We start from the raw sequence: 1,153,433 nt of genomic DNA, 5'->3' as shown, positions 1-1,153,433 counted from the left end.
TGAGGTGGATCAGCAGGGATGAGCTGAGATCCTGGGCTGGTGGCTGAGGTGGATCAGCAGGGATGAGCTGAGATCCTGGGCCGGTGGCTGAGGTGGATCAGCAGCTCCGTGGCGGTGCCTGGCACTGCCACACGTCCCGGCAGGACAGGGGGTGTGGGAGCCCACAGATGATGGAGAAGCAGCAGCAGCAGCTCCATCAGGGTGATGGCAAATTCCCTTTTCCAAACTGCAACAGCTCTGAAAGTGTCTTGCTCTCCAGCCCAAGAAACCAGCCAGTCCCCAGCTGCCCCCACCCTCTTTCTTGGGCCCAGCTAAACTCTCTGTTTCTCAAGCACTCACCAAGCACCATCAATCAGGTTTTCCCTGCAACTAATGGGCAAGAAATTCCATAGGTGAGATGGAACAAAAGGAAGGACACCCAACCCTCAACATACAGAAACAAAAAAACTACCCAAACCCTCCCTCCTGACAAATCCACCCCAAAAAAGCTAAAGAGGGAGGTGAAAGAAGTTAGTTTAATTTATTAATATAGGGTGACAGAAAAATGTGGTATTCTCTTACATTTGGACACCTTGGTTCTTGTGTTTCCAGCTGAGGCTGTGTCTGATTTCTCCAGCAGCTGGAGAACCATGGGGCCAGAGTGTCACTGGTTTGGATTGGCAGCCTGTTTGGATTGCACTTTGCTTTTTTGAAGGTGTCCTTGGTCAGTTTCGTGGTATGAAAAGATTCTATTTTCATGCTCAGCTAGAGGACATGGTGTGTATGGGGCAGCATGAAAGAAGGTGGGTGTGTGGTTTTTGTGGGAAGTGTGCAGGATAAGCAGTACAGAGAAGCTATTGGACAAAGAAACAAATTCAATGTGTTATTTAAGGTTATTCAAACACCAAAGTTTTGTAGCTCTAGAAACTCGAATAGAATAATTTGCAACACACTTCGATGTCCTTCAGCCTCTTGCAAAGTTAAATGCTTCCAACAGTGCCTTGCTTTTGCCGTTTTCTAAGGAATCTTGGGATAAATAGTCAACTCATTTATAGGTAGTCAGGAAAAGGTGTATTGATTAGATGGACTGGAGGCTGGACACAGCTGTCAGCAATCCAAAGATTCAACATAAGTACTCAAAAACATTTTAGTTGAATTAAAATTACTTTTTTTGGGTAATGTTCATATGGCTTCAGGCTTGTTTAACTGTCTAGCCAGATTTTTAATATGGTAATGAACATTAACATCTGTTCTATCAGTGATTGCCATTGTTAAGCAATTAATTTCTGATTTAGGGAAACTTTCTGTGATAATAAAGAACCTTGGGCTATGAAGAAATTCTTCAACATGCTCTCTGCATCTTGTTTCTTTGCTGTCTTAGGTCTATGTTTTTTGCACCTTGCTACCTTGCAGCAGGAAAGAAATGACTGAAACCACAGGATAGCCAGGGAACACATAGATTGTTGAATGTATTCTACTGCAGTCACAGGCAGCTGTAGAGCAGATGTTGAATGCAGAGAATTTCACAGAAATGTCTGTTCTTCTTAAATGTCTCCTAAGCCACTGCAAGCTGATCATTAAATGGCTTCCATGTCTATTAAAATAATGAGGATATTTAGTACAAAGACCAAAAATTTTCACATGCTGTATGTCAAATGCTGCAGTAGGAGAAAACAGGAGAAAGATGTCTCAAACTCCACTGCAACCTTACAGTCCCTGGAAGCCCATGACTTTCCTAAAGAAGCCAGATTGTTGCCTTCCTCAGTGTCAAAGCTGTAAATATGTCAAGTGCCTTTAGATAATGGAACTGAAAATTCTGTGATGGAGATGAGCTATTTATGCAATTGTTTGAGAGTGTTTCAGAGCAGAGACTTCAGCTTAATATTTTGCAGCTTGTTTTATCATTTTAACTCTAGTGAGGTCACTAAAGTCAGTGGAAGGATGATGTTGCTCATTTCTGTTTTACTTCCGTGGAAAGCAATTTGATGCATGCAGGGTTACCCAGAGTTTCCTTTCCTCCCTCTGAAGTCTCTCATTTTATTAGTCCTCCCTGCTTCCCTCCTCCATAACTTCTCCTCATGCTTTTCTTTCTTTCTTTCTCTGTTTCCAAATTGCTATATTCATCACTGTCGGCTTTCCCTCCTTTTGTAAACTCCTTTAACTTATCTTCTGCTTCAGATAAATGGTTTTAATTTAATATTTTTGATGCCTTCAGGTTTCTTCTGAGTTTTCCTTATGCATCATCTCCAGCTTTTTTAAAAAAAATTTTTCTTTAGCTATAAATATTAGATTTGATTTTTATGTTGAGGGCCTTGAAGACTATTTTGCACTCTGATATTTCATGTGCCAAATTTCATGCACTCAGCAGTGCTTAAAATGAAAAATATCTTAAGGGAAGAAAATCTACAGTGGATTTTACTTTTCATACAGTAGAGGAATAAACTTTTAGTTTGGGAAGTTGCAGAGAAAAGCATGGGTGGAATATGGCTTCAAAGCGTCATTTACCAGAAGCCGACTGAGTTATTTCTGGGTTTGTTTTGACGTACTCAGGCTGACTTTAATCGAATGCACAGATTTACATTCCCCTGACTCTGTTATTGCTAGACTTGCTTTCATGAAGATATTGGATATAGAAAATATGGAAGGGATCCAGAAAAAGCCAAGTCTTACAGGAATACTGCATGTGGGAGCTTAGACCACCTCAGCTGTTGCTCAGTGAGCACAGTAGAAATCAGCCACCAGAGTCCTCTGTTCTGCTCCTATTCTGGGGCTTTTTCAAAATGGAAATCTGTGGAAACTGGATATCATGGAAAAAAAGAACTGCTGTGAACTTTCTCAAAATTAGTTTCTGAGATTTTGGCAAGGCTTTAAGAAGAATAGGGCTGTAATAGACTGAAGAGAGTATTTCAGGCTTTTGAGTTACTTTTGGAGGAAAAATTGCAAAAGTTTTGCACTTCTAAAACAATCCTTTTAGTGTCCTTAGGAAAATTCAATCAAAGTTATGGTCTTAGAACATAAAGTTTTTCAAACTCCATGGTGGTGCATTTGCTGTAGCAGGATGTGTACCTTTTTATTTTTTCTATGGTGTGGTTTTTATTATTATTTTTTAATTTTTTAAAAATAGGTTTGCTTTTTTGATGCAAAATACATTGATGTATTTTTGATGCATGAAATACACATTGACACTGCTTCAGAAGAAAGCCTGACAAGGCTAATATGGGTAAGGAGTTCTCACAAACTGCGTTTGGAGTCTTTGGGGACAGAAGTCTGAGGGTTTTTACATTTGAGCATTACAGGGAGAAACAAGCCTTAGTTTGGAAATTTATTGCATTGTTTTGCCCTTTCTCTGTTTTGGTCATATTGCAGTCCTCTCTTTTCCCATCACCTCAGATCTAAGCTTCTTGCAACCTTCTGGTTTGTTTGTGATGTGGCTTCCTGGCTTGTTTCCTACACAAACATCTTGCTGTTCTCCTGGGCTTCCTTCTCACAGATATGTTCCTTTGTTATCTCTGGGTCAGTCTTCTAGATTTTCTGTCTAAAACAGTGACTAAATCTATACAGCTGAGCAATTGAAGGTCTAAAGAGGTTCTGGAGAAATCTGGATATGGTTTAAAATGCCAGGGAGATGGGAGCTGAAATGTCACAAAGAATGCTTGGAAGCATTGGGTAGAATACTTTAAAAAGTGAATGGCCTGTTGCAGAGAGACTGAAAAAATATTATGTTTTTAGAGTTTTACCTGAAAGCTAATATATAATAAATGCTATTAATGTAAATTTGAAAATATCACTGGCTTTGGAGCAAAAATGTTGGTGTATGGTGTTTAGAATTTTTATTTCTCCACTAAAAAAAGTAATTTTTGGGTACAGTTTTTAATTGTTGCATTTTCTCAAAGGACCCATGCTGGAGCTCTAATTTACTGTCTTCATAACTGTGAACAGTGCAGAGTGTTTAGACTTTCATTTTTGCTACAGTGGTCTTATTAAATATGGATGTACTCTTGGTACATAAGGGAAAACTAAATCAGACCAAATTTGTTACACTTTACATAATTATGCATTGAGAACAATGTATAATTAATAAAGTCATTATAGATTCAGGCTATAGGTTGCCATTACCAGTGAAATAGAAATTTTTTTTTTTTTATACTTAGTGTTTCCTGTGGTTTTTTTGGAAAAAAACTGTACAGGTAGAGGTGCTGTCCTAATAAATTAAATTACTGGAATGATATTTTTTTTTCTGGAGAAGTAAGTAATGGTTTTAAATCAAACAAACCCAAATGATCATCTTTCCCCTATGTGTTTTACACTTCCAAGTTTTACACTATTTCCTCAAGGTTTCATAGTTAAATAATTTTAAATTAACACTTTTAAATAGCTCAGTTTTTAATGTGCCCAACAAAATGTGCTTCTGGACTCTTTCCCAGTTAATAAAGCAGGAAGAAGATGTCTAAAGACCAAGGAAGATGGGATATTGTGAAACCTAACAGTGGTTCTTACATTTATACATAAAGAAATAAGACCACTGTTGATTTTGAGTATTATTGGGGTTTCTATTTTTAATATTAATCTCTTGTCTCCCGTCAATTTACTGTATTTTAGAGGCTGGAAATAAAGAACTAGATCTTGCCTAAGCAAACAGGTTTAAATTATACAAAGGGAAATAGTGGCACCACATCAGCTGTGCCTCCCAGTTCTGCCCAGGTGGTTTGTTCTCCCCAGACAGAAGGCCTGTGAAAATCAGTGCTTTGGAGCAAAACAATGCCTGTCTAGCATCAATTCCCTTTCTGGTTGACACCTTTCTTTGAAAAAACAAGTATTCCTACTGTAAAAAGCCAGAGTGTATCCTTTCATGCACAGGTTTTTTGCCCATGTTTTTCCATGTTCTGTTCCTATTCTCAAGAAGATTCCATTGTCCTCTGTGCATTTTGGCTGGGATTAGTAATAACCTGTTTGGGATTCCTGCTGTGGGGTCTGGGCACTGGCATTCTGGGAGCAGGTAACAAGCCTAGAGAATGGTGCCTGTCATCAGTGTTCACTGTACATCCAGGGAGGCAGAATCTAAATATGTTTCTCTCTCTTTGAAGATAGGGAATAGTTGATTGAATGCATCTTTTAGTCACTAAGATTTTCAATGTCTTAAATGAAGATATGAAACTGCTTAAATTAATTAGATTTAAACATTGGAGGAATGACAGAACAGGTGTAATTTCTTCTATTCAGGTGCTTCTTTGTTCTTGCTGGTCTGCATTTCCTACAGGCAGCTCTGAAGATCTGATGTGTTTAAATACCATGGTCTGAGAGAACCTTGGATCGTATTTCTTTAGACTGACAGAGGATAATTGTATTTATTCTTCCTCTCGCCAGACCATAGCAACAAGCTGATTTTTCTTGTTTGGGAGCCAATATGGGAATATGGTCTACACAGCAACTAAATTTTGAAGCAGTCCTGAAAGATTAAGTTTTAGGGGGACTCCTGATACTCTTTGTGACTGAATTGCTTTATTAGCTGTAGCTTTCTGCTAGAGCTACTGCAGATTTATACTGACAACTGCAGGTGGAATAATAAGAGAAACAATACAGACAGAAGCAGAATCTTAATGACAAAGCATCTAGGCAAAAGTTTGGGGTTTTCTTCTGGTTTTTCTTCCTTTGAATAGTTGATGATGGACAGTTTGGCCTCTTAGTGCAGCTATGTTGGGGAAATCACTTGGATTCTTCCTTTGAACCAGGATTTACAAGATCTGTTAACAGACATATGGTTTTCTTGCTAGATGAAATGCGTGACATTACTTTTAGAGGAGAAAACTAGATTTCAGTCATAAAGATATCTTGTCTGTCCCCACAGATTATCATAGGAAGATAAAACCAAAATTGATCACTTCTTTTTCTCCCCTAGAGAGTCCTGATTTCCGTGCAGCGCTGCTGCTGTCCCAGCTCAGTTTGTGCTGTCAGGGCATGAGGGTAATGAATAAAATGGTCATTTTAAGTCTCTACATCAAATGGGTTCAGAATAAGTAAGTCAGACTAGAGAGCAGAATTATTTTTGGCAGCTACAAACAGGGAAAAGATTCTGCTGAAAATCTGTTTAATCAACAGCGTTCACCAGCTTCTCTGCTAGTTTTGGCAGGAATAGTTCTGTTATGTAAACTCACCTCCAAATTAATATAGTTAATTGTCGTGGTTTTAAACCACTAACTAAGAAAATTACTTACTTCTTGCTGTGAGATATGGATTAGAATAAGAGCAAAACAGGCATACAACTTAAAAGGGGAAAAAAAAAAGAAAGTTTATTGACAAACCACAATAATAAGAATACCAGAATAAACTTCCAGAAAAACCTTTCCATCTCCTATCTACTCACTATTCCCTTGTTCACATGACAACAGAGACAAAAACTCTGGAACTCTGATGGTTAAAACAGTCCCAATTCTTGCTAGTATGTTCACCAGTCTTTATAGAGAAACAGAAGTTTCTTCCTGTTAATTTATGGAGTTTCTCACAAGAAAACTATTTTTGTTATAGTTTTCTATTGCCCTAATGTTAGCTGCTCAGAGCTGCTATTATTAGAGTTCACTCCTCCCATTTTCACATCACTCTGAAGTAAGTATGGGCCATGTGTCTAGAGATAACATTTTTAAGGATAAGTTATTCAAAGGCAAAAAAAAGTCTTCATCTGTTTCTGTGAGCTTCACTAGAAAACAGTTTTCTCATGGCCTCTCAGGGCTTCAAATCTCTCAACAGTTTTCTCATGGCCTCTCAAGGCTTTTAATCTCTTAGTACTTCACTATACTATAATTACTCTTTACTCAAATTTACACTTTGAACACTATTCCTCTCTAGATCTTATATCATGAATTAAAGGAGTTCTTTTCAGGACTTCATTGTCCATCTCCATAGTTTTAACAGGGAGATATTTCAGCTTAATTAAAGCATCTTCTTAATTCTCTACCTTTCCTGAAGCTTCTTTTCTTTCTTGTCACTGGTAGTTTATAAAGTCTCTTTTCATGTTGATCTTTCTTTCTCTCTCTCTCTGGATAAAAAGATTAATCCACAAGTCTCATCTGGGTAATGAAAGAGTTAAAATCTTGCCCAGGCTTTTGTAGATGGTTTGGGGATCTCTGCTGAACAAGAGCTGGAGCCGTCTGCGATGTAAGGTTCCTCATGGCTGCTCTGGAGCGTGTGGTCGCTGTTCCAACCTGCTGCAAGTCCAAGGCTTCCTTCTTCCTTCACTGGGCAGTTTCTAGTGAATGTAGTTACAGCAAAACCTGCAGCCGAGCCAGAGATCGGCTCGGCCCGGCCCGGGCCCGAGGAAAACCTTCCCCAGGCCCCCCCATCTCCCGGCCGGGAGACGGGGCAGGCCCGGCCCCATCCCCGCCCGGCCGCATGGCCTGGGCAGGGACGGGAGGCCTGGAGCTCCACCACGCTTCACAGCCAGGAAACAAAGAGAGCCCAGAGAGCTCTGCTTTTACATTTTAAGGTAGGGTTCACAAGTTGATCCCACTTTTCAATGGCCTAAACTGCTGTCAATTCCCAGCAATGACCGATAATTGGTCAGGAGAAAAGACTCCAAGCACTTCCCAGCAACTCTAACTCCCTTAAAGGTAAAGTAACTCCATGACATTAATATAGTCTGATAACCTGTGTCTGCCTGTTAAAAGCTGCGAAGTTCATGGTTCAAACAGGATTTCCTTTCTGCTAATGCAGGAGATAATGCAAGGTTAGAAAAAGTGCACAGCAGTATTTTTCTCCCCTCCTCCCCCCCGTTTTTTTTCTTACACAAAAACTCAAGGCTTGCCTATGGTTTAATTACATTTCAGCTGCTGCATTTCAGTGGGGGAGAAAGTGAATGAAATGTCAACAGCCTTGTGGGGTTAGTTGGACAGTGTTAATAGGTAAAATGAGTAAAATAAGGCCAGAATGATGCAGGATTAATAGCATTTCTAAATATATTCTTCCTTTATAGAAGGTCATATTACATTCATCCTTGTCCCCCAGGAACCTATCCCAAATCAGATAGAATTTTAAGCACAATCATTATCTCTCTGAAGAGCACTCAGAAGAAAATTGTAAGGGAGGGAAAACTTCAGGGAATAACTGTAATAATTCTTGTGTCTCTAATAGATAACTTCTTTGTGTATTTGTTAAAGCTTCTGAGTAGTCTTCAATGCTGTAATATATTATTAAATTATAAAACAATTACAGCTTTTACTGGATTGTGCTTGCAAGTCTTTGACCCATTATTGCAACCTGTGAGACCTTCAGCATTGACTTAAAGTGTACAAAAATAATATTTCACAGATAATTCAAAAGTAGATGTGGTATGTTGGTTCCCAAATTATTGTCTGTTTATATTGCCATTATTTTATTGCCATGAAGTCTGTAATTGCTAAACCCAGAGCTCAAAACTCGAGGTATTTCACAGTATGTAGAATTCAAAAGCAAATCTGAATGGGTATCATCTTTCAAAATGATTTCAAGTGTTTTGGCTGAAATTTGAGGAAAAAACTATTTCTAATTTGGTTTGCCTCCCTGCTGTGTGCCCTTAATAGCTAATGTATTTGGGTCATTGTGTTTCCATGAGTTAGTGTTCCCACTCCTTGTATAGTCCAGGGGGTTGTTGGATAGGTGATGATCCATAGATGTTATGCCTGCTCCCCCTCTCCAGCACAGACTTCCTATGGATTTATCAGCAAGTGCAGTAAAGCTCTGGGTTACTTTATCTAGTAGCCAGAGCATGCTTTTGTCCTGATGAAATACCCTTGCATCTGATAAAACACTAGTGTGTGACTAAGTGGGTGGGATTTGCAGTCCTGACATTTATGCTGCAGGATGGAGGGGGTTTTCCCCCTTTCTAATCAGGCACCAGACCACAGGAACTCTGAGGGTCTTCAGGGACAGCCAGTGAATAATCACTGCTGCTCCAAAGCCAGTCAGCTCATCAGCTTGGGGGGAATGTCTCTAGACTTGTCTGTTTCTCTTTTGTGTCTGGTATGGTTTTTCCAGGCTCTCCAAGCTTCAGGGTCTCTGGTGACACCAGATGGATGGATCACCTCACGGGGGTGTCCGATGCTGTCTTCAGGCTGGCTGAGGGAGAAACTTCAAGGCTGGTGTTGCAGGCACAGCCCACTTCTTAGGCCTCATTTTTCAATTCAGAAACTAAAGCCCAAGATCCTAGAAATTACAAACTTGGGTTTGTCTTCTCCTTTTGGACCAAGCATAGGTGCCAAAGTCTAACAGAGCTATTTATAAAATATCTTTACCTAATTCCTCAAGTGTTTCGACAGGTGATCCTCTGCTCCTTGGCTGCCACATGTGGAGGCTTGAGGGAAGCAGCCCCAATGCCTTCTTTGTCTTTTATAGGTCAGTGTCTATAGTTCCTAAAGAGAGCCTTGTTTTAAATAATTTTCTGTTACTAAATATATTTTGTTCCACTCCTCCCCTCTTCATTTCAATGAAACGTTGAAAAGTTTGGAAAAACAACTCTTTATATATGAAGCTCTTTGTGTCTGATAACTGATACAGGGAAGTTGTACAGAAGAGACAAACAACAGGAAAATTCTTTTTGTTTTTCTTGTCTTCACTCTGCAGACAATATTTAACAGGCAAAGCAGTTGGCCATGGATATACTGTTTCTCATCTCATTTTGCTAGCAGTTTTTTGCACTCTAAACCTTTTAACTTTATGCTTATCTGGTGGCTTGAGAGGTGAACATGTCTTTTATTTTTTTGCCACTCCAGCATATGATTGAAGTGTGGCTATGAAATGAAAATACTCTTATAATACAGTGAATACTACAATAGTTATATTAGGCTGTACTAACCAGCTGAAGATTTATAATGTTCTCTGTGTTTTAGGTCAGTTAATTTATAAAATGAGAACATCTTGTACAAATACCAAGATAAGCTGAAATTTGAGACCTAAGATCTGTTTCATCCCACGTTTAATTAGGCACATATTACAAATTACAAATAGTGATTATGGAAGAAAGGAGGGGAAGGAGAGGAAGGCCACATATTGAGAAGAAAGTTTTCTGCAATCTACTTAGGAGTAAATGAGCCCTTTCTTTAATTATCTGCACTAGTCTTTGAAATGAGGGTATGTGACTACAACTGTTCTCCAAAACTAAATTAAAACCCAAAGAAAATCCAGTCACTGTCAGAAAGGATTTGCCAAGATTTCTTTGTGTTGTAAAATGGCAAAAAGTGAACTGAAATTTGAGTGTCAGAAATTCCCACCCTGGGCACCTCCCTCTGACCTTTGAGACGAGGGATGGGATTTTTAGGATGATGATGAACAAACCCCTGAGGTCTCTGATCTGATAAGTCGGTTATTGAATTCAGTGTACTAAAACATGTGAGAAGTTGCCAGACTGAGAGAGTGTGTGTGGATTTTCTGGTGTTTGAGGGGTAAAAGCCTTTCTTGGGCTGTTAACTGTCTGATAATGTTTAATATAGTGAAGTGCACAAGGTAATAGGAAGGGGAGAAAAAGACACTGAGAGAAAAGAAGATCAACTATTGCTGCTTTTAATATAGTGTAAAATAACATGGCTCTAAGGCAGAGTGGCTCTTCTGAAAGTTCCCTCTTGCTTGGAAATGTAGGGCTTTTCCAGTTCCTGGTGATAATGGGACTTTGGAAATACAGCACTCTTCCCTGAGGCAGAACTTAGCAGCATCTGCCTGTTATACTGATCAATGGGTACTGTGAGAGATGTTTAGTTCTCATAGAAATTTATTGCTGGTGGAGAATGATGATAGGGATCTTGCAGGGAAAAGAGGCTTATAAGAAATGGCTATTTATCTTGTGCTGTGTTTGTAGCCTTTTGTTAAAGGCTTAGCTTGACTCTCGGACTGAAGATTGACAGTGATGTAGAATATAAGTCAAATATTTTTCCTTGATGTCCTGTGCTGGATTGTGGGAATGGGTCTGGCTGGGGATCCAAGCCAGCCAAACTTCACCCAGAAAAAAACAGTCATTAAGTTGAAGCCTTGGGAAGCATTTGTTTAAGTTATGGCAAGGAGAAAGGGCTTATGGGAGTTAATATGTTAATCACATCACCCCATATAAGGTAATGTTTCTAGAATGTTCCTTATTCTCTCCCCTGATTGGTTGTTGTTTGTCACAGTATTTTGCATATTTCTAACCCCAGCTTGTGACTGGACCCACGCCCTCAGACTCTGCTCTCAGACCTACCCTATATATTGTTGTGTCTACCCCTAGTCCTGCTCTTTGGAGTTTGACCCAAACGGTTTATGGGCATCATCCCCTATTTTCTTTTCTATTAAAAGTGTTTTTTCAGTCATCTCTGTTGTTCTCACTTCTATTTATTTTGCATCTCTGGGACCGTGGAGTCAGGGAACCAAAGGTTCTTGTGGCAACCCTCACCATGACACTGGATGACCACAGTTAATGCCATCAGATGCAGATAAATGGATATGAGAAGAGAGCAAGGGAAGAGGAGGAGAAAGAAGAATGATCCTGAGATTTTAAAGGGTACTACCAGTGCTATTACCAATTAAAAATTAAGAATAAAATATACAAACAAGTTGGAAACTCACTGTTGATGAAATGGAATTTTCATGTATTTCTTAATGATATGTTGCCTTATAAAATGGTTTTCTGGATTCTTGCAGATCATGGATAGAATTAGTGGGGGAGGGGGTCTGAGACAAAACTGCAAGTTATAGAGGCCTTAGCAAGGAGGTTCCAATACAATGGATGCGGAAGTTGTCTAAGGAACAAAAATCAGATGCTCTTGAGAAGAGGAAGAGCTGTGGAAATGACCAGGCAGATATTGCTGACGACTCTGAGACTGAGAAACATGCATTTGTCCAAATTTACACTGTAAAAAAACTTGGTTGAGGATTGAGAGCTTTGACACGTTGGTGGACTTCAGTAATGGACATGGCTTCCTGAAAAAGGATTAAATGTCTTCATCCATCCACATAAAAATCTTTCTTGTCAGTGTGATGTTCATCTGATGTTTCTTTCTGTGTACTAATTGACAGTGTAGTGGACAGTAGTCCATAATTAGCAGGATAGAGCACTGGAACTCTCCAAGAGAAGTGAATTGAGCAGAAATGCACTTTTTGAATGTGTGGATGTGACTCACGTTTGTTTGTACCTCTTGCTGAATCAGGTATTATTTTCAAAGGCAAAGAGATGTCAGTGTATGAAAAATTATTTGGTTTTACTTCAAATGGAGATAAATTAATAGAAACCACCCCAGAGTGAACTGAAACCTTGAATGTAAGATAAAGAAGATCTAAAGGTTTGCATATTAATCAAACTGTGACACTTTGTTCCTGACTACTTGTTCTGCTGTCACTTGACTGCACAGAAAGTCAGTTTAAGGCCATTCTTAACAGAATATTGCTTCCTTTTCTAATCCTTGCTAGAATCAAAGATGCCATCAATCCTCATCTGAGTTTCGATATTAACTCCTTTTTATTTTCCTCCCCTCTCTACACTGATAAATAATTTTGTGTGGGGAACACTTTTTAATATTTTAAGCATTTAATTTATTGATGCAAAATGTAAAAAAGAAAAATAAATTTCCAGCTTACGTTTTTATTCTAGGTAACTGGCAACTTATGAAGATGCAAGCCTTCTTAGTATTCAGGTCTAAGAGTCAGTTCAATGGTGGTCTTTCTCAAATTAGTAAAGACATCATTAAGCACTTTGGGAAGACAGTCTGTGTGAGAATAGCAGCATGAACTTGCTTGGGGCTCAGCTGAACCAATCCCTAAAATTCTTTGAGATTGGTTTGATTTTGTCTTTCTTTCCTTTCTTTTCTTTCTTTCCTTTCTTTTATTTTTTTCTTTCTTTTTCTCTCTTTCTCTCTTTCTCTCTTTCTTTCTTTCTTTCTTTCTTTCTTTCTTTCTTTCTTTCTTTCTTTCTTTCTTTCTTTCTTTCTTTCTTTCTTTCTTTCTTTCTTTCTTTCTTTCTTTCTTTCTTTCTTTCTTTCTTTCTTTCTTTCTTTCTTTCTTTCTTTCTTTCTTTCTTTCTTTCTTTCTTTCTTTCTTTCTTTCTTTCTTTCTTTCTTTCTTTCTTTCTTTCTTTCTTTCTTTCTTTCTTTCTTTCTTTCTCTTTCTCTCTTCCTCTCTCTCTTTCTCTCTTTCTTTCTCTCTTTCTCTCTTTCTCTCTTTCTCTCTTTCTCTCTTTCTCTCTTTCTCTCTTTCTCTCTTTCTCTCTTTCTCTCTTTCTCTCTTTCTCTCTTTCTCTCTTTCTCTCTTTCTCTCTTTCTCTCTTTCTCTCTTTCTCTCTTTCTCTCTTTCTCTCTTTCTCTCTCTTTTTCCCTTTCCCTCCTTTCCCTCCTTTCCCTCCTTCCCTTATTAGCATAAGCCAAAGCTATGAATTCAAGTACACCCAGTTTCCAACTGGAAGCTTGCCATCTGGGCCCACCTCTGCATGACACCAATTGCTGGTGCTGCTTCCAGCCTATTTGGATTGAAGAAACACTGTGAACATCAAGACATTTTTCTCTTTATTGTGGCTTCAGATGCCTTTTGGAGAGTTCTGTACAAGTTTTTACTTTACCCATATCTAATTCGTTCAGCCATTGCTCTCTTCATCTTTCACATAGATGTAACTGCATTAATATTGCCACACAGAGGTTTTAATTTGCTATAATATGACCCAGCATGCGTAAAATGGAGGTTCTCAGAATTAGCTAAGTAGTTTTCATTTGATTAAGTACGTAATGATTTATTTGGCAAACTTTCTATTTTGCTTCTTTCCTGGCAACCCTGCTGCTGTTTAATTTGCTGGTGGTTGGTTGCTTGGTTTTGGTTTTTGAAAAGGATGGAATAAAGGAAAATTCTGATTACTGACAGTACTACCTTAAATGAAAAGAGAAATAAGATGTGATAGAAATGCGGTGCTGCTTAAAGATGCTGAGCTGGCACTGGATGGAATATTTTAAGATTTGTTTTCATCTAACATGAGTTAGGTTGAAGGCTGGATTCAAGAGATAAAATGACATCGAGAGCTAGGTTATGGTGTTCCTATGTTCCTATGAGCCTTGCATGCAAATCATTATGTAGACTTCATTATATGAATGATAGCAAAGTTCTTGTAAATGCAAATTCTTTATAAGAAAAAGTTACCCAAGATTTGCATTTAACTGGATGATGGTGAGCAAGGTTTGCAGAAGATTAGCAGCAGGCAATACAATTTCATTATAAGGAGGAAACTAAATATTGTTGTGTTACTATCTTATGTGCTCACTGAGTTAATTTACAGGTCTCTTTTAATAATTCTTCCTCTAATCACTGAAGGAAAAATTGTTATAAAAAACAGGATAGAGAAGGAAGAGTGCTCAGAACTTTAAGGCTGGATGAGCAGGTGGATTACCTTGATCCAGGGTAGTAAGCAAAGCAGGTGTAATGGTGAATAAAATTGGTGATGGCCACTCTAGCACTAAGATCAAATGGCACAGAGAAGCACACACATTTTCTCTTTGCTCTCATTTGCCCGGTAATGTGGCCTGGTCTATACTGTTTATTAGGATTATCTCCTGGCTGTGCTCAGCTGAGGAAAGGGGGTTTAGAAGTGTGCCAGGGAAGATGTCAGCAGACTTGGTGATGCTTAAGCCTGGTTAATCACTGCTGTGAGCTTGAAGGCATCTTGTTTCTCTGCCTCTAAATTGCCTGCAGTTAAACACTCTTGTCCCTGGTTTTGTCCCTTGTACACTTTAGGCATGGCCTGTGCCATGTCTGCTTATCTGGGGTATTTATAAATACAGTTTTCAGCTGAATGCTTGGTACACTCTTATGAAGCTGATTATTTTTATGGAGGTAATCAATGATACAATCATAGGTATTGCTAAAGGCACATAGTGTTGGAAGAACCTGGCTCCATGCCTTTAACAACCTCGGTATGAGGATGGGGGGACTGACATTGGGCCCTCTGAAGCAGCTGCTTTCCAGGCTGAATCAGCTCAGCTGTCAGAGCCTCTCCTGACAGGATGAGTGTTGCACAGTCAGGTCATCTGCAAATGATGGACACCAGGTTTCCTACAAACCTTCAGATTTCAAGGGGTCAGATGTGTGATGTTTTGTCATGCTCTGGATTGGTCACTGAGCAGGCTCTGCCTCAGGTCTGCCCCATTCTTCAGCTTGCATGTGGGATGTTGGTGGAGAAACAGTGTCTTGGAAGATAATGAAAAGGATATGAGCCTATTTTTCATATGCTGTTGGGAACTGGAAGCAAATATTCAGGCTTTCCAGCAAGACTGTTTAGTGGTAAGACTAACAAGCAGAATGATGTTGCAGGACTCATTAGTGCTCTGAACATGAAGATATGTTAACTTTCCAGCTGATGCCTGGTTTCCTAGTCATCTATTAAAAATCAAAAAATAAAAAAATCCCCTCTATGTTTTATAGTCAGAAAACACAGTATTGACAATGCAAAAAAAAAAAAAAAAAATCCAGTGTAGATGGTTACAAAATCCAGTAACAGATACCCTCATCAAAATGATCCTGCTAGAAAAAAATAAGAACAGAATGCTTTTGCTCACAGTTACATAAAAACCCCTGTGGTGAGATGGAGTTAAGGCTGACATGCTTGTAGCCATTTAAGAGCAAAAAATTCTCAGTGAGGGATATTGGTTATCCCCCATACAAGTACTATGTATCAAAAAATAATTTTCTGTCAAAGGAAATCTTAACATTTCAAAGTGTGGAAATACAATATTAAGGGATTCAAGTAACATTAAAGTAACAATACTGCTCAGCAAGAGAAATAAAAAATAATTGATGTTTATGGTATCAAACGAGATAAAAAAAGATGACCTTTTTATATTCCTTCTCCTCTGCTTTCATTAGGATGAAGTGCTTAATTTAAGGAAAGTTGCTCCATTTGTATCAGTGGGTGAGCATAGCTCACTAAATTATGTGTAGATATGTTTGAGTTAGAGCTCAATGTGTGTTTTATATGCTTATTTGTACTGGTTTATTTCATTCGTACTTGATAGTTTTGTGCATTAAGCCTCACTAAGAAAAAATGTTCATAATTTATTGTGTAATATCAAAATCAGAGGGATTAATGGGGAGACTAAGTGGATCAGGCAATTGGTGCAGCTACATGAAAATATCTCATAGATGGTTTGATAGTATGCTATATGTCAGAAAGTCTTCCAGTGCCTAATTCCTCAGCTAATAAGAAACTTTGCAGCCTTTAGTGGGCAGTCACAACTTGCCTGAGAAGAAAAGCCTGTCACCAGCAGCAAACCTACTGTGTCAGTGCCAGCAGAGATGGTTGCAACCTTGTGCATTCCATCAGCTTGGGGGAGGGATAGACTTGATCAACGTTTCTTAATCAAAGGACTGGCTAATTTTTCTGAGGAGAAGTTCAAATGCATCTGGGACTCGTTTGTGCAATACTGACACAGTAGATTTGCATTCTCAATACAAGAATAAATAGCTTCTCTGTGTGTTCATTTTTTTGTTTAATTTTCCCTTCCCTGTCCATCACCCTGTTTTGTGTGCTTGTCCATGAGCATTGGAAGGTGCAGGTGCTTTCTGTCCGTATTTGCTAAGGTTCCTTGTGTCATACAGCCCCTCAGGTGTGTCCTGGACTGAAAGGCATGGAAAGTCCATTCCAGTCTGTACTCAGGGATATCTTACATGATATTTAATTAATTTTGATGATGTGGAAGGTTAGGTATCTCTGTTGTTTTTTTAGGATAGAAAAAGGTCGACACATTTTAAATGTTTTTTAAAGTGAATGAAAGTGGAGTAATTAAGCTCAATTTAAGTAATGGTTTTGTTTGTACAGTCTCAGAGCAAGTAAGTACTATCTTCCCCAACTTGTGTGCTTTAATTTTCATACCCAAAAATACTCAGATTCCTGCTAAAATGGGGAGGAAGGAAGATAATACACAGTTTTCTTAGTTTGTGTGAATTTTGTATAGGCTATGAGAAATAAAAATACCAGCATGTTCATAATGTTTTTTCAGGACAAGGAGTTGATTTTGATCTAGAAAAATTACTTACTTTCTCAGCAGAGAGCTATGCTGATGCACAATTTTGTTCCCCACCAACTCAACCCGAATGTGTTGAGTTTGTGTGGAGCTGCCTCAATTTATTAAATCCCCTGAGGTCTATATTTAGACAAAAGTGGACAGAAATGGCAAGTGAGCATTTCCCTAAACTGAGAAATAATTGACTAATTATATGTCAACTATATTCTTTTGCAGAAGACAACTATAATTTTGCAAAGAATGAGACTTTCTAGTATTTATAATGATGTTATTGCTGTGATAAGCTCAGAAAGTCACTGCACTCTCTTATGTTTTGAGACTTGTAACAATACTGCAAAATCCTGCATCGGGCACTGAGAAAATGATAACACTGGCTTAGGTTTTAAGGGAGTGTTCAACATTTTAAGATCGTTTTCCAGTTTTGGACTGCTTAATGGTTAACTCCTTTTTCTGAAGTCACCAAAGATGAAAGGATTCTTAAACTGGAACTTGAAAATCTCTCCAGAACTTGAACAAAAATAACAGAGGTCACAAGTTAGCAGAATTTTATCACATTGCAAGTATTTCATCATGCATCCCCAAAACAAATTGGTAAGGGAATAACATCATCTGAAATGCAGAGTGAGGTCTAAGTGAGTTAGACTACCTAGACTCTAAAAATAATGAAAAAGAACCAGCCTCCCCAAATTTATCTGTCAAAGGCAGCTTAAAGCTTCCCCACCCTTCAATTTATTGTAGCATACATCATTCAAAATTTCAATTACAGCATGTATGTCAAAGAAAAGCCTCTGAAGATAAAATTACTAATTTAAATATTTTTCTGCATTTAATATATAAATAGTTTGTTGCAGGAAAACCATTAAATATACTGTGTTAATGTGTGGTACGGAGGAAGAGAGGAAAATTGATGCATTCCAGGAAGGAGAAAATTTTTTTGAATTGTAAATGCCAGGCTAATTTGTTTCACTCTGAGACATTGCTATTGTGCTACTGGGCTGTTGTGCAGTCTTGTCAGCTGTTTGCCTGAATATAAATAACTGTAATTTTCACACTTGCTTCTTCCTAAAGTTTGTAAAAGCAGTTGGTTACAACATCAAATTAAATTGATATCTGCTGAGCAGTTTTTTTAATACAAGAAGTTCTCACAGTTTTTTGTTTTTTTTTCCAATCTTTTATAAAAAACCCAAAAATGGACTTAAGAGGTACCCAGGACTCCTGTTTTCAAGCAGGCTGTTTTTCTTTGTCAGGGAGCTTTTAGTAGTGCTTTTTCCTCAAGCTCACTTCTATGCAAAGCCCCTCTTGAACTGTCAGGGTTGTGTTGGGGCCGACCCTCCAGGCTACCTGTGCAGTGCATCAGCAGCTGCAGAGGGAGGGAATGTGGTGTGGGAGCATGTCTCTCCAAAAATGATCTCCCACCCTGGATTCTGATTCCTGTCAAAGGTGAAACCAAGGATGTAGCTTTCCATAAACAAGCACATTTCTTCACATATTCAAGGAGGGTGCTGTGGTTGTTGCTAATCTATTTTGCAAAACCTTGCTTTGAACCCCTTTTCTAGGGCTGAAGGGAGTGTAGAGCCAGAAGAGGAAATATACTGGTGAGACCAAGGTGCTGTCTGGTGCAGTGTTCCCCCTTGGCCTGTGCTTACAAGTGAATATTTACAACAGACTCTGACAGTGGACGGAGCAGGCACCTGTCCCTGCCAGCCTGCAGCGGTGTGTGGTCTCCCTGAGCCAGTGTTACGTAGGATTTGTAACTGAGCTCAGACGCTTGCAGGGATGTGACTTCTCCAGCCCACCACACTGTTCTGATCCCTATGCAATTTCCTAAATTATGATTTCAATGATTTCTAATACTAGGTAAATATACAAAGTTTTGGTTAGGCTTTCTTTAAGCCTTTCTTGTAACTCCAAGGGAAGAAGAGTCCTTTGCTCCTTGGCTGTGTTTTCAAGGACAGGTGTAGCTTGTGTATGTGTGGCAAATGGCAGGACCCTGGCCTTGGCTGGTGTTGTGAAATCATACATGGGCATAGGCACCTCTTAAGTGCTCTCTTGGATTTCTCTTAGAAACATTTTGGTCAGACTGGTCATAAAACTGTTAAGTTTGGAAAAGATCTCTAAGATGGCTGAGTCCAACTGTTAACCCAGCAGTGCCATGTTCACCACTAAAACACATCCCCAAGATCCACACCCAGACATGCTTTAAATATCTCCAGGGATGGTGATTCTGCCATTTCCCTGGGCAGCCTGTTCCAATGCCATTCCTCAAGGCTTGCTTCCCCACCTGGGTACAGGAAGACTATAGGACCAGGTACAGTGTAATTCTTTAACTGGTGATGGGAGGAGAAAGCTTTACCAAGGTTTCTGTGCACTAGTGTTTCAGGGACTTCTAGATTCATTCATCAGCTGGTTTTGCTGGACCTGCTGGACCAGACCAGCAAGACATCTCCTCAAACAAGCTGTTTTTACAAGGTTCAAAATTACCTCTATTTTGGGAGCTACAGCTACCATTTGTATTCATATGGCTGGTGAGAGACTGGTAATTGGACTCCCAAGTAAAGGATTTTGGGCATGTAGCAAGGAAGAGCAGGTACTATTGTATCATATGTCTGGAAATTTTCAGAGTAATGGAATGAATTTTTCAAAGTTGAAAGTACTATTATTTGGTGCATGAGTACAATGACAGAAAAACCTTTAATAAGAGTTTATGTAATCTCTTTCTTATGCTGAACTGGACACAATTTAGGAAAAAATTTTGTCTCAATTATTTGTGGAACTAAGCTGATTATGCACTTGAAAAGCAGCAGCAATGTGACCCTTTTACTACTGATTGTAAAAATAGCTGGAGAAACAATCTGACTAGATACCAGCAGTGTATGAACATTATAAAAATCCTTGGAAAGGTGTGGCTTGCCTCACCCCTTAGAGTGAATTGGCACCTCTGTCAATGTGTTGTTGGGTAGCATGAGCTGCCCATGGAAACTGAAAGTGGGGGGAAAAAACAACCCCACAGAAAAGCAGCAGGCTCTGTTGCAACCTTAGCTGTTATGTGCAGGACCCTGGAGCTCCCTGGAAGGGAGGAAATCCCCCTGGCACAAGCAGGAGCTGTGCTAGCATTAGCTGAAAACGAGTGTTTCTTATAAATTTGAACTTCCATTTCAGCCCTGAGCTGTGTTTCAGCCCTGTGCTCTCAGGAGAGCCACTGGAGTTGCAGGTATGAGTTAATCAGGCAGGAATTGGCTCATGGGAGAATAACAGATGTTCTTGTGTATGGCTGGTATTAAGTCACTTAAAAGGACTGGAGTAGCAGACTATTGTCTGCTGCTGGATTTTTCCCTGTGTATTTGTAGGTTTTTTAACATCTGTAGGCTTTGGTTGGACCTGAAAAGGTTGATCACAAGAGAAGACTGGTCCAGACAGCATTCTGGTCCTCCTGCTGCAGTGCTTTTGGATATAGTGTCTAATCCTAAGAAAATAAGGGTGTTTACTTTAAAATGAAAAAAGAAAGGGGGAAGATATTTCTATTCTGTTAAAACATTTATAATTTGTTCAGATTTTCTTCATATGAAGTGGACATCAAAACCATGGTTTGCTGTAATATGGAAAAATTTCTCTTCTCTTTATTATCCACTTTATTGTTACCCTTCTTGTGCTACAAGTTACAGAAAAAAAGGTTTTGTCTGTTCTTCTGAAATCTTTTTTTCTGTTTATTTTTATGCCATACTACTGTTCCTTTGACATTATTTGTTTCTGACAATCTCATGTTGTCTTTCTGAGAAACTTTCCAGTTTTCTAATTGCTCCTCAGATCTCAGTTTGATGCTCAAAATGGTTTTTAATGGTTTAGTGTAAGGTCACCCTTCAGAGGCTTGCAAAGGCCACTTCGAAACAGCTTCTACTAGTCCTGGAAAGGGATGGGGGAAGAGTTGACTGCCATCTCTTGAATCTATGTGGCTGCTGACCTTTGATGATGAATTCTGTGGATCATAGGTCTTGGCTTTTCCCAGCTCAGGATAGCAGAACAGAGGGTCTTAAAATGAATCCCTGATTTACATCCTAGATATGTCTTGTCTTGAAGAACCCACTGGTTTTAATGACGTTTATTTCATACATGTGTTTGTCCAACTTTCTTTAAAAGAGTTGTGGTGTGTTTGCCAGAAATGAAAAGTCCTTATAGAAGTATGAGTTAAATTAAATGTAATGAGTAAAAATTAAAATGAAACAAAACCACCCCAAAATAGTAGTAATAATAATAGTAATGACAGTATACAAAAGCCAGAAAAATCAAATCCTGCTCATCTCATGACACTGCCATTGTCATTCCTGTAGAGCCTGTGCTTGAAGCTCCTCTCAGAGTCCTTTCAAACTCTTCCCAGTGCTCTGGGCTCCTGGGTTCAGAGACCTTGCATTTCTTCTGTAACTGTTCTGAAAGTGTCCCTTCACTAGGGCTGGCTTGAGCTGTTTTTCTCTGCCTGTATTGTAAACTGATCCCTGTAGAGATGGGCTAATGTATCTATGCAGTTAATAATGAGATACTTCTTTGCTCTTGAACAGAGCTGTTCATGGGTTGAGCTCAAAGCACACCTTGAGTGAGATCAGGTGCACTGGCTTAGCTTTGTACACATGAAGTTTCTGGACTAGCTCAAGGTCACCTAAGGGGCCAGCAGCAGATGCAGGAGCAGAACTGCACCTCCTATGTTCCTCTGGGGTCCATCTGTCATGTCGTGCTGCTGCAGCTTCTGTTTAACACAAATTACAAGCAGCTCCAGAACTCGATGTCTGCTGGATTTTCAACATCCTCTTGTGCTGCAAAGTCAAAGATTGCCAATGCTGAAAGAGAGTAACAGACATATTTGTATAACCTTTTCTTTCTTTTTTTTTATTTAAGATTGTGTTTGAAAGGTGATATTGCTGTCTGTAAAGTAGAAATATGTTTACTTGGAGGAATAGGATGAGATCCCCAAGAGCATAAATCATATTGGTATGTGTGGCTAATGCTGTGTTAGCAATGAGGCCCCAGAGTAACTGGGTAACTAATTAGAGTAACTAATTGCAGTTTACAACTGCACCTGTGGCTCCTGTCATGATGGTGATGCTCAGTCTTCACTGCACACTCAGTCTTAAGGCACAAAGCGCTGTGTGTAGCCTAGTGCAGTCCAGGGATGCTGCCCTTTACTGGTGTGGTGAAAGGACTTGTGGTGCAGGGAGCCTTTGGGCTCAAGCACACGTGCCTTCATTCCCATTTTCAGCCCAACATGTCACTATTCCAGCAGGGACAGGTGGGGCCCTGGGAATCTGATGGTGGCTGCTGCAGCTCCAGCAGAGTGTGACTCTGCCCACACTTGCTGTGTGTCAGGGAAGGTGGAGACACAAAAGGGGAGGGCAAGGGCAGAGGCAGCAAGTGTTGCTGTCACTTTGCTGTCTCCCTTGCTGCAGTGAAGGGAGATTAAAGACGTAGGTTAATCACATGGTAGTGGGAAGTCACATCCTGCAAGGCATTCAAGAAGGTTCTAATGGTGATAGATAATTGTGTGAATTATTATAGCTTAACTTCATGCACTAAGGCACCTCCGAGGTGCTTTCCTGCATTGTAAAGCTTTACAAAGCTTCTGTTCTTGATTAAGTGTTTGCTTTGTGTCTCTCTGCTTTCCAGTTGTGCCCATCTCATGAGCTTGACTGCTGCTGTCCCTGACCTGTGCACATCAAGTTCTGCACTGTTCCTTGTACTTACAAAGTTATTGTCTCTGGGGGAAAAAAATTAAATGCATGTTCACTGTGGAAAGAATAAGCAGAGATACTAGTATTTAGCAATATGCATTTGTTCACTTGTAAGAATGGTTGTTTTGTTGTATGACTTTTCAGTGGCAGAGTATATAAAATTTCACAACCTGTTCTTGTTTAGTTGTAAGTTACATTTACTTCCAAGTTTTCTCTATACTAACTGAATTTTTTTTTACTAATACAGTGACCTCCCCTTATAAATCAAAATTTATGGCCTTGACTCATGCTCTTTATATTTTTTGTCCATCAAAACAACCCACAACAACTGCTGGACAAGTATTTGAATGTTCTGCCTGTCAGATGTGCCCCATCACAAAATATTCTTTAACAAAGCAGGTTTTCCAATGACTTTCAATTTTTAGTATAAATATATAATTCTAGGAAGTACTACAGACATTCTTCCTCTCCCAATCTATAATTTCCATCCAGTTAAATTTTGAGCATGAACAGTAAATTACTGTAATACAGAAAAGCAGTGTGAATTGGGACATATTTATGGCACTTGGACCCCAATACTTGCCTTTGAATCTGGTCCATGGTGGTGGTATGATTGTACACAGTGGCTGAGATGGGAATGTTGGGTACTTCTGTGGGAATATTAAAGTTCTGGTTTATTCTGTCTGTGGTAAATGCCACAGTTCACCCAGCCTGTCCTCAATACCAGCTCTGTATAAAACACTGGCTTGTTACTGCAGCACCACTTTTAGTGATGTTCTTGGTAGACTAGAGATCCAGGACGTGCATGTTGAGAGAAGTGCTTGTTCACTGACTTCTATAAAATGAAAAAATAATGTCCTGGAAGCTTTCTGATTGTCTTAGCTTTTGCTACAACTTGTTATGAGCCCTGAATTTTGAGTTTAATTTAACTTGGCAGTACATGTCTAACTTCTCCCTTTCCATAGCTGTCAAAAAGCCCTTTATTTATTAGTGCCTACAATGTAGCTGTATCTGCAGTTTAGATTTAAAACACGATCTTTAAAAGTGGCATCCAGTATAACACTGGGTGTCAGCAGCACATCCATCATGTCAGAGTGCTGTTTAGGAAGATAAAAATTATGAGATGTTGTTTTAGCAATATTTACGTGTCTCCTCTCTCATACCTCATTGCTGTTTAGGGTCTGTGTAGAGCTCTGCTTCCTGCAGGTGGAAACGAGTGCCGTGTTCAAATGGCTACACAGTGCTGAGCACTTCAAGGACATTGCTCTTCTATAAAAGGAAGCTTTGGAGGTTCTATCTTGACAAGAATTGTGGATTTTTTGGGTATTAAAAAGTGTGAAAGCATTTAAAAGTCAAACAGAAGTCCTTAAACAACATGATTCCTTTCTCAAATATGTTTTACTTAAATCTTTGACTAGGACTTCATATTTCTCTGATGTATCTCATCAGTTTATTAAGGATGTCTGTAAATCTCTTTTCTCACCATGTAACACCTAAGCCCAGGGTAGGATTATTCCCCTTTACTGTGAACTTTTTATTCCGAGCAGCCATCTGATGAGTCATTCTTTCATTCTTCCAGTGGAAATAAATTGTCTTTTTCTGGCATATTTCCTTCTCCCAAGATCTGGAATAAAACGGGTAACAATGTTCTTTTTCTGTCACAGATCTGTAGTTCTTAAAGGGACGTTCCCTTGGAGATGGATGAATTACCTGTAATGATTTTGGTTTTTTGTCCTGTAATGTATCAATAGCTGTATTTACTGGAGATCTTTGAAAAACCTGATGACTGTGGTTTTCTTCCCATCAAAGAGCAAGCCCAGATACCATCAAAGTCAGTGGGAAACTACTGACTTTTTCAGGCTTGCATTAGAGCTATGGGCACTGCAGAACACTTCAAGGCAGAGCTTACATCCAAACACCTTTCTTCAAAGCATCTTTAATGTTTTTCCTCTATTAGCAGAGAAGCAGCATTATGGATAACCTTGGACAGGCCTATTTCTTCAGATGGGAGCTGCACTCCAGTGTCAGAGCACAACTCATTCTCACAGAGGAGACCTTTTCTGGAAGCAGGGAGAGCTGGTAATTATGCAATGCTCTCTCTCCAGACACTTGTTGCACTCCCAGCAAGCTGGACCTGAATGCTTTCATGCTGGAAAGGTTAAGTGGCTTCTGCTGCATCTGACTTCATTGCTCTGGCTTTTCTGTGAATGAAGCAGCCTGCCTGTTGCTCTTATAAGGCTTTGCAGGGACCTTCTGGCCCAAGCATCCATCTTCCCCTGTGTAGGTGTTTCCCTTGCTGGTGCCAGCCCCTAAATACAATTCCACCTCTCAGATAGTCCCTCGGATGAATTTGTGAAGCTTACAGAGTGCACTCTCTCATCTTTGGGTGCTGAGGACAATTTCTGAGCTGGTTATTGTAAACAGGTTCCTGTACCTTGGTTTGATGATCCAAGGTGGCCTGGGGTACACTAACAAATATAGAGGTAATGCTTGCAAACCCAAATTCTAGTGGAAAAAAGGTTAAAAAAGTGTTAAAATAACAAGGCAGGTTATTAGAAGAGGAAGGCCTTACCTTTGCACTCTCTGCATCTCACTTTCTGAGGGTGCTTAACAGCTGTCTCTAGGCTGCAACAGCTGCCATCTCCTGTGTCATTCTCCAGAGGAGGATGACCCTGGTAAAGGAGGTTACTGGGATAGCCCTGGCCACCTCTCCCTTTCTTCATCTCTTTAATCCCCACTTCGTGACCATGGCTGGGTGTAACCCAGATCTCCAGTACTGTCTATTCTTGCTGCCCTGGTTTTTAGAAATTCCTGATTGAATCACAATATAAATTAAAAGCATTGAAACATTCTTTGCATCAGTTCAGTAGCTGTTCTGTGTGTCCTCCCAAATACTTAAGAGAGAGCAATTAGGCTTTGCACATTGAATGGCAAGAGAAATATGGTGTAAATGTTGGTAAAATGTATAAAGTTTAGTTTGCTATGATGCACACTCTAAAAAACCCAACAAACCAACCTGATATAAACATATATAGGACACTTGGCAAACCCTTTTGAGATAAGCATCGCATTTAATGTCTGTGTGTGTTATGTTAATGACCAGCTTCCACAGAAGAGCAAAAGCATAAACAAGCACTTATAAGGTTTTCCTTTGGAAACTCTAAGATTCACAGCCACACACAGAATAAATAATATGGGGAGAGGAAGAGGAGGTCTAACTTCAAGGAATATCCCTTAAGCAAATGAAAGCCATTTTTACCTGATGGCAGATTTTTATCTGATGGCAGATGTGTTTTTGCAGACATGAGGATAAAGACTGATATAAATATCTCACTCTTTTAAAAGGGAAATTACAACTGTCTTTTCAGCATTCATTTTTTCTTCCTTTTGGTGATACACCCATACTACAGGGAAGATAACTGGAAACTGTGTGTTCTTTCTTCACTCTGCTGAAGTTTTAAATGGTTGAAACTGAAACTTCTTACTGTCACTGCAAAAGGACAAGGTTGGTAGGACAGCAGGCTGTCCCTCAGCAGTTAATGACTGAGTGCCAAGTAACATTAGGGCTAGGGACTGTTTCATAATCACTTTTGTAGATATTTAATATTTCTTGTCCTTTCTGTATTTCTTATTTTTCCCAAAATACAAGCTGTGTGCTAGGTAGCAGAACTACAGTGTGTATGCATACCTAATCTGATTCTTTTAGAGAAGATGCCTAGTTACCAATGGAAACTGAAGTGAAATGCAGGTTGGTAACATATAAGCACTTAGCTTAACTTAAAACTCTGCAATTAAGGTCACATGTGCATTTATGTCTCTCTTCAAGTGTCTTAGCAGCCTGGTGATCTCTGGAAAAGCTCTGCCAACTGGGACAAACCTAATGATCTGAATAGAAAAATATCTCAAAGCCCCCTCATGTCTCTTTTTAAGTGAGGAAGGAAAATCTTCTAAAAACTCTATGTACTTGACAGAATATGAATGCTGAAATGTCCATGTGTTAAGCTTGCTTAACCAGCCTGTGTCCTGTATAAATCTGGATTAATCCATGGAAACAATTCCACACAACAGCAATTTAAATGGCTTAGAAGTTTTGTGTGAGCTTTTGGATTTGTGAGAAAATTAAAGTTCATGCCATAGGTATTTTTTCAGCACTGCTAAGCACCCTTTATCTAAAACTGCTCTGAAACAGGTTTCCTTTTCTATGAATTTTTGTTCCTAGAGTATATTCTTTTAAAGGATACATTTTGAGTATTTCTGTCTTGAAAGAGTGTGTAAGAACATCTAATTTCTTTGTAAGATATACTGTTTATTCAGTTTTTAATCCAGATAAGTATGCCTGGAATACTTCTGATTGTTCTCAGGTTCCAAGTGGTTCCCTTCATTGCATGTTTCTGCAATACAGAGATTGAAGTTCAGCTTTAATTACCTTTCTAATAGCACATGATGATTTTTAGTTGGTTGATATCAGTCACTTAATCTGCCTGATAATAGCATTTTGTCATTAACATTTTGTTCTTTAAAGACAAGTTGTCTGATGTGCCTGTACATAACTTTTTCCTTTGTTTTTGTTAAGTAGCTGGGATTTGTCCAGTTAACTTTTGTGAGTAGCTTGTAACTGGCCCTGTATTTTGGTGGATTTGGCCCTTGAGACTATAGGAGTTAGCAGCAGAAACCATGGGATATGTGGACAGGTGGATGAATTAAGGGAGAATTTTAGGAATTTAGGAATCATTTAGGAATGAACTTTTAAAGATAAACTGTTTTAAAGGGGAATTTCATTAAAGCATTTATTTTCAACACCAGCCTGGAAACCCATTTGTTTTGATCTGTGGTACCTTATTTAGATTAAGAGTTATCCTAAACCCATAACAATCATTATAAAAGTATGTAATCATTCCCATCCTAGGAGTTTGGGAGTAATTTGGTTTTTTGGGCTCTTGTTAGTAAAGTGCTCACCCATAAACAGCTGGGACCAGGGCTCTAAACTGGGGCTCAGCTGGAGTCCTGCTTCCCTGTGCCTGTGGGAGTGAGCTGGGGTTCGCAGATGGATTGGCTGTTGCTGCTCCAGTCAATGATTTTCCAGCTCTTCCCTGTTACTGCTGAAGATGAATAGATCACACAGACACAGGTCAAGGTGTGGTGAAAAGAAGAGAAAGTTTTTTTTTCTTCTCAGGATTTATAGGCTTTTGACCATGGCCAGGGATTGGATGATCAGGATAACACTTTCTCACTGCACTGGCCATGAGAGGTGCTCATTACAAGACATGTAACAGAAAGAATGTACACATATCTATGTTTACAATTACTGTTCTGGGAAAGTCCTTAGAAAACTATGTTAGGAAGCTCAAAAGCTGAGTTTTCAGGGCGACACTTCCCTGCATTTGTAGTGCTGTAAAAGAACTGCACAGGAGGAAAAAAACCAAACCTGCAATCATGTTATAGCAAGGGGAACCTGGGATTTTGAATGTTTAGTGTTTCTTCTCACTGCACAAACAGGAAGGCTGGTAATATGTACCTAAAACACCAAGTATTTGGGCTAAAAAGCCTTTTTTGAGGCAGATCATAAACCTCTAAAGGGAGATCATGATCAGGTTGCTGATGCATCCTGATTGTATCAGTGTGAATGGAACTGCCAAGATACAATTAAAGAAACACCTTGTATTCTTTGTCTTTCCAGCCAAGATACAATTGTTCATGTCACTATCACACTTCTTATTTTTTTCCTGATGATTGACCTAATATACAATTTAAAAAAATACTATATATTTATTCTCTCAGGGCTGATTTATGGCATGATAAAATTTAATTTGTCATTTTGTTTCAGAAGTCTGGTAACTTTAGATGTTGAATGTTTTCATAATATATTGTAAATTCTAATTATGAAGAAAAATGTGTATTTTAGACTGAAATATTTTAAATAAAACCAGCTTCTCTTAATCATTGTTGGGGTGTGGGAGAATCTCTTGAATTGGTTATTAGTTCACCAGTTTCCAATTAGGATTTGCTCATCTCCAGAGCATCAAATTGCCCTGCTCATAAACTGGGGCATTTATGCATAAACACATGATTAGGCAGATGCCAAGTCCCCTGCTGTGCAGCAGAGCTGATGTTTACTGATATCACTTCTTTTTGTGGGGGTGCTCCAGGAATGGCCATTTTTGGACACATGGTAGAGCATCTGCTCAGGGATGATGGTGGCCAAAGGGGTGGGGATAATCTAAAATCAGCCACCCAAAGGATGACTCAGGGAAGTTTGAGACAGGACCTTCTTGGAGGTGTTCCTTGAAGGGCAAGAGGCAGCAGGTGTTTGGGGTAGAACCATCCTAAAGACCATCCCAACCTGACTTATTATTTCAGCCTGGTTCTCCTTTCAGTAGTTACAAGGCTCTGCTGCTCCTGTCTGCGAGTTTGCATCCAGCTGATTGTCTGGGCCCTGCTACCCAGTCACCCTGAAATTTTGTGGATGCAAATTCCCTATTTTTCAGCCTTCCTCTTATAACTTGTGTATTCTGTCTGTGTGCTGCCAAGTACTACTGGAAGTATTGGTAATCCGTAAGGATTTATTAAAAACTGTTCTCTCTGAGGCCTGGAAGAAATTTTCTCATAATTTACCACTCTGAATGCATAATAAGCACTTGTATCACTTACTGAATTCCTAGTGATATGTATTTCCCAATGGGCTGGTGGATATCGTTGCAAATCATCTTCCTTTATGAATGTCTATGTATCGACTGTCACTTCTAGTTTTGCTGGTTTTGTTTAAGAGCTTTGCACAGATAATGGCATTTGGCCCAAAGGAAAGCTGCCTCAAAGAACAATGGGGATTTCTTTAATGAGGTTTGTTATTATTTGTAATGCACTGACCTGGTCATGAATCAGGCTTCTATTGTGTACTATAAAACCCTCAGGGCAAAAGAAGTCTTAGTTTTAAACTAATCCCATCCAAAGCATAGGTTAAATGTTAACAGAGCTGACTATCAAAAGAACAAAGCATGTTAATAAAAAAACTTTTGGGCATAGGAAGGAAAACAATTATTCCTGATTTAATTAAAGAAGCAAAGAAATCAGCTGTTCTGGAGTTGTGGCTATTTGTGAGCTGTTTCTCTCCTGTACAGAATGCACATTTGACCTTTTGATAGAATACAGTATCTCATGGAAGAGAAAATGTCTCATTAAAAGTGAAAGTGATAGATAACATCTATTAATCAATGGTATGGAAATTCTTTGGGCCTCAGCCTTCGTGTTTAGCTGTATCTCTTGGGAATCAATAGTGTTTCCAAGTAAATAAAACAAAATCAATAGGAGACATGTATTTCATTTTGGTTGCAAATCATTAGTTTTCAGTGTTTCTTAACCTTAAGCTGCAAATAAAATCTTTAGAAAATTGTCTTTAAAAAATAAACAATACTCAAGAGACCTTGACATGTTAAGTCACTTGAGCTACAGCATCTTGCAAACATCTAAGAGCTATTCCTGTGGTCACTCTTACTGGAAGTAGGCTGTTTGCTGATTCTGGAAAGAGTTTTCTTCACAGCAGCTGGTGTGGGGCTGAGGTTTGGATTTATGCTGGAAACAGTGCTGATAACTCAGAGATGTTTCTGTTACTGCTGAGCAGGGTTTATCCTGAGCCACGGCCTTCTCTGCTCCTCACCCCACCCCAGCAGCGAGAGGCTGGGGGTGCACAAGGAGCTGGGAGGGGACACAGCCAGGACACTGACCCCAAGTGACCCTAGGGATATCCCAGACCATATGGCCTCATGCTCAGCCATATATCTGAGGGAGAAGGAGGGAGAGGGAGGGCATTCGGAGTGATGGTGTTGTCTTCCCAAGTCACTGTTATTCCTGCTGTCCTGGGGATGCAGAACACCTGCCTACCCTAGGGAAGTGGGGAACGAATTCCTTTTTCTGCTTTGCTTGTCTGCTCATCTTTTACTTCTTAAACTGTCCTTATCTCAACAAGCTTTCTTATGTTTACTGTTCTTTTTCTCTCCCTGATCCTGCTGGGAGGGGAGGGAGTGTCTGTTTGGGGCTGAATTGCTAGGTGGGATTAAACCACAGGCTGCAAGGAGGATTCTGCTTGAAAATACTCCATCAATGACTGGGGCATCTGTGTTAGGAATAAAACATTCTGAGATTTTTCCCCTCACTCCTTCCTGTGTCTTCCCATTCTTCTACTCTTCTTTGCAGTCTGCTATTGTAGAAAATGCTGATATAAATTACCAGGCTGCCAGCCTTTTTTCAGCCATTGTTTCCTTTTCTCCATCGCTCCCTTCTTGTATAAGTTTATCCCCAAAATGTTGCATCATGTCTGGTATCCTAAAAGCCACTAGAGTTGCACAAGTGCTACTATGGCTTTGCTTTTCCTTCTGCTGTTACTTGGAGGAGATACTGGGCTGTGGTCATTTTCCTAGAAACAAACAAGCCCCACCTTGATTTGGGATGTAAAAAGCCCAAGGATAAAAAAATCCTGTTGTCTTATGTTATTCCTGAGGGCTCAGATTGGACAACAGCTAACACCTAAAGAAAACAAAGTAGTGACAGAGGGTGTGGAGGAGATCAGAACACAAACTTCTCTGCAGGAAGCTAAGAAGCCAGTGAGTCATTTTTCCTCAGGGACAGAAGCAAGAGCCATTTATCACACAAAAATAAACCAGTGAATTTGGGGACACTGCCTATACTGCAGTGCAGCATTACATAGTCACTATCCTGTGTTGTTTCATTGAGTTATTATGTTGTAAAGTTCACACAATCCCCTCGGCTGAGCACCTGACTGACATTACCCAGGTGCTCAGGAAAGAATGGGCCTATTGTGAAATTGTATCCTCATTAGATGCAACCTGCAGAACATTCACCCTGCTTCCCATCTCAAAAAGCCTAATCAGTGTCCTTGTTTTCTTCTGTTGGATGATTCATACAGAGATGAAAGTATTGTGGTTCCATCTTGGCTAATGTTTTTCACAATGTTGTAACCTCCATTTCTGAACTTAGTTTTGTTTGAAAATATATACTAGGGGAAAAGAGAATGAAAACTGGATGTCAAAACTTCTAGTTTTTAGCTACTGAAGGTAAAGGGTGCTTAAGACACACATTAAGAGTAAAGTGTAAAGGAATATTCTTTGAAAATATTGAATATGCAGTTAACACAGAACCAGAATTAATACTAAGAGAAACAGAGACTTGCAGCAGGAATGAAACTTCAACAAATCTGTTAAAAGCTATCAAGGGAAGAAGTAGCTGGTGAAAGAAAGAAGTAGAGCCAAAGAAGCTCAGATTGGAGTTGAGTGAATATAGCAATAAAGTATTTGCAAATATTCCTGTAAAACCTAATGATTTGAATTGCTGCTATTGCCTACCATTTTAATCACTTAGAAACGTCTGGTTCAGCTAATTCTTATTCACAAGAACAAAACACAGAAGACAAAAGCAGCATGGACACTTGTGTAGATTTCTGAGGTATTCCCACTAGAAGTGACTTAGTCCTTTTGGAAAGTTTTTTTTCCCTTTTGATTTGCACAAAAGGCTATCAGAGTTGCATGTGTAATGAGGGAGCTCTTGAAAGCCACCATCTGTCTGTAGAGCATTTGTGAGTTAAGGGAAAAGCTCTGATACATGGTGTCGATCGTGCAGAGATAGGAAAAAGTGTCTCAGCTGTGACTGTCATGAAGGGACAGGTATGAAGAACTGTAGCTACCAGTGTATGAGCAGAAGGTGGCCTGGGGATTATATTCCTTTCAGTTTAGTTAAAGGTTAATCCAAAGCCTGCAAGAGTTGATTGGTTAACTGCAAACCTTGGGTATCAATGCATTATATAAGCTTTTAATACTGTATGGTATATGGTACAATAAATCCAGCTCCTCTGAAGTTGCAGCTGTTTGAGAAGTGCTACAGGTGAGTGGCTACAGCATCAACTCACAGCGCTTTGTTGCTTCAAAGCGTTTTGCTGGTTTAACTGAGAGTGGTGGCGTTTGTGCAAATTCAAGTTTTACTCTCTCCACTGTCCCAGTTTTATGCCAAATCAAATATTCTTTGCCCTTTCATAGCAGGCAGTGCATAATAATATATATTATAGTGATCTAAAGGTATGTTTCCTAAAAATGTTAGAGCTCTTTCTGTGCTTGGAACAGTGTACTTTTCTGATCTTCAGCAGAAATGCCAGACTATCTTATTTTACATTTGTTCTTTCTCAGATACACTGTGTGGTCTCTAACATCTGCCTCAGTCCCTGTGAGACCCAGCTCAGAGGGTGAAGCTTTATTAGGTCATCTTTTTCATTTTTTTGTTGCCAGTTTTAAAACTTCCCATGTGAGATGTCATCTGCCTGCTTCCCTCTGAGGTATTGGAAGCCTTTTGCCCCACAGCAAGGGAAAGAACACACTAGTCCTCAAGGAGCTGCCTGGGGGGAACAAGGCTGTAAGTCCTTGTCCAGAATGGGATTTGAGCCTATGATGTGTTGTGTCTCTGTTTCACACTTCTATTTTTCTTTTGTGTTAAAGTAGGTGAAGAAAGGTCTAGAGCCCACATCCACTTTTAAGGCTTGGGGTTTTTTTTTCTTCAGTTTTTTCTGCTGTAACTTTGTCAGTTGGGGCTGTTGCTCTCACCACATCGTTCAATGGCATCTCTGTACCTGTGAAGGGGAGTGATTACAGCACAAGGAAGTTCTCTTCCTTGGAAAACTCATGGCTCTCAAATAACTACTTTATAGGAATTGGCCAAAAAATTGCTGGCTGGGGTGGAATGTTTCTTTTTTAGATCTTATAGCCCAACACTGAATTCACAAAGAAGGGCTGGGGGCCACTCTGGACTCCCTTTGCTGTCAGGTCTGTGCTCAGCTTTCCAGCACCTGTAGGGTTCTGAGGTTTATTACTGTCACTCTATTGGGAACGGCGAGAAGAACAACACAGACTCTCTTGTGAGTTGAACAGGAGAGTTCTTCCAAGGTTTATTACCTCAGATCTTATTTTATAGACTGATACGTGAAAGTACAGAAAGATAAAACTCTTACTAACACATCACCATCATTGGTCAGTGGGGTACACCACCCCTCAACCTTCTCTTGCAAGAAAACAAGAAACTGACAAGCAGCACCTGCAAGGCTGTTTTCTGTCTCTGAGGATTGTTTTAATTCCTCCTTATTGTTTCCCAGGCCACTTTCTTGAGAAGGTTATGCAGCCTGCTATTCCACAGACACTGTGCTCCTTGCTTCATAGTTAGCATCCATGTATTACTGCCTTTGAGGCTTCATTAGGTGTGTGGAAGTCCTGGTTCAAATCAACACCAAGTGACTTTTGCATAAAATGTTGGTACACTAAACAAAATCATCTGGTGGATATACTTGGATGTGTAGGTTTCAGCATTTTCCAAAACTGAAACTGCAATCTTTGCTGCACATCATTTCTCCAGACAAATGCTTTTCCTGCCATTCTCTCTTAGAGGGAAATGGGCATCTTCTCCCTGGTTGCACATTTGTCTTTTCCAAATCTTGCTCCGTATTTCATGTATTCCTGAATCCCATGCCTGAAGAGCCTGTTCCTCAACTTTTGCAGAAACAGAAGTGACTATAGATATCAAAATGCATATGCTAAACTCAGGTTGCATCTGCAGCTTCCAGCCAATGTTCTTCACTTGGTTTCTGCCTACTTTCACGTTCTCTCTTAATTCTTCCTCAAGGTGTCAAGGGAAATCTTATATATATGAGAAACATTAAGTTGCACTTATGGAAACTAAGCAAACAGTTTCCTTGGTCCTGCAAAGATTTTTGTATGTGCTTGTCATGGTTTGACACTGGCCAAACACCAGGAACTCATGAAAGCCACTCACTCACCCTCTCACTCTCAGTGGGGCAGAGGGGAGAGGAAAAAAGTTAATGAAGGGCTCACGAGTTCAGATGAGGACTGTGAGAAAACACTCTAAGGGCAAAACAGGTTCAAATTTACAGGTATAAAGCAAATTTATTATTAACAGAGACAGAGAATGATAATGAGAGGTAAAATAAGCCTTTAAAACACCTTTTTCCCCCTCAGGCCCTCCCTCCTCCCCACTGACAGTGTAGGGAGACATGGTGTGGGGGTTTTGGTCAGATTGTCACCTGAGGTCTTTTTCTATTTGTTTAAGGAGAGGCGTTTTTCCTCTGCTGTGCTGTTGTGTCCCTCCCACAGGAGACAGCTCTCCGTGAACTTTCCCAGTGTGTCTCCAATCTCATGGGCAGCAGTCCTGCCAAAACTGCTGCAACATGAGTCCCTCCTGTGAAAAACGAGATTCACTTTTCTTAATAAATTATAAAAAAAATTAATATAAACAAAAAGAAAATTAGGAGACAAAGGAAATAAAGCAAAGGGTTAAAACGGCCAGGTGCCCTGGCGCATTGCCAGGAACACACCTGGTGTCTTGGGAACATTCTTTTTATCCCCTCCTGCTGTGAGGGTTTAATGCATATTCAAACTTTTCTAAGAAGCATTTTGCATGGTTACGCCCTGAACCTGCCTCTTCAGACCATGCTTTGTATGGTTTTTATTTTTGCTGATCATCATTTTATTTGAATTTGATTTCCTTTCTTTGCAAGTGGTCAGTCTGGGCCCCTTGTCCTGCCACCAGTGACAGCTGGGCTTCACGTCCTTCTGCTGCCACCGGCCTGGTCCTGGCTGCTGATAACAGCTTGGTTTCCATTGTTCTTCCGCTGATAACAGCTTGGGCCCCACTGTCTTTGCCCTCTGGGGTTTCCTTGCTTTGTACCACAAAATTCCTTTAAGCTTAAAATTTGTTAGCAAGAGAAAAAGTACATACATAGCCAAAAAGTATTTTACATATAATATTCATCCTAATACTTGCAAAAGCCAATATCACAATACGGATTTATAACACTCCCATGGGCAAACAGTCTTCCCAAAACTGTTGCGGTGTGGGTCCCTCATCCACAGGGTGCAGACCTCTAAGGACAGGCTGCTCTCGCTGGAACCGGGGCTCTCTCTCTCTATTTGTGTCTCTCACTGGATCACAGCTTTCTCCAGCACCCACCCACTCTGGTGTGAGCACTTCTCCCACAGGCTACGAGTGAATCTCTGCATCCCCCTGGGCTCCAGGTGTTACAAGGGGGCACTTTGTTTCCATGCTCCTCACCACGGCCTGCACAGAGCCGAGCACGGAGCACCTACACTTGGAGCACCTCCTCCCTCGTCCGTTTTGTTTTCCATTGACCTTGGTGACACCATGTTGTTTTCCCTCACAAGTCTTCTCTTCCTCCTCTTCTCTGTGTTGAAGAAAAGCTGCTGCCCGTAGGTGCCGTAGCCACCAAGTTCCAGCAATTCAAAGATTCCTAGAGGATCTTGCAGCGCTGTGAGATTGATCTGGGTTGGGTTCAGTGTCGGGAGTCACTCGCCACGTTTTCGCTGCCGGCCAGGCGGCCCCGCTGCCATTGTGTGGGCGGTGGCGGCCGCGGCGCTGGCGCCATTGAACGCCTCTCCTCACGCAGGGCACCGGGAAGGAGAAGCCGCCCCCGGCCTTGTGGCCGCGGCGGGGCCGGCTGGGGTCGGCCAGGCAGGCAAGGCTCGCTGCAGGCCGCACCGAGATGGCGGCGGCTGCGGTGGCACATTGCCGCGGGCTGGGCCGGGATGACCCTGGCGGCGGCACCTCGCCACCCCTGGAAAAAACTGCCCGTGTGCTGGTTTGATTTTCTTCTTAAATGTCATCACAGAGGCGTTACCGACATCTCTAATGGGGCCAGCAGCATGTCCATCTTCAGAGCCATCAGAGTGGCTCTGTCGGACATGGAGGAAACTTCCAGCAGCTTCTCACAGAAGTCACTTCTGTGACCCATCCCCTGCTACCAAAAAGCACCATTGAATATGTACATGCATGTGGGCAGAAGATTCCTGCAGTCTCTGTAACGCATCATTTAGGATCTCCATTTGTGAATGTTGGCATTTGTGAGTAAAAAGACTTGCACAAATCTAGCAGAGAAAAATATTACTCTCTCCTGTCCCCTCAGACTGATACTATAATGAGTCACAGCAGTGATTTTGTATTTGTTTGTTCCTACAGATTCCTTTGCTAAGGCAATGTTCTTATTGTCAGATTGTTTATTCCTGCTCTAGCTTCATGTTCCTGTATGTAGATGTAGAGAAGAAGCTGCCTTCAACCCACAGTGAGCACCTTGTGCAATTTGATTTTTGAATGACTCTGGAAGCTTGGAGATGGTACTTTGTAAGTGATCTTTTCTAAAGGTCCATTCCAATCCACCCAGTGGGGATCAAAGGAACCTGTTATAGAAAGCCGATGATAAAGTCCAAATGAGGTCACTGTCAACTTCACTGTAGATTTCAAAGAAAGGGAAATTACTGAAAAACATTTGTTTAATGTGTCTTCTTTGAGACCAAATGCACCAATTAACAAGGAAGTATTGCAAGTTAAGAGTCCTTTTTGCTGTCAATAACTGTCGTACAAGATACATTAGTTTCCTTACAGGCACTCTGCCACAGGAATTTTATGCCTCCCATAAATTTAAGCATGAATTATTGCAGGAGAATTACACAAGGGCTCCTACTAAATAATATGTGTTACAGTTAAGATAATAATTTCTTACATGACCTGGTGACAATAATGACAAGTAAATGGTTGTCTTGTTGGTAGCAATGCAAATATATCTCAAATGGGTCTGGAGACAGAGAGCCTTTGATCTAATGTCCAGCTCTGGGTTGCCAGTTCAGTTGCTATTTTGATACTGAATTCACCCCAGTTTGAAAATTCTTTACTTATAAAATATCTTAGAATATGCTATTTTTTTATTCTGCTTAATTGTATTTTCCTGATCAGGTGAATTTAGTACATGCTGTCATTAATTTCTGAAGTTAGAAATTAAATATGTCTAATATATGAGTGCAAATATCAGTTGATGGGACTGTCCTATCCTTTACCTTCATTTTTGTGTTTGTGAAAACTGATAAAGGCCTTGGTCAGAAACTGCTAGAAGCAAGTTAGTCAAATAAGAGGTAAAACCATGACAAACTCTTTTATATTTGGTACTTGTACTTTTTTTGATACTTTTGTAACATTTTAGATTTTAAAACATCTTATTTTACTTACTACTCTAGTAAGAAATGGAAAATATATGGACTTTCATGTCCCATAGACTTTTATTGTGAGGTGATAGCATTGTGGAAATCTGCAGAACCTTTTCCATTTTTTGTGTTCTTCTGAATGCAGACACTAGATGTGTTGAACAAACAGATCATTCTAAAAACATTTATTTGTCAAAGAAAGGAACAATGAGACAGACAAGTCTTACTTAGCAGGAATAGTTTTGCATCTTGACTGAGCAGAAATAACCCAACTGGAGATGCATCCCTTGACTGAAGCAGTACAAGGAAGCCTCAAGGTTCACCTTGTATCATCCAGGGCCGGATTTGAGATTCTCAAATGCCTCTTTTGGTCAAAAGTGGTGGGGAGCTTTTCCCAAGAGAGCAAGAAAGCAGTTGAATGGCACTGTAGGCGTGGTTAGAGGTACATAAGCTGCTCTTGGAGTCAACTTGGCCTTCCGTGGGACAGCCATCCCCACCAGCACTGATGACTGCTTGGTGTCAGTGGTTATGGTATGTTCTCTGTTTGTAAGCGTCTGCCAAATCTGGAGTTGGCTCAGGGTTCTGCTGTTATTGGTTGTGCTGGGTAGATCTAGGGAGCATTCTCCCAAATGTGATTTTGTTGCTGTGAGAGAGAAGGAAGGAACTGTAGGCTGCACATCGTGCAGGATTATTGATTTCAAATACAATGTACACAGCCTTTGATGAACTTCTGAGTTTAGGATGATTTCTTCTACCTGAAGTTTCTTGTCAGCTTTAATAATTTCTTAGGCTATTCTTGAACCTAGGACGTAGAAGAAAAGAATTTTTAAAAATTCCTATATGCTTTTAGAGTCCATTTTTTTCTCATTTATTGACAGCAAAAGTATAGAAGCCAGTCTAAAACTAAAGCTATGCCATCTTCTATGGTACTGGGGCTGCTTTCCTAGGCTGGATGTGTACCTAGAAGCAGAGGTGCCTTAGGTGTCACCACAGCTGTGACAGTAGTGTAGACTGTACTCTCAATTTTGCTTTAGCAGCAGCTCTGTCTGCACAGCATCTTCCTCCCAAGAGTGCTTCCTCAAGTATTTGCACAGCATTGTCCTCCCAGGATTGCTTCCCCAAATGTTATGGAGATGATAGTTCACATGGGATGTGAGTAATTGATTTTGTCAAGGGAGAGGTGCCTGCATCTTTGCAGGCAGCCCTTCTCTTGAGCTCTTCATGGAGACAGTGGGAGATGAGGAATACTGGAATTCCTGTTATAACTGAACAGACCTTCTAGTGGTCATAATAGCTTCAGTTTTAATTTTCTCCATTATCATATATATATATCATATCATATATATGTTTTGAGTAAGTATGTTCTGGTAACATGTTGAAGCTTCAACTTCAGTTGAAGACGCAGTTATGTGAAGAGGAGTGAACAAGTCTTTGCTCTCAAAGTTTTTTTCTTTTTTTGGAAGCTTTCGTTTTGAAAGGAAGGAGTAGGCAAGGATGGGAAGAAGAATAGAGATAAAGACACTTGATTGAGAACATCAGGGAGTTATGGAAAGGTATCTGCCATTTGAATCCCAGACTAGTACCATGTCTGCTATTGAAATTAAGTGCAGAAAGAGCCATCTTTGTTAGCAAGGTTACTCCTGCATGTAATTTATTACTTCCCTTCTCCTGGCCTTTCGTAAGGTCTTTAGGAAGCAGCTGCGACAAATACTTGAAAATGCTTAATTTTGCTCCTTGTTTCTCCTTTTTTACTGTTTTCTTCTTACTTTTGTGGGGCAGGCTCCTATCAAAACATTTAGAGACTTCCCTGACTGCCAGTCTTCATACTTTCCATGACTGAATTATGTTACATTAGGTGTTCCACACAGACATTGGAATGATCAATAGCTTAAAAATAAGATGCTGCTACAGCTCCCACTGAAGAAAGAGTAACTGCCTCTATTGACTTAAAAGAGCAGGAGGACATGAATGGAGACAGGAAAACAGGCCAGTTTCCCCCAAAATGCATAAAAATATAAAAAAGGGCACCTCTTACATGAATTCCCCTGTTGTATGTCTGAGACAAAGGTTAGAAGTAGGTATGTTAGGAGTGCACAAGTCTGTTTTCTGTGAATGCTGGTTTGGCCTCTTGCTGTGAGTGGGTGTTTATGCTCATCCCAGGGATGCTTGTGACAAAAGGATGGATGTTTTTGGTGCTATTGCTCAATTCTGAGTGCCCTTGGCAAGTAGAGAGATTAATGAGTTGAATGCAGCATGAATATATCAGGAAGGTATTTGTTCTTTGGAAATGTTAAGAATCTCAAATTGGAATGCTTTGGGTGTGGGTGTGTCAACATATTTGCAGGATGTAATGGTGGGGGGGATCAATGAGTCCACAAAATTAAAATCAGATGAAAGGGATCAGGAGGTGTTTGTCAGCTCAAACACATTGCCTTTGGCTCTGGTCTGAGCTGTGCTGTAGGTATGCCTATGTACCTTGCTGGTCCTGACCTTGTCTTGCTGACTTCTTGGCTTGCCCTGCTGACCTGCCTCTGGTGATCCCTGTGGCAGTCACAGCCCTGCTCTGCTGCCCTTGCTTAGCACATTGGGACTGTGCCCTTGCTGAGGATCGAAGTCCTGGCACTGTGTGAATTCAGTCTCCGTGTCCTCTGTGGACTTGTGAGAGCTTCTGTTTGGTATATTCTGTATGTAGCTTGACAGAGAGAAAGATGCAAAACTTGAGCTTTGTGTCCAGTCTATGTGGCCCTGGGACATCTGGAGGTGCAAGTTGAAATTTGCGGCCTTATACCAGTTGGGATCTCCTAGGAATTTTCTGCAGCAAAGTTTGGAAGACCTGCTCATTCTGTCCTGTAACCTGGGTGTGAAGAGTGGAGAGGAGGTGGAGGAGTAGTGAACATCTGTCTTAATGCAACTGTACTAACCTGATCTGGGTAGCACTTACCTGGGAAATGCCCTGGGTTTGTGTGAGGATGTCCTTTTTAAGAAGTGACCTTAGCAATGATAATGCTGCCATTTGCTGAAGTCTGTTATTTTTCACTGCAAACCTCGAGTGCATAAATGCTGACAGTTTTGTGCTTGATCTTGCTAATGACCTACAGAAGATGTGTTCTGTCTGCCCTTGCACTTCTTAATCTTCAATTTATTGGAAGTCCTACAACTAATTACAGTCAAACAGATACTATTTCTTTCCCAGAAACATGCATGGTAAACACATGAGCACTTTGAATTATTAAATGTAGCCTGATGTACCACTTAGTGTGCATGTGAACTTTTACTCTCTGCCTGATTCCTGTAACTAAGTAAACACATATCATAGATTCTGAAGCTCCAAGAACAACTGTGAAACTTATCTCTTTACTTTGGAAAATAAGGCACAGAATCATAGAATGGTTGTGAAGTCCTGTCTTTGCTGGCTTTCTCTGATGTCCCCAGGAACAAATCTGAATTTTACCATTACCTTGTGTATTTTTCACCACAGGGTCTCTGTTTGCTGAGTGAAATTTTCTGTTGACAGTGGCTGGTAGGTTTGATCCCCATGAATGAATATGTGCCCATTGTGCCAGCAATGGTACAGGAAGGAGCATAGTCATATTTATGGTACCTGACTTGACAATATGTTGGGCTGAGCTGTGGCTTCTAGGACCTAGAGTGGCTTTTGAAAGCCCTCTTGAGTATCTCTGCACAGTGCTGTGTGCGCTCTGGTAATGAAGAATGACTTACTGTGTCAGGAAAAGAGGTACTATTTACATCTATAAGAATTTCCATACCTAGTTGGCAGCATGGAGAAGGTTTCCATTTTATCTCCATTCAGACCAAAGGAAGGTAGAATTTCACTACAGAACAATGTGTCTGTGAGTGCATAACATGTTCTACCTTGAACACTTGGTACGAATACTGAGAAAGGAACTAGTTTTGGAAGACATAGTGTGGGATAGACAATGGAGTAGGGAAGTTGGGGAGAGCATGTGGGCCTCGTAGTTCCACACATTAATTTTAGCTTTGATGGTTTTAAAGTATGTCTTTTGAGTAAAGCTCAGTTTACGCAACAAAGTGTGATTTATGACTAAGTTTAGACCACACTAATTAGGATAGAGTCCATGGCAAGACAATATTTCCTAGTATTTATGAGCAAATGTGCATTGTTCTATAGGATACTAGTTGTTAAAAGAAAAAAATATTGTTGAAGGAGTATTTGATATTTCCACAGTATTTAAACCTACATTCTCAGACACAGCTGTATTCAATCATAACTGGAAAGAAGTAATGCTTGTCAGTTTGAAAATCAAACAAAGAAGTATCTGGAACTGAACATCAACTCCACAACATTAATTCTGTCACAACTCAAATACATGGAAACAAAGGTATTGTCTCCAATTGTTTCTTGCCATGTAGAGAATGCAAGTAATTCCTTTTGGTCATGCAGTTTTTTTATAGGAGCTTTTTAAAATCAGAATTATTAGATACAATAATACGTGTTAATGGCAGTAATTCCTACTGCCTCTAAGGGTTCATCGTCCATTGACATTAATTATTCTGGTTTTGGCTCATTAACTTGGAAAATCACTAAACAATTGCTTTGTTACAAAATGCCATATTTGAAGAATGTGTTTGATGGAAATGCATGTCTACTTATCATCTTCATATCACTATTGAGAGCTTGTCTTCTACCTCAGAATGATTCACTGTAAGAATTGTAGAGAACAGGAGTTTTTGCAAATGGCTTTCAAAGGAAAATAAAATTGGAACATGTCTTCTTGTCACTCATACTTGGTTATCACACAGTAGAAGACAGAAGTGAATTCTTTCCAATTTTCAATTTTCAAGCTTGTAAATTGAAAAATCCCAATCTGCCCTTTCTAGCTTAAGGAGGATTGATGACAGAAGGTCACATTTTCAAAATGAATATGTTACACCTTACCCCTTATGGTATCACTATTTTCAGATTTTATATTTACCCACTGCCATAGTTTTTCAGCACCTTGTAATCATCAAGGTAGTTATACTCTTGTTTTGGTTTGAAAAGATAAGTGTTTGCTAAGGAAGGCAGAAACTTTTCTTGAAATGGAAAAAATGTAAACCACCTCCCCCCCTCCCCCCGCCCCGAATTATTATAATCTTGAAATTAAGGGGTTCTCAGGCAAAGATAGGGGAATAGTAATAACAGTTTTTTACTAGGAAAATTAAAATAAAAATGCAGTAGTACAAAAAAGAAGACTAACATTAAAAACCACCTACTTGGCCTGTTTGATCTCAGGACACATCTCACAGTTATGGGTAACTTGAGAAGTACTGTCTATTGTTAGATCTACCTCTTGGTCTCATGTCTACTTATAGGTGACATCTCTGTTTTGATGACCTGAGGCATCATGAGCCCATTGAACTAGGAACAACTTGCCTTTATGTTGCCAATTTAAGTCTATTTGTGACACTTCTATTTTTGCAGCTTCATCTGCTTGCTCATTGTTTTGGTGCTCCTTATTAGCCTGACTCTTGTGGATGTGGGCAACTGGAGAAAAGCTGCTGTGGTGTTCCAAGTCTCCAAAGATATACAGGTTTATTATGCTTGGATCCTCCCCCTAGGTGGAGCATCTCACAATGGGATGATGTAATTTCATCAGTCATGCAGTAAGACCCAATGGCCCATTAACAAAGATATTCTACTAGAAGAAGGATGGGCTGTGGAAGAGATACAGAACACTGTCACACCTGGTTTTAGCAGCTGGCCCATTAACAGAAGATATCCCCCAGTTATGAGGGATGGGTCATGGAAGAGATAAAGAAAACTGCCCCATCTGGTTTCAACAGATAGTAATAGAATATATACTTTTGGTTATATCTTGCACTGCAACCCAAGACAACACTCTAAACCCTTGGGAAAGAGGGAAGTCCTATTATCTTTTGTTTATAACTAAGAAACTAATTTGCAACAAGTCTGTTTGTCTTGTCTGTGATTGGATAAAAGATCGGTGACAAATCTGTCAAATTACAGAGCGAGTGGTTGGACTCCAGGTTGTGTCATTTTAGCATCTTCTGCAAAGTTGACTCCACAGCTGTTCGTAAAGGTGAGGGGTGGGTTTTGACTTCTTGTTCTGTGTGTGCTATCTAATTTATTGATGTAAAATTTTTGACACACTAACATGCATTTAAATGTTTTGTAAGCTTCCTGACTTAAGAAGCACTGACAGACAATGAAACAGCAAAGAGCAGCAGTCAATTGGTGCTTGGCAACAAACACGAGCAGAAATTCTAGAGAGCAGCAGGTAGAGAGTGTGGAAATATTTCTCCCTCTGTAGGTCATGAATTTGGGCTGCATGGTGTTAACTAGACACCTGGTTTGCTCTGAAGACCAAAAATAAGTGTTTTGACTTGTATAATTTTTAACTGCTAGGGGTAGCCATAGATGTTTTTTAGTGATTGCACTATCATAACCTACAATTAAAATCTTTCTGTGGCATTCATTCCTAGACAGTGACCATCTCAGAAATAAAATCACTTGGGAATACAGTTAACACCAGGAAGGAAAAGAATCTGATATATGAGTTAGCTAAGTGACAATGATGGGTCTTTGCTATAATCAGACAAGTATATTAAAGGTATAAGCATCCAGCAGGAAATAATTATTCAGGATGGGAGGAGGAGCAAAATCAGGAAATGTAAGGTTATAACAATGGTCTCCCAAAATAGATGTGGGAGGCACATTAGAATCAAGAGCAACAAAATTTTAGTGGAAGTATTTTAAAAATGGGACACATCTAACAAAGTGAATGATGATTTTGGCTCCAGCAGTTGCAGCTCATGAGAGTCAGGGAGCTTGGGGTGGTATCTGGATGGTTTTCTGGTAGAATAACTGAACAGCTTCAGGTCAGGCATGCACTGTCTGCTGAAAGATGTAAAACAGCTTTACAAGATGGAGAAAATAACCTGGAAGAAAAGATGGTGAAATGAATAGAAACGAGAAATGAATGAGAAATGAGTAGGAGGAAATGTGTCTGTGCGGGATTTTGAGAGACGGTCTAGGTTGAGAAGTGTGTGTGCTAAAAAGGAAGGGGTGGGGAGATGTTGCAGCAGGAAGAAGGCAGCACCTACAGACAGGTAGGGAAGTCGCAACAGAGACAATATTTCAGTGGAGCAAATTTCAATGCAGGTGCTTCCTTTCAATAGAAAAAAAATGGGGCTCTTTGGAGAGGCTTGAGCCCATCAGCTGGGGACACCTGTGGCAGAGATCAGGAGAAAACAACAAAGATTTGCTTCCTTAGGCAAAGGAGGGCACAATACTTGTGGCAATATCTAGTACCAGTCTGTGCCTAAACTGACAGTTGAGAAATTCTATGCTTCACTTCTTTTTCATATCAGCAAATTATTTAATTCATCTCTTTTGGGAAATAGAAACTTTCCTTTTAACTGCAGCCTGCAATTTTCTTTGGCTATTCAACATACATTTCTTTTTAGAAAAAGTGACACTTCCCATTGGCATGATGTGATATTGGGAGCTATGTGGATTTGCATGAGCTGCTCTTTATTTCTGAAGTGTTTAAAGACTGCCTCTGTGCTTTGAAGCCTCCTAAACTCCTCGCCTGTTGGTGAGCTACCGTGTATAACGTTCCCACTGGAGGAAATATGTGACTGGTGTAATTTGAAAGCCTGTTTCTCTTCATCTTCACCTCAGTTTTATACCAGGTCTGAGTGGGAACAGGCTCAGGCTCAATAGCTCTTCAGTTTGTGATGGGAACCATGTAACAGGATTAATAAATCATCTTTCTAACTTAAAAAACCCTCAAACACCCCCTAACCTGCTTAGATAATAAAACTTTGAATAATGAAATAATCATAGATCTGTTGCTTTATCTGAGGCTTAAAACATGTCTTCCTCCTTAGTATATTTTGCTCTTTTGCTTAACCATCCATTTATGGTATTTCTCCACTGCAGAAACAGAACTCAACACTTCTGCTGACTGGACAGAGGGTCAGATCAATGCAGGACAAATTCCTTTTAATGAGATTTTGATTCTTTGACATTTCCAATCAATGTATACTTGAAACAAGTGGAAGGAGTCTGATCTTACTGGTCCAGTTCTCAATTGTTTCTCAAGTAGGTAATCAGAGATATGTCTCAAGGGTTTTGTTTTTTTTATTGGAAGTCATAAACTTGTGTTTCTCCATGTTAATATCTCCTAAATATAACACTGTACTTCAGTGAGAGCTTGCTTTTGTTTGTGTTACTGTGTTTCGAGAAAGAACTACTAGACAACATTAAGGTCTCTTAATTAGTAACTAGGAACACCCTGAGGTGTGGAGCTAGAACAGGAACATACACATCATTGGCGGGTTAGAAGTATTTGTTGTTATCTCTCTTTGATAATATATATTCTTTACTGGTAGACACATTTTGATACACCTCACCTCTTACAAAAACAGTAGGTGCCTGTTCCCAGGAAAGCTTCTTCGGATCCAGAGTGTGTGAAGTTGCCCAACTTGCAGGACTGTGTAGGGTTAGCACCTGCATAGAGGCTTAAGTCTCAGCTCTGTGAACTAGCTAAGTGGTTAACACTGGAATACCTGCCTTGCTCTGCTTTAAATCTCATCCTGGCAATCTCCATCTGTGGGAACTAGGATTGCTGCTGCAACTTCCCTGTTGAGCAGGTTATTTAGAGTTATTTGTTACAGCTACTGCAGTCCTTTTGTCAAGGCTTTGTCACATATGCCTGGCACTGAAAGGCCTTGGCTTGAAGGCTTTATTTTAGAATAAAGTGTAGCTCAAGGTCTGATATAATAACTTACAGTTTGTTTGAAAGAAATTTAGTAGAGGTCAGAGCTTTTAGAAAAGACAAACCAGGGCTTGAAAATTTGGTCAGCTAGAGCTCTTCTGACAGAAAGTCACTTAGATGTAAGGGGAGAGGTGTTTCAGATGTTTCCACTGTAGTCTTACACTGAATTTTCTTGACGCTGGGGGCCCTCTGCATAAAAGAGAAAAAGAGCCAAATTCTAGAACTCAGCTGACTCTCCAGCTGGACACAGCTAGGTCAGGCAGCCATAAAGTAACAGTAAGAAAAGTCACATAAATTGTGATGAATCAGATCTTCCCTTTCTGAAGAGGAAAAATAAAATCTAAATCTACTGAAATTGAAACATAATAAAATAAAATGCCTCTAATACAGAGTAATCATGTGCATTTGCCTTATAAATCATGCTTTATAGGATCTTAAATGTACTTTCAATTTCTGTCCCTATATTTTTTACAGTCTTGGAAAACTGATGTGTTGAATTTGACTTTGAGAATAATGTAATACAGCCAGCATAGCTCTGCTCCCAAACAGAACCATGTTTTTTATTAAAATGAAAATATTCAATAAACTTCCTTTGTGCTGGATTGGCTATTCTTTAGTATAAATAAGTTCCCAGTACAATTAATAGCTAACCAAAAGAGAAGAATACTTTTTCAAGATCTTGGTGGAGGAAATGAGTCTCAGAGAATGCTGTGAAATGCTCTGGTAGTATCTTTTTAGAAATGTAATACTGAGCTGCAATTGTAGTCAATTATCAGCTTTTGTCTACTATGCTTTAATCCCTGTAGCAATTTTTTCCTTTGCTAGTATGCATACCCCCAAAAAAGAAATGGAACAAGATGCCTAAATTGCTGACTGTCTTGTGTGCACTATTGATTGGGCTCATTGATGCTGTGTTATCTAAGACTAAATTGGCATCAATTTTTCCCCTGAAGCCTGAAGATTTTGTGTTCTATTTAATTGTTAGAGGAAGGTCAGCACAGACTGTACCCTCTGGCTTTTAATTTTAGATGGAAATGTCCTAAATGAATAGAAAACTGCATGTCAGCAAAATGTACTCTTGCTGAAAGGAATGTGTAGGTTTCTCATGTTTTGCGTTTGTGATGACATAAGCTTTGACCTTGGCCTGTATCTTTTTGAAAGAAGAGTAGTATTTGTTCCTTTCAGCTCAATAGCAGCACTGCTGGTAGGAATTGTGCTCCTGTGTGAACAACAGTTCCTGCATTGCTGCAATTTGCAACAGTGGAAGGAAAAGGACTTTTTTATATATTGAAGTGCTGTTCTTTATAATTTCCCAGTGTAAAGATCCAGACTTCTGTCTTTATACAGTCAAAACAGAGGTGGAAGAGACAGGCATGATTAAGGCTTAACATGATAAATCAACATATTTACCCATTTAGCTGGTGCTGTGGCCAGTCTGGCAGATGGAGAGCTGAATTTGTAGGTAGGACCATTCCTGCAGCCTAAGGACTTTATTCTTTATTTTATTTCCCAACTGTGGCAGCCAGGAAACAATGTTCCCCTGTGATATCTGTCTTTTCCTAAAAAGGGGAGACCTGTTTATTTCTCCCTGAATGCTCATTGAAGAGTAGGAAATGGGAGGAAATGTGGATAAAAGCTCTAACTTGTAAGTAACTGGCAGGATGGAGGTGTCAGCATAGCCTGTGGTGGGCTCCCCTGAAAGAATGGTGCCCATTCCAGAGAGTTCCACATCTCTGTAACAGGCAGGAAGGAATCCTGTTCTGGTGCAGGGCAAGAAAAGATTTTTTTGAGCATCTACTTCTGAAATTATTTCAGAACATTTTTATTCAATGCCATGGTTGAATGCATGGAGACAGAAGTTTATTCTCCCTCTACCTGAGTTCACCAAAAACATATGGAAAAAAACCTCTCAACACCTCAAGCCCATTTCCCTCAGGGCTTTGGCTCTTATTTTCATTTTGAGACAGAGATTTTTCAGTAGAAGAATAGCTGCCCATATGTTAGGGAGGTCAGGGGTGAAATACATCTGGTTCTCTGAATACCTTACCACCCCCTCACCCCCCTCTGCTCACAAATTCTGTACATCCTGAGGAGAAACTAATTCAGTTTCATCTTGCAGCCCAATGAGGGCAAGAAGAAAATGGAAAAACTGAAAAACTTCTCAGCATATTAAAGAATAGTTGGAGGATGAAAGAGGCCTGAGGGTATCACTGTGACTTTGAATGATGTTGGGAAGTTTTACTGGTCGCTTTTTGCAGAAATCTGCGCAAGCAGTTTACAATTGGTTGAATTTAGAGGTTTCCCTGATTTGATCAGAGATTTCACTTCAATTTTTTGCAGTGGCTCAGGGACAATCAGGTAATTGCATTTGGGAGATTTTTCATGTCTCCAGTTTGACCATCTGCCTTTGCCAATAAAACATGTGCAGCAGTTCAGATGTTGCAAGGAAACACACAGAACACACTGGGCAAAATGCTGGGAGCTCTTTCTATCTTATTTTTCCCTACGCTTGCAGCCAAGGAGAGCCATGGAGCAGATGTAAGCCCAAAAGTGTAAAGTGTGTGTGTGCTTTTGTACACAATAGAATAATTGAAAGCTGAATTTCAGTCTTTGAGTATGAACCAGCTTTGAGAGATACAAGGCACCTATGCGGTGTTTGTGGGAGTTGGTATCAAACCCAGGTGTAAAATCTCCAAAAAAGAAGATTAATGAAGACTTTACACAGACTTTACACAGGAAGATGATGTGGCAGAGTTTATGGTTTCTACAATTGGTTAGCTTAGAATAACCAGGAAGAGTTTGGGACATCTCACCCAGCCTTGAGATGGCTGTCATTGAGAAGGACAAGCAAGCCTGGAAAGTGTGTGATTGGCCTTGAATAAAGGTGGAGGAAAATCCACCATTCCAGCTCTGCAGGTCCCTTTTCATCTTCCTTTATGTCCTGTCCTTGTTCTGGGCTTTCTGTCACAACATGTGCTTTTGGCCTCACAGCAGGAGGAGATAAAGAAAGGACTAGAAGAAGAACTAAGTTCCAGTTTTCATTCAAAGCTGCCTGATACAGTCCCAGTTTTTCTACTAATGAGATGTAAGAACTGCTTTAAGTCCGTCTGTCAAGCTGCATAAATGCTGTGCTGTGTACATAGCATATCTTGTTGGTGATCTAAAAAGTTGGGTCAGAGAGAGTGCAAAGGTAATATTTAGTTATTAAGTGCCTTGATGGTTACTAGGTGGGAAAAACTGATTAATCTTTGAAAAAATATTTTCTGAAAGTGCAACCAGGAAGCATCAGCTGAGTTTAAGTTTTTTTTTTTTTAATGGACCATGATTTGAGACAACACTGAGACCAGGTTGAATTCAACACTTAGCAAGTTGAATTTCTGGCTTAAATAATTTCACTTTGCTTTCTTCATCATACCTTCCTCATCCCCTCCCTACCTGAATATCCTTTTCCCCTTCTCATGGGCAAGTGCCTGCCCATGCCAAGGTACATGCATTGGTGGGGTCAAACTGCCCTTCCTCAGTCCTGGAAGTTGGGGTCATTCTGGTGATACATCACAGAGCCAGGAACACTAGAGTTCTGTCTAGAAACCATATCTGTGTAGCCTTGCTCCATCTGCTCTCCCTTTGTTTGCAGGAGGGGCTGGTCCTGCAATGTTTGGGCTTTGGGTGCCGCAGAGGCTCAAAATAGCACATACTGAAGGGGAGGTCAGTGAAGGAAGCAGATAATGTGTTTGTGTAATAAATCCTGGTCCATTTTCCTTTCATTTTCCTGGCATGGCCATTTCCAGAGAGACCTATAACCATGAGAGGTACCCGTGTGTGCTGCAGCTTTGCTGCATAGCACGAAAGTTACGAAAATCTGAAAGGTGGCAGTGAGGTTTTACTGCAGAACTGTGCTTAAACAGTTACCATGGGCATTCATTTACAGGGATGGGGGTTTTCAGGAAAAAACTAGAGAAAAAATGTTTCCGTTCCTTAAGAAAAAGGGAGTAGCCTGAAATGCTTAGGGAGCAGAGATTTGTTTTTTCCAGATCTAGGCTTCTTTCATGCATTACAAGAGTTACTTTTTTGGTAAGAGCTATTTTTGGAGGCTGCTTTTCTATAGTGATTGCTAAGGTTTTGTTAATGTTTTGTTGTGATGTGTAGAGCAAATTGAGTTATTTTCTATTGGGAAAAGAAATAAAAAGCAGCATTTTTCAAATTGCCCAGTTCAGTGGGATAAGGGAGACCTGTTACCATGAGCAGGAACCTCTCACTGAAGTTGCACATGATTTATGGCTTTATTCTTTCTCCTTTCAATTTCTTCTATGCCAGACGTAGTTGCTTCTAGGAACAGAAACAACTTTTGCTTCTCTCTTTCTGCTTCCTCTCTTTCTGCACAACTTAAAAGGGAACAGCCATGCCTGCCTTCCTGCACGACAAGGCAAAGCTTGAACATGCTGGGTCAGCTCCTGCTCTCTCTGTCCCATCCAACCCACCTGCCAGGTCAGAGCTCCCTGTGCTGGGTTTTTGTCTTACTCATTTAGCACATCCCACACCAGATGCTTGAATTTATTGCTCTACTATGTTGAGGTTTGACATAAGGAATGGCCCTTCTCTTCCCACTTTGTTTCTTTGTAGGCTGTGTTTGGGAGAGCTGGATTTTTTTCGCCTTCCTGTAGCTCCTTAAATGCTAAGGGCTCCATGTAGAATTATTAGTGCTTTTCGTCTTGTAGGTTTTGGGACGTGCAATTTTCTAGCACATGGGAAGATCAGACCTTCAGAGGCACTGCTGTGATGTGTTATGTGAAACACTTTGATTTCTTTTCTTGCAGAACACATCATGGGTCATACTGGCCTGGACTGTTCTCCTTCTATCTACCTCATTTCCTTACACTGAGAAAATATCTGGGAAATAATTGACTCAGAAAATAGTTCACAGTGATGCAATTCTCTAAAACTTTTTAAAGGTAGGAAGAGATATTTAAGTAATAGATCAGGGTTTTTTTGGGCACCTCAACCTGCACCTGTAGCTGTTTTCTCACTGGTACAGATAGATCTGTCCTTGTCATGCTTGTCTGAGCTCTCTGAGGAACCCTGATCACAGATGTTAGGATCTATTGTAGTGATTTATTGCATAGAATGAAGTGGGGGAAAAGCAATAAAGGTTGTTCATAAATTTGGTCTCTAAGCACTGTTGGACTGTTGTATTTCTTCAGTGTAGTTCCTAGGACCTCATCTGCATGTTCAGCATTCAATAGTCAGGGTTTTTTTTAATTTTTATTGTCCTGCTAAAGGAAGCGTTGGACCAGTGTTATAGTTGAATATCTGTTTATGAAGCCACTGAGGAGAACTTTCAAATCAACTCTCTGCTCTGTATTGTAAATTCATGTTACAAGGTAAGCATCTTGTTTTAGTACAGTATGTCTCTCAAGTTTCAGAACAAAACCCACATGTAACTCAGTTCCTTTCAGTAGATCCCTGTAATAACAAACTGCTGGTGTTTCCCTCTATGCATTAATTTTTGCCTCAAAAGCCAGTAAATGTGCTTGCACACTTAATAATCTAAAGAAAAATTGATTTTCTTCTCTGTTTTATTTTCTTTCATTAGATACTTCAAACAGTTCTAGATGTTTAATGAAAATAAATACTAATACCTTATTCTTGCCTTAAAAACAATTTATGTGGCAGTAATATAAAATTGAGTACTCTGGGGGTTTATTTTGTTTGTTTTCCTTTTTTTTTTTAGCACTGTCATCCTAATTTTGTGATATAGAAAAACGTGGAATCCTTTTTAAAAACACATTCTTACCTGACTTGGTCAGAACTTTAAGATTTAATTGACTGACTTGCAGTTTCTGTAAACTCAGCTGAAGTCATTGGTTGACTTTATGTTGTCATGTGTCATCACAGGAGTTTGAGGACTGGCAATGTGTGAATTTCCTAATTAACATAGATTATTCCAAAGAGTGGGATTGTAAATAAACTGCAGATCATCCATGGGAATGAAACAGAGGACAAGCCATAGAGTTCAGACACAGAAAACACTGTATAACAACACAAATCTAACAAAGTGTAAAATTAAACCCACTGTGGCATTCTCCCAGTGACACAGAGATGTGGTACAGCCAGAAGTGATCTGCCTTGTCTGGGGACCTGAAGTGAGCAGGCAGCCTCCAGGCACTGGGCCATGGCACTGACTGACTACCATGAGCTGTGCTGCTGGTGGTCCTTTGTCCTGCTTGCTGCTGCTGACTAAAGCCAGAATGTTGTACTGTTTGATTTAGGAATAATTTACAATGATGTATGCCGGTTGATACATTCATATCCTGTAGTGCATTTTCCCATTAAATTCAGAACATGCATTTTATATAGTATAGAACTCATTAAAACCAGGGAATTGTCAGTAATGAAACAGTGCTTCTCACAGAAAATACTAAAAGGCTCTTGATGCATATAAATTTGTGTAAAGTCTCTGTTGCTCCAACTGAGCTTTATAAATGCAAATTATGAACCATTTCTTACTTGTGTCAGGTAAAGCACCATCTAAACATATTTGGACATGAGAAGGGTTCATTTTTTGCATTCTGTTGTAAATCTGTTCCTTGACAGCCTGGTAAAATACAGAATGACAGAGACATGTAGTTAATGTTCAGTAACATTTTTACATATTTGTTGTCACAACGGAATTAACTTATGTGAAAAACAAAAAAGCCTTCAAGTGAATTTAAATTATTACTTGTCATAGAGTATATGTATTAAAATAGTCTAATGGTACTTTCAGTAAAATGTATACTACCCCCCTATTCAGGGGTTTGATTGCAATGATTATTCACCAAGAGAAGAAAAAAACATTGTCTGTTTGACACCTGGGAAGTAAAAAAAGATAAACAACTGAATTCACCTAGTTGCAACTTTATAGGTTTTTTTAGTTGCTGCTTCACAACACTATGTTATCAATGTAGAGATTCTCTGAAAATGTTGAATAATCCATTCTTGTTTATTCTTTTATAAACAAGAAATTATTTCTTTTAATAATAATAATAAAAAAGATGGTATAATGCACCATTAAAAGAGGCTAGTAACTGCTATAGCCCAGTTATAAACCACCACTTTTCTGATCAATGATAATTGTTCTTTTTGTTCTTGAGACATCATTACTTTGGCTGAAATGTGTGTTTGGATTACATTACAGAAAGCTGTTCTGGTACTGAAACACAATTTTTCATGAAAGAAATTGCTGTGAGAATTGAGGTAGCCAATTTCGTCCCCAGTGATCTCTGTTCTGTTGCCTCTGTGGCTGATTTCTGTCCCATGTATTCAGGGGACAGGTGAGGACCAGATGCAGGTCAGGCAGGGGAGTCTGGGCACCCACTGAGTCTCACAACCAGTTGTTTCTGTGCTGAGTATTTAATTACTTTGTGCTGTGGTAGTAGTTGGGTAGTAGTAGTGTTTTTCTTGCTAAGGACTTGGTTTTCCCAAGTGTGTGTTTAGCAACCCAAAAGGCTGGTGCAGGCCATGCCCAGCCCAGCCAACCACTGAGTTATCCTGTCCTGGAGCCTTGGGTGTGTATTGCTTGGGCATTTTGCTCATACACTGGCAAACTGAGTAAGTAGCCCAGAAGCTGAAGGTGCAAAAACTCTGTAGGGTTTCTCAGATTGGTTCAAGGCTTCTCAGAGTGGGGAAAGCCATGTTTCCCTGCCTTAGCCTGAGGGTTGGAAGCAGAAATGGAGCAGGGAACAGGAGGGGACAGGTCTGAAAAACTGGGTTGCTGGCTTAGGCTCCCTGGGTTGCTGGAGGGAGCCAGGAGGTTGGGACTGCTCTTGGGGCAACCTGTGCTTGTCCACTTCATTTAGACCAGGAGCTGTCCTTAATAAGTAGGTGGGAACAATCTGTCCCCCATTAAAGTTTCATCTCAGTTGCTACTCACTGTGGGGTGATTTTAACCCAGGTAGTTTCTGCAAAAATTCTCATTTTCCTCCCAACACTGTTTTTTAGCACCGGTCAGAACTGTGGTTATCTGGGTGTTTTCTAAATGTGTGAACCCAGATGTAGGGTTGCTGCCAGAGCAAGGACAAAAAATGGTCTAAATGGTGATAGAAATTTTCTGTTTTTCTCAATTGCATTACCTCAAGATGTGAAAGGGATCCCTCTCTCTAAGTTCCTTTTATATAAGAGATGTTACCTCCCCATGGCTTGCATTCAGATCTTAAGTCATGTAACATCATTATAAGTAAAAATTATTCTTTTCATTCCTCCCATTTCTGTGCATGTGAATACTTCAGTACACTTAAGGATACTTCAGATATTTTTCTCTTTCTAAATAGTGTTAGTAGTCCACTTCAACAAACAGTTTCCCAGTGTTGATGCATAGGAATTTATGCATATTTCTTTTAGGATACTCTTGCTGCTCTCATGCCTTTATATGAAATAGCTCACAAAGGAGACTGGGTGTGAAGTGTCTATAGGCAGCCTGTGGAGTTGAGGCTCACAAATCTGCAGGGAAATGTTCTGTTATGCCCAGTTAACATAAGCAGTTTCATAGCTGATGTAGAGTAACACAAGGGTTCAGATAAAAATCACATTCATGATGCTGTTTCCTGAAAAACAAGTTACAAAGGACTCTAGAAGATGCTAACCTTACACTGTGCTTGCCTGTAATGTGGTTTTGAAACTGGAGCAGAGAGAATAGCAGGATGAGCTATTAAAATTCAACTGTACAACTGATAGGAAAGGTAGCGTGAGCTGATTCCACAGGCACTTGCTGCAGCCTTTTGTTCTTGTCCTTCTTTGTGTTTTGCTTAATTAAAGAGCATGAATCTAACCTGAAAATGTCTGTAGGAGTACTGCATACTTCTTTGTCCTAGGCTTATGTGCAGTACTGTTAAGATCTGTTTTTTTGTAGATGGCTGTTTTAGCTAATAAAAATAAGTAAGGCAGGCAGGTAGTTGTGTGTTTGAGATTTCAGGTGGGGCTGGGCATGATTAGCATAGACTGCTAGGGAAACAGGCAGGAAGGATTAAACAACATGCTCAGATCACTTTCAAGCTTTTTGTCAGGGCCCTGTTTATTATTTCAAACAACAAAACCACCCTTACAAAGAAGGACAAAATGAATTGTCTTTTTTCAGCCAGCACAGTTGGCAGCTGCCTCACTTCCCTGCCTGGGGCTGATTTCAGGAGTCACCTTGCCCTGCTGACCCTATAAGTGAGTCCCTTATAAAGTAGGGAAGACCTGTCTCCACACCTGGATGTGTGACAGAGGAGTTGATGGGTTTTAAGATGTATACCATGAACATGTACAATTACATGTAAATAATCCCATATTATCAAACTCGGGGGTTGAGAAATATTCAGAGTGATTTACAGAGTTACTGAGCTTCTTTCTTGGCCAAGGAAAGGCATTTCCAGCCATTTCATGAATGACAACTCTTCTAGCTTGGGAAGTAAATTATGTCCCTGATGTAAGACCATACTGCTGTCTCTTTGAATTTTCTTTTTCGGGCTAAAGCTGATTCTGTTGTAAATATCCCACTTTCTATAGATGAATACTGTGAATTTGGTTAGTGAATGTTATCATGATCATGTCCCTTTAACAAATAGAACAGTGTGTAACTAGGCCTGCAACAATTAATTAGTTGGACTCTCTTAGTAATGAATTACCTGAGGATATTAACAGCATGTTCAGGAGGAGAACTGGCACTGTTATTTTTAAAAAAATGTTTGTAGAAATGTTCCCAATGTAAAGTGTGTTATCATAATGGTGCATTTCAAGAACAAATGTTAATACAATTTTTCTGTTGAAATAATTTAATTCTTGCCCTGCTGGTTCACAGAAATAACACATTTATACCAAGTAAATATCCCAAGGTTTTCCATAATGAAATTGTAGAAGTTAAAGGTGAGAGCTACGTGCTCATTCCTTTCTCTTGCAGGATTGGTTCTTCTAAAAATATATGCTGGTTTTTTGTACCGAAAAGGAGTTTTCCTATGTATTTTGCACAAAATGCATTAGAATCTGACACTGCTTAAATCAGAGGTTTTTGTTTAATTGAGTGATGATTTCCTTAGTAGATAATCAGCAATAATGTTAATCATAGCAAGCAAAGAATTGTGAGTTCTCCTCACTCTGGCTTAGATGTGTGGTGGGATAGGGGAGCATGTCTTCCCCACAGAAATTCTTATGGGCATGGAAATGCAGAAGGACTATGTCCTGCTGCCTGAACACCCATGGCAATAAGTTGAGCAACTGACTAGTAAAATCTGCTGTTGATACCAGTATTTAGGAAAAAAAATAACACGCAACAGTCATATTTTCTAGGGGAAAAAGGGAATCTAGTATTTTACCTATTATTACTACTACAGATGTCTATTGTAGCTGTGATGATGAGGAAGATCTGAGCCTAACCCAAGGGGTTGTTTAATGAGTTACAGTGGCACAGGCCAGCAGGAAAGTGGAAGGGAGGGTACAGGAGACTAGAAGGTAAGAGACAAGCAGTGGGGATGAAACAGTAACTCTGTCCTTTAATAAAAGCTAATCTGTCAGGCTGGGGCAGGTGGTGGTGGAGCCCTTCCTGGTGAGCTGCCCCATGTGAGGGGTGAGCCCATGTCGGGGGTTCAGAGAGGGCTGGAGCCAGGACTGCAACTCAGCATCACTGGTCTGTGGGTGCTTTGTACCTTGGCCAAAGAAAACCTGGGACACTGTTCTTGTGTGTTCCTTCCTCGTTTGCTGTACAATCCCCAGAGTGGTTTTGTTTTGTTCTGTAAGTGCAAACCCTGATTGTAATGTGTGAAATGCTGCCTGCTCTCACTCTGTTGGCTCCCAAATACAGACAGCACCTCTGACTGTGGCTTGCTGGGTCTTCACATGAGGTCATCCACTCACTCTAAAGGGAAGTTTTTCTGGGTCATTCAAGCATTTGCTTGTTGGTTTGAATGTGTTTGCCTGGACTTGATAAAAATAACAGCAATTAGTATGATCTTTCTCAGAAATGGGAGTGATCTTATCAAATTTTGGGAGGAGGTTAATGCTAATGCAAGTTATTTGTATGGCTTCGCATTGAAGAATTTCAATTTGCAGCATGAATAGTTCAATTTCTATTTAGGGTGCAATTCCAGAGGAAGTATAATTACAGTTAAGGGGTGTTACAGAACTGGTGAAGCTTTAGGTTAGGAAAGCACAGGAGATATTTTGTGAAACCATTTTAGGGTTATGCCTTACTAAATACAGAGGAGGTATAACTAAGTGAAAAACAACTTACTGCTCAGTTTGGCATGTCACCTTTAAAATTATGAAAGAATAAATAACGCTACTCCTGACTTTGTTAACTTTATTTTTTTAAATATTCTCTGCTGTATGTGTTTATATGATTTTCTAAACATGTAAAGTATAGTTAGTGGCACCTAAACCAGAATTTAAGTCTGTCATGTTTGAGCTATTCTTGTTAATGAGATGATTATTCAGTACCATCTCAAAGCATACACATATAAAATCTACTTACTGGCAGAACTTATTAATTGAAGTGGGTACAATTGATATTAATCTAATATAGACAACATTTGAAGATACTAATTTTTCTTCACTTTCTTTCCCATTTGTTTTCTCTTGCACACTATGAATACTTCATAGGATTGTGATTGCCCCCTGTACACACCTGTTCAATCATGCTGCTCTTTGAATCCACCCCTTTACACCAACCCCTGCTTTTAGCAAAATATTGAGATGCAATCAAATCTGTCAGATTGCTCAGTGACTGAAGCAAGCTCATGATTACTGTTGCCACTTTTAGCTGAATTACACTATTAAAAGCTTTTATGAAGTATTTGCATTGCTTGCTGATACAAATATCAAATCATGGCTACACCACAGTGAAAAATAATGCTTATTTTGGGACACATTTGTTCCAAGACAAGACAGCAACAACAGTCTGTGGAAAACATCTATATACAGAACCCATTTCAGAGTGTCTTTTAGTTTCTTAATTGCTAAATTGTTCAAACAGCAGCCCTCTCTGTTGCTTCCAGCTTGTCCTACCACTCTCAACAACAAAGGCAGAGTTGATGAGGTTAAACCATCAGCCACAGTTTCATGAGCTTTTATGTGACTTCCAGCCCTGTCTGTCCTAACATGCTTTGGCCTCTTACTGAATCAGGGCCGATAAGAAAAATGAAGCAACTAGGTTGCATAGCAGTAGAGAAAACAGACCAGCCAAGTATCTGGCAAGTAATTAATGAGAAGCAACACCTCATGGCACTGTACATGTGTATCTGTTTAGTGTCTGCCGAGTGTCAGATGCTGCTGTTTCTCAAAGGCCAGGTGGAGTCTGAGCCCGAGAGGTCTGGGTTAGCCCAGGGTGTCTTGGTTTGAAAGACAGGTGTCTGCTAGGGAAGGCAGGAGCCTCCCTTGGAATGGAGAAATGTAAACCCTCTCCCTCTGAATTATTATAATTTTGAAATTAAGAGGCTCTCGGGTGAAGATACGGGGATAGGAGCAGCAGTTTTTCACAGGTATGTATAATAAGGCAAACAAACCCCTCTGGCAGGAGCAGCGAGCAGGAGCAGGAGCCAGGGACCCTTCCGGCCGCAGGCGCTCTGCCCTCGCTGCAGTTCCGGGCACGGCCGGCAGGGGCGCTGCTGCTCCCGGCGGGCGGGGCGGGGCGGGGCTGCCCCCGCGCCTGCAGGGGGCGCTGTGGCGCGGGCTCGGGCGGCGCGCGGGAATGGCGGCTCGGCCCTGAGGGGAAGGGATGGCGGAGAGGCTTTGCTGCACAGGCCCGTGGGGCAGCCGGTCCCGGTGCCCCTGCAGGGCTTAGAGAAGCAGCAAGCTGGGTCGGCAGGAATGAGTGAAAATCCCGGGGTGGTAGCAAGATGTATCAGAAGCTGCGGGGCTGTGGCTGGAAGCGCGGGACGTCTCGGCAGGCAGGCGGTGCGGGGCTACAGCGCAGCGAAAGCTCGGAGCAGCGCCGGAGAAACAACGGGGACCGGACAGCGGCGGCTCGGCTCCCAACAGGGCACAGAGGGGCGAGACGGTACAGGACTGGGCTCCGGAGGTGACAGGGAATTCTCCTCGCAGTATCAACCAGTCTGTTCTCCTCTGAAACCCAACACCAGCGACCCAGCAGCTCCCCAACCCCGTCTTTTTGCCTGTCCAAATCTCCAAGTATCCCTTCTCCCCTGAGTTTGGCCACTCTTTTGTTTTTCTTAAAGTACCTGTAAGTACCCAATAGTCAGTTTCCAAGCAACTTATGGGAAAAAATTCCATAAGTACAAAAGAAAGAAACCCAACCCCCAAAACAGGCTTATTGCAGAAAGATGACTGTGATGAGCCTACTATTCTGAAATGCTTTATGGCACTGGATTAAGTTACGTGGAAGGGAACGCAAGGAGAGATGTCAGCCTCTGCAGATAGTCCTTGTGTCAAACAGTGCAAATGGTGTGTGTGACAAGAAGGACCAAGAAGTGGTTCAGTCTTGTATGAATGCTCAAGTAAAATCCTCACACTACTTGCTCAGCAAAGGCAGTCTTGAGAGATGTGGCAAGTGAAGGAGCAATTCCAGAGAAACCGCACAAAGGAAAAAGGGCCTTGGTTTAGCTTACGAAGCAAGGACACACTCAAGTTCTTCATGCTTTCAACTGTATCTGAAAACATCATGTAAATGAAAACAATAAATGGGCAGGCAGCTTGTGGCATATCTGCTTCCTTGCTCGCTTTGGTGGTGTTGTATTGTTTCTTGTATTCCTTTGTATCAGTTCTGCTATAAATACAAAGGGAAATAACTCGTTGTTTAATAAGAGCCATTCACTACAAGCTGATAACAGAGGCAGGCAGGCACTCTGCAGAGCCCAGAAATGCACTGCTGCAGGTTCATCTATGGCAGCAGGGAACGCCACAGCAGCATGGCCCGTGTTCTGCATTTCTGTTTCATTGCTCCTCGGACTCTCAGCTGAGAGATCTGCCCTATGTTCAGAAAGTTCGATTCACCTGGGATAAATGGATAGGGGACAATGCTCGATGCTTCTCAGACATGCAGTGTTGAGTGGCTTCCAGAGTACAGGTGCTGGCAAGAAAACTAATGGCTGAAGATGTTGATTTTCCTGCCTTGATTGTTACTGCTCCTGTGCTGGTTTTGATGCAGAAGCCTCTTTGCCCCCTCTGCAGTCTACTGCCTTCTTTTGTTTCCCAGCTGGCCCTCATTTCTAATGTGGCTTGTACACCTCTTCTCGCCCATGGGAGGTCCTGGGGGTGGATGGGCAGCTGGCTCTGGATGGGATGTGTGAACTGGGCTGCTTCAAAATAGCTTAATGTGGGAAAAGATGCCAGAGATGTGGTTGGATGGGCTTCCCAGCACAGATCACCCAGAGTGTCCCTCCTTCTTTGTTGCTTTAGTGTGCTCTGAATTTTGTGCTTTCTGGGGGAGGCCAGTGTCCTCTAACATGTCCAGTCTGCCTCTGGGTACTGGGACAGAGATGGTGGGGGTCATTTTAGCAATGACAGAAGCAATTTGCTTAGTGACTTTTTGCTTTATGGCTGTAAATGTGTGATGTTATCTATGTCTGGGCGCTCTGTCACTCTTGTCTGGAGTGACAACATGTGTGAAGAGTAACCATGGAAAGAGCTGTACAAAATAATGCAAGCCATAATTCTGGGAGTGACCTATTGTTGCCCCTTAGCACCTTCCTAAAAACCATCTCTTTGTCACAGTAATACACTTGGGATAAAAATCTTTGGCTTTTCTTCTGTGGTTTATTGTTTGTGAATGTTGTTCTGAAATACTTACTGGTGCATTTCTATTATTTAATAGCCATTTAATGAGATGGGATAAAGATTTTACATTTTGGCTTTTGCTTTCAATCTATCAGGCGCCGTTTGGTGTGGTAATGGCTCTGGTAATCAGTTTTCAGTGTCATGTGACTGAAACTCCATTGAATGTGTCTGCTTTTAGCCAGCCATGATCTGAAGTTAGAAACACTTGCAGAAGCTGCTTTTGTGTTTCTCACTTTAATTTGTTACAAATGTTATAAATGTAGGACTGTAAAGCAACTCTGTTGTCAGAAAGGACAGACAGATATCTGGAGTAATTAATCAATTCCTTATGCAAGCTTTTTGACATAATGATTTATCCTATAATTAAAACTACCTTTCACTCTCACTTCTTTGTATTTTTTGCCTGATAAATACTTATAATAGAGTAGTAAAAAATTCAAACTGGAGGCAAGAGTTGTAACTTTTATGCTCTAATAAGATCTCAAAAAATGACAGAAAATTCAACTGATGTGGAAGCAACTATAATGAGAATATGGAATATAATAGTGACATTCTCCTCTCCAAGGATAGCCCTTAATGGATTTGTGTTTCCTTGTTAAATGTGTTAGAGTGCTGAGCTCACTGGAGGAAGAATCTCTGTGTCCCAGCCTGGGGCAAAGGGCACAGAACTCATGTTCTGGGTTCTGCTTTAGGGTCTGCACAAGTCACAACACTGGTGTTGTGTGTGTAGCTTTACCTCTCTGCATGTTTCCTCACCCATCTCACCTCTTTGGGATAATTAAAACTGAATGAAAAGTCTTTACAAAAACATTCTGTGAAAATTGCATATACTTGAATTGGCCAAATATTGAGTAATTTCACTCCAGTCAGTCTGTACCAGGACATCCCTTTCTGCCAGCTTCAATTAATCCGTTCCTGAAATTTTTGACAGCATGTGAATGTCTCTGCTGCTTTCTGTCTCTCCGCTTAGCACATGAGAAGGTGATGGACTAAAGAGTCTTGTCATCCCCTTCTGATGTGGTTTGGCAACAGATGGCAACAGGTCTTTGAGGAGAACCATGTTGTTGCTCATCCAAGCACCAATATCATGTTTCAGTGCCGTCTGGGAGGGGTATGTGACGTGAACCTGAACTGGCTTCCAGCCTCAAACATTCTTTTATCAATTAGCAGAGCCAGTGATGGATTTGACACAGCCTTGGGAGTGTGTTTTTGTGTCCTGCAGTATTATCTACTGTGCATACTGATGATCTACTCCATGCAGAAAGTTCAGGCATATATAAGTCAAATTTACAGTAATTTTTTTGTTCCCATTGAGTACACTGGTTTTGTTTATTCTAGAAAGGCTAGAGTAGACACCTGATGCTTTTAGGAAGCACAATTCTGCACAGTATAAAACAAGGTAAACATTACAAGTAGAAACCAACAAAGCCAGAACTTCATTCAGGTGAGATTTCCCAGGGAGTGTCTTCAGCTCAGTGCCATCTAAGTGCTGGTTGGTAACCAGCTGATGTGCTGGGAAGCTCTGGTTTAGTTAATGCGATCAGTATTTCACAATGTGACACCCATCATCTGTGCTGCTAGATGGAGAAAGGGCTGATACTGGGACTGGCCAGGACATGCCAGGCATATTGGGGGCTCACTTTCCTGCCACTGGGCTATCAGTGTTTGCTATTCTTGCTGCAGCACTTGTCCTGAGCCTGAAGATGAATAACATATGGGTGGTTTTGTGGAAGGAGAGCCTGTGGGGGGTTCACAAAGCTAGATTGAGGGTTAGCAGCTGGGGTCACATTCCTGTGAGTAGGCAGGAGGGATGAAAGGGCAAGGAGTAGTTGCCATGTTAAAAATAAAAGGCTCAGGAGGTGCTGAGATGAAAGGTGTACTGAAGCTTAGGTAAAAGCGGGTGCCAGGACTGTTGTATCAGTATTTGCTTTGTGCAGTTCTGGCTTATGTGTCTCAGCTGGGTCAAATTGGTGTGTAGCAAACCCCAGTGCATCCAGAGGGGCCTTCCTGGTTGTGAAGTGCTGAAAACAATCCCATCAGTGCCCAGGCTCACTTCTAAACATGGATATAGATCCTTAGTTTAGTATTGGTAAGTTCTTTTTTTTTTTCACCTCTCTTTTTTCCTTTTTGTTTGCTGTCTTATGAACAGTACCCCACTGATAGACAGTTTTGGTCTTCACCGTCCTCACCTTGAAGGAACATTCACCAGTCTTAGAAATATCTTGTCCTCCTCCTTTACAGTCCTTTGCTATCTCCAGGAGCGCTGATAGAAACTATGCTTTAGTATTTTGGCCAACTTTGTTCTCCTGTTCACCGTATGCTGGGACAGATTTATAAAGGATTCTATCTGCATAATCACCAGCCTGGTTTATGGCATCAGCTGTTCCAGTTGGCAGCACCAGGTGCTTTCCCCAGTGTTCCTGCTTTTTTTTTTCATTTTAGCTTTGATCACTACCCACAAAACAAATGATCCTTCTATGGCCACCTAAATGGCTGTCACTTTCTTATCACCATGTGGCTCATTCCTCAGTGCCTCATCCACAGTTCTGGCACTGCTGAGCCCACAAGCTTTTCTGCTTTTCTCTTCTCACAGACACAGTGCTGTTTGGGTCCTGTCTAGGGATATGGCTGGAGCAACTTCTGACAAGGCAAAGTGATCTTGGCACTGTGTTCTTTCCCTCAGACATCTGTGAATTGCTCATTTTTACATAAATATTTTTTATCAGTTCATACATGTTTCTTCTGTGTAGTGAAATAGGCTGGGACATAGCCAGGAGTAGCTAGAAAAAGTAGTTTTACTACTTAAAATAATTTTTTTTTCCTTTGGAAGACATATTTGACAACCTGTTGGCTGTCCCTGACTAGAAAGAAGCCTTTATTCATGTCAGAGTGCTGTCTCTATTAGTTTTTGCAATATTAGTCCCAGCTGAATTTGTATCACAGACCTTGTTATGTTTCAGGATTGGTTTTGTGTTTTTTCTTTGTTTAGAACAGCCATTTTGGACCTACTGTGTTATTTGCCATAGAGATAATACACAGTGATACATTTTGATATGCTTTTTAATGTGTTTTCTGGCAAATTGTCTGTTGCTGTGTTAGGTGTGAAATCATCCAAAGGGGGACAAGCGATTTGGCATTTGTGCAAGCTTGTTGATTCTAACTAACATTTGCATTAGATTAGAACAGTGAATGCTGTCTCCAGTGAAGAAATGCTTTGCATTTTCTCAATGGTATTTTAAAATCGAGGATTGCTAGTTTGAATGAGTCAGCTGAAATTACAGAAGATGTTTCCTTTAAAATAACATCTGAATAGAAGCAGCTGTCATATCACACAGAACCTGAAACAAAGCATAGCACAAAACTTGGTTGACATGTAATAACCCTGCTATTAGATTCTATAATGTTTTAATTTCTTCCCGGGGATATCTTTTGTGCACTAGGAATAGCATATTTGCATGTGAATGGGAAAAGCTAAATTATATTCCTAGGTTCGTGCAAAGGAGCTAATTTCTAACACTATGATAGAGGAACTTCTTAATTTTTATTTCTAGAATCATTGTATCAGACTAAAACTTCTCTCATTGATATCAGTGTGTTTGTCAGCTGAAATTCTGAGCTCATCTAAATATTGTATGAGGTTAAGTGAACAGTGAAAATAATCTTTCCAAGACATGTCTCAGTAGTGGATTAATCAATACAATAGTTTCTCTTATAAAAAGTTATTGGTAGTTAACTTAGTTTATGCTCATCTTTCTATTTACTTTTGGAACTACTCTCTGCAGCTCCATTAATTCTGGTTCATTTTAATTCAGTGAAAATACCCTGAAAATTTTGTAAGATAGACATATTTAATTTTGTTTGGGAAACAAACAGGAAAAAAACTCCAACCCAGAAATAGTATTCTCTATTGGAATATTTTGATGCTATGACATAATATTAAATATAATTTTTGGAAGGGCAGTCAAAATGAAATCTTGAGTGTGTTTGAAATCAAAATGATCTGAAGGCACAGCAGACACAAGGCATTTTATTTATTGCAGTGATGCTTCACAAAGAAAAAAGATAAGGGTGACTTGGTAAACAACTAGCTTTTAGATATCAGATAAAGCCATAAAATGAAAGCATAGACTGATGGACAGAGAATGTTATATGCCTATTCTCTGAGTTATATTATCCATTTCACAAAGTGAAGCAGCAGGCTGACTTTTTCACCTTTCCTATCGCTACATAAAATGGCAGCCACTGTATTTAGTCAAATTGTCATTTTAGATTAAATATTCCAGGAACTCAGCACAGAAATATAATCAACACACTGAAAGCCTTTCCTGAAAGGGGAGAAAAGGATAATGGTAAAAAATGAGTGAAATACTCGACCAACCTTTGTTTTATAATGTTTAGGGCTGGCACAAAATGTAGATGAAGAGGATCATACTCTCCTGCTGCTCTTGCTGAAGGTCTCATTTTGCTTAAAAGGAAGCTACGTCTGGGTCTTGAAATCTTGGTAGCAGTGTGCTGCACTGAAGGCAATTTGCCTCTGATATTTTAAGTAGAACTCTTTGCTTTCCCACAACCCTTCCCTAGTGTGGTGGGGATTTCCAAATTCAAAACTGAGGGTAAAACATAACTTAAAGGAAGAGGGTGGAGTGCAAAATAGCTGTTGTGGCCAACTCATTACTGTGGGTTTGTTGTCATTAAACAAGCTCAGAAAAATCTGCTTTGGAGTCTGTATGGATCTCTTAGCACTAAAGCAATAGAGTTTATCTGAGGTTTATTAAGTGGTCAGGGTGAGCTGCATGCTTTTGAACTTAGTGTGCACATTAGAAGCATCTGTTTGGTGTTAAAAGGATGAAGGTGGTAAAAAAAATAAATCTGAGAAATAATGTTGGGAGTGTATTGAGACTGTCCCTTGGTTTTGACTTACTCCATTGTTCGTGCACGTTGTAGAGAGTACGATCATCAGGTAACCCGATGGAGTGCATTGATTCAAGTTACAGTCAATACTGAAAAAAACCCATTAATTAAAGTTGGAGGGGAAACCTTCCACTCTAAAGACTGGAAACTGTCTCATTTGCCCTCTAGTTGTTATTTTTTTAAAATAAATAAACAAGTAATGTAGCAAGAATTGTATCAAGATCAGAAAAAGCTCCCTAACAATTTTTTATCATAAATCTCAAAGATTTTGATCTGATATTTTATATGTATATTAACCTCCCCATACTCACCTGTGCGTTTGCAGTAGCTCTAAACAGCCTTTTTGTCACCAGCTGTCTGAAACAGAGGGAGAAATAACCCCAAATGGAGATGTCAACACAAGGACTGGGAGTACATTTGATGCCCTAGAACAGGGGTAGACAAAGTTAAGAGAGTAAAAGTATGTATTTATTAAAGGCCTTCAAAAGGTACATCTTGGGCAGGCAGAAGCTTCAGAGGCTACACCCAAGATAGATGATGGTCGGAGTTTTTCAGACAGATATAAATTTGGTCCATGTGCATATCAGGGGTTAAATCACTTCTGTTTATACTTTTTGGCACCTGAGGCTCTCGGGTGTCCTTGGATCTCAGGCCCAGAGGGATTGTTTTGTCAGACGAGAATGTGAAGACAGTTAAGTAACACTTTATATGGAGCCAAGGGTTATGCACTAATACAGTACAGGATTTGAAAAATATAGATGCTTAACTCTTAAGGCATCATATTCTGTACAGGACACAATTGAAATCAGTGATGTTTCTATTAGTGTTAACATGGTGGATGAGTCTTTCCAGATCCAGGGAATCCTCATACGCCAACAACCAGGCACAAAGGGATGCAAAACAAAAGGAAGTGCAGCATAGGTTAACTCCAGTGAGGGAAGGGAATGTTTGAGTACCAGCCCCTTGGCCCTCAGTGCCTGACAGCACAACTAGTTTTGAAGAGACAGGAGAATCTCAGTATTGCTACACCTCCTTGTAGTTGGGCCCAAAATGGGAGAGCCTGGTTGTAGCACCTCTGAGTCCCCATCCAACTGGAAGCTTTATTTAATGCCTATTGTTATGGCTGTGCTTTGTCTTTACCTGGTGACTTGCTTGCCCTTCAGTGTTTGAGAAACTCTCTCAAAAATCAAGTGATGGCTGCCTTGCTTTTCTTAACTCCTTGGCTAAGATTCTCAATAGTTTTCAAACAGAGTATTTTGGTAATTCTTATTATATAAGAATATAAATAAAACTTGTCTTCTGTATCTAATAATCTACCTTCCTGCCCTTTCACTTCACTACACAAACATTATAGATCTAGCAGACTTTAAAGCTCTTATATTACTCCCCTTACACTCTTGAACTTGCCTAGAGGATTGATTTTTTTAAATATTCTTCCTAGTCCATGACCTCCCCTGACAGTATCAGCCCAAGGCACATTGCTTGCTGTTGAGTTATAACACTCCAGACTTGAGCATGTTTCTCATGTTTTTGCTGCTGAGTCTATTAAAGAAAAGGGTATGTGCCTGGTGCACCAAAATTGATGCATTTCAATATGAAATTGGGGGCTTGCACTAAACAAAAAAAATTTTGCATCTCATTTGGTTTAAATGTTTATTTTAAATTTCCTTAAAAAAATAGAGCATAGTTAGTGTGTTAGTGTTGCAGGACAATAGCTGTGTTTGTTCAATAACTGTTTGATCAAAAACATTCATAGCAATTAAAAATAAGAGAACAGCTTTCATTTTTCACACACCTTCTAGGCAGATGGATCCTCAAGCCCAGGGCAAAATTATACAGTGTACAAAAGAATTGTTTTATCTTTGCTGACTTCTTGTTGCCTTGGGGACATGATGTAGCAGTTGTTTCAACTGAGTATGTGTTAAGCATTGCCATGCTGTGGGGAGGTTTTATCTGGAATTTTCCTGGGATGTGTGCTGATGTTGTTTTTCATTTGTGTGAAAGGCCTCAGTACTTCAATAAGCAGCTTGATCTTGCCTCAACCCTCACTTGGGAGGAGAGCTTCCTGCTCCTCCTGCCTTCTGCTCATGGCATTTTCTTAGCTGGCAATATATCCATTGTTGGCAAATATCCAAAATATCCATTGTTCTTCTTCCCTCATTACCTTTTCAGCCTGGCATGTGGATGGATGTGTATAGGTGCTAATCTGTAGGTGAAAAGACAACATATTATGGACATCAGAATTATAGAGTAACAGAAGTCTTTTCAGTTCCCAATGCCATTTTTCATTGATGTAACAGTTATCTTCAAATAAGAAAACAAACTACAGAGGATTTGCAGTTTTGCAGTGTGTGGGGAAGGTTAGTCTCATACACAAGTGCAAAATAAGTTTATTTTACAGTTAAACAAAGAATTAAGTAACCAAAAGCAGTATTAAACTACTTGTGCTAAGTTTTTAACAGAAAAAATTTGAAGTGTACACGAATAAAGAGGAATTTGCGCTCAAGTGCCATTTACTAAAGGGATGCTTTTGTTGTCTGCCATATCCAATTGTTATATGAAAGATAACATCCTTCATCAAAAATACAAAATTTCCATGGATATTGTGAATCAGAATTGGAAATTTTTTAAGGGGGAGATAGAAGGAGACAAGAGAACTTCATAGTTTAGAGGGAGACACTTGAACACCTGGTCCATACCCAAGACAGTCAAGGTACTTGTGCATCTAAAAAGTAATAAAACTTTCATAATGAATAATACTAACCATCTTGCACTATATTAGGAACAGCACAGTATGACACAGACTCTCAGCTGAGCTGCCCAAGAGAGCAAGTTTTATTATTCCCGATCTTCATTTATAGACAGGTCTGAAAAGGTCCAAGAGGTAAAACTCTCATTGGTCATTAAACCAACACATTACCATCATTGGTCAATTGAGTACTACACCCCTTGACTGTTTCTTGCAAGTAAACAATAAAGATCTAGACAACTCCTGCAAAGATTCTTGTCTTTCTCCAAGGACTGTTTGGATTCCTCCTTATGATTTCTCAGGCCAGAGTGAGAACCCTGTGCGACAGTTTCACACAGGCTCTGTGCTCCCTGTCTGCTTTCTTGCATTCAGCATCCATATACCACCCTAAAATAATCATATTTTCAATCAAAACTACCTGTCTCCTCACTTTTGAAAAGCTAAGGACTCTGTGCCTTGATAATTTTATTTTCCATTTGTTTTTTATTTCCATGTATTTCAGATACTTACACTCAGAGGCTTAAAGAAACTGAGGTGGAAATTTTCCTGTGCAAACTTGTAGGCACTGTAAGTGTGCCTTTGCTGACCTCAATAGTGATTGTGTGGGCACATTTGCTGGTCAAGTAACAAATGTTGTAATTCACGTACTTTGTGAATTAATTCAGCTTCAATAAGCAGAAAATGCTAAATGGTGTCAAATTATTGGTAGAGGTTTTATGAATCAAGAGCTTTTTTCCCTAGAGATGTGACTGGTTAACAAGTTATCTGGTCTTTTTAAAGGAAAAAGAAATGGAAAAACTGGGTGGGCGTAGAAGATTTATGCATTGACAAAATTGACTATCATTGTCTCAATTTTACATTAGAGCCACAATGTGGTAAGCATGTTTAAAAACTCTATCACGTCATATACACAGTGAGTCTTCCAAAATATATTGTTAGCTTTATGCTTGCCATTATTTTGAGTTGTTGCTTACACACTAGATAAATCAGTCTTTCTATAATAAGGATTTCCAAAAACAGCCCTGAGTTTAATATGTTGATGCCATATAAATGGCTGGTTTAGGTCTTGAATTTTTAGTACTTACATGGCTTGAGATAACAAGCACTTGTACAGTCTTCAGTTACCATGCAATAGATTATGTAGCTGTAGCAGCTTGCAGGTGTGTATACTACTTATTTTAGTTAATAAATTCTCATTGCTACTTTTTTCTATAAAAGATTGCTGGTTATAACCAGAATTTTATGGTTAGGTACACATATTTTTATAATGGATTCCATTACAGAGAAAAATTTGCCAGGCTGCCCTGCAAATCCTGCAGATTTGATCAGTGCTCTCCAGCAGTGTCACAACCAGAACAGTTTATCAGAAGAGGGAATGGGGCAGTTGCTCATGAGTTTCTCAGCTTTTCAGCTCATTTCTATTTATTTACTTTCTCCAGAACTCTGAAATTTTTTCAATGTTTCCTATGCTGACTCCTTCCCTCCTGCTTCTTCTGATCCCTTTCTTCTGCATAGACTTTTACAGAGAGATTGGAGCATCTCAAAGATGTGTTTTTATAAACTGATTTTTATTATCTATCAAAACTGGAGTATTTTGCACAACAACCCCCAAAAGATACTCTGGGCAATGTTTCTTACAGAAAAAAAGTAGAAGGGAAGGTGAAGGCTTTGATGATTCAAACCATTAAACACTTCTGGGCTGGGTGTTGTACTTTAGGGTAGCAACTCTCTTAAGTTTTCAGTAAAGTATTGGACAGGAATGTAGCTTTCTGTAAGTTCTATAAAACCCCACTGTTACAAACAGTCATAGAGCTCTTCATTTAAGTGGATAGTTGTCGAAGAAGAAATGAGCCCTAGGTAAAACAGTCCATTAATTTAATCAGCTTATCACAAAATCCTGCCAGTCCCAATATGGCAGAGGTAAAACTCAGTGAAATTGCTGCCTTTTTGCACAGTGGCTGCTTATGAGCTCCCAAGAGGCTGCCTGCACCTCCTGAGCCACACTGCAGAACCCCCCTGCGATGGTCTTTTTACTCTGTTTCCCTTGGCATTAAATTTTGAGACTTACTAAATTCAAGTGAGGACATAGCTTATTCAGCTGTTTCACCACCATATATATTATTTATTTTGTTTTCCTCCCTTTTTATCCTTTTCTGAGATTTTTTGAATGATAAACGAGTGCTCTAATTAGTTATTCAGAAAAGGTAAGAACTTCTTGGGCTCTACTGGCTACTGAAATTCTTTCTTGTAATACATGTACTTTTAGCCTGAACATGATTTATGTATCACAAAGTAGTTACTAAAAAAATCCTCCTGTTTCATGAGAGAGGAAATGTTCTTTTTACATCAATAGAAAACATTTTTCCTATGTGTTTTGCAAAATGTAACTAATTTCTTTCACTCTTTCATTGATTGGATTTTGCAATTCAAAGCATCTTTTACTAGTACACTTGTATGCATTAAAGCAAAACAATTTGTCTGAAATGAGATGCTTCACGCTCAATTATATCTAAATTTCTCATCTACAACTCTTGATTTCAATCTCTGGTGTCTGTGCAGCTATTGAGGCTGAAACAATGTAGAAAGGAAATGCTGTTATTTTCAATTTGTAGCAATTATACTCAGAGTGCGGCAGATGTGGTGGTATTGAGTTTCTGCACATGGTACAGGCAGGCAGCTTGTGGAAAGGATGGCTGATTTCTCATATACCTGTGGCTTTCTTCCTGAGTGTGGACTGCTGGACATGATGTCTGAACACAAGCTCCCTCTGAGCACAGCAGTGCTCTAATGTGCAGTTAAATCCTCCATGCTTAGGACAGCACTTAAGCATTATCAGAAATATGACTTCAATCTATGTTTATAGTAAAAGATATGGCCCTGATTTAAGAAAATCTTTCCACATAAGTAGATGCTTAAACTCTGCTCTGAGCATGCTGAAGTCACTGTTAATACGTGTACGTGTCCTTTGCGGCAGATTAGCAAGAAATCGAGAGCATTAATGCAGTCTGGATGCAACTACTCCCAGTAAGTCTGACATACTCAAGAAGAGCAAAATACCATGTCTTGATTTAATTATTAGAGAGAGTCTGGAATTGCTACCACAATCCTGCCTAGAATTGAATAGATGCACACTGGAGGTGGAATCCTCAGAACAGTGCTGGGAAGCTGGAAGTGTATTCTGCTTGGCTGAACTGGAAGTTGTGAAGCCACTACTGGCATTACTATTGTAATTAATTCTCTGGTAGGACCTGGAGGGCTTGGTAAAGTTCTACAGCCAATTATGGAGACTTTTTCCTAAGGTATTAAAAAATGTTATTTTGTGCAAATATAATTTAGTGTATGATATTTTTAAGTGGCCTTGTAGTAGGGTGTGGAAAGTACAACCCTCTGTACTTAGTGCTCTAGGCCTGCAGAGCTGTGCCACATGCTCTTCTCTTTCTGAAAACTGCTCTACAAAGTAGAGCAGCTTTGAGAGAAAGAACAGAAAGCAAATGTCACTGTCATGTGCTACAGCCACACAGTGGGAAGGTGGGCTTGGAAAATAAAGATGATGGGGAAATTATGCAAAGCATAAAATCAAGGTTAAAATGACAAGGTTGACTGCACAGTTTAGGACTTCTTTAGATCCCATCTTCCAATTAAAGGTGTTTTTTGGAAAGCAGGCAGGTCTGACTTGGCATCAGGAGATGGAACTGAAACCAATTCACCAGGTACCAGCTGAGTGCTGTGCTTCTGTGGAGAGGGCACAGGGAGGCTCTGCATTTCCCTGCCTCCTTCTGTGACCCTTCCTACCTCTTTTTGTGAGTCTGCACTCCTGCTCTGGGAGAGCTTACACACTCAGGCTATGGCTTTAGTAGAATGCTAGCCTCTGTTTGACAGTCTGGTCAAATCCATGCTCTGGGAATAACCCTTGTCTGCTTTGAAGCAGTGCTAGTCAAAAAGAGATTCTACAGCAAATTACTTTCTGCTCTTGGGAACACAGAGAGCAGCAATGCTTGAGACAATACAGGGTATTGAGCTGCCTTGATCTCCTCACTCTTCAGGAGTTGTCAGGAGCATCCGGTCTGAGAGCAAAGTCCCCTGAAAGGTCAGGAACATTCTTTTGTGAAGTGTTTCTTCAGGCACCTGGAGTCTTGCCTGACTGATATTGCTGCAAGTCAGCTTAACTTTGTACCAAGAGACTGATTGATGTGCAGTGCTTTATTTCTTTGTTCCTGTGGCATTCTCTTTTACTCTTGTCCCTTCTCATGAATTCTTTGGCCAGGTGGTCTTTGTTTTAGTTGCCATCCCTCATAGAACTCAAATTTTAAGCAGAAAACAGATTCACCTATGATAAGAGATGATCCAGGTGTGTGTCTGATACACAGAGACACCCAAAGCTGTTCCTTTGCTGTCGATCTTGTCCTGTCACCCTTTTGAAGAGTGGTTCAGAATAAGGAATGGAAAAGGGTGAGCTGTGCCATCAATATGGAGTTTGCAGACTGACTCAGGCTGTACAGATAGTTTATGTGTTGTACACCGATTCCCAGGGCACGATCAATTTTTGTTAGTCTTCTGAGTGCTCATTATGTAGGCAACTGTGAGCATCTATGAATCATTTTGAGATTACATTTCTTTCTGAGTATGAACATAATGTAATATGGGCTGTTAAAATAAGCATTGCAGATTGTAAAGGTAGTTATGGGCCAGATTTAATTCATACATTTAGTGGACAAAAAAAAGTTTTAAAGAAGCAAACTCCTGCTGATCAGGTAATGCTGAGTATAATTAAGCAGCATTCTGTTAAAGGAAACTGTCAGCAAAATAAAATGCCAGGTAAGGGGAAGAATACAAAAAGTGCAATGCAATTCTAAATTGAAAAGCTGCCAGCTTACCTGCAGCTTGTTTGTTCCTCAATCATTCTGAAGTTAGATGAGTAAAGGAATTAAGCTTGGAAAGAAATACAAATACATTATTACCTTCCATTTCGGGATGCTCAGGCTTGTAGCTATTTGCGAAGCTGGAGCTTCAGCTCCATGCAGTGTGAAAAGAGATTGTGCTATTTAATCCCTGTAAAAGCAGAGAGGAGTCATGTATTAAATTGCATTACAGAAATACTAATAGATAGTTTTCTGTTTCTTTAGTCATACCATTCAAAGGAAGCTAAGTGCTGAAAATGTGCAAATCAAGTCTTTATGAATAGACTGGTGTTCTGCAGAGTTTCTGATTTGGATGTTGCAGATTGTCAAGTATTTTATGTGTCTTCTGGGTTAAAAAAATAAAAATTGCATACTTGTATTGTCACTAAGATTCTCCGGATTGGAAAAAGACCCCAACCAAATGGAATTTCAACTCTGCTATCTAGAGTTTGAAATTGTCAGGGGCTTTTCTACACTATAAGTTTCTTTCTGTTTCATCCCTAGAAATACATTTTGCATCTTGTGAATAGGCTGTTGGTTTGCGTGAGAAGTTTGGAATATGTTCAGAACCTTTAATTTTTCTTTAACTCTGAAATGTTCTCTTCCAATAGTATTTAATTGTCCTAAATAAGTTCATGAATGTGGGTAACCCTACCTTGTAGAAAGTGGATTTGAAATTTTGTAGAATAAACTTTCAGATCCTCCAAGTGTAATTGGTGCCACGTGTTATTACCAAGAAACCACATCCTCCAATCAACCAATCAACGAAACAAATTCCCTCCCTCCCACCCTCCCAAACCCCTGAAACACTGTAAGTAGTTTAGGCTGATAATTTGCTTGCAGCTTTTTAGATAGAGGCTGAGTAGAAAAATAGTTAACTCCAGAGTTGCAACTTATTCTTGGGGGTATTTATACATACTCTCCTGTCTGGGTCTTGAAAGAAAGTCGAAGTGTGGTAGAAGGCTATGAAAAGAAATGTTTCGGTGTATCTCATGTCTGGCAGCGCTCAAAAAAATAAAAGCTGTAAAGGAACAGTTTCATGTGTTTACTTCAAATTTCTATGTTTTGGTGACTGTATTTTCCTTAGTGAGGAATTGCTTTACAGTCACAGATGGAATGCAGAATAAAATACTATTGTATCCATCACAAAATAGCAAGTGTGGCACTAGTTTATAAATCTCATGAATATTGAGAGACAATTTTTTCAAGTATTAAAATCCCACTGATTCAGCTATAGCAAAGTGGGGAAAATACACGAAGAAGATTCTTATTTTATTAATGAGAGAAAGCTGAGGAGAAGGGGGAGAGGAGTGAGAGGAGGCAGTAGGATGGAAAAGGACCAGAAAGAGCTGTCCAGGGCTAAGGAGAGGCTGCGGGGATGTGGGTAAGGAACAGTGTGGAGGCCCAGGTCACTGCCACCAGAACGGTCATACGTCAGCCCTGGAGGGGCAGAGGCAAAAGGGGAGAGACGCCCCTCTAGAACAAGAGTAAGGAAAGGCCTCCCTCCCATGGGCCTTTTGCAGCCACATGCTGGTGCCTTTTGGGTCCTGGTGTTCTGATAGTGTGGGAATTGATGTCACCCTTGTTCAGCCCCCATTTGCCATTCATGTAACCTTCCTAGAATGTTCTTCCTTCCCTTAACCCCCATTGGCTCTGTTTTGCCGCATTACTCCATCCCTGTTATCCCCTTGGTTCTCCCGGTCTTTATCCACCCCCCTGCACCACTTTTCCTTGTCCTTATTGCACCTCGACCCTCAGATCTGCCCCTTTTGCCCCTTATTTATCCCTGTGCCCTTAGCCTGATCCTTTGTTCTTGTCCCTGGGCCTGTTCGAGGCTGTGCTCAATAAACCAGTTGTCAGGTTACCAGATGAGAACCCATCCCTTTTTCTTAAATTGTCAGCATTTTCTGTGGTGTGCTCTGGGCTCGGAGACGCTGGTTGCACTCTGGGATCTTGTTGTGGCACACATCGTAACAGAACAGGTCTAAATTTTACATTGAAGGGACCACAGTGGGAAGGTAGAAGAGTCACTGATTCAGTTCTAAAACTGCTATGTGGAGACATGTGGAGACAAGAAGAAAGAAGGAAAGTATAAGGTAAGTATCTGCTGCAGATGTGATCCAGAGAGTTCATTTACCAACACAAAACTTGTTTGCTGTATAAAACTTGAAAGTGACTTACCCTACTGTCAGTCTGCTTTAAAAATAATGCACTGCAAACTGAAATTTACTGAGCTAATGAAATGCCTTCAGGGAAGTTATGATGAGCCATTAAAAGAAAGGGCACTGTCAGATAATTTAAGCAACTTTGAGGAAAAAAAGCTTCAAATATGGGGGTGTTTTTTTTTTTTAATTTATTTTATTTTTTAATGCTGCTAATCTGTCCTTTTTTTGGCATTTGAGGGTGAGAGACCACTGACTCCTCTTTTCTGTTCTGGAGCCTTTCCTTGCTGCTGGGGGCTTCGTTGCTGTGGGCAGGTACATTCTTAATCCCAACATGAGGTTATCTGCTGCTTTATTGTGGAGCTTGGGCAGGGGCTGACCTGGGGCTGCAGCTTCTTGTGCTAAAGTTTCTTCAGGCTCCTGCCCTCCATCCCAATGTCTCCCACAGCCCTGTGGCATGTCTTAGCTGTTCCTCCATCTCTGCAGCTCAGCCCCTGGCAGATGCTCTCTCCTGCCTGTGTTTAAGTCCATGTTTGATTTCTGTGCAGGCAGTATGGATATAATGTCAGTCTCTCCTTGCCAAGGCAGCTTTATCTGATTGTGAGTGTGACAACACAGATTCTCCTTCTCAGAGAGAGTCCCAGTTTACCTGCAAAGGTGGTGGTAGAAGGAATTTTTATTGTATCCATTTGGAATACAATGTTACTAAAAATACAGCTGATACTTTGCAATGTTTAGTGCTGGTTTTAACAGAGTTATGTGCGAGTTGAAATAAAAGACATAGTTTATATGCCTCTATTTAACAGAAAATATGTACAAGCTGGCTTTTATTTTTGGACATATTCCTTTCACCAGCATCATACCTTATCTAGTAAAGCAGGATTTCTTATGTGTACTAGTTTGTAAGCAGCCAGCAGAAGATTCCAAGCCAGAACTACAATTTAATAGGAAAATTAAAATAAAGGCACAAAAAAAGTACAAGAAACCTGGTTTAAACTGGCAGAGTGAGAATACAACCTGACACGTGTTAGTCAGGGTGGTGGTACCAGTCCAGTTAAATGGTGGCTGCAGTCCCACTGGAGTGATGGATGTGCTTCTGTCAAAGGGGCGGTCCTGTAGAAAGACCTGGTCCTTCTCTGGAGGTTCAGTGGTGGTTATTTAGCTCTTGTCCTCTGGGAATTCAGTGGTAAGTGCTGCCCATGGTGTTCCAAACCCCAGATTATATACAGGTAGGTATACTTGGTTCCTCCCCTCAGGGTAGCTGCTTCCCCTGAGGGGGTTATAGGGGCTGAGTCATGAAGAAGATAAAGAACACTGCCCCACCTATTTTAACAATTTATGTAGATGGTAATAGGATAGGTACTTTTGGTTATGTCTTATGTTGTAATCCAAGATACTATGTTTTTACGAATGGAAGATTGCTGCTACTAGCAGGAGAAACTGATATCAAAACCAGTGAAACCATTCTGCTGCTATGGAAAAATCCAGGGTGTCTAAAAAACAAGAAAGGTGTTTGTTCTTCTGTCCTTTGGTTTCAAATATCCTTTGGGCAGCTTGGGTCAGCTGTCCTGGCCATGCTCTCTTCTGGCTCCCTGTGCACCTGCTCCCTGCAGAGTGTGAGACACTGAGAAGTCCTTGACTGAGTGAGCCCTACTGAGCAACAGCTAAAGCATCAGTGTGTTTTCAACATTATTCTCATACTAAACCCAAAACACAGCATGATACCAGCTACTAAGAAGAAAGTGAACTGTATCCTAGAGAAAACCAGAACTTGTGCTTTATTTGTTCAATTCTCTGGCACTTTGAAAGAGATCCCTGAGCAGTTTCGTGCTTTCAAACTATTTCTTTAGTATCTTTGTGCATACCACTTATGCTTATGAACTGCATATAGCTGTGTTGAAGACTTTATTCCCCTGCATTTATCAATGCAGTACATCCACAAATCCTTAATGTTCAACTTTTTTTTCCTCATAATTTTCTTGTGAAGTACCAATATTTGCAATTAAGTAAGGAAGTGTTACTATTTTATTTATTTATTTGTGTTTCTCTCTCTGCTGGGCAAGCTGGATAGATTATCCTATTCGTCTTAAAATTTTAAGTCTTCTCTCATTCTGCTGCCTTCTGCCATTTATTATCCTATAGCAAGCCTGTAACCAAGTGTGTATCTAAGGTACAGACTGCCCTCACATAACCCACTTGACTGCTCAGCATAAATGAGATTTTTAATGGTCTGGTTACTTGTCATTAATTGGCTTAGACAGCCTTGAATTTTGTCACACATCTTGACCTTTATTGAACCAACAACTTTGACAAATATAAAGGTCAAGAAATTCTGGCCTTAACACTTCTTATTGGATTACTTTGCTCACATGCCAAAATCCAAATCTCTGGTTCTTAAAAGTGCTTCTATAAATACACATAATTATTCTAGTACCTGAGTGGAGCCAGAGCATTAAAATATGTTGTACATTTACAGTGGTGTGATTCCTGCTCCTCTGACTGAAATCTGCTTCAGTCTTTGAAGGGAAGAAACTATCCACAAAAGTGAAAACCACTCTACTTTAAGGTTTAGGTACTGCCAAAAAAAATTAATCACATTTCAGATCCTACTGTCCTTTAGGAGGCTTTTCAGAGGACTCTTTGTGGGGTTGACATCAGGAATAGTTCAGACTTGCAGAAGACAGGGGCATTGAGCAGGGTATCTATTTTCAGGTATCACCCCCACACTGCCTTGCCCAGACTCACCTCTTCACCCACCTTCATGTGTCTTTTTGTTCACATCCCAAGTGTGATGAGTAATGTTTGTCCTTTAAAACATAAAATCCTACCTCGTATTACAAAAATGAACATATTTCATGGAGGAGTTGTGTCTGTAAGATTCAAGAGGAGAATGAAAGTTTATATGCTGTCTGTAAATCAGTATCTTATTTAAATACTGAGTTTTATACATTTCTATGCTTCTGTGTTACTGATGCAACATTCAGTACTCTTGGGTTCAATAATTGAAGAGAGTAGCAGCATTTTAACATTTTAACAAAGAAATAGAAAAAAAAAAGCCAAAACCCAAACTCGATTATTTGTGAAGCAGCTCCTCTATTTGTGAGGGTGATTCATTGCCTGCTGGTGCTCTCTGTAACCTTTTCGTGAATGTAGGGCACTGTTGTCTACCCATGTGTGCTGCTCTTCTAGTGCCATGAGTCTGTAGCTATTAATAGTCATTTCCAGCCTTCCCTGAATGGCACTTTTCTTTCCCTGTGGTTCATTTGTCCCAGGTGTCTATGAGTCTTGTAGCTTTTACTTTTGTGAGCTGTTACTGGGCCAGACACTCTCCTGTGTCAATATTCTCTAAAATCTGTGAGGGCAGGAAAGTGCAATTTACAGTTGTACTCGTAAATGGCAGAAGCAAATATACTAATGAATGTGACATATGGCTTTACATGAGGAAATTCTCAGTGGCACTGCTCTTACCTGAAGCCCTTTAAAGCTGCCCAAGCTGCATGAATGTATCACGAATGCATTCTAAATAAGTGAGGCATTTTATATATGCTGTTTGAGGTGTCAGTCTTTAATTTTATGAGTAAGTGACCATAAGTCCAGAGTATGGCAGTTATTGAAAGGTTACAAAGTGTCTAAGGATTAAAACTATGGAATGGCAGTAATTCTGAGCTCATGCCTTTATAATGGGGCTTCTCTCATAATACTTGGGGTCCAGCACTTCTTGCAAAAACTGAAGAACAGGAGGCGTCTGATAATGGCAAGAATTTTAGAGCACATGGAGGTCTTGTATTACAGGGACACATAAAAACTACTTGGCTTTTATTATACATATATGTATCACATGTCTCAAGGTAAGACAATCAAAAGCCGAAACTCCTTATGGTGGGGGTGCAAAATTGTAGATCAGCCTGATTTGCTTCAGAGTCTGGAAACCCTGTGATACCAAATACAGATGTCATAGTTGTCATATGGGAAAATAAAATGAATGAGATTATTTTAAATATAGAGGCTCATTTTAACAAGACTATTTATATTCCTTTTTCCATGTGAGACATATTTTATGGACATGATGGACAACAAGATTTAGTAAGTGAACAGAGTTGTGAGTTGATCAGCTTAAAAGGCTTCTCAGCTTCATGTACCTATTGACATTGAAGGTCACTACTTAAGTGTCCAGAGAAACTGTGAAACAAGCCTGACCTATTTACTATTCAGTTTAAATTGTGGTGTGCCTAATTGCCCTACTTTGCTATTTAGTGCTCTAAACCAGCAATCCAGCTTGTTTTATTTTTGTCATTGACAGAATCCTGCCAAATCTTTCATTTTAGAGTGAAATCAACATGTTTAGAGACAGCTGCCTTCAACTGATGCTGTAATTGTTCATGTTTTCTCAGTCATTGATAGTTTTCCCTGTAGTTTTCCACTCACTATATATTCCTTGAATATCAGAAGACCCTCAGGAAACTGAGGAGCATACCTCTGCTCCTAAACTCGGGTCTTGGCATACAGATTTATTATATAACTATGAATGACTCTAATAAGTATTAATTTAGGTGCTTTTTCCCCCCTTCAGGTTATTTTTGTTAGCATAGTAAGACAGCTACTATCTACTCACTATTTTAGCACACATAATATAATTTAATTAAATCCTGACACAAGGTCCCAAATTTATTTTGAAGGTCAGCAACCATCCAAGAGGAAAGACAGGAACAGTCAATATGTTAGACGGAACAATGATTAATGTAGATATCTGTTACTATATCAGAATCATCATCACCCAATCATCTGTTGATAAAGAGCTATCAAAAGGAATATTAAATGAGTTTTCCAGCTGTCCTCATCTTCTTTTCCCTATTCACTCTGGCAGGTTGTGGCCACATGTGGCCTGTTCAGTAACAATTCTGAAGAATGTATTATGCATCGTTACTTCTGCACCAGCACAGCAGATGAGCACAGCATAGATAAGTGCTGTCCAAATAAGTTCTCCAGGCCAGGGGCTGTAACTTCTTGTGTTTATCATGTTTAACATAATGAGACCTTGATCTTAAGTGAATAGCTAATTGAAAACAACAGTACATTATTATTAATCTTAGAAGTTGGAAAACAGCATCTTGTGACTTAGACACCTAGCTCGGTATGATTTAAAATGGGATCTCATTATGAAAGAGTGGATAAAAAGTAAAAAATAATCACTCTTGTGTTTAATCTCAGCTTCTAACTGATGCCCACACCCAGGGTCAGTAGTGTTTTACTTCTCCTAAAAGAATTTTTACTGCACAGATTAAAAACCTGTCAAAATATTCTCACAATTTAGTGCATAGTCAGTGTAACATCATTTTGATAGTTTTAAAATTCTGTAGGTGTCTTGAAAGATTTTGATGCAGTAAACACTTTCTAATCAATATTGACTTCATTATGACATCTTATTTCAAGGTTAATGTTTCTGTATTGTGTAAGGTTGTAATTTTAATGAAATATCCAAAATAACCTGTAATTGCTTGTTTTAAGAAATCTGATAATTATTTTGCCCCACAGCAGATAATTTTGTTCCTGCTATATTGAAAAATACATTATTATTTTCTTCTCCCATTACTATTAAGATGGATATTTTTTACCATATTAGAAGATCATTACTAACGCAAAATAGACTTATGAAACTGGTAATTTGTCTGTCAAAAGCAGACCACAGACATAGCTGAGAGAGGTACACTAATGGAATGGCACTAATGCAATTTCGCAAATAACTTAATGAAGCATGTAAAGCATATTTCTTCCATTAAGTACACATAGTATGGAGTCACATCTTGCTTACTGGGTGTGAAAAATATTTTAAATTAACTTTAACATGAAGAGACTCTTCAAGGTTATGCTACTGAAAACCATTTAAAAAGTGCAAAGAATCAGAGAAGGCAGCAGAAAAGCCAAACATCAGTATCAGATGAGTAGAGCACTGAATGGTAAAAGATGAAAGCAAGGCAAAGGAAATGAATAAGCACTACAATAAACCAGGGAGTCTCACCATGAATTTATCTAAAGACATTATGACTTAAGAAGCGTGTGTTTAGAGGAGTTAAACACCAGACCCAGGACTATTCCCATAAGCCTTCCAAACCTTTCCTTTCCTAAAGGTCAGTGTGATGGAGCATGCAGTTGGCTTCTCACAGTGAGAGAGTGTATTGCTGAAAATCTATACTCCAAATTACAATTTTTCCAGCGTTCAGCATGAGCTCAGCCCACTCTGGTGGGCAGGTTCTGTTTGTGTCATGGTCTGATGCCATCAGTGACAAATGCCCTGAATGCCAATGCAATGTTTGCCTATGCCACTCAGGGTGACCCCTGCAACCCCTGCTTAGTTAAAAAAAGAATTTAAACATCCTTGAAATGTTTTCTTTCACATAGGAATATTTTTGTTGAAATGCAAAGCCAGTTGCCACTATTTCCTGTGGTAGATGATAGTAAAATTATTCTCTGTGTGTTCTTGTTTAAAATGTCAAATATCAAGGAAGCAATGTCCGTAGTCCAGCTGTCCAGTACTGACAAGAGAAAAAAGGTTATCTCTGTTATCTCAGTTAAAATTTTACTTTTAAAGCTTTGAGTTAGCAGAGAATTTAAGAATATATTTTATTCATCCAAGCATTTTAGTATATACTCATGTTCTTAGCTAATGACAATAAGTAGCAAAATTGGATTTCTGTTTTAAGTCACTTTCCTGATGGTCATTTATGTAGAGACGATACATTCATCAAAATAATGAAAATACAATTTTGAGTTGAATTAAAAGAAAAATTCAATATTTGTATGAATTTAAAAGTAAAATGTGGGCAATGTTGAGTAAAAATTTAAGTTCTTGATTTTCTCACCTATCAATATAGATTGATATTTGCTTCTTATTTACAAGAAAAATTCTTTCAGGTAAGAGTTCAGTGCAGATTTAGCAATACCAAGACATGATAAATCTAATTTTTTAAGGAACTTAGTAACAATTGTTTACAACTGAGAATAAATCTGAACATTTTCCTTCAAGATTTTCTAGACCAACTTGAATAATTTTAACCAAAACTAGTTCTTTTCTGGAATATTAAAAATTAAAATGCAATGTACTAAGGAGCATTGAAACACCTTTCAAAGGAACTGTAATGTTTATTAGAATTGCAGGCAGCAAAATGGTGAGTTTTCATTTTTGTCTCCATATGAAATGGAGTTTATACAGTTACTTTTTTGTCTTCCTTCTTTTTCCTTTACTTATGATGCTCGGGAATGAAAATGAACATGTGCTACCATATTACAGTCATCAGTCCAGTTTTAGACACTTGACTAAAAGACATTGTGGTGTGCCTGTTTCAATTTTGGATGCAACAACTGCCCTTCTAAGAGCTTTCCATTTCAAAATGGCAGTCAGGGAAAATTGCTGTATTTCAAATCCTCCAAACCCTTTTTTCTAGATATGAAGGAAAAGGCCTTTTTATTGATTCTGTCATAAAAGGAAGTTCCTTTTATAGAAGGTTCCTCTGAAAAAGTACCATAGTCACCTATAAATATGAGAATCAGGAAAGGACAATTGCAGTAGTTTCTTTCAGCAAATGATCATAAAACAGGGTCAAATTTTCACTAATCTTAGTGACTTCTTACTTTCTAGTTCTCTTTAGTCATCCACACTAACATGATTGATTGCAAATATATTGGATTGTAAAAAGTTTTCAGAGTTAGCAAAAGATATTTTTGGAAAAGAAATTGTACTTACCATGTTTTCAAAAAACTAGTATTCCTATTTTAGCATTATCTGACATTTCATTGAAAATCTTTTGGGATATATACTCCTAATTAGAGCCTTATTGAAGAATACTTGGAAAATCATTCATTGGTTTGTCTAATAAAATCTCTGAGGGAGTTTAATTTGCAACATCTGTATTCATGATTAATTTCTATGCAGATGTTTTGTGTGCAGTGCTGCTAAAGTCAATGGGAATTTGCAATGGAAACACTTTACATTTACCCACCTAAACTTCCCCCCAAGGTAGTCTATCAAGTGAAAAGTTTTGGAATCAGATTTACATGCACTTCTCAGCTACAAAGTTAATTTGCCTCTGGCTGCTACCTGATAAGAATCAGACATTAATACCATTGATTTCAGCTGTTACACTCATATTAAGGCTGTTAATTGACGTTCACTTATTTAAAACACCTCAGTGATGTAGAATAAACAGGGCAGTGAGTTGTAGCAGGAGTTTTGCTGTTTCTTGTTTCTTTGCTGTAAGACAGCAAGAAAAGAAAGATCCTTTTTTCCTTCTGGGGTTTAAATTTTTGCCAGAATTCAATGCTAGTGTTTAGGCAGAAGGAGAGTCCAGCATGTGACCTGTCAGATTTGAATTCTCAGCAAGCATGATGAAAGTAGAACATTTTCTGATACTTGTTCGCCTGTCCATAATGGTAATTAACCCGCGTATATTAATTAACCCATATCTTAAGGTGGTTTTCTGAACTTGGTCCTTGTGATGAATTCATAAACCCTATTCAGAAGGGGAAAAAAAATCTAATTAGAATACAAAATGATATGAAATAAAAACCACCAATCAGTAAACAGAAACTACTTCACATAAATTTGAACCAAAGTGTCTTTACTTTGAAATTCTGTAGTGGAAATTGAATGTTTCTCATGCTGAATTAAAGAGATCAAGAATGAAATTGCTAGTAATTCATAAAACCTAACACAGGAACATGCCAATAAAGAAAGTATTACTGGGAGTTTATAAAAATGAAGTAATACTCCTTTTAAAAAATATTGTATGTAGTTTTACTGAAAAAAAAATACAAAAAACCCCAACTAGCAAAACTTGGTATGTATGCATATATAAATAAATATAAATTGCCAAAATTTTATACTAATTTTTAAAGCTTTTTTGAATGTCAATGTAGATAATCTATAATAAGCACTTCTTAATAGTACCCTTTATTTGTATTTTAAGTAATTGATCTACCTGGAAATCCATATTTTTCATACTGATACTTTTGCATTAATAAAAAGACAAAGCTGGGTCCACTTTCTGGATATTATCTATTTGTAATATATAATCCTTTTTTGGAGGAGTTGCTTATAATCCTCTTTCTGATGGTATTTTATCAGGGTCAAGAGAAAGTAGCATGTTTTTCAGACAAATATCTTGAACAAATGCTTCCTGCATGTCATCTGTATGCACATGTCATTTGTAGGAACTCATTTTGGTCTACAAAGTAAATGTACAAGATTTTTTTCCCCCTCTTAATATATTTAATATATCTTAGTGGTACTGTTGGCTCTACTTTTAGAGGGTTACCTGGCACTGAAAGTGCAGTTGAATTTTGTTATGCCAAACTTTGTGCTGAATTCTTCTGTTGATGCTCAGTTAAGTCGGTGAGGTTGCACTGATGTAAAGAGGGGCCCAAGGATCCAGAATTCGTTGCTAACTGTGAGGACAGATGTATGAAAATAGGGATCAACTCAGGAACTTTGGTGGAAAACCACATGTAAATGCCAGTGACATCAGCTGGGAATTTCAGCCCTTGATATTAAGATATCAGCTGAATGATATGCAAATCCAGGCATTTATTGCCTTGTCATCTGCAGATATTGGTAGTCTTTGAGTTTTGAGAGTACATCCTATGCTGTATTTTCAGAATAGGATTGCTTCAGTTGAAGAATTGTAAGGACATGAGACAGAATCTATTTACAAAAATTAAATTATGTTTGCCAATGACAGAATGTACACTGACAGAGCTGTGTGGTACAAGAAATTCTGTAGTGGAAATTAAATGTAAGAAGACTTAGATTAAATAACTGCAGAAACCTGAAGAATTTCAGAGTGCTGCACTCTATTTGTATTGCCTTTAAGAAGGATTATGATTCTGTACCAAATGTTATTGATTTCAGAGCAAGGACTTTTCCAGCTTTATGTTCTTTGGCATCGGGGTTAGTAACCAAAGAGATTTACATTACAGTTTTGATGTGAGGAAGAAGAAAGTGTCAGAAACAAGAACAAACCTAGTAGGCAATTCTTGAACTGGATAAAATACATAAAATATAAATCTTGAGAGTAGTGAGATGCACAGATCAGTTACGTGTTTTGGTATTGATTTTATTGATCCAGATAATGCAGAAGCTTTATTTGCTATCAAAGCACATCTCTGTGTTGTGCTGTGTTGTACTGTCCCAGTGATTAGCTTTTTGAATTTATTAGTTTGGAGAGCGAGACAGGGTGATTCAGCCAAGCCTTACTGGAGGCAGAGGGAAAGCTTGGGGGACACGGAGCCACCACCACCCCACCAAGGGCTGGATGGAAACAGTGGCCCTGCCTTCCTTGGAGCCTTACCCCACTGTAGGACTACAAACTAATTATTTTTGTGGGGAATGAAAAGGCAAGGTGCAGCTGGGTTAGATTTCTTTCCAAAGACAGCATATGCTCCCCTGACTAAGGATGTGTCTTGTAAACTCGCTGTCATGGCAACCAGGAAACCTCCTGGCCCCACCGCTCAAGGATCCTGCTCAAGAAGTTCCCCAAAATAAAGCACACCAGCAGCCTGCAGGAAACCTGCAAAGGAGGCAGGCAGTGAGGATTTAATGTTCAGGGAAGGTGGATGAAAAAGGTGGCGCCTTGGAGAATTCTTTATTTTGTACCTCTGTGCTTTTGTCAGTGAGGCTTGAAAGACATGGGCTACTTGGACAAACAGGGACAGGATTTAGACTGTGCACTACACTGGTTAGGGATTCATAGATGGTCTTAACCTTGATTTACTCAACATAAAAAGAAACAGATCAATATGATGCCAGTTGTAGTAGGAAAAAACCTGACATTCAGGAGGACCAAATCCAGGAAAAGCTGTGTAGTAGTGTAAGGACTCTGTACACTGTCTATCCTCATTGTGTCCTGAATCCTTTTGACTTTAGGTCTTGAAAAGCCAGAGTGAAGCAGCAACCTCCCCTCAGGTCTGTGCTGCAGCGATCAGGTTGCTGCTCTGGCACAACTAGTCAATTTACAGGCTGCTTGGGTATGTCTGTGTTAAAGTGAAGGTTATGGTTTCCTCTGTGTTAATCCCTTAAATTCCTTCGTTTCCCTGTGCCCTACTGTAACTGTTACCTGCATATGAAAGTGTGCCTCAGGAATGCAGGTTTTGGCTCATGCTGTTGCCTAGGCTGTTACTAAGTGATCATTTTTTTTTTTTTTAAATATGAGCTAGCAGTTTGGTCATAAGGGTCAACTTTCTTTAATTAGTTTTTAATCTATGGCACGAGTGTTTGGTGGTTTGTGGTAATTGATTCACCTTAACAGCTTCATGCAGCTTATGTTGCTACCCCTGGGCTGTTCCCTCTTCTTCAGAAAAGTCAAGTGCTTTGTGCTTCAAGGAAAACAGGGTAAAAGCCTTTAATGTGCAATTCCATCCTGAGTGCTCAGATGCAACTGATTTAACTTGCATGACCTTGGTATTACTCTGGTTGATATTCAATCCATAATTTCACCCTTAATCTTTCAAAACATTCAGAAGAGGGAACCAATTTTGTTAAATTTCAACAATAAGTGTTGCATCTCGTGTAATCAAGGTCAGTCAAAATAATGTAACTTAGCTGAATGTAGGATTAAATTCTCAGGGAAAATTGGACATAATCAATTACAAATTAAGAAGCTTAGCAACAGAATTGTAAAATTACTTTGGAGATAAGTGCAAAATTTCATCATTTGTTTATGGATTTTACGAGGCACATTTCTCTAAAATGCTTATGACAATTCTTGAAATTAAGAAGTAGGACATTTAGTAGCAATAGCAGGTTGTAATCTTTACTCAAAATATAGTTTGCCTGTGGTGCATGATTGCAGGTCTTTTTGTTGCATTTAAAAAAAAAAAAAAGTTATAGAATTAAGTGGAAAAATTAATCATAGATGGAAAAGAGATAATATCCTTTGAAGCTGCACCAAAACCCCTAGAATGGAATTTATTATTAAGTGATCACATATGTAAAGAAATAGATTTTTGGATTTGAAGGTCAGCTGTTCACCTAGTCCAGTCTCATGTACAACATGGCCTAGTAGGTTCCTGTGGGTTTGCAGCACTTGTGGTCAGCTGGAGGGGTGGGCAGGGCTGAAGTCCTGCACAGCTTTTTGTGGGCTGTGACTGAGGGAGAGGATTTAACAAATCTGTAGAAACTGGGTTATGAAACCCCACTGTACTTCCTCACCCTGTCAGTGGCAGGTGTGTGTGTGTCCAGGTGCATGAAGGGCACACCTGAGGGTTCCCCAGAGCAGGGAGCACCATGATATGAATAACACAAAACCTGTCAGGACCCTGGCACTGAAATCCATTGGATGCTGAGTGACATCCTTACTCACAACTGGAAAATGGACAGATATGTCCTGAAGGTAAGTGCCTTCAAGAACATTGTTCTGCTGTGACACAAATGCTTCTCCTGAGGTTTGCACTCACAGCAATGTTTCTCTAGCAGCCTTTTGTAGCAACCTTCCTTAACTGTCCTCACTGTTGTCTCTGCTTTGGACTAAGCTCAGCTGGGCTCTGTGGTTGACCTTGCTGCAATGAGCAGTCTGCTGTTCAGTGGAGATCCTCAGTTTGCTGGTAAGTTGAGGATGAGACCTAGAGATAGAGAGGGCCTGACGGGTCACTCAGCCCCTCTTGTGTGAATGGATTTCTCAGATAACCCTCTTTTGTGCAGGGTTAAGGAGCTGTAGTATGATAATTAATGCAGTGACAAATAATTGTTGCACTGCAAGGACTGGAATAATTTCTGAGATTTAAAAAATATGTAGAGAAGTACACAGAGATATGTGTTTGACAAATAGAACAGTATGTATGTACTGTACCCATTGTAGGCTGAAGCAGTGTTTGACTAAATTTAGCATTAGTACAATTACTTAGGATCCAATTTACATGTAATGTGGGAGTTGAGAATTTTTCAACAGGCAGTTGATTATTTTTCAGATCTTATTTAAAGAGAGCCAGTCTATCAGATACTTCTGGCATGATGAGTGGACCTCCAGGGGTCCTAGCCAAATCAAAATTTCCATGGTTTTGACAACATGTTTTCTAATGTACAATTTGAATAATTGCTCACCAGAGTGAGAGTGAGTGGTATTAGGTACTGTCTGAATCGATTAAATCAGATTGTGTTAGATTTAGTGATCACACATTCATATGCATGTGTATTTATGGTTCTGGGAGGAGACATTATCTCATGGAGAATATGACATGTTTTGGGCTTGTTTAGGATAAGATGTACCCTGAGCTGCTTGAGCAACTCATAGTTTGGCTTGCAAAATTATTAAAACACAGAAAAAAATTGCTAATAGAAAAAACCACTAGAATTTAATGTAGGCTTAATTTTGTAGAATCATAATATAGTTTGGGTTGGAAAGGACCTTAAATATCACCTAATTTTGATACACAATAAAAGAAACGCTGCTTTTTGAAATTACTAGAAATAGTGTTTTTACTTAAAAAAATAGATGTCTGGATTTAGATTGAAACATATCAGTTAATTCAGTGTGATTTGTGACTAGTGATATTTGATTGAATTATAAATAGGGAGTACTTACTGATTACCAGAGGTTTTGAATTGGCTTTAATGTAACACTGTTGTATTTAGACATGAAAAAAAAAAGAAAAAAAAAGAGGAAAAAAGCCCAAACAAACAAACCCCAACGTAAAAACAAACCCAGAATGACTTGGTGTGTCTTTTTGGTCTCCCACATAAAGTATCACATACTTCTGGAGACAGTGGTAAATAGATTATAAAGATCTACAGTGAAAAATACAGACATTGTAAATGAAAATCTGGTATCTTAAACCCAAGATGACATATGTTTGATGTTGAAGTACACAATATTCAAGTATTGTGTCCTGAAATGAGTATTGAGTGCAAGAATTTAAAATTCTTTCTTATTTGTGTCTCAGCAGGCTCATAAAGAGGAAATAAAAAAAAACATGCCTCTTCAAAATGTTGTGTTTCTCGAACTACTCATCACATTACCAAAAATTTTAGGTAATAAAAGTCTTCTACTGAAGTATAATGCAATGAATATAGCTGGTTTTATTTTTCTTTATTTAACTGCTCTTTACAAATCTCATTATTTCTTGCCCTATGCAAGACTCCAAGTAGCTATTACAGCATTTAAATCCCTGAAAGCAAAAATATTCTGCATGAAGGCCTAAATGTTCCCCCTATTTTGCTGTCTATGGCATTGCATCTCAGGAAATATGGCTGTCTACCAGGAGCTGACTCAAACACAATGAGCTGGAAAAACATGACCTTCAGAAGAATGATTTAGCATGTAGATTGTAGAATACATTTCTGTTAGAGTGTTCCCAGCTTGGAATCATTGAGGATATTTGTAAAAGAGCTTCATAAGTACAGCATGTTGCCATGTACACAAGTTGTTCTCATTAGGAATAAATCCTTGCTATAGTATTAGCGGTAGTCTTCTGACACTGACAGAGTGGAATTCTTGTATCCCAGGTCTTATTTAACCCTCTTGTTGGGTGAGCTATCCCTGTGTAGAAATCAAGTTCAAACAGTTGCCTTTTAAACACAAAGTGGCAGCTGATATTCAAGATTTTACCTCTAAGGCAAGGAGAGCCAAAATGAGGCCTTGCTATATAGTACAGTAAGCCTTGACCCAGAAGGCCTTTCTCCTTCATCTGCCACATGCCCCAAACTCGAGGGAATGCTTTCTCTAAATACTGGCACTGTTCCCAGCCCCTTTGTGTGCTTCCTGGTTATTTTCTGCTCGTTCCAGATGGTGTGCAAAACTTGGAGCATCTCTGTCCTGCCTCTAGAGCTGTAGGTTAGGCCTAGCACCATGTGCTCCTGGAGAAAACCTTTATGCCAGAAAGACACAAACTGTCACACTTTTTATTAATAGTAATATTGACTGTGAAAAATAAGATTTTATCTGCCAAGACTAAAAAACCAGGAACGAGTAGGCAGGTTGGATCAGGGATAAAGAAATATTAGAAGGAAAATTCAGTAAAGAATTACAGCGGAGATATTTTTACAATACTTGTATTCATTTATATAATCCTTTTCTGTCATGATAGAAATAAAATCAGTGCAGTAGAGCTTGCTCAGATCTAACTCACATGAGAAATAGGCCCTTAAAAAGTTATTCGGTTTGATTTCAACACGAGACCATATTTTTCACCCTTTTTTTCCTCTCCTTAGGTGTGACCCCACCTCTTATGACTATTATGCTTCTCCCAGTGCTTTATATTGAATAGTCATAAAGGCAGATGTCATCTTTCAGGCCAACATCCTCTGTAGCGCTGACCAAAGGTTTAAACAAAACTTCCTTGAACTGAAGTAAAAAAAAAAAAAAGAGCAAACACTTCAATGTTTCTTTTCCAAGGGATAACACAATCTGTTCATAACCATTCATAGAAGGATTGGGAGACACTGAGAGAGACACTTCTTTCATAAGAATAAGTGACCAGTGCTCAAGCAGCCTTATTTTGAGAGTGGTTTTGGACTGGGTACAAATTTGCTGGGGTGGAACAAATTGGGTTAGACAGAGGAGCTAAGATGAGAGGAGTCAATATTTAGAGTGGAGATGCAGACTGTTGATGTCCAGGATAAGGAGAAGAATGCTATTCAATCATATGTATTTATAGAGTACCCATCTCTTTATTATATTCTACAATCAACATTTCCATTTGCAGAGGCACCCTTGAGGCACATAAGCTTTTAGAAAATCTGCTGATGGAAATGGACCAGGTCCTGGCATCTTTCTGTCCACATGGGTGCCTAAGGATATTCTGAGAGCCACTGCTCAGTTCTCCAGCCACTGTTTGAAGAGAGGAGAGGCTTGGCTGCATGTTCCAGATTTGACATTGACTTAGAGCTTGTAGCTTGTCCACAAACCACATTTTGATAAAATGTGAATTTCAGGATGTCAACTAAAGATTTATGACTTTTCTGTCTATCAGTTTTGATTCCATCATGTACTTGTTAGTCATACCTTAGTGTGCTGATGTACAACATTTCTGATTGACCACGGATATTATAAATGATCCCTTTTGATACATTAGTTATTACGAAGGAAATCATCCTTCACCTGGCAAATTCAAATCCATCTGAAAAATTTATGGAGAGTCAATTCATTATTAGGAAAGTTATTTATGAATTTATGAATTTACTAAAAAACTGGATCTGTTCTCATTAAAATAAGCTTAAGAATAAAAAATGAAAAAATGTCAGTTGTCTACTTAACTCTTTTGCTGCATTTCATGAATGAGATGAGAGACTAAGACTTCTCAGCACTTACAATTAAATTCAGCTAATGAAAAGCAAAAAGAGACTTGGAAAGACTTGCTTTATAGGTGTAAAACATTAAAGGATGAAGGAACAGACATTATATATATGTACAGATTTGACAGATTTTAAAGGACATTTAGATGCTGTTCAATTATTGTCTTTGTCTTCCTGTTAAAACATATGAAGTTTTGCCAGTTGTCATTGCTTACTACAAAAAGAGCTTAGAATTTAAATTCAGACTTTGCACAATTACTACCATTTTATCCAGGGAGACATGATAGAATTGGATGTGAGCTTTGCAAAATTACTTTCGTTCTTTGATTAGTTTCTGTATTTCTCAAGTAGGATTTTGCTAGTATGATTCAGTGCTTTCAGTTCCTGAGATGAGTGGTGCCATATGAAGGTAAAGATACTAAGTTTTCTTTTCCCAATTTTATTTCTTGACACATCAAGGCCTTGCTTAGGGGTGTGGACTGAGACATCAGTTGATCACTGTACCCATGTGCCCATCTGTATGCAAAATATGAGATGTGTTGTAAAGCCATTCTCTTACCACCACCAAATCATCCCCAAGATGTGATTTGAAGAGCATGGAGAGTACACAGTAAATTTGAACAGAGAAATGTGTGAAGAGGGATTCAGGGCACCTTTTCAGGGGATATGAAGTCAAGAAGATGAAATTTAGCAAATTACACGGTAAATTTGTAGGAAGTGGTCAGCTCTAGTCTGAGAGGTGTAGCTGTCTCTGCTGTGTTACAGAAAGTGGCTCTGCCCATCCAACAGCAGCAGCTGTCACTGCCTGACCTCCTGCTGTAAATTTTCATCAGTGATTTTGCTGGATGGAAAACATAACTTTGTCTGAATTTGCGATCACACTTGAATTTGTTCTTGTGGGTGTGTCTTTCACTATATACTCTAAGATCAGTAAAATGAAAATGAAGAAAATGACAAGTGTTCTTGTGTTTACTAAATGACTGGGGAGTAGCTATCATGGGATCTATGTAATAGATTTTCTTCTGCTTTCTTCCTATCTTCCAAAAATGTGTAATTTTCCCCATCAAAATTACACCTTGTAGAAGAATTTTCAGTGGAAAAGATGATTGCATGTTTCCTCTCCGTTGTTTCTATGATATTGAAAGGTTACTGCTGGGCAGCAGTCTATGTTACATAGTGCTTGGATCCAAAGATACTGAATTCTAAAAGGACTTGGCTCTCCAGCCTGCAGGCCAGGGGCTGCATTTGTGGATGTAGCTAAAATGCTAAGAGTTAAGTCCTGTGACTCCTTGTAAACATTCTTGCTGAGCCTCAAAGCAGATTTCTGAAGGAAACATGGATGTGATCTTCTGTCACCTTGTTAATGTTCGTAGGTAGGTTCCTGTTCCGTGTGATGTGGCAGGCAGAAGGAAGCAGCCACCACATCTGCATAATCAGGTCAGCCAGGTGTGCTGCTGCCTCTGCTCTGCCTCTCACAGAACCCAGTTGGAATAGTGCTGTCACCTTCCATTCTTAAGTTTTTTGTAGGGTTTGCATATCATCATCTAGGCTGGGATGGGTTCACAGCTTAAAGGGAAAACTGAGGAAAGGAAGTTTAAATGCTCACTGTCTTCTGAGACAGTTTTTCATTATTATTTTTAAAAGTGATGATAGATTTAATGTATTTTGCCATTTATTTTTCCTATCACTAATTCACACCACAGTTCTCCTGGATCTCTTTGTGATGTGAACTTAGACCTGATCTAGCAATATACTCCAAAGTGAATCAGGAATTCTGTGTCAGCCTCTATAGACACCTGGGATAGCAGTGGATCAGCTTGTGATTTCTATGAAACCTGGGGCAATGTATTATGTGAAAAGTATATTGAAAACGAAGAAGGGCAAAGTGATTAATTTAGAGGTATTGGCTAATCAGTTTTAGTGACAAAGTTGAAGATGTGATGACACAAATATTTATTTTTTATTTGTATTTTGCTAAGCTTGTTGGTTTTACTCAGCAGTAGATTCACCAAATATCCCTTGTACATCCTAAATACTGTCACCTATGTTTTTTGAAAAATAGTTTTGTCTTCTATTTTGCTGTATTGCAAGACAGTGTATTCCCCACCCTGGCAGTCCACATTCAACTTTTTTATTGTTCAAATCAATGTAAATCATTGTGGACTGGATAGATATCCCACTAAAGTTTGATAAAAAATAGGTCAGCTATATTACAGAGTTCTTTTATTTTGCACTAAAAGGGGATATTCGGGTTAAAGAGAAAAAAATGTATGGTTTAAACTTAAAGTTGCTGCACTTGTGGTTTCAGCAGCCAGTATTTTACCCATGGAAAATCTCTGATCTGTCAAACTTTCAGTGCATTCTGCAGGCTGCTGTGATTATTGTCTGCAATTAAATACTGGGTAGAGCCTTAAAATTTACTGCATGCAAATTTTCTGAGATGGATATGAAGACATTATTAAAAATGTTGGCCATCCTATTTCCCGACTTCTGATTCTTCAAAAAAACACTTGCTGAAGCCTTGTGATCTGTGACTGTGTGTGCACTTCTATTGTTCCTTTGCTGTCAGAAAATTAATTACCTAGAAGATTCTTTCTAATCCTGCCTAACTTTGCTTCACAGTTTGAAAGAGAAGCGGCCTCTGGAAACACCTGGGAGGGCTTTGAAAGTGTTTGAGTTCTTTTAAGACTTCAAATTGTTGTTTCCCATGGATAGCTGGAGGATAGAAGGAAGTATAAAAGTGACAGAGCTCCTATTTCCTGTCTTGGCACCAGCTACAGCTGTAGTTTTTCTTGTTTAGAAGAACACTTGTAACACTTGGCAATAATCAATTCCAGAAACTACACATTATTAAATTTCTTTGACTAAGTGCTTATCTAACAACATAAGGCAGAGCCTTCCAGCCAGGTAGTAGAAAGAAAAGGCTCAGTAGTGGAAAAAGGTTGTGATATATCTAATGAATTTAATTTTCTACCTCAGAAAATAATATAAGATGGCTGCAAGGCTAAGGGCTGTTCCTAAAATGCTATTTAGGCTTCACTGGTAATTGGTTTTGTCCCAACTCATTTTCAGCTGCAGTGTTAGGGCAAAATGGAACATAGTTTTCTAAAATAGTGGCTGCTGCTTGAGCAGGGGTTTGTGAAGAGAGGTGGTTGTAAACCCTTTTCCCCCTAGAGTCTTAAAGAGGATGGCTCACACTAGTAAGCTAGATGCTAAATGTATTTAACAGGGTTTTCTTCTATTGAATCCAACAGCATAAGCTTCATTTAGACCCTCCAATAATCCAGCATAATGTGCAACCTAAATCTAGCTGAGAAGCTTTCCTTCTCTCAATTTAACAAAGCATCAATGAAAATTTAAACTTAGAAACACCATTCACATTGAAAGCCTCTTTCCCAAAAGTTCTTGTGGGGCTTCTGAAGCCCTTTTTGTGTGTAAATGATCTGTGAAAGGGCTTTAAGCATGTACATTAATTTAAAATTATTCAGTGAATGCCTATGTAATTACAACTGAGCCTGTGAGTTGTTTATAAATGATCAACTTTGCAATCTGTAGCAGGGATTCGCTCTGTGTAGTTTGCTGATCATATGATGTAATCAGTGATATGATGGTTTTGCATCTGTCTCCCAGTGGCTCTTGAGTTTCCAAATAACTTTCTCAATGTGGGGATAATCCTAAATGGAAGAATCTGTGAGTGAATTTTAGCTCCCTTATTCAGGTAGGACCTGGCAGTGGATGTAGAGACTCACCTGCTGTGCACCTGCATTGGTATTTGAAGGAAGCCTGGGCCTGCTGAAAAAGATCAAGATGGGCTCTGGTAGCCAGCCTGGGTAGTGAAAGAATTGTTCTATGGGATGGATGGTAGACTGCAGCTCTTTTCCACCCTCTTCAGCCCTCAAAAGAAAGAGGGAAAAGAGGGGTGAACGTGTGTCCAGTCAGCATTTGTATTAACTGACCTGGTAGCATATTTTTCACGAATATTGTGACATTGATTCTCTAAATTATTCAGTGAGTTTTAGTCCATAAATGAAAATGCTTAACTGTGCTATGGATTTGAGTGGGAAAGAAGCTGCAATGAGTTCCCTTAAATTACACAAAGGACTGTCTGCTGCATTTTGACCTGGGATCAACAGGAGCTTTGGGGCAAAATAACAACCCTTATATAAAGTGCATCTGAAGCCCTGTATATATTTACTTCCTTCTCTGAGATGGTGCCTTGCAGAGGAGACTGTGGAAGTCTCAGTCCCAGTGGTGCCCCGCCCAGCATGGTTCAGAAGTGTTCAGGAGTCCTGAATTGAAACCACACCGGTGCTGTGCTCACCAAGACATTGTCTCTAAGCTCTTTTCTCCAGCATTTCCCAATGAAACTCTGCATATAACACACTCATAGTATGTAGAACTGTTCCCTCAAGATCTAGATTGCCACTTACATAATTCATCAAATTAATTTTCTCTCCCTCTCTCCCTTTCAAGGCATCTTCTTATGGTCCATTTGAAGAATCTAGCTCAAAGCCTATTATTTATACAAGGCACATACTGTTGCTGACCTGGTGGCACCCAACACGTATCTCCCTTGCTGTGGTAACACTCCTAATCCTTAGTGGTTGCTGTTAAGGTTATATCAATCATTTTAGATATTAGAAAGCAGAAAGACCAAACTTTAACATACAAACCAGGGTAACTTCCTATATCTCTCCTCATTCCCAGAGCATTAATTAATGGCAATGCAGAGATTTTTATTGGCTCTGTCTGATATTTAGCAACAACATAAAAATAAATTTACTGTGCCCTTACTAATAGTTGATTTAATATCTAATTAGTTAATTATATCCATCTTTATTATTTTCTATTATAATTTTAATTTCCTGTTCGGTGAATTTTTAAAGAGTAATGAAAGGTAAAGCCCTCAGCTTAGAAAATGACATTGTGGAATATGGTTTAAGTATAGTGGCCAAACTTAAACAAGGTGAGTGAAGATGAAGCAGATAGTATTTATGATAGGATTATGTGGTGATTTAGAGCACATTCTGGTAGTTGTGTTGTTTGACAGAACTGCAATATAATTGAAATCATAGTGCATAAGTGAAATTGTAGTACATTTATGCTTTGTGTTTAGAAGGAGGAGAATGTGTTTAGATATCATAAAATGCAAAATGAGTTTCTTATTTCTTCCTCTTCTGTATAGTGAGAAAATTACAATATAGTTTTTTAGTTTGGAATGCTACAGTATTGAGAGGGCAGTGTCTGTGTCTTAACAATTGAACCTTAGTTCTATTTTTGCAAATAAAGATTTTTTTCTAAGTTCTATATTTGTTTAATTTGTACTTTATACATGTCTTCAGAAAAAAAACCTGTTAAAACCCTGAGGTTTCCTGTTCTGCAAATAGTTGTCAATGTGGGATTTTAAAAAATAATATTAATAATATTTTTACTTTGACTGGTATCTGAGGTTCCTTGGAAACATTTTCATACTTTGCAGGGCTTGCAAATTATTTGCTATTCAAGATTTCAAAAGAAAAAGGAAGCTGAAAAAAAATTAAACCTTTGGGTTGGCTTGCTAAAAGAAGTGATAAATGAGCTTTGCCTTCCTCAGCAAGGTCTCCTTTGTTACTCTGCTGACACCCACTCGCCTTGGGATCTCACATTCTGCCTCACTTGTGAGCCCTGTCCTGGAGGTGCATCTGCATTGGCAGCACCTGAGCCAAGGAGTAGCTGTAGTTGTACTTATAAGTTCTTTAGGGACCAGGAAAACCAGGGTGCAAACCAAGTGTTTCTAAAAGTCCAAGTGCTGCACATTGAGAGCTGCTTTGTGACGAGGCTGTGTGGCTGCACATTGCTCATAAATCATCACTACAAAGCGATTGCAGCTTACCCTGAAGTCTTGAGCAGACGTTGTTTGTTAACACCGCACAAAATATCTGAAACACTGCTCTTCCCAACACAGGGAATGTGTAGTCATGCAGACTGTTGTCTGTTAAGAGTTAAATGTTCTCAAAGAATGTCTCAAAGAAAAAAAAATCTAGATGGTATATAGTACAGATCAGTAAATTCTACAGGACAGTCAGTTTTCTTTGAGAAAATAAAGCTCTTTCTCATACTGTTTCTATGAATATTTGTAATCATGGCCATCAATATTGCCACAGAGTTGCTACAATTTATATTGAATCTTTCTGAAAGTTGGAAGCTGGCATTAGAATCTTTAAGTGGAGACAGTTTTGGAACTTTTTCTTTCATGCTGTTATTTGTACTGACATTGATTTTGGGAAGCAAGCAATGCTAGCATAAAGAGAAGTAAAAGCTTGTTAATATTTTCATTATCAAAATGAGCATGAAGCACTGATGATTCATAAGTGCTGTTGTAAATAGTCTTTATTGATGTTGCTGTTCTTCCCTTCTTATGAGATGTTTCAGTTTACTGAGAGCCCTTAGGTTTATAAAGAGCGAGGAAAAATTTTGCAATGATTTTGCAATGAACATCCTGAGTGTTATACAATTTTCTTTGGATGTAGCTAATGTTAAAACTGATCCCCAAATGCAGAGGATCTATTCACAGCTAGTGCTTACTCTTGGCACATCACGTCAGGAGCTATGGGCTGTGCTCTGTCTCACAGAGAGATGCTCTGCTACCATCAGTCTACCCCCAAGCATTTTAGACCCAGTTCTATCCTGCTGGATTCATCCTACCCACTGGTTTTCTTAATGAGACTGGAGCAGAGCCCATTGCCTGGGGGAGCTGCCAGGTGCTCCTCTGGCATGGCCAGCGTCCTTGAGCTGGAGGGGAAAGGGCCGGAACTCTTTGTACGTTTCTGGCACGTGTGTGATGATCAGCTGCAGTTTGACACTGAGGTTTGCCTGTACTACCTGCCCTGGAGAAATGCCTGGATCCAACAGCACTCCTCTAGCTACAAAAACCCCTTTGAAACAGGTTCATGCCCAAAAGATGTGGAGGAGCAAAATAGACTTGGAGATGCCAAGTAACACCAAAAATCACAAGGCATTTTCTTCATTCATTTCATTCAAATATGAGAGCTGGCAATCCAAATGAAATCTCCAGTCTTTGTTATCCTGCTTTTATCCCCATCTCTTATTAATTTTTGCTCTTTTAAACAGAAGTATAAGGTGTAAGAGTTTAAATGGCACAAAACAAAATAAAAATTAGTGAGCCTGAGAGGCCTACTTTCCAAATCCTGGGAAGTCTGAGTGTTTTTGAAAACCCTTTAGATATCAAGGTCTTATAGTCAGAACATTGATTTATATGAGAGGTAAATATGTAAATATATTTGAAATATGGATATATGAAATGGTAACTTTTGGAGCTGGGATTTAATGTCCCAAGTTGCTTTGCAATTTTTTTGGCAAATGTTACAATTAACCTGCTATAAAGATTTTCTGCTTGAGACTTGATTTCAAGATGTTAATTAATTATTAAATATTGTAATAAATAACCATGATGATAAGATCATGTTATTATTCAGGTTGGCCCTTGTGACATCCAAAGTATGCCTGAACTTATAACTGCAGGGGTTTTTTCCAATAGTAAAATTCAAATTTTACTTAATACTTATTTATTCTCCTAGACTGTTTCACTTTAGCATGTCAGCTGATTGACTGTCAGTTCAAATCTACACATTACACCGGCCTTTTTTTACCCTGGTGAAGCTGAAGCTGGAAGTCATCTCACAATTTAGCATTCTTCAAGAAGGTGCTTTAAAAGATGGTCTCTGAGCAGGGGCTGCCCATAAATCCCACAATTTATTACATTCATTAGTATCTAGATAAAGGTTATTAGGCAATCAATCAGGGCCATGTCTCATTACCCTTTAGTAGTTGGGATGTTTTCGAGGTTTTCATTAGGGAGTCAAGTTATTTTCTTTCTTGCTACTGAGCAAAGAACTCCTCCAAGTGGATATTGTCTAAATTGGAATATTGAAATGTTGAGACCAGACTATGTGAAAAATGGTGATGACTCAGGCACTTTATTAGCCCTTCTCAAAAGAATACAAAGGAGATGTTCTCTCCTGATGGAGAAGTGGATAAGTAATTTAAAATGCATCAAATATGCAAGAACTGTGGGAGAGGACATGATACGGCAGACAGAGGTAGTAATGACCACTGCAGATTTGGCTGTGGAGATAAACTGGAATGTGAAGGTTTCTGGTGTGACTTTTTATCTCATTCTGGCTATGAGCTTGTAAAAGCAATCACAAGGTACTGTCAGGTCTTTTCTGCAATAGACTTGGATTCAGTTTGGATCAGCAGTTGCAGGACTGGACTCCACCCAGTGGAACTGCATTCATGCATTTGGACATGAAATTACCTCTGTGTCCTAATCAGCTTCTTCAGCCCTTTTCCTTCTTCATCCTGGGCTAGAAACCTTATGTTAGTTGCTTCTCTCTAAGTATTTCAGCATCCAATCCCTGTTTATCTGGAGGGTATCTTTAGGTACACATGCCAGAGAAACAGCCAAGATATTAAAAAATAAAGCCAACAAGAGTTGAATTTATTTAAATGTCAGCAGAGGTTCTACTCCAGCTATAGGAAAAAGTTTGAGAGGTTCTTTTATATACTGAAACCAATTTACTGTGCTATTTCATATTATTAATGATACTCTTATCAATATTTATGTTCAAGATAGGTGTTCATAGGAGCTCTTTGCGATAAGTCAGCAACCACATTCATTCTGCCTCTGTATGTATGTATTGTGCAAAGGGATGACTAATGACTGCATGAGCTGTATGACATTTACAGCCTAAAAATCTAAGTGTTTGTGTGAAACTGGCCCACTAATGGGCTTATTTCCTACCTCAAAATTACTGATGTTTTGCTAAAGATCTCTCTGAAACTCAGACTGTATTTTGCAGTGGGCTTGGTTTCCCGCACAGTGATTTTAAAGTTCACATAGCACATAATAAAGCTTCTTTTGGATTTGGTGAGTGTAACTCTTGGTGTAAACTGAGCTGTTTTCATTGTGATTTCAGTCTCTAAAGTTATTGCCATGATGCTGATGGTGCTGAAGAGGGTAAGTCTCTTCCTACTGCTCCACCCTGGCCATGGAGGGGTATATGGTTTTATCCTGCAGCACCGTGGGAGCTGGAAACAGCAGCTCCACTTCTGGCTAACAGTGATTTATTCTTCATGGGGATTTATAAAGAGTTGTAAATCTGGTCCAGGCAATGATGTTTTTATAATTTTTACCTACTGGAACTTGTGCTTCACTGTCAGACAATGCAAGCATGACAGGAGGGTCATTGCCTAACACCATTCAGGAGAGGATTGGGAAGCAGGACAGAAGTGACTGATGACTATTGTATGATCCACTTTGCATAATGAAGGCACAAAGTTCTAATCAACGCTGGACAAAGCCCTGCCATGTAATTGGTCATTGTGACTTTGAACAATGCAAAGATTGACTGAAGTTACTGACTTTCACTTTGAATTATGAAATTAGTGAATTTTGATATAGCTGCCACTTGAAGATAGTTATTCAAATTTGCACAGCTGACAAGATTATTATGCCAGAGAAGAATAACAAGATGTGCTGTCATATAAAGGTTAGTAAGTGAGGATTCACATTTTTAACACATCTAAAAATAGATCATGGATATGTGGTTTTGCATTTCTTCCCCAAAATTGTTTCTATCAAAATTTATCTATACATGTGTTCCAGAGCAGAACTGGGAAAACGGCTCTTTAGTACTCTTGTAAGTCACCAAAGGAACTGGGAAATGAACTTCTATGCACTACTTTTTAACTGGGTTGTGTTCAGTTTGGTGTGGTGTCAAAGGACCTGTTGTAAATTAAAGTGGAAGCTGCTTGGTTGCTTACCCAAGTTCTTTGATGCATCACTAGAAGATGGCCTGCCAAAATGAGTGAAAGTTAATATCATGTTCTCTGATATCAGTTTAGTGATGTGTAGTCCACAGAATGAAGTTCCCTTGTCAGTAAACCTTTACAAATATTTACATATGTCAAACTCAAAACTCTGAAAGTCTGTAATGCCTTTTCACTATATGCCATGCATCTTAGGAACAAAATGACAGTTGTATATCTGTGGAGTGGATTGTTTGTTTTCAGCTGAAGACAAGGGTATAATGTCATTGTGCATTTACTATGTGAATGCCAGTATAAAGAGAAATAGAGAAAAAATGGATAATGCTTTTCAGAGACTCTAATTTTGCTATGATGAAAGCATCCAAAATAAGATTTAAATGTTTTCAGAAATGCAGGATTCTCTCTTTTTAATTCCTTAGGAGCTCAAAATTAGAGTGACCCCAGTCAGTAGGTTTTCATGTATTTCTTAATTAAGTCAAGCCAAATAAATGTGTGGAACTTTGACATTACAAGGCAAAGTTATAAAATCATAACTCGACCACACTTGTCTCAGAAGTAAAATTCCCTAGACACTAATACCTAAAAACATCCAAATAACCAGAATTTTCTCCTGTATGCCCAACAATGCATCATTTTACCTGAGTGCCTCCCCTCTGTGACCACACATTTGCATCTTGACAGGATCCCTTCTCAGGACCCCAGCATGGATACTCTGCAGGGAGCATTTTCTAGGGTTTTTAGTTACTCTTGATGCTGTGCAGGGCAGTGACTCATTTCAGCAATCCCTAGAGCTGCTTTGAAAAGCAGCAAAAACCAGAGCAGTGAAAGAAACAGCTTCCAGGATGAATGTCTGAGGGGTCTTTGGAGGCAAAGGTGACCTGTAGGGTTGTATGCACAATATCTGCTTCTGTGTGTTGGCCACTGCATTGCTGCTGACCAACAGAGAGCATCTATTTCATCCTCATGGACCCCAGTTAGTAAAGCAGAACACTCAGCAAGCTGAAGCTGGCTCAGGGCCCTCCTTACTTGCAATCCTGTATGACTAAGCCCTTTGGGGAAAGCAAAGCACTGAGCGCTTCCCTGGTGCTTTGTAGCAATCACGCTGTTACATCCCCTGGGAGGACCCCACCGATTTGGAAGGACTTCTGAGACATTCCTCTTCACTGACTTTCACTCTGTCATTGACAGCAGGAGCAGCTGGATAGTGGGAATGGCCTCAGAAGTGATGAATCCACATGTACACAAAGGAGATGAGAACAGAGAGGCACTAATCCCACTTTAAGTAGTCACAGTCCCAAAAGCCAGTTTGTACCCTCTGCCAATATTACCATTACTTTCTGGGCTGGAGCTGGAAAGCCAAGAGCTACTCCTCTAGATATGGTGGTTGTTTTATCTTGTGTGGTTTATGCTTCTGACAAAGAATTTCAAGTGAAGCAGAAGATATTAGCCCAAGTTTTACTCAAATTGTTTATTTTTAAGTGTTTGAAATGAAAGGAGCAACAAACTTAAGGCTGTGTTGCTTAATACTGTGTTTCTACTGCAATGGAGCAATGTTTCAGTCTCATCCCTCTGGGGAGCTGTGGGGGACTAATAGTGAGACTGTGTTTAAACATGAAAACCCATCCAGAGCTCTAGCTACTATATTGGTATTTTCAGTTCTTTGTGGCAAACCACAGCTTCTTGGGTGCTGGCTCTGGTATTCCATGCTCTGGGATGTTCTTTGTCTTTTCCTTGTATTCTTCATACTGGCCAAGCAGAGAAATGAGGTACAAGGGGCAGCTCAACATCCCCTCCTGCCACCACCAGCACCCTGCTCACACAGCAGGAAGTCTTCTGTTTCCATTAATAAGGGGTATTTGTGCTTGTCTTCAGCACAAGCATAGCTAAAGCCAAAGTACTGGTTGGTTCTATTAGGATTGGTTGTCTTGTAGTTCATTTCAAGCTAAAACTTTCTTTTTTTCCTTCTCCAGTGTTGTTTAGCATTTTCTCTGGTGACAGAGTCACTCCTACCACAGTCCTTTGAGCATACAGCAAAGGGACAGAACTAAAGAGGAATGTGGAGCTTGGCATGGGTTGACACAGCACAGGACACTTAGAGAAGATGCTTAGAGAACTGCATACGTGTGTGGAAGTGAGCAGTTCACCATATGCATGCTTCAGTTTTACAAATGCATGTAAATGCAGGTGCATCTAGTTTTTGGATATGAGCTTTATGGCACCTGTGAATTATACAAAAAGATGTTAAAGTGCCACTAGTATGTTTTCTATTTGCTAGTGTTCTAGCAAGAGATGGTGACAAAGGATAGGGAAAGGAAGTGGCTTTTCCAGAATGAATTTCTAGCCAAAAGCAGCTGTTTTCTCTCTGATGCCCTTAGACATTCCTTGATGCTGCTACCAGAATTTGGGTATTGATGTGTTGTGTTTAGGTCCTGGTTGCAGTTTCATTGCTTCTTCCAATTTCTACTCTACTGTCAATACTCCAAGATACCTTTCCCAAGGCTTATATGTTAGCATGGTAACCTCACTGTATAACAATTTGTGTAGTTTAGCTCATTACCTTTTACAATTTCTTAAGTAAATATGTTGTGCTTGTATTTAGAGGAATATAGAATAAGTCCTCACCAGTAGTAAATTCTTTTTTGAAGACAATTGCATTTTTTGGGTATGTTTTTGCATTTTGGCCTTTGATTTCATTTCAGTGTGCAGCAGTAACCCAGTAAGTCCTTGTGTTTGTCATTTGCTGCAGTGGCTGGCTGGCATTAGTGAACTTTAACAAAGTAGGTTTTCATGTATTCCTTAATTAGGTCAAAGCAAATAAATGTGTAGTACTTTGGCATTACAAGGAAAATCCATAAAAATAGAGATACAATGCAAACACATCCAGACGTGTTTTTTCTTTTGCTCACTTAAAAGTCTTTTTGCATAAGAAGCAAAAATAAAACTATTTACAGTCACAAAAATGAAAATGGCTTGAAAAGAGCTAGTGTAGATGCTAGAGTGCATCCAACAGCACTGCAGGTGAGGAAGCCACTGCAGCCTGTTATAAGGTGCTGAATATTTGTTTTATGCTCATGTAAGATAATTGATAAATTCCACATATTTTACTGTTGAAGCTCTATTAAACTAATAAAATACATCTGCAAGTATGTCTTCAGCTGAAAGTGTGCTTCCATCCTGAGTGCACTGTTGGAATCCAAATGTATTTCCGTTTTTACTTTGGATAGATTTCCTCTTATAAAACGCTGTCAGAGAGGTAGAATTGCCACCCACTGAAACCAACATAATTCATGTGAGAATATAAATGAGAATATAAAGTGAGAATATAAATGGATTTAGAGCTGTAGATAAGAGCTTTACTCTATTTACTATACTCAGGCATCATTGCTGGTGTTCAGGCTGGGATACAGCTCTATCTTGGCAAGGTAGCTTACCTGGTGAATAGTTCCTTTTAGCTGTGGTCTGCCAGAAACCTGTCCATGCTTGTTGGTATAGTGAACCCTGATCTGTTACTACGTCCTCGGGATTGAACTCATTTCGAGCTCTGATCCATCCCTGTGGAGAGACAGCACAGACCCACAAGTGGCAGCTGCCTTGAGAGGATTCATGAGCATTACATTATCTTTTATGCAATTTGGCAGAAGTGTTCATTCTTTAGAGGAAAAACCTTTTGCTGCATTACACATATGGGTAATTTCACCTCACATTTCCTCCTCAGCTGCAGTCTTGACATGAATGTTGTTATGCCTCTAGAAAGATGCTGCCTGTAATTATGGAGGGCGAAAGAAAGGATCTGGGCAAATGACCCTGCTCTAGTGAGTAACCTGGGCTATAGCTTCATGTGTTGTCTCCTGATTGTTCTGGACTCTTGATTTAAGGCTCCAAATATATAAGCTAAAAATACTCTTTGAAGGTATTTGACTCCTAGTTCAGTGTTTCCAGACACACTACCTCCACTGCCAACTAGTGCAGTGCTTGTGACAAGGGATGATTGATCTCAGTGGTTGTCTTGCATTTATTTAACATTTGGACATGGCAATGGCTGTGTTCCACATCAGCTTTGTCACAATACCACCAACATGTAGGAATAAAGTTATCCTGGTCAGTGCATAATGAGGTTAGTAGGAGTAGTTTGTTTGCTCCCTGAAATTTTGGTGGTCTATTGGTTACTGTGGGGATGGCAGTATGATACTTGGAATTTGATACCACACACAAGAAGAGGGTCCTGGCTTTGAGCAAGGACTGGACAATACTTTAAATTCAATTCATCAAGACATCAAGATATTTGTCATTCCTTTAACTCAACAAATGAAAGGATTCCACCTGGGTTGAAAAGTTTGTAGGATTTCTTCTAATTATTTTGGCAAGCTTCTTAAATTAAGCTAAATTCCCTGAAAATTTCTCTCCATTACTAATAGCTTTCTGTATGCCTCACATGGGAAAGATTGTTTGCATTCAGTTATTGTTCCATATAGCAAAATTCTATAGGATTTTTACCCAATCACTGTAGTATTACTGCTGCTTAATATTTGAATCTGAATCACTGTTGAGATCATTGGAAATACATGCATTTGGGATATAAATTTGTTTTTCACACATGCAGCAATTACTGTACAGAATAAGTAATTCTAAAGAACAGAAGGCAGAGATTCAAAATAGCTTTCCATTGAACAATAAGGATCTTTGATTTAAATTTTATTTATTTAATCTTTGACATTTCAAGGTGAAATTTGGATTTATGAATATCTTAATCAGACACCACAGCAGTTTTGACTCTGAATGGAAACAATAAAAGGAGGGATCAGTTTTACTGGTCTGAATACCTTGTGCTAAAATATTTGCAAAATTTCTGTAAATTAATTAAATTTAAAAAATCTGTAAATTAAAATGTGTAAATAATAAAAATCCTGTAAATTAATTCAGACAGTGATTTACCATCATTAGGAATGAACAAAATACCTTTTCTCACAAGTGTATTCAAGGTTTCAAAATGCTCGTAGAGAACTTGTAACAGCTGTGTAGTTTTGGGTTATTTTGCACTGCCATAATCCAGGTGTGTTATTGCAGTAGGTCTCTTGTGAGGGTTACAAGGATTGTTTAGGAATATGAAATATACCCCACATTGCCACTTAACTTTTGCTTACAATTGTGATTCCCCTCCTTCATATTTTTCCTTTAGTGCAGAATGCAATGAAAGAGGATGTAGATCTGATACTCCTGGTTTGGGAAGCAGGAAGCATCTCAGTGCTGCTCGTACAGATGTTTTGCTGTACTTCACTCTTCATTGTTTGTCTGGACCCTCAAATAACAGCCTGAAGTGATTAATTCTCTTTGGATCTGTGGAATTTAACTCCTTCATAGTCTCAGGCTCTTGCTGAAGAAAATGGAGGCTTTCTTGTGTTTTAAAGGATTTTATTTATAATTTTACAGGATGTAACTGTTGATGCTTCAGCCACTGGGAGCTATGGTGCTTTCCATTCAGTTCAGAATTTTACATAGGGTGACTGCAACCTTTTCTTTTGCTGCTTCTGATAAATATTATATGTCTGACATTTAGCTTTGCATCTCACAGTCACCAAGATCCTTGCAACAGCAGAGCCTGAGCTCTTATTATACAAAAAACAACTGTGCTGAAATCCAAGTGTGAGAAACACTGGTTGACCATAAAGTATCTGAAAAATGACCACAATATCCTTGGGAAGGAGCAATTTCAGTAGCTCAAATGATAATGTGAGAGCTCCAGTTGTTTGAAGTGCAACATCTTCTCTACTGAATAACACAGCCTAGTCTTAAAAACTTCCTGTTCATCATGCATGTCAGGAGGCTGCAGTTTTACATTCAGACACTTTGAAATGATCTGTCTAATTGACTGAAAAATATAAATCCACACTTAAGAGTTTTAAAGACCTTGGAAAATGTGGAATTTAAACAAGAAATGGACTTTCCTCTTAAACATTGCAGGCCCTGTCCTTATTCAACAAAATTATTATTTCTAAATATCCATAAATTTTCTCTTTTCAGCTACCTCATGTCACAGGCATCAAGAAAGTCTTAATCTGTGCTGAAGTAAGTCAAACTAGGAAGGTAATGAAAGAAAGTGTGAAAGAGGGTGCAAAAAAATTACTTAGTATAGGGTTTAACTGGGTCCTAAACTATTCTAGGTCTCTTGAGGAGAGAGAGCCCCTGAAGAGGAGCAGAACAAAGAGCTGAGAAATTAAGAGATGTTAACTATGAGCTGAATAAAGGGAGGAGAAAAAGAGAGAAGATGCCAGACTTAGAAAAGCTGGGATGCTATTCCAGGTTGGGTAGGTGGAGTGAAAGAAGCCCAGTGACAAGGAGCTGAGAAGCATTCATATAACATTTCTGCAGTGAGCACACCTTCTCTGCTCCCTGTTTCATCGATAGACACACATATATTAAAAACTGTGTGTGGGAGCACCACATGGTGCTTTCCTATATCTTTTGAAAATTCCATATGAAACATTTCATGATTTACCACCTGTCAGCTCTTCTAGATGTTGGGTTTTTTTTTTTGCCTTTACTTTTTCAGTTGTTGAAAACAAATGCTTTCTGTCATTTGTTGCTATCTCTCTCTGCCCAGCCCTGGCCTGCACCAGCAGCCGCAGTGAATGGGCATGGCCTGGGGTAGCAGTTCCTGACAGAAATCCCCCCCTGCCCACAGAACACATTTGTCTGCTGTGCTCAGCAGTGGGATAGGGACGGGAGTGGCAGAACTTGGCTTTTTGGTGCTTGGGAGAACAATCTGTGAAGAAGAACGTGGGCAGAAGGGGAGGTAGGAACTGTCTGCTGATTGTCAGGCTTGAGAGACTTGAGGGATGGTTCAGTCTGCCCAGAGAAAATTTTCCATGGCACCTAGATGGAAAAGAGCTCTCCTGAGCAGAATTCACAACTCGTGCCCAAACTGTTCTCTGTTCCCTGATTGTACATAAAGCAGGATTCTGGAGCTGACACACACATATGGTGAGACATGACAGCCAGGGATGGTCTCTAGAGGTGGTGAGAGAGAGGCTTAGTGAAGGAATTGGGGATTCCGAGATGTTGGAGAGTAACACTTGAATCTGGATAGATTCAGGTGGGTTCTTGCACATAGCTAACTGCTGTTTGCAAATTATATTCTTTATTTCATACAGCAGTTCTTCCTTTTACCAGAAAAACACAATGTATAAATCTATCAGGCTGAAGGGTACCATAATAAATCTAACACATCCTTGGCATATTTGCAGCTTTATACGTGCCATTGTTGATGAATCTGGACTAACAGCATGTTAATTGCTGCTCTCTAGAGGAGTTAGGAGGAGAAGAACCTTTAAAGAAGAGCTCCTTGGCATAATAAAAAAATTGCCATTGTCTTTTTCAGTCTTTTTCTTGTCCGTGGGGGATGGAGTGGGTTATCTGATTTTAAAAAAAGTATTTTTGGTAGGTTTCTTTAATATAATTATGTGAGATATATAGATCTATTTTCAAGAAGAAAAAGTATTTATAAGGCAGGTATCAGCCCTGACAAGGACAAACAACTCTGGAATTAAAATGCAAAATGAGTTATGTTTATTTGAAATTTTCTTTTATTTAGTAGAGGTTCTTTAATTTGTTTATCTCTCTCTAAAATTGCCTATTGAATTTAATTAAGTGCATCATAGATTTATGAGTCAGGGCAATATGAAGTTTGTTTTTTTTTTTTAAGAAAGCTTATTTGTTTCTCAGATGAGCTTTTTCAGAGATGTTGTAATTATATGCCTGAGTTACTGTTGGCACAGCAGAAAGTTCACTCAAATACAGCAGTTGCAGATAGGCAAGAGACATGTCAAGAGCTCAGTGAAATCTGTCAGCCCCCATGGTCACCCATCCTTGTTGATTGCTCAAGAAATCAGCATCTTTAAATTACTCATTGTGGTTTTAATGCTTTTACATACATGATATATCTTGAGTTATCACATGCCTCCTATAATCATGGCATGTTTACTTTGCATGTTTGTCTAGAATCTTCTGCAATTCTCTTTATATTTTCTTTCAAAAAATGTGTCTGAATTTTGTACCCATACAATTTTTTTTCTGAATTTGTATCCATACAAAATGTTAACCTGAGGACTTTGAAATTTTGCCCATCAACAGCAACAAAAATGATTGAGTTATTACATTTAACACAATATTAAAGACTGATTATAAAAACTAATCTGTGAAATTTTAGATTATTTCTGTAAATCAAAAGATGATCAGAGCAGTGAGTAGGTCTATTACATGTGTCCAGCTCACTTCAGGGAAGAGCTGTCATTTCTGTGAGTAAGGGGCTGGTTATTCATGTCTTGTATGCCTGTAGGAATTGTTCTCCAATATATTAAATATACCTATTGCTGAGTGAACAGAGTCTGAACCAGCTGCAGCAAATACATTGGAAAGCCCCTGACTGAATCAAATTAAGGGAGAGGAAGAACAGCTTTGCTTTTGGGCATTCTCTGTTCCTCCAATGACTGTAACACACTGAAATAATTACTAATTGATGGGCTCTGAACTTTAGAGTAATGTGGCTACAAATTATATATAAAAGGATGATTTACTGTACCCATGATAAAGTTATTCCTTTGAGTTTTTACTTCAAAAATGTGATAGGTTGTTTTTAATACATATACACAGAGATTTAACCCACATAAATAATAAAAAATGCTTTTTTAATTGTAAAAATATGGAACTTTTGGTGCAATATCAACAAAAATGATGAAACTGTAGTCCAAATTGAGCTCATGGCAGCATTCCAACATTCAGAGGCTGAAGTTTCAACTGCAGTAAGTAATTTAACAGCTATAGATACTAGTTTTTCAAACTGGTGCCACACCACATTGAGGATTAGGGTTTAGTCCAAAGAAGTGCTGTGTTAGTCTGGGCTTCCAATTGGCCACTATTTGTTCTAAAGCTGTGTGAGCATTTAATGAGATCTGTTAAATTTGAGGCTGATTTATTTCATCTCAGTAAAACAGTTAGAAGTAAAGGAATGGATTTATAAATTTTGAGAATGCTTTTCTCAAAAAGGTTGTTTGAGATTTTGGTCAGAAGCTGTAAGAGCCGATGGAGAGATGGGGACTTGAGATGGCTCTTCTTTATAATGCTGTTTATTCCATACACTAGGTCACAGCAGGGGGTAAGCCTACAACTGCTGGCTATAGGCAAACCATGTGTCCTGAAGCCCCTTTGGTTGAGGTTACAATGCATTATATCTCTTTCTTTTGCTGTGCATGTTATTACATAACAACCAATCAGCATCATACACAATTCCTTTACATTTATATATATCCTATCAAAACTGCTAGAATTACCATACTATATTAGTGACTAACTAATCATTTGAGTTAGCAATTGCATGTTAAACTTTGAAACTTGTTTTGCAGTGGGAAATTCTTTTTGCTTTGGTGAAAAACATCTTTCTGTCCGCCTATGCCTTTTTATTTGGTAGCAAGCATGCTTTGTTTGAAGACCACTTAACCTATTGGACTTTAGCCATAAAACTTCCTTCTAACTGACTAAACCTTTGCTCTAAACCTTCCAATTTGATTAAACCTTTGTACTCTCAGCTGTTTCAGCAACAACTAGTCCTGAAAGCATCTTTTTATATATTGAACTTGCTTTCATTTCTAGAGAACCTTCTGCTAAGTGTGCATAGCTGTAAAACTTTTCTGTTAAATTCTCATCCTTCCCAACAGGAAGCCATGAGATACATAACAGCTTTGGTCAAAATGGGAGGATCTTGATGGCTTCAGCTGAATTTCTTTTTCTAATCTAAGACTGATTAAAGCTAGAAAGGAAGCTGTCAGCTGATACTGGATGAAATTTTTTGTGAATTCTTTCAAGCTGAGATGTTTCCATCCAGTAAATCCTATGCTATTGCTACTTTGGCTGTCAATAACAGTTCCTAAATTATTGTTTTGCTTTCTTTATAACAAAAAGAATGGTGAGAAGGTCAGCAATGATGTTTTTTGGGAAATGCATGAAATATTGAAGCTATGATACAGTCATATGTGAAAGCAAGAAACAGGGCATGGTGAGTAAATAAGGAATGAATGTCTTCCATTCCTTCTAAGAAAAGCAAGAAATACATATTAATCTTTAATTTCTATTGAACAATTGGTAATGAAGTAAATTTATGAAAGATGAGAGGATACATAAGTGCAACATATTACTTGTAGAGTTTTAAAAATTAAAGTTATAAGTTTCTCTACCTGTGTGGTCATGCTTGTTAAGTTACTGATCACAGTCATGAATTTCATGTATTTGAAAAAATACTAAACAATTATGCAAACATTAAGTGTCTAGAGTTATGGTGTATTAGACATGGGAATTTGGGAGATAAATATATATTTTTAATGAACTCCTTTGATGTTTATTAAATGTTTTCTGTGACATTTGTGGTTTCACAGATTATAAAAGCAGAAGAGAGGACTGGGATTGTCTGGCCTGACCTCTGGTGTACCACAGGTTACAGTATTAGTTTCTGTTTGCAGTAGAACATGTCTTCTAGGAAATGGGGATATAAAGATATTAAATATTTCTTGGTGAGCTGCTACCAAGTGTATCTAATCTCACTGTGAAAAATGCTTCTGGTCTGATTTTGGAATCTATCCTGTCTTTACCTTCTGGACTGAGGTCACATTATTACTGTAAACTTTATTGTAGAACAGAATGGTTTCAATTTTCTGAGTCTTTGTGACTAAAAGTTTATTCTGAATTTCCTTGGAGAGACACTTGAGAAATAGAATATGTGTAGCTGGGAAGTTGTCTATCACTACATTTGTTGACTCAGGAAGACTGGCCAGCAATACTGCTGGTATTTTTTCAAACCTTAAAGAGGTAACAAAATTACCTACTTTTAACATGCTTCTCAGATGGTGGAAAAGATTTGAAGCTGGTCTTCAATTTAATTTCTGTCATGTAGCTATGCTTACATGAGCACTTCTACCTTATGTTTTTCTGTGTAGTCTTTTCTTTCAGACTGTGCATATTGCTGGAAATAATAAATTATATTATATTATATTAATTATATTATATTATATTATATTATATTATATTATATTATATTATATTATATTAATATTTATACTATTAAATAAATATATAATTTATCTAATTATTTTAATTATTTTATGACAATTATTTGACAAATGAGTGTCTGAGTTAAAAGGAGTTTTCTATAACTTCTCCTATCCAGGTCCCAGTGTGTGGGGTTTCTGGAAGCCCTAAACAAGTTGGAGAGCCCTCCCTTGAACCTTGGTTCAAGTCTTCAGTGGGGATTTTTAGGTTCAGGCTTCTGCAACAGAACAAATCACATCCATCTAGGGCAGCCAAGGCTGGGGCTGTTGTGCAGGCTATGAACAAAGGACTGCAGTAATCATTGCTCTCAGGGACTAAGATCTCCTGAGTAACAGGGCTGCCCTGAGTGTGTTTGAGCCTTGAAATTTCAGCAGTTTAGCTGTAATTCCAGTAACAGCTGTCAGAGTCCCCAGAAGCATATTGTGTTTCAGAATCAACATATGCTGACATTTCAAAAATTAGTTTCTTCTCTACCCTAAGATTTCCACTTTATGGGGATCTGGAAATGTCAGAATTTCCTCTGTTGTTGTCTCTGAGTGCTGGAGAGTTTGGATCACTCTTGCTGCAGTTCTCTGTACCTTCTCTGGTCTTTAGTGCTTTCCCAGATGGGGAAATTCATGCAGCAGCAGTCTCACTTTGGAGATATAACATGACATAATAATGTTCTCTCTCATTTTCTCTTCATTTCTAAAAATTCCTAATGTCTTATTTGCCTTTTTAAATGCTTCTGAGTATCAAGATGATGTTTTCATGGTGCTATCTGTTATAACTCCGAGATAGCTTTCCTGAAAGATAATATCTACTTTAGGCTCAGTCACTGAATATCTACAGTTAAAGTTTCTTTTCCACTTGTGTTACTTTACATTTATTTATACTGAGTTTTTTCTGTACATTTATTGCCTAATCTTTCTGAATCATGAAATTCCTATGCAAGTTTTTGCAGTTTGCAGTTTGCTTGCCTTTTTACTACCCTGAATAATTTGTCACCAGTAGCAAATGTTGCTACCCCTGCCAGATCATTTGCAAAAATACTGAATAGCATAAGCCTCAGGCCAGGTACTTCATTTGAAGTCCTACTATTTATTCCTACTTCACTTTCCTATCCTTGTAATCTGTTATTAATCTGTAGGAAGACATTCCTATGGCATTTTATGAATTTTTGGTTAAGAAATCTTCCTGAAAGCCTTTAGAAAATTCAAGCACAGCCTATAAACTGCCTTGTCCTTGCCCTACAGATAATTCTAACAAGTTGCAGGCACTGTGACTTACCCGTATGAGAACTGTGTTCACTCGTTTTTATTATGACAGGTTTGTTCCTTTACCTAAACTTTCCTTTCCTCACTATTTTATGATTTGATTGTGTGCAGAAACACTTACCTTTGAAAGCAAATATCCTGAATTAGGTCACAGATACCTTTGGTGCAAAGTCAAGGATTGAGATTTTTCTTTTGGTACCTAACAGGTTTTTCCAAAAAACCCAAATGTTTATGTTTTGCAAAGACTTTGTCTCTGGGTATGACCCAAGGTACGTGAGTGCTGTTGAAGTCTTCCCTTATTGTAACACATTTGTCCTTAAAGATGCTCATAACAGTCATTGTCACCTTTCTGGTAAATCAGTAATAAATACTTCATATAAAAGTTGATTTTCTTACCAATGATTAGAGTTGCAATTTATAGTGATTCTGTTCCTCATTAACATATTTTATTTATTTATCAAGTTTTATTCTGGACTTTCTTTAGTAAACAGCCTGTATATATATTTGTTTTTATTGCTTATTTTTAGACTCAAATTTAGGACTTTGTTACAACTTTTATTTTATGCTTCTACTTGAATTTTGTTGATATTTGTCCTGTGCTTTGTTGGAGGATACAGAGCTGTTCTAACTTTCCTCCAGGGAGAATTGTTATCTTAAACTGTATGTTCTACTTCTGCCAGCTTCCTTTGATTTTTTTTTGACTCAGAAACATTCCTGTAGAACCATTTTTAGTGCCAGCCCTGAACTAACTTAAGAATTAATGCCATATTCATCTCTGGACACCCTAAACAACCATCTGTCAGGAGGGATAAGAGGCATTTGAACTTCTTTGAGGCAAGGAGATGGACTTTATGACCTCCAAGCATCCCTTCTAACCCTATCATTTCTTTTAAATTGATAACTGGGTAAACAGATGCAACTTCTCTGGCCTTCACAAAGTATCAGATCCATATCTATTTTTTTCTTGCAGATGGAGATTGGAGCTCCTCAGAGATAAAGGTAGTGGGTATTCTATTGAAGTGCTGCACAGACAGAGATTCTGTTCTATGCTAACTTTTTATTACTGTTAGCATTGAAGTAAAGAATGTTCTTTTCTTCTCCCCAGAATCCTAAAAATATTGTCAGGCATAACTCCATCATAGTAGACAGTATTTGCTTTTAATAAATATTTTTCTTATTGGTTATGATGGTACATTCCCAGTCCTTTAAAATACCCTGTCTTAATGAAATTAGTTACTATAATGTCTTGCAATTTGGCAGAATTCTTTCAACCACATTAGTATTTTCAGCTCTCTTGCAAAACACAGAAGCAAAAAACTCCAACACTAAAAAAGCTGCAATGAAAAACTGAAAAACAGATCTTGTTTTTTAACATTTTGTTGATAAAAATGTGTATCACTAAACAGAACACCTCTGGTTATTGCAGTTGTTAGGTAACCGTGCAGCCTGGGTTGAGTGGAGTACTTACGAATCCTAATGTAATACCCTTCTGCCTAAGCCCATTGTCTGTGAAAACACTTTGGCTTTCACTCTGTATTTGTTTAAAATAGCACAAGGGGCAGTCATGCTGTACTTTATTCCACTTGCCTTCAATGCAATGCTTGCTAAGAATAGGTGGATATCATATTGTATAAAAAGTAGCATAATGGCACGTGACTGAATTTTCAATGAGAGGCAGTGTGTGACTGTGCTGCCAATGAGATGCTGCCTCACACTTTGTTATGCAGTCCTGCTTTCATGAAATCAAACTCTGGGTGACTCATCGCATCCTCTCAAATATTGTCATAGTGTATCTTCATTGCACAAGACAGTATTTAGGACTTCCTAATCACATTGCAAATAATACTGAAAATTCTGCTGAGAATGGCTGAGAGTGAGCCATTAGACTTCAGAAAATCCTTTAGAAATATCCATTATGTAAAGATGTAGACACTATACATCTATATCTAAATATATGAATATCTATGAGATACACAAAACCCTCACCAGAAGCTGTATAGGGATGTGGATGAAATCACTGACAATGCTATTGAATGTTTAAATAGGAAAATCTACAAAATTAATTTGAACTTAAACATATCTTATTAGAGTTGATTTAACATTTCCCTTGATAATGTCTAACAAGTTTCACTGTTAAGATCTACTTTATATTGCTGGTAAACTTGAAGGTGTAAGTCACAAGGACATAAAGATAAGGTTATATACTTTGGAATTTGAAATATAGAGAAGATTTGTAAGAAGGAGATGTTAAAAATGGGGGAGTGGAAGGAAGAGGGAAATAATAACAGAAATCTAATACTGACTGGGTGAAAGAAAAATGATATAAAATTTAGTGTTTCAAAAATTAATGCACAAGGGAGAAATAAACAGATTTAAAAAATGGACTCTAAATCCTCTATTATTGTTCAGGGAGGAGATCTTAGTCATCATGGACATCTCTAAAGAATTAATCTGTTTCTTAGCAATAAAACAGAATCTGAAGCATTATTAGTAAAGGAAATGAGAACAGAGCTATGGACTTTGTTTCACCATCACTTATTCCCTGTTTGGCCACATGCTGAATGCGCAGTTCTGGCTCTGCCCTCTCAGGGAGGATATACCCAGCATTGGAAATGCATGGAAAAAGGTAAGATGGATAGTCAAGTATGGTCAAAAGCACTAAAAGATTTCTCAGGGAAGAGATACCAAATGGACTGGGATTCATCCATCTAGAAAGGGAGATGACTGAGGGAATATATGATGGAAATCTATAAAATCACAAATAATGCGGAGCTGGGAGATACATAACAAATATGTGTTGTTTCCCATTATAAAAAAAAAAATAAAAAAATTGAAGTTTCTTAAGATGTTAAGCAGATTTAAAGAAATTAAAAGATGGGATTTTTGTATATACTCGGATGCATAATTCATTATTGCTGGAAGATTTTAAGTACAAAACTGTAAACAGGAGAATAGACACAGCAATAACAGTTAAATGTGATTGCTTGGAAACAGATGCTATTTGCCCCAGGAAAACCTAATTTGTTGATACCTAGGAGCTATGAGTATGGACATCAATGGAAGTATCACTCCCTTTTGTTCTATGCTCCTTCCTTCCTGGTCACAGCTGGAGAGAGTTAGGACCAAACTAATATTTGTTCAGGCCTCGCCTGTTGACACTAGTATGCAATGACTAAAGATGGTTATAAGATTTTTATGTGCCTTTGAATAATTCAGAATCTCCAGTGTTTGTGGACCAAACCCAGAGATTGTGCAAGCTAGATGGAAAATCTTGTGTCTGGTTATTCTGGGACTGTTGAAATCTGGGAAGAAAAGAAGAACTCTCTAACACTATACTTGAAGTGATAGAGTATCAAGCAATACTTTATTCTGGCCAGGATGTGCCACAGGAAATATTTCATATGCACATGAGTTTTACTAGATTTTCCCCAAACTTTATATGATCCAAACTCCATAGAAATCCATTGGTTCAATGTTCATTGTTCCCAAGTTGTGTAGTTCTCAGTATCTGATTTCCTATTGGATCTGGATTTCCTATTGGATCTGATGTTAATTAGGTAATCACCCTTGATTTCCTTATCAGTCTTTTCTGGACCAAGTGTCTCTAACCATGCCAGGAGCAGCATCTGGGGTAGATGTTTGTTGATGTTTGCTGATGGCTGTCAATGATGATGGTTGTCATCTTTTTGGGATCTTTTGGGCTACTCCCAATCTGTTGAGAGGTTAAACTCACCTCTGTTGAGTGGTGCAACATTCCCCTGAAAAAACCTTAAAATTCCTTTCCCTAAGGCAAAGGCAAAGCAAACCTGACTAGAGAAATAATAAAAAAGAAATAATTAAAAGTTATATTATTTCCAACACTCTGGCTATCCTGGTCACATATGTTCATTTCCAGTACATGCATATGGAATGATCACACCACCTCTGGCCTTCTTGCCATTTTTCTCACTAATGTACCCATTCCTCTGGGGTTTTTTCCCCTTGGCTTGAAAACTGTTTGGAGGAAAAAGGTGAACAAACACAAAAGAACAAAATATTATTCTGGGAACATTACCTGATTTTTGGCTGAAACCTGTGGACACCACTGTAGTAATGTGATATTGGTTGATGTAAAGCTCTGCTGAGGAAGCAGAACTCCCAGTGGATTTGCATGAGTGCAGCTCAGCTCCATCTCCCCTCTGGGCTCTGCAGCCTCCCTGTCACCCCCCAAGTGTTGTGTGCTATGCCACCCACCTTGCCAGCCACATACACAGCAATACACTGGCTTTTTCTCTTCTCTTAGCTTTAATTTTTGATGAAATATGCCAAAATTTCTACGTCTGAGACCTTTAGTCTGCTGTCAAATTGGCTGAATTGTTCAACAGGTTCAAAATGTGCTTGAGGGAAAATAGCAAACTGACAGATGGCCAGGCAATGCAGCCACATATGCCTCATTTCTTGAAGAAACAGGTTAAAAATGCTTCATTATAATACACTTCAAGAAGGATGGCAAAGAACAACAGGAAAAACAATAGGTTAGAAAGTCAAGAACTGGCTATGTGATATCCAACTCTGCTCCTGCATGGTCCTTCACCCTCAGCTAGAAGTGCCTCATGTTTTACACATCCTTTGGAGCTGCACATTTTCACTGAATTGGCTGATTCCATCCCTTAGCTCTGACGTGTCAAATCTTTCCATCTTGTTCTGACAAGGTTCCCAACCATGCTGGGATTCATCTATAGTAGCTGCAAGTAAGGAATGAGTGAAATTAGGAGTTACTTATGGTACATAGCTGTAAATAATTGATGGTATCGCGTGTTAGAGCATATGTCTGTTATCTTCCGTTATAAATAGTGGGTTAAAGGTCTCCTTGTAGAAAGCTAAAAAGTGAGTGGGTTGTATACTGTTTAAATCCTGGGTTGCATATTGTTTAAATTCCCTTTTACTAAGCAGTTTTCTCTTAAATTGGTGTTTTTGAAAACGAAAGATTAATAGTATTGGTTACTGCTGTGTGATATTGGCTGGAGCTTTGCAAGCTTCCAGGTGCAAGCATGCCAGCTCCTTCTGAATTTGACTTTTAAAAACCTGCTTAGTTGAAATCTTAGACCAATTTAAAAATAATTTCCTAACCATTCTCAAGATATGACTTTGCTATGATAAATGTTTGAAATTGGTTGGGAGTTTTCTTTAAGAAAGCATTCTGAGAATGTGCTGAATCACTTTGTGATATTTTAGAGATCTGGATGAATAGATTAAATAATTTCATAGAGCAGTTTTTCACTTTGAAATTGGCTCTGTGCCCATTCTCTGAAGTCAGCACATGAACGTAGAGCGTCATGTATTTTTCACTCTTCCACTGCCCTCGGGTACCTGGTCATATCAAGATGGACAATGTATTTTCTCTTCCTCTGCTTTTTGCTGTTGCAGTGACTACAGCTTTTGTTCTATTTTAATTGAAAGAAAGCAGCAGTCTGAATGTTTCTATTTATTTTGCTGCATTGATTTTATTTATGGGACTGAATTTTTGTGAAAAGCTGTCTGTTTATATTAAAGGATTATAACTGTCCTGTGGGCAAAGAATACATATTAAGAATGGAATTAAAGAAGAAGAATTCTACTAACAAGAAAAATTTTATCTTACATCTACTTAGAGATGTGGAATTAATATCCCTAGATTTTTAGTAGCAGCAGGTTAATTAAAAAATATCACCCCTCCCTTTTTAATTTTGGGAAACTGTTTCATCCCATGAGACAATGTGCTATGCAATGTGTTAACTACAGTGCTTCAGGATGACAACACCCTGCACACAGTGGAAATAAGCAAGAACTGTCTCCTTTCTTTGTCATTCACAGTATTAGTAAATAATAAAGCAGATTATTAAATAAATTAGTAAATAATTAAGCAAAAATTTATGTCTAACATTTTAATTATTCTATACAGTAAAAGTATATAATATGGAGTTCTAGCCCTAGTTTCCTTTAGTATGCAAGTACTCCATAACTGAGGAAGATAGTTGCTAATTACTAGTAAAGGACTAATTGCAAGAGAAGGGAATGCATGGTTAAGTATATACATGCCCAATGTTTGCACTCACACATACAGAGAAAAGATATTTCTTATTACTGTAAAAATAAGAAAATGGGTTTTGCTGAATTCTCAGAAGTAGACAAAATATTGTTCTTTATCAAAGTCAGCTAATGGAGACTAGCAGATGCTGCCTTAAAAGATGCAAGGTAGGTCTAATTAAACATATGTGCATTTAAACTCAGTCATTATTTTTGACATTTAGGTAAATTTAAAAGTTGCAATTTTTGAAATTTACTATGTTAAATTTTGTTAAGTTGTTTTAGCATAAGATTTGGGAAGAAATTTAATAGACAGGCATCTCTAGAGCCATGGAAGATGCAATCACTCTTCTTAGTGAGGCTTCCTCATAACTGACTGGGTTACAGCCAGTGCTACTCCACTGTCAGAGTGGAGCCTGCCAGCACAATAACTTCAGTGTAGTGATTTCATCAAATTGGTGTATTAGAGTCAGAACCTTCCTCCTCTATTCTTCCAAATTAATCTGTCTACCTGTTTGTTACCTTCCAGTCCTCCTGCCCACCTCCAAAAGCTCTCTGACTGGAGTTTTCACCCACCATGCTGTAATGGGTGGCTTCTTACATATTACATTTAATATATTGTATTTAGATTTACGTGTAGGTGTAGTCCAATATTTTATATATCTGATAGATTTTTAGATTTGTTGCCTTTATTATCTGAATTTTCAAGGATTCTGCTAAAAATAAACTCATAAACCCTTGGCAATCCTGATGGAATTAAAAGTCTTTGCCTCTGCCAGACTCATCTTCAGTGACATCCTTCATCCTCGGGATGGAAATGCCAAGATTGAAGATGCCTGGATGAGTCCACTGTGTTTTGTGGATGCCCCCAGTGCATTGTACTGACCAGGTGGTTGGAGTAAGGCAGATTGCCATCAGACTTGTCTTTTATTTTCTTGTATTTTTAAGTACTGTGTCCTGAAATTTAATACACAAAAGTGAACTGTGATTGCTGTCCCATTGGCTTCTCCCTATTTTCTGTGCAGAGATGCCATGAATTTAGGTTCTGATGTGAATCTAGTTAGGCTCCTGGTGCTGCCAACCCCATGTAGAGAACAATGAATGACGTACAGAAGGGGTTCATTCTTCTTTCAGGGCATTCTTAATGAGAAATGATCTTTCACCCATGAATCTATTTCTCTTCACAACACTGAATATGCAAAGTTTGGTGTCCAAGTAGATTTTAATTTTGGGTCTTGGTAAATTGTACAAATTCTCTAAGGGGCTAATTTCAAGATGTTGGATAAGACATTTTTTAATGAATTAGGCAAGGGAACTTATTGCATTACAAAAGCCTTGTAATAAAACATAAGTTTCTATTTTCAGAGTGTTTTCAGATGGGATTTGCAAGACATTTGCATATAGGGTGTGGCTTTGTCTGTATATTGCAATTCATACAGTTTGAGACAATTTCTTCTACATCTTCTTTATATCTATCAAACAGTATTGCTATTTACAAAGATACTGTGAAGCCAATCAGATTCTTATCACATTAATAGAAATACATTAAAGTGTATAACACAAGGATAGCGAATCCATTGTGTACCAGATCATACATGTTAGTAATAATCTGTGAGACACTGAGAGAATAATAGTAAAGAGAATCAAAGGTTCTCTATATGTTTTTTCTTCCTCTTGATGTTTAATGAAAGCAACATTAATATCAAGCTTTATGCTGGTGCTACTTAACTTTTAACTTAATGTGTTCATATTTCTGTATTAATTACATAGTTCATTTCAAGGGGCAGTTATTATGTATACTAGTAACTTCAGCATCCACTTCACTTAGAGCTGAACATCAAAAAATCTAATATTGTAGGATTATGGCCTCTATCTTACATCCCTTTTTGATATCGTCAGCTTCTGAAAACAAAGGCTAGTCAGCTAAATGGACTCTTTCATTCCTCCCTGGGGGAACTCAACAGGGGAGAGAATTAGCACTGTTAGCATTTAGACTGTGAAGCCTTTAAAAAATATTTTGAATCCCTAGAAATTTCAGTCTGGAAAATATGTCTCTGACAGAGGGTTAATTGTCTAGAGGTGGAATTAATGTTGTGTTGGCAGGAGATAAGAATGGCCCCATCAGGTGAGGAGTAGCTGTGTGTAATTGGGACAGTGCAGCAGATGCTGTAACAGATACTGATTTACTAATACTCAGACTAAAATGCAAATTAACTTTGTGAATTTAGGAGTTTAAGGGTGCCTCAGCTTGCATGATGGATTGCAGTCATGCACAAGCAGTGTATTTCATCTGTATGTGCTGATTTCAGCATGCACCCTACACTGGGTGAGCCTCTGCTGTTGACAGAAGTCTTAACAAATGTGGATTGGGTGGTTCAACAACCCAGATGTGACTGAAGATGCCCACAGAATAAAATTCTGTGGAATGGAGTTTCATAGTAATAAAATCCATTATTTTGAAATTGTCTTTTAGAGTTATTAAACAGAGTGAAAACAGACATGTATTTTTAGATTAGGGATCAATGCACTCTGAGATAATTCCCATTTCAGTCTCTCTCTGGAATGTTTAGTATCTAGCCAATAAAGTATGTCTGAGCAATAAGAAAGCTGAAATATGTTTGACTTGTCTGTGTTGGGGTTTATTTTGGTATGTCATTACTGGTCCTGACAAGAAGAGTGTTTGCAAAGGATTTTGTTAAAGTTAAGAGAATATTACTGCTCTTGTACAATGTCTAAATTTATGGCTACCCTACAGCCCAGAGCTGGAGCTTACAGTCATTGCACCAGATACATCTGTGCGGCAGAAACTGATGGGTTTTGAATATGAAAAAGAAGTCTAAACAACTTGAGGTAAAAACTTTTGGTTTTGACAGAAAGCTGACTGTGGCTGAGCTTGTTAAAGTTTTGGAGAGGTATTGCATGAACAAGAAGAATGCCTATCTTTTTGGTACCGGTGAAATAAGGAGTAAAGAGGTATACAATCCTGCTTTTGATTAAACACCTTCATCATCTTTGCTTCCTTTTTTTGCTTCAGGCTGTAAGCATGGGTATTGCAGGTACAAAAAAAACATATTCATAGACAGCTCTCTGTATCAACAGGCTTGAGGGAAAACAAGCTACTAGAAGCAGAAAACAAGTCCTACTTGAGAATATTTTTGAAATAAGAAAGAACAGTACTTGCCTTTCATGCCTTTTATGGAATAGCTGAACAGTTTTGCCAGAAAGATCTGTAGAACCATGTGCTAATGTTCTTTTTTTACAGAACTCAATAGCACCAGTTTTTCCTAGATAGGTACAATGTGGAAATATAACCTTGTTCTTAGCAGGAAGAGACTTGTAGAATTTTAGTTAAGTTTAGAGTTCAGCCCCTGTGGGAATGTGGAGAAAACTGTGCTTTCCTAATAAAATGTCACAAAAGAGTTAAAATCCAAAATTCCAAGAAGATGAGGACACACTGAAAATACTGTGAAACTACTAGAAAGGCAAAAATATAAAAGGAGAGCTGATCATCTTCACAACAAATTAATTATTGTAATACATTATTTGTCTTGCTTTACTGGATAAATGCAAACCACTAATTTACATATAAGAAAGACAGAGATTTTGTGTTGCAGTGAGGGTGGCTGCGTCAAGCCTTTAAATCTTTAGGGTTCTCTGACGTCAGGGCATCCGAGGCACAAATAAAAGGACAAGGTACAATGGAGTGCCCGAAAAAGAAACACTTCAATGAGAAATAAAAATAGGGACGATGCCCATAAACTGCATATTGCATAGAGCAACCTCCAAAAGACCCAAAGTCAAGGGAAAGTAACAAAATATACACTCGAGGAGGAATGTTCTAGAAGCAGAACAATATAGGGGGGGACAAGTAACCAATAGGGGAGCAGAACTTGCACTAATTAACATAACTTAGCATAATAACACTGAGGGATTGTGTGTTGGTCTCTCAAACTGGCTCTAACCTAAACACATGTTTCTCAGGGCTTGAAACTAACACCTGGGGCCTCAAGGGTGAAGTCTTTCTGGCCCTGTTTCCCAGTAGGGCTGACTCCCATGATTTTGCACTGCTTCGTACATGAGATCATTCATTTGGAATGACTATTCATACCAATCCACACATTGCACATCACTGGGTTATTTAATTTTTTTAACAAGAACATCAAATGACTTATCTTTCTGAATTATGTTTGTATAGCCAGAGCTTCTTTCAGTGTCAAGAGTCTCAGGCTCGTCTTCCTGAGCATGGTGGTTCTAACCTACAAATGTGATGTAGGAAATCTGGTCTCCTTAAAAAGTATCCTCAGCTCCCTACAGAGTCTAAACAACTGTAGAGCAAAACATGCCTGATACATAAAGTCTTCTACAATCATTTGTCCTTTGGGAAAGCAGCATTTGATGAGAACATATTTTCAAATGTTCCTATTTTCGACTTTGGTTTTTGTGTTCCTGTTATACTCCTACTGTTAATTGCCTGTAATTTAGTTTCCCCCTTCAATCCTGGTCTGTATCTACTCTGTATTCAGAAGAAGATAAAAAGGCCATCAGTATAGCAGCAATAAAGACAACTTTCTTTGGTTTTGGTCACTGCAAAATTCTGCTAACTTGTGGTTGATTAGTCATAGATGGTGGCTCTCAGGGAGTTTAAATGTGACATCTCCAGTCTTAGGGGTTTTCCCTTGGTTATAAGTTTGCCAATTTTTCCACACAGCCACTGCAACTGCTTAAATATGTTAATATATTTTTTGTAAGTCTATGTGTATATCACTCCCAGTATAGCTCTCTGTTAAGAACTGGTCATAGTTATGGTCTTCTGGGGCAGTTTAGAAAAAAATATTTGACCTCAGATCCTGTATAAAATTCCCTTATCAAAAGATCTCAACAGCTCCCAATTTTGTACAAAGATTACCCTGCAGTTCTTTAGCAAAACAAATATTCATTGCAAAAGAAAATCACTGTTGCTTTGTAAGACCTGCAAAATTAACTTTTGAAGCAAATATTTTTATTAAAAAAGAAATTTTTTATGTCATTGCTCCAGGTATTTGTTAGATGAGTGAATATAATATAATGACTGTAGATCTGAGAAAGCTTGGGATTCTGGATAACATTACAGAACTTTGCAGCGTCGCCTAGTAACACACCCATGGTACAGAATATCTGATGTCACTGTTTTCAACATTGCACTCAGACTGAGCTTGATTTTCAAGAGCAGAAATATATGAAAATTGCTCAGAAGAGCTTTGTTTTGGTAAAGCAATGACTTGTCTCTAGTGAAAAATAGAGCTTTGCAATTACAAATTGTTTCTTCAAAGAGGTCTTTAAACTTTTTTCACACTGGAAAGTTTGTTTTAAAATAATGAAAAAGTAAATGAATCACCATGAAATGACTCATACTAGAAGATTTTTGCAAAGTGGTTGTCACAAGCAACTCATCTGAATCATCTGGAACAGTTTTTGTCAGGGAGGCGAGGTTGTCAGCTTTCCCTAAACAACGAGAGATAGAGCAGCAGTGCAATTACAGATCTCTTAAAGTCATCAGGATGATCTGCCTATGATATTGCTGATTTCAGACTACTGCATGGTCTGACATTTCTTGCAGCCAAACAATAACATTAAATAAAAAATATGTTTTCAAATTGAAATGTTCAAGTTTTATGTTATTTCTAAATCCAAAAGTGATCTTAATTTACAGTTTCTAATTACTCTGTCACATTGTATTATTCCACCTGTGTGTACACAGTGATTGGAGAGGAATACATTTCTTCTTGCCTCCTCACTTAGAAAGCAGCAATAGGATTAATTTAATGCCAATCAATCAAACTGGAACTCATTATGTAGGGCTTTTTCTGAAGATTTCTGTGACTTTCCTGGGCAAAATTCCATTTTGAAAAGTGATTTAGAGACTTTCAAACCTGGTTATTGGGAAATAAAGAGTGGAGTTATGCATAAATATGTCAAAGTCAAAAGCCTGTATCCCTGATAAAGATGAATTTCTCTTACCAGACCACCCTGATGTTCAGAGGTACCATCATCACTGGAGGGAGGATGTAGTGTCAGTCCAATGGAGAATGGCCAAAGGCTGAAACACTTTAGGCCACATTTCTTCTCAAATTCAGTTTTAGACCATTTCTGAGAAGTTTCAGCTCAAATAATTACACAAAGTGTAGTCAGCCTTCAAGGGGATTGAGTAAGAGAAAGGATTCTCAGTGGCACTGCAGTCCCCAAAACACAGAGAGCACTGTGGAGCTGTGGCCATGAACAGTTGCACTGTCTGCTTAATAAAAAAATCAATTTTCTCTTGCAAAATACCTAAAACCCCCTCCCTTGAATATTCCTTTTGGCATATGCCTTTAACTCCGTATTTCCCTGAACACTTAGATCTACATCTGTTTCAGGATAATGACTTTCCACAGTCTTTTGCAGAAAGTATGGCTTTCCACAATATATCAAAGGCTTATGATTATTTAAATTCTTCTTTGATTCTGACCATTGGTCAGTTTTCATGTTCTTTCTCTAAATTATTCTTCTTTTCCATGTATTTCCACTAGCTTTTCTTTTGCTCAAAGAATAGCTCAAATATATATAAGATCAAATTCAGCTTATAGATACTTAAAATTCTTTCATTTTGCTAAATAGACTCTTCTTTAAGTTTCTGGTCTTTTTTTAGGTGGTGACACATAAAGCTAATTTTCTTCTTTTCTTCCCATCCCCTCTGTTTTTTTCTTTCCCCCTAAAACTGTCTTTATTTTATTTTATTTTTCCCCTTTTCCCCTTGTAGATTGTTGCTGAGATGTCCTCCCCCTGTTCTCACTAGTGCTCTGGAGCAGTAGCTGCACAAAAAATTCTGTTTCAGTGGTGCTATTTCTGGATGCTGCCATCTGCCAGGTTTTACTTCCATTTCAAACAAACTTTAAGTTCAGTTTCATCTTTCATTTGGAGGCACAGCTGCTCCTAAATGCTTGGTAATCACTGGTGTGCAGCACACACCTGTAGCCAAATATATGGAGGAAATAGGAGAAAGCTATATATTCCCAGCTTGTTAGCCATTAAACAGGTTAGTCAGGAAACAGGGACTCTAATCTTTGCTAGTGCAGATCTTTATTTTATAAACAATATTTTCTCAAAGGGCTAATAAAGAAGAGCAAACACAGAAGGATTACCAAGCTCCTCTTAGTGAACCTTTGCTAATGACAAGTTTATCAGGGTAGTGCATGTGCAGGGGGCTTGGCTCAGTGTTAATTTGTCACTACCACAAAATTAACTATACTCTATTTTGTTTTCTTTCCAATTTTACAGCCTTGATTACATATTCATAAAACTGTCCTTCCTTTCAAGCATAAATACAACTGCTTTGAAAATATAATTGTCTGTGTTTATCAAGAACCTAATTTGTTTTACTTGCTAGCTACTAATTACATAGGAAATATAAATGAATTGCAGGTCATATATTCCATTTGAAGCACTAAAAGAAAAGCTTCCTGATCACAAAATTGAATTTAAGTTGCAGCATGGGATACACAATGTGCAGTGCTGTCTCCAGCAGTACTAGTCAAAGAAAACAAACATTTTGGCTGATTTCACATTCAGATTTGTCAAAATATACTGAGTGATGTGCTTGTTCTGTTTTAGGTGAATTGTTTCTGTAGCCTCTGAGAGCTTTCTCTGTCTTTGATTTCTATATATTCTAGTCTATCACTGCTAAAACTAGTTTATGGTAGAGCAGAGAAAATCAAATGCAAAGCAGACTGAGAACACACTAGGATTTGGTTTTATCCACCATGTCGTTCATTTTATGTCTCATCCATTTTCTGAAAGAGATATGCAAATTCTGTCTTGCTTCAGAGCTGGATTATTGTACCATCTCAATCCATTCAAAGCAATAAAATGAGATTTAATAGACTATGTTAGTTAATTGTTTAGGAAACATGGAGTTTTAATCACTGTGACAACCACAGATCTGGGACTGGAGAGCAGAAGCTCTTTTGCATATATAGCAACTCTTGCAGAAATTTGGTATTAGCCAGCAAATTCCAGTTTCCACAACAGTCTAAAAACTACTGCCTAGAATTTATATAGCACTGAACAAACTACCAACTATTCAAGCTTAGTAAAACAATTGTATGGCAGGTCACTAAACACAGATATTTGGAATTTTGGCAGTGAGAAAGAAGAGCGCTGAATTTTAAAAAGAAAGCTGATGCTAATAGAGCACATCATGAAGAAACATACTATCCATCAGGAATAGACTGTAGTTTTTAGGTCCACAGCAGACACAGCTGAACTCATTGTATTATATACTTGTAAATGAGTTCTGTGGGTTTTTCAAACACAAACATTACAGGGTTACAGCACAGTTACCTGGAGATGTACTTGGGAGCCATCAAAGCATTAGTCCTGGGATTTTCACTATAGTTTGCTGTGGATGAATATTTATGTTCTTACTAGAAAAGTATATTTACTTTCCCTTTCCTATGAAAATTTAGGGAGTTAAGGTTCCTGCCCTGTGGTGTATGCTTGGGTTTCCAGCCCTTGGTTATTATAATGTAAGCAAACTGCAGAAGCACAGCCTGCAGAGATGAGATGGGTGCGTGGTGTTGACAGGTGGGTACCCTGTGCTACAATTATGCTAATACACCTGTGTTTGAACTGGGAATTTTGTTCAGCCCCAGAGTGGGATTAGAACTGGTGTGACAACATCTGACCTCAATGTAGGTTGAAAGAGATTATGTTGATTCCAGTGCACTTCAGCTTAGACACTATAATTTTTCATGTGTTTTTCCTTCATTATGTTAACTGAAGATTTGATGCCTCTGACTTGGTTGGGCTTGCTCCACTTTCCCTCTCACATTATTTTTCATGATTTTCATTTGTAGTGAGTTGTATTGTCTGTCAATGGAGGGAGTGTTTGTTGGAGAAAATCACAGTTTCTAATGGTGACTGTAGGTAGTTTCGGATAATTATTAAGGAAGAAAGGTATTGGAAAAAAGAAAATCTGGAAATAAAGCTACCATCTAGAAATCAAGGGTAGAAGGGAATAAAGGTGTTAAAAATGGAGAAATCAAATGCTTACTTCCATGATGATTGATTCTAGTAATAAACACTAATAAAATATTTTTTGCTTACATGGGTTTTTAGCACAATTTGCCTGGAAATCCATAAAAGCAGTTGGATGACTTAAAATGTAATAACCTATTATAAATAAGATAAGGCATGGGCTTTCTCCCATCATAGAATATTTAAACACAGAGAATAGCAGCTGAAGTGGGCTTTGTTAATAGGATTCCCTGAGTAGTTTTAAAACATACGCAGTTTCCATCTCTGACATTCTCCATTTCCCTCCTTTTGTTCTGCTTGATTTAGGAAGACACATTCTCAGTTGTTAATCTTTAAGGTTGCAGTGGCTTCAGGGGAGTCATCTGAGATTTGGGGTAAGGATTACTGCACTCATTTAGCCATGAAAACTAAAATAGATTTTGGTCCAGGTTGTTAGTGTTCATACATCTCAGTGACCCACTGCACTTTGCCTTCTCTTTCCTTTTTAATCTGGTGAAAGGAGAGGGTAAATGATCATCCTAAACTTGTTTGAGAACTCAGTTTATGGAGAGTAATTCCCAGTGATTTATGTTACACAGATTATTTTAGTAACTGTTTTGAGTGCTAGAAATGTCCTTGGTACCATCAACTTACATTTTGTCAAAGCAGAGTAACTTGCTGAAAATGCATCGTTAGAGCATTTCAGTGATGGTGCTGATGGAATGCTCATTCTCATGGCATTCCTAGCAAGGCTCACAGTGCTGCTGTGTCAAAAGATGTTGGGGTTTTTCCCCTGTTACTAGTAAAGATGTATTTTTACATCTGTGTATAATCCTTCAGTACTGTCTATGGGCATCATTATTTCGTCGTTTCAGAGCAGAAAAGTATTTTTTTACCCCCTCCTCCCTTTTTTTCCTCTTTGGCATGTCATGCTTTCCTTACACTTCACCAAAGTATGCTTGGATTGACCTTGGGGCCTTGGTTAATTTGAGCATTTTATTTTTCTGCTTGTGTACCCAAAGAAGAAATTAGAGGGAGTTGCCACCAGAACACAAACTCTGTTCACTGGTAAGGACTTGATTGGGGGAAATTTGTCTACATTATTCTAGAAGCCGAAGTTGCAGAATAGGAAAACCACTCCTCCCCCTGCCCCCAGCAAACCCAAAGCAGGTGCTGAGATAAAATAATGAGGTAAAATTTGTCTCTGCTGAGACTAAATTTCTGACTTCAGCACTGCTGAAGTCTTTCAAGACTTTCAAGGTCCTTTGACCTTGAAAGAGAAAGACTGGTGCACCATGTTAGAGCACTGAGTAACTTCACAGACAGTCTTTGCTCTGGCTCTGGATGATGTGTGAAATTTCAGAACTTGGAATGAAAAATAAATTAATCAGAATCTGACTGATTCCTTATAGGACTGTTAGGGGGAAGAAGATAAATAATCCTTATAGTTAACAGAGGGTCTGCATTGGCCTTATAATATTTAAATAGGTGAGACACCCTCGTGCAAAGCTGCAGAAACTGAAGTCATTGCAGGGGTGATGTAATTTCTCCAGGATACTGGCAGTGAGTCTTGTGCAGCACTTCAAATGATGTATGGTTTAAAGAACATCTTTTAAAAAGTGTTTCATCTGCTTTTAAAAGCTTACATTGAAAGAAGTCGATCACCTTCACTGTTCCAGTGTTTAATTAGCCTTTGTGATGGTAAATTATTTCTTATTCTAATCTGAATTTGTATGACTCCAGCTCCCATCTGTTGGCTCTTGTTTTTCTTTGTCAACAATGTTGAAAAGCTGCCACCACAGCTCTGTCTTTCACCTGTATGTACAGTGATCAAGCTGCAGCTGAATTTTGTCTTGAAAGCTAAGTATATTTAATGCCTTAAGCCCTGCATTGTAAGGCTTGTTTCCCAGCTGGTGAATCACATTTGTGGCTCTACTTTAAATTACTCTTTGCTTTTTCACATCTTCCTTGAATTAGACAGGGAGCAACAGCCTAATAAGAGCTTCACCTAAACTGGGTTTAGAGGTGATACTGACTCTGTTCTTCTTTAGTTATCTTCTTTTTAATCACTCAGGGATAGTATTAGTCTTTTCTGCCACTGAACACTATAGGGAAATGATTTTGAGGCAATTACCTGTGATGGTCCCCAAGCTTTTCCCTGTACTTCTGTTTTTGAATTAACACTATGACTTGTCTTCAAATTTATTACATGATAAAGTGACATAATAAAATGTATTTTACTTAACTGTAGTTAACTGGCAGTGCATATCAGGTTTTTACCATCTGTTCATCTGCAAGATGTCTAGTTACTGCTACCCTTTCTGTATTGCCTTTGCCCTTTGAAATACATAAACTAAGCTGGCAATCCTACCTCCCTTTGAAAATTTCCTCCTCTTTGAGACATGCTAGAAGTTAAACCTCAGTGGTTCAAAGAGATCTTTGGCTCTCTGCTCCGTATTTGGGGTGATTAATTTGGAAAGAGCTGTAGCTTAGGCTGGCTCTTGGTGTCTACACGAAAATTATTATTTTTTCATTCACAATTTATCCATAAAGTACATAATAAAATATGAAATTAAATGCTTGAATACATAAAATACAAAATAAACACCTGCTCAAGCTTTTGATTGAGGAAAAAATAATCTAATTCAAGTAATGGATTTTTCCCTCATCTAGAAGTCTCTTTTCCTCCTATGTTTTCAAATTCTGTTGTACTTCAGTTAACCTATTGCCCATCCTTAGTTAATTCCTTTAATTTCCAGTGTCTATCACTATTGTTTTACAATTTGTAACATGTTAATAGCTAGTTTAGTGTCCTTTCATTTTACACACAGGAAGTCCAGATTGTGGGGTTATTTTCATACTTCCCTTTAACATGGATGCTACTTGTGATAATTATTTTGAGCACACCATTGACATTCTAGCTGTTTTATTAAAACACCTTTTTAGATAATTTCACTAATTTTATGGAAGGTAGGGTCTAACAGGATGAAATGTGGAAGGAAAATATTGATCTGAATCCTTTTAAAAGGTGAATTTTTATTGCTTGTCAATGGGATTTGGAAACCCATCCCTCCCTTCAATGCCTTAAGAGGCTGCCTAGAACAGAGACTAAACAGTGTTTAAGGAATAAATTTGATATTTATTACAAAGGCTTTCAAAGGATACACCTTGGGCAGTACAAGAGCCTAGCCATGGCTACACCCAAGATGGACAATGGATCACACGTTTTTACACTTTTATAAGTTCTGGTTCATTTACATATTTGGGTTAATTGTCCAGTTACAGCTTCAGGTTCTGAGTCCCATCTCCCCAGACTGCTCTCCTCAGTTTGTTGTTGTTTGTACTTTTTGGGCCTGAAGCCTCAATGGTGTCCTTGGTTCTTGGGCTGGAAAAGGCTTATTTTGTCTAAATAAACTGTGAAGAGAACTTGCTAATATTTTATATGAAGTTCAGAGTTATATACTAATGCAGTACAGAATCTGGAAAATACTAAAGCTAAAACTTAAGGCATCACCCTGCCTTCCCTGAAGACTGTAGTCTAAATCTGGACAAATACTCTGTTACGTATGGAGAATTAGCTTGCAAACTGTTCATTTTATCCCTTCATTCCTCTGAAATACCATAGGGATACATAACATTTTATTCTGGATCTAGTGATATTAGCAATGTTTCAGCAGTGGTTTCTTTTTACATATAGAGAAGGCATCTAAATCTTCAATTTTTCTTGCAGTTAGATAGAATTCTGCATCATCTTTTCCATTCACCTTCAAATGGCCTCTGTTGTCCTTAAGAAAACAGACAAGCAAGCAAATAAAGCCCAATACAATTTTGAGAAAAAGGAGAAACCAATATCTAAGGTAAATTCCAGGTTTTAGGAGTCTGAGTTTGCTGACCCTCTGTTTACCCCTACAATTGAATCATGGTGATACTCCAGTGTAGCTGCAAAAAAAAGACTCCTTTGAAAATGAGGCAAAATGTAGTGTAGCATTACTTGCCCTGGGGCAACTATTACCTGCTCCTGACATTCCCAGTGCTTGCAGTTGGAGTTACAGAGCCAATACTGCTGTCCCTCAGCCACACCTGACTGGCCTCTCAGAGACTGATCAGACAGCAAGCTTTTTGTAGCTTAATTAAAATACCTTTCTGTTATATTTTATCCTTCCCCACCTTCCATGTTGAAGGCTGTCTTCCTTGATTAATCAGATGCATAAATGGCATTGGTGCCAGAACATTTATTATGGATAGTGAAGCCGTGTCCCCAGTTGATGAATCTTTCCTGCTCAAAAACACTGACCATGCAATTTTAATGTTGAATTTGAGATATAGGAGCTATTTAATGGGTGGAGGAAAATTACCAATGAAGATTTCACAAGTAAAATTTGCAACAGCAGTGATTGGAAGAGCTGCAGGGAGAGGGAAAAGAAAAGCATTTTAAGACATTTAAAAATGTTTTTAAAATAAGTTTTCAAAACAAGTAAAAGAAAAGATCAGACTCTCACCTAAATAAGAGTGCCCCTCAGGCAGTGTAACTGGTGGGATTACAGAGGAGCAGCCAGGAGATCCTGTACTATTTGTTCTGTTTCCTTAGGTAAATGGCTGAGGTGTGTTGAGCACGAATACATCAAGGTGCTGTAGCTTTGTGTCATGCAGGACCTTGAGGCCCAGACAGGTTTGTTCTCTGATAACCAGTGGTCTCAAAAGGAGGCAGCTCTCTACATTGTATTCTGAAATAAATAAGTGAATACATTTTTTTATCTGGGCTTTGATTTCAATTTAGGCAGCACTACTCATTCAAGGATTTATAATACTTTAATATTGAAATTATATCTGTTGAATAGTGTTATCTTTAATGCTCATTCTAATTTCCTGAAAACTCCTTGGACAAAAATCTTTGAATGATTGATGAATTTATGAAAATATATTGCAACCAGTAAAATGTCCAGATGCGTCATGTCTGGAGTATTAAAAAAAAGGTCACATATAATTACTTTCTTGTTTAGAGACAGGTGAAGAACCTGACTGTGCCAGAGATGGGAGTGTTTTGAAAGTAGCCCAGGACTGGGAGATGGTGCCAAAATGTTAATAAGTGGGACCTCAAGTCTCCAGGCGACTTAGAAATTTAAGGCAATTGCAATTAAAGCTGATGCAGGAGCCCGCACAGAAGGATTTTGGTCTTGCATGCTGTGTTCTTCACAGGGCTAAAGCCTCTGGGAGCTGCATTTCTTTAATGGTCCCTGTGAGATTTCACCCCTGTGCTGCTGGGTGTCCTGGGGTGACTTTATGATGCTTGTATCCCCAGTGGTCTGTTGTGTTTGTTACATAATAAGTTCTGCACCTTTAAGACTGGCTCTGAGAGCGAAGTGGGGAAGCAGCAGTGCACAGTTTGTGTTCTGAAACAGCGCTCACTGCCCCACACGCTGCTCTGGGCTGTGCTGTCTGCAGCACGGACACCGCAGGACAGAGCCCTCCTCTGCTGTTTTCGCTAGCTGAGACAGAGAAGTTCCCTGGCCTGGTTTTCTCTTTTTCCTTAGATCTATTCAAATCTACTCTAGACTGAAAACCCAGACTAACACCAGGAACTCACACCTGTGGCCCACCAGGGCCTGGGCCTTGGCACTTTCCAGTGCTAGGAAGACTAATGAGAAACGGAGTGAGCCAAACTACACCCCACAACAAGGACTTTCTAGATTTACCATCTCTTCAAAAAGCAAGAGGTTTTATTGTTTAATATTATTAATTTTTTTATGCTTCTGGATACTTTGCTTATTAAATAAACATTTTTTCCCCACTTTTCTCCAAAGAAATGTTTTTCCTGAACCAGTTGGGGGAGGGGCCACTTAAATTTGCTTTCTGAAGGGACCACGTTCAGAGGTTTTCTCTCAAATTTGCCCTAAACCAGGACACTGGGGCAGCTGTGCTGCATTGCAGGGCTGCTCCCTGTGCTCACCAGCTGTCTTTAGCCACTCATGGACACCTTGGTTGTGCAGAGGACACTGTGCCTGTGTACACTCAGGATGGCAAGGATGCCTGGCCCAGCCCTGCTGCACACTTGGTGTCCATGCAGCATTGTCCTGTTTGGAAGGGGGCTCTGTGCAGGCTGTGTTTTCCAGCAGGTTGCAGCTCATTGCAGGACCAAGAGCCAGGACAGGGAAAGGTGCTGCTGGGATGAGTCCTGTTCCAACAGGGAAGGTACAGGATGGCTATTACAGAGCCCTTGGGTAACACAGCTCCCAACTTTCCCTGAGAGAATTTAGTGTGTTCACAGTTGTTGTCTCCAGGGTTGGTCTGAAGCACACCTTTCACTGACCGTGAGCTGTCACATTTTGCAATAGGGCTTTGATTTCCAAATAACCAATCCCATATCTGAAGCAGAGTCAATGCCCTTTGAAATGAGACGGCAGCAGTCAGACAGCAAGAGCAAGTGGAATGTCCAGCAGCAGCATGCAATGTAATTAGATAGGGATAATTCCCTCCTGAGCAGTGATCTTTTTTGAGGAGACTGTCCCTTAAACATTTGTGCTAACATGATTATTGTCACTGCAAATCTAATAAACACCACAACAGAAAGTTGGGGAAGGCTTGAAGCCTGAATGCATAAATAAAACCTTGAGTCTCTTTTATGATGTTGAAGCGAATACTAGTTCACAAAAGGATTATGTGTTTTACCTGCAGCTAAGGTACTGATTTGTTTCTGTATCTACACTTGGTACCAAACCTCAACACCAGTCATACAAGGTCTTGTAGCCTCCCTGAGAAAGTACAATACAAGATCTCAACAGATATAGCACAGCTTTCCTCAAGAAATGGACCTGAAATATTGACACCCCCCTCCCTTCCTCAGAGAGTCTCAGGAAGCTGATGCTGCATGGGAAAGATTAAAGGGACTGCTGTTCACTCTTAATTTTGTTGTGAACTTCATTTAAATATCAGGCACCAAAATAGAGAGAGAGTACAATACAGCTTTCATTTTTGTACATCTTTGAAATTAAGTGCCAGGGATTTTGCTCATAAAGAAAGCTCTTTTGCATTCTGAACTGCAAAAATGGTATTCAGACACCTTTTATTTTTGTTTTTGTTTGGCACTTTTTTCACAACAAAGTCAAGTAAATATTGGCTAAAAGAGAGAAATTAAGTATTTTACTTACTCAGAGGTTATTTTTTCCTGCAGGTATTGTCCTGTAACATTCCAGATTTGTTTTCTTAAATCTGTAATGAATTCAGTTATCTAAAAAAAGAGGTGGAAAATTACAACCAAAGATCCTACAGCTGAAAAATGCATCAATATATGAGAGAGGTGAGAGTAGTTGCTGTGTCTAAGAAAAATTTAATGTGAGAACATTGGAAGAAGGGGGAATCCAAATCAAATGCAATAGGAACAGGGGAGAAACTCCCCTGGAAACAATAAAAAGATAATGAAAAAGTCAATTTTTCCTCTAGTAATGGCCACTACAGGACATCTAGCAGAGGAAGAAGACTTTAAGCATAGCTTATCCTATTCCTGTATTGCTAAGCAACATGCTTAGACTTTCAACTGTTCTGGCTCAGAATGGAAACAATAAAGAAAATGTGTGCATTGTATGGGAAGAGGAGGCAGGTCCTCTTGATATAAAGAAGGTGTATTACAAGCAGGCCCCAAATGCCAGATTTTGTGCTATACAATGATGGGTATTGAGATGGAGCTTAGGAAGAAACATGGGTGTTAGAATGCTGGATTCATTGTGCCTGGCTCTGCACTCAAGTCCAGGTAAGCCCTGCTTAGTCCCAGCACTATCTTTTGCCCATAGGTCAACATTTTTCTGTCTCCCAGCTGAAAACATTTTCTCCTATGGGTAATGAACCACCAGAGTGGCATAGAGGGAGCAGGCCACAGCAAAGGTTACAGACTTTAACTCATTGAAAATACTGGTATTTTCCAGGTTACATAGGAATATTTTAAGGTGACCAGCTTTTGTCAGGGTAATTTTTAAACTTAAACTTTACTGTGAGAGCTAAATTTGGTTAAAGCCTTGCTGCGTGTGGAGGGGAGGAGCATCTGTTCTGCCCTTCTTCCTCTTGCAGAATGAGAGCTGGCAGCTTTTCCCTGCTCAGGGCAATGTCAGGCTGAGCTGAGTGCTCTCTGGGGTGGAGTCTCAAGAGCTGCTAAACTTTCTCCATTGCTGACAGAGACTGGGCATCAACTCAGCTGAAATCTCAGCATCCACCAGTTGCTCAGCTATAGGCACAATGCTGAGAACTATTAGCATTACCAGTAGCAGTTCATAGAGTAATAAGTAATGGAAAGGAGGGTTTCTGCCAGGACAGCATGTACAGAGTGGTTTTATGGTACAAAAAATTCACTTGGATTTGACTTTAGGGGAGCTTTGTTTAATTTCTAGGTTTGTCACAGACACATCCAATTGTAGTTATGCCTAATCTGTGTTCCTAGAACAAATGCTTTCCATAAATAATATAATTAGCCAATCTTGTAATAGTATAGTACTTTCTGTGACCTTTAAAGTGGCTATGAATTTTAAATCGCCTTTCCTTATTCTTTATTTTGATTTTGTAATGAGAGCAAGAAGATGCAGTACCTTTGCTAGTCCCTGAGAGTCACAGTTTTAATACTTAATGCAGCTGCAGAAGCATCATTGACTGGATGTCAGGAAGGCAGCAATGGCTGGGACCCTTCCTTGAAGATACTCTGATGAAAAAAATGGCACCTCTGCTAAAATTATAATTTCTGCAAGAATAAACTTTTTTTCCTCCATCAGAATCTTAAATTGTGAAAAATGCTGCAAATTTTCTGATAAGACATTCAGTTTTTAATTTGGAGTTGGTTTTGATCTGAAACTGCTCTCTTTTCAATTCTACTATGGAATGGCTTCAAAACAAACCACCCAATTACATTTCCTTAAGAGCAGCTTCAGCTGAAGTAGGATCTGTGTCTTGGTACATCGGACTGTAACTGATATTCACTTAACTCACTCTTGTGCACAGATGATGTTGGAAATTTTTATGTCTGTTTCTCTGCTAAATCATGCATTCTGTGGAGCTATGCTAGAGTAACCAGTTCTGATGTTAAAATTATAAATGTTTAATTTTCACATATTACTATGCATTAAAAAAAAACAAAACCAAACAAACAAAGAAAACCCAAACCAAACCAAAAACCCAAACAAAAAAACCCCCAAAAACCCCACAACCAAAAATACAACTATAAGGTATTTTTATATTATGATGACATTTTTGTCCCAGAATGAATTTACATCTTTTCAATTTATATAGGAGGTTGAATAACTTCAGTGCTGAATTTTGGTGTTGGGACTTTTATAATGATAAAATCACGGAATATTCTGAATTGGAAGGGATGCACAAGGATCATAGAAGTCCAGTTTCTGGCCCTGCAGAGGACAACCCCAAGAATCCCACCACCATGTGCCTGACAGCTTTGTCCAAACACTCCTTGAGCTCTGTCAGGCTTGATGCTGGGACCACTGCCCCGGGGATCATGTTCCAGTTCCTGACCACCCTCTAACAGAAGAATCTTTTCCTGATGTCCAGCCTAAACCTCCTCTGAATCTTGACAATTGCAATTAGAGCAAATTAGAAAACTAATGATCTTACTGTAGAAAGTCTGCAACATAAACAATTATTGCTGCTCTTTTAAGAAGAAGGAAATGAAATGCAGTGTTTTGGTCACTGTGACCTGCAAAGCTTTGACTGTAGCCAAGAGTTAAACCCAGAAAAACTGAAACCCAGCAATGTTAAATTTACTTTGTTGCTGAAAGACTGTAATTCTTCCCAGAAAGCTTTAGCAGACTGAGGTAGGACTGACTCTTGTTTTTTTTATCAACAGAATGACTCAGTTGGAAAAGACCTCCAAGATCATCGTGTCCAACCCATGCCCTAACACCAAAACTAGACTATGGCAGCCATTCAGTACAATCCATTGAAATCCTGGAGTCACCTGAAATGTCAGATGGCTCTATTCTGTATTTAAAAAATTACGTTGTAGAGTAATTAAAAATATAAAATGTATGAATTTTTTTCAATATTTTAATTAAAACTGGCATACTTCAGGAAACTCCTGTGACTTAATATAAAAGTTTTGCTTCTTATCTGATATTTGAGTCAAAGATCTTCAACTATAATGCTTGAATGAAAGGACTGGATCTGTGAAACTTTTTGGGGATTTAGATCCATAGAAATAAGTGCACCACTGAAATAAACTGGAAAAAGAACTTTATTACTTATTTCATAGTACACATAAAATTGAATTTGTTGTCTATAGGCTCAAATTTTTAGACTCTAGGTTCATATTAAAGGATTCAAGATGACTGTCTTTTTTTAATATTTTGAAAACAACTGTTAGATACAAAATATTCTATATTTAATTCAGTGCTTTAAAGAATAACTTAAGCACAGCCAAATTGACATTCTCCTACAAACAGATACAGCCATCCCCTCACCTTCCTCCAGCAGCCTGAGCAGATGGATGAGCTTTGTGCTGTGCCCTGGAGGTGAACCAGCTTTGGGATGTGTCAGACCATGGTGCAAAATGACTTGATTTAAGGGCCCTCTAATGAGATTTTTTGTCACCAGTCCATATTCCCAGAAGGGGTTTGCTGTCATCAGTCCTGGAGATAGGGCTTGGATGGGCAAATCCCGGTGTGTATTGGGGTATCCATGATCTTAAAGCTCTTTTCCTAGTTCATTCTGTGATCTCCATTATATCCTCCCAGTAATGAAAAGCTGGTGGGGGTCTTTTGATGTTGTACCCCTGAAACAAGGTAAGAGATGATTGTTAATTTAGCAGTGAAACAGCACTCTACCCAAGCAGAGTTTTTGGTGTTGAATAGTGACCTTTAAAAACTTCCATCAGGTTTTTGCAGTTCTTCCTAAGATGCTGCTGTACATTTTTGAGGCTTTAGTTCTTTAGAGTCAGATTTTGTACTTAAGGAAGCAAACCACAGAAACCACAGAAAGCTCGTAAAATACAATTGTTGAATTAGCAAAACATGCATCATATGTACAATTTTGTCTGTATGCAAATATAATTATTTATGTCACCCGTGACAGTGAATTTGGAGCGGTTGGCAGAATCCAGCTACTGGGTGTGGCCAGAACAGGGATCTCAGTCCCAGGACCAGACAAGTCAGGGCTGTCACCAGGAGCTGTGTCAGAGCTGGGATGGCTTCTAGCTTCATTTCACTGCTTCACAGTCCCCTGTTCCACAGAGACTTCTGGCCTGGCCTGCCCTTCACCAGAACTGGGATAAGTGTGCATGCCTAAGTCTTAGGGATTTCTGCATGTTCATCACTTTCATCTGATCTGTTACCCTGGATCAAAAAAACTAAAACCCCCAAAGATTTACTTTAAGAGTTATTGAAATTATTTCTGTTAAATATAGAATTGGTAAGACCTGAAGGGTGATGCATTTTCTTAAGAGAGAAGACACAGAGGCACCTGGACTTCTCCTTCGTTGATGGAAATTTCATAAGAATGTCTGTTGGGAGGTTGATTTCCTTTTTAATTTTTAATGGTGTTTCTTCAGGGTTTTTGTTCTGGAAGCAATGGCAGAAGCCCTTGATCCCATTTGTGACCACAAGAACTTGTGGCAGAAGGCCCAATAAGGTCCTTTCCAGCTAACTGCCTTCCCAGTTCCTAGTGCTAGTCTGACCTTTTGGGAATTTCTCAAGAAAGGAGAAGTGGATTTGCAGATACACTTATGCAAAATGCAAAGTGATTTGCATATGATATCTCTTAAAGAGAGAAATCCATGGGCAAACCCCTCTCTACCTGTAGAAAAATTGAGTCATGTGGGGCTATAGGTTGAAGAGGATGGTTCTTTCAGAAAAGGTTTGTAACACCTTACCTTACACCATATAGAAGTCTTGGCTTCCAGGATGGAAGTCTCTGGGGACAAGAGTGTACTGCAAACTGCACATTATGGACTTCATGTCTCAAACATTTTGGCATGAAAAGTGGTGCTGGGCAGGGTAGGCTGAGGTATGTGATTCTGTGCAGTGAGTGATACCTACACACAGATCTGCTTTTGGCTTCAGCTGCCTGTGCAGTGTCCATGAACTGGATTGACTTGTGTTTACTTTGTTTGGGAGGAGGCCTGTCAGAGTTACAATGCTCTATAGCCTAAATAACCTTTTACTTTTCAGGTAAGCAAGTGAGCTATTTCTGGCAGTAAATAAGGGGATCTTTAAACTCTTGAAGAGATATGTTTTTGTTTGTTGGTGGAAATTCCTGTTGGGAGCAGCTTTGGTAAAGGAAACATGACATGTTTCCCCTTACTGAAAATATGCCATCTATTCACTGTGACAGTGCAGTCAGAGTAGACTGCTGTACCCATTCTTTCCTTGGAAAGCAAAAATAGTTGTTTAATTGACTTTTCTGAGAAATCAGATTTGGTTTCTGTAAATGACTCTTTGGCTGCCAGTTTCCTGTGACAGAGATCCTGTGATTCCTTCATGGGTGCTGCCACACCCCTGAGATACAGATACCTGCTGGCTGTGTGGAGAGCTGTCACCTGTGAGTCTTGCTGTTTCTCGTGGCAGGGCTCAGTGCTGGCCTTCCCCAGAGAGAGCAGTGGAACATACTTCAGAGTAGCTTTCTTCTGATGTGCAAAGCACAGGGAATGGACAGTAATACAAGCTAAAGGAGCAGCTGCTATGTCCTGTCCTCTGTCACAGAATGAAGAGCAGGTAGGGACCAGGCAGTGTCCAATGCCTGCAAAGACAAATGATTATGTTCTGGCTCTACATTAGCTTGGTTTACAAGGTACTACACAATTCTGATAAAAGTATAATTTAACTGAAACTGTGTTTTACTGAAACAATATGAATGTGGTGGTGTATCACAGCTGTTACCTCAAGCTTAGCTAGCAGCAATTTAGGGATCAAAATAATGTAGATTAAATAAGGTCTCATTAATAACATTTCATTTGAATAGCTTAAAAAGAAATCAAGTATCAATATGGTTTGTTGGTTTGGCTTTTTAAAACTAAATTATCAAGTCACATCTGTATTTTGTTTTGTGACTTTGTGTTTTGAAAGTGTGACTTTGCTATCAGACAGTAGCAATTCTCATCACAGCAAATGTCTTGGGAAGGGGATTGGAGTAAATCAGTAGCAAAACTAAGTGCCATATTTGTGATTACATTTGGAGGCTGTTATGAGTTTTTCTGAATCACCTCAGGAGTGGTGCAGCTGCAGCTTCTTTGGGAAGATATTTGCTCTGATATTAAGGGAATGGAAAGTAGAGGAGAACAATGACCTTGTATTTGGCTAGGATTTACCAGGCTCTAATACAGTTGGTATGATGTATATTGAATAGATCCAACTTGCTGATATGTTTGTCCCTCTAGTAATAGAAAGGAGCCAATTTAATACCTGTATTTATGGCTGTTGCTTCATCCTTCTACAGCACGTGGAAGAATACCTGTAGCAATGGGGAACAAAGAGACACCCCTTATGCATCTGAAGATCATTTTATTGTAGAAATCAGCCCCCTTTTATACCTTTAATCTCAACCAGACATAACCAAAACTTAACAGAAGGGCACACATTGGTTGGCTCAGCTGTACTCTGCTGTCCACAAGTTGTAACTATCTCTCATTCCCCAACCATCTTCCAGCCTGCAGTTGTGCCTTCCCACAGGGCCTTCTGGTGAACATAAGCCTTAGCAACTTTAACAATTATAACCCCATATCCCACAAATACCTGTATATATTAAGAATCTAATTCAAATTCTTCCCCTGATTACAGTGGAACAGACTTTTGGGTGAAGCCAAGGGTTAATTACAGCCAGAGCAGCACCAATTCCTGGTAGGCTTATAAAGCCCGTGAGAGCTCTGGTAAGGATAAAACTGTGGTAAATAACTTTTTCTCAGCAGCAGAAACTAAAATTCTGCTTCATCGATTTTTGTCCACTCCCAGCAGTAAAACAAGGCTTTGAGAATTGTAAAGCTTTTTGTTGAGCATTATCTGAAGTTGGGTAATCTGCTTGTCTGGGAGATGGTAGAGTCTGAGGCCCTTTAAAGGCCACTGTATTGCCTTTTTATTATTTATTATTCATTCAGTGAATAAATCAAATAGCTGCAGGCATCCATCTGTCATTTTGAGGCCTGTCCCATCAATTCGAATATGCAGCTGCACAAAGGGACGGCCTTTCAATATCCTCACTTCTGTCCCCAGCCTCCTTGCCCATCTGGAAAATAAAAATAAAGGCTGATAGATGAGTTACCCACACAACCAGCTATTTTGGTTCTTTCCTCTGGGTTTTGGGATGATCTTTTACCCTCTCCTTTCTCTGTGAGAGGTAAGAAACAACTGACAAGTGCCTTCCAGGGTGTTCAGGGAAATGAAGCTCTTGATGAATCCATATATGCTTCATCACCTTTGAACCCCCACTGCTTTGATGCCCATGCCTCAGCTCCTGGTACTCAAGGGTTGCTGGCTTGGGCACACTGCCTGGGCCCCAAGGCCAGATGCTGGCCAGGGCAGAGTTCCACAGCTGTCATCAGATGTTGCTTTCAGTTTCTGAGTCTGAAAAGAAGTGGACAGACTTTTCAGTGCTATTCAAATCTGCATCTCTCTCTTTGGTTGTTTCTTGTTTGGTTGGTTGGTTGGTTGGTTTTTGTGTGTGAGTCTTTTTGTATTTTTTATTTTTTTAAATCAGTTAGAGAAAACTCCCTTGACTGGTCTCTGTCTCAGACAATTTAGTTAACCTGGGAGATTTCAATCCATTTGCATTTTTTTTTTCCTCGGGTTTTATCATAGTATGCTTTCAGCTGAAGCTCTCAAGGTTTGTTTTGCATTGGAAATGAGCAGAGTTCAGTGAAGAAGCCTTTAGTGTCACATTTATGCTATCTGTTTAGAATATATTTTTGTTCAGAGCTCAAGATGCAAAGTTAAAGGCAGAGTTCTTTGAGCCCATCTCTCCCTCCCTCCTTCCCTCCCTTTCAAATGTGCAAGTGCACATGAGAACCACTTCAAACTGCCAATTGTTAAAATCTTCTTTTAAGTTTTAAAATAATTCATCCAGATTTCAGTCTTGTTGAGCTTGTTTGAGAGCACAGGAGAAATGCATGAGCCACAGACAAAGATACAATTTCATGTGCTTTTTAAGTGCATATTCACAGTTAAAATTGACTTTGTGATTCTCCTTGCCTTTCTAATCTTTGCCTAAAGAAATAGGTTTGCAAATACATACAGTCTAACCAATATCTCTGTTTAAATCTGAAAACCTATTCTAGGGAGAATTTTTTCCGGTTACTTGGTCCTGTTACCCAGAATCATATCTCTTTTGGAGTACCCTATTATTTATGACAACAAGCATGATGATGATCAGCATAAACCATAGAACTAATATAAATGCCTCTTACCAAATGTATGCTGAATGTATCCTTGGGCATTAAAGAAGTCAAGTGGATCAAGGAGTAGCTACTACTTTGCAGACATCTGGTAAAAGCCCAGATTGCTACTGAATGTCCCCCAGCAATGAAGTAGTGCTACAGATAAATAACAAGTACTGTGAAAACATCTGTTAATTTTTATGTTCACTAGGGAATTCACACCACAAAAAATGTTGCTCCTTCATTTGCAGTTACCTGGATTGTTTTTTAATTAGGAGTAGATGGTAGTAGATGGCAAGTTGGATAGCAAAATTGTTTTCAATTGACATGGTTGTAAAAAATATTCATCTAATTTTATTGATTGTGAGAACCAGTGTGAAATGTCTGACTGTGTACTTCCTGATGGCAGCCCACAGAGGTTTGTAACTCATTTGTCCTTTCCTTGTACATTTCTGCTTTGCTGGGTGAACAGTCTGTTTCTGCAGCAGTAGGAATCTCTAGTGTGGCTGGACCATGCTGCATTTGCAGGAGCAAATTCCCTGGCTGCCCTGCTGCTCTCACTTTCAAAGGAAAATGAGGGAGAAGATTGCAGTGTTCTATAGATAGGTCAGGATATGGAAATTTTACAAAGAAATGGCTGTGTAGTAGTTGGAGCCCACGCCTCAAGGAACAGGGTATCCATGGGGTAAATGCTCCCCTGTGCTCTTAACTCTCTTTTCCAAAAGTTATCATTCTTAGGCAGCTCCTGCAGAGCTTGCAGACTCTGCACTGTGGCTTCTCCTAAACTTCATTGAGCAGCAAAAGATGAATTATGCTGCTTCTCTTTGGTATGAAACATAAATTCAGAACAACTCAGTTTGGTGTCATCACTGGTGGCTTGTGCCTCTTGGATATCCTTGGCTGTGCACCTGGGGCTCCTTGTACCTGGTGGGGAACCAAACCACCCCAGGTGCTGAGGAGCCACCACTGCTCACTCTGCCATTTCTGCTTCGTGCTCAGCGGTGAAGGGAGCATGGAGCCCATCATTCTTCAGTGGTACTACTCAGGATGAAAATATCTCCTGCTTTTTGTTGGAGGCTGGGCTGTGTCTTGCAGAAGGTACAGGAATTGTAGAGCATCTGGAGGGAGCAGAAAAGTGAAGGTTTGTACTGCTGGATAGGGGGACCTTCTGTGAATAACAATACATTTGCAAAAGATTTGAGGTTTTCAGTGGGGAACTGTTTTTTTGATTTTTTTTTTTTTTTGTTTCAAGTGGAAGTCAGCATTCAGCTTATACAGATTTATCCACTTTGGGGTACAAAATCCTGCTTTCTGCTCTGTGCTATTTTTCCTGAATGCCACAGGAGGCTTGATTTTTCCCTGACAGCTAGCTAAAGGGCACGTTTATCTGACAACTCCTTTAGCGCTGAAAAAGTAGAAAAGACATTAATCTAAGGCCATGGGCAGAACAGTAGCACCAAAGACCTTAATTTTACTTCAAAAAACAATAGAGGAAGCTTCTCACACTGGTGTAGGGTTAACAGGAAATTTCTCTAGTTAAGTTCTAGCATGTGATCTATGTAGGGAGAGAACTGCTTTCCAGAAATAAATCAAGTGACAGAGGTTTGGAGGGCAGGTATGAGGAGAGTGGGGAAACCCCACATGGCAAAGAAATATGAGATGTCAGGGTGTTCTTGGATCACACAAGATGAGCTCTACTTGCTGGGAATAAGAGCACTGTACTTAGCTGTAATTAGCTGTGCACAGATTTAAAAATTATTTCTATTGTAGCATCATGTAGAGGCCTGTCTCAGGGTATTATGCACACAGTTTGAAGGCAGTTTTTGCACTGAAGAACTTTACAAGGAAGGGAAACCAGAGTGGTTCTTTTTGTGTGCCATTTATTACTGGCCCTTGTGAGAGTTTTCATGGTCTCAGTGGGATATTATGTGAATGTATGGTGAGATGTGAGTTTGAGGGGACAGCAACCCTCAAGTGTGCAAAATACATATGAGCCTGCTGTAGTTAAACAGGTGGATGGCCCCTAGAAGATGTAAGATTGTGAGTATGTCTAGGTGTAGGCATGTGGCTTAGGCTGTTGTGAAATGGGAAAGTCAAAAGAGGAGAGAAGGGCAGAGAGCAGAGGATTGTGAATGTCTCGTGTACACTGGCTCTGGGCACAGCCCTAAGTACCAGGGATGAACTCATCGCTCCTCTGAGGGTTTTGTAGTTCTGTTGCTGACTTCAGCTGAGACAATGTTTTCCAAGTCTTTGTTTCCATTTCATAGCCTTCTATTTTGATCCTGAGCAACAAAAAGGTTTGGCTTCTGCAGATGAATCCCTTTCAGACATTATGTTTCCTTGACAGTTTTAAATGTCAATCTGCTCTTAGTTGATGGATTAATGAAAGTTATTACAGGCTGTGTTAATTTAGTCTGTATATGCAGATCTGCATTTATAAGTAGCATGGAAACATGTTTTAACAGTTTCACATAATGACAGGTAAAACACTTGTCAGTGTTTCAGCTGTCAATGAGAGGAGTTGAAAACTTGTCCACAATTTTTTTCCTGGGCAGACAGAGCCTGCCTGCTTTGTTAGGGGATTTAGAAAGACCTTTCCTTGTGGGCAGAGGAAGGAAAAAAAGGTAAATTGCCAGTGGGGCAAAAATCCAGTGGGCATTCTGTGTGTAATGTTGACAAGTGCCACATAGGATGAGACCAGTCTAATTTGATTCCCATTAAAATGCAGTATTTGAGGTTTTATTGATTTTTATGCATGTCTGCACTCGACGCTGATGTTACCACGAAGCAATAAACTGCTTTGGTGTTTAAAAAATCCAAACAACCCACAGACCAGTCCCCAAACTTTAATTACACAGAATGATAGAAGTGAACCTTGCTCTCAAGGAAATCCATGCCAGCTGTGGGGGGGAAAAAAAAGGAAAATGATAAATCGTTTGGTGACATGCATAAGGACATTTTTAAAAACTGAATTCCTTTGTGAGGTTTATTTTTATACCAGGAAGAAACTGTGCCTTTTAAAGTTGAGGTGGAACTGGTCTGTGTACGATGATATTTCTGTTATTCACAAGAAAGCAGACTAAACAGAAAATGTGAGTTAGTAATTTCCACAAGTTAAAGAGGAACAATCTCTTTTAATACTTAATTAGATTAAGTGGGGTCTTTACAATTTGGAATACTTATTCACAATATACATGAGGTGAAAACTGTGTATTAATTCATATTTCTATATTTGCTTTGTGTAGATGTCTTATAAAAACTTGGTTGCAAATAAATATTTACTAATTTTGGACAACAAAAAGACTGGCAGGCAGATAAACTGAGTGCTGGGCTCCTCTTGTTTGCACACTATTGGAAATAGTAAAGTTCCTCATTGTTAGGAGAGTGCAATAAAGAGCTGAGTATCTATTGCTCATGGAAGAGCCAGAGAAGAATCCAGACTTCACTCCTGTGACTTTGAGATAACAGGAGTGAAGAGCAGAAATGTTTGTTTAACTTTGAACACATGAAGAGAGCAAATCTGAGTAATGCAGCACATGTGGAGTTTTTTGGTTCTGTTGGGTTTTTTTTTTCAGTCACATTGACAGTGACATTCTTCTTTCAGGCTGGGAATTAAAGGCAAAACGTTTTTACTAAGCCTGTTTTGTATGGGATAAGCAGCTGGAATCCTTGTCCCACTTTGTGTGTGACAGTGCTAAGGAATGACTTGTTTTGGTGTAACACTGAGCAGCTTGTACCAATAAGGCACATGGTTACATTTTAGAGTCACTTCTGCTCTACTTGGGATTCCAGGATTGGGTTTTTTCTGCTGCTCTGGGAATCTGTGTTAGTTTAAAAGAAACAACACATATAGTGGCTTTAAAGAAGAAATCCAATAATGGTTGTTTAGTTTGTTTAGAGGCTGCCCTGCACATTGCAAGTGAAGTTTCTGAAGTCAGTATTTTGCTGTTCTTACTGCCTGTTATAAAATTGTAGTACTTGTGGCTGGATTGAAGGGGTTGTTTGCCTTTAATAAAAAGCTTGGATTACTTCTGTAACTTTGGCTTCACGTTAGGGTGGCATCTCTGTGTCAAACACCTATGACTTGCCCTTACGAGACAGAAAAGTGTAATGGGGGAAAATGGTATGTTTAAAGTGTTGTAGGATCAAGCATTTGTGGCCTCTGCTTGTGACAGGGTGGCAGAGAGTGACACCAGATCTGCAGGGTTGTACAGGGCTCTGAACCATGTTTAGTGCTTTTTGTCAAGGACAGGCAGTGAAAAAGGAGAGCACAGGCTGTGCTGAGGCAGAAAAGAAGCCCCATCCAGCACCTCTGGAGGGAAGTCCTGTGACTTCCACACAACCATAGGTATGGTTATGTATCAGGGCAGTCCTTGGCAGGTTAGAGAGGCAGTGGGAGCAAGCTCAGATGCAGCAGTTCCACTGTTCAGATCTGCTCTTTAAGGTATGTTCATCAGCTCAAAGCAGGGAACAGGTCTGCTGCCATGCACCCTCTTAAATGAGGTTTGCAGTGTGCCTTACTTTGTGTGTCAGGGCTGCTGACAGTATCTCATTGTGGGCTGTGTCTGTTGCCTTCACCAGTTATGGACCATGACACCCCCATTCCTACTGAGATTGAACTGAGATTGAACTCTTCTAACTCTGTAATGCTTAATTTATCTGATAGGATGTAGTTTGCTTTGGTGTTTCTTTTTACAACAGTCAGTTCCCTTCATAAGGAAGCAGTGCTGCTCTAGTGCTAATGATCCATCACTGTGTGTACAGGGTAGCAGTGGAGCAGCACGTTAAATGCAAACCTTTCAAGAGCAAGGAAGGCTTTGTGGCCACCTAAACTTTGTATTCACAACCCAAGAGTATGGAAATGACCCTGGGGTCATGTAATGCAACACCATGGGGTGCACTACAAAACACAGACAGAGTCTGAGAGGTGAGCAGCTGAGCTGGAAATCTAGCTGCTGAATTCAAGATGCCAAATTAGTTTAGTGGGGGGGGAGATGTAAACCATTTTTCACAGATTGAAAGGAATTGCTGTAGATTGTGATGCCCCTGACAAATTAGTTTAGTGGGGGGGGAGATGTAAACCATTTTTCACAGATTGAAAGGAATTGCTGTAGATTGTGATGCCCCTGACCTTTAAATATTTTTGACAGTAGAGCATAACCTGTTCTCATGAGAAGAAAATCCCCATCACAAAAGGACACCTTACATTATTCAATTCTTTAGTGTGTGTGGATAAGTAATTTTATTTGGAAAAGTTGGTATGATTTCATCATGAGGATGCCCTCTGCTTTAATTTAATCTCCCTGACCTAAGTTCAAACCCATCACACATTGTATCAACTGCAAATAATTCCTTTGTAAAGATTGTCAGAAGTGAAATAAGGTTAAGTCAAAACCCTACAGCTCTGCAGAATGCATGACGAGTGAATATGAAGGGGTGATTGGCAATTGCTGGCCCAAGGGTCAGTTTTAAATTGTCCTTGCAAGAGTTGTCATCCACAATCAAAGCTTCAGCTCAAAGACAAGGAAATTAGAGAAATGCCTGTATGAGTTGATCTCAACTTGAAAATTCTCAACAAGAGTGTAAAAGTTGGAGGTGATAATTTAAGAAATACTAGAAATGTAACTTCCTCTCCACCTGAATGTTAATGACTAATACCACAAGCTACCTTCACACAGAAGATTTTTATCTTCTGATTTAGCTTTAAGTCCTGGTTTCAGCTGGGATAGAGTTAACTTTTAGTAGCTGGTACTGTGATATGTTTTGAATTTAGTGTGAGAATAATGTTGAAAACACACTGATGCTTTAGCTGTTGCTCAGTAGGGCTCACTCAGTCAAGGACTTCTCAGTGTCTCACACTCTGCAGGGAGCAGGTGCACAGGGAGCCAGAAGAGAGCATGGCCAGGACAGCTGACCCAAATTGGCTAAAAGATTTGCCACACAGAAGGCCTTCCCAGTTTATAAACTGGGGAAGTGGCTCAGTGGCCACCAATTCCTGCTCAGGACTGGGCTGGGCATGAGCCAGCAGGTGATGAGCAACTGTATTGTGCTTCACTTGTACTTGGGTTTTATTTCTGTCTCTCAGTATCCTTTTCATTATCTTTATATTTTACTTTATTTTAATTGTTAAAGTGTTCTTAACCCATTGGGTATATATTTTTTGATTCCCTTCCCAATTCCACTGAGGGCAGGGGAGTGAGGGGCTCTCTGGAATTGAGTTTCTGACTGGGTTTAAATCACAACATCTTATTAGATCAAATTTTAAAAACAACCTAGGAATTATCTAACTCCTAAAACTAGGAATTTAGGTGATAAGTTGGTTTTCAAAGCATAGCAGAGAATAAACAACTAAGTCTACCTACCCACCAGTAGGATTTCAGATGTTAGGGCTTGTCAGAGGAAAGAAGGTTCTTAGCTTGTACCTTTGAGATGCCAAAATATTTATGAAGACAAATGTCAGTCATCTCTGAGCCTGTAGAGTCTTCTTAATGCCTTGCTTGTGGTGTTGCTATTTTGGTTTTTGGGTTTGTTTTGTTTTGTTTTGGGGGATTTGTTGTTTGTTTTGTTTTTGGATGAGAAGCATTCTGTGCTTTTATTTTGGCATGTAACTTTTATTTTGAAGAAGAATTCTGAAGCTTGTGGGTTAAAATAAGGTGTCTTTGCATAACTAACACACAGTCAATATGGAGGCGCTATGTGCTCCAAGTGGAGGTATCAAGTGCCATTTTGCATAGACTCAAAACTGATGAGTTTGCATTTAAAGACAGCTTCTTCCTGGCTTTTAGTCAAAATTCAGTATTAAAAGATCTAAATCCAGCCTGTATTAGGAAGGGGGAAGTACTTCAGCATAATTACATCACTGCAGTTGCCCTGGTGCTGCCTTTCTGAAGTCACCCTGTCTTGCTTTTTTTGGGCTAGAATTAATCTCTTACCTTGTCTCTAGAAGAGCAGGAAAAGACACCAGCCACAATGAGTTATCAGTGAGCTGAATTTCAGCAGCCACTAACAAAAAACAACAAACAAACAAACCAACCCCCATTTACAGAGCTCAGTTTCACTAATGTAATAGTTGTGGGAACTTGACTCTTAAGAAAGGGGAAACTAAGGGATAGGACATAAAAAGAAGGACTACATTTCTCTCTCTTTCACTCTCTCTGTTTTTGAATAAAACAGGAAATCAAGTGGAGAAAAATATTCTTTACCATATTCTTTCTGCATTGATGTAAGACCATTGGAAATGTCTTGTTGTGCAGTATGTCCAGCTGCTTTTATGATCTTCCCTTCAATGTCTCTTTCAAAGTTAAATCTAACTTGACACCTTCCTCAGTGACCATAAATTTAGTTTGTAAGAGTCTAGAAACCTTTGATACTGATATTGTGTTGCTGCAATTACTGCCCATGGTCCTGAGGCCATTCTAAAATAAAAAAGGCTCCATATTTTGCTTTTAAGTCAATCCCTTAGAGGCTCAATCAGTTTGATTTCTGAAACTTGTGCTTGGCAATGAAGCTGATTAAATTCTGCTGTATCAAGGCTGTTTTGAACTGGGTTCAAAACCTAGGTGCAATGCCATGTTCTCATAGTGAAGTTTATGATAGTGAATTTTTATCTTTCAGGATCCAGGTTTCAAAAAACCCCAAAAGTGGTCTTTCAAGAGTATGAGAAGATGTGTGTGGAGCTGGGAAATTAGGTAATAAAAACTAGATCCAGAGATACGAGGCACAGACCTTTAGGTCACGTGAAGTTACCTCTTTAAGCATGTTTTTGTATAGGAACAGAGGTTGCATCTAGGAAGATAATCCAGACAGCAAGGGGACATCAAGTTGAAGCAGATGTAAAGTGAATTAGCAAATTAATGTCTACAGTTTGATGCACATTTCTGTTGCTTTTTTTGCAGCATGAGAGAATGCAGTAAATTTCCCCAGAGTTAATTCCTGGTAATTAGAACACAGGGGAAGCATTGCTGACTGTCCTGTAGGTTACCAATAACCAACGCTTAGAGTATAATATTGCATCCAGTTTTCAAGATGCATGACAGAAAAACCTGCAGACCTTTCTCATCAATTCAGCATAAATTCCAGGACTCTCATGATATCTTTTGCTTTGAGATTATCTGCATTAGCTTTTATATGACATTTTCAGACTTCTCTAATATCCTTCATTTCCAGTACCACAGACTCTCATGCTCCACCCTCCTGTTATATCAGACAGTCTAGAAGTGGCCTAGATTACTGTTATTATTTTGGTTTAGGCAAGAAACATGCTGTTTTCCTCTCAATTGCTCTCATAAATTATACTAGGAAATGTCTGTCAAGTAATAGGAAGCAGTGTATCCTTGGAAATGAAAGGGATGGAACTGTTAAAAATAATCAGTATTTGTGGTGTACATCTCCAAGCCTTGCAGTCAGGGCCTTGAGCCAAACAAGAATAAGAGGTGGGTAAATGAGAAAGAAGAGTTTAACCACTTTGTTAGTGAAAGTAATGTCTGTGGGAAATGATAAACCCATATTGACTTACCCTAAAGGACTGTCTAACAGAGGCCTGCCCTAAGAAAGATTTTAATGATTCTGAGTAATTCTTGAGTCCTGAGAAAAGCTTAGTCCAGTAAGTGATCATGGAATTCAATAAACTTCTTGAGGAGTTGCTCGGTAGGGCAGTCATGTTACTTGCCCCAAAACAGACATACTGAATTAATACACGAAGATTTTCTTGAGTGAATTCCAAGCAGCTCTGAGTATGAAGGGCACTGAGCTATCTTTCCCAAGTAAATCCTTGCACTAGTGACTGCATATCTGGTTTATGTTTTTCATTAACTTTGTAACAGAAAACTTACTGGCTGAGATATTTTTATCACTAAACATATATGAAGGGTTATCTATTAAAAAAAAAAAAGAATGGCACTCTTAAAAGTAATGACACAGCTGAAGATAACTAGTTGTAAGCCTTTATTGCTGTCAGTGGAAAAGACAAAATGCTTTCCAATCATCAAAAAAAAAAAAAGTAACCATTTGGTATTCAGTAGGGGTGTGAACGGAATTAATTGATATATAAGTCTTTACTCAGATAATTGAAGAAAACATGATCAGGACAGGCTGTTAGAAAAGGCAGGGGAATTGCACATTATTGCTATAGATGAACTGTCCTGGGTGACCAAAACTGTGAATGTAGCTGTACAATACTAAAGAAAAAAGTACATCCCTTGCAATAATTTCAATATCTAGGGCTGCTCTGATGAAGGTTTTTGCTTTTGTTTTTCTGCAGTATAAATGGGTGCCCAGATTTATCCAGAACACTTACAATTTTTCACCTCTGAGCTCTGTTAAGAAAACTGTTGGTTCCTTCTAAGCTTACAATTACCTTCTGTGAAATTAGTGAAACAGCCTTAGTGACGCCACAGTTGAGAATACCTGAAGTAGCTCCTGGAATCCTGAAACTCACAGGGGAAGGAATTTTTCTGCACTAGAGGAACTTTTATTTTAGAAACTGTAGTTATTTAACTGATTTTCTTCTTAAGATTGTAAGCAAACACAATATGATTATTTCTGGATGAAGGTGATGTAAATCCTAACTAAGCAGGGTAATATGAAATTAATGTTAAACACATGACTGCAGGCAGCTGATGAGAGAGGTGCCTCTGATTTCCCTGAATTAATATTAAAGATGGAATAAAGAAGTACAAGGCATTATTCTAATCATGAGAAAATGCATCACTGAAATGATTTTATTATGGGAAAACAGATTTGCATTTCATGTTACTGCGTTACAGAAAAAAAATTAAAAGGCAGCTCTTGTATAGCTGTGTATTTGCTTTCCAAACAAATGGGATCCCATTCAGTCTCAGTTCTCCTCTAATTCTCTCTCTTGTTGATGCAGATGCAGACTGACCTTTTGCTCCAAAATTTAAAATCAAAATGCAGCTCCTCTCTGTGGACACGGATGGATCCAGAATGGAAGATAAGGTACTTGGAAATAATAGCATAGTTTACATGCAATTGTACATAAGAGAAATAAGGTCAAAGCAGCATCTAAATTCAGTTTCTGGTTCAGGGCAAGATTGCACTTTTTCAGACATCTGACAAATACAGCATTGGAAGTTGATTTTTCATGTTCCTTCATGTGTTTTCATTCCCCAATGTAAAATGATTTTGAAACATAAATAAAAATACAGCAAGCAATTTTTCAGTGAAACACACTATGTCTGGGTTTTTAAGGGCAGGCAACAAGCAGCCATGTTCACAAAGTGCTGCGTGAAGGTCTTTTAGTCTGTGTCCAAAATACATCCAAGTCCCCCTAATTTCTTAATAATTAGATTCCAAGTAATGGCTCACAGTGATGTCAGGGCTAAATACACAAAAATGTTTTCAAGCCTGTGGGGGTATGTGAGGGTTTTAGTGTTTCTTACTCATGTTTTTGACAGCTCTGACAATTGCTTATACTGCTTTTGTGACCTCATGTGTTGGTTTGGGTACAGCACTGCATGACCATTACCACAACTATAGCACTCAGAAATTTGACTGTTTTTATATTTATACAGTCTTGAAATGTGAGGTTCCATTTTCCACTCTAAACCTGGAAGTTCTGTTCTATGATCTCTGGATGTATAAATAGAAAGATTTCAGCCTCTGAGCTGATTAATGTAGTTCCATCTGTTTTCTTTTTCCTGTAAGAATGCACTGATTATATTCTGCATCAAACATTTTAGTTTCATTTTTATTAAAGCAGGAATGCATAAATGCTCTTTGCTAACACAAATCTGAGCCTTACACTTCTCCATTTCCCTATATAAATAATATTTCATATGCCTTATATCCTTTCTACCACTAGCCCTGAACAGTATGGACAGATAAGCATTGTGGATGGTCATCATTATTTCTCTCTGCCTTTGCTGCAAAGCGTTGGAGGAATGTGTAGGATGTCTCAGCAATGATGTAGCAGATAATGAGCCAGGGAATATAACAGACCTGCAACCAACTACTACTGAATGGATGTGGGAGGAACCTTTCATTATGTGAAAAGTGGTTGAACTTTTTATTTTGTGGGGTGTTTTTTCTCCCTCCTACGTACTCCTCTCCCCTTCATTCCTGTAACAAATGTCGAAGCTTTGTGGCGAGCGTATGGATTTTTGGGGAGGGTTTCTTATTGTAAACATATTTTCTAGGCTTTAACTAGTTGTATTTAATGGTTTCTGGCTGTAGGATTTTACTGCTATGTCCTCTATGCAACTTATTTTGATGCTCTTTTCCTCAGTGTTTAACTCTTATTTATGAGTTGATGGACTGACCAGTCCAACAGTGCTTATCCTCTCATGCTCTTCCTGTGGGCCCAGCAGGCTGGCTTGTGCTTTGGATTAGCAGGGCAAGCAGAGGAGTTGGCCAAGGGAAAAGATCCGAGCCTTTGGTGATACATCTTCTTTCTGCTGTGTCACTGACACGGGACAATAGGAAATATCTCCGAGGTCAAACATACAGACTTGGTTCTGGAGATCAAATACAGACAGAAATCCCAATGTTGGGGTGAATTATATTTAACTGATAATTATTCTGTAGGTTTTAAATACATAAGCAAAACGCTTAAGAATTTCTTATAGTATGCAGAATTGGGTCTGTGCAAAAGTTTGCTTCCAGAAGCTGTGCCTCTTAATGGAAGTAATTTAACTCTTGGTTATTGAAGGAATCCTCAGTTTTTCTGAATTAAGATGTTTTTACATCTGGTCTTTCTGGACAAATTGTACAAAAGCTTTTTAGTTATAGCCTTGAATTTCTCTTTTTCATTAAGTTATTTAGCTTTTGGCTTAAAAATAGTTAAGTGTGGATTACACATCTAAACTTACGAGGGTAAAAAAATATGAGAGAAGGTATTGCAAAATTGAATGTTTACTCTAAGTATTAAGTATTTCAAGTGCCTATCAGGACTTCAGGACTGGGGACATGTTTTTAAGATATTTTATGAGCTTTTAATAGAACAAAGTCCTTCCCATGATTATATGCTTCCTTTTGATGATGTCTTTGCTTTGTTTGCAGGGTTTGTTTGCTTTTTTTTTGTTTATTTTTTTTTGCTATTTATTGTATTGTTGAGAATTCAGTTTATAAAATTAATCTTTAAAATAGCACATTTTTATAAGTGCCACATGAAAAAATTCACACTGAATTTGTCTCAGTATGTTTTGTTCAAGTTGATTACCACTTATTTTCTGGATGATCTGCTTGGAGCGAAGGTGTTAGAAATGCACTTTTTCAGAAATACTATTTTGGGTTGTAGAGCAATGCAGATTTTGATTTGGTGTAACAGTAGTGTCTCATCTACAGTGTGTGGCTAGCATTTAAGATCTTCTAAGGAAACCAGAGATTAATCCTTCTAAGCAATCCTGTGAGAACCACCCCTGTTTGCATTTTGCAGTAAAGCAGAATGAGAATACCACACCACTTGCCACAGGCAGGGAGCAAGCGGAAAACTGGGAATTCCAATTTGAAAGCTCCTGGCTGTCCAACCTGAGCTCAACCCAGCAGACATCATGGACTCTTCTAATCAAACCTCTGAAACTACAATATCTTACCATTTGTAGTGCAAATTTCCCCGGGGAACTACTTCAAGAGTCTCCTTTACATTTCATGCTCTTTGAAAACTATATTTAAAGAAAAGAAAATGGAAGTGAAAAAAAAAAAAAAAAGGCAGAGAAGTCATACATTTATTTTTTAGGGTGTTGGTTTGGGTGTTGGAACTGACTTATTATTGAGGAAAACAAAAGATGTCTCCTACAGAGCGCTTCAAATTGCATGTCAGGCAAAATTTTTCTTTTTCATGATAAAAAGAAAAGGGAAAAAAACCCCAGCTTAATTATTTCCATCTTCCCATCACCTCTGTCACACTCCTCTTGATTCAGTGACTTGCCAGAATTTACCCATTGGCACAACATTTATTTTTAGACATGTCACTAGATTTCAAGCAAAGCTCAGTGATGCATACAAATTATTCATTTAAGCATTGATTTGAAAATAATAATAATAATAGCAACGTACAGTTCTTTAACAATTTGTCAAGAAAGCATTCAATGCAGTCATTCTGGAAGCAGCAATTGTAAGCAATGTTTTATTGTTGACCATTCAGATTGGAATGACAGCAGACAATGCAAGCCACAAATAAAGAAAAGCAGGAATTGAAGTGCTTGTTCTGCCCTGGCATGCAGAGGTTCCCTCAAACAGCAGCTGCCTGCAGCATCCACAGGATGTTGGAAAGCACTTGCTCCATCTCCACTGCTGCTTTGCAGCACTCTTGTCCCACAGCCAGTCTGCACAGAGGGAATAGTTCATGCACTGGGGTTAGGAGGAGAGTATTTCTTACCCCTCATTGCTCATTAGCAAGAGACAGGTGATCTCACTTCTCTCTTGCTCTATAGCCTGTAATATGCTAATATTTCAAAGATGCCCAGATGCTTTAACATCTTTTTCTATGCAGCATCAAATAACAGTGTGCATTTGATTAACTCTTCACAGCTTTAACACTGACCGGTGCACCTGTGTGTTGTGATGCTTCAACACCTCTGCAATGGTGGTGTCTTCACATTTTGGATGAAGTTCTGCATCCATGCCTGGTTATAAGTAACTCTCCTTCCCCTTGCTTTGCTGAAATCTCTCATTCATCGTATCAGCTGTAGGAAGCTATTACTCCTTGTTTATAACTAAAACAACACTGAACAAGTTTCCCAAGGACTGTCACCTGCCTTGGCTAGGAACCTTGTGCTCAGTCTGTACAATATGTAGGATGAGAAGGACTTAGTCTGTGTTTGGAACACAAATGGCTTCTGCTTTACACCAGTAGATTTGTACCTACAGGAGGCACCTACAACTCTGTGCTGCAGGAATGTGTTAGTATTTTTCATATCTGCGGTGAAAAACCTTCTCTGCATGTAGTTGAACCTAAATATCATCCAGTCTTTGGGGACTATCAGATAGTGACTGTTTGCATATTGTTTGTACAATATGCTACATAATAAACAAAAATATTTATTAATATTTGGGAGAATCCACAAGGCAGGGCAGATGGATTTTTTAAGGGGATGGTCTGTACATATGTGCTTCCATTAGTGCTGTCAGTAACCTATTTATGTCACTTACTGGGTGAACCCATATAAAATACCAGCTAGTCAGCAGACTAGCCTTCATCCAGGTTTTCGTCTGAAGTGATTTTTTTGGTCAAAGGTGTAAAGCAAACCACTTTCTTAGCCAACCAAAATATTTTGGAAGACTGTCCTACTGATTCCATTGGAATGCAGACCTCTAGATCAAGGCTCTTCCTTGTGATCTTGTAATAAAGAAAAAATAAATTTTAAAAAAGGGGAGGGACATGACTCCTTTTCTCTTAAGTATCTGTGAATTCTGTGATAAAAGCTCTAACCTAATCAGGAGAAAAATCAACTCAGAGATGTGCTACAACAGCTAAAATGTAAGAGGGCCTTTCTGCAAAGGGGGTGGGATGCCAGAAATTTGTGCCTGGCCCTCAAAAGAAAAGTCCAAGAGTTGTCATGCTTATGTGTGGCTGTTCTACAAACAGACTGTATGCAGACACCCCTCAGTGTAGTGTTGAGATGCCCTGAGTTTTAATTTGTTTTCAAATGTGGTTACCAGTTCTGACAGAGAACTGTAGCTTCCATCTGCCTCTCACGACGGTTTGGACAGAGCCGGTGGATGTCGAAGGGCTTACTGGCAGCTTGCAGCTGACCTGAGGGGTTGGTGTGTACAAAAAGAGGTGGTGCACTTTGTTCATCCAAGTGCCTTATGTGAGCACTCATTGGGAGGAAATAGTTTTGCTGTAAATACCAGAATCTCATATTCTGGGGATGGGGGAGTGAAAAGGGGAGTGGAGAGCAGGGTAGAAGGCAAGAGAGAGGAAGAAGGAACATTTTATAGAAGAGCATAATGTGCATTTCACTTTGGGATGTTCTGTGTGGGCTCTACCTTTAGGAAATTATGCTGTCTCCTGCCTAAAAGAAAGTGCCATAGAACAGGATTTCAAAACCAAAGCTGAAGTCTTAATATTATTATGTAGGAGTTTGCATTCCCATGACTATAAATGCCTGACAGCAGTATTCAAGTCCCTTAGAAATGGTACAACTGAGAGGTGGAACAGCTCTGCCATACTAGGTGCCATTGTTGCTCAAATTTTAGCCCACATGATAATACAAGAATGCTGGTGTAGCAAATATTTCAGCAAATCACATTACCAATGAAAATATTTTCACTTACTCATATTTAAGAGATGGGACTTAACACCCGTTCTCTGTTTCCTCTGCTAATTGTGGCTTCACTGTCCTCTTGAAGGGCTGCCAGTAATTCTCACTGCCATTTCATCAAATTAGTCCTACTAGGACAGAAGGGAAAATTTCTTGTTTTTGTAGAGAGGCAAGGAAAGGCTTCTGAGATATATTTCATTGCATAATTATGATAGAGGTGTTCTTTTGCTTCATAGTTTTGTGTTGGAGATTTCAACAAATCTACTGTAAGAATTTAAACAGGAGAAAACCTTGCAGGAAAAAACTTGTGGAAAATCTTGTTAAACATGTTATTTGGCATCCATTCTTATGATACTGAAAGACCTGGAGGGAACCAAATATACATAATGCATTGGGTTATTTGCATTTACTTGACAAATGCTGCCTAATATGGTTTTTAAAGAAAGAACTCAAATGTAATGTTAAACTACATTAAAGAGACATCATTAAGGTTGCAAAATTAAGCAATTAAACGTACAGCTGTCAGTGCAACCCTGATTCAGACCCCTTGTGTGTATACATCATGATACAGTCTTTGATTACAGGATCATATACTATTTTTTTTCCTCTTGCCTCATTCAGTGAGCAAGATGAATAGCACTCACTAAATGAACAGCTATTCAGTATTATGTTTTCTCCATTGTTCGGTGTGTGGTCCCATGCTTTATTTATGGCACACTATTGAAACTGCTCTGAAAAGGAAATCTAAATCTCTTTTTAACAGCAGTCACCACTGCAGTGTCTGGGAGCTTCACAAGCGCTAATGATGACTTTATCTTCACAACAAGCCTGTGAGATGAAGCAGTGACAGCAACTTAGGAAAGCTGAAGCTGAAGAGAGAAGGTCAAAAGTCTTTTGCCAGCTGTGGCGTTCAATGCAGGCTGTGTAACATCTGATATTGTAGTGGCAGCACTGCACTGTAACTGCTTGAGAGTAGTTTCTGCAAACTGAATACCTATGTCTGAGTCCCTGCCAATCTCTCAGCCTGGAAGCACTGGAAGCACATTCAATTGCCTTTCTTTTCCTGTTCTCTTGGGTCTAAGTTACTATAGACTTCACTATTCTCTCAGATGAGGCTCAATGCTGGCACAGGTGTCATAGTTCTGTTGAGCTGTGTACATCATGGTTATGTGTAGGAAAAGATGGAGCATAGTTGATGAGAATGAGATTATGCAGTATTTTAAAGACTTAAATTTGGGGCTTTTGTTGAATGTGTTCCATTTATAGTTCTTCAAAACTTGTCTTTTATTAGGATAATAGAAGGAATATCTGGCCCTATTGTATGCCTACTGAATTCCACAATTGTCATTTCTAGGGTTTTGAAAAAAAATTAAGAAGTTGATGGTAGTGTACTGATGTGATGAATAGGAGAATTGAGCATACAACTCATTTCTATCCCATTTTTTTGGTAGTTTTTTTGAGTTTTTCTCTATTTAAGTGAATTATCCCAACTTTATTCTAATAAAAATTTGACTTTGGATCATTTTGGGAGACTCAAAATAGAGAAAACTATATTGACAGATCTCAAAGCTCTGAGAGTCACAGAAAAATATCCACATATGTTTTCTTTGCTGTGAAGATTAATTGTTTTGGCTGAAGTTTGTGTGTAATTCAAACCAGATAAAAGGTAAGATTTGTTATAAATATATTCAGTATTGTGTACATTGGCTAACCCTACAAGGAAAGAGAAAACAAGCTGTTGTAATGGCAAGTCAAGGAATCTTACAAATGCACAGAATTTCCAACCTTAGCATTGCAAATGCCAGGTTTTGAGCCAGCATAAATGACAATGAGTGTGTGGACTCAAAGATGGCATGTTGATGCTGTAGATGACAGTCTTGCTAACATATTTTCAAATAATATTTGTCAAACATGTAATGGAGAAAAAAAAAGTTTCAGTGCCATCTGTATAGTGTCCCATTCTGGACACTATTGAAGTAATCAGCACTTTGACAGGGTTCTCTCACATGTGTCAAAGATATGAAGAAATAGAATATGTCACATTTTTCCTCAGCTGCTAACAAAAGTATTTATGTACTTTTTCCTCTTCAGTGTAAATGCCCGGTTTGGCTCTCCTAAGTTGCTCTTTACTTTACTGTGGGTTATTTGCAGGGTCAGGTTGGTGAATTTTTTTAGCATTGCTGAGTGGTTGGTGATAAGAGATCTGTAGATTTTGCTGTTTAAAGATACTATGTCGTTGTGGATTTGTGCAGCAGTCCCCTTCATTACTTTTGTCCATTATCTGGAACCAAGTGCCAACCCATGTAAGAAGGCCTCATAATTTGTGTTTTTTTAAAAAAATAAAAATAAAAAAGAATTCATCAGCTCAATGTTCCTTCTCACTATTTTCTCCATGAGAAATCCATTTCTGTGTAGGGCTACCAGCTTGGACAAGGATAGAGACAGGTGAGTGAGAAAGAGGAAGGCTTTTCTGGTGAGTTTGGTTTGTGGCTGAATCGATGTATTTTGAAGATGAAGCTGTAACTTGTCTACAGAAACTCTGCTGGTATCTGGAAGCATAATGGAGTTCATAATGTTGCCTCCTTGAAATCAGGACTCCTGCTTTGGCTGTCTCATTCCAGCCTTATTGAAATACTGTGATAAGTTATCAACACGAATTTGCCCTCTCTTTACAACAGTCTGACTTTTTGATTTTATGAACAGATAGGCTGGCAAAGATCAGCTTTGTCCCCTATCGTGCATAAAGCTGAAGCCACTGCTGAGCTGCATTTATGGATTCTCCAGCGTTTCTTACCAAATTCTTCTGTTGTGGTGATTATGCAAAGAAGCCCAGGGGTGAAAGAGGGAGTTGAACTAGCACAGAGACAGCCAGATTCCTCATTGGCTGAGTGCTGTGTATTTTTGAAATTGTTTTTTGTCTGGTTGAAGCAAGTTTTATAATGGTAACCATCACATAAAAGCAGTTATGCTGCTTAGGCAAAAGTGGTCATAAAGCCCTTTAAAAATTGTGAACTTGTTAAAAAAATCAGCCCTACTTAAACCTTGCAGGTTTTTTGTGCGTGCTTCAATAATTCCCGTTGTAGTTAGCTAATGCAGCAGAAGCAGTTAGCTAAGGGTTTTGTTGGTCATGGCTCCCAGGTTTGTGTGTATGTTTATGTCTTTGTGGTGGGCCTGCTAGACCTCCAGTGCCTGTCTAGCTATGAGCTTCGAAAAGTCCATCAAAGAGTTCTCTTTTTGAAGCCAGTAATAACCAAGCAACTTGGGCAGGGAGTCCCTTAAACTCCCCTTCTCCATCTGCTGGCATATTGCACACAGTTTTACTTGCACATTGTAGAAGCTTCTATTATAGCAGGCAGTAAAAAGTCTGTATAATCTGCCAGTTGTAGAGTGCTGTTCCACCCTGCATGTCCTAATGTGTGTCATGGTGGGCTGCCTGTCACACTTTGCATAGGCAAAGCTGCTGTATCTTGCCCAGAATTTCCAGGCTGGATGTATGACATTAGAAGCCTGTTCTATTGAACAAGCCTTGTGTGTGGTGCTGGCAGGAGAGAACAATGAAGTTTTTGTAGTAAAATAAATTACTATCAAGAAATCCCATTTTCAGAAAGTAGTTTGAGTTCTCTGTGATGTGTACTCATGCTACTTTGCCAAGTGCTTTTTCATTTACTAGTATCTGTTAGGAGAATGGGAAAAAATAATTAGTGGCAATCTCATTCTGGTATTTGGAGCAGAGCTTTGGGCTGTCTATTCTCTCTGTACCCTGCATTTAGAAGCAGAGACGTTCTCTTGTCATGGTGCTTGTCCAGTAGAGAAACTGGGTGGTCCTTCTTACACTGGCCTGCTCCTGGTACTGACTATTTTTTTCTCAGTAGTCTCTGGTGACAGGGATGGTCAGCCTTAAGTGTGCAATATCTTAGATGTGGGACATTTGTCATGGTATCTTCAGACACTTTGAGGTGAGGCCCTTTTGGCCCATCCATACTTTTCCTAAGTCTTGAGCCATAATTCTCATAGTCAGGCATTTCCTAGTTTCCCTAAATTGTGTTTCTCCTTCAGGAAAAAAAATGTCCAACTGTCCCTTATCTGCCACTAATCACCTCTGTAAAAGCTACTCCTTTTCTCATTGAGATGGGGGAATTTTGGTAGCACTTTTATTTTTAACACCTCTCTCTGAGAGATTCTCATCTAGCCACAAATGCAAAGCACCTCTTGCACTCAGCTTAATTTTAGTTCATGCTGTTACAGTCAAGAAATTTGCAGCAGGCAAGGAAGGGTCCTCTTTGATAGAAGTAATCTTCAAAGTTAGGTGGCCAGAAAAGAGATAGTAGAGAAGAACTGCTGCCCTCAAAATGTCACTGCCTGCCCCATGAACAATAAAATCAGAAACCTCTTCAAGTTGTGCAAGACTAACAGCACCACTGGCAAAATTAATTTCTGTGCTAGCAGCAGCAAGACTAACAGTGCCACTGGCAAAATTAATGGCTGTGCTAGCAGCAGCAACAGGGAAGGCTGGTGTACTGTGACTCAGTAGGAATTTGTCTTCTGAAATGTAGTGATGTACCTTCATTGACTGAAAGACAGCTTTCTGCCGTGGTTCTGTAGCAAAACCTCTCTGCACCCTCCTCTAGCAGTGGGGGTGGCTGGGGAGGTGCTGCCAGGACTGGAACAGACCTGAGGTGTAACTTTGCTGAGAAGCCTTCTCAAAACCTTCTCAGCAACTGCTCAATTTATGGCTGTAGCCTCAGCTCTTCTGCTTCTATTCTTTCTTTTGGGGTTCCCCAGAGTCTAAAAATGTGTGCAAGTTGCCTTCAAACAGCAAAGAACAGGAAAGAAGGGTGAAAAGTGTGTATGTGTGTGGTGTTTCAGAGCCTTCTTCACAGGTTTATTTTCTATTCAGAAGGCTCCAAATGGTTTCTTTTAAAGATAATGTTTGCTATCAGACTTGTTTTTTTAGTTTAAGGTTTATGAAAAGAGCAAACTTCTGCAGGAACCATACTGGGACAGCTTTTCATATGTCTTTTGAAATATCTTCTCTTATTAGCAGTTGAGTTTCTCATGCTGGGATCATAGTAGGGTAAGCAATTTTAAAGCACTCCTTTTTTCCCCTACAAATATAATTGAGAACCCTTAATAGGAGATTAGCAAAAGAGATTGCTGCTATGTTTTGCTCCAAACACTTGGGCAACAAGATGGAGAAAAATTAGTTTCTTACATCTGCTGGATGGCTGGTACTACAGCTGTTTCTGAGTTCAGAGTGCATCTGGCTTCATTTATGTGAGATAAACTTTGCCTTTGCTTACCTGATAGCTTCTTTTGAGGAGGAAATAGATGCAGAAGGAAGATGATATATATGAAAGGTGGATATTGGCACAGAGTGTTATTCTGGTGAGAGGTGAAGGTGAACGGTTATCAGGAGCACTTGTGAACCATGCCTAGAGTCTGCCACTTATGAGTTGGGGGTCATGGTTTCTGTAACATTAGGTTTGGGGATGTGGTAGGGAAATGTCTGAGCTCCTTTTCAAGCTGTGCTTGAACTTCAGGTTCTCTTTTCATGGAGACCAGGTATCCTGCAGGTTGGGTGGAGGAACCACAAAGCTCAGAAGTGGCTGGCATCACTTGATCTCTCACATAACCGGAAGGGCAGACTATCTGAAGGAAGATCTTTGTGCAATCTGCTCCTCAGAACAGATAACAGGTATTTTCTACAATTTTATTCTGGGTCACTTGCTAGTGATTGTAAGGAGGGATAATGCTGGGCCAGTCAATGTTCTGCTTTTCTCTTTCACAGTTAAAATTTTATTTTGCTCACGGTGGTTACTGTACATCACTGGGTTTTTTCAGTGAGAAATATAGTAATATTTTTTGTATTGGTCATTGGTACTAAATCCAACAAGAATATTAGAAACAGAAGAACAGAGAAAACAGACACTAACTTCATGCAGAGGAGCATGTAAATCCTCAGCACAAAAGGCATAAACCCTGTCCTAGGAGTACAACTATCAAGCTGCACTGGTGGGTGGAACAAGCTAATTAGCAGTAACAAAGATCATAATTCTGAGCAAATCTTTCAAATTCTTGTGTCAGGTATCACCTACTGTCCACTTTTGGGGAAAAAGGTCTTGCTGTGCATAAATGAAAATCACTTTACCTTTGAAAGTAATTAATATTCACCCTGAGCGAGGCCAATACATCAGCTGTATTCAATATAGGATTTGCTTTCAGAACTATTTAGTTCATTGCTGACTGGGAACATCTTTCTGATTTTCATAGACAACTTTTTTTTTCCTATTAGTACAAATGTATTATTATTACTTTCTCTGGTATCTTGGGAAATAGAAAATATTTTAAGCACTTTCAGGTAATGGTGTTTCCCACAGAATCACATTTTGAAGATATTGAAGGAACTTGGCTACATTTTCTGCTTTGTTGCATCTCAGAGGCACAATTAGCATGTGATAAAAGTTCCCTTGTGAACAATTTTTGTTCTCTATACACTGATCTCTTACCTCCTTCTTTATGAAAAAACTCTGAACATCCTTTACCGCTGCCCATTCTCAATATCAGCCTGCTCAGAGAACCAGGAGGCAGATACTGTTTATATGTGCTTGCTGTTTCTGGTAAAGCCTGGCAAACCAGGATGATGGGCTGGCCTGGAAAACTGAAAAATTAGCACAGAGACTGAGTGCCAAAGGCAAAGAAATGGGAGTCCTTGAGGAAAATATGTTGCTGCAGGAAGATGAAATACCACTATACCAGTTCTCATCTGCTCTGCTCCATCTATCCAGTTGTGGAGCAAGGCAAGTGACTGACAACGTAGCCCCTGGGAAGGCTCTAATTTGGTGCAGCAAGACCCTCCAGAGAGAGGCTGTTAATATAATTTGAGCCCTCGCCAAGGTTTGTGCCAAACAGGTTCCATGATGTCCAGTTAAACATACATGTTTAAAAAAGCTCTCAGAGCTTGCTGATTCTGTCTATTGCAAGGATTTATCCATTTAAATTTTTAGGTTGAAATGACACTGCTATGGGAAGAGTTGACCCTCTGTTCTCTTGGGGTCTGAGCCTTGCAGTGTAGTGTCATCTTTTGATGAAGGGAGAGAGGGTAAGAAAAAGGATAAGTCTGGTTCTGCTTAAATATGCCAGACTGTCACTAGAGCTTCTTTCACATCCTTTGTCAGATTGTGACCTGGCTCTAAAGTGACACTGAAAAGCCTGAGCCCTTTTATGGGTTAAGTACTAATGGAATTATGAATGCTGACCACAAAGACCAATATTGGCTTAAGTCTTATTTCCATTTAATGTTATGTATAATCATGAAATAGTGGATCATTTCTCTTATGAAAAGGAGCGACCATATGAAAAGTAAGGGACAGTATCATGTTTTGAGGTTGTTTTTAGGGAAATTTGATTACTGAGTCACAGAATAATTTTGGAAAATACTTTTTAGATCATCAAGTCCAGCCATTAATCCAGCACTACCCAGTACACCACTAAACCATGGCCCTAAGTGACACACCTACACTATTTCACATGCCTCCAGGGATGATGATTCCACCACTTCCCTGAGCAGGCTGTTCAAGGGAAGAAATTTTTCCTAGCATCCAATCTATACCTTCCCTGGTGGAACTTGAGGCCCTTTCCTTTTGTCCTAGCACTTGATACTTGGGGAAAGAGACCAACTTCCATCATGCTACAGCCTCCTTTTAGGTAGTTGTGGAGAGTGATGAGGTCTTCCCTTAGATGCTCATTAGTGTATCATATATTTTTATCTTATGTGTACCTTTGTATTTGACTGCAATAAAGTTAAACTTATTATTTAAAGAGTGATTTAATATGTTTTTTTATGGCTTTGTCTTCACTTTTTTTATAATGAAGTTCTGTGTAGGTACAGCTGAAACTATGATCGAAATTATTCCTTAAAGAATAAACACATCAAAACTCTTTATCATCTGTGTATCAAGGAATAGCTTTTCTTCTTGCACTTAACACAGACTAAGATAAATTATATATCTTATGATTAAGAACTGGAGTTTAAGGTGAAGCATGTGACCATGTTCCAATACAAGCCTTCAGGAGCACATGTGTGGCTGTGTATGACAATCCTCAGGCAGATGATACTTCTGTAATTGTTGCAAACTGCAGCTCTTCAGGATTGCTTACAATTTTTGAAAAGTCAACAGTTTGTATGCCATTAGAAGAAGGTCACTGAATGATATTATGAAAGAAAATAAAAGTAATCGCTAGAATATAATCACAGAAAAATTCTGTCCATAGTCCTTTCCTTGCAGCGTTTGTTCAAAAATAATTTCTAACACTCAGAAAACTGGGGCTTTTTTCCTGTAAATTGTAGAAATAGTAGGATAGTAAGATGAAGAAATAATCACCCTTAGGGACATGCCTCAGTTCTTTATGCATTCAGGAGTGATAAAATTAAGTATGTCTTCTAATTGTGAAATTCTTTTTGTAAATCATCAAAATTTCTGAAAATGTTTCTCATCTCCCAAATGGATGATTTTTCTGTATCACAATTCATTATACCATCCAGAAAATGAACTGAGTAGTTTGAAGTGTTTATACTGGTTTTGTGTTTATTTACTGTTAGAGGGCTGTCTCTGAAATATACTGTTGGAATTACCTCTTGTAACTGGTATTTTCAAGAGTTTAAATAATTTGATTTAGCTGCATTGTTATGCTTCAAATATTTCTAAAAGAGCTTTACTGTTTTTCAGCTGTTTAGTGACAAGTATTTATGAAAATCATATCAATGCTTCCAGGATTTGAAGTATTAGGAGCCACAGAGGGATAAAAAGTTTACTTCTTAGCCAAGTCTATAATTGTTTTCTCATTTAAAAGAGTAACTGATGTATTGCTGGCAGTACACAAAGATTTTGTTTTACTGCAGTGTATCATTTTTGTTCTCTTGTGGAGAAGGGGGTATATTTAATTTGCTGTCTCAGTTAAGGGATCTGTATGAATAATTGTGGATGATACTGTGATACACTTTGGCTGTTTCTGTAGCAACCACTTACGGGTTTTTTGTCTGCATTTTCACATCTCTTTCCAAGAATTGCTTTTTTTTTTCCCTGCAACAGTTTTGTTCTCAGAAGTGTTGCTTGAATTATTTTTATGTTCTTCATTTGCACGCTGTCTTATATGTGACAGTCCACCATGAAAAACCGAGAAATTGTTGTATAAATTACAGAAAGCACTATGGTAGTCATTGTGATCTTTAGTGATCCTTACACTTTCTGTAATGAGTGGAAAATTGATTTTTGTAATTCATCTTCTTTCTTTTGAAGATGGTAAGCTTATCTGATGAAATGTTACTTTTGCAGCCACTGTAACAATTGTGATTCGTGTAGCTCAGCCATCTCCAAATATAAGTGAACTTTAAATTGAACTTTGTGATTGCTGTTTGCTTTGCATTGTTTATGTGCACTGGGATAATATTTCCCAGATATTTTAGTGCTTGATAAATCCTTGGTATCAGACCTTTTTTTTTTTTTCCCAGTGACAGAGGCCAAAGAATTCAACATGAATTTTGGTCTGCTGCCTGTATACAGTATAGGCTGTGGGGTTTGGTTTGTGTTTGTTTGCTTGTTTTCTTTGAAAAACATCCTAGGTGTCTGAGTGTGTGTGTGAGTGGTTTTGCATAGTTTCTGAAGCTGTAGTTTAATTTTATAAAACTTTTGCAATAGGTTTGAAGTCCTTCTCTGGATGATAGTAAATAATCAGAATATGTGCTTCCCTCCCAGTTCTCTGCTGCTCTCAGAGTCTTCATCCTCAGGCAGGAGGTGTGAGGATTTTTACAAGATGGCTGTGCTGTCAGATTTGGCTGACCTTGCACGGCTGCCAGTCCCCCTCCAGCTGCTCTCTTAAATCTCCCCCTGACCCACACCAGCAAGATGTGGGACAAAATCAGATAAGAAATCTTGCAGGTTGAGATAAATGCAGGTGCATTACTTAACAATTTTTGTCACAGGCAAAACGTACCTGGGGCAAATTAATTTAATTTTTTGCCAGTTAAAACTAGAGTAGGATGGTAGAAGCAAATACAAAAATCAAAGAGCACCTTCCCTCTCCAGTTTGTCCCAGGCTTGATCTCACTCCCTCACTCCCAAGCTCTCTGTTCCCCCCGCATGTGTGAGGCACAGGGAGCAGTGGGAATGGGAGGTTATTGTGCTGCAGGGCAGGCTGTGCTGGGGCCTGGGACAGCTCCTCCATCCTCCTTGGTGCTCCAGGCCTTTTCTCATACTTTTTGCCTCACTGACCAGTGGCATTTTGCCATTTATTTTGCCCTGCACTTTGCCTAATGCACCACCAGAGAGAGCATTCCCAGCTCTCCTCAGAGTGGCTCCTGCAGCCCCACGGCCAGCAACGCGCCATGGGCAACCCAGGACAGTAGCTGATGATACTTTTCTATCTTTTTCTTTTTCCTTTTTTTTTTCTTTTTTAAAACAAGACTTGCCCACTGATTTCCCCTCTGGCTGTACCCTGGAAGATGTCATTGATTGATGCAGTTGGCCTCTGTTTCCAGTGCTGCTCCTTGGCACCAGGTCCTCCTCCACACTTGTGGCAGCAGGTCAGTCAGACTGTTGCACAGAGTGTTAGGAAGCCTCTCTTGACTGTCTTCATTCACAAGCTGTGAAACTAACAGGAGGTTTGCAAAACTGCTTATGTACCCCCTAATAGGCTAGGGATTATATGCAGTATTTTAATGGGCTGAGTCTCAAATGTGAAAAATTACCTGCTATAAACACAAGTGTGCAATTCAGTGCATTCTTTGGGCTGTGGGAAAGAAGGGACATTACTCGACACTGACTTCAGTGGCTTCAAGTGTTTTAGCCTGTTATTATTTTTGAGGTCTTAACTGCTCTTAATATTTTCTTGTCTATAAATCTTTCCTAAAAACTTGTCTATACATTTATAAAGATGGAGATACACAGAAAGTACAGATTGCAGGCTTCAGAATGGTGACAGCTTTCCACAAAGGGCAGGTATATTATATCATACATTAGACATCTGGGGAAGCTGAGGCTTGCAGATAAAATGACAGAGCAAGTATGTAGCTGGGGTAGGTGCTATCCTGAATTAGACTTGATCTGCTTAGCACTTTCATGTTAATGAAGTTAGGAGGTTTTTGGTATTCTCCTGTAATCTAACAAAACATCAATATTTTCAGTGACAAATGGGTGGTGATTACCTGGTGAAGATTGATTACAGGCTTTAAATTTGCTGGATTGAAGCTTGTGTTCAGGTCCCCTCTCTAATAATCATTCAATTTACTCAAATCTACTCTAATTTTAGGCCTACAATACCAGTGTTTCCATTTGCTGGTGACAGTTAAGTCCTCATTGATATTGGTTAAGCCATTTGGACAATGTGGTTAAAGAAGAATGATGGATGGCTTTAATTTGATATTCGTAGGCTGTCTTTGATGTTGCTCCGGCACCACCGAAAACTTGCTACAGAATTGAATTAACACTGCATCTGCTTTTGTGCTTGTATTTCAATAGCCAGGGGGCATGTAAGCCTGCATTAAAAAAATAAACAGAAACTTCTTTTGACTGTGGTCTAGGGGGATAGGGGTGGACTTGGAACTCTCGATTAAAATGACAATTCTGATATCCAAGATCTCACTTTTTCTCTTTTAGCTGCATCAGTTGTATGTTTTGCTAAGAGATAAGAATACTGCATTTGTGCACTTAGCTATATTTATATTGCTGAAAAAGGAAATAATGCTTTGAGGGAAATGTTTCCTTTTTGTGTAGAGGGTCCTAAAATTTTCCATATTGCAAGAAAGAGAAGAAATGAAAGAGGAGGGGGGGATTATACACGTGTAATTACATGTTCTGGTTTTGTGGTTTTGTCTTTCATATCAGCAACTTGAACTTCATCAGTCTTGAACTCTAAATTCTTAAATAATGCTTTTATTGATCTGAAAGAATGCATTAACTTTTCTTTCACATGACTGCTCCTGTGAGCAAGGGCTACATTGCAGTGTAAACAAACATGGAAGGATACATCTCTTGTGGCCTTTTGACCCAGATGAGGGGACTGTTACCAAGTGCAGTGAGAAGTTCCAGTAACTTATTGAAAAGGACCCCAACTTGTTAAAGATGGTGGTTTGTAATCACACCAGTCGGAAATGACTGTCTAGTGATGATGACAGAACATGCTTTTCTGTTTATTCTTTCTGACGCCATTCAGACTAGGATTGTGTTTGTTTTGACATGTGTGGTGATATGGAAGGGGTGCAGGTGAAGGACAGCAGGTAAGCCTGCTGCTCCACAGGTAACAGCAGGAGGCATTTTTCTTACTTTCCTTTCATTTTCCTTGTGTCCTTTTCTGCTTGCAACATGAATTTTCTTTTATCTCTTCACTGTGGCAGCATTACTTCAAGAGTACAGAGACTTTCTGAGGCAGCAAAGAAGCCATTTCTGCATTTTTTCTTGAACCATTAGATGGCTAGCAAATACATCCAGCCTGTGTGTAATCTTGCTGGTGGACTGATCTCATCTGGCCTGCTTGATAAACTCTATGTCCTTATTAGAGGTCTCCTGAAAGGTGAAGTTTTTGAAGTAGTTACTGGTAACAGCATTTTTTAACTCACAAACCTTTATGTAATCCTTTTGATACCCTTGGTGATTGTATAATCACTCATCTATCCCCTTTGCTAATGCTGAAACCCTGAGATGCGTAGTAAAAACAAAAAAACATTTTCTCAAGGATGTAATGGGAACAATTTTTACATCAGAATATCTTAACCAACCTCCTCATTTTTTTGTGAAATTTCTCTTGGTTTGTAACTGTTAAGATGAAAATATTCACTATGTTTTGCACAGAAATAAACAGTTTTGTTTCCAGCCTCTAGTGCTGAACCAGTTGAATTCTGATTTTAAGCGAAGATTAGAGTAATGCCAGAGGTGCATATTTGCTGTTTGTTGCTCTGGGAGAAAAATCAAACTTAATATACCAATTAATACCTGATCTGCAATCTGCTCAGATCTGTGAGTACCTTTCTGGTGACTTGAATGGGCTTTGGATCAAGCCCTGGATCACAAATTAGAAATATTGTAGCTCAGACATTTTATTCAGTGTGGGATATAAGAAATCCTGTTGAATTCAGTTCACCTTGCACACCATCAAGCAGTCTGGGGAAGGTTCCAGCGAGGTGACAGACAGGCTCTATAAGCAGAGCACAGGCTGTGTGGCTGCCGTGTGGTCACCTCGAGCGTGCGGCGGTGACCGGCTGGCGAGACGCGTGGGCAGCCCGCGGTGGGAGAGCTGCTCGGTAACGGGACACCTGAGCAGGGACCCTGCAGCGGCAGGCAGCCAACCAGGGCTGGTTTTGGTTATGTTTGGAACATAAAAAGGCTCGGTTTGTTGCAGTAAACTGTTTTCTTTGGAGCAAGCAAGAAGGAAGTCTGTGTCTTTGTTCCCCATTGCTACAATTCAAGAAATGCTCCAAGCTTGAGACAGTTCGATTTCCTACTAATATATGCCCTTTTAAGATCCTCAAACAGTAACATACTTATTGACCTAAGTCCAGACTGCTTCACTCTGCAAAGGCCACAAGACCTTGCAGGACCTATCAGCATTTGCACTAACCTGTTTGCTCAGTTTAAATGACTGGACTTCAATCCAGTCAATTTCTTCAATAGATCCATATCAGTAGAGAAGCAAAAATGAGTTCTGCACTGTTGAGGTAAAAGTAGTATTTACCAGATTCAATAAGATCTATCCAAAGCTTAACCTTTCTTTCGGACGCTAAAATACATTGGGGTGACAGGGTGTGCTGCTTGGGATGGTTTGTGTTGCCTACTTTGTCCAAGACAGCCAATGGATGTCTGTAGGTCTAGTTAAATTATTCCTGTATCCCATGAAAGTGGTTTTTTATTTTTTTAATATTCAAGGTAGGCAAGTCATTGAAATACTTGTCACTTCATAGTTCATGTGGTCTCACATTGGCAACGTTACAGGGGTTAGATTCACTGGAGCTGTCCAAAATGTTGTGGGTTTTTTTCTTTATTTCACAATATATCTTAGAAGGTTGCCTGTAGGGGTGAATCACTGAATCTCTGTTGAGTATCTGCATTGGAGGAATTTTAACTCCCCTCCTCTTGGCTTCTCTTTCCCCCCAGTGGAGCTAAGCTGTGGCACAAAATAAACCTGTAAGCAGCTGTGTGGCATCTGTGAAAGTTAAATCCCTCTGACTTGGAGACCTAAGGATTTTGCAAGAAAATTGCACACACTTGGTATTCAAACAACTTAACTGTTCTTGCTGGTTTTAATCACTGTGAACCAAAAAATCTTTATTCTAAACTTGATTTTCAAGTGACTTGGTTTCAGGAAGGAAGCCATAAGAGAAAGTACATTTCATGGAAATATTCACAGCTGTATGTTGTATAAGGCTCTGTTTTTAAGACAGGATGAGTCCAGATAGATTTAGACACTGTATCTTTTGGTATATGAATTCCAAAGAAGAAGAAGAAAAAAATTAATTTTTAAATAGTTTTGGGATTTGTACAGATGTTTTCTGAAGAAGTGTATGTTACAGTATTTCCTCTAAAACCTTAGAAAAGAATAGTGCTAAACCCATTAAACATTTGCACTGCATTTAGCTCTATGTGGTATGATAGCAATCACAATTAATAGGTGGAATAGTGCATTTATATTATGGGTGAACAGTGCAAGCGCTAGGTGCTCTGGCACTGAAGCAGCAGAGCATTTGGGTGTCTGCTTAACTTCAGGAAAAATGGACTTGCGTATTTTTTAAATGAAATCTGCTTCCATGGTGCAAGTTCAGAGCTGGTTTGAATCATCCCAGTAAAGATGCAGCGTTTGTGGTGGGGTTTGTTTCTGTTTTTTTTAGGGAGTTTTGGGGGTGTGTTTGGTTTTTTGTTTGTTTGGGGGGTATTTTTTGTTTGTTTGTTTGTTTAACTTTAAAAGCTAAAATCAGTGGGCAACACTACTCATGTTTAATGCACACAGAGACCCTTAATTTATTAATGTCAAAGTTCTCACTATCTTGAATGAATGAACCTATTGTGAGGGTCCCTAAGAAGAGAGCTGGAACCTCTGCTGTTTTTGGTTTAAAATAACTGACTGTGTATGGGTACTCTGACTGGATTCATATGCTATTGCATGCTTTACTTATACATTTATTTAAAAATGTTTGATGAACTTGAAATAATGCACTCAATCCTGGTATCCAGTATGATTTGCCCTAGTTAATCTATTTTGCTTCCCTTCCTTTCCCCCTATCTATTTGCAGATTGACTTTGTCCGTTTTTTCAGTAGCTATTTTTAGATGTGAATGTCCTTTGTGGTGTATTTTTAATCATGCTGAGTTGCTATATTATGGTAAAGTCTTATTAACAACTGACATGAACTGAGAATAGTTCATTGTACTGGGCAGTAGAGTGCAATAACTTATGAATTCTTAAAATAACTGGCTTTTTGATTTCTCATTTTCTACTTCCGAGAGAGATTGGAATGAGAAAAAAAAAAAAAAAGACTTTAAATCCCTCCTGTTACAGCATCATAAAATCCTTAGCTTATCTGAACTTCATAATTAGTATGGCATGATAAAGGAAAGGAAGGAGAAAATTCCTACTACTTGTCCTAGCCCTCTTCCACTTTAATTTGTGAGTCAGTTGCACTTATGGGTTGAATCTTTTGGAATCAGGATGGTTATCTAGGGGATGCAAGGTGCTCTGTAGCAGATTCATCACTGAATCCTGTACCTAGAGAAGTGCACTGGAGACTTTATTGTGTTGTCTCTGCTGCTTGCTGGACAGGAGAGAAGAGAGAGATGACCTTTATGGGGAAAGCTAAGTGTTTCCCGTAAGCTGCTGGCTGAGTCCAGTCTATGCAGGGACAGACTGGAGTCAGAAGCCTCACTACTGCATTATGTCACTCCTGAATACTTCATGTTTTCTAGCACAAATGTCAGTGAGGAAAAAAACAAATTATCCTCTGTTTCAGGAGTATCTAGAGATTTATGACTATGAGAAAACATCAAAGTTTACCTTCACTTTCCTTCCATAACCTCCTAGTGCTAATGGCAATCATGCTGGCTACTTGAACTGAGCAATGAAACTTATGGTTCCTCACAAAGTACACTGGAAACTTGTTTTTGCAGTTGTGAATTCAGGCAACTGATTTTCCTGGGCACAGAAGAATTATAGAGAAGCTGCCTAGGCAGAGTGGATCTCCTGTGGGCAGCGGTGCTAAACTGAAATAAAGGCCTCTGGCTCTTTCTGTCAGAGCTGCGTGGGGACTTTCCAGCCTAGCTATCACTTGTGGAGTGCCATGGTATTTGGTCTGGTGTCACAGGCTGTACAGATCAGCACTCCTAGAGCTGTTGCCACTATTCCACTTTCATTTCCAAGATATTTTCAAAATTATGCGTCTGAAGAAAAGTATCAGGTGGAAAAACATTTTTTATCCCTTTTCCATTCCTGTTTCCATACCAGAGAGGCTGGTTTTATCTTACTCTCTTAGTTGTGCTATTAGGGTCTAATTCCTCTCTGTTATCAAGCTGCCCCTTTCTGTACAGACCGGCTTGATTAGTTTTCAACTCAAGAGGAATTACAGGTATGGGTATGAAGGAAAACTGGGGTCTGTGAGAAGGATTAAGGAACTGAGAAGGCTGTGTCCTCCTCCTCAGTCCCAGAGTGATGGGGAAGATGAATGCTTTGCTCACTGGACCTTTGCAGCAAGCTTCACTGTTATTTTCACTAAGACAAAATGTTAAGATTTTATAATCCTATAAAAGTTTATCTACCACACAGCATGCTTACTCATGGTGTGGTGAGATAAGTGCCATTTATGAGGAAGGTGTGTAGATTTTGAATTTGGAACCTGAAGAACAGTGCTGTGATATGAGGTTGAACAGAGTTTATTTGCATAAACCCTTCTTTCTTTTATTGCCTTGGAGTCTGAGTAAAGAAGTAAGAAATTGGTACACCTAGAGGGTAAATATCAGAAACTAGCCAGTAATTTAATACTCAAAATGTGGGAAAAGTATCATACTTAGATATGATTTGCTGTTCTTATCAAAAAATATCCAGTGTGATTAATTTGCATTTAGTGATGAAAAAAGCTTAAACTAAACTATCTATAAGTGATATTCTTCTTCATTTTAAAATTTTAATCTTTCACCTTCATGCCTTTGGTGAGTGGAATGTCCTGGATTAGATACTGATGTTCTCTTGCATTGATTCACAGACAGCTCTAGCAACTGAGCCTATTCATCCAGCTCTGGATCACTACGTGGTTTTCTCCAGTTCAGTTCAAAATGAGCGTGCAGATTAAACCAGTCCATCAGATCCATACATTTAACCACACTGGTTGTCTTCAGCAGCTTTGCTGGCCTATTTGGTCAGTTTTCAGCTCCATGGATGCAAAGCAGTTGGAGCCTGCTGGTGAAAGGTTTTCTGATAAAATGTGCTTGTGCTTTCCCAAGACATTTTGTTGAAAACTATCCAAAGACCTTTCTTTGCTGCTCTGATTTATTATTTCCCAGTAACTCTCCCAAAGAGCATCACCACTTTATGGATCTGGAATAAAAACAGCTGAGCTCTCTGCTTTCAGTTCCACTGGAGGAACGTTTGCAAAAAGAGCTGGAGTAACTCAGCAAAACACCTGACAAAGCCAAGTCCAGGAATGAGCCTTGTAGGGTTCTTTAACTGGCTTCTGCTACATGCTGCTGCATGTGAATTATTCACCAGCTTACACTTATGAATAAAATACATGCCTCGGGAAATCCAGCTGCTATGTGCTGTTATGCTGTCTTCTCCTCTTTTCCCCCAACATTTAGTCTGCATTGATGTTTTCTGCATTTCCAGGCTAGGACAAGTTTTGTGATTTAGTCATAAGATTCCAGTGAACATCTGCTATACTCAAGCCCATTTGGAAAAGCTTATTCAGCTTTTCACTAATAATTATGATTTTCTAAGTAAGGATTTTCTGCACTTGTTTTCTGCATGTTACAGAGTACACTTGACATAAGCTGCCTGTGCCCCTTCACCATAATGGTGGGTGCTGCTGCTGCAATTCAAGTGAATTTTTTGCTTTTTGTCTTTTAATGTGTTGTTACCTTCCATTCTCAGTACACAGTGTATTTTGGAAGTTTTTTGGTAATCTCTTAAAATACTATTAAGTCTCTTAAAATGTTGCACAAAACATGATGTTCACTGAAAAAAACCCAATACTGCTATCACCCAAACCCATAACCTCCCAAAATGAAATTCAAATGAAAGGTATAATCCCATACCTGCAGCTGTCCCTGCCTTTCATCTGTCCTTGATTTAAATGTGTCTCATCTGTCACTGGACCTTTACTGTTTGACTGAAATATTTTTGGTTACCTGTTTGTCATAAAAGATTAGAATTAGATCACAAAATTATTTTTTCCCCATTTAAAGGATTTAATTTTTATAGGTGGGGAAAACAAGTGCATTAACTTAACAAAAGCTGTTGTTTTTTTCCTCCCCCAACAAGAAATATGGCTGATTCATTTGATAAAACATTCATTGAATTTTACAAATGTCATTAACACTAGACTCTAAAGAGATGCTGGCTCAGCGTATGGGTGAAGTCTGGTACTGCATTCATTTGATTCTACAGGAACCAGATATGGAGGAGTTGTAGCAGCCTGAAAACAAATGTAGCCATTTGTTAGGCTTTTGAATCTTGGTGAAAGGTCTTGGGTGATCCAAGCCTTAGAGGGGTGGGCCTTATAAGAGTATGGTAGCACTAATAATCATAATTACAATAAATATACTAATGACATAATCAAAGGGTAACTCTGACGCACTCAAATTCAAGATTCTATTAAAGGCTTTGTTGTGTGTGTATGTATTGGTTTTGCACAGCCTGGTTTTTGGTAGCTGGGGGGCAACAAAGACGGCTCCTGTGAGAAGCTGCTGGAAACTTTTACCATGTCCAGCAGAGCCAATCTCTGATGGCTTTGAAGATGGACATGCTGCTAACCGAAACTGGGTCAATGAGAGAGACTGGTAATGCCTCTGTGATGATATACTTAAGAAGAAAATCAAAACAAAGTCAGAGGTTTTGCTCCTAGTCAGAGAAAAGGAGGAGGTGAGAACATGTGAGGGAAACAACATGGAGACACCAAGGTCAGTGGAGAAGGAGGGGCAGGAGGTGCTGCAGGCCCCAGAGCTGAGATTCCTCTGCAGGCCCTGGTGAGGCAGCTGTGCCCCTGCAGCCCGTGAGGATCCACAGGGAACGCAGAGATCCACCCCCAGCCCGTGGGGATCCCCAGGGAATGCAGAGATCCACCCCCAGCCCGTGGGGATCCCCAGGGAATGCAGAGATCCACCCCCAGCCCGTGGGGATCCCCAGGGAATGCAGATCCACCCCCAGCCCGGGGGAGAGGAGCCCATGCTGGAGCAGGTGGATGCCTGGACAGGCTGTGATCCAGTGGCAGACCCAGTGGAGAGAGGGCCCTGCTTCCAGGCTGGAGCAGCCTGTCCTTGGAGGACAGCACCCTGTGGAAAGAGGGACCATGCTGCAGTAGTTTTGGGAGGGCTGTGGGCCCGAGGAGGGACTCAGGTTGCAGCAGGTGCAGTAGGGCTGCTGCTCATGAGATCTGGAGCCAGGCTGGAGAAGTTCAAGGAGAACAATCTCCCATGGGAGGGATCCCCAAGTCTCACAGGGAAAGGACTCCTCTCCCAGAGCAGTGGAAGAAAATCTTGGGTGATCAACTGACCAAACCCCCACACCCTGTCTCCCTGTGCTGGGAGGGAGGGTTTGGGGGGAAAAAGGTGTTTTAAAGCTTTATTTTACTTCTTATTATCCTCTTCTGATTCTGTTAGTAATAAATTTTGCTTTGCAACCTTAAGTTGAGCCTGTTTTGCCCTTGAAGTGTTTTGTCCTAGTTCTTGTCTCAACTCATGAAGACTTTAACTTTTTTTTTCCCTTCTCTTCTGCCCAGCTGTGGCAGGGGAGGGTGAGTGAGTGACTCTTGTGGGTGCCTGGCACTGGGCCAGTGTCAAACCATGACAGTGTAATACTTGGCAGTGTACACAGCCCTTTGGCAGTACTTGGCAGTTTCTACACAGCCCTTTGTCCCAAAGATTGAAAAGTACAGAGCAAAACCCAGGCTGTTGGGAGGAACTAATGACCTGGCAACAGTGTTCTTTCATGGGTATCTTTCATGGAAGTTCTTTTGACTGTAACACCCATGTAATTGTGCTTCCAGACTAGCTAAAACATGCTAGGGAGCAGTAGCATCCATAGTTTATGGATCTGAAGAATAGCTCCTGCTTTTTGTCCCTCCTGTGTTAGGATCGAAATCCTTTTTCAGATTGGACAATGATGGACTGCAGCCAGCAGGTTCATTGAAGGCCTCAAACTGGTCATTTGCTGTGGCCTACTCTGGGATGGAGAAAAACAAATGCGGGGAAGAAAGTTCAAAGCAAATTTCTAGGATACTTTCCCCTCATTCTATTCCCAGTTTGACTTAAGTTCTGGACTTTTCATGCATCTTTTATAGTAAGGAATTAATAAAGAATGGAATAATGGTAAAGAAGCACCCTCTCATTTACAAAGGGGTCCAATATCATTGCAATGTACCCTTCATGTTTTGTCTCACAGTAGAGACAGTGCAATGTCAGGTTTCTTGTGGAAAAGAGAAACTTGAGTGATCAGCAATATATTTTTGTTTTTCTCAAAATGGTTTCCTCTTCTTAGTATCCATAGAGAGCTTTTGCAATCAAATATTATCGACAGCAAAAACATTATCTAGCATATAGACAGATGGCAGGATGATAATTGTTTTGAGAGACAGATGGTAGTTTCTTGTATCCACTTTCTAGTTTCTGTGTTTTTAAAGCTCAGCAGTTGCATTGTGTAGCATTCATGGTGTCATAAAATACCAGCCACTTTAAATAACTCTGAACCAGGCTTTTCGAGTGAGTTGTTTAAAAGGAGCCAGCCCTATTTAAAACATGATCAGCTGAGGATGCCTAGATATTTGACAAAGCAGATTGTAATTTAGAGAAATTGTGCCTAGCTTGATGCTTATATTCCCAGCAAATGCAGAGCCCTTCTGCCTCCTTTCTGTCAGAAATAAGAAGTCTGAAATTGTAAAGAGGAATACTTGTCTTTTTTTTTTTTTTTTTTTTTTTTTTTTTTTTAAAAGAAGTCTAACTTGGCACTAAGGAGAGGGCACCATAAGAATAAAAATAATGTATGAGTTGGAGTGAGGTGCCAGAGATATTTGTAGAGACATGCCTGGAATTCCAAGTTAGTTTCTCCCGCAGACTACTGTAGAAGTGATTAGATCCACAACATAAAGAATCTTATACATAAATAGCTTACAGTGGAAAACCAAATATTTAGTTGCCCTGTGAATATGAGGATTACATGAAACACCTTTATTCTTCTCTACAAAGACTAAGGTATTTTCAGGAATAAGTTTGTGAAACACATGGGAATGATTAAGGGTGAATCCTGCATGATTTAACAAATCTTTTTTCTCCATCTCATTATTTTAACCTGTGTAAAAGGAAAGGAGAGATACTTGTTTAACTTTGCTTTCCAAAGTTCAGTTGATGGGGTCAGCTTTCAGTATGACTGATGAAGCCCGCATCTCGAAGGGGATCAAGGGTTCACATCATTAGATTGTGGTTTCTGGTGGGCTTTTAGCCTCCACATAGTTCTACTTTATATAGTACATCGAAATATTTGCAAGCTTTCTGGGGTGGAGGCTTTCATCTGAAGATGTATTACAGGGATTCTTACCTTTGCTCTGATAATCACTGCTTGTATAAATATCATTTATTGTATATGAAAGAAGTCTATAAAGTTATCAGTATAGTAACTTTTAACATAGTAATAGCCATAGGCAAGGTGGCTGCATTCCCAGTGACAATCCTGCATCTTCAGTGGTGATGCTCTGCTTGGGCAGGGGAAAAAAAATTAAGCACCTGTACCTTCAGTAGTCAGCCTTCAGGATGCTATGCCATGAGAAACTGTAGAGTCCAAGATAGTAATTTAAAATGTAAAAGCAGTTGAATTCATCGTCTCAATGTTTCAAAAAAAACAACCTTTTACCATTTAGTCAGTTGTTAAATGATTTTCAGACTAGAACCACAGAATAGTCAGAGTTGGAAGGGACCCAGAAGGATCATTGAGTCCAGCTCTGAAGTGAATAGCTTGTATAGGAACCAAACCTGCAGCCTTGGTGTTATTAGCCCCATCCTCTAACCAGCTGAACTAATTTCAGGGTCATTTTATATAGGATGTATGGAGTAAAATACAGATTTTAATTCTGGATTTAGAGAAATACATGAAAACTGAACTTTCAGCCAGGGAACACCGACCTGCCCAGTACTGAGACTGCTATCCAGTCTGGGAAATGAAAAGTGTATGCAACATTAGGCAAACCAGAAAAGCCTATTTATTTATTTATTTAAATATTGCATAATCACAATTAAGTACTTGTGAGCAATCTGGAATATCAGAATTATTTGAAAGAGATGTTTTGCAAATAACTCTGAATAAGGAGTGCATGTGAAAACTGCCAAGTGTTGGACAATCCGCGAACAGGAGGAAGCTAAACTCATTAAGTAAATGATTCACTACATGTTAGCTCAGTCTTCCTTCTGAGCTTTGAGGCCTGTTGGAGCTGTAAGTCAGTTTTGTTGGTTTTTATTAAACATTTTTGCTTGTTTACCACACTGTAATCATGTTGTTTGAATCATTAGTGTGAAGGCAATAACTGACTTACTGTAAAGTTAAACCTCTTAAGGAACATCACTGTCTGCATGAACACATATGAAACACCCTGCAACTGCTAAGAGGCTGAATTGTGTAGAATTTTCCCTTTTAAAATTGTACTCTTCAGATCAACATAAGTCTTGCCTACCTGGCTCTTTGTATGCCTGATCAAACCAACTGAAGCTGTGGGGAGCTTATTTTATTTTGTTTTGGTTTATTTTATTTTATTTTATTTTATTTTATTTTATTTTATTTTATTTTATTTTATTTTATTTTATTTTATTTTATTTTATTTTATTTTATATTTGAATTTTTTTTAAGGAGCATCATTGAAATAACTTTGTTGTCAGTTTCTGTGAGGGTCAGGCTTCTCCCTCCTCAGACTCCAGTAGGCAGAATGGTGCGAGCACTATCTCCAAGTGATGCTTTGCAGTCAACAGGCTGAGTCTGTCTTTGCTGTGTGCACTGATGAGACTGGCGAGTTCAATCTGAGCCTGCTTGAGCTGTCATGCAGCTGAGGCTCTCCAGTGGTCATGTCCTTCATTTCCACTGCTCCAGTTAGCTTAATGCTTTTCCTTAACTCTTCTGAATTCTTTCATGATAGCAGATATATAGCCAGTGTCATATGACAGATTTTTAGGCATCTTTGTTGTAAACATGTAAGTATTCATTTAATGCTTGAGTTGCTTTTCCATCCTTTGTGGCTGTATTTCTCATTCCTTTCTGAAATGATCTTTCTTCATCCTTGGCTGAGTCCCCTTCTATACTTTGAGAAAAAGCTTCTTGATATCTAACACTGCCAGCTATACTTCCAAATTTGTTTCAGATTCTTCCCTGACTCCTGTATCTTTATTGTAAGTTTTTTTTTTCTTGCTCTCTGTTGTCTTCATTAATATCTTTTGTATGACATGTTTATTTTTAACTTGGTTGGTCTTTATAAAGTCTTTTTAAAGATGTGCAGTTCCTAATAAAAGCTTAAAAAGATTTCTTGAAAAATTAGAAATGGCTGTTTAGGTTGGTTGTTCCCTGGCCTAGGGAGGATATCTGAGCTAAAAAAATCTCAGCTTCCTCCCCAGTTCTCCCCTGAATGACAACATAGCCACCAACACAACGAGCATTTCCTTGGAAGATGGCATTTATTTCTGTGCAGTGAAGGAGAAGATCCAGTTAATCCACTGCAGCTGACTGGGAAGGTGTCAGGCGTTGGACTGAAGAGCTGGACTGCAAGGGGGTCAGTCAGTGCCGTGTCCTGGCCATGTCACACTGACCCACCACATCCCATCCCTGTGCCAAAGGTGGGATCTGGGCCATGGGGGCCTTTCCCAATGATGGTGTGTTTGATGTGCTCTTTTCAGTAGCCATGCAGTACCCCATCCAGAAACAGAAGTATTCTTCCTGGTAGGCAGAACAGGCAGTAACTTACAGCAGCAGAGCTGTGGATGAGTAGTTGTGGTGACTCTAAATCTTTACAAGTGGATGAGACGAAATAATGTTCTAAAATAAGATTCTAAAACTCCTATGAACAGGAAAGCCTGGTCCTTTGAACTCAGTGGTGAAACTTACCCTTTTCAGAGACTGAAAAACGTGTGATTATTTCCATATTAATAGAAATGGTATAATATTTCAGGCAATTCAAAAATCTGTTGTGCACATATAAAACTCTAAGTAAAACAAAATTTTACTCTTGCCTTACAAATTTCCCAAATCACATCTCTCTGCCTAAACTTGCTGCCTACACAAAAGTGGTGATTTCTGTTACCTTTCAAATGTTATGCAAAACACACTTCAAAAATAAGGACAGTTAAGTGTCAGATTATCAGAAAATATTTGCTTCTTCATAATGCTTTGACTTCCCCCCCTTCCCATTAATCTATACTACTGTGGAACAAATGTTTGCATTAATTGTGCCAACTTTTGAATTAGCAATAGATGCATCTCTAGCGGTTTAAAAATTTGTTAAAGTAAACAACCAATGAATCACACATTCCTCTAGGGTTTTCTGAAAGTAAACAACTTTTTTCCCAGTGCGAAATAGGACATTTCTGTTTTAGAGATAGGCTCTCTGCTTCAGGCTGGAGATAGACTTAACTTCCCTACCCAACCCTAATGACAAAAATATTTTTTTAGAATGCTAAAAGGGTAGATTTCTAAGTTTGAAGAAATCATGCTTTTAATGACTTGGAGAAGAGCTCCCCTTTCTGCTTGTGCTTGCTTTACTTTGGATAGGCTCGATTTTGAATGTGGAATCAGGCCAACTGTGGCCAAGGAACTGGCATTGGGTAAATTGTCATGATCTCCTCGGCATGTCCACTGTTGTGCTGTCTTCTTTGTGCTGCAGTAATATGATGGTATGAATGATTAATCTTTCTTTCTAGCAGGGCACCTCAAAAACTAAAGCAAATTTTGGAGCATAGAACTGGATAATTTCAAGAGATTTTCTAGGCCTTGTGTGAACTGAATGTTCTCAGTGTGCCAGGTTGTTTTTCTCCTAGCACTGCATTAGTCACATCATTTGGCAGCAGAATACTTATTAAACAGACTATTTTCATCAATTATCTCTCTGTTTTTCACATGTGTCATAAAACTTAGTAGCTTTTCTGCGGCATGTTGCAGTGAAACAAGTGGTGTTCAGGTGAAAGAAGCTATCCCTCTTTTGTTCCTGATGAAAGATGTGGACTGAGGCTTGTGCTGAAAGCCACAACAGTAAATGAGTGTCACTTGCTTTGCTTCAGTCCATACAATTTTACTCTTTCCAGTTCAAATTAGAGTGAAGATGTACTTTGTTAGTGGTAAGGACAGGCTTTCTTTGAATAATTATTTTAATGAAGAAAAAGCAATGTTTTAGCAATGATGTCAAGGTGTTATATGGAACAAATGACACATTTAAGGAAAATGCACTTCTGCATCTACATTTTTCTTATTCACATGTATTTATTAATGAAAACAAAATTAAATATTCTGAACAAAGTGTAATGTTCTTGCCCAGAAGAGCTCAGGTACCTAAGTGAAGATGTGTGTGAGTGAAGCCCTCTTTAAAGGCAGAGATCCTTTTATAAAGCAATAAATTACTCAAAACCCTTATTTTTTTAAATTTTGTGTTTGACTGACAGTTTAAAGCTTTTATGAAACAACTTTTTTAGGGATTGTGACATTCAAGCCACCTGTGCTTTGCTGCTTGCTGCTTCTTAGCCATTATGTAATTACATTCAACACAGGTCATACAACCAGGTTAAAAAGCATGTTAGCCGAGTAGGTGAACTGCATTGACACAGACTGGAGAGCTGACACTTGGTCTGATGTAAAATATTAAACCAGTGGAATAGGCAGGGGTGAAATGCTTTATTGAGCACAGTCTTGGCACAGAAGAATGCAACCAGCAAGTAGTTTAATTTTTTCAGGTAAACAGATGTTATATGAAACAGAAAAAGTCTTACCATAAATTGACTAAACTCACTAATTTAAAGCTTAAATTAAATTGTAGGTGAGGATGGAAGTTTATAGGAAAAATTAACAAAATTACAACAATAAAAAAATGAATTGATGTGAGAGAAAGGAAGCAGCTACACAAAAGCCTGAGCTGTACATATTACAGCAAACACTCTCGAGATGGTGTGTCGCCCTGAAAACTCAGCTTCTGAGCTTCCTGACATAGTTTTCTAAGACTTTCCCAAGACAGTAACTATAAACATAGAGATAGGTATACATTCCTTCTGTTACACATCTTGTGATGGACATCTCTCATGGCCAGTGCAGTGGGAAAGTGTTATCCTGACCATCCAATCCCTGGCCATGGTCAGAAACCTATAAATCCTGAGAAAAAAAATAAACTTACTCTTCCTTTCACCACACCTCGAGCTGTGTCTGTGTGATCTATTCTTCTGCAGCAACAACAACAGTGTTAACTATAGAGGAGGTGGATGGAACAACAGTCACTCAGAAGAGCATATTTTGTGCTAACCACAGAAGATTGTAAAAGATGCTGAAAATAGACAGAGCCATGCTGGGAGACTGCATCACCACCAGGAGCCTCCAGTCTGAAGATGGTGGACATGAGGAGGAGATCCTGCTTCCTGGGAGGCTGCCCAGTGGGTAGGCCAAACCAGCCTGAGACAGGAGAGATTAGAGTGAGTTTAAAACCAAAAGGGAAAGAAAGTAGATTCTGTTGGCAGAGTTAGGGAAAGGATTTTCTGGATCAGCTCCATGCCAGTGGGTGCCTGTTTTTGTGGATTGGTGCAGCAGGATCTTGCCCAGCTGGAGGTATCTGATAAATGCCTATTTCAGCACAATTTCCTCTGCAAATAGTCATGATTGAGTGGGGAAGGGTCCATTCATTCTCCTTCCTCTGTAGCTGATTCAATGAGCCATGATTTTTGAGTTCTTTCTTTACAGCTGGATGAAATTGCAGAAGGCTGAGATAATACGGTATTATTATCAAGCAGGACCAACTTTTGTCTCATTAGCTATCACATTTCTAGATGTTTTCCTTTGCAGCAACAGGAATGTGACATAAAGATACCTGAGTTAGCTTAGCTGCTGGTAAATGGTTTAATTTCAATACTGTTATGTTAGTACAGTCACTTCTAGTCAAAGTGCTGGCTATTAATGTTGATGCTAATCCTTTGCTGCTGTTGTGCAGTAAGGTGTGGTCCCATGTGTACTTTGAAATGGTGAGGTGTCGGGGCTCATTTGTTCATTCCTGTAAACCTTTTCTGCTCTTGGTGAGGACATAAAAATATTCTTTGCTCTCTACAAGAAAAAGACAAAGACTTTATAGATTCATGTTTTGGAAATCATTAAGAGAAAACTCCTGGGGGCTGAGATCTCAAGCTTTGTTGAATGACACTAAAACTATGAATATGTCTGTTCTGGTGGGTACTCTCCTTAGACACCCCTGATAATATCCAGTGAGTGGTCTGGCCTCATTGGTGCAGTGAACTGTGAGTGTGAGCTGTGTGTGGAGCTGCTGTGGTGGGAAACCAGCCCCTGTTACTAAAGCATGAAACGTGAACAGTGTCTGAAGCTCGGGAATTTCTCCTGAGAAGTTTCTGCTCTTCTCACCAGACCAGAGTTTCACAAGGGTCAGCAGCATCTCTGTTGCCTCTGCCCAGTCTGAAAAGCTGTGATGGTTGTTGTGTCTCTTCAGTGCTTGCTCAGGCTGATCTGGCTTATTTGATAGCTGTTTTATTCCTGCCAGCTCTTCCTGGCTATGCATGACAAGTGACAGTGAGCCACTGAACAATATTTTTTTTTCCCAGAATGATATTTCCTTTACAGTGATTAATCAGTTCTCTGCCTTTCATTTTATGTTGGGATGTAACATCAAGTGTCTCATCTCATGTTTAAGAGGAAGCAAAGTCCTTATATAAACAATACACAGTTCTCTTTGCTTGAGTGTATAATCATTAAATGAAATACAGCTAAGCTCCGGGATACCATGGGCAGCAGAAAGTTAATCCCTGTTTCCTCATGCTTTGTATATCTGTCTCTTCTGGTACTCATTAAAAAAGGACATCAGTTCCCCAGTAAGTACCACACCAGATGCTACTTATTCTGAATGAGAACTGAAGGAACCATCATGAAGGGAAAATGCACATCATTTAAATGTGCAGTGAAACCAATTTGCAGTCATGTAGGGAAATACTGTTTTAGAATTGCTATTAGTGAAGTTTCACAGGGAGGCAGAATATGATGGTGAACTCCAAACATGAATATGTTTGTTTTCATAGGGTAAGGAATTAATATCTCAGGCTAGAATAATCTAATTCCAACTGGTGCTAAATGATGAGTCACTCCCTATCTTCTCTTTGCTTGAGAAGGTTAAGGACCTTGCAGTGTTGTTAAATCATTTTGACCCAAGCGTTGTATGAGTTTCAAGGAGCTATTAAATTCAAAATCACCACCTTCTTAAAATTGTTTTCTTCTAATGTTATGTGCCTTTGCTTTCACCCCTGACCATAACTAGTTTCTGACTGGTATACTCTGAACCTGGGGAAAAAACATACTTATGAAATGTTTTATACCTGAAGGTTAGGCTCATATATCAATTTTAACTTAGGTACATGTAAGATGAATTTTCTTCTGAAAATGCCTGTTTCTCCCTCTTGATGATAAAGATAGCCTAAGTTGACAAGCTTATACATAGACAACAAATTTCCACATGCCTGTATTAGATTAGGCAAATCATAAGGAGTGTATGTAAAGAGACTGATGGTTTGGCTGGAATGTAGGCTGGGGGAAGAGTTTCCACAAAATAATCCAATGTTTGATCCCTTGACATGCAGGACTGAAAAAGAAATTAAGAATTTATGCCTGTTTAAAATATATTTTACTGAAAATGCTGTAGTTCTATTTCAGTGAGCAGAAATACATATTTTTGCCTGTGGAGGTTCTTTTCACTGGGGGATCTGAAGGGCATACCTGGTGAAGACACTTTTGTGGCTCTTGGGTCTACTCTTTCATCGTGCACCTTTGATGAGTCCTGCAAAAAAGCTCTGTAGACTACATGACCCATCATTTCTTTCTAGAACAAAAAAAGCTTTCTTAGATGGTATATTATTTTTTGTTTGCTTCAGGCATTCTGGTAATTCTGTAACTATAAACTCGAGAAAAATCTGAGACCTATTTGTACTCTTGTTTAGAAAATTTGCTGTGGAGTAGTGCTCTAGCACGTAATTGATGAGGAATAGCTTTATTACAAATTGGTGGGGTTTTTTTCTCTGGTTGTTTCGGTGCTTTAGTTTTTTAAAAAACTCATAACAAACTTATGAAACATATAGGCACAGATAATATTGGATTTCTCTAGTTAACCTGAGTGCTAGAAATGCTTCCTTGTATTTGATGGGGCAGTGTGGTTTGGGATAACATTCTCCTTTTATGAGCCGCTGGGAAAGACGTGACAGAATGTTTGTAGGTCTGAAGATACCTGCAACTAACCGTGGAGGAACACTGACCATAATGCATTTCTACCAGTCAATATAAATTTACCAGCATGCTATACAGTACATTTAAAGTTAGAGGTTCTCTTTCTCCTTCCCCTGTGAGCCTAGGAAATAAATTCAGTTAAAACAAAGATTTCCCTGCTGAGAAGTCTGTGCAGTGGCTGTCAGAAAGGACGTTTTAATTTATTGGTTATCAAGAAGCTGGCTGGCCCTAGAACTCCAGCAAAGTGTTCTCTGCTGCAGTTGATCCCTATACAAAGTAGACTCAAATCATCTTCAGTGCAGCTGGTAGCACTTTTATAGTTCTGGCTTCTGAGAGCAGGCACTGCTGAGTAGTCTCTGTTTTGCCATTTTTTCTTTGAGGAAAGTGGAAAACTTCCCAGGCTATGCATCTGTCTCTCTGATTTATATTTCTGAAGATAAGATTGACCAATGCAGCTACTGCAGAATGACATTCAGTTATGGAATGGGCATACTCTTTCTCATTATTTCTGTAAGATAGGCAATGCTGATTAGATCTAAAATTTTGCTTCTGGATAGCAGAAGATCACAAAGCTGCATGCATGCCATGATGATGGACTTATGCTGTGGCCTGTCTGCAGAGCACACTCAGAACTGACAGAGGAATGCCGGGGGGACCATGATATCCTACATAAAGGAGGGTCAGCAGTACTCTAAAAATTTTCCCTACCATCCTATTTCCTCTCATCCTTATTTGTTTCACTTTTGTTCTGTTTCTCAGTAAATCTCTTGATCTTTGATTGTGATTTCTTTGTCAGAGAAAAACATACTCCAGTATTGGTAGTGCATTGCAGTGCACTAAGTGAAACTACTAGTAATTTCATGGGTATTTTACTTTGTCTCACTTAGGAGCTTAAGCTTGCTTTAAGGTATTGAAAGCTTAAGAGGAATACTAACACCATGTCAGTGCTGAAAAACCTCTGGAGAGACATCATCCAATTAGTGCGGACTCTCTAGTAACTGTTGCTTTTTAAAATTACACTGCTTTGAAAATCCTGTCCTTTGAAAACGAAGGAGACTAAAGGGCAACAGAGAAGGCCTAAATAGATGCATCTTTATTTTCGCTCTGCTACCTGTCCCTCCATTTAGGATTATTTATTTGTTGCTACTTTTATTGCTGGGTTCGGGCTGGACACCCTACTCAGCTTTCCAAGATGTACAAGGGTTGAGGCCTGTATGCTTGCAGGCAAAAAGTGACTCCTGATCTTTCTCAGGAAAGTTTCAAGAATCTGTTGCTTTATATCAAATTCAGAACAAATGGGTGTGGGGTCTTTCAGTGTTTTTTTGATTTTATGTTGTGACTTAGTCTTACTCCACCTTCTGGGGGAGCTTCCTGGCCTTCTTTGGATTATTAAACCCTGATTTGTCTACATGAACCTTGCACGTTTTAGCCATCATTTTGTATTCTGTATAGAACTGGCATGTTGCACCTTTGGAGCATGGACCTGTGGTGGGTCCCTTGGCTCAGGAGCAGGGGCAGCAGCAAGAGGGGAAGTTAGCAATCAAGCAGAAAACGGTTGGTATTTGGTTGGCTTCTGTAATTTAACCCTTTCACCTTGGTTCACTATTTGCATCATTACCATAAACAGGCAGAGTTTTAAGCACAGGCAGCTGTTAAAATCAAAAGCTGAACCTGCTACTGTTTGTGGGAGCAGGATTTCACCAAACAAGATTTGTTTAAGGGACATGGTGAAATGTCACCAGCCGTGTAACCAGCTCTGACCTGCTGCATTGCCACATGGGGTGCAGCCAATATAGTGTGCACACACCAGAGTCCCAGAGCGACTGGAGACACCAGGTCCAGCTAACGCGAGGCTGTTGCTCCCTCCTAGGGCTCCTGCAGGTCATGCAGTGCTGTGGTGACGTGGGACATCAATGGCAGCTGGAGTATCCTCTGCCTGAGAGTAGAAGATGCCCAGAGTAAAGCTGTGCACAAATATCCTGGCTTTTGTAAAGCAAGCTACAGTCGGGAGTGTTTCTTGCATGGTCTTGTTTCTTGTGCTTTTGTGGGGAAGGTGTTGGCCTAAAAGATATCCTCCAGAAAGGAGAGGGCATGAGGGAATCAGCACTGATAGATGTTTTTAGTGCATTGCTTTTAGTGCTTTTCTATTTATTTTGTTCCTACTTTATGCTGCACCATTCTGATAAAGTTCTTCCTAATAATGTATTTCCCTCAGCCTGTGTTTGGATGTTGCCACTCCTAAGATCAGCAGTACCAAGAGGTTTTAGTCTTGCTAGTTGGAAAGCTGTTCAGTGCTGTGCGTTTGGGTTTTGTTTTGTTGGTCTGGGGTTTGTCTACAGCTGCATGATTCTGTCCCCCCTTTATGCCAAGTAACTACTACTGAGCTCTGCAAAGTTCTGTCTTTGCACTAATAACTGAAGGATATACAGATAGCTGTTGTGGCTGTTCCTCCTACCATTCTTTCTTGATACATGATATGACCACCAAGTAAACCTGTCAGCACACGCAGCCCTCCCCACACCCACACACCCACAAACAAACACCTGCCCCTGCAAGCAAACCGGAGCCCTCCCAATAGTGTTGTCAGTGACATGCAAACTCTTATCCTTAAGGGAGAACATCTGCTGTTGTCCCTTCACCAGTTAACTCCTCTTTATAGCTTTGCTTTCCTCTGGGGCATGCAATCCCATAGCTGCCTTGTTTCCTGATGTTCTGTGTGATACATCCTTAGGGTTTTGAAAAGATCTTTGCCTTCACTGACCTGTTTTTCTTATGAAAAAGCTGTACTTGGTTTCTGTATCCATTTACCATCTCATGTTCTGTTTTGTTCAACAGTCTTGCTTTTTCCTCTCTTCTACATGACTCACCCTATATTGTGCTGTGTCACAGTTCAGACATGAGATCTGATGAACATTCCCCATTTCCTTTTCTTCCTGCTCCTTTTTGTTTTCCCTGCAGACTTTTGCAGATTCACTTTGGTTAATTGTGCTTGTGTTTGGCAAGAGCTGCTGGCACAGGCTCTAACACAGCGTCTTGAAGATTCACAGCTTCTTGAAGAAGCTTGTATCTTTCAGTTCTCTGGCTGCTTTATGCTTTTAACTAGTTTATCACCTTCACCTCAAAAGAATAGAGCTTGTCATGAAGAAAAAAATTCCATGATTTCTTGAGGGATACATCACATTTTGCATAACAGTATTATCAAAAGGTTTGCTTGGTCTTTGTTAATGCTAACCTAAATTTTGAATGGAGCCTGATGTTTGTTACCGCTGAAGATGAATAAATCACGCGGACACAGGTCGAGGTGTGGTGAAAGGAAGAGAGAGTTTATTTTTCTTCTCAGGATTTATAGGCTTCTGACCATGGCCAGGGATTGGATGGTCAGGATAACACTTTCTCACTGCACTGGCCATGAGAGATGCCCATCACAAGATGTGTAACAGAAAGAATGTACACATATCTATGTTTACAGTTACTGTCCTGGGAAAGTCCTTAGAAAACCATGTCAATAAGCTCAGAAGCTGAGTTTTCAGGGCGACAGATGTTTATTGATTATCCAAAGCATAATGCTTGCCTGTTGTATGAAATTTCTCAGCATCCCTCTGTAAACACACATTTGTAAATAACAGTAATAGTTATTTTTCATAGAATTGTATAAAAAATTATGTTTAAACAATTGTATTAGCAGGTATTTTTCATTGGTTTTCATCACATCACATTTTGTCCGCTTTCTTACTTTTGTTTCTGAGGTTTTGGTTGTTTGTTTTAAAGAAACAAATGCAAAGAGTCTCTTTCCAGGGTGAAAACCTGAGAGGTGAGGTCAGTCCTTCCAGGATTAAGTTCTTACATGCAGACTCACTTATGGAAGAAGTATTGACATCCATTCTTGCAAGGAGCAATGTAAGATAAACTGATATTTGCTTCCAACATAAGCAGTACCATTTTTGGTTCTACACCTGCTCTTGGTGCTGTCAAAACGCTGTAAATTAAACATCTTAGAGAATAACCTTCTACAATGAAAAAATAATTAATGTTGATTAATATTATATGCTGTTTATAACTTTGGTCAAATTCCCAATTAAAAATATGTTAGTAAATACTTTTCTACTTTTCTCTTGCATAATACCATCAGGTTTTAACTTTTTGTGAAATAACGTAGTACCACTAGAATGATTCTACTTTCCTCTCCAATGTCACTGAGAGGCTCAGAAGTTTTGTCTTTAGCAATAGAAAACATGAAATCTCTTCCAGGTCCTCTGAATTCCATCTATATGGACAACTTCAACAGTTGGCTTGAATTTAAAAATAAATTGTGACACTGTTCAGTGACAGACCCATTAGTGGAGTCATTTAATGTGCTTTGTTATGCATTTTATGAGCTTTTTGTGTATTTGCTATAGGACATCCAGCATTAACAGCATTGAGTTCCTGGGGGCAGTAGTAACATTCAAATAATTTTGTGCCAGTATCCTTTGTGTTCATCTGTGTGAATTCATTCATTCATTTGTGGTGAATGGGAGGTTGGTTAGTATAAACCCTTCCCCTGAGTTTTTGAGTTTTGCAATAGGTTTAAATGCAGGCTGGTTCAGGCCCTATCACAAGTTGTCTCCTTCCCACTTTCCTGGCAAGGTAACATGTGCTTACTCTTCTGTAAGTCATTGGCCACATGCATATGATGAAAGAAGTCAAAATACAAAACTGTTTTAAAATAAATAAATAAATAAAAACCTTATTTAATCAATCATGCTCAGGAAAAGTTTTCTGTGCTTCACTGGAAGAAGAAATGAATCGCATCTAGTTCCAGTTTGTAAAAAGGACTTTTAGATAATACAAAGCCTTTAACTGGCAAATATCCAAGCTGAGCTTAATTTGAGTCACTGTCTAGCAAGCCTTGGTGTCTAAAAGTTTATCAGACATTAAGGAATATTTTGCAAATTAATCTCTCATACTTGTCACTTAATACTGCTATCTTCCTAGACCTTCCTTTGCAAACAAGAGGTTTATCTCAGTAAAAGTAATACAGTGTAATTAACTGGATGAGTTTATTAATTAGCATTATAAAGCTTTTAAATGAAATGTAATGGTGAAAGGCCTCCCAAGGCCTAGCCTTGCTGGAGATGGTTGTGTTTTCATACATCAATCTGAAGAGATAAGAGGGTTCCGAATGATTAGTGCAACTGGTGCCTCTCTATTTCATCACTTTACAATCCTGCGATTTGAGTCATCAACTTTATCTGCATTAACAGGTGGATTTAATCCTGAATTTTACCTTTTCTCACTCAGTTTTTGTAGATTTGGGAAGGCAGTCCTATATGGCCCAAATCCTGAGTCTTCATCAGATTGAGCATGTGTTCCAAACTCTACATAACATTTCAGACCACCCCATATATATCTCTGGTGCTACAAAGAGCCTTCCACTCTTCCAGTAGTTGGTTTCACATTTGTGAAGTCTTTTTCCCTGGACTCTATTTGCTGTTGGACAATTTCTGACTGACTGTGAGAGGATAGTAATGCTCTGCTGGCTTGTTCCTTAATCCATTCAAACAAGTTTCTCACCCAAAGGATTACCTAGACTGAACCTCCTCAGCTACCCAGCCCTTAGGCTACTGCTGTGCCCTACTCAGCCATGAAAGAAATGTAAGGGCAAGGGCATCAAAACATCTACTATTCAAGCTTGGCCTTAGGGCTGCCCTCAATCTTACTTTTAGTCTACCAGCATAGATCCCATTTGGGTATTTTCCTCCTTGGAGTGGCCTGAGCTTCACTGAGATAATACACTACACAGAGAAGTGACATCAAGATAGCTAAGACCATTACTCCACCAGTAGTTATGAACTGGCCAGAATTTATGTGAGGACTCAAGGAACAATGTGAAGTTTGAGCTCCTGGTGTGGTGGACTGTGTGATGTTGTTCCCTATCTCTCGTTTGACACTTTGATTTAAATTTGATCAACAACTGTCCTGCAGGTACTTTTAACCTTCTATTGAATTGGAAAATCAGGAAAAAAGGAAGGTATCTTGGGTTATCTGCCAGCATATTCCACTTTGTTTGGAGAAAAGCTTAAACCCTCTCTTCTTGCTTTATTTGATGAGTCACGTTTCTTGTTAAATATTGACAACCAATCCTAGAAATACCAGTTATTAATATCTGGTTATTTAGGATGATATGTTTATATGTGTCAAAAAAGTGTTGTTCATATCTGTAAATGGCAGAGGAAAAGGACAGTACATGGCACTGCTGAAAATGGCTCTCATGAGGAGAATGGTATCAACTGCTGCCTGGAGATCACAGTACTGGAAATTGTAGAGAATTATATATTGGCACACCAAGGGTTCAGGCCAGCAGTAAAGGCAAGGGCATGTTTGTACCAGGCATGCAGGTGTCCAGGTGTGTGTAAGATCAAGCGTAGCCCTGTGCCATCAAAGGTACCTGCACAGGTCTGATCCATATCTGGCTGCACTCACTTATTTTCCAGGTGCTGCCCCCCTGCAAACACCATCTCTCCTGACAGTTTTGTGTTTGGGACTTGTTACTGTCCTAACAGTAGAGAATAAGAATAAATCTCAGGCTGGTGTGGGTGAGGCTGTGTGTTGTGGAAGCATGGGGAGTGAAGCCCCCTGTGTTCCCTGGCCTGAATTGCTTTGCCTGTCACTGCAGTCATCCCTTGGGCTTGCAGCTTTACTTGGTCCTGTAAGCTGTGGTTTGGCTGTTGCAGAAAGATATTGGTGGTGGTCACTGTCCCAACCTCAGCAGAGACTGTTTCTGTAAGCAGCTGCCTACTTCTCCCCAGAGGATATTGCCTATGCAGCGAGAGCAGCTGGAATCCAGAAGAAGGCTTGGACGCAGGTTTTCTTCTAATAAGACTATGTAAAATCTTAATTCATAATGCTTTCTAGGAGGTGGGTTTAATATGTTCTTTTCCTCTTGATATGCTTTCATTTTGTTTCTACTTTATGGCTGTGGAGAAAATACTGTTTTGCCTGACTCATGAGTGCAATAGCACTATGGAAAGAGGTTTAAAGTTCTAATAATATTGGAAATTTAGCCATGAACTCAGTTCTGCAAAAAAGAAATCCCAACAATTATTCATGGGGTGTGATCTAAACTTGACCACTATTAGTATTTGAAACTGGTGTTTCAGGAATAAAGCAGTTAGTGAAATTCAAATGCCCTGTGTCTTCAGGCATCTTTATTCAAGCAACCCCCGTGAGCAGGCCTTTTTCTGTGGCTGTATCTCTGTTCGAGGCTTGCATTCCCACAGGGGATGGATCTATGCAGCGCACCATAAGAAATAATTTCATGCACCAGTGCAGTCTCTTGAAACTAATTTAATGTCCTATTTTGTTGCAGCCCTTCTTTGTGGTAACAGGCACAGCTTACAGTCCCTCTCACATGCTGGCCATCTTCTTCCTTCTTTTTTTGTTTTTGTTTTAGTGCTTAGCACTTAACTGTTTATATTATCAGTGCTGCTAATAAATGAGGTCTAGTATAAATAGGTAATCATTATCTTTTTCCAGGTGGCTAATGGGGGCTCCTATTAGTATCAGCATGGACTATCCAGGAGTGTTTGTTTACACACATGAAGTTGTCCTCTGGGGTGCTCTAAAAAGAATGTAGAATGACAATTTAGAGTGTCTAACCAAAGCCTGTTTTATATAGGTTAGTCTTCAAATAATGCAAATTAATTCAAAGGGTCAGTATTTCTAGTGTACACCTAGTCTATTTGTATTCTGTGAATTAACTAAGAATATCACCACGAGCTTTACATCTGTGTATCAAAATTTAATCTTAATTGTTACTCCTGTATTAATTAAGTTGTTGCTAGCAATGTTTTTTGGTCCAATTCTTTCCCCACCTTATCTCAAATATTTTTATCTTGTCTCTTTTTGAGGTCTCACATAGGGATTTTCAGAATTCTTTGGAGTGGGAGTCTGCTGACTTCTCTGCAAATGTGTGCTGCTAATCACTTTGGGATGGATTAAAAGGAATGCTTAAGTGAGACTTCAGCAGTAGGTACTTGACTCCAAAACTGAGTTACTAAAAAGCCTTCAGCTAATGCTAATTTTGGAGGCACTCGGGGGGGCCTGGGTGTGAGACAAAGCACCATTTTCCCATGCATGGAGCAGGGGTTTTCACCAAGGAGCTGTATCTCAACACTTGTTTTCAAGAAGCAGGTTTTCTAAAGGGGGTATTCATGACCTGGGCTCTCTGCAGTAAAAGAAAACAGATTCTCTTGCCTTTGGAAAAATCATGGCCTCAAGTTGTACATCAGAGTTAGAATAAGGTTCTCAGAGGCCTGGTGTGGTGGCTGCCATGAGAAATGAGGCCACTTAACAAGCATTAGAACATCTTCTTGGGGACCCCTCCCACCAACCTGCAAATGTAACTGAAACGTGGGATGCTGCTGAGGTGTCTCTGTGGCAGGCACAGCTTGCTGTGGCTCAGTGGTGGCCAGCCTGGGTGTCCAGCTGTGCCCTCTGGGTTCCTGGGTTCCCAAGTTCGATTTGGGCCTATGAATGCTGACAGGGCCACCCTAAACCTACAGTCCTTCCTACAGAGAAAAATTTACCATGTTTTCATCTGAGGTGATGTATAATGCTGAAGATTGATAGAAGCTTGTGGATGGAGGTTTTTTTTGCTCAAAACATTCAAAATGCAACCAAACCTTCATTTTGGCTGAGATCAATACTGTGAGTGTAAGGTTACTTACATGAGCTGGAAAATGGGGTGAGAAGAAAAATACCAGGTTCTTAATCTGTGTGTTACAGTGTTTTTAAGTCTTTGTGGTCAGCTCTCATCTTTAGTTAGTTCCTTTCATAAAGCTTCTGTTCAGTTGTGGGAGATGACATAGAATATCACTGGAAAAGAGCTAACAATTCAGAATCTGTTAGTGGATTTCATAGTTAGTGTAGTACTAGGGTCATAGCACCTCCCAAAAAGGAAAAAATGTCCAAGACCAAAATAAAATGCATGAAGAATACTTAATAAATCCTGTATTATTCACATATGGCTCAGATGTAAACATAAGCCTTACATTTTAGTATAAGGAAAATACCAGGATGTAACTTGCATAAGGATTTGGAGAAGTGCTGTCTTTGTTTCATCTTTAAGTCTAATGAGAAACTTTTTCTTATTTGAAGGAGTGGCCAGTTCACTATTTTTCTCCATCACTAGAGGGCTCAGATCACTTTCAGAATGTTGTGTATCTGAGCCAACTTTGGTATTTAAACAGTCCTTCCTCTCAGTATAACTCGGATACAGAGGGAGAGGCATTTCAGTTCTTCACGTGCTGAAGTGTTGCTACACTTCTGAATTGCCTTTCTTTTGCTATTAGGAAGTCCTTGACAAGCATCTGAGAACATGGCTGTGTTCTGCCCTGTGGAATTTTTGTGTTCATATTTTTTTGAATTTGCTATGATCTCTTTAAATCTCTTGCATTTCGAAGGGGTGTTTTGAGGTGTCTTCGAAAATATATTTTAAAGCTAGCAGATGTGTAAGCATATCAGAACATTTAAATCTCTGGACAGCACAAAGTTTATACAGTTCAGTCAAGATTAGGAAACATTTCTTTGGTGAGAGGGTAATCAAAAACTGAAACAGGCTTCCTAGAGAGGTGGTTGATTCTCCAAGCCTGTCAGTGTTTAAGAGGCATCTGGACCATGCTTTAACTTTTGGTCAGCCCAGATGATCACCATAGGTCTTTTCCATCTGCAACAGTCTGTTCTAATCTAAAATGTGAGATGCTACCCTGGTACGTGACAGAATGAGCCATTTGTGATGAGACAGGTTTTCACAGGTCCACCAGAGTGTTGTGTTGAGAGACTTTACTCAGAAAGACGACATTTCCCCTTCACCTGTAGCATCTGATGGCGGCTTCTGAGAGGTTAAGTGAGCTGCCAAATGACCAAGGGGAAGAGGAAAATAAAAGTGGACTGAATCTAGCTCAGCTTCCATGAAGACAACTAAAAATACCTTACTCCTTACATGGGAACAGGAATGAGCTCTCAATATAGTTATAGGTAGTCTCAGATATAGTTCAGGTCCTTTCTCTTGGAGTCCTAGTGCTAGAAAAAGAAAGAAAGGGAAAATTGACACAAATTCCTTTGACAGCTTCTTTATATGAATTCTTAGACTGTGGCTACGATACTAAGGAAGTAATGAATGGAGCATGGGAGTCTGTGTGATTGCTCCAGTCTTTATTCAGACTCTTAAACCGTGACTTTCAGAGTCTGCACGCAAGCCTGACTTGTGGGAGTTTCTACTGAATGTGTAGGCTTACATAGCCTACCCTCTAGCAAAACAAATTCCTAAAAAAGTCTAAAATCTTGATGGTTGCATCACTTTCAAACCTCTCATGTTCTTAGTCATTGAATCTAAAAGAAATGGAATGAATCAGTGACTGTTATAAATATCTTTAGTGCTTCATATAATGTGAGTAACAATTAAATGTGTCATAAATGATACCTAGGTATTCTGTTGTGTGGCTGAATTAAATTAGTAGTTTTGTATTTGTCTCATATAAGTTCCTGGCTCATTTCACATCTGGAGTATTGTTGAACCCAAGTCAAAATTACTTTTATCTTTCATAATAGTCCTATTGGTCAGAAAGCATGAAGTATTTTGGGGATATCTTTGAGGAAAATTAAGATGTGCTGTTAACCAAAAAGACCAAAATGCAATCAGTGCTCTGTTTTGTCAGTGGTGAAGCTGGTCTAAAATTGCAAGTGAGGAATGTTTCCAAGCTTGGAGTGATTGGCAGCCATAGCACTAGCAAATGAAAAGAAAATTCAACAAATAATTTATTTATCATTGGCATTGCTTTGTTGTGAGCTTTCAAGTGGCTAAAGTGAAGCCTCTCTGAGCTCATATTTAGCTACAGGAGATGCCAGTGTGGCAAAGGCTGGTACTGACAGTGTGTCATCCCCAAAGTACACAGTACATTCCCAGGTAAAATTGCAAAAAACTGTCTGCCCATGGATCAGAGTTTGAAGGTGCCTATTTTGCAGTCCTGTACTCATGTCAAATTCTGTCTCTTAGAGAAATTGTGATGGCCACTTCATTTTGTTGTACAAAAGACACAGATAGGTGTTATTTTTATTCTATACACTGGATTCTGGAAGGCCCTTTGAAGAACAACTTCCCAGTAATAGCTAGCCAGTACCTTGCCATGAATTAATTTGGAGTTACAACCTGATTTTTTGAGATTATTACCTTACAGTTCCAGACTTTTTAATTGTTCTTGGTGCTTTCTAGAACATAGAGATGCAGTTTCAGTTATCCATTTTCTCTAATAACATCAGGAAATGGATTAAAAGGGTTTTCCATCACTGTAGATCTTCACAAGACCCATTTCATCTGAGTTTTGATATAGGAGTGCTTAACAAAAGTACAGGTATCTGTGTATTTTTCTAAGTCTAATAAAGAGAACTTCCTTTACTTTGCAGAGTCAGAGAAGCTGTGTCTTAAATTATTTTTCTATCATTCCATGGTTAGGGATGTGTTGGCAATGAATTTTTGGCTCCTTTGATTTTTGTCCACTCCCCCAGAGTGGACAGCTTCTGCTCCAGGTGAGGATGAAACACTCATTGTAGGAGGCTTCATAGCCTGAGCAGTTTTTAACTCTGTCATGATGCTTTTTGTTTTGCTTTTGATCTTTCAGTTAAGCCACTGAAACACATCTTAAGACTTGTTTTCTGCACAAATTAAGATGATGGGTTTTTCTGAAGTTGTACTTTTTATTAAAGTGACTGTCAAGTTGGAAAGATTTTGTTCAATGATTTTATATTATGATGCACAGGAAATTGTACATTGAGACACTGGATAATTTTGTCTCCTGCTAAGGCTGGAACTGAAATGTTGAGAATAGTCCTGCCTTGCAACCTCCTACTAGCTCTTATTCCCTCCTATTAGCTCTTATTCCCTCCCACTAGCAGACCTCAAGATTTTCTGGAAATTTGCTATCACTCAGGTGCTGATTCACACTACTGCTTATTCCATCAGCAATTTTTTCTTGGTATTTTTGTAATTCTTGTAAAATTACTACCACACCATTTATCCGTAGTTAAGAGCCTTGTTTTTTATTTCTGAATATAATCACCCCGTGCTTGAATAAATTATGCCAGTGTTCAGACAAGAGCCAAAGCTGGCCAAACACTTCTGAATGCAGATAAATTTATTTTATTGACCCAAAGGGTGGAGGGATGGATCTCTGACTCAGATCCTCTCTCTGCTGACAAACTGTGAGCTTGCAGCTGGGAAAGTGCTATGAGAGAGAAAAATTTAGGCCAAAGTAATCATGTCTGTGGAGCCTAGCCAGAATTTGTGAGGATTATCTACCTAAGACAATGTCAAAGCTTTACCTCAAAAAGTGAGAGGAGAAGAAGGACTGCTAAAAGATGAAACTTCAAGAGTATCAGCATGATCATGTATGATGCAAGTATTGGACATAGCAGTGAGAGCAGAGTGGTGTTTCTGTGACCTGATTAAGACTGTCATTCATCTTGATTAGAACAAGTTCAGAAAAATGCCAGTGAGGGATAGAAATAGGCAAGAAGTGTACTAGGAAATGAAGTGGGAGACCCAATTATAGTTGAAGGTTAGGTGCTTTAAAATGGGAATGACTGAATCATGCTAGTGTTCTAAGAGGAGAGACTAGAAAATGCCAAAAACAGCTGAAAGGAACTTCAAGGAAAGAGCAAACAAGGGATAGAAAATAGAAGTTGCTATGAGTTTAGTAAGCACCACGAGCACCTCTCTGAAGAGGTCTAGGAAGACTGACTGAGGAGAAGAGAAGGGGCAAGCTCAGAGGTAAGATGGCATGTATATGGTTTGACATGGAGGGAAAGATAAGAGAGTCTTTGTGAAGAAATGGCACCACACATAACTTACCTGGACAGCTGACATGTATACATCTCTTGTACTCCTCCACCACACTCCTCAGTCTTTCCCAAAATCTGCACTCTTTTGTAACACTTTCTGCATTATATTATGTTCCTATAAAATTACTTTTAATGATGTAATGGATTGTCTCTATAGTTTTCCTTCTCTTGGTCCAAAATGATGAAAAAACAAAGCTCCACTTTTTCTGTCATTTGATCAAGAAGAGAGAGAGGACATATCTTGTGCTGGTGATATTTTTGTACTCAGTGGACTTTGTCCTTTCTAATGATGCATCAGAGTGTCATGCCCCAGTCTGCTCTGATGAGACATATGCAAACAAGTGCCAGGAACAGGGCAGGATGTCATAGAACATCACAAGAATGAATATTATACATTTTTTAAATTTTATATTTGATAGTGTTCTTACATGAAAAGTACTGGAGTTATTTTGGGTTTCATTAAGACAGTGTTTCTCGTACCCGTGTCTGCCACCTTGTCCCCGCCTGGAGCATCCTTTGCCAAGCTCCTGCTCCAGCCTCTGCCTGCTGCTGACAACAGATAGTAGCAGTAGGTTCCTGCTTCTGTTTCCACCTTCAACCACTAAATAAGTTTTCTGTTTTCTACTAGAATGAATGAACAGCGGATTTGATCCAGTTTGGGTTTGAGTTGCTTACTCTGTTGTACCATAAACCATCTGTAGGTTCTCAGTATGCTCACAAAATGCAGTCTGTCATTTTGTAGGCATTTAGATGTTACTTTCCCTCCGATGAAAAGTACTTAGCAGCTATGTGGACTCTCCTTCTTAGCTGCAGTATAGACTAATTATAGCCTTACCTCAGCTGAGAGTGGCTGAAGGGCACTACATTTAAAATCATGGTGTGAATAGGCTCTTACTGTCTTCTCCCACCCTTGAAAGTGACTGAAAAATGTCTAGGAAACTAGCATTTTGATAAAAAGCTTGGACTTTTAGGCTGATACATTTTTTTTCATAAAGGAATAATCTATTAGGAAAAAAGACAGTTCTGGGTTCAGAAACTCTTCTCAGAAGAGCTGTAGTTTGTACCTGCCTAATGCCTTCATTCACCCCTAGCTTGGGTTCTCTGTGGTGCTTGGTTCTTTGCTGTGCATCACAAGGTATCCAGTGAGCTGGAGCTGTATCGAGAAACATCTGTCAGTAGCGAGTGAGAGGCTCTCAGAGGCATTTTTGAAATTTACAATTTTATCTCTCATGTTGATGTATTTCAGGTCTCATCCCAAATATGGACCAATGCTTCTAGTTCCTGCTCTAAGCAGGATGAAATCATGCCATGGACATCTTCTGTTCAGGTAGAATTGGAGTATTTCTGGTGTTCAGTGACAAACAGTCTTGGCAGGTAGTTTAACCTCCTCCCAAACACAAGTGCAAAGATGCCTCCAATTCTTTTCTGACATAAGAGGAGTGAGTTTGTCTAATGAACCACTTATACCACTTTCTGTAGCACTTTTATTTTCCTTAAACAGCTAACATCCAAATTTATTTCTTTATTTATTTATTTAGTCTGTGAGGTCCAGTGAATCTTGGAGCTGTGTGTGTGGGTGTTTCCCTGAAGGAGTTTCCAGTGAAATAGATACAGCTGAGCTGACTGCAGCACTTCTTTCTAGAGCAGAGCTGTCAAGAGGATGAATGAATACTATGGTAAGGATGCAGTTTATATTTAGTTTAAGGAAGAAAACAGCCCTCTGCTTGTGATCAATCTAGAATTAAAAGTGTCAGTCACAGAGTCATGGTGGGGAACAGGCTTCTAAAGCAAATTCCAGGGCACTTCTGTTAAAATGAGAGCGTTATGAACCTAAGATGGATCTGCTTGCTCTGAGCTGTACTGTGTAAACCTGAGCCTGTGTGCTAGGCTTGAAAAAGAATTAATTTCCATGGAAAAAAGTATATCTGTATCCATGTCTAATAAAGACCTCTTTTCCCAAGAATTTTCAGAGCTGCAAAATTCTCAGGTCAAACCATGCTTGATCTTAACTGTGCTCAAAAATGATGTTCAGGCTAGTAGAGGTAGCAAAACCACCTTGCAAATGGGCATTCATTAGTACCAAGTTTCTGCATAGTGCAATTTATCTAAACTGAATGTCCATTCTGGGAGGGTTGTGTGTTCTCTTATTTAATTTCAACTGAATATTGATTATGATTATGTATACTGATTATGAATATGTAATTATTATCATGAAAGTCTAATCCCCTGAAACTATTGGTCACTTGGTGTATGTTCATTTGGCTACAAATGCTTCTCATTTTCCATTTCTATTTTATCATTTAATTGCTTTACTCTGTTCACCCTCACCCTTTTTTTGATCTCCTGTTAATTGTTATTTGGAATGAGAATTAGCCCTTAAGCAAACAGTGCCCCAAATCTATCTTGCTTCTTTATGTGTAGCAATGACCTTGTGTTCAACAGAAAAAGAAAAAAAAATAGCTATCTCTCTAGATTTATAATAAAAAATTTTCTTAATTATATTTGAAAACTGCAGTTGAAAAAGAATCTTAACATTTACTCATATTCTAAATCAACAGATTCTATATTTGAAGGACCTGAGGTTCTATAAAGTCCTGATCTTCTGAAAGTCTAGTGGAAACCTTTATTTAAAAATAAAATAAACTCCAGATCTCGTTTTCTGAAAGAGATCTAGGTGTCTATTATGCCTCCAGTCTTTGAAGGGAACTAAGTTTGTAAGCATTACTTTTCAAACTGAAAGTTGGCACCCAAGGCAGTGATATATCTGGAAAATTTGACTCCCAAAATCATGTGACAAAACCCCAGTCTCTGCTGTGGAGCTGTTTGAACTGGCCTATAGAACAGCAACAGGAATAAAGGAAAGTTATCAGGGAGCTATCTGTGATACACTTTGGAAATCAGGTAGCTCTGCAATGTCCCCCTGGCCTGGGTAGTTGTTTTGCTCCCCGAGATGTGGATGTGAGGGTGAGGTGGTATCAGGGCTGTCCAGAGTCCTTTGAAGAAGGCCAGCACAGGCATGTGGGTACTGGGTTTGCAGGTTGCACTGTCTGGTAACTTTCTGCACCATTATGCCAACAGGTGCTGCTTGGTGCCCACTTCAGAGAGGCAATCCTGTTCCTCTTAGTCAGTAGCATGACGTTTTCTTCTCTGAACTGAACTGGATTTGTAAGCCCTTAATGTTAAAATTTTTGTCTAAAATTAATGAGCATCCACCCCCTTAAAAATCTCATTAAAATTTGTTTTTGGCAGGTTGCCTCCCAGAGTCTTGACAGCACTTTGGGTGCTGATGATCTGATCAGAGTGTCTTCTCATTCCCTCCTCCTTCCCCATCTGTTTGTATCCACCTCTTGTGTTACAGAAATAAACCGTTTGGGGTGAGAACTGGTTTTTCTCTTTTTGCTTGGTGCAGTGCTTTCTGGTGCACAACTTCTCTGCAGTATGATTTAGCCTCTGCTGGTTGCTGCTGCACCATCTCCTCAGCCAAGCCAGTTCCTTGAGCCGCAGGCTGCCTGCTGCACCACACAGCCATGCAGGTGATGGCCATGCTTACCGGTCTGCAACCTGCCTCTCAGACCATCTACTCATAGCAATGACTCTGGCAACTTGCTTAAAGTCTGAGGCTGAAGCAGAGGGAGTATTGAGAAGGTGAAAGAAGGTGTGGAAGATCAGAACCTGTGGATCTTGTTGGGAAAAATGAGGTCTGGTCCCACCTCTTCAGTATAATCTGCACTGCTGCCGAATCATGAAGTGGGGAGTGATGGGAAGCTTGTGCACAGTAAATATGAAAATATAGTTGTATTTAAAAAAATTCCAAGATACTTCCTAAAATGCTGCTGTCTACTGATTTGCCATGATCTGATATGATAAAAGGAACAAAGGAAGGAAACTGGAGGTTCAAACAGCCAACACCAGGAAATTCTGTACTTATATGCCTTTGAATATGTTAAAGATTCATGAAACAAAGCTTTAGGGGTTGCAGCCATCAATTAAAAATGCTTATTTTAAACAAACAAGAAGTAATAGAGACAAATGCAAGTGAGATAAAATACAAATCAGTGGTTCTTCAGTAGCCCTTTATTAAGCTGTAAAGCTTGTTTGTCTGTAAGCAACTTTACAGCAATCAGCATAGTCATGTCTATACAGTTGACTTCTGGAAATTAGAGAGATGGGTGTTGTTTAGGAATATCAAAGAACTATTGTAGTCATTATATAGCTTTGGTGAACAAATCATTAATCGTCTTGAAAACAACCGGGGGCAGATAACATAATGAAGTACTCCTAGGATGTGTTTCTGTTTTATCAGCCAGCAGTTATAAGTAAAAGGCAAAATTGGTGCTTCTATCTAGTTTTGTTTAAAACAGCAGGAATGAAGAAAGAATTATCAGAATGTGAAATGCATTAACTCATGGTAAAAAAATTTCTTTCATCTTGAGTTTGGCTGCTGACTGTTAATAACTGGGATTAATGCTACAGGAAACAAAGCAGAAATGTTAAATATAATGACATTTAAAGAAGAGCAATGACCAGTTTATTAAATTAAATTGGTTTGAACTCTGTGAGGTTTGCAAATGGAGTTTCAGACATATTTTAAGATACTTTTGACTCATCTAAATCACCACAGAACTAAATTACAACATATCCTGTAAATGAAATCTGGTCTCTGTATTATCTTCTCTAACAGATTAACATACTCTTAATTTTTAAAAAGGACTCAAATGTCCCGATTGTAAAATTCTGTATCCACAAAAATTGCTACATTAACAACTTTCCCGTGTGAATACACTGAAATAGATGCTGCTTTAGCAGTGCACGTTCCATTAGGAATGAAATTGAGCTGTGTGTTTCTTTGGCTTTCTATTCTGTCCCATCTCTGTTTCCTTATTTAATTGCAGCTCTCTGAAAATGCGCAGTGCTGTTGCTCCCTGGGAAGTACAGAGCCAGGCTGAGAGCAGGGAGACAGTTCAGCCTCTGGTTTGGTCAGTTGTATGTCATTAGCATGGACCACTCTTCACTCCAGTGAATTACATCCTTACAAGTTCTGGAAAAATTATCTTCATGAATTCTAAAGCTTGTTACCGTAATAAAACTGGCCAAAATTGTTGGTGCAGCAACTTTGGCAAAGACAGATACAAGTCCTCTCTTAGTGGGGGGGATAGAAGAGATTTCACCTTGGAGAGCCTGGTTGTCAAAGGTGTTGATTAGCAGTTATGGATGATGATTTCTGTAGTTCAGGGTGCTCCAATAGTTGAATGTATCCTACGTTATAAGTTTCTATGGAACCCTAAGGAGGGAAGGGTCCATCTGTGTAGAGGAGGTGACTCTAGAAGGACCTTTGGTCTAAGATGATGCTTCGCCATGGTGAAGTGGGAAAGGATCTTAGGGGCACAGTGTCCTTTACCACAGGCGTACTCCTGCTGCCTTCCTCTCCTTGCTTGAATTGGATTTACTCCACTAATTCCTTCTTCATTAGCATTACCAGTTTCTGTCACCAGCCCAAATGTGCATGTCAATCTCTCTTATGTACACCTCTTTCTTCTAATGAATTACTCCAAGGCTAGATAATCCTTGTGATCATCTTGCCTGTCCTTCTATATAGCAAAATATACAGCTTTCCTGAAATGATTCAGTGATAAGAGGGAGGCATTTCTCTATAATATTCATTTAATTGGGTGTAATAAATAGTCTTTTAGCCCATCGATATTTCAGAAGAAAGCACACTCTAACCTCCAATTAACTGGGAGCAATAAACATATTTTGGATTAGAAAGTTAAAACTAATAGATTCAAATAGGCTTTTGAAGTTGATTAGTAGAAGTAATTAATTTCTCTGGCAATTTCTAGTCCTTAGACACAAGTCTTAGAGGGACACTTGGCCTTTTTTCCTGCCTAATGCACGTGTGGCTGTCTTTAAGACATAAGCAGGATGTCTTTAGTGTAAAGCTCCTGTATGGCTGTAAGCATATCTAACAGCAGTGCAGAACTGTGCGTAGTACCACCACAGACAGCTTGGGCCACCGTGTTGTCTTGGTTTGAAAGACAGGTGTCTGCCAAGGAAGGCAGGAACTTTCCTTGGAATGGAGACTGTGCTATCACACAGCACCTACAGGATGGCCAGGGTATCAGACCCAGCCAGCATGGGTTTAGGAGGGGTAGGTCATGTTTGACCATAAGAGGTCTTTTATGACCAGATGACCCACCTGGTAGATGCAGGAAAGGCTGTGGATGTTGTCTACCTGGACATCAGCCTGGATAGGCCTTTGACACTGTCTCCCACAGCACGCTCTTGGAAATCTGGGCAGCCCACAGATTGGACAGGAGCCCTCTTTGCTGGGCTAAGAACTGGCTGGATGGCCAGAGTGTGGTGGTGAACGGTGCTGCATCCAGCTGGTGGCCAGTCACCAGTGGTGTCCCTCAGGGGTCTGTGCCTTTCAATATCTTCACTGATGATATGGACAAGGAGATTGAGTCCACCATCACTAAATTTGCTGATGGCACTAAGCTGGGAGCATGTGTCAGTCTGCTGGAGGGTAGGAGGGCTCTGCAAAGGGACCTGGACAGGCTGGATAGATGAGCCAAGTCAAACAACACAAAGTTTAACAAATCCAAGTGCCAAGTCCTGCACTTTGACTACAATAACCCCCTGCAGTGCTACAGGCTGGGGACAGAGTGGCTGGACAGTCTCCAGGCAGAAGGGGACCTGGGGGCACTGGTGACATCCATCTGAACGTGAGCCAGCCCTGTGCCCTGGTGCCAAGAAGGCCAACGGCATCCTGGCCTGGATCAGGAATAGTATGGCCAGCAGGAGCAGGGAGGTCATTCTTCCCCTGCACTCGGGACTGGTGAGGCCACACCTTGAGTTCTGTGTCCAGTCCTTGCCCCTCAGTTTGTGAAGGATGTTGAGACATTTGAGCATGTCCAGAGGAGGCAATGACGCTGGTGACGGGCTTGGAACACAAACCCTGTGAGGAACAGTTGAGGGAGCTGGGTTGTTTAGCCTGGAGAAAAGGAGACTCGGAGGTGACTTTATCACTCTTTACAACTTCTTGAAAGGTGGTTGTAGCCAGGTGGGGGTCGGTCTCACTGGCAGCAGCTGACAGAACGAGAGGACAAAGTGTTAAGCTGCACCAGGAGAAGTTGAGGTTAGATGTCAGAAAAAAATTCTTCACTGAAAGAGTCATTGGGCAATGGAATCATCTTCCCAGGAAGGTGGTGGAGTCACCATCCCTGGATGTGTTTAAAAAAAGACTGGATGTGGCACTCAGTGCCATGGTTTAATTGATGAGGATGTGTTAGGTTAGGTCATAGGTTGGACTTGATTTCAAAGGTCTTTTCCAAGCTAGTTCATTCTGTGATTCTGTGACCCAATTCCCTCTGAATTATTATAACTTTGAAATGACGGGGCTTTCAGGCACAGTTACGGGACAGGAGCAGCCGTTCTTTCCCAGTGTGTGTATGTAAAGCAAGGCAAGGCAGCAGCGGGCGCGGCAGCCCCGAGGAGCAGAAGCCAAAGCCAGCCCCAGCCGCTCTGGGCTGCGGCACCTTCCCCTTGGCTGCAGTTCCGCTCCCGGCCGCCAGGGGCGCTGCTGGCTCCCGGCCGGGCAGGCGCTGCCAGGATTCCCCCGCGCCTGCAGGGGGCGCTGTGGCGCGGCCGCGGCTCCCTCAGGCGGTGATGGCGGCCGGGCCAGCAGAAGGGATGGGAAAGCTGCTTCCTCTACAAACTCACAGCGTGCAGTTGGTCTCAGTGTCCATCTGGATGGTGGAAGGAGCTGTAACAGGGATCTCAGAAGCAGCACGCTTCGGAGCAGGGATGAGCAAAGTCCTGGAGTGGTAGAGGAGATGTATCAGAAATGCCACAGCTGTAGATCGAACCACAGGGCATCTGGTCAGGCAAGGGGTGCGGAGCTACAGTGTAGCAAAAAAGCCCAGAGCAGGGGTAAAGAAACTGCAGGGGCCTGGCTAGTGGCAGCTGGACTTCTGAACACAGCATGGAGAAGCTCTGGGGGAGGGGGAAAGGGCTCAGGATCCCAGGTGCCCTGAGGCACCGGAAGAGATAGTGAAATCCCTTTCTCAGTGATGTAGGGTGTCAATAAGGTCCCAGTTCAGTGGCTGCTCTCACGAGCAAAGGCTCACCTATGGCAGAAGAAGCAGGACAGGACTGGGCTCCAGCAGTAGCAGCGAATTCCCCCCGCCCCAGTAAGCAGCAATTCCACCAAGAGAGCCAGGAACTGTGCACAGCCCCTTCCCCCAGCCCAAATCTCGGGATACCTCTGCTCTTTTCAGGAGAATGCCCCTCAGCTAGGACAGTAAAGCCAGCTGCTCTCCTGCCCTTTCTCTGTGGTTGCTACTTTTGTATCTCTTAAGTACTCATCGTTATTGTTTCTTAGCAACAAAAAATGGGAGCAAATTCCCTGAGAGAAACAAAAGGATACCTGTTAGCAGGGGAGCTGTGTTCATACTGTTTGTAGTGTGAAATGAGGCTTGCCCTGTAGTACCTTGTTGAGAATGACTTGCATCAAACAGTATGAAAGCTGTTCCCTCTTAAGGTTAGTGTGAAACTTTGCTCCTGTAACGGATGAGAAGCAGAAGATGTTCAAATGTGAGGAGGGCCAAGGACTATAAGTGCAAAATGGAATGTGGCCCTTGAACATACTCATTTGGGAGCAGCTTTCGTCATGATGTTGTAATTATTCCTCTAAGAGGAAAATATTCACTAGCATTTAACAGCAGCTGAAAAAAGAGCAACAGAGAGGATCAAAAAGAAATTACATAAAGGCTGATAGCAAATGGGGGCAGTAGCTGGGGTGAGTACAATTGACCTTACATCTGAAGAATGTGGATTATGGTTTCTCTGGAGTAGGCAATATCTGCACTATTTTGTTTAATATCTGTCCTTTTTCCATGATGATAACAAATCTCTAACTCTAATAGAAATTATAATTGACCACAACAAAATCTTGTGTGAAGAAATTATTTCAGCCTAACACAGAGTGGCAGAAGAGTTTACATGTCTCTGCTCTTCAGAGGCCCTGTGATCTGCTCCATGGAACCAGCGATTTAACCATATTTAGGGACTTGGTGGGACTCTATGCCCTTTGTTCAAGACCCCTTTTTTAATTAAGAAACTAGAATTGCTTTCTGGCATGTGTTGGCTTATGTTTAACAATATTGCTTACAGCATGTGGGTCTGCTTGTTGACCTTATCTACATAACTATGAGTTGAGAGGGAATGAACAGTGCTGGAGGCTGCTGATGGCTTTTCATGGAATCAGACTTTCTGTGGACTTGCTGTTGGAATGGCTCATGAATTTGGCTCCAATTAAAATCAAGTCCAGCTACATAATGAGTAATTGCTTACTTTATTTTATAATGCTGGCACTCAGTAAAGTTATGTAACTCATTCTTCACAGGAAAAACCCAAGTGGTGTAGAAAGCACAACATAGCATTGGGTCGGAAGTGCAATATCTCTGTAGCACATGGTAGATGATCTGAACTTCCTGTTTCTGATGTGTAAGAAGATATGGTCAATGGTGTGCTTTCTTTTTTCCTGTACTGTAAAGCCACTGGTCAAATACAGAAATCAGTGTAGTGTTGGGATTTTTTTTGTTCTTTTTGTTTGGATCCTTATTTTATGGTATGCAAGAATCTGATGTTTCACATAACATAGACGGGTCTTTGTTAATATTTGGAAGGCTACTTTATTGATCTAGATGTTACAAATGTGAACTTGAAGTTCACTGGCTTCTACTAATCAGCATTCTGTGTACATCTAGACTTCAGCCTCTTTTGAAGATAATAGAATATGTTTCTAATACCATTTGTACTGCTGTGTTCATATTGACTTAAATGCTGCTTCTTACCAATTCAAGTACAACAGTATGTGGAGATAGAGGAAGAAATGTTTCATTGAGCAAGGTTCTGGATTACATAGCCTAAATAAAGTCTGTCTGGACTGATGTTCTGTTGAATATGAAACCATCTACTATGAGGGAAAAATACCAGAAATGGGAGAATACTCTTAGTAGGGATTGGAGGTTGTTTTGCTTATGACAGGGTATATAAGATGGTAAAAAGCAGTGGCTGATTTTTGGCTTCCACTGTCAGTACATACAACCGTCTACAACTGCAGTGAGACAGGGGTTATAGGATAAATTGAGGTGGGCTCCAGTCTGTGGAAATGGGATTTCTAGCACCTTTGTGCACTGAGGTATGGAGCTCTGGTGGACTTCCCCATCCTGGCACAATGTACATGTGTGTGTGTGTGTGTGTGTTGTGCTTACACTTCACCTGGCTTGATCCATTCTGGGCAAGTAACTCCTGGTGGTTGGGGATGAGTGTAGAGGTGCAGCGCAGTGGAATAAAATTCAGACAGAATATGCTAATTAGACATATTTCTACTACTCCAAATTTGGCCTTATATAATTCAGCATTTGATAAAGAATTTAAACTTATTAATGGAGGAGTAATTTGAAAGAATGTCCCAAACTGACTGTCTGCATTTTTTCTGTCTTATTTTGTTAGATCCTGTGTAGTATCTCTGCTTCATATAACAGCCATAAATTAAGATTTGCAATAACATTTACCTGGTCTTTCAGAGGAATGAAAGTTTTTTTAGCAGAAACAGTGAGAGAATAGAGAACTGCTTTTCATATTGGCTGAAATACCACAGGAATGCATTTCCCTTCTGCATTTCACTCCAAAGCAAAATGGATGCATCAAAAAAAATTTCCCCATCCTGAATCTATATTAAAAATATATATAAAATAATATATATATAAAAATATATTAGAAATATTTGTTTGCTTTGGCTTTTTATGAAAGCAGAGAAAAGTTTACAAATTGGAATATTGTGGGTTTTAAAATATGAGAAAATAGTATATAATTCAAAACTCAGTTAAAATGTTATCTTCAAACTTGGTAATTCTCTTTTGTTCCAAAGGACATTTTTAGGAACTCTGCAGTCTTCTCAGTGCTTAAAAGATTGCTTTTCAGTAATCTATGTTGGGAGATTAGTCAGTGAACACATAATTTTCCATAATCATAAGAGACAAGAGTTTTGAATAGTGGCCTCAGACTCCCTTGGGTCACTCAAATCTTAAATTAACTTCTGTTGGTTTGATAGTTGGGTTTTCTTTAATCTTCAAAATGTTTAAGAACACCATAAGGCTAGCTAGCAGGAATTTTCTCTTGTCTATTGAATCTCCCTTACAAGGATTAATGAAGAGGAAATGGGAGCTTTTGTTGTAGAAACTCAGTGAATCTTATGGCCTCTATACCAAACTGTTTGTTGATTTAGTAGAAATTGAGCTTCACTAGCAGGGTAATTCATCAGCATGAGACACCAGTAGTACTGTATGTGCTGAAATCAATTTTGTATGAGGTTCAAAGCACACTGAAAATCTTATGCTTTAGGAGATCTTTCTGGGTATAACAGAGAAGAATCAAGTGATTACCATAGACTGAAGAAAACAAGAATACTAAAAGCTGTATTGAAATATTTCCATATTCTGAAAAACTGATTGGGAAAATTTTTATAATGTTGAACTTCTCAGACAGTAAGATTGTAGATGAAAAATGTCAGAAGCACCATTAACTGGAAGCAGTTTATGTGCTGGTAGATGATGTATGAGTGCGATGGGCCATGATGGTCAGCACACAGCCCAGCAGAGGTTCTGCCTGGCTGCTGCTGAGGGATGAGAGACTATCAGTCCTGTGCTCCTTTTCTCCCTGTGCTTCTGGAAAGGCTGTGGAAGGGTGCCCATGCAGCCACCAGTAGCCAGGTGACTGTTGCTTTGCGTGCCACAAAGGGACATAAAATGTGAATCAAGGCACAAATGTTGAGGGATGATGAGGGGTGGGAAACTGTGACTATATCCAGTAATGAAGAAAACTACCTAAAGTTTTATCTCCTGATGATATTTGGGTACATAAAAGCTCTCATTAATTTGGCAAGACTGTAAATGAAAAGGGGCCCATGGATGGGAGTATGACTAGCTGTGTCCCATGGGCTCTAATTATCTTAAAAAGAAATCAAGTTTCTGAAATCTGTCTTTTCCTTCTCACCTCACTGTATATATATGTTCAGAGGAAAATTAAGACATATTAGTGCAAAAGAAATTAATTCCATGCTAAATTTGGCCTTCATATACACATTTTCCCCTATTTTATAACTGGTCAAGCTGAACAATTCACATGAAAAACTGCTTACAGCTGAATGCTTAGGGCATAAAAATTACCCACAATTGGAAGTTAGTAATATCATGTAATAAGACAAGCTAATGTTTGTGCTAACAAAAAAAGTATTGATTAAACTCTTCACACCATATTGTTGCATTCCTCGTATTTAGATTCTTGCTAAAGATTCCCTGAGATACATCAGCTTTCCATTAATCAGAAAATCATTCTTGGCTTGAGTTTCTGTAGACAGCAATTTTGCAATGTGTGTGCTTTGTAGCTTATCAAAAGCCTGATGTTAGATTCGCTCGTGGTAGTATTAGAGAACATTTATTAGCACTGTCATTTCTAGAGCAAAAGAATGTAACTGGGAGCATTGTGTCCTGGTGATGGTCTGTGACATAGTGAGGCAAGGGGAAAGTACTGCATAAAGCCTGTGCCAGGCTGTCTGGTCCCAAGCTTCTGAGGTAACCTGTGAAACCATACATGTAAATAGAATTGTTTCATTTTCAAAGAAGAAATTGTGTCTGCATGTTTAAGAGTATTGCATATTATAAACTCTAACTCGAGGGAGGGATGACTGCAATCTTGTGGCATTCCTGGTAGTTAAAATGTGTTGATGGACATAAATGATTGTTCTAGGTTAGTTCTGAGATTTGTCTTCCATGCTTTCTTCTCCCGCCACGACCAAGGGAGAAAAATTAACCCCATTCCATCTGTCAGACACAGACAAAGTTCATAAATTTGTATTCAGAGAGTAGTTCCTGATTTACAGCTGCATACAAAAGTTGGCATTTTTGTCACAGTGCTCTCTAAACTGACTGAACTGGGTTTTGATATTTTCCATTTTCAGTCACCCCTGTGGTACAGAATGCATGGAACAGGAGCTGGGAAACCACAGGGTCCATTTTGGCTGCTACCCAGATGTTGTTGTGAGCTTTTGGAGCTTCTTTCCCAGCAGAGAGGTCTTGCAGCCAGAAAGTCACTGTGCTGCCAGGAGTTGCAACAGAGAAAAACCAGGATGAACCAAGGGGATGGAGAGGCTTGGCTATAGTATGCCACACTTCATTGCTTATTTATTGTACAAATCTTTAAGATGGGCTAATGGAGAAGGGGGAACTAATCCCGTGGGTGTTGAATCTCTTCTGATAGCAAGAAATGTTAGCATAAAATTGCAGCAAAGTGGGACGGCCTCTAAAAATTTTCCTTGGAGTAAGCTGTTTTCCCCCTACTGTGGAAAACAACTAGAAAATTTCCATTATAACCATGCACTTTGCCCAAGCTAATCGCTTTGTATCAGAGACTGATTTGTCTGAGTAGCCTTCCTCAGAAGACAGAGAAAGAAAATTTTGCATGCTTTAAATTTTACCTTTGAGTTATGTCCCAGAATTTTTGCTCTTTGTCATGTTAGTAAGGAGATAAAGACAAATTTCCTATGGAAAAATGGAATAAATAAACACACTACTGAATATGGCCCATGAAATTGAAATTGATATTACATATATGATTTTATTTTTATTCTTTTCTTACCAATAGATGGATCCCCTTCTAAATTCCCCTGGAATATCTCAGAACACACTGAAATGTGGTGATAATGTTCTTAATGTTGTAATTTTGAAAGGGCTGGAGCACCTACCCAATGAAAATAGGCTGGGAGAGTTGAGGTTATTCAGCCTGGAGAAGAGAAGGCTCCAGGGAAACTTTAGAGCACCTTCCAGTACCTAAAGGAGTTACTAGATATCTGGAGAAATTTCTTACAGGGACATGTAGTAATAGGACAAGGGATAATTTCTTTAAATTGAAAGATAAAATAAGATAAGGTTTTTTACTCTGAGGTGGTGAGGCACTGGAACAGGTTGTCCGGAGAAGCTCTGGTTGCCCCATCCCTGGAAATGTTCAAGACCAGATTGGATGTGGCCCTGAGCAGCCTGATGATGGGCTGAAAGGTGCTCCTCCCCGTGGCAGGGGTGTTGGGATCAGATGATCTTAAAAATCCCTTCCAACCAAGTAATTATGTGATTCTATGAATTATTCTTAATTCTTAATATCACATTTTATGAGTGTTTTTCCAATCCCAATATTTCTTCCTCCAGTTTACTGTAAATCCCTCAATCTGCGGGTGGTAATATCTCCCAAACACACTGCTTCTGTCTGCTATTAAACAATCAAACAGTTTTAGTATCCAGGAAGAAGTCCTTAGGGAGTTGGTATTCTGAGGCTCATCCTTCCAAAGTTTTGATGTATTGGGCATTCGTAGTCAAAAGGCTGTAACCAGAGGGTGGAAAGGAAGATAGGAGGAGAAACTGTTGTCACTTCCTGCTTTTAGAAGTGTTTGTTGTTTATCCATATGCTTGTTACTCACTTCCCACTTTGTTCCCTTTAAATGTGTTCAGTTTGTGAGAGAACTGGCTTTTGTTGTAGTTGCCAGAGGAGAAAGTGCAGGCTGTGAAGAGGAGAGAAAGCTTTGAGCAAAGTCTTTGGGACAGCTGGGCTACTGCAGAGGCCAACTGTCCTGTTCTGGTTTTACTTACTGGGATTTTTTTTCCCTACAAAGCAACTGGAAATAAATTCAAGAGCTGAGAAGGTTCTAGACCTCCTATACTTCTGAGAAGAGATAATATTGGTCTGAATCTATTGTATGTTGAATGATAAATCTTGTTCCTTTTTACCTTATGGTGGCACTAGCCACAAATTTGAGCTACATTTGTAGACTGAATGAAGGTTCTGAAATGGCACAGAGAGCTAATTTGTTTTTCTTCCTGTATCAGTACCAGTAAAATAACAGGTTGTTTGAAAGATGCTTGTGCATATTGAGACTTTCAGTCATTGATCTTCAGAATGTATTATAAATCTTTTTGTTTCATTATTTCTTCCAAACTTTGTTCTTTTGAATTTATTTAACTTACTGTCATTGAGCTATGTTCTTCCTAAACTGGAACTAACTGAAGTCTCAAATAAGAGCTCTGATCCCTTTTTCCTTGAGTGTTAAGCCTCAGTAAGGTTTAAACTATAAAATTTACAGAGGAACTTGCATTATCATCAGTTGTCATTCTGATCTGACAATATTGTATGATATTCTCAATATATAGTTTTGTGAGCAAACAATGAGTGGCATAAATGACTGTGCTGGTCTAATATGGGGAATTTGAATTGTCAGTTAGAGAAGAATAAGGCAAAAATTGTACACATGGCCAAAATATTTAGCATAAAACTACTTGTGCTCCTCCTCCCTGCAGAAGGAAGAAGAAAGCTGGGGGAAGAGATTCCTGTATTTAACAGATGGAAGAGGCTGCCTGGTGATACTACCTTTCTCAGCACTGTTATCTTCAGATATATTAAGTGCCCTGCATTAAGGCTGCACAGCTGTGAATACTGAAATAAAAAATGGAAATGCATGTTACTTAACAGAAAAGCAAAGATTATTTGTACGAGCTCTTCACTTATCAGGTGACTCCAATATGTGTGGTGGCAGGAGGCTGCTGGGTAAATGACTGGGACTGCATTATTCTGGAGCAGACCCTCTTACAGCCTCTGGCCTTCCTCGGCTCATTGCCTAGAAAGCAGTGTATTTCAGTGGAATGGAGCCTTGTGAAAGATACATTGCTGGTCACAAAGGATTTTGGTCTTATTTTATATATTCTTAGCGGAAATATAACTAATTTACTTGCAGAGCTCATTTCCTTTAGAGCGACTTGGTCTGCAATGAATGCCAATTTAGTGTACTTAGAAAAAAAGTGTCTTTTAATCAACTTTAAGTATGGAAAAAATGTTTTTAGTATGGAGTTATCACTTGTAGCATGACTGTAATTATTTTCAGGAGAAAATCTCCAGAGATACAGTAATTTACCATCTGTATCACTTTATTATATCTTTCTTCTAACTGACCTTTGTGACCTGATATTAGGTGTTACTTCAGCCTTTCTTGCTGTGCTGGAATGTAATTTCCTAGTGTAAAAAGGGATCGTTCAAGATCTGTGTATCTACTGTAGTATAATGTGGAGTGAGACAGATCTTTGCCTTTCAAAGTTTGTATCAGGCTTGTGACCTTAAATAACGCAGAATGCAGGTAATAGCTGTAAACACAACCGGAGCATCATGGAACTAAAATGCCTGCCTGGCTGTAAAGCTTGCAGGTGCTTCAGAGAGGTGCTTTAATAACAGGAGAGTTGTTTCAGAATCATCTTGTACATGATAGCATAGTGTTTGGAGGTGCAGCAGAGATCAGAGCTTTTCTGGTGTAGCTGCAGTGCAGACTCAATAAAAATTTAAAAAGCCAAGAGAAACATGATGAAAAGGAACTATGGAAAACTGTATTACAAGTGGGGAAGCTGTGGCAAGTTGGCCAGTCACTGATTGCACCTAAACTGGATTTTTAATTTGGCACTTTCAGAATAACTATAGTTCCTCTGGAGAGAGAAATACTTTCTGAAGAAAAAACTTTGAAACACTACCTTTTATCTTTATCAGAAGAGAATTTTTAAGATGTCTCTGTAATTTATCATAACTAGATAGTCTGAAATAAAAAATACAATTCTGTAACAGAAATTACTTGTTTCTTGCTCTGTAGTACACTCTGTCCAGAAATGTTCTTGGAGAGGGTACTGCTCATACATGGATCATTAACTAAGCATTCGAGGCACTCTGATCTAACCCACTTTCATCAGATTAAATTAAATAGAAATCACAACTAGCTTTACAGATCATCTCACCTCGGTCATTTTGTACTTGTATTGGTGGAATTAGACACTACAGTAGACAAGATGGTTTCTTGTAAGGTAAGGGAAATTCTAACATGTCAGCAAAATAACAGTTTTTGAAAATGAAGAGAGCCAGGAAGACTACAGTGAAGGTGAATCACTTTCGAATAAATTGTGTAATGCATTTAGAATTCAAGATCTATCCTGTGCAAATAAAAATAACTCAGATAACATCCATGGGACCTCTGCTGCCTGAAAGGCTAGGTCAGAAAACAGAAACTACAGAGGTGATAGAATTTTAATTTCATTAGGAACAGACTCTGATTGAAGACCTATAGTCATGGTTACATTAATCTTTGGATATTCGTTATTGTATGTTTCACAGAGAAAAAGTGGGTGGAAGGTTGAAGCTGCCAATGATGAGATGAAAATAAAGTCCAGCAATTTTGAAAAGACTGTTTTGCACCACAGCATTCTTCATAGTATTGCTCATTGTTGCTGTTGTTTGTGCCTTCAGGGCTGTGAACTTTAGCCTTGGCTTTTGAGATACTTTTTTTGAAGACAAGTTCTGAGTTAATGAATGACTTGATAGCATCTGCCTTGCATGACAGATTACGAATCTCAGAGAAAGGAAGGTGGTGCCTGGTTTGCCTGTGGAGCTGCAGTGCTGACAGCAGACCTGCATCTGTAGAGTATCAGCTCAGCAGCTTCCACAGCTCCCCATCCTGGTCCTTGGTTGTAAGACAGATTCCTTTTTCTTTCTGTATCTCAAGTTAAATAAGCTTTCTGCTTATATATAAATAGATTTTTTAGTGGAGGTATTCCAGCTGTGTTGATTTTGTCTAATTTTTATTTTAAACACTTTTTGATTTCCTGACAAATTTTAGCAGGAACAGATGATCGGTTCCTGGGCCAACTTAGCATCCTCCACTGACTTTTTTGGGTCTCTGCCAGCACCAGGTAGGGAAGTGTCTGGATGAGTCAGCCACTGAGCTGGGGAGGGAAGAGGAAAGGTAGAACAAAGACCCTACCAGTGATCAATGTGCGAATTCTGTGAGTTCTTGTATTAAAAAATGGTACTGTGAGAAAGTTTTTATTCAAAATGCAGGAAATATTATAACCTAGAAAAGTGAAAGTGTTCTGCCATTGCATACATTAACTGGACTATCAACTGCATTGTGCACAACTGTACTAGTGCTTGTCCTTCGAGTAGCCACCTCAGGACCTGGGAGGAAATGGTTTTTCTGTCAGGTCCTAGTTATTCCTGAGGAAAGCTTTCATTTTTTGGTATTAATTCCTGGAGATAACTTACTTCAGAAGGCCTTTTCCTGGGAATCATGTAATTAAGTAAATGTTTATTTTAACTCCATTCTTAGTACTACTTGGTAAGTGTAGATTTCAGGATGTGTGCAGGAAAGTCTAAAAGCTTCAAAAAGTAGGAATAAGGTCTTCTTTTCCTTTCATGCCAGTTCTGCAAACCTGTGCCTCCACATTATCAGTGTCTCGGGCAGTTTTGGTAAAAATTCTCCAGCGAAACAGCAGATATTGGTCTTTTCAAATTAGATCCACTTTTTTGGGGGAGAACGTGGATATTACTATAGGTAAGATGGCCTTGCTCAAAAGTGAGAGTTTAGACACACCTTCATCAGTCTTGCTGTGGTGCCTTAATGTGTCAGTGGCAGCTGAGCCCAGCTTTGCCCTTGGTGTGTCCAAGCTGGAGCGAGCTGTGGGCTGGGAAGGGCTGGTGGAGGTGACAGGTGGCAGTGGGAGGCTGGCAGTGCTTTGGGCCACCACAGCTGTTCAGCAGGTGAATGTGTCACAGCCTGCTCTAAGAGCTTGGTATTACCTTTAAAAAAACCCCACAATGAAGAAATATGGTGTACCTGGTATTGCTGGCTTCCCTTTTGTTAGGAGTAGGTTTTGTTTTACCATATGGAAAGTGTTTAGTCTCCTCTTCACCTAATTATTCTTTTATATATAGCCTTGGCTCTTCAATCTCCTGCCATTTTTTGCCAGATAATGTAAATTACTTTTCTTTATGGAAGTTTTTGTTATTCTTGCAGAGAGTGCATTTTTAAGGCCAAGAAAGTTTTCAGGATAGCTGCTTTTTCTTATAATATTGTGTGTGCTGCATTACCTTGAAAAATTCATAGGCACTCTATGTTAGAATTCTTTCTTAAAACCATGATCATTACAAGTGATTTTTATTTGTTTTTCTATAAAGAAAAAAATATGCTTCTACTGTGGAGAGACAGAATGACCTGAAATTTGTGTTTTTGTCTGTGTTTAGTTTTGAAACACTGCTTAGTAGTTATACCCCTTATTTTTGCTGCATTTTAAAATAAATGAAAGACAGTAAAATTAGACTTCATTTACTTTGAGAAGAACCAGTGGTCCATGCATTCTTATTGAGTCTAGAGCAATTCATGCTAGTTTATCAGCTGGTAAATCTGAATCAATAATTCAGTAGTCAGCTGTCCCTTTAGAAATCAAAATTTGTTGGTGATGTACTGCAAAAATGTTACAGTTTTCTTTAATAGGGCTTTACAGCTGTACAGAAATTTTCACTTCAAGGTTTGAAACCGTTTTAATAAAGTATTAAAAAATTAACCCTTCTCTCCTTGCAAGGGGTGAACTGCCAGCGTAGAGAACCTGTTACATCTATTTGGACATGCCCAGGACCATTCCCAGCCCTGTAGCATCTGGTGTGCAATGGCCATGTCTATTTAACTGAGCTCTCACACCCACCAAAAGACGGAGCTGCACTTGAACTGTGTCTGTGATTTAACTTCAGACACAGACCATTCCTAACATTGCCTGGGGAATAGGAGCTGGGGAAAGGGATGAGCAGCAGGATTTTAAAGTGTGTAACCTTAAAATTGTTAAGCAGGGATTGTTATTGTTGTTGCCCTTTCCCCCCTGTGACCCTTGGCCCCAAGGATTCATTCCCCTGCTGGTTTCTGGGGGCTGTTGTCAATGGGGGAGACCAAACGGCTTGAGCCCACTGCTGTTGTGTGGGAGCTCTCCCACTGTTCCATGTCCTGAATGCTTCCCAGGGAAATGCTGTGGGGGAGAAAGGGCCAGCTAATGGAGCTGTGCTGCTTTGCACTTCCTGAGGGTTTGGCCCTGGATTTTTAATTGCAGCAGAATTTTCCATTGCAACTGTGCTGAAAATGAAGCAGAATAAAATGGGAACCATAACTGTGAATCATTTCACAAGGGCCATATAAGAGCCTGCTGCAGACCAGGCTTTCTATTAAGAAAGAGTAATTTGTGACATTTCATAATACTATTTTCATCTATTTTAAAAATGATAAAAAATTGAATTTTCCTGTGGGAAATATAGATTCATTTTATAAAGATAATATCTTTGGGTTTGGGTTTTTTTTCTTATTTATTTATTTTTAAAAAGAGAGCAAAAGCAATTTGTCCTCATCCCCAAAGCAGTAAGTTGTGACTTTGAATTTGTGTAGGAGGGAATTTCAGTACTTCCCTCTTTTGAAAGAGAGAGAGAGCACAATGTTAATAGATCACAATAAATCATAGTGACTGGTGATAACAAAATATTTGTTAGGATGGAACTCTCTTATGTTTGATTGGACATTAATTGTCATGTCTGTGTGATGTGGATGTACCTTCCATGTAAAATGGTCACCAGAAAATACAAGGTTGGTGTTGAAAATTAGGTGACACTTTAGATGATAATGTATTCCTTTTGAAGTAATAAAGATGGATGAGTTTTCTCCTTATGGCTCCTCAGATCTGAATCTCAAATATTTTGAGAACTGACAAATAGCAGAGGACAGGACTGAAGTTATTGGTAACTTGTAAAATACATGTTTTTCACTGAAATTTTCAGTGTGTGTGGCAGGGGTTGATCCTGATCTTAGGCAACATTTACTAAAGAATTCCTCCTGTTTGCAACTAACAGCAAAACAGCAATGACTATAGTAGGAATAACTTGGACACATTCCCCAATGGTTTGGATAAACTAAGAGTAAGATCTGCCATTTTTGTAATTTTCAGTGAATTGAAACTGTCATGCTTATACTGTACAATGACAGTGAACAAATGAGGTCAGGCACAGGAGCCAACACCATTTTGGTCTGTAGACTAGAGGGCTTTTGTCATGTCTTTCCCTTGTCATTGCCAGAATCTTGGGGGCTCTCTTTGCATATTTGTGAAGCTCAGCTGTAAATAGCACATGCATTGTCAAATACCTGTCGTGCTTCTAGGAACAAAAGGGAGTAAAATGCAGCCTTGAAGTTGACATCTCTTTATTTCATAGAAATGGTCCAGGTCATGTTCTAGCATCAGCTGAATATTTCTTAAAATGTACCACCTTCTGTGTGGTTGTGCAGAACACTAGTTGGGTTCTTGTAACCCAAAGCCTTGCACTGCTCACATGCCTGCTCTGGCAGGGCCCATTCCTACTGTCTTCCCCAAAACTGTGATGAGAGACAGGGCTGGAATAGCAGCAGAGTGCATCATGCCAGGCATGTGTGTCTTGTTCCCCTTCTTCTTGGACAATAGTTTGGCCAGTAAAATCATCTCTTTCCATGTTTCAAGATCATGCCTGTCTGCAGCAAGCCATTTTGGGTTGATCTGTGCTTTCCAGAGCCTTTCTAGAACAGTCCTCTTCAAAAGGAAATATAGGCTTTGTTCTTTAATTTTTCTTCTCTCTTTCTCATCCCATCTCATCCTTTCATAGCTTTTATTTCTTTATTTTCGTTTTAATGTTTTCATTTTAATATTTGTATTTCAGTTTAAATACATTAAACAAACATACATGCAACATATTTGTGTCCCATTATTTTAGAGATTAGTATTGGTTTGTAGAGCTTCATTCTTCCTCATACATTTGCTTGATTTTGGTCCAGTTTTCCTTTCAAAGGAATTTATTTGGAAGTGGTTTCACTGGCACAATTATCCTACTCTTTCCTTACATAATTTACCTATATGACCAGTAAATAGTTTCCCTGTGGTTCCTTAATGACAGAGAGCTATTAAATTACATCGGTAATGAGCTCTGTGATGTGATAAACAAGAAAATGTTAATAAAAACTTGAGAGAGGACATGCAAATATATTTCTTCCTCTTCATTAAGTTAGTCTGGTTGATCTTTGGGAGCATTTATGATTGCTGCTGTGCTTCTGACAGATCACTTAATATCTTTAGGGTGGGGCTATCCTGGCCAGGGAGAAAGAAAAAATTGTCCCCATGCCAAAACATTACCTTAAGAAATAAGTTGGGACACTGGATTTGCATAAGGAGCGAACACCAGTACTGAAGAAAACAGCTTTTTGTTCCTGGTGTTGCATATTACAATCATGATATGAAATGACCTTTGACTCCAAAAATTTGGATTTTTAGGAGTGATTGAAGATTTTTCTTTTTCCTCATGTTCATGCTTTACAATTTGAGATGGTTCCTGCTTCAGCATTATTTATTTACTCAGTATTTAAGACCCTTTTCATAATTTTGGTCCTATTTGATTGTCTTTAAATTCATATATATTAAACAACAAAAAACAAACAAATAAAACAAAACAAAACAAAACCAGAAAACAAGCAGCAATTGGACTAGTCCCAAGGTGTAAATGTAAATTTCTTAAGACTATTGCTCATAACACATCAACCACAGATCCAGTTATGCACTGGAGCACTTTGTGGGTTAGTAGAGTTGCTCTGCACAGAGCTCTAAGCTCTGTTCATGCCATAAATGCAGGAGGCTCAGTGTGGAACCAAAAAAAGTCATTGATGTTACTTGGTTTGACAGACATGTTTCATAGTGTGAAAAATGATGTTAAGTGTTCTGGTAAATTTTAAAAGGTTTAATAAAAAAGACAATAGGAGACAAAGACAATAAAGCAAAGGGTTAAAGCAGCTGGGTGCTTGACACTCTACCAAGAACATACCTGGTGTTTTGGAAACACCCTTTATATGCCATTTCTATTGCATCAACTTGATGCATATTCATAGACTTTATGCATATTCAAACTTTTCTATTAACTACTTCACATTTTCCAGGAACTATTTTGCATGGCCACTCCTTGGATCTGCCTTTTTAGAGCATGCACATTTCTTGGCTTGTGGTTTTAATCATCTTCTTATCATCTTTAAATTTGGACTTTGGGTCCTTCTTTCCACAGGTGGTGAGTATTGATAGCAGCCAGGTCCCCATCATCTGTTCACTGGATGTTATCCTAACTGGGCAGGCAGTTCAAGCATACTATATCAACTATTACCACTTACACCTAAAGTTTTGCTAATAGCAGGAGAAGAAAAAACTACATTCACACAGCAAAGCCATTGTAACATTATACATATAACATTCATCTTAATACTTGCAAAAAGCCAATATTATAATATATATTTATAACAATAGGCAAAAGCAAGGCCAAGAGAGGCTGTTGAACAGCAAAGCAGCATCTCAAATTCATATTCAAGAAGTAAAGTAAGGTCTGAGGAAACCTTTGGGAATCATAATATCCTCTTGCCTCGCACTTTTATTGATCTTCACTGAAAACAGTTTTCAACTGACTTGAAGGAAATTTTGCAAAAACAGATGGTTGCTTGGCACTTTGAAGCATGCAACATTGAAACAGGTGTGCATTTTCCAGTTCCTGATACATATGTTCTGTGGTTTTCCCTCTGTCTGCCCTGTCTGTCTGGACAACTAGGTCAATACTGATTGCATGCTTTATTTCTATTACCTTTTTTTCCTTTTCACATCAAAGGGCTCTTAATAACTTTCATTTTGAAAATTAAACTATCTTGGTGCATTTCTTTGACCTTTTCAATATTCTGTAATTAGGCTGGCTGCAATTGCTCGTTTTGTCCTGTGTACACTCTCACTAGCCTCTGGGAAGGAAAGGAATGCCCATTTGCTCAAAATATAAAACAATGCAAAGGTCAAAGCTAAAGCTGCATTTCACTGACTGTATCAATGTTCTGAAGGGATGCTGGGGGAACATGAAGCATTTCATTTGTAGTTCTGCAGATTAGGTATTGTCATGAAAGTTTCCTGGGTTTTCTGCAAAGCACATCCTTCTAATTGCATTAAATTTCTTACCTTAGCTATGCCATAACTTGGCATTGTAATCTATTGCATTCTTTGGACTTCAATTAGAAGATTCTTCAGCAACTTTGGGTGCTTTAAAATCCTCTTGACATGGACATTCTGCAAATGATTGCAGTCTTTGAACTTATGGGCCTATGATGTAATGAATTGAAAAACCAGTGTGGGTAATTTTTTTTAACTTTTATTTATAGAATTGCTTGACTAAGTCTGAGGTATTAAAATATGGCAAATCACAATGGTTGTCTTAACAAACCCAGAACCTTATAATATGAGAAAGGGTTTGTGGGGACAGGGGAGCGTTGGGGGTTTTTCCCCATTTTGCTCTTGTGAAGTAGTAACAAAACTCTATGGACCATCTCAGTTTCTAAATGTATACCCTTAAGCTAACCTCAGTTTAATTATGGTGGAGATAAGCTCTTGATATGTGCCACATTTGTTCAGTTGTGTATGATACATCACTTCTGGTGGAGAACTGTAAATATTGTTCCAAGTCATTTTACCTGAAACCAGAAGATCATGCAACCATGTTTTCCTCTGCCTTTTGCTGTGTGTCCTTCCTTTTGTTCTTTCTCACCTATGGAATTTTTTGTCCATTAGCTGTGGAGAAAACCTCATGGCTGGTACTTGTTGGGTGCTTGAGAAACACAAAGTTTGTCTGGGCCCAGGAGGGAAGAGGGGCAGGGGAGGGGAAGGGCAGGGGCAGCTGGGAGCTGGGTGGCTTCCTGGGCTTGAGAACAAGACACTCTCTCGGAGCTGTTGCCTTTTGGAGAAGGGAATTCGCCATAACCCAGACAGAGCTGCTGCTGCTTCTTCCTCTCCTTCTCCCCTCTTTGTTGGTGGCCTCGCACCCCCTGTCCTGCCGGGACGTGTGGCAGTGCCAGGCACCGCCACGGAGCTGCTGATCCACCTCAGCCACCGGCCCAGGATCTCAGCTCATCCCTGCTGTTCCAGCTGAGTGTTCCTCAGAGCCCTGCAGGAGCACCGGCACTGACTGCCCGAGGGGTTTGTGAAGCAAAGCCTCTCCTCCATCCCTTCCCATCTCAGCCGAGAAAGCTGCCACGGGGTCCCTGGTTCTGTTTTCTTGTTAATGTCAGAAAAATTAATCCACAAACACTGGAGGCTTACATCAAAAAGGAGACAGAGGTGTCCTTTTACTTTATTCAAATAAAGGGAGAGGCCATTGGGCATTCCCCTGGGGTCACAGATTTTTGGAGGGTGCAGCCTCCCTTTTATCCTAATCTCCCGGCCGCATGTCCCTTCTCTTTCCCCATAGGCTGGGGTACTTGAGAGATACAGACTTACCAGAATGCCTGATACCTAAGTTTCCCCCCTAATGTATAACCCCCCTCTTCTTAACCCTTGTGGAATTTTATGGTGTTTCCCCAGTGTCCCTTTCATCTTTCAGTGGAATCCATCCCATAGTTTCTGTTACTTCTCAGTGATAGTTTCATCTTAACAGCAGACCCACAGCTTGTTTGTAAAGACAAATCCACCATTCCTCTCATTAACGCTGTAGTTATTGTTGGTTGTTTGCCCTGTTATACATACTAATAAAGAACTGTTATTCCTATCCCCAGATCTCTGCCTGAGAGCCCCTTGATTTCAAAATTACAGTAATTTGGAGGGAGGGGGGTCCACATTTTCATTCCAAGGGGGGTTCCTGCCCTCCTTAGCAGACACCTGTCTTCTAAACCAAGACACTTTTGTAACTGGGTTATTGAACAGTTGTGCTGTTTATATGAGGTTTCTTCAAAATCAAACATCAAGAAAATAGAGGTCTCCTCACAAGGCAAAACAAGTAAATCTCACATCATTTGTTTTCATCAGGCCTGTACACTATGTTGTATCATATAAGGAGGACACATATGGTATATGTTCTTTAAACATCCAGCTCCAGATAAAAGTTTTCTGTATGCTTGCTGAGGTAGGAGATGAAGGAATGTTGTCTGGAGTGGAAACTCTAAAGCTGGCTTGATGCCATTCTACCTATCAGTAGAGATTGCCTGGTTTCATTCAGAACTGTAGAGAAATGCTGAGGCAGATATTCTCACATATGCAAATAATATTTGATCAATAGTTATATTTCAAATATGAAGAAATTTCACTTTGAGGACAGTGGGTGGTATCTGGATGTGCCCTTTATATTGGTTCTCAAAGAACTTGTATTTCCTAGTGCTGCTCTGGTCTTATAATAGCAGATGAGATGTTTGCCATTTAGAATGGAGGGAAAGAAATGGCAGGAAACAATTTAATGTTCATAAAATAGCCTCCAACTCATCCTTGATGCATATGGTGTTTTTATTTAATGTGTGAATATTTAAATGCTACAGCAGTGAGCAGTAAAGAAATTCTAAATGTGAGTAGCTCATCTGCACTTACAGTCAGCTTCTGAAAGGAGCACCTTCATGTTTACTGCTATTTTGTAGCACTACTAGTCTGTAAAAAGCCTTTTTGTCCTAAAGCTTAGTTTATGTGATAGCTGGGCTTCCTTCTGTATTTCAAGTAGTAATATAATTGTCTCTGGGTGCATGGAATGGGTTTGTGGTGGACAATTGCACTCAGTTACAGTGTTGCTTATTAAAAGGCATTCATTGTGCCAGGGGTAGAAGGAACTCTTATAATTAACTTTTATAAGCCGCAATTGCACAAAATGATACATGATGGCTTTCCCTACAAATGATATTACTTTCTGTGGGAATAAGATCAGAAAGTGGTTAAGAAATGTTCTTGATAAAGTGTCCTGGTTCATTTAAGGACACTTTGGGTGGGTGTCAGATTTGCCATACAATAAGCTTGTGTAAGCACTCAATTGATCAGAAATGTTCCACAGTTTTTAATCAGCTTGAAGGGACTTCAGACAATTTTTAATACTTAAATGCTGCTGAACACAGCCAGTGTTGGTACAGACATGTATCTTGAACGGCCTGTGGAAGGTAGCTTATCTATAGCAGCCCCAGTTCCTGGATAGAGAAGGAGTCCCCTCTCTTGCTCCAGGCCTCTTCTCTGCCCAGGGATATAGAAGACTAGAGATCAGATTGTCTGAATTCCCAGCCTTCACCTTGCATTTGCTGTCAATATGCCAGGAGAACAGTTTTGCTGCAGAGTTAAAGTATAACAGCTCTCTCCACTGTAATTTGAAGGGACTTTATAGACTATCTCATTCCAGTTCCCCTGCCATGGACACCTTCCACTAGGCCAGGTTGCCCCAGGTCCCGTAAAACCTGGCCTTGAACACTTGCTTCATAAAAAGGTCCAAAACCCGACAATACAGCTCTTACCTTGTTAGGGTTCAGCGTGTCTTGGTCCTCAAAACATTAATCAGGACCTAAGCAGAAGAAAGTAACTTGCATATTTATCCTGTGATGTCTTACTGTGTTTGGGAAGGGGAGCCACATGCATGACACAGCAATCTGTAGAAGGAAATAGTAGCAAAAAAGAAAAATAGACTTCTGTAGTCTGAGAAAATAAAGAGATTGAAACTCTTTATGAGAAGCAAAAACATTTAACATAGCTGTGAGTATTTCAAGACTGTGTGACATCCAGTTCAGTTAAAGCCGGGTCTTCTTACAGATAAACCATCACAGTGTGGAAATGGTGCCTCTGAGTTTGAGGTGGTGGGTTTGGGGTTAAAGACCCCTTATCCTTTTGTTATTCTAAAGTACAGTAATCTTGTCTTTGCAGTTCTCTAAATTTATAATTGATCAGAAGAAACAACAGGTACCCAGACCTGTGCTTGCAGAGTTCAGCCTCATTGCAAGCCTCATTTACTCACTTAAGCACTGAGCAAAAGTATTTAGTAGGACTGGTTCAGTGTTCCTGATGACCTTTCTGTACTGAACTGGTAAGCTCAAAAGCTACAGTAGCTTCTTTCTGGAAGAAGTAAAAATTTCAAAAGCTTGAGGAGTTTTAACTGGTGTTAATCTTCTTCCCAATGTACTTTCTCCCCATCTCTCTGTTGAGATACCATTCCTGGAAAAAATAGGCTATAATTAAGATTTCCTCGGGATACATTTTACTCAAGTGAGTAAATAATGGGCACCTAATTACTTGGTCCAAGTAATGGTTTCTCTCCCAGGACTCCCAGTAATGGGTTTCAGGTTTTCTGTCAAATGCTATGTTAAACTTAGCAGTTACATAGGATTACACAGTGTTTACAGAAAATATAAATTGTAGATGCTGAAGCTGCATGGGCTGTGTTTTCATTCTTGGTAGTGATGAAAAGCTTGTACTCTTGCATCCTAAGGACACTATGTGATGTTAACATTTGGATAAGCCATGAATCACACCTTGAATATCTAAAGATTGAAAATATATGTACTTCCTTACCTTGTCTCTTGAGCATTTGCATTTTTCTCTGCAATGATAGGGGTTAATAAAACAGGTATACAGACATTGTTGTTACAGCATCCTATACACCATGGTCAAGCCAACCTACAGAATGAAACTTCCTTATACTCTGCATAGGAACTGCCAGAATTTGACAGTTTACATTCTTTTTGGATGCAGATAACTCTGCATGCCCTGAAGGCTTATCAGTTTTTCTTGAACCACTTACTTCCTGAACCACTCATGCTCTCAGGGAAGACTTTTGGGTACATTTCTGACAATTGTAGCAGTGTTCCAGATTGAGCTGCTTATCATAATTCAAAACCTATAGGTCACTGAATGCTGGAGCACTGTCTTTTTCTTCATTCAACTACTTAAAATAAAAGCCAAGAGGACAATGAATTACTTAAATGAGATTGCAGTGGGTACACTCTAATTTATACAAAAGAATTAACACTGTAGTATGCATCAGCAAAGCATGCTTATAAACTAAAAATATACACTTACAAAGTAATTCTATTAGTTTCAGGGATCTGATTTAATTAGGACTGGGTGAAGATGGGAAAAAAATTCTGTCTTGAAAAATTTTTAAGAATTTCGAACACCTCCCTTTCTACACCAGGATAAATATGAGCCTTTAAGAGCAAATTAACACAATAGGACTCATAGGAGCAGTTTCCTTCTGGACAATGCCTATGAATTGGGCAAGGGATATGTCTGATGCACTTTCATTTCTCTTTTTAAACAGAAGAGTTTTGAGACAAATTCTTTGACTAAGGTCAAGATCTATCTCTACAAACTGCCTGTTATTCCAGTTTACCTCAAATAGTGAAAATTTTGTTCTTTTACCTGCAAGCTTTTTACCAAAGAAATTTTGCTGCAACTAATTAATTTGAACAAAATATTCTCTTTTAAAAAGGATTTGTCAGAAAGTTTTGTTTAACTTCTAGATCATATTAAAATGTAGTAGTGCTCGTGTCATAAATGTTACACTATATATGGCATGAAATACCAGAAATCCTTTGAAGTGTGGTCAAAAAATAAATGCTAATTTAGCTTTTATATAAAATGGAAAAAATTTACCTATACCAGTATTTTTAAAATTTATTTATTGTTGGTAGATCAATTCAGGGACTCCTTTTCATGCAGGCTGGGAAGACATAATCTTTACACCAAAAGACCGAGGTAGACAGAAGGTGAGACTGGTAAAAGCAGTTATTACAGAGACCAGTAATTTGCATGAGCTGATCTTACCAAATCAGTGAAGAATGTCAGTTAAAGATTTATGTTCCCTGATCTTTTCATCAAGTCCTGAATACCTGATGATGAAAGTGATATTTGAGTGGGGATCTAAGAAAAATGACTTTAACTAGAAAAGCTAGGAAATGCAGCTTGTACTACTTGCATATTTATGTCTTTGAACATTCTTGCATTGAATTTTATTCAGTTTTATTCAGACCACATTCCATGAGTATGCTCTTACAGGTGTACCTGCATTTCATACATACTATTTATGAAATTCTAAAAAGGCTGTGAATGCAGTATATGAGTGAAACTGAATCTCAAGACATGCTTCCATGTTACAGTGCATCATTCTCCTAAAATAAATAGTGCTCCTTACAGTGGTTTACTTTCATAAGCATGGCGAATTTTGGAGGATTGGAGACAAGTAGAGATGGTAAGAGCAGTAGCATTATTAAGCAAAGATTTGGGAATGGCGCCCTTTTGGGATGTTTGGTTGAGATTTGAATTTGAGATGTGCTTTCACTATTTTTTATGTTCTTCCCAAAAGCTGCATCCTTGAGCAGTGCTTGGAATGCGATAGAATCCTGTCCATCTGTCATGGTGTGACACTGGCTAAACGCCACTGTTATAGATACATATTATATTGTTGGCTTTTCACAAATATTAAAATTAATGTTATGTGTATAAGAATGGGAAATTTTGTTGTATTAATATAGTTTTCTTTATTTCTGTTATTGATGAAACTTAGAAATAGTAGTATAATACATATATGTTAGGCTATGGCATAGTATTAAAATAAAAACTACTTTTATTTTTATAACCCAAAGACTGAGGAAAAAAAAAATATCTAGAGAACTCCTGCATTTGTAAACTATCTTATTCAGATGAAGACAGCAGTGACCAGAACTTCGGGGGGAGGAATTTATTCCATTTCTGGTATCAGGGAATGTAAATCTCAATGGCGCCAAGAGGACTGATCTATTGGGAAGGGGGCAAGAGAAAACTAAACAGAAGAACACCAAAGATCCTAAGAAGAATGTATGAATATGTATGAGAATTTATGGATATGTAGTAGGGTTCTGTTTTTAAGGGACATTATTCCATATTCCATTATTATTCCTTTGTTAATAAGGTGTGCTCTCTTGGCTAAATGCACCTGGCCGTATCTGTATACTTTATTTTTTTTCTCCGAATTGTCTTTTTTTTATTAAATTTTTAAATTCTATAAAAATTATGTGAACCTCTTTTTTCACACCACGTACTCACAAAAGCTATTCACTCACCGTCTCTTACTACAGTTGGGCAGGAGAGGGAAAAAAAAGTTAACAAAGGGTTCATGAGGTGAGATAAGGACTGTGAGAAAACACTAAGGGCAAAATAGGTTCAAATTTAAAGGTATAAGGTAAATTTATTATTAAAAGAGCCAGAAGGATGATGAGAAGTAAGATAAACCTATAAAACACCTCTTTCCCCCTAGCCCCTCTCTCTTTCCCACCGATAGTGTAGGGAGACAGGTGTGGGGGTTTTGGTCAGTTCAGACCTGAGACGATCTTCTGTTCATTCAGGGAGAGGAGTCTTTCCTCTGCTAAGCCATGTGGTCCCTCCCATGGACAAAGTCTTCCCAAAACTGTTGCGGTGTGGGTCCCTCATCCACAGGGTGCAGACCTCTAAGGACAGGCTGCTCTCTCTGGAACCGGGGCCCTCTCTCTCTATTTGTGTCTCTCACTGGATCACAGCTTTCTCCAGCACCCACCCGCTCTGGCGTGAGCACTTCTCCCACAGGCTAGGAGTGAATCTCTGCATCCCCCTGGGCTCCAGGTGTTACAGGGGGCACTTTGTTTCACCATGCTCCTCACCACGGCCTGCACAGAGCCGAGCACGGAGCACCTACACTTGGAGCATCTCCTCCCTTGTCCGTTTTGTTTTCCATTGACCTTGGTGACACCATGTTGTTTTCCCTCACAAGTCTTCTCTTCCTCCTCTTCTCTGTGTCGAAGAAAAGCTGCTGCCCGTAGGTGCCGTAGCCACCAAGTTCCAGCAATTCAAAGATTCCTAGAGGATCTTGCAGCGCTGTGAGATTGATCTGGGTTGGGTTCAGTGTCGGGAGTCACTCGCCACGTTTTCGCTGCCGGCCAGGCGGCCCCGCTGCCATTGTGTGGGCGGTGGCGGCCGCGGCGCTGGCGCCATTGAACGCCTCTCCTCACGCAGGGCACCGGGAAGGAGAAGCCGCCCCCGGCCTTGTGGCCGCGGCGGGGCCGGCTGGGGTCGGCCAGGCAGGCAAGGCTCGCTGCAGGCCGCACCGAGATGGCGGCGGCTGCGGTGGCACATTGCCGCGGGCTGGGCCGGGATGACCCCGGCGGCGGCACCTCGCCACCCCTGGAAAAAACTGCCCGTGTGCTGGTTTGATTTTCTTCTTAAATGTCATCACAGAGGCGTTACCGACATCTCTAACGGGGCCAGCAGCATGTCCATCTTCAGAGCCATCAGAGTGGCTCTGTTGGACATGGAGGAAACTTCCAGCAGCTTCTCTCAGAAGTCACTTCTGTGACCCATCCCCTGCTACCAAAAACCTGGCTGTGCCAAATCAACATACCCTCATAAAAAGGAACCTTAAATTAGAGATGAAGAGGGACAAAGACTAGGACAGAAGGTGACTTTTAAAACAGTAAAAGCAGGGCCTGGCTCGTTGGTTGTTTCTTTGTTTTGTTTTTGGTTTGGATTGTTGGGGGTTTTTTCACTTGGATTTATTTTGTTGTATTTTTTATAGTCTGTCAAGCAGAGAGCGAGGATACTTCCAGAATTTAGGATTGTTTGGATGGAAATTGTGTATTTGAAAATTATGTAAAGGTGGTGGCTTAACACAGCTTCTCAAAGGGAACTGCTATAATAAGTTAGAAGGAAGGCTCTTGTAGGATTCCTTTTAAATTGGAAGGGCAGATCAGTCATAAGAACTTGATTACAGGCAGGTAGGAATTGGGTGGGGAGATTCAAGAAAGCTCCAGCCTTTCCTTTTCCCTCTGGTGCCAAGGGAGAGCATTTGCTCAAGGTTTTATCCCTTAATGTATGCACATACAGAATATATGCTTGGCCTTTAGAAATAACCTATATGTTTTGGTTAATTTCTGCTCTCAGCCTTCAGTACATCTCCAGAACATCTATTGATTTCAGTGAATTAGAGCTCTGTTGAAGAAAACCAATTAAACATGGAGTTCAAAATGGATTCCACACATGCTTAAAGTTAAGTTTCTTATGCTTTACTAATATGGGGCTCACTACACTTCTGTATCCATGTGGAATAAAATTGATATACAGGAATTAAATTCGCTGAGGAACAGTTTTGTTAATAGATGCATCTTCTCTGTTAGGGAAATTTATTTTTTTTTAAACCTTCATTGTTATAGACAACTATTTAATTGGAGATCCACCTCCCAAAAGTGTCATCCAGAATCTGTTTTTCTTATTTCTATTTTCATTAAAGCAATTTTATTAGAAAAATTTCCACCAATTTCCATTAATTTTCTTTAGTAGGTTAATGATATAATGTACTTTACTTCATACAAGCGAAATTCCTTGTGCATGAATTGTTGAGTAGTAGTATCTCTTACGAGCTGGATTGGCATTACACCCCTGATTCTCTGTATTTCATAAGATTTGGGGTTTAACAGTCTGATGCAGTATACTTGTTCAAATGAAATAGAGAACTACATTTGAACATCCCACTGATGGTGAGGCTTACTATTTTGAACAGAAAAGAGCTGGTATGGGAACTGAACTGGCTGTGATGGATAGTGGCTTAGCCCAGGTGACTTGTACAGAAGGCATAAACCTGAGAGCATCAGAGGAGGAATACTGAAAGGATGGAAACTAGGATGCTACTGGGATTATTCTGTAATAGGCTATGTTTGTTGTTCTGGCTCTCTGTTGGTTTGCGACCTGTCACTTTTAAGGTCATGTCCGTGGTCCACGTTTGCGATTGGACCCCTGCCCTCAGGTACGCCTACATATTATACAGTTCACCACGCCCCTTGGTCCTTGGAGCTTGCCCCCAGGATGTGCAGTTTCTGCGGTTTGTTATTTTACTGTCATTAAAGTTTTTCAGGCAACTCTATAATTCCCGTCCCTCTATTTTGTCATGCCCGCCTGGCAGGTCTGGTCTGGGAGTCACAGCAAGCCAACTGTGACAAGCTGGGAAGCTTGAGAGAAATGCATTCTTTGAGCAGCAGGATAGAAATATTAATTCAAAATTACTGTAGTTTTAAGATGAGCGAAACCCAGCTCAAATGGGTTTCCTTTTCCTGCTAACATTGGGTTTATTGTGTGGGTTGGGGGGGGGGGGTGGTGGTGTTGGGGGTTTTAATCAGTGTGTCAGATTTTTCTAATTAATGTCTGGGTATCTCATGCCTTTACAGTGATAATCATGAGGGTGTTCAAAAATATTAGCTATAATATACTTTGGCATTGGTGACCAAAATATAAAGTGTTGCTTATGAATGTATAGATGCAGGAAGACAGAAAGGCCAGGATGGCAAAACTTTTCTTTTTCAAGGTATTATCTTAAATAAAAAAGGTATATTCCTCTTATAAGGTAAAGGTTTGATCTATACCAAATTTACCCTGGCTGTGTCCTTGCAGGAGCTTGGGAAGGGCTCAGGCTGGGAGTGAGGATGGTGCAGAGTGAGGCAAAAACTATCTGAAATCTGCCCTTGCTGCTTCTCCTGGGGCTCCTTGACTTGCTATGAGGTATCTCACAGGGCAGGAGTCTCAGTAATGGTATCCCCTGCTTTTTTCTCTTCCTTGTGCCTCTTTGGAGCTGAGGTAGTGTCTCAACATCAGCAGCCCTTGGCAGTGGTGTTGGTGACTGCAGCCACAGCATGCTCACCTTGCCTCAGGCCCCATGGCAATGCTCCCTGTTGGTTCCCTTGGAAACACAGTATTTTGTTACTGCTTGCTGATGAGATGTGTCATGTAAAATTGTGTACCAAGTTAAAACAGGATGGAAATAATCCTCACCTATATAATTTTAAATAAAAGCAATGAAAAGGCCATTCAGGCTTGCTGCCCAATTACTTCTTGTAACTGCTTGGCTGGGGTGCCATGTCAGCACCAATCCAAGTTTTTCTCTCAGCCTTGAAACAAGTAGTCACTACGTGGTGATGCATCCTGCAAGTGTGTCATCAATACAAGATACAGAACAATATACACTGTAACCTCAGGTTTGTCATGCTATGAGGTGAGGAACAGACAGCAAAAAATATTAGTGCTATTTTTCTTAAACTTAAAAGTGTTGATAATTATCAGGAATTTCTTCTGACACAGGACTGCAGTTCCTGGGCTTGTTCTATTTTTGTGTGTGTATGTGTGATGTTCTTTTATGAAAGTTACCACAGAGCTGATATTTATAGCATTATTTATTGCATTTGTGGAAACCGGGGAGCAAAATTAGTGAAGCAGATTTTCAGTGATATTCTGGGTATAACGAAGTACAGAATTCCCAAATTACAGTATTTTGATGATATAAATTTAATAACTAAAACTAAAACAATGGCAAACTTTGAGGAATCAACATAAGACCAGAGTACACAAAGAAGCAATCAAAAATGTGTTTTAATGAATTTGACTAAAGAGAAAATGAAGGTAAACATATATTTTCCCTAAGTGAGGCACAAGTGGTTGTTTTCAATGACACAGCTCTCCAAGCCAGGTTTCTGTATGCTGATCAAGGTCCATGCAACAGGTAATATAACTTTATAAGACCAGCTGCAGAATTTTACAGCTGTGCCAAGCTTTAGAAAGGCAATTCCATAGAGTTTCTTCCTACAGGTAAAATATGTGTTCATAATCTGAGAAAACAAAGCCATAGAATCCTGAATAATTTGTGAGGCAGCACAGCACATACTCTGGTTTGGAAATGGTGGGTTACCAGATTCAAGTATTCTGCAGCAAAAGATTCACCTTAGTTAGTAATTCTGCTTCTAAGAGCTAATAATTTTTTGTTTTGTTAAATGTATCAATACATGATATATTTACCCAGATTTTCAGAAAAGGATTTTTCTGCATTCCTGGAAATAGACTTCCTAAGGAAAAGGGCTGAATCAAAACAGTTCATGTTAACATTGTACAGTAAAATAAAATGTGATCTTTGAATGGGAAACCTTTGATCACTAGAGGATATGTATTTATTGAGCCTGTTTGCAGAATTGAAAAGGTTTATTTGCATTCTGGTGAATTACTTGTGAGATCAAGTTTACAGGATTTGATCCTTAAATGTTAGTTTCGGAAGAAAATTAAAAGATAGGATTTGGATTCTCTTAAAATTTTGAAAATAGTTCTAAAATTTTGCCAGCATTTGGGATTCTCTCCCAAATGGAGGGGATTGCATAGTCAGGATATAGCTTAATGTGTTATGAATAAATTTTTTTCTTAGCACCTTTCAAGAACAGTCCAACATTAAAAATAGAACTGTGTATGGATGGTATTTGGAAAGCATTACTGATGATGTTCTAGACATTTATAAGAGTGTTTCAACAATATTTCTTTATTTCAATAAAATAGACAAAAAAGAAATCTGTTCTCCCTTTTCCTGCTGGAGAGGAAAAAATGTCCCTAATAGTTTAAAGTTATAATTTACTTATTTTCATGATATATGAATTCTGTGATATACAAACCATACTGTGTACCATTATTATTAGTCTTGGTTGATAAATGAGCTCTTTTCTTCAATTTCTGACTTTGAGCAGCCCTGGACTATGATTTCTATAGAAAAAGTCTACCTGAGGTACTCTGACATATCCAGAAGCAGATAAATACCTAAATTTAGTTCTGCAGGTGTCATTGTCAGGATAAAACCCCACTACTAAAATAAAAACTGTTAAGCACTTGCCTCTATTCTCAGTGCATACAAATCACTTCTGTTTGACTCTTTTTTTCCAAACTGCTGTCTCTTCAGGGAAGCAGGGGATAGCAGTAATGAGGTTTAAATAATCAAGACTGGCTTTGTGGAAGAAATAAAAATAGATTCCAAATGTGGATAGCATGGATACTAAAGTTACTCTGTGGTCAGTATCTGTTACATCATTAGGAAAATGAATCTGTAGCAGTCTAGGGCTTTGTTTTCCATCTTCAGTCAGTGACCTTTTCTTTACCAACCAGAGTGGCTGAGTGGGACTTCCTGAGACATTCAGAAGCCTATTTTATAAATAAAATCTCCAATCAGCTTATGGGGCTTAAGAGGAGCACTACACATTCGTCACAGTCCTCCTCTTTCTCTGCATTCTGGCAGAGGAATTTATATTTGATGGTGCTGCATACAGCTGAGCAGCATTTCCTCATATTCAGCCATGTACTTGTCTTAGAAATCCAGTATCAACAAAAATCTTAAAATCAATGGGAAACTAAAGGAAAATCTCTGAGAAACCATCATATAGTCACATGTTGATTCTTCTGTACATTTTTTTAATTGTACTGTCCGCATCATGACTGTTCTATGTTTATACATGCATGCTAGCTTCAAGAAGAATATATAGTCAACCAGTTTATTTTATCTGTGAAACATGTACAGCCAGTTGAGTGCAATTCTTGCCAGGTATGTAATGTAACATACAATGGGGTTGTTATTTAAATAGCATTTCCTTGAATATCTGAAAATCATCTTAAAATGAAGGACACTGGTGAAATCTTTTGGCTGATAAAAAACAGGAAGATTAAATTAGGGCAAGGACATTTGTCAATCTCTCATTCTTAATAAAAGTCAGTTGCTTTTTTTCATACTTTTGAAAAGGAAAAGGAAGAGCTTGGAGGTTTTCTGGTGGATTTTGCAATAGTTGGTCTCTAGTCCAACCTCCTGCAGAAAGCAAGGTCAGGGAAAAGAACAGCCTGGGTTATTCAGGGCTTTATCCAGCTGGGTCTTGAAAACTGGGATAGAAGCAGCAGAGCCTCCCTGGTCTCTGTTCCACTGCTTGACTCTCTTCACAGGAGAAAAGTATTTCCTTAAATCTTTTGTGACTTCCTCTGCACCCCCCTCCTTTTTTTTTTCCCTTGCAATTTATTCCACTCCTGTTCTCCCACCACACCACTTTTGTGAAGAGCCTGGCTACATCTCCCTGATGCCTCTCACAGGGGCCAGAGGATGCTGTTACATCATTCCAAAGCCACATCTCCTCAGGCTGTAAAAAATTACCAGTTTCTTAAGACTTGCATGTACTTGGTGATGTTTCAGATGTCTAGAAAATGTCAGATGACCTAGAGTCATAAGCATAAAAAGGAACCTTGGTGGAAGTATATGCCAGCCTTTGATCTTACAAGAAATATCTAATACCAAACTTTGCCCATTTTCTTGTTTTAGTACCTACACTATCACTTTTGCAGAATAATGGGAGATCCCTGGCATCATAAATGATTACAGTTTATTGTTATGGTGTAATGATAGAGATAAGTTTTCAACATGTTAGGAAACAGGACTAAACAAAAATCATAAAAAGCTGTTTTTCAAAAGGAAAAATGCTAACCTCCAAGTATAAATAGTTTAACTGGCCATGCATTTAAAAATAAATCATGGTCCAGGGAGGGTTGGTTGCATGTGAAACATGTACAATGGTCCCTTAGTCCTTTCTGTGAAATCATACAGAAGCAGGCAAAGTTCAGTAAATAAAAGCACATTTCAAAGTGACAGACCTTTTCTGCATTCAGAAATATCCAAGGCCAAATTCAAAGTCAGGCTCTGCTTATCACGTGTTTGCTTGAATCAAAATAAGTCCATGGATACTTTATTTTGCAGAAGTGACATCATAAGTAAAATGGAGGAAAATTTTCCTAAATTTTTACTTCAGGTTTCAGAGGTGGGGAGGCTGGACCACCTCTAGTTGTCACTTGTATTGTGATTTACTTATTGTACTATTATTCCTGGAAATGTGGATGCAAAACAACAAGTTGTTGTTCTTTGATGTGACATGAACTCTCTCTCTCTAGCTCCAATGAACCAAAACTCACTCTGTATTAAATTTTCAAAATCTGAAAGAAACAACAGTCTTTGATCAGCAATAGGGACTGTGTATGAGGAGTTCTCAGGAAAAAGCCATTCTCTCTCATCCTCTCCAATTAACTTTATAGCTTGAACTAAGTTTTCCTCTGTCTGGAAACTGCTGCAAACTTCTAAAACTTTCTATGCACCTGAATCCAAAGGGATGTATTGTATATGACACACGGGATTACAGTGTATGAAAACACTGAAAATTAATAATTTTAGGTCAGGTCTAATTGTGATAGGATCTAATCTCCTACTGTAATATTTTTAGTTTTGTTAAGGTATCTTTGACATAAAAACAAAAACCCCAAACTTGAATCATTGCCAATAAGAAATGCATAGTCTGCTTTGTTTCTGTTGCATTATTCTTCATGGGAAATCCCTTTTGCTCTTGTTCAAAGACTGGTGTTCTGCTCTCTTGTGCTGTAATGAGTCAGGGAAACAGAAGGGCCATGTGCAGTGGGGAGGGACTGCATGTGCATTTAAGAATGTAAATGAATGCCTCCAGCCCTGATTTTTCCTGCTGACTGGCATTGGCAATTTAGGTGCCAATTCCTAGCCTCCTGGTCTTGTTTTCCCTGTGCCATATGATAAATGAAGGAAGTCCTGGGAAATGTAAGGCTCTTTTGCAGTGGTACAGTTCTTTCAGGTTTGTGCTACCTGGAGGAAAGGCTGAAGGAAGAGTGGAGTGTGCTCTGTGCAGAGTCTGAGCAATTATGATAAAGCTGCTTAGAAAGTCAGTCTGAAAGCAGGTTCTGATGTAGTTCTGAGAGACTACTAGAACAGAGCATTTCATTTAATCAAGACTGTAAATGCCATAAGGTTATTTCATTTCCATGTTTGATTACAAAAGATTAAATGTGTCTCTAAACCTTTTAGAAGCAGGTTATTATATGCAGTTCATAACAACATATATAAAAATGTTTTACTGGGTGTTGGAGACATTTTAAAACTATCCCCAAGAAGAAAACCCAGTGACAATTTACCATAATGTGACAGTATTTTTTATTTAGAAACTTTGCCAGTGATTTTCTTCCCGGGCCTGAAAAGCTTGTTGCAAGCAATGAAATCCTCATCTTGTGTTTTGTCAGCCTGCAATAGTTTTCAATACAGCATGCTGAGGGGTGATCATATAATTTGAAGTGTAAATTGTAAAAGAAAAATGCATTAGCTTACCTGGGTTTCCTGCTGTTGTTGAAATAAGCAATAGAGCAGTGTATGTCACAGTTAATTTGCATAATAGAGGAATAGAAAAATATCTAGCTTTTATTTCATTCTGCTCACATTAACTTTAGTGCCACAGCTTTGATTAACTTTAGTGAAAAGAGGCTGGATTCTTCATGGTCCATGATTTCTTAGCTCTCTACTTCTGAATAACTGTTTACTATCAGAAAGAGTTCATATACGAGGAAAAATTAAATGCTTCAGCTTGAGGTGGTTGCTAGTGATAATGGAACTGTGCAGGTTAAAGAGGACTAAATTCCTCTTCTTTCCCAATTCTTCTCTTCTCTCTTACACAAGTTTCTTGCAGTTTATAGTTTCCCCAGATGGAATTTCTCTATCATGAGAAAATATACTCAGCAATCCAAAGTATGGTACAAACTAGTTTTACTCACAAAAGCAAGCTGTTCCCTGCAGCTGAGGAGGAGGGGTGTAACACAGTGTGGTGTTTTCTTGGGAGCCACTGCTGAAAGTGGTAAACCTGAGGAAGAAGATGGGGAATTTTAATGATGCCCACCTGGTTGCTTCCAGAGAAACTGAGGACAGAAAAAGAGTTCTAGCACAGATGTCAGGTGTTTGAAAGAACTTTATTTGTGTGTTCTCTTTGCCTTCCGTGTGATTCACAGTAGCTTGTAAAGATCTTGGCAGTGGCATCAGTGAAATCACTGGCTCTGGATGAAACATTTGTTTCTCGAGCTGGTCATGATGTACAGTCCCCCCTAGAGACTGAAAAACTCCCAGGTTAGATGTCTGTACATTGGATTATAATGTAAAAGGAGCTCATTATTTTTCACCTTCAATAAAGCTGTGTTACCTAAAAATAGTTAAACACAGGAAAAGGGGTGGTAGAAGTTAAGAGTAAACACTAATGTACCTTTAACATTAATAATTTACTGTATCATTCATAATTTAAAGCTTAGTGAGAATTATTTTCCTTTATCTTGTATCACAAACCAGTTGAAAAGAAAACTAACCCTGATTGTTCTCCAAAGGCATGTACTTACATTGGCATTCAGCTCGGTTTATTTAGCCTTTCAATTTTACTGCTTTAAGTTGCAATGCTTAAATTGAATATAATAAATTATCATTGTATTTTTTTAATAGCTGTGTTTTGAAGTTAGTGGCAAAAGGTAGCCTAGATATTTTTTTCTGATTGGATGCAATGCTCAACAGCCATTCTCTATCCCTGTTTATGGTATTTACTCATGATTTTATAGATCTCTGCCATATCCTCACTCTTTTAATTCTGCAGGATGATTGAATAGTATTCAATATGAAAAGGATAACATATTTTTGGATGATCATCTCTTTCCTTCTCTGCATGTTTCCTATCTCTTCTCCATTAATTTTTAAGCAGGGCAACTTAAAGTGTTTAGAGCAGTCAAGATATGGTCACATTATAGATTCATAAAAATGCATCTTGGTACTGTTTTGCTTTTTACTTCTGTCCTAGTAATTCCTAAAATTTGGTTCCTTCTTTAACCTACCATTTTGAACTGAGTTGAGGTTTTCATAAAATTATCTTTTCTAAAACTCAGGAGTTGTTTCCAAATAAAGATAATTTTATAGGGAAAACTAGGTTGGACCTCCCCGTTCATGTGCATCACTTTACTTGACTCTAAAATCTGCCTGTGAGGAATATTATAGAGCTTAACATACTTGTCTGTAATCAGCATGTTCTCTTGATGACTGGCTACATATTTATGTATTTAACTGCTGTCCACATCAGAGAACTGTCCACTCTCATTCTCAGTCTGCCTTTGCTCAGTTCTTTCCACAAAGATTTCACTGAGGAAAATCACAAAGAATCAGGTTAATCATATTTTTGGTTTATTACACAGAGATTCTGTTGTTTAAGAATGCAGGGTTTATAATTTTACTCATGGCTGTTATTCAGCCATAGACCCTGTTTACATTATGGGATAAAATTGTCAGTTTAAGTTGCAAAGGCTTCCTACAGGATGTAATGCTGCTTTGTTGAGGAAAAAAATCTGCAGCTTTTCTACCCTATCTTGCTTGTTTACTATTCTCCAGAGAGGACTATGTTTTTCAAAAGCAGAACAAGTTTTTGAACTATCCTCTCCTCTGTGTTTGGGTAGTCAGATGTAGGTCAGGCACTACAAATAAACAAGATACTGAATCTGTGCACTGGTTCTGCAGATCCCAAACTCTTCTTTCTTCCCTCTGCATGGCTTGCTTGAATTCACTGTTTTTCTGGATGTGGTTTACCCAGCCTCTGAAAAACAAGTGTGAATCTCTTAAGACCTCCTCTTTTGGGAAGGCACCATTTTTAAAACAGCCATAAAATTGCCAAAGAATCTCTTCTTCTAATGTACCTTGACTAATGAACTGCAGTAGATTTTCCTTATTATGCCACTGCTATGATTATCTTTGAAATACAGAAACTTCAATCACTGTGATTATAGGTAGAAAGCCTGATAAACTGTTGAAAAGTGTGTTTCTAGTAAAACATCTTTGAGTGCATGTAGAAATTGTTATTTTTGTTTTCATGATTCTCTAAGATTTTAAAATTCTATTATATAGAAATTAAGGTAACTCAGATCAGAGTACATTGATATGTGAACTCTCTGGGCTTCCAGTTTACAACTTTTTCAATATCAGGATTCTATTAGGAATAGAGGCATGAAAACTAAACCAAACTCCTATTAATAGAAATCTGTTTAAGAACATAAAGTTTATTTAAGAACATACACATGTATGGGGTGCTTTTTAATGGCCAGTACTATTTTTTTCAGTCCAGCAATCACCCACTGAATGTCACAGGAACCTTCTAATGGGGGAAGAAAATAATGCTTGAATTAGCATTTAGCTCCTGTCCCACGAGCTTATTTCCAACACTTGAAGTGTGGAATTAGCTGTGAGAAATCAGCTCAAATTTGACATATGATAAATTTTAAAGGCTGTTTTGTTATCTCTTAAACACTCTTTTCAACCTCTTTAATGAGGCATTTCTTCTATGCAGGAATGTGGGAATCACGTAGTTTTTGGTAATATAGAAAGAGCCTTCCTTGCAGTTACCTGAGAATTAATGACAAGAACTTGATTTTCTGTCAGTGTTGCTGGTTCTGTTGATCATGAGGGAAGATGCATTTGATGGCAGACAAGGGCTTCACCTTCAGTCTGAAATTTAAGGTGTATTTTTCTCTAAGAGATCTAACAAGGATCTAGAGGAGGGCAACCGTCCATGTCTGCACAGTAGTACTTGATTTTAGGCAGGACAGCTTATGGGAATGTACAGCAGCCAAATGAATAGAAATTAGGTTTATATGAAAATGTTAAAATGTTTAAAGGCAGAGTTACTTTTTTCAAATGCTAAACAAGGCTTCAGCTCTTAATTCTGTTTTCCAGGGCCTTCAATTGACAGAGATGGCAGTTCTCATTAAAAATTTTCAAACCATTGAACATTAGTGTCTGAAATTAACAAAATGCAGTATTCATGGGTAGCTTCAACATTATATGCCAAGCTTTAGTTTATAAATGCCCTTTGGAAATAAAATTATGCTCTTACATAACATTATTTACTCTTTAAGTATTGAAAATACTTTTTTTTCCATTTAGTGATAGAAAAGTAGTGCTTTACTTTAAAGAGATTATACTAGCTATGATAATCTCTTTATTAAAATTTAATGATTCTTAACACAGATTTTTTATTTTTTTCTGATTATAAATACCTTACATTTATATATTGAAGGTCAATCAACAACTCTGTGCACAGTGAGCACACACACATATTCTATAGCTGGAGACTTTTTCAAAAATGTTTTGAGTCATCTCTGGATAAAACAGTAGACATTTTCTCAAACCTTCCCACATCTTTTGGAAGAGTTTGAAAGGCCACCCAAGTACTGTGCCCAGATTTACCCAAAGAGAAGAAAGGATTATCCAAACTGCTGCAAAAAGATTTTCTTTCGTTCTTACAGAATGAAAGTATAAAGTGGGAATCTTTGAAGGCTGATATGTGGAAAAGGACACTGATCCTATCTGCCTATACTCTGGAATAGACACTGTTTACACACCTTTTTTATTTTCACTGATAAGAGTGAAACTCCTTGTGGAGGCTTGGATTGCTCTTTAAAGCCTCACCTGTTTTGTCTGGAGAAATCCCAAGAGTCCTTTGCAGAGGGAAATTGCCATGTTTTTTGTCAAGCAGAAGTGCATGGCATGTAACATTTAACTCCTTCTTTAAAGCGTTCTGGCAATCTTCTCAGTGATTTTTTGTGAGGTTAATGTCCCATGTTGAATTGGAGAACAAGCAACTGTGGTGTTTATTTGATTCTTACTTTGCTTGTATTTCTTCCACCTTTTCCTTTAGTTTTTGTCATTAGCTATGGCACTCGTCTTCAATCAATGGCTATCTTCTAGTCAGTGTTCTCTGGAGCAGATTGTGTTTAGATGTTGTCTGCATGTTTGAAGTGCATTTTTGATGCTCTCTGGGGGTTAACTGTTACTGGCTTTATTTTACAAGTGTGCAAGGGGTTGGAGTGAGAAGATGAAGAAATAAACCACTCATTCCCCTGAATGTTTGCCCTCTGCCTATGCAAGGTGTACTGATGTCACTGGCTTGGTCAGGCTGTGCTCTGCATCTCGGCAGTCTAATTGCTGGCCAGTTTAACTGGTGGGCTGGAGAAACTGCCAAGAATTTGAACAGTATCAAATGACAGCTGTAATTGCACAGCTGGTAAATGAGATGCCTACCAGTTCCCAGCCTGCTGTAGATTTTTAAACACAGCAAATTACTAATTGTGGGGTCTTTTAATTTCATTTTCTTGTTTGAATAGATCTGCATTGACACCAGAGACACAGGCATTTTCTGTCTGGCTTTGGTATTACAGAGTGAGGTTAATGGTGACAAAAGTAGGTAAAGAATGGTCTGGAGATTTTCCTGGCATCCAAGAGGGATTTCCATCCCTTGCTATAATCCTTGCCACCAGGATTATGCCACTGGTACCTGGGTTTCCTCTTTCAAAGCTGGGATGGGAATCTGAATGAACAGCACTTCCTTTTCTGGTTGTGTGGACATGTGCCAGTCTCTTGAGAGGCTGAACTATTTCCTGCTACATTTCATTGCTTCTGACCTAAATTTTGTTGCCTAAAAGTAGAGGCTGTTGTGTGCTGTGAAATGTGTCTCAAAAGTCCATGTACAAACAGGCACTAAAACAACAGGGTGACCTGTTCAATTGGTGGAATTATTCTCTGTGAGAAGGTTACAGGAGCACTCTGAGATATTTGCAGGTAGAAATGTAAGGGTTTGGTAAAAGGATGTGTATTTCTTGAATTTGCTGCTTAATCAACCTCTTGCATGGTTACGTTTTCAATACCAGAAATGCTTACACCAATTTATCTCTGCTCAGAAGTGGCTTCATAGTTTGGGATGTCCTTGACCCATCAAATTGAGCTTGGTGAGACTAGGCTTCAAAAAAAAGTGCCAAGTCCAGCTTTTTGAAAAGAACCCAGAATGTGTAGCATGAAGTTTTTTCTGGAGCTGACAGAAGGGATAAGACTATTTGGTCAGAGTTATTATCTGGTAATTTTATTTTATTTGGCTATTGTGCTGGGTTTAGGGTAATGATTTTTTTATTGTTATATTAGGGCACCTAGAAGCTGAGATGATCTTCTGTGATATCTAAATGAAAGATGAAAATAAATAACAGGAAAAAAATATGTTTGACTATGTTATTTGGAAATTTGTAAAGTGATATTAATTGGAAAGTATAGAAATGGTTGTTTTGTTACTTAGAGTGTTATTTTAATGCTTTGAAGATGACTAGTTGTGTATCCATCAAAAATTTCCTCGGAGAAATGCTTAATAATAATAATAGTAACAATAATTATTATTATTATTGTTGTTGTTGTTGATGATGATGTTGTTGTTGTGGTGGTTGTGCAGCAGAAGTATTAAAGTTTTTTTTCCTTCTACTATTTTATAAGCATGTAAAAACCTCCCACACTTAGCCAACTGTGTTGCTTAGGTAAATTAAAGACCATCTAACATACATAACATCAAACTCTGAAGCAGGACAAAAGAACATTTACTAGCAATCTTGCCTTGACATGGTTTACCTGTCAGAAAAAAATCCTTTCTAAGTTTCATCCCACACAATGATTTATTTTTCTAGTTAGGATTCTATACTTGTAAATAGAGCATTCAGTAACTGTGCACCAGGATTTCAGCTTTATGTAGGTGTCAGACTAGTTTGTCATGGATTTTGTTTTTAACACTGGATGCATTTTGCTGGTTTTTCCTTCCCATGAAAGCAAATCTCTCTTCTGGGCTGACACCCCCCTGTTGATTAGTCAGGTATAGTTCTAGGTGGCAGAGAAGGGTTTCTGACAAGAAAAAAAAGAGTGAACAACAACCCAAAATAGTCTGGTGCACTCAAATATAGAAGAGACTTGTGTTGGATTCCCTACTCTCATCAATAATTGCTCTTTCAAATGTTTCATTTCCAGCAGGAGAGATTGTGAAAGGCTACCCCCAAAAGTCTACTAGCCCTGTGCGTGAGAACCGACTGGAGAAGCAGAGCAAACTGGAGCCATAGGCCTGAGTTGGTAACTCAGGAGCAGTTTATTCCTGCTCTCTCTATCTGTGCCCAAATATTTGAACCAGAGAAAGTTTTACAACTGACATTTAACTTGAACAAAAACATTCCAGCAGTGTTTTAGTTGAATGATAATGCTATTAGAAATTATTAATAGTTTCTAATAGCAGCATCATTTAATCCTCACTAACCTCTAGCCTTACACATTGCCAAGGTGTTAAACATAGTGCAGTGCTGCACAATGTAACACAAAATCACTTTCTGGTGACATGCAGGGGTTTTCAGACCCCTTTGTTTAATGTTAAGTGTAGGCAAATCCATGTGCTCCAAGTTCTGAACCTCTCAAAGCTGGCAAGACCAGATGCTAACAGCAGAAATATGGGATCAGTGACTCTTATGACAGTTATGTTTAAACTGGGAACATTTGCTTTTTCTTTTGATTCCTGTAGATTAGAATAAAGATGTTGAATTAATATTCTTCCATGTTCTCCCACTATTTATGTTGCATGCAGGTTTAAATTCTGTCTGCTCAAACCTCAGAATGTTTTCTTTGTGGAAGATTCCATATCCTTATTTTGGGGGTAGACCTCAAAACAAACAACAATTGATTTTTAAATAGTTAAAGGAAATTTTGAAAAAATTTTGGAAAAAATACCAATGAAGTTTAAATTAGAGTATTCAATTACAGAAAATGTTGGTTTTATAAGAAAACAAATACAAGGATGGGCAAGAATTGAAAGAATAAAAATAAAAATAACAGAATTTTTTTTAAAAAAAATATTTCTCAGAAGGGATTTGCAAATTTTTCAAGTTACAAAAAAAGCTGTTTGTAGAATTAGTTTTGTAATTATTATGAATTTACAGCTGCTTCGGATTTGTCAGTATGTATTTTGTAAGAGGCAAAATTGGACCAACAAAAGTTAAAACTAGCAACTTGACTGGCAGTAAAAAATACTCAAATTTTACAAGGTTTCTGGACTTTCCTGTTTTCCAACAGACTATTTATTTACAAGTATTTATACAGATCCCATGTGAATTTTAGACCATTGCATACATAAAACAAAAAATTACTTCTGTCATCTCCCAGTTATTGTTAGGAGAATAAACTGATAAGCACACACATGAACACTGCTCAGCACAGGGACTTGGCTTTGAAATAAAGGCAAAAATTATTCACCCTCTATTGTGTTCATTTCTAATACATGTGTGGCATATTGATACATGGGATCTCATGGAAATTTAGAGTTCTGAGATTTCTCTTACATGAGGACTGTACTGAAATTCTTTGGTTATTTACACTTTCAAAGCTATTTTCACAGGTCAGAACTTAGTTTTACCTAAATTGTTGTTCAAGGTTACCTGTTTAGTTTTATGGAAGCCTTGAGGGGTGGTAGCAGCCCATTGCTCAGTATACTTGGTGTGTGTGAATAGCAGCATCTGCTCTGGAGAAGACTATATATAACCTGCAATTTCACATTCCCATTTGTGGAAAGATGTTGAATATTCCTGTCTTTTTACTTGACTCACAGACAGTTGATTGAATGAAAAAGCTCTTGACAGTACTTTTGCTGGTTATACTTCTGCTTTTGCTCATTGGAAATACTTAACTGAGTGCCAGCTTTAAAGTCCTGAATTTAATGAAAAGCTCTTGCTCAAAGCATCTTGTTAGAAGTTTGTTGGGAGAGGATTATGCATTTTTCATAATTTTCTACAAAATCTTGGTCTTTTCAATACATTATGACTCAGCAGCCAGGCTCCAGTTGAAGTGGAATAATCCAGTACACAGTTGAAATGGGGTGGCTAAAAGGAGCCAAGAAAGTTGTGTCAAGTATTCTGAGATGAAAGAAAACTAGAAGCAGTACCCAAAGGACTTGGCTACTCCAAACTTATCACAAAATAGTCACAATGGCAATATCCACCAGCTGTATTTATTTAAAAGCAGGACAAAGCTTATGCATAACTTCACCACATATCTATCCTGCCCAGTGTCCTGTTTCTGGCAGTAGCCAGAGAGAATGACTAGGAGAAAAGTACCCAACAGAGCAAACGTACTGTGATGTCTCATCAAGTATTTTCTCAGCCTCCAACACCTTCAAATGAAAGAATCTTCTATGCAAGAGGGTAGTGACATTGTACTCAATAGCTCTAGAAGCCTGCTCTTTCATGAGCTTGTCCCAATTTCAGTTGACCTCAGATCCATTTTCAGCATCTTTATCTTCTGCAGTGAGGCTTGCAAACTCAAGTTCCATATAACCTTTGTGTTTGCCTTTTCCTTCTGACTTTTGTCTGAAGTTCCTAAACTTGTTTTTTTTTTTTTGATGGACATTGAAATCTCTACACCATTAAGGATCTTGCAGACTTCCTTCTCAGCTTTCTCTGTCCCTTGTCTGACAGCTTTAGCAGCTGTTCCTAACTTTGCCCATTGCTTTCATACTTTCCTGAGATGCTTCTAGATCTTCTATATAATTTCTGAAATGATATGGGAGTGAGAGGGGACCAGAATTGCACACATTATATAATTATGTCATGTAACTTTTCATTTTAACCTCCAGACTCAGTTTCTGAGTGGGCATGTTTAACTATGCAATCCTCATTTTACACATGAACTTTGGCCTTTTTCCTGCACACATCTTGCTTCATTTTTCTGCATTTCTTCCCTTGCTATTTGAATGCGGCCTTAATGTGACTCTTCAGCCAGCCCTCATTTTCACTGAAAACTTAAAGACAAATAAATAAGATGTTTTCATCTTTTTCATTTTTGACATTGACTCAAAGACACTATGTACCAAACTGTAGCAGATCCATAAGAATGAGTTAGAAGTGAATAACCCTGGATTCCATGCTTCTAAAGGTTTGTCAAATGCAGTCACATCCATGTAACACTTAGACTGGATCTACTCTACACTTTATTTCTCATATGTGCCAGATAAGCTTTACCTGAATGTATGTATGTATTTTTATGAACACCTAGAAATACATTTTTTAAAGTGTATTCTTATTGTGAATTATCGTGGAATAGAGAATCGCTTTTTTGTTTTTTTTTTTTACTCTTGTGTACCTTTGTATTGATTAGGTTTTGGGGAGAAAACTGCATTATGTTATACTGTCCTCCTCCAGCTTCTGTCTTCCCTAAGAAAGTAGGAAACTGTTGTGTTCTTTACAAGCAAGTGGGATTCTATGACCCACCTCTGCTATAGAGATTTAAAGACATGTTCTTCAGCTCTGAGCATGTTCTTTAAAGAAAAATCTAAATGCTAGCGTTTTATTAATGACATCCTCCTACATTGCCTGGGTAGGCTGGTCTTTTAAAGCATTATAATAGTACTTGGCACCTTATTTTTTGGAAAATGTACTCACTTCAGGTCTCTCAGAAACAGTCATTTGTCAATGATTTGGATTTAATTTCTGACTATTTGCATATTAGCTTTTCTGACTCAAGTGGAAGTAGGAAGCACTGCTTGTCATACCTAAAAGCCTCATCTCAGCAAAAATCTCCCACTGGGATTCTAGAACAAAGGATTTCTAAAAAAGACAGCTATGCCCTGGGGTGACTGAGTGCTTATCTGCTGCTAACCCCCCCCAAATTATAAATCAACAGAAGAGTTTATAATAGACTGTTCTATACTTTACATCTAATTTAACTCTATTGCTGGCATTTCCATTGGAGCATTTCAGGCTTCATTTCCATTGTCTAATCACAGTGATTGAAGACTGAATGTTTTTAGTCTTCACACAGTTCAAGTGCTCATGTGAAAATCTTACTTCTGAAAATCCTGGTACAGGTACAGGGCCTGCATACATAAGCTTCATGTGGAGTCACCTGCAAACATCTGCAGACAGGGTCTTGAATATATGTATACACTAGAGATTTTCTTTACCTCATCCAGCACAGGAGGCACTGAACTCACAGCTTTGTAACACTGTGTAATGCTACAAATTTGGGGTATGATTTGAGTAAGGTTGAGTAAGACCATTGAAATAAGGATTGCAACCCTTAGAGTGGCAAAACAGAAACAAAATGTCATTGGTGATATTCCTCTTCATGCACTTTGTTAGGTAAGGTCTCATTTTTCCTGAAAGCAGTCCTTCTCTTTCAGAAAACGTCTTTTGTCTTGTGGAGTAAGAGTTAGTGATTGCTATTAGAGCCCAGATAAAATCTGCTATTTAATATGCTCTGTGATGTAGCCAAATCTTAGCCCTACCTTGATACAATGCTTATAATTCCAGAAAGGCAATTTTGCCCTTGGTTGATGCGGATGGCAAAAGTCAGTTCAGTCTCACAGAGTTTGGAGATTTTTGTGGTTTTGGTTTTTTTGGCCAAGGTCAGATGAGCAATATCTGAATTCTTTCTATGTGAATTGCTATGATCTTGATTAAAGTCTCAGCTTTAGAAAGGGAAGTCAGTAGGGAACACTCACATTTCAAAAATAGTTCTGCTTCAGCCATTTCTCAGATTGGTTAGAGAATGCTCAGTACCTTGTTGCCTAGTTCCCATTGCTTCCTAAAATGCTTACAATCTAGAACATTTCACCACAAAGGACCAATTAATAAATGAAGTAGTGCCCACACTTGAATTTAGAATTCTTCTTAGCAAGGTTTTGGTTGCAGTGGGTGTATCAGCTCTGATGAGTTCAGGTTATATGAGAGCAGAGAAGGTGAACTTGAAGGTCAGTCATACCTGCTTCCAGAAGAGATCCAGTTACATGTGTTGCACGTGTTGCCTCTGGTATTTCTTTTGTATGGTACTGTTCTTTCCCCATGGAATTTCAGCATTTAGACAGCTGTCCAGGCTTCTTGTGTGCTAAGGGGTGACTCACTTCATCTGTCTTAGACGTCTGTCTCCACTGACTGGGCATGACTAGCTGAACTTTAAGTTCATTGCATTAGATTTGCACTGTCATCAACCAGACTTTTGGTACTTTTGGTACTGATGGAAGCAGATGAAGAGAAACTATATTTCTGAAACTATAGTTCAGCAGCAGTGTGTGACACTGATTCCTCATTGTAACCTAACAACTATGGATCAAAGTCTGTGGTCATGGAGGTGCTTTTGTTGTTTTTATTTTTTTCCTTCACTGATACAGATTACCCAGTGGAGAAGTTAAGTTTTCATTTCTTCAGACCCAAGGTTGGGGTTTTGGCCAGTTTGCTTTGCATATGTCTGTGTGATAATAAAGCCTCTGTAATCTTTTTGATTAGACAATCAAAAATCAGGGTCTTACAAATATGAGTTTATAAATGATCTGATGTATAAATTATACTAATAAGCCCATCTTTTTTGTGGGCTTTAACATTTGCTTTAAAAATGTAGAACGTAGTCTCTCCTGAAACAGAGAATTTGCTTTACGATTATGTTTTAGGAATGTTCGCACTTCTATTTAGAGAAAACTCTTGACTTGAAAGCTGAAACACAGAGGCTGACAAGTGCTGGCCCAGAAAGATAAATTCGGCAAAAGATGCCTAGAGATCCAACTGCTTTGTTGTAGGTTAACAATTATAAAACTTCTGACAAACGTGTAAAGTTATTTTCAGGGATATTTCTTTCTTGCCTTGAGGTTTTAATAGGCATTGCTACTGTGAGGAGACATTTGTACTGGTCTCCTCTATTTATTTTGTTCTGTTTCAGCAATCTCAATAGCTTAGAGTGTATGCATTTATTTCACTTTTTCTTACTGGAGCTGAAATAGATATTAGCTTAATCCAGAAGTTTGTAGTATTATAAGACACAGAAATCCACTGAATCAATCACTTTATATGTATATCACAGCATCAAGCATGTAAAAGTAAAATGTAAAATTCTAGAATCTGCCTGATGCAAATCAATTTTAACACTAAGAAGAAAGTAATTTTTTCTTCTCTGGAGACAATCTCACAACATTTAGAACACTTTTACTTTTATTTTTACTTGAAAATAAAATTTATAAAAAAGATTCAGCTTAAAATCCCATGCTGATGTATGGCTTTTCCTATGTATGTAATAATTTTAGTTTGGTCTAACATGGTTTGGTGGTAGTAGTACAATCAGTTGTAGCATTCTGATTTAGGTTAGAATTATATAACTTTCATATGTAGCAGTAGCTGCCTCAGTGTTTCTTACTGATATTGTAGTGTTATTAAATACCAACACTTTAAACATTGCAGGTTTTGGGCTGGAAGTTATTTCTTAACATTAAACCAGGTTGGTGAACCTCATTAAATGAAATTCCTTGGCAACCAAATTGTCAGAGCAACAACTTGTTCCACAATGTCAAAACAACTGAAGGGGCATTTGGATAGTGGAATTGATTAAAATGTTGGAATCAGTTTGCTACATCAATTTGTGGAGAACACTCAAGCTTGGGTTGGTGACTCTATAATTTAATACAATGTTATGGATAGTTATGTTACTGTACAGGATCTAGTAAGGTTTTCTGTGCTGCTTTAGAGGAAAAAATGCTGCTTCTGTTCATTAATTGTATTTTTATGATCTGTGTGACTACGAAGATGTATTATAAGTGTGTCAAACTCTGGAATAAAAAACCGTAATGATAGGCACTATTGATGGACAGGGAACACTGGAAGAAGAGATTGGTATGCCTCTTTTTCCAGGGCTGGTTTCAATATGAGTAGAAATTGTGCTTGGGTAGTCTGTTCAGGCTCTATGTCATTGTTTGCTGAGTAGCTGCTCTTCTTCATAGATCTCAAATTCTGCTGCTTTCAGCACAGGCACAAGAAAGGTGTCAAATGGAGTGGCAGAGCTGGATAAAGCAGTGACAAGAAACACAGGACTAAATAATTACCTGGGGAAGTGACTGCAGCACTATTTCTGAACCAAGAAGAGTCAAAAGTTTGAGTGACACTATCAGGAGAACAGAGCTTAGACCACAAAACTCTTCCATAAAAATGAAGTAATGGAATATTTCTTTTCCTATGTAGGAAATTTTTGAAAATAAATGATTCCATTACAAAGTTGAGACATTTTTAAAAATAAAAATTAGTGTGATAAAAGACCTCCTTAAAAAAATTAAAAATTGCTTAGTGAAATAATTGCCTTTGTTTATAATTTATTATGTTTCTATTCCTTGTCCAGACCATTTGCTTCCTTGTACTGAATTGCTAATTTTTGCAGCCTTTTAGAGCATTTCTAAAGCAAATTAATTAGCTTGCTTCTAAATGTCAAAGTTTTCTTTCACTTTCAGCATCTAGATAACTTAATGACATTACAGCCCTGAGAGAGAATTAAGCCTATGGAAAGACAATTGATAAAACAAAGGATATTTAAAAGAGCAAACTATGCCTTCTCAAGAGAAAAAAAAAATATTTGAAAAATGGCCAGTGCATAAATTTAGTCAGTGCCTCTTTGAACTCATGCCACATACTCAATTATGTAGTTAGATAATTTCTATCATATGTTACAAAAAGAATTTTCCTCAGAAGAAAAGCTGAGGAAATCTGTTTGTTTTGGAATCACCTGCATTTTTTCTCATGAGAATTTTTGAATTTTAATCATAAAGGTAAATATTTTATTGGAAATGAGGAAGGCAAGGAGAAATTGTGGGCTTTTTTGAAAAAAAGGTTTTGAGAAAAAGGTTTTCCTTTGAAGCTGCATTATTTCAGTTGACTGAAGATTTTTTTACCTTATTGTGGATGTTTTCTGTTTTGGGAAACAGGTTTTAAGGGTTTCATTTTTTCAAATAAAATTTAGAATTTAGCGGTGAATGTGTTATCAGATATCTGGAAAGGAGCTGACTTTTTCAGTGCATATGGTGCTTTTGGAAGAAAAATAGAACAAATATATCATGAACAGTGTCAGACTTACATGTATCTTGCTTATGTTCGTGATAAGATCTCATATTCTTTTTTTTAGGAAGAATGATTTCTTCCAGGCAGTAAAGATTTTTCAGTCTTTGCTTCTCCAGATCAATCTCCCTAGGTGATATTAAGTGGAATGCTAAATTCTATGACATAAACTCTTCCATGGAGAGTGATACTTAAAGTTACTGTTTTGTTTCAGAGAAATGAAGTGTCACAAAATTATCACTTTAGCAATATTTAGCCTAAAGATGGTCCAAATTAATATAATACAAGAATAAAAGCTTAACCCAAAATGTGAGATTTTGTTTGTTATTGATCTTGTATTCCAAGACACAATTGACTATATTCCTTGAGTGGATACATTATTTTGAAAAATAATATACAAATACAGGCCAAGTTTCAAAGAAAGGTGGTTCATAAATAATTAAATTACATTGCATTTGAGGGAAACAATAAGTAGCAACAGTATCTTCAAGTCTCAGTATCTTCAAATATGTTTCATATAATGTGATATGCTGATAAACACACACATTACTCCATAATTTCTATCCAGAAGAGAATAATTTGATTAAAGAATAACTTGTCAGGGATTAGAAAGGGAGGTTGGGGATTGTTCACTCCAAACTCATTGGCCCCCCATCGTTTTCTGGTCTCCATCACAGCCAGTCACAACCTACCCTGTTTAGGCCTTCGGACTGCAATGGTTTGGTTGTAGTTTTGCACATGAGCTCCAGCAAATGTGTTTCATACTCAAGAATGCCTGGAAGGCACTTGGGACAGGGGAAAGGGTTTTACCTCTGAGATGATTTCTGAGGCCCTATCTTGGGCCTTTCCTTAGGCAGACAGGGGTCACTGGGGGCTGAAATACATCCTGATATCTTGCAGTGGCCAGATGGAGAGACAGAGAGATCCCTTCCCTACTATGGAGATGTTTCATTTTATCTTATGTGTCTTTTATCAATGCTTTCAACCATGTTGTCTGATTTGAGCTATTTATTTGTGTTTCAGTATAGGTTCAAGTAAAGAGTTCTTCAAAGAAGGTGGATAAGGGTACATAAAAAATGGAAGGATTGACCAGCCTGTATCTGTCCTCCTCTAATTGCTTCCTACACCAGAAAGATAAGGTGATGAACTTGGATCTTTGGCAGTAAGTCAAAACAAAACTCTATCACCTGTAATTTTTGTTGCTACATTAACATTTAGCTCTCATGTGGTGTAGGTCATTATCCAAAAGGGTGTGGTGTTAGGGTCCTTAGCTGAGTTGTCTTACCTTGGTGCACCTTGAGAAAAGTTGTGGTAAGAGGGAGCTGAATACAAGTGTTGTTGTCTGATTTGCTGAAATTCTGCACCAGGTAAAAATTTCCTGAACTCAACTTGTGTTTTTTGGTGTGAGGAGAAAAAGGATGTTCGCTATACCCTTCCCTATGAGGGTCTGCCTATGACTCAGGAGAATAAGGAAGAGTCAGGGAACAAACTCGTACAGCAGAACTGACATTTGCAGGTGTTTAAATTTACAATCCTGATTTAAGGTTTCTTCACGGGTGTTTTAAGGTCTAAAGTGTGCTAATAATAGGATAAAGTGTATATAAATGTAGGTTGTCATCTGTCAAATGTCTCTCTTTTGAGCTTCTTCATCTTTCAGTATTAATAAGTTAACATAATATCTGACCAAATATCTTTTGATTTCTGGCTATTTTTGAACAATACTAAGGCATCTGGGTGTGGGAAATGCAGGCATGGAAAGCTCTCAAGTTCTTGAGCATACAGGCTCAGAGATAGAATTTGATACAAAGTTTGATCTGAGACATTGGAGAAAGCTTGAGGCTTTAGAACAATAAAGTTACACAGACATGAAGTAAGAATAGAAAGAAGAAGCAGAAATATGTTTTAAACAAGTAGAAATATGCCTCATGTAAGTGAATAAATATGTTAAGAAAGATAGTAGAATATTTTAAAGTTTGACAATATAACCTGTTAGAGAGTAGTAAGAAGCTCAATATGTAGCACTGAAAGTTTCTGCAGTGTTATATGATTGGTTGTGAAAAGACACATTGCGGTAGAATCGTTTAAGACAAAGCAATTAATGATTTGTCTATGAAGATGCTAGTGAGCTTTGTCAAAGTTGTTCATTGGCTAAGAAATTGTAAAAAGGCATTGTAATTAGAATTAAGATGGCTTCCGGTGTGATGGCATTGAATGTAACATCTTAAATGTCTCACCCTTCCATGAGACTGATTATGCAATAACCATCTTTTATAATGTCTCTCAGTCAACCCCGTCTGCTCTGATCTCAATCTCTGGGAAAGAAGTAGAGGCTAAAAGTAGAAGTAGAGGCTTATTCCTAGAAAAAACAGTCTGTATTTTTAATTTTTTTTTAAAGTGAATTCTCTGCTTGGGGCAAATGAGAATGAGAATGAGGAAGTCTTGCCATTTCCATATTAACACATGCATTTTGAGGAGAAGTTGTGTATTTTGCAAGTGAACAAGTTTGAACACTATCTTCAGTACAGACTGCAGTGTTTTGTAATCCATCCTTTTCACACAGAACAGAACTAGCTTGGCAAGAGCAAGAAAAATTCCTTGGCTGTGCCTCTCTAAAGTATTTCTAAAGGTGATACTTTACATAGGTTCACTAAGCCTGGTGATGCCTGTGCAGAAACCAAGAACATCCTGAGAACCTTCCTGCCCTTCCCTGCATGTGGAGCTCAGTGGGGAAGAAACTACAGCATAGTTTGTGGCTCTTGGCAGCCTCTCTTGTGCTGAATGGAAATTTTAATGTTTGCTGATGATCCAACAGTGTAACAAGCTGCAGAAGGGCCTCATGGTGTCTTAGGGCAAGGCTCAGCTCTGGCCTGAGAGGCTTAAATAAATCTATAGTAAAGTTAGGGGGAGCACAGTAATTCTGTCCCCAGTGTATTCTGAAGGCATGGCTGGGCTTTTATTTCTCAGAGGACAGGGAGGTCATCACTGACATAATTGTCCTGCAGCCCGATGCTCCATGCAGGGATGGGCTGGCTTGTGCTGCTTTCTGTGGCCTTGAGCCCCAGGACGGTGACAGGGAGGCCAGGTCGCTCAGGCCATGCTGCATGAGGAGGAGCTGAGCAGCAAAGTAGGGACATGATCCCAACTCTAGACAACTGAAGCAGTCAGGGTACTTGTTTGCCCCAGGCAAAACTGAATCTGTTAAGAGCTGTAGTGCACCCAGAAATAAGTATCTAATTTTTCACATTTTGTTTCTCTGAGGATCACTGCAAACTCCTTCTCTTAATGCAGTATATCCGTGGTGAGAGTTTTATTTCAGTGAAGCAGTAAATGAGACAAGGTACCTGCTGGGGGTCTGCTCTTTTAGGAATGAAGAGTCTGTTCACATTTAAAACAAGCACTATCCTTGTACCTGCATGTGGAATAACCTGCATGTGGATTTAGAGATGGACTAAAGCTGCAGTAGAATAGTTAGGTTTTTCCTAATAATGCTCCTAGGAAAAAGAGAGCACCTGCATAAGAGAACCTAAACACCTTCTTAAGAATTCCATTGTTGCAAAACTACTGAATGCTGTCCTGAAAGCCCTAAAAACTTTCCTATGTGTTGGTGCAGATGCAAGTCTGTTCTACACTGGTTGATATGAGTTCTGATGGGTTTTTTATGCTACTGTATTTTGAATGAACAACCGGGAACCAGGTTAAAACGGTGCAGATTTCATTGAATCCAATAGAAAATTCTCTGCCTATTTTAGGAGGAGATGTGGCAGTATGTATTCAGTTATTTAGACTTTTAATTAGTAAACTTAAGTCTTTAAAAGTCTTGATTGTAACTGTCAAAAATAATTCTGCATATATTTTGACTATTTAAACTTCTCTCATCTATGTCTATTTTACATTGTATTTTTAACTGTGCTGCAGTTCAGTGAGTGCTGTGAGCACTCTCCCACAGAGCTCTAATTGCCTGGCTTCTGCAGATACCATATCAGCACATCAGTGTTAATGCAGCAGAAAGCAAGTACTCTGTTTCTCTACAAAGCCAGTTTAAGATATTTCTAGAATATACTTTTGAATTGCTTTTTCTTCATCTTATTTTAGATAACACTTTGACTTAAATAAAACTGCCTGTGGGGCATTGTATGTTGATCAAAAAGGGATGTATCATTCTATTAGTTTAAATTCTTGGTGCTGCAATAAATCATTTTCTGCCTACATAATTTACATTTTCCAAATTCTTAATTTAGTTCCAGCATAGGATTGTCACAAATGGAGGAGTCAGAGATGTGAGGTGAAGAGTGCAGGAGCAACATTTATTGAAACATTACATATAGCAAAAAGGATTTTGGCTGAAATATGGAATTAGAAGCTTTTTAAGAATGAAGCAAAAGATTTCAATTTCCTTCCAGTCTATATGAATCAACAGAAATGTAAAATGAGGGCTGCAGTGTGGGGTGGAAGGAAGATTACAAGACACACAGTGTGTCAGGTGCATGTTTATTAGTAAAATTTTGAACTCAGATGAAAATGCCTGTGTATCTTCACATAAATGCTAACCTTTAGCCTATGCCCTTGGAAGAACTCACAAAGATTTCTTTCAGGGACTTAATGCTCTTCATATGGCTTTTCTTCTGAAATGGGGTATAAAATTTTTCTTTGGTTGTAATTACAGAAAGCAGTTAACTGCTTTTCCTCTGCAAAACAGAACAATGATGTTCTTTAAATAGGTACATTTAGAACTAATATATTAAGCAAGCTGAAGATTTACCTTTTTCTTTTTCCTTTTAATACAAAGGTATAACTTTGCAGTCCTATAATTATGGCTTCTCATTTTTGGCATAAAAATTGTTGGCAAATGGTTTTTCATTTGTTCTTTTGTGCTGAAATGAAGAACCTAGAAAATTGTCTTCTTCTTATGTATATACAACATGATTTGATTTCTGGGCATTTTGACTCCTATCTTGTTATCTCTGCAAAATTATGAACTACTGTTTGGGGTTTTTTTTCTAAGAAATGAATGAAAGGAAAGATTTCTTAAATTTGGCCTGTTAATTTTTTTCAACACTTTTTTTTTTAAGAATTTTTTTTTTTTAATAGTCCAGAGTTGTTCCTGAGAAGATGTTTTCTGGATGCAGGTATCTAGCTGATAAACAGAAACATCAGGATTAGAAGAGACCTTCAAGATCATCCCATCCACAGTGAACCCAGTACTCCAATAATTACCCCTAAACTGTGTCACATCCAGACACCTTTTGAACACTTCCAGATACAGTGACTCCACCACTTCTTGGGACATTTATTCCACTGACTTGCCACTCTTTCAGCCAGTGAAAACCCCTTTTCTAGTATCTATTAGTAATAGAAACTCCTCCCTGGCGAAGGCATTATGCACAAATATACCTTCATATGAGTCTGGGTCAATCAACAAGTAGCTGACTGCTTGAACTTGCAAATTGCTGCCAAAATCTTTAGCTCAGAATTCAAGGAAACCACACACAAAAAGAAATCAGGTGAGAAGCAAATGTTTCTTTCCATGAAACTTTCAAAAACACTCAGTAGATGTCATGTGGTGTAGTCTCCAGATGAAATGCTAGAAACTGGCATGAAGTTTGGGGCATCTGTTTGGCAAGTAGATTCAGAGATTTGCTGTTCAGCAAGAAACCACAGGTCTGTCTTGTTCAGAGAAAGAAATATTTCAGTAGGGTTGGGAGGTGGAGAGTGCTATTTCATATCAGAGTTGTAGTGTTCTGGCAGTAGTATGCAGCTACTGAGTGTCAAATTTTTGCATTAAAAACTGATAAAATTCTTAAGTTTTCATGAGAATGAAAACAGCAGATAGTCCCAAATTCAAGACAAGGCAAGTCTTCTGGATGCAGGCAGACAAGGACTAATTTCAGCCATGGAAGGACAAATATGCAGAAAGCAATTATATCAATTATTACTAGATTATTATTCTAGAAAGACCTTTGTCCTGTTGTATAAATAGAAAATCATTTATAAATTATAATATAATTTGGCAATTTATACCTAGCAGCCCATAACTTCAGAAGTGTCTGCTGTCTTTTTGTGATGGCTCATTGGCTTTGGCTATGAAATGTGAGATCCCAGAGATCTGAATTTTTTAAAGCATGTGAAACAACCAAAATTAAGTTCCTGGTGGCTTTATTTCTTAATTTTTCTGGCAAATATAAATTTATCTTTAATATTACAAATGTCCTAAAGTGGACGTAGTTCACTTATTCTACCATTCCCTACAAATGTAATAGCTAAATATTAGGTATTTTCAGTGTGCAAAGTACTGTGGAGCTGAAAAATGCAGAATCCATTTTAGAAAACTATGAGAAATGTTTATTTTGCAAGTCATAGGTCAATTTAGATAGTTTTAGTTCTTAGTAGAGAAATATTGATTTTCATGCTTCCTCTGTTAGTTAGAATGACATCTACAGGATAACAAGTGTGAATAGCTAAGGTTCATATATTGTGGTCCCAATGCCAACAAAGACCTCTTTAACACTTAGAAATAACAGAAGTGGAACTTAATAAAGGCCAATATTTAATTGGCCTTTATATTAAAATACCAACATAATTGAGAAGCACCAAAAAAATTGCTTTTTCTCTAATTTTAAATATTTCTTTATTGAAGATGTGTCTGAGTTCAGTTGCTTTGATAGCTTGAGTAGCTTAGATTTATTACAATTCTATTGCCTATAAATTGTGAATTAGGCCAAATAATACTAATTTTTGCTCTCCCACACCTCTGAGCCCAGCAAACAGACCAGCTTACATGTCTTGTCTTTAAGGATATCTTCTGCAGCTGATCACACAGACAGATGTGCCAGGTGTGCCAGTGAGTTCACTGAGCAAAAGCCCTTCTTGCCTTCTAACTCAACTTGTTTCAGCAAGAAAAACCTCAAGACTATGTACAAGATGAAGCGCACAAAGTTGGGATATTTTACATAAATACTCTCTGACAGAACTGGGAAGATTCAGGATTTATTTTTTGGACTAGCGTGGGTAAGAGGAACTGCTGATCTTCAGCTGCTTCCTCTGTGAACATAAATACTTTGACTTTTTAAAAAAATTAATTAAAAAGGCCAGTAATTAAGGGCAAATTTAAAATATGTCAATAGATCCATTGACGTAGTAACTGTATTCTGTTATTTTATTTCCCCATTTAGTGTGTGTATGCATTTATATGTATATATCAAAATACACTGACACATACATATGATTTATATCAATACTGCTCTTTCAAACTGATGAAGATTATCTTTCATTTATCCATTTGCTTTTATGCATCTTGTTATTCAATATTGTAACTCCAAGAGATCTGAGAACAAAACATTTTAAAGATAGGTCATGACATAGGCAGGCAATGCAGAGCAGCCGGCTCACTGCATCTCACAGAGTGAGAGCTGTTTTGCTCTTAGAAAAATAAAGGCAGGAAAATCTCCTTATTTCCAAGAAAGCACAACAGTTTCAAAGGACAGACAGAGAAATGAAGAGGCTGTTTGTAGTGATTAGGAAGAACAGACAATGGCTTTTTTCTCGAATTCAGTCTGCACTGGTGTAGAAGAGCAGCGGGCAGGTGCCGTGTGGGTGCTGTGATTTACAGGAACAAAGCAGTTGTCCCTAGTGAAACAACATCAGAGATCTACAAGCCTGGTGCCTGTTCTCTCCATCTCCATTTTGTCTGTAGTTGTTAATAGTCCTTGGACTGTGTATTCAGTCATTTTATTTTCTTTTATTTTCTAAGAAGGTAAGAGTTTCCTGAACATGGTTGACATATGCAAGGGTGCTTTAGGGTAAGGACTGCACATAGGGGTAGTAAAGTTAACACTGAAGTCTAGCTGCTGGTAGTATTTCCATTAGGCTCCAATTCCCTTCTGCTTCTATATGTGCAGTCTTGCCCTGAAGGTTACTTTAGGTCAGGTCATGGTTAGGGAGATACAGAGCTGCAGAGTTTGGCTGCCCAGAAACATCTGAAAGTTTCAGAAAAGGATGCCAAAGGTCAGCATGGGTTGACATGGCGCTGCATGGAGTGGGGACCTCTGTTTGATGGGGTTTGCTGTGATCCAGGAGATTAGTGGTGGGTAAAGCAAAGGCTGCTGAGGCCAGTAACCTGCAACTACTGAACAAGACTGCTTCTGACTGATGTGTACCAGTGGGGTCCTGAGTATGTGCATGGGCTGCTTTCAGCACCAGGGGCATAGAGATGTCAATGCTGGGTCATCTGGGAGCTAAACCTCACCTCTGTGAACATCTGCAAACATTTGCTTTTTCCAGAAAGTGCTAATGCAGTGAAGCATCAGCTCTGATGTATTGCTCCTCTGCCCACACAGCACACATTTTCTGTGCTCATGTATGATTTACCTGGAGTTTTGACACACAGTTATACTTAGAGATTAGTAAAATTGCAAATTGAATGTCTCAGAGCTTGCTGGGGTTTTCTTAGTTCAGAGAGAGACATTAATGGCTGTCTTCTTTCTACTCCTGTTTTTACCTAGCTTACATTAATGTCCTTGTTTACTTAGCTTTTGGATGTTGTAGTCTTCCCTCTACAGCAATCTCATCTAGGAATCATCTCATTCTAAACCCCTTTTTTCCCCTGTCCTTTATTTTGTTGGGTTTTGTTGGTTGGTTTTTGGTTTTTGCACTGAGCATGGAAGGGTTACATTTCAGGACCTCCTGCAAACTCTCTTCTTGCTACAGTCTGCAGTAGAAGGGTTCACACATTAGACTCCTGTTGTTCCATACTTTTGTGTGTTATTGTGCTGCTGTGGCTATTTGTATTCTATTTGGTGTTTGTTAGGTTTAGAGTTTGGAGAAGTACAGCACTTGTGATTTGAACTTTTAGAGTGGTAACATGTCTGCTTTTAGATTCTTAATCCTGCATTTTCGTGAAAATGCAGCAAACTTGGGGAAACCCTTTCCTTTGGGTGTATTTTGAAGAAGAAATACTGAAATGCTTTGAGGGGGTTGTTTGTTGTAAAGTAGGCACTCTAGAATAAAATGGACTTAGAGAACATGAGCAATTCATAAGAAAAATTCATTTGTCCAGCCCAAGATAATTGACACTAAAGCTTAAAACTTAAACCAAACAAAATCCATAAAATTTTTTCTTTATTTTTACTCTGTAATTTCAGTGTTTATGGAGACTAGAGAACACTGGAAATTGAGTGATTGATTGACTGATTGATTGGGTAGTTCAGTATTTACAGGGAGTGTTCTCTTATGATGTTCCTATCTGAAATGTGGTAATGTCTTTTAAGTATATAGACTAGCAAAATTATAAGCTAGTGCTAAGAAAAACTGAGCCTAGCTGGAATTCCCCAGAAATAGGGGTGTTTTTCAGAAGTAGCAAATTGATGCAGGCAGGTCTGGAATAACACATCAATCCAAACATATAAATGCTCCTTAAGTAAGCAATGAAATACAGCATTTATGGTTCAGGGAAAAAAAAAGATAAAGAAAAATATATGCTTAATAAAGTGTAACCTTTCTGAAATGGAAAAAGTATTTAAGAATTTCTTTTAAAATTTTTATCAATTCTTATTATCTGTTGGATTTAAAATAAGACTCAATTTACATGAAAAAAATGGCCTGGAAGATGTTGTCCAGAAATGTACTATTTTCTCCTTTAACAGAAAGAAGCAATTTATCTCTTCTCAGAAAACAGACTCCAGTTATAGATTTTGTACATGTTACACTCAATATGCAGAAATCTGATCAGATCAAAAGCCTACTCACAGGGCATACCACTTCAGAATTACTTTGGAACAACAGCTTGCAATCTTTATGTAAATTCAAATGTGTCTCTCTGTCTTCTTCTTCCAGTGTTTGGTGTAGCATGAAAAATTGCATACATCATCTCTTTGAAGGGAAATGACTGATACAATTTTAATAAAGGTTACTAACAGAGTGTTGTGAATCAGGTTCTATGAAACAGTAAGAGCTAGGTGGCAAACAATTTTACCTTGCAACAGCACAAATTCTCCTAGTAGAGGAAAACCTGCCTGTGGAGTGTGACCTCTTCCCCATAGTGGTTCAGAAAGCATTAAAAAGCTTCTGATTCAAAATTTGAAGATTAGTTTATTCTAACTGATATAAAATCCAAAGTGGAATAAATTACTTTAACAGCTTCCTACCACATTTTCAAGGCCGCCCTTGAAACTCGTACCTTGCTTTTGTTTTTGCCCCTCTGGCCTGAAGATCAGATAGGGCTTGTGAAGGCTCAGGGAAAAAAAAACAGAGGGCTGGTCTGAATAGAGGCACTGAGATGAATTTGGAGGTGGGTGGGTGTGACTGATGAGAAACTTAAGGAAGGTCTCCTACAAAATCACCCAGGGATATGTCCCAGTCCCCCAGTCAGACCAAATTAACTAAAAAGCCAATATGTGAGAAGTGATGCTTTTACCTTTAGACATTATGACTCTAAAACATGTGAATTGACATCTGGGGTACACAGCGAAACTCCACTGAGTTAGATGGACTCTAATTTTTAGTTACTAGGAAAATTGTCCAACCTGACAACAAAATCCAGGAAAGAAACCACTAATAATGGAACAGTAGTGGATACAGAGAGCAAGATGATGGACTGCAGTGTTTCTTTCATTGATCAGATATGTTTTGGGGGTGTTATAAAACTATTAATTCTGCAGTTTTCCTGAAGGTTGTGCTGTAATGAATGGGCTGCAGTTGTTCCATGCTGAGGTGCAGTTCAGGGCACAGCCTGAGCACTGTGTCACTGAAGGTACAGTTGCCAGGGAAGCAAAACATCACTGTGATACAAGGGAGGATAATCTGTGTGACTCAGGGAACAGTAAAAGAAGATTATTTGATTGTGTTTTCACTCCAGAAATTCTGCAGGAAGAAGAAATATTAGTAGGGTTATTTAACTCCATGGAAGCTAAAGTATTTGTAGGCCATGTGTTTGAGAGGGTGACTTTATAAATGTCACATATATATTCCAGAAAAAGCAAAATTGCATTTCCTGTTTATACTGTGATCATTGTGATTTATGTGTCCTGTGGGCAGCACTTGTTCAGAAGTGGCACTGCCCAACATTGCCCATTTGTAGCCACAGGCTGGGTGCTTGGAAGCCCAGTGCCTGTGGATGTTGCAGTGGGATTTTGGAAAATGCCATTGCACTTACTCTACAGTCACTATCTGGCTGGTTTGTAACCACAACCCAGTATGTTCATACTCAACCACAGTTATTTCTGTGACTATCAAAATGGTATTCCTAACCCTGATAAAAAGAGATTCTACTCTTGCGCAGTGGCAAGCCTGCATTTAAACTTGTCAATTTAGAGAAGTTTGCATCCCATTGTATAAATACCTCAAGTTGTAAAGGTTTAAATTGCAAAATAATTTAAGTAATTGTTCAGATTTTTTTTATCCAAGTGTGTAGATATGTGGGAGAAAGGCAGAGATCTTAATTAATGTAAAATGTTGCATATTCTTAGCAATTATATTTATAATATCCTATACCAGCTTGCAATACTTTTTTTTTTCCTTTTTTTTTTTCCTCTTTCTTTAGGCTTGTCAGAAGGCTTTGCATTTATTTTAATGGTAGTTATTTTTTCAATCCACTCTAAACCATTATTGTTTGAAGTGTTCTTCTTTCCAGCTTTCTTTCTGAATCGTCAATTTATGTTTTCATTTTCATCTGGTTTTGACCATTTATGCAGTGCTTTGGGAATTCAGAACTGTGGCTGAGGAAAAGTATACTGTAAAAGCAAAACAAATCAGTGTTGCCACTGTAGACTTTTTTTGTTGTTGTTTGTATCTCTGATACCTCTGCTCTGATGCTGCTACTAGGAGTGGAAAGTAGCATAATCAATGAGAAATCAGGCCTCTGAAGCATTCAGCTAGGAATGTAGCATAAAAAAAAGTTATCACTGAAGCAAGTTGCTCTGCTGTTCAGATGTACCAAACAGAGAAAAAGAAAACCTGCTCTGTGTCTGTTGGGGAACTGTTCCTTTTGTTGTTTGCAGGTAATTCCAGCCACTGCACTGGTGACCAACCATCCCACTACTGGACTTGACCATCCTTTGTCAGCCCCTTCACGATCATCTCTGGGGTTGTCAAAAGGCCAAATATTTTGTAAAATGTTTACTACTTTTGTTTTCCTTATTTTCTCCCTTTTATCTGCTTTTCCCCTACATTGATTGCAAGTGAAGAAAAAGAAGCAGCATGTTTTCTTCTGCAAACATTACTGCAGACAGGAGAGCAAATAGGAACCTCTTTACAGAGCTGGCTGGTAAATGATAAACCTTCATAAGGAGCTATTTTGGTACAAAAATACTTCATAAATAAGCAATATAATTGTACTCTTTATGCTACAGAGGCATTTGTGCATTTGTCTTTGCTTCTCATGCAAAGCTGTGTCATGTTTGCAGTAATCCCTGCTGCAGTGCTGGCCATGGCTGAGCTGCGAGAGAACCGTCTTCAGCAGTCTCAGTGGCAGCAGGAATCCTCAGCAGAAGTGAACTGCTTACAGTGTAAATGGCAATCAGCTGCAAAACCTTCTCTTTGGAAAGATAATAAAAATCAATAATGGGGCTGCTAATGTAGAGAGGACAGCAAGAGGCAGACATTTAATTTAGTTAAAAAGTAATCAGAAAGGAAAGAGCCAGACTAAATAACCTGTATAATTAAAGAGTTTAAGGAACTTCCAACTGGAGTGTGCTGCTTTTATGTGTGTGGGAAGTAGGAAATATATATGTATATATACTAAACTAAATTTAAATTTTTTTCTGGCAGTACCATAGCCTTCAGCAAAGGAGATTCTGCTCTTGACAGTGATGCAAATATTAAAGCAATTCAGAGATTAACGTTATATAGAAAAATCAATGAGTCCCTTAAATGCTCTAAAGACTGAAAGAAGCAGGAAAACTCACATAGAAGAAAGGGAAGGCAGAGAATGGGCAATGAATAAGACTTGCTGTGAATTGATAGAGGAAGAGAAAAAACTGGCAGACAGATTGTGACTTTCTCAAATGTCATTTTTCTTAAACATATTTCTCATTCTTCTAAATAGCTCACTGTGAGGCAGTTATGGACTTGCTTGCACCCATGCTTGCAAATAGAAATGAGCAAGAGTCTGGCTCACATCCCCTCCCACAGTAACCACACCATGAGTCTGGGTTGTGAGGAATCAGTGATGTACCAGTTTGCACTGGTCTCCTGAAACATGACCAGGGCTTACCCTCCACTGTCCATTCTCTGTGTTAGGCGTGGGAGCAGCTGCTGGGCACGTACCAGGCTTTGGGATGCATATTTCCAGTTGGGGTGGATGGGCAGGAGCATTTTGATTAGCTACCATTTATTCATTTGCAATTTTCTGATTAGATGTCATAAATGAAAATTTTTCAGAGCTCTGCCAGGTTTTCCTGGTTTTGGCTGACCTGTGCCTCCCTTGACTCCAGCCAGGTCCAGCTACTCAGGGCTCACAGCCTTTGCCAGAGAATTCAGAGTTTTGTTGCCTGATAGAGTGAATATTTTTGCGAGGATATTTCTGAAAAGGATGAAGACTAGCAAAAACCCTTCCCAGGGAAGGTCTTTGGAAGGAATTTTTCTGTTGTTTCGTCTTTAGTACATCAAACAGGTTTTAAAAAATTGTCAGTCTCATACACCAAGCAGAAAGATGAATAAATCTCAAAGAAAGTACCAAGATATAAAGTGCAAAAACATCTGAATGCAAAACTTAACTGCTGCTCCACACTAGCAGTGCTTTAGTAACTCGGTTGGGAGTGGGAGACTTCACAGAAATATGACTATTTTAATGAATGTTTTGTGATATTTTTCTAATTCCTCCAAAGTATAGAGTAATGTTTTTGTTAGAGGGCATCTCTCAGCAGTAGCACTTTATTAAAGTACAGGTCTTATATTTAATCAACCAAATTCAAGTCTGAGAGAAAGGTTCCCAGGACCATTCCCATGATCCCTTCTGATCACTGACGAGACGGATGGAATTTAGAAGTCGTGACGGTTTGTTCCAGCTTGTCATATTTTGTGTCAGTTTCTCAGGTACTTCTTCTGAACCATCCACACTGTTTTCTCACTCAATCTGTTCTCACTCAATCTTCATGTTCTTCCTGCAATAATTACAAGCTGTTTATGACAAATTGCTGTGCAAAGTAGCAATTTTTTCATGTTTACCACCACCACTTAGCTCACTGGAGTGACTGTTTGGAGAGGAAAAAGAAAAGTTGAATGAATGTAGGCAATGCAAAACCCAGCTTTGCCGTGACAGCAGATGCTACTGATGGATTTTAGTTTCCCTTAGAATCATAGAACTATTCAGGCTGAAAAAGACCTCTAAGATCATCAGGTCCAGCCATTAACCCAGCATTGCCAAGTCCACCACTAAGTGCTACATCTGCAAGCTTTTTGAACATTTCCAGGGATCATGATTCCACCATTTCCATGGGCAGCCTGTTGCAATACTTAACCACTTTTATAACCCTCTGATCTGCAGTCTCCCTTCACTACGTTGTGCTTTGTCCTGGTAGCCAGGGCCCCTGTTTCCTCAGTGTGAGGAGGCACAAGACTCCTGATGAGGTAGACCAGTCACTGGTATCCCCCTCACTGTACTGATGCCTTTTTGCCTTGAAATAAGGGGTGTTCTTCTGTAGAAGTCCTGCTGTATATTGGTTCTGAAACTGGTGCATGAACATCTCTATCTGTAGTCTTTCTCTTCCAGGAGCAGGTTTGTTACCTGCCTTGAGATGAGACTGCTCAGCTCCTGCTGGTACTCTCAGCCTCCCCTTCCCAAGTTCCTTCAAACTGACAGCTCTGCTTCAAGCCAGTATCTCTCACTCTCAGTTCTGTACAGGCACTCTGCCTCCCTACCTGGAATGGTTTTGCGTGTGTGGGGTTTGATGGAGCAAGCAGGGCTGCTCCCTACCCACCACAGCTTTCACCATGTCTCTCCTGTGGTTGTGTAATTACTTTATCCTGTGCCTAAGCAACACTCTTGTCTCTAAGCATGAAGCTGGGAAAACCTTTGGCTTCCTCTGGCTGCATCCACATCTGGCTGTGCAGCTCTGCTGCCATCATGCTGGACTGTCCTCCTCCAATCAAGCTCCTTCTGCTCCGCTCTGCCCAGTCCCTCTCTGCCTGGGCTGCCAGCCCTCAGTGCCCTTGATCTGCTGTCAAACACCTCAGCTTCAAAACAAAAGTATGCAAACAAGAGGGGAACCCTAAGAATGTGCTGGAGACCCCTTAAAATGCTCTGGGGACCTACTTGTTTAATTGCCTTCATTTCTGCAATATGGTCCATAGCAAAGGACTAGGGCTTGTGTATGAAAATTCCATCCTTCTAACTTTAGATAAAAAATTTTAGAACCATTTCAGAATTTTCAATCCTCAGTTTCAATTTGTAATATTTAATTTGAACTAAAGTATGTACTGTGATAGGCTCAGTAATAGGCAGGTGACTAGACAGTTCTGTGTTTCCTTGACAGTCTCTAGCTGTTCTCACCAGATGTGTGCTCCAGGCACAGCTGGATCCAGCTCTGGGAGTTTCCTGTTATCATAAAATTGAACCTCTTTTAGTGCCCAGGAATTAGCTAATCCCAGTTTAGAGCATCCTACATGTTATTTAGATCACTTCATATTTAGAGAGTCCTTAAGAACAACAGTAAACAAGGCCTGATTGGACAGTAATTATGAGCAGGAGTTACAGTACATCCCCTGAAGAGCCCCCTTGGCTCCCTCAATTCTAGCCAGCTCCTCTGTTCAATCCTGTCACACTCTTATGCTGTGCAGGAAAGACATGATCAGAGATACCAAAGGAAGCAGAAAACATTCAACTTCCCAGAGCCAGACGCCTTTATGGTAAAACATTTGTGGAAGAGGCAGGCTGATTGGGGCAGAAGTGTGAAGAGGCAGTGTGTCCTGGTTTGGGACAAATTTGGAGTGGAACTTCCAAAGGGGTGTTTTCATAAATAGCAAAATTCTTTTGCCCTTTGGTAGATAAGCCTCTCCCTTCAGGAGATAAGCCTCCTCCGAAAAAAGTGGAAAAAACTGTTTATTTAACAAGAAAAGTACCCACAGACATGAAAAAATGAGTAATATTAAACAATGGAACCTCTCATTGTTCTGAAGAGATGGCAAATTCAGAGAGAGTCCTTTGTCGTGGGGTGTAGCTCGGCTCGCTCAGTCTCTCACCAGTCCCTCTCACCCTGGAAATCGCTGCATCCCGGCCCCGCTGGGCCACGGGCCTGAGCTCACGGTGCTTTCCTGGGTTTTCGGTCCAGAGCAGGGCTGATCAGTTCCAAGAAAAAGAAAAGCCACAGTCTGGGGAACTTCTCTGCCTCAGCTAGCTAAAAAAAGCAAACTAAAAAGCAAAGGAGAGCTCTCTCCTGCTGTCCATGCTGCAGACAACACAGTCCATGAAAGAGAATGCGGGGGAGCGAGTGCAGTTTCTGAAAACAAACCGTGCACTGCTTCTCCCCCTCCTCACGCTCAGAACCAGTCTTAAAGGTGCAGAACTTATTTCTGGGCTAAACAGATGGATGGGGATGCAATTCAGCATCATAAAGTCACCCCGGGACACAGTGGAAGGATCCCAGGAGCTTCTTCCAATGCTAGAAGTGAACAGAAGTAAAGACTGCAATGACCATGGAGCATGAGGATAGGTAAATGCAAGGATGAAGACAAAACAGACCTTTATTGTGCAGACTTGTGAGCTGGGGAATGGGCAGATGTTGCATTCGAGGCAGTAGAAGAAATAGAATTAATTAGATTGAGGGGACTGTGAAAAAACAGAAAATCAGCAACACTGGGTAGTCAGTGAGAACTTTTGCAGCAGGGACATACATTGCTTTGCTTATTGAGTTGAAGAGAGTAGTGAGAGATCAGTGAGGGAAGTCAGGGAGTGAGGTAGAAGGGGAAACCTCTCAACAGATGCATCTCTTTTCCATAGGAAAGGATTCTGTAGGTGGGGAACAAGCTTGTCTGGATCTGGCTTTTTGATTGTTGTGTTTTGTTGCCAGTCATTTAATTTTAGAAAGAAAAAGGACTTGGAGGAGAAATTTGACTTGTAGGTTACTCTGTTGTGTGTAGATATTTCTGTTGTGGTTTTGTTTTAGCACCAGTCTTGGTAATTCATATCACAAAATTATCAAATCCTAGAATCCCAGGTTGGAAGGGACCTTAAGGGTCATCTAGTCCAACCGTACTTGGCAAAAGGACAGTCCAGAGAAGATGGTTCAGTACCTTGTCCAGCCAAATCTGAAGTGTCAAACATTGGGGAATCCTGCAAACAAACATTGATGTTTGTATGAAATTTCCCTTAATTTCTGTCTTTACCTTGGTAGATATCTAGTACTTGGATTCTCAGACCTAAAAGATATTCTGTAAAATGTTGATTTATTATTAGCTGGGGTTCCAGTGTAGGGAGCTAAGCCAAGTAATAAAGTTTATATACATTTGAGAACTTTAAAGTGAGTTGCAGTTTTATGCTGACGGCTGTCGTGACTGATATGACTCAGATATGAAGGAATAGTGGTATCAAAAATAGATTGGGTTTTGTGCAAACAAGGTTTTGATATGGTTTAGTCTGATAACTGTTTTATAATGAAGTTAAAATAAATGCAGATTTATCCAAATGTGGATAGGGTTCTTAATACTTTAAGGTAGAGAGGAGGTATGTTCATTTTTAGCAGTACTTCAGATATTGTGTGTTTTTATTTTATTATAAATTAAAATTATGTAAAAACACCTACAACCTTGGACTTTATTGCCTTTTTATGTACTGCACTAAATAAGCAGAATATTTTTATTAGAAATGCTTAGTTTAAAATGAACCCAAAGGTGAGAGTGGAAGCTGGATATCTTCATTTTAATGGTAGTGAGGAGATTTTGCTCCCTTTATAGTCACATTGAGAAATTCATTTCTCAGAGTCAATAGTCCTGGGATAATTCAGTGTGCAAAAAGGGGCAGAAAATAATTCCTCGTATATCTTGGCAAAAGTTCTTGTTTTCTTTTTTTTAGAAATTTGTACTTTTAAAGAAGCCATTTTTAAAAAACAATGGGAAATAATCCATATTCTGGGGGCTTCAGCATATTTATAAATGTAACTGCTTTTGTTACCAAGGAACCTGTCTGACTCAGCTAAGCTTAACATTTCAGCAGCTTGTTCTTTCTTCTCATTGCTCTTGTTCTCCATATGATTTTATGCACATAATGACCTGATGCATTTATCAAAGCAGGAAGGGATTGTCATGGATTTTTTTAAGTTGTGATAAGTGTACCAAATTTCTGCATCTTGTTTCCACCGGGATGGCAGGAGGAGACTAATGCCCTGTGCTTTACTCCAGTGAGAATTACTGGTATTTTTACTTAGCTCACACATCAAGGTTATGGATCAAATGCACCAGGAGTGTAGATGGATCAAGGAGGACCTTTGCAGAGCTTGGCAGATTTGGAATACCTCTAATTGTAGATAGCACCTTCCCTACTGAGTCCCATCTCAAATCTAAACCAGAGACATGTCCTGGAGGGCTTTTGGCTCAGTTTAATCTGAGCTGCAGTTCAATGCTGATTAGCTCCATTAGTTGTCTTCTCCAAAGCACAATCAGTACAATCAACATAAAACTTCTACTGCATCCCTTAGCAAAGGTGCTCCACACATGTCTTTGGTGAGCAGACTGCAGAGCAGGGATGGAGGTCCATCCACTTTGTTGCTCTCCATTCTCCTGGATTTGGTCACAGAGCAGTGCCCTCCCCACAAGATTAAAGGTACCAGTTTTTCTGCAAATTATTTCATATCATCAAAGCTTACACCATGTGATCCTTGTGTTTTCCTTGTATTGTTGAAACTTCTGTACTACATATCTCATAAGCTACAGTGGCTTATGCTCATTTTAAGTGTGTAATAGTAGAAGACTTTAAAAAAAACTTGATAACTTTTAGACATTGGCAGCCACATAGAAAATATTCCATTTTCATTTAAGTTCTTAACTGTTTTCAGTTGAAAAAGCATCTAGTTTACGGTTAGCATCCATAGAAGACTTTTAATTAAAGTTGGTAAATCTTGAAATACAACATTGTTCAGTTTTATTTTATAGTCAGCAGACCTATATGAGAAACTGTAGATAATTCCCTAATGGTCTCTGGTTGTTTACATAGCAGTGTTCTTCTAATTGTCTATATTTACATCTTTCATAGCACTACAATAGCTTCAAAAGCTTTTTTTTTAAAGACACCATTAGAGCTACTTTCATTTCCCACTTTGGTTTTAGAAAGTTACAGGAAAACAGTTATTTTTTTGAGGCCAGGTATGCAGCGCCTGTTCAGAAACAGAAAGAAGGCTTAGAAACCTAAACAGTCACCTGTAAATGTAGCTTATTACCTTTTGCTGCTTGGAACTTCATTCCATTTGAAGAACAACTTTTCCTTTTGTCTTTACCATGCAACTGCCAATTCTGCATTCTTCAGGCAGTGGCCTCTGTGCTTAATTGCAGAAAATGTCTTAGAGGAAGTCTTCCCTCTAAGAGAATCAGATCTCTCCTAAAGCTTTTATCCAGGCTTTCTCCAAAACTTAAAAAAATCTATCTCATTTTCTTTTCAATTTTGTCTCTTTCTGACATCCTCCTACAGTCACTTCAACTTAAGCTATGCAATTAACCCCATGCAGTAAATCTCTAAAGAAAGTAGAGTTATATTCCACAACACTGTAAATCTGGAGATTTCCAGAAAATTCCGGTAAGGACTTTACCTCAAAACTTTATCAATCTGTCAAAAAAAAATTTGGCCTGCTATGGTGTTTTCAAGCTCTGTGCTTTGTTTAGAAATACTGTAATTTATAACATGAGGCCTTTGGCTGCTGTTGGCATAGCCAGTAAAGCCTTTCCAGAAGCTTTCTTCCTCTCAGGTTACTTCCTTACTGAGCTTGCAAGTACAAAAGCAGTGATCTGGGCTAATTTCAGGCTTTGGAGATCAAAGTCCCTTTCCTTGATTATTCTTGGTATGCAATTCAACGCAGTCTTTAACAATGCAGCAAGAGAGACTTTTTGAATTTATTACTTTTTTTTTTACTTTTTGGTTGTTTTAAAAGACTGGGTTTCTTCAAGCTGAATTCTACACTGTGAGCACTGTCCTGAGGGGCAGGTTGAGAACTCAGCTCAGGCTCTGATATCCGACAGGTACTCTGGGCTGAGATTGGATGCTTCTGGGGCCAATATAAAGGAGTTTTAATAGAAATTAAAATGTAAATTCACGTGGGATCATATTATAGTTTTGAGATATTTTGGAAATTTAGAGCATGGAGAAACATAAAATATGTTCTGTGTACTATCATGAATCTAAGCATTGTCAGTCATGGGCAATTATTTATTTTAATATAGAAATTTTGGCTTGTAAACAGTATAACCTGCAGTAATGGCTTTATTCCTGGAAGATCTTTGTCTGAAATTAAAGGCTAGATTTCAAAATTTCAGCTCTGCAAAATGACATGTTTCCATTGATATATTCACTGTGTTGTGCCTCATTGGTATTGGTGGTTTATGTTCATCATCCCAGCAATCACTACATAAAGTAGGCATGATGCATGGGGAGAGATGTTAAAAATTATTATTTTATTATTTTTAAAAATATTTATTATCAATGAATGTTCTTGTCCTAAAACTAGAGGACTTCAAAGTCTGGTGTGGAATGTGAGATTCCTATTGTCCACGAATTCCAGCAGATATTAGCACTTAGGGTGAGGTCCAAACTAGTGGTAAAAGTGGTTTTAGTAGTAAAAGTTGATACCAAATATGGTCAAAATAATTATGAATTTAACATCTTGGTGGTTTATGTGCAATTTACCCATGAGGCAAAAGATGTTTGTTCTTTACCATATGTTACTATGATCAATGTGCATCTCTGTAAAATGTTATGTGTAACCATAACCAAGGAACCAAGAACTTCTTTGCCTTTGCCTTGCCTTGTACTGCACTGAAGCTCCTTATAACCCTTCCTCTTTAAACACTGAGAGAGAAACCTCTTAGTTACTGGAAATCGATTTAAATCCCAGTGAAAATGCAGTAAGGGAAAAACAATCTTAAAGGGTCAAGTACATACACAATTCTTGAATTAAACTGACCAACAGAGTTTGTACTGTATGAAATTAGCAGTTTTGGTTACTCTGTTCCTTTAATTTTCTTACATCCAAGCTTGGCTTGTAAAAGAAATTCCTGAGAATAATTGTCTTACCACATGTTAGCCATTTTAAATTGACAGTAACATCAGTGCAATTTATCTTCAGTATATGTTTCTTCATCAGAATTGTTCTGCTGCTAATAGGTAAAATTAAGTTGTATCCAAAGTATTTTTAAAGTGTTCACTTTAAATTAATTAGTATTTATAATTATTAGTCATTATACCATAAGAAACCTTCAAAACTTAGCTTGTGAGTCATGGACCATGGCCATGCTTGAGAATGCTGAGAAGTAAATAACTCCAATAAACATTTAATTTAGATTTAGTAATTGATACAGAAATGTTTAGCTGGGTACTGCAGGAAGGAAAAGCTATTAACTGAAGTAATGCAGTTAGTTTAGTAGAAATTAAGATCTGAAAATGTGAATATTAATTGAGTTCTGATTTCCAATTCTAAACTTAGTTAAGTAGGTTGTTATTTAAATGTTTGAAATAATTTCACTATATTATATAACTTGCATATTTAAGTTTTTTTTTTTTAATAAATGTAGTTTTTAAAAAATAAACTTGCTATAATAAAATGCTGGGTTACTAATGTGTAAGAGTGTGGTGGGTGCAGTAGAATTCTTTTCTGCACATTCAACAGTACATTCTGTTATTTTCTCAGATCCACAAATAGAGGTGTATGTATCTTGAGGCATGAACCCCAGCTTCAGTAAGAAAATATCTGAGCCCTGCTTTAATTTTTGAAGAAATCTAAGAGCTTATTAGGACTCTTTATAATTTCTGCTGCTCAACACTATTCATCTGAGAAGTAAAGACAGAGGAGAGAATTTCTCCTCTTTGCAGGATTGATTGATAAAGTGAAGTAAAGAGTTATAGAATGGATTTTTCAGATAGCAGGGTCTTAAGAGAAAGAAACAGCAAGCATGTGAAATATTTATCGTGGGCTATACGAGCACGGAGAGTCAGAAGGTTCAGTAGATATTATCCAAGCTGCTTTTGATTTTCCACCATCTTCACTGAATGGAATGTCAAGCCAGAGATCAGGGCAATGGTTGAGGGTGGGAATCTTACAGTCTTTTTAAAGCAAGAAGTCAGATTTAGAATGGGTTCCTAATACGGATTTCAAATCTGAAATACGTTTTTGGCTGCTGAAAATCAGCTCCCCTAACACATCTGTCCCTGGCTGCTGCTACTCACTTTAATAGGCTCTTTGTGCTGATGCAGGATGCATTTCATGGGCACAGAAATTAACATTTACTTCCTGAGAAGATAGAAGTATCATATAACTCACCTATCTGATTAACTGTGTGTTACTCCAGATCTACCCTCTCCCTTATTTAATGGATCCTGACTTGCAAATCTGAAAAACTAATGCATAATTTCATTTGGTGATTCATTCTTAGAAGTCCTGCTGATTCCTTCAAGGGCTCCTGCAAGAGTTAGTGGAGGATTTACACTGATTTATACAAGTTGAGTCTCCCCATGAATATTTGCGTTGAGAGTTTTGTCTGTTTTTGGGACTTCTTACAACTGTTAGTACTTAAAACAGGAGTTCATAAATTCTTTATTGTATTTTACTTCTCAACCATTATTCTAACAATGCAGTGTTAAAAGCTGCAGATGAAACAGCAACTTTTATTCCTTTCAATTATTTTAATCTTGTAGATTTAGAGTCCTACAGAACACTAGAAACTACTTTTAATTTGTTGGAAAACATTAAAAACTTACTTCCAGAATTTAGGTGGGTGGGCAACACTCCAGACATACTACTGGTCAAATAATGCACACTAACTATTCCTGATGTTAATAGACCAGAGCCAGAGGGACTCCATTGATTTCAGTGAAGTCATTTAGCTAAAGATGACCTATGTTCATTAAAATAACAGAAAATCACACAATAGATTTTTTTCTTGCCTACAGTCACTTCGTTACTGCAAAGTGGTTCGTTCTACATAACTGGGATCCAGACCCTCAATATCTCACTGGTCAGTGGTATTGAATCTTGACTTTCAGTTTAAGCTGTTTAAGATACTCCATGAAATCTAGTTCTTAATTGAAGTCTGCATTTCAAACATTTGCAGAGTTTGTGTGCATTTCTTAATATTGTTTAATAAGTGAGTGCTAGTGTGGATGCTAAGTGCAAAAAGCAAGCAGGGAGCACAGAGCCTATGTGAAATTAAGTCACACAAGCTTCTCTCACTCTGGCCTGAGAAATTGTAAGGAAGAATCCAAACAATCCTTGGAGAAAGACAAAAATCTTGGCAGGTGTTGTTTAAGATCCTTGTTGTCTACTTGCAAGAAACAGTCAAGAGATGGTGTTCCACTTGACTAATGATGGTGATGTGTTGGTTTAATGACCAATGAGAGTTTTACCTCTCAAACCTTCTTGGACCTGTCCATAAATGAAGATCAAGGATAATAAACTTGACTTTTTTGTACAACCCACGAGAGTGTCTGTGTCATACTGCTTCGCCATTCCTAATAGAGTGCAACATGCCAGTGCCTCCATATATCTTGCAGTGGTGCCAAAAAAGAGCAATTGTTTGTATTCCTTAATTACACTCAGAAAATAAGAAGGAGTGGCTTGAAGTTTTTGTGTGGAGGTTTAAATGAAGAAAGAGTTTTGTGAATATCAAAGAGAACTGGAAGGGAGTAAAAGAATTTGGAGCTGGGAACAACATCTTTTCTCTTGTGCTCTTCTATTTTTATCATCAGTTCATGCACATACTCTTTTTGCAGATCCATTAAAAACAAGTCTAAAAATGTTATTTCAGAACTATATTAGTTTCTGCATTTGCAAATCTTGAATGATCCTCTTCACTGCTGTATATGTGCTCCTGGATATATAAAAAGAGAGAATTTAGTACACTTACAATGTGGAGATAATTGTGAATGAGTCTTCTTATCTGGATTTTTTATTTGTTTGTAGAGTATTCAAAGATATTTCTTGAGTTAGTTTTCACAGGAATTGAGGTTTTTCCCCAATATGGGAGCAGTTCCAGACAAGGCATGCATTTTTGTCTCTTATTCAAGGCTGGAAGAAATAGCAAAGCTCCTGGCACTCCATCCTTTTGATTCTGTGTTTTCTGAACAATCTGGAAATCTTTGATAGCTCAAGTAATAATATTTTGATGATGCCTAGTGAAAGACTTTTGTTCTAACATTGGGCCATTCTTGCAAATATTTCACCTTCTACTGGCTTGATAGAAGTTTACATCGCACGGGTTTGGGATGGAGCCACAGGTCATTGCAGGTTGGTCCTTAAGGAGAAGCTGCTGTGTAGCAAACAGAGGTGTGTACTCATAGCTCTTTCTTGCTTTTATGGATTCCTTTAGTTTGTACTAAGGTACAAACTAAAGGTACTAAGTGAAAGCAGTGAAAGAACACTGATGAAAGGAGTCTGCTTAATTACATTTAGTTTCATTTTATTTGTGCAGAGCAGGCACTGAAAGAATGTAAACAATGCCTTCTGAAAAGGTGGGTGAAACGTTTGGTACTACTTGATGCAAATGGTAAGCAACAGGAGAACACATGAGGTAAAACACTAATGGAATGAAAAACACTTGTTCTCTGGTGTGCAGGACTGAAAGCAGGTACCTATGTGTGATCTCATTTTCTAGCTGAATTGGGTGCTGGACGAAAGAGTTAGGTAAAAGTGCAGATTTTGGCAGTTATAGTATCCATACCCAATGGAAAATAGAGGAAGTTTTTCTACCAGAGGGTGGAGTGCTGTCCTAGCTTGAACCTTTCTAAAGTGCAATGAATGCTTCCTGGAAAATGTTAAATACTGTTTTAAATTGTGTTTTGCATGAAGAAGGCAAATTTCTCTCAGGAGAGAAGAAAACCCAGTTTCACTGAGCACTTGGGAATATCAGGAGCAGTAATATGCTATATTTAATCGTGCATCTACCTTGATGTAAATAACCTCAATGTGTGCAATTTGTACATGATAAATCAGTGCTTGTGTACTGATCAGAACATAATCTATTTTCTGTGAAGTAAAGGTGTTTTGTGTTCCTCAAGGCCATGGCATGCTATGAAAGTCTAGGACTGTGTCCTGGTTTTGTCTGGGACAGAGTAAATTGTCTTTTCAGTAACTGGTTAGTGAGTCAGTGGTTGTGTGGTACTTGGTACTTAGTTGTCATCTGGGGTTCAACTCCTGTGGACTGCTGATGGGAGTGTGTTCCTGTATCATCCAAGCTCCCTTTCCCCTGAGCTAGGCTTCTTCCTATGCACTGAAGGATTCTTAGAAATTTTAAATCCCCTCTGTGCTAGTGCAGCCTAAAGGGGAGCTAATTAGGCTTTGAACATCTGCTGAAATGCAGCTCCTGCAGCTGTGTCCTACCAGTTGAGTTGCTGCTTCTTGCTGGTGCCCTGCAAGGTGAGCTCTGTGCCTGCCTGGCTGGGTCTGTGAACTGTTCCCATTGTGGGCTGCATCTCCCAGCCACGCTTGGGGCAGTGGTTGCTGTCTCACTCTCCCAAAAACAGAGGATTTCCTGTTGTCTGTGGAAATCTGTATTCTTCCCACGGATACCCCAGGCCTCTAAAATTGACTTTGGCCATTTGGAATTTCCCCTGGACTCTTGGAGCAGCTATCTCCATACTTTCATAGCTGCTGCACAATTTCCCAGGATGAGGCTTTTAAGTCTTATACTGTGAGGCAGAAACATAGAGCTAATCCCCTCCTTTTCTAAACAAGATAGACCTGGCTGCTAATTTTTCTCTTGATGTATGAAGTAGTGGTGAACATAAATAAAACTGAAATGTGTAAATCCCTGCTATGCCATTGGGAACATTGACTTCCCAGTTTATCTAACTTTCCTGCTTCACTGAAATCTTGAAGTTCCTCTTCAGGTTGCCCACCTGCAACCTCACAAGCTATACCTTGTGTATTTCTGTGATGTCCTTTCTTGTGATATGGAAACCACTGTGAATTTTTCTGCCTTCATTTTTTAAACCTTTTTATTCTCAGGTTTTTATACTGTTCGATTAAACTCAATAAAACTTTTACTCTCTATTTCCATTTGAACATTTAGGCATCTTTTGTGACTGTAATTTTATTAAACTGTTCTTATGATTTAATAATACAGTGAAGACACCATTCAGAAATGGGTAGCTCAGTTCTGTGCCAAATATGTTGTGACAGGGCCATCACTCAGCAGTGCCCTGGTTACATCCTCTTGTTCAGGGCCTGGTCATCTGAGCCTATTCCATGTCTCTTACTTTCAGTAGTTCCTATGTTTTCTGTTGTCCATCTGGATGTTTGATCATTGTTTTTTTCCCTCCCAAGTGTTTTCTCCATCTCCCTTATCAATATACCTCATCTAGATTATACATTAAATATAGACAAAGATGCCATAATGTAAAAATTCAACTCTTCTTCTTTTGAATTAACCATACAATTCCAGTGTATATTGTTGCATGATAATTTAAACAGTCATTAGTAGATAGAGAAAAACATAAAACTATAATTAATGGGGTTTTTTGACCATCTTGAACTTGAAAATCATCTCATACATTGATCTTTGCTAATAGCGTTATTTTAGGTACTAAACAAGGCTTGCAAACCTCCTTCCAAGTAGTTCAGTATCTCAAATAGCTTAAACTCAAAAGTTTCACTTCTCATCAGGACCTGTTTTGCACTTTTGTTTAAGTTCTGAGTTTGCAAAAGGAGCTGGCTGCCAATTTTGCTAGTCCTGGAAGCCTTAAAATCATGTTTGCACAGTGTGTCACAGTACTTTGTAAGGCTGAGCTATCTGAAAGTTACAACTTGTCTTTTTTTCACAAACAGTGTCTCAGATACTGGAAAATCTGAACTACACTATTAGCTAAATATGTGGATCCTAAAAGCACCAATGGAAATTTTCCACAGATGCACACTGGTCCTAAAAAGAGACATTTCTGAACTGGGTTCTATTTCAATGAAAGGACAGAGGACATCCAGGCTGTATTTAAACTTGTAGCTTCTCTTGATTAAGGAAAGTACTAAGAAGAGAAAAGTAAGGGGAAAACACTTGCAGCATTCAGATTTTTAAATCAAATATATTACTATTGATGGCCGTATAATGTAAATGGCAAAAAAGCCATTTAAGTGGCTGTTGCTGAGTTCTCCAAATCTCCTAGAAAATGACAGAGGAAGGGCAGCAAATTAAAGTGATATAAAATGATTTTTAGTTTTTCATTAATTTTTTGAAGAAACACACCTATTTTCATTCATTCTGCAATGCAGTCTCATTTTGTGTGCAGCAACAACATATATGATGGTGTGTGTTGATGATACAACTTCACATGCTGTAAAATGGTAGCTAGCCTGGAAAACCATCAAAGAAAAGTGAAAAAATCAAGCTACCCAGCCAGTATAGTATGTCCAACAGGAGACTTAAAAAAAATCTTCAGAGTCATATTTTGCATATTCTTATCCTTTGTATATGTGTTTTTCTGTTTTATTTACATTTTATGCAATGTCTCATATTTTGCTTTCACCTTATCATAATATTCTCAAACACAGTTGCTTCATGGTTAGATGGAAGGCTGGAACAAATTTCCCATTGAAGTTTCTTATGAGTGTTTGTAGTTTGAAGTCAGCAAAACCTTCCTCATTCCAGCAGCATTGACTGATTCAATTTCAGTGCATCTTTTTTCAATGTGTGAACTGTATCACCAGTATGCAGAAGGTCAACTCACTAGAGTAAGGAATATTAACTGTGCATTTCAATTCTTTTTTGTGTTTTGCATCTAAATGACAAAATTGCTGTTGATGCATCACTTCATAGTCATATCTAATGTGTTTTCTCTGAGTTACAGATAACCTGAAGGCTATTTGTCTCTGTTAGCAAGCGTTAAACAATCACTGATAGCTTGCTCTGCCATCTTTCCCTCCCCAACTGCAAGTTCATACTAAAAGCATCCTTATTAACCTCAGCACATAAACCCAGCACTTTAATTCCTGCTGATCAGTGATATTCATATCAAGTTTGTGACCAAGTGGCAAAAAGTCCAAATGGAACTTCTGTGGTATGCAAAACTGACTTGTATTTGAAGAAGGAAACTTCTCTGAAGAGAAGCCATGAATTGTCAGAGGGTGCTGAATTCTCTCTGTCAGCCCAGCGGCAGCTGTCTTCTTTAAAAAAGAATTGAAAGTAGTGCAGTGCACTGGAGACACTTTGAACAAGCTGCAATAGGGAGTTTTCACTGCCATTCTACAGCTCTTTGTAAATCAATTAAAAGTAGAAAGCAGCCTAATCTCTCCATTCTGAAATATCTTGAGGTATTTTTGCCACATCTTTTCCGGACTGCTCTACAGAAAACTGGATATGACTGTGCCATACTAAAAAAAAACCAAAAAAACCACCAAAAAAACCCTACAAGTTTCTCCAGAGGTGTTTCAAAGAGCTAATCCTAATATCAGACTGAAGAAGCTCTGCTCTACAATTTTAATGTTTTGAAATGTAAATTGAGTTGTTGAAATAATTTAACTTTATCTGACTACTAATATAATAACAAGGAATTTGAGAAAATTGACAATTAAATTTCTTTATACCTTTCTCTCAGAATATGTGTTCCTTTAAATATCCTTAATTATCAATAGTAAAAAGTGGACTTGCCTGAACATTAAAGACTGCCTCAAAAGCTGTGAAATAATGGTAGCTGCTGCATTGTTTTGCAATGAAAAAGTGGCTCATAGTTCTATTGCAAGAAGTTAATTTAACAAAAAAACACTTGTATAACCAAAACTCCTGTTATTTTGTCTTGGGTCTCTATAGATTTTTTTCATATCTTCAATCATTTTCATTTACTTCTTTAGCAAAAATACATGTTCCAATGGATTAAAACATATTTTTTGTTGTTCTTCACTTCCTACATTGTAGCTTCTTTCCTTTTGTTTTATCAGTTTGTTTTTCTTGTATCTCACATATTATTTTTATTGAAAAAGAACACATCTTTGTAATGAGTTATATCTTCTTTCACTAGCAGCTAATATCATCCTGTGCTCACTCCAACCTTCACATTTAAAGACAATTAATCTGCTTCACTTTTGTTCTATAAATAGAGACACTAAATCTTAATTATCTTTTCTGTCTGTAACTAGCCATGCATATGAATGTCACTGATCACCATATATGTATTACTGAATTTATTTTTAATTCCAAATTGTACTCTTCACAATAAATACAACATCTGAAATAATTAACTTTTTTTTTTTATGTAGATGCATGTCAAATGCTGAGACACCTGTCTTATTCATCTTGGTTTCCTTCAGTCCAGAATTTCTGATTTATGACACTACATTGGAGATATGCAAGCTTATATTTTCCTTTTATGCCTTCCTTATTCAGGCTGGATTCCCAAAGATAACATGCAAGTGTCAGGCATGAAATTTTACAATCCTCCTGTATTCCTTTCTTCATGAATTTGTAGCATGCTATAAAAGCCAAGCTGCTTAAAAGGATTTTATATTTTAGCCAAGCTTTCACCTCCTAAGTGTATAAGCCTTTATAAATATATCCTTAAATTTGCAATTGAAAACAGTTCATAATAAAAAACTATCTACATATTTTTCTTCATACATTCTCCATAGCAATGTTACTACTCCCCTTAAAAGAAAATAAACTGCTTTGAGAGGAATTTTTGAAAACAAAGTCTAGAAGAAATGGCACTAAATCAAGCTAAATAAATCTGTCTAAAAATACTTAAAGCAGTCTAATATTACATTAAAGATTCTACTTAACTCCAAACAACAGCAACTAGTGTTTTAGTGGAAAGTCTTCCAGAATCCTCTGCAGCAAAGAGAGCGCAAGCTTGCAAGATCCTTTGAAATTTTTATTCCTATTAAAAAAGAAATGTTGGGTCAGGCAAATTTCACCTGAACAGGGTAAGGTGTTGTTCTGGGCTGCAGCATACATACTTCTATATACATACAGATGTATATAGAAGTGTGGCTCATATACCCTATCAGAAGAGGGGTTTGGGGAAGCAAAACCAGCTTATTTTGTAGCTTTTTAACCTGTGGAATTTGTGGAACAGCCACAGTGAAATCATGTCAATTTGACAAGTCAAGGAAGTACATCATCAGTATTTCTCTGGAGAATAAAGGTTGTTGTTGGATTTTCCCCTCAGGTATTTCAAGATATTCTTATAATTTTTGAGGTGGGCTAAGTCATGCCATGGCATTATGCCTGTGCTGTGAACTGCACGTTGTGCCCTGCTGGGGAAAACACTGATGTCCTTGGTACTATAAAGGGATACACAGGCAATGTAGAAAACAGGATTGCACTTAAACTGCATATGAAAAATGGACAGAAGTTTAAAATGTCACATGTTGGTGAATTTGTTTAGTTCTATAGGTTTTTACTCGTGCAGATTTAATGATACTCCTGTTTATATTAGCTATAGATAAGACCTTTCTGGAGAAATTCTGATCCTCCCTACTTAATCTTCTCCAACTTCTGCCTTCAGAGTTTTTTTTATCATGCCGTTCTCCTGGAAAAGAAATACTTGCTACTTCAGACTTGTCATTACCTCCAATAAAACATTCTTTTTTCAGTCTTCCCTGCAGAGTGGTATTGTACCACACCCACCTTTGCCTGAACTGCTGGCACCAGCTTCTGCAGAACTTGAGGACAGATGGTATATTTTATCTGGTTTTTGTGTGTTCTTAGAAACATTCATGGGCCTCTGTCATGTTAATAAAATGTTTATTAATATTGCATTGGCATTACCCTTTGCAACCAGAAGAATATTGCAAAAGGTGGTGTTTTGTTTTTTTGAGTTTGTTTGTTTGTTTGTTTGCTTGTTTGTTTGTTTGTTTTGTTTTGTTTTATTTTGGTGTGATTGGAATTGGGAGTTACAGAAAAATCAAAATTATTTTTTGAGAATTATTTAGGTTTTCACCTTTTTTATATTTTTCTTCATTTCTTGGCTTTTGGTCCCAGTCAGGCAGATTTCTTGTTTTAATCGGATTGCTCTACCCATCCCAATTATGCTTTTTGCTTTGCATTGTGTCTCTTAGCAGCACCTCCTTCCAGGAGGGGATAACTGGGAACAGATTTCTGAAAATGGAAAAGCTGAAGAATAAGCTGCTAATGTATTGGGTCTGGATGCTTCCTAGGAGCCCCAGGGAAACTGTCCACAGAACAGAACAGGTCCAGGAGAAGTTGAATACATCATTTTATTCCCAGGGTAAGGTCCCCAGGAAGCTTAAGTCATTCTTAGACTATGTATAGCTTTTATCCTATGACAGAGGGGATTATTTTTGCACAGACCTCTTTTGCCTTGCATGGAAGGAGATAAAACTGCTTACTGTGGTCAGAACACTATTGTGCTTTTATATGGAAAGCAAGCTATTTACTTTTTCTGGCATTTCCTTTTCCTGTGAGGAACTTGTATTTTATAGGGACAGGAGTCAACAGGGAGGCAGGCCACGCTGCTCCCAGTTTGCTGCCACTAACGAAATCAGGGGCAGTAATGGTCCAGAGCCTCTGGACAGGCAGCTCTTCACTCTTACAGTCCAAATGATTGTGAAAGCAGAGTCTAGCTTAGTCTCCATGGAGAAAGATAGCAAACTGTGTATGCTTGCACAACATATGTTTAGGGATTCTATTTTTCTTTCTCTGTCAGGCCTTTTCCTTCCATCTATGACCTGAAGCAGGCTGCTCCTTTGTCTCAAATCATCATTTGGCTACATCCTCACTCTCTTTCCTTCAAAGCGCCTGCTTTGATCTCCCTCACCAGAGTGCCAACAAAGCTAACAGAGGAAGAGGTTTTCTTTTTCATCCACTTGCTAAATTGTTAGTCAAGAGCAGCAGAGAAACATTGTGCAACCTGTCAATGCAATTTAAAAAGCCATATTATTCTAAGTTGCCATGGAGGGCTTGTTCAGTGGAGCAGAAGTCCTCAAAGAACCAGTTCTCTGGGGCTGTTCCCCTCTCATGTCAGAGGAAGGCATTGCTAAGTCTTCCCCCACAAATGTTGCAGGGTATAAAATTAGCTTGCTGATCTTAAGAAAACTGCTCAAAATAAAGCAGTTATTGTCACTTTGATGAAGTTCCACTCCATTTAACTTACCACAAAAATATCAGTTTTCATATTTTACCGTTTCTGTAAGGATAAATTGTTTACTGAGGGCCACCACATTCTCTTGCAGTCCAGCTCAGAGAAGACCCCTATCAGCATCTTCTGGCAAACTGAAGAAGGTGAAGAGTCAGCTACCTCTTTATATTAATATTTTTTAGCATAACATCTGCCCCTCTTGGTTTTCACTCTGTGATCAAAATTCCCTCAATTCTGTGTAGAAGCTGAGTAAGGACCTCGGGGTATTGCCTGTGGGTGCTTGGAGACTCTACTGGCATCAGGCATGGAATGAGTTGCTCTGAGAGGAGCCGTTCCCTGGTATTTCCTCCTGTCAGAGCCACAGATGTGCTTCATTTCATTAGGTGTAGCTGTGGGCATACTGCCATCCAGCTCCACTGCTGACTTATCCCACTACTGCTGAAGGCCAAATAATCATAATAATTTCAAGTTGATAGCACAGTATATTTCCCCAGGGAATACTATTCAAATTAAATCAGTCATACCAACAATAATTTTATAATTATATAAAGGGAACCCTCTACTTCAGTAATTTTTCTGAAAAAATTGTACATTTTATCAAATGATTACTGCTTCTTCCAGAGTTTTTTGTCCCCTCAGATTTTGATACTCTTTGCCTTCTTTTATGTAAAAAAAAATCGTTATTCTGATAATTAGCATGCTTAAGTGCAATCAGTGTTAAAATAAAAACAATTGTAAATTTCAGAATTTATCTCTGATGTAGGCACTGGCTGCCACAAGATGATTTTCTGTTGTTGATGGCAATAAGACATTGATTAGCCTCATTTTGAAAGCACTGAAGGCCAGATTAATTATTTCAGTCACACTCAATGGAGAATGAAATTTTCTTATGAAACTACCATGATTGATATTTATTGGTCAGTCTCAGGCTCTGCAGCTCCAAGTTCAGCAAGGAGCTCTATTTTGAATGTCCAGAGTAATTTCCTGGTGAATGCTTGAAGGAGCAGATTGGTGTAAGGCCTGGAGAAAAACTGTGCCTCAGGGATGTGTTGTAGTAAGCTGGGTTGCAGACTCAGAGAATCATGGAATTGTTTGGGTTGGAAGGGACCCTAAGGCCCATCTAGTTCCAGGGACTGGGAGTGAGGAGTGACAGCTGATGTCTTTGCAAGTGGATTGTTCAATTATAATGCCACTCCTGCCTTTTTGAATTAATTCTCCCATTTTCTAAAGCAGAGCAATAATTAGACTAGAAAAATAACCTCATTTCTTCTACTGCAAGCAGAATCTGAACATTGATGATTCTCTGAGTTAGATAAGGAAAGCCAGTTTAGGAGCAGGATGAGGCCTCTTTTTAGGCTAGATCAAATTGATTGTGAAAGAACTAGAAGTGCTCCACCTTTTTAGAATGGGATGATTTATATCTCCTTTATGAACGGGAGATAAAATGTTCTGCTTCTTATACTCTCCACAGAAATAAAGGAGCACTAAAAATAAGTTCTAATGCAGACAAGTTTAAAATAGAGCTCACAGCAGAGAAGTATTCATGAGCAAATGAGTTAATGATTTCTGACTGGTTGGGGCATATACCGAAATATTAAACATAACCTTTCCTAAGTGTGTGTGGTTTTATTCCATTACAAGAAATGAGTAGCATCAAATGGCAGGAATTGTGAAATCCTTCCCTGGATGAGACTGAATCAGGGTTTGAGATGTAACTTTAGTGTCATGAAGGGGAACTTTGTATGTCTCTTCATCACTCATTTTCCTGTACTCTAGACTACTTAAATGTATATATATGTAATGACTGGTTACTTTAAGGTGGTCAGGGCAGTTTTCCCAGGAGAAGTGAACTATGAATGGTCAAATCTAGTCATTAATTTGATTTTCAGTCACAGGAGACGTCTGGATTTTATGCTTGTCACAAGTGTTCCTGTTACTATCAAGGTCCAGTGAAAAGCTCAAATTCAGGAGATTTCTCGTTGGCAGGATAACAAAGAAATACTTGATCTAACTGTGACTGTGGCTTTTGTTCTGATAGGTGGCTTTTTTGTCTATAGAAAATAATTTAAAACTCAAATGAACACTTCTGCTCTCAGAAAGAGATAAAACTGATGTAAAATTTCTATCATAGTATCCCATTCTCAGTTTGGCAGCAGGTTATATTGAAATCAGTCACTGGTATGTTTTGGAGGCTAAGGTTCTCCAAACAAAATTCCAGAATTAAGTTTGCCTGTCCATTTCAGCTGATCTAGAAAGAAATGCCTCAGCTCATTTCAGTTTTGCTGGTCAGGAGTGTACATCATTTGCTCCCATCAAAGAAGAAAAAGGTCTTTTCTGTCATTTATTTCCACATCTCAAAATGGAATAAAATTACTTGTCCACTAAAAAATATGAGTCTTATTCCCAGCAACTGCTTTATCAAAGTGCACATTGCTACTTCTCATGTATTAGTCTCCTTCCATCACAAACCACATTAATGTAGCATATTGATATAATTAGTCTTTTGACACCTGTAGAGACACTGCACATGTCATGCTCTGCCTCATCAGTGAAATAAAGGTTACAGGGAGAGTAGTATCAAAGACCATGTGCATGCTATATATACATGGTCTTAAAGTCTACTTTTTGTGCTGGTTTTTGGCCCTTAAATTTACATCTGGCCTCAGCCTGTGGCTGCACTTTAGCAGTTCTGCATAGCTGTAGGCAAGGACAGTGCTCAGCTCTCATTGGGAAGGTGATACCTTTCCCTTCTGATTTTTTGATAACATATCAAAAAAGGGTGATCTTGCTGTGCTGCTGCTAAATGGAAGATACTAATGTTGGGAGAGAAACTGTTGCTCACCTAAGCTACTTATGTGGGTTTATATGGATCCTCATATAGCATATGGCCACCCATGTGTCAGTGGACAGCGGCCACCCTCATGTCAGAAGGTATCTTTTGCCTTGGGCTGTCATTGCAGACATGCCTTGTCATTCATGAAATGCACTAATTAAACATTCTCTTAATTATATGATTACAGTTTCCTCATCTTCGTGATTTTTCTGTGATTCAACTTGTGTGACGTCCATTTATTGCTTCTTCTGATGAAGCATTTGAAATGCTTTATTTTAAATTTGGAATATTAGTCTAGAAGTACAGGTTTTACAGTGTTTCTGTTCCCCAGTTATTCGACCTAAACATTAAACATTGGAGCTTTTGTTGTCATTATAGAGATATTGTTTCCTTCTTTGACTATATCTGGCCATGAAGTTTTTGACCAAAACTTCAGTGTCATTAGAAAAATGATGATTTCACTTAGCTGGGATTCTCTTGTGTACCAGTTTTTCCCCAGTCAAACCCCCTTGCTTCTCTCCAGGGCATGCTACCAGCAATTGTTGGGTCTACCTTTGACCTTTAATAAACTAATTCATATTCCCTAATATAATTTCTTTCTCTTCAGTCTTTTCAACTCCTAGTTTCCCCACCTCTACACAATGAATTTGTTTTTTCCTTTCTTTCTCCTTTTCTTTTGGTCTTATTTTTATCATATAAGGGATAATAGGAGCAAAATAAGTTGTGCAATACTGCTTCTATTGATTAAATTAGAAATATATCTACTGTTTAGGGCAACCTTTAACAGTTTGGTAATGTGATAAACTGGAAACAGACAGACCAGGAAAATTTCTTTCTTTGCCTAAATTCTGTTTTCTGCGTACATTAACTGTGTCATTATTATCTTCTGAGCTGGCAGCAATGCTTAACATTAATCCAAATTAAAGAATTCATGAGACAAAGAAAAAGTGACAAGCTTGGTCTGAACTTTATAGGAGAAAGAAATGCACCTATGAATAAATAGCCCTTCAGGTGTTAAATTCTGCCTTTAGTACCTTGACTCTGGGCACTGTTTCCCAAACTTTACTGCTGCTCTTTGAGATCAGCCTTTAGAGCTTAAAGTCTGTTCTTCAAATAACCAGTTTTCCAATTCATTTTTTTAAATTACTTTTATTAATAATCTTGTTGCTATTGATAGCACAGTTCACAGAAAACTCACAGGTAAGAATGCAAAGAAACACAAATCACATCCTCTGTGGCTAAAGACCAGGGCCCTGGGATATTTAATGTCAGATGACAGGAAAAGAAGTTATCAAGTGGGAATATAATTTTAATTATTCTCTAAGTATTATAATTAAACAATAACTGCAACATATGCTGTTTTTTTGCCACTTATACTCACTGGACTTGTATGTGGAAAAACAATGGCATTGCCAGAATATATCAGAGTCTGCAGAAAATGAATGAAGCAGTTGCTAGATTAATGTCAGGTTAACTGACCTGCATCTGGGGACCAACATATTCTGTTTGGAATATTTTGATTTAAGAAAGGGAAGTTCTGGTTTTAGATTAAGTCTTGGAAAGCATCTCCCACCATACACAGTTAATGCCAGGGAAACCTTTGCCATTAAAATAGTTCTGCTGCTTTACAGAAGTGGGATGTCACCCTACAAGCCTTTGTTCCTGGTCCTAATGAATAAATAACAATTAAAATGTGCAATTGTCATGCACAAAATTATAGGGGAAAAAAACCATTTTGAGAATATTGAAATATGCGGTAGATATTTGAAGTACATCGTCAGTGTCAATGAACACAAAAGCCCAGGAGGTAATTTGGCATTTTGTCAAAATCTAAGTTATTAAAATACCATTCTGATGCTGACCTTTTGATTTCTTCATTAGTTGCATACAAATTGAACAGCTCAGTTTCAAAACAGTATTTTGCAATTAAGAATGTCAGCATCTTAAAATGAAGTGTTTTCACAAAAATTTGGATAAATTGTTTTGGTATTGTTGACTGGTATTTTTTAATCTTTTTTCATTACTTATATTCACTCCATTTTGGACCCTCCTAACGTTCACATCCTGAAATTCCTCCCAGACTAAAAATTTCATTGGCCAAAATTCTGCATACTGGATATTACATCTGGCACCTCCTGTGGTACTAAAACCTGTCTAAATATACAGAAGATTATTTGTCTTTAGTGTCACTTAATTTGGGATTTTCAATACTGAGACTTCCTGAGTGGCAGTTGATCAGTGTTTGCTGGGCTTTTGGAGGCCCTTCTTTATTAGAGGCATTTTTTTTTTCTATCTCATCTCTATTGCCTGAAGCTCCAATGGAAAATAACCATCAACTACTGAACTGACACTTTGGGAAAGAGTGAGCCAGGGTTCATTTGTATATTTTTCTTCATTTTCCCTAAACTAGATTTTGGTGCTTTTCAAATAAAATACATTTATTTATGGTGGAAACATAAAGAAGATAGTAATTTCTGAGATGATGAGGTTCATAGATTTAATGATAATTTGAACAATGAAGGGTTGTTTTGACGTCTGTGGGAACATCTGCAAGATTACGCTTTAAATTCTCACATTCAACCTTCCAATATCATTTTGAAATTACAATAATGCAATCTTACTGCAAATAGGAACAGTTGGTTCCTTAAATTAAAATGACTAGTAATTGCAATTTAATTTTTTATTAGAAAGATAATTAATTTTTTTCCAAGTAATTTGCAATAATGCCTGTGTCTTCAGGTGTTGCAACTGTCAGAGATTACTAAATATTTTAAAACTTTTATCTTTGATGGGACAGCTCCAGCTAAATCCCAAACCACAGATTTTTGTTAGGAACATCTGTATTTGAGTTATTTTCTGGTACTTAGGGAAGAGACAGGAGACAGAAGAGGTTTCTCATCCACTCCCAGCCACTTGCTGGCTCTGCAGTTGGTGGCCTGGGCTGTTTTCAGCAGTGCTGCTGATGGAGAAAAGCAGTGACCTGCTAAAGCACTGAGGCTTGGCCCTACCCTCAAAAAAACCAGCTTCCGACAAACAGCTTCAGTGAAACCCCTGGATTATTACTATGAATAGGAAAGAGACTAAATTTATGGGTAAAAAACTTTGCTTAGGAAATAAGCAAAAAAAAAATCTCATCCTGACTCTGCTGAAGCTGTTGAAGGTCATTAGCCTGTGCTGAAGTCAGCAATGGAGGCTGTTCTTTGCAGCCATTGAAATCTTCCCTCTACTTCAGTGACAAATATGTGATTATTATCATAGCACTATTCATTATCTGAATGGGAAGAGTGACAAATGTCGTGCAAACAGGGATATATATATGGCTAATTTTGCAGAATGTGTCAACCCACTTGTGTTGTACAGGTCAGTGACAATCAAATACTGAGGGACCTTCCTTATTTTTTGTTCCTCTCCTGGATTTCCCATACTCTCCTAGCAAAGAAAAACAAGCTTTAAATATCAAACACTGTTTGGAAGGATGGGTATACTCTACCCATGTTGAAAGACATTCAGTTAGGGATGATACAGACCCAAACTGTGCAATAAACTAGGAGAAAGACTTGAGATCTGTAAGTCTATTAAAACCACAGTAACTTACACTGATGCAGAGACATGTGCCAGAAAGTCAGAAGAAAGTATTTGTGCATGAATGGAAAAATGCAGAAGGTCCAGTCTGGTGCACTTTACCTGGCTGGAGCAGTGCTGCAGTGCAATCCCAGCTTGTTTCAGTGCTAGAGTGCTTCAGTCATGGAGATACTGCTTTATAGTACATTTTCTAGTACATTTTCACTGTTAATCATCCTAAGATTTTAATACTAAAAGTACGTCATCCATTCCAGTATCTCAAAATATTTGTGAAGTGCTATAGATAAGTACTAGAGTATAGATAAGTACTATATTTACTATAAATAAATACTAGATAAGTGCAGAGTTTTGCACATGTACTCTATTTCATTTTATTTATTCAACTTCCAACAGTCTACAGCTTTATAATGAGTGATAAAAATGTATTATGTATTTTATATCATTATTTGTATGACTCACTACCAGTAAATGCAACTGGTATGAGTGAGGAATGAAATTGCACAGTTGCTCTAACAAGGCTGATTGTGTGACTAAATAGCAATTTGGTTATGTGACATTAGGGGACATTTCACATATTTTGTTCCAGGATGTCACATCAAGTCATTAACAACAATTATGATTCCTCTATAAATCAGTTAAGCTACAATATTTCAAGCATATGTAACCTTATTCCCCCACCCACCTCTGTTTCTTTTTTCCCCCTGCAATCTCAGCACAAGCTTTCTGATTTTTCTTCTTATGTGCTCCCTACAGGAGCTGGGTAAGTCTCAGAACCAAACAGTTCTTGTTTAGCTCCTCTGTGGAGCCTGGACCAGATGGTACAAAAGAACACACATCCCCAAGGAGTTGCATAAAAAGTTTGTGGAGGCCTGGTACACAGCAAAGCTGTACTGCCTAAAACGTTTGCATAGATCTTCCTGCAGTTCCATTAAACAGTGTCTGTGGCTGGGAGGAAATAAAAGTTTTGGAGTGTTTCTAGCTGGAGGTTTCTTTCACTTGATTTTTAGAATATTCAGTGCAATATCCTAAAGAGGTCAGAGAAATGTCCTGCAAGGCTTGGCAGGGTTGTCAACTGGGGCCAATCAAGAAATTAAACTTGATGAACCTCTTATTTTCTAAAATTAATGTTTTTCAGCTCAATTTATGTGATGTCTTTTAATCCCTAGCAAATTAACTTGTCCTTTATTGAAAATAAAATTAAGTAAATTAGTTTTCAACCTATTATTTTAAGTTTATTAGAATTACGTTTAAAAGGCTATAGAAAAAAGTTCTGCTGAATTGTAAGTACATTTTAGGTGTTAAAATTAACAAAGCCTTACAACATCTGTTGGGAGATACCTAATTTTAAACTTGTTCAGAATTATCTACATAGTCAGCAATTGAGTTAGAAGCAGTCCCAATGAGTCCTGAATAACTGGACAACACTTTAGGTAAATGAGCCACCTAAACACATTCCTCATTACCTGTGGCTCATTTGATTAAGTAGCAGAACTGTTCTTTGGAGAAGAGGTTGATTCTCTTGTGATCTAAGTTTGGCCTCAGTTGTTAAGTTTCGCATCAAGTAACATAAGCTGTGTTGGAAATGATGAGTAAGAAAGGCTTGAGAAGGCCTAAAAAAGGGAGGCTTTGGAATACAAAGTTTTATGAATTGGGCTTGGCAGAAGAATCTTAACTTTGCTCTTAGCAATCCTGCAGAAGACTGGTGCCTTACTCCTAGGAATGTGGAGATTCATGATTCTGTCATGAATAATCAGGTGATATTTGCAGAGTATCGTGTGAAATTCATTACAGACCTGTGGTAGATGATACAGATGTGTTACCTTTAATTGGTTTTCCTCACTAAGGGAAAAACACTGAGATAATATGACTAGTAATTAAGAGCATCCTTAAGGAGTTGATTTTTAATTTCTCTTGAAAAACAAAGTATTTGTTTAGAATTTCTTTAGATACAAAACAAATGGGAATTGAGACTTTCTTTCACAAACCACAAATAATTATAAACCAGTGAATTCTGGTATGACCAGAATTTCTGGGTCTTTTTTGAATGACTTAATTTTTTTTAAGATGGAGATAATCAGTCAATAAAAATGTACTTCATTTGGTCTGCAACCTACTTCCAGTCCTCATTTTCTCCTACTAAATAGATCTGCATACCAAGCATAATTTTGGTGAGTTTTTGAGATGCAGGAACTCTCTGAAAAAGATTTCTTTAATTGCCACTCAAATGATTTCAATCCATGTATGCACATGGAAGAATACCGTGACTCTCTTGCCTATTCAGCTCTTTTCCAGTTCTCATTCCGGCAGCACTGACAATGATAACACAACAGTACATTTGGTCCCAAATTCAGGTTTATCTACCAGGAATTACTACTGCTGTGTCTGTTAAAGCTTTCTCAGTTGTAAAAAGAAAATCAATATTCATTTGATGTCTACAGCTGGAACCTACACTAGGAAGAAATCTAACAATATTGCTGTTGTCAGCATAAGTCCAGAACTGAGCTGACAAACAGAAATTCAGATGAATGACTGAAAAAGTTTGTTAGTGTGCCTGCTGTTAACCCAAGGAAGAAGTGAGCATTTGAAAATTATCAAAAATGCCTTTTGAGCAGGAGATTTGATTACACAGCTCTTGGTTCAGGGGATTTTTTAAAAAAAAACTAAGATACTTTTGTTAAAGAATTTATTATATGTCATAATTGGAAGGAGGGCTTTATAAATGTGGAATAATTATTTTTAACAGTTTTTCCCCATTTGCTTTATTAAAGTATTCCATTTGAGGAAGAGTGTGTGCTGCTCTGCTGTTTAGTTTTCTCTTCTTGCTTGTCTTCCTAAACAGAGAAAACCAGGGACTCCTTCAATTCCCATCTTTGATCTCTTTTTCTGAGAATATCAGAATTCTGGGCCATCAAGTTAAAATTTCTCAGGCTTTGTTTTAAATACAAATATATTTCTAACTGAAGAGTACTGTTTTCAAAATGCATAACACCCTTTGAAAGAAGATTTTAGCACATTTGTGAACAGGGTTTGGTCTCTTTTCAGGTTGAAAAATTCAACTTCCCTAAATATAGATACAGTATTTCTGTGTCTAATATAAGCACAGAGTCATGGGAAATTAATTCCTTGATAATAAGGAAACATCTAAAAATCATTGGGCAGAATCTTTCACAAGCTGTATCAGAGAGATTGGCATGGGAGAGATATTCCATTCTTAGCCTCCAGAGCCAATCTGCAGGTTCATTTTGCTGCAAAAACTGGATTGCTTGTGCAGGTATTCCTTCAGTAACATTTGTCTGTCCTTCTTGTATCAATGACTGCATAAAACTGTGATTGCAAAAATGAAAAATTACTTAAAATAGATATGCAATGTAGAAAAAAATAGTAATTTGCAAGAATGGAAATCCTTCCTAGTGAAGTCATGCCCTTGACTCTGGAAGGGATCCTGCCTGAGTTACCATAGCTCTTGAGTATGTACAAAATGAGAAGCAGAGGCACAGATCTTAGAGACTGACCTGGGAGAGCTCAAACCTCCAGGGGAACAGCATTGTCCTGGTTCTCAGTGTGAGCCTTGGAAAACTGCTCCTGACAGCGAAGGCAGCACCTCTCAGGGAGAGATCAAAGGACAGGTGTGAGAGTTGAAGCAAAGCTTCTGCCAAAATGTCTGTTGTCTTTCCCTGATCCTTTGAAAACATGAAGGTGGGAAAAGCTGCTTGTTCATCAGTTCAGTGGGTACCACCCAAAGAGCATGGGAAAGGAAGCTTTTAGTTAGGGACTTCTTAAAATCAAAGCCATGCAAATTTAAAAGGAAGGTAAGGTAAGGGGTGGTGTGTGTGAAATAGTTTTGTGCTGATCGTAGAAACAGTGATCAAATTAATCAGATCCACATGGCAACATTGCTGAAGTTTTCTTTCAAACTGTAGCTCGGATTTGCAAGCTAATGCCTTCATTGCAAAGTCCAAAGCTTTGTAAATTTTTTTAATTCTCCAGTTTTATTTTGTTAAAATCAAATGCTTTGGATATATTTAGAAAAAATATTTTTCCAGAGATTTAAAATATGAGGCCTCTTCAAACAAACTTTATGCAAAGTTTTCAGAAACCCACGCTACTGGATAAACTGTCAGGTAACTTTATTTCCTGTGAGGAGGAAGTTTGATATAGATTGTAGTCGTAAGATGATTCATACAATTCTTGCTCATCTCCCAACTGCTTCCCTCCTACATAAAATACAAGATGCAGTTTCTCCTACAGATGTCTGTGCAAGTCAGTCTCGCACACGTTTTATTTCTGTACACAGATAGGTGAACAATCCAGATATAAACAAATTAGTTTGACAAGGAATACAGTTCATAGAATTTTAATTGATCCAGTAAATCATCTGCATTTCTGCTCACTTAAACCAAAGAATTCAAACAAGATTATTGATATTATTTTATTCTAGAGGTTAAAAATGTATGGTGCCACATTTTGAGGATTAATATGTGCCAGTCTCCTAAATATAAGCAGAATGTCTTTCTCTTTCAAAGCAGTGTAAGCATTTTAAAAACACAAAATAGTCCTGAACTGATTTACAATGATTAGAAATGCTGTTCATATAGCCTGCTTTTTGGCAATGTGCAAGTGCAGTATTTGATGTGTAAATACAGTATTCTGAGCACAAGGGGTCCAGCTCTGCCAGCTCTTCCATTCACACAGTTCCATTAAGATAAATAAAAATTTTCAGGTGGGATTAAACTTTGCTACACTATACATAAATATTTTCTCCTACTAAGAAGCTAATGAGTAGACTTTTTTTTCAAATATATGAAAAAGAAGGGAGATCATTGTTCTTTTTCCCATAAAAACACAGGTTTTCAATGCATATGTCATTTAGTAACATGTCTGTAAATATAGGAAGAATAATAATTTTCTAAAAACAAGCCCTCAAATAATATTTTAGTATTCAAGAATGGAATGCATGACACTGAGGTACATTTATCCTACAAATTGGCTTGCACTGAAATTGGGAACCATCTCATATAATGACAAAAAACTCCTCCAAAGGATAAAGTGATTCAGCTGACAAACTGGCAATTACTCACACAGAGTTTTGGAGTCTGTCTTTAAATAAAACATTAGTTAAAACATTACACTATATGCCTCATGTAATCCACAGCAAGATGAATGCTGCATTACCTTCTATCAGTTACTTTCAATTAAAAATATTTAAAAGCATGTTGATGTAGCTGTAAATGCACAGGCTTTAGATTTTTGGAACAGTGAGATTTACTTTTTGGTGATGACTAGCTAAGACTAATGAAATGTGTGTATTAGTTAATTTGAAGACTACAGAGTCTTATTCATTCATAGGAAATCTACATCCAATTTATACTTCATAACCACCATTGATCATAACTACTGTAACTGCAGACTTAAATAAAGCTAGATTGGGTTACCTTTACTTGCCCCATTGTTTTCTGCCCCGTGCAGTGGTTAGATACAGCAGTTGTTTGATTCTTTGGTTGCTCTTTTCAGCACACAGGCTTTAGGATAACAAGGAATCATGGCCAAGGAATATTACAAGAAGGCATTAATCCAGTCGGTTTAAGATGATTTATTAGGAAGCACACAAACTAATAATCTGTTCCTGTGTTAAATAATATGGCACTGAAGAAGAGAAAGATCCAATTTTTTAAGCTGAAAGGATGTTCAAGGCAGGGTTTGCTGAAAGAGGCCATACATTTAACTTAGTTAATTGTTACGGCTAGAAATAAGTTTTGCACACAGCTTTTTGTACTTGCAACCAGTGTCCCTGAAGAAGAGAGCTAAAGAACACCATAAGTACCTGAAAACGTAGCTTTTTTTCTCCCCTCAGGGGTACCACCTGGGATAACAGTCCTATATCTGCCTTTGGACCTTGCTTTGCTAGTGTCTTAGGCTGATATAGCAACAACTGCACTGTTAAAGCTATGTGTGCATCCATGTTATATGTCAATGTTCTGTGGATATATAAGGTTTAGCAGAGCATTGCTAGCAAGCACCCTATCATCTGCTAAAATCAATGGATTGCATCCTACTAAATCCTTAGGATAATTTAAAATCTGGGTGTGAATGCCTTGGTTACCAAGGGCATTCGGCTAAAAACTAGCCAAAATTATATCTCAAATTAAAAGCAATTAAAATAAGAAAAATCTATCTTAGTTGCTACAAAAGAAATGGATATGAATTTCTAACCTCTCTGAGGAACATTGGGCACAATTCTGTGAGCAACACCTGGAGTTTGCGGTGTATTTTGCATCTTGAGGCACAATGAGTGAAAAGTCATTATTAGGACCCAGCAGTCTGTGCCATTTATTTGTGGTAACACATACTGCTTTTCAAAATATATAATCAAGGCCCCACTTTATTCTGTTCTCATGTTAGTTTGTGTATGTAGAACTACATCTGAATCAAATCTCTTTGCTCATGCTCTCACCAAGAGCTGCATTTCTTGCTCACCTTAACTGGTGAGTTAAAAAGGAGTCAGCTGAAAACCAGATCTGTCTGAGGTGGGGCAGGAGGAGGATGCACTGAGGGAGTGCTGCTGTAAGTGTCATCCTCACACCAATCTGCCAAAAAGCCCCAACCCCATAACAAAAGAATAACCCTGCTTCCTAGCTGCAACCCTCTGAATAGACATCAGTGGGAGTCCCTTTTCTTTGATTGCTTGATTACTCCGTCAACAAGGAATTGGTGTATTTAAGACTTGGGACAAAATGAAAATGGAATGAAACCCCAGCAATTGGAATTGCTAAAGGAACAGAAGCTGAACTTTGGAAGTTTGAGTTTCCTCTAGTCCAGGAAAACTGTTTTTCCTGTTTTTAAAGGTCCAATATAAACTGAGAAAGGAGTGATTTTTAGAGTTGTGGCAGCTTACAGAAGAGCTGAATGATAGGACAAGGGAGAGTGGCTTTAAACTGAAAGAGGAGGGTTTAGATTAGCTATTAAAAAGAAATTCTTTACTCTGAGCTTGGTGTGGCCCCAGCACAGGGCAACCAGAGAAGCTGTGGAGGCCCCATACCTGGAGAAATGTTCAAGGCCAGGTTCGATGGTGTTGCTGGCTTGGTCCTGGGGGCCTGTCTGACTCCCAGCTTCTGCCGGCAACAAGCCCAGATAGCCAGGCTGTCCCAGGGGACAGAGCCACCATCTGGGGTTCTGCAAGCAGTCTCCAGCCAGGGATAACCCTGGGAGCACGGGCAAGGGCTTTAAGTGATCAGCTCTGTTCAGCCCAGCCAGCTCCTTTTGGGGTTTCCCCTGCCAATGCAGACAAGAGACGGAAAAACCATATAGTGTTCTGCAGAGTCTTTAATGCAGGCTTCAGTGAAGAGGGCCAGTGATGGTCTAACCCTGAACTGGGTAAAAGCTGGGGTTTTTATAGGGAAGGGGACCAACAGTCTGAGACTGGGGTAAAATGACCAGTAGTTAACAGGGGTCCTGAGGCAGGGAGGGGTCCACAGCTTAGTCACAGTGACTAGGCAGTTTTGTCTTAGGGAATCGATCTCCAGGGAGGATGCCACAGTGCCTGTCAGAGGGCTGGGTCTCCTCCACAGGATGGAGCCTGTGGAAGGTGTCCCTGCCCATGGCAGGGTGTTGGAACTGGTCCCTTCCCCCCCAAACCATTATGTGATTCTATGATTAGTGAAACAAATTTACAGCTACAGGAAAGTAATTCTCTCTACACTCTTATGGATATATTTTTGGGCATTATACCATGTACTAGTACTCAGCAAAAATGAGATAAAATTGTGATATTAGAAACTTTGCTCTCCAAGTGTTTTATAGAAGTTTTCAATCATTTAGCTTACCTGTTCAGAACTTCAGAATTTCAACTTCCTTCATGGTTATTATTTTATAATCACTTTAGTTCACATACATTGGTAATTTGTTATTCTTTGAATTTTTAATGTATTTTCAAGATTGATATTTATTATGTGTTTATAACATTCTGTTTGAGTGCCATTAAGCAGTGTGGTAACAAATAATGTATGTAGTATATCTGCTACAAGATGTTCAATAATGTGTATGATTTTTTTCTCTTAGAAGGAAAGAATCCTTTGGTGTTGAGAGGCTCTAAGGAGGAGGCTGTGCCAACAGAAGGGAATTTGGGATAGCAGGGTTCCTTGAAGGTCCTCAAGAACAAGACCAGAATTTATTTGTAACAAGATTACTATAATTGAAGTTAGTATCTGCCTTGAGATAGTGTTACTCCCATTGAAAAAAATTCTCGAGAATAGTTCATAGAAACTCATGAGAAAAATTAAATTGTGAACTGAGATGGTGAAGTAAACCATCAAAGGTGATATGTATCCAGATTAATTCTTCAGAAAACATCAGAGGCTCAAAAAAAAAATATTTTATATATATATATATTAAAAAAAGCTGCTCTCCCTCTCCTCCTATTTCCCTTCTTTCTGTTTCTTTGGCAGCTGACTGTAATGTCTGCACATACATCCTAATGTCTATGGGGCTCTATATGGGTAGCAATAAATAATTGTATCTCCAATTGATGTTCCTAGAAATGTCAGCTTCTGAAATATAGTCAGTAATCTGACATATAAATCTTCCTTTGGAATCTTAGCAAACTCTCTTCTCTTCTCTTCCAGATTTGTCAGCTGCCTTTCAGATTCATGGTCTCTGTGATTTGGTTGACATATCCTTCAAACCACATGGGATAATCAAAGTTACCCTTGTTGGATCCCATTATAATCTTTTTAAGAAACCCCAGGAGCCTTCATGAGGCAATAGATGGATAGACTGCACACCCCCAGAGCCTGATGCTCAAGTTGCTCATTATTCCTGTATGGGTTTCAGAAAAGTGACTATGCAACTCTCTCATCTGGGAACCAGTGCTAATCCAGATGAAAATTAGAAGATTCTTGCTTACAAGGTAGACAAAGCTTTAAAAAATACAGTATTGACCCTTCCAACAGTTTTTTATTCTTCTTCTTTTGGGGAGAGGAATGGTGGTGGTGGGTGGTAATATGTGTTTAGATTTTTTGTTTGTTTGTATCATTTTATTAAGCCATTGTGTCAGATCTGAGTGGTTGTTCATTTTATACTTCTGGTTCTTAACTAAGCACGTTGTTCTAATAGCCCACCTAGCACATTGTATTATATAAAATGCTAAGGAGACTGCTACAGCATGCAAAACAAAGTTGAAGTAGGTAAATCCAACGTGTTTTGTCCATTTTTCCTTGTACAGGAATTCAAAATTGTGCAGTGGTGCTGATGTGGATTCCTGAGGCTCTGGGACAGGACAACCAATCACACAGGAGTCTGGCATTCATGTGAGTCTGCTGTTCTCTTGATGCCAAACAAAATATCCTCCAGGGTTTCCAGTAAATTTTTAAGATTAAATAGAACAATGAAACTTAATTAGCATATTTAGATGTCTCCAAATTCTATTCAGATGACTCAAAATGTTTTTATGAGAGTTAGAGAGTACATTTGAATGATTTAGATGGTTTTCATTTCTTAGCAGGAGCTAAACCTCTGTTTATGGTAAGTCAACATACCTGCATCTACTGTGACTCTTGTTGTACATCTCAAATGAATTCAGCACTTTTTATTTTGCTGGATAGAAAGAGGTGCACAAAAAAATGAGTGGGGTTCTGTGTTCATTTGCAACAGGGCAGATGTGCTCCTATGCAAAGCAATCACTGGAAATATTTCCTTTTGATGTTATTGTATAGTTGAGGGTAAGGATTTGGAAAAAGGGGGTTCCTTTGGCACTGGAACAAATGGTTTACCAGATCATGCTGTAAGTTTAAGTGTAGGTAACGTAAAGATTATTTTACCTTATTGATCTTAATCAGATATCTTCTTTTATAAAATATGTCTATGCCAGACAGATACAAAGAGTGTTCTCCTGTGGTTTCTTATCTTTGGTTCCTTATCTTAAGTCTCTTATCTGAACATGCATTTGATTTTTCCCCTCTGAAATGCCCAATAATTTTAAAGCTAATAGCAAATCCTTCCAAATAAAAGGTTTGGCACCATTAAATCTAGAACTGAATAGTAAAATACTGAGGAATGAAAGGAAATAATACATGAAGCTGTGGAATATTGGAAACTCAGAGCCAAAATATACAACAGTGTCCAAGATGCAAGGTGGAAGAACAGGAAAGCCTTTGTCATCTGCTGCAGAACTTAGGGAAATTCAGAATCATTTTTCTGCTTTTACTGTCCAAGGAGCAAGGGACCCATGTCTTCTTGCAGTTCCCTGCATGTTCAGAGTTTTACGAATGTGATCTTGACTAATCTGGAAGGAAGAAATGGGCATCTTGTTTACAGGAAAAGGGCTTGTGTGCTGATGTTCATAAGGTGGCACCAGCACCATAGGGTGGAAAGTGTGGGGACATGTATAACCTCTGGATATTTTAAGGAAAATATCAGGCCACCTGATATGTGGTATCCCTGAAGAGAGTATAAAATTTGAAGGCAAAAAGAACTCCAAGCCTGCAAATAAAATACTCAAGCAATATGGGAGATTATTAAGTCTTTTCTACGAGAATCTGCGTCTGATAGAATGCAACAAGGGAAGAAAAGCCAGGATTTAGACTCCTGAGTGTGAACTATAAAAGTGCTATAAAAAATGGGATAGTTGTATGTGATTCTTTACTGGTCTTACAGGGCTGAACATGCATTAAATTAAGAACTCTGTGGGTTTATGACACATCAAGATAAAAGCTGATTTCTGTATACTGCTACAACCAGGTAAGAACGCAGTTACATGTATAAATACATGCTAATTGCTATCAGAAGTTGTGTTTTGAAGATCATGCATTTTTTATGCATACCAAGCTGCTAAAATATCCTTACTAGTTATTTCTGCATCATAGCATCCTTATTGGAAAAGCACTAGCAAAAAGGTATTCCATTTTAGGATTTCCACCAAGACTTTGAAAGCTCCTGGTAAAGGTGCAAGAGGGATGTGACAGACATTGCATTAACATAAAGCTCGGAATACTTATTGCCTTCTGCTTCCCAGGGAAGCAGTCACTCAGGTTCCTATAAAGGCAAAAAGCATAAAGAGACTGGGATCTGTTATCAGCCCTCTTGGGCAGAGCTGCGATACAGAGTGCTCTGCTTAATATTGCTTATCACTAATTTTATGTGTGATAACTGAAGCATGAACAATATCCAAGCGGGAAGCAAACTAGATCTATAGCTGCACAGTCAAGCCTATCAAAATATATTGCTGAGCTCCTACAGCCAAACAGTTCTGCAGAATATCAGTTGAAACAGGATGTTCCAGCTCACTGGGCCTCCACTCACCGTATGCTTGTGCAGCCTTACCTGTAATAGCAAATAGCTATGCTCAAGGGCAGGATGCATTAAAAATTAGGAAGGGATGTTGGAGTGAACCTGCATGATATCAAGAACTGATGGGCTTTGTTACTTGCCATGTCCTACTGAGTTGTGAGGTGATGATGATGAAGTCACAGAGTCTTGCTGAAATCACTCAGATGAGTGAGGAGTGTATATTACTCTTAGAAATCTGTATTTGCAAAGCCATGCTGTGGAGATTACCCTGGAGAAAATCCACTCTTGTCTGTGTCTTCATTCTATGAGAGGAGTAAGAGAAAAAATGATGGTGCTGCTCTGTGGCTTGTCTGTTTAAACAATGAATGTTCTCTCTTCTAAGCTTATCCTGTACAGGAGGAATCTGTGTATTTTGATCCAGTACAGGCAAACATTTTCTCTGAGAACATGGGATAAAGGGTGGGATTTCCTGACAGTCCCTGAATCCTTAACGCACCTGTGTTGGCTGTGAGTTACAAACCTTATACTGGTGAAGAGCATGAAGATGCTGTCTGGTCTTAAAGCAGATTCTAAGGATCATTGTGATTTTTTTTTTCTGTTTCTAGTGTGAGAAAACACTAAGCAAAATGCCAAAAGGAAAATAGGAATATCTTGGTTTATAATAATATGTCCACTGCATATTGTTTTTTACATGGTCACATGTAACTACAAACTATTTTTCTGGGAATTATTGCACGAGTGCTACAATTAGACTATTGTGAGGAAATACATGCATTTTGTATTTCCCTGTTCTTTTAGTAGCAAAAAGTATGAGTACTCTTAGAGAAAGTAATTGAAAAGTTTAGCTAGATGGAGTGTCTATTAATGTAACTTTTTTACTATATAAAATGCTAAGAAATATTCAAAAAGTTTCAAGGCTTGAGAACTAAGGTACAAACAGACCCAGCAACACCTAACAGTTTAAAAATTTCAAGTTAGTTTTTTTTTCTTAGGAGGGGGAGTTTTAATTCCAGTTTAGTTTTAATTCCAGCAAAAAAGCTTATGAGCAAAGAGATATCACTGTGTGTTTACCTTACATCCTTTTTTATTTGGTCTTTCAATTACAATTTTATCTGAGTGGATGGGTCCCAGCACCTCCTGAAAACCTTAGTGGGTAACCAGTGCTGCTCCCAGTAAGGATGGAACTGAGCTACCATTGAAGTGTTAAGAATTGAAAGAAGAAAATCACAAGGCAAAGGGAACGGGGATGTTGTCTCCCTTTGGTGTCTGTTCCAGTCAGTGCACTGTAACACTTGTATGTCTTGCTGTGAGTTAAACATCATTTTGCCACTAGTAGATAATCTCCAACAAGATTCCTCCCTGCTGGCCAATGGTTTGGGAATCCAGCTGGAGAAAGTCCAGGCAGGATTGTTGTGAGCTCCCTGTGAAATCTGCTCAGTAAATGGGGTTCTATACCCAATGCTGATCTAGTTAAACAAGATCTCATGCTGTACAGATGTTTGCACATCTTCCTCAAAAAATGTTTTTCTCATTTTATTCTAAAAATCAATGTTTTTATGATTAATCTTGACGCTAATGACTTTTTTTCCTCTTTAAATGTGCCCTTCTTGTAATACTGAGGGCAATAACAAGTCAGCTGGTGTCAAGTGCAAGTCAAATAAATAGGCAATTGCTAAGGGAAAATACTAGCAACTGCTATAAAATAATATGCCACTACCAGCATTTCATTTTGACCATAAATGGCAATAATTATTCTTTTATTAATATTTCAGAAGACTGGGACAGGTTATCGGGACAGAATGAGATAGGAAATTGTTCAATTTAACTGTACTTTCTTCACATTAGAAACTCTGGCAATACTATTTTCCTTTTTGAAGCACAATTTGTCATTTCTGTCCAAATAATTAGTTTGAGCAGGATGTAAATGCTCTTGTGACACCAGTTGCAACTTCGCCATTCTAATAAGTGTATGTATCAACCAGCACACATGCATGGAAATAATCTTGTAGAATAACTGGTAGAGAAAAAAAGCATCCAAAGTAAATTTCTATCAGAGCTCTGTAAGACATGGCATGAATTTTATGCTTGGTGAAAATCCTATGTTGCATAAAACATCTTGATAATAAGAATAAAATGATGAATTTGTTCACATTAATTAAACATATTACCTAAAGTTGTGTTGGATTATGAATACTCTTATATCTTTGCTGGTTTTCATTTTTATGTATGGAAAAGGCTTACACAGCAAGAGGTGTGCTGTGAAGGAGAAAGAATTAGAAAGTGCTTTGAAAATTTTAAAAAAAACATTCCATATAGTTCCTTTTTCCCAAGACCAAAATTACAATGCACTTAAGAGAAAGAGAAATGTCAGTCAAAATAACAAAAACAATATTAATAATAACCCTTAAAAGATTTGCAAGGAGGAAGGTTATTTTCTTTTTTTTTTTTCCAATACACCTATCTGAACTCCAACACAAAGTAATTAATTACAGGTTCTGGTACAGAAATGCTTCACATATCATCTTTGGATGTCTGCCTTTTCATAACAGACTAATTAGTCCTTTTTACACTGTGACTTCGTTAAAATGCAGAGGGTGGTAGAACAATGTTGACATTTGAAAGGGCTGGACTTACATTCCCTGACAATCCACTGGAGTCACACAAACTGCTTTTCTTAATTACCAGACAAAAGCAACACATTTTCCAAGCTGCCTTGCTCTACAGATGTATTTATAAGCCTTAGCTTATTTAACTGATGTGGGTTTCACCTCTGAGTAGTTTGGGGATGTTTATTTACCGGGAAAAGCTGTTACATCCCACTACTGCTGCTGACAGGCTGTGCTGACAGAGGGACAGCACAAGTCTTCCCTGACTTCAACCTTCCTTCTAATGTCCAGTTGCTCTCCTAGTCTGGGTAACTTGAGTTTCTGTCCAGATCCTCCAGGATCAGAATCTTCCAGAATTAACAGATTTTGGAGACTTGGCCAACTCATTTCCCCTACATTCTCTGACTCCACCTGTGCATTTGAAGTTTTCCACTGACATTTTCACTGAAAAAAAGAGAAAAAACCGATCAATTTAACATTTGAAGTAGAGAAGTTTCTGTAAAAAGGAAGATAAGAGAATTTTTCATTTCTAATTTTTGAGAACATCCACTCCTTAATGCTGAAGAATGTGTGTTAACTGTGGAAACTTGATCTGAGATCACCTTAGTACATTTTCCTATCGAAAGTTTCTACAGGTGGGGGGTCTATTTTCCTACTATTTCCTGAAGGTGCTAAGATTTGTGTTTCATAAGTTCAATGACTTCCTCTCTACCCAGAGTAAGGGGTGTTTTCTAGAAAGGGTGAGACTTAGTTGAAAGTCAGGTTGATCACACTTTTTTAATTCAAGTTGTAAAAAATAAAAATAAACCATGTTAGATCTGGTGGTGCAGCTAGGGCTACATACATTAGGCAAACACAAGACAAATCTAAGCATGATATCACTTCCAAAATAAAAAAAGCTCAAAGAGCAATCGATAAATTATATGAAATTTATAAAAGCATTATAGATTTATTGTTGAAGTATAAATGTTACTTTAACTTTCTAAATTTCTTTAATTTTAATTTATCTGTTAGATATATGGACAACATTGAAAAATCCCTGATAAAATGAGTTTTGTTATGGCCTGAAGATGCAGCTTATCACAGGTAAGTAGAATATTGCATTGATCTCTGCTGTAGATAAGGAGACTACCAAGGAGCAGCTGCCTTGCCACATGAAGAAAATGCTGAGCACAATTCAGACATACTAGGGAGTTTCATATTTGTTTTGAATCAAACTGTAATAAAAAGGGCAAGCCCTGTGTTAGCAGGTACATGGGCAAGAGGAGTCTTGGGGACTTGGGAACGGGAGAGAGTATGGAAATAATGCTCAACGTCTGCATGGACCCCACAATCAGGTTTTGAGTGAGGAGGGGAGGCACCTGCTGCACTGATCACCTCCTAAAGGCATGGACCTCATGGGCCTCTCACTCCTCAGTGCATGCCAGGGGGCAGAGCAGCTTTGTTTGCTTCTGACCCCCATCCTGCCATGGTGCTGGTGCAGCGAGTGCGACACTGTGCACAGCACTCTCTGGAGATTGGCCTCTAACCATGGAGGGTGAGCCTGGTGCTCCTGGCAAAGGATGCTCCTAGCTAGGAATGTTATTTAAAGAGTATCAAGGGACTGAGTGAGTACACTTGTCTTGCTGTGTTAGATGAAGAACTATTACCAAAAATAAAGTATGTTAGCACACTGTGAAATGGTAGCACTTAAAAGAGGAGCAGGATTTGTGTTCCAGAGAGTCATCATCAGGTACAAGTGAATGCATATGGTGTGCCCAAGTGGCTGCTTAGTCATTCAGGAGGGAAGTGGAGGAGATGGAGTTACCCAGAGTGAAGGAAGGTTTTGCCCAGCCCTTCTCCTTGCTGGGAGAGGCTGCAGTTCTTGGACAGCCCCTGATCCTGCCTGGCAGGATGTTTAGTACTGCACATCTCCAGCACTGGTGGCGCTGTATGCAACTGGGAATAAGATATGGTGGTGACACTCACCCTTTCCCCAGGAGCAGACATTGCTGGGGCAGACAGCGAGCACTACTAGATATGGATTGAGCATTCTATGAGTTCTTTTGTGTTCGATCATTGCAGTCCATGTAATTAATGTAACGTAATGTAACATAACGTAATGTAACATTAACATAACATAACATAACATAACATAACATAACATAACATCCCAAATACTTGCTTCTTGCTTCTTCTTCCTCTTTATTTTTCCTCTCAGTAAGGTCTTCATCCCATGGTGTTCTGCTCCATACAATTAAGGTGTAAGGCTTATCCAGTGCATGCTTCTTGGCTGGCTGCATGGTACACTTTCAGCAACCTTTTCTTTCAAATATATTAGTACAAATAGACAAATTATATCTAAAAGAACTTGGCCTACAGCAAAATGTAACATTTTTCCTATAAAACTTACAACTTCTCTATGTTCCTCACCCTGCTATTGCTCGTACTTTCATCACTCACTAAGTGTGAGACAAAATACAGAGACTATTATGCAAATAGTTAATGTTAAAGTGAATTGGATGGCTTGTTGTTCTTATATAATCTCTAAATGCTGTCTGTGCACTGTAAGCTGCAGGGCAAACAGCCAGGCTCTGCTCCCACTGTGTCTGAGGAGTTCATGTTTGCAATAGCAATGTATCCCAAATTACAGGTGTACTCTGCACCCAGGCTGTGCTGCAACAAAGGAACCCAGGATACTGCCTCTGGTAAAGAAACAACAGCTGTGGAAGAATGTACAAAAAACTGCTTTGGTTCAATAAATCCCTGTGATATTTTTTTGTGAATCTGGAGATGTTGGCCAAGAGAGAATTGACCAAACATGGCCAGTTTTCAAAGATGGTGCAGCCTTAGGAATATACAGTTTTACATTACAGATTTGTGCTTTGAAATTAAAACAAGATGTGTGGAAATACACATTGCCAACGTGTCACCCTAGCTGACACCTTTCAGCTGGCAATGAATACTGACTACCTTCTCCACAGCAGACAATTCTTCTAATATAATTTCATTAAAACACAGCTGAAATGAAGTTCTGTTTGGTTCTAAATTTAAAGGAATTTCTTGTGTAAATCAGGCCAGAAACACATGCTTTCCTTAATAAAAAAAATAATAATAAAAAAAAAAAAAGAGAGAAAAGAGAAAATAATGGAATAAAATATTTCACAAACTAAAACAAGTTTTGGAAAGGAATTATTTGTTGGCTGCTGATAGAACTGTAATGCCAGTTTTTGGTGAGACCACTCAACACCCATCTGTTGTTACGTCTCCTATATGTTTTACATTTATGCTGTGTTGCTCTAAATGTGGTGTATTTGATGCCACAGGTTGTTGCAGTGTGTTTCTTGTTAATGGTATGTTCTGTTATTACCCAAGTTGATAGTTTGGTCTAAACTATCTCCCTGCCCAGACCCTCCCACCCCATGTTGTCAATCTACCCTGAGTCCCCTGTCAATCCTACCTTATCCCCACCAGATGCTTGGAATTCCACTTTGGAAATCCCCTAAATTTCAACATTTGATTAGTCCATGTGACCTAATTTCCCCCCACTACCTCCCTCATTGGATGATCATTTTGTGAACCCTGCCTTTTACCCTCCCCAGGATATCTCTGATGCTTTGTACCCTCCCTTTGAACTGCCTCCCTATTTCAGCTGTTGCACACTCACATTTTCTGTCTTTTGCCCCCAAGATTCCCCAGAGCAATAAATCCTCTATTATCCCATGCAAAAGATCTCCCTCTCTGTCCTCCTCAGAGCACAGACTGACAGCCAAAAAGCCGTAGAGCAAGTGCTCTAGTCACACCTCGGGTCATCCTGCTCCTGGGGTGTGACCCACTCCTGGAGCAGGCCAAAGTGATAGAGCCAGATAAGCCCTGGCCCATGTGTTAACAGGTATAAGTACTAGTAATAAAGATTTTGTGATAATTAAAATATTAGAGACCTGAGTTACAGTAGCAGGCTTTGACCAGATCTGTTCAAGTGAGATTTTCCATTTTACTAGAAGGTTGAGCACATTGAAATGTTTGAATTAGAAACATAACTGTTATCCTGTTCATAATTGAAGCAGGGCACCCAGTTGCCCTGACCCTGAGGGGCCTCCCTACCTTGCCCTCTGGGCCTCCTTGCAGAACCCTGTGATCCTCATTGTGCCCACTCAAGGCCATGGCCATCGATTGGTAGATGTTCTTCAGGTGTTGTGTCCATGGGCTGTCCCTAAGGGCAGCCTGGGAAGGTCAGTTGTGCCAAAAGGCAGCAAGTGAGCTGCCAGAATATCTGTGGGCTTCTCATGGAAACTCCCAGGACTTTGGCAGAAGTTTGTTAAATCTGAGCTATATCTATAAAACATTTGTTTTCATTGAACTTGTGAAAAATTTTTCTTGTCTCTCTAAAATTTTCTGCACTGTCTTCCTGAAGTTCTCTATCTTTCTGGTACACAAAGAAGTCTGATGTTTGTGATATCTGTCTTTAAACACTTATGGCACCTCCTGAATTAAAGTATTTAAAACCATGCTTCATCTTTGGAGAGGTGAGTCTTTTACCACTGTGTGAAACACTTTAAATTGTCCTTATCTCTGGGAACTTGTCTAAATGAAGAGTCAGAGCTTGAGATTTTGGTCCTTAATCCAACTTAATAAAACCCAGCCATTGTTTATTGGCTTCATTTGTCAGGGAGGTGATGGAAGGGGCATGTCCCATATTGCTCTCTTTAATTTGATACCTTGTATATTGTCCATTATCAGAACAAAATGGGAAAGAAAATCCTTTACAGATGCCTCTTTGAGAGCTTCAGAAATAAGATTTCAACAGTGCTGAGATTTTTATGACAACATAATTAGAGCTTCCACCAGATTGTAAAAACTCAATTTGTTGAAAACTGTGTAAGCTGATTTAGGGTCAAATTCCAGACTTTTTATTGAGGCTTTTCTCGGCATTTCCATTGATCTCAGTGGCATAACTCAAGTTCTCTATTTCTAGCAAAGTGTTTCTGTGCTTCTTTCCTTACTGTTCCAATGAGCAATCTTCCTTCTTACAAAGTGTATTTCAGAGACCTATACTGAAAAGATGTTAGTCATGCAGTTAACAGAGCAAATAAGATCTGCTGTGCTTGTGATGATGACTTTGACATTCACTTGATGCTACAAAGATATGAAGGTTAGCTCCCACTTTGATAATCTCTTGTAATGTAGCCTTGTGTCCACAAAGCCACAGGTGTGGACATAGAGATAAGATGATAATTTTGAGTCTATTTTGTGTTCTCTCTTATTTTTCTCACAGTTATGTTTAAAAGTTCAAACCTCTGGTAAATAGGATAGTAAATCTGTGTTTTCTATCTCTTTTCCTTTCTAAAATGGTGTCATGGGGCTGTTTCTCAGCAAGTCCTGATCAAATTGGCTGAATTTACGAATACAAAGAAGTGTTTTTCTACCTGCCAGCTTCATCTAACCTCACACTTGCATCTGAAAGCCAGGCTGTATTTGATGTGATCTAGAGGACCACCTGTAGAGGCCCACCATGACAATAATATTACGGATTCAGTTCAGTTAACTGAATTGCTCTTGTGGGGAGGATTATTAGTGTATATACCAGATGGAGGAGCAGGTTCTTACTCTGCAATCTTGTTTCTAGGTCAAAAACCATGGGTAGGCCCCAGCAATAATTTCTGAATTATGTTCCCTCTAAAGAGGAAGTAGCATGAAAACTTGCCTTTCAAACATCAGATACTGAATTCCAAACTCATGTGAGTAGTATATCATTGAATAAGAATTTTCTGGGATTTCTTAGAATCATGTTTTTTGTCTCAGTAGTGTGTGGGGAGACACAATTCACATAATTATTACTATATTATGGTAATCCTATACAGATTCCACCTGCCCCCAAGTCCCTGTGGGTTGCTGCAAACATGGATGATGCAATATTTCCACATAATGGAGTCTATAATCCTCATAGCATAAGGTAATCAATGGGTAGAAGAAAGTGAATACACCCCTTCTTACTCAGGATGAGAAATGGAGGAAAAAATCAAAACTGGGTTAAGGTCATATTGGTAAGAAATTCCCTGTGAGTTTCTTTGCTGTTGTACAGAGGTCATGCTGACCAGCAGGCTCCCTGCTAAAAACTACTAGAGAAGTCTTAGCAGTGCCAGAGCTAATGCAGTGTTACTCCAGACCTTCAGTGAGGGTATAACCCAGGAAGGTTCCCAGACTGAGAGGTCTAGAACCAGCCACATCTGACACACAGGCAGCTTTGATTTGATTTGATTAGCTTTGCTAATTCCCTTTGGTGAACATCTAGGGAGTTTTTCCAAGCTCATTCTGTTTTTTTTCAGGGTGGGCAGCAATCCCACTTCACTGCAGTGAAGCAGTGCTTCACTGGCAGTTCCCTTCACTGAAAATGGAAAAGTGACTCACAGGAGCCTCAATATCCCATTTTATTCATATTTCTCTTAACAGAGAACTCAGACGTATTTTTGAAAGAGACAGGGAGACCATAATTGCTACTTTCTAGAATCAGATGCAAAGCCATAATTCTGCATGCAAGATACTTTTCTCAGCACACACTGAGTTGTTTCATTACCTGGGAGTTCACAGCTTTCCAGCATCTGACATTGTAGGGAACAGAGCATTGAGATGACAAATAGCTTGTAAGCTTTTAACAAGACAAGTAATCTTTTATACCAGAATTGCTGTAGTATCGTCTTAGAATGGACTTCTTCAGTAAATCACTCTTACCACCCATTTTTAACAGAGCTGAATTCAGCCCTCTGTCTCTAGGAGACTTCAGATTTAAATTCTGCAGCTTATTTAAAGCATTGAGACTTGGCCCTGTAAGATGCTGGACCACTTCAATCTGTGTAAAGTCATTGCTTATAGGCAGCGCTCAGTGTGTCCCACCCCTTGTCCCCTGTCACACTGCAGGAGTCTCAAACTCTCCCTGCTTCTCCATGTTTTCTTTTAACAAAATCCCATTGGAAAGAGTGTAACCCTGTAAGACTAGCACAATGCAGACCAAACCTGCTTTACTCTCATTGTGCTCTCTAAGAGGCAGGTGGCATCTTCGCATCCACACTGAGGTGTTTCCCATCCTTCTGGGACCCTCTGACTCCAGAAACTACCATAAATCACTGCAATACCAAATTCCAGGGCATGTACTTCTAGGGGTCAGCTCTAGGTATGATGAACTTTTGCCAGCCAAGACCTCTGTTTGCAGAAGCAGGAGGCAGGCTAGGGACATATTTCTCTATTTATTCTTGAAGAATCATCCTGTTTGAGAGCTGTCAAGAAAATTTCAAATCAAATTTTTCTAATTCATTAGTTATTAATTTAATTTTTTATTCAGAAGACTACACTGGCAAGGAAGAAAGAAAGCTAGTTTGATACATTTGGTAAGATTTTTGTTGGGGTTTTTTTGGAGGTTAGGGGTGCAAGGAGAAATTCTTCAGCTCCATCTAAATGATACAAGGTCACTTAGATTGCCATAAATATACATTCTCTTTTGCTGCTGTGGGAGATGTAATCTATTCATTTTAATGGCCAGTGAGAAAGGGCCGCCAGCGCCGCCTCGGTGTTTCTGTCACGGCTGTTCTATTCCCATGCCTGCCCTAGGGCACACATGAGTCACACTTCCAAGCAATGACAAAAATTTTAACATTTTAGGTAAGTGATGAAAGCTTTAATAACTGTAAACCTCAGTAAATGTTTGAAGGAAAATAGTCACCAATTTCTCTCTTTGTGTGAACAGATGAGAATGACATAGTAAACTGCATAGCCAGGCTGCAGCAATCTTGATGTAATTCCCAACACAGTTGGAAGCTTTTCATCTGATTTTTGGGCCTCTGGCTTCACATGCCCTGTGCGTCTGCTCCTGCTTTAAAATGGGATAATGATATTCCCTTTTTCTACCTTTTGACCACTGCAATTACAGGGTTGGAGGCCAGTGGCACATTAAGTGTTTCTACAGCACTTAATAGATCTTTCATGGTGCATAAAAAATCAAGCTGCTTTAAATCAGCAGCTTATACAGAAAGAAAGTAAACCATCATGTTTTCTGAATAGCTGGTAGAAAATATATGAAATTATTTTGAATATTTTTTAAGTCCAGTTTGTAAACTTCATTTGTAATGATAAACGGGGTTTTTATACAGCACCATTTCTGTGAAGTGAGCATTTGTTCTGTATGGGATTATTTTTAAAAGTCTCTTAATGATAATAGGTGATACGTTGTAATCCATGTCACAACCTCATAAAAACATCATCTGAATTTGCTTGATAAACGGAGTTTTTGTTTTTCATTTACATTGCAATCTTTCTCTTTAAGAAAACACTTTACATCATGTTGTCATGACAACAGAATATGGTCTAAGGTTGAAATGCTGACATTTTTCTCAGTGTTCATAATGCGCCCTCTGCTCACTCCTCCCTTCTTGGCCTGTTCTGAGGGTCTCTACAAATAAATGTAAATCTGCAACAGAGAGGTGGATTTGGGAGCTAGAAAAAGCTGACTGCTGTATTTTTCTTTTTTTGTGTTTGTGAGTCTGCATAAGTGGGCAATCATTTTAAAGCTTGGGGACACTATTGTAACAAGATCTGTATCATAAATCAAAGACACACAAACACAAGGACATTTTCTATATCATCGAAACACATCTAAATTGTCTCTCAACCAAAAATGTCTGAGCCAAAACTCATGTTCAAGCAGTCTTCAGTCTGTTCCAAATAATGTTAGGGAAGAAGAGATAGCCTGTGATGAGCTTGAAAACAGAGAAGACCTAGAACAAGCTATAAATAATAACTAAATTCTATTTTGTCTTATCCTCTGGAGATGTTTATAAAATTGAACACATGAATATGTGAGTCCTGGAGTCCTCAGAGTATTCAAATGCCATCCAGGTATTTCTTCCCTTTCGAAAGAGAATAGACAATGATGAATTCCAACTGTACCAGGTCCTAGAGAATTATGTCCACAGTAAGTGGGGGCAATAGAAGGGGAAACGTGATCACTGTAAACAGTAACATTTACAAAAATGTTTCATTCATACAGCTTCTCTGATTCACTCAAAAGAATGAGACCTAAAGATAACCTGTGAATTTGAGTTTACAGACATTATTTCCTATAATTATTTCCCATCATTTCCTCGTCATTGCTTTTCCAAATAACATATTCATTTTCATTTGGGGAAATTTCTTATCTTTGAGAAAAGTTAAAAAGAACAGTTTAAATCATCTTAAACTTCTTTCAATACTTGCATATTCTTCTGAATATCTGAAAATATGTTTGTAGGTAAAGTCAGTCCCTACAATGGACATTGGAAACAGCTGGGAGAAAAGGTTACAAAGAAAAAGACTCAAGGATATGGCTGGTGAGCCTATATGTGAATAAATGCTGATACTGGAAATATGCTCTTTTTTCAAGCTCTGAGAATATAGATAAACTTATGGATATAGTTCTGCGTGTGAGTTAGAGCAGATTGTTTCACATCTTCTACCTGTAGGGTCTTTTATCATCTTCTGAAACATCTGGTACAAGCAACTGTTAAGATATTGGATGATAACATACTGTGAATATGGTCCACCTTTGCCATACGTTGTTTCTTCACACAATATTGTAAATAGGAAAGTCTAACAGGGACTACAAAAGCATTAAAAAATTGTTGTGGCTTGAGGGAGAAGCTGAAGTAGCAAAGTAGAAGAGTAAACAATGGACTGATGCAATACACAGACAATATTCTCTGATTTAGCAGCTTGTGAAGTGGTTAATTGGCATTGATCACGTTGTTAGTTAAACAAGAATATTTGTTTTTATATGCAAGATGCAGAAAAGGTTAGAACTTTCTTGCTAAACTTTATTGTCTATTCACGCATTGAAGCACCACTTGCAATCTCTGAGCAAGAGATCTCAGAAAATAAAAATAGTCATAACAATAATGTATTTTATCTACTTGTTTAGACCATAAAAGTTTAACTATAGAAGAAAATGGATGGATAACTCAAAACAAGACTTTCAGCTACATAAAAAAATTCATAGATTTGAAGTTTTTGCCTTAGTGCTCAATGAAATCCAGAATATTTAACAAAAATGAGATCACTTGACGAGCTTCATAGTGAGGGACGTGAGGCTGGCGTTTGTGGACTCAGGACTGTTCTTATAATCAAATGCAGCATGCTCAGTACTTCCTCTGCTGTAGATGAGATTTGACCTCTAGGTTTGATTTGTATTAGCTAGTGACTATTCTCTACTTTTCACCCAAGAAAACTTTTAAATTTTTATTAAACAGGATGTAGGTCTCTGAAAACTTTCAATCCCAACTAATTGGGTTTTTAGGATAGGAGAATCTTAATTAAAAAATCCCCAACCAGCTGCAGTTATAAACTCTCTTATTTCATTACATACGTGGGTCTCCCTTCCTCTCTGCATAAAACTTTCCAGTCCAATGCTACATCAGCAGAAGACTGGTGTATATATGTGTGTGTGAGACAGTTTAAATGTGAAGATAGATTAGCTCTACTAATGAGTGTAGGTGAGTTTAATTAAAATTAATAGTGAATTTAAAAATGAGAAAATAACTATGGCACCAAGTAAAACAGCAAGATGAAGAAAGCTACTGTAGATTTCAAATCTGCAGTTGGAAGCTGCCAGAAGACCTGCTTTGGCTTGCTAAATGGAATCATCAATTGTAGGAATCATTAAGATTCAAAAATATCTCTAATATCTAAGAATAAACAAAGCAGTCACTTAACCTGTCTCAGATGTAAAGCATAAAAGAGTTTGTCTGCTTAGGAACTGATGTATGTGACAGGGAATGAACTCCTGGTGTGTTACAGTCTTCTCTGGTGTGGTCAGAAGACAAGACAATAGAAGCAAAGGGATTCCTGCCTTGCAGTGACTTCCCTTGACATTTTTGTGTAATATAAACCAGAGGTCCAGTCATAGGAATCCACTTACAAAGTGTAGAACAGTAGGTTTTCTCCTTGAAATGCTTTCCACAGTCTAAAAGAACTCACAGGAGGACAGCTTGGGAAATAACTCCAGAGTGTTGCACACTGATGGAATCCTGCTATGGATTATGGATTACTGCATTGGTGCCTCAGGTTTCTACTTCAGCTAAGACAGCATTTAGACCTCCCACGTATTTCCAGTTTTAGCTGATAATATACCAACAGGATGACAATGAAGGGTACTTCTCTAAGAGTAAGTTTTATCTTTCTTTCTCTCCAGTTCTGGGCATTAGCCTGGTTGTGACAGGTCATTCCTTCGAAGCATCTGAGTGACAAGCATTTAGCTGAGGTGATTGTATCAAGATTCACACTGTTAAACGTCTCTGTCAATCACCAAAAGTGAGTCTTGCTCCTTCTGCTTATGTCTCTTTATAACTTCCTCAGGATCATAATTCTATCCCAGTAGTTAATTTCACCACATTTTCCTAAATATGGACATTTGTCCATATGACTGTACAAAGCATTTTAAAAGCTTCAACTAAGGTACTTTAAGAGAGCAGAGCTGCTTCACATTCTCTCTGTTCTGGTTTTTGGCCCAGAGAATTCAACTTAATAATTTGGAAGCTTAATCAAAATTCTACAGAAACCTGTGGCATGCCAGGCTAAGTGGGCTGTGAGGAGCTCTTGTGTCCTGAATCTTGTGCATAGCCAGGGAATCTTTGAATTCACTGAAAATATGATCTTCCTTCTCTAAACTTCAACAAGAGGTTGAAGTTGTTTTTAGCATTCTGCAGCTGCAGGATCATGTCCTGCATGCAGGGAGGCTACAGTTACATGGGACTCAATGAGACGGGCTTCTGCTTGGTTAATCTCAGGAAACCATTTATTTAACACAGGAACAAACTCAGCTTAGATCCAGAGACAGAGCCCCGGACAGAGGCAGGGTGGGGGGGTTTTATGGGACAGAACCAGGGTGGAGTTTAAGGTCGGGGTCTAATAGGAGCATAGCAAGGGAGAAACCCCAGGGGCACAGAACCAATCAGAACTCCTTGGGCTGCCACCCCACGAGGGTCCAGGGTTGGGAAGCTCTTCCCAGGCTCTCAGGACCCATCCCCTGAGGCAGAGGATGGGCTTTAAAGCCACGCCTCTCACTTTATCAATGCTTATCTGAAACGAAATCTTGCCCTTCCTTGGTAGAGGCACCTCACAGTTGTTCAACTTCCCAACAAGAAGGTTGGGATTTTTCCTGTCCATTGAAGTTCTTTAACAACATGATTGTAGCATTTCCTGAAAAAAAGAGGAATAAAAAGCTTTTAATTCTCTTACATGCATTGCTGATCTGTTCATCTGGAGGAGATTTACGTGGGCTGGTTCAGTGTCTCTCAATTCAGTTAAGAGTAACCTTAATGGTATTTCTAGTGGGCAGACTTGCTCTCATGCTCAGCTTCTCTGTCATTCAACTCATTTATTTTACTTTCCATCTTTTGAACAAAACCAGGTCTGAATTAATTGAACCAGTATGTCTAACTAATAATGCCTTATTGGAACATGTTATATGATGACTACAGATCGATCTTTGCAGAAAATTATGTTACTACAGTGTGGAGGATGTCTTCCCCTTTCAGAAATTGTACCTGGGCACTTGGAACTGATGGTCTAATATCCCACCAAAGATGAATAGGACTAATTCTAAGCGATGGACTAACAGCAGCACGTTTTAAATTACGATGTGTGATATAACACCTGAAAAACAGCTATGCTTTACCAGAGACATCACAAAAGTCATTAATTTTATGATATAGCCTTCTCATTTTAATTTGATACTTCATTATTCTGTAGTTTAGATGGGCACTTTATTACATTTTCATTAGTGGTGTGACATAGGTAGCTGTCTCATTGTCATCTTGTTTTCATGACACACACACCAAAAAACTGAATTCTGTTTCCATGCTTTTAAGATTTTACAGTGGTATAAATTTCCTGATTATAGCATTTACTCTTCATTGGAAGATAGAAATGATGATAATCTCCTGCTGTACTATAGCATCAGGTAATGTGGGAGTCACTCTGCAGCTTAAAAACCTTATATTTTCATGTGTTTCAGTGCTATTGCCAAGTGAATCAGATGTGAAGAGGGAAAAGAAAACCCTCAACCACTCTAGCCTGATTTATAGAAGTGTGTAGCAAAATCTGGAATCAGAAGCACATTTTTCACACATCTGCAGTGGCTAGATATTAAGTAAGCCTGGCTGGGATTTTGGAATTCAGCAGGGAAACACCTGTGGCTTCTGCAGCCCTTGTACAGATGGGTGTACAAGGGCAGGGTCACCTTCATATCTCTGATGTTTTTGCCATTATCAGTCTTAGAAAAAAAACGATTCTCATGCCATGGAGAACATTACTTCTGATGAAGTGTCTAACAGCAGAGGAGTCAACAACCAAACCAAACTCAAATTCTAAAGCCTTTGAAGTTTGCCCATCATAATTTTTAGCTGAGTTCCTCATTACTTTGAAATAAAAAGTAATACTGACTAACACATAATTGCTGAAATTTAAATTGCTTGTACACCCACAGAAATGCAGTGGGTTTGGAGTTTGATGCACAAAAAGAAGGAATTCACAGCACTTTTTCATAAACATTTTAAATGCCTAAGTTAATACATAGTTTGTGATAAGAAATGAATTTAATATTTTGTAACACAGGCAGGACTTGATAGGGAATTTTGCTTTTTGCTAAGAGGCACATATATCTAAGGGAGAGCACAAATAAGAACCTGGAGAGCAGATTAAAAGAACCTCAAGAAAGAAACTCAGGTGAATCAGGTCAGTTTTACAAAAAAATGACAAATTTTCTGCATCACAACACCTTTGTAAAACTTGCTCTGAGTCTGAAAGAAAATGGAGGCCAGTGCAGAAAGCACAGAAATATTTGTTACTGTTCTGGGCTAATGAACAGTTTGAAGATGCTAACTTTCTGCTCCACTTGCTTTGCTACAGAGTGATCTTGTTGTTTAATTTCTAGCAATATTTTAAAATACCAAAATTGTTCTGATTTCAGTTAACTGAATGTATTTTAAAAAGATGAAATGCAGATTGAGCTTCATATTTTTGCACATGTTTCTTAACAAAAATTTATTTAACTGAAAAGGGAATTTTATCCTTCCAGTTAAAACATAATGAGATTGGAAATTTTGCACCCATACCCCCATTCTCTGTCAAGTCCTATTTGAGGTTTTGTGTAGACTAAATTCTCTTTGAAATAACAGATATGCATGATACATAGTGAGCAAGCCAGCAAAATAACATGATTTCTATTTAATCAAAGCATAAGGGTGTGAAGCTGCCTTCACATTGTTTACAAGTACTGCTGTGTGTCTTGGAAAATTGAGAACAGTTGCAACTATGGGTAAAGCTCCTATGTACCAGATCTAGCAGTATCATTAAACACAATGTGACTCTATATTCCATATATTGAAATACTTATTTATTTATTTAGAGAAGAGCCCAGATTATTTGTAAGGAATTGTTATCATAAGTGAATTTGGTGCTGGAACTCTCTTTTGTTTTTGAATCTAATGCAGCCTGATGGTTAATGGGCTTCTCCCTGTGATTCACTAGTTCCAGCAACTGTGTGGTTTTTCTGCTGCTTTTCTCTTTTAAATGAATTCTTGACTTCTGCTAATGCAATATCTTTCACAGATCCATAAGTGAATGAAAACGTAGTATTTTTTCCCTAACACTGTGTTTTTCTAGTTGTGAAGGTCCTGAGAAGCTCAGCCCATTTTATGGATCTTGCTTTGGTAGCCTGTATAGAATTCAGATATATGGGCTGTCCTGTAAACACAGTTTCTCTGTCAGTGCAGTTTTGTCTCACTGTGAAGCTTCTGTGTGCAATACAGTTGTCAAGAAGTTATTGATCAGGTTGGAGTTATCACACTGTTCCAAACAGACTCTTCTTTGCAAATTTTTGTCATTTTGTTTGAATTGGTTTCAGTCTTCAAAAGACCGCTTCATGGGTATAGTACAGAAATTAGGGTATTGCCACTGAAAATATTCACATCATCATGAAGAACACCTTGTAAGTTAGATGGAGGAGGATGGTGAGTTTACCTGCTTGTTTTCAGCAGTGACTTTTTTTAAGAGCACATGGAATTCCTTTCTATGACTATCACTTGTGCCAAACAGCAATCTGGTGAGGTTACCTCTGGTTTTCTCACCTCTGCCATTATGTGCTCAGTCAAACAATATGTTTTAATGCTGTTCTTTGCATCTTTTTCCTAAAAAGCCTGGCTATATCATGGATGTTTTCAGCTGATTGACTAGCTGGCAAAACACATTGTTGGTAGTGTGCTCCATCTGCTTTATGTTCTCTAGGATCCAGTAGCAGTTGGTAGCGAGACTACCAAGGCAGCAGTCCAGACTTGTACTGTGTCTAGTGGGCAGGACTGAAGGAAGGAAACGGAGAGAGCGTTACATTTCCTCTGAGTCTCTGTACAAACAAGTAGGACACCTTAAATACCTTTGGAAAGAATCTCACTTGTGTGAAATTCACTTGTCACTGAGAATATATTAGAGAGACATTTTTCTAGATAATTGTTCAAGTAGTCCTTTATTGCATGTCTCAAGTCTTAAAAACTAAATAAATCTCACGCAGTTTAGCTCTTTAACAAAATTATCTGAACAGTGAATAAAAATGCATTTCCATCACTCCTCCCACAATGTCTTTGCCTTTTATGGACACTCCAATGCATTTGTTACCCTGACTGTGCTGGATGTGAGCCAGGACAGAAGAGGTGGGAACTGTAACCTGAACAAGCTGATCTAGATGAAATCCCAAGTTTAGGAATATGTTCGCTTTAGTTTCAGATCTTGTTTCTCTTCTGCAGTTCATTAGCTTCATCCCCTCAACATTTTGCAAACACGGTGTAGGCTTTTCTTTCATTTTTGGTTTGATGGCCATGATGGGGAAGTGTGAGACCCAGAGACTGAAATCTGGGTGTCTCAGGCATCATCTTAGCAGCAGCAGCAAAACAAACCGGCTCAAGTCCCAGCCTTGAAGTTGTAAAACAGTGAGAAAACACTGACTTCCCAAGTAGGTTTTTAGGCCTTCTGCTGGGTCTTCTAACAAGCATAGTTACATGGTGAAAATATTTCTTGGACAGATATTAACTCTTGAAAATGAACTGAAACTGTGAAGTTTCATTTCACATAAACAGTTATTGGGATTATCTTTCAATTGCCCCCAGCCTGGGCAAAATTTGTACTGATACCTCCTCCAAAGCCAGAAGGCTCCATGTCTTATTGCCACTCTGAATCATACAGGTATTAAAATAGTAAAATCCAGCAGTTTCCATAGTGACTGTTCTTATTTAATATTTTACTTCTCCTGTCCTCTATCTGCCTTAAGATTTGCTATTGCTATACCGTTTATTTTCTTCTACCAGTTACGCTATATGACTGATGGGTAAAATACCAAACTCCAGAGACCTATTTTCCCCTCTCTATATGCCCATGGTTGCTTTAGTGTTAATAGAAATCACATTTGTGGAGAAGCTTCATCACTTTGTAATTTACCCCCTTCGCACTAGAAATCAGAATCTAGTTTATTAGCATTATAAACATACCCTCTTGCCAACCTTGACCCTGTCCAGTCCTTGCTTGCCTCAAAGCCTCACACTTTTCCTAGGGCTTGACCTTATTAGTACAAAAACAGGTCCTAAGATAACATAAAATTAAACCCTTCCTTTCTGTGGCTGTTTGTGCAGTTGCTGCCCTGAGAGTGCTCAGCTTGTGCACTGTTAACTTTGCTGACCTGGGGTCTGGGGACAAACTCCTGGTTTGGCAAATCCTAAGACTATTTTGCAGCAGATTTACCCCTGCTCGGGAGGGTGCATTCAGGAAAACACAATCCATTTATTACAACTGTGAAACTAATTTCCAAGGCCTATCTTTGATAATGGGTTCAGTACACAATTCAAAGTATTTCCATTAGGATAGAGACAAATCTTGGCACTGCACTGCTTCAAATTGTTGAAAAGGGCAATTCCCTTTGTTTGTTTGGAATGAAAGTCTCTTAAAAGGAGATTTAGAACAAGACCCTGAAAAGAGGTTTAGGAGAACAACAGGGGAGATGTTTTCCTGACTGCATGATATCGACGGAGTCTGAACCACCGGTTATCAAATAGCACCTTTCAGACTGGAGATGAATGTGTGCTCAGAACTGTTTGCTACCCGAAAGAACTGATTTGCTCAAATTAGGGAATGTGGACTAGAAGTTAATCATCAAACTGGAACCAAAAAAATAAGAAAAACCCAAACACTCTAAAATTAAGGCACAGTCCTTGGGGTTTTGGCAAAAAAATATTTCTATATTTAGGCTGTCCAGGACTTGAATCCAGCTTGAATTCTGCAGGAGGGATGTGCCACCTATGAGGTACAGTTCAGTCCCGGTGAAAGAAGAATCAAAAATCCACTCATTTAGGCATAGCAGAGATACAGGTGATCACAGAAAACAAGTTTGTCACAGGTATCCCTTTGTCAAGAAGATAAGGTAAAACCAGGTATTTCTACCAGCATTGTTTATGCCATACCCTTAGTACTGTGTCCCTACTATTCTTTGGTAGTTTTCTGTGACCTTAAAACAAAGAAAGAAGGATGGATGAGATTCCAAGTCCAGGTACAAATTTCTAAGCATAAATAATCCCAGAAAATAAAGGTTTTGACTAAGGCATCCTACCCTCAGCACAGAAGTACTAGAAGCTGCCATTCTTTCCTCATGGCCTTTTGCTTGACAGATACATGTATGCTGCCCTTTGTGAATAGACACTTCTCCCTCTCAATCTGTTGCCTCAGCCCTCTCTATCCTGTGCACCCACTTGTATGAGGCAGGAATTGATATATTTTTAACTTTGCATCTGTGTGGGTGCATGTGACTGGCAGGCTGCCAGTGTCTGTTGTTTCTGAACTCTTGTCTTCAATCATTTTGGAAGTAAGCCTTGTAGGGAGACACTAAGCAGGGATGAAAAAGGATTTCAGCCTACCTGCTATGTGTGGCAGTAACTAATAATTTAAAAGGAAAACATAGATATTAAATTCAGTGCAGAATGGAACAGAGTAGAAAAATTCAATTTGTTCTTTTAAATCTTATTTATGAAACACTTCAAATAGGTAATCACCTATTTATATCCAATATATATCCAAAAGCTAAGCTAGATTTTCTATGGGGCCAGATAATATCCTGGCACCCTTCTTCTCTGGCTCCATTTCTATCACCTAGAAAGACTGTGGAAACAGACCAGCCAAGCTGTCCATGTCAAATGACAACTCTGCTAGGAGAGTGACTTATGTTTAAGTCAAATCATACTTTCCAGGTGTGATTATTTAGCCCAGGCAGGGCAAATTATTACTTTATCTCCTAAACTCACTTCCAAATTAATAAGGTGCCCATTTGTGAAGCAGCATTGCATGCCACATTGACATCCAGCGTGGGCATTAATGTTATTTACAGAATATAGTGTAAAAACAGTCAATTCACAAGTCACTGAAAGATGTATCTTCTTTTAAGGCAAGTTTGTTATCTAATGGAGATGTGACATGAAGCAAACAGAAAATCCAGTGACAGGCATTATGGTATGATGTTTACCATGCAGGTAGGAAGGAAAGTATTCTGTTGTCATGAAAGGTATAAACACATAGAAACATGCTCTAACATGAAGGGGATACTCAACATAAATCAAGAAGTATTTAGATTGAAAAATACTTTTAAGATTATCAAGTTCAGCAGTTTACCCTGACACTGACTGGGTTAAGCAGCTCTGACAAACCCACCACTGAACCATGTCCCTAAGCACCACACCTCCACATCTTTTAAATCCCTACAGAAATTGTGAGTCCACCACTTCATTGGGCAGCCTTTTCCAATGCTTGATCAGCTTTTCAGTGAAGAAGTTTTTCCTTAATGTCCAATCTAAACCTCCCCTGGCACAGCTTGAGTCCATTTACTATGGCCCACCCCTTTCTTGGGAGAAGAGACCGCCCACCTCTCTGCAACCTCCTTTCAGGGAGTTGTGGAGAGCAATAAAAAAGTCCCTTCCCCTTCTCTGTCTTCCAGCTTAGTGGGGGCTTAAATCTCCACCTAGAAAACCTCTTTCTACACAAACACTTTTTTCATAGCAGTTGAAAACCCCCCTTTCAGCAGACTTGGTGTAGGATCTGTGGCCCCTATTAGGGAATACTGGAGCTCCCTCTGTTTATGTATGCTCTAATGAGCTTTAAATGGTCACTGTTGCCTCAGAGCATGATGAACATGAATGATGGAAGATAGCTCAGACCTTACTGTGGCTGTGGTTCGGGTTACCTTGGTTATCTTCAGTAACACTTCATTGTCCCTGCTCTTGTATCTGGAATAGCAGGAATATATTGCTGTTTCATAGAACACCAATATAAAAGCACTTGAGAAACAATAATGAAGTATTTCAGCTGTTCAATCGTGCAGGAAGTCCAGTAGACACAGTATGATCACTTTTGTTTTAGTTGTAATAACAGCACAAAGGTATTAGAAGGGTTAATAGTAGCTGTGCAGCATTCCAGAGCTGTAAAATGCTATTTTTTCATACTTGTGTATAATTTCTTTGTATTCTTTCACTTCACATTCTTAATTGTGACCTATTTTTGTCTCAAACCTATTTTGGAATATTCTATATGGAGTGAAATTTTACAGCTCTTTTGTCTTTTTTCTGTGCTAAGCCTTCTAGGCTGAGCGTATTTTTCTGCTGTACTCTAATGCTCTCCTTTATCTTCAGGGCATTAGTTGTATTTGTCATAAAATTGAAGAGCATCTGATAGAAGTAAAGTTTGTCTCCCCTTCAAACCATCAGAAAATGTATTGAATGTAATGTGTGATTCTTCAAGTCTTGTATCTCTCCTGTATATGTTGCCTTCTGCCACCAGGTCTCAGATGTGTTGTGCTGTATGTAAATAACAAGGCCTTTGTAACTTTAGTTACTTTTAATATTGGAGACATCTTGTTTTATATTGCTTAATCACATGTTTTTAGTATTCAACGCAGTTCGCTTCTCTATGTGATAAAAGTAACAGATCTATGTGCTTGTCTAAAATAGTAAACACAATCTTAGTAATTAAACTGGGAAAACAATACTTAATTTTCCTAGTTTACTGTAGTAGGCTGCCAATACAGAAGCCAAAAGCTGTTCCTTCTGCTAAACAGTGTGTGTGTCCAGTAGATTGGTCCAGTAAGTCAGATGAAATAATTTCAGTGTTATTTGTCTGTCATGAGACTGCAAGATTTAGTGTAATAGCAGGTTTTGTGCTGAATCATCAGCAGGTAGTGTCCAATTTATTATGTTTGGAATGTGAAGCCTTTGAGCACAGAGCATTTTTCCTCTCCTATCACTGCCTGTCTTAGCATTGGCAAGGAGTCAAGCCTTGTCACAGTTCTTCTAAATATGCTCCAGAGATGGGAAAGCTTCAGGAAGTTGGCATGGTCACTAAGGCAGGTGAGGAGGTAGCCTCTTAATAACCTGCTGAAACTGAAGCAACATGAATGCAGACTTTCACACTCTATATTGTATATCTGAGTGTATTATTTAATGAATCCAACTCTTTAATTTAGATCTGTTGAAGGATTCTGCAACTGATAAAATCATCTGCAGGAACTCTGAGATGAGGGTGGTGACTACGGCCACCATGCTACCACAGAGACTTTTGCCCAGTGTGTGCTCTCTTCATGTCCTACATCCTGGTGTACTCACACAAACCATCATTTGCTGTGAGGGCTGCTGGCTGTGAAAACTGTAATGTAACACAGCTGATTTTATGGAGAAAAATTTAAAAAGACTAGTGACCATTAAACTCACAGACCTTGAAAGAAAAATAAAATAGATTCATATGGTACAAAACAGGACAAAATTGGAACATTGTTTCAATTCATTAGGGGTTTATGCATTACTTGTTGAACTGGTTACTGTGATGACAGAAAGTACACTGAAAAATATAGAGAAAATAAATGGTGAATGGGAGAGGGACTCATCTTTGTCATTTTAAACCAGTTAGCAGCTAGTCCTAACCCATCTGTCACTTTGCTTCAGAAGTCCATGCCAGTATAGGTGTATGAGGCACTTTTTTCTTCCCTTTGAAGAACTTCATTTCCCCTTAAAAGGATGCTAAACTCCATGTGGAAACACAGATAACAAAAGATCATGTTAAATTTATCACTGAGTAGTTTTCTTAATTGACAGAGTCTAGTTTCGGGAAGTATTTAACAAAGAACAGATAAATTTAAGATAGACCATAAAAAGTAATTCCCTATTTTTTTTCTACTTAGCCTAATTTAGACTAGCTCAGAGGACCTTCTTTAATCATTTGATATCATAACACAGAAATGTGTTTAGCCTTACCAAAAAAAAATCTCAGAGATGAATCACTGAAATAATTGATCTATTTAAGTTCTGCTTCAGACACATTTCAAGGGCATAAGTTATTTCTACATGTCATTAAAAAGATTTGGTGCATTGCTACAATTAATTATTTGATTGATATTAAAGTGGAATGAGATTTTTGGCCTCTCAACTCAATTGTGTGTGGGTTTTCTTAATGTGGTGTTTAATTCTGTGAGGACTTTGTAGCTATATCTGTTAGCTCATAGTTTGAAACTGAATCCTGAACCCCTGACTAATTTGGAGGCATTATATGAAAACTAATTTTTGGAGGTTTGGGTGGATAAAAAGGAAATTGAAAAAGCACACAAAAGTGCAAACCATATGACTTACAAAAGTTATGGCTTACAAGTTAAAACACTTGTTTTTCACAGGTCCGTAGTGATTGCCATATCATGCAGGAAGATGAGCAGTCTTCACCATGTATCATTTCTGAAAGTGTCAGCATCGTGTCCTGTCTTGGGAGACACAGCAACAACACCTATCACGTAAATCTCAGGGCACCTCTACTTAGAGGTGGGAAAAACAGAGGATGGGGAACTGAAATGACCTTTGGGACATCACCCAGCAGCCAAGAGAGAGAATCCAGATCTTTGGAACATTTCTGTGCTGGAAGGATACTTCACAAAACACTCATTGAAAGGTTTGCTGTAGAAGTTTCTTCCTGGCCTGAAGCAGTTTCTGGCAGCAGAGACAGTGCACTACAGATTTAACTTACCCCTGTTCAGGCATATTTCTAACTTGCTTTGGAGACATTTAGATGTCTCTAAATCTGGGAGCTGCACAGTCTCACCCTCAGTGAGTAAATTCACCTTAGATGGAGAAAAGAACTGGGACACATTTGTCTAATCTTTTTGTGAATACTAAGTGCTTGGTGTCGGTGACCTATTGCAGTTCTGACTTGACAGGTTAATTATAAGTTATGTGGAAAAAAGTATTTATTAACTTTAAACTTTATTGCACTTCAACTTCACTTGCTTGTTCACTTATTCTTGTTTTAGTAGAAGGTAGATAGGAGCCCCACATTTATCTTACTATTACTTCTGTCATGCCCACTATCCCTGAATTAAGTACTGCACATTTTCTATATTTCTATTCTCTTACACAACAAAATGTATTGAATTCTTGTGAGGGGAAGAAAAGATCTTGCTCTCATTAGACAGATGTCATTTGAAAGGGCTAAGACTATGTTTCAAAATTGTCGATCTGCAGCTGTAGAGAGGCTCAAGTTTTCTGTCTTTCCATGATTATACCTCTGAGGCAAAAGCTGAGAAGGAAGCAGTTATGTCTGTAGAGAAAACAAATGACACTTTGTCCTATCATTCCCAGGCTGTGAAATCTCTTTAGACCAAACTGAGAACAGAATGCTATACTGAGAGCAAGGAACCCATTCAGAGAACCATTTGAAAATATTTCTAAACCAGCCACGTCTTCCCTCTCTCAGTTACAGAATACACTTTATGTTTATGTTTCCCCTAGCAGGAGCAATGGAGTTGCCATCCCTTCAGATTTCTTCACCACAAGCTGCAGCTCTGCAGAGCAGTGTCTGAGAACCAGGACCAGCCTTGTATGCATATGCTGAATCCCACCCAGGATGCATGGGGAAACAGGGGAAGAAGGTGGCCTTTTGTCCCATTTGGAGAGCTGGCACAAAGTTCACCTGTGCTCAGGAGGGCAAGGTGACAACTGCAGGGTTGCTGCTCTAAGCTGGATATCAGGGAGGCCCAACCTGTTCTTTCTGAGGTAATTAATGGTCTTCATCTCCTTTGGCACTGGCATTTCTAATATTTTATTCAGGGTGGAGCCCTGCAGGAGAAGGGCTACACTACAACTCTGTCCATGTCCTAATACACTCTCATTATTGCAAACCAAATTTCTGCCTCTTTTCTTTCTGCTATCAGTATCTGAGTGGCATTTCTTCCAGCAACAATGATGCCTCTAGCTTTGTTGGTCCAGCCCTTACTTCCTCTCAGGAATGGTTAGTACTTACGTTCTCAGATGCATTCTGAATGTGACTTGCAATGAGCATTTAAGCTTATGGTATATGGCATTCATTACTCCCCTATATGGCAAGGAACACTAAGCCTCTGAAATGCAGTGCTGCCTGTTGCATGGTGCTGTGGGAGAAGCAATATTTCCAATACCAAAATTAATTTCAGTACCAAAGAGCTGTCTTGGATTCTTCCAAGGCAAATAACCTGCTAGAGAATCAGTTGTACCATTCACAATTGCAGCAGATGCATTATTGCAATTAACAGTGTCTCCTTAAGTGATGTAGTATTGATATTAATATAACTCATCCAGTGCTATAGGATATTTTCTGTGCCATGGAAGTTCATGGGTGTGAAATATTTAGGCTTAATAAAATTGTATCCTCTGGAATTAATAAATAAATTCCTTATGTTACATCAGAGCTCAGATCAGTATTTTTTGCCTTAGAATTTCATAAACCCAGCAAGCACACATGTAGATGCATTTGAATATTCCAGCTGTAGTTGTTTTTTTTTCTGGCTGGCTTTGTTGTTCTTTAACCTCTACCACAAGGCCAAACCTAGAAGAAATGCTGTGAGGAGGAGAGAGAGAGGAGGCTGGAAGGAGGAATTACTCAGAATGCAGGGAAAAAGTGAGACAGGCAGATATCAGCTGAGTCTTGTCAAGTTCTAGAGTTCATGGAATTGCTGTTAGATGGAAGGTAGGATCACACAATGCTTTGTCTTTCTGGGTACCACAGAGAACAGTAAATAATTCTTCCAGAAACTTGCAGGTTTTCTTTAATTTGAAATGGCCCTTAATCAGGTACTATGAACTTCTGAAGAATAGTTCAGAAAATGTTCCATTTACTCTTATCCTTGTTTCCCAATCTTTTATAATTGTCTATGTTATCACAGAAAATGCTGCTTCTTCCTTCTAAAAAAATACCAATTTTGATTATATCATTACAATTTTTAAAAATGTAATTATTTTATTTGTTGTTTGTGCTGTATTTAAAAATCTTGGCAAGGCAGGAAATTATAAAAAATAAAAGGAGTGCTGCTTCTGGGCCATGACAGTTTTGTGTCTGTCTACTCTTGTTCAATAGACAACTATTCTCAATGTCTTAATTCACAATCATTTGCATTTCATGAAATAGCAAATCCCCAAATCTTGTATTTGTACAAGAAAATACTTGTACTTCCTAAATTTCTCTATTTTCTCTAGCTATCTCTGCAGACTCTTGTTCTGCTGCAGGTAGAGAAAACCTCAGCCTGCAAACAAACTGACAGCAATAGGTAGAGTGCAGATACCACATGTTCTTTTCAGTTAGGATGAACATAAAAACATGGGCACAAACCGATTTTTTCTGTTTTTACTTGCAGGTCACCTTTGGGGGTAAAAAAATGTCTGTCTTGGGTGTGTGAAATGACAGGCTTGTCCAACATAAGCCTGAGCAGCTGCAGAGATCAGCCTGAAGGCCTGGAGGAGATGGCCTGCCATATGGGATTCCCAAAGCTCTTCCTGTACCTATTCACTGCAGCAGCAACAATGCACAAAATGCTGATGGGAAGAGTAAGCACTAATTGCTTCTGAACTTCAATGTTTTATGGCCAAAAGTTTACTTTCCATTTCCAGTAAGGTCATCATTCAGTGAATCTTCATACTGCTTTTGAGCTAAAACCAGGCTTTACTGTGTTTAAATGTGATGTGGAGGGAAAAGCTGGAGCATAATATGTCCCTTCCATGAGATGTCTCAGCAAGGAGACTTGGTACCTTGGACATAAGGGCAGCATTAATTGCAGTCAGTCCCATGGGGCTTGACTACAGCACACACAAGAAGTGTCCCTTCCCCAAGTATTAGGGGTCCATGTGGAGCTCTCCTTGCCCCTCAGGAACAGGTAGAGTTCCAACTCCAACCTGACTCCTCCAAGCTGGAGAGAAAAAACCCAGCCTGTTTCAGCTGGGTAACCTTTCATTCAAATGTCATGTTAATTCAGTACTTTTTAGGTGAGGACGTGGCAAGTGCCTGTCCAGTATTTGTGGCAATGGCCGTGTCTTTGGCCAGGAGCACACACTGGTAACTCTTAGGTGGCATCTGAGCACAACAGGAGGGGACATTTTCAGCCATCATCCCTTACTTGCTCAGTGGTACCAAGAGCAATAGAGTTTGGAGAAGGGCTGGGAAAATCATCTTCTCTTGAATTGTTTGTTTGAGAGGCCCAGTATTGGACTTGTTGCAAAGGAAAGGGAATATTACATTTACTGAAAGTAAAATGCCACTCCCTCCTTTCCTTCTTTCAGTATCAATGGTTTGAGAGGCTGGACATTTATTTTTTTTTATCTTTGTCTTTAGAGAAGTAATAAGCACTATTGCAGAGCTAAGGAAAACAGAAGCAAAGTGATGCATTTTGTTTTGTATGGAATGAAACAGTTCTGCTTTTGAAGAAAAAAAAAACCCTGCCTTTTTTTTTTTCTAGGGGAAAAAACCCACTCTGGTTTGCATATTCCAATTATTTTGAAGCCCTTTCTTTCATGAGGAGACAAAGATGAAACTTCACTGAGCTGATCATAGTTTCCCAAAAGTTCAGTTTAGCTCCTATCATCCTTTTTTTTTTTTCTCTTTTCTTCTCTAAATTTCCCCTCTGGTCTGCTTCTGTGTTGCTCTCATGCTGCCTCCTTCCCAACATTCTTTTGAAGCAAATTTAGTGGGACAGTTAAGACTTCACTAAGGACAAATGCAGAGTGAGGACACTGACTTACTTTAACACACAGGCTCAGATTGCCATCATATTGTGATTTCTGAAGGACTGCAAAATCTGACACTGCATGATCACCAGTAGCTCAATTTTAATGTGATATAAAAGAAAAATCTGCTTAGTTCAAGTTCAAGTAGAGATTTGCACTTGGCTTGCAAAAAAAGAAAAGAAAAACCTAATGAGAAATCTATCTTGATAGCTCAATTTCATTTCTTCCAGCTTGAGAGAAGCAATTGTGTGCTTCCCTTGTTTACTATGCAGTGGAAGTAAACCGGTCACCCTCAGTGGTGTGAGCTGCAATTAACAGATCAATGGCCACTTCCCCTTAATAACAGAGACAGTTCTGTGCTGGGCTGGTATTTTATTCCTTTATTGTAATCAGCACAATGGGTCTTTCTTTAATCACTGCAGGTGTGTCCACAAAGTCGTGTGGCAGAAGTAGGTGTGAGCAGAGAGCCTGAGCTGTGCTCCCTGAACACCCCCAGCCCTCAGAGCCAGGTCCTTCTGCTCCACTGTGCAATTACTCACCTTGTTCCACTTCAGTGCCATGTGTATATTCCTAATGATTCACCATATGACTAAGTAGAACAAATCTCCAATAACATAAAATGCAAAACGTACATTTTAATCAGGAGAGTATTTAGATATCTGCTGAATGTGTGTTGTGCTTCAGCTTACGCAGCCTCGGACCTGGGCCAGCTGGGAGCAGTGTGGCAAGTGTCCCAGTCCCAGCACTCCAGGTGTTGCTTTGGGCTTGGTGCCAGCGAGTGAGCTGAGGTGGAAGGGGCGTGCCACAAGGTAGATAGGGTGGAGTTGAAGGCAGGATCTCCCGAAGGATAGATAAGTTGACTGGAGGGTTGGTAGTTTGCTGACTCCTTAAAGTGACCATCGGTGCTAAAATAGTGGTCATTGTTAAGGTGGGAATTAGAGTCTAAAATGGTGAACTGCTTGTCATTAGACAGGGAGGGGGGACAAGGAGAAAGTGCGAGAAGAGGAGGGACAGAGCGGGAAGGATCTGAGATGGTGGCAGCACTACCATCTGGGGTCCCAAGCAGAGGAGGCGAAGGGGAACACAGGATGACAGAATAATGTGGTGAACCAGTGCTTCTTCTGGGTGGCACGGCATTTTTGACCCTGTTTCCCTCTCCAGGGCAGTCCAAGGGACGAGAAGAAGCGAGGCACAAAGCAGCAGGAGTTACGATTTTCATGGGCTCCCGCATCAGTAACAAGCTCCAATCTTGTGTCGCACTCCCAGCCTCAAAGGTGCAAGAGGCACTAGCAATCACTTCAGTTTGGGAAGTGGTAGTGGAGCTGGGGTTGTGGTGCTTTTCCTCCATTTTTAAAGTCTCCAGGATCGTGCAAGAGGTGAGGAGCATGCAGGGTGGCACGGAATCTCGCTTAGTTGTTCAATTGTAAAGCTTCACCCCCACCAAGTCCCAAATGCCCACTCTAAAGATGTTGGTGTCTGCGCCGCTTGGCATGCCACTAGGGAAATTGCAACAGACACACTTCATAATGATTTTTAGCTCTCACTTCCCGAGCCCCTTCCTGTGAGCTGATAAAATTAACTTAAAACATCCATACATACCCTGTTCTACAGTCAGCATTCTGGAGCCCATCTTAAAACTTGGATTGGGGTAGGATATACACCCCTGGTCAGAGTAGGATAACAGGTGGTCTGTCCCCTCTCCACTTACCTGCAGTCCCTGCAAGCATTCACGGGTCAGCTAGCCGCTCCTCCAAGGGCTGCCCAAAACATCGAAAATCTGGCCAGGCCTGGCACAATCCAAAAGCTCTGGCAGAGAGGGAATGGCGTACTGGTACAGCACTCCCTGCTGACTGAATCCAACACAGAAAATCTTGAATATCAGAGTCCCTGTTTGGGCGCCACTTGTCACGTTTCGGCTTCCAACCTCGGACCCGGGCCAGCCAGGAAGAGTGTGGCAAGTAAAAGGAACGAGCACGGTTGGATGACCTGAAAAGTAAAACCACTTGAATGGCAAAATAACAAATGGCAAAAGGCAAACACACAGTACAGGTTAAGCCACAAAAGGCAAAAAATGTGTGGGTGCAACAGTATATATACAGAAGATCTGAGGGTTGGTCTGAAGGTGGGGTTCCAATCACAAACTGGGATTAGGAATATGAAAAATAATGCAGTAAACGACAATCAATCAGGGGAGAGAACTAAGAATATTCTAGAAGCATAACCTTATATTGACAGGCTTGCTAATGTATTCATCTTCCTGCCTACAGGCCTGATTCCCATGATCTTAAGTTCATGCCCAAGGCCAATTCATTATCAACCCCATCCAGTTCAATCCCCACATATGAGAAAGTTATTTATTTCTAATCACTGAGAGGTGCTCTAGTGGAACTAATTGTGAAAGATTATTTTCTTGGCTCTAACAATTTATCTGATGAATTTAGGCTACATTTTTTCTTTGTCAATGGAGTTTGTCTGGACTTCTCTAAATATATGTATTATTTGTAACTGTTTGCCAAATTTCTTTACCAATGGTTTTTGGTTTTCAGATCATTTATGAGTTGTTTGCAGCCTAGTTGCCTATGAAGAGAGACTATGTAATTTTGTTTGCATTAGTCCCATGGTCTTTAACTGGATGAGCAGGACTTCTGATGTGATCTTCAGCAATAATGAATTCAAATTCATAGTACCATAAGTACCAAAAGTACCAAAGTAGGTTGTTATGGCTACTTATTGATTCACTTGTGTTTCATAGCTGCTTCCTTTTTGTGCCAATATAATAACTAATAAATTTATTTATGGAAAGCAAACATAAACTGGACAAGAATATACAAAGCCTACACTGAGCTTAGGGATTTTCTAGGGGAAGAAAAAGATATTGGGAATTAAAAATAAATGACAGGCAAATATTTATGCTTCAAGAATCCTTCAGTCCCACTGATACAAATAAAACATAGATACGGGTGTCTCTTTAAATAAGCAAACAATGTCCCTGGTTGTTTTACACTCAGAATTCCTGTTGGCTTCCACTGTTGGGAAATTGGCTGAAGGTTAAGTATAAAGATAAAAGGTTACCAGTAGTCACAAAATAAGTCATAATTATTACAATTTGTCATTTAACAACCTGAGAAAAATTCAAGTAATGAATTCTCAATTATCCTTTGCTAGTAAATGCATTCTTGGCATGATAACAGCATCATGTAAGAGTCAAATGTGTGAATATAACCCAGATAAGAAAAGTGGTTGACACCTGGGCACTGGAAAATGAAAAACCAACTTTTCCTGCTATGTAATTAACTCTTGAAACAGAACTCTTGAATGGGGAAACATCACGAGATAACTTTATTCTTGTCATTGTGTCATTTTTACCTTTTCTTGAGAGGTGTCATGCTTGATAGAAACCAATTAGAACCGAATTTTATTTTGTATATTATTCATTTAATCTTTAGCTCTCATTTATCAGTGTAGAAAATAAGGTAATTGGAATACATAGTGGACATAAATTAAGTGATGTATATTACAGAAATGTTTGAAATTTGTTTAATAATTTTACATATTTCAGCTATCAGGAAGTATCTTCAAAGAGATTTACAGCTGTCATCATTTGACATATATACATTTCAAAATCTTGTTTATTCCAAAACTGAGGTCTTTGTGCTGTTTTTCAGACCTGTATTTCACTCTCTTTGCTTTTCTAGAACATGTTACTGGTGGTGTGGCCATGATGGCCTGATATATACAAGAAACAATTACAAAAGTGTAGTTGAATGTCAGTGGATACCTAATAGGAGTTTAAAATATTGTCAAGGCACAATGATATACTGTTGCATGATACTTATGCAGTAAAAGTAATTAACTTTAGCAGGAGTTTGAGACAGTGTTTTCAAATTTCAAGGATCTCTTGAGACTAGGCAAATACTCTTCAAAGGGGACCAGCAGTGCTGCCCAACTCTTAGATGGGCCCTTGAATTGGTTCAAAAGGTTCAGCACAGAGGCCGAAAGAAATAGACAACTGTGCAAAACCGCTAACAGACTTGTTAGAAAATTAGTGAACTTCTCCAATCTTTTGTAGTGTTTTTACTCATACATTTTTTTCTTTACTTTTTCTACTTTGTAGGTTCTGTATATATCTTTCGCCCCTGAGATTGTATAAAGATTCAGTCCTCCTGTGTGGAAGGTCAAAAGTACATGAACACTGTCTTCTCTTAAGCATACACTGGACACAAAACTAACAGAATTGCATGAATGATGGATTGAGGAAATTTCAGAATTGCATGCATGAAGGGGTGAGAAAAAGTATTTTCAGATCTTCTAAGAATGTAAAATAGTTCAGATGAGCAGGAAGCATCTCTCCCAGAACAGTTTTAGAGGTGCTCTGATCCATGAAACAGGGTATGAGAAGGCAATGCCAGGCTTTCAGCCAGCTTGTGACTTCCTGAACCCATGCTGGCATTTGGAACCTCTGCTTTGTAGGGATGTAACACACACAGCCCTGCTGGAGTGGGCCTGTGTGCATGAGCACTCTGGGTCCTATATGCACTGACAAGGACACTCAGTCTGGGGAGTAAAAGACCTGTTCCAGGCCATGATGGGCAGTCTGTTTTCTAGGGAGTGAATTCCAGACTGGTAATGACTAAAGAACCTGCCCATGCCAGGAAATGACTCTGTCTAATGTGTGAGAATACAGGGAATTTTTTCTTCCCTAGCAGTTACCTGGATGACAGAGTCAAAACTAGGTGTGAATTCTCAGGAGCACAGCTGAGCTATACCTGGATCCAGCTCTCTCTGCTCTTTGCTCTGCATGATCCATCCAGTTTTGTCAGTGAGGTACTCAAGCCCTTCTCCCTGCCTTTTTGATAGTTACCAAAAACTTTGCTGTCTCCCCAGTTTTACTAGTTGCTCCTCTCTAGTTCAGGGCTGTGTTTACATGTTCCTCACAGTGGATAAGTAAGGCTGAAACCAGCCCAGACAGGTAGGATTTTAATGGTCCATAGACTCCAGGCATATCATATTCCTTCTGGTTTCCCTATTGCATTGATGTCATAGATTGATATATTGCAGACAAGTTTTCTTCTTAATTGTCGCTGGGAGCCTGGCAGTCTGGTACTGCCATCACTGAACAGGAGCTGAGCTCCCACATGAATAGGGCATTCTGTCCTGCACCACATGGCAGGTAAGTTCAAGACATGTATGCATTTATGATGCTGTGTTTTTCCACTCAGGAATACCCTTTAAAAAAGAAAACCTTGCTATGTCTAGAAAGTCCCAACCAGTGTTAAATTATAGCTCTGTTATATGGCAATGGCACCTGGTGGTTACTGGAAGCAGAGTTTATGCACTTCTTAATGAATCAGGACACCACCAATATATTACCAGAGTAGGGGGAAAATATATCAATAACCAAACTTCCCTTTGAGCTAAGCAAGAGTCAGACCTACAAGCTTGGTTGATTTTTTTATGTCAGGTTGGGTATACCTTCTAAAGCACAGCTTTTCATTCTGAATAGCTGTGTTGGTCACAATAATAGCCCAAGTCCTTCAACCTCTTAAAATTTTGAAATTAAACATATACTGCATTTTATTACATGTGTATTTATTGCTCATAGTGCTTTCTTGAATTTTGTTTTTGTATCCTCGAATTGCATGCATTTTCTAGTAGCTCAGATGTTTCCTATAATACAAATCATGGAATCACATCAACAAAGAAAATTCATCTTTCCTCTTATTTGTATTCAGCTCGTGAAGGGTAAAACTAGGTTTGAGAGATTCACATAAAATGTTCATCAGATCTTAATGAATGTGTGAAGTGATTCCATCACAAATGTGTACTTAGAACTCTTGCACAAGGTCAGACTTTGTCAGTATTGATTTGGAACAGAATTAAAATGCCAGAAGTTGTCCAGTTTATCATCAGCTGCTGAAACCATCTCCTCTCTGATATTTCAGCAAAGAAGCCTCAGGCAATCACAGTAATTATTCAGAAAAGCAAATCTCAACTACTTTTAAATGCAAAATTCTCTGTCCTAGCCAAATGATTGTTAGCAAGGGATTACACTATTATAAAACATATTTCGCCCTTCCTTATGCATGAATCAATCTTGTTTACATCTGACCAAAAAAGAAAAACAAAGAAAAAATTCAGTCAAAAAATTCCAGAGATCAGGGTTCAATGCACAGCAGATGACGTCAGTAAATACAGAATAATTCAAGAGTGTTCAATAATATCTAGTTTTTAGCTGAAGCTTCTTGTGAGATAAATCAATACATTCCAATAAAACCAAAGTTTGTTCTATGATAACCTTCAAGTTACTTCAGTTAAAACAAAACAACAGAATATTCCCTCACCAGTAATAATCTTAAACCTGGTAAGAAAAGTTTTTTCTTTCAAACTCAGAGGCATAGGTTTTAAAGCACATGAGCAAATGAGAGAGTTAAATGTGGGACTATCACTTCTTTCACTGAAGCAAGTCTTCCTCTATGTTATCAGAATAGCAGAGATAAATAAATAAAAACAGAATGTCAGGGCAAGGAAAAACTTGTCAGTCATAGCCTTTTCCTGCTATGAAACAAGGCAGAGTGGAATGAACTACAGCAGAGTAGACCCAGATGGCCAGGTTCCATGGCAAGCAACAGTTAGCACCTCCTAATCCTGCTGTTTTTTTAAAGGAGGTCTTACCTGTCTGTTCTCAAGGAAGGGCTTAGAGCAGGGATCTGACTGGAATTGAAATGCTAAAGCTGTAGTGAGGAATAAGTTACACAGATTTAAGACATATGGCTTGACCTCAGCTGAGGCTGGATTCTCTGTTTACATTAAGTGACTCTGTTTACATTAAGTGACTCTTGTAGATCATATTCTGCCTAAAACAAGGCCTGGGCTCTCTTTGGCCACAGTGCAGAACAGTACCCAACTCTGAGCCAAAGACAGTTTGTTATGGAGTATTCCTCTTCTAATGAGGCCAGATCTTCTACCTGATAGCACTCTACATCACTCAACTGACTAGTTCATTTAGGTTTAAATGGCCCTTCTGCTTGAAGAGAAGTCTTGGCTGCTGTCTTCATCTGTCATGGCCATCTGCTCTACTCTTTTTTTCTTCTCAGCATGACTAAAGTAACTTACATATGAGAACAGATTGCAGGACACACATTAACCTCTTTAGAGACCATAAATGATCCCCCAGGAGTAGAGAGTTTACTGTTTAACTCTGATTCCCCTTCTCTTGCAAGCACACATGCCATCTTATGCCACTATTCCCACATTTGAGAGTTTCAGGCTTTTCAAAATAGCTGTCTCTAATTTTCTCTTTGGGTCACATTTTGCTTTCAGTTTTTACAGACTTCCCACTGACATCACTGAAAGCTATGTGTACATATTAAAGGCAGAATATGTCCCAGAGTCAATGCTTTCTTTTTTCTCATGTCTTTTCTTCTATTGTGGAATGTCATCTTAAATCAAATGTGTGTCATTAAAACGTAATAACATGCTATGACTTTTTGAGCTCTGTCACTGCACTCACTGAATGAACTTAGACATACACAAGATAATCATCTTAAGTACCTATCAACACACACCCTTCCTATGAACATAAGGTTGGTTGGGGTTAGTTGGATAAGATTCTACTCTTACTATCAATGGTTCCTAAAAACAGGTTTATATAGAAAGATATATGTGGAAATGTTCTTCTATTTAGTCGTATTTTTTAAAAATAATATATAATTCTTACTGATTTACTTCATATGTCTAGATTGTAAGACAGATGCTACACAAGGATGTAGCAGATTTTTGAAAGTCCCCTCTTTGATTAGTTTATGATACTGGTAACACATTTGAAATGTTTCAGTTATTAGATGACCCTACAAGTTAACAGCCACATATTTCAAGTGTTTGAACCTTTCTTTATCTTGTCTTTGTGTAACACTCACATTACAAAAATGTGATCATTTGACAGTTTTGATTTTGAACAGAACTCACAGGACTTTTGAATTTGAGGATATATTTCTGTAATCAAGCAACACTCAGAATCACACAAAGGTTACTGTGCTGATCATAACAAGGTGGTGCTTCACTAGAACTCAGTTCATCAGTATCACCTCATTACCTATTAAGACTTAAAATCTTCTCCCAGATTTCCTGACAATGCCAACGTATACCCAACTCTACAATTCCTTAGAGAAAGCTATTGCCTTTACGTTTATTCACATTAATTTTGCTAAATAGTACAACATACTGTAAAGTACAATAATTTAGTCAGAACTGAATCAAGCTGCGATATCAACAGAGATACATTCTGAAGGGAAAAAAAACATGAGAGCAAACAGAGTGATTCCTTTCAAAGTTACCCAGAAGGCCCCTCACATCTGTAAAGACTTCCTTCACTGTATCTTCTTCAACGTTCTTTAGGGGGAAAAAAAATCAAAACCAAACCAAACAAACAAAACCCCAAAAGGAGCAAATGTGGTTATATTTGAATTGGGACATGAAGCTGCAAGAGACAATATGGTTAGAAAATACTCTTTCCTAATCTGACCACTCACTGAGTATTCAAATAAACTGAGGCACCAACTATTTTCTGTCCTGCTTTATGGTCTGACTCACAACCTCTCTCCCATCAAACATTGCTTACCTACATGAATAAATCTATTGAATCCTGAACAGCCAACCTCAGTGAAACTCCTTGTGCTGCCCAGGGAAAGTGAAGAGTGCTGGATATGACTCAGTTTACACTTTAGCACTGTTTTCATTTTACTGTCTCAAGTCCTACTTTTTGTATCACCAGGGAAGCCTAATACTCTTCTGAATGGGACAATTATTTTGTCAGCTGCCCACCAATCAGAAACAGCACCATACAGAAACAACCAGGGCCTTGTATGTTTGCCTTTGCAGAAGTTTCCAGCTTGAGTGCAGGCTAATAGCCTTATTCCAAGCTGACAAGTTGTATCTATGTGTATCTATTTTAATCGTGGATTTATATGTTCAGTTTGTTCAGGAATTTAATGCCTCTGCCACTGATAAAACGTAGAAATAAGTTTTCTTCCTTGAAAATTAGTTTGTAAGAAATTAATAAGATAGGAATGACAGAGGTGAATGACAGAAATAAGCTAAAATGGCTTGGACAGCAGATATTTCTGTTTGCAGAATCTATACCTGTGTGAATTTGTCCCTGACTGAGAGTGATGTTTAATTTTGGTTAAAGATGTCAATGTCTTTCTGTTGTGGCATCCCCAGCTGCATAATGATGGTCATAATTCTCCCTCTCAATTTGAGTCTCTGTGACTCAGTGTGACCTTTGCTGATCTACCCAGCCCTCAGCTATTAAAGAACCACAGCCCTGGAGAGCAGGAGCACAAGTCCTCAAGCTGCTTTGGTGAGTTTTCAGGATTTTATTTTGGACAGCTGGTGTTAATCTTGGTTTGTAAAGAGTTTAGAAACCTTCTGATGAAATAGCTCACTGCTTTCCTTTTTCTCCCAGTGGTTCAGAAGCTCTGCTGCCAATACAGGCAACACTTTAAAACCTGCAGGTTTACGGATTAAGCCTCTAGCCACTGAGATTTGTCTTCTGTTCTTGCCCTTCCATGTGATATTCTCCTTCAGCCTATGTGACTTGTGGGTGCTCTTTTCCTTACTCCACCAGTGGCTGTACAGCTCATTTTCTGGCTGGCATACCTTAAATATTGTTTAAATATTAACACAAAACCAAAATATTCCCCATGATATAGCATAGGGGAGAATTTTCCACATTGAAAAAGCACAGGGGAGAAAAATGATAGATCAGTAAAAAGGTCAGACTCTACCTCTCTCTCTCCAAGAACAAGGGTCCTGGCTCCTAGTAGCCACAAGGAAGAAAGAAGTTATCAGAGATCTCAGATAATAAAAATGCTTTTTTCCATCTGATTCAGCAAGAGCAGTAAGGGGTAGTCTGGCCTTTGGCCAAGCTAGCCCAACAGCTCATGCCATGCTCAACTGGGAATCTTCTCCACAAGGAAGCAAACTCTTTGCTTTCCTGACAGCCTCAGCTCCCCTGTCATCCTCTACTGTGCAGCAAACAGGAGTAACTGGGGATTTTTTGTATGGCCCAAGGATCAGACAAAGGAGGAAATAAAAATGTCTGAGGTTCCAGTGAAGGCATCACCCAGGTTGACAGTTCACTGGCATCAAAGTGAAAAGAGCTTCAGTCAGAAACGTGTTAAAACTTCTATTGTAGGCACAGGATAACATATTCCTAAAGATCTCATCCTGGTATCTGCTAATTGCACCTCAGCTTAATCCCTAAAGCATGAGATTTTTATGTTCCTTACAAAGTTTGCTTATATTAACTATTCTAATGCCAGATATTCTTGGCACCCTGCATGTTGTGATTCAGCCCTGGATTCTGGTAAATTTCCAAAAATAAATTTACCTTCATCCCTATTCCACCTGCTCTTCTCTTGGCAGTGTCCAACACTGTAGAGTTTGTGCTGAAAGCTGTTCTGACCTATTGGCATCACTCACAGAAATGATTCTGCCTTTAACTGCAATTTGTTCATGGTTATACAGCCTTCACAGAATTACAGAATCAGAGAATGCGCTGAGTTGGAAGATAACCCACCAGGATCATCAAGTCCAACTCTTGGCTTTGTAATTAATGTGTTTTAGATCAGCCCTACCTGATTAACACATTTATTTATATATTTTTTTAATAATTTTTCTATAACAGGAATTTCCAAATCAATACTTTTGGCATGCAATTTTGTTTAATAACATAGGCCAACACTTAATTAGTGCCTCATAATCATGTCAAAATCCTGTTAACACAGTAATATAATATGTGCTGAATGTTTTGTTGTTCTTATCCTGGCCTGCTGAAAAGGAAGCTATAGTAAATATCTTTTATAATTAATGTACGAATGTAAGGAAATTGAATGTGGACCCTATCATCTGGATACAGCTTTTGTGGAAATAGTAAGTGATGGTTATGTAAGTTTTCTAGGCCATCCAAATACAGTCATCCCTAAGGATGTACTAGAGTATATGTGTACAAGGTCAGGATTACAGTGTCCTTACTGAGCCTCTCTTTAGCTCTATCACGTGCAGCTGTGTCTTGAAAATACTTTGGACCAGAGACTGTATTTTTCCATTTGTTTTTGGAGAATCTGTAGGAGCAGTGCAAGCAAATGATAACAACTCCCAGTGAATCTCCTGCTTTTAGAGTAGTCTCAGAGGATTTTTCTACCATCTCATGACAATGATGTTGCCCTATTTATTGACTGACATGGGGGGATGTGCCTTTTGGAAATGGCTGAAAGACCAGCCCAGCTGAACTCTAAACAGCTACTGTATATAAACTGCACTATAGGAATTCCTAAAACTAACATGTTCTCCCTATACAAATAGTGCAGTGGACCTGACAAAAACCAGTCCAGGATGGGTTGGATTCAGTGCGTGCAACTTAGAGAATATGTCACGTACAGGCACCAAGTCATTTTTTTGTGCAGGATCATCCATTTTTATGAAAGAAATCCTGGAAATAAGCAGAACAAGTCCAAAAAGAAATGTATACTCATATTGCTTTTCTCTTAATTTTTATATTGAGTTTCATTACCACAGATGATGCAACACCATCAAGTTTATAGTCATAATAGTGTAGCATATACCTCTGTTGGTGTGCAACTTTTCTGGAGTCTCATTCACCTGCATAGCATGAAGAAAGTACTTTTTAGATACAGAAGGCACACGTCCTGTGGCTGCATGGTGCACACCTGGGTTTGGCTGCAGTGAATACCCACGCATTGCATGGAGTTGCCTAGGAGTACCTTTTCCCACATCCTTTTTGGTCTTCTTTTAACCTCATTGTCAGGACTTTGAAGATTCCTGACACTGCTTGGACAGATCCCACACAGTCACACTCTCCGTAGGCATCTCTTAGAAGACTGGGTAAGAACTAATTGAGCACTAACTACCAAACATCTCCAGGTTTGCAAAACAAGTTTTAAATCTTCTAATTTAGGTGAAATCACAGCCTACTGAGAGCCACCTGTAAGCCTCCTTGGTTTGTACATTTGGGGAAAAGATTAAGTAGCGGTGCCATTAAGCCATATGCATATTCATGCAAGATTTGTTATTTGTATACTCATTATTTTTTCTGTCATAAGCATTTAAAAATCAACACCTTTTGTATGCAAATTTCTCCTTAATAATACTTTCCAGCCTTCAAATTAATGAATTGCAAGCATAATTTTGAGCGTGACTTTGAATCACAGAACAAATTAAGATTCAGTCACAAAGATGTCATTTATCTTCAGTTTTGCAGTAGATGATTCTCAGTGCCCTGTGCGTCAGCATGTACATATTCTGGCTGGAGATACACTGGCTTGTACAAACAAATTAGTGAAAACTTCATCTACTGATAGTGCTTATTTCCTTATGCTCTTATATGTTTTCAGTAACTGCCAAGTACCCTGAGCATTTTCACCAGCTGTGTGTGTATTTATATATACACTGCATTGACAGAGTATCAGCTTAACACTATGAACAATATATAAAAGGCCTCCTCCTCACAGATCCATAAGGGTTATGTAGGGTTATGTAAAGATCTGTGTGACTTAGCTGTGCCTACAAATGTTGTCCAAACCATAGCAAAAGCTAAACCTTACACTTTCTAAAATGCTAAGAAAAATATGAAATTTCATTGCAGAATTCTCTTTTTTTTTCTGAAACGTTGCTTTCTTCAGAGTTCCCAGTAGCAGAACTGGCTGGACATTTCCAGAGCATGCTGTAGAAGCTGATTCTTGTCGTCTAATTGCCAGTTAATGCATCCATCACATAACCCTGGGGCTCAATGCTAATACAGCTTGAGTCAGAGGAGTAAGGGAGACTGGGTATGGAATTCTTGATGCTGTAAAAACAAGGCATATATGCATACTTACCAGGTGTAGCAGCACAGTGTTTTGGTTGAATGAATGATCCCTCAACCAGGAGAAATGATGTTTAAAAAATGCAATGAAGTAGATGCATATTACTGAAAGTTTCTCCTAAATGAAAGAATGCTGGTATCAAGGGCAGTTCATTTCACACTTGAGGACAGGTTTAAGGCAGCTTGTTACTTTGGTTTCATCAGCTTCAGTTATTGCTTGGTTGGTAAAGAGGAGAAAAAATTAATCAACTGCACTACAATTAATCTGTGATATGATATGGCATGAGCAGTTATTACTCATAGTGAAAAGCAATTTACCAATTCATCCAAAAATAGCATAGGAAAAATCTTATCTGTAAAAATGATCATCTTATGCATTATTTCCATTTATGCATTATCTCACTACAGCTACTTCCTATTAACTTTGGAAACTGTTAAGCATTTCCCTAATGTGCATATCTTAGTAGGATTTTCCACTGCTTGTGTTTCCAGTTGGTATAATGGAATTTCTGAAGAAATGGTTCTTACTTGTATCCTATTGTTTTTTCTTGGTTTTCCAGATTTTAACACCTGCTTCAAAAGACTTTTTGATGTAATTCAGATTTTTGTGTATTTTTGGGAATCAGATTTTCAAGGTGCTCAAAATAGAAACAAGGAGACAAAGATTTCTGAATGTTTTTCACTTAATCTACTGGAGATTTAAGAATTTGATCGAATCCTCATTTCTCAGAGCTACTTGTGGGGTGTAGGCAGTGCCTTGAGATACTTTACTATAAACAAAGACTTCTATTACACCTCTGTAGTATTCTTTTCTTCCTGCCTCAGTAATAAACTCCACTAATATTTTCACTCCATTGCTATTTAAATAGTCAATAGCAGCACCACTGAGTGTTCCCAATAACAGACCAATGCCAACTGTCTGAGCTGCCATCAAAGCTGTGAGCAACTTATTTTTTATTATAGCTGTAAGTCTGATGAAACATTGTCATAGACAGTTAATCAGGAAAACAGACTGCTTTTGTCTATTTTCTGTTTGCTTGGCACATAACTTCTATGGGTATGGGCTGTTTCCCATCCAGTTAGATTCTATTTGGTGTCACCTAAATTGTTTTGCTGTTCAGTCTTGCTCCAGAGCAGTCTGTAGAGAACATGAGTTTTAGCAAGGAGTTGTTTGAGCCCTCTGTGTTTCCTGGCACAGGATGGATCTACACATACCTTGTCATCCTAGTTGTTTGCCTATTTTTCATTCATGCTTAGGTCAGAAAGATCTACTTAATGTTAATGAGCCAATTGTTGTTGTAAAAAACACCAGCCACAATGACTGTTTTTCTGCTTCTTATTATGTACATAAATTGATGCTGGAGATGGAGAAGTATTGTAGCATTCAGTATTGTTCTGTATACAAGCAGACAAAAATTGCTTGTTGTAGATAATTACCCACTCATGTGCAATTCAGAAGAAAAAATGGCTCTTCCATTAAATTCTTGATTGAGTACACACATTTTCTTGCACTTTATTCTTAAATGTAGCACATCAAATATGTATTTTTAAGTTGTGAAACAAATTTAGAGTAAATTATACCAAGGTGAATTCTGTTAAGTTCCCCAGGACTTGTTGATATGTCCATTTAGTCATATGAAGGTAAAGATTTGAGTCTCTTATTGTAGCATTCATGCTGAGGCACAGGAAGAAAACAATTTTGTGCTAGGAAATTACCCTATTAAATTATATAGTTGAATAGTGAAATACCTGTTTTCCAGACTTGTTCAGTCTTTTATATTGCCTATAACCACTAAATATGCAATTAGTTTTTTACTTAAATTTCAAAATTGCAACTTCATTGTTGCTTAGACTACAGGGGTGAAGAATCTTCTGGAAACATCCTCTCTTGGTTAGTAAGTAAATCTCAGACTTGGTCTGGGAGTCTCCCATCTCCCAAAGGAGAGCATTTTCAACACAGTCCCCATCCTATCATCTGTGTCCACATTAAACCCTTGTTGAGATACTTCTGGCTGCCTACAGAGTCCACAGTAGACTTAAGTCTATCTATGCATACCCAAAATTATTGCTTTTCAGCACACTTTCTCAGCTCCTTCATTTGCTCTCTTTTATGATCACCTGACAAAGTTTTCACTAGCCTAGATTCAGCTCTGCTATTTTTTTGTATCCTCAAGCCTTTTGCTGTCTGCCTTGCTGTCTGCAACAATAGTTTACTAAGTACAGAGCAGTTTTCATTTGCTTATAGAAAAATGATTTAAATGTAATAAAAATAAGGAGACTGACACTAATGAGACAGATTTTTCTAGCATTGAGAAAAGTGGGATTACCACTTGTGATTGATATGTGTAGAGCTTCACACAACACAGTTCTGCTTTCTTCAATCATCATGCCATTTATTATACTAAAATGCTAGTGATACAGTCAGTAAGTCATATACAGCTTCTGATTTCTTAAGTTAGCAAAGAAAATGCAGGTAATTCTAAAAGACTACAATTTTAGTAGATTAATTTGTCATTGCCTTTTGAGAAAAAAACAGAGAAACCACTCAGAGATGCAGAAACAGGCCAATTTTGTAATAGCTGCAGATGTTCATTACAATTTGTATCATGAGAATTTCTTTCAACCTCTGTTCGTATCACAACAAAAAGACTGTTATGAAAGTGTTGTAAGAATTATTCTATTTTCTGTTCTCTTTTAATCTTTGTAGCAGTAATGAGTCATCACAGAATTTCAGCCTTCAGTACATTGCCAGTTTCACAATCACATCAAAACGCTTAACAAAAAGAGAAGCTGAATGCAAGTTGAATCCCTTTTCATGAAAAAAATTTAAGAGATTGTTGATCTGTTTATGATAAGTTGTATTTCTAGGGCTCTTCCTGATGCAACATTTTCTAATCATAGCTATGAGGTAGATTGCTTCAGAATCTCAGACAGAAGATGTGTGAAATATCATTAGGAGTTTTTAATGTGTATAATAAGTCATATCATCCATCAAATGTATGCTTGTTAAAGTATCATGATGGATAAATTACCACCTTATTCATGGTAACTGAAATCACACATACAGCTTCAACAACATTTGTTCTTTTTCCAGCCTGTAAGGGGCAAAATTACACAGATAATCAACAGTGCACACCTTTGTTTGGAACAGAGGACCTGGTGATGTGTGAAGAGTCCATATAAATCCCAGATCCTGGAAACACCAAGCTACCTCTTGGAAAAAACTTGGCCAGTCTTATTCCAGGTTTACAAATTAATTCCTGATCTAGCTGATCAGGAAGTATGTCAGATAAAGTTGGCCCTAAATGGACAAATTACATCTGCTCACTGGTACAGGGAAGCAGTTGGCAAGACAGGGTGTCCGTTTCCCTACCAGAGCAATGAGGATTTATTTTTATTCTTGCTAAAATGCGTTGACCTCCCAGTAGTGATATTCAATATGTGTAATTGTATTTGCCTCCTGAAGGATGGGCTAATGGAAAACATCCCTATGATAAATACATTCAGTCCAATTTGCCATTTACAGATGATGTGGTGACTTGTCAGCTTTGCAAAAGAAGCGTAAAATGATGCCCCACTCAAAGCAGCAGTAGGTAAACTCATTTTCCACAGGCTTAGGTGGTAACTCAAAATGCAAGGCAAGGTGAGCCATCAGTAGCTTCTGGGGATTTGCATATCTTATTTCTTTGTTTCTCTTGTTTTTTATACTTTGCATGGACCAAAATCTATTATTTAACTTCATAAATCATTTTATACACTCTATTAAATCTAAATGATCATGCAAATTTTTCAGCTTTATAATGGACTAATCTTAATCCTTAAATTTAATCCTTAATTTAAGTGGCCAGTAGGTTCTTAGAGGTGTTTTGACATCAACTTTCTTTTATTTTAAATGTACATAAATGAGGTTTAGTCATTCTCGTTTGAGAATCCCCTCTCTCTGAATTTGGCTGTCATGAAAAATCACTTTTCTGGGATGACTCCTGCAAGCCATAGAAGCAAGAATGAGAAATAGTGTGGAAGTTGCCCTAGGAAGCAGAGTAGTACCTGGATCTGAATTTTTCCATCTGAACTTTTCTTGGGGATTATGATCAGGAGAAAATCTGAATATTTCCCTCGATTTTTGATTCTCTTGTCTTTGGTATGTAATAATTTCCTATATGTGTAAGAGCACCCAGAATTTCCTACAGCAGTAGGCGATTTAGGCTGAGGATCTTTTAATAAATTTAGCCCCTACTTGAAAACCTTACCAGTTCATTCTGTTTGATCTACAAATCTGCTTGCTGTATTCTGTAAGTGGAGATCCCTGGAAACATCACTGAAAGTTGTATTAATGTTAGTATTTTGAAGAGGCTGGTGCAGCCCTTGTGGAATGCTCCCTTCCATGTCAGTCATGGTGTGTGCCATTTCTCCCTGAGGTTATGGATGCCATTTCTCTACTGCTGGTTGGTGATACTTGCCCACTTTGTATAAGGACATGCTGAGGTAAGAACTTTTCAATACTATTTTATTAAATAATTTTCAGTTCCATATACCAAGTACTTTCTGTGAATTTTTTTTATCCCCATGTTTCAATGGGGAATGCATAACAGGAATTGCAGAACAACAATCCACTGTACTGTTTCAGCATTTACCCTGCTCATGAGTTCCATTACATAATCACTTTCACACTTCCCTGAGTAGCTACTCAGGGAAGGCAAAATTAAAGGCAAAAATCCATGTTCCATCACTGCTAATAAGAATTGCCATAATTTTCAATTTCATTTCAAAGACTCATCTGAAGAATGAAGCCTGATGTAGCCAGGCTTAGTACAGATACACAAGCAGACATGGATCTTCATCATGCAGATGATTGTTACTCATACTGAAAAATGATTAAATTATCTGCGAAGGACAGTATTTCACAGCATAAATGAAACTGTAAGAGGATTCTATCATCTGTCCTTTAACATAAAAAAAAAGGACAACCCAAGTGATACTGTATCCCAGTATCAGGGCTGATTATTTCAGGGTAGTTTAAGTTAATGCATGAAGAGAACTGCAGTTTTCATGTTGTTAGCTTAAGTGTTAATGGACACATTAATTCATTGATAACATTAAGAAATCTAGTTCCATAAAAAATATAAGGCAAAATTTTCTATCTATATTTAAATTAATTTCATGCCATTGCTCAGAGTTACTGTGGAGTATTTAAAGGAAGAGGAGATGTTTTATTCAGTGCTGGCACAGCTTATCAACAGCATGTGTCTGCACTAGCAAAGGGAGCCTGCTGTACTCCATCAAAGGCTGGGGCAGTCTATAAAAACATTCAAGGAACTAGGAGAAGCAGCAGATTCTGTTTCAGCTAAGAGAGACAGCAGCTGTGTGCCAGGATGTCGGACTTCCTGCTGTAACAAGTAACAATAGTGAGCATAAATTAAGGAGGTGGAATGGGAAGTGATAGAGAAAGAGTAACTGAACAATTTAGTGACATTAATTTGCAAATTGTTTAACTGGTTGGCATATCCCAGAGCCACCAGGGCTGGATTCAAACTTGAATATCCCTTCCTAAATATTGCCATAGTTCTGCTGTTGGTTTGGATGGAGAATCTGACAGACAAATAGTCCTGGGAAGCTGTCTTTAAAAAAATGGACACAAAGATGCCTCATGCAGACAATGCTGTGTTCAGAAACAGTGAGTTGTTTCTGGATGGCCCTCCATTCACTTGACCCATGGCTGAGAACAAAGATCCATTTCACAGAGGTCAGCTGAGATCCAGCATATAGAGGTGACCTTCAGGTACTCTATTTGGTTTGTCCCTCTGGGTTGGAATGAACAGTCTCACATCATGCTGCCAGTTCTCTGACTCACACAGCTCTCTGCTGGCCTTTTTTGTTGTTGTTTTCAAACCTTGTGCTTTGGTTCTGTAAAATCTCTGCAGTGACGTAAGGAAAAAAATTCAGATTCAGTCTTAATTTGGGGTTTTAGACATATATACACAGCAAAGTTTAGAAGGGGAACAATTCTTCCCTAAAGTATCTGTGCCTTCCAATCAGCAGTGAGGCCCTCAAGGAACAACAGAATCTTGAAAAGCAGGCAGTGATGCTGAGAAAGAAACATAGCCATGGGATGTCACCACACAAATTTACAGATCCCCCAGCAGGATCACCCTCCCAGGGTACTCTGGAGCATCTATTTAAAGTTACCCTGCCGAACATGATTATGTCCACCTAGAAGGGCAAACAACAGCTGTCCAGTGTGGAGAGAAATCGCCCTTCCATATGTGTTGGGATTTCTCTCTTCCTGAAATTGGTAAGAATGATATATAAAATAAATAATTCTCATTGTATGGAGGAAGCAAGACCTCTTACTCAAGACCAGATATGGGTACTCAAGTTAATTTCCATGGCCTCACGTAAAATACCAAAGAGCCTGGAGTTCCACTCCCAAAGGATCTGTGTTCTCAAGGGTCAGCATTTGTTTGCAGAATCATTTCAGGTTTGCCAGGTGACATTTCAGCTTCTTTTAATTTCCTCCCATTTTTCTTCTGAGCATTTTTATTGCTACCTTTCCAGTATAATACTCTATCAGCCTCATAGAGAATATTTTGAAGTATTTGGCCTCCCACAGCTGTACTAAATTCCCTAGCAAATCCTCTACTCTTTTAGAAGTATAATTGCACTGTCTCTTCTTTTCCAAAGCTGAGTGGGATTTACAATAATACAAGTAGAGCATCAAAGGAAATAAAACCTATTTATCAGTTTTCAGCTAGCAAAGAGAAGCACCCACCCACCTCATCCATGTGGGTGTTCTTGGCCTGTACCAACAAGGTACATGCTTAAAAATAAGATTGGAACAATAAAGCTTGGGAATCATTCAGCTGAAATCACCAGCCTGCATACACTTGGCAGATTAAAGCTCCAGAAAATTTCAAGCTGACATTTAGAATGAAGTGAAATTGTTTAAACTACATTTAACAGTAACTTTTCTATAGCCTCATTTCTTCATCTTCCTAGCACGGAGCCAATGGGCAGTGCTCAGCCTCTGCATTGTCTGGCTGAGATGGTGCCAGTCTGAAGGGACAATATACACTGCACATGCACTGTGGTGCTTCAGGAGGCTGCAGAGAGACACCTGGCAGAAACTTTGCAGAGGTCAGGTTGATTAACCTTTTAAAACAATAGTTGGAGGATATTTTGCTGTATCCTATGCTGGAAACCCCCCTCTGGTTCCTGGCTGACTGACCTCTGTGTTTACCCCTAGCCTGTGTTAACCTTTAAGATGTGTCGATCCCTAGTTTAACATAATGCTGCTGCACTGAAAACTGCAGAGTTATGCTGTGCTTAGTATAAAGTTTGGCTAAGGCTCAGAAAGTAATTATTTAATCTTTACTAGAACTACAAATTGTCTCTTCAGGTTTTTGGAATAGATGTATCAAGCAAGTTAGTGGTTTTAGCTTGGTGTTGAAAAGCAGCCATAAATGCCAAGAACTTGTTTTCCATGATTCCATAGTACTTTGTGCAGTAGCAGCAAAATTTGCCCAGCTATAACTAAATTTTCTTTCCCTGTTTTATGCTAATGTCAAAGTTTATTGTTTCAGTGACATATCCACTTTGGAAAGTGGTAGTAGAAGGTTCATTTTCTCATTAGGAAATTGATTTCTATCCCCATCTTAACTGTAGCTTCTGTGGTTGAAAGGTACTTGCTTATTTTCCTGACATAAGGATATTTCTTTTTTGGGGGGGAGGGGGAGTTATGTTGGTATCCTATCCTGTGGGTTTGATTAAGGCCCTTAGTTTGCAGAATTATAAAGTTCATTGAAAAATGTCTTCATAGACCATAGAAATCATGAAAACAAAGCTGGAAGAAACCTCTGGAGATTATTTATTCCAAACTGCTATTCAAAGTAGGGTTAATTTCAAAGTCAGATCAGGTTACTTAGGGCTTTGTCCACTTGAGTTTTGATAGTCTTTAAGGACTTAAAGGATGAAGAGAGAGACAAAGATCCTATGATACTCTGGTCTTCCTTCCTTCCTTCCTGTTCCTTTAAAGACAATCAAGGAATATACTCCTTTAGGAAAAGCGAGCTTCAAGGACTGCTGAGTCTTGCACACTCTGAAACAGGTTATGGAACTCATTTTACCTGTGAAATAATTATTTTTTTTTTCAGAAGTTACAGGTTTTTAATTTTTTTTTAATAGATGGAAACTTTCTGACTCATTTCTATCTCTTAGAGAACCCAGCCTCCATTTTCCTGATTTGTACAGAGCCATACTGCTTCATAACAAGTGCTATGCTAATCCCTACTCCAGACCAGCTAAGAATAGTTCCATTCCAATTATTTTACCCCAAACTCTCACTCAGTTCTTTGGCTGCTGTAATTTTTATATTGGGCATTCATACTCTACATTCCTAGATCATTTGTATTCTCAGACAAGGAGAGCTTTAAGGATGCTAATTGTTTGTATAATAAATATAGATAATTGTATAACTGTTTGTATAATAAATTAAAGGATGCTAAATGTGTTTGTATAATATCTAGCCAAGAAGGCCGTGCCTTCCTTATGGATTGGAATCATGGCTTCAGAAAAATAATAATAACAACAATCCAGTACACTGAACTATATAAAAAGTATTATTTCTTTAATAGTCGTACTCATGTCTCTCTGTATTCCAGTGTTTTGAAAGTGCATGGAGAAAGGTCTCTGTGGGAGATGTTTGTCTCACACTCCTAGTTAGCTACCTAAGGAAGGGGCTGCTGTCTGGAGAGTCTGTTCTCTCTGCCTTGATTAGATGTAGAAGATGTTTAACTTGGAAACAAGTAGCGGTGGTTGAGATACATTGCAATGAAAGTGGGAGCAAATCTGGGGTTCAACTTAAAAGGAACAGCCTTACCAATATGTGGAGAATATTAGGATTTAATTTCATGCCCATTTTGCAGTTTCCTACTGGCACTCACTGAAGCTGGAAGTGGCCTGGATGGAACTAGCCCAGCTGCTTTATACAGCATTAGCTTTCACATAAGGATTCTGTGCCATGTGAGTCTTTTCCCTTCAGTGGTAGGCAGAACAGAGAGATGGGCTGGGGGATGAACACCACCTGGCATTTCACAGCAGAGTCACAGGAATGGTAAAACCTTCTCAGAGGATGCTGTGGCATTAGCGTCCTCCTCCCAGACACAATCAGAATTTCCAGGAGCTGAAAGCAGCTCATAGCCTGAGCCTGAATGAATGAATGAATCGATGTACTGCAGTGACATTTGGGCTGGTCATGTTCTCAGATCCCTGGCAGCTGGAGCACCATGGAATAGCCCTGCCCTGGGGAACAGCCTGGCTCTCTGCAGAAGGCTTTAGTGAACTGTGTGAGGTAAGCAGGTGGCCTTGCTGTCCTGTTAGATACTCACCATGTGCTCTAACAGGGCAGCTGACCTTCCAGGCTCCATAGCTGTGTTTGCCTTCAGAAAAAGGATGCTTTTAGTTATGCAAATGAATCATTCCTGACCCACTTCAGTGAATTTTGGTTGTTTAACAATGTCACATGTAACTTCTGTTCACCTCATGAACAATATTGACTTGATTCCACTGAACAGAATGAAGTGAGCCCTCAGGTATTAATTGTAATGTACTGGAGCTTAGTTTTAGAAGCTTAGAGTACTTAATGTAGGAGAGCTCTGTTGTTCTAGCAACTGCATGTGTTCCTATCCTCAAGAGCAAATCATCTTAGTCAAACCTCATCAACTATCAATAATTCATCTTATTTTCCAATATGATGATATACATAAAATAGTACTTGTGTAAATATAACTATATAATCCTTCATTCAGTCCTTGTTCTAAATAGGCAGAATTTTAGTGAATACTTGTAACTACAGGCAATTTTGCAGCTCAGAGAAATGTCAGATAAATAAGGGCATAGCTCACACTCCACTAAACCTGGAAAGGCTCCTATTGACATCCCTTGGAATTCTACAAGGGTTTGAATGTTTCATCCCCTTTTACCCTCTTTTTCCTTGTACTCTTATCTGTAATCTCTTCTGTTAAGTACAGTACACCTTGTACATGATAATAAATCCCTGTATAAGGGTGAGAAGAATCTGTTAATTGATAGAAGCAAGTTGATGACAGAAGCCCGTTATGGTTTCATAGGATTATGTGGCAAGAAAATCTGTAGACACAACCAGAAATGAGAATTTTGTGAGGAGATTTCATTCTATTTTAAGCCAGAATACTAAACCAGAATACTAAACCAGAATACTGTGTTCCTTAAAGATATGAGAAACATTAGGAAACCTCTTGGGAATTGCCTCACTAGGGACTCTTTCAGGATCAAGTTAAGTGAATTTGTGTCTTGAAAAGCTAGCCAAGGTTTTTGTGGGTTTTTCCTTCTGCTTTCTTTAATATTACACAGAGATGCATTCAGAAGATCTTTAGAACCTTTGTTCAAATGAGATGTAAGAAAGCATCAAACTAGGAATGAGCTGGAATGCACGCCTGAAATATATATGCTATTCATCTGAAAGTGTATTTCAATTTTAAGACATCTGCAAATCTAAGGCTGTCTCTCTCCTAGCAGTCTGTGAACAAAAAAAGTAGAAAACGTTCAATATATCTTAACTTTATAAACAGGAAATTGGTGCTTTTCTCCAATTATCTCTGCTTTCTTTTATTTTTCTCTCTAACCATCTGCAGCCTCAGTGAGATCTTTGCCTTCCAAAGCTTGGTAAATTCACATTTGATACAGAAGTACATAGGCTGAGCACCAAAGCTGCAGCAGGTCTTTGCTGTGCTTTCCCTGGCAGCAAAGCCATACTAAATAATTCTCGTTTTATCCTGTCCCCTTTTCCATTCTCCTTCTTGCTTTTCCACCTCCTCTAGGTTACTGTCCTATCAGATGTGGTGATTCATCTCTTTGTAAGGCTTTGGCTGTAGGACTTGAAAATTAGGATTAAGAAGAAAATGTTGCAGGATTTGGGGGTTTTTTTCACAGTCTCTGTCAGAGACCTAGTTTATAGCTTGTTCCCTGAAAGCTAAAATAGTCTTTCTTAGAGGTCATCCCCACAAATAGTTGCATCGGCTTAGCAAAGGGGGGAAGAAAACGACAGTGGTGAGCAGCAATGGCCAAGCAAGGTCAAACACTTCCAGCACTGGCCTTCATAACCAGCAAAGTCCTGATGTTGTGACACTATGACTAAAGCATGGGGCCAAAGACAATTAACAGCTCAATAAGTTATGTGTGACCTTGCAGACTACAAGCTGTCCTGCAGGACTCACTGAAGGGTAAAAAGGGGTGGGTTTACCCCATTTTTTTATGTCACCTGCACTGCTTACTGCTTAGTTCTGATTAAGGGCAGGTGCACCTTCCTGTGGGTAACTCACATGCTTTAAATTAAAATTTGGGCTGTCCTGTTCATCTGCCATATCCTAAGTTCTGTTTAAATCAGTGTAAACCCTGATAGCGATCCAGCAACTCATTTTTTAACTAAAATTATTTTTGTCTTTTAAATTAAGTTTTTTGTATGCTATTTAAAATCCTCCACATGCTTTCTCCAGTTCTCCATACAGTACAGACTTATCTGCTGCACACACTCTCCAGTGATTGAAAAGGCTGTGCTTTTCACTCCCAGTGCAGCCAAGTCAAGCTGATAAACATGCTTCCCTTCTCCCGTGTGTCAGTTTGTGGTGTGCTGAACTTACATTTTCATTAACTTGACTTTAACAAAACCTTTCACAATTCTCCAGGGATAACTGCTCCCCAGTGTAACTGCTCAGAGCTCCACTGAAGTCAGACAACTTATGACAATTGCTACCAGCTGAGGTCTGGCCTGAGAGCACTGGGTTGTGTCTGACACGTCAATTCCTCATGAAGAAAGATTAATTCTAGACTGCTGTCCTTTCACTGGGCAGCTTTCTGCATAAGGATTGCATGGTTTCACCAAATATGAGTGGATGAGAGTCTTTTTCAGCAGAAGTATCTGCAGCTATTTCTGCAGAAAGTTCTTTGAAAGCAGTTTTCATTGAAAGGGAAAATGGAAAGACAACCTCATTGTTTTGAAATGTAATTTTGTTGCTGAATTATTTATTGCCCCTTCTGCTTCTGTTGCCTCAGGTGTTCTTTCAAGTGAAATGCCCTTAAAGCTGATCACATCAATGCCATTCTGTCTCTTCCCTCTCACTTTTCCATAGTACTACATCTTTTTTTTTTTCTTACATCTGCTAAGAGAGCTATGGAATATCAATTGCAGAGCCTACAGCTTTACAAAGTTACCGTGCTAGACAGCTTTGAGTTTCAGGAATGTGTCAAAGGTTTTCTCCTTCCCTTTTGTCCTTTTACAGCACAGAATACTGGCAAAGATTCTGTGGTCATTTCTTCCTTTTAGTAACACTCCATGATTCTGATTATCAGATAAATTTATAATCTCATTACACTCCCACCCCTATCTCTTTCAATTTTGTAAATGTCATGTTGTTTGACCATGACTTATCAGTATGCTTGCATATTATGTTTAAAAGTCAAGTTCAGAAATCACCACTGTACTTTATACTTAATATTTAACTCATGTCCTTGGCAATAAGACAAAACCCTAACCACAGATTTAAAAACAGCCTTCAAAATCAGAAACCACTATCTACAAATCGGTTTATTCTCGGTTCAGCCATCTATAATTACTGTACAATATCAAGCATCTGTCTATCCTATTTATATTGCCAAGATGAAATTATAACCACAGTTTTATTCACTTTATTTCTATACTAAAAACTAGCATAATCCACATTATTTGCAAAAGTAATCACTCTCAGCCATTTAATGGTATTAGCTTTTAATTTTCACTGAGGCTTCAAAATCTCTATATTAAATTTTTTTAAAATTCTCAAATAAAAGTATTTTGTGGGTATAACTATCTGATGTTCTTACTTTAAAAATGTAGCAGCAAGAACAGCACAACTTGATTAACATCTACAGCATTAACATAGATTTATATACTGCAAAATAAGGGAATGAGGCTCCTGATGCAAGTCTCCTCACCAGGATCCTATTGAACAGTGAGGGTTTCAGTGCTCAGCTCAGCCAGTAACTGGAAACACATTCACTGCATGCTGGCTCAGACTGTACAACCAGGAATATATTCCTCATATCAATAATTCCATTGCTATCAATGAGATAATTTATATAAACTAAATTCACATATAGCTGTATGTTTTCAGGCTCATGTGATATAAAATCACATAAGTGTGTCTGTAAAAATGAGAGTGCGTTCTCGGTTTTGGTCATAAACTAATGCTGTTGCCTTTTCCAAAATATCCTCTTTCACTCTGGCCATTTTCTTTTGATTGATTTGACATTTATTCCATGTCTTATGTCCATTTCCCAACGTTTTGAATTTCTGAGGCTCAGCCTTGTCCCCCTCTGTCCCTTTAGTCTAAATAGCAGGAAACTGGAAGTAAGCTCTTCAACATCGTCTTCATTTTACAGTGATGTGAAAAGACACAAAAGTTTCCTGAACACTCCTGACCTGCTTTTCCCAGAAAAATCCTTTATTGAGTACTGAAAATCTGGGTGATAAGCTATCTCATAGATATTGCCACTTGTAAGCCACCTTGCTGAGAGTGGGTGGGATAGCAGTGAGCTGTTTCAGAATGAGGGATGTTTTTCCACTCTGTGTGTATTGAATGACACAACACTCCCTGCCAGCACTAAAACAAAATACCAGTAGCTGAAATATTTCTAATAAGTTGAAGGGGTTAATTTTTCCTTCAGTATTATCCATTGGTTCTGGTGGGACACTAAAATCCAAACCATATCCACAGCATCAGAGAAACTGGTGGTGGAAGATTATTGACTACTGGTATCAGCATCTTCCATATGTAATCCAGCCAAGCCACTGTAACATATTCCTGTCAGAGACAAGTACTCTTGGTGCATTATCAGCTTGTGCCAAGCAGTTCTTTGTATCAGGATTTCAGATACCATTATATGTGTAAGATACACAAGGAAACAAACACTGCACCGAGATCTACATAGACCTCCTTGTAGAACAGATCTTAAAGACTTGGGGTTTGCTTGGTTGTGTCTTTTCCTTTTTGGGGATGGGAAATAAGGAATCGACATCCATGATTCAAAACTAAGACAAAAATTTGAAAATTCTGCTTTTAGAGTTAGAACTAATTTTTGGTTTAATGCCCGGACTTGAAAACAAATTATTTTTAACATAATATAGATGCATTGTTTTTGCTCCTCTGTTGACATTTATGGGAAATTTCTGAGCACAGAGTAGCTAGTCTTAGACTGGAAAAAGTGAAAGTTGATATGCAAAATTCAGGCTAAAAATCTTAATAAATTGTTGGCAGTATGGTTATTTAGTCTCCTCAGCTACAGCAGTTTCAGTACTGGAGACTAGTAATAGCAGCAGAATTTTACTGTGTTTTTATTAAGTTCCAATAATTTTAACTGTGCTAATACAAGAGTTTCAGTTAAAGAAAATTTTGAAATATAAATATTACAGTAGGGAACAATGAAGAAGTAAAGATCAAATTCTGTGCTGAAATATGCAGGCTTTAAGATTTGGGAGGGGGAGAAAGGTTATTTAGCAGCTCATTTTCTTTGGTTAATTTTAGGTTGTCATTTCTTTGGGCATTAGAAGTGAGCAGATGGTACTGATATTTTGCTCACTTTTATCATCACTAACTTTTTCGTTTTGAATATTCATGTAGCCTCATTGTCATGGAAATGCACGCACAGGAAACTTTAAATCAGCCTAGCCATGTATGTGCTTCTGTAAACCTCTGTTTTCCTTATTTAGCTGTGAAATTAAGCTGTTTTTTCATTAAGCTACATAATTTTAATTTTTAATGTTTTAAGAAAACCTGGTGAGCAAGTGTTGTCTATATTGAATTTTGGAGTACAAATACAGGGGGACAGCAGCTTTGGAAATAGAGTGGTCTCAGAAAATTCCATTAGACCATAAAACATTTACAAAGGTTCTTTTGGCTATTCCTCAGAACCATTAAATATTTATGTAGGGTCAGCATCTCCCTTCAGTAAACTGATCAAAGTGAGATCAATAACGACCTTTCCTCTGATCCAAGGATCCCTTGATGAAAGTTCTTCTGATCCCTTATCATATCACAGAATATTCCTAGAGATATAAAATGGAAACAAGATATATAAGGAAGATAAAGAAGGCAAACAATAGCAGACATAAATTTGGAGAATCTGTTATTCAGAGTGCAGCTGTGTCTGGGGAGGACCTGCTTTCCCTGCACTTGGTTGTGTGGCAGCTCTGCACTGCTGCCTCCTCTGCAGGGAGTGCACAGGTCCCTTGACAGGGGAACTCAGTGGCCAGAAAAGGACTGAGGTCCTGCAGTGCCACACAGCAGAGCAGAACTGCAGTTCTGTCCCGATCAGGGACAGTGATCTCCACTCCCAGAGCTCTCATCAGGTGAATGAAAATAATCCATGTGTGTAGAAACAATTCTCCTGATAAAGGCAGGGCAGAAGGAACCCCACAGAGGAAAGCAGAGATGCTGTGAAGGGCAAAGTTTTCCTCATTTTCTCCTCTGTGGACAGCTATTCTTAGTGCTTCTCCTTTTAAAAAGAAACCAGCAAAACAAACAAAAACATGGAATGGTTGCTCTCAAGTCAGAACATCATTCAGTGCGATTATTCTCAGCTTCTTGGGAATATGAGGGAGTCTGGTTGAATTTTCATCTTTTCTGGTTTTTAAATTCCTGTACTAGTCTTGTCTCTTGAATGATGTTTTTGAATCATCAGCCAAAAATTGCTGATTTTTTACAGTCTCCCTCTCTTACCACAATGCCAAATCACATTCTGAATAGCACTAAATCCCAATTTTAGTTGAAATCACGTTTCTGGACTTAAAATACTGAAAAAGCCTGCTTATGTTAACTGTCAAACTTTTCTGCTTCTATAGCAGATGGTAACTGTGACCTTGAAATTAGCAAGGAGATAAATAATTTGAAGGTACAGATTGAGTGATTTATGGGCCTCCCCTTTTCATTTCAGGGCTATTAGAGTCTCACATGAGGTCACTGCTGGAACCTAGATGAATGTTACAAAGGTATTTAACAAAGCAGAGTATGGACTCTGCAATTGTATCTTGCCAGTGCCTCTTGAAGAAAGTGTTATTTGGATGAAACTTTAAACCAAAACTATTGGCTGTGAAATTATAAATTAGCTGCTCAGAGCTCACCTGTAAGTAAGCTGAATAATACAAGAATCTCCTTATATTTCTTGTGTCTTAGTAAAATCTCTGAACAAATATCAGTTAATCTAAATGAAATTTGATAATTTGGTAGTGCATGAGGTGTTAAAATACAGAAGAAATGGGTATGTGAAACTATGACACACAGCCCAAGGTTGCTTCAGTTTATTTGCATATGTGCTATAATTTTCTAGTCTGATCATATATACAATTACATATTTTTAACATTTCTGGATATTCAGCCTGGCTATCTCATTTTCTTTGATTCATTTTCAAAATATATACTCTTCTTATTGCAGCCAGAAATACTGCTTTACATTGTACTCAAGAAAGTAATTTCAGTTTCCTCTTCTATTCCTGTGTATCTACACTGTAAATTTTTTTTAATATGTTCATACTGCACTTAAAATCTCCTTCTCAACACTTGGGATAGGATTAAGCAGGAGCTAATAAAATTATTGGAAATCACTTGGGCATGAATTCATGCACAATGCAGTTAGTCATCTTATGACCCTCTCTGGTCTTAGCTGAAATTTCAGGCATTTTACTGAGCCTGTAGGTTTGGACAAATTATCTCTTTTTTAGAAATCTCCAATTACTGTGAATGAACACTAGCACTGTAACATTCCTTAACCTCTGTGCTTTATTGCTGGCCTTTCTTTAAAGCTAAATACCTAAGAAAATAGAAAATTTCAGCAAAATTATCAAATATCCTCCTCAACTCTAAAACATACTTTTGAAAAAGTACTTTTTGAGAAATTATTTTGATCTAGTACTTCATTTTAGTATAGTTATAACTTCAGGTATTTAGTAGCCTAACAATGAGAGAATGAAAAGTAGTCAGCAGCTGAACCTAGGCCAGCTTCATGAGAAGAGAAATTTCTCATGAAAGATAAATTTATTTTCTACTTCAACTAGAGGACAGTTTCCCAGATCTGTGGTATTTAGTTCTTTCATTATTGCAGTTTAAGTGTCATTACATATTTTACATATCTGTGAAATCATCTTATATCTAGTTTTAAAAGTTCTTTTATACAAATATGTGAATCGAGAAATCTCTCCTCTATCCTATGCTCTCTTTCTCTTTTCCAAACCTAACTACTTGCAGGTATAATTGGAAGACCTCTCCACCTTTCTGTTTCTCTGGAAGAAATTTAGAGTAGGAATAAATCTGTCAAAACTCCCATTGGATGAAATAATAAATTTTCTCATTTACTTTTTGGTACTGTGCTCAGAGAGTATATTCCATAATATCTTCTCCTCTGAAGACAGGCCATTGTAATTATATTAGTAATACTAGTCCATTGTAGTTGAGCTCATGCATACAAAAGAAAAAAATAAAAATTGAGTAAATTTCACGTATTTTTTTGTTTTTTTAAAGAGGCACTAGACTATTATCCTCTAAATGAGTTTTTCTCAAACGTAAGTGTAAAGCTCTCAAGTCTGAATTTAGCCTTAGTCTTCTAAGACTCCATTATCCAGTGATCACCTGACACTTGTACTGTAAGTTGTGTTGTTTTGAAAAGGTTTTGTTGACATTGTTGGATTAAAATTGCAGGGATTCCACAAAAAGGTAATTTGAAAAGATTTTTAAAAGAAAGCAAATATTCAAAGTTTGTGTTGTTTTCCTTCCTGCTTACCGTGCACAGTTAGCAGGAAGTAGGATGGCTCTCTGTAGGGTATAGAGTAGCAAACAGGGCTTGTGAGAAGTATCACAGATGTCTTTTCCTCAAGAGGAGAGACGGTGCCAGGCATCAGCTGGAATGTATGTTGAGACCATCTGGGATGTGAACAGGGCCCTGGGTTGATCCCCACATCCTTGACACATGGATGAAGAGGAAAGGTCGGTTCCACAGCTTAAGGAAGCCTGTGACACAGAAGGAGCCAGGGGAACCAAGTGCTTCCTCCTCCCTTGCTCAAAGGAGGTCCAGCATGAAGCAGACCCCTCCCTGTGCCCCATAAAATTCATCAGATTTGAGGGCAAACTCACTAAACTTGTATATTTTCCAACACCTGGAGAAACAGCCTGAAGAAGGACAGAATTTTCATCTTTCACTATAGCACTGAAAATGCTGTTTTGATGTGTGTGAGCCATATGTATAGTGCTGGTGTATGAGAGAAATAATTTCTTTTCTACAAAAGGGAAATGGGAACACCTCTGTCTGACTGGCACATTTGTCATGGGTGGAGATCAAACAACAGCTGCCTAAAGGGCTGGCAAATTTGACCAGTCAAAAAGCAGAGATGACAGAGATCCACTCCAGTTGCCCACAAGTGCAAAGTGGTTATGTGGCTGCTGCTGTTGGTTATGCTCAGGTGCCTTTTCCAAAGTTAATGCAAAGTGAGCGGATCAGGTCATGTTTGCCCTGCATCCCAGGGGGCCCATGATCCAGGTGCAGGGCTCTGGGGCTGGCTGCCGCGGCACAGCTCTTCCCCTGGCTGAAGGCTCTAGTGGGAGAGCTGACAAGGCTGGGCATGCACAGGGGGCTCACCAGCTGGTGCAGCTCTGTTTGTTAACATGGCAAAAAGTGAACTGAAGCATGTAGTTCACTGCTTTCCACATCTTTGCAAATACTGTTGGGCGAGTGCACGGTAACAACACAGAGGAAAATTTGACAGAAACAACCAGCTATTCTCTTTGTCAAGTGAAAAAAGGAAGATTCTCTTTAAAAGTGTCAGTTTTGCTGAACTACAGAGTTTGTCCCAAGTGCAAACAGTGAGGAAAAGCCAGTAATGAACTAGGCCATGGTTTTACTCAGCCTGCTGACTTCAGAAGCCAGGGCTCAAAATCAATGAAATCAATAAAAGCCCTTTGACTGCAATGTTCTTCACTGTGAATTCCAGTAATATTTGAAGTATGTCTGTATTATTGAGACACATTTATTTTCACTTACTGCGCACGTTTACTGGACATGTGATCTCCTTGTTAGCCTAAGTAAGCTTATAATGCTCCTCTGAAAGAAGGAAAGAAAGCAAAAAGAGAGAAAGACAGATCAAAGGCCAGGAAACTTGCAACTGCACTCTTATAGGGGATGAGCAATAATAAAGTACACAGTGATATGCAAAGCATTAGTTAGTCAACAAAGGCATTGAAATATTTTATTTGCAAGTAGAAAGAAGACTTATTTTGCTGTAATTCCAAATATCTTAGTAATGACCCAAAACAAATTACAGCTACACCAAAGAGGAAATCTTCAATGGTATCACTGAAGAAAACAAACAGTAGTTCACATGCATTATTGAGCTTAGAAGTTTAAGTGCTTTATTACCCATAATAGTTCTCTTAGTAGCCATCAAACTCTTATTTAGTAGAAAAAGCAAAGAAATAAAGCAACACACTAGATGCAGAATGGACAGAGTTCCCCCAGTACACAAACTGGAATTCAAAATGCACCTGTTCTAATTCTAATGGCAATCATTTCAACAGTGTAAGCCATTTAGCAATAGGGCCATTTTCAGTAAGATGCGTCTCCTTCCACCAGATCTTTATCTTCCTTTTCACATGTATCTGGCACAATAAAGCATGGACAATGAATGCTTAATTATAGGTACATATAAGCACTGTTTTGAAGATGGTGTTCTGTTTAGAAGATAGTGTACAGTATTGATTTTCCCTCCTAGTTACCTCAATGTTTAATAATAAAAAGAAACAGAAAATGATTAAATTTGCTGTGATATTAAAAACAATTCACACTCTGCTCTGTTTTAGTCCCAGAATTTCTCTTCTTTTCTTTAGAATGACCCCAGCTCATTATGTGGAAGCCAAGACAAGAGGGAGCTTTTATTAAGCTTTTTATCTGAAATTATTAATTTTGATTTAAGAGCATCTCTTTGTAACCTAAAATTCATTAGGATTTTTCTATATTCTGAGGCAGGTTCAGGAGCCTGAAAAATAAGTGTCTTGCTGCAATACTTCTATTTCATATGCTTTGTATGTGTGAATGAAGTCAGACTAGTCATGAAAGAAGAGGAAAATTAACTGAAATATCCATAGGTTACTCAAAGAGAATATGGGTATAAATCTACCCAGCTGAACAGCCCAAAGGCCAGACGGAGACAACAAAGCTGTTGAGTGTATCAGAATGGTTGTAAATAAGCTAAAGAACATTTTCTGCAGAGACTGCAGTTGGATGGATCAACGCTTTACAAATATCATGGCTGGTGGAAAATGTCCCTCATCTTCACCTCACTGGCCTCTCATAGTGCTCTGAAGTGCAGAAGCAATCTGATGATGGGAAGGTAAAGAGTGCTGGACTTGCTTTTTAAAGAGAAGCAGGACTTGCTTCTTTGAGTGGTAAATAAAAGCTAATCCCAGTTTGTGCAAGTGCATCAAAGAGATGTAAGCTCTGCAACCAAACAGATGCAAACTGCTCCCCTACACAGACACCCAAGAACTAGTGTGCCATTTAAGAAGGTCGGAGATACAAAGCCAACAGAAACCTCTGTGCTATTATTATGTAGAGTGTTAAACATCTGTGAACTTACCCTTCTTTGAACTGGAGTTCTAAGAAAAACATCTACTTTTGATTTTCAAATTATCATTGATAGAATTCTTCACCATGATTAAATTGTTGCAAGATCTCCTGTTGTTAAAACTGTGAATCCTATTTTTAGCCTGAATGTATCAGTCATTCATATCTAACCACTGAGCCTTTCTAAAAGCTTTGTTTGCAGACTGAAGATATCATAGCAGAATTATGCTTTCCATATTGGTTCTTATATAAAGTTATCTCCTTTTCCCTTCATCTTTTCATCAGTAAACTGAACAGAATAAGCCTTCTAAGCATTCCTGCATCTTTCCATTATCAAGCAAAAGCCTTTTTAATCGTACTTTTCCAGTACAGGCCTCTCCAGTATCAAATAAAGAAATAATATGTCCTCCTAACTAGTATTTCCCTATCTGTATATTCAAAGACTAATCCATTTGGTCTCAGCATCACACTGTGATGGTTATCTACCAGGATCAGACAGCTTTTTTACAGAGTTTCCATGTTATTCTTTTATCTTGTAAAAATGGCTTGACTGTATACGTAAGTCTTGACTTCTCTTTATAGTATATTGTTTGTATATCTTTAGACATCCTAGGATGTGATCTAGTGTGCTCAGATAAGTAATATATTTAGGCTATACATATAAGGAATTTCTTTCCACTTTATTTTTAATCACCATTACAATATGTTCAATTTTTGTTAGGTTTTAACTGTTCAAAAATGCTGCCTTAATCCCTGAAGGTATTCCCTGAACATAATTGCTAAGGAGTCACAGTTTTCAGAGTTAACAATCAAGGCACAAGGCTCACAGGAAGAAGGGAGAAGAGAAACCATGAGGAAACTGCCCTGATAATCACAGAAAGTTTATTAATTTAAGTACACCATGTTACATTGATCTTAAAACATCATGTCACCTTATCTCCAAGCTGGTTCTCCTCAAACCACTGTGCTGGATAATAATGTCCCTGAGCACCTCTAATTGCCAGACTCTGAAATCAGTAATCAAGCAAGGCTCAGGGCTGAATGCATATTTTTCACTGTATATAAAAACCTTTTAATATATAAGTGATCTATGCTTTGTGATTTTGTTTTTCTTTCAATTTCCAGAAAAAATTCATGGTGTGTAGTGATCACCTGTGTCAGTGTACAGCTCCTTGGTCCACTGCATAACAAAGACCAAAGAAAAGATTTTGTCTTTATTTTGGTTATTGAGTTTAGAAGTTCTACTGTGATCTGTAACAGCTCTCCTGACACATCAGCTACTCTCCCCCTTAATGTTACCTTATTTCCTAGTTATTCTCCTGTAAAGGTTGTTTGCTGGCAAATCCTCTTCATGTAGACTTCTAAACTTGTGGCTGAAAGTCATTCCTATACAAATGGCTGATTTCAAGGATTCATGTGTTTTCTGAGTTTTCATTGGCATTGTGCAAACATCATAATATTATCCTGGATAATCTGATGAGGAACATTTCTTCTATAGGCCAAAAGATTAAGAAAAAAAATTTATAGTGTATTTATAATTTTTAGATGTTTTCTGACCATAAATGTTCTTGTCTATCAACATTTCATAAGGTTAGTTGCTAGAATAGAAAGTCAGCTTTCTATTCAGGACAAGAATATAATGTGGAAAAGGGAAATCAAAATAAGACACAGAAGATGAGGTTTCCTCATTTCACTAGTCCTGTGCATGCAAGCCATGTTAAGTATCTTCTGTTACTTGGTTGGCTTTAAAAGCCCTGCTTGGCGCAAAACAGTTAAATAAGCTTTATGTTCAACATAAACATAGGACTAGGGCATAGGAGCAGGTTTTATATGGCAGCATGCCATTTTGTGATTTTTAAGGCTGCAGTGTCAGAGACTCTTAAATCATAGCAGAGTTTTGTGTTAAATTTCATAGCACTGAGTTTTGTGTTTCTGGACAGTTTTTCTTAATTGTGCTTCTTAAAAGGTACTTTAGAGTTACATGTATGTCTCAGACCATGATTTATGGGTATAGATCTTGCTTCTGCTCATAAATAAGAAACTGCACCATCCCTACTGCTGCCTTACCCATGAGATACCTGAAAAGGGGCATTGTCCCAGCCAGTCCTTTAGCTCATTCCCTGGAGGTCACTACCAGATGTTCTCACAATCTGCCTGGTTTTGGGGTTTTGTCTGATCTCTTGTCATTCTGATTATGCAGTAAATTAGTTGCAAATGATGAGGCCCCCAGCACTTTTTCTGGTCAGCTTTTCAGGTGTTCTGCCTCAGGCCTGACCCTAACTGCAGTCAACAAAATCTGTAGCAAATTGGATTTGAACCTTATCTTCTGCCCAGATTTACATGCTCCTGAGGCTCCATTCAAAGTTCACCTTCTCCTTGTTGTAACAAGAAGAGCTCAAACTACAAGCCAGCCTTCATAAATTTGGCATATAAAGCCTCATGAATATCAGTCTTAGACACTTTTCTTCAGCTCAGATGAAAACCAAACACTATTCTTATTTGCTCTGGTGAAATAGGAACAGGTTGTAAGAGGACCCTTTTTGTATTTCTATTGAAAATTTCTACACAGATACCTAGTTCAGAATTCAGTTTCAAGATTTTTTGAGTTTCTTTCTTGTAGAATTTATTCCTTTAGTATGTTACTGCAAGTAGTCTCCAGTGGTTTCTTTTTTTCACTGTGTGGAGTGAATCTTGTCTGGTGTGTCATTTTTCTTAAATACTCAGTACTCCAACAGAAGTTTCATAACCATAAATGTGCTCACTAGGACATTTTGTGAAACCTCTGTTCACGTTCTTAATTAAATATGCTAGAAATGCAAGTCTTATGAGCAACATTTGGCTAGTAAATGTTATATTTTTACCAACACAAAAGAAACTCTACGTCTAGTTGTCCCTTCATAAGCCTCTGTTTCTCAGATGTTTAACAAATTAAGTAAAGAAGCTGCTGCTACTGTAACTCTTGTTTGTTTGTTTGTTCCTTCATTTGTTTTAAAAGACAATTTGTTTTCTCAGAGATGTTTGCATGCTGTAGCATTTTATTGCTCATGGTCATGCATGCACACATCCATGGTAGGCCACTCTGAAGAGCTGTTGCTCCCAGTTTGTGTTTGAAGAGGTAAGGCACAAGAACAAAAAGACAGCTGTGAGCAGCAAACAAATGCAGAGCTACTGCTCGATCTGATGGTACAGTGGAGCAGCACAGGCTCAGGTGCAAGAGGCAGGACTGAAATGTTGCTGCCTTTCAGAGCCAGTGGGCTCAGCAGTAGCTCTGGATTTCTGCAGGAAGTTGAGTCACCAAATACAGGCATGCTGAGTGTGATTTCTCTAAGGTTGCACAGAAGCAAATCCACGTCTCCTGTGATAACAGTAACCTTTCTCCTGTTTTTTTATCTTCTGGGTGTGCAGATCTCACTGCAGGGACTAAGTGCTTTGAAAGTTTTGCAAGTGTGTAGTAGCTGGCAGGGAAATAGAGATACCAACCCTGCAAAATGTATCAGAGACAAGTGGAAGAAATGATACCACTTACACAACATTGCTGTAACCATTAGACTATTCTGATTCAAAAATATATTATTCTTTAGTTTGTGTCTATTTATAGTTTTAGCTGCAGAATATGTAAATTCTTGACTTTTATTTTCAAATATCCATATTCTTCAGTTCTAGAAAATGTCTTTGAAATATTTCCCTTCAATGAAAACTTATATATAAATATTCAATGAGTTCTGCTGACCAGAATAGATGTGCTCATTTATCCTTCAGGCAGACATTTTGGAGAGTCAGAAACAGTTAGGCTTACATGGGGTTTGGTGTGGGAAGTACCTTTTAGTGTCAAGCTTTTCTGTTGCTGTGAGATCAGTATCATCTCCACACATGTGATGTTGAAGCAAAATATCATATATGATTCCTGTGATATACACTTACTTATTTTTTCCTTCCATTCACCATGTTGAAGAGATCATCCCTGTTCATTTTAGGGTCATAGATAACCTTTAGAGGTCTTTTCCAAGAATTATTCTATGATTCTATGATTTCTCCTTTCGGTTCCCTCTCATGTTTCTCAACTTGGTTTCATGTCTTCCACAGCTTCTGGGTTTTCTTTTTTTGCTTTGCTCACAGGCTGTGTTTTCTATGCTTGTTTTAGCATCTCTATTCTGAGCAGACTGGCCAAGGCCTGTAAGGAAGTTAGTGCCAAGAATCCAAGACATAATATTATTTGATAAATGACTCAGCACAGCTGTAGTTAACAAAAACTGGAGATTTGGGAAGCCTGTTCATCTTGTTTTTATTGAACGATTAATGTATGGGAATATGAAAAGAACAGTTAATAGCATGTGTAATGCTAGAAAAAGACAGACTAAAAAGGGACCAAGTCAGATTTATCTCTAACCAAACCTGAAAAACAGCAGTGGATGGTAGATTTTTACAGAATACAGCATAAAATTAAATAAACCAGGTTACAGTAATTTCTGTATTTGGCTCCTATAGCTGCAATCATGGTTTAGTTCCAGTATTTTTTTCCTGAATATCTCCATAAATACTGAGATCCTATATAAAATTTGTTTTAATCAGAATTAGTTCCATTACTAAGGTGATTTCTGACCTCTGTTCTATCTCAGTTCATACAGCACAACTTTTTCAAGCATACGAATACAGACTGGCAAAATTGCCTTCCAACACGGTCAGGTTTTGCATGTAGCTTGCCTGAGTATGAACTATAACAGGGCAAATATCTTCCATTTTATTGAAAAGATCTTACATATCTGTGATCAATTCAGCTTTTACAAGAGCTTATTAAATTAATATTAGCACAGGTAGCCTGAAATTGCTTAACTGTAATGAGCAATGAATATCAATTATGTGATTATTAATGAAAATGTAATCTAGCCTAAGCACAATTAATTTCTGTTGAAATCTGACCCCTCAAAATGTAAATTGACTTGGTTCTGTTTTAATGGAAATAACTTTTTTAATATTAATATTTTAACAAGCCATGTCAATTTGATATAACAGAGTGTCCAGTTGCAAAAGCTTCCTCTTTCATTTGCAGATGCATACATCTTGGAAAGTTAATATACCATATGTAATGAGACATCCCTCCACAGTGATTTAAAGCACAGAGAACTGTTTGTACCCAAAGGCCTCATCTTAAAAGATGTGTACACACTGATCCTGATACCCCAGGTACACTCTTTAAGTCAAAAGGCTTGATCCTTCAAGTTTCTAAAGAATTATGTCATCTGATGTCTTTATCAAGATCCCTTTAAAGGAGAGTAGCCCTTCCTCTAAGGTATTGCAAAGACCACTGCCAAGAGAGAAGACCAGGAGCAGAGGAGCATCAGAGTCAATGCCCATATTAGTGCTATAAATCCCCCTTCCAGACGTGATAAGGAATGGAGCTGCTCTTCCTGTTGCTTAGCCTGGTCTGTGTGCATGGTCCTCAAAAGCTCAAAATATGTAAAATAGGTGACAAGGAAAAGGTTTGTTCATCTGTCTCAACTGCCAGTGAATGAACAGCATTTCAGTAAGGCTCTTGTACCAGAATATCTGAGAAGACTTGGGACTATTTCTGAGATTAGAACTGAGTTTTAAAATGTGCTTGCCACACTGAGCTTAGTGGAAAACAAATATTTGCCCTGGAAAGTTTACTTTCCTATCAAGCCATTATGAAAGAAGCAAAGGAAATGACACATTACAGGAGTTACCAATCATTTATAGGCTGCTCATCATTTATAGGTGGTATTCCAGTTCTAGCAGTTCAGCTGAATATGGAAAACCTGGTTCTAATCTCTAGAAAGGGGCTCGGCTCCACAGTCTGGATGAATGTCCTGGTCTCCTAGTTCTGAATTCTCGTTTATCTCTTCCAGCTCAGTGAGCAGTGGATAGAGCTCCTTCTCCAGAGGAAGGCTGAAGATGCTGCTCTGGCTCAGCAAACACAGTGCAATTTAGGACAGCCTAGGACAGTGGCCAGGCAGCAGTGCACTCCAGGCCCCCATAGCCCCAGTGCCTTGTGCTAGCCACTGGACCACTGAAGTACTACTAGCTAGCTTTAAATCTACCATTTTCATCTCCCAACTTCAGGTGATTTGTTGCATGCTAATTGAATTTGAGGATTTTGATCAGCAGCCATAGCCAGCAGTTGAGGAATGGACAGGAATACAGTGGTATCTGTTTCAGAATGTTTATTCATTCTTGTGCTTGACTTTAACTGATCACTTCACTTTGAAAGGACCTTTAAAATAAATGCAGTGAATAAGCACCAGTATTAAGCTCCGTACTTGTTTGTTATGAAGACCGTTGTTTTAAATCAGAATTTCAATGATCAGACATGCAACGAAGTAGGATCATTGTAAATTTTAACCCAGCGTTCATTTATTGCCAGGTACAGCCATAAAATTTCCAGAGGTTATTAGATGTTTTTATTTGTAGGTTCTTAATTATTGATTTAAAAGCTGTTAGTCAGAAGACTTGGTAACATAAAGTTCTTGTTTGATTTTTTTGCAATGAGGAAAGCTGGTCAGGACTCTGAGTTTCTACACACTGATAATATGCATAATATTATGTGCAGCCTTTTAATAACACGGCAAAAGAATATGCAAATATACCAATTTCAATTACAGAGTTGAAATTTGTTTCAACTATTCTTGTGAGATAAGAGGAGAGAAACGATATATACTCATTTACATCAAAAGCCTATTGGCAGTCAGCTTTTAAGAATAATTCTGGTGCTTCTTTATCCTAAAGTGCAAGCTGGAATACCTATTTTCTCATAGAAGCAAGATATTCAAGAGAAAATTGTCATGAATAAAATCTCTCAAGAAATCCAACCCAGTTAAAATACTGTGTTTGGTTGTGTACAGTTAATGTTTTTGTCCCATTTGTAAACCTTGTATGTTGTACCACTTGTTTACCCCGATAGTTGTTAGTAATGTTAATTACTTGCCTTTTGTTGAAGTGTTTTGAGAGTTCTCTTATAAGATGTACCTCTACCCGCTTTTCCTTACTTCCCTGTGCCTATTTAACAATGCTGTTCCCTACACTCCTACCTTGCAAACTAAGGCGTGCCAGACACCAAAACAAGGAGCCAAGAAGGAAATAAAAGGGCAAAGAGACATTTCCTAGCAAGCTGTGATGGAAGACCATCTTCCTGCATCACCTGAACCTGCTTAAGAGTGGTCACCATGGCCTAAAGAGGACAGGAAAAGAGTGACATCTTTGGACAACAAGCCAGAACAAGAGGCCTCCCGGCTACTCCTGTGAGGATGAAAGCCCCAGTTCTGCAGTGTGTGCTGCAAAGCTGAATTGTGCCTTATCCTAGGAGCTGCCAGTGTGGGAGAAGCAGTGCTGTGAGAGACCCCTCAGAACCCACTGCAAGGCAGAGTCCAAATAAAGGTATAAAACAGGAGTCCGTTTCGTGAAAAATTTATTTCACTATAGGTCTGTCTGAGATCAAGAAAGTCTTGCACGATGCAGATTCTGCAATGTTGCATTTTATTGGAACAAGAGCAAAGCAGTTTCCAGCTTGCCAATCATAAACACGCTAACTGTAGAGCATTAATATGGGTCACAGCTGATAGCCACACTAGATAGGGATTTCCTTGTATATCAAAATATTATCCTAAGTGTTATATATATGCATATAAATACGTTATATATGCTATAAATATATCTATTCTATGAAACTCATTCTAGACAAAAAAAATGCACTATAGAAGCATTAATATGCATCACAATAGATAGTGACACTACATATGTCCTCTATTGTAATTATTTAAACAAAATTACTTATTCAACTCTTTAGAATAATATTTTTGCATGATACAATAATTACATATTTCATATTTTTATATTATTTATATTAGTCTATTGTTTTCTTGTGTTGTATTTTACTATGATATATATGATACGTTATAAACATGAAAGTATAAAATATATTTACAGAAAATACATATATCTAGCTATGAAATAAAGATCTAGATTCTTATATACACAAAATTTCAGGTCAGCTCCAACATGGCTGGTCCAAAGCTGACCTAAAGGTGTCCCTTCCGGAAACAAGGAGAGGCGCCATCCGTTGACTGATCCCAGGCAAGCAGCGCTGACGTTTCCTCTTGGTCTTTTTTGGCCTGTTTCTTTTTCCTTTGTCTGACCCACATTCCCTCTTCTTTCACACTCCAATTTTTGACCCTTCTCAAAGGCTGGGAACAACTGCATGTTGCAGGAGGGATTTGGTGACTTTGGTGCTGCACATGAGGCATGTTCTCTCTTCACGTGCGCTCTTCGGAGTGGGGAACTTCAAGACGGATTTTATGCAGATCTGTGTGTCTTTTTCCAGAAAATTAAAGGATTTAAGGAGGTAGAATAAGCCCTGCTGTGGTCCTCCACCTGCTGAGGCAGCAGGAGAGGCCGTGGGACTTTTGCCAGAGCCTTTGCACGCATCCTCTTCTCCTTAAAGGACCAAATTTGTAGGATGAGATGGCTCTTCGCTGCCAGCCGCGAGCAGCACAAGGCCAGCTCTGTGCTCATACCCATGACTCCTCCCATTCATTCATTCATTCATTCATTCAATGTTCATCGAGAACGATGCTCTCGAACCACTTTTGCAGAACCTGGAACTCATGCATGGCCTGGCTGTGCACGTCCGAGTCCTGCGCCAGGCGATGGAAGAGATTGTACCTCGTAGCCTCTTGAACGTCTGGGGGTAAATTGATGTCGTGAGGAATCCTCTGGTTACCCACCATGAAGTGGTTGAGGCGTTTTGCTCTCACACATAAAGACAGGCTATCTCTGATATCCAGCAGTCGGTCCAGGAAATGTCTCCTGCGCCACGATGACACGGGTATGGCATTGAGCAGGTGCATGAAAATGGTCTTCATGGTGTAGGTGGAAAAGCAGAAGCCCAGCAGAAGACGGGCGAAGAACTGCAGGCATTGGAGGTGCAAACTGTCGGGGGGGGCCTGCCTGGCAATGTGCTGGAAGAACTGGGCCTCTGCCACAGCATAAGTCTCAGGCCAGGTTGTGCTTGGGGTGTGGGCCTCTCTAGGCTGGCTGCTCACAAAGATGTCTGAGTCACCTCTCCGCACCCCGAACAACATCTCAATCCTGAAGGTCTCATCTCCATCAGTCACCTTGAATCGGCAGGAACGTCTGGAGGGCAGCAGCATTAAATGCCAACTGTGTGACTGCGGCAAAGCTGGCCAGATTGCTCTCACCAGTTGGTAGAACCAGCGAGCAGTTTTCTGCACGTCGAGGTAGGAGCCGGTGCACAGGGTGTCCAGGAGGCTGGGATCCTGATTCCTCCTCAGCTCCTCCTTGGGGTGGTGCAGGAAGCACAGCATGTTCTCGCCCTGCTGCTCCCTCGTGCAGGTGCACTCCAGCTGCACGCGGACGCGGAACTTCCTCACCTGCCTCTGCCATGCGGTGTCCAGCTCCAGATGGAAGCTGTGGCCTTGGGGAGGAGTCATGGGTATGAGCATGCGGTACACAACATCCTGCTCACGGGGACTCCAACCTTCGAAGGCGCTGCCCACCCCGATGGCTCGTTGCAGGACTGGGTAGAAACTGGTTGACAAGACATGACCAAACCAAATGGTATAATTGTCCATCAGGACAGTTGTCCACTCACAGCCTCTCTGCAGGTCCTGTACAGGCCACTGGATGCGCTCCATCACAGTTTCCCCAATGATATCCTCAATATCATCCTCTTCTTCTTGGACTACATTTGCAACGTCGTCATTGTTTTCCGCATTTGCAGCCTCGTTGACAACTTCATTTCCATCATTATCTGCCTCATTTGCAGCAGCATTGCCCACTTCCTGTACATTGCCATCATCATTGTTGTCTTCCTCCCGATTCACATTGTCTTCTTCATTTCCAACAGCTTCTTCTCCATTTGCATCCCCATTTCTCGCTTCCTCTTCATTTGCACCATTATTTCCTTCATCATTCTCCTCCCTCCTCAGGCTCCTTTTCCACTCCATAAAGCATAAGACCAAGGCAAGGGCCAGGAGCACAGCAACATTTACGAGCTGCAAGTACTGTTCCTCTGCACTCTGCTCCAGGATGAGCTGCTCCACCTCCTGCTCCAGCAGAAGCCTCTCCCATTCCAGCTGCTTTGCACGCAGTTCCATCTGCAGACATGTTTCCTCATCCCAGTCATCACCCACGGGCTGCGGGTAATGGACTATGCTTTGCCAGAGCAAGAACCAGAAAACCCAGGGATCCATGTTCTGCAGGAGGACGGAAAGAAGGCCTTGAGTGGGGCTGTGAGGGAGGCAGCTAACAGTAGCAGGGACGGGAACACTCAGGGATCTGAGAGTGGGAAGGACAGGGCCCCAGACAGCTGGCTGGCAGCAAGGCCTGTCCCTTACCTGCTGGGGTCTTGAATTGCTGCCCCCACTGTGACATGTCCCCGTGATGTCACAGGTGTCCCAGCACATCACAACCCAGCCAGCCCCACCCTTTGTCCCCACTCTGGCTCAGCCGCTCTGAGTGGCCCTGGTGTGCTGCTTATGGCTGCCTTTGAGTGAATCTTCTTCAAAGAACTCCCACTGTTCTTTCTTTTGGATTTGTTTTCATCTGCCCTCCACTGGCAATCTCACAGACATCCATGTGTTGGAAGGCACCCTTGAGGATCATTGAGCCTAAGTTTTGACTCCTCACTGGTTGAGCTACACGTAAATCTCTGAGTCAGCGAGGTTGAACAGGTCCCTGAAGATCACACTGTCCAACTGCAACCTTAACACTGCCTAGTGCACCAATCAGCCAGGTCCCCAGATGCCACATCCACATGACTTTTAAACCTTTCTGAGGGTGCTGACTCAACCATTTCTCTAGGCAGCAGCCTGTTCCCAAGCTAGATATCCTTTCTGTTGAAGGAATATTTCCTAGAGATACAATCTAAACCTCCTGTGGTGCAATGTGAGGTCGTTCTCCGCTGGTCATATTGTTTGTTCCCTGGGCTAACCCTCGCATGACCCCCACTTAGCTACAACCTCCCTTCAGGAACCGTGTGCTTCGTGTCAGGTGCTTGGCCTGAGGTGAAGGCAGCTCCTCCAAGAGGAGAGAAAGGTGGTGCTTTTGCACTGCACTTCCCAAGATCCAGCGGGACAAAAGAGGGTGTCAGTGGGGAGAAGAGTTTCAGGTTGCCCGGAAGCGTTTCCACGTGACGAGAACCTTAGTCCCAAATACATCAGCCAAGGAAATCCGTCCCCTTCCAAGCAGAAGGAAAAATGAGAATTTTCCTTGTAGAAAATGGGAAGGTTTGGAGTGAAAGTCAGTGCTGGAATGTCCCCGGATGTCCGTGTGGATTTTGCTAACCTGCAAGGCCAGACTATGAGGAGGGGATCCCAAGAAATGCCCTCTTGCTCAGGGGCCTTCCATGGCACGGCAGCACAAGTGAGAGCCCTTCCTTGGCCTTTCGCTTCAGCAAGGCCCCAATTTGGGCCAAGCCTGAATTCCCTGTGGTGGTGGTGGTGGTGGGGCAGCGGGACAGGCCTTGCTGCCAGCCAGCTGTCTGGGGCCCTGTCCTTCCCACCCTCAGATCCCTGAGTGTTCCTGTCCCTGCTACTGTTAGCTGCCTCCCTCACAGCCCCACTCAAGGCCTTCTTTCCGTCCTCCTGCAGAACATGGATCCCTGGGTTTTCTGGTTCTTGCTCTGGCAAAGCATAGTCCATTACCCGCAGCCCGTGGGTGATGACTGGGATGAGGAAACATGTCTGCAGATGGAACTGCGTGCAAAGCAGCTGGAATGGGAGAGGCTTCTGCTGGAGCAGTTCATCCTGGAGCAGAGTGCAGAGGAACAGTACTTGCAGCTCGTTTTTTTAGATGTCATGATGGTAGAATTTGATTAGGTACCTAGTCATGGAATCCATAATGCCATTGGTATTTATCATCCAACCACACAGCTGGGCATTCACTGTATGATACAAATGGCTCTGGCTGTGAGCTTTGTCTGGGGAAGGATCCTGAATAGATATTTCCACTGTAAATGTAAGAGAAAGAGGGGGGGAAAAAACCCAGTAGATTGCAATGCCTCTGTAGGTACTGTCAGTTTCATTCTGAAAAAAAAAATCAGAGACAGATTTAAGGGGAAGCCATGAAGTTTATCAGATTCTGCCTAGGTTTATTGCTGAAGCTGCATAAAAATATTTAAAAGTATTGTAAGAGGCCTAGAGTAACGTACCTCTAATGCTGTTCAAATCTCAGTTTATGAAGAATTAACACCTGTCAAAACTTGGGTGGGGGGGATTAATAGCAGATAGAAACATAAGATTTTTTCTTGACCTAGCTCTGACTGAAACCTTTAATTCCCATCCCATTAAACAGTAGAACAACAGGAGCATAGAGAACAGTGAGTTATCTGGACTTGATCCTGTAGTTAATATGACATGAGGAAGATGTTCAAATTAGTGCCTCAGCTTTCTGTATTCAGCCTGAGACAAAAACGATCATATAAGATAGTATTTGCTGAAGATCCTGACTGGCTGACAGTCACTGTGAATTATTTGATGAACTGGCTTCCTTCCTCATAGCAAGGAACTTTGAAGCCTTTAAAACTCAAGTATGCTCTGAACAATGAAAGAACACTGACACACGTTGCTGTAACAGTTAAAATTACTATTATTTTGTGTGCCATCCCTACAAGTTACCATTTCCTTAGAAAAATACAGTGAGAACATTGGCTTTGCCAGTGCCTAACTAAGTGTCTTAGATCAACCTTAACACCAATGGCAATGGATCAAGCTGGCCCAGAAATTAAGCAATTGAAACCTGAGTCACTAGTTGACCACTGTGTCAGCAAAATACCATGAGTGGTCTGCTAGGAAAAATACTTCCATAAACTCATTCAAACAAATTATCCAGACCTCATGTCATTGCCTGGTTTTAATACTTATAATAGTGTAATTTTATATTTTATAATCTCTTCCAGGGTTTCCTAATGCTAAATGTTGGATTATCACATTCATGTTTCATCCTGTACAAAGCAGGAATTGTTCCCAGACTCCATCAAACAAAAAAGCATCTGGGACAACTCCATGATGAATAAAAACATGGGTTTTCTTTTCACTCTTCTACCTCCCCACATTGGCAGTGATCCTATGATTTCATAGAGGGATAGTTTCAAATACATACATTCTCTATATACAAACATCTTATTATATGCACATTTTAAATGAAAATTCCCTGTAGGCCTTACTTGAGAATTGAAAATGCATCAATTTGGGGTATATTTAAGCAATAATGATGGATGGAAAGGCTGTTTCTTTTCAGCTAAATGTGCCAATACTTACCTTATCTGGTAATTAACTGCTGGGAAGGGCCTCCCTGTCATTCATTGCTGCTTAAATAAGTATTAGATTGGAGGGAGGGGAGGAAGGTTTATCATTAATCACAAGAAAATTTAAGCTGCTGTTTTACTGTAATAGAACATGCAAGTATTAAGAAAAATAACCAGCAGTTACCTTTTAAGGTATTAGAATTATATGTGGACCTTTAAGTTGTCTTACATATGGCTCATTTATATAAAGCATTTAGACATCAGCCCAAAAACTGGTAAGAAAATATGACTATAAAAAATTTTAACTTGCAGTACACTCTCTGTTGCACTTGATTGCTTTTAGTGTGCTTTCAAGTGAAAAAACAACAGCATTTTCTAGGGACAGCCATACGTCAACCTTCAGAGACTGTAAAGAGATAAAGTAATCAGCCTCAGGTGCAGGCAATAAAGAGCCTGTTCTGAGCAAGGATGATCACTTGGTATTTCTCTGTGGTGTTGTGCTTCATTGCAATATATAAGAAGTATAATGAATAAGAAATGTACTAGTAATTACAAATTACTAAAAATAAATATACATTTCATATTTTTATATCTTTCTTAGATGTAAAGCAAAAACTAATTTTTATAGATGAATGCCACTTCTATAAATATGTCAAAATACAACAAATTTAACCTAACACATAAACAAAACATGGTGAAATATCTTATATTTCCACGTAGACAAAGGAAGCTCAATTCATAATTGTCTGGTGGTATTATAGTTCAAATTTGCTCAGAAACAGTTGCATGGATTCACTCTCATGTCTACAACCCATGCTCTCTTGCTGGGCTGTTAAGATGAAACTCAACGTTTTCCAGCCTTGGGCTCCTCTGTGGAGATGCTTCTGAGAGCACCGTGCCAAGACTCACGTATTGTCCTGTGCCCAAATTATTTTGGTCCTACTGTGAAACCAGTATGAACTGCTATCAACTGATCCCAAGTGAAGCACTCCTAAAATCTCTTCTACACTCAGTCAAGTGTCCCTTCACCTGAGATTAAAACATTGGCTCCATCTGTTGCTCTGTGTACATGTGCTTGTCTCAGGAAGGGATAAAACTGACCCCCATCTTTCCACAGGGCAGCACATACAGGAGATGTCTGCAATGCCAGGTGGATTTTGGGCTCTGCCTGGCACATATTAGAGATGCAGGTTTAAATACTTTCACATGAGGAGCTGACAGTCACACAAAGGATTTTTTGCATCTTAGCAAAAGGGTGGTTCATGTCCCTTCCCCTTTATAGAAGAAAATATTCAGTACAAAGAACCCTCACAGCAATACATTCCAGGATGAACAGTCAGCTAGTATAGTTTCCCAAGGATGTTATAAATATTACCAGTTTTAAATGCTGGCACCCATATGGACTGAAATCCTAACCTCATTGAAATGGGTGGGAGCTTTGCCAGTCACTACACAGTGATCAAGATTCCACATGCTGTATCTTAAAATGTAAAATACCACCATATGTGATGCATGAAAACTCCCACCAATTCGCTCTACCTTCGGCAGGTATTCTAAATAAAAAAAATTAAGATAATTTCTACACTATTTACTTTTCTGAAATTTCAGTTATATATAGTTATATGTATTGATGGCACTCAGATAAGAGTAGTTGCTTCTAGATATACTGCCAAATATATCTAGTTTGAATCCTAAGATTTCAGGACAAGAGATCTAATAAGGCTTATCAGAGACTATAATAGCACAGCAGGCTGCCCTGGACCAAGTAACAACTAATGAAGGCACAGGATTGATATTTTAGCCCAGACACAAAGCATAATTGATAATTTGATACAGATACATTTCCCTCTGCAGTGGAGTTGATGAGCTTGCCTACTTTGCAGCATTTGTATATTGCACATCACAGAGCTCCCTCCTGAGCAAATCAGCCCAGGTGTGTGCACACTGTGTAACACCCACAGCAAGACGGTGCCTGGCTAGAAGGAACGCCCTAGCACAGAAACAGGAGAACACTTCATAGAAAGCCCAAGTCACCTAAAGAAGAAGATGGGATCAGCGACCCAGAACTTTGGTTTTTAGCACTAAAGACTGAATCTAAGTCAAGTAGAACAAAACAGTTTATTTGTTATATTATAAATAAATTTTATATATATTATGTTATATTGTATTATATTGTATTATATTATATTATATTATATTATATTATATTATATTATATTATATTATATTATATTATATTATATTATATTATATTATATTATATTATATTATATTATATTATATTATATTATATTATATTATATCATATCATATCATATCATATCATATCATATATATTTTATTTGTTTATTGTGCACATTAATTGGAAGGCATGCATTTTTTCTGGTACCCACAAATAGTAATTTAGGATTAACAGGAAAGGAGAGAATTGAACATTTTCACTGAGACATTTATTACTTAGTGTGGTGGCTAACAGCTGGCCTGAAGGCCTCACAGTTATAAAAAATCCTAATTATAATTTAATAACTGAAGTGTGATTAATTATATAACTACCTTGGTTATCTAACTCTACCAGTATGGGCCGCTGGGGAGCAGGTCTAGGCTGCTGGGGACACAGGCGGCTATTGGCCAGTTGGCCAGTTGGCAACTGATTCAGACAATCAGGACTAACCACGGGGACTTTCAAAACTATATAAGGAGAACAGCACTCAATAAAAGTTGGCTGTTGTCGCATGAACCTTGGTGTGTGCAGCTGCATGCCTATCTATTAAATTGCAACAACTTAGTATTTCATGTGATTTTTTCTAATAACTTTAGACGTTTTCAGGGTTATGCATATTAATATACATAATGCTTTACCCTAGTTTTAGGCTCTGTGGGTGGAAGCACAGAGCCACACTGGGCACTGACAGCAGCTCGAGAGAGGATTTGCTTCACTGGTAGTGCTGCTGTCTCTGCTCCAGCTGCTCTATTACCTCCATTAGGTCTGCTTCTGCACCTGGTGGCCCCTAACTTTAAAGTGCTGCTTTCTTTGTGAGTTCAACAAGGGAGTAAATTAGAGAGGCAGCCATCAGCCCAACTCTCCTCCACTATGCAGCCCCTCAAACAGCTCAAGACTGGGTGTATATATTTGGGTTGTCGTTATTTCTGAAGCAGCTTCAAATTGCCTGAGAATGTCACAACAAGCAAATGAAAGACAAATGAACGCAATTAAAGGGGGAAGGAGGAGCTGGATTTTCCAAACTGCTTGTATGATTTAGAGCCATAACTCCTGTCATAACTCCCAATTCACTGAGAATTGACTGTCTAAATCTTTCAAGCTCTTTTGAAACCACCACCCAATAATTTTTCCTTGGGCAGATATCACTAGCTATTGCTTTTTCCCCAGTGAGATAACTGTATCATAAATAACATTCAGCAAAATAACTCCATAATACACAGTTTTTATACACTTTTAATACACTTTCACAAGGGTAAAATACTGTCTGTATAAAAAGTTAAAACAGTTTAGTTCTGCCATGGATTAATACATATTTAACCTGTAAAATATTGATTCCTTGCCATTTCTCATCTGGGGTCTTCTTTCCAAGTCTGTCTTCCATTTTACTTTGGTTTAAAGGGTAAAAGAAGTTCCACTTCCCAATAAGCCAATCTTAGATTAAAAATGAAATGCATCTAAAGGCTAAAAATTGTGTTATGTTAGAGGTAGGTAAGAGTTGTAAAAATGCATTCACTTCACTGAAATGAAACCCAAGCTCTACCTTTGTGGCCTACAAAGTTAATTTTTCAGTACACATGAACAAGAGGCTTCTTTAGTTCATGCTGAAGTTTTTTGGAACACCAATTTGCCCTTAAGTTACCAATAGAAGTAAGAAAGTTGATATCCCCTCAGTAACAACTAAATTCTGTGATCTGCCAATGGGCCAGTAATCCATCTAAGATGTCCCATTTTACATTGCAGTTACAAGCACTTTAAAATCAAAATTTGATGTGATACTAAGTTAAATGCCTTGAAGAATTCTGTACCTTACATCAAGACAGCTGCCATTGTCAACCATTGTTTTGGCATTTCTGCCAAGACAACAAGATATGCCTTCTAGGAATGCTGACTGGCATTCTTTTTGTTTTTAGGTTCAAGTGCTTTGCTGACATAGTCCTGAATGAACTGTTATTTTTTCAGTCAGTAATATCACAGTAATCTATCTGTTACTCTCTACATCATCTTTCTCATATATTGAGATCATGCTGGCAATCACCAGCTGTTTGATAATATCTCAGAATATCAAAGTGTATTAACGTTAACATTTTTGATTGTGAGAGACTTCAGTTCAGCTTTAAGGCTCCTGGACTGGAGCTATTTGTGTAAGTTCATCTGAAAACATTTTTGAGTATTTAAAATATGTTTTGCAACATTTTAGTTTGTTTTATTTAATCAACTTGCCTGAATACTTCTGCCTTTCATGTATATTTTGTGAGATACTGCTGTCTTACTCAATACTAGAGGATGTATTTTGAGTCCTTCTTTAAGAAATCCTGTAATCCTGTACATTGTTTGCCTTTCTCATTGGGATAAATTCATTTCAGTGAAGTGGAAGCATAAATATGAGAAGCATTTGATCAAGACTTCATTGCATTTCCAGAACAAATAGTACCCAGTTAGAAAAGTTAGAAAATTACATGATTTATCTTTGAGCTGTCTCCAGTTTATAGATTGATATACATAGGGCTTTAATCTGATATCAAACATAGTAGTGAGGCACTGGTACAAGTTGCCCAAAGAACCTGTGGATGCTTCATTCATAGTATTCAAGGCCAGATTGGATGGGGCTTGGAGCAACTTGGTCTAGTGGAAAGTGTCCCTGCCATGGAGTCACTGTAATTAGATGATCTGTAAGATCCCTTCCAACCCAAACCATTCTATGATTTCTTTAATCTTTGCCACAGATGGGTTATATTATCCATTTTAGTATCTGATCTTCTTTATATCTAAATATATTTTAACAAGGACAAGTTTTAATTGGTACCAGCAACAAAGAACTTACCAGCTCTCTGTTATTATCTGCTCTGCAGGAAAAATGATACATGAGTGTGCATAAATATATATATGTACAACAAAAAAATAAAGCAACAAAGGAGAGAGTGAGACAGATTCATTGACCAAAGCAAATTGTGGATTTTTATTTTTTTGTCAGAAATTTTAGAAAGATAAATGAATCAAAATTCAATCTCACATTGAGACATATTTGCAGAATATTCCAATACCTCTGGCCATAAGGCAAAGGAGTTGTTTTGAGGATGTAAGAATATTCTCATGCTCCCAGAGTGGATGCAGATTTCTCATGTGAATTCCTTATTGCTCCTCAGCCCTAGCACAAGACTAAGGGAGAAAGCAGCAGGATCAGAAATAAGAATATTCTAGTTTGAACATAACAGTTGCCAAAAGATACAGTAAGATTTACATGTGTACAATGACAAACCAAATAGGTTCATTCAGTCATGAGAAAAGAATATTAGAAAGGTTGATATATTGTTGTTATTACAAAATAGAGAGTGAAAATACATCTGAAAGCAAATTTTCCCATTTCATTATAGTTTACAGTATGCATGCTCAATAGTAGCCATTAGCTCTGTAAACTATGACATAATGACTTCCTACCTAATCCTAAACAGTGCCATTATAAGCAATTTTAGCATATTTTATTGGATCAGTGAAAATTTTATTCTCTGAAAGACTATAAGAGAACGAAGTACTTTATAAAATATACCGCATAGTACCATGCACAGCCTGGGGTGCAAATCACCACCAGTGAGATTGCCTGGCTTTAATCAACACCCTGAATTCAGAAACCAAGTGCTTCTCCTCTGTGTGTGGGTGTCTTGCTCATACAAGTAGTAAAGGATGCCTCTCTGGTAGAGCTGACAGACCTGTTGTCAAAGTTCATGGTCTCCAGAAACCTCAAGACAAAGAGGTTCTTCTGCAGTTGAGTATTTTTCAAAGTTATTAACTTGGTAGCTCCCACTGAGTAAACTGCTACTTGCTGGCAAATATTTCCCTGTCTGGTGCCTCCTTTATAGGAGGGAAGAAAGCAAGTACTAAGGAGACCATAAGTCTTCGCCATTTGAAGACTCAAGACAGGGAGTTTCATCTTTCTAGGTGTGAATCCTATGAAACAAGGAGAAGGAAGGTGAGGGTATTAATGGCAGATTGAGGGGCTGTAGTGGGAGTGTCCTGCTCTAAGACACCTGCAAGGCTTCTTTGAGCATGAGACCTCATGATGTGGAAAACCTGTAGGTTCTGCACTTTGCTGGGTCTTTTCTACTCCTTGACTCCTAGCCTTGGAGTGGAAAGAGGCTGGGACAAGGCTGGTGTGTGAGCCTGTGAAGCAGTAACCAGACATGTCAGCCTATGAGCCTCCAAGTACTATAAATCACAAGCTTGATTGTAGCAACCCATATACAGTGATTTTCAAGCTTTTTTAATATAGAGACCCTAAACACTTTCCACAGGAAAGATAAGGTAAAGTTAAGGCTTGTGGCTTTTTCTGCCTTAGTTGTGTTCTTGGATCCCTTATAAACCATGACCCTCTCAGGAGTCCCTCACAGACCACAGGCTGAAAACTTCTGCTGTAAACACAATAATCAAGCAGTGACACTAATATTATTTATAGGTTCTAGTTCACTTCATGTTTGTTTTGACTGTCTGGACTGCAAGCCTTTCAGGGCAGGAACTGCCATTTTCCATCTATAGTGCTCAACACAGCAAGAACTTGATTTCAGGTGACAATCCTGGAACCCAACAATGAATAACAGTAATGAATGAACACAATGATTGTCCCCTATGTCAGGAAGGATTCCTTCATGGAAACCAGCAAGCCAGAGACCTGATTACTGTGAGGCAGAGGGATGAAAAGTTTTACTTCCCACTACTGAATCTATAATTTATTTATTTTTGCAACTATTTTATTGATGTTGGGTGTAATGGGTATTTCTTCCTATAGCTATTGTACTTGCAAAAAAGTATGGTTTGAGTACATAAAATGCTGTAACATGCCTGCTTTCTTACAAGTGGATGTCCAAACACCGACACAAATATTGTACCTATGCTGTTCATTCCAGAAAACTGACATTTCTAAAGATGAGGCCAAATATGTTTACAGATAAATTTCTGAGTTTATTCAAGCTGAAAGGTACTTCTCATCTTTTGAAATGTCAGACTGCTGCTCCAAGAAAAATGAGTACAAGAGATAGGGCCACTGTTGCACAGCTCCATTTTTAAATGAGCAATATCTGATTGAAGATCCCAGGATTCATATGGTTCAGTGTTTTGCTGTGATATATTGCCTGCACTGGCAAAATGTAGTTGAATGCACTGGTTATTTGCTTCCACTGAGTGCCTAAAGCAATCCCCAAATTCTAGTATCCTTTACCACCCTTATATCTGTTTAAGCATCTGTGATATCACCTGAGGGGCTGTACTTTCTAAATGAGAGATTTAATAAGCTGCATAGGTAAGGAGAGGCATAAAGGGAGGACAATGTAGTGAAAAATCTCACTATGAATCTGCACAGTGAGAAGGTCCCTTGTGTGTTATGGGAGCAGACGGGGAATGGCAGGACTGAGAATGTCAGAAAATTCATGATCTGTGTTTCCTGGTTCAACTCCCACTACCTATACCTCTCCTAAAAGTTCTGTTGACCTTCTCTCCACTTTAGAGCCCTCTGCTAAAATCAATGTACCAATCTCATACCATACTGTTCCTGTGCTTTCCATATATATATGCTGGCTGGAGATATTTTTGTGTAAAGCATCTCTCTTAAGGGCATGGAGTGTGCAATTTTCTTTTTGTCATAGAAGAACTCAATAGTTAATTTTGAGTATTTACCTCAAAATTGCTTGGGCATGAAGAATGCAGCACACCAGGAAATCAAAGAGGAGAGCAAAACGTTAAAAATGGTTAATAAATCATTTGACTGTTACAAAACCCTATTTTTGTTCCTCTGGTAGTATTGGAATTGTGCTAAGAGCTTGCTTCAAGATAGTAATGTGTATTTGCTATTGCTGTTGAAACCTCGATTAAACCCCTGTGCCAAATTACCCAGTCTACACTTAGCAGTGGAACCACTTTGACCCAGCTCCCTCTGCTAGAGCAAGATGACTTGTTTAGTTTAATATTGTTCAGTACAAAATTAAAGGTTAGATTATCTGTAGCACCTGCAAGGTTTAAGTGTGGCAAAAGCACTGTGAAGGATCAGGTCGTCCAGCTTCCATTAAAAGAAGTAAAAGATGAAGTGGCTTGGAAAATTTGCCTGCAATTTTTCAATGTTTATCTTTTAGGATTCCCTTTCCCATAGTGAAGGTGTTTTTCATTGATGCTTATTACAAACCTCTCTGTTTGACACAAACTGGCTTGTTTTCACTGCCTTTTCATACAATTTCATGATAGTCTCTCTTTTTTTCTCTCTATATGATACCTTTCTATGAGAACAAATATTGACAGATATTTTCTGCTTATACAGAGAATAAAGGTATAATTAAATGGCTTTTAAGTAAAACTAGTACTGTTACTTCAGAGAAGGCAAGGGTACATATGGAATTTGTCCTAAAGAATCTATTTTATGGGGAATTTTACCAGATAAGATTGGTATAAACAGTAATATCTGTCTGTAAATAATATCAGTCCCTAAATAGCACTTACAGAAAAATGTCAAGATCAGCCCAAATCAAGGAGAGTAAGATCCATAAGAAATCCATGGCCACTTCCAGTAGACATAAGACAAGGAGCCCAACTTTCTATCACTCTGCTGTCATGGTACATATCAATGAAGACTGAATTTTTCCAGCATCTTCTATATATCTAACTTCAGATATCTTCCTTCTGGAGACATCCATAAAACGTGCTGGAAAGTTCAGCTGTGTGTAAGGTGGTGCTTTAAAGGGATGTTAAAGAAAGAAAACCCATTGTTCCCTTCTCTGCCTTGACTTTGGAAAGACATACAAAGAGGGAGGCTGAAGGCTGTTACACAGGCAGGAATGTCCTTGTTAAAAAAATACCATAATTTCTGTCCGAAGTGGCAAATGATATTCTCTTTAATGAACAACTTAAATGACAATGTTGTGCTCAGTACTTCCAAAAAGGCTCCAGACTCTCATACATGACCTACCACAAACCCAGGCAGGAAAGTTCAAGCCTTCCTCTAAGGTAATACATCCAGGTGTTTAACTGGCTCAGAGGATGCTTATTAATGGGTACTTGTGGTCTCATGTTGAGATAGTTGTAACAATTACTAAATATAAAAAATTGATTTTAATTAAGGACAGCATAGAAAGAAGGGGATTAAAGTACAGAGCTCTCAGTGCAGTGTCAATATCTAGTAAGACTTTTCTAGTGCATTTTTGTTAATAGAAACTGTTATAGTTTCATGTAAGTTGGAATAAATTTGCTAAATGCAATAAGTCTGATATCAGATAGGATTTGGACAAACGCTCCCCTACACAGAACCTCTCAGGGGAACAGTGTCACATTTTTATGAAGCTGTGTTGGCAGATTAAATCTATATTTGCTGCTGCAGCAAACATTTACACCTAATGATGACAAGTGTATCCTCTTTATGCCATAAACAATTGATTTTGAAGCAAAGATAAGAGAATTATATATTATGTATTTCATCTGTAAATTAATTAACTCCTTTGATTTAGCTGAGAAAGGTGATGTTTTCTGAAGTTCAGCTTTACTGAAAATTGACCTTTCCATCTACAAACATACCATTTAATTTACAACAGAAACAAAACCTTCTGAATTGTATTTACTCAGTAACTTTAAAAAAGGTCAACCCTTTTCAGAAACAATTGTAAATGTGGCATTTAGGCCTCATATTTTGGAAAGTGTTACTTGAATCTTCACATCCAAATAGAACATTGCCTTTGAATTAAAAACAGCTGAATATATAGAAAGAAAGAAATTTTACAAAATTGACTAGATCTCAGGAGTTGTAATTAGCCTTTAGCCTTTTGTCCCGGTTTGAAGGACAGATGTCTTCTAGTGAAGGTGGGAACCTCCCTTGGAATGGAAAATGTGACCCGCTTCCCTCCAAATTACTAAAACTTTAAAATCAAGGGTCTTTTAGGTAAAGTTATGGGGATAGGACCAGCAGTTCTTTCCCAGTGTGTGTATGTAAAGCAAGGCAAGGCAGCAGCGGGCGCGGCAGCCCCGAGGAGCAGAAGCCAAAGCCAGCCCCAGCCGCTCTGGGCTGCGGCACCTTCCCCTTGGCTGCAGTTCCGCTCCCGGCCGCCAGGGGCGCTGCTGGCTCCCGGCCGGGCAGGCGCTGCCAGGATTCCCCCGCGCCTGCAGGGGGCGCTGTGGCGCGGCCGCGGCTCCCTCAGGCGGTGATGGCGGCCGGGCTGGATGGTGAAATGGGCTGCGGCAGAAGCTCGGAGCGGAGCTGGCACCGCAGAGACGGGCACACCCCGGGGTGGCAAACGAAACGTGTCACAAAGTCCGTAGCTGTAGCAGGAAGTGCAGGAGGTCGGGCAGACCAGAAGTATTGGGTTAAAGTGTAGTGAAGAACCCAAAGCAGAGGCAGAAAGCAGTGGGCTGGGCAGTGGCGGCCAGGCTTCTGTAAGCAGCTGCCACATGCTGACAGGAGACGTCCTCTGGGAAGGGATCGGGGATCTTGGTCCCATTCCCAGTGAGGGCCAGTGTTGGAAAGGTCCCAAGTTCAACAGCTGCTTTTGGTAGTGGAAGTTCACCCACTCTAAATAGAAGCCATGTAGGACGAGAACTCCGTAGTGGCACCAAATACTTTGGGCAGCAACAGTGCAGCACCAAGAGCTGCACCTCTCTACTCGGATCCCAGGAGCCAGAGAGTGAGGAGCCAAGGCCAGCCCCTCACCCCCCAGCTGAAATCTCACAGTGTCTTTGCCCTTCTGAAAAGAAACCACTCCCAGGTAAGAGAGTAACCAGGAGCGCCCTCTCCACACACCCCCCCAGCCCACCCCCACTTTGCCACTTATTTTGTCTCTTAAGTACCGTTGTTACCATCTCTTAGGCAACTAATGGGACAAAGTTCCCTGAGAGAAAGAAAAAATCCAGGAAAAATCCTAACCTCCAACACCTTTGTACTTCTACAGGACTATTTTATTGAGTCTTCTGTGACTAAGGTCAACTAATGTTCAATACCTACAGTACACATACTAAGAATGAATATAATATGGTTTAAAAGGTTCACCAAGCTCAGCAGGAAATAGAACAGGCTTTTTCTTTGACCTTTAAGAAGGAGACTTGGAAAATTCATTGAAGAAAAGCCTATTCATCTGAGATACAGAGGCCTCAGCAAAACACTTTAGTGTATGGTTGACCTCAAGCGTGAGTAGCCCCACTGCTGTCAATGGGTCTGTCCTGTGCTCGAAGGCAGCACTAGGTATTTATTATTTGTATTGTATTATGGTATTGTATTATGTGTATTATTATTTGTGTATTATAGTTGAGCCCTGGGGTGTCAAGCTGGAACACAGCCCTGCTGTGTAATGAACTAAAAACAAACAAAGAAGCAACAACAACAAACACAAAAACAAAAACAAAAACGAAAACAAAAACAAAAACAAAAAAAACCCAAAAAACAACCAATCAAAAAAAGCGCCAAGACACATACACACACACACACGCACACACACACACACAAAATGTTACAAAAAAAACCCAAGCAACCAAAAAAAATTAAAGCCCCTCCAAAACCCTCAATGCAATATTTTATGCTAAAAAGCTGAAATTTTCAGGGTAGGTTAATTTTTCATTAAGACCTGTCTGAAATCAAAGAATCTAATTGCGTGGTGTCCAGGTATGGAAAGTGGCATCCAGCTATGGTAAATACAATCCAGACAGAACTTTCTTTCTGCCTCTCATCCTTAACTGTATAGGTGGAAGGACCGGATTTTTTAATCTGACAATTCTCAAATACAAGCTATAACAAGTGGAGGCCATTTGCATGGGAACACATGTTTCTGTGTTCTGAATCTGAAGAGGAAATAGCCAAACAAGAGAGATAAGCAGGAATTTAAATCTGTTTTTTTTTTTACTCTTGGTTTCTCTCTGAAAGACCACTCTTTTTTAAGGCTAGACCCAGGCAGAAAGCTTTCTATCATCTCACATGATGCTGTAATAGGAAAAAAATTTGGAAGTCTCAGATTTTCTGAAGAAAACCCCATGTCTTACAAGGAATTTGTGATGTGTTTCAATGTGTGGATCCCATAAGCAACTGCAGAACCCTTCCAACAGCTTCAGTGAAGAAGGGATTTACATAAATCCAATAAAAAAGCTTACATTTGTCATCATATGATAACATTTCAAACTAGCATGTGGAAAATGCAGCCTAATAGAATTAACCAGAGAATTGGATGGCTCAGGACATGTCAGATTAATACTAATCTTACAATGCTTTATAGTGTGAGGAAACTTTCTCTACAAAATAAACATACTGGAGTCAGTTCAAAAATGTCATAACTGTAGACTTCAATGCTGTTATACCTGGAATGTGTAAATTTGTCTTCATAAGAGCCCTCTTCTCAGTTTTTAATGACTATTAGTCCCTTTAAGAGCCTAAAATACTGGCAAATGCATCCAAAATTACTGTTTCTTAGATCTGCTTCAGAGTTGAATGCTAGTCCTGTGTTTGGTGGACTGAGCTCTGTGGGCTAAAATTTAAGTTTTGAGAGCTGGTGAAGCAAGAAGCTGTTTTGCAGTGGAAGCATAAAAAGTCCTCTAAAACAAACTCAGTGTACAACAGGGCTAAGCCACCAATATCTTTCTAGATGCAGAAACAACTCTGGACTGTTGAAGTTCCTTGTGGGTTCGGTAATAGATAAATTCAAAAAGCTGATTGCTTGTAAAATATATGACCCAAGGTAAATCAACTTCCAGCATTATTCATTCAAGACAATCATCATAGTCTTCAACCTTGACATCAGCATCTGATCTAAACCTCTGTATCCCTGAATCTCTTGAAACATCTCTGTTCAGAACAAGTTTAAGCCCTGCCAGTCCAATGCACTACCTTGTGTAAGTCACACTGAGATAACTCTTCACCACACTAAACTGGGCAATCCTGAGGAATGAAACATGTGAGCAGAAAGGAACCACTTCAAAGAACTCAGCAAATAAAGCAGATAAAATTAACGTAAGCAAAAATTTTATTATGTCCAGATATAACAGAATACTAGACCGGCTTCAGGTGAATTTCTAGCAGCTTTTCACAGGAAGACAAATTGCATTTTGTTACAAGCGTAAGGACCTTCACCAAGCTGCCAGGCAGCTGCTCGGATCTTGGAGGCACACTCTCAGTGCAGGTGGACAATCCAGAGCCATGACAGATGAAAAAGAACTGGTGCATGATGCCTTATCCCACAGAAACAGGAAGGGATGCACATTCATCTTTCCCTTTGTTTCTAGAGAATAAGAACACCTTGTTGGTGTTTTTGCAGCAAAGTGAAGGTTCCATGCTTTGCATGTTTTGAATTTTATATTCTTATTTAAGGTTACATTCCTGGAATTTAGTTGGTCCCTAAAATATTTGTAAGCCTTCACCAGCTGCAGAAGACACCCTCACCAGATTATTATTCATTGTGTTAGATCTGGTAAGACCTCCAGGACAAAGCAGAAATAAGGTCCTGTTTTGTTGGCTCCTTGAAAACTTAGGGCTACGTAAGTGTGTGGACAAGACAAACTGGAAAAAAGTAAAGGCACAATACGCATAGTGAAGAATGCCAGTGCAAAACCAGACAGATTATAAGTCTTATTTAACTTTGGGCTGAGGAAAAGGGACAGGCTATGAAAAAAAGTATCACAGAATCTTTAAGGTTGGAAAAGACTTACAAGGCCATTGAGTCCAACCTTTGAAAGCACCATACCCAAGTAAGTATTAAACAATCACTGAATAACCAAAGGTCCTTTATTTCAGCTGCTCTATACCTGATTTAGCTGAATTTCCAGAGAACTCTCTTATGGGGAATAAAACAGAGCGCACAATGGAACTGATAAAGGAATTTAGTATCTTAGGCCTAGTCAAACAGAAACCATGGGACAGACACAGATAACTACTTGCTGGGGTAGAAGTGACCAAGAGATATGTTGCAAAACTTTGTAATGATTACCAGGTAACTGATGTCATGTGGAATGTATAACCAATGGGAAATAGTTACCAAAAATAGAACCCTATATAAGTGCCATACAAGTAAAGCCCTATATAAATGCCTTTTATACTCAATAAAATTGGCTTCTGATCTTGACTCGGATGTCCTTGTCTCTCAGTCACTGATACTCTCTCTCACAGATTTTGACAAAAGGTACATACAAAGAAAGAGTATTTGTTGCACCTTATCCCATCCTAACTCTGTACAGTTTCGCACACAGATGATTTAGGAGTCTTGGATTGAATTGAAATTTTGCAAATATTTCTATAGTAATTCCAGTTTTATGGTCTCAGTAATACTAAAAATTGTCATCACTTCAGCCATAGAAGGTGTTTGATTCTGTATGAGTTAAGAGTTCCAATAATGAAAAGGACTAGTTTGAAGTACTTGACAGATTTTTTTACTGTAGAGAAGATTAGTAACATTTTGGCTACATGAATTACTTATCTCACTACCAAAAGAACCTGAATTCTTCATGAAATGGCCCTGATAATATGGGTTAATGATACAAGTCCTCTTGATCTTTCTCATGCTCACAGTAATGCTTGCTTCATTTTCATAAACTGACTGTATTCTCTCAAACCTTTTAGGGTCCTTTGCAGTGTTGCCACTGAAACTTCAATCTCACTCAACACAGGAATAAATCTCAAAGCCAGCTAGAGACTCTTTGTAATGTATTTTAAGTGACACTTCTGTCTTGTCATGTGTCATCCAGACAGTAATAAACTGGCAGTGGCTGGCACAAAACTAGAAGGATCAGACTGTATATATTGGATCAGACAATATATACATATATAATATATACTATAATGCTAGCAATAAGGCAAAATAGTCTGTTCCAGTCAAGTTCTGAAAATCCTTTATTATATCTTTTTCCAGAACAAATTCCCTTCTAGGCTCAAAAAGGGAAATGTTGATATTTGAAAGGCTCATTGCTTTAGAGATGAAATACAGTTTAGTTTAAACATCATAAGAAAATAAAAAGAAATATGTGCATGTGGAATATGGGTTAATAAAAAATAAATGTTAAGTTAGTATATTTGGTCAACTAAAAGAAGAACTAATATATGCATTGCTAGTGTCTTTGAAAACAGTTTTCATTGTTAACGAATACAATTTAGTGATATTTACTATGTTAACATATTTAGCAATATGCACTGCTTTGAACCAAGTAGTAAAAGCAATCTGAGAGTGAATACTTAAAAGATTTTTGTACTAATGAAGAAATCTCCTTAACACAAAATTCCAAGAGACAAATATATCCACTGTCAAGCACCAGCTGTTCTAGAATTTTGTGTTTATCTTATAGAGACTGCAGGTACTAAAAATGTGCCCTTCATCCTTTCAGATTGGGCATAAATATTTCAGTAAAGAGATTTTTGTACATACTTACTCTGTGTTTTCAAAGAAGAGTAAGAAAAATCCTGTATGTGTTTTTGTAAATACACTCAAACACTGCAACAGTATTTGTTACTTGTAATGGTATTTTTGAATGGGATTGGTCTTTGAAAACTTAGTCATAAGGGACTGCAGCTACTGTGCTTGCAAATGTTAACACTTCTGGCTGCAGTTCCAACGTTCCAGCAGCCTGCCAAAGGGGTGATTGGGAAGCATTTGGCATGCTGCACTATCTAGCTCTGTTCACATTCCCTCATATTCTCCTTCTTCCTTCTCTCCCTCCTTGGTTGACACAATTTTCCACTAGCAGTTTAGAAACTGAAAAGAAAAAATAACAAGTTTCCATTTATTTCTTAATATTCAGAAGTCCCACTGATCCTTCAGTAGGAAGTTTGCATATGAAAGGATGACAAGGTTGGGTTGTAGCCAAAATTCATATTTGAAAAATGGCAAAATATGCTCTAAGCTTTAGAGATTATTAGAATGCAGCAACCCCATGTTTCTGTTCACCTATTACTGTAATCCAGGCAACCAGAAAGCATAAAGTTATGCAAAATAGACAAAAAGTGTCCTCTTGAAACCACAATCTTGCTTAAAAGATATTTATTTTCACCTTCCTTCAGAACAAATAAGCAATAAAGATACCATCCTACCGAAGAAAAGCATGCAAAAGGCATCAAAAAACTGAAGCCAATTATTGATATCTCAGTGATGTCATATTTTGGTTCTCAAGTATTTTGTATTCCATTTGTGGTTTCTAAGCTGCCTCAAGCTCCTTGTTAACATTTGATTAAGACATCACATAGTGACTTGAAGGTGATATGGCAGCTGCCTTCAGGCAATTTAAAACAAAAAAATAGAGGTGTGATTGTGCCCACACACATATGGACTGTATTGACTTACACAGAGCTGTCCTCTGAGACTGGTGACAGAAAGCCAATGAGTCTGGGGCATCATCTGTGCCCTGAGAAACACTGCTCTGACTAGAGATTCTGCTGCCTTGTTTGGAGCAGTGTATTAACTCTCACATAAACTGCCTGCACACATTTCTCTATTTTAAATGCGGTTCATTCTTTCATGGTTTTGTGAGCCTCTGTTTGATGACAAAGTAGCTCTTCGCTTGTCAAAGGCTGAATGCCACTTCTGTATAGTGCTGGAGCTTTTTGTGCCTAGCTATCAGTGCATGCCAGTGTTCAACAGCAAAGTGATGAATTCATAAAATGTACTAGATGCTCAGCATTAAACATTCTGCACTACTAGGATGTGATAATCATACTTTTGAGAAAATGTTTTGGGGTTTGGTATTACAAAAAGTCTTTGTGTCTTGGAGTTGATGCTCTAACCCTTACTAGTAAGAGGAGACTTCTGCAGTGTCCCTTCCACACCTCCCCCACACCCCCTTAACTGTAGAGTGCCTTTGCTGATGTGCTCAACTTTTGCCTAGAAGGGGTAGAGAAGGATTCCTTTCCCTTTTTACAGATGCCAACAATAGAATAAATTTTCTTTCCCTTAAGAATGTTTTTGGAAAACAAGATAACACAAGCATTTGAGCAAACAAGCATTCTCACTAAAAGTATTCACATAGCTGTTTTCTAAGTGTTTGCAAACCATTCAGGTACAGATCAGAAACAATGATGTATGATGGAGGTGGCCAGCAACACTTAAAAACCTGGAGAGCCAGCACTTCATTCATTCAATATGTAAGGAAGATGAACAGTTCTCTTGCCTTTAATTCCTCTGGAGGGCTTTTCATATGAATATGTATATGCAGGCCCTGTTGTTCTCTTTATAGATTAAGTTTTGGAAAACTGAAAGAGTTTCTTATTAATGCTGAAGCTAGAAGGTGAAAGCACAGCCAATATGTGTTTACAAAGTATGTATTTTTCTACATGTAGGAATTAACTTGCTTATATCTCTGAATATAGTGCTAAACAGTTGCTCTTAGCAGTTTCTCACGTTTATTTGAGCTCCTCATTTAAGAGATGGACTCCTGGAGGTAGAGCATTTTATGTCAGAGAAATGAGAAGAGCTGCTCTGAGTATACAGCAGACAAAATTCTCTAATCTAGACCAGCTTACATATAGGCTTCTGCATCTATATTTCACAAAAAGTCACCAAGCTTCTAAGAGTTGCAGAGCTTCTGCTGCTTTCACTGATTTATATTGTGTTCTGGTAGCTAAATTAAAAACTTTATTTCAGGAGGTATTATTCACATTTTAAATGTAATGCAAAATGCAGCTATTCAGTGCAAATATTCTGACTGCTTTAAAACTGTGTTCAGGTGTAGAGTCAGTTGCTAAACTGGGGAATCAGAGTTTGGTTTTCACCTCTCTATTTCAGTTTCTTTACATCAGTCAGTCACCCCTGGTTGTGCAAACACAAAACTGCTAAGCCTTTTTTTTTAAAATGTGACCACATAATGTGTTCTTTTAGTGTTTGAGTCTGTGCCCATTGAGGTCAATGACAAAGCTTCTATTGACGTCCATGATACAGAATCAGGCCCCAAGGCTCAAAGAATTGGTGCATTGTTAATCTCTCAGTGCTAGCAGGCAGAAGGCCTTGTATACGCATATCCCATTGCCAATAAATGCATGCCCAGCAGTTAGCATTTCTTGCACTCAAAGAATACATACTTCATATCCATATAGGTTTTTAGAAGTCTAAATGAAGTACAGCCCCTCTCTAGGCTCCCAAAGCTAATTTCTTGACCTTTGGATTAAAACACCATTAATAAGCAACCCAAATTTTGCTGAATTCATCAGACCAAACACAAATATAGCATATTTTTGTACAGAAGAGTGGTAGTCTGTTTGTTCTATTATCTCTTCCGTCATCAATCCTGTAAAGTACATTTTACAGGGTAAAGTCTTGAAACGATTAACTGCCCTGTTCCCCCACAGTACTTCACACATTTGATCAATTTCTAGTCATTTTATTCAGCCCTGACCTTGCTGTGTTACAGTCATTTCTATTGCTCCAAATCGAGTTAATCTGTGCTCAGTGAATTTACAGCCGAATAACTAAAATATGTAAATATTAACTAACCTTTGCTTCTTTCTAAATTCTTTTTGGCTTCCAAAATTGTTATGGTATGATCTCAGTACTTTTAATGCAAACTATAGGGACATATCCTGAGGCCTGTAATCTTTTATTTGCCAAAAAATCTACTGAGGATGGAAGTACACTCCCAAAATCTGCAAGGCTATTTAACTCAATCACCCATTTTTTTCAGTAAACAGATTATTTAGAGAATACCTACTGATGCCTTTGAAACATTGAAAAGCATTAGGCGAGGGGCATAGGGACTGACGAGAACATAGACAGTTTTCTAATAATCTGAATCTATAGATAGGTAACATTATTATGTTTATGTGAAACACCTTTCCTTATAATGCTACTTCTGGAATAAAAGAGATGCTTTTGAGATCAAACTACTTTTCATCTCTAAATCAATTTTTGATTTAGGGTACAAATCATAGCATCACAGAATGGTTTGGGCTGGAAGGGACCCTAAAAATCACCCATTTCCAACGCACCTGCCATGGGCAGGGATAGCTTCCACTAGTCCAGCTTGCACAGGGACTGATCCAACCTGGCATTTGACACTTCCATGGATGGGGCAGCTGCAGCTTCTCTGGGAAATCTGTCCCAGAGCCTCACCACCCTCAAAAGAAAGAATTCCTTCCTAACATCTAACCTGGATCTACGGTCTTTCATTTTAAAGCTATTCCTCCTTGTCCCATCACCACAAGCCACTGTAAAAAGTCCCTCTCCAGCTCTCTTGTACTGTACCAATCAGATCCCTGAAAAGGCCAAATCTGCTCTGCTGAAATCCAGGGGAGTGAGCTTTCTGCATGCCCTCCTTGCTGTCCTAAGGATCTAGAACTCCAGCACTTCATGGTCATTTCATGTCCCTCCACTCAACTGGTGGAATCATGGGCTCTACCGAAAAGAAGGAAAAGTCATTGAGCTGAAATACACACTAAGCCCTACATGAGCATTACTGCACAGAGTAGAAAATGTATTTTTTGCACATAGCCTCTTAGCAGCACTGCTTGCATTTTTAAAAATCAGTTTTGCTGCCTTTTGTGACAAAAATAGGTTTTCATTTCTCTCTTGCTTCTGCTTCAGAATGAGCTCTGTTTTTCAGAAAAAGCCAATACAACTTCCACATGCACATCAGATTCTTATAAGCAACTTCAACAGGACTGAAAGTTTCAGAAGTTTCTGCGTTACACTTGATAAACCTCACTGACAGGTTTCAGGCTGCAAGGACGTCACTGGGGGTGCAATTTGAAGGCAGTGATATCACACAGAAACCACTGAAGGCCTTGTTTAGCCTTTAGAGACTGAACTTGGTTGTGAGATTGGGAAGGGAGAGAGTATGACTTGACTCTCTCAGGGCCCCAGACAAGTTGGCAGAACTAAGAACTTGAAAGTGCATTTTTAAACTTAAAAGGAATATGTTTGGTACAAGTAATCAAGAGATACATAGGATTCCACAATTCTGAGTTGGGTTTTTTTTCTGTCTTTTCACAAAGCTGCTGTGAAGTATTTATTTCTGGGTCAGTTGGAAACACTCAACCTTCTGAATCAGAAATATATTTCGTGTTGTACAGAATGTACACAAACATGTACTGCATAGTTTTTTACATATGATGATCATGGCCTAATCAAAATAAAATTAGAATAGTATTTCCTCCTTTTTGCATTTGATATCTAATGACCTGGAATCTAGTCTGATGTCAGTGATTGTTTCTAATTCACTGTACATGGGACCAGAACTTTATCTCAAGCTTACATTTTTATATTTCTAGACTTATTAATCAGATCTAGCCTGATGACCTTGATACAGTCTGTGAACTTTGAAAAATGCTCTTGCTACTAAGAGCTGCCATTCAGCTTCCTGTTGGCTGGAGTAGTCTATGTGGTCCTGTATGTTCCAAAACCTCACTGATTCAGCAAAAGTCTTTTAATGAACACCAACTAAATTGAGAGAGTAGATCTTCCCTGATGAACCAGTTTTGGAAATTTTACTTGTGTTTTGTCATCAAAATGAGTGTTGCTGACGGATGTGAGAAGTACTGTCAGCTGATCCTTGTGGTTTTAGCTTACAGCTACAGTTCTAACAAAATTATTTTCATGTGTCTATTTTAGAAGATCATTACCACCTTATTTGAAATATATCATAATCAAGGCATATGTGAGTGTGAAGTTATGGAGACCAATGACTATTTGTAAATATGAGAACTACAGGAATAATCTGTTATGAAAAACTGGCATCTGTATTTCATCCTGAAAATATGCAGAAATTTGTTGACTTTCGGTTCATTATTGTGCAAAGTATAGAAAATATATTCACTGAGAACAAGTGAAACAGCTGGATTCTGGCCTTGCTTTAAGTACAAATCTCAGCACTTACTAACTTCCCAATGTCATCTCCAATGTGAAATAGCTCTTTTAGTCTGTGTAAAGCTCGTGCTGCAGTCCAGGAGGCTGTGGCCTGAGCTAAAACAGCTGAATATATCTGGAGAACATGATCACACTCGCATAGTCCTATGCCTAAGTGGAGATGTCCATCATGGCCCAATGTTTACCTGGGTTGACAGTAGGTCTGCAGGGATGTTTCTCAGACTGTTAATTGTCAGTAACTGAGGTTTCTTTAAATATTGAATCAGGGATTGTTCTACAACAATTTCTTCCTTTTCTGAATTTTTTTCATCCTCTGAATTAGTGTCATCCTTTAACCTCTTTTTCTAGTCAAGCAGGGTCTTCTCCCCAGAAATTTTATGTGAACTGCCCTGTTATAGAAACATCACTGGGCTGGTAATTATTTGTACACAGACATGCTGTTGACTGCTGGCTGAACAGGAGTTAAGACAACTCCTGGCACTCTGAGCCATATTTTACAAGTACCCATTGTTGTATTTACAACAATGCAGCTAGCCAAGGTGACATCTCTCAGCATTCTTCTTCAAAGAGGGACAGAGCATGTGGGATGAAGGGCCATCTACTGAACACAGGCATATAAACTGGCAGGTGGCTTCTAGCAAGGGCCAAGTGGGAGATAAATGATTCAGAAACTACAGGGCCCAGGAGATGTAAATCTTAAAAAACTGTAGTCATTATGGTCCAGTTCACAAAGAATTAGAATAATGCCCTGTTTCTTTCTTACTTAGCACAGATACTTGTTTTTCATGATCTCAACATGTTAGTAAATCCATAAGAGAGAGTATTTATTCTCCAAGCTGAATCCATGTTCCATTCAGATGTATACAGCAAACACATGACTTCATGTGTGCCTTAAAGCTGAACCCCTCACTGGAAACTTTTGGAGTGCTGCTCTACTTAGAAGCTGCATTCATCTGCAAGAGCAAAGCCAAGTTTGAGGTTTATGTGTTTTTAGGCATAAGGGATTGTGTTATATTGGTGCAATGGGATAGACCTAAAGCTGTGAATGAGCTTGCACTGAAAACCTACACTTTGGTGTTGCTGTCATTGGATTCCACCTTTGGCAGCATAATTTTTCCCTAAAGAATAACAGAAACAAATGCTTTCCAAAAGATTTCCAGCATGTCAATTTTCATATATACTTAATACTTCAAAACCTTGTAACAGCACTCCAGAAATTTACAGCAGCAAGGGGACCTATTTAGCAATGCCTTTCGAGTAATCTGTGGGGTTTTGTTTCTTCAGCTGCATAATTATGTTAAAAATAAGGAAAGCAACTCTGTATTCATGGTCCAATTTAATAGGCCCCAATACTTCGCTAAAGCACTGCAGTTGATCAGTTGGAGTTAATTATTATACAAGATTACACTGCAAATAACAACAGTATGTCAAAGTAAAGCATAAAGTCTGCTTTGCAACACAAAAGAGAGAAATTTCAAATTTAAGTGTAAAATTATGTCTTTGCATCCCTCAACTCACTACATAACACTTAAAGCATTACAACTCCAAAGCAACCTTGTGTAAGACTGGCCACTTCTTAGCTAACCCTTAGGTGATAACCGCCTACAGCTGATTAACAAGAAGTCTTAAGGACAACCCTGAATTATCTTGCTTTGAGGAATTTAATTAACCGGTTAATCACTGTGAAAGTAATTGTGGAGGTGGATGCTGCTCTAAGTCAGTGTCATAACTTAGGTGCAGGAGGCAGAGCTGTTGTTTCTCAAAATGAGTTATTTTTATGTAAACAGGTTTCAAGGTAGAACTACAAGGTGACTTCTCTGCCATTTTCTTCTTCCAAAAAAAACCATGCTCTTATTTTTTATACTTTCTAATGTATAATGAACAATAGTTTATTAATTATTTTAAACATAAAAATTCTAGTCCTTACTTTCCTGCTGTTCCCTAGCCTCCCTTGTATCTCAACACTATGGATATGTAGGAAGAAAATGGGCTATTAGCTTTATTCAAAGACCATTGAAGTCAATAGAATGCAGCTTAATGAATGTAATGGTTTTTAGATTAAACTCTAGGTTTCTGCATCACAAGTACCAAGGAAATAGCATCTGACTCATTGAAAGGAAGGACTTGACTTGATTTGCATTCATTGTTTTGTATTTGCTAAAAGACATAAATAATTATCTGAGATTGAGCATCCGTTATGATGTTCTAAACAGTTCTCTGTAGCACCAGAAGGGCTTACAGCAGCAAGGGGAACAATCACGTTTGATATCCCTAATATGTAGATTGCAATATAACAGGTAAAATAATAATTTCAAGCAAGAAAAATTTGCAGTGCTTCTATTTTTTTAATTTAATTTTTTACTCTTTAAACAGGGTTCTCCATGGGGTACATATCCAAGTAAGCTGAACAGTAAAAACAAATGTTAAATTGAAGATTTGGGAATCATTTTTAAATGAAAGGAACTAAAGCCTAAACTTTAGTCTCACGGAAGCTAAATCTGATCTATAGATCACTCAAGGGTGTGCAGCCTTGATCAGAGTCGTTGTGCCATGAAAAATATATTTACTGCATTTACACTGCAGAAAGGTTAAACAGTGACCATTTGCCCTACTCCAGAGTAGAATTTATTTCATTGATCTAAGCTGCTTTACACTGGATTAGGATTTGATCCAGTATATTTTGAAAGGCAACAGAAAGAACTGTGGGACTGTAAACACCAAATAGATGGGTGCCCCTTCCTTGGCTTTGCCTCAGCCAGTTACACTGTGAAATCTGCTTTCAAATTTACTGAAAGTAATAGTTGTATAAACAACAGAGCTTCATCATCAGAAGTAGGGTGCTTTAGCAACCTCATGAGTTGGACTAAGTTCCTAAAAATAGACATTCAGTGATACCTTCATGTTAATGTTTGAGTGCTTAGCTGTTATTGAGTGTTTATGAGGACCCAGGAGAACTCAGAAGAGCATTCTAGCAGTTCACATGTTCAAGAGCAATTTTGGGTTAAACTGTTCCTAAAACAACATCTAACAGATGATAATAAAAAATAAATATCTCTTTTCCTGTAAATCGGGTCTGTAGACTCCTTGGACACTTCTGATTCTATTTCTGAAGAATCTGAAAAAGGTAATTAAGTAGAATAAATCTATTGCCAGTCAACTTCGGTTTGCTATATAAGGACCAATGCATATCTTCTGGAAAATGCTTAAGAATCTTCAAATTGATATAAGGTGAGAATTGTTATTATAAAACCTTCCTGAAATTGTGGGAGTTTTTTTGCTACTTATGCCTTCTGTTGTGCTGAAAGAGAAATCAAACAGGCACTCACTTTTATGCTGTAATTATCAAGAGCCAGAACAATTGCTACAAGGTGCAACTTACAAAACCAAACAACTTTTAATTAGGGATGGAAGTTTCATACACCATGAGAACACTTCTGTTAAGGTTGACTATATTGTTAATATCAGATCTTTTCAAATAATAAGCCACTGGGTTTCTGAAGGATTTGCTTTTCTCCCAAACACTGCAGGTTATTAGAACCACATTGTTGTTCACAACAACCTTAAGTGTACAACTGTAGCCATCTTGTACTCTCAGTTCACCTCACTGAAATCAATGAAACAAATCATGTTGGATGAAATTCATCTCTGTGCATATGGACAATGCGAGTTCTTCACAATATGGCAAAGTATGATTTAAAGACCCTGTTTTAGATCTTTCAGTATACAGGGATCAAAATTTCTAGCCTGAGTTACACTGCAATGTTGCAATAGGATATCTCTCCTTACCTATGATTTTTTTTCTCTATTGCCTTCTCAGATTCTGGACTGTTCTGTAAATTCCCTGTATTGACAGTTTACTATCATCTTTGGTGGTTTCTTCCATTTCTTAGCTTGTTTGACCTCAAGCTGTTGGAATTAGATGGTAGGCAGGTCTCCAAGTGAGAAGGATAAAAAAGATCTTAAATTATCAGAGCCACTCATTCTTACCATGTATGCTGTATGCACCTCTTTTAAGGAAATGCTTTCTTTTCATAGCAGTTACATAAGGAAATCTTCTCACATTCTAAGTGATATTTCTTGGGCAGTGACAAAGCAAGGGAGAGACCAACACCCCACAAACACTATATTCTTCAGGACTAAAGAAGATGAAGTTCATTTCTGTCTCATTTCTTCCATTAATTAATACCTTATTTATATTAATTAAATTAATTCTAAATAAAAGGAGAGTTGATTCCATACCCTAGTTCTGAAAAAGTAAAACAGGTTCTTGAAATTAGAAGAGAACTAAATGTCAGTTTTCTGCATAACTCTGAAAACTTTATCATTTTATAGCTAAACTACTGGCTTAGGGAAGGGTAGGATCATCTGTCTGATCAAGTGGAAAATAAAAATCAGAAATCCTTAAATGTCTAGTGAAAATTTTAAATTCTTTTTGTCTAAACATCTATTTCTAAGAATACATGTGCTGTTTTTCAAAGATGTTTTCATTAGAAGACACTACTGCAGATTTGAGCTGAGGTAAATTACTCTAATATACAAATGCACACCGGTAGGAGAACAGACTTTTGATTGGCAAACAGTCACCTGAAGTGATTTTTCACTACTCAGGTCTAAACTAGATTCTCTTTAAGAAGAATATATTTCAATAATTATATACAAAAATTAAATATTCAGTGGTCAGATGTTTCACAGTTGAAATGGGTATGAATTGAATATAATTCCCAAGATTTCTTGAAAACTATATTCATAGGTATAAAATAGAGAGTATCCACTTTATTAATAGTATATAGGGGATATCACCACATTTTTATTTAATTTACTGCTTCCTGATGTAATAAATATAGATGAGCACAGCAAAGTACAGGTTTAAGTAAGAATTGCAGGGTCATATTATGCCAGCAGTGCCTAGTGTACAGTTAATCGGAAAGCAGAAGGTAATATAAATTGTTTCTGACATTATAGGACTATAATAACACTAAATTTCCAGTAGCTCAGTAGCTCTTAGAATTTGAAGTACGTATCCTGAAGATACCACAAACCCAAGAAATATGGATATTTGTCCATACTGACTGTTTCCACATTTGTGTCTTAGTTGTGCAATTGTAATAGATATGTTATTACTGTTACAGTCCATATATAGTTCTGATATAATTTGCTGCTGCTACCTAAACTTGAATTAGATTTCAGTAATGGAGTAATGACTTTTATTTATGAACAAGTTTCCTCTTTGACCTTGCTCCTATACAAATCTTGATTATCCTTCCATGTACTAGAACATACTCCTATGTGCCAGACCCAATTATTCTGCCAGGATGTATTGGGTACAATCTTAGCTCCAATGATAGGGGTAATAAACCTACTGCACATCTCTGTGGTTCTAGGATTTCACCTGTTAACTGTTCTTTGGAAAAACGAATAACAACAAATCAATGATTCAAGTAGTCTCTGAACCTGTTTCTAAAACTAACCAGCAAAAAGTAACTTTCAGAGAACTTTAGACATACTGTAAACTCTCATCATAAATAAGAGGCGTAAGTCTTTCTCAAGGCAGCAGGGAACAGCTTTTTGCAATGTATTTTGAATATTAATCCCTACAGCATTTTACTAGATTGTCGAGTACATTTACTCCGCTAATTCACATAAAATGTCCAACTTCTAAAAACAATTATTTTTGCAAAGAATATTGTGTAGAAGACAGCTTTATAGATTAGCTGTAAACTGCACAGCAGAATATTTGTTAAACTGTTCCTCACCTACAGCTTTCTAATTTCATTTTATGTCTCTCTCATTGTCTGGTAATGAAAGGTAAACAGGAGAGCTTCAATAGTTTGTTCTATGGCCACTCATAATCAGATCTTAACTACATGTTCTTTTGACCTGTTTTCCAAAATGTATGAAGCTGTAATGTTTGTATTCATTTTCCCTTTTGACACTATACTTTCTCCTTGACTATCTGTAGTTTCATCTTTTCCCTGAATCCCTTTTCATCTTCGCTTCTGTCTCTCCCCACTATCACTTTATCTGTTAACTGTAATGTAGAATTAATCAGTTTAGCTAATCAAAATGCTGACATTGACATAAAGTTTGGTTACTTGTGTGTCCTTTGCTTTTATGAAGAAATAACTGGTTTAAAACAAGGAAACAAAAAAAGATGTAAGACACATTTGATAATACATTAATTAGCAATTATGACATGATTTGGTCCACATTGGGAGAAACGCAATATTTGTATCTTGAGAGCTTCTCTCTTGCAATTAGAAATAGGAATGACAAAAGTAATAGTCTGCTTAGTGCAATTAGGGTGAAGCTTCAGCAATAGAGTCCTGCTGTAGATTCTGCCATGACTTTATGCTAACACTATGGGTTTAGCCTTGTAACATTAGAAAGCACAGTGAGAACGCTGTGTCCTAAATTCCATTGCATTTTTCTAATCCACTATTAGACGTTACAATGAGAACACATTAGCTAATTATAAATCATTACCTTCCCCTGCTCAGGTAGATACTCTGAATCCCCACTGTCCCAGAACACTATAAATCATCTAAACGTGAAGCTTGATTATCCTGCAAAATCTTGGTTGTATTTAGTAAGGGGAAGTTTGGAAAAGCATCTGGTACTACCTCAGTTACCATGGAACTTGTTCATTCAAGTCACTGAGCATCGCTAGCAAAGTATATAAAATATTTCTATGGCATTAATATACATATAAAGGCAAGTAATCTACCATTTTGTACCAGGACACATTGGGTTCACTGTAAGAAAGATAAACTGGCATAAGATCTCTGGATTTCTCCAAAATCCATATGGAATGGCTGCTGTGCCATTTGTACCTGCTAATCGTGCCATAAGACTAACTGCATAAGCAAAAAGAAAACTGCATATTCCAAATGCTAATGAGAATAATAACAACAACATTTAAGGGGCTTCAGAAGGAAGAATGTGGGTAATAATGAAAATTTGTCTCTCAGCGCAGATATATTTTAGATCACCACAAGCCTGTCCATTTGTAGATTAAGCTGTGAAGCACCATTTTCTTGGAGACAGGTACCCACCCTGCTGGCAATGTTTGAAACTGAGTGACACATGCCACATTCATTCATGGCTATTTTATCTCCTCTCTTGTTCTAACATCTATAATGTTATACATAATTTCTTTCATTATTTTTTCAGTGCACCATCAGCTGTCAGTGTGGCAGGTGGCAGTCAGCCTGCAATACTTGCAGCAGGGATGGTGAGAACTTCATAAGAGCAGGTGAACAGGAAGAAAGTAGGGCCGATAGCAAAGGACACCAACAAAAAGAGGACAGCAGGACTTTGTAGAGAATACATTAGAAATAGGCTGGAGATGTGTAGAATAAAAAAAAAAAAAAAAAGGCAAGGAACAAGACAGAGAAACAATTTGCTAAGAGGAATGTGCTTCTGACAGCTGTCCTTAATGTCTAAACTTCCTGTACCTGTCTGTAGCTTTCAGATCTGCTATCCTTACCAAAAGACACTTGTGAGCAGAGTGCTGTGCAGCAAACCCATGCTGCTGCTCATGATGCTAATTCTGGGTCTGAAACTTCCTGGTTAGATGAGCTGGGCCAGTTGCTCCCCCTGATTTTTGAAATTTTACATCTGCAAAAGAATATACTCATGCCTCATGGGGATGCTTACAGGAATTCATAGGTAAAATGTGGTAAGGGCTTTGAGCTTGAGGAGTGCTATAGCTGTAATCATGGTGTAGCCCACCTGTCCATACAGATAACTATTTCTTTAATAAGAAAGATAAAGTGACAACTGCCATCTCAATCTAAATATGGAACATTACCATCTACCCTGCAGCCTGATCCTACCCCTACCTGAACCAGAGCAGTCTCCATCTTCTGGGAATGATTCTCATAAAGGAGCACAACATGTAGCAACCAGTGCATGCACCTTGGAGTCAACAGGCATCACACATATGTCACTAAAAGCAGGTGTTACACTCCTGCATCATGACTGTGGTGCTCTGTTCTTCACCTCTACCTCTAGCTTCCTTCAAAAGTAGTGGTTTGAATCTCTAATGTTGTTCATCAGCATTTGTGCATTAATCTGTAGCAATCTTCAACCTTACTCCTTGACTACTTACATGCTACGGCCAGTGGCAATGGTTGATTATTTTACAAATGCAAAGCTAACTGCATTTAATATTATCCCTAACTGAAATGAGCATTGACCCAAGCAATACAAGTCTAAGATTAAGATAAAAAAAGAAACAGAACAACACTGAGGTAGTGACCTGCTGAAATCAGAGGAAAAGCAAATATTAAGGGAAGAACAGTCTTTGCTGGGCTTATGAGATTAACAATTCCACACAGTATCACTTTTCTGTCTCCATTTTGTACAGTTTTGTGAGCCCCAAAGCAGCAACAAGAAAAGCACTGTAGGATCCATGCAGTAAAGTGTCAAGGAGCTGGGTGAAAGACCACAGGGAACCTGACTCAGGCAGACACACAGCAGCTCCCTGTGGCTACTTTGACCAGGGGCGTCTCTGGGCTAGCGTTCCAAGACACATGGTATGTCTGCCACCCATCCCCCTGTTCCCTTGCGACCACCAGGTTGGCCCTGCTACGTGCTCTGTGCTGGGGCAGCTCATCAGCTGTATCTTTTTCCTGCATCAAGGATGAAACAGGGAGACTTTATCTGAATTCCTTCTTTTAAAGGAGGTTGGGAAGGACCTAACATTCCCTCGTGTGGGATTAAACTCTTCTTGTCTTTCTTCACGGTACTGTGGGCGGATGATGCTTCCCTGCTGAGGCGCTGGCACTTGGAGGAGGGATGGGGAGGAACTCGGGCGAAGGGCCGCAGCCCCTTCGAGAAAGCACACGGTCCCTCGGCATCCCTTGCTATGGCCCTTTTCAGCCCTTCTTCGGCAGCCCCTGCGCTCACATCTCTCCCCAGCCTTCTCCCCTCAGGCACCTGCCTGCCCCGGCCATCACCGGGCCTCCCGCCCCCGAGCTACCTCTGCTGCCTCCCGGCCCACAAGTTCTGGGCCGCCCGCACCGCTCGCCGGGCAGGAGCAGGTCCCGACCACCTCTGCACCATCCCCGGCCTCCTCTGCCAGCCCCGGCTCGGCTCGGCTCGGCTCGGCTCCCCGCCCCTCCTTCCTTTCCCCACTCCCTCCCTCGCCCGCCCACAGGCGCACGCACCGCACTCTCTCACTCTCACACACACCACACACACCGAGCCGATGCAGCTTTAAAGGGGCAGCTGCAGCCCGGGGGCCGCCCCACGTGAGGCCGGTGCGCTCCTGCCGACCGCAGCCCCGAGCGCTGAGCCGCGGCCGGAGCCGCCGGGGCTGGGCGGGCCGAGCTGAGCGGCTGCCAGCCCGCCTCACGCCAAGTTTGATCGATAATCCCCTCCCGGCCCGGGCGGAGCAGCCTCGGCGGCTCCGCTACCCACCATCTTTGGGGGAAGTCCCTGCGTTGGGGGGGGGCTGCTGGAGACGGGGGAGAAAGGCAATCTCGCAGCCAATGAGCCCTGCTAGACTGGGGTGAAGACGAGAGCAGAGGGATTTGGGGAAGGAAAGAATAGAAAAAGGAGACGAAAGGAAGGGGACCATCCTCCCTGCCACCTCCGCCAGCATCGCCACCACTGTTGACACCGCTCCGAGTCTCCAGTTGCGCCCATGCCTGTGCCGCCAGTTTCGGTTTAGGGGCTGAACCGCAGGGGCTGAAGAAAATGGGGCAGAGCGCGCCCCGGACCCTCCTGCTGCTGCTGGCGGGGCTGCTGGGGGAGGCTCTGGCGGGGTTCCCCAACACCATCAGTATAGGTAAGCGCCCGCCGCGGCACCGCGACCCGCGCCTTCCCCGCCTTCCCCGCCAGCCGGGGGCAAGTTGTGTGGAGGGGAGCGCGGAACGAGCCCAGGCGCCGAAGGGAAGGGGCTAGCCCTGCTCTGCTTCCTTCCCCTTGCTGGGGGCGAGAGGCAGCGGCGGTGCCCGGGGCTGCGCCGGCGGGCGGCTGCGAGCGGCGCCGGGCTGCCCGCACTCCTCCGAGCGGCGGGGATCGGGTCCGCGCTCTGCGGAACCGGGCCCTGGAGCAGCGCATCCCGTGGAGCACATAATGTGAGAGAGTCGTGGCGTGAATCTGTAGCGACGTGCCCGAAAGCCGGGGCCGAGCGTGCTGTGAGGCTCAGGGCGAGTGAAGCGGGGGCTGTTCCCTGCCGTCCCTCGGAGCATCATTTCCCTCGGCCGCGCTATCGCTCCACCAGACCGTGAAACCGCACGTTTGCCACGCCGCACGCCGCCGTGTCCCCGCACACAACTACAGTGGCGATATTTCGGTAGTCTGGACAGGATTTAGGAGACACGGTTCCCCAAGTTAGACTTTTAAATCTCTGTGTGGGCATCCGTGTAGAAGTGGCCTGGTTTTCAAGGTGCACCTGCAGCTCCAAGCGACTCTTATTGCTCAGGGGGCACCTGAATGTGGTGTGTGGCTTTAGAAGCCTAACTTTGGACTTGCAATATGTATTTCATGTAGGTACTCTATCAGAGTTGTGTGCTCACGTTCAGGCTGCTCTTGTACATTCTCTCCTGCAGTGTGCAGCAGGCAAATATAACTTCTTGCTATTGTTTCTCCTCAAAATTAATTCTGAAATATCTTTCTCCTTTTTTTCCTTTTTTGTTTTTCTCCTGTTGTAGGTGGACTTTTCATGAGAAACACTGTTCAGGAGCACAGTGCATTTCGATTTGCTGTGCAGCTATATAACACAAACCAAAATACCACAGAAAAGCCCTTCCATTTGAACTATCACGTAGATCACTTGGACTCTTCCAACAGTTTTTCAGTGACAAATGCTTGTAAGTAAACACCTGGTTTTAAAAAATATATTCATTTGTTACCTTGCATTCAGTTCCTTCCTGGTAGCCCAGAGTTCCTGGTCATTCAGTATAGTGGAATAAATGTGTGTAGTGACTGGAGGTTTAGTAGATTTGCAGCATTTTACGGAATACCTTAGGTAAAGTTCTCTTGTTACTTCATCCCCTTAGTTTTGTTTTTCAGGAAAACAACCATGTTGTTGATATAGCAGTGCTGTGGAGCTGCAATCAGTGAATTGCTGCTGAAGTAAGATCCCTTTTCTGTTGAGGCTACAACCTAGCTGTGTGAAAAGGCGTAATTTGCAAATAATATACTATGTAGGGAAAAACCAGAAACAACTGTTTAGAAGTGACCTTGAGGGGAGAAGGCTAGACTTGCCTCATCTGCCTTGAAGTACTGAATTGTTTTCTTACAGCAAGAGTCCTGTGAAAAGCTGAGGAGACTGTAAACTGACACATACTGTTAGAGCTGAGGGGAGAGAAAATGGAATCAGAGCACTTGGCGTTAGGAGAAACAGCACTGCACAAGGAGTGCATGCATAGAATTTGAGCTTTTATTGACAGGAGATGCAAAATAGAACTTCGCGTATTGCTAATGTGGTGTTAAAACGCAAAATCTCTTTAGAAAGACTCGTGCGTGTTCTGCATTTTAAAAAGCATTCCTTTACCAATAGTAGTTCCTGGATATTTGTTTTACTGATGTATCCAAATTCAATTCTATACAAGTTTTATTGTAAATCTTTGAAAATGAAAGGAGTCCTCTTCCAAGGTAACTAATGCACTTTGCAACATGTAGATATATGTCTGTATATGATCTAATGGGCCGCTGAATACAATGTATTAACTTTACATTATGAACAGGTTTCCTCTCACAGTTTGCAGGTTTATATTCACACTATAAAATGGTCAAAGAGGAAGCGTTGTACTGAAATAATGAAGTACTGGAGTACAGAAAATTAGTAATTTTTGCTTTAAATATTATTAAGTTATTGTCTTGAATGACTTCTTTATTTTTTTATTTGCAGGAGGTAGGATAGTTCTTACATTCCAGTCCCACTGTATATTGTGAGAAAGTTGATGGTTAAAAAATATACAGAAAGGAAATATTTGGACAAATTTTGGATTTATATTCTAACATATCCCCCATGTGACTGCTTCTTGGTAGTGCAGCATACTCTCCAAAGGACTTTGAAGTAGGAGCTTTAAAACTTTTGCAGGGGTGTTAATTGTGTAGTATACAATAAAAATATTTGGTAAAGTGGGAAAAAATGGTAAATAAATGTCTCTACTTTGCATCTTATTTTACTAATCCTATCCAGCCTCAACAGTTCTTACAACAAACATCAGACTATTAATCCTTAATCAGCGTAATCCCTTCAAGAGGCTATATCTCAAACACAGTTTTCTAAATATCAATTATATGGATTTAAACTAATTATGTTGAACTGCTTGGGTGATTAATTATTAATTGTTTTTTTTAAGTTGTTACCAGTGCTTCTTCCACCAGGATAAGTGATCCACACATTTGTTTAGGGGCGGTCAGTATATTTAGTCAGTGTTCTACTCATCTTCTGACATTATAATGATTTTTGTCAATGCTTATTAAAAGCTATGTCAATTTTAGTAAAGTGGGGTGGTTTTCTGTAGTACAGGGCTTCATGTTCCAACACCTGTATTACGAGTACAGTAAAATTGGGAAAACTTAAATCTCTGGAGAAACTGTAGACCAAAGATTATGTACCTAGAGTAACCTATTTAAAAGCAGATGTGAAAAAAGAAACAGACAAAAAAAATGAAAAGGTGACCTTGTCTGTGCTGTGTTAACCATCTCATAGTACTGTTGATAAGAAAAGAATATGATGAGTCCAAGTCACCAGTCATAGGCTTCAGTTGCTCAAAATATAAAAAAACCCATCAGAACAGTTGTTCTTTTGAATTTGGTACTAATCATCTTTGAAAGCCAGAACACTTATGTGTATCAATGCACTAGGATGAATTAAGAGCTCCTCACACTACCTGACCAAAATTCCAGCCTTTAACCTTATCCTCATTTCCTAGGGGAGTGGCAGATAATTTCAGTGTGCTGCCATATCCATGAAGGAATTCTTTCCACAACAATTTTACCTCACTTGGAGATAAGCATATATTGTCTCCAGTGCTGTCACACAGTCATTTGATCAATATTTGCAATTGGCAGTGTTCCATAGGAAAGAATCCTGCAGTGACTCTGCCTTCACTGGGGAGGGAGGCTGGAGCTGACTTTGTGGTGGGATAGGTACAGGAGCTAAGAGGAAATTGAAGAAAGAAGCATGTGTAGCCTGAGCCTAATGCCTGTACTAGTCAGTATCCTTGAAATAATATTTTTCATTCTCTTTTGCATTGATTTGTATGATAGTGACTGTAGTAAGTGTGCCTGTGTGCCGGGATTGGGGGGGGCTCTGCTCAGAAAGACTTACGTTCTTACTGTGCAGCTGCACATCCCGCTTGATGCAATCTGGTGCATTCCAGAGGAGAAAAAAACCTCTTCTGAAGTATTCTCATGAGCCTGAGAAAAATAGCCTACCTCTGCTACGGCAGATTTGGCAATATCCCAACATGGGAACAAACTTGTTTAGAAGCAAAAGAAAATTCCTTCCCTAAGCCCCTCCCTCTCATTCCTTTTTCAGTTAAATGATGCATAATCTGATTTATGTACATGTATTGCCTGCTTCACCACTAGCACCAAGCCCCTGTCTGTATATTTAATTTACACACATTTGTACAATATTTATCCGCTCTGTATTTTTCTGCCCACTTATTTATTTAGCTGTATGATATCTTAACAGAGAACAAATGCAAACACAGATGAAAATTCCAGTGTATTTAAAGGTGAATTTGAAGTTTATCGGTTGGCTCTAGGGAAATTATTACATTTCTTAAAATATGCAGCTTTTTGCTATCAGTAGAAGCAAAAAACAAGATAACTTGACGTATGAATGTATAAAATCAAAATCAGGTTCTATTTTCTTTAAAAATGCTCATGTAGAGAGTTAGCTAGCTTTTTCAGAATAACATGAATATAACAAGTCAAATATATGTATTTGTCACTGAAGCTATATCTTCCATGCATTTCTCATAATCTGATGAAGGATCTTTGTGTTAATGTTGAATGTGTGTTCTGTAAATTACATTCCCTAGAAATAACACGTCTGTCGGTCTGCTCTGCACTTGTAGTGCACTATACTAACACTGCTCCAGCCTCTGCAGTGTCAGCTCATTAGCACACAGATCTCATATTCCCTCTCTGCACTGTCATTGCAAAAAATTGCTGTTGTACACCTTTACAGCCAACAAATGTGTGGTTGCCTTATGTACAATTTTCAAGAAATATTTAGAAAAGTAAACTAAACCTTATGTATAGTCTCCCTTGAATTTTTAAAAGAAAGCATTTTTTAATGGAAAGCATAGTTTTCATTAAAATCTGTTGATCATGTAATGATAGTGGTGGGATGTGTGCAGATGAAAAGGGGCTGTGATTGTAGAATATAATTAATCTAGAGACAGATTCCATCTCTCAGCTAAACCTAACTAATCTGCTCCATTAATTTTTCTGAGATTTTTCTTATGTGTCTTCTAAATCCAGAAAGCTTTTTGGTTTTTAGCAAATATATGTGTAGTGGTTTAGGGTTTTTTGTGAGCATTCATTTTTCAAGAGATCAAAAAAAGAAGGAAGATGCAAAGACATGCTAACCTTAGGTTGCTAAAATCCTGTAGGTGGTTGTATCAGCATTTTCTTGAAGGGGTCTGATTTCAGACTTAAAAAATTTACTTTAGCATCCTTGCTGTCCTTGTGTTTAATCTTAAAATTTCAACTTGGAAGATTTTAATGGAAAAAGTGCATGTTCATTGTTGTGAGAGTATTGCAGAAAATGCTATCTCAGACTAGTAGCAGACAGTTTTTAACAGTTTAACTGAGCTACTCCCTTTCCCAAGGCACAGGTGTGGGGGTGTGTGCTCACGTGCACCCTCACTTGCACTTGAGCACACGTGCACACACGTTTTCTTTAGGTTCTGTTCAGCATTTCTTTTTGCCAGTGGGCAGATAATTTGCTTCCCTTGCATCTGTGTGCTCTTTGGCCAGCTGGCAAAGGACACTGATGCTGCAAGTGGTCAGCTCCCTCCTGCCAAAAGCATAAGCATGTGTTGCTGAAAGCATTGCCAAGTTTGGGCCATGTACTGGTGGTTTTGTGGGAGCAGTGAGCACAGGGGAGATGCCTGAACTCCCCCAGTATGGAATATACTCTGGTTTCCCCAGTTTTCTGTGGTAAAACACCTGGAAATGTGCTTTCTACACAACTCCACTCATTACAGACTTCTGAAATTGCCTTTTATGCTGCAAAATGTGCTCAAGTATCGTGTGTAACTGCTGTATGACCAAGAAAAGCAGCTGGTTTCAGTTTAGGGGTCAAAGCTTTTGCATTATTTGGTCTATGTTGAAACATGAAAGGTGTGTTCCAGCTAACGTTTGTTTCCACTTCATGGCAGAGCAGATGATTTGTTATTAAACTTAATGTGATCTCAGTGTTAGCAGAAGGAATCATACCACTTTCAAACTGTGTTTTATTGTTTCTTAAATTAATTTCAGAATAAGCTTACTCTCTTTCCTCTGCTGAATACATAACATTGATATACTGTTTAGATGTTAGGGTTCCATTTAACTCATAAAATAGAGGTGGAAAAAATATCTTGCATGGATGGACACGTTTTTGAGAAACTCTGGGTTCACCAAATGAATAAAGAGTAAAGCATGGTAAAAAGTGCCATTTACTTGTTTAGTTTTGGAAATATTTTCTGCAGATGCAGATATGAAATTGTTCAGTTTTCCTGTATAACACTGGGATTGGAGGACCCACGGGGCTATTAGGATGAGTTGGAGAGCTACTGATTAACTACACCATCCCATGAAATGTAGAACAGCTGTAGTTTATCCCTGGAAAGAAATGGGGATGCCATGCTGGGAAACTATCCTGTGACAGAAGCTTTTAACAACAACAAAAAAAGCCCCACAGTTTTGTTGACGGCTGATTCAGGAACTTGTCCAAGAGCTGCAGAAAACAGTGGGTTTCTTTCCTCTGGGTTCACTATGTTCAGTGTCTGGGAGGTGGGAGGCCATCCTACTGCCAGTGTAGGACTGTTATGCAAGAAGGTGTGAAATGGGAGAGCTGATATATTTTCAGTGTTTCTTTATTGTCACAAACCATCAATTTAACATTTTCCATTTAAAGTATATATTTTGTCATTACCAGTTTTAGAATGCTAATTTTGATTTACTTTGGCATCCTTAAAATGTTTTAGAATATGTTATTTTTGAAACAGCAACAGTGTGTTTTCGTAGTTCATTTCAAACCAAGCCAACCCATATCAAGGAAAACTTGTGTTCGTTTATTGTGAGAAAAATGTAAGGTGAATTGGTGTTGGGCATCTAAGTTACAACCTGAGAGCAGTACTTTCTATGCTGTTGGAGAGCAGAGATCACTGGAAGGCCATGTCTCCTTTTCGAAGGAAACTCACAAGGCAGCCTAAAAACTCTATGTATTGTCAGGAGGTTTGCTATATGAAGGCTTGTATTTCCAATGGAACAACGTGGTGATCTAAAACCAAAAAAATTAGAAATTACTGATCTAGATTAAACTACTTTCTGTGAAACTGTGATGATCACTGCAGTGAAGCAATTTCCAAATTTCACCCGTGGAGATATTTTCCTTCTAAATATGTATGTGTTATATTCCCTATCAGACCCAGAGGCTTCCCTCTGTTTTATATTACCTGCTTTGTATTATTGTTGATCTTCAGAATATCAGATGCTTTTTAAACTTCAAATTTGAAATCATCTTTGAGTTTTCATGTGCAGTCATCTGATGGAGACTCCAGAGTAGACACTCCTGTTATGCTGTTTGTAGTCATTGCAGCTGGACACTAATAACTACCACGCAGCCTCACAGTACACACTCTGGCCTGACTCTGTTGGGAAGTTTGGAGATATTTCTAAAACACCAGATATATAATGCAGAGTTAATTTTATTAGTGTACAGCAATGTGTGAAATTTCAAAAGCAGTGAGTGCCCTTTCAGCTGATGTCACAAAGATGTAACCATTAGTGGTGAAACTATCATGTATGCACAGAGCAAGAGAGAGAACCAGATTTATAGGGTTTCTGTGCAAAGAGAAAGAGTGAATGTAGGAATGAGTTATATCAGTGAATCCACTGAGCAGTCATTCCTGCGTATCCTTGCCATTGTGTCTGAGGCTCTGGATCTGTTTCAACCTCTTAACTGTTTCTAAAATAGTAAGTGGCAATGTGGAACCCTGACACAAACACCATACAGGAGGCACAGAAACCCTTATTGCGTGAGGATCAATCTAAAGAGACACTGTGCTGTGGATAACTTGTCCAGGCACTTGTAGAAAGAGTGAATTGCTCTCCTGGAATGGATAATAGCCTAGGTGAGCACTCTTCTGCTGGAATGGAGCAACCTATCTGGTCACTTGTATGTAATTATTTTGCCAGATTGTTTGGATGTTTCAGATATGCTGAAAGTTTTTTTGCTTTGTTTGTTTCAGTTGCAATTTACATGTTTGCTTTCAGTCCACTTATAACTTAAGTGATTGGCTTTGAATGCTTGGTCCTGCCCTTGTGTTGGGCTGGTGTTTGCTGGAGTTTATTCAAATGTAATGTTAGAAATTCTGGTCAAGAATTTAAAAAATATGCAGGGCTGTATGGGTGCTTGAATAGTTTGAGACTTTTTTAGTGAAAGGACTGTCTCTATATCTATATAAAATGATATGCAGCTGTCTGGGTAAGAGCTAGTATCTGATGGTACATAGTCTGTGCATAGTCACTCACTTTATGTGTACTTCATTATTTTCAGACGCCTTTCTGCCGGGCTGATGTGTGTAATCGTGCTTGCTGATTTCACTATGGGTAGTTTTGTCACATGCTAACATCAAGCATTTGGGCCTGGCCTATCTGGTAAAGGGACTGAACTTGGAAAATGGTGGAATCCTCTGGTGGCTCATAGCATGATTTGGAGTAAGTTGACTTGTCCTTTTGATAACATGGTTTTGCTATCTCTTATACAAGGGTAGTAAAATTTACCTCTATCTCAGAGGTACTGAAAGGCTGTTTCCAGCAAAAAACTTGGAGAGCTTAGGCTAACAGAACCTTCTTCAATTGATTGATCAGTTCTTCCACTCCCTAAAAAAAAAACCAAATCCAAAAACAAAAAACAACTGACAAAAGAAAAAAGGAAAAACATCCCCAGCAAAATCTAGCCTACTTCTGATCCTATTGAAAGATAAATTGAAATTGGCAATTACAAATTTGCTGTCCTTCCTATAAGAAGATGTTCATTCCCACTGAAGGACCTGGGAGAACATGTGTCGCAGCTGTACAGAAAGCCAATCTATCACTTGGCTAAGGAGGAATTTTCAGCAAAGCTTTTGGAGAGAAAAGAAATTTAATACTGGAAAGCTTTTTGTCTCCTATGCCCTTTAGGTCTTTATAATAGGTATGGTCCATACAACTGCAGCCAGCATATGCCCAATTCTTGCCTACCTGACCCCACACTCTGCTTATTTGAGTGATGGGAGAAAGACCTGTCTTTACTAGAAGTGCTGCTGTCTGTTGATTTCTCCCAGTGAGGTGTGTAAAACGTGCTGTAATCAGTATCTCACAGCTGCTAGCTTTTCCAAGAGATGTCCAGCAGTGCGTTTCAGGGGTTGCTGCCTCCTGTGATTTCTTTGTCTCATTTCCATTTCAGAGATCTTAGTCTGATATAGGTGCTGTGGTCCACTTAGTGAATATGGATTAGGTCTTGTGGATCACAGGGTTGCTGCATCATGACACACATCTTGATTTGACTTTGTACTCAGCTGTGACTGCTAAAGTCCCTAAAACTTTTTTGGTGGTTGTCATTGCTGTCATTTGTGTTTTTCTGCTGCATTGAAGCTGCAGGGGGAACACAGCTTGGGGAGAAGTAGTAATGGGTAAGTTTTTTCAGGTGATGAACTTTTTGTAGTCTTTTTACAGGAGAGCTTGGTGAAACATTGATTTTTACCAGTTACAGAGGTGTTGTCTTCTTAGACTTTACCACTTGTGTCACCAAGTTTGAATTCTAATGAAGTCTGCTGGTCAGAAAACTCAAGTTCATGCATTCTTTTTTTCCCAGCAGTTAGATGAGAGCTAATTAGTGTCTATTGATTTGCAAAGGACTGACCCCAGCTCTAACCCTGCACTGAATCAAAACTGTTAGGGGGATTCTAAATTGTCTAGCAAGTTTAATGTACTCACCCATCTTTCTCTGAAGTGTTTGTGTAGTGGTCAAATAGCATCTCCAGAGTGGCTTCACTACTGCTGTGGAATATGTGAAAAGCACTTGGACCTAAGGAAATGCTGAATGAGCAAACATTCTGCATAGTACCTACTATCCAACTCTGAATTTCTTTTTTAAAACATTGCTTTTTGTGCTTATTTGCTTGTGACTTCTTGATGAATAGAAAATGGGGCTGAAGAGAAAAAAGGTACATGATCATAATGTGCCAGCTAATCTTATTTCTTTCCTATTTCAGCCATGTCAGCAGAGTGATTCTCATGACTAATGATAGTTTTTATATATTTATATTGAATGCCTCAGCCAGCTCAGACCTACTTCCTCTATAGAGCCATTATCCCACTGTTCTGTGCATCCTAGAAACTAATTGTATATCCCAGAATATCATGATGGGAAATGATGTGAGCTATGTGACTTGCTAATCTTTCCTTTCAGATGTAGCTTCAAAAAATGTTTTAAAGATTTAGATTGGGATCAACCAGAAAATGAGAGAATTAAAAATAAAAGTTTTTTTAATATATTCAGATCTAAAAACAAATTACTCAGCTTCAGTTGAAGTCAAATTTTTTGTTTTAGAAATGATGTATTCTGTATTGTGAATTTTTTTCCTGGTTGGAACAATTTGGTGAAGCTTATCCAAGTTAGCAAGTTGTTTCTGCAGGCATGAATCTACCTTTTGCAGTGTAAAAGCACGTGTTCTGTCCAATTTTTATAATAACATAAAGAGTACAGATATGAATATAAAATTCTGTGTGATTTCGAAGAAATTCTGCTTTTTTTTAGGGTATATAGATCAAACTGCTTGTGGTGGAATTTATGGATAGACGATTTTTGTCAGTCAAAATATGTATAGTATGTCTTTCTACACCATCTACAGGCAATTTACTTTATTACCTGGAGAGGCAGTAAAATAAACCCAAAACTGATCAAAATGAGACCAGTAAACCCTCCTGAAGTTTTCCACTACTTTAGTTTGGCACTCCAGGTGTAGAAGGTGCTTTACCACATGCAGAGGGTAGTAAATGTTGTGAAGGTTTCTATAACTGCAGTGTCCTGTTTCAAAGATGTGTGTTCATATGCATCAGGTATGCTTTATTGAGTTACTTCGTTCTATATAACACAAAAAGAAATTGGAAGTCGCGATACTTAGTTATGCATATTTGCAATGACCACTGGGACCTAATGTTTAGTGCTTCATTGTTCTACCCTCAAAAAAAAAGAAAAAAAAGCCTCTGTATCCCATTAGAATAAATAGAGGCAGTCAAGATACATAATGGGTTCTTCTTCTTCTGACGTGATTTACACCAGAGTAGATTTGGAGTAACTTTGTGAAGTCAGTAAAGGCTAAAAGCAGAATGGTCCCTTCTGGGGTGTTCCTGGCTCTAAGTAGGGAATGTGGGTTCAGGCCAGCCAATGCATTCTTCGGGGGAGACTGTGAACATATTAATCAGTAGCACACCTGTTCTCCAGGGCTGTGCAGGTTGTGCAGACTCTTGACTTCAGCAACTAACTGAATACATCCTTGTGTTGCATTGCACATTATTTCCTTCTGGAACTTCGGGAAATTTCGCAAAATGATCATGTTCAGCAGTAATAAGTGTCCCTTTATAAATGATGCTGGGTATCTCAGAAGTATCTGTAATAGACTGTGTAGAGCAGAATCTGCCAAGGAAAGATTTTGTTTTTCAATTGAAACAAAATAGTGTAAATCAAATAGTCTCCAGTGGAAAGCGCTGACCCTGCTTTTAGCAGAAGTCATACCATGTCTACTTTCAGATTTCTGGTTTTTTCCCCCTTTCCCAACCAAAGGTATATTTTTTGTAGCCATGAAGCTTTCACTGCTTTTCTTTGCATCAGTTTATGTATTTTGCAATTCTTTTATGGATTGTCACACAGGGGCTGTGTGACATTAAAGACCACAGACACTTCTGTGAAATTTAACTCCTTGTGTCTCAGGTGCTTGCATGAATAGTAATAGGTTTGACTGAAAAACATTGCACCTTTTTCTGAGTCATTCTAGAGATAATTCAAGAGCAGGTCTCTGGTAGAACAGGGTCTTTTGACAGAAGCATTAAGCTAACATTTAAATTTATTTTCAGGTGTAAAAACACACTGTTGTTTTTCATAAATAGGGAACCTATTATGGGTAGTGATGCTACTAACTCCTTCATCCTGGCCAGGTTCTGACTTGGATCAGTATCAACATAAATCAGTTATCTCCTGGAAGCTTTATTTAGATAAATTATCTGCACTTCCCGTCTTAAATTCTTACTGTGTTGTTCTGCAGTGCTAGCCGCTGTTTCACGTAAGATGCATTTGAGATTTGAGGCAATCTTTGCATACACTGGAGGATACAATTTGATATTAAAGTATATTTTCCTTGCGGGCTTTTCTGCAAAGATTCTGTGCTTCATTGGTACTGTCTGGAGATTCTCTGTGTTAACAAGAATTGTTTTGTTAATTGATTCCAGAATCTGCTGCTCTGGAATAGTGTGCCTTAGTCAGGATCTCCACATGAATTTTAAAATGGCATTTTTGTGGACAAAATTCCACTTTCTACTATGTTGTCTCTAAAACTGATTATATCAGCCCAGTCTTTTTCTTGTATATGCTGGGTTGATTTCAGTTTACAGCAAGATTCTCTATAGGGGCATTAAAATCAAAATTAATTGAGTTTTCAAGAAGCCTGGGTAAAGATGTATATGAGATATGAATCATTTCAGTTTCTCAGAAATTCAGCTCTGTAACTGAATGTGCATGAAGTACTTGAAAAAGTATCTGAAAACCAAAGAAAGGAGACCTTCGACTGAAAAATGGGTGTGAGAAGGGCAAAAGCAGTTTGACAGTCTCCCCTGCTATCCTGCCTGTCTCATTCTTGGATGAAAGAAGCTGTAGAAGTGTAGAGCATTAAGATCAAACCTCCTGGATAATCAGGACTGTGACTTTGTTCTGCATGACAGAGAAGGGCCTGCAGTTCCTGCTGCTGCCTGCCTTTTCCACTGAGCTTGCCAGCAAAAGGATCAATTAGTGCCAACTGCAGGAGTGCAGTTCCCTTGCAAAGGCCTGTGTCCACTTAGAACTGTTAATTTAAGGTCTCATTATGAACTTCGGGTTAATAACAGTGCATGCTGCTACCTCATCGTTTACCTGAAACTGAGAGACTTTTACCAGTTCAGCCATCCTCCTACCTAGTTTGGGTGTTTTTTTGTGACTGAGTCCAACTTTAAATCTCCAGAAGTAGATCATGTTGTGCTGTGATGATTGCATTTACCGTGTGTAGAGGTTTATTGGCAATATAGAATAAAAAGTAGTAACTTTAAAATATTGATGATCAAAGCAATAAAGATCTACAGCTTGATAAATTCACCCATTCTTAAAAGCTGGCTTTTTTTTATGAATATCCTGCAGACAATTTTACTTTAGCAATAAAATCAAGGCTTTCATTTTAACACAGCCACAGCCTGCCTCATATCTCAGAGGTGTAGAGGTTGGAGGTTCCCCTGTTTGTCCACTAGTAATTGAGTGTTTCTTTTCAGAGAAGTTGGTGCCATTAATACTTTTGCTGTTGGCAGTTGTGTTGAAAACATCTCACTGCAATGTTTGCTTAGTGTGGCTGGGCCTGCTGATTGTCATTAAACTAGCAATAAGCTTGTAAATTGGATAATGCTACAAGTTGAGGATTATTTTAATTGCCAGGATATAATTTTTCAGAACCACAGGCTTTAAGACTGAAAAATGATTTTGGATATAGATGGAACAATGTGACTTTTGAAGCTTGGTGCAGCAGCAGCAGTTTGATTACCTGGGTGCAGACAGATGTGCTGTTGCTTCATGCTCGGACTGTGTTCAGAGGGCTTGGGTACTTCTGCAGAGCTCATCTGATGGAGTTTCTTTGGAGCATTATACTCCATGTGAAGGAGCTGAGGTGATGGTCTTGGCTCCCATTCATGATATCTGCAGAAAAGAATTGCTGTGGTCTGGTGGCGTATTGAGCTTTCTGCAGTGGTGGCTCATGGCACCACAAATCCTGCCTGGAAGCCAAGGAGTGCCAGCCTCTAGGTCCTTGGGAGAACTGATCTTTCCTCTGTTTTCCCTAGTGCACACACCAGGCATCTTATAATTCTTACAGTGAAATAGGGTAGAAAACCTAGTAAGAATTCCTGGTGGTTAGGAGATTTTCCTGCAGGAACAGGAGAGCTGTACCTCAGCCCAGGGCTGATGACCCACCAATGTGCAGGATCACATGCTAGGCAGCAGTGGTGTTGCAGTACTTGCCCACAGGCCCCGCAAGGCTGCCAGGAAGAGATTCACTGCAACCACAGCAACTGGATCTTTTTCACTTCAGGGCTTTGGAGGCTTTCTTTGGGATCTGTACTCCACAGGGACGTGGTTTTTCCCTTTAGTCAGCTGTCTCTATTCCTTTTTCTCTGTTCTCTGTTCTTGCTTTGCTTTTGTAGATAGGAGCATAATTTTTTTTAAAAAGAGCCATTTCACTTCCCAGAGACAGTGAACAGGCCTGTGAATGGCGCCTTCTGTTCCCCGTCTGCCTGGGTTCACCTCGCGCCCATCAGCCTTGGCATTAGTCTCACTCACATGGAGCTGTTTGGTTTGTTTTGCTCTCAATAACTCCTTTGAGAGTGGGCAAGTTTCACACTAAAGTAGTTAAAAACCCCAAACTTGCTCATGTTTCCTTTTAAGTGACATTAGTGTAAGTCACTACCCAGGCTGGGTTTGCTCAGATCACTGGAGCTTTCTGTGACTCCAGTTTGACTTTTGAGGTATTTACGAGTCCTTGAGATCGTGTGAGTTTCCTGCAAAGCTGGAACTGCTGAAGCACTGGAGGGATCCTGGAGCTTTCAGTGGAGCCTGCATGTAAATACAGTAACTGTGTGAATGAAAAAGCAACAGTAAAATTAATCAGGATTTCTTCAGTTTCTTGAAGAATTTCTTGCCTTCTGCACTGATATGAGACTTCTGCAGCTCTGTGATGAACCCCCTGAAACAAATGACTGAGATTAGTATTATTTATAGATAACCACAGAGATCATTCATCCTTCTCAAGCTGTTTATTTTTGGGCAGCCCAGTGAAACTGATGAAATTGCCAGTTGTCTGAAATGCTGCTGCCAGTTGTTTGAATGAGCGGTATTGATTATAGTTACAGGACTATTCATCTCATACTGGCACGCATACAATACATGGATTATAAAAATGTTGTCTCTGTTGACAGCTGGGTTATGAAATGATACACTGAATTATATGTCCTTGCAGGCAGTGTCTGCATTGACTTTTCTTACCTTAATTCAAAAGTATTTAAAAAAAATGTTACTTGAAGGAATACAGAACAGAGCATCAGACTCTGAAAATTAATTAAAGTACCTTTGTTAGAAACAACCAGTTGACAAGTTTATGGGGAAATGAGGTGACTCAGCAAAACTCCAATGAGTTCTAAGTGGTTTAAATAATCTGCTGTGGAGGCAAAGAACATTTTGTTTTATTAAAAGTGTGAAGGACTTCTTGGAAGTTGCAGATAGAAGTTATTTAAGTGTATTCAATTACCACATTTTTGTTTTAAAATCAAAGAAAACCTTGAGACAAGCCCTGTTTGCAAGGCGCTCGGTAGTAGTCTACTGGCTTCAGAGCAAATACTTTCATCTTTCTCATTTTAAAAATTTTTAAAAATCGCACTGACGCAGTGATTGTGTTTGTTGTCTATGGTTACCCTCAAAAGTTTTCCATTCTTCATTCTGTCGCTTACTTAATGGTGTGTATCTCAGTTGCCTGGGTTGTTCCATCACAATGTGTTTTGCTGTGGGATTTGCTGGAGACAAGGTCAGTCAATGGCCTGTTGGCTGTGGAGCAATCTGTTCTTCTAACTCAAATGAGTTAGAACCCTAAAAGTTGAAATAAAAGCCCTTCTCACATTTTAGAGAATGTGATCTCTCATTGATATATTGCAGTATATTTGAAGGATTCATATTTTGGAAAAGTGTGGTCATTAAATAAAGATTAGATAGATTTTTAAGTACTGTGCTTGAAAATTTCCTTTGTCTTACTCTGTAGCCATGAATGACTGAAAATAAATGCTCAGAGCATTTTTATTTTAGTTTTACTCATGCTTACTTGTTACTTTACTTATATCTGAAAAAAACCCCTGCCTCCAGCTCCTGTCCTGAGAGCAGACTTTCCTTATATTTACCTGGACTAATAGGTACAATGAACATAACTTCACTAGTGCACAGTGGTGACAAAAGTAATTGTAGAATGCTAGGGTGTGTTTTAAAATGTGTTTTCAATTGTAGCCCATTTATTAAATAATTGCATGTAAAGTTTCATTAAATACCTAAGTCCAAGTCACTCCAGCTGGAGTAGATTAATTTATCATGCCTCATGGAAACAGATCTATGTCACTATGAATCTTAAAATTATATTTAGCAGTTCTTTTTGGCAGTACAGTGTTTACAAGTTTCCTATGAATTTGTGTGTTGTTCAGTTGCCAAAGGGTCATATTCTTCCGCAGCTTGCATTACTTTTGATAGCTTTCAAGTGGAATATTTTTTACTATAATTCTGAGTTTTTCACAGCATGAAATACCAATTTCCTGAGTAGGAAAATATTTTTTTCTCTTGTTCTTTCTTTCTTTCTTTCCTTCATAGTCTGAGAAGGTTTTTTTAATCTGTAAAATTTGTAACTGAGAAAAAGCTTCATTTGAGTGTCTCTTGTCATTGGTTTTTCAGATCCTAGCAAGCCACTTTTTATCTGTCTGCTTCCTTCTGCTTGCTTTTCCTTTGTCTCACTTTCTGCAGAGAAGTTATTCTAATACCACTGCTTTAATTGATGATGTTTAATTCTTAAATTCTTTCTCCAAAAATTTAATCTCCTTTTATGAGATGGGATATGCTCAATCTCTGTATAGGTGAATAAGATAGCAGAATAAATATCCGACATGTTCATGGGAGAACATTCACCTCCACGCCCATGCTGTCAGCAGAGAGAGGTGGATTCTGTTGATAATTTGTGTGGTGCAGTGGCTGACAAGATACAGTAGCAAGAATAAAACATTAGTGACTACACTTGGCAAAATTTAGTGGTCTCTTCAGCTGTGAATGGGTCTGCTTAATTGTTCCCCTGCTGAAACGATGCATCGGAGCAACACAAGCTGAGCAGTTGTGATGGCTGAACTTGCTCCTGCTGCTCATGAACCAGACAGGCTGTAAATGCAAACAGTGGGTGCTCTCCTTACCTCTAATTAAAGCATGGATGTGAGTTTGACTCTTCAGCTGCAGTGTCAAGTTACTCACAAAGCCAACTTGGGAGGTGATAAGCAGGTATTTTTGCTAGATACCTTTTTGGCTTCCTCAGCAGAAAGGACAGTTTGAGGGTAAAGAAGTGTACAGTAGTGAATCTCTCCTTTTTTTCTCTTTGTGTTTTTAATTATGGAAAACTGTGACATTTCTATAGTTCACTTTAGTGTAAAGAGGAAAATTTCCTGTGAATCCTAAGGAAAGGTGTCCTTCCCTAAGTAGAATTGTCTCATTCTTCTGTGGAGCTGCAATATGACTGCTTCGGTCCTGCCTGTGTTTTAAAGATACAAGATCAATTGTGGTAATAAAGATTACCTGTCATCGTTATCTGGGATCCTGAGAAAAGAATGGCAGAGGAAGAAATAAGAAAGGGTGATGACATCATTTGAGAGGTTGCTTGTACAGGGCTTATAGCTAAAACACCTTACTTAATATTCTTCAGTGCCCTGTGCTCTTTTCCATAAAGGCATTAACACCTTGTTGGAGAACTTGGATATTGCAATTGAACACCCTGGTGTCCAAACATGCCTTTCAACAGTCTGCTCAGCTGCATAAAATGCTGTGTGGATATCTAATTCAGGACCCAGTTTTGTTCTATGTGAGTAGCCATATCCATTGAAAGAGGCAATCTGTGTAATCTCTGTTAGATGTCAGTTGGGATGAGTTATGTTGTCCTTCAGGAAAATGAGAGCATATGGGCTTGCTTAGCTTAAATAACTGGTTATTTTTCAGAACTAGTTAATCAAAAGCTCAAGTTCTTCACCTGAACTATCCTTCCAGAGTCATCCATTCAGGCAGCTTTTTCTAATCTTGGCAGCAACTACATTTTTAAACACAAACACTCTGATCATGCTGTTTTAGCAGAAGAGCTCTTACTCTTGTATATGACAATTCTCATTTTTAAGAACTCTTGGGTTTTATTTATATTTTTCTTTTGATTCAAACATAGTTTTATGCTTTTTCACTGCAGTTATGTCATGGACTAAATGTATGTCTTTTGCTTGTGCAGATAATATCTGCTTATATCAAAGACACAGTTTTTTAAATTATGTGTACAGCAGCATTTTTGTGTACTATTACTGTGATCAATACTATTTCTTAGTAAGCAATACCATATTATTACTCCATTCCTGAGAAGAGTCTCACAAAGGTACGTTTTCCAGAGTGAGATTAATTTCTCACTTGCTCCCCCCTAGTCTCCCAAAACTGGTATTCAGAAATAAATCTTCTCCAAGATTTTAATTATCTTGCATATCCCACATGGTTGGCTCTAATTAGCTGACTGTGCTTTGGATTCTCTCCTTCATTTGGGAATTTTGAATGGACTTTGTAGATACAACAGTTTTAGAAAGAGACTTCAGAATGCGGCTTGTCAGAAGGGTACGGCTCTGGTAGAGCATGATTAGTTTCACTTATTGTCTTGAACCAGCACATTTATTCTCCTTAGCTGAAGTAATGAAAATCCTAGATACTGAATTTATTTACATTTGTTTGAACTGTCTTTTTGGTGAATAAAATATTTTTATTGTGATATTTCCATGGTTTGTTTTATTTGCAGTAATACTCTCCCTCTTGTATTTTTCTTCAATGTTACTTGTGTGATAGCAGGATAAGTTTTATTTAAGAACGGGTTTGGATGTTGGGAGAGTGGAAGAATAGGACCAAGTATGTGAAGGGAAGCTGCAATTTGAAAAAGGATCTGGGGCCAAGAGTTAAATTGCACTTCTTTGTAAGATGTGAAATGGCTTGAAAATATTCTCTACTAGGGGACAACCTTGATGTGTTTGCTGGTGCTGTCTAGAAAGATTTTCAATTAATTGTATCATGGGTAGATTTTATGGAAGGGAATTTTTTTTTTTCTAAAGAACAGAAATTAAATAATTTTGAACTAGTGTTCAGCTCATACGTTCATGGCTACTAAATAATTCTGTTACTGTCAATCTCTCTGTTCCTGCAGTACCTCAACAAAGTAAGAGGAAAGATTCAGTGTAGTTTTGTTTTGATTCCTCCAGAGTGAAGAGGAGGCTTCTAACAGCTGGCTACCACTGAATCCTTGCATGAACTGATAATTATGATCAGATGAAGTATAACTATCAAACATAGCTTAAAACAATAAAATCCCAAAGGTTCTGTTCTTAAAGAGACAGCGTAAATTTATGAATTATATATGAATTATATATACTACGTGTAAAATTATTTCTTGCTATCCTTACTCATAGCACCAACATGACAGTCAACCAGAGGGGAAAAAACTTTTTTTTTCTCTCTCATTTTTGTAAGTGGCAGCAATTGCCAACTTGCTACAGGGTTCCATTCCTGTGCTTGTTAGTTCCATCGCTTTGTCTTCTTTTTATTTATCCAATAACCAGAAAACAGAAAGAACTGTATGTAAAAGTATATTGCTAAATCCATAAAAAATTTTGAGCAGTCCATGATTTTTCAATCCATGGCGGTCATAACTTAGTTTGTTTAGGTTTAGGTTTCTGTAGGTCTCAGTACTTTTTGAAATACTTGGAATATACTGACAGTGCTTAACTAAAACTAGCGATAGCCTGTGTTTGCATTTCTGGCATGTTTTTGCAGACTTTTCTTGGTTTAGTGGAAAACCATAAAGGTCAGTGGCTTGCTATGTGTCCATATTGTAACTTCAGGGTTCAGACCCATGATCCTAACCAAAAAGGGTCATACAAGTGCATTATTCTAATGAGAAAGATTAGAAACAAATCAGAATATTTTAAATGTGTCACATTTACTTACAGCAGATTCAATGGTGAGTTTAGCCCCAGAGGCACAGAATAGCATAATAGAGGGACTTGAATGCCAGCTTTTCTTTTATAGGTGATATTTGTAGAACAGGAGGTAAGACATATTGTCTGGGCTTCTTTGGGAAGCTTGGAAGAGCTGATGAATTCATCAATCCCTTTTATGCAGCTCTTCTGGAGGATTTAAATCTTCCTGTCTTCAACTTATTAAATTATTATGAGAAAGTCATTCTATTGTTATCAAATTCATTTTTCTTATGCAAGTTTCTGTGCTATTTTTGTTATAGAAAGGTATTGTCTCACTGATAATACTGCCAGTGGGTAGAGGGCTTGGACTGGCTCGTGCAAATGGAAAATACATGGAGAAAATCAGAGTACAAGAAGTATTCTGTGCCTATAGCTGACATTTCTTAGAAAATGAGGTCTCTTAAGCCTACTGTAGTCTGGAGAGACACTACTTCACTTGGTCTATTAATCTATCTGAAAAGCTTTACTACCTGAGTTCAACAAATAAATCTATCCAAGGCCTACAAAATTTTCCAGTCAAAAAATAGTCTGTTGGCAGGACACTTTAAAAAGCTTAACCCTGCCAGGGAGTTGGTTTGAGAATCAGAGTAGGAAAATTCAGTAGCAGTAGCCCAACATCACCTCCTACAATGCATCAGTTTAATCAAATCCAAGGGCACATTATTATAGCCCTTTCTGTTGTTTGCTGCATAGGCAGTATGGAATTACATGAGATTCATTTGTGTGTGATGCAGAGAAAGAGAACTTTCCTGGTTTGGAACCTTTGTGATGAGCTGCTTTTTGCTGAAGGATGTGAATGCTTCTCTTGACTATTACATGGGTTCTAACAAGAGACAAATATTTAAATTTACTTTGAAATTGGCAGTGAAATTTTCAGGCTAAAATTCAGAATCGTTAATCTGTAAAACCTGGAAGATATTGTGAGTTACTTTATAAGAAATTAGTAAAGCAGAAATTTAATAAGTTTTTATTTGGTAGGACATGGGTACATTTAAATTAAAGTAAGGCATTATCTAAAATCTCTAACTGTAGTCACATATCAGTTCCTATTCTGTTGTGCATAGCAAGCTGACTTTTTAAAAGCTTTTTTGAAAGGCAGCTGAAAAATTAATCGAGTTCATGAAATGGTTCCTCCTATCACTGTGTCTGTGCCTGCTGTGAATAAGGGCTGCCCAGCCTCCTGAACCTGGTCATGTCATCCAGAGCTGGCAGTGACTCTCTCCAGTCTCATCTCTCACTAAGATTCTTCCTGTCCTTAGCACGGTTTTGTTCCATGGTTGACCTCCCAGAACAGGTGGTACTGCAAACAAGGGATAAGCAGCAGTGGGGGCAGGCCTTCAGGGTGATGATGGTCTTCTGAAAAGAGCTCATCCTGCAGCTCATTGCAGAGCCTGCAGAATGGTACTGCCCTGTGGGAAATTGCCTTAAGGCAGAGAAATTTGTTACCGTCTGTCATCCAAAGAGCTGCAGTTGAGCTGTTTGGTAAATCGGATGTCAGACCTACTGTCCTAAAGATGCTCACTGCCCTTTTGAGTCTGTTTCCCCCAATTCTGTGCTGATTTGGGTGTTGCACAGCTGTGTTTCCAACAGTGGTAAGACTCATCTGCTTGCTCTTTGGCTGAAAAAATATCACCTAAATGGGATAATTCCTAATGATTTGTCAAAGACTGATTGAGAGTTGAAGTGTTGAACTGAGGGAAGGATCCACAGTGCATTGTTCTTTAGAAATTCATACTTACTTTCTGCCATAAGGATTATCATTCTTGCTCCCAAAACCAGAAAAGGCTTGGATAGTGTTGCAGCAACATTGTTGTTTTGGGCTTCCCCCTCCTTCATTTTTCCCCTCCCTTCTAAGTTTACTCAGTAGTTTTGCAGGATGCTTGGAATTTATTGGTGTATACAAGCAAGTTGTTAGCAGATTTAGTGATTCTTGTAAAAAGCCAGAGAAAATTTTTCTTGATACTTCTAATAAAGTGTTAGAATATTTTCAGAAGAAAGCTAATTTTTGCTAACCATATTTCCAGTAGGGAGGATCTGTAATGACAATAATGCAATCCAGATATTTTTTTTTTTAATATCTATGGTTCTACATCCATTTATATTCATGCTGATAAGACCACAAACATGGTAAGATCACAGGAGGACTTTCACGCCTGCATGATGTCTGAAAAAAGAGTTTCTAAGTCATAGGAGTGAGAGAAAGGAGTCTTCTCATTTTCTGTTAACTTCCTAGTAAGTGAGAGAGAGAGGGAAAGGGAAGGAAGGGCTTTGAAGGCATGGATTTGCAGGTGTTTTACTGCTAGGAGAGATTTTACTAAGTGTTAGTAGAGAAGATATCAAGGAAGTGTGGAAGTGTAATGGTGTAAATTGGACTAAATCATCTGACAACCTCTCATACAGCTACACTGTAATGCCTCATGGAAGGGGCCCACCAGAGTGAGCACCGTGGTAGTTTGAGCCTTAGCTCTGATTCAGTGTCTTGAGCTGACACATGCTTCACTCTGTGTCTGTCCATCAAAACACTGAAGCATGTTCTTCAATTTGTGCACACAGCTTTAGGATGTGGTACATTAAGTAAAACCTTCTGTGCATGTAGAGCGAGGTTAACTCAGCTGTGGTTCATGTGTGTGTGTTCTAGAGAAAGTCAAGTGCTGCCCCACACTGCCACTGTGATGAGGATGTCTTGGACCTCTTAATCCTAGAACCAAAGGGCTGCTAGTCTGGCCCTGGTATGAGACAGTTAGCTCTTGTCTGTCAGGTGAAGATGTGGGAAGAGCCCCACTTCTCTATCAGCATCAGTCATACCCCTGCAGACCAGTCTCATGCTGTTGCTGATGATTAATGAGATTGTTCTCTGCTTATGAATGTAGCAGCATATCATGGAGCACAAAAAATGTATGTGCACCGTGTTAACATTTCACTGTGCAGGTGGCTGAGAGCAGATTTTAAACCAGTATTTAAAGCTATGACACTGTGTCCAAACCCACTGAGATTAACAAGTAGTTCCAAACTAGGTCTGTCTCTCTTGGCCTCCCCTTCCCCCTTTGAAAGGGCAGCAATCAGTCAAGAATTAACATGAAGCAATGTGACTTTTCTTTCACAATCAGGCTTTTGCTGTACCATTTCCATCAATTTTGGCTTCCACATTATTCAGCTGTGCACCAGACAACTCTTTTGTTATGTGCCAATTAACCCAGCTTGATAAATAGTGATTATGCATAATTTATAAAGAATAATATTCTTCTTGTTCTCGGTAAATAAGGCGCTGGCTTAGCTGAGTGTACTGGTTTGTGAATTACTGTCAGATGTGATCACAAAGGTCCAGGAGGCTGGTAGGAAGAACTTTGAGGGCTAAGGCAAATAGAAATAATATTGACAAAAATAGATGGGACAATGCTTTTGTAAGGGCAGTTGGGATGCTGATAGGGCATTTCTGTAGTTTGCGCTTTCAGTGTGAATATGTGTCTCAGTTCTAGTCCAGCTTTTACTGAATTCCATGTGAACTTCTCCAGTGGTACTGGTGGGTGCTTTATTGGACCCCTAAGGAGCATCTTCAAATAATTTCCCTTGCCCCTGAAGCCAGTTTTCACAGACATCCTGTTTCTGCTTCTGCATTAACTGATCGGAAGCCTCTCAGACTGGCAGCAGTGGAACACAAAGGTGAGAATTGCATAGCCCCATGAACTTTGAGTAGAACAGGGGAGGAGATACAGAAGTGTAAAATCCAGTCCACTGGTCCAAGATGTATTTGCAGTGATAGTGTTTGCTTGGAGTACCATTGCAGAGCCTCCAGCAAAGTGTGAGGGACTGTTGCTTTGGGTAAACTGGGCTGTCTGTCAGCCAGCACCATGCTCTGCAAACATAAGAGCCAACTGGAAACCCTCCAGAGCTGGAGGCTGCTTGCACAGCTGCTGTTTTGGCGTTTGCATCCCCATTCTCCTTGAATAACCTTAACTGTGACCTTCACCTCCTGGTGAATTTTACCCAGCTCAGTGCTTCAGGTGTGTTGGCCACTTTGCCTCTTCTATCTCATCCTCTGTAATATATCCCCACAGGCCTATAAATGGCACCACCTCAGCAGATTCAGCTCATCTTTCATCACACTGCCAGAGCCTTGTTTTGATTTATTGCCTCTCACCACAGTGGCCCAGAATGAAGTCAACTTCTGAAATCACTTAGGGAAGGATCTGCTGAACAAGCATACATTTAATAATATGCCTCTGCCTTTTTACTTCCTCCACACTGAGATGTTCCAGTGATATAAGGAATCCCTTCTGAGTACTGGGGTGCTGGAGATTGCAGCTGCTGCTTTGTGACTCTGAGGCACAGCACTGCCTTCAACTGCTGCTCCTTGATTCAACCCTATATTCTGCCTAACATCCTCAGCTACAAAATACTGCCCTTTTCTGATGGGTATGATTTTTTAACTCATACCACAGAGCTCTTGCTTTCCCTTAGCCTGTTCTTTAAAGTATTGTTAAGATAGATCATCTCTGAAGAAAGTAACAATAGTGAGGTGGGTGCTTCCTGGTTTACCACATCTTGTTAAATTCAGTTAAACCACTGTCTTGAGCATGTCTTTTTGTTCCAAGGCAGAGTGCTTAATGGCTTGTGGAACACATTACTTTGAATATACTTACAGAAACATTTATGTTACTGTTTATTAGAATATGCATATTATTAGAATATATTGCCTGCTTGTAAATAAATGGCTACTAGATTTTCTAGTGTGTTGTAACTGGAAAATTTTTGAAAGAACAGAGGTTTTCATATTTTCCTCCCACAAACATTTTTAGAAAAATTGATTCTGAAAATAAGAGATACACTTACAATTCAAAGTGATCAGCCTGAGCAGGCATGATGCTTGATGGTATTAAATTAAAAGCATTTCAAATGGTGCAACAGATGGAAACAAGTTATTTCACTTGAATGAGTGTTACATATTTGTGTTGCATGCACACTCTCTGCGTTTCTGCAGAGATTAGTCACGAAGCAGGAGTTAGATATTGGATATGAAGAACACAAATGATCGTTGTTTGCTGTGAATATATTTAGACTCTCTTGCAGAAAGCTTTGACAGGTCCTCTGGCTCCCTCACACAGGTGTTAGCTCATCTCCAATGGTTCATGGAAAAAGAAATGTATGGTTATGTGTATGGGATTGGCTAAAGCTTCCGCAAAGGGCAGAGCTCAGTGAACTGCTTTACATCCACTCATTAAGTCTCTAAGACTCTGTGAACCTGTGGGAGGCCTGTGCCATAAATCTTAAGCATCCAGGATGGTGGAGCTGGAATCAGGAGCAGAGTTTTGGCATTGCACATACTGCTGCTGTTGGCGAGGCGTTGATTATCTTGGAGTGGCTGAGCAGAGACATCTCTTCAGCAGGGTATGAAAGGCAGATACCAATGCCTTTCCATTCTCTCCAGCAGTGAGTTTAACTGTCTACCAAGAGAAGCTTCTTGTGCTTCTCCTGCAGGCATCTACTTTGGTGTCGAGATCACCATAGGCAGAAAGCAGAAGAGGTCAGAAGTAACATAAGTCCACAGCATTTCAATTTGACTTCTACAGCAGTGTTACAAAGTCTTCCTTCTAAAAGCTCTTTGTTTAAAACTGCGTGGTATGTATTTAATGTCTTTCCTTTAAAATAAGTGCTTCTTGTGAGCAGCTTGTGGGGATGGTGGAATCAGGATGAAAAGTGTTCTGCTAACAGTAGATCATGAATTACCAGGATGGGTTTAAGAATAGAAAGCTTGGCTATATCTGTGGTGCCTGGTCTGAGAGCTTGAACTCCATTGTGTAAAGACACAAGCAGGATAATGTAATATTCTGATCAGCCTGTACCTAACTGTAGTCCTAAAGTATCTAACACATTCTTTAAATCTTTTCCAAAAAAAAAAAATTTTAATTTTATGGCACATATATATCTCCTCTTTAATCCATTTTAAGCTTAAACCCCTATTTAATTTCTTTCAAACTCCAATGGTTTATACTTCAAAATGAGTCATGATTATCTGACTCACATCCTTCCAAAAGGAATGTACTCAGAATCAATGCTATATTTTTTAAACAATCAGTGTGTAACAGGGATCCCAGGTAAACAAAATCCTTTCATATTTTGGTCTTGAAAAAAGGCTGACACTTACTGGATACTGGCTGTGTGAGGCCTGGGTTTCTTCCACCATCAGAAATGTGTCATAATTACAGAGATTCTGAATGGCAAGTGATTTTTCTTTCCTTTTTCTTTTTTTTTTTTTTAAATGAAAACCATGCATTAAAATTTGGTAGGTTTGTGGAACAAAAGACTAATTTTGTGCTTGAGTTTTAACAAGATTTTACAGGAATAAAAATATATTTGTTGGGTTTTTTTATTCTTCGTAGCCAGTAACCTGAAAATGGAGGTAGTTTGGACTCTGTCCTCTTGAGTTTGGAAGTAGCTTGGGAACTGAACAGAAGTGAGTAGAAAATAGCAATACAAGTAGCTCTGCCTGTTCCAAGCCACTCAGGTTAACTGCAGTACCTTCTCAGACTAGAGCAGTTTTCAAAAAGTTAAGCACAGCTTTCTCAGTAAAAGCAAGGTTATGTTTAGCCTGTCTTACAGTTTGGTACTCAAAATAGCCCTTTTTATTTGCATTTTTAACATATTAGCTAGTTTTTAAAGTACCAAAGCTTTAGTTCACATAGATATCAAATTGGCAGTTCGGGCCAGAGAGGTTTTTATTCTGGTTTGCTTTTATCTGACTGAAGCTGTGCTAGTGGACAAATCCCCTATTGTGGCATGCATGAGGCTTGGTGTTGCTGGTGTTCCCACTAGCACCATTACAGCTGAAGTGGTCTGTTTCTGTCGTTGCAAGCTGGCATTTTTCACATGCTTATAAAATTCACACAAACGTTCCAGTGTGAAGGGAAGATCCCACACACAACAAATTCATGTACATTGTTAGGGTTTTATTTGACCACGGTCATATATATAAAAGCCAAAATGTGTGAAGTTAACAAGTCAAGTATATAGTAAGTAACTGGGCACACTGCAAGAAACCAAGGTTCTGGTGATGGGTTTGTACAGCACCCAGCACCAGGGAGCTGTAATTGTGAGCAGGGTTCCAAAGTCATCTTGAAAAGCAGATAAGAAATAAAGACTTCTTTAACAGTGTGTGATAGAGTTGTGAAATGGTGACCAAAGTAATCCCGAACAGGATCTTGACCAGTGAGTGTTCAAGGATCTGAACATCTGTTTCAAATCACTTTCCAGTAAATGGTTTGTAAAATATGAATGGATTAATCCTTATGCCTTTCATTTGCAATTTAATAATATCCCCCTCCTGCTGCCTGAACATGCTGTTTTTATTTTATTTGCTCTCCTAAAAAGAAATGCAAACTGAAGTGTGTGTATTTGAAGAAGACGTTAGGTAGAATGAAGCAAGCCAAGTAGTTCTTTATAAAAAGAACTAGATAAAACATTGCAATTTCATAATTGAGAAAACTGATGCCATAAGTGGAGTAACAAGAGTAAATTAAGGCTTTATTTTGTGCTCTGCTGTGAGGTTTTGGGTTGGGTATTTCTGTTTTCAGAGGAATTTTTTTTGTTTGTGAGAGCATATCTTTTTCTATGTAGGATGAGAAGTCATATTATAGCCAATATCTCAAGATTTGTATCCAATTTCAAGCAGTAGCTTCCTTGGTTCCCTCCTGCCCTCAGGAATTTTCACTGTTAACTATTCCAGGAATAGCTGCTTTTCTTACCTGAATTTTAAACAATATTTTCTTCATGACAGAATTCAGTATCTTAATTAAAATGTAAAAGATGGTTTTATTTGCCATAGGTAAATGCAGTTCACTTCATTTAAAATTTTTAATATGATGGGCTTGGGCTTTAAAGGAAGCTCTCAAGACTGATCGCCTGGAGCCCCCTGAAAGTAGCTCATTCTGCATTCAGGGGCACTGCTGTGCTGATCTCCTCAATGCTCAAGGTAGAGAGAGTTGTTGCTTTTCTTTCTGTGTATTAAAATGAAAGCAAAAGAAAGCAGTAGAGGCATTGTCTGGCTCTCTAAGAGTAAGTCTATATTCTTACTGTAAGAGGTAATGTTAATGGTAACCCTTGCTTTATTACAACAAGGAGGTCAGGATGGAGCCCTAGAAAATGGCAACTGCTCTGAGATAGGCTGTGTATTATTCCATTATAAAGTAGTCCCATTAGTCTGTTGGCTGAAGCTGGCAGTGAGAATTGTCTGGAATCCAAGACAACTGGCAGAAGAAGGTGGCGGGAATAAAATTATTTCACAGCTGAGGAAAACTCAGAACACAAAACTGAGGAACTGGTATGAGCAACATGCGATGTCAGCTGAGATGGTGCTTCTACTGTGCTTTCCCTCCCAGAGAGCTGTGGGAGAATCACTGAATCAGTTCACAGTGCCACTCTGACACAGGGTCAATTTTTCAGACCTACTTTATAAGAAATTGATATGGACAAAGGAGAAATTACTTGCTCATAAAAGGAGTAATGAAAGAGGAATAGTGTCTGAGGTATTGTAACCTCCAACCCCTGACTCCAAAACTACTGGGCTATTGTGTCCAGGGCAGAAGTGCACTGGATGCCAGACCTGGGAGGATCCTGATGGCTTTTACAATTCAGTCATTAATGACATCATCCAATGGTAGACCATGTATTACAATCTACCATTAACATATCTCTTTTGTTAGCTTTATACATCTTTTCCTGAAACAAGCAAAATCCAAACCTAGTTGTTCCTGGTAACGCTTCAGTTGTTTATAGTAAGAACTGGAAGTAAAAAAAAAAAAAAAAAGTGTCAGAGAAGTTTTGACTTTAGCTTCTAGGCAATAGACAGTAGAAATGTCAGGTCTTATACAACCTTGTTGTGTCAGGAATACTCACAGTCACTAAAACATAGAGAAACTAAATACCATTAGAAAGCAAAAATAAATTTTAAAAAGGCATAAAATATCTAATAACTTGTGTGAAGTGGGGTGTCTTCTGAGATTCTGGCCTGCAGCCTTCCTGGGATCTAAGTGCAAAAAACAACTTATCTGGTTAATCTTAGCAAGTTTCAGTGGTGGGCCTGATTTGACTGGAGGGAAGATGGAAATGCAAGTAAAACAGACGTCTGCGTTCATTGGGTTACACTGATGCTTAGGATGGCTCAGCTGCTATTCAGTATGGGAACTAAGATTTCTACTTATTTAGCTTCAGTAGTTGCATTTTTGGCTGGTTGGGTTTGGGATTTGGGGTTTTTTGGGTTTGGGTTTTTTGATTGGTTTGGTTTGGGTGTTTTGGTTTTGTTTGTTTTTGGGGTTTTTGGTTTGTTGGTGGTTTTGGTTTTTTTGTTTTTTAAGTGAACTCTGCTTACCACTGTTATCACTCTGCCTCTGAGCATTTTCCTTCCTTGGCAGGAAACACCAGTCTGTCATGACCTGAAAGTTTCTTATCTTTTCTTGACATGTTTGAGAATCACAGACTTCTGTCATACCATCACTTTCTCTCCTGGACACAATGGCATGTGGCAGCTCACTCTGAGAACAAGTCCAGTGTTAAATCTCCATTAATAAGTACTCACCTTGCACCTAATGCCAAAATAATGGCTTGTCCAACAGGAGATCATGATAACTACTGCTCAGGACCTCTCTCCCTTGCTTGTGGGCATTGAAACTTTTTCAGATCAGGTTATAAATCAACTTGGTTATGTGCTGTCCTTGGAAACAGATGTGTATCCACATAATTAAGAGTAGTTTCATATCTCAGCAAAAAAAAATTGCTTTTTTTTTTGAGGAATGAGGTTGAACTAGGACTTGTCCAAATAATCTCTTTAACAGCCAAAGTATGTGTTTGACCATCTGTATTTTTCAAATAGGAAAGTGAAAGCTCATAAATCAACAGTGGTTAATTAAGGAAAAATACCAAAATTCTTAGTCAAACATGAAGATTGTTGTGATTGTCAGTAGAAAGTAGTTTGTAAAAAGGGCTTAAGGCTAAGGCTTAGTTAGCCTTTTTAAAATTTTTATTGTGGTTCAGTGATGTTAGAATAATAGTGTAATTAAAATGAATGTAATTACATATTTGGTTTTTGGAAAACAAGCAACGATATGATGTGGGTTCATGGATATTCTATAGGTTTGTCCAGTCACAGAGGAGATTAGGTCACAAACTGTGTGGAAGACCTAATGCTACAAAATTTTAACAAAACTGTGAGTTCAAAAATGAAAATGAACATTGAGGACTGAGATAATTTGCCTTTTAGTTTTTCCTTATAAAAACAAAGGTTTATTTGTCTTTTAAATAGGCTGGTAAAACTGAATTGGCATCCTACAGTGAATGCAGAATAGGTAGTTAGGAATAATAAGCTACTAATAGAAGATAGTCTATCAAAGGGTTAATCTTCAAAATCTGCTGTGAATACAAACCTGAACCAGGAGCAATAGGAGTGGGCAGGTAGTTGCATTTGTTAGAAGATATTTTTGGTGATCATCCAGTAGGAAAAATAGTTGCAAATACTCAGAGGACCAAATCAGAGCTCTCACCTCCACGCAAGCAGCAGCTCCATGTTGGGTCTGTTACTTGCAGAAGGTCCTGCTTAGTCAGGTTGTTCACAGACTTTTTTTTCTCAGATTACTCACCAATTGAGGATGGGCCCTTTGCATAAATGAGCACAATCTGGTATGAAAATATACTTTGGTTCAGTTGAGTCACAGTTCAGAAGTATTCCTGAGTCTTAACACCTGATAAAAAATAATGGGTGAATCCAGTTTGAAATATTCTCAGTTTTTAGGAACAGGAGATCTTTGAAATTATATTAGTTTATGTTGCAAGAATGGATGATTCCTAGAATTCTTGCTTTTCCCTGCAGTACAGAATCTACATAAAAACTATATCATTAATATATATGTAAAAGAAGCTTGATGTATGAGGTACAGGCTCAGTGTATGTGAGGACACTCAGCTCCAGTAATCCCACTTCACGGAGTATTCCCATGGAATTAGAGGGTTTATGCACCATTTAAATGATTTGGAGACTGCCAAAATTTCTAATGTAAGTTTTGTTTTTCCCTTTTTTCCGTCGGTAAATTAATGCTCTTTATTTGCTACTTCAGCAAATAATTTTTTATGGTAGCTTTTCTGGTTTATATCCTGCTGGTATATAGTTTAACAAAATGCTTTTTAAACAGTATATTTAATTCCTCATTCATGTCTCTGGGAATAAATTCTTACTGTATTATAACTTATTTTATATATTTTATTTTCTGTGGTTGAGAACCTCTGCAAACTTTCCTTTCAGAAATTGCCACCTCTTATTTCCTTTCTGTGTCTCCCCAGCTGTTATTTGCTGCTGGTATCCACAGCTGGTCATGTCCTGTTACAGTGGCTTAAATACTTAAAGAAATTCCTTAACAATATTTCTAGTTTTCACATCTAGAGCTCCAGGATGAAAATAAAATTTTCACACCTGACTGCTGATTTTAGATGTTTTCCATGATGCTGTGTCAATGAGCTGGTATTTAAGATTACTTCAACAGTTTTTAGTGATCCTGAATGGTAGCATTTATGGTGGAAAATGTGATGGTATTTCAGAAGGAACAAGACTGTACATTTCTGTGTAGAAGCCACGTCTTCCTTGAAAGTAATTACTTTGCTTTTTGCAAAGTTAAATATGAAGTGTTTTGCAAAACTGTTTAATGGATGCCTTGGTTTAGAGACAAATTTTAGGAGAAAATGCTCTGGAATTAGCCTTTCCTCTAAAGAGGAGGGAGATTTCCAGTGAGAGAAATGAATACCAGTGGGTGAAAGAGAAAAAAACCCTAATTGTTTATTAACCGAAAAAAGGGTGCACGCAGGTGCAGAAAAGGATTGAAAATGCTTGATATTGAAAATTCAAAACCTTAACCCCCACCAGGCCTGTGTGGCCAGGGGGTGAGGATGGCAGCTGCCCCATTTGTCTCAGGGAAGGGAAGGCACAGAGTTCACGAAGCCACTCGGGCAGAATAGATGGGAACCTTTCTGGTGTTGGGCTTCTCACAGCAGGCAAAGCTGGTGGGTTTTGGTGTCCTTTCTTTTGCTGGCTTGGTCTTTCCTGGGGCCCAGACTGTCCAGTGCAGCTCCCACAGGCTCCTGAGAGTGAAGGGGAAAAAACCAAAAAACAATCTGAAACAGCTCAAGGAAACAAAACAACAAACAAACAAACAAAAACCCCAAACAAACCTGAAGGATCTCTGCTGGAGTCCAGAGAAAAAGGAAGAAGGTGGGGAAAGAAAAAAAAGCAGCTTCTTGCCTAAGCAAGCAAAAACTAATCCAACAGAACAGTGTAGCATCCCAGTCCATGGTGCACAGCACATGCTGTAAAGAGAGTTCTGAGCAGAGCCCATGCCTGGGGTTCCCAGGCTGGTTCATATTAAATCTACAGCAGCCATTTCTGGGCATAAGGCAAATGACTAGGGAATAGAGTATCACCACAAAATCACCCCAAGACAATGGAGTTGGTTGTAAATTGTTTTTAGATCCAGTTCTCGACAGTGAAATTGTTAATGTTAATGAATGAACATTTTTCTGGGAAATTTTTTTCATTACAAGTGGGTCTTGCTTATCCCTGTTCAGCAGTGGTACAATTAGAAGTGCTGCTGTGCTGTATTGTATTGCATTTGTACAATCTTTTTATAATCCAGAGCCCCAGCCCCTTACACATCAGACTCCCTCCATGGGAAGAACCCATGGTCACAAGAATTTTGCACTTTTCCTACAGAGCTGAACAATAAAGAATTTTTTTTCCCTGCAATGACCATGAAGCTGTTTATGTTTGCAAATTGAAATACTTTCATTTCTGTCCAAAATGATCTTTTTTCAATATCTATAAAGGATGGGAAATAATGAAGGGTTTCCCCAGATAAGTACATGTAAAAAAAATCATATTTGTCTGCATTTTGATTTTTTTCTGGTATAGGGTGAGTTCCTCAAGACAGGAGAATGGTTAATGACTAAGAGCCTTCAATTTATGGGATATAAGCTTTAGTCCAATGATGCAACAATATGTGATCCTCATTTGTGCTGTCATATAATAAGTCATAGACTTTCCAAATTGCTTCTGAAAGATTTTAACACTCTGTTAAGAAGTCACCATAATTGCTTACTGAAAAGGACCACACAGATGTTTCAGAATTGTGGACTATAAAGGAGTAAACCACCCAGATTTCTTAGAATCAGATCTGAATCAAAGTTTAGATACCAGGAAAAAATACATCTTAACATTAGGTGTTTTTTAGGCAGGCCTGACATTTGTCATGTAGCTCCTCACAGAGCTCTCAAGGTACTACTTAAGGACAGAAAGGTATTTTACAGACAGGTAATGTAATCCCATGTTAATTTTTAAAGAATAAAGAGAGATTAGTGGATTGTAGAAGCACAGGACAAAACACAACCAAAAATAAATGTGTTCAGGCCAGTTTAAGTGCTATAGAGTTGATACAATTTAGTGCTACACTGAAATTAGTATTTATGAGAAATTATATTTTCTCATTAATTCACTCAATCTGCTGCATCATACAGAATGGTTTCAGGAATGGTTAGAAGGCTTACCTCAGACAGTAACTTTGAAAAGTTTGTTTGTATTCGTTATATTTCAGATTTTAACACCTTTGTCTGTCTTTTTTAGTCTGTTCACAGTTTTCCAGGGGAGTTTATGCCATCTTTGGATTCTATGACCAGATGTCAATGAACACCCTGACATCATTCTGTGGAGCCCTTCACACGTCCTTCATCACACCGAGCTTCCCAACAGATGCAGATGTGCAGTTCGTCATCCAGATGCGGCCAGCATTAAAAGGAGCCATCTTGAGTCTCTTGACTTACTATAAGTGGGAAAAGTTTGTGTACCTCTATGACACAGAACGGGGTAAGCAATTATCATTTGAACTGATTTTCTGTTTCATAGCTTGCTCTAAGTACTACCAGCATCAGCATGTGCAGCCCAGTTTTCTTCTGGTTCTAGACATTCTAATGGTCCTAGAAAACAAGTTTGTTCTGAAAAAAACAAAATGAATGGATAAGTAACTAGGAGGCATCTTCATGTTACGGATAATTTTTAAAGAAATTGTCTGAGAATAGTGTTAGCAGTGTATTAAATTTGGCATGCCTGGTTTCCACGGAACTGCAGACTCCACACTTGTCAGGGTGTTTGAGTCCTTGCAAAATAAATAAGGTCAATACTGTGAAATAGGCTGATAAGCAGGACCTTCCACTGTGCATGACATGGCAAATCCCACACCACTTTACATAAATGCACATTTTTCCTGTCACTGGACAAAGGTAATCCATGCTAAGGTATGCTCTAGAGGTGTCTAAGCATTAATAACGGTCTAAGGAAATAGAGTGGAGTCTCTGGAGTCAAAAAGGTGGGGAAAGAATAAAAGCTTCTTGCCTAAGCAAGCAAAAACTAATCCAGCAGCAGGAACAATGTAACTCGGCTGTGCTGGGCTGGAGAAAAGATGCTCTAGATGTCTCACATTCCAGAGACAAATTGAGATACATGCCAAGAATGACCAGAGTTATGTTTAATGAAGTGGAAACATATTAAAAACAGTGTTTTCCCACTTAAGCCAATTGTTAACTACTAATAAGCAGAAAATGTAGGAAATACTATCAAAAAGAGATCTAGACATCAGAAACCATTTTCTGTGAGGAATCTTTCAGCTGCCACTTACTCTGAGTGTATTGAATTTGCTGAATTTGCTATGTTACAGATTTCACCTGGGTAGCATTTTTTGTATCAAATAGATGTGCCACCACCCTTCTTACCAGCTCTATGATTTGAGACTTCAAAAAATTTTTCAGATCAAAGGAATCTCAGTAGAGACAAAGAAGCTTAGATTCTCTTCCTGGTTCCCATGACAAAATTTCCTTAGGCTACTGCATATTTTTAAGGATCAAGTGTTCAGTGGGTGTGCTTTTCACACTGAAGAACAGTAGCATCACCTAACTAAGAACTCAACTAAAACTTAAAGAATCATATATTGAAAGAAAGTAATTTTCAGTCTGATTTAGATGAATGCCGAGAGTTTCAAATTTTCTGAGTGATTTGGAGGTGTTAAATATTTCTAGCACTGAAAAACACTAGCTGTGAGATTAAATAGGAAAATATGGAGAAGTTAAAATTTCTTAAATCTTGTAAAATCACTACATCTGTTTTTCTGGCTTAATCCACTTTTAAATGAAAGTTCCTGTGAATAAGTCGTCTGTCTGAGTAAGAAAGGCTTATTTGACGTGACCAAACACAATAAACTTACAGTGTGTGATGAAGTAAAATGCCATTTGTTCCAGGATGATGACACTCTCCATGATTAAGGCTAATAAAGTTTTCTTTGGAAAGAGCTTCACCAGTCATTCAAGAAACTTGGCACTTTGGAAAAATCATCCAAAACAATAAGAGTTTCACTGGAACTCATCTAGATGATATGACTAATTAAGATAATAATGGGAGTCAGGAGGAAGGGAAACTTGCAGCCTCAAACTTGCATTTATTTGCAGTTCTCAGTGTTAGGTTATTATGATGGCTAATCACTTTGGAACACTACTCATAATCTTACAATCACTAACCAAAATCCCGTTGTGAACCTCCAGCATCTCACAGTGGTGTTGTGTTGGCCCTGTGTTGTGTCAGCCATTCTGACTGTCAGAGTGATAAATCTGAATGAGATGACAGTGAAGGTCACGGCAGGATTATAAAATGCAGCACAGGATGAGAAAATAAAGGACAGCTGTGTCTTTAGGGTGGAAGAAGCATCAGTACATATAGGTAGCTTGATGATGGGCTTTAAGTTGTTTGGGACAAACTTACAGCATCTTACCTGTTCTTCCTAGTTGCTGCTGTTTGGTAACATATCCACTACTTGATAAAATGGGAAAAAATTAACAGTTTTATTAGCCTTACTTACTGCTATTTCTGTTTGCTTAATGGAAGCTTGGTAGCCATCCTATCAAGAGTTTTAATTCTTCTAGTATTATAATAAATTGAGAAGTTTACTATAGGAGAGGTGCAGGACAATTATGTACTGAGAAATGAAGGTTAGATTCCTTTGTTGAGGAGTGATAATCATGTATAACAGTACCTGAAACATTTGACAGTTCCCATAAGCTCACTAATTTCTTGTGATAGGCCTTTAAATACCAAAAAAAATCCCAAAAGTTTGGGCAGCAATAATGGAGAATGACTGCTTCTGCCATGTAGTGAATAGACTGTCCATGTTCTTTTGCTGAGAAATGCAAACACTAGAGCTGTCCCAATTTTTAATAATTCCTGTCTTAGATACTTAACTGTTTGGGGCACAAACACTGTAGAGAGAATGTGTTGAAGAATTGTCAGTTCCTGAGATAAAGTATCATTTAAATAGTGCCATTATAGGAATATTATAATCTCACTGAGAATCTGAGAAATCACTAAATATTAGACTTTATGTTCAGTATTATTTGTGGACTGAATTGATGTTGCAAGTAGCTTTACCATATTCTGCTGAAGTGAAACACCACCTTCATATATGCATGTATTAAACCTTGCATATACTATTAATACCACAGCATATTACACATGCCATACAAAACTGAGTAAAATTTCTTGTGGTTTTATTAAACTCTTTTTGTTTAAGCTTAGGAAAATGCAGTTTTGTAAAATTGTTTTCCTTTTGTTCTTTGCCATCAAGTTGTATAATTGTATGGTTTCCTCAGTGATATTATGTACAATACTGTGATGTTTGGCTCCTGCAATGAAGAGGAAAGATAAATTTCAAACAATGGAATAAAATTAAGATGTGTGATTACATTGATAGGTGGTGAAGCTTTTAATCAGTTGAGTTAGTGTGTACATTGTATATACTTACATTCTTAAGTATAAAATATTTTCTGTTGCTTTGCAATGACTGCTGCAGTGCTCTCAAATGTATATTTATGTGAACGTGTAAAATTCAGTTTCTTAAAGAACTGTTAAAGCACACAGGAAAAAGAAAGGTGAGATTCATTAATTTCACTGGCAAGAATTATGTATATCATTGTTAATTTCAGTTGATAAACCTATCCTTCTATCAAGAAACAGAAATTTAAGAGAAATACCAAATCACATTTCTCTTCTAGTAACAGCAGGAAAAAAACCAAAACATGCTTTGCAGAGAGCAATGAAGCCTAAAGAAAAGGCTGCTATGGGAAGAAAGGACAATAAGTGGTGTATAGAAGAAATAATCATATGTTGACTCCATGCCACATACTTTTATCTCATGAGAAAGGGAAAGGCAAGGTTGATTTCTGTTTGTATTAACTCACATCAATAAGTTTACACTGTTGGTTGCTGTGATGCATGCAAAATATCTGATTAATTGTATGGTGCTAACTGCCTCAGTAGGCTTCTCTGCAATAGGACTAAGATTAATTAATATTATGTCAGGATTAGATGAGGTGAGGTTACATACAAAAAGCTATTAAGAATTTGGGTAGCACTTGCCAGGAAAGTCACCTTTTGTATCTCATGCTGAGGATTATGTTTCATCCAAACCTTCAGGTTTACTTTCAGTCTTTAGCTCTGTTTCTTCTCTTGGTTTACTTTTAATCAGATGTTATTCCACTAAATTCAGTGAACTGAAGGAACACAGGTGTGAATGTGTGCAAAGGTAAACTTGTGGGTTTCATAATCATCTCGTTGTTTGAAAGTGTGAAATATTTAATTATAAAAATGGTATAGTGAAATACAATAGTGAAGCTTTTGTTTATTTAAATTTTCATAATGTTAAGTAATATTTTGGTTTAATTTTGCCAGAGAAACAGTCTTGTACAGATTGTTTGCTTTCCATCTGTCAATGTAACATAAGCATTTTTTCCTAAGTTCTTTTGATTTGTCTTACCTACTGTGCACAAAGACACTGATTTCTGTCAGGCAGACCATTTAAACAAAATCACACCAAGTAATTTCTGTGATTTGCATCAAGTCTTCATCTTCTTCAGGTCATAGGAGTCATCACAAGACAGAAGAGTGCCCAGCTGTGTTTGTGTAATGCATTCATACTCATTGGCAGTTCAGTCTAGACAGAGGTATAGAGACATCACAGTTTTTTCATGGCATTGTAACCAAACTCCTCACTAAATCTGAAGCTGTCATTTGGTCTTGATTTAGTCTGTGAGGAGGTATTTAGCAAGACCTAAAGTCAAGGTAAAAAAGCCTTAATAAATATGGTTATTGTTGGGTATTTTTTTCTTTTTCACTGGCTAGCAGTGAAAGGCTGATGAAGGCTGAGGCAGGGAAGTGTTAATCTAATGCTCCAGGTTTTTAGCTAAGGAGAGTTAAAAATATCTGGTTTAAAAGCAATTACATCTTTAATCCTTACTGCTACCAAAAGACAAACATTTGACCTGAATGTAATAGATAGATAAGGATGCAGAAGGCCTCAAAATATGGGTTCAGAAAATATGACCAGTTCTATTTCTTCTAAATATAAAACCTCCTGGTACTCTGTTGCATAAAGAAATGCCAGGTGAAAAGAGTGGGGAGGAAAAAAAAGTGCAACAGGAAGCTTTTCGATGATCATGTATAAGGCATCAAATTGCCTTAAAATAGTTTCAGTACAAGGCAGTGAAGTCTGATTCCCTGCTTCTGCTGAAGACAAAGTACAACTCTGTTGAGTTCTGCTTTTACAAAATGAGGTTACTTATCTATTGCTATCAAAGGACAAGACACTTCTGTACTGCTTCCCTGGAGAATGAGAGACTGGAGCTGATAAAAGAAGTGGTATGTAGAACCAGTCTCATTATAGCTTCCACAAAATTAAATTGATAAATTTTTATTTTTTTTTAATTAAGTAAGAGTTGCACTGAAAGTTACTTATATGTAGAATGTAACTTTTTTTTTTTTTTTTTTTTTTTTTTCAAAACATGGGGTAGGATTAATTTTTATGGAATCTAAAAGGACTTTGCTTTAGTACTTGGTGGATTCCTAAGGATTTTAGAATGTTGGGTTCAGGTAGACTGACTCTCTCCTGAACACAGCAATGAAAAATATGAGCTAGGAGAGTGACTGACTCCTGTTTATAAGCACCTTCCATCAGTAAGAAGTACAAAAGAACTCATTCCACATAGCTCCTTTCTTAGACTCCGTGTTACCTTCCTGCATGTCAGGAAGTCTTATTTTATTATAAAGATCATTCTTCAATGAAGAGGAAAATTAAAATAGTCATAGCAGCTACACCAGCACTAGTAAACCCTGAATTCAGCACCTGCTTTCAGTCAAATGTCAAAAGAATCAATAGCTGAGCTGTTCATTAACCTGTTTATTCTTCAGAGCAGGGGAGTTTTCCCACTAGCTGAATAACTGCTCTGAATCCATACATAAAGAAAAAAGGAATTAATGCTGGCTTACAGTTTTCATAGAATTAAACATGGGCTTGGTCCATTTTAAAATTATAATTCTTGTTTGCTAGTATGTTTATATCTGCTTAAATCTTCTCAGTTGCACCTGTGAGATTGATGCCTTGAGTTTTGCTTACACTTTACATCCTTACAAAAGGATGAAAGATTTCAAAATTTTGACATTTTCTTCTGTAAAGGCTCTTTGGGAGCCTATAAAATACCAAGTGACCAAAAAAGGGTTACCGCAAACTTGGATTCTTCTGAGTTTTTTGGCTCTTTGGAGGAGTGTTTTGGGCAGCCATCCAGGATCATGTGGGTTACATGCAGACAGTATCAATTGCTGGCATTTAGATTGCTGTGTAGATAAACCGTCCCATTCTCCTTTCCCTCTTCTTTATATAGTGGGAAGTGCACAGTAGGGAGTCAAATCCTGGCAAGACCTCTTGTGTCACAGGACCAGGTGTCACAGGTCTCTACATTTTAAGATTTGTGTGCCCCAGTAACTGCCACACAGAAATTTTCTTCTAGGTCAAGAACAACTTGCAGTATGGCCACAAAATGGGGCATCTTTTGCATGGCTTTGCTTGAAAGGATGTGGTGTATTTTCAGGTTTTCATGCTCTGTTACAGCAGAGTACACATACAGTGTAAAGATCCTTGTGATGGAATTATTATTATGATGATCCATTATTTAGATTTAAAGAACTTTAAATTCTTTAGATTTAAAGAATCATACTTCATGTATGATCTTGTATGATATCCTACATGCAATAGGAAGATCTGTTTCTTTCACTATCAGCCTTTTGGGCGTGAGTGATTTTACCATCTTATAATTTGTATTTATATAGGGTTGAAAGTCATAGATACTGCTTAAAGATATTTGTATAAAATAAAAGTAATTTAGTAATAAGTAATTTAACCTCACAAGGAAGCAAATCTTAACATACTTATTTAGGGTACATTGTTTCATTGCTTTCAACAGCATAATCTGTGAACCAAAGCTCTATTCAGGAAACAAGCCAGGACCTTAACTGAAATATTTCAGGATTACTTTACTGTTTGATTTTACTGCCTAAATATGTTCAGGAATAATCTGAGTCTGAACAGTTAAATCTAGCTTTTGATGATCACTTCCCATTTATTTCTTCTGAAATCTCTAAGTCTCATACCGACTCCTTTTATCTTGGTCTCTGTGGAACACAGATACAGAAGAAAGCCCTTTCACTGATCCTTGCCCAAACAAACATTGAGACCCTGTGTGGGAGAATGGATGTTGACCGGTTTTTAGGTGGACTGAGAGCCTTAAGCATTTTTCTCCTGATCTTTCCCATTAGCTGCTATTTGTTTAGCTTACCCCTGGTAATCACTTAAACCGTTTTTCTAGCTTATGAACAAGAGGAATGAATCAACTTTGAAAGTCATCCAGCATGAGATGTATCATGCTGGCAAGATGCAGCTTCAGACCAACAGCACAGAGTTCATGGGGATATTCTGTATGGCAGCTTTGTGCCTCTTTACAACAATTGTGTACACACAGTGGGTGCAGTTTGGTGTTGAGACGCCCGGGCCCAATGCCTGAGCATCCCTTGAAGCTGCTGGAACTCTTGTCAGCAGTGTTCTTCAACAAGCACATGTACATTACATTTGTGTCCTGCTCATGGAGCCTCAGAGAATAAGGAAGTGTGTCAGCCCATTGATAAAGACAAGGTTATTATGGTATCCTCGTATCCACATTTACACTGAGTGGGAATCCAGTTGAGGTTGAGAAAGTGTGAGAATCTGTCTTGACCTTACATGAAATCAGGTCATAAACCTGAGTCAGAACATTCTGGATACAGAGTAGGAATGGGAAGGTTCAGGATAAATGATGTCTGGAACTCTAAAGTAGGATGTGTCCATCCTTGTGGTCCTAATGAAAGCAACCAGAACCCTCAGTATCATGAGCTGAGGCCCTGAATATCTTTTGTAGTAAACAGGAAAACCAGCATCCTTGCTACTCGCCAACACCTTGCAGAGATAAGTCTGCAAATTATTGTATTTCTAAACTGAGTTGGGTAAATGCATGCCTTTAAATATTTATCTTTTCATAAATATGCATGCTTTATCAACTTCTGGTGGAGCCGTAACATTTAATTTTTTCATTGTGTGCACAAGTAATTTAAGTGGCAGATGCTTTTGTTCTCAGTTGATTTTATGTCTGCAACAGCAAGGCTTAAATGGTCAGAATCTTGCTTTTCCAGATTTCCTGAAACAAAGCTAGTTCCAACAGTTTCCAAGTGGAGGGGGAGGGGGAAGGGGCTGAAAAGATACATGAGAAGCATTGTTGACCCTTTTGCTCTGAGGCAAAGGCAGGGACTTGACACAAAGCCAAGCCTTAGAGATAATGGACAGGCTTTGCTTGGAACCAGAGGAGACAAGGTGGAATTTGTGGATCCTGGAAAGGAGATAGGACTTTTTAGACTAGAAAGGAAGTCTATAGGAAAAAAAAAAAAAAACCTGTATGCAAAAGACTGAGGGTAAATATTTATTAAACCCATTTATTTAGTCCATCTCATCCAACAGATCTAAGAGTGTCAGAAAGTTATTTTTCTTGAGTTTATTATTTTGCATCTCTATATGCAGCACAGCTTTAAAAGCTTTGGTGTCTTCGGCATATGGATGCTCCAAGAAAGGCAGGCTGGCTTCACCTGGGGACTTGGGCTGATTCTGTCCATGGAAGTAAACTGTCTTGGTGACTTAAAATCTGCATAAGGGGGCTGGTACTCCCAGGGGGACTAAAGAAAGCAGCACTATTTAATACAAAATCAAGATGAAGCCATTTTCAAGTATGTACCAAAAAGAGATGTGTAACATTGTATTAGTATGTGAACTTGACTACTTCAGTGGAGTAACATGTTCTGGTTATCATAATTTTTTCAAAGGAAGGACATTTTGACACCTTGTTCCTTAGTGCAGTTAAGGTTGCAGTTATTTAGCATGTTAGTATTCTTACAAGTTTGCAGATGTCATCACCTTTCACTGGATCTTGACTGTGTGTTTGCTCTTCCTGTGCATCTTTCTTCACCTAGAAAGCTAGTTCTTTCTTAGCCTGAGTGACAACTGTTACTGGTGGCCTGTGGTATTTATGGAAGAAGGGCTGTTTCTTATTCACAATGAGGGAATAGGTTCCCAGCATACACTGTGAGAGACTACACACTTCTTTGAGCTTTATGTGGTGATGAGAAGACGGTTTTCAGCCCAGGCACATGAACCATTCACTGGGTGAAGAACTTCTGTGGAATGAGCACAGGCTGTTGTAGCTTAATAAAATGACTATAATTGTTGGAAATAGTAAAAAACACCAAACATAAAGGAGATTTCTCCAGTGCTTGAGAAATAGATGAGTAAAATGGAGTATCTAAATGAGTTAGTAAACCAAAGCTTCTCCTTCTATAGGGTGGCCTCAGATGCTCCAAAACAGCTTCTCAGCTGAGCAATGATATGCACATTCTTTTCTTGCTACTAAAAAGAGACTTCATATACAGTTTGAATTTCTTTTGATACAGAGCTATACCATGCTGGGTGAATGATGTGTAAGAATTTAGCTTTTGTTCAAAAGCCTGTGTGCTTTTGCAGTGGTTTTAATTTGATGGTCTCAAGGAGCAATGAGAGAATGTTGGTATGTAAGGGGTTCCAGTCCCATTTTTCAGATGGAAGATTTGATGTATTGATCAGCAGGTTAACAACCTGATCTTCATCTGCTTACATGTATAGAAATACCTTTGTTGAGTTGAAAGCACTGTGAGCTTCAACTTAAGAGATGTGCGGAATGTCGTGCTGGCAATCAGTGGTCATGAGTACTAATGGAAAGCAGTTTTCCATGCTCCTGCACAAGAATTCCCTTAAGTTTTACCATGAATTTCCCTTTTCACGTAGAAAAATACTTGAGCCTTTGAGGAAAGTCATAATGGATTACTTAGAAGCTTTGTATTCAAGGTAGTTACTTAAAGAGGTTTGCCATGGAGTTTATATGAATGAATCCATTGGTTATGTCTCCAATACTTTCCTTCATGACACTTGGCCAATTTAGACGTAGTTTCTTCTTTCAGGCTTCAGAGAATTTGCTGAACTAGTTTGACCACATGCCTTTTTCTTTTTTGAAAATATCAGCTGTTTTAGTAAGCATAAAGATGACTTGAGTGCTTTGCAGAAGGAGAATAAATGTAATTGCATCTGTGACAAACCCACTCAGCTAGGAGGTAAAATGACCTCATATTTAGGTTAAGGAGTTTTTAAAGGATTTTTCTCTCACAGAGATAGATTTTTCTCTGGTTTCTCTTGAGACATTTAATATCACACCTTCTTTTCCTTTTTTTTTTTTCAATTCTTGCAATTCAGAGTAGGACAGCACTGTGAGCCTGCATTCCAGGAGGTATATAAGATATGGTAGTACAGTGGGATGAAAAATAGCTCCATAAAGTGATTAAGCATTAATCTCTAAAGAAAAAAAGTTAAAAGTTCCTGACATGAATTTTATACTCAGTAACAAGTAATTATTCATTTTTTCAACTCTAGATGCATAGCTTTTCCTGGCCACCTCTTTTGCTTTGATTCATGATGCAAAGAATCATTGGGAGGGAAAGGTGACCTGAGGTTTTATTCCTCAGTCTGAGCTCATTGTGTTCATAGACTGTTGCTTTGCACTTTTCAGTATTTCTGACTTACCTTGGTTGTCAGCAGCCCAAGGAAGTAAATCAGCAGTCAATGATTTGCACAGCTTAGCAGCATTATTCAGGGCCCCTCTTCAGTTTGTTAAACTGAACAGAGTTGTCATCTCTTACAGCAGCAAAGTATCCCCTTAATGTTGAAGTGTTTCTCCTCAAGTACTTAGGGCCAGATTCCTCAGGCACCATTCCACCATGCAGGTGAGCTCTGGAGTCTGGATTTGCATGTAAAGTACATCTGTGCTCCTTCCAGGTGAATGGGATAGAGCCCAAGTAAGGTGCTTTTGCCAAGGCAGTATCCTAGTGAGCAGTGTGGGCTGGTGCAACAGACCTGAATGTGAATTCTTTCATAAGCCAGAGCTGTGACTGCAGGAAACAGCTCTGGTCTGTCCTGTGCCCCAGTACAATGACTGATGCTGAAACTGGGAGTGCTTGAGAAGCTGTGAGCCTCCCAGAGCTGTGCTACGCATACCAGCAGCTGTCTGGAAAGGTTAGCACATACAATAAGTGGTTGGTAAGTTTTCTTAGGAGCTTTTAAGGTGCTGTTTGCTTAGGGGATATTTTTGTCAATGCTGATAGTAATAATTACATGCAGTGAATTGTCAGGGTTGTACACATATTAGGCATAAGAAGACTACTGTTATTTGTATAATGTGCTAATATCTTTAAAACATTTCTTCGGTTGTTTCTGAAGTTATGAGTTATTTCTCCACTCTATATTCATGTTCAGAAGAGCAGTAATTCATTTTTGGTAACTCATATTTTGATAATCTGCCCAATTGTACTTGAGAATGGGTTACAGAGGAGCAGGATCACTCTGCACAGTGCATTGAATCCTCCTGCCCAGGGCCTAATACACATACAAATTTCTTTCTTCAGTTGTGGCATTTTTTAATCAGCGCCTATGTATTGTGAGCATTTAACTGAAGCTTCTTTCCCCTTTGCAAAGTAAAAGACACTTCTGCCTGTTCTATCTTAGCCTAATGAAAGGCTGTTCAGTGGAAAGCCCTTTTTCTCCTTTCCTGTTCTTGTGGCACGGCATACAAAGCACTCCAAGCATAGTGGCTCTGAGCTGTTCTTAAGCTGTCTAGATCTCATAGTCATAATTAAGGGGACTTTTCCAGAGAAGAAAATGTATGATAATGGTCATTAAATATTTTCTGAGGGTCCTTTAGAATATTTTAGACACTCTGAAGCCATTAAATAAATATGGCAAATAATGCAGACACCGTCAGGAGTCTTTTTTAGCAAAAGTGTTTCATGCTGGTCACTCTGAGAACTTAATAGTGTAATTTTTGTAGCTATATATGGCTTTGTAAATTCATACTATGATCCCGTTGGTGATATAAAAATAATAATGTAGTCTCAGAATTAGCATGGGAAAGCATATGTTAAAACTCTTGGGTGCCTTCAATTAGAGTGGAGTAGTTAATACAGAAGTATGTGTGGTTCTAATGGATGAATGCATCAAATAAGCTAAAATGTTGAATGGACATGTGATACAAACAATATCTTTCCTTTATTGAATTTAATTTTCAGTTACATTATGTCCTGCTGAGCCATCTAAAATATTTCAAAGAATCTGTAATTGTCACTCATTTTTACAAAATGCCACAATCATATGCTACATTGACCTTAGTCAATGTGCATTAATTCATCAAAAATTTAATTTTATGAGTTTAAGTCAGAATTGCAGTATGAAATCCTTTCAGTGCAATTTATTTATTTTGCCAGCATTATGTACACATAACACCATCATAGACTGGATTCTGTCATGATCTGCTGCTAGGACTGAAGATACTGTGCGTTTCTAGATCAAAGAGTGCTATTTGCTGCAATCTTAGTTCTTACTGGCTTTTTTTTCCCTGCTTAAAAAAGGAGATATTATGATTTAGGGAGCCAATATTAGTCTACAGTTTGTATAGTTTAGCACATCTTTTATTAGCAAGATAAGGCTTTTTTCTTCTTCAAGGGGAATGAAAAAGAAAAAAAGAACAAAAATATGGATATGAAAAATAAAGAAGCCAGTCTTCTGACATTGTTTGGCTCAGCAAGATCAAGCCTTTCAGCTGACTACATCTGTGTCAGTAATTGCTCTGTAGATAGAATTGCCTATTGCTCACTAGTGCTGGCATTATTGATCAGTTGGGCTTGTCCATGAACTGACAGTGATAATCTCAAATTAGATCAAGTTTTTATTAAAGGAATAAAATCAAATTACGCCCGACTGTAGACAAATAATAATGAGTTATATAAACACATAATTATTGCAGTACCATTTTTACAGAGATTTCTTGAAAGTAAAGCCCCAGAGCCCTTTGGGTGTTTTTTCCTGCCATTTGCTACACAGTTCTCTGGGCAGGCCTGTGGATTTTTAATGGCTTTGTAACAGTTGCCATAAAGAGGTGGTGAGCTGGGGGTGGGAGTGGAGACCTGAACTCTGAAAGGGGAGGTGTTTGAGGGGGAATACAAGGATGCATGAGTTACTGCAGCCTCAAGGCAGCAGTAATTTATGCACTAACAGTTTGTGTTTCCTGCTGCGCTATTTTAAAAAGTCTTACAATTAACAGTCTCTGTTACCCAAGAGTTCATGGTGCTTTAAGAGATATTGCATATCATGGAGACAGTTTGAAGAAAAGCTTTTGGAACACATTAATCACAATGTTGTAGTTGTCCTGTTTCAGTAAGAAAAAAAGAGTGATAAAAAAGCAGACTTATTTTCCACATCTTAACATGGATTTGGGTGCCCTGAAGCATTTTGCAGAGTTGTCACATTGCTTATTTGTCTGCTTTTTAGATATGTTGATGCAAGTGAAAATTGTGTGCATCTATATTGTTTTAGTGTAGTTATTATTGTAGTCGTCCTCTCTGGAACCACTTAGCTACACTTTTCAATGGAAACAACAAAATGGATGTGAATGGCAGACATTTAATAGTGACCCATTTGGTTTTCATGTTTTCCTTACGCTCCAAATCAGAGGGGAATATAACTGCATACAGAAGTCATAACATATATGACCAAACAATGCTTCCCTTTTGACATGACTGTATATTAATATCTCTGTATTAAAGCACCATTTCCTTACAGGAAAGTATTCAGCTTGGCTTTTGATTTTGTATTTGGCATTTGATTATGAATTGTCAATTATATAGTAGTAATTTTCATTATTTTAACAAATTGTCTTGAAACTACACATCTGAAGGCATAAATAAAAACAGCAACTTCAAAATTTTGAAGTGTAGAGAACTACACTGAGCTTTCAATAATCTAATATACTGAGTGTATGCAGCTGTAGACCATTACAATTTAGATTTAATTTATGTAATCTCTGGGTTGACCTTCTTCAAAAACTGGCCACAGTAGGCAATATAAACACATCATTGTCTGTCTCATAGTGAATTTTAGATGCCAGCTGCATCCTCATAACATTTTATTGGGTCTCCTATGGAAATTATGGATAAAAAGATAACGTGAATAATGATATTATTTTTTCTTAAGTTTTAAGTGCTATTCATTTAGCATAGATATCTTCTTGCTTTATGGATATTAATTTGCATTTTTCTGCAGATAGTGCATCTATGACTTTAGCAACCTCCCTTTGACTCAAAAGCTGGGTTTTGTCAAAATGTTTTTAGCATTAAAACCTTTACTGCAGGAAATTTAGACTGCTACTGGATGTAACCAAGTCAGTTCAGTTGTGTAAAAATCAGCATATGCCTCAGAGCATAGCAAAAGCCATTCATTGCATTTCTTTGAAGTGAAGCTATGCAGATTTGCACAGGTGAAGATTTGACCTAATGTGTTTAAAAATAATTTCCTTACATGTCCATTTCAAACAACAGACTTGTAACATAGAGATAAGAACTTGTACAAAACCATTCTTATAAAAGATTTAAAAATCTGCCATTTTTTGATATTCAAATGTGCTCTTTTTTCTAAATCCCAGATAGGTAATCTTTCATGCTCTGCATGAATAATGGATGCTGCTTAAAATGTTTGCTTAAGAACAATGAGTTCATTGTATCAATAATGAGAAGTTCTGCTATGGACCACTTTGTAATATTTTGATTGTCATGATTTATACCACTCTTGAGGTCAGATGGTAGAACTTCACTTAATTACTGTATTTAACCTACAGTCATTACTGAAGGTGGGGAGGGAATGCATTTTTACTCGGTTCTGCAATGTCTGTCACAATGGGGATTCTTGAGAACTACTTTAAACAAATAATTGCAGATTGTTACAGTATAGTGGAGGGAAACGGGGAGGCTTCAGTGGACATTTTGCTAGAAAATTGAGAATTAGCTTCTGTTTTATTACTTGAGGTATGTTTATGGGAGTTACAATAAGAGGAAACACAGCCTCAGTTGTCACACAGAGACTGGAGTCTAGAAGCAATAAAAGCAGAAATTGCTGTGTCACAAGGGAAACTCGTTTTCTGTAAACTAATAAAAATGATGTTCTAATGATTTCTCTGTGATTCCTCAGGGTTTTTAGGGACATATTTGTTAAAGAAACGTGAAAGCGGTTTTATTTCCCTGGTTTTAGTTTTTTTAATGACTGTCTTGTGCAGAATATTCCTTGGTGCAGTGTCGTCTTCTCAAGTTACTATTCACAATCTTTTCTCATTTCCTTTCCAGGAATTTGTACTTTATTCTGTGATAGCATACCACTAGGCTCTTGAAAATAAGTAAAAAATGTATATTTTCTTTCCTGCCTGAGAGAATTAAAGCTAGGAAAGAATAACTTAAAGTCAAGTGGAACCTGAGAAGGAGTGGGAAATGCTGAGTGCAACAGAAACTGCAAAATTCATTTTGGGCCAAGCTGGTAAATGTTCATTTTTCTGCAAGAAATCTGGTCCATGCTATTTCAAGCCTAACTTTTAGTTTAATCTTTGTTCAGTTTTGAAAGTAAGCATCATTAACTTTCATTTCAAAAAACATTTTCCTTCTCTTTTTTTCAGCCTGAGTTATAATTTCAGTTTGGCCTGCATAAATTTATCATTGTGGTCCCCTTCTCTCCTAAAGGTCTGTTCTTCCAATGAATGTAATGTCAATTGAAAAAAAAAAATTCACCAGCTTTGTTACTGAATTAAAAAAGTAAAAGTTGCTAATGGGAGATTTCCATAAACAGTAAGTGAAGTTATAAGCCCACATATGTATGCAGGGTATCAAAAATTTGAGAGCTGCCACTAACCACACTTTACAGAAGAAAAGACAACAATAAGCATGCTACTTTTTTTGCTGAAAAGAAACTTATCAGGACATTACTTTAGTAATATACCCATATTATTTAAATATTTTATCATATTATTTTGTCCAGGAGTATAATTTTACTGAGCCTAGAGTTACTTACATACCTGCCTGTAGTTATTATCCACACTCTTGGTTTTATTGTATTAATAACTATTTAAAAATAAGTAAGTTAAGACCCTGTAAACATATTGTAAATGTGTTCCTGTATTAAATTTGGTCAAAAGCAAATCAGGTACTTAGTTATGATTTTTAATTCATTAAATTATGGAATTATTTCCCTTCTGCATAATATAAAATTATTTGAAATTCATTTATCATTTCTAGATATTTATGAATGCATCCTAAATAAAAAGCATGAAATTATCATTAATGCATTTTGTTACAACAAATATATCAAGTTTTGGTTACAGTTGTTCAGGTGCAGAGCAAACTTTTCCACATTTGTTTTATTTTCTGCTCTCTGTGGTTCTGTTCCCATGATGTTTCCATACTGTTGTATAGTGATGATTGTGCATTATCTTTGTAGGTGTCTTAAACATTGTTTTATTGGTGTGAATGAGAGATGCTTTTCCTTTGCCCCCAGTGTTAGCTTGTATTTTTGTTAATAATTATTGTCAGTAATTGGCCAGAATCATGTCTATTTGTAAGGACCAAGTAAAGAGGCACGGGTGGGGGGTGTAGGTTCTAGCCAGACGTAACTATCACCAGAACAGTTGTCAAGTTTGCTTGTTGTCATATTTCTTGCCTGTTACTTTCCAGACAAGCAGCCTAAGTTATGTTATTTTTGTCTTGCCTCATACAGAAGATGAATGGTACTTGTGGCAGCACAGGAGTCAAATGAAACCATGGTACAAAGTTGCATCTTCTAGTGGTGAGAGTATTTTTGCTGATGGAGTAGATCACTTAGACAAAATGGAGTGTTGAGATTCTTATCTCTTAGTCCTGGTGGCATGTAGTGTTCATTCTCACACTAGCCCTTACAAATACCAGGAGGAAAATCCTATTAAAACTGAGACCTTTTCCTTCATTGTATTCAGTTTTCAAAGCAAAAACCCTAAGTAACAGGAAAGAGACCCCAGAATCCATTAAACTACATAACAAAAAATTGCCCTGCCAGGAAAGCAAGCTTGTTTTGTATTCCTTGTGGAGAATGGAGAAGTTGATGTCTCTATCATCATCTGTGGCTCTGATCATAAGGATTGCTGCACACTATTGTGTTCTAGCAGCCAGTTCTACCACAGTGTTATAAGACAGCCCCTTCCAGGCCTCTGGTCTTTTTAGATAAGTCAAACTGCAAGGTAATCCTTTTTTCTTCTGCAGTTCATAGAAATATGTAGTTTAAAAGGCAAGTCTCTGTACATTGGGATCTTGTTTTCTAACAGTGCCTGGAAGAGACTTTATGCATGAACTGTGCTTGTTTCACTAATTGGATTGTTGCATTCAGCTGCTGTGAGTTGCTTTGACAATACACAGTGGAGCCTCTGCATTTTGTGAGCAAGAGTACAATGATGGTGCATCAGTTTTACCACAACTGTAGCTGCTTTAAAACCATCACATTTGCTGACCATTCAATAAAGGTCATTCTCTTTGTGACAGAACCTGAACAAGCCAGATAGAAAAGAATTACATGGCTTCCGGCCAAAAAAAAGAAAAAAGGCACCATAGAAATATTTTATCTTTAATGATGTCTCCCTTTTTATTTTATTTTTTTCTTGGGATTCTATCCAAAGAAATGAAGTGTATTATTCAGGTGGCTTTTGGGAGAAAGAATATTTGAAATAGACTTTTAGCAATGCATCACTGAGGTCAATATGTGTATGTCGGATACAGGTGTTGGAGTTTTGTTTACTACATAGTGTAGAGGGATGTAGTCTGATCCATCAAAGGAGAAGCTGCCTTCCACCACATTCCAGCTGCGTGTGGAACAAGTGCTTTAATGCAGTCTGAGTGCGCTGCTACCTCAGAGTCTTCGTCTCCCAGCTTTCTTTGTGCTGGTAATGTTATTCTGGAACACTTGGGAGAAAAGGCACAATTTAGGTCTTCAAATGCCAAGTGAAAATTTAAGTCATTCTTTCAAAGACAACTGCTGGTACAGAACTTCCTTGAGTATTTCAAAGCAATCCCATAGCACTGAAGTGTTAAAGGTGGATCCAGATGTGTTTGAAAATCATACTCAGTGTTGTTGCTCTGAGAAACTGTGTGAAGGACACGGGAACTGAAGCTTCTGTAGGGATTGAAATCTTGCTCAAATTGTCAGAAGTGTATTTTATTTAAGAGGAAAATCATTGAAGAAAATACAAATAATAGGAAGGAAGAGCTTTCCTATGCCACACTAGATGTGCAGCTGCATTCACTATTCCTAGAGGAATCAGTGGGAAGTATCCAGTGTGTTAGACTTTTCCATACTGCTTGAATATCATGTCAGTTGACTGTGAATTGATCTCTGGAACTTTCTGAAATGTGATAATTTGGATTCAAATTTACCCTTCCTCCCTTCTTTGGCCAGTATATTTTAAATATTTTAAATTTGGAATGGCAAAGGGTCTTCCCTGTCGTTCAGGTTGAGATGCTTAGATCTAAGCTGAGTATTTTTGTGAATTCTTTCTGGAATAATACACACCAATTTCTTTGGAAATATGACTGGAATAATTGCAAATGATCTCTAAATTCTCACAAAAACTCCACGTGGCTTTATCTGAAGCAGATTTAGGCTAGTATTAATTGTCAATGTTCTAAAACTCTTGGCAGGGAATGGGCAAGATCTAGAACATACACAATTTAGCTCTCTTCCTGCTTCACTCCCAAGGTGTTATAGTTCCAGGATGTAAGAGAATAAAATAATATATGTGGAAAATGAAGTGAGATTATTATGTGGAAGGCTGAGGAATTAGAAAATCAAGTTATTTCTGTTCTGCCATTCAGGATAGATAATGTGATAAATCCACTCATCTCAAGAGTCCTGTGTACAGAGGACATTTGGGAGTGTGCTTAGGATAGGCTGAAGGTCTGATGTGGTTTATCCCAGAGTACCTGGACCACTAATGTAACAAAATCAATGGAGGTGTAGAATGGATGTGCTTCACTGCATGCCTGTAGGACCATGGTCTCAGCCCTCTGGATTTCACAATGCCTTTATTTTGAATCGTCCCTCTGTTCTACATCATCCAAAGTGACAGAGGTAAATCACAATGGGGAAGTAAATTGAGTAGAAGCAAGGAAGTGTAGCAGAGGAAGACAACACTGCTCTTTCTGAAAGATAGGAGTGAAGACAACAAGACTTTGGTTACAGGAGAGACAAAAGGGATATCCAGAGAATGAGGCAAGAGATGCAAAGCCTAGACCTTTTAAAACAGGGACAAAACTTTTGCTGCATTAAAAAGAATAAAAGAAAAGGAATCAATGAAATTATGGGGCATGCTCCAAACAGTGAGCAAGAATATCTGGCACAGGGAGCTAAGACCTTAGTAGGAGCTGTTAAACATAGCAGTACAGCTGGAATGTGATTCTAAACCTCATTTACACTATTTTACATATCACAGTCATAATCCAGTGTTTAAAGAATATGCTATGTAAATGTTTGCGCTTTTATTGCACTTTATTTTTTTCAGAAACAATAATATAACTTCTTGCTATAAAAAGAAAGATGTTGGCTTGATATTTCACTGCAGGGAGTGTTGGACAGTATTGAGTACAATCAGGGGGACCAGCTCCCTGGAGTTAGTTCAGGCATCATATTTTGAGCCTAGAACATCTGTATATTAATATTAGTAAAATTAGATGGACATTTCTTATTGAAGTCAACTCCATTTGATTGCAGGTGTGACTGACCTGGTTTTAACTTATATTTCATACCTGCACAGAGGTAACTACAGTAGCAGGAAGTGCCACTTAGTTTACTTGGGGGTAAAAAATAGAATAGATAAGAAGTGTCACCCAGTTGCAGGAGGGCAGTGATGGAATGAGAGCCTTTTTGTTTAAAGTGTTGATTTGCACAAAACACAACTTTTCCACTCTTTGTACCAGGGACCTCCATTGTTCTGTGAGATCCTGCTTTCTTGGGTGACTACAATAATGGTAAACTGGGAGATGAGAACTATCAGTGCTTGGACCTCTAGCTCTGTAAGCTAGTTACTGTATATTTTTTCCTTCAGATGAGATAATGCTAAAGTTCTTGTATATTTTAGTTTGCTAACCATGCAATCAGATTTGTGAGGCTTTCTATTCATGGAAGAATAGTCATGCATCAGTATAAAATCAAAGCAAATGGAATAAAAGAATTATTTTGTTTCACTGAATATCAGATTGAATATTCAAATAACATTTAAGTATTTTAAATAATAATAAACACTTGGCAGCATAATTGTGTGTAAAGCCCAGCATAATTGGAGTACTGAGCCTGTCTGGTCTCAAGGATGTATTTGCTACAGCTGCCTAATTTACAAAGCAATTCTGAGAAAACATTAAGAAAATTAAGTTTGTACCTATGAAAATAAGGGAGTATGTGGTTTATATGCAACACCTTCCTTGTAATAGTTAATCTACTGCTCTGCAGCCTTGGAGGGGAATTTTCTATCTTCCTTTTCTTCTTCAAGCTAACAATTGATAGTTTGTCTCAGATCCCATGTAAATCCCATTTAGTCAGACAGTCCTTATCTGTGCACTTGTTGAACATGTTACAGTGAAATGACTAATTAGCAGCATATTCTGTAGAGAATTCTGTGCCACTTTTTAAGCAGGCCACAGAGTACATATCCTGAGATGCAGATAGCCTATTTTGGTAAGTGATTTCCAAAGGCACACAGGACAGGTCTTTCAGAGGTATTTAGGGTTTCAACACACAGAGAATGACATTGTGAAAAGCAGCAATGAGAGCTATGTGTGTCTGTTGTTGAAGGCAGTGGAATGCAGATTCCTCACCTGCTGAGGTTCTTCAGCATCTGCATCTCAAATGCCTCTGAAAACCTGCTCCCACCATCCTACCCAAGTCACTTTTGGAAATGAAAGACAGGTATCTGTGAAAATGTTAACCTCTGCTGTACTGTGAAGTGAGCCCATTTCTGAAAGAATCATAGGTAAAAGTATTACTTCTTTCAAATTCTCTGGTTATTGTCATTTCTAGATTTAATTTCTGTCATTTAACAGAATCTTTACTATTTACCATGAACGTGTGCAAGAACAAGACTGTTTTTCTACGTTTATTTATAATATAAAACTAAGAAACACAGTTTTACATGTTCAGTGATTTTACTGTAGTGTCATGGATAGAGATCTATCTGTAGCTCAGCAGCAGTTAACAAAGATCTAGAGGACATGAATTCATGAAGAATGCATAACCTTTTGCTGATACTGTTCCATGTTCATGGTGATCCAGCAGTGTACACTTCCATTATGCTAATTTTTGGACAGATTTTGAGGGCATATGAGTGTCTGTCAAAAGGTTCTTTATATGCAGGACCAGGTTTTGCCCAAGGTGATTGTAAGGTAAGGTTGAGCTTCTGCTGAAGTTGCCCTTGAAGTCATATAGGTTACTGGAGGCAAATTTCTCTGTGAAGCCTGTCATACTGGTATTTCCAATTGTCAATTATCAGAGCAGTAAATTATAAAAATTCCGCCCATGCCTAAGCAACGTTACCTTTTTTTCCTATTTTTTTTGTAAGTATCTTGTGCTGTAGAAAAGTCTGGATCTGAAGCCCAGACCTTGCTTATTTGTGGACCCAACTCCAAGAATGCCTCTTTGCTTCCTTCCTCAACTGAGCACATGGAAGCTTGAGAGCAATGAAGCCAGGGCTAAATGTTTGAATTGCAGCCTTGTCTCCGTTTAGTAAATCTTTATGCTGAAATGTTTGCATATTTTTGTATAATCCAGCCTAATGTTTCATGTGAGCTGCCTTCCTGAACTAAATCAGGAACAGCATGTGCCTTAACTGACCAGAGATCTGACACACATCTGGGGTTTCTTCCCCCATCTGAGCTTACCAACCCCTGTATTTAGAAGGTGCAAAATAAAATACAGCAGGCAAAAAATAGTCTGTGTGTTAGGACAGAAGGGATATCAGATGCTAAATTTCTGATTTTTGGTGCAGTGGAAAAGACTTCTAATAACCAAATGGTGTTACGAGGCTGAATAATAAAAGCAAGACATTGTTTCCCCTTTAGTTTCTTTCGTGAATAGCAGATAAAGCCAAAGTGATTTCCTGACTGGCAGCCAGTGGGAAGTCTGTAATCTGCAGGTTACATGAGCCTGTTTTGTGTCACCACCCTGCAGAATAAACCAGGTTATGTTTGAGACACAGAGCATTATGCTGCAAGAAGGAAGGGAGTTGGGTCATTGATACAGAGCACTGAGCCAGTCCATCCTCATTCTGCCGCCTCATGTGTGAAGTGTTCTGAAAGGTAACTTGTTACCCCCAAGCTTTGTGCTTGGGTGTTGCCTATTGATGCCATGTGAATTCTCCAGTAACTTTGTAAATTGCCATCTTGTGGCATCACTGCAGGAGGAATCAGTATAAAGCATATTAGATCATACATTTGGCACTCTGGTCAATGCAGATGAACAATGTTTGTATGTTCAAGATCACTTCAGACCAAATCTGTATTACCAGGTAGTTAGGGGCTATACAGACCAGTTTAGAATTTATATGAGGCCTTGTAATTAATAAATACCTCATTGTTATGAAGAGAAATGTACTGAAAAACTATAGGAAATAGTGATATATAAAAGCTCCATATTGCCAGCTATTATCAAAAACGAGGCAGAAATAGCCAGCTGAGTGACAAAACTAAACACATGTGCAGACTGTGAATATGGATCCATAAATTACCATTTATATTACCATAAAAGCTCATTTAAATTTCAGAATATGTTTAAGCTCGGTAGTCACCCTTTGATTGCTTGCGCCTTTTTTTTTTTTTTTTGTTGTGTGTGTGTGTTCAAAATAAATAAAAGGAAATTTACTTATGGGTTGAGATATGAAACACATTCCAGCTGCAAGGGCAAATAAAATACTGGCTACTAAAAGGTGAGATGTTGATGAAGACAGACTTTGAAAGGCTGATAGCATCTGTTAATGAAAATTCTCAGAGGCATAAGATCTGTTTGCTCAGGTAGCTTGAAAACTAAAAGTGTAGATAAAGGTTAGGAAGTAGAATAAGTATTCTTCTAACATGACTGACTGAAGGCCAGATACAATAATTCTACTATGTCTGAGGACAATACAACTAGCATTATTTTTTCCAAAGACATTCATCTGAGGTGAATCCAGGGGGTTTTTGGGACGAATATGTATTTCAGTTCATAGTCTGATTACCATAATCTCCTGTGATTGTTTCTCCAAAGGAACAGTATTTATCACTTTGTAGACTCAGCAGTTCCAAACATGTTTTTAAGAGAAGGCAGACAGTGATACTCTTGCATGCACATGCTAAAAACCCTAATGTTAGGTGATAAAGAGTTAACTTGTGTTACCAATATTTTTAAGTTTAAAGCATAATTTGAAATGATGTTTTTTACTCTTTGAATATATGAAGCCAAGTTTTAGGTATTTTCAAAATCCTCTGCTGTTGATAAGTGAGTAAGTTTCCTTTTTCCAGAACATCTTCTACCTTTAACAGAATAAAGGCAGTGTTTCTCTCTTTTGGCTAAGAAAAGTTATTTAAGTTTAAAAAGAATTAATTTTTATTTCCTTTTTCAAATGATAATTCCACGCAATACTTTCCTTTTTAACTCTGTAATTTCATCACAATTATGCATCTTTACTTTGAATAATAAATAATAGTTTCCATCAGTATCCCAGCTCACTGGTGGCTTGTAGCTATTCAGCTTGCTCTAGTAAATAAGAGAAAAGTGTGTACTGAAATGTCATATGGATGGAATGTGGTTTTACGTGGAATGTAAAGACAGATTGTCTTTTCTAGACTGATAATTGTTAACTCTGTGATTCCTAATTAGAATCTTTTTTTCTGAGATAAATATGTAAACACAATTAGATATGTACATTTAACATAGAGTAAATTAGCCTCATCAGTTCGGTGTAAGTCAACACATTGGGATTTTTGTTCTGGTTTAGTTATTCAATAGCACGTGGAGGTTGTGAGTGATACCTGGTGATGATGCTTGACACAACTTTGTTCTTTTATGTATTTTCTTCCATTGATTTCCATGCATGTTTCAAACATGGAAAAACTATACAGCAACTCTCTCTCCCTGACTAGAAAGAGAGTGTAAGAGACTGTCATCCAAACGTGCCTGAAGTTCAGGGCAGATGAAGTCCCTTTAGGCGTCATAACGGTCACGTCATGGTGTCTGGTGTCTGGAGGATTATGGCTGAGATACTTTCTATCCATGGTGACTAGATCTGTGTTTTTCAATAACCTATGCACAGGGCAATGAACAAAACAAACAAAATCCATCTCTGATGGGTCTGAAGAAAATGGTTAGTAATAGCTGTGTATCTTGATTTCTTCTATTTTTACACAATGAAAATTCTATTCTGGTTATATCATTCAAATGCTTTTCAGCTGGAGGCTGGTCTGTTGCAAGCAGCAAGGCTTCTTGCTTACTCCATGCCAGAGGCAGTAAGTGAGGCTGCAAAAACATGGTTGTGAGCTAGAAGAGCTCAAAGGTGAAGAAGACAAGGGAAAGCCTCTACAGAAAGCTGCACCTTGGCAAGGCTGTGATATTGTACTAAAGGTGTTAGCTTCCCGATACCAGTAGGATGCAGGATACACAGCGAATGGTTTATTATGGATTTGCTGATGATAGTTGGAGCATGTGCTTGCTGGAGAATTCAGGGCACTCAGGGAAATTTGTGTTAGTGATACATATCAGAGGAATTTAACTCAGTAAATTCATATCTCATGTCATATGTAACAGTACCATGCTTACTGTGTATTTTTAGTATTTGGGTTCTGCTGGACAGACAAAACCCTGGACTCTGTAGAGCTTCCCTGGTGAAATATCTGTACTTAGGCATTTTAATTATTTTTTTGTTATTCAGATATTCTAAAGCTTGGAAGTTAATTAATTTTAATGCTAATGTAGTTTTACAATTTTTCCATTTACATGTAAAAAGTTTTCTCTTTGGGACAGTTCTGCCCTAGACTCCTAGGCCCATGTCTCCTAGATCTCAGCACCGTCTGGTGACAGAGTGCCCTCACAACTCTGCTAACATCAGTATCAGTTTCATCAGCATCAGTAGATAGAGGATACCCTACAGCCCATATCATTAGACAACACAATGCTCTCCACCTTCTGTCACTTCTCAAAATTCATTATTCCTTTTTCAGATTTTCAGTGTTAATTCTACCTTCTCTACATCATTGTTTACCTGTTATATTTTCCTCAAGTGGAATCTACTCTGGTTTTGATGTGGTTCCATCTTGTCTATTCTGTTACCAATCTGTATCCAGAAGCTGTTCACTCAATTATTATTCCTTTGAAAATTATTTAAATAAAGATTTGCATAGCAAGGCTAAAACTAGAACACAGCTCTTTTGATAAGCTTTGGATCATTTCTTTGCACTGAGGTATCCCTATCTGTCTTACACCAGCAGATTTGCCCACAACATTGTGAAGGTCATATGCTTATGGCATCTTTTTGTCTTGTCCTTGGTTATTGAACTCTTTGATCCCGTACTACATTGCTCTCATTTTACACTGGCACAGCTTCATTCAAAAGCAACGTAGTTGCACTGACCTAAAACTTGAGTAAAATAAGAGGTGAGTTAGATGCACAGTCATTATGAAAGAATAGGTCAAGGTGAAATGGATTCAGGAAGAACCATTTAGGGTGGAAAAAAGGTATTTTACTCGGATTCAGCAGCTCTGAATTTCTGCAGCTTTAGCTGTATCCCATCCCTAACAAATATGAACCAGATGGTTCCTGTAAATTCTCCTTTAGAGCCAGGCAAGTTCACATTCACTCAACCAAGCTGTCATACCTATTTGTGTATATTTCTCTGTTTATGGATGACAGGCTGCAGTACTGTAGTGTATGTACAGGGGAAACTAGAGGTTTACAGAACAGAAAAAACAGAAATTAAAAGAAAAGAAAGTCATTAGTATGTGCTTGCTAATTGATCAAGAAGGTTGTTGGCTCCCAGAGTAGTGGAGTGTAACACTTCACGTGTTGGTTACCAGCTAGAAGTGATCAGGCCAAAACCAGATGGATTGCACTTACTCTATTTTATTTAATAATTTAAACGTAACTGTGTTAGACTGAAGGAGCATTCCAGGGTACTCATCATTTCCTGAATTGCTTCCTGGTGACTTGTTTAGTAGCTTGTTCCTTGCTCCTTCCCCTACTTAGGAAGTTGTTGAGCAGACCTGGGTTATGAGAAGCATACTTGCTCCACAGACATATTGGGATTTTGTATGACGGGGAATTTGGGGGTTGGCTAGTTGTTTTTTCACTCATGCCTAATATGTTGATCTGTTTACTTTCAAATTAGTGTTAGGTTCAATGCCAAACACACAGAATATCCAAGTACATCTCAACTTACTGACCTCTGGTACACTTGAAGTGTAAGCTGGCATCATAGAAATTGTATTTGTAATGGGGAATCACTTGCCTGGATGATCTCCTTTTTGGTGAGTTCATTGTGCCCTTGACAAACACAGCTCAACACTTAAATCCCTGAAGTTCAGTCATGGGCCACAAGTGTAGATCTCTGTATCATGTCCCAGATACATAGTTCAAAACACAAGTATCCAGATCAGAGCCTATGTTCATTCAGGTGGCACAAGTGTGCTGCATGTCAGGAAAATACATCCCTCATAGATTGTTGATACTCAGCAAGGCAAAAGAAGGAGCAAGTGCTCTTTTCTGTAGGAGGTTAAAGGTCCAAGGTCTTAGCAAGAGCATTCAGGAAAAGAGATTTACATAAGTGGTAACATTTTTCAGTTAGTACTTTGGTGCCAACTGCAAGGACTCATGTGATGCTACAGATGTTCCAGTGTGATCGTTTAGTCGTGTCACATTAATGATTGCTGTTACTTAAACAAGAGTAAGTTCAGTGATGTAGCACATAAAATTTTATATGGCTGAGCAAACTGCTGACATGAATTTTGCCTATGTGGATGTCAGAGAAGTTCTGTGAGCTTTCAGAGATGCAAAAGAGTGAAATGTCCTCTTCATTTGTGTGAGTAGAGTCAGTGTAAGAGTATCAAATGAATGATCGGAAAGACTGAGGCACAGACTTTACTTCCCTGGCAGAGGTAGGAAGACACTGGCTGAATTTGTTTCTTAGTCCAGCTTCAGGGAGGACTGGCCAGAATGTAAATCTGTCTGCATTGCTTAAAGTACCAAGATAGCATTGCAAAGAATAAGATTTTCCCTGCTTTACAAGAAATCTCTATTGAATGTTTTCTTTCTTTGCAAGCTTCAGTCCGCAAAACTCAAAATACTTGCTTCAGCTCACTGAGAGGCAAGCTGGGCACTTTTTGTTCTAGTTCTATTAATGTATTTACCTTCAGCCCAATCATTTTGCAGGCTATTTAAATGAAGGCTAGCTCTTTGAATTCATCAATATTTTAAGAATAAGCCAGACAATGACATATTTGAATGTTGAGGCCAGGATCTTCTTAGCCTTTAGCACTGCAAATCAGATTGACTTGTGAGATTGCACTCAAAGATGACAGGAGAAACCTGTGTGTTATATGATGTTGCAAGTATGGCCACAGCCATCATGTGACCAGGCTATTTTTAAATCTGTAGTGCCAATTTGTTAATAACAGTGCCGAGACGGGATGTGGTGCCTTCAGATGAACTAACCGCAGAAACAGTGCTTCCAGAAAAATGTTTGCCTTTCATCCAACTACTTTTACACATACAAAGTATGACTAAAAAAAGGTTGAAAGATCAGACTGGGATCTAAATAATTTTTTCTTGTGCTCTCTATTGGTGCTAATGACTACAGAATGAGCAGCCACTGAATTTTAGTGATGATAAAATTTCAGGATTTCAAGACAGTCTCATTGTTATCATCTTCTAGGAAGCTGGCAGTTTTTCTTGCCTTAACTAATATTTTTTGGCTGTCTTGATGGATGTAGTATGAACTGGCAACACTATTGATGAAAGCCCTTCCTGAACTTCTCTACAGACCTGTGGTGAATTATCAGTTCTTTGGTCTTTTGGAGTGAATGTGATGCACACGAGACAAAGACTTTGGACCAGAGATAGTTGCCATGGCTGGCTGTTGCCTTCTCCTTTAGGGGAAACAAGATGAGAGATACCTGTAGAAGTTCTGCACCTCCAGGGTGCTCAGGGGTGAGCATTTCTTGAGGAGCTTTCATAGGTGTGTGTCCTGAGGGCAGGATGTGGAAAAGCACCATGTGCAGGCCTGGTCACTGACAGTGCACGCAACACAGGAAATTATTTCCCTGTCCATTACCCAGCCAGTGCTCCCAAAATGGCACAGCTTGCATTGTTATGCTAAAGAGAAAGGAAAGTTCACATTTCAAGATAAAACTGTCCTTTTAGTTAAACAATGATTCTGCTTATGTAACAGCTCTTTTAATGGTGAAGTACAGCTGGAGCCTGGAACGCTGTTTACAGAAATACCATGCAATGGGTACCAATGTAAAATGCAGTAAATGGTGCTGAAGGCATGAGACGTGGGGAGAGGATGCAGGTGCTGCCTTCCTGGGAGCAGGAGGTTTGAACCAAGCTTTAGTAAACCAGGAGAATGGGCTCTGTAAAGGTCATCAAAGGACTGGTGTCCAACAAGTCTAACAGGAGGGGAAAATGGTTCTTCTCAAAGCAAGAATGGGAGAGGGCCCAAGAGAGAGGAGCTGGCACAGCACAGGTGGTGCCCATAGGAAAGATTTCAAGAACTTGAAAGGGTAGAGGAGGCTGTGATTGTAAAGATTTGATGTGATAAGGAGAAACAGGAGTCAGAGAAGACAGAAATGGCAAAGCTCTGATACTTTTTGGTCTTGGTTTATTGTAATTGTATCTTCATGCATAGGAGAAAGGCTGCTGAGTAATCTTGTTCTTCTCTTTCTTGAAATGGTAACCACTGACTAATACACATGCATACAAAAATACACATATTCTCACACCCACACAAACATGCAATTGCACAAAATTAGGAAATTTCCCCAACTTTCTTCTGAGATGTTCAAGATTTGACAAAGCAAATTCTGACTCAGCCTTAGCTGAAACTGGGAGCATGGCTGTCAACCAATGGCATCTTAACTCCAGCATATTCATTTTCCTTCTTTCCTTGAGATAGTTCACAAGCTTTGTATGTGTCATTAGTAAAAAACACAGCTACAGATACGTTTGAAGTGTCAGTTTTTCATAATATTTTGAACTAATTTGTTCAATCTGTAGTAAAAAATCCTGGACTTATAGGCTTGTTCTTTACAGCAAGCTAAAGGTTCATACTTAGATGTTATATGAATGATGAAACAAAGGCGTAAATATTTTATTATTGAGTGGAAACAAGTCTTTTCAAAAGCACATCTTTGCACACAAAGCATTTGTAAATCCCCATTAGTGGTATTTATGTTTCCACATAAAAATTCCTCGTTTGCAGCCAACAAAGTATCTTAGGCTTAGATCTTCCTGCTACATTTAATGCAATCACAATGCTGTCACAGACATCACAACCATTTTTGTAAAATATGATGTTAAGGAAAACTGAGTTCATTGTATTATACATATGTAAATGCCTCTCTTTCAGTAGTCTCAGAGGAAAGAAGATGCCAGAAAGAATTCTCAACCAGTGTACATATTAATTGTCACCACCTTTCATGGGATAGTAAAGTGCATTCATACAAAGAAAAGCATTAAGAACCAAGGAGGCTGCACAGGGAAAGTGAGGGCATTTGAGTGAGACCTGAGGAAGTCACACGGTAAATTATGATAATCTAATTGTAATCCAGAAAATCATTCTTCCCTTGTTTGTGCCTGTAATGAGGTAATGGTGCAGCTCCTCTGGCTTCAGACAGCCACTACAGATTTACAGCAGACTGTGGATGATCAGACTGCAGCACAAGTTCTTTGTTATTGTTGTACCTCTTCAAGGATGTCTGAGTTCAGAATAGCTGTTGGTGTAATTTGCAGCAGTGAACATGTTGTTCCTCTGTAGCTCAAACTCCTTTCAGTTTCAGAGAACTGGTTATCACAGAGCATGGTTAATTGGTTGTTGATCCTGTATGTTTATGTGGTTGCGTGTAAGCTTTTCGAATCTGGCTGTGGATAAGAAATCCATAATATGACTAAATAATTGGACTGAAAGTTTTGGAAATAAATTATCTGGACAGAAACAGCACTCACATGGATATGCTTCAGTACAATAAAGCTCTACTGAAAACCACTAGCTGTGCTTGAAGTAGATGATCTCTGTCTTTGATTGGCATCTGCCCAGAATTGAAACAATTCAAGCTATCCAAAAAATGAAATTTCCTGAATTAAAACAGGTTCTCAGCTACATACTAAAATAAAGGGATGCAATTCAGTATCTGATCATTCCTACATAAGCATGACTTGACAGAGATTCTGTCTTTAGTTCAACCACTTTTCTCTTAGGGATTTGACTTAGGTTCTGCCTTTTGCTGAGGTACAGCTGTTCATGAGAAATTGAAATGTTGCTTGCCTCTGTATTTCCCATTGTGTAGTCCTTCGTTGTTCTCTGCGGCTTCTCTCCTATGTTGAGGATGCTAAGTGAGTGGGTTTTACTTTAATGAACATATTGAAAGTGTGGTTAATGCTGCTAGACTCCATATTTAAAAACATTTTTTGAAATCAAAGTGAGCATCAGTAAAGTACTCTCTTGTGGTTGTGGCTCCAATGACCAGTACAATGACTTAATTGACATTCTTGTGCAGTGCTTGGATCCCTGCCAGTTAATGACCCATTACTGCAGTCTGCACAGGCAAATCACCCCTTTTGTCCCTCTCCTCAGGCTGATGGACTTCTGCCCAAGAAATGGCTGCATGCTCCTATTCTCAGTTGGTGTAGACCCCAGCATGACCATAAACAACCCTGGGAGGATTGTAATATGGTTTATTGGACAGATTCTGATATTCCTTGCAGTATTATACCGCCAAGACATTCTGCTGAAGTCAGTGACTTTGCCAATGGCATAGCTGAAAGAAGAAGCTGGTCCCTACGCTGTTGTTTTCTCAAGCAGTGAAGTGCTTGCAGGCTCTCAGTGAGTCTGTGTCTCTTTAGATGATGCAAGTTTTTGTGAGCCCTTTGTCGAACATTCAAAATAGTTTTTATTTTTGTTCTGCTTTTAAATCATTTTATTGTCTCTTCCCCCACAGGATTTTCCATTCTTCAGGCAATTATGGAAGCTGCAGTACAGAACAACTGGCAAGTGACAGCCAGATCTGTAGGAAGCATAAAAGATGTTCAAGAGTTCAGAAGAATTATAGAGGAGATGGACAGACGGCAAGAAAAAAGATACTTAATTGACTGTGAAGTAGACAGAATCAACACCATTTTGGAACAGGTATCTGCTTTTCAGAAATTGTGCTGTCTCTGTGACAGATATCATTAATATTTCCAGATGTGCTTATTTCTAGAGGTTAAGTATCCTTTGAGATGTCCCAACAACTGGCCAGTTACCTAGTAAAATTAAAATGTCATAGTGATGCTCGTATTTGGTGGCAGCACTTAGATGTAACCTACCAGGAAACGTCTCTGTGATATTTTTTTCCCAAATGTTAATAATGAATTATTTTTAAGTAGGTAAGGAACCTAAAACTTCAGCTGCCAGAGTAACATTAATGGAATCAAGGCTGCTTGTAAGGATTGCAAGACAGGTGCAGTTTTTTAAGTGGAACATGAAACAAGAAATAAAAAGCCAGTGAAGTATCACAGAATCACCTTAAAGAATTCCCAGAAGGAAACCCTGCTAATGAAAAATTCAACTGGTAGTCCAAACAATTCGTTAGTACATTTTGGTACATGAAGCCCTCCCCTCAGCACAGCCAGTGCTGTTGACAGGTTTAAATTGTGGGTGATGGGGTCTAGGCACCTTTGTTGAAGAAGATGCATTTGGAGTGACTGTTTTGTCTGGCTTTCCCAGTGTTTGCTTCACCCCAGAGGAATGGCCATACCCTGTGGCCATCCCAGGGTGCTTCTCATTATGCCTGTGTCACTGGTTGTGCTGTGCAATGTGCTTCAAGAGGTGTAGTAACAGATACAAATTGTCGGAAGAAGACGCAGGGCAGTTCCCTGCTGCCTGGGATCACAGTAAAGCTGGTGCTGGTGTGGCACCAAATCCATGCTGCTTGGTTATTCACAGGTATGAGAGAATTCAGATGCATTAGGACAGAAGAACCTTCTGATTGCTGCCACTTTGTAAATTTAACTGTGGGTTCATAGTATGGAATAGATGAAGAGTAGCATTTAAATTTCATGAAGCATTAGCATATTTCTTAATTGTAAACTACCAACAAACTTACCTCACTGCCATAAACCCTGGGAAACATTAAAAACATATTCACTGTCTTCCTTCTCAAAATATTCAGTTCCTGTCAAACCTTGAGGTGTATCACTGAGGGTCAGTCTGTGGGGACAGCCAGGTGCCATAGCTGCTACTTACAGAGCAAGGAAAGAGGTGTTCAAGAGAACAGGGCACAAGCCCTAACTCTGACAACTGGTGTGGTTGTGATGCTAATGCACAGCATTGCATTTTACTATGTATTTTTAGGCAATATGGTGAGTGCTCTCTTTAGGGAAATTCATACTGAAAAGTGTAAGAAACTTCTTTTTTTTCTTTTTTTTTTCTTTCGTTTGCTCATGTTCTTGGAAAAGATGCAAAACACCATACCTACCCACAGCCCACTCTTCTGAAAATGCTGCAGGAGAGCACTCCTGAGCCAAGCTTAAAGAGCTCTTTGGGCCCACTCTCAGATGAGAAGCAGGCCTTTTGTTTGATCTGACTTCATTTACATTTGTTCTCATTTTTTCTTCTATTGTCCAAGAGAAAAAAAAGTCAAACTATTTCAGTGCCTAAAAGGGAAACTGAATACCAAGCAAACCATATAACAAAAAAACTCGCAACTCTTTTCTTCTGCTACTATTCTAAATTCAACCCTAGTGAAGTTTAAATTTTATTAAATGTACGATTCGGTCTTCTGTCAATGTGAATGGCATTGTTAAGTAAAAATTTCCTGCTGGGGCCTCCAGGTTTCCCCAAACCCTACAGTACATGCTGGTGCCCCTGACACTAAAAATATCTTCTGTCAACAATTTCCAGGGGTTTTTTAACTGGCTACTGAAAAGCAATGACTTAAATTTCAGCAGGGAAGGTCAGTAATGGTGAATGGACCCTAGGTTAATAGCTGAACAATCATTGTAGACTTTTCCTTCCATCTCCTCTGCTTACCCTGTTATCATCTCATAAAGTAGTTAAAAGTTTTCACAAACATGTGTCATATTTAAATCCATCCATCCAGTTTCCTTAAGGAAATGAAGAGCTGTCCTTTTTTTAGCCAAGTGTGTTCGCTGATAGCATATTATTGAGGGGAGAGATAAGTCTGAATTTGCATATTTCAAATCTAGCATTTTATTGCAGTTTAAAAAGTCAATTCAGTGCTATGTGTGGAGTCTAGGAAGGCTGCTCAGCTGAGAAGCAGTAACATCTGAGCCTGTTGCCACTTGCTGATGCACATTTGCAGATGGGTTTGTTTTTCCCAGTGAGAACAAAAGGAAGCCAAGACACTACCTGTCTGAGCTGCTGTGTCAGAGTACTGATGGACAAACTGTCCCACAGAGGGCTAGGATAGGCTGCCTCAATTCAGCTGCTTCTCCATCCCTCTCCCTTTTTTGGCCTTTTAGGAGTAGAACTGCAAAAGTCAACCCTCCCATCAGCTTCTGGGAGTGATGCTTCCCTCCAGAGAGGGGGTTTATATGGTTACTGTGTGGCACCTGCTTTTTCATTCTCTGAGTCAGCAGCAGTATTTGCCAGTGACCCTGGATTTCAGAGGCTTAAATAGAACTTATTCAAGAAGAAAAGTCATAGCAGAAATAAACAGACTGGAAACCACTAAACAGTCTACACACGCACTGAGCTTGCTATCAGACTTTTGGGCTCTTGGCCAGTGCATTCAGCAAGCTTGTCAGTGCTCTGCTCCAGGATCCATGTATCATGGCTTTGTGTTAGTGCTTGAATTCAGTAAGAGTGACCTCTTTTCCTGTATCGGGCTGGTCACTGTGTGCACTTCTCATCCTTTGATCCTTTTTTCAACCAGTTCAGACCAGGATATACATCTCTTCCAAAACTACAGTCTCATCCAAAGGCAATTACACATCTGGGGATTTTCTTTTGAGACTTCAGGTCATTCTGGAATATTATGTACCTTCTTCCAGCAATATACAGACATGTGAATCAGTGACCTTGAGTATTCTGTATGCATATGGCACATGCGTATGTCTCTACATTTCCAAGACCTGTAACCTGTCATAGGAAGTTTCTCTTCTCAGGGCAGTCTGATACCTGATTTTCCTGGCTATAAATTCAAGGCTGGGGAAAGAGGGCATTTCAGCTCCTACTCTGCCTGAGTATCCTGTTTTGTGCCAAATTTCATACCGCTGGTTAATCTGTTTTCATTCCCCATTCAGAAGATTTTGTGATGGGCCTTATATTTTGTCCTGGAGGTGAATACCCTGCCCAAACCTCTTCAGCTGTAGAATAGAGGGAAGCAGAGAAATCACTAGTTATTCCATAAGTTGCCATCTGTTTGTTCACTTGCCCTATAGTTCTATAACCACTGAGCATGTGGATCTATATCAAATTCAGTCATCTACTGGCCTCTCAGGCATGCAGATAGCAACACTTATATCATGCAAAATTCATAAGCTCCCCACACTTCTTGTCCCTTGATGCTAAAATATTCTGTATTTCTTCACAGATAGATATAAAATTTTGTTCCCATAAACAGAAGAACATTTTCTTCTGAGAGCTAACAGTAAGCCTTAGCCTGTTCGACCATGTATTTAGAGACATGTTTTTGAGTTAAGAAATACGTTTTTCTTATTCCCAGGAAAATAAGCTGTATCTCAGACTAGAGTGGCTTTGTGTCCACTTAGAAGAAAACCTTTTGAGGGCAAATGAGCAGGAAGAAACTCCATCCAGGGTCAAAATGGTGAAACTTTACAAAAGACCTGTTTATTTCAGAGACTGCATGCTTTTATCAAAAGGACACTATCTCCAAACTTAGTCATGAAGGTTAGGCTTCAAGGCAGTGTCTGTATTAAGTAAAGTCATCTCACAAAGCAAAAGTAATACTACAGTAGAGAATGCAGTCCTCAAAGTTTTACAATGACAGTGAAAGACAAAGTGAAGCATCTCTAGGATTAAGGAAGGTAACCTGATTGGCTGAACTCTGTCCTGTGCGCAGACTGGCTGTGACAACCTTCGAGTCTGAAATTCTGAGATTAGGATGGAGGTGTGCAGGTTTTTCAGTACAGCCCCAGCTGCATCTCCCTGCAGAGCTGCTCTGATCTCACTGCACAACAGCTTTCACATTTAGAGTGTCATAAGAATAACCAAACTGCAGTATTGGGTTGAGGAACTGTCATTAAAAATAGCAATAGGGCAAAATGTAACTGAAGAAATTCAAGACCACTCTCATGTAAACTTCCTGGTATGTGTGGTCCATTATAAACAGATGGTCTGGTGGGGATTTGCCTGTGTTCTCCATAGAAATTTAAAATACAATTGCCTACAAATACAGAGGAACACTTGAAGCAGAGCTATGAGTAGCTTCAGCTTCTGCTTTTCTTTTGAAGCCCAGGAGTGCCGTGTCCTCTGAAGGTACTGCACTGCTCAGAGCAGGCCTTCAAGAGCAGTGTGCCTGTCACCTACTCCAGGGCACAGGGCCACAGCTGTGTCACAGGCTGATTTTATCCTTTGTCTGCAGCTGTGTGGAGCAGTGGGGTTCAGCTGAGGCTCCTAGAGAGTATCTGCTTTGTAGAGTGTTGTGTAACTTCACTCTGAAACTGGTACAGTTCATTTTTACATTTCCAATGAACTAGAAACTTAAAATTTAGGACGTTTTTTCATTGGATACCCATGAGTATTGTTGAAATCAGGATGTAAAGCAGAATAAAAGGTCATTTCTTTCCCTTCACAACCAGGGAGTTTCAGCAGCTCCCAAGTCCATATGGGCATATGGGGAGGAAAGGGGAATTACTTAGGTCAGGCACCCTCAGTACATAGCCAGCAGAAGAGTAAGAATGGGCATAAGTCAGAAGTGACAGCTGTATCTGCCTTAAAGGGCCTGCTCCTGTCAGCTGTGAAACTCATAAAGGGCAGGAGATAAATTGCTAAAGCAGAGAGAGTAACATATGTTACCCCACACACCACACATTTCACACATACCTGAGGAAAGAATTTCTATGTTGTAAAAAGGAACGTCTCTCCAAAGCCATCATCCAGATTTCATAAAACAAGCCAGGTTCTAAATGACAGGAATTTATCAGAACATTATTAGTCATCCTGCAGAATGATTGAAGTAATGGCACACAAAGCTTAAAAGTATTCAAAAGATATTAAAGCACGGTTTTTAATGTACCTGATCAGTAGTAATAATAATTAATGCCAGAAACATCTCACTGTAAAGGTGGAAGCTGCTGTATGTAGAAGATTGCTGCCAAGCAGCTCTTGTTGTGCCAGCAGCATATGAACCTGAAGTCACCATTAGAGTTTTTATTTTTCTATGATTGTAGCAGTTACTCGTTTTATTATAATTTATGAGATATAAATGCACACACCAATGCACACACATGCATCTGCTTTTAATACTTTGCATATTTCTTACCACAGTATTTGTAGTATGCAGTTATGCTGTTACAGTCATATTTACATGGCAACCTCTGCATTGCCATTAAATGTATAGAGAATCAAAATCTTTGTTAGGCTGTTGAAAGTAAAGAGTCAACCATTATCCTGGAGATTATATTTAAATTTATATCACTGTGCTCATACAGAGATTGTATTTGCTTTTAAATTCAGTTAATAGGTAGCTGTGAAAGCTCAATTTTCTTCATAGTTCATCTTTCTATGCAGCTTTTCAGTGCACAGAAATGGTGCATGTGTTTGCCCTGAGCCCTCTGAGGGTCCCACTCACTGTTTAGCCTGCATCCACACTGTCTGAGCTGCTCAAATTGTTACCCTTGTTGACAAGTCTCAGGTACAGAGGTTCTGAAGGCCATTGGCTGTCGCACTGAGAATCAGGCCTTTGATATTGTTTTTCTACAAGTTCTAGGCACTTTCCTAGGAAAGTAACTGTAAACATAGATGTTTATACATTCCATTAAAGGATAGGCCTTTTGATGGACATCTCTCACAGCCAGTGCAGTTGGGAAGGTATTAACATAACTATCCAATCCCTGGTCATGGTTGAAAAATCTATAAATAATGAAAGAATAAATAAAGGACTCTCTCTCTTTCACCACACCTCGAACTGTGTCCGTGTGACACATTTCATGTCCAACAGTGACAATGGCCCTCACCTTTCCCTGTTGGATTTGGTGAGCTTTGGGAGCAGTTGTACTCATGGATGCTTCTCGTGCCATACCTGGACTGGAAGAGAGGATTTGGTCTTTCATTAGCTCTACAGGTACTTTTCAAAAACAATGTTCACAAGAAGTGTTTTAAAGACACAGAGTATTTGAGGGAAAGGGAAGGCTGGATATAATTTGTTCTACACATGATCTCCTGAATTTTTGTCTTTCCCTATTTTCCATCTCTCCATTTCTAATAGCTTTGAGAATCTTTGTCACTTTTTCTAAGCTCCTGGTTGACTTTGAAGCCACCACTCAGTCATCTCTTCCAAGTTTTAAAAATCAGTTTGTGTTTAAGTTGCTTTGTTTCAGTCCTGGCATTTAAATGTTGTTCTTTCTTCTTAAACATAAAGGATAAGCCCTTTCATCTTAGCAGACATTACCTTAATTTCTGCATCTGTCTCACAAATAGTTTAATGCTTTAAACTCTGCTTCTAGCCAAAGCCTTTCCTTAATTAGTTTCCAAGGCAACCAACCATCTTGGCAACAATTCAGATGAACCAACTGCAGGGAGAGGAAGGAAACACACTATCAAAATGAATAGTAATAGCACAGTACCACTGTGCAAACAGGCGTTGTACATCACCAGAGACAGCACGATAGTTCTGGTGTCTCATCAGTTCATTTACAAGGGAAGAAGTCCCAACTCAGTAAAAGAAAAGCTGCACAAGATCGTGTGTCTTTTTTTCATAGCTCACTAAGCTGGGGTTAATGGTTTCAGTGTGATATGAACCACATATTTAGGGGAGGAGGAGAAACACTGGGGCTTTTCAGAGCCACTCATAGACCAAGGTGTTCCCACGTGTATCTCATAGAGCACAGTAACACTGCAGTTCAGACAGCAAGATTTTCAGAATGGGGCAGCAACCCCCCTGGGCCTTCTGAGCCCAGCTGCTGGTGGTGCAGTCTGGAACACTCTGAGAGTTCATAGCTACCGTCTTGTGGGGACATGTCCCCAAATGTGAGGTCCCGAGGTGTGATCCAGAGCTGTGATGCATTTGCTCCAGGCTCCAGATGGGTTTGGATCAGGCCATATTATGGCAAAGTAGCATCCCAGTCCGGTCTCTCACTGCTGTAATTATACATTGATATGGGATTCCTGTCTCTTATCCCACCCTCTTAACCGTGCAATTCCACCTGCCTCTAGGGAGCACATTTAAGACATCAGGGGCAGTCTGGACTAAATATATAGATAATCAGGCCCTATCAATAAACTCAACTCAAATACAAGCTTACACCACAGTATCCAACCAGTGAGCTGGAAAGCAGCATAATAATTTTAGAGAAAACTAATGTTCCCTGACTTAAAAAAAAGCCCATGTTACTAAACTACATTTGTTCATGTCACACCATAGGCATGCATGTGGAGGTATAATAGTGTATATATTACTGGAAGTTCTTTCTTCCAAAATGTGTAATAAATAAAATTATCAACAATATGCATAGACCCTTAAAAATACCCTAAGTATCTTCTATCCTGGGAAAATGCATGTAAATAATCGGAAAAGAAAAATATTGCTCTATTACCTCATATGAGTAAAACAGTCACCCTTGCTGCATAAACCAAATCTAGTGAAAATAAATTAGCTCTTCATAATCTTTTTCAGTTCATGCTTTATGCACCAAGTTATATGGGCGTATTGCAGAGTGCTGCTTATATGAAGCAGAATAAACCTTTCAGACTCTTTGAAAGCATTGAAAAAAGCGAACTGAGTGCTATTCCAGTCACAGTAAAATGCTATTTATAATAAAAAAAATATAAGAAAAAGTAACCTTGTCTTTCCTAGAGGAGATTGCACTGACTTTTTTTTCCTAATATTGTAGGGCATTTGAAAAGGAAAGGAAATGCTTAAAAAGAAAAAAAAAGAAAAAAAGAAAAAAAGAATGGCTACTATTCAGTATTTTTGGTCTGCTTAAAGGCAGTGCTCTGCAGTACAAAACCCCTTCCAAAAAAATTCTCATGCGAGCACTGGGACTGAATTACTGCGACACTTCTGGGTTATATCCAAATAATAGTTTGAAGTGATCCTGACATGCAGTAATAGTTTATATAAGCAGAATTCTTTTTCCAAGGACTCTTGTCCAATTCCAGGGAATAACACTGGGATTTTACACTGACATGCTGATGGGAACTATGGAGAAAATGGGAAATTTATGTGGTTTTAAAATGAAAACTGTGTGACTCAGTTTACCTAATTTCTTCCTTTCTTCCCCCAATGGATGTAGATCCTTTTTTATTTTGAGCAGCTAAGACTGAGGAAGTTTTGTTTATGTTGTGGGATATGAAAAGAAGAAATGAGCATTGTTTATGTGCATCTGTGATTGCAAGGGTGGGCTCTCAAGGATGTTGGTTGTACAGTTTAATGGAATTGAAAGCCAAAAGGGACGTTGGGTATCTCCTGTGTCATAGGGTTTGAGCACATGATCCAAAGGCACAGAAGAGCTGCCTGTTAGTGATGTGGATACACCATCAAATTGTGTGACAGTGCTGAAGCAGTTCTGGCTTCTGCAGAAGGTTTGGACAACTAAGAATAAATGTAATACTACTATTATTAGCAATCTTTGTGAAAGTGACTTCAGGTGGTGTGAAATTTAGGGAAGCACGCTAAGCTAAAAGTTAGCTTTGATAGGGGTGGTTTTGATTTATGGACTTGTAGCTCTACAAGAGCTGCTGAGGAGCAAGGAGAGAGTGCTAGGAAAGAGAGGGTATAGGAAGCTGGAAATGAGGTACTGTGGTGGAACCATATTACATGGGATTTGAGCTGGTGCACTGTAGGTTGAAGGAAATGTAAGTACAAATGTTGCTAGGAAAGGAACTTTACTGTGATTTCTCTGAGATCTAAAGCCTCTATGGGAAATTTTATGTGAAATTTAAATTTTAGGATAACTTAGGATTTTACAGAGGCTTGAAAAAGTACTGGAACTTCCTTGGATGTTAAATCATTTTTCATTATCATTTCTTGAGGGAAGATATTTCTCAAAAAATATACTACAACTGCATAAACAATTTAAATATTGTCTCCTTAAAATTACCTATGTGTGAAAACCACTGCTGCACAGTAACATATGTAATAAGTCACTTGCTTCCCATAAATACAAGTGCAAAAGCTCCTCCAGAACACAAATGGATTTTTAGTTCATTACCCGTACCTAAGAATCTTAAGAATTCACTAATTAAAAATTTCTATGACACATCTCTTCAAGGAAGCTGTCTGGGAACAACTATCTTTTCTTGAAGGTATCTTGGCAAAAAAAGGGGGAAAGGTCTCAGCAATTTTGAGTATCCTTTCTACATGGTACAAAGAATTTTTGTTGTGGTTGTAACAGCCTTTTGTATCTGATCTTGTTTTTAGTGAACTAGCTTCAAGTGATGAAAAGTAGTTTAAGTTTTGATTCTTTTTAATGTATTTTGTATTGAAGGATTTGAGTTGTGAAGAGAGATGCAGTCCTGAGAGATATAACACTTGTTTTCTCTGTCTGAACAAAGAGGAAATTTTGATAGAAAGTTTATTTTATTCTGCTTAAAGAGTAAATAATTGTGATTATGAATGGCAGTTACCAGAGATGATAAAACTCTTCATCTCTGTGTGCTCTGATTTGATGTTTTGAAGTTGATTATGTCCTTTAACAATAATTGGGCCAACAGATTAGTTAATCTGTCAATATTGCTAAGACATATCAATAAAAATGAGTTTAAGAAATATTTTTCAGGGCACAGAAAATTTTGTCAGCACAGTGAAGGAAATTAGGAGAAGGTATCATGCCCTCAGAACCAATGTTGCAGTTTGTACTTTTTTTTCTTAAATAATTTCTGATATAACCTCTTATGCACAAATTAAATATGTATTCCTCTACACAATCTTTAATCAGCAAATGTCAGATTAGGTATGGGAAAAAAAGTTTTAGCCATATGGAGGGAGAACAAAGCCCAACACAGCTTTCAGATGTTGCGTTTAATCACCCTCCAAGGACTAACATGTACAAGCATCATCTATGTGGAGATGACCTAAAAGCAGAATTTCACTCATGGTATGACTATCACGAAGGAGAGAAGCAAGGGACAGAGGGACACAAGAAGGGGGCCAGAGGGGAAAAACCTAATGAAGTGCTTCAGAGGCATCAATTCCCTGCTTCTGCCAAGCACATTTTTGTCCTCTTCTCCTAGGAGATTCTGGTTCTCTAGGAGAGAATCTCCCATGAGAGATTCGTTGCAGAACAGCCAAAAGCTGTTTGAAGAATACTTTATATGCGCAAAAAAATGATCTTGATATTGTGCTGTAGAGATAAATGAGGATTTGGTTATAAAGTGTAGTCACAAATGTATAAGGTGGCAATAGCATGCAAGTAAAATTCCTAGGTCCATATACTGCACAAAAATACAAAATACATCTATTGGGACTGTGTGTGGATTTGTGGCATTCTCTAAAGAGCATGAAGACTTTGAAATGTTGGATGAATTAATCTGAAATATATATTCAGTTATTTTTATCTGCAACAAATAATATGTGTGTGGAATCTTCATCTTAATATTTAACACAGTCTTCATTTAATATTTAACTCAAATTTAATATAGTACTCATTCTTCATATAAATGAAATCATTGTTTACTGCATATTTTACAGCATCACTATCCCTGGCGGCTCGATTCCTGTCCCATTAATACCAAGGAAGAGATAAATCGCCTTCTCTGGGTTTGCACTACAGTTACCATCACAAGGTTTTGACCGTTTGTATGAGGGAAGCAGCTCCTGCAGAATGTGGAAATGGTTTTGTCTCTGCAGAATTAAAGACAGGACAGGCATCACTTGTTTGACAGTGACAGACTACCAGTAGCTGGGATGTATCTTTTGTCACCATGAGATAGTAGTTCCTGTGGAACCTCATATATTGGCACTGGTGGTGTTAGTGTTATAGAAAGAGACAAAATCATGACACCAAAAAAACCCTTTTTTATAAATTTACTGAGAGAAAATTGAACCTTGTCTAGTGTTTGTAATCCTCAAAGGGAATTTGATCTTCCTTCAGAGGCATATGTGAAAATTGGAAAACAGGTGAGTGGGCTCTGCAAGCTTTTAGTAAAATTGAGCTACTAAGGTTACAAGGGATCTTATTTTTACTGTGATATCTGGTTAGATGAGGAAAGTCCTGTTCCCACAACTGAAATTTTATTTTGTTCTCCTCCTGTTTTTCCTACTCCTATCTGGAAAATTTATGTGACAAGGGGTGACCTGTGCAGAGCAAACATAGTGAGGAATGATTATGTACTGCTGTCCATTGCTCACATGGTAACGCTCTAGGAGGTGTCTGCATTGCTGTTTGTAGTTCACTGAAGCAGAGAACTGCAGTGCCATGGCTGCAGATCCTGTAGGCAGCTCCCCACCGCAGGAAGGGTCGGTAGGAAGCCAGGAAGGGGACTCTGAAGTGCTTCATAAGTTCCTCCTTTTCCTGAGGTGTAGGAACTGAGCTGAGATGCAGTACTTGCAGATGGCACTCAAGAGAGGTTAAACATCTTGCTAATGTACTGACAACTTTTTGGGCCGTGCCTTCAGTTTCTATTAAACTAATTGGATGGTCACCCTAATATTCTGTTCCTCTCCATTCTTCATTTTCTCCTGAAGACAAATTAGCCAGTACCACTGGTTCAATAGGCTGCTGCATCACCAGGCACAACTTTTCAGTCATTCAATACAATGTAGGTACAAGCTGCTCAGATCTGAGATAAGCTTCAAGTCCATCCTCAGAACATAAATGCTTTCAATAGAGGTAGAAGCTAGAGAACACCTGACCTGCTACCCAGGTGAGAAGATAGTGTGCTCCACAACAATTTAGCCTTGCCGTATAGTTGTTGCTATGCTTGATATCCCTCTGCTCCCATGAAGTGCAATCAACACTGATAGCTATCCTATGATGCTGTTAAAATTTTCTTATACCCGAGTCCATTTATTAGTTTTGCTTGTTTGCTGTGGGAAAGAAGGAATTGTGTGATCACTTCAGACATCTGCTCACTGCTTTGAAAGCAAAGGTGTCATAATTGTATTTCTATAGCAAGGTGTAAAGGCACATTACTGCTAACTAGAAGTAGCTAAGTTCTCCTGTTCTCAGTAATGTGCATGTATACTTGAAAAACAGTAAATTCTTTTTTCAAGTATGAGCTTTTTGCAACAATGGAACCCAAATTAATGTACAGATAACCTCAACAAAGAAAACAGAATACTTTTTAACTCTGATCTTACAGGAAATCCAATTTTTCTTACTACTGTCTTACTAAAACCTAGAAAAGAACTCTACAGTTAACAGTGCCTCATTGTTCCCAGATACGGTCAAAATGGAAAGACACATTGCAGCAGGTCAGATCTCTGCCTGTCTTTTCGTTAAAGTGGAGTATTTCTGCCACTTGTCAGGTATGAAAAGCACAGTAAAAATTTTCAGACCTTCTTTGTGACAATACTGCCTGTCAGCATCAGTATGGATGATCTTATGGAAAGATCTAATAGACTCATAAAATATTGTGGTTTTGAGCTGTAGATTAGGTAGTCTGTACTATTGTGATCTATATTTTTGTTTGTTTTCTTCTCTCATTTGTAAATAAAGGGTGATAAATCCTTTAGTCTGACAACCTGGTCAGACTAAACTGACTAGATGGCAGTTGGTTCAAGTGTAGGGAAGATATGCTCCTAACAGGTATTAATTGGATGGGTATTAATGGTAGTTTTACTTTCATTGCTGCCAAAGTTATGATAGCTCCTTTTCTCAGTAAAAGTGCAAGCATATCCTCTTAGCTTGTATTTTTCAGTGACTTTTTAAAATTAAAGCCCACAGAGGCAGGAAGGTGGATTTAAAAATGACTGAGCTGCTGGGCTTAGAGGGTTGTGATCATCAACACAGAGGCCAGCTGGAGGTTATTTGGGGTACCCTGAGGGTACTGGGGCTAATCCTGTTTAACCTCTCTCTGAGGGATCTGAAGGTTGTGGGATGGAGTGCAGTCTCAGCAAGTTCGTAGATGATACCGAATTAAGAGGTGTGATACACGAAGTAGTTGTGCTATAAGGTTTGGACAGGCTGATGAAGTGAGCAGAGTGGAACCTCATGAAGTTCAACAAAGGGAAGTGCAAAGCCTGAAGAAGAATGACCCCATGCACCAGTACAGTCCGGGTAGAGGCTTCCTGGCTGGAAAGCAGCTCTGCAGGGAAGGATCTTGGGGTCCTGGCACTCAAGCTGACCACAAGTCAGCTGTGCTGTCACAGCAAAGAAGACCACCAGCATCCTGGGCTGTACTGGATTAGCACAGTCACTAGAGGTGACCTTTCCTTTTTACTCTGCAGAGGTGAGACTGCATCTGAGGTGCCATGTACAATTCTGAGCTCACCTGTAGGAGAGACATGGGTGTCCTCATGAGAGAATTAACATTATTGCTCTAGAAATACCAAAATGGCTCATAACAACTTAATATTAGCCAGTTAATATCTTTAGTGCTGTCTCCCAAAACTTTAAGAAAAATCTAAAAACTAAGGCAAAAATCTGTAGTTGCCTATTTATTATAATGATGACAGATGCAGTGGAAACCAAATTGTCTTTATGTTAGCATTCAAAAAATAACTTCCCTAGGCAAAAGGAAAATTGCCAGTGCTGACTAAATTTCTCAATCTGGCATCTAGGTCTGTACTTCAAGTAAGCCTGGTGCTGACCAGCAGATTTCACTTTTATTTTGAAAGCTGATACATTTTAGTTATTTTCCCTCTAGATGTTTTCTTAATTAATTTGAAATATCCAAAGAGTTAATTAAAAATACAAAATGTATTGGATTCTATATCAAACCTTACATTATGATCTTTTTATCTACAAAGCAAGAATTATGTGGGATCAGAAATCTGAATTATTCATAATGGTTTCCAGCCACTTTTTTCTCTTCTCCGATGTTCAGTGTAAAATCTTATAAGCTTTTCTTTCAGTCAAGGTGAAAGCACTATTAAGTCTCAGAAGTCAAACTTACGAATGACATGTAGCTCTGTGAAATCCTTGCCCTGTAATCCTGGCTTTCTGTTCACCACCACTCTTCAATATCCCACTTTCTGTATAAGCTTCACAATATATCAGCAGTTGATGAGATTTATTTGTTATACTCCTGTTATACTCCTGTTTTCCTTCTTCATAAAAAAGCTTTATTCATCACTTTACTCCCCTGGGAGTAACACATGTCTGTGATTGTTTCTGCTGGGCTCGCTAATCCAGCAGCTCCCTTCAACATGCTGGACAGTTGGTACAGAGTGGAAAGTGAGGGAGGAGGAGAGTTGTACTTGTTAAGATTTAGGACAGCTATGTAGTGTGTAGTGAATTTTAAACACATTGTTAAGATCCAGTTTGATAGTTATGAGCCAACATGGTTGATTGTATGAATAGCAATGCTGTCAGGTCACTTCTGAAAGATGCTTTATGAATTAAAGCTTTACTGTAGTATGTTGGACCTCTCAAAGCTTTAATAAACAGAGTCATTTTGAAGACATGACAACAGATGAGACAAATCTTTAGTCTGATCTATGCTAATGAGTCCTGCATTTCTTGTTTGCAGTATTGCTCTTGATGCCTCTAATAGTTCCATGTATATTTTTCTTACATACTCTGACTTCATCTGTAGTGATATTTTTCTCTTAAATAAACACATTTCTGAATAGAAATGTAAAAGCTTTCTTATTTGTTGTTAAGGTTAAAATCACAATTGTTGTTCTTAAATAATTATTTTGCCTCTAAGGTGAACCTGCCTTTAAGGTGAAATTGAAACATACAGGGAGTTCAGTATGCGAATAGCATGCACACCAGATGATCTGAAGGAAGCCTGCATATTTCCACAGAAAACAAATGTGAATGTAGGAAAGCAGATGCTTTCTACCAACAGAGTGTACATACAGTTCTCAAGAGCACCTGAACAATTTATTTTCAGGCTGCTGGAAGTACACAAATTCCTACAGAATTAAATGTGAATTTAAAAGAAATGGCATCTATTAAGGACAATACTACCCAAAGAGGCAATTGGGAACTTAATAATTTAATCAAGAACTTGAGCAGACTCAGCAGTATATCTAAAGCCAGTGACTCAAATGTAGTCTGTTTTTAACGAAGATATAAGTGGTTATGTCTTTTAAAGTGCAGCGTTTGGAATGTTTTTCTGTGATCATGGAGTACATTTGTATGGTTATGTATAGATTCTCAGATGATTCTCCATCAAAAAGCATCATCTGTTTGTTTGAGCTGCTTGTAGGACATATGTTACGATAATACTTGTGTGTATTACCAGCACTGTTTGCTGTTTTTAACCCAGCAAGCCTGGATAGAATGGATTATGTCCTGAATCCATGCAATCACCACAATTATAAATTAAATAATAAACTGGTGGATGGTGTTCCATTTGATGGCTATGGGACTGGATGGATGTTTGTGAGATTATAATCTGAAGGAGAGGGCACAATTTTGCACAAGTGGCTCTCCTGGTGAGCCAGCTGCCAGCTGTGTAGACATGGAAAGTGTGTGTTTTCCTTCCTTATGCAAAAGTGCAGCATTCCTGGAGTGGCGGGGAGCACACAGGATGGCAGAGTTCAGGCTTGCCAGACAGTACTGCCTCCACTGTTCCCCATTACCATCAGAGAATCCAGCTGCTGAGTTCATCCTGCTGCCCTTTTGTCTCTTAGCAATTCCACTTAATGACTGTTTGTACGGAGAGATGCCCATGTGAGGTCAGCGAGGCAGGAGATGTTGCTTAGTGGAATGCACAACATAACATTTAGTTGCAATTTTGACAAAACATTGTAAGGTCAGATGTATCCATTTAGATGCACTGGAAATAACAAGTTTTTTGTCAAAACCTGTCAAAAGGCAATAAAGGTCACTGCTTATAACTTCGGGGATTTAACTTTAGACATTCATACATGAAAAGGCTTGGCCAGGCCAGGTAGGGAACTCCCTGGACAGCTTGGAGCCTACCCAGCCCTGCTGTGCTGGTACAGGTTAATAAACACAGTGAGTGGCTGGACTGTCTTCTGCACCTCTCCTACATTTCACAAGCAAGCAATGAAGTAAACAGGAGTTTACATTGCATAGATACAGTGTTACCTCATTTCAGAACAGAAATACTTGAACTGGTAACTAAAATTAACCTGGTCAGCAGGGTGGTCACTGTGAGCACAAGAGTGAATTTGCCAGGTAAGGTCATCTCTGCAAGCAGAGTCTTCTCAACCTCATGAGTTACTCTTTGTTGTACTCTGCCCATGTGTTTGAAAAACACAAATGACTGCATCTTGTCTGTAATGACACAGATCTGGAATTTTCATGCTGCCCATGGATTGAACATGGAAGATTATCAAAATATTCATTCTCTGTCTCTTTTCCACTAGTTAAGAGTCATCTTACAACTGAATAATATGTAATGTTTTTCTCCACACAGGTTGTAGTCCTCGGCAAACATTCTAGAGGCTATCACTACATGTTAGCTAACCTGGTAAGAATTTTTCTTCACGGAAAGTATACATTTTACATTTTAGCTACATTTTAGAGGGTAAAATATTCTGTTCAGGTTGTGGAAACTTTAATCAGGAAGTGGAAATGCATGGATGAGTACTTGGATTTTGAGAAATTACTTCAGTAAATACTGTAACTGGTATGTCATCTCTACTCAGTTTCTTTTGTCAGAAAATGTCAATTCCCCTACTAATTTTAAAGTAATAATTTAATTATATATTTTCCAGTAATTTCTATCCTCATAAATGATGACTGTGATTTCCTATATAACATATTTTTAATTTAAACACGCCAGGAAAAATAATTGTAGCATATTTCTGTATAAGTGATAAAAAGCTGCAAATTAGAATAATTCTATGAAGTAAATCACCAAGACTGTTTAGCTTTCCTTTTGTATTTCAGAGTGTAGGGTTGTGCCTGTGTATGTGCTGACCTACCAGGAAGAGGCCATACATTTCTGTTTGTATCAGAGCATCTTCTGTAGAGTAGGATTGACTTTCAGGATGTTTGTGATGCTTTTGAAGCACCATCTACTTAAGCTCCTTATAAAAAGTCTTGTATTGTAATTAGTTTTGCAGGAATACTCATTTTTAGGTTCTATGTCTATTGTGAGTAGAAAAATGTGAGTTTTTCCAAAACTCTTACTTTTTGGTTGGCAATCCTAATACTCAAAGATTCTCTGTTATCCATGTTTTGGTGTGATTAAAGCAGGAAAGACAAATTTTTAAATATCCTTATTTAGTATAAATACTGTATGACTTTAAGATGCATCGTTTTGCATTTTAAGAAGCAGTCATGATCTCACTGATTAGCTCGTGCATAGAAATACAGAGGTTCTTATTCTGGGTTGCCTTTTAGTTTGTGTAACCATTGACATTCAGATCAACATGACTGCAATCAAGTCATACTAATCAAAAAGACTCCAATTTACTGCCTCAGGTATAAATAACAACAGAGTGGGAGAGAATCATCCCATTCTGCATGCACATGACATGCTGAGTGATGCTGTGATAGAGAACTGCCTAGCAAGAGATTGAGTAGTTTTATTCCCCAGCCCTGAACCTCTGTGTTCCCTTTGCTATATAAATGGGATTTGAGGTCCTTGACCAGTTTTCACCATGATTAGGACAAAAGAGGAAACAGTACTTCAAGTTTCCCTGCTATTTTCTTTCTGAATGGCAAATATTACCGACCACATTGCCACAACCCAAAAGGGAAGTTTTCTATTGAAAAGAGCAAGATGTTTTAAATTCTATTCTATGCCACTATCAAAATCCTAATTGTGATAGCAGTTGTCTCTTTGGTTGAACATTTTCCACTAACAAGAGGGACATTAAGTGGTGTCTTTTGTGCTGCACTTGTAGCAGGTAAAACTGAGCCAGAGTAAAGTGGCTTTGGATGACAATGATTTTTTTTTTTCTATGTGTGTCCTCCCAGGGTTTCACAGACATTGTTCTGGAGAGAGTAATGCATGGAGGTGCCAACATTACTGGATTCCAGATTGTTAATAATGAAAACCCAATGGTACAACAGTTTCTACAGCGTTGGATGAGGCTTGATGAAAGGGAATTCCCTGAAGCTAAAAACTCACCATTAAAGGTATTTATTTTAACTTGTCAGTGATGGACATTATATGCTTTTAATAATTCTTTGGGAGTTTTTAACCTCAGATACATGTGTATGAGTATGATACAGATCCCTGATGAGAATATGTTGCAACATTCACTGCCCTTCCAGAAGAAAGAGGCAGAGGCTGTTACAAGTGCTCACCATGGTGGGAGCTCCTCAGAAGCAAAGGCTTGGTCTTGCAAATCCTGTCACTGTGCAGTGGATATAAAAATATCTAACATGAAGATCTTGAATTAGTCTAGGGCTGGATGTGGGGACTAGTTAGGTTAGGTTTTAGATGCAAAATGTGGATTACTAGTTCATTTTAATGGTAATAGAGAATTTCACATGCAAAATGAAGTAGCTCTGGATTCTCTAAGGAGCCACTGCCACTTCCCAGTTACTGCTGGCAGTTACCCTCATAATCTAACCCTCTGTTCTGCACCATTGTCCTTTATTTAAACTGTCTGGCTATTATAATTGAAACCAATAAAATTTTTCAAGATTTTTTTGGATAGAAGTCCCAGGTTCACCAAAACTGTCACAAATTAAATGAAGTGAATGCTCCTGTTATTAGGAAACTTGCAACCTGTTACTATCTCACCCAGATATTTTTCTGCCTCAGCATCTCTATCATAGAGGGAGATGCTATTCACTGTCCAGTGAAGGAGTGCATCAGAGAATCTCTGTCCAGGCACAGAAGTCATAAAATCTTCTAGGACTACTGCATATTAGTAATATTCCTATTACGTTCCTCTTTTGGTAAGATCTGTTCTTTTTCACTGCTATCCATAGTTGAATGAAATCTGGGTATGGTAATATACAGACTGGTTTCTCAGGGCAATGAAACCTAAAAACTACTGCCCTGATGAGACAATTCATGTTTTTCATGTTTGATTTGGGAAGGACACATGCAAAAGGGAGCTGGGGTTGTTTAGCCTGGAGCAAAGGAGTCTCAGAGGTGACCTTATAACTCTCTACAACTCTCTGAAAGAAGGTTGTAGCCAGGCGGGGCTTGATCTTTTTCATCAGGCAGCAACTGAAAGAACGAGAGGACAGTCTCAAGCTGTGACAGGAGAAATGTAGGTTGGATATTATTTACAGAAAGAGTGATAAACTAATGGAATGATCTGCCTGGGGAAGTGGTGGAGTCACGATCCCTGGATGTGTTTAAAGAAAGACTGGATGTGGCACTTGGTGCCATGATCTAGTTGAGGTGTTAGGGCATGGGTTTGTCTTGATAATCTTGAAGATCTCTTCCAACCTAGTCATTCTGTGAATTCTGTGAAATTGATGGAACAAATTTGGAATTCAAAATTAGTTGGATAAACTGGAATAATGTCTTGATATGAGTAAGACAAAATTCAGGAAAGCATTAAAATACTAGATAGGAAGGAAAAATCTAGTCCGGTTCCATTCTTGGGGGGCACCGGGGTAGGCAGTAGCACTGTGTTGGCCTAGAGACAGAATAGAAGCCACTTACAAGGGTCTGCTCTTCCTAGTAGTGCCATTTGGAGAGATACTTTTCCATCCCTGGGATCATGTCATTTCTGTGAGGGAGGAAAATTTCCTTAATCCCATGCCATCCCACAGCCTTGCTGGCATTTCAGAGGAAGCAGAGAAAGGCAAACAGAGGCCCACAAAAACCTGATTAGTGTATTGTTGCCTGGATTAGGACTTAGTCCTGCTTTCTAAAGCTTTCTAGCAGAGATGCAGAAGTGAAGATAAGTATCATACTAATTTTAAAAGCTCTGAAATATACAAAGTTAACCTGAGATGATATTATTCCACTTGAAAGCAATTTACCTTGAGGAAAAAATTATTCTCCCTCCTTAAAAAGAATCTTAAGTATATGGTAGAAACACAAAGATTACATTACCTTTCCACAAATGTACATCTCATTATAGAAATGTGCACAGTATTTGTCAATCAGACAAAAAGCATACTTAAAAATTGATGTACAATATTTTTGATTAGGAAATAAAATTGCCTAGAGATTAAAGTCCTGATGTTTAATTTATTCTGTATTTTATCAGCCTTTCCCTTCTTTCTCTCTTTTTTCTCTTTGCATGCTCATGCATTTATAAGTAGAATTCAAATAAAGTAGAAAATTAGATAGCTCTCTTGGCATGACTTGGAAGGGACTGCATTAAGGTTACTGACAATTGACGCAGTCTGCTGAAAAAACTATCAATGTGTCAGTTTTATGTAGTGCTAGATTGGACAGCTATTACAGGAGTTTTTTTAATACAGGAACAAATACCTTAAAACTACTGTCCAGTTCTGTATTACTGTGTGGATTGTGATGTATAACCTTTAACTTTCTAAAAGAGGAGAGAGTGATTATTGCAAAGCATCACAGGGAGAGGTAAAGGTGGACAAGATCAGAAGAGTGCTGTACATTCAGAACAGGAACCACCACCCACTCCCAGTAAGTTTATAAGCTGCTATCATTTAAAGCTCAGTGAGATGTCCGCTCTATAACCTTCTTCGCAGCCCTGCCTTTGCACTCTTTTTTATCAGACGCAATTCTCTTGATCTGCACATGCAGACACACCTTGTTCTGTGCAGAGTTCCTATGGCTTGACAGCAAACTGAAGAAATTGCAGTAAAATACTCAGTTTTAAGAAATGCAGAGCCTCCAATTGTGCTATCCTGCCCTACAGGATAGAATTAATTTCTGAATATAATAAATCTTATCTACAAAGAGAGTAGCTGAACAAGCACCTGAAACTTGGATTTCTGCCTTTGTAACTCACACATGGGCAGCGGATCTTGTGGCCTGAATTCCAGCATGAGCTTCCTCAGGAGGCATGATCTCTATGGGAACATAGACAGCCAAAGAGGGGCCAGGTATACATTCCATTCTTCATTTCTTCCTTTGTTTTCTTTAAAATTATGTGGAGTTATTGAGGATCACTTACAAGGGACTTGAAATCTGCTCTTACAGACTGAGCATGTTCAATTTCTCCCAGTAGGTCCATGCTGAGAGGGTCTCCTTTACACAGACCCTGAAATTACAGGTGGGCTGTAATGCCAGTGGAACCCAGGGATGTCATATACAAAGCCCAGGCCACTCTAGGAGGGAAGAACTTTCAGAAAACAGATACATGTTGAAAAAAATATAGAAAAATCCCTCTTTGATGCCATTTGCTAGGTGATTCTACATTTATAGCATTGAGGGGGGGTGTCACCAGATAACATGCGACGAGCAGTGAATTAAGTTGACAGCAACAGGAACGCATAAGTTAAGTTTTCTGGGGGTTTTGTTCAACAGCTGCTGCTACATGGAGCTTACCATCCTCTGCAGATTTATAATGGAGTAAGGGAAGGCAGATAGGGAATTAGCAAGGTGATGTAATGCTGAAAATGTATCTTGTGATTATTTGCTTGTATAGCTCTTTTCTAAGAAAAGTAATCTTATTCCTTGCTACAGTTGCTACCTAATCAGGATTGTGATCCAAACAGAAATGATTTATGTTAACTTCAAGTCAAAGCTCTCTTGGCAATCTTATTAAAAACAACAACAAAAAAACCTAAAGCAAAAACTCAAATATAAGCTTCCCTTTGATATCAATATGGTCCAGCATGGAATTGCAGACTTTTATAGTAAGCTCATCTAGATGAGCAAGTTTCCAATTAAATTGAAATTTTATGCAACTGTGAACTGGTATTGTTTTTTTGCTGATATATGCTATATAGAATGAAAATATTTTTAATTTGCTAATTGAAATAGATGGAATTGTTACAAAGCACCAGCTGAAAGACAGAGAGCAAGCAAAGGGGTCTGCAAGCACAATTCTTCTGTTCTAACAAAGAGGAGAACTTGGTGTGATAACCCGAGGCAAATTTAAAACTGCAGTTTGTCACCATATTTACTTTGTATCAATTGCAGTACACGTCTGCACTGACCCATGATGCAGTCCTGGTCATAGCAGAGGCTTTCCGGTACCTCCGAAGGCAGCGTGTTGATGTCTCCAGGAGAGGCAGTGCTGGAGACTGCCTGGCTAACCCTGCAGTGCCATGGAGCCAAGGAATTGATATAGAAAGAGCACTTAAAATGGTAAGGGCAAAGATAACAGCTAAAGAGAAACAGCAGTAATTTTGTAGTGCTTATGTCCTGCTTCTGTACTCACACAAGCAGCTGAAGCTCCTCAGGGGAAACAAAGTAAAAACAAAATTAATGATGAATTTCAAAGGATGGATAAAATATATTCAGTAGAGGACAAGATGTAACATACTAGCTCTCAAAACTTTGGCCAAAGTCCTTTTGACACTGATTCAGTGGCTTCCTGATTGTACTCATGAGAGCACCTACAATCCCAGATCCCCTGTAACACCCCAGCTTCCCAGGAGAGTGAGCATGAGCCATTTTGCAGTCAAACATGTATTGGGGTTTTCTAATGTCAGGCTGATCCTGCAAATCTGAGTAACAGAACTAGATTGGGTCTTTGGCACATGTGTTGTAATTCTTGCAGGGATAGATGTATTTATGAACATCTAATAAATGCATAGGAGCAGTTTTGATAATTTGCCAGTAAAAAGTCAACTCAGCTTGGTTTAAAACATTGGGGAAATTGTTGTTTGTCATAGCAGTACTCATAGATCTCAGCACCAGCCTGAACCTAGGAACAGTTTAGCCTCCAACCAGTTCTAATTCATGGTATAACTTTGCCCTCAGCCAGATTACCTTCTGCATAGCCAAATTTTTATCCCTAACACTAGTTATTGCATGGGATCCTACCTCACTTATGTCTCTAATTTTATTGATTCTTAACTCTTTTAAGTCTGCTATTTGTGTTAAAGCAAGTGACAGCAGGAAAAACTGGATAATGTTTTTGTAGATACAAAAGACAAGATTGCTTCTTTTAATCTGGCACAAATAACTCTCAAACCTCTTACCATTGATTATATTAATGCAGACATAGAACTGGAGTAAGATCAGAATTAAGTCTTTATTAGGTGTAAACAAATCCTAGGTCAGTCTTCATATACTTAACTTAATTAGTGCTTTTTCTCAGCTACCAAAATGGAAGGATTATATCAGAATATTACAATGAGTTGTGGATGGTTATAATCAGATTATGTCACTCTTAAAACTGAGATGGTTTAGTCTCACATGAAAAGAGCGAGAACTCTTTTTTAATTTTTTTTTTTTATGCCATTTTTTACCTCCTAACATATGCCTTAACTGCACATTCATTAGTGTAGCATTACACACTTTTGAAGAGAAATAACTAAATTCAGTCTTCACAATAGTTAAAGAATTTGTACTGTACTCATAAACAAGGTATTCATGTCAATAGAGAAAATCAACACTGCAGTAGTATACTCCCTTATTTAGGAGAATTTATTTTAAAAACATATTAGAAAGATATAAAAAGGCATGATTGGCAAAAAAATACAGTAGTTTGACTTCTAGCTGATTGTCTTGAACTTTTTTTAGGTATTCAGAGTAATGTGGGTAAAGTTTATATACACCTCCAATGACAGCTACCCAAGATCATACCACATAGCCTTCCACTACCCATCCTGTCAATCACCTTCTCTTCTTCTATTCAGACATGATCTTGAATCTTTGCTCAGGAAAAAAACACTATCGATTTAATAATAATTTTTCCTCTCCACTCTGTAGCATCAACTCAGATAAGAATGCTTTTTCCAAGGTATCCTTGAAATATCTGTCCTGTGCCAGCAGAAGGTCCAGTGCCTCACTATAGTGATAGCTAGGCATTATTTGAAACTTCTTTCCAACAGCCTTGAAAATTTTGTTTCTGAAGCTGGTTCTAATACATCAAGTCAGTGGCAGACAGTTTACCTGAACATGTTTGGACACATAAACAATGACTCTGCGATTGCCTCCACACGCTGCCACCAAAAGTGTTTGAGTCCTGGCAAGCCTTCCTGCCTCAGTGCAGCCAGGCACTCAGACACCTTTACAAAGTGCTGAGTTTCCCCACCAAAGATAGAAACAAATTAAATTGGAAGCCAAAAGGTGCACAAAGTGATGTCCAGTGCATGAAGCTTATGTCTCAATGGGCATCAGGATGGAGCCAGTGTAACAAGCTCTGTGAGACACCCAGTTACTGCTGTGCTAAAGTAGCCAGACAGCTTCCAGTAAATGCCAAAGGCGGGCTCAGCAACTCACATCTGGTTGCAACTTATGTGTCAACTACCCTACAAATACATTTGCTCAGTCCACAGTTGATAAGACCTCTTGGGGTCAATATGGTTTTCAAAGTGCAATTCATCTCTCTTGCTTTCTGGAGATAGGAAAACCTCAGATTTTTTCCAGCCCCCATAATCATAAAAACAATTTTAAAGAAGGTTTGAATCCACTTACCAATAAAAGGGAATTCCCTATATGTCAGTGTGAATAATAATAATTTGAGGATATTCAAATTTGAATGAATTTGAGGATAATTTGAAGTCCATGTAATTTTTGTTTTATATAGCCTCACACTTCATCTCTAAACAGTGAACAGGAGATCAGTCACCACCCCTGAACAGTTTGCCTTTGACTAGTCTAGCATAACCTCTTCCTGTAACTTCTGCAGTTTTTGCTAAATATTAAAGCGAATTTGCCCCTACTGAAGTTTGCAACTGTTACTTTTCTGCCTGAGATGACAGCTTGTCAGAGTTGATATGTGATAAATGAAAATACCTCATCCTTTCATACAGGGAAATAAGAAAGGCGCTTTTTTTGAGACAAAGTGCTTTATACTTCCCTTTCAGATGATTCATGTGAGTAGGTAATGGTAATGATTTACTGTCTGTACGCCCATCCATCCTGACTGAGACCAAAACTCCATAACCAGTAGAGGCAATTGTCTGCTCATTCAGAGAAGACATTCGTTCCTTTCTCCTACACTAGGACTGATCTTAAAATAAAGTACTTCCCAGAGTGAGCAATGATACGCCATTCTGGTCTGTACTGCAGATCACTCTGTGCCATGTTGTGAGGGGTTTAACTGCACTAATTGTTGCTTGTTCCTCGCTGATGCTCCATTCTGTGCCAGTGAACCCAGCATGAACCAAGCATGGCAGAATCAGTCTTTCTTACAGTTAACATATATGCAGGGCTAATTTCACTTAAATACAGCTCACTCTGTCAGCAAGTCATCAGCCGAGTGCTAACAAATACGTACAGCTGGAGCTCAGAGAATGGGCACTGGGGTTGTTTTGAACAGTACAACTAGCTGTGTCAGAAGCAGTGAAAGTCTCTTACATAGATAAAAAAGAAAGTGAATCTTTTATTAAAATATTTTTCTGCTTATTCCCTCAAGGTGCAAGTTCAAGGAATGACAGGGAACATCCAGTTCGACACCTATGGGCGGAGAACAAATTACACAATTGATGTGTATGAAATGAAAGCTGCTGGATCACGGAAGGTGAGTTTCAAGACATGGATCCAGATTTCACACCTTCACAAATATTTATTCCATCAAACCAATTAAACTGAAAAATACCAGAGATGCAATATAATAGCAGGGTCCTGAGGAGTGCCCCCTTCATGCTGTCTTCCCTATCCCAGGAACCTTGTTATATTCAGTTTCTGGACTAAACCACTCACCCTGCTTAACATCTTCACTGGTTTCCATGTCAGCTTCAAACACAACGTTTTCCCATAAAACCCTTCTGGAGCTTTTTCACTGCCAAGTATGATACCTGCTGTCATAGTCCTGTGCTTAGTCCTATTTTCTAAATTCCTCTCCATCTTTCCGTCCATCTCCATATACGGCTTTGGAGCCATAGTGAAGCTGGAACCAGTGAAACCTTCTAAAATTAAAAGAAAATAAGCTTGGGTTTAATTAAAATTTCATATTAATTCTCTTGTCTCCTAAATAAAATATAGATCATAAGTGGAATAGTTTCCTAGATTGGTGTTATAAAAGAAGTTTAATGCAGATGTTCAAAAATAATTAGGTAGACAGGGTCACAAAAGTACTGAGAAGAATGTGTGTAGGTGAGTATCTTAAATCCCCTGATTTCACCTGGAGATGGGTTCTTAACCTGCTTGATCACCACTGAGACTCCTTAAACATTTCTGCACATTTGATAACTAAATGCCTCTAAACATGGGCCAGTGTCTCAGGGAGGTGTACAATGCAGAGAACAGTGTTCCTTCTCTGTTGTGCAAAAATACAAAAGCTTTTGTGATAGCCTAGTGATGCAGCCAAAGGTCAGCACCAGCCAGCTGATAAAGTCACCTCATGTTCACAGAAGGTTTTGTGTTCCATACTCGAGATAATGCAGCTGTGCCTGCATTGCTAATGTCTATGCATCTGCTCTAAAGCCAGCTCAGGTCTGCTGGGGCTGTATTGGATAAAAATCACAAAATCAGAGAATTTTACTCAGAATGCTCTGCAGTTTATTTTCTTGTCTGTGGTATGTTCTTATGCTGTGGATATATGGGAATTTATTCCACAGGCACCATACTAATGTGAATTGACATAGGGAGAATTGAATATGTATTTTCACTTAGATTTGGCTTGTACTGATTTGCTCTTGGGCTTGAGAACATTTTTTCTTTAAGGAAATGGATGTAAAGCTAACGTAGTCCCTTAATGACAGAAACAGTGAGTGAGAAATATTACAAAACCATATGTTTTGACAGTTGCTCTTACAAGTTCAGGTACAAGTCCTTGTAAAGGGATGTAATGAGGTAACAATCTCCATTTTTATAGGCTGGTTATTGGAATGAATATGAAAGATATGTACCAGCATTAGATCAGCTGCCCTCTAATGACACTTCATCTGTGGAGAACAGAACTATAGTAGTAACTACCATCTTGGTAAGTTTTACGTTCTTAGTATGTTTGTGTTTAGGAAACAAAGCATGTGACTCCTGAGGTGTGTTAGATGCTTTGTCAGGAGGCAGATGCTGAATACTGTTGAATACTTGTGTGAATTCAAGTGACTGGAAAGTTCAATATCTTCCAGAGATGCTCTGAGGGCTTGACCCTGCTAACTTATATATGTCTGCTCACAGGAGGAACTCACTGAGGTCACCATTGTGCTTTGCTGCTTCCCAGACACTTGAATTCGATTAAGTGCCTCATATAAGTGAAGTTATTATGCATGTGTGTAAATGGGCACAGAGATTGGCCTTTCTGTTGTAGAGTCAAATCTTGCACCCCTCACTCAGGTACAGCTCCTGTAAACTCAACCCCTGTGGACTGAGTAAGGGTGGCACAATGAAGCCTGTAGAGAACTGGAACTGCTCTAGCACTGGCTGAAAAGCAGCTTTTACCTGTGCAATTCCAAAGGAGCAAAGCTCTTCCTGTGTGTCACAAGCAGCAGCACATGTGTCAGTCCCAACGCCTCTACAGACCTGCTCTGTACAGCATTTGTTGTGACTTTTGCGACTTTTACAATTCTACTAAGCATGAGTCAATTTTATGCTGTTTCCTGAAGCATTGTATTTTATACTTCTATGGATTTAGATATAATCTGCATTTCAACTAGAATATTCCAAGAAGGCTAAGGGAATTCAGTGACAAAAAATGCTGCTGAGAATTTCAACCTAGCTTCCCTTCGGCTCCTTTGAAAATATCTCCATCAGAGCGCCATTCTTGGCCACTGGGGCCTTAGGAAATTGTGGTGATGGAACAGGTGTAGGATATGTCAGTCTTTAAATGCTAAAACTTGAATTTTTGCTACAATGATGCTACTTGACTGTCTAATCAGGCCTAATTCTGCAAAGAGAAGTGTAACTTTTTAACAAAGTTCTGTTGTCGTCAATGGCTCCTTACTAGGAATAGTCAATAGGATGTGTGGATGTAAGATCAGCCAAGGAATTTTATACTGCAGAAATCTGTGTTTCTAATTTCTGTACCAAAGCAGGAAATATTGTAAATAATTGCCAATAATATAAAGGATAATAAGAACTCTCATTTTGTGTGGTTTACAGCTGTATTTTACATTCATAGATTTTTGATCTTTACTTTTGTTTCAAAGGAATCACCATATGTAATGTATAAGAAAAACCATGAACAACTAGAAGGGAATGAGAGATATGAAGGATATTGTGTAGACTTAGCTTCTGAAATAGCAAAACATGTTGGAATAAAATACAAACTGTCAATTGTTGGAGATGGGAAATATGGAGCTAGGGACCCTGAGACTAAGATATGGAATGGCATGGTGGGTGAACTGGTCTATGGGGTAAGTTTCTCTTAACCTTCATTTTAATGTTCTTTATAAAAATTTATGCTCTAAGTTAATTAACTTCAAAATAAAATCATCTACTTGAATACTGCCTTTAAAAATCTAAATATTTCTTTGTATTGCCCTTTTTATAGTCTACTTTTCTAATTGTTTCATTGCAGGAAACTGTCACTTTTTTTACTGCTGTTCTCCAAATCAGAGTCCACAAAATGTTGAGAAGTAGCATTGGGCAAATTTCAAATTCTTGTTTACAGCAGAATTTTCAGTTTGCTCTTCATATGCTTCTTCTTCATTTGCCAGATCTCCTTTTTTCCTAAGTGCTGGGGGGTGTCCCTCTCATTAAAGGTCTGATCTGGAATGCTGAGCCTTGCTGGGTCACTGATCTTGGTTTGTGTTTGACCAGACCTATTTAACTCCATGGTTGCTTTTGAGGGTAAGAAGCAATGCAGGTGTGAAATCACCCATATGGTTTTTTTCTCTTTAAACACTGGGTTTGGCTTCAAAAATCAACTGTCAGACAAAAAAATAAAAAATAAAAAAAAAATTAAAAAATAAAAGCTAATTCACTGCATTCCTCTTTTATATTTCTATATTGGGTGTACATCACTTTGTTTAGTAAGAACAAAAACAGTCCGGAACTGCCATTTTAGAAACTTCTTTGAAAATGAGAATTTTGGAATACAGATAAACCAGATGGAAGGGGGAGAAAATTGGCTTTGCAGAAAAGACTTCTCAAGCTGATATTTCATCCTTTTTTTTCCTCAAATGCTAATGAGATGATTTGTGATTCCGCCCAAATCTTTTTTGCAGTTTATTTTTAACAAGCTTTCCTTTATTAAAAATATCTGAGCAGAAGCGCATATTTCAATTGCCTCCTTTTGTTCTGTGGCTGAGTGTAATTTCTAAAAGTCACCTCAAAATTTCCTTGGGATAATGCATCATCATTCTTGCAAAATGTTTGGTGAGATAATTCTTTTCAAATGAATCAGTCTTTTTTAAGTAATTGCTAGATTTTCACAAGTTTTCTTACTCTGGAGCAGTCAGTCCTCGTGCCTTATTGTGTAATTGGTAGTCTGTTCAACTTGAAAATGTTTTATAGAAATAACAATATTTTTGTTGTATTGTATTATGGCAGGGAGGGATATCTACTGATTACAGACTAAACACGGTTCTGGACCCTTGGATTACTTCTTTGCTTCCCTGTTGCTCTGAGGTTTGACATTATGCAAATCTTCTGAACTCCCTATGCCTCAGTTGTGCAATTTGGGAAACTGATGTTCGCTCTCTTAGAGAACACAAGTCCACTGAGAACCTCTGAAGCAAAGGTTTAGTTTAGTTCCAAGCAAATTACACTGCACTGGAAGCCTGTACCCTCAGTTGCTCTGTGTATGGTTCAAGAACTGCCAAGAGTATCAGCTATAATTGGGTCCTTTTGATGTACTTGAAAGAGACAAGCAATGTAACTTGTTCATTCACTTAAAAAATAACCATACCACGTGGAAAAAGCATGGCAAAAGAGAACCTGAAATTGCTGGTAGCAGTCAGAGCATAGGGACTGTCTACACTAGGGGAGGAAAGGTGTGATGTGGGCTATGGTTTTTGTGTCTTGAGCCCAGTAAGATTAGTCTGTGCAGCTGCTGTGCCATACCACATCCACCTGCATAAAGAGCCTCAAAAGTGCAAAGCACCTGTCCTGTGAGGAAAGGCTGAGAGACTTGAGACTCTTCAGCCTGGTGAAATGAAGGTTCCAAAGAGACCTTAGAGCACCTTCCAACACCTAAAGGGGCTACAAGATAGGTGGAGAGAGAGGGTCGTGTAGTGATAAGACAAGGGGGAATGGCTTTAAACTGAATGAAGGTAGATTCAGATTAGATATTAGGAAGAAATTCTTCATTGTGAGGGTGCTGAGGACATGGGCCAGGTTGCCCAGAGAGGCAGTGTTTCCATCCCTGGATACATTGAAGGTGAAGCTGGCCAGGGCTCTAAACACTCTGATCTAGTGGAAAATGTCCCTACTTACTGCAGGGAGTTTGAACTAGATGATCTTTAAAGGTCCTTTCCAACCCAAACCAATGTGTGATAAGCAGGTTGGCTGCAGTTGCCTTTTCCACAGCCTCTTGGGATCAGCGTAACTCAGAGAGCTTTGCCTCCTTAGCATCAATCAGCCCTAACCACACTTGTGACCTTTCCACACCAGCAAAGCCAGCCCTACAGGCACCACAGACCATTCCTTAAGACAAACCCAAAACCACCCCACTATTTTCATTTTCCCCTGCAAAAAGGTCAGTTCCTTTGTATTCTGAGCAGTTTTCATCTATGTTTTCTTGCTAATGAAAAATTGAGGAATGTTTCCCTCCCTGACCCCCAACAGTTCCTGTACTCATGCTGTGAGCTCTGTTCCTGAAGCCTCCCCACTGCAATGCTCAATTATTCAAAGGTCAGATGTGTCCCGTGAGGATTGAGTGCAGACCCAGGTTAATGCTTCCAGCCCCGCACTGCTGAGCCAGCTCCTCAAACTACCCAGCTGAACTGAGCTTGCAAGCTGCATGGAAATCCACCTGGCTTTCTGTAAGCAGGGAAAATAGCCCCTGAACTCTGAGTACAAACCCCACCAGCCCTCCCGACCTTTTCCCAGCTCTATTTGCAAACATCGTGAAATACCCTTGGCCTCTTTCTCCATCCGTTGAGAGGGGGCTGTGTACCACACTGATAAGAATGTGCACTAAGCCCTTGGAAGATGAGAAAGTGCTATTTATTTGGAGCACTAATAGAAGTGCTAATTATTTGGAGCAAGCGCCTCATTTACGTGCTGACTTTCTTATATCTCTCACGGGCTTAAAACTCTATTAGGGAACTAAAACTATGTTACCGTAATGCCCCTGTGAATCTTGTCAGCAAAATGACTCAAATTTGGCTCCTCTGGATTCCATTTTGGGAAGACAAGAGACAGATTAGATTTTAAGTACCTTTGTTAGCATCTGTGGAAGATAGACTTAGTAGGATAAAAGGGTCCTGATTGGTTTTGTACCAGTTATCCAGCAGCTGAGCTGAGCTGTGGCAGAAACACAATACTCTAGATTGCATTTGTCTCAAGTGATAACCAGTGACTAGTCATTTGTCAAATACAGCATATTCCTGACCCAGCAGCCTCCTTGCCACCACCTGGCACTGCTGGGGCATCTCAGCTGGCTTTTTGAATACTGAGCCCTTTTTTGCATAGCCCCATGCATGCAGCTCTTCTAAAATTGCTCTTAGGACAGTCATAGAAAATTAATGGCTTGTCATTTTAATGTTAAAACCCTAATTAACTGTATTTAATGTTTGGGTTGTGCCAGTTCATTGTTGCTATTGCTCTTGCTTCCTATGGAATGCAGCACAAAGTCAGGGGAGAAAAGGCAGCCTCCAGACCACTGCATTGGAGGGGAGGGGGCTCTGTGCACTGAGCTGTACCCAAAGCAACAGGGGTGATGTGTCACTGTGCTGCAGGTCTGGAGTGTAAGATTCACTGGAGGTCAGCATTAGCTAGGCCAGCTGGAGCAGTCCCAGGAGTTACACATCGCCATTTACACACTAAAATGTTTCCCATTAAAAATTCTGCCTCCCCTGTCTCATATCACATCAGGTCTGGTTGGAGGGCATAAAAGTCTGCTGTACTGTAAGGTCCCTGAAGTCAAGGACAATCTCAGCTGTCCCCCTTGGGCCTTTCCTTTGGCTTTGCCAGGGGCTATACCAATGCACCTGGTTGCAGAGGGATGGCAGTCCCAGAGGCAGGGAATTCTGCCTGAGCAGATATTCCCAAACTCCTTTGCTTCAGGCAGGAGAACCCAGCAGTCTTGATGGAGAGGAAATAACAGAGCTTTGTGGTTTGCTAGCAATTTTTAAATGTTAGTGATGGTAATAGTAGTAGTAGTAGTAATAATGATAATTATAATACTAATTAATAATGAAATTGGGCATAAAAAGAAAAGTATTTGGTTTTTCATAAATCAAAAAGTGTCAGTTCAGGCTGAAAAAAAACTTAATTTTGTTCTTTCACTCTGATAGTGTCAAAATAACCTACCATCCTCATCCTACCATATACCCCTTCAAGCAGTTATTTTTTTAAACTAAGAGAAATTTCCAAACCATATTGGAAACTTTCAACAGAATAAAAATAGAAAATAAGTAAAGCATTTTTGTTGGACATTTGAGAAGGGAAGTAGCTAAATCATTCTCAGTCCAGGAGACTGAATCACTATTTAAATCTAAGCAGCAGAGCAATCCAGTCAGGCAAGTGCTGTCCTGCAGTGACCCATGGGCTGAGGACGTGCCCTTGGCTGGGGCTGAGGAGCAGCAGCACCTCCCTCGGCCCCTGTGCTCGGGGCTTTGTACCCACCAGCTGCTAAGCACTAGACAGTTGTCTTTTCTCTTCTGTGGGGTCAGCCTCTTTCTGTAGGCTTTTATTTCTTCTTCCCTTTTTAAAGCAGGCTGCTGTTCTTCCTTCCCTGTTCAGCCAGGGGAAGCCATCCCTCCCTGGGTCTGATGCTTTTCACAGCACTGAGGCTAATTGACAGTAGTTTTAACACAGATCTTAATTGTAACTACAAATGCTTTGGGAATGAAAAGAGCAGCTAGACCTTACAGCCTTTAAAAGTCTGCTCAGGTTAAAACAAGCCTCTCAATATGTAAAATAGCACAAAGGAATGAAGCAGGGATGTAAAGGACAGGCAGTCCCCAGAACACAGCAGCCTCCGCAGTCTGTCAGAGTGGGACTGCCGACACATCTCCCTGCCTTTAGCAGACTAACCAGCCTCGTGTGGTGCTGGCCTCTCTGGCTCTACCAGCAGCATGTAGAAATACTAAAGATGGCACATAAAGCCTTTGAATCATAGCAGAGAGGCAGACTAATTCTATTCCTACTTTTCCTTAAAACCTCCCACATGCTCTTAGTCTGTGGCAGAGCCTGACTGTGCCATGAGTGGGAGAAGCTCGTCCTTTGCTCCTGACTCCTGGTTTCTGCAGCAGGGATGCCCAGGTACAGGTCCCCAAAGGCCTGTACTGCAGCTCAGACAGACCCTCATCCTGTACACATGGACAGATGTGGGGTCCCTGACCAGGCTGAGCTATGGTGAGGAACAGGTTCACAGCCCTGGCACAGAGCCACACTGCTATGGTCCTGGGCTTTGGCTGACCTGAGTCCAGGCACAGGCAGAGGAAGCACACGTATGTCCACAGCCCCAAAAGCAGATGTACTCTTTATGTCTCCATCTGTGAATAGCAGGAGTGTGTCAGAATGAGCTGTGGGCATCCACAGAAATCACAAATGGATTTAACTTTGACAAACTGTAGCAGACAGGGCCAACTGCCATTTTAACACCTTAATATCTTTTTACAGTGCTCAGCTAGGGCACATTAAGACTTCAATGCAGCATGTTGCTAGTCAGATATGACCTGTTGGCTTTAAATAAGTGTGAGCTAATGTGTTAAAACCACATTGCCCCCATGACCTGGCCTTTCAATACAACCTGAATATCCTTGGGGATATTAGACTGCCTTTACAAAGGTAGCTCTTACCAGCTGATACCACAGGTGATGTGTTGCTCTATCTGACACTCTTTTCTGGTACCTCGAAACCTCAGACTGCACTGAGAAATGTTAAAACATGCTCAGGGACAGTCACCATTGCAGTGCTGTCTCTTCTGGTGTCCCTGTGTACCTGCATCCAGGACTTCTGGGGTGCCCAGAGGTTTGGCTGCCAATGGAAGTCAATCAGTGTCCCTCTGCTTCAGTCTGCACAGAGCTGGGGTGCTACCTGGTGTCCCATCACACAAATGTCTGCAGTCCTGACCCACTTCTTGAAAACCAACCCTCGAGCAAAGGAGGTATTCATTTCTGCGAGCAGGAGTGACCCAAAGCATGTGCAGGCAGCAGCATAGCCCAAATCTCTCGCTGTCTCTAGTGCATAGCTTTGAATTTGGTACAGTCATCAGTAGGTCTGTAAGCAGATGAATCTTGTTCCTCCTTTTGGATTACAGAGGTGGAACATCTTATCATTTTTCATTCTTCATGTAGAAGGATATTTCCATTTGCTATTTTTTTTTATCCCTCCCCTAATAGTCAAGGTTTGCAGCTCCCTGGTGTCATCTTAGAGCAGAGTGGGCAGAGCCTCTGTGCTGCCTGTCCTCTCTAAATCCATCCCTCCCACACTAGTAGGCAAAGACAGATCAAGCCTCAGAGGAATCCATGACATTTCTCACCCAGCTCAAATGCAGTGAAGATGATGTTTGAAACACCATTAGTCATGAGTGATTAGCAAGCTCAGTTGTTGAGGTTCTTAAACCCCTCTCCAGTTCTGTACGAAGAAGGGCATGTTTGTGGTTGTGTTCTTTTTAATCGAGCTCAATTTGTATGGGTTCTGCTTATCTGCAGCCATAACAGGGAGGGAATTTCTCAACAGTGCTGCAGTTATTAATGATCCTTTAGGGTGCTTAGAGCTCTCCATTTCTAATACTGTATCTCTAAATAAATAAGCAAAGAGAGAACTGTTTTTAACCTCCCTAGTGCAGCTAATATTCAGGGAAGTAGTGACCAACCAGACTTGGGTGTTAGATTGTAGCTGGTCCACTCTCAGTGCCCTGGTTTCCCAAGACCCTGTGTGTGAACACATGCTTGTTCACTTCGCAGAAACCATTTCCTGCCATGTTCACTAAGGGATGAAGGTGGTTTTTGGTGTTTCCAATACAGTGAATGCCTTTGGTAGGGATGGTTGGAAAGCAGGAAGACTGAAATGTATGAGAAAATTAGTATTTGTATCCCATTTAATATTAAAATGCAGTTTGAAATTATTTACAAAGAAAACTGTATTGTATGATTTGAACATGGGTAACAGGGCATTAACAAGTGATTTGTCTGTGCTTCAGCATCAGATTCATCCCCCCACAGGAACATCCTGCATGAACTCATCTGGGCTTGAAGGAGATACAGACCTTATTGCATGCTGCATCAGCACTTTAGAAACAGTTCCACCATGTCTACTTTAACAATTAAAATATTACTTTGGGAGAATTAAAGTTCTCCAAGTCCATGAAAATGCTCCAGAAACAACATGCTTTTACAGCTGAAAAGCATGGGGTGTTCCAAGGCTGGCAGCCCATGTGCAGAAGTGGCTGGCGGGAACCTGCATTCTACCCAAGTTTCACATGGAGCCATTGCTAAGTCTCCGCAGGGGTCCTGATCCATTAAGCTTGCTCTAATAACAATTAATTTGTAAGTACCTCATTAGTTCAACAAGAAGTACAGTGGCATGGTCAGAACTAAGACTAAGGTCTTCCAGCTGGCTGTGGATTCTGATTAAACTGATGTTCCTTGTGAATCTCACCCTGACTGCAGATATATAGTGTTTAACTCAACAAGCAGCAGCTAATAATGATGCCTTGAGAAGGCTGACCTAGAACAGAGACTAGACAGTTGAAGGATAAAGTATATATTATATATATTATATTATATATTATATTATATATTATATTATATATTAAAGTATATATTAAAAGGCCTTAAAATATACCCCTTGGGCAGTATAAGAGCCTGGCCAGGGCTACACCCAAGATGGACCCAAAATGGTCACAAAAATGCCTAACCAGTCACGAAGTTTCACACCTTTAAAAGTTTTAGTCCATTTGCATATTGAGGTTAATTGTCCAATTACAGCTTTGGACTATGAAGTCCCATCCTTCTTGTTTTCTCTCTTCAGTCTACTGCTTATGCTTTTGGGCCTGAAACTTGTAACAGTTGTCCTTGGTCTCAAGCTGGAAAAGGAATTGTTTTGTCTACCTACTCTGGGAAGAGAGCTCACTAACACTTAATATGAAGCTCAGATCTATACACCTAAGCAGTGTAATCTGAAAATATGAAAGCTAAAACTTAAGGCATCAATAAGAGAAACATACGTTTTGGGGGAATTCCTCAGTGAACAAGTTCCAACATCTTCTGAAGATGGTACCTCACTCTACCCATATCTTCCCCTCCAGTCTGTCCATTACTTAGGTGATGAACACATTCATCTGCAAAGCCAGTAAACATCCAGGCATCCAAGGGCATTTTCAATTTTAAAATTCAAGCTACATTCAGCTAGATTTTTGCAGTAAGTGACCACAAATCAGCTGAGGCTTTCTCCTTGAGGAAAGGGCCACTCAAGGGGAAAGGCAGTGTCCCACACATGACTGTCAAAAGGGGCTGAGCAGAGCTGTCAGAGGGGGCACCCAGGGCCATGATTTCCAAGTGACTTCCTTACATGCACACAGGCATGGTTTTATCAGATTATTCCAAGCAGTGAACTTGTGCACATACCTTGTAGCTGCACATGCTGGTATGAGCTGTCGAGAGATATTACTGGGTGGCTGGAGCAAACCTCGAGGTTGTGTGTGTATATGGGTGCCCTGCAGAGTGAAGCAGCTGTGGGGAGGGCCAGTCCTCATCTGACAAAGCTGTCACTGGCCTTGGTCTGCAGACTCTGAGCAGTGCTCCAGGATGGCTGCATGCTGCTGCCAAGCACCAGCAGACACCAAGCCCATGATGCTGTGATCAGCTGTATGAGTAGCCTTTGCCATTTCTGCTTATCAAATGTAAAACCCAAACCAATAGCTGGGAGGAGCAAATCAGATATTAATAACAGTCGTGTACATCACCATCAGATTTACATAAAGGTGTATTTAATTATTTTATGGCACAGATTTTAATCATATCTTGTTAACATTTCCCATTAACTTTTATTCAATCTTCCACTTAATCAGGCTTTATTTTTCCACCAGAAAGAGATGCCTAGTTACTAGTGGGGAAGAAATCTGACTTAAAAGGTGCACAGTGGTTTAGGTACTGATAAGTTAAGGTTTCCCGAAGAATCATTTTTCTTTCTGAAATTCTTAATTACCAGTGAAAGGACTTCTTTAAAAATATCGATAATATGAATAGTTAGAGTGTTTAAAATAGCATATGTAGGTATGTAGACTCTCATAACACTCTTCAAATGGATAGGGCTCTTTTTTTAGCATTCCTTTCTTGGCTAGAGTATCTTAGTAGCATGACTTGAATCTTTGTAGCATAGAAGTACAGGTACAGTTAAATATGTTGAAAATCTATTCTGGAATTTTATTTTTAATCAGAAAACTAAGTAATTTGTTTTTACATGTCTGCCTACCCACAGAATCCAGCAAGGATGTATAGATTGAAGGGAAGGGCATTCGTTCACCAACACACAGGTGAATGATGAATGATGCAGTTGTGCTTCCAGGTGACAGCCCCAGAACAGAGTCTGTTACAGGCCTGTAAAGCCAAGGTCTCTAAGACAGGAGGGCATACATGACACTGCATTCTTCTGTGTTAACTGTTCTTCACTGACCACAGAAAGGGTCTGTCTGGTTCCTATCCCTCCAGTATTTATTATCCTCTGTCCCTTACTGCAGTGGAGTTTTAAAGAGCGTACAAGTAGTAGCACCCAAGTGCAGCTGAAATTCAGTGACTGATTACTTCTCATCAGTTCCTTTTAAAGATCTTGGACTAATTATTAAGGAAAGAGAACTTGCTGAATGAATGAAAAAGAGAAAATTAGAACATAGCAAACACAGAATTTGTTCAAAGTCTTCAAGACAAATGGGTGGTTACAGACCATTACTAGAAATGACATTGTGTTGGTTGCCATCTCACTGTCCAGTTTGTGCAGTGTTTATTCATCCGTTTTAACTTAATTGAAATATCTGCTGCTGTCATGAACCTCTTGAACAGATTTGATTGTAATTTTTCTTGTTAATAATTTTCTGCTAATATCATGTAGTTCTTAACTCCAGTGACTGCAAAATAGCCTGCAAAGAATTTATTTCCACTCTTGTAATTTATCATCTGATTCATTAGTCTGAGACTCTAGATTGTGATGCTGTTGTGTCTGACTTGTAACTTACTTGGGTTTGTTTTTCCCTTTTCAGAGAGCAGATATAGCTGTTGCCCCCCTCACCATAACATTGGTGCGAGAAGAAGTCATAGACTTTTCCAAACCCTTTATGAGCCTGGGTATCTCCATCATGATCAAGAAGCCTCAGAAATCTAAACCGGGCGTATTCTCTTTCCTGGATCCTTTGGCTTATGAAATTTGGATGTGTATAGTCTTTGCTTACATTGGCGTCAGCGTAGTTCTTTTCCTAGTCAGCAGATTCAGCCCTTATGAGTGGCACTTGGAAGACAACACTGAAGAACCACGTGACCCTCAGAATCCTCCTGACCCTCCAAATGAGTTTGGAATATTTAACAGCCTTTGGTTTTCCCTGGGTGCCTTTATGCAGCAAGGATGCGATATTTCTCCAAGGTTTGTTCCATAACACTCCATCACCTTTTTGCATTTTATGGTCATTTTCTGATGCCATGGTGCATATATGTTACTTTCTCAAATTTCTTTTTAATTACAAATTTTTTATTTTGACATTTCCATTCAATATTCAGCATTCTCATCAAGCCACCATGCTTGTTAACATTTGCCTCCAGAGTGAGTAGCATTGCTTATTATGCCGTTTATGCATTTCTGCCAAACTTATATTCACCATGTTGAGGCTGTAAAATGCATAGGGTTTTCTGTTTTCAGCAATGCTTGGAGGGCTACCGTGTTTTTGCTGCATATCTCATTTTACGGTCATCTCCTTGGTGCATATAACACATTCTGCTTTGCAAAATAATATTTATTTTTAAAAGTCACATGCAACAGCACTTTAAAGCATCTCCACTCCCATCAAGGCTCCTGCTAGTCTTTTTACTTTCTTTTGAGCCTGATTTCTCCAATTTTTTTCTTCTTTAACCATCCTTTCATCCTTCTACTTAGCACCATTTTGCACATGTTCATGTCTCCAGATATACTGCGCTACTGTCCTCTATGTATTTGTTATTTCAGTCCAGTCTAATCTGTTGTCCCACTGTTCACAGTCAATCTGATCTAATAAGCATTGCCAGTTTCCATAAAGATATTTCTTATTCGTGCAGACAATCTTTCTGGATAAGGCAGTAGTAAAGTATGATTGATAATAGTACCTATTTAACAGAGAACACTGCTATTAACTATTGTAGAACTATATTTCTTTTTATAGAAGTATTTTAGAAACCAAATGAAAATAGTGAAGCTCCCACTAAGTGAACAATATGTTTCACAGATTTTATTTTTTTTAATAACATCTATCATGTTTCTGCATTTACACTGCTTAAATATTTTGGTGATGTGCTTGTTATAAGCAGTAAAATTATCTAGTTTCTTGGTGATGAAGCAATAATTTTATTTTGCACGACAATAATTTAATAACCAGTTTCCAGTTATTTTATTTATTAAAAACATCTGGTAAGATAAGCAGAATGTTTATTAATAGTCTTGAGTGGCCTCACTGAAGTGACAAAATTTCTATGAAGTTTTTTGGGAAGGATCATGATTTTGTCTGTTAGTGTGCAATAATCATCCTATAGATTTGTGTCAGTTTCCCGAGTTCCTGGTGTCTGGGTGTGCTGCCCCGCTGTGTACTGACAGCTGTTGGCCTCCTCCCCCTGTTTGCACTCCCTGTTTCTGCCTTGTGCCTCAAACCTGCATTGACACTGCTTGCTGTTAAAGGGGATGAGTAGTGATATCATTTAAATTGCTGTTGACCATGTGTGTGCCCAATATAAAGGACCGGGAAATAAGCACTGGGGCATCACATGGAAAGCTGCAGGCATCGCACTGTTTCCGCTAGGTCTGGTTATTGACAGGTAAATAGAAGTGCATAGGATTTTTGAGAAGCTCTCATGTGACTCTTTGGCATGGTCAGCCATTTACCTTATATAACAAGTGGAACACATTGGGTTTTTTCAATATAACCACACTAAGTGCCTTGGGAACACCTACAAAAACAGAAGAGAGACAGCAGTATATCTATTTATTTTATCTGTCCATCAGAAGCTATTAGCTCAGTATTAATATATGGACTTCATTTGAAGATATTGTCTAGTTATTTTGTTATCTTCCATTATAACATTCCAGGCAGTTACATGCATTGTTACAGGAAAAAAAGAGAAATTTAATACTTTGGTTTAAATTCCAGAAACACTGTTCCCTTGACTGATATGTTGATTGAGGTTGATTAAAATGTCAAATTTCTTTTCTGTGGAAGGGACTATTCCCAAGTATTCCATTCTTAATCTGTATCTTTGTAAGGTTGCACCATTCACAGTACATTGACTATATGAATGTTTCATACTATTTTATTGCCACTAAAAGGGGCTTCATTCTTCCATTGTGAGTTTTGTCTGAATAAATTTCTTATATGAGAGCATACAGCACTCGTAGAGAGATGCCGACAAGCAGTCTGGAGAGATCACTTTTGTACTTGCTGATAAAGGCTCTTTCAGCTGCCTTTGTGTGGAACAGCTGTGACATCTAATGACTAGTTAGATCTATCCTCGGTGAGTATGCTGTGTGGATATTCCAGAGGATATATCCCTATACTCTCCTCTCTGTATTTAATAGGAGTCGTCTAAACAGAATCGGAGAGCAGCCAAAGGCTGGGGGTTAGTGCATCCCTTGATGTAATCAACATTTATTTCAGCAGTTTTGTTCTGCTATCAAAGGCTGCTGTTTTCTGCATAGTGAGCTAAAGCATTGAAAATTCACTTTCGAGGGATCAAAAGTATATTATTAAATTTGCTTTTATGTAAGATGTGTACAGCAAATGGAATCAGGAAAAAACACAGTCAAATTTGTAACACTGTTCTGAGCAAAAGTATCTTTGAAATCTCTATGAGAGCATGTATTTTCATTTTGCTCTTTATTCATGTAGAACAAAAAGGCTAGATTAATTAATTGCTGATGGAAAAAGACAGGGGGGTTATTAAAAACTGTCTCAAGAGGTTGGTCATGTAGAGGGTGTATTTCTAGGTCCCTGCTTTCACAGCAGAAGACTCAAGAGACTCCTATTAAAGGCCATGGGAATGATTTTGTGGGACTTTCACACTACCAATGAGAGGGTAACCTGACATTCCTGAAACTCCCACTGCCATTCCTGTGACGGAGCATCTCAAGCCGGAGCTTCAGATGCTGTGTCTGCCTGTTGTGTCTCTGAGGCCGAGGGCTGGCTGGGCGTGAGAGCAAAAGGCTGGGCCCGCAGCTTGGGAGTACCAGCTGAGGTGTGCTTGGGATATTGAGGGGCTCCACACTAGGACAAGTACTCAGGGTTATTTGTCAGCATAACAACTGTCTTATATCAATCCAAACAGCCCAGATAAAAATGGAGTAATGTGTGAGAAGCTTATTATGTATCTGTAATATAGGAAATCAAATATCATTTATGGTCTTGAGCAGAAACAAAATCCAAACTATTTTGATAAATGAAGTTTTGTTTGAATGTATTTTATATATATTATTCTCCTGGAAACTGAATGTGAATTTGAATGTTTATTTTGTTTTTTCTCTCGTTACTAATTTGCTCTCATTTGACTCCATGCTTCCTTTTAAATTTCGTCTCAAGGTATGCACTCTTCCTGTTCACTTGCTTTTGAAAACACCATCTGACTTTGTTTTGACAATTGAGTTATAATCCTGCTGTTCCAGATCTGTGTTGCTTCTCTCATTTGTTAGCACTCTAATTCACTTTTAAAAAATGTCACACAAAATACAAAGTATCTATTTATTGAGGTGATTTGGAAAACTGTATTAAGCTAAAGCATTAATTGGTTGTTTTTAATTACATCATTGCACATGTGCACATGGTATGGTTTACATCAGCAAAAGTGGTGCTTGGTATTAAAAACTGTGATTGAGTTTTCTGTAATTATTATCTGAGCAATAGAAAAACATTTCTGTGCTTCACAGTATAAACCAAACAGGCACTCTCTGATTACTAGCCTGGTGTACCTGTACTAACCCTTTTTCTCCTGCATTCCTCTACACCAGCCCCTGCAGTGGGTATAAGGAGTCTTCATTTGAGCAGATGGATGGGGGGAATTGGGGTTCTTTGGTCAAGGAGGCTGCCAGCCCATGCTTGTCTATGTTCTTGTTCTTCAAGTCTCTGTCTGTCTGTCTTTCCTTCATTGTCAACTTTGTGGTTTATTTGATTTTTCTTTTGCCTCATCCTGTGACACCAAGTGGCAGCTGTGTCAGCCCAGACTGCTCTGTAGCAGCTGCTGTTTAATCCTCCTTTCTGTGCTCATTGGAAGACTCTGGGAGAAACGACTGTAGTGACATCCAGTTCTCCTTGAAGTGACCTCAGCTCCTCTGAGAACAGCTCTGGTCCCCATCTAGCAAGATCCTCTCTTGCACATAGGACCCTTGGGGAAGTGCCTTTTTCATCAAGGGATCCCCTTGTTCCCATCTCCTGCCTCTCAGGTGGTCCTTTTCCTGTATCTGTCTGACTTGGTTCATGCAGGTTGCTAGACCTCTGGGGCAAGGTATTTTTACCTTTCTCAGTGTGTAGGATGCTGTCTGAACATGCAGCCTGGCACAAACCTTTTATTGTTGGAGCAGTGAGAGCTTGAAGTTTCACTGGTTTGGAAAACACTTGTCTTCTGCACGTCTCCATCCTAGCAACCCATCTGTCCTACCAACAGAAGGGGCAGCTACCAATGAAAGTAAGATGTTTCCTATGGGAAACTATACGGAAAATGAACACATACTATTTTATTCCCAATGCTTCCACTGAATTTATGAGAACACCCAGATAAATCTTTTTTTCATCTTCCTATTTCAAGACCTACCTTAAAGCAAGAGGGCCATGGGAACCTGGAAACTCCAGATAGAGCTTGTCCTGCTGTAGGGAAGTAGATGTTTCATCTGCTGGACCTGCCAGCCAAAACCCTCCTCAGTCTGGCTCTGAAACTTTCCACATCACTGCAGGGAGGAGAAATTCAATTCCAGTTCTTGTCTGAAGATGGAAAGTGTGTAATGAAGAAGGAAGCTAGAGAATGAATTCCACCTGATGTAGCCATCTGAAAACGATAGACTGGTTTTTAGTGAGGCATCTTGGTTCCCTCTGAAGTCATGAGACAGATGGACAACTTTAGATTTATTCCACACTACAGCAAGTGAGATAAATCTCTTTCTGAGGGTGTCAGGCTCTTCTCTTTTTCTTTGCTGGCTCCAAAGGAAGCCTTATTAGACAAGTTCATCAGGCACTTATTTGTAGTTGGAGAAAATTGTATCAGCCCAAGTAAGAGGGTATTGAGCTTTACCAAATAGCTAAAGCCTAGACCCTATCTGTTAAAGAAACTGGCCAAAAAGGCCTGCAGCTATCTGCAAAATCCCACTCACATGATACCTACAAAGAATGTAGAGTTAGGTAGATAGATTCCATGACTTAAGGCATTATTCTGTATTTATATTGTTGCAAATTCCCTTTGCAGCAACTCTGGCCCTGTGTTAATGAGCACAATGTCTGCACAGCCCAGGTTGAAGCTTGGAAGCCTTTTATTCTCTTGGGAGGCCCTCGAGAAAGGGAGGGAGGCCTCCTCCACTTGTGAGTGATCTGGTGGAATTGTGCCTACTCTGAGGAACCAGCCTTCATCTGCCCTGTCAGTGGGAGCTGCTGCTTTATCTTCTTGGGCAGAGGAGAGTGGAGAACAATGGTGCTTTACCTTTCTCCACATTCCTCTCACATATTCCAGATAGAGCTCCCTGTTTTTATTGTGTTGGTGATCTTTTTCTTTGTTATGATCTTTAATGTTGTATGGATATGGTTGAGGTTTTTTTGTTTGGTTTGATTTTTGGTTTTTTTGTGGGTTTTTTTCTGAATAATTTAATGGCATTTTTTTAATGGCTCAGGCAATCTCAGGCTCTGGCCAAGACTGGGCTGTTTACCAGCAAACCCCCCTGTGTGGGTGTGGTGGGGGCGTGTCATGAGACTTTTGGTTTTTGCCTATCTCCATCTGTTGGTAGGACAACTTGTACCCACTGTCTGGGGATGGCACTGAGAGGCTTGAAGGAAACAAATAAAGAGGTAAGAGTTTTCTGTTTTTTCTCTTCACACAAACTGAGGACTACAGCACCCAGGTTCCACAGATGTGTCTGGGATTGATTCTTCCTCCATTGGTATCAGTAGAGCAAAGGGAAAACATGAAATAGCTTTCAGCAGTTGATATGATTTTTGGTCAACATGCTGTATTTGAAGAGCAAGCAATGTCCATGGCAATGAAATTCCCCACCCAGCAGAGTGATGTGTCACTGCCATCCTTCAGCCCAGATCAAATACTTCAAGGCTGATGCTCAGTTGCTGTAAAGCATCAAGAGCTCTTGCTGACAGGATCCAGACCTTCTGACTTAGGCGTTTTGTAATTATGTGTTTGCAGTAGGCTTTTTCTTAAGTCCTTATGGAATCCCTTTAACATACAAAAACCAAAGACCGCAACAAAAACTAAACACTTTTTTTTTTTCTGTTTCCTTCTCTGTTGCTTTATGCTTATAAAGCAGGGATATGCTTGACTTAGAATAGTGCAACATGCAAACTTTAACATAAAATATAAACCAAACCAGCCTCTCTTCTCACTTCAATATGCAGATTCATTTTATAATTCCTGCTAGGTTGTGATGAGAGAAGGATACTGGATCACTTTTGGTACATTCTTTTGCATGTTTACTCAGATTCCTTTTTGCAGTTTACTGTATGTTACATTTTGGGAGTGAATGCAGTAAAAGGTATATTTGTGTCCTCCAAGCTGGGCAAAGGGACATTATGCTGGCATATCCCAGCATGTCCAGCACAGGGAAAGGCTGAGCATGCAGAGACAACAAAAATCTTCTGGCAAAAGCCTTCTCCAACAGAGGATTTGTGGAAGTCAAGAGAGCTCATTCCTCTTCTTAAATGAATTATCTCTTAATTTCTGTTCTTGTTTTCACTGAAAGAAGTTCAGTACTAAAAGAGTTGCACTAGGTAAGACCAGGTGTGCACTGATTTTTCACTCCTGAGGAAGGTTATCAGGAGCTGGCTCACAGTCCACCTGTTCACAGATACTTGGAAGATCTGGACAAAAGGGTTGTGCATGTGAATTTCTCTTCAGTGAAGAAAGAAAAAATCAAGAATTGTTCAAAGCAATTTAATGATGTGTGTTTTTCCATAGATCTCTCTCAGGGCGAATTGTTGGAGGAGTCTGGTGGTTCTTCACTCTCATCATTATCTCTTCCTACACTGCTAATCTCGCTGCCTTCCTTACGGTGGAAAGGATGGTTTCACCCATAGAGAGTGCAGAGGACCTGGCTAAACAAACTGAAATAGCCTATGGCACTTTGGATTCAGGCTCAACCAAAGAATTCTTTAGAGTAAGTCTGTTAAATCTCCTTAAAGTGCCTAATTTATGTGTTTCAGTTGTTTGATTTTACCCAGCTGTAATAGCCATCCTGGTGAAAGCTGCTTTGTGCAATCAGGACAGGCCTGAGAGCAGATTTTAATATCAAAAGGCATTTTATCAAAAATGGGTGGTTTTGCTTAACCTTAAACATGTCAAGATGGAAAACCCGACCTCTGCTGTCATGGGAAGCGTTTTGTAACACCAGTTTCAGAGCCTTGGTCTGATGAGCAATAATGCAGTCATTGGCACAATATTTAGCAGAGAAAACTCTTGCAAGGAGTGATGCTCTTGACCTACTTGCTGTGTGTGCCCAGCTGGCAGCCAGTAATGCCATCCGACATCGGTGTTCACTTGCCAGAATGAAGGGGGGATGGGAGGTCTGTGTTCATTCCTGGTGGAGAATTGATTGCTGCCATGGTTGTGTCTTCATTTCTCACCAGCATCTGGCTGTGGCTGTATCTGACAGTCAGATAAACACTTTGTACCACAGAACTCTGGTTGTTTTTCACCTTGGTTAGGGAGATGCGGGTTTTGCAAGATTTGGGGGTAGGGGCAGGTGCACACTTTTATTTAAGATCATCCTTTCTTTCTTCTCTTGCCAAACACAGGCTGAACTGCAGAGTTTGGTGAGAAGCATTAGGAACTCAAAATAGGATCTCAGTCCACTTCTATGTCTCTGAAAACATCGTCCTGAAAAGCTCTAATTTCTAATCTTTCCAAGGGTGAACTGGAATGCTCAGGCCTTTCAGGGAGCTCTTGGTTCTCTCTCAGCAGTGCCAATCAGATGCCATTCAAACCAGCATTTTTTTTTGTATAGAAGAGTGGTCAGTGCTGCAGGACTAATTACTGCCTGTCATGCACACTGGCCAAGTGCAAGCGGGAGGGAGGAGGGAGACAAAAAAACCCTTGCTGCTGGAGGCTGATGAAATACTGAGGGCTCCTTGGAGAAGTACTCAGGGCCCCTTGAATTTACTTGAAATTTCAATACATGACTGCACACACACACACATTTACATAGACATCTGATGTAAACCTGAAAAGGAATGCAAAGGTCTTTTATGAAGCTTTTGCACTCTGCCTGTAGTGTCTTTCTAATAAAAGAGAAACTCAGTGGTTCTTAATTAACTGTGGTAGCAGGTACATTTTAGAAGTTTCTGTTTGTGTTAAAATCCTGTGAGATAAGCACTGACCTTGTAAGGGTGACATTAGTGTATAAAATTTTTTATTCTGCTTAATTATGAACTCAAGACAGTATTATCTCTACAGCAAAAATGAGTTGAGTGAACCTGTCAAAAGCAGTAGCAGAACTTGTTTAGAAATACTGGTGCTGTTTATAGTCACTATACTGATTTTAGGGAAAAATGTCTTCTTTTGACTGTCTTGTTACAGTTCATATAGAAAGAGGGATTGTATTGGGATGTTCCTTCATTTCCTTAATAGTTTGACACAACAAGGATTCCCCTTCTCACAGAGAGATCAAAGGAATGAGTGTTTCATGTGAAAGGATACAAAGTCTGGTAAATGTATGAATGCTTTGTTGTGCTGCTAATAATCTTGAGATGAGCTGTGTCTGTCTGCTGGTGCTAGGGGAATCAGGGTTGTAAATGAGCTTATCTGTCAGGTGTTGCCAGCTACATCAGGCCAGGACAGGAGTCAGGTGGGCATGGATGAGAGCAGAGAATCAGCAGTGGGTGTTTGACCCAAGTGGGAAGAAGAATGAGCCCTAAGTTTGCTTCTCCCTCTTTGACATTCTCAAGGCACACTACATAATTTCAGTTGTATTAACTTTTGCAGAGTAATTAATTCAAATAAGGTGATGCATCCATGAAAGTGTTGTAATTAGAGTCTTCTTTAGTTGATTTGAAAAGGGAAAAAGCTATGCCTTAGAATAAACACGTATGTTCACATAAGTACTTCATTGTGCAATCTTTATTAGTTACTTAATAAGATGGTAAAGGTGGCTGAAACTTGAAATAATTCAGAGGACTCTTGCTTTTTGAGATCCTGCAGCACAGACTTCACCTCTCTGTTTTAGGGGACTTGTTCTCCCTTGGCATCTCTTTTCACTCTGCTATCAGAGGCATCAGTAGGAGTGACAGTGCTCTGAGTTGGAAAAAGCCGAGTTCTCCTAAGTACAGAGTGGTGCTTATCGTCTTTGTAAGGGGAATTGTCCACCCATTTTCCCCCAGCATTTCGCTAATTTAAACAGCAGTTAGCTGAGTAGCTCATGATAATTTACTCAGTGAGAAAGGAGTAACTTGGCTTTATAGCTGGGCCATGGCTTCACGCGGGGGATTTGGGGATTTGGGGGGGAGATATTCAGAACAGTCTCCAAGATCCCATTAGGAAGTTTGTATGGGTAGATCTCTTTCTAGAGCTGTAATCCTAAAATGTTTCTCAAAGATACTAATCAGATACTGATCTTAATGGCTGCTGTTGGCCAGTGGAAGGTGCCAAACTGACAGTAGAGGGAAGAATTGCCTCCTGATGCCTCATAAAGGGATGATGTGTAAGTGAGCTTCAGATCCCCGCCATCTTGTGGGGATCTAGCATGTGCTAGAAGGAACTCCTTTAGAACTTCCAGGCTATGCCTCCCTTCTGCCAGCCTCATTTCCAGACAGGATCACTTTTGAAGGTTTTTTTTACAGTGTAAATACCTGAAACTGGACTGATACCAGCCTCTCAATTCAGATGAACAGATGGTAATGATTTTGAGCCACTTCAGACCTGGGCAGACTCCAGCTCATGACCTATTTTTCAGTGTTGGCGGTTTCCCTGAACAGCGCAGTGTCTCCCGGGTAGATGCTCTCCCAGCTATGGGGGTTAAGCTGGATACACCACTGCTGCTTGAGGTTTGCACAGCGGCTGCTGTTGGCATGATGCTGCTCTCACAGTCCCAGCACTGCTCTCACAGTTCCAGCACTGCTCTCACAGTTCCAGCACTGCTCTCACAGTTACCACACTGCTCTCACAGTTCCAACACTGCTCTCACAATTCCAACCAGAGTTAGTATGTTGTAACAGTTTTACAGCAGACACTATTTACACTCCTCACTTGCTGGTGATTCTCTGCATAAGGGCATTTGTCCTCCAAGATTCAGAGGAACCTTCCTGTATTCTCATGGCTGTTGCTTGTTTCTGCTCAGAAACATCTTACATTTTGCACTAATTAGCTAATAAAGGCATTTAAATGGCAATCAATAGATTACATCAATTCCCTCTTGGCTTTCAAAGGGCACTCATCCATATTGAAAAGGAAAAGAAAGAACCTCTCCTGAGATATTTATTGACACATGGTCTCAGATTAAGGACTCCAAAATTCCGCTTTCTCTTTCTTGAGGGTTTGTGAAGGCCTGCGTGAGAAAGAAGTTTCAAATCCCTAAGCTACTTTTAAGGGTATAACTGTTAGAATTAACATCTTCTAATACATTCAATTAAAGTTTCAGCATATCTGAGCAGCTTATCAAATCAATATAATGCCATTTATTCCAAATTTAGCACTGAGCCTAAGTATAATACCACACTCTAATACATTTCACCTCCAATATGCATATATTCAAAAGGCATGACCTTTACAACCAATTAGTGATTCTTGTCTAAACTTGGCTGCATTTGAACTTGAGCAGAAGCAGAACATGTTTGTAGACATTTAGAAATACAAATCACGCTTGAATTTATGGTGGTTTCTTTTAATTGATAGCAGATATCTCTGTTAAGAGCCTTCTGCAAAATAATTTGCCAAGTGTATGTTTGATTACTGACAAACACAGCTGACCTGCTAGTACACTTCACTGAGAACTTGTGTAGTTAATCACTGTTAACTAATTAAGGAGAAAAGAAGATCTCAAATTAATGTTATTTTGTTGTAGAAATTTTTCTTTGTATATTTCTCAGCACAAGTTTAAGGATGTCCCTGACCAAACAACTCAGCTACCAAGTGGCTCTCCCATGCCTCAGGTGGAATTACTTGCTGCCTTAAAGTCAGTTCTTGATTTTTCCTCCTGGAAATGTCATTAATTTCCAAATCTGTTAGGAATTTCAGTAGAAAGGCCAAAGATCCTTTGGGCATGATGGTTGTTCCAGCAACAGCTGGTTCATCAGTTTCCTCAAAAAGTGATTCTTTGCAAACCAAGTTCCAATGTGAGTCCTTTCTGGACTTTGTCTATACATAAAATACATATAAACCTACAGTTTTTAAGACACAGGAAGTCATTATAAGGATGGCCTCTTAAGATGTTCCCCATTTTGGTGTCTTCTTGGTTTCAAATCAGAATAGTTCCGCAGGGACAGATAGAAAAGCATAAGATGTGCTGACAAGAGGCTTTGCATTTCTGGTTGCCCATACTCAGGAGAGGTGCTTTGACATGCCAACAGCTACTGGAAAAAGCTGTAAGTGGGAAGGGGACTGGTGAGGTATCTCTTGAAAATAAATTTAAGTACCAAATTGTTTACCTGGTAAAACTAAAGGCAACATAGAATACAATTTGTTTGAAAGCAAAGAAAAATACATCAGGCAGATTAGCACCAAAACAGAAAATGAACATTTATCTGGAAAAACAGTGAAGGAGCAAATGAACTCTAAATTCTACTGAAATTAAAAGAAAACATTTCTTTAACCCAACAAAAGGTTTTCAAAATACCTTCAGCTAAAAACACATGGGGTAACTCAGATGTCCTCTCCTGCTCAGCAGAGCCTTGTGTTGGGCTGTGTGAGGAGGGGCTGTGGTGACACCAGTGGGTCCCTCCTGGCTTGAAAGAACCAAGTGCCACTTGCCCCCCAAGCTGGCAGCATGCAGAGAGGATTCCCCATTCAGGTGCCTCTGACTGTGGCAGATGAGGCCAGTGGCAGTCAGGCAGCCAAGGAGGAGCACAGCTCCATCCCAGAGCCTCAGGAGAGAGTGGGGAATTACGACCGTAACGCATTCAGAAGCCTCAGTGTGTTACATCCTGTTATAAGTTAAAGAGCTCCTTGCTTTCCTCTGATGATAAGGTTGTGTGAAAACGAGAGGGAAATAAATTCCAAAGGCAAGCAGCTTAGGTAAGGAGAAGCCTTGTGTTATACACCCATAGCTGCCGTACAATTTTCATGCATTCTGTGCAATCAAACGATACTGAGATCATCATTAGAGCCTGTTAAAAACACCATTGTGAACTCTGTGCACACAGCACTAAGGATTTCATCTGTAGTTAAACTCTTTGATTTTTAATTTCAAAATTTATTTTGCTAGTGAAGATGAAGGACTTGTTTCTAGCAGAGCCATCATACAAATGCTTTGCTTTTGCCTTAGGATAAAGTTGTGATTAGCAGTTTGGAGCTTTCTGTGTTCTTGACATCAAGTGAAACAACACAGTCATCATAACAAATTCCTGACAAAAATATTTTGTGGTTGCATTTATGGGTTTTAAAGAATAGGACATCACAGAAAAGTGGTAGCTTCAAAAATGAGTTTTATAGATCTGAGATACACAATGTGGCAGTGGCTAATCATAAAAAGTACTGTCGTTTAACTGTTTTTCAACACAGGTGTGAAAATTTTATTCACCCATATATTTTCTCTCTCTTTCCCTGTTCGATATAGGTGGGAGCATGTGCAAATATTAAAAGGTGAATGTATGTGTGCAGAGAGGTCAGAGCCTCTCCATTACGTGGATGTTAGATGGTCTGCTTGTGGGGTTTGTTTAATCTCTTGAACCTTCTTTTCTGCCACATTGCCAACAGGCAGTTTTAAAGGCAACAGGAAATCAAATGTGACATAATTGCAAAAGAAATGGTTTCACATGAAGTGATCTAATGTCTTTAGGCCTATAGATTGGAGAGGAAAATGTATCCTTACAGGAACTGAAATTAACAGTTCATCCATCATCCACTCCTTGGAAAGGAAGCATTTGAATGGTGCTGGGCTTAAGGTGGCTGAGCCATTTTACTAATTCCAGCAGGCAAGCCAGGATTTAGGAAAGATTTCAGTCAACACTTAGTAACAAATATTCAGATAAATCTTTCCAGTATCTTCAATAATAGATGGCATTTGTCTATCAGTTCTTATGTTTGTGGTTTAGGCTTTCCAGCTCACCTCTGTCTCCATACCATCCAGCAGTCACCCTCTGTGACCTAGTCTGTGGGTCCTAAGGGTCAGGTAGTGAGAGGGGCTGCAGCCCATGGGAGGCTGGGCACCGCAGCTCACAGTGGATTAATGCTGTATCTGTACCGCAGAGGCAAAGCAGAGTGCTTGGGGGGAAAATCACTTGCTGTTTGAATGCTCTGCTTTTGGGAGAGCAGCTCTATGATAATGATAATGACATTGCTCAAGACAGCAAGGACCCTGGTTTTTCAAGTCTTTGGTACTTTATGTAATACTGCTGTGTCACATTAGTACATGCTAATTAGAGATTCGTTTAAAATACATGGGTGCTGATAAATGACTCACAGCACTGCTACTGTTACTTTTACATAATTAGAAAATACATGAAGGTTTAGAAACTTCAATGATGTGAATATGAAACATCCCCTCTTGCAATCTGCTGGGATTTCTCCATCATTGCCTGTGTATTGGCCTTTTCTGTCTGGAGCTGAAAACTCATTAGACCCGACAGTGTTCAGATCGTGTGCTGGAAATGCCGTTCTCCGTTAATTTATTACGGGCCAAATCCAGAGCAGGGCTGGTTGTGCTGCTCAGCTGCCTAGACAAGACAACTCTGCTGAATATGTCACTGCTGGAAAGATGCCCCTTAGCCTGAAGGCTGACGTAAGCCTCCCTCTGGCTAGCTCGAGTGTGTGCTGCTCCTGCTCCCTGGGCAGACAGACAGACAGGCTTACCCAGGATTTGCTGTCCAAATCCCTGGCATGTGCCACCCTATCACCCCCCCGGCACTGCTTCCTTGGGGCAAGCACTGCCCGAGTGCTGGCTCTGTCCCTGAGTCACACAGGATTTACAAAGGCAGCTTGTCTCTGGTAGAGACTTTCATTTTAATTTCACAATCAGCATTGGAACAAGGGGGAATGGCTGAAGTTCAGTGTTGTGCCAGGAAAGGACGTCTTTACATCTTGATTTACATTCTGCTGCTCAGACTGTTACTGACATGTCAGCAATGTCTGGTTTCAGCCAGAGTGACTCTGCTTGTCTGTTTGTGTGAGCAGAGCTCGCTGCAGAAAAGCTGTGTTTTAAAGCAGCTACAGCACATCACCTGCCTGCTGCCACAGGTCACGCTTTGAAAAGGACCATGATACACAGGGAGAAAGTTTAAAATCACAATTCCTAAAATATTGTATTATTCTGTAAGACATTTTATTTTGTAATCAGGCCACTGTTTATGTCAGGTGTGGAAAAACTGATGATGCTGAAGCCTGGAGGAGTCATACTAGGCTGCTTCCCCAGCTATTTGGGTGGGCTGCACTGCTCTGGACTGTCCTTCCCCACCATCACCACTTCCACTAGCCCCCTGCTGGACTCCCCATCCCTCAGCCCCGTGCACGGGGTAGTCTTCATCTTGACATAGAGGATTCTAGAGAAAAGCAGCAGCTCAGGGATTTGCAGGCCTGATCCTTTTGCTCTCTGGGCTTCATTTGACTCAAGTGGGAAAGAAAAATGTCATTTCTAAAGCTTAAGTTATCATTTGGGCAAGAAACCAACAAGACAATGTCTCCCATCACATGCGTGGCTGCAAAATATTACTAGTCAGGTCACCCTTTATTTTACATATGTGCATACACTCTCAAAGATTTGTGGGTTCCTACAAACATACAGCCTAATTTACATGTGCATGCTTGAACCTTGCTTTTCTGTGGCATCCCACAAATTCATAAACCGTGGGTAGAGATGGGTAAACTTGAGGTTTGGCCTTGCTAGAAGAGAAACTCCCTGACCTATTTTCTTCTGCCGAGAATGTAATAAAAGCAAGAGAGGTTCATGTAATTATGGGATTGATTTTTCTGTCTATATAGGTAAGTAAATTGCTGGCATCACAAGTTATCTGTGGCTAAAAGCTGTGACATTGATCTGTTATACTCTGCCCTGTGACCTTCAGTAAATGACATATCTGCTTTTGTGTCCTCTCTGGGGAAAGGGGACTAATGGTGCCCTCTGGCCTTCATGAGACCTATTTTTACCTTCTCAATAAAAAGCTTGGAAATCTCTGGCAGAGGGACCTTACTAATAATATTTATCATGTTTTTATGTAGCATCATCATTAGGCTGGTCTCCATGTGCTCCAGGGCTGAGATTGGGCTTCCACCAGTGTTCCTCACTCCCGCCCCAGAGGCAGCTGTGCCAGGGATGACTCAACATCAGGCTTGGGGGGGAATGGAAAGGCAACAAATCAAAGCCATATTCAAACAGTAAACACAGTGGTGCCACTCCATTGCAATTTGCCATATTAGAAGTTCAGTCAAGCAACTGCCTAAACCCAGTGGATCTCAGTGGGGCCTAAGCCACACAGCAACAGCAGTACCAAGAGAGTCTCTTAGCAGTTTTTTCATTCCTGTTTAGTAGCTTGCTTTTAAATGGTTCATAAGCTCCTGGACTCATTAGCTGCTGCAGAAGAGCTAATTGCACACGTGGAGGAAGAGCAATGAGTGATGATAATGAAGGTACAGTTCACACTTAACTGCCCAAGTTCATCTCAGTGAGGTGTGTATCTGTATAAAGGCAGCATATATTATTCAGATTAAATACTTGCACTGATTTTAGTATAGGCCTTTGTGTTTTGTATCAGCAACATCTGTCTGATTAAGGGCTGTAAATCTCCCTTGTTAAGGAGCTATAATGTAGTCATAGGGCCCGTGCAGCAGAGGAGAGTGGTAAGTCTGCTGCTGTAGGACCTTTATTGATGTCTCTGCCTACCTTTATGTGTGTACTGCAGTCAGGATGCTCCACATGCTTTTTTTTTTTTTTTTAATAGCTTTGTTTATCAGTCTTAATTTTGAAGGCAGACGTACAGAAATTAACATCAGTATAATCTATTTTTTTTTTAAGTATAAAACAGAATGTATAACGGGATTTTTAAAATAAAATTTGGCTCATGACTGGATGATCTACAACCCTCACCTATAGGAGAACAATTTGAGCTTGACTGCTGGGAAATCACTTCCTGGTTCCTGTCATAAGAAATTAAGAACCATTTTAGTAATTTTTAATAAAATACCCCAGTGGGGTACACAAGGAGACGTTTTGAAGAAGACCTTCAGGTTGCGGAGGAGGTGGTAGGGAGAGTTAAACATTCTAAAATAGGTAAAGGACGTCCCTATAATGTACTTTAACTACAAAGGAGAAATGTTGCTTCCTTCAAGCACAGCAGCTTCACCCCTACTCAGTAGTGGAGGAGGTGATACAATGTCACTTTTAGCAGAAGTGTGAGACAGATGTCTGCAGAGGGGGAAGGGAATTTGGTCATTGGGAGAAAGCTTCATATTTTAGAGCTAAATTTAACCAATGTTAAGGAATTGTCCAAGATGTGCTGGTGTTTGCTAGGCATCTCTAGGTGATTTGGAATGTGCAAAAGTGAAACAAAGGCACCAGGCCTAGCTCAGCTGGAGCCACATTTGTGGTTGCTGGGTTTTTTGTTGTTGGATGGGTTGAAGAAATGGCTGCAACTGAGAAGCAAACTTGCCTCCTTCCCGTGCCTGTATCACTCACCCAGCCCTGACTGGCCATGCTTTTGGATGCTACCACACACTCTGGCTGATTCTTCATTTCACTGCTTGAGCTAACGACACATCAAAACTAGGAGAATTAGAATGAAAGACAGTATTAAAATTGTGGACTGATGGAATTGGCATCTTCTTTTCAAATGAATGCATTGCTACTCAGAAGCAACGTGTGTTTAGGTGCCGATTAGTAATGGGCCAAGTGAAGTGAGTCCTTGGCACAAGAGCTGCTGGCTCTGCTGACACAGAAGGGAGCTGCCTGCACCCTTGGCTGTGGTGTTTGTGGCTCATACTTCTGCATAAAGATATCCAAATAAAGAAAAAAAAAAGCCAGCATTATTGACAAAGCAAAGGCCGGTTCTGTTTATATCTGCAGTAAGGCTGTGATAATGAAAACACGCTTTAATGTGTCTCAGGACCTAGATGAAACACTGAAAATGATGCTTTTAAGAAAAAAATTATAATAATATCCCCTTGAAATCCTGAGGAAATGTGTGTGGCAGACTTCTGGAGAGCAATATCAAAGAAATGGGAGTTGCAGAGCATAGGAAGTTACTGCAGTTATGGGCTTTGAATTGGCTTAAATCTTTGCTTTTAAGGTTTTTTTCCCTAAGTATCTCCTTAAAAGTTACACTTTATTGACAGGGAAAATGTTTTACTGCCACTGAACTCTAGCAACAGTGCAGATCTGTCAGACCTTTTCTTATTTTGGAGTGTAAATCCTTTCTCTGTGGCTGCTTCTGCTGTCTGGCCCCCTCTCATGGGTGTCAGACTCCTAGGGGGGCTGGGAGAGGGAGGCAGTGTGAATGTCTGCAGAGGGGGACAGATGGGTAAGAATGTTCTTTCAACACAGAATTTGGAGCTTCGTAGTTAAGAAAGACATTTTTATTTTCTTAAAGTATTTTAGGGGCTTCTGGGGTGGTTGGGTTTTGTTAAGGCAATTGGAAAATTGAGAACAGAAACATTTATTAAAAATACCATCTGTCATTTCATCCCATTGCATCTTTGACCAGCTTTAATCAACTGGTTGTTTCATGGCATTGAGCAAGTTTAAAATATGGCTCTAGGATCAGAAAATGCCCTCAAGTGTTGATGAGCACATGTGCAGGTATCACAGCTCATCTGGTGCCACTGTCCCTTTCTCCAAGAGGCCACATCGTAAGTAATTACTTCCACCTTATTATGAATTTGGGTGAATGGCTGCAAAAAGCAGCACTAACCAAGCAGGTCTTAGTGGCCAGAGCCCATCACATCCCTGGTCCTCTCTCTCAGGACCCCTGGGAGCCTCAGCCAGACTGTGCTCCAAAACCAACACACGCGTGATGCATTTTAGAGTAACCTTTCCCAGTCAACCCATGCTTTGTTCATTTCTAGCTTAAATTTTTGTCTACTTCTACTAGATCTGACTGCTATTCTTACTTAGTTAATTTGATAATAAAAAGATATTATGAAAATCCCACTTGGCAGAAGAAGAGGTGGGCAATGACCATATAGAAACAGAAACTGATTTTTAACTACATCATCCAGAAGAGTTAATGAAGGCAACAGACTATAAAGCTTAAGCTATTTGTTGAAGTTGAAAAGAGATCAGATTTTCAGTTGTAGAATTTGATTTTCTGAAGCATGAATGATGATATTCACCCTTTGCCCTTGGAGCAGGGAACATGCTTTGTTTGGACCTTGTACAGCCCTGAGCATGCTGTTGGCACTCAACAGATAACTGTCATTATTAACAATGCACAGATGTACTGGCCATTGCTTTCAGGTAGTCAGGCCAGGTGGAAAGAGTATGAAAGAACTTATTACAGACAGATAATTCACATGTGAGATAAAAGACTGAAAGGAAAAGAAAATCTGTTTTATCTGGGTAATTAACGGCACACTGAAGAGGAAAACAAGCAAAAGTATACATAGTGCAAACACAATTTGGAAGGTGCATGACTTAAGCTTGATGAGAGGTATACTGAGTAAAGATGGTTTTCTACCTTCCTTTTGTCCCTTGGGTGCCTATTTGCAAATATAAATGGCTAGGTGTGTTTGTGTTATTTATGTTAAAAGAAGATGAAGGTTGTAAGTAAGAGAACCTTGAAACTAAGGCACTCCAGGATAGCTACTGCTCCTGCAGTCTCTGTGTTGGCCAGCCAGGCTGTTTTATGTTCCCTTTCTGCCCAAGAGAGCTGCACAGGAAGGGCTGGCAGGCTGGCCATGGGCAGTGTCTGGGACACTGCCTGCAGTGCCACCTGCATAGGTGCACCGCTGTCACGCTGCTCTGCTGTCCACAGGGCATAGGGGTGGTGGCAGCCACTGAGACATGACAGTCACCACCTCCTGGAGCTTCTGGTGTCCCTGAAATCTCTGCAGCCCCTCTGGCAGGTTCCTGGGAGTCATGCAGTGCCCTGGGCAGCTTCCAACAGGGCAGGAGATGAGGAAATGCCCACATCCATTAAGTGGATTGTTGGAAAAGCAGGAGCACCAGCTCAGTGTGCTCGGAGAGGGCACCTCGAGCAGGCAGTGATAAAGTGGCTATTGGGTGTTCTGGCTGCCAGCCCATGGGTGCCTGGCCCTGAGCCCCAGTGAGGTTCCCTCCTTGGGCAGAATCCATGGTCCTGCAGTCAGCTGAGGCTCAGCACTCCTTGCCAGGCAGTCCCTGCTGCACTCCCCACTCAGCTTCAGAGCTACCATCCTCATCTCAGGCTATCCAGTTTTGCTGTTGCAGGGGAAGGTCAGGAAAATCCAGGTTCTTTCAGCTGTGTAAGGACCATTCCAAGCCCTAGTTACATCCCTCTTTTTCCTGATTCTGGACAAACAACTCCTCTTTACAGCCCCTCTTTAGCCAGGAGATGCTCTCTCTGACTTGTTTTTCACATCTGCCGCCCAGCCAGCCCCTCTTGTAACTGGGCTGTATTGTTGTCTCTCTAATTTCCTGTTGTCAGATGGGCTGATTCTAATTGTTTTGCATTTTTGGTTGTTTTTCAGTTCATCAGGAAGGATAAAATAAAATCCTGCCTTCTGTGGTCCTCTCTTTCCACCGTAGCAACACCAGCTGAGCATGTTAATCTGAGGAGCAGGGCAGGGAGGGCTTACTCCCTGTGAAGTATTTGGAAACTGGTTGTTAAGCATTACATTATTCAAAATGCATTAAATTGTCCTGAATGAGGAGGAAACATGTCTTGATCATCAAGCTGATGGACATTAGCAGTCTTCCACCCCAGTTTGCTAAATTTGAACTAGATTTAGCTACTGCCTGCTTCATTCCTATTCTGCAAGGAAAGCTGTGGACAGGGAACTGACAAGGAATAGGAGGCATAAATTCAAGATACCCACAACTTGGACTGAAAGCCTTATATAAATCCTTAGGATTTATAGACTTTGGAGAAATGCAGTTGGCATTACTTCCTTCTTTTGACCAAGCAGGAAAGTTTAACCGGTAGTCCAGGATACAAATTCTTGACAGTCTGGAGGTGGCTTTGAGATCTGAGGGTGGCTTAAATGTTACTGGTGGAGAAGAGCGAGAAAGGAAAATAACACATTTCTCAACATTTCCAGGTTTGCAAAGCTTGTATGCTGAGCTAGAGGTTGTTAGGGTTTGCTCAGTCTTGAAACAGGGGTATCAGAAAAAAATATAGATGGGTGACAGGCAGTTAACCATGATTTTTTCAGCTTATTGCTAATACTTGTATTTGGTGTCTTTTAGGAAAATGAGAAACCAAATTCTGAATATTTGGCTATCGATTCATAAAATATTTTGTAATTACTATTTATATCCCTTGTTTGAGCATCTCTATTGTCAGCCACTAGAATATCATGTATCATAGATCTGCCATCACCACTGTGAAAAGCACACTCCTGCCTTGCTGAAAACTTGTAATAAGCAAATGCCAGCCCTTCCTAGCTGCAGTTAGCGTAAAAAAAAAAACAATATTGAGGATTTGTGTGAAGAGGAGAGGCTCCTTTTGCATCTGTTTGCCATGATGGATGAGCTGGGATTTCCCGTCCTCCCTCTGGCTCAGTAGCAGAGCAGCACACGGGCAGGTAAACCCAGCACAGAACAGGAGCCAAGGCTGGGATGGGCACACACCGTTGCTCATTCTGAAGCTGCCAGTTACTCAGCAATCAGTAGAATAAATGTCTGGGGTATGCTTCTCCCTCCCCAAACATTTTGTCATTTGGTCTTTGTTCAGAGAGCAATGTCTCTCTCTCTGAGCTACCTTGACTTTTTTATCTGTTAGCCTTAATCAGTTACAGGAAGCTAAGCCAGCTAAGTCCAAGGAGCTCAGTCTTGCCAATGTGACTCTTCATTTCCCTCCTTTCATCTCTCCCAGAGGTCAAAAATAGCTGTCTATGAGAAAATGTGGTCATACATGAAGTCGGCTGAGCCCTCGGTGTTCACCAAGACAACAGCGGATGGAGTGGCGAGGGTGCGGAAGTCCAAGGGGAAATTTGCCTTCCTGCTGGAGTCCACGATGAATGAGTACATCGAGCAGCGCAAGCCCTGCGACACCATGAAAGTTGGAGGAAACCTGGATTCCAAGGGCTATGGTGTAGCAACCCCCAAAGGCTCAGCATTAAGGTGGGTGGAATAATATAACAATATCCATGTTGTTATAGTATTCCACCTACCCTGATGTATTGTGTTGTCATTTTCTTTCTTGTGGATTTTGAGGTAACTTAAAAGTTTAAAATCTTCAATATTCCATGGAGTTAAATAAGACGGTAAATTATGGTTTCATTTATTTAATGCATCCATTTTTTTGTGTTCTCTTCGTGTTGTCCTCTCTGATTGTTTGTTGCTGTTTTAATTTTACAGTTCAATGGCTTTTTCAATTTAAATGGTAAAAGCCAAGTTAACGTGCCATATGTGATGAATGTTAACTGCATGATGTGGTGTTCTTGTTACTTTTTTTCTCAAAGACGATTTCCCCATCCCGCACACTTCAGTTTTGAGCAAATGTTATCCTCCATGCCACCTTCCAATATTTAACCCTGTATTTGCTGTACAGACATTTTGGTAGCTTCACGTTCTGTGAAATTTTAGCCAATTTGTCCTCTTGTGCTCCTTTTTTTATACGTTACGATTTCCTAAGCATTTGTGCATTTTTTCTTACAAGTTATGTTTTATCGTTTCAAGAAATGCTGTTAACCTGGCAGTATTAAAACTGAATGAGCAAGGCCTCTTGGACAAATTGAAAAACAAATGGTGGTACGACAAAGGAGAGTGCGGCAGCGGGGGAGGTGACTCCAAGGTCAGCCTCAATGTCACCACAATCGGGTACCTTAGCAAAGAGTAATCGGCAAGGCTGTTATTTTGCTTCTCAAGAAAAAAAAATCAAAAAGAAAGCAGATGAAAACTATTTCACTAATTGTGATGGGGAAAAAAAACTTTTTTCTTGCTCAGTAGCTCTTTCAAAGAAACAGTCTTATTTAATATCATCAGCGGGTTTGTTCAAGCTTGGAAACCTTATTTAACTAACAGATAAAAAGTCTAGTATTGATGGGACCTACGCAGAGTAAATCAGTGAGGTAACTGTTCAAGAAACCAATGGTCACTGTCCCAACCCCTGAGGGCAAGGGTTTATGAGACTTTTTATGGCCAGGACTAACTGTGCCAGCACAGACCTAGAGGTGAAAGAGCTTCAGTTTCCTTTGCCCTTTTGGAGAGGTTTTGGAAATTTTGCCTGGAGTATTCAAATGTCACCTTTTGTACTGACCAATCTTTTTCACACTCCTGTGCAGGAGCCCCATATCTGTGTTTGACATGCCTTTGATACAGATGTGGACTCAAATCTGGCTCCAGTGGCAGTAGTGGAAACCTTATCACTGCCTTCTGCTGAGCTGAGGCTTCTCCTAGCCTTCCAGGCAGTCTGTACTGTACCTTCACAAAGTTGCTTCAATGAGCCCATGTATTGCAAGTGTTAACTAGGGTGCTTTCCTCTTGTCAGCTTTGCCCTTTAGGACTGGCAGTTTCTGCAGTCTTTAACCCATCAAGGTTAAACTACAGCTAAGTTGGCTGGGTGCTGTTGGTCACTGTGGGTCCAGGAATTACCAGGAAAATTAATTTAAATGACAATGTTATACTGTAAAGTACTGAAATTCATTTTTATAGTGATACTCTCTCACATCTAGTAAAACCAGATCTTTAGGGAACAATAACTCCTAATCTCTCCAATAAAAATGCTTCAGATTTGGTCCAAAATCAATAATAACAGTAAACTGCACTTTCGGACAATTACTGCAAATTACTGCTGCAATCTATTAATATGAGTTGCATACAGTTGGCTACATAGGAAGTTGCTCAGCGTGTCATGTCTGCTGCTTGCAAAAGCCACTGTGTAATATTAAAGGAAGGAAAAGCTCTTTAATTTGGATTGATTCAGTAGCTGGAGGTCTGCAGTGCTCAGCAGCAGCCTGGAGATGAGCACAAACTTTTTTATGCTTTTTAGCTCTGCTGCTCATCCTTCACAGAACATTTTTATATGTCATCTTTGCCAGTATATTAAACGTTTCATATCCTCCTGGGATCCAGCACCTCATTGTCTAATGCTGCCTCCCTGAAAGAAAACTCTTCATACAAACCAGCTTCAATGAACAACATTGCTTCAAGTTCATTGAATTAAACCCAGCCAATAACACTTACAGCCCTAAGGAAACTAAAGAGGGCTTTTTAAATGGTCATAATTAGGGCACAGCCATCCTTCTATTTTTGCTTGTGCTGGAAGATGTTTTACAAAGAATGATGCTGTCTATTTGGCAGGGCCTCGGCCTGGTCAGGCAATGTTGAGGGAGTGGAGTCTGTGGTGCTGTGGTAACATGAGTTGGTACCCAGAGAAGAAGGAAGGGGAGCAAACAAACTAATGTGTGTTTTGCTAGTTTAGTCCTAAGTGATGTCTGTCTGTAGTTTGTTGTAACACGCTGTGGTGATCTCCAGTCATCAACTCTTGGGGTGCAGCTCAGCTGGCAGAAGTCCCCAGAGAGGAGAACATGGAATGTAGAAGACCTCCCACAAAAGACTAAACTAAGGGAACTGGGGAAGGGGTTAGTGGCTGTTTCTAGAGGTGTGGTAAATCAAAGAGCTTTTTTGTTACAAAGTGGCTTTTCCTTTGAGGTAGTTCTGTAGGCCCTGAGTACTGCAGACTGCACTGCGGCGCAGTTGTGGCAGACAGGCAGTGCCTTCCCAGCACACCCCATCAGCCACCAGGCCCTGCCCCAGCCCAGCAGAAGCCCTGCTGCCCTCTGGGGAAAGATGAGCTCTGGTGCTGCCCCCTGTGCACTACAGCTCCAAGAGTCTGCTGGCCTCTCTCTCCTCACTGTCCTCCCACCAGAAGTTGCCCTCATCATCTCATCCCATCTCTCCGGTTAATTGTTTATATGAACACAGCCTCATTTGTAGAGCATTCAGAGGAGTCGCTTCAAAACTGTTGGTTTTTTCCCTTTTACCTTAAAGGAGGTGGCAGCTGGGGGAATCAGGATGAGGTGGTGAAGGCACCTGAGGTGAAGTTACAGACCTTGCCCTCCATCTCATGGCAAGCATTGCTCACTCAGGGCAGCTCTCTCTACCGGCTGAGCTGACAGAATCCTCTCTCAGCTTCCCCAGTAGAGACCGAGTCTTGGGAAATCGCTGCCCAGAGTCTGCAATCGTCACTTCCTACCTTCTGACAATGGGTTGTGTGTAGATGTGAGTCATGTCAGACTGGTGGTGCCAGTTTCTTTAGCTAAATTCCTCTGTGACTCTGACACTTCAGCTCACGCTGAAAGCCAAAGGTACGTATGAGCCCGTTTGCTTGTGCCAGTGCCCATCGTTGTACTGCAAAGGACCCGGTCATCTCTCGTGTGCTCGTCCTCCCTGCGCTCTCACATGTGGTGTGCCTGTGCTTGGAGAGGAATGATTCTGAGTTGTGAGTTCGTCTCTTGTTACTATATCTTCATTACCTCTGGAAAATTAAACAGTGACTGCCATTTTCACAAGGATTTTGAATCTTGCAGCAGGAAAAAGAAAAGGTATTAAATTTGCTTTCTGCAGGTTTTGAATTTGTTAGTTTACAGAGAATGTAAGGTTAGGCCTGTGGGCATTCCATGCTCCTGATTCATAATTCAAGACTGAAGAGGTTGTGCCATTTTAATGAGTTTGTTTTAAAGGCCTCAGCTGACATGTGTCGTGTTTTCAGTGCTACCAGTCTGTGCCAGTGCTGGTGTGGAGCAGAGGGTGCCAGTGTGCTCTGCAGTGCCTTAGGTGCCCGCCAAAGGGAATTACCCCATTTCAGTAGTGGTCCTTATTTAACAAGTCTGAAAGATAATATGCTCCACCTATATGTAATTTTTATGGGATGCATGTCAGTACAAGTGGACTGACTTTGCTGATGCAGACATTCTGGTATATGCATCAAAACTTGTTCATTTAGCCCTTCTAAATGAGCATGAATTAAGTTTCATAAAATTACCCTCTCTTCAAATGCTCTTATACATGCAAGCTGAGTTCTCAGTCATGAGAGAATACAAAATAGAAGTTGTAAAAAAAGCATATTCCAGGAAATATGTTTCAGTGTATTACTAGTTTGGAAACTAATTATTTTGTTTATTATGCAATCCTATAATCTTGGAGCTGAGTGATGGCTGAATAGGGATTTAACAAGAATTAGACAAAAGGGGATCAAGACAGCAGTCACAGGCTGAGTGACTTATGTGAAACTAATTATTCAGTTGCATAGGAACAGTTTTCTGCTAAGATAAATTTCTATAGTTCTGCTGTTGATAAATTTCTTGTATTCTTATACCTTCATGGTAACATTTAATGACAGCCAACGTGGAAGGAGAATGTTTGAATGCAGCTTCTCACCAGCTTCACAAGCTAAGATTCCTTGCAAATTATTTGACTTAATTTCTTTAAAATATTCTTTTTTAGGCTGTACATCATTTAGGAGTACATCAGAGAAATGACATGCAATGTAATATTATTTCATTTTCCAATTGTTTCTTTTTAATCATAGAATTACTTTTCCAGTGTGCTAGTTGGGTTCTGCCCTCAGAGCTGTGCTCCATACAATATCCCATTCCCAAGACTTTTGGAGTCGAGTGTGGCCATTAGCAGATGGAATCTGTTCCCCCTTGTCTGTGTGCTGATTTGCTTTGATACATTTTCAGCACAGCCGTTAACATTTGCAGCATAATTTTTTTAAGTGTCATATTTTTAGAAGAAATCTGTTATGCTTTATTTTAGATGATACCTGATGCCTAAAGAGCACCACTGCCAAACACGTCGTGCATAAGAGAGAACATTTGGGGAAATGGCTATCTTAAAAAGATGCAGCACGATTTATTTGAGCAATTTGTTTGAAATTATATTCATCAGCATGAATTTCCTTGTCATCCATTCTATAGGCCTGTGTTATGAGCTGGAAAAAGATAAAATGGCTGATCAGAGCCAGTGACAGTAACACAGCTAATTCATGCTCAGAGCTGGGAAAGTAATATGAAATTACTGTATTGTGCAAATTAGTGACAAAGCAAAATAATGCTTTAAAAGGAAGACACCAGAATATTGGTTTAATTGACAGCTATTACTTTATATCATATTAGGAAATAATACTGTTTTGTGCCAGTGATGAAGTCTTAATGCTTTAGAAGTTCATTGGAGCATCTCAGAGCAGTGCCAAGAAGGGCTGAAAGCCTGCTCTGGTTTGCAGAAATGACAGTGCTGTTGTGCAGATTGTTGAAGATATTTTCCTAGAAATGGAACTGGGAGAAGCAGCACCATAATTTGGGAAGAGTAGTTTGCCTGTGCTAGGAAGGAGTTGGTGGAGTCAGTTCTGGTGGTATCCAAGAATTGGGAATGGTTTAGTTTTGTCAGTATAACCTTTAGGGCTTTGCTGCCTTGCCAAAGCCAACTCAAGACCTGAGTGTGCAAGGAGACACATGTTTGTGCAGCATTAATTGTGGCAGACCTGGGGCTCATGCAGGGATGGCAAGTCCTCCCTTTATGGCTGCAAGAAACCTTAAAGACTTGTTAATTGTGCAGTCCTTTTGATAATATCTGTGGTGCTTAAAGGTTCATTTCCATAGATTGCTTACATGAGTCATTTATCCTGCACTGTAAGTATCAGTATGGGAGAAGTCAAGGCTGAAGGCTCTGTGGTACTGGAAAAGGAAAAAAGGAAAACCAGCAGATGGAAGTGGAACTCTCAGCAGCAGGAGCAGGGCCCTTCCTTTGAATGTCTCCCTGGGGGTCTGTGCTTGGTTGTTTCTCTTTAATAGTAACTGCTGTCATTTAATATACAAAGGGAAAAGTAAATGCCTTTCTTCTTCAAAGTGACTAGTGTTTCAGCATTGGGCTCACGTGGATGAAGACACTGATGCTGTTCTGTGGATTTCTCTGTGCTCACCAGCACTGTAACTGTGGGCCAAACACCTCTAGCTTTTGTACACATGATCACGACTTAGCTGTTCTTTGAATGTCTTGTGTAGCCTTTGGACTAAGCAGCATCTACCTGCAGCCTACTGAGGAGCCAAGAGCAGGAGTCACAGAAGAAGCCGTTTCAAGAGGAAAATAAAGATGGGGGGGAAAATGGATGTGCCTAGAGACAAGAGAAAGAGAAGGTGAGGGGATAGCCGGCATACAAGGTAAGTTGAGTCTCTTGCTCATACCCATCCAGGTTAGAAAGGACCGAAGCAATGGCAGGAAAGGTCCATGCCACTCTTTCAGACATAGGTTTGGGCACCTGCCCTCCTTTGCTCTTCCTTCCACCCTCTCGCCACATCCGTACCTCAAGTGTCTCTGGCACTGCTGTGAATGAGCTACGGTGACTTGTTATGGATTGTATTTCCTAATCCAGTCAGCATGTATTATTGCATTAGCACTTGGCATTTCTCTTAAATTATGATCCTATTAGTACAGAGTTTAATTTGTTTGAGCTACATTTGTGACACATGTAAATAATCTTTCATGTAGACAACTTCTGTTGCCAAACACAGGCTACAAACTGCAGAGAGCAGAGGAACTTGCAGCCTCAGCTGGTAACATACTAGGCTCTGTAGAGATGTGCACAGAATGTTTATAGATTATGCAATGACATCATGAGCTCATTCAAACACCCTAATTTAAAATGCATACCTTGTGACCAAAGGAAAAATGCTTCAGATTCCACAAGGATAAACTGGATGCTCCAACCTGTATTGGCAGGTTACTTCTGCCCAATAATGGAGATTATAACCAAGTTCTGTTATGGAGAACTACTGCAGTTACTGCATGCTCATCAGGAGCTAAATCCATCCCCTGGCAGCCAGGGAGCTGCAGCCCCAGGATGCTCCTCACCATCACTCAGGACTCCAAGGCCTTGAGCAAAGGGAACTGCTGCTGGCTCTGCCATTGAGGAAAAACGATATCCTCTGCCAGGGGATTTATCACTCTGCCTCCAGGCACTACCCCAGCCATCAACATGCAGCATATTTCTTAAGTGGCTGGGGGATATATAGAGCTTGAGGTGCTGAGTTTTAATTTTCTTATTTTGCAAGCTCTTTGTCTTTCCAAACTAGATGGCTTTCACTTTTATCCCTTCCTCTGCCCACTCATAAAGCATTTCAATCCCTCAAATGTTAAGTCTTGGAGATGTGCAACTGCTGGTAACACAGGGCAAGGAAAAAGTGGTGTGGGTCTGAAACGGTAGCAAAGAGCAACCAAGGGCTTATTACTCAAAAAATAAATGCTCAGTGCTTTTTGCACTTTTTTATTGAATATTTGAATGCTCAGTGTGGAATACCAAAGATCACTTTCTGAGACAGAAGGTAGGAAGTAGTGATTGACAAGAAGGAACTGGGATTGACCATATGGGTTTATGCCTGTATTTTCAGGGCTCTTCACTCCTGCTTGAAGTACCAGGCAACTGTAGTCTTTAACAAACACAGTGGGTTTGGATAACAAGCCCATCTCCAAACAAAGTCTTCCCCATCCCTCACGTGTGGGTGTGTCGCAAAGCATGAAGTCATGGCACAGAAACATTGCTAAACTGGTAAATTGCAACAGGCAGATGGATGATCTGATCTGAGCAAGAGCAGAGCCCTTGGACAATGTATTCACCTGCAGGTTTTGTATCTATTCAGAAGTTATTTCAGTAACAAGATCTGACAAAAAGTCCATTCAATAGTTACAGATCAGGCTGGGATTTATACAGTTTGGGGGAATAAAATGCCTTATTTGATTTAGAGGGGTCTTTAACCTCAAGCGGTGCCCTCTACAGAGTAGTGCTGGATTTGGTGTGTCTTCCTAGATTGTTTCTATCTTTATATTTTAATGATACCAATATGGTTGCTAGTGAGTTTTTTATGGTATCCTGTCAAATTAAGCAGAGAACCTGAGCTTGATTTCTGCCTTTGTCAGTCCCAGCCCAGCCGTGTGCCTGTGTGGGCTGGCTCAGGGATACAGCAGTGGCCACTTGCCTTCTGGCCCACTCAGCCCCAGTCAACAGGACTGGAGGCCCCATTCAGCATCACCTCCCCTCCTTCTGCCAGCAGGGTGGGGAAGGCTGATGGTTCTGTGTGATGTGTGGCAGTGATGGATTTCTCTGCATGGCTTGATGCAGTGCCAGGCAGTGGTGCCATTGTTCAGGGTCACACTGAGGGTAGCTCAGCTGATCAGAGCAGGGGGCTGATAACACTGAGGTTATGGGTTCAATCCCTGTATGGGCCTTTCACTTATGGATTCAATGGTCCTTGTTGGTCCCTTCCAGCTCAGAATATTCTGTTTTTCTGTAATCTCAGGTATTTGCCTCTCAGAGCATGGTAAATATGACGTGTCTCACATGTCTGCAGCAAGCTGCCCTCTGTGCTTCCCCTGAAGTTAGAGGAGATAAGCCAGTGACACCAACAGGAACAATTAATTCAGTGTTTTCAGTAGTTTTACCCAAGAGGATTTTAGGAAGCATTTTGGATTTTGAAAATGCTTATTTGTTTGCACCTTATTCCACTTGCCTTTCTCTGATACTGTGAGGTGGATTTTAGAAACCCAAGTGTTTAACATCTGAATTCTTTGATATTATAATGGTTTTACTTGGGTTGTGCTGATGTCTGCAATCCCAGGGATGTTCCAGCAAGGACAGCTCTGGTCATAAGGAACAAAGGAAACATTTCTTGCTGTAGAAGTGAGAGTGCTCTAAATATGTCAGATTCCTAAATTAAAAGTATTAGGCAAAACCAGCAGGGATTATTTAATTATAAAACAAGTTTATTATTATTTAATGATAAAACAAGTCAAAAGCCACTCTATAAGGTACTAAGCAGGACCTGGTACCACCATGGAGTCTCACCTCCTTCACATCACTGAGATTTAGCCAGGAGGGCAACAAGCCCTTTGCAGAGGCCAAACCCTTGTTCTGACCATGGGGCTTGGCGGGGGCAGCACTCTCACACAGAGGGTGTCACATTTCATTAGGAGGAACAGATTTGCACTCTTAGGCGGGATAGATTTGTCAGAAGCCTCATGTGGCTGTCTGTTGCTCTAATGACACAAATCAGAAATAAACCTGGCCTAGCCAGATGCTGGACCAGATTTACAGCTGTTCTATGCCATGCACTGTGACACAGCCAGAGCCCAGGGTTGTCTTCGACACTGTGATTTCACCTTCTCCTGTGCACCCCAAGGGCCAGTACCAAGGTACGGGGAATCACAAACAGCTTTGCTGTAAGTGCTGCATCCCAAGTCATGTGTGCCTGCATTTCCACAACACTTCTCCAGCCACAAGAATTTGTTGTCTGCTGTTGTACTGCTGGGAAAAATGAACAAGGGCCTGTTGGTGACCACACAGGATTGTGCATTGTGGTAGCTGCAGTATTAAGTACACAGGGAGGTCTGTTAGCAAAGGACAGTTCTCCTGATGACCATATTTGCTGTATGTTTGGAGCCAGCACCCCTCTGCTTTTGTGAGGACTCACACTGCCATTGGCCTTAAATTTCTTAGCTTCACCTCTAAGTGAGCTCTGTATTGCTGGGTGATATGGCCCATGTCCCTCCCTGGTGCTGCTGGGGACACGGATGTCCTAGCCAAGTAGCCCTGCAGAAGCCTTTGGAGCTCTCCTGTGCAGGGGCCACTTATGAGCAGTGAAGCTGCAGTGGTTGGAGTTCTTGCCTGGTATTTGACATCTTCTGAGCCAGCAGGGCATCCCTCCATGTCTGAAATGCTGATCAGGTCTGCTGCAGCTTGTGCTCTGCTATCCTGAGCCACAGCCCCAGGCACATGTGAAGAAGGGATGCTTTCAAGACCATAGAGGAACTCTCTATGCTGAATGTTATTCTGGTCCTCCTTCAAGTTCATGGGTGATTTCTTTACCCTTAACCTCCCAAAAAAGCTATATTTGGACTCTCAAGATGCTGCAAGTAACACTGTTGTGAAAATGCCACACTGTACCCTGCACACTGGACACTCTACAGAAAATTGGGAATCAACTGATGATGGGTGAGGGAACATTTGCAGCTGTAAAACCCAGGTAGTGAGAGGTGCCAGGGCAGCCCATGGGTAGTCATCCCATGGCCTGGGAGATTCAGTGCAGCCCATGCACTGCCCTCCCCTTCCCATCCTGTGCCACCCTGAGGACGCCCTTCAGTTGGTGCTTTGAAGCGCCTTGCTTGTTACACCTTTTACTTTGCTATTCTGAAAGGTTGCATCTAAAAATTCTAAATTAATTCTGAGCAATGGTTCATCTGGTTTGAAAGGAACAGTGTGCTGTTTGCTGAGTTCATTCACTCTCCTTGGCAGTGATTGGGTTTGGATATAACATTTATATTACATCTATTAGAGCATGGAATGGGATGTGAATTATCCAAAGCTGTTCCAATCATCACTTAAATCTTTACAGATTGCAAGTAATAAACATAACTACAGTGTTGCTGAGACTTCGTGCCACTCAGACACCAGTTAGAGCTGAAAAAAGTTTGCAGATTATTGGGTGAGATATTCATGTCCTAAAGTGACTTCTGTTCCCAGTTCTCACCTCTACTGGTCACAAACTCCTTGCATTGCCTGCTGCAACTTGTGAGGACCAACCCAAACACTGGATACAAAGGCACTGGCATCTTTCCTGGAAAATGCCCTTTTTCTGGCAAGATCGCAATGTTCTTTTCATAAATTAACAGCACTTTTCCAAGAAACTGCTCAGACTCTTCACTGCAGTCCAAGTTTGTTCAGGAAAGGGTCCTGTTTTCAGCACTAGCACACAAACATGATGGCCAGTAACTGGAACCCAACTGCCACAAGGAGCAGCCTGGCCAGCTTTTGCAATCATATGCAGGACTGCAGCCGGCTGGGCATGTGTCTTAATCTGGTAGAAGTTAGTGATGGCAGTAGGTAGAACATCTGGTTTGGGGTTATCTTCTTTAAATAGTGAGGTGCAGGTGAAATCATGACAGTTAACCTAAAAGGCCATTAATCACACCACTAAAAACCCGTTAAGATTTGAGAGGGTCGGAAGTTCTACCTTCCCACTTTTGGGACTAATAAGGATCTACTTCTTGGATGATTAATTTACTTGTCTTCAACCTTGTTCTGGCCAGGAAGAATGGAAAGAAATATTGTAACACCACTAGTTTTCTCAGTGGAGATAAAATTTACTGCAACTAAGCTGAAACTGGGGCTTTGGTAAGAGGAGACAAGGCAAGAAATCCCTCAGACAGGTAAGACTATCTCAAAGCGAAGAGAACAGATGGCCTCTGAGTCACGGTGTTCCCTTCTTTCCATAATAATTGCATGAATAGAAGATGGGTAATAGTGGAATACAAGTGTAATAAATGCTCTGCAAAGAGCACATAGCAGCTCCTTCTTCTGAGAAGGAGCATGATCATGGTGAACATACTCAGCCTGGAAACAGTGCCATGTTTTATACAGGATCGACTTGCATGACAAAGTGCTGTAGCACTTCCTGAATTTGAGAGAGAGGTGGACAAAGTTTTTTAATTGAACCTGAAGCTTTGAGGACCCAGCTTAGGAGTGAGATTTTAATGAGTTTGTTTTTCAAAAATCAGTTCACTCTATCAGTATCATCCTTTCATCTGGGTCCACTAGCAGGAAAGGGTGCAAAAGTTCTGGGTCTGGTGTCCTGCACCTAGATGGGCTGAAGTGCAACAGGGAGGAAGCCCCAGGGCCACACAGCAAAAGGAGAAGGAGGTTCCCTTTGGGATGATGTCCTATTAAATCCAGAAAAAGTCTGGCACAGCTTGTTTTCTAGCAGTAGCTGATGGCTGAAGAGGGGAAGGTTATGCTGTCAGCACCTGAACAGAGCCTCCTAACAGGGTGGCAGAGAAACGAAACAGCTGAAACACCAATAAAGCACACTTCTGTCAAGGTATAAAATCGCGTTTATGGCAGTTTCTGCAAAGCCTATAAAACAGGTGGGCATTGATCTTTCAGTCATGCCTCTCTTAAAAAAAACAACCATAGCAGATGGCTTAATTCCCCTCTGAGGGCAGTACTATCCCATATGAGGCTCCTGGTTTTGTTTCTCCTAATTCAAGTCTTCCAGTCATTTGTAGGAAAAAAATTTCGCAGGGTTTGGTAGAGCTGCCCAAGAGAACCAACCTCACAGGTTTAAGCCTGGATGATTCAGATATATTGGATGAAAAGCAAAAGCAAGGAAACAACAAAATCCTTCAGTTACGGGAAGGAAGAAAAACACTGCAAGTTTCTGGACAAGAATACCATGCTGTGGAATCCAAAATGCTGACATCCTGGTCTAAATGGCCTCATCTCGTTTTCTTGGCCTACAGAGCACAACAAGAGAATGCAAGCTCTCAAACCTCTGAACATTTTACTTTTATCAAAGCAACCAAACAGAGAGAAAGGTCTGGAAACCACACAGGGGAAATGAAAAAGAAATAAATTAAAACATAAATTAAAACATGGCAAAATAATGAAAGCCACCTAGGAACGGACTGAGGACTTCATAGGATATCCCATACAGCCCAACAACAGCAACATAATTAAAATAAAACAACTGGAAAGCACAAAAGTAGCCCAAGAAAACTACAAGGAAATGGAATTCTTTTGAGACAGAGCTCCAGAAAATGTGGAAATGATCCTCTGAGGTGGACACCAAGAGAAGCAGGTGTCTGGTGACACAGCCTTCCCATGGGACCCAGACAAGTAATTTAGTGTTTCCATTCCTCTGCCTCTAAGACAATTCTAAAAATCCCCCCTCAGTCAACCAGTGCCAGGGCAAACTATGAAAAATCCCCTTCCTTGACCCAGCAGCCATTGCTCCTAGAAGAACCCTGCAGTTCCCTCTGCAACAACCAACAGAACACTTTGCATCTTGGTGGCCTTAGGCTGGCTGTCACAGGCATGGCACTGGTACTGCCCAAGGGACCTTGTTGGGAGTGGCTGGGTGTGAGCTGAGGGGTGACACAGAGGATTTGTGTTCTTTGGGCACTGTTCAGTACTCAGTGAAAAATACCGGGATCCAGACGTGGCTCTCTGCACTTCCATCAGGATCTTGGTCAAAGCCATGACTGACTCTGACTGTTGAATTGAACCAGGCTAAACAGCTACTCAGAGATGAGCAGTGGGAAAATGCATCAGCAACCAGGCTCACTTTCCAACATACCTACTTACCTTGGGAATTTGGGATTTGAGGAGTCCATCCTGCACCAGCTCATACTACATTCCTGAAGTGCTGGACCAGGGGTTGCAGAGGCATCATGCTTTCTCCCACCATAAGGTTTCTCAAATCCTGGTGCAAAGGAAGCAGCTCATGTATTAGGAGGTTTTGGGAATTTTCTGGAACCGAGCAAAATTGTTCCTGAGGACTTTGGTGAAACAAGCAGTATTTAATGCTTCACAAATTGGTACCTTTTCCTGCACATTGAGAGGGTGTCCTTGCTCAGGTACAAGGTGTCCTGCCCAGTGAAGTAGCTGAGCCAAGGGAGGCTGGGAACTTGCTCAGGCAAGTCTTCAGGTCATCTGTGTGCTGGGGGTACAGGACAGTCCAAGGCAGGGAGAGTCAGCCACCAGCTACTCTTTTATGTCTGACTTGCCTGCCCTGCTCCCTCCATACATGACCTGACCCTCTGGTACCAGCCACATGCTCAGCACCCGTGACAGGATGGGGACAACCCCATCATCAGAGAGCACCCTGGCATGGTGACAGTTCCACCAGCAAAGGCTGAGTGAGTGAAGCAAGAAGTGACTTCTTGGCACCTGTCTGCCCATCCCACTCAGCCCCTTGTGCTAGGACACATAGTGCACCAAATCACCTCTCTCCTTCCCAGGCTGAGGGAGTGTGGTACCTCACCTGGAAAACAGGGCTGTGACAAATGATAATGAAAACCCCAGTTTAGGCAAATTCCCGTCTGTTTAGTTAAGATAATTTTAGTTTACTACTTTTTTCTTTTTGGCAGTTGTGTGTGTGCAATTAGCTGCAATCTTGGCTTAAAAAAAAAATAAAGCACCCTAATTAGCATATTAAGCCTCCTCATTTCCCAATACTGTATAATGTTGTGAAAGCTAATCTATAATGTATTGGATGTTATGCAAATTCTCAGTACTCCGGATAGGGTTTACAAAGGCATGCAAATTAAAAATAGTGTTTGAAATAGGACTGGGGGGAGGGGAAAATTTGCACAATAAAATATGCAGGTAGGAGGAAAGGTGTTTATAACTTTCTTCCTATTGTTTGTGTATTCTCAGCTGCACAATGCTTTTCAAAGCTGAGAGATGTATTGCATAAAATCTCTCCAAACTGAATAGTTTTAAAATGAAATTTAAAATGAGAGTACTGTTCTCTGAGCAATAATTCACCCTGCTCTCTGCTGGGGTTTGTAATGGGAGAGTAAAGGCACTGAGCTTTCACTGTCTGGCTTTGCAGGCGTGCACGGCTGCTCGTAGCGTGTTCGTCTGGGGGTCACCAGAGGTCTTGGCACAGCTCAGCAGCCCAAGAGGGTCCATGGTGGTGGCTTGGCCAGGACCTGGCTGCTCCTTGTTGGTGTAACTGAGTGGGGCAGGTGCGTTACCTGCACCCCCAGGGTGTTGGTAGTGTCTTGGAGCGTGCTTTGATCTCGTTAATGTTTTACGGCCTTACCTGTACAAGGATGCAGGTGTAGCTGCAGCACAGCTGGCTTTTTAGGATGTCCCTGGCTCCTGGTGGAGGAGCTCTGCCTATTGCCAATGCTGGGCCTGCAAACACGGTCTGTCTCATGTGGATTGTCACTGCCATCCATTGGCTGTGTCCAGCTGAGTGTGTACAGCCAGCCCTGATTGATACTTAATTAGATTACAGCTGCCGCTTTAAAATAGCCATTTTATAAAAATAAAGTCTTGGCTGGTGTCAAACTGTGCCTTGTGCTGGCCAGGAGTGAGTGGTGGTGTCTCTGCTTGGACAGCTGAGAGGCAGTGCTGGCAGTGCTGTTGCTGGGACCAGTGGTTGTCCCCACCTGGATGGCTTTTCTCTGCTCTTGCCTCCCTGCTGGCCTGGGTAACACTACATAGGGTCATGTCGGAGCAGCCTGTGGAGCATTCAGCTCAGGAGTTCTTGAATACGATTTTTCTCATGATACCCCATGAGCTTCCTGGGCTCACCTGCCACTCTCCTGCCAAAGGACACAGAGCATCTCTGAGAGCTCTTCCCAACATCAGCCAGCAACAGTCTCACAGCCACCTCAAAAGCAGCTTTTTGGCAGATAAGGGAGCAGGGCTTTTCTTTACCAGCTACTTCTTCCAGCATCTTGCCCTGCCCCAGACATAGCAGCACTCAGTCATTCCTGTTGCTCAGAGTTGTGAGCCCTCCCAGACTGGGGATGTTTCCCTAAATGACACTGTGCAATTTAGCTTATCTTTAAGATGTTTTATATAGGTCTTACTCCTCTTTCTCCTGAGTCTCTTCTGCTCTGCAGACAGTCAGGCACTTTGGGCAGGGGTAGGAGGCAGGGAGCAGCAAGAGCCAGACATGAGGCATACATGGGCTGAGCTCCTGCGTCTCCTCTGCTGACAGCGGGCCTTGAATGGACCCAGAGCAGGCTGTGCATGTGTCTGTGGGGTGTCGTCCTGTGCAAAGTGGCAGAGCTTTTGCTGAGGATAAGAACACAGCCCTGTGTGGCCGTGGAGCAGATCAGAGCTGTTCAAGCAGGAGCTGGAACTGAAGATATTCCTTACACAGGGGGCCTGTCTCATGGAAACAGGCAGGAAAAAAAATCAAATCATCACATAAGGAGGAAGTGGAAATGACAAAACTTAACTGAGAGCTCCTCAGGTGCTGCTTCCCATGTGGAAGGAGCAGATGAGCTTAGCTCCTCTGGGCTGTGGGCTCTTGGCAGCGCCAGTCAGCAACTCCGTTTATCCTGCCAACATTTCCCACCCTGGGCACTTTTAGCCAGCATTTCCATATTCATTAATCTGCTTCATAGAGGTCTGCATTTGCTTCTTTTCTGCTGCAGTTCCCTGGACTGGGGGAGTTGGAGATGCAGCAGCTCTGGGGTGTGCAGCCGAGCACGATGCCTCTGAGCACAACCCCTACAGCGCCAGCCATGAGAGCTGGAGAAGCCAGTGCCAGCAGGGAAGTGGCTGTGACAGCTGGCAAAATCCCCCTCCATGGATCCAGCCTGGGAGTTTTTGCTTTGCAGTTGTGCAGAAACTCGTTAGGCACGGTGGCTGCCAGGGATCAGGGGCTACAAGCATTGTTCAGCCGTGAGAAGTCAGAGTGGCTGGTGTGGGGGCATCTGTCTGTTAGTGCAATAGGGGGGTACTGCTGGATCAAACCCACACAAATCTGTAAAGCTACTGCAAGTGCCTGTGGGGCACCAAAGTGGGAGATTGGCCTTGCTTTGTTTCTACTGCCTTCATTTAACAGTGAGTGCCGATTACTCAAAGCGATATGGGCAGGACCTGGTAATGTAGAGATGCTCTAGTTTTAACTTTAAGGGGATGATCCAGTTGCCTGCAGTGTAAATACTTTGTGGCCAGGAACCCTGCTTTATCGCTTTGTATAGTTTTGAAGTAGTTTAAAGATTGAATAACATAAAATAACATAATATAATGTTATTTATGTTATTTCCCACGTGAAGAACTCCTGTAAACCTTGCAGTATTGAAACTCAGTGAACAAGGCATCTTAGACAAGCTGAAAAACAAATGGTGGTACGATAAGGGTGAATGTGGAGCCAAGGACTCCGGAAGTAAGGTCAGTCACTGAAGGTCTTTTTGTACTGATTAGCAATCACATTTTGACCCACTGTTTGTTTATACCAAGAATGACTTTCAAAAATTGCTATTTACATTTTGAAGGATGAAAGAAAAGAATAGAAAAAAATAAGTAAGTCTCAGAACTTGACAGCATATTTCTTATATGCAGTAACAGACTGTAGTTGTAAGTATGTTTCACTGTGTGAGTATTTTGCTAGAAACATGCTAAGAGAAGCCCCCAAAGCCTTTCAAGCTGGTGTCTTCATTTAAATGTGCAAGTTTTAGCACAGTCACTGTCTATTATTCAGGCCAGCATATTTTCTTATTTTTATTGAAAAAACACATTTTTGTTTCAAAATTATTACTTAGGTTCTCTACATGTCAGTTTGGGAAACAGTCACATGCTTGCTAAGGGCACAAATTTTCAGGACAGACAGCTGATAAAGAAAAAGTGCCTTTCCTGCCCTAATTGCCAATTCATTTTGAAATTGGTTGGATTTTAAAAAAATAAATCTAGAAATACTAATGGTTAATCATTACCTAAATATTGTATATTCCTTTTTATACTGCTTTGAACCATTTTGCTGCTGTACTATCCTGTCATCCACCAGTCATGCTATGGGGCTGCCACTGTTAGACCCTAGGGCAGGTCCCACCCCTGAGGTCAATCGGCCCAGTAGCTGCACACTGAAATTGTAGGGAATATTTATTTACACCATTCAGTCAAAAGGAGGATTTTTATTTTTTTTTATGCTTATAGACCCACTGGGGAGAAAAACTCTGTAAAGTGCTGGGCTTGTTGAAGTGAAGGACATTTTCAAAGGCACCAAGAGGAGGAGGAATCCAGTTCCAGCTGAAATCGGTCGCAGTTGAGTGCCTAACTCCCCTGGTGCCTTTGGAAGTGCTCTCTGTAATCATTCAAACAGAAAACTATAATTTCAAAGCACCCTTTCAGTGATGGAGGACATCAAGTTTCAGTGAAGCCAATAATAAAATTTCATTGATTTCAGTAGGGCTGGAAGTTGCTTAGGGCACAGCCCAGTAGCTGTCGTAGTAGATAAATTTGGGATCATGGGATATCTGAACACACAGCAGCTGCCAGAGGAACTGTGATTGAAAAGAGGTATAAATGATTAAGATCTTTAGTTTAAATGGGGTTGTTCGCTACAACCACACATACCAAACTGCCTGTGAAACACACATACAAGGTAGATGATATTTTGCTCTGATTATATGCAAATTTAGCTCTCCCTAGAGAGATTCGTTAACCAAGCTGTGTCAGCAGCGTCTTCTCTGGGCACAGACAAATTTCTCTGGCACCTGCCCATCCACCCAGCCAGTGTGGCGTGGCAGCCCAGCCAGCTGTGCCAGCCAGGAGCTGTTCCTGCCCACAGCCACCCACCCATGCAGCAGCAGAAGGGTTGCAGCTCTACTTAATCCCATTCCAGAACCCTGTTCTAAAAAATGCAAGCTTCTCCCCATCTGACATGTATTGAAGGAACATAAACCCTGACCAGTGATTTTTGTGTCACAATATCTGGTTTCATTCAATAACTCACTCTACAGAAGGTGCTAGTTTATTTAGCTCAGGGCTCTGCTATTTGACCTCTAAGTAACTGACCATCTTTATAGGGTGGGCTTTTTTCCTTAACTGTTGTAAAAAGGTAGTTAAGTCTAGCAGCATCTCAAGAATTTTACCTACATTGGCCAAACCGAAGTCTGTAGTGGTTTGGCTTTTTCTTTTCTAGTTTTGACATGGCCTTCTGTAAATCCTGCTGTTTTATGCAGCCACCGGCAAACTTTTCCCCGAGTGCCTTTGCTACCAGGGATGCTCGGCTGTAGGCAATCTTGCTCTGGGACACCGAAGGCCTGGGGAAGTCAGTGGCCAAAAAAACCTCATTGCCTTGGAGTCAGCCAGGGTTTCACCCACCACAGGGTGGAGGACAGAGCAGTCACTGCTGTGCAGCCCCAGGCTGTGGGGATGGGGGGACAGCACTGGTCCATGGGCCAGACACTGAACACTGTGAGTGTAGCTATTCCAGCTAGGGCTAATACAAAGTAGCCTGTTGTCTGTCTGTCTGTCTGCCTGCTCCTCACAGCAGAACTAACAGCGTGGCTCGTTTCTCTTAGGACAAGACAAGCGCTCTGAGCCTGAGCAATGTTGCTGGCGTGTTCTATATCCTTGTGGGAGGCCTGGGGCTGGCCATGATGGTGGCACTGATTGAGTTCTGCTACAAGTCTCGGGCTGAGTCCAAGCGAATGAAACTCACCAAGAACACGCAGAACTTCAAACCTGCTCCCACCACCAACACCCAGAATTACGCTACCTACAGAGAAGGCTACAACGTGTACGGCACAGAAAGTGTGAAAATCTAGGGGTACGGCTGCGGGCCAGGAATAAACCCCCTGGGTTTTCTTCTTTAATTTTTTAGCTCTCCATGCTATCCTGTTGTGTGCACCAGGGGGCTGCTGCAAGAGGCTTTTGAAACACCATCTTGTGGTAGTTTTTAAGTGTCAGTCATTTTAATTTCTTCCCTAATCAGAAGTAGGATCAGAAAGGTACCGTTCTGTTTTACACACAGAGGTAGCTGGTTTTGTGAAGAAGTGAGCAACTACTCTGTCTAGCATCGTGCTAGTTCAAATGAAAGTATTTTGTTAATTGCTTTAAAAATCACTATCATTGGAATTCTCATCTCTCTTGCTGCTGTTCTCTTCCTCTTTGTTTTGTAAGCTATAATCAGGTCAGGTAAGTGCTTTTAGGAAGTTTCCAAAGAACTTGCAATAGAACCAAACCTTTTGCACTAGAATTCATGATTTCTAAAGCAGGAAAAGTGAGCTGAATTGCTAACAAATGATTCTGAAAAGGCCTGGTTAGCCCCTTGCCCACAGTCTGTTCCCCTCCATGGGCTGAACTCCCCTGCCCCTCATTGCCAGGCAGTGATGAAATCTTTCTGGTTTTATTTTAGATCTTCACCCTGACAGCATGCAAGACAAAAAAGCAGCAGAGAATGTGGCTGCTTCATGGATTTGGACCATCTGAGCCAGTTGTACTCTCTCCGAGGTGTCAGGCATGACACGCATTGATGATGGTGCAATGTACTTTTAATAGGAAAAACTGGTATTTTTTCCTTCAGTGCCTTATGGAAGACTCTGAGACTCACAACAATGCAAACCATCACTGAAATATTCTTGCTTTGCTTCAAAGAAGTAAAAGAAAAAGAAGAGAAGGAAAGGAAAAAGAAAATAAAAGAAAAAGGAAAATAAAATAAGAAAAAAGAAAAAATAAAAGAAAAAAGAAAAGAAAAGAAAAGAAAAGAAAAGAAAAGAAAAGAAAAGAAAAGAAAAGAAAAGAAAAGAAAAGAAAAGAAAAGAAAAGAAAAGAAAAGAAAAGACGTATGAAAGGGAAAAAGGAAAGGTCCGGTAACAAGATATTGGTATGTGAAAAATAAAAAAATTCTTGTAAAAAAGACCAGTGCAACAAAAGCCATTCTTTGATACCACTGCACAGTAACTGAACTTGTGTCCTGAAAGCAACCGCAGCTGGTTTCATCAGCCACCCCAGTCGTATCAAATTATGAAACTCCTCCTGACACAAAGCCTCAGAAATCTGCTGCGTGCAAACGTGGACTGGCCTGCCACTGCTTGTATGAGCTGATGTCAAGATGTTTCTCTATTTACTTACAGTGGTGTGATTTTATTTTTTTTTCTGAGCCACTTTAACCTTTCCAGCTAATTTGAGCAATTCTGTATAGCAGCAAAAGGTGTAACACCTGAAGGAAAGAATCCGTGCGTTCAAACCAATTAAGGTCAATGACTGTGAACCTGTAAATCCAAAAATAATTTGTGGAACTGCATGTCTTGCTTCCAGATTAGTGAATTAATTTCTTGACAAGGTAGCTAAAGTGCAGGCAGAAAATATTGCATTCCTTTTTTTTTGTTCTATCATCAAGCATACCTACAGGTGCTTTATTAATATGTCATTGGGTGGCTTTTAAAATTATTTTTAAAAAAAGGAAAAGCCACTTGCTGTTTAAGTTTAGACCATATATCTCTTTTCTTGCTGTGCATTTGCATTTAAATTCACTGTTTAATATCAAGCAATGAAGCAAGAGAAGGGCAGGTTAGTTTTTCCTAGGCCTGCTTCTCCCCAGTTCTCTCCCACCAAGCACCGTGCTCAGCTAATGCTTCTCAGTCCTTGTAAAACAGAAGCAAGGAAAGAGGATAGTAACTCCAGTTAGAACTGCAGTTCCAGAGTAATAGTAAGCAATCTTACATGACTCCTGCTAGTACTGTTATATTATATCAGCTCCTGCCAACTCTTGTTTCATGCCTGGTGAAGGATGCTCCTGTCCCTGCCTCTCTGTGAGGAGGACGCCACGCTCCGGCCACCTCTGCTCCAGGATGAGCTCACTATTACTCACATCCAACGTCTTAGACAGCAGCAGCATTCCAGCCTTGAACCTCTGCCTGGAAACTACTTAACTTCATCTCTAAAAATAAAAATCACAAAAAAAAAAAAAAGAAAAAAAAAAAAAAAAGAAAAAACCAACAAAACACAAAACTTTAAACATATTGTCAATCACATGGAAAATGTTTAATGGAATATCTGCATACTAATTACCTCTAATCGACAATATGTATTTTCCGTAGTTTATGATAGAGTTTTATTTCATCAATAACATACAATGAAAAAGAGACTCATTTAAATCAGTCTGACCCTTAGGCATTTAGTTTGCTGATGATAGATTTGAACTTTTAATAGGATTTAAACACAAAACAAAAAAAAACAAAAAACAAAAAAAAGAAAAATAAAGTCTTGTTAAAAATATGTATTTCCAACAAAATGTAATATAAAATAATTTTAAAAGCTCATAGGAGAATAATTTATTGTTCAAGTTTTTAACGAGATATTGACAAAAAAATTGTTTTGTTTTCATTTTCTTTTCATTTTTTTCAACTTCTGAACACAATCACATCCCCAGCAAGGGTGAGCTAAAGCTGTGCAGTTATGAGTTGTATTTAAAACAAATGTTTTTCTTAAAAGGTGTATAAAAGATGTATGTTTATCAAATCAATTTTTAAGAGTGGAGGCTTCACACCAGTGAAGGGAGTTTGGTAAATGGTTCGATATTTTTTAGACTTGCATGTAAATCTAAAATGTGTTGAGTGCTTACCAATTCTGGCTACCAACTTCAAGCTATCAGAAGTTTGGCAGTAGTGTCATAATGATTTGTTTTGGTATATTTTTTTAATTTGTTTTGCTTCGGGGGCTTTGGGGGTTCTTTCCTTTTTCTTTTTTTTCCTCCTTTTTTTTTTTTTTTTTTTGGTAATTTAAGTTCCTATTTTTGGTCGTTGAAACTGCACTTGAGTGAACAGAAAAATTGCCAAGCAAACTAATGGCTGTAAAAGCATAAATTGCATGTGTGGGCATCAATTACTGAGCCTCATTTTGATGAGGTGTTGTACAAAGAGTTTTAATACATTTTGTAAATAAAACTGTAAAGAAAAAAAAGTTTAAAAGCTTGCTTTTCTTCAGGGGAGAAAGAATCCATCCCTACTGCTCTCCCTTTGGCCAGTCTGGGATTCTCCTCAGATGTTTACCACAGAATCCTGGAAAGATTTCTCTTTGAAGGATCACCCAGTTCCAACAGCCCCACCAAGGTCAGGAGCACCTTTCTCTAGACCAGGTTGCTCAAAGCCTTTCCAGTCTGACCAGTTTAGGGGCCCCCACACTGAAGTGAGGATGCTGCTGGGAAATGGGTATTTCTGGTTTGCTAACCTCCAAACCACCTCATTTTTTATTTTCTTGCTGATGGAAGCTGGTTGATCCTGCAAGGTGTGAGGTACAAGGAGTACCCTGTGAGGAGCAGGGAAGGAGCAGGGGAAAAGCCTCAGGGCTCCAGCCAGGGTGGGAGATGCTCTGCCCTGCCACTGCAGTGGGCAGCAGCATGGGTAAATAAGTTCCTTAAATATTTACTAAGCAGATGTATTTTCCTGCAATTCTCAGCTTTTCAGCAATGCTTCTTTAAGGAAAAAAAACCTTTCAACCAACATTGCAGCTAATCTCAGCACCAATTTTTTGAGTTTACGTCACAATGTGGTTTTTCCAAATCACCAACTATGAACTGTGGGGAGTAATCCTGGTATTAAAGAGCTGGTGTGTACCCAAACCACACCCCAGCAGGGCCAGCCTCTCTGGGCCTACCCCTGGCCACATGAGCCTCATGGTCCCCATCAGGAACCAGCTTCCTGGGCTTCTTCCAGGGACCACTGAGGGTGACACTACTGTTAGCACCCAGGGCCTCTGGGGCTGAGCTGAAGCAGCACCAGGCTTCTTTTGAATGACTGGAAATGAAAAGATCAGCTTCTGAAAAATAATAAAAACCCACCAGTGGAGGTCTTGGGCAGTAGTGCTACTGCAGAGCAGGTGGGCATGGACCTGAGTGGTTTGGCCAAAACAGGAGATGCCTGGAGTGTTCCTGTGGCACTGCCTCTGGCTGCTGGGGAAATGGGAAAAATGTATTTGCAGTCACTGGTACTTTTCACAGCTCAGCATCTGGTGCCTGGCAGTGAGTCCCAAACATGAAGCTGCTTGAGCCCAGCCTCAATCCCCGTGGAGCTGCCACTGGCACTCCTTGTGCATGAGTGCAGGGGGAGAACACATGCTGAGCACACCCTGTGTCTTCAGCCGAGGCTTCAGCAACTGCAAATAAGCTCAGGGATAAGCAAGGACTAAATCATAGCAATAAATAACAATTACTCAACTCTAAACCACCTTACATGGATGAAGGTTTCAGATTGTCCTGGGTGTAAGCAGGGTTCTGTGCTGAGCACACTGGGCTCCACGTGGGACCACCCTTCCCACAGGGCACATGGAGGCCTCACTGAATGAGCCTATTTATGTGTAAAGTGCCCACACAATGAACACAGGGAGGCATGGAAAAAATATTGTTCTGTCCTTCAGCTTTCATTTCATGCTCAACATCCAGGCCAACGTGGGTGGGCTGCATTTTTCTAGAGAGCTGTCTTGACCCACTCCCTGCTGCCTGACAGCCACACACAGCCACGGGGGTGAGTTATGCTCCCTTCTTCCAGACCTGCCAAAAAGTGTCTGCAAGCAGGGCTCAGTGTGCCCACTGAGCCCCAGCAGAGGCCAGTGCCAGGCTGATGCCAACCCTGCCCTGAGTGAGCAGTCACTGCAGCACTGCCCTGCCAGGGGCTCACCAGATCCTGCACAATGGGTGTTAAGTTTTTCTAATAAATATGTGTCAGGTGAAACAGAGCAGTTAGGGCTGTGGTGAAGTGGCACAGCTGCACTCAGTGAGCTGGGAGAGCCTGGCCAGCTGGGATGGGGTGGGGGATGGCCTCACATACCACAGGGATGAGAGCCAGGAGATGGTCCAGTCCGGAACCTCCCTGGACCACAAGGGCAGTGAACCAAAACCTGCACTTGCTACACAGACTCCAGCAATTGCAGCAGGGTTGCATGGCACCCCTGGAATGCTGAGCTCCAACACACCCCAGCATGATCCTGTCTCTAGACTTCTGCAGGTCAGGAATAAATAGGAAAAATTCAGAGTAATGCATCAAATTCCAAGAGCCATCAGTGGCAGCAAATGGACCTCAACGGTGTTCATGTTTGAGCCTAAAAATCCAAACCAATAACAGCTCCTTCCCATGGCACACCACACCTAACAACAAAAGAAAATTAATACTGTGCCTTTGTGGCATAGATTTTCCTTCCAATGCTTTGTGCAAAGCACTGCAACATTTATTTTTTTTTAAATAATTATTCTTTACGGTTATAAAAATATTAATATGTCATGGATATTAAAATTAAATTACAAAATGTCTTTGGTGCCCGTATTCATCATTTCAGTCTGGAAAATTTGCTCTTATTTTGCAGGCAGCAATACATAAACAAGATCTGAATAATGATAGCTCTATTCAATTAACCTAAAGGATTTAAGTACAGAGATAATATTTGCATGGATATTATAAATTTCATAGTAGCATTTACTAAGAATATAATGTATCTGAAATTGGTATCCAGGAGGACAGAGTGCCCAGGAGCAGCAGCATGGTGCCCCTGTGGCACTGCAGCTGCAGGAAGGGCCCAGGCTGGCATTACACCATGGGACAACACCAGCAGGGCCAGGGCACCCACTGCTGCATCTCTCCCAGCCCAGGAGCTCCAGGCTGCAGCCCCAGCACCACATTGGGACAGCCCTCTTTTGTGTGCCCTGTGGTAGGCAGTTTTGGCCAAAAGCTGCCCATCAATATCCCAGTCCTGCTCTGACTCTGTGTTTGGGCTTCCTTGTCTTTATTTCATCAGTTAACAGAGAAATTTGTAATAGACACCACCACTGCAACAGCATCACCAAAACCAGCGTCCCCTGGGCACAGGCACTGGCAGCAGCTGCCCCACCAGGCAAGGAGCAGCCAGACAGCACACAGTACCCAGAGAGGAGTCTGAGCACAGGAGCTGCCATACACAGAGCCAGTGCAGCACTAAAACCTCTGCCCTTCCCTGGTGCAGCTGGTAAAACCCACTGGGAGCACCTGCAGCGCTGGTTTTGCTGGACACCACAGCATTGGCTGACTGATGTGTTGGATGGTGGTGCCTCCACAGGCTTGACACAAGGGGCAGGATAATGAATCCTTGCTGCACACACCAAGTGTTTATTTATTGGTGTTTCTATCACTGCAGTGTTATAGCCCTAAATTACTTATGCTATTGTGGCATTTTGAGGATGACAGGACATCTTACAGCAGAGCAAGAGGACAAGATCCTACTCTGCAGCAATTTCCCCCTGCTGAGGAGGCTGCTGGCACCTCCCAGCAAACGGGCAGAGCTCACACCTCAGGGTGAACTTGGAGCTGATTTTTAGCAGCAGATGAGGATCAAAACCAGGATGTGTGGTGGCACCTCACCTGCCCCAGCAGACAGTTATGGGGGATTCTCCCATCATTTCTGTGGTTCCAGGGTTTTGTTACTTCATCCTAATTTCAGGCAGGGAGAAGTTGAAGGCAGCAGTAGAAAACAAGATAAATCCAAAGAAAAATGGCTCTGAGGAAGGGCTGGGTAACTTGGCAGTGATTACTGACCTTCCCTCTCAGAGTGGGGACCAGCACAGGGCTCAGAAATGGGATTGAGCTAGTGACTGGACCACAAAGGGTTAACAGGGGTGCAGGCACGCACCCCAGCCTTGATGCCAAGGAGGGGGTAAGGCACTTAAAGCCTGTAAAAGATGCACAACACAAACCAAAGCCATGATGCTGGTAATGACTGGTGCCTTAGATAATGTTTAGCACATAAATAAAGTAATTGGCCGATTAATGAGCATGTGGCAGATGCTTGATATGCTGTAACAAGTAGGGAAGGGTATGATGTAACACCAGAAATTGATTAAAGGAATACAGAAGCAGAGCAGAGTGTGGGAGAGCAGTGCCTGGGCCCTGGGGCAGTTGATGTGGGCAGGCTTGGGGGCAGGGCCACAAGAGCAGGGAGAGGAGACAAGGGCTTGGTGCCCGTGCCAGGAGCAGAGGGGGGCATGAAGGGCAGTGGGGGAAAGGGGATAACTGTGGGATAACTTCTATTCACTTACAGCCCAGAAAACCAACCATATCCTGGGCAGCACCACAAGAAGCATGGTCAGCCGGTTGATGCAGATTCTTGTACTCTCTATTCTGCTCTTCTGAGATCCCACCTGTAGCACTGTCCAGTTTGGGGGCCACAAAATAAGGGCAGGGACCTGCTGGAGTGAGTCCAGGGAAGGCCACAAAGAAACTCAGAGGGCTGGAGCCCCTCTCCTCTGGAAACAACCAAAGAGTTGGAGCTGTTCAGCCCACAGAAACAAGGCTCTGGTAAGACCTCAGAGCACCTTCCAGTACCTTAAGGGGCTACAAGAGAGCTGGAGAAGGACTTGTAAAAAGTCATGGAGTGACAGGACAAGGGTGAGTGGCTTTAAAGTGGAGGAGGGTAGGTTTAGATTGGGTATGTGGGAAAAATTCTTCCCTGTGAAGGTGCCTGGGTTGCCCAGAGCAGCTGTGGCTGCCCCATCCCTGGAAAGCATTCAAGTCTCAGAGCAACCTGGTCTAGTGGACAGCATCCCTACCGCGACAGAGGGTTGGAACGGGGTGATCTTCAAGGTCCCGTCCAACCCAAAGCGTCCTGCAGATCTGTAACACCAGGAAGCCATGGATTCGGGAAGCCGGGGCGGGGAAATCTGTGCGATGCCGTGCTCGGCGCAACACTGCCATGCAGCGGTCGGGACGGGGGGAGCGCCGCTGGCTGTGGCCGCCTCCCCCAGAGCCTTCGGCGGCCCCCGGGTCCTGGCCCCAGGCGAGCACCGCGAGCCCGAGCATCCTCCTTCCCCTGTTCTCTGGTGAAGCAGATTTTTAATATCATTCCAAGCCTTTTGACAAATACTACATTTCGTTTCCAAATATGGCCTGAGCAGGCTAATTGCCAAAAAAATCCTCCAAAATTAATGTAAGAGCTGTAGTTTGATCCAAGGCAAACAAATATAAATGGTGTTTATTTAATATTCTCTTGCCCTTTAAACAAGGGACGTTTGCCAGTGTTGAGGGAAAACACCTTATTATGAAACAGCTGAAGCTGTGACCTATCACAGATGCTGCAGATTATACACAGCAATTAGAACATCACATTAGTGCTTAATTAATGGGTTCTGGGTACTGGTTTTTCCCCCAGGACCATGGGCCAGGACCGCTTGGTCCCTGCAGCAGGGCGGGGCTGCTTGCCACACTCCCTGCCCTGTATGTTCTTCCCCACAATCATCTAAAATCATAAAAACTGGGAAAGACTTACCCATTGAGTTCAACCCTTAACCCAGCGCTGCCATGATCACCACTAATCCATGGCCCTAAGTGTCACAGTCACACACCTTTTGAACACTTCCAGGGATGGTGGTTTCACCACTGCCCTGGACAGCTTGTTCCAATGCCTGATCAACCCTTCAGAAACTTTACAGCCACAACCTGGCCAGCTCCATGTTTTCTCCAGCCCTCTGGGACTCACTGATTCCCCTTGGCTGTACCCTGTATACAACTCCCACCACCAAACCCTCACTGCTGTCTCCACAAATGCACCTGAGTCCCTGCAGACAACCACATAAGGGAGAAAGCTCAGAAGGACCAGCTGTATTTTGCAATGTGTCTGGGGAAGGAAACCCTCCCAACAGGCATGAACTTGGCCAGAAACTGTTCCTGTGGTTCCTCTCAGGAAATGAGGATATTGCAGAGCACATCCAAGTTATTCCAACCACAACACAAAATGCTTTCACAAAGTTTAATCACTCTCTTTTGACTGCTGCAGTTTGCTGGGGGTGTGTTTGCACTTGCCAAACCCATGATAGGGTCAGTGTAACATCCCACATCCCTTCTCCTCACTGCTGCTTCCAGGGATGTGTAAACACCACTGCTCCTGTCATCACGGTATCACAGGTGAGGACAAACCATCCTGCCAGGAGCGGGTCCACACTTCCTCCAAGCTGAATTCTAAATTATTGTTTCAACTTTCCTGCCAGTGTCTGGGATGACAGGTGGTCTCCTGGTTTTTGGAGATTACACTGTATACAGAAACCTCCATGGTGGCCTTCTTCACCCACCGTGGTGTGGCAGCTCTGAGCCCAGGGGAGGCTGGTGGCTGCAGCCCTGCACAAAGCCTCGCCTCATTCGCATTCCAGTAAAGCCCAAGGACTGGAGTGACTTTGATACACAAGTGTTTCATTTTATACTGCCCTAATGAGTTCATTAAAAAGACCTGAGTATTTAGCATAGTTAGTCTTCTTTCTAGTAATTCTTTCTCATCTCTAATTAGCTGGATAACTCTTACCCAATTCTCTTCCCAATTTGTCTGTCTTTCTTCCACTGCAGGGCCAGGATTTGTAATCTTCTATGATTCACTTAGTAATCAAAAAAAAGCTAATCAGGGGAGTTTTACTGACTAAGTCCAGATGTACTACAATTTCTTAATATTTAGTATTTCGAATACATGCATCAAGACAACATGCTTCTGTTCCAAATCCCAGGTTACTGAAAGCATACAGCACCAAGGATGCTCAGGTTTTGATCAAAATTCCCTTTATATTGTATTAAAAAAAAATCTTACGAAAACCCCAACAAACGAAAACCCCCAAATATATAAGAGACAAGTCCCTGTGTTTAATAGTATTAATATTTGATACAAAACCAAGATTTTAATGGCATTTGGACAAGGGACAAATGGCTCAAAAGAAGCTCATTGAATGCAGGTAGGCAAACCCCAAGCTCCTGGAAACTGCTGGAGAAGGGCAGCACATCTGTCACTGCACAGCAGGCACCACACTCTGTAACCAGCCCTTGGCATCTAAAACAAGGCAGGTACAGAGGGCTCCTCAGCAAAGACAGAAACCACCCCCACCATGATTCCAACACCCATTTTTCATGACAACCCACAGAAGTAATAAAGTGACCACACAGAGAATGATTTACGACCCATTGAGAAAACTATCGTTTATTTAGAAAAAAGGTTACACTGGTAGAATTTAGCAGATAAAAAATTTTTTTTTTTTTAAAAATGTCATTGTGAAATTTTCAGACTAAAGTTCAGCAATAGAAAGCTCCTGTAGCTGTAACTGAAACTTAATTTATTTCAGTTTTGAAGAGAGCATTTCCAATCAATCTAAAAACAACATGACAAACAAAAGGTGTGACGGGACAACTGAGCACAGGTTTAGATTGGGATGGGACAGGGTTCATTCGTTGTTTTTTTAAACAAGTCAACGTTATACACAATATACAAATAATCCCTAAGCATTGCATGAAAACAGTGCTCCCACTTAACTTTTTTTTTTTTTAGTTACCGATATTAAAAACAGGCCAAGTAATAAATAAAAACTGAGTTTAAATGAGGTAAATCCAAAAAGGTTCAATAACTGTTTATTTGTGGTTTTCAAACATCTAAAAGAATGCAATTTCAAATTGAAAGAATTACTAAACTCAGGCAGTATTTTCGACAAACTAAAGTGGAACTATGTACACATGAAACCTCATTTGCACTATGGCAACTGTTTGTTTGCAGCACATTGTGCTAAAATATGGAATAGGTAACACTTTCAGCCAGGTACTGAAAATAAATGTATAAGAAACTAAGCAACAAGTTAAAAATACAGTAATGTACAACTTAACAATTAAGTCCTTAGCATGGGGAAATAAAGCAGAGAATTGAATAATTTAAGGAGATGCAGATGGGTCCTCTTCATTCACAATTTTCTGTGCAATCTATACTCTGGAAAATACATTTCTGGTCACAGCTGGATATCTTCCGATTTCAATGTCACCTGCAACAAAAGGTGTACATAATTAGAATTAGATGTTCAAATGAACACTGATCTCACAACTTCACATTTTATTCCATTCACAGCTCAAAGAAAGAGGGGGGGAAATAAAATCATTTTTATCATTCCCTAACTCTAGCTTATTGCACAGCAAGAACTACATAACTCTGACCACTGCACTGTAAGTAGTGAACGCTAACTTAAACATACAAATAGGAAACAGTCATTTGTGAGGATATAAACTCCTTTAGAAGTGCAACCCTTTCAAAATCTTACTGTCTCTAAACTAGGCAAGAAATAAACGCAGTCAATCAGACACTGTACATTTGGAAGAACAATACCAAAGATTTAACAGGAGCACAGGATGAGATTCCACAACTGCGTTGCTATACAAAGCACTTTTTCATACTTCACTATGCACACAGTGGGGTACTGTCAGTGTTCCAGGCCAAAAGCTCCAGTTTAGCACATTACACAGCTGGATGTGAATTCCACAGTACAACTGACATTTACCTGAGCACTTGCTACTTACAGCCAGCAGAACACAGTTGTGCTTTTTTAACTAATGACAATCCTCATTTTACATTGAATTGCTAGTCAAAGACAAAACTTTATACTTTATTATTCAAGAAGCTGTAAGTGCTCAGTAGTGAACTTGATCTACCAAGACTGCCTTTTTTCTTTTGTTCCCAAGTAGCATTTAAAAGAATAGGGCAAAAGCTGGGATTCCTCTACAGTGATCAGACAATAACAGCTATGAAGGACAAAGAGTCAAGAAAATTCCAGCAAGTTCTTTGCAGAGAATGCTTGTAATTTTCAGTTTGGGAACTATTCACAGAAGTATCTTTCATTATTTCAAGAAGTTAAAAAGAAATAAGTACTAAGAAGCAATAACCTGAACTCACATCTTTTTACCACCAAAGAGCACCTAGTACCAGCATAAGCTTTGTTACCCAAACCCCTTCACTTATGTGCCCTCAGCTGCCATGGCTGAATGAGCCCTAACACCAAATGGAACACAAGATCCTTTTTGAAATCAGCCCCCTTTGCTCTGAGGTCACGAGTGGAAACTTTTCTCAGATATTCGGATTTTGTTTTTTCTTTTTTTTCTTCCTTAAAATGTAAATGTAATGTACACTGCCTTATGTATAAAGATAATAGAGCGCTCTGTGACTAAAGTTGGATAGATCAGATGAAGTAATTTAAGTTCACTGGGACACTTCTCAAATAACTGAAAACAAAACATTTCAAGACTCTTAAAATGGCTCAGTGTAGAGGAGAAAAAGCTCCCACCCTCATAACCATAAAACAAAATTTAAATGTCCACATAGCTGCATGTCTGAAAAAAACCCCAAACCATTTAGAGCCTCATCAACTTCAAAGAACAAGCTACTTTTCCAGAAGATCCAGTCTGAATAAAGGTTACTCAAAATACCCTAAACTTCCTTCTCTTTTTTTAAATAGTCCATGTTTCCATGCCAAAGTTTCCCTTTATCTTCTTCCTCCTCAAATCAGACCAGATGAAAGATTATGCAGAGGCACTGAGCTGATCAACTGCCCCATGCAGCACTGTGGTTTAAAAGCAACTGCTTTTGTTGAAGAAGATACAAAACTCAAGTTTTATATTAGGCAAGACATTGTTAAGTAACACTTAGATTATCAAGAGTTATGACTAACAGAGTGACATGAATCCACCTCTACTTTTGTATGACAACTTTTCTTGGAAAAAATAAGAAAGATGCAACTCCACCAAGCACTGCTGACATCTTTTTTTTCCCCCCCAAAAAAAATCTGAGCATCTACATAATCTCTGTGATGATGATGAGGAAATATTTTTCCCCAGGGGTAGTAATAAAAAATTACAAATAATAAAAGTATTATAAAAATAATAATAGTAATATTAAAACAAATCTAACCCACCCAAAACCACACACACCTATAAAATGCCCAAATATGAAATATCATCAATAAAAAAAAAAAAAAAAAAAAAAATCCCCACAAAACAACCAAAAACCCCCAAAACACCACCCTGTCACCCTGAGTGACTTCAGGCTGGTTTGTCTGTATATCCATTACCAGTCAACAGGACCCACAGGAGATACCAAATCAAACAAATTAAGTAAGAAACATTTTTACCTTGCCTGAAAGAATCTTCATTATCTATGCTTGTCTGAAGATTTATGAGTAAATGCAGTGTTAAGGAAAAAGACACATATTTTGCTACATATAAAAAAGGGAAGCTCATTTGTGGAAATTTATTGAAATATCAGTGTTCAAAAGGATATTGTTTCTTTTCTTCTTTCCCCCCAGTACTGTCTCGTTTTTCTTTCTTCTCTGTTTTTTCTTTATCATGTCTTGATTCCTTTAAAAATACACATATGGGAAATAGCTTATTATGGTACCTATTGTACAGGACATTTAGGAGGACTGTAACATTAACATTATAATTGGACATAGCTTAAAAAAAATCATCACTCAAAATGACAGTACTCAGCTTTTATGATTTCTGAGATTATTTTATCTTTCTCATCCAGTTCTCTGACAAGTACCAGCAGCAGAGCTGCAATTGGAAGCCAATGTTTGGTGAACACTAATATAACTGCAACATACCTCTGCTTTCACCAGAAGAAGCTGTGCTGACACATGCTCATGGAAATCTGAATTGCAGACTAGTTCATATGTACGTTAAGCCTCTTTTCATCTACTTGCTTACCAAAGCAGTCTGTAAATATTTTAGATTATTCAGAACCTAATGTATAAGTTCTGAATTTTCCTGGCTACTGCCAAAATGAACTAGTCCTTCAAACTAGCCTCCTCCTGCCAAGAATGACTGATGAGATATTTTAAGCCAGAAGATACCAGAAGTTTCAGAAGCATTTTCTTCACATTCGCAGCACATCCTTCTAATTTAGGCTATAAAGCAGCAATAAATTTTAGAAAAATAATATCAGCTTGCTCTGTCAGCAACAACAACAAATAAACAAGAGCTTATTTTAATTAAATTAAATTAATTAATTTAATTAGCTTATTTTACCTTTTTGCTGCCAGAGGAGCTCTTCTCCATCTTTTCTGCCTTGATTGAGTCACCTTTGTCTTTTCCCGAAGATTTTGATTTGTTTTTCTCCTTCTCTTTTTCATTTAATCGAGGGGAATCAGAAGGACTTTCACTCTTGCTGTGTTTTGAAGAACCAGCTAAAAACAGAACAGAAAGTTGTAATTCACAACAAGTAAAAGCCAGACAAACACACACAAAAAAGTAAAATACATACTTGTGCCATTTTCCTCTTTGCGTCTTTTAGTTGAATCCTGCGGTACCTCTCGGTCACTGTTTGAATGATCCTGGCACCAAATACAATTACGCAGATGTTAGCAGACTAAAACACACCCCTGAAGTAGCACCTGCTTGTATTCTTATTTTGGAGTAGTAATTTTTGAATCCTTAGAATGTAACTGAGGTGTTACATCTCATGTGAAGTTTCTGGAGATCGGTTTGAGGGAGAAGAGGTTTGAATATATTACTGCAAACCGACCTTTGAAAGAGTAACAAAACAAAAAAGCCACCTCACATACAGAAAACTTCTGCTCAGATGGGCTGTACAGCCAATTATTACTGGAATGCCTTGGAACAGAAAGTTTTCCAAGCACATACCAACTGTCTAAACTAGTTCATTAAAAATGTCACCAACCCTTTTTCGATCTTTCCTGTCCTTTTCATCTTTCTTCTCTCTCTCTCTGGATCTTTCCCTTGACTTGTCCAAATCTTTCTTCTCCACTTCTCTCTCCTTACTCTTGGACAGTGTTGGAGTAGTGTGGTTTATGTAGTGCTGTTAAATTAAGGCAACATCACCAAATATTAAGATGTATTCTTAGACGTGTAAATAAAAAAAGTTTTATTTTAACATATCAGATCTAGCTCAAATATTAAACATAAATACTTTATTAGCAAAACCAAGAGTGATTGAAGACATGTTCGAACTCGTAATCTATAATTTAACCTACAGCTTATTTACTCAGTTCAAGAATATTTTCTCTTAACTGAAACATTTATATTAAATACACACAACACTCTTCACCATGACTGTTGGATGCATGAAGACAAATCAGACATGGGGCTACAAAAACAGGATATGAAGGTTACTGGACTCAGTAACACCTGCAATAATAATACCTACAATCTTGCCTGGAACAAAGGAATGGAATCAGCTGTTCAAACAACCTATAATTTCTTTTTAAAGAATAACCTTTATCAACGAAGTATTTAAGACAATACTTTGAATAATGTCTTTTAATCTAATTTCTAACCTTCAAATGAGAAAAACAGCTGAACATAGAAAAGAATTGTTTTTTTCTGTAATGTGTTCTAGGTTGTTATTCCACTATCTCTTCTAACCAATTCTGGTAAGCTCCATAAAACAGGCAGCGCATGTGTTATATAACTATGGATACATTTCAGTAATTATATCTGTCTTTTTTAAAACAATTATACAGTTAGATCTAAGAAATATTAAGAGCATATTTTAAATTAAAACCATTTCCCTCGGTATTTAAATTACACCAGCACACAAATTTAAATCAGTATATTTCAATCTTTCCCCAGTTCCACAAGTTAACAATTTCATTTGGGGACTAAAATATCTTTATTAAAATGTTCTCTGTATTTCTTTTTTGAGAGACACCTTACTTAAAAGGACACCAATAAAAAGGTAAGTGGAAGATTAGTTTAAAACAATCAATCTATCACTTGAAGCAAACCAATTAGTGTTTCAAACAACTTTCAAAATTAAAGCAGTTCTGTCCTTCCCCAGTTTCAGTAAATGTTTAACTTACCAAAACCTGATGTTAGTGATCCTATGCTAGAAGTCACACCGACCAAATTTAGGTCTCTTGCCTTTTACTACATCACTGGAATTTTATTATCCTACAAGAGATACTGAACCTTCAATACTTTTTTCACTAGGTATTTCTTTTTGCTCTTTTCCCTCACTCCTCTTTTCTCGTTCCATTTCCTACCACACCATTCCACAAGTAAATTTATCCCTGCTCTCTTCTTTGCTAACAATGACATACAAATGTTTTTCTAAACAGTCCCATTCAGCTGTCTCCTAGAGCTGCTTTCCACAGGAGAAAGCAAACTTTTCTGCTTTCTCCTATTCCATTTCTTGTGTTCTCATGGCTATTCATGACAGATTCCACTGCTCCTCTACCATTCCAATTCAGAGTTTTGGAAAACTACCTCCATTCTCCACCTTTACTAAAAAGACTTTATCAGCTTGCTTCTAGAAATGCTGCCAACTGATGACACATCAAATTTTGGGTGCTTCACTGTGGACAAATGCCAAAGCAAGGAAAAAGCCTAACTCAAGTCTGGCACCATTTATTTTATAACCTGCAATATTTTCATTGTCTGGCTCCAGAAACTGAGTCAAGTCAGGAATAAAGAAAATCTGTAAGCAGACAACAACACTAGACTTTAAACTTTCAGTAGAAGCCGAACTCATAAAACTTACAGGCTTCTGAATATCCCATCCCTTCCTCAAATAAGTACATGGAAGTAAAGAACATTTAACTTGTCTTACACCATGTACAGGGAACACTGTCATGAAGTGCTTTAAGTCTGTTAGAACGGCACTGAAGAGTGAAGATTAGTTCATTAAGTGAGAAAGATTAGAAAAGAACATTTAGAAAAGGAAGGAACGGGTTGGAGACCCCCCATTCCCCAAATACCTAAAGAATAAATCCATTAAAAGGTCACACAACTGCAGTACACTTCCAGCTAAGTCTACACAAACACATTACAGTTAATTCTAAAACATAACTTTTCAAATTAACTAGAAAAATAAAGCTGTTTGCTGTTAATTTAATTACAAAGACTTCCACTGTGTCCTTAATTAAATCCATGTGCTAATAAGTAAAATAAATATTTTTAAATAAAACTTTAGTTAAAGTAATGAAAATGTAAGCAACATTTCAATTAACCAGCTAAATTTTGACTCATACCATAAGGATGGGAAAAGGGAGATTTTACAGACTCCCATATACAACCCTTCAGGCAAAGGTAGCTATATGACAAATACTACAGTTTCCAAATTTAAAAAAATTAAATATACAAGATATGACGGTGATTTATAAAAGTATCTAGATTCAACCTACAGACACTGTAGTTTCATCAATGGCAAGACTAAAAGATGTTTCCTGTATACACTCTCCCTATAATAAGATACAGTTGATATTGGAAAAATTCAATTAAAAAAAAAAATCCACCAGCAAGTGTACATTACAGAATCACAGCTATTTTGATTAAAAACATACAAAGTGTTCTAAACACTTTGCATAAAGATAACTACAACTAAAACAATAGTGTAAATACAGAACAGAAAATGGAAATCACTAACACATTTGTAAATTAAGTGAATATAAATAATCCTAGGTAAACCCAAAAAGTATCCAAAAAGTCCAAATGGTCAGCATTTTCCAACTGATAAACTTTTGTGCAGTTTAGGTACTGCATGTGGTACTGACTGTGTAATCAAAAACCTTAACAGCAACTTTAGAAGATTTGATCAATTTCCTGTCAGTCAGATAGATCCCCTGATCTGACAGCAGGTGAGGAGCGGCTGAAGGTTACTGTGCAACAGTTACAATGTGCTTGAGTTTTAAAAAAGCAACAAAATAGTTACAGAATCTGCCTAAATTACAATGTTCCCCATGCTTGTTAGGCCACACCCAGAACACTGCACTCGGTTTTGGTCCCTACTATACAAAAAGGAAGTGGACAGGCCAGAGATAGTGCAGAAGGGCCACAAAGGCTGATCCAAGGCTTGGGAGGCCTGACATGAGAGGGAAGGCAGGGTGAACAGGTTATAATCAGCCATGAGAAGAGGAGACTTGGGGGAGACCTTAGCACTGGGTGGCTACCAGGGGAGATGCCCTTTTAACAGAGAGTCACACAGAAAAATAATGGGTAATGGATATAAATTACTCCTGGGAAGATTCTACTTGGAAACAAGAGGAAAACACTTCACACCAAGAATGATCAGTCACTGGAGTATCTCCTCAGGGAAGTGATGGATTCCCCAACACTGGACATTTGGAAGAGCTGGCTAGAGAGGGTGCTGGGCCATCTTGCCTATACCACATTTTTGCCAAAAAGGCTGGACCAGCTGAACCTTGAAGTCCCTTCCAACCTGGGATTCTGATTCTATGAACTCCTGAGAGCATTCTTTAGTATCCCTTCTCCTAAGATACTGACACTGAAGTGTATTTACAGGAAGTAAATAAACAAAGATGATAATTCAGGAGGCTGTCTCTGATGCTTAGAAACACAATATTATAGCACTAGTACTATTCATAGAACATGAATACAGTTGTAAGAGGAAAGCGTATCAATATTTCAGAGATGTCTCAAATACTCTTTAACTAACTACTGTTCTTTAACTGGTATATTCAAAACCCCTCAAATAATTCTGAGAACTATTTTAGCTGTTCTATTAGCTTTTAAACCAAACAAATGGCTTAATCATAAGGATATTACTGTGTATTCACACGTTTTAAAGGGGAATGGAAGAGACACTGACATACCACATCCCTTCAAAATATTGACAGAAAGGTAAATTCAGGGGATTTTTGTAATGTTGCTTCTGCATTATCAACCATGTCTCCTGTACAGAGGATTTAGACACCAGGACCAAAAAAACCTCATCCCTCTATTACTATGCTAGTATTTCCAGGAATGGTACTTGAATTTCCAATGGGAGCTTGCCGCTAGAGCGAAAGTTAACTTCTCTCTGTAACAAAACATGAAAATAAACTTGGCTGGTTTCTAAAAGATTCAAACCTTTGCTGAAGAGTCCTTGAGTTCGTTGAGGTTGTCCTGTAGAAAATGAACGGAGATGATACGTGAGCTGGAATAGTTTTCAGAAACCAGAGGGACTTTGGGAAGCACCGCCATGCCCTTGAAACAAAAAACAGCTACTGCTTCTGGAATAAATCTTATGTTAATACCGTACTCTGAATAAAGCTAGAAACTGAAAAACTTTTTAAAAAGAAAGTAGGGGGTGAAAAAAGACAGTCATTATCTATTCTCTAGACTCTGCTATTAAATAAACTACAAAATTAAGTTTATATCTAATTCTTCCTAAAGCAGTGAAACACACTCTCCTGCCTAGACAAATATATAAAGAAAAAGTAGTCTTAACTCTAAATATGGCTGAACAAGAGGTGAAACAGGTTTAAAATACTTTTGAACCTGTATCTTCTCCACTTTCATTTAAATGTGGTAGAAGTTACTCTAGAATGACCTTATATTGCAATTTATAAAAAACTGCATCACTGAGTACTTATCACTGTCACCTTTTTCCTCAAAACTAGTAAAACCTATTTGAGTTCTTCAAAACTAAATTAAATCTTTCCAGTAAACAAAAGATTTTTTTCTGTCTTACATAGAAAAAGATGTACTTTGAAAAAAACAGAAAAAAGAGAAGAGCTTGTTCTAAAGTTGGTAAGATGATGAAGTTTAAAGACCCACATAATCCATCACAGTGCTCTTGATGAAGTATTGGTAACTTACAGTTTTAAATGTTCAACGTACTGCAAATTCAAAGATTCCATGAACATAGATGGTTTAGAAAAATATAAATATGGAGCAAGGAATGGCTACCCTGAGTCTTCAAGTAGGCTACGCCCATGGTTTTGTGCTGCGCTTGAGTGCTTGGGGTTTCTCTTTGCTGGATAGGAGGCTTGGTGGCCACATCTGGTTTTATCGTAACGCAGGGCTCAACACGGTGGGAACCCATTGGAAATAAACAAACCTCGAAGGGAAGGTACAACAGAAGCTGCATGCGCACTGAATATACACAACTACAGGAGAACTGATCACCAAGGAGACTTTAAAATGGAACTCCTTTCAAGACTCCTCCTTAGAAGGCACATATCGGTATGATGCTCATCAAGAAGCCTGATGAATTCAGAGGTATCGTACATCCCGTATCATCCAGGAATCTTCAGTGCTACAGATTCTTCAAAGAAGTGCAGAAAAATATGCTCCACTCTGTTGCAAAGACTCATTTGCTTGTAGCTACCATTGCACTCCAAAAAAACTGACTGCTTAAAGCAATGAGGCACTTCTGTGTAAAAATTCTCTTGAAATTTCCAAACACTATTTTACAAAATTTGTGCTAGGTCCTTGAAGCATTATTTTGGTTAATTAAAAAATATTTTTATAGAAAAAAAGACAGTCCGCCAATAAAGAAAAGGAATGCATTTTCTAATGCAACATAAAACCTCCAGTGGTTCCAGTGATATACTTGGCACAAAACTTGAAGGAAGTCGAATACTGGCATCCCAAACTTGTGAGCCTAACATGGGTGCTGCCTTCCTCAGGCTATACTAACCTTTACTGTTGAGGAATGTGATGGAGAAGAATGTGTATCAACTTTGCGTCGTTTTTGTTCTGAGGAAAGAACAGAACAATGGCATTATTAAAACACATTTCAAAGAGGAGAATCAAATAATATCACTTTCTGAAGTACCAACATAATTACAGCTAGATTTCTTACTGCTGTGTGAATTTCATTTTCCTTAAGCTATCTAAAGTTAGCAGCATACCTCGACCATCTTTATGAAAGTTTGCAGCAGAAGTGTACTGTGAACAAACTGCTGCAAAATTATGCTCACTCCAAACTTCTATTTAATGGAAGTCAGTATCTGAATTTCAGAATTGCTATGAAGACCCTGAACAGGTGACCCAATGGAAAACACTATAGCCCTCCCTTATGTGGTTTTGCCTTAAGCAACACAAATATAAAACTCAACATCAGCCTCAGGTAATAACATAAGGATTTGCTAACCCTTAATATAAGAAGGGACTGATAAAGTGTCCTGCATCCTTCTTATGGATGCAAAAGCCTATATCTTTCATTTTCCCTGTTTTCTTCTAATTCAAAGGTTGTCATGAAGCTCTCAAAGAACGCACAAAGTTTTTTCATTATACTTTTGCAAAACTTGCATGGTCAAAGTTATACATTATAATAAAAGACCATTTAGACTTACATTTTAAAAATGGCAGGGTTTGTGAGAACAAGCATTCACTGGAGATGTGTCAAGTTCACACATTCACATAGTTTGCCTTTTGGAGATATTCTGACCACCTCCTTTAAATAGTAACTGTATTGAAAAGCTAGTCAACATCTCACTTATTATGTAGAGATTCTCTCTCAACTTCTCTGTCATGTTTTGACACTCAGTGATTTTCAAGTGATACATTCTATTTTTCTAGACAAGAACAGAAACGAAATATTCAAACTTACCCCTTTCAGATTCTGATGTTTCTGATCTGGGAACAGGTGACTTCAAGGACCCAGCTACTGGCACCTTTTCTCCTCCTTTAGCATTTTCCTTGGATTTCATTTCCTTTGCTAGATCTCTTTCTCTGGATGGCTCCTTTTCTCTCTCCTTTTCTGCAGTTGACTTTGACTCAATGATGGTAACAACCATCTTGGACTTTTCTTCTTTTGAAGCTTTTTCTTCTTTCTTCACTTTTTCCTTTTCTTTGTCAGATTTTGGCGTTTTCTCCTTGATCTCTCTTGCTTTCTCATCTTTGTTTGCCCGTTCTTCCTTCGGTTTATCTTTCCCATCTTTCCCAAGTGCCTTCATCTCCGGAGTGGCAGCTGGAGTCTTGTCTTTTTTTTCTTTATCTTTTTCCTTCCCACTTTTTTCTTTATCATCTTTCTCTTTAATAATTTTGCTGCATCAAAAATAAAATGGCCAATTAGCATATACAGAAACATAAAGCTCTAGCTTTATAACAGAAGTTTCACTTCTGAATGTTTGACAGAATTTTCCTGGAGCAGACACTGTAAGATTTCAGACTTGCTGTTTCTTTATCAGAACAACAACAAGCAAATGTTCTTATTTGTCCTTTGTAACTAAAATGAAATGCATTTACCAGTAAAACGGTGTATTTTGAAAGAAATGTCATTTTTTTAAACTTTAAAGAAATGGAAACTATTTACACAGAACCCCGAAGTAAAAATAAAAGGCAGGTAATTTTCAAGTGTATTTCTATGGCTTGGAAGGAAGAAAATAGAGAATGTATAAGAATAGGTTTTCTCACCTATTAGATGCACTGTTTCCGTTGCTTGTTGTCACCTTCGGTGTAGCGTTGACAGTTTTATTAATAACTTTCACCACACCCTGAGACTTCTCCTTTAGTTTATCTGCTTAAAAAAAGAAAGAGAAAAGCTCTATTTCAAGTAATTAATCTCTTATTGGTTAATATACAACAAGTACCTGAGCATACTCATGTCAGGTCATGTGTAGCAACAGGTAAAATAGGCAACAGATCACTCTCTCCCAAAACCAAGTGAAAATAAAGAACACGCACTGATGCTATTTTAGCATAAAATTTATACTTTTTCTTTTTTGCTTAATGAGGCAAATTTTGAGAGAAGCCTGTAATGTCCAAAAAATTCTACTAAAAAATAAACATATAATAATCATAGGTGTATTTACCAGTCTCCTCAGTAGTGCCCTCTTCCAGTCTAACTGTATTTATTGCGAGAGACGTAGGCATCCCAGCACCACCTGGCCCATTTTGTACTGTTGCAGGTACAGCATTCCTGGCAGGTGGGTCTTTGTGGTGAAACTCATTTTCAGGTATCATGAAAGGCTTCCTACTTTTCAATTGTCCAGAATAGCTGCAAGTCGCACAGATTGTTAAATATGCACAAACATAAAGCAAAACATGGATTGAATCTTAAATGTGGATCTAATCTAACAGTTCATCTGTTATTTATTTCACAGTTTTTCCTAACTGATACGCAGTTTCTTCCCCCTGTATCGATGAGCTCAAAAGAAAAAGAAAAACAAACAAACCCACTAGACACAAGAAGCAGCCCTACTTCCACACCCTCTTCCTCACCACCACACACACACACAACCCTGGGCAAACACACAGAACAAACTGACTACTGACAAAACTTCAAACTGTTCGGGCAACCTGAACTGCCCCTCAGGCATACAAGGATGATTTCACATTCACCACAGGAAGATGTAACATGTAACTAAGCATTTTAGAATCATATGCACTTTCAATATCTAACCAGTCTTGCAGAAATAGCCCTTTGCATTCTTCCTTTTACTATACCTCCTATCTCCTTGCTGCTATATTATTTCTCTAAAATTATGCTATGCTCTTCTGAGTAGAACTCTTTACTATTTTAAGTGTTTTACTAGAGTCTTGTAAAGGAAATTAGTGATCATCCAGCATAAAATGAATGTTTTCATTCACACTGCCAGCACCAAGATGCAGGATAGCGAAATCTTCTGTGATAAGGTAAAAATCAAATGTTAGGACTGTAACAGTTCCGAGTCTTTAGATGCCTTTCATGATCCACTTTTAACCACTTTCTTAAATAAGTTGTTGTTACCCCATAGCCAATGCATATAGATCAGGTCTCTTCTCTTTCTCTTCCTGACATATCTTGTGTACTCTTCTTTCCAAAGCTTGACCCAGATTCAGGACTTTTGGATACCATGGAAGGATTTTGGTCAGCACAATCAGGATGTTTCTGATATGTGTATATTCACCTGTTTCCAGACAGTGCACAGAAGCCTAAAACATAAATTAAATCTAATGAAGTTGCTTTTTGGTTTTTTTTTAAAGCATTCAAAAAATGTAAGGTTTTTGGCATCTCTATTTACCTTAGTTAATTTATAGTGCCACTTGTGTACCACGTGTCTAAAATTCTCATAATCCAATTGATCAGCCTTATTTCCACCATCAAATCCAGTTGCTCGTAATATAGTTAGGAAGCCTGGATAGTTGCCACATTCCTACATGCACATCAAATAGGAAAAAATTATTTTTCAGGAAACAAAACCAGTAATTCTAAAACCTAAGCTCTAAAGAATGAGACATGATCACACTTCACATTTTTTTTTGACTCACATTTTTTTGAAGCTAATTTAATTGAAATTTAAGTAGTGGCTGAGAGAAAAGATTATTCAAAATTTAACTAGCTTGTGCAAGGAGTATAAAGTGAGTTTCCATATGCTCCCTAAATTATCTTCGAGGTAAGCCATGTGAAAATCAGAAATGGAAGTGTTTTTTTAGCAAATATATCTTTTAACACCATACAAAATTACTTCTATCAAAACTACATGAATTATAGTCATATACAAGTCAATTTTATGATCATGCCATCAGAAAAATTCAATTGCATTGTTTTTAAATCTAACAGTTTCACTAAATCCATTTTTATTGGGCTGAAATACACAAATGGTTAGCATGTATTCTAATGAGCAAACTTATTTTAGTAGTTTCCTATACCTTTTCATATATGACTCTGTCACTGTGCCATCTGGTCACGGTCTCCAGCATACAGCATAAAAACCTGCCGTATCTACTGGCTTCATTTTCCGTGCAACTTGCAACTGTATATATAATATCAGAGAAAACCTGTGAATAGAGCAAGAAAACGTTACTATGACCTTACTGAATTACAAAAGCAAAAAACCTAGCAAAAATTATACATTTCTCTCATCTAAACCACCATTAAGCTGGTTTCCAAATACAACAGAGACTTCTTATAAAATATAAAATTATAAAATATTGTTTGTTTTCCCAACTGCTGATCCTTCACACTTAGCCAGAATCCAAGCATACAGCTGCTGCTGACACACTGTTCAACAGTTCAAGTGTCTTCACTGATGTAATTGTTTTATTTTCAAATTAATAATGATTTGAGCTGGTATAAGCAAACATCTAGCCAAGCTGATGCAAAAGAGTTTTTTGTTGCTGGTGATGGACAATAAGAAAATGGCACACACAGCTAAAATGGGAAGATGAGAGCAGGCCGTGGAAATACTGATTACTTAGAGGTTACAAAACCTCAAAACAACTCCTAAGACAGCTAATGACTTTGCTCTGAAATTCCAGACTCATTAGCGTAAAATACAAACAAGATTTATTGAAAATAAACCCCTCAAGCTTTAAGAAAACTTTGGTCATAAGATCTGAAATATAAAAGTGAACTTCTGATTGTCACAGATTCTAGAATGAAACACAAGTTTCAAACTGATCTTGTTTACCTCTTTTGGGAGGCAGGGGGGACACTAGTTTGAGATGCTCATAGTGGTAATGATGTACATACACACAGTTTAGCTACTTACTCGGTCATAGCAGAGAAGTGTGGAGAAATTGGGTGTTTTCTGCTGATGCACCAGTTCAACAAAGTGAGCACAGTAAACTGCATCAATTGCCGAAAAAATGCATCGAGGAAATATACACAACTGTAAAAATTTGGTGATAGTCTCGTTTTTGGTAGATTCTTCAAAAAACAAAAGTTGAGAGGGGAAAAAAGAAAAGAAAAATTAAGTAAATTAATGGCTTCTCATTCAACTACTCTCTTCCCAAGAAGTTCAGTATGACAGATCCATATTCTGGTCCTTGCACATTTGGCTACTTGTATTTCAGACATATCTTTGGCACTGATCAGAAGAAGTCAATATAAGTGCAACTGTTTGAGGGTGGAGATAGTATAGCACGGTGGATGTAGCAAATGCTTGTATCTTACTGGTAAAATTCTTCTTTCACACAAAGCTAAAAAGAGGTTCTGGGAAAGCTTCAGTAAACTTCTCCACCTGCTCAAATTGTGTACATCAGCAAAGCAAATGCCACCTGCTATTTCCCTAGAACACTTTCTTTCATCTTTCTACACTGGGCTGACTTTCAGTTTGGTTTCCTTCGAAACTGAAGCACATATTGTCTCTACAGAGTCCATTAATAATCATTTTTCCAATTAATCAAACACATAGAGGAACTTAAAGAACAGCCTTCAGTAAACCAGTACCCCAATACACACTCATTTGGTGAAAGTTTCGCTCTACCACTGAGTAAAGAACTGCACTGTATCAAGTTCAAGTTACCTGTTTCTGTTTGATCAAGCACAGGTTGGTAAACTCAACAGCTCAATACATAGCCAAACTGGTCCCATGGCAATAAGGAACATAAAAACAAGCTGAGAGGAATTTACAGCATGAAAGCAAGGTCAGAGGAAGTACAGAATTAAAGACTAAGTGGATGCCTTCAAAGGAAGAACAGTCATGATCCTCACAAGGACCACTGGTGGTTTTGCACAGGCCACAGTAATTCATAATTCCCAGGGCTTGCTTGCTTCAATTTCGCAATGCTCACAGAATAAAGTTTGCTCAAGAAAGGACTGTCAAACTTTTACTTAACTAAAAACTTTATACTGACTTTGCTTAATTTTAGTATCTACCCCTCAATGTTTATAACAAACATCTGATAACTAACAAAAAGGAAAAATCTACCAAGGGAATCACAGTTCGTAGGACAATGTGTTGTTTCAGAAGTGTACAAACAAAGCAAGTGAACGGCCAGTCAGAATAAGTAGTCTCCGATTGCTAAAGCTACCTGTCTACTCTACCAAAAATTAACCTATTCATAAGGGTACAAACACTCTATCAAAAGTCTGTAGACAGGATAGCAGTCTTAAAAAAAAATAATTAAATATAAATAATTGAAAAATATTATAATTTATTTTATTATAATAAAGCCCACTACTACAGTGGATGTGCTGTTCTACTTTCTCATGTAGTACAATTACAGATTATTTATTTAAATGAGCAAACTGCTGAAACTGTAAGTTTGCCTCTGGATATAATTCTGGGAAACTTCATTCAACTGAAGCCTGAGCACAAGAGCCTACAATAAGCTATTCCCAGTATCCTACAAAGAGTTATGTGTATACCTATGCAAGCTATTCTCTATACACTTTTGGGTGGTTTTTTACACAGACAAATTTACAAAGTCACCTTTATACCAAGTTTTAATCAACCAGTAATTTTTCAACCAGTAATTTCTTGTAGTTCATTTACTACAGTACATTAAATATTTATAGGGAACAGTGTTTCTTCATTAAACCAGTTGGATGGATCTTACATGAGTTGGACAACAAAACTCTTTTCCATTGGATTATGCTAGGCTTCTTGGGACAGACGAACTACTACTTCCAGTTACAAACTCAAAGTTCATCCAGAGAAGAAAACTGACCAGAGAAAAACATTTCAGATTAACCATTCCAGCAGAGTTCACAAGCAACATGAAACATTACAGACGTTTTGTAGGAGAAAAAACTTGATTCTGTTTGCTGCATATCTGCTCTATAAAACATGTGCATGCTGTCTCACTGAATGGGGCTGTTAGGCTGGCACAACACTTATCTTGTCATTGGAACAGGGTTTATGCCACCACCCAAATTCTGGCATATTGCTCCTAATCACAGAACTCAAACAAAGAAAGTTAACCCAAACCAGTCATTGAGACTTTACATGCCCACTTTTTGTCCTGTAGCAATTATACTAACTTAGCAGCATTCTAACTGCAGTTAGCAAGTACAAGCCAGCTTGCAATTATAAGTTTCCACTGAACTGGTCAATCTCTAACTTATTTTCTAAATTAGGGCAAAATTTAAAAAGTCTTGACATTGCAAGACACGAAACTTCTCTATGAAAACCAATGACTCAGCATTTTCAAAGACAAAAAACATTCTAACTAAAAATTTACCTCACTAACAGACCTCATCATATAACAAGATCAAATTTTCAAATTAACATTAACAGTATTATTGCAAGGAAGTTCTGGAGACAGTGATGACTACAAAAACATCCACAGCATTTCCCTTAGACACACTTACTTGCCAGAAGCCAGTTATCTTTCTCTAGTTTCAGTCTCTGCAGAACCCGCTGCACATGCTCCAACTGCTTCTTCTCCTCTTCAAGGAGCTTGTCCTGCAAAGCTGTGCAACGTTCTTTTTCTTTTTTCTTTTTATTTGGAGGCTATAAAATGTCAGTGTAACTAATTTAGTATTATACTAAAACTTGCTATAGACAGAGCAATAAGTTCCTGGTAATACTAAAGAATACTTAAAAAATTTCTCACTCAAAAATGTTCTGCTCTAATAATCAACTGATTTTATGAACACTGGCTGACTTTAGTTAAGACAAGAGTGAACAGACAAACCATAGATACAGGTGTCAAGACCTGCTTTCTGAAACTGATTTTCCAGTAATTTTCACTTTGTGGAGTCACTAGTACTTTTAAAATGGAAATTATGAAGGAAAGTCAATCCAAATTAGTTTAACGTGGCAAATCAGAATGGATGAACCAGGGGACAAAACTTCATAGATCTAAACAACCTCAATATAATACTTCATGAAAAGAAACTCCTGCAAGGCTAGAAAAGTTTAAACTGAACCACAAAATGATATCAACATACCATTTCCTGATTGTCATCTATGGCTTTCATCTGGACTTTAAGTTTATTGACTTCTCTGTCATAGCTGCTGTGCGGCACGGCAAGGTCATACATTGTTAAAGACCAGAATGTAGCATAAAACTGAGGGCTGATGTCATCCCATACTTTAGGGAGGTGCAGAGAAATCACAGCTTCGTGAACAGGAGCCATCACCAGCTCACATGATGTAATGTATTTGTGAACTTTGTGCTGCTGTTTATTTCCCTTCTCAGCTTTCTTTAGTTCATCATATTTTGACTGTGGATAAAAAAATAAAATAAATAAAAAACTGTAATCTACATATACAAAAATTAAACTTAACAGAGTAATTTAATTTTCCTGAAAAACTTTTCTATACATTTATTTGTGAAATGTCAGTACATAAAGCACTGAAGAACCATATACAGAACCTTTAGTCTTCATCCTTATTGGATGGATTTATCGTTCTTCACTGATGCTGCTACCTGTTATAGTAACATACTACACTACACCAAGTAAAAACTGCTCTCCATATTGAATTTTTTAGATGCAGGAACAAATTAATATCTGAGACTTCCTGAGATAGCACACCATTTGCCAGCTGCAACACTTTCCTCCACAGCAAAAATCCATCTAAAACACCTGCAGAAGAACTTACACCCTTGAGGGAATAGGGAGGGAGAGAATTCCTCTTGATAACCCAAGACATCCAAAGAGGTGACTTCATTAGCTACTTCTGTCAGTTGTGTGAAAGTTGACACATGGGTCATATTTTCTAAGAAGATTGAGGATAACCTGTTCCAGCCCAAAGTTTCTATTTCTAATTCTACTCACAAAACTTTGCAAGTTCTATTTAGCAAATCATTTTTTATCTGGAACCTACCACATGTACTGGTAACAGGTATCAGAGCAGCACTGCGAGCAGAAAAATGGAAGAGTTGTACTCACTGAAATGTGGTGTGCATACATGGGTCTTGAGAGGAAAAATGCAGCATCGTGAGGTGTGTGAAACTCATTACAGAGAACATCAATAGAAGGCACTCGCTTAATGTAATCCTCTGTGCTTAGATTGGATGCTAAAAACCCACCAAATTGTACCAAGGTGTCATGGCACTACAAGTAAAAAATACAAAAAGTTAGCAAACATTATTATTTTGTTCAACAATTAAGTTAGTGAGAGCCTCAAAGCTTGCTTTTTTAAAATATTTTGTTTCTTGTTAAAAATGCTAACACAAAATAGTAGAGAAAAAAAATTCTAATGGGGGAAGAACAATAAAATAAGAAACCACACCTAGAAAAGCCAGCAGAACTCAAGAGTATTCTAATCTACCAGAATGGAAACTAGCTCCTACTGCCTGAGGCAGCAAAGTATTTTTTTTAAAGAAAGGAAGTTTCACTTACCAAAGTAAGATTAGAAAAACACAATGGACACTTAAAAAATAAGAATTTAACTTTTTATGATAATGGATGCTTTGCTCTTTTACTCAGAGGTCACTTTTTAATATAATATATTTTCAATACACCCATATATTAAAATAGAGCAACCCTGCAATTAGTTTTAAAATTCCTATGTATTTGTATTTATTGTACTGTATTCTTATATATAATTCCATACATTTTTGTTATTTATGCGCTGAATCCTTACATACTGTGCTGATAAACTAGAAGTTAACAAAAAGGAGGGGATCTCATTAAAACAGGTGTTTTTACTTGCCTGATCATACAGTTTTCCCACCAGCTTCAGATGTTTTTCCCCTCCTTCTTGAAAGACAACACCATTTCTCTGTTGAGCCATAAGCAGGCACAGTGGGAGGGCAAGATCATGGTCCAATAAAGCATCTTTTAATCTCTGCGATGACTTCTTTGTATTCCTGATTTGACCAAAGTATCCACCCTGCACAGTACAGAAGAAGTTACCCAAGTTAGAAAACAGTGCATCACAAACGGAATCTATGTATGCTGACTGCAGAAATACTGATCAATTAACAGCAATAGAGTTTCCTGTCCATCAGTCAAACTCTCTGGATACTGAACTGCAATGTATGCATAGAAGAATCAGAAACTAACTAGTCTTGTATGTTTTAAATAGTTTTTGCTACTCCCCCTGAGCAAGGCTGAGCCAGCAGGACTACACCACATCCAAGCTCAGTGGCTGCTGGAATGCACAGGTCTGTCATGTAACACTCTCTCCTGAAAATGAAGATGCTGTGATGCACAAGAATTAAGGTTCACATCTACACTGCACTGGCTGCCTGTCTCAAGGCCTGTAAGCTCAAGAGGCAGCAATTCCAAGAAGGCACACACTTTTCTCAGCTATACTGCCAGAGTTCTTGAACCAGTCTTTAGAACCACAAATAAAAAGCAATAGCTATTATTAAATTTAACACAAACACACCTCAGCTTTCAGTTGTTCTCCACCAGTCATGGCTTCCAATTGTTCCATCGTCATTTCTTCAGTAATTTCTATCCCCGCCATTTTCTGCACTACCTCTTTTAAAATAAGCAAATCAAAGCTGCAAAGAAAACAGACAAGTGGAGTAAAAACAAGACAATTTGTTTAAGAACCGGACGCTATGACACTCAATATATATTACATAGCAGCACAGTGCATGTTAAACAGCATTCTCATTCTTTTTTCAAGAACAAACTGGTATGTCAAGCACAAGGATTTCTTAATTGCAAGAAAAAAGCTTGTACTTAAAAGCAATGCAGTCATTCCACAGATGGATTTCAGAACCCCTTCAGAACAACTTAATTGTTTTTGAAGATGGTAGTGAATGTGGTGCTATTAAGTATCAGCAAATTAATCAAAGTTTATTGCTCCCTTTTGTTGCTTTCCATGTTTTGAACTGTATCTACACAGTTATTTAATGAATATGGAATATTTTATATGTTGTTAAGAGTTTCTAGAATAGTACACAGCCTTAGAAATGTACTGGCAAAGGTAATCTGGAGAGGTTGCTTAGAAACATGAAAAACATCTTATTTTTACTTGAAACACAATATATAAAATATTCCAATAACCATCCTGCCCAGAGACTAGGTTTTACTTCCTGAATTCCATAAGGACAATGACTTTTCTTTGACAAAAGTATAGTAAATTGTATCCCAATCACACAAAACAATGTTTTCCAGTTAACTTCGGAAATTTCTGTGACTTTCTTATGAAAAGCATTGACCCATGCCTTCCAAAACAAAGTGTCATTTTTAAATAAATCATACAGCTTGTATTTTTGTTTGCTGTTCCAGCCATAAGTAGCTTTTCTTTCTATGAACTGTGCAATACCAGCATAAGTTCCAATTCAAATACCTGAATATTGTAGTCCTGTGAAACTGGTCATACAAGGTAAATCCATTTCATTTTTATGATCCTCAAGTACTAAACTGACTTTTTTTTTTCCCAAAATAGTTTCAGTTATAATTTTGGGCAAAACCATAAACATTACTTACCCTTCCTCTGTAGCTCAATGTGATTGCCATCATCAGAACAAAAAGTAGGGACAGAGGAGCGTATGAGACTGAATGTCTATGTTGCAAGGAAGGGGAAAAAACTACATTTCTCAACATAACTACCCTAAAATAACATACTGTGTTATCACCATTGGTAAGCTGCCATTCAACAACCATATGGGGATTTCTAATAAAAAGAAGTTGATACTCACCTATGTGATAACATTAAAATTAAGTAAATGAAACAATACTACTAAAGTGATGACAATGGACGGGCAAAAGGAAAAGTCAAATTGGAAAACTTGTTTTGAGTTATGACTGACATTGACACATGAAGAAGCAATTAAATTACCACTAAATTAATTGGATAAAGTATTTAATTAATATTAAAATGTTAAGAGCCATTCCTGCAGGGAAGACATGAGAAAACAAAAACAAACTGTAACGGTCACACTGCTTTATATAATAGATAGTATTTTTTAAATAATGTACAGTAACTTCTGTGATGTAATTACACACTGGCAGGTTTTTTTTCCCCTGTCTGGTTAGCTGTTAAGAAAACTATTAAAATAAATTAAAGATTAAAAATCACTGTTTCAATAATGTCACAGCGATACAATTAGAGGAAAGGTAATGTACTAAAGAGTATATCATTCTTTCTTTCTGCTATTTAACCTTCCCAGTGCTATGAACAGAGCTTACGAGTGCTAGAGCAACAGCTACATCAGGTGTCTGTGTATCAGCAAACACCTAAATAACACTTTATAAAAACAGAGTTTATAAGGATCCATTGTGCAATACTTGCCTTTTGCCAGCTTTCAGCTGGTTGGCCACATACTGCAGGAGGCCTGCAAGTTCAATTGGGTATTTTCGGAAAATGGCACCACAAAAGCTTGCCAGACCTAGAGCAAAGGGAAACAGCTGTGACTTCACCTCTTTATTACATAAACATAAACAAAGTGCACATGGCATCTTAGCAATACATGCATTTCCGGAATACAAAGGGAAAAAAAATCCTATTGATTAAATTTGCCAGCTCCCCATTTTGTTGAAAATATTAACCAGTAGGTGCAAGTGAAATATTGATCATAATGTCAATGGTTCAATAGATCATGGGGGCAGGGGTGTGTGTGAAGTGTTTTAAACATATTGTAATAAATGAAACAAGAATACTAACTCTGCAGCCAGCTTGAGATTGTAGTGTCATCATGCTTCATTCTCTCCTTCTCAGGGTTTGCCAATGCTTCAATGATACAATCTTTAATGGAGTTAAAGAGAGTATTTCTCCTCTACTTACAAGCACAAAAGTTACAGACTTGTTTTTCTGGCTTTTGTAATATATAAACATGATATATAAGTACAGTAAACATTAACATAGCTGTGGTTTTAAAAAAATTAAAAAACATGAAAAAGTAACCTAAAAGCAATATTACCTCCCTATTTAGAAGATCACTATGCTTTCAAGAGTGAAAGTGGTAAAAACAATAATAATTTTCATAGTGTGAAATAATTAAGAGACGATTCCATAACCCACTACAAATGCAAAGGTATTTGCAAACTTCACTAAAATTTCCAGCAAAAAGCAACAAGAGAAAACACAACATTTACTCACAGATAACAGATTTAATCTGGCTACAACTGCAGCTTTATCAATAAGTGATGTAGTAATTTACATCAAAGGATACATGCCAAGACATCATAGTTCAGGGAAGTGAGGTATTTCAGCGAATCAACAACCGGAGTTATCAAGTTATCATATTTTTGTATTTGCGATAAAATCTGCAAGTTACAACAGACATTCAGTTGAACAGGGGCTTTTAACAAACTTGCCTTCAAAACCTACACAAAACATGCTTAAAATTAATTTTTCTAAGGTCCTAAACAACTGTCAAAGTAAACAGGTAATCTCATTAATCTATCTAGTACTTTAAAGATATCAGTGAAACATGTCTCTAACATGTAAAAACCATTCCGTATATTTTCTCTTTTCAATTATCAGCAAATAAAATAATGAAAACATTTTTTCCCTACTATTTTTTAAGAAACCTAAACCTTATCAGCAGGATTTCCTGTTGCTACAACAAGTAGTTGTAATACAAGACTATTTAAAAAAAACAACCTGAAACCATGAAGCTAGGTCATGAAAGACTACAAGTAGACTGTATTAATCAATTTCCAGGATGTTCTCTTTGGTACATGACACATGTGTGTATATTGCAGCAGTAATTTCTTCATGTAAAATCTAAAAGCTGGTAAGTCAATACCCTTAAGTCACAGTTGTGACTAAGATGGAGGCCCATCAACACATTTTAACACCTCTCCAGCACTCTGTAGCACCAAGCAATCTTAAAAATCCTTCCCAACTTCATAGGTGCATTTCAGACTTCAAAGCTTTACATTTTCTTCTAATGGCCCTGATCCATCTCCACCACATTCATAGACAACTGTCAGAGTAACTTAACCTGAATTCACATTCTGCATAACCTGTACCTGAGACCCACCTCTGCTATCTGAAATTAAAACTTTTTCTGCAGTTGGTTATTCAGGAGATTTTTATATTTAATATCTAAGTTTCAATAAGTCATATTTAGTACCTTACTACGTGCACTACTAAAAAATTACTATATTTTAAAATTTGTATCAAAAGTAAAAAATAATGATATTTGAACTGCACATCCCTTCCTGAACTTCAATTATCTGTTGTCAGGATGAAACAGCACTCAAATACATGTAAAAACATACATAGTCAAATAAAATTGTAGGATTGCTGTGGCTGAGCTTCCCAATTTGTCTTCCAGAGGGTTTCACATTTTCCTTAGTTAAGCGCCTGTAAATAAGGACATATTTTATTACAAAAGACAAGCTAGAAGAATATTAAAACAACAGGTTAGTTTTATTGAAGAAACATCTTTTAGTCTCAAAGACTAAATTCTCACTAGCAAATGTGTTTTCAAGACATCTCAGCATAGAAATACTAATTCATTGAGAAACGGAAATTGAGAAATCCTCCAAGATGCAGACAGAACAACCAATCCAGTTGTCCCTCTATTACTATGGACCATATTCTAGCTTTAACTTTGAACATTTTGCTTTCAGAATTTGTCAGTGAAATTTGTACCACATACACCAAACTACCATATGATGCTGTTAGTTGCTCCTGAAAATTTAACTTAGGCACAGATCAGTCATTTTTTGTTGCATTCTGTTCATTGAAAAACAGTATTTCTTTCTTTGTGTTACAGTTCCACAGAATTTCCTACTGAAGATCTGAGCTCAACCTGAAACTTGAAGTTGACAGAAAATTATACACAGAGCAATCTTCAATGACTGACAGCACTGTGGTTCACCTGCACAACTGAAATCCATTGCACAGGGGAAGGGAGGAAAGTTTTATGGTGTATGCAGCAAGGCCGAAGGGAATCAGAACAATTGTTCCTAGCTTTCACAGCTCTGAGTCCAAAGTCTTATCCAGAAATAATTACTGTCTTGTCTATATGGAAAGATTCTGATTATCTATATTGTAACACCACACCATTTGCTTTTGGCAAATGGAAAACCTAAATCCCTGGCAGTGACATCAAATGTGAGGTAAATCTGAAATTGCTGTGAGCCCACTTGAGGATGAGAATAAATCATTCTGTTCAACTTACTGCCATACATTTAAATCTACAGAGAATATGACAAGATTCTTGAGACTCTTTGGAGGAGAGTCTCCACCTTTACCCATGGAAAAGGTTTTACATCATTTAATGGGACATTTTTCAGAGATTATATATGCTTATTGGTGACAAATTTGTCTGTATCCTTGCTTATTTGATGGTTTTTAACCACAATACATTAAATATTAATTATAATTTGACATTATATATAATGTAATATAATTAAATATTACATTAAACAAGGACTATTTGAGAAATTACTAAGTCATTAGTCAGGGAATGCATTTGTCAAGCTTTTTTTCTCCAGCTGGTAATATGCAATACACTGTATTACAGTTCCCTATTATTTATGGGAATAGACCACTTACTTCATAATGTATTTGGCTCGGTCTATGGTTTGAGCTTTAACTTTCACAAGAAGTGGGTGACTATTATATGTTTCATTCTTCCATTGCCCATAGAGACGGTACCTGGAAAAGTTACACAGGAAAAGGAAATTCAGAACTGACATCTGAACAGCCCATTCCAAAGGATGGAAACAAATCATTCTACTCACCGATACTGGTATGGAAAGGTTTTGAACATTCCCCATAATTCCTCAGACATGCATGCATTGCAGTCCATCAAGGAAAGAGATGGAAGCAAGACTTGATCAGTAATACTCAGCAAACAGCTGAACAGTGTCTCCTGGGATAAAGACAAAACCCCAAGGTAACTATCTTAGAAGCAATGTTATACATGTAATGCACAGATGCACGAATGGAAAATTTGATTATAAAACAAGTACACCACAAGATTAAGACTTCCAGAACAAAAATCTAAATAGGACCTAGAAGTACCTATCATCATAAATCATTTAGTATATAATTTATGGACTATATATATTGTCAATATTTTATCTGCCTATATAAGGTACTAGAACAGAGCTACTGCAAGCTTCAGTAGGTTGCACTAATTTTCGAATCAAACAACCCATTAAAAAATGGATATTGTGTGGACTTGCATGAAGTGCAACAACACAGGAACAAGTTCATTTTGGCAACTGTTTTCAATGTATTAAGGTATTCCTTATCTTTACTTCCATTTTCAAATTTCAGATAAAAACCTGAAAGCGTTATACATGTCTGCAAGATACATTTCCAATTTCCATGTTTTCAGTATCCTATCCTGACCCTCTCTTAAACATTTTTCCTTTCCACTGAGCTATTCTAGAATAACTAGCAGCAACAACTAAAAAAAAAAAAGAAAAAAAAAAAAAAACCCAGAAAATATTTTTTTCTACAATGATTCAGGAAATCAGGGTGAGAAAGAGGAATACGTAACAATGAAAACTGCAGAAACTTCATATTGAAAACGTATTGATTAAAAAATAAAAATCACCACTTGTTTTTTAAGTTAGATTTCAACTTAACATCTAGATTTCATTGTAAACAGTCTCAATAATAAATTAGAAAATTTTGAAGTAAATAAATTAAGAAATTTTTTAAAAAATCATTGTACCAATAAACACCTCCCACTATGTCCAATTTGTCTTTATGCTTTTCCCCATCATGAAGTGTATTTATAGAATAAGTAGCTGGAGAATTCCAGCTGATTCCAAGCAAATAAGAAGTAAAATGCACATTTGGTCACCATTACAATCTTGCACAAAAACACCTTCCTCCAAAATAAACTCACCATTTTCTCTTTATCTTCCTGTTTGCTTCCATCAGACTGAAACTATAACAAAGACAACTATGTTAATTATAGTACAGTTAATGTAACAGCTTCAGCAGGGCTATCTCAGCAAAAGCATAAACCTGACAGGCCAAGCATCATTTAAATGTTTAATTTGCCACATCTGTCAGCATTAAAGTATTTTTAAACAGAAATTCAAATGCACGAATGAAATGCATTCCTTACATATAGAGAGGCTTTGTGCAATTTTGTCCAAAAAGAAATAATAGCTAAAGGTACATGGAAACTTGCTATTAAATATGAAACATTGAATTTTCTTACTGGAAAGGAAAAAAATGCCTAAGCATTCACCTTCTACCTAAAAAATCTGAGGAGTTCCAATGCAGCTACCAACAGCCATAGACTATTTCCCCATCTTTGTCTCACAATAACACCTCCTTAAGCTTTTAGTCTTCATTATTACATTACTTTTTCTCTCTGCTTGTTCCATTCACCATGAAAAGCATATTAAGCTATCACACCAGTAAGTCCACAATTATTTTAAAGGTACACTTTAGCATGAAAGCTGCAGTGCAATGTTAGTATTCTAACTTTTAAACTACTGTATGGGTTAACTTAGGAGTTAAATTACCTTCAGTTACAATATAGCTACTGTGTTAAATGTAGTTTCACAACTAGAACATGCTGATGGCAACAATGCATTAGAAATAACTTTCCCTGTGTTACCTTAACCACTCTGTCACTGACGAATTTCTTCACAGTTCCAGCCTAGAGCAAATAGCTAAAATGTTGCTCATTCTTGTCAGAAACACATTAAAACTGTTATATAAGTATATTTACAATAAACCTGCACAAGAGATTCCTATAACCAAGAAATCTCCATTTCACTGTACATATCATCAGAAACAGGGCTTTCTCACAAACATTCAATACTTCAATTACAGAGCAGTCCTAATAGTCTGCTGACAGCAATAAAATGCATTAGTCCCTTAAAATTGTAATTTCCAACTTAACTGCACCTGTCATTGCAAAATATCACAGAAGTGAAATCAGTCTTCTCACTGGCCACAAGAAATAAGCATACTATAAAGTCAGAGTATTTACCACTGGGAAATCTCACCATTCTAGACAAGAAGAAATTATAAAGATTTGGAAGTAGGGAAATAATTCAAGTTCCCATTATTTTATTACAAAGACTATATGGAACCCAAAGTTATTTTAGGTCTTTCACTTATCACTGCATCTTGGAACCTAACAAGAATAAATTTTCTTGACAAAATTTGCTATTTTGAGCAAAAAGATCTTCAATCCCAAGAATTATCTGTGCTCTTAGCTCTGCATCATCAGGTATAGCTGGACATGAAAGCCTCCCCTCAGGCAGTATACAAATTATGAGCATTCCAATATTTGTTAGTTTCAGTGGAAATAAAAATACTTTTAAGGAAAAAAAAGTTATAAAACTGAAAATTTCCCCTCCAGTACCACTGAGATCAATCAACCTCTCAAATTTTCTGTCATAAGTTAAAATAAAATGCTGGGTTAACACCATCCATGATTTGTAAGTTTTGGGGAGGTGGAGTGGTTGTTCATTGATAATAGCAATTTGAAAATTATTTATTCCAAAGTTTCTTTGAGCTGCTGTTAAAAAAAAAAAATTTAAACCCCCTATTGTTAACTTGAGAATAAACCAGAAACTGCTAGTTAAATAGCAAAATGCCAGAAAAGCAGCAAAAGTAATCATAAGCCTCAATCTGAACTGAATATATTTTAAGGGAGTTCAGAATATAAATGCAACTTGCAGCCTTTTAAAACAGGTCACACTGCCGATCCTTCAATAGACACATGGTAAAGATATGGTCACTAGACAGTAACCCATCTCAAGAGATCAGTTAATTTCTGAAGACGGCAACTTGAAGCAATTGCCACATTGAACTCAACCTTGAAGAATCCAAAGGTTTGGCACTGACACAAAATCAACAGCAGCAGCATTTTAACTAGGCAAAATGGGGAAAAAAACGTGAAGGATGCAACATCCTCTGCTTCCCAAGTAACCTAACAGCTGGACTAGAAAGCTGAAATTATTTGTACTGCACGTGTATTAGGCTCTCAGTCCTCATTGACTACATTGGTGCTGTAATAATGTAGAAGCTTCCAGGCAGTCTGTACAATATGTCTGTTGGGTTTTTTAACTATACACACATAGATAATATTTTAAAATATGAATACCATAATGGGAAATTAGATGTCACTAAATACCCATAGTTATAAACCTACAGTGTATTAAATTGTTGATAAAGATGTTTATAGATCATAAAATTGATCAAAAATTAAAATGAGATTATCCAAGTTTGTCCTGAGTCAAAACTTTTGTTTCAGCATTTGAATATCATACAATTAGCATGACAAGCATTTTTTGACACCAGAATAACTGTTATTTTTTATGTTTTGACCAGCTGCTGTGTCATACCAACCTCTTTCATAAATGCTTTTCCAAGGCGCACTACTTTTGCAAATAAAATGGGATCGTGAGACAGATGAGGACCAAGGTAACAAAGCATGTTGAACACTTCCTTTCTCAATTCCTCAAAGCTCTCTGCTTGTTTTGGTGCTCTCTTGTTTGGCAAAGAGGAAACAGGTGACCCTTTAGCTCCTTTAGGTACACCAACTCTGAAAAATAAAATGTGCAGCATTTCACATGAAACAGAACTCAAAACTTCAGAAATGTATCTATAATTAGGCTTATTAGTGAATTCATGCTGAAAAGAAATTGTTTTTCCCCTGTGTAGCAGCAGAATTGTGGTTGCCACTTTACCTGCGGTACAGAGGCTCAATTGTCACATGGACAAGCTGGCAAAGTGCAATTGCAATTGGCTTGTGTGAAGTAGAGTAAAATGGAGGCATCTGATCCATAATACTTTGTGCATGGTGCCAATCACCAATTTTTAATAAGGCTTCCAATAAGCCAAGTTTTTGATTATCAGGAGGCTGCAAGACAATAAAGAATAAGCATGTTCATTAAGTCTCCTCAATACTTCTTAATCAGTTGCAATCCACAGCTAGAGAAAAAAGCCTTGTATATCAACCGTGTAATAAAAACATATGCAAAATAAAATTTAGCTAGACATTTAGACAATATGCAAACTTCAAAAGAAATTATACACCAGTCCATGTAGAATTTAACATCTGGATCAAAGAAAAAGTTAAAAATAAAACAGAAATTTATCAAGTTGTCTGATATATGTCAGATACATATTTGATCTGATCACATATTTTTCAAACTGTCACAATCTATTGCAGCTTATTTCCTTACAGGACACTTTAAAAACATTGCAAGCACTTAAGAATCCTTTATGCTGTGTGTTTTTCTGTTTTTAAAAGCACAAACTTCTTTTGCAAAAGCAGATTAGAATAAAAAAAAAGCTAGGCCATGATCAAACCCTTTCTCTGTCCTAGTGTGCCTGTATGACAAGTTCCACATTAGCATCTATTCTAGGAAATTATCTAGACTTAAGTGCAAGTCTATACAAAGTTTTCCAAAAACTCCCTTTGCAATACAGGCATAAGAGGAAACAGGACTCTACAATTAAGGTCATGACTTCAAGCACTTTTTCAGGGGCATGGTAATGATATATTTTATTGTTATACCTCAGTTTTCCCTGGCTCCCACGGTAAATCTATTCTGAAGTGACTAACAGTAAGGAAAACTAGCTGTAAGTAGCTACAAGCCTAAGATTAAGTTTACACCTCAGGAAGGAAGATTACAAGTCTAGGACAAAATATTTTTATTATTTTAAAGCAAAATATTATTTTAGTTAAACCACACAAGCAGAGAAGGCCTACTGACAAAAACAATAATTAATTATAAAACAGGCACTCCTGTGGTTCTACTGTTTGGTTGTTTTAGTGGTTTGGGGTTTTTTTTCCCCATTTAAAACTTTAACACTGGCAAATATTTTTCTGATAGTTTTGAAAATAGAAAACTGAATAGCACATGGTAATATGCAGAGGAAAAACAAGTAAGGTCTCTCTATTCATGCTGAACTTACGGAGCTCACATGCTGCTTGACTTTTGGGTAAGCAAGTTCTGACATGAGCTCTCCAAAAGCCAAGACATGTCTGGCACAGAGGGATCAGTCTGGAACTCCTGTCAAACCCATTCCTGCTGCCCATACTCTGACCTGTCTGGATGTCTTATCACAGAGTTATGGTAAATGCATCTTAAAAGGCAAAAGTAGACTGCACATTTGTCAAGACTAAATTCTCCATATTAGTGTTATGAGATAATAATGAATTTTAACCACACAAGCACTTTTTAGATTTAAAAGAAAAGTCAGGTCAATAACTTTTTTTAAAAACATTGCTTTGTTTACACAGGCATTTATTCCATGATACTGTAGCAAAAGTAGTACATTAAAATGACATGCTGGATACAATGTGCCTAAACTTAGGCTGACAACAGCTTTCACGTGTAGTTACTCCCATAACCGCTATGAACTGCCCAGCTAAGCACATACAAAAATACTTCTAATACAGAAACAAGCTTTTCAAGAAACAGCACAGATTGCATAACAGTGTGTGCAGTAACAGAAATAGGTTTCTGTTAAGAACAGCTCTTATTTTTCCCATCATATAGGCTCAGACTTTGTCATTTTAATCCTTCACAAAAATGCTGCAGTTTCTGCTAGCTTAAAATTCCCTAGCTCTTAATTCTAAAGCTTAGCCATGAAAGCTGTCTTAATTCTTCTGACATTACTTGCAATGCATACACCCCCATGTCCCATCAAGAGTTTATTTTTCCATTAGAACAGGGTGACAAGCAGACTTCAGAAAATTCTGGGTAGGCCCATCTGACAGCAGAGAAGATGGACCAAAGCACTGTGGTGCAAGCAGGAGGTAGGGGGATTAGAAATTTAAAATGAGTGAAAGGAATCTGTTTAAGCAGCAGCTGTGGCTGCAATTGAGAGCCAGAGCACAGTGACTGTATCAGGTGCTGGAGGGAAGAAAATGGAATTAAGATTTTTCAAGCTAGGAAAGAAAAATGGAAGGCAGAAGGAAGGTCGGAGATTAACAGAATCAAGGGGGAGTAGAAGAAGAAGGAATAGGTAGACAAACCAGATTGATAAGGAATCCAGCAGGACACAGAAATTCAAAAACATAAACCATCAAGACTGATGAATCCCTCTCCATACTCCCCCTAAGTATGCAACATAAAAATGTATATATCAAGCATTTATTTTTCTTTTTTCCTTTTTGTTTTGAATACAGTGTTTAAGAAGAACTTAAGCACTCAAATGAAGATGACAACAGAATGGTCTCTAAGAGATCAAATAATTTTGTTCCTAAAATAAGGCTTGGACACACTAAATCAAATTAGACCTAGAGCAACATGAATCTGACATAGTAGGAAGTTTGAAGAAGAGTATAAATTTACACGTATTGAGATACAGGCTTAAAGGAAAGTACAGTGAGCAGTTACAAATAAAAATCTTCATTCATAAGCTTTTTCTGCTATGAAGGATAATTATACCAATATTCCTAAGTCTGGCAATTCTTTATTGTCCCAATTCTTGATTGAGACAACTAAGGTTTTTATTTTTATGAAATCAACTAGAATTATACTATCATGAAGCCTAGAAGTACAGTTGTTAAAGGTTGTGAAGTGTATAAGTGCTGGGGCCTACTTACTGGAGCCAATACAACAAAAAGAGAGGGAAGAAATCAATTAGCTATTGAACCAAGAATATTTTATGTACATAAATCCAGAATAAACCCCAAACCATGCACTTTTGCACATTCAATATAACAGAAGTGCAGTCAGAAGACAAATACAAGCCATCCAAGAAGTATGTAACTGCTTTTTAAATAAATACGTTTCTATAACATTTGTTTTGTTTAATGTAATTCAAATAATTTTGCTTAAAAGAAAGCTACTCAGTCATACCTTTTCAGTTTTCTCCTCCTCTTTTTCCTTTTCTTTCTCCTTTTCCTCAGTCTTTTCAGACGATAAGACAACCATTGTAAGTTTTCTGACAATTTGTTTAGCTTCCACTATCTCTCGCTTGTGTTCCTCAATGATGGCATTATCCCCTGGTAGAAGCTGAAAAACCAGAACATATCTGAAAACCAAAGTTGTCAACTGCTACTGTGGATCACCTGAGCTTGGAGAAGAACTTTTTCCTTTCTTGCTGCTAATCTGACAGTCTTTCAGGAAATCAATTTCTTTTCCTTGCTGCAACCGTCCCAAACAGGTAATTGCACTAATAGTTGACCATTCTGAAATCAAGGACTCATGAGAAATAATACCACTACTTCTAATACTACTTCTTCACAACCATTTGTTATTTGTTGCCCTCCAATCTACCATTCTTCAATTTTACCGATTTATCTTTATGGCAATACTCCATGATAACATTAACACAACTCAGTGCCTCTAATCCAAGTGAATATTCAAAATACTGCTCATCTGAAGAGAAGAAAAATTTAATCACCAAGGAAAACTAGGTAACCTACTTAGCCACACACTTCGATTGCACCTTTATTTTAAAGAAATACCATTTAAAGCTTACCAATTTTTTTATTTATGAGCAAGGTAGGTTAAATATATGTAACATCTGTTCTTTAAAGACTATCTTAGATAAAGTACCTAGTATGAAAAAGAAACTCAGCATATTTTTGTACTTGTGAATAATCAGGGTGAAGAATATAAACCTACACTCAGAAATTAAAAGGTCAAGTTATGAGGCAAACGAAAAGCTCTTTTTCTGACAAAGCCAAACTTCAACTCAGCTCCTGAAACCCAGATCACACTTTGCTGCAAGTAAGCAATCAAAACTTTCTGCAGCGTCACAACCTCTTTGATACACTCATCTTTCTTTCTAATGTTTTAACAAGAGAATATTTTTATTGTTTTCTTTGCCCAAAGTGATCATTGAAGGAGGAAAGAATTATTCCATTTCACAGAAATTTGGGGAAGAACAAATCACACTAGGAAAGGTAAAAGGTTTAAGGAGCTGCATTTTTCTCATTTGAAAAATGAACTACTAAAAAAAAAGGGAAAAAAAGGAAAACTACTAAGCTTCACCAAGAAGTACCTAGTGTGGAATTTCAATGGGTAAACTGTATCTTTAGGATGCCATACTTTCTTTCTATATGGTTGTGTGTATACACACACTAATTGAGAAGAGTTTTTGCCAGCATCAATGGGCAGGGAGGGCAGAAGTGGGGAGAACACTCTTAATATGAGCAATAATGCTGGCAGTGCTCTCATATGGGAGCAACACAATGAACATCCCTCCAGACTGAACACCTGCATGCTAATTATTTGATATAAACTTTCACAGCAAGTTAAATTAAACCTGAACTGAAAAGAGATTAAAAAAATATACCATCCTAAACATGCAAAGACAGAGAGACTGGCAGAGAGATTGTGGAATGAGATTGAGAATCATCATCATGCAGGTGAACAGTGCAAATGTCTGCAGGGACCCTCAAGATGTGAGACTGGCAGAAAACATGCCCATACCTGCACAAGTCTGCATTGAGATTACACAAGCCACTGTAAGCCCAAGTCTGAGCATATTTTGTAAACTTACAAACATTATCTTAAAAACAAGCATTATCGTCACACATTCCTCACTCCACACCATTTATCTGAGACATACAGTCCTACTCTTGCTCCACCCCACATTTTCAGCCAAAATACTCCTATGAACCCAGGGGCAGTTATTGACAAGTTGGTATTGATGAGATTGTGACTAAGGCTATGAAATGCCACACAGATGAATGGCAGGACTACCTTCCAAACCTTCCACAGATGTAACCAGAACTCTTTATTTCAGTGGAAGAGGTGACTCTTAAAATTTCTTATCTTAAGACTATCCATGGATATTCTGAAATTAAAAATTCTTGTATAATGTAAAATTAAGTAGATAACTATAACATTCTGTTAACCATTCATCAAACTGGAATGTTGGTTGGTTGATAAGCCTGTCAGACTGCAGAGTGTAAGTCTCTGATTAGATCTGAACACATAAGTCCATTTCTTTCCTTCAACGTAACAAATGGTCAGAATTCTGGTAAAGAATGAGAGGCCCATTCAGGACCATGCAAGTATTTAAATAAAATAACCCTACTATTTAACTAAAAGAATGTTTGGAGCTGACACTGTCCTACCACTTTTCTAAAAAACTGATCTTGTAAAGCAAAACTCAACAGGTCTAACTCTTAAGGAAGATTACTTAGGCATTTACCTCCAACTTCCTACTCTGCCAGAAGGTAAACAATCTGGAGGATGTTACTGATAATTCAAAAGAAGTTTATTGGCATTCATATTTCAATGTGTGCTTATTTGAATATGTCACATTAAAAAAGCACTGAAAATTTTAAGGGTCACTAAATATTGTACACCTACAATACACAGAATGTCTATTACACAGAAAGTCATGAAGCTGAAAATTTAGGAAAAGGGTTAAATATCTGATTTTCATTTTTTTAAATGTCCTTAGCTTTGGCATCTATCAGAGTAATACTGTCACTTACATGAACATAAAGATCTTCCAAATCTATGAGATTATGTTGCAAAAGGACAGCAGCAACTCTGTATAAGGAGGAAGGGGTCTCACCACTTGGATCCTAAAATGGACATTGGAAATTTAAGAAAAAAGCAATCAGACCATAGCAGAAGGTTATGAAACAGGAACCACTCAATTCCTGTTCAGACAAAACATATTAACCCACAAGTCTCCTTGTTACCATGTTATTTAACTGCTATTACTTCCAAGTCACTAGATTTAACTGCAATACACATTCTGTATCTTCAGAAACAAAAACTTTATCTTTGCACCCTGTGGTTGTTGTATGCAATTCCTAACTACATTTTAAAAAAAACCCTTGACTATATTATCAAGTATCAACCATGACTCCCCTGCAAACATGCTCCTCACTCCTGGGGATAAGTCTCACTTATAATGTACAGTCTCTTTGTTCATGCCAGTCCTTACATAACTCTACAAGTTCAAGTGGAAGGTATCAAGATTTTTCAGCTCTTTTAAGAGAACATTAAGCATTCTCCTGTAAAATACAGTAAGAGACTCCCACTCAAATAATGCAATTATCGCTTTTAATACCAGAATTTTACAACTTAAAAACTAATTTCTATGTTTAAAAAACAAAAAAGTCACAAAACCCCACAAAACCAACACAAAAACCGAAAAAAAACCACCCCAAAACCAAACAAAAAACCCAAAACCCCCCCAACCAACCCAAAAAGAATAAAAAAAAACCTGCAGAAAATCTCTTATTACTGACTGCAGTTCAACCACCAACCACAAAACGCAAATATTAAGAGTGGAAATCCATTACCTGATAAAACTTGAATTTGAACCCAAGGATATGGCATAGAGTTTGAGGTTCACACATGTACATGTAAGACTCTATCAGTGGTACAAAGAAATCATCATACTCAGGCCTGCACTCATAGACTTCTAGGATGATATCCAAAACTCTGTTAGGATCAAGATTGAAACATCCTGGTGGAGAAGGACAGAGCAGAAAAGTTTAACGTTGCTAATTTTCATCTCCCGTGATCATTTTGATTTGTTGAATACTGAACTACACAAAAATATTGAAAAGGACTTCCAACCCAGGTTACAGAAAAAGTAGAAATAACACCTTAAAGGGAGCATTTAATAGTTAAAAACCTGACCTCACCAACACCACAGGACCAGCAAGAGACATGAGCTGCTGCTTCTCCCCTTGTGATGCCATAGATATTCATTCAGTCATACAAATCAGCCAGCTAAGAATTATTTTACACCCCAAAAGCTGTTATGCTTTAAGCTAGACCCTGATCCTCCTGGTGGTACTGTCCTATTAATTCAGCATTATTGCCAGCAGAAGAGGGAACAGTTCCTTTATTTGAAGGGGAGCAAGAGCAAAGATACAGATCAGGTAAGCTAATGCTGACATCATACCTCTATTTTACTATATAAACTTTCCACCAAAACTCCAGGAAACATACTTGAGGCAGAAATATTACTTTTATCCAAAAAATATGCATCTAGACTATTTTCCTCATTGTGCCATGACATGTTTTATCTAGGCACATCCACTATGCAGATATATAACTGCATCAGTCTTTCTTTACCAAAAGCCGCTTCCATTACACCAGAACCTGCTCTAAGTTAGTACTTTAAAAGAATTAACATACTGTAGGAAGCCTATTTGCAATTCCTAAAATTCCAGAAAGAAAAATATTTTATCACAAAATGCTTCAAAATGGGTGTATTTTTTCACTGTAATAAGCAGAAAAACTATCCTTTCTCTTGATCTCTCCCAAAATAAGTGTTATTGCTAGAGGAATTTGACACTCAGGCAATACACTTTGAAATATTAAAAATTAGGTTTTTTTATAAAATGGCAGCACAGTTTTTTACCCGTTACTGCACTGGCACCACACGAGACAGGCACTGGCACAAACATCAATATATTGTACGAAATTCTTTGCTCAAAAAAAGTGTAAACCAAGGGTAATTACAGGTATTTCCTGTTTTTAACATTTTCCGCTTTGACTGTGAGATTCTCATCACAACTCAACTTAGAAATATGGAAAAATCACTAAAAGAACTAGATAAAGGAAGAACATTTACTACTTCTCATTTCTCTTTACGAGGAATCACTCATTCAATAGCTTCAAGAATAAAAGGATGTTCATGCACTGAACTAATACATTCAATAACAAAAAGCATTACTTTGTTATGCTCCAATCTGCCTGACAAGCACATCTTCAAAATACATTAAAATCACAGCATGCATATCTGAGGCTACACAATAAATTCAGTATTTATGTATGCTTACACAATATTCCTTAAATTAATTTTTCCACAGAAACAGGACCTTCAAGACACCCTAATTCTTCTATTCAAGATGATCTACCTTCTGTAGTCATAAGATCATATAGGAAAACCAATGCCCATAATATTCTTTCAATAAATTCCTTACCTATTAAAGATTTGATATTTTCAAGGATTAAATCACTAGTGATATTTCCGGATAAGTCTTGACCTAGCTCTGCAATGAGCTTTGCATAACCTTCATTCTCCTCTCTTAGCAAATTAAACTTCTGTTGCTTATAACTGCAAATGAAGAGAAATTAAATACTGTTGTGTAACATTCATCCAGTGAAGATTATTTATGCTCTTAGCAATTTGTTATACAAAAAACTAATTCTGAACACATTTTTAAGAACTTATTATTTATCTGAGTTGTTTCAAAAACTATTAAATGCAGCATATGAATACCAGTAGGGTAGCAAGCAGTCTCCAAACAAATCCAGCTCTTATTTCAAGTGCAGATAATTAAAAAGATTAGACTTACACTAAACAGGAAAGTTTGTTCTACAAACTGCTCTGGAGAACTGCTCTGTGGCAGTCCATGCTTAAGAACCTACTCTTGTTTCAAGTGATGTTCTTTGACACTGAAACACTCAATGCCGAGACAGAAACCAAACATATACCAAAAAACACATAACCCACATTGACCAAAATAAAATAACTATGTTTGCCTAGTTATGAAAACAAAACCTATTCTTAACTGATGCAAGAACAATAATTAATTTTGTTAGACTTTATAAATTCGTGTATCACCAATGAATATTAATTAATCTGTGTATATGGAATCACTGCAGCAGAAGCCATAGCTAACATGAGAAAGATTTTGTATTTCTCAGGAGTTTGAAAAATAAGGGCTAACAAAATTCTTTTGTTATTAGCAAGTTGAAGTTCAACAAAACATATTTCCCAAAGAAAACTGAATACCTGGTAGAAAACATTGTTACCAGACTAATCATCATTGCCCCTCCCCACCCACTCCCCAAACAACCCCTGCCCCAAAACTTACAATAGTTTTGTCTTTATTTTAACAGATTTTTGATTGAACTGTTGAGACTGCTTGATGAGTCCCAATGACTCCAGCGTCTCTGGATCTAAACGCTCCTTTAGGACAGTGTCAGATACAAGATACTAAAAAACACCAAAAACACACACCAAATTTGTAAATTACAAAGACTTAGAAACCACACAGTTATTAATTTATGTTACATGTGCATTCTGACAACAGAAAAATGTTTGCATTTTGCTTCAAACACAGGAGCATACAAAACTGACACTATTAACTGAAACTGGAATTTCAGAGTGGTAGATTTTATATACAATTCAAATTTCTTCAAGAGCACCTTGAAGAAACAAGCCCTAGAGTCTAATTCCTGGTTACCAAGTATACATTGCATAGCATCCAGGGACATTACTATCAGGAACTGCATATTTACAAAGTGTATTCTGCATTTTTTAAAAAGTCTTATTTTCATATGCTGAACTCTCCTACAAATCAAGCTTATTCCATGCATTTAGGAATGCTACTTCTAAATACAAGAGGAGGTTACATAAATAAGTGCAACTCAAAGCATACTTCAGAAGCAAAATTTCTGGTGAACTTGCTGGTGGAAAAATTTAAGTTCTCAAAACTCTTCAAAGAACTCAAGAGGGAGCTGTACTATATTTTTCTATCACAACATTTTGGAGATGAATTTTTTAATTATTTGGGCATTTGGAAAACAATCACAGTCTTCTCTGGGGAAAAAAGAAGAATCAAGCTTCAACACTCTTATTTTTCTTGTCAAATTTTGACATGCAATTCTGCCAAAAGACATCCTAAGTGTAACTTACCAAACAGGCCAATACCAGTTGTGTAAAATGATCCCTCTTATTTTTTTCTTCTAAACAACTTGTTTCAATATCTACAAAAGAAGATGAGGGTAAAAAAGCAATTTTTACTGAAGAAATTTTAAGAGTTTCTTCTTTTATAGCTATTCTGATAAATGCTAATGATAACACAAGGGAAAGAAACTTACTGATAACATGGCATTTTCTTGCTACTTCCCACCCACTCAACCCCCATGGGCTTCACATAATATTTTGATGACAATTCTCACGTCCACAACTCTCACGAAAAGGTAAAACAGAAACCAGACGAATGCTGCAATAATTTTTCTTGCCATTCTCTTTGTTGCAATAGTGATTATGGCAAGCATTGAAGATCAACAATAAGCACAAAACCAGAAATACGAACCACTGAAGAGAACTGCATGATCCTGGCCTTAAGGTAATGTTCTAATCTTTTTCCCTGTGGCTTCAGAGAACTACCATTTACACTGCAGTCTTTTAGCAGCTATGGTTCTGTATTACCATTAATTTCTTCTGTATTGTCAACTACTGAAAGCAATTTGCTCCTATGGGAAGACAGACTATGGAACACTGGACAGGGAAGAAAACCTGGTAAAGCAGTTTTAAAAAAGCACATCATTACAGGAAGTGAGGAGCTGTAAAAGGAGTAGAAAACTCCGTAAAAGAATGCAAGGCAGACATTACAATAAACAAACAAAAAACCCACCACACATTAAAATCAGACCCACAGAGATCAGCAACAAAAATGTGAGAAAGAAGACCCTACAGAAACTGAAAACCATTGATGTAGCAGGGTAGAAGTGAAGGCAATAGACCAGCCAGATCAGCCTGGACCTTAGCAGCAAAGACTCTCAGCCAAAGAACAAGCTGCAGTAAAAAATTTTTCCAGGGTATGTGGATGAGTGGACAAATCAAAATTCTCAGATATATTGAAACACATAAACAATTGGGAAAAAAATCCTGATAGTAGAAAATATTGATTAGAGTAATAAAGGGTTAGAGGAAACATGCAAGAAATTTTAAAACATCCTTTTTCCCAAAGTTTGAAACCTAGCTCCTTGGCCATACTATTCTCTGCTACTAGTGAAAGCATGGCATTTGGCTACACACTAATTTAAAGGAAAGAGGGAAAAGAAAAATAAATAGAAAAAGGCAGACAGATACACTAGTTTCTGTTATTCAAGTGAATAAATATGAACAACTAGTTTGTTATTCAAGTAGTTCAAGAAGTAGGTAATTCAAGCCTTCTACTGCAGATAAAAAAGGAAAAGGACATCAGTGTAATACTGCATTATGAAAACTAGTTATTACAAAATTATGATACAAGTACACAGAATGAAACAGTATGAATAAAACAAAGTCAAGTTATCATTCAGATGTATAAAACTAAGGCTGCACATGCAAACTTAATGAGGTGCCTCCCTTTACAGGCAACCACATCACAGAAGATGCACTGCTCCTTCAATACACAGAACACACAGGATATGTGTGATGAGCAGACCAGCAAAAGAATTTTCTGAAATTTGTTGAAAAACACAGACATGGAGCAAGACAGAAACCGCAGGCACTGAAAGCTGGAAGACATGAGAGCAACAGCTTTACATCAATATTACAACATAAAAATCCAGAAGTTATCACCAGAATAAGACATGCACATCTTTAAAGCCTGCTCAGCTGGCAGATAAGTGACTCAATGCCATTTGCCTTTAGATTTCTGGACAATTAGCATAAGCTCCATTTCACTAACTGCGACTGTACAGACAATAATGTTTACAGAACACATTCTGAGGAGAAAGTATCTACCTACCAGGAAGTCAACTTTTATTTAAAATATTTAAGAATGATAACAGCACTAAGTCACTGATTCCATTAGCTAATATCCAACATTCTTACAAGCTAGCTCCTTTAACTATTCTTGGCAGATCAACTTCCACTGCCTTTAATAGGCAAACTTCTGGAAACTATAACAGAACAAAGCAGAATGAAAAGACATTAACAAGTGAGGTACAGATACACTGAGGAAGAATCAACACATGTTTTGTAAAGAGAAATCATGCTTTACAGATTCAATGAATTTTCCTGAAGAAGTAAGCAAGCAGACACAAAACATGAATTTCTCCAAATCTATTGCAAGGCTGAAAGGAAGGGAACCCAACTTACCTAATATGCAGAATACATCAGCTAGGATAGAAGGCATGTCTTCTCGGAATTCCTAAGAAGAAACAAGATCTCATTTAATGAACATAAAAATTCCAATATGCATTGCTTAGAAAATTTTTGCATTATATAAAACAATGTGTCATCATAAAGTTCAGACTAATTAGTAATGCACATTATTTATGTTACTAATAATTCATATTAATAATGAAGATGCTTAATTACTGACTAATATCTAAGTGCTGTACTAATTATTTATACATAGTGAAATCCCATAACCTCGAAATATAATTAATTTTAATGTAATTAATGAAATGTAATTACGTTTATTTGTGACCAAGGACAAAACCCCCTGGTTAGTCCTTCCACCTCTATAGCCCATGGCTTTTTAGCCCTGAGTGAGGAGCAGGAGCCCAGAAAGCGACCTGCAGTTTCTCAGGCACCAAACAGATGATAATTCTCTACAAGACCCAACATTTCACACAACACTCCAACAGCAAGGTGCCCTACAGCCATGCCTTCCCTCAACACCAATGCTCAAGTTCAAAAAACCTAAAAAGGTTACACTAGAATATCACAACATATTTTCCCTTAACATTCGATACACGTCAAAACAGCAACTTACCAAAAATAAGAAATCATTTCTGAAAGATTTTTTAATGTATTTTTCCTAGTTTGCTTTTTAAGGAACAGCAGTATTTGGTAAGCTTGGAAGTTTAGAGGAAATTACTCTTTTCCATATTTTCTCTACTTATTCAAAGTGTTTTAAGAAAAACCTTTTTCAAACAAAAAATAAGTCTAATGCATTATTTCAAGAACTTGGACATCCCAACAGTAAAATGGCAGGTACACTGTCACACTGTTAAAAACAGTAGGTGGCATCACAGATGTGCTGCATCAGGAAGTGACATTTATTTCTAGTATATATTAACAACTTATTTATTAACAACTTCAGTCTTCATGTGCCCTCAAAAAGTGACTTAGTTTTTGATTTATGCTGAAATACCTATTCCTCACCATGAAAAGTAGAGGGAAAAAATGAAACCCTGCCAGTCTACAAATGTATCAAGTATACACAAATGAAGAATTTGACAAGAATGACTATTTAGACACGTCAAAGAAAAATCCCTTGAATATTCTCCTCCTTGGATTTCATTTGGGCTTTTGTAAGAAAGATTTTAATAAGTATGTAATTACAAATATATACTTACTATGACATCACCAAGAACATTAGAAGCTTGATCATGCTTTAAGTTTCCTCTAACAACATGATAAGCAAGCTCATACAAAGCCTGCTGAATATCTGTTGAAAGACAAGAGATGACAGAAAACATATCAGCTAATCCTTTGTCTAACTGTAAAAGCAATGTTTACAGTAATGCTGCAGACTTCAGACAACAGACAAGTAAAGGGGATATGCTTCCCTTACCAATAAAGGGGATTATTTTGTTATTGCTTACAGATTAAAATTGATCATCAATATCTAAGATTTCACACAAGCATAAAGTGAGTGATGATCCACTTTCTCTGGCCAGTTCATGGAATAACAGTAAAATGGGAAGAAAGCTTACCATCCTGCATATAGTAACTTGAGTCTTGACAGTTGGCTTAACAAAGACACCTTTACCTTCTAATTCACATAAATATGATATTATATATACATAGAAAACATTACACAACTTTCCTAGTCATGTCTCATAGATATGCTCTCAAAAACCATTTCTCTAGAAGAAAATCAAATTTAATTGGAAGAAAAAATGCTTGATGAGGATTATTTTTTATTTCATTTTTTAAAGGAAAGTCCCCTACAACTCAAGAATGCAATTTTACAAATGCTTGTAATAAGCTGAAGCACTGAACAGAGGTATTCCACTTGAGAAAAACCTTGCAATGTAAACATGGTGGTTCTAAAACCAGCTGTGAGAAACTTGTAAGGGTCTTAAACAAAACACAAAAATGTTGTGTTTTTACTACATGAAAAATAACGAAATGCTTTCACCCTGCACTTTTACCACATGGATTGCTCAATAAACTATATTCAGTAACAAGTTATATAGATCTTAATGCCTTAAATCATGTAGCCAGTAATGTGGTGACTACAGACCACTGTGGGTAAATTAAAATAATTTATTATTTAAATAGATAGGATGATTTCACACTTTCACAAATTAGGGTTCATATGTTTAACTTTTAAAATAAAACCTAGCTGTATGTTGTTTACAAAACGGAATTCCATTTTCTACAGCACAGATCAAATTCTGGACAATGCTGCCACGACCCACAACAAAGGAATCTCTGGATGTCTGAAAGCAATCCTTGTAGTGGATGTTAGTATTTGTAGTATTCAGCTTTAGCACACACTAATGGTCACCACACATGAATGTTCCAAGCATGCAGAGGTACCATAATAAACTGTTTCCAGGCTTGTTTTTTATGTAACTAAAAACAACAAATAAACCATGTGACTTACCTCTGAAACCCACATCATGGTTTTTGTTTTCACTGAGAGCACGACACAACTGCACACTAAAATAAAACAAATTTTTTTTTTTTAAATCATTAGATATTAGCATAAAAATGTTTTGGGGTTCTTTTTTGGTTGATGCTCTGGCTAAGAGCTTTAGATTTGGGCAGTTTAAATGGATGACGACATTTTAATTTTTCCAAAGTAAACCTTTATTCAGAGAAGTTAGAACAGCAAAGAAACACAAGATTCCCAATAGATCTCATAGACATATAAATATTCTTCCTAATATTACGCCTCCTTGAGAAAAGTGAGAACACAAGGCAATACAGAAGCATGGAAGTCCTAGCAATAATCTACTGTCATTATCCAATGAGAAAATGCTTCTCACAGAATTACTATGACGATAGTAGTTTTCAAACTACTGATTGTAAAAAACTTTTAAGATTAAATTATGTGCATGATTTCCTCATGCAATGTTTTCCCAAGAGTAAGACAGAATTTTTCTTTATTTTAGTCCCTAAAAAAATCCAGTACAGGAAGCAAAAACCTGTCATGTTTGCATTGTCACTGGTTGCTCCCAGGGTTCCCTCAACCAAACAGCCATATGCAAAAAGTACTCTAAGTACTGTGCAGACTGTTACATGAGATAGAATAGTTCCCTGTGCTAGAAAATAAATGCTTAAAGGCTTCTTCACTACTCTGGCAGCTTAGAAATGGACATGCTTCCAAGATATACGGATCTTCCCTTTTCTCTACCACTACTATCACCCCAGCATGAGGTTTCAAAAGCAGTTTCATATTTAAAAGTGACAGTATTTAAAAAGGGCAGTGATTTATTGTAACAGACATCATATTTTAAGACCTTTTGTCACATTTGCACATTTTCAACCAAAAGTTCACATATTTTTCAAAGTATCTTTCATGTGCAGAAACTGAAGAGGGTACCAGAGCTATGTCTCATTCCTACATAAGATGGCAAGACTACACTTTGCTGTGGGAGCCATTTTAAGATATCTCAAGGCAGATATATACAATTACTGCAGAGACTTATCACAAAAAATAGCAGTAAAAAATAGTTTTTAGCAATAGCAATCCATTATTCATCCTATTTGAATCCTATATAGATTACCACTTCTCTAGCAGGACTAAATGGCTATTCCAGCAATCAAAGGATTATAATTAGCAAATGTAAGGTATACACACCCTTTAGATAACTGGAAACTAGGGAGTTTCACACATAACAAACAGCAGAAGCATAGAACCTCAGCAAAAAGCAAAGACATGGCTAAGATGTCCTAAACTCTATTGAAGAGAATGCAATATATTTGGAAATAGCCAGAACAGACAGCAAAACAGGGGCATAGGTATATTATTTTTCATTAATAAGTAAGCTTTTTTTTTTAGAATAGATTTTTTCCTCCAGCTGTCCCTAAAGAGTATATCAATTCAATAAAAATCAATTTTCTTTAATTTTAATTACTCTTTCATAAAGAAGGTACTCTAAAAGCACTCAATTCTAAGTTCTGTATGCAAATAATAGTAAAGTGAAACATCAGGTTAAAAAAAAATTACCTGATATACACACTTTGGCCCCTATGTCCTAAGATGGTATCCTCAACCAGGTTACAAAAGCAATAACCTTGTCTACTTGGACTGATGAGTTCTTTTAAGTATATCTTAATACAAAATCAAGAGTTTCAACCCCTTCCCATTCCCTTTCCAGCAATCCTCCAACATCACATTAAAGACACAAATCTGATCAATAGAAAAAACTCTTAAGATGAACCTGCGAAACAACATGCTTAATATTTGCAATTAGAACCCCCCAGAATTATTAAATTTGAGGAAAAAAAAAAGTAGGCAAGAATATTTCTTTTTATGATTCTGCTCTTTTCTAGAGGCATTCTCTCAAAGGAAAACCACCTTTCCTGTAGGTGCTGCCAGGCAGTACAGCTGCAGTGATTTAAAGGCTTGCTGCTGCAGAAATGGGACACATTCACAAACACTTCCTCCCTTTTCAGCAGAACAGTTTTAGTCCTCCCATCAGTTACATCAGGGCAACTGATAAACCTGGCAGAAAACTGGTCAAAACCAAGTCTGCAAGTTGAAGCACTTCCCAGGAGGCCACAGAGGCACCCTGGTGACTGAAGACAAGGCAGAAACACTCCTTTCCAGTAACAACAAACTGAGAGATCAGTTCATCTAGTCTCAACTAAGTGCATGAAATTAAAATCAAAACAGTTGCACCTTCACAAGACACAATCTGATAAGTGTTCACCTGACTTATTACTCCAATCTGGTACCTCATTTCTGCAAGCTTAGGATAGAGAACTTCCCTGCTCTACTAAAACCTACATCTCCTCATCTTAACGTAGAACTGTGTAATGTGTATAGAATACAACCAAAAAATAGGATAATGTAGAAAGTAAAAATATTTTTAAAAAACCACACCGAAACACCTTTGAAAACCACAGTTTCAAAATTAAATTTATTTTGGACTATGATGGGATAGATTTGCTTAAAACACTAATTCTGAAGCAGTGTGAACAAGTTTGCATGGCAGAGGCAGCACCGGAAATAAGGCCTCCCAATTCATACACCATGTCCTATAACCTCCATTTCACTCCTACGTGTGGATTAAAGCAGTAATTATCACAAAGTGCATGTACCTACTAGTATTTAAGTATATGCAAAATTCAACTGATGCAGGTAGTTCTTTAGGTGAGATAAAGTACAATCAATTGCATTTTGCAGTCAGAATGGCACAACTACAACCAAACTCTCTTTTGCTGATTCTTGACCCTTCCCTTGCATGACCAAGGCTACAGTGTTGAGTTAAAGTAACAAGCTGGAAGTGCCAGAAAGATCAGGTCTCAAAATTTCACATTTGCAGAATATTAGGCTTTAGTTTATATTGAGACTTAACATATTGCATGAACTGCCATGCAGGCACTTATTAAAGCCCTCCATCCATGCTAAAGGCTCCTTCCTGTGTTGAATCTGTCACAAAACAAGGTAAGGTGCCAGTCACTATGTGTATTATAAATGTTCATGATGGCTGCAGTCATAGACCAGCATCTTGCTCTTGAAAACAGAACAGTTTTCCTACAGAGATAGTACACACAAGTAGGTCTACAAAGAGTCCAGTCTGAGCAGCATAAGTAGTCACCCTCAGATTTCATCTGCACACCAGCATCTGGCAGTAGCAAATAAATGTACATAATTAGAGATGGATCTGAACAAAAAAACAACATGTAAGATGACCACATACTGACCAATGTAGTTTTGGCAGGTACATACACTTGAAACTACCACATTTATGTATTTTTATTAGATACTATTAAACATCAGTAGTTTGATTAATTAAATTCAAAGTTGGTACTGTTTTGAACAATATCTTGGAAGCAAATGGTCACCGCTGCATTAGTCATATACATTAGAGTACATTATAACTCTAAGAGACACAAAATCCTTACCCTTGATTTCTGGCTAGTACTGTTAAACCATGACAAGTTGATCATATAATTAAAAATATCACACCATTAAAAAAACAAAAACAGTTATCTTAAGTATCCATTATTAATCCCAGTAGAAACTGAATTGCCAAATTAAAACAAACCATTTCCTTCTCTCAATATAGTTTCATATTCCTCCAAAACACAGAAATGTGTTTTTATTTAGGTAACTACTAGCTGCCAAAATACTATCTCAACTTATCTAGCCAAATCATGTAAGCCATTTCATGCTCCAGCATCTTTTTCCATAAGAACTAATCTTTTTCTACTAATTATGAAGGATTTTTGTAGGCATTTAAATGCCTACAAAAATCCTTCTAAATTTTTGTAATTCTTCTATTTGCTCATAATGTCAATTTTGTCCTTCTGCAGCACCCTTCCCCTTCCCACTTTTCTAACATCATTATAATGCATTATCTTAACTTTGACCCACAAAGACCAAGAGTGAATTTAATCCTAGACCTAATTTTTTTTCTTGAGCATACTGATATTTGATAAATAATTCAATAAAAATAAGTAGTGTTATTGCATTTATTCCCTTTTTACTTTAATGTTTAAAAACATTTAATGTGTTTCACTCTGAAATGATAACATCCTAGCTCTGTTTTCCTCTAGTAATTCAGAAGATAGGAAGTTTTGGAAAAAGAAAAAAAAAAAGCTATGTACTGAAGACTCTCCCAATAAAGCTGGCTTCCTAAAAGTTATCTAAATATTATCAACAGGTATATACTTTAGATTCTAGAAAGTAAGTTCTAGTATATCCTTGGATTTATAAAGCTACCACTGTGAAACCTGACAGCTGTGATCCAGACAGAGTTACATTTCTTTTAAAACATATGGCCTCATCCGCAAACTGCTCTTTAAGTCGTGTCTAGAACATCATTTATGTATTCCAAATGAACTGTGAGTACCACAAATACAGGAATCTAGCTAATCGTTTTTTTTTATTGGTCCCACAGCAGAAGAACACTTTCTTCCCATCATGTTTAAGAAGTACTGCTCTGAGGGGAGAGAAAAATCCTAAAAGGTTTTATCATGGTCAGAAGCTAAGGTAAGTTGCCTCTTACAAAGCTCAGAGTGCTGAGAATCCAGTGAGAACAGTACAGTTGCCATTACATGATCAGCTATGAAATGTCTGTCCTCTTGCAAACTCCACACAATCTCTCAACACGTTCAGCTTGCATATTAACACGATAATGGTTCCAGCATAACTCAAACCAAAAATTACATGACTATAAAGGGGGCACCCTTCACTACAAAATGGTAGCTCTGGAAAGAACAGTGTTTTGTGCAGGGTTTCTCTACATTCTCGAATCTCCAACCCACTGCCATTTCCTTCACGCACAAGGAAGATTCATTGCCAAAGCTGCACAACCTTTCAGAAGACGTGAACAAAAGAAAATAATGAGTGATTATCAAGTGTTTCTCTAAGTGATCCCTTCAACATTCAGATTTAAAACTGCAGGATTTTTTACTTACAAAAAAACCCAAAAGCATATGGAAGAATTACAATAAGAGCATGTAAAAAACATATAGCTAGTGCAGAGGACACCCCTGTTTAGCGGAGTAACATGAAATGACCAAACTGGTAAATTACTCCCTGAAGAGATGTACTCCTGAATCACAACATTTAGTGAACCTGTCACAAAGATGGCTTAAAACAGGCACAGGCCCAGAATGGAAAGCTCCTGGCACACCTGGATTAATTTAAGAGGTTGCAACCGGACCTCTCCGTGCACAAAGGTTACTTTGTAGAATAAAACAAGCATGACTACGTGATCGTATTTTGCCTGGATCAAAGAATACGGGGCCAGTCGTACCGGAATCGGTAAAAAGGTGGTAACGAGGACTAAGGCCTCTGCCACAAAGGTCAGTATTGCAGAGCCAACGACACAGGAACGCTTCAGGGTCCGTATTACCACAGGGGGCGGCTGAAGATGAGCCCGACTCCCGACCAATCTGGCCCAGAGGGTGGAAGGGGGCGCTCGGGGCGCCGGGTAAGCTGGGCCCAGCTACGGGGGCCGAGCGTCGGCGGAGGGCGGCAGCACCCGGCCGAACCGGATGGGAGAGCGGCCCAGGCCCTCCTCCCAACCACGGTTTCGACCCTACGCCCAGCAGCAAGGACGCAGCCCCGACCGATGTCCTCTCCGCCGTTCCCTAGCCTCTCCGGGCCAGCGAGGCCCAGGCGCCCCTGACTCCCTCCAGAGGGCCGCACCGCCCCATCCCTCCGCACGGCGAGGCCCCGCACTCACAACTCATTCTTGCCGCCTTTCTCCCAGTTCTTTATCCACTCGGCTGGGAGCAGCGCCGCCATCTTCCCCGTGTAGCGCCGAGGGCCCGGATGGAACAGCGGCGGCGCCGGGTCAGAGGGGACGGACGAGCCGCGAGAAACCGCGGGATGCGGCCGCGCCGTGCGGAGAGCCGGCGGGGCGGACTGCGCCTGCGCGCGGGGGCGGCGGGGCGGTGCCACGACAGCGCGTGTGCGTTAGGATGGCGGGGCGGGGCGCGGTGCCTCCCGCGCGTGCGCGTTGAAGCGTCGGCGGTGTGTGTGTGGTGTGCGCGTTAGAGCCGTGCCATGCGCATTCGAACCGAGCCGAGCCGCGCCCAGCCCATTAGAGCCGTGCCCCGCACATCATTAGAGCCGTGCCCTGCACATTAGAGCCGTGCCGTGCCACGCTGCCCACGTTTGAGCCGTGCTGTGGTGCACGGTGCGCGCAGCAGAGCGTGGGGCGGGGTGTCTCGTGTTTTGCGTGTGCGTCGCAGTCGCGGGGCGCCGTGTTCTGCGCATGTGCGTTGGGCGCCGCCAGCCCCGCGGACGGCGGAGGTGCGAGACGCCCGCTCGCAGAAATGGCGAGAACGATAAATCCTTTGAATAAATAAACGGTTAAAAAGGATTTGTGTAAAACTTACTGTGACGCATCTAAATGGTCTTTCAGATACAAGCACTTAGGACAAACAATTGTATGGATGTCATATTCCGAGTGTTATCCCAAATGCGTGTGCCTATTTTGTTGCATGTCGCTCATCTCCATTAAGTTTCTGCATGTTGTTTTGTGTTCCTTTCAGTTGCTAATTGGGATATAAAGGTTAAACTACTCCATGTGGTCAGGCAGCACATGTTTTTGGTCTTTCCAGACATTTCTCTTTCCTCAAGTCTTTATTTCACCTACGTTCTCAGTCTTGTACGTGCTTCCTCCTCTACTGCAGTGTAAATTGCTTCACAAATTTGATTAAACTTAAGAAAATAGGGAACTTGAAATAAAATCAAAAGGTGAGGCCTCAGTCCCCCTGTACCAGTGGCAGCACTGCCGTGCTCTCTGCCTTGTGCTGTGTTCCCTGCACTGAACTGAAACATGCAGCTTGCCAGCCCTTGGTGTAACAGCTTTGCACTCACAAAATAGCTCTGATCAGAAAGTCTAGCATTCCATCAAATCCACATAACTCTACCTGAGAGAGGAAGTAGTGTTGTTTCAATTATTGTTCACAGCCAGTTCCTGCAAGCTGTGTATTGTGCAGAATGCTGCTGTTCTTGGGCCCTATGACTAACACTTACTACAAGGAGATCCCTTACAGCCCATAAACTCTGAACTAACACAGGTAATAGAGGAGGCAGATTCTCTGCTTCTCATATTTTAAATTAGATAAAGACCACATTCCAAGCATAGCATATGGAGTGTGATAGGAGATACACTCAGTTTACAAGTGCCTAATCTATTTATGATAGGTTATTTTTTTAAAAAAATTAAATATATGTAAAACATATATGTGGATGATAAGAGGCACAGAATTGCAGGCCTAAGGAATAACATGAGAGGGTGTTATAAGCAAATACAGTAAGTCGATTCAGAAGATAAGCCTAAGAAACACATAAATAAAAACCAAGAATCTAGGAAAATATATTAGGTGCAAGGATGTATGTAGGAATAACTATGTAAGGTCTGAATGTAAAAATGTGAGATTTTGCCTTCATGATGAAGAGGAGGAGACAGTCATGGAGAAATGCAGTAGAATAAAGCCATGAAGTCATTACAGAACCAACAGGTTAAATCACAAGTTTACTTGAGGAATCTAAACCACTTCTTTCTTGAAGTGTATTAGTAACAGACTGGGGCTGAAAATAGAAGACAGTATATGCAATGTAGAAATACACGACAGAAACAATTTTAAAATCTACTCTGAGAAGAGTTTGATTGCACAGTATTTCTAGGGTACTATACAAAACATCTGTGGTAGAATTTGTATACTTAATGAATATGCACTATACATATGACATATAAGCTCTAAAACATACTTATGCATTTTAATAAAGTAAATTAGGCAAAGCAAAATATTTTTAAGTATGTACCAATTCCTCTTCAGAATAATATGTTTTTGACACAGAGTAGTCTTTGTTCCAGGCTATAAAGTGATACTTAGTTTTGATTTATCCTTGCTTTTGTGGTGTACATCTTTATGTAGTGAAATGTCTTGCTCAGTACCATCTGATTTTAGCTGAATTGTGAGGAATTCCTAGGTTAAAAAATAAGACTTATATTTTAGTTCTATAAAACAGCCCTTATAGTTTATTCTTCATCTTTTCATGAGGCTTTTGTGTCCTAGAAAAAGCACCCTGGGCATCCCAAGATTTGTACAAATGAGTCAGAGAACCTTGTTAAAAGCCAGGACGGTTTTGTGTTTCCTTCTGTTATTTCTACAGGTTGACATTTACCTTTCTAAATAATGCAATAAAATAAAATTTTGAAAAGAAGGAAAAATTATGCCTGCAAAGGCAGGATATGTCACAGCACAGTCTTAAGTCACCTACTGTGCTTCCTGCCTGAATAAAGAAGTAGTCTGAAGGCTTTGTCCCAGCTACATTAAAGGAAATGCCTGTGTCACCACTGTGGTAACAGCTGGATAGCAGCAGGAAGTTATTTAACTGAACAGTAAATACAAGGTTTTCAAGGGTGTAGTACATTACCCAGCAAATACATAGCTAGAAAAAAAATATCAGTGGTAATTGGATGTTATTAAAAATACATTTATTCCTGGTTTTCTAAATAAATACTACAGACATCCATTTGGAGACCTGGAAATTAACAAAATCAGAAGAAGTAAAGCCTCCAACAGCTCATTTCCTCTGTATTAACCAGCTCCATGGAATTCAGGTGGCAGGGCACAGGTTTATTATCTGCTCTGAGTGCTTTAATTTTTCTGCACAGATAATTAAGAATGACTTTGGAATAAAATGTCTTTTATTATTTTTGTATCAGGCACTTTTGCATCATGTCCACGTAAAAATTAATTGTTCTAAATTCCCCCCTCTTTTTTTTTTGTAACAGTAATTGTTTCATGATTGCTCCTGTTCTTTTTCTCTAGACATTTCCTAGATTCTCACACAGAAGAAATAAAGGTATAAAGGACGCATAATTCCACATTATTCAGAGGATTTCGATTTGGTAAATGCTGTTTAGGGAAGGAAGAATCCTAAACATTAGCTAATACTGGCTGTTTCCATTGATCTGGACAACTGGAATGAGAAGCATTCTCAGACTGTGATTGTCAAACACAACTTGCAACTTTCAGGTTTTTTCATAGCTAAACTCATTGTCACTGTACCATCCTGAGCTATAAAATGACCCAGATTTAGTTAAGATCAATGAATATGGAGGATGACACCATTTTGGAGAGCTTTGCTTGTTTTCAGCTCACAGAAATCAGTCAGAGTTGTTTGCTTTTCTTTACCACTTGCCAACACAGCCAAGAGCCAACTGTAGATTTAGATTCCATTTCCAGGTCCCATTGACCAAATTTCTGGTCAAGGCTTAACTTGTTGGTTGTGTGTATATTCACACAACCTGCTGATGAATAATGAAGGGCAGAAGGACTAAATTAAACTCTTCTGCATAATGCCTGTGAACAAGGGGATTTGTTAAAAATGGTGCTGGAAGCAATGCCTGAAGTAATGTGATTTGAACAGCAGTTATTTGCTTGACAATATGTTTCAGTACTTCAGTGTGTATTTCTCTCCCATCAGAGCATATAGTTCTAAAGAATCCAGTTCAGTTTTTCTGATTATCATTGACAAAGAAAGACAAAAAGACCCCCACACACAATCTCTGTTTCAGCAGCAGCAACTTTGAGCAACAGAGAAACCTACAAAAACAGGGAACAGGATAATTACTTCTTTAATCACGGTATCACCAAATGGCAAAATGTTGGTGCAGAAGTGGAGATCTAGTAAGACCATTGCTGCTGGGATTTATTTGAAGAATGAAGAACAGCTGATCTAATGGGCCTTACTACCAGCCTGTGCTGGAGCCATTGCATTGACAGTTCCTGCTTGCCTGCTCTGAAGAATGATGGTACAATAAAAAATTAATACATTAATTAAGCAATATTTTGTCTTCCAGTGCATACACCTTCCTTGAAAATGCCATATCAAGGTCAATTACTGGAATTTCAAGGTAAGAGTGTGTAAAGTGTGAAAATATTAAAAAATATTTGAATTGTGCATATTTTGCAAGCTGAGCAGTGACAACATCACTGGCAGTGTAATTTGGAATATTGTAGTGCTTTCTAAGTCCAGTAATCCAGAAAAGCAGAGTACAACTTGTAAGGCTCACAGTTCATCATTCAGTCATTGATCTAGTAGATCTGGATATTCTTCAGGATGGCTCTGTTTCCTTACACCTCTTGGATTACACATATCTCACAGAAAATGGGATGGCTTATTGCACTCTGCTGACAAAATCCCTTTTGAAACTTTAGTCTGTAATAAGCCTGTGGTCACACAGACAAAGGGTTTGTTGTATCAGCTCCCTTTCCAAGTCTGTCCAGTGTTGGGAGAGCCAGGCAGTCCATGCTGATGTCCCAGCAGCTCTGCAACCTATGCTTACAACTTGTCCTTCTGCCCCTCTCCTCAGGCCTGTGTGCAGAGAAGCTCCAGGTGGCTGGAGCCTCTGGAGAGGATTGTCTGGGTGCTAATGATGCAGGAAATGTAGGAAGCCATCATTTTCGAACAGTCACCACTTATGAGTGGGTGGGCAGTACTTGCAGTTTGGCAGAGCTATTGGTAGGCTGTTAATGAAGTTAGCAGGCACTTATCCCTTGCCATAGGTGGTTTATTTTGAGGGCTTAACAGTATTAGTGCATTGGTAGGAAGAGAATATGAAGGTTTGAAGGTAAAACCTGAATTTGGTAAATCGGGATCTTACTAACACAGTCCACACCCTTGTTTGAGTTGTGTTACCAAGATACCAGGTATGTTAAAATGAAAGTGTGTCTGGCTAATGATAATCATGTCAGATAAATTCTAAACCCCTACCTAAACTTGAGGTTTGCAAACTATTAGGAGTCAAAGAAGCTGTTTCTGGAACTCTCAGTTGGGATTCCTCGTTCTTGATCCCAGCCAGGAAAGCAGTCTGGGGCATCTTGTCCATTGTTCTCAGTACTGCTGCTTCATCTCTGATAGTTTGTGTGAGTTCAAGGTCAGAGGATACTTAATTAAATACACCTGCTTTTGATGTGTGAAGAATATATTTTTTAAGCTTCTACAGCAATATAAAGCATTTAATAAGCTTATTTTGCTAAGATTTGGATGGTAATATTGAGTTGCCACATATATAACAACTCTCAGACATCATCAACAGGATGTGGGGATAATTAATGACCGAAGTGATCAGTTAAAGGGACATGTTTGTTACATAGCATTCCTCTTTGTTTCTCTCTGGCTCTTTTCTCCTGTCAGGGCATACATGTGGAAGCATGCAGGAAATAGGCAAGCATTGCCTTGAACTTGCCATTTTTCTACTTATTATATCAGACTTACATAGTACCTGTGTGCCAGCACTTATATTCCAGCATGAAGGAGTTATGAATAGAAAACCATGTATGTAGTCATATGTCGCATGCTTGCTAAGTCAAAAGTTCCAGCTCTAGATAATTATTTCTTGCATTAATCAGTTTGAACAGAACTAAGATAAATCATTAGTTGCATTTTCCTCTTCATTTGGCATTTATCTTAGCTTATCTGCTCAGGGGATTGTGAAGGGATGTAAACTGTTTGTCTCTGATTTGACATGACACTGAAGTGAACTTAGAAGTAGTTTCAGCAGCAGCATACTAAGTCATCAAAGGAAGATTTGATTTGTACATGTTCAGATGCTAACTTTCTCACAGGGAATTATCATGTATGTATGTATTATCAAGTTCAGTGCTGTTGCCATTATTTTATTGTTTTAGTTTTAATCAGAAGGTATTTTATTGCATTGTCTGATGAACAATGGATGTGGAAGTTATAGGAATGTTTGTCCTGCATAAGATTTCATTGCTGAAGCTGAAAAGGCACATCAGGTTTTTTCAGCTGTTATAAATTTGTATTGTGATATTGGCTTTGGCAGATGAATATTATATATTAAATACTTTTTAGCTATGCTAACAAGTCTTAAATTTAAAAGAATTTCCTAGGTACAAGGCAAGAAAACCCCAGAGGGCAAGGACAGTGGGGCCCAAGCTGTTATCAGAACAATAGAGCCCAAACTGTTATCAGCGGAAGATATGAAGCCCAGCTGCCCTCAGGGGAAGGATGAGGGGCCTGGACTGTTAACAACAAGTGACCATCTGCAGCAAAAAGGAAACCAAAACTCCAAAATAATGCTGACCAGCTAGAATAATGATGACCAGCAAAAATAAATGCTGACCAGCAGAAAATAAAAATTGTACAAAAGCATGATCTAAGAAGGCATAACTAGGGAGGGGATGCTTTGAATATGCATTAAAACTTCACAGCAGGGGGGGATAAAAGGAGGGTTCCCCAAAATACCAGGTGTGTTCCTGGCAAGGCGCCAGGGCACCCGGCCGTTTTAACCCTTTGCTTTATTTCTTTTGTCTCCTAATTGTCTTTTGTTTATATTAAATTATTTTTATAATTTATTAAGTGAATCTCGTTTTTAAGATCAGCTTTTCCTGTTTCTGTACTATAATTATGCCTCTATTTGTCTCAAACTTCCCTTCATACTCCTCCACTGCCTTCATGTAAATGTAACAAGAATGACGTTTATCACCTGCTTGCAACAAAAAGAAAGAAAGAATGTGCTGTAATACTAAATGCTGTGGATAAAGAGAAAGAGTGTCCTACTGCTTTGGAAGAGAGAATTAGATTTGATTTTTTGTGGACCATCATACAAATGCATGGCTTTCCTATCAAATGGCTGCATCTCTTCTTCAATGGTAGTGAAAGCACTAGATATAATTCAAAGGAAAAGGCAGCTTTCCGACATCTGTTAGTTATTAGTTATTCCATTTTATATTGTCATATTCATGAGAAAATGTTCCTTGTTCACCATTTTGTCATTTTTCCATATTTGATTTTCTCCTTTGCTGCACCTCTGAAATCCCAGCTCTGCATTGCATAGCATTTTTACTCCATTTGTTAATCTAGTACTAATGGTCCAATTGATAAATCAATGAAATGAGTAGGAAATAAATTTCATTAATTTCTTAGAGATTATGTCAACAAACACAGTTCCCTGTATGACCCTCTGTGACTCTTGACCCATTGTTGACTAAACAGTTTGTGTCAAAGAACTGTGTGCTAAGTCCAGTTTATGTTTATCTGACTCAAACAGGTTGTAACTGACCAAAATTTTTAACACGATTGTGTAAAGAAAATTTCAAAGAGTCTGTACTTTTGGTATGATCTGATTTTTTCAGTTTTATTTTATCTCATAGTTTTTGATGGAAAGGTTTCTGGGATGTTACATATGGGTCGTGAGTTGGGAGACAGAAATCGTGACTCAAGTGCTCTCTTGATCTTCAGACAAACAGCCCGTTTTATTCTTTGGAACCTACTTACACAGTCGGTTCAAAGCTCCCAGGTCTAGACCACTTACTGGTCAAGGCTTTAGCACTGCCCAGCTCTTTGACCAGTGATGTGCTTGGATATGAACTCAAACAGGAATGGCTGAGGGTCCCCTGTAACTGATCTGGGGACTTGTTCTACTTCTAGGCTGGTTGAGTTTTGGGGTCTGATATGGCTAAATTTATTTGGCAGCTAATAAGCTAGCTGCCATGGTGACATTGGGAGGCAATCTAACCAACCTTCTGCAGGGGTGAGAACTTTTCGATTTAAACTGTTACCATAGTTCTTGATTTAGACATCTAAACCTGAAAGTGGGTCTTTGCAAAACCATTTTGTGACCTCTGAAAACAAACTGCTTCATTTGGAGCAGTATCAAACCTCAACAGAGCAAGTGCCTTTGTGAAAATCACTGCTAATTAATGTATTAATAATGTGGTATGACAAGGACTTAGAAGATTAAATATTCATGTTCACATTGCAGAGTTAAGGTGCAAATCTCTTATTGTGCCAAAGATTCTTAAATAAATGATCTTGGCTTTGGGCTGATGTGGAATAAGTTTAGATGGATGTGACTCAGCACTGCAATAGAACTGTTTACTTCTTAAAGGCTCAGCATCACCATTGTGCTGCATCACTAAATATTATGTTATAGATTTCAGTTCATTATTTTCTGAATGAAGAGTGAGTAGTATGTGGAATTGCATCCTAAGTTATTGAGTATTGTTGTTGATTACTGAATAATCTTTATATGTTTTTTTCCAAATCAATCAAAGTGAGTTTGTTACTATTTCATTACTTACGGTATATTATAGTTACTTGTAATAACTAGAAGCTTTGAATCAAACTGGGGTCTTTGTAGGTGCTGGAAACCAAAGTGAGAAGCAATCCTTACTCAAAAGGGCTTTCAGTGTAAGCTCTGGAATCTGCAAATATTCTAAGACATTGTATAATTATGCTACTCCTGAAATTGTCCACACTATCTGCCGCAAGTCTTTGGAGATACCTGGTCTGAAAAAAGTTAGTCGCTGTTGTCGACATGCGCAAGGGGAAAACCAAAAAAATTTGAAAACATTATTCCAAGTAGCTAAGTTTTCCTGAGTATAACAGGAAGCAGGTCCCTGACATGCAACCAAGCACTCTGGCTACATTAAATGTGCTGGGTCAACAATGAGGTCACCTGAGATTTTAGAAAAGAGAAAAAAGTTAAAGGAATATTTTAATGTTCAGGACCATCTTAATCTTAGCCATGAGAATGATGATTTTTGGCTACAACTACCAAAGAAAATAACGTGTCTGATTTGGAAAATTCAAGTCTCAAACAAATTATGGTTTAACAGATTTAAATCATAACAAGCTGCAACTCTGCGGGAGCCGGAGGTGAGAGCAGGGAGTGCATTGGAATGCGCACTTTCCAGACATGAAACCGCCTGGAGAAGGTGGTGTGACATGAAGAGGCTGTTGGAGGTGCTGAGGGAAGAGAGGCGAGGCCGGCGCGGAGCCGGGAGCGGCGGGAACTGAGGCACTAAACAGACGGAGAAAGAGAGGAGTGGGGCCGAGGGGCCCAAGGAAACTGAGGGCGCTGTGGCGGCTCAGCTGGCTGAGGGGCAAGAGAAGCGGGGCTGTGGGGATCGAGGGGGCAGAAGAGAATTAGTGGAACGAGAAGCGGGGCTGAGGGGGATGAAAAGCGGAGCTGTGGGGACCGAAGGGGCAGAGGAGGACGAACGGAACGAGGAGCAGAACCGAGGGCCCGCTCTGCATTTCCCGCCCGCTGCCGCCACGCGCCGCCTTCCGCCGGCGGGAGCCCGCCCGCCGTGTCCCCACCGCGCCACCAGGGGACGCTGCTCCTTTCCGAGTGGCGCTGAGGCTGCCGGGAGCTGCCATCTTCTCGGAGAGCGCTGCCGAGAGCGGCTCCCTCGTCGGGGACCGGACGGGACGGGATGCGCCCGGTGAGTGCCCGCGGCAGCGGCGGGACCGGGGCGGCGGCGGGACCCGGAGGTGGTCCGGATTGCTTCAGGCGGTTTGGCTCTGCTCTCCGCGTGGAGCGGAGGGGCTCGGCCCCTCAGCTCTGCCCCCGCTATCACGGCTGTGCTGGGGATGTCGGGGGCCGGTGCGGCCGCCGCTGGCCCCGGTCGCTGACGGAGGCGGCAGGAGGTCCCGGCCGGTGAGGCGTTGTCATGGGGACGGGCGCGCCGCCCCTGCGGGAACGGCCGGGCCGGGCCGGGGCTGCCCCGGCGGAGCCCAGACCCTGACCCGAACCGTGCCCCGGCTCGAACCTTCAATGCTGCTTTTTGCAAAAGTGGATGAAAAATTGTCTATGCTAATAAGCGCTTCTGTGGTCTCTGAAGTTCTTTTGACATATTTGAGTATTGTCTCTCCTTGTGCACTCTTTTATTATTATTTTTTTTTATTTTTATTAGACCCGTCACTTTCTAGAACTGCTTCTTGTTAATAAAAATGCAGATTTGTTCGATTACAGTAGTTGTTAAGAATTCTATAGGGAGAACTTCGCTCAAAGCAATTTCTTTCAGCGGTAATTTAAGTTCAACCAGTTCTCTTGCACAATGTCTATGATCGTATGCTTATATATTTCTCATTAACAGTGAGTGTATTTCTGCTTCTTTACTTGTGTGATGCTTCTTTACTTGTGTGATGCTTCTGCTGAAAGCCCTCTAAATGGGTGTAAGTACGCATTTTGGTTTCGGTAATTTTTGCACTGTTTTTCATCTGCATCTGTTGCAAAATGCAAACGAGTTTGCAGCATTACTTTCATTATCCCTTCACTGCTACAGTCTTACATTGCAATTTTAATGCCAGTACTTCATGTAGCTAATTGGGATAATTTATTTTCCTAAAAGAACATGTAGAAATTACAAGATTTTACAGTAGACCAATTTTGAAGGAAAAGCAACCCACTGCATGAAAAAACCCTCTTCTACCTTTTTGTCAAATACCTTTTTTTAAACCTAATACCTGGATGAAGAGCAGTAGGATACAGATTAACTTAACTACTCATTGTTTATCCTGAAGTAAATCACCACATAACAGAGAAGCCAACAGTGTAAAAGAAAGCAAGTCTTTGTGTGATGGATTGGTTGGTTAAGCTTTTATCTGGATATTTTTCATTTTCTTAATTGCTTCCTTTTGCTATCTACTTGATTGGTTTGCAGTTTTCTTTGAGGTCCTTTAAAGAATCCCCAACTACTTCCTTTCATGAAAAGCTTGGCACCTACAACAGTGGCCAAGAAGGGCAAAGGAATAAGTGTATGATTGTTCTGCACCTCCCCTGACCTTGCCCTTTGCAATCAGCAGCAAAAGTGAAAGAATGCTGATGAGGATGGTTGGTTGTGCGTTTTTTTGACTTCTTCCACTGATATGAGGCAGACTTGCATTTGTTACTGGAAAAGTAAGGAAATATGTGTTCATATCTCAATTTTTGAAGTGTGAAAATGGATTTCATTTCAGGCCATGTGTATCTGTGTTAGAACTTCTAGCTGTTGCTGTCCTCCCAAGGTGGGTGGTACAGCTGCAGGGAGCTGAAGAGTTCCAGAAATCCAATTTGTAATCAGATACAGAATTTCCCAGGCGAGGGAAGTGTTGTGGGATTTAAATCTGTCTACTTTATGTTCTTTCTTCTTTTTTCTGCCCTATAGTTTTTAATTGTACAATTTTGTTTTGTTGTGTTTGGATGTTTTGGAGTATCCCCAATTTATATCCCTTGCTAGTTTTAGTAAAGCATCTACATTTCAGACTTTCCCTGACCTCAGACTCTTTCAGCTTTAGGTTATATTTTAACTAGGATTTCTTGGCCAAGGGAGAGAATTTTAATTTTTTTTTTTTTGGTCATAGCTTTGAAGTTGTGGTTTCATAAACAATGCTGAAAGTTATGTGAAAAAAGCTTTTAACCTTTTTTTTTTTCCTACCAACAGGGATGTAAATATTGTAATTGGTTCTAAAGATTGGTGGAAAATAGCAATAAAACCAGTATCTGCTTAGATTAATCCATTGCTATACTTGGTCTGATTGGATACTAATGTCTTAGGGACAATTGTTGTAAGTACCTTTTGTATTGTTTTGTTTAACAGTGTACAGTCCATTGCTGCTTTTTATTTTTCATAGCATGGGTCTTTTTTACAGAGTTCTAATCCAAAATATTCTGAGCATAACAATTTAAAGTCAGGCTTGAGAAACCACAAGATCTTTAAATATGAAAAGTGTAGCTGTGTGTGAAGACCGAAAGGCTGCTGAGATGGAGAAGGCATGCTGCAAAACTTGAATTGAGTGTCATTCCTGTCATATAAAATGTAAAATGAAGCTGCTTATGTCTTGCAGATCACTGTCCTTCCCCTTTAATAATTTGGTGAGTTTCTTATTGAATAGAAAGGCAAGAAGGTATTTTCAACAGGAAAAACTTTCATATTTTGTTTTTGGTAAAATATTAAAATTAGCTCCCAAGTTGTCCCCAATTCCTGACAAAGTTAAAATATCAAGGATAATCCAGGAGAAATTTCCAAGTTTACAAGATGATGAGGGATGTATGTGTATAAATACACATGCCTTATATATATATATATATATATATATGTGTATATATTTATGTATATATGCAGATTCTTCCCATTCTTTAATAGTGAAACATTCATGCTGTGACACCAGAAAGTATTAGGATGCTGTTCGTTCTCAGGATGCCACTGAGTGACTGTGAGTGTTGAGTTCAGCATGGCTGCTGTGGGCAGGAGCACTGGCAGGGCAGGGAATGCCCTTGACAGTGGATGAGGCAGGAGGTGCCGGTCCAGTGCTTCTCCAACTTTGCCTTGGAATCCAGAAGATTCAGCAGTTTTGCTGTGGCATGAATCATGTTGCTGTAGCTGAAGTTTCTTATCTCCCTGATGAAAAACACCCTCTTTTTCCGTATTTTTCTTCACTTAAATGTTTCAATTATTTTTGAAAGAAGAATGTAGCCCTAAAAGCTGAAGCACAGCTCATACTCAGGAAAGATCATCTCACGGCACTGCAGATTTTAATAGGCTTTTTTACTACTGGCTGCTCTTTTTAATAACCCCTGTTGACTCAGTAATTTTTTTCTGTATCTTAGCCACAGGAGCAGCATTTTACTTGGGATACAGCAGGCCAGTTCTTCTTATAGAAGCTGGTATTTACTCCTTCCTTCTGATACATAGAGCTAAAGTTCTGATGACATTTAACTTGAAAGTTATCAAAAAGGATTTTTTCTCTCCCTTAGCAGCCATGAATCCATCTTTTTTTGTTTCTCTATTCCATACCCATATGACTTTTTCATGAAGAAAAATGCTGTGTGAAAATAGTTCTCAAAATGGTATGTTTCTGTTGGCCTGGTTATGTACATTTTGTGGACAGGGAGGGCATAAAAGTCTTTGTGACTTAAGTCAAAAATCAGGAAGATGTAATAGCCTACTATAACTGTGAGCAGCTGACTGACTTCCTGTGATGACAAACCCTGAGGGGAGGCTAAGTAGGACCTGTTAGAAGAACAGACAAATAAAGCTGAGCTGATAGGGTTATGTAAGCTTTGGCACTGAATCAGGAGGCATTCTGTACAAACCCTCTTTCTAAAATAAATCAAAAATATCTGAACAGAACTTTTTTTTTTTTTTTTTTAAATGGCTATTGATAATTAGATATAAATATGCTGAAATTTGCAACCGCTGTTTAAATATATAATGTTTGTGGTCATTTTAATCTTTATAAGTAGGTTTTTAGTCAGCAGCATGCACCTTCCTTGATGTAATTGTAGCTGAGCAGACAGCAACTGAAGTTCATTGAAGTGACATATGCATAATCTGTGTGTCAGCTGGTACAGTATGTTCTGTTTGATATTTACTTGGTGCACTACTCACATTTCAAAATTCAGTCAACAATAAACACTAGCATGTACCCTTTGGTCAGGAACATAGGATTGTGCACGTAGTTTTCTGATTTGGAGGTTGCTGCCATGCTAGTCATGTAAAAAAATTAAAAATAACTCCTTATAGTGCCAATTGAGTTTGGGGTTAAGGACGGAAATAATCATATCTAGTAAAATATACTTGAAAGGGAAAAGTGAGTTTTGTACTTTTCCTTTGATACTTTTCAGCTCCAGATAATGTGATCATGTATTTTTGCATAAAATCAATACTTGTTAATATTTTAAAAGCTGAATTAAACATGTTTGTTTTGCAGATCTACAGTGTACAATTTTGCATTTTGAAGAAGTTAACCTTTTTGTTATATATTTTTGTCTCTACTTTTTCTTCTGAAACATAATCAATAGGCTATATAAATTGGTAATTCAGGTTGAAGGAAGGGGGTGTCTTGTGGCAAATAGCCTTCAGATGTTTAAAACCAGGATTAAGCTTGACTCAGCTTCTGGAAGAAGCCTTTCAGGCTAAAATAGACATTTTTCACTCACTCATATAAAAATATATATAATATTCAATAATAGTTCAGTAAAGATATATAATATTCAATAATAGTTAAGATATCTGGGTTTTAGAAGTGAAGATGATCTTTAATATTTCTGGACCTTCTACTTTTAATTCACATGTGGTTAATTAAAACCTATGCAGAATGCCTTAATTTCATTATATTTAGAGTATATACTGATCTCAAGTTGGCTACTGGTATATATTGCAAAGTCTTGTGTGTCCATCTTAGGTAGCAGATTTTTGTGAATTTATGTTTCTTAGCTGTAAACTATTCAAAAATTAACCCTCACTCATTTTTCTGCTGCAGTTAATAGCTGTCTGAGTGCTGTTATGATGCCAGATATTGTTCTAAATCATTATTCCAACTAAATTGAGTTAGGCAATGGCTAAGAAACCTGTGCAGAAATGCTCTACCTAACCTAGCTGTAATTTTACACTTTGAATAGTTGCTTTTAACAGTTGTTTGAAGTAGAAATAATTAACATGATACTTTATTTAAAGTAGTACTAATGTTGTATATAAAACAGTACTTTACACAGGCAAGGAGTTTGCCTCAATGTTTGATAAAGATGTTTCTCATAGATAAAACTGTAGTGAAATGTAAACCAGCCATGTTTTGAGGGACTGTTTTAAGGGAAGGGCTTCATAGTGTGGCTGGAACATTGTTAAACCTTGCCTGTACTTGGGAGGGACTGGTCCTGCTTCTGTTGTTGCAGTTGTTAGACATTGCTTTGAGAGGCTTTTAGAATGATAGTTGAACCTTTCTTCTCCAAGTGACCATGATTAAATTATGTGGTTGATACAATTAGAAAAAGCTAGTTCATATTAAAGAATTGATCTGTTGTGATTGTACCTTCTGTGTCAGTACTTACTACTTTCCTGGTATATGCTTTTTGTACTGTTTTGATTTTGAGGATTGTCTCCAGAGAATCCAAATGTGGCAAATATTTTCATTATCACCATGGGGAGGGCATAATTTCTATTTTGTTCACAATGTTAACTGAAGGATTTTTGAACTATCATAGCATTGTAGAACAAACAAATGTACATAAAAAATTAAAATGTAAAAAAATTAAAAGGAAGATTTTTTTCACTGTTTCTGAAATAATCTCTATATAGATACAATAGAAATAGAGGTATACTGCTATTCATACAGCAAAACCCATAAATATTTGTTTGGGGTTTTTCCGTGGACAGTTTGAGAAGGAGTCTCTGAAAGATGTGAGGTAGGTTTTGTTTGTGTTCTTGCAGGAAGTCTTTCAGGCATGGAGATGAGAAAATTACTATGCAGTTAAGTGGTTTTGAGTGATACCAATTATTTCAAATGTAGTAGTGGTAGATGCTTAAGGTCACTTGAGATCTTTGCAGGAACAGTTCTAGAGGCTTAAAAGTAAGGTTTTATAAAGAAATCGACATGAACAATAAACATGAAAGCTTTTAAGATTTCATTATAAAAAATAATTGTTTTAAATATATGTATTTGTATAAAGAATACGTGTTCTGTGACAGCTTTCATATTACTAAATGTAATTACTGGTTTGGGTTTTTTGCCCTTCAGAGTCAAAACAAGCATATAGGTCAGATTTGTAGGTCAGTCAATGCAATTTATTCAGATGCTATTTCTGAGTTTGCTAAGCTGAAACAGAAAGCCACAGTATAATTTCTACTGTTATTACATTAGTCATGAACTGACGGACAGACGGAATAAAAGCTGGTGCTCAGAGGTCTTGTATCTATGATTACATGAAGCATCCGTACCAGGTGACTGATGTCGTGTTTTCTCCACCTGCTTAATTATCTGTGTCATCTTGGCAGAGGATGCAGCAGTCCTGCAATACATAGGCATTTTAACTTCCCCCTCCCCTTTCTGGACCCTAAAAAAGATTTTGTAGAAGCTAAATCTGGTGTTATAGAAGTAATCATTGTAACATCTGCATTGACGTTGCAGAATGTATAATCAATATCAATGCAGGTTGTGAGGAAGCTATATTTTTGTGTGCTGGCCTACCTTATATAGACTGGAAATAGATATATTCGAGGATTACTATAGAAAATGGAGAAGAACACTTGTTCAGTTAAATCATACTCTGTTCTTCCTTACATGCCTTTCCTTTTGCTCATTGCTGAACTATTACTGCTTTGTGCTAAGAAGTTTATTTGGACAATCTCATTATAATTTAATTTACCTCTTTACGATGTGTAACAACAGTAGCCAAGACTTTTTAAGTGAATAGTATCACTGCACTTGTCTGGACAGAGATGAATGTTTACTGTGCTTTGATTTCATCCATGTAGGGATGAAGGTGATGGCTCTGTCAATTTGTGGTTCTTGCACAGGACCTGCTGCAGCCAAGTTGCTTTGTTTCACCCTCAGCAAAGAAGGGGCTTCTTTGAGTGCTCTTAGCAGCTTTCTGGCACAGAAGGGACACAGGCAGAACTGGTAGTTGGTACTCACCCTGGAAAAGTGTAGGCAGGGGTAGGAATGTGTGACAAGTGCTAAGAAGAATGGCATTCCTTCATGGAGGGAAGGGAGGAAAATCTGGGGTGATGGCAGAGGCACAGGAATTTTTGTAGAGGGTGTAGGCAGGGTGTGGAAAAGTGGAAGCATATGCTGGACATAAACACTAGTGCTGGGTAGTCCCAACATACTGATCTTAAAAAGCAATGCCCAGCACTTTGGTAAAATGACCCAGTGAAATATCTGATAGTTTATTTCACAAGATATTTTGCTAAAATACAAATTGAGGCATGTCTTTACAATATAACACAAGAAAAAAACCTTTTTGATGATGGTTTTAGCAGTTGTTGCCCACCTGTAATGGGCATGGGGGTCATGGCCTTCATATGAGGGTAATATATAGTTGTGTTTGAGAATTGACCTCTAAAATCTTGCAGCTATGGTCTGGTTCAGGTCAGTATTTTAAATTTAGTAACTTTGTATTTTGGGTTCAGAAGCCTTTTGGCAGGGTTTTGGCCAGAACTTTAATAAAGTATTTTGTTGATTTCATTCTTGCAGTCTTTATTAAGTGATATAACATGCTTTTAAAGCTATAAACCTGTGTTTCTTCAGGTAAATGTTTATAGGCCTCTAAGACATCTTGATTTTTCTGCTTTTCTTCACAAATTTTTTATTATTTTGGTTTTAGTACCTTGGTGTTTGCCTCTGTGTGACAGGTAATACGGGCAAGGGTGTAATGAGGGAGAAGAGGAAGAGTTGTTATTTTAATATATAAAGGATAGTAGCTGAATTTAGCAAGCTTCCAGGGTTGTGAATGGTTATGATCTAGCCTTCTGTCTGGGAAATGAAAATCTGTATTCTTTGTTTAGGAAATCTAAAGGAGAACCGTGCTTATGAAGAGATGACGTGTAATGTCCCACAGAACTCAGAAGCTTGTGCCTCTGCACACACTGACAGTGTCCAGGAATGGGCACAGGAACATGACCGACAGGGAACTTTTGTTGGATTTCCACAGGACTGTCCTGTTTCGGTGTTAGCTCTAGCACAAGCTGGCTTTGTTTATACTGGAGAAGGTGACAAAGTGAAGTGCTTCAGTTGCCATACAACTATTGAAGGATGGCTGCCTGGGGATTCTGCAGCTGAGAGGCACAAAGAGCTTGCCCCCAAATGCAAGTTTATTACTGAATCTGCTTTTCTGGAAACTAACATGGATCCTGTTGCCCAGAACTCCCAGAGCAGAACTGAAAATGGTTCCGGCAATTCAGCCCTCCCATGTTCTCTGGATGACCCTCATGTGGAGGCAGATTACCTTTTGAGAACTAGGCAGGTTGTGGATATGTCAGATAGTTTGTATCCTAAAAACCCTGCTATGTGCAGTGAAGAAACAAGGTTAAAGTCTTTCCACAACTGGCCGCTCAGTGGCCAGTTAACTCCACAGGAATTAGCTAATGCTGGATTTTATTATACAGGTGTTGGTGACCAGGTGGCATGTTTTTGTTGTGGTGGAAAATTGAAGAACTGGGAACCCACTGATAGAGCTTGGTCAGAACACAGGAGGCATTTTCCCAAATGCCTTTTTGTCCTGGGCCGGGATGTTGGAAATATTTCAAGTGAATCTATTCCTGCTGAGCATGGCATAAGTGGTCTGAACAATGCACAGCACCCAAGGAATCCCTCTATGGCAAAATATGGAAAGCGCTTACAAACATTTTTATCTTGGATATATCCTGTTGACAAGGAGCAACTTGCAGAAGCTGGATTCTACAGCATAGGTAAGCCAGACCTTGAAATGACTTAATACCTTTTACAAGGAAATTGTACATGAGGAAGCATCTTGTTGTGAAAGAAATCCACAATTTTTAAAATTTTTATATGTAACAGTTTGCCAGAATCTTTTTATTCTGTAAACTTTACACAGTTTTTATGTAAAATTGTATACATTGTATCATGTATGTTTAATAGCAAAACATAGACTTGATCATAAATTTATTAGCAGTAAAACAGCTAAGTATTTATTTTGACTGTTAAAACCTTTACAGTACATCTCAAATAATGACAATTTTTTTAGTTAATATTTTTTAAGAAACGAAGTGCTGTCCTCCAGACCTTAGGTGTAAGGAATGGGCCTGTGGCCTGTACAAAAGCTTGTGAACAAGACAATCCAGGTTGTGTGCCACTGTACTTAGTTAACATGTGTTTGCATTATTATGGCATGTGGACACCCAAAACCAGCAAATACCACTACTGCCTAGTTTATGAAGACAGTGGTACCAGTGGAAGAGCATTTACTCTTAGACATGTAGTGTTTGATTTGGCTAAGACACCATCTCTGTGCATTCTCAATTAGATGGAATTGCACAGTACCATTTAAAACTCCTCACTGAGAGATACTGTACAAGTGCAAAGTGTTGCTCTTACTTGGTCACAAGGAAAAGGGGATTATCTGGGATAATTTCTTGCTCTCATCTTACTTCTCTCTCAGTAGGTCTCAAAACTTTATAGTAGGATTCCGTTTATTTTACTTGTGGCCATAAATAAAATCTTTGCTATATTCCTGCATGGATTATAAATGGACAATATTTGTACCTACTCAAACTATTTTATTGATTTCTTCTGGGATTCATAAAAGTGTCCAAAGATTCATAAAAGTGTCCAAGATGGTGGAGGTGCACTCACTTGGCACCAGCTTATCAAACCAAGGGCTCTTCAGGTGATGTCTGTGAAAACTGTTCCCTGTGGCCTGAGAAGAATTTAACTCTCTAGGCAAACACTATCCATATCTCCTCTCATTCTAATAAAAATAATATTTAAGCAGTTTCTAGTGCAGTCCTGGATCACAGTTGGTACAGTGCTGGAACAGAGAGGATGCAGTTTTCCTCTGCTGGTTTTGCTATTGCTAGTTAGGGCCTGTTGATCATAATGGGAAATGGAGGACCACAAACTCATGTAAACATCTCTTGTTCTTTGTGGCAACATCTTCAGGCCTTGTTTACCGTTGGATTGAGCTCCATGATAATATTCAGCTTCTGGATTTTGTCTGTATAATTAAAATTCAGGAAAATAAAATAAAATTCGGGAAACTTCTCTTATTTTGTGTTTTTTTAAGCTCATTTCTCCCCTGAACACTTGTTTCAAACCATGTGTGTTGTCCTCTGTTAAAATGAATTTATTTTCAGTTGAAATTGTAAATCAGTAAAATAAATATTTCTCACCTTAATGTTACGTTTTAGTTGAAAGCTTGGTATTATACCTACACAAAGTATGTAACTTTATTCTTGTGTGTTTCCTCAGGTAATGGTGATCATGTTGTGTGTTTCCACTGTGGTGGAGGATTGCAAGAATGGAAGGAAAATGAAGACCCTTGGGATCAACATGCCAAATGGTTTCCTGGGTAAGGTATCTCAGCGTTTTCTTGGTGTATGTCTGAGTCTTAATTACAGTACATTGCATTTTAATGACAGAGCATACTAATAAAGGCTTGAGAAGGTTGATTATAGCTTAACACTGTTAAGATTTATGCAAATAATTTTATGTTGTCTTATTTGTAGTTTTATTAAAGGGAAGGTATCTGTCTGGATTTAACTGCCGCTTGCTTTCTCAGCGAGAATAATTGTGAAGCTTTGTCAATATATATCTGAAGGTTTTTCTTGTTGTCCAAGTGCTACATTGTAATGATTGTTTTACTAGCCTGGTACATGTAAAAGTTTGTAACATACTAAGATACAAAATGAGTAAACAGCTGCCATAGAGCAAACAAACAAACCCAAAGGAGTCAGTAGTCGCATGGAATGTAAAAGATAGTTCTCTCTAATTTGAAAGGATTAAGGATTCCAAACAATAGTAGAAATACAAGATGTAGTTTTTAGAAAGATTGCCAATGTTGTCTAAAACCTGTGTTGAGGAAAGGAAGAATAGTATGACTCAGTAGTTCCCACAGGTGGACAGAAGCTATCCAAATACAAAGACTTAGTTACTTCTATAATATTGATATAATCAGTGTCTTTTATGCATTGACTCACAAATTTCTCTCCTGTGGTGAAAAGCTCTCTGGAAGTTAGAGACTGGTAATTATGCATTAGAAGTTCCCTTTTTTAATACTGGTACAGGCAGTTTTTAATTACTAGTCTCTGCCACTTGAAAGAGATATGATTCCAAGTTTTTAGTGTGGTGCAGTGAATAGTTTAGGAATGTTTCCATGCTACATTTCACTTCTCTTTTATGGGTTTGATTTTGGTTTAGGTTAATTAAATTATCTCAGGTTTGATTACTTCCTCTCAGATCACAGTCTTTTTTGGGGGTTTTGTTTGCGCATCAGCCTCAGTGACAGTGTATCAGTTTCACAGCAGCTGTCTGTTCCTGAAGGTGAAGTAACTGCTGGAGCTGGAGAATTCCTGTTAAGGAATTATGGCATTCCCTAAATCTTCTGGTAGGGAAGAGCTCTGCCCAGTGGCTAAGACTGACTGAAAAATAATGAAAGAAAGCATGGAAAGCACCTGTCTGACCAGTGACTGTTTGCTTTGATTGTGAAAGACTAAAAGAACAAGCATTTTAACATAATGTTTGTTTTACATTTGAGTGAGCCTTTACTTTTAGAAATGTGTGTCATGATCTGTCATGGCCAACTCTTAAGCTTTCTTTTTTACCAAAAATATAAGAAATATATACTGCTTAATTAATTAATACTGCTTAATTGTTTAAGATGTTCTTAGAACTATTACGGTGACGTCACAAATGTGACTAAATATTTAGAGATTTTTAAAAAGAGGCAGTTTGTATAATGTAGGAAATTTATCAAAGCCTCCATAGTCATGTAATGAATTTTTGTAGCTAATGCAGTTTTGTTAAATCTAAATATTCTTATTTTTAGGTGCAGATTTGTGAGCAAGGAAAAGGGGATAGAATTTATAAATAATGTTCACTTAAGAGATGGATGTAGAGATTCAACAGTAAGTTTCTTACTTATTAATAATTTTGGTGAAATAGAAAAAATCAACATAATTTTTATATGAAGCTACCTTTTAATTATGTGCCTATCATTTAATCTACCTGGTGTTACTTTCATTGGCAGAAAGTGAAATAATTGTGGTGTGTTTTGGTTCTGTCAGTCAGGGTGTACCCATCTTCCAGTGCTCCATAGCTGGGTTATGGATCACAGCCAGGGCACCTTGTGAACGTTGTGCATTGGATACTGAACAAGTGCCATTTGTTTTATAGTCTGGGAACCTTAGGTTTATGATGAATAATAGCAGCTATATTTTCTTTTCTTGATGGTAGAGCATTGTTAAATTTGTATGTAGTCACTAAAATGTAAAACTGATAATATTTTAGAATTCTTTTGTAGACTAAGAATCATGAACACAGGATTATTACAGAGATGGGTTAAAATTATAACAAAATACTCATTCTTTTGTTCAGACAGATTAAATAGTTTTAGTCACTAAAATAACTTGTGATCGAATAGCTATGTTTTTATTTTGTAACTGTATATATTTCCATCTACTTTCTCCAGAATTGTAATTTTGTTTCTTTATATTTCACTTTTAGACAGAAGCTGCTGAAGGGATAATACTTCCTAAAGGTACTTGTTTAACACTTCCCCCCATTTTGGAATATCCATATTTGAATGTATAGTGACAAGAAGGGTTAATTTTAAAAATAACCTTATTACATTTTAAAATGAACCACAACAGGAAAATTGTTGGATGATACTCTTCCCTTGCTTCATTGCTTCTAAAGAACTTCAAGAATGTATTTTATTTCTCTTAGAGGAAATATAATTATCATTTGGTAAATAATGTAATAGTTGTGAACCATGGAAGAAGTTTGTATAGGATGCAGTCTTCTAGCTAGTGAGTGTGCATCAAGTATTGAATTAGTAGTGCTGTGGGATGAATGTTGAAGAATACTGAACAGAAACAGCCCTTTCTCGTGGGTCAGGAAGAGTTGGTCTGTCCAATGGCAAGGACTAGGAAGTTGAGCAAGTAGTCTGTGTTATTATTACGCCTTCCTGCAATGCTTTCCACAAATACCAAGCAATAAAAAGACAAAACAGTTAAAGGGGTAGTTGGAGGCCAGTCAAGCAGCTTCATCCCTGGTGTCTTTGAGAAGACAGGTGTCTGTTAAGGAAGGCAGAAGCCTCCCTTGAAATGGAGAAAATGTAAATCCCCTCCCCCCTCCAAATTATTACAATTTTTAAATCAAGGGGTTCTCAGGCAAAGATATGGGAATAGGAATAACAGTTCTTTATTAGGAAAATTAAAATAAAAATACAGTAGTACACAAAAAATGACTAACAGAGTCAGAATACAACTGGCACCCCGTTGGGCAGGGTGTCGGTAGCAGTCTGATTAAATGGTGGCTGCAGTCCTCCTGGAGTGACAGATGTGGTTCTGTTGAAGGAATGATCCTGTAGAAGGGTGCAGTTTTCCTCTGAAGGTCCAGTGGTGGTGTAGATGGGTCCCGTTCCCTCTGGGAATCCAGTGGAGAAAGGCTGCCTGTGGTGTTCCAAGGCTCAGATTATATCCAGGTAGGAATGCTTGGCTCCTCCCCCTGGGTGGAGCATCTCCCAATGGGATGATGTCATTTTATCAGTTGTGCAGTGAGACTCAATGGCCATTAACAGAAGATATCTCTCTGGAGGGAGGATGGGTGGAAGAGGTAAAGAACACTGCCACACCTGGTTTTTAGCAGATGGTAATAGAGCACATACCTTTGGTTACATCTTGCATTGCAACCTAAGACACCAGGGAATGGGAGCTATTGCTGGTAAGAGTGGCTACACAAAACCTGCTTAGAAATGTCTCCCATACTGCTCATTAATGAAGGTGAAAATAAAAGAACTTAAAAAAAAAAAAGTCTTAGTTATTAAAATTTTTAAAATATTGCTGTTCGAACAATGTTGATAAGTAAAAGGAGGGTGAAGGTCCAACAGACTAAATATTGGTTTCCCCAAGTAGTGTTGTATCTTACCATGGATAGACCTGCTTGTTGGTGGTGGTGCTGTGTTTTGGTTTTATAAATTCAAATTATTAATTAGTTTCTCTCAACATATGTATGAGGTTTTTTTCTTCCCTGAACTGAATTAAAATTGATATAATGATACTTATCCATTGTGACTTGTAACTTTGGATGAATTTCATTTAACATTCAGCTACAAAATTTGTGATGATAATTATATAGGGCACATTATTTAATTTGAAGTAGTTGATTTGAACAGCAAATCCAGGAGGATTTCTATAATATAAATAGATGAGGGGAGACTGGGAAAGATAGGATAGAAGAAAACTCAAATCTGCAGTCTTTACAATTAGCAAAATTCTCAAATTGAAAATGTGGTTCCTTTGGCTACGTATTTGTTTGCAAATATGTGTCTTAGAGTACTGCAGTCAAAATTGTCAGATAATCAGATTCATCCTTCTTAAAGTGTTTTTGTTTTGTTTTTAATTTCTTGTTTTAGATGATCTCTTACAGGATCCTTTGGTACAAAGTGCCATAGCCATGGGTTTCAGTTTGTCTGAGATTAGGAACACCATGGAAAAGAGATTGCAGATGACTGGAGAAAGTCACACATCTGTTGAGGATCTGGTAGCAGACTTAAGTGCTCATAAAGAAAATACAAGGGAAGAAGAACCAAATGAAATCCCAGTTGAGCAAGATGAGCTTATTCAGTTACAAAACCTCTGTGTGTACTTTCATATCAGTTCTTTAGTCTGTGAAATATTTTTTAATGTTATCTGTTTATTCTTCTCTCTGATCCCAGTCTTACCTATGGTAAACTTACAGTATTGTGAATTAAAATTGAAGATATTTGGTTTGGGACATTTAAAAAAAAACCCTTAACAAACAGGGTGTTAAAATACTTGGAGTGTAGCAGCATTTATAAATATCATCTCTAAAATAAGTAGTATTGGTATCTCAAAGGTGTGTAATACTGACAGTCTAGTATGCTTCTGGGAAGTGTTGTATGTGCTAACAAAAAAAGCCAAAATCGTTGTGACAATTATATTTAAAAATAAAAGCAAAAATAGCTACATGAATATAGTTATAAGATGAACTATTGATGTGGCAAAATGAAATAGACATAGGGATACATTGTCATATTTGGTGTATTTAATACAAAAAAGTCATAGTGGGAGGGCATTTATTTTGCAGTATATAACTTTGCTTGGGGTAGAAGTATTTTCATTCTTGGCCAATGAGAACAAGTGTGCATCTAAATGGTGATTTTATTCAGTATTTATGTTCCATCTTTTCTGGGGCATGCAAGTCATGCTCAGAAAGCCCTTGTGGTACACTCTGCAAACAGACCAAACCCAGGAGTTCTGATTCAGGAGACATGTAATTTAAGACAAGCATATGGGTGAATTTATAGGGAAGGCAAAGACTATCTGGTTGGCATGATAAGCAGAGATCTCACCAACCCACTCCTTTTAATAAGATTTTTAATAGGACATTGTGGGAGATGAAGAACTTGCAATGCAGCTGGACCTTGTTTTGGTGGTTGACTGTGCAGAGCTTCCCCCAAGTGTCAGGGGAAGGTGAATTTTATTTTTTCAAATGGGGCATATTGGAATAATAAAGAGCTCATGTACAATGCCAAATTGACTCCTTCTGCGTTAAAGATTTTAAGCTTTTTGAAATATTGGCATTTTGAAAACGGGGGCAGGGAAGGAAGTCACATCCTTATTTTTCTCACTGGGAAAATTCAGAAAAAGAAATAAAACCCAAATTACTTAATCAGTAGCAATGAGCCTTTCTTTCACCTTCTGCTCAAATTTTGGGGAACTTGTCAGTGAGAGGTCTGTGAAAAGAAATGTTTCTGATTGAAATATGGATATCCTAAATTCTATAGGTATTTCAAGATTTTACAAATACAGACAGATGCACTCGCTGTTTGCATTGGCCTGGAAGATGTAATGGGATAGAAGGGGAAATGAAAAAAGAGGATTCCATGCTGCAGCTAGGATTCCTCGCTCTTGTAATTTTTCTTGGTTCTTTTTAAGGGTGTGACCTTTAAATGATATGAAGAAAACCTTGTCCTTGTGCATAAAGAGAAAAAAAAAAAAAAAAAAAAAAAGAATGAGATTAAGTGGTAGTATGTTAACTTCTTTTTATGTGTCTATTTTCCTTAGACCTCAGTACTGAAGAGAAGTTAAGACGTTTGCAGGAAGAAAAGCTCTGTAAAATCTGTATGGCTAAGGACGTGTCAGTTGTCTTCATTCCCTGTGGTCACCTAGTTGCCTGTAAGGAATGTGCTCAATTACTTAATGAATGCCCTCTATGTCGTACGGATATTATGAAAATACAGGAAATTTTTATGTATTAATGAAGTACACAGCATTATGGCCACAAATGTTTCCTGTTTTATTACTTTAAAAATGTGTAATGTAATGTAAAAAATGTAGTTAATTCCAGAATGTAACCATATGGCAGGATTTAGATTTTTCTGCTGTTAAACTCTACACATTTTAACACTTTACAAATTATTTTCCTTAGATGAAATTTTTTGTATGTATAATGCAATATGTATGAAAGGCAAATATGTATATTTTGTAGCTTCAATTCATAGACCTGTTATGAGAAAGCCCAAGTAATGTTAGCCTTTATTTATGTGATCATTCCTTTGCTTCACTTTGGTAGGACTCTGCATGACTGAAGTTTGTGCAAACAGAGTTGTACAAAGAGCCTGTCCCTATATAAAATTCTTAAATAAGTTAATTCAAAATATAATTGTACACATGTATATTATATCTGAGCTTTTTTTTTCTAGCTTTTTAAAAATATTATGTAGGATTGAAAATAGTCTCTTTTTTTCTGTAACTTTGGTTGTGACACAGTTCAGACAACACACATAAACCTGCTGCTGTAACCTTATGGTTACTTCTGCTACTTTATAGGTTTGTCTGTTGTAATTTAATTCCTGTCTCCCATCTATTTTTCTGGTTCAGATATATAAATTGTCTTCAGTAAACTGGTTTTACTCATCTGTTTTTCACAAAGATCCATCTTTATATAAAATGTACATGAATTTTATTGATTAAAAGATAACTCAAGAGAAATGAAGGACATGTACCCTGTGCCCTTTATGAGAGGAGGCTCATTTTAAATTTGGCCCCTACACATAAAGATGGTCAGTTTGACATTTTTCTTCTTTGTTTTTTTTTAAACATCATTATCAGTATCATCCTAACTGATTTATCTGCTAACACTTTGCACTGCTTCATATCATATATTTTCATCTATTTTTATCTCCTAGAAAATGCTTTTTTAAAATTCACTGGCAATGAATTAGAAATTTTTCAATTTTGTTCATGTCAGTTTGCAGCACTTAAATTAAAAACTTAAGAAGTATTCTAATGAATGCCACCTTAAAATACTTAAACTATATTTTGCTGGACTGATCCTTAATTTCTGATTTTTAAGGTATCACAGCTTTGTATTTAGGTACAGCTGTTTTACAATCACTGCTTAATTATGTGACTTCCTTATTTTGTGGAGCTGCTGATATGTTCTGTGTATATATTTTTGAGTTCTACACACTAAGGTTTAGAATGTAGAATATACAGAACACTGTTTTTCATGTTACAAAAGTTTTGGATACACAGAAATGTATTATCTACCTTTTCTATTTTTTTAAATCTATGCTGTGTAGTGGTATGAATATTTAAAATAAAGTGCAATCCAATGTTCCTTGATCAGTGTATTTGATTCTCACATTAAAAAAAAACCCAGAAGACTGCTTGCTGTTGCTTTTTGTTTTGTAATTAAACTTGTTAATTTAACCTGAGTGCTATTAAGGATAATGAATATATTTTAATCGGAAAGGAAATAAAAATCTGTTGCTTGTATAAAGTTTGTTAATTATAAATATAACATTAGTTTTGCTATATTTTATGGTTGAATTTGGTCTTGGGAGTAGATGATAAGTAGAAATTAATAAAGAAATCAATTTTATTTTTCCATTCTGTGCCTTTGTGAGGAGTTTAACATTTCAGATAATTAATGCATACAGGGATTTTTTGGGACAGATATGGACTGGCAATCCAGACAGCCTTGTTCCTAGCTCCCACTCTTCCTTACAGGGAGGGTTTTCTGTCCATATCAAGGGAAATCAAAGAGGGGTTCTTAGCACAGTGTATCTTGCCTGAAATAGCTTGTTTAGTTAAGGCTGCACACCGTGTGGTGCTGACTTGTTTAAGCAGATGGTTGGTTACCTAAGCTTGACCTGAGTCATGTGAGAGAGGCTGTTTGGATCAGCTGGATACAACTCGCAGGCTGCAGAAGCTGGCAAGGGGCTCAAAGTCCTGTCTGCAAAAGAGACTGACCAAATTTAACTAAACTGTTACAAAACTAAATCTCAGCAAGGAGGTGATTTGGGGTGTAAATGTAGTATGTAAATTGTCTGAGAAAAGCTGGGACGTAGGTCACACACAGAACCTTCTACACTCCAATGAAGGGCAAACACATTGTCCTACATTGCATGATTGCTTCATGGTAAAGCTTGTTAACTTTTGAAAGGTATACTTCTATATTTTTATATACATATCCCTTACTGCAACTTTTTCATTAATATAAAAGATACAGTTATATAGCAATTCAAATTGTAATCACTTAGGGACATTAAAGGGTTAAAAGCCTTTTAGTGAGATCACAAAATAACTGCTCTGCAGGTTCAGGTTTTTTTTTTTTTAAAAAAAATATAATCAGAGTTCTATTCAGACTAAATGTGAAAAAAAATAATTAGCGTAGTCATCAAATTCTGACGGCTTGAATTAGGAAGATGTCTTTCCAATTTACTTTGATTTTCATTATCTTAAAGAAACAGAAGAAATTACATGGCTTCTAATATTGGGCTGAGTGTTTAAAGAGACAGAAATGAAGGATGCAAATGAATGGAGTGGAAGCACAGGGGCTTTGAAAAGGAGGTTAGCAGCAGGACATGGGTGTCCTGGGAGTTGATTTTTGTATGAGTTACCTGGGAGCAATGCAGTATGTTCAAGTATCAGTATTCAGTAACTTTGTTCTAGTGGCTTCTGTATACTATCTTTCTTTGGTGTTATTTGTAGCAGCCGAACTACTTGCTACTCTGGATAAATGAGAGATTTACAAGGGTTTTCTAAAAGGTTCTGAAAGTACGTTCCTTAAAAAGCAAGGGAAGTGTGCGGCTTATTTAGAAACAGAAGGCTAAAATAAGGAGAACTCAAAGAGTCGATGTTATTGTTAATGCATGGAGCTTTTTCTCACTGCCTTGAAACGTGGGGTCTAAAACACACAAACTTATTCAGCTTATTGCAGCAGCTTCTGTCTCTACAGCTTGGAGCTGTCTAGACTTTTAAAATTTGTTTTGAGACTTGATCTTAAGCTTATAATACAATAAAAACTTCTTAAATTATTATAGCTTGGGGATTGGTTGTTGGTTTGGGTTTTTTTGTTGTTTGTTGTTTTTTTTTTAAATTAGAGTATTTAAGTGTTCATTTTAACGTTGTGTGGTTAGTTTTGACCACAGTTCTTCAGTGGTTTTTTTTTTGTTAGCTGTATGTATAGTATGAAACTACAGGACAAATAGTTTGTTAAAGTTTTCAAAGTTTTGCTGTTAATCAGCATGGGTTTCAAAGTGACCTTTTTTATTTGTTTTTATTGTAATTAACAGAAATGTAAATACAATGGGTGGTTGGAGTTGAATTATAACTGGGTAGGACGTTAATGCAGGCAGTTGAATATGGTGTTCATGTGAAACCAAGCTGAAGTGATGTTCTCTAGGATGGAGCATTACCAGGAGCAGTGACCTTTGCTGCTGTGGTCTTCAGGAGCTACTTGGAAGAGAATCTGCTCTGCCTTAAAAGGTGTGCAAGTTCAAGTACCTGGTGTGTGAAGGTCAGCTTTTCATACAGTAAAGGAGGAGCTGGAGGTTTTTCTGGCTTTTGCAGTGTTTTTCTGTGGCAGTGAGGATTTGAACAGGGAGCTGTTACTTGTGTTCTTTGTTATGTTGTGCATGACTGACTGCTGTCAGCAAGGCCAGATGCCAGAGAAGGCTGCAGAGGTGCTTTCAGTGCTGCCACCAAGGCTTCTCCATGTTGGTCTTGTGCAGAGCAGCTGGATTGGCCTCAGTTCTTGAACATGGCTTGTGAAGGGTGCTGGTCCCCTTCTCCATAGGGTCAGATGGGAAGACCACCTTAATTCTTCATGGCACTGAAGGATGAGTGAATGCTCTCCCTCTTAACAGTTTTTTGTGTGGTTTACATGCATTAAGTTTTACCGAATAGCTTGAAAACTTGATCAAGAAAATCTTTCCTCCCCCCAGTTCCTGCCATGGATCACACTGATTCAGGCTGTTGAAAGTACCTTTTCATTTTGGCAAATGCCATTGTGTCATGTGACTGTGTCATGTCACTTAAAGAGCTCTACTGATGCTGTTGTACAGCAATTAATGTGCTGTAATTATAATGTGGCTTTGTGTGAGAAGGCAAATGGCCTGTGATAAACAACCTGTGTTGAAATTCAGATTTTATCTTTATAATTTTTTCTTAACCATGAATTCCTATTAAGCAATAGTGAAAACATTACAGTAAAACTGCAAGTGTTAACTCAGAGAACATGGCTCTGTGACTAATTTACCAAGAAACTTGCTTTTTCCTAGGACTGGAAAGAAGATTATTAATTCATATTAATTTATGAATGATTTGGATAAACAAAAACCCAGGAAAAATCTGGGACAAAATGTTATTAATTATATTGTGAGTGCATAATATTTAAAGCAGATCAAAAACTACTTGGTTGCTTTTAGATAATTACTAATTTACAGGTTTATAGTCTGGATAGCTACTGTGTTGGCTGAGATAAATTGTGTGATAAGTAATAATTGCTGAAAATGTATTGGAGAGATACAGGAATTAGTTTTGGTCTCATATTGTAAAATGGTGCTTACTGTCAAAAAATTAAAAACACATTTGCAGAGTCCCACTGTGAAAATACCTAGAACAATCATTAAAATAATTGTTGAAAAGCTGGGTTTAGTATAAATGCATATGGTCACCTTCAAATTTTAAAGAGTGAATTAGTAGAACCTTCCAAGATTACCAAGACAGCATTTAAATTTATTAATGTTATATCTTTTTGATTTTATATAGTTAGATCTTGCTATTGACACAAAACTATTGACACAATTTCTCTTACGTAACTTAATTTTGCAGTGTATGAAAGTCATCACTTAAGCCAAATAGTTTATCTTCTAAATACAAGCTTTTCAAAAGTGGATGTCAAGCCACTGGCATGTCTTCCTTTTCACTCCTGTGTTACAGAGAGAAGCTTCTGAGTCCAGGACTGACTTTACCTCCCTGTCCTGTGTAACAGACCCATGTGATGTTACTGGAGTCGGTATGGGAGCTCTGTCTGCTGGGCCACCAGAAAAGTAACTGCTGCTTCAAATGGGTGTTGTGCAAAACAGATGTACCAAAACCATAAATTTGGCATCTGCATCACAATTTAGGACTTCTATAACTTTGTCAGCAGCTGCTTTCTTAAAGGCCTAATTGGCAATTGCAAGTTTCTTTTAGGAAGACCCCTGTTCTAGGTTGGAAGCTTCACTTCTGCTAGGCCCACAGCTGGAACCAGAGGTACAGGGAGAAGTCGGGACTTCCTGGGGGAGTGAGAGTGGGAATTGCTGTTCTCAACGTCTATGGTGAGCACCCCAGGTGTGCCCTGTGTCACAGAGGGGAAAACACTTCATTCACAGCTGCTGGCAGAGGCTTTGCAGGACTGCTACTGTCACACTAAAGAAAGTTGCAGTCTAAAAGAAGTATTTTTATCTTAACGGTTTTGAACATCTGTGCAACCCACCAACATGTCATAAACTGTTGTATTCCTTGCTACTTGTTATGCATTGTGCTATTTACAAAAACCTTTAATCTCAGCTAATGACATGATCACACTTTGCTTTGCTTCCACCACCCACTGTGTCAAGAGTTGAGGCAGCAAAAAAGGCCTTGAGCCCCAGACACAACTGTCAGTAGGGGAGTGACTTGTAAGAAACACAGTCTGGAAGAAACCTTGAAGTTGGTTGATGGTGAAAACTAAACCAAAGGAAACTCGTATTAGGGACAGATATATAGAGGACCTTGGGAATGTGGTAGGTCAGTCCCAGAAAACCGTACAAGTTTATCTGAAGGAGTTAACTGCTCCTTGACCTTATCTGTTAGTAACAACCCTCTGTTTCCTAGACTTCCCCTTTAACTCCCTAAGTTCCAGCCTTAGTAGTCTGTGGGGAAAAGACCAAAGTACATCATCCAAATCTTATGTTTGCCTGCATATATAGAGAAATGCTGTCCCATATATTTGATAGAGGATTTTCTTCAGAGCTTAAACACAAAAGTGTTTGACTTTGTTTATAATTGTTTTGCTCTATAATCCTGGGGAGAGGTTAAGCTGAATAATATCATTTCTGTCTCAGTTCCGCTCTAATTTCACCTAACCAAGCCTTTAGGCTTTTTTTAGGCAACCACTGGCTCCATGTCAGAGTCTCAAGGGGGCTGGAGCTCCACGAGCTCTGATCAGCTGAGAACTCTGAGAACTCTTTTGTGTTCCTGATGGGTTAGGTGCTCTACACATCCAGAGTATGATGTAGTTTCACTGGGTTTTAGCTGTTTCTCAGCTAAAGCTGTTTGCCTTGCTTGGCACCAGTTGTGCTATTTGACCTGCTTGACTTTATTTCAGTTCTTGGCAGCTTCTCACCCTAGCCCTTTTTCTGTTGCACACTCTGTTCTTTGCTGCCTTTAAGTGGGCCCCACCACTTACCTGGCTTACCCAGTTTGAAACATTTCTCTGGTTCCTGTTCTTCCTCCTCAGACTTTGTCACTGATGCTGTTATAGTGCCTGACTCATAAAATGGACCTTGATTCATGGTCCCTCTGCTTGGCCATAGCTACAGGACACAAAAATGTCTTGCCTGTGTCTTCCAAAACTTCTCTACATCGGGAAACAGGAGCACATTGTGTCCTGAATCCAAGAGAGGTTGCCTGATTGGTAACACTTGTTCCTGAGTGATGCCTCAATTGAAAGCGACTCATCCTGATTGCAGCCAGGAGAAAGAAGGGCTTTTCATTATTTCCTACCAAAAACTGGTGTGGCCTTTACACAGTTTGCTGATGGAACTTTAGAACCTGGCTAAGGGATTTTTATCTCAAAGAATGAGACATAGAAAGAGTACCTCATTCAAACAGGGGAATGAGCATGGACCTTTGGGTAACAAGTGGCACAGAGGAGTAAAGCTCCTGCTCATAATGCAATTAGCAGGAAGGCATCTGAGACTTACTGGGATTCTGTTAATTTTTAGAGCTGATAATGAAGGGGAGTTAAAACTTCCTTCCTTTGTAGTGGTATGGGACAAACTGTGATTCTTTGCTCCTTCACGGAAGTATCAGGCAGAAACTTACTGAATCAAAGAAAATTCAGACATGAGTTCTGGAAAGATCTAGCGAGAAATAGGGGCATACAAGGGAGACTTACATAAATGGAAAAAGGAAGAAATTATTCACAGAGCAGGGAAAGACCTAAAGAGCTACTGATGTGCAATCTCTCTCCTGCAAATTATGGGAAAGTAACCCATTTTTTGGTCTTTATTTTTGTTTCTTATGTAATAGCTCATCTTCAAAAGGATTTAGAGCAGATTTCCCTGGAGTGACTAAGCCAGATTCAAAAATCTGAGAAAAAAATTTTGTCTGGGAAGACTGCTTTTTCCCTCTGTACCCATCTCAACAGACAAAAGTATGGTCATGGCTTATTCAATACAGGCCATCACAGCTACCACCTCACCTTTAGACAAATTCAGTATACAAATTCTGGTTTCTTTTTCCAATTCTCTAAAGAAAAGTCTATAAATAAATAAATGATTGGTGGTGGTGGTGGTGTGTTGGTGTTGGGTTTTTCTGGTTGTTGGTTTTTTGGTGTATTTTTTCTTTGTTTTTGTTTTGTTTGTTTTTGTTTTTTATTTTCTTTTGGTTTTGTTGTTTGTTTCTGATTGGTTGTTTTGTTTTGTTTGTTTGTTTTTTTAATAATACAAATGAGGAAATCTAACTGCAGAGGGGGTTCCTATTATTCAGGAAAAAGAAAAAGAAGCATGAAAAGAAAAGGAAGCAGCATGAGCATGAATCTCCTGCCTGGGAAAATGAATCAGCCATCTGGCAGCTTGATTTTATTCTGATCTTCTCTAGTGGTGAATCTCTGGCCATTAATTCAGACACAGAATTGGTATCTGCCCTCTCCTTGCTCAGTTTCCTGTGTGTGACTGATCATGAAGGTCTCTTTGGATCAAGCATAATAACAGTGCCTGTAAAGTCTTTGTTAAATCCTCTCTAAATTGGGCTCAATATTAGAAATGGTAGAATTTGAAGAACCTAAAGAGTAGCTTTTTTGAGAAAGATAGTCCTGTGAAATACTTTCTCCTAGTTTTTCACAGAACTTTTTATATCAGATATAAATCCTTTCTAGGCAGGTCAGAATTGAAAATATCTCTATTTCTTTATAATGCTTAGATAGCACTTATTTTTCTTTTACATTTCTCATTGTATTGGAAAGGATGCTAGTGTGCTAAAACTATACAGAAACTTCAGGATGGTCTTTGGTTTTTTCCCAAAGTCTGAAACAATGGTAGAAGCCCACTCTGAAACTGGTAGCTTAGAAAGGAGTGGTGTGCTTGCAGAGGAACTGCTTTCATCATCTTCCCTCTTGTACCAACTGGAAGGCTCAGTCCCAGAAGCATGATCTCTTAATGAGGAAAATAAAGGATTTAGGCTCTTCAGAGAGCCAGTTTGGCCCCCTTAAAGGTGAGGAATCCTCACAGGGCTCAGCTGACTTAAGAAATTCTTGTCTTCTGGTCACTGGAGCAGAGCAGAAACTTTCCTGGCCTAACCACAGAGCTCAGCACCTTCAGCTGTGCTGACTGAAGTGCTCCTGCAGTTGTACTGGAACAGCTCAGAGAAATGATCTGGGTTGGGGGGGCAGGAATCAAAACGGTCCCTTAGAAAACATATGTCCCTCCCCCCTTTTCTGATGAGGCAACAGTTTTGCTAAGACAGGGCTGAGCAAACAGCTGAATGGAACAACTGCGAGGGAGGAAATTGAACTGAAGAGTGTGAAATCCTCTTAGGCAGGCTCTGTGACCAGGGGTTTGTAATGTGCTGCTGCACCTGGAGTCTGGTCTCTAGAGCTTTGTCATAAGTCAAAAAAAGCAAATTCTGTTGTGTGAGTCAGGACACCCAGAAGTGTTATGGATCTGGGCTTCCAAGGCCTGAGTCAGCTTTGGAAATGGACTGAACTCTCTGCCATGGTATTGTCAGTGCTTGTACACACATTCCTTCAAAGCCACACCTTAAAAACTATGTCATGTTTTCTTCACATTAGGTAAGACCATTTACCTAAAACCTCTCAGCTGTGAGCTCAAGAGTGAAGTACAGTGTTTTTGGAATAAAATGAAATACATGTGCTGCACATGTATTTCATGCACAGCTGACTGGAGCTGCCTTGTGTTGTGCTCCTGCCAGCTCCTGAAGTAAAATGCTATAATCTTACGAAGTTTTGGATTGGAGTTGTAATATGAATTATCCCTATTGTGTCTCAAGCAGAAGACACATTACTGGAATTCGGTGTGCAGGAAAAATGTAGTTTATTTCTATGGAAAGATTGTCTATTTGGCAGCTGTCAGAAGTTGACTTTGTATGGGAAAGGCACAGATGGATACAGCTTTTTTCCATCTATTCCTAAGTGTCATTTTATAACGCTATAAATAATTTTTAAGGCTTACATTAAGTTTGGTGGGTTTTTTTTTAAATACACAATTCTTTTACAATTTCCAGATAGTATCAGATTAACATTAAAGATCATCATCAGCATCTGTAGGTGTAATTGAAACTGTGAACGTTATTGTATGACTGGGCATTCAGGATGCTAAAGTGTTACCTATAAGACAGTCTTTCTGCTTATTTTCTTGTTAATTTCCCCTGTACTTGACTGAAACTGCAAAACTATTCTGAAATGTGAATTCAAGCTACAGAATATAAATTATTTTTGTAAGCCTGTCTCATGTACTGACAGATTGTATCTAGAATTCCTAAGTGTCATCAACTTTTTACACTATTTTTTGGGGCTTTTTTGTTTTTTGGTTTTTTTTAATTTAAAATACTCCTATTCTAATCATGGTTTCCATTTTAAGTGTTATTTTTTCTGCGGGATGCCTCATCTTAGTTTTGAAAAGACTGGAACTGCTGGATACTCTTAAGTAGCCTGTCTTAGTTAGCTTAGCGACTGCTTAGTTATGCTAACGCTGTCCCCAAAATTATAAGTAGATAAACACAAGAGGGTGATTGGAGACTAATTGCCAGGGCAAAACTATTATTGTGCAGACTGATCTAAATATAATCTTACGTGGAACTATTCAGCAAGAGCGATGTGCTTAACATTACACAATAAAGTGAAAAATACCCAGGTGTCACATATTGTGTATCTGGTTACCTTAAGAATTCTGTTCTGCTTATATGGACCGCTTTAGGTTCATATAATCCTCATGCAAGGACAAAAAGGGAATCCACAAATGCTCATTTAACTAGAAACACACTGGGCGATGGGCAGAAGCAGAAAGCATCCCTGGAGAACGCTCCCGACCACGCGAGCTGCCATCGGTGCCAGCAGACATTGCTTCTGTGCGCGTCCTGCAGTTCCCAAGATAAGGCACCCTGCAACCGTGCGGGCAACCGTGCGCTTATCTCCCCAGCCACGGGCTCCTTCGCGCACGACTTCGCTTCCTGGCGGCGGAACGTAGGGAGCGAGGGCGGCCCAGTGGCGCGGGGCACTTCAGTAAGGCCCAATTTCGCCTCGGTCGGACGATTATGTCTAATTACTGCTAGGGCGCATCGGCAAAGAGCCCCAGGCCTGCGTGCGGTCGGGCGCGTCCCTCGGGCTGGCCCCGCGTCCGAGCTGCCGCTCCTTTTTAGGCCGTGCCGCGGCCCTGCTCTCGATCCGATCCCGGGCCCGCCCCACGGCAGCTGCGCGCCCGCCCCGCGCGCGGCCCCGCGCATGCGCCGCACCTTGTTTACCCCGCTCGGCTCGGCGCCGCCGCGGCCGGCCGGCAGGTGTCGCCCCACGCCCAGGAGAGCGGGCCCCGCTGGGCGGCCGCCAGGTGGCGCCTGCGCCCTCCATTCGCCCGCGAGCCGCCGAGCAGCGAACACCCCAAACAATCCCCAGCGCCGCCGCCAAATTAAATAACCCCGACCCGCCCGCGCCCCGCGCCCCCTCCGCGCCTACAGCCCGGCACCGACCGGGACGGGCGCGCAGCCGGCGAGCCGCGCCGGGGATACGGGAGCGGAGCTGCGCGCCAGGGCCTCCTCGCTGCCTACGCCGACACTGGGCAAGGTAAGTTAGAAAATGGCGGCGAAGCTTCTGGAAGTTTGGCGGGGGGATACGGGATCGTGGTGCGCGGCGGCGATGAGAGGCCGGGCCGGGGCCCGCGGCCCCCGGGCCCGCGCGGGGCGCCAGGCCGGCTGGCCGCGGGGACTGCGCGCAGCCAAGATGGAGGACGGCGGGGCCGAGCCGCGAAAACACTCCAGCCCCCCGCTTCCCCACCCCCCGTTCCCTGCGCGCCGTGGCGGGGAGGGGGGAGGCGAGCCGAGCGCGAGTGAGAGAGGGCGCCGAAAGCGGCCCCCCTGCCCGCCCCGGCCCCCTTCCTCCTCCCCAGAGCCGGTCGCGGGCAGGCCGGGCCCGGCGCTCGGCGAGCTAAAATGGAGAACCGCCTTCTTCTCCTCCTCCTCCTCCCCCCTTCTGCCGAGCCGAGCAGGGGCTGCCGGCAAGATGGAGGACTCGGGCATTGTGTGCGTGGGGTGTGTGTGCGGGCGAGCCGGGTCGGGCCGCTCGGGTGGGCAAGCGAGGGGAATTGGGTCGGGGCCCGAGCCGTGCTCTGGGAGAGCGCTGGGCCGCGCAGAGAAAATGGTGGGGCGGCTACCGGTGCCTTGGGGTCGAATGTCGGGGGGGGCCGCGGACAGGGGACTCGCACCCCTGACAGCACTGGCCACAGCTCCTTTCCCCCTGCTCCCCGCTGCCCAGCTAGCCGAGTTCTTTCTTCCAGCCCGCTCCCGGTGGGTTCCCCTCGCAGGGTAGTGCCGAGGGATCGAGGTTTGTCTCCTCAGTTTCTCTTCCGAGAGCTGAGGCAACTCTGGCCGCCCTTCCCCATGATTGCATAGGAGGGCTGGCGGGAGGGGGGCTCCTTCGGTCCAAGTGAGGACGAAGGAACTGACCTGCACCTTCCCCACCGCCTCCCTTCGCTGCCCCCCCCGCCCCGGCGCGTAGCTCGGGGAAGGCCTCTGTGGGTCAAGTTTTCCCCTCCGAGTGACTTTGGCTGAGCTCCTCGGCGGCTGTCCGCTAAGAGGAAGAGTTGTGGCAGTTTCCGTTCGGCTTCCTTTATTTTTTTTGTAAAGAAAGGGCGCTTGCCAACTTGTGCCGGGGACGCCCGATGCCGGGAGCCGCGTGTTGCTGGAACCCCGTTGGGCTCTCGCCGGCCCCGGTGGGGGAGGGGGACAGGAGGAGGAGGAAGGAGAATGCTTCTTACTGGGGGGTTTTGGCGCCACTTTTGTTTTAGATAGTGTTCCTCTGCCCCCTCCTCCTCGGCACGCACTGAACTGAGCTGAACCCTGCCCAGGTAGGAAACGAGAGCTTTCCTGGTGTTTCTCTTTTCTGGGCGGTTTTCTCTACACGTTTTTTTTGGGTTTGTTTTTTTTTCTTTTTTTTTTAAGATTTTTATATATATAACTATATACATGTATAGGTGTTGCTGCGGTTAGGGACGGAGGAGTGAGCGGCCGCAGATGGCTGGGCTAGCAGGCCCTGTTTTCCGGGAATTCCTCTCCCTGCCCAAGCGCATCCCTGGTGCTGGGCGTGCTGGCCTTGGGGGCCCGCACCTCTGGGCTCCCGGCCGCGCTGCCTCCATGCCTTCCTGTGTTCTGGTAGCATTGGGTATAATCCGTCTGCCCCGTGGAAATCCGGGACCACCGACCTCAATTTTTTTTCCCCCTTTTTTTTTCCCCACCTTGCCCCCGAGAGCTGGCGCGGAAGCGATCGGGCCCCTCTTTCGGCGCTTTTGTTGTATTTATATTTTTTATTGTACTGCCTGGGCCCGGCTCTGCTTTCTCGTGTTCCCATGGGATGCGGCGTTAGGAGGTGACACAAAGTTTCGATTACCTCCTAGTCCGATGTTCTAGTTACTGAGGGCGAGTGGGCGGTTGGTTGTTCGGTTTGGTGTTGTTTTTTGTTTGTTTGGGATTTTTTCCGTTTGTTTTATTTTTTAATTACTTTTTGGCAGCCCGGGTAGCGCTGCTGCTGGCCCCCCCCCCCGCGCTCGAAAGCTCTCCCTTCCCGTGCGGTTCTCGAGCCACACCCTGGCGTGTCCGGTCTCCGAGGCGCCTGAGCCGCCGGTGTGACCCCGCGTTTTCGCTGCGCGCCCCGGGGCCGACGCCCGGCGCGGGTTGCGGGGGGGCCGTGCCGGCGCGGTCCGGGCGGGCGGGCGGTTGCCGAAGTGCGTCACGGCGGCCCCGCCGGGCCTGCTCGCCGCGCCTCGGGCCGCGCCCGCCGCCCATTGGCCACCGCCGCGCGGGAGGCGGTCTCTTCCTCCGTGCCCGGCCGGGCCCCTCCGCTCGGCTCGGGGCGAGCGCGGCTGGCGCTGCTCGGGCTCCGCTCGTCATCCCGCTTGCATGTCTCACGGGGCTGCTGGAAGGGAACCGGAGGAAAATGCCTTTTGGATCGCTTCTCTGGAAGCCGTTGCACGACCGCTTTTATCTGTTTTGTTGAATCCTGTTTTAAATGACCAAGAATGAGAGTTCTTACAGCGAGGTGTTCACCAGCCATAAGCCTCCCTGTGAACTCTTGGCAGTTCCGTCTCGATTTGTGATTATTTCTTTCTCGTTTGTAGTGTTTGGCTATTCGAAACAACTTTTTCCGTTTTTCATAGTCTCTTTTCCTTGAATCAATAATCTATTTATTATTCTTGCAATATTTATCTTGTATTGAACTCTCCCAAGACTTATCCTTGTACAGGTTGGCTGATTGTATGTAGAGAAATAAATACCATGAGTGATTATGCAATTGACCATCATTAATCTCTGTCATCTTGGTATCACTTGTTCATTATCCTCAACTCATAATTTTGTGGATTTGTCTTCCTGATGATCAGTCACAAACTCAATACCACAGATCTGGTATAGGGCTCTTTATTGGGTAAACACAGTTTGTGTTCTTTTATGGTATAATAACAATTTCATTACTAAATGAAACATGGTGTAAGAGTTGCCTTGCTTTTAGCATAAACATGAATATTTTTGCTACTGAAAGCCCTGGAGGTGAACAGGCTGGAATTCCCTCACTGTTCTGATTAATCAAAGACTAAAAAATTTCGAAGTTATACAGAGGAGAAAAATATTAATTGAATCCCATCTCTGACAGATAGATCTTGCTCTGTAACTCATAGGGCTCATGTTGGTAATTCTTAACAAAAACAGTGACATTTTTTGGTGTTGTCTACAGGTGGGCTTTGTGCAACCTGTGAGACAAAACCCTGAATTTCTGTAGGTGTTGTTTGTATTAAGGTAGCTGTGGTAAATTTAAGGATGGCTGTTGTATAAGCTTAAATTCAACCAACCAAAAAACCCACAAGCATGGAACTAGTTGATAGGAGAGACTTTAATTTTTCTGTGATACTTCTAGCATTCAGGTAACTTCCAAGTTATGTACTTGGGCCAGGGGTATGCTCTTGTAGCTTTTTCATGCATTTACAGTTTCAGGAATGCTGAATAAAGTCAATAAACAAAGTAAGGATTTGTTAAACCTGTATTTAATAAGTGAAGTTAAAATTTATGTACAGCTCTTGTCTTTTAGATATAAGGTCTTGATGTTTTGCAAGTGAAAACTGAAATTAATTTGAGTTGGTTCAAATCAAGGATTCTGTGATATTTGAATATATTTCTAAAAAATTGGTTTTTGTGAAATGACAAGAAATTACTAGTTCATAGATTATTAAAATACTTAGTTTAAAAATGTATTATGTTACTTGAATAGCATTCATTTTATAGATTGGAATATTCAGTTAGCTGGTTGGTAATTTAAATCAAATCCCACAAATATATCATATTTGAACTTTACATGTTCAAGTCTTTCAATGGTTGGAGTGAAATAATTTCCACTTGGAAGGAGTGTAAATATAATTGTCAGTTAAATGCTGTCTAGGTTTGTTTTGTCTTAGTATAACTTACCAATAGCAACTGAATTATATAAAAAAAAGTAATGTGGACAGCTTTTCTTGAATATTACATGCTACTGCAGTCTCCTGTAGAAAATAGCTGCAGCAAACAAACCACTTGAAAGTTCCTGCTTTTGGTGGTGGGAGCAACTGTATTAGACTTAGTTGTCATGAAATGATGTTGGCGCATCAAGGCTTTGTGAACTTTTTTAAATTAGATTGCTCTTCTGTCATTCCTCGTTTGCTGTTTTCATTTGTGGTCTTACTGTCTCAGTTGTTTTGCTGCAGGCAAATATTTTAGGAGCTTTTCTGAAACTTGCGTGTCACTAAGAAAAGGTATGTTTTACAGAAACCTGAAGTACTTTGGTTGCTTATTTTCACCAAATGAATCCCAGAAAATAAGCAAATATTTCTGCTTGTTACTTGTGCTTGTTGGTTGTGGTATTCTGTGTTTTTTCAGATGAGACAAGGTTTTCGACTCAGTGTGATCTCTGCTTACAGTGGCATTTGTTCTCTGGCTAAATTGAAAACTCAGAATATTGTAGGTGTCAATTTCCAAATGGTTCTCTTGGGTTTTGGTGGTGGATGTTGTTTTGTGTTTGTTTTCCTCTTTTTTTCTTTTTTTGATGTAATTAAGAAAACATACTGGAAGCAGGAATATGTTGTCTATTTGGTCTCTGTCAGCGAGATGTGAGAATTTCCAAGAGCTTCATCTGGTTGAGTACTTGTTTTGTCATGGAAAGAAGTGATTGATAGCAGCCATCAGCATACCAGTTTAATACTCTTAAATAAAAGCTTTGCTCTCTTTCTCGGTATCATTTAAAACATTCATATTCTGAAAACTTCATCTTATATGAGAACCATTGAGACAGAGGAAGAGAGTGATAATTTAGTCCTTGGGAAACAGAGGTGAGCAGGGAATTGGAGTTTTAGGTTGGAAAAAAAAAGCTTGCACACAGCAAATATATGGAGGAATGGAAAGAACTGTTTTTCATGTGCATCACAAAAACGTAAATGGTGACATCGCCTGTAGCCGTGGTTTAGATTCAATACCATCCAGCGTTTTAGATGAACTCCTCTTTTAAACTCAAAGGCTAAGTAAAAACGGGAATTCTTCAAAGTCCCATAGTTCCCCGGGTCATTGACACCGGCAGTCTTGCGGTGTGGGCTGTTCTGGGCCCCCTGCTTCCGGACCCTCCTGTCCTGTAGTCTCAGAGGTGGAGCGGAACGGGGCTGCAGGCACGTGGAACGCCCTGGTTAGGTGCGTGGGGCCGCTCCCGGCAGGACGGAGCGCGGGGCGTGCCGAGCCCCCGGCGGCTGCGCAGCGACCGCCCCCGGTCCCCAGGGGGCGCCCCGGCGGCGGGGCCGCGGCTGCGCGGCCGGGGGAGCCTGCTGAGGGATGGGGCGCGGGGAAGTGGCGGGGAGTGCCTTCGGTCGCCTTGGCAGTGTCACATCTGCAGCTCTTGGGCGAGCATCTGTTCGGTCTAAAAGACTCATTTGGAGAGTAAACCAGTTAAGCACTTCCATTCAGTGAACAGATTTCGTGTTTGAAAATTAGCACAGTGACTTTTTATGTTAGAAAAAAAAAAATAAGCTTTCAAAGAGTTCTGCATTTGTGGTTTTAAGGGTAAGTCTTAGGATCTGATGTGATTTTTGACAAGGTCGGGTATTTACTTAAGTGTGCTATAGCAAAACTCATTTTGAGAGTAAAAGGTTAAAATTTAAATTTTAATCATATGTTGTTTTAACTAGAATTTATTTTCCTAAAGTATTCTCATCTTGAAGTTCATAAAAATCTGGTAAAGTTAGAAATTAATTTTTTGTGAGAATAAATTCAAAGTAAGGGAAATCTCTGAAGGTGACCTTCATTTAGATCATCACAGACAATTGTAGGACTGGTGCTGGTTTGTTGAAGTTGGGAAGCTTGTCTCAAGAAAGATGTTTCAGTCTTTGAGTGTATCAACACATAAACTATATTATTTTTTTCTTGATCCTGTCAGTTTGATGGGTGAAATCACTGAGACTAGACCAGAATCCTAGATTTGATGGGTTATGCCATTCCATTATTTCACATATATTCAGTCAGTTTTTAGTATCTCTGTATTTTCCAAGTTTTCCACTGTTTAATTGTCCTAGATCTATGAGATCTTGCGTAGAGAAGAGGGAAAGGGAAATATTCTTTCACAAACATTTCCTGAGATCTGGCACCCAATTTTGGAGACAGCAGTGTGGGAAAATTTGATCCCTCGGGGTACCCCTGTGGCTTTCATGTGGCAGCTGGCTTTTCCTAGCTTTTACTGGCTACAGATTTGCATGGTGGAGCCCTGGACTAGTCTGTACTTAAACTTCTTTATGCCAGTTTGAGTCAGAAATGAAGGACATATAGGACTGTATTTGTGTTCAGCTTGCTTTTGTCTTATTGCGGCTTCAGAGGGAAAAATAAGTTAGTTGTCTGATAGCTGCTTTGTCCATGTATATACTTAATTGTTGTCTATTCTGCACATTTTTTTTGATTGTGTAGCTAGCTATGATTTCTGCCTTTGGAAGGCTTATTTTTGTACGATATGATCAGAAGAGGGAGTAGATGTAAGAAGATTGTCATATATAGCAGGGTAGTTTGTGATCTGTGATTGAGAAGCTGATCACAATACCTACCCAAAAAAGTATCTGAGAACATGTGTTGGTTGGTTTTAGGTTTTTTTGTGATTTTTTTTTTTTTTGGTAGGTAGGTGAGGGGTTTATTTTCTTATGGCTCTGAATTTAATGGCTTATTAGTCCTGCCCTTACACAACCTTTTATGCATTTTACTTTTCTATGATTTATTTCAGTAAACATTAGTTATTATATTAGAGTAAGGGAATATGTATGACACTAGAAAACATTTTGTTTTCTGTGGCATTTTTTTGTTACTGCTTCTCTGTACCTCTAGACAGGAAAGTATTTTTGCATCTGTTCCCATTGTTCAAGGGTTGATAGAACAAGCTGATGACTTCTGCTTGTGTATTCAAAAAGGTCTCAAATAGTGTCTGTTGCCATATAATGGATATCTTAGCAGTGATTTAGATTGATAAGAATTATAGCTGAAATTTCAGGGTTTCCTCTTAATAAAATAATGCATTTGAATATACTGGCATTTTGGAAAAGACAAAACATTTCTGAAACTACAGACCATTTTTAAAAAGTAACAATGAACCTTAGATATGCATGTTTTAGTTATTTGGGGTTGCATTCCAAATTTGACTTTGGAGTTGTGGCAAAGGTTTGATGAAATGCTTAGTTTCTGGCCTGTGAGTGAGCTGTGGGTGGTGTGGAGGACACATGACCCTACCTGCAGGCTCCCCTCAGGTTTCTCCCTCTCCAGTGGTACCTCAGTACCAGCGACTGCAGGCATCATGTGATGAACACTCTGCTTCCTGGGAGGGTGAGTGTTGTATTTTGTGTGGTCACATAGCAAAGAGTACTTAATGCAGTTATTTTCCTATTGCTTAGTCCATGTGAACTGACTGGAAAGAGATGGGCATTGTCGATGGGGAGGTAATGTTGCAGTTCTTGGTTATGGCTGAATTGCAGCTTTTTACTGAACTGAAGATTTCAGCCTAAGACCTTCCTTGCAGCATCATATCTGGGCGAAAGAAAATTGACTTCTACTTTGTTTGCAAATAAAAATAAGCTGTTCAAGGTAAGGCTTTTTCAGTCTTTCATGCTATTGTCTGTTATTCCTTTACGTAAAACTCAGTTCATCCCTTAAGAAGGATCAACTGAAAATTTGGACCATATCAAGTCTTAGTAAGCAGATAATAAGCAAGTGATATAATTACTTGATTTTTTTATTTTTGTCAGAGTATAATCTTCCAGCAAGGAGAGTTCATTATAAGTAGGGTTATATATATATATATATATATATATATATATATATATATATATATAAACTATTATAAGAGTTTGTATTGAGTAGGGGTGTGAATATTAAAGGTCTGTATTTTTTCATGTGTTACTTTTATTAATGTGCTGTGGGTAATTGAATATATGGATTACTGAAGTTACAAAAATCTCTAATGTAAGTAGTAAGTGTCAAGAACACAGACTCGTAATTTATGCATGCATTTGAGGTGTCTGGTTTTCAGTCTGAAGGTGACTGTTTGACAGGAGTCCTGGAATAAGGCGTTTTTTATAATTATGGATACAGTGGTGAACTAATTCAATTTGTGTAAGATTATTATGATGTTCTTTCCAAGGGAGGAAACTGGGAAGACTTGATCAAGCCCTTTTTTTTTTTTTCAAAATGAGAAAAACCAATGGCTGCAGTCTATATATCGTATGGCAGAGCTGTGCTTGTGGCAGGGAAATAGGGAAGAGAATTGATATACTGTAGTTTGATTTAGGGTAAAGAATACAATTTAAATGTATTTGAAAGGAGGAAAGTATCATATTAATAATTTAAGATTAATAACATAAATATTTGTGAAACCTGGCTGTTTTGTACTGTTTGGGATGGGAATGGTATTCTTGTAGCAAAGTTTCAGTTTGGTGTATGGCTGTATGCTATTTTTATTGTTTTTTATGTACCTGTTTGGACAACTGTATCTGAAATACTTTCTTTTAACACCAGTGAAATAAAGCTTTGTGTAATGAATGCACAGTTGCTTCCTGGAAGTAATGCCACAGTGAAAAAATTATTTGTGTTCTTGGTCACAGAGTTGCTTAGGTGGGAAAGGACTCATGGAGGTCTAATCCAGCCTTCTTAAATCTTATCCTGTAAGGCCACTTGTCAAGTTTTGAATGTCTCAGGGGATAAAGTTTCCACAATCTCTCTGACAATCTATTAGGCTGTTCCTATTGGAAGGTCCTTCTTTATTTCAGATTTTAAAGTTATCTTAAATTCCTGTGAAGATTCATGTGCTTCACCCCTTCAATATATGTTTAGAAAGTATCCCCTGATGCTGGAGGCTTGGGACTAATGTCCTGATTTAGAGCTCGTAATGTTTTTTTTGCTGGGAATTTTAGAAAAAGTGGTAAATGACTTTTTGGTACCTACTTTTCTCTTCCCTCTTGTTTCATGTGCTGTATTTATCTTGTGTCTGTGCTCAGGCTTCACTTACTGTGTCTGATGAAGTCTTGCAAATAAAACTCCTTTCCTAAGCATTTACCTATTCACTTAAGTGTCATTCATACACTAATCAAAATGATTCTTCTTGCAGTTTTCATATTTAAGCAGATATATTTTTATTCCTTCTCATAAGTATTATTTCTAGAAACCTACAGTTCATTTGAAACTATGGTAACCAGAAAGGAAAGCTGCACAAGTATCTCTTTTGGATCTGTGGTATAGGTCTGTTGTTACTTGCCTAATAAACAATTGGTTAAAGAAAAGGTGAAACTGGCTTTTGCATGTTGATTGACCAAACATAGAAATGGTTTAACAAGGCAAATGCTTCAACAATGGAAAATGTTTGTGTTTTCTTCCCCACTCAATTACATTTATTTTCAATAGTCTACGTTTAAGCTGTTCTTGTTTTATTGTGTGCTTCCATCCAGTTAGTTTTGAGAAGTTGTGTTTTCAAAGCTGATATTAGTATTTGATTAATTTAAAAATGTTTATCAATTAAAAAGTATTGCTGATGCAGTGATATGTATGCTTTATTACCACTCTGCTATGAAACAAACCAGATTTTGTACACAGATGGGCTGTGGCTTGACAGTTGAAATATAATAAAAAAAATAATCCTTTAGGAATTTCATTTCTCTTGCTGCATTGCATTGTCTCTGTTATACTGCTAAATTTCTATTCAGCAGTACATTGGTTTTAAGAAAGTTAACTTAGAGTATGACTGAAGCTCAGATTAGTACTTGGTACTAAACAGAAATTTTCAAAGGTGGCATGATACAGATTGTTTACATCAATATGATACAAAAATGTCAAAAACATATTTAGACACTTTCAATTGTATAGCATTGGATACAAGAAAATACACAAAGTCATCCTCTTCATATATGGTAGTCACTCATTAAGATTCTTCCTATTCACCTCCAAATGCAGTAGCAATCTCTGTAAAATTGAATTCTCAAGGGTTTTCCTTTTTGTACCAAGGGGCTGTAAACTATGCACAACATACCTTGCATTCAAAACTGGTTACAGAGGTTTTGTTTACAAGAGAGGATTTATTCATTCTTGCATAATCCTACCAATGGGCTTAGTCTTCCCCTATCTCCAGTTAAGGGAAGCATGGAAAATTCTAATGGTTCTTTGGATGCAAGATTGACTCAATGTTCCTGGTAGCTTGGAGATTTAAGGAACTTACTGAAGTTTTTCAGTTCCTTTACAATAAGTACTTGTTTGTTAGTATATAAGGAGTTAAGCATCCTGGGAGATGAAATGTGATTACTATGATGAAGGAAAATATAGCAAAAAAGATAGGAAAAGCAGGTACAGGTAAGAATATGGTGATGAATACTAGAGCCATTTCAAAAGTACATTGTATGTCTAGTTCTGTCATCTTCTCTTTTTTATTCTATTGTGGAATGTGTTGGCACTGAGTTACTAGATACGTACAGTATAAGTAATTAAGGCTTTAATGTAGAAACTTAATCTTGGAATGCATTGCCAGACATGGAAAGGTGCAAATGTTTGTCTTGAATGTTTAATTCTTCAGTTTCTAGCTATCAAACATTAGAGGCTTTGTGAACGGGATTTGAAGGGGAGAAATCAAACTGATGATCCATTGAAAATGTAGTTTTTTCTGTGAGGGTAGCTGGTGGGGAGACTAGCTACTTTGCTGATGTGAAAGAACATAATTGAGAAGTTATGTAACAAAGTAATTTTTCAACGTAACTTCACATACAGTTTCCTCTCTCATTCATAGTGTTCTTCCTTCCATGCTAGTTCGCTTCAAGCTACTGAAGATGAGCTTTCCCAATTACAGGGCAATTCCTGTAGGTACTACAGTAGGTGATGCTACTAGGGTGGTTCTGTCTCTGTGTCCTGACCATATGCTCTGTTGTTGCGTTTTATGACTGCTTGAACCCTACAGCTGAACTGGTTTAAGGAGCTAAACTCTGAAGAAGAATATTTTTTTGTGGGTTAAATTCCTGTGGTGTCAAACGTGTGCTGCTTTTGCATGAAAGAGGATGTTGGAGCCTTTGGCCAATAAGAATACAGAAATAGTCAATATTTCAGTAGTTGAAGTGTTTTATCAGTTACCTGGCCAAACAATAGTAGCAGTGTCTTCTGTAACTGTAGAGCCAGGAAAAGAAAATTTTATTCCTGCTGTCATCTACTACTTTTGTACCTGGTCTTACTCATAAAAACCACCAGGCTGACATGCCAGTTCCAAAAGTAGTCCTCTAATCTTTGCAGTGATCTCCATTTTATCTTCCCCCCCAAATGTTGCAAAGTTTGTCATAGATCAGTTAGAGTTCCACAAGGAAATTCAGGACTGCAGTTCATTTGCGTGAATTTATGCAGGCAGGAAGATGATGTGTATTTTTCTCTGGTTTCAGTCTGTGTGCTGGTTAGAAGTTGTGCAGGTGTTACTGGGAATAAGATGGAAGGGGTAAGAGAAGATTTTAAGAACAGTTATAGAAGATTTTTCTTGCAGCTTTGGCATAGTTAATCAAATGCTGTTATAAAAACCTTGTTAGACCTCCTCCTTCAGCTGGATGCTTACCAGCCTGCTGTGGTTAGATCTTATTATGAGCCTTTGCACTCTTGAGTTTTCTGTGGTTCCTGGAAGCTGCAGTGCCAGTTCTTTACATGAGGTGTGGCTTTGGCCTGTTTACAGAGTATGGACCATGCTATGCAATGATCCTATCCCTCATAGGTTCGGTGATTTTTGGGGCATGCTGAGGCTACAGGTCTTATCTCTTAGAGTACGTGATAATTAAATCAGACATGCAATTTTTTAATCTCATGAAGAATTAATATTGTCCTTCAGAGATATTGAGAAATGCCTGAATACATCATGTGACTCTCCTCTTTACATCACTTTTGGGTCAATTTAGACCATTTTGTTTTCTTCCCCCCTTGGAAGAAAGTTTGCAGAGTGTTCTTTGCAACATGGGATTCTAGCTAAGAAGATGCTGGCTGTCTTTATGTGTTTGGGAAGAGCTTTGCTCTTGAATGATCAGAAGCTATTACATTGTGACTCACTGCCTAATTCCTCGCCATTTTAGATTTTAAATCCGGGAAAACTAGTCTAATCTAGGCAGAACTGTGATGTATTGAAAATAAGATTCTGTATGAAAACCAAACTGACACCTACGCTGAAGGCTGACTTTGGTTTGTGAAGTTGTAGTCTGGTCAGGAATACTAGGCAAGCAGGAAAGTCGTATTTACAAGGTGTTTGGAGTTCTGCAGATCATTTTAGGTTGTACAGAGGATTATAGAGATGTGGGTTGTTCAGCATGCATTTATATAAGCTGTGTTGGAGCCGGAGTTTTTTTTGGTGTTGGAATTTGTAGCAGGCAGTGGGCATTGGTTCTCCCCAGTTTTGCAGGTGCTCCTTAGAAGGACTGTTGTGAATATAGCTGCAATTGCCTGAGCTCTCTGTTTCTTCTTACTGCTGTTGAAATGTTTCTGTGGGACTTCCCTGCTTGGAAGCATGCCAGAATGATTGTGTGGGAAGACTTAATACTGGCTACTTACATAGCATTTTGTATGTTCAAACTCTTTTGCAAATATTAACTAATCTTTATTTAATATTTGAGCCTAATTTCTGTCAGTATAAATCAGTAACAAACAGTTATGACCCCTATTTTTTTGATGTCAAAAGAACAAAATGCTGTAACTAGAATAGTAAGAATAATCTTTATCATCTCATTAACATACCATCTTTTGTTGCTGTATTCTTCTGGTTTCATGTGATGTAGAAAAAAGTTACGAATGAAGTGCATTGCTACTCTTCAGGAGGTCTCTGCATTGTAAAATGGTGACAGTGGGAAGGAATCACATTGTGTTCATTTTGTTTGTGGTATTTCAAGCTTTTCTGTGTTGGTTTTTGTTTCTGCAATATTAAGGTTTATTTCCTTCCAGTCTGGGGAGCCATGGCATATTCATAACAAGTAATACTGTGAGAGTAATATTCATTCTGAGCTTGCTGCTTAAGAACTGTCATTCATCTTAAAATGTATGGTTAGGTTCAAAATAACTGTAAAAGTTACTAAGGTTTACCCTACTTGTGTTTTGGCATTATAAATGCCAGTTTTCAATTACCTGATATTTGTTAAATAGAACTGCTATGACAAATTCTTTAAGCTATTAGTGGTTTAATTATTGTAAGGTTCTCACAGCACCAAACCTAAAGCAGCTGTGGATGTTTATATTATGGTCCCATATTTTACTTTGAAAATTACTGTTATATTGTTTTTTGTTGATGCTAAATTTAATCACTACTGATTGACTACTGTGTTCTATGGCAGTGTTTTGCTGCAGCAGTATCTAAAACATAAGTGTATGGATTTCAAACAGATTTATAATTAAAAATGTCCCATTTGAGTGGCAATTTTTGCAGATTGTTTTGCATTGTATTAGCCAGCTTTTCTACAGCTTCCTTTTATTTTGAAGAGATAATAAAATAGTTTTTTTCATGTAATTTACAGCTGTAGTTTGCATGAAGCGATAAATGTGTATTTGAATTTAGATTGGATATGTTTTCATGTTAAGCATCTTTTAAAAGTGTGGCCTCAGTTCTGGCTTAAGTGTTAAGAATTTGTCATTGCAGCTTTTGCTTTGGGAGTTAAACATGGAAGAGTTTTATACAGTGAATTGCATGCTGGAAACAACATGGATTAATAGGAAGAAGTATTGAGGTGTCAGGGTCCTTAGTATAGGTGTGATAGTATGCTAAACCAGCTCATTTCCTTCACCACGACTGGCCTGGACACTCCTCCATTGTATTGGGTTCCATCTTGGAGACACTCACTGAATGCTAAGGGAAATGAAGTGGATTAGACTTATTGGTCTTAAACTTTTAACAGAGAATTCAAAAAGAAATCCGCTGAATTAATGGTTTTTTTTAAAATTTGTTTTGATTTGTAATAGCATTATTTGTAGAAGCTACACAAATCAATGAAGAAAATAATTAGAAATAGAACTAGTTCTCATTACATACTCTTGGAGTATTGAACCTACTGAATGGTGAGTGCAGTCTGTGTTGGAATAAAGCTAGTCCTGGCTTTTCATGGACGAATGGTAGATTCTAATGATGTCTGATGTGTTGAAGTAATTTTGCAATAATTAATGGTAAAATGAGCTAGTGGTTCATTTTTCTGCAGGAATTTAACAATTTTCTATTTCTGTCACATCTCTGCTGCTTTCATTGCCATTTTATGTAGGTTTTAGGCAAAGGCGATCAACTGTTGGCTTATCAGAACACTGAATTTATTCAGAGAGCACAAACTAGAGTGAGTTAAGAATTTTCATTACTGTGGAAAAAGCAGCATGTGGGGCCAGGCTTTTCTGTTTCATAGCTGGCTAGGTAATGCTTAGTACAGGCACTTGGGTGTTGTACTAAATATTCCTTGTAGTGCATAGCCAGAGAGAGTAGGCTGGATTTGGAGCAGTGTATGGCAACTTCTAGAGCAGTTGTAGCTACCAGAACAGTACGGACATTTCTGTTTGCTTTTGATGGAATTGGACGGTTGATTATGTCTGCCATAGTGTCTCACTGATTTTCAAAAGAGCTGTTTTGCACCGGCCACTCTTTTGTTGAACCAGCTCAGCTTATTAAACTGTTGGACATCTAATTAATTTGAAAAGAAATTAATAGGTTGTTCGTCAACAAAGAATATGACAAGTGCCTTTGACTATGAGGTATGGCCAGAAGTAAATGCAAGGGGGCAGTGGGACTGCTCTTTTTCCTGTAGCAACCCATCTATTTTATTGTATTATCAAGCTAATATGGTTACTGTTTGTAGTTTCATTCATTATTTATCAAAAAAAGAGGATAGTTAATGCAATATCTTCAAAAAATGCTATAAATGTCCTCTTAGTTGGTAAGTGAAAGGAGTAACAGAATAAAATTTGAAATTACTAGAATTTGGCAAAGATGTTACGGTTGAACAGCTTCCTTTTCTACAGGTCAATGACAAGTTGACAAGAAGTAGAAAAGGCTAAGATTGTGAAATATGAATGTAAGTGGGAATGATGGAAGTGCTTAAGTTGTAGAATGCCTTTTGTATAACATGTAATGTGCTTTATATTCTATTTAATAATAGTGGTGTAAAACCTTTTAACTGGTGGAGAGCGTGGTAGTTTAAAATGTCTATTCAATTTTTAGATTTAGTAGTTTCTGTACAAAATACTTAACAATGACATTTAGAGTAGAAGGGTTTGTTTTGCAGGTCATATATTAGACTTGTGTACCATAGTATATAGAGCATAGTTTCTATAGTTTCTATGACCAAGAGTCATGGAAACACGGGATATCTGTGTTACTTAGATTTAAGGGGTTCTCTGGAGCCACTAGTCTGGGAATACATTATACTTCAAATGAAATGGAGAATGATTCATCACGTGTTTTGGGGAACCTGTAAATGGCTGAATTAATGAGATATCCAACAGTATAAGCTGAATATTGCTGTAAAATCATTGCTGTTTCAGGCATCATACAAAACCTTAATTATTGCAGTTGTCACATCCTGAAACAGTATCTTGTAGCAAATCCGAAGTTTTTATCTTCTATGGCAATAACGAGCAAAAAAAGTTATTTGAAAAATGTATTTCACCAGTGTTTTTACTAGATCCTCAAATCTTGAGAAAGTGATGCTATGGAATATCTTTATGGTTATACATGGAATGAGTTCAAAAGGAGAGCAAAATAGGTTGTTTATGTTAAGAGAAATGTAAATTGCTGAGAAATAGAGCTATCAAAATGGTAAGGAAAAAGTGGCTTAGACTATTTTAATGATACAGTATAATGATAAATTAACATTGAAGAAAATGCAAACTCATGGCAGGAAGGAGTTCCTTTAAGGAAAACGTGGTTGGGTATATACTACTGTATTTTGCTTTGTTATAGTCTGTATTTGCTTTACTGGACAAATAAGGTGTTTACTTTTGGAGATACTTAATCCTGCTATGTAAGTTAGGTTTTTATTCTAAAAATACTATTGTATTTTCATTCTGTAGATTAATGGTGACTTTTGAAGCTGTGTGTTCTGTATGTGTCTTCTCTCTCTTCATCTGTGTTCTTGACAACCTCCTTTTCCCCCAAAGCACACAATTCAACCTGTGCTAGCTACATAAAGGAAGGGCTTCCATTGTCTGTAATACTGCTTTTAGTATTGCTTCAGATTGTTTAAGCTGTAGAAGAGTTAAATCTCATATTTAGTGCCCATCTCTTGTGCATAAAGCCTGACAGCATTTGTAACTGTCAATAAATAAAAAATGCCACAGCTGCATGTTATTAGGAAGATGCTGACTTACTCTTCCTGTGCTAACTTACTTCTTCCTGTTTGTAAAATCAACCTGTGATCCAGCAGGTTTAATGATGGATCGCATACCCTCTGTCCAGGACAGAAGATCTGGTAAATGCAGAATTACAGAAAAGGAGTTGTGGGCCTCAGTCTAAGGGACATCAAGGTTTTTTGTGTATGTAATCTGGACTACTTTTGTCCAAGTATGAACACTTGTGTTATCACAGTCAAAGGACTCTTGGGTGTGCTTTCATGTCTTGTTGGCACAGAAGACAAATGCTTATGCAGAAACCATGGAAGATGGTGTGATTTAAGTATCATGCTGCAATTTTTGACTGTCTCGTAAATTAATCTGTGTTTAGACTTTTTGGTGGCTTAATTTTGGAACGAGCTGGTTTTTTTGTTCTAAAAATGTCATGCAGTGGGTTATTGTTCCCCTGAGTGTTGTTTCTTGTGGACTGTGTATGTTTACACTATAGGTGAGCATACCTGCTGTGTGCATTATCTCCTTGTATTGCTTCATGGGGTATAAAATGAAATTCATAAGTTACATTATTGTTGAACTTCCTAGTAACTGTGAAGAATTACTAGACTACCTATCTCTTCATTGAGATTTTAATTAAAGATATGGCAGAAAAGCCTAATTTTACTTAATAAATAGTAATTTATAAGGTAAATACAATCCATATCATAATGGCAGAATATTAATCTTCTGATGATAATTTGGTAGCAGTTACTTTCCTGAAGTAATTCTTTAACCATGCCATTTTCATTTTTTCCTCCTGCTCTCTCATTCCTGCCCCCAGATATTTAGATTTATGATTAGCACCTGTCATTTAACACTCTTAACTACTCTGTCTTCTGGAATGCTCTTCAAGATATGATAGTGCTGCCCTATTTAAATGATTTTTTTTTTTTTTTGCATTGATGTTTTCTAGCTCATCTTGTTACGTAAATGGTCTTTTGAGTAACAAGTAGGAAGGGGGGCGTTGTCAGTAATGGAGATGTAGGCTAATGGGTCCACATCAACACTACCACTGACAAAGCATAGGAAACTCTACCAGGACCTTTTAAAAACAGTCTGCTAAACCAGGGGAAGTGTGAGGGCACCCTAGGGTCCTAGGGACCTGTTCATTGCTATGGAAGTAGACTTGATCACTTAATACCAGTTAGGGCAAAAGGCTGGAAAAGGAGAAATAAAATATTTTCCCTGATTTTGTCACTCGCAATTCTTTATCTAGATGTGCAGTTTCCTATGCAGTATTACAAAGGCTTTTTAAAATTATTTTTTAAAAAACACAGTTTTAGACTTCTATAGATATGCCTACCTGTAAGATTGTGAAGGTCCACAATCTGCTTAGTCATGAATTCAAGTTCATAAAGCAGTTCTCAAACTTAAATTTCATTTTGTTCTTGTATGTATTGATGGAGAAGGTAAAAAGCACAGACTTTTTTACTATATCAGGATAGGTTTTTACATTAGATCAGTCACCTTTAATTGAAATTATTCATTACTTTGCAGTGAGATGTACAGGATTGTACTCTTGAATAAATGTAAGAAATTTTCTGGTCATAACAGTCTCTTACTATTTTTTTTTTTAAGTGCTGCTTCTGATCTAACTTGGGTATGTAATAATGTGTGCTACATAAACTGGGCTGTGAAAACCGAAGCTTAGAAAAGTGATTGTTGAAGGCCACAAATAAACAGGCAAGCAGGTGGGTTGCTGAGTTCTTGAGGGAAGTGGGGTTTGTTAGTGTTAGGTCAGATGGGCACTGCAGGTCTTTCAAAGCTAAGGGAAGAATTTAGAAGGAAAACGTGAGCTTTGATGGTCCTGCTCTTTGCTTTATATGATTTTAGTGATGGAAGCTTGAAACTGAGGTGAGCTTTAATGTTTCAGTTGTTTTGGAGTAGCCAAAAACTCCTAGGTAGATTGAACATGGTGGATAGTCATCCAGCTCTGTATTCTTTGGCCAACCATGTTTCAACTTTGTACAATATACCTTGCTCAAAGGCCTGTTGTAAAACTCACATCCTGCTAAAAAATCCTCTTAATTTCTTGTCAGGAGCGTTTATACTGCACTGGTGTCCAGCTGTGGAGGGAAAAAAAAAATGGCATGCATTGAGTGCTTAGTGTTTTTTCACATAACAGAATAAAGCGTGTGAGATTCAGGAGGTAGCCACTAGAAGATTCCATAGAATTTTTCACAATTTTGTGCCTTAACTTTAAAAAAAAAATAAAATCTTGTCTTACAGCGTTTGTTGAGAACACTTCTGTCAATATTTTGGCTTTTTCATGGAGCAATACGAGACTGCCTTGTCTGAAGGGTAACTGTTAGTTTAATAGCCTGTTTTTAGGACAGTTATATAGTTAAAAAGTTTATAGTTAAAAATCTGCCTTTTAAAAAATAATGGTTACATTTTTCCAAATATTTATGGGGGACAATATATTTCAATTTATACACTTTGTCCAAATGGATTTCACTGAACATCATTCTCCTTGTGGCATTAGAACCGCTGCTGAATCATCTGATGAGTTACTGCCTGGGTTTGTAATTTGACTGCCCATACTCCATGCATTTGTAGGGTTTTTAGTTTGGCAATTGCAGAAGCCTTCCAGGAGTTCATAGCAATTGTCACAGGCTAAAATGAGACTTAAAACTTCTGTGAGAATGCCTGGTTCTTGATTTTTCTTCTGATCAGTAAGAGATCATAAAGGTGCCTGTGCTACAAGGATGGATAGATAGGGTTGCAAGTGAGTCTATATGTCTATATGCTAATACTCAAGAAGGTTTTGAAGAACTAGATATCATCTGTTACAATGTCTTTTTTTCTTGCACCCCACATGAAAATACAGTCAGCACTGAAGCAGGCATAGCAAAAAAAATTGGCTGGGGGAATATGAGGAAGAGGAATACTTTTTGGTCCAGGTTTACAGTTTTCTTTGGTCTTTTTGTGTTCATTCTTATTTCTGGTTTTAAACTGTTTCATTGGAATACAGATAACCTGTGTCTGGTGTCAGTTATAAAAGTTTGTGAAAAGTCTTTCACATGACTGGAAATTAATAAATTGTAATTTTATCAATTTTTCCTAAAATTTTACTCTTCATGAGTGATTTTGTCTTTATTAAAAATACTCAAACATCAGTATTTCCCATGAAAGAGGAGAATTTTGCCAATTGTGGCTTACCAAAAGTTTTTAGTAGTAAGTTCTTTCCACTCCTGACAAAATGCTCATGTATCCCTCCTTTAATGTGACTGAGGGGACTAGAATGCTGTAGTAGTGCTGGCTTGATACTTGTGGCTTTGTACTGAGAAGGGGTGCCCAAGTCACGGGGTCATTCACTTTTTGTTCTCTCCCTGGCAGTGGATGCGGGGATTGCTACCTGTGTGTGCATCCATGTTACTGATGCTGCTTCAGTTACAAGCAGTTTCAAGAGAAGACCTTGAAGACGTATTGTTTCCTTGGGGATTTATTGCATTTGCAACATCACACCTCTGATCCTACTGCTTACAGAATATGATTATCAGCCATTGGGACTGAATATTTAAACATGGTCACTATGTAGTGTTTCTCTTCTCATCTCTGATTCTCTTCTTTTTTTGTTGTTGGTTTTTTTTTTTTTTTGTTCATCATTAAAGATCTCTCTCCAGTCTGCTTAGGTTTTGTGGACATCTTCTATGTGACGTTTTACCTGTATTCATTGTTCCAGTGTGAGTTCTGTCTACTTCTCAGTCTTGCTGACAGACATGTTGATAGATTTATACAAACTGAGTTTCTATACAAAATGCATTTTCTTCATTTTCCTGAGGAAGATAAAAATTATGTTGTTTCTTCTAGTCATCAGGCAATCTGTGGGTGCTTCATATTGTTTCTGTGCCCCTGACCCCCCTGTTAGCCTTGTGTGCTCCAGCAAACCAAAAAAATCACATGAAAATGTTTAGGTTTTGCCATCACGTTGCCTAGATGAGAACTGCTGAGAAGTAGTATGTCACTGCACATTAGAGACTGTGATACAGAAAACATCAAATGGTGTTTTTACCTGGACAGTTCAAATACTTTTTGTTTGGTTTTGTTGGTTCCAGCACACCATATGGTCTCAGTTTATGTTACACTACTGTGCAGGAGATGCACATGTTTTAAACCATGTAATTTATTACTAAATAAGAAATAGCATTTGTTTAGTGTGTTTTTTTAAGTGTAGATTTCGGGAACAGTAAGCATTAAAACTTGAATTTTATCTTTTAGTTTCAGAATAGGGAATTGTTGTAGTGTTTGTACCCTGATGTGTTAATAGGTGAGAGATGTGGTTTAAATAGGCAGCCAGGGTACTTTGTCTTCTCTCCCCTGCAAATATTAGCTGCCATTGTGAACAAGAGCATTGTTTTGGTAAAGGGGAAACATTTAATAGCATAATTTTATGCCAGTGCTTGAGGGTTGTAAATATAGCAGTCCAGCATATACTTGGAGATTTCTTGAGCTGGAAATTGCTGCATGTATTGCTCCAAGATTGTACCTTGTATGTAAAGTGAAATGCTTGATGAGCACATAGTTTTCTTCAGACTTATTGGAGGACATGAAAATATTTTGGTATCTGCTTCTGGGAATAGTGTTGGACAGTTGTCTTTTTCTCTGCAATTTTTTTTTCCCCCCCTTCTATTTAAATTAAGGGTATTGATTCTTAGGGAAGTCAGGTTGTTGATATTGTTAAAATTCTCAGTTTATATTATGCAGTGCTTAACTGCAATTGAAACAACTTTAATTTTCTCTATTAAATGTTCTTTTGAGGGGCTTTAGGGGACTTGATTGCCTTCTAAAATGGGTATATTCAGGCTTTAATGCAGAATTAAATACAGAAATACTGTAATGTAAAGAATGATTAAACTTTCCTTGCTGCAGAATGTATCTTGGTAGTCTGTACTCATTATACAATCACTTTACTTGCAAGGAAGATATGTGCATTTGTATATGATACAGAGAATTCTGAGGACATTTTGTAAGACCTGAAAGGGTAAGGTATCCCTTGTAGATTGAATTTTTTTGTAATCATAAAATGCCAGAATTATTTCCTTAATTATATCCTAAGTGTTAAGAGTTTTATGCATTTGTTCGCAAGAAAGCTGTGTGAATAACAATTTTGATGGAGTATTATTTTTATGTATTGCTACAAGAGTGAAAAGGCTTATTTAGAGCTTGTCACTGGTGGTATGTTTACTATGTGTAAATTCAGCACTAATATTTGATATCTGAATTTTAACTTGCTGTGCTTTCTTGTTTTTATTAATATACATGGATGTTAATTGGAGTTAATTGCCTTGGAGACCTATGCAGAGTTCTGTAAATTGAATGATATTTCTGGGTCTTGCAAAAGCTTTTTTTTCATTTCTCAGATGGTGTTTGTGTGCTGTGATTTTCTTTTGCTGTTGAACAGCTGTGGCTTTGCCATTCTTGTGCTTAGTCTTTCAGCTACCCCAGCTGTGTCCTTAGACCTTTCCTTACCACCTAAGTTAAGTTCAGGAGGAGCTAATTACTGCTTGTTTGGGGCTGTCATCCATCTTCTCTGACCTTTCTAAAGGTTTGGTGCTGCTGTCTGGCTCCCTCTCTGCTGGGTTGCTGCTCTTACCTTTGTTCCTTCCCTGCAGCTAAGACGTGCACAAGAGGAATTTTACTACTTTGTGGCCTAGCAGGTCTGTCTTGCTATGATCAGCTGCAAGAAGTGCATGTATGTGCACAAGAGGAATTTTACTACTTTGTGGCCTAGCAGGTCTGTCTTGCTATGATCAGCTGCAAGAAGTGCATGTATACCTTCCTGGTGGTTTTTTCCTCCTGCTGTGATTTCGTAGTGTACTGTGTATTATACTAGCATTTGCAGTTCTAGGATAGTTTTTGCACTTAGCATATGAAATCTTAAGTTAATTCACATAGTAATAAAATTTATGTTCTGTAATTAATTTTTTTGGCAGGCATCTGTTTCACAGTAATGAATTGGTAGCAGTTCCTAAAATGTCTGTTGACTAGAGAATTGTAGGAAAGCTGGCATTTAAAATGTTTCTTGTAACTGCAAGAAGTGGGCAGCTTTGTCTTAACCCATCTTTTCTCTGAAAAACTTAAAAAATTTACAACTGAAATCTATCTAAATTTTAAAAACCAGTACATTGTTTTTCTCTTGATCTCTGAATTTAAAGTTACTTTCCCTTAATCTCAAAAACACCCTGAAATAAAAAAAATCATATACAAAAGATATAGTCATTGTGTTTCTTAAAAAACCCACAAAAAAACCCAAACACAAAATCTGCCAAAGAAAAGCCCAAGTTGACATTGTGTTATTTATTATCACCATTGTCCGCAACACTTAACAGCAATTGAAAACTGTGGCTCTCGTTGTAGGTTCTTTTTAGGTTGCTTGTGAGACTAAATTTGTAGCATTTAATGATCTGGGATTTTCATACCCTAGGGCAAGATTATAGTAAGTGGAGGTCAAGCTGAAAAACCACCAGACCTGATTTACACTCTGATAAAAATGTTCTTGTCTAACAATTAGATTGAATGATATTACCTCTTCTTAACTTGTGCTGGAAATTGTTTTATATTGTTTCAAGACCAAGGCAGTTACATGCCAAGACAGCCTCCTCTGAATGGAGTATTTGTCTTGCTTTTGAAGTTTATGGAATTGCAGAGGATCCAGGTAAATGTATCAATGGCCCCTGGCACGTGTATTGTGGAGGACAGGAAACTTACTCCAAGCCAAATGTGATTTTAATATATATAGTCTTAATGTGATGTCCCTGTGAAAGCAACAGGCAATGATGCTGTGAAATAGGGAGAAAGAGAAAAATCTTGTAAAGACCTAACTTTTGATTGTTGACATTTGAATCTTCCCAGATATACCTGCTAAGTGTGTCTCAAGATTTATGCAGTTACTTCTTCAGACCAGTTGATTGACTAGTAACCGATGTTTTGACACTTGTGTAATAGATCATGATCAAAACAATGATAGTTTTTTAATATATATTAGGTGAGCAATTAAACCGTACTCTGAAACATTAAAAGTGATTACATTTAGTTAATTAGGGCAAACTAAAGGAAAGATGGTAAATACATTTCAGTGTGAGCATTGTGTTACTATAACTAAACATGCAGCTACTTTATCGGGTGATAATAACTTCCAGTGGCATGCCTGTATAGAAATTCCATTTGAGTTGAAACAAGATACTATACTTGTAATCCTGATTAGTGGTACAACAGCATGAGAATTCTATACTGCTGATTTATTGCCAGAGCAGTTCTAAACAGTAAGTGACTTTTTGAGTAAGAACACAGAGTTGGCAGTTTGCATTAGTAAAGAGATTACTATAATGTAGTAGTAGAAGCAGCTCATTGTTCATCCAGTGTTCTGTTGAAATTGGTGCCTGAGGCATTAAGTGATGACTTGAAAAAATTTGCTACTTCATGATACTGAAGCATACTAGGTTATTTTCTGTGTAAAGGTATTTAAACATGCATGAATCCTAATCCAGTTACCTAATTTTAAATTTCTTCCGGTTTTCCATAATGTATAGCCCACCCTGTGATGATGAACTGCATGCAATTAAGTAATTTTTGTAAGCAAATCATGGTTTCAGGAGCTGTGAGCTTGGTGTAATTAGTAAATGATTTTGTAGGATCTTAACCTGGTTAAAAAGTTTCTATATGCCATTTGGTGTTAAGATTTGTTGTAACAGTTCTGAGCAGTGATCACAGGTTTCTGGTAAAAGTAACTAGAGAACCAAACCTGTTAGACATGAGTGAGAATAGAGTCTGCTTAGTTCAACACAGGAGTAAATAAATAATTATATAATTGATGGCTAACTAATTAAGTCAAAGAAACACTACTCTTGAGTAGGTATCTAGGAGAACTGAATAACTTAATATGAGGGATTCAACAAGATTAAAATTCTGTTTCAGAAAATTAAATATGTGTTTAGAGGAAATATATTGACTTACTTCAGCGTTGCATCTGCACAACATAAAATGGAGTAGAAAGATCAAAGCACTCTGAAAGAGGTATTGCCTATTTTAAATAATCCCTTTTCTGTCCACCTGTTCAAAATACTTGGAATTTAATTTACTGAGAAATGTCAGAGAATGAGAATTGAAAAACTCTACATGTAACAGTATGTTGTGTTCTCAGTTGCTGAGCTACCTGTTTCTGGATTTGAGTGTTTGGAGGTGGGGGGCAGGTGTTTGGTACAAAACAGACAAACCTATGCTAGGAGTATAGCATGATGCAGATAATTGCAAAACTACAACAGTTGTTGGAGAAGACATGGTGAGAGATACAGCGCTTGCATTCTGGCTGTTCTTGTTTTAATAATTAGAGGTAATTGCAAACTGATAAGGCAAATATTATCATGAATTGAAAACCACAAGAAGACGATACAGTTCAGATAATAAATTAAAAGCTGAAACTATGGTGAATAAAATACTTTTCCATGCAATTGTTGGACAACTATAGATTTGTTAGTTGTCCTTTCATGGCTTTCTCTGTGGCAGTTGACTTTTCCATCCCTCTGTCAGAGGTTACCTCCCATGCTATGAAAGTCAGCAGGATGGGATTTGTCAGCTCTTCAGTATTCTATGTTTGCAAATTCAGAATATTAGCTTTAATTGTCACTGCAGATGAGTTGCCATTAATAGATCTGACTGTACGCCAGATCATACAAAATGGTTTCTTTAGTATTTTTGAGTTGGGTTGGTGTTTTTTTTGTTCTTTCTTTTCATCTCCAGTGGAATAATAATAATAATCAATCTAGTAGAGCTTCCCCCCGCAAGCTCTCCAACCCCTCAACAGCATCCTGTTAAGAGTCCTAGAAATGGTTGGTCATCAGTAACTATCAGAATTTGCCCTACAACATCTTGGGTATGAAACTGCTGTACAAGTTACGCTGTAGCTGATGTAAATTCAGTCAACCCAGCAATGTAACCTTATTTTATCTTTTGTACATACTTACCAACTAACTTCTAGTAGGCAGAAATGGTTTTTGGGATGCCCTATAGTGAAGGAGCTACTGAACTCTGATGGCTGAAAAAGGATGTTCTTTTTGTGTGACATCAGGTAAAGACAATAGCTGGATTTCTTGCCTTATGCCAAAGATGGCATTTTTGTCTCAGCTGGAAGGAAGTAAAAAGAAAGCAATATTTAGCGTGCAAGCCTTGTTCCGTGTGCTGGAGGTGAGGGGATTGGTATGTCCAGGTCCTGGAAAAATGTGGTGGTTTTCCCGAATCTCCAAGAGCATGGGACAGTTGGGAATTCAGCTCACTGGTGCTATGGGTACACCCTGTTCCAGAATGCCTCTCTTGGAGTGGGGGAAGGGGGAGGAATTGTAGCACATGTAGCTTGTTTAAGAGACATCTGGCACTACTGCTCTTTTTTTTTTTTTCTTTAAGAAAATACAGGAAAAAGGCTGAAAATAAGTACCTTATCGCAACAGCTTCTACTGTGTTGCTGAGCTTGTAAGTTGGATAGTTGTAGTTTTAATACTTTCATTGTATTGAATATGGCTCAAATAAAATATTTTCTACAAATTTTGATATTTGCGTAATGTCATCAGTAAATTTTGAACATAATATAGATTTAGTTGTAGGGTATAACTATCTCTTGAAAGAGGAGGGAGCTATTAGCTTTGTTTATGTGATAAAATTTACTCAATAGCAAATGTGTAGAGGGGTACAGCTTTATGGATTTTTTTTTTTTTTCTTTTGAGATTAAATGAAGAAACCAAAGGTTTAATTTTTGGTTGATTTAACAAGCTCTATTTGTATATTTTAGGTCTGTGTAGAATGGATGTTTCTGCATAAAGAACAGTCCTTCACAGTAATAGTGGCACTTATAACAGAAGATAACTTCAAAAGGACAAGTCTCACTAACCTTTTCTTCAAAATGTTTTGCACACATCAAGACTCACTTGATATTTGTCAGCTTACTTAGTAATATGAGATTGGTCTCTAAAAAACCTATCTTTGATACTCCTTTTCATGTTAGCTTTCATAAAGCAGGCCTGGTTTGGTAGAGCACTCTCAGTTTGCTTAATTTTTTACCTGCCACAAGTAAGCAATTACAGAGTTGAAAAAACTGATTGATTTAAATAATGCCAATATTTTTGCCGTGTTCTCTTAAGACATGTGCAAGTGGCCAGGCTGCTTTCCTCGGGTTGTTCAGTGAATGCTAGTAGTTAACTCTAGGTCTCCATACATGAGGTTTCAGTGCCAGTCATCTCTCTCACAAATTTTTTTAAAGAGCACTCTGTTTTAGGATGAATAAAGAAAAAGGAGAGAGTTGTGTTTAGACTTAGTGATGATATGTAATTTTTTCATCCAGTAATTAATTAATTAATGAGTTATGCAGATTCTTCATTGTGAATATATTCAGTTCTCTAAATGGTATGGGGGAAGCCACGCACATCACAACTGCTATTTCATATAAAATTAGTATTCAGTACTGCACATCTCCAAACAAACCAATTGGGCTTTTAGCCCAAATGTTATGAGGGAGAACAAGAACAAAATATTGGGTATTAAAAATGTTTAAGTTGTGACTGAGGATGTATGGAGCACAGATGTTCTGAGGTTGGCAGAGTTGCTGAGATAAGTGTTTAATGAAAGATAACAAGGTTTTTGTCTTTATTTCTTCTGTTTTAGAAGTGAAGCCAACTTTTGCATACATGTGTAGTTTGCTTGAATTTTATTTTGTAAGGATGATTATTTAGGTTGATTGTTCAAAGAGCCATAATCTGCTTAGGAAAGGCACAGGTTTTAGCTGTCTTACTGCTTGGTTTGGATGTGGTACAATGTTTATTTACTTTTTCTTAAATATTCCTTTTTGTTTATGATGGCATAGATTTTCTTTGGGCCAGGGAGGGATGGACACGAATGGTGAGGTATTGGCAGTCTTTGGAGCTGCACTTATTCAGTGAGTTTTCCAGTGCTGCTGCGAGACTGTGGGTGCAGCAGTGATGGAACGGGTGGGTGAGAGAGCACCTAGGGGTGAGTGCAGAGCAGCTGTGGCCCTGCAGGTGGCCTAGGAATTTTAGGCAGTGATGCTCTTGCTGTAGCCCAGGCCCAGCAGAAAAAAAGCTGGGCTGGTTTGACAGAAGACAGCAGGATGGTATTAAATGAGGTATCCTCCCACACTTTTTCTGTTGGTTTGGTTTTTTAAAAATTATTTTAAATGTCCAGGTAAGACTACCACCATTTGGTTTGTGTCTATATTATTTTCTGTTTATTTCTGTGGTGAATTTAGTCTCTTTTAGTTACTCTCTGGAGCCAGTTCAAACATTTTTGTAAAGTGTGAAACTTCAGCTAATAAACTGGTGAATCTCAGCTGACCAAAGATAGAACAGAGTTGGTCTCCTTTTTCCTTCTGATGATGGAAGGCTTGGGATTGCCATGCAAGGGAGTACAGGGGTTTCGGCAAAGGACTATCAGAAGGGTTCTGTGACCTGGGCTGATACAGGTTGACTGGAAGATGTGCTTGAGAGATTTTACTTTCCAGTCTTCAGAAGCTTTGTTTTATAGGGTTTTCCCTTATTTCAGCCATCTAATACTGAATTGTATCTTAGAATAGCAGCTGAAGCTATTGCAGTATGCACTTGTATAGTCCCTCCTCCAGAATTTGTCATCAAATGTAGTTGTTCTTAAAAATGCCCAAAATTTTGGACACTAACCCTTAGTGACCAAAATTTTTCTAGCGGGAAAATCTATATGGTAGGAGGGTAAGCAGTGGGGCTGTGCTAAAGTGAGACAACTTGCAGGCTCGCATTGATCAGTGGCAGAACAAAAAATAGAACTTGCTAGATGGGGGTGCATTGTCAGTTGGAAAACCCTGCCTCCACCCTGTGTGTTGAAGTAATTCATTGCTGTTGGCTGTATGCTTGAACAATGCTAATTCTGCTCAAGGATTTGCTGTGGAACATGTTACCTGCTTGCTGTGGACTGTGTATATCTTCATCCCTAGCTTTTACAAGAGCAAAGATTTTGAGGGGATGTGCAAAGTGCATTTTTGAAAAATCAGTATGTGAAGGGGCATATTGTTCTATTCTGTAGTTTAGTTTGGAAATTTATGGTATTTAGGCAGCTGGAGGTTGTGTTTGCCTGGTATCATAAATGAACAACTACTCCTACTTTGACTTAAGTAGGCATATGTGGCTTTTTCCCCACTTCCCCCCCCCCATTTATTTATTTATTTATTTAACGTCTTGGTCATTATCTGACTTGGCTTTTATTCTTCCTAAGAGCCTCATTTTCCACGCAGTCAGACTACAACATCTGGAAGCAATCTCTTCTTTGGCAAGGAAAGATGTGACAAGCACAATGAGGTGTAACTTCTACTTTTGTTATCTTGCCTTTGTGTTTTTTAAGAGATCCAAACCCAAACAATTTTAAAGATATATGGGAATTTCAGGTGCATTTTAGTAAAGCTTGGAAATATTGTTGGGCAGGATCATTAGAGAGTAACACAGGTATTTTCCCCTTTAATAAGCATAATAGTTGCATTTATTTTACAGTTCAATACTCTTTCAGATATTGTAATACATGTATTGTGTGTTTTTACTGGACAGTGTGAATTACTAGTTGCCACTGTAAAAACCTCATAGGACTCAAGCAGTAGTAGTGTACTTATGTTTCAAAATATCATATAACTTCATTAAAGATATTGATGTTATTAATGGTACTTCAATGAGCAATCCGATGACTGTGAAGCACTCACTGTAGCAAGCTCTTTTCCTCCTGTAATAGTTGTTCCACATATTTAATAAAACTAGCAAAAATCAAAAAATACTTTTAATGAGAGGAGGATTATTTGGTGGTGTAATTGAGATTGGAAGACTTATTAGGTTGGTACAAAGGTCCTTCTATATTATTCACATTTTAAAAAGTCTCTAATATTGGGATATAATCTCAACCTTCACTTTGAGTTTTAGCCTGATTTCTTTCATATGCCATTTAAATTAATTTTTTCTTTCATTCTTCCTTCTCCCCCCTCAATAAAGCCTGTTTAGGATTTTGCTTTCACAGCATTAAACCATGAAAACAAATTTTGCTTCGTGTTGACCAGCGTGTGCATTACCTCTGGAGGCCTGTGTTTCCATGTGCTTGGCTGTTTCCTGGCTGGCTCTCAGGTTCTGGGGGTCCTCAGCTGCTCTCAACTGGGCTTCTGGCTGAGGAGTGGTGAGAAGTGAATGGTTCTCTAGGTACATGTGCTGTCTGCTGTATAATGGAGGAAATGCATGTGGAAAAGGAGTAGGGAGGATACTTTGAAGAGGCAGGTGAGACTGGGCAGGTGCCTGATGAATTTAGAGACAGAAGATGCTGTCATAGGCGATATGTATCCCCGGCATGGTGTTTGTTTGTGGGGCTTCTCACCTCTTGACAGGTGTGTAAGTGGGAGCTGGGGGGCGACTGGGGTCTCAGTGCCTGCTTAGCCCCACAGAGCCGCAGAAAAAGCAGCAACCTTGCATTGCCTCCAGATTGCCACGTAGGTATATGAGGTCCTGTGTCGCAGCAGAGCTCTGCCCGCTGGTGGTGATGCTCTGACCTTGGCAAAGATCCTCAGTGGCTCTGTTGTGAAGGTAGGGTTCAGCTGCATGTGCTGCATCCAGTGACTCGTGTGGCTGCAGGAGAAATTGATTCAGTTGGCTGATCCGATGGAGGGCTAATCATGGGAGACGGAAATGGTTTTGGTTTTATAATTTGCTTGCTGCTGGGTTGCCTGAGTGCCAGAAGGAGCAGAAGCTTTCCTGTGTTTAGAGAGAGGAAAGGAAAACCTACTGCTTTCAGTGACAGCCCACGGTGTTGGAAAAGCATGTTCTGAGATGGCTCTTTCTCACTTATTCAGCAGACTTGTTGTATGAACTAAAGAGCAAATGTTATAAAAAATGAATAAAGAGCAGGCCAGGGGAGAAAATGGTAGTAGTGGCATAAAATCAATAGCCATCACAGCATGGCTTTTTTTAAAAAAAAATGTTTTGTTTTGGTGGTGGTTTTTGTTTGTTTGTTTGTTTTTTAAAACAAAAGATTCTTGTTTTGAAAGATGGAGAAATGTGTAGTCCCAAGTTCTATGGATGGGATGTAACAATTGGAAGTTCAGGGAAAAAAAAGTGAAGAAAGAGACTGAAAAGATAAGAGCTGTGTGAATTCAGTCATGTAGGTTCTTGGCATGTTAACTGTTCAGTGGCCTTGGGACAGTGTCCTGTGTATAATGACTGCATCTCTCTTTGTGAGCAAGGAGGTATGAAGATTGATGGTCTCCAGTTCAGGCCTTTCTGTAAAGGAATTACAAGTCTCATTTGTTAAGCAAACAGCACGAAAATAACCACACAGATAAAGATATTAATTGCATTATTGTTTTGTTTAGTCTTGATTGCACTATCTTAACGTGATCAAAGCTGCTGATACGGTTATAGCTATATATTAAAGTACAGTTACATTACAGAATTATACTTGAAGTATGTTTTCTGTATTTTACTCAAAATGCATAATTGCTTTAAAGCTTGTTGGCAGCTGAAATATTAGGTTGTATACTATTAGTAGAAATAACACACTCTTTGAGGTCTGTAGTGAATGTCATGCAGTTTCTCAAAATCTTGCTTAAGTTAAGTCCACTTACAGAAATAAAAGCAGAAGGAGTATGAAGAAGCAAATTTGTCTGGTTTTTTGTTGTTTTGTTTTTTTTTTTTTTCCCTGGATAACCAAACATCATTTTATCAAACAAAAGGTTAAGCACATTCTAGTTTGTCTGAAAAAGGGGTGAGAGGTATAATGTAGCTGATACTGCCTTTCTGTTCTAAAATAGTTAAGGGAAAATACTGGACATATTTATGATCCTTTATTTAAATTCTATCTGGTTAGTATTTTAACTGTTGCTGCTGCATAATTGGTCCTGAAGCATCATTCATTCATGGATAGGTAAATAATTCAGAGATGAACTTCAGCCATACTCTTCAGCGTCACAGTTTGAGAAGTTGTAATTTTCTGAATTAAGTGAGGTCCTTGATTTTACAGGTGATTAATTGAATTACAGGGGGGGGAAAAAAATACATCTCTGAACAGCCTATTCTGCAATACCCAAGTCTTTGTCCTGGCCATGTAGCCATTTTTTTAACTTTGCATCTCTGCCTTCCCAGAAAAAATGGTAACTGTTTTACTGATTTGCATTATAAAATTCCAGGTGATAGATGCCAAGGATCCAACAGCAACCAAAATAAACAGCCTGTGTAGGGAATGCTCCCCAACCAAGACCCATCTGAAACCTCACAGTTTTGAGAGCTTGATCAATAACACGGGAGTTACTGCATTTACACAAGTATACAAAACACAAATGTTTGAGACAATTTTTTTGATTCTTTATAGTGTGTGTATACACACATACATAATTAGGTATATTCTTAGAGCAGACGCTGCTCACTGAATTGCATTAGTGTATCTATGCATGTAATAGGAATTGTGGGAGCACAGGTAGCCCTCAGCAACTGCTGATGACAGCGTATGTGTTATTGTGTGAATTGTGCTGGTGAATTCTATCAACTTTGGGCAGAGTCAACATTTGGCCAGTATATTTGAGTTTATCACAACCATACCTAAATATTCATGTAATAGGGATAAATAGCCTTTAAGATATAAATCTGATTCTCAATGCATATGCGTTTGGAGTCTTGATACTGTTTCGTGCTTGCTGCTTGCTTTTAACAGTCAAATTCTATGAAGCAGAAACCCCTCCTACATTTATAGTTGGAAGCATTATGTATGATTGCTGTTACTGAACTGCTCCTGTTGTTTCCAGTAGGTTTTTTAGTTCATTAATGTTTTGTTAGTAAAGTTTTAAATAGCAAGCTACAATAAAGGGATACATTATTTCTGCTCTTAAAATGTTCTTTGAAATTCTTCTGGTTGTTTTGAAAGCTAAATACTGAGACTAGTTATACTACAGCAGCTGTATGCATTTCTGTCTTTGTAAGAGTCATTGGAATAAAACATGTATCTGCCTTTATTTCACAAAAGATGAAGAAATCCTCTGGTGTCTTAACAATCTAAATACAAATGTAAAGTACATGGGCTACAATATTATTGCAATTTTAGCAATCTGTTATAAAGTTTATAGCAGAGGAATAACTAGGTCAACCTCTGGATGACCTGTCTTTTGGAGTTTCTTCAGTTAGCTTTAGGCTAGAGCTCCACCTTGTGATCCTTCAGCAGGATACATTTTCTTTTATAGTTAATAATTTAATTATGATTTCACATAGTTGAATGCCTTTTAAAGTTTTCACAGGCTTGAGAGATTTCAGTATCTGCTTGGGAAAATTAAAGTTGGAAGTCTGTGAACATGCCAAAAAAGAAACTCGAGCTGATTTTTATGATACAGTTTGGTTTAGAGTTAACTTCCTAGAGTTCTTAAAATAATATGTTCATTAGAACACATTCAATAGATAAAGTCAACTTGCATTGTTTGAATGACATCTGCAAGAATTTAACTTCTTTCTTTTCAGATTTCACTGTGGTATATGAACATGATATATTTAAAAAGTTTTGGTAGGAAAATCATCCATATAAGTGTCCTTTCTTATTGGCTTCCTGAACAGCATGCTTTGCATGAATCATTCAGTGTGGGCATGAAGGAGACATGGCTGGCAGTAGTCTTGAATTTCCAGAAGGTGATGAGATGAAGGGTCTTGGGGAATGACCAGTGTTGCTCTTTTCCCATACCAAAACAAGAGAACATGACATAAAGTTGGAAAGTGATAAATTCAAGGCAAAGAATTTTTACAGTACGAATAGTGTAGAATTTTTGTAGTATTTAAAGCCTTTTCATAGTATGGAATTTGGCTGTGGAGTTCTTGGATGGAAGATAGTCTACTATTTGGAAATATTAATGGAAAAAATAAAGGTGTTTTGAAGTATTGGGATAACCTCTCTGGCCAGCAAAATCCATGGATTATTTCTGGATACTAGGAAGGTATTCAGGGAAACTTGGCTATAAAGGAAATAATGTTCTTCCTTGGGTAGCTTCTCTTGGCCACTGCCAGAGAGCTTACTGGACTGGGTTGACCCTGTTGGCTGAGCATCAAAAGACGTTCACTCTGGATGTGTATAAATCTTGTAAAATAATTCTTTAGTAGGACAAATGCAAGTGGGTTTTTGGTCATTTCTGGAAATTAAGCTTGACACCTGAGATCCCTTACACGCTTCCTTTGTACACCATTGTGAGGTATTCATCTCTAGCTTCTGTTTTCCAGAGTACCACTAAATAATTGCACTCATGGGGGCTAAGGTTTTTCTACCTTAAGAAAAACAAAAAATATGAACCTCAGAACTTGAACCCTTCAGCATCAAGCAAAAACTTTGCTATGTCTGTTTTGTTCTAGGAGATGATTCTGGCAAATGCCACGTTTTGTCTCATGTTTTGTGGTCTGTACTAAGATGAGCAGTTCTGACAAGAAGTTCAAATTGGTGTAAAAGGCAGACAGCTTTTGTTAGTGATTTGTTTGATTTGTTTGATGTAGAGAACGAGTACTCTAATAATTTGCCCATTCTTTTTCATAGTTCTGTTTTTTTGGGGTTTTTTTCATTTCTATGGTTATAATAATTTTCTGAGATTTTTGCCAGATTCAGTAGGATAGTATATTTGGGTTTCATATAAGGAGCCAATTTGCATGTAAGGATCCTGATTGTCACTTTAGTAGATGTCTTGCCTCTTAACATTGAAAAAAGTAAACTAGAAAGAGTCAAATACCAACACACTGATAGACAGGTTGAACTTGAAACTGGGCAGTGCGATTTTTGATGTTTGCATCTCTACTTTGCACTGGCACTGAATCACAAGCATCCCTCAAAAATAACTTGCACAGTTTATGTTCTTCATTTTTCTTTTTTTGTCCCCCCCCCTCCCTGTACAGCTGAGCAGGTGCCAGCCTGATGATCATGGCATTAAAGTGTGTTTCTTTTTTCCAAGTTTGAGTTGCTTATTGGAATCAAAGAAAATGTTAAGAAATAAATAAATACAAAATACATTAAAAAATTCCGAAGTGTAGCACTTTCTAATATGTTAGCTTCTGAGCATGGCATTTCGAAGACAGCCAGGATGGTATAATAGCACCTTGCAACCAAAGAAGGGAATTTTACCCTTTCCTCTCCTGCTGGTGGCTATGCAGTCTTGTGTTTTCTGTGCCTTGACTCTGGATATCTGCTGTTGAACCAGTTTAACACGAGAATCTGGGGGAAAAATACTTGAGTTGTATTTTGCCCATTTTAATGGGGACTTGGGTGATACTCAATTGGCAGAGTGTACAAAGGTGAATGACTGGGTAGGGGTTGTTACTGTGCCTGGGACCATGGGTTGCTACGGGGAGTGAAAATGGAGTGCACTGGTTGTGTGCCTATGTGGTGCCTTTACAGAAGGGAGGAATGCAGTGGCAGAGGGTGCTGCCATTCTGCAGCATGGTTTTTATTTCAGAAGCTTTTTGTCTTTTGCTGTGTTTTGGATGGAACATGCTTTAGGAGTTGTGGCCTGTCTTGAAATTAATCATCTTGAACCTCCTTGCTTTTGCCACTATTTATTTCCACTTTGGTTCTCTGCTTTAATGTAATTATGTGAAATGTGAAGAAAGAGAGAATGTAATAAGTACAGGGTTTATGATTTCTCTCATCTCTCTAAATCCTGGAAGCTACAGTGGCCCCTAGCATTTGGAATAAGCACTTGCAGGAGAAAACCTGTCCAGCCTCTCTGCCACATGCTTGGTTGAAACGCAGTCTCTGGAGCAGAGCTACCAGACTTTGAGCAACATGTGCTTAGCATGCCAAAATTAAATATTTCCCTCAAATACCTAATCACTCCAGAAAGCTGTATAGTCAGCAGACTGACTCTGACGATTTTCCTTCTTGGTATGCTATCTTCAAAATACTTGAACATCATGCTTTCTTAATTTCACTGCGTAAAAGTTAGCCTGGGGAGCCAAGTGACATAGAAAACTTCAGCCCAGACGGCAAAAACTCGCTTTTGAAGTATCCAGGGTGATTTTTTCCCCCTTAAGAATAGGAAAAATAGGACAAAACCCTAAATTTATTATAATGAACAGTATTATGATGACATTTTAAAAGGGTAGTTCAAAATCTTTAGTTTTCTTGCTAAAACAGTTGTGTTTTCCATGTTTGCCTTTATACTATGTGGATAGTATTATCTTCCTTGATACTCGTAAGAGCCTTGACAAATGCTTCAAATGTTAAACCTGTTGTAAGTCTGGTTTATCAGCTCTGGAAGACATGGAGTTGTGAAGCATCTGATTTTAAGAATTTATTGTAAGAGCTTATATTTATGGGAAATTACATGGAAGTTGGCAAGTTGGAGATAGAAATTTGCTATATATAATATTTTAAAATATGCACATATTGTCTTTCAAGTTGAACATCAAGTCTGGTTTTGTTTGGTCAACAAGAATTATCCTAGTGTTGTCCATTCTGGACTCTGCTATGTTGTGTTAATGAAAACCATGGCAGTTCTATTCATCCTATTCAGAAAATGTGTGTGGTGGGGTTTTGATTTTTTTAAAATTATTTTTTGTTGGTTTTGGAGGGTTTTTGTTTTGGTTTTTATTTACTTGTTTGGGTTTTTTGTTGTTATATTTTGTTTGGTTGGGTTTTTTTACAGTGTTTCTGTATTATTATTTTACTGCAATGCTTTTACCGTTTTTGGAGTCACTTTGCGATAGCATCATGAGAGGACTCAAAATCTTTAAACAGGAGAAAGCTTGTTTGGAAACAGGATGGTGGGATCTACATTTTCTGTTTCCAACTCTTTTATCCTTCCATATGTAGAATAATTTTCACTGTATTTTTTTATCTATTTTATTCTAGAAGTCTGCTACAAAGGAAGAAAAAAAAGTAAGCTTACACTTCAGACTGCTTTTTGAATATCTTTCTAATACAGTGGTGTTCCAGAAGATGATAAAGAAATGATAGCAGCTCCAGAAATACCAACTGATTTTACTCTCCTTCAGTAAGTACTTTAAAAATTTGTAGTTCTGTTTGTAAATGTACGGTCTCTTCTTTGTGTTGTGGCTTACTTTCTCTTGGAAACAAGGAAACATAATAAAGGATAGTGTTCTATATTTTTTTTCTATTGAGATTGATAAAAGCATTGTTTTAATTTTTTCTTGAGTATTAATTCAGGAGTAAATTAAGTTTTTAAAATATTGTTTAAAAATCTGACTTTAAATCAAGTATTTGAAAAATTTGCCCTTACCTGGGACAGGTCAGTTAATGTTTTAAATATGTAATGCCAAATGCTTTAGTTAAGGGCAAAGTAATGGCTTCTCGCAGGCATCAGTTCCTTGGTGTTTTTGACATAATTTTACTAAGCCTTTCATCTTCCCACAATTTTTAAGAAACAGATATCTAAGTTTCCAAGATTTAGAATTAGGTACAGATTATACTTTTGGATAGAGAAGTAAAGTATTTTAAGCAGACCAAAAGAATGCAGTTCGTCCCCTTTTATTTGTCAAGGGATTGGCACGAATAAATTTCTCTAGACTGTTGAAATGGATTAACTTGGTTATGAAGTCTAAAAAGATGCAAAGGTGCAGTTTTGTATCAATGAGTTTATTTGTGTGGGTGTTTGTTTTTTTTTTCAGTGAGAAATAAAAGATTTGAAATAAATTGGAAGATGATTTAATGTAAAATAATGTTTTTACAACTGTTTATAATGGTTTTCTACTCTGTTGTTGTAGTTTATTGCTTAGTGAAATGCTTGGAATTTGTATTTAGTTCTTCCCTGTGAAAATAAGAACATCTAGGCATCTTTACAGAGGAAATTTTTTCCACCTTTTTTCTTTCTTTCATTCTTTCCCCCAATGCCCTGGTTTGCAGCCTTTTCCAGTCTATATCAGCTTATGTAGTCAGAAAAACCAGACACAGCAGAATCCATGTCAAAAGGCAGCAACTCATTTCAGACACTTGCAGTAGTGAGAGGCTAAGTTTCTGGAGTGTTTTAGAAGGTTATAAATACATCCATAGGAATGAGTCTCCTGTGCCTCCGGTCATATTTCTGATTGTTTTGTTAATTGAATCAGGAACTGTGTATCAGAAATTTGTGATAGCAGCTTAAAATTCATTGTACTGCATCTGTGTGTTAAAATGAGCTCTTGTAGCATCATTTGTAGCATTTAACTTAATTTCTACAGGAAATGTAGAAATAGAGACTACTACACAAGCCAAGCATTCTCTATTAGTAATTCAGGTCATTTCACACAGCTTCCTATCAGTGTTGCCGATTAAGGATTTGTGTGTCAATGCAGCATATTTTAATGTGTAGGAAATCAAACAAATGAGTTTGTGTATTTAGTGTTTTTACCTTATAAACCTAAACAGAATTACAGCATATCATTTTGATGAGGAAACTTCACCAAAACTTCTTTTCTGTACCTTTCAGCATAAGCAAACCTCTTAAATACTTCCGAAGTTTCTAACAGCATGAAGAAATCTGTTAAGACACTTTGGTTGTCAGGGAAAGTGATGCTTTTGGGTTTTTTTTTTTGCTGTTGGGTTTTTTCTCCTCCTCATTTTGTTTAAGGATTTGTGACCAGTATTTAAAACTCTTTGGTTTTTGAGATGTTTTCATGTTTATCACATGTCAAAGGCATGGTTCTCAGCCTGCTGCTATTTTCTACCTACCCTCAGATCTTTAAATTTTCCTGGATGGCTTCCTTCTCAGGTACATTGTTTGAAGGAGACAGGATAGGCTGCGAGTGTGGGGATATGCTCTGTTCCTCAACAGCAGGCTTGGGAAAAGTTTTGACTGTTGGTGTTGACTTGCTGGACTGAGAGCATAACATTGATTTTATATAGTATATTTAAGAATGTTTCTGATGAAATGTGTGAATGGTTTGTCTTTTTTTCCTTACAGGGAGTCTGAAACACACTTCTCTTCTGATACAGACTTTGAGGATATTGAAGGAAAAAACCAAAAACAAGGCAAAGGCAAAGTATGTTCAATCTTTAGGGATACTGAAACATTTCTGCAGTTACAAATTGAAGAGTTTAGCACTTGCTTTGAAGTTGAATGAGCTAGGAATATTTTCTGAAAATGCAAGTGTTCTGTGAAGAGAGTTCATATTTGTAATTGCATGGAAATGCTTCATCTTGACTGTTTCTGTGATATTTCCTTACTGCTCTGAAGGCACAAGGGAGGTAGGGCAGGAAAGGATAAGCTTTGATTTGATCAGTCTCTTATATATTTTCCACCCTATTCATCATGGATAAATATATTATACTTAATTTATTATATTATACATATACTTAAATTTATCATGTATTCTATGTCTTTTAGTTTGAAAAGTGAACAGAACAATAATTCAGTTAAAAGTGCTTTTTTTAACAGGTTGCAGACAGGAGGTTACAATAGTGGGGTGGGAAGTCTAAACCCGGTTCCCAGCCCTTCTTTCCCTTCCTTGGAGAGTTTTCCTCCCCATGTGCCTCTCACAGGCTTCAGAGCCACCACGTGTGGCTCCTTCCCTGCCATACACTAGCCTGGGCTGTGACCCTTCATTGGACACCCCATGAGCCTGTACTAGTGCAGAGTACCTGCTTGTTGAGAGGTGGTGATAGATTTTATACAATGGTAATGTAATTTGTACTTAATGTTTTTCTTTCTTCTTTCTGTAAGTCATACTTCATTTGGGAAATCAAATACAAAAATGCCTGTCTGCTCTTCCTCACCCCCCCATTTACCAATATATATTCAAATGAAAGAAAAAAGGGCTAATGAATGGCAGAGGAGATTTTCTGATGTGTTAAGGGAATCACCTTAGCTGTTTTAAAGGAAATATGTATAATCTGTTTTACGATTTAAACATATGAAAGATCTGTGTTATACACACTAATCACATTTGTAGTTGCTAAAAGATTTTAAATGAGGTAAGGAGAAACCTTGCTGGTCTTTGTATCACTCAGGATCTGCTGTTCCCAGCTTTTGAATTTATATATATATATATATACACACATATAGTACACACATATACATACACATAGATACATATAAAACATTTAAAAAACATTGTTGCTGAAAATCAAGGGTCTTGTCTATATCAGTCATGGTATGGATAGTGATTTTTTTTTTTTTTTAAATACTTCATAATAATTAAGTAAAACCTCTTGTGTATGTGATTGCAGACCTGTAAAAAAGGAAAAAAAGGACCAGCAGAGAAGGGAAAAAGTGGTAACGGAGGAGGGAAACCTGGTGGTCCGAATCGGATGAATGGACATCACCAACAGAATGGTGTGGAAAACATGATGCTCTTTGAAGTAGTTAAAATGGGCAAGAGTGCTATGCAGGTAAGACCTGGGATAGCTCTATGACTTGGATATAGGTACAATTTAAGTAGAGCAATATTTTCTTCTACGTGCAATTTAATCAAATGAAATCTAAAGTAATTGTTTTCCTTCAATTTGCTGTTTTTAGTTGTATATAAGTATCAAAATAAAGTGGTTTTGCTTTGTTGGTCTCTGAATTCAAATGAACTGATACTTAATTTCTGAATGTTATTCATTAATAATCATATATGAAACAAAAAAATTCATACTATGATTCAAAGTAAGTTTTTAGTATCTGGAATGAAGAAAGGTTGTTTTAGATTACGTAACTTTAATGTCCTTTTTGTGTGGCAGTCCTTTTTGTGTGGTGGTTTAGACTTACTGTTTCATAGACCTTACTGGACTTTATTATTGTCATGGACTTTAACATGAATCTGTAGTTTTTACATGCATCCAGAGCTTAGATTATCTGAAAATAGATAGTTGCTTCTCTTATCCAAAGTAAATCACTAGCTACAACTTAGAGGCTCCTCCTTAAATTTCCTGACCCAAATTTTAGCCAACTGAAGTGTAGTAATGTACTCTGGCCAAGTCAACTTAGGGGAAATTTAACTCTTTCAAGTATCATTAGGCACTCTCCCCACTGCATTTACTAACAGGACTGAAATAAGACTAATAAGAAATACATCACTGTTTTTGTTGTTTTTTATTTTAAAATTCAGTGAGTCTCCCAGTCAAGACAGGGTTAAAGTGTAATAGGTGTAAGCCTGTCAGCCATGAAGCTTTCCTGCTGACTCACTCATGTGACTCCTGGCAGTGTGGAAGAAAAACTATCTTTGGGACCAGAAGTCTAGAGTTTGCAGCTCCTGTAATACATATGCAGGATGCTGGGTTGCTGTATGATTCTCTCAAGGTTTGCAGGCACCTGCAAGGCACCTTACAGCTGGGAACAAAAACAAATTACTTGGATGTATTTGCACAGAGAAATAATTTGTTTTGTTCTATTTCAAAGCAGATGAAAAAGCATACTTCTCTAACTGTTGCTCTGTGTGCAACTTGTTCAGCCAGTTATCAGTAATTGTATCTTTATGACATTTTAGCTGTTTAAAATGATATACCATCAAAATATTTTGCTTTCTAAGGGCAAAATTGAGCTTTGCCGGGTCTGATTACTCTGTTGAATTGGGAAATTGATACCTGAATATTTGTCAATTTTTTAAAATTAGAAAGAAAAAACCTCAAATTATTTTTAAACTAAAAGTCCATTTTAGTCAGAGTACAAAGTTTTTTTTCCATGGCCCTTGGTGTTTGCTTATCTGGAAAAATTTTGGTAATAATTTTAAGTTAACTATTTTACTTTTAGTTCTGTTCTGTACTTCTGAATTAGTTGACAAGGTGGTGTTAAGTCATAGGTTGGACTCGATGACCTCAAAGGTCTTTTCCAACCTAATCCATTCTGTGATTCTGTGAATTAATGTCTGTTCCCTGGCAGAAAAAGGTGGTTCATTCACAGAGACAAAATGTTTCAAAAAGCAAGTGTTTCGCTGGAGCTTCTTTAAATTGAATAGATTTTGAAAACAAGGCTGCCTAGTTGAAATATTCATTACATTCCTATAATTCTTAGTTCTTGCATGGTGATATTCTTTAGAAGCCAATTTGTTTTCTCCGTATTTCATTTTTCCCTTCAGGCCAGTCCACTCAGGTCCAGTTCTTAGGTTCTGTTCCTACTGGAAAGACCATGACAGTTTCACTTTGAGTTTTTCATTGTTTTTTGTCAGTTGTACTGACAAAAGTTGTGCATCACACTACAAACAATCTGAGATTCAGGGAAGAGGCATTTAGCTGTTTAGAAGTTTTCCTTGATGGCAGTGTGGTTTTTTTTTTCCTCACAGCAATATTGCCTGTGAGAGTAAGCACTGAGAATACAGATCAGAAGCTTTGGAGATACTGCGTAGTCCAGCTGTCTTTGAAATTCTGAATTATTCCATCATTTAGGGAAGGGTACTAATATAATAAAAAAAGTTAAACCTGAGAACTTGATATTAAAGTGAATCACTTGTACCTGTATTAATAAAATTGTTTGAGTCTGTGCTTTTATGACCTTGACAGTAGATGGTTTTCACTCTACAAATGGATGGTTAAAACATAATTGCATGTAAATTTTGTTTTGTCAAAATGATTATCACAGGTTTAATAGCTTCACATTAAGGTCATTTAATAAAATGTGCTTGTTCCTATTTGCCTTACTGACTACAGAGTAATTAATATCTGTGGAGTGTAGAACAGTGCTGTTCATCCTGTTATGGCAAATGTGGATGAAGCAAAGTCCATCAAAGGGGCAGATTTTTTAAAGAGTATAGGGAGTTGTAGCTGTTGGAATTAAATGCACAAATAGTATCTCCAGAGAAATGACAGTGGTTTGGCAGAGCAGGGGGAGGGCATAAATAAAAAACCTGATTCTGTAAAATACCCCAATTATTTTTGCATTCTTCCTTCAAAAATGTTCATGTAGGAGTATATGGTATTCCTGCGCTTTATGTTTAGGTTCAGTTTTGTACTGGTATATGTTTATAGAATAAAATGAGTTCTTGAGAACATATGCAATAAAAGATCATTTAAACATTTAGTTATGTAGTAATCAAAAAAGAGGGTGGAAATTACATAAAGGGATGAAGAAGAATCACTTACTGGAAAACAAGTAAGTAACAATGTCTTCAATTTATGAAAACTGAGCAGTTGCTTTTTATTTGCTTTCTTTCAGTCTGTAGTGGATGACTGGATAGAGTCATACAAACATGACCGAGATATAGCACTTCTTGATCTCATTAACTTCTTTATTCAGTGTTCAGGCTGCAAAGGTAAGATACTGAAATGGTTACTCATCCATTTAAGTAATATTCTAGTATGATTCTCAATCTTTGCTTTCATACTACTAAGCCTGTAAGACTGCTTCATGCCCAGAGCTAGTTTACATTATCAGGTTCTTGGAGTTAAACAAGTATTTCTGAAGATGGGAGTAGGAGGTTTAGAAACCTTACACCATAGTTTAAAGTGTTGTTGAAGCCTTTTGTACTTTACAGCAGATAGAAATCAGTACTGGTACTTAACACATGCTTCCTCTTCCTCTGTTCTGCTATTATTTCAGAAATCTTGTGTCCCATCACTGATAGTTCAACTTGTTCAATCTTGGAATCCTAATTTTGATATACCTATTTTTTATCATGGATAGAGATTGCCTCATAGCTTTAGTTTCAAAAGATATTATGGACAACTTTATGGTAGCCTGTCTACAGTAAGATTGTGTTTCCATATATATTTTTTTTCCTTCATTTTCTGGTTTTTCTTTCCTCATTTCCATGTCCTCCATTTTTTTATCTCAGATCTCCTCTTAAAGAGAAGGTAACTTGCCTTGCAGTGTCACTATGCTTGATAGATGAGGACTGGATGTAATTTGTTCTGCTTAAGTGTTTCTCTATCCTGATCAACTTTTAACATGTGTAAATCTCCAGAAAGCTAACAACAGTGTTCCTCAGAGGTTATCTGCACTTTCAAGAATAGTGACCTTTTGATTTTTGTTGCAAGATAAAGCTGCAGGATCTTTTAACGCTTTCTGTGCTGATCTTGGTCATGAATTTTGCAATAAACTTTAGGATATGTAACAATTTGAGGACAAGACAAATAGAAATTGCATAAAAGCACTACGTTTATTACAGTGCAAAAGATAATAAGTTGCAATAGAGCTGTTCAAAATTGTCTCGCACCATTTAGAATCTTGAGTCCCAAAAGGTCAGTTCAGATGGTACAATGCTTACTGATACAGAGGCCTGGCACAAAAGTATCTTTGACTTCTGAATATGAGTGAATGAGTAAGTTCTAGATGTGTGTGTGTACATGCACACAAACACACTTCTTAAGAAGAACGATAATAAACCCCACATAAATAAATGGGGCTAAGTACTTGTTACACATGGATGCTAGAAGATAAAAAGTGAAATTTGTCAAAAATATACGTGTGTAATCAGTAGATTAGGTGAAAATGGGTTATTTTGACATTGTAGCAGGAGGCATGTCTTCTGCAATCTACAGCATTCATATTAGCAGCGCTAATGACCTAATATCTAAATTGTAGGAGTTGTTACAGCAGAGATGTTCCGTCATATGCAGAATTCTGAAATAATCCGAAAAATGACTGAAGAATTTGATGAGGTAATTTAATGAAGTGCTGATTATGTATTAATTTTTATTTTCTTTGTACCTGTCCTAATTTTGCTGGATCACATTGCTGGATATTTATTTCAAGAATAAGGAGTTACAAAAATTAATAAAAATTATGAATTATGAACTCTACTTCCTAGTCTTACAAGTTCAGTGAAATAAGAAAGTTCTGTGTGTATGCTACTTACTAATGGGTTAAGAAATCAATATTGACTTTCAGTTTTTGAATAGTGGGAACTCCTACTATGGTGATGCTATGGGGGATGCATCCCTATCTTGCTGTTTATATAAGGCCTTAAATTGTCTTTTAAAGTGGTCACTACATTTATTTCTTTGCACTCATTAATCTACAAATTGTGGGGGCCTGTTCTGCTTTAGGGCAAATTTGGGAGAAAACCTCCAAATGGGGTTCCTTCAGAAAGTGAATTTAAGTGGCCCCATCCCAAGCTGGTTTGGGAAAAGGTATTTCCTTGGAGAAAAGTGGAAAAAAACCCTGTTTAACAGAATTTGATTAATATTAAACAATAAAACCTCTTGCTGTTTGATGAGATGGTAAATCCATAAAAGTCCTTGTTGTGGGGTGTAGCTCGGCTCGCTCAGTCTCTTATCAGTCCCTCCGGCGCGGTGTCCCACGCCAGTGGGCACAGGCATGAGCACCTGCGGTTTGTCTGGGTTTTCAGTCCAGAGCAGGTTTGAACAGATCGAAGGAAAAAAAAAAACAGGCCAGGGAACTTCTCTGTCTCAGCTAGCGAAAACAGCAGAGGAGGGCTCTGTCCTGCGGTGTCCATGCTGCAGACAGCACAGCCCAGAGCAGCGTGTGGGGCAGTGAGCGCTGTTTCAGAACACAAACTCTGCGCTGCTGCTTCCCCACTTCGCTCTCAGAGCCAGTCTTAAAGGTGCAGAACTTATTATGTAACAAACACAACAGACCACTGGGGATACAAGCATCATAAAGTCACCCCAGGACAGGGCCTAGATTTGATTATTCTCCAATTGAAGGCTAATGCTATTCCTTTCATGAGGATTACAGGTTTTTTTGCCTTTAAACTGTTGCTTTCTATCCACAGAGTGTTGGGGTAAATGAGATGTATTGGCTTTTTTCTTTTGGTGGGTGGTGGGGTTATTTTGGTTTTGTTTGTTGTAGTTTTTATTTTGGTTTGGGGTTTTTTTTTGTTGGTTTCATTTGGTTTTGGTTTTCCCAGGTTTGAATGGTGTTTCTTTCACCCTGTGTTCCAGAGAATGTAAATGCAGCTTTAAAACCTCCTTCTCAAATTCGTCTAGTACAGAAACAATGTACCACTGCCACCCCTCCAATCATTAAAAAAAAATCCATAACTTTAACTGAGGAGAAAATGTAGTAGTATTATCTTTAAAAGGATTTTAGCGTTCCTTAAAACAACCTCAATGCATAAATGGATTTGATTACTCTAAGGCAATATTGTGTGAGATTTATAAAGCCACACCTGGGACTGTTGGTACATCGTTTTTTTTATCACTATGTCATACTCACTTTTTCTTGTAACAGAATTTTAATGAGTAGCTCCCAGATTTCTAATCCCTTTTCATGGATACTTTCTTTATTTTTCAACCTCTTAAAGAAACTGTTCATAGAGGCACTGACATGAATGATTCTTTTTTTCTCCCTGTCATTTTGCCATTATTTGTAAAGGCTCCCATACCAGGAGAGGACTCATATTTGTTATATTCAAGGTGTTGTAGTAGGTAATTTTATGACTTCAGAAGGTTTCGCTCCAAGATGCATTTCCCTGTAAACTTCATTATGATCTCAGCCTGTTCCTAAACTTGAAATCTTACTGTTCATGTGATGGTTCTAGTGTAACAAAGTAGATTTGCAAGGCAAATAATTTTTTTATTTTTTTTTCATCAAACAAAAAAGAGAAACTAGTAGTTAGAATGTTGTCTTGGTGTTATTATAACAAGCCTCAACTGCAAAATATATTCACACTTACGGAATCATATTCTTCTGATGTATCATTTTTAAGGCCTCTGAGATTTTGGCTTTAAAGTTGTACCCATCTCTTCTTAATCTTTACTTAATGAAATAACTTTTAAGATGTTTGAAACAATTTCCTGTTTCCTTTTCTGTGTTTTAATAGGATAGTGGAGATTATCCACTAACTATGGCTGGCCCCCAGTGGAAAAAGTTCAAATCCAGTTTTTGTGAGTTCATTGGAGTACTCGTCCGACAATGTCAATATAGCATCATATATGATGAATATATGATGGATACTGTCATTTCACTGCTTACGGGGCTGTCAGACTCACAAGTCAGAGCGTTTCGGCACACTAGCACACTGGCAGGTCAGTGAATTATTTATTTGGGTAGTGCTTACATTTTATGTTTTGTGTTGCACAGGACAGAATTACTCTGGTTAAACGTCTTGATATTCAGCATTCAACTTGTGTTTTATTGTGTGATACAGTTTTCATCTAATGCAGCTTGCTTTGGGACAGCTTTTTATCTTGGATTTTTGTTAATGAGAAACAGCACTATTTTAAAGCATTCTTTGCTAGCTGTCTGGTACTTAATTTTTATTACCTTTAGAAAAGTAAATAGAAACTTATCAATTGATTCTACTAGTTTGTCTTTGATCATAAATAAGGCTGTAAGTGTCATAATCTCAAATGTAGTTGAACCTGTTCATACTCTGCCTTATGTCAAACGGAAGCTGTAGTTTACGTTGGATGGAATTTTTACTACAAACTTATATTGTGCTACGTATTAAGGCCATGGCACTTTGTAAAGTTGCATTTCCAGTCTTTGCATTAGAAATTATTAAAAAGAATTTTTTCATCAGTAATACAGTCTCTAAATTTGTTTTATGTAGTTGACATTTTCACATAATGTTTTCCCAATGTGTTAAATTGTGAAGAAATCCCTTATGAGTTAAGTATAGTGTTTCAAGGAAATACGTCTTTGTATGGACAAAGGATGAGCTTCTTGGATAAAGGAGTCCTAAACTTGGCACTGATTACTGATGAAGGATTGTGAATGGCATTGTGTCATTGGCTGTCAGCTTATTGTAACAATTTTACTTTGAACAAGGTAAATTTAGTCTGTGTGTGTTGCTGAGCTTTTGCCACACTGGAGGTAATTATTGTTAGTTTCCCTTGACCTGGCTGATTTAAAGCCGGCTTCAGTCCTGACTGTCCTGTCAGTCCTTCTGTATCCTTGATAGCTGTCTTGAATTTATATTATCACACTGCACATGGGGCTGCTGGTGTGTGAGACTTCTACCAGCCAGAACATTTCTTAAGGAGAGAGGAACAAAACCTTTTATTTCAGGAAAATTTACAGATTTTGCTGTATCATCAGTTGTGACTTGTATGTATTTTATGACTAATACAAATTCAAGGTCTTAAAAAGCAAGTTTCTACCTTTGGGTTTTTTTTTTTTGGTTTTTTTTTTTTGAGCTGTGCCTAAATAAAAGTTGCAGACATTGCCCTGTTGCATGTTAGTTTCTGTCAAACAAAATACTTAAAAGCCATGTGTTTTCATTTGTTCACATCAGTAGTCAATTCTTTTGATTTTGTGTGTTTGTCTGAGTTTTACTGCTTGTATTGCTGAAGATTGTATTTTATATGGAAATCCTTGTATCCATATTTACTGGTACTTCTGGTAATTTTGGCTTCTATGATTTACTCAGACTTGTTCTTTAATCATGGACATCACAATGTGACATGATATTTCAATATAACTACATGTCTTTAAGCCTTGCTCATCAGCTTTATGCTGATGATACATGCACAAGAATTTTCTGTGTGTGCTTTGCCAGTGCAAGCCCTTTTATGCCCTTTTGCAGAAGCTCACAAGACTAGCAAGTACACAATTGATCACCTAGTTTCTGAAAAAAGGGTATTTGTCTGCACCCTTTTAAAGGGCTGATCTAAAAATAAAAGGACACCAAAAATCCCATGGAAGTGTATTTTATATTTTGGTTTTCTGTTTTCTGTCTTGTAGTTTGCTAATGTGCTTTCTCTGCTTCTGCTAATAAATGAATCTTTGAAAAACCTGCACCTTGTTAAAATTAATTTGAGGGAAAAAAAATCGGTGTGATATGGTGCTGTTGGTTGTCTAAGATGTTTTCTTTTGAAGGAAGAAACTTGTATATTTAAGACTGAATGGTGCCAGTCTAACAGAATGATAACAGAATTCTTCTAGTATTTCTTGGGCTATGTTTGTAAATCTTACATTCTACCTTCATTCTGGGGAGGAAACAGATCCTATATCTCAATTCAACAATAATAATATACTTATAATAAAAATAATGCTTATAGCATTAAAGAAATAACTAAAAAGAACAGAATAGCAATATTGAATCTATTGTCCTGATAAATAATGATGCAGTGTTTGGTAAAACATTGCATAAGTTTGTGTATCAAAAAATTTACAGTGAATATATTTTCATAGATACAGAAAGGGTTGTCAGGAAGAGGTGTCAAGGTTTTTCTAAGTTTTCTTAGATCAGGTAACCTTTTAAATAATCCTTATTTTCACTTATTTTTCTAGCCATGAAACTGATGACTGCTTTAGTGAATGTGGCATTAAATCTAAGTATTAACATGGACAACACACAGCGGCAGTATGAAGCAGAACGAAATAAAATAATTGGGAAACGAGCTAATGATAGGCTGGAACTCTTACTACAGAAGAGAAAGGAGGTTAGTACAATTCTAGCTGGTTATTGGTAAGTGATTACTGTTCATAAATGGCAGCAAATAATCTTGTTCTGCAGTTGGTTTTGGTAGTTATCCGTCTCTCTAACTCTTCAGGTTGTTCAAGTTTAATGCTTAAAAAACTTTGAAAGGTGCTTTTTACTGTTTACTTTTCTGTAAAAAGAAGTAAATGTAGAGTCTTTAAAAACAGTGTTGTAGTGAAGTTAGTGAGAGAGACTGAAATCAGTAATAGATACATTTTTATTTCTTTATGAGTTTTCTACATTGAGCTCAAATATGTAACAAAAATTACTGTACATTGACAGGTTTTGTCTTCAAGAGAAGATCTCCATGATCTTGGAGCAAAATACTGCTTTTATAATGTCAATAACGATCTCAGCAGAAAGTGTATTTAAAAGCTTTAGATAAGGCTTTTTTCATGTACAGAAAGTATTATCAAAATTGAAAATGCAGTCTACTTCTGTTTTCTTTCTTTTGTGTAAGAGACTTGCTGATTCATTGCTGACAGTATTGTCTTGTTGAAAGCCTTAATTCAGTCAGGTTTCAGTTTTTACTTTTGGAGCAATTGGTTTGGTTTTTTGTTTGTTTTTGGTCTTTCTTTTTGTAGTGTTGGTGATGTTTGTTTTCTTTTAGGTTTGTAGTTTTTTAGACATCAGGAATAACTTCTTCATTATCAGAGGAAACATCTCACCTTTGCTCTTCAGCATTTGTACTATTACCTGTTTAAGAGTTTTTTCCCCTGACAGTTGACAAGCTAGCAAGTTTGTCTTCTGGTCATCTCCCAAAGATCTGCAGTTTGAGAATGATCTCTTAACGACTCATTCAAAGTAGTTTTGTTAGATGTGTGTGTAGGGCCAGTCCTAGTGCGAGTAATACATAGATACATAAAAAAGCAATGATGTTACTAGAAAATTAAATCAGGTTTTCTTACAAATTACTTAAGAAAGATCTTTCAGAAACCCAAGATGTCTTTGTTATACTTGAAGAACAGTTTTCCAGTGGTTAGAATTAATAAAATTTGTATGCTGTGGTAGATACGATTTCTTAAATAATAGCATATTGTACTGTGAAACAGATCTGTGAATATTTCTGAATCTGTGAAAGGATTTAATGGTCACACTTAAAAATGTTCACTTAATTTAGTTTGTCTAGCATCAGCACCATCTGATCTGACTGTAAAAGTGCTGCTCACTGTTTATGTATTCTCTACGTTCTTTCAGCTTCAAGAAAATCAGGATGAAATAGAAAACATGATGAATGCAATATTTAAAGGTGTTTTTGTGCATAGATACCGGTAAGTTTCTCTTAGTAAGTGATGTGTAGCATCATTAATTTATTCTGGAAGCTGGTGGCAGATTATTTCTAATTACTCATCTGTTTGAACTTACTGCCCCTCTTCCCCTCTACAGAGATGCAATTGCTGAAATAAGAGCCATCTGCATTGAGGAGATCGGAATATGGATGAAAATGTACAGTGATGCCTTTCTCAATGACAGCTACTTAAAATATGTGGGGTGGACTATGCATGACAAGGTAAACTGCACTGAGCAAAAGGAGCAGAACCAAGAAGCAGAACTCCTTGGTTTTGGCTTTTGATCTTTCCAGACTAGGTTTGGATCTCTTCACTGTTTAAATCAGTCACTGTTTTCCTTATCACTTAGAAGCATTTCAAAATACCTATAGGCCAGACTTGTATGTTTTGAATGTTTTTGGAGATTATTTTAAGGAACTGTTATTTGTAGGCAAATGGTCTTTTCTGTTGATTTATTGCTGATGCAAACTTGTACTTCATAGTGTTTAACTACTTCTAATTAATGCATGTCATCCTTATAGCCTGGCAGTACTCTGTTTTACCAAGCTACGAAAGTCTCTAGCATTCTCATCTAGCTGTAAAAAGCATGGAAAAGCCCCCTTTTTATGCTGATTAGTGCCTCAAGCTGTTATTTACCAACTACCCCCTAGAGATCATTCTCTGCTTGGAGGGGTTAATATAGTTTGCAAATACTCCTTGACTCATTATTGAGTTAGTACATTGCCTCAGTTCTTGCATCAGAAGTTTCAAGCTGTTGAATTTTAAGTGAAAGAAATGAGGGATGCTTGGTCTTGCTGTGCTGTTCATCGGCTTGGTGTAAAAACCCAGTAACCTCTAGCAGTGGGGTGAGGTCATCTGTACCTTAGAACATGTTCTCTGCTGAAGCAGATCTTGTATTTCAGGAGGAATATTTCTCTCATTATCTGCTTAGTAATTTTGACTGAGCAAGAGATTATTGTCAATGATGGAAATATCTTGAGTGTTCAGAAAGAATACAACAAGCATATTCTTATTAATGGAGGTAGTAGCTGCAGTAAGACTGTGGGGGGGCTTTGTTTCCGTTTGTTGCTTCACTGCCTTGTTACAAACAAGGTTATATTCTTACGTCATTAACGTGATTATTGATAGTGTATTGTGACAACTTTTAATCTCTGTTTTTGAATTAATTCTGACTGTAAAAGAAACTTACCTTGTATGACATGAAGATCGTGTATATCCTATACTTGACTTTTAATTCAGTTCTTAATTTTATTTTAGCAAGGAGAAGTAAGACTTAAATGCCTAACTGCTTTGCAAGGGCTTTACTATAATAAGGAGCTTAATTCCAAATTGGAGCTCTTCACCAGTCGGTTCAAGGTTAGTGTTACTTCTTACACTGGGTATATATGATTTTTTTAAAGTTGCATTAACTTCTTTCCTCTTCAAAAATATTTTCTTTTGTGTTCTTAGGATAGAATTGTCTCTATGACTCTTGACAAAGAATATGATGTTGCAGTCCAAGCAATAAAATTACTCACTCTTGTTTTACAGTAAGTACATGTATATTTTCTTACATACAACAAATACTGGAACTTAAGTGTTTCTCATTCTTGTGGGTGAGGCCAGCATGACACCTCAGATAGCCTGAAGGCTATAGAAATGTCTATGCATCTTACACTCAAAGAAAATGGAATTCCAAAGGTAATCTGTCTAGAACAGTGTTACTGCTTACCTCCCACAGTTCAGTAGGTCTAAGGGCTAGGAACTTTGAATTAAACCTCATAGTTAAAAACTATCATGGAATGTTTGAAATTAAGAACATGGACTATATTGAACATTGCACAGTAGTTGAACTCTTGAGCATAACCTTCTAGCAATAGCTCCTACTTCATCAGTATATTTTGTTCAGGAAGACTTTGGAACTAAGACTCTGGAGTTCTAGGATGATAAATTGATGGAAGAGCTTTAGGTTTTCATTTATTTCCATCTCCCTCATTAGAGTTCATACTTTGTTGACTCAGCGTTTTTGTTTTTTTCTTTCTTTCCTTCTTCCCATCCCTACCCCTAGGAGTAGTGAAGAAGTTCTGACTGCAGAAGACTGTGAAAATGTCTACCACCTGGTTTATTCAGCTCATCGGCCAGTAGCAGTTGCTGCAGGGGAATTTCTTTATAAAAAGTAAGATGAAGAAATTACAGTTAACTTCAAACTCCTGTAGGTTTTTGTGCATTTGTGTGCATTAATACTATGATTTTTACTAGATTTATTCAAGAAAAGGAAAAATGAATCATAAAGAGGCCTTAAGAAAGAAGAGACAATGTACAGTATTGTTTGAACTGCTCTAGTTTTTCTAAATTGGAAAAAGCAGTTTTGAAGGCTGCACTTTGAAAGCTTGTACCTTCATGGAATATAATAAAAATGTTCCTGTGTCTTCTCCTTTCCCATTCTTCCTGTGAAATGTCTTAAAATGCTTATGTAGTTTGGAGCCTAAAACTTGGGCTTGAATCATGAGTGTTTTCCCATTTGTAGTTCTTCTCCTGTGCCTGCCTCTTCCCCATTGTCCCATATAACCATTTCACAAAATATTTTTCATTTTAAAAATCCAACATGTCAGGTGTGTAGGAGAAGAAAATAAGAGTTTCCATCTAATACTTTTCAGACTTCCTTCCAATATTTCTTAGCTGCTTTAAAGTCTCCTGTAGGGAGGTTCAGAAAATACCATTTGCTGAGGAGGAGCATAGGACCTCAAGCAACCGCAATTATCACTGATGTTTGTAAAGCATTTTGTTATAATTATTAATCTCACTGGAAACAGTCAGTGGGTTATTAACTCAGCATATATAAAATGCATATATGAAATTGTTCAAATTATACTTGTCCCAAATTACTTCCTTTCAAAATAAAATAATGGAGCCAAGCAACAAGGTACTTAATGTGTAAAAAACTGATATTTTTATGTGAATTTACTATGGTGATGGCAATAAAGAAGAAACTTGTCAATAAATAATTTTTCTTTCAGGCTTTTCAGCCGCAGAGATGCTGAAGATGATGGAATGCTGAAGAGGAGAGGAAGACAAAGTCCAAATGCTAATCTTGTGAAGACATTAGTGTTTTTCTTTCTGGAAAGTGAAGTAAGTTTGGTTTCAGGGATATTCTTGTTTTTCATGGTGCGTGTGGAGTTTTGCTGTGGTTCTAATTTTTGTCAGTTAAATTTTGTTGTTGTTTTTCTTTTCCCCACTCACTGGTTAACAACCTGTTAAGTGAGTGGGGAACAACCACTCACATGGTTAACAACCATGAATCTGTCCTGGTTTTCCTGTTGTTTGATCAACCTGGGGGTGAAAAGACTGTTTTGTGTGGTTTTATTTACTTGCAGGAAAACCTTCACAATATTGAAATGGGCTGTCAGTGTTACTCTGAGAAAAATGACAATGTATAAATGTAAAGAAATTGTGATCTAATAGATTATAAGGAGAGAGAGAAAAAAGAAAAAAAAGCCCCACAATCCCTACTCACCTATCCCCCAAGTGCTGATAGATCTTGTAGTACTACTCCTTGTATCTATTGGTCTGGATTCATCTTTTTGAGTTAATTGGGGAAGAAAATCTTATGTTTAACCAGAGACCTTGAAAAACTTGCTCTGTATTTTTGCCACAGACAGGAGGCAAGAGCGAGAAATTCTATGTATTGTAGTTCTGTAATAACCTCCATTGCTGATAAAATGCTTTATCTGTTCCTATTTTAGTTGCACGAACATGCTGCTTATCTTGTGGACAGCATGTGGGACTGTGCAACAGACCTCTTGAAGGACTGGGAATGTATGAACAGTCTTCTGCTGGAGGAGCCTCTCAATGGAGAAGAACGTAAGAGAGTTTTGTAGATCTTTGTTTCTATTGCTGTGCAGTTTTTGTTAGGCTTGAAATAAGGAAAAAAATATTTATGTATATTCTGGGTTTCTGACCGTAAGAAGTCAGTAATGCCAATTATGAAATGTGAGGAAGAGTAGAAAGAGATCACCACCTGGTATGGAAGTGTGACACAAGAGCAATGGTTAGAGGACAAGGAAAAGAATTAACATGCAGTGTTGCCTTGGTGTTCCACAAGTTCAGGCTGCATTTTTAGCATTAGAGAAAGTAAGTTGCTTATGAAACGGGTTAATTTATTGCTATAACTACCATGTGGAAAAATACCATAATTTCTTTGATGACAGTAGACCCAAACAAAGCCCCTGCCAGAATCCTGTAATTCATAGGTCCTAGTATATGGACCTCTGAAAAATAGGAAGGAAGTAAAATAATCATAAAACTTACTGTTTGTCCCATCCTGTCCTGTGACTCATCCAGTGATATTCCCTCAATTTTTTCAATATTTTCTGCTGTCATTTTATAAGGTACTTTCTTTATCCCCTCTGCCACCCCCACCTCTGGAAATGAGCTATTGGTCTACATGTCTGTCTTTTTGCCTTAAACAAAAAAAACCCCTCAAAACCCAAACAAAAACCCCAACATATCTTAATCCCTCTGGAAAATGAAAAGTAAGTTGTGTATTAACATCTCTTTCCTAAATTTCAGCTTTAACAGACAGACAGGAAAGCGCACTGATTGAAATAATGCTTTGTACAATTCGGCAAGCAGCTGAGTGTCATCCTCCTGTGGGAAGAGGAACAGGGAAAAGGGTATGAAGCAACAAACCTACTCATCTATAGGTGTGGGAATGGCTCTGTGTGGCCACTGTGGGAAGAAGGAAAAGATTGTAGGCTATTGCTGCTGAAGGAACTGAGATTGGAGATTCAGCTTTGGTCTCCACATTTGACTACCCTGGCTAGTTTGCTTTTTCTGGATTTGGGCACGTGCTTAGTACTGATCATACTACTGCATTTGTTTGTATTATTAAAGATAATAAAAATTTATTTTGAAAACAATATTGGTTTGAAAGGAGGACAAGAATCAGTGTTTGGGAAAAGCTAAAAGTATTTTCAGTGTGAAAGAGCTAAATGAGGGAAAGGAAAATACACTCCATAGTCTCTTGGAAGAAGACCAGTCCATCAGTTGGCTTTTCTGTGATTATACGGAGTTTAGACAGCCCCTTTGCTGAGGCATTAAGCATTGTTCTCTCAAGACTGGTGCATATTTTGGTAAGAAACCCGTTTAAGAACAGGTTGAAAGCTTGTATGAAGATAGGATTGACAAATAATAGGGTAAATATTGTTTAAAGTTGTAAGCCAAAGGAGTTCCCATTCTTATATTGTTATTCCAGTCATGATATTTTGTTGCAGGAAAGGTAAACCTTTTGTTCTATGTTATCACTTCTGTTTTCAAGATCATCTTAACAGTGTTAGGACTGACTTTGCATTGCATTTTTTGAATGCTGAGTGTTGCTTTTTCTTTTTTTTTTTTTTAATTGCACACATCCCTCCTGCTTTACATTGATATGTTACAGTGATTTTAGAGGTCCATGTACCTAATCATAATTTCATTAATGATGATGAAACTTTGCACCAGAACTTTTAGTTGTAAAATCCTTACAATACCAATATTTTAGGTGCTGACAGCAAAGGAAAAGAAAACCCAGTTGGATGACAGGACAAAAATTACTGAGCTTTTTGCAGTGGCACTTCCTCAGTTGCTAGCAAAGGTAGGTTTAATTTCGTTTCTTGCTGATGGATGGTGGTTTAAATGTTTACAAGTATATTTCTGTAATTAATGATACAACTTGTCATGAGTTTTATTTTTTTCTTACTAATCTTTGTTTATATTTACTTATTCTACAATGAATTATGTTGTCCAAGACTTTTTAATCTAAACTTTTTTCCTTGCCAATTTTACAGTATTCTGTAGATGCAGAAAAAGTCACCAACTTACTGCAGTTGCCACAGTACTTTGATTTGGAAATTTATACAACAGGGCGATTAGAAAAGGTATGGTAACATCCACACATTAACATAAAAGGAAAAGTCACAGAATTTAGATGACTTCACTGGAATTTCAGTCACCATTTTAGGACTGATTTCTTGTGTAAAGGAGATTTTATTTATTGTAACCCTTAGTGCTAGTGCAACTTTGATTTCAGAGTTGTGATTTGCTGCTCTAAGAAGAGATACCAAAAATTTGAGTTTTCTAAGGCCTGTCTGGCCAGTTTTAACAGAAAATCTTGCCAGTTAGATGAACTTAAATCGAGAACATTTATTGCTGGCTTGTAGTCATATTTGAGATAACTGTCTGACAGATAAAGCATGTAGAAACAGCTCAGTAAGTTTTCTTTTTCTATCACTGAAACTAGAAAAGCACTATCATCACTGCATGAAAAAGAGGAAGAATACCAGATCCCAAATGATGCAGTTAATGCTCTCATTTTATCTGCTATGATGATGAAGTTGAAGCTGTTCTCATCTCTATTGTCTCCTTCTCAGATGTGCTTATTGCATTGTGAAGGAAGTAGCTGGAAATCATTAGAGTCAGAAAGTGATAAAATGTGTAGTTGACAGCATAGCCGGCAGTGATCGAGCATCAGTGAGCAACTCAGGTTGATGGGAGGAATATGTGAACAGCTCAAGTTGGCTTTAGTTGTTAGACAGTAGAGTGTTATGAAACTAAATCTTAGATTATACAGCTTTTAAGACACACACAAACACGCATAGATGTTTGTGTGAGTGGGAGGTATATACTTCTGTGTTGTTCAGTTGTCATTGCAAATTCAAGTGTTAGGTAAGACCATACCAACAATAGCAAATTTTTAATCACTTCCGTGATTTGGTCTTTGACAAGCTCCAACTTAATGTTTGATAAATAGACTTAATTTCTCAGAAGCTTCACTGATTTTCTAGAAGGTGTTTGTGTTCTGTATCATAGTTATATAAGTAATAAAAAGAATTTAAAATTCTTTAAAGTTTATTAAAAATGCAAGTGTGTATTTTTGTGTGTGTACATATATATATATGAAAATAAAAATGCATATTTTCTTCTTTGGCTCATCTTCCTTGTAGCATTTGGATGCCTTACTGCGACAAATCCGGGATATTGTGGAGAAGCACACAGATACAGATGTTTTGGAGGCTTGTTCAAAAACCTACCATGCTCTCTGTAATGAAGAATTCACAATCTTTAACAGGGTTGACATTGCAAGAAGTCAGTTAATAGATGAATTGTCAGACAAGTTTAATCGACTTCTTGAGGACTTCCTGCAAGAGGTATTTTAATGTGCAAGATCACCTTTTCCTGCCCTTGTAAATATTTTCAGTATTTTTTCTGTCTTCCTCTGCAAGTCAGTGCTAGGGATGAGAGCTTCCCTCTGATTTTCGAAACTGTTGAGTGCAATAATACAACAGTGTTGCTGCTGTGATTGTGTGAACACAGACTGTTCTTCTAAATTAAGACAGTGAGTCTTTAATTTTGATCTCCTTTTGACAAGAGTCCTTTGGGAATTTGAGATAAGTTTCAGATAAACAATTAATACATAAACCTTTTCCTCTTAGCTTTTGAGGATTACATATTTGAGAGTTGTAGTGTTGTAATTCCTCTAGTATTCTCAGATGTACTCTACTGTAGCTAGTCTGGCCTGTGGTTGCATGTTGCTGTTGTTACATATCGAAATCTCTAGAAAACACCTCCCTCCCTTCCTGAGTGCAAGAAGATGCAGTTAGTAGATCAAAAATAACTTTGTTCCCACACTGTTGATCCTAAAAGTGAGAATCTTCTTATAAGAGTATTTAACTTCACTAAGTGAGATCTCTGACATTCAGACAAAACTTGTTTCTCCTTTTCATCTGTGGTAAGGAGCTTAGGAAGTGTCTTTTTGACAGCTTCATTCTTAACATTTCTTAGATGCATGTAGTTTATCAAGCTCTCCTTTTTTCTCTTGCTTTTTGTTCCGAACTAGAACTCAGTTCTAGAAATCCTAAACAAGAAATGTACCCATTTGTTTCCCTTTGTGATGAAAAGAAAAGGAGAAAGCAAGGAAGTGAGATGTCAGAAGTTGGCTTGAAGGAAAATGGCAAATACTTCGGTGGAAGTGTTGAAATCCGTAGTTCTTTGATTGTTATGCAACTACAGAATAGTAAAACTTGGATTATCTCTGCTAGACTAAGGAGGAGTTTCTTGACCTCAGGTTATTTTATGTACAGATAGATACTTTTTCAACCCTTTCATTTTCACTTTTTTTCACTAAATGTAACTTTGTCAGAACTTATGGGAAGATTAGAACAAACCAGTTCCCTTACCTCACTCAAAGACTTTTTTCTGTGATTAAAGTAAGACTGAAGTATTGACCTGTGGCCCATCTAGTCCAGTGTCTTTTGTCTGACAGTGGCCTCTGCTGGATTCTTCAGAGAAAGTAGAAGCACCTACATTATACATTGTATCCTGCTAGCCTAGGCATTTTCAGGTTTTTTCTCCCTTCTTCCTCCATACCCCCCTCCCCCTTTCTTTTCTTCTGATGCTATTTTATAGAATTGTAGAATTATCTGGGTTGGAAAATACGTTTAACATCATTGACTCCATCTCTAGATATGAACTGCTTGCTGCTCTATCTCTCTAACTCTTCTAAAATCATATGTGACATAAGTAGTTTAGAATTAGGTCTGCACTTGCTCTTGCCCAGAAGTTTGGGGGGGTGTGTGTTTGGTTTAAGTAAGTTCCCCAGTTCACTTAGACCACACTGCTTGAGATATCTCACTGTATGATTATTGAATAGGGGGAGGAACCTGATGAAGATGATGCATATCAAGTCTTGTCAACACTGAAGAGAATCACTGCTTTTCACAAGTAAGTTGGCTTCTGCATGTCAGTCAGGATTTGTGGTGTGGGGGATTGTTTGTAATTCAGTATCAGAGATTGTGGTGGGGGGGGTTGTTTGTTTTAAATATGATGTATCTTACCTTTTAATGCAACTTCGTGGGATTTTTTTTGCTTTTTCTTTTTTTTTTAGTGTGTATGTGTTGATTTGGGTGGGGAGATATTCAGTGGCTGGTTTTTCTCAACACTAATTTTTTTTTTTTTTTACCAGTTAAGCTTTTAGTAGTTGTTAACCTTGGATTGCAGAAAAAGTATCAGTTAAATAATATTTTTTGTTCATTTCTAATGCTTCTAGTGCTCATGACCTATCAAGATGGGACTTGTTTGGCTGCAACTACAAGCTATTAAAAACTGGCATTGAAAATGGAGACATGCCAGAACAGGTCTGTAGTTAAAATGTATTCTTTAGGCACAACAACAAATAGCTTTTGTTTCTCTCTTTTATTATCCTTTGTCATCTAATGTTTTTTTTTTTTCCTTTTGATTTCAGATTGTTATTCATGCACTGCAGTGTACTCATTATGTAATCCTTTGGCAGCTAGCAAAAGTTACTGAAAGCAGTTCCACAAAGGTATGCCTTGTTCCAGTTGTATTAGTAAATAAACATTTGTACATAGCTGCAGTGTTATCAAGTAGGAACTATGATGGAATTAAGACTAGGAATTTTCTTTATATTGATACCTACCTAATCCTGCTTTTTAAATAAATCATTCTGAATTAATAGCTTTACTAGTCACATTCTTTACTTAAAAATATAATACCTCCTATAATTGTTTTTATTATTTAAATGTGAGTGTTATGTTTAATTTGATGGAATTTTAAAGTAATAATAAGTGAACATGATATCTAGCAGGCACAGTAACAATGATAAGAAGGGGTAGAATGGAAGTTACAAAACACAGTATAATCAGTCTTACTAATCTCAGGTAGTGGGTTTGGATTTGTTTGGAAACCTTCAAGTATCAGTGACAAGTCGGTGAGATCTAAAAATTTGTACACTATCATAGTATTCGTATTGCTCAGTATGTTGCAATCCAGCTTTACTCTTCATCAGTCTTTTAAATCTATTGTTATATAAAGATGTGAAAAGATGAAGTTAAATATCAGATTTTTTCACAGAATGATGAGAGGCCCTGTTCTGGTTCTTTGTATAGTAATCTTGAAGGGCCAAGCTCTGGCAAATGTCATCTTTCTTCCTGAAAAATCTTAGAGAAAGGATTAAGGTTTCCTGTACCCAGCATTGCTTGAAGAGGTTGATTGGGTGGTTCACTGTATGAACTGCCAAATAAAAAAAGGCTTTTTTCGAAAGGCCAAGGTAGTTGAGAATGAAGTTTGTATGTGCTGAAACATTTTAATGATTTCTCTGTCTAAAATTACAAAACTCTAATCCATGTAATCAAACATACTTTTTCTGTAGTCATGTAAGAAAAGGACTTTTTTGCTGGAAATATAGGCTAGAGTTGCACTTCATTATTGGAGTTACTGTTAACACACCTTTATGTCAGAGTTCAGACAAGTCAGTTCTTCAGGTTTTTTAAACACTTTTCATTATCATGCTTGTCATTAATATATGAAAAAGAAGTTGTATATGATTGCCACAATTTACTAGGGAGAAAACAAAGGGAGCTCATGGCATTAATAATGTATGAGTAATTAATAATCCATTATTACGATACTCTTATTTTAATGTGAGGATACATACATTTTTCTTTTTTTTTTTATTATAGGATGTGGTAGTTTAAGCTTCTGGTAGATGCAGGAGTGGAAAATCATGCTATGTAACTTGTACTAATGATCTTATAACAGAGAACACCTGTATCAGATTATGGTGCTTTTCACCTGTTGAGACTTCTTTAGTCCAGTGAGTAATTATAGTCTGAAGGTGTTATAGTTGAATATGAAGTTGACCACTGGCTGGCTAGTTTATCCATCTGCATTTTTAATGGCTTTTAACATTTCCAACCCCAAGTACCTGATAAGAAGTGGCTGCACAGATTGTAGAGAGGTATGTAGGTGTGTGAAAGATTAGGAGGCTTTGTTACCTTATTCCTTAAGGGGTAAACAGCAGTCTTGAGGTTTTTGAACTGATTAAAGATTTATCACAAGGCTAATTGCAGAAGATGAGCAAAATACTGACAAGTTAGTTTAGAAATTAAGATTAACCGATCTGTTTGGCAGCAAAATGTAATTTGTAATACTTCCAGCAGGAATGAAAAGAACTTAATTAAAAAGTGGTCCCTTATTGAGACTATTTTCTGCTTCTACATAATAAAACTTGGTAAATTAAAGCTTTCATTGGTTTAACTTCTGAATTACAACTATTATATTTATCTGCTTGACTGCTGCCAAATATACTCAATACCTACAGAAGTTCTGTTGATTTCTGTTCAATGAAAGTGGAATGTACAGCAGCAAAAAATAAGCACAGAAACAGAAGTGACAGACATGTACTGTGCCTAAAGATTTGGTTGGTTGGTTGGTTTTTTTAGTTGGTTGTTTTGCGCTTTTTTTGGCCCCTGACGACATTGTCAACAGCTGCTAACTTTGCTCTAAATGAACAGGTTTGTGAACTAAGTTTGGGAATTAGCTTCATAAAGTAGTAATCATGTAGTCACACTGCATGTACTAAATTAAAGACTATATAAGTAATTTTAATAAAAATGTAAACAAATAATTCTATGTAAAAGAAAGAAAATATCCCACGTATAATTCTCTTAGCATCAGTGTAACTGGCAACTGTGGAGAGAAAAGGTTTTGTGTAGAAAAGGACTTCTAAAATAGTCTTATACTTAAATTCCTGTCAAGAAGCAGCTGTTGCTTTTGTTAATCCTGTTGGGATTAAAGGATGTGCTGTACCCAGTGTGTTACCCACTTTCTTCAAGGGAGAGACTTGTTACAGTTTAGATTTTAGGCATAGTTTTTAAACTTCTCTCATGTGTATTCTGTCTTTGTCTGGACTGATGCTGGTTACACAGTTGGTCCTGTATTACAACTTCTCCAGTTGTATAGGGCTAAATATTCACATGATGGAGTAGCACCAACTGCATTACATGTGTGGGTGGTACTTAGACCAATTTGATACTTTGTTCGCTCGGTAATCTCGAGTTTTTGGGAAGTTATTGCAACTCCGGAAACTTTTTTTTTTTTTTTTTTTAATGAAAGGGGATAAGAAAACCAACTCTCATCTGATGTTCCACTTCATATGTAAGATTGTCTTTGTTAGTTATGAACAGCTGCCTAAAATCTAGCCTTTAGGCTGAAAATACATATATTTTAAAGAGAAAACACTTTATGCGCTGGGATTTTTGGGGGTGAGGGGAGTTGTTAGGGTTTTTTAGGTTTGTTTTTGAGGTTTTTTAATTACTACTTTTTTTATAAAATTGAACAATTTTCATCCCAATTGCCATCTCCTCTGTGCTACACAGAATGACAAAGTTAAGGAAATTGCTACTTGCTAATTTTATTTATAATAGTGATTTTTAAAAATAATGCAGTGGACTTGAATGTTATCACTAAGGTCTGTGGTGGAATGCTCTGTGAAAGTGCTTGCACTAAATGGGACTAAAAAATTGAAAAGGCAAAACTATTACATGAAATCATTCCCTTTATAGGAGGATCTTCTACGTCTAAAGAAGCAGATGAGAGTGTTCTGTCAGATCTGTCAACACTACCTGACCAATGTAAATACTGCTGTTAAGGAACAGGTTAGTGGCTGTTGTTACTTGGCGTCTTCTAATACTGTACTTTTATACTGAAAAGTTCTTCTTGCTAATGTTTTTGGCACTTATGTGGGAACATGATGTCCTGGATGTTCAGGCTGAGTGCCCTTTGAGTGTGAATGCATACTTGTATGTTCATCCTCCTTATGTACAAAGGATTTCAGAATCAATTAAAACTTGATTTTTTCGAGTAATTTTAGGCAGCATAATGTTTTATGCAAAGGAGCTTTTTTGTTTCTTTAAGTAATGACTCTGCAGGTGCACTGTAGAAGCCTTCTGGGTGTAAGCTGACTGAAAGAGTTCCATTTCAAACCTCTTGCTTACCATGTGTTAATGACTCACATCTCCTGTGGAGCTGTGGATTCATAGGCTCAAAACTGGAAGAGCTAAGGATGGCAATTTGAAAGAAATTTATTTATTTATTTATTTATTATTTTTTATTTTTTGGTTCTGTCTTTGAATGCATGCAGGTGCAGCTTCCTGTCTCTGTGTTGCTCCATAATACAATATATTCCTTGGCTTTTCAGAATCCCAAGAATTTGGGCATTTCAAAATCAGGAGAAAAAACTGAGTACTTAAGATGAGTGTGTATATGTTTATACATGCACAAGTATGCACTGTAACCTAGGAGAGTTTATTGTTGGTAAATGGGATTTTTTTTTGTAGTCACACTGCTCTGTTGGTTATAGTTTTTGCTTCTGTTTCAAAAAGAATTGAGACATCATATTGGGAAACACTTGTCTCAAGTTCTGAGGATAATAGTGAGAAAAAAAAAATTGAACTGTAGGGGCTGAGTCTCTTCAATCTATGGGCAAATAGTTCTTTGGCCAGGACACTCGTAGGAATTTGGAGTTCCAGTGAGGTACACAGGTTACTGATAGCAGAATTAATTCTAAGTAAATGCCTTTAACCATCTTTAAAATGCTAAAATGAAAGAAAATTAACTATGTCTCTACAGGGGAAAGACCAGATTATCTTCTAGGTAGACAGTCTAATTAAAGAAGTAGAAAGCCAGGAGCCTTTTTGCTGCTGCAGATAATAATAACCTGGTTGAAGTGGAAAATCTGGTCCACTGAATGGCACAATTGCAGCTTTTGAAACTCTTGCTAGAACAAGAATAATTCCTGGAGCTTAATAGGCATGTTCTGTGTCAAAGAGCTAGCTAATATAATAGTCACAAGGTGTAGGGTGTGAAAGTGCTAGTAACAAAAATTACTGAATCTCTGAGTAGGTTTCCCTAAGAGGCTGTATGACTCTCAGACTCTGGTGAACACTCTAGAAACTAGAGCTGCCTAGTTGCACAGGGTACCTGTCACGTTGGGCACAATGTTACAGTTGGTGTTGGTTCCACCTCCCTTCTCTAATCCCATGAAAGGACACAAGGGACTTCAGAGGATCACATGTATTTTTTTTTGTGGCCAGGAATTAGTAATATTCACTATGAGGAGTTAGAGAACAGACCTGTTCATGGAAGTACTTGGAGATTAGAGCCAAGCAGAAGGTGCAGCACTAAACAGCTTGTTGCCTTGGTCTGTTTGAAGAGTGTCAGTCTTTGTGTCAGGTACTAAGACATTTGAACCTGGCACAGTGGAGTACAGGCATTTAAATTGGTATCAGATGCACAAGTTAGCAAAACAGAAAAGTTGGTTGCACTTTTAGATTTTTGGACATCAGGATTTAAAGAGATCGAAGAATCTCAGCTGTTATATGTTAAACAAATGTGATCAAAACCATTTTAAGAAAAGACAGCAAAAAGGCAACTGTATTCTGGTCAGAGTCCATGAAGTTCTCTAGTTCTCTAGACCTAATGTAGTACGCATCAGGTAGAATTTGGGAGTATCAGGCTCCTTATGTGTTAATCTTGCAATATTTTTATATTTAGTTGGCATCATCTGTGCAGTATTTTTATTTGGAGATTCATTCTTGATTCAGGAGCCCACTGTGTGAAGCTATGCACATTTTGACTTCAGCTGGCTTTTGTAGTTGCGTAGGACTTTAGTGGCCTGTGTATACTGTTGAGATCTCAAGTATTTTGTCAAGTGCAAGTACATTATTCTAAACAAAATATATTTTCCAAGCAAGTATTTACTGAGGTTTCTTTTTAACAGGCTTTCACAATTTTGTGTGATGTGTTGATGATCTTCAGCCATCAGATTATGACAGGAGGACGTGACATGTTGGAGCCACTTGTTTACACTCCTGATTCTTCTTTGCAATCTGAACTACTCAGTTTTATTTTAGATCATGTCTTCATTGATCAGGATGATGATAATAATAGTGCCGGTTTGTACAAAGCTTAAGTTCCCTTTATATTATTTGTTTTCTGACTAATATCTTTGTTTCATTGTGCATTTCTGGGTTTTTGTGGTGGTGGTATTTTGTTGTTGGGTTTTTTCTTGTTTGCCTGGTTGTTTTTTTTTTATTTTTTTATTTTTTAATTTTGTTTTGTCATTGAGAGGTGTGCATATGCACAGAGGTAGGTGTGTCTTTTAAATGTCAGCAGCTGATTAAAGGATTTTCTGTATTGGGAACATGTAGGATTATTGCAGTAAAGGTTTGGTTTAATAGGCTCAAATATTTGTCTCTGTGTCAGGGTAAGACACATGTCAGTGGACAGTGAAGTGTGCATTGCCATCAGAAGTGAGATCTGATTTTCTGAATCATGACCACTAGCCCATATTAGTTTTATAAATAAATGTTTAAGCATGGAGTCTTTAAACCTGACAGTTTTCCTGTTCTGAACTCTTTCTAGATGGACAGCAGGATGATGAAGCCAGCAAAATTGAAGCATTGCACAAAAGAAGAAACCTACTTGCAGCTTTCTGTAAGCTCATTGTATATACTGTGGTGGAAATGAACACAGCTGCGGATATTTTCAAGCAATATATGAAGGTAAATTTGAAGCTTAGTAGTGATACTTCATAAAACAACTAGAATACAGTAGTTCTGGAATTTTTAACTCTTACTTGGTTTTTTTTTCACCTTACAAGATAACTGTTTCAAAATGTGAAGAATTTAAAACTCTGGAGTTGTAGGCCCTTTTTTTGTATGTAGGGAGAAAAATTACTGAGATGAGTGGTTATAGTTCCAGTGTATGGGTGGTGGGGACTGAGGAGGGAAACTGACTAATTATTTTAATGTTGTTTTTATTAGTTTTATTTTCTTACTCTGATTGATGGTGTATTTTTAATTCACTTATTAGTTTAGTAGGCCTTTTGAAAATGTTCTTCCCGAGATCAACTCCATGATGTCCAGCCTCATCAAATAATTTAAGTTTAAGCTTTATAGAAGAGAAGTAAAATTTGAGTCCCCTCTACCCCTCCCCCCATTATCTTTATATCTGTTTCAATCTTACTTAAATATAAAAACCTTTCCTGGCTCATGGGATTCACAGCTGCACACTAATATGAGTTCTCATTTTGTGAATATGATAAAGCTTTGCTCCTTGGTGATTTCCTTAAAAACTTAACATTTGGGCAGCCTGCTTTTATCCATCTGAGTGCCCTACATATATTTTGATTCTCCAAATAACTAATTGGGTCTTTCTTAAACCTGAAATACTTAGAAAACTGGACAGACAGCTGTCTTTGTTGGACAAATTATGGCTGTGATGCTGTCTGTAAGTGCCTCCTTTCAGGAAAGAAAATAAAACTCCCCACCACAGTTACAGGAGTTACTAAAAATAGATTCTAATCTTGTACCCTGAAGGGGTGAACACGTGTCATTAACAAATATGTCATGGCCTTGAAGATAAATAGGTCATTCTGCCTCTAAAGTAATACTCACTGCAAGAATGAAAAGTGGGTTTATTCTTTTTGGATTTAGGTTTTTTAAAAATTATTATTGTGGAGGCAGTTTAGAGTGTAATTTTAGTGTAATCATGAACATGTTGGGTTTTTTTCCTTTAGATAGTGTTTAATTTTTCTTTCTAAAGGAACATATCCTAGATTTTGTTTTCAGAAGAATTCAGTAGTTGCAATGTTTTTCAACTAACATTGACTGTTAACTTTTTTTTTGTTTTTCCTAGTATTACAATGACTATGGTGATATTATTAAAGAAACAATGAGTAAAACAAGACAGATAGACAAAATCCAGTGTGCTAAAACACTTATTCTTAGTTTGCAGCAGGTAAGAATTGACAGTATTTTTATGCATGAAATTCCATACTGTAGATGATATCCTGTTGTTTAGTAACTAATTTGAGGTATTGATGAAGAAATTTTTATGAATGGTAGGGATAAATAAGTCTAAACTGAAACACATTTTCTGTGACTATGGGAAAAACTGCCAGAAGTCTTTCTATACTTAAACAAATACTGTACCACAAAATACGTAGGAGAGGCAAATAAATATAAAATTAATGTAACTATGAAACCTTCATAACTCTAAAATAGTCTTGGTAGTCAAGACATAAATACTTCCTGCCTGTGTGGTGGGGGGGGTCTGGGTTTTTTTGTGGGGGTTATGTTTTGCTTTTGTGTCTTGATTTGGTTTTGGGTTTTTTTAAACTATTCTCTGAATTAATTTGAAGTTTTAGTAATTTCTTAATGTTCAATAGGGACTTCACATATTAGACATTAAAATATAATTTAATGCTCTCTTCAGTAAAGTTTGTTTGTATGGAAACCTGATGAATTCAGTTAAAGTTAGCATTTGATTCATCCGCTCACACAAACCATCTGCATGGATTTTATTCACAGACTCAGAACAGCACAGACATATATTTCCAAAACACTGTAATCCAGCATAGATTACTGCTTTCCATGAAAGGAAAAAATCTGCCCAAATTTATTTTCTCTACCCCTGATTTTTTGACTAAAGCTAGATAGTAAATACAGATCTAGATATCGATCCTGGTGGAGACGAAACAGAAATAGTCCTTATTAAAGTAAGGAGTGGTTTGTCAGTATGGATATTGCCAAAACAAGGAAGGATGAGGCCTTTCCTTTGGATAGCAGCATGACTCTTAAGTAGCCGGTGGAACTGCAGTGTAAAATATGTAACTAAACACTTTTTTTTTTGTGATACAAAAGAGTGAAGGGTGTATTAGACAAAATTTAAAAAAATAGAAATTTATTATTGAAGTGAATTACAGTCAAATTTAGTAGGATGAGAAAAGGATTGATCAAAGGAAAGACTGTGAAGTTCAGAGTATTTGGTTTTGACAACTATTCATGAGTACTTTAAAATCTCATAATCAGTGACAGAATTTCTGGTGTCTGGCAATTTCCCTGAAGACGTGTTAGTGTATGTAATTAGGGAATCCTACTAATTTTTTGTATTCTCAAGTTTAGAACACCTGATTTGGTGAAGCACTGAAATCTGTCATCCAGTATATATGCAGTTTGATGAGTGCTTGGACAGTGCTTTTCAAAGTTTATCTCTGGGGTGCAGACTCTCTAGGAGTAGCTTAGACTTTGCTGTCCAAAACGTCTGTGTTTGTCTCTTGGTTTTGTCAGATTAGGAGTGGGAGGAAAAAAAGCTGTGAAACATACTTTTAAACGGAAATTTAGCTCTGTGTATATTGTTTCAAAGTTTGGCATAATTTTTTTAATACATGAAAAATTCTCTATTTATTCCATACAGCTCTTCAATGAAATGATTCAAGAAAATGGTTATAATTTTGACAGATCATCACCGACATTTAGTGGCATAAAGGAACTTGCTCGACGTTTTGCTTTAACATTTGGATTGGATCAGTTGAAAACAAGAGAAGCTATTGCTATGTTACACAAGTAATTGTGTGCTTTGTATTACATTTTTGTAAACACTTATTGATAGTAAACACTAGCATAAGATAGTCTTTTTTGTCTTTGAAAATCAGTTTGTTAATACTAAGTGTATCAGTCATAGAGATGATGTAGTCCATGTATTAATTAGGAGATGGCTGCAGTTTTGTCTCTAAAAAAACCCTAAATGTTTCATATTGTTGGTGTTCTCCAGCATCATCATATAAGTATGTAAATGATAGCAGCATCGATGCTATAATGAAAAAGCCTTTTTAATGTCTGGTCCATAACAATAAGAACAGATCCACTTCATTGTCAGTGGTGGTCATGTTGGCCTCATGCAGAAAACTTGAAATGCAGGGTAGAAATTCTGTGACAGAAAGTGTGTCCAGATTCAAATAATGACTAGTGTTCACTTTTTTTTTGCTGGAATATGAAAACATCAAATTATTGCTTCAAAAGGGTTCAGTTTTGGTAGCTCACAGTGCTTTGAACTTCTGTTCTTTTTCTGATGTAATTTTTTATTTGTTCTTAGGGATGGTATAGAATTTGCTTTTAAGGAGCCTAATCCACAAGGTGAGAGCCACCCACCATTAAATTTGGCATTTCTTGATATTCTCAGTGAGTTCTCCTCGAAACTTCTCAGACAAGACAAAAGAACAGTGTAAGTATTTTCTTAATATTCTTAATATTTGTAATGATAACCACAAAAGACGCACATCAGAATAAATACTTGTGTATTGTTTTCATCCAAAGTGGAATCTTTGACACATAAAGGTAAGTTTACACTGATGTAGTCAAGTATACTCACAGAGGGTAAATTATATTTATTGTTGTTATTTTTCGATTTATGGTGGATGAACAGAAATTGTATTTCGGATTTGCTGTTGTCTGGCCTCTCTTAACTAGATGAGAAACATCAGCTGAGAATTTCAGTAGTTACTTATCTTGACATAGTAACATTTGTTACAGATTTTTTGCATCTCTGTATTTCTCTTTTCATTTAAAGATATGTTTACTTGGAGAAGTTCATGACCTTTCAGATGTCTCTGCGAAGAGAAGATGTGTGGCTTCCTCTCATGTCCTACCGAAACTCTTTATTAGCTGGTGGGGATGATGATACCATGTCAGTGATTAGTGGAATCAGTAGTCGAGGCTCTACAGTAAGAAATAAGAAGACAAAGCCAGCAACAGGCAAGCGGAAAGTACCTGAAGGTAGAACTTCTCACATCTTAAAATTTACTAGAATACATATTCATATAAACCGCACATATTCTTCTGTATTTTTTAGTGTGACTATTGGTATGCCTTAATATATTTTTTCAGAACAAGTAACTTCTGATCATGTATGTGTCTTAGTGGGAAAGCTATTCATTTGATTCAGAGAAGGAAATAAGGGCACTACACAGTGTTAAATCATACAACATAGAAATGCTCCAGCCAGAAATTATAAATCCAGGCCCTTTGAGACACATGTAAGACTTTGTGACAAAAAGTAAAGCAATCGATTCTCTTTGTCATGCATGTAATTTGTGTTTCAACATTGACTTTCAGACTAGTTTGAAAAAAACTTAACAGATGTTCTTCCTGTGTTTGCTTCCAGCTGAAGAAAGCAGCAGTAGTGACAGTATGTGGCTGAACAGGGAGCAGTCAATGCACACACCAGTCATGATGCAGACACCTCAGCTCACTTCCACGATAATGAGGGAACCCAAGAGATTGCGACCTGATGAGAACTACATGGGTGTCTATCCTATGCAGCCTGAGCATCACCAACCGCCGCTCGACTACAAGTATGTACCTGAGTAGGTCTGCTTTGTGTTAGTGTTCATACACAAAACCAGTACATGTTTAAAATAGAATAATGGTCTTTTTAAGCACGCAAGTAACGTGGATGTTGGCTCAAAGGCAACAGGAAGAAGCCGCGCGACAACAACAGGAGAGGGCAGCGATGAACTACGTCAAGCTGAGAAGCAACTTACAACACGCCATGTGAGTGGAGTGACACGTTCTGTCAGTGAGTCAGGGAGGGGATTTATAAATGCAGTGGTAACACCTTTTAAGAGGGATACATCTTCTAAGTTCAAAAGTTCTCTGCATTCTTAAGGACTCTGGTTCTACAGAAAAAAAGTACAGGTTGCAATATGAGTATATGTATTGAGGAGCTTTACATCTTTCCCCTACTTTTTTTTGATTGTTTTAATACCAGTACTTCATGTAACATAGTTTCAGTGGTGGCTTTTTTAAAATCCAGTGACTCTAATTAGTATAATTAGAATTACTCCTTAGTTTTCTCATAAGATATAATGTTTCATGTAGAATTTATGAGGAAGGAGGGTGAACGACTGTTTAGGTGTATTTGTAGTGGTTTTACACATTTACTTTATTTCAAAGACATTCTTCCTGGCCTTATCATAAGGCAGAAAAAATTTTTCTTTAGGTGGAAAAACTCAAATTACTTTTCACTTGAGCATAAATTAGTTATGGAGTAGATCTCCCTGTCGGTTCTCAGACCCTTTCTGAGTACCCATTTAGCAGCGTGCCACAGTTATCTAAACTGACCTTTGTCAGGCATTCTCCCACACTCTCTTAGTATTTTCTGTTGGTTTAACACCAGCTTTCTTTGGTGGTAATTGTGTATTTATTTCATTGCTTAATTTCTGTTTTATCCAATGGAATTATTATTTGTTGAGAGTCCCATACTGAGAATTAGCTTATTAAATAGATAAAAGGTAACTTGATTTAGTGCTAAACAGTATTGCTTTTCATTTCAGTCGACGTGGCACAAGTCTAATGGAAGATGATGAAGAGCCAATTGTTGAAGATGTGATGATGTCATCAGAAGGGCGGATTGAAGATCTTAATGAAGGCATGGATTTTGACACCATGGACATAGACCTAGTAAGAAATTTACTTTTCTTTTAGTGGTTTTGGGATTTGTATTTCTGCTTTTAAAATAAGATATTTGAATTAAATTTTTCTTCTGATAAAACAAAAATCATTCTGGTTGCTTTCTGAATTGTTAAAGGGCTGTGCTGTTGTCTGTGTACAAGAGCCATCTGCTCCAACTGCTATACAAAAAGCAAAAACACTTCCTGTCATAACTAATAACATTTATCACTTGTGAATTCTTAGTCCTTGAGAGTTCAGCTTCACTGACTACAGTGTAAAACTCTTTTTCTGGTGGAATTACACTTAACTTGTTTGTTTGTTTGCTTCCTAAAGCCACCGTCAAAGAACAGGAGAGAAAGAACAGAACTGAAACCAGATTTCTTTGACCCCGCTTCAATCATGGATGAATCGGTAGGTTAACTTATGTAAGGGGAAAGTAATGTAAATCAGTCTTAAGGTTGCCATACTCTCTTCAGATTTTAAATGGAAGGAATGCAATCTTCAGGTTGCCATTGTTATAGATTATTTTGACAGACTGGTACAGTAAGTCAGCTCCATACATTCTAGGATAGTCAGTGTTCCTTGCAAGTTTATAGGATTTTTGTTCTTAATATCTGTATATAGTTATGTAAAAATTAAAAGCCTATGATTCTGAGCAGAAAACACATCTGTTATGGAAAAGACCCTTGCAAAGGCTGGTAGCAAAGAGCATTAAAAAAAAAAAGAAATGTGCATACATAGTATTAAAGGCAAGTTTCCTGTTGTGCTGAGCTTAGTTCAGTGACTCTGATGTCATTATGAAATGTCAGCTTTAGGTAGTTTGCATTTTGTGGTTTGGTTTTCGTTATTTTTTTTTAATTGGCATGTTTACTTTTGTGCATAAGTAAGATAATGGAGAAATAAGAGATAATACAGATATCTGTTTATAGAGATGAGAGGTATTTTTTCTTTCCATATGAAGTTTTAGGTCCAAAACATCCGAAGTCTGTAGTTTCTGCTTGCAGTTGCCCTTTTATCCGACTTGGTAAATCTGCAGTCTCTATTCTCTTTTAAAAATCTGCATGAGGGATTCCTTCTGTCTTGAACCACTTGTAAAGTATGCAGCCATTTTTGACCTTGGGTAGCTGGTACAAAATTACACTGGAAATAACAAGCTGCAGCAAGCCAGCAGAGGACAGTACAACAAGGCTTCCTGGGAATCTTGGACAGCTTGGTGGAATTTGGAAGATGGTTATGTATTTTTTTTACAGTATTGTTGCAGCATGAACCTGTTTATGGGAGAAAGAAGTCCAAAATACTGTTTTAAATGCAAATCCATATATTTTGTACCAATAGGGCTTTGCTTTAGTAATAATGAATCAGTTAGGTTGTGTGTCTGGCTGTTGTGTGTTCTGTTCCTGAAGTAACACCAAGAAAATATCTCGCCTGTTCTCTGACATTGTTTTACAATAGTACTTCCCCTCCTCGATTTTTCCTGGACTGATCTGTGAAGTACCAGTCACTTCTTAGTCTGACAGTGCTGAAACCTTGGCCCTCTCCAGGTTGCATTGAATTGATTTGAGGACCCTTTTAGCTTTCCAGCTCTAGCGCTAGCTGGGAGCGCTGTAGCAGGTTGAGTTTCCCGGGCGGCCCCGCTGTGCCGCGGGCGCAGTGCGCGGGAGCGGCCGCGCGGGGGCAGCCGCCGGCAGCACAGCAGCGCGGGGAGCGCCGGGCGGGGCCGCTCCTTTACAGAACCCCCGGCCACGGGATAACGTGCAGTCAGTGCTCAGTGTAACCAAACCATCGCACACATGCAAAAACTTATCAGAATAAAGTTAATTCACTTTATTCATATAATTTATTGCAGAGGTCACTTATTCTTGGAGTTGTTGCGCTTGTTTTTAATAGACGTAGACATAATAAAACTGTTTAATTTACTCAGATGCACATGGTTTATGATCAGAGTTCTAGTCTGATGTACCCAGTTATTGCTGGCACCAGTTCTGTGTGGTCTATTGTAGGAGGCACCCAAAGTGAATTTAATTCAAAGAACAGAAAAAATGGTTTTATAAACAAATAAGTATGAGCAGTAGTGTTAAGGTTCAGGAAAATTCAGTCTTTGACTTTTGCTGATTTTATAAAGTCCTATAAAAGCTAGGACAGTCACAAAATCTGGATCTTTGGGGGTTTTTTGGCTCATCAGTGGTCATATGTATTTCCATTGGCACAGAAAGCTGTATGGCTTATTGTGACATGGGAAGTGGAAACTGATTCTTTGTTTCAGGAAAGCTTTTTCTTTCCCTAGTTACGCAATCTCTTGAAGTACAGTTGCTTGATTTTGTCTGATGATTGTTTGATTTTTCACTGTCTTCCTGACAGAGTGGATACATTTCCTAGGAAATGTTAAATTTGTGTCCTGGTTGGCTGATGTGGGATGGACTGTGGTTTCTGTGATCACAGACACAGCAGCGGCCAGTCTCCTGGAGAGTTTTGTCCCAGGTTTAGTGCTGGTAATAACACACTTGATTTCAGATTAATGCCAACAGAATGTCATTGTCAAAGAAGTCTGAGTTAGGCACCTAACTAAAAACTCTTTTGCAACTATTACCTAAAATAATTAAAACAGACTTTATTCCTACTAGATCTAGTAAATTTCAAGTGTGAGAAAAATATTTCTAATGAATGAGGAGCCCTTTTCATATTATTACCTAAATCAGAAGTGTGGTTAACCTGGTTTAGAAGAAAAATAAACTTAATAATGCCTTAATATATCTTGAAGTGTCTTAAATTATATACTAATTGCTTTGTTATTTGTTAAATGTGTATTAGACTACAAATTGACACCATTTCTAACTTTTTTTTTAGGTTCTTGGGGTGTCAATGTTTTAATACCAGAGCAGCAAATAAATCAGTGGTGAAGTCATTTTCTAAGTGGAAGAGGAAGTTTTTCAATACAAAATTGTGGTAGATACAGTGAAATTCTGAACAGATTTTTCTCTAAGGAGAATGACATGCTTTCAAGATCAAGTGCATTGAAGGGGCAGTTTTGCTTGCCTGAAAGAAAAAACGAAATGTAAAGGACAAGTAAACAATTTGAGGATAAGTTACACTTTTTGTTGGGAAAAAAAATCAATATTTTATTTATGTGCTATCAGTTTATTTCTGGATCATAAGAAGTATTCCCTCTGAGTTTTAATCTTAACAGTCTGAGAGGTGTTTGGTACAGATTTGAGCCCCTCTCTCTATACATTTACTGGCTATACTAAATAATCACAAACTCTGCTGGATTGCTGTTCACGTCCATGAACTGTAATAGTAGGTGGATTGGTTTTCTCACAGTGATAGAATGAACCAGAAGAGTTGTCAGTATTTTCAATTAAATTCAAACTTAAGCAAACGAAGGTTTGTATTAATTAATCATGGAAAAAAATACATAAAGCAGAATTTTAATAGCTTTTTAATCTAAAACACATTTTTTATTCCAAAAGCTTCATGTTAGCCTTCTCAGAAAGGTCCATAAGCTATAAGCTACCAGAACGTAACAGATTTCACTCTTGCTTGCCCATTACCAACCCTGAAAGTTTGCTTGTCCTTTAAGAAAAATGTAATGTTGTGAAATTCCTTCCAGTAGTGCCACTGTATTTTGTCTCCAAATAAAAGAAGCTTATTGTAGTATGTTTGCAGAAAAATTCTAAACAAAAATTATACAGCTTATTAGAGTGTGGGAATAGGGATCTAAATTTTAAATAAAATTATATATATATATAAATTGGTGCTGATTTTATAATTGCGCAGTTTGTTTAGTTTTTTCTTACTTTTAAATTCCAACTTAAAATTATGAGGTTTCAGAAATATATTGAAAGTTTAACAATGTTTAAAAATAGAAGAGCATGAGAATTCATGCTTTAAAAATGATTTTTAAATTTGTATTTTATATTGTTTTATCTATCTGTCTTTGCAAGCAGTCTTCAGGTTAAAGATACTTCTAACAGGTTACAGTACATTTCCTCTATATGTAAATTAGATTGGATAATAGAAACTCATAAACAGCCCATAATATTCTTTGAAAGCTAAGCTTTAAACTTCATTTTGTGTCCATTCACGAAAAAATTAAATTTGGTCTAAAACAGAAAGTGGATCTATGCCATTTTGACATTGACTCATTTTGCAAGGCTTAGGCAGCTAGACATCATTTTAAAGGAAATATTAACTTATATTACATATGTATATTTTTTGTCAGTTGTCTCTCAGTTCTTGAGGTATATTATTTTAATCATTCCATGCCTTAATACGCTTGCAATACAAGAATCTCCCCAAATGGGTGAACACAAAAGGCTTCCTGTTTTTAGACTCAGAAATCAAACATTCGGCTGTGGTAGCCAAAAACCATAGATTATCTAAAGGATCATGATAAAGTATAATTATTTTACTAGGTCATGGGGTAACAACAAAATCAAAACTAGATCTGCCTAACTCATTTTACATAAATAAATACTCTCATGTCTAAAAGTACTGCCTATATTGTTTTCCACACCACTGCATTTAATAGAACTGCTGAGAGGACTGTATATATGATTTTAAACTTAAGTTGATTTTTCTTACTCTTGAAGGAGTGTTTCTTTGTGAAAGCAGTTCTTACAGCTTTGTTTTCAACCAGCTAAAAATGTTTTATATATTTACCTTAACCTGTTGTCCTCCACATTCTATTGTCCTAATTGTACTGTTTTCTGATTTGTATTTATGTCTTGAGACAGTAACTTTTTGAATAAAAATAAACCTACAGTATGTTGTATGTTTGATCTTTTTAAATTGGGGTTATGGGAGGACAGTGAAAAAAGGGGTATGAGTAATGCAAATGTTATGTTTATAGAAATCAAAATCTTTTTCCATGTCTTTTAAGTGTTTGTCTCAGAGTTGGGATAATGTATGAAAAACTGCACTGTTTTATATTTGTAATAAATTGTACAAGTTTTTAAAATGTGAATAAAGCACTAATTGGGTAATAATTTAAAGCAGAAAAGTTAATGCAATCATGATTGTTTTAAATATGCTTTGAGATAAACTTGTTAAAAGAATTAGTGTAAATACAGAGTGAGCTTTTGAAGAGGTTAGTACCTGCAAATAAAATTTTTAAAATTTGTATAGAACTTTTACATGCCAAGAAAGCAGTGGTTAATTATTTTTGTGTTACGTTTTTTAAAGGTGTATTAATAGCCTTTCTTTTGGTTTCTTTTTCTTAATAACCATTATCTGTTTTTACTCAGAATGCTTTTGATTCTGACATTGGAGATGCTGTACATAGTCCAATAGAAATACCATTAAATGTGTATGCTACTTTCCATTCCTTAAATTGATCCTACACCTGGTAAACATTCTGAGCTTAATTGGCCAGACAGCAAGGGAATGAGGGGAAAACCCTAAACATCCCTTCCCCTCCCATTCCCCTCTCCTCAACTACTGAGCACCTCTAGCTGGGGACTGAAAACTCCTTTCTGGTACAAGAGGTTTTAAAGCAGTAATTTTAAAATCTTAGAGATAACACTTTTAATCCTTGCTAATGTAACTTCAGGAGTTTTGGGTTGGTTTTTATTTTAGGTATTATTATTGCAAATGTTCATTATTCCTGTCTCTAAATCCTGCTGTAAATTCAATAGTATCTTGTGGAAAACTGTTTTATTAGGTTCTAAGTTTATAATGGAAGAAAAATACCTTTACTATACAGTGTAAAATCTGTTCTAGTTAAACCTTTTTGGTACAAAAGCCTGTAAATGGAAGAAATTGGAGTTTTGAAGACAGATATGATAAAAATGTAGAAAAAAGCAAACTAATCAGAGAAAGTAGTCTGTCCTCTGGTTTACCAGAGAGGCCACAGGGAAGGTATTGACACAGAATGAATTTCAAAGGAATAGTCTCCACATATTCTGTAAAAAGTATTTCTTGATATTAAACAACCAAAGACAATACGTAAGACGTTAGTGATGGCTGTTGTTTGTTTGTTTGGTTTTTTCTCCTTTGGTTGGTGTGATGCTGATTCCTGTAGTGTGTTAGAAGTCATAAATCCCCATCTTTAATCTCAGTATTGCTAAAAAAATGCCTCTTTAAAATCTGCCCCTCTGTTTTCCCCCTAATATACTCATAGATTTGTACTTGTGTGGGATTTTAGGACAGCAATACAATTAACTTCCTACGCATGCTGGATTTTTTGAGTTGCTTTGATTCACAACGTGTTGCTGCTTTTTTACCTATGGACACTTTTTTTTTTTAAAAGCCTGATGAATATCAAGGACTTGTTCATTCTTTGAACCATTTGTCAAAATTGTGAATTTGTGCTTCAGAATTCTTCTGGTAAAACACAAATTGATTCTTTAAAAATATTTTCATTCCTACTTAACTGCTTTAATTTAATATTTGACCAGTGTATGATACTGAAATGTAGCTTATGCCATTGTCTGATTTTTCATAATTCTGTGTAATTTCTTGTCCTGATATTGTTTAATTTCATATACATTTGTTGGCATCCAAAAGGGATCATATTTTTGATGGAGGTGGATGATGACACATACTCATGAAACAACATAGTGCAGGACAATATTGTTCTATAATTCTGTTTTAGAAGTAACAATTCCATGTGAATTGTACCTGTCATTTTCTTCAGCTGTCTGTCTCTCCTGTATCCCTCTTCATATTGGTGATCTTTCTTGAATCTATTTCTTTGATTAAATCTCCATTTTCATATTTCTTTAAAGTTTTTACCAGTTAGATGTTGTTACAGCTGTTGTAAATGGTGGCTTCCAACTAGAGAACTCAGTTGCTGCTTTTTGTTGTGTTTTTTTGTAGCTGCTGCCAAGTTTTATCTGGTTTTATTTACCACAGCTAAATTATTGTGGCAGTATAGTGGTAAGAAGCTATAACTGTGCCTAGCAAAATGATCCAAAGAACGTTAAAGTGGTTGGATGGCTGACTGACAGAAAATGTCCCTGTCCTTCAGAGAATTTGTACGGTTCTTTAACGTCATCATGCTTCCTAAACCTGATTGTGTAATTACTGCTGAGCTTTTCTCAGCAGTTTTTTGATTGGAAAATAAGAGAAGTCATCATGTTTTGTGTATATTAACTGTTTTTGTAGAAGAAAAAGCTGAAGTTAGCCACTTTAAAAATGCAAGTTGTGTTCAGCTGATAACATCTTGAATTCTGCACTTTCAGAAAAGCTATTTAAAAGAACCTAACAAAATAAAATATAAAAGTAATAAAACCTTTGGAGGCCTAGAACATATCAAATTAGGAAGATGTGAAGTTGGTAGTTACTTCATGAAAGCACTCAAGTAATACAACAAGTCTTGGGAAAATGAATTAATGAGCTTGCAGACAGTGTCCTGTTTGTTGAGGTGGGTAATAGCAGATGAGAGATCAGTGCACACAACGGGAGCTTGTTACCTGTCTGGTGGGCTGTGGGTACAGCTGGAATGATCTCTCAGAAATTTAGCAGGGATGGTCTCTGTGCTCATGTAGCCCTTCTCTAGACTGCTTTTTCAGTACCTTTGCCCTTAAGCTTTTGTCTCTAAGTCCCCTATACATCTGTAGGGCCACAGCTATGGGACATGGTGTGAACACTGTGCTGTGGTTCCTGCAGCTCATGGGAGGGCTGGGTTGGCTCAGGACTTTAGCACTGCTCTGATCCCAAGCTGGCCATCACTGGGGTTTCCATGCTGGAGAGCTGCAGCCCCTATATCCTGACCAGGTGCTCCACATGACACCTATTTCCCATATGGCTGTCAGGGAAGCCCTGCATTGGCTGCTGCTTTGTGAAAAGCAGTTAAACCACAGTTTTTGAATGACATATGCACCCATCTCTTACTATTTTAACACACGCTTTTCACAGGCTTAAATTCTGTTTTCTTCTTTTCAAACTGCTGTACGCCACCAAAAGCAAAAAGGCAAACCACATCCACTTGTTTTTCATATCATGCACAAAAGCACTTAAAGAAGTGGCATATCTTATATTTAGCCTGCTCTTTGTATTGTTCATCTTAAAACACTGAGCTGTCTTTTACACAACTGTTCTTACGTATCAACTGACAAAAACTGTCTTTCCATTATTTCTGTTGCCAGTTTATAATCTTCTGAATCTTGAAAAGCCGATTTTTTGGGGTGGTTTTTTTAACTGAACACTTCCATTACAGACAAGAATCAAAAGTGCTCTGTGAAACCTAGTGTGGATTAAGGAAGTGGCATTGTCAGTGAAAACAGTATCTTGTCACTTCCATTCTGTTTGAGGGACTGATGGTGTTACAGTTTGAGGGCTTGCTGTGTAAATGCTTGTAACTGGAGAAATGTACAGATTGGGACTATTGGTCGTTTTCCTCGTTAGGGACCCTTTTTTTCTTGCCTGTATCAATAGCTTCTATGTGGTGAAAGCAGCTTGTTGGCTATGAAGTAGAAGAAGCACATGTTCTATTTAAAGCTGCTTTCATTACAAATTCTCTCTCTCTTTTTTTTTTTTTTTTTTTTTTAAACCTTGCAATGCTTCATCTTCTACTTCAGACTGACTTTTAACTGCATAGTTTACTAGTTCACTTGGGTCGGATTTGTAGATCTGACAGAAAGAAAGGGTGCCCTGTAGAACAGAGAGACTGCCAATGATGCAATATCAGCTATTTGTGTTAGCTTTTCCTGGGATTTGTGTTGAGTTAACCAAAGAGAAATAGGCTGTTTCTGTTTGTTCTGGCGCACTACTGATTTGTCTCAGATTGTGACAGAGCTGCAGATTTTGTGGATTAAACAGTTTAGAAGCATTGTCTCTTCACATGCTGCTTCTTTAGTTAACAGTGTTCAAATTAGGCCACTTGATCCATTAGTAAAGTTCAAAAGACACGTCTGTTAGTTTTTTCTTAATCCCTACTCACAAGGAAAGTCAAGTTTCTTCTTTTCTTTTTGAATTTTATTTGCTGTTCATCTCTCATTCATTTATCTGAAATGAATCATGTGTGGTCCATGGAGCCAAACCACAGCACTCAGTGATGCATAATCAAAACTGGTAACTTGGCAGGGTGTCTTGTGGGTGGATAACGACTGGTGTTGTACCAGCCACAAACATACACACAGATGAGAGCTCCAGATCTCATTTACACTGACATAACTCTCATTTGGAGAGCAAAGATGCTCTGACCAGTCACCACATTAGGGCCCAGCTGACAGCTTGGCCATCATGTGATTCCTCCTCAGGCATTGCCTCCTGCATGGTATCAGACATGTGGGGTGCCTATCTTCTCTGAAACGGCAGTTTATTATTATTAATTATCATTCCTATTATCAATGAGCTGTCAGCAGCCTTTCCAGTCCTGTAACCCTGGGTCAGCCACCTTATGACTCCCTCAATTTAATTTTAAATTGCTCAGTGTGGTCAGCCTGAGCCAGGAAATTCAGTCATGTCTCACCTGCCTGCAGAGTGAGATAATTAACTTCTTTTCAAGAAAAGATTAGAAATAAACCAGCCTGATTTTGGGTCAAGGCTTTCAAAGTGTTGTGGTATGGGAATAAAGATAAAGATCTGATGCATCAGCATAAAGTACACGCCTAATCCCTGTAGGACTTAGTGGGGACCCTCCTACACCTGTGTAACATTACTGACTGGGATGATTATTTTCTGAATTTCAGAGCAATGATTCTTGTGAGGAGGGACTTTTCCATACAATTTTAAAGTAAAGGAAGGTGCGTGTTACAAGAATTTGGACTGAATGAGCCATGTCTTTGCTCAGGTACAGATCATTAAATAAACTGATGTTTATGGTACAGCTGATTATGAAGAGCTTTGCTTCCAAAGGACAAGTTGGCAATTACAGAATGTAAAGCTCAAGTAAGTAGTACAGACAGCTCAAATCAGTATATGTGATGCCTTGCAGCTTTTGCAAAGTCAAAGAATTAATTCTATTTTCATTGTAGTACCATAGCATTTAGGGGAGAGAGTTCCCTGGCTTTGTATGAGAGTCAGCTCTGGGTAGATAATTTGTGGTAATTTATTCATTGAATTTGGCCTCTTTGATTTGTTCAAACATTGGGTGTTCTTTCAGTTATTTCTGTTTCTGTTGCCACTGTCCCTGATGGAGATTCAGGTATTTTTTTTCTGTCACTGCTCCAAAACACAGGGAATTTTTCTAGTTATCTTTGGTTCCTATTGTATTTTTTTAATATATCTCATTTTTGGACAACCAAAGCTTTTTAATGCTATTTCAGTATGGTTCTTGTCACCTAACATTACCAAGTGAAGATAACCATCATCCTGACAGAGAACTTGAGACTTTTATGACAGCTTCTAGTCTCCAGCAAGGAAAAGAAATTGCGACCAGATCAAGGATATGTTGCAAGTAATTTTTTATGACATCCAAAATGTTGTAAAAGCAACAAAATGTTTGTTACTGTATCCAGACCAGATACAATTTTTAGTGAGATTATAGAGTTGTGGGATGGGAAAGGGGTTCTATGCCTGTCCCAGTGGAGCACCCTGTGCCACAATTGCTGTTTCCATCACTTGCCCCAGCCAGGAGGAGCCTGACCTCCAGAGTTGGGGGCTGCCCTGTGCCCTGCTGACACAGCCTGGTCCCTGCTATCTCCCAGCCTTCTTGGGGCTGGATTTGACCTGATGTCCTCATGGGAATGTTGCTGCCATGCCTGGTTCACAGCTGTCTTCCCCCCAGGATAAGGTCTCTTGCAGGGCTGGGGATTTCTGCCCCCGCCCCATGCTTTTTATTCTTCTATCACTTTGTTCCTGCAGATCTGCACAAACTAAATCTCTTCAAGAACATACAAATAAGCAGATCTGTTCTTGTCACTTTGTGGTAAAAAAAAATTAATCATTTTTTCAGAGCAGAGAAACCACAGCAGGGTGAAGATAAACTTTGTTAACAAGACCCTTTCATTGAGGAGAAGAATAATAGTGATGAAGAGAGCAACCTTAAAGGATACTTTCAGAGGTTTTGTGGTGAGAGTTGGGCTAAGGATTGATTCTCCACTGTGTTTTGTGACCTATGTCTGGGGACTTTGTCTCTCCCCTGTGTCACTGGGGCCCTGGGAGCTGTTGCAGGACACTGGGCAGGGTTGTGAGTGCACATGTGTCTGACTGGTCCCTGGAGCCTCTTTGCAGTTTTAAGTGCTGAATGCTGTTCCTACCTGAGAGAAGCTCTGCAGGGTGCTCCAGCCTCCCCTCTGCAGAGGGTGAGGATTTACCTTTGTTAATGAACAAAATAGAAGTACTTCTGGAGTCAGTGGAAATGAATTTATCAAAACAGGCTGAGTTCTCCATCTTATAAAAATATTAATATGGAAGAAAAGTATTAAATTTCAGGAGCCTAGAAATGAAGGACCTGACAGAGTAGAAAAATAAACCAGGAGATTTTTGCATGGTTTCAGTGGCTGAGAAATTTGAGAGCAGATTATACTTTTCAGTAGTGTCAGGATGTGCTTTACAGATACTCTGGTTTAGATGTGTAATGGAAAATAGGTTTTAAGTGCTGGAGTGTTGCTGTGGATGATACCTCTCCGTGGAGAGAGGGGTCAGGTGAGTGCTGCTGGGCTCCCTTGGAGAAGGCTTCAACATTCTTCACTTGCTCAAAATTTGGGGAACTGAGAATACTTTTTTTTTCAGGCCTAAGTGCAGCGTGGATGTAGCTAAATTTATACTAAAATAGCCCAGAAGTGGATGTTGTGGTGCTTTATGTTGTACAGATACTCTTACCTCCCTGTGTGGGTCCTGCAGTAGCCTGAGAGATGCCTATGCTTCACAGCTGAAGCGACCCCTGCAACAGCAGGGTTGTCTCCCTGGTATTCTAGGGATACGTGGCCACCAGAAGAGCTCCCTTAACAGACTTGAATTATAGTATAAATTCCATATTCTCACTATGATATCTCTGGGGAACTATCTGGGCTTGTTTCACATCCACACTTCATTATGGATCAGTGGGGATGAATGCTGTGTAAGCTGGTTGTTCCATTTCCATCACAGGAGCTGCTCTCTATTTCTCCTGTAGGAACCCTCTCAAGATAATAACTAAAATGGGAGGTCCTCACCACATGGTAGTGTCTCCAACTGGCGCCTTGAGATGTTCTCTCTCAATCATCAGTGAAAAAAGATGTGTATCAATGTCTTCTGGATTGTGTTCTCTGCTAATATGTCTTACTGTGTCCTCTCAGTGGCCCTCCAGTTAAAAAGAAAAAGAAATTTAAAAGTTTGAGCATGTTCAGCAGGAATTTGAGAATACAATTCCACAGAAGCTAGTCATTCAACTTGACATATTTTCCCCAATTTTCTTTTAGTCTGTCTTCTGAATGGATTTGTCACAGCAACAAAGTTTTTCAGCCTGGGAGATACTGATTATTTGCCCCCCTTTTGTTGCTGCCTGACCTAGGTGTAGGACAGTCTGGCAGTGATGTCTGTGAGCACTCACCCTCACCTTGGCCTTTGGAGACACACAGCCTGTGGATACCAGTAAAGCAAAAAAGCAGTAACATGGGGAACTGCATGGCTACTGCTAGGTAGCTGATAATAGAAGATACACAGCTATATAATTTCATTAATAGCAGTTAATTTTGTCAGTTCTTTTCAGCCTTGGGTATGAAATTGGCAGTCTGACCAGAGTGCTGTCCTTGACTTTTTTACTGCCTTCCATAAACATTCCTTCTCAAATTGTTGCAATTTCTCGACTTGTTCAACATTTGCACAGTTAATTGTCAAATATATTCTTGGCATAGGAAAAGAAAAAACGAAACAAAACCGACACAATTTTTATTTAAAATTTGAGTAGTTTTCTACTAGATTTTGACTAAGTATTCAGCTCCTGAGTGGATGTCAGGGTTGAGGTAATGCCACCTCCTTCACCAATTAGGACTTATCAGTGTCATTTAAAAAGGAATTTAGGATCTATCAAACTTGATATGCTTCCTATTAAATAATGAAGGTTTCTGTCTCCACCCTCTCTAGGGTACTTGAAGTCTCCTTGGCTCTGTAGATGAATTTGTTTTAAGCCTGACTAAAACTTTGCAGGTTCTTCCTTCCATCAGTGAGGCATTGTTTGAGTGATAAAATAGATGTTCAAGGAAATGGGAGCAAAGCATTCTTCTTTCTTAAGGAAATGACCACAGTAACGTCAGATGGCTTGGTTTTCTTTGCCTCCCCTTTGTACTTTGTGTAACTGGATCCATTTTATTGCATCTCTGCAGTGCCACTGTGCAGAGCGTTATGGCCATGGAGCTGAGCTGGTGGCTCTGTGTTTCCAGGGCTCTCACTGAGGAGGGGCTCTGGGCTGGGGAGCCATGGAGAAGAGAAGAGCCAGCAGTTTACTGGAGATGGATTGGGAGTGGCTGGTGAGCTGGGGGAGCATGGGAATGGGTGCCCTCCATCAGCTGGGAAACCAGGAGAGCCTCAGGTGGGAGAGTTTTAAATGGCTCCTTATTGCCCTCCTTGAAATTGTGCAGGACTGTATCCCCCCTCAGAGGGGCTCGTGTTGGAAGTGTCTTGCAGAGGTGAGTTCTCAACACCCTATGACATCAAATTCTTTGTGTTGAGCGGTGCTATTCCCCACAGCAGGACAGTAAAGGTTCTACAGTGCTCTGGGTCCAGCAGAGATGGAGGGAGAGGGGTTTGAACTTCTGTAAACACTTTCCTGGGCTGTCAGTGGGGCCACATGTCTTGTGTTGTCCTGTCTGACAGCTGTTTCTGGATGGGAAGTGTGGAAGTCAACATGCCTGTGGGAGAGGGTTGGATACTGGCTGCTCGATTCACTCCACAGTGGAATTTTAGCAAAAACATCATTCTGTGTCACTGCAACTGCTTGACAGAAAGAAGGCTGAGCTGTGGGAATGGTCGAGGTCTGATGTACACACATCTTCTCCAGTGCCAGGTTGGTGTCCAAGCCATTGAACAGATTTTCTCAAATCGTTTCAGTGTCTTTCAGTAGCGGTCAAGTCTGTGATTCCCTGCAGCACTGTTGGAGGCCACATGGAGCCTCCCATTAAATTGTCATTTCCTATGATTTCCTTCATTCTGTCATGAAAGACCACCTTCTGCAACTTTTAAACGTTCATGCAAATTAAAGTCAGAATTCAGCTTGAAAAGGTTCTGCATACATCTGAATAGCACAGCAGAATACAGAAATTCCAATTTCACAATATTAGGTAGGGCACATCCTTACAAGCAGCATCACACAGTGTTGCTGAGTGCTCTCCATAGACAGGAAGAGATGCTACAGTCCTCTTTCACTGCCTTCCCAACTTCTGGGAGCCCACCTAACTGAGAGGCAGGGATGTGCCAGAGCTGCACAACCTCGGGGCAGACGGGCAGGAAATGGCTTGAGGGAAGATGGACAGTACCATTTGGCTTGCTTAATTGAGGAGCCTTTAGACTCCTTCCTGCTGTTTCTCTGCCACAGGGTGGAGCTCCGTGTTTGTCTTCCATTCATAAATGAGGGTGGGGAGTGCTATGGGATGCACAGGGCATCCACCTAAAAACGCAGTGTGAGAGGAGCTGTGACATCACGGGGTGAGCTGTGGGCTGGCCTGTGCGGGTGCAGTGAGCTGGAGTGTCCCTTTCGTAATTGAGTTTGGGGAAAAGACAGAGGGGATAAGAAGAGGAATGGGAATCGAATGAGATATATTAGAGAGGGGAATAAGTACTGTAGGAGAGGGAAAAACAGGGAAATTTGTTAATACCAGTCAAGCTGGTTATTTCTTGGTTAGGTGGATCCACACAAGCCCTGGGAAAAGAGGCCATTGAGGAAAATGGACCTGCCAGCAAGTGGAGAGAAATGTGACTGAGGAGGAAACTGCTGGTACTGCTCTAAAATCCTGAGCTTTGAAGGAATCTTTAGTGTTGGGTGGAAAATCTGAAGTCACTAAAATGGAATGGAATGGAATTGGGATGCCACAGAAGGTAGAAATCTGTGCATAAACTTGCTTGGTGATGATGAGCTGGCAGGAGCTCTGCTCAGGTTGCTGAGGCAGGAAAGGCAATTCCTGCCTGCGGAGAATGGGCCCCTGTGGCAGGACAACTTCCCCTGGCAGTGGGGCGCTTTGCAGGCTTTTGAATCTCTTTCATCACAAAATTGTGTGTGTATCAGATGAACGAGAGGCCCTGTCTCGCTTGTTCAAACCCCAGCAGGTGAGAGAAAAGCAGCTCCAAGGCCTGTGCTGGGTTCTGGCTCCTCTCCAGACTCCCAGCCCCCAGCCCTGTGTGATGCCACAAATGAACACTCAGCCCTTCTCCACAAAAAAAGGGGTTTGCTGGTGTTGCAGGATGTATGGGTACAGCTCCTCCTGCAAGTGAGTGTGGCCTGTTTGAGTCCCTGTGTGCACAGAGCTGTTCCAGGGAGTCCCTGGGCACTGGGATGGGGCAGTGGTTACAGATGGCTCCAATCCCACAGCTGTGTGTAAGAGCCGAGACCTGGATGGAAACGAGCTTGTGAATTTCCCGTGTGCTGGGCAGCAGTGCACTCCCTTTAAAGAAGTGAATAATTTAAAAACTGATTTAGTCAAACACCTCCAGTCCTTGGGTCAAGTCTCTCCCAGTTGGCCACAATAGTATTTTCTGTCCCTGACAGCCTCCAGCTGTACCCCTGGTGGGCTGTGTTCCCTGGGGTCTGCCCCTGCTGTGTGAGGGGCCATGAGTGCTGGACCCTGTTCCCTGTGTGTCCAGGGAAAACTGAGCCATAGAATTATTTAGGTTAGGAAAGAACCATCACTGTTGGGATCCACGACAACTACTCACTCACCCTCCCCTGCCACAGCTGGGCAGAGGAGAAGAAAAAAAAATTAACTAAGTGTTCATAAGTTGATGTAAGGGCTGGGACAAAAAGACTCCAAGGGCAAAACAGGCTCAGCTTAGAGGCACAAAGTGAATTTATTGCTAGCAAAATCAGAGGAGGATAATGAGAAGTAAAATAAGCCCTTAAAACATCTTTTCTTCCCCCAACCCCTCCCTCCTTCCCACTGACTGCACAGGGAGACAGGGTGTGGGGGTTTGGTCAGTTGATCACCCAAGATTTTCTTCCACTGCTCTGGGAGAGGAGTCCTTTCCCTGTGAGACTTGGGGATCCCTCCCATGGGAGATTGTTCTCCTTGAACTTCTCCAGCCTGGCTCCAGATCTCATGAGCAGCAGCCCTACTGCACCTGCTGCAACCTGAGTCCCTCCTCGGGCCCACAGCCCTCCCAAAACTACTGCAGCATGGTCCCTCTTTCCACAGGGTGCTGTCCTCCAAGGACAGGCTGCTCCAGCCTGGAAGCAGGGCCCTCTCTCCACTGGGTCTGCCACTGGATCACAGCCTGTCCAGGCATCCACCTGCTCCAGCATGGGCACCTCTCCCCCGGGCTGGGGGTGGATCTGCATTCCCTGGGGATCCCCACGGGCTGGGGGTGGATCTCTGCATTCCCTGGGGATCCCCACGGGCTGGGGGTGGATCTCTGCATTCCCTGGGGATCCCCACGGGCTGGGGGTGGATCTCTGCATTCCCTGGGGATCCCCACGGGCTGGGGGTGGATCTGCATTCCCTGGGGATCCCCACGGGCTGGGGGTGGATCTCTGCGTTCCCTGGGGATCCCCACGGGCTGGGGGTGGATCTCTGCGTTCCCTGTGGATCCTCACGGGCTGCAGGGGCACAGCTGCCTCACCAGGGCCTGCAGAGGAATCTCAGCTCTGGGGCCTGCAGCACCTCCTGCCCCTCCTTCTCCACTGACCTTGGTGTCTCCATGTTGTTTCCCTCACATGTTCTCACCTCCTCTTCTCTGACTAGAAAAAAGCTGTTCCCCCCTTTGTTTTGATTTTCTTTTTAAATCTGTTATCACAGAGGCATTACCAACCTCTCTAACTTATCCAGTTTTGGCCAGCAGCATGTCCATCTTCACAGCCATCAGGGCTTATCTCTGATGGACATGGTGGAAGCTTCCAGCAGCTTCTCACAAAAGCCACCTCTGTGGCCTCCTGCTACCAAAAACCAGGCTGAGCAAAACCAACACAGACTATCAAGTCCAACCATTTAGACAGCACTACCACGGCCACTACTAAGCTATGTCCAAGGGCCAATACATCTTTTAAATCCCTCCAGGAATAGGGACTTGACAATAGGCTGGATAATGCTTGCTGTTCAATGCTTGACAACCCTTTAAGCAGAAAATATTCACAAATATCCAATCTAAACCTCCCTGGGCACAATTGGAGGTAATTTTCTTTCATCATGTAACTTGTTACCTGGCAGAAGGGCCCAATTGCCACCTGGCCAACCTCCATTCAGGCAGTTCTGGAGAGTCTGTGGTCCCCCTGAAACTCCTTTTCTCCATACTGAGTTCTCCAGCTTCTTGTCTTTGGACTTGTGCTCCAAACCCTTCCATGTTAGGGTCCAGCTCCATGGCCCTTCTCTGGATGCACTGGGAACACCACTCCCACTGCCTTGCTCCATTTCCCACCTGCCCCACAGGGGGCAGGGAAAAAGATTTATGTTTGTCCTGAGTAAATGGCCACAAGGTGGTGGAAGAAAGACTTTAAGTGGGGTCAGCTTGAGGGTGCTGTCCCTAAGGCACAGTAATTGGTGGGGATGGCCCGAGCAGTCCCACCAGGTATAATCTGACATTCACATTTTGTCAGGCTGGGCTCCATCCTGTGGGTGTCTGTCTGTCCATCCCACAGGTATCTGTCCTGCTTTCCATGCCCTGGAGCCTGGATGTGAATACTCCCACCATCTTGGCATAGGACCTTACTGGCTGGAGAGGAAGCCCCCTGTATTCTGGGCTTATGACAGAAGCCTGCAAAGGTTTTGTGACCTTTCTTGATGGTTCAGGAAGGGGAAAGGAAAAAAAGTGGATTTTAAAAAAATGCTTTGTTCTTGCTTTGGGGTTCTGCAGCCTTTCAGGCACCTGAGTAAATGTTTGTTCTGATTAACTGCTCACTCTGCATCTCTGGTCAGACTAAAGTGGTTTGTGCTGGGTCACTAATAAAAAATAGATATTTGCATTTCTGTTCCAAACTGTGTTCAAAGCACCAGGCGTGAGTGATGGCACTCGGTGAGTGCTTACTGCGTTTCATTGCTTGGCCTGTGACTCCCGTCTGTCTGCTGCTTTGATACCAGATCTCCAAAAAGGCCCAGAACTCACCTGGGGATGGGTTTTTAAATGTGCATCATCTAATTCGAGTACAAAGCAGTTGAAGAGTCTTATAAATGTAATCACTCAGGTGCTTAAGTTAAAGCACTATCTCTTTGTAAATCCAAACACCTGTTAATCTTCAATCAGAGCTGTTGGCTGCTGCCTTTTTTCTCAATTTATTTATTTTTAATATCTAGCTACTAGTATGGCAGCATTTCACTCTTCAATATCAGGGGGAAAACCTATGCAGCCTTTCTGGCAAGAATGTCTGGGGAAAGCAATGTGATTTGTGTTTGTGCACGGGCAGTGACAGAATTGAAGTGTAAATAAGGGTTCGGGCTGTGTAAATCTGTGCTGCAGGAGGTGCTGCTTGGTGGTAAATCCCTGTGTCTCAGAGGGAGGAGGCAGCAGGAGCCTGTCTGGGCTCTGTCTCTCTGCGGAGCAGAGCAGTGGGTGAGGAAGGAAACAATGAACACACACATTTTTCCATCCCAGGTGAGACTTTGGCAATTTTTTTGCTTTTTCAACTTTGCAAATTTTGCAGGTGCGGGGTTTGTGCTGCCCAGCAGCTGAGCCCAGGGTGATCCCACTGCAGGGGTGCTCCAGGGCTTGCTCCATGGCTGTGCCTTGTGCCCCTGGGACATGGAGGGAGAGTTTCAGCATGTCAGGGATTAGTGAGTTAAGGCTGGATAAGGCACCATAACAATGGGGGCAGCACTGCTGGGACAGTCCTATAGTCCCCTAAAATGGACTTTGTTTGCTGGCACTGGTGAAGGTGCCCCAAGGAGCCCTGCAGTAGGGGCCCCTGCCCCCAGGAAATGCACCTAAACCTCCTTGCAGCTCACACTCAGCAGGCACTGGGTGGAGGGGTGGGCTCCTGCCCACCCCCAGCTCCCTCAATAACTGTATCTGAGGAGAAATGGGTTTTAATCCAGAAGGAATTTTGATTAGGGAAGAAAGGAGGCCAGTTGCAAAAACGAGAGGTGAAGTGCTGGGCAGAGGTTTGGCTTCTGCCTCTGACCGCGGTTTCCAGACAAAAGGTGTATTTATAGAACAGTCCAGAAATAGCAGTGTGATCTATCTACAAGACACTTGATGGCTGCCAAGTCATTTGGGGTGGCTTAGCCATTTAAAATATTTCAGGCACAGAGCAACATCAGCTGCCATCAAAGCCTGCATGGAAGAGCAAGAAGTGTCTGGGCAAGGCAGCAGCAGCAGCTCTGAGCCCTCTGACCAGAACTGCAAGGCAGCCATGCCATATTTGCAAGCATTGAAGTCTAGTATTAGCATCTTTAACTTATTTATGTTTGGAGTCCAAGTATGATGGAGAGAAAAATAGTTAAACTTTTCTTAATTCTTTTATTTATTCCTCCCAATCAAGCCTGGCTTTCCCAAGGGAGCCACAACTCAGCCCTTTCCTACTCTCCTTTCACAGAAGAGGACAGGGGGAGGCAAGTCCCACACCCAGATGAAAAATAATACAAAGGGAGATGCTCAGAGGCCTGAAGCTCCTCTCCTATGGAGACATGCTGAGAGATGGGCCTGTTCAGCCCAGAGAAGAGAAGGTTCCAGGGAGATTTATAGCACCTTCCAGTTGGAAAGGGGCTTTTGACAAGAGCATGCAGTGATAGAACAAAGGGAAATGGCTTTAAATTGTCAGAGGGTGGGTCTAGGTGAGATATTAGGAAGTAATTCTTCCCTGTGAGTGTGGTGGTGAACTGGAATGGGTTGCCCAGAGAAGCTGTGGCTGCCCCATCCCTGGAAACATTCCGTTCGGATGGGGCCCTGAGGAACCTGGTCTGAAGGAAAACATTCCTGCTTATGGCAGGGGGTTGGAAGATGATCATCTTCAAGGTGCCTCCAGCCAAAACCATGCTGTGATTCTACAATTTGCCTTAAGACCCTGCAGGGCCCCAGGGCCCTTCCAGCCATGCACAACCACCACAGACATACACAGGGCTGTTCCCTCTGTGCTTTGGGTCACTTGTAGATGCTGATGGATGCTGGAGGGGAAAGAGAAGCATTGTGTCTGCTTCCCTCATGGATGAAGTCATGGTTTGGTGGAACTGGAGACTTGGCAGCACTTAGGTAAATAAATCAAAAAGGTGGAATAGAGGGGCTGGACAAGAAGGCAGCTCTTCTGCTTCCCCTGGAGACAACACCCAGTGTTTGGTCTTTTGGATCCTCTTGGATGCTGCTAAATACTGGGAAGCCTTTGTGCAGCCCAAAGGGGAGGACCACCCAGAGGTGTCCCACAAGCCCCATGGATCTGTGTAATGCAGACATCTGTGGCAAAGAAAATAATTTCATTGGTTTCAAGAGGCTGAATCAAGACTGGAAAATGTGAGTGTTAAGATTACTTTTGTTCATTGTTGCATTGCATCGATTTTTTCCGTACCAGCACTGCTCTGTGAAGGGCCGTGTGACAGTCCCCATGGGGCCACTTACACGGGCAGATCTGTGCTGCACACTGTTGGGGAGTAACTCATCTGTGGAATCCACTGTCTGAAGGGCAGCTGGATTTGCCAATATTTCTGGCTGTATGCTCATTTCTGATAAAAAGGGGAAAAGAGAGCTTCATCTACTGAGTGGCCAGTGCAAATTTCATGTGATATATGTTATTTGAGGGCTGAGGGGCAGTAGACCTTTTGGAAGCTATTAAATAACTGTACTTAACAATGACTTAAAAGTAACTCTATTTCCTTCCCACAGGTGAGAGTTGGACCTTTCCTTCCCCCAGGAGCACTTCTGGGGCTCAAGCAGTTGGAGGAGGTCAATGCTACCTGCAGCTGCAAAGAGACGATGAAATGAAATGGAAATTAGGGTTTCCTCAATAAGAGTGGGGACTCAGTTTTGCTTTCCTGCAGGAAAGGGGTGTGGGGGGGTGTCTGTTCTTGAGGGGTAGAAAAGGCCATGGAATCCACTCAATAATAGGATCCAGGTGGAAGCCTTGTTTCCCAGTACAGCAGTAAGTCCAAGGGCCTTCTGTTGCCTGTCTTGACTCCTCTTGGCTTATTCCATGGAAACTCCACAGTGTCTTGCTCATGTGACCTTGGGCTTTTATAGGAAAATACCAATATATGCTGGAATTTGTTAGAATGAAGCAGCAGCCGAAGCAGGTCTCAATTAAGACAGGTTCTTTCCACTGTTTAAACCAAATAACTAATAAACCACAGCAAAGGTAAAACCTTCTAGCATGAGAAAGTTGGGCTTTCTATGATAAATGCTCTCTATGGACTCATTTGTTAATGGTTCATGTGTGAAATGAAAATCCCCACATCATCACCTCCTATCTGGTATAACCAGCTTTTCCTTGTGGTAATGCCTGCTGCTGCTACTCTGCAAGGAACAGAGATGCTCTGCCCTGTGTAAATGTGGTGAAAGCGACCATCGTTCAGCAGTTTGGTGTTTCAGGGGCTGGAGGTTTTGCCCCATTGCATTTGATATGATGTTTCACATGCTCATAGGGGAGGCAAATGCCAAAAATCAGAACCAAGCTATAAAGCTCATTTAAAAATTATGAATAAGTAATAATGAATAAATAATCCTGACCCAAAAGTAAGCTGTGCCCATCTCACCCTGGGCACATCCCTCTGTTTTGAGCCAGACAAAGCAGGCATTACTGGGCTGCATCCCAGGAAAGGGGCCAGCCTGAACCCTCCATGTCTGACCGAGTAGAGCCACTCTTGGCATTCACAGGGATGTTCCAACAAGGCAAGTGACAGGGAGGACAGTGAGGCAGGGCCGTGTGAGTGGTAGAGTGATGGAGAGTATCTGTATGCCTTGTGATGAGACCAGGAGATGGGGGTGAGATGTGAGGTGCCAATAACATGTCAGGGTGGTATTTCAGACAGCAGCCTCACCCTATTTCCACCTCCATGCCTCCACGCTGCAGGAAGTGTCCCTGCTGTGTCCCAGGGCTGTGTATGGCCCTGCTCTGCCTGTGGTGGCTGTGACCCCTCCTTCTCCATCCAACACCCCTACACGAGGTCATCCATAGCCAAGGCTTTATTTCAGTTCAAACAGGGCTGCTGTACTTGTGCTTCTGTCTGGAAGGTAGAAATACAGATATGGATGTTACTGTGTCCCATCTCCTTTCTCCCAGCTTTTGGCCTGGGTCAAACAAGGCCACTGGGCCAGGGGTGGGTGTTCAGCCAGACTCAAGACTGAGCCAGGGCTCCATTATAAGACCTGTGCCCCCTCATCTCCTCTTTAACATTTATGCCCAGAGTGCAGCATTTGGAAATATTTCCAATCAATAAAATAGTTTGACGAAACCAATCAACAGTATAAAAATCAGTTTAAAATGGAGGAGAGATCCGTTGCCTGCAAAGCACCAGTGCTGTGTGCAGGCTCTCCAGACAAGGAGCATGAATTGCTGGTGGTTTCCAAAATCTACCTTTCCTATGGGCTGAGGAAGAGGAGCACCTCCCGGGAATAGGAGCAGCTGCAGGGATGGGTTCTAATGGCATCAGTGGCGTATCCAGGCTCTCTTCTGAACCACAACCACTGGCAAAACCTCTTAGTTGTGGGTCTAGAACAGATTGTGCAGAGGCTCATAGTCTCCAAAGCATCCCTGAGCTTCAGCACCTTCCTGGTGCCATGGGCTGGGGATGGCATGGCAGTGCAGAGCTGTTGGGGGTCTGAGTGGCTGTTTGGATGTGAGGGAGAGGTGCTGGGGTGTCAGGGTAGCAGCAGAGAGTGTGCTGCCAGCTGAGTGTCTGTGCTGGGGCCAGGCAGCAAAGCCAGTCTGGTGCCACTGTGAGCACTGAGAGCATTACCCAGGTAATGTTCCATGGCAAAAGCATGAAGCCATTCATTAGGATCTGGATAACCTTTCCACCCTTTTAATCTGGAGGAAGTGGTAGGAAAAAACTCAGAGGCCCAAAGCAGGGAAGATCAGAGTGCTCTGCAGAGCCTGTGTGATCACCGAAGCCACATACATTGTTTTTCTTTTCTTTAACTAAAGCCCAGGAAATGTAAACTGATGGTTCTGCAAGGAGGAAGCAGTACCACAGATCACTTCGTTGGCAAAGGCAATTCGCACCTATAAAGGTGTTTGTGGTTTTTGTGTAGTCTGCAGCTGTCAGTGTGTGACCACTGGGTACTGGTTGTCCCTGTGCCCTGCTCACACTGGACACCTGGACTTGGGGTGGAGGCAGCGGTGATGTGTGTGGTGCCAAGGAACAGGCACATGGAGGTTAAACCTCACACCCAAAGGGTAAGTCTCACAATGTTGTCTGGTCTTGGAGGATGGAGAGAATTTAATTCAGCAGCTCAAAGCCAGGCACCACACAAGCCAGGTGCAGAGCTGGGTGAGAGGTGCTGGAGGGAGGGAGATGGGAAGCTGAGGATGTGGATTTTCAGGTGCTGGAATGGCAAATGAACAGGATAAATAGAAAACCAAGTAACTACTGTGCTGTACCAGAGTCTGATGCTGGGTGCACCACAGTGAGCAGCAGCTTGATTGTGGAGCCACTGATTGCATCCTCTGTCCATGTCAGTCCATCACTGACTTCAGAGCAGTTTCCACACATCCCTCCTTGCATCAACCACTTTTGCTGTGACTGATTTACCCAGGGACCAAATCTTGTCCAGAAAACCATCTGAACTTTGAAAAAGACTAATCCTTTCTTCCCTGTGAGGGTAGGGAGGCCCTGGCACAGGTTGCCCAGAGATTCTGTGGCTGCCCCATCCCTGGAAGTGTTCCAGTTGGATGGGACCCTGAGGAACCTGGTCTAGAGGAAGACATCCCTGCCCATAGCAGGGGGCTGGAACAAGATGATGACTGAAGTCTGAATTCTGTGATTCTATGATACTGTGGTAAAAACTGGGGCTAAATTCTCCCATCCCACTTGAGCCCTGTGTTAAGATGTGGGGAAGCTGCTGCCCTTGAGAGACAAGCAGGGTTGTCTTGTGGGCTATCAGGGGTAGAGGGAGATGGCTTCTCTGTCTTCCTTTAGTCCCAGGATCTTTGTGCCAGGTGTCTAGTGCTACTCAGACAGTAGCAAAGAGCCTGGAGAAGGGGGAACTGGAACCAGCCTATATTTCTGTGGGAATCACTGAAGTCTCATGGCAGTGGGAATGCCTCACCTCACTCAGTGCTCCCACTGGATTAAAGTTCCTGATGTTAGATGTGTATATTTATGTTACCCTGGCAGAGCTAACCGAGCTTGGCTCTACGGGAGCATTGTAAATCTGAGCCTTTCCCTGTCATCCACACTCATCTTGATTTTGGAGCACTTGGTGGTACCTGGAGTATTTAACAGCACCTGGCTCTGACTAATGGTTACAGAGGCATATAAGATAGAAAGATTAGCAGCTCAGCTGTCTGATTAATATGTAAATGTACCCAGTTATGTGTGAGGGCTCTTAATGAAGTAGCTCACACTTCTGTCTCTGTATATCAAAGGTGATTGATGGAAAAGTACTTCAGGTGCCTGCTGGAAAGTGTAAAAGTTGTTTTTGTCTACATCTTGCCTTCAAAAAATATCTGTAGACCTAGGGCTGAGATTTCCTAAGGGAGGAAAACCAACTCAGTCTGAGTTTAATCTCAACTAATCCAAATCGTTGGCCATGTTCCTGCAGTATCTGTAAATTCTCAGATAGGAATAATCCATCAGGATCTTGTATAACAATCCACACAGTGTCTTAAATAAACCTTCCTTTTGGCTGTAGCCTGCAGATGACACCTTCTGTAAATTATTTGATGATACTTTGTATGAAGGGCTGGAGGCTGAAATGAATGTTTGGGTGAAGGCAGGAGGCCCCAGCCCCATGGAAGATGTTCCCGTGCTGCTGCTTCCACTCGACTCAAGTCTCATCACAGCCCAAGTCCCAGAACCTTCTGCTGGCCAACCCAGGGCAGCTGCATGGATCAGAGAAATCAAATTAAAATCCTGAAGCATCAATGGATTTGTGGAATGCAAGGGTTTCCCTGCTGGAGAAGGAATAGCCCAGCAGCTATTCTCAGCAGATCTCAGCCCTGCAGCACAAGGAGGTGCTGGCTGCACCCAGGGCCGGGGCTGTCACTCTTGCTGTCACCACGCTGAGCACTCTGTGCCCCTGCTGGGTGAAGCTGGCAGCTCCTGGGGCAGCAGGCATAGGGTGCCCTCCAGCCCTGGGATGTGCCATTCCCTGGAAAGATCCCTGAGATCACGTCCTGAGTCATGCTGGGCTTTCATGCCGCCCTGCCCTGCCAAACCACTGTATTCTTGTATATTTCAAGATCACTGCAAAATAAAGCCCATTCTGCTGAAGCTGGTTGTGGAGTGGAAATTTTGCAGTGCTAGTAAAACCTGGGGCGATGCAGCAAGTGGAGCAGTCTGTGGTGCCTGCTCCAGGATGGGGCTGTGAAGCGCTTGCTGCTGCAAGATCTCACACAGATAAGGTGCACTACAGCACCTGGCTGTCAGGGGAGTTCAAAACGTTCAGACCCTGTTACAGCTCTCTTTTGCTGCCTCCTTCTCACTCCCACAGGTATCTGGGGGGCTCAGAGCACACATCGTTTCCACCTCCTCTCCAGGCTGTGGGGAACCCTAGCCCACCCCCCTAGAGTGAGCTCTGGCACAGAAGCTCTACCTAGAACTTGTCTCATGTTGCTCTTCCTTTGTCAGGGTGTCTTGGAGCTGGCTGAGGCTGCAATTGCTTTGTCTAAAATTTTCCATGCCTCTAGCCAGGCTTCTTTTGGTGCTGGTTTTAAATAGTCAGACCTTCTCTAAGAGAAGGGATTGGAGCAGTGTGAAGTTTCCTTACAGAAGGTATTTGGTGTGTTCTCTCTGAGCAGGAATGTCATCACAGTCAGTGAGTAAGGGAAGAGGGAGTGAGTAACAGAGAAGAAAGACAGCAGGCCCAATATCACCAGCAACCACACAAACTATAGCCACACACTTGCCACTCCCTGGTTTCAGCTCTGGGGAGCAGCATTTGGGACATAGGTCCCCTTCAACGCTCTTGCAGGAGAGCCCTGCGGAAGGTGCGAGGGCAGCAGGGTGACCCCTGACTCAACCAGGGCAGGTCAATGAGGGTGGGTGCCAGTCCCTGACCACCATCTGGGCATTTCTCCATAAATAAACACTACTGCTGGCTCTGAAGGTTTTATTCTACCATCACATTTATCAGCAAACATTTACTCTAACTGCAGCAACCTGGGTGCACACTCTAGCATAGAGAAATATATATAGAGAAATAGAACATCTAGCAGAAACAGTTTGTAACAAACCACATAGGAACTTAGTTGCCAGTGAAAAAACATTAAGATAAGATATATTGTGAAGATTCAGCAAAGCAAGACCGAGGTGTTGTGAAAATCCGACAAAGCAGAAACCCGTGGCTCCAAAAACCAGCCAGGACCAGATGGGTGGTTTTGGGCAGGACAAACTGACCAGAGGGAGAGCCAAACCTCCAGTGCGCCTGCCCAGAAGCAGAAATCAAACAGCAATCACCGAGGAAGTCATTGGTTTTCATCCCAGAGACCTCAGCCCATGACCACCAGGAGGTGTGGCAGCTGATTATAACACAAAGTGAGAGAAAGCGGAGGTGGGTGGGCATAAATACATATCAGTGTGTATTTATAGCTGGAACTTGTCCTGACCAGGTGCACATGGCTTGGAGGAGATAAACCCCATGCATCCCTGATGCTGTCAGCTGATGGAATAAAACATATCTCTCTTCAATTTCGATTGTCAAGTCCTGATTCCCTAAATCAGTATTCCCTATGACAAATTGGTTTACGATAATTATTAGGCTGATGCTTAAAGCTTTCAGTGTAAAGAAAAGCAATTAAAAAGAAAAGAATACTCCATAATTCATACTGAGAAAGATCTTTGTTGATGGCTAATGTTTCAGAAGAAAAACTTTATATGAGAACTGTTCAGTCCCTGTGACACCAGTGTTTAGGTAATGATGCTGAACTGGGACTGGAACACTGTTGTCTCTTTGTCTTACATGGCTACCACGTGTATGGGTCCCCAGCACTGACCTGAAATGCTGAGGGGCTGAGAGTTCCCTCTCCTGATTCCTCATGACTGCAGGAGACGGTGACTTCAGCATCTTGTTCCAGACTTCCATGATCCTTCTGCTGTGAGTTCCCTGCTCTGCCTTCTCTTCCCACCCTTCCATGAAAGGTAGGTATGAGAACAAATCAATGAACATTTGGTTGTGTTCTCTGTGACCTGGTCTGTTCTTCAGCTGGAAGATATGCCAGAGACTATTATGATTTATGGCTTAAACACCTTCATGTAGGTATCTTAATGCCCATTACAGCGAAACTTTTGTATTGCAAAAGCTGCAGAGGCCTTCTGACTGAGGCCCTGAACTTCTCGCTGATGGAGATAAGGTAAACTCAGGTCCTCAGAGAAAAAGATACATTCACAGAGGGATCAAGCACCTTCGGGGTGGAGACCGGTCTTGGTTTGAAAAGACAAATGTCTGCTAAGGAAGGCAGAAACCTCCCTTGAAATCAAAAAATGAACCCCCCCGCAACTGTTATAATCTTGAAATCAAGGGGCTCTCAAGCAAAGATAAGAGAATAGAAACAACAGTTCTTTACTAGGAAAATTAAAATAAAAATGCAATAGTACAAAAAAAGAAAACCAACAGAAAAACATTCCACTGACAGAGTTAGAATACAACCTGACACCCTATTAGTCAGTGGCTGCAGTCCTCCTGGAGTGACAGACCTGGTTCTGTTGAAGTAACGATCCTGTAGAAGGGTGGAGTTTTCCTCTGAAGGTCTGGTGGTGTAGATGGATCCGGTCTCTCTCCTCTGGGAATTCACTGGAGAAAAGCTGCTGTGGTGTTCCAAGTCTCCAAAGATATACAGGTTTATTATGCTTGGATCTTCCCCCTAGGTGCAGCATCTCACAGTGGGATGATGTAATTTTATCAGTCATGCAGTAAGACCCAATGGCCCATTAACAAAGATATCCTACTGGAAGAAGGATGGGCTGTGGAAGAGATACAGAACACTGTCACACCTGGTTTTAGCAGCTGGCCCATTAACAGAAGATATCCCCCAGTTATGAGGGATGGGTCATGGAAGAGATAAAGAAAACTGCCCCATCTGGTTTCAACAGATAGTAATAGAATATATACTTTTGGTTATATCTTGCATTGCAACCCAAGACAAGCCCACACCCCAGGGCTATCAGCTGCAGGCTCACACAGACCCTCACACCAAAGCAGGGGACGGGAGGTTTTGGGTGTGTGATGAAAAAGCCTTTGGTGAGGCAGTGAATGCCCATCCTCTGCTGTGCAAAGCTCAGCTGTGAGGCCCCTTTACCCCAGGAAAAGTGGAATACATGTGAAAGACAGTGGAGGATGTGTCCTGGCCCATCAAAGCCCCCCTCTCCCCCAAAGGGGTTTCCAGACCCTACACCAGGGATGATGCAACAGATCCACCGTGTCGCAAGGGAGAGTGCCAAACTTGCCCTCCCCAAGGGTGGCATGTTGGCATTCCCACCTGGCCCAAACATTTATCAATCCAGTAGCTTCTATACTCTTCTGTGTGGTGTGCCACAGTGGTGGCAGGGGACCCTCACCACCAAGAAGATCAGATGGAGGGGAGCAACAAGACGTTGTTGGGACCCTCAGAAGGGTGATATGCTTCCACCTAACCCCCGTCTCCCTCCCTCCCTCCCTCCCTCCCTCCCTCCCTCCCTCCCTCCCTCCCTCCCTCCCTCCCTCCCTCCCTCCCTCCCTCCCTCCCTCCCTCCCTCCCTCCCTCCCTCCCTCCCTCCCTCCCTCCCTCCCTCCCTCCCTCCCTCCCTCCCTCCCTCCCTCCCTCCCTCCCTCCCTCCCTCCCTCTTTTACTATTAAATAAAGTATATAAGTTTTTTTACACCAATGTCTAATAAACTTCATTTAGTTTTAATCACACTTTTGGGTATATTTTGCACCTTTCTGGGTATTATCCATTTTATTCACAGGGACGTAGCTTCCCTTGGTCCTCAATGTTAAACCAGTTTGTAACAAGATATTTAAGGGTTCACAAAGCACAAAATAGTCAAACAGCTTTGATTTCCCAGGCAGACTGGAGTAAAACACAGGGAGAGTTACAGCCCTCCTCTGACAGACTAAGGAAAGGGACTGGTCCACCACTCCCTGACACGATGAACCACTGTTTGTACCAGGTGGGGGACACCAGAGTGAACTGTTCATTCCTGCCTGAGATGACTTTGTGTAACACCTCCCCTGTTTGGAGATGTCCCTCGCTGTCAGGCACTGGGCTTCCCTGGGCACGAGCACTTGCCCTCTCCCACCTCAGCCCCAGCAGCAGCAGCAGGAGGAGGTTCACTTGGCCTGGAGGGAAGGACCACGGCTGGCTGGCTCAGGCTGTCCTGGAAGAATGGCAGTCTGGGTTCTGATTTTTGTGACAAAATTATTAATGAATTTTTACCCAATTACTGTTTGGTGGATTTGAAATGTAAATATTCTCAGTGTAGAGTGAAATTTAAGAACTGGAGAAAATTGGATCACTCCTAGGTCACTCCTTTACAAAACTATATTGTAGCTCACAGACCTATTATATAGCTATAGATACACATATATTTATATATATTAAAATATATAGTATATATTCACTTTGTTGTCATGTAGCAGGTTACTAATATATTAATAATTACTAACAACACAGATATTAGATCTGGGTGAAGACTATCCAAAGTTTCTGCAGTTCAGTTCTGTTTTAAGGCTTCAAATCTTTTGATTCTACATTATAAAAACAGACCAAAAATTATTCAAGAGACATCCAGTATTTCAAATCTACATTTCTTAATGTGACAGTGCTTTAACATTTGGCCACTATGCAGAGTCAGCATCTGTGTCCCTTGCTAAGGGACAGTGCTGTGGGTGTGCATTGCAAAGTCCTAAAGCAATGTCAAGATGAGTTTAATTTCACCCTGTAATTTGCATGCAGCCGTTTACAACTGTATCTTGGTCTTTTGTGGTGTTTTTTTTTTTTTTCTTTTCCAATTCTAAACCAATTTAAAGCCTTTTAATGACAGTAAGTGTACACCTGATCTACAGTTTTCAAGCTGCAACTTATGTTGTCTTGCAGCAGTATTAATTCCACCCCAAGGCAGGAGAAGGGCTCACAGCCACCAGACTGATGGGCAGGTATGGATCTGTGTGTTACAAGTACATCTTATATTATTGGCTTTTTGCAAATATTAAAATGAATGCTATATATATAATGTTAGAAAACTTTGCTGTATTAATACAGTTTATTTTATTTTTGCTAGTAATGAAACATAAATAGTAGTGTGATACATACAAATATTTCTTAGGCTATAGCATAGTATTAAAATAAAGACTGCTATTGTTCATATAACCCAAAGAATGAAAAGATAATCAGAACCCTGTCCTCCATTATCTTATCCAGATGAAGATGGCAGTGACCAGAGCTCCAAGGGAGGAATTTATTTAACCTCTGTTATCAAAGAGTATGAAACTAAATGGACCAAAATAAGATTGATCTGTTGGGGGGTGGGGGGGGTGGGGGGGGCAGGGAGAAGTTGACACTAAGCAAAAGAACATCTAAATTTAAGAGGAATGTTTGAATCATGCATAGGGATCTATGAATATACAACAGGCTAGTACTTTTAAGGAATGAGCCTTTGTTAGTAAGGTGTGCTCTTGGCTGAATGCCAAGGCACCTGGCCATATTTGTTCATTAATTTAACTATTTGTTTTATTTCTGTCTCCTAATTGTCTTTTATTAAACCTTTTAAATCGTCATTTTTCACATGTGCCATTTAATTAGGAGCAGCAGCCACTTCCCACAGAGCTGCCAGCACAGGACCTGCAGGCAGCCCAAGCACCAGACACCCCATGGGGCATGGCCAGTCCTGGCTGGTGCCCAGCACCCACCCACGGTGGTGGAACCTGCTGAGTGGGCAGAGCAGGAGAGAACCAGCACACGGCTCCAAGCCCCTCACCAGCACTTCCAGGTGCAGATTTGCCACATCAACCTGTAGTCACAAACTCCATCACTTTTGAACTGGGTTTCACCCTGAGCTCAGTCTTGTTCTAGGGGTCCTAAAGATTATGAGTAGCACTGTGTAGAGTAAGAGATAAAAACCCCACTCAAGTTTCCCTTTCTGTGGGAGAGCACTGGTTATTTTTGTGCTACAAATTGCTCTTTGTTTTTAGGAAGACTTTCTGACTGCCCTAGTGAGTCTTGCTTGCTTTAAAACACCTGGGACAGCAAAGTTGTCACTCATGGAGGGAGGATGGCTGACTATAAATTTGCTGTGTTTTCTAAAACCAGAGAAAAATTGTCAAGAAAGATACATTGCCATGTATACTGGCAATGGTCTTTCAGGTGTTTTTCAAGGGCAGAAGTGAAACTGCACACTATGTGACAGGGACATAAACCATCACAAAACATGTATGTGTCAGAGAAGGTATAGTGTGGTTTTTTTTGCCTTTTCCACTGCCTTTGTCCCTGGCCTTGCAAGTGGGACAAATGCTTCTCAAAATGCTTCTGACACAAATGCAAGTGGCACCAATGCTTCTGGGAGACTCTGGGGGAAGGGAAAGAAAAGACTAGGAAAGAGGCAAATAAAACTGGAAGCAGCAGGACATGATGCATATATTTGCATATCACTTTGCATTCGTGAGAACAATCATAACCCACTTATAGAATGATGACATCAAGCAAATGACATATCAGCAAATCAGTTTTAAAGCCTTTCATTTCCAAAATAAGTTCTCTGCAGTTATTTTCCTTTTTAATCTAGGTCCATCCAATCTACTTACTGGGATTTATGGACAGAAATTTGGGATAGCTTTGTTTTATCTCCCATGCCAAAAATCATATAAATGAACACAGCCTTGTTAAGTAGGACTAAAACTGCAGGGCTAAGGGATAATGATGAGAAATGTGCCTGAATGGGAGATGGGAGCATGGTCAGACACTGTGTGAGAAATGATCCCTCACTTTTAAAATGTTTATGAAAGGTTTATTAAACCTTAACAAATACAACAAAGGATTGAATAAGGAAAAAGGACAGCGACCCCACAGTTTGTCACTGGCAGCCATGAATTCACAAAATGGCTGCTCCACCTGCTACACCCTGGTGCTGCCTCAGGCCCCTCCCCAAGGCTGTCAGTCAACTCTACTTCGCTGTCCATTGGTGGACATGACTTTCTTGCAACTTGATTGGAGGTGAGGTGCTGCCATGCCCCGCCTCCCCAGCAGCGCTCCTCCCCCGGTCACAAAGGCCTGTGCACGGTACAGAGCGGGGAGAGAGGCCTGTGGGGAGAGCAGGGGACATCTAAACAACAAATCACAGTAACAGCTGTACATCAATAAAGCTTCTCTTAACGTGCACACAATATTTATCCCCTAATTGTGAGAGCCATGCATCACAGTACCTATCTGTAACACACCGGCAGTGTCATGGGGTGGGCTAGTCTTCAGTCATCCAGTTTAATTACTCAATCTCCTGCCACTGGGGGAAACCAGTCCCCAGCCCCTTCTTTTCAAATATTTCCCTGCCTAATTCTGGTTCCAAAACTTTTCTATATTTGAGAAAATGGGGCTTCCTTTTGTATAAGAAGGAAAAGGATACAAGCAGAGCTCAACAATTTTTAGAATATACTGGGAAGAAAAGGCATTTATTTCATCAGGTACCAGCTGAGTCCTGCAAAAAAACACTGCAGAAAAACCACTGATAATACAGAAAAGACACTTAATCTTTGTAGAAGCGTTCAATAAATGTGTCATGTTTGGGGGAAACCAGTGGTCATACTGCAAGAAGGAGTGTCCCACAGTGACCCTGAGTGAGCAGCATAGCATGGGCCACCACTGGTGATTGATGCTGGCCACACAGCTCTCAGAAGTGGTTGTAGTGATTGTCAGTGGTGCTTGGACCTTCACAGGTGGGCAGCAGTGAAAGCAAGCTTGGAAACCAGCTGAGGACAGCCCAGCTTAACACTAGACCTAGACATACGTGGAACACCACATGGGAGGGTATGACTAATGAAGGATGGGAACCTATTCCAAGTTATTCCATTCACTGTAGGGTTACAGAAAAGAATTTCATATCTTTTTAATGAGATTGAAAATTAAACTGCTAAAGGTAATAATGTTGTAATTTACAGAGATATTTGATTTTTCAAAACTGTTCATTAAGGAATTAGAATTATATAAAGTTAATGTAGTACATACTGAGTGTATTTCAAGGCAAGTGATTTACAAGCCTCACAACAGAGCTGTAAACAGGGGAGCAAGGGAGCTTGTGTGTGCCTAGTTCTGGTCTAGGTTCTGGCTCAGGTCTTTCTCTGTCACAGTTTAACACCTGTTTGTGGTTTTGGGGAGAAAATTAAACAGACACAAAAGACATAAAATCAGAAGAAAAGTGAAGAATGAAGGGTTGCATTTCGGCTTACGTGACCTCGAACCCATGCCAGCTGGGAGTGGTGTGGCAAATAAACGGGATGGGCACGGCTGGGTGGGCCAAAAAGTAAAACCACCTTAATGGCAAAATAACAAATGGCAAAAGGTGAACACACAGTATAGGGTCAACCACAAAAGGTGTGAAAAGGGTGTGTACAACAGTATATGTACAGAAGATCTGAGGGTAGGTCTGAAGGCAGTGTTCCAATTACAGACTAGGATTACGAATATTAAAAATAATGCGGTGAGCAACAGCCAGTCAGGGGAGAGAACTAAGAACATTCTGGAAGCATAATTATAATGATATTGACAGGCCTGCTAATGTCCTGCCTACAGGCTCGATTCATTACCAGCCCCAGACAGTTCTATCTCCACAATGAAGTAGTAAGTCACAGAGGCTGATCATTTGGGCTTTCTAGTTTGGCACAAATAAACAGTAATTGTTTGTTTGTTTTTTAATAAGGTCAAGCATCAAGCCCTACATCCTGGAAGTCAGGAGCCTGGCTGTGTTTGTGGGACAGGGACTGCTGCCCAGACAAGCAGGGAGCCAGAGAACAACTGAGAGATTATGGAGAATTAAAACTCTTCATCCAGAACTGTAGCTTGAAGGAATGGTTTTGCTGGGATAGAGGGAGGAGTTTCAGCACTGGTAAGGAGACACTCTTGTTTCTGTGTTAGATGACACATGAAGATTTCTGAAACAGAATCTAGCAGGGTCTGACACAGGGGGCCTTTCTGACCTGATAATCTATGAACTGCACTGCATGTTTGAAGTAATGCCTGGTGTGGGTGGATGAAATTTGTGCTAGCCCAACCCAGATATGCCTTATCTTCCTGGAGCCTCTTGTTGGAGCCAGGTGCTCACTCCCACCTCCTTGCTGAGACTTTGTGTGCTCTGGACACACTGATGAGTACAGAGGTGGGGAAAGATGGATTCAGGTGATACATTTTTCATTTCCCCTTTGCTGCTGCCTTTTGCACCTCTGTAGCTGCTTGGTGAGAGCCAGCTGTAGACTTCAAGCATTAGAAATATTTAAAAATCGTCCCCTTTGCTCAGGGGAAAGGTGGCAAAGCAAACAACTGCCATGTTCCCTGAGAGATCAATAATACCCTGCAGGAAGCTAAATCGTCCTTTATTAATCTGATGAATTAGCCTGATACTTGGAGGAAGAGATCAACAGCATGGAAAATAAATGCATACCCTGAGGCAAAGCTTGTCAGCTATGGAAATAGAAGTGTCTTTCGTTTTATCCGTAACAAATAATGTTGAAAGTTAAGCTGAAAGACCAAAGTGACTTCTGAGATTTGTTAGTGCAATGTGGATAAAGAAACTCACTTCTCTCTTTGAAAAGCAATTACACAATCATGCAGAGACAACAAGCAGTTTCCCTGCTGTGTTGCTGGATTAGAAAGCCTGAATATCTTCCTCCTTATACTTCAAGAGGGACTGATTCAGCCAAGTATTTAGGTATATGTTTCAGCTCCAGAGTCATTCCAGGGAGCTCAGCTTTAGCCTTGAAGAATCAGAATCTAGGGAAAAAGACAAAGTGAAACGGCATCAAATTTCTATCTTCTATTGCAGAGGGCAAAAGAGAGTTTTCATAATAAGGAACAATAATCAGCACCCTTGACCAGCTACCCTGGAGAGGCAGCCCTGACCCTCGGTTTTTCCCTTGCCCTTAAGGGAACAAAGTGCACGCTGCCAAGAATCGTTGTGGTTTTCTCACTGAAAATGGCATGATTTAGCCATTCCTCAGAAAATGTGATCAACTTTTTGAAAGTCTCCATACTACCTTTGGTTGCATTGATTTGACCAAATCAGGGCTGGCTGTTTTGAGTTTTCAAGGCATATTCAGTTTCCTGGTGTAGAGAGACTTCTGCTGTGACTTAGGGTTGTAGTTTGATGGTGGACTTGGCAATGTGGGTTAATGGTTGGACCCAATGATCTTTGGGTCTTTTCCAACCAAAATGATTCTATGACTTTATGATTTGTGCCCATTTTCTTTCAGGAATATGGTGCAGCATCACCCAACCATGCTCGGCCTGAACCTGAACCCAGCAGCTCTGCAGAAACTGGGGCAGGTTCTTGTTTCCTGCAGATGCAAGGGCTTAGCAGGAGCTTTTGCACACCTGCTCATTTCCCACTAAAATAAGTATGAACACTCATTCTGGAGCCCAGGATGGTTGGCATGTCAACTCTCATATCACTTAGTGTTTTTGCAAGAGTAAGAATTTCAGTTTTCATTTCAAAAGTCCACAATTCCTGCTTAAACTATCAGAAACTGCTTGAAGAAATTTTAAGGCAGATTTAGTATTTGAAAGCATGTCAGAATTTGCAAATGCCTGTACATGGCAATGTAAATTCATAGACATGGGTCTAAAATTGCCGTTGGGGGATGGTTTTTTTGAAAGTGTGCTATAGTAACTCTGGGACCTCTTCAAGCAGAGACCACAAGGATCTTGGTGTATTTTCTTGGTGTAGAGTTAAGGGCTACATTTTCCCCACCAAACTCCACAGCCTGAGTCAAAACCAAAATACACTGAGGTCTCTAATTCAATCTTCACAACTTACTATTATTTTTTATTAGATAGAAAAGTCAAATATACAAATAATCCCTTACAGTTATTGGGTCTGTGCAAGCCACAAGGTGTTGCCAAAAAGCAAGAGTGGAATTCTGCATGTGCAAAACCCAATCCAAAAGATAAACTACCTCCAGTGTCACTGCTTTGCTCATTTCCCATCCCTATGGGCAAATATGATTTTTTTCTGAACCTTTAATGTACAGCACTGAATAAAGTTATGTAAATCTGGTGCAATGAAGAAGGCTTTTAAGCTGTGGTAGGTATATCATGGTCCTCTCCCATTCTGTGAAATTGCTTTACAGCCAGGCCATAATCGCAATGACAGACATGCTTGATTGAGTTTTGTCTCTCTGTTAATCTATGGAGTCATTTGCAGGTGAAAATGAAGAGCTGTGTGTATCTGGGAAACTGGGGATGCACTGAAAAATAATCCTTTTAATACTGAGCATGGAGATCCCCTTGTGCTATTACAGGAGTGCATTTTAGGATTAGAGTCTTTGGAAGCTTCTCATTATAACTGTGATTTATTTTTAGTGGTTTTCCCCCATAAAGTAATATTAGATATTAAATAGCATATATTTCAGGTGATAGTGAAAAACTGAAGATTAAGGCAAGGTGCTGTGAATGCGAATGCATGAGAGATGGTGAAGATGACTCATTTCTCTAATGCACAGGGTGAAATCTTAACTGAAAGGGTGAACAGATGAGATGCAGAGCACAAATGGTGCTTTATTGTCACATCCTGAGAAATGTCATTTCAGACTCTCAGGGGAATTCTGCCTGGGTTATAAGTACAATTTGTTGTACATGAAAGAAACTGATGATGAGGGCATGGGTGACTTTTCACAGTGGGATGAGGAGAGCCACATGTTCCAGGCAGGGTGGAATGGCATGTACCAAAGTAGCCAAGGAGGCTGGCTGTGTCCTTTCCTGGTAAGGATGAGCCAAGAGGAGATACATCAAAATGGGGGAAGATTATCTTGAGTGTACATTACAGACTTGGTAGGACTCACCAGATCCTGAAGCGGTGCATGAGATTAAATCCACCCAGTGCAGAATGGAAGGGCTTTTCTCCTCTTTTTTTTTGCACCAGGGGTGCACGCTGCTGCTGGAACCTTGTGTGGCTGCAGTCATCCTGTGCAGCCCTGGAGGGTTCACATTGCCACTGTGAAAAGGCAATAAAAGCTCTTCTTATCTACACAGCTCCTCTCAGATATCAAGATGATTAAGCACATGCATTTGTATAATGTGCCTCAGCACCTCTTATTATTGATGACAGGGATGACTGGGAGCAATGAGTCAAAGTGAAAAATCAAAAGACAAGGTGAGGCAGTGAGGAGATGGCGACTCCCAGTCACCAAGGCTCTGCCATGGCTCTTGCAGACAGGGCTGCTTCCCACCCAGAAGGAAGGACCCTGACAGCTACCAGGTTGCAGATGGGGCAAAGAGGTTCTGGTTGCTCCTTGTCAAATCATCATCATACAATCTTTCCAGCTCTCTTGAGAAGGCTGTCCCTGGACAGGTGACAGCATGGAGCAGTGCCCGAGCAGATGTCAAGAGACTGAAGTAAGGAGGGAGTCACTGGAGAGGACTTGGCCCTCCTTGTGCAGACCCATTTGATTTTTCTGTTTCCTTTGGAGAAAGAAGAGGAGGAATAGACAAAGAGAAACAAAGTGCACCTTGACATATTGACTCATTTCCATGCCCAAACCTCAGGGTGTCCTCAGGCTCCCTGCTGGCTCCCCTCATCTTCACCCAATTACACACCCAGTAAGGTTGTGAGTACCAGGCGATCTGATCATATTTCTATGAAAATCAATTGCAAGCCTTCCCTGGTGCCAGACCAGGCTTCTGTGAGGGAAATGCTTCTTGTGTACTAGGAGAGTTGGTGAGAGAAAAAAACCCAACTTCTTAAAAACCCTTTGTGATGATCAGCGTTTAAGTTTAGCCATTCAGGGACTTTTGATCCATTGTAAGTGGAAAATTGTAACCTTTACTGAAGAGTGTGATTCTGCTTAGCGGGAGGTGGCAGGGTGCTCTGGATCTCGTGGGCTTGAAGTCAGAGGGAGGCTTGTTTTTAGGTCTCATGTTGACTAAGTTCTCCTCTCTCATTTAGAGAGAGCAGTGTTACTGTAAGCAGGGATATTCAGATGATTGTTGCCTTGGGCCCTTCAGAAAAATTGCCACATTTTACATTTAGGACAACCTTTCTCACATAGTACATCTCTGCAATTAATTGTCTTGACACATGATTAGTACCTAGGGGCAAGGATGGATCATTCTGTTGATTGGGCAGGGATGCGTTATTAATTGTATAAACTGGCTTATAGACAAAGGACACAAACCAGTGGCTGCAGTTACTGTCACCATGGATATTTGAAAGAGCACTGGAGATTTGTGTCAGGGCGATGCTCTTTTGCCATCCCAATATGATTAAGATTCTCTCACTGCATCTCCTAAAAAATGAGTCTTTAAACCTGATCCCCTTCAATACCAGGTCAGCTCGTATTTCTGGTACCATGATGCACCCTCTCATTGTCTCTTGTTTGTTTTCCCTCATTGCCCAGACATGGAATGTGGCAGACAGAAGAGTGCAAACAGCTTCTCCCCAGCAGGCAGGAGGCAGTGTGAAGTTTTGTGCTTAAAAAGGGAGCTAGCTGATCTTGACTTATTCTAAAATGATGTGACATCCCTTTTAGAGTTTTAATACCATTTTTTCTGCTAAGAAGTAATTTGGAAAAGAAGTAAGTTCATGAAGGATGTTACAAGATTTAGTAGAAGCAAATGTCAAAAAACCCAAAAATAATAAAAATGATCATATAGTATAATTTATTCTCTCTGCATCCTGTGTGGATGAAGCAATTTTATAGCTATTGTTACACTGTGCAGGATCTCTTCCTAGTGTTAATTACTAGCTGAGATAAAATAGTTCAAGCCTTACATACATCACTACAATGAATCCTAAAGTTTTTCACTGCTGATTGCACACTGTTGATACCAGTGAGGATGCTTTGGAGAGCAGACCTGGACATAAAGGAAGCAGCCACAGAGGAGCAGGAACGATGGCTCCTTCCACGGGTAAACTTGTACAGGACAAGCTACGAGGTAGAGGCCAAAGGAAAGTGTGACAGCCCGTGGTGTGGGGAATATGTGAGATGTGATGAAGATGAAGCCAAATATTAAGGTGGTTTTTTTCAGGTTAATTAGCTGTAAGTTGTGCATTACAACACCTGCAACATCTCTGCTGACAGGAGGCAGTTCCATGCACTGCATTTTATTCATGTTCATTCTCTTTGTTTCCAGCTGCGTGGGCTCTGAGGGGAGGAGCTGATGCTTGCATGCTTTCAGTACCTCTCACACGAGCAGCTCCCATGCTCATTTCTAAACCTGTCCAACATCCTTGGAGCTGGTGGCAGTGCCAGGTCTCCAGTGGTGCCCAGGGTGGGGAGGACAGTCCTGCCCTCAGCCTTGGGGTGACCCTTCTGTCCCCAAGTCCTGCTCAGCTGCATGACAAACTGACTGCCTGCGTGCAGCTTCACACAACGTGGCCAAAATTCCTCATCTTGACAGCATCACCCTCTGCTCTCATTACTTTAGAAACAGAAATTGTCCATACCAACTTTTTAGAGTGACATCTAAAGGGAAATGCATGTTATGTTACACACTGTTATTAAGTGCCTCAGGCACCAGCAATCTTTTATCCTGCCAGCATTGATTCATTAAGCAGCATATGGAAGTATAACAGTGACTGGTATTAGCTTGTATCTCCCTTGCTAACCAGACTCTAATTTGTCTTCTTAATTTTTCTTTCCACTGTTTTGCATTGTTGTAATGTAGAACAAATAGCATAAGAGAAAAAAGCACTTACAGAACTGTAGCTTTTTGGCATGTACATTTCTACTTTGCCCAAGTAGTTCACTGATAGGACTTCTATATATTGCAAATTCAAAAAGAAAGACTTCTTGGTCTAAAAATTGTCTCTTTTAAACGGGATCTCAAATTGAGAATAAATTTCCCAAGTTTAAGCACATTCAAGAGTTGCAGGCCATTGCACCTGGTAATGTACAGAGATGTCCAGGGCCCTGGAAAGCTTATATAGGAGCATAGGGAGGAAAACCAGAGAAACCAGATATAGAAGAAAACAGCCAAAAAAAGGCATAATGAGAAATACTGTACATTGTACTCTCTCCCCAGAGGAGAAAACCGCTCAGACGTCAAGAGCAGCCCAGTTTGGTTCAGCTGAAGCGAGGTGTGGTGCAGGAGGCTCCTGTGCTGCCCTGCGCAGAACCTGCTACAGCCTGCCGTGCTCTGGTTTTTGCAGGGCCATGCAACACTTCACATTTACAGTTGATCACCTTTGTGTTTGTGTCAAACCTCATGAAAACAGAATTAAAAAGAAACTAACGTAAACCACACAATGTACAGAGTGAGGTGTGGGACCTCAGGGCATGTGGCAGAGATGGACTGGCAGCACCAGTGCACAGGAAAGCTGATCAGCCAAAATGCTGTCTGGCCCTGGATGAATTGTTACATCTTGCTGGACATTTTTCTCAGCCAGTTGTGTGGAATTTCCTTTGTTTCTGTCTTCTTCTCTCTGTAACAGCTGTGGTGATTGTGCAAGAGAAGTGACAAAAGGCTCATCCAGCTAGGACCCCCAATGTCTCAACTCTGCACACCTTCCACAGCATGAACACTTTCACTAATGCCTTTTTTATTTTAAAGCCACCTCCTGGGAAGCTCTGAGTTTGTTGCTGGGCTCTGTGGTGCTGCCCCAGGGCTCTCAGTGCCCTGAGCCAAGAGTGGCTGGGTGGTGGCAATGGCCTGTCTGCCCTCAGGGCTTGGACCGCATAAGGTTTCTTACCTTGTCCTGTCAGAAATGATCCCCCCACTCTCCTTCTGTTTACATCCTGAATTTTTAAGTGTCTTTAGATAGTAATGACTTCAGAGCGGCTCCTTAAAAGAACCCTGAGATTAACACTGCAACAGCAGTAAAAGTGATGCACTAACTTCTAATAAAGTTTAAGTGCCCTGTTAACCAAATACTTCATGTCTCAATTCAATTTAAACCCTACAATGAAATATTTGTTCCTTTGAAGTGGACAAAAAAATGTTTTCAACTGATGATGCATATTTTAAATTAATTTTCAAATTATTATATTAAGGTACACTAATGACAATGAAGAGATGTTTGTGAGTGCTTGGGGCAAGACCAGAGCAGAAACATTCTTCAATATGAATTAATTTCTGTTATCACCTATTATGTAATCACCCATAATGTGTTTTATTATTGTTAATAATTAATTTGCATTATATTAATATTTATTATTGTTCTGGTCCTCAGAAGAATCCCAGGGCTCTGGGGAGCAAAACAAGCTCTGTCAAACTCCTCATGTTCCAGCTGCAATAGGAGGGTGTAATCATACTGCTCCATGTAGGCAGAGGTGAGCTCTGTGTCTGAATTTAAAACAACATGTATTTTGAATTTTGAAATTATGAATTTTGAAACAAAAATTGTAAAGATAGTTCTGAGAATGGGTGGGTTTCCCCAGGTCAGAGCTTTTTCAGTGTCTCTGGTGCTCTGGGTGTGGATGATGTCCTGTTTTATTTATTTTTGTTGTAGGCAGTAATTTTGTGAATGGTTTTCTAGGCAAAGCACAGGTTGAACTTTTGAAGCAAATGCACATGGCATGACCTTTATGCCTCTTAGCCACTGTCAGGCTTCACTGAGTGCTCTGTGCCCTGACATTCAGTAAGGCAATAAAGAAATGAAAAGTACTAATGTAACCTTTATAAAAATAGTTGAAATGATAGTTTAATTTTTAATCTTGCACTATGATGTTAAAATAAGCTCAATAAACTTTGGCGGCAAATTACATTCAGAAGGAATTCCATTTAAATAACATTATGGTTATGATAGTCAGCAAATTATGTCCTAAACTGCTGCTTCAAGAAAAGAAAGACACATTTAGGGTGGGACTGTTGACCTTTCCAATTTTTGGATAATACTTGGGCCACTATTAATTTTTTGGTAGTTGATCTGGAACCTGAGGTCCTTTCATCTTGCATGTCCTGCCAGGCAATCAAGAGGATGTTGTAGATTAGCACCTCTCAGCAGCCAGGGCAGATGAGTCTTGTGTATTTGAGCTGCAGCATTGTGTTTCATGTCATCTTTAGAACAGACCTGCACAAAAAATAGGACCAAAAACCTATTTGAAGTGAAGAGGCAGAAATGAAACAAAAGAATGTTTTAAACAAGGTTCTAAAGTTGTTTGATAGTGAAAATAATTTCTTGGCCTTCATATAAAGTGATATGGTTTGCAGGGTGGTTATTGCAGATCAGGCTATAAAATCAGGCTGAGCTTGTGGCTCCAAAGTACCTCTTGGAAACTGAACATGCCATAGGCTCACACACACTAATACGTGCTGGAAACAAGTGCTGTGTGATGATTGAAGCTTGTATGTGAGATAAAAATTAAGTAGAGCTGTATTTACAAGACTATGTCTTGCATATTACATGGAGGGATCTGAAACTATTTCTCAAACACATATTTCTCAGAATTTTTTTATCTGAAATGCTCTCCTTTTGCAGTCTGTGGTGACACAGCAATCTTTATCAATTGCTGTGGATGCAATTTTGAGCTCTGTTTTGTCTAACTGCACAAAATATACTCAGGAAGGTAAGGAACATGTGCCCAGCACTGATTTTGTTGGATGTTTTAATTTATGAAAGATATCACTGTTCTGCTTGTTCTCTTGCAAAATCGAATCCTCTCCCATGTAGTCAGCCTTTAATTGCTTGTAGTGCTTAGACAGAGCTTGGAGAGGAACAAGAAAAGGATTTCTTTAAGTAGGTAGGAGTAGAGAAAACAATGGTTCCTGAGCTCTGTTCACCCTCTCCTGCCTCTGTGTGCTCAGCCTGACTGCATCTCTCACAGAAGGACATGTGTCCTATCATGGGGGAAGCACCAGGGGAGATGAGCACAGTGAAAAAATACAGTATTGCCACCAGTTCAGATAGACCAGGAGCTATTACCGGAGGACTGACTTTATTTCTTACAGCTGTTGGGATGTTTCTGTTCCTTTGAAGCTGAGGAGAGCACAGTGAATGTGTGGGAGGTAATGTTCAGTGTGGGGAAGAGGGACAGAAGAAAACCAGTTTGCACTACCAGGGAAAAAATGTGCCAAAGGGAAGGAAACAAATCTTGCCTATGGGTGATAAAAAGATTATGGAACATTATGGACTAGTGGGGGCTATTTTCTGGAGAAATGGTGATCTCTACTAGCAGGTGAGTGGGATTGCAGTGCTAAAGACTCATTGCATTGTTCCCAAAGCTGCTCTAGGTTTAGGTAATTTCACAATTTCACACTTCCTCTATGAAGAAATAATCTGCTGAATGAGTTTTACTGTATAATTTTCAATGAATATAGTTTAAAAAGAACTCAGTAAAACAGTTGAAGGAACCCATTGAAGGAAACTGAGAAGTAGGAGGTCAAAAATTAGTGATCTAGTTCCATTTTATTAGATTTCCCCTAATCAAGGCAGTGGCAAATATATGCATTAATAGAGCACCAACTGTGTAGAACAAATGGATTATGATTTTTTTAATGGTGTTGCTATAAATACTTTGTCCCTACCTAGATTTGCCATTGGAAGGGAAGTATGACATTTTAACACTTGTAAAGAAAGCACATAATCTTATCTGCATAAACTTTTAACTTTTGTGACTGATTAGGAATATGGGGATGTTTTAAAAAATCTTGATTCTTTCTTAATGAAAATTAAGGCATGTGAGTGTTTTCCAGATGCTGAATTGGAGGGGATTTCAAACCTATGTTTATATTGTTACTAGCTGGACTTTAATCAAACTGGGGGCATTTATATACTCTTATTAATGAAAAGGTGTGGCTTGTTCCAGGGGGTAAAACTGATAAGAAAGGAAGGGGATAAAAATGTGGTACTCCATGAAATTATCTGACCTCAAATATCTGGGAATTAAGAACAACAGTTCCACTGGCTTGTAGTCAGGACATAGCTTAGTAAAGGAAAAAGCATATTTTGTTTTTTTTTCAGTGACTGTCCCCTCTTTCTATGAAATGCAATATGCTATCTAGAATTCTCTAATTTCTGACCTTTTATTGGTTTTTCCTTTTTTTACTCAGTATTTTATCAGTAGTATTTCAGTTAAAGTATGGACATGTCATCATAGAATATAAAAGTTAGGTTTACTTTGCTGAAATTTTTGTAAAAACAGAGGAAATTTTAGAGAAGTTATGAAAATAAAACACTCTAAAGTCTGACAGGTTTATTCTATTGGGTCTTACAAATTTTAGGTGAAAATATTGCAGGAAGACTAGTAAAGAAAGTGTTTCAACAATACAGGAAGACAAGTATTTAATGAAGTATTTATGTAAAAACAAACTAAATGAAACTAAAATAAAAATTGTATTTTACTTTAAAGTTTGCAATACAATCTGTGTGGGGGAAAACTTCTTAATATTTGGTGAGAAGCTCTCTGAGGTAGGAAAATAATTCAGGTCAGAGATTTCTGCCTGTTCTCTCTGTCAAACAAGAGCAGGAAATTGAAGTCAAACACCTACATTTAGAACCAGAGAATGATGTGCCCACATGGCTGGCACTGTTTCCTCAGCTGGCACCAGTGTGGTCCCTGAGGGTCCCATTGCCATTGGATTGCCCCAGACCAGCGGGCTGGGCTCTCTTTGGAGGGCTGGAGTGTCTCTGAGGGCAGGTCATTGGAACCTGGTACTTGAAGATGTTCCTGAGCACATCCATTCCTCTGTATGCAAAGCCCTAATGTTTTTTTTGGACAACCCTGAGCATGCTTATGAATAGTTCATAGTAAAAGCTTCCATGGAGAATATAAAAAGCTATTAAATCTTAATGGCCTGATGTTTACATTTTTTGAACTACAGGTTGGAAAGCCTGAGTGCAAATTGTTCCAACACAGCTAATGTTTTTTGCTGTGAGGGGATTTGTGATAAGCACTATGCAAAAAAAAAAAATAAAAAAAGGTATCTAACCAATCTAGTCTCTCATTTTTTCATACACATTTTCCTTGTACCAGTAGAAGTGAGGGTTTTCACTGGTATTTTAGGTGACAGTTCCCCCAGCAAAATGACTGTTAGTACCTGCAGATTTAAGGTCCCAGGAAGAGGGGAATATGGTCTCACCCAGGCAGGGAGGTCAGGATGAAAATGCTGTCCCAAACACCATCAGGGTATTTAGATACCATCCCCATGACAGCCATGTTGAGTACATACAAATAAAACATGGCTCAAGTACTCAAAATACTTTATAGTTGCTCGTAAGGAGCCAGTCCCGCAGGGGCAGCAGCCTCAGGGTGGGTCTCTACCAAGGCTGGGACTTGGGACCCACCTACACAACCCTGATACCAACCTTTCATGGATGTGTTATGCCAAGTCAAGCAGCAAGTTTCAGCTCCAAATAAAACTTCCCCTTTGACATGAGGAAGTATGACATTTTTGGTGCTTTTAGCTTTTTCTGCTCCCCACTGGCCTTTGCCATCTCAGATTTTATTACCCATGGGCCAAGAGACATGTCAAGGAAGGCAAAGGTGAGGCTTCCCTTTCAGCCTTGAAGACTGTGTCTTTGTGCCTGACACAGTTTTATTTATCTTAAAATACAGTAGTAAGCCAACACAGAATCATAGAATATCCTGAGTTTGAAGGGACCCACCAAGATCACAAGTCCAATTCCTGGCTTTGTGGGGGACAGCCCCAAAAATCACACCATGTGTTTGAGACTGTGGTCAAAATGATTCTTGAGCTCTGACAGGTTTGCATCCCATGCACTCTTCCTCATCTTGTCCTTCTGGCTCACCTTGCCTCTTACATGGAGGGGTCAGCCATGCCTGGGACAAGGCTTCCCAACCAACAGGGCTGCCAAGGCATGCCAGCCAAGGAGAATGGCTTCCTGCAGGCACTTGCATGAGCCTGCTGGCTCTCAGAGGGGACCCATCTGTTACAGATTGAAAGCAGTGACCCAAAGTTATGTGGATCCTCTGCATCACCCAGACTTCATCTGCTTAGCTTCTAACCTTTGAAAAACCCTCATCTGCCTCAGGGAATGGCCTTAAATGCACAGAGCTGTGACAGTGATATAAGGAGTAAGAGTCTCCTGTGGCCATGTAAATGTTGGTGTCTTGGCCAGCTCAATTTCTTTTGCTCTTTTCTTTCAGTGTATTTGAGTCTGTAATCAATAGTGAAATTAAAAGGACCTGGGCTTAGTCCACTCTCAGACTTTCAATGCCTTGCTTGGGGATACCAGATCTGCAGTGTTCTGCTAATCTGTGCTCGAATGCTGGGTAGCCCTTGCCTAAAGATTGCTGCTCTCCAAAAATCCCAATGTTTCCCATTGTCTGTCAAGAGAAGTTTCACTGCTCATACTCTCATTACAAGCAGGGCAACTCTGCTGTTGATTTCAATCAGAACAGGATTGGAACTACTGTCATCTTAGTATTTGTGTAGGTTATGAGCAGATGGTATTGCCTGACATTGGGTCCAATGCAAGATTTCTGGCTTGGGCTGAAGCAAAATAACTCTATTGTAGTCTTTTGTCAGTGAGAAAAAGATAACATTTAATGAGGGCATTTTTCAGCATCTGCCAGAAAAAAGAAAAGAAATTTAATACGAATAGCATTTTTAAAATGCATAAGCTCCACATGTGTGTGCATGTGTGTATGTGTATACATGAACACGTTAGTTAGGTGTTTTTTGGTTTGGGTTTTTTTGTACAGAAATAAAATGTTTCTTATTGCTGAAGTCTGTGATGTAGACCAGAAAAGCAAGCTGTTCCCAAAATACTAAGACAAAACTTTCCAAGAACTATTAGTATAACCAGAGTATGTTTTTTTTTTTCTCCTTATTGAGGTTGTGTCTGATTTGGTGACAGCCTGATGTGTGAAGCAAGCATGCAATGAGGGCATGTTTGGTGTCTACATAAAATAATCAGTGCAAGTATGTGTGTGTATTTCTCTGTGCTGAAACCAATAGAATATCACCACAATAGCTTTTGAACAACTCATGAAATGAAAAATCACAGTCCAATAAGGGAATACCTCCTGGGCTGTACTGAACTATCTGTTCAAACAGTTAGTTTAATCTTGGTTAAAAAACAACCTAAATCTTAACACCTCCCATCCATATATTTTCCCTTTATGCTGTTACAGGTAGACTTATGATTGGAATCACGAAATGCTAGAAACTCTAGCTGGATACAGAAATGTGCACAGACCACATTTTTATTTTGCCATGAGCAATGTTTGGTTTCAGGGGAAGCTGTTTGTGCATCACCACAAATTTGATAGTATGGGATGATGAGGTGAGAACTGTCATAAAAGAAACCTGGATTATACAATAAACTGCTCCCATTGGGATCAACTGGTACATTCTGAATTCTGTATTTATGAACCTTCAGGAGAGTGTCATTTGCCTCACCCTACAGCTGGGTACTGGGAAGGAGAAACTTCATTATAGATGAGATTATGGTATGGTATGGTATGGTATGGGGTATGGTGTATGGTATGGTGTGGTATGGTATGGTATGGTATGGTATGGTGTATGGTATGGTGTGGTGTGGTGTGGTGTGGTGTGGTATGGTATGGTGTGGTATGGTATGGTATGGTATGGTATGGGGTATGGTGTATGGTATGGTGTATGGTATGGTGTATGGTATGGTGTATGGTATGGTGTATGGTATGGTATGGTATGGTATGGTATGGTATGGTATGGTATGGTATGGTATGGTATGGTATGGTATGGTATGGTACAGACTTCCTAACAGAAAAGCAGGTCAGGATGTGCTGCCAGGGTGGCAGAGACTCCTGTGCTCTTTGTGTTCATCGTTGGCACCATGAGATCTGGGCACTGTTGAAATAGATACCAAGTAAAATAAAATAAAAGTACACAGAAGGACTGCAAAAACAACTTTGCTCTGTGATTTTTCAGAGTTCACCAAAGCTTATTAGGAAAAAACCAAACAAAATACTTGAGAGGTGACTTAACTCCAGGGAATAAACACACTTACTTAGGGAAAAAATAATGGGTGTCAAAGAGCTTTCTGGCTTAGCTTTGAAAAGTGTAATGAGATCCAGTGGATGAAATCTGGAGCCAGACACATTTGAATTGGAAACATGACCTATATTTTTAATGGTGAGCGTGCTTAGTCATTGGAACAAAATACTCACAAAGTGGTGGATTCTCTCCTCTTGATGGCCTCAAATCAAGACTAGGTGCCTTACTGGGAGATAAGCTTTAGTCAAAAATAGTTATGCTTTAGTCAAACACATGTTACAGGGCTTGATATAGAGGTAATTGAGAAAATGTAATGGTCTGTGGCATCCAGGAGGTCAGGCCAGATGGTATAATGATCCCTTCTGGCCTCAAACTCAATGAATCTCGGAATGAATATAAATGCTATCATCTGGATCAACATTTGAAATAATTGCAGGCAGAGATTAGACACGCAATTGCATATGGTTCAGAATTGATAAACTTTCCTCCCCTCCAGAAGAAAGGCCCTTATTTATGCCTAATTGCATGGTGCTGTTGTAATTCAGATAAATATCCATTAGAAACTCATGTGATGTCAGCAAATCAACTTGAGCTTCTGTGTGTGTGTGGTGTGGAAATCTGGTTTCTGAAGCTGAATATTCAACTGCTGACTTGCCCGCACAGGAATGGATCCAGGAAGAGATCTCGCGTGGACATTTGCTTTGCCCTGAGAGTACCCTGATGTGATTTAACCCTGTCAACTTTGAAGTTGGTTCAGCTAAATTATAAAGACATGGAGGTCCTGGGCTTCAAAGCAGCTGGGTGCCTAATGCTGATGACTGCCTGCACATTGCTGAATTTTACAGGAAAGAGTTGTTGAAAGTGTAATAGCAAAAACTAAAAAGGTTCAAGCTTCTGAGTAGATTTTCTTATGTTGATACTATCAGAAACAGCATCTCTGCTTGGCAATGCACATGCACCTGCAAAATAGCCCGCTCTTGCACTGCTTCTGCAGAAGGAAGATACACGAAATATTAACTGGCAAAAGAAACCGCATTAAAACACAGATGACTTTTAATATGAATTTCACCTATATGATGTAGCTTTCAATTTTAGTGTTATCTCGCTCACAAAACATTCAAAACAACTGTGCAGGTAAGCAGGGAGGCTACGCAGAGGAAATAATACTGTTAAAATTCAGTGAAATGTCATCATTTATGGCATTTTGGGCATTTACCTGTGCTCAGAAGACAATTGTTGATGAGTTTCATTCATAAAGGTCCACAACCTTTTGCATTCTTGATTCTTCTCCACAATGAGTTCTGATTGATGGCACCAAACACTTAATTTCCAGGTGATGAGAAAGTTTATTTTCTTAAGTTCCCAGCACCATAAGGAAATTCTCATAGTAGCTAATGTGCACCTTGAGGACTGAATATTCTGAGGTAATGCAGTTTTTCCTTAGGCTATACATTTAATTTAAAGGGGGAAAAAGCGTGGATCTACAACCACCCTGACCAACTACCATGTTCACGGTGTTAAGTCACGTCCTCAAGTGCCATGTCTGCACATTTTTTTGAACACTTCCAGGGATGGTGCCACTTCCCTGGGCAGTCTGTTCCAGTGCTTGACCATCCTTTCCATGAAAAAAACTTTTCCTAATGTCAAATTTAGATCTTTCCCGATGCAGCTTGATGCCTTTCCTCTTGTCCTGTCATTTGTTACCTGGGAGAAGAGACCTCACCTTCCATCACCCTCCTTTTGGGGAGTTGTAGAGAGCAAGAGGGCATCCTCCTTTGCTCCAGGCTAAACACAGGCTGGCCTTTCTTAATATGAATGATGTTTGTGTCCCAGAATATAAACCTGGAATCAAAACCTATATCCAAACTCTTTTTATTATAATCAGCTTCCATTTCTGCCCTCTTTTTCCCAAGCTACACGTATAGAATATGATGACTAACATGGAGACTGTATAAATACATGCTTATTTGTGAATTTTAAGCCACAAGTTCTTTGTCTTCTCCTTCTGCATTGATGCCCAGAACCTTGCAGCTAATCACACATTTGCTAATTGTAGACTGCTTTTCTCAACCTCTTTCATTTCAGCTTAAAAAGGAAACATGATAATGGTGACTCTGCAGATACTCTAAAATAACCAATGTTTTTCTGAATCTCAGCATTATTTTGTTATGGGAATAGCAAATATCTCTCTGCAGATACTATTCTATACCATTCTGGATATTTTTTCAGATTACACTAAAAATGAAAGTGACATGAAATAGTGAAAATAATATTTAAAGTTATCTGTGTTTTAATGTGGCATTTTATCAGTTAGATATTTTGTCCAAAACTCTACAAAAGCTCCTGGTTTTGAGGGTGCTTTTTCAGTACTTTTACAGGGATGGCATTTATGATAACACTGTTGTATCAGCAATGCTACTAATGCAGATAGTTTGCTTTTTGTCTTGCTTTATAGTCCTTTATACAAGGCCTTCCTATAACAGTTCTGCAGTAGCATTAATTTCATAAAGGTCTTGAAGGTCATTCTTATTTCCAGTCAAATAACAATACCTGAGAATTTTAATGATAGTCTTGCATTAATGTTATAATATTCAGAATTGTTATAAAATTCAACAATGTATGAAAATGTCATTGCTAGGGATGAATGAAGCAGCTCATCTGAAAATGAAAATCAGCCCAAATCTTTCAAAAGGTGTTAAAAAAACTTCAGATAATTTCATTTTCTCTCTCCCTACTGCTACTTCTCAAGTACTTCTACAAGTTCCGGCACCTGAAATGTCATCATAATTGATTTTTTAGACAAAGGAAGTGCTTACAGCTGATTATCTAAACTTAAGTACAGCATTTGGTACAGTGCCATGTGGGAAATTATTACCTAAAAGGGGAGATAAAGACAGAAATCAAAAAGTGAGTAAGAATGTGAGGGTAGGAGGAGATCAGTACTGAGGGAAGGTAGTAAGGCTTCTCAGACATCAGTCTTGGGTCTAGTAATATTTAACATTTTTAATTAATGATGATCCTATAAAAAAATAAGTGTGTGCTAATGGAATTTACCAGTGGCATAAGGGAGGGAGGCACTGTCACTGCAGAGATGAATAACACTCTCATTTAGGAAGAACTGAGTGACCTTGAGAATAGGATAAATTAGACAAAATTCAGAAGCATTTGACTGCCAGTTCGTGCATCTGGTTTTTGTTAATCAGGTTTCTACTATACCATGCTCATAGGTAAGAAAACACTAAGGAAGGGAAAACACAGATACAAATCTAGGTATTTTCACCAGGGTAATGAAACACCTGTAATGGTGTATGAGGCAAGGGTTAGAAATCAGCCAGGATAGTGCACACTATTCACAAATGATTCTCTTCAGTTTTGGGAAACTGTGGAAAAAGATGATTAGAGTGACCATGGAAAGGGAGAGCCTGCAGTGCAGAGGAATTTGGCAAAATGAATGCTGAGGGAAGCCACTATAAATACCGCAGGGGCATAAGCTCTAGGAAGAGAAAACATCTATTTAAACTGAAGGACAACATTGGCACAAGAACAAATGAGCATAAATTGGCCATGAATAAATTTAGGATAGGAACTGGAAGCAGGTTTCCAAACAACAGAATAGCAATGTTCTGAAATTGCTTTCCAGTGAGAACAGTGGAAAAAACAACAACAAATCCCAAACTACTTTTAAGATGGACTTAAATGAGTTTCTGAATGATGTGTTTGGCTAAGATAGCAGAGAAGTAGACTTGATGACCCAAGAGGTCTATGAAGTCCTATCTGTCTATGCCTATTTTTCATGACCAAATATTTCAGAGCACTCTTAAGTACTTCCTTTCCTTCATGTATTTTTTAGAGCATACTGCAGGAATTGCTAGCTGGACTGATTTAGGGAAGGCACAAAACAGTGGCGTCCAAAATATGCTGAATAGTCTCCAAACAAAACAAGACAAGTGTGCAGTGCTTGGGTGCTTAAAGAAATCACCATTTTCTGTGGAAGGGGATGGGTACATAATCCCAATGGGAGCAGCATCCCTTTGACCCTCAATTCTCTCTCACTTCCCTGTGCTCCCAAGCCTGCTGCTTTATTTTGCCATCTCAGCCCCACGGCACAGATGCAGCAGTGTGAAATAGGATGGCAAACAATGCTTTAGATCCACAAGATTAAATGGATGAAATCCGGAGCAGTCAGTATGCATCTGACTGGATGCCAAACTGCAGTGAAGATGGCTTGTTTGGGGACATTCTTCCAGCCTCACTAGTGTGGTACAGAGCTATGTTAGCATGTCATGGTTTTTCTTTTCTCAACCCAGGAAGCTGCTATGTCCTTTGGTTTAGTTTATCCTGCTTGGTGCTCTCTGGTCTAGTTTTTACAGTTATTAGAAAAGCCTCTGCCTGAATTAAGGTGCAAATGAAACCATATGCCAAAGTCAATTGTATGGATTTTATTTAATAGTAAGTATGAGAGAATGAGAGAGCAAGAGAAAGGAAGAGAAAGGAATAGAAAAGAGATGAGAGGGAGGGACAGAAAGAGAGTGACAGAGACAGAATAAAGAAAATATCACCACTCCCTGGATCCCAGCGATGTTCCTTTGATCCTCTCTAGCTAGTCTTCTTGGTGGTGAGGGTCCCCCAAAAACCACAGAATCCAATGGAATAATATATGCTCAGGCCAGGTGGGAATGCCCAGGTACCTCCCCCTGTTTGTCAGTCTCTTGCAGCAGGCTCTAGATCTGTTGCATCACGTTGCATCACATACAATGCTGTGGTGAAAGGCCTCAGCAATGAGTCTGGGGGTCTTTGAGGATCTTTGATGAATTATGACAGCCCTATAGCTGCCTCCCATGTAGATGTCCCATGGATGTGGCCTGTGGGGTTGGGGATTCCATAGCTGAGCCTATTTGTGTAAAGGAGGATGGATGTTCAGTGCCTCTGACCAGAGGTTACGCCATGCACAAAAAAAATCGTGCCCCTACCCTTGGCTGGGGGGGGTCTGTGTAAAGCTGGCCTCTGTAGGCTGTGGTCTCCCACACCCCAACCCAGAGAGAGATGATCCTCAGCACAGCTGCTGGGTTTGGATTTCTTGTGGATGCATTCTTCTCCCTCAGCCTGAGATTATTGAACAATAGTGTCCCCTCCATTTTATCTACACAGCTTAACTCAAGGTCCAAAGTTCCAGTCAGGCATCTTCAAGGAGGAGTGGGCTTCTGTGCTTATAGTGTCTTTATACAGGTTTTTGCTGTAATGGGAAAAACTGCTTCATAATGATGTTTAAGGCATGGACCATTTCAGTCCTTGACAGGTGCTTCCGTGTTACTGTCCCTTGTTCCCAAAAACAGCATTTCTATGATTTCTTAAAAGCTGCAATTCCCCTAGTCAGTGGGGCTGTAAAGGGATTTGTATGGAAGCCTGGGGTTGAGATCAATAGCTGGAGTTGTATAGATTTCTTAACCAGATGAGTGAAGATTTGTGTTTACAGCTGTTTTACAGTAATAGATGTTTCTTCATCCAAGTGCTGGAGAATGTAGGTTGGCCTGGGTAATGTGGTGATTCCACATTAGGAAAGGGTCTCATAGTGGAAAGTTTTATGATTTTCTTTAGTTGAAATCTGATCAGTGGGACAATGAAAGCCGCAGAATTGAACGATTCTGGCTAGTTTTCCTCTCCAGCTAATTACACACATACTTTTTCTGGAATCAGCTATTAATATTGAGAATAGGTTAAGAAATGGGAAAGTTGGATGAAATCCCCAAGAGCACCCAAATAAGGAGTAATAGGCAGCAGTTTTACAGCTTGTTGCCATCCACATTAATCAGATTTGCACTAGGCAGCAGCTACTTTATGTGCAAATACTTTAACAACTGGTTTAAAAAACCAAGCAGGATGTCTGAGTCCCCAGGTTCACCTAAAGGGGGTAATGAATACCTGCATAATGAGATAGAAAGGCCATAAACTTGGTGGTGGGAGTTTTCAGTCTCTCTTCAGCTGAGGTTTCTGCAGCTTTCTCAGCATCTCAGCCAAGGGCGCAGTCACTTGCCAGGGTCTCCCTGTGGGGAAAGAGGCTCTCAGCCTCCAAGCGCTGCAGCTTTGCCATCAGTGACTTTGTGCAGTGCCCCATGCATGAGCTACCCTGATCAGAAATGCCTATCCCTCCAAAGGAAAAACTAAAGCTAATTTGAAAAAAAATATTTCCAAGGAAAAACTATATTGAAGATCAAAATGTAAAGACATGCACTGTGAAATGGTTGAGAGAAAACACTTTGATTGACTGAAACTTAAACAGAGCAGTCATTATTTTTAGTATTTTAAAATTTAATTTCTTTTCCTGAATTGTGTGTATCTTAAAAGCTATTTTTTCACCTACCCTTAACTTCAACAAGGACACAGCATCGGTGAGTACCTGGATGAGATGATTTCATCCTGCTCTGTCGTGCTAGTAAACTCAATTTAAAAGTAGTCAATCATAACCACAACCCATACTTATTGCTATATTTTACTGACTTCTTGCTCATGAAGGTGTGGGAACGTGGCTCTTTAAGGGAGGATGGCAGCCTTATGCTAGGGATCAATTTAGCCCTAAGCTTGCTGCAGCCTCGTGAAGCCAACCTGGTGGCCATAACTGCAGGGAAGCGTGCTTAGCCTTTCCATGGGTGGACTTATCTGTGGGGTGGAAATATCTGTGGGGGTATAAAGCACATTGAGAACTTGTTTGCAAACTGACCTGCATGTGCATGTGGGAGCATTCAACTGACAAGTATACTGAGAAAATGTCTTCAGACAGAGCAGGTGAAGAGAAATGGCTCTTTCAGACATGGCTCTGGATTTTGGATGCCAGCTCATGCCCCAGATGAAGGCAGCAGTGGCATCCAGGGAAATGTGAGGGGTGTCTTTGCGTGTGCCAAGGCTGTTGCCTGCCTCCAAGCGGGAGTAATGACCACCCTGACATCAACAGTGATGAAACAGCACCAAAGGCTTTGAAAACTCTCCCTCATGAGGTGAATCAGCTGGGGCTGCTGTCTGTGGGCACCGGAGCAGCTGGCGTGGAGCAGGGGCTGTGTTCGCACCTGCAGCCTGAGGTGAGTGGTCTGGTGGGACAGTGACAGTGAGGTCAGCTCACTTCCTCTAGTTTCATACCTGGGGATTTTAAAAACAAGAGGTTAAAAAATAATCCTGCTCGGGATGATAATCCCCTTGAGTTAACAGCAGAAGAGAGAAGTGCCTGGCACAGCCGCTGACAGCAGTGCCCTGGTCCTGCGCTCCCTGTCCCAGCCATTGTCCCCCCGGCCATCAGCGCCATCCCTGCTGAGCGGGGGCCGCGGGTGGATGTGACATGACACCCCTGCAGGAGAGCTGTGACCGTGACAGGGTGTTATAACCTACCTAAAAGGAGAACAGAAAGGGGCAAAGGAAAAACATACCCACAAAAATTCTGTGTTCGTTCCTCACTCTTCCCTCAGTGCTCTCACCCCGTGCAGAGGCTTCAGGGGTGCGAACACATCCTGTTTACATCTGCCACCAAGGCGGGGAGGCTGAGGGAGCGCACGGCTGAGGCACAGTCGGAGGAAGCGCCAAGCAGAGGGAGAGCGGCTGCAGCAGGAGGCGGCCCTGGCATGGACACAGTGCCCGTGTACCACGGGGCCATCACCCGAGAGGCCGGGGAGAAGCTGCTGCTGGCAGCGGGCACGGACGGCAGCTACCTGCTGCGGGACAGCGAGAGCATCCCGGGGGTCTACTGCCTCTGCGTGCTGTGAGTGCGGGAGCGGCGGGCTGGAAATGCGGGGCTGCCACGGGCTGGCCGGCTGGCAGCTGGTTTCCAACATTGTCCTCCACGATATGGGGTATCCCCGCAAGAAAATGTGTTCTAATGTTACCATCTGCTTACGTGAGTGAGAATTTTGGCTCCTTCACCTTGACTTAAAGACAGAAGGGTGCAATAAGTGCTGTGGGGTCCCTTGCAAAGCAAAAGAGGAGCAGGTTTTGCCTTGCAGAGCCCATGCTTCCAACAGGCAAAAAGCCATAAAGAGAAACCAGGCAGGCACATGGGAAGGATAAGTAAGGTGCCGTGGAGAAGTGCCAGGCGACTTGGCTCAGGATGGTGTGTACTGCCTCTTTGTGCTGGATAACCCTCTTGCTTTCTGCCTGTGTCCTCCTGCTTCTCTAGTGTGCTCATGGGTGTGCTCAGCAGCATCCCCATGACCTTGTCATCGGGAAAAGTAGCACCAAGTGCTGCCATCCAGAATGTGCCTTTGTTCAGGTTGCTCTCAGTCCCACCAGCCATGAGGCTGTGAGCAAACTACTTGTAATGCACATGAAATATTGATGGTAACAAACTAGGCGATAATGTTTCATCAAATAGGGTGAAAAGGAAGAGATCTGATGGGATGGTCTGTCAGAGAGAGGGTAAATGTTCCCCTGGGAGAGCTGCGGGACTTTATGTTCATAGGACCTCATTTTAATGGGGAAATTTAATTACCCTACTGTTGGCAAAATTCTTGGAAGTCCTGGTGACACTACCATTGTATCAGAAGAACAAAGATGACACTTATGCCTTACTTCACTAGGAGAAGGAACACTAGAGAAAACCCTTTTAGGTCCAGCATGAAATTAGCTAACAGGGAATTCAGGTACCTGGCAAAAAAACACAAGAGGAAGAAGGGTCCCAAGACAGGTTTTCCCCAAATCCCTTGAATACATTTCTGACAATATGTAATTAAGCCCTCGGTGAGCATCATTATCTTCCTGTTATAGACCAGTAAATGGAGACACACAAGAAGGTTATAGACAATCCAAAATTACACTATCCTCTTCTCAGGGAGAATATTTTTGTGGCAGAGGATGTATTTTTTCTTCTCTCATGAAATCAGGTGAACCAAGTTAGGTGCTCCTGCTAACAAATACCTTAACAGCAAGCTGAAAAATGGGAAATAAGAAGCATCTTGAGGTAAATGAAAATGGAATAGACATAGCAAGAGATAAGGAGTGCTATGATTCCTGTGATGGGAATAGGCAATAAAAGCAGAATCTTTTTAAAATAACTATCAGAGGAAATGGGGATATATCAGCCTTACACTCAGAAGTCATTCAGTGCAGGGGAAACACTAAGACATTAGAGAAAGGGTCAGGAAGAGTGTTACAATGCTGAATAAGATAGACAATACCAGAATAGGTCCACCATTAGTCTAAATCAGGATGTAGGTACGTAACAAGGTCTCTCAGTTGCACACAATCAGTTGGGATTTTTTGTATATTAGTAGTAATTTATGCCCTTTGAAGAATGAATGAAATTAAATAAAATATGAAAAATGAAAATAGGAAGAAGTTAAAGCATTTCTAACTGTCAAGCTCCGCAGTCTTTGGAAGAAAAGATACTTCAGTAAGAAACAGACCACATTGCTTCCAGAAATTATGGGCCATTCATGCCTTCATGTATGTTGCATTCAAACATATGTATGATAAAAACGAAAGGGTAACAGAAAAAGAAAAAGAAAAAAAAAAGATAAAAGAAAGATAATGGTGAATGTTATGCTGGCTTCTTACAGAGCATAGATCCTTAATAGTTATTCTATACAGGAAATTTGCAATAGCATCTTGGATAAATGTGGATAAAATTTAAATGAAAAATGTTATGATGAATATGAACTGATAAAGAAAGAAAGGTGGCTGAAGAATGGTAGAATTAAACCTTGGTTCCAATACTTCTTAATATTCAATTAAACTAATTATGTAAGAAATAGCAGATATGGTAAACAGCATATCACACAATAACTGAGACATTTTTCATATCAGGGGAGGATCCCACACTGAGGTGACAATGACATGTTTATAGCCCACTGAAGAAATGTGGGCTTTAAACTGGAGAACTGCCTTGACAGGCAAAGTTAGCCAAAGCAGAGCACTTTCATGGAGAAACTTGAGGAGCAGGAAAGGAAGGCATGAGAGATGGAGATATGTATTCCATGGAGAATGCTAAGTCTGGCTTTGGCAAAAGAAGCCAATGGACATAACCTGCCCAAATTCCAGTCTGAACATCATGGGCAGAGATGGAACAGGTGACAAACATGCATGTGTAGGGGAGCTCTGATAAAAACTGAGGGAAATATGCAGTTGCTGCATTTACTCTGTAAGAAAGAGAAAATTAAAGATGGAATAAGTAATTCTCTGCTTTTTAAAAATACTTCATTCTAAATTAATCGTGGGCATTTTTAGGAATAACAAAGTTATTAATCAATTTACATTTTGGTTCAGAATCCATGCTGAAGATCACTATAGGAATATATAGACACGTGAAGTTCAGATGAAAGATGAATTTACTAGAAGAAATGAAGTGATCTCTGAAACATGGGAAATAAAGCTGGTCAGCCATTGGATATACTGCAATAAGTATCAGAACTAAACAAAATATTTTGCAGGTTTCCAATGAAAATTTCTAAAGGGAATGTATCTATTTTATACTGCTGGTAGTGTTTCTATTGCCCTTAGAATAAAAAAAGAGAAAAATAGTCCAATTTTCCAAATCAAGACATGTTCACTCTGTCTTCTTTCCCCTCTCCCTCCACTTCCCTGGGGAAGTAAAACAAATCAAAATAAACATAAAGCCCTGCAGCTTTCCAGTTCCAACCCTTCTTATGTTCCTTTTCCCATCAGAGGGGAATTACATGGCACATTTCTCATGAAGAGAAAAGAAATATTTATCAAAAGAGCAATTAAGCATATATTTGGGTGACAGTGGTATCATCTGCTTGAATTCACATTAGTGGCTGCTCTGCACTTCCAGCTCCAGGTACTGTAATTGTCAAGTCCTGTGATTTCACTGCAGTGCTTTTGCTCAAACAATGTCTCCTTTTCCCAAGAAACTGCATAAATTTGTAATGCCACAATCACCACTACATCCTCCCTCTCGAGCACCTCCAAAAAGCCCTGACATATTTTGACAGGCTTTGAGCCTCTTAAGGCACACAATAAGGACTGCAGTGTTCATGGTCAGGCTCATTCACCTTTGCTTTTCCAATTAAAAAGCTGAGCCCTGACCTTTAGAAAGGAGAAGAGTCAAAGACTTCATGAATCCCTCGTGACTGACGCTGATTTTACAGGGCAAGCATAAAAGAGACAGGTAGTAGCATAAAACCTGACCTATAGAGGTGGGTAACTGCAGCAGGCAGGACCCTGTTGGAGCATTCATCTAGAAAACTCTGCTTTCTCTCTTTGTTTCTCCTGAGCTACTGATTTATCTCCCTTGAATGCCACTTTCCACTTTCTGAAGCTGGGATATGCACATGGTGTGCCTGAAAGCCTTCAAAGAGATAATGAATATATTCTTGGTGTGACTGCGGCAAAGCACAAAGGACCCACTTTCAAAAATATTTTAAGACCACAATTAAACTATGCATGGGAGAGTAGGAAGGTTTTGATTTGCAATTGTGTGCTCTGGGGCTCTTGCAAACAGAGGTGCTGCTTTCAGATTTTGGCAAAGATTTTAATACCAGATGCACCCAGGTTTTCATTGTATGAATATAGTTATCAAATTGATAATATATACTTTAAGGATGTTGTGAATATGTCAACAAAGGTACACAATCTTTTCCTGGAAATTTTTGGAGTTGCATTGAAAAGCAAGATTTTTGCTGAAAACTGGTATAGAAGAAATGCTTAGGCTTTATAAAACATACATGTTTTACCCATAAGCAAGTTAGATACTACACACAGTACACCAGGGTTTTAATATCAAACCTCATTGTTCCAGGGAGCTTTCTTTACTGGTCTGGTTTCCCCTTTGCTCAATGCCCCATTTGACATTTTTAGCACACTCAGAAATGCTCTGTGCTCACAGCTCCTAATGAAATCAACGGGGGACACGGGACACATGGTGACTACTTTGAGGAACAGCCTCTTAAACCATGCCTGAAAAATGTATAAATAAAATGCCTGAGAGTTCCACAAGCCCCATGTTCCTTTACAGATATATGAGCACACATGCAGGAACAAGCAGCTCATGCCTGAATTGGCAAAGATAAAGCATTTGTAGTTTGGGTTTTAAAATTCATATGCTTGAAAATACCGAGAATGTTAGTAGTTGTTTCAGAGCTTTAAGTAAGACAAACACGACGTGCTTGTCAAATTGTATGTTCAGATGATTTGTTTGAAACCAGCCGTTCGTGTACTGTGCTGCATTAAAATTGTGGAGAATAATCAAAAGCTGGAATTGAAAGCTGTTTAGAGGTCTTGAAGCAAAAGTAATGGCAACTGGGATAGGCTGCAGTCCTGTCAGATTTTATGTGTGCTATTTTTTCTGTCATTGTAACCACGGTGTGCAAGTTCAAGGCAATGTGCCCAAAGTTTCTGATGCAGCAGATACATCTGTATCTGCACAGTACAAAAGTTTAATACAGGATCACAAGCAAGCTTCAGCTTAGCATTTCCTTTGTTTCCTACATATTATTTTTGATAGAAATGGCAGAATAATTGCATTTTTAATAACACTGCACATAATAATCATAATTTAAAATGTAATTTAAAACAGAAGAAGGCCCTCAATTCAATGTTGCTGTTGCAAATATCATACATTGTTTTCAGCTTCGAAAAAAGTCTTCACACGCACAAAGATAAATTTTACTGAGGTATTTCAGGTGCCTGCTAACAAGAGCGAGTGTTGTCTTTGCTGAGCATAACTAACTTGGTTAATGACCTTCACATATTCCAATGACTTTTCTTGGAAAGGTAGACAGCCTGAATCATGGAAGTGATGAAGCTTAGTGTTAGTGGCCTGCCATAAGGTAATATCCTTCCACTTAGCATTTCGGATTTAAAGAAATTCATACTTTATTTCTGAATTTGAAGAAATTCCTCTTTGAAGTATTGTTTTTGGCTGGAATCTCCTTCTACCAGACTGACACAAACCCTGCTCAGAAAGGCTACAGACTTGCTCTTTAGGTAAATCAGCAGCATTTCTTCAGATGATTAGGAGTGTTGAAGTGGTGAAGATACTGAAAAACTTCTACAGAAATCTCTGCATAAATTCAGAACTATTTCACAAGATTTAACTTTCTCTTTTAAGCTTTTAATAATTTCAGAAGAGAAGATCAAGATAATGTATTTTCTTTATAATACTACAACATTACATCAAGTTAATATGTGTTACTGATGTCATATTTGGGGGTAAATTTTTCCCACAAGAAGTGTTGATGAAGGAATCAGTGACAGAAATCAGTGACAGAAGTGTTAATTCAAGTGCTGCTGTGAGTTAAGCTACAGTCCTTCTGTTGGGCTTTTCAGATGTAAACACCAGTTTAACCTATTTTATTCACTCTTGCAGACGTGGGGCTTGTCTTGCACATGATCTCAATGTGAATGCTATTTCTTCAGCTTGAGTTAGCTGATGGGTGGTAATTTCTAAGTTGTTGTACTTAGCTGAGACCTAAATAAGGAGGGAACCAGACTGTTTATCAGAAAATACAAATTCCAGGAGAGAATGAGGAGAACCTTGAAGGCTCCATGGCACTGCTGTGTATTCCCCTAAGTTCACGAGTTTTGGCTTTGTGGCAGCCGTCTGCCACCTCTGTAGCTCCTGTTGTGCCCATACCATCACCCACATTCCCTGTCTAGGGCTGCCCACCAGGAAACTGCCTGAATTTGGGCCCTCTGGGCATTCAGGAGCTGATGTGCACCTACGTCAAACACCTCTGAGAGGGCAGAAGTGTCTCCAACCTTCTTGTGCTCATCTGGTCCATGCCATTGACCTCTACTCCAAAAGCATGGAGTCCCCTTGAGCTCCCCAGCAGGGATCCTCTCCAGAGCAGTGTGGTACTCATCTCCTTAGCATTAAGTGGTTTCTAAGCATTATCTCTGTTTGAGAGATGAAGAGTTTAACTCTGTTTCACAGGGGAGAAAGGTGACACAGGAGGCCCAGATCTCCAGTATCCCCCAGCTTTGTGTTCCAGTGTAAGGCTGATGGGAAGGGATTCTGAGGTTGCCCAGTGTTATTCTGCACAACTTGCTGACTTTGCTTGCATTGCTGAGGTCTGTTTCCTTGTTTCATACAACTTTGGCTTCCAAAACATCCATCTTCTGTTCCTGGTTGTTTCAGCATTTTGTGCTGCTCCCAGACCAAACCCCCTCATCCTTTACCTCTGTATATCCCATTCCTTACTCATTTAGTCTTTCTGTCAGGTGTTCAATGTTTTTTTCTCTTTCTTTGCCCAGCTTGCGTAGATATTGGCCCCCTTTTCTTTCCTTCCACATCCATCCCATGTAATCCCTAACTTCTTGTCCAAAATGCCCAATTACTAAATTACCTTCTGGTTTTTATCTCACTAATCTAGGCTAGGCAACACACATACATTTGAGATCGCGGACACTGCTTGGCTGTGTGCCCATGGTACAACCAACCCAGGCATGGTGATGCTACAACTGCTAACAGCCTTTAGAGAGTGCCTCTCTTGCAGCCTAGAGAGCCACAACTGCTTTCAGGGAGCGCAAGAGATATACATTGTTTCAAACAAATTTTATGTCTTACTCTGAAAACTAGGCACCACCTCCTCTGACAATTAGAAGATTATTTTTTTTTTAATATGGGAAAAGCACTGTTTTGCCTAACATGTTCCCTTCTGCATTGTCCATCCCTAAATAAGGCTGAGGCAAGCACCTAAGAAATTAAATTTTAGTCTGAAATGAAGAAATGTGGCAAAGTTATAAGAAACTGGCTCTGGGCAGTATAATGATCGGAACCACTGTTTGTAGGCTACACCATGTTCTGGTTCTTAAACTATGTTGTAAAGTGAAATTCCAAGGTAAGGTCAGGTTGTAAATGTACCAGGCAAGAAGAGCTGATTGACATAATGCAGTGACATCTGAAGAGAAAGATACATACATAAGAAGAAATTGATGTAATTTATTGCCAACATGACTTTCCCTTGTCTCTCTTTCTCCCTTTTAATTTGTTCAATTAGGCTCAAAAATGAATAAAAATTAGTTAAATAAAATTTCTCAACTGAGATGCAAAATATTTGGAAATGATTTTAAAGTATACCATGCAGCTGAAATGTCATCATTAATTTTAATCTGCAGCATGCATCTAATGTCCTCGGGCTATTTTAATGGTGCAGAAGATTGTAATCATTCACCTGTTAAAGTAAATGCAGCTTTAACAGGTTTGATCACAGCTGAAAAGGAGGAATGAAGAAGACAGGTAGACAGATGGTGTTTCAGAATGTCATCTGTGAACTATGCCTTGGTAACTCTTGGGAGGACTTATCTGGCTATAAAGAAAAGAAAAAAGCCTGTAATATAAAGTGGACTGGTTCCTGTAACAGTAACTTTTCCTAGGTGTTCCTTTGACAAAGTTTTCCAAGGGAAAGTATTGAAATAGAGACTGTGTTAGTGCAGTTCCCAGCTGGTATAACATGTCCTTCCCTATGGAGACAAAAAAAAAAAAAAAGAAATATCATAAAAATGTCATTAATGACCAAAAGCACTTTTTCATAAGTGGTATCTGGTATTGTCCTTACAGCAACGACTCTTTTCTGCCTCCCCTCACCAGCATTTTTGCATTTTTTGCCTTTGATCAAAAATTTATAGAGCTTCATTCATCAAGATGTTTATTCATGATTGCTCCTGTCCCTTGAGCTTTGCTGTTGTGAGTGAGCCTCTGTCTGTCCTTGGGACAGGTGAAAGGATGGGGGAGCCCTTCAGTGAATTTTTACCTGGGTGTCATGAACTGGTCCTCCTCCAAGATGTGCTGGTACTCCACACTCAGCTCTCTGAGATCAGACTACATATAGGAACATTGTGTCCCTCCAGGAGCTTTTTTGCTGCCCTAAAGAGAATAAAATGTAGAAAATTGAGTTGTCCTCTCATGTTAGCTGGGGAATTTCCCATTTCCTGAGACTCAAGCTTCAGTAAATGAACCTTTTTGCCTGCTTTTGCCCAGTGTTACATGCTTTACTCTTTGGAAGGTAATGTCCTCTACAATCTCAATTTTAATTTGTATAGTTAATTTTCTTTTAAGAAAAACACCTTGATCTTCCTTCAGCCCGCACTGATCTTAGTTCATGTTAGGTAGATTAAATCATAAAAACCTTTCTCGTGGGAGGCTTTTCCCCATGTAGCAGTAAACTTGGCCCAAAATCATGTAAATGGAAGGTAAAAAACTCTTTGAAGTGGTAATGAAGTAATTTCCTGCTGCACGACAAAGTTTTGATAAGATCACATTCATTGGGAGAGTACTTATCAGAAAAGCTGTAATTCATTTTGTGGGGACCAAGGTCCCAATGGAAAATAGTTCAATGGGAAGACCTAGCTGTTCATCCTCTTCCTTCCTTTGTGCTTTGCCTTTGAAGAGGCAGATGTGGAAGTCCAGATCATCTCCCATTTACACAGTGTCTTGCTTTCCTGGTGGCTTCAGTGCCAATAATAGATGATAATGTTATGTTTTTCAACTTAAGCACAGTAAAATCTGTTAGACCTTTCAGTCTTTCCTTCTCTGGGAAAATCAACATTTGCCAGGAGAGTGGAGAGCTCTCACTTGTCCCTCACGAGGCTGTGATAACAATGTCATTCTCCTCCGATTCTCCACACTGTTCTCAAAGCATCCATCTTCTCAAATTCTTGTTCCTTTTTCAAAACCTCATGGACTTTTAATCTGGACTATCCTTTGTGCTTTCCCTGTGCTCAGCTGAAATATTTTACAGTGTAATTTTCTGAAAAATGCAGGATAGCTGCCTGTCTTGTATCTCACCATACTTCAATACTGAATATTATTTTATCTGACCTCTATTTTTCAATTCATTCTGCTTAGCAAACCTGTCTGGCAGAGTGCTGAGAGCCAACAGACAGCTCAGGGTGAGAACAGTACCACAGCCCCTCAACCTCTTCAACTCATGCAATCTCTGATATAGAGAAAACATTGAAAGAAACAATAAATGGCAGCTTTCCAGACAGCTGTGCTGTTTGTGGAAAAATCAGATTTTAAAGGGACTGAGGGAGTTGGAAAAACATTTCTTTTGGGAAAACTAAGAACCAAGACAGGGTAGTAGAATCATAGAATCATAAAATGGCTTGGGTTGAAAGGGACTTTAAACACCCTCTAATTCATCCAGTTAATCTAATCATCTAGTTCCATCTTGCCCTGACATGGGCAGGGATGCCACCCACTAAACGAGGTTGTTCATACCCTTATGCACAGTGTTGTATTGAAAACAGAAGGCAAGAGAATGAGTTTTAGATGTATAGATACTGATTCTGATGGTTTTGAGACTTGAAAAAAAAATCACTGTGGAGAAGGTTAAATACCCACTTCAGAAAGATGGAACAAAATGCCAGGACCTCTCTGGTATTTCCCAGTACATAATGTCATGTGAAATCCTCATTTCAGTAACCATGTGTTAGCTGGTGTTCTACATACTTAGGTACAGCAAAGCTGCTTGTGACTTTTTAAAAAAAGATTAATGTGAATATCATGTTATCATGAAAAGCTGATGACACAGGCACAGCTCTCAGCCTTTAAGAAAGAATGGTACAAGATGATGGTACAAGACTGTCTGAGGGCCCTAAAGGTAGACAGTGGATTCCCTGAACAAGAACATATATAATCTAGTGGCTTAGAGAAATGTGCTTTTAACCAACTGGGTTTGAGCTGTGGCCTCAAACACCACTGATCATGGTGCCATGACAGGAAAGCAATTCCATATTCTTCCCTCCTCCTGCAGCTGCAACAGGTTGTTCACATCTCTTCCCACAGTCCAAATCCCTGATGAACTGCAGCTTGCTGGGGAAAAGAGAGAGGAAAAGCAGTGATGGCAGTTTTCCTCCTTGGGTTTCCATGAAGTCGACATGGCCAGCTGCTTTTCATGTCTTTCTGGTGGCATATAGAAAGTCTGGGGAAAAGGCTGTCTTGGTGGACATGAAGAAGTGGATGAAGTTGTGGTGGGATTGTGGGGCAGTATCAGGTACCTTCCCATACTTGAGAGGGTGGCAGTGTCTCAGCTGTGCACAGTGGGCTTGTCCCTGCAGCAGCTCAGATGGGAGGGAATGGCTTTGTGTCCTTCACCTCTGTGTCTGATCATAGTGGGAGTCGAGCGGTGGGGGCAGAACTCACAAATTACCACAGGCATTTTGCTCCCATTTTGAGGGGTTGTAGCAGAGTGCCAGCTCTTAACAACTTCCTGCTTGGGCAAACTGTACCAGACACCACTTTGCAAAGGATGCTGTAATGGCTTTTAAACAGGAAATTTTCCAGAAGCCATGACACAGATCACAAGTAACTTCAATCATATGACATGTGTGTCATTGATGGTTTCTCATATTTTGTAGTAACAGCTTTAATGCTATGCATAACTGGAAAGAAATACAGTATATTTCTGCTTTCTTAGGAATAAGAAGTGATGGTCAAATAGGGAATGGTACCTAAAATTCTGCTGTGTATTCATGTAAATCTATGTAGTGTGAAATAGAAGCATAGAATCATAGAACATGCTGAGTTAGAAGGGATCCATCGGGATCATTAAGTCTAACTCCTGGCACAGTGCAGGATCTCCCAAGAATCACACCATGTGCCTGAGAGCACAGTCCAAATGCTGCTTGAACTCAATACAATCTTTCTTATGTGATACTGAATCAAAGGGTTAAAAGAACTTAGAATCTAAGAATGTAGCTAGCAAGGCAGAGGCAATATATTTTGATTAAGAGGGGTATTTGAAACTATGTGAAGGATTAATAATTATTAGATGGTGTCACCCTGAAAACTCAGCTTCTGAGCTTGCTGACATGGTTTTCTAAGGACTTTCCCAGGAGAGTAACTATAAACATAGATATGTGTACATTCTTTCTGTTACACATCTTGTGATGGGCATCTCTCATGGCCAGTGCAGTGAGAAAGTGTTATCCTGACTATCCAATCCCTGGCCATGGTCAGAAGCCTATAAATCCTGGGAGGAAAAATAAACTTTCTCTCTTCCTTTCACCACACCTCAACCTGTGTCTGCATGATCTATTCATCTTCAGCGGTAACATCATGGTCCTAATCGAGCTAAGGCAACATATTATTTGCTCGACTTAGTTGTGTTACAGAAGGAGGCAAGAAAGATGAGCCATTGTGAAGATGAAGATACCATAACTGTACCTGGGCCCAGAAACCAGCCAGAACCAGGATAGGGAGGCCTGGATTACAGCCAAAGGATTAGAGAGCCTGCCAACAAGACAAAGATGATAAGTTTAACATGAGGAAGAGGTTCCTGGCATCATCTTAAAAGGCTACTGACCCATTTCATGACCCACCAACTCAATTAGAAAGAACTATGCAGGTGCAGGACTTGGAGCTCATTTTAATATGAAGTGGGGCTAGGTGGGGTTAGGAAATGCATATGTATGGACATAGTACATGATCACCTGAATATGTAAGACTTTTGTAGATAAAAGAGGGCAAGAGCTTTGTGGATTTTGCACACATCCCTGAGAGGCTTACTCCCCGTGTTGCCCAGTGTTGTAATCATAATAGACATACACTCTCTAACTTTAACTAGTTGGGAGGTTTTGTCTGCGTATCAATACCATCTAAACTAATGTTGTACCCATGGAGCTGCTATTAATTGATTTGGAGGTAAATTTTTGGATATTAGTGTTGTAATCTAACATGTAAATCATTCACTGAGTTGGGTTTGTGAGAGAAGCAAGAGTGACTTTGGCACAAGTTGTGCCTTGTGTTTTAGTCTATGGCTCCTTATTCCCCAAAGACTCTGATTTTAGAAGAAGGATGATTCCATACTCTCATATGTCTCTTTTATCAATATTTGAAAGTTGGGAACCTATGGACAAAGAAAAGAGTAATTGATTTAACTCCTTTTTGTGGGTATAGCTTTCCAAATAAATTACAGTAATGACATTGCTTCTGTTAACATCTGCGTTTAAATGAGTCACAGAACATTAATGCTACCCGTCAAAAATACACCTTTTCTTTTTGCAGGGAAAGAGTTTCTGGTGTGTGTCACTGAAAGGATGTCACTGAAAAAAAAAAAATTCTGAAAAGGGAATGAAAGCAACACCATTTAACCTAAAATAACTGAATACTGATAAACTAGATCTGAGTCAGACCAATCCCTCTCATCCCAAAAAACCCCAGTAGGTTTATCACTGCATCTGGCCAGTGGGTTTTTCAGCTACCTAGAGCCTTTAGAGGTGAATTTATTTTTAAGAAAAAGCGAGCAGATGAGCTGATTCTCACATAACAGTGTAGTTCTTGTGAAAAAGTATCAGGAGAAATTAATAATAAATGCCTGAGGTTTTTATTTTTTATTATTTTAAATTTTTTTAATATTTTTTTTTATTTGTTTGTTTTTCCCCACAGGCATCAGGGTTATGTTTATACCTACAGAGTGTCCCAGACAGAAACTGGATCCTGGAGTGCTGAGGTGTGTATTTCTCATTTCCCTTCTGAAAATTTCTACATCCTGTCTGATATAGATTATAGATTTAATGAAATATATTCAAATTATTCGTGTTTCTGCCTTGTCTGATTTTTATTGATGGTAATCGATCTAGAGTGCATCCATCTATAAGATGTTTTGGTGCCACCTCTGACAGTCTAGAACTCATAAATTAATTCCCTGTTTCATTTCAGCTGTTGCATAATGCAATAGTGCATCATTTTGCATCATTTTAAATGGCAAAAATATTGTGGTTTTATAATTTGACAAGCACAATCTGTTTCCTTCTATCCTATGTACCATCAATGTCAGAATATTAAAGAAATAATTTTCAGTGTACTGTGTTTTAATTCATTAATCCAGATTGATTAATCATAAGTGAAAAATATATAGGGTAGCCTAAACTTGATACAAAATATATTTTGCCCCATCTGAAAGAAACTGGTAATTTGGATGCAGAAAAACATTACTTGTAATACAGACAACATTTAGGTTGATGAAATTGGGATGTTAATCTCTGTTTATTTTATGATTTTTTTCCTTTGGATGTAGCATGTGTATTAATTCATAATTAGCTTTCTGTTTGCATCTTAATGAAAACTTATTTCAAATATTCTGTGATTTCTAGATAGGCATAATTCCTTGGCCATTACTATATTAGATGTAATTCTGGAAGACAAAACTGATTCTTGGGGTTGCTCCTTACAGATTAGGGGGTAGAAGTGACTGACACTACTGTGGAGTAGGTAATTATCCATGTGACCCTTGGGAGTAGTGCTCACTAACTCTTTCTATAAGACATCAGTGGTTGATGTAAGGGCTAGGATTTGTAGTGCCCAAGACAGAAGTTTTTCAGGGCAGTGTGAGGGTGACAGTGCACCCATCATGCCAGGGCAAGCACTGGCATCTGTGAAAGGATTCCAGGGCACCAGGAACGTCCTGTGGTGGGTAATTCCCTGAGTGAGGCTGCAGCCTGCTTTAGCTCCAGGTGACATCACCATCTGCAGTGAGGTTTTTCTGATGTTATATAGACCTGCTACAATGTCTGGCCTGTGACCTGCACTGATGTTCTATGTGTGGCTTTTGGGCTTTCCCTGGCTGTATTTTAGGCAAGCCTTATGTGAGTTTCACACCATAGGTGCGCTGAAGGCCCAGGCTTCTCTGTGCATTCACTGAAGGAGAAGATCCTAGCTACAGATCCATGATACCAACCCTTCCCTTAAGGAACAGAAACTTTTAAGTAAATGTTGCAAAGACCACGCTGGCCTCAGCTGTTAGATGCAGCAGCCTAGGTCCAACTTATCCCCATAGAGTGTGCCTCCAAGGCCAAAACAGACTCCAGGTGCAGCTGGTCCTTTCCTGCTTCTGCTTCCTTCCCTGTGGCTGGTTAGTCTCTGAGTAAAGTCAGGTCACACCCATCTTTCAAGGATGAGGCAGGGTATTTGAAACAGTGCTGGTGAAATCCCAACCAGTGTGAAGGCTCCAGGGATGCTGGATTTAGCTCACAGCTGCTGTGACAGCAGTGTCCCTTGAGTGGGACTATGATGACAGGACCCAAGCTTGTCCTCCCTTGACTTTGGTGAAGAGTTCTTAGGAGAACACCCTGAAGGCTTTAACACAAACACTGGATTTTTGATTAAAAGCACACGTAGTTTCATTTTGTACTGTTTGAAAAGTTGCTAATGCAGAGAGATGGAAAGACTCCCACTTTTAATAAATAGATAATATTTGGCTGCTGTCTTTCTACAAGAAGTAGACAGGAATACTCAATGAACACACAAGCCAGTATTGAATGCTCCAAGTAGGGTTTGCAAAGAGACTGTGACCTTGCTGCAATTTAGTGGTGTGAGGACTCCCTCTCTGTGGTAAGCCCAGGCAACTCTTTAAGTTTTCTCATTGGTGTTTCTAGGATGGAACTATCTTACTGATACAGGCTAAGAAGTTATTGGTAAGGAGGTTAAATTACTGGCTGGAATAAATCAGGGTCAGAAATAGCAAAGGGTCACTTGCAAGTCTGCCTAATCAGTGTGGCAGGTGAGTGTGGGTAATTAGTGTGGGTTTCTCTTCTAGTGATTCAGAAATTGTCCCTCTTCCAACTTTCACTCGCCTTGCTGCTGGAAACTGCTCAGTGTAGGAAGGCTGGGATGCCCTGGGGAAAGCAGAGAGCAGTGCAGCTCACTGACTCACCTTGAACTGGCACATCAGGCGGTTCACATCCATGGCTGGCTCCTTCCCTGGGAGATGTGTGCATTTCTGAGGACGAGGCCTGTGTGCCAGAACAGCTGTTGGGTATCCAGCACCCCTTCTCACCTCTCCCCCTTTGGCTTTGCAGACAGCGCCTGGGGTCCACCGGCGGCTCTTTCGGAAAGTGCACAACCTCATTTCAGCCTTCCAGAAACCCAACCAAGGCATTGTAACACCCCTGCAGAACCCAGTTGTCAACCACATGAAAGCCAACTACTCCCCAGGTACTGGTGGGAGGAGGACACCTTGGCTGCAGCTGAGCAGAGCCCTCCATGGTGGCAGGGATAGAGGTCTTAGACTTACTTGTATATTTGACCTGAATTAGCCAGCAGAGTGACATTGGCAAAAATGTGCCCTAACTTTGATATTGTGTGATTTGAAATGCTGTCACTCAGGTGCTCTTTACAGATAGGGCCTGTCAATGTGATAAGAAAATAGATTTTGAATATGTATTCCTGAGTGCTGCGGCAGCATTGGCTGCCTTCCCTCACCATCACCCTCACTCATGGAGGTATGAGCCTTCTGGACTGTCCATTTTCTTACAGTGTTCCTCTGTTCATATATTTGTGTTTATTTCTCTTAGGGAGCAATGAAGGCTATGACTTCCACCTGCAGCCATCATGAGGATGTCTCCCCAAGTGTGACACAACCACATCTTCCAGCATCTCCTCTAATCCATGCTTTAAAATAGAACGATTTATATGATTTATATGATAACAAATACAACTCTGTGAGTTTTCTTTTAAACATTTGCAGAAATGTGTATTTCATAGAATTTATTGCTCAAGATGTAGAAGTTTAAGTTTCAGAATGCTTTGAACTTAAGAGTGGGATATTTTTTGGTTTTGTTTTGGATTTTCCCAAGAGAGGATAAAAAAACATGAACTGATAAATATTTCATGTTTTTTTTCTCACTTTGTACTGTCAAGTAAAAATATTTTTCCCTTCAAGATCATTCTTAATTAATAATTAGTTATTAATTTTACATTGCTTAACTTTGGATGCTGCTTTGCTTTGTTCTGGTTGGCATTATGCAGAATTGGGCAAATGCCCTTTTATAACCTTAGGAGAATTGTTTGCATTAAAGTGTCCTTGCCTTGGATGGGCTGTGTGTTTGTCATTCATACAATTTCTAAAGATATTCCAGATGTGACACCATGAGGATCCCCACTAACTGATTTCCCATCAAACCAGTCACTCTGCCCTCCAACAAAATCTGTAGTTTTCACCAATGACCAAGAGCTTAAGTAATGCACAGAGTAACTGAAAGCACCCAATGAAGTGGAAAGCCTTGTTCTTTGCTCTTAGGTGTTCCCTGTGCTTGAAACAAGCCATTCTTGCATAGAAGTTAAAAAAATATATTATTTTTGCATTATAACTTTTCTTTTCCTCTCTGTGCATTTCCCTGCCACTGTTTGGCTCCTAGAGGGGAGTTTTGAATCTACAGGACTCATTAGCTCTGCAGGGTCAGCATGAGGCTACTGGAGAACTCAGAGGACATGCCTTTTGTGCTTGGGGTGGAACAAGTGTTATGGCACTGTGCTAATGGACTGGCAGACAGTAAGAAACACTTTTGAACAGACTAGGTGTCCTATATGACCGTCTTGATTGAGGACATGGGACTGTGTTTGAGGAGACAGGGCTGTGTTGCATTGCAATGCACAGTCCAGACAACCTCTATGTGGATTTTTGCCAGGTAGGCTTGTGTGAGTTCCTGTGGGCTTTGGGAGGGAGCACAGCTAGAGCCCAGCCTTGTTTGTGTGCAAGGGGGATGTGTCTGGTCCAGATGGCTGGTTTGTGCCACCAATGGTCATGCTTCAACAAACATAAATAGTCCTGGCTACCAAAAGAATGTGAGTCTCACATGCTCCCTGCCAAAGCAGAAGACTAATGGTGACTGCAAATGGACTACAAAAATACATATAATTACAGAAAAACAACCCTTAAACATTGTATAGGCACCTTTGTGTTGCTCTGGTTATGTTTTATGCCTATACTTCTCTCTTCTGCCGATCTTGGAAGGCTGAAAATATTTCGTAAGAGAGAAAGAGGTTTTTTCCAGAAATGCCAGACTGCAGACTCAGGGAGAACAAAACTGAATTTCACCAGACATTGCCACCTGCAGCTTGGTGGCACAGTAGGAGGCTCCACACCTGCCTTGTTTTCACCTTACTAAAGGCAAGTTGGATGTGAACAATGACAGAACTAAGTGGGCTGCAAGTCCAGGATTCAGCAAAGTGGGGATGCTCCAAGCAGCATTTGATAAAACTGAAAGGTTGACCTTTTTACGCCTCTGAGTGTGTGAGGGAGACAGTGCAAGCGATAAAAGATTTTCTGTGAAGCACATGTTTCTTGTAAACCAGCAATAGGAGCAAGTGCAATAAATGAACAGTCCTGTCTTAAGAGGGACTAGTGGGCTACATTGCTGCAAAGTTGTGGTTGAGGCATTTTCAGTTCATTACCAGTTTCTGTCTAATTGAAGGCCAAATTTCATCTACGGTGAACTGTCCCATTGTATTTTACACTGCATGTACATATATTGCTCTGTGCCTTCTTTGTACGTGTGCTTGTTGGTTGAAATTAGTTTTAATACAGTGCCATACAGTGGCAGATCCAGCATGATTTCCTCTTTAATAAAATATTTAAAGGCTGTTTTTTTATTGTTACATAACTCAGCAAATGCACTGCCTGGTTTGCTGTCACTTGTGTCCATTGAAGTTTTCCCTTCTCCTCCCTGCCTTAAAGGTTTCCCAGCCTGCTGTGAGCCTGTGGCATCTGGTCCCTGGCAGTTCCTCTCCAGCTTTACAAACCATGCTTCCCCAAAGCCTGCTGAGCTGCTGGGTGCTGGCAGTGTGTGTGTGCAGCCCCAGCCTTCCCAGGGAGCTCTTCTGCTTTCCAAGTGCTGGGTCTAAACCCCTTGTTTATCTGGCCTCTCCTGGGAGCAGGAGCAGGTGTGCCTGGAAATCATCCCTGGCAGATGATTACACAGTGGTAGGGATGCAAGCAGTGGGAAGAACTTTGCCCAGGAGCTATTTCCTAGAGAACTGTCCTATTGACTTGAGGCTGAGGCTGCATGTGGAAAACCTGCAGCACACAAGCAGCAGCTGCCTGCCTGCTTTGCTGTGCAGTGAGCTGAGGGTAACTGGTTTGACTGTGCTTGACTCCAGAAGTACATTGTTCTTCTGAAAAATACATAAAATAGGCCAGAAGATGCCATTTTTGTTTAAAGCCGAGAATATTGTTTCCATTTCTGGCGTAAATTATTAAGACAGAGGCTTGTATTGTTTCTTTTGGGTACCCAAGGGTCTGGAATTGCTGTAGGCTTAAACAAGGTGGAAACAGAGAGAAGCTGATGGTGCCTGTGAGATGAGAAGTAGATGTTTGGTTATGGGAACAGTAAAAGGGAAATTATATTGATTTCCTACAATGACTTAGGTGTGAAAAGCTACAGATCCTTTTAGAGAGAAGCAGCTGCATTTTGTGGGTATGACTTCCCACATGATGTCAGTATTGCCTGCTGCTTCCTTCCCACCTTCTCTGTCACGCTGCATCCCCACAGGGCTTGGCCCCTCTCTGCTGCCCTGTTTCCCTGCCAGCCCTCCCACCCCTATCCCCTCGCTGCCACAGCCCCAGCTCTGGCAAGTGGCTTGTAGTTCACCGTGTTTTCCCTGCTCTGGCCCTCTCCCCAGCAAAGGCAATGCTGCTCCCCTGCAGCAAGTGACGCTCCCTCAGCTCTGGCTCCACTAAGCCCTCCCCTGCTCCCTGACTAGATAGTGCAGCACTCCATCAATATGATATCCCAGGATGGTTTTCTTCCCTTTTTCACTGGAGCATCCACCCATTTGGAATCACTTCTTTCTCATCCACCCAGCACAGCTTCAGCTCTCCTGCTTGGTTCTTACCCAGCCCAGCTGGGTTTTTCACCATGTAACCATTTTTTTAGCCTTATGCATTCCTTGTGCCCCTTCACTCATGTGCTCCTTCTATTTGCTGCATGTACTGGGCTTTCAATGTTTTATTTTCCTGGGTACATACTTTTGATAACACAGAATCATTCATCATCTATTTGAGTCAGCTCTAAAGAACATGCGGATACTTAAACTTTGCAACTCACACTACCAGAAACATTGACTTCACCCACTCTATTATCAGGAGTGCAAAGGCATTTAACAGCAAATTTTTTCTCTCTCACATTTGGTTTGATGAAATGTAATAACCTTTACACAGAAACTGGCTGGGATTTCACCTGCAGTAAAACCTGCAGAGTTATAAGCATGAACTTTGGTGAATCAGAAGCAAAATTAAATCTTGCTAAGCAACATCCTGTCCCCAACTTTTGAGTCAATCAATATTGGCTGAAATCCTCCTTTAGCTTTATGGAAGCACCTTTTACATGACCTCAAATACTGATGTAAACTGGTGTAAACAAAGACAACATCACATGCCATAAGTTTGCACCTTTATTTTTTAAAAATGAAATAGTCAAAGTACTTTCTTTTTCAAATATCGACACATAATATATTAACTTTCAATATTTACAGTGTGTTGCTGGGATGTTCTTGTAGAAAATGCATGCTTCTGGTCTGAAACCCAGAGCAAAATGCATCAGACCATTTAACTGCAGCCATATAACATAAACCTGTACAGTATCCAGTCACTATTCAGCACAGGAGTTAGAGCAGGAATAAAAAAATTGGGATCTATTGTTTCCTAGCAACGAGGCTGAGGCCATTATAACACAATTTCTGTAAGATCAGAACCTCTTACTGGTGTTAGACAGAAAGTGAAGATCTTGGCATACATTGTAAACATTTTTTACTGTTGATGAGAAAGCTAAAAAGGAACATTACTTTGACATATATCGTATGCTATGCTTCTTTTTCTTTTTTATTGACATTTCTGCCAGAAGAGTATGAAGATTTTAATGTTTTATCATGGTTCATACAAGTAAAATACTGTCAAGGACACGATCTGATATACTAACATTTATTAAAAGGCTAAAGTCCATCACGAGATCTAAGGAAAAACTGGAAATTGTCAAACATGTTTCCTTAGACAAATAATGGCAGGTGACAAATGCCCAGACAAATCCACAGCAATTCCATTTCCAGAAACATTCCTAGTTTCTGCCTTAAAGTGATTCCACTGGCAGTCAGGGTTTGAACTGGTAATGTTTTGTATCAAGGAGAGGTTTAAATAACAGCCAGCATTTGACGGGAAAACCCTTGGGGCTGTTGGCGCAGCCTGAGCTGGGTGTCACCCGGGTGTCACCACATCGGATCAGCCGCAGTCTGGGGAACGCCCGGACACACGGACACCCCCGGGCACTGCCTGTCTCCTTTGGCTCAGCCAAACCATGAGCTCCTCTGCCTAAACCACTTTCCCTTTTGGAACAGCACCTTGGCTTCCAACAATGCCCACTGCTCACCGTGGAGGAGCTGCTGCCCCTGGCCCAGCCCTGGGGCAGGGGTTTCAGGGTGGGACCCCAGAGCATGGCCAGGGCATGAGGCCACCTCTGCCCAGTGCCCAGCTGAGGGATGCAAGAGAGCTCAAAACCAAAGAGCCAAGGTGTGTATACCCAGTTGCACATCGACCACTTCATATATATTTATTTGGCTATGTTCTACATAGATATCTATATATATATTTATAACTTTGAAATGTTCTAGATTTGCTAAATAAATATGAAAGCAAAGGAAATGTTAACTTGTACACACTATCTGTTTGGCTGTCATAAAAAATATAGTGTGTATTTCTCATGGTAGGTACTTTGCTACAGGATAGTGTGCAATAGTGGATTTTATTTATTTTTACTTTATTTTATACTTTAATTATTTTATTTTATTTTTCCCTCTTTCAGAACCTTGTTTGCAGTGCAGAATGCTAGCATCAAATTATCTGATCTAAATAACAGTAAAAATTTCCATGGTATTTTTTTTCTTTTTTTCTCACTGGGTCTCTAGGTTACAGTGCAAAATACAAAACTAAAAAAAAAAAAGAAAAATAATAAAAGGAGAACTACATAAAAAAACCCCAAACCCACCAAAAAACCCACTGAGAAATTGCTCTAACTACTCAGGAGAAAAAATGGAGACTTAAATATTCCCTGCCTCCATCTGAGGTTGTTCGTGAACAAGATGGTCCAAAGGTATTTGTTCATGTAGTTCTCACAAATCATTGCTGGCTGGCCCATATGTAGCTACAATACGACTTCAATCTCCTATCCTTGCTCTTTCAGCAATAACTTGTTTCTTGAGCACTGTCATCTCAACACGACATCTATATTTAGTTTCCTAAATTTAAGGAACTGTTCTGATGAAGGCATTTCTTTTTGCTTTTGTAACTGGGCCATGTACTGTCACGTGAGTCTTAATGAAACTGTATTCTCGTAAGAAATATTGTTCAAAATGTACTTTAGACTGCACCCAGGAAATGGGAAAATGCCAAATCTACTTTCAAAGACAAACTGGTAACACATTTAACTCTTTGACCTTTTGGCATAACATGAGAACAACAGTAGTCAAGGCAGTATTAAAAAACACAACTGTAGGTAATACAAAGTGCATTTCCTGCATATAATACAAATATAACTTTAAGAAACTAAAGGCACAAGCTAACTAAATATGTATTACATACTAGAAATGCACAGTTCAAGGTAACTCTAATAGCTCCAAATATTTGTTTATAATGGATATTTAAAGCAGTTTGAAAATGATCCTCATTAGTGAATTGCAAAAAAGTATAATTGCTTAAAATATAAGTAAAATAGACTCTAATATTGACATCTTGGATCAGTGATAAAATACATCATCACATTTATGAATGCACTCTCTATATACAATTCATAAATTATTCTTCCATTGATTAGAAGTGTATTAGAGGCTCAAGGATTCGAAGGTCCATTTTTAGGCTGGTGTGGAGGTATTCAAATTCTCTGTGATTTTATGGAAAATTACAGAAATCTGAGCTGTCAAACCTGGATGTTGCCAGCTCCCTGTTCTGTACATTAGTTAATGATGAGCCTGATCAGAATGTGTATATGCAGATTTTGGTCCACAGGTCCCCCTGGCTGGGGACAGAGGAGGACTTCAGGGACCAGGCTCCCACTCAGCCTGATCCTGCACCCCCAAAGCTGCACTGGCTCCCAGGGGAGCAAAAGGAATCTGGGAAGAGATGTTAATGGGCTGAGGCTGAGACCTGAGCTCAAACCCCAGGGAGGGGCTCAGATCTCAGGTGCCAATTCAGGCTCATCTCTAACTTGGGTACAGTCTGCTCCACTTGCCCAAAAACAATGGAAAAAAGAAAACTGGGGGAAAAAAGACAGAGAGATAAAGAATGCACTTTGTTGGCTTCCGTAAATACAAGCAGAAATTGTTCCAATATATTTACTATGTCTGTTCTGAAAGAAATGTGCAATAACTTCACTGCAATGGATACACAGGCTCTATAACAAAACTTCTAGATCCCTCTGGAAAACTGCTTGCCCATCCCCCGCTCCCTGTGTGCCTGACCCACCTCCTGATAATCAGGTCTTTTAAAAATGACAAGCTGGAGGAAGGATCACCTATGCTGCTATGAAGTAACTGTGCCAGTAGGGCATGTTACCTTGGGAAATAAAAATGTCTGTCCATGCAATATAATGTTTTTCTATGTGCTCTAGATATTGAGCTGAAAAGTGAAGAGTCATCCCCGAAACGTTCTACGATTATCAACATATTTACTATCCACACTTAGGTTCATCAACTCCCAACCCACCAATCTTTTTCAGACTCGAAAAAGTGAGTACTAAAATAGGATTATTAATTTGAGATGAAAAGAGCATGACGCTTAAACCCAACAACACTGCACCTTCCAAATCATCTGTGCAAAGACAAGTCCTGGCCCAGTGACTACAGGCAGGACTGATGATGCACAGTCTGATACTGCTCTGTGAGGGCTTCCAATGGGGTGTCCCCAAAGCACTGGGTTACAGCCCAGCCTGGAGCACACATGACAGTGGAGAGCCTCCTGAAGACTACAGTGCCCACTAAGCCTGCTTTAGCCACCCCATGTCTGGCTGAAGCCTGACCAGCACAGTGCCACCAAGCAGACTGGCAGCTCTGTTTGTGCTGTCAGACCCCAGTATATCCCAGTGCTGAGGAAAACCCTGGGAGAGAGGCCTGACATGCACAAGTGGACACAATGTGATGCTCAGCATGGAGCGGCTGAGGGGTGGCCACAGCTGAGCAACGGCCATAGGGGACATCCTTGTACATACTGAATCCAACCCAAGTCAGATTTCCCAGGTTAGAAAATCCCTTAGCTTTTAATTGTGAGGAACATGTGTGGGGTTGGTGAGCAGCTGTGAAGTTTCCATACACAGTCTGGTTTCTGTATGAAATCCCTTGAATTTATGGGAGATCTCACTGGAATAAAAGACACTCGGTAAATATGGGTTGCAGAATCAGGATCTGTAACCATTTAAATAACTGGTGAATTATTAAATCAACAACAAAAAACTTGTGTTTTTTTAGGAGAAGGCAGAGCACATGGCACTTGCCTCTGCCTTGCAGGGCTGTGCAGTGTCACCCTGGGCACCTCGAGCGCAGGTCGCGCCGCTCGGCTCGCAGGACTCTGCTTCTGAAATTTTTGAATACTGCCACACAAGAACTAAAAATTGTCACTGTCATCTCTCAAAGAGTTAAACAAACAATATTAAAATACCATCTTCTGTCACATTTAAAGGCAGTTGGATATGTTTTTCCTCTATATTTATATATACAGAGTTCTGATCTAGAAAAACCAATACAATAAACCATTTTACGTTTAAAAACAGGCAGTCTTTGGTGACGCAAAGGCAGAGATTTTCTTTGTTACCTTCTGCCTATTTCACTCTGTCTCATGAAATGAATATTATTGGCACTGTCAGAAAGTTCGAGATACTGCTCCACAGATAGAACAAAATATCCATCGTAGCCTTGTACCCGCCCAGTGCTTAAAAGCTGCTGTTTCTCTCCATCTGTCCATGCCCGAATTCCTTCTTCCCCCTCCTGCAGCCGCCTCTGCTCCTTAGTCCAGGCCTGAGCCACGGCTCGCTGCCTGGCTATCTCCAGGACATGGTTCTTCTCCTCTTCCACCGTGGTTCCGTAGCGCACGTTGAAGCAGAGCGCACCGTGCTGGAGCTGGATGTCGGCGAAGCGTCTAGTCCTGCCATTGATCACTGACGTCATCTGCGACACCGTCACGTTGACGCCGTTCTCCAGGATGCGACGCCCCCCGGTGCTGCCAATCAGGGCCAAATCTTCTTCCAAAGAGCCCAGCTTGATGAAGTAATGGGTGTCCCGGCCCTCAATGGTGAAATGCAGGTTCTCCAGATAATGAGCATTGTTGAGGATGGCAGCAATGCGCCGGCTGTCCTCATTAGCCACCCCGATAACGTCAGCTGTCACTATACCGTCCTTTATAGCGAATTTGATGCCTTTTCCAAATACTGAAGGAACAGCTGCAAATCTCAGTTGCTTCACTCCTTCAGAACACTTGCCATTGCTATACCTGGGTGTCATAGGAAGTTGGTCCAAGGATATGAAGTTTCGGAGTTGCTTTTGTAGCTCACATTGAATGCCAAGGATGGTCTGGAAAAGAAAGTATCAATTAAGTTTGAAGGCAAGGTACCTTGAAGTTCATTAGAGTATCTCACCCTGCTCATCTCTTAATTGCTTAGAATGGATGTTCAATTTGTTTGGAAAGTATCGTGCACACCTACAGAATGTGGTTATATGTACAGGGTTTTTAATCACTTACGGTAGCACTTTCTGTCTCTTGGATTCCTTCATTTCTAGGAAACAAATGGAAGTGTATTTATCACAAATGCTATTTTTGTATTTGTTTTTTTATTTTTCCTCCCCCTTGAACTGTTATTCTAATGGCTGGTTTTTCAGCCATTAGCAGCTCAGGGAAAACTGAATTCAAAGCTATGCCTTTTCATGTGGCTCTGCTTAGTCTCTGTGTGTTTAATTACATCTTCTGTAGAACCATGGTAATGAATTTTATAGCCCATTCTTTAAGGAAAGCAGGTTGTGAAGTTCTTGAGACACTAGAATAGTAGACAAGTACATCACATCTGTAGATCTTGCTCCCCATAGAGGCTAGAAGAAACTTCAGTTCTCTGTCTATTAACACTATACCTGTCACTACATCTTTTCTGTGCCTTGGAATAGCTTAACATCACAAAGTGATAATTTTCCATGCACATGCTCCTACATCTGGCATGAGCTCTGACCTTCCAGCCTTCTGTACTTGGTGGATGGTAACTGTCTTAAATGCTGGGAACATGAATGTGAACTCTCAGTTGCTCTATGCTTCTCTTTCTTTCTATGATTCTCTTTCATTCTATGCTTTCTTTACAATAGAGGAAAGGCATCTTTACAAAATCATGTACCTTTGTTAACAGATGCTCATATGCAAAATGTGAATGCCTGCTCCGAATATTGGTAGTTGGTCCTGTTGCAGTCACACTGATTGCCTGTCTCTTTTGTTACTGAAAACAAGCCCTGGAGTAAGACTAAGATTTAGAGACCCCTTATAAATCCATAGCAGCATTTCTGTTTCCTGCAATAATTATGCAGAGGTACTGAGTTGTAAAGCTGTTTCTACAGTCGGTGATTTTCCAGTGCTTGTCGCATCTTTGCTAACGAAGATGAAAATCTGCGGTTTTATTTTTTTAATTCCACAAAATTTTCTGTGGGTTTTTTTCAATATTCACACAAACACTTCTACCCTTCTGCCCATCCTGCACCTCAAATTTGGATATTTTCTCTATAAATAGCTGCAAATTTTCTTCACTGTGCTGCCAAAAGCTTCTCCTTGAACCTCTGCTCCACTCTGATGCCAGTACGTAATTGACAACATTAAAGTTTCTAGCATTCTTAAACAATTTATTTTGCCTATTACATTGAAAGATACAGTCACATTTTTTCCTTGGTATCAAATTTTTTTGATTAAAACTCCTTAATTTAGTATTAAAAGCAGCTGAAGAGAATGTTTGCTAACCTTTCCAGGATCCCACTCCTGGGTTTTTGTTTGAAGTTGTAGAAGTTCATATGTTGTCCCCAAAGCTTCTATCTCTGGTTTTGGGAATCCAGGCAGCACGTTGTGCAACTGGAAACCAAACAGCTCTAGCCAACTTCCAATGTCTACAAAACAAGAAAAGAATGCTGGCAAAAAGGCTCATAAATCCTAGAAAAAGTGAGGGCAGCCTGCAGAAATTCTAGCTATGCATAAATAATTATTTCACATCAATTTATGTTTCCTGCACTAGCTACAGCATTTATTGTAGCAAAGAAATTATTTGGTTACACAGCATAGCTATACTCAAATCAATAGCGTTCCTTCTATCTATTTAGAATAGAAAAAATTCAAATTAAGCTGCTTCCATTCTTCCCCTAATTTTAGCACTGAGAAAAGCAACAGAAGCAGCTATTAATTATTTTCTTGGTTACCATAAATGTTAAAGAAAACAGATCAAGCTCAGTAAGATGCAATCTATTAAAGAAATGACTTCAATAGATTTAAAATTAGGGACTTTCTGGCTGCCAAAATTTCAGGAATGCTGAATCCATAACACAATTCGAGAAAAAGTTTTATTTTCATTAGAGACATTTTCATGAAAGATAGGTTACTTTTACCTGTTGTATACTTAGCAACATCTTGGATTTTGCCAACTGGGTAATTATTTTCAAATGAGTAGAGATTAAATGGTTGTGGGACAGCATTCAGGTGCTTCCATATACGGTGATTTGGTGTTGTCCACCGACCAGCAATGACATCATAGTCCCGCTGACCCAGATGAACTAATTTAGTAAGAGAATCATAGAGTCCTCCATGAAAACCAATGATAACCTCGAAATCTGGATTAGTGTCCTGGTAGATCTCTCCATATGGGGTGTACAAAATTTCTTTTATGACTTGGCCTCGACTGCTAAATACAGCTAGAGGTGTCCCAGTGTTATCACAAGCAACATAATACTCTTCTCCACTGCTTAATTCCATTGCAATGAGATGACCTTGCAGATCATAATACAGGGATGTTATTTCTGAGCTTGTGTGATTGTACAAGTGAGTAACTCTTATTGGGTTGGAGAGATCAGCATAAAAGAACTGTAAGTGTTGTCCCAGGCTTGATTTACTTGCAACTCGTCTTCCAAGACCATCATAACAGTATTGCACAGTCCAGCCAGACACTTTGTTATATGCTTTGTTCAGCAAACCATTAGAGTTGTACTCAAAGATCTCATTGCCTCTTTGCCTGAGAAAACCATCTTCGTCCATTTTATATTGAATTTCCCCAAGCCTGGTAATGCGATCTCTCAGGTCGTATCTCAGAGGAGTGAGGCGCGCGCTGTTCCCATGGCTCAGCAAGTTGATGTTGCCATTAAGATCATAGCTGTAGCGCCACTGGGTTTTATCATTCACAGACACAGTCTGGAGCTGACCATCAGCATCATATTCATAAAAATACCTCGTAATATTGGCATCTACACCCACACGTATGTCACAGATCACCATGCGACCCATGTTATCATACTGGATGGTCATCCAGTAAGCAATAGACTTGAGAATTTCATACTGTACTTCAATCACCTGACCATTGGCACTGAAGATTTTGGTATGCTTCATCACAGTGGTGGTTATAACTTGGTTTAAATCGTAATTAATGACACTGAATTTTCCAAATTGTTCAGTCCTGCCAGAAACATCGACGTAACGGTACAGATCTATGGGAAGGGGCGTCTCGTTGATCATGGCCTGCATGCTCGTGACACGGAAGTTGTTATAGCTGTAGTCAAATCTGGCATTTACAAGCCCTTCTTCACTAAACCTGAAGATTTGGCGACCAATAAGTGGACCTGTCCAAAACAAATATGGGAGAGAGGAAAAATAAGAAAAATAATGATTTATGCCCCTGGTTTACTTACCCTACAGATCTAGGACAGACAGGACATGACCTGACGTATGCCCTTTAGCCTTACTACTCCTTAGCTGTCTCAGAAAATACCATTAACTAAGAATATGTTAGATTGTTCTCTCGCAAACTTTTATTAATGCTTGCTCTACAAATTATTTATATTTTATTAATATTTATTTAAATGAATGCTGTTTTACTCATAATTATGATTTCTATACAAGATAATTCTAAACTGAATTTATTTCACACAGTGATTTCCTCCCTCATATAAGCAGTCCTTTTGAATTTATGTTATATTATGGTGTAAACAGGGAAATTTGAAAATAAAAACAATAAACCAACTTGATTTAGTATTTAGCAAATATCAACACAGAGGAATAAAACCAACAAAACATTCTAAGATCTATTCCATACCAAGCAATAAAAAGAAAACTGTATTTCAAGTGGGACAGCTATGTTCACCTATGGATGCAGACACAGAGATATACGCACATATTTTTCCAGTGAAACATAAAATATAAGAACCTGTAAACATAAAAATAGTGGAATTTCATGCCAAGTAAGAGCAAGTTCAGGGTGTCGTGAATGATGAGTGTAATATTTTAAGGAGTCAAAAACTTTAGCAAAATAGTCAGACAAACCTGTTTGCCTGTATCTGATGGTACAGATGAACCCATCATGCATTAAATGTATTGTTTTAATAACCCCAGAAGATTCCTCGTAGGTGAATGTGACTTGCGTAGTGTCATACAGGATCTCGGAGAGCCGGGACTGCTTGGTGTACTTGTACAGGACCCTGCGGCCCGTGCCGGGGTACAAGGTCTGCAGCAGCCGCCCGTCCCTGGCCAGGTCCTGGATGAAGGCGGCCCCGCTGTCCGGAGGGGTGTAGATGTTGCGGTAGTAGCCGACGGACAGCATGGTCTGCAGGGCATGGCGCACCATGCTGGGCATCGTCACCGACTGCAGCGACTCCGACTGGTCGTACTCGAAGATGTAGCGCCGCTGGCTGTGCAGCAGGAGCATCACGGACTGCAACCAAACAGCAAGAGCACGGTAAGGGGCGGATCAAGCATGTGGGGATCCAGCTAGTGAGTGCCTGAAGGTTATGGAAATGCTGAAACAACCACTCACTCTTGTTGTTTGCTCTTACTCTTTGTACAATTCCAAGTGAAGCTTTCAGCTCCAGGAGACCTGGCCAGCAAGGTGATACAGAGCAGGAGGTAAGTCTAGTAAGTCTAGTGGTAAGGGTCTCCAAACTGGAAGGCAGATGTGACTCTCAGTAGCATTTCAGCCTCATGCTGACTTGCTATGTTGCTTTGAAATATTTAGGGTATCCACTCAGAAAGCAATAACAGAGGGAAACTCTTCCTCACACACAGGCGGAGCATCTGCACCAGCAGATGTATCTAGAAGAACTGGAAAGCTTTGTGCATGTACGAGGTGTTTAGCTTTTATTGGCATTCTGTTTATCTCCAGCACAGATCTAGCCCTTTTCCACTGTATTGTCTTTTAAATACACAATGCCCCAGAGTTCATAATATCTCCATGCTTACAGATGGATGAAAATACTCTGCAGATTCTTTGGTGTGACTACTTCTATTGTTTACTTTTAATGTTTACAAAGAATATAATTTCTATACAGGTACTTGGTATTTGCCCTGTGTTGGTTAATTGTGGCTAGTTAATGAAATATGATTTGCTTATCTGGCAGGTGAATGTGCAAGCACAGCAGACTTTTTCTATTGATAATTAAAGTTTGGGTTCTGTATCCCTTCTCACCCACCATGTAAAGTCACAGTGTCACAGAGCACAAGCCGGCTAGTAAACAGTCACTGTTGAAACAAAGATAATGAAAACACAGAATGAAAATACATGGGGGAACTCTGTAGCCTTCCCCCAGCTTTAGCAAGTGGCTTGGCAGGACCAGAACACTGCACATTCCTTGCAATAGCTGAGTTGTTCTGGAGCACTGGCACTGCCCAGGTCTTAGCCCACAGCTCAAACCTACCATGCACATAAGCAAATTTGTCAGGCTTCTGCAGGACTGAGACATCATACAAAACAAACTCTTACATGGAACAGCATGGCTACTTTGTCATAGAGTATTGGGGAAAGAAAAGAGAAGAAACAGGATCTTTTCCCCTCTAAGCTCAAAAATCTTCTCTGGGAAGAAAACACAATAGATCAGCCCTGCAGCATGTTAAGTAACACTGGCTCTGAGCCCCTTTTCTCTGACAAAATAAACCAACTGCCCATTCAAGGGGCCAGAGATAGGCTCAGCCTTGGCCATCCTCTCTGCACCCCCAGCCCCCTGCCTGCCCAAGATGTGTCTCTTCCTGCCCTTAGCAAAAGACATCTGTCACCTGTACAGCATCCAGACAGCACCAACATATGCCACTCCAGGTCACTCTCTGCCAACTGGTGACGACAGACCTTCACACCGAGCATTTTCTGATCACTTTATTGCTGCTCCACCAACCATTTCCAACATGCACCGTGTTTATTTTGTTTCCACCTTCAGTCAAGAGTCTCCAGTCTGCAGTAAATCACTGGCTGAACTCTCTCCTAGCACTGCTGTGATGCCTCTCTCTATATACTGCTCCCGTGCCTGTTTTTAAGCTGTCTGCCATTGACAAAGTATGAATAACAAGATCAGAAACATCCCCAATATAATTTTAGTGCCCCTGTGTACCATTTTCACAACACTTTGTGGCTTTTTCACTTTTGTTCAGGATAGTAAAAAGATAGAGAAGGGCTGGAGACTGAGTATCTTCTCAAGCCTATTAGATGATACCATAAAGGGAAAAAAAAAATAATTCCCAATTCATTCTAATAATATTACAATAGATTTTTCAACTCTGCACAAATTGGGTTCTAATTGTTTTAAAGGATTTCGGAGGGTAGCTCATAAAACATCCAAAAATCTGTCATTTTATTAAAGCAACCAGAGCCTGGTCAACCACATAATGATTGATGCCGTATGGTGTATCAAGATAAACAGCCAGTGGCCAATTACTGGGAGCTCTGCTGGGAATAGACAAATGCTGAGCATCACCACTAGATGTCATTTCTGCCCAAAAGACACACACAGACACTCATCTGTTTTGTCTGCCAGATTTTGGAAGTGAGCTGGGAGTATTCAGGAGATTTTATAACAGCATTAACTAATAGAGGAAAGTGACCAAACAAGAGATCTTGTTTGATCTTTGAGATTCAGTTTTGGCCAAGCTGAATCTCATCAGTAAGAATTATTTACAATGCTAATGTTGTAGTACTTTTTAAGATCTTAATTATTTGAGCTAATTTTCTAAGGGACAAAGATTTTTGAAGATGTACAGTTAACTCATCAAGTGATAAAAATGAAGAATTAAATAACTATGAATTGGAAGCAACCTATATAATTGATTTTTTTTTTCATGTAAGGAATTATTTGGTCTTACAAGGCTTCAGACAACCTCTAGCAATCATTACATAATTAACACAATGAGTTATTGACTTTAATGGAGCCACAAAGCTATATTTCAATGTCTAATTTTGACAGTGAATTCATCTTTTTTTGGCACAACGAACAACAGTCATAAAAGTACATTAAATAGCTGGGAGATTATTGTCCATGGTCTGAATGACTCTATAATTTTAATGACAAGTTACAGCATTACCCAAGCTACTACCTGAATCAGTAAACTTTTGCCACTTGCTTCTGCAAAATCAGGATTTGGCCTTTTGTGTAGAATTCTAGAATAATAGCATTAAGTTATAAGACTCTATTTATGAGCTCATCATAAACTAAGAACAGACAAAGTGGCCTGGAAAGATAAGAAGCATACATCTTTCAAAAACAGGTCCAAAAAAAAATAAATAAGAGATTCCTCCAAAAGGCACATTGCCCAAATATTTGAAAGCTGCACAAAATGCCTGTTTACTTGTAATTTGCAAAAGAGCATACAGACAAAAAAGCCCTGACAAATTTATCTGAAACAAACTTCTGAAGCTCCTGGGGTTGCCAATCTTGTTAATACATGCAAGAATCACACTGCATGCAGTCAAGGAGGAATCACATTTTTATGCATTTTCCAGTCTTGATCATTTTTTTTTCACTGGGTTAGGTTTAAATTTTTTGAGGATCAAGCTTAAATACATTCAAAATAAGTACAGCACAATTTATCTTAAAAGTACACATTTGGAACTCTTCAATATACAAGTAACTTCAAAGTCACTGGATTTCCTGTGTGATTTCCTCCTATCAATGTTACCTCTTCTGCCCCCACCCCCCATAGCCTTTTTCCTGTGGTTTACAAGTTCAGAGAAAATGTTCTGCTAACTCAGGGTATATTGGATAGTCCAAGATGTTCCTATTTAAAAAACTTTGAGCATGAGTTTGCACTGAGTTATGAAAGCTTTAAAAATAGAGACTAGCTTTCCAGTTTTGAAAGACAAGACCGAACAAAACGTTACTACAGATGAAGATGTTCCTCCTTGGTTTGTACAATATTTATCTCTACATTTTATGACCATTGCCTCTAGATATACATGCAACTTATAATATTCAGGGAATTTAGATGTGAAGTCATCATAAAAGCAATAACTCATTTCATATTAATATTTCCCCCCCAAATGCCCCCCCCTTAAATAATGCAGTAAGCTTTCTCCTCACAGGATCAATCCCTTGTTTAATATACAGCACTGAACAGGTAAGCTTGTGCTCATGGGCTCCTCATTTTAGCATAAAAGAACTGTGTTTGTGGGGAGGAAAAAAGTTCTCTTTCAGGACTGTTATCTTTCTGACTGTTATCCAGGGTATCAACATGATTTTCAGCAAGTTAGGGTGTCCTTTGTTCACCTGAACTTGGACTGAGACCAGAAAGTTGTTTTGACCTACCAATTAAACAAACCTGTAGTGCTGATAACTTTCTTCAGAACTAAACTGAAGGTTTGAGCAGGTGACATGTAGGTCTGAGCATATCCAGAGACATTTTTATCTAGTTATGTAATTCTATGCATTTTCTGGTTTAAAAGTCTTAAACAGTCTTGCAAGAGGTAGCATTATAATGTAGTTCAAAATATAATAAATAAATAAATTTATATAATACCTATTTATAATTTATAATATTTAAAGTATTTATACAATAAAGATATATAATATAATAAACCATATTTTTTTTTTACTTTGGCATAAACCCCACTTTTAAAATAATTTACCTTTTCTAGATATGTGTAACTCCATATTTTACCATCTGCCCATGTTCTGGAAATGATGTTCCCACTTGGATCATACTCCATTTTCTCAGTCCAGGTTCCTCTTTGGATATAGGTGACTAATCCAGAGTGTGAATAAGTGATATTGACCTCATTGTACTTGCTGATGGGGGACCATAAAATGGGGCGTCCTGTCTGGTCATACATAATTCGAAGAGTGAATTTTCGATGATCATCGTAAATCTTTCCTGTTCTGGTGACATGGTCAAAGTCAATGGAGAGCAGGTTTCTGTTGTGGGTCTAAACACAAAGATACAGTACGGTAAGAATACAATGCATCCTAAGCATACCCAACACACCCATGTCTGTGTCAGCTCTAATCAAAGTGAGCAATGGTTTAACATTGTGACTTGGGCCTTACTGAAGACAAGAAAATACAAAAGATTCAGATGAGAAACAGAAGGACCAAAAAAAAAATAAAAATTGTTCCTTGCATTCAGTGTTATTATATTTGGCATTACAGATTGTTTCCACGTGCTAAACCCTCACCTCTGCTCTCACCTTTTCCTGAATTTTTCTTCTTCTCAGCTGTGGATAAAATTCTTTATTCCAGCCAAAAATGTGTAGTTAAGCCTATGAACTAAGAAAGATCTACTATCTCACATCCTCTCTTGTGCTCTGTTAACACTGACAGGTCAGCTGCTGCTCTGGGACAGCCCTCACAGCCCAGCTCACATCCTGGTGCTGCAAAGGGCAGAGCTGTGCTTGCAGCTCCTGCAAACCCTGCTCACCAGTGTCCTCATCCTTCCTCACAAAAGCACCTCACTCCCAGACTCCTGAAAGCCAGCAGCAGCTGTGCCTGGTACTCACCATATTCCTTGTTGCAGCTCTCACCACATCTGGGACCAGCAGCTCACTGTGTCTGACAGATGGAACACAGCCCAGTGCTCAGTTTGAAATCAAGTTCAAAACTGAGTCAGATTCATGAAGACAAAATACATTTATCCAGTGCTATCATCATCTGCCTCCTTAGATCATTCAGTCACTGGGAAATCTCTATTAAACACCATTTAAATCAGATATATAATTCAGAGAACCATAAAATATTGTTCATTGACATGTCTTTTTCAGATCAATGCTCAATGTGCTTGTTGCATTAATCTACCACATTTTATCTGATCACTCTATTCTCATTAATAACTTCCTTGCAGCACAGACAATGCCAGAGCAGGTGTCAGCACAAAGCATGGCTCAGTGCTTGCTCCTCTCTGAGACCTGGAGGCACAGGCACAAAGTAAATGGTTAATAAACCTTGGTTAATAATTCAAGATGTGATTAGGATGAACTTTTCTTTTTTGTTCCTCTATTTTTAGATACAAAATAATCTGAGGATCTAGAAGAAGCAGGTGTTCTTTCTTCAACTACCATTTTTGGGGCTCTATATACACACGTCTAATGGTGCTCACTTACAATAGCTGTAAAATACCTATATACCCCAGTAGAGTGCTGTAACTATTACAATTTATGCTCTAATGATAGTAAAATGTGATGCTCAGTTAAACTATGTTTGCTTTTGTACTTGCTTGATGGTTTAGGTTTAACATAATATATTTTTTATCAAACTTCTGAAACTTCTTAAAATTTCTGAAAAAAATCCTCTTGGCAGCAAAACAACTGAACAGCAAGCAGGAGGTATACCCTATGTCATATTAATTTGTGTTCTATGTACATGTTTAATGTTCTTATTGCTATTATTATCATTGTAGAATGCAGCTAGGACAGAGAAGAGCCTCAAATACAAATTGCTTGCAATCTGAATTTCAGGGACTATACAACAAATAAGAATGAAAACCAAACAGAGGCAGAATTAGCAGTGAAGTGGAAAGCAGCAGTAATTGAAAACTCACAGAGTTAAAATAAGGTTAAAATACTTCCCTTATATTGCACATTTTATGTCTCATTTGTTTACTTTCTTATATTAAAGTTAAGTTTAACACCATTCTCAAAGCAAGACAGGATCATAAATGGGTAGAAGGACTCATCCCAATGTTGCTATTGACAAGCTGATTTCAAATTCCAGTGGCTTCATGAAATGACTCCTCCAAGATCCATAAACCATAGTAAGGAGCCCCCTGAGAGTGGCTTGAACTTGTGTTCTGCTATGAGCCAGGAAAAACTGGTTTCTGAAAGCAATGTCAGGTTGGAATACCAGCTAATGAAAATAGGGAGAAAATTCAGCTGACTTCAATAATGTTAGAAGTGCATAAAAATATATATTTATTCTATATTTATTAAACATTTATTGACTCTAGTTCCAGTTTTAGTTTTTTAGCTAGAAATCTTGCAGGGTAAATATCACATAAATGCGCACTTCTTTTGATCTAATTTCCAAGCATATCCTGCCCATCCTGCCTGATGTGTAAGTCAGATGAGATAATTGCATTCTTTCCTTGTCTGTGTTTTGATTTGAGCCAATGCAAACTCATATAACCCTGGCAGAGGACTTGGTCCCATCTTTAGAATTTGATGTAAGACTGGTAAATAAAGGCAGATAATTTGGTAAATGCAATAATGAACATGGCTGTTAAAGCCTGTGTCTGCAGGACTTTTGAAATGAGGCCAGTGAGTTACTTCTTTTGTTGTTATTAAAAAAAAAAAAAAAAAAAAAAGCAAAAATAAGTAAGACTGGCCAAGCATTCAATTTTCAATTTTGTAGACACTTAGTTATAAAACCTGGACTGCATCCAATGCCACGTTCCTCAAGTTATGCAAAAGTCAGGAGGGAGCAGAGTTGCATTCTAATCAGTGTATTACTATGCATCATGCTCATCAGATTTAACAGCAGTCTTTGCTTCATTTTTAGAAGTCAATTAAAATAGCAGTTCTTGATAAAAAAGAAATCTTGCTAGATTAAGATTGATGTTAAAATGCCTGATTGTACATAGATTTATTATTAATATAAAATGCATACGTGCCCACAGACTGTTTTATATACGTTCAGGAAGTGCTGGGGCAAGCAGTTCTTCACTTAAAGGAAACCTGTGGTTAATTTCTGTTTCCCTAATTGATTTAGACCCTGAGATAAAGTTTACTGTTCCAGCATTTCAGTTAACTTACTCACTTCTGTCCTATCTCTAGAGCAGAATCCACATCATGCAGAAGTCAAATTTTTTAAAATCCAGTGTTTCCAGCATTATTCAGAACATGCTAACAGTGACCTCTTTCCAAAACTGGAAATAACACTAATAGAGTGACATGCTTTCAAGATGGTTGCTAATTGCTATTAGAATCAAAAAAGGTAGGACCAGGCAGAGATGGAAAAGCTTTATTCTCTTTCTTCTCTTCAAGTAGGTCATCCTTTATCTCATCCCCAGCTACCTGCCTTCTAATTTATACCTTTTAGCAGTCAAAGCCGTTTGTTTCACTGATGGTATCAGGACTGATTTCTAAGTAACATCTTTATACCTCATTTCTATGCTTTTTTTTTTTTTTTTCTTTCTCAGAAAACTCTTCCATTGTGCTGTATTTTTTCTTTAACTGAGGCTCCTGCAAGTCTGTTCATTTCCACTGAGAACTGCTCCAATCCCTGGAGCTTTTCTTTACATATATTTTCAAAGTTCAGCATAGTTCTTCCTGCCCTACATTGCAAGCTTTCTAACACACTTCTTATTGTGCCAGGCATGGCATATTAAACGTTTAAATACTTTATTTTAAAAATATAACTCACTAAAAGTTTACAGAAAGTCTGCCCAGAATCTCATCCAGCATAATGACTTCCAATGATGTTATCTTTTTCTTTCCCAGCAGTACTCAAGGATCTGTCCACAGTAAGTGCTAAATTCATTTCATTAGTTGGTGTACTGTTCCAAACACACTGTAGAATGGTACTTTTGTTCCTGCTGTGCAGCATTTTCTATAATCACCAAGATAAGAGAGCTGCCTCTGGGTAGATTTCTTTGCTGCATTGTTCGAGTTCCTTCCATCTCCACTGACTCTCCATTCCACCAGCATACCATGAAGGCATCTCCGTGATAAAGATGAACTCCAGGATCCAGTTATTTCTGCTATTCTCTAAAGTCCTTCTTCATGGTATTACCAGCCTCAGTAGTCTGTCTGTCCCTTTCCCTTGTGCCTATTTACATGGTGTCTCCTTTGTACAGAATACAATTGGACTTGATGTTCTTAGAGGTCTTTTCAAATATAAATGATTCTATGATTCTAACATTTCTCCTCCTTTCCACTCTAAAATCCTCCTTTTAGAGGAACCTGTGCTATCCCACCAGGTTCCCTCCAGCCTTGCCCTGACAGCTGTCAGGAAAAGAGCACTAGAGCTCAGTACAGCCACGGGAGTCAGAACAGTCAGGACTGCAGTACAGGCAGCTGGCTTGTTCTTCTGAGCAGGCAGGGACAATTCTAAGTCCTCTTGATCTTGGATAGGTATAAAAAGACATACCTTACAGAAATAAGAATGTGATGTTCAAGAGCTATGTTGCTAGTGCATGCTTTTAGAAGGACAAAGAGTAAAAGACATCAGCATACCAAAATTATTCTTATGCTTGTCTTTCACCTTCCATCCTCTCTCTGGATGAAGGGGAAGAGGGAGGAGGAGGAATACATGTGTGGTTTTGTCCACCAACAGCCTATTCCAGAGGCAGGTCAATCAGTTGACCTCTGCATACCATGTTGCAACATTTCAATACACATCTTATGCCTCCAGCCAGAATACATTTAATCCTAAACAATTTGTGAATTTCCTTTTTTTTTTTTTTGCCAGGCAGTGTTAAAGATCACATAGAAACAGGTGAAAATGCCAAAGAAAGTGCAATCAATTTCAACAACACAAAATACAAACTGCATAATGGTGAAACTCTGCAAGACGAAGCAGTTGTATTAAATAGAATTGTGATAAACAACTAGTCCCTGGCAATGTAAGCAGAATAGATGACTGACTACATCCTTTCTTTATGAGCTTATTACATAAGATACTTGTAGAAAAAAATGCCATACAGTTATTTAAGCACAAAGTCACACAGAAAGCCTCCAACTGAGTAGGCAACATAAGCCAAGGAAGCCACAGTTTGGATCCTGCCATCTTAACATGTTTATCATGGTGCTAAGTTCAGCTACCTCCCCAGACAGGACTAGAGGCCTCATGCTAATTTAGAGAGGAAGGAGGCAGAAGATGGGCAAGAAAAACTAAAGTAAGTTTTTGCCCACTTGCAATATCCTAAAAAGTAACTGTGACTGTCAAATCTGAACAATGGCATTTCAAACACGTGTTTTACATACAGTATCCAGTCTGGCCAGATCTTAGAAGTCTTGCATTTTTGATTGAACAGTTGAAAAGCAAACAGATGGTACACTTCCAAAAAAACCTATACCATATAGTATCTCATAATCAAAATGAGTTTGTTTTGATTTTGGTGGTTTTGACAATCCAGAGATTTTAATAATCATATATGTATATTTTCAGAGTTAACAGGTACCTTCATACATAAATCCTATCCAGAGAGGTTGTAGTCAATAACAGAATATTTTTAAGGCAAAAATTCCCAGTTATACTACTAGTGCAGGAATTTTAAGTGGTATTCATGTGAAAACCAGAACTGATTTAATAAAAAAACCTGTTTAGCAAAGTAGCAATCTCTTTGAGCCATGGTGTTATGTAATTACATGCTAAATGTTGACCATCTGTCACTGTACTCACAGGTAAAAATAAACCAACGATGCAATGTTAAAGCAAGTCTTTTTTGGAGCTGTGGTGTAACCCAGCCAGAGGGAGTTGGGGGTCTGAGAGCATGTGGCAGAGGGCAGAATTAATACACAGACTGTCTGGATACACAGGGAGGCTCTACATTGCTCTGAGTCGCAGGAAAAGCACTGGCCAGGACACCCAAAGTGCTTTCTGCAAGAGCCTCTGCCCTGGGCAGCAGCTAGCACCCCTTAGCTCCCCCAGAAAAAAGAGGGTTGATAGATCTGAGAGAGGCAAAATGTGTCTCCAACTTTGCTGTTGTGCCAGTTACTACACACTGTCCTTTGCTCACAGCTTCTTCCAAAGCCATAATTAAGCTCTTAGTTGAAAAAGAAGAGGAAGAAAAGAAGTAATTATGTCTTGAGGTCAAATCTTACAATCAAAATCAAGCAGAGATCAAACATCCCTGAGACTGTTGGAGGAGTTGAGTTTTAAAATTCATGGCTGGGGCCCACCCACCACTGATACAAAATTTTCATTCTTAGAAAGTATAACATTTCAATATGATTTCATTTCAATGACTTTCAAAGGGAACACTGCACTTACACAAGAGGAAGCCTTACCCTTAGCCTTCTCTCAAATGTAGAGATATTGCCTTTGGTTTGCTCCCTCCTTTGCCTCCATTCAATGAGATTTGAGTTATGCTCTCCAGGAAGGGAGATATTGCACTTTCCTAACGTGGGGCTGACAACCCCTGCTAGAATGTGAGGTTCCGTGTTAAGCGTGATTTCCATTCCACTGGCAAAGGTGACTCTCAGAGACCCATCTGGGCTGACCCGGTAGATGTTCTGAGTGTTATCTGTCAAAGAACAACAAAAATCAGAGAACAGAGAGAAGTTCAGATCTCCAGATTTATAAACCAAATGTTAGGCACAACAGGGCTGAGTTTGTAACCCAGGGAGGTTACAGACAGCTGAACACAAACTACAGTGTGAGTTCTGCAAGCTATAACCCCCAGGCCTTCCTAAGTCTGAATAGCTTTTTATTACATTTGGCCTGATGATTTCCATTGTGAAGGTTTCCTGCAGCAGGAATAAAGAATTTTTGCTTTCAGCTTAAAAGTATGTAAAACCATAAGCTGTGTATTGACCACTAATATTGTGATGATTTTAGCAGATCCCAACAGGAAAATGTACTGCTTGAACAACTGCAAGAGTATCTGAGGTCAAACAAGAAAGCTGTTTTCCAAATATCTGGGATGACAGCCAGTCTCCCATTCTGTCCCTTTTCCCTGTGTCATTGTACAAAAAGCTCATCCTCTCCCCATTAGCAGCAGGTTGAGCTGGTTGAGGCACAGGGATGATCAGCGACAAGGCTGAAGCCTGGTGCAACAGACCAACTGGGAAGTGACTGTTGGCAGAAAAATTAATGATCAGCAGTGAGCACAGTGAGCAGCTCCAGAGGCCCAGGACTGTGCCACAGAGGGCTGTTAAGGGAGCTGGAGTGACCCAGCACAGCCTTCCTCTCCCCAAAACTACCAGAAGTATGTGGAGGGTCCAGAGCAGGTCTCCACTGACAGCATATGAAGGCAACAGATATTGGAGCTCCTTTCCCTTGCCTGGGCAGTGTAATTCCTCTTCTGCAGGCAGAGCTGGGCCACACTGTCTGGCGTCTGCTCAGGCTGGGATACGGAGGTTCACGCAGCTCAGCTGCCAGGGGGAACTCCAACTTGTTAGGGCTAACATACGAAAGTCTCACCCTTACAGTGAGACTGAACTCACTCCAGCTAGGGAGTATCCAAAGCATCCTTTTTTTTTAAGCTAGTCCACACAGAAGTAACTGGTCCAGCTCTTGAGATATGAGTACAACAAAAACAGTAGGGTATGCCAGAAAGTAAAGATAATTGGATGTAAGGATACCACACCTGACTGGCTGTTCACACGGTGCTTTGTGCTAGTTTCTCAGAGATATGTAAACATGTAAATTATATGAATTAATATGACACATACAATAATAACTAGAGCTGTTAGTTTTTGGCATTGCCTGCTGTGTGCAAGCACTTTCCTGTGGCAGACTTGGATAATTTACCAACTTTGAAGTGTTTCAGATTTAAGGACAGACAGATCAGGCAGCAGATGAGGCAGAGAGCAGATGGAGTCACTCGGACAAAGCCTAACAGGTGACAGAAAAATATAATTATTTCTATTTATGCAGTGCTGTCTCTACTACCTAATAGTAAAGAGAAATGAGTGGGTATCTTGTGAGTTCTTCCTAGTTTTTTTCTTATAGATCAAAACTTGAGAGAAAGAAAAGTTCTGTGATGTGCTCAGTTAAAAATCTTTTTTCTAACACACCTGGAAAGACATCAGAGAGCTATTTCCCAGCAACTGCTCTCTCAAAGCCTGAACAATCCATTGACAACAAAAAAACCCAACAAGGACATTAGACCCCAGATCGATTAAACTATGTAAACCCAGAACTCTGGTGATAAATCTGCAAAATCTGGAGGAGGACGCTGGGGCACTTCCACTAGGCAGAAAGCAGGGGTTTTTTTTTGAGATGTATGATACTACCAGGTATATACTGTGGTGTCTACAGGGGTTGATTCAAAATCTTATCCCCGAGGCAGCCACCAGCAGAGGTGGGCAACATTCTCCCCCTTCCTACAAGTGCTGTCACCAGGTCACAGAACTACCAGAAAGAACACACAGTACTGGCCAAACGAAACATTTCAGTGTTAAAACATCAGTGGGACCTGTCTTTCAAGTATATCTTAGAATAACAAAGCTCAGTGTATTACAGGTTTGCCCAAGTCCTCCAAGCAGAAAGTCCAAGTCTGCTGAAGCAGAAAGTAGCATGTAAAGCCTGGAGACATCAGAGATTTCAATAATTAGATTTTATCTATTGGATTCTTCTAGAAGAAGAAGAATTAACTTGTGGCTTGTTTCTAACTGGTAGCCCAGGAGAATTATAGCTCTTTGTGCTGAAGCAAGGAAGAAACAAGTGAACTACTTTTAACATCTTTTTTGGCTGACAGTTTAAAATGCAGTAATGTCTAGGGTTTGAAACAATGATTAGGGAAGAAATAACATGAACAAAAATGCTTTTATTACCTTGTTTTAACGTATATATTGCAGAGGTAGCTGAGAAATTTGTGGCTGTGATCACATTCTCCCTGTTTGAAGTATCAAGTTCCACTCGTGTCAGTTTTTCAACATCACTGTGGAAGCTGCTGACTTCCCCTGTCGGGAAGGTTGCATTGGTCAGGTGGCCGTCAGAGTCATACCTGCAAAATGATGTTAAATAGCCATAAAAACACTATTGCTGTGCAGATACTCCTAAAAGAAGAAAAAGTAGTGAAAAAGTACAAAGCATTCTCAACACTGTGCACTAAGTAAAAAACGTAATTGGTCGATTTAGTAACTCAAAATGCATTCAGTACCTAGTCCAATGCCTGCTTGGAGTCTTTTTCAGTTGTGCTGGATCAAATACAACTGGGAATACTACGAGATGTTACCTACATCACTCAGCCTCTGCCAGAGGTTTCTGTGCTGCTCACAGCTGACTGGGGTTTCCCCCATTGGGCTGCGATGTAGGAACAAGGCCACTGGAGGTCACTCGGTGGTCAGGCATCCAACTCACCCCTAAAACGGCATTTTTGTACCCGTATGATTAAATATAACCAGTTCTTTCCTTCTGCAACACTTAAAAGCTACCTTTTGTCACAGATGTGTGAACCACATAATATGAGTGGTGAATGTAAAAAGGGGACCTAAAGCATAACAACAGTGATAAAATTAGATTGAATCTGCAGGAAATAAGTTGCCTACATGGGTTTTGCTCTTGTGTTTCGTTTCCCATGGGTCTACTTAAATCAGCAGGAACTTCTCACCTAGCATCTAGAGCACCACATTTCAGTTCACTTAAACTTCATCAGTGCAAAAGAAATTCTTTTAGCTCAAGGTACTTGATTGTTAATCTGGCTATGTTACGAGAAAGTCAATAATTAATTCCAGAGCTCTGGAGCAGCATTTCTAACAGGTCTTTTCAGTTCTACCAACATATTTCTTCTTTCTGATGGTTCACATGGAAACCATCACAGAGTATTGCTTGGTGCTTGATATTGTTTCATAATAATGCCTCACATCTTAAAAATCTTATTGATGCTGACATGTTTTTATTCACTTAAGACAACTCACTGATAGTGCAGAGTATTTGCATGAACAAAACCAACTCGTGTTCATAAAACAGAAATTTATTGTGCAGGTATGAAAGCATAATTAAGTTTTCATGTTTTATTAGCTGTTTCCTCTCACAGACCAAACTGGTATATCAGCTGGTGGAACTGCACTGTTGCCAATGAAGCTCTTCCAAATCACATCATCAGATGATCTGGCTTTGTCCTTCCCTTTAAGGTATTGACATAATTTCTTTAGGATCTTTATTTGAACCTAATTAGTCAGACAAAATCTCCATGTCACAAGAAGTATTGGAGAAAAAAAAATCAGGATTTTTTGTCTTTCCTCCAATATTAAAAAAAAATAGAGCAGCTGTTCTTTTTCAATTAAACACTGTTGAATGAACTAGTGACCATCTTGTGTTTTTTTGACAAATAAGTTAAAATTAATCAAACATTACATTCAAAATAATCTCTCTCCTTTTCACCTGCCCTTGTATATATTGTATGACTTATTTGCATTCTCTCCTTATGCTGGTTCTGTGCAAGTTGACTGGGTGCCACAGGCAGCGATTAAAATTGACTCAGATCACTACTTTTCATCATTAGAAAACTCCACAAACATCAGGCAGTTATATTTCATTTACTGCTTGATCAAACAGGTATGACAGCTTGGTAGGTTATTTGGATTTGCTACTGTACCACAGAAAATCCCCCAAACCTGCATTTTTAAGGTGCAAATACAGCTGTTTTATTGCAATGTACCTGTGCTCAAGACACAGGATCCATCTTCACTAAAGATCCAGTTTTGCTGCTGATAGTGCTACCCTGTCCAGCTGAAAATGGGATAAACTGTTCCTGGCTGGCTGGCCAGATAGGTGCTGACTTGTAATGAGACCCAAACACACACCAGAGGCCTCTCACTCATACAGATGGTCCCTCTGACTTCAAGGAGGACATGCAGAAGAGTGTCTCAGTATTGATTCCACAGCATGATCATCTAAAGGGTTTTTTTTTTACTTTCCAATTGCTCCAAGAAACTCAGCCCTCTGTACAGGTTCTGTCACCTTCCACATGATGAATAGCAGTACACTGGGACTCAGCTCCTGCAATGTCCTACCCATACTAATAGAGGTGGAATCATGACATATTTCTTAATGTTAATTTGGGGCTCAGTTATGCCACTGTTAATCATGTCAGTGACCATTTAATCACGCAAATAATTGCATTGATTTCAGTACTCACATGAGGAAGTGCTCACCAGTTTTTGAAATGCACACATGGGGATATTGCTTCACAATCCATTTGCATTTCTATGTGTAGCGCAGTTAAGAGTTATATCATTTCAAAGGGAAAGCGGTCTAATTAATTTTTTCAGAGAGAGTTGTTTCTTGCAGGTGTTTTCTTGTCCTTGATTTAATAGAGGCCCATTGCTTCCCCTCCACTTTTACAGCTTTAATGACACAATATTAAAAGAAATCTAGATGACTTAAAATTGTACATTAGCTATAATTATATGCAAGAGGTCTTTCAGCACTTCAGTTCCATCAGATTAGAGTAGATGGATGACAAGTACTTTTGTAGGTGGTTCTCTACCTCTTAATAATTTCCCTCTGCGAGTGAATCTGACATACAGGTAGATGTTCTGAACAGGTCATTATCTTTGCTCATATTCCCAAGTATGTGTGATGTGTTGTTAAACAAACCCATCCCTATTTCAGCTTGACAGTGCCATGGGTTGAACTTTTGGATGTGAATGCAAATCTAGCTTAAGCACAGAAGATGACTTCAAGGAATTTGGAAGTTCCAATTATCACTGATGCTCACAAGCAATTCATATATATAAATAAACCCTTCCAAAAATTCTAACTTTCAAACTGAAACTGGCTGTCAGCACAGAATGTGACCTCCCTGGAAAACAGTATTTGGGTAAAAGACAACTAAAGCCATCACAGCCCTGTTCATGGCAGCAGGTGAGCAGCATCTCCTGAAAGCACAAATGTTCAGCACAGAGGCGCTTACAGCCCCCTGCCCCTCTGACTGGAGCAGATCAGGTGACATTCTGTGTTTCAGTCATTGAGGAATTTGTAATGTATCATGAAAATTACTTCAGATATTGGACTGAACATAAATATTAATGACATGATTTTATTTAATTGACATTATTTAATTTTGTTGCTGTTTTTGTAATGATAAAGTTGTAATTATGTTAATTTTCCTTGACTGATGTAAGCTGGCAGGAGTGTGTGGTCATGCAAAGCCTGGACAACTCAAAGCATTGGTGAGGACAGTGTTACCCAGCCTGCAGTTAAAGCTGGGGAAGTATGTAAAACTGTATAAGTTAGCAGAATTTCTTTGTGTTAACCATATACATCATATAAATCCTTCCAGGCACAGGTACTTCATGAATAGATCTGTACTAAATACAGTGGGAGGCACTTGTAAGCAGGTAAAGTCCTTTTAAAGAACTTTCAACACTTGAGCCATACTTTAAAAAGAGGAAAAAGCAATAGTTGTGTGAAATGGTTTATGCTCAATGTCAGTGGGACAGAGTAAGAATGTCAGGACTGAAAGGCACATGACTAAAAATACTCTGCTCTCCCATGCTCTAACAATCAAGGCCTTGCTACAAGGCCTGCTGTTCAGCATTTTAATAGACATGACTTGGAGCTACTCTAAAGGCTCTTTGAAAGTGTCATTGGTCCGTGGCCTGGACTGACACCATCATCAAGTGGGGATATAAATGGCTAACTCTGAGCACTGAAATTATTAAAAAGAACCATACATACATTTACAGTCAGTTCTGTTTATAAAAGGTGACTCTGATCAGTGTTTGAACAGCGCCAGGATAACAGTGACCTTTGTGTTGTTGCAAGAGAGTTTAAATTTCCATCAATAGATGTTTGATAATGATAACTGAATCAGGAAGATCCTGTATGCTTTTGTTTTCCCATGTATTGTAGAAAAGGCCCTCTCTAATGGCTTATACTTATGCCCACCCTATTAATTTAGTCTTTGGCAGAATAATAGAGAACAGGATGAAGAAACATCCTGCTGAATAAAAATCCACATACTAGGTAGCACTTTCTCTGCTTTTATCCTACTTTTGTTTGAAGAAATTGTAGTTCTAAAAACCTGTAATGACAGGGACACAACTACCTCTCCAGGTGACTCAGGCAGTAACTCCCTTCCTATCAATGTGTTTTTTGTTCCAATTTCACCTGGACCATATTTTCATTTTAATTCTGGACCATGAACTCCTACGTTCCACAGAAATCAGGCACTATTATCCTCCTTAAGGACTCTGAACTAGGAACATGATTTCCATCCAGCACTTATTGCATCCTCCAACAGGGACTATGACAATTAATTATGAATAATCAGAAATCCGGATACAACACACCTCTTTCTAAATCAAAAATGAACTTTCTCTTGGACCAGATTGGGATGTTCTGACTCCATCTTTTACTGTCTTGTCTTGCTTTTTGGAAGTTCTGTCACTGGTCTTGTTTATGAAGCCTTTCCTACTCCCCTTATATATAGGCTTTTGCTATAACATATCCTTTTGCTATTATTATATATCTTTACCTCTGCTGATAGTGACAAGCTCACTCTTGTCTTTGAATATTCCTTCCACTGAGATTCTCAATTTTCTTTGCAACACTCCCTTCTCTGATGAGTATGCTAATTTTCCCCTTCTTGCCCTCCTCAGGAATTTGCAAATTCCTGACTCATATCACAACTTCTCTGTACCACTTAAGTTACAAAAAAAAAAATCATATTTTCATTTAGAGAAACAGATTCACAACAAGAAAGAGCAAATGAAGTGTAATTTCAGGCAATTTCTGCTGTACTTAACAGGCACAGTGCACAGAGCATTTACATATGACAAGTTTAAGCACCTAAGAAACGACAGTGCTTTGTTTTAAAAGCCTGTGCAACAAAACTGCTTTTCCTGTCTCACACAGTGTTAGTAGGAGGGTTTCTTTTTAAATGACTAGAACTATCTAAAAAAAGTTTCAGTGCTCATTTAAAATAGGCTTCCTTGCACCAGGCATTTAATGGCATGGACTTACTCATACACAGTTGTCCATCCGTTTTCATCACTCTTGGTTGCTAAAAGCCCCGTGTTTCCAGGATATGTCATAAGGGCTAGGTTGTAGCCTTGGGCATACACCCTTTTCAGAACCCCATTGCTACTTATGGTGAGCCAGTAGACCTGGCCCCCCGGCACCACGACCCACAGGGGCAGCCCACTCGTGTCCCTGCGGATGTGAACCGAGTTCCCGTTGCTGCTGGTGATGGTGCCAACATCCCCCTCCCCACTGTAGGAGAAGTTGTAGATGTAGTCCCTGGTGATGAGGTTGAGCGTGTGCAGGTGGGTGCCGTTGATGGTGAACTGGTAGAGCTCCTGGTCAGCAGGTGAGGCGATCTCGTACAGGTTGGTGTCGCTGAGGTGAGCCTTGTTGCGGCTCACGGCGCGGATGCGCACGTTGCCCAGGTCTGCCACGTACAGCGTGTCATCGGGAGACACTGCTAGGGAAGAAGGTGCTTTCAGCTTTGCATTTTTGGCATATCCACCATCACCTGGAGGAGAAATGGTAATTTTAGCAATCTCTAATGTCCTTGTTTAAGCTGATCCCCTAAGCCTGACACACTGCTTCTCCTCAGTATCATTTACAGGTCAATAAAACAATATCCTCTTCCAACTAATTAAATCCCTATTATCCAAGGTTGGTACAATTCTAAATTCTCACTGAATTACAATTCTCACTGAAGACAAACAGGAATATAAATTATCTAATTCACAGCATTTTTGCTGAGTCCCAAACCCTGCTGTTAAGGAAAGCTTTAATGCAGAATTATGAAAGAAAAGACCATGATACCTGACATTTCATTCCCTACTTAAAGTCTGTTGGCATGTTGTTAAAGTAGAATTGTGTTGTAAACAAAAAGAAAATAAAACCCAGTAATTCAACTAAAATGACACTGAAAGAAAGATTAGTTTATAGTTATTAAAAACTCAACACTACAGGAAAACAAAATCAGAACAGTAGCCAAGAAGTGCCTTGAGAAACAATCCCTTTCAATATCTCTTGACAATTTACTTTGGTTACACTTGGTTTGTGTCATTTAAGGTTTCAAAAGGATTTTTGCATTATTGTGGGCTGTATGTGTCTATCAAAATGAGTTTACATGAGCAGAATTTTCTGTAACTAGCAAGAAAGCATATTAAACCTCACTCTTAGGGAAAACCACATTATTGTGTGTATTGCTCTCCTCCTGACTGAGACATGAAATTGCTGAAGTGTTTGGGCATGCTTCCTTGGAAATGGAAAAATCAGTGGATCTTTCTGCCAAGCTGACCCCACCTTTCACCAAACCAGGCTGGCACAAACATTAGATTTGCCACAGTTTTTTAACTTTTCAGCATGGAGAGTAGTTTTCCCCAGTAGGAATCCTGTCCAGAATTCTGTTCCTCACTGGTCTCCTGCAGCCACCACTAAAGCTGGCAACACTTGGCAATGCACAGGAGACTTTGATTATCATTACAATGCTGGGTTAGCAACCCACCTTCTCTGGAAGACCATTTGCATTTTTTCCTCTCCATTCTCGACATACTTAATGCTTTCTTGTCAGTAATTAACCTTTTACTTGAAATGAGAGGCTTAAGAATTATGATGACATTATTATGGAGCTGAATATGGTGGTTCCTAGAGATGTCAAGATGGCAACATACTGCACACCTCTGTATGGGAATGTTGCCCTTTGTCCCACTATGTTTTTATGAAATAAGAGAGCCACACTTTGTTTTGGTGCAGGCAGGGGAGAGTGGCTCTGCTGCTGAGAATGTCTAGAAGTGCACTGCAGGCCTGGCACTGGCTGTTCCAGTTTAAAACACACAAAGAAGAAGAAATTCCGCACACTATGTGTTTGCACCAGTTTTCTGGTGATGCAGCAAGACATGAGTGATGAGAAGGCATAAGCTGGTGTGTTGATATGAAGCCCCTGTGTTCCAGTAGCATTTAGGTACAATTTGGTACCATCTTCAACAGGGGCAAATGCAGCTGACACAGCAAGCCAGATTTGGAAGTAATTCTGAATAGTGTGTAATCACTGTATCAAAAGAGAAAAAGGTAGGACCATCCCGAAGTTCCTCCAGTGGAAACGGAAGATTTACATCTCAGAAGTCAATGGATTAAATTCACAAAGATCTGCTGATAAGGTTTTGGGCTTTCCAAGGAAACGGAATCACTGCTTGTCTCTCCTTCCCCTTGTTACTTTGCTAATCTGCAGCTTTATCAGAGCTTTATCAACACATAACAGACAGGAAATAACAAGCATCTCTTTACCTGAAAAACAATCACAATTAGGATCAATCTTGCAGTCACAATCTGATGGGGCTCCAGCAATAATAGAAATTTCACCGTTGGTTGTGACCTGCTGGATACGGTTGATTTTCCTTTCATCCGTCTCTGCGATGTAGAGGATTCCAGAGTGGGACACAGCAATGGCCCTGGCTGACTCCAGGGTGGAATGGATGGCCACCTTGCTCACCAGGAAGTGGTCAATGCCGGGCACCTGGCAGTGTATGGGGCGCCCTGCAATAATCCGCACACGCCTGTTCTCAGAGATCTGCAGGACAATGTTGTTGTCCAGGACATACAGTGAATTGTCCAGAGGGTTCACTGTGAGGTCTGTTGGCCACTCTAACCGCACCTGGAAAAAACATTAAGAGGAAGGCAGGGAGAAAAAAGGGAAAAAAGAATGATTAGGGCAGTATGGCAGTTTTATTCAACCATCTCTGATCGTATCATCAAGACATCTGGCAGATTCTCTCAGCACTGCTTCTCTAGTACCTTTAATTAGGTTTGGAACGAATTTCAACAAGCATACTCTTTTCTGAGGTCCCACTCCAGTGTGGAACAAAATTTGCTTCGAAAAGTAATTTAGCATCCTCTGAGAGGTATTTGCACAAGTCCATTAAAACGGGAACTTTATTATACCTACGCAGTCATGCAAATAAAAACACACACTTCATGTCATGCAACTTCAGCCAGAAAATTTTCTAGGTCTGAATGTTACTGTTCCAAGGTTGCAGTCAATGCTGGCAGAGTGGAAAACAGTGAGAGGTTGTCAATGTCATAACACTTTAATTGCCTGTTAGCACAAAAGGAAAATGACATACTGGAAGGGTAGGACACATTTTCACTATTTATTTACTAAGCAAGAGATGTTAGTAAGACTTACATGCCGCAAGAAATATAAGCTTAATACTTTGTAACAAAATAATACACCAATATATCATACTTTGTATGATAATGTAGCCAAGCATAATTATTTATAATGATTTTGCTTTGTGAATTCATTATTTCAGTCATGGATTAAGTAAATTCGTCATACTTAAGGGTAACTTCTTGCCTTTCTCCAGGCAGGTGAGAATGACAACCAAAGGAAGTTTCAAACCAAGCTGGAAGATGACCTCACTCATCTGATACCTTTTGCACTGTGATCCAGAGGAATCAAACATGCTTCAAATTAAAAGTGGGGCTGCCTGTCAACCCAAAAGGCAACCAGTACACACAGGCTGCTGATTACAGCATGTGTTGGCCAGGGCTTCAAACACCTTCCGCCGAGAAAGGCAGCGCAAGATTGCTGAACTGGGAAACAACAACAGAGCAGGCTGGTCCCTCTCCCCAGAGCATGGCCAGTGGAGGATTTGGATTCCAGGTCGTCTCTGGAAAGGTCAGAAAACAACTGAGCCCCTGAGACTGTGAGAAATCACATTTTTGTCTGTCTCAGGATGCTTTACTTGTTATCCTTCATGAAGAGTTGGCTGCATTTATCTGAGTGGAATTTTTCTGGTTTAAATATTTCAATCATCAGAAGACAATAATTACCAGCCTAAAATGTAAATGTTTTATATGCTTTATATGTCACAGAAGCTTTTACTATTTCACTTACTGATTTTGATGCTGTTTTTGCTCATTTTTCCACTATGCTAATTAAAAGCACTCTGAATGTAGAGACTGCTGATGCTAACACAATGCTCAGCACTGAGGAATACCATATGGTGGAGTGTGTGGCCATCACTAGCCACCTGCTTGCCTGGGGTCAGCTTGGCAGCCAGGCTGGAGGCCAAGTCTCTCCCTTTCTCAAGCAGCAGTATTTCATGAATAATCTCATTTCCAGAAGTGCACTGTTGGTTTGGTATCTGATGTTTTATTAATGTGAGGGCACTGCGGCTGCCGTGTCTCATCCTGCATGGTTACCACACAATTACGAAGGTTCACAGAGCAATCCAAATCCTCCTTGTGCCCAGTCCTTTTGACCAGAGAGATTCATAACTGGCATCAAGAGTAATGCTGTTGGGCTCAAGATTTCTTCTGAACCAGGTGGTTGAGTCCTTCCAAATGATGCTGAATGTGATGAGGCAGTTGGAAACAGATTCCTCTCATAACAGTGGTAATTTCTGTGCACGTGTGACTGCCTGGGTTCCACCCACTGCTCTGAGGCTGGTTTGCACACCACTCTTAGCTCTTGCTTCAGCTGAGAGTTCACTGGGACACCAAATAAAACTCTTCACTTAACTGGAATATCTCTACATGGCTTTCTCCAGTAAGCTTGGAAAAAAACGTATTTGCAATGCACCTTTTAATGCAGAATAATTGTTTTTTCTACCGAAGTAGATGGATTAATTTTAATGGCAATAGACACCTTCAACTTTAAGGGCCTCTACAGATGGCATTGCTGTAAAAATAATCTTTGATTAACTGTAACTAGATTATTCACAATTACAAATCTGGGACAAAACCATCTATTTTACCATAATGACCTTGCCTAGTACCTGCCATGTTTTGATAGCTGGTTTTCTCTTATGGATCAGCTACACTGCCTTTGCCCAGCAAATAATGTGAATTTCTCCCACTGTGAAGGTATTTCTGGTGTTCTGCAGATAAACAGGGACTAGTTTTGGCCTAAACAACTTTTTCTCTGGTTTATTTGAGGCTGTTTTGGTTTACTGAGATAGAAGAAACTCTTATGCAGCTGCACATTTCACTTGAAGCAATGTGCCTAAAGCTTAACAGCTGTTAACTGCAAGCATATTTGCTTTCATACTGCTCATATCTGTAAAATTAGCTGCAGTGAGGTAAAAATAAATAAAATTTTAGTTGGAAACATCCCAAGAATCTTTGTTTCTACACCAGAACTGCTACCCAGCTCTCTGCTCTGCAAAGCTAACTGAAGGTCATTCGTACAGGTTCTCTTCTGTGGTTTAAAGCAGTCATGGATGGTTTATCCATGGTTAAATTTCATCTGAAATATTAAAGGTAGGATACACCTGTCTGGAGACTGCAGCATAAAAACCAACTGCTGCACACTGCAAGCATATCCTGGTGAAATTGGAGGGGGAAAAATGGTGAAATAGGTAAATAGATAATGGTAAAATCAAACATACACAATAACACAAATCACTGAGCATTCCTAATCTGAACAAGAATTTTATAGATTTAGAAATAATCTGCACTGTTCTTGTTAGGATTAGCCTTCATGACATCTTAAACTGGTGTAAGATGCAACTGCTGCTGTCCCACTCCATCCCTTCTCCCAGTGCAGTCCCCAGTAGCAAGGCCAGCTTATGTGTTCCTACAGACAGCAGGTTCAGGACAGTTTGCTGGCAAAAAACTAATCACCTAAATCAGTTTAAGATGAAGTGTAACTGCACCCTCAGGTTCACTGTTACCTTGAAAAGTCACTGGTTGTTTACTTCTTGTTAAACCAAGCTGCCCTCTGGCAGTTCTGTGACCAAACCATCAGTTGTGCTTCATTCAAAGGCAATAAACATATTACAGAGAAGCACCTCGATTTTCATCTGACACCACTGTGTCAAAAATTTTTCAAGACAAAATTTTTCAAGACAAAACCTCAGTTAAGAGTTAGAATATTAAATCAGTTAATATATCTTTAAATTTGAAGCAGTACTTAAGAAGCCTGTGTAAAAAAGTCCTTTTCCAAATATGTATATGTTTTTGTAAGTCTTAATTGTGCCAATTCCACGCATTTTTTCTTATATTCAATGGGGATTTTTTTTTTGAGCAGTGACCAGAAATGGCATTGCTGATTATCCCATGATAAACAACCAGCCAGGGTTTGTTTACTCTTCACAGACTGAAATTTTCAGGTGACAATTCTGGTTTGGTTCATGGGAGAGTGAGTATATACAATGGAAATCACTGACAAAACAAGCGAACCCTTGAGCAATGAGACTTTTTGCATGTAAGTATTAATATGTCAGCTTTTCTGGGAATTCAACATTTAACTGTCAACATAAAGACTCCAGCTATATCTAATAATCCATCTTTGGTTTGAGAAGTGCAAAATTAACACTTACTGGTCTGGCTTTCTAATACATTTTTTCATGTGAAGTGTTCTGGAAAACACAAAGTGCACTAAGGTGGCCTTAGTTTAAATGAATTTTCATTGTGAGATCTCACTATGGGCTGCAACACAGGCTACAAAGGAATCTCTGCTCCACCACCTAGAGCATCTCCTCCTCCATCCTCATTGACTTGGCTGTCTGCAAAGCTGTTCCTCTCACATATTCTCACTCCTGTCTCTTGAGGAGATTTTTTCTCCTTCTTAGACACATTATCCCCGAGGTGTCACCACTGCTGCTAATGCCTTGGCCAGCATTGGGTCCATCTTGGTGCCAGGTGGCCTTGGATCCACTGGACATGAGGGCTTCTCACAGAAGCCATCCCTGCATCCCTCTGCTAACACAAACCTTGCCACACAAACCCACTCCATTTTCCCACAGCAAAGCTTAACAAATAAATTAGTAGTGTGAGTTTTTTTGCCCAATGGCACTGCTAGGAGAATCCACACATACACTTAACCATACGTGCCTGAGGAGGTACACACATCCATGGGTTAGTTTGTGAAGAACACTGCTTCACTTTTGGTTTTGAACATATGGATAAAACTTTCTGTACATTTTGCTTGACATTTGATGGCTGAGCCATTTTTGGTACTGTTTTAAACAAATCATATCCAACAATTTTTACTGTTCATATCAAACTAAGACAAGTAAAGAGCGAAAAATTTATTCTTGTCTGCAAATACCAGTTTCAAGAGCTTAACTGTTTGGTTGTGGGGGTAAATTTTACTGGGATAAGTTTCATTTATCATGGATTAAAAGAAGCTGCATAAATCCCTAGAAAGACTTCACCATTGCTTTGATTTCTTGCCATGCATTGCTTGTTTATTTTGATTCAATTTCATGTAGTAGCATGAAATTCATGCCAAATTTTTTCTGATAGTTCTGACTGATGGATTACTTCCTATCTGTGTTGCTCAGCTTCAAGCACTTCTGTTTATGCTGCCTCTGCCTTTCTTCAGCTCTAGGATATGCACTTGAAGACCTGCTCATGGCCTTTTCTGTATTTCTCTTTTCCTGCTAACTTCCATTTTTTAATCTCCTTTTTATTTATCCTAAGAGTCACAGAATATCCTGAGAGAGCAGAACCCGCATTTATCGAGTCCAGCTCCTTACCTTGCATAGCACAACCCCAAAAATCACACCACGTGCCCGAGGACATTATCCAAATGCTCCTTGAACTCTGTCAGACTTGGTGCTATGAACACTTCCCTGTTCCAGTGCCCAAATACCCTCTGGGGGAAGAACCTTTTCCTAATATCCAACCTAAGTCTCCCCTGACACAGATTTGTGCCATTCCCATGGGTCCTATTTATACTCCAGATGTTGTTTCCAGGCCAAACCCTTTTATTCACTATTTATTCTAAATAGAATTTTTCTCTCTTCCTGCCTAAACTCCTCTTTCTCCTTCCTCCTAGAAAAGAAGTGGCTCCAAGGAAGGACTCACACAGGTAGGCCATTAGAAGTGAGCTAGTAGTTCACAAGGCTGAAGGAGACTGGTTCTGCTTCCCTGAACTCTTCACAGGATGTCTCACTAAATATATTTCTCTCTATTTTTTTCCCGTTGACAATCACGTATATTTTTTCATCATTTTCTGTCAGTTTGCTCTCACTCTGGGCTCTTCCTTTTGTTGGCACTGACACTGCCAGCTCCTCATGTCAGCTTTGCTCCTTTTTTAATGGCACATGGCAACACAATTCAGGTCCTGTGGTTTGACACTGGGGAACCCTTCCCTATGGTGGGATTACAGCCTCAATCCATGCTGGAGGAGCCTTTGTGTCTCCTGCTTTCAACGCTTCATAGTAAAAAATCCAGAATTTTACAGTTCAGCTGTAGCAGTCCCTGGCCTAGACTTCACAAATGTTGCTCTCTGCACTCACTGGTCCCCAGTGAAAAACCCAAATAAATGAGTTTTACAGCCTAATGGCTGCTGTTTTCTACCCTGGGCTGGGAAAGCAGCTGGGGCACATTACAGACTCAGAGGTCTGAGGCCACCAGTTCTCCAGGATCTTGGCTTACAGAGTCTCCCAGCCAACCTGCTTTTGCTGTCAATTATTTCCAGCTGATGAGGGACCTCCTGCAGGAATAGGAAGGAAAGGCACTGCTTTAACAGTTTTCACTGCTTGTCTTTGCTTCACTTGCCACAAGACTTGCTGTGCTCTCATTTCCCAGCTCTCTTCTTCTGAAGTTATGAAGCAATAAAAAATAAAAAGAAATTATGAAACCATAATTTCTTGTTATTTTTTACTGCCTCACAACTTCAAAGACTGTATCTGGGGTCCAGTAAATCGACAGGAAAAGTTGATTCTATGGGGACGGTTTTCAAATCGTCTTTATTTAACAATAGAGGGAATATTATCCAGCGTCACATAAGCACACTGACTATGAAAATCAATGGGACTTAGATTGCTAAGCCATTTAAGTCTGTTTAAACATGGTACCCGTGGTTTACGCAGGCTATGAAAGAAACACTTTGTTAAGTGCCCAGAAGGAATTTATAAAGTATTTAGAACAGACTGGTACCTCTGAGAGGAGGAATCTTAGACTCCTCAATTAAAGTATCTCAAAATAGACCATGAATTTGAATCTAACCCAAACATGTCTCCAGCGCTGGAGTGGGAATAGATGTCCTCCAAACATGCTGCTGCAGGTAATTTGCACAGCCAAAAGGAGGGAATGGGACCAGGTGGAAATCTAGCTAATAACAGGACTGGCTCCGTTCTGCCTCACTTTGTAACTCACAGTTCCAGGTCCTGGGGCTTGTCAGACAAGATGGCCCAAAAGTGGGGTTGCATAAATCTTGAGTTTTGGCTTCATCTCTCTGTTTTGGACTCAGAAATTCTGGATAGAGAAAGCCAGTGTGCTGCCAATGCAGATAAGGTGAAAGGAGTATCTGGAAAAGCTTTAATTGAGACAGTAATTAAGAGCTGTTTGAGAACAGTGAGGGGCTGGAGCTAGCATGCTATTGTGTCTTTTGTTTCCAATAACTGCTGAGGTTCCTAAAAGCCTGAATCATCTGGCCTGAAAACTAAGAGGATGAAAGGATACATAAAATGAAATTTCCAAAACTGAAAAAGGCAACCCCCCTGCCTTTCAGCAACACCAGCCACTGTGAACATATCTATCACCCAAATACTCAGACTCTTCCCTGAATTCTGAGTCAAGCTCAAAATGAAAATTTAAATTAAATTATTGAATTGAGAACTTCCTGCAGATTTGTGCCCAGGAAACTGCCTGCCTCTGCAGGATCTTGACCTCTGACAACAGCTCTGCTCCTCAGGGCAGTTACTTTAACTCCAGGGATGGGCAGAAAGTGGGACAGGGGGACACGAAGGACGAGGAGCTGCTGCTAGGAGGTTTCCAGTTGAGATGTGGATGCCAAAACTGCTCCTCAGCCAGATCAGGGCTGTGAAACACATTCATACAAGGATCAGAACAAATGCCAACTCCACAGCTTTCACAAGAATATACAAATTCACTTCTGTGGTTTAAGCTTTCCCTTAAGAGTTAAACTCGCAAATACAACTTCTGCAAGGGAAAGAAAATAGGATGGGAAAAATAGCTATCCTGCAATTCATGCTTATGGCAGGGCATCTTCTATGGCAAATCCCTACAATGTTATGCAATTCAGTAGTAATAGCTTTTTAAAATCCATTGTACGAGTGAACTAATGCTTTACCTGAATTGCAGCAGAAAGTTAAAGCAAAACAGCTACAGAAAAGTTTCATGATTATCTTTAAATTATACACTTTTCTCCTTATAGGCTTAAAAATGGTAGGCAGAAAAAGCAACAGAAGTAATTTGAGTTCTTACTTACAGAAATTAGCACCAAGATCAATTGTTATCACAAGATAATTTTCTGCAACTAATCTTTCACAAGTATTTGCACAATAGCTCTTTCAACAGAGGAAGACGAATGCAAACAAACTAGCTGTGGTGCTGAATGGAAAGCAAACACATACTGCTGTAAGACTTCAAACAGCTAACAGAAAAAAACTAGGCACCTTGCATTTTGCAGAACAAACAAGACAACAGCATTCTGTGCAGCTACTCTTCTGTGTAAGCATTTATGTTGATTAAATATAAGAAAATGTAGTGGAGAACGTTTGATTCTAGTCTGAGACTGTAAGCAGGCACTCTGCTTTAAATTTCTGTCAGTTCAGAGCTTTGGTTACTGCTGTGATGTATATTTGGATATGCATTGTCAGACTGTGCCAGAACAGCTTACAAGAATAATGTTTAGGACTAAAGTTTTTTTTAAGCAAAATTCAATAATTGCTACTTGACTCAATAACAGATCTCAAGCCTGTGATGGATAAACTTGGATGTAGAAGGTGAGGCGTTCTCTTTCCTTGCCTTCCAAAAAGACTCTAGGAAACAGATTTTAAAAATGCACCTGAAATAAGTTTTGCAATAGGTTCCTATTCAGATCAATAAATAGTTTTTGATTTTCAGCAGCTGAGTTCTAAATCTAGAAAGGCATAGAATGGCTTCAGGCCTAGAATGGCTCAAAGGGCTCCACAGAAATCCTAAGCAGACTCTAAGAAAAAGCTCTAAAAGGCTTCCAAACTATCCCAGGAAAAAGATCCAGTGGGTCCCTAGCCATGCTCCAGAAGCCATGGATTCCCCTGGTCCATAAGCTGTAGGTCTAGAAAGACCCCATACCTTAAAAAGTCCTAGATGACTTCAGAACGACCCTTGACATTTCTAGTGAGGTCCTAAAACCTGAATCTCAGGCTTCTAGCAGCTTCTAGATCCAGAAAGCTAAAGGAATCCCTAGCAAGTACTAGGTCCAGAAATGTCCTTTTAAAATCTCTTTCTTATTCCTTCAAGCCAAATACAAAAAAAATTAAGCAAATAGCATAAATCTTTTTGGCTGTCTGAAAGCACACAAAATAATTTCACAATGAAATTAGTTCCTTAGGACTAGACTACTTATACAAATTTCAACCATTTGAACTCTTCTGGTTCTCTAAATTTTTGGCACAACTTTCATGAACACTCCAACAGACTTATAGCTAATGATAGCAATAGCAAAAATCACATTGGTTTTATTGTCACTGTTGATATGGACAAAGAATTTTAATTCTGAATTGGCAAGAAAAAAGAAATAAAAAAGAAATACATATGGATGGAGGACCTAAAGGGTTTTCATCATATCATGACTTTTCCTGGTTCTCACCAGAGACAACTACACACTGTTCAGTTTCCCATTTTGCTTTAAGCAGTTGATTGAATGGCTATTGAGTGATGTTCAGACTTTTATGATTTCCTGCAATGTGACCTACATTACTAAACTTCATAAATTTATTCTCTAAGGCAATGTATCATTTTGCAGGCTGTACTCATCCCAAAGGAAGCTATCAGCAGGAGATGAGGCCCAGTTTGTAAAAGCTGAATGTCCTTCAGACATTTTTAACTAATTTGTTTGTAAATGTGTTATTGTCAGAGTAACATACTGTATAAAATGGTGCTCTCTATCATTCTGTTTGCAGCTCTCCGTGACCTGAAGCCCATAATGCACAACTTTAAGCACACCCTCTGTGTGTCATACAATAAATGGGTAGAACCCATTTCTGTCCTGATATTTGTATTTTTTTCCTCCACTGACACAGTGTCTTTTCATTATTTTTTCCCTTGGCACAGCCACTGGTAGAAAAGATGCTGCAGCAAACACGGTATTATGGAGAGATGAAATCAGGCATTCTTAGCTGCCACTGCCCAGGCCGCAGCTCCTGCCACAACACCTACTCTGACCAAGCCAAAGCAAGAATTGCTATCCCTGCAGTGTGTGACATCTCTGCAGGACAGACCACCTCTGGTGTCTGCTGCCCTCAAACCTGCCCTGCACTCAAACTCCAGACTTGTGACAACCCATTTGGTTGTCACTCTCCTGGCCCCCTCCTTAAAAACCAGCTGTGCAACATTTCCAAATGGCCAAACCAGAATACAGTGCACAATCTGAAAGGTTTGAAACAGAGGCAGTAAGGACAGCTCCACACAGAGCTCAGTTATTGTTGTTATTCACTTCATAACACAAAAAACTGGTTACATCTGTGGGAGGTCCTTTAGCCCATAAATATGTGAAGGGCTGCTTGGTGAGAGGAGGAAAGCAACATGCACACAGTTCCAGCCCTGAAAATTTTGAAAAACATGGCTTAAGTAGGAACTACCTCCATCAAAATATCTGTCCTGGGGTGACTTTATGATGCTTGTATCCCCAGTCACCTGGCTTATGTTACATAATAAGTTTTGCACTTTTAAGACTGGCTCTGAGAGTGAAGCAGGGGAAGAAGAAGCCACAGTTTGTGTTGAGAAAGAGCACTCACTGCCCTGCATCCTGCTCCTGGACTGTGTTGTCTGCAGAACCAACAGACAGTGGGACAGACCTCTCCTTTGCTTTTAGTTAGTTTTTAGCTAGCTGAGGTAGAGGAGTTCCCTGGACCTTTTTTTTCGTTTTTCTTTTATTTTTTCCTTGGAACTGTTCAAACCTGCTCTGGACTGAAAACACCCAGCCAAACCCCGGGAGCTCAGGCCTGTGGCACACCGGGGCCTGGGCCTCGGCACTTTCCGGCACCAGAGGGACTGATAAGAACCTGAGCAGACTGAGTTGCATCACATGAAAAGGACTTTTTCCTGGATTTGCCACTGCATTGAACAGTGAGAGGTTTTATTGTTTAATATTATTAAATTTCTGTTAATAAACAGTTTTTTTCCACCTCTCTCCAAGGAAATCTCCTTTCCTGAACCAGCTGAGGGGGAGGGGCCACTTGGATTCACTTTCTGAGGAAAAACTTCCCCATTTGGAGGTTCTTTCCCAAATTTGCCCTAAACCAGGAAAACAGCTGTTTCTTAAACACAGGCAAACCTTGCGGGTGGATGTGGATGAACCACTGGATTAAAACAAAAGGAGGGACATTGCCTGCTTGGCTTGGCTCTGCATGTTCCCTTCAACACCCACATTCTCTTCTCAGCAGAATGACCTTGGGCTTGGAGATCAGGATAGCAGTGACCAGCAGTGACCAGCTTTCACTATCTGATTCCTTATGGTAGCTCTGCAGTGTATGGAGAAACCACATACAGCACATATGTACACTCAGTTCTATATGCATATATAGATAATGGATTAGGTATCAATATCTCCTTCATGCTTACATTTTGTCCATTATGTCTCTGCAACAGATGAGAAAAGACAGATGTAGTAACCAATATATCTCAACACATTGCAGACTCCCACCAGTCTGGCAAAGCTGTACTGAACATTTTCCACAGTGCAATACAAAATTGCCTCTGCCAAAAATAACTGATCTACTTGACTCCTTTGTACTGAAACCATATTTAGATAAGAGAGATAATCAAAGGCTACTTGCACATATGGAATAAAAGGTGGAACATTGAGAGAAGTTTGTTGCTCATGAAAGACTGGAGAGCCCAAAACAAGAGAGGCTTCTCATCTGGGAACCCATTCCGCAGATGGCTATGAGAGGGTCAGGAGTTTGTGGAGCTGGGAAGTGTGCCACAGGTGGTGGGTGAGCTAGAGGAAGTCTGGGGGTGGCCAGGCAGCTTGGATGAGTTGGAATTGGTGGGTTGTTATGTGCAAGGGATTTGTGTATGTGCAGGCAGCGTTTGGTGAGTGTGGAGGCTCTGATTGGAAGGATGCATCTGAGAGCACTCAGGGACTCAGGGCTGAGCTGCTCCCTTCTCCCCAGCCATCCAATTGTTACAGCAGATTCTTCCTTCTTGCAGCTACTTATTAGAAACAAATTTTTGAAAAAATAATTAAAACCTGTCTCTGTGTAGAAGGAAGTAAGAGGGAAGTCATGAGCAGAGGTCTCCTTCACTTCCCCACCAAGTGTCTAAAACTGCCTCAACAATCAAAGGAAAGGATGCAATCGATGGAAGTTCATTAAAACGTACGTAGTGTTTTACTCAGTTGTAATGGATTATTTATGGGAGATAATTGAAATAAATTGCTTTTTTGCAGGTGCCCAATACAAACAGAATACTTGGGCTTTAAAGGAGAATTTGCAGTGTGACTTCATCGGATGCTATCTTGCGTCTATGACTAATATTTCAAATTCAGTGATAGAAGAATTTGATTGGAATATAAATTAGTTCTGATGAAACCAGCCTACTTTCTGCTTGGTATTCAAAAAATCACATTATACACCTGCAAGTTTGATTTATGAGCTCTCAGACTTTTTTTCACCTGAGGTCCTAATCCTATGAGCCTCTTTTCTCTCAGCTTCTATTGAAGATTAGCTGATCCTGTACCCCTGGGAAAAGATTATTTGCCCTTATACCTGAAGATCCTTTTTAAAAAAGACTTTTGGCTTGGTTTTGCTTCGAAGTATGGATGCTAATGACTGCTTGCTCCTGCATATGCTATTATGGCTGGAATGATTTTGTATAGACTTATGGTTTCCAAAGAATAACAATTAATTGGAAGGATGCCTCATTTTTGAAAAGGTTTGAAAATGCCTCAGTGAAGACCTGTTCTGGTCCATTTCTCAGAAGCACATACTTTGTTGTGAGATACAGTTGCTCCTTGCTACACACTCGCCTCTCACCCACTACCCTTTCAATTAAGCTTGGCAAAGCCCTGGTTCCACTGAAGTCAGTGGCAAAACAGTTGCTGACTTTTCTGGGGCCACGACTTCCACTCTAGTTATCTTTTCTGGTACTCCAGCAAAGCCAGAGAAGAAAGAACATGAAATTAAGCAGTAGTGAAAAAAGAACCAGAGAACAAGATGACTGTTTTGGAAAAAAAATAACAGCTTTTGTGGGCTCCTTCATCCAGCAAGACCCAGGGAAAAAAATTATTATTTTCTAAAAGAAAAAAGCTCTGGAAGTCTTCTATAAAGGAAGACCACAAATAAAATAAAAGATTCTATGAATTGTTACTTCTGCTTTGTATGCTTTTGTTCAGAAATTTTAAATATTTATGCTGCATTAACTGCTCACAGCTAGAAGAATGTAATAAAAGACACAGGTAGAGGACTGAAAGGAAAGGAAGAGCAGGAGTAGTTCTGCAATACTTTGCTACAGTGAAAACAAAGTTATCCCTTTCTGATGGCACAATTAGAATATTGTACACCTCGTGTTAAAATATGCCTTTTCTTTCTGCTTTTACAAGAATGCAGTTCATTATGTCAGGTACGTAGAGAAACATCTAAAAGAATAGTGTGTGTTCTGACCTACAATACTAATTAATTAATCAGCCCCATGTAATCTTGCAGTTGCTCTGCAATATTCTACTCTCAACCTGTCTTAAAAGCACTTCAGCCTAGAATCAATTTGGTTTTGTGCTGGCAGCTCGCTGCCCCTGTTCTCACCCGGTCATCAGATCATATTTTTGCTTTTCACGTTTTTCTTTCCTTCCTCCAAATGTACCCAGTGAAAGTTCTGTTCAGGTTGTGCTTGCTCCAATGAGCAGACCCTCACTGCTGCTTTCAAGCGAGGTCACCATGTCCTGGGAGCTTTTTGTTCTGCTCAAAAGGCTTCCATAATGCCACTGAAGCATATTGTGCCTGTGCAGATGCTGCTGGGGAGTGCCTGCAGCACTTGTGACTGTGGGAGCAATGTCAGCGTTTGCATTTTGGAGATATATAATACATTTTCAAGCAATTCTGCTCATCTTCACTTCTGCTTCCCAGCAGTCTGTCCTTTACCATTTCAAGTAGGTCATTAACAGCATTACTTATTATCCTCTCCCCTCTTTTCCATCATTCAAAGCAGGCTGTCCAGGACACAACATTCCTGCCATGCATGGCCTTTAAACCCTGATCTAGGAATCTGCCTTTTAATTTGACCTGTGCAAGAAAATTGCCTACATAAGTAACACTGTCACATTTTTATAAGGGAGCAAAACATTTTGCAGTGTCACTGAAGTTTATGTGAGGCAACACAATATAGATGGTTCCCTCACATGGAGAACTGCTGAACAAAGGCTGATGAAGTGCAAATGTCAAGAAAAAGTCTTCAAACCAGACCTTTCATTTTGGAACACGGCAGTGACAGTTATTAACACCATCAATCAGGTCAGAGCTATTGCTTTGGCACAGACTCATGCCTAGTGGGACTGACATAAGTACAAAAAGAAGGCCATGGTTACAGGCGAAGAAAAAGCTCTTGGGATTCATTTTCTGTTGACTTGCAAATGTTTGGTCTCTGTATTTGCAGTGACTGTGCTCGAGATTGGTTTAAACAGCTCCCAAATAATACCTGCAGCCACTCACACAGATATAAATGACTTGTGGTTTGGAGCAGTGGAAATTCAGCCCACATATTTCTCATGGGAGGAAAGATACAGGATGAAATTGCAAGATGGTAGAAATATCTGCTAATTCTCTCCTCAGCTTTCACTGTAGCAATGGAAGCAGAACAGCAAAGCTTATCACTCAAGATGAGCTGTAGTGTTTTTACTTTCACACAAAAACTCCCACAACGTCAATATAACTTGCAAGAACACTGGATCTGATGAAGTCTGGTTTCCTAAGGACTTCTGTCGCATGGCTGACTGACTTCAGAGTTTAATAAGATCCAAGCGCAAAATGAAGATTTCCTGTGAATGGGGCATTTATTACATCCTGAGTAGAATCTCTGGAGTTTAATAAAAGAAAGCTTATGCTGCAATATTTCCTTTTGAAAGGGGACTTTAGGTTTCTGTTCTCCAACTGGATTAATATTTTTTATGGAACATGTAGGAATTTAATTGCTGAAGGCAGGTGTTTCTCTACAAATTTGTTTGAAATTGGCCCAAGCTTTTAATTTACTGTGAGGAGAAGAATACTGACAGGCAGACAGACAGACATATACCCACACAATATGTTCTCATCTACTACCACTAACAAAACTAAAAAATGTCAGTGCACCTTAGGGATGTGCAAACACAAAAAGAGTGTGTACATGTGAGATAAAAAGCAATGTAGAGAGGACTCTGGTCTAGAGGAGGATCCGGCCCAAAGCCATCAGGCAGTGAAACAGAATGATGATCCCATCTCTTTTTTTTCTCTCTCCAACTCCAGCCCCTTCCCTTGGCACTCTTGCTGTGGCTCATGACCATGTAGGTGTCTGCTGAGGTCCTGGCATCAATAGTGAGTGTTGAGCACATATACACAGATTTTCACATGCATAGCTCTGAAGAGCCATTTTCTTTAGATTTGCTCTATCTATTAACTAATTGAGGAACACTGAAGTGATCTGTGCAGAGAAGAAAAGTTATCCAAATTCTGAACAGGCTGAAACAGTACTGAGAATGCTGGTGTACCATATTAACACTTTAACTGAGTATCCCTTTCCTTCTAAATTCAGATTAAAATTCCCCCAGTAAAGTATAAGATCAAAGTAATTAGTCAGAGCATGTTCGTTTATTTGCCACAACATATAATCTTTTCAGCCCCATCTGTCCTTTCCTCCCCTGATTATGAGTGCAGAATATTATGCTTAAGAAGGGGAAGGCGGTAAATAATAAACACGTAACAATTACCAAGAACAATACCATGAAAACTGATATTGGAACAAATTATTAAACCCCTTCATAATCAACTAATTTATTAAAGTGAATGTCCTAAAGTCAAAGCTTGTCATTTATTGTGGTGTTTGCAATGGACAGTTGCTCCACATATTTATTCCAAGAGTACATTTTTATACTTCAGTTAATTAAGAAATACTGATTTTGGGCAAGTTGTTGATTTTACTGTCAGAACAAATTTAGCTTTGAGAAATGATTTTATTAACCTATTTCATAAGTCTCTCTAAATATACAATTTGTGAGCAACCCACATTCTCTTGATTTAAATGCCATTTGTAACTTCGCCAAAAACTAATTTAAATGGAGATGGGCCAAATTCATTTTTCATTCATGTTTATGCCATTCTGGAATAAACTCAGCAGTCTTGCAAGGATATACCCTTGTTTCTATGTGAAAATATCTTTCCATTATTTTCATGTTATAATTCCAGATTAACATGCTTGACTTCAAGGGGATGTGATTATTTCATAGGCTTTTCTGGTTATCAGGAACAATTCTGGAAGAAGATGACTGAGAAAATTTGATACTTTTCAGAATATGTATTCTTGGTATTTATTTCATGCCTACGATTTACTGTGTATGTGAAATATCTCAAAAGGTGTGGACTTTGTGAAATATTTCAGTAAAGGGGTTTACTTAAACCCCCTCAAAACAAATCCTCCAAACAAGAAATGCTTCCAAAGGCTTTAGGTTGCATAGTGTCCACATTGAGACTTCACTTACCAGTGAAAAATATACAGAGAATTATATAGTATTGCTACCCTTAGAAAATGAGACTGGCGACTTTTTAGAGACATGTTTATATGCTGTAATTTATTATGTTTTTTAGAATATTTACTGTCATGCATTCACAATTTAATTGAAGATTATCTCAGTTTATGGGTAAGACCATGTCTTAGTTTCACAGAACACTGACAAAAATGAAAAAATTTAAGAAATGTGCAGCCATATTTTCCTGTAGATGCTGCAGTATGGAAACACCTGAAGTGTTCATGGAAAAAAGAATTCCTGCTTCTATGAAAAGAAGACCATACCCCATAAGTATGAAGAATGATTTGCTCTGTGACATCTTTCTTACCTATGACTTTGCAGAAGCCCATCCTCCATGGCATTGAAACTATGTTGTAGGGTGAGGTATGTGAAACTTGTTTCTGGCAAGTAGCTAACCTATGAAGAACTAAGATTTTAGGGCTATTTAAATCTACTTTACAAATTTAGCACATTTGATTTCAGCCCAAAATGTTCACTTTTCAAATTTAGTTTTAATTTAATAAATAAATACTTTTATTTCTAAATTTGTCAGACCCCCTGCTGATACTTATTTGCAAACGGATAGTCGCATTTTTCAAAAGGAAATGAAAACTATTAAAACTCCCTATTTGAGATTTAGTGAGACATTTTCTTACTGAGAAAAATCAGCAAAAATTTGAACACAAATACACAGCACATATTACATTAGGCAAATAAAGCAATTATTTCTACAGCCTGAGAGCGCAGATCCAGAAGGAGAAGGCAGGGAGCAGACGCTGCACCTGGCACCCTTCCATGACCTCAGAGATACCTAATCTGGTTATGGGTGCCCCAGGCAGTTGTTAGATGTATCCAAGAAGCAAGTGAATGTGCTGCAGGCAGCTGTGGGTTCCATGAAGCACCGCTCCTGCCAGCTGGTGGGCAGCAGTGGAGTGGGAATGCTGCTGGCTGTCAGCTGCTGCTCAGCACCTGCATGACTGGCTGGCCTCAAGGCAAGGGGCCAGAGCAAGAGACAAAGTACCCAGAAGCTCTATAATCTTAAAACAATTGCCAGGCTAATTTAAGTTTGGGTTTAGCACAACTAAGCCAGTTGACCCTGCTCCACTTTATATGGCATACACATCAGCTGGATCTGAGAGAGTACAAAGGCCTGTCTGTCTTAGAACTGGGAACAGGCAGGCTGAGGTTCTCCTCCCTGCATTTGCAAACACAGAGGGTCCACTGAAACACTAAACACACAAGATCAAATCATTTCAACATGAGGAAGAAGTTCTTTAAGTTGAGCGTGGCAGAACACTGGAACAGCTGCCCAGGGAGGTCATGGAGTCTCCACCTCTGGAGACACCCAAACCCTCTGGGTGCATTCCTGCGTCACCTGCCCCAGGTGACCCTGCCTTGGCAGGGGGATTGGATTGGGTGATCTCCAGAGGGCCCCTCCAGCTGTAAGAATGCTGTGATTCGATAACATGTGAAACGGAACACAGACACTTTTCCTGTTCTAATTCTAGTAATAAAATCTCTGAGAGCTTCTACAACAGCAGCATTAGATCCCTTCATTTGACCTGTGATATTTGATAAGAACTAACCAAAACATTGACCCCATGTTCTTCAGGTATGTGAATGCAAGACCATAGTCATTTCCTATTACTTAAAATCTACTTAGAAACAAGCAACAAGCTCTTACCATTGTTATGCATTGTATTTTAACTATGATTCTCCAGTTGCAAAGGACATAGGAAAGGGTAGGGAGAAAATGAAATGCAAAATTAACCTGATCCTGGTTATTAGCTGCCACAGTCCATTATAGTTTAGTATATCATTTGACTGCCTCACGATTTTTTCAAGTACAGCTTCTCCCCTGTTTTGAAGCTGATTAATTCAATTATTTCTTGGCAAAGGCCAAGTCCTTCCTTGTGCTGTCTGTAGGTGTGTGGCTCACTGACTATTCAAGAGTACCATTTGTGTTTCTCCATGATTATCCATATTTCTTTTTCAGCATAAACTAGAGATGTGGTAAGTTCTTTTATTCTTATTTTACTATTCCTATTTCATTGCTCTTGACATAAGAACTGGAAAGCATTTTGAGAAACTGAAATGCAATAGTTTCATCACAATATTGCTGTTCTGTAATCACTTACTCTAATGCTCCTCCATGACTCGGAACAGATTTAGATCTAAACAAAATACCTGGTTTTTTCCATTTTCTAGTTCAAGAAAATAAGTCTGAATTCTGGACTAAAGGAAAGCACTTTAAACTTCTAATTACCTTCTTAGAAGATCTATCTCAGAGTAGCAAGCAACTTTTTAAAGAAGTTTGTATTCTTTGTATAAGACCCTCTATACATTCACAGGCCATCTCCTGGGAAAAAAATCATGTGTGATTTTACATTTATACACCTTAAAATAATCATGTGAGTGAAGAACTACTCCATACTGTGCCATTCAGAATTATATGACTCATCCAGTATACTCAATATATAATCTTGGTACAAGAAGGTAAGCAATCTGTCTCAACAATATGTATCAAAGTGACAACACATAAAAACGAGGTGTCTACCTGAGTGATGTCCATCCCAGAGTCACAGCTCAATGGCTGGGTTGATGTGAGGCCATTTGAACCTATTATTGTTGTGATCACACCGTTCTCATCAATTTTCCGTATCATTGTACCATCAACAAAGTAAATAAATCCGTGCTTATCTACAGTGATACCTGGAAGAAGGGTAAGGGTAAAAAGAGTGTTAGTACTGGCATTATCTTGATTAAAAAGTATGAGTTTAAAATATTTCCTCTCTTAGACTATGAGAATCTGCTGATTTAAAAAAGTATGACATTATTTCCCCCACCCATTACTATTTGAGGCTTATACAAACTGTGTAAGGAAAGTTCATACCTATCTATCAGATTTGCTTAGACTTAAAGAGAAAAAGGGAAGATGGGAGGATGAAACAAAACAAAGCAGCAAAGGCTTTGCTTTTAATATAATTTTACATACTTAGAACAAGGCTCTTCAATAACTTCACATCTACCACAAAGTGAGCAATATTAGCTTTTCTAAAAACTTATCTTACAGTTGATTTTTCTTCATTTTCATTTCACTTTCTTCATTCTTATGCAGAGACAATTTTTTAATTGCTATACACTCTGAATGATGAGAGTGTCTGAGCAAGGAAGAAGTATCCACAGAAGGCCAAAGAGACCTATTCTGATAGGGGCTGTACATACAAATGGTGCAGATCAGGCTCTGCTCAGCAGGCAGAAGGAGCAGCTGTGCTGCAGTATGTATCACAGGGCAGTGCTGCCCAAAATGATGGTCCTGCACTGGAACCAGGCTCATGACAGCTGTGGTCACCAGCAGGAGATGGGGCAGTTCTCCTACTCCTGGATCTGCAACAGCTCCTGCAGCACTGCACTGCACTTGAGGGATGGAAATCAAAAGCCAGGGCTGTGCACAGGAAAGGTCATGGTCCTCTGTATTTTAGTGGGGAAACGGAGGAATGGAAGGTTTACTGTCTCCCACAAGCAGCTTACACCACAACTCATGCCCAGCTTTGTTCTGCCCTAGTCTAACAGCTCCCCTGCAGTTCTTCCTGCATTCAATTTGAACTGTAAGATCTTATTTCCCTCAAATATTGAAAATATAACTAGAAGAGCACTTCTATTCATGTTAGACTTGTGAAATCCTTTCTACCAAAACCGCTCAATTTCTTGCTTTGAACTACTTCATAATTTCCCACTTAAAGTTGCATAACTTTGCAATTATAGCAGCTGCTGTGCACAGCCAAGCTATTTTAATAATGAATTTATGTTCTGCTACACAGAAATGAAAGGCAGAGGACTCGAACAGAAGGTCTGGACAGTGGCTTATATGGGTCTTCATTTTTGTCCCCTGCATTTAGCACAACTGAAGGCTGTATGTACTGTAAGTCTACAAAACACTTGTCTGCAGGCCAGTTTAGGATCCCACACAGCAATTCCACATGCCATTAAAATAGAAAAATAGCCTAAAACTAAATTTCCTCAGCTTCCAACCCCAGCTCCTTATATTTAAGGTTTTTTTGTTTAATATATAGTAGCAGTTACAGCTGGAGGAAAGAGATTAAGCAGTCTGGGGGGCAGAGGCAGGACGTGGAAACCCTGATGGAAGACATGCATCTCCCATGGGGCTGGGAAGAAAGGAGGATGGGCTCCCCAAACCCTAAACATATCTTTACTTGGCAGCTGGAAATGCCTGGGGATTGAGTTTGAGTTGCATACATAACGGAGTGTAATATGCTTTCTCCTGCAGTGTTAACACCAGGGGCAGGCTCCCAAGGCAAACTGCCCATGACTGCTTCTGAGGTACCTCTTCACCACAGGTGATGCTCAGGCACCTTGCAAAGGTCTGAGGGTATGATTACAAAGTTCTAAGGGTATCATCACATAAAAAAATCCAAGAGCCACAGCAGTTAACTTTAGTGTGCAACACTCCCTACTGCATCCAGCTCTCCGGTTATCAGCACAGTGTTGGGAGTTGAAACTAATTCTTTAAATTGCCAATGCAGTGTATCCATCTGGCTGTGAACTGCCCTTAGAGGAGGGTACTCACCATCCTGTCAACTCCTCTACTCAGGACAAAAAGTGCCCATGGACTGCTAAGTGCCCAAGGTACAGGGCTAGGTTACATCTCCTCATAATGTGAGGTGCCTGAAAGTTCTGCAGGACAGATGTCACTTGGGGAACTGAAATAATCTAGTGAGGGCTGGATGGGTCAGCTGGGAAAAATTGTGAGGTTATAAAAAGGCTAAAGGAGGAGCAGACAGTCTCAGAGCCTGACTCCCTGCCTGCAAGCTCATAAATCGTGACTCCTTGGTACTTTTAGAGGATCTTCAGTCTTTATTTAGAAAGTAACTGTGTTTTTGGAAACTCCAGAATGACTGTTAAGCTCCTGGCTGTCATCTGCTCCTAACAAGTCCAAACCCAAAAGGCTGAAGGTGAGCTGAGGTAAAGAGCGAGTCTGAGGAGCCAAGAGGTTTGTTTTGGTGTCAGGGGTGACTTGTGTGCTCCAGTTTTGGGAAGGGATGGTCCACTGTACCTCTATCTCACTGATACTGCATCATGTAGCGATATTAGATGGGATCTGATTTGCTTTCCAGTGTGGTTCACACGTGGAAATGAGAAACCTGATGTGTGTGGGAAGGGCAGCACATGGGCTGTGCCTGAGCCTGCCTTTGCAGAGGGGAGGTGCTGCATGGTAAGCGAGGAGCTTTGTTTCTCAGCTGGATCAGATCCACACCACAGATAACACAAGGCCAGGATCTGTCACTAGGGCAAGTGCATCTTCTGTTTTGCGCAATTTCCCTGAGAACAGATGGCTGTGTTGGCTGCAAACCATCCATTATATAAAAATCAAAAATTATGCTGCAATGAAATAAAGCTACTCAGCTGTGTTGCTGAATGGATTTCAAACACTGACTATATAAGAAAACCAAGGATCTTTTAATGTTTCTAGCGTTCATGTTGCTCTCCAGCCACCACAGAAAAGTAACCTGTCTGCAAGGGAAGGACATATGCCAGTGCCAATAGCATAAATTAGCTCATGTCTTCAGTATTTGCATTAAATTCCTGGTACTTCCTAATAAGCCAGTTTCTTCAAGTACCAGCGAGTGTATAGATGTTCAGCAAAGATCTACTGCTTCCAGAGCTCATGGCTCTGCAGTAAAACAACACGACTTTACCTACTTGAAAAAATTATTTATGCATTTAAGTCTTGTTGACAAATACTCTACATAAAGCATCCACTGGAAAACAATACAGATTTGTGGCTAAACTGTCCCAATTTATTCATTAGAGTTGGATTCATTAATGCTCCTGTCACATCTAACATGATGCTACATGTAATCTGTACTCCAAGAGCTTATTTTTAATCCTTTTCTGATGTACAGTGTAATGCAAAATCAAATCACACACAGCACAGCAACTGTGATTTAATCACCATGGAACTGGGGGAGGAAGCATGCACATGCTGAGGGTAATGAATTGCACTTGAGTGCAAGTGGGAGCACTCCTCACCCCATGAGTGAATAAGAAAGGTACATTTTTTTTTTTTTAATCTTTTTCTTTTCAGAGAAGAAGATGTAGTTTGCATTAGACTCTCTGTCTGATTCTGTGCTCAAATGATGATGTCTTTGGGCACTAAAGGGACCTATGACCTATTGCACAAATGACAGACTTACCCTTCTTACATACATATTTCTCCTTAAAAACTTTTATCTGGGTAAGGACAAAATAAATCTGTGCCAGGATTTAGTCTCAGAGCTGAGTATCAGTCTTGCTGAGCAACATGCTTGTGCTGGAGGACTGGTTTTGGTCATATTTTAGTCACTGGGAATGTCCTACACAGGGCTGAATTTTGTACCTGAACATGAAACAATAGTTTTTATGAAGATCTATCTCCAGTGGATTTACATGCAGACATTTTGGAACAATATTTTTAACACTCAGAGGTCTTTTAATCAGTACCATTTGAATTCTGTTAACTAACATTAAAAATTAATTGCTGGTAATTCTGTCAAATGTAGTGACTAAATATTATTACTAGAAGTACACACAAAGTTTTCCTTTTTATAACTGTTTTCTTCAAAAAATAATAATTAGTACAGAGGCTGGGTACATCCATGATAAACACAGAAGGATGTCTATAACCTCTCCTGTTATTTGCTCTCCAGAGTGGTTTTGGTCAAGGAGTTATTTCCCTTGACAGCTCTGCCTTAGTGCACATACATATACCATTATAAAAGCAAATAGCACTCAGAAAGCAACTGATTGCTTTTTGTGTAGTTATCATAGGTATAAATTCAAAATACATGTGTCATTCAGTCTAGAAATTTTGGCATTTCTCGAGTTAAACTTAGAGTTTAACTTAAAAGTAGATTAATAGTAGGTAGTTTTAGATTAAAAGTATATAGTAAATTCCCTAAAATATTTTCTTTTTTACCCCATATCATATCCCACACTTGCATTCTAAGAGAAGCTTTCTTTGGGAACAAATCCTTTTCAAACATGCTGATAAAGAGCAGCTAGAACTACATGTTGCCCCCTTCTAGAAATTCTACTTTGTACTTTTTGCTCAGCTAAAAACTTACAAATGAGCATTCTATATTGAAAACTTCTAATTAAACTTCTGAAGAATTTTTAAAACAACATCTACAACTACCAGTGAGGATGGATAAAAGAGAATGCCACCTTCTGCTGAAGAACAACTGTATTTAGAAGGAACTTGAGATTCTCATAAAACTTTTAATAGGAAGAAGTGAATCAAATTGGTTAATTACCATTTTATGGTGCTAAAAGGGCAAATTACATGCCATCCATTTCTAAACTTCTAAATGTCTTCGGTGCTTTTAATTAAAGCTGCCATCTAGGAACTAAAGCAATTTTATGCAATTAGTTATTTATAGGTTACCATAATACACCACTCAAAATATGATTCAAGTGATTTGCAGTCTGTTGCCTTGTGATCTTTGTCATCTTTACTTCCTTACTGTCTCAGCACTAGCTGCAAAATATTCAGTAGTTCTTTGTCAGCTGGAACATGACTTCAGTACTTGCACTTGAGTGTTGCTCTCTTTAGAGGCAGATTGGTAGACTTGAAGCAGTTTTTAACTACTAACTGTGAATGAAAATGTTCAGCTTCCAGCCTGAGACATGATGACTGGGGTCATCCTGCTGACATGAGTGAATAGAAAAGCAAATGGTTTATGAGTTCAGATGAATGTTGAATGAAATTTAGGAAAAACCTGCTGTCCAGAAAGTTTACATTCTACAGTTTTCCCATACTTTGGAAATCATAGGTAGCTCAGGCTACTGAAGAGAAAAATAACGCATGAAATTATATATTTTTTGCTGATTTTATGATGCATATATAACAATGACTTGAGACTGCAAACAACTTTGGCATGTCGATTTCTAGCTTTATATATTGCTAATGAAAAATCTCAGCCCATTCTACTTTCCTTTTTGAATTCTATGGGAAGGTTAAAAGGGTCTTAGGAATTTACAGAATAGCAAAGATTGCTGGAAAAATAGTAATAATCATTACCAAATGTGTCTGTTGTCACAAAAGGCTATAATAAGAATTTGGTTGTGCATCCTACTGAAAATAAAAGGAATCTTCTAGCTGAACAGGAGCAGTCCTAAAAATGGGCTACTGCCATTTGGAAAGTGTAAAGGTTTAATCTAAGCAGCTGTTACAACTTTATTTACTCTAGAATGTATTGCTGAGGATGAGGAGCTACAAGACTGATTATTTCAGGATGCAAGCTACTAGGATGAACACATCTCCAAACCATGATTTTTTAAAGTAGTATTTCCTTAGTAAAGTAACTGCAAGCAAAACAGATAAAACTATACTGCTGAACCTATTTTTATATTATGCTTTCATTTGTGTTTCTATCTCATGGCCATTGTTCTGAGCAAAAAAGTTCTTTCCTACAGCTGTGGATAAAGTACTTCTGTGCATGGGACTTAGAACTTACTCCAACCTTCTCTATTTCCCTGGTGCTTCGAGGTCACTGCATCTTCAGTGAGGTCACTGCACTGTATCCAAATACTCTGTACTCAGTGTGCAGTCAAATTTCTCAAAGCTCTGACATGACTTGCACAGACAGTGTGTGCATCTAGTTTGAGATGCTGGTCTGGACCCAGGAATGAAAAAACAGACATTGCAGGACCTTAAATGTTTTCATCTTTAGATTTAGTCCTTGGGTTTAGAAAAGGTGTAAATCACTTCTGATGTTAAGGGTGGCATCACTGGAGGGCCTACTGTTTTCACAGAAGTTACACAGCTTGCATTTCCAGCAGAGCTGTCCTGTCTGAATGCTGGTCACAGACACAAGGTAATGGAAATCAGATGTTGATCAGACACTTTTCTTACCCTACTGCCTGGGAGACACTGGAGCTCAGCAAAATGTGGTAATTTGATTGTCTCAAACTCTCACTGCTTCTGTCAATTATACTTAGAAAGTAAAATCTATTTGCAGGTCTAAAGCCCACTGACTTCAGAAGGGCAGGGTAGGTAAGTGTTTAATGGTGTTGATTCAACTATTGGCTTTGCAGGGCTAAGTACAAGTCCCAAGTATTTCCACTCATTTTAGTGCTTCTTACTGCTCCAATACTTGATGACTAATCTAGTTAAAAACTGAACATGATCTTCAACTACTTTGTCATAAGTACTAAGCAGATTGTTTAAAAGATAGTGCTGGTGACAGATGTGCCATAAATAATTTTTATTTAAAAAATCTCCAAGCCCACCAAACAGAATTCCCCACCCCAAAATTAAAATTTCTTGTAAATCTTGGTAAAGTTCAAGTGATTGGAATTCAGTCAATGATTAATATTTTGTGTAGTTACTTCTTCATTTTCAATATCTTCTTGTGTAATAAATGTGTTCAGCTTGTCACAGATCTTATTTTATGTCCCCACCTTGTATCATTTCACATTCTGCTTAAGTACTTGGTCATCTATTACATGACTCATTAGTCTGAGATCTCTGCAGAATTAAAGAAAGTTGCAGTAAAAATAATATATTGAAGTTCAAATTTCAACTACATCAGCCATGCATGTTTAAAAGCATCTTTCAAAGTCAGCTCAACATACAATACTCTAAGATTAATATTCACTAAGCCCCATCTCTAGTCTTTCACAGAGAATTGGGAACAGACTGAACAAAGCTACATGTTTGCTAACTGTAAAATGAAAGTTGTGGAAGGATGAAATCAGAATTGATTAGTGTCACTTCATGATATTTTTCTGTCTGGCATTTAATTCCTGGTCACTAGGCAAAGGCAGTCTTGCCAAATAAAGATAATGAGAAATAAACATTCATGAGAGACTTAAAAAATTACAAAACAATCTAGGACTCTCCCAGCATGTTCAAGGAAGTAGAAAAATGGGTATGAGTTCAGAAAAGTCAAAGCATTATTCAAAGCAACTTTCATCCAGAAAAGTAAGTAAGAAAGAGAATTTGAATTTCCACCTATTAACATATCTTTGAGGATGTTACCAAACAGGATTAAGTTTCACAAGTAGGTAAGCAAAGTAAAAAAATCCTAATAATATACCTGTATCAGCTTAAAAAATAAATACAAATTATTCATTGAATAATGCAATTGATTATATTTAATCATAACTTGGCAATTATTCTGTCTTTGTCTGGGCCCTTTTGTTACACTGTAAAAATCTCAGAGGTATGAAACCAGAAACAATTCTTTTATTTCTGTGGTCAAATGCTATATAACACTGTGTGTCTGTGTGTCTAAGGATTTTTAAACATGGTTAAGAAGTTTTTGTCAAAATTTCTTGCTTCCTAGAGAAAATAGTTTTCTTTATTACTGTTTGAATGTTATTTCAACAGAAATATGACATCTTCCGTCTTGACAAGTATTTCAAAAACAAGCAAAATAGGTGATCCAAAAGAACCTCTAAAACTGAGACATCTCTGTTTCTTAATAAAGATCTTTGTGTACCAGACAAACACCTCCTTCTACTTTCGAGGGTTATTCAACCTCTTATAGTTCAGGGGAGAAAAAGGACCTGTAACTACTAGGCTGTTAGGATGCTGCATTGATTACACTGCTGGGGACCACGAGCTGATGCTGCATTTTGTTAGGCTCTGTACAAAAAGGGCATGTGGCAGCCCAGACTTCCTCGAGATTAAAATAAAAAATGTAACAAACTGGATCATTTCAAACTGGTGTTATTTAGAGGAGACACATAAAGCTAAAGCACCTGAGAATCATGGCCTGAATTTGCCAATAGAAGAGTCATTGCTGACAATTTCTTTTTAGTAATTGCTGGCTGTGCAAAAAATCCTCATGTTCATCCTTTATTCCTCCTCATTTCTTTATGACTAGAACCTTCTATTAAAGAAGTATGAGTATCTTTAAAGTAAACAGTGTATCACATTTTCACCAACATATTTCCCTACTAAGAAAATAAGATGGAACAACGGATTGTATTGTAATTTGATATAATCAATTGTAATCAGAAATAAAACATTGATCACTTTCACAGAATCACACTTTCCTGATAAAGAAACTGAAAACCTTTGTTTTCTAGTATTTTTAGAAGTGATTCATTACATTAATTAGCTGCCTGAAGATTAACATTTATTTGTACTTACCTCACACTTACCTTCTATCATTAAAGACATGCTAAAGTCACTCTATAATTACGTGTCTCTTGCTAAATCTTAAACCAGGATTATTTGCTTGTCTTAGAGGTATTTCTGCCTGGATATACATTCTAATTTCCTACTGATGTACAGCCTTCCTTTATTAGCTCACGAAAAATAATCAAAACCCTTCCTTTGAGCAAGCCGTGAGCAGGCACGGGGGAAGCACAGCACAGCCCACGCAGGGCTCTGCCTTGGGAGCTGCTGAGTACCCTTTGTTCCAGGGATTGCAGTGGGAGCTGAAGGTGATCAGCTGCTTTAGAGCACCAAATCCAGAGACTTTATCACAGTTCTAGTGCACACTGCAAGGGGATTAATTGTGGCTTTGGTGGGGATTCAAGGCTTCACATGCATTTTGCCTGTGACAATACTGAATGTACTCTGACAGGGATATGCAGCAGGGAGATGCTCATCTTTTTCAAAGTGTGTTAATAAGAAAGGACAAACTAGATTTCTGAATAAACTCGATTTTGCTGGCTGATTTGAACAGCCCTGACTTAATGTGTATGAGTAAGCTCTGTTAACATTACAACACTCACCTGATGCATAAAATCTAAAAAATGGACCTTGAAACCATATAAATTTGCTTAAGAGTTACATATAATTAAATGTTGCCACCTTGCAATTGAAAGGTAATGAAAGAGGAGTGTTGTCATACAGGGAAGAGTAATCAGAGGACTCAAGCCCGAGCCTGCTGCCCATGCTGGTCTCTCATAAAGGACTGGTTGTACTGCACACATGAGTAAGCCTCATGAAGTGATCTGGCTTGATAGTTGGTTAAATCATTACCACTGACACATTTTTGTACATCCAGTTACATGTGAGTTCCTAAATAATGAAAGAAAATGACATGGTCTTTTCTTACCTCTTGGGCTGTTGAGAGAGGCCTCGGATGCCTTTCCACCATCCCCACAGTGACTTTGGTCAAAAGGAAGGCACTGATCACCTGTTCCTGCTACCACATCTGCATTTTTGGCCAGATCCTTTGTTTCAGTGAGGGATTTTGCTTTGTAGACTTTTCTGGTGTTGGTATCTGATAAGTAAAGGGATTCTGATACTGGATCAACGGCCAAGTAATATTTATGTGCAGGACTTGTACTAAAACAGAAGAGAAGAGCATCAGAGTCAACTTGTTTTTCCTTTTACATCTCTGTGGCAGCATAACAGTTGTACTCTACTTATCTGAAGACATCAGCTCAGTGATCTGAAGAGGACAGAGTCATGAGAGCAGCTCAAAACACCACCAGTGTCCTGCTACAGAGCCTAACCAGTGAGTTATGGGTCAGGGAGCTGGGGCAGAGACTGGTACTAGGGCAGTACGTCTGCCCATCAGTACCAAAGCTCTCAGGATAAAGCTAACTGAAGTGACTTCAGCTTAGTTATAATTATTACTATCAAAAGAAAGATCATTTTTCTATATCTGATACATCATAGTACTCTTGACTCCGAAAACAAATCTATGAGTTGCAGCAAAGTGAATCACAGGCTGTTCTAGATGGGCACAAATACCTACTCTTTATTTTTATCTAAACCTTCTAAACCTTCGGAAATATGAAGGTGTGAAATATGGTGCCTTTATTCATGCTGACTCTATTGTCAGGAGCAAGGCAGAAGGCCAAGTACTGTCAGTGCAACTAGCATGAATTAATGCACCATAATTCATGCACTGTCACTGCCTTATTGAGATTATAAAATATTATTTTAAAAAATATTTACATATGTTAAATTAAATGGTGAGGATCATAAATTCTAATCTGAAAACTGGGCTGCATCTTATTATCCAGTAAGACTTTTAGTTTCTTTTTCAGTGCAAAGTTAATTTCCAGTTTGAAGAAATTTTTTAAGCACATGGCACACCATGCTAGTGTCCTGAGCCTGCTGAGCCTGCAGTGGGGCCTAACTAAAACTCCAGATAGAGATCCTTTAAATCACACAATTGGTTACTGAAATGGTGGGAGAGAAGCAAAGGCCGAGAGTTTAGGCGGTCAGATGCTATTTTTAACAACTACCATGTTCCTCTAAGGGGGAGGAGGAGATTTCTGACAAGTGTCTGGGCTCTATATGCCCAGTTAGATAAAAATGACTGTAAAAAATACCTCCCCTTCTTATTTTTCTTAGGAAATACGTTATTAATATTGGTACCATTAACTAACACTTAAGATTGCTGCAACAAAGTTGTGAAGTGAGTTTCTCCTCTCACCTAGGCCAGTTCTGTTTGTGGTGGTTTAACAACCTTCAGTGATATTCCCAGAGCTGGGGAACAGATGTGAAATCCAGTCCTGGGAACCACAGGGAAGTGGTATGATGAAAGATGAGTATGAGGATGAGCTAAAAGCAATTAATGCCAAAGTATCACCACTATAAAATTTTTTTGTTGAAAATATCAAGAAATCATTTTTGCTCTCTGGATTGAGGTCAGGAGTAACTGGATAGCCAAATGATGACTTTTAAATAAAACATTTCAGTGAAAAAAGTTGCAAGGAGAATTCTATATTTTAAATAAACATGTTGTTCAGTATGCAGAAACTGCAGAGAACCAGGGGTCACTCTATATTCTCCTTGTAGACACATTTTCTGTCATCCTTGTCATTACATTTAATAGACCAGCTGTTAGAAAACTTTTCATGTTTATGCTTAAAGCCTTGCATACTAAAATGCTTAGAGTACTAGTAAAAAATGGAACACAATTAAAAAAACTTACTATTTTTGCAGAAGATTGTAATCAGAGATGAATCTGAGTTGATTTAAATTAGCCTTTTGAAAAATATATGAAATAGACTAGATTTTAAAATTAATCTTTTCAGTACTATTCTGTACTAAATTTTTCTTTGTATTTTTCTCGAAGTTTAGTTCCCATTTTTACCAGTTAAACAGCTTTGCTATAGCTTATTAAAACTATGATGAGAAAAACAAATGGGATAAGGTGTTTGTAAACAGCCAAAAATAAGATCAGTGCCTTTTTCTGTTTACTGGTTGCCAAACTCTCCCTTTTTACACAGTATTGTCATTTTTATGTGGTAAAAAGAACTCTTTTGGAGCCTAAAAGTTGTGTAAAGGAGCTGGATTTTGAAGCTCTTTCCTACCTGGACTGTCTGGAGCCATCTTTTACCTGCTGCTTTCTTTGAGCATTCATTCTATAGATTTCCACCATCACTATGACCTTTAAAGCCTCAAGGGAATGGCACACAGTGGGATTGTTGACTACTCTCATATCACCTCAAGGACTACATTAACTGATTTCCTCCAATTTTCTACAAAATTCATTTGGACAGAATAGTGACAGAGACATTATAATTGAAAATAATAGGGCTGGGGTACTTGAATATTGTCATGGGGTACATGAATATTGTCAACTTCAAGGCTGAAGCACATCTCAAGAAACTAGTACTAGGGAACAGGTATTAAAAAGAAAAAATCTACTTTACAAAAGAAACCTCTAAGTGTAAAAGCTATTTTATGTTTTGAATGCATTATAGAGAAATTCAGTTTAAAAAGATACTGGTCATTTTACAGGAAATGGAAACAACCCTTCTGTTAGAAAATGGAACCTTGCACTTACCAACTAGGAATTTTTCTTCCTTTTTAAGTTTAAATTCTAAAATATATGAGATGTGACATAATCTGGTAAATAATTTATAATATTCAATAGCAGTCCTGTGACAAAAGTGAGCAATTCCAACCCATACCCTCATACTGTAAACACAGTTCAGTCCACACTCTGCTCCCTACTATGCCATGAAGTTACTGTCTTATCTTGTACTAGTGCCAGTTTATTTATCTCATTTAAGTACTGGAACGCTAAGAAGTTTATTTCTAAGGAGACAGAGTGCCTTGCTGTCTCTCTCTAGCATGCAACATCACTTCTGCAGCTGGATTGTTGGAGCCAATTCCCTCAGCATCTGTCACAGAAGCCTAATGTGCAATGTTCATTCCTTTAAAGAAATCTAAATTGCAATGCTAAAATGCCAGCTGGAAAGGGGAAATGCCACTTGCTTTGTCTTTAACAGGAGCAGCAAGAAATGAGCTTTGACACAGCATCTTCAGTTCTGGGCTCTGCCGTGCACTTTATAACTGTCAGGTTTTAAAGCCCATGGTAACCTGGAACCTCTAAAGCACTTTTAAACTGTATTTTTGTAAAACTACTGTTTCCTTGGATGGCTATATCTGTGATCAGTCAAACACCATGTGAAATGGGTATGACAGCTATGAAATGTACTCTGTGTTGAGGTTTAAAACTCTCCATCTCTTCTTGGTGATCAGCAAACTGATTTTTAGAGGGAGACTTTACTCCTTCAATGGGAACAAATCTGTAAACTTTCTGTACTATAAGAAAAGGTGAATTGCATTAACATTTGTATTTATTACCCTTTAAATTTATCAAATTCAGAGTGTTTCTCTATATCCAGACTTCTAAAAGGACTTTTGTAAGACTGTCTCCTCAAACGTGGTTCACATACCAGTTATTACATTTTACTTACCTGTGTCTTGTGTCTCTATTCCTGGAAAGGCAGATTAGTTGAGGTTTAGAAGGAAAGAAAAAGAGATGTTAGTCCTCAACATAACTGTGTTCTTTATCTGACTGCTCATAGACCTGTATCCCACTAATTAAACATTGTTTATCCTCTTACTTGGTATTTCTTTCTCTCAAACTGTTTCCTTTGCAATGTCCACACACTGCCAAGTTAATTCTGAAGAATCAGCACACAGAATAATCACCAGCAATGTTAGCTAGGTGGATGTTAAATAAGAGAAATTTCATGTATTAATGTCCAAAATCTTCCCTGCCTTCCCCTGTGTCCCTCAAAGGAAATGGGAAGTGGGGGTGGTAATAACAGGGGAGTCATTAAGGGCAGCACAGGCTCAGCCTCTCACACATCTGTGACGCCCCTGTCTGCTTAAACTGAGCCACATCCTCTGCTGCATGAGGAACAGTGTAATAGTATTAACTGTAAACATGGTAAGTCTATAGGCCCAGTGTTGTAACTTGACATGATACTCTGCATGTTTGCTGTGGAATTATTCAGCTTTTTTCAAAAATATGCATCACAGTATATTTTACTTTTGGAGAAAATGCATGGAAAACCTCACAGAAAGAAAAATCAGCTTTATTAATTCTGCAATTTGCAGAAGTTCATTATACAAGGCCTGTTCTAAAGGCCACTTAAAACATCCTATTAAACTGATGACTGTAAGTAAGTTTTCTGGTAAGTTGGTTTGATAGCTGATGACACACATGACCACAGAGTAACCACATGTGGTTTTTTCACCAAGTCCCAAGGGATAAAATCTCACCCTAGTTTTCACAGGCATATCTCAGCCAGAATTATACACACTATTCAGAGAAAGCCAATTATTTTTTTACCTTAATTCTAATATGCCAATCGTATTTCCAGAGGGAAAGATCCGTCTGACATAATTGAAGTCCCCAATATAGACACTTCCATCAGGCCCAGAAGCGAGTGCAACTGGGGCAAAGAGTTTGCTGTTGAGGGCGAGCCCATTGCAGTTGGAGCAAGAGACACTCCTCTGGTGTCCATTGCCCATCACAGTGGAGATGACTGGAGGCTGCTGGGAAATGAACATGTTTTCCCCGTTTCCTTTGTGCACAATTCCTAAAGGAAGGGGAGGGAAACAAACAGAGACAAAATAAGCAAATGTATGACATTTAAACTATTCTGCAGTTTTGGATTACAATATCCTCTATAAAATCAGATTACCAAAATAGCAAAAACCATCTGATATTTTAGACTGATACAGCGTTCCACTAATCTTTTTCAATTTTGATCATTTCAAGTTTCACTGTCATGATTTTGTTCATCACTGGCTAGCGGCTATTTTAAAGCCAACATCAGGAGGAGAACTCATTGTTGGCTAATGCTCTAACAAATTGACTGCTAATTGCAGTACTATCTGATTTCTTGGGGATTACTGCTTTAATATTCATTTTATTCATAAATTTTTATTAGGTAGCAGAAGCATTTCTTAGGCAGTTTGAATATTTAATTAAAGGAGATTAATAGCAGGACCACTATGCATTTTTCACAAAAGAGCACCGAGTGGCAGTACAAAATCAATATTCAAATTCAACTGTGAGTCCTTCATGGTATATGAAAAAGGTGCCAAGTGCAGCAAAACCAAGTTAAGAGTCAAGGAGCAATTGTGAGGCACCAGTGAACATCCTCCCAGCAATAACAGCCTACCTTCTGCCATAAAGGCTGAAACAATGTATTCTAGTAAAGCTCTTCAGCATATATTATTCAAAGTCTCAACTAGGTTGGTGATACCAGAACTAGTACAAAGATGTATTTTCTCAAGTTGACAGCTATAGTGTTTATTTAAGTAACAATATGGTAATATATTTAAAAAGTATCTTTGAAATGACGTTATTGCAAGAATTTGGCTACTGCAAACAGAAGATAGGTACACTTTTAGATCATAGTCCAAATTTTCTTATTTCCCTTGAAAGGGCCCAGTACTTCATCAGCAAATTGGCACTATTAAAGGAACAAACACAAGGGAATTTACTTTCTGGAGGACTCATGCTGGGAAATGAGAATATTCTAGACACTGCAAGAAGTACATGTTGGGACATGTCTGAGTTTTCACCAAAGTAGAGCAAATGCATTTATGTATTGACTCTATGGACTTTTGTTTAAAATGTTTTTTTGTGACTTTCAGGTAAATGTGAAGATAAAATTCACCTTGGTAATTACTGAATGTTACCACAGCTATTTTGAAGGGAATTATATTTTAAAAAAATAAATATTTATGAACAATAGAGGACATAATGTATAGATTTGTCTGAATGATGTCTTTAAAAAAAAAAGCATCCTGGAAATATGCCTGTAAAATAAATGGCAATATTCTCTCTTATGCAGTGGAGAAAAATACTATAAAATGAAGATGCTGCCCTTTGTCTGAAATTACAATGTTAAGGTAATCTTTCAACATCCTCTTACAAATGCCAGTAAATAATTAGGGCTCTGGAGAATATGTTTTGCTGTCAATAAATGTAAGTGTGTGCTTAATATCAGGCTTTCAAGCTGCTGCTTGAAATGAAATTTAGTTGATTAATGCTCTGTTGCACTGGGGTTGAAATTACCTTAAAGCATAAAGTCCCTCTAAAACTACTCCTCCTTGCCCCAGATAAATAAAAATGGAATCAGTGCACTTGCCCATCAGAAAAAAAAATTAATTCAAATAACAACCTGAAAAATTGATTAATAGCACATTCATTTGTATTCATGAGATACAGGTGTCTTTAAAAGACCTCAGTGTAGGAACTAATATTTATGGTATCTGTTCTCTTCTTGATTATGAGAAATGCCCTGATGATCTTCCAAACTGACAAAAACCTTTGTACCAGAACACATTAAACTCTAATCATGTCACAAATTAGACATGATCAAACCTCCAAACTGGTAAGGAAAAAAAAAGTGGGAAAAGAGCAGTTGAGTGTAGTTGAGAACAGGATGTGAGCCTTTGTTAACCTAACAGTCAGACTGATGCAAAACTGCATGCATTTAGAAAACCTGAGTTTCCAGTGACAGCCACATTGGAACAATGTTTGTTATTTCACATTAGTTCTGCTGCAATTTGGCATAATTTTTTTTTTTTCATTTTGTAAATCCTTCCATCTGGCAGTAAAACACAGTTTTCACTTGCTAAGGTTTCTGCATGTCAATACATGTACCTCCACATTACTATGAATTGCAAGTCTGTAAAACTGCATCTATTTCTTGCTTCTCAGTTTATTTTGTAACCTCTCTAAAATGAGCAACCTTCATAGGGTGGGAAAGAAGAGTATCTACCCTGGCTCAGAGCATGAGGAATGCTTTGCACAGTTGCAGACCTGCTGGGTGACCAGGCTTAGTGGCTGAAGTTAGATATAAGCTCTTCAGGACTAGTAAATCAAGCAAAGTGCTTCTAGTTTTAGTTTGAAAGTAGAATTGCAATTTGCAGTAGAAAATGTTATATTCCAATGATGTTTCTGCAGTTAATCCAGTGGCAGTGATCCAAAATCATAAAAGTTTTATCCTTCTAAAAAGAGCAGTTCTTCATACATACAGAGGAGATGCTTTAATTAAATGTGAAAAATCTTAATATATTCATAGTCAAGAAGGCTACTCAGTGCTTTTCATATCAGTCATGGTGGCATGGAGATTAAGTCTGAAATATGTAATTCTAGTTTGAATCATATTCTTATTTAAAGCCCACATTATATATCTGAAATAGAAGTGCAGTTCACTTGTTTCTAGATAAGACCAGAAGCACACTTTATGGTTATCTTTTTGGTTACCACTGGTCATTATTTTGTTTTGTTGCTTTAATATGAACCTACAGGCTGCTCTGGTAGGTGTGCACCAGCTTTGTTACAGTAATTGTTTTTCTGCCCTTAGCTGCTTTTCTAGGTGTACACGAGCCAGCTATGGGTGCCCAAAGCCTGAAATAGTTCTGAGGAACCCCTGACACATCCCTGAGCCTGGGCTTTGTCACCTCGCTGGAGATGCTCTGACATGCCAACTGCAAACAGAAGAGACCCTGGATTTCAAATCAGACGTGTTTATGCTCTCTCTTTTCTCCTGTGTCTCTTCAAGTGATGGGTGGAGATGTTTGGCAGCTTTCCCTGACTTCAGCCATGATCATGTCCAGCAGAGCAGGAGCACGTGAGGAAGGGGAGCAGGTGTGAGAAGCTGCACATTCCCCATCCATGGCAGTGGGCATGGCACAGCTGATTTGAGAGGAGGTGGCTGGAGGCTGACAGATCAGTGCCCCCTGGCATTCTGAGCCACACAGCTGGGATGGAGACAGGAAGCAATTTGTCACCACATACCTTGTGCTCAGGAGAGCAATGGTTTAGCCCTGCTTGGATTACAATTGTGTACTTTACAAAATCTCAGAACATGTTAGTGCCTATGGGGTGAACTGTAGTAGTAACCACTGCTGTTATCAGGTAGCTGTATAAATTGGAGTTACTGCCAGCAATTTAGTCTTGAAATTAGCTATGCAAGTGGTAAATTGGCACTAAGGAGCAGACTATGGGACTCACAGTTGGGGCTCAGCTGACTGAGGTCAGATTTCTCTTTGTTAAATGTCAATAGCTGGCATTTAAAATGGACAATCTATACAAACAAATAAGACAGGGAATGAAAGAACTGCTGTTTAAAATGTCAAACTATTTTAAATCAAAAGAGAAATCCAAATAATTTACAAACTAAATCTGACCTTTTGTATTTGGAATATTAATACTGTAGCTGTGCATTCAGCAACAGAACTTGTAAAATTTGAGAGCCATACATCTGTGCATGAATCTTCATCAACAGAAGTTTGCAGATGGAAATAGATTTTATTGGACTGACTATCAGCTAGAGCAAATTGAGAGAACTTTACTGAATCCAATACTCTGTTGACTTCTAAGTGTTAAAATCTGACCTCAAGTTTCTCTTCTGGGCAATGAGGTATCTGTTTATTGGCAAAACCATATATAGTTACCATAATTTATCTACTAGTATTGTTTTAATAATTTAGTCCCACTACTACCTGATCATAGAGGTTCATGGAGGAAAAGAAACCCCCCCAGGTGTAAAACTGGGAAAATACAAAGGGGAAAAAATATTCAAGCCTCCATGCTTGAAGAATATTTCTGCTGGGTTAATGCTATGACACCAAAAGCATTTACAGTTTTTTTACTAATGCTTTGAAATGTGCTGGATTGCTTGTACTGAGGAGTGACTTACTGTGCTTCTCCACAGAGTGGGCAGCCATAAAAGCTGCTGCACACCGGACTGGCAGTGTGGGTTTGGAAGTGATCATCATCACTGGTCTGTGATCACACAGGGTTTGTCTGCCTGGGGCTGTGTTGCTACAAAATGACAGCAGTCATAGGATGAATTAGGGGCGTAGACACTTCACTGAGAATGTAACACACTACAGGCTGACCCGAAATGTGGCACTTCTATACCAGCTGTGTAAGAATGAACCCAAATTAGTTTGCCCTTTTCCCATTTGAATGACCACAATGTGTTAGCGATCGCAAGAGTCGGTGATATTAATGTCTAAACCCCAGCAGCCAGAACATTAAAAATATTCTTTCAGATGGCATTTACAGTTCAGCTCTCAATAAATGAGGGTGCACATTCACAGAGGATTACACATTAGGAAGTGTAACACTTAAAATCTGAACAATTAATTCCTTTAAAATTTGTATTCTCCTTCAGCGTGGGCAGTAAATAAAGGAGCGACTTACCACTTTGTGGATTTAATACATGGTGTTTGTTTATAGACCAGCCACCCAGATTTGAAGCATCCATTTCAAAGCCTTGAAGGATTACAGTTCTCTTCTCCCACAGAATAAAATCAGGACATGTTTCATATTCATATCCCACTGACACTGCAAACAAATAATTAAACATCTCTCAGTCTACCTTTTTCTCTGTAAACTGCTAGGCAGTTTTTCATTCTAGGTTTTGATATTCATCTGTCAAGTAATGATGCCACTAATTTTCCTCTGCCTGATTGCTATTGTTGTATGGTATTTTTTGAAAAAAGGGTTTTAAGAGATTAGTAAATTATTACAGCTATAGTTACTACTGCTTCAAAGCAGAAGATTGTCTGTGGTATCAGTTATGGATTTAATAAGATTATAAATCTCTTCCAATGACTCCTGACTTGATTGTTTATTGCATTTTTTCTAATTACCTGAATAACAGCTTAAATAGTAAAGAATCCATGCTAAAACAAATTGGTTTTTATTTGTTTGCTGACTGTAAAAATTATAATTAGGCAGAAATGGATTGACAAGCTGAACATTTCTAGAGTTACACATTTATCTCAATAGGCTTGCTCATTACCAAAATATCTGATGACAGATCTTGAATTTCCCTAAGGATGGTGAGTCTTGGGAACTCAAATTAATTAAAAAGCCTTTTCCTTTAGTACTTCCATAAAACAAAACAAAACTTCAAAATTTTTGATATGTCTAATATACCAACCTTTCAAAAAATTATTTATCTCTAAGTTTACTAGATTTCAGTGAAACTCATTCATAAAGGAAGAATATTTTTTGACACCAAATTCCATAATGTGACCTAGGAAATATTGAAATAATTCAACAATGTTTAAAAAAATATTTTAAGATACAAAATTTAAAAAAAAATAAACATTTTTAATAGTTTCTTTCCACTTTTTCTATGTAACAGCTTTAGGTATATTTCACTTAAAACATACATAATTTAAATACCACCTAAATTCCATTATGGTATACAATCAAAATATTTTGACCAGATCTAACAGGGAATATTTGTGTTTGTAAGATAAATGTTTTATGGCAAACTGAAAGCTGTTCCTTACAGTAACAGCTCTAGAGCTGCTTCACCATTTTAGCAGAAAGAACCTGTTTTTGCAGCTAAACTCTGACTTGTAAAAACCACATCTCCTTAAGTACTATAAATACTGTATGTTTCAAACATTACAGGTTTCAGTTTGAGGGTCCAGCAGCCACTTTGTGCAATTCTGTTACAGGAGCTCTTACAACCAGCACCAGCAAAGCTTCTGGGTACCACCCTGAGCTGAGTGCCCAAGAAAGGGCACAGAATTTCCAGAATAGCCACATCCTGTGCTGGGATGAGTCAGAAGGGTTCAGTAATCGAGCACACTATTTTCTAGGTGTTAATGCAGAGAGAAGAAAAAAAGGCGGATTTTTCCTATGAAGCAACCTCAGATTTCCCACCTACACATTAACATCTTTCCTCCAGTCATGCGTTTAACGTGTTCAATCCTGGGCCAGCTGTGTGTGCCCTTTAACACAGCCCCCCAGCCTTGCTCAGTGACCTGTTGGGGACCCACAGGACAGGTATCAGATGCTGGGAGGGAGCGTGCTGAGAGCTGAGCAAGGGAGGCATAACAATTTACAGCACCTGGAATCCATGCTCATGGATCTGCTGGTGCATCTTTACCAGGGCTGGAGCTAACTCTGTAAAGCCTCAGTTTTCCCTGCCTACAGGTGATGTTTCTGAGCTGCCAAATACTCTCCAGAGGTTATCATCCCCTTTCTTAGAAGTTCACTGTTCCCTGCTCTCACAGTTACTGTGCATAGATGTCTTTTTGTCCCCTCTCATCAGCAAGAGACATATGGACACACACTCATTTTATGTGTGTCTACAACCAAGTTTCTATGCAAATTTACCCATATTTATCAAAGACACCTATGTTCTGTGCTGCCAAAAGAAATATCTGTGTGATCTTAAAGCAGGGTTTCTCAATCCATCTAACTGGAAATCCTGGTGTTATACTCATGAAAATTTCCCATCAGTCATTTTGCATGCAAAGTGATCAAGGCAAAGCATAATACTGGTATAATCGTATTTTGTTAGGTGCAGGTTTTGAGAAATGTAATTTTGTAAGTGAAATTAAAATCTGTCAGCTTACCCTCATTGTGGGGTGTTACTTTCTGATCCAATTAATTTATAGCACTTTTTTGAGGTGACTGAGATTTCATTGTATGAACGTGAACTTCAGCAACTATGGTTTTAGACTTTAAGAGTCAGCAAGTACTGCTCCTTGCAGTCTCAAAATAGATTTCAAAAGATCTATTGACCATCTGTATCAAAATCCAATTCTTTTCATGCAGCTATTGAGAAGAATAATCAGTGCCAGACATACAGCTTAAGGGCTGTTGCCAAAAACCAGGCAAGAAATAAAAGACACAATTAACCAGGACAGTAAACTCTATTTCAACCTCCCCTGAAATATTTGTACTTATCTGCATCCACTTTCTTTGAACAATCAACCACAGCACCAGGTAGGGCTGTTGGAGAGCTCGTTTACGCACACCCCCAAGAGGGTCCATCCTTGCAGACCCCTCAGTGCTGCTGTGTGGGATGCAGGGGCTTGCAGGAATCTGTATGGAGTTACACAGGAGCATTCATTGAGTAATTGACTGAAATCCTTCTCTTGTGTTAGATTACAAGGGGACATAGACTTTACCACCAAGCTTTTGTGTCAACATCCACATGATGCTGATTTATTCAGAACAAAAAATGCTGCTTTGTCATCTCAGCTGTTACTCCAAGAAAATGGCCTCTTGTGAGGAGCTTGGGGACTGGACACATGCCAGCAAACATTTCTCCAACAAGATTAAACAGAACCATTTGCATGTGGAAATATGCTCAGAAAGTCTTGTTTTCTGTAACTGGTTATGTGATCAGTGCTGTCAATAACCCTGAAGAAAAATATAGATGTTTATAGTATTTAGAAAACCAAAAGCAGATGGTTATAGTCCTGAGTTCCAGGACTTCAACCTGCTCCAATCTAATTTAATTAAAATGAATACCGAACAGAATGCACTATTAAATATTGGTAATATACTGGCAGAAGAAATTATTTTGACAAAAATTCAAATAATGGATGCAGATAAAGGTCCCTGAGTAACCACTGTGTCAATTTAAATAAAGCTTTATTGGAATCTAACAAAGCATGCTAGTAATGCACTTAAAGTATCAAGATTTTTGCTCCTATTTTGAAAGAAGCACAATTAACCTAAACTTTTAAGGAAAACAAAAAAAATGAAGCACCAATTAAATTATTTAAATGTTGTTATCCAGTGCTATTGTGTAAGCTTTATTCATATTTAAACACATGAAGCTCATCTGCTCCTAATTTGGAAAACTAACTACAGTATCCTTTAATGAGATGCTATGTGTTTGAATTAAAATGTTTTAAAGTCTGGGTATGTACTGGACTTCATCATCATTACAGGACTCTTAAATGATGCAGTGGGAGCAGCATAGTCAACTGTTCCCTCTCAAACATGAGACAGTGACAGCCTCTGGACACAGGGCACACATAGCCAAGCTGAGGAAAGCCCCAGGTGGCACCTGTGACCCACCTGGTCCTGCCTGATCATCCATGGGAGTGCCAAAGGGCAAGCTGGAATATTTTATTATTTCTAGATTTGCACAAATATGTGTCAACAACTCACTTGATACCTTCCCTCATTGAAAAAACAAACATCAGCAATGGGTCAAGGCTGGATCTACTCCCTCACAGGGCCTCCTGTATCTCAAGTGGCTGAGAAGGGCACTGCTGCTCCTTGCCACACACCACACCAGGATGTTCAAAATCTTGGTGTCAGTGCCAGCACCTGACTGACCCCAGCAAAAAGTTGCCCACTATTCTGGAGATGTGAGCCAGAACTGGAAGATCAGTTTCAGATAGGAGAGAAGATGCAGCAGTTCTGGAGACCTTGCACCCAAGGTTGGAGGTTGGACTCCTTTAGGCTAATGCAATGTGTGAGCTACAGTTGGAATGAGAAGACCTGAGCTTCTGTATGAGCATTCATAGCAGATCAGGAAACTAATGAAGCCAAAAATGTATCGCTTATTCCTTGGTTGCTTCAGTTTTCAGCTGAATTTGCTCTTGATCTGGCTCATTTCATGATCAAATGTATGTGAGTGGTGGCCCATGGGTAAGGAGAGAATGTGGGAATGTCCCTGCAGGCAGCAGCCCATGTTGTGTGTGTTCAAGGAGACAGCAGGAACACAGTTCTGGGAAAAGCTTTGTCTGACCTTGTCCTTTGTGTATTGCATTGTGTAATCATATTCCACAGTTTGGTCTCATAACCCATCACAGACATCCCTGTCTGTCTATGCCTGCAGTACTCTTAGGGAAGAGTTGAAAAGGAAAATGCTACAATCCTCCTTTTCCCCATTGCCTCCCCAGAGCTGCCTCCCAGCCCACCTGTCTGGTGCACACAGTAACACCATCACGCACCAGAGGCCCCAGGAGCTGCAGAGCCTGGCTGGCACCTTTTGGCCCTGCACAGGCCACTCTGCAGGCACTCTGCCTACATGGACAACACAACAGATCCTGAAGGAAGCTCCTGGCTGCCCCTCAGAACAGCATTTTCATACATGGAATGAAGCATATTCCTTGTGAGGGAACACAGCTCTGTCACCCCTGCCACTCTTGCCTTACAGCCTGATCTCCCAGTGCTTCTGGTTATAATTGCCCTGACATAAAAAACAAACAGAACTGCTACAGAAGTGAATGGGGTTGTGATTCACAATACTAAGCTTTGCTTGTAAAGTAAGTAATTCTAATACAAAGCATCTATTAGTCCATTGAACAAGATAACATCAAATTAAATTAAAAAAATAGAAAGCCCTTAAAAAACCACAAATAATGAAATTAATGAAAAAAATGCTGGCTAAATAAAATGTGTTTGCACAGACAGCACTTCTGTAGCAATTCTCATAATGGCCTGTGCTACTTGCTGAACAAAGCCTATGAGACACAATGATTCTTGGATAAACATCTTTAAACAACAAATCAATTAGTTTTAACTGTTAAGAGACATGAAATGTAGTAAGAAAGGATGCCCAAAAGTTAGAATTTTGCAAACCCTAAGTGGAAATGACATTTTAAATGTCACATCCAAAAAATGACAGAAACAATGACACACCAAAGGTCATATTCAAAGTAACATTCAAAAACAGAGACAGCTGAATATAATGCTGTTAGTACACAACCATTCTCTGAGGGAAAAGGGAATTTTCAAATTGATTAAATTAGAAAGATGACATTGGAAGAACAACAAAATAAATGTTTTTGGGATATCATACAAGTCACTTCAGTGACTTTAGCTAAAGAGGCATTTGATTTAAAAGAATGTAGGAGCAGCAACAAAATTTATTTGCCATATTTTCCTGGCTTGATGTATGTGAATGCTTCTGCTTACATCAATATGATTCTACATACCCATTGCCTCAGCCAGACCAGAAACCTTCTGTCCATATATATCTGTCTTATTCCAGGCAAATGTATACACCAAATTGGCTGCAGCAGGAAACCATTTCTGAAGCAGACGTCCTTCAACAGCAACTATGAGATGGACTTTTGCCATTCCAGAAGGGATGGTTGTGTGTGTCAAAATAATGCGCAGCAAAGTTTTATACCCTGGTGTCCGACTACTGAGATAACTCAGCTTCACAAAACTTGAAGGAATCGTGATTTCCTCTTGGACCACCTTGGAAATAAACACATCGTTATATCCATAGCCATGAAAAATGCAAAATTATAATAGTGAGAGCAGGTAATCATTTTACCTTTCACAATTATGATGTGAACACAGCACCACTGAAACAACTGGTTTATTTCAGCAATGCAGTAGTCAGGCACATGACAAAATGTCCAACATCAGACACTGCTTGGTCAACTTACTGGATGGCAGGCTGTCTGTCTGATAAACAGCCTCTTCCTCTGATGCTTTACTGGTATCTACTGAGGAGCAAATTCTGCATCTGTGCACATATTCTTACATATAAGCTGTACAGCTTCACCTTGTCTTTATTACTTGGTTTACTTATCAAGTGCTCTTAGCTGGAGTATAATTAAAATTTTTTTAAAATATACATACACCTTCTATCGTGTACATTGTGAAGTTAAGATACTATCCTGATTTGGAGACAGTAATTTTAACTTGGGGAGTGTTAAGAAAGGAGAAAGACCTTCCTGCTAAACCATTTGTGGAGCTAGGCCAAGCTTCAGCAAGAAGGGTCATGGTGTATGAAGGAGCAGCATTAGGAACCTAGCAAGCTAACTGGGGACACACAGCAGTGAGGATGAAACAGCCTGAGCATCAGAGTCATCTCGCTCACAGGTAAGCCCCCAGGGAGTGCAATGAACTCAAATCCCAGGGCCCTGCTGTCAGAGCTGCTGTCTGAACCACTTGGATTAAAGCAAGCTTGGATATGCCCACTGTGAGGTGATATCAATTCCCACTGCAATGGAGATGGGCCCTCAGCAACTGGAAGAACTGCAAAGGCTCTGAGCTTGTCAGGGGAAAAAAGAAATTTGGCCTTGACCTCTTGAATCATGTGGGGCTTGGAGCAACAAAAAGGGATTTAGCTCCTGGGATAAAAGAGCTGTTCTGGGACAGACTGTGAGGAAGAGTGGGCAAGAGACAAGACTGACTCCTTGGAGGATGCTACCACAGTCACTCAAAAGCCACCTGAAAACTAGACTGTGGTTAACAAGATTAATGATGTTAGTGCATTTCTGTACTAATGAATCGACCTGTCACAATGTTAAATTCATCATGCTTGGAAAAAGACAAACTGTTTTGTTTATATTTTCCAGTTTTTAAATTTTCCTTATTTAACAATAGATTACTTCACTTTCAACCAATTTTATTTACAGACTGCAACAGTATCACTGTCAGAGCATTGCTGCAGTACAGCTGGAGGCCTGCCAGCACTTGTCATTTCAACATATGAAATGTAGTGCTGTCAGGGAAATCCTGCTCCTTTTATTGTTCCTGATTTGCAGTGTTCCCCTTCTTTCCTGCTGACATCCCAGCTGTCCTCTCTGTTATACATCTGACATTCCTTTTCATTTTTTAATAGAAAAGCAGGAAGAAATATTCATGCATTAATACATGCTAATATAACCTTTTCTCCTATTATTCTCAGTTAATTTTTGCTCCATTCCCAGAACCATACAATGAAACTCAACACTCTAAGAAACCTCCAATGCCAAAAAAAAAAAAAAAAAAAAAAAAAAGGAAAGAATCTGGGAGTGATCTGGGAGTGGTTTCTGAGTACTAGACTGCATCTTTGAGTACCCTGATGTTCAAAGACCACCTAGGCATACCTCATGAGGAGCACTGTGAACCAGTCGTTTTTTTACCGGTGTGCAGCAGTTATTCTTAATTTATGTTCATTAGTTTCACATACTACATTCTGTGAAGCGATGCTCTAACCATCAATTGGATGAAATATGGTAATAGTTATGGAGTTGTTTAGACATAATTCAGTTCAAGCAGAGGTCTCTCACATGTAGAATAAAGTAGCAACACTTTTATAAGGCTACAGGCACCCTCCCAAGTATCTTTCAGGCTTTCTTGGTGAAATTAAAAGAGAATCCAAAAGTGGTCTCATTCTTTAAAATCGAACTTATCAAACAACATACTAAAAATTAAGGGCATTGATATGACCCAAGCTGTGTTTTGTTGTGTGTTCGACTCTCACAACCTCTTTTAAGTCCCAAGTAAAACAACAGTTAATTACAAGATTAATTAGAAATTACTTCAAACACTTCAGGGAGAAAAAACCCCAAAAATTTAAATTAAAAATCAAGTCCTAAAGATCATGTTGAAATTGCTCTACTGTGGAAAGAAAGTAATAAAACCCAAGAATCTGACATAAAGCTTTGAATGGATGAAACACCCCTAGTAATGCTCAAAGCATCATGTCTCACACTGATGCTTGGGAAGTTGTACTGTTCATCTGTAGCTAGAAATGGTTTTGTGCATCATTATCAACAAATCACGGTTTCAATAATAATTCATGTTGGCATCCTGCACTTCCTTCTACTTGAAGGTAAGAAATAAAGCACCTTTAAATATTAAAAAGTAAGGAAAGAATAAAGACAACAGAATCTTGTTAAACAGTACTAAATAGACATGCCTTGGTGTTATTCTGCCAAGTGAATGACATTACAGCAGTTATTTAACATCTTTGAATATTATCTAAACCTGGTTCTGCAAGGAGAAGAAACTGTTAATTTAGAAGTGTTTTCATTACCTGTAATTCTGGAATAACAGTTCCTCTTTCAGGACAGGAACCTCCAAATGCTGTCAGTGGGGAAGGAAGTACAATTGGATTTGGACTGATAAAACTACTGATGTCACAAGATGGTGTATCCAACTCTGTTCTTTGCATTACAACTTTGTCTACAATGATAAATCTATTCCAAGGCAACCAAAGTGTTCTTTTTTCAGATATAAAAGGAGATCTGTCAAAAACTAGAGTGACAGAGATTCCTCCAACAGCCACAAGGTCAAAACTGGAAAAGAGAAAACAAACTGTTTTGTTTATTTTTGTTTTTTTATCACATTACCACATCTTTCAATGCATCACAAACAAAAACTTTATGTTTGTTATTACAGCTTTTAATTTAGTATGGAAATCATTCAAGCATACAGTCTTTGCATCACCTTGGTATCCACAAAGAAGCTTTACCTCTGTGTGCCTTCTCCCTGTATGCATCAACACCAAGGCACAGAATTTCTCTGTTACTGGGCCTCTCTCCCCTCTATCAACTAGCATTAATACTAATAAAAGTGTGAATCCAGTTGCTTTGGTTTATATGAAAAAAAATCCTATCCCAGAAAAAGGATGCCACTCATCATCTATGCATGAAGAGCATTCAGAATAAAAAGGCTTAAAGCCTGTTAGGCCTTAGCTCTATTAACATAACCTTTTCCCTTTTTCTAAAAGCACCAGGAGGAAAAGGTTGAGTAAGTACACTGAGCACATGACTTCCCTGTAGAGGATAGGAAATTTTTGGGAAAGATGGTGATTAATTGCACTGAGAACTGAGTCAGCTCTTGAACACAAGTAGGATGATCCTCTGGGAGCTACTGCAAAGAACCTTTGGCACATCTGGGCTGCAGAACAGTGGGACATAGAAGGCATGATGTACAGTCTCAATTTCAGAATTTCTGACATCCACAGTCAGGCAACACAAGGTAATATGTAAATAGCTACTTCACCCTCTTTATTACTGAGTGCATCTATTATGGAGGTTTTTGATGGTAACAAACTGTGATAAGAAGTCAGACTTAATTATGCATATCTCATCACATTTCCCAAATGACACCGATTACATTCACAGCAAAATACAGGTAGCATATTTTAATGCAACAACTTTATCCAGGCTAGCGTAAGGAGGAAATGATAATTACTAACTTTCAGTAGTGTGATTTGAAAGTCAATAAACTAAGGTGAAATAAATATGCACACTCTTTACTTTTATAAATTGGCAAAGCCAAACAAAAAACATAGTTGTGGAAACAGTGACAAATTGCACCCCTTTTTCCCTGCTGGAAGACAGCTTCAGATTTCTGTAATTCACAATCCATCCAAGGAAGATGAAGTCTCAAACTGCTCTTAACAGCTTAATTGAAGTTCAGGAGCAAGTCATGACCCTATTGCAAATGGATGGCCAACCCTGGAGCGCAATATAGAATATATTGAAATCTCACCTGTCATTGAGAAATGAACTCAGACCTGCAAGGCTGGTGAAGAAGAGGAAGTCAGGGCTGGTTATGGAACAACAATTTAACCATTTGTCTTTGAAAAGACTCTTGTTCCCAGTTTTCCTTGTGTGTCTCAGATGGTCAGCTAAAAGATTTCACTTCATTGACACCTCAATAAAGTGTGTGGATGATTCACACTTAACAACAACAACAAAATGCTGGAAGATATTTCCTGGAAAACCTGACTTGTGATAATATTCCAAGGTCAAGAAGGTACTGTTACAGCAGACCTGGCACATTTTGACTCCAGGAGTTTGAATGTCACCAATTTTCTTGCAGTTCAGTTTTATTTCTTTTTCTTTTCTTTTGTCTTTTTGCTACAGAGAGCTCCAATTAACTGTGCTCCCAGACCAGAAGGCCAGATGTCATCCTCAAGCCACACTGTGAACTGTGATGTCTATGAAAATTTTGTACATGAACAGAAGTTGGTAGATGGCCATAACAACACAAACCTAAACCAGTGGAGGATCATATATGAAAGCCTGACCTTCCATCCTGTCGACTGATGGTGTATCCATACTCATTGTGGTGCAGGAAACTGACGTTCACTCCAACCAAAGGTGTTCCATCGATTGCCACAACCTGGCCTCGGATGACACATGCCCGTCTGTAACAAGCAGAGTAGATGACATGTTACAAACATAAGGAAGGTAACAAGGGCATTGATTTCAGAAACTGGGCTGTGCTTTGGTCCCAGACAGACAGAACCACTCTGGTATGAGAGTGACTACTGACTTTTGGAAGAGAAGTCATACAGGCGCAAAATATTGATTTGAAAAAGGACAACACACAGACTCTCCCATAAACCGTTGGTATAGGAAGAATATATTCCCGTTTCCTGACATATTCGAGGGTACTGTTTGTTCTGCCACTGAATGATACTGCAAAGGTTTCACTGATAGTGGGATTTAGCTTGCTGCAGCTCTAGGGAGTGATGGCTTGTGAGAGAAAGAAACCGCATTCTCTGCTGCTAGGTATAGGACATTGCTGTCTATTAGAAAAAAGCTGAACTAATGTGATAAGGCAGCAGTGAGACACACGGGCTCCACCGAACTTCAAAATTATATAGGTAAATTCACAGGGTGCCTAATCAAGTGTAACATACACTTTTCTCAATCCCCCACCACATGTGATGCCCTTCTAAATTCCCTCTGGGATGCATTGTACTTGCACCCACTTTCCAGTTTATCCTCACATTCCAGTGAAGAAGTTGGAACATGTCTGCACAGCAGAACACATCAAAGTCAATGGACAGGAAAGTGAACTCATTACTAAGTGCGTCTAATCGGAGGCTAACAGGATCACAGAATCATAGAAAATGAGAGCTGAAAGGAAAGACTACAAGACTTTATCTTGTGCATTCCTTTGCCTCGGGTAAGATCAACTATGCCTACATCAGTCCAGACAGATGCTTGTCTAACTCTATAAGCTCACCAAGTAACCCATTCCAGTGCCTCTGTATGAGTGCTCTGCTCATGGCAAGTTCTTCTTACTGTCCAATTTGAACCTCCACTGTTGTCCTTTCAGGCCATTGCTTACACCTTAGTCACAGAAATAGTGAAGAAATTACTCTTTTTCTTAGCTTTAGCCTTTTATCTATATGAATAATGAAACATAAAGGAATCAGGTCTCCTAAGGATGAGGAGTAAGATGTAAAATATCCTTATGGTGTAGATTAGGACCTAGTGGGATTTTCCAAGGGTTTACACAGCTACATTCCACTGAAATTCCTCCCAGTATTTTTGCCCCAGGCTGACAGCTACACCACATCAATATACCGGCACTGGCTGAACCAACACAGGGCTTGGAAGCTCACGATACTACTGCATCTATTTCCTGGAACTGCAGTTTGAGGTAATGAAATGAACAGTGTATGCAGAAGTCTTTTGGTAACATTAAGACATTTAGGGTCAAAACCAATAGAACACTTATAATTACTCAATATAAATGACAAGCCTCAACAGACACATCTACTCACAGTCAATATATGATGTAAATAAAAAAACTGAATAGCTCCTCAGACAAAGGTTATTTAGGAGTCTACATATGAATTAAATTGAATTAAAAAAATATCCCTAGACAGATTAATTGACCATGATCCAATGAAATCATATGCAGAAATTGGAGAATATAAATTTCTTAAAATTTTGACATGCCTCTTAAGATCCCATTCTCCCGAGCCACTAACAGGGCACTGATTTATCACCATGATATCATTAAACCCATCTGACTATGACTTGAGAAAATGCAAATTAACCTTTTTGTGAGTACACCATTCACCATAGTTGCTAATAGGAATTCCATGCTCTTAGGCCATGGAAAGATGCTGATAAATCCTAGAGGAACGGGAGATGCTGTATTACTGCCAGTGTGCAAAACAAGAGTTCTGATTGATCACCTGTTTTGTTTTGTTCATGAAGTAATTGGTTGTGGCCCTATTTGTGGCCCAAAATCTGCTGCTCCACTGAAGGCAATTGAGCTCCTGTTTGTCTCAACAGACTCACAAGACTCACTCAACAGAACAGTCAGGTCCAACTACTCTTTGATTTGTTAGAGTAGAAAATACTTGTTTCTATTATTTTCCCATACTTCTAACATCAACAGATGTGCATTTTCTTTTCTAACACCTTTTTTAGTGCACTCCACGTATTTACAACACACACTGGTGTGAGTGTGAAACCCCTGGGAGTAACCATTATTCAGTGCATTGTTCTTGCACTCCTGTTCATTCTACACAGACTTGTCTTCTGACACTACTCTGTCCTCATATTTTTTCAAGCACACAGATTTGTATGATAACAGCTCATCAAAATCTCCCATTATTTCATCCATGGCATTTCTTTCCTTTATTAATTCTCTTTACTTCCTATTATTTATAAATAATTTTAAGAAACTTATCTTTCAACATTGTCCTTTTTCAGTCTTCATATTTTACAAGCTATTACAGTATGTGATAAAGACACAAAAACCTCATTAATCTATATTTATCTATACTGAATTGTCTTTGTAATCTCTTAGATTTTAAATGTCCTAAGCCTGCCTCTGTGTTCCTACATTTGTCCCCACTATTTAATGTCTCTTTATCACCTGCTCTAAGTTGAAGAGTCTTCACTGGCCTCTTTTTGAGTAACCAGAACCTCCTAAATCTTTGACTAAGATTTGATCAGAATTAGCTTTAATTCTGGCATTTACTGCAGCTATGAAAACATTTTTGAGTTACTTTATGACCAGCATGAGTCTCCAAGGCTCAGGAGGTAACTAAGAGCCCCAGCTTGCAGCCAGCTCTCCCTTGTTTCCTAGTGCCCTGGCAGCTCACACAGCAGACCCCATGTCCTCAGGCATGCTGGACACAGGTTCTCTGCAGCTCTGCTGCTTAGAGAACACCTCACTTAATTCCTTCCCTTACCAGAGCTTTTAGAGCATGTTCCCTGCAGTGATGTCCCTTCACAGCCAACAGCCACTTCACGCTTCCGTGCTTCCACATTCATCCTCTCCCAGATGAGCTGGAGGCCTTGCTACCACTCACTGCTCCTCTTCATTTGAGCAAAGAGACCTCTAAAAATCACGATGTCTCCTCAATGCACTGTACTTTCTGCCTCTAAGACTTATTCCACACTCTCGTGACTACCCTGGTTTGCTTTCTCATGGGGGATAACTTGTACTATCTGTCCAACAGCCACCTATCTGTGATGATTGCATAACTTCAGACCTAAGGCTTTCCAAGTTGTTTTGACTTGAAAGTAAGCGCAAAAATGTCTTCTCTAATTTGGTGAAGCTGGGCAGGAACATGGCCTGATAAGATGCCTTAGTGTTTTCAAATGCATTAAAATGTTCCCATTCCCCTGGCAAGCTGTACTAAATCTGCAACTCCAGAGGGAGCAGTTGGCTTTTTGAAAGAAAGCTGAGATTCCCACGGGTTGCAGGTGGCCTGAAATAAGTAGGACTCCTCTGTCAACGCTTCATGGGTCATTCCACAAGTAACTGAGGAACTCACTACTCTGTGGATCTCAGGTCTCTGCTGTCAGGAAGTTTGTTTGACATCTCTAATTTAAAATATGAACAGAAGTTTAAACTTTTGATGTATTCTTTCAGTACTTGTAAAGCATTTTATTATTTTACCACCATTCTGCCTTGCTCTTCTGCTACCTACCTGCTATTTTTTGCTTTTGTTTTGCATGTTAAGTTTCCAATATGCACCTCAGGCTGAGACATTAGGCTCAGATATGGAACTCTGTCTAGCAGCTTGTGAATTTACAAGTGTCACATTACCAGAAGATGTCATTTACTGTATTACATTTCTGATTAAAATCTTCAATGAGAGAAATTAAGCTGAAGGCTAGTGAGGTACATTCATTTCTTCCTGCTGACAACGTTGCTGTAAGCAACATTTGAAGGGTAATTAATTCAGTACCATACAGTGGACCCTTTCGTGGGCAATTTGCAGTGAGCCAAATAGCTTGCCAGCAGCATGCATTACAAAAAAACCTCAGCAAAGAAACAAGCTAAAAACTTTCCTGAGAACAGGAGTTGACAAAACCATAATAATCTGATATACTCTACTACACATAGTAGGTTAAAACCTGACGTAAGCAAGCACATTTCCATTTATCCAGAATGTCTCTAATCTGCCTTTTGCCATGTGACAATTTAAGTGTGAGTTTGTAAAAACCCAGTGCATATAACATAGTTTTGACATAACAAAAAGTAATTTTTTTTGCAAACATGTAGCCCCTTAACAATATTTTTGGTGTGGTATTTAGCAATGGCTCGTGCAACATCCTGACTGTACTGTATAAGACAAATATTTAAATATTAGACCTAAACTAAAGTCCAAGATGCAAATGCAGAGGGATAGATGTCTCAGCAGCTGTCAGAACAACTAGTTTTACTATGTCAGATTATTTCGAAAATTCCAGGATATGGCAGAGACCAAATAGTTCCAGTATGAAGGACAGAGATAATCTTCACCATTTTTGATAGCTTTCCAAGATATAATCAACATCATTTTGTCTCCAGTGAGATTCATGCAAACATCACCCAAATTAGAATTCCACTGAACTGTGGTATAGTAAAACACTGCACAATGTCATTTGAATCAGAAGACTGAAAACATTGGATAGATGTCTCTTCCTTAATCCTCCTAATGGTCTCAGAGATATCTTGTAAAGGGAAATTAAAAAAAAAAAGAGGCAGATAGGGCTTTGCAAAATTGGAGCACCAGTGGGAGTGGATGCCAGTGCTCTGAAATAAATTCATACCACTATTACATCCAATCCTTCCGACATTTCATTTTTAACCACCAATGCTATAAAATCAGCAGCACTGCAGGCAGCCATGAGTTAATATCATCTGCCTAGACACAACCTTTTCAGCAACAGCCCAAAGGAGATTAAAACTCCCCAAGCATTCTTTGGTCTTTAGCAGATAGGCTGGATCACAGATTTCTGATGTTTTTTACTGTAGCAGCAGTTGTCTTTCTGTATTTTTTTCAGTACTCTTAATTCCCAGGAGAAGAACCAACACAAGATGACAGTCAGATTGGCGATGTCAGAGGCAGCACAGTTTATCTACTGCCTCTTTCAGAGACCCTGGTTATCTCTCATCCTTGAGTGAAATTCTGGCACTTTTTAATAACATTTGACTTATGGATGAACAATAATTCAACAGCCTGTAAGACTCAAGAATGGAGCAAAGTGTGGACTGAGGAACCCTTTGGGCTGCCCAGTACATTGTAGATTACTGTTGACAAACCCCTGGAGACACGGCATGCGTCTCCAGGCACTGCCCTGACTCTAAAGACACAGCCACCCTCATCTGAATCCCAATGATTTTCTCACCAAACTAACTATGAATTTGTCTACAATGTGAGGAAATGATATATGGGGTGTTAGTGATACACCAATGCCAGTAAAGTCCTGCTCCTCAGTGGCAAGAAGTTGGAAGCCATGGGGAGGTTGGGCTGCTGCTCCCACATGGAACTTCGCTGCTCTTTAGTCTTCAAAGGCATGGCAGGTATCAGGGTAAAGAAACGAAATACTCAGAAAAAGCTTTTAAATCCAAGTTAAATCCCATCAATGATAGCTTTAAAAGATCAGTTCCTTATATCTATAAAAGCACATTGATGGGATTATGTGCAATCTGGCTGCTAACATTTGCAGTGCCACAGAACACTGTACAGGCAACTTGAGCATTCAACTCCTCTCTGGAAACTCTTCACTGTGAGGCATTTTAATGAGGAAAATTTTTCAGTGGTGAATTTTGGTTTAAACTGCACACAGAGCCAGCCAAGGACCCTGCCCCAAGAACACTGACCTCATTCATAAGTGCAACACTCCAAGAGACCCACCAGCGGCAGGTGGGTGCTTCTCATGGAATTCATCTTCATGGCCAATTGTTCTACATATTTATAACATCCTGTTACATTATTAATAGTGATTAAATGTTGTATTTCAGATCAATAGTGGTTGTTTACAAATTTACTTTATTAAAAATTAATGCTGAAAAAAAAAGTTCACTGAATTTGTGTGCAGGATTGTGTTGAGGTTGTAATCTAAGTGTTATGTACTGTGAAAATAAAAAATTCTTATGTGCTTGTTACTGGAACATGGTTTATTTAATTCATAGGCCTAGTTGACAAGGTAATAGTCAGGTGATGTGGATGATTTGTGGATCTCTTTGTCAGCATGTAAGTTATAGCTTCCCAAGTGAACTGCAGCATAAAAACTTACGTGTCCCTCTATTCCAAATGTTCAAGAAAATATGTGTTACCAGGTTTTCTGAGCAAGTAAGTGCCCTTTTTCTACTGCACAGTTCCTTCCTGTTAAAGGGCAAAGCCAATCTCAGAAACACTCAGGGATCACTCTACTCTCTGCATGATAACCTGCAGCACAAAACAGTAAACTCCACACTGCTTTATCAAGGTGTAGCAAAACCAAGGAAGTTTTTAAATGCATGAGTAAATTATGTGTAAGTGGTACATATTAAATTCATTACACTGTAAATACCAATCAAATTGTACTGGGCAGAAAGGTGACTGAAGACAGCAGATGTGAACCCAACTTGTCCTGCATCCTGCCATTATGTAAGTACAGTGTGAAGGGCTGAATTCCCCTGCTGTTTTTACAAGTATGAGACAACTTACCTTCCATGACAGTCAGTCTTGTTATTAGGAATGGTAGAGTTTGTTGCTGGGACACTTGCTACCTGGGACAGGTAGCAACAACAATCTGATAAGCAAGATCCTCAGCTGTTGGGACTTTAAAGTTTTCTATCCTCTTAAGTATTTTATGAACACTGGTGAAGAATTCTTAAGTATCCCCATTTTTTCATGGTTAAATAATTCAATTGCAGTTCTCAATATTCAGAAAAGTCTTTCATTTAAAAGAAGACTCACCTGCTCTCAAAGGAGACATCTCCTGGGATTACATGAGTGCTTTCCTTCCCAATAAGGAATCTGATTCGATCATAAAAAAGCCTTGGAGGATGCTGAGAGAAAGGTGGCTGACTGTGCTGAATAAGGTCAAGGGGATCAGGCGAACCCTGGCAGAGAGGACTTGAGTAACAATTGCTTTGCTGACAACAGTCAGGGTCTACACAGTCTGTCAAGCCATCTAAAATGGAAAGAATGGAATCTTCAGGAAATTGAGAGGTTCTGAGAATAAAGCACCACAATTATTATTAGAGAGCACAGGAGGGATGTAATCAATGTGAAGACATGCTGATTATGACACAGTCAAATTCAATAAAGCATTAATCACATGCTTAGTCCGGGAGGGGTATTTGTCTCAGTCATTGTGTCACTGTATCACCTCACCAAATCTTCATTCAATATGAAAACAGAACCTACAAATTAAGTGAATAGGGAAGAGCAGGACAGTCTTCCCTGCAGAACACACAGAGGAAAGTCATTACACTTCACTTGTCAGCGCAATGTGATCCACACTGTGCAGCTGCTCCCTCTAACATCCCTTTCTTGTCAGCATTGCCTGGTCACCCCAGGTGGACATACACTCACTAACCAGTCCCCAGTAACGAGGTATGAAATTTATCCAACTCTCCTAAGTGTCCCCACTGCAGTAGTAAAAAAAATGTACTTGTTATAGTTGTCTGACTTCTGTTTTAAGCCCTACAATAGTTTTACAAGTGGTTTAGGATATTTACTTCTCATTTACTGATTGCAAAACCAGAATGATTCAGAAAGCACATAATCACAACTGCACTCCTGCAGTTGATACATGAATATACATTTTGATTCAGGCTCTATCCCAGTGACCAGACAGTTACAGTCGTCTCTATAGATGTTTGTACCACAAAAGAAAATTTGGAAAGTGAAAATAAAGCTGTACCTCCTCTGTCCATTTTCGAGTATGAAAAATAGAAGAAATAATAGATTTTTTCCAGAAATCTACATTTCTTCATGGACAAACTTGCAGTAATATTTGTGGGTAAAATTAAGTTACTTAAATATCTAAAGCTTATGATAAAAATTGAAGAACTGAAGTGCATCTAAATTAGGAACCTAAATAAAACTTAAAATTGGGCCATTGGCATTTAATTGCTTCTATCAGCAGCTTAGATGTCCAAATTTCCTAAATTACATATTCAATCAGAAACAGATTTAATAGGAGATAGTAAAATATCCAACAATCTTCTTCAACATCCACTTTATGACTTAGCAGCTGTGTTTCTTGCATTTAAAGCAACTAAAGGTGTTTTATCTTTCAATAAAGACACCTCTTTGTATTTCTAGCATGGTTGGTCTGAATAAATGCAGAGTCATCATATCACTGTATGGATCTCCCTTGTGTTAAAACTGGAATGCTATAGGATCAACATACTGTCAGGTATTTTCACTTCAAGTTTTGACTTTGCATGTTCTGTTCATACAAACACCTTGAAATCTATCAAACTGCACCTCCTCCAGGCAAACTGTGCCAGCAGGGAAGCTCCTGAATTTTGTCATTGACTTTAATGGGTGTGAGACCAATCCTTAGCCAAACCTACTGTTCTCTCAACAGAGCTCTCTGTGAATGCTCAGTAAACAGCAGCATAAAACATTCACTTTGAAAAGAAAGCAAAAGCCCTTCTACAGAACAAACACATATAATGAAATGGGCTTTCCTGGCATCTGAAAATCCCTGCCTGACCTTAAGCAATATAATTGCTTGGCTAAGCAAAAAATATTAACAAATGTATCCTCTGCAGCTGGGAAATCAGATAGAGCAAGCTATTTTTTTGTGAAAATGAGCCAAGGGCAACTGTAGATAGCTAGCAACAATAATCTAGGACCCTCAGCTCCAGCAGAGCTGGCATGGCTACAGGTCACTGTGTGCTTTAAGCTCTTTCCACATTCCCAAATCCTGGAGACAACAGGCATTTTCCAGCAGTGGAAGAAGAATTTCATAGGTCAAATATGGAGTTTATTGACTTTGTGTGCAGCAGTCACTTTATATTCAGGAAAGCCTAGGAAGCAACTGAAATCTGCTAGGATATCTGCAAGATAAAACAATAAAGGGCTTCCAGTCTAAACAAAAGCACACGGGAAGCAGATGGAGAAGTTCACAACATGAACCAGAGTAGTTTTCAGCGTGTTCTGATGAAGAAAAAAAAAAAAAAAAAAGAAAAGAAAAAAAAAAAAGGGTTTTGCGTTGAAACTCGAAGAGCATTCTTGGAACTGCAAGGGGGAAAAAAAAATTAATCTATTTTTTGTCCAAGGGATGAAGCTTTCTATATTCTTAGTAAGTGAACTGAAAAGCATCAAGTGACAGATGCTTTTCAGCAGATCATCCAAGACTATAAATATTAATCAATTCTAACAGATTTGAAAATGCCCTAAAGACATTGAAATCTCTTGCTGTGGTTTATACTGGTGATACCTGCAGATGGCTCTGATATGGCAAGGCCATTTAGGGCTGGGCTCTGCCAGTGGAAGGGTTATGGCAATGACAGGTGTTGTTCAAGGAGTCAAAGGATTTTCTTGAAAATACCAATTTCTAAAAGCTCACCACTGTCTACCTGAGAAACTTGAAAAACATTGATCTAGCAGATTATGTGCTAATCAGAAAAAAGAAACACTTATTTCAGAATAAGAGGATCCATATCCATGAGGAAGCTATTTGGGAGTGATTTATTCCACACTAGCAATTCTGATGAATTTTCTTCCTTGACAACAAGCCATTAGATGTGGGAACTGAGCTGACCTGATTCTCTCATTTATGTAAGAAATAAAAGTGAAAGGTCATAGAAATATTAGAATATTAAGATCTGCCTAGGAAAGAAATAGCTACAAAAATAGCACTTAACTATTTTGCTTTTTCTAATTAGAGTTCTCATTTGCCCCTGCTTCAGTCAAGAGCTTACACACCTGGTGACCAACACACTGCATTAAGGCTCTACACAAAAATAAACCAAGGAAAGGGCTAGCAGTTTTCCATCTTCCAGTCAGACTCAATTTTCCTCTTTTCTTTGCAGCTTACTTGTCAGCAACATGACTGCCCTATAAACTCTTCCAGGTTCTGCTAGTGGAGTTATTTTGGTTTGAATTACTTGCACCTGGTTTCATTTGCCTCTTCAGCCTCCCAGGGCTACAACAGGGTGGGTTTCCTATTAGGAGGTGTGAAGTCTCAGAAGCACATCTGAAGAAGTCATTTTGAGACTGGTGTGTATCCTAACAGCACCACAAATGTGAAGTGCTGGATTCAGCAGGGACAGCTTACAGTCAACAAAGGCTACAAAGGCATCAGAGAAAAAAAATGCTACCCAAAATAGCAGCATTAATGCAAAGGAGAAGTGTTCTTGGTCACAGACCTAGAATTCATGGCTTGTCTTTCTCATGGTGTATTTTTTTAAAAATATTTTGATTGATCAGATAGGAATTTATTTCAATCTCCCTTCACAGCCATGCAGAATGAAAGAGAAGACACATGTTAGGCTCAGAGAAGATGCTTCATGAGCAGTGAGGCAGAAGGTGCAGAAGCACCACCTTCTCTGTGGACTCTTAAAACCATGTATTTGGCTCAGGCTGCCATGTGTATTTTAGAATAATTAACTACAATTGTCTGAATAATGAAACTTCCAGCTTTTCTCCAAAAAGTCATACAAAATTCAGAAGAGAAACTGATTTGCATAGAACTGAAAAATATTTTTCTCATTTTGTGAAGAAGTAAAATAATAAAACACCCGTTTCCAGGCAAACAGGGAACTATTAAGCCAAAATATAATCTTTGTTCCACTTTAGGCTCATTCAAGACATTGACTTTAAATTAAACAATTTAACAGAAATAAAAGGAAGAAAATCCAAATCTAAGTCCTTGAAAGAAAACTCCTATAATTTAGCATGATATCCATCAAAATGAACCAGGTATGCCAAGCTGGTACAGAATCACAAGCCACATATGGAGGCAGGCTGTGATAATGAAAATCTTGTTGGTAAGTGCATGTGAGGATAAAATTTTCAAGAAGACAATCCTATTTGAAATGAGATTTTTAATCCAGGAGAATAGCCCACAAAAAAATGCCAAATAAATCTTGTTTATAAACCCTATTGTCAAATTCATTCACTTGAAAATGCTACAAATATATTAGCCAGTTCTCAAACTATGGTCACAATTTTAGTTAAATTTTCATATCAGGAACCAACTATTAAAAAGTTCACTGTGTTAGTAAATCAGCAGGGCTTCTTTTAAATCTCAGGAGACAACAGTCAGGAGCATGAACAAACTACTACAAACAGCAAACACTGTAATTCATACAGCAGGGGATCCTGTACACTGAAGTTTTTACTGTCAGTTACCCCAAAGTGCATCACAGCGTAGGTGCAGACTAAAATGTATTACAGATGTGTAAATGGTTTTGGTTTGTTATTAGCATTTTAAAATTTATTTTATATGAAAGACAGGCACATTCACAGTACACTGCAGATTATATAATAAAGTGATTTACATTTTGATGAGTCTGAGATTATGGCTACCCATCTTCCAGGTACCTTTGTATGCAAGATTAATGATGAAATGGGATTTTTGTTTTGAAAGTGAATTAGAAAATTAAAAAATGTTTAATATTACTGCTAAAATAGAATTCACAAAGATTGACTTCAGGATAGAAAGCACTTCATAGTATTCTTCAATAATTTAAACAACCTCAAAGAGAAAGTAGAGCATGTCAAAACAAGTTGCTCTGTTTTCAGTCACAGCACTCCTATCTGCATTGCAATAGATCACAGAATTAGAACAAGATTTTCCCATTCCTGTGGTGGGGAATAGATTTTTTTCAGGAAGCTTTCTATGAGGAATGCTATTAATATTTATTGGGTCGGGAGTATGTGTCAATGGAATTACACAAGGTTTTCCATCAAACAAAATATATTTTCTTGCTTATACATTGATGTATATATATATATATATATACATATATATATATACACACCTTATTCCATATAACGGAACATCGCAAGTATTGTGAAATTACTTCCTCAGCTATGCTTCTGCTGCAGTCATAGAAGGCTCATGTTGTTCTTGGTACAGCACATTTCCTGATGTACACATTGGGCATCAATCTCTCTTCTACAGGGATGATCACCTTCCACAGCCAGAAAAATTGGCAACGGTCCTACCCACTGGCAACTTTCCAGCAATATATATCTCTCTACTTTCTATGTCTGGGAAAATGCTGAACAACGTGTGTATTTCATACTTCTTGTATTAGAGCCTCCCATGTTCTGCAGAATACTTGTGTTAAGGTCTCATTAAAATAAAAAAACAGTTGGAAATGAAAAAAGCATTTTGTCAGCTCTAAGTTAAAGAACATTGAACAAGTCATACATTTTGTGCCTGATACAAACACCTCTGTCACCTACTTTTCAAATCCCAGCATCTCTATTCTTCTCATCCACCTCTGTAGTACTTGCAACTAAGGAGTACAAATATGGGAATACTACAGTAACTCATGTTCCTGAAAATGGATCCACAATTGGCACAAATTGTCTTGATACAATTTCAGGAGCACCCAAGGACAGTAAAGAGGCATGCCATGGGGACACTGGTAAGGGGACAAAGAACATAGTGGTTCACACCAGCAGTGGTGGCTTCCCACCTCACCAGTGAAGCACACAACAACTTACACAGCAGCTTCTTTTCTATTAAACCACTGAGACACTGTATTAACTGGTTATGGAAAATGAAAAATTCAATCAGACTGTACCTCCCATATTGCTGATATTAGATATTTTAATAAACTATCCATTACCACTAAGTTCTGATGAGGAAAACATAACTAAAATTGCTATTCTTCTGCTTAAAAGTTAATTAAATGAATAGAGCTCTCAACTTTTCAATCTTTTTTCACACATGCAGAAGATGTACTGAAGTTAACTACCTGGTTAATAGATTTGAAGTTTTGTGGTAATGTCAGGAATACTAGAAGTGGTGTAAATGCTTATATGGTGCATGATCATGTATGCAGACATGCTCATAAATGCATCCTAATGATGTACTTGCTCAATGACATGAAAATCTAATTTCTAACCAGTATGTTGTGCTTAGTTTTGGGCACCATGACGTATTATAAGAAAGATATAAAGCTATTAGAAAATTTCCAAAGCAGAGTTATGAAGATAGTGAAAGGTCTCTAGGTGAAGCCCTAAGAGGAACATCAGAGATCACTTGGCTTGTTCAGCCTGGGGGAGACTGAAGAAGACCTCATTGTGTGTGGGAACTAAATTAGCTGGGATGGATGATACCCTGGACTGGGTTCCTGATGCGAAGGGAGTGGACCTGAGGCCTTGGGATGCAGTGTGCTGGGGGGATGCTGATGGAGTCATCCTACCTTAGACTTACAAGGTAAAAACCCCTGTCCTGCGGTGGCGATTGGACATCTGTCCTGAGATATCCCTATGTAATGCCAGGTTAACCATGCCCCCGGGTCTTTGGAGGCAGCCCCTCGGGCCATGTGGTCTCTGTGAACATTAAAATCTATCTTTGGCCACTCCATCGTACCTGTCCTGATTTACTCCTCCATGCTCAACTGGCCAAGCCAGGAAAGAGAAGTCTCAGAACTCCACTATGACAATTGTGGTGTTCTACACCTGCAGAGGGACAGGCACTGATCTCTCCTCTCTGGTGACCAGTGACAGGACCTAGGGGAACACCATGAAGCTGTGTCAGGGGAGGCTTAGGTTGCATATTAGGAAAATGTTCTTCACCCAGAGTGTGGTTGGGCACTGGAACAGGCTCTCCTGGAAATCTGTCACAGCACGAAACCTGACAATTCAAAAGTGTTTGGATAACATGCTCAGATACACAGAGTAATTTTTGGGGCTGTCCTGTGTAGGGTCATGAGTTGCACTTTAATGATTCTTGTGGGTCCTGTTCAGCTCAGGATATTCTATAATTCTGTAAGTACCAATGACTTTCATTTTTCACTGCTGCAGAGCAATCCAGAGAGGTGTGTGTGTGTCACTGCACTCCTGCTCTGTCTACACTGATCCCAGTGAGTGCAAACCAGAGATGGAGCTGTGAGATCTATGTCCAGAATGTTTTCACAGAAAGTAAAAAAATGAGATTTAAGTGTCTCCTTAAATATTGCCTGTGCTGACTTTATTCACCACAGGCTCAGTTCAGTCTAATTAGTGTTGCCAGGAATCTAAGCAAACAGAATCAAAGAGTAACTTCAGAAGAGACTAAGCAGTGGCAGCAGCAACTGTCAAAGAGTCTCTAAAGCTTATTTTTATGCATTAATTCAAAGTGCCCAAATTTTATTCATGATACATAATATGCAGCAGACAGTGAGACTGTTAACTGGGAACACTGGTGTTTATACAAGGAAACCCATCAGTGTACCTATGGAAAGGCTTGCAAGTGTTTTACCCAGTGAGTACCAGTAGTGTTTGGCCTTCCACACTCAGGACAGTATGAATATATCAGGGTTTTCAGAAACTAAGTATCCCTAGAGAGTCCTCGCTGTTCAGCAACAATGAAAACCATTCCCCATCAGTATTATTTATATAGGGTAATAATAGCATATTACTTATATATGGACTCAATATCTCTGTGATGGATAGGTTATTAAAATGCCAATGGACAGGTCAGAAATACATCAATATTTTAGCAGGAATGGTTATCAAACCAAGGCTATGCTGAATCATATATTTCCCTGTGCTTGGAAAAGCTTGGAGAAAGGTACAATAACTGTCTGAAGTGACTGAAGGCATATTTGGAAAAGAATTCAAAGCTTGTAGTAAACAGCATTTTCCTTAAAAACAAACAGGCAAGATTGATTCATGAAAGAAAAACCATAAAAGGAGATGCAGGCAAATTTTAAAGAGAGATCTGTATCAAAGTAACTAATAGGAGTGACAGGCTGCAACTTTCAGCTTGAGACAAAGACCTGCTTGTGCAGCAGCTGGGTAAAAATATGTCCAAAACCCAGGAAAATTTAATCTTGGCTACAATTGAGTGGGGTGTGACCCATGAGCACCCTGTGTGTCCCCACACCCCAGCAGTGTGTTCTGCCCCCTGCCCCAAGACACAGGCACTTTGCCTGCAAAGAGCTCAGCAGAGAGCAAGCAGCAGAACAAGAGGAAATGACCTGCTCACATGAGCTGAACTGCCATTTTATAAACCAAAATCATTTCAGTTGTGACAGTTAAAGGAGAGTAAGGAATGGGGAATTACCCTGAGGGAAAGGGAAATCACAGTGAGGGAAAGGACCCACTGCAAAGGACACCTGTTTGAGTCCTTGGCATTTTTTAATGGACATCACACTGCTAACAGACTCCAGAAGCACTCCATAAGAGCAAGTGCAAACCATGCCATCGTGCATCTGTTATAATGCTAAGACCTTTTCACTGATATTTGTAGTGATATTTGAACAGGTAAACATGCCCTTAAGTCTGTGAGCAGGAAAAAGCTAACAGAGAGTTATGAGCTGGAATGGGAAAGGCAGTTATGTTAGAGCCAGGGAACAAGTACAGAGAATCCTAATGGGGCTCTAAAAGAAATTGTACTTTCCCTGCCCCCAAGAATAGTTCCACATGTGCTTTATCTTACCCCCAGCAGTAACTGCACTGAAGGGATCTTGGTGTTTCAGTGGCTGCAGGACCAGGATGCCTGTGAATATGCTTACGCCTTTTCTTTCTATGATTAGATCAGTCCTTAAAAAATAAATGCAAGACTTTCCCCCACTCAAAGCTTTTGTGCTCTTAATACAGGGCAAACAACAACACTAACACTTCCTCATGCCAATTAAATGACATTACTGAATCCTTATGGTTGGGACTAACCTGTGTTTTTTCCTATTGTGCAGGAATGTAGTTTTAAATGATAAAAATCTCATTTTTTTTTTCCATCCCTGAAAGTACCATGTGACAAATTAACTGAAAAGATAACGTAAAACTACACAAAGGTGTCCCTTTGTTTATGTCCTAAAATTAGAGTTTGTTTGAAATTATAATTGCTCAACTTTACTTCAGCTTTGTTCTTTGGTGGTGACCACTCCTAATGAACTTGAAGCACAATAGGACTGATATATAAACGCTTAATTTAAACACAACTGGAATGATTAAGCCCTTTGCTAGGTGAGAATTCCATGATTTAGCCTATACAAGAGCACTAAATTAACTGTGGCTATGTGTCACTGACTATGATCACATCCTAAGGCTTTAAGAAGTTACCACCTGTCAGCTGTGTTTCTTTAACTGAGTGCAACCTCTTAACTCACCTCAGCTGCAGGTGAAAATGCTAATAAATTCCATCCTGATGGACCTACTCCAGCTGTGTAGCTTGATGGATGGAAACTTGCTATCCCACCATAATATTCTCATAGTCTAAGGCTCAACGTCCCAGCAAACAGGCCTTAAGAGTTAAAGTCACACCTCCTTCCCAATTCCTGATTTTCCTGTTGTGTTGGTATACAAACTCTGAAACACACAGCTTCTGATTTCATATTCATCTAATACTGGTGTAACTCCAATGACTTTAGGGAAATGTTTGTAATTTATACTTATGCCAAATCAGGTCCTATGAACTTCATATATATATATATATATATATAAAGAGAAGTGGTTGTAATATGTAGATATAATTTTCTTTTCTTATATGAAATTGGTTGTGAAGAAAACTTAATTACATTTAGCCCATCTGTAGTAGTCAGATTCATTAAATATTCCTCTCTGCACATATCTCTAATTTTAATGTCAACAGAGCTGTCCTAGTCCATGTTATGTTGCTATTAAAACGGGAAAAGAAAATTGCTTTTAAAACCTGCAGTGAAATGATGTGAAGTGTCTGCTTTAAACTGACAAATTCAAGGAGATTTAGAGTTAAAAGTGCCAACTCTTCCAATAACTTGCTGTTATTGCAGCATATAAAGCACCCAAAATCACAGTACAGGGCAGTTTATACTGAGCCAGTTCACAGAGTGTATCAGAAAATGCTTTCCATACATTACAGACTAAACAGGGTTTTAGTGGGCAGATTTAAGAGAGCAGGCGGGTGAGTCAGTGGCTTGGACAGCGGGGGAGAGCAGCGACAGATGGGAGAGCACAGGGGGCAGGGATGCCAGCTGTGGGACCTTGTGTGACAGGGACACTCACTAGTGCAGGAGAGCACAGACAGTGGGCAGAGACAGGATTCTTGGACCTCTTGGAAATAAGGAGGAAAAGGAAGGATATGAGAGGAATAAGGTGATTTTGAATAAGGTTCAAAAATGAGGAAGCCTTTGCCAAAGGACAGCAGGGTCTTAGAGCCCACAGGATATAAAATCAGAAGGTCTCAAAATATATCTGTAAATGAGGAATCATCACTGAGTCAGAATGTTTCTATTGAGGTCCCACAGTGACCTCAGTTCTTGGACCTACATCAACTTTAATTTATCAATGACCTAGAAGAAAACAGACAATCATCATAGCAAGGTTTGCCCCTACAGTCAAGTATAAGATCTCATCCAGGACAATGATACAGTCTTTAGGTGTGACACAATAAGACAATATGTATTTTAATACATCTCAGCATAAGATCTAAGGAAAAAAAATTTAACCATATTTGGGGCTGATCATAAAGCATAGAAGTGCATGGGCTGGAAGGGACCTTAAAGATCACTTTGTTCCAACCCTCTGCCATGAGGAGGCAGAGGGACATCTTGCACTAGACCAGGTTTCTCAAAGCCTCATCCAACCCAGCCTTGAATCCATTCTCTGAATAAGAAAGCTGCACAGCTCTGAGGATGGTACAAGCACACAGTAAAGGCTGGTAGTAGGTGAAGGAGAGAAAAGCAATAGTCCTTGACTGTTCAGTAAATGAGTATTCCTAAAAGAGATAGGAAAAATAATTAACTCTGAGAGCAACCAGTCAGGAATATTGTGGCTTCTCTCCCAATGGCAAGTTTGAAATAGAGCTGGATGTTTTTTCTTAAAAAAAAAAATATGCTTGAACTCATTAGACCAAGCTATTGGAAAGGAAGCAGAGACTTATGTATGAAAGAACAGTGTTTTACCCAGCAAACCTAAAACTAATGCAACCTTAGAACGAAATCAAGATCATACAGGACTGAGGTGGGGAGCACCTAGTGCCAAATGCCCTTGTTCAACTGATAGAAAGGAGCAAATGATTATTTCAGTACAGGGCTCTGTTTATGGTACTTTCCAAAATCTCTTCTGCCCAATTTCTATACTAGTTTCCTCAACAGTCCTTCAAAAGTAGGTCCAGATAATTGCAAGAACTGTGCTGTGTCTCAGTAGAAATATTAAGAGAGAGACTAATTTTAAAAGCAACTGTAAATGTGCACTTTATGCTTGCAAATGTATTAAATTAATAATAATAGAAGACTAATTGGATGCATTTTGACAGGCACAGAGGTTTTTTTTTCATTTGGGTATTTCTTGGCTGTTTTTTTCTCAAAGACTGACAGAATCATGAGGAAGAGTGGAAAGGAGATACAAGAAATTACTTATTACACTTTCGTTGTGTTTTGCTTTTTATGAGAAAAAAACAGGTACTGGGATTGTAGATATGGCCACAGATACTTTCTGCCTTCAGTAGCATCCAGCACAAGGGTCTGTTCCCTCACTCTGCTGCTTCAGATGAAGTCAGTGGAACAACTGTCTTGAGCAAACAGACAAACATTGACATTTTGTGATAAAAAGGAAAGCACACACCAAAACTGTGGATTTAAATGACAGTCAAGGATGTGAGAGATAAACAGAGACACATGAATTATGTATCATACCTCCATCATTGTCCAGGTTATCTGCACACACCATTTCCATGACAACGTTACATCCTGAGCCACTCCAGCCCACTTGACAAACACAGTGCCACCCATTCTGATCAAGAGTGCACCTCCCATTTCCATAACAGAGACCTGGGCAACCATCTAAAATAGAAGGTGTAAAAAAAAAAAAAAAAAAGCTTTTATGAAGGGGTATTTCCTCTTATTTTGCAGTTGCAATTATTCATTAACATTCCTACTTCTAGTACTATACTTGCTGCCTTTAAACGATCACAGCTTGGAAGCCACTTACATTTCTGGCTGAATATGGAAAAATCCCCAACTTGATCCTTCCCTTTGCTTGCCCAAAAGTAGTTTCTCAGTGAGGAATGAGGATTTTTTTTAGTGTTTAATATTTTGTGCACAGGAAAAAAGTGAGCAAAGTCATGCTATAAAGTTCTAAAGTCATGTCCACCTCTTTCTCTATTGAAAAATAAACTGTTGTTCACTAACAATATCACACACATAATCAAAATTTATATCAACGATACATATGGAAAATATTGTCTAAATGACAAACTGGCATCTGTGGACATAATCCTACACATTGCAGGGAGTGGAAGTGACCTTTTTATTCTGTTCATAAATACTCATCTGACTGAGAAAAAGCCAATTTGATTTATGCTACAGCACACACTTTCCACAGACAGCAGTTGAGGGAGCATTGCCTTCCTGTTCCACTTTCTTCCCTTATAGCTGATTCCAACAGAACCAACACATGCCCTTTGGTGGTGCTGATTCTAGATCAAAACTGGACCAAGGACTGTAGCATCCTCTTGATTATATACTTGCAAGCTCTGAATCAATAGTAACTTGGAAATTCACATCTAGATTTCTTGCCTGTAAGAGTGAGAGAGGAATGGTCTCTTGGATGTACACTCATGTCCATCTGCTTGCATAGTGCAGTGCCAGCTCAGACATTTGTCACACACAGAGCCAAAGGACAATGGATAAAGCTTGGCAGTAAGTGTCCTGGGGTGTTTAAGTTTAACAGAGTGAGTGCCATCAAATCTAAGATGGCTCCTTACTTTTTGCCACCATGGACATATGCAGAGTCTGAAAGCTCCTGAGCACCTGATACTGATCATCAACACACAGGCGTTATCAGAGAGAGGGTTTTTTTGATGAGGAAAGAAGAATCAGTGCCTGCCAGCCCCAAGACGCTCCAAATGGACTTTGGAGGAGCCAGTTGGAGAGCCTGGTCTGTCAGGCTGTGATTCACAGCCCCACATGTAGCACATTTTCTGGTAACTTTACATGAGACACACAATCTCCCTCCTCTCACCCTTGGCACACTTTATCAATCACATCTGCAAAACAGAGGGATCAGAGAGTCTGACTCTCTTGCTCTGAAAAACTGGAGATGGGTGGCACCCTTATCTCACACTGAGTTATAGGAGATGCTACTCCAAAACAACATGAACTTGGCAAAAACTAAATATACTATAAAAGCCTCCTTCAGCGAGTTGGGAGAAAGGGAAACGTGAGAGCTCTTTTGGGTAATGTTAGTGTCTTTCCACTTTCAATCACTCTGCTGAGTTAATTGATTTCTGTACATGATTGTATTTTGCTACTGTGTATGGTTACCCTCAAAGTCTATAAATGCAATAAAATGAATGCTTATGTGCTCTTATTATTATCTAATTCCAAAGAAATAAAGTAAGAAACAGAAAATAAGCACTGAGCTCTTTCTGAAGTAATGGTGAGTTTGGTATTTCAGTGAGCAGCACTTTTGGAAGGGGCTGTGCATCACTGCTCTGCTCAGGCAGAGGGAGTGCTGTCCCAGTGGGGGAAGGCTCTTGCACTGACATGAATGGGCAGGACCTGCAGCAAGGCACGGGAATCAAATGAACAGCACCAGACACAAAGCAACATCAAATTTAACTCTTGTATCAAATGATTTGAAGAGAACTAGATCACATCTGGCACAGACAGCTTTAGAAAGCAAGAGTACTTCTCTAGCAAAACTTACTTCAAGCATAAATGACAAAAGAGTATTTTTTTTACTTCTCATGGGAGACAGTATCAAGACAAGTTTTTTAGCAAGTGCTCAGCTCTGGCACTACTTTGAATGGTAAACAAGAGCAAATAATGGATTTGCCTAACACAGCACATCAGATGGCCCTGTAAAACATGCTTACATTGCTACAACTTTGCAAATGAGTTGAGCACATTACTTATTAAAAACTGCAGTTTCTGCTGTAAATCTATGTCTCTGTGTGTGCATATATATCTATATATACCTCCATAAACAAATATGTCATCTATTCTCGGAACCTAGCAGAACAGAAACTTGAACAAAATGAGTAACGGAAAATATTCCATTCCCAATACTTTTGTATATTTTTATTATTTTTTTTTTGGAATGCTGATATGAAAAACTTACCTTGAACAGCATCTAAGTAGTGAGCTTAAAAAAGAAAAGAACAAAACTGAGATGGGTCAAACTTCTGTACCACATGAAACCAAATGTATATTTGCTTATGGCTTGACACCTGGGGATTAGATATAAAATGTCTCCCTCTTCCTGCAGGCAGATCTATTCCTGCTGCTGTGACCAGAACACTGTTTGTGACCGTTCTCCATTTGATGACAAGTGTGCTGGGGCCACACTGGTACTGTCTACAATGCAAACAGCTGGTCTTTTCGTCTTTTTAAGTGTTTTGGTCCTTCTGTGGATTTGCTCTAAACAATCTTCAGAAAATTAGGCTGCTCCTCCATCACAAACCTAATTCTTGATTAAGCAAATCTTATTTAGTGAATTCTAGAGTCAGGGAATGAATTATCTTGACTTCTAAAAAGATCTGAAAGCTTTACCTCATTAGGAATATTGTTAGAAGTGAGCTCTAGGAAAAATACCATTAGCAGTAAGCAAAATATATAAATCCTCAGACAGAAAGGCAAGAGATTTAATGCAACAATTACATAAGGTAAATAATAGCTTTGTCTCCTCACACCTTCTATTTTTTAACATTTTTTTTTCCTTCCTGACTACAAAATTCACACATGAACACATTCCCAAAGATATGTTAGGACTGAGCTTTCCTTTCTGTGTTTTTTTTTAAAATTAATTAATGTTATTTCCTCTACACAGAAAGCTGTGCCAAGTTACTATTCTGTGGGACAGCGTGCAGAGGCACCTTTTTTACACCTGCCTGGATTCTGAGTCTCTGTTTTCCCAAACAGATTTCAATCAGAACAGATGATCAGAACGATGGCGATCTGCCTAGGACTGGATTAAGATTCTACGTATTTCGTTTCTTGAGATACAAAACCCCCTTACCAATGGTGCAGTGGTCCCCTTCCCATCCGGGGCTGCACTCACACTTCCCGTCCTTGCACTGCCCGTGCTCGGCACAGTGGGAATGGCAGGTCCGTTCTTCGCAGGTGGGACCCACCCAGCCCTCTTCACACTGGCATATCCCTCTGGAGCAGACCCCGTGGCTGCCACAGTCCAGGGTACACAGCTCTGCACAGAAAAACAAAAGTACACTATGTGTATGAATTTGCATCAAGACTGTTGGGGTTTGGTTGGGTGTCCTTCCTTTTGTTCCTTCTCACCTATGGAATTTTTACCCATTAGTTGTGGGGACACCTGATTGATGGTACTTGTTGGGTGCTTGGGAAACACAAAGTTTGTCTGGGCCCAGGAGGGAAGAGGGGAAGGGGAGGGGAAGGGCAGGGGCAGCTGGGAGCTGGGTGGCTTCCTGGGCTTGAGAACAAGACACTCTCTCGGAGCTGTTGCCTTTTGGAGAAGGGAATTCGCCATCACCCAGACAGAGCTGCTGCTGCTTCTTCCTCTCCTTCTTCCCTCTTTGTTGGTGGCCTCGCACCCCCTGTCCTGCCGGGACGTGTGGCAGTGCCAGGCACCGCCACGGAGCTGCTGATCCACCTCAGCCACCGGCCCAGGATCTCAGCTCATCCCTGCTGTTCCAGCTGAGTGTTCCTCAGAGCCCTGCAGGAGCACCGGCACTGACTGCCCCAGGGGTTTGTGAAGCAAAGCCTCTCCTCCATCCCTTCCCATCTCAGCCGAGAAAGCTGTCACGGGGTCCCTGGTTCTGTGTTCTTGGTAATGCTGTAGTTATTGTTGTTTGTTTGCCTTGTTATACATACTAGTAAAGAACTGTTATTCCTATCCCCAGATCTCTGCCTGAGAGCCCCCAGATTTCAAAATTACAGTAATTTGGAGGGAGGGGTCTACATTTTCATTCCAAGGGAGGCTCCTGCCCTCCTGTCCCTAGCAGACACCTGTATTCTAAACCGAAACAAAGACTAATTCACTTCTGTATAAATATCATTCATCAGTTGGATCAAACATGGGATTTTATCATTCAGTACAGACCTTAAGCAATCTGTCTGCCTCCTTCTTTAGCAGTTACTTGTCAGATCATTTATTTGTTTGCGGTGGGGACTGCAAATGATGGCTTTGCAGAGGTTAGAGCAATAGGTCTGAACCAGACAAACAACGTCATTAAAAAGTCCAAATCTTTTGACTAATTCTTCTGAGACTCAATTCTAGAAACTCTTACAAACTCAAATATTTTGAGCTGAATTAAAGGACAGAGTGGCACATTAAATACATATAAGCAAACCAATCTTTTAGATATTCAAATGATTGTAGTGATGACAAAATGGTCTTGACTTGCAGTACAGAGAGCCACCAGAAAGGGAGTAAGAGACTGAGGCAAGCACCTCACTCTGACAGCAGTATGCAACAATACATGACCTACAGGCCATTCAGATCCCCCTAGTTCTAAAATGGCTTTTGAGGATTCAGACTTTTTTTTCCTTCCTGACCTTTATGAGAAGGTCATGACCTGCTAAGAAACCAGGAAAGCTGTTTCAAGTAATACCTCCTTCACTGCCCTTGAAGAATTTCTCTACCTAGGAACTGTAGAACAGCCCTGATCATGAAATGAATTGTTTCAATACATCACCAATTCTACTTCCATGTATACTAAAGTTGTTCTGTGAAAAGAATGGTTTCATCATAGAAAGGTTCCATATAGCTCAAATTTATTTAAAATAATTATTGTAAAGACACAGTATTTGCTTGTTATGCCATAATTAACCTGCTACAGAAATGTCTCCTTCCTCTTGGAAAGCAGCTGATAGCACTTAAAGTATACGCCAAACACTCTGCTCTGATTTCAAATGTCAGTGCTACATATTTAGTTGTGGCAGGATTTTTCCCCTGACAGATTTTAAACAAAGATCATTTAGATCTTGGAACTATTGTATATAAACATCCTTAAAAGCATTTGTAGTGACAAATGTTGTCACTTACATACCAAGAAAAGTTTTTAAAGTTTAAATTGAAATCTTATCTTCCAATCATTTTAACAAAAGAAAAAAGCAGCACAGAACTTGAACAGCACAGTGACATCAAAGACTTGCTGAGCTCTGTCTTGAGTGAGAACTTAGCCTCTATTTTTGTTAATAGCCAGGGTGACAGAACAGTGCACAATCAAAGGGATGGGTGACTGACAAACTGCAAGAGCACTGTCCAACTCAAATTCAGAAGCAGAAGGCATGGTATAGAATATCACACAAAATCCAGTAAAAGCAACTGCAAAGTACTGTCCTTAGGAAGTCAAAATCAGCTATATAAAAAATAACTAACTTTACTACTTAGACAGGGAGTTGTGTTATACTGGAGTACAAGATAAAAATAATTATCTGATGATATGATTCTATGATATTCCTGAAAAGTAATATGTAAGATAAGGAAAGAGACTGCTCTGTTATATTCAAATGAAAAATTGTGCTGAGTCTGGGGCATTATTTCTTAGAAAGTCTTGACTGCTGCCTGCTGATCATATACTAATCTACTGCTTCATGCCTTGGACAGCCTGCCTGCAGGTACTGGAAAGCATTTCTTCCCCCTTGCTGCATAATTTGTCTTGGATCTTTTGTTTTGTTACTTGTTTTTTCCTTGGAAGCTTGGGAGATTGCTTGGAGGACTATAGGAGGACTTGCTTTATTATTCCATTGGTACTGAAGCTGTCCAAATACTTGCTCCTATGTTTAGGAAGAAAATTGATCCCACCAGGTCACAAAAGCATCACCCCCAAGAAGACTGGCAGCGGATCAGTGGTTTTATTTGAACCTTTCCAGGTTGGGCATTGGCCTACTCCTGAGAATTAAATCTAGAAAATACTTTCAAGAATTTAGGCTGCTGGAGGGATGTGTCTGATCTTCCCTGATCTCTGTCTACCTCATTATAATTACAGATTTTGATAATTTACTTCAAGTGGCAAAGATTGTTAAGAGAATATGAAGAAATATTTTGTAGTTTACAATATTCCGAGGTAAGTGGAACTGATGGCCTTTTTGACCCTCTGGATTGACATTTTACTACACTGATTTTTGCAGCTGTGGGCTTGGCTTAGTTCATCTGACTTCAAACCTTCAGGGAAGATTGTAGGCATTGAAATACTGAAGTGCAATGATTGAAGTGAGGAAACAAAGCCATCCATAGAGCTTCTGACCCTGTCAGCAGTGCTAGCAGATCCTGCCACTTCTCTATCTGTAAACAGACCAAAGAACCAGTTGTGGAAAACCTTGAACATATTCCCACACATGGCATGCATGGCTGCATCTCATGTCTGTCTAGCCCGCAGAATCTAATCATGACAAACTCATCTTCCAAGCAAAAGAAATAACAGCATGGAGCTGAAGGCAATGTAGGCATATTCCTACCACAGGGACAGAGCTAGATCTTGCACACGTTCCCCTTTTAAAACAAAAAAATTAAACAGACCTTAAAATGTTAGAAAGTTTTTCCACTGTTTTCCCTACACATTGAATAAAATGTTCAAACACAACTTAAGTTCTTAATCTTTAATGAAGTGGAGATACTACATTACCTATCTTATGAAAAAATATCCTAAGTCAGTCCATATAGTCTTCACTCATAAGGCTTCTTTTTTTTGTTCTATTTTCCAGCATAAGATCATACTTGAAATTAACTTACCTAGTTCTTGCATTTCCTTCTAAAAATGAGTTTTTACCCCAAAATAAAATGTCTAAATGTCCTTTAATGAAAACCAAACCAAATTTTGTAAGCACCAGATGTAATGAAATGAAGTTGCTTAGTCTGGACCAAACACTTTCCTCAGCCACCCTAGCTGACCTGAAGTTCAGCCAATTCACACTTTGTTGTCACTGAGGCAACCTTGAGACTTACATTCTTTTTGGTGATTTCATAAGGCTTCAGGAATGCTGCTTATCATGATAATGTATTCTTCTGCCAAGCAAATCCAAGATTCTCCACAGACTTCTCATGTAAAGCAAGGGAAATCAAGCCTAACGTCATCCTATCAATGCTGTGGTAGAACATGCAGCTTTAATCCACAACTAATTCAAACAACTAAGATCAAAAAAAAAGAATTATCAGTTGAGGTTGTCCTGTTTTTAAATGCAAAACTATTTCTTAACTCCTCCTGCAGATAAAAAAACCCAGAAATCTCTGTGTAGCAGGGAGCCACATTAGCATTTGTGTTCGTATTGAGGGTCTCTCCCAGAGACTGGACAAATTTAGATACTCCAGTGAGTGCCCAGGGACCAACTGCAATGGGAAATTATACAGTAATTTTAACTAGGTAAATAAATAAAGATGATGTGGTAAAAATTCACACAGAAGTGAAGTTGGACAGCAAGTCAGATACGGTGCGACTGCTCAGTTCACTGGAGCATCTTCCTCCTTCCAAAGCAGTTTGTCCTACAGGACATAGAAGCACCACAAAATGCAGCAGAGCCAGCACAGTGCAGAAAGCCTTTGAGCTGTGGGTCAGTGCAGCAGTTGAGAGAGCCAAAAATGTCTTCTCTGATTGAAACAGCTATTCCACTCCTCTTCATCCATCTCCTGGCTCTGTGATCTCTGCCTAGCATGTGAAACTGGTGAGATGATTCAGATCATGGAACTGTCAGATAATTACTCAGTTTATTTTCTTGGGTTAATACCTGACAGCTAGCTGAGCTAAATCAGCCCAAGGAGAGATTAAAGCAGCAATACAGGCAGGATGAGGGAAAAGATGCAAATCCCAGCCTGGACAGAGACTGTCCTGCTGAGGAGCCATAGGCTGTGCCATCATCTGACTGCAAAAGACAAGAGCAAAGAGATGACTTACGTAAGATAACAAGGGAGGCACGTGACAACAGGTACAATTTGGATTAGTTGACTCCAAACCTTTACTTGTGCTGTTCCATTAATTGCCACTCATTCTTAAAATGTACAGTGGCATGCTCACAATTCCTTGACCATGTTGGTGTTTAGGCTTGTAGGCTTACATAAACCCACCTAGTCCCTGCCAGTCCTCTGTGTCACGGTTTAGTGGGATATACACCTGCCTGCCTGAGCTCTGGGCAGACCTTGTGCAGCAAGCTGGGCTGCAGGCTGGTCTGTGGCTGAAACCCACTCCTCAGTATATGTGAATTTTCAGGGAGCCCAGGAAACCAAGTCACCCAAATTCACAGTAATTCATGGCCCTGTGTCAGTTTTTGTACCTGTACACTTTGAAATCCCAACAAGGCTCTCTAAATGTAGGCCTAGAAAGTTAATTTTGTTCTTGAAGAAAGCCCAGCCATGCAGAGTCGCTGTGAGCATTGTGCTGGCAGAGTGCCGGAGGCTGGCCTCAATCGACCCCAACAGCTTCCCTCAGACTTTCATCAAACACAGTTTGCATCAAATATAAAATTCTGAGTCCTCAGACTCACACTAATTAATGTAGAAGAGACTTAAAAAATGTTCAATTCAGTCTAGAATTTTTAGTGACATGTCCTTAAATCTGAATGCTCATTAATTTCTTGGAAAAAGGCAAATGTGAGCTGTGAACCATTATTTGTACATATTCTTGAGAAGGAGACAAATAGTTGATTATTCCTGAGCTAATCTAAAAAGAATTAAAATTTCACTCCACACTTTTCATTTTAATTACCTAAGTCAACAATGAGTTCTTTCAAATGTGTTTTATAATAAGTTCCTACTTATGTGTTATGAAAAGGAAAATTAAAGCTAAATATTTTATAATTTGTAATGATAAGGGAAGACTTTAATGTTAATTCAACATGTGTCAGAAATAACTCCTAGAAAATCAGGCTAAGAATACAAAACTATATGTAAACAAAAGTGGCCAAATACTATGAAACACTCATTCTACTTTTGTTTATGGTGGTGAGTCTTGTTCTACAGATAGTCTAAACTTTCAGTATTATATTAATAATTTTACTATCCATTTTTTAATATGTGGCTTTCCATAAAGATTAGAAATTAATCTACCCTGACTCTCACCCAATAACCTTAACTGCCAGAGGCAGCAAAAAAAATCACCTATCTAGACCTAATAAAGAAGTTTTTTCAATTTAAATATACATTGCATTTAATAAGTTTGCGTGATAATTTCAACAATGTTCCTGAGCTTTTTAAATTAACTTCCTCCTGTGTCCTGGAGACAATTCTCTCTTAGCTTTCATTTTCAGCAACTGACTTTATTAATATAATTTTTTACACCACAAAAAAGTTCAAAAATGTAAAGTTTTAAGAGTTTCAAAAGCACTTGAACTTTTTTTTTCTGTAAAATCTAATGGAAATTTGCTCCCCTTAAAGAATGTCACGGAGGAGTGCATGTAATCTGTAAAGGCTTCATGCAGACATCAAATTATACATAGTATAGAGAAGATGATATTTTTATGGTACAGCTTATCTTATTTACCAATTTACATAAGCTTCCTTGGCAATCTGGATGTTAACTGCATCTGATCTTGGCTTTTCCAGCAGTGTCACAGTATGTTAGTTAGGTGTGTAATTTTTTACATTCTTAGTCAACCACAGCTATGCCAATAAACCATCCTTGGAAGTGTTCAAGGCCAGGTTGGATGGGGCTTGGAGCATCCTGGTCTTGCAGAAGATGTCTTTGCCCATGGCAGGGAGTTGTAATTGGAAGATCTTTAAGATCCCATCTAACCCAAGCCATACTGTGATCTATGATGAGTCAAGGGCAACACAGCAGTTTTAGGGGCAACACAGCAGTACTACATCTGTTATACCAGTGTCCAGTGCCACCTGCTCTTCAAGCTTGAGATGCAAATCAAAAGGATTTGCAAATTTCTTCAAAACATTAATGCTGAAGAGTCCTTCTCTTTTCAGCTGCCAGGTTTTGTGAGCACGTTTCCTTTGGAAAACTGAAATCAGGTTCCTTTGTGGAGAAGCAGCAATGCTGCACTGCCCGTTTCTTCCCTATCCTCTGCACCACTGAGGAACATGTGATGGGAACTTGCCACAGAACTTAATATTAAATTTAGTACAATCAGAAATAAATCAATATGATAGATCATCTCCAAATGATTAATCTATTTTAACATAAATTTATAAAGAACAGACCTGCAAAGGACTTCACAGGATCATCTATTATTGTTTCAAGTTAAATCATACCTGGCATCCCTGAAAAGCTCCCAGCAACAGAGAACAGGACTATACTATGACAGGCAATTCATACCACTATCAGACCATCTTCACAGACAAATATGCTTTCAATCTAAATTTCTCTTGATGCAACATTCCTTATCCTTCTCTTCATGCATTGCATACTAATATCTGACACTGAAATATATTAAAGGTCACCTCAGAATACCAGAACAATGTGCTATAGTTGGGTGAATAAATTCAAAGCAACTCTTTCTGCAAAATTATTGCATTTAATTTATTATCATATATCTTTACAAAGTAATTTTCATAGTCATTTCCGAAGATTCTGTCCTTGCCCAAAGTGGGACAGGGTGGCCCCATCCCAACAAAAGACTCAAAGAATGAGATTCATCTCACCTGAACTGAAACATTTGTCTGAAATACTTTTCTATTACAGTCTGCTATCAGACTAGAATGCTTAAACTTATTCAGCTACTGATATTTATCTTTTCTGACAATGTCACGAAGCAAGACTGTAGCATGCATATAAAGCTATGTTAAGCCAAAGAAGAATTATTTGGAAAAAATCTTAAGGAGAAAACAAGTCCAAATTTCATCTGACCTCATTTCTGGCTCTGAGTGATGTTAGAGAGGCTCATAACATACTCCAGCTATTTACAGTTTTCCATGAATTATGCAAACATGGACATGCCTTAGCCCCCTTAAATACCATTTTTTTTAATGTGTTTTCTAGATGTTTTCTAATACTTGAATTCATATTAAGTACCCCCTTTCCTGCATGATTACATGACTGATAACCTGTTTCAATCTTCTCTTCAGTAAATCTCTGGGTTTTGTCATGAAATAGATTAGTGATTCCAGAAAATAAGCTTTTGTTTGGTCACATTAGCGTTTTAAAAAAAAACCAGCACAGCTGGAATCTGGCCCAGGCTCTGTAAGTTTTGCTAAGTATTATTTCAGGAGCTGCTCTGCCAGGAGGCAAAGGCACTTCAGAAGGTTGGGTCTTCCTCAGATAGACCAGAGTTACAGAAAAGAACTACGGAATAGCCAGCAACTTCAGAAAATAAATGTGTGGGATCCAAACTTCACACAGCCCTGACTATTATTTGGGATAATTCAGACACAATTGCACAATGATCAACTACATATACCAAAGGCAAAACTTCCCCAAAACTTCTTCATTTCCCAAACATTACTTCACTTTAAACCTTCCTACTCTATGTTCTAAGTAGAAAACTCTCTGGTGTCTTGCCTTGCAGTTACCTAATTACCTTTCTTACCTTCTTACCACACATCACAACATATAAAATAAACCCACTGGAACTAAAATGCCATATCCTCACTGTTTGTTACTCAGAATGTTTCACTATCCATATAGTGGTGGTTTTAATTGCTTTCTGGAAATAATTCTACCATCATCTCATTGAACTTACTCTTGATTCATTAGGTACTCCATAAATAACTCTTCTGGCCTCCAGTAGGAAGGCTGCCATTAACACTACTGTGTATCACAAGATGTATGAATGCAATTGCACTTCAAATGCCCTGTAAGGTACTTTCTGATAATGCTACATCTATTTACAAGTACCTTTTTGAAACTGGAAGCCTCAATTTGCTTGCATACAAAATGTATTTGTGTAGAAAAGTAATCAGAGGACAGACAGAAAGGTCTAGAGGGCAAATACAACAGAGGCTGGGGAAATGACAGAGCAACTTTTTCCCCTTCTGAGATCTTTTATCACACTTTTTTCACCCAGTTTTATTTTTCATCTGATGAAGATTTTCGTCCTGATCCAAATCCAATTTATGTATATAAAAAACCTCACTCTATATCGATTTCACTGTGGTTCAAAATGGTATTTTTACAGTACAAAAATTTAATCAATACAGCCTGAAGAAGGTGGACTGGTAATGGTAAACATACTAACAGATATTCCATTTCAGGCAGCCAAAGCACTGAAAATTGATACCACTGAAAAGGATTCCTCATTTGGCAATGAGGAACATCTCTATGTACCCAGCCATAGCATTGGGGCAAAGGAGAATACAGCTATGCTGCACTTGCCACATAAGAGACTTCAGCTGCAGAACTTTTCTCTTTCTTGAGATGATACAGGTTGGCAGGTTGGACAAGGCCAGCGTGGGCAACATTTAAAATAAATGAGTAGAAGTGTAACCTAATAGCAAGGAAGATTAAACTGACACAAGGGCAAGGAAAAGCACACAGAAATCTGACCAGGACATTTTTAAAACACTGTTGTCCAAGTAAACGTGGAGTTTCCTTGTCAAATTTGGTCCTGTTTTATAATTTGTCTTCACTGTTTCATTTCAAGTTGTACTTGTAGCAAAGCAGTGAGAGTCAGTCATCAATGGAGACTTTGACTAACAAGCTCTGAAATACTCTGCAACACCCCAAGAACCACAAAAGGAAGTGCTGTGCAATGTCTACCTTGTTCAGTAATTTATTTGATCAGGAGAGCGGTATGAAAGCAGTCCAGAACAATCTGTCATGAGCCATAATGAGAGAGATGAAAGCAATGCCTTTGTGCTCATTCACAGAGGGGAAAATGCAATTCACAGTTCCTTGGACTGAAAAGCCAGTTGTGCAGGAAAAATGGGAAACCTGTTGAGCAAGTGGCAGACCACAAGAATCAGGGAAGGCATGAGGCCTGTGATAACGATGAGAAACCTGAAGAACAACCATGGCTTTGTGGGGAAAAGGGAAATAGGCAAAGAGATGGCTCAGTAGGTTCATTCAATACAGCTGTCTCACAGGTACAGCCTGAACTAATACAGCATCAAAAGAAAATAAAGATTTTGAGACACTTATTTCCAGCAAAAGTTCACCAGATTGTCTGAGGGGATCAGGATATGTCTGTATAAGCACTAAATTTTCTATGGTACACAGAACAACTATTGTTAACACTGATTCAGGCTCTGATCAGAATATAAATCTTTTCATGTTGATTTCAGTTTGATTATTGATACCCAATAAAGAAATAATGATATATTTAAGTATTATTTCCAACAAGTAGGCACCATCTTTAATTCACTGGCTTACAGGATGACCTTTGAATGTGGGTCCCCTCACAAAAATCGTGCTGGTCTGAGCTTTGAATGTTGGATGTACTTGCTGACTTCAGTAATGAATGTATATTTTACTTATCCTATTTTGAAAAAGCTCAAAATGCTGAAAAGGTGGGCATTGGCATACACTTATGAATGTATTACATGAAAATCTATTCAGTTTCATCTGTGTAATAGCAATGGCAGCCCACAAGTGACAGAGATGCCATTGTTGCCCAAATCACACACAGAGCTGGTACTCAGAAGGAAAGGGGATAATGATTTGCAGGATGTACATCTATGCCCTGGGACTGAATATTTTTAAAATGATGTCATTTTTATCTTATTTTTTTCAGTGAAGAGCCAGTCTACATGGACAGATAGAAATCTGTTAAGCCTGGAGAAGCTTCAGGGTGACCTAACTGTGGCCCTCCAGTACCTGAAGGGAGCAAGGAAGAGGGAGAAGAATGGTGGAAAAGGGCTGCAGTGATAGAACACAGGGAAATGGCTTTAAATTGAAAGAAGGTAGATTAAGATTAGGTATTAGGAAGGAATTCTTAACTCTGAGGGTGGTGAGTCACAGACACAGGTTGTCCAGAGAAGCCGTGGGTGCCTCATCCCTGGAAGTGTTCAATGCCAGGTTGGAAGAGGCCCTGAGAAACATGATCTAGTGGAAGATGTCCCTGTTCACAGCAGGGAAGTTGGAGGATGCCTTAAACCCAAGTCATTCTATCATTCAATGAAACACTGAATCAACTAAAATAAGGCTTTGGTCTGTGTGTTCCCAACAATCAATCTGTATTACAGGAAAAACTATTGTGAGAAATCAAAAGTCATTACCAGCTTCTAAGTAACATCTCAGGTTCACAGGGAAAATCAAAAGCAGATGAAGAAGCTGGCCTTGCTTCCTCCCATTTTAGCACAAATAAACAGTTCCTTGGACAAATTCTGCAGTGAGGAATAACAAGCTCTTGCACAAAACCAAGGAGTGTGGCCTCAATTAGCACAAGTTCCACAGCACTCAGCATCTGCCCACAAACACTGTGTCCATCCACATGCAGGAAGCAAATGTCCCTGGTGCTCATAGCTGAGCCTGTGCAGGTGAGTGCAGACACAAAGCAGCTCCCAGTAAATAAACCATAACTTCCTCTGTGTCAGCAGCACAAACAGAAATAGCAGCATGCATCTGGCAGCTGCTGATCTGCCTGAGTGCTGCCAAATCAAAGGTGCAGCTCATGACTTGCATTTTTTCTGTGGAGCCTGGTACCAGCTCCTCAGAGCTGGCAGAGGCACCACCAGGCTGGCCACCCTTCTTCAGGGCATTTTTTAATTCAGCATATGACATGTGAACAATTGTGTCATGTGAACAATCAGCTCTCTGCACTCTGTCAGAAAATAATTCTGGATTATTGGTGATAGACACTATTTTAACAATCTGTTTATGAAATAGCCAAGGCTTCCTGGACTGAAGAGTGACGTACCCAAGTGTACACGGTAGCTACAACACACATGAAGTTTTTGACCACATTGCCATTAAAATATTCTTGGATAATTATTATAAATTTAGTTTTATTTAAAACATATTACTTGAGTCAAAACATTTAAGCCAATGTCCTTAAGGAGGGCAGAGACTGGGAAATCCTTATATGTCTACAGATATAACCCTTGCAACAATATACACAACCAAAACCCTTAGAAATGCAGTATGTAGGGAAGTTCTCATAGGCTTTTACCAATAGCAATTGCCTATTTTCAGAGGAAGTTAAAATTCACAGATTTTGCTGTGTAAATATGTTGAAATTAAAGGTATTTTGTATAACACTTACCGTAACAACCAAAAATATTAAAAATATCTGGTTTTTAGGGACTGATACAGCACACTTTGCACAATAGATGTTCGGAAATTCACTGAAGGACAAAAACTCTAGTTGTTCTAGTGCTCTTTTGTACCCTTGCTCCAGCAATTCCCATTTGTGCTTTTTCAGCTGCGAGGTAATAGAAGCTCATTCTAACACAAGAACTCTCCTATAAAAGACAGTGGTATGGATAATTTGTAGAGTTTCATCTTTGGATTTGGCTTAGCAAATTAGAAGTGGAAGATTTCCTATGTCATTTCTGTTCTGTTGCTCACCTGAGCTGCTTTTCCCCCTGCACTGCAGCATCCACCAGCAGAACATTACCACAGCTTCTCTACTTCAGAGTACTCTTTTACAAAGGGTTATTGTGGAGTGCAAGTCTTCTGTAGTCATAATTTTCATCTCAACATTTTCTTGACTGTTCATGAAAGAACTTTCCATCCTATATCCTGTCAGTTGTTTTAGCATGGTTCTTAATCCCTGTGTCAGTGGTAAGGTTGAGATGTAAAAGAGGCATCCAGGCACTTAACTACATATATACACCCTTAAACCCCTTGCTTACCTTACCTAATTCAAGGGTCCTTGAATCATTTTGGCACCTGAGCTGCTACTAAAATCCCAGGTTTACTCACCTGCTACTTACTCGCCAGGTTTTGGTACTAGGTAATGAAGCATCTCTGTGTTAAGAGCACTAGCTTTGCAATCTGCAGGACCTTGCACCAGCTCTGCCCAAGAAGCATCACTCTCCTGGGGCTGGCCTAGCACAAAGCACAGTGAGAGGGACATTTCTGACAGGATGGACCCCCTGTAGAGGCACAATGCCATGCAGACAGAAAGGAAAGCCTCTGTCAGCTACCCGGAGTGGAGCATAAACAGAACCATTTTGCCATCACCAGAGCAATTTGGGTATCTCCCTCCTGTGAGCCAGGAGTTGCTGAGATAAAAGCATCCAAAACTGGGTCTGTGGATTACACCCTGTGAAAAAAGTAACACCTTACTGTAGATTAGACTAGGCTTTACAAAAACTGACTTAACTAAATTGCATTTACACTGGAATGAGGAATATTTCCATTAATTGCTGAATGAGGTGCAGACAGCAATAGATTAAGAGTCTTAATTTTCAGGAAGAAAAAGGAAAGGGCCATTATTTTTGGCATCTGCAAAATAAGCAGCAGTCAGCTGAAAAACACTCCATATTTCCTCACTGTGTATCTCATACCCTCAACTTATCCTATTACTTGAATCAATACATTACTACATCAGGTATTTTTGGTTCCCTGTGGACTGATTTAAACATGTAGGATAATGAATTTTTATTGGAGTGCTTCTTCACTGCCTTAAATTTCTCATGTTTTAAATTCTGCAGTGATACATATTAAGTGTTCCAGTCTTTAACTAGTATGTTTTTAATAGAAACCTTTCTCACCAGATACATTCTTGGAAACTCTTGCAACCCTACAGGAGATACAAATCAAACTAGACACACATTGTTTTTCTCTTTTCAATGAAATATACAGTAATAGGGAAGAGTCTTTCTACAGTGTTAGACAACGTACAGCAAAGAAACTTCAATCACCCTTTTAATTAGCAGAGCAGTAATAGGCAAAGCTCCTCACAAATTACAGAAAGAGGACAGTTAGATGAAATTAAATAAGTCCATAATTTCTTATGAACAAAACAGTGGCAGACGTTTCTAGTATAATTAAAAAGTTCTTGAGATTTGTCTAAAATAGGGAGCAAAGGGGAAGCACCAATGTGCAACTGAGCAATCTACAAAAAATGCACAACATCACATCATGTACTGAGGAAATTTCAAGGCTATTTTCACTACCACAGGCTCTCTGTAGTCAACATCCTTGTCCTTGGTAAATGAAAATGACTGACACCCATACACTGCAATTCCTTAAACCTGAAGAGTTTCTGATTATGATGAAATGAGTTCACCTAATTTTTTCAAGTTGCAGTTTTTGATGTTTAATTTTGAAACCTATTTGAGATGTCTTGAACTATATTAATATACTTTATTATGCCTTCATTTCTTTTTGAAGTACTTTACCGTAAAAAATGCAGACTTCTAATGATTTTTAAATTACTCCACTTTGCACATGTCAATTTACAACAATTACAACGTTTTGCATTTTTCAAAGCACTTCAGTTTTAGAGAGTTTTTTTTGCTCCACAAGATATCGAAGGAAGAGGCTGCTGATTCATTTTTACCCTTTGTAAAATTACCACCAATCTTGCTAGGAGAGCTTGTCCAAAAATAGATATGCTAAATATATACCATCTCCATATAATCATTTTAGGATAAATGTTTTTGTGACTAAGAACTGCCAGTATTCTTTTCCCAATCATAATTAGGTTGCTTCAGTGATATAAATAGATTCAGTGGAATTATGACAAATGTCCTGGAGTAAGGGGACAGAAACTGGCCTACTTTGTCTGAATAGATTCTAAAGAAATGAATGCAGGACAGGATGTCAGAGCCATCACCTCTGTCACAGATTTCTCAGTCTATAATATTTTAGGCACAGTGTTGCAATTAATTAGTGACTCAGGGCTGTATTCTCACCTGAAACACACTGGGACTGCACTGCTGGTGTCACCGCAGTTACACTAATTTATGCAAGGCTCTGCCCCGCTGAACAACTCTGTCATCCATTTTCTCTTGATATATCTCTCCCTTAATCTCAAGGCTCCACGTTAAAGGTGTCAATCTGAGAACAGAAGATGAGGTTTTTTTGTTCAGTTGATGCTGCACCTTCAATTAGCCAGAGCTTCCCTACTACCTGACAGGAGAAGTCAGTACTCACGAGTTTGATTTTCTCTTTCTGAAAAGCACAGCCTAGACGCCTCAAGGGGAGATGACTCATTAACATCAAAGTATTTTGGGTGACAGCTTATAAATAAAGCAACAAAGATCCATAGACAGTAAGTAGAAAGATGATTATACTGAAGTCCTGGTGACATTAAAATAGTGTAGTATCAGTCTTCCATCCTACTGACTGTGTCATGTACCGCTAGCTCACACCTCTGTGCACAGGTCAGCTGAGATGTATGCTGAAGGTCTGACTGGTAGTGGATTTTCACATACTATCTTAACAGGGTTCAGCATGGTGTAAAGATGCTGAGACTCTGAAATACTCCAAGGATGACCTTTTTCACTACAGCTGGTTTTCACAAAACATATTATGTAATCAGTCTGACTTGGAACAAAGTTTGAAACTTCTGTTCTCAACACCTCGTCGAGGCAGGGGAAGACTAAATGAGAAGTGGAACTCAGTCTCTTGCGTATTTCTCTTGGGCACATCTACTGTCAGATGGCTAAACTGGTAATGGCTAAATGTCTTTGAGCACTTTGGTGTGACTTGCCAAAGGATGAAAAAAGTAGGAAAAAACTAAAATTAAGTGGGGAAAGTGGCAAACAAGATAGCAACAAATAATTCCAAAACAGATTATGTTCCTTTGTGTTGTGAGGATTATGGATTTTTAATTTCAGTGCTTTGTATCAGAGAAGCATTTGCTTTTTCACAGGCTAATTATTAGAGAAGATGAAATCACATTTTCTTTTTTTTTTTAGTATGAGCTGAAGCCATTTCAATACTTGAAGATGACCTATTTGCTGTATGGTTGGTGCTACCGCTGGGAACATCTTGGACAATGTAGAACTGTAGCAACGCTGGTGCTGTTTCTTGTTGTCTTGGAAACACTTTGAGAATTAAAATGGTGAAAGACAGCTCTTCTCAGAGATGTCTGTGGATCTCTGACTGAGAGCAGCTTAGCTTGACCCTGATGCCTGCGCTTCCCTTCAGGCAAAATGGACTTAACTCCCCTTATCCCTTGCACAGTCCAAAGAATACTGCAGAAAGCAGGACAGATGACCATTCGACGGACAGCAAGTAAAACAACTAAAGAATTAAAGTTTGTGCAGAAGAAGATGCTGGATCTCTGTGTATTTCAACATGGACTACACCACAGCTAAAGGATGCAAGCAATGTCTGCCCAGGCCAGTAGGAATGGAAGAATCAACTGTATTACTTCAATAATGACTGCAAGCTAGGGATTCTTACCACTGGAATTATAACAGCTGTGTCCCAGGTACAGGACTTGGAAGAACTCTGCTGGAATAACTCTATGTGGCTTCTCTGATTTCTGACACTGGAGTAATTTTGAACCAGTGAAAGCCATAGCTTGTTTATGACCCTCAGCATCCAGGCCAGTTGGCAAACTGGCACAACAGGCCATCTCCCTCATGGTAAATACATGTCAGTCTATAACCATATAGAACAGTTAGAACACTTTGATCTTGTCCATGTAATAAACCAAAGAGAGACAGAAGGTACTTTTTAAATTTCTTCTCTGGATCACAGGAGATCATATGGCTGTAGAAAAGACACAGCAATGTTGTTTTGATTGGTGTAGCTACAAATCTGCCAGAATCTCTCCAGGGTGAAATTCAGTTGATGCTGCCTAAAGAAGGCAGAATAATCAGAGGTGTATTATCTGTATGTTTGTAGTCAGTTGATAGGAAGAGCCTTTACAAAGATGGCAATAAGAAGCAAGGCAAAGTATAAATGAAAACCATGTCATCTCTGGGAGAGGTAAATTGAAGTCTAAGCTAACAAAGGAAAATGACTTTTCATGGAAGTTCAATATTGTAGGTAGAAAGAGGACAAATATATCTGAAACAGATATCCAGCTAAGGATATTGAAAGGATGGATCTTAACAGAGCTGAACAAAAAGCCAGCCTAGGTTGTGTCCTACAAGCAGTATAGGATTAGCGATACTAAGTGGCTGAACAACTTTCAAGTCATATTGAGCTGCTTTTATTGAGAAACAATTTAAACACAATGAAAACATATCCTGACAGCTGCTTTGGAGTTCTGCAAGAGGATTTTCTGGCCCTCAAGGGATGGCAGTTGTCCAGCAATAACTTTGGAAACAGCAGGAGTATCTGGAGGTGGTGCAGTGATATTGGGTTATGTCAGTCCACAGGTCAGAACAGAGATCAGGCTGGACAGTGGAAAGGACTTCAAATAATTTGCCTTTCACCTCACAGAAAGAAACGTGATAGCAAGACTGCAGTTATTCAAACTAGGAGTGAAAGGGGCACTTTTCAGCAGAGAGGGACAGACATAATTGAAACAATTTATCTAGGAAATGGTAGATTACCCTTCTTTTTCATGTATGTATGTATTTTGTATGAAGCTTCACTTTCAATAAACTTAACAGAAACTATGAATGTCAAGCAAAAAACTGAAGGATGATTGTTATTTTTTGGTAATGTTCTACAGAAAATCCAACAACATGAACAACACGGTCTTTTCCAGCCTGAAAAAATCCATGAAGGATTCCAGAGCTCAGGCTGGGCCCTCAAACATTGGCAATTCTTAAGGACATGCACGGGTCACAGTCACTCTTCATCTCTCTTCCACCCATACCAATTCTTGTCTTTCCCCAGTCTACCACTTTAAAAATGGAAGTTTATATCATTTGAGGAGCTAGAGACAGGCAGGTAGGGAAAGGTATCATAGAGGTGGCTCATCCCTCTTCAGATTGGGCTGCACTGTATCTGGAACAATATATTCAAAAACATTCTAGAACCTTTGTTCTTTCTCCATTTTTAAGTCTGCAAGAATATACTAACTTCTATTTTAAAAATCCAATGAAACTTGATACAAAGTATCCTTGTATTTTGAAAGTATTTGGAATTTGCTGGGGAACACACAAATCCTTAGGACAAGAGCCTATATTCTTCAAGGTGCTACAGAAAGGCAAATTTTCACAGCACTGAGAATGATGTGGAACAGAGATGGCAAAGTGCAAGCGTTTGAGGCAGGCTGAGAGACTGCTGGTCTCTCAGCTGCAAAGCTCTGCTGTTGTCTGACTAAACAAACAGTCTGTGCTTTACCCATTTCATCCTCTTCATTGTACAGAACCTTGTGACTTTCTCCATTCACATGTGACAACTTGTTTATTGTGACCTTGTTAGTCCTCTTATGTTTCCTTCTTATTCATTTGATGTTTTCATTACTCACTAAAATCAAGCTTTATTTTCAACATGCACAGCAATCACTGATCCTAGGAAGAACATCTCAGGCACTAATGAACAACTATACTTGAGTCTAACACTCAGTGTACTGCCTAGAGCAGCCTCAATCTGGTCTAACACCTAAGAAGAAACATATCTGAAAGTAGTCTGAAGCATCTGGCTTTGCTGCCTGTTGGTAGTTGTAAAAGCATCCTTTGATAACTCAGGATACAGTAGGGATGAAGAGAGGAACTTTCTCTTCTGATGAAGGTAAAGAGGTTTCCTTCCAAAAATGTTCAAAACAGCCTTTGGAGGTTATTAGCCTTTTGATTCCTCACTTAATATCTAACTGCCCCATGCAGCTGACACAACAGACCCATCTGACACTAATATTGCTTTATGAGCTACAATAACATTGTATTAAAAAAGAATTAGTTTGCAGTATTTTGTGAGTAAAAAATTAGTACATAGCTAACACCTCTCCTAATTATTTGTTTCATTAATGGAAATACTACTGTTATACTAAGCTTCAGAGAATATTTTCAATATGAAATAAAATACAGGATAAAAATGCGAGCAACTAGGCTTTTGGTGAAAACCAATAAAAAGTCAATTCTTATCAAAGCAGGTGCCATATCTGACAGTATCAGACTAAAACTCCATACATTAATTTTGGAGTGTAGAATGAATGCAAGGTCCTTGTAACAAATACCGAAAATTATTAGCAGGTAAATATTTTGTTACTTAAAAATTCATCATGTAGAGGAACATTTTATAAGTCCCCACTTAAATATCATAATCACACACTTTAAAGATTGGAGCAGAAATTTGTACTGTTCCAAGTGCTCTTCTGAATGATGATTTCTAAGAGAAATTGGTGAACCGGACCACTGGCTGTATTCCACAGTATTCAGCAAATCTGTCACTTGCATCTATTCTCTACTGGGATGTGCTGCTTATCATGTGAGATTCTAGCTCTGTGGGCTCTACAGGGGATAAAACAGTAGTACCTACATTGGTAATGACATGCTCCATTACAGAGCCAAATGTGCAGAGTGCATTCATTCCAAGAAAATGAAATGTAAATGTATAAAGCATGTACGAAATCCATTTAAACTCTTAAATCAAGTTTAGGGGGATCAAACCTTCATGGTCCTCTAAGGAGGAAGAGAATTTTTATCCTAATGTGAGACAATTATGGTCTTTTTTGTTTAAAGATTTTTTTGACAGCTCTTTCTTACTCATCAGTCATTGTGTTTGGATTTTTTTTTTTAAAATCTATCTTCCCAGTCTCTCTTGGAACTATGGATTCCCCAATTGCATGAGGTGCAATCCCTGACAGGTGCTCAGCAGCTCAGGTGAGAGTCATACTTGCCTCCAGTGCAAGCCAGGAGGCATCTGCCCTCTTGCAGGACTACTGTTTTCAATGTCATGCCACCAGGCAGAAACATTCTTGTCACAGAGAAAATGCATTTCTTATCCTTGGCAACTGAAAGCCAGCTGCTTACAAGCCCGTGAAGTGCCATGCCACAGTACTCCTGGTTCACCCCCAGCTTGTTTTTTAAATTCTTATTAGCACAGTAACAGCAACTACATTCTTTCATGACTCCAGCAGAAAGCACAGGCAATGCTGACAAAGCCAAGTGTCCATCCTACCTGTGGAACAGTCTGGACCCGTCCACTGTGGCTCACAGCTGCAGAGTCCCGTGTCCAGGAGGAAGGTGCCGTGCCCTGAGCACTGCTCCTGGCACACGGGCAGCGCTGTCTCACAGTTCACCCCGCCCCAGCCCGTGGAGCAGTGACATTCCCCTTGGACACACACACCGTGGCCAGAGCACATTGGATCCAGGCAGTCCTCTGGAAAGCAGGGAATATACAACTTAGAGCACAAAATTCACACCTTTGCAGTTATTTACTAGTGAAATACATCAGGGATTTAGATTAATTTGATGATTTTTTTGTGCAAATACCCAACTGGAACAATATTAACAAACACAAGAGAAAACCAGTCTGTTAACTTCTGGGCAAAAGAATAAGTGAAAATAAGAAAAAAAGCAAGCACTTAGACTGTTAGAGGTCATATGAATCATGTCATGGATTTTCTCTTATTTTTAAAACACAGATTCCCAGGACAGATCAACTGGTCTAAGTTGGTGAAGTCTGTGCTTCAGTAGTAGGGCTGGGAAACAGCTGGAGTAATTAATTGTTATTTCTGTAATTGTGCTTTGTACTTCCCTTTGGGTATTTGTGGACTGTGTTTTATTCACATCTGGAAAAAGAAAGATTTATTCTTTCACCTTCCTGTGAAAAGCTATCTCTATAGCTGAAAATTTGCTACAAAAAAAAGGTTATTCCCTAAGATTGAGTAGTGAATCTCTGACTCAATCCTAGCTGTAAAAAAAAAAAAATCCCATACACATAAAAAATATGTGCTGTGCAATTGCAGGTAATGAACAGCTTCATAAAAGTCATAATGTACTGATGAACAATTTGCAAACAAAGAACTAAATTTCTTCTCAATTTGGATTAAACTATTCCTAGTGAAAAATTCAGGAGCTCTGTAGAGGAATTTAAATAAGCTGGTTAGTGCTGTATGGAACAACATATTCTTTCACAAAGCCCCAGCACTGCTTTAACAAGACAGGTTTTAAGCAGAAAGCAGCCAGCCTTCCCTGGAGGCTGCAGGAAGACTGTAGAGCCGAAGGACCTGTGGGGTCTGAGCATGGGAAACAATTAGCCAGAAGTCTATCCAGGTTATATCATGCTTCAAACTGATGTAAAAGAGCCACTCTGAAAGATTTGTTATGTATTTCTCAAGTGTAAGCACAAGTACTGTTTTAACAATTAAACTGTAAACTTAACAAATAGTATCCTGTGTTATGGGAATGAAGAGATGTTTTCTGCTTCAGGAAGGGAAGGCTAAATACTTCAGACATAGAAATTAATGGCCTCCTGTTTATAGGACCTTTCAACCTAAAAATAAAGAAGTAAAGCTTTATCTTTTGAACTGCTTTGCCACCAATTCAACATCATATTTCAGGATTTATTTTGTATCTTTTTCAGCCTTCCAGGCTTGTGCACAGCACAGTGTAATTCTGAGACAGAATCAGTGTTTCTGGACAATGCACATCTTGCTAAGCATAGGACAAAAATACATGGCAATTTTCTTTCATCCTGAGACACCTCTTTATTTTGCTGATATTTTAAAATTAATAGAGTGACTCCATTTTAGGAATGGTAATCTTGCAGGACAAATTTGAGGGACCCCCATAGCAATGAGTACATGCAGTTATTGGTGCTCCCTGAACAGTATATCTATTGCTGTATCTGTTAAGAGCACTGCTATAAGACTAAATCTTGTTTACATATAATGAAATAATCTTAATTCCTGACAGAATTCCCTAACTACTGCACAACTTATGTTTTACAATACAAATTGAACAGTCATGTCAAGGACACAGTGTTACAATAAAAACCCACCATACTTGGTTACATGCGTTTGTTCCATCCACCATGTTTCTGTATTTCTACATAATTTCACCTTTTTTAAAAAATAAATTTAAATAAATTTCTTATTAGAAAAATTTAATGTTTTCCTACTCTTAGCTTCAATAGCTGTCTGAGTACATTTATGTCATCTTCTTCTCCCAACCATTTTGCATGATCTCATTATGGTAAGAGACAAATCAACTGAAAACAGCAGTCAGCCTCTCACCATCTACAGGCTTGTTCAGCATCATGGCCTCACTGAGGAAATCTGTATTACTTGCTTTTTCCCATTTGGGTTTTCTTGGTTTCTGAAACTACCAACAATTGACTATGTCAGAAGCATTCTCTTGATGCTCCCTTTAAAAACTATTCCAGGTATGTCAAATCTATCAAATTCATCCTGGACATTTTTCTGACTAGAGAATTCAAGCAACATAAAAAGCCTCTTGTGTGTGCTACTCAAAAGAATTACTGAAAATCTCTATAGCAGGAAGCACAAAGTATGCTGTCAGTAGCTCCAGGCTAAGGGGACTAGTGAAAAATCATCAAATCAGGGAAGCACAAGGAAGAGTTCTGCTTTCTGAGGCTATGCACAAGGGAAGAAAGTCAAAGCTGATGAGCTATCTCAGACATGCTGAGGGAAACAACTGCTTCTGTTTATAGATGAGGGTAGAGACACATCACTGCCATACCAGCAAAAATACAGTAGTGTCTTCCCACAGAATTTCCCACTTTTTGTTAGCCAAGCCTTAGAGGATGCCAGTTTAGTGCTGTGAGCAAAGGCTCCCAGTAAAATTGACATATGACAACAGAATTACACAATATGTTCTGGTAAATTAACCTGTTTGCTGCCCTTTTGGCTTTATATTGTCAGAAAAATCTAAGATGTAACAGAATGGAAAAGGGAAAAGCTGATTGCTTTGGAAAACTACCACATCATGTTTTGTTTAAATGATCTTCTGTTTTACCCTGAGCTTTTGGCCAAATAAAAATAATTTTATCTTTTAAAATAAAAATGTGAACTTTATGTGATCAGTCCACTGGACTGTTACCAAGACCTGAATACCATTACTTTTGAAAATTTTCTATCTTAACATTACTTTCTGTGAGACAGAAAAAGTAGTTTTGAGCAAAATAGTACTGTTTCACAGAAAGCTGATCACATCTCTGTGAGTTTTTGACTACCTTAAACCATAGGTGGAAATTAAAGACAAAAATCTGACTATAGAGAGGAAACTTCACAAACCTTCCTCACAAATCTCTCCTTTGTATCCAGGGACACAGATGCAGACGCCCATGATACAGGTACCATGGCCAAAGCAGGTTGGATCAATACACTGCTCTTCTGGAACATCACACTCTGGTCCTTTCCAGCCATTTCGACACACACAGTGACCTTTCTCATATTCTCCATTTCCGCTGCACAGCACTGGACAGGAATCTGAAGAAAGCAGATTGACCTTTTTAACATATTTACATACTTACATAGATTAACATTTATTGCATTTATCATTCTGTAAAATTGCTTTTCCACTCCAGCTCCTCAATTCTTCATTTGGTTCAAGGACTGTAACAGACTGAAATCTTTGAACTAGGTAGTGCAGCAGTAATACAGCGTCCTTGTCTCCTCAGTCTGGCTCTCTCCTATACCTTAATTTTGACCAGAAATGGGATAGCTTAGAAGATGAAAAAATCTCTCCCCTTGATTGGCCTCTGCAGAAAATTTGCAGGGATGCCTGAATTTCAGTAAGATTAATATTTCTTTCCTGTGAACTGAAGCAAGATCCTGCCTTTTTCCTTTTTCTTCTAAGAAGACATAATATAATTAGAATTATAGCCATTACTGATCTATATGTAAATCAGCAATGTGGAAGCTTACTTTTACAATCCAGTATCAATTTCTGAGCCAATTAAGCCTTAAAAAAATAAACCCTACATTTGAGGAGACATTGGGAAATCATGAGAACTTCTGGACATCACATACAGCAGATAATGGATAATACAGACAGAAATATCTGAAACAGAAGCTCATATAACATGGTTTTTTTTTTGCCTTAATGCTGGAAAACTGCCTCTAAGCTGCTTTAAGTTTCTTATCTACACCCTATTCATGTTAAGACCACAGAAGCATTTGATTTACTTATGTTTTCTCCAAAGTAAAACTGTTTGTGACTTTTAAATACCAGAAAACATTATGCTATGCTAACACACCTACTAAAAAATGCATTTTATAATTACAGACAGCATGCAAAGGTGGATGGAGGAACCTATTAAATTTGAAAGTCAGGGAGAGAGAAGTGGTTGATCCTTGTTAACTCAAGTACAGCATAAAGAAACTTTCCACATGTGTGCTTGTACTGTATCTGCCATCTGGCTGGAAAAAGGAATTTAATCTCCTTTAATCACTTTGAATCTTTGCAAGCCCAGCAGTCACACACTATAATCATGATCCCTGTCATGCACCATGGGTCAGTTAATATGAGATTACCTTTTGCACAATCAGGACCAAGGAATCCTGGGAAGCAGTGGCAGTGGCCTGAGATACATTCTCCATTCCCATTGCAATTAGTAGAGCAGTCATCCAGAATTTCTGTTTATTTAGGCAATTGTGCACAAAGAAAAACATAAATTGGTTGAATTGAAATGAATGGCATCTTCACCTCACTCTGCAGGACACATCTCAAAATATAAATAGGTGCAGAAGCAGTAAAAAGCCCATTTTCATTCATAGGGAGCATAAAACAAAATTCCTGTGCAAGCAGCTTACAAATATTTATTAGATTTTTTCTTGACAGCTTTGAGATAACAGGTGCATCATTTATATTACACCAAAAAGCTTTTAAAGTAAGTGTTCATGGAAAATTTACCACCATTAAAAGCACTGCAGGAACCTGAGTATTTGCTGAAAAACGTCCACCTTAAACACTTTCTTTTCTTGCTGAAGTAATTTGTTTGAAACCTGTTTATAGAGTAAATTGCCTTCTATGGTGCTCATTTGAACCATGTGAATTGAATCCCTTGGAGAAGGACAGGATTTCCACTTCTACACAATCAGATAAACAAAACCATAATATTTTGTACAGTGATGAAATTCAATGTGATAAAGAACTAAGAACTAGATTTGAAGGAAAAAACCCACCTTCAGTTCTGGCCTTAAACTTTCCCACGTTTTATCAAACAGCTTTGTATATTAGCCACTTAACTTCACACATCTGAGGAGAGGCTCCTATCTGTACAGGGATTAGCTAGTTCAAATTTAAACACATATTTTCTACAGGAATGCAGTGGATTCACTGATTTTTATGGATTTTCAATAAAGAATATAAAGTAAATTCAAGCTAAGATGATCCTGTATGAAGTAGGTCACGGTCAGAGCAGCTCCAGGACTCTGCAGCCCATGCAGCTGCTGGATGGGAGAGAGGCTCTGGAGCCAGGGAATGTGACTGCCCAATGACCACATCCACTAACATATATGGCAAAGCACCTCTGGCTATAGGAAAATGGGAAACTTGATGTCTTTCCCAAAAAAAAATTGAGGAAAGATAAGAAAACCCAGAACCTACAATTAATAAAAGCAACTAATATAAGTGTACTTTGATCTGAATTATGAGCACTTAGATAAGGATTGGTTCTTAAAATCTCCTATGGTTATTTGAATCCATTCCTCTCAGGCTATCAATTTATGCTAAAGAACAGACATTTTATATGAATCTTTTCATCATATATCCATAACCTGTACACAGATGTCTGTTTTGAAGTTAAAAAAAAAACAGCTCATTTTTAGAAGGAAGTTTTTCTCACAGAAATGCTTTATATTACTGTTCATGATCAACTCTTCTATTGCTCTATGAGTGCATTTGCCTGCCTTCTCTCAGTTTTCCTAGAATCCAATGGCAAATGATCCCTACAGTGACCTGAAATGAAGTATGAATGGTTTGAGAAGTTACTTCCCCTCAATGCAATGTCCAGTTTGGGCTACCCTTTATTTGGTTAACAGAAGTACTTGAAGCATGCTGAGTTTTGCATGCTATTTACCCTTCTTGGGAAAGTCTGATCAGAATTTCAGTGAAGTGTAAGAAAAATCAATTTTGTACATAACTAACATGGAGCATCTTGAAATACAATCAAAAAGATAATGATGAAGGCTGGTTCACAGGAGCATTTGGCAGAGATGCATCCAAGCTCTGTTCTCAGGGTTTCTGGTCCTGGCTGATTCCTTTGCTGGCAGAGATGTCAAATATGATTCCAGACCAGTCTGAGTTAGAATAAGAAGAATGCCTCAAGAATTTTTTTTTTAATTTTTTTTTAATTTTTTTTTTTTTTTGGTGGAAATCCTCAAAGAAACAATGAAGTTATGATGCTTGAAAACTAGGAGAAGATACACAGGTTATGAAAACACAATAGCTGGCAGTATTTTCAAATGCACCAGCAGTAGATTCTTGCAGTAGTGTGAACAGACTTTTTCCCAAAAATATCCTCTTGCAGCCATTCTGAAGATGAAGTACAAGGATTCCTGTCTGCACTGTGGCTCACATACTTCCCTCTTTCATAGTCTCTTCTGCTTATAGGCCACAGAAGGGATGGACAACTTTTTTACCACAAGCAACATGAATTAAACTCTGGCAATTAATTTCATTTTTTTTAGTGGGGGGAAGGGGGAGTAGAAGTTATGCTACTAAATGAAATGTTATTTAAACTCTTGTGTATAAACCCTGCTGTCTTACAATAATAAAAACAAAGGATCAGGAATTTGGATACTGGGATGGGCTGGAGTTTGACCAGGTTTTATGGTCTTTGTAGAGCATCTGCAAAGATCCTTTATAAATTGCTTGAATCTTATTTTCTAACATGGAATCGAATAATGGCATATTTCTTGCAGAAGTTTAACTTTCTTGAGCAGAGCATATATGAAATGTTACACCAGAACAACTCTATCTCGATTTCTACTTTTTTTCTTTTATGCAAGTCCTTCAGAATCTTGATATTTGAATCATACTGTCCTGCTCTGCAAGGTGTTTACCATGAAATAAAAATAGTATCCACTTCTTCTGAAGAGCAGATGGCACATCCATTACTAGTAAAGACATCTTGCTAAACATATGGTAGAACAGGTTAACTAAAGGGTACAGTGGTTAAAGTCTTGCAGCAAACTGAGACTGTCATAAATACAACACTTTACCTAAATTTAAATTCCAAAAAAGCCCTATGTGCAAGGACTGCTCACTCACAACACCTACATCTGCAAACACTTTCCCACCTATACATGTTCAAAGGGCAGGAGGAATCTCATATGCAACCAGGACATTGCCTCCTGTATTTGTCCTCTGTATTCCAAACAAAATGATGCATTTGAATAACTGCATAAAACAACATCCATCCATCAAACACTCACAAACAAATCCACAAAAGATTTTTCAACTTTCAACTGACTAAAACACTGGAAATGAGAACTTACAGCCTGGATAATTTTTGAAGGATTTACAGCCCACATGAGTAGAGAGGGCAGATATCTCTTTTACTTGAAAAAGTACCAGAAATCATTCAAGCATTTAAGATATCATATAAAAATCTTAACACATGAAAACTTCACACCTAATTAATTTGATAACTTCCATTTTTAATATACAAATGTTGCTATTTATCTAATATTGGCTTAGACACAATGTTGCTCCACTGAGGTTAAGTAAACAAAGATGGAATAAAACATACTTAAGAGAATACTTAAGAGGAGCTGGAATACATAAGATACATCTTTGCAATGTAATAATCAGAATAACAATTATAATGTGATTGTTCTTACCAATAGCTGTAGTTAGTACAAACACTTGCTCTACTTTCTTTCCATCATTGTAGAATGCCATATGCCAAGCTCCTTGATCCATGTACTCGATGAAACCTGTCTCTTGCAGTGAAGTTAAGATCAGGTTCCTGGGAGCTTGCTGAGACTCCTCTGAGTTTTTTGGTTCCTGTTTAATTAACTGTTTTCCATCCATCAGTTTTACAAAATCAAACTGAAATAATAATGAGTAAAAATTAACAACCTAGAAAATATTCATTAATCTATTCTGCATGTCTCCTTTAAACATGAATAAACAGTTGAAATCTTAAGAGGAATTGCCCAAGTATTCACCAATGTGGACAGCAATTGCATAACCTAGTCAATTTAGCTTCCATTTACATATAAAAAGCATTACTGTAGGTCAGAAACATGGCATCAAAACTGGCATAGCTGTTTGCTATGGCAGGGTAAAATCAGACTTGCTGCACAAGATACAGTAGGTTTACTCCAAAAATTATATCTCTCTAAAGGGAGTAATTACAAAATTCCCAAGGTGTAGTGCCTGTGCTATGCAGCTATTCATCTCAAATGCCAAGAGCAGATTAAAAACCTGTAGAACAACAGTTCTATACCAGATTTTTAAATCCTTGCCCCTTAATATCACTGTCAGATATCAAAACCTAAATATACTTTTTATTTATATTTAATTTGAGTAATGCATGTTGATGCTGACAACTTTAACACCTGTTAACCTCAAAGCATCAGAGATTCCTATGAATCCCTGTTCAAGAAATATATATATATTTCTCTAGGTTTTTTAGGTATTCTGATTTTCAGTAAAGTTCACTGTCAGCTCAACTGAAGATACAGATTCAATTAAAGTTAGTGACAGCTAAAAGTGCTTATTTCTAATATCAAAACTCTAGTAAAATATTTTGAGGTTAGAGTAGATGATCTCCAGTGGTCCATTACAAACAATGTGACCACCAAGCAATATTGTGTATGACTGCTTAACTAGATTTTCTCTTGCAAAATCCCCAGGAGTAAGCACTCAAAAATAATTTTGATCTTAGAAACCAGAGACAGCTTTTTTTCTTTTCTATTAACTCTTTATACTGACTGTATAATCTGTTTGTTTTAAGGGACTCATAAAAAGATTAAAGCAGTTTCAAGTGAAATGGAATGTCATCCCTTGCACAGAAGATGCTGTATCTATGTGACAGGACAGTCACACTATGTGTGTCCAGCCTCCCAGACAGCCACATCCCTGCGGTCACAGCTGCTGACCTGGCTGGTAAAACACTGCCCCTTCCTCTGAGAGAGCACGGTCTGAGGTATTGCTAGAGCTGAGTAAAAGAAAAGGGTAACCAGACTGTGATTACAGCCAGTCCCTTCCTTCCTCTCTGCTTTGAAAGTGTGTTTTTGAAAGGAGTGCTGTGAACACTCCTGTCCACTGCTGTTTAAAAATATAAGTGTGATAGAATCAAGATAATTTCCAGTTACCTGAGTGTGAGTAGGTGGGATGTTTCTTCTGCCATAAATTCCCAGTAGAGAATCCTTTGCCAGTGAAATGTTAAATTTCAGGTACATGGGGTGATGGATGGTAATTTGGAAGCGCCAGAATAAACCAGGTGGGATGGTCTGCATAACTTGTGCTCCAATCTCTACTTCTCCTGTGTCTATGGCCTGGCCCTTCTGAAACACTAATTTTCCAGAAACAAGCAAATAGTCAGTTGAGTATTTACACTGTGTGAAGAAAGGTATAAACATGCCTTAGATATATTGGAATATACAAAAATCGACTTCTTACACCAATAACTGCATTTTTTATTCAACAAGTTGGAAAACACAAATGAACATGTACAATATATTTCCAACAACAGGTGTCATGGGGTATTTTTGTAATGCTTTTTGCTGGAAATCTTATAACACTGTACAGATTATGAAAAGGTGGAACTGCTGCTGTGTACTGATGTGCTGTGATGGTCTTTGCCTATCAACTATGCAAACAAAACACATTCAACTGTGAATACACAGAGTGAGGACAGTGGGAAATTATTCCTCTGGCACATATTTCAGACAGCTGCTGAAGGGACATTGCAGAAGCTACACAAATGGACCCTAGTGAGGACAGAAAATCTGTCAAATCCGGTAGTTCAGAGACCCTGTCCAAAGCTTGGATTTCTATTAATCACCATTCCTAATGGTTTTATTATGTTAGTGTTAATCTAGTCCTGGAGAAATAAAGAACATCTCTTCTGGCTTGGTCTTTCTTCATGAAAGTGTAATAGGGGCACGAGGACAGGGAAAGGCACTCTGAAGACAAAACTGGCATAATTTCATAATGCTGAACAATAAATTTGCAGACATCTATCTAAACAATATGTAACTTCACACATGGGTGAGAGAGCACTGAAACAGAAAGGGAAATGGAATGCATAAGGAAGACCTTGCCAAACTAAATTGGAGCTGGCTTACTTTGCTGGCTTATATCATCATCTTTATATTTTTTACTTCCTGTCTGTGATCAGTATTGTGCCATGCTGCAAATCACAGACCCAATCCTGCTAACATTTGAGCTAATTCCATTTAAAGGTTTCTAAGACTCTACTGACATTTCCATTCTCTGAACTAGAATAAAAGCAGGATAGTGTGTGGTGTTAGAGGACAAGTCAAGAGAAGATTGAATTCAGCAGCCACATCCGTTTCCTTTCATTCCATAATCACAATGAAAAATAGTAAGGAGCAAAGTGACTGGAGCCTCATCTTCTACAATAAATGCATATAAATATCCAACATAATGTATGTGAAATTTTATAAATCACCCCTGAAAATTAAAACAGCAGTAGTAAAGCTTTTGTGTGAGTGTGTTAATAACAAAGACCCTCAGTGGGACCTTACATAGGCTTTAACTAGCGTAGGAAGTACTTAGCATTCTTAATGAATAGATATTTAATTTACAAGGCAGGAGCAATTCTCAGGGTACCAGATCTTCCAGCTTTACAGCAGCTTTGTGTCACCAAACCCACAGCAAGGATGAGGGGCTAACTTATAACACCTCACCACATAAATACATCTATTTTTAGAGTAGAAACTTGTAATCTAGTACTCTAAAAATACACCAGTTAGTTTGTGAGTTAAAATATTTTCAAATTGCTTTAACAATATTCAAGGTGAGACTACTTCTTCCCAATTTGCTTCATGGAAAAAATCTTGAATATTGAGTTTTGAAAAGAGAATTAAACTTTCTCTGTTGTACAATGAAAGTAGATTGCTTTCCACCCCAACCCATAAAAGAGGAGAGGGGAGGGGAGGCTTATGTAAATTTAAAAACCTTCTCCCCTATTTCCAATACTCTAGAGATATTAAATATTAATGATTCTTTACAAGCAATTACCCTGGGTTAAGTAAAACACTATGGTACTTTTTGATGGTATTGACACATGGTAATTAATATGATTCAATTACAGGACAGTAAAGCACTAAGTAAAAAGTCAAGGATACAGTATAATTTTTGGAGTTAAAGACATTATTGGTCACTGTTCAAGGTCTTTAACATGCAGTAACTACTTCTTGTATTTCTGAGTAAGAAGGTCTGTTTCCTTGTTGAAAAGAAAAAGTGTTTTGTCTTCAGCCTGGGTGAATTCTCACTAACTGACGTTATCAAATTTTGCTGAATATCAAATTAGTGTCGTGACGTACCTCGGGAATTTTGCCACATTTAGCTGAAAATACCTTTGCTTTAGCAATAATTAAATATAAACATAAAAAAAACCCCAGATGGACTTAGATGTATATATATCTCATCCCTTGGGAGAGAATTGCATGCTGCTGTTCACAATGCTAACAGGAAAATATACATGCTATCTACTCCTGCTGATAGGATGCAGTTGCAGAATCTCTACCTTTCAAATGCTAATTTTTCAGACAACCACAAAGCATGGAAATGCTGTTGTAGGAGTCACATCTGAAATGCATATTTTCATATTCACTGAGTCACTCTGCTTTCTTTACAGAAAAATAATTTAGCTTTGTTTCTGTGTTTAGTTGAACTAAGCAGGTATTTGGCTATACAAAAAAGGCACCTGAAAACACACTCCTCATAGACTATCCTTGTGTACATCCTTGCTCATTCTTGAAAAAGTCCAAAATAAGCTTTTAAAATTACAGTGCTGCAATACAATTCTGCTCTTGTTGTAAAAACGTTTTTGTGTAACAAAGTATCATTTAATTATCTATATTCAATTCCTTGTACAGCTCCCAATCTTGCCAGTTAGGGTATTAATTCTCCCCTATGCTTTCTAAGCACAGTTTCGTTAGAAGTCTGAAACAGAAGATAGATTCCTAATCACAGGTTTCCCTTGGTTTCAAGAAAGAAAAACTCTGAACAGCATGGTGCCAATGACCTCTACAAAAATATACCCATATGCTTATTATTACTGATCCTGAAACAATCAATTTCCTTGTACTCTCCTGGTAAATACTGGCATCAGTACGATAGCTGACTTTTCAATCACATTACTACATGTTAAAATGTTAACTCATAGCTGTGGATCAGTGTGTTACATAAAGTGAAGAAATCGCCTGAAATTTCCTGAAGAAATCTGACTTGCTGGCTTATAAACCTAATTTTCATTAAAATGTTAGTTTAAAATATATGCTCTCAAAGTCTGGAAAAGCATTCTGTGCTGCTGCATTGAGTTGAGAAAATGTGAGGTGGTCACAGTATCTGACAGCAGTTATTTATCCATGTGAAATTACATCAGAGGCTTCAAGTTTACAGGCAAAGCATCAGCCTTCGGTGGTATCCTGCTGTAGGGAAAGGAGCTGCCTGTTTCCAAGTGCTCCTTTTTATCACTTCTAGATGGAGAATTTGTTATGAGGACTGGGAATAAAATTAATGATATATATTGAAAGTGATGGAAAGAAAGAAAATGAGAAAAGAGCAGCCAGAATCACACCATGCATGTACTAATTCCACGTGATTTTTCTTCTGTTTTCCCAAGTGTATACTCCTTGCTGTCTTAAACTCTGGATTACACGTTACCCCCAAAAGGTGAAAGGGGACAAGTGAGACAACAGTGTCAGTCTCTTCATGACTGACCTCTGAAACTGCTGGATAAGCCCTCAGTGAAATGGCTTTGCTATCACAGGACTCTGTTCTTTAGTGTTGGGGGAAGTTGGTGGCTAAAAACAGGGATTTTCAGGGGTGAGGCAGGTGGTTTGCATTTTTACCTACTACACTCAGTCTTACTGACTTGCGTAATCTTTTCTCTGTTTCCAACCATATAATTTTTTAAGATTTTTGATATTTAGGATGCTTTTTCTATACACCCTTCTTTGGAAGCCAAATGCATTGGAAAAGCTTTCATTAAATCTGTAATAGATTGGCAAAATGATTTAATGCAGTTGAAAAGAACTGAGATATTTTCCATGGTGCAACAGGACAAAAATACAGAAGTGTATAAATCATTTTCTGCAACTCACTACAAATCCATTCTAAGGGATGAAATAATGGAAAACAACATTGTCTCCTTACATGTATTTCTATTGTTCATTTATCTAATATGATCTCTGTCCAGTTGTGCCACACTGATTTGCAAGATTATTGATGTGCAGTGCAATCTTCCTCCTGGAGGGACTGGTGTAACAATGTTCTGCTTTGTTGCCTATTTTCAGCTACGGATCTTACTCAGAACACACAAAATCAGATCCCTGCTCTGCTCTAAAATTTGATATCACTGGAAGTCTGATCACTGCAGAACTACCAGTACAATTTTACTTTTCTCTTAACAACTGGAAAGATTAGGTTTCATATTCCACTCCCAACCACTTTGATCTGATTCATCCACTTTTTCTGAGTACCATAAAAAGAAATGGGAAGGCCATCTGCTTTTTATGGTCAGAAAGCATTGTCACGATGGTCAATGGGAAGCATGGGCCAGAGCCTGCCACTAGTACTGGAGCAGGTGATCTAACAATGACAGGAAGGAATTGCACGTTTGCACATCTCAAACAGTTTCTTTCTGCTTCACACCCTCGCTGCACGGTCCACTCCTTTCCTATCCTAGCTCTGGCACCTCAAGAGGTCTGGTTCAGCCACTTCCTTGGCAGAAGATGATTTGCATTCTTTAACAAAGCCGTTTTCTGCTGCCATGAAGGACTGATGTGGCCAGGTTGTGCAGGAGACAATCCCTGCAGTGGGCACAGGGACACAGCGAGCTGCACAGGGAGGTGGGAAGGCAGAGCAGGGCTGTGCCCCTGCCAGCGGGGAGCTGCCAGACTGGCTCAGGCATTTTGTGAAGCTGTGGTAGATTCCTAGGAACTGATTCATTGTGATTGGGTCAGCTGGGATGTGACAGGACCCTGTACTTCAGCCTTCAAGAATTAGACGCCTTGAAAAGCATTAGAATTTCTACTCTTCTGCACATTCTGACCTGTCAATACAAAGAGGTTCCCTTTGCCTGAGACTGACTTTGGTCTGCAAGACAGGCACAGTATCATGCCCTCTGCACAAGAGGGAACAAGGCAAATATGGTCTCCCCTTCCTTGTCTTAGGACAGAAGCCAAACACTCTCATCTCTTCCCTCACTGTGCTACTGAACCTTCCTTTTCTAATGGGCTGATTGCCAATTTCAGTGAGAGTTCTGCTAAAGGAACCTATCTGGTTATGGGTTGTCATACCTGTTCTAAAATTATAGTAAAGAAGAACCTGAACTCAAAATACTGTCAAAATGTAGAAAATGAAGGATCTGAACAGCAGTAATGTTTAACTATTCATCATCCGTCTGGCTTCTCATTTACACGTACCTTTTTTTTCCGTTTTATCCGAAGCTTTTCCACCGATTGGTGAATAAGTAGTATCCATGGATTCTATTCCTTTATTTCCTTTGCTAACTCCATTTTCATACAGCTGCCCTTCCACAGGCTGTAGTTGCCAGGTTAAACCAAACAAGTGTACTGCTGCAAAAAAATGATGACCAATTAATTGATGTCTAAACTATAGCAACTTCAGTGAGACTATGAAAGAACGCTATGACCCAGTTTCTGCAAAGTCAAGTATTACTTTATTCTGCTAGTAATAAATCAGAATTTCAAGGGGGCTAATGAGCACTTTACCATTTTACCTTAAAACTCAACGTTTAATTAGTTTCCACACTTTCTTCTGGAGCTCAGCCAGGTTAGGGTGATGAATTTCTGCAGCAATTAATGGAATTACTTGCAATTAAAAGGATAACAGTTGAATAAATTCAATATTGTGTTACAGATTCTAATGCTATATCAGTGTTGTCCCTCAGCTTTTGACTGCCAAAAATCTCAGAATTTGTTGACAAAAGCAATGAGACCAACTGAAATTTCTCACCTTTCCAATCCAGTTTGAAGTGAAATTGTGCCCACTGCACTCTGAAACCCTTTCATTTAGGTTAAATATTAGCAAAAACATTGACTCGAGACTTTAGAACTGCACTGCAGATAAAAAGATCACTCTACACCTAAAATATATGCAATTATTTTACAACACAAATTAACAGGAATAGAATTGTTACTTATGTATGTACAAGGAAAACTACTAAATAATCTTTTCAAGAACTTATAAACTATCTTTATTGCCATGCACAGGGGCTGCCTACTCTCCTTTGCCTGCAGAGCCATTCATGTTTTCTGCTTTCCTTTCTTTGTTTTTGATCTGAGGCCTTGAAGGATGACTGGAGAAAGAGAGTAACAGTGGATCTCATTGTAGTATAACATGATAGTACTGCACTAGTCTAGACAATTACATAGAAGGGCAATTCAATTACTGAGAAGGGCAAATTGTTTCAAGGAAGAAGTTGCCTTAGCATTGAAGTAACTCAGCAGGGAGGACTGATAACCCACTAAAATATGGATTCAGGATGACCTCCACAGAGGACCTGAAATTGTCACATAGAGAGCAAAACCTGAGCAGCAGCTCTTTAGCCACATGCAGCAATTTGCTCTGAGTAGGATCTGCTCACAGCAGGAGCCTAAAATGCAATATATTTGCTCTTTCTGAACCATGTAAGAACCTCAGAGACTCCCAGGAGAAATAAGTGTGATCTACAATGGGTCTTGCATAAAGAAAGTACATGGTTTTATTCTGCAGTTGTAAATATTTCAAGGAAAATATTTCACTACAACCAGGAATCTTGAAGTCCATTTCCCATGTGCTTGGTCACAGATCTCCCTTGCATGCTGAAAAGTTAAATTATAAACATTCAACAAAATCCCAAGCCTTCAATGGATTCCTGTCAAGAGCTTCGAGAAACTAACACAAGAATGCAAAGGTGCCTTATCTAGTCATTAATTCCAGATCTTTGCACTCCAGGGTCACCAAACTACAGATACAAATCAAGCAAATGAGAGCATTATTACTGAATTAGTGAGGTGACAGTATTTGTGAGAAATTTACTGTATCTCAAACCACTGACCCACCATCAGATCTGGACTCTGGAGACAGGGCAGTGCATACCACCCCCCAGAAGAGGTATTAGAAGTGTACTTTTAAGCTTTCTAGTGTCACTGGTGAGATCTCAAGCCTGGATTGTTTCATATTCTGTGGTCTAGAAATCATCAAGGGACCATGATAATACTTTGAAAAGGGTCCTTCAAGTCAGATCACATACAGTTAAGGTCTAAGTTCTGAGATTCTTAAAGTGAGACAGATCACTGCCATGTACAACAGAAAGCAGCCTTGACATCTCTAGATAAGTGCTCTTGCTCCTGGCTTGAGCTTCTGCACATTATTATTATTTAGTGAGTTATTAACAACAAAAGGGAACACAGTTCAATGAGACTGATAGTTAATGAATGCACATTTCATTTATACTAATCCAAAGAATTATATAAGCACTTGAAACAGATCACTAGAACCAAAACACAACTGCACACATCAATAAGCTTTTAGTGGCCATGGAATCCTGAATATAATATAGATGCTTTCTTACACTATTCCCACTTTTGCTATTATTCATTTCCTAGGACAGCATTTGCACATGCTGCAGAGGGTATGTCACGAAGCCAGGGCTGAATGTGTGCTGCGCCTTTTCCTTGGTGCATGCCTTTGCCACATTGCACATTCTGTGCATGTTCTCATCCAATCCGCACCAATTCCAATCCTTTACTGGCTTTGTCTTCCTTCAGGCTGGGGAAGTGCTGTTGTTTTTATAGCTCGTGCCAAAGCTTGGCAAGCTGCAAAACTATCTGTATCAACGTTTGACAGTCAGCTTCCTCCTTGGAAACACCAACTGCGTTGCAGAGAGGGGGGGTCTCTGCCAGGCTCGGATGTCTCATCCCTGGGAGGTGACACGGGGCACCGGACTTGTGCTAAACAATGGGCACAACTGAGGGCTGGACAGCAAAGCACATGGCTGTGAAAATAAGATCTACGTGAACTGATCTGAATGACTTTGAACACTGCCGAAATCCAGTCACCTTGCAATCTTAAAATCACTCCAGTTTTTATTACATTAATTGTAACTATTGAGAAATTACCTTCAGATCCAGTGTCACTGAGACTAACCAGACCACAAGCACCAGTGAAGGCATTAATTCCCAGAGATACCTTTTTCAGAAGTTAACTACAGGGAATAATAGATATTTATTTAGCAGACACAGAGCCCTCCCTAACCTCTTCATTTTCTGTGATACTTTTCTTTTACCTAGGGTATACAAAATCCTACTGAGCTTTTTTCCTACGACATATGTACAGCATGTTTTAAATACACAGTTATTTCACCAAATAAGATTATGTAAAACTTTCAAATCTCCATCTCTCAAATCTCCTTAGAAATAAGTAGGCATGTACTGAATTTCATTAAAAAGTTCAAAAGAACTTATTTTTTGAGTTATTCTCCCTTTGATTTTTTTCTAGTGGATTTCTGGCTTTTACAAAAAGGGCACAGAAAACGCTATGTAATTGAAGTGTGGGCCACAATGTCATTTCCCATGGCATAAATCCATTTGCAAGGTTCTCAGCTGTATTTCCCATGTGTAATGCCCAGGTGTAAGATCCTACTCCACAGAACAAATAGGAAATTATACCATCACTCTAGTACTGGGCTGGGTAAGAGGGAGAAAGTTTCGCTTTCTGATGAATGTCTCTGCCCTCTCCTCAGAGCTCAACCTTCTGAAGACCTTGACTGCAGCACCCTTGAGGGCTGGCTGCTGACTAACAGTATGAAACCCACCATCAGGACTAAGGATGTAAGGATTATATGATGTTGCTCAAGTTCACACAGAACAGCCTTTGAAGTCTGATGACTATACTTACATTACAGAAGAATCAAAAGCTACGCTGGCTCTGCCTATCTGGCATTCAAAAAAAATTCTGCAATCACATACCCTGTACTTTGCATCACCTAAAATACTTCAGGTCCTAGTAGGGTGTGTAAGGTTACTGCTGAGCTGCCACAGTTTCAGGCAAGACCCAAGGACTGGCAGGCAAATGGAGATGAAACAGCTTGTCAGCTGGCAAGATTGCAAAATTCATACTTTTGTTAGGAGGAGCTGAGGTGAGTCAGCAGGAGCAGCAGCCCCTAACTTCCATCAGCTGGCCTAACCAAACCTCTCCTCTGACAGCTAAATGCAATATTTTCCCTGCTGGGTGGAACTGCACTCATCTGAAAAGATAATCTTCCTTGGCTTGCTTGAACATCCAGCATAATCCCCTGTCAATAATCACATTATTACTTTACTTTGTGCAATCTATGAGTTGTACACTGCCATGACCAGAGTTGTACATTAATTTCACTGAGGTGATCTGGAGGCAAAATTGATCTTATGGCAAAATTTGACCCTATTTACATAATGTTGGGAGATAGGGCTTACATGATGGATATTACCATACCTATATTTCATTTATATTCTATTAGATAGCCCTTTTGAACTCAAAGTTTCTGATAAAATTCTAACACAAAAGTAGACAAACATTTTATTTATTTATTTTTTAAAAATTCATTATGGATGTTATGGCAAAAGCTAAATTTGGAGGAGTCTGTAGTCAATGTATTTGAAGAGACTGGAGGATGCCACAGGATTATGATGGACCTAAATTTTTTCCTCAGCCGCCCTGCCCTGGCCAGGCCACACAGTGGAGCTATGCAGGGTAATTTTAAATGACCTCCCTCTCTCTAGTACAGAACATCCTAGTAATAATACAGAGCTTTTCTTAGTTAAATTATTATGTTTCTTAGGTATGAAACAGATCTCTTGCAGGAAAAGAAGTATTAAAGGCTGTTATGTGTGGTCATGGATTGGAGACAGAATCATGACTTCAGTCTGATCATCATAAGACAAACAGCAAAAAGTTTATTACACCAGCTCTTTTTACAGTGGATTTGAATTTCCTGGGTTTAGACAACTCACTGGTCTGGGTCCTAACACTGCCCAACTCTGTGACCAGTGAGATGTCTGCACTCAGAACCAAATGGGACTGGTTGTGATCCTTCATACATGCTCAAATCCATCCTATCATCGCTCACCCAGGGACTTGTTTATCGAACTAGGAGAGTCAAATTTGGTTTCTTATTATGGCCAGATATATCCATCCAGCTACAGACCAGCTGTACTGTGACAAAAGGCCTACATAATCTGTTCTTTCTATAAATTTCTTTCATGGAACCTCTCAGCAAAGAGATGAAAAGTGGGTATAACTTTATGCTATGGGATTTTTCCTATTCAGAGGAATATTTTTGTTGCTTCACTTTGTTGCCATAAGTGAAAGCATTTGGGCCATGCTCAGAACCCATGCTTGGGCCTTTATCTCTGAAGTAACTAACCAGATCACTTATTTTGTTCAAAATTTAAACAAAACAAACTGACAATTCCAGACTGACTACCTCAGCCCCCACAATTCTACTGCGTACTCAAGTAAATAGCCACAAAGATACAAGCACTTTTTTCAGAACTCGCTTTGTAAACTGGATTAACCTGCCATCTGCTAGGAAGCCAATGATCTAATTTAATTTATTCTTATCTACCTTCTGTGTAAGCACAGCTTGTCAACTTTGGTGCTACATGTTTGGCAGAAAATGAATAAGAGCCTTGGCTTCAGTGCAAAAGAGACACTCAGTAGTGAGGAGACGTCAAGAAAGTCCTGTGCAGTAAGTACTTATTACCTGCAAGATGAACTTCAAAGGACAAAAAATCCTGCAAATGTGAAGACCCTCAAAATTGCTGACCTCCACTAAAGGCTTCTGTTTAGCTCTCTCTGCTGTTTTACAGAATCTCAGTAGATCATCCTCCTGAAGCCCAGACTTCAGAAGAGCTTTTATAGAATGTATATCAGCAGCACTACTTTCTGCACCTGCTCTAAGTGCCAGAAAATTATTTGTTTCTGTAACTGCTAGCAGGTTCTGCTTATAAAACTGGATTTCACTGTGGCATGAAGCCACAGATGCAGTGTCTCAGTTCCAGTTGAGAAAAATACCTGGACACAAGAGCTAGAGTCAAAGTTCTGATCCTGACCTTTAGAAGAGATGATATTCTGTAAACTCATTTTACAAATAAAATACTATTTCATTCTGTTGTAAACAGATTGCAGAGTTTCAGACTTCTAATATTTGATTCAATCTTCCGAATATTTTAAAAAATCCATATTAAAATGGTAAATTGCTTTGATCATCTAGGGCATTTAATGAAATAAGGACTTCTTATAGACATTTTACCTCTCAGCACTCTCCTCTTTTTTAAGAAGTCTTTTCTTTATACCTAACATAATTTCATACCTGAAAATACAAATATACCCTCCTGTCCTGCCATCCTTCTAGAGGGATGATGGTTTCATTTTTCATTATCAAGTCATATTTTATACTTAGGAACAAACAAAACCTAGTCTTGGGCAACAGTAAATGCCTCTCCTCTGAATACTTAGAGATTTATGACAGTATCAAGCTCCTCAGCAAGACCCAGCATCCAGGAAAGCAGACACCACAAGTCCGAGCTCAGAGACCCTTGATGTATCTGTCTCAGTAAGAGTTCTCCCATTAAGGAGTTCAATGGCATTTCAGGGTTATGCATATGTATCATGTTTGCATAACCCTGAAACACCTAGTGCAGTTTACTATACCATTATATTCTTCAGTGTACAGCAGTATATTTCCCCCTTGATCTGTCTCTGCATACTTTGTTTTTTGCCACTGTTATACATTGTCTAAAGCAATGTAACCAATGTTAGAAATCTATGCACTGAGATACATATGTCCTTTAAATCTGGCCTGGCCTTTCCCAATGTTGAAACCATCACTCCTCTCCCCTTGTACGTGGAGTGAGAAATGACAGGTCACAGTGTCAGGCAGCACAGAGGCTTTAATTTCCTTACCCTTCATGTGAATATAATTTAAGACCCAACACCCACCTCCAGTGCCTACTCATAAATAGTGATAATATCATGAAGGATAGGGACGACTTCATATTCATACTTGAGAATTCATTTGTATATAAAATAGTCATTTCATAGTCAGGGATGGTTAAATCCAAGAACATGAGATGCAATTTTCAGAGGCACTGAACATTTGCATCACCTGCTGAAATCAATAGGAACAGTAGGAGTTTGGCACCTTTGATCAATAGGACCAGTGATTTGCAAGTCCAAATCAGCTATTGATAAAATGGTGAAGTATCATGGAAGAAAAATCCTACCCACAAATGGGCTAAAAATAACTATTAAATGAGCAGTCACAGCACCCATTGTATTGGGCTTCAAGGAAATAATGTGGTGCTGCATAAAAACAAAAGAAATACTGTATGTCTTATTCTAGCTCTTGTATTTGCCTAATTTACTCTTTAATTTTTTGGTAAGACTCTGAGGCAGACCAGCAACTGCTGGTGAAGCTGCTGCAGCCCCCCATGCATTGGTGAGAGGCACCAACATCCCCTCCAAGGTGTGTCCCAACTGCTCACCTGCCTCACTGCCCACTTTGTGGGCAAATTCAACAACTGTGCCCCAGATTTACATGATTTATATATCTCAACACTGAGGAAAACAGAAAATTAAAAATAAAAGCATGTAGGACTTAGTTCCCTAAGAAAAGAATTCAATGCATTTACAATTACACCTCCAACAGTCTGAAGACCAAACATGCACTTTATCAAATAAGGTTTTTTTGGAGTAACTACTTTGACTTTAAAACCTATTCACAAAAAATTACTCCTGTTGAAGTGAAAATATGTGTTTTTCTTGATAAACTAAAGATTTTCAACAAATCTGCTGTTACACAACCACCAACAGCGTTCTATAATTTCCTTACTGTCCACATAATAGTCAAATTTATTTCAGAAAGGCCAAATAGTAAACACAGTGATTATAGGCCAAAAGAGGATTAATGGAGAAATAGTATTTTTTTTAACTGAGTAGTAGTTCAAAGGAGACAAAATATAGAAGAATTACATGTTTTTTATGTAAAAGCTTTGCTATCGAGTCTTACTGATAAGAGGGAAAGGCTGAAAAATAAAAGAACAAAAACATTTTGCTAGTTTACCTTTTGATTGAAAAGGAATCATAGCTTAGAGCACTCTGGAACAGGTCTCAGTACATTGCAAATACAAGAGCCACTTGTAAGTTCTGATCTGGAATAAGCTTCACATCTCTACAACTTTGGAGATGTTCTGACTTGAGGCTGAGACTTGGGCATTTTTTAAAAAGGAATGTGCATTAAATGGCAGTGAAAGTCAAGCATTAAATGGCAGTGAAAAAATACTTGAAAAAGAACATTTTGATTCTTAGAATAGGAAAATAAAAAGCTTGATGTTAAATTTTGATCAACACTCAGTTGGCCTGAAATTGTAGTTCATGGTAAATTAATGCAGGCTATGTCAAAAAATACACTGATGAAAACTATTTTGCCTTTTAAAAGTCCACTTTACTTTTCCAGTAGCAACTGTTGAGCTGATCACAGGTTAAGTTTGATCCTGAAATTAAGTTTTGTTTTAAAATGTGGGCCCATGTCTGTAGTGATTGCTCAGACACAACTTCCTCTGACTTAAAGAAAACCTGATGGAGTGAGGGATCTGAATCATGGTGAGCAAAGAGAAAACACTTGGGGGAGTGAATTTTAACTTCAGTGTTACATACAGTCTGAATTTCCATATTCAACTACTCATTTAAAACATGCAGATTTAATTTTTTGATGTGAAAAGATATGCAAATATGCAAGCCTACAGAACCAGTGAACTTTGGAAACAGTTTATATGCTATGATTCAAACCTAGCAAAAGCAAAAGAGCTAAGGTATCTGAGTCATAAGAAGACACCATAAACTTATGTAAATATTTAACCAGCCAGAGATGGGCAGAAGGAATATTCACTTGGAATAAGCTAACTAATGTTACCTGAATCTGCAGGAAAGCTTATGCAACTCAAAAACTTCTGGGGAAAACAAGAGCAAATAATGGCATCCTGAAAATTTTTCTGAATTAGAACTCCTGGTTCAAAAATTTATATTTTTTCCATAGAAAACACTAATAGAAATAGTAATAATTCATAAAATGCAAAGACATCTCCATTTTACCTGCTTCTGCCTAACTAAAGAAAACATGCTTGTGTTACCAAGATATGACAGACACGTCTACAGGAGGGTCACACAGAGCTGTTTAATTCATGGTGACAAGGAGTGTTTCCAGCCTTCTCAGGCTGATGACATATAGCAGTATATCCCTAGAAAGTTACAGAAATTTCAGTGGCAGACTGAAATCTAAACAGGGATGAAAGAGGCAGCGCATCATCCAGATAAAATCTAAATGGTGTGGGTGGGATAAACTGTGTAGCAAACAGATGAGGCTGCAAAAATGATACAGCCAGTCCTAACCGAGGGCATATGCTCACCAGCTGTTATGTAAATCTGCAATTAATGGAGCTTACAAGATCCTCAGGTGCTTTCAAATCATCATGCACCAGAAATGCTCAAATCTGCTTTCCCATATGCATTAGGTGAGGATGTTAGCAAAAAATCCCTCCTGATGAGCATCTTGCTGACAATAGCCAAAACTTTGTCACTATGGGACCAAAGAAAACCTCAGTGGGAAACAAGAAATTATTGAAATTTTAATAATTTTCACTGTAGATAGGTTTATTAAGAGAGTATGAAAAATCAGTGGCCATGTATCCATTTGGAGGTATCTGTACTTTTATCTCTGTCAAGTTTTACCAAGTATGAACTGCACTCTTTCAGACAAACCTGGAATTATTCCTATTCAAGCTATAGAGCATCAGGAATACTCTGGCTCCTGCCACCTGTGAACTGTCATCTAAAACAACAGTCTAAGAGTGTGTATGAGACAGCAAAAACTAATTTTATTTCCTTATGTTTACAGAAGCTACAGTCACATTTTTAAATTCTACACACAAAATGTTCTTTAATATTTTCAATTCAGATTGAAAACCCACTGCAATAACTAAAGTTCAGGCTAAATGTTATGTAAGAAATCGCAGAAAATTGCTCTCCTGAATGTATGGTTGTAACCACATTGACTTCAAGCCACCTCCAATACACCTGTCCTCTGAAAAAAAACCCCAACAAGCCCTAAACCTGAGGAAGCCCTTTCCAGCTACTCTGATAAACCTGTCCAATGCATTCTGCTAACAAAATGGCAAAGTTGGTACTATGTAACCCATTTTGTAAACATAAATTCAATAAAGGGGTAACAAAATCTTAGACAACATGTTATAAAATTATTTTTAGAGCTAGTTGTCATTCTAGCAAATGATATAACTAGGAGGAAAATTGTCTAAGATTTAAATGGTGATGAGACTTAAGAAATTAACTAAGGGTAGCAAGGCAAAACACAATTAAACATTACTAGTACTTCCCAATAATTCTTTAAGAGCAACAATGTTGTAAGGCGCAATATGAAAATCAAATGTTTAAGAAAATATCACAGCAATCAAAATCAGTAGGAGTCCTCAGCTAGTATAAACATGTAATCTTGAATAATATTCTATTCTCTGTTAGGCAGCATCAAGGTTAACAGAGTGGAAAGTTAATGTGAATACTATGTTCAACCTTTAGCCAATCCAGTGTTTTGTCTGCCAGGATTTGAAAAGCACAAATGGCAAGTATTATTAGTAAAACATGATTTGTGTTAGTGCAAAGCAAGCAAGATGACAGAGCAGAGGAGGTAAAAGAATAATTCAGCAGAGGAAAAGGATCAGGGCTTACCAATGACATAGGCGAGCAACAGTGCCAGGGTCACTGTGATAGCAGTGGCACTCAGAGCTGTGCACTTCCAGTTGCAACACCTGTAAGGTTTGTTAAAAGTGAAGGCAGGTCTGGAAAAGGTACTTCTAGGAAGAGGCCTAGGAGGTGGAGAGTAAACAGTATTGGAAGTTAGGGGATAGTTCTGACTGGCTGCGCTGAAGATAGCTGAAGACCCAGATCCATGTTTAAACAGGAAATGCCTACAAAGAGAAGACAAAGAATGATGTTGTAAAACCACCCTGTATGTAAAAAGCAAAAGAAACTATACAAGCACCATAAATACTGCATATAGCCACAAAAAATACCAGACAAGACAGGAAAATGTGTATTTGAATACCCTCTGCAAGTTTTTTAAAAACACCACAAGATGTCCAGCGATGTTTTCGTGAGACAACGAAACATAACTAAATTCTCAGCTAATTTCCCCATGTTTCAGAGTAATGCTGAAGGAAGGTTGATTCTCAGTAGAGTACTGGGATCCTCCAAGATGAGCAGCCCCTGTGTGCCTTTACACAGGTGTGACAGAGACATGGGAACTGTTGCCAACAATATCCCCTACATCCACACCTAACTGGTATATTCACCTGGAATACTCCAAAAATGGTAAAGCTAGTGCCACCACATTTATTTCTTACCATGGAATATAGAAAATTAAAAAAAAAAAAAAGTGGCTAGTCACCTCATTTACAAGGATAATCCATTCTGAAGAAATTTAGTTACTATATAGGTGAGCACAATTTATTTACTGTTCTTAATTGAGCTATTTTGAGAGTAATTTTTCTTCAAATGCTTTTGCCTACTGCAGTGATTCTCAAACTTGCTAAGAAAGAATTATTTTGGAGACCTATTTCAGCACACTTTGCAGGACTGATTGCCTTCAAGAAAAAATAGCAAAGACTTACATTAGCACAAAAAATAAGGTAGGAAAATGTGCCTTGCAGAATAGGTTCTGGTGCAGAAGTATAGAGTAGTTTTTTATAGGAGGAAGGATGGCTTTTCAGGACTGGCAAGGGCTCTACAAGAGAATTTAGGAAAGGTTATTTAATGTTAATTAATGTGCTCAGAAATTGTGGCAAAAAGGGCTAGTTCAGGGCTGACGATACCAACCACATATTCTTTTGCAAATACCAGCTTTCTTTGATCTTTCTTGCCTTTGTTTTATATAACAGTGCAAGCTTCTTCAGTACCCTCTTTTCTGACAGGTGCCCCTCTAAAACTCATGCCACAGCATGCAGCCAAAGGAGTTTGAAGCATTTTAGTGTTCCTTTGTCTCAAGATGAGAAAACAAGTGACATAGTCCAGAATCTTCCCAATGGAAAATGTGCCTTACATCCTCAGCAAGGCACAAGATGAGTTTTCAAATGCATATATGGATTAATCAATCCATGCTGGGAGAATTTCTTTGATGAATATACAGCAGGATGTACACAGGATCAAACACTCCATTGTATGAAACATGGTTATACTGTGACATTTCACTTTAAGAATATTGTAAATACGTGTTCCTGAAACGGTAATTGCTAAAATGGTGTAATGAATATGGTATTATGTATTTCCACCATAAGATTTTAAAAGAAAGGTTACAGTTTTCAAAATGCCAGATTATAGAAAATAAAAAGGTACTACAGAGAAGTTTTATCATTTAAAGAGCCCTTTAGTTTCATAAAAAAGAAAGCAAGTGAGAATACAGGTTAGCTTGCATAGCAGTTTACAGGAGTAATAACAGGAACGTGTTATCAGGAGTCTTATGACTAATCCACAAGAATGAAATTTGAGTATTAGTTACTTCTGCTTCATGATTATTACCCAAATGAGCTGCACTCAGACAAAACTTGACATCTGACCCTGACTGAGTACAGCATTCTGGCAGTTCATCAGGCAACACATTCTAGTTTTCCTTCCCACTGACTTCCACAGCTGTAGATGCACACATTAGAAAGATGGCATTGCTCTCCACATTGCAATGTTACCTCTGTTCTAGTTCAAAAATTATAAACTCATATGCAGTAAAACAATAAATTCAAATGAAGTAAAAGAAATGTTTACAGGACTATATAAACCTGCTTTCTTCCTATCAGGCCATGAGAGCACAGCTGGTTATTTTGGATTCAGTGCTTTGTTGTCTCACATGAAAGCTTTTGCAAGTATGGGAAGTTTTTTCTCAGTCAGCAGTTAACGAGATACACAGTCACTTAGATTTTTGGTAGGAGAAAATGTCATGGTAAAATTCCTACTGATATTCATGGAAATAGAAGTAGAATCACCACATAAAATAAGACATGTTATTAGATATAAGCATATACATATGAGAAGTATGTATGTATATATACAAACACACACATATACACACACACAAGTATTACAATTATAAGAAGTCAATTGTCCTTTACATGCTTTAATTGTTCAAGACATAATGACAAAAACCTACTTATTTGATAATTTCTCATTTAAATTTTTTGGAAATTAAAGGAAAACGGTCTGATATCGGCAGTATTGACTGTCCTTTATGGTACATAGCTCAAAGGTATCAGAGGTAAAGGGAAGGAGATGCTGAACAGAAAACTGTTATTATTAAGGCTCTAACAAGCTGCAATCAATAGCCAAAAAAAATTTCATACTCTTGCACAGGAATTTTTAACAGGAGCTTGATGATATAGCCCTAATGTGCAGAGGCACTTCTCTATTAGCAGAAGAATGTACAGAACCTGGATCCAGCTCACTCTCTTTTGGACACATGACTCCACTCACACAGAGGAGAATTTACATTGCTCTAATTTGTAATAAAACTGAGATTCTGAAGCAATGGTACACTGAAACTGGGCAACCAGTGAAATAATGCTGAGAAAATGTTTAAAAAACACCATTGTTTACAACTTCCATTTTTGGCAGCATGTACTGAGAACCCAAAGACATTTCTGTAGTATTTGAAAAACACTTCTGGCACAAAGACCAATTTCCAAAGCCAGACTGTGACTATGGTCTCATAAACTCAGATGACTCCTCATCTCTCTGAGCACACCACAGTTCCCAAAGGATGTCAGGACATGCTAAACTGTTGCTATCAATTCCATAAAATCAGGCTCTCTTTCTGAATAGCAAAATAATAAAACCAGTTCAAAATAATAAATGCAGTTCAAAAGTTTAGCTGTGACTGCAGCCTGATGTGTGCTTTAATATTTGATCTTAGAGAAAAGCTAAGGCCTGTGGTGGTGGTGGCTTTTTGGTTTTGTTTTTTTTGTAAACTGAGAACACAAGAAAAATCAGAGCATTTATAAGGGTAATTGATACCACCACTCCTTCCAAGTGGAGAAAAACGAAATTTTCACGAAACATCAAAAACATCCATAAAGAAGATGATATTTCTCTTCAAAAGAGAAATATAGGACGTAATTTGTAAGGCACTTGTTGGTGAAATAAAAGTCACTTAATATTATTACACTGATAACTCCCCCACATAAATAAATATTAAAGGCTCAGAAATAACTTTACATATAGAAGAAGCGGTTGGAAAGCATTCCCTCTTGAGGTAACCACAATGTCTGTTTAGCTGTTCATCCATCTGTTCATCTCTACAAATGTAGGACTTCTGAACTTTGAAACCTCTCAAGAGAAATTAAAAGAAAAAGATCGTATCAGGACCAAAGCCCTCCACACGAGCAAGGAAAACAGCATCAGCCCCAGTGAGGTTCCTTTGCTACACAGAATTCTCTGGCCTGCCCACCCCTGCCCAGCAGAGCACAGCCTGGGCAGTGAAGTGGAAGCACACTCCGGTGGACCAGGAGCCACGTCCCACCTGCCACTGCCACACCCAGCAAAGGGGAAGGGAAGGGATTTATTGGGAAGTTCAGCTGACACAAGGCCTGCAATCAGACCTGTCAGTCCTGCTGATTCTTCATTCTGTGGAGAAGCAGTTTCCTGTGGTTCATCCAAGTGCTCTTGTTTAATCTCATGAGGAATGGCAGATAACTCCAAGAGCAGAGTTCATACAAATGATGAATTCTCAGCTAGGAGAAGGTTAGAGAAAAGTTCATTTCTTTACATGCTTCTCCATCAGGATATTGTGTTATGTATTTTTGGCTTCTTATCCGGAACAGCAATTTAAGTCTTATAAAAGTTTCAAGCAACATCCCAATTGAATTCATGTGGCAATAACATAATACTGTTACAGAAACCAGATTAACCCCACACAGAATTCTGTAATTCAATTCTGAGAAAATATTTTTATATCCTGATACTGTAGAAATGTCCCTCAACTTTGCCAAGGGCTCGGTATCACTTCTGTAATTTTATATGCATTAACTCTGTGCCAAGCATCTTTAGTCCCATACCTTTATTTGTTCCTGTAACAGGCTGTCCTTCCATTTCCATTAAAAATCATGAGTTTGTAAGAAGAAAAAATGAAGAACAACAGCAGACTTGAAAGGGAGCCAACAGCTAAGTCAGAAACACAAATCTTGCTATACCTTGGCCAAAAAATTAGTCTGCATTTCTCCTGGATAAACCAAGTAGGAAGGCATTTTTATCTGTGTATGTTTCACATTCAAGAAGTAGTTACCTGAAGCATTACAAATTGCTGCAAAGCTATATGATGGAAAAAACTAAGAAGTCTTCAGTTCAATCATTTAATTTGCTCAATTTCCTTTCAACTACATTTTATAGCTGCATATAATGTATGTAATTGTATATCTATACCAATATTTAAATGAAATAATTCCTTTAGATGTCAACAGAAGTGCAAAAGAAATTCTTAAGAGGCATAGCAGATGAAACTAAGAAGGATTCTGTATTTTGGCCTAGCCAGAAAATATATAGAGATGGTAGCCAAAAGGAATTTGGAACTGATACAGCTGTCGATCTACTTTGGCAAACACTGAAAAGAAGACTTTGTTACCTGCCATTTTAAGTCACTTAATATTTCCTATGACAGTAGTGAGAAGCAGAAATAAGCTCTCTCCTGGTTTTCTATCCATTCTATTCTGTACTCAAAGTGAGAGGGGAAAGGATAGGACACTTCTAAATAATACATTATATATACGTATATGTGTGTATATATATAAAATACATATATTATATATATGCATTGTATAATGCAATAATAAATTACATAATAATCAGAATATATTTTTTATAAATCTCCCATATGGCTCTCAACAAACTATACAGTGTAAAAAACCAAGGCAACTATTATAGATATAAAAACCAAGACACCCACTTGATCACAAAGATATACACACTATACCCTCATTTTGAAAACCAACCCAGGAAAACTATCTGAATATAAGACATGACTTATAGATAGAACTGACCTATAATTTTATAGCCTCTGTTTCACCTTCTAGCATACAAGAACTATGGGAACAAGGATGGTCATGGGTGAAGGAAGACAGAAATTGCCATGAAAACTACTTATCTAATTTATTTTAAAATTCTGGTTTTCCATGTATAATCAAAATAAATTTGAACACCACATGCTCCGATTTGTCTTTGGGAATAGAACCACTTCGTTAACATTTCCTCTTTGAGCTGGACTTGCTTTTTGAATCATTCACATAGAATTGCTTCCCTTTATTCCCTCATGTTTTCTTTACATAGCATCTGAAAACTGAGCACTGTGACCCCAGGTGTGAAAGGATATAAAAGGAATCTGCATCCCTTGCTTTTTGCTCCAGTACTGAACAACAAGCCATGCTGGCTCACTTGTCTGCTGTTGCTGTAGGCAAGCTACGCCTGTTAACCAGGTGACTAAACTTTCAAGTCTGGCAGAAATCTGTGACAATAATTATATAAATATTGGATGGTGCCAAAATCAATCAAGAATAGCTTCTATAATGGAACTGTTGTCCAAAATACAACTGCTTTCTGGTTTCATTAATGAAAAAAACCCCAAAAACCAAAATTATCACACTGAGGACATAAATCACTCCTGCATATACCAGTATGGGCTTTGTAACTCTGATACATTGTGACATCTCTGCATTAATTCAGTAATTTTCAAAAGTGCTTTTTGTGGCTTAGAACTTTACTGTAGCACTCCAACTCAAACAACAGCTGAGTAAAACAACCAACACAAACAACAAAACAGAAATTTGTGATGTAAGGAAGGAATAATCTCATGGCTTGCTCTGTTTTTCTCTCTATTTTTCCTCAACAAATGATTTTTTTTAAGATTATTTATGATAAATGATTTTAAATGATTAAAATGATTTTTTAAGATTATTTTGTGGAAAATATGAAAAATAGTAGTTACAATATTTATATAAATCATATAAAGTATATAATATTAGCAGAGTACTTTGAAACAATGAATCAAGAAGGAAAAAAATCCCAATATTGTAATTTTATTCCCTATATTCTGTGGTTGGAAGCATGACTTAAAGAAAGGAATGAGTAACTGTAGTAGTTGACTCTCAGTTCTCTTTGCCATCAATTTCCTCCTGTGAATATTCATGCATATTCTAACTGATTTTGTTACCAGCATTTCAGTCTACTTCCAAGTACCTACACTCATGTGCATATGGTCTAATCCAAGCTGTACAGCTACTGTGACAAATAAGACAAAGTTCACCTTGACAAGAGTTCTATCACATTGACGATATAAATACTATTTAGTCTTCGAAATCAGTTTTCCTAGAAATAGCTATCCAGAAAATAGAAAATTTCTGGGCAGTAACATTACACATATATATATGATTTTTTTGTAAATCTTTGGCAATTTTTTTGAGACCTTTGGAAAAGGTAGTCCTTTTTTCAAGTTTCTGACCCCTTCTCACAGCCTAGACCCTCTTTCAAAATTTAGATTCAGTCTGTTTCTGGTTTTGCAAATGGAAACACTATTTCATAGAAAGCTAAAAGACTGCTTGCTCATTGGTGGCCATAAAATCACAACATAGCTTTACATGCAGTTACAATTTTAGATTCCAACATATTATTCAAAATAATGAGCAAGGAGTATTTGCAGCATGACTGCTCAAGTTACTATATTTAGTCACCATAAAAATCCTTACACAAATACTATCCCACTCTTCCAGGGAAGCCCACAATAGACCTTCTCACAAAGAAAAAATGCAATAGAGTGTATGAAAAATTTAAATTACCCTATTGTCCTTAGTGGCTGCATCTCAAACTACTGAAAAGCAGGACCTCAAGTGCCATTGCTGCTGACACGAAAGTTGTACTTCACTGTAGCTGACAAATGGTTATATTTTTATTTCCATAAAAGCCACCTTCATTCTCACATTATTAAATTTAAGGTCACATTTACAGCTTTTATTTTCAGTTCATGGTCATATTGACAGTCTTCAATTTATCTTTTGGAATTCAGAAGACAAATATTTTCAGATCTTTTCTGCTGCACAGTGAAAACACACGGGACTCAGAATGAATTTAAAACCCTTGTTTTGATATGGTCAACCTCTGTATACGTTGATTTATTGTTTAATTAGGTAGAAAATGAGAAAATACAAGAGAAATGTCATAATAGCAAATACTGGCCAACATAATTTGAAGAAAAGATCATAAAGTAATCTCTCCCCTGCATTTATTCTTGGAATAGCCCCAAATCTGGTCATTTAACTCAGGAGTAGGCTCCATTTGCAAACAAGTTCCCAGTGAACTGCATTGCTCAAGTAGAAAGTGTCTCCTGATTTGGTGGCTTATGACCATTAACACCTGTCTGCCTTGGGAGCTGTAAAAGCTGCTCTGTTTGTTATGGAAACCTTGAACTGGGAAAAAAATCAAGACACAAAAAAGTGCTTTCTGAGCCTCTGCACTGGAGGCAAGATTCACAAGATCCACAAGATGTTCAAATGCCAAGACCAAGAAGAAAGACCAAACCTTCCAGGAGCTCACACTGAACTGAATGTGAATTTCTAGATGCAATTTTATTTAATTAATTTTGCTTTTAAAATTACTCCAGCTTACATAGAAAGGGACTATGTACAGGTGTCTGTGATTTGAAAGGTTACCAATGTACTTCCTGAAGAGAAAAAATAATTATGAAGTTGATTTAAAAAGAATAAAGCTAAACCATAGTGCAGAATAAATTTCTTGCTTCTTGTCAAGATCTCCCCTATACCAAATAGAAACATAATCAAGTTATTTTCAGGAAAACAAATACAGCTAATCATACCTATATACCCTTAATAACTATGTAACATGGAAAGAAATGATTCCATCTCTATGATGATTCAAATACACTTCTTGAACTCCAAAACTCCCAAAGTTTTAAGTGTTTAGAGACATAATCAAACTTTAATCAAACAATTGAGGAATTGTAACTAATAATAATTACTGCCTTGAACCCCAAATACTCCTCTTATTACCCTAGTACTTCAAAGTTTTTTATATATATATATTAATGATAATTGAATTTCAGGTTTATGGTCTGGTACCTCACTGTCCCCTTAGAGGAGCTATTACCATGGTGATAAGATTGCTTAAATTAAGCTGTCGTTTTCCACAGGACTTGGCTCATTGCCAGTGCAGTGAAGGGAGATTTCAGTCCATTCAGCACAGCATTAACCTTACTGCCAACACTGCTAAATGGGCTAGAGGAACTAGGAAGAAATTTGATTTATAAAAGGAAGGAACAAGTAAATATCTTAAATACTGATGAACAAAACAGGACTAAAAACTCCACTTTAAAACAAAAGCAAAATTAGCTAAATTTTGAGATTTAGACAGAAAACTTAAAATTGTAATGCTTTGGTAATCTATGTCAAAACTTAACTCAAAATAAATGTGACCAATGGTTTAGCCATGAGGGATCTGAAACAGACTATAAGGAGGGTAAGAAAAATTTCAGGTAAAATCCTACTTAACATCTAGATTTTACTTCTTTGGGGATTTGACTGAAGTGGGAAAATAAATAGCAAACAGCAGGAAAAATACCAAACTAAGAAAACAAGATATGGAAAAAAATACTGAGTTAACTAGAAGGGCATGGAGAAAATGAATAACATTCCTTGGAGTTATCAGGGTTTAATACTCACTCCATAAAACGTAATAAGCTATGCTCAGATGGGGCTGTCAGAGATAATGACAATGTATTACACTGTAAATCACAAATTTGAAGCATTAGAGCAAAGTATCTGCGAACCCTGAAAAAACAATTATTTTAGTGGAAAGGAAGGGAATAGGCAATAGGTTGCAAGTACTTTATTCTGGGGGAGAGGGAAAAAAAATCAATTTTTCTAAGAGCCCAATAACATGATTGTAAAAAAGAGAATCAACATTTTCCATGTCTTTATGTGGTATGAGAGATCCTTGCAGTCTTTTTCCGGCAATGCTTAAAAATTGTTTCTCTGTATGGCAATGAAATTACTGCATGTTCATAAGCAATTTTAATAATGGATATGTTCATTTTTCCCTGTGTGTGTGCATGCATAGATGGAGACTGCATTTGCATCTCTGAGCACATTACAGTGCTGAAGGCTGCAGCACAATCAGTCACCAGTTTGAGCTGCTACACCTACAATTGCACCTCTTCTCCAGTTCCCTCAGCAGCTGATGTTTGATAATGTCCTCTGGAGTTTTAAAGCTGTTCATAATTTTTGTTTTTATTTAGGTTGCTTGTAATTAGAACAATTGCCAGAGTTAGAGAACTGGCCTTGGCAATGACACACAGACAGACTCTAATTTCAGCTTTGACAAAAGCTGGTGTGAACCTGAACAAGTAATTTCATCTTTCCAAGTCAGTCTCATCGTTGGAAAGTTGCATTCGTAAGCTAGGTCTTGACAGAACAGCTTTGCAGATTAGTGCATGTAACGCCTCTAGATGAAGCACAAAACAAAATTTCTGATTTGCCCTTTTCTATAAAAATGTTACTAGGTTTTACTGTACAAGAAAACTTTCAAACACACACACCACAGTGTATGTCTTTACTGTAGCCCTTTGCCATCTGATCTAGGGTTTCAAATTCTAATTATTTTAATCTGTTTAATCTGAGTACTGCAAACATTTTCAGAACTCGAGAATTTTCTTTTACATAAATATGACACATTATCATTATGAACAGACTCATAAACTTGCTTAATTTTTGTCTGTCCAGAGTGAACAGGTTTTACAGTCACATGATTAGTTCTACGAAATCCTTCCCTGTCTAAAAATTCTCTAATATTCCATGGCAGTAAATAAAACATCAAACACATGTTCCGTTTATGGATTAAGAGGAGATGGAGTTGGAGGAAAAACTGAACATGTGTATTCTGATTTTTGCCTAGTTGTTACAGTAGGGAATACGTTACTGTCTGAGTCTTCTTTTTGACTGCAAATGTTCCAAATTTAATAAAAAAAAATCTGCTTATATATATTAGATATGTAGATATTAGGTGAATTTGGTATTATTAAAGATTTGGCATGGAAACATAACATTGAAAAGTTTCTCTTTATTCTGTAGGATTATTTTTAATGGACAACTAAACATTAACGGAGAAGGAAAGCAAGGGAATCCATATACTAGGCCAAAGTGCCAGTTCAATAATGGCAGAATTGTTCCCTGGTAAAGGAAGGAAAAACAAGCTGCAAGCCCTTCATTTTCTCTAAGGCTGTGCTGTGCACTGCAGACTGCTGGGAAGTGGTGATGACAAATATTTTTTAGTACAGTGTTCCTCTGCTATAGCACTTGTCTGCTCACAAACTGCAGATACAGCCTGGCAAACAGACTCACAGATTTTCCTTATGGATTATCCAGTCTTTCAGCCAGCTTCATGAAAGGCTTCTGGGAGTGACCAGTGGGGGCATGAAATCAGCTGAAACAACCACTGAAGGGTCAGAATGCGGAAAATTTCCAGCCTCTGTGAATGACTACCCAAAGGATGTTTTCCAGTCTGAATTCCTAATTCACTGCACAGCCCCTTATATAATTACAGATATAGCTATATATCTCTGTATTTGTCTTGTATTAGAAGCTTCAAATTTGCAAAAAATAATAAGAAACAAAAAAATTTAAACTGAACTCAAAAGAAAAATAAATTGCAAAGCATTTCCCCCAATGAAGTCTGATGGAAATGCAGTGAACATGAATGCAGAGAGCCTGAAGATCTACCTGACTGTTAATTGAAGAGAACCAAAAGTTCAGGGGACAGAACACCCAGAGATCACCTTTCTTGCAGCAGAAAGTAGAGGCAGATATATAAGCTTGTTACACCAGAAACAGCAGAGGTTTATCTTTGTAGACTGTGTAAGCAGAAGCTTCTAGCTCTAGAAGGATCAGCTGAACTAAAATGTTGTTTATGTTCACTTCTGCAGAAAACTTACCATCCTCCTTGATTGTTTTTGAGATTTGTCCATAATGTAAATAAGGAAAATTCTATTTCAGAATGAATTGGCATGTTCTTCAATCCTAACTTAGCAGAACTACAACTTGACACTTCTGATGAGCAGCAGAGAAGTGTTTAAAGATACATATTAAGATTATTTTTTGTAATAAAATAAAACCAACCTTGTTAAAAAGGAACAAAATCTAGGTTTCAGTGATTAATTGTGATGACTAGGCCTTGGACATATGCATTAAAAAAAACCCAAACTGGTTTCTGTGTGTAATACCTTATATTTTCTGGATCCAATTGGTGAATGTCAGAAATTTATCTGTTTCACCAAACATGACGTTCACAAACTCTTGCACTTCACATACTTAAAAATGGCAAAACCTAAAGTAAACCCTAGTTAAAACCTCCCAGTGCTCTGGGACAATGAAGGAGAAAAAGACTGAAAACCACGATCTTGTTTTAAGAATCAAGTCAGCAAACACAGCTAGTTGAAAGCCATCAAATTAGCTAATACTTACCAGGAACAGGTGGAAAAAGAAAAAAGGAAAAGCTTACTTTAGCCAAAAAATCAGAGGAGATTGTGCAGAGCTCTGGGTACTGAAAAGTAAGTTACCTGAATACAGAATGTATTTGCTCTGAATTGTTTTTTGGAGTAGCTCTCTCCCCCAGCTCCCAGAGGTAAGTCTTGATATGCCCAATATCATTTCTCCATTGCCAAATGATTATCAAATTATATTATTTGGCTATATATGCAATAAAGTATTTAAATACATACTGAGAAACATACAATTTTAGTATTATTTCTGGTCTTTTCTTATTCACAGGAAAGGTACAGCCTGACTAGATGATCTCCAAAGGTCCCTTCAAACCCCAATCATTCCTGACTCTGTGTGACTCCAGAAGTGCCAAAGTACACAGATTAAACCAAACGTCTATTTCCTGGTTACAAAATGGTCCTGGGAGAATATGGGAGGGCAAGACAAACACACAGGCACTAATCCTGACCGCACATAACCATAAAATGCCACGGTAACCTACACACATTAAAAGAATCACTATCTTCCAAAACTTTGCATAACATGCATTTTTGAGTATTATTGACCTAGACGAATCAAACAAATAAGGACTCATGTGGCTACTTGAGATGGCCTCAAAGCAAAATACATTGGCATGTCCTAAATGGCAGACTTGTAATTACCCATGACCAGCTTGTGCCAACGTCAGGCCTCCTCCCCATTGTGTGTCTTTTTCCCTCGACATCTGAGATCCTCTGCGCACACCCTTGGTCCATACCTGGTTTCCAGGGGTATGTTGCTGTTCAAGACCCAGCTGTTATGAAGATGCACCGAATCTTGTGTGCTGGTGGGGGGCATGGGAGCAGGGCTGGGCTGGCTGCGCGTGGTCATGGACCTCCTCTGCAAGGAGTCGGCCGAGGGAGGCGGCTTCCTGGCACAGGTGCAGGCGTGCGGTGGGGGAGGCGGCGGCGGCAGCGGTCTGAAGGTGAACTGGTTATGTGGGCTACCAGGCATATCTGAAACAACAAGGAAAAGACAACCAAACACACGGAGGATTATTATTTTAGAAAGATCAAGACTGTCTTTAGATGTTGTTTTGCAGTTAGCAGTTCATTTATGTTCATCTTAGTTAAAAAAAGGAAAGCGGAGACTAAAGTCTTAAACTGAAGTAGGACAGATTTACAGGAGATATTAGGAAGTAAATCTTTGTTGTAAGGGTGGTGAGGCACTGGACAGGTTGCCCAGAGAAGCTGTGGCTGAGTCATGCCTGCAAGAGCTCAAGGCCAGGTTGGACAGGGCTTGGAGTAACCTGGTCTAGTGGAAGGTGTTCCTGCCCACAACATGGGGTTGAAACCGGTCCCTTCCAATTCAAACCATTCTGTGATCCTGTGATACAATTGTTATTTGGAATAAAGTATTGTGCTTCATAATGTTCTTTACCCTGTTTCCTGCAAATGTTGCTGCAATATTTGCAATAATTTAAAATATAACAGTTTATTGAAACAGAAACTATCAGATACAGACACACCCTACAGCACTGTAATTCAACAACAGCAAAACAAACAAATAAAGCAAAAACAAACAAACAAAAAAGGTGGTAAAACATTCACTTAATTTGTCACGATTTTTCATGGATGAAAGTAAAGAACATATAAATTGACACTGAATGGCAGCACAAATACCAACTGATTTCACCAGGCGTAATTCTCATTTAAAACGTCCATGAAAGAAATAGTATAAAAATTAGTCTTACACTTCAGTTTGAGAGAAAATGACTGAGTAAGTCCTATCCCCTAACAAACACCTTTCATAAAACAATGTTAATACATTTCTGGAGTCTGTTATTGCATTTGTTAAATGAGAGCTGAGAAAATGTCTCTGAAGCACTAATCATCACGACACCCAGAGAGAAGGTTTTTATGGCAGCTAAAGGCAGATGAGCTGGCAGGGAGCTCACAGCCACTGAACCAGTCTGAGAAGGAGCTAGAGTCAATGATGCCTCTGGTGGGAACCCAAGACCCTGCTGCCTGTGCTGCCACTGCCCTATGGGACCCTCAGGCTGCCCCTCAGGACCCCAAAGGGATGTTGTACCTGCACAGGGTCCTTTCCTGTGCTAACAAATGCTGCCACGTGGCTCAAGGTGGCTCAGCCTGAGCAACTGAGCTTCAATCTTCCTGCAAAGGACAATGAAGACACAAACATGGTGCAGTGGTACTTTCAAGGAACAATAAAACCTTGCTTCCTCTACTTCCCCAAAGTCTCCAAAGAATCTCAGTACAGCCAGATACACAGCTGTGGGCAATAGCAAACATGTTGTAAAGAAGACAGTGGTAAAAACTGCTGCCAGACTGAGTGATCTTGGAACTTGTTAATCACAAACTCCTCCAGCTATTTCACCTTAGTGTCTAACACAGCTGTATCCCATTTCTGTACTCACCCTCACTCTCCCTTTTTACCTTAGCAGATGTCCATTTAAATTTGCAGAAATCCAGCTGGAGCGAAGCTCTGATGAACCTGCAAAAATTCCCTGCAAGGAACTGTTGCCATCCATTTACAACACATACATTCTTCACATTATGAGATGATGTGTCTTCAAGGTGAAAGACAGAATTGTATTCCCTTCTTTCATGGAATGGCTTGGAAAGTGGAAATAAAGCACCTTTTTCTCTGTGACAGTCCCAATTTACCCCAGCGGGAGAAACAAGGTTGTTTAGTGCTCCACATAAGCTTTTCAATGCTGTGGTAAGCAAAGCTGTCACAGATTTGGCCCAGGCTTAATCCTTTTAATTTCATTGATCTTTTATCAAAGCAGCATTCTTACAGTTGCACTAAGGTTTATGCTGTAATATTTGTTTGCATACACCAGAAAAGCATTTCTAAGCATATTACAAAATTGGAGACCTCAGTAAATTAAATCACTAGAGTCAACAGTCCAGGGCTCCAAAATAATCTGCTAAAGCACTTTCATATAATAATTAATCCAGGTAAATCCTGTATCCCGCTATTTTAGAACTGAAAGCTACCCAAATTTTGCACATAATATTTGATGTCCAGCATCCTGATGTGTTTTATCAATGACATTTCCTTGTTTAAGGTATCAATCTTAAATCCAATCAGCAGAAAATTTGCAGGATTATTATACAACCTATAATTTTCATGACAAGCCATTTCAATGGTTGAGTCACTGTCCTGTTATAAAAATGCTGATTTTTAACAGGACACACAGTTAGACTCTACGAAGTACATCAAGAGCAGTAAATGCCAAGGTGACTGCTTCTCTAGGTATTTGGGAAAAAACCTGTATAATCTGTTTCATGCAGATCGTGGGCTGGAGACAGAAGCCGTGACTCAAGTCCTCTTGATCATCAGAAAAAACAGCCCTTATTATTGTTTGGAACTTACTTATATAATCAATTCAAAACACCCAGGCTTAGATAGGTCATTGTCTGGGATTGATCTCCACCCAGATTTCTGGTCAGTGGTGTGTTTGCAACTAAGCTCTAATAGGGTTGGCTGAGGGTCCCGTGTAACTTACCCAGGGACTTGTTCTGGCGTGAACTAGGCTAGCGGAATTGGATTTGTGTTATGGCCAGATTTACCTTGTCCAGTGCAGATCAGCTGTACTGTGACAATATTGTGACATGTTCCATATGGCAACACATCTTTTAGTTCCCTTCTTCCCCTTTTAGCTATCCTGTCCTGTCAATGGCACACAATTGTCTGACAGAGTTTAGTTTGTTCCATGTAAGGGACTGGTTCTGGCTCTGGAACACAGTCTCTCTGGCTCATAGGGTACCTTATATCTCCCTGTGCAATTTAGAACCATATATCAATATATCAGATTTCCTGGGGGAATTCCTTTTTAATTATCACACTTGTCACCCTCTCATCTAGCTACTGGTATCACAGAAAACCTTACACTGGAGCCTGATTATTTTGGTGATTTAAAAGTCTTCCTCATCAGACCCTCGTTTCAGTGAAGCCCTGCAAACTCATTAGGCTTAGAATCAGCCTGAGTTTCCAATTAGTTTTTACAGACTTTCTAATTTGGCGAAGTTGCTTTTATTTTGCTTGAAACTAAGTCTGTATCTCATTATTTTTATGACACAAAAAATATTGCTTGGCCTATAAAGCAGCATTAAATCTAGTATGTACACTTAGGATTCTTCAGGACTCTAAATAAACAGCACACTATATAAAATAACTTGCTGAAAAATCATTTTAATACCTGAAAGGGGATATTATGCAAGATGTCTAAAGCCAACAAGCTTCCAAAATGCATGAGACTGATACAGGAATTGTCTTACCTAACGTTATCTATAATAACTGCTGTTTTTATTTTTAATGGCTGCTAATAATGTTCATATTTTTTAATTATTGTACATTAAAACATTTATACAATATGAAAATAGAGATTTGTTTGTTTTCATTGTCTTCATGGTGTGATAGAAATTTCTGTTCATCTAAAAATGTAGCTATACAACAATATTTCAGCTCAAAATTTACACTTGGAATAATTTGCTTCAAATCAGATTTCCACCTGAGGAGTAACCAAGCCAGAAATTATTCTCTTGGTCTTCATCATTGCCCTTCTCATCTGCATTTAGCTCATTTTTTTACAGACAAAAGAGACTGTTTAGAAAATTTCTAAATTCTTTCCCCTGAGGAGTAATTTTTTTAAAATAAATTTTATTAATTTTTCTCATTTCAGCAGAGCACATCTAGAACTGTTAAGTTTCCTGAAAAGATCCAGACAACATTCAGGTGATTTCTTTTTACTTTCTTTTTACTTTTTCTTTTACTCCAACTTGCACATTCCCCATCCACTTCACAAACTACTCAAACTTGCTTCTAACCTGTTTTTTAAAATTTTTTAACACAGTAACTGTTAATTTGAGCTCTTCTGCTCTTGAGGCACTCTTTGAGGCACTTAGCAAACTTCATGCACTCACACCAAGAGAAGCTGCAGTAGAGATGGCAGCTGGAAACAACAAAATCTCACCTTGAAATTCTGCTAGCTTGATGGAGTTCTGCTTTCTCTCTTTCCTTTGAAATTTGAAGGAAGCAGTTATTTTACTCTCCTGAATGTTTCTTCTTCTTTGGTTCTGGCTTGTTCTTTTGGATGGTCCACAAATAACACTGAACACATGCTGTTCCATGGTAATTGTTGTAATGGAGCTTGGTATTCCACACTTACAGAGCACAGATCTCAACAGCTCCTCTTCATCTCCTGAGTTCTGATACTACTGATTTTCCTTTCAGGATATGAAATAATTCAGATCTTGCTTTTTAAATAGGCTTTTGCTTTTCAGACAGTGGAAAGTCAGTTAACTCAGGACATTCCCTGGCTCTGCCATGGTGGTTGAGTGCTGCTGTTTTGTTCAAAAGGAATTGGATGGACAGATCAGAACGATGGAAAAGAGCAGCATTAATACAAACTCATTTTCCTTAAGAGTCAGGCTAAAATGCCTTTGTAATCATAAGCATGTAGCCAAATTGCTTTACAGACTGGCAAAAATGAAATAAACAGCTTAATCAACTAGCTAACACATAATTTAAAGTTAGTTTTGAAAATTAGCCAAGCCTTGGCAGAACTATTTTCCTAACAGTTCTGAAATATACTTTACTATACTGTTTGGATCCTTATAAAAGACAGGGTAATTGAACTGTTTTATCATTTACTGACAAGGCTACAATAGCCTGTATTGTTATTAGGTGAAGTATATCAGAGAGAATATACTAAAACGTAATGAACCATAAAAGGTTTGCATCTAACCTGTAGTGCTTTTGAAGTATTTTAATTTTTTCAGTTCCTGAATTTATTATTTCTTGGTATGTCTGGATATATATATATATTTTAATTTACTTGATGTGTCTCAGTAGAGTGTGAATTAGCTAGCAATCCATTATTTAATGAATGAAATTGCAACATATGTTCAGGGACTTTAATTCAGTTTATTTAAAAGTTCTGTGGGTATACTACTGCTCAGTTACAAACCACACTATGATTATTTTTAAAGCATGCTTAGAATTGTAGAATGGTTTGGGCTGGGAGGGATTTTAAAGATTATCTAATTTCAAGCCCCCTGTTGTGAGAAGGGACACCTTCCACTTTCCCAGGTTGCTCCAAGCCCCTTCCAGACTGCCCTTGGACACTTTCAGGGATGGGGCAGCCACAGCTTCTCTGGGCACCCTGTGCCAGGGCCTCCCTACCCTCATAGGGAAGAACTTCCAGTATCTGATGTAAGACTGCTCTCTATCAGTTTAAATCCATTCCTTCTATCGCTGCATGCCCTTATCAAAAGCATGAGCCCTCCCATGCTCTTATAACCCCTTTATGTACTGGAAAGCTCTGTAAGGCCTCTGTATTCTGCACAGGGGCAGTAAGGACTGCTTATGATGGCAGCACTTCCTTTTCTTAATGTTTTTATATTAAAAGCTAAACTTGTCCTATAAGACCTAAGTAACTATATTTTATAAACACTCATACTAGACCTTATTCTAGGAGACTTTACAAAAATGTAATTACCTGGTTTTGAACACCAGAGGAAAAAGGAATGATGGGACCATCACCAGCACATCTTTCTATAAAACACTCTAGTTTTTACAGAAGTGTATGTTTTGTACTTCTTTAATTCTGAATAATACAGTCTCTTGCAGTATAGCATCAAACTTGACTAAAATTCCTTATGGAACTTTAGGCAAGTTTATGGTTCCTTAGGTAGACTAACACGAGCCTGGGATTTTCCCATACTTTAATTTACACTTTTGATCCATTTCTAACAAACAAATTAATGTATAACTTGTCTGCTAGAGAATCTTCACAAGTCAAAGAGTATAAGGGGACTCTATTACCTTCATGTGATATCAAGTATTAATGCCTTAAACCCCTTAGCAACAATGAGCAGAAGGAATTTTCATCAGCAAGACTTCTGCATTTGCCAGTAATTATCACTGCACATCAGGATCGTAACACTGCTGAGCTCCATTTCTGGTAAAACTTCCATTAGTGGCATGACAAAAGTGAAAAAAATACTTAAGATCTCAGTGTTTTCAAAAATGAAATTTAAGTGTCTTGAAAGGGTCTCTTGCAGACATCTATTTCTTGACTCAGGTGTAGAAAGATGTGGGAGAATTTTATCAGGCCAAAGAATGGAGGTTAGAACTCATTAGAGAAGGAAAGGCAGTGGTTTTTCTCTGGGTAACTATTACAAGACCACCTCTTCCAACTTTCGGGGTAGGATGCATTTAATAATAGTCTGTCTTTCAGGACTCAAAAAATTCTGGCATCTGTTGTCTTTGTACTGTATACTTGTCAGTTTTACTTTGCACAAATCTTGAAATAAGACTGATACACCCTTTTTTTAAAGGTGTGTGTGGGGGAGTGTTTCTGCTTTTCTGATGACAGAAACGTTAATATACTCAAACCAAAAGAAGGGCTTCTGGGCCCAAAGCTAGCTCTTTTTTCTCTGCAGCTGTATCAGCTGGTGCATTGAAAGACATTACCTTTCCTGACAAACTTTGCCTCACTTTAGAGGCACTTATATCTGTAGAGCATTAGAGCTACAACAGCACTACCCCTCCTTAATTAACTCCATCACTCAGTGTTTTAACTTGGGAGCCTGACTGCTCAAGTAGAATAATTTTGGTCATAAACACTGCACTATAAAATGTCCCTCTCTGTTGTAGTTTGTAACCTGAAACGAGTTTCAGGTTATAATGCTGTGTACTGGAGGTGAAATGCAAGGTTTAAATGTTTTCATGCAGAAGCACCTGACAATACAAACATGCTGATGTGTGTTCATATAAAATTGACATTGCCAGAGGGGAATGAAGAGCAACAGTTCCTGAAGTGCTTTTATTTTACTGAACTGCCTGAATTATAGCTTTGTTCTATGGTACTTCTTCACATAGCTGTTAACTACTAATGTGCTCTATGTATAATATTTATGTGAAAAACATTCCATTTATGTGAAATGCTCACATTTATGTCAATTAATATGAAAGATTTGCAATGAAACTCCTACTCACTCCCTTCCTCTCCTTCGTTGCAGGTGGTACATCCGTCAGATTTTAATATCCATCCAGCTGAGACAGGATTCTCTTAAATCACTACAGTCTGTGTCAACACAAGACAGGCCCCTTGGTGGCTGAGTCAGAGAGGTCAAGGACAAAATGTGAAGGGAGAAGAAAAGCAGCACTCCAGTTCTGATGGAGTTTGAGGGAACAGCCTAAACAATCAGCTCAGGCTTCCAGTGGTTTGTTTAGCAGATCAAGCAGCTGCTGGTACAATTAACATCACACAGCATTCAAACAGACGCAGTGAAGATTGGCAGCTCCCAGCCAGCTTAAAGGTGATATTTTCAGGAGAAATTGTAATTCCTGCCATTACTTAAAAGTGGTAGGTTCAGTCAATATCACGAGTTGTAACTTCTATCAGTGGGAACTCACAGGGGATAGTACAATCACTATTCTAAAACTCTGAACAAAGTGGGAGAAATTATAGCTTACAGAGTAAGCCTATCATCTAGGTTTGCAAAAGACAGGCACTTACAAGTAGCCTGGCAGAAAATATTTGATGACCTTAGAGGTGAACAGATTTTGATTAAAGAGCAGTTTATGGTTGGTAAAATAGGTTGCAAGCTGTCATGGCTGTAAAAATTAATGTTTCCACAGTTATTGATGGTTTTCAGCAGTGATAAATATTCAAGTTTTAGCCCTTGTCTTATTAAATTCATTAGCTGAGTGGGCTTTCTGAAAGGGATCTATGGGTAATGGAATTAGCAACTATAAATCATACTGAAATACACCATGTATTCAGCCCAATAGGTCAGTGGAAAAAAAATGAATATGGACATATTAAACCAGTCTTGGGTTGCAATGCAAGATGTAAACAAAAGTATGTGTTCTATTACCATCTGTTAAAACTAGGTGGGGCAATGTTCTTTATCTCTTCTACAACTCATCCTCCTTCCAGAGAGATATCTTCTGTTAATGGCCATTGAGTCTCACTGCACAACTGATAAAATGACATCATCCCATTGGGAGATGCTCCACCCAGGGGGAGGAGCCAAGCATTCCTACCTGGATATAATCTGAGCCTTGGAACACCACAGGCAGCCTTTCTCCACTGGATTCCCAGAGGGAACAGGACCCATCTACATCACCACTGGACCTTCAGAGGAAAACTGCACCCTTCTACAGGATCATTCCTTCAACAGAACCACATCTGTCACTCCAGGAGGACTGCAGCCACCATTTAATCAGAATGCTACCAACACCTTGCCCACTAGAGTGTCAGCTGTATTCTGACTCTGTCAGTGGGTTTTTCTGTACTACTGCATTTTTATTTTAATTTTCCTAGTAAAGAACTGTTATTCCTATTTCACTATCTTTGCCTGAGAGCCTCTTGATTTCAAGATTATAATAATTTTGAGGAGTCATGGGGGGTGGTTTACAATTTTTTCCATTTCAAGGGAGGTTTCTACCTTCCTTGACAGACACCTGTCTTTTCAAGCCAAGACAACCACTCTGTCACCACCCTGCCTGCCTCTTACCTGTTTCATCTGTGTTCCCGTTAGTTTGCAACATTTTCAGGAAAAAAAGACTGCTGGAGACCATGCCCTGTTACAGACCTAAGTAACGTAAAGCCCTGCAGCATCTGAGCTTGATGCCCTGTGAGAGCTGAGGGGAAGACTTCCCTTTTAGTACTTGCCTCCTTTGGGTTGGGGATGGTGACATGAGTCCTACCAGTTCACCAAAGTACAGAATCCTCTTCAACTTAAAGCCCAGCCATGAGAGACATAAGTTTGTTAATTCATATCTTGGCAAACATAGACTGTTCTGTGGCTCTACAGAAAGATGATAATATAAGCCCTAAGTCATGGTTAAACCTGCCAGTCAAATCAGGACCCAAACTTCAATCTTGATGGGCCCTGAGATCTGGGGGCAAGATCCCAAGTGTGTCTTGTAGCCAACTAGACTGAGACAGAGCTGGTGCTTTGTTAGCAGCACCGCAAACTTACTCTACATTTAATTCAAGGTGGAAGCATCTTAACTTCTCACTTCAAGGATGAACCATACTTCAGTTTCTCCCACCTGGCTACAAAAAAAGCTTTTCTCAGGATACCTCCAGATTATCCTGTCAAAACCAGACATCCAGAATGTCTCCTGACATGATTTTGTAGAGCGTAATTGGAAATCCTACATCTGTTTTTATGATCAATATCATGTACAGATGTAGAAAATGGAAGCTCCCGTGGATCATTTGGGACTTGACTCTACCCACATCTATTTACTTCATTTTTAAGACAAATCTTTTAGAAAGATACTAATTAGGGAACATCAAGAGAAATACAGACTAGAACCTATATTCATAATATTCTGAATAATATGTTTATAGCTTAAACAGCTATACAGTTTTATTCAATAAAGCTGCATTCCATATGCTTTATTATGGATTTCACCTTGACATTAAATTGCTTGATATGAGCATCTTTACATATATTTACAATGACTGTTATATAATTATAGGGAGTATAAAAAAGATAAAAATCATTTATCTATGGTTATATAGTAACCTGTGGAGGGTTAGAAAAATCTGTTAAATGTCTCCATAACAGGTAAACATATATAGAATATAACTATATTAGTATATATATATATAGAGTTATTATATAACTCTATATTATGTGGCTCTATATGCACATCATCCTCAAATTTGTCAAAATTTGGTAGTGGGCACCAGAGCAGTGCTGAGGGCTGTCTAAATGGCTGTGCTCTACAGGAGCACTGAAGTAGAAGACAGCTTGCTCAAAGTTAGCAGCTGAGGACAAACATCTCTTCCCCTACAAAGTTTAACCAGAATTCACTGGGTGGCATCTGATTATAAATCAGTATCCCCTGTACTGGCTCTGTAGAAATTAATTCTGGCATATTCCCTGAGATTTAGTTTTAAAGAGGTTTCTCTGTAGACTGTGTAGCATAGCAGAGTTCTTCCTACAATGTCCTGCTTCTTGTTTGGGATATCAGAGAGAAATCTTTACACAGAACCAGGCTATCAGCCAGAAAAATGAAGGGCTTTTGGTGAAACCAGTAATGCTTTTATCTGTCTCTTCCTGAATGGCTGCACCTATATTCAAATTTGTAATGGGAATTAGGAATATGATCATCTACCCTTCCTCAGTCAAAAAGAGATTTCCACTTTATTATTGTGAAATTTAGTTTTAGGCACAGTTATTAAGTTGACAAGCAGCAAGCACGTGTGCTTAATATTGGTCAAAAAATATCACTGACAACATTAAAAAAAATAAAATCCAAGTACATTTGTCCTTTCCTATCTTTTCATTAGAGCAGTCTGACTTATAAACCAGTTTTTAAATAAAACATAAATTATGGTAGGGTAGATTTTTCTCAGCAACCGTATTAATTCGCTGTTGGCCAAGATAGAGAGCTCACAGGAAACCAGAGTCTGTTTCGTTCAACTTCACTTACATTCTAATTCACAAACTTTACTGGACAAATTTCCTAGAAAAGTTCTTTAAGACAAATTACAATTTCAAAACATACATTGTCGTTTTGAAGTTTTGCTTTAGAAGAGAAGCAAATTTTTAAATGGACATAAATTTAAAATTATCTTTTAATTATCTATTTAAAGAGCAAAATATTGTTTTTAAAAAGGGAAACAAAGTTTTTTGAAAGGAAGAAGAATGATAACCTTAACTGTAGGATAGTTAGCCTCAATTTTTTCTTAGTAACCCTTAGAATTACAAGGGACCATTTAAGGAGGCTGCATGTAATTGTCAGATAGCATCACAGAAGGCTATTTGCTGCTCATCAAATTATTTTACATGGTATCTAAATTACACTGTATTAGTTTAAGGATATACCTGAGTGAAGAATTAGCTGATTGACTACTCCTGCCTTTTATCCCTGGAGGAAATTTACAATTTCTTGTCCCTCTCAATGCACAAATAAAACAAATACTTCTACAAAAAGATCTATACCTGCATTGATGTTTGCTAACATCTTATTTAGGTATGCTGACACTTCTCCTATAGTCCTGAGCTGGCTGGAAGGAGAGACAATGGAACACATGTAACTGATGGTAAACAGCAAATCCATTATTTTTCAAAGAAAAGCCAAAATTCTGTAGGGAAAGACAAAATAACAACACAGAAACAGGTAATGTAATGCCTGGAAATGAATATAAGACAAGGCCACAGCTTTCAAATCAGTCTCTCTAAAGCACATTTGGGCACTTAGAAGCAAGTAGGTGCATCTTCTGATATGTTTCGACCTTTCTACTGAACTGAGGACTATGCCCTGATTCCACAGAACTATTTAACACTTTTACCTCCACACTGGTGTCTATTGATAGGAGCCCTGCACTCTCTTAACCATCTGCAACCATCTTCTAAGCAGAGCACCAATAAGGCCACTGTTGCAGAAGCAGATTCAGCTGGTTAACTTCAGCCTGGAAGGTTCAACAAGCTTCTCCTTCTAGTCTGGCTCAATTTACGAAAGGAATCTAGTGCAATTCAAAATTAACAAAGGTTACATTATTTTACAGCATCAGTAGGCTGTAAAAGTTCTTTCTGACTGTATCCTCAGTTCACCTCACAAGACATTTCTGTGTTTCACTCGAAGCTTATCTATATACAGTTATTTAAACTCATTGTAAATAAGACACACATTTTTGAATATTACTAGAAATTACATCTATAAAATACTGAATAAAACCTTCAAAACAAATGCATAAAGAAGTATCAAGGGAAAAATACTTTTTCATATGAATCTACTCAACAAAGTATTTTAATGAGCGCAGATCTATTAAAAGAATTCTCAGGATACTGTAATTATTATTCATTTTCTAGAATTGTTTCACCATGAAGCTTTATGCTGCTATGGGGACTTTAATGTTTATGTTTTGTGACGGCTGCGTTGACTATTAAAAAGCAATTTGGCTGACATTTTAAGTCTTTTGTTGCCAGTTTTAATTGGATTGTTCACCAAGCATCAACTCCCCCATTAACTGCAAAAATTACAGGCCAACGTCAGCTTATAGTAATGACTGTTAAATGATTTTATGCTTTCAGTATGCCAGCTTCATATGGATGCATGCATGATTAGTTTCATATCAAGACCTGTAATTAAATAATTGAAACCTCAACAAAAGAAAACATCAAATGGGAAGACATCCTTTATAAAGACTCCATGATTTATCAAAACACTCATTCCAAATAAAAAAAATAAATAAAATTTTGAGTTCAAACTACGCAAGAGTTGGTGCTAAGGCAAAAAATTCTCTCACCTTTTCCTAGAGAAGAAATTTCCCTTTAACTGATTCAAAGTCTGAGAGCTTGATGCAAGAAGTACTTGCACATCATTCTGAAACCTAACTCCAAATTATTCAGAACTCATTATTAGCTATTTTTGTTTACTTTCCAGACTAGGTGAAGTTGCTTTTATAATAATAATAATAATAATAATTATAAGATATAAAAATAATTATACCTCAAGTGAAACTTACAGTACTTACAACCAAAGAAAAACAAGACAACTAACTTCTCAGGAATTCAGGTTCTTGACAGAAAACAGATTATTAGTCTTTGTTCAGCTCTGAATCTTATGCCAAACTCCTACGTATTTCAGAACTTCAAACGGAGAAAAAATGGCTTTTAGAAGAAAACTGTTTGAAAGTGTGAAATATCCATGAAAATAAAGCCAGAACAAAGACTCACAAAGCAGGACCAGCACTGCACAAATAGTGAGTGCTTCATCATACTGCTCAGAGAATTTCACACTTGATGTTTTTGGCCAACTGACATGGCTGGAAACTTTCTGTAGGCAGCTCAACATTTGAATTTTGAAAAGAATTTGGTATTTCACACATTTTTATACTTACGAAGCCCAGGGAAAAAAAATTACTGACCAAGCGCTTTCAGTATCTTATTAACAACAGTGCACATCTGCACTAGAAAATTTGGGATACAGTGCCTCTTTAAACTGAGGCCATATATTTATGGATTCCGATTAATTTTACACCTCCAAGGTCAAACATCAGACTTTATTGTGTTACACAGTTAGTATTCAGGCAAATTTCAGCAATTTATAGCAGCTCCAAAGAACTAAGGTTAATCTGTTTCAGGCTTGACTTTTATAGACTATAGTCACCTACTAGAAAATATTAACCTACTGGAAAGTCAATAGGTTTTTAAGGCTGCTTCATTTTTATGTACAAAAAGCTGTATACCTCACAGAATCATTAATTTTCCTTTTATTGCCAGAATGATGGCTTAAAACCTGTTGTGACCAAACACCTGAGCAGAGGGATTTATTTGAAAGATTTAGGGGTAAATTTACGGTCCATCTCTTTTTCTGGTTACAACAGCATGATATGCAATTAATGCCATCAATTTCAATTGTGTTATTCTGCCTTGGTTTGCTAGATGTAACTACAGAAGAAAAGAGCCCAACTTTGAGAGGGTGTATCTACTTTTAATATATTTAGAAACAGAAAATGTGCCACTTCAAAATATCAGCTGTGCAATACTGTAAGATTCTGTTCCAGGAAAAGGGTTACTGTATTTGTAATTTAGAAAGGAAGGAAGTACTGAACCAGTAAAATACAGGTTGGCACAAACATACTTCAATTTGTAAAATAAGAAGGTCCAGCAGAGGAATGCGAATGGACCATACATCAGCAGATGAAAACTCACTTTGGCAAAGGCAAGGCACCTCAAATTGCTGAGATCTAAATTAACTCCAAGTCCTGAGAAAATGGCCCTGAGTATGCCTGCAAACAGCTCAATGAAAACTTCTTTTCTGTGTACAGGTTTAGTAAAAGAATGTAGCAGCATGGCAAATAAAGCAAAATGGACAGAAAGTAAAAAGGCAAGTAGCGTTAAATCCTCACACACACATCTTGTAGAGTAATCTGTTCTTTCTTGACACTTGTTTTTCATAAAAAATCTGGTGAAAATATAAGGGATTTTACAAATAGATGAGTAGATTAGTGATGTTACACTAAACAGATTGTGTCATCTAAAGAGAAGCAAAATGTTAATGATAGAGAAAGATCATCATGAACTTACATACACAGCTATTTACACTCACAATAAAAGCACAGTGCATCACTAAATGAAACTGTTGGGACAGAAATTTAAAATGGATAATAAGGAATACTCTGGAATGGGTTTTGTTCGCTTTTATCAACAAATATAACCTAGAAACTTGTTGCTACTAACTGTCATTTAGAGGAGAGACAAATATTTTATATATAGAATTTTATATAGATAATTATTCATCCACACAGAGTAAGCATGCAGTATACACACAAATCTCAGTGTATGTAACTTTAAACCCTGCATGTAAAAGACAGGTATATGTGCGTAGGTATGTAACATATATGTATGTATTTTACACAAACACAAAGTCTCCACTGAATTTCCACCCAGTGGAAAGAACAGAAGTTAAGCTGATATTTCCTCAGTTTATTTACAAAACTTAATTTTTGTAATCTTGAAGGATTTAATTTCAGAACATTTTTAGAATAGCATGGAGCAAAACACTGACTGCATCCTGCTCCAGCCAGAGAACCTCATCCAATTTCCAGCCATTGGTAAATTTCTTCCTATGTGATCAGGTCATCGCTAGTTTCATCAGAAGACATATAGGGAAAATAAGAGGAGAGTGTAATTTACTCAGCCAACTGGTGAAACAAGTTTAGGGCAATCCCTTCTGATGGCTGAAAAGAAATTAATGAATCTGCCTTGAAGTCATGTACCACCAGTAATGCTAAAGTTAAAAGCTAAAGAAGAAATAGTTCATTTACAGATCTCAGAGGGAGCTGGGTATTGACATTTGAACAGCAATTTGAAACTTAACACATGATTTACTGTCCAAAACAGAATAGCTTCCTTCTAATCCTCACACTTATGTTTCAATTCTAATTTTGATGCCTCCTTGAATCAAAAAAACTCTTTTGAAATACACGACTGTTAGCAATAACCTCATACAGATTTTGTGAGCAGTACAAATGGGACTCCTGCTCTTCAATCTGAATGATGCAATAACCAAGTAACAAAGCACCCTCTGCCAAACTCATAGCACTGAGGAACAGAATAATCAAGGAAGCTAGGACAGAATGAATAGTTCTGTTCATTGCACTGTGCTTTATCCACCTGCCTTCCCTTACTATGGAATATCCAGACTGAATGCAAATAAAGCAAACGTACCAGGGAAGTGGAAGAAGTAGCTGGGAATAATATGTCCAATAGTTACCTTTTACCAAAGAGGGTGGACAAAATGGATGAAGATCTGTAGGCAGTTTCAGCTTATAAAATTTCAAAATGATCTTTCAGAAGTAATTATTAGAGCTGAGTTGCAGCATTCAGCTGAAACTGAACTTTTCAGAATTTCACATTAAGTAGAAATGAGGAAAGAAAGAAAAAAATCATACACATCAAAAAGGAGAGGGCTGCTAAAACACAGCTTTCCTCCTCCTCCTTCGCTTGCTCTTTAAAATCTTATATTGAAGAAAAAGCAACACACCATATATCAAAATGATGCGTACCCTACTGCAGAAAAAAAGACATGGCTGAAAAATGTTTGAGTAACATGCCAGTGAATTGGTTCCAGCTGAAAAAAGAAGAACTGGGTATAAAGACATAATCTAAACCAGCTGTATGGTAGTTCACAGTCCAAATTCAGATGAGAATTTTGCCTAATGTAAGAGAGAACATCAGATGGCTGCAGAGACACTTCCAGGCTCGTTTGCAGCCTGCAGTGATCTCGAAAACTCTAATTCTGTCCTGTTGATTAGACAGGAAAAAAGAGGGAAGGGAAGGATCTGTCACCAGCTCAGTTCTGCAGTGCATGTGCCAGCACCCAGATTCGCCCTGCAAGCTGCAAAGCACCGGCACTAGTCCCAAAGAGCCTGTGCAGAAAGAACATCTGCTGAGCTAAAATTCATCTCATGTGAGTATCTTTGCCATTCAATAGCACAATATGATTATATTGCTACATCATCTGTATTAAAAGCACTGCTGCACACATGTGACAGCATAGCTAATGCAAAAATGTTTACTTCATGAGACCAAACTAAATGACAGAAACTGTAGTTGACATTTATGGTATTGATCAAGCTCCAACATTAATACAAAGTAAAATGGTTAGGGAAGGTTTTCATCTACTGGCTAGTGATTCATTCCCTTCCAGATGATCCCTGAGGATGACAGTATTGTCTATGTTTGCGTTCATCTTCATTGTGAAGGATTTGTTTAATTTCACATGCTGTAAAGGCAGCACTAAAATTATAATGATTTAACTATACAAAACTAAACACGTCATCCAGCTTTCAAAATTACTCTATTTACCTACAGAATACCCCTTCCTATCCCACAGCAACAGCAAAGACCCCCCATGTCTTCTAATAAAAGCTGCCACATAGGCATTAGTCAAAGACAAAGCTCCTCTATTAGACTATATTATTAAAAGAATCACTGAATAGCTGTTGTTAAAGCGAATGACATCCACACTATCAATGAATATGCAAAATCATCTGGAAAATTTCAAGAATGGATTTTTTGAGTTATAGTAAAATTCTGAACCTGGAATGCCACAGATTCCAGAGCAGGACTGCAGGAAGTTACTACTGGAAGTGTACAGAAAGCACAAGCGGTCCTTATCCGTAACAAAAATTGGTGGCAAGCTCCTATCTTTAAAGTCAAACAGTTCCCCACCCAAAAGCAGGAATGGAAAAGCGTAAGTGGAGTGAGACACTGTCTAATTTTCCTTTTACGTAAGCCAGGAGAACGCAAGGGAACTGCCAAGTGCACTCTCTTGATGGCCATGGTAACACATTCCTTCTCTCTCACAGTCTCTGCTGATGCTTCCACTGGTGCAATGAAGCCCTTTATTTTCTGTCCCAAGTTCTTACTGTCAAGCAAAACTGAGCAATGAATGGGGATCCAGTTCAGCCGAGAGCAGTATTTGATTTAATATTCCTATAACACTTTCAACATAAAAATGCACTACAGAAGTGCTAAGTCTTATTAAGCTTGGCAATAGTGAATGTAGGGTGACAAGTTTCCTGAGACTTGACAGTGTGGCTCACCAGACTCCAATGCATACAAGCACGACCAGGCAGCGCAGAGAACACTTAAGGGTAGAAAGCAGAGGAAACACGACTCCTCATAAATCTAGAAAGCAAATCTTTACAGCTCTCATCTGAACATGGGAGGCTCAGCTTTGATTATTTATATGCAGTGAAGTAGCTTGCAAGAGATTAGAAAGAGTGAGGAAGGGAGAAGACTAATTAATTGTGTACCAGTATGAGGGTATTATTTGCAGCCCTCTTCCTCACCATTATCTGACTTTCCAGGTGAATATGTTGACAACTGCCTTTCCTGTGTGAGTCTCCTGCTCTGATGATGAGTTCCCCTCCAGACAGAGATCTCTTTTCTGGGGAAATGTCACTGGCATTGACACATTTCCTGAAATGTTTGTGTTTCAGCACACATTCAAAGAAATGTGATTTTACATTTTAAAGCTTTACCACTGAGGTACAGGCAACACTTAGAACCAAGGCAGAAGTCAGGGAGGCAGATTTCTCTGTTATAGACTGCACTCTGAAATCAGGGAGCTGTTCTGATGATGCGCAAGGGCTCTCACTGGGCTGGCACCTGGGGCAGTGCGTCTGCCCCGACCAGTGTCACCAGCACTTTGGTCATTTATTTCTTTACCTAAAAAGCCAAGTAAATAAAATGTAGCCTAAATACAGCCAACAGGGGCTTCTTGTTGATTGCAGTAGGAAATAAATAAAACACTGTGCATAACTTCAGTTCATTTGAATAACTAATTTACCTTTTTTTTTTTCATCTACCAGAGAAAGACTGCATGGATTCTGAATGTATGCACATACCCCTGATGCTATATAAACAGTCTAATTCTGCTCTATAGCCCAATAAAAGACAAGATACCTGGAAATCTGCCTCTATGTGAAGCAGTACTTCTCATCTCACACAGGAGAGACATAAAAGACAGCATGGAAAGCTAAAAGGACAGCACTTTATACCTTTGTTTGAAAATCTTCAATAGACAGCATTTTTTAAAAGAAAATAAAATACTAAATGAGTTCTATTCAAATGCAGCATGAAAGAAAACGGTGCCTAGTCCAGGCTGGGCACAGTGACCTGCCCTAGTTCACTTGAACAAAGGCATAAAAGCAAATGATAAATTTTCATTTTGTTACACAGTATTTCATTAGGGAGCTAATTAAACAAGCTCTACTCAAACACAGCATATAAACAATATTATACTGGAAGTGGAGCATTTCTCAGAAGATGTTAGCTGATAGTACTAACATAAATGATTTAATTTTTTTTTTTCTTTTCTCAACAGTTAGGAACAAAAAGCTTTTTTCCCCATTACCTCATCCCAAGTAGTTTTGTAAATCAAGCCCATGTTCGCATTCATGCTGTCACTGATAATGGATCTTGTGTCAAATAAGAAGAGAGTAAAGGACCTGATAATAAGTGCAATTATAAAACATCAAAAATGGTAGATCAAAGTGGATTTCCTCTATTCCACTGTGTACAGTCACTTCAGAGCTTTTCAGTGTTCCTGTCATGCAGTCCTGACAGGATGTATTAATTTTCTCCATTATCCTAGCAACAAGTATGGCACACTTCAGAAAGCAGCTGACAAATGCAGTTCCTCATTATTACTCTGTCTTACTTTTATTCATTTTGTTTATAAAAACACTTTTAAAATCCCCTTCTCCTGAGATTCTCAGGCATGATGACGGCCATCAAATGGCTGATAACCTTGTTAGGGACGAAGTCTCAAACCTTCCAAGTACTGACACTATTCAAAAAAGGACTGAAATCTACAGCCTCCAAAAATTTCAATTCCACTGAGCTCATGTTAGATGAGCTTGAAAATTTTGCGTAAATATTGTTGTTTTAATTCACCTTGGAAGACTATAAATTTTCTGCATATTTACTGAATTTCGGATGGGAATTATGGTACAGATTGGAAATTTAACATAAAAAATGCCTCTGGAAAAAAAAAGAAATTGCTGATGAGTTAAGCAAACTAGCTCAGCTTCATCTTTCCTGCCTCAGCCCTACAGGTACCATGACTCAACTCTTGGTATGACTGCTCAGGTTTATCACTTCAACAATAGACAGAAGCTTCTGAAATGAAACCTGCATGACAAGTAAATAGTTCTACAGTGCTTTCCCACAAGAAGAAATTAGGAGAGAGGCTTTGAGCTGGTGGTCTCTTCAATAAACTCTGCTTACGCTTCCCGACATTCAGGCTTGCAGGCATGTTTGCTTTTGAGCTGATCACAAAATGTTGCAGCTGGTATTGCCAATATACAAAGGAACACGGACTCCAAAACTAAGAAATACTAAGAAAGCCAAACACGAATCAAGCAAATTGCACAATATAAACAAGTACATGCAAAATTAAGCAGTATATTGTCATATAAAATTGCATATCCTTGCTGAAGCGAGTAAACCATGACAATTTCCACTAAGTGGGAAGATAATATTCACACAAAACCCTAAACAAAATTATATCTGACATTCAGAATTTCATAGGATAAAATCTACTCAAAGCATGCATGCTAATGTGACGTGTCATGTTCAAAAAGTATACATTGTTATTCTGAATTTAGAGTATACTTGACTAGTATTGACTTTCGTGACTAGTTTGAAAAATTAATCTGAATTCATTAATTCAATTGACTATGACATGGACCTACACAGTTGGAAATAAACTGAGGAACTACACCATGCTGCCATCACAAAGAATATCTGTCTTAAATATTAGTATAAAAGCGGATGCAGCAGTTTCAAATCCTATCATAAGAATATTATGGCAATGATGCGTAGAAGTGATTTACATCTTCATTATTTCTAGGCTGCAAGAATCGCTATTGCAAGTACTTTACAGAATCATTTGCTAACATTTAAGCAAGTTATGATTAATGTAATTTGAGCAGAATACATATTGGACAGATAGATTATAGCCCTGCTGACACTGTATATACAATAATTAGTGCTGTGACAACAGCTAATTATTTATAATTTTAAAGCTTAAGGATTTTATCCATAAATATTGTGTTTGAAGTTAAGAGATCAGTTCTTTCCACAGCCAAACAAGGTGACAGAAATTATGCATTAAATAAATGAACGTTTTCTTATCAATATTTAAAATGAATGGAATGCAAATAAATAGCATCTCTAGACATTTAAAACACTGCTGCGAAGTATGACTGCCAAAATTAGTATATAAAGCACCCACATCTCATCCCACTTGCTGTGCTGTGCAACACAATGAAACTTATTGAAAGACAATTGAAAACATAAAAACTACCTCCTTAAAATTCAAGAGATCTAAGATATCTGTATGAAACAGTGCTCCAGCTGTAGAAAAGACCATCTGTCTGCATAAGAACTGAAAGGAAAAAACAGATTCTCAGCTGGAAACCAAAGGAATTACTTCATTGATTTCAATATTGCTACTCTAGAAGAACATATCCAAATTGACCAGCCTGCATTCAGCAGCAGGACCTGACTTACGTGCTAATTGCCAAAGTACTGTTCTGTACAGAATGAACACAAACACCCTTAAGAATTCAGGTACCAGAATGCCAAGGAAACTGTGAGGAGTTCACTCATGAATGAGCACATGGTCATTTCAGAGTGGAAGTTCTGACTTCAAAATATTCCAGCAAGTTTGAAACTTTAAGAATAGAGATTTGAAAGGCCTTAAGGTGATGTGGTTGGGATGGGGGAAGGAAAAAAATGTGTTTTGTTGACACATTAAGATGATGCACAAACTACAGCAATCCCTAAGGGGCAAAGAAGGACCTATTCCAATATACAAGGCACTTTTCAGTTACCTATGCCCCAGGTATAATTTGGGAGGGGAGAATAGCACTGAAGTGATTGCTGCAAGCATTACTGCCTACTTTTCCTACCCCTTCAAAGCCCATTAATCAATGAGCAACTGACTTGTGCACAAACAATAGCTACTGGCAATAGCAGTGCATAGCAAAAGCAAGCAGCCCACTGCTGCACCACAGGACTAAGAGGTGGGCCTGAGCTGCTGTCAAACTGCGTGGTCAAATCCAAACATTACAATGGTCAAATCCAACATTCCAATTATCAAGACCATATAGGGTTGCAAACCATATTTATGACTGAGTTGTACAGAAGTAATGACTTAAGCTCCAAAAAAACAAGGTACAGGTCTAAATTATAAGATTTTCTTAAGCCCTTTTATCCATTTCCCTGTGAGTGCCTTTAGGCCCAATGGAAATAATTCCATGCTTTCCCATGACTGAGGAACACTATTTTACTTGAAACAAAAGCTGAAATCCTCACATCACCCTGTCAACACTGCCTCCCAACATTCTCTCAGGGAAGGAGACAAAGCTGGGGAAAGCTAGGCTTGCAAAACCTTGGGTGTTCTCATTGTACTCTGGAATTGGAACAGCATACTGATTTTCTTCCAGCTCTTCCAATTTCCCAGCATTAAAAAACATTAATAATTGATGTTTCATTGATTCAATTATTTTCTTTAGAAAGCTGTCCAGTTCATCCACAGCTCAGAGCTGCAGAATGCTCTCAGAGGCATTCACATTTATCAGTATTTCTCTGACTCACTCAGTATCAGTTTATTAGCCTTAATTTGTACCTTTGTAACATCAAGGAAGTTGCTTTTTGATTGATTCTGAAGAAATAATCTTTAAAAACTGAAACTGAAACAAAAGCTTTCCCAGCAGAACAATTTTTAAAAATTAATGATACTTGAACAAACTTCTTGGTTTCATTTACTTGGGTAGCAACTGTTCAGTGCAACAAAGAAGCACTTTCTAATAGAAGACTCACAACCCCAGCTCCTTTAAGTGCTTTTGGTATCAGATTAAATATTAATACAAAACAAACTGTACTGTTCAACAATATTTTTGCATTACTATTCTGTGAGAGATCACATGGTGAAGCAGATATAAGACATATGGCAATATTAAATGTACTCAACTTTTCTTTAAAGTCAATGTATCAATTTACACAAACAGAAAGGCACTTGTCTTCCAGCACTTGGGATTTTCTTGAACATCTGCATCTCAGAATCATCATGAGATTAAAGAACAGGTCAGAAATGCACTGAGGCTGAACATTAAGAACAGAACCCAAGAAAGCAGTCACACAACTATGCTTCCCCATTAGTTTAAGAGATCTGACAAGATCTGACAAGAAGCAGCAGTCTTAATTTCTATTGAAAAAGAGAGAACAGTTAGTATAAAATATTCGCATTTCACTTGTCATTACATTCCTGCCAAAAACATGTGTAAATGCAAATATCACTACAAATACCTTATTCTGTTTTATTTAGAATTCACTGTATTTTGTCTCATAGGCAGAGATTGATGAAGAACCACTTTTTTTTTTTTCAGATACTTAAAATCCGCTCTCAACAGCATACACTTGAAGAAGTAGCAAACACTTCCTGTCACAAGTGGAAAGTGAGACATGATACTCTAGTCCCAGCTATCGCTGGGTAAGGAAGAGTAGGAAAGAGCTTTCTGCCAATGGAAGGGGGTTATCAGAGAACTCAGATCAATGAGGGACTCCAAGATCCCCACAGAAGCACAGGCTTCTGTGGAAATGTAGTCCAAATAGAGTACCTGACATAAATTTCAGGTCCACTAATTAGGATATAATTTATATTAGCTTGTCTTGAGCTCAAATGGAAGCATGCATAAGTAGTATGTAACCAATACCTGTAACAGCTACACACCAAATACAAGCATTTTATTAACACATGTGGGCAACACAACCAAAAAGACGGAAACTATGACTGATGCTCAGGTGTCACAGGAAAGCATGTAACTAGTACCCAAGTAACAGAACTTACAGGATAAAGGATGGTATCTACACTAGGTATTGCAAACTGACAGGGCATCCCAGCAAGGAGTATGTCATTCCTGAATAAATCTCGTAAAGTTTTGTTTTGAAATCTCAAACTGGCTGATCAGATTTACCATTCTTCTAAAAGCTATCCCCACAGCTACCACCGATTGCCTTTATGTTCACACATATTCAACAGCAGCTGAAAGCACCCCAGCTTCCCTGGGATCTGTGTAGTTTGCAGTAGACCTTACATCCTTTAGATGTATAATAAAATAGAGAATTAAGTGATTAAGCACAATCTGACCCAAGTTCTTTTTTCTGCATTATCATCCAGAGTCTCTTCTCTTCACACACCTAACCTGTCAATGCAAATGTCAGCTTGAAGCCCTACTGTAATCAAGAGGAAAGTGAGAACAGATGCCTAGAAAATGAAGCAAAAGCAGGAAACCACAAAAAAGTATGGGTGACAAACTGTGTTCATGTAGATTTTATTGTTTCTTTTTAAATCATAATTGGCCCTAATTGCACTACTTAAATGTTAATGCACAACACCTGGCCTCAGCTGGATAGAAAGAGGCTAACAATGTTTTCCTCTCACCTCACTGACAAGGAATTAAAATACAGTCTTACAAAGCTGGGCTTGCGAAATCTAAGGTCCCACTAATTAGGACAATGTGAAAGCAATCTAATTCAGTCATAAGAATTAAACATGTGCAAAGCTACTGAACATTAATTTTGAATTATTAATGAATTAGACTGAAAATAAGTCAAAACCACATAGATACAGGAGAAAAATAATACCAAAATGCAAAGCTTGATTAAAGAACTTGTCTTTTGACTTTAAACAGTAAAGTGACACTCCCCCATAAGAAAAAACCCAAACCAGCCAAAAAGCCCCAACAAACAAAAGAGAAAGACTCAGTTACCTTGTGGACAGGATAAAAAAAATTCTAGCTGGATGGGTGATCTGCTGTATTATCCTTAAAATAAAAGTTCATACAGTGCTGCCCTGAAAAAGGCAAGTGCCCATAGAAAAGTTTATCATTCAGAATAAACCAGTGATAAGCTCAAAATGCCAACCCAGTTTCTAACCAAGGAGTGTCCTTCCTACAGAGTTGCCCTGGACCAACTGAAAACCACATTACTTCTTACTTTTGTTTAGTAACTGAGCCATTTCCAATACAACTGCTCTTAAAACCATCCCCAGCTAATTCACTTTATCTCTTTTAAACACTTGCTATTTCAGCAAAATTACCACTGCTGAACAAGTACTGCTACTGAAAACACTCAATTATTGCTGCTAACCAGCACATCTCCAGAATTAATTTCAGAACTCTCAGTCTTCAGCATCTTGTAACCTGAAGACAAAGAAAGCCAGATACCTAAGCACTGATGTATGACTTATCCAAGTGCAGTGTACACCAAAGTTTTCCATCTAACATTACAGTACAGCCTGGAGGATTCTGCCAAGCTTCTGTAGATCATACAAAATATAATCTTGAGATATGATCTAGTGAACTCTGACTCTTCAGGCTATCCATTCAGATTTCCTAATAATTCTAATCGGATATTTGTAGTATGTTCAGGAAATATTTGTTTGAGACTTAATTTTTACTTCTGCTTTATTTCAGAAACTTAGGAATATATTCTTGAACAGAAACACAACATAATTAGCTGTATGTTGCTAATTTAACCTTGTTTAAGAAGATACTGCCCAACTACTCAGTTTATTTTAATGTTCTAATTATAAAATTCTTTAACATTATTACAGATCAAATTACTATTGTCCTATATGATATTTCTCAGAAAAATTATGCAGAAAAACTAAATCCATTGAATACACTGTTTGCTAACAACAAACCACACCAGACTTCTATTACAGACACACAGAGATCATTCATAGGTCAGAAAATAAATTTTCATGCAATGAAACAGCTCACACAATTAAAACACGTTCAGAATAATAAAATTTAATTTATTTTTAATGTTGTACAAAATGGAATAAAAGAAAATTTTGTTAGACCTAAGTTTCCCTGAAATCAAAACCAGCTTATACAAATATAGCCTACTAACCAGAAAAAGGCCACTGAATTCCCTGTGAATGGTCTTCTCAAGGACACTTAAGAGTTCAGTCAAACTGTGGAGCTGCATCTCTCTCCAATAAAGTGACAGAGGAATTATGCTCTCAGAATGGTGTTTTAGTGAACACATGGGGTACAGCTATAGATGCTAAAGATGTGCAAAAGCAGAGAGCACAGTGCCTGTGGAATAGCAGGCCACATAACTTTCTCAGTCTCACCTGAGAAAGTGACCTGGGAATTCATAAGGAGGAATTAAAACAATCCTCAGAGACAGAAAACAGCCTTGCAGGTGCTGTTTGTCTGTTCCTTGTTTTCTGGCAAGAGAAGGTCGAGGGGTGGTGAGCCCCACTGACCAATGATGGTGATGTGTTAGTTCACTAACCAGTAAGAGTTTTACCTTTCTGCACTTTTGCATATTGGTCTGTAAAAGAAGATCTGAGGTAATAAACTTTGCTCTCCTGTTCAACACACAAGATAGTCTGTGTCGTTCTTCTCGCCGTTCCCAGTAGAGTGACATACAGCAAGACAAGCCAAGATATTTTTGTGCACACCACCCCCGAGAGCTCCACTGGCCCCTGCATCCCTCTGTAATTCCTTCTGCGATGTAAACTGATGCTGCATTCTGCAGCTGCAAGATCAAGTCCAGGGAAGTTATGGATTCTGGTGACTGGCATGGGACTCCAATGAGACGGGCTTCTGCTCAGAAAACCATTTATTCAACAAAGGAACAAACTCAGCTTAGATCCAGAGACAGAGCCCCGAACAGAGGCAGGGTGGGGGGGTTTTATGGGACAGAACCAGGGTGGAGTTTAAGGTCGGGGTCTAATAGGAGCATAGCAAGGGAGAAACCCCAGGGGCACAGAACCAATCAGAACTCCTTGGGCTGCCACCCCACGAGGGTCCAGGGTTGGGAAGCTCTTCCCAGGCTCTCAGGACCCATCCCCTGAGGCAGAGGATGGGCTTTAAAGCCACGCCTCTCACTTCATCAATGCTCATCTGAAACGAAATCTTTGCCTTCCTAGGCGGGGGCACTTCACAAACTGATGTTAAAATCAGCTCCCTCTCCTCTCCCAAGTTAACAAACCCATCCCCACTCATGCTAATCAAAGCTTTCCACTGAATAATGAAATAATCTTTACCAGTAATTTTCTCAATAATTTAAAGATAGGAAAGTTATTTCAACACTCTTGAGATTTAACACAATAAAACACTGAATGCTCATGTACATAGAGATGTATTTCAGAAAAAAGAAAAAGAATCTCTTTGCATACTACTTTTCATTCAAGTTATCTCTTATGCCATTTGTCTCACAACTGAGTACTAGAAAAGACCAAAATAACAAACCTGATATCTATGTGCACACAGACACATACAGTCAGTTCTAAACATGTGGATAGGAAAGAAGTACAGAAACTCTTGATGACTGTGGTGGGTTTAGTGATGTCTACAATCACCAGCACACTTACTCATTTCTTGCTGTGAGACATGGAACAGGAGAAGGGCAAAACAGACACAAAAGGTATAAAGAAACTTTATTAACAGGACTACAAGAATAAGAAGCATCATAATAAAACCTCCAGAACACTTTTCCTCCCCCTGCCCAACTCTTTCCTTTCTCAACTGACAACATAGAGACAAAATCTGAGATGTTAAATCAGTTACCAGCTATACAATAGTCTTTCATCAGTTCTTGTAGGGAGAGGAGTTTTCTCTTGTCATGCCATGGAGACTTCTCAACAAGAAAGTTTTCTCATGGCTTTTCATTTCCACGAATGGCAGCTGCCTGGGAAAAGTTCTGCCATCGTGAAATTTCTCCCATTTTCACAGCCTTCTTACAGCTGTATCCATGGGCCATGAACTCATTTCATAGAGTATTATTTTAAGGGTATTACTTTAAGGATGAGTTGTTCAAAGGCAAAGGTTCTCTTCATCTGTCTCTGTGATCTTCATCTCTGGGAACAGAGGTTTTCTTCTTCTCTCCCTGAGGGAAAAGGGTCTTCATCACTCTCATCTCTCTCTCTGTTCAAGGTCTCTGTTCATGGGATCACAGCTACTCCAGGATCTCCTTGGCTTTATCAGTAGATGCCTCTACTCACATTTACTACAGTTCACATCATCTACAGATTGAATACCTCATTCCCCCATACCTTCTCATGAATTAAAGGGGATATTTCAGTGTATCATTGTCCATCCCCCTGGCCTTATCAAAAGAATTTTTCAGCCACCACTAAGGCATCTCCTCATTCACCTTCTGTCTAGGGCTTTACTCTTCCTTTACTGACCTTGGGGTCTTCACGTTGTCTTCTACGCATCCTTATTTTGTCCTTTTCTCTCGCCCAAGGGGAGAATCGTGGTCTGCAGGTCTCATCTGTGCACTGAAAGGGTTAAATCTTTCCAGGCCTGCAGATGTTAGTGGGCAGTGGCCGCAGCAATGATGATGGATTGCCCAGCCGCTGGGATCGGGGGCAGGCCTGCCCCGGCCTGGAGCCATCGGTGCGGGCTGGAGCAGGGGGGTTTAATATCGACAAGATGTCAGCAGCTGTGGCCAGGCCCAGCCTGGGGCCGGGGCCTGCAGCCTCCATCCCTTGCTGAGGTCCAGCCTGGTCTCCCCCCTAGGCCGCACAGGCTGTGGGGGAGCAGGGCCAGCCTCACCAGAGCTCCATTCCCTTCTGAGACTGGAAGCAAAGAGCAAAAAGTTTCCAGGCTTGTGGTTTTTAAAATGTGGAATTCACAGAAGCGGATCTAATTTCTAAATGGTTCAAAATGTTGTCAGTTCTCAGAACAAGCCAGCTATTGGCCTTTTCCAGGCACAGAGGAAGCTCCCAGCAGCTTCTCTCAGAAAACTCATTTCCATGGGCGGTTTCTTCCTTCTTCACCAAATATCAATCCATGTGAAACCACCACAATAATGACAGTGAACAATACAAATCACTTATCATGTTGTGAGAAGCAAAAAGGACTCATCCTGAAATCTGTTTCTCAGCCCAAGTCTACTATCAAACTGTGTACAAGTGCACATACTAAACACATGTAAACATAGTGCTATGCACATAATAATTAAATTGTTGACACACCCCTGCTTTTAAACCTGCTTGGCTTTTTAGTAAAAAAAAAACATTTTGTATTTGTTTCTAAGTACATCAAAACATTTGATATATTTAGAAACACCAGCAGAAGATATGAAATGCAGTCTTTATGAAATTTAGAGCCCCATTTATCCACCGAGATAAAAAAACCAACTTTATGAGAGTTAAGGAAGAAAAATCTAAACCTGCAGCAGAATGTAAGAGGCATTCCTAAAGGTGTGTTTTTCCCACTATATTTTAGGTTTAGGGGGAAAAGATTAAATGTGAGGTGAGAGGCTATACTTTATGTAATATTTAATTGACAAAGAAAAATAGTTACATTTGTGGAAAATCAATAGAGAAAGATAAATCTGAAAATAAATAGTGATTTAAGCCCTCAAGAGTGTGAAACAGAATGACAAAACATTCATTACAGTTAAGGCTGACATTCTATAACAAATGACTTTGTAACTCACATCTGACAATACCAGATTTAATAGGAGAGAATTAATTTATAGGGACAATTAGGTAAAGATTTAGTGTTTGAACTTAATTTCTCACTTTTTGTCAATTTAAGTTATGGCTCTCTTATTTATTTGTATTTTAAAAACCACAATTCATTTTGAAGAATTCTTCTGGTGGTGAAAGCTAAAATTGTATTGTACTTATGGTTACTAAAATACTGATTTGTAACACAGATCAGCAAATACAATTGCTGATGTAACTTCTTTCCTAAAGGAAACCAGAGCTTGCAATGGTCTTTACATTGACTTAAATTTGACAATTGGAAAACTACAATTTTAATACTGAAGCAACTATTGAACAAACTGGTTTGAACCTATGAGTTTTCCTTCACTGTGAAGAAAATACTTTATTAGAAATTCTCTCCATCTCCCTCCATAAACAACAGAACTTTCTGGCAGTTGTTTTATACCCTGAAGCACCTTTACTTATTTTCCCAAGTGATATTTGACAGAGGAAGTCAGTTTCTTTTCTTTAACTCTGACAGCAATTTTTCTCATTCATGTTAATTAAAGTAGATTTACATTTGGAAAAAAAAATGGTCTTTGCCTTCTTTATATGAGAATCTTCTAACATCATAAAGAAAATATAACTCAACTGAAAACATCAAATATGTGTCCTCAACTCTGCAAGAACTGATGGAATAAGGAAAAAGATCCTACACAGGAAGAGTTAATAGATAAATGTGTATCTTGTAATATTAAAAATAAAAAATCCCAAACACGGGCTCTTGCTTTGGCTCTTTGGAAGATTATGTTTCTAGAAGTCCAGATTTTGAAGAAAACCATACTCAATTCACAACACTATAGTGATTTAACTCTGCCTGTTGTCATTCTGAAGCCCACCACTTCCTATAAATGCAAATCTTTAATATATCAGGTTATCATTTATAAATAAGGGCTATCAACCAGTAAACAACTAGTACACATATTATAGTGCCATAGAAGTCAAGCTGCATGGGTAAGATTTTTCCATTTTGAAGAGCCCAAATTTCCCTCTTGTGATATGTTAGTCACTGATATTTTTACAGTTGTACCTTTAATTACCCTTTCTCTCACTTCAGAGATTCAGGATATAAAGCTTGCATCAGTAAATATCACAAGAAATCCTTGTTTGACATTTCAACCTGGCTTTCTAATTTAATATGCATTTTTTCAATTATGTTTATTAATAAAGTTTGAGGTAACTTTCTTGTTATTAATCTGATTTGCTCTGCCATAGCCCAATACTTCTGAGGTACCTATGTATCATACAGGACACACACAGATGAGAGATGGTTTCAGGCTTCTACAAGAGAATGATTTGCATTTGAGAGTTGTCATATTCTGTGGAGGTAAGGAAAGAGCTGGCAGTACTCCAAGCATATCGAGAATTTGTCTTAGCTTTCCTCACTCCTGCACATGCTCTGGGGACCACAGAGGAAGCACTTCATATGCTCCCTTCTCCATCCTCTTCCCCCAACCCCAAAACAAAACAGGAATGAGGAAATTAAATAAAGTAGCTCTGGATAACGGAATCAATTTTAACAGGAACAGGACAGCAAACAGGAATTTTGAAGGGATGGTGTAGCTGGGGAGATCATACCAATCCCAGCAATACTACCCCCAAGAAGTTGATTTCAAGACTGTCTTTTATAAGAATCAAGGTTTTTCCTGATCATTATTATTCTAGGTAAACTGGAGGCTGAGGCTGCTCCTCCCAAATGTATTAGTTTCCATGGAAAAAAAACAAAGCAGAAGAAACACATTTATGAACACAGATGAAGAGATAAGGAAATGTCTTCTACATTGAGGTTTTCTGTTGTACTCAAAGGGTATGAAGAACATCACCCATGTGCCTTGACAGACTATTAGATATATTTCTAGTTAGTAGAACTATTAGGAAAAATATTAATCTAAGAAGTTGTTAAGAGTCAATTCTATCATATGTCTGGATTAGATGCTGCAGAAGAAGATGAGATTTCACAACCCAGTAACAGAACTGCAAAGCCTAATGGGTAGGATTTTCCTGTATTGTCTTTTGCTGTGGATTTAAAAAATCAGCATGCACAAACATACAGAAGAAAATGATGCAAATGTCAGTTTGTAAAGCTCCAGCTCTGCTCACTGAGCCTAAGTACTAAGTGAGATCCAATGGCATCACCACCAGCAGCGGGGAGAGCTGTTTCTCAGGAAGGCACCAGCTGTGGCATTTGGTGACTCTTGGACTGAAAATGAAGTAGAAAAATAAAGATATGAAAACCAGCCATAGGGTGGTTTCCCAGGAGTACCCTTGATAAGATCACCAAAGCCTCTCTCTCCACTGAGATCAGAAATATCTTTGCAAAGGAGTATGGTTACTTTACAAATACGTTGTTGAAAAAACTGCACATGGATCAACTCATTCAGCAGAATCTGCAATTCTTTTATCATCAGTTTAACTGAGAACAAAATCATGGGATATTTATATGTAATCTCAGAGAAAAGAGAGGATTTTTTTCCCAGCTGACCTTTTAAAATAATTCTGCAGAATCTAGTCCTTATGATACCTAAGCCTGAGGACCTCTCCTGGCAGTGAAAAGTCACAAAGGCAGTTCCCACCTTCCTGAGTGTCTAGAAACAATCTCACTGCTACTGGGGAAACTGGTACTAAGCAGTCAACCTCCACCAGCCATTTCCAAGCCTTCAGCCATAATGGGAATGTGTGGGAGAAGAAAGGAGGAGAGCCTATTATACTTGGAAAATCTATTGAGAGTCAGCCTTTCCTGTGATGCAAGAGTTTATTATTTCATTAGCTGTACTAGAATACAAATAAATTGATATATAAATCAAAAAAATTAAATGGAAGGCAAAATTTGCTGAAAACAAACTCTAGTGGGCTTTCCAGACGTGATTTTACAAGCACAAATTGTTACAGCTGGGTTTTTTTTAAATTCCCTACCAACTTCTCACTATCCATAAGCAGGTCTTCACTGATCACATGTCAATTAATAAACCTCCAGACAAATAGGATACTGTAAATGAATTTAATGTGTGAGAGAAAAGTTGGAGAAACCACAGTTCTGCTCAGCCTCCCCTGGTTACTTCACCTGGCTTGGACCCCCTGTACAACTGCATTGTGAACTAGCTCAGGGTTCTGCACTGAGAATTAACAGAGAAAAATAACTATTTTTTGTACAGATCAGTTCTGATCTTGAGCAGAAACAGGGTCACCAGGCCATTACAGAGATGGCAGGTTGGGGGTCGTCAGGGTGATCTATGGTATAAGTGCATTTTAAGAGTGAGGAAAGAACAGCTTCAGGGTAACATAAGGAACAGTGCCCTTCCCACCCCTGCAGTGCTTCCAGTCCAAAACCTGCAAACACAGGAACTGACTTCTAATCATGCCTACATTCAAAATGGAATTTAAAAAATAAAACTGAAGCAAAACCATAGAAGGCAGCTGGCACATACCTATGTATTTAGTTTTGCAACATCAGACTGAGTTTACAAAAAAAAGGCAAGAAAAGAAAGTTAATTTAATTGAGCTATGGACTGTGGAATACAGGCTGACCAAATTAAACCATAAAGAACTACTAAGGGCAGTTGTACATTCTTTTCTTGTTGTCTCTTCTCTACTATCCCATTCCCAATGCAAACATCTAAGGAAATAGGAGGACCTATCCTGTAAGACTTTCCTCCTAGCAGTACAGTCACTAAAGTCAACCCCAGCTTTTGGGTATGAGCTGGGAAGACAGGGACTCTTGTGGAGAAATAGTTTCAGAAAGAAAGTATTTTAAAACAAAAAAACTTATTTTAATTTAATCATCTCACAATGTATTTTTGTCATTCTGAGCAAACAGCCAGGAAGGGGAAGAAAAAAATTTTCCTGTAATCCATGAAACAAGAGAACACATGAAAATCATGTTATGATTCAGCCATCTTTTCTACCTTCCACTAATACAATACATTGTACTTTGAGTTTGAAATAGGCTCTACTTTCTGCCAAATTTCTTAAAGAAAGAATAAACTTTGCAGACATCATGAAAGGTGCCTCAGGGTGTGTCCAGCTGATGCTCTCTGTGCTCTGCTCACGGCTGGCCTGGGTGCACTCTGACAACCAGGGCACCCTCACTGTCCATTGTGGTTTCTGACAGGAAACCTGGAGGGCTGATTATGAGCACTTAAATGCCAGTATCCCTTATTAACCTTTTCACTGTGGAATTCTGCGACAGCAAAATAGAGCTAATGCACTTTGTAATGCAGCAAGACATTCATGTGTCCTGACTTGTCATCCATTTGGAAAGATGCTCTATGAGAACCAAGTTACTAATATATTTCTCTCTTTTTGGCAGCACTTTTGAGTACACTTGTGGATATTGAGACAGGTGTCAGCTCAGGGAAACTTAAGTAGGTTGTTTGATGGGACTGCATTCACTGCTGGATGGAATAAAAACATTTCCTACATGTTTGATCCATGGAAAAAGAATAAATCACTTCAATAGCTTATCTAGGATTCAAAGCACACAGCATGAGAGTATGTTGTTTCCTACAACATTATCAGGACCTCATTACACTTTTTTAAGGATGGCTTCCAACAGCTACATGCTCTTCACAAATTCCTTCGATTTTCCCCCTTTTTCCTCTTTCCGGGTCATCCCCATCTCTCTCTCTCAGCTTTAATGTGCACCTCAATTTCACTGTACATTGTCCTTCTGTCCCTGTCTCCTCTGTCACCTTCTCACGACACATCACCACAGCTCATGGTGCATGAGGCCACACCATCGTGCCAGTGAAAAGTGTATTTCTGAACTGGAGTAGGCACTGGCACACAGCTGAGCTGCTTGGGGTTAATCACAGCCACCCAAGGCAGAGTTGAGGCCACTCCCCCACTTCTGTGCCAATGCTTACAAGCCATATGATACAGAACTCAGCAATCTCTGGATTATTTAAAAGAGTTCGGTGGGACATTGCCACAGTTTCTGAAATAACAATTTAGTAACAGGAGAGCATCTTATTTTCTAAAGCTTCTACATGAAGATAGATGTTTTTCCTATATACACAACCAGAGCAGTAGTAATATTTAAAATTAGTAACCAAGTGAAGAAAGAATTTTCCTTAATTAATGTAAGGCCAATATAAGAACGTTAATATCCCTGAACTGAACAGTTTTTCTTCTAATAAATTAGGCTTTTAAATTTTGCTAATTTAAAATACTTGAATCTGGTTTATAAACAAAATATATGGCTCTTAGTGAAGCTCATCAGATTTTTTCAAGTCCAGTATCTTCTTCCCTCTTAACCTGGAAGCCAGCCTGTTCTCCAAGCGAAGCAATCATTGTCCTCCACAAGTGCTAAAAAGCAAGAATTTCCAGTGATACCAGTGGATCATAACAGATTATAAAACTTCCTCTATGACTGAACTAGAATACTGTGTTTCTTTTACTTTAATGCCATAGGAAAATCCTCAAGTAGAGGAAGGCAGCAGAAATTCTGCTTCTATTTATGGATTTTTCCCCTCTGTTTGTTTTACTGGCACAAACTCCTAAAACTTCTAAAACTAATAGTGGTGTAGACAGGCTTGCTGGTAGCCTCTCTGCCCTTCTCTGGCATTATTAATACATCATGTGTGACCTCAAAATGATCTGCAGACTCCTGAGGAAGAGACCCTCTAGAGGAACAGCATACTGAACACTTCTTGCAATACATCTCTTATAAAGTATTTCAGCAGCCTGAAAAACAGAAAAAAAAAAAAATAAACTGAAAGGATTTAAGGGCCACCAAAAACCTGTTACCTCAGAGAGCTGTGAAGGATAGAAGGAAAGCACAGCATCTGCTAAGTTTGAGTTTCATGTTCTAGAGGAACACAAAGATGTCAAGAGCCCACACTTTGGTATATGTTCAGAAACATTCCTCTTGAGCAAAAGTGTCAGGAAACAGTTTAAAACCACAGATGAACAAAATGTAGGTGTGAAATAGGAGAATCACTTAATGTGTGGCAGAGGAAGTAAGTAGATTTAGGGTTGATAGAAAGCCCTAGAAGAAATACAAAGAGGAGATACTTCCTTTCTCAAAGCATGGAGATGAAGAGAAATAACAAAAAAGTGGAGAACAAATTTCTCCATGTTCTTGCTTTTCAGAGGAATAAATGTGGTGATGGGTCTCTTATACCACTTGGACCACAGCTGTGTACCAAGACACTGTAGAATAGCTGAGATGAACCCCAGCTAAGCCTTTAGAAATACAGCAGTATTCCTTACAGTATCTGTTTGTAGCTTTTAGCAACCACAAAACACAGAGAATGTGGGATTTTCACTTTCTAGGACCATAACTCAACCAATAAAACTGGAGATCAAGGAACTTTTCTCCATTTTTCTGGTCACTAAGTGGCAGCACATGCTTAATTTCATAAATAATTCAAGGTAATAGGAAGTATTAACTTTAAAGTAATTATTAGCAAAAATCGTGCTTTCTATAGGAAACACAACCAGCAGTATAAACAAATACTTGCACTCTTGGGAATAATTACATTTATATTCATTAAATGCGTATTTTTCAAGGACATCAATGTAGATAAGCATGGGTTAGGGCATAGCATTTCTTGCAACTTATGTATGATGCTGCATGGAAAAATGTATTTGGCTTAATCAGAGTTTCAGAAAGGAACTAGGGTGAGACATGCTGCAACAGAGCTACACATAAATCCAGTCCTAATAGCAGTAGAAATTAAAATCCAGACTTTTGCATTCATTTATATGATACCAGTCTTGTTAGTGCTCCTAAAGAAAGTTGATTCCACCAGGAATGGATTTTCTTTGTTTCCCCCAACTGTCAGGACAAGTTCTCTGGAATACTGCACTTCTCAAACCATCAAATATGCATCAGAACAAATGAGAGCAATCCAAACAAACAATTCATACTCCCTGGCTACAATATGTGTGTCATCCACACCCATTAATAAAACAGAACTCTTCAGTAAACTCTGGATAATGTTTCATTCAGAAACCAGATGATTCTGGGCAGGATTTGTCTCAACTCTCCAGCAGAGGAGGTGAATTATTTGGTATACAATCATACTGTTTGGTGAATGTGTTCAGGCTACTGGAATATTGCAAGAATGAGACACTAATGTAAAACAATGCAATATGACTGATCACTGGCTATTTTTTAAACTGAAATTATAGCATGATAATCACTACACAACTGAAAATCGGGAAACAACCATCACATTACCTGTAAACTAAAAAACCCTCAGGCTGCACATCACATCTTTCACTGAGCTGAGATCTGTATGTGTGCTTACATATATTTTCAATGCTGTCAATCAATTATTATGTACTGTGTGCAGAAATTACATTGACCAGTGTATGGATTTACAAAGCAACACTACAACAGGCTCTGAATGTTACGGAGAATAAGGGTAGAGAGCAGATCACTAACTTAATGTTACAAAACTTCAGAGATTGAATTTTGAAAGAATTATTTTCAGTGGAAAGTTGTAGGAAGCTGGTTTATCACTTAAACTATTTGTCTAATCTTCTGAACACATTCCTTACAGCAATATGACATTTGTTTGTTTTTTCTGAAATTTTAACCATTTGGAATGAACCTCTCATACTACTTCAGGGTGTTCAGGGAAGCAGGACAATTATCTGGATTCACCCAGACACCTCTAAGGATGATGTTGGGGACAATGTGTTTTACATGTGTCACTGGAGACTGCTCCTCTGAAATGCTCCAGGGCCCCCAGCTGTTGCTGGAACAGAAGATTTGCAAATTGTGGTAGCATTAGCTTTTATGTCAGTCTTGCATTCAAACGGAATGCATACAAGTCCTCAGAGACCCCTGGGTAACCAGAAAATGCTCACACCACATTGTAGAGAGGCTGAGGAGACTTCAGCCCAGGGCTACAGTGCTCAAATGTCTGCTCTCACTGCTCCCTGCACTCATCCAGCAAGGATAGCACTAGGGAATGAGCCTTCCAGAGGTTTCCTCTTTCTGCACTCCCAAAGACCTCTGCTCAAAGGCACTTAAGTATGATGAAGACTGTCAGCTGATTGAAACTACGACAGAAGAGACAAGATATGATGAAACCATCTGGACAGAAACCAGATAAATGGAAACAAGAACTGAGGGAAGGAATCATTAAAACAGAATAAATAGGGAAAACGAGAAAGGAGGAACACACAAAACCAAATTGAGCAGGAACAGAGATCAGATCTTTTGAAGACTGTTGTGATGACTAGAATCTGAATGCAAGGTCCATGAGGAAGAAATTAGGTAAGGAAGAAATTAAGTAAGAGAAAAGCTTTGGGGCAAAGCTCAGGCTTGGAAAAAAAGCACCTGGGACAAGACCAAGGAAAGAACTCAACTTCAAGGAAAGGAGTGGAGAGGAAAAAAAAAACCAAAACCAAACCAAAACACCATACCCCAAAACAAAAAAAACCAACCCCAAAACAGCTTCCTACTGCAACCAAACATTTGCCAGCTCAAGTAGAGCAAATTGTACTATTTGAACCTGGATATTAGAAACTGCTCAAAACCAACTGGTGACAGATGATAATTACACTTTTCATTTTGCCTTTTTTTATAAATCTACAGAGTTGCAACTTAAGTCAGTGAGAGCTATTCTTAGTCATATATTGCACTAATATCTGAAGTATTCTAAAACAAAACAGGTGTTGAGCAGTTCAAACTAGATGCCCAAGTTTAGCAGGTATTTTTCACTTAATTTATATTAATGTGAATCCCTACCCATAAAATGGAGGTAAATATCCCCCATTGTTTCCCAGGGTTATTGCAAAGAGAAATACATAAACAAAGATGAAGTATTTGAATAGCATAGCAATGAACGCCGCAGTGATAAGCACCACAGAATTGCCAATAGAAATTTGATAATACTGTAAGAACAGGGGCTGAATAGTGCCAATATATGAGACTTAAGATCCCATTGAACAATTAAAATGAACTAAATCATCAAATAATTTATCATCATGGTGGCAACAGTCTCTTCTGTGAACTCAAAATGACAGGGAGAGGTCACAGGCAGAAAATGCAATCAATGACTATGACACAATGTATATGCATACAGACCTATAATTCTGACATTAGAAATATTTTTGATAACTAGATTTGATCTTAGACTAATGATCATTATCACAAGAGAAGAATAAATACAGAAAAGTAGCACTATTTCACATGAAAAGTCAAACACTGAAAATGCATCTGTAGGCACACAATGATATTTAGAGGGCTGAAAAGAATCACATTTAACAGAGATGGCAACACACTGTTAAATTATTTTTGCTAGAAACCTTTAAATTCCCAGTGAATGTTTATACTAACTGAGGAATATAGGAACATGGCTTTCCTTTGTTCCAGACCTCTTTCTCTTGGCACATTTCTATTCACAATGCAGAAGATCACTATTCCAACCTCCTTGGGAACATGTTTTAATTTCATGGCATAGTGATATACACAATATAGACACATTCTTATTTCATTCCCCTGCTCACTTCTCTGTAGTCTTTGCCTATATGAAGAATAAAGATAGATTTCAGTATTGTAGAAACATGATGAAGCAAATTCTGCTCCCATACAAATGGGTTTATACAGCATGGCTGAAACCTTCTCATTCATAAAATGTAAGGATTAGTCAGCATGTAAATGACAGCAATAATTAAATTAATTTAGTCACGTGTATTTACACATGAGTGCCTTTGCCATGAGCTATTATTAGCACTTGTAAATTAATTCATAATAAGGTAGCAGAACTATGTCTGAAAATGCCAGCAAAATGCTTGAGCTTTAGAACTTCTAGAGCACGGGATCATGTTCGGTTCCTATGCTGGCAACTGGCTCAATGAATGTCAAATCATGCAGCTCTTCCTCAGGTAAAACCCCCAGTTCAAAAAAATATATTTGCCCAAGGAAACTAGCCAGAATCCAAATAAAAGTACTGCTACTGTTTTAAATAAAACGAATTGTGACTGGGCTTTGCCACCAGTGCTGAGTTGGACTGAGCTGCTCAGATGCCCTGTAATTGTAAGCTCACAGAACACACTGCTGTTGGAGCTTGCTGCAGTCACATCTGCTCACTGTGCTTTTGAAACAAAACCAGACTGATATATAACTTGAATTCTGGACCTTGTTAAAAAAAATTCTAGGCCAAGGGTCATTGTTTCCTATGCCTTAATGTTGATGGGGCAGTCATGAAGTGTAATGCTCTAATGTGAGATGATAAAATGCCTTTAGTACATTCCTCTGCTTCACTAGATGCAGAAGTCACAAAAGAGTAGCACTCAACTGCAATAGATAATGAAAGGGAAGGCAGTCTTTTCCACATACCAAATGTGTTTGCAAATGTATTTAAAAACACTGCAATAAAGTTAATATACTGTTTTATATTCAAATGTAAGTCAAACTTCTCTGGTTCTCAATGAACAATGGCAACACCTGATTAACATTAGTTCCAAAGCAATTTAACTTTTTCCAGTGGTCTCAAAATAGTCACATTCCAGCCCATGGATAAGAAAATCACTGTTAGTTCTATTCCAAAGAAAGTCTGTAAGGTTTAGACAAGCAGAATTCTCCTCAAAATAATTTTTAGTTAAGGATTGCCTCAAACCAGGTGCAGGACTTTGCATTTGGTCTTGTCAGATTTCATGAGGTTTGTGCAGACTCACCTCTCCAACCTATCCAGGTCCCTCTGGATGGCATCATCACCCACACCCCACAGGTCAGTGTCTCTGGCAAACCTGCTGAGGGTGCCCTAGATCTCACTGTTCATGTCACAACAAAGATGTTAAACTGCACTGGCTCCATTTCCCACCCAAGGAATGTCACTCACTCCTCACTGGCCTCCACCTGGGCACTGAGATGTTGACCACAACTCCTTAAGTCCAGCCATCCACCGAAGTCATCCCTGTATCAAATCCATGGCTCTCCACTTTAGAGACAAGGATGTCATGAGAACAATGTCAAATGCTTTGCACAGTTCCACTGTGCACAGGCAGATGGTATCAGCTGCTTCTCCCTTATCTACCAACACTATAACCTTGTCATGAAAGGCCACCAAATTTGTCAGGCATGATTTGCCCTTAGTGAAGTGATGTTGGCTATCACCAATTACCTCCTTATTTTCCATGTATCTTAGCACAGTTTCCAGGAGGACTTGCTCCCTGATCTTGTCCAGCATCAAAGGTAAACTGACCAGCCTGTAGTTTCCCAGGTCTTCAATTTCCATGTCAAGTATTTAGCAAGACATACAGGTAATTCTCAAGAGATACACCACATCCCCAGTTCAAAATTTTCCAGAGGAAGAAAAGCCTGCTTCTAACAGAGGAGATGAAATATAATTACAGCTGAGATACACTGCACTGACAGACACCTTACAGATCAGCCACTCAAAATGCAACGTGGATTAATTAGCAATGTCCACCCTAATCAAGATCTTTAAGAACTGAAAAATTAGATCTGTCTGGACTCATCAAAAGACTACAAACCAAATGCCTCCAACTGAGGCAGAAAAGCCAGTGCACTGGAATAGATGAAAACTTGCTACACCTGAAATTTGAAGTGCAAACCACACAGGAAGAAGCTGTGATTAACACCTTGTCAGGGGAGGTCAGCAATGCGATAGGATAATAAAGGGAAGGTTATAATTTAGTCTTGGCACAGTTTGATTAAATTTCTTTGCATAAATCTTTAATAAACATTTGCCTGTTTGGGTTACCATAGATAAATACCTTGACCTGTATTCTACCAAAAATCCCCTTTATTTAATGGCTAACTGATGATTGTACAAGTCCTGCTGTGATGTGGGGGTATTATTATTTTACGAATGGATCCCACCAGCTCGTTCCCAGATGTATCATTTTCAGATTCAATAAGCTTCCTGCATAAACAAGAAATTGAACAGCCTTTGTCTTATTAGTTAATAGAAAATTAATTTTTTAGTGTTAATTTTTGGGCTTGGGCCAGTTACCAAATGTTTAGGGCAGCTGCTACATCTATAGACAATACACACGAGAGACAGAAAGATGCATTGGGTTATTTCATTTGACTACTGTGGATGCCAAATGCAAAAAGCAAGCAGGAACACAGAGCCTGTGTGAAACTAAGTCACACAAGCTTCTCTCACTCTAGCCAGAGAAAGCATAAACAGTCCTTGGTAAAGGACAACAATCTTTGCAGGTGTTGTTTAGGAAAACAGTCAAGGGGTGGTGTTCCACCTGACCAATAACAGTGGTGTGTAAGTTTAATGACCAAGGAGAGTTTTACCTCTCGGACCTTCTCGAACCTGTTTCTAAAAGAAGAACGAGAATAATAAACTTTGCTCTCTTGGACAACACAGCTAAGAGAGTTCGTGTCGTTACTACCTTGCCCTTCCTAATACAGTGCGACAGACTACGAACTGATAATCACATGCTTGTCATGTCCTCTATAGTGTATACCCAAATGTATTGGCTGGTTTTAAACAACTGCAGCCACAAAACTTCTACCATTTCGTTTATTGCTTCATACTACTGAAAAACAGACAAGTTGGAAAAATTTAATAGTCAGTAAAAACACAATAGCTTTACAGAAGCAAAGAAAGAGACAATGCACCCGTCCAGTCTGATCACCTTCACAGTCAGAACAAGTTTCAACCAGTGACCCTCACATTAACCCTCATAACACAAGGGCTCCAAGTAATAAGGACTTTGGTCCCTTGGCAAATTATCCCCATGTTGAATGACTACACTGTTTAGAAACTGTCTCTGATTTCATATTTAAATTCCTCAGACTGCCACTTACAGCTCCTGAACCAGCACAGCTGAATCTGTTGTCTGCCAGCAGAGTCCTGCCACTGTTCTGCACGGTGCTCCTGCTGATGACAGCATCACCCACAGGATGTGAGATCTTACACAGCTCCTCCCTCCCTGCACCCCATACTTGTTTCAATTACCTGAGTAACAACTTAAGACTATCTCTACAGATTCAGGCCTTTTAAAAAAACCTTTCCTTGAAGAAAAAGTCCTAAAGACACAACTGCATTTTGGACTACTCTGAGATTCTTTGATTTTATACATCCCTGGTGTTGAAATGCTCAGAAGTGACTCACCTGAGAAGTCTTAATGACAGCTGCAATATTTCATAGTTCCCTGACAAGACACATGTACAGATGCAGCCCAAAGTAGCATTTGACTTGTTGGCTCCATTTATCTCATTTACTGGCCCTTAAGGCCCCTTTCAGCATTACTGCTTTCTAAAATAGCTCTTGTTAAATATTTTATATTTGGTTACTATCCCCCACATTGAATTTCATTCCATTTTCTGTGTATCCTTCTGGATCTATGAAATATTTGGTATTGACTTGTGTGTCAGGGATGATGTTTTAATGTGTGCAGTTTAAATATCAGATAAGAATCACATTTCTGACACATTTAATGACAATTTCTCATGAATATTTTTATGTCCCTAACATTGTGTCATGCTATCATCCCCACATTTCAGATATTAAAAGCCAAACCAGCTACATTTTAATACTGTAATAAACACCTACAATTTTTATAATTTAAAAATTAAAAATACTAAGTATATTTGGTAATTAATGTTTCAAAACATAGGCAATAAAGGCAACAAGTAACCCTTTTAATGGTCTGTTCCACTTCTCTGTTTCAACTACTGCTACTTCTATGCTACAAAATACTATGTGGGAAACAAAGGTTTCAATAAATTAAAAATATAAAAAACAATTATCCTTGACACAATAAAAGTTCCCTCTGCAGAAACTAAACAGTTGTGTGAAGTCTGACCTGATACCTCCCAAAAAACAGATAAGAATAATAAATTCCCAGTTAATAACAAAATTCTTTATTGAAGAGCTTTATGCATATTACAGACTTTGAAATAACCTGTGGAAGAGATAAAATAATCTATATATATATATATATAAATCTGTATCATTTGGGCTCTTCAGAGGACTGGCTCATGTTTTAACTGTATCTGTATAAAGTGAAGTAACATAAGCCTTGATTTTGATGACAATCTATTAGTGTTCTTCTAATGCAAATAATAACAATCACTGCCTAGAAGCATTGTTTGGGAGATTAGAAAACTGCCAGCTGATAAGGGTAACAAAGTTAACTAAGTCTTTACTTATATCCTGTCTCTAAGGCAGTGTATTATTCTGATTAGGCTTATTTTTTGCATTTTTTCCTACTATTTCATTAACTGATAAAACTTCATTCCATATACTGAACATAGGTAAGCATTTCTAGTAATACTAGACAACCTGCAAGCAGAGGCAATTTGGTGTAATGAACACAGCATATTTCCAAATGCTTTAAATTCCACCCAGCAGAATGCAAGTAACTATGGCTTTCTCTATACTTACACTACATTTTGTCATGTTTCAGCTTCTGAAATAACAGCTCAATGAAACCAGGTTTTCTACTTCTTGGAAATTTTCTTTAAGGGTAACTATAAATTTCAGTCACAGTTACCAGTTTATCACAGAACTGAGGTGACCCAGAAGCATGTCTCTAACTAATTCCCTGGGTGCCCTCAGGTTAGCAGAACAAGATACATTCAAGAGAAAAGTCGAGAAACTAATTCAAGGATGAGGAGTTAAGAAATGTTTGATTTTTGGGTTGTTTGCTTTTCTTGTATCTGCACATCGATCAATACATGAAACAGAGAGAAGAAATTCTCTCATCTGAGGAATTTTGTAACATTTTTCAAATTAACTGAAATTTTGATGTATTAGTTGTCCAAATCAATCCAAATGCCAACAAAAAAATTACAGAGATAAACAAATTCCACATTTTACCTGCTTACCTTTTTAACTTGTGTAGCAACAGATTTCAGCACAACCACTCACACTTATGAGGTATAAAGATACTGCCATGCCTCAAACTGTCCAAGCTGCTCCAAGAAGCAGCTGAATTGAGACAGAGCAGGCATGCATTTAACACCCATCAGTATAAGCAATGCAGCCACTTCCAAACTTGCATCCTGCAAGAGGTTGACATGCACTTTAAAAGATCTTTCTCTCTATTTCAGGAGTATTAGAAAGTCCTCTAGTACTCTAGAAATAACTGCTTTGCAAAATTATGCGTGTATTTTAAAATTCATTTGACACCTCAGGTTTCCACTTCTTCACTTGACTATCAAGTCACTGATACTTAGGATTCAAGCCTCAAAGTATTACCAAAGACTTTACTAACACTATCACCAAAATATGCTGGTGTTCTCAAAGGACTCAAGGAGTCTTTAAGACAGGCAAGCAACCAGAGAACATTACAGCAGGAAGGAGGGAAAGCAGCAGGATGGAAAGCTTCTGCCATGTATTTTCTGGCTGCCATGCTCTACACTTGAGCTAGACAACTACACTCCAAAGAGTACTCAGTTGCTGTTTTCATTTCTCTTCCACGGGCATCTAAAACTTCAAATTCCATTGTCACATACTGAAAGGGCAGCAACAAGAGGGATACTGGAACAGGAGACTGTGGGTAGGTTTTTGTGATACAGAAAATTTCTGTCAAAGATTATCATTGAAACATGATACGAGCTGGCAAAGCCAACAGTCAAACATCTCCACTTTGTGGACTGCCCTTCCAGCTTCGCAGCCTGCTGAGGGTCTGTTCCCACATTCTGACTCCCAAATTTCCCTTGTGGGAACCTACAGCCTGAGCTCTGCCAGCTGTCCAGAGTCCAGATGCACCTACATGAGTCCATGCATGGGAACTTTTTTTTTCATGACTGCACAAATCTGAAGCTTTGGAACAAAATAATCTGAAACCATTTGAAAATGGCAACTCACTGCTATTTCTCTATCCAGAAGCTTCTTGCCATATGAGTGGCCACAATTCAGTTTCTCAAGAGCTCTTACTGTGCCTAAAAGAGAAACTTAACTGAAACTGCAGGATTTGACTTAGCTTTCTGCAAAACCTGAAGGGACATGTGGATTTTTTCTTTTTTTCCAAACAGAAGGTACTTAATAACTCAATCTAAACTGTTACAGAAGTAATTAATGAACAAATAATTCTACACAGATTTAAGCAAAAACTCAGTTGCTTTAGACTTCACTTATTATAGCTATTTAACATTAATAAGCACTGTTTGAGTTGCAAAGCACTTGCAAATAAATGTGTTTATTTTATTGCATGTACAGCTGTAATGGCTGTTTTTGCCATTATTAGCCACCAAGCAATGTATAAGATATCTAGAAGAAAGCTCAAAAAATTCCACTAGAGTTGGGTGGTGTAGTACAGAAAATACTTTCTATTTGATTTTGTATTAAAAAGAAATTGGATATCACAAGTCTAAAATGGTGATGTCAGAAAGATATTTTCAGAGATATTGCAGAAGACTGCCTTTAGAGAAAAGATGTCAACAAAAAATGAGTGACTGAAATAATGTGGAGTACTTCAGACATGGACAAAAGGTACTAGGGATCAGAAATGAGTTATTACACTCTAAAACAATTCAATAAAAATCGAACTGTAGTGCAGTAATCAGAAAATGTATTGGAAAAGAGATAGGTTATAAAAAGAAAAAGGAGCTTTCAAGTACTGTAGGCTATTAGCTACTACTGAGAAATCTGGATTCAAGAGATTATATTTTTAAAAAAATATGCACACAACTAAACACAGATGAATTTGCTGTTCAATAGGTAGTGAACTATAAAAATTAAAAAGATAGACTGCAGACAGAATTACAGTCTAAAATAAAAATAATCAATGCAACCATCAATAGGAATTCTGAAATGAAAACTGTACTGGCTGAATACACAACCACACAGGCTTCAGGAAGAATGACTCAATTATGTTTTACCCCACAGGCAAAGACATAAAAGATAGTTGTAGACACATTGAACACATCACAGAAAAGCATTTGGGCAGTGCCCCTTGTTGCAGAGGAAGAACAGCAATTCTAAATAGTCAATAATTAGAGATGCCCTGGAAGAAATACATTTAGGCTCTGATGCCTTTGGCAGAGCAGCCTTGGCCCCTGCAGCCACTGTGCCCACCTTCACAAATGCTCACCAGCACATGCTGCCCACAAACACACACAAAATGGGAAGGGAGGCCTTCCTTTTTCCAAAGCAACAGAGAAGCACTGGAACAACTCAGCTGGGAGAGAGAAAGGCTGAGGATTTTTTAAAAAGGCACAAAATGTGAAGTCTCATTTCTAGTCACATATGCTTCCTTATAAATATATATCACTATCATCTTCCTTATAAAAGGAAATTATGTAATATTCTGGAAGACTTTTCGGCCTCAACAAAAATTTACAAGTACATAAAAATAAATTTGGAGATTTTCCCTTCATCAGGAGCTTTATCGCTTTACAGCAAATGTTCCACCCCCATCTGTGATCAGCAGCATAACCTAAACCTTTCCATGATAATCAAAAGGTGCAAGCATCCACAAGTTGTTTTGTCATAAAGAAAATAACCAAGAAGTCTCTAGTGCTGAGCTGTAAATCTTGCATCGCTCATCAGGTTCCACTGACAGTGCACAGCTCACAAGTAGCTCTCTTATTCAACAATTCAAAGAGATTCAAGTAAGATTCATTTCAAGCAAATTACATCAGACACTGATTGTGTAACTGGAGGTATGTTTATACCAAATTATGAAGAAAAACATAAATTCCAGGCATGTATTATGACCCCACCACTTCTGCCAAAGAAAAATACTTGCTCTAAAAGACCTTAGTGTGATTGGGCAATAAAAAAGTTCGCTGTCTCAAAAGCACTGTTTGGAGAAAAATTAATCAAACAGGAAAACCCAAAGTTTTACTTGACACTGATCTTGAACAAAGCAATGAGAAGTCCAGACAAGTCTGAACAACGCTTACTGTGACTTTGGTATATATAAAAGGTATGTATCAATTCATAATATACATTTACTCAAAAATAAATGTATATTATGTAAGCAGAGAGAAAAAAGTTTAAAAGCTACATTGAAAGATGAGAGTAAAACTCTTTCAATTAAATGGGAGGAGTGCTATGAATCATAATACAATACACAGTCTAGAAATACCTTAACTTTTGTCCATTTGTTACATGCTTTTGAGATCTTTTAACAAGGTTTCCAGCAAAAAAGCTGAACAACCCTTACCTGATGTCCTAGGCCATCCTCGCAGGTATTTCCTCCCACACAGATATCTTTTAGGATATGTGGTTTCATGGAATCAAAGACCATCCCCAGCTCCCTTTCTGGATCACCCAAGGCAAAGAAATGTGGTTCCTTTACAACAAGTCTCTATGCTGCCAGAACAGCTCCTGGCCAGCAGCTCTTGATCAGGAGCTGACATGCACTGCTCAGCTGAAAGTCACTGCTGGGGACATGGTAAAAAAATCTACAATCTACAGATCATCTGGGGTAGAAATTTAAGACAAAGAAAAAAAACACTGGCAATATAATTAGTCATCAGAATATGTGAATCTGATTAAAATATTACTCAAAAACATCTGTTAGGGGAAAGAAGCAGCCTGCAGGAATTATCCAGTGCTCCCGAACCCATATTCTAGAAGAGCTAATTGTACACATTTCCTCTTATGCTCATGTTACAAAGTGTAAAGTGAGGGCATAGAGCTAGATAAAATTTGATAAAGAAAATTAATATACAAAATGCTGAATTTTACTTTGTAAGCCCTTCATATAAAAGCAAGTTGAAACAAGCAGCATTCAAAACTGTTTTATTCAGAAAAATGAACTCAAATTTCATGTAAAACTCATTCCTAACCTATTTTCTATTGCAGAAAATAGAAATAGGTTAATACATTTAGTTTAGCTTTCACTTTTAGAAGAGTACGAAGACTGCAGCCATAGGAAGCAGTCACTACATTTCTTCTAGATGAAAGCTATTTGCTATTATTAATACTCCCCTTTTGTAATATGGGGATATGGTAATATTTGTAATCCTGAATAATACAGATTCATGCTGATCTTCATCTTACTTCCAAGCCCAAAAGGAAATGACATACTAACAAATTTGAAAATGTAAGAAAATACTTCCTCATGTAATTTAACACACAATGAATTAATGGGTAAAAATAAAAAAAAATTGGAAAGGAAGAATGAACAACCTTTCTCATCCACAGAACAATAAATTCTTAGATCTCACATAATCAAGAAAATGTAGTATTTAGATTTCACCTTGCTAGACCCTAAAATGATAATTTTTCAGTATTTGTCACTTCTGTGTCCTTCCTGTACTCATTTGCTAGATACCTTTTTATTTCACTTATGCTATTACAGCTTGGGCAAGTCAGAAGGAGTCCATGAAGATGCTCAGAGAGTTGGAGCTAAGGAGACAGGCTTGGGGTAGAGAAGAGAAGGTTCTGTGGAGATCTCAGAGCATCTCCCAGAACCTAAAAGGGCTACAAGACAGATGGAAAGGGCCTTTTGACAAGGGCATAGAATGAATGGACAAGGGTGAATGGCTTTAAATTGATAGAGGGTGGGTTTAGAGGAAATAATAGGACATTATTTCCCTGTGAAGGTGGAGAAGTCCCACAGGGGCTTCTGAGGCTTCTGACACAGAGAAGCTGTGGCTACCCCATCCTGGAGGTGTCCAAGGCCAGGCTGGATGGGGCTTGGAGTAACCTGGGACAGTTGAAGGTGTCCCTGCCCAAGGCATGAGTGGAACAAGATGATCTTCAAGGTTACCTCCATTCCAAAACATTCTGTGATGTGGCAGCTGTAAAGCATTTTGCTGTGGGGATGGAAAGCTCCAGTTCCCTTTGTATTTAAAACCATTCTGGCTGATAGGGTAAGGAACCAAATGAGAGTAACCTGATCTCATTTATCTACCAGTCTTAACTGTAATCTTCCATGATCAGAGTTCACAAGTTTTCCCTTAGCCTTATTTTGCACTAATGATATTCAACTTTCAGCTTTAACAAGAACATCCGAAACTGTGATGAAAAACAGATTCCAACTGGTAGAAACATCAATAATTCAAGACATATAAGGAAAATTGATTGTCTTTCAAATTAAACTAAATAATTCCAAAGGACATACATATAAAATACGACTATAGGTTTTTTCTGGAGATCACATTGCTGGTCTTCTAAAATATGCTAAAATTTAACCAAAAGAGATGAGAAGCAAGAAGTACTGTAAACTTAATAAAACAACATAAATAAAGCATCAGGATAGACATGCTGACTGTTTAGAATGGAACTGTTCCCAGTAACACACTTGTCCAGAGATGTCCTCCTGTAGAATTCACAGTAAATGCTTAACAAGAGAAAAAGTATTTTGTTCAGTATTTGCCTGGTCTCATAAAGATTGTGAAATGAAAATTCAGACAATCCTTACACTTCTGCACTGCAGCATCCTAACAGAAAGCAGACATTTATCTGTCTATCCCATCTCAGTTTTCACCCCTGTGGCAGCCTAGATAAACTGAAGTCCCAAGAATTGCAGAATCACTGCAATATATTTTTGTACTGTAAAATATTTCTAGAGATAATTTTCCTTTGCATTCATATCCAGAATACTGAGAAAATAAAAAGAATTTAAATGAAAGAAGGAGTGATAATTTATATTGCTGCTGTCTCCTTAGGACACATCCACCAAACTTCCTGCATCACATGGGAGGAAAGCCAAGAGATTTTTTTCTGAGCTCTAATGACAATTTACTGATTTCTGGAATAAAAATTAGACCTGACTCTTCTCCTCAAGCTTTCCTTCATCTCCTCCTTCACAGCCATGAAAGAAAAAAAAAATCTGCAGGGATAAAAATGACACAACCTTGTGCAAATGCACTGATAATTTTTACTATGCTGCGGGCAAAGGTCATTTAGATTCTGGAACACAGAAAGTAGTTCTTCTCAATTCTAAACACTGGTCCATTATCTTTAATGTAAGATACTAAATACTGATATCTGTCTTTAAATTAGTGTTCATTGTGCTTAAAAGACAACCACAAAAAAGGGAATGTTTTAATACTCTGTACTGATTTTAATAGACCACATTGTAAAGATTTAAACAGCAGACATGCAGATGCAATGCCCTTGGTAGTCAGAAAAAGCAATAAAGATGGCAATTTTAAAAGGCAAAATTTGCCCCACAATACTGACAAAAAAGTCATTAGCTGAATTTCCATACATAAACAATGTCATAAATGGCTTAAATACTGAGGGCACAAGCTCAAGACTTGCATGATATTGCAGCTGAGGTGATGCTGCAGTACTTACAGAAGCATCTCACACTTACCCAAAGCAATTCAGATAACTTACATGCTACCTTCGAGACAGTAACATTTCCAAAGGAACCACTCTAAGGTCAACAAAAGCATCTTACATTCTTAACAACTCCAGCAGAGCAGTTACCATGTCAGTGAATATGCCAGTGCTCCCCAAAAGGCACTGCTATGTTACTGTAGGGGTTCACATGCTTCTTTTCACACCAAGCAGCCTTCTTTGAAATAACAGCAGAAAAAACCAACATAAACACCACCTAAAAACTAGAAGATCAAAAAAACTTCACAACAAAAGCAACAGAGGTCTTTTATTAAGGGAAGATAAGTGGCCCTTTTCTGTCAAATACCTGAAAGTATTATAAATCAAATATCTGACAAGCTATAGTAAAATACGGAAGTTGAAGGAATTTCACCACGGGGGCTTTTGCATTTTATTGATGAGGTTGCCTTAATCTATTACGTGCCTTGAAAGATCTGATAGGCAGGAATGTACAAACAAAATGCAACCCATACCACAACAAAAAGGCAAAAGAAAGCATACCACAAAGACAAAAATATTAAATGAAACAGAGGGAATGGGATTAAGACCAATATTTGCCTTTATATTTTCAAGGCTACTTACACATATTTAACCTAATGGGTCTACTTGCAAATTAGTAATTCCATTTCGTAATTGCACTACTGTAAATAGAGAGTGCCAGGACAGGAGCTAATGGATATGCTTCAGCCATCATTATTAAAAACACAAACCTGCATAAAGAGGCAGCCACATGCCCACTTCTCAGAGCATTGTTATTGTAATTTAGCTGTTAGTAATAATTTCCTGGAGAAATGAGAAAGCCAGAGATCAGCTTAATGTCTGACTTGTTTACAAAATAACAGTAAATAACAGCAACATCAATCGTAATGTTGTCACTTTCTTACATTAAGTACATGACTTTTATGAAGAGCCAAATTCAAGCCTAATTTAAACAGGTGTGAATTCACAGTAGTTCTACTGACACACACCATGCATTAAATAAAAGCCCAGTCCTTAGCTAAATGCTTCCCATGTCTGCATAACTACAGTATTCAGAAAGCTGTGTTTCTCATAGAGCATCAACCATTCTAGTATTTCCTTTACTAATTAAGTACCTTCATCCCTTTAACAGACGCTTTTAAGATACTGAATATGAAGTGCAAAGAACTAAGGTAACTTGTCCAAAACTCACCCATCTGTCCATTAATCAAAATGAAAAATCCCCAGAGACTTAGGGACAGTCAAAAGCACTGTTAAATGGATCACTGCTCCCAGGCTATAAAACAAATACTTAGATGAATCACACAAGAATAATCTTACATGTTTCAAGCTCATTAAACTCAGCTTTGATCTGTATCCTACTGAATTCTCTACTACATCCACTTATTAATATATGGCTAATATTATTATCCCATCTTTGCAGTCTGCTGTTTAAAATGTTTGTTATTGTTAGAAGTATTGTTTCAAATAGAATCTGATACCATACACTCACATTAAGAAAAAATTTTCCAACAATTTATGTGGGCGGGAAAAAAGGAAAAAAATTCTTTTTACACAACTGTGTTTTTCCCCTTTTTGCTTTGTTTTTGAAAAGACAAGTATGTTATTAAAAAATGTCCCCTGACCAGATCTCACAAGCGATCTAATGCTACATTGCATGACCAGTGCTATTTCAGCCTGTACTAACACCCTAATTTCTTGCCTACAAATCTCAAAGAAGTCATTGTGAACGACAGCTAATACTCAGTTGTCATAATTCAGCCAAAGAAATTGAGCAGGAATCTGGATCAAAGACAAGACTGCATTTCACAGTACACTCACTCCAGCACTGGGAATTCTGTAATCTCCAACTGGTTGTCACTGAGGTGTAGAGAAAGTGTAACTAATTGCATAAAAACATGTAGATGTCAGGAATGAGCCAAACAAGTCAGACTTAAAACCATGTCAAAGCAATATGACAAAATAAAAAAGGTTAAAAATTGTGTTATTGCAGGAATGGCTGAAGTTCTGTACTAGCTCTCAGCTGAATTGCAGCAGCTAAAAGTAAAATAGTTGATGCCTGTGCAGATGTGCCAAATGTGGCTCAAAAACAGACTATGACATGGCATAAATGCACTTGAGGTCAAATTGCTCACGTCACAGCTGCACAGACATCCTATAAAGGAAAACATAAGAACTGAAGGAACTACAATGAGGAAGGTTATATGGACACAAAATGGACTGGGCTGCTCTTTAGTACACTACCTAGGATGGGAGGCAGATCTGTGTCAAGATATGAAATTTTCGGGATATAACTGGAGATCACCCTTTCTGCAGATCAGGTTTGTATCCTCTTCTTGACCACATACCCCAGAAAAATAAACAAAGAAATAAACATATTTGCCAGCTCAGTAATCTGGCAGATGAAAGCACTGAACTTGTCTGCAAGTGTCAGACACCACTGTACCAGGGAACTGAGGGCAAGTGCAGTCTTCAATGGAATAAAGGAACTATTTCAGATATGGTTATTCTGTGGGGTTGCTGTCTGAAATTTACATTCACACACTGACTGCCGAGTAACACTGTTTAAATTGAGCTATTTATACTGTATCAGAGATAAGCAATGATCCCCAACAAATTGGTCATTCATTTTGTGCAGTCAATGTATGTTTTGCTTACCCTCAGGCAAAGCTGAAGGCAGTCTGTGCACTAATAGGCTATTATTAGTTGCCATTAACTTGACAACACTAAATGGGAACGTTGGTGTTTCATACAATCTGTTCAATGCTGCCAAAACAATGAGTGTGTTTTAACAGTGATTACCACAGAGGTGGTGTGTCTATGAAGGAAAACAGTCCTCATATTCTCAAACTGGGCTACCCAGAATAAATAGAGAAGTATATATCCTGTGCCAGGGAACCTCAATCTAGATCTTAGAATGAACAGGAGAATGTCAAGAAGTAGCTAAAAAAGAAGAAAATTTTACAAAGTATATTAGCTTCCAATCAATGCCATGAAAGCACATCTACTGGAGTCCACACACCATTAATTGTTCCAGTGTTACCACAAAAAGACCTATTCTGCATTTGTAGCAAAACTGTGCTCATAGAAGAAGAAAAAGAATTTAATCCAAACCCAAAACCCTACTGACCCTTTTAAAATATGGACAACAACGTTTTCTCAAATCATGCAACAACTCTACCTTTCTCATTAATTTTAATTCAGCTCCAAATAGCTGCATCAACATACCATTTTGTCAATCCCTTGAAATCCAGAATTACTAAATATTTTACAGCAATCAGAAAGTATAATGGAAACTAATATTTCATGTACTTCCAGCAACAGATCTTATGCACTCTCCCATTTCACACCAGAGTAGTTACTGGTGAGTGCAAAAAAACCACATTTCCATGGCAGAAACTGACATGGGTAAATGCAGCATATATATCTCTCTGATAAAGCCCCTGGCACAAAGGACTGTATAGAAACAGGAAGATGTGCCATCTATGACATAATTCAAATAGAGATTTATGAACTTCTGTATTCAAAGAGTCCTCTGTTGCTGAGTGCCTACCCAGATGAAAAACACACTACCCTCTGGAGTAGGAATCTTGGCTATGAACTTACCTGTGAAATAACAAATAATATAAACAAATATAGCTTGAACTGTGGTGTTCAAATTTATGCAGACATTAGCTTTCAAGACTGTAATTATTATAATGATTCAACACCACAGGAAGCAGTGTTTAGTTGGCCCTGCTTGGAGACATCAAAACAGTTCAAGTGAACTTGTGCTCTGTTTCTCACTCTTCCAACTTGGTCTTGCCCTTGTTTTCCTCTCCCATTTATTTAGTTAAAATTGGTATTCAAGCACCTCAGGCATGAATCTCTGATTTAAAAATTGTTATAAGGCTTACAAGAAATGAAATATTAAAGCCACATGCAAAAAGACTACTCTAGCTACAGCAGTTTAAATTGACTACAAACATTCTCAGAGACAAACCTTTAGAAGAAACCATTCTTTGACAGGGAAGCACAATGATTATGTGTCCCTATCTTAACAACACTTAACCCATGGTTCTTGCTACATCTGTGCAAGATGATGAAGATGCACTATTTATAGTAATTTTCATCTACAGAAGATTACTTATTTAGTGGTACATGTACGACTAAGCAAAATATCATCAACACCCAGCTGCATCACTGCACTCCAGACTGAAATACAGAACTCTGTTATGTGCTTAATTTGCTTTCAATACTTCTGCTTCCCAGCAGCTTACAGGAGAAATATGTATTTCTTAGTCTAACTGGCACAAGTATGCACATTCCTTCCATGCAGCATTCCCTTTCAACCACTTCCAGAGTCAAGGGGTGACCAATTCCAGGCAGACCAGATTCAATTCCTTCAGCCACCATCTATAACCCAATGTCTTAGGAAAACACAAACACGCAGCGTCCCTCAAGCCCAAACAAAACTTCCCTGTGCAACAAACACTTTACAGAGGATGGATCCCACAGAAGCTGGAAGCTGGAAGACAGGCAGCCATTGCACAATGGAAATGGGGTTCCAGCAACACAATAAAATGTGATAGCACAGGATGCTTAATCCTCAAAGGAATATTTAATTAGAAACAAGCCATGCACTAATATCTATTTTTTAACCTCAAGTAGATAATGTAATGTTTTTGAGCCTATATTGGACATTATTGTTAGTATTGGCAGACATCCAGGTGAAATTATACAATTATGAGCTTCATCTTTGATAAATTCAAACATGCAAATACAGAAATGCCATCTATGACTGAAACCTCTTTCAGTTATATTAACCTTATGACTACAGAGGCACTAAAATATGTCATTGTCAACAATGAAATGTCAATATTTAATGACATCTAGACCTGCCGTAACATGCAGCTAATAAACACAGAAATTAAAATATCAGCTAAGCTTATTGATCTTAAGCATGATAAATTTGTTTACTTACTATACTTTGTAAGGAAACAGAGTAGCTTTTAATTAATTTTAATGCAGAGATAAAAAAATATGAATTCCCCATGTTATTTATTAAATAGACATTTTTCCCTTCTGTGACACACTAAATTTTAAGAAGAGCAAACATATACAAAAATCCTGAATGAGAATGAATATTTAGAAAACACATGTACACAAAAACCAAACCCATGTGACCCACAAGCCCACTCTCCATATGCAGAGAAATACAGAACTGAGATACAACAAAGACCTGTTCAGTCTGTCCTACTGATAAAGATGTGTCTTCAGGTGTAGCATAAGATTACAGGTAAATAGAGAATTTAGGACTCCAGGTTGTCTTTTTCAAGTCACCTGGCTGAAGAGCCTTAAAGCTATGCCCAGAATCCACAGGAACAATTGTATGCAAAATGCGATATAAATGCACATATATAGATTTACTTTAGAACCTAATTCATAGGCCACCAAATTAAAATGATAAACGTCTTATGACATAAAAATGAAGAATGTGGGAAAGTTATTAGTCTCTAGAAAAATGGTATTTTAACAAAATCAATGTTTCATTTTTTTGTCTTATTTTCTAAATTATAAATACACCTTACATACAACACAGGGATCTAGGAATGAAGGGGAAAAAAAGAAACAAATCAAAACAGAAAAATGAAAGAAAAAAGGAAAAGAGAAGTAGAAAAAAAGTTTTGAAAAAATTACTACTGAGTACATTAGATGCATTTCTTTATTACCATTCTCCCCATCAGACTTCCTTTCATGGTCAGTGTCAGTGAGGGACAATGCTGAGTTTGCCCGGCTTGACAAGCAGGAGCTGTGTTCCGATTTGATCCCCCTCATCCACATCCTCAGGGCGAGGTCTGGGGAGGTGCCACCTTCTGTTTCTGTGTCCACATCCGAGCCCACCTCCAGCGGGTAACTGTGCTCAGCTACCCCATGTAAGTCAGTTTGATAGCCAGAGCACAGGATATGGGGAGTCTCGCAGAATTCCACGTCTGGAAAAAACAAAAGTTCAGAAAAAAATGTAGCAGTGAAAAGCAACATAACTTTGCTTTTCTTTTGGAGAATCTGTTCTGAGAATTAACACTGTTCACACTATTAGAAGACTTTTTTTGGTTAGTGACTTACTCTGCTATCTAATCTACTCTAAGTATAATACAACTAGAAGAACGTATAGTGAAATATATAGTGCTGCTCTGTAACTGTGCCTTTTTATCTGGTAGAAATATGTATTATAGCTCAAATGTACACACCCACACACTGATAGTTGCACATCAATTTACAACTGAAGTGAGCATCTGCAAACACAGACACTTTCTCACGTTTTGCCAGGAAGGCAGCAGCTCTAAATTAAACTCAGTATGTTTTTATCCTAGGGGAAGGGTAGCAAATTTGCCAATAGGGATTTTACAAAATGATATTTAAAATATTTGGTTTATCATGGAAGACAAAGAAGGGTACTTACCATTGGCTTGCTCTTTGAGAGTGCTGTCCTTGCATATTCACACCAGTGGGTTTAGGTTCTCCAGTGCTGGTGGCCTACTGGAACTTCCTAGAAGAGCAGTGACTACTAGGACTGTACAAGGGCCATCTCATGACACCAAACCATCTGAGATTTGAGAGTTGTACAGTGCTACAAGTTATTCTTACTGAACACTGCAGCTGCTGGGCAGCAGAAATCCAAGGACAAACAGAAGGTGGACAGGACCCATAATGTGAATATGCAGAGGAGACAATCTCGAAGAACTACAGGTAAGTAATACACATCAACAAATTGCAACTTCCTTTGAGGTAGCCTCTGCATATTCTCACTTGTGAGAATCCAATTACAACTCACAGGGACTGTGACAGGGAGTTCTAATTAAATAAGGATTACAGAACTTCACTCCCTAATTGAACATCAGACCTGGGATGGCATCTTGAGAGACTAAATACAATATCAAATATGAATACAGTATTCCAGTTTCTAGAAAAGAAACACTAGAGACAAGAGTCAGTGATCAAGACTAAGGACAAATACTCTTTTCTACTAGTCATCCTAACTAAAGCTTTAATTTGCCAAACTAATCCACCTACCAGCTAGTGAGAGCAATGATTCTGATTTTAAGCACTCTTTCTGAAATTAAAAAAAGCCCTAGTATTTTCTTGAAGGTATCAACCAAAACCTACAAACCAGATGCTAAAATATAAATTGAACCACCTGAGGAAATTTTAAGTCATCTGTCTCTATATATCTTTCTTTGGCCATCCAAAAATTCCTGAAGGTCCTGGCTGTAGTCTCGGCTTTGAGCTCAGGGAACAGAAACCTCATTTGTGGAGGGCAAGGGAAGAAGGTGGGCAGCAAACAGAAAAGCATGGCCACAGCCTCACTTTCCTACAGGAGTCACAGAAGGTCACCTTGTCTTGCCTGGAGCTGCTGCATTGGGTGGCCCATCCCAGCAGCACCAGTCACCACTGCTCCTGCTCCTTTTGGACACATGTGGGGATGATCCCAAGGGCTCCATCACTACTCTGATCTTTCCCTCTTCTTCACAGGAGGAGGATGTGATCTCATCAGCCCTATCCTCGAGAAGGTGAGATGTGCCTTCAGGAGCCCTGTCCTCCAAATCTCTTATAAATGCACCGAGGCTGACTCCAAGGTGAGGTGGAGATGGCTAAGAGAATACTACTCCAATACATTTGGAAGCAGTTGCATAGGGAATATTTGGCATTTAAACTCTGTCCACCTTACAATTTCAAGGTGTGATTTCAAGAAATATCATCTGATCCTTCTTCCCCTTCAAAAGAGATCTTTTCTTATTTTCACCATGTGAGGAACTTCCCCATAATTAAAAATCTTCCCATAACTTCAAGAACCACCTCAGCTGATGACAGGTCCTCAGGGGGCAAGGATGCAGGCATTTTTTTACATGGCTCTCCCTTCAGGCAGATGTCTGCCATTAGCAGCCTGGGGCCCATGTTCTCCCTGATTGTATTTGCATATGCCAAGGGGAAAATTCATCCCAGAAATCCCACAAAATGCTAATCAGGTTACACATTTTTAAGAAGGACAGAATTTATCCTTCAGTCTATATGTTAATTCCTTTTTTATTTTTTTATTTTTTTGCGGCAAGAGAATTTTTATAGTATAACTCATGTTCAACTCAAGTTTAACACAATCTATTGCCTTAACAGTCTATTTCTTAAGTATACAAGCCTTTTCAGGATTTTAACTCCCACTGGATGCATTCTCTGAAAAGCTTTTACAATGGCAGAAGTGGCTGCTGTTAAGTCTGCATAGCTAACCTTTTTACCTAAAATACTACATATTTCCACAAGGAGATAAAGTTCAAGTAGATTTATGATAGATTCAGTATACCACAAAGACACAGTCACAAGAGAAATGAGAGAACATTAATACAAAATTCAAGTTTTTGCATGACCAGAGAGAGAAAAAATGTGGCAGTTATGAAGATGATGAGAGGATTTTTTAACTCTTGACCCTCATGGTGCCAACTGTAACACAATCATTAAAAAAACAAGTACTTTATCTCACACTGATACTAATTTAGTTTTACAAAAAGTAATGCATGAAGAAATATAAAAAAATCTAATGACTAAGAAAAGGAAATAAAGCTTTGTTAAAAAAAAATAAATCAGCATTTCAATTAACAGACCCCTTTCTTTCTATGTCTAAATACAATTTTTTATTTTTAAAAAAAATAAAATTCCTCAGACATAAGCAGTTAAAGAGAAGTTGGACAGTGGTGCCTCTGCTGTTTAAGGCTGATATGAGAACTGGGCAGCTGACCTGGCAGTTCTAGCACAGCTCCAGCTTTGCTCACTAACAGAGCTACTGAAAACTCCAGGCAACTCATGAAGGGCTTTTTTATTATGCCATCAATTTAGCCAGCATTACAGTTAAAAACCTATAGTTAGGATTATCATGAAGATATAAAACACTTATCCCAGTGCATCATCAGGACTATTTCTTTGTCCACTGTGTGGTCAGGAGTAATTGTGTGCCAGCTACTCTCTCTGCAACTCTTAGTTTTTCTGTCACAGGTTTAAAAAAAAATAAAAATAAAAATTGCCCTAGTGAAAGACCATGGAGGCCCTTCTCTCCAGCCCATTAATTCTGTAAACTTGGACTTGCAGGACTTGTGGAATCTCCTCAATGTTGCCATTTTCCAAGAATTTTACTAATTTCTACCAACTAACTGGGAATATAAATAAATATTTATTTTGATAAATAAATATTCAGAACAGAGAAAAAGTAACCCAAAAGCAAAGAAGATAAAAGAAATATAAAATGAGTGTAAAAACAGTGATGGGCATGAAGAACCTTCCTTTCCAGTTTTCCTATTCACTTATGGTAATTACTACTTTGTATAAATAACAAAATGATAAATAATCATTTAAATTACTTAATTGACCTATGTGATCAACTAGAGAAAGAGCTTACAGAAAAATATAATTTATTTATAAACTGGAATAGTTTTACATCTTGCAATTAGGTGCCTTTTATGAACTCCATCACATAATTAAGCAATTGCAATTTATTGATTTTAAAAGTCTTTAAACATCACTGATTCACAAATTAATTTTATTCTTGATTCTTGGTATGAGGTGTTTCTTCTGAGGATGCACTGTGCTCAAACACACACAAAATCAATTCTCTGGATGAAAAAATACAAATTGCTCTTTCTGCAAATATAAAATTTTAAAAGAGACTAAATAGCTCAAAGTCAAGGAGAAAATATCAGTCCTGGAATTTTAAATCCATGATACATATCTGGCCTGGTGTCCTCTTTCAGACTGGAGGGTTTTTGAGAACACTGGAAACATCAGAGCTGGGGAAGAGAACAAGGAAGGAACTCCAGAAAGGCAAATAACACACACTAACCTGAAAAGCGTCATGTTTATAGCTTATATCTGAGAGAGCATATTGGGAATGCAAGGGAAAAATATCCCAAAAATGCACTTTTGTTAATGGGTTGGGATTTTAGTGTTACACCACAACTTGGTGTATATTTTTTCACACTGAACTTACTCCAGTGCTTTAATCTGCAGTGGATTATATGTGCTACTAAACAAGCAGAATGGCAGACCAGCTACTCATGGTATAAGAGACTCACAGACTTTGGGAGGGAGGGAAGGAGTGAGGAAGAAATGTAAATTAGAAAAAAAAAAACCCTGAAGTTTGCCTTCATTTTTGGAAGCAATATATATGCATTCTCCTAAATGAGAAATTTTGAGGGCTATTGAGCACTTTGCTAAATTTCATGTGTTCAACAGCCCTTAAAATTTCTCATTTTTCACCTGAGGACTGTGGCTTACTGGCTGGTTGCTGGACTTGAGAATTAAATGTGCAGAGATCTTAAGCTGCTTTATAAAGGCATTCATGAAACACAACCTGCTACATACATTTTTTGAATGCTTTTGTGTATATGTTTTTTGTTTAGTCAAAGATCTTACTTGTTTCCATGTTGAAAGCATACCAGATCTTTCCTAGAACAATATAATTCAGAGACATTAAGCTCCAGTAACTGTCCATACAAAGGTCATTGAAGAAGCAGCCAAAAATCAATTAATTTTCAAAACCACATTACACTGAATATTAATTTGTTTTAGAAATCTCATGTTTATCACCAATTGCATTATTGCTACAGTCTGGAACTGTTTCTCTGCTGAATATATTTTAGTAAATAAAAACTGATACACATATTGCACATAAATAACCATATAAAATACACCATTTGATTTTTATACATCTATAGCAAATGCATTGTATTGCAAATTTTATTTTGCTGTATTTCAACTTTTCCTTGCATTCTCTTATTTATGTAGCTCACTTTCTTACATTAACCTCCAGTTTCCAGCAGAGATGATAGAAAGTTCAAAAATATCAGTAATAACAATTAAAGGAGGAATAAAGGAGGAATCAGAGTTTGTTACAACAATAAGGAGTTAAATTTGCAGGTTAGGCAGCTAAGGGATTAGGAAAGGAGGCTGCACTTTCAGGAAACTCTTTGGCTTGTGAAACCTACGAAGAAGAAAAAGTCTTTATTCTTCAGGTCCTTCCCTAGAGGTACCAGAGGATGAGGTTTCCACTCATGCCTCATGGAAAATATCTTCCTAGTATCTTCTTCAGACTAATTCTACAAGTTTTAAAGAAAGAGCACAGAAGTAGACTGAATCTCTTAAATTATTCTCCTGGAGTCCTCAGATATTAATTTTTATTTTTACTACTGTTGAAATCAACATAAATATGGAATTTTTGCACAGAAATCATCTTGACCCTATGGGGACATAGATGAACTTTTTTTGTCCCCAAAAGCAGCATATTCTATTGGAGATCACTTGAAATTTTTAATGTTAGAGATTTTGTTTTTCAAGAGTTTATCAACTAACAAGATGCCAGAGGAGGCATCTTTGGAGCTACAGTGTGGATGCAGCAGGTCTCATTTTAATTTAGGAAGCAACACTCTCTGTACAGTATTGGTTAGAAATTTAATCCTTGAAATTCAAATACATCTGAATTATTACTGGCTATGGCCTTTACTACTCCATAATGTGGCTTTATGAGGTAAAATACGTCCATTCACAGGATTCTGTTAAATAGAAAATTCTACTGCAGGTACTCATAAATATCTTTCCTTTAATGAATTTTAAAGTTATAAAACCATAGCAAATGCCAGGAATTAGCATTTAACCTAAATTTCAGATAAAGGAAACCAACTTATTCTCAAATAATGGCCACACTAACTCTACCCTACTAAAGACAAGAGGGTAAAAATACAATTATCACAGATGAGAAAGAACCTCAATATCATTTGTGACGATAAATTGAATTCTTTTAGTATTACAAATGAACTAGAGTCTGGAAAAGCTTGTCTTACAATAGATTCACTTATAATTTAATTTTCCATATGCAAAAATCTGTTAAAAAGTTAAGGATTTTAAAGAAAAAATTATTTTATGTTTCTAAAAGCTCTATCATAAGAGAAAAGCATTCCAACACCAGAATTCAACAACAACAATAGAATGACTAGGCTGGAAGAGACCTCCAAGATCACTGAGTCCAGTTTTCTTTCAAGTATTTTAAAAGCTCCTTGGCTCTAAAATAATTTTTCTATTACAAGTTTTGGCATTTCCATTTGTGTTTGAGGGAAGCAATAGATAATGAATCCTGTCTTCTTGTGATTAAATTTTCAAAATTAAACCTAGAATAACTAAGACTTTCATGAAGAGCACTAGAACTATGAATCAAACTATGTCAAGCAGATTAACTAACTTTTCCTTTTGAAAGAGTTTCACATGAACAAATAGTCTTCCTCAAGATTAAGCAGCATGTGAAGCAGGTGGGTACTTTACTGCTACCTCTAGTCCAGTCCAGCATTCACAGTCCTCAACAGGCAAAGCTGATGTTGTGATTCTATCTCGTTCTCAAGTCTGTATAGCACTTCAGACAAGAAAGGCTGACAAAACAGAGTGCAGAGTACCAACATTCTTCAAAGTGAAATTACCCTCAGATCGTTGCTCTGTCCCTACAAACTTGAATTCAACTCTGCCATGCTTTTCTGGTAACAATTTCTGAAAGCAGTTAAAATTAAACCAAAATCCCTTTCATTCAAACTTCAGTTTTAGAAGTCTGTGACACCTAAGCATGTCAGGTATCACTTCCTAAAACAAGAAAGAGACAAAGATATGAAAACTATGTCTATCAACGGTTTTGATTCTGGTTTATAAAATACATTTAAAATACACTGTTTATATCTCAAAATACTGAAATTTCTTAGTTTTTAAAATTGCAGTCAAACCAGTAACTTTAGATACATGAGCACCAAAATCTTTTTAAAATAGAAGATGTGAAAAGCAGGTATCTTTATAAATTTCACTGATATAGTTTTAGAAGGCTACACATGCAAAAATCCAGAAGTCTAAACTAAATTTTAATTTTCAGGGCTGTCAATCCAGAAGTTAATTCTATGCAGCCAGTGGGCCAGGGTAGCACTTAGGCTTTAGGTCATTGTGACTCTCTCAGAGTAAGCATCTGGCAAGTGCATAACTTTGTAATAGTGGAAAGACTTTTAGAGAGCTGCTATCAACATTGATTTACCAGAAATCTTCTCCTTTACCGTTGGGACATTCAGCAGACCTGAGGCACTCAGATCACAGACAATGCTCAAAAAGAATCATCAGAGTAGCTCAGCTCCTCACCTTAACTTTCACCAGCAACTACAAAGCTCTAATATAATTTTAAAGTAGCTTAAGAGAGTATCAAGGGTACTGCTAGCCATCTTCCTTTGAAGTGACATGAATGGAAGGCAGAGAGCAAACTGAGCCAGGCTGGAGTAGAGGAAGGAGGCTTTGATCCCCTTGTGCCAGTTTCAGTGAGTGATCAGTGAATGTGTCAATTCAGCACAAGGGACCAAAAGGCTTCAGCATGACTGCACTGACCAAGTCCCATTTCTTCACATTCCAATTAACTGTTAAAAATGCTGAAAATTAGGAAAATGTATTTGCAAGGGAGAAGGTATCACCGAGAGGTCTAAGCACCTAGAGGCAAAATCCCTTAAAGGAAGAGATACCTGACACCAGCAACACCTTGTGTAGTGAGAATGGGAACCAGGGAACAGCATTTGAGCACAAGAGCACAAGAAGCAGTTAGCTGCTGCCATCCCAGAAGCAAGTAGAACAGGAGCAGCACCCTGCCCTGGGGCAATGACTGCTGGCCAGACTATGAAGCATTTTAAAACTATCTCTTAGGTGAGGCTTTCAAAAGACACTGGGTTATGCCCCAAAAATAAAACCAGAAATCTAGCTTTGTTTTGTGATTTTGAAAATCCAATCCATGAATCAATTTTTCACTGTTGAAATATTCCATTTTCCCCATAAATTTACTAACAGCTTTTTAGTGTTTTTCCACTGGAAAAAAAACTGAAATCAGACTGCAAGATGCCCCGCAATGAAACTTGGGGCAACTAAACAGTTTGATTCTGACTTATGTTTGATTAAGGGTGCAGGTATGTGCACTTCTTTTTCCTTTTTTTTTCTAGATTATGCAAAAATTTACATGTGGGGGCATGAACTTAATAAATTAACATCTACTATGAAAGCAGTGTATTTTTTAATTTAAATTGAACTGTTAAGAAACATTCAGACAAACAAATTCACCCTTCAGATAAATCTTGGAAGAGGAAAGAGAAAGCATGAGCATGTGCACAAGCTCCTCAGCACTTCCATTCACATCCAATTACATCCTGCTGTCAATCTGACATCAGTGAGAACACATGGAAGACAACTTGGCATGTCTGTTCCATTTGATCAGCCGACTGGGGACACAGCTTGTCAGTCAAACAGCCCCTCTTCCCCCCAGATCTTTTGAGGGTTTTGTCATCAAGTGTTCCATCTGATCAAGAGATGGGAGAGTTAACTGCCTTCACATAATTCTGACCACTTCTGCTTCCTCCTGTCCTCAAGTGTTCGGTTTACAAAAGAAATTTCAGTAACAGCAGTTCAAACTGAAAGGTCAGCTCTGCTGCAGTTTAATATTAGAACAATTGAATGAAAATCTTTGGGTTTGCATATTGTATTTTTACATGTACAATCACAATAACTTTTTTCAACTGCTTAACTAATTTTTTTACAAGATCTTTATTAGATTTTCTGGTATTCCCCGACATTTGTTCTTCTACACTGTATTTCTAAAGGCAATTATGTTTGTTATAAAGACTACTACATTCTGTATCTGCAACTGCAAACCACAAACCACAAAATTGTTGGGGCTTATATCACCAAAATGCATCAAAGAAATTCAGCTGAAAGTGGTGGCACCATCCCAGCTGTGTATCCCCAGAAAATAATTTTGGGGTAATCTTGCATCACTATGACATCACACAACATCATTATCAATTGAGTTAAATAAATACATCTTAAAACATGTACTATCCTAAAATGCATATCATGACTACCAAGATGAAAATTTGATACATTTTTGTCAGCATGATAAAGTTCTCAAGCATATAATACGGTATCTACAAGACTTTCCATCTCAAGATTTGATATAGAGCTCCCAAAGAGGGAAGTACCACCATCATTCCAGTGCTACTCCAAAGGGCATTAAGTATCAAAATCAAAAGACTTCTGTACATTGTCAGGAAGTTTAAACAAGTGTGAGATCCCATAATCTGGCATCAAAACTTAGCCCAGCTTTGGGAACACAGCCACAACATGATGAAATGACTCCAGTATCACTAGGAGCACTCGACTACAGTTTTTACAGCTCTAGCCCTCTTTAGTTTCCCTGCCCTTTCTTAATGAGAGTTGTAATTGTTTTAAAATACTAAACTGCTCCTTTAGACCTGTGGCATTCATTTTAGCAGCTATTCTATCCTCTGACTTTGAAACCTCCAGCCCGAGATTTAATTGTGCTTTAATCTTTCACAAAGACACAGCCATATAACTGATATGGGAAATGACAAGTCACTGACTGACACTGAAAGAGTTTTCTCTGATTCCTCGATGTTGACAATTAGCAGGCAGGCACCTACTCTTTCTAACGCAAATCAGAGGTAGTGTTGGGTATCTACAACTAAAACCAAATCCCCTTCATCTTCATATAAATAGATACAAATATATTGCAAATGTGTAGAAAAACAGCTGGGAGGCTGACTACCTAACATGAGAGAGCTCAAAGTTGTTACCAACTTTGTTAGATAAATCCTGAAAAAGGAAATCAGAAAATGAAATAATTTGTATCTTAACAGATTGAAAGCCAAGGAAGAACTGCCTACAGTATTACACTGCCCATAAAATCTGCTTCTAAAGTTTTCCAGCATCTGCCTTTCAGTCATTTATTTGTGGAACAGAAGCTGCACACTGGTGTCTTTCTTCATAGTTAACATACCTTGGGTGCTACAGCTGTGAGCCTGTGAGCTCTCCATAATTCTTGGTTCTGCAAAGGTGCTCGATCAACGATGCTCAGGAAGAGTCAAAGTTAAGAGCCTGCGCTGCAGCTGAGACTAACCCAAAGAAAATAAATCAAACCCAAATGGCACTAACATATTAACCTACAGTGCCTCTGTAAACTCTGTCATGCCCTGAAGGAAAGCTTGCCATGGGCTGATAAGCACAGCTCACACTCTGTATTGCCAGAAATACTTTGTGCCTTGTTATTAAAATATTCACACAGTTGGAGGTGAACTAATTGAGGCAGTGGAGACAGTAACACAGAAGGCACTTAAAATGTAATTAAGCCATGATCAGAAAAGGGGCACATAAGGGATAAAGCACTGAAAACAGAGACTCCAGAGAAAACACCAGATTCGAACAAAAATGAGAGCAACTGTGTATTAAACCATGTTCAACGACATTTATATGTACTGCTAAAAGAATCTGTGCAGAATTCAAACACTAAGGCCACAGATGATCAGGAAAAAGCACAATATATACATTTAGTTTAGAGGAACTTCATATACTTTAATACATGCCAAGGGGACAGGTGGTTTGAGAGGAAGAGGGCCCTACCCTCACCTGAGCAATCCTCAATCATGCTGGAGATCTAAGAACAGGAATGCTATAGGAGCATTCAGTGTCTGAATTATTTCAGTTTTATTCTGTGAAAACACAGTTTAGCTCTACTGTTGGCTGTTCTGTAAGGACTGCAGCAGCAACTGTTTCCTCCGCTGAAAAGTCCAGCTCACACATGAACTCACTATATTAAGGAGGGGCGGAAAAACCCCCAGAACAAAAAGACTTAAACCATGTAATTATAAACTTCACAGTTTTAACACATGCAGCACATTCTCTTTGTAATAAACACTGCATTTTAGAGGTACTTAGAGACAGTCCACAGAATTAAGTGTCTATTTTTCTTTCAATTTAACTATTTTACAGGGAAAAAACGTATCAGAAACCCCGCCAGGCTAATATCCAGTTATGTAAGCTTCTTTTTTTTTTTTCAGATCAAGAAAAAAAGGAACCTATGTAAAAAAGTTTCTTCTAGCAGATAACACTATGTGTTAACCCTTTTCCATTGTTTTTTCCTATTAAATTTGTTTCATTCAAATATGCCAAGTGCAGAGTCTTTACAAAATCCAGTTCCCCATAGAATGTACAAGTCACATGTGGATTTTGCCTTTTTTCACAATTTTTCCATTTAGTATTGTCTCATTTCCCTACCAGCTGCTTCACCATTTCCTGAGCTGCACCATCTCGTGCTGTGTCCAATATTAGACACAGCAGTGACAGAGCAAATGGGAAATAAACAGCACAGCTGATCAGGACAACTGGCAAAGGATGCAAGCAGCACATCCAGAAGTGGCTGTCAATGAAAAACCCCCAACACATTTGGTTGTAGGAGATTAAAAAAGGGATCTTTAAAAACACAGTAAGATCCTCGCTGACTTGACTAATCAGATAGAGCTCTGAGAAACCAGCCTGAGTCCTGTTCCAGAGAGCACATGAACCGAGCACTGAAAAAGGAGCAGGCATTTTCAGTGCTGGCACTCCCAGTGGAGGGAGAAGGAAGGGAGGATGGACTTGAACTCAGTGAGTTTGAACACGACAGTCTTCAACCATCTTGTCAACAACATACACATTCAGAAGAGTATGTACACCCCACAACTGTCCCCTTCCCACATCTCCCTGCTTTTCTTCAATTCAAAATGAGGAATCAGTGGACAAATGCTGGGACAGACAACTAAACACTGAGTGAGAAGCAACCTGTCAGATGCTCTGCTACTGACCAACTGAAGAGATACTGGCCAGAAAATGCCACAAGTCAGTATTTTCCTGTTTAATACAGTTGACTTCTTGCTTAGACTATCTTGCTGAAATTACAATGGACACATTTGCTAAACATGTTTTGAGGCCATTTTTAAAAAGTAACGATACAAACATTGTAAAATTGTTCAGAATGTTGTCAAAGACATCAAGTTTGTAAATGCCTCATTTGCAAACAATCTGCTGCTGAACTCTAACCAGTTCAGACACTTACTGATCTCTTACCACTGTAATTGTAGCCATTTAGCACTTCTATTCATTTATATGATAACAATAACAACAGTAATAATATTTACTTAGAGAATAGAAAGAAAACAGTATTTATGTATATTTTTTATCCTTTAGTAGGATCTATTAGCCATTAAAATGTATTTTATGCACATAATTCTTCCAAAAAGATCGTAAAATTAAACTGAAATATAGGTACTTGCTAGCAACATTATTCCACTCAATTGACAATTGGTTAAGCCATTACTACATCCAGTTTAAGGACTGAGATTTCTTTTAGTAACTACAATCTTGTAGAAAAACTTAAAAATCCTGAAATATATTGTCTGGACACTCAGTTGATCACATTGGGTATCTAAACTGGAGCACCAAGTTACAGCAAACAAGTGCCTTCTTGGTGGCCCCTGTGCTGTTAGCTCAGGTCAGGGATTTAGGGAAGCACATGCAAAGATGAGTGGTAGGTACCTCTCTTCTTTTTCCTAAAGCATTGCATAAATGAAGAGTTTTCTAACCCTTATGATGGTCATTTGACCCAAATCTGATAGCACAGATGATGGAGCATTATTAAAGCATGAGGAATCATAAGCTCCATGCTGCCAAAACAGTGACAGCAATGATGGGTTGCGTGAGAAGTTTGGTCTGTGTGAGTGGAGCTGTTCAAGGATGACAATAATTACCTGTGAAATGAATATTCATCACATGGGTGAATTCAAGGCTGAATAATATTTCACTGGATAGCTGAGATAATGTTAGGCAGAAGTTGGCCAAAGCTGACACAGCTCTCTTTGTACCGAGGTCTAGTGCAGCTGTATGACACACAGATGGGTGCCAGGAATTCATGAACTGGAGACACAGCCTGCAGCAGGCAGAGCTACCCCCCATTACAGTTTGTAAATACAAGCTAAATAGCTTTTTTATTCCTGAATGTATGCCCATCCCTACACCAAGAAATACATCACTGCAATTATTTCTGCAAGCACTAAATAGCATTGGGGTACCCAACACCAGCCCTTCCTTTTCTCCACAACTCCAAAATCTCTGTCAGAGAACACCTTCCTTCTTTACAGTAATAAAATTTTTCAGAGGTAACCATTTCTAAAGGTACAGCCAGTCTCTGCCAACTTCTTTGTGAGCAGCACAAGCCTCCAGCCAGCTGAACACCTGGCAACTGCCCCAAAAGCACAACAGCCACCACTGAGGGACTGAAACAGGACACTTTCAATTTTTAATGTTTTCCTTATTTTTTAATAGATCTTATCAGACTGGGGGAAAACAAACCAATCAACTAGACAACCCAAACCCCCAAAAAATCCCAAAGAAAATGTGTGCCAAAAGTCCTCAAATGCTATTAATGAAGTAGTAAAAGTGTGGGGATGAGCCAAGAGATACTTTAAAAACAGTGAAATCTTCAAGAATACAATCCAGCAGCTAGGGCATAAAGATGCACAAATAATTCAGTAAGGCTTTTTCTTTCAATTGTCTGAAAGCAGATTAGTTTCCTTAGCATACAATAAAAGTAAAACTATTAGCATCCATCCTTGAACACTAACATTCTACAGATCAATAGCCAACAATCCAACAATTAACTGCAAACTTTTAAGTAACTATTGCTACAGTATCAGCTTAAACTCACACCCACAGGCATAATTCTCACTGTTACCAGGTTGAATCATATCCCTAGAATCAACATCACAATTAATCCTTTGAGAATCTGTATGAAAACCAAACCAACCAAGTAAATCCTACAAATATTTCCTTTCCAAAGCCACTAATTACACACTTCTGCCAAAGGTTACTACTCAAGGTCACGTACTGACACACACAATACATAATTCATAATATACTCATTTGTTGTTAAAGAATAAATATTATTTTGTTATTTACAGTAGTGAAGGCAAAGGACTATTTTCATATAGAATTAGTATTAAAAACAGGCACGAGATTTTTCGTATTTTTATCCATAAACAGACATAGGAAATTAATTTTCTCCTGTATCTTCACAGCAAAATTCTACAAAAAATAAAGTCTTAATCCAAAGACCACAGCAAAATACAAAACTGTGTGTCAGATAGTTTCTCCTAGGACTAAAACCACAAACCTATAAAAATTAACGGATTAATTTATTAAGGAAATTAATAATTAGGAAATTAATTTTTAAAATCAATAAAACCCCCAAAGTATCTGTGAAAATTCCTCAAGCTAAGTTTAAATGCTGGGGAAGCAATGCAAACCATCATCAGTGTATCAGAACACCAGCTTGGTATAAGGCATTCTTGAATAAGGATGTTTAAGTTACTATGTTCAGTTTTAGCTCTACCTGCAGAAATAGTGTAAAGCTGAAAGTTCTGCTTGTGCCAGCTGGGCAGGTGAAGGGCACAGTGTCCTTCATCACAGACACAAGTACAGGGTGTTCTGACCTTAAACTATGCTGTGCTCAGTGACATCATGCAAACAGATACCCCAGTCAATTTATTACTTCTTTGTTTATTTTACTTTTTTCACTAGAACTCACTAAGTATTAATAAATACTGAACTGGCTCAGAAAATTTGGATACGTGGGAGGAGAAATGAAATATATTTAATGCAGCCAAGATATTCTTTATGTGGCTGCAGTCACAATGGGAGGAGAAATATTGTTATGCATGTGTTTTCATCACAGTTCTTACACTAGGTAACAGACATGATGGTCATCCAAGATATGCTCACATAAATGAAGATTTATCCAGTAAGAACAGGCAGTTACTTTCCTTTTTTCCTTTCTCAATTGCCATGCAAGGATTTTTTCATACCATGCCCTTCTCTTTATGAATTCTGTATCTCCTTCCAGAAGGAGTAAAAGACAAATTAATTTCAAAATCCATGCCCAAGTACAAAATGCGGAAACATCAGCAAGAGGAAATTACTAATACATTTTGCAAGCAGCAGAGGTAAATACCTCTGGGGGCAACTATTAGTCAACATTTCTAATACTTATCAATTTAAACTATTAGTTATTTACTCCAGTTACACAGAACAACCCCAAATTTGTTTGAAGTTCACAAACATGTGCACATACACTTCTGATTTCTGCCTTTCCTTTAATGTTCTGCATCTCCATATATCCCAAAAAATCTCACAAAACATTTTCTGGCTACTTTTCTGGACTAAACAGTGTAAGGTACAAGATTGTTCCTTAAAGCAATGCAGGTAGAACTTTTACTATTGACAATACTACAAACATATCTAGTGATAACAATAGTACTAACAAATACTAGGAACAGCAAATATGAAAACTCCAACAGAAACAATGTAAGGAAAACACTGGGAAGAAACTATAAAAGTAATTCCTATCTCTACCTGAATAGAATAACTGATTTTTTTATTTAGTTCCTTTGCAAGGAAAGATCAACACAGTTCACACTGGACTTCTGTGTTCAAAAAGTCCCAGCAGCAGGAGGTCCAGACTCCTTTCCCAGGTATGCAGGAAGGGTGTTTTTGGCACTTCAGTCTCAAGAGAGACGTGTCTCACTTCCAGGGGCCATGAGCAGCACAACCTGATGCTGATCTTGAACTAGTAACAGCCCTCCCTTGTCTGTAAAGCAAAGCCAACACTCCTGGCTCACAGGACTAGGCTTTTCCCTGGCACTTCAAAAATCAAGTGTGGAGCAAAGCACCTCACATTGACAAAGTCAGTGGCAACACAGAATCCAGCCTGTCAGATACTACTGTCTTCAGTTCTGAGAGAGATAGACAAGGGTTTCTATAATAGTCAATTTCTGAGTACAATATTTTGACAGTCCAGTTGCTAATGTTCTTACACATGCAACTTCTGTAAAGGTCATCAATTCCAGGACATTAATACTGAATAAAGCATAGATTTTTACAAAACTTATAATTTACATCTGATTAGTCACAGTGCTAATATTATAATTTGAATTTGCTGGCTTCCTAATAATCTCTTGGTGACTTTCACAGTCACTTTCTATTTTGATATGTGACTTTCCTAGGTCCTCAGACTGTTTTTCTTCGGGTTACAGCTGGAAGTGACTACAGCAGTATTACTCAGTATTCACATGTTTTGTTATGTAACTGGTGTTTGGGTGGGTAGGGGCAGGCAGTGAAAGAATTTTTCTGCTTGGGTCAACTATTACCTTATTCCCTTCCATGCTGTTTTAGCAATCTGAGTTAAAGCTACATCATCCAGTTGTAAAGCCTTCCTAAAGAGTGTCAGTCAGCAGGAAACTGATTTTAAACAATTTCCAATAAAACTGAAATTTTGAAAAGAGAACCTTAGATTTTAAATCACATTCACAGTTTATTTCACATAAAGACCTAAGTTCAGAAGAATTTGAGCCTCTTTCTCAAAAGAAAAACTAATTCAAGCTCTATATTGTTTAGAGTACACCCACCACACTGTTTATCCAGATACACAGCAGTGTCATCGTCTCACTGAGCTACTTCCTGACAGTTCTTTATTTTGAGATGTACAAAACCTTCTGACAGATACATAAATGAGAAACCCTGGGAAGAAATGTGATTTTTGTTTCAGCATCTGCTCTACAAATGAAGATAAGCAAACGAGATTCCTAGTTCCAGAAAATGACAGCTCTTCTTTCTTTCAAAGAGAGTGACATGAAAGACACAGGAAGAGAATGTACATTAAACCAGACTTTGGGGCAGAGGCAGAGTTGTGTGCTGGTTCCGCTGTTCTGACACCCAATCCTTGATGCTTGTTCCTATCTTGGTTTAACCCTTGCCATCTTGTAAGGAAGAGGCTCTATTAATACAACAAGAACATTTAACAGATACAACTCCAGGTTTTGACAGACAGAATTCCAAAACATTAACTCAAGAGTTTAAGCCTCTCCTGTAGATATTTCATCAGTATTCACAGGTTGCTGTAAAGGTTGCCATATCTCACAGAATCATAGAATGGTTTGGGCTGGAAGGCATCTTGAAGATCATATAGCTCCAATCCCCCTTCTGTGGGCTGGGATGGCATTCACTACATCAGGTGGCTTAGGGCCCCATCCAACCTGACCTTGAACACGTCCATGGATGAGTCCTCCACAAATACCTCAGTTCCTGTTACACCGGCTGTGTTACTGTGCATTTTCACTTTTATGTTTTCTGGCATTTGACACCATGGAAAACTGGTGATTCAGAGAAGAGAATGGAAATTGAGATAGTTTGTATCTGTGCACTGACAAATGTATTGTTAAGCTTGTGTAACATTTGGAGAATGCTTTTTTTATTCTTTAGATGAGGTTTGTTAACAGGAGATTGGAAATGCACTGTGATCCTTTGCTAGTATATTTCCTCTCTCCATGGGTTTTTTCTCACTTTTCCCTCTCTCTCAGATACTCACTTTTTAAATCAGAAGAATTACTTATGAGAATGAAACTATTTTTGATTGTATGAGGCATTTTTTTTCATAGAGATGATGGCAGCTGAGACAGGATTGGAAGCAGCTGTACAGGAATGGTGACAGCAGGTTACGAGCTTTTGAAACATGGCTGTGATCTAGGAAGGGAGCATCCACTTCAGCCTCGTGGGGAAAAAAGTGCCTGCACAATCAGTTTGCTCATGTATTTTGATTTGATGAAGGGAAGGAGAAGTATTCCCCCACGAGATTTCAAATGCAGGCACAAACATACAGTTTTCTCACCCCAGTTATTCCAAGGAGAGAAATTTCCAATTACTTGGCAAATCAAGAAAGAGTCTCTGGAAGGGGTCTGAATCTAAGTGCTGCTTTTCCTTTCCTTAGAGTTTGCAGATACTCCCCACAGAGCAGAAGGCTGCAGTCCAGGAAGCCACAGGGAACTTCTCATGGCACTGTTTTTCTCTGGGAGACAGTAACACCACCATGATTAGAACACAGCCAGCCAAACAAAGCACAGCACACCAGGAATCCCTGTTTGTGCAAGAGAATACAGGAGGAGACAATGCACTGGAGCTTTAGGAGTGTGGAGTCTTTTACTCTGCCTTGAATGTAATTTTTTTTGGACAACATGAAGCTCATAAACACTCAGAGCAGATGGTGTAACATACAGCAACAGGAGATGGAGCTTATTAGCTGTCGCTTCCTTCCGCTAGTCCACAGCCCAGAAATCTGAAGGACCTTTAAATCACCCTTTACTGAGCTGAGCCCCTTTCAGGAGACAGTACAAGGGATAAACTGAGTGCACCTACAGACATCACTTCATTATGCTTCAAGTCTCTGATCTAAAGCACACAGGTACATAACATGCTTAAGTTTTCAGAAGATTTTCTAAAATTAGCAAAACAACCCCCCCAAACATTAAAAGTCTAAGCATCTGGCATCTGTAAAAAAAAAAAAATTAAAAAAAAAATAGATAAAAAATAATCCTAACAATACAAAATACCTCAACTGCTTTAATAATAACCCTTTCTAGTAATAGCATATTAGCAGAAGTCTTCCATTTAAAAAAAAAATCGTCCTTAAATCAGAATTTCTGAGAAAGTGCTTGCAAAAATAATTGGTTTCATTTGTAACCAGCCTGCTCGTAACTTCCTCTTACAGTACCCAGGAATGCATCATTCCACTGTCCTACAATCACCTTCCACAGCAGCTCAAGGCAGAACCCTGAACAAATGACGCAGCTTAAAGGTTAAAAAAAAAAATCTCTTCCTTCATTAACCAATGAATCTCATCAAAAAGAAAACACAGGGAACAAAAGAAGTAACTACACCTAGCTGAAGAGTTCCAAACTACCCTACTTCTAAAAGACTGCATAGCAGTAGTTCTCTTAAGAGCGTTCTTTTTATTTTTGACGTTCTTTTTCTTGTCCTTCTCAAAACTAACAATCTCCCTTTCAGCCACAAACATAAAACATGTATTTCACCATGTGCTGTTTACATGTTAATAAATAGCCAATGTAATATATTTTATATTGATAGTCTTTATCACATGAGTACTAAATGGCACCCAAATATGTAACTGGCAGTGGAGTGATATTGAACTGTAACACCCTGTTCCACTGGCCACCAGGTTACCACTGGAGCTCTACCTTCTTAATAACAAGAGATTTGGGATGCCCCTCAATAAAATTTTCCCCTTCACTAACTGCTTTTTGTGGAAGTTTATGAACATAGAGTCCTAAATTCACCCAGATATGTGCTCCAAATCTCTATTAAAACAATGAAAAATCACTCTACTGGCATTGGTTCCTTTTGGGAGAGCTCCCTAGACCACAGACTTGTGGTTTGTTAGTTTGTTATCTAGCATTATACATAACAGATTAAGGGGAGAATCTAATAAAGGCTTTTTTTTCCTTTACACATAATTTAAAAATAAGGTAATTGTAACTAAAAGCACATATTACATACAGTCCAAATTCAACTCTCCATGGCCCTGGCACAGACACAAAGCAGATCTGCTGTCCTGAATGGATTTACATAATTCTGGAATCAGAGGAGAACACGGTTATTATGTAAAAAGCTTCTGCTACTTCACAGATGACAAAACACCACCATGACATTTTCCTGACAGGACAATTTCCTACCAGTGCTTGTCAGCATGCCTTTTATTTATGTCTAGGACCATCAGTAAAACTGGTTTTGACTGGTCATATGATGTTAAGATGTGTTTAAATCTTCCTTCCTAGTAAGCAGAAAATTGTTGAACTTTAATGCATAGTGAAACAGATCTCCTACTCCTGCACCTTGCAAGTAGCTTTTCCCTTCTAGGGAACAAAAGTGCTTTTCAGCACGGAAATATTTCTGTTGCCTCTGTATCCTTGCTATTGCTAGGATGTATCAGAGGGTAGAAAGAGGAATCAGATGGCAACATCAGAAAGCTAAAAAAGAGAGGATGAGACAGAAGTGGCCATAGGCTGTGGAGCTTTCTCACACTGTGACCCTGGACTCTCCATGGAGTCAATGGAGTTCATCTGATGAAGAATTTGAGCATTTAGCTGGATCTGTTTACCTATTGCTCCTGGAGATAATCTTATATGCACTTTTTAGAAAACATGTCACCAATCTGGAGCTTTACTCCACAAAACAGGTTTCCTTACTTTTTAATGGGCTAAAAGCAAAATAGGCCAATTTTTTGAGGCATCCTGTCATTTCCTACAATACTAGCAATGCTGATTTTTCTCACATGGATTTACCAGAAATTATTTACTGTTGGATTCTCCTGTGAGGAACAACTCCATTTTGCCTTGCTCATAATGCAGTTCAATATACTTGCCAGGAAAGGAACGTTTATCTAACCAGAAATTTACTGCCATATGCTCATATTGTTAACAATCAATAAACTTTATCATGCCAATGACTCAATCCCAGATAATTATCCTATCAGGAATTCATTCCTCTAAACTAGTGTTTTCTTACAAATCTATAATTAACCTAAAAGCCAGAAAGCTTTTCTGTACTTCCAGTATTTGTAGAGTACAGCTCCTTTCATATTTGCTTTGGTGGAAACAGAGAAAGCTGTGGGAGAAATCAGTTCTAATTATGTAAACATGTCACAAATAAGCTTGAGAGGCAATCTATGTATGGTGCATCTATAAGAACTTTTTCTTCCTCACAGCCAGGTCCATCAATGATTTTCCTAGAAGAGCAACATTTCTGACAACTTCTGCCAATTCTACTACTTCATCTCTTTCAAGGACAAAACTGTATGTTTACCAATTCTTCCAAGAATTAATTTACTCTGTTTGCCAATATCTCCAAACTGTATGACACTGGGTCTGCCAGGAATTTACTTTGCAAGAGGATCTTGCCAGGAGTAGATATTGCAGGTTTACATATCTTCAGACAAGAAGGACTCTGAACCTTCCAGTGACTAAGATAATGCATTTTTAGATATGCACATTATGTGCTTAGCACTGACTCTTTGGGAGTCAATGGTGCTTCATCATGAGATTTTTGTATCTGCTCACTATGAGCAAAATTTAGTTGAGTAAAATTTAGTTGGGCTTGAAAGAGTCTGTGGTGTTATTTAGTAAATCTCCAATTGTCAGACAACTGCAAGTTTCTGATGCAAGTAACACCAGACACAGAATTCAGGACTGGACTCTATATAAAGGACACCAGTACTTAACCTGAGGAACAGCATGTAAAAAATCTGCTTGATCAATAGATCATTTATGTACTTATTTAGGTATTTTTCTTTCATATTTTTTCCTGTAAGACCTGTAAAACTAACCAACATCTCTGAAGTGTAGCATTTGAGATAAAATTTTGGGAACTGTAAAGAGTTAAGCGTAAGCAGTTAAGTATTCTGTATTTGGATGCTGTTTTCAATGTTTGCTACTTATATGATCACATAGCCTTTCAAAATGACACAAGAAATGTTTTGCAAAACACTAACAGTGCTTTTCAATACTGCAGGATGAACTCTTGAAAAGCTTCCTTTAAGTTCATGTCATGTCAAGTTGTGGTTGAATACAGATTGCCCATATATGCAAACGTATAAAACCCATGCACTATAATTTTACATAATCCTAGATTTCTATTGAATATTTTCATAGAAATAGTTCCTCAGTATTGACACTAATAATGAAATAGACAAACTGTTTATAACAAAAATATTCACAGAAATGGCTGAGATACAGCAGTACTTTGTGCAACAAATAACATTTTACTCTGAAGCTATTTACTACATTCAGATGACTGCCCAATCTAATTTATATAACCTATCTTGCTTAAGTAGCCAATTCAAATTCTTTTAATTTCCATAAACATCTGAACTGCCGATTCTTCTCACAAACCTAACTAGATCAGTACTCACACCCCTACACTCATTCCTGTTAGAAGTTTCTCTGTACTAATGATTTTATTCTGACATTGTTTCTTCTCACATTCCATCATTAGAGCTCCTTGGAATGCCATCTCATCATTATCACTCCACACGGGACTGTTACTGTGTGTACTGCTCTCGTCTGTTCTCACACCTTTCCAGGATGAGGTTCATGGGTGTTATCCTCACTGTGCACTCTGTTAATTCATCACACACAGGGTACTATTTCAGCTCTGCTAGAGAAGAATATTATGCCACTAAAGAAGAGCATTATGGCACTAACTGGGGATACAACCTTCGATGCCCCAGCAGCCTTTATAGGTAGAATTATTTTAGGCAAATGGCATGATGCAGCACTCCCTGCAGAACCATCCCCTTTGAGAAGGGGGTGCTGTGAGGGTTTTGGTTTTGCTTTTTAAATTTCTTTTTCTACATTCTGAAGATACGCCAAACATGAACAACAGCTTTGTTAAAGATTCTGATGAAGCATTTTAGAAAAGAATGGATTTTAAAAATAAATCTGTTTACATTTTTATGGAGTCATCCAGATTCATAGTTCACACCCAAAGCTTCTTCCTCGTGTTGACTGAGTAAAAAACAACTATCACTAGGAACTCCCAGGTCCCACACTGTGAAACCTGGGATCCTTTTGAAAACAGACTGATTGTACTAGAACTGCAATCATATCTGCCTGAAGTCTGAAATTTCACACACAGCTTTACAAACTGTTTTGCTCTTTGAATTTTGAGCACCACCAGTTTTATATTCCAAATCTGCCAGGCCAAATATTTAGGTTCAATTTGTGGCAGAGAAAAAGCATGATTTAAATGACTAGAAAGATGCCAGGATGAATTCCAGAGAAGCCAAATGGATATACTTGGCAGTGCAACTACGATGTCAGCAATTCCAAACTAAATTCATTACATAAGACAAGAGAAAACTATGATTTCTAGTACAGGTTCAACTCCATCATAACAAATCAGTGCACATGGATAGGATTTCAAAAAAGTTTTGAGATGAATAATACAGTGTTAAATAATAATATACTGACCTACATGATTCAGGGAAGAAGGTGCCTAGCAGATAAGGAAATATTTAAGAGCTGCCCTACGTATTGGCAAAGTACTCTAAGAAGTTTAAGTAAATTCATACAGTATCTCATAAAAAATAATTTGAATGGAAAAATCTTGGGGCATATAATTTCAACAAAATAATCATACAACGTAAGTGCAAAATACTTTCTGGTCTGCATATGCACATAACTGATTCCTTACAGGTCATTCCTGAGTATCTGAGCTAAGTTTGTGCCTGACAACTTCTTACAGAAATGCACACTAATTTGGCCATTTCTCCAAAATTATTAATGTGATTGCTTTCAAAGGTAATGTTCTGGAAGAATAAATTCAACACGACACAGAGGCTGGTTTCTAATGCCTACAGTAGTGATTGATGCCCTTTTAGAGGTGCCCAAGCCAGTGATGCTGCAGTTGACAGGAGTATCAATAGCAGCAAAGCACTGCAGACCCAGTGTTCTTCAAGGCCCAGGTCCATGCTGAGGTTTTGCTTTCACAGCCACAGGTACAAGCAAGGAGGGAGTTGCTCTAAGGAGATCTACAAGAGCATGTACACCCAGAGGTACAATAATACAGCCATATCTCAGTTAATTCAACTCTCATAGCATGTTCAAGATAAAGTCACAAACAACAAACAAATATGTTTTCTAAACAATCCTCTGTTGAATCTATGTTTGTGACTTTTTCATCCCAGAAATAGCAGTTTTGTAGCTCTTTGGAGGGAATATATGCACATAGACTGAGGTAGCCAAGTACTACTACTCCTGTGAAAGATACTTTCAGACAACACCAGTATCATGGGTGTTAACTTGAAGCAGAATATCTACAGTAAAAAACAAAAACTCTGCAATAACTATGTAGCACAGATGTTCCAAATTCCACATTAATTTACATATCACAGAAGAGACAAATTTTCCATCTTCAAAAAGCCTATTTTTCATTTCCTTGCAGAAAAATAAAATTATTTTTATCTTCAGAAAATTGAAGAAGACTTTTCTGAGTGAGGGCTTTGGGGGCAGGGAGTGTGTGTGTGATGTGGCTTGTTTGAAGATTTTGTGTTTGTTTTTTTTTTTTAAATAAGTAGCATAATTTTTAGTTGGTAAGTACTGGCCACACTTTAATGCAATTGAACCACTTCCTTGTAGAGCAGGGAGTGACTGGCCCTGGAACCCTGCTGCTGTTACCTTTAAGGGACAGGACTCTCACTGCTTCCAATACACTGATTCCAACAAATATTCTCCCTGTCCCACCATCCTGCCTGGACTGGGGACAGAACTGAAAGCATCAGATAAGCCCTGTTGTTCATTGAGTACAAAAGCAGCATGTGGGTTTACAGAGTCTGTCAGGAAATGTTGCAGTAAATTCTGCTCATTCCTTCTATTTCTTTAGTCTTAGTCTTTAGCTTCTGTCTCTAATTAAATAGTAGCTTTTCCTAACCTTAGTTCAGCTATCATCACTGTTCAAATATTTGTCCAAATCATGCAAAAGACTAAAACAGAAACTTAACTCTTGGGTTTTTTTTCTTACAATACACTAATTAACTTCAGTTTTTAAATTACTCAATTATTTATATGATTAGAAATGTTAAGAGAATTGTTGTATTTGAATTAATTCACAGGCTTTGTAAGCACATGCAGAGATAGCCTGCAGCCTCAATGCTGATTTTATAGCAAAATGCACCCAAAATATGCAAAGGCAGTAAATAATTAATCACTAAAAGTTACTAAGAGTAGCTCCTACTAAAGAAAATATTTGTCTGTAGTTAGCATGTGATGATTTCCAGAATACCAGTCAGTCCATCTGGTTAAAAAAACACTTTTTCTTCAATAAAAAAAAAGTAAAAAATTTCTCACATTGCAGTATGATTAAAAACAGGTAAAAAGTGGGTTGATGCTATAAGCCTTTGAGAACAAAATGTTTGCTCAATTCCTGATATTGTTTCATCGTGCACAATCAGGAACTAATAATCATAATTAGTAGATAAAATGAATTATTTACCTTGTGTGGACTGGTCGATGGCTTTTCTTTTTCTGCTATGACTGTTATAGTTAAGTCTTAGCTCTTGGCTATATTCATTCAGAGTTTCTCTTGAGTCATAAGACTGCCTTTGCTTTCCACCATCTTCACTTTCATCTGAAGAACTTGTGTAAGTTAGATCCACTTCATGTTTAACTTTTGATAGTGGCTGATAGGGTTTGCAGTCCATCTGCTCCATCTCTGATTAAACAGGCTCAAAGTCATGAAAACAAGCAACCAGAATGTCTTAAGGAAACAGTCCTAGAAAAAAACAACAACAATAATTCTTTTCAGACATACCAAATACTTTCAGGTCAAAAAGGTCCAGTTTTATTTTTTATTTATATAAACCAATTAAATTTCATTAATATCACTATAGTCCACGAAAGAAACTGAATATGTCATATTTTACTGTTCAGGCTTTTTAAAATAGAATTAAAGTAACAACTACCTGAAGGAAAAAATTAAAACCAAATCACTGTCCTTTAAGACCAAGCAATAGCTGCATCTTATACAAAAATCTTATATTTGGTATCAAAGCTAAAATGGAACATTTACTATTTCTCTAAAGGGATGCATATTCATCTTAAGTGAAAATAATATTTTAAGTCTTTTAAAATATGAACGCTAGAAAGCAGAAAGTTCACTCTTTTTAAGTATTCCCCTGTGACTTACATTACATCTAATCAAGAATAAAAGACTTCAGACATTAGAAAACCACCAAACTTTTAAAAAATAAAAATATTCCACAATGCTCTAAAAAAGCATGTATTAAAAAAGGCCATTTTCCTTTAGATTTTGAAGACATTTCAACAGGAAAAGGCTTCTACCCTGCAATACTACCCCTTTTCCTACCCTCCATCTCCCATCTGAATTTCTGCTGACACATGCTTATACAAATCCTCAATGGAAGCTTCCAAACAGCATCTTGAGTTTCGTGAACATATTTGTATAATGATGTTCAAATCCAATATCCTTAAAATCATGTGCACTGCAGCTGTAAGTGGGACACTTGTCCTGTATCCTTGCCTTCATTAAGCTGTTTCCATCACTAATTTTAAGACAAACTCTGGGATGAAATAACAGGGATTATGGCACAGCATTCATAAAAGCATGGCTCACAAACAGGGAGCTTTGTTTGGTTTGGTAGTTTTTGTTGTTTCCTTTTTAGATTAGCAGATACTAATAACCTAGAAAAACAAATGTAACAAAAAAAGGTGCCTGTAAACATTACTGCTAGAAGACAAAAAAGCCCCCATGGAAGTTCAAAGAAATTTTGCTTAAATAGAAAGCAATTTCCCACAGCTTCTTCTTGATTTTAAGGTCAGCAGTACATGGAAATAAGTTTAATACTCAGTTTGATATCAGCCCATTTCCCATCTGCAACAAAGACTTTAACCCCACATACTGCCAGCTGTGAGCATAAAAACAATGCAAAACATAAAAACAAAAGCAAAACAGAAAAAGTGAAAACACATAAAAGGTAAACATAAAAAACCCACAGAAAGCACTTCTGAGAGAGGTAAAGAAATGACCAGCTTCTGAAACTCTGAATATTTGAGACACCTGGTGGTGCTGCACAGTGTTCCAGAACTTCATCTCCTGCTTGTGTGTCTCCCAATACTTTTGAAAGGATCGCTTTCCTGAGCAGGAGTGGGAAACACTACACAAAATGTGAAGAGGGAATAAGGCTTTTAACACTGTAACAAAAAAAAAAACAAAACAAAACAAACCCTTGGAGGGAGGAAGTGAGACAGACCACTGCAGCAGAAGTACCACTGTAGAGTGCAAGCCTTGCCTTTGCTTTCTTCAGGTTCCAGGAGGTTATCTGGGGAAAGAGGTTGAAGGTATGTCTTTGCTTGAAACTCTAAATCTCAGGGAGTTATGTCCAGCCCTTTAACCTGACATGGAACACAGCCCTTCAGAAATCAATGGCACCTGGATAAAGAGCTCTAGTAACCCCAAAGTGACCCAAACAAAAAACAAGTCATATGTCCTGCTCAACAAAGTGGGCTTGAAAGCACCTAAGCCAATAAAAAAGTCTTCAAGATAGAGACAATCAAAACTATGAAGCAAAGAGCTGCCGAGAGCAAGGCCAGCTGACAGCACATCATGGGGCTGTAGCCCTGAACAAGGACTGTGGGTTGGCTGCACTGTGCTCAGATAGTGATAAGATGGTTCTGCACAAGTTACTACCAAGTAATACTTGTTTCTTCAAAGCTATTTGTTTAAATAATTTACTGTTATTTCCCAAGATTTCCTATTATTGCCTAAGTTCAGTACTTACTCTGGGAGTTGCTTTAATAGGGACAGAATGCAAAGAGGCCGTGACTTGCAAGCACAGAGCTGGCTTAAAAGATGAACTGATGACTCTGTAGAAATGGTTACTGACAGGGAAAAGCCTTCCAATATATTCTGTCTGACAGAATAAATGGAGACAAAGCTACAGAAGCCAGAGGAAAACAAGGAGAAATTCAGGGCCTATATTAAGAAGATGCAGTACAGAAGGAATAAATTTTGCCAGGAACGCAACAAGTGCAAGCAGCCTTGGATGCTTGCACTTGTTTGGATCCTGCTTTCAAAAGTGCAAAACCATGAATCTGCAAAATTTGGCTCATTACTGAAACAAACAAAAAAGCCCCCACAAAACCAAAACACAGAAGTTTCTCCTAAAAGATGCTGTGCATCTATGTTGTGGGAGGTTTCAAGTGATTTCTCTTCTTAAACAAGCAATAAATCGTTTTAGGATGCACAGAGACCCATGAAACTTAAGTTGCAGTAAACAACTACTTAAGGAAGATTTATTTGTATTCTTTTAAAACAAGGTCTAATAACTGAAGTCTTTAGTTTGTGAGGACTGTTTGTAGCAGGAATATATGTAATGACGTTAACCAAGGCAGCAGACAGATGAAATCATTTAATGCAAGCAATTCATATTAATTACATATTCCATATATTTCTCTTTCACTGCAGTATTTTCATATGTGCTACCTTCTTATGTAAAGGATGTGCATTTTTTCAATTCTAAACTAATGAAATATGCCCTTAAAAGCTATAATTTTATTATGCCTTGTTATATAAGGACAAAGATGATTAAAAAATATAACCAACTTCTGAATACCATAACATCCCACTGCCCCTGCTCAGGGATGCTACTGCTGCCATTGCTGCACATGCCTACATTTGCAGCAGCAGGAGGACAAAGCCCTGGCACATGTGTGTGATGCCACAGCTCAGCTTTACTGCTGTACTTCTGACCACCAAGCCACATCAGCACCAGGCTGCAATCCCCATCATCTTTCTGCACAGACCAGAAAGACCCAGCATGAAGTTTTATACCCTTTGTGGTGGAAGGATATGGATACAGATGTAATGTAGACACATCCCAACTCACCTACTCATTCACTACCTGAAGGAAGAAAACCTTCAGCTCACCTGCCTAACTCTTCCCTCCCCATGCCAACCCCAGTTTACCACAGCCATCAAAAACTCACCAGTGCTAAAGGCTCACAAGGACTTAAAGATTCAGCACCAGAGCACAGAATGTCACAGGAAACTTTGGCTTCCTTTCACACAGGGACCAAGCTTGTGCTTCCTTTATTTTTGCTTAGGGCATTAGTGTCTCATAAACCCACAGCCACCTGGGCCTGACATGAAAGCAGGTGGTAAATAATTTTCAAGAACTGGAAAAATACCTCATAAATTTTTTCAATAAAAAATACATGCATCAGAAACACGTGATTTAAAACAGATCAAATCTTCAACATTTTCTACAATAAGAGATTCACGTGAATTTAACAAACAATGGTATGGTACCATAACCTGAATTTAAACACTAGCAATCAAATACCTGAACTTTATTTCATATTTGTTTGGAAAAATACAATGCAGTAAGCAACTCAAAATGCTGAAATAGGGCAGGGGTTTGAAGAACATTGGCTGGATGTTTACACAGGTTTCTTCAAATAACTGGCTCTCAAGTAATTAAACAGAACACCCAGCCAATCAATATAAAGCTGACCCTGTCAGCAAAATGATAAAGTCTCATAAAAGCTTTCAGTTCCTGTAAGTGACCTTTCTTTAAGTGTCTTAATGCTCTCCTCCTCACGAGTAGAACTTTTTGCCCTTTCTATCATAGTTCTGTTATTGAATGTTTTCACAGAATATGTAATAAAAATAAAAAAGGAAAATATTATGTGTTCATTATATACAAACAGACATAAATGTGAAATATATATTTAGGCACTGAGTAGCAGGTAATTCTGAACCATATTTTAAAATAGGTATCACATGCATCTCACAGTCATTTTCGTAGAAGAATGAACAACTATTCACAATGAAATACTTTTGCAGAAAGGTCTACAGGATAGGAAAATACCACCCTTGAAATAATGGAACTAACACAGACATATGTAGGATTTTTATGTATGATTTGTGCAGCCTTCTAAGTGCACATTGTACATGTTATTAGAAACTATTTTAAACTTTCACTTACATCAAGATCCTCTCCCCTCAGCCTCCTACTTCCCTGTTCTGCTCAGATCAGCCTTCCTGCTCCGGAGCTCAGTAAGGTCAGGGTACCTGGTTATGAGGAAGGCTGAGCTGAGGCTGTTTGCAGTGCCCATCAATAAGTATTGGAGAATGAAACTCACTGTGTGCATTTACACAGCACAGAGGCTCTGCACTCAAGTACTGCGGTGCCCCAGAGATCATGTTACTGTAATAGTGCTTTTTATAAATTCTTAATAAGCTGCTCTGATAGGGTGCCCATTTAATGAACAAATTTCCATAGTGATTACCCATCATCAGCCCCATCAAATCACCAGTGGCATACCCAGTTGGTTTCCAGTAAGTCCAGAATTATTTAGAGAGGTCAGGTTATGGTTGCTAATGAGTTTCATGTAGCTGAACAGGGTCCTCAAGAAGCGTACAAGATCAAAAACGTGAAAAAGTGTAACCTTTGTTGGCCTCAGCTAATCATTATGTTTAATACTCAGATATTCCAGGCTACTTAGAATTAAAATGTAATTGCAGTTATAATGCTAAAATATAACCACAGAACTGCGCTCTTTCTCTCCTGTACTGCCTTTCTTTCAATGCATACCCTTATCTGAAAGCTACTGCTTGCTTATTGCCTTTTCAGCCCAGTAGTTTCTGAAAACACACTGCTAAGCAGCAATATCAGCTCTGGACTGCTGAAGGCAAAAAGAACAGCACCTTTATTGTGAAGGTCTTTCTGAAATACAAAACTGCAAAATATGAAAGGCAAAACAGAGCAAATGCTCTTGATTTAAACCTATGAGAAATGCAATACCAAGAAAAAAAAGGGAAAACATTCTGACCTTGTACATACTTTCAAAAAATTTATCCCTCAAATATTTGTGTAGAGATTACAAATAAAGTACCTTTAAATTCAGTCTTAAAGAACACAGCAAGGAAGGTACCAGCTAAAGGTACATTAGAGCAGCATTAGAGCAGGAAGAAATTATGTTTCTATGTGGTACACGGAATTAGATATTATGGGAGAAATACAGAAAATCTGCCTATGTCTAGAGGATGGAAGCAGATAATACTTTTCAATAGAAGGAAAAACCTCATACTAAAATCAAGAAAGAATGCAATCCCTAGAAGATTCAGAATTTTAAAAATTCCCTGAAGAAACAGAATTGAGAAAAAACAACAAACAAAACCTACCAAAATTCATATGAACACTTTCTGTGGTTCACAAAGTATTAACACATCAAAAGATGTTTGAAAATGACATAAGGATGTATGGATCAGTAGGTAAAACATGTCCAGTGTTTATCAGGGAATGAGTGAGATTGTAAAATGGTGAGACATTGTGTAATTCCTGCAGGTGGACTACACAGCACCTCTTAAGAGGAAGAGATGCACAGATACAAGATTACAATCGTAGAATATGTTTTTTCACGTATCTTTCTAAATCAGATATGTAGATGCAAACCAGAATTTTCAGGGCCATGCTATGGGTTTAACACACTCTAGCCTAGAGAATGTGCTCTTTTAACTTTTGGATGGATTACACTGGCTCATACATTTACATGTCATTGTGATAGATGCAAGCAGAATAAAGCTCATTTTCACATTTAATGATCATTTAAAATTAGTCAAAGTCTAATTTAATTTTAGTAATTCAAAGCGTTGTCCATTACATCTCAAGTTTCAGAGAAAAAACAGCGCAGAATAAAATTGCAAAGAAAGTCAGGTTGTTGCAGTATTTAGTGGCATATGGCAAGACTGAAAGTGATCTTAAAAACATACGTTATGTCAATTACTCAACTGTGACACAGAACTCTTGTCCAACATGTGCCCTTCATTTTACTTGGAGAACTGCCACTCACTGACTATAAGAATCACACAAGTCCCTAATGTTTTCTTTTGGAAACTCATAATTTGATGTTACTGAGATTCATGGACAAAAACTCAAGTTCTGCTTCCGTGGGACAAAGTACATTCAGGATTCATGGTGATATATCCTGGACAGGTTTCAGAGTATCTCTTGAGCACAAAGTCTTTCAGAAGAGCTGTATTTTAGGAAATATAATTCCTAATTATATTGCAGAATAACTCATAGTGTGAACGTTTTTGCATTTAAAAAAATGGAAACATTGTGAACAGTCTCCCACCATCTCAACACTTCAACTAAGAATTCTAAAGAACATGAAGAAGTCTGGGTTTAAGTAGAACTAGCCAAGTGCTTAATATCTACAGATTTAGCCCCTAGCACTGTCGCTCTATTGGGAACGGCGAGAAGAACAACACAGACTCTCTTTTGGAGTCAAACTGGAGAATTTCTCTTGGTTTATTACCTCAGATCTTTTTTATAGACTGATACATGAAAGTACTGAAAGGAAAACCTCGTATTGGTTAGTAAACTAACACATCACCATCATTGGTCAGTGGGGCTCACCACCCCTTGACCTTCTCTTGCCAGAAAACAAGGAACAGACAAACAGCACCTGCAAGGCTGTCTTCTATCTCTAAGGATTGTTTTAATTCCTCCTTATGAATTCCCAGGCCACTTTCCCAGGCGAGACTGAGAAAGTTATGTGGCCTGCTATTCCACAGGCACTGTGCTGCCTGCTTCACAGTTAGCATCCATATAGCACATGGTCAAATGCTTTACTGTCTTTTCAACTTAATTCCTAACTGCATGGCAGGGACAATTACAGGGAAAGAGAAAAAGGAAATCTGGCCTATATGAGAGTGTAGTTTGAGACTACAGGAATAGATATTCCAGTACGGATCTCCCAGAATTATTTTCTTCCTCCAAGGAGGATATGCAGTCAAAGCTGTAAAAGTAAAAGACATTTTACTGTCTTAGTAAAAGACATTTTAAGAAGATAATAGACCTGAAGAAAAGGAATGCCCCACCTCACATTCAAGAATGCCTGGGACAACTAAGCTTTCTCAGGCTGTACAGGTTTGCCAGTGGAAGCTCGGCTTCTTCTTCACTGTTGTGATTATTCCTCTGTTGACAAGAGCATATTTTTGCATTGTAAAGACCTAAAATAGAATACTCCACTTAGTTGCTGAGTTCTATGAAAATACAGTTGAATGTTGGTGCTCTTCTGAGCTGAGGAGTCAAATACTCTAAAAATATTTATAACTGTACATATATATAAACACACATATCTAACTGTTCTAATTTATCTAACAATACAATACAACAGTGAGGTGTACATGCACTTGTGCATACACAGGTAGGAAAAATGAAATAACATCTAGGAGTAACTTTGGAAAGTACACTGTTTTAAAATACACCAGAGCTTGGCAAGCAGTATTTGTATATGACAAGAAAATTGAATGTGCTTCAGTTATTTTTTGATAATGCAAATTGGCATAGCCATCAAAATGAGATAATTATTGTCTCTTTTCCAACTGTGTGCTTAATTAAGAAGACCCAGTAATGCTTAATTAGCAAAAAAGCAATTGTTAAAATCAGGTTTAGCTGCAAAGAGATTACAAAAATTGAAAATTACATGTTCCGTGTAGATCTTATTAATTTTTTGAGACACCAATTTAAATTTTGTATCACAATAAGCTTAGAATATGAGAATAATTTACAACACATGGATACTGTGGAACATCTAAACCTCAGTTCAAGCATTAGATTTTCACTGATACAAGGATGCCATGGTAATGGTGTTTAAAAACATTCAGCTGACAATTTTTTCTTCACGTTCACTCTCCTTGTTTTTAATTAGAATAATGGAAGTCTTCTTTAAGCAAATTAGACATTAACCAGACTATCAAATGGACTATCAAATCATATGAACAAGTCTAATTATCGTCACATTTGATGAGACAAAAGATTTCATCAGTTGACATCACAATAAACAAAGTCACAATTTTCCTGGTAGATTTTTATTTTAATATTCCTCTGGGCATTAGGAAGTGTTGTGGTAGATCTCATGGGGCCTTAGCAATTTTCATTTCCCTTTGTAAAATAAAAAAAAATCCACCTACTAAAAATCTCTGAAACAAAATGCTGACACCAGCTCCCCACCTCCAAGTGAAGTTTCCTAACAGGACACTTTATCTTAAATATTATCAGCATCTCTTTAGCATTGTCCACTTCTCAGATTTGATGTAGCTTGTTCATAATTAGATTCATGACCTTTTTGGGGCAATTTATTTTTTGCTACATTCTAGGATTTCTAGAAGCAGCACTGATTCAGCAACTTGTTCTATTTCCAGCAGAGGCTTACAACATTGGTGTACTCACAGAAAGCATATGATCTGTAGTTTAATGTCTTGCAAGATTCTCAACTAAGTTATCACAGCAGTGCTAAGAACTTTCATGAAACCACCATTATTTACTGCACATAGAAAGTGAACTTTTCAGTCTTTTTTCAAAATAATTTTCTTGACTTCTGCTCTTCTGAGAAGAAACATCAAGTACTACGCAGTTCTGATATCACCCACTAAGCTGAAATTTAAAATGCTTTTCATGCATTTGAAGTACTTTTTGCAGGAAGACCTGACTGCTGCCTGACCACATGACCAACATCTGCCTCACCTTCAGCTGAAGCATCACTCAGGTTGCTATTAGTTTGAGTGACACCATCATGCCTGAGAAGTCATCTTTCTGTTCCTTTTCTTCTTGCTTTGATGTCTGCCAAAGTATTCAGTGTCTTCAAGTGCCATTGTTCTGACAAGCAGACCCTCCCAGTAGACTTGTACTATATCCTGTGACTCCCAGAACTGCTATTATTTGAGCTGGTGTCAGATTGATTTTCTTTCTGTTCATGATAGTGCTGTGATCTTGCAGGGTTGAAATTACTGCTGATTTATGTCTTGATGCAACCCCTTGAGAACTGGCTTGTATCAGCATGTCACCTATGAAAAGGTACATTTGAATCCTCTGAGATCTTTTTAGTGGAACCTTTGTTCTCATTTCAATAGAGAATCCTTTGTAATGAATGTTTGCTAGAAATTTCTCCTACAAGTACCAAGAGTCTTCTGTAGTGCACACTGGAAGTATATTATGTATCCATCCATTTTCACCAGTCTGTAAAGCCTTCTTGGCAGAGATTATTTTAAGTTGTCCATCCAAAACTTTACAGTTTTTTAAAATTGATTATACCATTTTCTGTAATATTCTACAAAGAAAATGCAGGTAGTGCTGGCACTGAAAAATTTCCCAGCTGTATTCCCAAAGGCTTAGCTACATCTGGGAACGTAACAGACTACAAATATACAATCATGCAACCATATAAAAACTACAAGCTAGTTTGTTTGTGGAAGACTACTGCCTTTTATGCCCAGGCCTTCTTTAATATAGACTTTAGAACAGCTAAGATACTTATTGTTTAAGCATTATTCACATTTTAACATATTCTGCCTATTAGCATCACAGTTTTTGCACTCTTATTACAAGCAGCTTCTTGACTACATCTTGCCTACATCTATTTCCCAAAAAAATAGGAAAATAGTGTCTTCTGTAGAAATATACTAACAGGGAGGCACTGATTTTACATTTAAACAATTCTAACATGGTAAACTCCAGTTGAAATAATCTTCCTGCTCTTACCATCAATCTCTGAAGTACTAATTTTTATTTACTGTTGGTAGAGCTGTTTGCCCGTGCCTTTTTTTCAGTCCAAGTGCTTCTGACTGTCCTTTCTCCTAGTTTAGGCTATACTATCCCCAAAAATCCTTTTCAAGAGGGACTCAAGCAGCCTACTTCTTTTTGGAAACTGGTATTCTGCAATAACCAATTCCAGTTCAAAAGTAAATGGGACTTTGCTGCAACTGCTTCTTCCCACTGAGCAAGTAACTAAACAAAGGCGTGTAAAAATTAAGCAGTCCTATGAATTCCTGTTTGAATGTTGACAGGAAGATGAACCTTCAGAAAGAAATCAATAGCCTCTGAACCCCAGGGACTGCCAAGAGAGAAACGCATGATTACAACCACACCACAGGTACATGAAATAGGAAAAATTAAACAATGCCACACTTCCGTTTTTCAATTAAGTGCTCCAAATTCTCAGCTAATTAAGCTCTTCTATGTCAAATATATTACTATCACTTACACCACCCTACTTGGCAAGAACACAGTCTTCTTAGCACCTGTACAATGACTCCTTTTAGCTCAACTCGCTTTCTTCAGCTGAGAAATCACAGCAAGGAGAGAGAGAGATGAAACTGAAATATGACTTGTCTGTTGCTTTTATATATGTCTGTCTATACTAGCTGAATTTAAAAAAAATAGAATCATTATCCTTGTGGATAACAATTTTGCCCCTGCTAATTCTATTTACATTGGGAGCACTGTAGTGTACGTTTAATGTGAAGCTGTGTTTCTCTCAGCAAGGAAAATGTCACTTTCCTTTCCCAAAGCACCAAAAGACTCCTTTTACTGTCACAGAACACAATTATATGTTAGAGCTCTGCTGTCTTTTTCCAGCCAACAAGGCAAGAAAATGACCTTTCTGTAACCTACGGTTGAATTGCATTATGCTTGGTTCAGTGCATATCCTTTTTTATATTCTCCCATATCAAATACATCCATACTGAGCTTATGAAATGGGCACCTGCCTTTTACATCTGCCAGTGATTTAATTTCTTCCAAAAACTTGCTTTCAGCTGAGAAGGGATGTTAACTCTCATCTCCCACCTCATATTCTAGTTTGCAGCATTTGTAAATACCCGAAAACACTCAAAGCCGCAAGGACACTCTGCCAGCAGAATTTGGTTACTGGCTGCTGCACTGTGCCCCATGACACCATCATGTAAAAGGTCAGGAAGGAGTCTGCCACCCACACTCACTCACCGTGACCCTGTGCAGAATGACAATGCCCTGAAACAGTCCCCATATTTCTTCCCCATTCTGTGAAACAACTTGCATTTCTGCTCTGTCTTCATTTATGGGCAGGTTGGTAATGAAAGGAGAGACATTCCCAGCACAGGTATTTCAACTGTGCTTTGGTTTATATGTACAAGATGCTGGGGGAAGCAGAAAAATGCAGCTGTGACATTAACAAAGTAAGCCAGTGCTGATCTGCACAAGAGAGCAAGTCAGCAGGGGATGATGCTGAAAGATAAATATAATTTTGAAGAAAATCGTGCCATATAGCTTCACAGAGTATTTAGTATATTTTTAAAATTAAGAAAGTTCAGGGACAAAAGACCATGAAAATCATAACTTACCTACATAACTCATATCACAAGTAGCCACCTAAATAAGCTCCATTAAGAAAACATTTGGAGTCACTGCTGCTCTGGAGGCAATTCTAAATACACATTTCAATGCTTTTACGTGTAGAGGAGTTCCAAGGTTCAGCAATTTGTTATGTGACACAGTTTATGTCAACTACTATTAAAGATGTCTCATATTAATATAACTGCTCTAAAAAGAAAAGTTAAGTAGCCTAAGGATACCTTCCTAAATGCCACCATTTTACCAGCACTGTTGTAACTGCAGACATGCACCAGAGACAGGCTGGAAAGATACATTAACCTTGTGAAGATCATCATTCTCTTAAAAGCTTATGTCTGATTTTCTGCTATTACATTACATTGCAAATGGAAAGTATCAAACATTCAAAAAAAATGAAAGTCATTTCTTGTTCTACAGTTAAGAAATCTGTTTACAGTCAAAGACCAGTTTAAGACCTTCATGAAGTAAAGATAGGATCACCATTAAAAAAGACATGAGAAATGTCTGCACTAACTCCTCTGAAGCAGGTCAAATAAAATACAACTTCATGTGCACCTACAGCAGCCTGTGAAATTAAGGAACAAGTGAGCACTGTTCAAGATGAAACAAAAAAAAAAGCCCCAGCTAATCATAACAAAAAAACACAACAAACCAAATGAAAAACAGCTCCCCAACCCCACCCAAATCTCTGTAGCTGTACAGTGTGATCCTCTTCATACAAAGACAAGTCTGCAGATACTCCCAGAGCATAAGTTCTGACACAATCACGTTAAGCACCTAGCTCTTGAGTGGCAGTATTTGTCTGTGTTTTTTACGAACACATGTAAATCTTATGGATTCAAAATTACTGCAAATAGAAGTGTTTTAAACTATGCAAATTTTTTACCTCCTAGAAAAACAAGAAATTCCTTACACACACAGAATTTACTTGTATTTTTATCTCATATCCTTATAAAGTTACAAGGAACTCAAATCTGTAGTCTAAACCATAAACACTACCAGGAAATTTGATACCAAAATCAACTACTCTTCATTTCAGCTCCAACAATTACCAAACATTATTAATAGACTTGCAGCTGTTTTCATCAGGATTGAAGACCTAATCACAATTAAATAAAAATCAAACTCTTGTTTGTACTCTTAAACCTAATTCTTACAATAGTCAACCTTGAATTACATGTGGGGATGTTGCTGCCAGACAACCAAAGATAGGAATTAAGTGGCTCTGGTTCATGCACTGGGGCTTTTCTGAGAACAGCAGAATCTTGTCACAGGATGACATCCCATCTGGAACACTTGATAGGGGAAACAATTATCAGTGACTTTAGCTGATCTGTATTAGCTGATGGTCTCCCATTTTACAGAATGGGTCATTGAATGAGCATAACAGAACAAGCATAATTTAAAAAAGAAAAACTAAAGAAAACAGTGAACTTGTTACTAGAAGTTGCTGAATAGTTGGAGGAAGGAAAAAAAAATATCAGTAGACTAAGAGAAAAGAGAATTAGTTTCAGTTTTATTTCTGCAGTTAATAGAATATATTAAAAAAAAGACATCTAAAACCAACCAAAAAAATTTAAGCTATCAGTACACCAAGTTTTATGTAACAGATATTGTTGCCTAGTAATTCAATTACACCACTCAATTTCTTTAAATAAATTTAAGGATGAGCATACATATAGAATTGGACCAGGAATTCCAGAGATCACCAGAATCATTTGCAAGTATTACTACATTCATTACCATGATGGCCAGTGAGCTATCTCTGACAGAAGAACACAGAAGTATTTCTATTTTGATTTCCCCCAGTTTAATTAGGACTTTTTAAAAGCTGTTTGGCCTTTAATTGCTAACACATTTATTATTCTTCAACACCTTTATTTCAACTGATCTCCAAGGTCAGCTCTATAGCCCAGGTATTTTTTTCTTACTCACATCCTACATTTGAAAAGCCAGCTCTCAACACATCACTTTCTGTGAAATCTTGTTTAACACCTAAAGATGCAGAGATTGAAGCATGGTTTCCCTGTAGCCCTTGTGAAACTCCTTTTGTCAAGTGAAGTACCAGGAGTCCTGTAAAATCTTGTGAAGTACAAAGGTCTTTTGTTCTTTAAAGTCATAATCCTAAGTCTCCTGCTTATAGTACCGAGGAAGTTGGTAGGAGTTCAAAACATTGCAACACCAGTACCTCAGAAAAACTAAAAAATGAACAAATAAAATGAACAAATATATTATTTTAATTTTACTTTAATTTTACTTTAGTGGGGAACAAGAGAAATTTTTATAGATTAAAGAGAAAAAACAAGTTGCAGCTGCACTACCTGGACACCATCCTGTAGGAATGTGAATGCTGTCTTAAGAGTTTTGTAATTTACTTTTGAAAAATTAGCTCATTAAGATTAAAAAACTTAAAAATTACCGAATTAAGATCATCCTCAATATTATCCTCTTAAATGTTTTAATGTGAATTCTAACAAAATAGAGTGAAACTGCTGGAGCTACAATCCTCACCACTGCACTGACTTTTAAAATTAGAAATACTTTTCTGATTTTTTTTTTTTATTTTCTGGGGTGGGAACACATTTTTCTAAATCTGAATTATTTCTAAAAATTTACATGCATTCCTCTAAAATTCAATTGGAGCAGCACTGACACACAGTAGCATAAATGAGTTTCAACACAAACTTCATGGATTTAGCAATGTAATCTGGTGATTTCTGCTCTGCAATTCAAATAAGGGGCCCATTACACTGGAAGAAACACTGGGAAAAAAAAAAAAAAGTCTTATTAGCGACTTGAGGAGGTCCATTTTATAACCACAGATGTTCTGAGGCTAAACTGCTTCAATAACTTGGCTTTAAATCAACTTAAGCTGTATTACAGTTCAGAAGCAATTCAGATAACAAACTGTATTAGGTGATTTTAGAACTAAAAATCCTCCTTTATCCATTCAGTAGAATGAAAGAAAGAGACAAGTGAATACTTTAGTGAAAGTGCACAGCACACAAAATGTTAAAAAGTGATTTAAGTATTCATTACTTTTTCTTGATAACATTCAAATATTGGTGCACTCTAATCACAAATTAATCAAATGACCAAAACACCATGTAAATTTATCTCCCTGATGAGTTTAAACATAAAAGAAAACATGAGAAATTTAATTCTTATACCATAAATATCTTGGCTGAATTTGGAATGTAATCAACATTATCATATTTACTGAACGTTAAATACTTAAATTAATGAGTACCATGTGTTTATCTACCAAACTTCAACTTGCTAATCTAGTCTGATACCATTTTCCAAGTCAAATGGTTATGAGAAATGCTCAATGAATGTTTAATAATGAACAAATGACTTTTTACAGCAAAACAAACAACCCAAACTTAACACAGAATACATTTTCAGTGGCACATGAAAATAGGAAACAGATCTGCCAGAGATACGGGTGTTAATAATAAAAAGTAACCCATTAGGATAAATGTGTGCATTCCTTGCAATGACAGGGTAAGAAAGCAACATATTTAGTGATCTGTGTGGCTGAATTAAAAAAGATTAGTTTGGATTTTAGCTAATGGATACTAATACTCATATAAAAAGAAATTGCTAAATTGCGATAATAAATATATTTCTGAAAAATTATGTGAAACATGAAACATTCATGTAGAAAGTGAAACATTCTGCCCATGAGAAGCATCCTGCTCAGAAAACATAAGATCGACTGAGAAAAAGCCTGAGTAATGATGGCAAAATATGAAGAAATTTCACTGCCAATTCCCACAGACAGAGCCAGCAACATTGGGATATAGGTACTGCACAGCCTGTATCATGTAGTCCTTTTTAACAGGCCCATATTTTTCCAAAAACATAACTGAAGAAATAAACAGTACTCCTGATTGTCAGGTTTTTCAGTTCAGTATCCAGACCTTTATATTCCCAACCCATGAAAGATTATATTTGACTGAGCCACATTAAGCAGTGAACTCCACGGTCGGTTTAGATTTTGTAATTCAGAGTTCTTTTAGCAGGATTAGGTTGATCTCAGCAGAGATGCATGGATTCCTGAGAAGTTAACGTCTCCCAGATTTAAAATAAATAAATAAAGGAGGCCAAGTTAATAATCAAAGACAGCCTAATCAGATTAAGGTTGTGAACTCTGGACTACCATGGTATTTTCCAGCATCTTGGTAACCTTAATCCACAAATGGATAACTCAATACAAAGCATTTCTATAAAATTTTTCCTTGCAACACACTAAACCTATCATTTTGGTAAAGGAAACAAACATCTCTTCTAAATCCAATACAGTATTTAACAAGGATCTTTAAGTGAGCTATCAAAGCTGCATTTAAAAATAACATTAACACACATTAAAAAAAATTCTTCCGATATTACCTATTCTTCAAATGACTTTTTATGAAATATTTTCAAGAAAATATTCAATATATTTTAAGAAAATATGCCTTCTCCTTTACCTATACTGATAGTAATGGGGCTAAATAGCACAAAGTCATTTCAAACCACCATTTCATTAGAAGTGGCTTGGTTCATATCAGGTATCATGTAACTGCCTTATTAGCAAAGGTCATTCTCATAGTCCAATATTATTTGGTACTTGTCAGTTAAGCCTGGATGAACACATACCGTTAACAGATTGAACAAGTTGTGCAGATGTTTCCTATCAACTCCTGACAAATGAGAGATAGGTAAGGACATATTCTTCACAACTACAAGGAGAAAGCAGAAGTCTGACATGGAATTCAATTTAGCTTGCAGCTAAGAGAGTGCACTTTCCTTACACAATAAGCCTTTAATACACGGCATTTGCCATAAAATTTCAGAGCCACCTAAGTAGCCCAAAACAATGTATCTGTTTATTTAACAATAAATAAATAAAACAACACATCCCTGAATTTTTAAGTATGAATCTTTTCTAAGATCATGATCCCTGTTTGGCTTTCTACACCTCTGAATAATCTTTGATTTTCCTTTTGTTTTAGTTCCACGTGCAGCTTAACACACAGCGTCTTCTTGTTTACCCCCAGCCAAACTGAATGTTTAGAACATGGGATATTGTTCCAAATTGCAGCCCTCACAGTCTGTAACAGAGGGTAATTTCTATTCCTGCTTCATCTGAATCATAGCATTGTTAAGGCTGGAAAAAGCTCTCAGATCATCCAGTACCCTAACACTTACACGTTCACCACTAAACCATGTCCCCAAATACAAGATCTACACTTTGAACATTTCTAAGGGTTGTGATTCCATAATTTCCCTGGGCAGCCTGTTTCAATGACTGACCACCATTTCAGTTAAGAATTTTTCCTAACATCCAATTTAAACCTTCACTGGTGCCACTTCAGGCCCATTACTTACTGGTTAGGTGAAAAAACCCAACTCCACATGGCTCCACCCTGCTGTCAGGCAGCTCTCAAGAGCAATAAGGTTCTCTCTAACCTGCTTTTCTCCAGGCTGAGTCCCTGCAGGTCCCTCAGCCACTCCTCATCAGACTGCTGCTCCAGACCCTTCCCCAGTTCCAGTGTCCTTCTCTGGACACTGAAGAAAAAAAAAGAGGAACACTTCTGTACTAGCCCAGAGATTTACCTCAGCACTCTGCAGAACACTCAGCCAAGACAACCCAGGCTAGATTAATTTGCAGCAAAGCAATATGCAGGAAATTAAACTGTGTTTGTCACTGGAAGATAAAACGTGATCATCCATTTTACTGCACAAGTCCAGAATATGAGAGTTTATCCAATACTGATAAATACTGAAAAGAACCCTAATTTAGAACAAATGTTGATTTCCTGAAAGAATGACACACAACTGAACATATGTATATGCAACTTCATGGCTATACAAACAATATTTCATTAGTCAATGTTCTTCCCCAACTATAAAGCAGCACTCACATTTATCCATTAGTTTTTAATGGAAATACTCTGAACATGTATTGGAAAACTTCTAATTCATTTTCACTTGTCTTCTAAGACAAGAACAACCCATTTTTCTTCAGAACAAAACAGATGTCTAAACAAAAAACTGTAAATTAGACAAGTTTTTATTCTCCAATAACACTCATATTTCACCAGTAACAGATTTAATGCCAATGAGCATGTGTTTAATTTCTAAATAAAAGTGTATCACCCCTCCAGTACAATCAATAGGGAGCTCCTTGATTCCGAGTATATTTTTGAAGAACAGTTTAAGCAGTTGTACATGTATAAATATTGCCTTAATTTTCCATTGTTCATTCTATCCCCATGAAAATTAGAGATAAACTTGAAATGTGCAGACCAGATGCACTCACTCCTTCGTACATGAAAGAACTGCCACTGACAACGGGATCATACATCTAAGTCATACAAAAGCATTAGCAGCTTTAGATTCCTTTGATAACATTTATCCTTTGTTGGTTTCTGAACAGCACCCATTACTTTATAACATGATGGTATTATCAAAGCCTGTAAGACCTATTCTGCCACAAATAATACACATTATTCATGCCAGTCTCATCAGAAGGAAGAGACCTTCACTGTGTTTGGAAAAAATATAATGAAGATCTACATGAAGTTTAAATTTCTATCAATAGGTGGCAACACTGTTATGTACAACATATGAAGCACACATGTTTATGTACGTGCACATGCCCAGACAATTTCCATACCCCTCTAGCACATTTTGCCCCTGTTGCTTCATTTTGTTTTAAATGTCCCCTGACACCATTTTCCAACAACATAAAACCAATTTAGTTTGTGTGCTTTTTATAGAACATATGCATGGATTAACAGGATATTTTAGATTCTTTTAATAATTCTCCCCGACAGACTGCAAACTGTGCTAGCTGGATTAGAAGACTAATATATACATTTGGTGTATGATCAATATGATACCATGGTTGCTGCTTGGGGACCAGTAGATTTTTCAGGTAGACTGAGGAGTTGCTCTTGCCCCTTGTGAGTGCCACATGGCTGCCAGGGCACTTACAGAATTTTAGGGGTGTTGAACCTTCTGCTTGTTTGTCATCACAAACTAATTTTATATTGCAATGTGCAGCAGACAAATCCCAATTTTTTGAACATGAAACTTTAAACATGGTCATCTGTTTAGTGTGTCTTATATTGAGTCTCACATCCCAAACGTGTTGGACATGTACAGGGGAAAAATGTGTTCTGATTGATGATTAAAAATTGCTACTTTACAGAAGCTCCTGAGCTACTGTCAGGGCATGAGATTCACTCAAGGGGAGCTGCCACAGAAATCAGAAACAGAATCTGCCCCTCCTGCCCCATCCTGAGTTAGAGCCATGAGCAGGTGTCCCCTGGCAGATCACACTGCATTCACCAGTCAGTGAAGGCAGAGGTCTCTTCAACCTGAGGTATCGTCACACCAGCTCAAAGCACAATGGAATAATTAATTCAATTTCCAAATATGTTTTTAAGCTTCTATCACACTGAAAAAGAATAGCTCTAGAAGGCCTAGTGCTACTAAACTTACATTTCTATATACGCTGTTAGTCTACAGAGAAAATCTAAACCTTCAAAGAGGCAGGATTATACAATGAGATAGCAGCTCAAAACACACAGACAGACTTTTGTTATTTTCTGAAGTACATTCATCTCCATTTTCAGCAGGAGCTTTTTTTTTTAACTAAAGAAAAACCCAGCTGTGTATTCCCAACTGATAGGAAATGAATTTGGGTGTCAATGCAACAGGAAAGCTGTGGGAATTTTGATAAAAGCTCTTTCTGGTGGGGAAAAAGAAAGGTATCAAAAAGGTTATGTTGGACAATATTTCAGGTACCATGGTTACAGTTGCCCAGAGAAAGCTTCCTGTGTTACCCCTCTTTGGATGTTCCATGAATTTTCAGTTTAACAGCAATGTCACATGCTGAGTAAGGATCATATATCATAAAAGCAATTTACCAATTACTTGTACAACATTCAAAGTGATATAATAATTTAAATTATTCCAAGTACTTGAAGGGGAGCTAAAAGTCAATCAGGACTAATATTTAAAAACTGCACAAACTCTTTTATGTATGTACATGAATACTGTTGTGTCTCAATACACACACATAGACACAGCACAGTTATTCTTATTGGGAGCACCATCTTTGCAGTGCCACCAAACTTCCATGGGAATATCAGTGTTATTCTAAGAGAAGCCAATAAACAAACTGAATATATATTTTTATTGGTAGCACAATATAACCATCTCCAGGTTAAACAAACTGAACTCAAAATACGCGTATCTAAATGTGGCAGCAATTGTTAGATTTAAAACAGCAGCCATTATTTATCTTCTCAGTTACACTTGCAGCTGGTGGGAAATATTTGGTTCATTAAAAAAACCCAAGCACTTTCAGATTTAAATTCTTCCTCCCTCTCTCTGCTTTCTCCTTATTCACTTGTTTTTTAAATACGGCTATACATGATGCACATTGTGAGATGGCAGCATTTTAGTAACAGTAAATCAGACTTCTGTGCTTACTAAAGTTATTTTCATGTTTGCAGATGATGAAAAATGATGTCTCTAGGACTGCAATCCACTCTACTTTGTGAAGGCAAACACATAGCCTTGGTACTGCAGTAAGCTTTGGGAAAATACGTTTGTCACAGGGAAGCCATGGGATTTCTTGCCGTCAGAAAGGCTGCAAGATTCCTTGTGGAATCAATTCAGATTTATACAGTTTTAGGCTGGCCATTTGTTTATTTACTGCCTCCTGGGCAAAACACTGTGCCAAGAATCAGTATGCAGAATGAGACTTATGTACATTTTCCTCACATAGACATATTTGTGTTCTACTCATGTATCTCACCCTCACAGTATAGACAGACCAACATATCTATTTACACCTTTCCAGAGAGCTGTTAGTGGTGATTTATGAAAAACATGTAGTAACTACTTACTAAGGTAACCCTAATGGGTTTTTCATTCATGAAAGCCTACTAAATTCACCATATGTTTAGAACTATTTACTCCATCCTCTCTGTTTTATTTCTTGCCTGCAGAGTAAGAATTATTATAATCCAAGATACAAAAGAATAATAAAAAAAAGATTGCCAGTATCTATGCAGAAATGCTCAAAGAACTACATGTAATTCAGCAGCATCATAGATCAAATAAAAATCCAATAGACAAAATCTTTACAGAAAAAGAGCCACATACATGTGCTGACTACAATCTAGTCATTAATTTACAGAAGAATTTGAAGTTTAAGTATGCTAGAAACCCACACAATGCCTCAAATGCTAGCTGCTGCTTTCTCGCTTTTGTTACCTGAAAATGTACAAAATACTGTACCATTAGACAGCTCTTCACTGGCAATCCACCTTAACTGCTCGTAAGTTATTCTAGAAACAAAAACTGGCAGTAATTTACACAAAAAAACCCCTCCAAAACCCAAACCCATAAACAAACAAGCAAAAACAAACAAACAAACAAAAGGTAGCAAAGCTCAGTAGATTGAGGAGGTTTTTTTTCAAAGTGTTCCAGGAACTGAACTGTGTCTCTATTTCTGCAGGTTGTCCACACATTTTGGAGCAGGGGGAAGATGGGCAAAACAGTTCTTCATGTCTGCTTTGATTTTATAGACAGAAAAGTTGTTAGGTAGTTCAGAAATACAGAATTCTTTAACAGAATTTGGCTTATCAAATATCCTTGGAGTGGAAAATCCTGATTTGCGTTGCCATTTTTAGGCTGACTTAATAAAAAGAAAAATTGAAAACTTTCTTCAAATATACCTTATTATGAAATACAGAAGAACCTTCTCCCAACAGGAAGCCCTGGCAAAACAATTTTTAAATACATCTTGGCTACACTGAAAAATGTAAAGTCTGTTTTCCTCCAAAAACCTTGCCATACACCTCAGAAATGCTTCATCCTTCATTTATGCACAGCCATCTCTAACTGGAAATGCAGTTTTACTTTACGGTAGGTAAAAAATACCTCCCTCAATTTAAAGTAAAGAGGAAGGACAACATACCCAGTAAGTTAACGTAGTTTATGCTAAATATGTTAATGTTGTAGAAACCACAAACTGTGTTTTCTGAATGTTTCTAACAAAGAATGTGACATAGACAATGATGATGTAAAGCATACAGAACTCCTAAAAATATGCATATAACACTCATACGGGTGTGTGCAAGGTCAGGCTTGGAGAATAGGTCTGGAAATAGAACATTAATTATCATACCTTGAACAGAAATAGCAGTGTGAAGTATAATCATCCTAAAATAACACATCCTGGGGGGTGGTGGGAAGGAACAGAATTACTCAATAAAAATTAGTATGTCTTGTAACAGCACACGGTATTTCCAGTGCTAACTCCATTATAATTCCTTACAAAAATGCCATCAACAATTCTGCTATAGTAAATCCCTGGAGTTAAAAGATGTGGCACCTCAGTTTTTGAGAAGACAAATCTCTTGATGGGAAGGAGGAGCAGGGGGTGCTGAAAAAAAAAGAAAGAGGCAGTATTTCTCTGCAGTTTCTAATATTCTGAAGTGATTGAATCCTGACATAACTGACTTGCCCTCTTAGTCCTTTTCACTTTGATTATATCCTAAGGTCTGCTTTTACATGGTGTTTAGAAATAATCACAGCTCAAGTTCATTTGATGCACCTTGAATGCCAGATTGTCAAAGGCACTAAAAGTTTAATTGATAATAAAGATAATATCATTGCCTTACATTTATATGGCCCCTTTCACACAGAAGGATCCCAGAGGCACTGTTGACTTACAGGTACCATCAGACTGGAAATGTGATTGCTGTTTGCCGCCACAGAGCAGAAGAGCTACAACAGGGCACACAAAATAAAATCACCACGCGTAAGTTCAAAATTCTCCTCTATTCACTCTCCCCACCCAGACAGCTTTGGTTCTTTGATTAATAACCACCTTGATTAGACAAGCAAAAGTAAGATTTAACATTCAATCCTTTTTTCTATCCATTCATTGATGGCTGGAAGAGAATCCAGGTTTGAAAGATGCTCCAAATCTTTCTGCCTCACCACAATTTAATCACCAAGGTACTCTGAAGCACACATACTGAGATGAAGAAATTTTCAGGCACCTGAGTGACAACCTAGCCTGGGTTTCACAGGACCTGGGTGAATTAAAGGCTGCCCCCAAGACCTCACCATTGCGGTGTCTGGAGAGGATGGCCGAGTAACAGCACCTCAATTCCCTCCCAACTCAACCTGTCCTTGTGTAGTGGAGAGCTGCAGCTGAACTCCGCTGATTACAAAAAATTTTAAAAAGCTTCTCAAAAGCACAGACTGACTCCACATACAAAAAAAAAAAAGTGCAAAATCATCTGAACAGGATCAAAGAGTCTTCGAGCTTATGGAAGAGTAATGACTGTCTTGTCTTTCATGCCTGAAATAATCACTGCCTCAAATAGATGCGAGCAGGGGCAAACCTTCTCTCCCTTGTTTTTCAAGACAAACCGAAAATGGAGACAGTATCAATGCACTGTGAATGTTTCTAACTACTGCCTGACAGCAATCCGCTATTCAGAAAGCAGAAGTGTAGCCACAGCCTGATGACCAGCTACTCTCCTAGACCCCAGTAAGGTCAAGATTCTGCTCAAGGCACGAAGAAAGAAATAGCCTCAACAACTTAGATGCACAACTCTCTCTCCAGTGATGAATAGTAAGCAGACATCTGCGCCCATCCTCCTAGACTTCCCTACAGCATCTAGCACTGTGGATCAGAGAGATGGCCAGGATCCAAAGAACTGTACTGAAGTCATTTAAGTCCTTTTTGAAGGCACACACAGAAAGTAAGTATGCAAAAAGCAATCTCAGCAGGGCAAACCTCTCCTCAGAGGACTGACAAAGATACAGTCTCTCCATTTGTATTCACAACAATGCAAACTCAAGCAACAACAGACAAATGGCATTGAAGCCAAAGTGGTACTTACCTCATGTAAGCATAAAGACATCCCAACCCCCAATTTCACAATATTTAGCTGAAATCAAAACTAGTTACTGAATCTGAACCCAGGCTTAGACAAAATGAAACACTAAGAAAACACAAATGTCAGCCCTACAACTGAGGGCAAATTTCAGCCACAGGCATTGATGCTTGGCCAGTACCATTCACAGTTTCTGCATTCCTCATGATTTCTTATTAACAGTGGGGACTGGTTGAAAGGGATTTTTCTAGTTCTCTTAGTCTCATCACTTAGCAACATAGTGTATTTTCTATAAATCACTAAGCCAGTCTAATTTCAGACAGGGTAGGAAACCTTCCAGGAAGGGCACCAGAAAAGTCAGCACCTATTAAATTAGGCATCAAACAATTAAATTTTAGCTTTCAATTTCCTGATTTGAAGAAGTAGTTACCTTTCTCAGCTCAAGATCTTGGCCTTAGTCATTAAGAATACAAGGAGGGCAAAGGGCACACACTCCTTTTCCCCCCACTTTGGAGAATAGTGTAACAAAATACATAAGAATATTCTTATATATTTAAAAAAATGTTCATTAAGATTAAGAGATTTCACCCCATATCTCTAGCTGTCAAGTCAGCTTATTTTACCAAATTATACAAAAAGGAATAAGTAGCCTTTCACCTGCAGTTAAACTATCAAATTGTGTATTTCAGATGAAGGAAAAAATGCCAAATTTGTTGGTCTTACTTTAAGCTCTTTCAGTTCCTTAATGTATGAAGGCTACAGCAGAAACTAAATTAAATTACCTTTTTTAAAAAAACTAAAATATCATACAAACAAGAACCATTTCATTCAAAGAATTAGCTTCCACACATATAAAAATTTCCTACAGGCATGATAATGCTCTCACCTTCATTTTCTATGATTATAAAATCTGTTCCAATTGACTTACTGTGGATGCTAAACATAAACCCAGATATTGACTCTGTTTTTAGTGGACACACACACGACAACTTTAGACCTACATCTTACTCACTAACATTAAAATACATTAGAATACATCTTTATCTTGCATTTTCTGCTTCTGCTCAAAGTACCTGTTACCTCCATGTATTTAAAAAAAAAATCCACAATGCAAAACGTCATTATTAAGATAAAAGTAGCATATGAATGTATTCGCTACAAGGGCAGATGTTTTTGGTGACAGAAATACTTTTATGGATGTGGTACATATTATATTTGGAGGAGAGAGAAGCTGTCAGTATATACAGATTAAGATCACTGTAGACAAATGGCAGGCAATGCATTCATTGCATCATACACACAACTGGGATATAAAATAAATTCATTTATTCAAAAGAAAAACGTCACTATTAGCCTGGACGTATCACTGTTTTCATTTCCCTACACTGGAAAATAACACAAAATAAAAATATTAAGCTGCACTAAAAAACTGAAATACAAAGGAAAACATTAAATATTCTGAGTATTGCATCATGTGACCAAATCCAAGCTTTCTCCTGTAATACTTTAGTTAAGCTGTTTATAGTAGGAGTAATAGAGTCTCAGAAATGGGCAATTAAAATTATTATTAAAACAAATATCCTTCAGATTTTGAATGTCATGCGGATGTCTTATCTGGTGCAATCAAGTGAGGATTCTCATTTATTGATCTACTGGACTATTAATCACTGCAAGCTAATTCAGTTCTCCATTGAGCCATAAACCTGACACAAGACTCCCAAAAAGCAAGTAAGAAGTTAAATGGAAGTTTATTTAGACTATACATCTAACAGATGATGGCAAATTTCCATCCAGATCTGAATTTCATAGCTCATAACCATCTCTTTTGCAAACCAAGATACAGAATGTGGATCACATACTTACTCTCACTTAGAACATCTATAAAGAACAAAGTAAATGAAATATCTCTTGGGATCTTAAGCAAAAAAATGTTGAAAGGCTTGGCTTCAGCTTAGAAGTCTGTTATCGCTGTGCTGTGTTATATATAAACACTGAATGCTTTGGCAAATTAATTTTTCTGCAATGAATTATGTATGAACTGCTTTAACCCCCTTCTCCCCCCTTGCTAAGGGCAGCCAACACGATGCTCTTAGACTGATCAGTCACTGAGCTCATCCCTGGGTTTAAGTCATACTCACAGCTGAATTTGTCACATCACTGAGCACAAGCACCTTCATGGGTCTGTTTTTGTTTTCAGTGAGCAAAATGCCTGATAGTAAACTTTTCAGCAACAATGACTAATATTACCTCTTTTGGTATTAATCCATTTCATAAACCTCTGATCTATTACAAATGTAAACCCTCACTCATGTATCTTCTTTCTTCCTTTCTTCCTTTCCTGTGTCTATTACCACAAGGGAAACTAAGTCATTTCTCTCCCACTGATCCTTTAAGAGCCTGTGGCCACTGCTGATCTGTATTAATTTTTACTGAGAATTCAAAATCTGCATCTTCAAAACAGGCCACAGTAGCCCTCTTTATCATTATGTTAACTGCAGTTACATTTTACCATAGAAACCCTTAGCACAATGAGGCTAGAGCCTTCGGTGTGTTCAGAGTACAAAACTATTTCTGGTGAATTACAGTTACAAAACAATTTACGTTTTAAGGAAATGTCTTTCCTTAAGACAGTAATTTCAATAAGCATTTCACTCTTTTCAGTTTCTTCTAAGTATATCTGAACCCATCACAGTTTGTCAATCTAGAATATAACACTTTTCTTTGTATTCTTAGGTCATTAGGCTTACAATTTCCTCCTCTCTGAAACAGCCTTCCCACTAAAGATCATTGAAATTTGCTCAAGCCTACACATTCAAGAACAGATATACAACAGTAAATTACTGAGTCCACTGGGATTAAACAAAACAAGAATAATACAAGAATGACAGAAATAAACAGATCTCTAAAATCTCTTATACATTTAACATGCAACATTTAGGCAAGCACAAAAAGTTAGTTTTTGAGGTTCAAATAAGAACACACTTAAGTGCATGTAGCAGATTTTAATAGAAACTGGATTGCTAAAGAAGATGGCAGAAGATGTTAGAGCTCAAAGCATGAAATGCTTGATTACACTGTTTTATATTTATCTCATGGTTTACAATGTATCTCATGGTTTAAAAATTAGTAGTAAATATAAAACTACTAATTTTTAAACCATGAGATACACTGTAGAGTTCACAGTAAGATGTGGTTAAAAAAAATTCACCCCTAAAGCAGCATAATTAGAAGGTTTGAACAAAAAGTCAAAAGAATTTTCTGTTCAAGTTAAAAAAGGAAGATGACAAATTAGGATATACAGATATGAAAAGTTCAAAAGTAAGGTCAATGGCAAGGTTTAGTAGCTGTGCTTGGCTGAACATCAAACCTTGCTCAGCCTGCCAAGTCCGTATTTTCGAAAGAGAAACAAAACCCTAAAATCTTCCCCTTCTTATACTACAGCAGTAAACAAAGACATATGCCAGCTACAGGTGCACAGTGCAACCATCTGCAGCATTCTCAAGACAATGGTGCACATCAATAATGTATTTAAGACACAAGCCAGAGAGAAATCAATGAACTAGATGCAATTCTGAGAGCAGATTGCAACAGCTATGCTCCATCTCTGAGTTACAAGAGGGGTCTCACATAAAGCATATAAATGTGGCATCTCAGTGTTGAGGGCTCATGGTAAAATGCAAAAAAGAATTCTAGCTAGTAAGTGGTACAAAGATTCTGAGATGGTAGCTTGGTAGGCAGCATCTAGATCTTCATCTCAATATTTTATGGACACATAACTGAACAGACAGTATTCTAGGAGAAAAACTAAATAAACAGTAAACAATTTTACTGTTATTTTGCAGTCATTGTCAAGTTTGCAGAAAAAAAAAAATCAGTCTGAACCCATTTATTATTATTTTCAAATAATGTCAAGGAGCTCTCTAAAACTCTTCAGTCATATATCATCTATGTCCTACAGAGGATTCAGGTGGCAAAAAGGAAAAAACAAAAAACAAAAAAACCAACAAATAGACAACTTTTTGGAGGGATCTGAAAGACTCTGGAAGCAACACTATAAAACAAAAGAAAACTTCAGGGAGGTTATTGTAAAAAAACCCAACAAAACCAAAACCAACACTCTAACAACCCTTTATTCACTGAAAACAAAGTCCTCTTTAAAGTGGCGTGTATTTCACATTGCTTCATCTAGAAATGCACCTGGGATTTTCAAGTTTTTCCTTTACCTCTTAATTCCCAGGATTCAAGTCCTGATTAGTGTGGGATAGTTTCATTTCATCTACTTTCATATCTTTCAGAAGCAGGGCCAGTCTCACCCCTGGCCACTCAGTACTGCTCACTTAAGAGCATCAACTCATAACCAGCAGCTTCTACTTCTAACCACATCCTTGAATTACAAATTAGCCATGAAGTACTTATTAGCCATGATGACTGAGTATGCTCTAGCCCTTCATTTACTCCCTTTATTCTCCTGTTGTGGCATAAGCCACTCCTATTTGGACATCAAATAACACAGCAACATGTGAGCTGCTACACCAGTCCATACACACAACACCGAGGGCCCATCACCCTTCAGCGTGTTTCCACCGAGTGCCCCCACACTGGGGGTGCTGCTTTCCTAAGCTCACTCAGAGATGAATATCCTGAAAATAGTTCTGATCTGCTCCACCTCCATGTGAATTTCCACATTTCTTTAGCTGACATGTTCTCTTGGTTTGTACCAGCAATCAGAAATTTCTGTGACTGTACAAAACTAGGAGGCACTTTAGACTTCTCCCTAAAATGTCACCACTCTCCTCCCAAAAAGTAAGCCAAATCAGAAAACTCATTTAAAAATCAATGTAGTATTGAGCTATTAAGTAGCCTTTAACCATAATTTTTCAGAGAGAAAATAGAAAAATACTGTGGAAGTCAGTTGCTGAAAAGTCACATCATATTTGGTTCTCTCGCAAATCTCACTCTCTTCCTTTCCCCAAAAATATATTCTTAAAAGAATGCAGACCTTTGGTTATACATAACATGTGGTTCGATGCTTCTCTATGGCAAACCCAATAATGGATTCAGGCTAACATATGCAAATCTGTGGTAGAAATCTTCAGACTTTTCCATTAGAAGAACCTGAGAGGTGTTCCAGCCCCTGGAGCTGGGGTATTACATCCTCTGGAACACTTACCAGCCTCCAGCCTGTTTTTATTGACAATTTCCCTTTTGCTCAGGTTAGCTGTCTGGCCTGCTAAATGAGATCACTAGTTCAGCTGCTTTCTTACAGCTTTAGTATTGTTTGCATGGCAATGAGATTGCAAAGATAAAAATATGGATCTAATTTCCAATCTCCTTTTGGTAAGGCCATAATACTATATGTATTATAGAGTAACAGCCCTCCTAATGCTGTGTTAAACTGAAAACCAAACAAGAACTCAAAATCCACAGCTTGATCTCTTCCAAAAATAGTATCAGAATTCTGGTATTGCACAAGACTACAGGAGGAAGTCTTACAGGATCAAGCAAAAGAAAGGGAATCAGGTTGTCTGTTCTCAGCACCAGGACAATCTTCTTCGTGGGCTTAGAAAAACTCTTTCATATTTCCACCAACTAAACAGAAGATTTTTCATATTTCTACAGTGAGGCTGCATCAACACCACCCACTACTTACAGCTTCTGGATGCTGGAATTTTAAGATTCATAGAGGTGCCCATTAGAGAAACCCAAAAAGTGGGGTTTAGAAAGGGCAGGTGCAGTCCAACACAAAGTTCAGCCAGCTCTTGCTGCAGTTCACATGTAAGACACTTTGGGGATGTTTTAACTGCACTAAGAACTTTAAATATTCTAAGCTACCTCCAAATTTTAAGATTAAGATTACTAAAATAAATTGTAAGTACTGCCAATTTATGTGTTTACTGGTATCTTCAGTTTAATATAACTTTCATATAAATATATGAATATCACTTTGACCCCCTGTTGCCAATTACAATGGTAATAATTATACAATTAATATTTTTCCTACTCCTTTTTCTGAAAATAAAATAATTTTGGCTAAAATTCTACAATAGGGAACAATTCTTCAAGAGAATTTTAACACAAAATATCCACAAATAATTCCCCTTGTCTTTCTGGTAATTCACTTGTATTACACAAGTGGAGAGTTTGGATCAACTTCCCAGTTTTCCGTTTAGCCAGCTGTACTAAACCTTATAAACAGAAAACTCCAACTCCGTTGTCCCTTGCAGAAATAGAGGCAGTTCTGTTATCATTGTCCTCCTTTTGGAGTTTGGCTTCTACTACAGCTCCCAAAATGGGTCTCCTCCCCACACATTAGAAGGCTAATACCCACACACAAGTACATTGTGACAATGATGGAAGGACGGGTGTTAGCTGGGCAGACAATTAAGAAACACTTAATTGAATAAAACACAGATAAAATACATGTCTCATACAATGAAGTAATTTTTCTTAATGTTTTAAATAAATGTGGCTTTTCATTCCTCCCAAACTGCATTTATAGTATAATTGTATGATTGCTGGGAGTTTCATATAGCTGATTTATAGGGTGTCTCTTCCACATTTAGTTTGTGAAAGAGTCTCTCCGCTTCCCTATCTCTCTAACCACTGACAAGGATACTCTCAAGGCATTCTATAATTCAATTACAGCTATCCTCTGAGAAACATATAATTTTGTAGAAAGATTTAAGCCATCATGTATCCTTTTTTCCCTGTTACGAAAGCATTTATCTAAAGTCTGCTATTAAATTTGAATAGGTCTGAAACAATCTTAACCCAGTAGTTTTCAAGTGTGCCATTTGACAGTTGTCAGGCCGGCACAACCCCCGAGCTCCTTTTTAAACTCAAGTGCTGTAAGGGCTAAGGATGTGCTGCACAGAAAACACCCCACAAGGAGTGTATGACGGGTCGTGTGTGTGTGTAAATATATAAATAAATGTATGTGCCCACCTCAGTTTCTATGCAGCTAAATTGGACATAAATAGACACAAACATTCAACGCAGTTCAACTGTAGCATCACATTTTTAGCTGCTGTACTAGATGTCATATGCTAATTAGAACACTAAACACAAATGTCTGAGCTAATTAATAAACAGCACTATAGTATCAAAAATGTTTCCCCATCATACAGATCTTTCCAGGCACAGAAATACTGGTTTGTAACAATCAGAAAGCCTTACATACGTTTCTATTCCTAAAGGAGTGATATCATGCTGATTGCAGTGAAAAACTGAAGAAATACTGAATGGATAATTCCCTCTCAGCTCAATTTCTTACACTCTTCACAGCAAAGGAAAGCATAAGTAGTGCAAGTAACTACCTCAAACAAGCTACAGATGGCCTGAATTTGTGTTCTAACAGAACAGCCACAACTTTGCAAATAGTAGATCTATGATCCCTGCACAGCTCAGTGGAAGACATGGATAAAAAAATGGGTTTAGATTTGCAAATCTTTACCAAAGCTAATTTAAATTATTTATACTCAGTTCTATTACTCAAATAAAAATAAGTTTCTTGTAACTTCTGTTTTAAATCCACTGTAGGGATTTCAAAAAATTCATTTTAAAAAAGTTTATTTATTGTTTAAAATTTTTAATCTAGTCCTATTTCTGTAAAAGTCAGTATTTATTATATAATATATATTTCCTATTATTCAGTGTGGAAAGAAGTATTATACAAGGCATACACAATTTGAAACTTGATCTTCAGCTTCCTCAAATATAATCACATTGAACACTGAATAAATTGTACAGAAAAATAATACAAGTATCGTATGAATGTACACAATTGTGAGAGGAAGAATAAATAATAAGACATCTGCTCAGAGTTCTGAAATGCTTTGACACCAGTGAGTTTAATCTCCTGACTAGAGACAGAGGAGTCTGCTTACCCTGGTGTTAGGAGGGCTTTCCAGTGTCAGAGACTGCTTGTGGTAGGGATCTGAACTGTTTTTACAAGGCTACCAGCAACAGCTTTTCCAAATGCCTGAGCTCAAAGAGAAACAAGCTTTGTTCTTGGTATATTCGTCAGGAACCTTACTACCTTGAGGTATTTCGTCATGTCTAAAAAACCACAGATGCGGAAGCAACAATGCTTGTCGTAGCCAACTTGTGGAACACAATGAACCTAGCACCAAATTCCTAACACAGGGAAATACACTGAGCCTTCCTGACAACATTCTCTTGGTCAAGTCTTTTCTGATCTAGGATTCTGGAGTTATTGTAACCATGAGGCTGGAAAGCAAGAATTTTCACTGTTAATACAAACTACTTTGTTTATACATAACAAAAAATACCTTTGTATATTTAAGTCATCACTTGTGATTTTTCACATGTCACCTGAAATGGATTTTGAAAGCATCCCTGGAGCACACAAATTCAGCTGTACTGTGCAAGGAAAACAGACCCTGTATGTTTTCAAGTCAACTTTACTTGAATTTATTGTAGTGTTTTTGAAATTTGCAGCCTCAAAGCTATCTCTGACTCATCTCTTTCTTCAGCAAAATCAAAACAAGCCATCAGAATAATTCAACTGCACCATGGCAGTTATTTTCTATTTCCTAGGTTTTAGAGCCTGACTGGATGGCAGACAGTGCCAAATGCTGATTTTTGTAAGGATAACCACAAGCTACCTAGGGAAGAGAACAAACTTGCTGGTTGACATACCATATTTCACCTATCATAATTTGTCAGCTAAACTCAAGAAGAGTTTCTAAAAAGAGAATCTCAACAGAACTTCAGGAATTTTATTTTTCAGATAATGCTCACAGGAGACAAAGACTTAAAAACTCGTTCAGATTCCTGGTGAAGTTAAGCAGATATCCTGAGCTATTTCACAATTATTTTTACATGTGGAGGTTTTCTGGATCAAGCAGTTCTAAAATGATGCTACAAATGACACTGCAGTAACAATAAACTGACACTTAAAAATAGAGCTGAATGTAATCACCTTCATTTTGCGAAGCAGAATGAAGTCCCATAACTTTTACCACACAATGTGATTGCTGCTACAGAACAATCTAAACATTAAATGTATTTAAAAAAAGAAGTTATTTGTGCAAATTCAACAATTACAGCATCCAAGATAACTAAAAAATGGTAACCTAACTCAAATTAATTCAAACAGAAATGCACCTGAAATCCATGATTCTAACAAAGAGAACTAAAACCTATGCCAAACAAGAAAACAAATATCTGAAAATTCTAGATTATACGGACCAAAAGAGACCTCATGAGCTTCAAGCAAGTAAAACAAAGTGTAAACCATAGCAGAGGCTGTCTGCAATGCCCAGCTACTGATGCACTAATGATTATCAAAAAGGGATGAAGAAGCTTTTGCGAGAAGAGAGGAAAAAGTCAATATTATACATAGAGTATTAAGTATATACCTACAGACCAAGACTGCTGGCAATATTATATATGCTACTTAAAATGGATGGCTGCTGTTCACTAGAAAATTTTGGTGGTAAGTTTTGTTATCAGTTTCCACCAATTTCAAATCAGTATGCAATGGTCCATCATACAGTAATCTGAGCTGTAGTTTCAACTGCGTAGAAATAATGTTTACTTCTGTAATGAAGGTTGTCCTACTCAGTTTGACTGGAAATTTTCATTTGACGTATTTCATTTAAGAAAAGCTGTGCAATACCCACCCCTCTAGCTTGGGGCTTGAACAGCTTGTTCAGCTCTGCTCAGTCATTAACTGCCCACGTGACCTTGCACAAACCATTTTTCAATGTGTAAGGCTGAGATAATATCACTTTTCTACATCACAAGCGTATTTGGTGCATAAAGATGTTAAAGAGTGCAAATTGCAGGGAAGGCACAATTGTAACTTTGCAGAGAGAGAGAGATTATTCTCCGGTGATTCCACAATCCATTCTCAAATTCAGGTGTGGCAGAAATAGGCAGAAGATTCGTGAGAATTGATGATTTTCTTGGATTTTCAGGTGCCTTATAGCCATAGCAACTAGTTTAATTTTGTTAAGATATTGTGCTGATTCTATTGTAGAAATCAAATTGTTGATGCCTTGAAACCTGAAAAAACCAAGCAGTAAAAAGGGAGGCAGACAATTCCAGGTTGGTCTTGGCTTCCCCCTCTCTCAATATATCGACCTTAGCAAGTGCCTCTATTGGTCCCAGTGTTTCTGAGACTCATTTGTTTAGTCCAGATTCAACATCCCTGTACATGTAACTGGAACTGTCTACCGAAAAACCAACACTAAACAACTCCCAGATTTTGCCCAGAATGAAAAGGCAGTTGCACTAACACAGAATGATGATTTATCTTTGCAACTGGTCAAAGCTTGGCAGCCAGCAAACATGTCAGGCCTACTGAATAATTCCTACAGGATAATTGAAAAAAACCCTGCCAAACAAACAAAAAAAACCCAAACCAAAGAAACTAGAGCTGGTCTACCATCCAGTAATAGAAAATAAGCAGTAGTATCCTAGATTTTTCTGGAAAAGGGAAGTATCTCTGCATTCATGGAGACAGGGTTTGTTTTCAGTTTGTGATGACAACAGGCACCAGAGGATTCTGTCATTAATCTGCCTCCAGCTGTGGTGCTGGAGAGCACTTGACACATACAACCAAACTCAGCATTTAATTTCCTTTCACCTACATGGCAGGGTCAAGGGAGTGCTGGGCGTTTTTCCTGTGTTTCAGTACTCCAGCTCTGTGCCTCAGTGCAGCTAATTGGGAATTCTAGTGGGTGACCACTTACTCAGCACCTTACAGAGCCACCACACTCATCTCTCTGAATATGAATGCAGCGAGTTTCATGACAGAACTCTTCCTTAAAGATAAAAATGTATTTGAGAATGATGTAGAAGATGTCAGAATCACACAAAGCATCAGATTTGCTAATGTCCTCCATGACATGGAGAAAGGTTAGCTTGGATATTGTTGGCAAGCTGCCTGAACTCCACGGTTAAGTGTAAGGACACCATCTCTTGCCATTGCCAGAAAGAACCCCATGCTAAGACAGGGAACCAAGTGGGCATAAGGAAGAAGGAAGGAAGAGGTTAGTACAATGAGAAAAAAAAATAAAATAAAGAAGCAATGGGATAAATAATATCACTGCAGACCTTTAAAGACAAAAAGATTGCTGTAAAGAAAATACCACATCAGATTTGTTTCTAATAAGAAAGTGAGATTCTGCCAGGAAGCCCTGAAGAGGAAAACTACTAAATCTTCTTGACACTGATCCTTGGAACACAGTGAAAAAATACATTTTAATACAGTGTTGAATTTTAACAAACAGCAAAGGCCTTATTAAAATGTTAAGCAGAGAAACAAAAAATTATCAAGATTTTAGAGTCTGTGAATTCCTTGTAACTGTAAATATAGAAGGGAAATAAAATACATTTACCATACTACATTTTTATTGGTGTATCAGAAAGTGTCCTGATAGTTAATGAATAATCAACAAAAAAGCATAAACATGCTTAGATTACTCTTGTCACAATTTATATCTAAGGGTAAGCTAAACGAAACAGAAATCCTCTCCTTACTATGTATAGTGTGTCTTCAAAATATTAAAATGATAGCTTTGTTTCTATACAAATTCAAATTTGTTTTATACAAATTCAAGTATTTCAAATATGTAAAGGAAAATCCCTTACATGTTAAAGATCTATGAATACTATAATTTAGCATCTTTGCAGGACAAAAAAGTGGTAAGAAGTACATGATATTCCTTCTAAAATTCCTCATATTAAGTTTTCCTACAGCTTCCAGGTGCAGCCAAAACCTAAGGAAAAGTTACAACTTTATCAATAGAAGGCATGTTGTTAACACACTATTCTTAATGGCAAGGATGTTACTGACTGCTGTGCCGAGTCCTGTTTACAAACCTTCAGCTTTCCAGTGATTCAAAAGAAGAAAATAGCTCATTGTAAGTGTGTAGTATCTGCAAATAGATATAGAATATTTTCCCATAAAATGAATTATTAGTTTACATAATTAGGTTGAAAGACATGGTATAGGCTATTAATAAACTGAATCAAAACCACCCAGCAAATAAAAAATTTCCCAGTCACAATATATGAATTAAGTTTTTGCCCAAAGGTAACTAGAAATCTCAGTAGTATTGTGTATGGTTTCCAACAGCTAGATTTTTATTATGGTGCCAATATAAAAATAAGAAAAACTTTGCAATTTACCTTCTGATATGCAGGTGGTCTTTGAACAAGACTACAAAGTAATCTTCAAATAAAACGATCAACAAGGAAGCATGCCTGAAAATGGTAGATCAATTGCTTTCATTAAACACATACCAGTATTCTTTCAAAGATTCATTTGTTTTTGACAATTAGCTGATGATAAAAGCACCTTCCAGATCTTTCAAGGAGTAAATAAAAGACTAGAAAAACTCAGAGTTCAGTAAACATCCCCGTTGTCCCCCCCAACAATCCTCATCTGGTTGAAAGTTGTGGCAAGCCCTGCTGTGTTTGGTCACAGACACAGCAGACTCTAATAACAGGAAAACTTTCTACACCTGACAAGCCTCTTGAACTCATTTCCACAATCACAGAGGTTGATCATATCAGCTTGTGATAGTGAAGTGAATCTAGATGGAGATTTTTGAGAAAATTGTGACCTCTTCACACAACAGTTAGAGCAAATAAACACAAAACAGTCCAGCTTAGAATCTAGAGGCAAGAAGTGAGATGAAAATGTAGACCTTAATCAGACAAGGACTTTGATCAAGCTCTGAAGACATTGCTTCTACCATTCAATCAAGTATTTATATGAAAGTCTAATACAAAGCTGCATTTACAAAAAAGCTTAACTCCATCTTAAAGGCAAAGGTGTAAAGGGTAGAATTTTGGTTGCAAAAACAATTAATCTTGGCTTTTCAATTACTTTCAAAATGTTCTACTGTTTAATAAGCAAACTACTATGAATTACCCCTTAATAGGAGCAACAAAATTGGCTGGCTGAAGCTTGGCTGGGGGGATTGATTTTCCATTAATTCATTTTACTTAGCAACATACAAACACTGTTGGCCTTGTAAATTTTCCTTCAACCCTTTTTTGACTTTTCCAACAGATGAGACACAGGCCCCTAACAAGATTTCTTGAGGTTGTAACCATAGCCTTCACCAACAGGGCTGTCTTTGAGGCAATTTCTATCCTTGGTCAGCATTTACTTCCCCTTTTAAGTTTTTGAACAAATGTTGACATTCTCAGACTGCATAGTAGTCAGAAGACAACTAATTCCTAATTCTTGTATTCTTAGGAAACTGCCTTGGTAAGGGGAAGAGAGCCATACTGAGATATATCCTTATCAACAAATGCTGCTTCCCATCATAATTTTTGCACCAATCTTAATACATATATATTCCTAAAACAAGGAAAAGAATTAAAATACCTTCTCCCCAGATAACAGCTATGTTACATTTTTCAGTACAATGTTTTGATTAAAGTACACATAGTACTAATGCTTTACAAAAGCACAACTAATTCAGTGCGCTCAGTATGCATACCATTTTTTGACTGCTAAGGCCACCTGGAAAAAGACAACAAGGCCTTTCAGCTCTAGTCCAGCAGCTCAAATTTAACTCAAGTGTCTGGCATGAGCTAAAGGATAAAAAAACAATGAGACTGGGGTTTAGATGACCTTTCTTTCACAAACAACACTGCCATTTAATCAGTATACGGCAAAGTCAAGACACTGACTGAACGGTTTTATCCAAATTCTTAACTTTCAGTGAACAAATAGACTCTAATTTGAAGCACAGGCATCAATGGGACATAGAAGGGTTAATCTGATTCTAATGAAGGGAATCTCTAAGGTTAACTCCCTGGGCAGAGGTCTGTACACAGAACTAAGTGACAGGTGGATGGCGTAAACAGGACCCAGCTCCCCTGCGAGCACATCTGCAGCCACAGGCCAGCCCTGGGACAGTGGCCAAAGCCACAGGAATTCAAGGACAGCACTGCTACAGAGCAGCAGCTGTCAGCCTCCTTACATCTGCACTGGGATTACAACAGGGGATTAAGATATTTGGATTTAGATATTTTAGATATTTATGGATTTTGATGTTTGCAAGAAATGCTCCAACACAAATGACTAGTAGTGATATATTTAGTATTTATTATTTTTAAAGAGAATCACTAACTGCATTTAGATTTATTTGGAATAAGAAAGAATCCTACAGAAGAACAATCATGTACCCACAGGATCTTGGTTTATAAACTAATGAAAACACCCACCTCAGACATTAGGCTAGCTTGTCACTAATAAAAATCCCAACATTCTACAGAGAAGTTATCAAAAACTTACAGAACAATTCCCAGAACAATTTTTAGACTATAAATCAGGCAATGATTCAAAAAAATAAAGGAAATAATTAAAACCTAATGAAAACAATACAAAACTAAAAAAGTTTTGTTTGTAAGGGGCCTCATGGAAGTCCAACACCGAACACAAAGCAGGCATAACTTTAACAGTAGGCAAGGTTCCCTGCAGCCCTATTCAGCCAAATTCTGACATTCCTAGGATCCCACAACTTCTCCAGGCAATGCATTCCCAGGTGCATACCAACCTTCATCACTAAGAATTCACTGTCCTGTTTTCTGAACAAGCATCTCTGTATTCCCTCCTGCCTGTTGCCTGTTGCCTCTTGCCCTGTCTCTGTGCACCCTCAAGAGCAGCCTGGTTCCTGCAGCTCACCATCCATGGACAGGCAGGAGGCTCAGGAGCAGGTGAAGGATGAACTCAGCCCTTCCATCTGCCCTTCCCTACTAAGACACTCTTCCCCAGCCCCAATTCAGCCCACTGAAGCACTTAAGAGTGAGAAAGACCTTGTGTGGGAGAGCATCAAAACCATTTGGTATTGACTTCACACTGCTCCCACTACTGTGCTAACATCAAATGCTTATGCAAATTTCATCCTACCACCCTGCTAGCTGAAAATACTATTAATAATTAAACTGACCAAAAAATACTCTTTTTTTTTCCTTACTTCCTGTGATGAAGGTACCATCTGTTGTCTATTAACCCTCAGTTTGTAAGCAAAAATGCTGAAGTTCTTCCTGTTCTGTAATTCCTGGCAGGCTGAGTATTTAAAGCCCATCTGAATGATTTTCTTTCAGTTTTTACTGGGAGTGAAAGAAGGTCTGTAAAGTATTTTTGTTTGTTCTTAATGCACTATGTGTTGTCAAAATGTCTGAGAAATTACCCTTTTTCTGAGAAAAAAGGTCAAAATCCTGCACATATCGCAGAATTCTTGCACCAAACGGATTTTTGCCTGATCTTTGCCACTGAACAGTTACACACAAGGTACATATTTGTGGGTTTATATACAAGTAATTTCACCTGCATTTCATGGATGAGAAACCTGCTCTCTTCTCCTAGATGTCACCTTCAGACATATTAATCTTTCATAGAAAAATACAAAAGAAAATAACAATGTAAATCAAACTAGGTAAACCAGAAACTTACTCTGTAAAAGGACTGACTAATCTTGTAGTCAAATTCTGATAAAATATCTCAGCATGTCTCCTCCAGAAGCAGAAGAAACTGTAAATAAAGATCATTATTTTCAGTAACCAGTAGCACTGCCCTGGTTTTACACACTTCTTTTCCAAGCTGGCTGTGACCACCACCAGGAATAGTCCTGGTGGACCCAAAGTGAGTCCTACAGGCCAATCCAGTCTGAATTATTTCCTGACTTCATCACTGAAGCTTAGAGTATATACTTAAAGAACCTTTTCTTTAGTCACTGCAAGTTATTACAACATTTTTAGCTACATTTCAACACATTTAAACACATACTTAAAAAAAATCAAGAGATCAAAGTTTAATAATTTTTAATGAAACTACTGACTACTAGTTTTAATGTTAAGAAAATAGCTAATATTTGAAAATAGCAAACCAGCATTTAGTAACTGGGAAAACCAGTAAGAAAGCCTAAATAACTTACTTTAGCATGTCAGCAATAAAACCCTGTGCATAGTACAAGTGTCCACTGCATTCTAAGAGCTCCTGTACATGCATTCTATAACAAAAACTAATTTCTTCTTTTTACTGCAGTACAATAAATATATACCCAGTATTATGATCCAACTACCATTCGCCTTTCCACAGTATCTTCAACTCCTATTTGCATTTGAGCTTGGAAAATACTACCTTTATTTTGCATTTCCATTAATATTTGGGGAGGGGGGGCAGAGGGGTGTTCAGCTGATTTCAACAAAATTGGTCCAAAAAATGATAATTCACAGCTACAAATGCAGCAGTCCTTAAAAGCAGTATACTTAATAACTGACATTGATTAGAAGTTCTAAATCTTCCTGCTGGGATTTAGACACGTGATAAAATGTTTCCCCGTGAAATCACACTGGCTGATGAAGTGGTGAGAACAAGATTATGCGTTCAAGCCGATGTTTCTTTGAATTTCAGCAGAGGAGGAGTTCCCGTTCACATCTTGTACCACTTTTAACTGAAATATATTCAAAGAACTTCTTTGCTCTATTTCTCACCATCAGCTTGGCAAGTTGAATAGTAAACCTCACAGTACCATATGGTAGAAGACACCATAGAGATTTAGAGATAAACGTGTTGTATAATGTCAATCCCAATGAGTGATAGAAATAAAACTCAAAGAGCTAAATATCTGGCTTAAGCATGAAAAATCCACAGTTAAGTATAAAAGCCTATTGTACAGCAATTGCCAAATATTTCCAAACTGCAATATTGTACCTTACAGATGTGTGGTACCACTTTTGTTCCTCACAGCAGCTGACTAAAAAAATACGCATTCTCCCAAACTGTCAATGAAGAGCTCAGCAATGCTGTGAGCTACACAGCTCAAGGCTGCTGGGAGAGAAAGGGAATGTAAACACCTGTTTTTATCTTTCTCCATTTGAGTACAGAGATGAATGGAAGAGAGAAGTAGAACCTCTTTTCACACTAATTCAGTACAGCTTATTGCATGTGGAAAATTCAGCTTGAAAAAGCAGATAGTGGGAAACTCTTAGCATTTGAGGAAATGCAGGTTTTAAGATGTCCCAAGCATTTTAGCTATATTTTCTTTCAACATCAAATACACTACTGACAATCCCAGAGTTTCCGCTCTAGACACACAGCAAGCAAATCTGTTCTCTGTCCTACTTCCTCCACCCCTTTAAAAAATATTCCTATAGTTCAATCTTTCCCACTAATATGGTAAGTATTATTATATTATAAGGTATGAAGGCATTAAGGTAAAGCCTTCAAAGTCCTGATTTTTAAATTTTTTTTCCTACCCTCCTCCTTCTTTTAGAATACAGCTTAAAACTGGAGAAAATTAAGTCCCCACTAAGAGAGGGTTTTATTGAAACCCATCCGTATGGGCCTACAGTTACAAAAGCATCACAGACTGACACATTAGTGGGCAGAAAAAAAAGTACAGAATATTCTACAGCAAACAATTTCTTTTGCAGTATACAAGACAAGAATACATTCATGAACAAGTATTGAGGAAATCAAGCTTCCTGAACAGTCCCCAAGCTTGTGGGGTGAGTTATCTGCATTTCCCAAATAAATCAATCTTTGCTTCTTTGTGCACCTGCATTTAGTTGGCATCAATGATGAGAACTTCTCAAATCCATTTTCTTGCACCCCAAATCCTCTGTTCAATTCTGGATCCTCATGATAAGAAAGACACTGAGGTGCTGGAGCAGGTGTACAGAAAGGCAGTGGAGCTGGGGAAGGGTCTGGAGCACAATTCTGATGAGAAGCAGCTAAGAGTGTTTAGCCTGGGAAAAAAAAAAATGGCTCAGGATCTACTCTATTGCTCTCTACAACTCCCTAAAAGGATATTGAAGCCAGGTGGGGGTTGGCCTCTTCTCACAGCAACTACCCATACAATGAGGAAAATGGCCCCAAGCGAGTTTCAGGTTGGGTATCAGGAAAAATATCTTCACTGAAATTGTGGTAAGGCATTGGAGCAGGCTCCCCAGTGAGGTGGCTGAATCACCACTCCTGAAAGTCTTCAAGAAACAAGTGCACTTCATCATCTTGAAGTATCTTTTCAAACCTTAATGATTCTATGATTGCCCTCTGCCCTGCAAACAAGCCCTAGACTGCCCCAAATGGACTACTTTTAGAGAAAGCTAAAACAAAAGGTCTCTGGCTTTTCTCCCCGAACTACAGACACGTGTTTTATACAAGTTCTCACAACTAATAATACTTTTAATCTGGCACTTTATTTTTAGAACAAAATCATGAAGCTCATTTTCAACAAATCCAGCTACCCCACTATTTTTTCCTCTTGGCATATATATTACCTATTACTACATTCTGTTAGCTTTATTTCATTATTTCATTATTAAATATGCAAAACGAAGACTAAAAAGTCTTATCTGTTTCCCTTCCAATATTTGGTTCCACATCTTGAATTTTAGGAAAACTCTATAGTGTGACTTCTCCCTATTTAAAATGTTGCAGTTGTACTGCAAACGTGCTGATCTGTTTAGACTTGTATCACCAGGCAAAGAAAATCACCAGCAACGAGCTCACAAATGCAGAGGAGGTTACGGATCTAAGCTCTTTGGTACTCAGACCACTTCAGTTTTAGTCTGTCAAGCACCAAAAGGTTTCCTACATGGTTTACCAAATTATTACTACTCTTCTATTAGTTCTTAATTAAAATTGAAACATGGCAAATTTCAATTAGCATTTAATGTAGTAAGAGACATTCACTGAAAGGATTTACTATGAAAGAGAAGTCAAAGGCACATTTGCTCAGATACCAGTTGTAGGCCTAGAGAGTGAAAATGTCAGGAACACAGCCTTGGACAGCAGCACAAACATCATGTTCAGATACTCAGAAGCTGGATGCCAATTTTATAAATGCTACCTCAATTATCCATGTTTTTGAATGGAGTAAATTTGTATGTAATATCACAACAATTAGAACTTAGTTCAAAACTATTAATATATAGTGCTGAGGAGATCAATGTTTTACTTCCATTTTGCTGCCATGTAAAATTAGAAGTAATTTTAGAGGCCCCTGTGCCAGTCACAAGAGTTTTATGGTCTGACTTGTCCCTAAGCTCCAAAAAATGTTATCAAACATAAATTCTGAGTGAAGGTGCAAAAAGGAAAAGGTAAAGGAGTATAGAGAGCAGCTTTTCCACATGTTCACTTGAAACAATTGACTCAAAGTGCTTCAAACAGCATTAACTTTTGTTTAGATCCATGACCTACTTCAAAAAACTCCCATTTTAGCAGACACTGCCTGCATGCAAAATAGAAGTGATCTGAATCAAACAGTTTACAAATAAAGAATGAGGAAGGAGAGAACAGATGAATACAGCAAACAGATGGGAAAAGAAAAAGAGAACAACTAATGAGACAATCCTGGTTAAAGGGCAGTCTCAGAGCAGTCTGTAGTGACTGGTGTTAATCATTCCAGATACCACAAATGCAGAATTACACACAAGCACCTGAGGATAATGAACTTGGCAGACGTTTATGGATAACCTTTTTGAGTAAATGGGACAAAGGTGATCCAAACACTTTACCAGACAGAGATAAAGCTTGGCACAGGCTCATCTGTGCATGAATTTTGTTCTCTTCTAGGCTACAAGCAAGGAAGTAGGCCACAGAAATACAAGAAAAATTAATCAGTTTCTATTTGATAAGGCAGAGAAAGTGAATTGGGAGAGTTGTTGAAGCGATAAGCCAGAAACTTAGTTTTTACAGAACAATTTTCAGTGGTTATATAAGGAATGTGTTTAGGGAAGACTAGAGGCAAATCACAGAATCACTACATTGGAAAAGACCTCCAAGATCACTGAGTCCAACCCAGCCCTAACACCTAAACTAAACCATGGCACCACGGCTTAGTGCCACATCAGTCTCTTTTTAAACACATCCAGGGATGGTGACTTCAACACCTCTGTGGGCAGACCATGCTAATGCTTTATCACCCTTTCTGTAAAAAAAATTCTTTCTAATAGCCAACCTGTATTTCCCTTGGCGCAGCTTGAGACTGTCCCCTCTCCTTCTGTCAGGTGCTGCTTGGAGAAAGAGACCAAGCCCTAGCTGACTACAGCTACCTTTCAGGAAGCTGCAGAGAGTGATGGACACCATCATCAGGAAGGACAGAACAAGATTAAGAGATCTAACTCTTCTGTCAGAGGAGTGATTTTATCTGAAAATGTAATTACAAAAAGCCCACTCACTTTGCCTGTTTGGGTCATCCAGAAGTCATAAAAATGAGCCTGCTGCAGTGGTGAGCCTGAGCTATCAAACCTGCCAGAGTTCTTCAGGCAGAATGCAACAGCAGATAGAAACAAACCAACCACACCACACCAAACTAAACCAAACCAAAGAAACAACAACGCAGCTCTTACTGTCAAGACTGTACAGAGAGAAGTGGGCAAGACAGCAGTGCTAGAAATATAAGGACAACAGTCAAAATTCATCTGCAAAGTAAAAGGAGGAAAGTCCAAGGAGGAAAGGATTAGAGACAAGCAAATGATCCAGGAGACATTTGAGTCAGGAAAGTCCAAGGAGGAAAGGATTTTAGGAACAGAATATGATACGAAATGTTAAAAGAATGCAAGGGCTTTCAGAGGATAAATGGCTTTTGTTCTGACCTTTTCTTTGGTATTACTTCCTAAGCAGAACAGAAGTCATTCAGCAAACCACCTCTACTACTGTCATTGGATCCTAACAAGCTAAGAGAATGCTTGGTCACCAAGACTTACCTTTAACAACCCCACATGTCACAAAAAGTCACTGAGGTCTTCACAACAAAATTTCCAACAGTAATTTCCTACTTCTAAGAAACTGTTAATAGACTTCAGAAAAACAAGCTCAAGTGTATTTTTAATTGGTATTTATGCCAAGGCACAAACATCCTGCTCATCTGAGCACCAACATGAAAAATCAGCAATGACAGGATATAAAGGCTCCCAAACAATAGAATGTGGGCTCCACTGGCCCTCTGCAAAAGGAGGAATTCAGCAGAAATTTCACACTGTAACAACAGTTACATATTTTAACCTTTATAGGTTATTTTTACACAAGGAGAAATTAAGTAAGAACAACATTACTACTTAAAATCTGAGGAGTGGTATCTGACTGTGTTTTAAGAGTTCTCTTTAAGATGGTGGAAAGCAACACATAAACTTGAGCTGAGTCTTCTCAGATAACTACATGCAAGTAGACAAAGTTAAGCTTCTTTTCACTTTTTCAGAAAATAAGAAAATGTAATTATTATTTTTTTAAATAGGTATATTTTTCATCTAAATATTCTCTTCTAGAATAGGAATGCAAAGTACAGAATGTCTAATGCACTACTCACTTAAAAATCTAATTGTCCAACCAATATGTCAGAAGTGACTTGACTTTTAAGGGCAAGAAGATGCTGAACCTGATCCAAGTTTGTTAATTAATAGTCTCCCTAGATAAATTATTTTTTACTGTTGTACTTGATTACTAAATCTCTCTGCTTCAAGGCAACAGATGGCTTCAATTCCCCCCAAACCAAAAGTTTGTAATTCTCCATGCTACAGCAATCTAAATTTAGTTAGATACTTAAATATTAGTATTTTTCTTAAATGAGTTATGAAACAGCCTTGGATAGATGAAAAATTCACACTTGAAATTTTCTGGACAGTTACAAGTTCAGAAAATTATTTCTACACTCCTGTTTAGTGTATCCTTGATCAGCACTAGGAATGTAAAAAACAACAACAATAACAAAACATCAACCAAGCAACCAAAAAAAAAGAACAAAAAAACCCAAAGAGAACCCCCAAAACAAAAGCACCAAATCCTCGACAGTGAATCTGAAACCACTGTAAGAAGAATGGTGAATCACACCCTTCTGTCAAAGTTGTCAGTAAAACATTCTGTGTCACAAGAAAATCAAAACACATAACACACTCTCAAGCTATCAGTTCTGTCTCTCCAATAGTTCCTTCGACTTTTAAGCCCTCCCCAAGAGCAGAGGACAGCCTTTCCAGCTGACCTACATTGTCTGAAACTGCATCGTTTAAATGAAGCACACAGCAACCATTCTCTTTCTGTGACCTTACACACTAAGACTCCAAACACAAGCACCATTTATTTCCTCCTATTTCTATGGCATCATGAACTAAGGGCCACCAAAGTCAGAAGAAACCCTTTAATTGATTTGAAAGTATGTCCTCTAACCCTGGTGTTGCAAAGATCCACACAGACAGATCCTTGCTTCAGTGATTCCTCAACTCTTTGCAGAATCAGGGCTACTAAAATCAGTGGCTGGTTCTTTGTAGCAATTTTGGATTTTACGCCATTCCAGTTATTGAAAATTATGTGGAGTTTCTTTATCAAACTGCACTAACACCCATAAAAGATTAAATTGAAACTTCTGGCATCATGTCAATGTGTGTAATGGTATATTGGAGCAAAACAAATGGATCTGTTCTGAGACACAAAATGAACATTCTGAATAGGTCCTGTCTAGCCATTTATTAATGCTTTTACAATAACACTTTCAATACATATTATTAAAATAACTATTTTAAATTTCACCCCAACTATGTTAATTTTCCTCCTATGGAGTTCAATGTATCTTGTGTTTAATACCTCATGCATTGAAATGTTTTCACAAAACTGAGGTTGAAAACTTTGAGATAATATAATTTTTCTGTACACCATTACTTGTCACTGCATTCTGCTTTCTACAAAATCAAGTCAAAGAGAAGAGAATTCATCAACATTTCTAATACACTAACTTTTGGTTGTTTTTTTTTTAACTTAAAATTTTTTATCCATTTGTAAGAGTCTGCTCTATTTAGACTTTAAAAGAAAGAATGTCAAACCTCAGGGAAATGAAATTAATTAATATGCATGGGTCCAATGGTGCTGGGGAAGAAGCTGATCTACATGTGGAATCCACAACACAAAATTCTCCACTGGTTTATGTAACAAAAACAGCTTTCATCTGCTGAAATGGTCAATATAAGAATATAAAACTTCTAATCTGAATTTTAATTAGAAACAGGTCAAGCAAATGCTCTTCCTCTCCCCCCACGCCCCCCAACTTTCCTAGCACAAATTTCATTATTCTGAAAAGCATGATGTAAAGCGTATCTTAAAATAAAACTATTAATATACTTTTAGCACTGCTATCAAAAAGAGTGACAGTTTTCTGTCAGTTTTGTAAAACACACACATAAAAAGAATAAAATTTGAGAAACCTTGATTAAAGCAGTTACTCAGAATTGCCTGCTTGACTGTAAAATAAAAAAAAAATAATTTGCACAGAATACAACCAGACTATCCATACATAGTCATTTCCTTCCCAGGAGCTCTCAAAAGGCAGAAGTGTGGAGATGTCCTAGATATAAAGGCTCCCTCATCAGACAACACACTGTAGTCTCACAGGCACCCTGGATTTCACTACAGGGGGGACACTACTGGGACAGCAATGAGACACTTGATTTTCAAGACAAGCCCAAGTAACGTAAGAAGCAACCCCAGTTAAATAACATTCACCTGCGTGCTTCAAACTGTGCTGAGTCTAATAGTAAAGGTATGCTGGTACATTGAAGAAGAGAAGTCATGTTTCTTGTACAGAAAAAACCATCCCAGTAGTAGGAAGGAAAAGTGCCCAGTCCCGCAGTTCTCACTTATGTGAGCAGCTCCCCTGAAATCTGTGAAATCACAGGAGGCAAAATTACAGACTCCATTGTACAGCTATCAAAGACTAATCTGTGAATTCCTGTAAAGTTACTTACATAAGTGCATTTAGGTTTTGACCTCATTTGGAATATCAGAACTCTTTGGTCCACAAGGCTTACTACTTACAACTGCATTTCAATTCAGAAGCCAGTAAATTAGTTTAAGCCAATGAAAGCACCTAATTATTTGATAACAATTCATCTATATATTAGATGCTGAACTGTTACCAGCTCTACATAGGTTGTTATAAAATAGACACTCAAAAGCACAAACAGGATTTACTTAAATGAATTCTCAAGTACCTACATACAATAAAGTTTGTAATTGGGATAGTTCAGCCTGGTGAAGAGGCTTTAGGGTGACCTAATTGTGGTACTCCAGTACTTGAAGGAAGCCTACAAAAAAGGTGGAGAGGAACTTTGGACAAGGGTACGCAGTGATAAGACAAGGGGGAATGGCTTCAAACTGAGAGCTGGTTTACATTGGATTTCAGGAAGAAATTCTTTGCTGAGAGGCTGGTGAGGCGCTGAAACAGGCTGCCCAAAGAAGTAGCGGATGTCCCTGGAAGTGCTCAAGGTCAGGCTAGATGGGGCCACCACCAACCTGGTCTGGTGAAAGGTGTCCCTGTCCGTGTCAGGGGTGAATTGAAGCCAGCTGATCTTTAAGATCCCTTGATATTAATTTTAATTAACCCAGGACACTTTATGATTCTATGAATTCAGAGGAAAGCTAGATATATTTAGTGTCATTATTTCTCACTTCACTTTCTTTTGCTCACAGATTTAAAACCTACTGGAACTTAGTTTTTTATTTTATGCCTGTATGCTTAGATTTCCCAGATAATTACTGCATACAAAACTAGTTTATGTGGAATAACAACAGAATATCATAGTGATCTTGCCATTTGGAAGCACATTATTACAGAAGGACTCCTCCTTTGTTGAATTTAATTGCCTATGAAGATACTGCTATTTGAGTCTGTCTTCTGGAACATGCATTTCATCATTATTTTTTAGCCTTGTTACATCAATCACCGCAACTGCTACAGAAGATTTCTGGGCTGTGAAGTGATAATTTGTTCCAGCGATATTAATGAGGCAAGCAGTGGTCTTGAGGGAGGTGACAGCCCACCGCTTTACAGACAGCAGCAGATTAAGGTGTTGTAGTATACACTGTTTGAAACGTATCACTGGAGCATTCAAAATATTATTACCAACACTTAAGGTATTTTTGCCACCCACACTACAAATTATCCATTGAGTAACGTAGAATCCCGTGCCACAGTGCACTGTCACTCAAGGAAGAAACACCAATGGTGGCTGGTTTGGAGCTTCTGCAAATGACACTACAGAACCAGAAAAAAGGTAAAAAAAAAAAAAGGAAGACTTGTTGATGGTGTAACAGCATTCCCAGTATACTGCTGCAGGAAGCAGTACATCTGGAAACAACAGATGGTCTGTGTTTAAATGGGAGGGAATAGAGGATTTTAATACCCATACACCTCTAATTCAGTTCTACAAGTTTGATTTCTACGTTTTCTCAGATTATGGAGTGTTACAGGATCTGTATGACAGGCTTTACCCATATTATTGTTACTATCAACATAGCCAGCTAAAGCCCTTATGTTGTACTATCTTTATCTGTGAACTCTGACTTAGCCATATGTGCGCTTTCAGAAAAGGAGACTTGGACTTCAAAAAAAAACCTTACACCTGAAATTTATATGAACTAAAACACTATTTGTTACAAGACTGATGTTCTACCACCCTGAATAATTCACAATCACCTATTTAGCCTTTTGCACTTGTTTTATGACATACTTTGTACAGGTACACACAGTTTTACAGAGTATTTTTAACTTAAAGGAAAAAGAAAATGACAGAATACATGATTTTTTTCCATATATCCTTTCCACATAACTGTCTCAAGCTCTTAACTGATTTATATGTAAGAGCTACTTACAGACATGCTGAAGAATAATCCTAACCATGCATGATTTACATTTACACATTTTAACTCAAAGGAGTGGAAGAAAGAGGATATGGCCATCTGCACAGAAAGCCTTCTGTGGATAACAGCTAGTGCTACCAGCTCCCCCAGTTCCTAATGCCAGATTGAACCATTTGTGACTGGTGCATAGGCAATGGCTGGCTAAGAGCTGGAAGATAAGTATCTAGAAAAAAGACCACATGCATTTTTTTTTTTAAGCAGAAAGCACAATTATCTTCCTGATGATTAATCTCCACCAGAAATACAAAATGGTAAAGATAAATGAAGTGAAAATATTCTAAGAACTTTTTATAAATAATTTTATATTATTTATAATTTTATAAATACCTTTTATAAAGTATTATTAAAAATGTTTACAAATAATTTGTATTATTTTCAACAGAATCTGTTCCAAGTTTTGGAATTTTAAGCCTGAGACATCCTAGGACTAATGTAATACGTACGTCATAGTGATCTATACCCTTGGAAATGTAAAAGATTCCATATAGGTGGCCAAAATTGGAAATTTGTTCAAGAAAAATTAGCCCTTATGCCTTTGTAATATAGAGGTCAGCATCTGTTTGAAGTAGGATTTGACATCAGTTGAAGCATATGGATAGGAATCCAAACTCTTTTTCTCATTAAAAATACACCATTTAATTTGGCTCAGTTCAGGACGATTAGCAACATGTGCTCAAAGAGAAGCTTACAATTGGCACAGGGAAAGTTGGCTTGGGCAGAACACCACTGGCAGAAGAGAATCCAGAAGACACTCTGCCAGTCTCTTGTTAATGCTATTAGCTCTTCATTTTCATAAGCACTCAGATATAGTAAAAAGAATTAGTCAAGAAGAAATAACAGTTATATATAAATAAATCGCACAGTATCTCCTTAAAATACTCAGAGACCTGTCTTCCAAGCCTTCTAGAAATAAAAGACTTCTAAAACTAAGACAGACCCTGAGGTTATTTACTCCTAAGCATTATTATAATCAATTAGACAAAATATACATTTAATGAAGAAAGACATAATGCTCCAATTTGTGGTTTAGAAGAATATGCAATCAAATACACAGCTAAGTTTAAGGCTTACACAATTATTGAACTGTAAGGTTCAAAGAATGTTGCAATGTAAGAAGTATTTTGGAGACTAGGCTTTAAAGCAAGTCCTAGCACTTTCCAATCTCTGTCTTAGAAATTAAAAAGCAAACAAATCCAGAAATAAATCCAAACTGAAAAAGTACCCGTCATGTTAACATTCTCCTCTCTAGAACTTCTATATAACATACGCTCAGAAATTACTGCACAGAATGATAATCCATCATTTTGTACTGACGTACAGAAGGTGCTGGATCCAATATTTTAAAGATTAATACATGTGAGATGTTTCCAAAGTTACTCTGAAACCTACTACTGAAACCTCAAATGGTACCAAATGTAGCAGACTTGTAAAAGCAGATCTAATACACATTTGTCTAAGTATCTTTTTTCTTCCCCCCCCAGAATTACAGAAAAAATATAAAAGGAACAAAATACATTGTGTTTTTCCACAGTAAAACGGACAATTAAAAAAAATAATAATTGTGGGAAACTCTCTGCTGTATCTCTACATTTCACTTCCTGTAATTTAACTGAAGTTACCTGGTAAACTGAAAATTCACTAGCTTGAAGTGAACTGACTTCAAGACTGGATTTAGTGCAAATCACTCAAAATAAAGCAATAAATTGATTTCATCTCACCTCCTTGCATGTTCCCATTTTATGTGCTTAATATTTTATAATCTTGCTATAAATACACAACCAAGCCAACAAAAAGAACACATTCATACTTCCTCCTATCACACACATATTTTTTGTCCATCCACTGTTTATCAACTGGATCATCTGATGAATCAACCAAACATGTTCAGAAGTGCTATGACTCTGCCATGACATACTTGACAGCACATTTGCTCACAGCCCTCCCTGCTTTTACAGAAAGTTACTGAGAAATTTACTTTTCACGCCTACACCACACCTGTATTTCTAGCAATGATGCTGGCATAACAGCACACAGATGCTCTCTCAGTGGTCCCAGGAGTACAAGTTCAATTGTGCTTCATTTTTAGGTTTGTTTTAGTAGGACCTCTATCAAAAACCTTGCCTTGTTGCTCTTCATAAAAATCCTTTATTGTTTCAGAGGCACAGTGTTATGACATAAAAATGCAAACATCCTCAGTGCCATCCTCTTCTTACTAAGAATAAAAGTAGAAACAGGGTGGACTTTGGTGCACCTTCATATTTACTATTATTGCATTCAGAAAGAAATCACACAAAAATTTACCTTTATTATAAATTATGGTTTTTGTTGAAAGGCACATTAGATGTGTTTTAATATACACTCTTTATCTATTGAGATAACAAAGAGTATTTAAAAAAAAAAAGGGCAAAAAAAAGCTTTGCACTAAAGTTTGTTTCTGGGTAATTTAAAACCCCATGACAGCCTTTGACTGTCAGACTGAAAAGCAGAATAAGCTAACCAGATCTCTTTTTTCTTAATAGGACTGACTGCTCTAATCAAATATGTGGAAGAAGAAAGAAAAAGAGACACTTATTTTCCTCCCTTGGATTCCTCATCTGGGAGAGAATACACTTACCAAACAGTTTCAAGAATATCAAAGTGAAGCCTGAATCTTCAGCTGCATAATACAGTGATTTTCAAAGGGTATTCTTTATTGATGTGCTGAATGTAACGATATTAATGTGTACTTAGAGCAGCACTATGATGTACCACTATTTTGAAGAAACAATAAAGCAACAGGAACGGCCATCCAACATGTATTTTAATCTACATAATTCTAAGAATTTTCCAACTTCTATGCAGTTGCTGATTAAAAACAATACAAAACCCAAGACAATGATCAAACCCACAAAAATGCCAAAACAAAACACATACTCTCCCATTAGGCCTATTACTCTGCAAGATACCTTCATGTCACAACTGCTTCCAAAATTTAATGTATGCAAAATTCGGATAAATGACATCTATAAGGATTCAAGTAACTTAATATAATATAATTAAGAACACACAGCTATTTTTGAAGAACTGCTGCTATTAGACACCCAAACAATCACGGTAATGATCTACTGTATTAGGAGACATCTCACATGTATTCACTGAGTGGTGCACTGGGATAGGCCACCTGTAAAACATGTAAGGCACATTTAAAGATTCCAATATTCATAACTACAACTCACCCACTGTTTTTCAAAATGGCATATTTGCAAGTGTCTAAAATAGAAATATACTAGGTAGAACATGTGTTACACTAATTTTTCTATCCCATAAAGCCCAAATAGATGACTGAATTAATCAATACACAGTCACTGAAACCTGTTCCAACTGCTGGAACTCTACAAAAAACAATAAAAAAATATTTGAAACTAATCAATATGGCCATGTAAGAAAACAAAAAATGGAAAAATCATTGGAGATGACTGTGGAGAAACACATACAGGCATTCCCAAAAGAAAAAAATAACACACAGTCAAACTCATCTTTTCCAGTAATTTCTTTGTCCAGCCCAGAAAACTATTCTAATCACAAACAAATAAATTTAGTAGTAATATTTGAATAGACTAATTAAATCTTCACAAAGTGCTTTTCTGTTTATTATTTCTCATGAGAGTTAAATATTCCAAGTCTCACCTAGGCATGGTGTTATGTGCAGGGGAATCCCATTCCTTTCATATACCAGAATCCCAAAATAATAGTAAGGGAATGTCTTAAAAGGAATTTTTTCGGATATGTCTAACAATTTTCAAAACCATCCTCAACCTTGTGCACAATTATGACCATTGCTCACACTCAAAGACCAAAAGCTCAAGTCTACCATATCACAGCCTTAATTCCTTCTAAAGCACCTACTTAGTGAGAGCTGTTTACTGCAGTTAAGGAGAGACTCGACTGTTTTTTCCTCTTTGCCGTATTTAAGATTTCTTTAAATGAAAACTGATATACAACTTCCTAATGCATATTCATGTTTTGACTCCCCTAAGCATTCTATAATAGGTTATAATTCATTACACAAGCTCATACTCACCCAATACTTTTTAATTATATACAATATTAATACACACCATCCTCTTTGTCTTTACTAACAATACTGATAAACTGAAACAATGACTGATATCTTTTTATATCTGAAAGCAGAAAGAAATTAGTATTTTCCATCCATTTTACTGCAAGAGACAAAAATAATGCAGAAGCCATACTAAGTAAATATGGCTTTCATAAGCCAGACAGTGCAGGCTCAATTTAAATTACACATGAATTTTGTAATTGAAGAAATATCTAAATTCTTCTTCTGTCTTAAAGGGAAGGGGTGGGTGATGGAAAGTAAGTTGCAGCATCTGCCTCTATGAAAAAAAATGACTGTTCCTAATATAAAAGTCTTGGAATATATTTAAAACTTCATATAGGAGCCAGGGAACTACCTTGCAATCAGAAACACCACTTCTATGGAAATGCAAAATACTAAACCTGCACATCTTTTAATCATCTGGTCTCAACATAAAAAACTTGAATTTGCTGGTTGATGACTTAATTTAATAAATAAATACAAATAAATAGAAAGAGATTCCATTAGCCCAAGAGAAAACAAATGCTGTGAGTTAACTCCCATTGGCAGCTCAGCCCCTGCACAGCTGATCCCAGAGTCTTCTCCTGTGGGATGAGAATTGGAAGGGTAAAAGCATGAAAATGCATGGGTTGAGATGAAGACAGTTTAATACGTAAAACAAAAGCTGTGTGCACAAGCAAAGCAAAACAACCAATTCATTCCCCATGCCCCAAGCACGGGCAAGTGTCAGCATCCCCAGGACAGCAGGACTCCAGTGGGATGAGGAGCAGGAAAGGTGTTTAGCACTGTGCAAGCATCATTCAGCAAAATCATCTGTGTGTTATCAACATTGTTTGCATCACAAATGCAAAACATAGTCCCAAACCAGATACTCTCAAGAGAAGTAGCCAAAAAGCAGTACAACAAATCACATTTTTAATATGAATGGTTCCAAAAAAAGTCAGTTTCATATCAAGAATTCAGAAAAAAATCCATTTTAACTCTAATAGTTTGGAAACTTTTTACTTAATTGAAATAGTAAAAAAACCTGGTTTTGTATCTCAAAATTCCCAACAAACAAAATAGTGCAGGTCAAAAGATGGGAAACATCTAGAAACACCGGAACCACTGCAGTACCAACTCCTCACCAGTCAGGGAGTGGGTATCTGGAGGCAGGGAGAGCAGCAGCACTAACAGCACCCTGCCTGTTAGTTCCTCTTGCAAGAATTAGGACTGTTTCATGTCCTGTCTCTGCACAAAGGTTTCTCCCTATGTTTCAATCAATATTTCAAGTTCTGGTTTAACATCTCTTTTTGTAACTAGAGGCAGTAATTCAAAAAACATGGGAAGTTTAGAAACTGGAAATAAAAAGCACAATTTTAACTACTTCCGAATCTTAATACAAGCCTCAGCTCTTTTTAATAGTCACAACAGTTTAAATAACTGATGCACAACAATAGAAAAAAAACATGCTGATATTTTAAACAGAAAAAGTTCTTTAATCGAAGAATACAGGAAAATAACTTGGTTTTGAACAATTCCCGTTCTTTCTCTATTCTCACTACAACATAATATTACATACATTCTATTATAATCACTACAAAATCATTAACATGAAATTCTTTTACTAAAGGCAAAAAATTCACCCACACAAGTTTTTTTGAGCATGGTTTTAGGAAATTTACTTCATGGAAAAGACTGTTTCAATTATTTTATGCTGCAGTAAGTATACACAAAAGCTTTACATATCATATTCTTTCAAATCCAACACGAGATTTGGATCCTATCTTCACATTGTAAAATATGATATCTACAAGAATGCAAAAGACCTACTGCTGTACATTGCTTTCAGCAGCAGCCAGTTTTACCAAAACCTGAACTGATGACATCTGGGGACAAAAATTTACACCAAAGCCCAGCCAGCACACATGAAAGAGTCAAACCCAACTCCTGTCTTCTTTTGCAGCCATTTCCTCTATCACAAACAAAATCAATGAGGTCCCTGGGGGAACTTAAGATGAAGAAATACAACAGGTAACAAGCAATAATGACTTGCTCTTCTGCATTCCAGACCACCAGTGAGCTGCCTGGCTATATGGTAAAGCTACATTGAGACAATAAAGCTTTAGCTGTAAGATAACGCCAACACTTTCCAATTCACAACTACGAGTCAATCAGAATACTAACCTGAAGGAAATAAACACATTTTCAGTTGAAAACATTTCTGGATTTATTTTTATTATATTAACCAAAACATTAAAATACATAAATATTTTAATCTTCCAGATACAACACACCTACGTAAAAGAATGGGAACTTATTATTATGTTAGTCCTAGCTTTATCTTAGCTACGATATGTGTAACAATTACAAATAGTTTTATAGACATGTTCCTTCTCAAACCTCTATGTGATCATTATTTCTGAAAAACTACTTTAATTAACTTCATTCTCTGATGAAATCTATAAGGTACTACTCTTTATTAATAAACATCTTAATCATGGACTAGTACAAGGATAAGAAACAAGAAGAACATTGCCACCTAGCTGTTTCAGCAGTGCCCATAAAGGATGGCATGTTCAGCTTACATCTCTCAAATACTCCAGGGAAAAGTTAGTCCATTTAAAAAATGCAGAAAGGGCTACTTAAAAACATGGGGCAAGGCTAATTTTCTGTCACTTTTATCTTATGAGCTCTGAAAAAAGGTGGTCAAAAAATACATGAAATGAAAGCCTATTCAACACAACCACGAATCAGTGTCTGACACTGTCTCTCACCAGTTCTCAGCAGAAAGACAAACAGACCAACATTATGTGTGCACACTGACATCCGGCAATTAAACAACACCCTGAAATTCCTGCAAAATCTAAAATGTCTTTACATAAGGTATCAATGTATATGAAAAAGTAAGTACCTCTGATGGAGAGATGTGTTTCTTTAAAACACATTTCCTGGATTTTTGTTTTAAATATATTTAATAAGGGCTCCATTTGAAAAGTAGTGCTTGTACAATTTACAAAATGCAACTGGCTACACAAATCATACCAGGAGTTCCCAGAAAAATCAGAATAAAGCAAACCACCTGAAACCTGACATTGCAGATGCCCAGACTGGTATTTTCTAAGAAAAAGTAAGAAATGCCATGGTAGAAGAGCATCCTGCCCTGTCCCACTATGCAGCAAGAGCGAAGGATAGCATCACAAAACCGGCACATCATCTTGGCAACTGTGTGTTCCAGCCCTGCAGCCTGGAGCTCATGCCTTCCAAAAGCATTTGGTAATTTCTCTGAAGCTCTTCAACCTAATACTCTAAATTTAGGGAGTTAAATTAGTACTTTAGTAGTAATGAGTAAACAGAAAAGGGGATCGAGCTTCTGCATAGCTGCAAGGCTTCAGATGGTGATTTGATCTCCCCTCCTATGAATGTGTTTTATCATCTTCTTTATAGATTAATGCCATTTTTTTTAAGAATGAAACAATGCTATGTCTTGTTAGGAAGTAATATGTAACAGCACAAAATGTCCAATTTTGTACATTTTTCAATTAAAAACTGAACATTCACCATCTAGCTGCTGGTTACTCCCCATCACTAAAGCTCTCTGATCATGTCAGTCTGAATCTCATCTTGCTGACTGATTCTGTACACCACAGCCTTCAGAAACAAGCTCTGGGAGCATCTCTTCAGGCTGAGCCTCCCTCCTCATATTGCAGAGAAGCCAAGAAGAAGGTCCCTCCAGCCTCCAAAGGGAATCATCCACTCCATGGCACTGGAGAACAACACTTCCCTCCCCAACAACACCATGGCTCGGCCAAGCAGGACAGTAAGATTCTCATCTTTAATGCCAACATTTTCATTATAATCTAGAGGTAAATAACAATTTGAGAAGGAACAGGGGGTATTCTTCTAGTACCTACCACTTCATCTCAAACACAGTAAAACAGAAACTGACTCAAACTACCTAAGTTTATTATAGGCATAGGTAACTACCAATTCTTCCCAGAGTGTTGAAAACCTTTAGCTTCTTCTTCAGCTCCTTCCTTAACCTGGAAATGTAGTGCAATTCTGAGGCAGTATGAGGATGTACATGTCTATGCTATATTCAACTTGGAAAATCTTGACTATTATATACAGGTGGAAAGAACAAAAAGGAAATGGAAGGAAGAACAAGTGGAAGGAACAAACTCAAGATAAAGATCACATTTCCATAATGCAGGTAAAAACTCTCAATTTAACTGGAACTAGTATGAATTATACTCATCTGCTATAGATACGCCAAATAACTAGTTACATATATTAATTGATAATTATATAGAGACTCTCAGAGACAAAACCCCAGAAATTAATGTAAGACAAAATTGCCTAAGCAGACAAAGGACTTTACACTGCCCAAAGAATAGCACTAGTTAGAGAAAAAAAGCACACACCAGAGTGTCAGTGGTGTCACATCGTCTTTTGAAGATTAAACACGTACAAGGAACTTGAAAACCAAAACCACTAAAAATTAAAGACACTCATTAAAACTATGTTAATTACTTATGCAAGCTCCTTAAAAAGAAAATGTCTTCTCCTTAACATTACTTGGTTAAGAAGATTTTACACCTTCGCCAATTGAATTTATACAAATTGCTATTAGTACTTAGAAGAATTGACTACAAATATTATTTTTATGACACGTCTGCCAAGCTTAAACTGCAAAATAGACAGAAAATGAATACCTCATCCCCACACAAATTTTACTCAATCTTTTCCCGTGAACATTCAAATTTTGGATTCAAAGGCCTGTTATTCATATTGGCCACCAGATACTGCTCTTGTGCTTATTGGACATTATATCAATGTACAGTTTATGCAAACAATTGGCAACCAGCATGAGTTTCCTACTCTGTCACTCCCAGTCCTCTCTTATCTCTGTCCCATAATTATCACAATTACAGAGTGAAATTTGCTTAAAAGCTGAAATTATTCTATCAGGTGTCCAGAACCAAATACAAGATAAAGCTAGCTAGGGTTCTGGAAGAAAACAGTTGAGTGTTTCACACCTACCCCTTCTCTTTGGCCAGCCTGTGAAGCACATTCAGAGCACTCACAAAAACTGCTGTCACATCTGGCAACTCAGGGCCAAGACAGATAAAGAACAAAAGAGCAAGGATACCCTGGAGACTACAGGAAGAAACTCGGACTGCTCCAGGGTATTTTCATGATGAATAAAAGATCACAGAGAGAAGATCTGGCATCTCAGATATAACAGTGGAAAAGACACAGTCTTCAGGAAATCACCTTTATTTCTTTTGTCTTTAAAGAATAAAAAATAAAAACTGTTAACCTGTATTTAGCCCTTCTGCGTCTAGACTTGAGACTGAGCGTTACTTTTAGCACAGTACACAGCATTTACCCTCAGAAGAAGAAAATGCCAAGCTATTTCAAAAGGGTACTGGAAAAAAAAATACATAGCCAAGTTTCTATGCACAATATGCTTTCGAACAAACATATGTACACACATTCATATGTCTATATACGTATGTAATGAACTGATTATCATCAACTAAATGCAAAATATTAATTGTTGAAACTTCTTTTGTATGATTTCCTTCAACATGAAGGAAAAAGATGGTCATTAAATAAAATGTGACATACTACCACACAATTGCCACTGAATTACCAATTATGTTTACTATATCTTTAAGGGCATCCAGGAAGGGTGCTACCCTGACTCTTAGTTTCTCTAGCCCACTTACCCTTGTTTCTTACTTTCACAACCATATCAAGGTGGGTGAGTCTAAAGGAAAGGAAAAAAATTCACAGCCTTTAATAGAAGCAACAGAATATATTTTTGTGCTTAACACAATTTCCATCAGTATCTATGTGGCATTTTTTCCTGATCTGAACACTAAAAACAATATTCTATGTTCATAGCATCGTATGTTCATGTATCACAATAAAGAAAAAAAACTCCAAACAGTGGCACTGTTCAAGCTTTTCCAAAGGAGTATCCAAGAGAAATAATTGAAATTTTCTTGTGATTTTTTTCTGGAAATTAATTATAATATTATGTTATTATAATTAATAATATAATATAATATTATTATAATTAATAATAAATCATTTATTCCAGAAGATATTATAATTATGTAGAAAAAAATTAGTTTACCTGGACAATAGTTCTATATAGATTCCTCACAATCATCTGGTGTATAGTTACTTGAATTGGTGTATTTTAGATTTGCTCTGATGGCCTTGCTAAATCTGTTCTTCCAGGTTTGTTGACTCACATTTTCAAGTGTTCTGAAAAGTTTGTCTAATTTGCACAGTCCAGCTGTAGGTGACAGGTAGAAGAAAATTTCTACATTGTGTAAGGAAACAGGATTGTCTTATATTTAAGAATGGTTCTTACAGATGCATTTCAGCTGTTTCATACTAAAACTAGCAAGACTTCACAGAAATTAGGGAGTTGCATCAAAAGCAACTATTGCATCTTCACAGGACTTTGGATGCCTGCAGATCTAAGAGGTACCATAGCTTCAGGCCATAAATCAAGGCTCACCTTATCCTACAAGCCACACTATGATCCATTACATGGAACGATGCAGAAAGAAACTGCATTTTCACTACAAGATGCACTGTTTTCCACAGACATTGTGGGCAGTCCTACCTTCCCACATGGCTGCAAGCAAGAAGTCACAAAACTGCCAAAGAAACCATTTATCATCTGAGCAACAGATGACTTGGCAATATCCCCACCTGCAATACAAATGCACTAGAGGTCCTACAGATGAACTAGGCAAAAGGAGGAAAACAGCCCAAGACTTACACAAGAAGAGTCAGAACAGAGATTAATTATTTTGCCATCTGAAGGCATGAGGTTTCAAACATGCTCTCTATTTTCTATTTTGTGCATCTGATAATCAGCAGAGAAGAAAAGGCACCTTCTTCACTCCTGATCCCTGGGTATTCCATTCAAACCACAACACTTGCGAATTGCTTGGGTAATACATGATTGAATTACAAAAATAGCAGTCTAGAAATCGGGCTTTTTATGATAATATGAACACTGGGTGATTATGTTTTTCAGTGAAAGGGTGGAGAAAATTATTTTTCTAAGGTTTTCAAGTTCTGTAGTTCATTCCTTTCATTTCAACTCTCTGGATAGTGCTTAAGACTCACCACTGGTCTTTGAATATGAAGTGGCATCACAGACTTAAATGAAAAGCCCTAATGGACAAAGCAGCTTCTCAGGCTCAATGGAAGACAGAATTTAAACTCCCTGTGTGGGAAGTTATCTACAAAATAAAGCAATTACCAGGTCTTCACAACAATTATTGAGGGGTGATACCAGTTTCTGCAAAAACATTGGCTGTGATACTGCTTTTCAAGACTGAGTTAGAAAGTAAACCAAATACTGAAAATTAACACAGAGGAAGCAGACACAGAGTTTTTAGTACACAGTCCTGAAATATTGAACATTTATAGCAAATGATAACATTTTTTGTTGTTTCTATTAATGAGTCAGTCCCACCCCAAGAGAAAAGGAGGAATTAATGAGAGACAAATGCTCATCCATTACTCTTACATTGTCACTTTAATGACAGCTGCAAATATTGATGAAGTACAAGATATTTATATGCCACTTGTTTTGTCATGAGGGAGTTGGGGTGCAAAGTGACATTTGTATACAATTCCTTGGATACACAAACACTTGAAAGGCTTCAAGGCACCACATGTATGCAAACCTGCATACGCAAAGTCTGTCCACTCTTAGAAAAATAAAACTAATAAATTTAGAATTTGCATATAATTACAGGAAACCTGAAAGTGTCTTGTTCTATGACAGTATTTGATTTATATCAATACAGCTTCAAAGAGATGTCTCAGCTTCCTCTGAACTGATGTCCAACTGCTGGTTTTGATTTTTCCCCCTCTAACTCTGCCTTAAGAATTTTTAAGCACATAAAACATGTTTAAGCACAGCTGTCACAATATTATTCCTCTCAAAAAGCAAACAGTTCTAAATCTCTCTCTAAAACCGCCAGAGTATTAGGGTCTTGTGCAACACTATATTTAAAACTTCTCAGTCCTTTTTTTAGAGATAAAGATAATACAGTATAACTTAGCTCCACCATTCAAGACTGAATTTCTGTATTAGGATGTTTCACTTAATCAGTAGTCTTAAGAAATCAGTATGTGTTTTGGAGAATTTGTTTTTCCTCAGGCAAAAGTACCCAAATATTTTCCCTGACTCTAAGACTAGAATGCAAACTATACTTGTCATTGTGATCTGCTACTGCTACACAGTAGTAGATGAAGCAGTAAGTCAAAACCCTAACGTCTAACATGTGCCCAAAGAAAACAGAAATCATTGTATAAATTCTAACACTTGTGCCCATGAAACACCACACAAAACTTCTCAATGTTTGCAGTGTAGGTGTAAAAACCCCCAACAAAAACAAATGCTGGGAGGAAAATTGAGGCTTATTACAAAGTTATGAGAATTTATGAGACAAAAATTGATACAAACACCAAGTGTGAAAAAAAGCACAAGAAATGTTTTTGTAGAGAAAAGGGCATTATTGCTCAGACAAAATTGAAAAGAATATGAGCTAAGAGATGCTTCTAAGCAAGCAAGCAGAAGGCTAATGAGGACGTGGGCCATTGTCATCTCCATAATATAAAATTAAAAGCTGATAAAGAGTGAGATACCTTTTACAGTTCTGTAGGAGGGCTTTTACTAATTAGAAGAAAGCTACTGTCTGCCCCCAGTCTGCCAGAAAACAGAATCAAATATTTACTGCTTTACTGACATTTGAACAAATTTGAACATTTGAACAAAGATGACAAATGCATTTTGTGTTCATACATTTCAATTCTATCATGAAAATAGAAACAAATGTTTAAGATGTACAAAAAAAATTTTTTTCAGCCTAAATGGAGTCTGTTACGTTACATTTCTTTCCCTCTGGAATCAGGAAATAGGAATGAAACCTCATATGAAGAACACTGTTTTTCAAAAACTTCAGCCTTTAGAGGTGTAATAAGAGTTGTAAAAATGAACTGCGGACTTAAAAAATTAAAATAGGAGATCTGGGAGCAGGAAAAGTAAAAAGCCTGTCTTTTCACATCATCCAAATATCTACCACTGAAGTGCTATAACTTAAACACATACACATAGTTGGGGGAACAGAAAGTCACAGGAAACAGATACAACCTGGGGGAGAATGACAATTCCTAAATTCTCGATTTTTTGGTGTGGAGAAGTGTATGCGCAATCTCTGAAGATACACTGTCCATGTTAGCTGCCTTCTATCCTGCCAGGCTATCCAGAAAAACTACAGTGATGTTCTCTGCGTCCTGGTCTTGACAACCTTGACTTTTCTTCCTGAATATTTAGTTGCCCTCTGCTCACAAGCTCAAGTTGAAGACCTAACTTCCAAAACAACAATTATATTGGTTTCTCTGGAGTGTGTAGAAAGATCTAAGAAAGGTGTCATTAAAAAACTGTCAATGTAGATTGAATGAAGAAATTCTTGATGTGCTGGTCATAAACATCTTTTGTACTCATCTGTCTGCTCTCCATTTTAGAAGGATACTAGTCAAATACCTTGGGTAACATTTTAGAGGGAGTTCAAAACTAAAGTCTCTACATTTCATTTAATGTTTACTGATTTACACCTAGTGGTTCTTGGTCATACTATAACTCAATAAAACCCCAAATACACTGTTAGAAGTTAGGCACCCAGTAAAACATGGCATTAGCTACTCTTACACACCATTCCTAGTGACCAGCAAACTGCACTGCACAGTGCAAAAGACTGCTCAAATTAAAAAAAAGCAAAAGGCAAGTAAAACTTCAGTTATATGATGGAGCATAGAGAACAAGAAATACAAAAATATCAACTTGATTCAAAAAGAGAGTACAAATTTATCATTATTGGGTGATACATTTATTTTAAAGTGGAATATTATGACAACTGAAAATAAAGTCGCTATCCATTTCCAAATGATGTTGAAAAATCACTTCAGCTGTTATGTTTTTATAAAAGCAACATATCAATCACTTCACAGTAATATTGCACTCGATTCAGTACCAATGCCAGCTATATGGCTCATGTTAAGTATATCTAAGTACACAGTTTCACTTTATGATCACTAATTTTCACTATTTAATAGCAGTATATTTGGTGTCTCTGGATATGCTGTTTGAATACTGATATATATATACCTCTTTACATATGAGAAAGAACAAAAAAGAAGCTTTGCAGACTGCACTGGTCTTCTGCTATGAAATCTCTCTATTAATAGGAAAACTAGCCCATGATGAAAAAGATAAGAGTTATATTTTATGACCTTCCTAGATTTCTTTGAAATAAACAAGGCAGCCTTTTAAAGTTAAGTGCATGAATTATTTCATGAACAGTAAAAACGTGCTGGAAAACAGCAGCAGATTCTGTTGAGGATGGCACACAAGCAATCAGCAGTTCCTGCTGGATACTTGCTGTGCTGAAGAAGTACAGTAACATAACCTGGAGTTTGGGCACAGAAACACTTCTTCATAGCATACAAAGTATTAGGTGCTGAAGCAAAATTAGGGGAGTTGTGTCAGTGACCTTCAAAATACAAAGCAGTTATTCTCCTTTGTATTTCTAAAGATAGTTAATTAAATGCCTTAAAAAAAAATAAACAAATGAGTGAACAGCAATATGATCCACAGTGCATAATAAACAAATGTGATATGAGACCTGGTGTTTCTCAGTTCATCTCCTGGAAAAGCTACCACTCCATAGCCAAAAGGCTACTTTTCCCCCTTATCCAAACCTGAAAAATATATCAACATTTTTAAATGTAGGAATAACAGCTCAAAAGTCCATTGCCTCAAGAACTATGTAGATAAGACTTACCTTCAATATTCATTCAGAAAAGTTTCTTTAAACTCCAGTCATTCACCTTATCATTGCAAATTATGGCTTCGGTTCCATTAGGCAAGTTGTAGAAAAGGTGAAATTGTTGTGAAACAACCAAACTCAAAGTTTGGATTGTTTTAAATATTCAAAACAACTTGTTGCTAAGTTCCTTTCATCATTCTACAAACACCTTAGAACCGTTTACTATGGAAACAATTCTTATCTGATATCCTTTGAAATTGTTTCATATGTATGACTGCAAAGGAGGAATGAACTGATTTTAATTAATTTCTTTCTTCTGTGAAATAAAATTCCAGCAAGTCCACAGTACTGAGAATCCAAATGGACAATCATCATCTTGAATGCCACTCATTACAAAGCACTCATTTCTAGGAGAATTATATTTTTTAGCTAATGCTATCCATCCTTAGATTCATAATTTGAATGAAAGCTCATTTATTTAGAGGCACATTCTCCAAATAAATGTATTTGTACTCTACAACTACACCTTTGTTCAGATCAGAGGTACACTAACAACAGGATCTGTTTACTGAGTTTTCCTGTGTCTGGCCATCATCTATACCATCAACTGAAGAGTATCCAGGTCAAATTTATGTTGTTTATGTGTTTATGTAAATATTAGAGAACTGCAGTCCAGAAGCATGACACTAGAACATTCATTTTTTTTGATCTGGTACAGAAAACACTATGTCTGAACCCTATATTATCCCCTTACTCATGTAAAACTTTTTAACTGCTTGTCTGTAGCAAAGAACTTCATCTAAGCTGCTCAGAAAATGTCAAGAGAAAGAATTAAAATAGGTATCTTTAGTCTTTTAGTCATAACTAAGAAAACGCAGGAGTGGATGCATACTTGGCATTGCAGATCTCTGATTCTAAAAATAATTCCACACCCACCCACAATCTTCTTGGAAAAGTTTACAAGTTGACCCAAGAGTCTAAAATTGCTACAGAGCATTTACGGTTTTTTTTAACTTCTGTTTATAAAGTAAGACTCCATGTAATAAAAAAACCACGGAGTGAGTATAGCTTTAGGTAAGCTTTGCTGCTCTGAGAACCTAGAAGGGTAAAATCCCAAGCAGGACACAGCTGAATGTGAATGTGGAAAAGGCATTTGGTACTTGACAGTCCTGCCTCACAAATTGTTCCTGTTCTGCTAAAAAAAGCTGACACCTGACTATTTAGAGCTATCTTACTCTGCCAGTGCTGGCTATCCACCTAAGAGGTCCTAAGGGATCTTCCCAACACCATGGATGGGTGTGTGGAAGGAGGGAAGAACTGGAGAGGAGAAAAAGGCACCCAAGAGGGAGGAATGTTCCTGCACTGCAAAGAGAACAATGCACCTTCAGGGATGAATAGACCAGCTCTCTCAGACTTCTAAAACCAAGCAGCAGATAAAACCGAGCTGCTTTATCTCCATTGACTGTATACCAGAAGAGAAGTGAATTTGGATATAATCTGGGAATCCTCAGAAACTGTAAATAATGAATTACACTTCAGGGAGTATAATCTACATATTCCCCAGAACAGATGAATTATTTCAGCAAGCAAGAAACAACAAATCTTTACTTCTACTAATTCTATTATCATTGCCCCTTAGGCCTATACAGCTCATCTACTGTCCAATTTTAGCTGTGTGCTTTCCCCAGAAAGATAATCTTTCTTAAACAGTGTCCTTTTCTGCCTTTCTTTAAATATACAAATCTCATCCCATGTAAGAAAAAGCACTGAAACATTTAAAAGGGCTAAGATAGTAATTCCTGTAAATGACAGATTTTTTTTTGATTTTTTTTTTTTTTTTTTTTTTAATGAGCACTATTTAGCAGAGAGCTCAATTTGAATTGTTATGGTAGAGAAAGTTTGTTTTCCCATCAGTAATGAACTATGCCTCTGTACTCAACTGTAAAAAGATGCTCACCTCTCAGGATACTATCAGGAGAAGAGCTCCTGGTTTATTCTGCAGACAAAGCAGATACCATACTTAAGTTTTTGTCCCTATGAGCTGAAACCATAGCAGAAGACCAGTTTTGTTAACAGTTTAAGGAAATAACCTTTTAAAAGTTTCCATACTATAACATTGTGACCTAAAGCTATTTTGATACAAGTTTCCTGTGGTCATAATCACCTTCATGGTACATATACCTATTTTCTCATCTATTAACAGCCTTGTAATTCCACTGCTCTTTTATGTTGGAACACTAAATCATCTTTGGAGGGAAATCTTTGCACCAACACAAACTTCTGCTAATAGGCACAAGGCTATTTAAATCTTCTACTGCCTCTAGACAGCAGGCATCATTTCTGAACCCCAGGCAAAGCATCAGAGAAAAATCAAAACAACAGCTATGATGCTTATTTCTTAATTACAATGAGCTATCTGCAAATTCAGGGCATAATAGTCTTGAACTGATCTCACTCATCCTCAGTATACAAAATTAATACTGAATTTGTTTCTGCATATCAGTTAAAACATTATCAGATAAACATTTACTGGAGGGACTTTTGAAAAATGCCTCATTTCTACTTCTAATTTATTTCAAACTTTGTCATTTGAAAAGTTCCCATTAATACATTATCCAAACAATAACGCAGAAAGTTGGTTCCAGATTTGTTGCACTCCTTCTCTGATGCTCTTCAGTCTGTGGAGGGGGTCACAGTTCAATGAAAATAAGCAAAACCTGTGCGCATTCCAAAACACTGTCTCCCCTTACAAATCACAGCAATCTCAGTGGTCAGTGTGAAGATGGATCATAGAATAATAGAATAACCCAAACTGGAAGAGACCCACAAGGATCACTGAAGCCAAACTTCTGGCCCTACACAAGACACCCCAGTGATCACACCATGGGTCTGAGAACATTTCCCAACTGCTCCTTCCTGAACTCTGGCAGACTTGGTGCTGTGACCTGGGGATCCTGTTCCAGCACAGAGCTCTATGCCATTAAGGTGTCAAATATACTACTAAGGGTACCCTGGTACTATAACCATGCCCTTTCATACAAAATATTGGGCTCTCAGTAGCTTTATTTTACTTAGGAGTACATGCCAGATCTTTAATATTCTTCCAACGAATTTTTTTAAATGGATATGGTGCTTATACTTGCAGAATGTTTTGATGCATTTACTTTGCATTTGTGACTTAATCCACAGCTCTGCACTCATCCCTTAGGTGTGGCAATCCCCACTGTTAAAAAGGCAGAGCAAAACAAAAAAGCTGAACACACTATTTAAGCAATCTATTTCAAACAGATGTCAGAGACACATTTTATTATTTTTAGATCAGACAGCAAGATGATGAGCAAAGAAAAAGATCTGCTAATCTAAAATGTGTGACTCTTCTTTACTCTCTATTTCTAATCAATAACGTAAAACATTACTAAAATATGAAGAGCCATGATTTGATTTACTGCTGCTTCTCATGCTGTAGTGTGAACTCCATCATCACATCATACTAGAACTGTTTATACTTCACTCACTAGCACTTGGTCATTATATAAATATACATTATGCAAAAATTGCAGATTTTCAAGCTCTAATGAAGGTGCTGGACTTCTGAGCTCTTGGTGTGGAGATAAAGGAGATAATGTCTCCTTATCCTCAGACACTGGCTCATCCTGTGAACACCTTGCAGGCTGACCACAGCTGTTACAATGAAGTAAGAGCTTGCAAACACTTGCTCGCAGCTTCTGTTTGCTAAGAACTGGTACACACTAGAAATGTTTCATGCCCTTTACTTATTCACAAACAAAAGCATATGTGGACAAGGAACAGGCAATACACATTTCTCCTTTGACACATTCTGTCATTTGACTTTTGAGTTATTTCTTTTAAAAGTGAGAACTTGTCTCCATCTGATAACAACAGTAGACAGTACACTTAGTACCCAACGTGCTGATGTTTACTGGTGTCAAAGGTTACTCATTAAGAATGGGACTGGAATGACTAACACTTCAAGGGCCCTGTTTGTGTTGACTTGATGATTTATTGCACAAGAGTATTAAGCAATGATAAAACACAATATAATTGTATGTCTGTAAACAGTTCTGAACGTGGAAAACTTAAGACAGGTCTTTAAATCATAAGCAACACAGACACCTATGATCCAGTGATCATATTTTGAGACTTATGAAAATAACTTTTTATTTAATTTTTTATTATTTTTAGTAATTTGAGCATATGGTCTACATTCAGTATAACAGCATGAATATATATATATATATATACATATATATTTATATATATATATAAATACAAGATGACTACCAGCTCACCCAATTTCCATACAACAGCCATTCCTAGATAGTTACAAGTCTGAAAGCACAAAAGGTTACATGGCAAATACCTAACAGGAAGCTGCTCCATTCGATAATCAATCAAACTCAAGAAATCCAACATGTAGGTTCCATATTCAGTAGAGAATACACAAGTCTTCAACATCAACATCTCAGTTCTCCAAAATAAATCCTATCCTCGCTTCCAGCTGATGAATCTGTTACATTAAGTTTTGACTCTTCATCAGTTCCAAGAGAAAACAGAAACAAGCTGAGTTCAATACAGAAGCTTCAACATCAAGCCACAGAAGAGACAAAGCTTTAGTGCTATCAGGAAGTGAATGGTTTCTGAAAGCCTGAAAGGAAAAGAGTTTCCTTTTATTTCCGACTAACTGGAACTTTAACTGAGAAACTTTGAAAATACCAGTTACTTACTGACAGAAAATCAGAATCCAGCTAAATTGGCAACAAGAGCACTCAATTCATGCGCCTTTTCTGTGGAAAGGGCAAGTAGAGTCAAACATCCTTGGCTAGAGAAAATAAGGGAAAGAAGTACCAAAACTTACTCCATATAAGTAAATAAAGATTACTCAGCAACATGAATATGAGAAATGCCTAATCTCCTTGCACACCAGAATGCTCTTCACAAAGTCATCTGTCTTCTTTTCCCCTTAGGAACTTTTTATGGAGATTAATTTTTATGCCTCGTTTCATTATTATTCAAGAAACTGCTTTATATTTTGCGTTCAATATAACAGCAACAGTTAAGTTAGAAACTGCAGTTTTAGGATGCATTTACCCCACCATTTTAGGACTCATTTCAACTTTTAAAACACCTTGAAATTACTCTCAATGTAGAAGTTACAAGTAAAGGAGTTTTCATCCTCAGGATGGTATTTTTTTCTGACATTCAATTAACCCTGTATCACTGATATTAATATTTCAATTTCCACTAAAGTTGTATTTCTGGTGCTTTTTCGTTGCTCAAACAGGTTTTTAAATTTACTGAAGGTACATTAAGGTAAAACCAGTGGCATTTAATACAGTGAATTAAAGGACCAGGTTAACACCTACAAGCTATTCCAAAAAAGTAGAGAAGCTTCTAAATTACTTCTCCTGTCAAGTATAAATACTAGTGACATTACTGTGTTGCATAATGCTAACTACAGCTATAATTTATAAACAAAGATTTCCATGTTACAGTGTATCAAATTTCAAGATGTATGAAAGCTTTCAAGCAAATAAATAGAAAACACTTGAACATCAAGTAAAGAGTTTTTCTGAAATTAGGTGGCAGTGACACACTTTAGTTTCATCCATGTGAACTGATTTTAAGCCCAACAGTAAAGACTTTTTTTCTAAGGAATTAATATTTATGTGGTTTCAGCCATAGGCAAAGATGGATGAGGACTGAAATCTGCTCATTTAAACACAGTCTCTTCATCATGAAATGCAACAGAAGAGTCTCAAGAACAGGCTTATCAAAGTGCCAAGATAAGAATATAACTAATATCTCCTTTTTACTTAAGCAGCATCAAAATCTTACTTTCCATCCAACAGAAGTACCATTTAACATAATTTCCCTCTTATTTTACTCATAGAGATCAACTGACACTTAGCATATTTATGTCTCTTTCTTAGTTAATTGTTTGATTTATGGAAAGCAGAACAATAATAAGATACAACAAGTTGGATAGTCATTTTGGAGGAGGCAGCTACGACTGACAATTCTATCAGTCTAAAACCTACAGCTATAGCTGTACTACAGAATAATTTTGTGCATATGCAATAGCTCAGCCAAATATTACGGTGCTGTGTCCTTGGTCAAGAAACCATAAAAAGTAAGTTAGTAAAATGGCAAGTTGAGGGAGGGACAAGTCTACCTCTAACTGATTTCAATAAACTTTGAATATGCCACTTATCAGCAAAAATCTCAATATTTTAAAACAAGTATCTACCTGGTAAAATAATGATGATGCTCTTGGTGAGCATCACTAAGAAACTGGGAAGATGCAAAAGCCCTCCATGATGCAGTGCTGGTCTGGCAGAACTATCAAAAGGTTGATATTCTGCTAGCTAGTTGATCTCTCTGCCACTCCAGATGACAGATTTTCATGCTATCTAGACTAAAGTTAGATACAGAGCTTTTTGTTATCTAGCATGATTTTGATTTAGTCATACCAGTTACAAAACAGCATCATACAGAAACACAGCACTGCTAATGAATGGAAGGTTGGATAACCAGCTGTAACACTGCTGTATCAACAGTGTACACCTCTGTAGTAGAGCAACAGCATCACTTTAACATGTGTCCACCTAGGACATCTTACATCAAAGAAAGTCAGAATTTTTTTCTAAACATGGTATTTTTTTTCTGAACCAAAACATTCACAAGTCTTAGCTTCAATGCTCAGGAAGCATTTTAATTTGTGAGGCAAGAATTATTTTTATTTATTGATTGGAAAGGACTGTAGTCAAACACTGATATCAACAACAATGACTCAAACAGGATAAGGGGTAATGGCTTCTACCTGAGGGGTGAGTCAATTTAGATTAAGGAAGAAGCTTTTATTGTATAGGTGATGAGACACTGGCACAGGTTTCCCAGAGAGGTGGTAGTTGCCTTTTCCTTGGAAACATTCAAGGTCAGGTTGGATAGGGTTTTGAGCAACCTGATCTACTTGAAGATATTGCTGCTGATCGCAGGAGAGTTGGACTGGATGACCTTTAAAGGTCCCTTCCGACCCAAACTATTCTGTGACTCTATGAAATTCTCCTTACCATTTTAATACTCTGACATTTATTGGTAACTTCTGCACAGATTTTAGAGACATACATTGTCATCAACTTGTGTATGTAATGCACAAAAATCTTGGGAAATCTAGTCTGTACACTGGGATTATAGCCAAACTTTAAAGGTGAGCAAAGGAAATGTGACTAAGCAAATACTGTATTTCCTTTTCTTAGCTCATATAAAGGCTGCACAGGTATTACAGTACTTCATGCACGTACCACTTCAGAACACTAAAGAAGCAAAACAGAATAGTGATTACAATACATAAAATTGCTTCCACCAACAATTACCAAACTGCAGCTTGACTTGATCCTATTTTCACTAACTTTGAAGGCAGAAAATTTTGGACCTCAAATCAGTAGACTGATCAGGACTGGGCCTCTGGAGAAAAAACAAAATTCTATTAAGTCTGTTTGGTCTCACAAAAGTTATCATTAACTCAGTTGTGCTGAACTGTCAAATATAATCATTCGGCACATCTAAATGAAGAAGTAGCAGACAAGAAGACAAGACAAGAAAACAGAAACTCATGAATTTCAGACATAGTTCCACCACCAATTTATATCTGGTCTCTAAAACATTTTAAAATCTAGTCCTACAGTCATTGTGAGATGCTGGTCATCACTGTGATAGAAGCAAAGACAGAATGTATCATTCTCTCAGTCTGTAAATTTGGAACAAAACATATTCCTGACCAAGTGGAGAGGACTGTTCTCCCATATTCAATGTCCTGAGATCGTGATAAATTAAGCAGCATTATTCTTCCTATATTTTCCAGATTAAGATAATTTAAAAATTAAATGCATACCATTTAGACCTCATGAATCACATTGAAATAATGTCCTGCCTGCTGCAATTAACATCAACACAAATCCTGTGAATTTCCTATCTCAATGGAAAGAAGGAAGTACACATTTACCTATTCCTAAGCTGTTACTGCAAAGCGTAACATTGCACACCTCCTTATGCGCCTACAGGCACACATGTGAGCAACCAGGTAATTTCTTCAGTTTTCAAAACTACCATTTTAACCATGATGCCACATAAAATGAGTAATAGATTTCCTTTGCCACAGTTTTCCTCAGACGACACTGCTTTTGTAGAACTCTGAATACACTTCAATGGCTTTTTTACACATAAGCCACCAATACAATATGTTCATTTCCTTCCACATCTGAGTACTTGAAGTGTGGAGAGTAGTAATTTGCATTCCCACATCCTTAAGAGCTGCTTTTAATAAGAATTTTCTCATTTGCTATTTATAAACATCATTTAAATACTTAAAATTTGGCAACTGAAAGGAACTGTTCTCTTTAAAATAAAGGATTTTTATTTCAGTATTTGAAACATAGTTTTCTTGGGATCTTATTTGGTTTTGATTGTTTGGGGTTTTTTGAATAGCAGCTATTCAGAAAAAAATCCTATTGGATTTCTATTATTCAGAGAACATTCTCTGAAACAAAACTGATACGTGAAAAAAACCAAAACACCAAAAACAAAAAACTCAAAAAGAAACAACAAAAAACCCAAACAAACCCCAACAACAAAAAAAAACAAGACTGAGAGAGGTTCCTAAATTCCCCAGCAGTTTAGAGATTTGAGTTCTTTAAATAAACCAACAAGCCAAAATGCCCAAGAATATATGGCACAGTTATATTTAAACTACAGTATCAACTTCTGATGAATTTATGTTATCAATACGATATACTATCTATAGGGATATCAAATTATTAAGAAGACTGCATTTCATCTGTGAAAAAGCTTTTTAAGATTAATCCACAGCATTAAGGGTCATGTATAAAATAAGCTTTGAAAAGAAACTATGGACAAGAAAGAGGGAAAGCTATTGGGCTGTGTCTCACCTTCTGATGTACAGCTCTTCCTCTACCACAGTTTATCTTGCTATATGTGATTCACAGAGTGCTCTCTACAACACCAGGAATTCCATATTTCAAATATCAAATTGCTTCACATTAAGTTTCACAATTAACAGCTAAAATTCGGCACTAGGAGTGGTGGGGGTTTGCTTCTGCAAAACCAGTTGGAGACACGGGAGATGTCTGAGATGCTTGCCCCACCACACGGACAACTGGTATTTATTTCCATAGTACAGTGTATCTGACTCGTTAATTATCAAGATGGGTATCTACAACCTTTGGATATTGGGAAAACAATCAATAAAAGGCTATACAGCCTAAAAAGGTAGCATATATTTAAGACAAATAAAGGGGAAGGCGGGGAATTCTTGGTATTGATTTCAATATTAGAACACGACAAAGCCCAGATCTGCTAAGGTAAACGTGTTGCCATTCAGCACGGTAAGAGCATACAGTTAATACTACAGAGCCAGGTTCCTCACTATCTACCACCATCATATCCACGGCTGGTCTAAGCACACATCAAGCTTAAACCGTCAGTCACGAGATACAGCTGTAAGGTATTTTAGGGAAAAAACAGCTGGAAGCACCAAAGCAGTGTAATGACTGTATGTACATACGCCTTGACTAAAAGAGATTACCAGACCCCACAATCAGTGACAGGAGAATACACCAAACACTCGTTTAGCAGATTACGCCTGAGGAGCGGTGAGAAATCAGGCTGCTACATCCTCCAGCTTGGAGCGAGCGCGGTCCCGCTGCCCCGGCGGAGCCACCTCACGCCTGTGCGCACTGGAGATGCGGCTTTTCATGCGAGCGGCCCGGGGGCTCCCGCAACGCCAGCGCGGAGCCGAAGCCCGGCCCCCGGCAGCGCCCCGCCTTTCGCCGCCGCCGCACCCCGCGGAGAGCCGCGCACCCGCGCCGCCGCCCCGCTCCGCCTCGGGAACGGGGAGCCGCTGCCGCCCGGGGCGATGGCACCGTGGCCGGGCGGTCAGAGCCGCTCCGCGCCGACACACCGCGCCCGAAGGAGACCCCCTGTTGGCGTGCGGGGCGCCGGGGCTCAGCCCCGAGCGCGGCATCGCTGCTGGGCGCCCGCTCCCGCAGCCGTGCGGTGCCCGCACGCACCGCTCCGGAGCCCGGCGGCCGCCCGCCGATACCCGCCGCCCGCGCAGCGCACACAGAGCCGCACGTACACACCCAGTGCCATCCACAGAAACCCTCCGGGAGCGCCCGACGGCGGCCGCTCCGGCGGGGCAAGGCACCCCCGGCGGCGCCCGGCGCTCCCCTTGGCTGCCCCCCGCGAAAAGCGAAGTTCGGGCGCCCGCGGCGCCGCTCCCGCCTCCCCGGCAAACTTACCGAGCGCGGCCACAGGCTCAACTTTCAGCAGCGCCCCGGTTCAGCCCCGCCGACGGCTCCGCTCTTCGCCTCTAGGTGCGATGCCCGCGCCCCGCTCCCCGGCGGCTGCGGCGCGAGCCAGTATAAATCCACATCACCGCTACCGGCGGCTCCCCCGCAGCCCGCCCTGGCCCCTCCGCCCCGCCGGGGGACGCGCCGGCTGCTGCTGCCGCGCTTCGCCCCGCAGCTGCCCGCGGCGGGCGCTGGGAGCCGAGGCGTGAGGGGACGCGGGGCCGGCGCGGCGCACCCCGCCGCTGCTGCCGCCGCCGCTCTCCAGCGGGTGTAGTGTCAGCGGCGCCGCTCGCTCTCAGGGTGGGATTTTTCTTTTTTTTTCTTTTTTTTTTTCGCCTTTTCGGCTCCTCCGCTGTTAATGAGCATGCCCGGGAGAGCTGCGCAGGCGCCTTGCCCACCGCCGCGCCTCGAGCCGCCTCGCGCCGACCTCGGCGGGCGAGGGCTGAGGGGGCGAGAGCCGCGCCGGGGCTGCCCCGCTGCGGGAGGGAGAGGGCGCCGGGCGGGGGATGGCGAGGGAGGGACCGGGCAGCAGTGGCTGAGCCGCCCTCGCCCATGGCGGTGGAAGGTTCGGGCAGAGTTCGGGAAGTCTGCGGGAAGGTGAGGCGGCTGCGCTCGCCTGAAGGAGAGATGCTGCCCAGGCTCCGCGGGGATCCGCCGCCCGTCCCGGGAGAAGGGAGGAAAGAAAGCCCCACGGACAGGCCTCTGCTTTGGGATGTAGCGCAGAACACCTTCTAAATAATTTACCTTGCTCAGGAAATCACTCTGATAGTGGGCATGGCAGAGGGACACTGATATATACAAGGTGCTTCAGCAGCTTTCCTTTCGCGATCTGAGTTTATTGAGATGGGGCTATCTCCTGTGACTACCTCCATTAACAGTCCTGCGTCTAAGTGGAGGGGAACTTCATCAGCTGGTGATGATCTTTATAATTTAATAATTTCTACACTGTTTTCCTCAAGAGGACATACAAGGTGTGAAGGTGATTACCACCCGCTCTTTTCATAACAGCTAATTCTGCAGCAGCACTTATTTGTAAAAACTTTATTGTGCTGAAGAAATCCAAGGAGCTGGTGTGCCTCTGAGGCTGGACCTGTTTCATCAGTCTGTCCCCATCCTGGTCTGTATTCAAATGGATACTACATACACATATCTAACCAGTTCCTAAAAATTACTAAAAATAACTGAGGTTATTTAGGCCATTTAGCTTGTGCATTCAGTCCTAGGAAAACACTGGGAAAAAGAGTGCAATTCGCTATTGCTGTTACTTCTTCATGAGCTTCTGCATAGACCACCCAAAATGGAGTCCTTTCGTTTATGCTATGCCCGAGAACATACTTCATTCAGACAGTTATGCTGTTTACATAAATATTTTGGGAAAATGACATCTGAAGATACCTATATAATACTTTGCAATGCATAAATAATAAATTAGGTAAAATCATCTGTTATTGTACACATCACTTTCATAGGAAGCCCAGAAATGCCAGAAGTAACCAAATCTATTTCTCATGAATCTTGAAGGCATTCAACAATCTTCATCATTAACTATTTCTAAAAGTAAATTATTTTAAGCCAAAGCAGTCCTCTCAAATTTCTGTGATTTAGTCTTGGTAGGTAATTCTTCAGCAGTATAGATCAGTCTGAGCATTTCTGAGCCTAAAGTAAAAGGTACATTTTCCTTCCCAGTATACATGGTTGTTTTGCTTTCTTCTCTCTCTGGATGGACTTTAACATTTGTTTTTCATTAACACAAAAATTAGGCATCATGGATTGATCGTGGAAATAACTCAAAACTAAAGAAAGAAAAGGGTCTTTAATGAAGTCACCATGTTAGTCACAGAAACATAAATCAAGATAGTTGACCCATCTAGATTCCAGGTTTTAAAATAGTACCAAAGCCAAGTAAATATTGCTCTGCTGTGGGCAGACAACACGAATTAATAATGATTCTTCTTCTTGGAATCCTATGAATTGCCTGTTGTAGTCATTAACATATAGTCGTAAAAAGATGGTAGCCTCATCAAGGGAAGGCATAAAAAGATAACCATTGAAGTGGACATTTAATTCTACCTCTGTCTCTTCAGACACTGCTGAGGTAAATGAAACAAAGTGGATAAACTCAGCAGTAGAAAATTGTTGCCAGGTATCAAGTGGAGTGTCTGGTGTATATATATATATATACATACATATACATATACATATACATATATATATATATATATATGTAAATATGTGTTAATTTCAAATACCTGGTTGCTCCCAAGTGAGTTGGGGTTCAGGAAGCTCAAAAAGTCTGCTTGGACAACCATGCAGATACTACATATTATTCCATGAGAAAGATGCAGAAGAAGATGTGGAATTTCAGGTGTGTTACATGCAAGCTCCAACAGAAATAGGAGCAGATTCCAGTGTCAGACAAGACCTGTGGGCTTAATAAGAGTGCTTCATTAAGGGGAAATGCTTCAGTAGAAGGAACAGATACAGATAGAGAGCTTTCCAAGAATCAGGATGAATATTTTTATATCTGGCAAAAAGAGTCCTTAAGCACATCAAACCTAAATGTGTTTAGCAAAAAGAATTCTGACCCTCAGATTTCACAGACAAGCTTGCTAAACTAGTTTATATAAAGGCAACAAGTACAATATTGCTAGATATATTGGCACCAAATGGAGTTTTCTTATGTATGTAGGTTTATATAATATTACAGCTCACTGCAGTAGATATTTTCTCTGTAAGTAGCAGGGGATGGTGTCCCCTGTCACTAGGACATGAATGCATGGATGCAACCCTCATCATTGTAGCGCTGATAGCAGCAAGGACTGGCTTGGCACCCTTTGGCTCACTCAAGTTCAGGTTAGCCTCCTGAGTCATTGTCTTTACCTGGTGAGTTATGCTGATGCACTGTTTTTAAATTATTCTCATGCCTCCTGTGGGAATAGAGATCATTGCCTGCATTGCAACAATCTCTGTTGAGATCTGACACACAGCTGCTGGTCTCATTGCTGAAGAGGAACTTTTCAACCCATCTGGGCTAGGATATCACCATTCACCAAAGTTCTATGTTTTAAGTTCAGCCTATGCTTTTAGAATGATGCTGAAAGTTCCTCTTTGTGACTCTATCAATCAGAAACTTCTCTAAAATGTCCTAGTTTATACTAGACTGCTTTCCTGATAATTGTGAGACATAAGACAGTTCCCTAAATAGTTGAAGTGGTTGTTTGATTTGCCATTTGTGGAAATTACTCCTTCAAACAGTTAACAGGCTTCAAAACACAGAGGCAAGAGGCCAGCCAGACCCCAAAGCTAAATACACAAAATACAAGGTTCACCTTCATAGAATCACAGAATAGTTTGTGTTGGAAGGGACCTTTAAAAACCATTTCATTCCAACTCCCCTGCCATGTGCAGGGTCACCTTTCACTGGACCAGGCTGGTCAGAGCTCCATCCAGTCTGACCTTAAACACTCCAGGGATGAGGCATTCACAGCCTCCCTGGGCAAGCTGTGCTGGCGTCTCACCACCCTCACAGCAAAGAAGGTCTTCCTAATACTTCATTTAAACCCACCCTCAGGCAGCTTGAAGCCATTCCCCTTTGTCCTGTCACTCCATGTCCTTGTAACAAGTCTCTCTTACAGCTTTCTTACTGCCCTGTCAGGTACTGAAAAGACTTATTTCTTTCTGTCTTTTCAACAGAAAAAGAAAAAACTATTTCAGAAAGGTGGTAAAATATTTACAGTGAGTCCCTTCATACTTTCAGTAAACTGCCCAAATATAAAGGGCATTGAAATCCCAGCTGTCTGACAGAAAGTGACAGAAGGGACTGAGTAGCACTAGTAACAGTGCCCTGCCCCTTTTTGGAATGGGGAGAAAAATTATAAGGATGTTAGAGACATTGTCAACCTTTAAAAGGACACTGTTGAAGAAGACCTTGTAGTGTACATCAACATGGGATCCCAACCAAAATACTTTTTTTTTTTTTTAAATCCAGGTTTATATTTGATAAAACTAATGAGACTGATCCATCATTCAGAGTTTGCATAGTAGCTTTGGAAAATTTCAATTATTTGAAATGATACCTTACATCAGTGTTGATAGAAATGCATATGAGGTGTGGATGTAAAACATGATCAAAACAGAAGTCTAACTGTCCCTGATGCAAATTCTCTGTAATGATGCACAAACTGAAAGGTAAAAGAGAATCAGGGTAATTTTTTTTAATACTTATGAGTATACCATGTCATTATATGTTTTTCTAGTTATGTATGTACCGAAAAGAAAATTGATACATTGTACACAGTCTTGCACTTAGTCTGGGAATATTCAAATTTTTAAAAGATAAAGGTGAAAGTGAGTTGTGAAACACCAATCAGAAGTTTTTAATTTCTGGACCAAAAAGGGGTCAGAAAGTAGGGAAAGCTGCTATTTTATTTCCCTCTCAGAGAGAAGACCTGAATTTTGTGAAGCTAGGCTAAATACAACAAGGTGTAGAAAACTGTCTATGAAATTGCACTCCCATATTATTACCAGTTCCTGAACAGGTTTTGCCCCAGAATTTCTGCTAAAAATTGTACTTCATGTAGTAGAGCAAAAAGAGAAGTAACTGCAATTTCTGATGGGATATTTCTTTCCAGAAACTGTACTCCCAGAACCAAATGGATAGAGAGAAGCTGATTTTTTTTTTTTAAAAAGAAATGAAAACTGACGTTTTTTTCATACTCAAGTTGGTGAAAAGTGTAGCAGAAATAGATTTGTTTACAGAACAGTTTCTACCGTGCAAAAGACTGAAAGAAGAGCACTGCCTTGTAGGATGTTTACAGGCTATGAAAAAGGAATCCAAACACGGTGTGGACACTCTCTCAAGACTCTCCATCACTACATGACACTAGCCTCCTTTGTTCCCTTTTTAAATTTTCAAAGGAAGAATAGGTTTTACAGTGTCATGTCCCACATTCAGGAAGAAACCCTGTAAATAACTGTAAATCTTCTCACAAAATCCACCCCTAAGCTGTCTTGTTCCAAAATGCCTACCCAAAAATCTGACAATAGTTGGGCTGTTCATGTGCTGCGATTGCTGTCTAACACATTGACCAAAAATGCAAGCAATTTTCCTGATAAATTCCCATGTACCTGGATATATTGATTATTCTGAACTTACAGTAGCAAAAATTATGCATCTTTTCCACAAATATGGCTCCTTCATTAACGTGCTATGGGGAGAAGAGGGAAGCGCTGCGGTTTCGATGGCTGGGGAGGCGTGCTCAGGACTGATTTTCCTGTCCCATGAACACAAGGTGGTGCTGATGCTCCTGGCACCGGGACTGATTCTCCACTTCCCGGGAAGCCTGACTTGGGTGGTGGTCGCCGATGTGTAGCTAGAGTACCAGGTATTTCATCTGCCTTAAGTTAATTATTAGAAATACTATCTATTAAGATTTTAAAAATTGTTTAAAATTAAATTCTTGTTTTGTTGTTTTTTTGGGTGGTTTTTTTGATAAATCAATTTCCAACTGACATAGAGAACTGTTTTCATTATTTTAGTTTGTACTCCAGAACCCTCCAAACAGGCCATTTGTACTTCCCAGCTTCCCTCCAAGACCCAAATAAAAATGAGTTCTAGGTCATGACTGAAAAAAATATGTAAGAGCACTCATATATTTTCAGATCTTAAGAAAAAATGAAGAAAAACCCTGAAGTCCCATGAAAGAAACATGCAGAATGTATAAATAAGTATAGTCCCAGGTAATTGAAAGGAGCTGGAGTTATGAAAAGATTAGTTTAAATGCTTTGCTGCTTTTAGAGGGAACTTCTTTGGTATTGCAGAAATCTGTACCTAAACTACAAGATTTGAGAAACCTTTTACTAGGAAAGTTGACTATTAAAAAATATTGTTGAAAAATATTCAATTGAAATGTTTATTCCAGAATATGAATGCATGCTAAAAGAGATTTGAGACTATCTGCTTGCCCATTAGAGTGGAACTAAAGTAAAGCACTTTTGAAGAGAAATTGAACTTCCATATAACAGGGATCATTTCTTTCCCAAATGAAATAATAAACTTCTCATTGCATTGAAAGCTGACACTGGAGAAGATAACATAAAAAAAAAAGGCATGTTTGATAGAGTATTTTGGATACATTGTTTCATCACTCTCATGGTTACCCTTCCAGTTTAATTTATTGTATAAATAGGAATTCCTAATCAGGATCTGTTCTCAAATATATTTTATAAAGACATAAAGTCCCTTCTTCCATATTTCTCTTTCAGGTTCATCTGATAAAGACATATTATCATGTTAGGGAGAATTTTGACTCACAGTTCAGTGCAATATTTTTTGAGGCAAGTGAACATACTTTAGGAAGGATAATCTACCCAGCCTTTTCCTGTTCCCTTATATTACATAATAATCCCCTGTGTTCCTGCTGCTTTTCTTCTTTCTTGTATTTCTGCTGATCTCTGTTGCTTATGTATTTACTTTTCCCTTAGGAGAGTATACAAAAACAAGACCTAAATATCTTAATCTCTTCAGCTTAATTAGACATGAAAGTAACTCTGGCCTCATTAAAAAATGTCCTGAAGCAACAGGTAGAATGGAATAAGATGAGTTTGAAATCTGATCCTGAGATCAGCTTGTCAGACAGTCCTAGTTATTAAATAAGCCTGGGAAATAGCTACTGTAGAGAAAAACTAAATGCTTAGTATAAATCTCAGTGGAAGAGATGACTAATTAGAGATAATTATACACAGATTTCTTGCATTAAAAGTGCTTTAAAACATAAACATTCAAATTTTACTTAGACTCCCAAGTGCTTCCTAGGAGGCAAGCTTGCAAAAAATGTCTTTTAATTTATCTCAAATGCTTTTAAACCAAATGGTTTTAAATATGCATCTCACTGAAAATTGTGATGCCTTGAATTTTCTTGTTCACCTTTAATTTTGTAAGAAACTGCAATAAAATTTATGGCCTAAGCTAGTATCCTAATTCTCCTATAACAAAGGTAATCAAGAGCCGTGCTGGACTAATTTGCTACTGTTCTCTAGCAACTTCAGATATCATACCCAAAATTCACTTGATAGGAAGACACTGAACTGCCTTCAGAACTGAGGCTGAAACTGTCAGAAAATTGATGTCACATAAAAAAGGATGTTGTGCTAAAAAACATGTTATCTATAAGATAAAAAAACCAACCAAACAAAATCAGAATAGAAATTCAACCAAAAAAACCACCCCCCAAAAAATGACCCAAAACTTACTATGGAACCCATTAGCAAATTTCTGGAATACTTATTGAAAATTACGAAGGTCAGTGTAGAAGATTGTCAGATATTTTCATCCCTTAGTATCACTTACACTGGAGCAAATAGAGAATTTCAAATTTTTACAAGGGAAACATTTTTTAATCAGCTTTTTATTTGTTAGAAAGATCTCTCAAACAACTCCCACAAAAACTGCAGGTTGAAACTGATGGATGTGGGGTTTTTTTGAGGTATTAAATTAAGACACCATATTTCACACAAACATTTCTGAGGCTTACATCATTGCCATGCAGATATTCAGGAAAATCTATATGTACTTCTTTATTCACAATTCATTGAGAAAGTCTTTAATCTTTTAAAATATTGTCAATTCATATGGTTCCTTTTGGAAAAAACAGGAACACACAACAATCAAGCATTCATCCATCCATATAGATACCTGTCAGATTCTTTATCTTCTACTGCACATTGATATCAGAAGAATATATAATGCCTTTATTAATGGCCTGAACAGTGGGCAAGAGTGTACACTTGGTGAGTTTGTGAATAATACCGTGTGGAGGGGCGTGGTCTATGCACAGCCCAGGGCTCACAGGACCCTTAGCAGCACAAAGTCCTGCATGTGACTGAGTTGTGTGCCTGTACAGTGCAGAGCCAAGGCAGGACACCAGGAGCACCTGGGGATCCTGAGGAACAAACTGAACAAGAATTAGCAAAATATCCCTGAAAGACAGCGGGCCAGGCTGTATCCAGCAGGCAGGGGAAGTCACCTGTGAGACATCTGAGTCCACACCTGACAGACGATTTAGAGCTCCCTAGTACAAGACAGCAACTTTCTGGAGTGAGTTCAGCAGGATGGGACAGGATAAAAGGCAACAGGCACACACAAGAAATTCCAACTACATATTATGAGAAATGTTTTCACCATGGAAATACAGGTTGCTTGGAAGGGTCTCATCTTTGGGAATATTCAAACTTGAAAGGTCCAGGCTCCAAGTGGGAGTAAGATCAAAAATTTCTTGACATCCCTTCCAGCTTATTTTTTAGTTCTATGATTGATCACTTTTTTGATTACACCAAAAGAAAACAGGATAAAAATACCTTCATATAAAGCCTTCACATTCACTCTATTTATAACAAACTATTCCTTTTAATTTATTCAACCCATTGTTCTAATGAGAACAATAATGAGAACTATAATGTTCTAATAGTCCTACAGAAAACACAAACATTTTTTCAGCACTTCACTTGAACTTTGAAAAGTGAGGTTTATATCATCATTGTCCTTCCAGTCCTTACTGTCTTCTAGTTATGGTCATTGCTATAAGCATATATTGAAAGAGATCAGCAATTCTGAGTAAGTAAAGAGTTAGATTATGCAGCTGGTCATAACAAATAGTAGGTGTTTAATCACTGTGAAAAGTTTTAAAAGGAGCCATTCAAATACAAAAATCTCAGATTTTATATCTAGAATTGGTGGTTCACTACTAACCATGTCAATAGTTTGAAGTAAGAGGACATGTAAAAGCTTAATATTCTCACTTTATCTCTTTTTCACTTGCTTACCATTAGAACATACTGTCAGTGGTGATGGGGATAGAGAGTCAACGACAGCAGTGTGAATACCCATGATCATACAAAATACACTGCAATGAAAGTAAGCACTGCAGCTGGCTATAAAAATGTCAGGATAAGGCAATGAATTTGCAAGATTTGTCTTGTCAGTAAAAAGTGAAATAAGTAGCATACAGTGGCCACATTAGTTCTATAACTTGATTTTTTTAAGCAGAAAAGAATCTTTTTAGAAGCAGTCTTCAAGTCAAAATGGAATTGGATAGGAATTATTTTCAGAAAGACAGTAATAATCTGTAACTGGAGGGTTTCTGAGTCTTACAGTGCTGTAGCAAGCACATAGACAATTACAGAAATATTCTGATAATTATTAATACAGTTTGAGGGTGCCAGTTGCAGAAGGCAACTGGATCCCACATTCTGTACCACAATTCTGACTAAAAGTTATGGGACAAAATTGTTAGTATTCAAGGCTGCTTGCTCTTCTCTGCTAATTTACATTTATATTCTTAATGTCTAGATTGACCCTAGGGAAATTTAAAACTCTATTTCATTAATGCTAACTTTTCCAGAAATCCCAATGTGCACAGAAGTTCCTAGATTGCAAGGCTAGTTAGATGAGAATGCAGAAGCTAAATGTAATTGCTGGGCAGTTATGATAGTTAAATATGTACTGTCAGTTTTGACTTTTGAAATCCCTATAGACTTCAACCTACTGTTCTAAAAAATACAAAGTAACAGAATAATTAATTAAACTATCTTTAAAGCAAGCATTTTGAGTTTACACAATTTCTACGAATATGTTTGAAACTGTTACAGCACAACATTGTTTTTGTTTTTTCAGAAGTTCTTGTGAAGAGTTAGATAATTTGATCTCTCCTTTTTTCAGCTTTTGAATGGATGGCAAATTGCAAATACATGTGCAGCCATTTTAAGAGTCCAGATTGGGTCGTGCTCTGGCAGGCTTTTGTGAAGTGCAGCAGTTTTACAATGCTAATGCAGCATTAATAGGCACCCATTTACTGGCTTTCATCAGCTCTGAGCAGAAGGTTCTGATGCAACTCCTTTAAAAATAACCCATTTAGAGATCTGAGTGCGGAAATCTTAGTCACCTGCAGAAATTCTTGAATAGATATATATATTTGTGTATATATGTGTGTATACACAAATATATAGATATATATGTACACACACATCTCCTTGGGCAATAATGGGCTCAGGAGGAATAAGACTTGATAATTTTGTTACACAGTGATTTAGTGCCTTAGGTCTGCCTGCAATTTCTGCCAGGCACATTACTCCACAACTGAAGTTTTGAGTTGCCTCAACCCTATGGAAGCTCTAATTCATATCCAATAAAAAAAATAATCAAAAAATCAAGCATTTTTTAAGTTTGCTTTAAGTGATCACAAAAGTTTGTTTATATCCATCTTTGCACAGGTAAAATTGCACCAGTATGAGACAGTAGAGAATCAGAGAAAAAATAAATTAAAAGTGATTATGGGATATGCATGGGGCATTTACAAGAAACCATATTTTCTGCACGGTAATCTCCTATGGAATTTATAGTACAGTATATCATGAAAGAGAGAAACCGGAGAAAAGGTTAATAGCTGGACTAATTATAAATCCAGATATATAATTCAGCCTCCTAAACAGCATCACACCCTTGCACTTTAAACAAGAAGCTATAAGGGAAATACTCTTTTGGAACCTATTGGTCTTTTCTGTAATATTTATTAGTACACTAGTATTTAATTCATTATTTATAAGTTTCTGACACCTGTCTCTTTTGTTTGATATCTAATTTTTATCAATAGTACTTTGTAGACAAGCAAGTACTTCAGGAAAGCCGAATTCATTGTAAATCTGCAATAGCCTTTGGGAAAATGTATTGAGAATGTAAACCTGACTAAATAACACATGGGGATATGGGACTGTAAGTTAAACTTACAGTTTTGCTATACGAGAAGTAAATTTTAATGTTTCTGTTATTCATCCTAAGTGCAAAATCTTTAATTTGAATTTTCACTGTGCAGCAATGGATCAGAAACACAATTATTCTCATGGGAATGAAAACAAAAGCACCAGAGAGTTCCCTCATGCTTCTTCCACCTAGGGCTTCTTTATGTTGTTTGTATATTGGAAGGGGAGAATCAGTTTCATACAAGCTATATTTGGTATAAAAACTAATGACTGGATGAAAAGTCTGTTTAAAAATGAGTGAATTATGTGCAGTTTAGCTTTTTGCAAATTGATAATAAAATGTTTAGATTTATATATATATATATATATATATATATATATATATATATATATATCTACACACACTTATAAGGAGTCTTAACTTGGTATAGAAACATTATTACTTATCCTGTGGTCTACTGATGGAATGTACAAATAGTATAGCAGCTCCCAGAGCTTTGTATTTTAGAATTTGGAAAAATGGGGCCTTAGGCCTATATACTATTTAAAAGAAACTAATATCTGGCTGTAGAAATGCATAGCAAAGGTTTCTGGTGTGAAAATAAATGAGACATGTCAATCTTAGTAGAAAAATGTAGAAATACTATGAATCATGAGTAGAAATAATAATGAAATATAGGCAGAGTTGAAAGATAAATGGAAAAGTGCAGTAATACTTCTTAAAACTGTGCTTTGCCATGCAACATAACTAAATAGTATCTATCTGACCAAATTTTTACAGCTGAAGATATTTTGCAGATTTAAATGAATTATTTTTCCCCCTCTTTCAAAGATCTCATATTGCTATAAATTATTGCCATAATTCTCAATTGTTTGATAATTTTACATAGTTGTCACAAAAAAAATAACTTATTTTTTTTCAGAGACCTCATCAGAGGTAATTATCCTTTTGCTGGATAACCTATCAAATGCAGAAAGAGCTTCTGTTCCATAAAACTCTCAGTGGTCATGGAGAGCAAAGAATTACAGGCATTTAGACATAATAAAAGTGACAACTAGCCAAGCCTCTCAGTAACTGCAATTAAATGCAACGGCTTTCAGCCTTTTGGATTTGCTGGTGACATTCTTCCTGAATCCTATTCCTTTGTCCTTGCTGGAGATGAAAAGCAGGAGGACCAGAACTGATGGAATGCAGACTGCAAGGGTCAAAGGAGTTACTGCAGCCAGTGGTGCTGGAATCAATCTTGGCTAAAGGGAAATAGAAAAGTCTGACCTACCTTGCAGCTCCGGCTTCCTTACTGACTGATGATGTGGGAGTAATGCAAAAAATAAGTAAAAACACTTATGTCACTGTTTGGGAATCACTGACTTAGGAATCAAGCACTAATTTAGATCCATGCAAAACTGGATCCTGCTCCAAGGTTGGCAACTGGACCATTTTCCAGACTTCAGTTTTTCTTCTGTTAGAACAGCAGTGACACAAAGAATATTAGTTTCTGTTAACGAAAAGTATGTCATAGGAGTGTGAAAAATCCCTGTTGTTATTGTGTGGAAGAACAGAAGAGAAAAATGTAATAACTTTACAAGTGCAGAAAATAAATTCTGATATTTAGCTGCATGAAGATATGTACATAATGTTTACTTCACAGATTCTTTTGAACCCATATACTATTCTTTATAAAAGAAATCACCAGTAATCTATTTTAAAGAAATTTAAATTTTTACTTTCAAATGTGACCCAAAAAACCCCTTCAAAAGCCAATCAAAAAAAACCAAACTTTGCTCCAGTTGATAATCTCACGCAGACCTCCTATAAACACAAGCACTAAATCTTTATCTCATTACCTCTTTCCTTGTTAGAGGCTAAATGATACTTCTTTCCATTGTAAGAGGAATGAAGAGTATGCATTTTCTGAGCTGCTGAAGCTTGTTATTGAAATTAAGCTTTATGACACTGCTGTTTTCCATACTTGGACCAAGTCTATTGGATTTGTGTGGCTGCGTCCAGAAATAAGAAGGGCGAATGTCGATGCATTTTCAAAAGTAAAGGGAAGGAACAGGTTGTTAAATGAGTTAAGCAATCTCTGAGAAAAGATAGCTACTAATAAAAGTAGCATTGCTTGTCCTAATGTGCTCTTGTTTCTGTGACAATACAGTCCAAATTCAACAATGTCACTTCCTTTTACATTTGACACCTTTGCATCTTTGTGGTTTTCAGTAAGATTGATTCCTTTAAAAAGGCTGGATAGCAAGGAACATCTCAACCCCTTCACTCATTTTTACATAAAAGAATGTGTATCTTAGTGTTTATGAAGTGGTGAGAAACTACTGCTTCTATTTTCCAAAGAATTCTTGTCAATTTTCCTTTCCACGTGTTATAAACCATATTGATGTGAATGCCTTCTGAAGTTACTCAGTCAAAAAAGTAATTCATTTCAGTAGAATGATTTCTGAGGCACATCACTGCCCTGTAGACTTTCATCATATTCCTTTCTTCACATGAAAAATGAGCACATTTCTAAACCTCAACTTTAAATATTGAATAAGTCTACTGATATCAATAAGTTTGATTATTCAAGACATGAGCTTACAGTGTTGAACACTATTATTATCAACTACAAAGCAAGAGTGTGCAGCCTTTTCAATGTAGCTGCAGCACTTTGGAGGATTGAACCCTAAAGAAAGAGGATTAACAATTTACAGAAATTAATGTAGAGAGACGGAAGCCGAGATACTACATAAGCCCAATATCTTGCTCTTTAGATTATTTAGGCATCTTAATTTAGAAAGCTATACTTAATTTATATTAAAAATGCATTCAAGCAATCATCAATAATTTTTATCATTTTAGCTATGTATCACATCTATTTCACTGTGGATCAAGGTGTTGGAAGCTCTGGATATTTAACACTTCTTTAACACACTGTATTAGCTTGTAATAACAGGTTATACTGACAACAATATGCACTTCGCAATTTGACAACATTAATTTAGAATTAGAAACAGAGGCTGAGCTAGGAAGCAATTATATTATAAATGGGATGACAAGGAAAACCAGATTATTTTGTGCTTTATAAATAACTTACTGTACAGATGTTAAGGTCCTGAGGAGCTTATATGTTACCTTCATATTTTCACACAACTGCTATGGAAGTAGAAGACAAAGGAAATTAGGCATATGATTACAACTCTAGTCACTCTAGCAGTTTGTCTGTATTTTACTATGCTAATTCTAGGGGAAAGAAAAAAAAAGTTTAGCTGTGTATCCTGTCAGTTTTCCAGTTAAGATTCTTTCTTCAGAAGTCAAATGAAATCCTGATGAGGAATGGACACATATTTCTCTTTCTGCCATATACATATCATCTTGGAGTATTAATTTTTTAACTTAAAAATGCCATTTTTTGGAGCAGTTTGATAAATAGAAAATGCACTTGTTTGGAATTAGGATTTCTGTTCTGTAAATTGATTTCAACATACTTAATGTGTGCTTTGATTCCTACAGTTCTTTATCTGCTCCTTTATTTCAGCAGAGTTTTCTTCTTCAAGGAGTACACACTGTGGATGTTTTGCCCAGGGTATTCTGATTCATCTGATTCTAGAGTGCTTTCCTATTCAGATAGTTGTCAAAATTTGAAAATTTATTTTCTTTTCATCAAGAGCTTTCTCTTTCAATGAGGTATAATTTTATTTACTTTTCCCTTTTCTTTTGCCCTTTCTTTCTGGTTCTTTTTGATATTTAAGTTAAAGGAAGCTGTACTTTATTTCATGCTGTTGTCAACCATGGCTGAATATATTACTACAGTGTAAATTATTCTGCTTTCATGAAACACTAGAGGAATTGTAATCATAGAAATTCTGTTAAGTCAATGGAATAACTTGATTGAATGACAGAAAACAATATCCTCTCATTTCAGTAATACATGACCTACAAATTTGATAGCAGCACATCCATAAGCACTGATGAGCCTTGTTTGCAGGTGAGTAGATAAAGGCCAATAGAGAGCTGGTAAATCTCAGAAAACCTCATCTTACATTGCTTGGGCTGGTTTGTGCTTTAGTCCCCTAAACTTGCTTCAATTTGTATATATGAGAAAGTAAGACACTGAAAAATGGTTCCCTAAGTAACACTGGGGTATTTTATATCTTGCCACTGTGATTCCAGATTATCCTACCTTACTGTAAAACTTTTTTAAAAAATGTTTCCTGTTTATCAGGGTCAAAATTAACTTAAGATCAACATCAAACCTTATGATCTACTCAAAGATTGTAAAGTAATAAAATGACAATTTATTGGTTTTTATAATCCAAATGTTTTAAAATTATATCACCAATTTTATCTTCCCTTAAAGAACACTATCTCGAAGGAAATACTTTGTAATTAAAAATTTAAAGATAGCGTTTGGATATGACTTACTAAAGCTTTTACTTTGTCAGGAGACTGCAGAACTGCAAAAGAAGGCCTAAATTTTGAGAAGAGATTATATGAACATCTTTAAATCTTGGATTTTCATCCTCTGAGTTTCCGAAAATTCTGGCCTTTTTGTTGCTATTCAGTAATGAATTAACTGTAATTGAAAGAATTCATCAAAAATTGCAATTGCATTTCAGATCCAATATCTAAAATAAAATTCAGTTCAGTTTCTTCAGTTTTTGTTGGTCTGATTGGGAGAAACATGGAAGGCAAATTATTTTTATCACTGAAATATGCACAGCAAGCAGTATCACTGACTAAGCAAACATCAAATTTGTAATGACCTGGATATGCTCCTAGATTGATAAACAGTGCATAATAAATTGTACAGCTCACCAAAATAATGGTGGCTTTTTAAGTGAAATTCTTGCATGTATCACAGTTTCTCTTTAGCCTTTGAACAAAGGTTTGCTTTGCAGTCTATAGGCCTCTTGAAAAATAATGCTGATCTGCAGTATCCTCAGAACAGATACGTTTAACCTGTGTCTTGCTTGTGCTGTGAGTGGTTCTACTGCCAGCAAAGATGTTCAGTGGCTCTGTCCTCTACTAGTCAGTCACATTTATTCCATATTTTCAAAGGGTTTCTCTAACTGGTACAATAGACAAAAGAAAAGACATAACAAGCAAGGAAAGGTTTATACTGGCAGCTATCTGTTGAAAAATATAGGGTGTTTTATTCTTTAATGTTCTGCAGACATTAATCTGCTTGTTACAAGACTTCCCACTATTCTCTGAGAGCCATCAAAAGAAGATGTATTTACAATACAAGCTATTAAAATCCATTTCCATGAACCATGAGACTCTCAATAGTGTGTGTGTTTAGGTATTTAGACTACATCAGAATAGGAAATCAGTGTGAAAAAAAAAAAAAGTAGTCTCCTTCTTCCTAAGGGTGAACATTGATTCTCATATTTGATCGTGAGAACATGTTTCAGTTTATGGTTGGGAGACAGGCTCATTTTCTTCTAGTACTGATAGAAGCTATCCATCTCTGCTCTGGGAGCCACACATCTGCACCTTCAGACAGAATGTTCTGTCAATTGGTTAAGGCAGCTGTGATGGAAATTTTTATCCAGAGGACATTTCAAATACATAACAGCAGCCCCATGCTGACATCAGACATAAGTGCAGCTGGAGCCATGCAGCTGGCAGAAACAATGTGCCTCCCCACTACCTCTAGCCATAGCATGGCACCAGCTCCAGTAACAACATTCCATAAAATGGAATTCCATAAAATAAAATTCCATAAAAACATGTCCGTAAAAGCTGCTTTCTTAGGGGTGAAATGGACTGCCTTTACATTCCTTTTCTACTGTGTGGTAGGCAAATAACTGACTATTAAATAAAACAGTTTAGATTGTACTGTGTAAAGAAAAATTAGTAAGTCTTGTTCCTGTTTTTCAGCTATAGTCAAATAAACATAATTTTTCACTGCAAGTGCTCTATCTGGCTACAATCAATTGTATCACAGCAATGCTTGGTGATGAATATATCCACATCATTAATACCATAGTATCTACTATTAAGAGAAGGCTTCATTAGCAGCTCTGAGAAGGAGAAAAAGATATAAAAGGGAACAGTGAGAAACTTTATTCTGTTTTTTAAATAATGACACTTGAAGGTCATGGCATGGTATTACTGTGAAAACTCCAATGCCATGTCTTCTCCCCAAGCAAGCAGATCTTTTGATGCTGTAAATACAGACTTCTCTCACAGCACTAAAATTTTAGATTACTATATCATCTGAGATATGCTTCAATCTATAAATATAAATAAGTCCTTTAGCTTGATATAGCAGCAATGAATATTGAGAAGTGAATATCTTTCCATTACTATACTCAGTTTGTTCCTTTTTGTTATCTAAGAATTCTGATCTGTATGCCTTTGCTCTTACTGAATGGATGTATTCCAGTATTCACAGCATTTTGATAAGTCTAATTTTAAAATCTATTTGTTACATCTATTTTTCCTCCCCCCTCCCTTCCCCCTCCAAGGTTTGTCATCCTCATGGAAAGTATAAAACTGCAACCCTGAGTTAAAAGATGAACATACTAAATAGCTGTTTTGCAGCAATATATTTGCACAGCATTATCTGTGGTTGGCCTCTAAGCCACCCCAAATTAAGGCCCCATTTTTGCTGTCTGAGCACAGTAGAAGAGTATCTTGGGACTTAAGACAATCTCAGGCAAACCCTACAGATATGAGATGCACAACTGACTTACCATCTGATGCCTTGCTTTACATTTATTATTTGAGAGCAATGGATCTCTATGGATAGACATGAAAATCCCATGAGTCACAGGACACATACAGTGGAATCTCCTCCCCCTCCTCTCCCATCACTCCACCTCCAGGATCTCTTGTGTGCTTTCTCACCTCTCCCTTATCCCAGCACCCCAGGTGTAGCACAAAACACTTTACAAGATACTGATATGGAAGCAAGATGAAGATGTTCTCACATACAGAGAAACCCCACCTGCAGCACACATTGCCCCATGCCCACAGCACATGTTTCAGCTTCTCCCCAGTCACTCTCAGCCATGTCCTTCTATCCATCAGATGATATTTCAGGGACTGTATTTCAAAGTACCATTCAAAGGCTAATACACTTGCATTCACTTCAACCATTGTGGAAGGAGCAGGATTTGGTCACAACTGTTCATAAGCTTCCAACATTACAGTACTAGAAATGTCAGCTGTACAGTAAAGCTTATAACAAAAAATTAATGACTTGACAAGTTTTCAAAATATTTGAGAAACTATGATTCCACTAACACTTAATCTGTATATAATTTTTTTCTAGAAGCATTCAGATTTCGCTGATATCAGAAGCTGATATCAGGATCATAAGCTGAAGTGCATCCAATATCAGGAAAATTGCTGCAAAAGGGACTGATCTAAAAGATATATCACAAAGGAAAAGAAATAGTTTATTTTTTTATCCATTGTTCAAATACAGAATGCTTTTTAAAGGAAACTTATTTCAACTCCAGCTCACTAACAATATCTCAGGCTATCAAAATGTAACTTTTATTTATTTCTTTTTTATTCAGCTATACCTCAACACTATTTTATTTTATCCTTAGCTGACTGAAAGCTTTATGTATTCCTCTAAACTCCATCTGTATACTAATAGTGTCACGTCTGTTTTCAGGTTTTCAAGCTTGCTGCTAATGGAGACTTTTTCTGGACATTCTGTACAGCATTTTCCATTTTAGTGGTAATGCTATTGACCTAAGAGTTTCCATCTTGCACTAAAAAGTATTACAGGTATAGATCTCTATTTCTTTGTAAAGATCCATAATACCCTGTGCCAAAAAATTTCCAAAGTCATGAAAAAATTACACAATCATGTTCCTATACCAAAAGAGAAAGTTCTTCTAGAAGTGCAAAAGTAACATAAGTTATTAGAAATCTTATTTAAATATTACTGAAGTATTAGTGCAAGACTTTAAATAAACTGCGAGTAGCTATTTTAAGAAATATCTAGGGGATATTTTTAGATACCCAGCCTTCTGAGCTGGAGCTTTAAGTACTCATATCACATAAAGTTAATATTCTTGTACTACAAAATCTCTTAAAAATAGTGAGAAACAGGAAATGGGGAAGGAGAGCACACTCTTTCAATTTAATCCAAGTATTCCAAAAGGGAATTTCACATTAAATTTGGCAAGAGTTGTCTGGCATTTAAACTAGATTCAAAATTATGAATGCAAACTTTTATGCCACTTGAGAATGAATACAGGATATACATATGCTTTATTTGAACCCAGTTGTAGTAGTAAAACTTATTAAAATTTGGATTATATTAATATCAATGAAGTTTTAATGGAGTCAAAACCTAAATGTGGATTCTCCTTGGAGTTCTGCCATAGAGACATTTAGGGTCAAAACTGCAGCTGGAAAAAGGAGTCATGCCTATTCTTAGCTCTAAGGATCCCACTAAGGTCTACCTGGGAAACACAACAGTGAATCACATTGGAATAAGCAGATGCCAGAGGTTCATTATTTCACAGGAATAAACCTACTAATCTTTCTACATATCATATCTCAAAAATAATATGAGAGAAAATAGAGTAAAAACATAGATTTACCAACTTTTTTTGTTGGAAGATCATGCATAGAGATCTAATTCAAGTCTGAGTGTGGCAGGCTTAACTTTGAATGACCTGGTTTTTGCCAAATGTGTCACAACTTTAATGTTATTTAAATGTGGGGTGTTTCATGTGTGAATATTAGCAAAGCCCTTGCTGCTTTAGATAAGCAGATGACATTCCATTCCTCTTCGTTTCCCTCATTAAAGCAAAGAAGTTGAATATTAATGAGTGTGGAGAATTATGTTGTCATGCATGTTAGTCTAGAAAATATAAATTCATCTCATAAAAAAGTCAAAGGATCAAAGAAGGTTTTTACTGTTAATTGGAAACAAAGTGTCAACGGTCTCCTGATTTAAAGGGCACTCAAGGAGAATAAGGGGGGGTGGGGCTTTTTCTTTTCCGAAAAGGAAACCTAATTAAGGTAGAAGAGGAGTTATTATTATTTTTTTACTAAAATACTTTTTTGATGCCTGTGGCATTCGATATGACATTCCTGATGTTCAAAGTAATATTAAAAACAAAAAATATATTCCTGCAAACATACTTGAACATTAATAAAAGTAATATTTTTATAGCCAAGAGCACTTTGTTTTTAAATATACACATTTAATGCAACTAGTATGTTTTCACTGTTCTCTTGGTAAGTTAGCTTAAAAATAGCACACTTAGCTTGTGGCTAATTAATAGACTGAAAATAAGAGAGGATAACCTCCATATTTTGCATTCTTGTGCTCAAGCCCTAATTGCAGCAGCAAAAATTGAGCTTGTGCTTGCTTAGCAAACCTAGAAAGGCTGGATTTATTGCAGACAGACATCAGAGCACTAGAGTGAGGGAACAATTCTATGTTAATATTTTTAACTAAATATACAAACTGTAAACTCTAAGGGATTGATCTCTCACTTTTCTGATGAGATAATCTCTGTACCTTTACAAAACATAAGGTCATTCCTGTGGTTTCCTCAAACATTACTTAGTTACAGAAGTCTTCAGATACAGCTTACAAAAGGATTTTTACTGCAACAACAGTAGATGTTAATTCTTATTTTCATATGAACAGAAATTTGATGAAGAAAGGTGAAAACCTATTGTTTTCATTCACCCTAAAATGCAAGTCTAAAGTCAAGTGTATATTGATAAACCTATCTGAAACCTTCCCGGTCTTTTTCTCTGATCTCAAATGTAAAGCTTAAAAGGTTATAGAGTCATATAGTTTGGTCAATCAATTAAAATGCTCTAATGTATATTTATTTGCATGGCAAAATCCAAACAAAACTGTTTTGTATGCTCCTCCACATGCCTCAGCTGAAATACTCTGAGAATAAATTAATACCATTTCTCAGTTCTCGATTTTACTAGAATACCTGTTAATACCATCAAGATTTAATTAAAGTGAAATAAAATAGAATAACAATAGAAAAATAGCATAAAATATGATACTACAAATTATTACTGCTTAGAACAGAGTCATGTGAACCTTTTTTCAGTAGTGATGGAAATTATATATACATAATTACAAGTGCAGTCATTAAAATTTTAACATTTGCCACCTTTTGTCATTTTAATTCTGCATGTATTCAAGGACAGTGAATTTGGAGGTCTTAAAGCATCTGCTGCTTCTTTATAAGTTGCAAATTTTATTTCATTATAAAATAATTTGAATGTTCTGTTGATAGGATTATTCTGCTGCCTGAGCTTGCTGCTGTCACTTTTCTTTGAACATAGGCCATCTGGGGCATAGTCATCCCAATGGACTATTCCATTACTATTGTTCAAAACCAGGACACTTTTTTCTTTAATTTTAAAGTTTCAACTTCATTCTATTTAGCTTGCAAAATGGCAAGTCAGTGAAAAAAGTCCCTTCTTAAAGACATGAATGCATGGGGAATATTTTAGGATATGTATGAGTAATCACTCCTTCATCTCTAGGTGAGCTGTAGACAGGAGTTAATTTCTCAGCTCTCAGAAACAGGACTGTTTTGTGCATGCTTGGGTGGGGAGTAGTCCTGTGCCTGTAAAGCCATTCAGCAAGAGTCATTAATTCCAGCATGACATGAAGCAAAATCTAATGTGGTTTCAGATTGATGGGAAATTAATCATTTTTTCTTGTTACTACTTGAGACACAGAATCATGGAATCATTTAGGTTGGAAAGCATCCTTAAGATCATCAAGTCCATAGGAAAACATGAAAGCCAAACCCAAACTGGAGAGCTTAGGGAATCCATGCTGAGGAGCAGAAGCTTTTAGGCTTTACTCTTGGATCAAGAGCTGTGGGGTCACATTCAGAGAGAAGGCAGGGTGGCTCAGTGGGTATAGCCTGAGCCAGGGCAAAGCCAGGGAGACTCAGCTGTTCAAACACCATTCCAGCTGAGCAGCCTGCATCGTCCTGTAAGAAAGGAGACAAGAGCACCAGCTTTCTGCATGGATTTCCATGTATTCTGCAGTTACATCTCATGTGTTAGGTCTGGATGGTAACCAAGGCTTTAGCATTAATGTCTGATGTATTTGTTTGTAGGACAAACAAATCCTCTGACTTCTCCAGGAGGGCCCTGATACCTCTTTCCAAGAGCACCAGCTTAGCTACAGTTCTCTGATGAAAGGATTTTCAAAGTTTAGACTTCAAAATATGCTTTTCTATTCAACTCCAGCGAAAAGATTAACAAACAAAGATAGTTGTTAACTGAACAAGAATTTCACATTAACTTCTTCAGTTACTGCTTTCATATGTTTGCTTAAATTTAAATATATAATTATGAGATCAGTGTAGATAGAAATGTAAGAGATCTTTTTAGATCGCCTCATCCATCTTTGCCAGCACAGTATAATTTTCATCTCTGTGTTGTCTGTTTTCTCTTTAAACGTTGATAATTTGTAAGTCATGTAGGGATGATAAACTTAGCAGAAATGTTATTTGCAGATGATAATCACGAGCCAAGAAAAGGAAAAACTGCAATACACACTAAATTTATGGATTTGTTTTGTCCATCACAAAATGGCAATAGCTCTTGGTGTTGAATGAAGTCAAGTACCATACAAGTACACCTACTATTCATGGGGTTTATATGTTTTGACTACAATATGCTGCATAGAATGGTGTTTACTATTTGAATTTTGCCTAGGAAAACTAATTCATGATGGTGGCACTGAGAGCAGAATCATGCTGTCAGGAAATTTGTTTAAAAATATAACCCAGAACTTCCCAACACAGCTAATTTGCTGTAGAAACACAACACAGGAGGTATGTCCACAAGCACACACAGGAAGGCTATTTGTGGAAGTACTTATTAAGAATAGTGGGAGTTTCTCCAACCCAGCGCACTACCTGTCTGTCATGTGTTCAAATCACTTAAAGTGAATATAGAAATATATACAATATATATAGGAACTTATTTTTAGTGTAGTAATACCCAAATCTGCTACTGAACCACAAAAATCCAGCATTTGTGATACAGGTGAAGAAGACAACAACCCTGGATATGCTGAGAGCTACTCCTTAGACAGAAGTGAACCAGAACAAACAGCTATGACTTGCAGAAAATCAAAACTGCTTTCAAACAACTCTTAACATCCTTCTTCGAGGGACTGATGAAACCCTAAATCTTTTTTATCCATTTAGTTTTAAATATTATTTGTGTCTGTATATGCATATGCAAGCGAAAGTACATTTATATTTAAATGACTTTTCTTATTATGAAGGAAACATTCAGTTTGGAACCAAATGTTAATAGACTGTTTTTTTAAGTCTGAAAAGTCTGAAAAAAAATGCCTTGGAGCTTTCCACACTTTCTTAATGCAGCAAAGTCTTGAGACCTTAATGAGAACAATTAAAACATCAATACTGTCAATAATTGTACTTCAGAGTATTTTCACAGAGACCTCTGACTACTGAGGTTGTCTGCAATCTGAAAGAGTGACAAATTCTAGAGTGAGGAAGAGCAGAAAATGCAGTCTAGAAAAACCTGCTGGGACAACTTAAGCTTTGTTGAATATGTATTTAAAATTCAGACAACTCAACCACTAAAACCTCTACCTTAAAGAAATTAAAGGAAGGGGCACATTTTCCAACATCCAAAATCCCTTGTCAGAGCCAGGCTTCTCTAGGCTCTAGCCAGCTGTCAAAGACTCTAGCTACAGATTTTCAGCTTTTATCTGTCTTTTTAGAAACAAACAACTCCCCAGTTCTCTGTGGAGTACTCTAATTAATGAAAGCTCATGCATTTATTCTGCATAGTATATAAACAGACTTAAAACAAAGCAGAACAAGGTTCATCACATCACTCTCAGTCTGAATTTTCCATCACTGGAATGCAGGAAAGGTAAGATCAGTTGACAGATTCAGGGCATGGGACTGACAGTTGAGGAGGGGAATGGGAGCCCAAAGAGCTTGTGCAGTTTCTCTCCTTGGAGGTTTTCAAGACCCCACAATAAAAATCCCTGATCTGTCTGGCTGAACCTTGACCTTTCTCAGCAGTAAAGTGGACAGTGTATGAGCTTCTGAGCTCTTTGAACATGATCCTGCCTACCATCCTTTCACTTTTTGTCTCCATGTTCAAACTGGTTTTGAAACAGGAACTATCCACACAACAAAGAATAATTAAGATGAGTGATAAGTAGACTCAGTTCTCAAGGTTTAATACAACTCAGATGTTGCCTGAATATCCTCTTGAACAGCTTTGATCACCCTCCTATTTCTAGGAGTCTCTTCACTTTATGATTATAAAGTCCGTCAAGATGAAACACACACCATGAATGCCATGTATATTCATTTTTCCTGTATTTTAACCTAGCTGATGGATCAACAAAGACAGAGTTTATCTTTATGACAGATACCTGCTAATTTCGTTCTGCATCATGGAAACATGCAGCTAATCTAAATGCACTGCAGTGATTTATTTTCTTGTTTTATCATGTCAGACACCTCTCTCCTATTAATTCAGGACACTAAAATCTATGCCAGTATGTAAGGGATTCAGAAATACTCCACTACTTATTTTATGTGTAAATCTATTATTTGAGGGTAAACCAAACAACCAGAGCACTCTCTGTGATGCAGAAGTGGTATTCTGAAATAAATAGGTTTATAACCAGGACTACGACCAGAGATGATAACGATTTAAAAAAATAAAAAAGTAAGGGTATAGAATTTCCTCCAATTAATCTTACACAAGTACTAATGCAATCTCATTTATTTTAAGTTTATTCTATCATTTTCCTTTTAGTTTGTGAAGAAGAAAGCATTTGAGAATATTCATTTTCTTCTCTACCCGTCTTTATTTGATTTATCAGGATATTAGATTTATCAGCATCAGTTATTCTAACTTAGGGAACAATTTGAGGCGTTACATAATGACTGCAACAATTAGATTGCTGTTTAAAGAGTGAAAAATTTCCCTTTTGAAAATATGCCTCATTCCCACTGACTGTATCTAAACTTTGATATCCCATCAAAAAGGCTAAATTCATAAAGGTGGTGAAATAGTTTTCCCCTCCACTTCCTTCAGTACTACTATATACAAGATGAAAGGAAAGTGTGGGGTCCGTAACAGCAAAAGACTACATTTAATAGAAGCAACAACAAAAACTATGCAGTGCATGTTGGAATTTGAAGAACATATTTAGCTTAACATAGCTTCAGTAGTGAAAAGTTTCAGGTGCTCTGAAACTTGCTGTTTGCATCTGCTGAGAATCCCAGCTCTTACACTGCCCAAGCCCTCTGCCATGGAGGCAAGACAAACATCTTACAGGAACTTTGTCTTCTCTTTAGTCTATTCATGTAAAATTTGAAGCCTGCCTAACTGAAGTGTGGAAAGGGGAAAGTTGCCTACATGTAAACTAATTATTTCCTCTCAAGATCCTTGCAGTAACAGAAATAATTGTTTAGTTTCATGAAATTCAGGAACTCTTCCAAATAACAGTTTATCCTTGGCCTCACAGCAATGCTTGAGAAGCACAGGTGGAGGCTGAGCCAACTGCCTTGTAAATTCATCTCCTGGTGCTACAGCCCCAAATCTCATACACAGCTTCAAATGGATTCTCTTCAACCAAACACCAAACTGACCCACAGTTACAATGTGAAATCACATGAGATATTCAGGCTAGGATGGAAAATCTGCAGAGTTACTCAGACACACTCTCTACATTTCTTGTTTCCGAATGGGACTTTCTAACACCCAATCCAAAACTGAAACCTGTTTTACAGAGGGTGAAGTTCCAGTTAAAATATGCAAATAGGAAACTTCTGTTTAAAATGGCTTCAACCGTGACATGTGAGATGAGATACAAGAAACAGTTACAGCTTTTTACTAATTAAATTAGATAACAATTTTCCAGCTTGTGCAGTAGTCAGACTATGACTTATTACCTCTGGGTAGCTAACTAGGCTTGAACTAGACAACACATTTGGAAAAAAATAAAAGCTTTAGCAAAAATATTTGTTTGATAATTTTAACCTTCATGAAAATACATATATACATTAATAGGCACAGACTGTCTTGTGTACAAAAAATGTACATTCAATGTATTGTATATAACATATGGATGACATATTTCACTTCCATCTCACAAGAATTAGAGAGACTTAGTTACTTAAAATCATGTTGCCCTTGTATTGAGAGTGATCCAGTTGAAACAGGGATGCTGATGTGACCTGTTCCAGTGGCAGGTCACATCAAAATACATTTCTTGGAAAGAGTTCTCCAGACCTTTCATTCTGAGTACTCATGTGACATTGACTCAAGAGCAGAAAAGATACCAGAGGAGAGCAAAGCCAGGTACAAAATGTCAGCCTGGAATTATGGACTCTAAATTTTTTAAAACAGGTTTTACCCAAATTTTCTTCAGGAGTTACTATGAGAGTTGTTCTGTAGACTAGAGGATGTCAATGGTAGGTAAAGGACGTGAGCAGTGGAATGAATGTGGCCTTGAGCACAGGCTCAAACTTGGTCCTCCATCACTCTGAAAAATGTAGCTTGTGAATGTGTTCCTATGAAAATATTTTGCCCACCATCCATATACAGACTTATTACTGATGTTCTTGGGACTCATAAGCAGAACAAAGACTGTGTCCTTTGGATTTGATAATATGTATAAGAAAAATAAGGTTTAACTAGGAACGTATCTATTTCTGACAAGAGAATGATGGATAGAGCCCCTTTATTCTCTCTGACAGAAATATCTTTGTTGATGAGCCATGTGTTTTGCAAAAGAGAAGGAACAGTGAGTACCTAGCTTTATATATGTGAGGTGAAATATTGCATTTTAGAATGGAATGTATAATTTCATAGATTATGAGTTTTGTTTAATGACTGACTGCAAAACTGATATTTCAGGGTTTAGCACTTCAGTGATTTATGGTCTTGTCAGCAAAGTTTTAGTATGTTTTTTGTGTGCAGATGTTTCTACAATTGTGACATGCTATAAAAAATCACAATGGTCAATTGCCCTCCAGTGCTTTTCATGACAAGTCTGTGGCAGAAAAGTCAAGGGATTGTGTAGTGGAGCTGCAATGACTAGAAGGGATAGTTTAGTCATTAACATGTGATTTGATATTGTTACCAATGCTTGGAGATCCCTGTGCTTCCAAAGGTGTTGAGAACAGAAAGATTAATTGAAAAAAAAAAAAAAAAGAAAAGAAAAAAAGAAACAGAAAATTCAACTGAAAGCATTGCAACAGTAACACCTTTTGTATATACAGACCTGACTTCCTGATGTCTAATTTTGGGCTAAGTTGCTCCAATAGCTAAATAGAAACAATCTTAGAAACCAATTCCTCTCATGTCTCTTCAAAATTATTTTCTCCTAACTGGAAAAACTGACTCCTCAAAAAATCCCAAGCAGGATTGGTCAGAACAAGTGGATTTTGTTATTAAAGAAGCATGGCATTGACAGTAAGGTGTTGCTCTCCAGCTGATTTGGGGTCATCAGGGTGTGCAAGAACCAGCATCTACAGCAGTGCTGCTTAATACAGGCATATCTGTATAATCTTTTGACACATATTTCTATAAGACCTGAATAAATTTAAACTTCAAAGCACCCTCTGTTCTCAGATGCAGCACTCACTAGGTCCCAAGACTCCTGACAGCTAAAAATCTAGTCCTTAGTTTTTGTTTGTCTTAATGTTTATTCTTCTGTTCCATTCATATGATTTTCAAAGTTGTGTTCACTACCTATAATTTTGGTTTGCTTGGGATACTTTTGTCTCAGCCTGTGAAAGAACAGAGAACTGTGATACTACATTGTTATGTGGCAGATTCGGGGTAATATAGTCAGCTTGGTAGCTTATTGGGAACTTACATCATTTATTCTGCCTTCCTTCCTTCAAACTATTTCTCAGTCAGTTTCTGGTTTCATATTTAGTTTGACAGACTTGTTTTCAGTCTAACTGAGGTCATTGAATTGCAGAGGAAACTAATGAGTGTGAGCAATACAACACTCCCACAGAGACAGGCTCTTCCAAGTGGGTGCCTACGTACCACACAAAGCCCTCACACAACTCTACCAGATTTGTTGAGCAACAGTGATGTATCAGAACAATACACTGCTTTAAAAAAGCTCTTCTTTCATATACATGTAAGTAAGAATACAATTAAACAAAACTAAATTACAGAAGTTGAGATTTATTAGAGAACATTTGGCAAATGAAGTCAATGTACATCTAAAATCAGCGTGTCTGCTACAGGGTGTTAGGTAGCTCCTAAGAAGCAAACAAAATAAACCAAGACTTGAGCAGTTTTTCCCCACTACTGAATTGACTGATTTATCCAATGCAATAATATTATAAATATATTCATACATATACACACACAAAGGAGAGAAAGAAAAAATAAAAGACAGAAAAAGAGCTGAGTTTCATCATGGTCTTAGTATATACCTCCTCTTCCACAGCATGGAACCATCAGCAAGTCTGACAGTTGCACTGTCCCTCAAAGCCTTCCACATCCATAGACCCTGCATGCCTCTCCATAAAGCTCAGACAGGTTGAAGGACACATGGGAAATCAGCTGTTGTTTTCAAGATTGTGAAATTTAATGGCCATGGGATATTTAAGCCTGGATATCTCTGGCCCTTCCAGTTTTATCATTAGCTGCCTATATTACCAGTGGCTTTCAGTACTACTAGTGTTACTATTACTCATCAGTATGGCTTGAGAAATAGTTTAAGGAACTTGTTATTTAAGAACTTTGTTAGAGTGAAGCAAAACTACAAAGTAACTGGCTTCACTGATGATTACGGTCCTAAACAGTCAACATCTGACTTCATAATTATACTTTTATAAAAAGAAAATCAACAAATTTAGCTTAAATTTAGCTGTGAAGAACAAACAAGCCTTTAAAAAATTACTATGAGTAGGCAAACACATGGCAACAGATTTTAGCTCAACTAGAATATGAACAAACTCCCATATGGTTGCATGAGCAATCATGACCAAAACAAGACTATATATCTTGTAAAAGGAATAACAAACAACTATGTTTTGACAAAAAAAACCCTTCACTGATTTATTTGCATGGAAAAAATAAGTGTTTTTCTGAAAGTTTGCTACAGGAATTTCTGGATTACTAAACACAAAATGTCCTTTACCAAGTTGATTCCAGAAGTAACAGATGCTCAAGAACAGCATATATTCTTATTTTCTGTAGAAAAATGTCATTAAAACAGCATAACAAAAAATATATTTATGTATTTCAGTCTGTGAAGATACAAAAGTATTTCAAAGTCAGAATTCAGAGAAAATAAACTGGGTAGTAGGTGGAAAAGTGCATAAATCAACACATATCCAGACAGTCTCACAGAAAAAGTGTATTCAGTATTCCTAGGGAAGTCAAGACAGTGAATATATATGCAGCCTCTACTTACAGAGTAACTTTCTGGGTCCTCTGCAGTAGCACTGCAGGGCTGGGAAGTTCAGAGCTCCAGAGCAATAAACTCAGAGCAGAATATCTGCTTCCCTGTCAAAGGTTTCATTTGCTGTACAGCCTTAGAGTCAATAGCTTCATATCTTGTACACAAAAAGGGGATAGGATGGCTCACTGGCCATTAGAGAAAAGTTCTTTTACCTAGAAGCTCTTTACAGATTTCAGAACAACTGCACTCAGGCTCTAACATTAAGCTTATTGCTCTGTAAATGACAGGAAAAAGATATTTTTTTTCCTTTTGAAATGAATGTTAACTATTCTTATTTAAACATTATAGCAAATAAACACCCCTATAATACTGAAGAAACAAAACAAGAGTGCTTTTAAGATTCTATGATTCTATGTGATATCCTGACCTCATTAAAAGAATTCTCTGCAATTTTGATGTATTTTCCTGACAAACTTCTCCACCATTTCCCAGGTGGCATGTCTGACCTTAAAATCTCTTTCCAAACAGTCTGCTGTTGCTAATGCAGTAGAGATTCAAATAATTTTTTTCTAGAGAAACAGATTGAATCAACATGCAGACAAAGTGCAACCCCTATATTTGTTCAATATCAATAGCACTGCTGTCTAGTTCCTTACTGGACATCTGTCTCAAAGCCATCAGGAGGATGTCAGTTGTAAGGAATAACACAATGTTGATGTGTTTAGAACAACAGCCTGAACCCCTGTGTCAATCTCTTACCTCTCACAATCACATATAATCCATCTTCCTTTATAGCATAAGGTGAGTTCACAGAATGATCAAAAAATTTTAAATTGATTAAAAATTATCTCACAGTATGTTCATACATTCATTGAAACGTTAATAATAGCTACCTCCATATTTTTAATATATTGTGTCATTCTTATCCTGCAGGAGACACTGTAGAGAATTTCTAAAGCCAATAGAAAATAATTTTCTTAAATTGCACTGGAATTTGCTAAATATTTGTGAATTCAAATTCACAAGTAAGTATCAGGAACTTCATTTACTCACTGAAAAATGCTAACAACTAGCCAGTATTTGGAGGTTTATATTTCAAAAGTTCAAAGGACTTTGCAAGAGATAAGTATCGGTATCCCCAGGTAAGGCACAAAGAAGTACCTTGAGACCTGGTGCAATGTTTTGTCCATTACTTTCCATGGATACCACTAAAGAATAACTGGATAAGAGACAACAGAACTTGCCTTCCCAGGATACACTGCGGATTGTGTGTGCTGGAAACAACAGTTATGATAAAGCCAGAGACCTCTTAATGCACATAATGTTCCCACTGCAGAGCCCTGGTAAGAGCTGCTGAGGCCAAGCAGTGCCTGCACAGGCAATGAGCGTTTGAGACCACTCAAGCTGTCAGTGCTCTTCCAATGGAGTGCTTTTGCTCATACTGTCACAGGATGGTTATACCAGGAAAAGAATCAAAATGCTCTCAGATTTTGCCCAAACTCACTCTTCATCCTACAAACTCAATTTAAACTGTTGGCAATGATTATTAAGGTCAAGAAGTTATCCACACTGAGAATTCGTGCAAACCATGAAGGGCATCTTGAAAAGTGGCTTCAGAATCTCCATAATACCCCTCCTTTAATTTGTGTGGCCAGTGCCTTTTAGAGTTGAAAACAGGAAGCTTACATGAAGTAGCTTTTTAATTTGTAACTAATTGCTCACTGTCAAGTTATGTTTTCCTCTCCTACCCTTTTAAAATACTATTAAGGTCATTTACAAAATCAATTTCAATTATATAGAGAATACCATGAAAGACTTGAAAGATATATATTTTTTTCTTTACACCTGCCACAAACTGCTGTATATTAAATGTGATTTAGACAAATTGGGTGTTTGCCAGTAATAAGCTGAAAAGAACACCTGGACACATGTAACACATGCAAATTCACCTCTAGCAAATCAGTCTGCTGCTCGTGAATCTTAATTTGTTTCTAGCTGTTTTTTGGTTTGTTGCCAATCACTCTTGACCTCTAAAAAGGACTAAAATATTTCTAGACTTGTAACTTTTTAGACATACACTTCTTGTTTACTCTGTAATATCAGATTTTGATGCAGGCTTTCACTATAGCTATATATGCATAGATAGTTCCAGTAGTTTCATGTAGATCTTCTCTAGATAGAGATATTCATGATTCACAATATAAACATGAACAAGATGTTTGTAAATCAGCAGAGATATTTAATTTTAGAAACTTTTCTAATAGAAGACTTAATTTTCTGGAGCTCTTTGTTCCCTTTGGAAATCACAATGGGTCTGACAAAATGGCCAGATTCATCCTCACAATTACTGTTCTGAGGTCAGTGATGTCAAACTGAAGTTTGCATTGAAGTATGAAGTTGCTCCAGGCTAACTCCGTTGGGATTTCACATTAGAGAAATAACAGAGACTTCGATCAAGCTTAGAACTTCTTATTATTGCCTTTAAGAGATATCATTTGTGGCATTCCCCACACAGAACACCATGCTTAAAAGGATTGGGCAACAGTTCTCCATATCATTTCAAATTCTTCAAAAAAAGAAAAGTTTCTAGTTGCCAGAGACCTGACACACCTGAGTTCTGCTCTGAGTGATGCCCTCCTGGAATGCCATTCATTTCAATAACTCTTAAAGCAGATAATAAAAATAATTTAAATGTCAACATGAATAAGCATTTTGCTGTGCTCACACAGTCCTCCTGGCTAAAGAATGAATGTGAAGTTTCATTGCTTTAAATGGGCTATGAATTTATAAGTTTGGGGAATTCTACAGCCTAGAAGGATAAGAACACCTAAAACAATGTGAAATACCATAAATATGTCCATGGTTCTCCATTATAGATTTAATTCTGCAAGACACACACAAGATTTTTATAGTATTGCATATACACACCTTATATTACCTTTAAATTCCAACAGCTCACCAGACAGTGATATCTATCAGTGCTCACTACTTTAATTTCGTTTAAAACACTTTCTCCTTAGTGAGAAATGGGGCACATGCCTTCCACTTGCCAATGTGGCTAACACAGACCAGGAGAAGGTGACCATTTCCTAGTATGATTTTCAACATGACTGCAAATTTTCCAGGTCAAAACTGGAAAAATTGCTTCTCTGTTAAACCAGAACAAAAATAAGTTAGCCCTTCTGGTTATTGTTCTGTATAGCAGCAGGGCAAAGTAGCAAATTTTTAACATGCTAAAAATCAAGAGCAATTGTTATACCAGTAGTATTTCCCTCATGATAGTAATATTGAGAGTGGAAAATTGACACTGTAAGTCATAGAAACAATTACTGTCTGATGCTGGAGAAATTCAGATCTATTCTTACATTTCTTATGTTAGGGCTAAACAGACACATAAAACTGGATTTTTTTTTTTAGAGCGTGACAATTGAGGAAACAAAAATAGTTTTGCTAGTTTATATAAGTGACTTTGAACATGGAAATTTTCTGCCTTACATAGTATAAGTAACTAGACAGATGAAATGAGAGGTTAGTAAAAAAACAAGATTTGGAAAGCTTCTCACAGCATGCAGTAAGCTGCAAAAGTGCATTCTTGATATCAGTAATGTGTATCAGTTGGAGGTAATTTTTCCCTGTTCATTTTCTCTCGACTTCCCAAGAGAATATTTCAGAGATTACTGTATAATTATAATCAGCAGTTATTTTATGAGGCCGACAAGACCTCCCTGAACTAAATGACTTTTCCCTTTTAGTCACAAGAGTTTCTATAGCACTAGTAATTTTTTTAAGTGGTCAATCATACAAATTCAAAAAATGAATAGCAATCTTTATTAATACTGGGTTCAGCTGCTCTATCCTGTGCTGAATATATCTTATGCTATACATTTTTTATTTGCAGTCACTTCTATTTTTGTTAATTGTTCTATCTGCAGTGGTAAGTTTGACAGTTAGAGATTTTGACTAGGACTGTAGCTGTATCTAAATATATATATATATATATTAATAAAGCATTGGTGTCTTTTGTTGCTTCTGTGATCATTGTATCTTCCTTTCCATTATTTTACTTATAATTTGAAGGCTGATGTGCAATTCATTACTATGGAATGGTCAAATAGAAGGAATATTTTCAAAGTCATTTATTCAAATCAGAGTAGTTAAAAGAAGCACTAACAAGGGAGGACTCCACCTGCAGCCTGAATTTCCTGTTACAATAGTTCACATTTTTCTGCTTTGCACCTCTGACAGAATATAATCAGGAAATACTGAAGTTAAGTAGAGAAATGATACTTCGAGTGTTACAAAGAAAGATGTCATTTATAATGGTAATCACAAGTGTATGTTATATCCTAGTTTACATACCTGGTTTTTTTACATGGTTTACAGGTTCCACTGATAGTGATTAAGCTTTATAAACCTCACAAGAAGTTAGAAATTCCCAACAGGAAATACATCAAAACTATGATACTTTAATTTCCACTTGGGGGAAGAATCTCTGCTCTGAACACCAAAATATACCAAACAGTCATAGAAAAAATGTGATCAAAAAAGTAGGTGGTGGGTTTAGAATACCAGGAGCAAAGCACTGACAAGTTTTTTTGGAACAGCACAGAAGAGAGTACTGTGGGGTTGAGGCAGAATAACAACGTGTCTGGGCAGATGTTTGCAGACAAAGTCAGCACGAAGGCAAGCACAGGGCAGGGCAGGCAAAAGTTGACAACCTTGTAGCTGATTAAGAGGGGAGATAGAAAGAAGGATAAAGTTTTAAATCTGATGGGGAAGATCCAAAAAATAGGACACGTGTTGAGGAGTGATACAGTCAGAACTAGGGTCTGGGATGAGAAATGAGCTCTGCAACAGAGCTGTAGATAAACTGCAATTCCATCATGGTTAAACAAGAATGGTGCAGATGAAAGAGGGAAAAACAGATGCCATTCCTGAAGATCCTATTTGCAGCAGCAGTTGACATCCTATTTGCAGCAGCAGTTGTTCTACTGTTAAGTAGAAGGTGAATGGAGAAAAAAAAAGTTCTCTGGGCAGTTCTAGAGCTGAATTACATCAGAGTAAGTGAAGAAAAAGCTGTAGTCCAGTTCTCAGAGCAACCTGGGACTAAAACTCAGCTCTTCCTCACTGCTGGCCCTGTCTTTGTACGAGTCCAGAGGCAAGGCTAATTTCCCAGTAACACAGCTCTTGCTGTCTTTTTTTCTTTGCTTTAAATAAATGTGTACAGGCATGCTATACAGTTGCAGCCCCCACATGAGGGGACAGCTTCTTCAATTTAACATACTTAAAAATGTCTAAATCCAACACACAAACCTTAGTGAACATACATATTAAAAAAAAGAAAAATAGAAGGAAAAGGTAGTTAGAAGAAGTCACTAGGAAAAGTCAATGAGTTAAATAAGCATGAGGTGTTACTTTCAGCCCTTTCTCTATACAAGCGCAGTAGAGCTGCTGAGATTTGCTCATATGGTGAGCATTCCTGCCAAGCTTCTACCATTATCTCTAATTAAGAAGCATTTCTTTTTGAATTAAAAGATTCCCATGGTCACATTACTCACCTTCTTTAGTTTGTTCTGTACACAAAAAAGCTATTGGACGGGAAACATCATTTACTTAAATAAAAATAAACAACCCACAAGGTGTGTGTTAAAGTGAGATAACACATGCCCCCACTGGCCTTAAAATGATCCATAAAAGGACTATCTTACAATACCACACTCTTGGAAACGTCTTATTGTGATAATGAAATGGCACCAAAGTTCATTTTGTTATAGAAAAGCTGTGTTCATACACATACTATGAATATTTTTATGCAATTTCAAGCAAACCAAACCAAATACTCAACCTTCCTGTTATTCTGAGGTACAGCAGAGAAATACACTCTGAATTATTTAATATATTAATTCTGTAATGTAGTAATATGTGATAGGTATAGGATGCATTCTTTATCTATATGTTTAGGAACATCACAAATTTGTAGGGGCCTAGAAGGAGGTTCATTGCTCTGTAAGTCTCCAGTAAATTCTGGACAGGAGAGTGGCATTCCTTCTGTATCAACAGTACTGTTGGAACAGTACTATGGAAGGGAGAAAGTAAATCAGAATTTATTTAAAGGTCCATTCCTCCCCCTCCAGATTTTATATCTCTGCCATTATTACTGAATTCTTTTCTACTGGAAAATTACCAACATTAGTGATACTAAATATTCTCATCATGTGTAGTGCTCTATAATTAATACTTACAGACAACCAAAATATATTTGCTGCCTAGACAGTTGTAACTAAGACACTTGGAAAGCAATGAATCGCTGCAAGACAGGAAGAGGGGATGACATTTATGATCCTGCAGATCTTCAGCCACAATCAGAGTACATATGAAGGCTACTTGTCCTCACAGCAATGCTGGAGTCTGTCATTAAGGGCTTGACTCCTCCCATTTCTCCCAGCAGACGGGCACTACTTAAACACAGAAGCAAAATCAAAAGGCCTATCACATTATTCTCCTTTTCCATTCTTCTCTATCTGGTGGCTAAAATAGAGACCAGCTCTCTGGTCCAATTCTATCACTGTTGCCACAGATTACTTCCTAAATCTTTGTTTCAGCTCCACAATGAACTGGGAAAAATATTTTTTTTTGTTGTTTTGTAAAATGTTCTTCTCTCACTGAAATGGTAGAAATGAAAGTACTTAAATTGTTCTACCTAGGGAGTAAAAATTTTTAAACTACTTTAAACACTCAAAAAAAGGCCATCTACAGCTTCCACCTTTAAAAAGCAAAATGGACTGATAAGAAAACCAGAAAAATAGGTCAGAAGGAAAAAAAGTTTCCGAGCCTATTTCAGTGTGGTATTTGAAACTGAAGTAAGATACAGTGAATAATGGCCAGGAATTTTCTTTCTGAAGATATGTTTTGTCTCCTCACTGTCTTGTATATGACATAGATAGTCATCAGGGATAATCTTAGTTCTTGATTTTAACTGTGAATATTAAGATAATGGAAGAAATTGGCTAGTCAGTTGTGAAATATTATAGCAATAAAAGTCTTCTGTGGAAAATGAATCTTCTTCAAAATAGTATGACCGTGTCAATAAATGAAGAGTAATGTGAAGTTCACTTATATTTATTGAGACTGCAGCATTTATCAAAGTCATCAATATTTAATTGGAGTTAATATAAGTGCTAGCTTTTTATTTCTTCTCTACTAGTTTGTTCATATATTTAAGGATAAACTACTAAACTTACTGGCTTTTAATTTTTTTGGCTTTTATCTAAACTCTTTTTGGCTTGTATCTGCCATGTTTAAATAAATGTGCATTAGGATTACACCTGTAGCATTCCTGTGGTGGGACAGGTGGGCTGCTCTTTAAATGCATTAGTACTTCCCACAGTGGATCTGCAAGTTAACAAACCTTCTCTGATATCTTAGAAGCATTATAAGTAAAAATCTAGGAATTTTGGCATTTGAAGTCGGTAAAAACATTTTTCCACGTATATTTATAACCATTGTTTTATGTTAATTAAATCATTATATGATAACCATATTAGAGAAGTGGCTTGAGAGGTGATTCCATTAATGATTGGAACGGAATGGATCCAGATGTGAATCTGAAGGTTGTTTGAACTTGGAAGTAAATCTAAATATCTTGGCTATCCCAAGGACTGCACTCACTGATGTCTCAGGACCTGTGACAGAAAGGAGAGCAGCAGGACCTGAAACCATCTCACACATGAGCCCCCTTTTCTTTCAGGGAAAGAAGGAGCTATTAGAAAAGTAGATACTCACACAGTTGCAATTGACATTTATCTTTTAGTGTCATGCTGAGCTCCTCTGCAGGTTCCAGCTGTATCCAGTGGGCAGCAGACACCTGCTCACCCTCTTTTCTTTGAGGCTCTCAGGAGCCAGGCATCCAAGCACAGCTGTAGCAAGCCTGGGCCATCTCTCTGCATTCCCTGTGGCTGATGTTATGTGGTGTGACAAGGACACATTCCGTTCTGTGGGGGGCAAGGGATGGAGGCAATGAGGCTCACCCGGGAAATTTGGGAAGAACGCTCTGTTGTCATCCTGGCTGTGACAGCTATCCTCTTTCCTAGTGCTCCTCTGGCTGCTACTGAACTGGGAATGGAAAAATTATTTGTGAAAAGAAATTACAGAAAGATGACTTAATGATTGTATTTTACAGGAATCCGCAGACCTATTGGGACACTTACATTATTGATTTTTCCCATTGATAGATTCCTCTTGTAATGTAAAAGAGAAATCCTGCGTTAATGTATGAATGCAGATTTCATGAGACTCCCTAACCAGCTGCTCATGAAATAGTAATGTCATTCTTGAGTAAGGAAAATGGTGAATCTAGTGGTCGTTTTAACTGCTTTCTAATGGCTCAACAAAAGATATCTGCATGATACAACATAAGAATTTTTTACTGCAGTTCATATTTCAAGCCTGAATTTGTAGCAGTTGGAGCATGATTCCTACAAAATCCTCAGATGCACTGTAAGTTGTAAATTCCTACTACACTGTAAACAGGATGTGTTGTTTACAGCTTTAGATCCACTAAATATTTGTGGATTTGCTTCCTCAGCTATAGCAGGAACTTACTGGTGATAACTCCCTGCCTTGTTCAATAACTTCCAGTAATTATCATGAAGAAAACGCAATAAATTCATGTAATAGACTGCCCCTTTGCTATAATATACAATGAGAAGCAATCAATGCTCCTTACAATGAGGAGAAGAAATACAACTGTGCTTTATTTTACAGCTTTAGAAATGCAGCTTTGGAAACCACCAGAGGGAGTAGAGGGAAACTCCAGTGGTCAAATCCCAGCCCTGCGAAAGAGCCCAGGGCTGGCATTTTACAAAGCAGCAACACAACGGTGCACTGCCTACCTTTTAGTAGACTATTTTATTTGCTCACCCATCCAACAAATGCAGCATCCCCAGGAACTGATGCTCTTATTTCATATGCTTACAAAGAGAGAAGAAACACGAATCTTGTAAATAACCCTCAAACTTAGCCTTTGGCAAAATAATTGTAAAAAAGACAGTGGAGGAAGAGGATAGCAAAATATCTACTTTTGCTGTTAATAACAATAATCTTGGAAAACAAGATAGCTATATTTAAGAATCATGGGTTTAATACATAGTTTTACTGTAATTTAAATCAAAGGGCATGTCTGAGACCATTCTTGTCATGCTTTAAGTATAATTACACGCTATATATCTTGGAAAATAAATGAAAGCCTTTTCCTGGTGATTTGTTATACATTTCTTTTTTGCCTCTGGCTAAGTGAAGGCCAGGCCTCTGAAGAGTTTCAAGTATAATGCACAGTGAATATAAAACAGTCCATTAATTGGGATAATAGGTCCTGGCATGTAATTGCATTGCTAAGGTACTATGGATAGTTGCTGAGTGAAATGGTATTTATTCAAGGTTGTTAGTCATCCGTGGATAACTTTATTTGTCCACTGATGCTTAAATAAATGCATCATCCATCAGTAAGAATACTTATGAAAAAATTTATTGCAAAAATCATTATCATGTCTCAAATTATAAAAGGAAACAATGTACAAAAATTGCTGAGCAGTGGTACAATAAAGCCATGCCATGATGCATTTTGCTTGTTTTTCTGCCAGTGGACAGTAAAATATGGTTGAAAAATCATGCCTAAATGGCAAGATTACATGCTTACAATATTTACCCTTGCCACTGAATATACTAGCAATCTTAAAAAAAAAATTCTAATAATTCATTCTTAAAGTGTTATAAAAACTATCCTAATCTAAGCAGTAGAAATGCATTCAATAATGAACGCAGCATCAACTGCAAGAAACATTTAAGAATAACAGTGTGTTTAAGCTACACACTGAGAAATGGCAGCAGCTTTTGTTCTCAATATTGTTTTCCTGATACTCTGAAATGATCAGTAATCCCTGAGCAAACCATGAAGAACAGATTACAGACACAACAGTAAAACACAAGAATTGCTTGATTATGGACAATCTTGAATAAAGCTTAAATAAGACAGAAAAGACCTACAAAGAATTCCAATTGTTAGTGCCAACAGCTCAGCTCAAAACACCTTTGTCTCTCATGTGGATAACAAAATTATTAAGGATCTGTTTTTCAGATAAAGTGCATCCACATACTCTTTTATCCTCAGCTACATATGCAAACACTCATTTTGACAATCCTACCCTCAAGATCTTATCTCATCATACGTTCCTGCTGTATAGAACTAAATAATAAATAACAAACAAGGGATACAGGTATGCAAACAACATTTAAAAGGAAATACATACATTAATTGGAATAATGGTACCTACAGCTGCAGTAAATGTCATTTGTATTAGTAATTTCTTAGTAATTGTCAGCAGTTTGACTGGGGTCATGATGTTGGGTTTACAACCCTTTTCAAAGGATCACTCCCCGGTTTTTAGATGGACATAAAGACAAAACTACCTCTTTTGAGTTAAGAAGTGTTTGCTATTCCCAGCAATAAATCTGGTCAGCTTTGGCCAGGTTTGATTTCCACACCTCCAACTGTGGTGGTCACCTCCCCACCTGCATGGGAGGCTGGACCAGCATCTCAGTCAAAGCCATGCTGTTTTTCAAGTCTCAGAATCTGTCAAAGCCATCCATCTCATGGGATGCAAAGGGTGGCTAATGGAATAGATTGATGAGGAAGATACCCACTTTAAAAAGAGCCTACTTTTTTATCAGCATAAGAAACAGTGGTCACGGAGCAGTAACTCCTGACTTCCCAATGCACAAAACTTCAAATTCCACAGCAGACAGGGAAAATTCCACCCAACTCACAAAAGGGCTTATTACCGAATATCTAAATATAATATGTCTGTAAATATATAATATGTATTTATATATAAATATCTTAATATTATTAAATATAATCTAAATATATTACCTATATCTAAATATGAAGTTGATTAGTGAATCCTGATTCACTGCACATATGCATGCTATTAACTTAAGATATATGGGGTGTTGCAGCAATCTTAGTGAGGTAACTCATGCATTAAATTAACCACATCTATATTATGGGGATTAGAAATAGCAGCAATATCTTTTCCTTGGGATTCACTTCTGAGGACTTCTGGAAGGTTCCAAAGACTCGGTGTCAAGTTTTGAAATGTCAGATAACATAATATGATTGGAAAGTAGGAAAAACCCTCCAGTCCTACATTGAAGACTCTCTATCGTCAAAGCATGATGTACAGTTTTTCCTCCAAGTTCAATTCTATTAACAGGGGCTTTCAACCTCTCTGCATATTACTTTACTTCCACCTCTCTAGACCATATATTCCCAGATTTAACTTCACTGAATGTCCTCCTTTGATTCCTTGGTAATTCTATTTTTACAAGTTAATGACCAAAATAGGAAAATTCAGCCTAATAGTTATTCTTTATGAACTCGTGTCACGGAGTTACTTTACCTTTAAGGGAGCTGGAGTTGCTGGGAACTGCCTGGAGTCTTTTCTCCTGACCAATTATTGGTCATTGCTGAGAATTGACAGCAGTTTAGGCCATTGAAAAGTGGGATCAACTTGTGAACCCTACCTTAAAGTGTAAAAGCAGAGCTCTCTGGGCTCTCTTTGTTTCTTGGCTGTGAAGGGTTGCAGAGCTCCAGGCCTCCCGTCCCTGCCCAGGCCATGCGGCCGGGCGGGGATGGGGCCGGGCCTGCCCCGTCTCCCAGCCGGGAGATGGGGGGGCCTGGGGAAGGTTTTCCTCGGGCCCCGGGCCGGGCCGAGCCGATCTCTGGCTCGGCTGCAGGTTTTACTGTAATTAAATTCACTAGAAACTGCCGAGTGAAGAAGGAGAGAGGCTCAGGACCTGCAGCAAGCAGAGACAGCCACACTCTCCAGAGCAGCTATGAAGAACTTTCCATCGCAGACGGCTCCAGCTCCTGTTCAGCAGAGATCACCAAACCACCTACAAAAGCCTGGGCAAGATTTTAACTCTTTCATTACCCAGATGAGACTTGCGGATTAATCTTTTTATCTAGAGAGAGAGAGAGAGAGATATCAACATGAAAAGAGACTTTATAAACTACCAGTAACAGGAAAGATGCTTTAATTAAGCTGAAATATCTTTCTGCTAAAACTATGGAGATGGACAATGAAGTCCTGAAAAGAACTCCTTTAATTCATGATACAGTATCTAAGGAGGAATAAAGTGTTCTGTTGCAGTCTGTTTATTTTGTTCTGATTATTAAGTGAATGGTTTGCTCCTGTTGTTATCCCCCTATGATTCTGTAATGGTTTTGCCCTCCTGTCAGTTTTTGTACACCCCTCCCC

General features: G+C 38.8%; 7 protein-coding genes and 5 long non-coding RNA genes across 57 annotated transcripts; 9 read left to right on the top strand and 3 right to left on the bottom strand.

Moving 5' to 3' along the window:
* The first annotated feature begins 36,180 nt into the window (after positions 1-36,180).
* Positions 36,181-45,547, top strand: LOC147650552 (uncharacterized). Its single transcript, XR_015276578.1, has 2 exons — positions 36,181-36,594; positions 36,710-45,547. It is a non-coding gene; the product is annotated as an uncharacterized LOC147650552 (long non-coding RNA).
* A 105,260-nt stretch (positions 45,548-150,807) lies between these two features.
* LOC147650551 (uncharacterized) lies at positions 150,808-160,895 on the top strand. The gene is made up of 4 exons (XR_015276577.1): positions 150,808-150,852; positions 152,439-152,512; positions 154,696-154,781; positions 158,313-160,895. It is a non-coding gene; the product is annotated as an uncharacterized LOC147650551 (long non-coding RNA).
* A 49,332-nt stretch (positions 160,896-210,227) lies between these two features.
* On the top strand, positions 210,228-341,793 carry LOC111928772 (uncharacterized). 7 transcript variants are annotated; one of them, XR_015276571.1, is made up of 12 exons: positions 210,261-211,396; positions 257,721-257,859; positions 303,371-303,508; positions 303,934-304,217; positions 304,533-304,617; positions 310,216-310,287; positions 330,941-331,209; positions 332,046-332,309; positions 333,923-334,112; positions 336,447-336,661; positions 337,832-337,994; positions 339,400-341,194. It is a non-coding gene; the product is annotated as an uncharacterized LOC111928772 (long non-coding RNA). The 7 variants fall into 7 exon arrangements; XR_015276572.1 differs by lacking the exon at positions 337,832-337,994 and having other exon boundaries at positions 210,228-211,396; positions 330,941-331,054; XR_015276570.1 differs by lacking the exon at positions 337,832-337,994 and having other exon boundaries at positions 210,235-211,396.
* Positions 341,794-376,241: 34,448 nt separating this feature from the next.
* Positions 376,242-379,190, bottom strand: LOC111928672 (inositol 1,4,5-trisphosphate receptor-interacting protein-like 1). The gene has a single exon (XM_023926069.2). It carries the CDS (start codon positions 379,059-379,061, stop codon positions 377,400-377,402), a length of 1,662 nt encoding a protein of 553 aa, XP_023781837.2. The 5' UTR covers positions 379,062-379,190; the 3' UTR covers positions 376,242-377,399.
* Positions 379,191-379,277: 87 nt separating this feature from the next.
* On the top strand, positions 379,278-383,172 carry LOC147650550 (uncharacterized). The gene is made up of 2 exons (XR_015276333.1): positions 379,278-380,232; positions 380,460-383,172. It is a non-coding gene; the product is annotated as an uncharacterized LOC147650550 (long non-coding RNA).
* A 28,713-nt stretch (positions 383,173-411,885) lies between these two features.
* Positions 411,886-558,267, top strand: GRIA3 (glutamate ionotropic receptor AMPA type subunit 3). 7 transcript variants are annotated; one of them, XR_015276569.1, is made up of 17 exons: positions 411,886-412,898; positions 413,767-413,925; positions 446,051-446,290; positions 477,009-477,196; positions 493,694-493,747; positions 495,205-495,366; positions 499,271-499,438; positions 502,662-502,766; positions 504,063-504,170; positions 505,336-505,542; positions 515,499-515,875; positions 522,625-522,823; positions 536,814-537,061; positions 537,620-537,734; positions 553,517-553,631; positions 555,764-556,011; positions 556,600-558,267. XR_015276569.1 is itself a non-coding variant. In XM_086851176.1 (16 exons), exons 1-15 carry the CDS (start codon positions 412,808-412,810, stop codon positions 556,007-556,009), a joined length of 2,667 nt encoding a protein of 888 aa, XP_086707302.1. In that variant the 5' UTR covers positions 411,886-412,807; the 3' UTR covers positions 556,010-556,011; positions 556,600-558,267. The 7 variants fall into 7 exon arrangements, 6 of the variants coding, with proteins under 6 accessions (XP_086707302.1, XP_086707301.1, XP_086707304.1 ...); XM_086851176.1 differs by lacking the exon at positions 537,620-537,734; XM_086851175.1 differs by lacking the exon at positions 553,517-553,631.
* A 7,859-nt stretch (positions 558,268-566,126) lies between these two features.
* Positions 566,127-616,713, bottom strand: THOC2 (THO complex subunit 2). Of its 10 annotated transcripts, XM_086850476.1 has the most exons (40): positions 616,185-616,713; positions 610,421-610,476; positions 609,162-609,253; positions 607,954-608,005; positions 605,776-605,846; positions 604,952-605,073; positions 604,055-604,188; positions 602,417-602,583; positions 601,595-601,687; positions 598,998-599,153; positions 595,869-596,041; positions 595,528-595,723; positions 593,783-593,824; positions 593,057-593,098; positions 591,936-592,066; positions 591,748-591,849; positions 590,463-590,547; positions 589,406-589,499; positions 588,898-588,978; positions 588,526-588,622; positions 586,666-586,783; positions 585,985-586,164; positions 585,219-585,383; positions 584,274-584,549; positions 583,692-583,833; positions 581,146-581,303; positions 580,304-580,432; positions 579,676-579,807; positions 579,402-579,586; positions 578,485-578,669; positions 578,087-578,189; positions 577,281-577,717; positions 576,366-576,424; positions 574,811-574,927; positions 570,663-570,800; positions 570,246-570,315; positions 570,011-570,168; positions 569,262-569,338; positions 569,113-569,160; positions 566,138-566,979 (listed from the first exon to the last, which is right to left on the bottom strand). In XM_086850476.1, the coding sequence occupies exons 1-39, from the start codon at positions 616,244-616,246 to the stop codon at positions 569,133-569,135; spliced, it is 4,905 nt and encodes a 1,634-aa protein (XP_086706602.1). In that variant the 5' UTR covers positions 616,247-616,713; the 3' UTR covers positions 566,138-566,979; positions 569,113-569,132. The 10 variants fall into 10 exon arrangements, 6 of the variants coding, with proteins under 6 accessions (XP_086706597.1, XP_086706599.1, XP_086706598.1 ...); XR_015276412.1 differs by lacking the exon at positions 593,783-593,824 and having other exon boundaries at positions 566,127-566,979; positions 574,811-574,846; positions 575,543-576,424; positions 578,087-578,192; XR_015276413.1 differs by lacking the exon at positions 593,783-593,824 and having other exon boundaries at positions 566,127-566,979; positions 574,811-574,846; positions 575,633-576,424; positions 578,087-578,192.
* Positions 616,714-625,179: 8,466 nt separating this feature from the next.
* On the top strand, positions 625,180-643,404 carry XIAP (X-linked inhibitor of apoptosis). Of its 4 annotated transcripts, XM_086850492.1 has the most exons (8): positions 627,338-627,364; positions 627,700-627,823; positions 633,541-634,443; positions 635,963-636,062; positions 637,539-637,617; positions 638,216-638,249; positions 640,128-640,352; positions 641,803-643,404. In XM_086850492.1, the coding sequence occupies exons 3-8, from the start codon at positions 633,573-633,575 to the stop codon at positions 641,994-641,996; spliced, it is 1,503 nt and encodes a 500-aa protein (XP_086706618.1). In that variant the 5' UTR covers positions 627,338-627,364; positions 627,700-627,823; positions 633,541-633,572; the 3' UTR covers positions 641,997-643,404. The 4 variants fall into 4 exon arrangements, with proteins under 4 accessions (XP_086706617.1, XP_086706619.1, XP_086706618.1 ...); XM_086850491.1 differs by lacking the exons at positions 627,338-627,364; positions 627,700-627,823 and adding an exon at positions 625,180-625,719; XM_086850493.1 differs by lacking the exons at positions 627,338-627,364; positions 627,700-627,823; positions 640,128-640,352 and adding an exon at positions 625,268-625,719.
* A 9,303-nt stretch (positions 643,405-652,707) lies between these two features.
* On the top strand, positions 652,708-728,775 carry STAG2 (STAG2 cohesin complex component). 13 transcript variants are annotated; one of them, XM_086850483.1, is made up of 34 exons: positions 652,708-653,068; positions 689,227-689,368; positions 691,274-691,352; positions 692,539-692,700; positions 695,441-695,537; positions 696,809-696,885; positions 699,012-699,216; positions 701,426-701,577; positions 702,813-702,886; positions 703,002-703,125; positions 704,162-704,260; positions 704,354-704,433; positions 704,952-705,059; positions 705,901-706,012; positions 706,627-706,744; positions 707,453-707,556; positions 708,423-708,515; positions 708,709-708,798; positions 709,864-710,067; positions 711,570-711,640; positions 711,966-712,053; positions 712,161-712,241; positions 715,282-715,374; positions 717,498-717,672; positions 718,142-718,281; positions 719,417-719,518; positions 720,977-721,125; positions 721,655-721,783; positions 722,129-722,334; positions 722,723-722,912; positions 723,028-723,111; positions 723,894-724,020; positions 724,345-724,422; positions 726,856-728,775. In XM_086850483.1, exons 2-34 carry the CDS (start codon positions 689,325-689,327, stop codon positions 726,877-726,879), a joined length of 3,759 nt encoding a protein of 1,252 aa, XP_086706609.1. In that variant the 5' UTR covers positions 652,708-653,068; positions 689,227-689,324; the 3' UTR covers positions 726,880-728,775. The 13 variants fall into 13 exon arrangements, with proteins under 13 accessions (XP_086706609.1, XP_086706603.1, XP_086706616.1 ...); XM_086850477.1 differs by having other exon boundaries at positions 722,998-723,111; XM_086850490.1 differs by lacking the exon at positions 726,856-728,775 and adding an exon at positions 724,973-725,383.
* A 27,522-nt stretch (positions 728,776-756,297) lies between these two features.
* Positions 756,298-795,895, top strand: SH2D1A (SH2 domain containing 1A). 3 transcript variants are annotated; one of them, XR_015276294.1, is made up of 5 exons: positions 756,298-756,993; positions 757,974-758,159; positions 792,471-792,534; positions 794,882-795,017; positions 795,377-795,895. XR_015276294.1 is itself a non-coding variant. In XM_023926080.2 (4 exons), the coding sequence occupies exons 1-4, from the start codon at positions 779,749-779,751 to the stop codon at positions 795,415-795,417; spliced, it is 378 nt and encodes a 125-aa protein (XP_023781848.1). In that variant the 5' UTR covers positions 775,864-779,748; the 3' UTR covers positions 795,418-795,895. The 3 variants fall into 3 exon arrangements, 2 of the variants coding, with proteins under 2 accessions (XP_023781848.1, XP_086706400.1); XM_023926080.2 differs by lacking the exons at positions 756,298-756,993; positions 757,974-758,159 and adding an exon at positions 775,864-779,885; XM_086850274.1 differs by lacking the exons at positions 756,298-756,993; positions 757,974-758,159; positions 795,377-795,895 and adding an exon at positions 779,656-779,885 and having other exon boundaries at positions 794,882-795,186.
* Positions 795,896-799,240: 3,345 nt separating this feature from the next.
* TENM1 (teneurin transmembrane protein 1) lies at positions 799,241-1,153,004 on the bottom strand. 8 transcript variants are annotated; one of them, XM_086850669.1, is made up of 32 exons: positions 1,152,573-1,153,004; positions 1,037,306-1,037,584; positions 1,012,225-1,012,485; positions 956,512-956,749; positions 943,912-944,150; positions 933,552-933,704; positions 928,245-928,444; positions 926,763-926,973; positions 923,451-923,552; positions 922,209-922,403; positions 919,130-919,330; positions 899,377-899,562; positions 898,480-898,503; positions 896,052-896,198; positions 884,227-884,443; positions 877,321-877,440; positions 875,317-875,578; positions 872,492-872,759; positions 866,982-867,125; positions 862,098-862,347; positions 861,214-861,234; positions 857,601-857,833; positions 848,081-848,235; positions 829,155-829,521; positions 826,878-827,388; positions 821,738-821,910; positions 819,248-819,483; positions 812,936-813,232; positions 808,378-808,765; positions 806,457-807,677; positions 805,822-805,964; positions 799,241-804,404 (listed from the first exon to the last, which is right to left on the bottom strand). In XM_086850669.1, exons 2-32 carry the CDS (start codon positions 1,037,520-1,037,522, stop codon positions 803,646-803,648), a joined length of 8,139 nt encoding a protein of 2,712 aa, XP_086706795.1. In that variant the 5' UTR covers positions 1,037,523-1,037,584; positions 1,152,573-1,153,004; the 3' UTR covers positions 799,241-803,645. The 8 variants fall into 8 exon arrangements, with proteins under 8 accessions (XP_086706795.1, XP_086706794.1, XP_086706796.1 ...); XM_086850668.1 differs by lacking the exon at positions 1,152,573-1,153,004 and adding an exon at positions 1,111,904-1,112,115; XM_086850670.1 differs by lacking the exon at positions 1,152,573-1,153,004 and adding an exon at positions 1,111,904-1,112,084 and having other exon boundaries at positions 933,552-933,701.
* LOC111928680 (uncharacterized) lies at positions 854,124-863,675 on the top strand. The gene is made up of 3 exons (XR_002864244.2): positions 854,124-854,399; positions 857,895-858,005; positions 863,614-863,675. It is a non-coding gene; the product is annotated as an uncharacterized LOC111928680 (long non-coding RNA).
* Positions 1,153,005-1,153,433: the final 429 nt, after the last annotated feature.

The sequence above is a fragment of the Cyanistes caeruleus genome, chromosome 14 (genome assembly GCF_971803275.1).
Source record: "Cyanistes caeruleus chromosome 14, bCyaCae1.hap1.1, whole genome shotgun sequence".
Taxonomy (NCBI): Eukaryota; Metazoa; Chordata; class Aves; order Passeriformes; family Paridae; genus Cyanistes; species Cyanistes caeruleus.
This window is presented reverse-complemented; position numbering and strand designations above follow the sequence as displayed.

Bases quoted from the DNA above. Each gene is read 5' to 3' on its own strand.
- STAG2 (XM_086850477.1), top strand. From the start codon at position 689,325: ATGATAGCAGCTCCAGAAATACCAACTGATTTTACTCTCCTTCA. The intron at 707,557-708,422 runs GTATGAAGCAAC...CCAATATTTTAG, and splicing joins GAAGAGGAACAGGGAAAAGG to GTGCTGACAGCAAAGGAAAA. The intron at 718,282-719,416 runs GTAAATTTGAAG...TGTTTTTCCTAG, and splicing joins TTTTCAAGCAATATATGAAG to TATTACAATGACTATGGTGA.
- GRIA3 (XM_086851176.1), top strand. From the start codon at position 412,808: ATGGGGCAGAGCGCGCCCCGGACCCTCCTGCTGCTGCTGGCGGGGCTG. The intron at 413,926-446,050 runs GTAAGTAAACAC...TGTCTTTTTTAG, and splicing joins TTTTTCAGTGACAAATGCTT to TCTGTTCACAGTTTTCCAGG. The intron at 522,824-536,813 runs GTAAGTCTGTTA...CATCTCTCCCAG, and splicing joins CAACCAAAGAATTCTTTAGA to AGGTCAAAAATAGCTGTCTA.
- XIAP (XM_086850491.1), top strand. From the start codon at position 633,573: ATGACGTGTAATGTCCCACAGAACTCAGAAGCTTGTGCCTCTGCACAC. The intron at 636,063-637,538 runs GTAAGGTATCTC...TCTTATTTTTAG, and splicing joins CATGCCAAATGGTTTCCTGG to GTGCAGATTTGTGAGCAAGG. The intron at 638,250-640,127 runs GTACTTGTTTAA...TTCTTGTTTTAG, and splicing joins AGGGATAATACTTCCTAAAG to ATGATCTCTTACAGGATCCT.
- SH2D1A (XM_086850274.1), top strand. From the start codon at position 779,749: ATGGACACAGTGCCCGTGTACCACGGGGCCATCACCCGAGAGGCCGGG. The intron at 779,886-792,470 runs GTGAGTGCGGGA...TTTTCCCCACAG, and splicing joins GTCTACTGCCTCTGCGTGCT to GCATCAGGGTTATGTTTATA. The intron at 792,535-794,881 runs GTGTGTATTTCT...TTGGCTTTGCAG, and splicing joins CTGGATCCTGGAGTGCTGAG to ACAGCGCCTGGGGTCCACCG.
- THOC2 (XM_086850476.1), bottom strand. From the start codon at position 616,246: ATGGCGGCGCTGCTCCCAGCCGAGTGGATAAAGAACTGGGAGAAAGGC. The intron at 589,500-590,462 runs GTATGTTTTTAC...TGTAACTTGCAG, and splicing joins CTACAATTTTATTTGACTAT to ATTTTATCGCAAATACAAAA. The intron at 586,784-588,525 runs GCAAGTATTGCA...TTTTCTTTGCAG, and splicing joins CAGCTGAAAGCTGGCAAAAG to CTTTGATTTGCTTATTTTAA.
- TENM1 (XM_086850669.1), bottom strand. From the start codon at position 1,037,522: ATGGAGCAGATGGACTGCAAACCCTATCAGCCACTATCAAAAGTTAAA. The intron at 898,504-899,376 runs GTAAGGGGGTTT...TTCTTTTTTAAG, and splicing joins AGGGGACCACTGCACCATTG to CTCACTACTTAGATGCTGTT. The intron at 827,389-829,154 runs GTAAAGAGATGC...TTTCTCCTCCAG, and splicing joins TAATTGTGATTGTTTTTCAG to GTGATGGTGGATATGCCAAA.
- LOC111928672 (XM_023926069.2), bottom strand. From the start codon at position 379,061: ATGGATCCCTGGGTTTTCTGGTTCTTGCTCTGGCAAAGCATAGTCCAT.